General features: G+C 44.6%; 25 protein-coding genes and 5 long non-coding RNA genes across 76 annotated transcripts; 15 read left to right on the forward strand and 15 right to left on the reverse strand.

Annotated features, from left to right (window-relative positions):
* Positions 1 to 30,911: 30,911 nt before the first annotated feature.
* LOC128794939 (uncharacterized) lies at positions 30,912 to 40,997 on the reverse strand. The gene is made up of 3 exons (XR_008433322.1): positions 38,938 to 40,997; positions 31,581 to 31,705; positions 30,912 to 31,146 (listed from the first exon to the last, which is right to left on the reverse strand). It is a non-coding gene; the product is annotated as an uncharacterized LOC128794939 (long non-coding RNA).
* A 146-nt stretch (positions 40,998 to 41,143) lies between these two features.
* Positions 41,144 to 61,872, forward strand: SYNM (synemin). The gene is made up of 4 exons (XM_053954518.1): positions 41,144 to 41,968; positions 47,129 to 47,253; positions 52,990 to 53,060; positions 54,597 to 61,872. The coding sequence occupies exons 1-4, from the start codon at positions 41,183 to 41,185 to the stop codon at positions 58,235 to 58,237; spliced, it is 4,623 nt and encodes a 1,540-aa protein (XP_053810493.1). The 5' UTR covers positions 41,144 to 41,182; the 3' UTR covers positions 58,238 to 61,872.
* Positions 61,873 to 80,745: 18,873 nt separating this feature from the next.
* Positions 80,746 to 171,532, forward strand: LRRC28 (leucine rich repeat containing 28). Of its 6 annotated transcripts, none has more exons than XM_053954497.1 (12): positions 80,766 to 80,820; positions 81,248 to 81,362; positions 83,109 to 83,326; positions 87,051 to 87,091; positions 89,713 to 89,750; positions 90,510 to 90,647; positions 112,640 to 112,846; positions 119,042 to 119,144; positions 122,538 to 122,713; positions 140,339 to 140,412; positions 142,388 to 142,553; positions 169,586 to 171,532. In XM_053954497.1, exons 3-12 carry the CDS (start codon positions 83,144 to 83,146, stop codon positions 169,597 to 169,599), a joined length of 1,140 nt encoding a protein of 379 aa, XP_053810472.1. In that variant the 5' UTR covers positions 80,766 to 80,820; positions 81,248 to 81,362; positions 83,109 to 83,143; the 3' UTR covers positions 169,600 to 171,532. The 6 variants fall into 6 exon arrangements, with proteins under 6 accessions (XP_053810473.1, XP_053810472.1, XP_053810471.1 ...); XM_053954496.1 differs by lacking the exon at positions 80,766 to 80,820 and adding an exon at positions 80,856 to 80,967; XM_053954498.1 differs by lacking the exon at positions 81,248 to 81,362 and having other exon boundaries at positions 80,746 to 80,820.
* A 6,200-nt stretch (positions 171,533 to 177,732) lies between these two features.
* On the forward strand, positions 177,733 to 258,834 carry MEF2A (myocyte enhancer factor 2A). 6 transcript variants are annotated; one of them, XM_053954243.1, is made up of 12 exons: positions 177,733 to 177,998; positions 211,803 to 212,000; positions 216,494 to 216,697; positions 232,807 to 232,938; positions 233,004 to 233,153; positions 236,010 to 236,229; positions 236,411 to 236,470; positions 245,494 to 245,684; positions 247,277 to 247,300; positions 250,859 to 250,985; positions 254,593 to 254,719; positions 255,125 to 258,834. In XM_053954243.1, the coding sequence occupies exons 2-12, from the start codon at positions 211,947 to 211,949 to the stop codon at positions 255,468 to 255,470; spliced, it is 1,635 nt and encodes a 544-aa protein (XP_053810218.1). In that variant the 5' UTR covers positions 177,733 to 177,998; positions 211,803 to 211,946; the 3' UTR covers positions 255,471 to 258,834. The 6 variants fall into 6 exon arrangements, with proteins under 6 accessions (XP_053810218.1, XP_053810214.1, XP_053810213.1 ...); XM_053954239.1 differs by lacking the exon at positions 233,004 to 233,153; XM_053954238.1 differs by lacking the exon at positions 232,807 to 232,938 and having other exon boundaries at positions 233,004 to 233,141.
* Positions 258,835 to 260,807: 1,973 nt separating this feature from the next.
* On the reverse strand, positions 260,808 to 266,406 carry LYSMD4 (LysM domain containing 4). Its single transcript, XM_053954244.1, has 3 exons — positions 265,622 to 266,406; positions 264,923 to 265,210; positions 260,808 to 261,467 (listed from the first exon to the last, which is right to left on the reverse strand). The coding sequence occupies exons 2-3, from the start codon at positions 265,190 to 265,192 to the stop codon at positions 260,964 to 260,966; spliced, it is 774 nt and encodes a 257-aa protein (XP_053810219.1). The 5' UTR covers positions 265,193 to 265,210; positions 265,622 to 266,406; the 3' UTR covers positions 260,808 to 260,963.
* Positions 266,407 to 274,723: 8,317 nt separating this feature from the next.
* Positions 274,724 to 276,020, reverse strand: LOC128794817 (uncharacterized). The gene is made up of 3 exons (XR_008433275.1): positions 275,983 to 276,020; positions 275,769 to 275,890; positions 274,724 to 274,806 (listed from the first exon to the last, which is right to left on the reverse strand). It is a non-coding gene; the product is annotated as an uncharacterized LOC128794817 (long non-coding RNA).
* Positions 276,021 to 282,387: 6,367 nt separating this feature from the next.
* Positions 282,388 to 439,687, reverse strand: ADAMTS17 (ADAM metallopeptidase with thrombospondin type 1 motif 17). Its single transcript, XM_053955030.1, has 25 exons — positions 439,608 to 439,687; positions 438,675 to 439,015; positions 429,482 to 429,647; positions 418,509 to 418,681; positions 409,918 to 410,001; positions 409,432 to 409,589; positions 403,301 to 403,344; positions 381,257 to 381,362; positions 362,273 to 362,413; positions 360,825 to 360,975; positions 349,405 to 349,506; positions 348,181 to 348,326; positions 345,741 to 345,907; positions 344,778 to 344,905; positions 335,888 to 336,008; positions 333,592 to 333,666; positions 328,374 to 328,454; positions 323,492 to 323,649; positions 319,471 to 319,630; positions 317,487 to 317,622; positions 305,769 to 305,973; positions 301,561 to 301,713; positions 288,811 to 288,988; positions 286,110 to 286,658; positions 282,388 to 284,135 (listed from the first exon to the last, which is right to left on the reverse strand). The coding sequence occupies exons 1-24, from the start codon at positions 439,675 to 439,677 to the stop codon at positions 286,507 to 286,509; spliced, it is 3,396 nt and encodes a 1,131-aa protein (XP_053811005.1). The 5' UTR covers positions 439,678 to 439,687; the 3' UTR covers positions 282,388 to 284,135; positions 286,110 to 286,506.
* A 333-nt stretch (positions 439,688 to 440,020) lies between these two features.
* Positions 440,021 to 442,223, forward strand: LOC128794541 (uncharacterized). The gene is made up of 2 exons (XR_008433180.1): positions 440,021 to 440,258; positions 441,225 to 442,223. It is a non-coding gene; the product is annotated as an uncharacterized LOC128794541 (long non-coding RNA).
* Positions 442,224 to 451,195: 8,972 nt separating this feature from the next.
* CERS3 (ceramide synthase 3) lies at positions 451,196 to 494,275 on the reverse strand. 6 transcript variants are annotated; one of them, XM_053954521.1, is made up of 13 exons: positions 493,842 to 493,889; positions 492,761 to 492,902; positions 488,619 to 488,677; positions 480,528 to 480,710; positions 478,934 to 479,051; positions 476,854 to 476,972; positions 473,335 to 473,392; positions 472,427 to 472,477; positions 471,463 to 471,555; positions 470,499 to 470,627; positions 468,835 to 468,941; positions 467,377 to 467,533; positions 451,196 to 454,727 (listed from the first exon to the last, which is right to left on the reverse strand). In XM_053954521.1, exons 4-13 carry the CDS (start codon positions 480,707 to 480,709, stop codon positions 454,596 to 454,598), a joined length of 1,146 nt encoding a protein of 381 aa, XP_053810496.1. In that variant the 5' UTR covers position 480,710; positions 488,619 to 488,677; positions 492,761 to 492,902; positions 493,842 to 493,889; the 3' UTR covers positions 451,196 to 454,595. The 6 variants fall into 6 exon arrangements, with proteins under 6 accessions (XP_053810496.1, XP_053810497.1, XP_053810499.1 ...); XM_053954525.1 differs by having other exon boundaries at positions 454,641 to 454,727; positions 467,393 to 467,533; XM_053954522.1 differs by lacking the exons at positions 492,761 to 492,902; positions 493,842 to 493,889 and adding an exon at positions 494,235 to 494,275.
* LOC128794542 (uncharacterized) lies at positions 471,533 to 477,001 on the forward strand. Its single transcript, XR_008433181.1, has 3 exons — positions 471,533 to 471,609; positions 474,779 to 474,834; positions 476,857 to 477,001. It is a non-coding gene; the product is annotated as an uncharacterized LOC128794542 (long non-coding RNA).
* A 94-nt stretch (positions 494,276 to 494,369) lies between the features above and the next one.
* LINS1 (lines homolog 1) lies at positions 494,370 to 506,406 on the reverse strand. Of its 3 annotated transcripts, XR_008433179.1 has the most exons (9): positions 504,535 to 505,055; positions 502,171 to 502,700; positions 501,995 to 502,084; positions 501,002 to 501,143; positions 500,185 to 500,775; positions 497,466 to 497,646; positions 495,386 to 496,488; positions 494,563 to 494,809; positions 494,370 to 494,415 (listed from the first exon to the last, which is right to left on the reverse strand). XR_008433179.1 is itself a non-coding variant. In XM_053954520.1 (7 exons), exons 2-7 carry the CDS (start codon positions 502,573 to 502,575, stop codon positions 495,588 to 495,590), a joined length of 2,310 nt encoding a protein of 769 aa, XP_053810495.1. In that variant the 5' UTR covers positions 502,576 to 502,700; positions 506,358 to 506,406; the 3' UTR covers positions 495,013 to 495,587. The 3 variants fall into 3 exon arrangements, 2 of the variants coding, with proteins under 2 accessions (XP_053810495.1, XP_053810494.1); XM_053954520.1 differs by lacking the exons at positions 494,370 to 494,415; positions 494,563 to 494,809; positions 504,535 to 505,055 and adding an exon at positions 506,358 to 506,406 and having other exon boundaries at positions 495,013 to 496,488; XM_053954519.1 differs by lacking the exons at positions 494,370 to 494,415; positions 494,563 to 494,809 and having other exon boundaries at positions 495,013 to 496,488.
* Positions 506,407 to 506,754: 348 nt separating this feature from the next.
* Positions 506,755 to 586,425, forward strand: ASB7 (ankyrin repeat and SOCS box containing 7). Of its 17 annotated transcripts, none has more exons than XR_008433250.1 (16): positions 506,755 to 506,822; positions 507,535 to 507,629; positions 512,997 to 513,095; positions 516,243 to 516,503; positions 522,865 to 523,470; positions 532,690 to 533,264; positions 533,974 to 534,117; positions 548,713 to 548,817; positions 550,896 to 550,978; positions 560,254 to 560,319; positions 560,472 to 560,682; positions 574,685 to 574,724; positions 574,912 to 574,989; positions 575,826 to 575,882; positions 584,749 to 584,849; positions 585,786 to 586,425. XR_008433250.1 is itself a non-coding variant. In XM_053954929.1 (6 exons), exons 4-6 carry the CDS (start codon positions 516,293 to 516,295, stop codon positions 532,827 to 532,829), a joined length of 957 nt encoding a protein of 318 aa, XP_053810904.1. In that variant the 5' UTR covers positions 506,755 to 506,822; positions 507,535 to 507,629; positions 512,997 to 513,095; positions 516,243 to 516,292; the 3' UTR covers positions 532,830 to 533,453. The 17 variants fall into 17 exon arrangements, 4 of the variants coding, with proteins under 4 accessions (XP_053810904.1, XP_053810906.1, XP_053810905.1 ...); XR_008433249.1 differs by lacking the exon at positions 574,685 to 574,724 and adding an exon at positions 574,761 to 574,781; XR_008433251.1 differs by lacking the exons at positions 560,254 to 560,319; positions 560,472 to 560,682.
* A 15,396-nt stretch (positions 586,426 to 601,821) lies between these two features.
* On the reverse strand, positions 601,822 to 607,279 carry LOC128794925 (uncharacterized). 3 transcript variants are annotated; one of them, XR_008433316.1, is made up of 4 exons: positions 607,141 to 607,279; positions 604,827 to 604,911; positions 603,287 to 603,480; positions 601,822 to 602,082 (listed from the first exon to the last, which is right to left on the reverse strand). It is a non-coding gene; the product is annotated as an uncharacterized LOC128794925 (long non-coding RNA). The 3 variants fall into 3 exon arrangements; XR_008433314.1 differs by lacking the exon at positions 604,827 to 604,911; XR_008433315.1 differs by lacking the exon at positions 607,141 to 607,279 and having other exon boundaries at positions 604,827 to 607,130.
* A 170-nt stretch (positions 607,280 to 607,449) lies between these two features.
* On the forward strand, positions 607,450 to 641,413 carry ALDH1A3 (aldehyde dehydrogenase 1 family member A3). The gene is made up of 13 exons (XM_053955029.1): positions 607,450 to 607,581; positions 610,937 to 611,041; positions 616,462 to 616,602; positions 618,736 to 618,865; positions 620,094 to 620,155; positions 622,994 to 623,122; positions 625,462 to 625,575; positions 627,993 to 628,095; positions 629,071 to 629,255; positions 634,230 to 634,394; positions 635,918 to 636,075; positions 637,328 to 637,402; positions 638,741 to 641,413. Exons 1-13 carry the CDS (start codon positions 607,483 to 607,485, stop codon positions 638,811 to 638,813), a joined length of 1,539 nt encoding a protein of 512 aa, XP_053811004.1. The 5' UTR covers positions 607,450 to 607,482; the 3' UTR covers positions 638,814 to 641,413.
* Positions 641,414 to 646,096: 4,683 nt separating this feature from the next.
* LRRK1 (leucine rich repeat kinase 1) lies at positions 646,097 to 716,370 on the forward strand. Its single transcript, XM_053954869.1, has 33 exons — positions 646,097 to 646,287; positions 662,292 to 662,455; positions 663,386 to 663,557; positions 665,829 to 666,008; positions 666,610 to 666,758; positions 671,405 to 671,631; positions 672,122 to 672,249; positions 672,386 to 672,549; positions 673,272 to 673,409; positions 676,956 to 677,068; positions 678,172 to 678,248; positions 681,461 to 681,590; positions 682,123 to 682,235; positions 683,087 to 683,301; positions 685,278 to 685,442; positions 687,362 to 687,534; positions 689,480 to 689,600; positions 689,842 to 690,001; positions 690,594 to 690,870; positions 693,807 to 693,978; positions 695,354 to 695,517; positions 696,666 to 696,805; positions 698,228 to 698,477; positions 699,899 to 700,065; positions 701,144 to 701,341; positions 702,000 to 702,277; positions 702,435 to 702,629; positions 703,381 to 703,532; positions 705,112 to 705,229; positions 706,483 to 706,599; positions 711,569 to 712,404; positions 712,960 to 713,061; positions 714,953 to 716,370. Exons 1-33 carry the CDS (start codon positions 646,221 to 646,223, stop codon positions 715,128 to 715,130), a joined length of 6,000 nt encoding a protein of 1,999 aa, XP_053810844.1. The 5' UTR covers positions 646,097 to 646,220; the 3' UTR covers positions 715,131 to 716,370.
* A 5,264-nt stretch (positions 716,371 to 721,634) lies between these two features.
* Positions 721,635 to 796,883, reverse strand: CHSY1 (chondroitin sulfate synthase 1). Its single transcript, XM_053954325.1, has 3 exons — positions 796,600 to 796,883; positions 787,333 to 787,828; positions 721,635 to 725,143 (listed from the first exon to the last, which is right to left on the reverse strand). Exons 1-3 carry the CDS (start codon positions 796,869 to 796,871, stop codon positions 723,551 to 723,553), a joined length of 2,361 nt encoding a protein of 786 aa, XP_053810300.1. The 5' UTR covers positions 796,872 to 796,883; the 3' UTR covers positions 721,635 to 723,550.
* Positions 793,133 to 796,327, reverse strand: LOC128794459 (guanine nucleotide-binding protein G(s) subunit alpha isoforms XLas-like). Of its 2 annotated transcripts, none has more exons than XR_008433117.1 (2): positions 795,901 to 795,986; positions 793,133 to 793,448 (listed from the first exon to the last, which is right to left on the reverse strand). XR_008433117.1 is itself a non-coding variant. In XM_053954328.1 (2 exons), exons 1-2 carry the CDS (start codon positions 796,325 to 796,327, stop codon positions 793,398 to 793,400), a joined length of 432 nt encoding a protein of 143 aa, XP_053810303.1. In that variant the 3' UTR covers positions 793,133 to 793,397. The 2 variants fall into 2 exon arrangements, 1 of the variants encoding a protein (XP_053810303.1); XM_053954328.1 differs by having other exon boundaries at positions 795,947 to 796,327.
* Positions 796,884 to 804,735: 7,852 nt separating the features above from the next.
* On the reverse strand, positions 804,736 to 810,455 carry SELENOS (selenoprotein S). Of its 2 annotated transcripts, none has more exons than XM_053954327.1 (6): positions 810,347 to 810,455; positions 810,081 to 810,215; positions 808,584 to 808,690; positions 807,685 to 807,774; positions 807,516 to 807,591; positions 804,736 to 805,546 (listed from the first exon to the last, which is right to left on the reverse strand). In XM_053954327.1, the coding sequence occupies exons 1-6, from the start codon at positions 810,426 to 810,428 to the stop codon at positions 805,467 to 805,469; spliced, it is 570 nt and encodes a 189-aa protein (XP_053810302.1). In that variant the 5' UTR covers positions 810,429 to 810,455; the 3' UTR covers positions 804,736 to 805,466. The 2 variants fall into 2 exon arrangements, with proteins under 2 accessions (XP_053810302.1, XP_053810301.1); XM_053954326.1 differs by having other exon boundaries at positions 807,516 to 807,594.
* Positions 810,456 to 810,823: 368 nt separating this feature from the next.
* SNRPA1 (small nuclear ribonucleoprotein polypeptide A') lies at positions 810,824 to 816,633 on the reverse strand. The gene is made up of 9 exons (XM_053955129.1): positions 816,440 to 816,633; positions 815,581 to 815,728; positions 814,999 to 815,077; positions 814,601 to 814,647; positions 813,872 to 813,974; positions 813,167 to 813,246; positions 811,927 to 812,002; positions 811,463 to 811,556; positions 810,824 to 811,013 (listed from the first exon to the last, which is right to left on the reverse strand). The coding sequence occupies exons 1-9, from the start codon at positions 816,519 to 816,521 to the stop codon at positions 810,955 to 810,957; spliced, it is 768 nt and encodes a 255-aa protein (XP_053811104.1). The 5' UTR covers positions 816,522 to 816,633; the 3' UTR covers positions 810,824 to 810,954.
* Positions 816,634 to 819,978: 3,345 nt separating this feature from the next.
* On the reverse strand, positions 819,979 to 854,408 carry PCSK6 (proprotein convertase subtilisin/kexin type 6). The gene is made up of 21 exons (XM_053954903.1): positions 854,252 to 854,408; positions 849,178 to 849,282; positions 844,504 to 844,614; positions 843,756 to 843,899; positions 843,120 to 843,196; positions 842,387 to 842,475; positions 839,069 to 839,241; positions 835,221 to 835,433; positions 833,486 to 833,586; positions 831,821 to 831,924; positions 831,233 to 831,350; positions 830,210 to 830,398; positions 829,816 to 829,952; positions 827,715 to 827,894; positions 827,039 to 827,141; positions 826,284 to 826,480; positions 825,774 to 825,861; positions 824,579 to 824,670; positions 823,197 to 823,326; positions 822,081 to 822,193; positions 819,979 to 821,645 (listed from the first exon to the last, which is right to left on the reverse strand). Exons 2-21 carry the CDS (start codon positions 849,187 to 849,189, stop codon positions 821,548 to 821,550), a joined length of 2,469 nt encoding a protein of 822 aa, XP_053810878.1. The 5' UTR covers positions 849,190 to 849,282; positions 854,252 to 854,408; the 3' UTR covers positions 819,979 to 821,547.
* A 17,246-nt stretch (positions 854,409 to 871,654) lies between these two features.
* PLEKHO2 (pleckstrin homology domain containing O2) lies at positions 871,655 to 898,358 on the forward strand. Its single transcript, XM_053954966.1, has 6 exons — positions 871,655 to 871,751; positions 876,243 to 876,395; positions 882,558 to 882,674; positions 889,533 to 889,637; positions 891,545 to 891,643; positions 893,926 to 898,358. The coding sequence occupies exons 1-6, from the start codon at positions 871,743 to 871,745 to the stop codon at positions 895,165 to 895,167; spliced, it is 1,725 nt and encodes a 574-aa protein (XP_053810941.1). The 5' UTR covers positions 871,655 to 871,742; the 3' UTR covers positions 895,168 to 898,358.
* Positions 898,359 to 911,406: 13,048 nt separating this feature from the next.
* Positions 911,407 to 923,886, forward strand: ANKDD1A (ankyrin repeat and death domain containing 1A). The gene is given in 16 exon segments (XM_053954789.1): positions 911,407 to 911,518; positions 913,915 to 914,018; positions 914,657 to 914,767; positions 914,769 to 914,780; positions 915,344 to 915,442; positions 915,902 to 916,006; positions 916,248 to 916,346; positions 916,763 to 916,861; positions 917,912 to 918,010; positions 918,349 to 918,447; positions 918,652 to 918,750; positions 919,322 to 919,420; positions 920,724 to 920,819; positions 921,826 to 922,027; positions 922,724 to 922,855; positions 923,098 to 923,886. Coding segments are annotated over 16 exon segments (1,551 nt in total). The 5' UTR covers positions 911,407 to 911,484; the 3' UTR covers positions 923,160 to 923,886.
* A 192-nt stretch (positions 923,887 to 924,078) lies between these two features.
* SPG21 (SPG21 abhydrolase domain containing, maspardin) lies at positions 924,079 to 934,524 on the reverse strand. 3 transcript variants are annotated; one of them, XM_053954788.1, is made up of 9 exons: positions 934,497 to 934,524; positions 930,552 to 930,645; positions 928,228 to 928,389; positions 927,359 to 927,439; positions 926,612 to 926,757; positions 926,047 to 926,155; positions 925,504 to 925,611; positions 925,006 to 925,146; positions 924,079 to 924,734 (listed from the first exon to the last, which is right to left on the reverse strand). In XM_053954788.1, exons 2-9 carry the CDS (start codon positions 930,612 to 930,614, stop codon positions 924,612 to 924,614), a joined length of 933 nt encoding a protein of 310 aa, XP_053810763.1. In that variant the 5' UTR covers positions 930,615 to 930,645; positions 934,497 to 934,524; the 3' UTR covers positions 924,079 to 924,611. The 3 variants fall into 3 exon arrangements, with proteins under 3 accessions (XP_053810763.1, XP_053810761.1, XP_053810762.1); XM_053954786.1 differs by lacking the exon at positions 934,497 to 934,524 and adding an exon at positions 933,636 to 933,748; XM_053954787.1 differs by lacking the exon at positions 934,497 to 934,524 and adding an exon at positions 932,230 to 932,389.
* Positions 934,525 to 934,748: 224 nt separating this feature from the next.
* Positions 934,749 to 954,041, forward strand: CLPX (caseinolytic mitochondrial matrix peptidase chaperone subunit X). 3 transcript variants are annotated; one of them, XM_053954626.1, is made up of 14 exons: positions 934,749 to 934,871; positions 938,377 to 938,537; positions 939,881 to 939,998; positions 944,299 to 944,453; positions 945,271 to 945,430; positions 946,629 to 946,670; positions 947,148 to 947,324; positions 948,465 to 948,629; positions 948,931 to 949,019; positions 949,542 to 949,706; positions 950,323 to 950,622; positions 950,754 to 950,846; positions 951,081 to 951,237; positions 952,221 to 952,308. In XM_053954626.1, exons 1-13 carry the CDS (start codon positions 934,802 to 934,804, stop codon positions 951,189 to 951,191), a joined length of 1,806 nt encoding a protein of 601 aa, XP_053810601.1. In that variant the 5' UTR covers positions 934,749 to 934,801; the 3' UTR covers positions 951,192 to 951,237; positions 952,221 to 952,308. The 3 variants fall into 3 exon arrangements, with proteins under 3 accessions (XP_053810601.1, XP_053810599.1, XP_053810600.1); XM_053954624.1 differs by having other exon boundaries at positions 934,751 to 934,871; positions 951,081 to 951,187; positions 952,221 to 954,041; XM_053954625.1 differs by lacking the exon at positions 946,629 to 946,670 and having other exon boundaries at positions 934,751 to 934,871; positions 951,081 to 951,187; positions 952,221 to 954,041.
* A 162-nt stretch (positions 954,042 to 954,203) lies between these two features.
* Positions 954,204 to 957,882, forward strand: PDCD7 (programmed cell death 7). The gene is made up of 5 exons (XM_053955270.1): positions 954,204 to 954,911; positions 955,978 to 956,116; positions 956,446 to 956,682; positions 957,296 to 957,383; positions 957,739 to 957,882. The coding sequence occupies exons 1-5, from the start codon at positions 954,228 to 954,230 to the stop codon at positions 957,854 to 957,856; spliced, it is 1,266 nt and encodes a 421-aa protein (XP_053811245.1). The 5' UTR covers positions 954,204 to 954,227; the 3' UTR covers positions 957,857 to 957,882.
* On the forward strand, positions 957,875 to 969,471 carry UBAP1L (ubiquitin associated protein 1 like). 3 transcript variants are annotated; one of them, XR_008433323.1, is made up of 7 exons: positions 957,875 to 957,960; positions 962,010 to 962,164; positions 963,359 to 964,111; positions 965,024 to 965,233; positions 967,309 to 967,410; positions 968,285 to 969,338; positions 969,436 to 969,471. XR_008433323.1 is itself a non-coding variant. In XM_053955268.1 (6 exons), exons 2-6 carry the CDS (start codon positions 962,033 to 962,035, stop codon positions 968,417 to 968,419), a joined length of 1,332 nt encoding a protein of 443 aa, XP_053811243.1. In that variant the 5' UTR covers positions 957,875 to 957,960; positions 962,010 to 962,032; the 3' UTR covers positions 968,420 to 969,423. The 3 variants fall into 3 exon arrangements, 2 of the variants coding, with proteins under 2 accessions (XP_053811243.1, XP_053811244.1); XM_053955268.1 differs by lacking the exon at positions 969,436 to 969,471 and having other exon boundaries at positions 968,285 to 969,423; XM_053955269.1 differs by lacking the exon at positions 969,436 to 969,471 and having other exon boundaries at positions 957,896 to 957,960; positions 962,013 to 962,164; positions 968,285 to 969,423.
* A 576-nt stretch (positions 969,472 to 970,047) lies between these two features.
* On the forward strand, positions 970,048 to 979,666 carry RASL12 (RAS like family 12). 4 transcript variants are annotated; one of them, XM_053955276.1, is made up of 6 exons: positions 970,048 to 970,185; positions 975,873 to 975,989; positions 976,075 to 976,131; positions 977,212 to 977,285; positions 977,370 to 977,560; positions 978,334 to 979,666. In XM_053955276.1, the coding sequence occupies exons 2-6, from the start codon at positions 975,881 to 975,883 to the stop codon at positions 978,716 to 978,718; spliced, it is 816 nt and encodes a 271-aa protein (XP_053811251.1). In that variant the 5' UTR covers positions 970,048 to 970,185; positions 975,873 to 975,880; the 3' UTR covers positions 978,719 to 979,666. The 4 variants fall into 4 exon arrangements, with proteins under 4 accessions (XP_053811251.1, XP_053811248.1, XP_053811250.1 ...); XM_053955273.1 differs by lacking the exon at positions 970,048 to 970,185 and adding an exon at positions 974,406 to 975,000; XM_053955275.1 differs by lacking the exon at positions 970,048 to 970,185 and adding an exon at positions 974,406 to 975,000 and having other exon boundaries at positions 977,370 to 977,574; positions 978,334 to 978,637.
* On the reverse strand, positions 970,556 to 974,412 carry KBTBD13 (kelch repeat and BTB domain containing 13). The gene has a single exon (XM_053955267.1). The coding sequence runs from the start codon at positions 973,556 to 973,558 to the stop codon at positions 972,176 to 972,178; it is 1,383 nt and encodes a 460-aa protein (XP_053811242.1). The 5' UTR covers positions 973,559 to 974,412; the 3' UTR covers positions 970,556 to 972,175.
* Positions 979,667 to 979,717: 51 nt separating the features above from the next.
* SLC51B (solute carrier family 51 subunit beta) lies at positions 979,718 to 985,969 on the reverse strand. Its single transcript, XM_053955277.1, has 5 exons — positions 985,881 to 985,969; positions 982,417 to 982,516; positions 981,613 to 981,756; positions 981,102 to 981,192; positions 979,718 to 980,347 (listed from the first exon to the last, which is right to left on the reverse strand). The coding sequence occupies exons 2-5, from the start codon at positions 982,454 to 982,456 to the stop codon at positions 980,128 to 980,130; spliced, it is 495 nt and encodes a 164-aa protein (XP_053811252.1). The 5' UTR covers positions 982,457 to 982,516; positions 985,881 to 985,969; the 3' UTR covers positions 979,718 to 980,127.
* Positions 985,970 to 990,726: 4,757 nt separating this feature from the next.
* MTFMT (mitochondrial methionyl-tRNA formyltransferase) lies at positions 990,727 to 996,012 on the forward strand. The gene is made up of 9 exons (XM_053955271.1): positions 990,727 to 990,851; positions 991,325 to 991,537; positions 991,942 to 992,064; positions 992,877 to 992,979; positions 993,541 to 993,616; positions 994,152 to 994,243; positions 994,782 to 994,863; positions 995,173 to 995,255; positions 995,571 to 996,012. Exons 1-9 carry the CDS (start codon positions 990,727 to 990,729, stop codon positions 995,769 to 995,771), a joined length of 1,098 nt encoding a protein of 365 aa, XP_053811246.1. The 3' UTR covers positions 995,772 to 996,012.
* The last annotated feature ends 3,305 nt before the right edge of the window (positions 996,013 to 999,317 follow it).

Below are 999,317 nucleotides of genomic sequence, written 5' to 3' on the forward strand. Positions count from 1 at the left end.
AAAAGCACAATATATACAAAAACATATGCTTTTATTTATCCACATTTCCATCACTTCAATTACATGCTATCATCAAAACTCCTTCAGACCTAAGGAACTCCAAACTATCTTATGTTTACAAGAAGAAATAAAACCTTTATTCAAAAAGATTATGGAAAAGCACAGCCTTAAGACTAATAAATTGTATGTCCAGCATAAAAAGAAAAAAAAAAGTTTCTGAAAATTGTTTGAGAAAAAAAACCCTGACTCCTTCTTGGCTGAAATAAGATTTTTGACTTCCTCTAAAATCCAGAGCTGGGCAGGTATTTTTTCAAAGACATCAAATTATGGATTGGATCAAATTGGATTTTAGGGTAAATTAATGTGCAACCCTGAATGGCTGCATATACATCTAAATCATATTGCAAATGCTTTAAAGCTGTTGGAACATATTTCCAGGTGGTTTGGGAATGTGTAAATATTAGCACATTCTGAAGGCTGGTTTTAAAAGGCCCTTCATACTCGATAGGTCTTGACATCAATTTTCCCCTAATTTGCTCTGTGTGTGTGTGTGAGTGCTCTGTGTGACCACCGTGGATTTTAAAAGGGATGACTCATATGGGTTTAGTGGTAGAAGAAGGAATATTGGGCTGGAGATGGAGGGCATGGAAAGAAAGTTGTTAATCATAAGCAGCTTGGAAAAGAAATCTTAAAACAGTTTTTTTTTCCAGGACATGCCAGCTACAAGAAGTTACAATATTCCTTTGAAAGATGGGTTTCCATCAGATCAGCACCCGGGCACTCACTGCCTTTAACCCCTTCCTCTGTCCTTGGCCCTTTTCCACGTGGGAGTGTTCAGAGTGAGCACAATGCCCATGAAATGAAGTGTCTCCTTCTCCACACCTTGTTTAGAAAACTACTGCATTTAAATAAATTAGTCAAATATAGAAGGTTCTTGGTATATGTATCAAAGAAATTAACTAGAAATAAAAGTTTTAAATGCTTTCAAACTTTAGGTTAAATCAGAATACAGGCTGTTGATCTAATGCTGGTTTTATTTAGAATTTTGGAAGAATTAAAACTGACTAGTTTTGTAATGCAGGGCCTCCAAGATTATTTCTTGTGTTGTGCTCTTAACTTTCTCTTCCTGTGCTTCCACTACCTCCAAACAACTTGCCAAGAACACGTGTGCTTTCCGAGGAGACTGGTGCCATTATACAGCAATTACTCAAAAAATGGACTTTGAATCTCACTTGTTTAAATCCCAGTTACCAGCCAATTATAACCCCAACAGAGACAAACTGGCTCCTTTACATAATGCCTTTGTTAACTCCTCTGTATTCACTGCCACGTGGATACATTCAAGCTACTGCTTTTTTTTTCTGGATGGACTCCTTTAGCCTGTCTGGACTTTTATTCTGCCCCTGGAGACAGTCACAGCTTAAATTCCATCCAAATTGGGAAGATGTAGAATAGCAGCTCTTGAGACCAACCATCAAATAGTTTGTATAAATATAATATACCCTCCTTAGTGACTTAGGACCGCTTTTCCTGCAAGTTAACAGACATCTGGGGTAATTGAAATATTTATCCAAATAATTTGGATGAACCAATCAAAGCATTTCCCCTCATATCTCTCCCAGCCACACACTCCCCATTTTCTTCTCTCACAGCATTTCTGGAACTGGTATTCATGCAAATGAACTGGGGGAACACTGACAATTTGTCCTTCAGCATCGTGTGAGCTTCTGGATTTGTTTTGTGCGGGAGAGTTGTCATTTGTCTGGAAGTTCCCATAGTGAATTTATTGGTCTTCTGACGTTCCTGGCGCCAGGTCTGCATTCCCACAAAACAAGCCAGAAGAAACTTTGGAAACAGAACCTTTATAGTATCCACATATTGGGCCATATTCAACTCCAAAGTCAGCAGGTGCAACTCCCATTGATTTCAGTGGGAATTCTGTCTGCTCAGGCTGGAGCTGAACTTGGTCCATAGTGTATGGCACCTTTCCCAAAAACTCTCTTCACTGAATGCTGGGAATAAACCAAAGCTTAATACACTTCTCTGCTGTCCCTAGGAAAGGAATCAGTCTGTCTTTTCAACAGACTGTACAGAAAAAAATACCTGCCAGTCTTGCAGAGCTGCTTTTGCCATCGTGCCCCAGTGTGAACATCTGACATGTTCTCTTGAACTCACTTCCCCTTGTCTAAAGATGGTCTGTCCAAGATATCCCTTTTCTTTTTTAACTGAGGCTTAAAAGGCAGAATTCATTTTGTCTTTTTTTTTTTCTTCATGACACAGTATTTCTTATGCAATGATTTTTAAACATCACTGTAAAAACCTTCAAATGCAAATAATTTCAGAAAGAATCTCTCCTGAAAAGGAGCATGATTTTGTCTGAAGAAATGTTCTTTCTGCTAAGTCATCCTACAGAAGAAAATAGCATCAGATAACATTTTATTTAAATCCCTTAAAGAGGAGGGAAAGCTCTCAGGTGCATTTTTAAGACCCTCACATTTTGGGATGTGTTGCTGAAACTGAACATATGCTTAAGTACATTCTTAAATAAGACCCTTTGAATGAGGTCTTACATAACTGTATCTTCATACCAGAGGATTTGCATTTTGTAGTATTTGCAACAGCAAGTGTAGAAAAATTAAAATAGCATTATAATCTCCAGGCAAAATTATGTGTGGGTTAAGGCATGAGATTCCGATTCGTCAGCGAAATCTGGTGAGAGCAGATTTTTCAGGGGGATGTCCATCATCGTAGGGGCAGGTTCTTATCAGGCAGGGCTGTTCTCACAGGAGTTTGGCATAGATTAGTTTATGTAAATTCAAGATAAACTGCTGAGTGAGATAGGAGGATGCCTGGCTACTTTCCCCACCTTCTCAATCCAGATAGAAATAACTGAGACGAGGCCACGTCCTCACCTGCTCCAGTGGAGTTGTCAAAATGTTCCTCCCCTCATTTCGTCCCACCACACTCACTGTCAAACATGCCTTTGAAAAATCCTCTCGTAGGCTTCTAGCTGGCAGAAATCTGCCCGTGGACATTTATGAAATGTTATTTTCACTTTCCAACAAGCAAACCTGCAGGAATTTTCCTGAGGAGGCAGCAGGGCAGTTCCATCAGAGAGAAATGCGTGGCAGGAGTGCTAGGGAGATTCAAGGTATTTTCTCCCTCGTTTTTCTTTCTAGGTGGTGGCTTTTCCTTCACTTCAAATACTCACAGTAGCAGCTCTTGCTCCCAAATCAAACAAAACCAACCCATAATGTGGGACCTTCTAAATTGCTTTTAATCCAAATTATTGTCATTTATAGGTAGACCCCTCAGAGCAGATTTCTGGTGTAACACATTAGCTCTGTAGTCTCAAGGGCCATGAACAAATGTATAGAAGTTGCACCCCTGTCCAGTGTGTTGAGGGGAAATCAAGGCAAAGGTTTGGAGAGCAGGAAGAAGGACTTCACAAAGCACCTTCCTCCAAGGAGCCAGAGGGCAGGATTGTCATTCAGCAGTGCCACTTGGTGCATCATGCACCTCAAATACACCATACAACTCATAAAATATATTAAAGAAATATCAACTTTTTCAACAAACCCAGAGGAACCATGAAGAAAGTTCCCAGGGAGAAAAAACTGTGAGATTTCTGAGTTAGAAGACTGAGCAGGCAATGCTGGAAGACGTGGTCTGTAAAGGAGCCTTTCAAACTTTCTGCTCATGGTCCTAAACACCATCCTGCATCAGTTCAAACCAAAGATTTTCCTCACTAGAAAAAAAATATATGTGCAGAGCCTGAAATGGGGAGAAAAGTATTTCATAAATTACTGTGAAAAGCATCTTCTGATATTACCAAGTCTGAAACACCTCAGGAGAAGGCTTTGAAGAATATCAGCTTTTGGGGCTGGGGGGTGTCATTGCTCCTGAAGAACAAGAACAGGTCTGTATAGTCACTTTTTCTCCTCCTGGATCCCAGGTCCTGGCATTTAAACACTGAAACCTCCTGGTTTCTCCACATGTCCCCACAGAGCACAGCAAGAGCCACTCTGGCTGTAGTGATGGTACAGGAATTTTATCCCATGTGCTGTGATTCTGTCCCTTGTAAAGCCCAGCACTGTGGAGCAGGCGCAGTAAACTGAAGACAATCAAGGTCTTTGAGGGTAATATGAGGTTATTATGTGTTTTTATGTGGTTTTATGTGTTTTTATGTGTTTTTATGTGTTTAGCAGCTTATGGTGCTGTATAACTTCAGAGCCCAAATGTGGCAGTGGCCTCTTCAGATCACACTATTAATATCAGATAACGAGCAGTGCTGCTGCTCCTGAATTCTGGCACAGCAGGGGGAGATTTCCAGCACTCCCAGTCCCCAGGATCAGTGTCATCCTCTCCAGTGGGAGCTGGGCAGTGCTGCTTGGGATTGCAGTGCTGTCAGTGAGGCTGAGGGGGAGCTTTCTGCAGTGGTGCAGGTGTAGCCAAAGATGGGAATTTGGCTTGTTTGCTGCTAGGGATGACCTACATTGCAGCAGCAGAGACATTTTCAAAGGGAGAATAAGTCTTCTTTGCTCATGGCACCCATCCAGGTTTTTTTATCTAAGAACAAGCTCTCCTCCACACTTTAACCCCAAGTCAGGGCTCAAGGCCACCTCCATAGTGGCACATCCCACAGTGTGTACCCAACACCCCAGATCAAATCAACATTTTGAGAACTTATTTTCCACCTGCCCCAATGAGACCACTCCTCAAAATCAGCTTGTCCTTGTTCCTGCAAGGGAATAATCAAGATTATAGATTTGAGCTATATTACAACCCTCTCCCCACTCAACTTAACATGGATGATGCTTGCTCTTCTCAGCTCTGGCATTTGGCACTTCTGCAGCCTCCGGATTCTTGTGAGGGTCCAGAGAGCAGAACATGTCTCCATCTTCCCATCTGCTCTCTGAAAATAGCTGGAAATTAAGGTTAAAAACTGCCTTGCCTTTGGGCTTTACTTTCCTCTGCCTCTCTATAGGAGTCACAGGAGCATCATGCCTAGAGCAGCCTCCTGGCACTACACAAGCCTCAGCAGCTGATCACAGGCTGGTGTGCCTGAAATATTTTCCTGACATTCCATTCCTGTGGAAGGACTCACCAAAAAAAAGAGAAACCAAAACCCTAAACCAATCTAGGAACACCCAAAACCAAGCAATCCCTCCAAAAATCAGCTGGAGAAGGTTTCTCAGGTCACTGTTGGTGGGTAGGATCAAGCTCAGCTTGTATTGCCTGTGTGGTTTTATGGGATGCTCCTGCACTTAGGAAAAGTAGGAGTTAAATCACTCCTTTTCCCAGATTTTTTTTTTTTTTTTGGAAGGATGACTGAGCAAGAAGCAGCACTGTGACTGCAATGCATCCCTTATTTCCCATCAGTAAGAGGTGTGTGAACAGCAGTGGAAAATGACAGGAACAGTGTTTGTACAATGCATTGCCACTTTGGAAAATTTGGGTGCTGGTAATAAACTGTCACATATGCAGGGCTAACACAAATTAAGTCTGTGATACACCAAATGTCATCACATTTTCAAATTGAGAGCATCTTGCTCAGAAAATCCTTTTCATTTTGAGTTCCCAGTGCCTTGAAACAACTCCCCAGCAGCAGACATGTCCCAGCACCTGAGCAGCGAGCACAGGACAGAAGGGAATAGTAGAGACCAGGTTTTTTCCCCATTAGTGGTATTTTGCTCCTTCCCACACTAATTGGAATTCAGATAATGTTAACATTTCCATTCTTATGTTAAAATTAATAGTAGACTGCTGGTATTTCAGCTAGACATTAATTGTATAATATTCATACGACAAATGCTATTAGTTTTAGAAATCTTCTAGATAAACTTATATAAATTTGTCACCACAAACCCATGAAAAAACTTCCATGCATATTAATTAGGGCTTTTCTATAGTAATGCCAGAATCCTGAATAGTCCAATGTTAGCTGCCTACTTCTAAATGAGAAGGGGAATATCCAGCTGTGTTACTCCATTCTTTCAGTCTTTTTTTCCTCCTAATTGTAAGCTTGGCATTTCTCACCAGTGTGTAACACTGAAGAAATTCCCTTCATACCAGGACTGTCTGCCACACAATGTGTTGTATAACAGGTTAATATTTTACAGCTATTATCTGACTGCTATTTGAATTTGAGTGATTAGAAAAGGAGAAGAAAACACACACAAGTCTCCTGTAGAGATCGAGTGAACAGCTGGGATACACCTTCCCAAATCCACAGGAGGTAGCAGAGCCTTTGAGGCTGTTTCAGCCACAGGAAACTCCACGAGCCCAGTTCCTCCCAGTGAAACCTCACTGGTAGCAGCCTAACAGCAGTTTTCAGGGGCCAGACCCTGAGCTCAGCTCAGGGGCCTCACGTGGGAAGGAAAACAAAATAATTGCAGACATGCTGGGGGAAAAGTGCAGCTTTATGTTACCTGCCAGCCCTGCCCCACCACGGCATCCTACCCCATCATTGCCAGCCTCTGGGCCCTCAGCTGCCATTCACATTCACTCTGAACAAGAATTGTCACTTCAGATGTCCTCTGTACTCCTCACGTTTTGGTCCTGCAGAGAAGCACCCCCTGCTCCCCTCCTTTCCCATAACACAGAGATAAACTCACTTCCCACTGCTGGTCCCTCTGGCTGGGATTGCTGCCCACCCTCCACACCTGCACATTCCCTTCACAAACCCTCCCTGTGCTGCAAGGGAGAGGAGCTCCCCAGCTGGCATAACCCATCAGAGATCCACTGAAGTCACCTGTCTGATGATCTTCCTGGATATTCCATTGTAAAAACCTCATGGCAGGTTTTATTGTCATGCTGTTTGCATTAGAGTGGCAAGCCAGATGTTAGGATCATTACTCGGTTGTCCCTTGAAGATTCTACCAACCAGGCTTTCCTTCCAGCCCTCCATTACCTCTTCAGCTATTCCATGCCTTACCCAAACAAGTGTTTGAAGGTCAACTTATTTTCAAGGCGAGCCTGCAGTTCTAATCCAAGCCTCTTTTCTAAAAGAATGCACCAGCCTGACTATGAAGCACAAGCTGGTTCAGGAGCAAACACACTCAAGAAAGCTCCTTTAAAAAAAAAACAGAACAAAACAAAACAAACTTGAGAGGTGAAACTACTTATTTTAGTAATGAAATGTTACATATTAAAGTAAATAAGTACTTAGCAGTGTACAAAATGCCAGAAACTCTTAGACTTAGACTCTTTACTCATGACTGTTAGAAAATGACTTTCACAAATGTTCTGCAGTGCTTTGTGTAACCTGAGTTTCCCCATTTCCCTTCATTGTATCCCTTTGTGCAATTCAGATTTGTAAATCATTCCAGGAAACTTTATATTAACTCACAAGAGCCCTCCAAGACAATATCCTGTAATTTCCACTGGTCTGAGTCAGACCTAGTCATATCAGCTCAGAAATATCCGTGACCTTTTAGTGTCATTTTCCTTCTGGTGATCACAGAAAACCAAAGTAACTTCTGGATAAACTTTTGCTTCTTGATTTGGAAGGAGGAGGTTTTGCCCATACTCGCAGCCCAGCTGAATTCACACTGAATAATTTCATTATGCCTCTGTAAATTCCCCTTACAGCTTAAAAGGCACCGGGTATTTTTTCTTCCATTGATTACAGCTGAGTAGTCTAACGCAGCTGCATTTCAATGGAAGTGAAGTGATTCCTTTATATCACAGCTATTTTGCCAAGAGCATATGGTGTGAGGTGGATGAAAAGGAGAGTATTGCAGGCAGCCACAGCAGAGCCTCATCCATCACACCCTGAGCCTCCCAGAGCAGCATTTTCCTGTCTCCCCATCCCTCACCACCTCCTCCTTGCCGGGATGTGCAGTGACAGGAGCACTCCCAGTGTCCCTCAAGCAGCCCAGACATCCCATCCTCTGCTTTGTTCCAGCCCCAGCTCAGCAGAACCCACTTCCAAAAGCAAGAAAAGCTGATGCATCATGGCTATAGAGGAAACATCAGTGAGGGTGGCTGTGCCTTCCCATCCTCCTTCATGCAGTGTTTCAACCGAGCAGCCAAGGTAGGAAGGGACTGGTGGCACAGGGGTGCAAAAGCTTCCATCCCAGCAGTGACTCTTCACTGGGAACACAGCCCGGGCAGTGAATCCAGGCTTCAGGGCAGCCCTTCCCACAATGGGATCCTGTTTTATTTCTGACAGCCTCTGCTAGAGAATGTTCACTGACGCATCCAAAACCTTCTCCTGACAAACCTGCTGCTTCCCAAGGAAGGCAGAAACTCACCCTCTTTTGTTTTCATCCATTTTCTCAGTGTACTGAGCTGACTGACATGTGAATAAGCCCCAGGAGAGTTTTACCTAGGACACTTCTACTAAATATTGCTGGTGTGGTAGGAGGGTGCAAACGCAAGGGAGGCATTTGGAACAGACTTGTAAACAGTTGCCTTGGTACTAATTAGAGTGTTACATTGTCTGGTGGGATCCACTCCCAGGAATGTGCATAGCCTGGATTAACTTTTCCAGAGCCAGAGTGGCAGACTGTAAGCAGGCAAGATCAGGAAATCGCTTGTAAGAGGAGTTGGGTTACTTTTGAATCTCTTTTCCTGAGGGCTTTTTTACTGGTTAGCAGAAAAAATGTAGTTTTGCCCAATACCCCAACAGCTGCACCTGCATTATCATGGGGTCCAGGTTCTTTTTACAAGAAATTGTCATTTATCCTCTGTATGTGGGACTGCTCATGTGAAAGCAGAGTGGTGCAAGGAACCATCTCCAGAGGAGGATTTCCAAGTCCTGGGGTTTGCTGCTAAGCTCCTTTTTGACCTGTTTGGCAGCCTCAGCCAAGACACTTCTGTCCTTGCCCATATTCTCTAAACTTTATTTTCCTGGTCCTGGGCTCTGCAGGTGCCCTTACCTGTACAGGAGCCAGGCACACCAAGGTGCTGCTGCAGCTCAGGGGGGTACAAGCACAGAGAATGAGGTCTGAGGAGGTTTCAGGACCATCTCATCTTGGCTCAGTTTGAAGCATCCTCCTCTTAACACTGCCATGAATTATTCCACAGACCTTATGGTCAAAATCATCTTGTGCTTTTGATCTTTTTTTTTTTTAATGTTCCTTTATTCACCTAATCTATCACACCTGCTTATTGTCAGCACCTGTTATTCCTGTGGATTTTCCTCCATTTGGCTGTGGAAGAGCCATCAGGGGAGCGAGGATGTTCTGTTTCTTCAATACCAGTCTCTGGCTCGGGACTTGAACACAGGAATCACCTGCCCACCATTCATTCCATCAGGGAGTATGGTAGTGCTTCATCCCTGAATGCTCTCAGGAAAAAAGGATCCAGATTTTCTCCTCAGTCAGAATTTCCAGGAACATTCTGGAAGGCTTTCCTAGAAAAAGGAGTGCTGAGAATACAAATGCTGGGACTTGAGGCTGGATAGAAGATGTTGTGCATGTAGGAGATACCCTGAAAAAGGAAAGGAAATGCTCTCATCCCTCAGCTGAGAATCAGCTCACCAAGTGATCTTTCCTGTGCAAAGGATCAGACCTGATTTAGGATATATGGGAGATCTCATTAGCACAGTCTGGCCATTTATTGCACATACTAATCACTTACTTAATGGTATTGCTATTTGATTATTTAATGGCTGTAGCATCCCTTTTGGTCCTCCTTTGTACACGCTGAAGTGTAACAATTTCCAATTAATTAAATGGCTTTGGATCTCATATTACTCTTTTAAATAAAAAAAAGAGTGGTTAAAGATAGCTATGTGAATTAATTCTGGGATTCCTAAGACTTTTTTTCAGTCTGTTTGCTCAGTTACAGAGGATTATTTCCAGGTTCTGAATTCGGAATTCTTGAGTATACAAAGGAAAAGAGTGCAGGGAACCAGCACAGCCTACAAAATCAAGAGATGAGTTTCTATGTGGTTTCTAATAACCCTCTTTGTGAAAAATTCTAGATTATATGATTTCAGCAGTTTTCCCTACCATGGTTATTTTTCTTTTATAAGGACAGCTGAATTGCATGTATTTAAAGTGACTTAAAAATTTCAAAACTATTCCCCCCCCAAAAAAATAAAAATGCAGTCTAAATGTCATGCAAACCTGACACCACAGAACTGACCGTGAGCTCATCTAGCATAATGTCCACTGGAAATTTAATCAATTCCACAATAAATTCTTCTTTTATTAATGAGTAGCTGATTGGATTTGGTTTCTGTGACCGGCCAGTTTTTGTGGCTTTAACCACCAGGTTACCAGGTTTGAAAGGCTTTTCCCTCTCACTCTCAAAAAAAAAAAAAAAAAAAAAAAAAAAAAAAAAAAAAAAACCCAAAAAACGAACCCAGACGAAGAACAAAAGGAAACTCCCCGAGTGACCGCACAGTGGAAACACTGAAACCAAACACCCTCTCCGCAAAGTGATATCGAATGAACCAAGTAAACAACCTGCAAAGAAAAGATAAACCCATTCTTCTTATCTCTTTCAATTTTTGTAACCTTAGACATCAGTTTTGACCACAGCAAAAATCGGGCAGAAAGGCGATTTTAAGAAACTCTTAGAGAAATGGGAGAGGATCCGGCGGAGCCGCTCCTGACCCATCCCAGGAGAGGCGGCTCGGGCTGGGCCGGCTCGGGCCGTGCCCCTCATCCCGCCGAGCCCCGCACGGCAGAGCTGGGGATGTTCGCCTGCTCCGCCTGCAGCGGTTCCTTTCCATTGGTGTTGAGTGAGTCACTCGGCAGGAGCTGCATCTCATGCGGGCCATGTGCAGGGAGCTGCAGAGATCTGACTCAGAGATGTAAATCTGTGTCGTGAGGAGGCACCGGGGGGTTTCGCCACGCTTTATTCTTTCCGTCTTTTTTGTTGGTGTGGAGATAAAAAAAAAAAAAAAAAAAAAAAAAAAAAAAAAAAAAAAAAAAAAACAACAACAAAAAAAAAAAAACCACCCAACAAAACACCTCTCTTTTGTGATTTTAGGGATGTTTACTGTCAGTTTGATCAGAAGCGTGCGGAAGGCAGGCGCGCCGGAGCCGGGATGCTCCGGGGTCAGCCGCCCGCAGAAGGATCCCAGCGCGGTGTTCCGCGGATCGCACCGCTCGCATTCCTGCCGCCGGGACCTCCCACATCCGATGGGAGCCGCGGAGGCACGGAAATCATTCTGCTCGCGTGTGTGTGTGTATATGTGTGTGTGTGTGCGTGTGTCTGAGCGTGTCAGCCCCGAGCGCTGGGGCACCACCAGCCCGGGCCGAGCCGGTGCTCGGGGGCTGCAAGAGGCGCCCGCAGCTCGCCGGGGAGCGGGGAGCTGGGCTGCTGGGACGCTCCTGGGTGGCTCCCCCCAGTCCCTGCCCCAGGACTGCCCCCGGCTGCTCCCGCCGGGTCCCGATCCCACGGGCGAGGTCCGCTCCGGGTTTTGGGGCGCCGCATACTTTGCCCATGACATAGGGCGCGGGCTGGCGCCAAGACGCGGGGTGGATTCTGCCGGGGGAACCTGGAACCTCACAGGGAAACTCATTAATCCCGAGCGAGGAGAAGGAAAAACCCCAAGAACCCGGGCTGTGCTCCGCTGCAAAGAGGTGCTGCTCATCTTACACCCATTTATTGCAGCCGAGAGCTCTGCCCTGGGTGCTGATGCCAGCGGGCTCTGCCTTGGTCCCTTTGTTTTGCTTTGATTATTCATAAAATCCTCCAAGCTGGGATGCTGATGGGAAATGAAAGGTGTGTGGTGTGAATTATTTGGAGTTGTAAAGTCTTGAGACAGGACCACAGGTGGGTATTCCCTTGATATCATCTTTCTTAGCAAGAGCACAACTTTCTCCAGCGCCTTTCCCATGCAAAATCACCATTGTGATCAGCTGAAGAAGCTGCCACGGATTTCATCTGGACAGAGGGACCCCAAACTAAAGTATTGATAGCCTTTAAATTTAAACAATTAAAATGGGCCTGGGGAGCAAAGAATTTTAGAAAGAAAATGACATTTCTTTCCTTCTGTCTCCCCTCCGAGGGCTGGCAGAGCTGCTTGAGGCCACTCACATTGCCCAAGGTTGGGTCCTTGGGATTGCAACCACTGCACAAACCTGTGCAAGAGCTGCTCGAGGCTGCACCGTTGCATCACAGCCGTGAAGTGCAGAAGGATTTTTCATAACTCTCTATTTTTAATTCTGTTGTTACCCCACGCTCTGGGTGTCTGAGATGGCTCCTCCAAGGAGTGCACGAGCAGAAGCTTCCCAGAGGCTGGAGCAGACAGAAGATCCTAATCTGGGTGGTGAAGGGTTTGTGCTCTGGGGCTGTGCAGAAACTTGCTCTGGACCAACTGTAAGCTTGGAATTTCAGGACTGTCCTAATTAATTTTCTGCTTCTCCCTGATCCCCAAAAGCTGAGCAGACCCCAATGCAGGGAAGACAGGCTGCCAGCCGTGTGCTCTGCCAGGGGAGCCCCTTAGTGGGGAACCCCGGTGGCCTCATTCCATAAACCATGACAAGGAGCTGTTACTGCAAGGCTGAAAATCCAGTGGTGGCTGCCGAGACCAGAGGGGTGAGAGGAGAAGGTACACCACGAGCAGGGCAACGGGAGCTTGCAATGCCTGTGCGCCTCCTTCCTCCCATCTCCTGCTGCTGGTCCTGCCAGGGAAATTTGGATTTCATTGTGCCACTCTTGAGAAAAACAACTGGAGGCTGGGGGCTGGCAGACAGGGCTCAGTGAGGGCTGGGTGAGGCAGGAACGATGCGATGGCAGAAAGAGAGGATGGGAGGAAGAGCAGGAGCTGCAGGTCTGGGCACAGTCGTGCCTTCAGTAGGAATTTTGCAAGTCCCTGTCTGCAGTGTTGTTGTTGATTTTGCCATCTTTGATCCAGGTAAACAGGACTTGTGTGCACAGTGAAAACAAACAAGCCAGGCTGGAAAATATCATGAGTCAATGAGGCTCTTTCGGTGCCTCCACCTTCCCTAACCCCAAGTCAGCAAATGCTCAAGCGCTTGGCAAATCCCGGGAAGAGCCTGGGACTCAGAGCCCGGGGCAGCTCCAGCCGCCCTCTCCTGCTTAATTAAAAGAGCATCAATGAAATGTTTAAGTACTGGGCCATCAGCGATGCCTGATGAATACCGGACTGGCAGCCCTGGCAAGCAGGTTCCCTCTGCATCTGAACCTCCCGCTGGCTGTGAAGGATCCTCCCAAATGAAACGTGGGGATCAGCAGGACACCATTTATCACTGATTATCACTTGCTGCAGGGAGCAGCTCACTCCCTGTGCTCCTCCTCGCCTCTTTCCTACAGATGCCGTCAGCCAGAGCTGACTCTGGGTACAGCCCAGATCTCCTTTCATCCGGAGCCGTCTCTCGGGGTGACTCAAAGTTTGGTTCTTTCTTAATGTTTTCTGCACCAGGCTGAAGGGAAAAAAACAAAAACAGAAACAAAACCAAAACCAAAAACAAAAACAAAAACCAAACAAACAAACAAAAAAAACCCCTAAAAACCATTCTCTCTTTTTGCGTTTTACTTTGCCTGGATCACTTCCTGCATCACACTGAAAGCTGGAATTGATGATTTGGAGGTCTTTTCCAACTCTAATGATTCCATGATTCTGTTGTTTTTATGATGTAGCACGCACACTTTCTGACATCAAGACAAATGCTGGCAAATTTCCGGGAGCCCCGGAGGGGCAGGGTGCGTTCAAAGCCACCCTGGATGTCTTCTGGTTGAATGCGAGGAGGTTGGGGTGGAGGCAGCTTTTCCTGAACACCATCTCTGAGCTCTCTAAGCTGCTCTCTCAACTCTGCCCCTCAGTGCATCGCTCAACTCTGCAGCCTGAGATGCTCAGAAAATTAAATTTGTATTTTTAACGGTGCTCACCCTCTCCCTGGTTTAGCCAGGGGCACCTGATATCTCCGAGCAACATTTCATGGTTGGACTTGATGATCTCAAAGGTCTTTTCTAACCTTAACAACTCTGTGATTCCATAATTGCTCATAAACATATTTTTTTACTTTTCAGTATTTTTTTAGCTCTGAGGACAAGAAGATCAAGCACACACTTCTCATCATTAACCCTTTTCTGTCTGTACTGAAAACTGTGCTGTCCTGCCCCACTCCCTGGAGAGGCAGCAGTGGCTTCTTGGTCCTGCTGAGCCTGTCAGGCACCGTAGGGGAGATCCAGGGGAAAATTGGATTATTGGGATGGAGATTCAAGATGCCAAGTGGAAAAAGAGACTGGAGACTGCCCCGGGGAACCAGGGGTGCTGTCACCCCAAAAGCTTCTCCCTCCCCATGAGTGTGGAAAATTATTTCCCTCACAGGATGATTCTGGCATCCAAATGGCTTAATGGCAATTCATTATTATTATTATTATTATTATTATTACTTCAGAGTAATCATGGGTGTTGGGTATTTGGGAACCTACAAAGAGAGCTCAGCCCCTGCATATATTTTAAATTATATGCTGTGTAAAATGAACATGAGACACTGAGCAATTTCTCATCTCTGGGAGGTTTTAAATAGACAATAAAAAACCCCAAGATAGTAGATAACATTTTATTGCAGAATATAAATTAATCTCTGTTTAGCTAAGCAGAGAGCATACCACTCAAAAATTAAATGCTGGGCACCTAAAAAGCAATAGAATTATTAAATAACATAACTAATAATAAGGATGTCCCACAGAATTATCTCTGTTTTCATCATATGTAGCTCTTTGATTATTCAACTGTTTTATTTTCTTGCTTGAAAAAAAAAACCCAACGTAATTTTATTTAGTTATTTCCATATTAAAACACCTTGCCCACAAGCAAAATTAATTTTATTTTAATGCATTGCTGAAATTAAGTTACATTATTTCTACCCTAAAACTACCATACATAAAAGTAGGAAAATTCCAGTGGAAGGAGACCAATATAATTGGTCTTTTATTTGGCATATTTTATTTATGCTTCAGAACAGTTTTGCCATTTTCAATGGAAATATTTTTCTGTTCATTTCATGAAGAGGCATTAATTGTAACTATTTTAACATTTTTAATAATAGTAACTTATTTTAATATTTTCTTTTTAAAATTAATTTTTTTAAGCACAGATTTAATGTAAAACTTACAAAGACTACAATCAATTTCTAGAGTGAAACCATTTTACAAAGGATGTACCAGTCAACTGACATGAGAACTGGACTGATCATTCTCGTTTTTGTTGTTTTTTTTAGACTTACAGGATATTTTTGTTTTCTTTGTTTCATTTAGAAGAATCCTGGGGTTTTCCAATTTAGGATTTTTCGGGGAATATCCAGTAAGTGGAATTAAACCTATTACATTTTCCAATAGGCTTCTGCAGAGGCTTTGTGAAAATCAGTGCTGTACAGGGATTCTTCACAAAGTTAATTTTCCTCTGAGTGTAACAGGGATTTATCTGAAAACAGGCATCAGGCTTGAGATAGATCCAATTTCCACCTCATACTACGAGAGTAAATCAGGTGTAAGTGCTGCACCCAGCAGAGCTGAGTTTGTGTAAACTGCGAGGAACACTGAAATGCAGCTTTTCCTAACAGCAATCCAACTGGAAACCTGATTTTCTCTGTTTTACTCCCAGGAATTTGTACCCCTTTATTTTTAAAACCTCCCTGCTATTTGCAGCCTCCAAATTTCCAGCCAGCACCCACTGCTGGGACATTCCCCATGGCTGTTTTTACAGGAGGCAGATTCTGTGTCCCTCCCGTGGGTAAGCAGGGCCATGGTCAAAAACTCTGATTTGGAACTCATGGAACAAGGAGTAACCAAAATATGAGTTGTGGTGGCTCTTGTGGTGGCAGGGTCTGTCCTATCCCCAGAGGAGCTGATCCTATGATCTGTGCCTGTTCCACTTAAAAAAACTTAAAGGAATATTTCTAAGTGGCAAACTTTGTATAGTTTTATTAACATACCTTTTTTTCCCCCAATTGCATAAATTAATTTGTAAATGAGGAGTCTGAAAAGTTTCTTAAAAGTTTAAAGAGTCTTAAAATTTTTAAAAACTTCTTAAAAACTTCCCTTTCTCCCTTCTGATACTTGAATACTGTCCCTACACAGCACTATCAGCCGTGGTTAGGATTATGATCATTGGGATTAAAGTTCTGAGAGGTCTTTTCCAACCTAAACGAGTCCCTGATTCGATGATTCTTAAAATAATGTCTGGAAAGCCCAGCTCTGAAATGTGATGCCAGTTTCTCAGGAGCTGGGGAGATCCAGAGCCAAAAAGATAATCCTTGAATTCCCCAACCTGATTAAGTCACGGTGGTTTTCAGGAACTGTTTGCAGGATTGGCAAGATTTGCTTAAAGTACTATTTTGATTTTAAGTTTATAATGTCAAAACCATTTGCTCAAATGAAAGGAAAACAAAACCATACGTTTCTATAGGATCAGGCAACATTTTTCCATCACAGTTTTATTTTATGTATTTTATATATTGTCTGTGTTTACAGAGTCGCAGAATATCCTGAGCTGGGAGGGACCCACATTCAATTTAACATGATGCATTTCTTATGTATTTTATATATTCAGTTTATCATATGATAAATAAATATTTATATAATATAATAATAAATATATTACTTAGGGTTGCTTCAAAAAGGGAAATATTAATTCCAACACACTGCATTACAGAGACTTTTAATAACCTGAAAAAATAAAAGTGTAAACCTAATGTTTTTTAATTAGTTTTCCTTTTTTTTTGCAAGCAAATTAGTAACTTTTCAACCTGCTATGCATTTTTCTCATTGACTCCTGTGTTTCCTGAGTGCAGCCACAACCGGGGTCAGAAACAATAAAATTCAACGAGAAGGGACAATTCCCAGAGCTTTCTGAGCCAATATTCTACGCCTCAGAGGTTGGGATCACTCAAATAAAGATCAGGACGATATCAGAACTTTCAGTTCTTTATCCAAACAGCCGAGGCTTTTCCAGCTGCCCCATCACAGCTCATAATCATCTGGAGTTCTATCAGTGATGCTCATTCCTATTTCACAGGCTATAATAAACACAGCAAAAATTTCATGAGGTTCCATTTGAGGTTAAATGTTTCCATGAGAGAATAATTCCTGTTTATAACAAGAAAGAGAAAAAAAAAAAAAAGAAAAAAAAAGAGACCACTGCTCTATTTTTAAAACCTAATTTAGAGCTGGTATCCAAAATATCAGTCACAACAGAACATGAATGAGGCAGGATTGTGCTCCCTTCTCCATGGTTTTTCATGGAAATGAGGGCACCGGGAGCCCCGCTGGGCAGGGCTGAGCAGGGGGAGCTGCCAGCCTTTGTCCTGCCCACATCGCAGGTGGCTCCATTGTGTCACCCCCAGCGACTCCCGCAGCAACAGATTGCCCTGCCCTGCCCAGGGCACAGCCTTCACATCCACGGTTTGTCCCTAAAAATTGACTTTGTCCCACGGAAAAGGCAGAGCATCCCTTCCTGCTCCCTCCCAAGGTCCTGGGAGCTCCTGGCAGCGCCAGGGGAGGGTGGGATGTCACTGCTGGGGTGTCACTGCTGGGGTGTCTGTCACTGCTGGGGTGTCACTGCTGGGGTGTCACTGCTGGGGTGTCTGTCACTGCTGGGGTGTCACTGCTGGGGTGTCACTGCTGGGGTGTCACTGCACACGAGGGGAGGAGGGGAAGGACAAGGGGATGAAGTGATAACGCAAAGGTGGTCAGGGATGAGCCTGCACTGCCAGGGAGCTTCCCCAGGGCTGTGGGCACGTGGGAATGAGCAACTCCTGCCAAGGGGTGAAGGCTCCAACCCCGGGACTGCCGGGTGCAGCAGCAAATTTGGCCATTTGTCAGTTCAAACAAGTGCTCAGACACACATCGCAGTCATTGCCACAGAGCTCGTGGCTGCTTGGAGCGGGAGGTCAGCAGGGTCCTGATGGGGAAGACGACGCTGCTGCACAGCCCAGGGAAAGCAGGACCAAGAGCTGTCATGAACTGTCCCTTACACTGCTGGCTGGAGCCTGGGCTGGGTGATGAACAAAGCCCACCCCAGCCCTGGTGCACTGACCCTCCCGGGACCCCGCAGGCTGAGAGCGAAGGAAATGCATTCGTCTCCTGCAGCTCGGCAGCGGCAGCAGCTGCAGCACACATGCAGGTGATTTTCCCCAAGGTCCTACCAAAAGTCCAAGGTAAAGGCTGAGCAAACCTCCGGGGCTGTGATCACCGGCTCTTGTCCCTGCCTTGAGCAGGCGGCTGCATTTCCTGCCCTCTCCTTGACTTCAGTGGATTTTTAGGACACTCGGGGAAGAAAACTTCCATAATTACAGGCACTGATGTGTTAAGAGCACTCCAGATGCTTTCCCCTGGTTTTGCATCGGAGCAAGCAGGCACGCATGGTTTCTTTTTTTCCTACATCATGCGGTTATTTGGAATTTAAGTATTTCTGCCTACGGAGCTGCTCATCCTGTTTTTATGCTGTGTTGTTTTTGAGCCATAGGCTGCAGTCTCTTGTCAGGAAGAAAACAATGGAATGACTTGCTTTTGTTTCTTTTCAGACGCAGAACACGATACTAGAGCACTGCAAAGTGCCTTTTAGAAACGTGGCTTTGCTTGTGCAAGAGGTCATTAACATGTTTCAAGGCCAGGCTGGATGAGGCTTTAAACACCCTCGTCTAGGGGAAGGTGTCCCTGCCTGTGACAGGGGATTAGAGATGAGCTTTGAGATCCCTTCTAACACAAATCATTCTGGGATTCTCTTACTCTGTGGCTTAGAAAATTCAAGCAAGACAGCAAGAGCTAACTTTAACCTTCCTGGGTTGGACAGAGAGGTGTCCTGGGCAGCCCAGCAGGTCCCACCAAAACGAGGGAGAAGTGCTGCTGTCAGGACTTTCAGGACAGAGCCCAGGCATGGCACAGATGCCCTTGCTGCTCTGCAGCCATCTCAGACATGAGGCTTAAATCAACCCTCTGCAGGAAAAACCTCCTTTAGTGCGGCTGGAAACCACCTTTCCACTGAGGAATGAAGAAATCTCAGACACCTGCAGCAACCTGATCCTGCAGAAAGCAGCAGCAGAGGGGCCTGGGGGGACGTGGGGAGGAGGCCCAGCCGTGGCTCTGGGTGCCAGGGGTTTCACTGGTGGCTTTTGGGGACACTGCAGCCCCGGATATTGAGGGCTCTCATTGAAGGCTCCAGGAATTTCGCTGTCGTGGGGCCAGATAAGCTCAGAAATGTGAAGCCAAGGAGGCAGAATCACACAGGCAGTAAGTGCCTTTGAGAGCTGGCAACCTGGAAACCCTGTCCCTGGGGACAAGTGTGAAGCTCCTTCCTGTTGGTGAATAACAGGGCTGAGGGGAAACTCGGGATTTTTCAGCCCAAAGGTAGCACCACCAAGAAAATGAATAAATTTAATATCCCCTGCAGTGTGTTGCCATTCCTCCTCCCAGAGAGATGTAGCTGGAAGAGACCAACTTATGTCAAAGCCTGAAAAAAATCAGGAATTACAGGTGTTAAGTCTTCCTTCTGGGAAAATAAAGCCCATTTGGTACAGGAGAGGTTTCCAGGCAGGATGTAGCTACCAGTTCAAACAGACAGGGAGCTGAGGGAGGCAGGGAGGGATTTGGGACTTCTGAGCAGTGTTTAAATGTCATTAGATGTGGCTTTGTTTTAAACAGGCAACTGGGAAAGTTACACCCAACCCAGTTTGGGACTGGAGACATCCCATCTGTTCTGCACAGCATCCCCACACTCCCCTGTGTTAGCTGAGGGCTCAGGCCCCCAAATCCATTCCCCCCCAAAAAAACCCCATACACAAGCTCTTTCCCCTCTCATCTCCCAGTGCCCACCAGTATGTGCTGGGGCTGGATCCTGGGCTCCCACCAGGCCTGGCAGAATGGGAATTCTACAGACAGATTTTACACTTCCAGGTGAAAAGGCTTGAAGAGGTGGGAAACAGAAAGATCTTCAGCAATTTCCTCAGTTTAACAACTTTTTAATTGGATGGCATTGATTATTTCAGTGATGAAGTGTATTTGGAATATGGAGACAACACAAAGGCATGAATGAAGATTAAGTCTTGCTTCCAACCCCAGAAAATGTTAAAAAGAGTTACCAGAGTATTTGAAAATATTTTTAATAGTTTGGAACAACTAAATTTAGCTAAGCTGCAGATAGGCCTCTCTTTATTACAGCCAGAGTTACTATGGCAACATGCTACAATTATTTATCGCCATGACGATCCACTGGAGATTTTTTAAATGCATTATCTATTTTTGTTTGCATTGTCATTCCTGCCAGGGGAGGGAAGACACCAATTTGGTGCTCTGTGAAATGGTCAACATTTCACCCCAGCCATGGCAGGGTGGAGGCTGGGGGAGATTTTAAATTGAGCGGCAGGAAAAGCCAAGGAACAACCTCTATCAGGATTATTTTTTCCCCCCTTTTTTAGTCTAAAATAGGTTACTGTTTCTAACTGACAAGTGAATAAGAGCTTGTTCTTTGCCAGTCTTCCTCCTGACTGCTCTTTGATAATCTGAGGTACCAGAAACAAATGGGAATGAATGAGTTCTGCAACACCCAGGAACTGTTATTATCTCTGCCACGGGGAGAGGGAAATGCGGACGAGCTATATTAGGCAACTTCTCTAAGGTCACATCAGCAGGCAGCGATAAGGATGTGATTAGGACCTGCTTCCCTGGCCACATCCTCCAGTGTGGCGGCAGCATCACGAATCCAGCGCTGCTGTCACAAGTGCTCTGCATCTTTATTATGTACACCAGGTCAGGGGAAATTGGAAAAGCCTGTCAATCCCTGGGTTGCAGGAACGAGGGAGGGATAGCTGCAAAGTGCTGCCACTGCACTTGTTTGGCTGTGACAGCAGAGGAGCTCCACCAGCTCACCAATGCTCGGGGGGCTCTTTTTTGGGTGCCAGGTGGGTTTCGCTGCCCTCGCTCAGCCCACACCAGAGGTCCAGTGTGGCAAGCACATTTCTCTCTCTCTCAGGATTTTTTATTGAGGTGCACAGAGAGAAATGTGCTTGCCACAGTCCAGGTGCTCCAAGCTGGAGATGTCTTGCCCTGGCAGAGGCACAGCAGACCTCCCTCCACCCCAGGACACGGTGTGTGGGTAACCCTGTCTCGAAGGACACCACCATGTCCCTGTTCCCTCTGCGGGATGATGCTTGAGTGGAGCGGACGTGCTCGAGGAAAGGTTGGTGGATATTGTTCCGTCACATCCCAATAATGCTCTGCTGGTCTTGTCCACAGTGATGGTTAAGTAATCCTAAGGAGGACGTGGAAAGAGCTCCCTTTGTGACTCTCTGACTAATGAAAAGCCCTTTATATAACGCTGCAATCAACTGCATGGGGCTGCTGGGACGGGTAATTGGGCTACGAACGGGCTCCATTTATGGGACATTATGTAATTTACCATTCTGTCATCATCCGCTCCCAAAACTGTGACTCTTTCTCCAAGGCATCATCAAGACTTGGCCCTTCACATCTTATATCACGAGCAGGATCTTTACAGGTGCAGCTGGTTTGGATTAAACTTGACTCTCCTGTGCACTAAGAGGGGCGGCTCCCGGTGGGACAGTCCAGATTTTGGCTCCTGTACAGCACATGTAGATGCAAGATCCTTCATCTTAGAGGGGGTTGTTGGTTCAAGCAACACATCCCATAAAAGCAGCGTGGGACTTGCTGTGCCTGAAGGGAGCCAGGCAGACATTCCCGGAGGTATTACTCTATTTATGAGATTATTTCCAATAGTCTTCAAGGGCTCTTGCTGTAGGGCAGCACAACAAGACCAAAACCAGGCTGAAGAGCATAAAAAACAAGGGAGGCTTCCTTGCCAGGCCTGTTCCTGAGGTGACAGTGGCCCACCCTTGGCACACTCTGTGGCACAGAGTCTCTGTCAGAGCCGTGCGTGGTCCTGCCTGCAGATCCCCACGTCACATCCCATGGCAAATCAACGGAGCTGCATGAACTGGAGCAACCCCAGAGCACTCCTGCTGCCATGTCAATAGTCCCTGAGAAATGTGAGTTTGGGAACTGCTGCTTTAGACCAGAGACATTGACAGTCATTGATTTAATACTTTTCCTCCAGCTTCCAAGGCTGAGCCAGTGCTGTGGAGATCCACTCTGTTGTTTTCTCCCCTGACTAAATGAAGCACAGGTCTGACTACAAAATCCCTGGTGTCTGCTGATAAAAGCCTCAGAGGTGTTTGCATGAAGCCTGAGCACAACCAGCTCTGTGGCTGGAGCAGTTGGTGGGTAATGGCTGGGTTACACAGAAAACCAATCTGTTCTCCATCTGGCACTGGGAATATCACTGGAAGGAAAAGGAGGCAGGACCAGAACTGTTAAGACCTCCAAAGTTCATTGCTGCTGCAAGAGCCCATGAACAGAGAGAACAGGAGCATCTGCCAGCATGGTTTGAGGCCCTGAGGATATGGAAGGTGAGCTGGAGAGACTGGGCTTTCCCTGATTCTGCAGGTTTGTAACCAGGATGGGGACAGGGTGAGCACTGTCCCTCTGATGCCCAGGGTGGTCTGGGGGCCCTTTTGCAAAGCACACCATGACCTGACATAGAGGAGCTGAAGATGTAGGTAAATTATATTTGATGTGTTTTTTAGGACAAGAGAAGAACTTTGAGGAATTAGAGCCTCGTACTAAGCACTGCAAATATGCAAAGTAAAGGGTAATTTCTCTTCCCAGCTATAAAAACAGGTGGAATTGCAACAGAGAGGTGGAAACACGCATATATTCAGTGATTTTTTCACAGGTCACACAGGGTGTTTTCATTGCTCAGACTATTTACTGATGTGAAAAACAAAATCCTGCTTGTAAAATCAGAAACACACAGTTTGGAAAGGTGTTTTCTCAGAACTAAATCTGGTTGACATCCCGAGCCAGTCCTTGCAGAGACTACTGTGTGGAATGCAGGAGGACAGATCTGGTTTTAGGCCGGGTCTGTGGGATTACATTGATCCTCTGATGTTTCCCAAGTGATGAATTATTTCAAGGAACAACCTGGGCTATAGCAGCCCCCGTGTCACGGTGGCAGGGTGAGAGAGGAAGACTTTTAAATGTTAATTAGCAGGGAAGAGCTGTCTTGCAGACTAACCACAAAGATCTCCGGTGATGGCAGGAGGCAAAGGAGAGCAGCAGAGCATTTCATTTGTAATGCATGGTTTTATTTCACCTTGGAGATCCTCTCATTGATGGGTTTGGCAGGCAGATAATGAGACTGCATTGCTGTAGGGTCCCTGACTGCAAGGTGCTTAAGCACAAAAGGAAGCCCCTAGGAAACCTCCTGGCAGGGGGCAGGAAGCCTGGCACTGGGCAGGGATCACGGGAAGAGGTAACAGGAAAAGTTGTACCTGCAGGCAGGTGAGAAAGAGCAGAGGCTGAAGGTGCCCAGTCCCAGCTGGGTAAGGGGAGGATGAAATGGCAGAGGGAGGATGAGGTGATCCTACAAAGGTAAGAAAATGTTGAGCTGGGTGATGGGGCCAGTTTGAGCTCGAAAGCTCCTTTCCATTGCTTCCTTTTTCCATGTGGACGTCTCCTAAGCCAATCCCACTCCTGTGCCAATGCCATCAGGCTGGGAGCACTTTCCAGCCCCCCAGCCCTTCCCATCACCTTTTTTTGGTAAGTGCACAGAGGTGCTGTGGCTCTCCCACGTGGGAAAGGGATTTGGAAACGTGGTCAAACCAGGGGCACGGTTCCCCTCTGCCCAGCCCCGGTGTCACACTGTGCTCTGAGGAGAATGGATGGGGCTTTAACTGGAATGCTGATGTGCCAAGTGCCACTGCGACTTCTCGGGGCAGAGCTCCAGCCCACTGCTCTGCTTTGGGGTCCTCCACTGGGTCCAGGGGGTCACCTCTGCCCAGGCTGCCCCATGAAGAACATCAGTGGGGTGTGGGGCAGAGCCATCCTCCCTCCTGAGCCAGAGGAAACACCTCTGCCTTTGCTTGGGCTGGAAAACACACCCATCTCCAGGCCCTCCTACACCGGAGTCACCGAGTGACTCCATCACTCCATCATGAATTACTTCATTGACATTGTAAGGGCAAAATACAGTGTCAGACAAGAATGAAGCCAAATGTTGATGCCTGAATCTTTCTCTCTGATTAACCATAAATTTAAAAAAAAAAAATAAAGTAAACCATGGTCAGAGGAACCAGCTGATAACGTGTGCTGGTGCTGCAGGGACAGGTGACTGGTGCAGTTGCATTTTGCTCAATTACACAGGGTTTTAAAAGTGTTTTTTATCCCAGGATGAAAAGGGCTGTATAACAGTAATATTTCTTTGTCCATCTGTCTGTCTGTCTGTCCATCTCCAGAGCACGGTCTGAATGTGCTTATTCCTGCAGTTAAGGGGGACTGCAGTTACAACACTCCTGCACATTTAACGCTATTTCCAGTCCCTCTTGACTTCCTTTTTCGTCCTTCTTCAGGGCTATGTTTAGATTCCAATTTCCAATCTCCTGGACTGAGATTGTTATTGAAATGCAGCACTGGTAATGCTCCATGCATCCCAGGCACAACAAACCACTGCAGGCGGGTGCAGCACTAGGGAGAGGAGGGCTTGGAGTGACCACAGAGTGTTTAAAAAACATCCAGTTTTGCTTTGTATAGATCTAAAGGCTATTCCCATGTATTATAGACAAATATGGAAATGGGGAAGGGAGGGATAAGAGTGTGATCTGCAGAACCAAACAGAAGGGCTATAATTAATCAGGTAATTGCAGTATTTGCATGGAGTGTCTGTAAATATTACCTCTAGTTCTAAGTACGGTACTTTGGACCACGTATCTTATCGTGGAACAACCCATCAAATAGCAAACACATCCACTTGACTGGAATATAATGAATATTAGGTCAGCCAAATGCAAACTGACTAAATTAATTTGTAGTTGTGTACCAAGTGATGTTGTGCGATAATTTAATGAAACCCTTCAAATAAATATCCGCTGGGGAACAATGCCGGGGAGCGAGCGGAGTGTGCAGGGAGGGATTGCTGGGGGGTGTGGGTACAGAAGGTGGTCCTGGAGAGCAATCAGGACTGGGGGGAATCTCACAGAGCAGAGGGGAGGATGTGAGGGCTGAGCAGGGACCACGGTGGTGGCTCTGCAGAGAGCCTTGGACCTCAGAGCTGCTCCTGAAGGAGCTTAGATGGGACACCCAGGGCTGGGCTCAGCCCTCTGGAGCGAGTGTGACGCTGGTGCAGCTCCGTGGGTGGCCCTCGGCCCCCGTGGGGTTGCCCTGATGCTGCTGGGTTGTGCTGCTCCCCGGGAGAGCTGCTGGCTGATGGGAGGGTGATTTGGAGCAGTGTGACAAAGGACATCTCGGTCCTGTGAGACATGCAGAGCCAAGTGAATGGGTTTGAGTCCTCCTTTAAATGTTTTGGTTCCTCAATCAGATCATCTGGGGACTCTGAAAAACAAAACACTATTTTTGCCTTTTTCATATCCCTCTGGTTGCTTTTTTTGTTTGGGCAAGGGCAAAATAATCACTGAAACAGCTAATTTGAGGAGCCACAATGTGTTGATCCCAATGGGAATCTGGGGGCAGAACAAGCCCTTTTTGAAGGGGTGCCTGATGTGTGGCATGGGAGGGATGCTGTCCATTGCTCCAGCACACACGGGACTGGGAGTTATTCCCACAGAAAAGCACAGCTGAGGGATGGAGTGCTCAGAGCAGACCCTGAGCAGTGCCGTGGGGCTGGGGTCACCCTCTTGCAGCAGAGAGCCCAGGCCATGCAGGGATCCTGCTGGGAAACCCCCAGAGCACTGGAGGTCACTGGGGGCTCAGCTACCTCAGTGGCAGCACAGGAGCTCTGCAGGATGGAAGCCTGGGGATGAGAAACCAGTGGGAAATGCTGGTCCCAATGGTGCCATTCCCCTGAACTCCCCACTGGCAGGTGGGGACCCTGGTGTCCCACAGGCTGCTGGGGTCTCAGCCTGTAACCCTGCAGAAACAGAGCCCTGGGCTGGAGCTGCTCTGTCCCTGAGCTGTCCGATCTCCCAGCACAAAGCTGACTCCCACAGCAGCCAGAGCTGCTGTTCTGTGGTCACAGCAGCAAGAGGGGGAATTCCTCTGACCAGAACAGTCCTGGTGCTGCATTCCCAGGGGAGCAGAGTAGCTAACTTAGTGATGTTGACATAAGAGATGCCCTTGAACTGGGATTATAGGACATATGCTGAATTTATTGGGAAGGGGTTTATTAATTTGCCCACATGATGTGTCACAGGACTGCCTGCTAAGTTTACATCAGCTATTCACAGTGATATCAGGTGCCCTTTATCAGATTCTGCATCAGTCACCTCGGAGCAAGACCACAGAAGAGCAACTGCTAAGGGCTAATAAAGACAGAGCTCCAGTGATAATGGCTGCCTAAATGAGAGCTGTGTTTGGGGTGTTCCATGTCAGCCCAAATCCAGGCAGACAGGAGTCAGAGACACAAGTGGTGGAAAGGCCAGGCAGGGTCATGCCAGCACAGACTGAGCAGGAGCTGCTCGGGGGTTGCAGTTGGCCCCTCTGATGACCCAGCAGTGTCCCACCAGGACAGGCTGCAGCAGAGGCCACAGAGGGCCCTTGCTCCCACTGAGGAGGCTCCACGTCCCCTCTGCTCCTCTGAGGGGTTGTGAGGGTCCTTCCTGCAGCTCCAGGACTCGTTGCTGGAGCAGCCAGGGGGTGGGAGAGCAGATGGCTGTGGGCAGAGGTGGGCTGCAGGTTGAGGAGTAACAGGCTCATGCCAGGTATGGGGGTCCTGCTGCAGCAGGGGCCAAGGGGTGGAGGGGGAAGGCAAACACAAATACAGGGACAGGCATTGCAGCAAGGCAGCACTAAATGCACCTCCTGCCACAAAGGAGGACCCAATATTAATTCTCAAACTCATTATGGAGAGAAATACCCTCCCGTATCACTATGGGATGAGATAGGCATCAGCACAGGATAAAAAAAAAAAAAAAAAAAAAAGCACATAAGGCTAGAGAAGGAACTGAGGAGCTTTTTCAGCATGAATGCACTTACCCCACACGATGGGGGTGTCCCTGTCCCCACACAACCCAAGGCTCCACCATCACCAGAGCTGCTGCATTTTGGCTGGTGGCTGTGGATATCCTTGGCAGCTCCAGCCTCTACATTTACCCACTTGGCAGGAGGATTTGTTGGGTAAGGCTGTAGCCATGTTCCTGAGGTGGCCCTGGGAAATTTTCCTTCTTCTCCTCCTCCTTCTCCTCCTCCTCCTCCTCCCCCTCCTTGCCTTGCTGCTCAGCTGCAGGGGCAGGGAGGGGAGGATGCTGTGGAAGGCTCTCCAAAAAGTGCCCTGGAGGCAGAGAGAACCACCTCTGTGCAAAGCCTGCCTGTGCCAGTCCGGGCAGAGCCCTCATGACATCAGCTCCCAAGCAGCTCCACAACACTCCGAGGAGACCCTGCTGTGTGCCATGGAGGGAACCTGCTCTGGCTGGGGTGGATCCACACTGCAAAACAGCCAGCCTGGAACCTCAGAGGGACTCTCTGCTCTGTCCCCAGGGCCCCTGGGACCCTGCCTGACACCCAGATCCCTGCCAGGTCACAGGAGATGCTGCTCTATGCATGGAGGTGATCCTCACCTCAAGTAGTACTGGCCCAACAAAGGCTAAGATCGCCCCAGGATGGCATTTTTGGTAACTGGAGATTTTATACCAATTTAACCATTCCCTCAGCCCCTGCTGAACCTGCCCCTTCTATGTGCACGTGATTTACACCACAGCATCCACGATCAGAACCGGTCCCCACCCTGGGAACCAGTTTAGTACCAGGTCTGCTGTGCTGACGCTGATCTGGGGGAGCCCCAGGAGTCTCAGGAGCATTGCTGGGGTTCACACTGTGATGTTCCCCAGGCTCACTCAGGAAGGAGCAATCCCAGGAAAGTTCTTTTCATTCCCTTGCTTCTCTAAATCCTCCAAACCTTGCGTTTAAGGCTGTCATCAAGCTGACTGTGAAATGGCATCGAATTAACCTGGCTGTGAGCACCTGTTTGCAAACGTGACCGTGCTGACTCTGCCTTGGGGTGTTTCCTAAACGCAGCCAGGAGAGTCCAGACTCCCAGCCCATCATCCCAATGTGGCAGAAGGCTTTGCTGGGAGCCTCCTGCCAGGGAGCAAGCCCTGCTTGGCTGCAGGCAAGGACCTACAAGCCCACAGGAGCCCGGGACAGGTGTTCCTGCTGCTCCCACTTGTGAAGGCATTGCGAAGTGTGGGAGGGTGCTGGAGACTCTGTAATTATAGCCTGTGAATTTAAATCCCACAGTTTGCAGGAGTTCTGGGATATTTCATGCAGCGTAAGCTCAGCAACACCTTCGTGACAACATGAAGACTCATAAGTTTGTGCCTCGCTGTAGCAAGGTGTGAGCGTTCATTAACCCTCACACCACCGATGATGCTTTCTGTAAATGATGGGGAAAAAGCCAGGAAAAAAAGAGGAAAAGGTGAAGGAAAACACTCAGAGGTGCCTTTGGTAGCTGCAGAGCTCAGAGGAGGCCTTTAAATCATAGAATCATGGAATTCTATACTGGTTTGGGATGGGAGGGACCTTAAAGATCATCTCGTTCCACACCCCTGCCACGGGCAGGTTCACATTCCACTAGACCAGGGTGCCCAAAGCCCCATCCAGCCTGGCCTTGGCTTAGCTAGTCCTGACTCCCTGCTTGGGTTTGTTTCTGCCTCTGAGTGTGAAGCAGTAAATAATGGGAGAGGTTCTTATTATCACTTTGAAATTTCTCCACCCAAATTAATCTCTGCTGCAAATACAGAGATACAGCTCCTGCCATTCTGCAACAACCCCCTCGTTCTCATCTTCTTTTTTCAAAGAATTGCCTTGAGTTTAGAGGGGCTCACGTTGGGCTCCCAAACTGAGGGACATCATCAGGGATTGGAATCCATCACCCTCTGGATCTCAGCTTGCCTCCCACTGGGGAGAGCAGCCGTGCTCCACGGGTTGCTCACTAATATGTGCAAGGCGCTCGGGGAGGTTGATGATTTTCAAGCCATGAGTATTAGTTATGCACATTGTTTAGCACTGCCAGTTGCCTCAGCATATTTATTTAATAATTGTATCAGGCTGCACTGCTTCAGAGGCCACACTGCAGCCTCAGCCACACTCTCCTTCCCCCTCCTGCCTGGGACACAGGCACAGCCTCAGCACCCCACCAAACCCCTTGGTGATGCTCATCACCAGCAGTGCTCCTGAGCTCTTCAAAATGTTATGGAAGCCTTGCTGGAGTTAATTCCCACTGACTTGTGGCAAGTACTACTGAACTGTACCTTCAGCCACCTGAGATTTCCTTGCTGAACCTGAAACAAGCTGACCCAAGTTTGGAAGTCCTTTTACTCTCTTATCATAACTCATAGAGCCAACAGGCTGTTTCCTCTGGAATAATAAATATGCCTTGAAACAGAGGTGAAAACAGGGCCAGAGCGTGCTGGGAGCACTGGGGCAGGCAGTGACACGTTGGTGTTGTTCCTTCTCCACTCAGTGTCAGAGGCAGCCCTTCCTGCTCGAGTGCTGCCCCAGGCCTCGGATGGGGATGTGGGGACTGACATTTTTGGGCCCTCCTGGGCGAGGGAAGCACGAGGTAGGGCAGGAACACCATGGTGAGGTCTTTTCCAACCTCATAAAGAAACAAAGACTGTAACTAAGTAACATCATTGCACAACACTTTGTCTTAAGCATTTTGCTCTCCCTGTCCTCAGTGGATGGAGGTGACCAGCAGATGGGCCCTTCTCCATTCCCAAAACTGCCTGTAATTGGGTTTTAGATGTCTAAGTGACAGTGGAAAATGTCTGTGAATAAGATATCCCAGTGACAGTGCTAATTTACATGTATCAAAGCATCAGCTTCTCACACAGCTGCGGGTTTTCTAAAAATTGGAAAAATTTAGTGTCCTCACATCTCTGCTCCTCTGTCAAAAATGACTGTGAAGTTCAAGAATGACTGTGGGGTATACACAGACAAAAAAAAAAAAAAAACAGAGAAAGAAGCAACAGCCTGCAACAGGCAGGTGAAAATGCTGGGTGAGTGATGCCTTTGTGTGAGCACATCCTTCTGTGCCAATCCTTAATACACCCAGGAGATGCCAAAAAAATACATTTGAGCTTGAACTTCTCCTCAGCCCAGACATGAGCACTTCAGACTGGTTAGTCTTTAGAAATAGCAGGAAAGTTGGGAGACATTGGGAGGTTTTCTAGCGTAGCTTGATTGTACTCAGCACTTCAGCAAGGTCGTGCCATAGATAAATAGATATTTTTCCCCATCATGGCTGGCTTTGCCTTTCACTGCATTCATGAGAGCAGAATAGCAGGTCTGAGCCTCCTGCCTGGGTGAAACTCCATTGACACGAGTTGTGAGACTTGCACAAATGAGAGCAGAGTTCGACCTCTGGCTTTGAAGTATCCTTGTCCCAACAGATTTATCACCGGGGCCACACGAAGGCCTTGAAAGAGAGGAAGCAGTTCTGTTCTGCAGTCCTTTTTTCTCAAAAGTTTGTTTGCAGTTGTCCTTTTATTATTATCTTAGCTCCAGCTATTACACATGTGGGGCCCCTCATGCTTTGAGGGCTTTTTGCTCAGACAGGATCCCAGGGCTGTTAATGAAAAGATTATTTTAAAATAAAAATCACTGTTTAGTGGGTTTAGCTGGTTGTGGCCCCGGTATCAGATTTTAGTTGACGACTCATAATTAGTCACTGCAGAAGGATGGCTGAGTGGGAGGCAAAGGGTTACGAGGGAAGGCTGGAGAAAGGAAAGATACGTATCATTAAATAAAAATGTGACCACCCATGATTACAAGTGTTGTAGTCCTCCTTTTAACAAGCACACACCGTACTTTCATTAACCCGGGCCTGCCTGAATAGCAGCCTGTCTGGCCGAGCGGGCAGTGATTTTGTAAAAGCTGGCCCTAATGACAAAGACAGGCCACCTACCCTGAACTTTTCTCTATGACTTTATTCTTCAGCAGTGCTCAAGTGTAAATAAACTTGTTTACTCCCATCAGGATGGTAATGAGAACGAAGCCTTATTTGTTTCTCCACAATGACAAAGTAATTTGTGCGTGGCCCAAGCGGGGAAAGGGGGGCTGGGGGGCAGCTCTGCTCTGTGGTCCCTCCATAGGCAAAGTTGCTGCAGTCAGTGTTTTCCTTTGCTCTTCATTGTGTGCCACGGGTCAGCGAGGGAGAACTTCCCATCCTCAAGCTCACATGCAGGGCTGGGGAGGGAAAAGCAAAGAGAACAGAGCAATAAGTGAAGTGAGGAGTCAGACCAGCCTATCCGGGAGGGAGAGAGTGACTAAGTGAGAGGGAAGGGGAGTTACCTGGTCAGGCTTGTGAGTCACTATAGAAAATGTACAGAGAGGCACAACCTGGTGCTTGCTTGGGTTTTTTCCACTCAGACTGGTGTCTCTGAAGCGTTAATGAATCACAGCAACAGCGCAGGGAGGACGTATTGAAGGGGGAAGGGGAATTGAGGCAGGTCAGGCAGAGGGAGCAGCTGGCACTGCTGAGGGCCAGGAGCAAGGGGAGAGGCTGGAAGGGGCCAGGGCCTTTCCAGGAAAGATGAGAATGAACTGAGGGTGTACTCATGGGTGGCTGAAGCTGACTAAAGCTTGCTGTGACAGAAAGGGCCCCTTCTGGCTGCACTCACCCTCTGTGTGTCCCATGGCCTCTCCCTTCCGAGGGTTTGGGCAGCCGGGCAGGTGAGGACCTGACAGATGGAAATCAATCCCTTCATTTTTTTGGTATGGTTTGTTTTCAGCTGATCACACTGAACTGGAGAGAGAGCATGTATGGGAAAAGATTTGTTTCAAATCTTATAATTGGTTTAAGTGGTTTATAATGGATTTTTTAATTGTTGCTGGAACTAAAAGCAGAGATGGGGTAATGTGGTCCCAGCTCACTGTACCCTTAACAAGGCAGGCAGTGCAGATTCAGCTTGTGTTTGTTAATAAGGTTCTTTTTCAGAAAGTTACAAATAATAAGTTTAGAAAAATAATTCCGAAAAATGCAAACAACCACCAATCCTCCCCCCCCCCCCCAAAAAATGACATAACCAAACCAAAACAGAATTTAAGGAGAGGAGGAAAAAGGTAGACCAGACAAAATATCCCTTGGCAGGATCCTCAGGAACCCTTGTCATCAGCTCCAGGCTCCTCTTCCAGAGTTGGGAAGGCCAGTGTACCTAGAAACTGGAGAGGATTTTGCAGGAGACCCACCCTGTGGGAAGCAGGTACAGGAATGAGAGGTGGGGAAAATGGAGCCCAATTCACAGATGCAGCAGTGGCCAGAGCTGTGCAGTGATTCCCAAGTACAGATGGGTTAGCAGAGTTCAGGTGAGTCTGGAGCACAGCAGGTACCTGGAAGGTGCTGAGGCATTCGGTAGGGAATAGAAATGTAAAATCCCTTAGGGCCTAGCGTGTTACATTCCTGAGTTCCAGACAAGTCTGTGGTTTTACCCTGCCACAGCATCGGGGTGCAGCCTGCTCAGAGCAGTCCGGGAGCGCTCTGCACTCGCAGTCAGGAGCAGGAACTGGCCTAACTGCAGTGCCTGGAGTGGATAAACACCCCTGACACGGGTTTTTTAGAAGCACAAATAGTGTCTCCTAACAGAGCTTTGGAGGGGCCTCACATCCAAGGCAGCACCAGATTCCCAATTCCCCTCGCTGTGAGCTCTCGCCTGGCTTGTGCTCCTGTTGCACCTGAAACGTGTGGAGCCATTCCTTGTGGTGAATTCCCTCCATTTTGCCTGTGCAAATCAGGCCATTGAGCTTTCCAGAATGTATTCCCTGCCTGACTGCAGCTGTGGAAGTTCTGCTCAGCCTTCCATTGGTGTCGAGGTGACTCTGCAGAAGAGCTGTCCAGAAGGCCACGGGGACACGGCGACCTCACTGCCTCATCCTGCGTGCACCGGGCACAGCGACACTCACAGCCGCGACTCCCGGGCACAACAGAAACAGTTAATCTGGGTAATAACACTTCGCTCCTCTGTAGCACCTTCCTCAAGCACCTCGAAGTGCTTTTCAAACATGAACGCGTTAAAGCTTTGCCGCCCTCCTGATGGAAGTGAAAAGGAAGGCAAAACACAGCTCAGCGATGCTACACAAGCTGGAAAACTCTCCAAATTGTTTCCATGGGGACTGAAGCGCAGCACTCTCCGCGAACAGCGGCGGGATCAGCCCACCCCTCCGAAATGCCAAGGGAGCAGGAGCACAGCCTTGACTGCTGGGAGGTGGAAACCATCTGAGGAAGGGCGTGAGCAAGTCTGGATGTGGAAAGACCTCCCTTCGAAAAAATAGATTTGTATAACTCTCTGGTGAAAGATGTCTAAAAACCAAATCACTGGATCCTCCTGAGCAAGCACCTGATCCAACTCCTCTGGGAAATGAGGGTTTGCATGAAGCTCCTTAATCTGTAGGAACCAGAAATCCCAGGTGAGGCTGCGGAGCTGTAAAACCTTCCTGGCGCTGCACAACATCCCCAGTGACCTCGTTTTCCCAACTCACCCCAGCCAGCACAACACAACGCCCTTCCCAACACCGCCTCTGCTCTCACTCAGAAATGACAAGTGTCACCTGTGAAACCTCTGGCACTACCTCACACGTTTGTCCCAGGGCTTTTACCCTATGCCTGTCTCGTTTTGGTGTTGTCTAGCACGGAAAACCTGACAGAACCCCAAACACAGGGAAATACAGGAAGCACATTCCCTGCACAAGCCACCTCTGCTGCATAACTAAGGATGCAGATGCCCTCAGGCTGTAGAGGAACTGCATCAATGCCCCAAAATCACAGTATCTTTGTGCCTCTTTCCTGTCTGCTTATCCTCACACCTGCTGTTCACAGGGCTGAATTTCTGGGTTTCCAGTTCTGCACTCTCCGATCACAGAGCTGGAGCTTTCAACTGAGAGCTGATGATGTGTCCAGGGCACAGGAATGTTGAGAGCTTTGGTGTTATAAAAGATCTCAGAGCAGGAACCAGATCATTGTTTTGGTTCTGAATGTACCAAAAAAGTGCTGCTTCAGAGGTGCTGGCAAAGGTGAGGTAAGGACCTGGTGACTTTTCTCTCTGAGACAGACTTAATAAAGGGCAAAATGGAGGAAAAAAATAACGTTTGGACTGGAACACTGAACCCTGAAAAGACAAAATAACTGCATGTATTTGTTCCTCTGAATGACAGGAATTCATCACTCTTGACATGGCTAAATGTTACTTCCTAATTCAGATTTGTTTCATCCAGTGAATTGGAATAATTAAAATGGTGGATCCAGCCTGGCTCACAGGCTCTCCAATACCAAACCAGAGCTAAATCTGACAAGCACCAGCAGGCAAATGAAAAGGCCAGAGAGATTATTAAAAATCAGTGTAACACCATAATAAGCACTGAGATAAATGAAAATAGCACAGTACAATTTAATGGTGGGGGTCTGTTATAAATTATTGAGTTATTTGTATTTTGGGATTGATTGCCACAATAACTGCCTTGCAGATGTTCCTGTTGTTAACCCTCAAGGCCTGCAGCAGGACAAATGGCTCAGACTATCATTTATAAAAATTACTCCTTTCAAGGCTTTTTGAGCTTGTGATTAAATATTGTCCTAAATGAGGATGGGTTAATGGTCAGTATGACTGGAATAAGAAATTAAACTTGTCCCCCTTAGCTGACTGTCAAAATGGGCAAGGGCATGGGAGGAGGAGAGTTAAGATTTGTCCTGCCAATCCAATTGCTTGAAGTTTAGACAAGTCTGAGATAAAACTGGGATAAATTTGAAAAGGCCTGTCCCACCACTGCTTTATAGAACACTGAAAATTGTTGCATAGCTTGAGAAATGCATTTGTTTGTGCATGAAGAACCTTAAAATGTATCTCCTATTCTCCTATGTGGAAACAGCCAGTGTGTTCCCAACCAGTATGACACAGAGAGTGGAACGGGGTGTGGAAAATTTGGGGAAGATGTAGTGTCAACACACAGGCTGGAAACTCCCATTTTGAAGGTTTAACCCAAGCTACCAAGGCTAAGAGGAGACGAGAGACCAGCCTGGCTCCTGTGAGCTGCCCTTACCAGGCTCTCCTGTCCCTGTGCCGCTGCCCCAGCTGAGGCAGGACCACCACCTCAGAGCTACCACCCTTTCCCAAGAGTACTGGGGCTTTTAACCTTAAATAACAATTACAGCTGATGGTCAGACCCAGCCAAAAGGTTGTGGGGACACAGGAAAACAGGATGATCCAGCTGAAGTCAGAGGTGGTGCATCTGTGTGAGCAGATCTGCCACTTCTCCCTGCACAGACGCCCGGCTGACAGACAGCAGAAGAGCAGCGCTGTTGCTGAGGCTCCTCTGAATATTTTGGGACTGATTAAATTCTGAGTGCAAATGCTCTCAGCAGTTTCCTTGCAAACAACCTGCTGTTAAAAAATGTGATCAACAGCCTCTCAGGTGTGTTTTCCAGAATCTAAAATAACCCAGATGCGGTGCTGCCCTTCACCACCCCCCAAACTGGGGCAGCTAAAACATGGGTGGGAGGACAGCAGGAGGAGGCTGGAGGCCAAAACAGTGTAGAAGGCTGAAAAGGGGTGAGAGGATGAAAAACAGCTGAAATAGGGTGCCAGGCTAAGGGTTGCAGGCAGAAAAAAAAGACAGCAAAAGGAAAATAGGACGGCAGTCCCAGAAGGGAAGGGGAGGGAGGTTCAAAATGATGGGAGGTTCAAAAAGGGGTGTAAGAGGAGTGTCCAGCTGTAAAAGGGGGTGTCCAGCCAAAAATGAGGCTGTCAGGCCAAAAAGAGGAGTGGGAGTTTAGGAAGAAAAGAGGTTGGAGGCTGAATAATGGGATGGGATGCCAGAAAGGGAGGGGGGCCAAAGATGGGTGGGAGGCCAAAAACCGGTGGGAGGCCTGGAGGCAGTGGGAGATTGCAAAAGATTTGGACACCAAGAGGGGTTTGGGTTCCAAGGACAGTGAATGGGAGACCCAAAAGTGGGGGAGGCTGGGAGGAGTGAGGGTGGGCGGTTGAAGAAGACCAGAAGACCAAGAAGAAGTGGGAGGGGAACAGAGGTGTCCCCTGAGAAGGCTCCAAGTGCCATCTTATGCCAATGGCTCCTGTGCTGCAGCAAGGAATAGCTGTCATCCACGCTGAAACTGGGGGACATAAATCAGAAAAAAAAAAAAAAAAAAAAAAGAGAAAAAAAAAAAAAAAAACCTCAAATGGTGTAAGAATGAATCTCAACTCCCACCTCCAGCATCCAAAACCAGTGAAGGACAGCATCACATTAGATCAGGACCCAGCAACAGCCACGAGGCTGCTCAGCCCCGGTGACATCAAACAAAACCGGAGAGGGGCTGGCGGGAGAGGTGCTTCTGATGGCATTTATGGGCCTCTCGGCTATCGCGAGGAACAATCTCCTCGTAAAAGCCCAGCGAAACCCTGCAGCAACACCCTGCGATAACCACATGAAAGGCCGGCTCCTGGCCGCTGGCCTTTTGTCGGGAGCTGCCGGGGCCGCGTGGAATGTCGCACGCAGCAGCCAAGCAGCCCAGGTTGTGTCCTCGCTCCTCCCCGGGCTGCTCCTGCAGAAAACAGGGTATTTAAGCAGGCGGAACAAAGCTATTTATATCCTAAAGTGTTCTTTTACGCTTGGGAGCTGAGACTGTAGCCTCGGCATCAAAGATAACTTCATAATAGCCTTTTAGTGGAAATAACCCTTATTTACAAGAAAGTTCTGTCACTAGGCTGAGATATAAAACAGGAGCAGTAGATATTACTCATAATGCACTGGAAGAGTTTGTTCCATACATGGCCTTTTCATAAGCTTCTAAAAGCAGCAATTTCAGGTTAGAAATCATGGAGAAAATCTTGCACCCATTGAAGAAGCACAAGCAATTTCCTTACCTGTGTTTTGAAGCACATCTTAGCTTATGAAAGCCCAGCAGATTTTTTGATCTAATTTATTTTTTATATTTTTTTCATTTAGATTACTGTCTGTAGAGCTGGACAATGCAAGAATGTTGGTGCCTTTTCTGCTCCTTGATAATTTAACTGTACCATTCCTATGCCTAAGAACACTGAGGACAACTACAGGTTCTTTCAAGTTCTTAAAAATAAAATAAAATAACCCACCAAAAAAAAAAAAAAAAAAAAAAAAAGCAGCAAAACCAAATGGCCTTTATCCCCCGCCCCAAATTAGTGATATTAATTCTCTACATACTCCTCATGGCTTTTCTAAAGTGACCAAAACTGAGGCAGTTAAATTACCTTGTGTGGTTCCTTCAAGAAGGGAAATGCTGTTCAGAGAAAAGAAGTATAAATACCATAGATGGAGTAAGTTCATCACCATCATTTTATCTCTGTGGTATTACCCATCTTTGTTCCTTCCCTCTTTCTTTGCATTCAAGTACAAGAGCAGAGTTTTGTATTAAAAAACAAAACAAAACAAAACAAAACAAAACAAAACAAAACAAAAACAGATTAGTTCTCATTTAATTAGCACAGGAATGAACCCAGAAGACAGGGAATGCCAATGGTTATGTAGCAGATATTCCACATAGTAGATGCCTCACAGGTCCAACCAAACGTGCCACATAATACATCTTTTTTTAAGTATCTAAGGCATGTATTTTTATTATTTTTGCACTACTGCGGCCAGGTTCTCAAGTTAAGAAAACAAGGAAATACTAAAATCTGTGTGCTTTGGTTGGAGAGTGTTTGCAACCTCAGACAAGGAGCAGAAGTTATGTAAAGGGCCGGCACAAAGTTCTCCTGGGTAAAACGCACCATCTAGAGGTGGCCACCGCTTCTGCAAGTGCTCCTCAACAAACGCAGGCAGAAGTGGCTAAACCTCTCACCGAGACGGAAAGTCACCTTGATAGAGGCAACAAAGTGCCTTAATCACTGCCTCTGCACTCTGTGAAATGAGTATTTCCGAGGGAGTTCCTAAACAAGGGCCCTTCTGCACCAGGTCAAATAAGGCTCCTGTTTTCAAAGGCCTTTCAAAAGGAGAACCAGGTCACTGCTCGTGCCTCGAACATCTGAAGGTCACAGGAGGAAGGGCTTTGTCCGGGGGCTGTGGCAGGTAGGGATGCACAAATGACTCTGCCGACACGCTCTTGCTATTTCGAGTTACAGCTCTGCAAAGATTTATCCAAAGGGGTGCAAATAGGATGGGATGGCGTATAGGGAACCGATCTTCCTGAAAGAAAGAATAAATCCATAAACTGTGAAACTCCCAGTGAAGTCAGAATGGTGTAGGTGCTGCAGGGATTGTGGGAATGGCAAAGCATTCCCCTGGACTGGAAGCACAGTGGAGCCTCAGTTCCAGCCCATGGAGAATCATTCCCTGCCTCAGTTTTTAGCCAGTTTTTGCGGGTCTCCAGGCTTTGTAGAGCCCCAGAAAAGGGAGCAGAGAGCTGAAGTCCCCCTTTTCCTGGTACTGGGGATATATCTGATACTCATTTAACAGGAAATGGCTGGTGTTTGCTTTATTTTCTCTGTTATAAAGCAGGCCAAAAGGTGAGGATGGGAAATACTGCACTTCACACTCCCTCCCACCCACCACAGGGGAATATTCCTCCACTGATCTAATTGCAGGAACTGTCTGTAAACATAAACCTGTTTTGAAACTCCCATATAAATAGCAATCACAGCATCTTGCACCATTTTAATGAACCCTGTTTTCTTCACGTCAAATCCATCTCGGGAGCGTCGGAATCAGAACATTTCCCCAATGACAGCTCCATCCTTTAAACTCTGCAGATGAGGGAGCACGCGGAACAAGCTGTGCTGAGGCAGGATTAAGAGTTACCAGGGTGACACTTTGTAGTTTGGAGGATGCTGACAAGGAGCCTCGCAAAAGCACAAGACCTTCACTGGAGCTGAAGCGACACAGAGACCAAATTTGCCTCAGCTGTCACTGAAGTGGCAAAGATTGTAAATTCCCCCTCCCCAGTCTTTGATTCTATTACCTGTGGATTACAGCTGAATTCCTAGGGGCAGGATGTGGCCTCTGGCAGCAGGGATTTACCTTAGAAGGAGGGATGCTCCACACCTCCACCTTGGAACTGCTGAAGGTCTTCACTTTCCCTTCTATCAAGGTCTCCAACATGTTTCTTCCCACAGAGAAGGAGAAATAACTGTGGCAGCAAAAGCCTTTAGCAGTTTTTCATTTGCCCACCAATGGTTGACTATGTCAAGTTTCTTTTTCTGCAGGTGCAAATGAATTAATGTGTCTACATATTTGCACCAATCAGGCAATTCTCGATGGTCCACGGAGTGCTGGAAGCCAGTTGCAAAACTTGAAGATCTGTCTCAGAAATTACTTGCCCAAACTTTGCCCCTTTAAGCATTCCCTGCCCTAGCCCACAAATTCCTTGCTCAATTGCAGATCCACCATATGTATACAGCCAATGGAGAGGTTGATCCCCCAGCCTTGAAAGCTGTCCCACATCTAGACAGATTTACTTGAGGTGTTTTTTTCAAGAAACCAGAGATTTTTCATAAAAGCAGAGATTCAAATTCTACTGTTTTTAATGACAAAATAATAAAAAATTATGAATACAGCAAGAAAGCAGTCAAATTGTCAGTAAGAGATGACAAGGGGCTGAGAGTTGGACATTTGGCTGGACACCCACAGTGGACCCCTGGGAGCTCGTTTAGTCCGGCTCTGGCCGGTGCAGCGGCGCCGCTCTGCGTGGACGTCAGTGTCACTCGGGGTTTTTAGGACAGCAGTGACATCAGAGGGAGAAAAAGCCTCCAATAAACCACAGGAAGGTAGCTCTTCCCAGAAGCATAGTGGTTTCCCTCATAAAAGAACAGCAGGTGTTAGAGTGTCACCGAGGGACTTGACTTCGACCACAAAGCCAAGAAAACTCAAGTGCCTTTAGTAAATCTCGGCTTCTCAGTGACCTCTGAGGGAGCAAATCTGCCAAGGCTAAATTGGCTGACTTTTAGGCCAAAGCCAACGATTTATCTGTGTTGGTTAGGCTCAAATCCTGGAGGCTTTATTGAGATTAGAAGAAAACATGCTCAGCAGAGAGCAAAGCGGCAGCCAAAATTTGGCCTTTCTGAGGGCAGGGAGGTGCAGTTCTGTGGGAAGGCTTTCGGAATGGTGACACAGAGCAGTGAAGGAGCTGCGGTGCCCAGAGCAGGTCAGTGTGGTACATCTGTGCCCTGATCCCAGCTCTGTGGGGCTTGTGCCAAATTCCAGTCCTTTCCACACGAGAGCTTTGGTTGGGAGCAAGGTGGGAGCTGTGCTGCCTTATGTGAAGCAGCAAATCTCTGCAAAACTCCCAGTGCTGCAGCAGTGGGTGAAATAGAAATGTGTGTGTGTCAGAGAGGGAGAGAAGAATGCCTGGGGAGATGAGAAAGGCTGAAATGAGTCACTCCTTGTCTTTTTTGTCTAATTTGGTAGATAATACAGGGTGTGATGCTTCACTGCCTCCTCGCTGAGTTCCAGGCAGTCAATGAAAGGATCCAGCTGGATCCAGCCCTTATATGGTGCAAAATGAGGCCGGGAGAAGCGGGCACAGGGACGCGCAGGCTGCAGGCGCCTCGGCCCTGAGGTGAGATGTTCTTCTGCCAGGCAAAGGTTTATGGTCGTGACACAAAGTCAAAATTGGAGGTGCTCCACTTAAGAAGTAGTGTTATGAAGCGGTATTTGACGCTTGATATAAACATAAGCCCAGCCACGGTGCAGTAACAGCAGCAGGTGATGGCGAACAGGGTAAATGCAGAAACCCCTCATGGGGAGCAGAGCACCCGGGGCTGTGCTGGGAGCGCAGGATGAGCCCCAACAGTGCGGTGCCAGCCGGGAGGAGGACGAGAATGCCAAGGAAAGGGGATCAGGAGAGCAGTGCTGGGAGCTCCCTAAGCAGGGCTGGACTCCTGACTAAACAGGGCTTGGCTCACTGAGCTCGACTTTGCTTCCCGAGCTCGGCTTTGCTTCTTTCGAAGGGCTTTGCTCTCCGAACGGGGCTTTGCCCCTCGAGGGCTTTGTCTCCTTAAGCCGGGCTCTGCTCCTTAAGCCGGGCTCTGCTGCCTGAGGGGGCTCAGATTCCCGCGCAGGAATTCGGCGGGAGCCGCCGGGAGCCCAGCAGGGGGCGCCGCGGCGCAGCGGGGCGGGGGCGGGGCCGAGGGGCGGGCCCGAGGGCGGGGCCGGCCTCAAGGGGCGGGGCCTGTCCCGGTGCCGCGCGCACCCCGCAGCTCCCGCCGCAGCCGCGCAGCGCCCGCAGCCCCGGGGCCACCGCGCCCCGACCCCGCGGCCCGGCAAGATGTGGCGGCGCTGGGAAGCGGGATGGGACGAGAAGAGGGAGCTGCAGGAGCTCAACTCCCGCCTGCGGGTCTTCGTGACCCGCGTGCGGGAGCTGGAGGAGGAGAACCGCTTTCTGGCGCGGGAGCTGGCGGAGCTGCGGGAGCAGGAGCTGATCGGGCTCCAGGTGCCCGAGCAGGAGCTGGCCTGGCTGCGGATGCAGCTGGAGGAGCTGAGCCGGGCGAAGCTGGAAGCGGAGCTGGAGCGGGACGGGCTGCGGCGGGAGCTGGAGGAGCTGCGGGCGCTGGGCGCGGAGGTGCTGGGGATGCGGCGGCGCCTGGAGCCCGAGCTGGCCGGGCAGCGGGCGCTGCTGGAGCGGCTGCGGGGCGAGTGCGTGGCCCTGGAGGAGCTGCTGCTGGAGCTGCAGGCCGAGCACGGGCACATGGCGGAGCGGCAGCGGCGGGAGGCGGTGGAGATGCGGGAGCTGCGGCTGAACCTGGCCGCCTTGCCGCCCCCCTTGGCCGGGCTGAGCCTGGAGGAGCTGGAGGAGACCTACGAGATGCTGCTCAGCCAGAGCTGCCGGGAGACCCTGCTGCGCTACCAGGAGCAGATCCAGGTGCTGCAGGAGCAGGAGGCGCAGCGCAACCGGGAGAACCTGGAGCTGCTGCGGGAGGAGAGCCGGCAGTGCCGGCAGCACCTGGAGGATCTGCACCGCCAGGGCCAGGAGCTGTGCGCGCTGCGGGAGCGGCTGGAGCAGGAGATGCTGGCCCTGCAGGACCGCCACGGCGCCGAGCTGGAGGAGTACCAGGTGGGTGGCACATGGGCCCCGGTCCCGGGACTCTCCCGCTTCCCTCCCGCCCCGCGGTGCCTGTTTTGGGGCTCCCCTGACACTCCTGCCACTCGCGTTTTCCCCAGGCTGGAAGAGGAGGTGGCCCAGCAGGAGCCTTTCGCTGCCGAGCCCTTCTCTGTCGGAGCCCCCGGGGGGTTTGGGGAGAGCTGGGTGCCAAGGGTGCGACTCAGAAGGGAGACAGTGACCCTGAGGACATCATCCTGGTGACAGGTGCTCCCTTCCCAACCTGCCCTCGGCAAGTGGCCCAGAGCACGGAACGGGCCACCGGCTTGCCAGGGCTCCTGGCAGGGTTGGCAGGAGCGCTCGGGGCACGGAGCAATCCCTGGCAGCAAATGAACCGTGGGGCACGGCCCTGAGGCTTGAGGGTGGCCTGTCCTCATCAGAGAAAAAATCTGGAATTTCTTTCTGTTTTACACCCATTCCAGTGTGTCTTGAGCCTCGGGAAAAAGCTTGTGGTCCCCAGGGTAGTTAAGAAAACTTTGTGTAAAGGCGAGATGATGTTGGGGGGGATGTTGGTGGTGCCAAACAGGGGGTTACAGCGTCTGCAGCTGAGGATTTGTTTGGTGTCAGGATGATGTTCGGTGTAATGCGCCATCCCCCGTGCGCGGGAGGGGATCAGCTCCTGCCGGAACAGCGGAGTGCCCGCTCGGAGCGGAGAGCGCATATTATTAATTAGATCATGCAGCCCATCCATCCATTTCCCGAGGGCAACATTTCTTTTGTTCGTTGTTAGCCCCGTTATTAACACCCTGCTGGAGCCCGGTGTGTGCCTGAACCCCGTGTTTGCCCAGCTTTGTGCACATTATGGAGATGTTGGCAGCTGGGAAGGGACTGGGACCTGTTGCTGTGTGCGTGTCTGGTTTTTGTACTCTGCTGGATTGTTTGGAAGCTGCATAGTTTGCAGATGCTGTGAACTGAGACAGATTAGCTATGTAAGAAGTAATTGGAAAGGCTCTTAACTTTAAAATATCTTTTTTGTCGTTTTTGACAGGACAATTCATTCTCACAGTCACATATGTAAACATTCCCAAAGCTGTAGAAGATGACATATGTAAATCCCTCATTAATTAAACCTATCCAACAGGCAAAACCAGGTGAAAATTTAAAGAAGAAATAAACCTCTTCATTTTTTCCATTTCATATTTAAAGTTTCTTAGATTTCCAAAACATGGCCTTCTTGCTGCCTATATTTTTATTAGGGGTTTATAATGAAAGTCATAATTGCTCAAACTGAAAACCTGTAAATAGGGAGTAAAGAAAGCATTTTGTGTAGTTTGCTGTCCATGACACAAGTTTTTCTTCTAAAGCCAGTGAGAATAGCTTTCATTTAACTTTTTCAGCTTAGTAAGGTGTTTTTAAACCAGTTATCTCTATCTGGTTGTATTTTTAAAGAATTTTCTTTGAAAGAGCAACTGGAGAAACCTGTTGTAGATCACAGCAATCTATTGCAGAAGTCAAATAATCAAAATCAATGGATGTCCTTGAATGTTCCTAATGCAATGCTCCAAAATGGATTGTTATTTTGACACGAACATCGCAGACTTCTCTGCTACTCTCATGAATGTTTGTCATCTTTAGATTTTACAGGAAAAATAGTTTCAAATCTTAGTAATACAAGAAGAAGAAAAAAGTGTGTTGAAAATATCCAGCCGTTTTCACCAGAAATTAAATATTGTCTAGATGTATTCAAATATGTCATAAGGTTTTTTAATTCTGAATGGTCATATGTTTGGGTTTTAATGAGAAAGGCCTTTTTGCAGTTGCCAGTACATGAGAAATAAAATCTTTTGCTCACATCCAGGAAGAAAAATTATGGAATGCGTAGGAGCAGCTGTTTCAGGTTTCGTTCTTGGGATCAAAGCTTTTTTTTTCCCCTCTCATTTCTCTTACTGGTTGAAGTATGTTCAGCATGGGTTTTAAACTACTCTTTAAAAAGCATCAATTCCATGCTTATTTATTGTAGAGTGTCATGTAGAAATGATATGTATGTACAGATTAAAGTCAAGTTATTATTGTTCATTGCAGCTGCAATGGCAATTAGATTTATTCATATTTTCCATATATCATCCAGTTGCCTTGTATGTTCATCTTTGCCTCCTGAACTGCCCTTATTCTCACAGAAGCTTTCAGCAGTGTTAAATAGAAAAAAAGTATTATAATGAACCAGGCAGGCAGTAAATCATACACTGGAAAATTTTCACTGGTCCTGAGTGCTAAAGGGATGAACTCAGTAGGTCTCTTAGTTCCATAATTTTAGTTGTGTGCTGTGAGAATACTGATGCAAAAACTCCTGGTAGTTTGAATTATTTGAATCTAAAACCATCCATGGCCCATCCTGCTGCTCTTAAACAAGGCAGATATTTTTCACTGATAAGAGTGGGTTTAGGATCAGTTCCTGTGTCAGTGTTGTGAGCTCGAGAGAAGGAGAAAACATCTTGTCAAATGCACATTTCATGTCGATATGTCATGTGCCTTTCTCTGTGTACCAGTTTTGAGCCAGCCAAGTGCAGGGTGAGTTCCTCCCCTGCTGAGCCATGAATGAGCTATGGGATCAGGAAATAGTACCAGATGGAAAGGGCTGGGGCCTGGAATCCTCTATTCCCTCAGTAGGTAAAGCTTGGACAACCCAAGTAAATTCTTTCCCCCCTGCTGCCCTTCTAAAATTTCCCAGTGCTGCCTGGAAAGGAACACATGAAGGGTGAGAAAACAGTTTCTATTCCTTTACTTAGCCCTAGCAGGACATCACTGGGATTTGGGGGCTGTGATTGATGTGGCTGGGAAGCAGATCTTTCCAAGAGAGTCCTGTGTGAAGAAAACACCAGATCTGCCAAGTAGAGGTTACCTTTTGCAAAATGGGTTTGTTGGCTCGCAGTCTCCTGGACTTGGATGGATTGGTTTCTGTGCTTTTTGGCGTGCTTGGAGACAGGACTTGAGACCAGTTGTCTTCTGCTTTATGTTTGAGCATCAGTGATGGAGGGCTGGGTGTCTGGCTGTCTGCCAGTCTATAGAGTGTCTGCTCCCACTGGAATTAATTCCTTTGGAACTACTGCACAGCTGGCTGAGTTACGTGGCCCCTTATGGTAATCATTAACTCCAGCTCTTGGATCCCCAGTGCTCTCCAGCCCCATGGGCAGAATCCAGGTGGCTTTTCAAAGCCAGACTAGAGAACTCGGGGGTGAGGGATTGAAGCTCTTGTGTTCTTAGATGGGTTTGAACAGCCTCTGTCTTTCAGAGCTTCCCACACTCTGTAGTCCAGTGTAGAAATTTCCTGTATGGATTTTTCTGGCACTGCAGCATTCTAAAGCTCTTTTGAAGGAATGCATGCACATGTCTAGGTTATTCTGTGTTTAATTGTTGAGGCAAGAAATGTCTGAATCATTTAACTTTTGTATCAGAGCTCTTAGGGATTGGTTTTCTTCTGCACCTTTTGTTGACTCCTGGTTCTGTTGCACCCTGGCCATTCTTGCTGGGTAGCCTTTTCCTTTTAAAAGCAGTACTTGTACTTTTCTACCCTTCTCACCTCAGGATTTTCCATTGTGTCTGTGCTGTCCTTGAACAGGATTGTTACCTCAGAGCTGCTGAAGTCTGCCTGGCCATGGGATGGTGCCTCCACTGGGGTCTGCAGGAGGCTGTTGGGGGGTTTGTGGTGCTCTTTCAGATATGCAGATATGATTTGTCTTCTGCTATAAAAAGGGAATTTTAAGTACACTGAAGACTGTAGGCAAGGATTGTCACATCAGGGAAACATCAGTGTAATCCTTTAGCAGGAGCTGCGAAGGGAAATGGAGAAAGAAATTAATGTGTTACACAGAGAACTGTACCCATGTGTATAGGCAAATATAGGTAGCTTCCTTCATAGAGCTTTCTTGTTAGTTTTACTTAAAAAACCCCAAAACTATTAATGTTTGACATGCCAGCACTTTATATTCTTAGTTCTTACTTCTGCCTAGTGCATCATGCTGGCATTAACAGCAGAGTCCCCTGCTGTATCTTCATTTTTATGCTATTGCTCATACTGTGGTACTGGAGCACTTGCTGCCTATAAATGATATATTTTGAATTTTTTAACACTAAACCATCAGTGCCTTGATTTTCCAGTTCAATTGCAAAGCAGTTTTCAGGATGAAATCTAAAATAGACTCTTGTGAATTCCTGTTCAGTGTTGTACATGTGTATGAGGTTTTGCTCTGTAAATGACATTTCAGATTTCCTGCATAGTGCAGAGTGACGTGAACAAAACAGAATTTGGCCTTTCTTGATATTTAATTTCTGTCTTCCCAGCCCCTAGAACAAAGTGCAATCTATAGCATATTAGTTAGCAAGGTTAGATTTGGTGTTAAGATATATATAAATGACAATTCACCCCTCATGTGAGAGGTAACACCAGTGATTAAAGCACTTTGTACTCTTTTCTTTTCTTCCTTCTGCCATTTAGTGTAAATACATATAACATTTATATTTATTTGTGTTGTACAACACCATATATAGCTATTGATATGAAAATGAGCAATCTTTTATCCATCTTCCGAGCAGCAGTTAGGACAGAGCTGGGTGGGCCTCAAAGCAGGCATCCAAATACTGTAGAAAACTTGAAGCAGCCACTGGAGGTTCATCTTTTACCTTGTGGGCACTGTATCTTCAGATGCTCAAATTCCAGCATCTTCAGATGCTCAAATTCCACGTATCTCTGGAACTGAAAATGCTGATAAACTTCTCATGGCAAAGCAATTGCTGAAATTTCTGATCTCAAGTGTGATTTAGGCATGTTTTAAAATGACCAAATGAGTCACATATAAGTCTTAAAAAGAAGTGTATTTTCCTTGCTATGTGTGCTTAATAACTTTTGTACAGGCCAACTGAATGGGTTTAACTGAAATAATTTAACCAGCTTAATAAAGAATAAAATGGACTTAGCATAAAACTTGCTTCAGGAACAAAGTATTTCAGTTTGTATATGGGGAAGTCATGGAATGGATTTCTTCTGGATTTTGAAGTGATAGAGCATTGAGGGATTTTTGTATCAGTTTTTTTTTTAATTAAAAATTTTATATTTTCAGGCATTGAAGTGTACAGATTTTTATGTTCTTTCAAAACTAAAAATAACTTGTTTCTGTTCAGAGAATAATTGACGCCCTGGAAGAGGAAAAGCAGTTCCTGACCATGTCAATCACAGATTATTTGAGGGACTACCAAGAACTCCTGCAAGTGAAAGCAGGCCTCATCCTTGAAATTGAGACCTACAGGTAAGATTTGTGGTCACACTCTATTGGCTAGACAAAGGATAATTTAAATCGCTTTTTATAGATATGGGAGCCCCATTCATCCTCTTTCCAGCATTTAAAATGTAAACAGTGACTTTGGGAGTCTCAAGGCTCTAAAGCCAATGTAATTCATAGGAATCCTATTAACTTGGTACAAATATAGTGGTATGTAAGAAACCTCCTTAGTCCTGGTTGAGTGGATATCAGATTGATGGGGATTTTTGAGGCAATATTTGGTTACAAGCTGAGGAGACAATATCCCTGAATTGCAATCAGTAAAACTTGAGGTTGTGTAGTTGCCATCAACTTACATGGCACATTTTAATTGTTTAAATATGTTGATTAGTGACCACCTGCAGCACTGATGTAAGCAGCAAGTTCCCCTCCTTGTTGCAGCTGTAGGATAGTGGGAAGATAACAGAAAAGTCTGTTTGGTTAAGTCCTGGCTTTCTCCATCCTTGATTTGTTATGAAAACATGTTTAGGTCAAGTGGGAGATAAGAGTAAACAACATTTCTGCTAATGAATCTTCAGGACTGTACCTCTCTCTAGCCACTAAGTAGTGGCTTAGTTATTTACTAAGCCAGAGTAATTCTCTTGTCTGGAGAGTCATGATGTACATGGCACAAAACTGATTTGGAATGAAAAAAATCCTAAATAATCCAAAACTGATGAACTGGAGGAAGATCCTTTTTTCTTGTAAAAATGATGTGTTTTTTTCTACAAATAGCACAATATTTTAAACAAATGTCATTGAGATACTGACCTTCAAAAACAGAGGGATGTGCAATTATTATCAAGCAAAGGGATAATTTCCAAAAATTTAATGTCAGGCTAGTTCTGTATTTTTTTAAGGAGACTGCCTCTGTCATTACCTTGTCTACATTGGGTGCATTATTAATATTCAGCCTGTGTAAATAGATGGGGTATTTCCAGTTAAATATAATACATGCTTCTGTGTCCTAAAGCATTAATGCTGTGTCCTGAGTGTGAACCAGTAAATCTGGATAAAGACAGCACTGAGTTATGGGTGAGGTGTGTGGAATATCAATCCACTGATGCATATGAAATTTAATTTCAGTTGCATAACTGAAAACATGAGAAACTTGAAATAACTTCTGATTAGCTTGATAAAGAGTAGTGAGCAGAGAATGTCTTCATGAAAGAGCACCAACAGCCTGTTCAAGATGCCTTGAGAATGTCTGCAAGGAGGCACAGACCAAGGCTGGTTTCTGGATGAGATAAAAATCACAGACAGTGGGGGACAAGTAATCTGCAGTCAGTTGATAAGCAACAGTATGTTGCTTGGTGTCTGTTGGTGGAGTGGGATCCCTGTGATCCTTGGACAGCCAATAGTGTCTGGAGCATTACTGTGGAAGTGGTAGCCAGTTGTGATCCTTATCTGTGTGTTAATTCTGTTAACTTTGCTAAAAAACATGATTCTTCTGAATTTAATCCCAGCTCTGTTGTTGACTTTCACTGCTGTCGTTGAACTTTCTCCCTTGGTTTATTCATCTGCAAAACAGGATTAGCACTATCACAATAACAGAATTATCAGAGTTGTTTTGATGATTAGTATTCATCCAGAACTAGGAATGATAATGCCCAGTTATTCAGTTGTTTGAAAACCTTGTAAGCCCATGAAATTCTGGAATTTCTCCAGAGTTGTATCACTGATTATCTGAGCATTATTCGATTGTCTAAGGATTCCCTGCCCTGGTTAATGAAAGGAGAACAATTCAGCATCACCTGCAGTGTGTTTTTTGCCCATTTAAGAAGCTCCTTAATCTGCAGGATTTCTTCATCTGATGGATGTGAATGCAACTTGTGTCACTGATGGCCTTGGCAAAGCAGATGTCAGTGGAAAAATGACCATCTGCCCACTAAAGATGAGATGAGAACAAGAGAATGGGCCTTGCTACAGATAAAAAACATGCAAATGCCAGCAAACAAAATTCTTTTAAAGTATCAGAAGCTGAAAAGCTATTGATTTGTGGTTTTACATTTATGCAGGTTTACCTATTCCTCTTCTTTTCTTTTTCTCCCTTTATTAAAGAAAATAGTTCCTTTCTTCTTGTGTGTCTCTACCAACCCTGCTATGGGAGGGATCACAGTCAGTAAGGTCAAGTAGGAGAATTCTGGACAGCTCACTCATCTGCTTATTCAAATCCTGTTCCTCTCCCAGGTCTTTTTACCTGTGAAAAAAAGGGCATGTGAGCACAGCTTCAGTTGGTTTTCACAGGGGATGCTGGCATATGCCCTGGCTTATGCATACTGGAAACAAAAGGCACCTCTTCACACTCAGTCCAACATCCTGAACTTTCCATGGAGAGCTTCCCACCAAGGCCCTGGCATTTCCTTTCCTCCTGGCCCTGTAGGTTAAGGGTGTGGTGGCTGGTCTTGGAGCCTTCTTTTTACCTCCCACCCTGTGTTTTCTCTTTGTTTTACAACTCCTTCAGTGGTGTTGCAAGGTCAGTTCTTTCCATTAGTCACCATTGCTCCTGGAATGGGAAGACGGATCACTGTTGCAAGGAACACCCTTCCTTAAGGTCCAAGGGTATTTCCCCTCTGACTCTGCTCACCCTTCCTGCTCTGGGAGCCCAGAATCACTCAGGAAGAGAAATATGTGTCTTTGTGAAGTTACACCTCATGGGAATATTCATTCCTAAACCTTCTTCTCTCTGTTGAAGTAAATATTTATCAAGTGTCTCACAGTTTTGTTCTGTGTCCTTGGAATCCTTTAAAACCACAGTTACTTAACTATGCTTAGGTTTTACTTCCAGAGAGAAGTGGTGAATTAGTCACCCTGTAAAACTCTTGATTTTAAAAGGAGATGGAAAACCTGCCTAGAATCAGAATTACTCTCAGACCTTTCTCCTTAGCTAGCAGAAACTTCTCTTTACATAGCAGAGGCTGCCCCGAGCCTGTACCAGTAGGTTCAGGAGCTCTTCTGTCCTCTCTAAAATATGTTGTTGAAGGGTAAAATATTTCACTTTGAAATTCCAGTGTCATACAAGTGTTCTGTTCAGGTTCTCACCCTGCATTCTGAAGCACCAAAGGCTACACAACTTTTTTCTTTTTTATTGCCATGGTCATTGTTAGGATCTCTGAACACACTTGCCAGGTGGACTTTGATATGTGTTCCTCCATCAACACTTCTGAGCCTTTCCATGCCTTCCTCTCACAAAATCATCACCAGCATTAAGGTCCTCTGAGCTACTCACCACAGCTTTTAAAGCCAGTCTCATTACTTCCCCTTCATAACTTGTACCATCCAATAGGTTCTACTCCTGTATGGGTTTTATTTTGAGAACACACTGAGTTTTCAACACCCGGGGAGTTGAACATGCAGTTACTTGCTGTTCTTCACACTCCTCATCCTCCCATCCTGGGGGGATGGAAAAAGGAGGTGGAATGGCCTTGACCCCCCCCCCCTTCCTGGAGAGGTGGGGATTTTTTTTTAACTGCTAACTCCTTAGCAAATACCCAGGATAGAGAGGATGAGTTTTTATGGCTTGCTGGCCAACTGCCCCATCTGAGATTTTGAGGTTCTGTAGCTGAAATGAAGTCATTACTGTCCTGAATGCCCATAATAAAATTTGCACTGCATCTTTTTGTTCTCTCTCCCCACCCCAACCACTTTATCTCCTCCACCTGCTTTCATGGACTGGTTGTTTCTGTTGTCATCCAGCACAGTCTGACAAACATGTTCCTGCTAACTTTAGATAAATGCCATTAATAATGAGATGAGCTAATGGTGCAGTTGGATTATTTTCTGGTAACACTTAAATTAAGTGTTAACAAAAAGGGAGTATATGTCATTTGGGACTTGATTTCCAGGAAGTAGCTGTCATGGTTATTTTTTTAGAAGAGTGCTGCTTGGGGCAATTTTTTTTTTATTATTATTATTACTATGAGCACTTTAAAGTTCATACAGTTGAAATTAATTCTTTGGGCAGTTTAAGTTTAAAAGCAGACCTTACCACCAAGAGGCTATTATCAGGAAAGGATGCAGAGGAATAGAGAAGCAAAATGACTTGCATAAACTGAAGCTATGGTCAAGCAGAGCAGCACAACCTGAGTTTGCTGGCTCATTACAGTACACTGCCCTTTCTCGTGCCAGTTTAGTAAGCCAAGCTCAGTTTAACTTTTTCTTGTTTTTCTGATAATCATGAGTTCATACATATTATTAAGTGCCCAGTAAAATACTGATTCTCTGTCCAGTTTTACAGAGGTTTCAGGAAGCTTTGCCTTTCACTTTCAGTAGTAATCCTTCAGATGCAGCTTTTCTGTGGGCTGCTGCCCTTTGCCATATACAGTTACCTCCTGGAACTTATTTTTAGTGACTTCATACGTTGCTGCAGCAACTGAACAACTGTTGTTTTAACAGCAGCCAGAAATCCTTAGTCAAACTCCCCACGTTCCTGCTTTCCTTCGTCATGGTTAACACTTTCACTGCCAGCTCCTGGATGTGTTTCTGCAGCGTCACCACCAGCTTCTCTGGCATGTCTGTCAGAGCGATTTGTTTGGCACTCACTGGCTTCATCAGATCAGATGTTTGGTCTTGGGAACATTACATGTGTTGAAGGGATCTAATTCCTCTGAAGCTTCACTGAGCATGGAGAAAGATAAATTGCTTTTACTGTGGGTTTTTTCAACTCAACAGAATAGAAGGAAAGATGCCCGTCTGAGCCTGCTTTAGGTAGTTCTAACCGGGCTTTTCTTCTGGATCCAGACAAATGCATCAAGGCAAAGAAAACCTTGCTAATGATATTTTGCTGATGCCAAAGTCATGGGAAGTGTGAAGTATACAGGTGATGCTTAAAACACCTGCTTTGTTAGCTTTGACACAAATGTCCAGCAGAGGTGTTTGTACCCCAATCCTAAATGGCTTTCAGCTCCTGCCCCAGGGAGTCAGAAGCCTTGGCTATCACAGTCCTCCAGCTTTACCCTTGCCAGCTTTGATGTTGCAGCTGTGTCTTATCAGTGCAGAACATCTGGCATTCCCAAACCCAGAAATGCTGTAACTGGCTGGTGGAAGCAGCATAAACCTCCCCAAGTTGCTGTGCTGGCTGTGACATTCCCTTGCACAGGGAATGACCCTGATGTAGCATTTCCAGGCTGCTGCCCCAGCACTTCCTGGAAGTGTGGGAGCTGTTGGAGTGTCACTGCCAAAATGGACAGGGACAGACAGAGATGGCATTAAAAGAAACCAAGCAGTTTCTGACACAGAGAATTTCCCTACTCCTTTTTTTGTGAAATGTGTTATGCTGATTTCCAATGGAATAGGAGCTAAGAATAGTCAATTTAACACTACAAATTGTTTCCTCCAGCCCTGTGCTTGACAGTAGAAGTTATACTTTCCTTCATTTTTCATTTGAAAATGATAGAACTTGCAAATCCTCCTGTAACAGCTCCCTCATATCACATTTCAACACCACCTTTATGACTCTTACAAACAGGAAGGCTGCTGTTTTGTTTTTTGTTTTTTTTTTTTTTTTTTTTTTTCATTTTCTTTGTAAAACATCTTGCCCAGCAAAGCTGTGGCAGCCCCATCCCTGGAAGTGTTCCAGGCCAGGTTGGATGGGGCTTGGAGCAACCTGGGACAGTGGAATGTGGCAACTACAGGACAATTGTTTCAATTCCTAAGACTTACACATGTAAAATATTATGTTTATTGTTCCCAGTATTTTAATGAAATGCCCTTTGTGTTTTGCAGAGCTTTGTTAGAAGGGGAGAGCAAGCAGTGGATTATATGGAGAGAAGAGCATGCAGGGAAACTGCCTCAAGGTAAAATATGAATATTTAAAATATAATTTTGAATTAAATTAAATATAACTGGAAATTACTATGTTAATTTGTGATGTATATTTTATGGGTGTATTGCAAAGTGAATATTGAATTAGTTTTGAGTGTTAATATTTTAAATCAACATATTGCTCTTCTATATGAGATACCTTATAAAATCATAGCTTGAGTGGAGAACATAGGGAGTGATGTTTCATAGCTCTAAAGAACTTTTGGATGCCCATCAGTCTTAGGAGAGTTTTGAAGTATAAAGCAAGAGGTGTTTAACAGCACGTGTAGCTAAAAGTATGGAGTTCATCATCCTGAGGCATTGTGAGTGTTAAAAAGTTCACGTGGGTTTAAAGAGATATTTTAGCAGAGTAATGAAAGACAAATCAAAGACTTACTAAACATAAAGATACCATTTCTATCTTAGGAGCTGCAAATCTCTGGAGGCTGTGAGAGTATACAAGGGAAGTATCACTATTTACTTGCCCTGTTCTTATACTCTTCCCTGTGTATCTACTCTTGGTCCCTGCAAACAGGATTTTAGATAAGATGGACTTTCACTGTGACTGCTGTGGCCATTGCAATTAATAACAGAATTAATCTGGATAATACTCATGAGTTTAACAATGTGGGGTCATTATCGTAGTCCCAGAAGATATTTGAAGGCTGTGTGTGTAGCAGGAAATTCAACAGGCTCAGGCCTAGGCTGAAATGCTCACAGAGATCTGCCTGTGCTGTTAAACTGTGAGCACTGTGCCTGCATCTGGACAGCACAATTTGGATCTGGACTAGCCAGTACTTCTGCAGACAATGCTCAGCATATTCACAGAATAGGGTAGGAATTACAGAAATAATACAGGAGACACTACCAAAAGTCAGAGGAGCTCTGGTAGCTTTTCAGGAGTGAGAGATGGGAGTGGTGCAGTACTGGTTGGTCTTAACTGTCAGATATTCCTGGCACATTGTATTAATTTCTATAGATAGAGCCTAAAAGGTTCTTTGTTTCTTTGTTTCTCTCCCTTGTTGTGCTTTACTGTGTGGCTATGAAGGGTTGTATTTGTGTTTGCAGTTTCTAGTATGTGGTGGCAGGTGTGCCATTAAATGTCAATAGGAACTAAGGAACTTCAGGCCACTTAGGCTAATGAAGCAAAAAACCCAGCCTATGATGTCAGCATACATTATTTAATAAGAAGTTGTAAATGAGCATCTGTATAAATAAAAAAGTGCAATTCCTCAATAAATGCCACAATACCCAGTAGTGCACAACAGGTAAAATTAGCAAGATCTTGCAACTTGAGAAAAAGCTTTGCTTTCAGCTTTAATTAATTTATGCACAGACTTAATTAACAGGCAAAACCTACAGGAATGCCTTTACAAAGCTCCACTGAAAATGAAGACATTATTTCTTTCAAAAAACATAGTGCATGTTTTCTTAGTTCATGTTTTCTTGGTTCATGCCCTGTATTTGATATTTGTATTTTAGATACAAACCATTATTTTAATGCTTGGTCACCTGTGCTCTCTTTGCAGATATTATAAACACTTCCTATAACTACACTGATATTTACTCTACTTATCAAGAAAGAAATAGAAATAAAGCTTCACCAGCTGCCAGGATCACTGACACGAGGCACAGAATGCCAGTGACAAATAGGAGCAGCTCTGCACATTACTCAGCTCACTCCACGCAGGCTGCATCACACACAACAACGGGGGGAAGAACTTTTGGAAGGGACCTGCTTGGTTCAACGTATCGCCCTTCAACGACTGTCACAAAGGATGAAAGGATTGTAACAGACCACAAAGAACTGAGAACATTTACTCCAGACTACAGTAGCTGGAGAAGCACTGAAATGCAGCAAAAGAGGATTCCAGAAAGAAAGAAAACAGAAGTTACAACTTCATCCACAGTATCTTTTTCGAAAGAATCAGCACATGCTGAAAGATCAGACAAGGACCACAAGCTTGATACTGAAAGAACTAAACCAGGCTTCACTAGATTTCCAGCTTATGAGCTGATTACCAGTGCAAAACCATCTAAATATGAAGAAACTATAATTGAAACTCGGACCACACTAAAAGACAAAAGAGGAGGCAGCAAACCAACTGATGAGAAGACATCTCTGCTGAGAGAAAAAGACAAGCTGCAGAAACAAACAAAGGACGAGAAAAAGAAAACTGATGAGAAATCTTTTATAGAAGAAACTGTCGATTTTGGGAGGAAGACTGAGCAGAAAAAATATATCCGTGAGGAAGTTAGCCAGAAGGTAACAGGGAGTGATATTTCTACTGCAAGAACTCTGAAAAGTGAATCAACCAAAAAAGATGCAACTGTGACCTCAGAATCAAGAAGCAAAGACGTCATTGAGATACCAATCACTATTGAAAGGCCTGTTCCTGATAAAGGGCTTCAGAGAAATAAAGAAATAAGGGTACAAGGTGTTAAAACTTCCATAGGAAGAGAAACAGATGACCATGTAACTCAGTCTGCTGAAACTTGCCAAGTGAGGATTTCAGAAGCAGAGTCCAGTCTGGAAGGTCAAGAGCAAATTAGGGATGGAAGCCACAAAATTGGAACTCTGCCAACTGAAAACATAGCAGAGAATATTGTTGCTGACATTCTTAAAAGTTTCACACAGTCTTCTAGTTCACAGATGTCAACAGACACCAAAGTGACCTATTTTGATAAGAAAGAACAAGAAGATGAAGGGAAATTAAAGACTGAGTTCACAGTGCAGTCTCAAGTTCAAGAAGACATAGCTATTTCTGATGAGGGTGACTTAGGACATCTATCAAACCAGGATGTTAGAAAAGTGATTCGAGAGGGCATTGAGGGAACTCCTTCCAAAGAGGAGATAGAAGACATTGTCCATCACGGCCTGAAAGGAAGCGAGAGCGGAAAGAACGTGTCTGTGAATGTGGAGATAGTAGAGGAGCCACTGGATTACACCACCGATGAAAGGACTGATTTTTCAACACCTTTCCAAGTAGAAGAAGTGGAGGATTCATTCCCTGAGAGGGAGAGGCGCTACGGTGAAGAGGAACAAAACATCACCTTCACGTATGAAGATGTCAAAAAGAAGAAACCGCGCCGTGAGAGCTTCACTCACGTTGAAGAAGTAACTGAGGAAGATGACTCACCTATTGAACAGAAATATTTTGTATCTGTTCCTGATGATCATCCTCTTATTAATGAAAAAGATGATGACTCAGTGTATGGGCAAATTCATATTGAAGAAGAATCGACTATTAAATATTCCTGGCAAGATGAATTTTTGCAAGGCACGCAAAGTAAGAGAGAGGAAGGTGTGAGCTCTCCAGAAGAAACCTATAAAGTGGTGGGGGAGGAAGCGAGTGCCCATATTTTAAAAGAGCATCCTGAAGGTGAAAGATCCCATGTTGAATCCATTGTTATTGAAAAAGAAATTAAAATTCCCCATGAATTTCAGACTTCGATAAAAGGGCTTTTATCCAAGGAAACGAAGGACCCTAAACATCAATTGAAGGAAGCTTTGGAGCAGTTGGAGGGCAGTCTCCCAGAAAGCGTGAAAGAGGAGCTCTCTGCATTAACAAAGGACAACAAAGTGGATGCCAGTAATTTGGCATTTGATATCAAGAAAGTTGATCAGAAGGAGGAGGGGGGCTCAGTGACCATAGTTGCTGAAGTCAATCTGTCCCAGACCCTTAATACTGATGAGTTTGATGTAGATCAGCTTGGTGAAGTAATCAGAAGCGAGAAGGAGAAGGCAACAATACACTCCCTGAAGAAAGAGAGCTCAGATAGGAGCAACGTAGAAGTTTCTTCCCACAGTGACAAATACACTCCTTTTGCTGACCAAGAGATCTACAGCTCCTCCACGACGAGGCGGAGTGGTGGCACTGGCTATCACACCACTGAAAGGGTTGTTTATGACGGTTCGGTTTCAGAAACTGCGGATTACGGAGAGGCTTCTCACTCATCACAATCAGCTGATGAGACCCAGTCCCAGAGGCGTGTCAGGGTTGGCCCAGCAGAAGTCCAGAGGCTTGAGCAGGTCCTGTATGAAGGGCCTGGTTCTGAAATGCTGGAGCTCAGTGCTACAGAAGATCTTGTTCAGAGAGAGGGACTGTCAGAATTCAGCCAATCTGTGAAGCACTTTAAACTGGGCCCCAAGGAAATCCAAACCACAGAACAAGTAATTTTTACAGGCCCTATTACTACAGTTGTAGAAGAGATGGATTCTGGAAATCTTTCTCAGAAAGTCTCAACAGACTTCAGCAGGGCCACAAGACGTGTCACAGTAGGATCAAGGCAAGTGACTGAAGAAGTCTCTTTTGAGGGGTCAGGTTCAGACTCTCTGGCACTCAATAGCTCAGATGGCCTTTTCCAGGCTGAAGGGGCTGTGGATGTCAGCAGATCAATGAGGCACTTCAGGCTGGGCCCAAAAGAGGTTCACACTGAGCACGTTATCTTTGAAGGACCCATCTCCGGTAAAGTGGAGGTCAGCAGGACAAGGGACTTCTCACAGGGAGAAAGTTCAGTCAGACAGATCCAGACGGGTCCCCAGGGATTTATGACAGCTGAAGAGATCATCTACCAGGGGCCTGTCTCCGAGCACACAGAAATCACTGAACTGGAAGACCAGACCCTTTCAGGAGGCTCAAGAGCTTTCAGGCACGTTAAAGTAAGTCCTGCAGGAACTCATACTGAGGAAATCGTCTTCTCAGGACCCATTGCTGGAGTGGTGGAAGATCTTTCACAAATAGCAGAGTCATCTGAGAGCAGCAGCTCTGTGAAGCATATTAAAGTGGGCTCCAGGGAAACAGCTTACACTTTCCAAATGGATGTTTCCAGTCTGGGTGGAACATCTGCAGTGAAGAGTGGAGAACAGCAAGGGGCAACGCTGGTGTCCAGCAAGCAAGAGCCTTCTGCTGGTCAGCCACAGGTCATCGTTGAAAGCAACCAGCTTGCAGGAAGTGAAAGCACAAGAAGTAGCTACGTTCTCTCCAGTTTCTCCCAAGATCAGGGTGAAAAGGTGGTGGAACAGTCATTTTTTGATCAAACTTTGCAGTTGCAAAGAACGGTCGACCAAAGGTCAGATACTTCTGAAGGGAAGAAAGTTGCTTTTGTCTACCTGGACCACGAGGAGGAAGATGATGAGGATAATGAAAATGATGGACAGTGGTTCTGAAAGGACTCTGTGATGAAGCCTACGTTGCAGTTTGTTTATATATATTTTTTATTATCCTTTTTTTTTAAGAGAAAAAAAGGGATGGGGAAGCACTCAAACTATTTAGATTATTAATGGTGGACTGAGAAGTATTGAATTTAAGCCTCTATTCAGTACATTTTATTTTATTGGAAATTTTATTTTTGGGAGAGATCATGCTATTAATATTTTTCCTCAGAGTTCTATGTCTAATATTTTCAGATTTTTCCACCCATAGAAACAGGAATTTGCTACTGGGGAATTCAAAGGATTCTATTTTTTTGTTTGTTTTATAGCACATCAGCTATTAAATGTGTGCTTGAATAGGACTTTTCAAATTATTTTTTCTTAATACTGTATTGTACTTGGTTACTACATTATTGCTATGCAATTCTATTTGAATCTCAAGCTACTAACCACAAATTTAACAGAATATGAGACTAATGAGTGGTAGTAGCTGATTTTCAGTTCCATTTCTGTGTACTTATATGCAATACCTAATGCATATATTATAAGAGACAGTTATAAAATTCAATATGGTCCTGTAGGATCAAACTAAGCATAGCAAGAATTGACAAAAGTGACATTATTTATATAACTTGAATGCAGTGCAAAAAAAGAAAGAGGTAACACTGAGGTAAGAATTTCTCACAGTATTCCAGGTGAGAAATAGTGAATTTTATGGTTAGACAGTAGTATATTTAATATCTCTAAAATGAAAACAAATTTAAAATCTAGACTGGATAGTGTTCCCACTGAGGTAAGGAGAACTCCTTACAGATTCAGTGGCTGTGTACATTAGTAACCTCAACTTATTTTGCAGTTTATGGGTTACCTGATACTAGGTATTGCTAAAGGCAGGTGTGAAGTGTCAGATATAATTACATAGTGCCTAATTTCCTAAAACAGTGAAATTAGCTGATATGTGTCCTGTTAGAAGGAAACTCTTACAAATGATATTGATGACACTTACGATCACTGTGTGTCAGCTCATTCCCAGATAATCCTTTGTTTACAAACAAGATGTCCTTTTCAATCACTCCCCCTGCAAACCCAACCTGAGATTTGAATTTTTCTTCCTTTTTTTTCCTCTGAATGTAACATGTGCCTGAGGCCGAAGTTGCCTTCTACTTAAATCGTTTGCAAATAAGCTAATTTCACTTGGATTGCACATTGGTTGAATGAAGGACATAATTTCACTTTATAATTCAGTGACTTTATAAGTTCAGCTTGGAAGCCAGCACAGCACCACTGGCTGGCCTGACCTGGGCGCGGTGCTGGCAGTGACAAAAATAGCAGCCAAAATATTGTCACTGGGGTAAGAAATACCATACTGGACACGTATGGAAGTAACAAACAGAGGTGAGAAGCTGCTATTTCTGCACACACACACAAGCACGAGCACACACTCACTCACTGTGCTCACCTCTGCAGAGCAGACACACACCTGGCTCGGGGTGGCTGAGCAGCGCCAGCCCGGCCGGTGCTGACTCCCAGATTTTTTTCCTGTGGTTATGTAAGCCTAGTTTTGTGTGTGCTGATCCATATTAGAATCCAGTTAGACTATCTTAGTCTGGCATGACTAGTCACTTTTCAGATTCCTTACTATTAACAGAAGTAGATTTCTCAAAGCTGACTGCTGCTTTATACTATGAATGTAAATGCAAAGCTGAGAAGCTCTGTGCTGACTGACATATCCTGCTCTTTCAGATATAGAACACTTTAATCCATGTGTGCCTTGGTTTTACTAAGTTTGAAACTGTAAAAAGCTATTAATGTTCCAAAGATTAACTCATGAGGTTTGTCTGCACTGCAAAATTTTCTGAATGTTTTCCTCATTTTGTCTGGAATCATTTCTTGAAATTGGAATTTCCACCAACAGCTGGAAAATCAATAGGAAACTGAGTTGTGTAGAAGCACTAAAGCATGTAATTTAAGCTTATTTGTACTGTTCACTGTGTAATCAATAATATTTTTTTCAAAATTATTCCTATATGCTCAGAAAAGATCTTGTGCTTCCATTTATAAATAGGATGTTAATTATTGTAATACTTCTATAATCTCATCCTATGCTTTTGTTTCCTTAGATGACTGTATGATTTTAAAGGTGGTAACATCTCTGTGTTTAATAATCTAATAATCTTGTATAAGCCAGAATTTTCCAGCTAGATGCAATACTGCCAGTAATCAGATTCTGTACTTCAAGTATCAAATAACTGCATGAAGGAAGAAGTCAGGTCTGTAGTAAGCAACAGAGGTAAAAATAATAAGTGTAAGTTTTATTGAAATTTTATTCAAGACTTACCATTCTCTGTAAAACAGATACAAGAATATCTGCAGAAAATATATTTAGCAACCAACAAAAAGCTACTTAAAATGTCAAGCCCATTTATTGATACATTGTGGAATCTGACAGATTCAGGTGCTCCTTAGGAACAGTGATGCCAAAACTGTTCCATTTATCTTCACCTGCTGAGAGAATTATAATGTAAGGTGAGGGAATAAACCACTGAGGAGCAAGTGACTCATAAAATGTAGGTGCCCCTAGCACTGAAGGATTAAAAAAAAAAAAAATTAAAATCAGTATTTTTTCCCACTGAGGCAACAGCAGCTCTTCAGAAATTCCTTTGCACATCACTTCCAGGTGCACTCGATTATGCCAAGATACATTTTTGTTTTGATAGTCTGGAGGAATAATCTGTTCAATGTACTTTATTTAAGAGCAGGATTTTGATCATTATTGGGAAGCTGGGTTATTGTAGAGAACTGGAAATGTGCATTAGCATGACATTAAAAAGATTTTAACATTTCAGGCACAGTTCCTTTGCATGAAGAAAGGCTGTGAAAACAAAGTTGCCTCACATATAAACGTTAAAGTTTTAATATAATCAACCCATTTTCCACTTAGTTCTCATTAACCTGAGACATTTAGGCATAATGATAGCTTTTGGACAATTCTACCTTCAGACAAGGGAGTGTATTTAGGTGGACAGTCATATCCAGCACGCCTGGTGGCTGCATGTGCAGAATTGGGGCTGTAGGTACATGAATTACTAATGAGAGCAAACATAACCTACTCCCTGGTGTACTAACTCACCCAAGGTGATCACTTTCTGCATAAGAATTATATCCTGTGGCTGAGCAGATTGGTGAGACATCCTCAGTCAGCATGCACTTCTGAAGCTTACTCATATTACGCTTTTCATTAAATAGAAATAAAAACTTTACCGCTGTGTTTGGATTTAAAAAAACGCTTTTCAAATATAATTAGCATTTTGCGATGGGTTAAAACAATGTATTTCTATGCTGATACAGATCAGAAGTGGAGCACTGTTTTTTCAAATGTGTGAACCACTGGTCTAGGAAGCAAATAGAGCATAGAAGATAAAGAAGGATGTGTGAGATAGCGAGAGCTCTGTGCTGGCTGATGTTTGTGAACAGCAGGTGTTTCAAAAGACGGTCAGAATGTTGAACCTGGGTTTGTTGATGTCAGCTGTGTGAAACTTTGCAGGCAGCTTGTGTTCTGGTCATTTGCAATGAAACTGCGTTTTTTGTGGTGGTATAAGCTTTGTGATTTTACACTTTTTCACTCTTGAGTATTAAACAATGAAAATGAATGCAGGTGTTTCTCTTTCTTCCTGTCTGATGTTTTTAAGGCTGCACTGTCCAAGAGAAAGGACTTAATGTCTGTAAATACCTTGTTCTCAGGCTGGGCTAATTTTGGTTCAAAGAATGAACCTAATTTTTCATTCCAGCAAAGATTCACCTCTTGCGGGCTGATAATAGAAATGATGGCAGAACATGGCAAATTCCTTATTCCACCTGCACACAGCACGTGGGGACCAGCAGTGGTTGTGGAGTGCCACACGTAGTGGCAGAGGCAGAGTATAAAGCAGCACAGAAGGTGGAATTCCCTGAGCTGTCAGCATCATAATTGTCCTTGGAGCCTGGCACTTGACCAAGGTACGTCTTAACTTTTACCCTTTTCTTGTAAAGAAAACTGTTTTACACCCATTTTGGAAAATAATGTGTATATATATATATATATACACATATATATACACATTCTTAATTAAAGAAATGGGTCAGAATGAGATTTTATGTGAAAGAGTGAGACTTTATGAAGAGATGTCCATTTTTAATACACTGAGAAAAAAGTACACATTCTTCATATATTGCAAAACAGGGAAGAAAGTATCTGAAAGTACTGTCTAAATCGCAGCATAATCTGAAGATGGTTAAGTGATCAGCAAAATAGTTTCCACTGAAAATGGCCTCTGTCAGAAAAAGTATGTTTTCAGGCTCTATTAAGTGAATCAGTATTGCTGTTAAAACTCTCAATGGTGAAGATCTGATTTCTCTGAAACTTGATGTGTTTCTCTGAGCAATGTGGAATGGCACTCAAAATGGGTTGGTTTTTAGTACATCAAAATTTCAGTTTCCTGGTTTTGACACACTTGTCAGTTGTGATAACTTTTTAAAGATGCACTGAAAATATGGGGGTGTCTCAGTATTCTAAAAAGGAGAGTTTAAAATTGAGATAAAAGATGTTTGTTCATACTCCAAATTTAAATAGTTCAAAAGGTAAAACTCTTTTTCCTGATGTATCTCAGGAAGCAACAAAATAACAAGCTACCTGCCTAATGAACTAAGTTTTTCTTCAGCTAGGAAAAACTCTGGGTTTGGAAAGATGTTATCTGCCACTATTGGGTTATCCCAAACCACTGGTATTGGTTTTCATTTCAATTTCCAAATCATAACGTGAGTTTGGTGTGGCAGAAATTTACTGCTGGAATCAAACCTGCTTGGTAAAGTTTATCCAGGTGAGAAAGTTAAGAGATGCTGAACCCTAATACTAGGTAGGATTTGCTTCACATTTTATAAACCTGATAGGAAAAGCAATACACTGTAACCGAAATGCTTCTGACCTGCTGAAATTTCTATTTTCCTCTTCCTTATATTTGTCATGATGTGATTTGGGTCAGGAGTCAGAGGGGGACTCATGGTGGGTTGATGTTTCAGTGTAGTGGTCTGTGTTATTTGCTTAGTCAGCCTGTTTGTGGCCCTGCAGAACAGGCAGGGAGGTACAGGCTGTTGATTATTTTCATCTCAAGGTTGTTTCCCACTTCAGTTTAGTTTTGGAGAGTGTGCGTGTAAGAGACCCAGGTACTTAATACAAATTTTTAAAAAGACAACTTCTCTGCATAATTAGAAACTGCTGCTTCAGATTGGTTGAAATTTCTCTGAATTTTGGTCTTACTTTCACTTAATGCCATTGCTTCATCCTGTGAAAACAGAGATGCTCTATGACCATCTCTGCCACTATTTGCTCTTATCACTTAAGCAGAGGAATTAACCAAGAAAATCAGCGATGGCAATGATGGCACAAATCAAATCTCTTTAGGCAGTGGCTGCTAAATCAGTGACACATCTGACATTTAGACGAGGAAAAAGCCTGAGGAGTGAGTGAGCAATCCGAGCTGCTGCCTGGGGAACTTTCCAACAGTTTGACTCATCTGTCTTTTCCATCAGGCATTTGTGTGACTCCCTGTGCCTAAATATCTCTGAGAAGTGCAAAGGAATAGAGATTTTAACAGGATGCAAGGAGATGCTCAGCCAAGAAAGGATCTAATTAAAACCTTGCTCTGAATATGTCAGTGGTTTCTTGAGTTGCTGTCAGTCCTTTTTTTTTTTTTTTTTTTTTTCTTCTTCTGTTGTGGGTGCCAAATGAGATTTGGCAGTGAAGGTAATACAATATACAATTCTATGATACGTATTTCTTAGACTCTCACTGGAGTAAACTGATAGAGAAAATTCATATATATGTATTTCCCACTAGTATATACAGATGAAAAACAGTGTTACTCTGAGTAACACAGCCCTGTAATTGTACAGCAATGCCTTGACATCAGTCTTTGCTAAACATGTGTTTCTTTGAAGAGGGGAAGGGTTAAAGTTTGGAATTCCTTTAACCCAAGAATTGCCAGCATTATAAAGATGCTTTAATGCTAGGTAAGCTGCACCTTTGCAGAATTTATTTATTCCATAAGATCCTGTCTGAGTGTGTGGTAAATAATTTGGTGGGTTGGGTAGCTGGCAGTCTATTTTGTCCTTGTGTGAGAGACAGTGATTACATATAATGTACAGTATTAGCAGGTACTTTTTCTGTATTATGGGTATTAAATAATTTTTCTTAAGCCTTAATAAAATCATTCTATGCAGATTGTTAGACTGGGAGGGAGAAAAAGAAAATCTTGAGAAAGAGGGGTAGGAAGATTTGCCACATCTTAGTGCCACTCTCCACACTGAGCCCTGGGCACCCATGGCAGTGTTTCAGAGCAGGATTTTGGAGCTGGGCACTGCCTGAAGCTCTGCTTTAGCCCCTGGGTGAGCTCCCAGTTTGCTTTTTACATTGAAAAGCCAGAGAGTTTGGCGTGCTCACACCTACATCTGGAAAAACTTCCATTGAAATGGTTTCCAAAGAGCTCTGCTGGAAACTACCCCAGCAGCTGCTGGTACAAAGCAGAACGGGCTGCTACAGCAGCCACAAAAGCAGCCCATGCTGAGAGACCAGCCTCGCTGTTTGAGTCCTGAATTGGGCAACTTTCGGGGCGTGGACTCAGCTTTGCAAGTTGTGTCTCTTTGTTAGATGCCGCTGCTCAGCATCAAATGAGTTATTGCACAATTCTCATTGAAAAATCTCTCTAAAAAATGGTCAGTTTAATAAATCTTTCCCAGTTAGACCAGTAACAGCACGTTATTGTTATTGTGTAGGATATTAGAATGTTCCTGCAGAAGGAAAAGATCAGCTGCCAACCAATGCAATGGGGAAAAAAATTTAATTATTACACTGTTCTGTATTTAAAAAAATGAAGTGAGCCATAACATCTCGTAGACTGCTATGGATGCTTTTATTTTGAAGATAAAGCCTGCACATCCATAAAATCCACCAACTTTAATATTTATAACAAGTGATTGCTACTTTGCATACTGAATTTACCAAAGAGCAGGATAATTGCTTTGTTTTAAAGAGAACATTACCAAAATATAAAACACTATGTTAATTCTTTAAAGGGAAACGTAACACTATCCAGTTTTTCTTTAATAACTGTCTTGTGCTGTGGTTCAACTAAGATGAAATAGCATGGCAATAAGTTACTTGTATTATAAAATCTACATTGGAGATCTGCTGTTTATTCTTTGTGACCCCAAATATGGCTTTGCTTACTCGTATAGATTCACCTGATCTGAAGCCTGGGGATTCACTTTAAGTGCACATTAATGCTAGGGTGAAAAAAAGGCAGTAAAACTCTGCTAGCATTCCTGAGTGGATCTAGTTCTCTGTCAGAACAAAGCCATAAGGTTCTGTAGTGAATGTATTAGTTTTCTCTTTTTCTGGAAATTTAGGAAGGATGTGCTTGTTATTACAATCAATCCACTGAGTTGCTAAATTTAAGTATGATGTTACATGTAAAGCAGTTGCTGGCAGTCCAGTCGATGTATTGATGACCTACTGATCCCTCCTATCCTGACACAAATGCCTTTCTGCTTGGGGAAAAAGGCAAAGCATGTTCCTGAGCAATTGTTTTAATAGGGTGTGACTAGTAAAGAATGCCTTATACTTGGGCCCTGGTCTCTTGTCATTAAAATAAATAAGTGGGACATTAACTTGATACAGGAGATTATCAAGCATATCAGCAGGGAACCCAGCAACTCCCTTTTAGGACTTGAACAAGATTGCAAAGATTATTTTTGGAAAGCAAGCAGAGACATCCCCTCTCCTTTTGTCTTGAAACAGAGCAAGTATTTTGTGATAGCACAAATAAAGGAACCCCCCATTATTGGTGCTGTGAGCCACCAGGCAAATTCATAGAACCACAGAGCCATAGAACAGGCTGAGAACAGGAAGGGAAATTCTCAGGAGGGTAGGAGACTCTGGCAGATGGGCCCTGTCACCTGAGGAGAGTGCCCTAAGTGATCTGCCAAGAGCCCTCCTGCATCAAGGACACCAGAAGGGGACAAAGAGAGCTCCTTCAGCTTCTGCAGGTATGGCATGATATATGTATGGTATGGTATGGTATAGGCTCAGGGTGACACAGGGAATGGCTAAATTCCTGTTCAAGCCACAGAGCTGGACCCCAGTGGATGGACACTTTCCCTGCTGTATCAGTCCTGGGCACTGAGGCTCTGCTGGTGGCCACCATGCCCTGACTCACAGCAGTGTCCCTCTGGGAGAGGAGCAGCTGCCTCCCACCATGGCAGAGCCTTCCCAAGTGCCGACGGAATAGAAAATAAGCTGCACACAGGTTAATATCAGATGGCAGAGCTGAAAAGTGTAACTTTTTCCATGAGTTATGGCCTGCAGATGCCAGCATTGGATCCTCCAGCAGAGTCAGCAGCAGCTACAAATATGGGATTTATCCTCACTGCCTGCTTTTGCACTTCCCTGCTTCTGTGGCTGCCTCGGATGAGCCAAGTTCCTGTTACTGAGATGAAGGACCCTGGCTCATTACAGAGGCAGCCAGAGTAAGATGTGCCAGGGTATAAATGCCTATCTGAAAAGCATCTTTAGAGCACTGCCAGCTCTCCAGCTAATGGTTGTACCTGCTTGGGTTTCATGTGTGCTCTATTTGTGTGCCCTTGCAGCCACTCCCTCGCTCCCCGGCGCCCCTCTGTCCTGGCTCCTTCTGGGCTGAGCCTAATTCCCTTCTTTCAGCAGCACAGTTGCTTTTTGTGAGAGAAACAGTGACCAAAACACTTAAGGGGTGGTCAGAGAGAAGAGGGAAAAATGCCAACTCTTACTTCAGCTCTTTAGCTTCAATTTTTGTTGTGAAAGAAACTGAAAAGAAATCTTACTTATTACAGAATCCAGGTCTTTCCTGAATCTTAAATGATGAAGTTAAGGCAGGACATGAGTACCTAAACGAGATGTGCAGGACAACATCAGGTGCTGGCACCTCAATTTCTTCATTTTAACACAGAAGCCATTATAAAAAAAAACCCACAAAACAAAGAAAACAACCAAACAAATAAACAAAAAAAAAAATCCTAGAAATTTGCTTTCTGTGATTTAACTTGGACAGGTAATAGTTTCCTGTGTTTCTGCCAACTTGCTTTTGAAAATTGCCTTATCCAAAACTGCCTGAATAGAGTGAAGAGCTTGCCATTGTCTTCTGAGTTCCAGTTTGGGACTGTCATTATTATCCTTAAACATAATCCAAATGTATTCACCAGAGTTTCTGTCTTTAAATTTTCTGTGCTAATATTTGCAAAATACAGAATGTGAAAAAAATGCAACTCAAGTCTCTGCTAGGAACAAGAGAAGCAAACTGGGACTACTGGGACTGACAAAGCAAATGTCTAATTGTGAAACTTTTCTGCTGTGGAAGGGTTCCCTCAAATTCAGTGTGAGGAAAAAGAACAAATTATTGCCAAAGTTTGTCCTTTTCTTTGTATTTTCTTTCTTGCTCTTCATGGTAAGCTGGGTAGAACATAGTGTTCTATGGAAAAAACTGTAGCAAAAAAAAAAAAAAAGATAGCCAGTTCATCAATTATTGAATTGTATAAAAAAACATCCATTAGGAGCTAACTAAATATCAGGTAGTAAACTTTAATGATAAAAAATGGTTTTTTTTCTCAGATACATTCTTTAACAAACCTATAGAGAAAATCTAATTCCAATAATCTGTTTTCTAATTTTACTTTGTATTGTTTTAATTTTATTTTAATTTAATTGAATTGTACGTTTATACTTCAATTGTTAATTCAATTGTTGTTTACAAGCGGCTTTGCTAGGAATCTGAGTGAAATAGTGCAGCCCTTCATAACAATGAAAAATAAAGCAATTTGCTGTTCTTCAGTATAAATGGTATAAATTACATATTGCAAAGGAAAAAAAGAAAGTCCAGTGGCTTAGTGTTTAATAATAAATCTATAAATAAACACGATGAGCAAGTCAAAAAATATTTGAGAACATCAGAATATTTAATGATTTCATTAGATCAAGGTGATAATGCTGAAGTCTTTATTTCTACTAGAACGTTTTTGTCATGCTGCTTTAAAATGACCTCAGGATGACAAAACACAGAGTAACTGATATCATTCTGTTAAGTGAAAGAATCAAAGACATTTCCCATGAAATTTTTTTTTTCTCATTAATTGCCATTAAAGAGCACATTTCAGGATTTTTCTCTTCTGCTGTGTGCTGGCCCTGTGCCCTCAAAATTGTGGCTACCTTATGTTTTCTCTTGAATGTTAAATGCTTTATTTACCTTTCAGCACCTTTCAGATCAGCTTTTCCCTTCCTTCCAGGAGAGTTTAAGGGCAGCAGATAATTAACAGCTGATCTTTGAAAGAGGCGTTTGTAAATTCTGTGCTTCACTGGCTGAAACAGAAACCAAATTAAATTAGTTGTGGATTTACCTCTGATATCCTATTCTTCTAACTGAAAATGAAGGTGAGAAACATTGAACTGCATCCTGTTCAAAAGCAAGTCATGGGATGGTTACTGCTTTCTGTGTTCATGTTACTGAGGAGCATTAAATTCTGTTCTTGATAAGTCACCCAAGATCCTGAGTCCTGTTTAGAGCATTAGCTCACCTTGCAAAGCCTTGGCATTTGGGCCAGCCTGTAACTGGTACCTCAGGGGCAGCTGTTTTACTCTTTCCTATAATCACTGCTCACCACCTGGTGAAGTCAAGGAGCTCTCTCCCTCATTTTAGGGAGGTGCTGTGCAGGTGGGAGGAACTCCTGCAGCTCCTGAGAGCTCTCTGAGTGCTGTAGGGAGGGGTCAGTCCCTGTTCCAGCACTCTGTGACATTTGGACATACAAATACATACATCAGAAGTGCCTTTCTCGTTTGTTCTACTCAGGCACAAGCTATTTTAGGCTGACATTTTCCAACCAGGCCTGAGGGAGTTAGATGTCTGAATTAAATCCAGTTTGACTGATTTGGACATTGAACATCTCTGAATTGAAATCCTGCTGATAGGCAGAGGGGCTGTGCTAAAACAACATTATTAGCTCTTCAGTTATATAGAAATGTACATCTTGATCTCTTTTTTTTTTTTCAACAAACTGGCCAAATAATTGAATCATGAGTGCAAGTACAGGAATTGAACCCTGGAATGATATTTAAGTGAACATGCAAGATGTACATGCACTGAAAGTGAAGCTGCCATAGAGTTAAAATCCCCAGTTTTAGTGTGGAGATGATACAAGCACTTCCTATGAAAACACTATACACTTGTCAATTTAAATATGTGTATTTTATTGAGTGACAAGCAAGTAATTCATTGCAGCTGTTTCTCTCACGAAAAAGCATCTTTTTAGATTGTCATATCAAAAAATGTAATACCCTAATTTATACAACAGTTTTTAAGCAAATACTAATGTGTTTAGCATAACATAAGGGATGATACAAATTGGGAAAATTTGCAGCAAATATAAGTGAATCCAAAACAAGTGTGCCCATGGGCCAAATGTCCTGTAGAAATTCAGCCTTGTACTGACCTGGGACAATGATAACCTGGGGAAGACCAGCAGAGTTAAAGAACTCTCTCTCCTTGTGCAGACTCTGTGTGCAAATGCTCTTTAAAGAACACAGTCTGGAAGTGGCTCAAGCATTGAAAAGCAAAGAGGAAAACAATTCCTAACAAGGCTGCCTGTGTGCAGCTCTGCTGCTGGTATCACCCTCAGAAGGTTTACACTGAAGTGCTCTTTGCCTCACAAGCTCTACTTCAGATTAATATCATTTATGGGAAGAGCTGTAAACAAAAGGGAAATGCCTTGAATGCTTTTCAGTGCTGAGGAGAAGTGTTATTATAGAGCTCTGACCCAGCTGCCACCCTGGTAAGGCCAGTCTGCCTCAGGTTATGATTTTGCCACCAGCACAGTAGAAAATAACAACAAAACTGCAGTCCATAGACTTCCCCTCTCCAAACTGATTGTGCACAGTTGAAATGAAAAAAAAAAACCAAAAAAAAAAAAAAAAAAAAAAAAAAACCAAAAAAAAAACCAAAAAAAAAAAAACCACCAAAATTTGTCTGTCATAGCTGTTTCTGCAGTCATCTAAACCAGTGCAAGCAGTTACCCAGTCCAGCCTGTAAAACTTGGAACTGGGAGGAAATGTCCTTATTCTAAAGACTTTGGGGAGATGATTGTTTGTGATCTGGGTGTCTTTGGAGTGTCAGGAAGTCTAATAAAAATAGTCATAACATGAGAACCTTGATCTGTGGCCTCAGAGTGGACATCTGTGCCCTTCTTTGAAATGAACTGAAAATGAGGATGGGTGAAGTTGCCAACATATTCTACCTTAATGTGCTCTATCAATTTGCCTTCAGTGCAATTCAGTTTCAATTTCTAAAGCCCTGAATGTTCTGAGGGCAGGTTTACCTGTGTGATCCCCTCTCATCAGCAATGTCACAAAAGTCAGGACATTTCTTTAATGTCATCTACAACTGACTGTCTTTTGCAAAGATTTTCATCATCACTTCCAAAAGTTCTCACCTCTGGGAATGATATTCCAAAATCTTCTTGTTTTTTTCATGCTCTTCCTTCAATCAGCCCAGGAACAGAAGGATGATCTGTTTGTAAGAACTCTTCTGGCTGCAGAAGAGCAGTGGCTTTTCTTACCCTTTTAAGGAAGTTCTCCCTGTGGTCTCCAAGATGTGTAAATAGCTCCAGGAAATTAAAGCACTTGAGATTTTTAAGTGGACAATGTACTTGTACAGTTGCAGTTTGCTGGGAAAAGAGCTGCTTAGTAATCTGTAGCTGGAATTTATATGGTATTGCAGTCACCAGTGTTGTTCACCTTATCAGCTGCTCTGGTGAGATTGGCTGTGGATTGTTTGCCATTGTCCAGTGTTCATCACTGTCATCCCACTGGAGATTCACTCCAGCTTGAATCCAGACCTGCAAACTTGCTGAAATGCAACAGAAGTTGAAGGATTATGGTGTTACCTAATAAAGGGACAGCCACAGTCTAAAAAAATACCAAACAAAAAACCTTGCAGGAAAGCTCTAGTCTGTGATGGAAGATTAGGTATGAAAAAAGAGGACAAAAATGTTCAATTTACCATGAGTGTGGGGCTGAATCAAGCCTGTAGTATCTTGGCAAAATCAAAGCTCTTTTCCCTGCCACAATGCTCAGCAAAAACTGAGAATTATTTTTGTTTGGAAATGGTTTCTTCTGTGTTTCTTCTGAGTTTTTTGAAGCAAGAAAGCAAAGCTAACAATCTAACTGCTAAGTCAAAATAAGGAGGCAAACACAGAGAAGCACAAGGGAAATCAAGTGGTTTTGGCTTAAATGCTGATAGTATTCATGTAAATTTAGATATGAGAGTAGGTTTGCTTTTCTGATTAGTACATATTTCTATTTCTGTAATTTCACTAGACTTTATGTCTAAGCCTTTTGAAGATAACTTATCTCTTCATTGAGTGATGGGAAAGAAGAAAAGTCCAAGGGATCTGAAAACAGTGGGGAACATTGCTAAGTGTCAGGAATGAAATGAGAAGTTTGCTTATGTCTATCACATGGGTTGGGAAAGTCAAATACTGCTGGAAAGGGATTTTATTTCCCTTCCATCTGTTTTCCTTTTATAAACTTGCCATCTACAAGTCTTTTATGGCCTTTCTGTCTCTGATCAATTGAAACAGCCTTTTAAAATATGCATAAAACTATTTTGCTAGCAGTGCTTTTATACAGCTATGAAATACTGAGCATAAACCATTGACTGGAAATGTTATTTTCTCCCCACACATTGTATTTAACCGATCTGCTTGCCCTGGCTACCTGGTGCAGGTAGGGAGGTTAAAGAATATGGGCCTACCTTCCTCTTTGAGTGACCTTCTGTCTGCAGCAAATATATTAGAAATCTTTTAAAATCATTTACTCAGTTCTGCAAGAGCCCTGTTCTACCTTGGTTCTTCCTTGATACCCATTTCTAAAAACAAGTTTGGTTTCTTCCTTGTCTAACATTCACTGGAGTTTGCTCTCATTGAATTTCCCAAGATGAGAATCTGTACAACCCCTTGGACATTTCTTATTATTGCATTTAGAACTATAATGTTGAATCCAATATTATGAACAAATTGCAGAGTTCACATTGAGCTGAATTTCAGCTTTACTAAGTAATATCTGATTTTGCAAAATAAGATTCTCCCTTATTCTTGTTTTATATAAATAAAAGCGTAGAGAAATACTATGAGCTTTTGAGATGTGTTGCAATGTTCTTGCAATATTTGCATATTGCTGAGTTTTGTGCCACAGGTAGAATTTGAGGAGGAAAGATAAAATTGAAAAATCCAAATAAATCAAATAGGACAACATGCTGTGGTTAAATTAACAGAGTCCCCTACAAGTACTCACTGTGCCCGAATATCAAGGCACAACTTCTGTCCCAACTGAACAAGGCAAGTCCCCTTTGCATGGTTCATCTTCTGTGGATTTTGGACTCTTTTCCTATCAGGTATTGAACAAACTCAAAGATTTTTTGACAGCAGAGGTCAGAACATTGGGAGTCTTTTAAGCCCTTATGTTGTGATGCTTTTATCTACTTAACTTTGCTGTTATCTTTCCATGCTGTTGTTGTGCATTGGTCCTTGATTTTGTCTTTCAGCCAGGAAAAGTATCTTTAGCAGTTGTTTCATGTGGTTTCAGTACTGTCCTTCCCCTAAGAAACCAAAGGAAAAGGACAGTTTTTCAAACACAAAGGATTTGCCATTCATCTTGAATTGCTCTGGAAGTCAGGCATTTGTGGTGAGGTCAGGGAGGAAACACCTGCAAATGGAAGTAGGAAAAAGTTATTTGCTTCACTGCCATGGTTTTCTCTGCATCAGGGATGGCCAAAGTCACTGAGAGCTGAGCCCTCTCATCAGCAGAATAGAACATACCCTGTCATCAACCTCTACAAACTTGACATATGCTGTTAAAGGCTGGCATACTGTACCACATAAATCTTCCAGGGAAGTGGGCTTCTCCATTTCCTAATATCAGTTTTCTCTCTTTCTCCACTTATTTAGGGGTATATTAAGACTATTTAGACTGATTTTTTAAACCAGCAGCCAATTCATGGTGCACTTAATCCACATGGTTTTCCAAACCCAGACTGATCCATTTGTCAGGAGCCACATTACAGATTAGCCATCTCCAAGGACTGGATATACACAGAGAATACCCATTTTTCAAAAATATAAACCACACAAAAGAGCTCTGGTATAAATTTCTCCTTTGGTTTTAGATGTTTTTCAAACATCTAAATAAAATTAATTTATTTCCTGATAGCAGTGTGTCTATCCATAGTCCTACCCAACATGGGACCAGAGTGCAGCACTGGGATGCTGACAGGAATTTATTCCTCAGTAGGCAAATTTTGTATTTTGTATGTGGCTGGTTGGCTGGCTTCTGTTTTATGAAAGAAACACACATTAATTGAAGGATTGTAGTGAAGTTGTAGCTGTATTGGTGGGGCTAGCTCTAATTTGTAGCAATGTGTATCCCTGGCTGAGTGCTATGAAGGTGCCATCACTCATAGAGGAGAGCTGTTCTAAGTACATAATGTGTATTTGAAAAGCTTGAACTCATTAACCATGACTTCAGTGCTAAAAGCACAAAAAGGGTTTAACACACCTAATTATTTCACTGGCCCAGAATTATGGGACATTAATCTCTGGAAGAGTCTACAAGGCACATGGCTCTTTTTCCTATGCCTTTGGTGAAAAATGAAAAACAGTGAAATAGTTTCAGCAGAAATTACTCTGAGTCTTCACTGTACTTTGGAATGAAGGCTGAATTATCTCCTTTGGTCAGGCAGAAGATGTTACCCTGCTCCAGCCATATGGCCTGGAAGAGCTCCCTGGGAGCAGAGCTGCTGCTAGACACAAAAACTTTTTGTCCCAAACACTCCTTACACTGAGGAAAGGGGGAGCTGGTAACAAATATTGTGCCAGTGCCATGACTTTATAATGTGGAAAGATCTTTATCAGTGTTGTGGTGCAAGTGTGACAAAGGCAGGAAGGAGGTGTGGACTTGGAAAAAAGTACCCACAGACAGCAGCTGCTGCTGCAAGTCCTTGACCACTGCCTAAGGGCTCCCCAGCCGAGTGTGCCTGGACTGTGGTTACCTGACTCACAGCTCTCAGTACAAAGTGCTCAAGAATTCCCATGAAAGATCTCTGAGAGGAAACACAGAGCATTAACAAGAAAAGAAAGATCTTTGGCTTTTCTGGTTTGCTCTTGAAAACCAAAAATTCTGTGTTTGACAGGAAACAGCCTATTGAGTGTCTCCCCAACACATGGAACATCCTGGTGTATATTTAAGCTATTCCTAGAGTGTTCAATAAAAAGAAAGGTCAGATCCCAGCTGTAACCAGATGGATGGTTGACATGAAAAGGAGAAACCCTGCAAGGTCTCTAAAATCAAATCTCCCACTGGTCTCAGGAACAGAAGATTTCTATATCTGACTCCCCTCAAACAAGTTCCACAATATGCTTGCATAAATCAAAGAGCTGTGTATACACCATGCTGCTCCCCTTCACTATTTATATTCCCTTGGAATGAAAAATAGCTCACCACCTGCCTCATTTCTATCATAATGTAACAGGTCACAGAGTTAACACCCTTCTGAAATGAATGGCAGAATTAAATTACAAAACTGGTCACCTTACACAACCAAGACATTTGGCACCTCACTTGAAACCTTTCCATAGGAAATACAAACATCTCACAAATAGATAAAAATGTTATTTCAAGTGTGTGTATTGTCACTAAAATACTTTCATTTCAAGCCTATATGTGCTAAAATTATGGAACTGTGTGGGTGAGAGTATAGGGATTTAATATTTTATCAAAGTTTTAAAGTAAATTTATGGGAACAATGGAGCTTTGCTGATGATATGGAGTCTCTCTACAAGATATGAATTTGTTTCAACACCAGATCATGGTACTTCTCAGAATAATAAATGGCTAAGAGAAAAAATAACATTAGGCAGCAATTGACATAGATGAAAGAATTGGAGTAGCTTTGGTATCTGGAAGAAGGAACAACCTCAGAATAATTAATGCTTAATGTTAAAACTACTGATTTCTGTTGAATTAATAACATCTTTCGGTCAAATTAGATCCAACTAATCATTAGAAATACTCAGGAATATTGGACAATTATTGTGAACTCAGCAGATCTGTCAGCTGGACTGAAGGGAAATGCAGTGAAGATGAAAAGAAAGGAATCTTGGGGTGGGCAGAAGGATGGAGAGAAATCACCACCACAGAGCTTTGATGGCAGCTGAGGGTGGTAGTAAAAAATAATAATATGGAGGACACATAAAAATAGACCGAAGAACATTTCATGCTATTTGTTGCCTGAAAATAATAAGTGTCCATGTGCTGTCTAAATTTGCTATTCAGGTTTTACTACTTTATTGGTTTGAACTAAGCAAAACTGGAGACAATATTTTAAGTGACTTTAACCAAATCAGTCAAGTTTAAAGAGTTTCATAAAGTGAATTCCAAACAATAAACAAAATTTTATTCATTTATGCATTTGTGACATACAGCAGTGCCAGCAAGATGAAAAGTAATATTTGGTTAATTGAAATTAATTTGAAAGCTGTGATTATCTTGTCAACAAGAGGCAACACAGAATACCTCCACATCAGCATCATGCTCCTTTCAGTCTTTAAAGGACTAACAGCTGAAAAGCCATGGAGAGCTGGCTGGTTTGGTACCTTTGCAGTGATCCCATATTGAGATTTCCTCATGGAGCAGAGGCAGAAATGTTGATTCTGCCTATTGTTATATTTGCTTAACACATTAACAGAGGAATTTGGTTTCTGGGGCAGTCAGTGAGGCATTGTTCTTTTTCCAATTGAGATTAATTAGATCAGTGGGAATTTAGAATGAGCAGAAACTGCATGATCAGGGACAAAATCCACTGCTTGCTAATTCTGTATTAGGGTTGTTCCATTCCAAATGCATCATGTCCAAATGACCGGTGCTTTCCATTACTTCTTCAGGAGTCTATTACACAACATAATCAATGTGATTACCAGAAAATTTCCCTCAAAAATTAGTTCAGCCCAATTTAGCAATAAACTGTTTTAAAAGCTTCCATTTTGAGCAATGCTGATTTGAAGCATACCAGGCAGTGCAAATAACTTCCTTTGAAATTAGGTTTTTCACTAGCATTACTGTGCCATTGAAAAAGTTGTCAATTCAAGTTTAACAAATACAATAAAGAATAAACTGGAAATAAAAAGACTTGAGCCAAAGGTGGAGGATGTCTAAACGTTGAATACTGGCATGCTGGCACTCGGTGTTGCAGGAGCTCCATCTGCCTTCCCACTTTTGTACTGCTGCAGAAAGCCAGAGTTAAAACATTTATGGAATCAAAGTTAGCAGTATTGTGATGAGTCACTGTAATTTTATTCCACTCCAATAAGAGAGCTTTGTCCCTAAACCAAAATTACTAACTGAAAGTTACAGAAGACTTCCCAAGAAGAACAAGGACATTCTGGAGAATGGATTCTTTCTCCATTAGTAAAGATCGAACATTTTACAGAGTTTCTTTCTTTCTGGTACAAGAGACAAATCAACAAATGATGCATGATGCAAAGTAAACCTCCTGTGGAAAGAACAGATTCAAAATTCTTGACATTTATACCAACTGAATCTTGTATCATTATGTATATGAAATCTGGATTGACTGAAAACATTTCACATAAGATAGTAGAGTGAAAAGAAGAAGAATAATTAGGATTTTTAAATCTACAAGAAAGAGAAATGGAAATGTTCTGTTTGCTTCTTCAAGTCTTTGCAGAACCTGATGATGACACGAGGCCCTCGGCTCCTGTTCAAAGAACAATGGAAGAAATTGAAGAAATAGAAGTTATTAGCCCTCAGATGAGGAAGAAAACCACCCTTTGGTGTCTGTAAGAGCAGAAAAATGAAATTGCATATTCAACAGCATAAGAGCTTTCAAAATTCCAGGCAATGTTCATTTTCTAGGGATAAGCAGAAGACAGTAGGGCAGCACAAACCATTCAGCCCCTGTGCTGGAACTCTGCCATGTAAAGGAGAGCTCTTCATTTTCCTAGACCAATCCAAATGTCCCGAGCATGTGTTAAGCAGATTCTGCTCCAGTCTGAGGATAGAGAAGATGTTTGCTGGCTGTGAGAGCTGGCAGATGCACCAGGCTGGGTCACTACTACTTCACACACTGTGTTAACACTTGTACACACCAGAACCTAAAGAAAGCTGAAACTCCATCTGCTGATCACTGGATTGATCTATGCCTAGAAGATTCCTCCAGCCCACAGGACCTCTCTGCATGAAGCATAGCTGCATGAGCTTAGTGTTTACTGATGGATTTTTGCCTCACCATAATTCTCAGAACACAGTGATGTCCAAGAAAGCCACTTTTGTACTGCTACTTGACACACTGAAGAGCAGAGAATAAAAATACTTGGTAATTACCTGACCTTAAAGGAGAAGTTCTCTTGCTGTCATGCATAAATCACACTGAATTTTCCTGCTGCTAAAAACTGACCTTTAATTGTGAAGTGGGTATTTTTATCATATTCCAAATTTACAAAGTCTAATTTAATGCACATGATTCAATGTAAGTGGTATCCACAGCACTGGGTGGAAAAGACTCATGCAGGATTATTAGGGAGGCGGAACCTCACAGTGTTCAGGACTCAAAATCAGAAATTCACTGAGATACTTTGGATCTTGTAGGTCTGTGACATTGAGAGCTAGGAAACTTGTCATAGAAACCTCAATAAAAATAATTTCTTCATGTTTCACTCGGCAAAACAAAAGAAAATGTTTGCATAAAGTTTTACTATGCAAAGCTATTTCCAATTGCATCTCCCCAAAGTTGTCAGTCTCAATTAGTTGCCTTCTGTAATAAATCTGGTATAGCATAATCTCTTTTTATTCACACTATCTTCATCTGACTTGTGTGATTTCAGCACACACAAGGGATCACCAGTGAAGCTGTGCCCATTTGCTCCAGCTGCTGGATTTATTCCAGTAAGCCACCAGATGATGGTGGATCTTCAAGCCACTGACAACTGCAAACTACTTGAATAGATCTACTTTAAACTGGCATTTCAAAGCAAGTTTTATTCGTTTCTTTATGTAGGCATAGATAAGATCAGTCATCCTTCTTAGCATGATGGAAAAGTCAAGCCCCTCATTCACTCAGAAGCACAAAAATAAGAATTAAATCAGGGTAAAGAAACAGTACAATTTACTTAGCAGAGAGATTGCACTAGTCTGACATGTTAGATGAGAATGACTTGGCAACCATGAGGCAAATGCTCTCCTCACCAGAAGATCAGATTCCAATATCCCTGCTCTACTCATCATTTTTAGCCTTGTGACTACACAAGCAAGACTGGACACCTGTGCTGGGCAGGATCAGAGCTTCGGGGGTCAGCTTTCAGATCGGAGAGCAGCACTTTTCAGAGATCACCATGGCATTGGCTGAGGGGGAGAAAACAGAGAATGAATGAGTGTGATGATTCAGGCTACACAAAACAACAAAGAAAGAATCCTGAGTGACCTTTCAGGGGGGGAAGACACAAGAAAAAGTGAAGTGTGTTGGTGTGAGCAGAAAAGAAGAGACAAAATTTGCACTCAACAATATCAAAGTGGAGTAATCTTATCTCCTACCTGTTACTCTCTCAAAAAATCTCCAACGAAAAAACCCCAAAACATTACAACATATGTGTAAATAAACACATTAAGTATCCTGGCTCTGTTAAGAGCAGGTCTCCCAGGAAAAAAATCTTAATCTGTCCTTTCCTATTTCAGTAGGAGAAGACAGAATCACAGTTTCTGTCCTGATCAATGACTCAATATCCTGGAGAAGTACATTTGGTTTGACACATTGAATTCTCTCTGAGGAACGTGTTGCCAGAAGTCCTCATATTCAGCTTCTACTTTGGTCTGAAATAAGCTTAACTTTTAATTTCTCAGATATTTATAGAGCGAGACCAATGTGACATTAAGAACTGTGATGTATTTGCTGTTTTTAAAACCATGGTGGTCTACAAGCAGGCCACTTTGTAACATCAGCTGGAAAAAATAGACAAGTGCTATCAAGCACAGTAAGAAATCATGTGTATGGAATGATATGATAAATATAGAGGATGGTAAATTTTGAAGGGTAAATTATTTCAACAAAACCCAATCTATTTTTTTCTGAAAAAAAAACAACTCCAAACTGCGATTGCAAAGTAAGATGGAGCAAGTGTAGTTGTCACAATCAATTATTGCCTTTCAAGTGCAGGAAAATGACAAATGAGCCATTAAGAGCTGCTATTCTTTATTTAGAACTGAAAAAAGAGATAAATGAGTCTGCAAGGGAAAGATCTTAAGTTTTTCTGCATGTTGATTTATTTCAAGTGAAAGTTATGTGACTATATGGAAAATATCTTCTGCAAGGTGCTCATCTTGGTAACCCTGCAGACCTGCTGCGTGAGTCTTGTTACGATCAGTTTATGTTAATTATTCTGTGGAAACTAGAAAGAGGATTTCTACAGCTGAGATCTCTTGTTTTAGCCAGCTGTAGAGGTGATCTTCAACAAAAAGCAAGTTTTTAATACCTGGTGATGTTAAATAGCCGGAGGATGTGGGAATTTGCTGTCAGCAGAGAACTGACAAGACACAAACAAACCCTTTATGTGTCATCCTAGTGTGTGTGAATACACATAAAATCAAAACGTTTCTACAGGGCAACTATCATGGGTAAAAATGGTGGTGATGGGCAGGTTGTGAGGGCAGGCAAGACCCTCTGAGCGCCTCCGCTCTGTTAACACAGAAATAAAAGGCAGCGGCAGCTCCACCACAGGTAGCGGGTGGTCCCTGACCACAACTTTTATCAGCAAATGATAAAAGTTCTCTTTTATCAGCGATTAAGCAGGGATGACTTGTTAGCAACGGGGGCTGTGTGAACACGCGGGGAGGCAAGTGGAGCCCCCATATTCGCTCCTGGAGCCGCACCGGGAGGGACCGGGAACACCCGAACACGGGCAGAAACCGGGACACCGGGAACGCACGAACACGGGCAGCAACCGGGACACCGGGAACACCCGGACAGCAGCAGAGACCGGGACACCGGGAACACCCGAACAGCTGAACACCGGCAGAGACCGGGACACCGGGAACACCCGGAACAGCTGAACACCGGCAGAGACCGGGACACCGGGAACACCCGGAACAGCTGAACACCGGCAGAGACCGGGACACCGGGAACACCCGGACCAGCTGAACACCGGCAGAGACCTGGACACCGGGAACACCCGGACACCGGGACCGCCCGCAGCCTCTCAGCCCACAGCGAGGGGCAGGCGCGGCGCTGAGGGGGGGCGCGCTCCCATTGGCTGGCGGAGGGAGGCGGGAGAGACGGGGCCTTGTGATTGGCTGCCGCCCGCGGCGGGGCGGGGCGGTGTCTCGCGAGAGCCGCGCGGCAGCCGCTGTCTCGCGCGGCCCGGCCCGGCCCGTCCCGCCCCCGGGTCCCTGGGCCGGCGGCGGCGCCGCTCCCGCTGCGGCGGCCCCGGTGAGTGGCAGTGACCCGGCCGGGCCGAGGGGGCGACGGGGACAGGGCCAAGGTGGTCGGGTCCTGACGGTGGGAGGTTGTCTCTGGTGCTTTGCCCCTGCTGTGTGCTCGCCGGACGGCGCGGGCACGGCACCTCTCCGTGAGGGGGTGCGCGCTATGGCCGGGCCCCATCCCCCCTTTCTCTCCCGTTCCCCCCTTGTCTCCCCGTTTCTCCTTCTCTTTCCCGTGTCCCCTTGTCCGGTGCCTCTCTTTCCCCCTTCCCATCTCTCTTTTCCCCCTTCCCATCTCTCTTTCCGCTCATTCACCCCCTCTCCCCCGTGCCCCCTTCCCCTTCCTCCTCGCCCTTCCCTGAAGGACCCGGCCCCTCATAGGGCCATGGTCACTGGCTGCTATTAGCTCTCATTCTTCTTTTTTACTCTCCTTAAAGAGCATGGTTGTGGCTGTTCCTCTTCGGTAAGGCTGCACCTCATCCTTGGAAAAAGATAATTGAGAGAGGAAAAGTTTGGCTGGTGGTGGAAGGGAGTGGAGGAGGTTCCTTTGAAGTAAGAGCCAAAGTAGATTGTGACTGGACTTTGCATCTGTGGCGTTGCGTGTCTGTGTGTCCGTGTGTGCCATGGCTAAATGTGCAGTTGTTATATGGAGTCACAGCTCTGTAAAGAGAAGCCCACAAGTGCAGGACACCTGAAAACCATCTCTGGACAAATGGGAAGGCTGTTGGATATTTATGTGTGTGTTTTGTCATTTCTCAGCTTCTGATTTAAAAAAATCAGAGAAAGATGAACTTTCCTTTATCTTGTCTTATATTGTAGAGGTTAATAAATACTGAGACTATGCCCATTAAGAATTTTAACACTTTTCCAGGAATTATTTGAATGCTGGTCACAGAAGTAGAGTTGGGAATTGTAATGGCTTCATTTCCTCGCTCTTCTGGACTAAGAGAGCTTTAATGTTAGCAGTGCCAAGGGCCGGTGTCTGTGCCGTGTTCCCTAAAGCAGCTAATGAAGGCAATGGTTAAAAACCTCTTAAAAACCTCACAAATGTGTATTGCTCCAGAAGGACACAGATCACTGCTAAGAGCTGTTATCTGCAAATCAAGGGACCTACTCAAACTAATGAAGTAGTTTGATTTACATTTACGTGTGTGGTTGAGTTGTCACTCTTCAGTTGGAGTTTCGTGTACCAAGCCTATCATCAGATGGGATTTATCATTCAGGACCTTCACTTCCAATATTTGCTATGATTAGAAACCTCTCCCTCAGAGAGGGAGTGAACTAAGGTAAAAAATTTTATTGGTGGGAAGCAGTTCTGAGTCCTTGCCTTTCATTAATGGGAATTAATTTATGCACACAAGTCTGTAGCAAAATGGTAACTTTAAATTAATGAATAGTATGGGTTTATTATGTTTTTTATGAGATAGTTGAAAAGATGCAGCATTGCTGTTGTTGTCTACATCTAGACAGGATAATAATGACTTGAATTCTGGTTATATCTGAAAAACAAGTTGAATAAAGTCAGGTTTCAGATATGAATTAATTTTTAATTTGTCTTTCTGCTTTTGTTTTCTGGTTTTGAAATTGTCAGTTAAAGCTTGACACTTTGTTCTTTCTGGTTTTATTTTTAGTAGAGCAAGCTGAAAATCTGCTCTCTTATCTAACCCTTTATAAATTTTCTCACTGCAAGTTTCAGATTTCTCATATATTAGTGTATTGTTTTTAAATGGCTTTATTTGCTATTTATCCCAACTGCCTCTTCCAACTGGTAAATTATTCCGCCAGTTTTATATGGGAAAGCACTTCAAACTTTCATTGCCTTTTGTCTTACTGCCTTAAAAGATAATGGTGGTTTTTAACAATCTGAGACTAAAATCCTCTATTAATTGTATGTTTTTCTTATCTGTGGGTTCTTCTTTTAGCACATGTGACAGGATGGACGTGGGACATCAGTAATGGTTAATAGAAGTTGCTTTTATTTTTTTCTTCTTGTGGTGGCAATTTTGACAAAATAATTGGAAAGGTCCATCAAACATGTATGAAGCTAAAAGCATTAAATATACCCAAAGATTTTGTTATTTCAGGTCTTACAATGCACTGAAGTTTAATCCAGAAAATAGTCAAAGACTTGCTTCTAACATAGCTTATGGTGTGGATGTTCTGGGGACTTTGTATATTAACTGGAACAGGTGTGCTTAGATAAATTATCACCTAATGTGTAATCAGGAACTCTTCCTGCAAAAGAAGCATGGCTACACCTTGGTAATATTGGGCTTTTTTCCTCTTTTTGTCTCCTAGAAATGGGTCTGCTCTCAGAAGATGTGATGCTGTAGATGTGGTGCTTAGTCATGGCATCAGAACTGTGTAAAACAATCTCTGAGGCAAAGCTGGAAAGGCACAAGAATTTGTTCCTAAATTACCGAAATCTCCATCACTTCCCTCTGGAGTTACTGAAAGATGAGGGGCTGCAGTACTTGGAGAGACTTTACATGAAAAGAAATTCCCTGACCACATTGGTACGACAGTCTCTTTATTGCAATGTTAATGTCTGTGTGTTTAGCAATTCTGATTTTTGGAACAGAAAACCCAAAGGATTATATTATAGAGAATCTGACCCTGCATGATGTCATCAGCTGTAAGATATGAGTATTTGAACTTGCATAGGTAATGTAGAGAATAATAAATGGAAGTTCATGACATCTTATGGTTACCCTTTTCAAGCTCTCAGGACCTTCTGGGGCTTTTCTTGTCAGGCTTGTTCTGTTGGGATTTTTTTTTAACCTATACATTCTACTCACATAAGTGGTCAGTTTCTCCTGTTAGGTGATGCTATGCAGTCTATTCTACATTGCTTCATTAGGCTGAATGACTTTTTCCCTTGGTGTGTGCCTAATTTCAAAGGTAATGTCAATCCCAGGGTCTAATTCCAACCCTGCTGTTAAGGTGCCAGTAAAAACTTGTATCTATGGGCTGCTGTTAATAGGAGAACACAGTTACATGTCACAGTTAAGGTGGGATTTTCTTCTGGGATTTCTTCTTGTTTTGTTGTTCTTCCCTGAACTGATGAAATTCTCACCCTGAGTCAATGTTGTGACCTCAAAATTCAGTGTGGGGCAGTTAATAACTGAGAGATGTTCTGAGCTGGTAAGACTCTATAGGATAGAGTCAGAACTTGCCACTGTCAATTGGCTCAATTCTCCCAAGTTTTCATTTTTGGTTGCTTGATTGGTTTGGATTTGTTGGTTGGGGTTTGTTTTGGTGGGCTCTTCCATGGTATGAGAGGTAAAATAGTAGCAACAGTAGAGGAGCTGTAGGGCATGACAACTTAAAATTCACCAAAATTGTACAATTTTCAAGGTTTCCTAGTACGAGTTCAGTACTCCACTTTAAGGGCCAAGAACTGAAAGGATTCTGACAATTTTATGCCTTTTCTTCATCTTGAATGAGTCACTTAAGTTGACTTATTATGTACTGTAGAGAATTATTTTAGCACTCTGGTTTTGGGCAGTAATTTAATAATGTGCAATAATTTAACAGGAGGACAGGATTCATGGTTACAAATCAAAACTGCTATAAAATTAGCCAAAGGCTGTAAACAGCTTTGCCTTGACTCTCTGTGAAATTCAGTGATGATTTAGTGCAGTAAGGTTCATAAACTCTGCATTGCTCAAAAGATGAAACAATAAGGAGGGTTTTGTGTGTAAAGTGTCAAGACCTGGATAAAGAAACTGAAACAAAAGTTAAAATGTGGGTCATACTTGGGCAAAATTGCTTTCAAACAGCGTGAAGCAGAGCTTGATTAGATTCACAGCAATCAGGATAACTTGCTCATAATGTGCCTTGTTGGGCTCTCATTCAAGTGCTCAGCACTATTGTTGGAACAAGGCAAACAAATTTGGGTGTCATTCACTGAGCATCTGTTCCACAGAAGAGATGTTGGAAGTTGTAGTGGACCAAAATAGATCAAGTCAGCAGCATGTTACAAAAAAAGGCAGATGTCTTTTTGGAACATGGAAAGTTTCACAATCTCCATTAAAAGCAGAAGGAAGTAATTATTGATACTGTTAAAGCACAAGCTGGAGCAGAGAGTTTCATACTCATGAACAGCCTGGGTGAACTGGAGAGAACCTAGAGAGCAGGGACCTTCAGAGAGCATGCCCTGAGAGAAAAGGTTAAAGGTTGATGGAGAGGAAAAAACAGGAGGAATTGGGGGAAACAGAAATCACAGATATTTGTACAGAGCAGAATTTCATAATGAGGTTTTTCAGTGTCCACTACTGGTAGGCCCTCAATTTTAGTAAAGTCATAGTAAGTCAGGTACGCTGGGGGAGTGGAAATCTCATCTGAGAATACCTGAAAACAAATTATTGAAGGAAGATGTGTCTTCCTTATACTTCTCTAATGCAAGGTGATGAGCAATAAACCCTTCAAATTGCATGAATATTACTGAAAACTATCAAAATGGAACCTGAACCATATTTCTCTAAAATTAGGTGGTACTTTTGTCCCACTGGTTCATTCCTAAAGAATTCTGAAAATAAATTACTAAATCAGCTTTTGTTCTTTACTCTTCTCAAATGACTCTTGTCCTTGACAGATGATTCCTATGAAATGTCTGGGATAGTTACGCTGACAGAATTTACTTTGGCTAAGAATAATTTCATTTTTGTCTCCATTGGCAAGATGGAAGTGATGGAGTGCTGTGACATAATGAATGGATCAAGGAGCCATGCAGCACACCTGTATCCCAGCATCAAATCTTCCCACTTCTCAGTTAATCTTTGATAACATGAACCTTCCAGTGCCCAATTTCCCCATCTATTAAAAGGAAATAGGTGTTTGCCTTGTTAGCTCTGTCGGAAGCAAGATCAAGAATAATTGATCTTCGTTTCCTACCTCAGAATATGTGATGCTGTCCTGTTATGACAGAGCAGCACGTGAAATAGTTCGTGGTTCAGGTTAACATCCTTGTGGTAATAAAGGCTGTAGGATGGCCGTGCAATCGGTTTTTTCCACGCTTTTTTCAGTTAAGGCTGGACTGTGTTAGTGCTTGAGCCCCTTTTCCCGGTTGAAGCTGCGGCGTTTGCCCGGCTCAGGCCCGGCCCGGGCGGTCCTTGCGCCGCGGCGGAGCTGCCGCCAGGGGGCAGCCCCGGATCAGCGACAGCGCCTGCCGGCTGTGACGTCACCGCCGCGGGGTGCTCGCCTCGCCCGGCGCTGCTCGGCCTGAGCCGTCAATTGCTGCTCCCGAGCTGGGCAAGCTGGGCTTTGGACTCAGACCCAGCACGGGCCATGTTTGCTACATGGGACTATTACCTTTTCAGGTCAGCATCTTCCTCTAGCATCAGGGTATGAACACAAAGTTATATATATTTTAGGTACTATAGCTATTTAAGGTATCATACATCATGTTTATTCACATGAATATTTCTAGTTTTAACAGGAATTTAATTATGTGATCAAGCTGCTTTTGAAATGCAGTCATTTCTGCATATGTCAGTATTGTAACCCCTTTTTCAGTAAAACCAATCTATGTTAAAGCAGGTTTCTTAAGCAATAAAACTGTCTTAACTTTGAATAATTTTGAGTATAGTTTCCAACACGACATCTGAAGCTTGTGAAGCCAATTTTGTGATATGTGCTCATAGTTAAAAATGCCACCAAGGAAGAGAATTACAGCTAGGGATCAGTTGGCAGTTAGGAAATGATATGCATGTTAATATGTAAATATGAAAATCTAGTTTGATGGATTCAGCAGTTCTGGCTTGGTGGTAATTGATCAAGCTACACAAAGATTGTAGGTCATTTCCCAGTTTAGCAGCATTATAAAATACATTCTGGTTAGACATCTTGTGTAGTTCTTGTTCTGCCTGAAGTCTGTAAAGGCTGCAACTTCTTAGCAATCTCTTCCCTTCAACTAACTCATTTATTTGAATATATTTTCAAAAGGAGGTGAGGTAATCCATCTTTTCAGTCTCAGAAATCTGACTCCCATTTTGCTGAGGACATGATAATGTCACTTCTAGGTTGCAGTTTTGTTCAGTAGTGAACTGCTCACCCGGGGTACATGAGATTGCTCTGATGGATACTTGGGTATTGGAACCAGGGTATTGGACAGACATTCCCTGTTGCCATTTTTCCTGCTGACATGTTGTGGTATGGTGATTAAAATTACTTAGGTACACAATGTTTGTGTGTCTGGTTTTTGTTTCAAAACCTAAAAAATCTCTAACTCTCTTTCAGCCAGAAAACCTTGCACAGAAGCTTCCAAACCTCGTGGAATTGTGAGTTTGTGTAGGAGTTCTAATATATTTTTATTATGCTTATCCGTCTCGTCTTAAAATAATCTAGACTCTATTACTTGCATATAATTCCTCTCTTAAGTGCAGAGGGCTTTCTTGGAGGGCAAGAATGAGTAATTTTTTTGTTGTTGTGTTTTCTTAATTTGTTGTTGAACTTTGGAGTCTGTTGGACTCGGTTCTGACAGAGGCATATTAAGTCCAGTTTTAACTTTTTGAAATTTCTTGTTTATTGTATGAGGAGATCCTGTATACCAGTGTCTGTATTGCTAAGGGGAAAAAAACCTTACCCCATAAATTCCGTGTAGACTTGTCACACTGATAAAGCCCTGAAACCTCCCAGTGCAGTGGTCAGAGGGTTGTGACAGAGCCAGAGCAGCAGGTTACAGCCTCCAGCCCATCGCTAGCTGCTCATTCCCACCCCAGCTCCCAGGGGTTTTATTAGCTCAGTCTTGCTGATTGTAGTAATCAGTTTTTGGAACCAAGTCACAGTTTGTCAAATAGGAGCAGGGATGAGCATGTAGGGGTAGTAACTATGGAATGATGATTGCTGTAGGCAGAGCAGTTTACCCAGTCTTGTCCAAAAAATGGATGTCCCATGAACTGGATTATTTTGATTATTAATTTAATTAAGCCCCTGAGACAATGTTTTCTTCCTTCCCCTTTTCTTCTTATGAAGTTGTGATTCCCTTCTGTGGTAGGATTGGCAATGGGGGGTTAAAAGGGATATCCTCTTCTCCCCTTTTAAGCCCTTTGTCTCAATTTCAGATGAGTAACTGGTGGAGCACTGATTGTTTATTTAATGGTCAGCTCCACACAGGAGATGTTTATATGAGGAGTCTATGCCCTCAGCTGCCTGATCTTGTCATCCTCACGTGGCCCTTCAACCCCACCTTTCTGGTGCCAGTGTCCCCAGAGTAACTGAACTGGTTTGTAGGTCACTGTGGTCTGTGACTCACTCCAAAGCAAATCCTATCTTTTCATGCCTCTGTCTTGAGAGTGTTTGGGCTCTGAAGCAGTAGAATTAATATTTTTATATTTGATATCGTGATTTGCCACTGGGCATCAGGAAACCTTTGTGTTATTTGATATTGCTTTTAGGAAAACCTGTTTAAGTTACAGCTTAAAATAATTTCTCACAAACACTGATTTATAGGAGTCAAGCCTAATTATTTGGTGTTCAGCAAGCTCAGTTGTCCCACCATTATCCCACACGTTCTGGTGGTCTGGAGAGAGCTGCAATGGGCCTGTGGTTTGTGTGGCTCTAATAGGACAAGTCAGTTTTTGATGAGACAGTAAGAGGTGTTTTGTTGTCAGGGAAGAGACCACAAAATAAGGATTTATTTAAAGAGTAATTTGGTACAGTAGCTCTCAATTTTGAGAGACAAACTTAAATTATTTTTATTTTCCTCAAAGTTACATCCTTAGTTATGTCACTTGTGTGTTATTCTTTGTATATCATGCCCCTGATGCTGCATTATGAGTTGTAGCTCCTCATAATACAAAATATATAAATTTTTTTTAGCTTAAGTGAATTAGCTCACAAATATTTTAGGAGCTGCAGCTGAAATGGGTAGGAGAATTCTCATCCTATGTTTCTACAAACATGTATGCTATTCTTACGTTTGTTAAGTTTTTAGCAAAGTACAATTTTTAAAGAGAAAGAGAAGGTTCAGGTGCCCCATGCAGTTGAAGTGCTTCTATGTCTTCTCCCTTGTTCTATCTCCTTGAAAAGAGAGGTTCCTACTTTAGGAAATGCTCTTGGAATACAGTAGGAAAAAACATGCCATGAAAATAATTCCATGTGTGCCGAAGCAATTGAACACTGAGTGCTCAATATTCCTTTACAGTTGGATATCAGTACTGGAAAATTTTGTTACTGTTATTTTCTACAAGATCCAATTGTTCTTTTGCAGCAATGATGATTGAAATCTGAAATGTGTAAAATCTAAAATCAGTGTTTATGTTACCAGAAGTACTGGAAGTGCTCCATCAGAGGGTGCTGAATATTCTTAGTGAGAGATCTGGCCACCCTCTGTAGCTGCATAAATAACCATGTGCAAGATTGGGTTTTTCTTTTGAAAAATGTACTTTAAGTTTGAAAAACCCACTTTCAGTGAATAGATCATGTGCTTATTTCTTCACTAAAGGTGTGAGAATTTATGTGTAGGGGGAAATGTTTGTAATTGTATAACTTGTGTGGGTGTGGGCTTTTTTGCTTACCTTGGCCAGCATTTAGTGTCAAATAACCTGGTGATCAAATATGATTTATTCTGGTTATTCTCTCTGCTTATTCTTTTCTTTTTGTTTTCCTCCATATGACTTGCGAAATTAAAGCCTATTATTATTGTAACTGTGAATGGTTTGTTTTACATAATTGTATGTAATTTTCTTTTATTTTTATGCTAATCATTTAATAATCCAAGTGAAACTTAAGTACCTGTCCATTGCCAGTTTATACAGTTTCCACAGCTTTTGTGGTCATAGGGAGGAATGGCTTTGAGGGTGCTCTTTCAGTCTGAAATTGGATATTTTGCAAACTGATTATGTAGCAGAAGTCCTTGAGGGTAACAGGTGGTGTCCTCTGCTTTTTCTCCTCCCCCCAGGTACCTTCATTCAAATAACATAGTTGTTGTACCTGAAGGTAAGTAATCTACCAGCTCATGATAAGTGGCAGGAATCATAAAAAATTCATTTTTCTTCTTTGAAGAGCCCTACTTTTCCTTTATTTTTCCCATTAAACATTAAAGATTTTCATATAAAATATACCAGTGTAGCTTTTAGTTGATAATGTCCTTGTTTATGCTATGTTAAATTCCTTTAATGAATTCTCAAATGCACCTAAATGCTGTTTGCTCCAGTTCTAATTGCAGAAAGTGAAAAGGCTAAATGGCACTCATCTGCAGAAACTAAAAATCCAGAGTGTCTGCTGCTTTCAGGCAGTTACCACACTGAACACTGCTGGTTTAGATCATGACAGATTTGAAACCCAAAGGAGCAAGAACTTGTACTGGTTTCTTTTCTTTTTCTTAATTGCAGTTATGCTCCCAACTTGAGGAATTTGTGTTCAATTTATGCTCTTTCTGAATATAAATTGGATAGAGTCAAAGGAAGAGAATGGAGAAAGTGGTTTCAGAGCAGAATTGCCTGAGGAGGATCTGGAGATGGGAGTATTCTGTACATCCCTGTGTGTGTTACCCCTGTCTCACTGCCAGCAGAGCTATTTGTTAGCTAGAGCAGCATTTCCACAATTGATGTCACTGAGCTGTGAGACTGGCTTTAACACCTCGAGATGCTCAGACACAGCTGTTGGGTGCTGTGGCTTGTCCTCCTCTCACAGTCCCGTGAAGATTTTTGTGTCACTCTGGGGTCACATTCATGTTTTAATCTGTTCTCTCACAAGCCATTGGCTCCCTGGTTAAGCTGCAGTTTCTGGACCTGAGTGACAATGCCCTGGAGATTGTGTGCCCAGAGATCGGCCGCCTGAGGTCCTTGCGGCACCTTCGCCTGGCCAACAACCAGCTGAAATATTTACCTGCAGGTGAGTGCAGTGTCTGGGGGGTCCCAGCCCTGACACAGCCCTGCAGCTTCACCTGCCAAGTGATCTGCTCTTGGTGCTCCGAGTGCTACACCCTGCACTTGCAGGGATTGCTGTTTGTATTGCTCCCAGTGTGCTCTAGTTAGAGAAAAGCTGTGCTCTGTGTGCTTGCAGAGTCCTGAAAAATGCTGCTGAAGTGGGAAAAATGTATTTATTTAACAGCTTTTGCCATCGTATCAAGAAAATATTGAACTTCTTTGAGAAGACACAAAATGCCAATGACAACTGTCATTATGATAAAATGATGTTTCTTCCAATTTTCCACAATAGAAAGGATTCCAGTCTTTCCTTCCTTTTTTTTTCACCCAACAGCCCCAGTATCATATTTTTTAAAAAGACACACGTCTAGTAGCTTTGCCTATGGCAGTTCGATCTCATTGTGACAGTAGATAACAAATGTTTGTCTTGCTAGTTTATAATAAAAAAGCAAAACTTACTCAGAGTAAATGTGACACAAAGTTAGAAAAAGTTGGCCATAGGCAGATTTTGAATTATTTTTATTTGTCTTCTAAATAATTTGATAAGCAGATAAAACATTATTATTCTTCCATCACCATTATATGTGTTCAGATAAGATGATGGTGATTTTCAAATACTTTTTTAAATTTAGTTTTTAATTTTTCTCTGGTGTATTTGCATTTTCTGATCTGCAGAGATGATAAAAATTTAAGGCTATGATTTCAAAAAACTGGTCTAACTTAATCTAACAGGATTAGCTCTTGGCTCTATTTTAACTAATTTCTCAACGTGACCTTCATGTGTTTTAAGTTCACATTGTTTATTCTCAAGAAATGTACTGCAAATGCTCCTTGAAGTTTTGGGAGCAGAAATCTTGCTGTCCTTTCCTTGCACTTTTCTAGACAGCTTAAAAAAAGTCAAAGGATGGTTATGATTAGAAAGAAAAAAAAATTTATATGACTATGTAAATGCTCTGGGATGAAATTAGATAAACCTGTTAAACATTATGACCCAGGGCCAATAAAATTTCCATCAATTTTCAGATGTCCTACATTCAAAAGAAAGGAGTGACTTGAGTGTGCTTTATGTTCCTCAAAGATAATTTACCTTATGGTGCTGTACCATGAAAGAAAGACTTGTTCAAAGCAAAAGTGACACATTTTCTGCAAAACTTCACACATTAACTTAAAAAGGTTCCAAAAAAGACTTTCAAAAGGATAATTTACATTACTGAAGAGTTGATTTGGAGTCTACCACATTTGATTAGGAACTGGTATCAGCTGAGACTTGCTGCATTAAATTTCTCCTGAAGTTTATAGAAAATCTGGTCCTGAGCATTGTCCCTGAATGTGTTTTTTGTGTGCATGACAAGTTTGCATGCTTAGGAATACTACTGGTGTTGCCTGCTTGTGCCCTGGGGACTGCAGCAGTGTGTGGCCTTTGTGTTTGTGGTGGTGTCCCTTGTGCCACTGCTGCTGCTGGTACTAATCCTGTCACTGTCAGTGGGACAGTGGGATGTCACACAAGTGTTACCAGCCCAAGCAGGATTAGCCTTTCACTCACACTGCATAATTTGCCCACTGGAGAGTTAATCTATTGCACTGTTTCCTAAACAGAAGTTTAGGAATTCCCAAAGAGAGCTTCCAAGTGTGTTTTCTTAGATCTTCTCTGTAAAATTGTGAAGACTGCAAAGACTTTATTTTAAAAAAATATAGAGTTTCAAAATAACACTTATGTTCAACAATTGAAAAAGGAGAGCAAAATAATAAATTTTGATGAATTGTGTCATCCTTAATTATACTGGTAGCATGAATCTTCATTATAGTGTCAGCTAGCATTCTGTTGGGAAAGCTGGCAAAGTTCAACTGAACTAGGATGGGATGTGATTTCACTGCAGTGCATCAGTTTACTGCCTGTTCACTGCTTTCTGTGCAGCAGACACTGCACTGCCAGGGAAAGACGGCTCTAAATGGCTCTTAATTTATAATAAGGAACCATTTAAGATATGACTTAGCTTCTACTTGTGCAGAATTTAAAGATCTGCATTAAAAAAGAGCTTTGGGGTTTAGATGACAGTCATTTATGGAAATTACTTCAGAGTGGTTGCCCTGGCATTCCTCCTGGGTCTCCATTCCCAGTGTCTGGTGTTAAAAGTACTGTCAGTTTTTTTCAAAATTCCATGGATATCTAAGAAGATACTCTCAGTAATACCCTAAATCAGTTGCTAAAAAATATCTTTCTTGCAGCTACAGAACAGTTGGATGGTAAATGTTTGCTATTATGTGTCTGAACAACCCCACTGTTCTATTGCATTTTAATTCTTAAGAATGATTCTTTGCTGTCTCTTCCTTAATTGTGATTAAGAGCTGGAAGAAACAATGCAATTAATAGCATATGTTGATTCATTATGCTTTTTTAATGGTTTTGTTCCACAATTGTGCTCTTAATGTTCATTTTTAGTATTTAAGATTTGCCTTACAGAAATCAAATGTTAAACTAATTGAAGTGGTATGCATTTAAGATTTAGATTTAAGCCTCTAGTCTGATTGTAGAGATTCTTCAGACTCTGATAGAGATTGAGCCTGTGCTGTGGTTTATCTGCACTGGGATGGGCAAGGTCTTAATCTCTTAAGTACTTGTTTTAATAAAACATGGCATAATATAATAATGACAACCACTCTGCTTTTCTCAGGTATGGTCATGATTGTTCAGTGAGTTAAAAAAAACTATTTTAAGGGAGGACATGGGGGAGAATGATAAAAATACATGCGGCCAGTGTGGAGACATTAGCTTTAGCTTCCTGAAGAAATCAGGCAATACAGGACTGATGATGGAAAATGGGCATGAGGTGAAGCATGGAAATGGTGTCCCTTGGAGATGGGGAAGCACCTTCTGTGCAGTGGCACTCGGGTAGTGTGACTGATAGTCCTTCCTTTGCTCAGCAAACACTCCCAAATCACTGCCACCCTTGGTTTAGCTCCTGAGCTTTGGCCTCAAGGCTGTTTGATTTGCCATTGCTGAGGGGGCTTCCATCAGCCTCTCAGCTGTTTTGAGAACTGCTCAGAGGTGACTCAGCTGAACTTGATGAGAATTAAAGGGAAAAATTTGTCCAGAATAAGTGTGTTGAAACTGAAATATAATAGCAGATAGCTGGAAGAAAATGCTTTGTGGAATTCTCTTAATGTCACATTTTGAGTATACTTTAGATAAGATTAATAAGTGGACTAGCTTCTGCCTAATGCAGAGTCTTCAGTATCTACATTCTGGGGTAATCAGAATCCCTGAGAGGTTCTGCCTTTCAGAGACGAGCTGATTAAAGAGTTGCAGATAAGTAAAAAGACATTTAATGTTCTAAAGTTCTCTTGAGGACTTGTTTTCATTTAAATGCACAACATTTTTTTGTTCCGCAGATTGTAAATCTTGTAGCTGCTGTCTTTAACAGTTTCTTGGTTCATTTATTTGGCTCTGGTAAATGCAGTTCTTGAACACGAAGTAAGTTTCATCAAGTTTTCTACTATTTAAACGTAGTACTTAAATAATCTAAATTCTTGAGGGCCATTTGGAAATGTGTGACACCAAAGATGTTACTGGAAGAAGTCAGCACAAACGAAAGATGGTTATTTTATTACATTAGTTTATGTAAGAGCTTGACTTAGACATGATACTGTGTTTTCACAGTAGCTGAACTTTTATTTTTTCAGAGATTTCGCCTTTTGTTCAGTGAATTGATATTTCATTTTAACTTAGAATTGTAGAGTTAGTTCTATATGCATGTACTGTCAGAAGAAAATTTTCTGAATCTTTCTGAATTCTCTCACTCACAAATTACTAACTAGAAGGTTCCCCTTTGTTTCTGATGCTTATAATGCATATGATACTTTAGCTCCTTTCATTCTTGAGAAATAATATTTCTCTTTGTATAATAGTTATTGTGTCATTAAAAAAAAAAAAAAAAATCCAGTGAGATGCATTATAAAAATTGTTCTTGAAGAGTCCCAAAGCCAAGGTTCTCTGTTTTGCTGTTACCATTTAGATTTGGTTTGACTTTAGCCTTGGAGTCTTTTGATGTGTAGTGGTGGCTCTTCAGGTTTACATTTTGGTCTTATAGCTGGAATGCATGTTTGGGGAGCAGATGACTTAAAAGAGGGTGGATTATACTCACATTTGGAGTCAAGTTTCTTATTTGACAAGGAATAGATTTTTTTTCCCATTATTTGAGAGGTACTTCTCTTTAGAAACAGCAAGTTTTGTACCATCTTGTTCTAAGATTTAATTAAAAGTGAGGTTATGTTTACTCAGCACATGCTGGAGTTAATTATAGATTTACTGAAATGAAAAGTTTAATGTTTTGCCAAGTCAAGAGCAAAAGCTAAGTAATTAAAGAAGAGGGTATGGTTTATGATCCCAGCCCATCTTTTGGCAAAATTCCCTTTAAGAAGAGGGGAAAAAAACTCAGCAGTTGTCTTTACATGGTCTAGACCATGGTTCCTTTTGTGTTTGTTGTTCAGGAACTTAAAAAACCAAGAGCTGAGTGCATTGACCAAGAAAAAAAAAAAGTGACCAAATAGTAGCAAATTTCTTGCCAGGAAGTGGGATTGATGTTTGTTGGAATGTTAGAGGGAAGTGCAGGTGACGGAGCAGCCGTTGCTGAAGGGGTGCAGGTCTGTGCCAGAGTCCAGGGCAGGTTCCTGCCCCAGCAGAAGGAAAGTGTGGCTTCCACTGCAAATCCACTCTTCTGTGTTGTCTCTGGAAGCTCCTGCAGCTTGCATCCACTTGTTGCCATTTTGCTTCCTTTAGGCAGACGGAAGGAAAATGAATTCATGTGCCTTTGGTGTATTTAAAGTGCAAACTGCAGTGATGTTAGGGGAGGTTAACAGCACAGAGACCCTTCCTTTCAGCTCTCTTCAAATCCTTTTCCTTTTTAAGGCAAATTGTTTTAGAAATATAATCTGTTTAAGACTCATTAAAATACATTTGTAGGCTTATAAAACTTTATCTTCAAAGCATTTGAGAAAGATCCTGTGAAGCTGATAAGGGAGTGTTATCCTCATTTTACAGAGTGGAAAAAAAGTGTTTTTAACAGAAGTGATTTGCTCCAGGGCACAGCAGGAGTCAGTGTTAGCCAGAAATAGAACTTGGGTGTTCCCATTCCATTTGTTAAGACCACACCTTTTTGAGGCTGATCATATTTAATGTTAGGGAGGATTGAGTCTTCCCACCCATTATTAGGAAATTAATAATTATCTCTCCATAATGAATAAGCCTCTAAGTTAATAGGAAATTAATAGCAGTAATATCAGTGAGCTCTTGTAACTGAACCAGCTTGTGCTTCCAGAAGGCTGGAAGAGTTCAGGAAGATGAATTTTGAAATACCTAACTTTTATAGATAAATACTACATAATTTTCTCTTGCATAGGTAATTTCAGTGTAATGACAAGGAGGATTCAGTCGTTACTAAAATTATAAATCAAACTATAATTGTTGATTGCTGCTTTGTCTATTTATACAGTAACCCTTGGAATGTTGAGTGATTATTGCAAAGTCTGCTTTGCTTTGGAATTTGCTTTTCTAATTGGGGGCAGGAGAAACTTCCAGATATGAAAACTGCATATTCATTTCTCTCACTTTTTTAATGCTTTTTTAATGTTGCTGTAAAGTACAATATCTGTATTTACTATTCATACCAGTATTTAACTGGTAAAGACTTCTTGAATACCCAACTTAGAATTCTGAATAGAGCTCAATATTTAAGGGATTTCAGTAAATCTTAAGTAGAGGCACATAAACACGACTTCTTCCCTCCCTTCTTTTCACAGTAGATTTCCACTGATGTGTACAGCATGCCAGTAATTCAATTCTTACTCTAGACCCTGGCATGAAAATATGTGGTCCTAACTCATTTTTTGAACTTGTGCTTCACATTTTGATTTAGAGGCTTCAAAGTCAGGGGAATACATTTGGCTTCCTACCTGCTCCCCCCAGATTTCCCTTCTGCTTTTATTATTGTCTCTGGTTAGGGCAGATTGCTTTGATACTTAATGAAGTTCAATTTTTTTTTTTTTTTGTAATGGTTGTGAGTTTAAAAGCAAAGGCACAAACTGATGCAGACCCTGTTCTTTTTTCCAAGTTGGCATAACCTTAGTCCACTCTGCTTTCCTAATTTAGTAACGTGGATAAAAATATGCACGACGGGACAGGTTTGGTACGCCAGGCACCCATCCAGGAGTGTGGTGTTTTTAAGTAAATGGACTTGTGGGGATTTGAGGAAAACACAGATTAGGTTACATGAGCTTTGCACTCTGGAAGTATGTGACTATTTAAAGGAGCGTGGCCTCCTAAATAAAAATGTTAATTATTATAATATGTTGTTGTTCTCTGTGAAGGAGTTGATGCCTAATTATTAAAAACAAGGTTTTCTTTGCACAGATTTGTAAAATATATGCTCTGTTTAGTAATTGAATTCTAGCTTCAGTTTGCTGTACAAAACCAAGGCTCAGCATATTAAGCTTTACATTACCTCTTAGGTTCAACAACAACTAATTAGAACTTTTTCCTAAATCAATGCAAAATTTAGCCACACTTGCCTTGTTACTGTGTTGTGTTTTTCACATCAGCATTAGTAAGGCTTTGGTAATTATGCTGAATTAATCCAGAAGCACAATAAAAATACCTGATAGTATCTCTTAAGTAATTCCTTAGATTTCTAGGAGGAAAAGCTTTTAAATGGTTTGGTTTTGTATAAACTCCAATACAGCTCTATCCAGGCAACCTTTAAGGACTGAATTTTTTTTAAGGAAAAAAAAAAATTACAGCAGGGAGGAGTCAGGAACAAAATGGCAACGTGGATGGGAGATGATTTGGGTTGGACTTTGAGACTGCCAGAGGTGACCAAAGCACAGGGCAATGTATTGTACACTGGTATACCTTATGGATTAACTTCCATGCATGTCCAAACACAGTGGTACCTATTTAATTAGAGGATGTTGGTTGCTTCAGATTTTATAACAGTCTGCCTTGCTCAAACATTTGGTTTGGGTTAAAATCTCAGGAGGACTACTAGTACTTCTGAGTGCTTGAAATTTATGGGGAGGGAAGTGAAGACAGAGAATAAAAGAATTCCACTAAATTCCTGGAAATTTTCCTTAACTCTAGTTTTTCCTGTATACCCTCACCTGTATAGAATGTCAGAATGAGTCATCTGTGCATAGAGCTGCTCACTGTTCTCTCTTTGTCTACTTGCTTGCCCCTTCTTAGTGTTATTTTCTTTTCCACTTCCCCCCTGTTGAGGGGCTTTTAAAAGCCTCTTTGTTACTATCATACAACATTTTTCAGTCTACCACGAAGGTTCATTATGTCACTGGATGCTGGTAACAAAAATAGTATAAACATAGTCAGAAAAATTCCAGACCTATATTTTATGGTTAAAAATGTTGTTCCAATACAGGCTTTTGTTCCAACACTTCTTCCAGATGGGCTTCTATTGGGTGCACTGGAACTGAAGTATTTCCCGTAAGTGTAGCAGAAATGACGTTAAGAAACAAAAAATCCAACAAAAGTATCTCTTTCAACAATGGCCTGCGGTATTCCTGGTATTCCTCATTCTGGTGGTGCACAGCAGGTCCTCAGAAATGCATGTGCTGAGTATGTATGTGTTGTAATTCAGTAATGTGAAAACTAATGGGAACCAGTTGGAGGAAGCCATCAGCATCTCTCATTGTAACATTTAAATTAGAGATTCAAATATTGCTTTGTGTACCAGGCTTATTGGACTAGAAAATTCTATCTTAAAATTTGCTATTCTAATTTTGAGCAATCACTGGAAAATGTATTTAGAAATTAGGCTCCTTTAATGAGCATGGGCTTAGTTAAAAAAAGAAATTGTGATATGGTTCAGTGTGTTATATTTTCAAGAACCTTTTTTTGAAATTTTATGAAGCAGATTTTAACTTCTGCGGTCATTTCATATCAGAAAAAAAGATGAGGCACAAACTGAAAATGAAGCCTGGCATTGAGGCTTCATGTCAATAACTGGAAGCCTAAAACTCTATTGTAGCACAAGGTAATGACCAAGTGTTTTGAGCTTTCTAATATTAGTTTTATAATATGTAGAGGTCACTCAAAATTGTAACATAACTTTATTGATTTTTATTTTTTCTTCTTTCTTGCACATTTTAGCAAGATTATAATGAGTTTGGCTCAATCACAGGTTTTTTTGGCCTCTATCTTTGGTGATTCTTTTACTTGAAAAAAAATCTGTGCCTGATTGAGTTTTGACTGTATTTAAACATGAGCAGTATGCTGATGTAATTACTGAGTTCATTAATAGATCCAGGAGTGTCTGGGAGCTGGGTGCTGTACATCAGCGTCTCAGCCGGAATTCCTTTGTATGATCTGACAGAGAGTGACCTGTAAATGTTCCCTTTTTATGTGGCAATTCTTCCTGGCTGCCAGATTGTAGTGACAGTTAGGGTGGCATCACCTCTCTGGACAGAGAGATCTCAGAATTTCAGAACCTCCTAAGTTCTGACCACTAATTACTTTATTAATAGATTGTTAATCAAACCTGATTATAGAGGATAACACTGTCCCTGTAAGGCATCCTGTGACTTGCTGTTGCCTGATTTTTTTTTTTCAGTTCTGATTTTATTCTCAATTCCAAATCCCAGATCCTCATGTTTTTTCAGTTTGAAACTGGATTCTGAGAATGGGCCAATGCTGCCATTTGTTCCCTTCTGTTCCATGTGAGATCCTAGTGAAAGGTTTCCATGCATCAAACTCACAGAATTACCCCCTCCACCCCTCCCCGTTCCTTCTCTCCTTTGAAGAGGAGCTCCTAAGAAACCTGATGAGGTGTAGGTGAAACCAGGATGGAGCACGAAGAGCCAAAGTAATTACTGCTGGTGGTGCTCCCAAGCCTGTTGAGCTTCTGGCTTAGCAGTGCTCCTGAAAATCAGAATCCTTGCAGGGACATGTCTGTTGCTGAGCTCTGGGCCATGGGCTTTCCCCATAGCTGTTCCCCTCGAGGGCTCTCAGGAGATAAAGGAGTTGGAGCTGCTTCTAATGGGGGTACTTGGATGATTCTCACATTCCTGAGAGGATGGGAGCAGATTTAACTGGATTCTCTATTGTTCAGAGATTTGGTGCTGCCTCTCAAATCCTGGCTGTTCTTCTGCTCGGCAGTCCTTGATTTCTCAAGTGACTGTAAGCCTCGTTTCTCCAGGGGTTTTCCTCTTGTTTGTGGGGGTAGGCAGGAATTTTGAAGATGTTGAGAGTCTTTAAGTAATCCTGACAACCATTCATCTGAAGCTTAAAACGCTGTGAAGATGTTGGAGGTCTTAAAATGACTGTGGAAACGTGGTAGTTATGTTGCATGTTCATACGCCTTTTTATTAAATAAGGAGTCTTAAGTACAACTCATTTCAACACAGTTCATTAAACATAAAATTGCATAACATTTTTCTAGTAAACTCAATTTGAGATTTCTCAGTGAATTGTTAAAATACAGATTTTTTTTTTTTAAGGGAAAGACTTGCAAGTCCAAGTAACTTCCAGACTTTGCTTTTAAAAGCTAGTTACGTGGTATATGCAAAGCAATACATTGAAAGGAATTTAAGATTAAATATTGATTTTAATACTAGAGTGAGAAACTGTCTTGAGATGACAATAAAATGAGTAATAGGGTGATGTGGAAATGCTACTAGACAGACAGATAGTTGATACAGTAAAGTACCAAGTTGTCATTCAAACATCTGACAGAAGAAATGACAACCTGAGATTTTTAGGGTATATGGGAACAGAGCCCTGCCATGGATAGAGCTGCCACTTAGGAACCGAGGGTTTGGAAAGGAAGTCTCCTGACCTTTGAATGTCCCCCCAATGTCATGCAGAGCCAGGAGCCACAAGACAAAAGTGGGAAGTTTATACAGCAATATATAACTTTAGAGAACATTAAGTTGTCATTGCTGCTTTGATCAGTGATAGAATATACTTTGATAAAACTCAGATAAAGGGCTTCAGGCTGTAGCATCAAAACAATGCGTTGTGTTCCTTTTAGTTTGAAAAATGTATTTCTACAGTCTGTTTTTAAGTGGAATGTGCTCATGAGAACTGATTAGACCTGGCACACAGACCTAAATAATGAAGGTCAAATGGAATTATTTGTATCTTACATTTTGATTGTTTGAAAACCTGGGTTTGAAATTTATGGGGAGGACTCATTGTGACACAGTTATATACAACAGAAAAAAATCAGTCTGGAAGTGGCTACAGTTGTGTTTGAATTCAGTCATTATTCCATTTGTGGTGTTTGTTTTATGTGAATTTATTGTCTGCTCAGCAAATGAGAGGAAGAAGTAGAGGGTCTTTGGTTGCTTTTGGTCAATCTTATTCCTGTGGAGTTGAATCTAAGATGTAGAAAAACAGACCACCAGAAATTCCATTTTGCAGGGATGCAATTCTGTGTATTCCTGCTTGGAGTGTTTGAAGGTGTTAGTTACATAAATGTATCTAGAAATCCATAAAGACTATAAAACCTAACATTTCTAGCTGTTTTAATTTTATAGGTTATCAGAGTAGGCTATAAAGTTTAATAGATCATTACTCTGTTCATAGCTCTGGCAAATCCCCTCCCACCCCCAAAATTCTTGTTAGCATCTTTGATGATCTTGGTAAATGAGAAAGTGTGATGGCTCGTTGCTTGTCTGGCTGCTTTGCTGTGCAACTGTCATCAGGACTGGTGAAAATTCATGTAGTCACTGTTGTGTTTATTATGATAAAGTATGTTAAAGATTTTGTGGGGGATTTAATTTGCTTTTGTGCTTTAGGAAAAAACCCAACATAACCCAAAAATTAATCTTTAGGATCTTTTACCTTTATTCTTACATAGAAAAAAATCTGCATCAAAAGAAAATTCATGTAGGTTATTGTAACTTCTTTTAAGGTGTCATTCCCCTGCTTTTGAAACTTCCCTCAACATGCTGAGTCCTTTACTGAGAACACAGCAAAGCCTCTTTGGAATTTGATACCAGGGTTTTTCCGTGCTAGGGCTGGCAGCAGTCAGGTTCTGAGCAGCACCCCTGGGGCTGTCACGAGGCGGATTCTCCGCGTTGCGCAATGCATGCATCAGCCTGTCTCCATCAGGATGGCACTTCTGGTTAAGTCTTTCCTTCTGACTGGTCTTACAGCAGCCACTTGTTACTGGGGACACATTCTGAGAAATTAACCTCAGCTCAAGTAATCGTACAGTGCTAATCTCAGACCTGCTTCCTAAGTAAAGGAATTGGAGAAAAAGTTGGTTTGTAACTCATCTGTCATCACTGAATTCTTCTGCTGATTATCTGATTGTAAAGATAAGCCTTTACTGATTGCCTGGCTCAAACACATGTGAGATATATGAACCTCTCGCTTCTGCAACTTCAAAACAGATGCTCTTTAAAATACTTGTAAAAGTCTTTGGGCTAGAGCTGTTACCCAAAAGTAAAACTGAACTTCAAGAGAGTTTTAAGGGCGTCTCTCATAAACGTTTGCCAATAGCTGTTCACACGGGTGAAGACAGATGTGCATTGATAAGGCTGAGACCAAACCTCGGAGGTGGGGACATATTTTGAGAAAGATATTTCCCATACAGATGGTGTTGAGCTTTCTGTAGTATGAGAACTTCTTTAATATCAACAGTCTGTTCAGTGGTGTTTAGTCAGGCTTTCAGAGAACCTCAGCTTTGAATAAATACTAAACTGCAGGTGTTTTTTCCCTGAAATTTTTCATCAGTTTGTAAATGTGTGAAAAAGAAATGGTGGTAACTGCTTTGCAGTTTCCAGGTTTACCTCAGAAAGGCCTTAGTGATTTCAGTGTGCTGGACTGCCAAGGATCTCTAACTTCGTTTTGCTACAGTGATTTCTTTTGGGAGGGTCCTAAGACAAGTTCAAGTAATCCATACAAGCAAAACCAGCTTTTGAGGGGGATTATGTCTATGCTAGCTGCCTTTACTGACATTGTTTTAAAATAAATTTTTCTGTTAATTCTAACTAAACTAATTTGCTAGTAATTTTTCATGTAAAACCTCTTACTAATTTGAAATTTGTGAGATTTTTTTTTTGTTGCACTAAATTAACATTTGTGACAGGAAAAAAATATGTCTAGAAGCTTGTTTTTTATAGTTTCTACGGTTAGGTGTTAACTTTTAACTTTATTTATAAAGCCTTTAGAGTTTAAGGGGGAAGCAAGTTATCTGTGAATGTACTTTTTTGTCTCTTTGGTTTCTTTGGTTTATTTCCTTTCTTTCCCTAAGCTCTCCCTAACTATGTACAGTGATTAGCAGTATTAACAGGTAGTTGATTTTACTTGTGCATTAAGCAAATGCAATTTACTAGTAGGGATTGAGTGCTCGGGGAAGCTTGGAGAACAAAGTCATTCAGTCTTTGAAAGGGAACAAACACTAACTGTTAATGCTGTGCAATAGATGAATTTTATAATATATTGATTTCCATTTTGACCGTATTGACCAAGTATAATTTAGTTTTCTGCATACCACTGTGAGAGAGTTAAATTACTACTTGTTATTGATGTCCTTGTTTTTACTCAGTTGCTCTGTTAAATGAATTGAGGGAAAATAAAATGCATCATTTACTGACACTAAATCTAAATGGAAAAAGTCTGTAAAGAGAATGTGTAAAACTCGAGGTATGATGTGAGATTAACCTTCCTGTGGTTCATGTCACACACACAGAGTTTGATACCTGTATTTCAGTTAACTTAATGTTATTGCAGTGGTATTTAAAATAAAGACCTGTGTTTACCTTAGCATTGTCCAAATCTGCATTAAATTGTCATTCTAGATGGAAGGCTTTGATGCCAAGCAAGTGCAAGTGTACTCTAGTTGGTAATTATTTAACATTTGAGAGCTTTATGAACTAAGACTATTTACTTGTGTAGGTAAAGGAATGCAGTTCAGAATTACTTTAGTGGGGGATTTGGAGTGTAATTGCAAGCCTTACTTGTCTACTTTGTGCTGATTTGAAACACTAAACAGCGGAAACCATGGCTGATTGAGACAAAGCTTGCAGTTGCTTTCAGCACTTATAAAATCAGGACAATGCTGGTGTTGCTTGAAGTCAGATATCTTCTTTTTTTACTAATAATCTTAGTTTAAAACTGTTGGTAGTTGGTCCATAGCATTTTTCATGTAGTAACCATATCACTATAACAGCTCCTGCCTCTTCTTCTTGGCTGGTGAATTCTCCAGGCTGCTGAGTTCAGCAGAGACAGCTGGGACAGTGAGGAGGAGCGAGAGAATCTCCTGGTGCTGCTGCTCGAAAAGGATATCTGGATCTATAGTTTTCATGGCTATTATAGTGGGAATATTTCCTGTAAGGTTCAGCCAGTCCCTCCCCAGTAATTACTGTTGCAATTTGTAGTAACTGCCAGTGGCCTGGAAGAGCTCTTATTTTCGTAGGACTTAAGACAGTCCTATCCAGTCCTATTCTTTAAAAAAAACAAATATAGTGACTCCACTGCTGTAAACGTGGCTCCAAACTGAAGATCTTCTCCCTTTGATTCTTTTCGTTATCCCACACAAATTTATGGTTGCATCTTTTTGTTATGAAGGCCAAATTTGACTCTCAGGGAAGGGTGTTCTGTGGTGTCTCCCAATAGTACAATGAGTGAGCCATAAATTGCTTTGCTACAACAGTACTTTCCATTGAAAGATGAAAATTGAACCTGCGCCTATTGCTTTTGTTATGCATTTAGTAGAGAGGAAGAAAAAAAAACCCTAACTAACCTCAAGAAGAAGAAAGATGTGTCTGTTGTGAGCTGGCTGGAAACAGTTGATAGCAACAGTCACAACAGATTGGTCTTTGTGTGGATTATTTAGACACCAGTGCAATAATGAGTTAGAAGCCACTAATCTGTGTGTGTCAGAGAGACCACTCTGTTGTGTTGATCTCAAGTTGTTCCTTGGACGAAGAAAGGAAAAAGCTGTCCTAAAATTTACAGCCAGGACTAGCCTTGTCTCTGTGGCTTCCTGAGCTGTCCTTAATCTCTCCTTAGGATGCTCCTTTTGTTTGCCTTGGTTTCAGTATTGCCTTGTTGTATTTAAGGAGCCATCTTCAGCTGTCTGGCATTGTGAGTTCAAAATCATCAGCTCTGTATTTTGTGCACAAAGTTTTTCTGGAAGGCTTTTTCCTCCCCCCCTTTCCATGTACTGATATTAGTGCACATTAAATGGTGGATGATGTGCAGCAGTAAAGATAGTCAGACATAAACAAAACAAGAGAAACATAACAGGTCTCATGCTTTATTCATGTCACTTCTGTTTATGTTCTTACCACCCAGAAAAAGGAAAACAGCTGCTCCTTAACAGAAAGATAACAGCAGAAAAACTCCATAAATAAGAGACTTTTTCTGTAGAGTGCTAGCAGAATTTTTCATGCAATAGATTTGATAAAGTGCCATTTTGACTCTTTATACTTAATTTTGGTTGCTCTAGTCAAAATTTGAGGTATCATTTAATAAAACCATAGAATAATATGAATACATTAATTTCACATCTCTTGTTTGTGTAACAACAGTACCTTGCTGTGGGGCAGTGAAATAGGCAGAGCACACCGGAGCAGAATGAAAGGATAGGTTGTCTTCTGAAAAAACAAACCAACCAAACAAACAAAAAACCCCAAACCAAGAAAACAGCAAACCTGATAGTTTCATGGCCTTGAGTTACCTTTGTGCATAAACAATTTTTTCCTCTCCCTGTTCCTCTTGCCCTTCCTCCCACCTTTTCCACTTTTCTCGTGTATGATAATTTCTGGTATTTTTATCATCTGGTTTATTCTAACTATTCTCATTGAAACCATCAAATTGTGGACAAAAATGTAATTCCAGACCTGCTCTGAGAGGAAATACAGGCTAATAACCACTGTGGATCTGTGCTCTGTGTGTGTGCTGAGAGAAGCGCAGAGCACTGGGCCCATGGCATTCAGACAGCTGCCAGTTCTGTTAACTGAAGTTTAGTTGTGGTGTAAGATGGGGAACCACTGACCTTTAGAAGAATTTGACTTAATGAGACCCTCATACCTGATGTCTATTTTCAGCCATTTTTAGCTGACCTAAAATTACTGTTTAGCAAGCTTGGACTTTATGGAGCCACTTTTCTCACCTTTGCTTGTGAATGATGGCACAAAATAAATAAAGATTGGTACTAAGTTTGCATGTGACATTTAGCAAGGTTGAGGGAAAAAAAATATTCTATTTTGGTATGTTCAGTAGAAGTATGTATTTTTCACTTGGTTTTGGGCTTTGTCTGCTTCTTAAGTGTTTTGGAGGAGAGTCAGTGTAGCTTATGGCTGAAGTAGGTGAAACCAAGAATTGGGAACAGCTTTGAGGGGTGTTATGTGACTATGTTCATTCACAAAGACTGTCCTGCCCCAGAAAAATCTTTTCCCCTGTTCTTTGCAGCCAGAATATTTGTATGACATGTAGCCGTGAGTTATTGCTTTGAAATTAATAGATTGAAGTTTGATCAGCTGGGATAGAGGCTTTCTTCTTCCACAGAAGTTTTATGGGTTTGAACTCACTGAGCACCTTATTTAAAAGTGAGTTACTCATAATAGAGTTGCTGCAGTATCACAAGATATCTTCCAGTACCTCCTTTTTTTCCCCCTTCCTTTAAAAAATGAAGCAAATATTAGCCTATATGGGAGAAATATGAGGAAGATCAGGTCTGTTAGACTTTACAGAACACGTTTCAAGCTCTCTCACCAACAATACAGAGAAAGACCTGCATGCAGCAGTGTCAAAATGTAAATGGGATTCAATTTGCCTGCCCCTTTCATTGTCCTTAAATCTAATGATACCAATTTCAGTTATGGTTAAACTTCCTTGTTTGAAGATGGCACAGGTCTACCTTAAGTGTCAATTTGTGCTAGAAGATTTAATTTTTATAGGCTATGGAATGTGAGCTGTGTGGTAGGACAGTAAATGTAATGTAATATATAATGGGCTATTTAATTTATTTTAACCATCTTAAAGTCTATTTAAGTCCTCCTGAGACATCCCAGAGCAGATCTAAAGGAGATCTTCTCCATCAAGCTCTCAGCAATTTAGACTTACACTTCCTGTCTGTTACAGTTTTCAATTGATAATAGTATCCACTTCAAATTTGTGGCATGTATAAACTTGGAATTTCTTTTTTAGTGGGACAGGTAGTAAGTTCTATTAAGTATGGAAGACTTCAAACACTTTTCCTCACTGGTGCATGGTTTTACAGGTCTAATAAGGAAATGCATCTTGTGCTCAGGTTCATGGAAGTTGATTAAAACATTATTTCAAGAGTGAAGTAGGGTGAAATTGCCCTATTGCCCTTTGGGAGGGAGCAAGTATAGCCAGTGCCTCTCCTCCTTCACTGTTTCAAGCAGAGCCCTGACTTGCAGCACCTTCTTATCATGATTTTCTGTTCTTTTTCTTTCCATTTCTATCCCTTAAGTCTAGAAGTTCCTGCTTTTCCTCCTGTATGAGAATTTGGTTCTCTACCACATTATTACTAGTTTAAATACTTGGGTTGACAGCAACCTGAAACCTAGTATTATTTTTTACCCAGGTGCAAATGGGAAGTCTAAACAAGAGAGACCCTTGAGGAACAGCACCACTAGTAATATTTTCTCCATCCCAGTAATTTACCATGAGCTGTGATCCTCATGTGTCACCATTAACTAAGAAATTTCATCAAAGAAAGATAAACCAGTATGGCATGATTTATGTTTGAGAATATCTGGGCTGCATTTCTGTTCTGCTTTCTATTTATGTTCCAGTCACTGGTTACTCTTGGGTGCTCTTTCCCCTTAGAACAGTTGTAATGAGATGCTGAGGAGCACTGAGCTCACATTAACAGGTTCTACGTTTCTTCTCCAGCCCTAGGCTGCTATCCCAGAAAATGTCCTATTCATTGAGAACCCTCGTGCCCAAATCTGCAATTTTGATATATAACCCTTTTTTTTTTTTCTTCAGTATTCTGGGATGGAAATTTTTTAAGCAGCCTCATTTCATTTTAGTAATGGATGTGGTAATTTGCAGTGCTTTGTCCTTGTTCCCATGAGGTATTCTGTCTCTGTCCTCATACACAGCATTATTCTTACAGGAAAAAATTATGCAAAAAGCTAATTTAATATTTGGTTTGTCCTTCTAGTTTCTACTCCTTGTTGACATCAGTTCTTCATTTCTTGCTCTTTATTTCTTGTTGAGAAAGAAATTTGTTTGTCTATGAGTTCCCATTTTCCTGGCCTCCTGGCAGTTTGCATTTGACCTCTGCAGCCTGACCTCTGAAGTGCCAGCTCTCTTTGCTGATCAGTCCCTTTTTCCATTCCTTGTAGGTTCTCTACTTTCCCTTAATATCCTGCTTTGAGGTGCATTCTCATGCAGGTAGGTCTGTAGCCCTTTCCTGTCCCCCTTTTTAACTTTACTGGGATATAAGGACTCAGATTTAAAGTAAACCCTTCCCTCCCATACACTCAAATCCAACTGTGTATGTGTTTCATATATCTTTGGATGAAATTCTGGTTTATGGCCCATCAGGGAAAGGTGGGATTACTCTTGAAATGTAAAGAAAAACGGTTGGTTATTTTTGGGTCGTGCAGCTGGTGAGGCCTGTACCCCCAGAAAAGATTAAGGAAGTTTGAATTGCCTTTGGCAATTACTGTATGTTGTATAGGCTGCTTATTTCCAGATGGTTTTTTTTTTGTTGTTTGTTTGTTTCCTTCACATAAAACCATGGGAATTAATTTGAAAAACTGGCATTTAAACCATATGAATCAGAAATAAGATTTTTTTTCCTTGATGCTAGTTATGTTTATACAAACACAGTCCATTTTGTTAGAAGGTCGATAATTTTGGACATTCCCTGAAATCCTTTCCTGGTTTCACTTTTTTAAAGAAAAATATTAAAGGTATGCTGATGTTTCTTTTTTCATTGTGTTGGGGTCTATTGGTAAAAGGTACCAAAGATCTATTTGGTACCTTTTTGTTGAAAACTCTAACACACAAGAGAACAGTTCACTTTTCCATTTTTCCAACTCGTTGGGAGAGCTCTTACAACAGATGCAAAGGCTGCTTTTTGGAGCTGAGTGATCCCTTCTGACTGTGCATATTATCAAGGGAGAAAAGGATGAAATGATTTCCCCACTTTTGGAGCACAGCCTGTGTGGGTCTGTGGCACTGCACGGCCCCTCCGAGGCTGGAGGAGGGCGCTGGGTGCGGAGCCTGCGCGGAGTTTCGTGGGGTCGGGCAGTGTTGGATTCCCAGTCTGTCAGCCCCTCCTGTGTGCACACTGGGACCATATGGGATTGCCCAGCTCCATGTGCTGGCAGCACTCCCTGCAGATGGACACGGATGAAACGCCCGAGCCCACGAACCAGCACGGGAACGTCACGTTTGGGCTCTCTGTGTCTGCACAAATCTGTGACATCCTGAGCTGGGGGGTGGCAGAGCTACTGAGGAGTTGGGGTTTTTTTCTGGCTTCTGATATCAGAATGGGGCTCACTGCTCTGCTGTGTTGATTTTGATAGTGTGAACCCTAGAGCTAATATAAATTTTAAATCACACTTTTATGAATTTCATTTAAATGTAATTGGAACTCCTCAGTGTGGTCTAATGGTGATGTATAATGCTTGTCTCTTTCCTACCCTTGGGGGTGCTGGGGGAATCTCTGAAAATTCCTTTGTCAGCTCTTTTTGTTTGGGAATAGCCATTTTCTTTTCTGGATCTGCTGTAAATTTCCAAAGTTCACCTCTGGTATATCCTAGTGCTTGATGAGCTGACAGCAAGAGAGAGATTTGCAAGTCTTCCACTGTGTTTGTTAGCCGAGGCTTCCTGCAGTATTTATGCTGCAAGACTTTAAAAACAAGGATAATAGTATTTAGTAACTAAAAGCTTGAAAAACTTATTAATGGACTGTTTATATTTGTGTTATTCCTCTTAATTGTTTCCCTTCACTTTAATGAGATGAAAACCAATTTAGTGTCATTAGTAAGTGTCTGAGCATGTTCTTCAAACTGAGCTTTGAGTACTATGGTGGGGAGTCTGGGGGCTATATCTTTAATATAAGGGTTATATTCTTAATATGATGGCACTTTGTTGTTTGGCTTAGTCTTAAACTTCATTGTGGGTCAGTGGGTGTTTGTGCAACATGTGGCACTAGATGTTGAAAGTGGATGTTTACATCTGGTATGCATTGGGAGATTAAGGTAGAGGGGATGAAGTTTTGGGTATGTGTTTTTTGGATGAAGGATAAAGTGAGAATACTTTTATTTCCTCTTAGATTTGAAACATATCATTCTAGCAATGCCTTTGAAACTCTGCCAGCTTTGCCAACCGTAACATTTATGGGATTTTGGACCTAAACTGAACTAGAGAACTGTTTTTAGTGGCAGAGAAAAAGGTTAGTGCATGAAAATAGCTGAGCCTATTATTGACTGCATGTGGTCAGTGGTTTGGCTGAATGTAGGTGGCTCTTTTCCTGTCACTGTTTTCAAGCATATGGCTTTGTGATGAATATAAGCCTCTTTCGAAATGAGATCTGCTGCAGTTCTTTTTGCACAGTAGTCTTGTGCTATTTAGTAGTGATTATTTTGCTTTTGTCATTTATTTTCAATCCTGTAGTAAAAAAAAAAAACCCTTTTCAAGTAAAGCTTATTCCTGGTGACATCAAAGCTAAGAGGTTTGAAGAATGTGATCATCTGTGTATAGCAGCTGCTTCTGTCAGTAATGTTTCTAAAAGGATGCATAAACTGTGTTGTTGAGTCTTTATTGTAGTTGATTGGGATTGTTTGCAGTGGGCAGAAACTCCCTCTAAATGTGCACATGCATTTTGTTTAATGATTACTTGTGTGAAAATCTCTGATACTGAATTACAACTTCCCTTTCTTTGCTTTTCATGTTTCCAGTCTTGAAAGTAACATTTATAGCAGTTTCTCCCAAGGTAAATTTCTTTTTCCCATTGTGTGGAAGACAGCTTGGGTTAACCCAGTGTTTTGTTTCCTTCTTTATGTGTAGTATACAAGGTGCAACCTCAGAGCTCAGGGAATAGTGAATTTTCCAGCTCCTGCTGCAGAGAGCTTAAGGGCACAACAGGTTCTGTTTAACTTTAACTTAAACAGTGTTACCCTATTTATATCTTCGTAAAAAATCTGGGTGATAGAGCTGTAAATTGTACAGATTGTGGATTGTGTAGATTGTCTGGTGTTTTCAGTGTAGAAGATTCTAGTGAATCTTGTTTTAGCAGCTCTCAGATGCAAGAGCTGGTTTCATTCAGCTGAGAGCAAAGTACATTTGGGTCTGCAAGATGCTGAGAACTGCAGCAAGTTTTAGGGGCACAGAGCACTTCAAGAGTTGGTTCCATTGCTGTGAAGTATTTTTAAAACAAAGCAAAACTGTTCTGTAGGTTTGGGGGAAATGTTATGGTATATAGAATTATACAGTTTTTAGAGTAACTGTAAAAGAATAACTAAATAAACAATGAGGTAACTTGCAGAGCTGCTTAACATATTTTGAATGTATTTGTCAGTCAGTCCTGTATCCTGTTTCACAGGCCAGACACGAGGGAAAACACTGCTGCAGAAGTGAGGCTGCTTGTGTGATCATATCTTACGCATTTTTAAGAATTTAATTTGTTACCTACCTAAAAAACAATTAAACAATAATATTTGAAACACAAAATCAGCTTTTAAATTCTTGAAATTAAAAAAAAAAAACTTCTAGATGGTGTAATTATTGCAACGGTAGATTAGAACTTAGTGAAATATCTTCCTGCAATATAACATAACAATGTCAGTCACAGGTTACTAAGAAATTTCTTTTCTAATTTAAAATAGCCCTTCTGAACTGTATCATGAAGACAGAGCTGTTTTTCCCAAGCATGCTGGGTGAAAGACTGTCACTAAGCAAGAAGTGCTATGCATGTGTTTGTAACTCTTGTTGCAAGAGCATCTTAAGTAATCCCCCACTGCATCCTCAATATTAAAAAAAAAAAACAAAACAAAACAAAACAAAACAAAAAAAAAAAAAAAAAAAAAAAAAAACAAAAAAAAAAAAACCACATTCATTTGAGTTTTCCTGAGTTTGGGATTGTGCAAAACACTCTCAATATCAGCAAGCTTTGTAATGTGATTTTGTTTGCATTTTGGTTGGTTTTTTTTTCTTCTTTGTTCTGATTTAAGACTAGGAAAATGCTTGATATTCTGACAGTAAATTGTCCCAATTCAGGAATGCTCTATGAAAGATCTCATACTTGAACACACTGATAAAGGTTCCTAACTGATACTGATAATCTCCATCATCTTCATATGCCAGATCTTTTTGATACATGAAGATGATGGAGATTATCATGATGCCTCAGGTTTTAGCTTTTATATTTTTTAGAGTCTGTGCTGCTTTAGTGTGCACTTCTGAGCTTCATATTATGGGATGGTGAGCTCTCTTCACAGAGTAGGGAGACAAAACAATTCCTTCTCTAGCTGGGGACCAAGGACAAATGATCCAAATCTCAGGCCCAAGACCACAAACAACGTGGGCTGAAGAGAGACAAACAAGAAAGGGACTTCATAACCTAAAGCTGGAATTGGACAATGAACTCCAGTATGCAAATGCAGCAGAACTGATCAAAGTGAGAGATCTCATGAGTGGTCGTGCATTTTGTGACCATTTTGGTTCATCTTGGGTGTAGCCCTGGCTGGGCTCTTGTGCTGCCCAAGGTGATCCATTGAGGCCTCCTAATAAATCCCTACTTTATTCTTTAACTCCATGTAGTCTCTGTTCTAGGTCAGCCTTCACAAGACATCAATCAGTATGAGTTCTGAACATGGATTGATAGAACAGTATCTACAGAAAAGCAGCTTCGCTGATGAACTTTAGTTTTAATTTATGTGAGAAGATTTTTTTTTTTTTTGTGGTGATTTTTGTGAAAGTAGTTATAATTCCCCTTGCCTGTTGTGCAGAGGTTGGAGACCTGCGGGAGCTGCAGACTCTGGACATCTCCACCAACCGCCTGATGACGTTACCCGAGAGGCTGCACATGTGCCTTTCTCTGCAGTACCTGACTGCAGACAGGAACCACCTGTGGTCTGTGCCCCGCCACCTGTGCCAGCTGCCCAGCCTCAACGAGCTCTCCATGGCTGGCAACCGCCTGGCATTCCTGCCCCTCGGTGAGTCCCCACCTGGGGGGTGGGAGACAGCAAAACAAACTGCCCGCCCCCAGAAATTAAAAACAAAGCAACAAGTGAGTTTCTTTGGTGGTCCCCGCAGACTCTGTTTATGGAGCTGTCACAGAGATCATATTGTTGGAAAATATGTTAATAAAAAAAATGCAGGTTAAGGTTTCGTGGGTTTTTTTTAAAGCTATCAAATTTGCTTTATTTTTAGCTAACCGAGGGGAAAAAGTTTAAATTATGTGCTTAAATATAGTACTGTGTAATCTGAGTTCCACCACTTTGGGTAATGATCTGTTTCTGTTTGCTGGATCTGATGATTTAACTAAGATTCCTCAACTAGGGTTTAAAACTTGTGGAGTCCCAGTAACTCCATATAAATTACTTTTCAGCATTAGGAGTGTCAGTACCACATAATCCAGTGCAGGTTTAGTTTATGCTGTGTACAGGCATCCATCAAAATTTCCACAGTAGTGGCCCAGGGAGGAATTGATGTGCCTTTTGCTCAACCCTTTGCAAGTTTGGAAGAGTGGGAGGTGCAGTTAGTGTGTGAGGGTTTGTTGGGGGCAGTCACTGTGTGTTCCCTTTGGGAAAAGCAAATCCTCCTCTCTGAACTTGCCACTTTCCAGCCCTGCCACGGGGTAATCTCAGCTGAGATACAGACACACATGCAAAACTGCCCTGCCATCTGAATAACCACTAATACTTTTTCTAGACTACAGAGTTTGGTGTTAATTAGGTGCAGATTAAGTTATGATAATCACGTTGGAAAGAAGCTGGAAATTGAGATGGCTAAAAATGAGATCATCATTTCTGAATTAATTACATTGTATAGGTTTAACTTCATCTTTTTAGTACTAGCAGTTCAGTTTTTAAAGAACTTACTGATCTTTCTGAATTTTTTATCACCTTAGTTTTTATTACTGGAAAGTAAGTGCAAATAATGTCTCCAGACAAAGTGTTGCAGTTATGTCCCAGCATATGTCATTATATAAATGAGAAAACGAGTTCCAGGATGCAGCATCCAGATTCCACAGTACTAAAACAAGCAAATTGCCTTCCCTTATTTTGGCAAATATTTTTAACTCCCATGAGAGAGGAAGTTAAACTATTTTAATTTTGCAAAAATTCAGTAAGATGAGATGTGAAGTTTTTAAGGGTAAAAGTTTTTGCTACTTTTGCACTAGTACCTTACCTGTGAGCGAGCCGTGACCTGGATGAGCCATAGATCTGCCAAAGTTTTAAGTTCAAAAGGAGGAAATAAATCTCTAATATAATGACACACCTTCTTTTTTCTTTATTTTTAGACTCAAATTCAAAACATTCAAAAGGAACTTTTAAAATAACGGGAAACATCAAAGACTGTCAATTGACCTTGTTCAGTAGTTCTTAATAGTGACTCACTGGTGAACATTTGGAGATAATTTGCTATCTGTGGATATGAAACTGAATCATAAATCCTAGAGTTCAGAGGAAAAGCAGCACAGTATAAATGTAAATGTTTAATCCTTCCTCTGAAGAATCAGAAGGCTTCAGAGTGGTCAAGATGTGATGAAATAAAGAAGAGGGAGTGCATTGAAAAGCAAAAAGATTAAATCTATCTTCTGTTGCTTGGGAAAATATTTGTCTTGGAGTATTGCTGAAGTTAAGGCATAATTGTAGCATTACTTCTGCTTGCTGCACATGTTGGCTGGTGGGGCTTTTGTGTGTATTCTTACATCCAGCTTCACTTTACCAGTTAATGACTGATAAGGATGCTAAATAATGGTGAAAAATACTGCAGAAATATTTTCAAGTGATAGTCAAGCAAATATTGTCAAAACAATTTTTTGCAGTTAGGGAGCTGTGTTGAAAAGCAGAGAATTTATTCATCTCCTGACAGAATGGTTGAGGTTTTGTTTTTTTTTTTTTTTTTTTTATTAGATGTGTCCATGTTAAAAGAAATACGTTTGAAACAAACTGCTTAATGCTTTTTAAAGCATTATTTACTTCATTTATTTCACGTGGTGGGTGACATCTACTCTGTCAACCAAGAATCCATTCTGCCTTGTCCAAGTTTGTCCCTCGTGGCTGCCAGCTCTTGTTAAGTGTAGTGGAAATGTGCATTTTCCTGTTCCTGGATTGATGGGTGCAAGGTTTATTCCAGCAGCAGCACAGCCCTGCTGGACAGGGATCAGGAGGTTCTTTGCCCTGTACAATCTTTTAAGTTTGCAGGCACATGTGTCTTGGGAAAAACAGTGTAACACTGTTAATCAGTTCTAAAATACAGCAAAAATACCTGATCCCACTCCCTGACTTTCAGAACAGGACCATAAACAAGCAGATGGGTAAACAATAGTGCATTAGTAATTTGTTTTGCAGAATACACCTAGATCTTGGATATGCCAGTGTTTTATAAAAATAATTTTTCAGCTGTGAGTATTTCAGTTTAAACTGAAAGAAATGAGACACGATGGACCTCAGCCTTTGGGTCTTCCAAATAAACTAATTTTTAAGAACAATTCCAAAAATTCTATATATAAGTTGAACTGAAAGCTACATCCTGAACAGTTGTATTATTGTCATGGTAACTTCATGCTCCCTTAGTAAATGGCCTTAGAAATCTGCTGATCATTGTATATCAATCTACTTACAGCATATATTATCTTTTGACAGAAAATTAACTTTAAATTTTTAGCATTAGCGAGTGCTCCAGTGCCTGAAAACAAATTCCACTGCAAGCAGAAATGTGAATCTGATGACACTGCAAAAATAAAAATCATTTGTGTAATAAAGTACAAATATAAGTAAAATAGGCCATAAATTCTCAAGTGTACTGGCAGTACAGGGGATGTTATGACAGCAAATATTCAGTAATATATCACTTTATTTGAGGGCTTATGTGCACTTTTTCTTTAGAAAATGGGTCTAGTAATTATCAGTGCACAGTAAACAAAGGTCTTATTCTACCTCAGTATATGCTGCTTTTGTGTCCATGCCCTCACAGTATGGTTAAAAGAGCATCAGTGCAGCCACACAAGAGCTTTTGTTCCATCTTCAGCCATGTGGAATGCATATGCCAGGGCCCTGAGGTTAAAAAAAAAAAGGGAAGGAAAAAAAAAAAAAAAAAGAGGGAGAAAAAGAAAAAAAATAGAATTGGGGTTTGTTCAGGACTCATGGCATTTGGTCATTTCTGGGAGAGAGGTCTTTGATCTGGAAGGCTGGAAGGAGGAAAGTGGAAATGTTTTAGACACAGTACAGTGCTTGCAAAAGCCACATGAAAACCTTCTTTGTAGCTTTAGCCTTTTCAGAGATGGGCAGCTTCCTTATTGCACAGAGTTCTTCAGAAGCATGGTTTTCAGAGAACTTTTAACAATATTTGTTGGCTGATATAAGACATAAAAATTAATGTGGATGGGATACAAAGAGCCTTTCAAAGTGATGATTTATTAAAATTTAAACTTTATGGATAATGTTTGAAACTGGGAAAAAATCTTTTGGAGTCTAGAAGATGCTTGGTTATTTAATGCAAAGAAACTCTATCAAAGGAACATTTATAGTTACAGGCTATTTGGCTTTGGGAATTGAATTTTTCCTACTGAGATATTTTGTCTAACATCCAAAAATTTGCTTTAATTACCTAGGAAATGCAGTCAACTCAGAACTTAGAATCTAAACATAGCATAAGATAAAGACAGAGGGAAGAGATGAGATGCAGCCTCACTCCCCCCTCTCAGTGCATATGAAAAGAACAGCTTTAGGGCTTTTTTTGACTTGCTTGATTTTCAGCCCATTTGCATACATCTGTGTAGAAACCAGCAAGATGAGCCTCTTTTAAAAATTTTCTGCCATTCTCTAAATTAATAAGTTAAACAGTAGCACATTCAAGCTACCCCAGCAACCCATAGTTTTCTGCTGGTTTTATTCTAACTGGCTTCTGCAACACAAGGGAACATTCTCTGAACATTACATGTCCCATCCACCTGCTACCTGCTGTAAATTGCATTGGCTGATTCCTCACCAGCCTTACAATATTTTATGGTGTTACATTGCCTCTATGTTGCAGTATTTTTATTCATTGTAGGATAACAATGGGGTTTTGTTTCATCTAAAAATATCCCAGAACTTTACTAAACTATTTTCAGCCCTGCAATAGGGAGCCCAAATAAATCATCTCGTTGAGGTGATGCTCAGCAGCATCTCCAGCAGTGCCCATCAGTCAGCAGAGGGATTTGTGCTCCAGTCCTGAGGCAGGACACTTGATGGATGCAGCAGATACTTCTGTGAGCTGGAATGTCTCTGGGACAGGGTCAAAGCAGCATGTGATGGTTGAATGTGTCCCTTGATGTCCAGTGCCTGCTTTGAACAAAGCCCAGATTATGGTCCCTGAAACCCCTACAGACTGTTGCAAAGCAAGGGCCTGTGTTAAAGGGAAAAAAAACCCCAAACTCACTTTTTTCTCTCTTAATGCTTTTATTTTAGAAACTCTTCGTTTTCTGTTAGCATCATCACTTGTTCTTTATATCAAAGATTTGATATTGTGCCACTCCTCAGCACGAACTTTTAAGGTTTCTGGTGCTCACAGCTGCCATTCAAGTGGGTGACAGCTGAAGACATTGAGTATATTTTAAGATGGACACACGTTTGGGGAGGGATCACTCAAAATATTTGCACTAAGTGGTATTTAGGGTTCTTGTGTACAATAAAACTATTCAGTAATAAAGAAGGGTTTGTAATACCTATTGTTTTAGTAGGGAGTGAGAAGAGATCAGTATTCTAAATAGAATTTCTGAATAGAAATATCATGGAAGTTGTTTTAATTTTTATTCTGTTCTTGGTCATGATTACAAAGGGGACAGAAGCTGTGCCCATTTCTTCAGTTACCCTTTTATTTCTGCTAGCCAAGGTAACTGATAAAGATGGGAAGTCGGAATTAGTCAATATTAGTATTGTCTTGCTGTGGCTGATGCAGCCAAATGCTTGTTTATCTTTGTCTCTCTAAGGTCCTCATGAAAGTTTAACAGGTTGGGAGGCACACAGATGATTTGTGTTTTTCATGGTGCAGTTTGTCTGGGTCACAGCTCTCCCATCCCGGGCAGAGGCTTTCAGACTTTGTTCTCCTGGTTTGTGCTTTGCACTAAACATAGAAACCTTTTCCTACCCCAGTGTCTCAAAGGGCATGGGAGTGACAGATGAGTTGGGCTGCCCAGCTGATTTTACACATCAGCTTTCTTACTGGTCCAGACTCTTTCAGACTTTTCTGTTTAGTTCAGTTTGGTGTCTTTTGAAATGTCTCTCATTGGTTTTTCACTTCTTTTAATAGCAGACAGTTTTACCACTCACTAGACCTTGCTAATTAGCAGAATTCTCATTTCTGAGAATTCTTCCAAGAAACCTAAATTTTCCCTTCTAATTTTCTAAGCAAAATAAAATAGATCCATACTGATATGCTTCTATCTAGAGGTATCTTAATAGATTTCTAGTCCACGAAGGCATTACTTAATCGTGCTGTACTTGCTTCTTTTGACTACCAGCCATGAATATTTTAAGAGCAGTAATGCAATCAGCACACCTCCAGAAGTATTGATCATTTATAGCAGCCACAAATTTGATGTCTAACATTCTGCAGTTTAATGCTTTGTGTTTTCTTGGGCTCTGCAATTCCCTGCATCACACAGACTCGTTTCTGAATGACTGCACTTGTATTTGGTTAAGGCTAATGAATCCCAGCAAGGATCCCTCCTTGGAGAAGAGAAGGAGGGGGACAGAGCACATTCTTGTGTCTGTCTTGCCCACTTTCCCAAAGATAGAGAAGCTGTGATTTCACTGACATGAGGCCAGTTAATGAAAGCAGGTTTGACCTTATGAACTTGAAGTATGCACTGAGGATTTGAAATCAATTGTCCCTTTGCTTCTTCAAACTGACTTCAGAGTTTGTCAATGTTAAAATTTAATTATTTATAATGGGATTTTCAGGGCTTCTGAAAGGGGGCTTTGTTTTGTTTTAGTAATTTGAAATGCTTGCTTCTAAACAGCTTTTCAGCTCATCCATAATAAAACCATTGGCTGAAATTTTACAACTGAGAAGTACTAATTCATGTTTGCTTACATTGAGTCTGATTAGCTTATTTATAATTAAAGAGAATTGCTTTGCTTGTAATTGTCACTATGTCATCCTTTCTCCCCTTGACTTTTCTTGTTTTCTAACCCCAGATTTAGGTCGTTCTCGAGAGCTCCAGTATGTTTATGTGGATAACAACATTCACCTGAAAGGCCTCCCATCTTATCTGTATAATAAAGTCATTGGTTGCAGTGGGTAGGTATGAATTAATTCAGATGTCTTGTGTACCTGTCCTTGTAAAAGTTCTCCTCTATGATACAACGAGTTATTTTTTGTGTGTCTGTGATTGATTCAGAGCTGATGTTACTTGGAGGCGATTACTGCAGCTCCCAGCTCTGTTTTATTTTTGTAATAAATCTTCTGTGTTAATTGCCGACTTCTGACTATTTTAGTATTCAGGCATAACAGTGAAGTTATTCTGAAAGAATTTGTAATAATAAGGCCTAGAGCTGACTTTAAAAGTTGGCCAAAACTGTAGGCTTCACAGAGTTTCCAGAACTAAAGAATGAACAAAATAATTTTCAATATATTGCAGCATCTCTTTGTTTCCAAGTGCTCACATTTCTGTAAATTGTTGGTCATATCTTGAAAAGACACGTGCAGCTCCTTCTCTCATTTTACATCCCAGTATCAGCTTCTTGTAGGTCTTGGTACCTACTAACTAAAGTGACTTTTTTTAGGAGTTATGGATTGACAGGTTTATTTTTACTTGTGGATTTTAAAAATATCCTGGGCTGTCTCATGTTTGTGGTTAGAATGCAAGAAAAAAGTGGTCTGTGTAGGACACTGGCTTAATTCTTTCTGCCCTGACACTGGCATAAATTAGGATCAGCACCCCTGATGAATGGAGCCTTACTGGTGTAAAACTGATCAGAAGAGGATTGTCCCCATTACCATCTAATTATAAATTTCTGGTATGCTCACTCTCAGCAGATCTCGCATTAAATATAAATTCCCTCTCTACAGCCTGCACTCTGCTGCAATATGGGAGATGCTGAGTCTTGGCATTTTAAGGTTTTTCTAATATTCCCATGTCAGCTGCTTGGTGATATTTAAATACTTGCAGTTGGATTACAGTTCTGCTGAACTGTGTGACTCGCAAGCTTTTACTAATTTTGTTGTTCAGGAAGGATAAATTCTAGCCTTTTTTCTTTCAGAACTGATTGTAAATTGTTAGACAGACATTAAATTGACCTTAAATGTAACAGAATTGATTGTAACCAAAATCAGTAATAATCACGCAGGAGATGGTACAACTGTTCTGCCTATTTCAAGTGGTTTTATACAACAACCATGTCTTTTTTTTTAAGTTTTAATTTTTCATTTTATTCTCAGTGAAAATCATTTTATCTTTGCACTGACCTTTGTGACGATCCTACCAGTTCTTTTTGCTGTTCTTACATGTACAGTGCTTGTGAGACCACCTGCTACTGTCTCTGATATTACAAATCTAGTATAGAATTGTAGAATCTAGTCCTAAAAATCTAGTATAGAAGAGACTAAAGGAGTTGCAAGTGTTGCAATGAAATTGATTCTTGTAATGCCTCTGTAGAATGAAAAGTGATTTACTTCCTTAATAATGAATAGTAAAAAGAGATAATTTCTAGTGAAAAAAATGTTTGTATTTGTGTATTTGTTGTGAAAACTGTCTTGAAACATTACAGATTATTTTTAAGGAAAAAAAAATCAGTTGGGAAGAGCACATATATGTTGTTAAGAAACCAAAGTGTTTATTTGATAATGTGCTGAGAGACTTTAAAATTGTGTAATAATGGTCATGTGAAGAATTTCTGTGTTCTTTCCAAGAAAGCATTAGTAACCAGGCTAAGGTTTTCATGGGTCAGGCAAGAGTTGAAGATCCAGGCTTTAGTGCTGTCTGGCCCTCCACTGGAGAATAAAATCTGACAAGCTGCTGTTACTGACATAAAGCTTGATTTCTGAAAATAGAATATAAATTGCCTTGTGTAAGTATTGAATCTCTGTCTGGGCATCCTGCAGTCAGACTGACTGAAAAAAGTCTTTTATATGAGAGGTGATGATCTCAGCACTCAAAATAAATTTTGATCTTATTTTTTGCAGATTGGATTTCATAGTCCCCAGTTAGGGATTTGTCAGTCTTGTTGAAGGCAGCCAATAGGTGGTCTCAGCTTTTTTTTCCCCTCACTTATTTATCCACCAGGCTTCTTCTGCAGCTCCTATTTTCCCCCAGCTGTTTAGACCATCCTCTGTTCCAATTTTTAACCTCCATGGATTTTGTGTGTGGCATTAATAGCCTTTACATGAAGTAGACCAAATGTCCCAGCTCTGAACTGCAGAGGCTGTAGTGGGTTCGTGGGTTTGTTCCTTATTGAGGTTGGTGAGGGGCTATTCAGCTTGAAAATACAACATGATGGATTTACTTACTGTGATAACTCATTGGGAAAGGATCATTGGAATACTGGATCTCTGAATTCCCACTTATATTTTAACCTCACTAATGGGAGAGTATTAAATATTTAGCAAGAGACTTATTGACTTGCTTGCTGTTTGATGCTGCTCTTTTTTGGTTGTTTCTCTGGGCTGTTTCTCCTTTAATCAGAAGAGACGAGATTCTTTGTTGTCAGAGGAGTACTATGAGACTTCTTTCACATCTGATAAGGTTGAGAATGGTTACCTCCGTTTTAGGTCTAATATCTGGGAAGGCTGACAAATTTGTGTTTCTGTTCCATTTGTTAGGACTGGCCCTAACAAGTTGCTCTTGGCTTCAAATTTCAGTTGTCATAAACAATTCCAATTCCCCTGTTGACTTCCCCAACCTCTTAGTAGAATTTTCCTATGCGTGTCTCTCTGGTATGATCGCTTGCAACAGGGATCATGTAAAGAGTTATTATTTTTACTACAAGCTAAGTTTCTCTCTTTGGATCCAAATAACCTTCCCTTTCCATATATGATTTGGGAAGGGCAAGGCTAATAGACTTATTAGGATATCTTCCTTCCCACTACAGCATTGCAGTTGTTTTTATTTTTCCTTTATCTGCCCACCCCGTGCCCTCCAAGGGAACTCTGTGGATGGGGAAAGGTGTAGTACAGAATCACCCAGTAGCACTTAAAATACATTTTTTGGGGGGCTGGAGTTTGCTTCACATATTATAGTTGAGAAATCCATGATTGTTTTCAGCTGGTTGATCCAAGACACAGGAAGCAAACTGTTGGTAGGAAACTGCTCTCTCAGTAAAGGATTTACCAACGAGAGGCTAAAAGAGATTGTCACGTGGGCAAAGTAATGGGCACGTAGCATACATGGTTCACCCCTTTGGGGTTGTGTTCTCATTTCTTTATGTTATTTGATGAGTAATTCCTCCAAATGTCCCATGTCTAGCACATCACAGAAGGTGGGAATCTGTAGAAACATAGAATCATAGAATAGTTTGGGAAGGGACCTTTAAAGGTCAACCACACCAGGCACTGCTCTTTGCAAGGAATCCTTGAGGGGTGGTGCACTGGAGAACAGTATCAGGCTTACTTTGGGTTGGTCATCTGGGTTTCCCTATAAAGTCACTTTTATTATTTTTTTTCTAACCACTTTCTAAATGTCTTGTGTCCTTCTAGTTGTGGTTCTCCAATTCAAGTTTCAGAGGTGAAACTGCTCTCTTTTTCATCAGGCCAGTTAACTGTGTTCCTGCCAGCAGAGGTGAAATCTATAGGGACAGAAACCGATCATGTCCTGCCTTTGCAAGAACTGGCCATGAGGACCCTCTATAACACCTACTACAGGTTTTTGAAAGGTATGAAATTTCTGCTTTCTTCAGATTAGAGAAAGAGTGAGAGTGTTTTCTGGCAGTGATAGGAACATTCCTAACAGTTCTTCAAAGGCCTGGGCAAGGATTTATATTTTAAAAGATTTATTTAATCAAATTATGTTTGAAATGCTGCATTAGAACAAAAATGTCCAATATCAAAAACCAGAGTTCCAAAGACTATTTCTGAGGTCAAGTGGTGCTTATAAATGGTTTCTTACTTGAAGTCTGTATGAAGAAGGACCCTTTTTTTTGCAGGAGAAACTCTTTAATGGAAATAGGAGATGAGAAATACAGTTCCTGAGGCAAGATCAGATGCATCAGCCAACAATGCAGCTCCTTGCCAGGCAGCACACTCCTAAACTGGCAGACTTGTTATACATAAGGCAGAAGCAATGCGAGCAGCCCTCGGCCATTTCGGCACAGTGTGACAGCTGAGCTGCTTTAGTTCTGCCCCAGTTCAGGCTCTCTGCTCTAAAGTGGCCCTTGGCTTTTCTGGTTCTGCATCATGCAATCACAGGAGTTAGCAATATCTGATGATGACCTGCAGATCCTCTCAGATCTGGATGTGTTGTGACTCCCCACTGTTGATGCTATCTTGGGAATTCTCAGCTTTAAAGGTCAAAGGAGAAAGCGGAAGAGTGAGAGTTCCAGTGGGAAGATTAGAGGGGTTATGGAAAGGGTCTCTTTGTACCTTGGCCACTGGAGTAAATCCTCACTGCTTTGCCAGGAGAAGTGTACAAGGAGGTCTGCCTTTTCTCACCCACTTGTGACTTGCACAATCATTTCTGGAATCCAGCTGTATGATTGTGGTTCCTAAAGATGCCAGTGAACTTTGGTTTGGGAATGGGAAGGTGATACTGCAAAATCAGTTTAAGGACTGGCTTGTAAACAGTCTTATACAAGGCTGTGAGATTACACCTATTTTCAGCCAAGATGCAGAACCTGAAAAAGATGGATTTATATATCCATATACACACACCCATAGCTATGTCCTATTCTGAGTGACCTTATTAAAGACTGTGGGCATTACCACTGCAACAGCCCAGTTTTGGTGAGCAGGAGCAGTGCCTGTGTCAGACAGGTGTACGATAATGCTGTGCTGGGGAAGCAGGTGGCACATATGATTAAAGTAGCAGATTTCATCTGTCACTGCCTAAATTTGCAGTTTCAAGAGTGCTGTTAAATACTTGGCAGTTGCTGGGGAAGTGACAGAAGTGACTGGACTACTTTTCCTCAGTCTTTGCTTGGCTGCAGAGTGTGACCTTTTCTTTCTAACACACATGTCCTGCTCGTCCCCTCCTTGGGGCTCATGTGGTACACTGTGTCTGGGGTTCAGCCTTGCAGTGATGGAAAGCTGAAACCAGTGTGATACCATAAAACTGATTTATCAGGTACTGCATCTTGTCTTGATTCCTCAGCACCTAAACTCACTCACCTGTCTTGGCTGTCTCTCAGTTTCTAGATGGAGATTAGCATGTGGGGTTTAATTTATAAAACATCATGTGGCTTGGGCCAGGCCTGGGAAAGTGATGGTTCTTTCCCAGGAAATGACCCTGGAGTCCCTTTTGGTGAAAATGATGGCATTTTGTAGGCTGTGGGGGAGCACTTAACAGATGAGGAATGTATCGATCTTTTTAGAGTAGTCCCTTTGGTTGGGCCTGTGAGAATTATGCTGGGCTGGATTGAATTTCAAGTAATTCCAAATACTGCAAATCCCTTTTTGCTGATGGTGGAGTCTGAGCTTTGTAGTGATGTTAGCTATCCTGCTGGATTGGTTGTTGAAATACATTAATAAAATACTACTGATGTCCTTTTCATAATGTTGTATTGTTATTAGTTACTAAACATCTGTCTAGATCATCTTTGTGTCTAAAAATCCTTCATGATCTTTTAATCCTTTCTAATATTTACTCAAGCTATAATATTTTCACCTGGATATTTTAGCCCAGTTAAACTTATGCCCACAGATGCTAAACTTGTACATTGAACTTCAGCTTTTTTGAATTTAGACATAGAAAGCACTATGTGCCTCACTTTAATTGTGGTAATTTGTATTACCTCATTGTTGTTTTGACAAAACCTTAAGAATGTGAGGCAGCTGTTTTCTGAATTGTTCATGGATCATGCTTGCGTTTGCCTTTATCATGCAATCATTTTATTATAAATACTTTTTGTTTCTTTTCTTCTCTAGATTTAAACTTTCTGACTCCAATCTCACTACCCAAAAGCCTCTTGGAATTGCTGCACTGTCCCTTGGGACACTGCCACCGCTGCAGCCAGCCTATGTTTACCATTGTCTACCCAAAGCTCTTTCCCTTGAGGGAAACTCCAATGGCAGGATTGCATCAAGGGTAATTATACAGGAAATTACACTGGGGTTTCGTTTAGGAAGAAAAACACCTTATAGAACAAAGCATATTCTTAAGGATTTTTTTTTAAACTTAGCATTTCAGATCCAAAATCCTTAGCCTTTGATTGCATGTATATGTTGACAAATATTTTATTCATGAGTCAACCAAAATATTTCTGTTAGACTGTTAAAATGGTCTTCAGATATGCTTGTTTTAGCCTGGTGTAAGACAGGAAAGGGTTTGGATAGGATGGGATTGAGCTGTTTGTGGTAGTGCAGCACATGCCTGGCAGCTCTGTGCCCTGGGAAGGAAGTGCTACCTAACACCAGTAATTGCTCTGGTGGTCTCAACCCTGACTTCAGATTGCCACACCAAACAAAAAGTGCTGCAGGATCAAGATGGAAAAAAGCTCTAAGCTGGAGCTTAATTAAAATGTTCTGCAGTAAAATACTCTTGTTTTAATTTCCACACTAATTAACTTGATATATGCTGTGGAAGCATTCTGCATAGTAACATACATTTTGTAGCAATACATGTTTTTAATAATACTTCAGTTTTATGGTTGTAGCAGTTGTGAAAGTGTCTGCAGGATTCACAAGTCAAGTGCACAAGCCCACACCGACTTGCTGACCTACTGGACAGTACAGTCATAGAAGGGACTCAGAATGGGGATATGGTTCAGGGAATGTTGCCTTCATGTAGATAAAGATATAAAATGCCTTTAAGATGAGCCCTGATTGTTTTGCAGTGATTCTTTCCCTAATCCTTACTAGTCTGAGTGGATACTGCAGCCTTCCATGAGCCATAATATCAATGAATGCACTTTCTGCAACAGAAAAGCATCATCTGAGAAATTCCAACTTGTACTGTTTGAAAAGTAATAAAGGAGATTTAAAGCTTAAGTCACTTGGAGTTAAACAAACAAAGGTGATGTTGCAGATTCTTGTTAGAGAATTCAAGTCAAGCCATTAATTACAAAGCATATACCTAAAGGTGGTAGGCAGAAAAGAAAGGTGCTCTAAAAAGGAATGTTTTTGAGGTTACTTCTTGGTGTCTCTATAATGCAGGAACACCACTTAAGGCCAGTTCCTGGCCTGTGGAAATCCATTGTTTTGATAGTTGATTTGATCTTCCATAAAAACAAGAAACTGCTTTTCAATAGGAAGATCTTCAATAAAAGAGAAGAGACTAATGGGTGGTTCAGGTTGATGGTACCTGCTATACACAGCTGTATCACAGCTTGTTGTGCTGTGAGTTTGTAACATGAGAAGCATCTGATTTGTAAGCAATTCAGCTTTATGAAATGAAGCAACTTAGGTATGCCAAATCTGGGCAGCAGCCAGAGGGCTGCATAAATGCTATTTTGGAAAAGCCATCTTTCTTAGAAAGATCTGATTGCAGAGATTGCACACTTCAATTTGCCACTGTTACACTTCAGTCGTATGTCGAAATCCAGTGGATTTCATGTTGAGTGAAATAATTAACTTCCATATTACAGTCATAATATTCTTAGTCATGTTATAATCATGCTATAAAGAATCTCTTTCAAACATTCAACAGTATCATTTTCTAAGACAATGATGGAAAACTACTGGCTAGTCACTAAATCCATCTATTACCCTGAATAATTCAACAATGTGAGAGTTTGGACTACTTTGTAATTAATTGCTAAGCGTTTCTCATTGTAGAAGTTGCAGTTAGAAGATGATAGACATTATCAGCAGGCACTTTTAGGAATTATTAAAGTTAAGACTCCACAAAAACATACTTTAGAGCTGTTTTGGAAGAACTCTGTATTAACATTCTAAAATATAATAATTAAAAATACATATTTCTGCATGGTTTTCACTTGTTTCAAAAATAGTTATCATTCCTTCCCTTAGACAAGAATGTACTGTGTTCTGCAAAATGCCTTTAATGAATCCAGTCTTAAGTAGCTGACATTTGATGCAAATCCACAGAAAATGAGATCTAAACAGGGCAGCCCGTCATCCTTATCTCTGTAGTTTGTGCACTTGACGTGGTAAGATTATGTGGAATTGTGGAGGTGTGATAGCTGATTTAGAAAGATGTGAAGGACAGGGTTTCTGTTCTAAAGAGCTTAAAGTGACCATGAAAACACACAGGGTAGGGATCCTGGGCGTTTGAACAGCACTGATTAGCACATGCCACATCCATGCCAGTAACTCCTGCCTGGATTTCCGTATCACATTCTGTATCCTCTTAGAGGGAAGGAGAGTTACGTGTTGGACTGGATTTCTGTATCTGAAAAAGCACAGATGCCATGAGCACTGGGTAAAGTGTGATTTCTGGGTTAGTGAAAAACAGATCTGAGCATTTGTAAGGCACATATCTCAGTCCCTGCCAGGCTGGAGCAGGAGCAGGGTCACTGTGGGGCTCAGATCACACTTGCACAGTGCCATTCCTGCTGCACTGCGTGGCACGGTGTGACAGCACTGCCTGTCACTCATCCTTTTTGAAGATCTGCTTGTTCACTCTGCTAACCAGGGAGGACACTGGCCTTCAGTCATTTCATGCCTACAAGCAGTAATTTAAGAAACACACGAGCAGTGCTGAGGCTGCCCAGCTATTTTCCTGTCAGCTGCTAAACCTGCTGGCTGTGACACTCAGGCACACCCTGCTCAGAGAGAAAAACCACACACTGCTGCTCTAAACCCAGTGTATAAGAAACCAGGAAGGTTTTGAGAACCCCTGCAGTGTTTCTCTGCCTTGGTGTCAGGCACTCAGAGACAGCAAATGAACCTGTGCTTTTCTGGGCTGTGGAGATGGGCTAATCCCATATTTTACAAACCAGCACGTTGTCTGTGTGGAATGAAGCCAGGAGCTTTAATCTTTACTGACAACTGTTCCCCCCCCTCCCCTTTTTTTTTTTTTTTCTTTTTTTTTCTCCTAGGAGGACAACTGTTAGTTTTGTGGCATACTGCTGCTCCACCCAATGTCTGCAGACTTTTGACCTACTGAGTTGATAAACATTTCAACCTCCTCAGGAGTGCTGCCAGTGTAAAGCTGCATTTGACGCCGTGTCCCCGTGGTACTGGAATACCGTGTGTGCTTGTGCCAAAGCAGCAGAAGTGCCCAGTCAGGAACACTCTGAGGCACTTAAATCCTGCCCTATCAAATCTGGAGGAACTGCAGGAACTTTTCAGAAGTATAAATACTGAGCTTTTAAAAGTATTCATTTCTCTCTCCTCCAAGGCAGCACACAAACCAAACACATTCACAAGCTCTGACTTCAGGATTTCCAGTATTTTTCAAATGTGCCTGATTTCAGGTTGACCCATTGCATCATTTGAGGCAGTTGCATTCCTCTAACTGGAAAAAAAAAAGTTCAGTTATGGCAAACCAATTTTCACTTATTCATCCCTATCCTCTTCCTCTGTACAGCTGAAATCAGGTGCATTGCTGTAAGCCTGCTGAAACCTTTAATGGATCCCTCTGACTTTTCCATAGAATTCAGCCTTACTTTCTCATCTTAATGTTTACTGCAGTAGAGTTATCCCAGTTGTATATCAAGTCTTTGACAGTTCTCTGTGGTATTTAAATCCACGTGCTAAAAGCAGATCTTTCTTTCTAGTATCATTAAATACCACGGTTATTTGATGGGAGTAACTAGGATATGTCTGGAGACTGAAGATCCTGTTTCAGTGAAGGCTGGTACTGATGCCTACACTAAGGGCTCTTGCTCCAGCATGTTTGAGGGTGTGTTGTCTTTATTTTCATTGCTTTATTTTTAGAAATAGTTCTCCTTTTGTTCCATGGAATTCTTCAGGAAGAAGACGACTTTTAAGTATCAATTTCCCTTGGAAAAAAAATCCAACGAGTAATATGATAGTAAATCTTTATATTTATTGTATTTTTACAGTTGCAGGCTATAGATCTGCAAAGAGCTGGTCTTGATCTTTTTCTAGATTCAGCATTTGGCTGATTTTTTCAAGTGTGTCAGTGGATTGTGTGCCTTGGAGAAGGCTGGAAATCCAGGAGCAGGTGTGTACCTCCATGCACAGGTGTATTTGTACACATGGATACGGGCACAGAAAGGCTGGGACATTTGTTTTTATACATTAATGGCAGATTTGGTACAAATTGCCACTCACTATTGTATTTGTGGGAATCTTTTTTTGTTACATCTTCTTTATTTTAAATAAAGAACAAAGGATGGAAAAAAGGCCCAAAATGCCTACGTGACTAAACATTTTGATTTTATACTGAAACAGTTTATAGATTATCACTCCTTTTGATTTGTTTTTGAATATATAATTTTTTTAATGTAATTTGTTCTTTTTTTTTTTTATTTTCTATTTCTTAGGTATAAACCACTTGTTGATTTAGCACAGTGTGCTGCTCTGTGCAATAGGTAGTTACAAGCTGAAATAGATATGAATGAAACAGTTTGTTATAAAAATGGCAAGATAAAGAGACTTATTTGGTAGTGTATTAGCATATGTTGTGGTGAGGTGTGCATACTTTGAAGGCAGGAGGCATTAAAATGTTTTCCTGTTGCCAAAGAAGCATTTGTTCCCTCTGCAGGCTTCCTGGCATCTCTTCAATAAATAGAGTATCTTAAGAGCTTAAAAGAGTACCAAAAAGGCAGTTTTGAGGGTGGAATTTTTAGGTTGTGCATGTTACTTGTAAAAATCTTTCCTGGTTTTATTGGGTTGGTTTTAGAGAGTTGAATTAGCATTAAGAAATGTAGAAAATCATTCAGGAATGCAAGTATCATCTACTGCTTAAGAATTGTGAAACTTTCTAAAATAAATCCCATTTATTAAATCTGCTTTGCAGTAGGGGAAAGAGCCATGTCCAAGCAGCCTTGGTGCTTTTGGATTTCAGTCTGTGTCGTTTCCCAGGTTTGTTTCCATGTTGGAATCCCAGCAGGCCCAGCCACCCCACAGGGTTCACTGCTGAGGCAGCAAAATCCACCTTCAGCTTTATCCTTTTCCTTCAGTACCTCAGAGCTGAGGTGTAAATTGCCCATGTACAATTATATCTCTATCAGAAATGTGCAAGTGTAGGACAGAATCCACTTTTTTAAAAACAGATGGTAAAAGCTATGGTAGTGTTACAGATGTTAATTTTATACAATACTCTGATCAGGAATTTTTAGTATTGATTTTTACTGTGGCTTCCTCTGTCTTTGAAGGAGGTGTTTTCTTGAAAGTTTTTGTCCTCTTTTTATAACAAGTTGTGGACTTGAAATCACAGTTTACATCTGAATTCAGTCTGTAAATACTATTTTGGAGTTAAATCTGGCTGTGATCACCTAAAATACATTAATGTTTGTTTTATTAGAAGTCAAGAAGAGTGAAGCTTGATTTTATTATTATAACTTTTTTTTTTCTCTCCCCATAATCTAATTATTTCTTATTGAGTCTGCATCAGTCTCTTTATTGTCTCCAAGTGCACTTCAGAAGAAATTTAGCCTGTTCTATAAGCAGGATAAATCTTAACTAACACTTTAATAGATGATATTTCAAGAATGGAATGTTCAATAAATAAATGACTTAAACATGCAATTGAAGCTAAAATGTCATACCCTATTTTTATAAAACAAAGAAGGGGAAAGCCAAAATACAGACTGAGAATGCAACTTAAATTCATGTTTGATGTTTTGGGGTTTTTTTAATATGAACAGTATTTGTATTCATCTGTATCTTTGGGTGATATTCTTCTAGATTAAAATAACTCCATTCTCACTTGTCCAAATTTTTCTAAAGTTGTTCTGCTGTAAGAGTATTTCATAACCAGCAAGCATGAGAGCCAGCTATGCAAATTGCAGAGAGGGATTTTGTTGCTGATTGAACTGTGCATCACTGGTTTTTCAAGGTGCCACAGTGCTTGGACTTCTCTTTAGTTGGTTTATTTCTGGATAATTTTTGATTTCTTGGTCTGGTTTGTCAGGTTAGTTCACACCTAGGTAATTTTTTCTGTGTACTGCAAAACATCAGGTGCCAGATGTTGAAAAAAATGACAATTTAAAAAGGCTTTTTTTTTGTTAACAGTAGATCTTAATTCTTCACTTAGGGTGGAAGCAGGAAAATGTTTTTTTTTTCTCAAGGCATTACAAACAGAAAGGTGCAGGAGAGGGATTATATAAAATAAGTCTTTAACCCATTGATACTGCTATAAATTTTTTCTAAGTAAAGATTAACTCCAATTATAATTAGGGATCACAGGCATAACTTTTGTTTAAGTTGTGATAATAGGCACCCTATTCAAACCCTATACAGAGGTAGCTTTTTTTTCTGCCATGAAGGAAATGGAGGAATCTCTGGCTTTGTTTAAAAATCCTGTTGAGTGCTTTTGACATGGACACTGTTACATTCAGAGCACTGTTCCTGGGAACCTTCCTCATCATCTCTCAGAGGATCAGAAATGCCCTTTCCTGTGCAAAGAGCAAGCTCTGATATAAAGAAATGTGTATTTTTCTGTTTTGATGCTTCTCCTGGGCTCTTACCACGGTTCATTACAAACCTTCTATTTACTTGGTTGTGGTGAGGTTGAGATGTTGCTCTGAGCAGAGCGGTGCTGTTTATTGCCAAGTTGGCTTCAATTCCTGCAGATTGAATTCTGCTGAATCCCTTTTTCTGGCATTGAAGGGAGCACAGGACTGTTCTAACACCCGTGTGGGAGCAGCGTGTCAGGTTCTACTGACATCACAGCCCAGCTGAAGACTGGAGAGTGACAAACCTGTCACTAGAGGGGACAACTGGCTTTTGAAGGCCACTTTGGCCCCAGCAGAGTACCACTGATAACAAAAGAACTTTTGCCCTGATGTCAGTGGATGATGGGTCAAGTTTTAATTGATGAGAGGGAGGAATGTGTGTTACCATCTTTGTATTTCTTGCAAAAACTGGGACAACACCGGAATCCATGGCTGCTGCTCTGTCTGCAGCTGCGCTTCCATAATTCCAAGATGTAACTATCTTTGCCTCTTAACCTCCCTCTTAATAGTACTCATGTTGTTGCAAAATGTTAACTTGTGATGGAAGAGGCTGAATAAATTGAATCCAGAGTTTTTATTACTTTTTTGTATTACAGGCCTATTTTGTAGGAGACCGAAGGTCTGGTGGAAAGAAATGGCAATGTTCATGTGAAGTCTTCATTGCTTTTGCTTTTATGTGCCCTTTTTTGGATTATAACTTGAACTCTGTTTGCAACTGAGTTCATTCTGTGTCTGTGGAAAGCACATGTGCATTGCTTTCTTGCTCTGTATTAACCAAATGTCACTTAGTGTGAAGGTGAGTTTGCTAGATGGTTTATTTAAAGTTAGTGGTGCGAATTATTGTATGTGCTTGTTAATAAACTATATTTTTGGATAAAATTACCATTCATTAAAATTAACTAAATTCTTGCTCCTGGGACTATTAAGCTATGTCAGAATGTAGCATTTAATTTACATTTCAGTTCATTTGCATGGTAATTAGGTAATAAGTCTCTTTTCCCAAGGCTGAAGAGGTGGGGTGAAGACACTAAAAGCACTCCCAAGCCCAAAACACCACTTCAATTCATTTAATCCCTTTGTCTCAGACAATGTAGTTCATCAGATCTTGCATAATAGGAACAAAACCCATATGGAAACGTTACTTCAGACCCTTCCACGGATTGATCAAAAGGAAAATAAGTTTCTGTAGGGCTGTACTGCCACCCTGATAGTCCAGAGATGAGGCTGTGGTTCATAGATTCCTTACTAAGCAGCATTCAGCAGCTTTTTTTCCTCATTTAACAGATATCATGGTAACAAGGCTGCCAAAAATAAGTAGAAATTAAGCATCTGTTTTTCCAGTTGTTTCACTCCTTGCTATGCAGCATTTTGCTTCAGTCAAAGCTGCTGCTCTCCATGTTGTGATGAGTTCTTTGAGCTGGATGCTGTCTGGATTTCTGTGAGTGTGTTGGGTGAACACTCAGTATCCGTTCTCCATTGAGGCCTGTGGTGGCCAAGGTGACTCAGATCATTTGTAAACCTTGCAGGTTTAGGTGCTGTCCAGACTTCTCTGAAGCCTGTTTGGTAGATAGTTTACAAAGATTTGGCCTTTTTTGTATTTTGCAAGTGACAAGGTAACTTTTCCTGCCCTTGGCAATGGAGGTAACCTCTGTTTGCCTGGCAGCAGGAGGAGGATGTGAGTCCCTGAATAAATGGGAGAACAACCCTTAACCTATAACTTTTACCAACCACTGATGTGTCCCTTATGAATTAGAAAGAAAGAAATGGGAGAGCTTAACATGCTTTTCCTTTGCAATTAAAAGTACTTGGCATAAATGCAAGCTAAGTGGAAACTTCAGTGACTGAATAATGCTATTGTATGCAGGAAATGAGAGGAGCTGAGATCTCACTTGGAAAGGCACTGGATGTTTTGTGACTTCTAAGCCAAGATTTAGGGCTGTTCTATGTGGTGACATTTTGGGAACTTGAATGCCGAGTTGAACCCACTGCATCTGTGTCCCCCAACTTCAGCAACAATTTAATATTACATTAGAACCCTCTCTATCCTGCACTGAAGAACCCCACCAATATTCCCTCTAGCTGGCTCAGGACTATCAGATTCCTGTCTGCTGCTTCAGCAAGAAAGAAAGCAGGAGTTGACCATATGCTTTCTTTATCTTTCCACATTTTAAATAATAAACCCCTCACATCAGGCTCTTTCAGCACCAATTGTGCCCTTCAGACACCTCCTGCTCCCAGGCAAAGACCTTGACACATCTGTGAGAGATCTCCAGTCTCAAGAACGAAAGTGGTTCTGTTGTTGGAGGTGCTGAAGTGATTTGACTTTCTGATGATGCCTTCCAAGTGGCAATCAAGGGCTAATTTCTCAAGTACCCTGATGCTTTTTTGTATGTTCATGAGGAATGTAAATATTGACTGGCTCTTTCTGCCAGAGAAAGCTGCCACTCGTGGAGCCCTGTCCTGGTGCTAAATATGACTACAGCCACGTGATGAGGACTGGCCATGAAATCACAGAATGTGCTGAGCTGGGAGGGACCCGTTAGGATCATCCAAATCCTGGCCCTGTCACAGGACATGCCAAGGTGTTCTGCTGTCATTTGCTGTGAACCTCACAAAGTTATTGGGAGGGTTAGTTTTTTTTCTCAGGATCAGTTGAGAAAGCTTTCTTGTAATGAAAAATGCAATACTGTGTTTGCTTATTGATCAGCACTATGAATGTTCTCTAAGTGCACTATTGTAACAGCAAATCAAGCTATTTGATTAAGAAAGCAAAAAAAAAAAAGCATTGTTAAATCCCATTTTGGTGAACATAGGGTCCATTGGGAACACTAACATTTTGTTTAGGAATGAGAAAGAGCTCATAATTCATCACAAAATGCAGGTCTAAAGATGGTCTAAAGATGCTGATGACATTGCCTGGATCTCATGAAAAAATAAATTTAAGACGATGACCAGTGTTTCTTCCAGGGGTAAATATTAACTAATTGTATCAAATATGCCCTGTTTTGGTTTTGTTGTACTTTGAACTCCTAAAATTCTGCACTTGTAGCTATTATTTCAATCTTAGTAGGTTTCCTTTATACTACAGAGTTCTAACCATTGATTTTTATTGTTAAAGCAATTAGAAGAATCAAGTTGAATATTGTTGGGTCAGTTTGTGATAACTGTGATTGCTTTGCTGGCACTGAAGTTCGAAGCAGTCTGAGCATGGACTTGAATTTGGCTGCCTTTGATTTTGCTGTGTCTCTGTTGGCTCTCCAATTTCATTTTGCAAAAAGCTGAATCAATGGAGATGATACATGAAGAGAAGAATTACCAAGAAAAACAGCTTTAACTTTCTTCAGAAAGCCTGGCTTGGAATAGGGCTGTCAAGGTCTCCTATATGAATTCCAGGCAGATGCTCCTTTTAAAGTAGGATGGAAAACAGTGGGTTGTCCAGGCAGTAGAGAACCCCATGTCTAAAAGTAGCAAGATTAATTATTCTCTATATTCACACCTTACTGTTCTATATCTTTGTTTCTGTAAAAACTGAGTAACTGCCCAATAGGGAGTTTAGTTGTGTCTTACATCTTTGTAGAATTAAGATTGATTTTATACTTCTGACACGCTCATTACTCTTCACAGTGTAATGCCCCTTCAGTTTCTCTGCCTGTATAGTTGTAAATAATAGCCCTTGTTTCCTCCCTCAGTCCTCACTCCTGACCAGAAAATGTTTTTTCTGGTTGATAAACAGACCCTTGCTGTGGTCCTGTTATGACCAATATTAAAGCAGTTTGTTACCTGCACAGTGACACAGGTTTGTGCTCCATCAGAAACACCACCAAATCACATTTCTGGACAATTACTTGGATCACAAATACGTGTTCTGTTCTGGCTGCAGATGAACTGAGGGATATCTAACTTGAATTAATGAATTAATGTATATTAAATCAGTATATATAAATCAGGTTTTTAGATCTAGCAGTATCTAATCCTGGCTCTTAAGCCTCCATTATGAAACATGAAGGCTCAAATTTCTCCAGTAGCTCTGTCTAGACTGTAGCCAAACTTCTGTCTGATCCCTATAAAGATACTTTGGAGAAGGTTAGAATTGAAAACTTCTATTTAATTATCTCCTTTTTCCCTCCTCCCTCCAGGAGGCTCAGATGGTGCAGGAACTGATACCTACTAGCTAGAAATGTCTTTCCAGGTCAGTGTTGTGCCAGCTGCCCTCCCCGCCGCGCCGGTGTCGCGCTGGCTGCCAGCCCTGCCCAGCTCCTGCTCGCTGGCCCCGAGCTGCCAAGATGAAAAATATTGATTCCAGTCCATGTCATTGAAGTATTATCATGAGGTGTTCACAGACATGCTGGGACTGGTCTTTTACTCACAGGAACATTTATCCAGGGGGATCTGGTGTGTTATGTAGCAAGAAACTACAAGAGGCAGAATGAATTTACTGTTTTCACTTACAGTCAGTAGCCTGAGACCTTACTGTGGCTTTAGCTATTCTTGATTAATTTCATATGTGGATGCTCCTATTCCAGAATAAAAGTGCCTTGTTAAAAAAGAATTTAATTCCTTTAATTTCATTTGGGAATAAATATATCCATGCACCTGGTATTTAAATCTGAGAGAACTATTTCTTTATAAATTTACACCCTCTTCTGTTTTGGATCAGATCTTGTGTGTAGCTAAATCCTTGTATTTATTTAACAAGATCTGATTTATTGCTCAAAATTCTTTCTTTTGGGAAGTACCTGGTTGCAAAATAAAAATTCTGCTTGCAAGGATAAGTCTGGGTGGAGAGAGGGCAAATGAAAAATTGTGAAAACAACCGGTTTGGAGGCAGTGCATTGGAAAACATTGTTACATGTCAGGTCTTTTTCTGCTGTTTTATTCTGAAACATCTGGCTTTTGACACTTTTAAAAAACTATTTTGATGTTTTTCAAATTGAGAAATACAGCTTTGAAACATGGCATGGAATATTTATGTTTCCTGCCATGAAAATGTCTTTTATGTCTCCATCATCCTATTTTCTGGTGCAAACACAGCTGGCAAGAATGGTTTGGACTGACTTTGCTCCGCCTGGGTGTTAAGGTAAGAAGCTGCCCTCAGAAGTCACTGTCTGTCACAGCCCTCCTTGCTGGATGTGGTTTGAGTTCCATGGGCACATCCCAAGGTCTTGGCAGCCGCAGTTTGCTCCGTGTCCTGTGTGAAGCTGGTGAGGGAGGAACTGGTGAGGAGATGTTTTTCTCTCTGACAGTGTCCTTGGGCCTGCTGAGTAGTGGCACAGTGGTGATGGAGACACGTTCCCCTTGTCTGTGTCCCAGTGTGACATTCTGCTCTGGTGCAGGGCTTTACTTTAAAGCTCTCTGTGTTTTAGCTGCTTGGATCTGTCTCAGCTGCCAGAGGGGTCCTGCTGTCACGGGAAGGATGTGCCTGTCCACAGTGCAGCATGTGCACTTTGGATGCATAAGCACAGGGGAGAGCTTTCCTAAAGATGTATTACTAAGCTCTTTAAGATGTAATGCTTTCTCAAAGTTCAAACCAGTGTAAGGGAAGGTTTAAGCAGCTTAATGGGTTAAAATGATCCCTGCCTGTGTCCTTCAGACAGTTTAGAGACCCTACAGCAAGCCAGGCAGGCCACCTGTTCCCTCTCCCAGACAAACAGGTTCCCCCCTTGACCTTTATTCTGCCACCCTTCAGTTCTGCCTGGCCTGGCTCCATGTGTGGAGTGATTGTTCTGAAGTTTGTCATTGTTTAAAATGCCACTTGCCAGAGTTTAATGTGCACAGCTGCAACCTGAGCCATTGCCGTGTGTTAATAAGGCTAAAACCATTGGACTGACACCAAAAGATCTGCTTGCACTTGGCATGTCATAAATTAATATCATTCTTACCTGCCAGGGATGATTCACTGCTGGCTCAAAGCGTATTTAAACTTTGGAGGATGCCAACAAACTGGGCGGTGGTTTGACCTGCCACGTGGCCCGGGACTGCTGCTTTCCCTGCCTCCGCCTTGCCGCTGTTGCAGCGTGTCGGGAAACAGAAGCTCTTTATGGCCTTATGAGAGCTTGTGTTTGTGTGCTGCCCTGGCCCTCCTGCCCCCATCTGCCAAAGGGCTGGCCTGTTTGTGGGAACATCTCACTGCCTTTCAAATTCCTGGCTGGACTGCTGCTGCTGGCTTCGGGAGCAATCCTGGGGGTTAATGCTTGACTGGACTGTGGCCTCTTTTTGCAGCAGCTGCAGAAGGCTCTCATCCCACTGACCCTGCCTGTCCTAGGCAGGCAGGTTGTGCCAGCATCCCAGACACTGCAGATAAATTCCATGGTAGAGGAGCACACTTGACCAGCTAACAGCTCAGAGCAGGTGGGTTAAGCTGGTGCCCAGGGTAGGGAGCCTTGGAGGCGGGAAGGGATGGCCCACATGGGAACGGGGGAGATCCGATTGCAGGGTTATATGCCAGAGGTTGAACGTGCTCCCCGGAGCCCAGACTCTGGGGCTCCAGTGTCACAGCAAGTGCCCAGCAGGGAGGTGCTGCTCTGTCCCCAGGGATGTGCTGAGAGCCAGTTCTCTGTTTGTCCAAGTGCTTCCCGGCTGCATCCAGGGAAGTGCAGCGCTGGAGGCTGCAGTGCTGCCCTGGGCTGTTGCAGGGCAGAGACACAGAGGAGATTGGAAGGGATGGGAGACAGTTAAAGACATTTTGCCCTTTCTCCTTAAAGTCCACGGATGGGGAGAAGGTGGGTGTCTCTGGTGGTCTGGGGAGCTGTTCATATATCTTTTATATAATGACTTGAGATTTATCTCCTCACACTTTTTCCTCAGGGCTAATGTGTTCCTCATAAAATACTGTGGAGGCATAACGAGGTCCTTCAGCTAAAACTGCTCCTTTGTTTTACGTGGTGTCCCCATTGCCTATTTACTTTGGCTCATCCAAATCATTTGTTAAATGCCAAATTTGCATAAGCAGTGCTGTGTGGACTTGGGACCCCTTAAGCCTTGCTGTGGACGTTAGGAGGGATAGAAACAGCCCCCGTATCTGCCTGTGATGTGTTTCAGTCTGGAATTCCCAAGTGCTGCAGGGAACAGGGTGTAACCATGATCTGGTTAGGGGTAATTATGGTCGGCAATGCCAGGAGCAGCCTGCAGCCCTCCTCATGTTCCCCACCACAACTGCACACAGCCTGGCAGCCTAACCCTGATGGAACTATTGCATTATCCTCACCACTGAATCCACTGGCTTTTGTTTTCCTTTCCAGCAGGGAAAAAAATAAATTACAAATGGTCTACTATGTGTAGGTGAATAATGAGGAATCCTGGAAAGGGGTCACCCTATCCAGCAGGACAGACAGGAGACCCAGTTTACCTAATGACACGGTTGTGGTTGCCTCCTGAAGCACGTTCAGAGCCAGAGCAGAGGTTAGACAGTGTCTAGGACAAGGATTGCCGCTCTTCTCTGCTCAGCTTGCAGACACGTGGTGACTGAGCTGCATAAAGGCTCATGCTGTCTATATTTTATTTTGTGGGTAGTGCGGGCTGTTGGTTTTATTATTTTCTCTTTATGCAAGACAGGGAGCATAGAGCTGGTTGCTGGGCAGTGGGGATTGCAGTTGGTAATAAAGGTCTGTTTTCTCACTTCCTCTATTTTTGTCTCTGGGCAGGATGAGGCACATCAGGGGAAAATCTGACTTGAAACAGAAGCTCAGTTTTTAAGTTGGAGTTAGACAGTCCTGCTGAGAGAGGTTTGCTCACGCCACAGCTGTCCGTCATCTCGGGGCACAGCGCTGAGGCTGCTCGCGCACGGCTGCCCCGGGGGTGCCACGTCTCTCCTGGACACGTCTGGAGGGGACACTCTCACTCCAAACCCCTCCTTAGTTTGCCAAGTGACATTTTGGTGCCTGGGGCAGGATGTCTGCTTGGTTGTCCCCCAGGTCTTGTGAGCATACTGAAAAAGTGACATACATCCTCCTGTAAGGAGGGAATGGACTCCAGGCATGGAGTCAGGACTCCTGAGTCTTACACCTTTTCTTCCTCTTTCTGGCTCCTGTGGAAATTCTCTGTATCCTGTGAACACAGAGATGTCTCTGTGTGTGAGACCCTGCTGGTGGTCTGTTATTTGCAGGAGGATTTTTTGCTTGCAAAGAGAATTTTGCAATCACCAAGTTCAAACTTTTCTCTGGAAGAGCTCTGGTTTCAGTACAGATCTCTGAGTCTCTCCAGGTGAGTCTGTTTTCAACAAGGTCACCGGATATCCTCACATCTGCTCTGATGAGGAGATGAATGAATCCAGCTGAGCTGCATTTTGTGTGTGCCCTCTCTAAAATGAACTGCAGAGCTGATAAATTCTTCACCCCTTGCCCTGCCAGCTCTGCGAATTGCAGCTTCTTTCAAAGCTGAAGTGAAAAGTGCTGGAGTGCCACGGCACCACTGCAAGTGTCACTTGAGGGACAGGCTGCAACAAGCCTGAACATGTGCTAGAGCCTCCATCCAGCCTGGAAGGGGGAGTGCCAGTCCTCCACTCCAGGGATAGTGCTGGGATGTGTTTTTTTTTTCCTTGTAACTTCATTTGGAAGCCATGGAGAATCAGTGCTCAGCACTGCTGTAGGCAGGAGGGGAAGACTTGTCCCCCTTGGTATTGCTGGTCAGTAGATGTTGCAGCAGGAGCCTGTAGCTGATATTAGTGGATTTTGGGTTTTGCTGTATAAAGAAGATCAGAATCTGGCCTGGGGTGAGGGTGTTTGTGCTTTGGCAGTGGGTGTGAAAGGAGAAACTCCAGAGGGTTGGGCGGCAACACGCTGGTTCTGTTCTCTTCCGTAGATGGCCTTCCGGAGACACGCTGGGCGAGTGGAAAATGTAATGAAATTCCCAGAGCCTCCTGGTGCACTACCAAGGTATTCCTGCCAGCTTTCCAGCCCAAGATGTTGGTGCAGCTGTAGGGGCTCAGGCCACAGATAGAGGTGATTGCAGATTAACCCCAAGCAGAGCAGGATTACTGAGGGAGAGGTTTTCTTCACCTGGGCAATAGCCCATACGAGAGTCATGCTGACCATTGGGGTGAAATGAACTGAACCAAGAGCTCACAGTAGATCAAGCTCTTTTCAAACTGGCTTTATTTTTTAAAAGCTCATTGGTTTGTTCTGCTTCACAAACTGAGCAGTACAAGCAACAGTAAAAATGTAGTGCATCCCAAATTCTCACTGTGAGGATGGGTTTCGTGACCACTGCAGTCTGCACAAGGTCTTTAGATCCAAACCATCTGTGGGGCTCAGAGTATGCAAACTATTCATGTTGTCTTAAAGATTTACCAGGGAGCAGGGCCTCAGTGTGCTCAAATCTGTAGGAAAACAGAAACCTGCACCACTGATGGTCCTGGGGGTCTTGTTTGAAGCTTCTATTGAATAGATTGATCATTGTCCTGCAGCATTTAGTGGTGGAAAAAGAAGGAGGGAGGGGGTTTAACAAGTGTCTCATATGGTTTGTGTTGTCTCTGCTGTGCTGAACCTTTCTTTCTGCTCACACAGCAGGGTTTTGCTTTGCCTCTGTTTCCTTTGTGCAGATGGCAGCAATAGGTTTCGTTTCCCCCCCAGCCGTCAAATTAACAGCCTTGGCGAGCTTTCCTTTGCTGGCTAGTTTTGGGTGGTGCTGGAGAATTGCTCCACTCAGTACATTTCCAAGTCTGGCTTTTTAAGCCAAGCTCTATAAAAATAAACTTTTTTTTTTTGTTGTTTATTTGTTTGAGAGAAAGGACCTTGGGAAAGCAGATATGAAATTTGCTCTGACTGTATTTTGTCCGCTGAAGGAGTTGGCTTTGAGTTGCATTAGAATAGCAGATTGGCTTCTTGCACAAATCTCCCACAAGCGACGGGCTGAATTGGGAAAATCTGGTGGGCAGAGGTACTGGAAACAATCTTCTGAGTTACAGCATCTGCAGAAGGGACTAATGAAAACTCTGGCCTCGTATCTCCAAACTCCAAAGCTGTTTGACCCACCCAGTTGCACTGACCAGCTACAGAATATCATGATATCCTGAGCTGGTGAATTTGCAGTGTGATTTTCTTCTTCTTTACTCCAGTCACAGTAAACCCAAGTGAATCTCAAGGAGCAGTAGCAGAATGGCAGCCCCTCACCATGCATTAATACCAACATATAGCTTACAAAGAAATTAGTAATCTGAATTGCTCCATCAATACCAATGCTGATGCAAGTGGATCTGAACCAGAAATAGGTGAAGGATTGACTTTTTTTATTTTACAAATGTAGCAACCCAACCCAGAGGAAGATAGGAGCAGAAGGTTTCCTAAACCTGTGCAGAAAGCTTGTGGGAGGGACATAAACTCAAACTGAGCCAAGTGCTCCTGAGCCCTTGTGCCTTTACTACATATAAATAAATCATGTGTATATTTATAGTAGATATAGTTTATATGCTAAGGGAACTTAGCACAAATCTGAAGTTCTTTCATTGCCTGCCTGTGTGCCTTTCTAACTCAAAAAGCTCTGCTCTTGGCACCTCTCTGTAGTACAGCAGCATGTGTGGGCACATCTAGGTTGGAAGCTTTGTGCATGCTTGGTGCCTCTTCACCTTCTGGTTTTTACTTCGTCGCAGAGACCTGTGCTGTGCCAGAGACTGCAGGACCCAGGCTTTTGATTATCTCCTGTATCTGGAGGATGTAGTTTGAAGTAGTCACTCATCAGGTGTTTCATTTAAACTTGGTCCTGCTTGAAAAAGACCCTGTGTATCCAACATACTGCCATGCCAGGAACAACAAAAGCTCCAGAGCCCCTGCTCAGCTTCGCATTTGTTTCTCACATGTGTTCCAGGACTGCTCTCCTCAAACCTCCTCACTGGTTGTTTTCCTCTGTTGCTAGAGCCGTATGTCTCCAAAGGAAGGCCCAGCTCTGCCATTTGAACAATCCTCCTCCATCTGCTTCTCCTGCTCCCGGAGCTGTGTGGGGTGGCGGCGCGGTGATGCCGGGCCTGCAGACGCTGCCTCGGTGTCTCTGTCCCTCCTGTGTTTCCAGGGAGCCATTCTGGGTGAGCTATGACCAACTTGCATTTTAGTGCTGAGCTTCAGTGGTTTCAGTTTGTCAGGAATAAAACCACTGCCATCAGCAATGAGGATAAAAATTTACTGGGCATTCAGACCTGCTGTTCCTGGGGAAACACCAGATTGCTGCTGCTGCTGGGAGTTACTTCCCAAATCTGGTCTTTCAAACAGAAGGAATAAGACCATGGACAAAATCTAGTCAGATCTACTGCACAGTTTCAGTTCTCTATAGGTTAAACCTGTGCTCTAGGTTTAATTCCTCTCTCCTGCTCAGTTGGACTTTTATTTCAGTGGAAAAGGTAGTCTGCACAGCAGGCCTCAGATTTCAGGGGGTTATGCAAAAAGGACTCAGAGATGCATCAGAAGTTTTCTATCCTTATCAATGTGCAATATTAAGGGTAAAACCAGGCACTTCTTGGAGCACTGGAGAGGCCAGAAGGTCTCCTTTGCACTGTGTGGGGTTTTATGGACATAGATGTGGACTGCACTGCCTGGAACACAAGTTGTTTGTTTTAATTTGCAAATTAAAAATAAAACTATGTTTATTTGCATCACTTGAGGGGTCTTTTGCTCACAGCTGCTTAAAAAGTGAGCTCTGGCTGCCAAGTAAAATAAAGTTTAATGTTACAACATGCACTGGGAAGGGCAGAACTGGAAATTACCATGCCAGCAACAGGACACTGTAGGTACAATATTTAGAAATCCATGCAAAGTGCAGAACTTGGCTGTGGCTTGTGACAGATGTGGGACTGAGGTGCAGGAAGGTGTTGCAAAGACAGTAAGGCACTTACAGTGAGAACCCCCATGGCTGTGAAGGTGAGGGAGCCATGTCTTCAGGGAGGCCCTAAGGAGCAGCTCTCTTGCCACACACCAGCTGCCAGCCCATGTCTGGCATTCCCATTATGGAAAACTGGTCAGGAGGTGGCTCGAATCCCTGGTTTCCTTTTCGTCCTCTCTTGTCAAGCTTTGTGCTCTGGTGAACACTGGAAAACATTCTTGTTATGTTGGGCAGTGGTTTGCTCCTAAAAATTGATGAGGAGAAAGCTCATCTCCCCGGGGCTGCTTTGTCCTCTGGCCGTGTGGACGTGTCCAGTGCCTGTGAGGTCTGCGTGGGCTGGAGCTGGGCACAGCTCTCGGCCTGCAGACACCCCCAGGGCTGCAGGCAGGACACTTGTCAGGCAGGCAGCTGGGGTTTTCATCTCTCTTCGAGGCCAGTGAAGTGGTTTGTGGGGCAGTGATGGCTGGTGTGGTCTCAGCTGTGTTTCATCTGACTCATCTGGTGCAGTGGAATAAATGAGCAGGGTCTAAATGTTGCTTTACTGTGGCTGAATCTGAAAGCTCAGCTATCAGTACAGGCTCTGTGGGGTGAGGTACTGTATTTATTTACAGACTTCCCCTGCCTTTAGGGAACAAATGCAAGAAAAAAGAGAGGAGTCAAGGCAGAGGAGGCTAGGGGAGGCTGCTCTGTTTGACAGCTGCATGCAGAAGTCCAAGTCAGATCTTTTGACACCCAGCAGAAAGACTCTTTCCTCTTGTTAGTGACAAGGAAACCTGGAGCAGTGTGGCTGAGGTAGCCCAGATCAGATGGAGACAGTGTCCTCTCAAGCCCTGAGGGGGCTCAGGCTGGTTGTGTTGCCTGCAGGGTGAGGAAGGTTTCCTGCAGAGCAGGTGCTGCCATTACCTGCCTCCTGTAGCATGTGCCTGTTTTGTGTTGTGCAGCCTTTTGTTGCTGGCCCTCCTCAGTTCTGGATTGCTTTGTGACCATAATTTAACAAGGCAGTTTACAATGGCTCTGACACCACTTGGGTAGATGAAGTTGGCTCAAAAAGCATCCACCCACTTGCTAAACAATGCCTCAGGCTCCAAACACATTAAACTTGCTCTGCTCTGCTGCCTACATGCAGCTTTCCAGGTGGAGTTTGTTTTTGATGTTATCCATCCTCCTTGATGGCTCGTGAGCTGGCCAACTCTCACTCCACCTCCCATCTCTCCTGTCCATAATTTGTTGTCTAATTTTTGGGAGCCTGCTCATTGCAAAGCCTTGCACAAGCAGAGAATGGTCTTCACTTCAGGAAATGTCTCTGCCCATTGAGCTGAGTGGAAAGCGCAAGAACAGGATTAAGATTTTAATAAAAAACCAAAGTATGTATATTTGTTGGAAAACTCTGCCTCCAGTTATCTGGATTTACCTCACAGGGGTGTTAAGATGCCCTGGGTTAATGTAAATTCCATCCCTGTGTTTTTTTAAGAATTGGTGATTTGTTGCTGGGTTTGATTTCCTGGAATTGCAGAGACATGAAATTGTTGAGAAACTGTGATTTAAGTTCAGTTTGATGTGATGGAGACTCCAATTCTGAGTTGAGCTTTAAAAAAACCCAGCAATCATCCCACCAACAACTACTTTCTTTTTTTAACCAGAAGCATATAATCTTCCTTGGAACTTTTCTTAAGCACCAGAAGGGCGAAGAGGTGGATGTTGTGAGCTAGAACACTTTTGGTGGCAAGGATTCTGCTTTTTTGGACTTTGCTAATGCAGATCAACGTGTGTATATGTTGAAACTCACAGTGAGTAAAGAACAAACAGCTGTCTGCCATCCTGACAGAGTTGGCTGGGAAATGGCCCAAACACAGAGAAGTCTTTAAAAAAAAGAAAGAAAAAAGAGGGAAAAAAGGGAGAGAGGAAAGTGTCTGTCTTCAAGTATGTTTGAAATAATGAAAAGAACCGATGTGCAAAGCGATTAAGAGATCTTTGAGGATCAAAAGCCTTGATTCAGTTTTGCCAATGGAACAAAACTTTTCATCTGTTCTTATGTGGACCTTAAAGTAGGGCAGAAGGGTGTAGTTTTTAAATTATTTCATTTCAGGATTTACTTTGGGCAGGGGGAAAGGGTTCTTTCTGTTTGTTCTTGCTCTTGTTATTCAGTGTCCTTAACACAAAAGGCCAGCCTGGCTCTGAAATGAAGAGCAGGGTCGTTCTATGAACTGGTGGTTCATTAGTCTCCTTTTGATATGTCAGAACAGTAAGGGACCCTTTTATTTTTTTTCTCCCTTTCTAGTAATGTCTGTGTTCTTAAATCAAGACATCTTCCCTCATCATGCTGCACTGGCTGAATCTTTTTCAGAGGTTTCCTAAGTGGGTTGTACCAATAACGTTCATCTCGTGCACACAGAGCAGAGAGTCAAGAGTTTGATGCATGAGGAAGCCAAACCCAAAGATTTTCAGTGCTCTGTGCAGTAAATCCTACTCCCAGCTTTGTGTTCAATTGGAGCTGGATGCCCCCCACCAGGTTATTTCTGAGCCTGTTTTCCCTGGTAGCCTCATGTCAGCAGGACCACAGAGCAAGCCTTGGGAAGGTGGATCAGGGAGGCTCAGAAGTGCAAATGACTGGATTCCAGCACTGCCAGCTCAGCAGCAATGTGCCCTTTCTTGGGGAAGGGGTGGTGGAAGTAGCAGCAAAAGAAGATGAAGGGATCTGGAGCGAAGACAAAAGATTGGGAAGGAGAGGACAAAACTCAGGAATGTCCTTGTGTTTGGGTTTCTGCAGGGGACAGTGGAAGAGCTCCCTCTTCCTGTCCCAGCCAGCTGTAACCATTGTGGGAAAAGCCTTCCTTGCAGGCTGGAGTGTCTCTGCGGTCCCAGCATCCATGAGGCAGGGTTTTTCTTTTAGCACGGATTTGCAACCTGTAGGATCAACAGGAGAGCATGGATTTGCTCTGTAGGGTCACCAAGAGCAGCTCTGTGCACCACACACCACCAGCAATGGGGTGGGTTTCAGAGCCAAGGTGCAGGTTGGGTGGGTTTAATGACAGGGGACACCTCAGTGGTGGAAGTTGTGTGTTTGCCCTGTCTCATTGCAAGAGAGCAGAGAGGTTCTGTGTTCCTGTTGCCACTGCAGATATTCAGGAGCAGCATCTGGTGCCACAGGTGCTTCCTGTGACTGGAGCTGATGTACTTCTGGTGTGTGGTTTCCTGCCCTGTCCTGACTGGGGTCAGGTGGTAGGTGTGCTCTAACCTCTTCAGTGGGGCAGCTGTGATAAAAGCCTGTTCTCTGCTCCAAAACCTAATTAATACAAGTCATATTTTGTCACCACGTGTGCAACAGAGATGGCAACTCCCATTTCTGCTGCTGTGGGAACCACATCCGTGTGCTACACAGACCCTGTCACGCTCTGGTGACAGACCAGTAGCACTACTGGAAACCTGAAAACAACAGCAGCAGAAGCTGAAAACTGCATATGGCAGAGCAATATTGTGGGTTGCAGGCTGGAAAATTTCTGCTGGTAAAAATTTCTGGCAAGGTGTGGACTGCAGAATGAATTAATCTGCTTTCTTCTTTGAGCTGTTTCTAGATTAGCTCGTTCTGCCTGATCCAGCACTCCTGTGTCCGTATCCATGGCAGGGATGAAACATTGCCATTGATACAAGCCTGGTGTGTAAAAGTCTGTAATTACAAGCCATTTTGTGAGCAATATGATGGGTGAAAAAAATGACCTCCTATGGACTGGTGATCTCCACCCTCTTCGCCTTGAAAGCAGGCATACATTAATCTGCTGCATACATTAATCTGCTGCATACATTAATCTGCTGCATACATTAATTTACTGCATAATTTTTATGCTGCTCTAACATCATCATAAGCATGTGTCATTTCGACATATTATCAATTCTAATACAGCTGTGAGCAGCAAAACAGGGTGAAGAGAGTCTTCGTGCCTGCCTTGGGGGTTGAGGGTGGAGATGGGATTGTCCATGTATTCTGTTTTGACAGTAGCTTCTCTCTTGGTGTTCACGTAAATACTTATTTTTAGGAAGATCATATATTCCCCAGTAATTGTTTTAAATGCATCAAAGAGCTCACTGATATAAAGCCTGTGATTTATGGGTTCCCGCTACTTTTTAATAGCTGAACTTAAATCCTGGATTCACTGAAGCCATTTGGAAAATTGGGATTATTCCAAGCTGGAGCAAAGGGAGGGAGACTGGTATTTTGCCAAGATCAGCAGTGATTCATTCCTACATTCGTGCTCAGCATCCAGTGAAGGGCAGGAGCTGGGAATGCTGTAAGGAGAGCTAGCAGGAGATTATCATGCTGAAGGTGAATCTGCCCTCCTCGCTCCCTCTGCTGCTAGATAAGGTCTTTTGAATGAGAAGGACCAAATTCTGTCACGTTTTTCTTTCATCCCCTCTAAAAGCTGATTTATTCATACAAGCTCCAAGCCAACTAACTTGCCTCCTGACTGTGAGGCGTAGGGAGAACTGAATTTTGGCTGTTCCAAGAATGTCCCCATAGGGGTGAAGGACTGGAGAACACCTCGTGATAAATATACTTTGGAAATCCCTTACAAAGAGATGTTTTAGTGACTGCTTGGAATGAAGCAATGTCTGTATCAGGTTAGGCCAGCAGGCTCTGGCAGCATGAGCAGGGGCCCTCAGGGGCCTGTAAGGGGACAGGGTGGACCCAGGACTCATTGCTGGCACATTCTGTCACGCTCCAGTGCTATTTGGCCCCTGGACCAAGTGAGAGGTGATCGCAGAATAAATCAGATTGGTGGTGGTATCATTTAGATTGGGTGATAAATGTTGAAGTCATAGAAGAAGTGGAACCTTGCTGTGGTCTAAGGGTTTTGTTTACCCCGAGGACATTTATGCTTTTGGTGCCTGCACCAGGGTTCAGACTCCATCTCTAGCCAGACAAATGGTCACTAATCCTGGGGTGTGAGGAATGAAAGGGGCTGTCTGTCCATCCCTGTCTGTGCAGCTCACAGGGGCTGAGCTCCAGCTGCACGTCCAGTAGCCATGGCTGTGGTGACGGGGAGAGCAAAGCTTTTATAGCTGAAATACTTCTTAGTTGTGAGCCCCTGGGGAGCTGCCTTCCCTCTGAGGGTTCTGTCCTCCTTGTCCTCAGGCCAGCTGACGTTGGAGTAAAATTTCTCATATTTTTGCTCTCCCAGCCCTGGGAGAGAAGCTCAGGGAGGTGGTAAAGTAAATGGACCAAATATCCCAGCATAGCTGAGTCCTCACAGAAAGGAAAGGACTTTGTCTTTCCTCTCTTGCAGAGCAGAGGCACAGCCAAAACTGTGTTTTCTTCTTTTCCTGACATATCATTCCTGTTGCGTATTTTTGAAATATATTAGTACTGAGAGCACTGCTGTTGTGATCAGGAGGCAAAAATAGCCAAATTTATATTTGTGGATAAAAGGCCGTAATAAACCCCCATATTTCCAAACACATAGAGGAGCATTGACATCTAAATACCAGAAATTCTAAGCCCTTACCTTGCTAATTCATGTGGCATTTGGAGGGGCTGTGGATTTTTATTTCATCCTGGTATTTGTGGTATTTCCTGCCATTAGTATAGGAAAACCCTTGTGTGGTAAATGCCGGCTTTTTCCTCCGTTGGTGGCAGCCACCGAGACTTGAGTTCATGAAAGGCAAACCATCCTTTTCAATACTGAAGGATCTCTGAGGTACCTGGGAAGGAAAAATCTCATCGGGGTTGAATGAGGCTGTTGGCACCGTGACCGCTGCCAGCTGAACCGCTCCGAGCAGAGTCACATCTTGTCTCCAGATCCAGGAGTCTGGGGCTCAGAATCCACTGGGTGGCTTCAAAAGCTGTAGCTTGGAAATAGCACTGATAGTAATTTTATCACAACCTCTTAAAAGTGATCTGCGGATAAAGGTTTCAGGTACAAGTGTTGGCCTCAAGTCAGTGACCCAGCTTTCAGAAATTGCTGTTTTTATTGCAGATTAAACTGTAGATTGGGTCGTTTAGATTTGTAATGGAAAAATATTAGCCAATGTACTTTCCTCCCCTCCACCCTCTATCATCAGGGCATATATCAAATTGCACTATCTGGCAGGGAGTTCCAAATGTTATTTGAGAAGAGGGAGGAATGCAAGCGATGTCAGCAGAAAACAGCTGAGTAGCGGTTAAATTTCTTTGGCCTTAACCTGCTCCACAGGGAAAAAGAAATGCAACAACTGGACTTGTTTCATTTTACCCCAGCACAAGCCATCCTTTGGAAACAGATGATGTTTGTGAGCAGATTCTCCTCAGAAGCTGGGGTTTTGGGATGCTGCTGGGCGGGCAAATCCTGCCGCGGACGTGGCAGGGCCAGCTCTGGCTGGGATCCCTCGGTGAAAGCACCGAGGCACCAGCTATTGCTGCTCCCTTGCTCATCTGGAGCCTGCCACTTTAGGGGGGCAGCTTTAGGTTCCATCTCCGTGGCCTCCTGAACTTTTTATCTACATTGGCTTTAAAGATAAAAGCCTTAAGAGCTGGCTCAAGTGAACTTGCGCGGAGCTGCCAAAGAGCAGTGGAGGTGCGTGCAAGGATACTGTTAGCTGAGAAGCTGGGCTGACTTAAATGGTACCCTTAATCCCCTTGATACAGGCAGAGTCAAGTTAAAAGGTCTTCCCCACTCGGAGGGAAGGCTTTGCACGTGTAGATGCTGGTTCACTTAAGGGCAGCACTGCCTCTGCAGCGGGAGCCCCTTCTCAGCTGGTTTTCGCTTTGTTGCTGAGGGAAGAAGTTACTTCTTCAGGGGCTCAGTCACGAGTGTGGAATTTCTGGTCTCTGGGGGCTTTTAAAATAAACAACAATGGAGGCAGCAAACAGAAACAGAATGGTTGAGCAGGAGAAGAACACAAAAGTAAATATGGCCCTTCATTTAATTCTGCCAGCCAGTCTGCAGTGGCTTCTTTGCCTTGCACTCCCCTCCCCGTTTTAGCAGGATTTTGCCTGGGGTATTCACACAGCAGAGATCCACAGTATGCTTCTCATCCTTACAGCTGTTGCAGGCAACAGAAGGTTGCCATGCTCCTGCTTGGGTTCTTTCTTGCCTGACTGGGGTTTCGGGCCCCTTCCCTTGCTGTATTCTTTAGTTTGTTCCATTTCCTGCCTCTGGACTGCTCTGATGGGACAGCTTGGTCTTCTCTACAATGAAAAACCAAGCAAGAAAGGGAACAGGAGATGACTTTTCTTGGATCCCTCTCCAGCTTTGTTACAGCTTCCAGAGGGAGATTTCCAGCACGAGCTACACAAGAGTCCTACTTAGATACTTGAGTCAGATTCTTTCCTAGCCCCTGATCCCTAGCCAGTGTCTGTGCTTCACAAATGTTTCATATTGAAATATTTTCCAGGTGTAGTGCCCAGAATGCCTTGGGTACTTGTGCCCAATTCCCACTGACTTCAGTACGAGTTCTGCCACTCTCATTGCAGGAAGTGTGGACAAGTGTCAAGGTCAGTTTTGGGAGCTTTTGTAATGGAATGCAAGAGGAGCAAAACAGACCTAAGGAAGACAGGGTTTTTACAATCCTACTTCTGTTGCAGTCAAAGGAAGCTCCCCCATTAATTTCAGTAAACGGAGAAATAATGTATAAGCCAGGAAATCAGATGAAACTCAGAGAACTTGCCCATGAGTTTATTTTTCTTAGCAGTATAGAATAATTTCTTAAACTGAGGAAATGTTCCTGATAGCTGAGATCTTAATTCTAGAAATAGTGTAGCTAAGTATTTTTGTATGTGGATTTAAATTCTTTAAAAAAATAAATTGTATTAATAGTTTTTCATTAGGCACTGCAGGAATGAGACTGATGTATTGAAACAGTATACTCAAGATCTTTAACCAAATCCTGCTCTGAAGCTTTTGTGTTTGAATGTACTTCCTCTTGCCAGTTGTTGGAGCCTGGTTATATTGCCTAGAATGGCCTGTTAAAACAGATATATTTTTATTTGCATGCAAATTGGTAGGAGGCAGCTTGGCTGTAAATACTGTGCTAATCATTCCAGGTTCATCAGAACCCTAATTGGCTGTGGGATTGCCTGTAACTCTCAGTACCCTGATTCAGAGCAATAGGAATTGTTGAATCTACATAATAAAGTGAGTGTGATGGAAGGTGAGCTCACACCTACTTGAGATGTGTGTTATCATTCCCATCAAGGTCAAAGACATTTTTTTTCCCTTCCACATATACATATTCATGGAGCCTGTGCACAACTAATGAGTTGGAAGATTAAATGGTTGTGGATTAAGAACAAACCCTACTGTTCTCCTAATTTGATTGAAAGTTACTTAGTTCATCTGATTAGAATTTTGAATTCAAACCATCTAACACGGGCTCCTCAGCTACCTGCAAAACCTGAGCTTGGCAGCCAGGAGCAGATTAAGGTTTCATCCAGTCCCCCCAAATCTCAGGGAGGCCATGGATCTGAAGAACCACAGGAATCCCCCCTGAACAACTACAGGGAGAGACTGACCCAGGGCAGCAGGGCTGTGCTGCCAGGGTCAGCTCCCACCCAGGACCTCCAGCCAGGATTGATTTCATGTCAGATTTTTTTAATATTATAGCAGAGATATTACTTCTAGTCCCTGATAAAGGACATATTACCTAAGATACTGAGATAAGCCTTTGCTCTTGAACTGCTTTGTATTAAAATGTCTGTCTTTTCCACATATACTGAGTTACCTAATTAGCAGCCATGATTCAAAGGAGTCCTTGCCCTAAGCCCCGAGTGTCACTGCTTTTCCCTGAGGCTGGAAGCAGTTGGGCTGGTCCCAGGGCTTGGAAAGGGCTGCAGCATCACCAGGCTAGGAAAACCTTGGGAGACAAATGGCCAGGTCTCACAATAGGTGTGAGTCAGTCCCTTTGCACTTAGGTGATTTGACTTCCTGTTGCTGTGCTGTCTGGGCTGCTTGTTTTGGGGAACAAATCCTTATTAGTGCTGTATCTGTAACATCCTCACTTCCACCAAAGGCTCCCTGTGTGCATTATTTTCCTGCCTTGTGCCGTGCAGCACTTCCTCTGCTCCGCAGCTGCCCCTGCTCCAGCTGCCTGCGCCAGGACTTTTGGCACAGCTCCTTAATGAATGCTGCTCCAAGATGCTTGGCTTAGCTTCGTGGCACCCAGGAACATTTGTCCTTTCCCTCTAATCTCCTGAATTGCAGAAGTGTTCAGTATTTGGGCTTTAGATCCTGCCTGGCTTTATTCAGGTGTAGAAAGGGGGAGAGGAGAAGGTGCTGGAGGGTCTGTTGAACTATAAAGAAAAAAGATAATGGTTTGGGGCTGTGCTGTCCTAGTTCCCTTTTTTTTTTTTTTTTTTTTTTTTTTTGTCTGCGTGCATGCATTTATTTTAACTTTTCTGTTTGAAGGGGGAGAAGGGACCACAGGGTTTGACCTGTGTATTTAACAAAAAGAGAGCACTGAATGAGAGGATTTCAAGAAGTTTTCACAGGTGTATTTAAACAGCATAAGATTCCTGTTTCCTTAATGAAAATGGGAGCAATATGTATCCACAACAGATATGAAACAAAGAGAACTAAGTAATGTGTTGGCATTCAAAAGAACAGGAAAGTAACACTGTTCCTGTCACTGTTAGAAGGTTAAAATCCTGCCTGGCAGCCTATAAACTATTTAAATGATCCTACAGAAATTCCACTGACTGAATCATTTTTGGGATTTATAGCTAAATCCTTCACCCCAATTGAAGACCCAATGTACTCACAGCCCTGCCGGAAAATACACCTTAATGAGGGGAAATTGTAAAATAGGACTGAAAAAAAAACCAAAAAAACTCTTCAGCAGAGGTCCTTGCTGCAGTCCTCACTCACTTCACATGGCCATTGAGATGATGGCAGCTGTGCTGCTGTGATCATATGTGACCTAGATTTTCCTCACAGTAGTCCTGTGCTCTCCCTGATCTTGTGTAGGCCTGAATGAATTGAATAGGAACATTTCTGGATGCTTTCAGAGAGCAATGGTATCTTTTTCTCTCTCTCTCTTGTTCTTCAAACTGCAGCATCTGTTCCCCTTGTGGTTTTCTCCCTTTGCTCTCACTCAGTGCTCGTGAAAGAGGACAGGGCTGGTGTAGCTTTAATTTGGGAAAAGGTGGATGGGGAAATCAGGGCAGGTGTGATCCCTCCTTGGTGTCCTGTCACACAGCAGAGGGTAAAACTCGAGTTCACGGGTTTAGCACTGAGTGTGCATAAAGGAGGTGAGGAGGGCTCTAAGGAAGGTCGAGGGGTGAGACTTGCAGCATCAGGAAGCCTGAGATTCTGCACATGGCATCAAGAAGGCTTTTAGGTACTATTCACACAACCCTCTTCTGCCCGGACTCGAAATTACCCTATGCAAGCTCCTAATCCTCTGTGGGAGAAAAGTCGGAGAGGCTCAGCTCCTCAGTGCATGTCCAAGCTCTTGTTAATGCAGTTTGGCTGGAATAGTTGTGAGTAGGAATTAGCTCATTGCATTGCAGTGCCCAGCAGAATGTCTGACACCATCCCCAGCTCTGGTGTGGAGGGCCTGAGGCCACTTTCCTCTGGACATGGCTTTTGGCTTCTCAGTTCCCGGCTCTGACACCAACACTGCTTCTGCAGGTGAACAGAAATCCCTCCATTTGGAGGGTCCGTCCTTCCTTCCTTCCTTCCTTCCTTCCTTCCTTCCTTCCTTCCTTCCTTCCTTCCTTCCTTCCTTCCTCTCCTTCCTCTCCTTCCTCTCCTTCCTCTCCTTCCTCTCCTTCCTCTCCTTCCTCTCCTTCCTCTCCTTCCTTCCTCTCCTTCCTTCCTCTCCTTCCTTCCTCTCCTTCCTCTCCTTCCTCCCTCTCCTTCCTCCCTCCCTCCCTTCCTTTCCTTCACAAAACTTTAAAACTAAAATCAAGCAAGTAGCACTTAGAGTCCAGTGGAAACTTTTAGATACTGTTCTGGTGGGAATAAAAATAAACACTTATTCTCTTTCTCAGTTCATATGCAGAATAAATTGTAATGATCCCATCATCTGCTGTGCAGAAAGCCGTAAGGACAACTTCTCTTTGGTGCTGTCTTCAGTTACAGAACTGTTCTGACAGTGGCGAGTGAGTGTTACAGGTGGTGGGTGGGGGTTCCTTCCGAAATTTTATATAACTCCAATATTATCTGTTCCTGTGATTGACTTGACACATGAATTCAAAACAGTTGGAGCTTCTCTCCCACTCTGGTGTAGCAAACTGGATGTGAAAATGACACTTCCCCCTGGGAGCTGATAGTTTGCTGTTCCATGCATGGTGTTGGGTTCCTTTGTTCGCTGAATGTGGCACTTCGCAAGTGGTTTTTGCCACTTCAGGGTTGTCAGTTCTGTCTGCTAGAGGCCAAGATAAAGCTGCACAAAAAGCCTTTCACTCCAAACAAATCTCTGTAATGCACTGACTCTATGACAAAGGAACCAGGAGCTTAGAGGTGGTTTGGATTTCTTTCCACCCCAACGTGTGCGCCCTTCCCTTGTCATGCTTTTATTTTAATGTGATATTTCCTACCCTGCTGTAAACACTGGGGTGGTTTTTGTCTTGTGACTCGGCAGCGCTTTGCCGCGACATTCCTTTCATAACGCGTTGCTGATAGCGCTGGATGTGCAGCTTATCAGAGGGGCTGTACCAGGAGCGCTCAGATAACCCCGGGAGGGGATGCATTAGCGGCAGGAGACCTGTGTGAAGCACTGTTGTGATACATTTGTGACCGAGAGGATAAAATACACGGGAACAAACCCGTGGAACTCTGGAGACTTGGGGTTTCAACAGAGCACGGTGAAGCAACACGTGAACAGTGTCCTGGTCCACAACAGGATTGGTCCATGTGTGAAGTGACCCCGGTTACTCATGGACAGGACAGTGCCAAGGGTGCAGGGCTGGGCAGCAGCATCTGTCCCGAGCCCAGTGAGCCGTGGACATTGGTCACTACAAACAGCAGCAGCAGAAATGTGAGAAGTGTTCATGCCAGTGAAGCTTGCTTGGCTTTGATTTTACTTGGAGAAAACAGATCAAATTTGTCATAGGGTTCACAAAGGTGCCTGAATGCTGAAGTCCTCAGCAGCCATGACTTGATCCATCTTCCTGGAATTAGCTTTGCCCGTTGATGTGAAGCTGCATTTCCTTTGGATTTTATCTTATTGTATTATTCCTTATGCATCATCAATATAAGGGTTTGGATATGGATTCAGAATTATTGTGCTTTCAAATTGTATGCAAATGTTCTGACTGAAGTAATAAGTTGATATTTTGGTTTGGTTTCACTGGCTTCTGTAACAAAGAATGCAAATCACAAACCACTCAGAGGTACTGGATCCTCTTCTGTGCACCAGGATTTTTCCATGCAGTTTGGCAGTTGACTGAGTCCTCAGCTCCTAATGGGGGAGAAGGGGTTATATATATATATAGGGACAAGTCAAAAGCCAGAATTCCTGGTCAGACAGGACTGAAGAGTAACTTTTCTACTGAAAGAACCTCTCCCATGTATTGTGTCAGGACTGTCACAACCTCCAGCTGCCAGAACACCCTCTAGGGCAGTGGGATAACTATCTAAATGTAGGGAGACAGCAGTAGTAGGCAATGAATCTGCAAAATTGGAGATAAAGTACATGCAGTCCAACTGCAGAGCCAATTATAATCAATGTAGGTTGTTTTAGGGACTTTGCAGAAACCAGGATTTGACTTCACAAGATGAAATGAGAAATTTAACAGGGATGAAGAAAGGCGTTACCACGCTATTCATAACACTCCTTGTTAGAGGCTGCCAGCTTCTTCCTGCATAAACCGAAGGGAGCTACAGGTGATGGAAAAATAAATTGGTCCCTGTGGGCACAGTGATTTTGACTGTACATGTGTTTTAGAGATGAGGTCGATGTGCTATGAACTGCAGGTGAAATGGCAACAGTGGTACCTGGAAACCTGGTGTTTGTCACAGATGCTGGAGAGCTGCTTGGAGATGGTCAGGGAATAATTTTATTCAGGCTGAGTTTAAAATAAACCTTTCCAAGAACACAGAAACTGCTTGTTGGAAGAGTAAATGGCAGATTGTGTGAATCTTTATGAATTTCCTGTCCTCTTCTCACAGTTGTACCATGCAATGGGGGGCGTGTCACAGCTGCAGGAGAACTTTTTGGTACAATGAAAAATTGGATGTAGTTTCCTACAGGTCAATCCAGCTCCTCATTGCTGGCTCATCTTGTGTGCACTTTTGAAGTACTGGGTTGTATGTGGTCCTGAAAAACGTCTGCAGCTTTTATCCCCCCTCCCCATACAGCTTTGGCTTCAGTCTGAAGCACAGTTATGTGACCAGGGAGAAAATGTTCTCTAAATGAATCCATCATAAACATCGTGCCTGTCCTGTAATGGTTGGGATTGGAGAGTAACAAACTAATAAACCAAAGTCTTTTATTTCTTTCCTTTTTATAGATCACGTGCTGAAGGCTTCTGAGAAGTGCCTCTGTCTCCCAGGCCTGAGCTCAAAGCAGAGATCACCTCACAGCTTGCTTTAGTCAGGGCTGATGAAGGAGAAATGCTGTGGGGTTTGCCTGGACACTCAGAGCCAGGGCAGGTTTTGATTCCTAATTGGGCAGATCCAAAATTTTCCGTAGCTTTTCTTGTCTAGGACAGGAATATCTAGACCAGGATGCTTCTGACCACCCTTCCAAGGCTCTCTGGTTTCATTAATTGGGCTCCACACCCCTAAATTAATGACTGCAATGTGTTGCTGTTCCATTAATGAGATCCATGTTTGGTGGATTTTGGCAGTACCAGACTCTCCTTCCACTGCCTTTGAATTCCTGCCTGGCTTTCCCCAGTCCTTACAGAACCATCCACTTATCGTGCTGGCCAACAGCTTCTCTGGTCCCTAAGGAGCTGATCCATTCCCTTCAAGCTGCACAGCTCTCCCATCTCTCTTAATTCTCCTCCTCTTTTCCTCCTCACTATCTTTGCTCCGCAGAAATTGCTCCCAGAATGGAGCAGTGGATTTTGCAGAGGACAGATCACATAGGACAAATCTACCAAGCTGTTGCTTCTCCCTCAGGTTGCTTCTTTCACTGTCACTTTTCTCCCCAGGCTCTGTAGCCCAAATTTTCTCTGGCCTTCATTGACTGAGGACAGAGAGCAGGAAAATGTTGCCTCAGATTAATTCTTGTCTCCAGCCCCTTTCTCATATCTCCACATTTTCTCTGTCTGGATTATTGCCTTTGGGGTCAAAGGAGGTTTTCTTTTGATACTGTACAGATAATATGATGGTGGAATGCAACATTTGGTAAATAGATCACCTTAATCTTGTTTTCACAGCTCCTTTTCTTACACTTACATTTTGAATGCGAGGTTTGGATTTGCACATTTTCCTTCCTCTACAGCACAGCCACCCTGGTACAAAGCATTGGCTTTGTTGTGTGTAACAGGTCCTAGAAAGTTGCTTAGATCTTTATTTCTTGGCACAAATAATGTGGCAGGAGCATTTTCAATGCTGCCCTCATAATGAAGAGAGAACTTTTCGCTGGAACTCTACAATCATTTTTAGAAAAGAATTTGGAGCAATAAGAGTGAGTGACAGTTCTCCTCTCAAACCTTTTCTATTAACTGACAGAAAGGATGCCATTTGCTTCCTTTGCAAATAAAATGAACAAAATAGTGCGACTGATACCTGAAAATACCACATAAAAAGTGCTAGGAAAAGGCAGCCCTGGCATCTGTTGAGAAAGGACATCATTGTTCTTATTCAGTCTCAACCATGATGAGAATTTCACCTTCCAGACCTGACTACACAACAGGCTATTTTGAGGAGAGAGTCTCTTTACATTGGCTGACTGTACAAGGCTTTAAAAAAATATGTATTAAATGTAGGCAAAAGGAGTACATTACAAAAAATCAGGCGTGTAAATGAAAACTCCTCAAATCTTTGAAAAATCTTCCTTAATATTATATAATAAGAAATGCATAACTGTGCCTATTTTTACAGTAATTTTCTTTCATTTGATGACATTCAATAGTAAGATTTATTATTACCCGCATGGAAAATATCCTGCCTGGGGGTGGTTGAAATAGATCTTGCAGACAAGTCATCAATCAGCTGGTGTTTATCTCTTCAGAGATCAGCGATATCAGTGGCAGGAACAATTCCAACCAATTCAAGAGTATTTACCGATAATAAAAGGAAATGTTCGTGTGGCTTTGTACTGCTTCTCTCGCCAGAGGTCACACAGCATTTTTGCAGGAGGGCTGATTTATTGAGGCTCGTTTGAAGCTGAGGCAGGGAGGGCTCTGAGGTGTCCAGAGCCCTTGCCCTGACACCTCTGTGGCCATTGCTCCCTCTCTGAGAGAAGGTCTAACTTCCCTGGCAGAGGGCTTTAAGATAACACCAGTCCTCCCTGTCCCCACTGCTAATGAGTTCAGCTAAAAGGATTTAAGGCTGATGCAGACAAAAAGATCTTTTACGTCAGCTGAATTGCATGCAAAATGATTCTTACACTTCTAAGGAGTGAATTGTAGCTTCTAACTGAACTGTGCTATAATTCTAAAGCAGAAGGTCTTATATTTGTGTCCCTGATAGGAAGGTTTTTCAGAATTTTATGACAACACTCAGAATATTTATAGGTATTGACTGCAGGGTTCAGGACAAAGATCTGTTGTCCTTGAGGCAAAATAACAGCCCTGACTTTACCTAGTATTTGCCTCTTGGTGTAATCAGTCTGGAACTAACAGTGCAATTGTTACCTAACCCATGTATGACACAAGGGTTTTGTTCCTCCCAGTTTTGCTTTTTTTTCTTTGTAAAATTCAGTATTTATACTTACTGAAACAAAGAGCACTTTGAATCACAACATGAAGTGTATGGTTTTTAAAAAGTTATAAAGGGGTCTTTTTTTTTTTTCTTTTTTTTGCTTAATTTCAATGGTTTTGTCTAAGGAAATTTACTGGAACATTCATTTCTGTTTGAGAGGAAACTTGCTCTATGTGGACAATAAAGATGTTAAGATCAGGATGAATGTCTATGAGAGATAATAATAATGAATGAAAAAATGCATCAGTCCAGCACTCATATTTTCCAGGAACTGCAAGAACTCAGTTCTGGGTTGTGTTTTAAATCTGAGCCCCATTGTTCCTGACTGGGTTCCCAGTCTGTTGGAAAGGCTTCTCTTTGTTCCTCTGAGCTGCTCCAATCTGAAGCATTTGGACCAGTTCCATATTTTAAGCGAGATTTTTAAGCTGAACATGTATTTTCATCCTTCCAGCTTTAGAATGTAGAGCAAAGCATCTTTCCCCTGTTTCCTGCTGGCCGTGAGCAGGACACATTGACACTGGCAAAAGTAATTTGACCTGGGATGAGCCTGCGAGGGGACAGCCAGCAGTTATCAGTGGTACGTGAGAGGTGCCAGGAGCACGCTGCTCCCCCGGGGCAGGAACATGCCTTGTGAGGCAGCACTCCGGCCTTCAGCCGGGCACGTGTGAGCTCTGTGCTCCGGGCTGACGTGATTTGTTCTCCCCACAGATACAAGGTGGCTGAGAACATGTTTTTCCCGCTGATGCTGTGGCACTTGGTGGCATTAATCAAATGCTTGTGGTGCCAGGGCCGGGGTTTAGTTGTGTCCTTTTGCAGGTGAACGCCCCAGCCTGGTAGCACAGAGGTGGTTTTGTTCCTCTCTTTTCTTTCTCGGTTTTTATGGAATTTTTACACAAATGGTACTTCAGCTGTGAAGCACTGAGGGTGACCTGCCCTCGGACACTCTGGCATTTGCCCTGGTTGTGTGCAGCAGCAGCCTGGGAAGCTCTTCCCGCTCACAGGCAGGATTTGTTACTGGCTAAAGTTACTCTCCTTGTAAGAGAAGTTATTTGGAAACGTGGCCTCTCACCCTTTTAACGCCCACCAGTTAAACTTCTTCCCTTTCAGAATGCCCACATAAGGTTTCCTGGCCCAGCCCAGCACCCACCTTGTGTCCCTGTGGCTGTGCTTGCTCTCCAGTGTCACATCATGTGTGAAACACTCCTTCATACCAACAACTCCGAGAGCTCTGCGCTCCTGTGTCGCACAGGATTTGTAATCCCGACCCTGCTATTGACAGATTGCCGTTCTGTGAGACGGCTGTGACAATACAACCTGCCCAAAATGAGCCTGGAAAATACTCAGGAGCTCGTTGCCATGGGCAGACCTGGGGTCCCCAAGAGGTCGATGTCAGCGTGCGGGTGAAGCCATCCAGCAGGATCGTGTTGGAGCTCGCACGGAGCATGAACTCCTGAGAGGGGACTTGGCACTGGCTCGTGCTCAAGGGCAATTGTTGGAGCAGCTTGTGAGCAGGCAGCTCGCCAGCGAGACAGGGCATGGCTGTGGACAGCTCACAGAGTGTGTGTGTGTGCAGGGCAGGCAGGATGCACAGCTGGGAAACGGGAAAGGGATTTCTGTAAACTTCTGCTCCGAGGGGGAAGAGCACATTCAGGCAATGCCAATCCGTGGAGGAGTAAAGAAATGATTTCTGGCAGCTAAGACAGGTTTTGGGTCTGGCTAAATCTGACAGAATGCTGTGGGGGAGAACTGGAGATGTCATGGTTAATGAGTATGGAAATTATATCAGTAGCTTGGCCATCTAGGTTTTAAATGTTGTCAATCTATAACATGCAATACTTCAGTGTAACATTTTCTGGCTGCCTAGTTTAAGGCATAAAGACAGGCAGCCTCTCAGTAATGAGTCAGTATCTATAGAGAGCAAGCTGTTGATAGCAAAGCAGAAATCTTGGCTTCTCATCTCAGCAAGTTTAAATTAATCAAAAAAGATGGTGGGCAGGAGAAGAAGAGGGGTTGTTTTCTTTTGTTTTCACATTTTTGACACACCTGACAAACTGAATTCCCCATGATTTTTCTGCCTCCCTGCTCAGCCCACGGGAGCATTAATTCCTCTCTCCTCTCCGTGCACTCCAGCCCATGAGCTGTGCAGTGACCCTCCTGCCCAGTTCATCCTGGCATCCTGGAGTGCACTTAGACTCTGCACCACGAATGCTGAGGGAAGGCAAAACCTGTTTACTGTAAACACATTCTCCCCAGCACTTCAGTCCAGCAAGGGATAATTACCGAAACTCTGGGACAAAGGTGTTGTGGATCTTTTTACTGGTGGATGGAAAGGATCCTCGTCAAGTCTAATGAGTCTGTGGCTCTTGCAGACATCCAAGTGGGCCTTGCTGTCTCCAGAAGAGACAGAAAGTAACTCTGGGAAGGCAGAGTGTGGAATCTGACACTACTGCGTAATTGAGGAAAAAGAGCTATATGCATTATTTATGAGCAGAAGGCTGGGCTCAATGTTAACAAGTGAGAAGAATGTGGCTTCAAAACACTGGCTTTCTGCTCTTCCCTGTAAGAAAGGCTTCTGATTTAAATTGCTTGTATTTGAGAGCAGGAGGGGAGACAGGGCTGTTTTTAATAGCGAGCCTCATTCCGTGTGTGTGGAGCTGTACAAGATTGAGGGAGAGGCAGGGATTGCCCCGAGGAGAGCAGCCTCTGCTCACTCAGGCTGTGGCCAGGATGTGTCATACATGCTGCCCTGTAACGAGCTAATACCGATCTGCTCCAGGCAAAAGATTTCACTGCAAGACAGAAGCAAGCAGAATTGCTACTCTTTTGGCATTTCCATTGGGCAGGGACGATTTTAAAAAGCTGAGGAATTTTCTCTGAATCACTCTATCCACCCCATGCCCGCCCTTTGCAACCACTGCCCAGTTTTGGGGTTGGATGAGTTGATTTTGTGGCTTTTGTCCTCTTGTGGGTCCCCCACCAGCAGGGTCTGCCCTGTCGGGTGTTGTGGTCAGAGCTGGAACTGGCATGAGCCATCCAGCTCAGGCTGTCACAAAATCTCAGTGTAAAGTTACACAAATGTGCTGGGGCTTTTGAGTTTTAGCTGTTTTCTGATTATTTTCTAAAGAAACCAGGCCTGGCTGGCTAATGAAGTTTTGCCCTTCATGATGACAACGTGCGATTATTATCAGCAAAAGATATTATGTTCCAAAGAGTACAGGATGCTGAGCTGCCTTTTTTCCTAGGAAAACACAGCGTGGGCTGAGGTAGGGCAAGTCCCTCCCTGTGGAGAGATCACCTTCATAGCTGAGCAAATTATCACCTTCATCACTGTCTGCATGGCACTCACACCTGGAGGCAGGAGCAGGAGCTTGAACTCTTCCTGGACCTTTTTGCAGCTCAGCACATCCATTAAGGACCCCACCACGAAGAGGTAAAGGCTCTTGCCACTTCACCCAGCAGTACATGACATTTGCTGCAAAAGATTTCCCTGCTGCTACTGCAGCCCTGCTTGGGTTGGGAGTTCATGCTTGGCATGTTTGTGCTGCAAATCTGGTACCCAGCACTGCTCCATGAGCTTGTATTTGCGTTCCATGCTTTTATTTTCTGCAGATCCCAAAAGGTAAGAGAACCTTCCATTTTCTTCCTTTTTTAAAGGTCAGCAGTTTCTCCCATTCCCATTTCTGCATTACAGCCAATGTCCTTTCCATGGTATAAAATCCTGACTCCTTCCTGCTGTGATCCCGAGCAGCCAGGACTTTGTTTCTGGGAGGAAAATTAGCTCAGTGGGATAAGATGAGAATAACTAGGCCTCTGTAAAAGTCAGGAAGCAAGAAGTGAACAGCATTGCACTGGAACTGATGGGGGAGAAGCACTCTGTTCCTTGATTTTTAACACTGGCTCATTGATTCTCCTCTTGGTTCAATCAGCAGTTACTGCTTCTCCTTAATCCAGGTTCATAATTTCTTAGTGGAGCGGGTTCTTAACAGAAATACCCCTGAGAAATCATAAAAATGGGCTGGAGGGGAAGCTGAAGAACACTGGGATCTTGCTTGCATCCCAGAAGGATGTATTGGAGCAGGGAATTGCTGTTTCTAATGGGGTTCCCTGGAAAGCCCCTTTGTAGCCAGGTTTGTGGCTGCACAGCTTCGTTTGGTGTCCAGAGGGGCCAGCAGACCTCGAGCTGGGTGCTGAAATTTCTAAGGAGTACTGCTAACTTTTCCCTGTCCCCAGGCTTCTCATAGCAAAGAAGGTAAGGGCAGGAAGGACTAATGAATAAAGATGATTTTTGTAAAGGTGGGATTGGAACAGGAGAGGCTGGAGGTGAGGCACAGCGATGGGGGAGGAGGGAGGCAGCCCGTGTGGGGACTAGTGAGTCATGCATCCTCCAGCAAGCACTGACTCACTGGGAAGATGATCGCTCTGCTGTTCCCTTTCTGCTAAGGCTGAGGAACAGTCAGTCGGCACAACTTTATTCTGCAAGCTCCCGGGCTGGAGAGTGAGGTGTAGAAGGGAGGGAGCTGGAGACCATGAAGCACTGAAGTGGGAGGCAGGGGTGAGCCCTGGGGCACAGCCTGGAGCTGGTGTTGCTGCTGAGGCTCCCTGCAGCAGCTGAGGGGAGAATTCCCCATGCATGGGCTGGCTGTGGAGCAGAGGCTCAGCTCCCCCAGCCAGGCTGGCCACCGGAGTCTGCAATTGCCATTTGTGCTCTCTTTGCTGCAGGGTCAAGGCTCAGGTGCTGCCAGCACTGCTGCTCCCAACCAGGCACACAAACTCCTTGGAGCCAGGCTTGGAGTGTGCCAGCTGGGACAGGTGTCACCTGGCAGAGATGTCACATGGGAGAGGTGTCACCTGGCAGAAATGTCACTTGGGAGAGTTGTCACCCTGCTCCCCTGTGGCCAGTTAGGTACAATCAGTAGGGATGCAGTTCTAACATTTGTTATCTCCTGCCCAGCTCATTATATTTGACAGATGAGGAGAGCCACCACTGAATCTGTATTATCTGCAGATTTCTAAAAGGAAATACATCTTTTTACCTATTGTGGACACAGGACAGTGATTCTGCAAGGCTGAGGAGAGGGACCAGAGGCCTATATGGTTTCTTCCTCTCTGAGAAAAAGAGGAAAGAAAATATGCAAGAAGAATCCAAAATGACCCCAAAAGCTGATTTTCACTCAGATTGTTGCAGCTTTCGTATGAGTGAAGTGCAGAGAGCCCTGATCCACAAAGTGGTGCTGTCAGGATTTTTGGAGCAGTGAAAGGCTCCAAGTGCGTCTGTGCAGTCAACGTTGAGGGCAGGGGCTGGAACTGCCCAGCACAGCCAGTGCCCAGACCTGGGATCAGAAACTGGGAGAGCCGTTGCAAGTCAGAGCTGCAATTTTCTTTTGCTTTACAAGTTTCATGTTGGTAATGTGAAGTAATTAATGAACCAGAGCAGTGCTGCAGAGGGGGAATAATTTTAATGCTCCTTTTAAAGAGGCTACTAAATCAATGGGGCAGTTTAAAAAGGAATGATAGCCTGGAGATTAGGAGACTTAATGGGAGAAATTAGGCAGGGTTTTGAGAGTGATGGGATCTCAAGTAGGCAGGTACTTCAGGAACTGCAGCGTGGGCATTTGCACGTTCAGCACACACTGGCAAAGGCAGGACTCACTGAGCTTTAGGCCTGACTGGTCAGACTGGGCAACCGTGCTCAGACGTGAAGGTCCCCAGCACTTGGAAAAGACACTGAGAGACTGTAAAGCACAAGCTACACTCCTGCTTCCCACTGTGCAGGAGCAGTATTTTTCCACTCCTGTCACAGGTCTTCTGACTACCAGGCTCATAAGCGATGTCTACACGGGCTTTTGTAGGCAGATACGAGCTTACTCTGGCTGCTGGCCAAGAGAACCAGAAGCCATGGAGCTGCAGCTAATGTGCTATATGCCCAAATTACTGTGGCCTGCTGAGAGGCAGGATATTAGCTTGAGCTCAGGGCTCTGGCCAGCTCAGACCATGAGTGAAATAGGTTTTCCTCTGTGTGCAGAAAGGCATGGAGATAAGGATAGACCACTTGTGTAGGATTCAGAAAGCCATTTTTATATGGGCTGGGGCAGGTTAGCTGAGCCCAGGAAGATCAGGCAGACACAGCTCCCTGTGCACCCTGCCCCAAGCACAAAAAGCAGCACCACATGGCTGGCCTCAGAGCCAGCCAGATCCTCCTGGCCAAGGAAAACTGCTTTGGGAGCTGCATCCAAATTCTGTGGGCCTCCAGTTGGCTCTCCCTGTCGTAGGCATACCCAGCGTTTCTCTTCTGTTTTGGATGGCAGGGACTTGCTGTGGACAGGGAAGGTTTGAATTCCGTCCTCACTGGCTCTGCGAGTTTCTGCAGGAAAATGTTTGTACAATGTGACACCTGATGGGCCAAGTTGAATTCTGAGAAGGTGGACAGGCACCTACATGTGTCCAATTTGGACTAAGATGAAAGGCTGTCTCCATTTTAAATGCATATATTAGCTAGTTGGATTAGCAGATATTTATTCCTAAAATCTTTTACTTTCTCAATTTTGGAGACTGCTTTGCATGAGAAATGTCACCATGTATTTCTGTTTAATGTTAATGGAGGAGGAACTGTGTCTGTATGTGGGTACATGTATGTGCATATGTACACACGCAGTGTACAAGGAAACGGGGATGTTTATATGTAAATACACACCCAAAATTCAGTCTTGGTTATCTTAGAATGCTACATAAAGATATTAAGGATTTACAGCAAAAAACTGGGTGCTAGGCAGTGTCATGGTGCAGTGAAGCATTTTACAAGCAGGAATTTGAGTAACTGTCTCAGTTACTGAGGATAGAACCATAATTTAAGCAGGAAGAAGCTTTAATTAAAACAGACCCATCAGGTGAAATCCTGGCCCTATCATGGTCAATGGCACAACTCTGACTGATCCTTCATGGAATCAGGATTTTGCTCAGATCTTGTGACATTTGCCTTTTCTGAATCTGAGGCATTAGTCTCGAACAGAATATATAAGCTAAAAATGGAAAGCTGCCTGACCTAAAATAGTTTGACATCCATATCATAGTGCTTATTGTCTGAGAGTACATCTAAATGACATGTTGATTAATCCTGAAGTGAGGAAAATGCGATTCGTTGGAAAGAACTGGGATTGTACCAATAATTCAGTACCAGAAGCTACGCAGCCATCAACTCAGTGTGCAACGTTTCCAGGAAAACTTTATTTGCAAGCTGTCAGATTCATCTGCCATTTTCCCAGCGACTTTGGTTCCCTTCTGAGTGGCCCGGACGAAACGCTCCAATCCAGTTCATGTGGGCTATCAGCTACTTTGCTAAAGCAACTTTCCCCCTGCCTTTTACTGAAAACAAAACAGTCACATCAAGTCAGGTTGCTGTGAGTGGCTCTTAAGAGAGATGTCGGCTGCACTTAGTGCACAGCTGGGGCCAAAGTGAAGCTGTGTAAGTGCCTGAGCTGTTCAGCTGGAAATTACATCTTGTGCAGGAACCTAAATGTCAAGTTCCCCAGTCCCCCTCACAGCCAGAACTCCAGCAACTCCCCTTTTCCCATGACTTTCTTCCCTTTCCTACAGATGTAGCTGTGTTTTCCTTCAGACACAATAAATCTTATATGGGAACAGCACAATGTAAAGCAAAGCTGTCACCCAGGACTTCAGATGACACTTAGCCACATTAACGAGTAAACAGAGCCCACAGGAAAGATGCCTTTTGAAATGCACTGTTTGTGTCAGCAGTGCTAAAACTAACGAACCAAAACAATGAGGGGAAAAAGGGGAATCATCAGATGCACCTAAAGCTATAGGCTATAAAGTCAGATCGGCTGAGAGCAGCTCAGATACAAGCAAATCATTGGGACAGTGCACAAATTATGATTTCCATAAGCAGTAAGACAGCGAATACTCCCAGCCTTGTGATGGGAGGAAAGCACTAAAAGAAAGGCTAAATGTAACCATGTGAAAAGAAGGGAGCAGGAATGAATGTGCTTCTTATTTTGGAACCTTCTCATGGCAAACAAGCAAGGCTGGAGCCAAAATCTCCAGGACACAGAAGGAAGTTGGAACTGTTACCCCAGCGCATGGCTCACGAGAGAGCTGGCACGGAGAGAGGGATCAGCTCTGCATTGTTCAGAAGGAGCCCCACAGAGCATGCAGCATAACATGCATCCCCAGGGCCTTTGGAGGCAACCACTATCAACAGTCAGTGGAATCAGTCCAAAGTCAGAGAAATGTTACTAAATGATAATTTCACTCTTGATGATGGAGAAGGAGCACTGTGCACCAGAAGAAAAGAAATAAACTGATAGTAGGGCATAGAAATGGTGCTGTGGAAATGGCTTTGCTTTGCTTGCTGGAGGTATTTACTCTGCCATTGAACCAGTTCTTAAACAATAATCCTCTGAAGGAACCTTTCAGATCACTGACATGGTGAGAGGAAACCAGTATTAGCTACAGTGCTTACATTCGTGGTTGCTTCATGTTGATACAAACAAAAGTGCTTGGTCTGGAATTGACAATAGCTGTGGTTTAGGTTTTCTTCTTTCAGTGATCCCCAAATTATGCCTGCCTGAATAATTTGGTACTAGAGGCAGAATAAACATCAACTCTTAATAGCTGAATTTTTAAGGTTAAAACTGAGGCTAAGTACATAACATTTATCTTCTGAAGAAAGCATGTGTACCCTGGTTAAAGGGGAAGATGAAAACCATGTCTGTGAGAGCAATGGCTGATGGCTTAGTTCTGCATGATAAAATAAATAACTTCGATTAACTTCAAGCTCCAGTACCTCAGATGTTTGTTGTCACAGAGGAGCAGCTTGGCTGATTGGCAGCTCTGATTTAGTCGACATGTGTTAACAGAAATTGCTCAATTTACATGGAGTACTTCAATCTGCTGTTTTAGGAGTTTTTGTCTTACATAGACTGGCATTTCAGCTTTTGAATAGATGGAGGACTTGTAAGGGTCATTAAAGAAATTGCTAAAGCTTCTGCAAATGCTTGGGCCAGATTGCTGACTGAGATGCAGAGCATGCACGTGTCACTGCAGATACTTCCCAGATAATGGTGCTGATTGAGATTTTAATCTGGACAGAGTGCTGGAGGCAACTTTCTTTCCAACACTCAATTATCCTGATAATAATATGCTTATTTTTTTCCTGTGTTCAAAATGTGTGGTCTGCTGCAACTGTGCAGTGTGAGTACAGTGCTGTACAGAGAGGGAAAAATCAGGGAGCAAAACTGACTCCACGGCAAAGGGCACTGACAGCACAGTCCCACAGTGTGCAGGGCGATGTATTTTTACCTTGAATGAGCTGAGTAACCACCATGAGAAAGGGCTGCATTCCTTCCCACAGGCTGCAGGACAACTCCTTGGTTCTCAACAGCCACAGAGGAATAAATCTGGAGCACAGCCTGCAGCCAGGACTACTTAGCGTGTTGTAGGGGCAAGACTATCATTTTACTGTGCATTTGCATCTTGTATCCTCCCTGGTGGGATGCTGATCCATAACAGTCTTCTAAAATCTCACACAACACAAAGAATCCAGACTAGTTTCCCACGGACACTCTCCATGAAAGAATTTCTTAGAAGAGATAACTCAGCCAGGAAATGGGAACTAGGGGGCCACATTCCTTCACTCAAATCCATCTCCCTTTGGTAAAGGATTTAAAAAATTGTCCCTATATGACTAATCCCAGCTATATTTCCCTAATTTCTAGGGAAGCAACAGTTTCTAGAAATGAATAGTAAAGCCATTTGAGGAAATGAAGCTTTATTTGCTTTTTAGTAATTAGAGTATTTTCTGCTAGATCAAATTACTAATAATATTTTGGTTATTAAAATGTATGAAACCTAAATTTACTTTTCAGCCTCTGTATCATCTTCTGATCCTTAATACTTTTCATCACACTCAAGGAATGAAAACAAACTCATCTGTTTTGTGTTTGTTCACAGTTGACTTTTACCAGGGCTGTGTTAGGGTAGTTACAGACTTGTTATAAGTGATGGCAGAGCACACACTTCTGAGGCAACACAGAATATTCACCCTCATTTTCAGCAGGTTACAGCCCAAAACGCGTGTCACAAACCTGCCAGGAGGGCCAGAAGAGGTTCTGCTGCTTCCACAGCTCCCTCTGTCCCTCTCCGATTGTTGTCTGCAGGGATAGCTGTGAATTTGACTCACTTGCTTTATGTGTCCCCTAGTATTTGTTGTTTGAAGTGAATGCACATGCCCTAAAGCAAGGAACATAAGATTTTTGGCTTTTTATGATCAGTTGAAAGTTTTCCCATATATGTTAAATTCATCTGTGTTGAATTTAGTTAAGCTAGTGCTGGGTAGTCTTATTGTGGACTAGGAGTGATTTGGGTCAATTTGCTTTAAATCCATCCCTGACTGACTTGCACTGAGCTGAGCTCAGTTACACCTGATTTATGCCCTCAGTTACCGCATTTTGACCAAGAGCTTGGGGATGCTGTTGGCTGCCAGCACCGTCAGGAACCACCGCACACCAGCGGCGGCCCGGGAATCGCAGCATTCCTGCAGCAAACGTGAGCTCCACGTGTCAGCGTGACCTCAGGCCAAGAAAAAGAGAAGTCTGAACGGGTTTCTTCCATCGCCGATGGCCACGGGCTAAGAGCAAACACACACGGTCAATTAGCGAGGCTCAGCTGATGCGCCGTGAGTTGTCAGGCGCGTCAGGACCCGAATGGGGATCGCTCATTCATGGATTGAGCCCCTGGAAGTATCCTTTTAAACTGCTGTTATATAAACAAGTGTGGCTATGGCTGTGGACACGCGGACAAATTAGTGCGGGGATACGGAGCCTTTGTGTGCCAGCTGTTGCCATCTGCATACCTGCCGGGTGAGCTGAGGTAGCCTCTCCTCCCCTCCCCAGGGGCAAGCTATGCCTCAGGCATGGCAAATCCAGAGCCTGGCTTCCTCGGCACTGATGGCTTTAACCTAGTTTAGAACAGTGCAGCTTGGTTTTAAGTGGAGTAAAACAGATTTAAGCCACTTTTACACCAGTTAAACTGTACTTATTGTGTATTTTACTCATTTGCTCAAATGGTGCAGTTGTGCAGGTCAGATCTTTGAATCAATAAGAGACTTTCCATTTACTTTCTAGAGCAGTGTTTTATGGAGAAGGTTGAAGGCCTTTCATTTTGGAATCTAAAGATGGGTTTGCATCTTAACAAACCAACCACAAGACAACAAAGAGAAACCCCACGATCCCAAACTTTCAGCTTTCCTCCCAAATAACATTCTGTTTCTTACTCTGTCCTGTGGGAGAGGGTCAGCTTTTCTAAGAAAAAATTTGCTTCTTTCCAGCAAGGAACACACCAGGATTTGCTAAGTTGAAATTAAAGTTTCAAAAGCTCCAAACACAGTATGTGCTTGGACCCTTTGAAACTGTGACTGAGACCAATGAAGCGCAGGATCAAACACCAAAACTTTGGGTTACTTTTCTTTTTAACTCAAAAACTTGAATTCAATCTCAGTTCATCTTTACTTTCACAGAACGAAAGGGATGACATTTGATTAGGTTATGTGAGATCACGTGGATGGATTCAACACATGGCTGCAGGACCAGGCATTATTATCTTGGACACATTTTGAACAGTGCTTCTCACTCTGCTATCAGCCACCGCCACCTCTGCAGTAATGTGACAGCAAGAGAAAAAGGATGGGAAGGCGATAAAGTTTGCCCACGCAAGGAGAAAAGAACTTTCTGTCCAAAGCCAGCTGGCTTGGCTTGGGAATGAAATGGCATTTTAGTGAGAGGTGACCTGTTTGCATGAGCTTTGTCTCAGAACACTTGTCCTCCGTGCCACAATGGGGTCTGAGATGCAGTTTATCACTGAATACACACAGAAAACAGGTGAGCTGTCTCCGTGCCAGTTTGTCTTCTAAACTGTTTGACAGATAAGAAACCATCCTCAGAGATTGCAACAAATGTGCTGCCGCATTTCATGGTAAGAACCGAGCATATTTTTAGTAAAGGGTTGAGAAAGTATGCAATAATCCTAAATCACAGCCAAGAAAACCACAAACCCCATAAGAAACGCCTGTTCGGATTCAGAGCTCAGAAACGTGCACCAGTTGATCCACGTTGACGCTCCAGGAAAAATTTTAAGCTTATTTTTCCAAACTCCAAGAGAGAGTCTATGACTTTTTTACCTCTACCTGGAAGGGCCGGGGGGAGCAGGGAAGCTGCTGGGTGTTCTTTATCCTGTGGGACACAGACCAACCATCCCACATGTGCTCCCAAAGAAATCAATGGGATGTGCACCAATGAAATATTTGTACTGAGGAGTCTGTTCACCGTTATAAAACCCCAAATGTACCTTGTAAACTGCCCAAGTTAAAAAATTAAACTTTATTCCATAAGTTAACTGCTTTAGAAGTTTCTTTGTTGTGTCTTGTACACTCTAACAGATCCCGCAGAGCCACACTGGGCTCTGGATATGAAGGCTACCAGGTCGGAAAAAAAATGTATTTTATCCTTTTTGTATTGCAGTTTGGTCAGTGAGTTTAAAGTGAAGCAGACAAGATACAGGAGACATAACACTTAAATTTGCATTTTAGGGCAGCTTTAGCTGATTGCAGAGGGAGCTGAGGGTGCCCTGCACAAGTCAGGAGAAACTTATCTGGCTTTTAAGAGTTCCACAAGTCTTTTGTCACTTGAAGAGGCCCCATCAGCTTCAAATCTACTTTTAAAAAGTAGTTCAAAAACGTTTCAGGTATTACGGTCTCCTATATCTATTTCTGTCCCTTTTGTTTCCTAACAGCATGAGATACTGACCACACATACTGCTGTCAAATATAGAAATTAAACTTACAGAAAAAAGGAACCATTTTCTCTTTAATCTCTTGGAAATTTTTCCAGACGAAAGCATTGTTCTTAAATGGGTAATATCCCTTTAAGAATTTATTTGCCAGGTAATGTTAGAAGAAAAAAGACTTTAAGGTCAGTTTGAACATTAAAAAGATCCCCTTTAAAATAAATTTCAAATCTGTATTGGAGATAATGGCAAGCAGTATTTGAACAGCTCTCCAAATTATAAAATATATTCTACACCTTAAAAATGCAAATAGCTTTAAAATCCTTTTAAGTGATTTCCAGCTCCTTGGAAAAAGGTCAAGATTTATCCTAAGAAATACTTTGTTGCATAAAAATAATACAAATAGTTTACTGTTGCAATATATACCAGTCATAATATGTATAAAGCTACAAAATTATTAACAGATGAGGGCCTGTAAGTTTTGAATAATGCAGTAAATATGATTATTTTTGAGGGGTGAAATAACACAATGCTGTCAGAAGAGAAAATTACATTTTAATAATGAAAATATTGAACATAACTATTTTTCTTTAGATCTGCTAAGCAATCTGTGTGTTCCCTATGAGATGTCAAACTATAGAGTGCATATGAAGGCTTTGCTCCCTCTATAAATATACATGTGCACGACACATTGCTAACAGCAGCAAGCGAGTGCTGGGGAAATACAGCGACAATGAAGTTCCTGAGAGAGGCTTATTTTTTCAAGTTATTAAAAGAAGGTGGCAAGCGTTCATGAGGATATGAAAATTTAAAGCCGTCTGCAGGAAACTCTGAAAACCTCTGGTTAAGGCTGCTGCCAAAAAATCTCAGCTATGTTATGTCAGAATGTTTAATTGCAAGCTGCAACTTTAATGAATGGAAAGATATGGCAAAAGCAGGAAGTTTCTGAAGCAACATGGAGCAACCATGAAAATAAAATACCAAAGGTTGTAATCTCGAGTGCTGTTGGAAGCAGGAATTTCCATCCACGCTCTGCCTCCTTTCCCTGCTGTGCAGGGGCTGCCAGCTGAGGGGAGAGGTAAAAGGCTCTGGATATCATCTCCTGGGCTCAAGGCAGCACTTGTTCTGTCCATGTGAACAAGTTCAAGTTCTTTGCATCTGTCATTAGGGGTGTTTACAGGAGTGCAGCTTAGGAATGAGGGGAGGAAAGGCAAATGTCAGAGTGCATTAAATAACGTATTTTCTTTACTTTCCAAGAAGCTTGCTCGCAGCATGATGTTGCTATTTATATCCCATCTCCTAAACCCAGCTGTTGGTTCATGTTAACATGCAGAATGGTGAGAAAATCCCAGCAGAAGAGCGTGAATCCCAGAGAGACTTGTGGGGACCTATAAAATATCACAATTTTTGCTGAGGTCCGGGCCAGGCGTGCCCTTGGTGAGGCAACACCAGCATTTCCCCTGTTGATCCTCCAGTGTTAGAACACCAAGAGCAGAGCAAAATGTAAAGTTCCAAGTGCTGCAGCAGAAAACTTCAGGGAACTGGGCTCACACCCCTGGCTGGAAGAATTTGAAAGAGTATCTTTACCTGTAACTCAAAACTAGCAAATACACTGTACACCCACATAACTGCATTCTTAGACAAGCTGTGTCTGATCTAATCTTATGTACCTTGGCCACAAGTTTTGGAAAAACAAATATTCCCAAGGCAATCAGATTAGTGAGTATACCATATAATGATGTGGAAATACTGGTGGTTTATAGAGAGCAGTTTATGGGATGGATTGAGTGAATTTAATTCATGCATTGTCAGGTAACTTGGACTTCAGTAAAATAAGGAAATCTTGATTTTATCTGTGTGTAGTGGAACATCAGGGCCAAAGAATGTAAGAGCAGCACTTCTGAGCACAGACAGGGAGCTCAGGGGAGTTTGTTCCCAGCCAGCTCCCCGAGAGGACAGGCAGTGCTTGTGCCGAGGTGACCACGGGGTTAACAGGGTTACCCAAAGCCTTAATGGCCAGGAGCCATTATCTGCTCCTCTCTGATTTCCTGCTCCCTAGGTGGGAGTCCCCCCTGCCCCTCTCCTTTGTTTCTGATGTGAGTTCCCATCCTGAAATGCTGTGAGTACAATTCGGTTTTGTTGCAATCAGTAGTCCTTTACAAAATCTTCATTCACAGAGTGTTTCCCCCATTGTAAGTGGAACAATGTTAGGAATTAATCTGGCCTGCGATTTGTAGGAACCTTGTTCTGAAAACCTTGTTCTTAGCCCCCCCCCTCCCCTTCCCTTTGAAGGGTAACTTAATTGTTTGGCAAACATGCAAAACCTACATAACATCCCCTACTCCTCTTAGCTATGATTTTAGAAGTCCTGCATTTTGGTTTTATGTAACGTTCACCTCTAGAAGCATGGGGCTCAGATTCTCTTCTCCAGGACACAAGAGTAAAAAGCTGATTTCTGGAATATAAGGAGCATTTGAAAGGAGGAAAAGCCATGGTACATCTCTGGAATGGATGGTAAGAAAGTCCTAAAATGTAAGTTGAAAGTTAGTAGAGATCTGATTTTGGTGATAGTGCCTCCAAAATACCTTGAATGGGTGGGTGGAAATGCACTGGAATAGAGATGCAAGGGAAAGCTTTATTGCCATAACAACTGCTGGATGATGACTCTATACAACTCTGAGGCTATTTAGTTAAAATTAAGAACGCTGCTATCTTTTTTCCTCATCTTTCTTTATATTTGCTATTGCTCTGATTTTAATTCTCTTTATATCATGGAAATTGCAGTGCCTGCTATTTGGCCAAGGGAAGAGATTTCAGGGGGCTCTTTTTATTCTCTGGCTTGTACATAAGATGGGCAGAAATGCAGTCAGTGGCTGTTCCCTTTTCTCTCAGAAGTGATCCTGGCAGATGCTTGTGGTAATTTTTCCCTTGTCATATTGACACTCCAGTGTGATGTTCTCTGGGGCTTTTCTTATGTTGCTGCTTCTACAGTCTTACAAAGATTGCCATTTTTTCTCTGCAGTGTACATTTTTCTTTATTATCTACAGTTTTGCACCTTCTGTATTATCCAGGAGAATTTGACCTTTGCAGTTGTCCTGGAAATTAAACCCAATGCAGCACCATCAGGTGAGGGAGTGATTTCAGGATTTTGATGCACCAATTCTTCTGTGTCAGCCTGAGGGGTGACATTTTTCACTCACTGTGACACATCAGGACATCTGTGCCCTCCCCACCACCCATCCTGGTTCCCCACCAGTCCCACGAGGGTTCTGCAGGAGCAGATGTGGCAGCACATCATCACACATGGGAAAAACATCTGGAATTCCAACTGCAACCTGAATTTTGCACTTCCTTTTCTCAATTGTTACACAGGGCAGTGTTTCCATCAGGGCAGGAAAGCATTTCAGTGGGAAGCAGGCTGCTCTGTGCCCCTGAAGTATTGTTTGCAAGGCTCATAGAGAAATCCCTTGAGCAACACATGCTCTGCTTATTCTTGTGGTGCCACTGAAAAGGACAGATGAGAACCAATTATTTATCTCTTTGGCTTCCTGCTCTATTTTTTGCCAGCTTGGAATAATATGTACTGAAAATAATTCATGAGTATATCCAGAAGTCCTTGCTCAGGCCTTGCTTCAATGTCTTACTCAGATTCCCACTGACTTTTATAACTTAAATATTCAGTATTTTATCTTAACATCTTCTCAGCATATTGCTGTCAAGAGAGGATTTTGTGGCATTAATCATTAGATTCTAGTAATAGACCTTACAGGTATTATGGATGATAGGTATAGTCAGGAAGGAGAGAATAAATCATATTCATATGAAAATCAATGACATTTAGACTGTTCACACTGAAATTGAAAGAAAACTGTGTATTTAAATATCTTCCTGATTGTTACAGATCAGCAACAATCAGCTTGGAAATATGATTGTAGATGGCAAATATTTATATTTTGTTGTCTTTTTCACTTCTTGTAATCTTTTTCTTAGATCCACAAGAAGAAGTGTCTGTTCTTGCAATTCTGTTTTGAACAAAAGGTGGATGTTTCAGAAGCTGTTCAACTTATTCACTGGCTGCACTTTAAAATCCAGGCTAATCTGTTCATTACAAACCCTGAACTCCAACATTTCAGAGAGCTGTGAATTACTGTTTCCACTTGTGCTAAACTTCTGGAAATAGACAACAGAAATTTGCATTCACGTTTTGGGAATGATCATGGAGGATCCACCTTTTCCCATCCCATGTGTGGTCACCACCCTGCCAGATGGGACTTTCTGTCATCATTTCTGGCATCCTATTCCCTAACCTTTTGTGGAGCTACCGTTTTGTGTTCAGTTAATGATACAATTCTGAAATACAAAGAACACCCTCTGATCTCAGTTTTTCAGAGCCAGCACCTTTGGTTCTGGTGCCCTGATTAGAGACGTGCCCTTTGCAGTGATTTGGAGCTGTGAAATGGCTCCTGTCGCTCCGCTCTGAGGCTGTGGGTATCTCACAGGATAAATCTGGAAGAGCTGTAGAGCGCAGATGATTTTTGGCAAGTATCATTTTATCATCAAAATTTTATTTTTGGGTCGCTCTTCAGCTGCCGCCTTCTGTGAAGGAGAAAGACGCCCATTTGATGGCTTTTCTGATGTATTCCCGAGCAGTCTCTTCTGCTTAGAGCAGAATTAATGGGAGCTCTGGCAGAGATAATGTGAGGTGGGCATGGATGCATGGAGGGGGAGCTGAGGTGGCCTGTCACCTTTGTCTGAACGTGGAGGCACAGCTCACCTCCTCAGAGCTGGCAGATTCACAGAAAGCCAGGCAGAAAAACACTAATTCTGAAATCTGTATCTGTACAGTAGATAGTCACTATACATACAATTAGTGTGTAGAGAATTAATATTTAGGGTAGAATTAATATATGCACTGTATATCATACATGTATTAATAGTGCATATTATATATAGTATATATACTATACATTCTATATTTAGTAGTGTAATGACTTCATATTAATAGTTTTGCTTTTACAACCTTGTCCTTGCTGAATTTTACCAGTGGCTATTTCTCTCAATAGAAGAGAATACATACATATTATGTATTATGTATGTATACATAATACATATATTTTATATGTTGTATATATACTCCATATACTAAACGCACTGTGTTTATAGATACACTATAAATAAAAATATATCTACAGAGTATAGAGTGTGTATTTATATATACACGGACACACTCTATGTATATATATATACGTGTGTTGGGGAGGCGGTGGCGGTGTCTGAGGGTGACACACGCGGACACACGGGCAGCTGAGGTGTTTTTCTGCGGGGCAGTCCCGTGCTGCAGGCTCAGCACGGGGGGGCACGGGAGCACTCACCGGAGTTGTTTTAATCGCCCCAAAGCCGCGCTCCGGCCCCGCAGGCCCCGCGCTGGCGCAAGCGCCGCTCGGGGCGGGCCGGGCCCGCTGCGTCACCGCCGGCCCCGCGCTCTGCGCATGCGCGTCCGCCGCGCGCGGGGAGGGGGCGTTCCCTTCCTGACGGCCTCGCCCCTACTCGGCTCTGATTGGCTGTCGATTCCCACCCCACCTTTCTGATTGAGCGCTCCGATGTCACTCAAGGCGTCCACGTTTCGCTACGCCCCGCCCACCAACTGCGTCCTGATTGGCGGACTGTCCCCTGCGGGCGCTGCGATTGGCTGCGCACGCCGTCACTCCGGGGCGGGTCGGCGGGCAGGAATGTAGGCCCGGCCGCTCCCCGGCCCAACAAAGTAATCCGGCGATGCCTCGAGCGCGGAGCGCGGCCGTGCCCGTCCCACCGCCCGCCGCGGGGGCACCGCGCCCCTCCCTGCCATCCCCGTTCCGTCCCGCCCCTGCCCGGCGCCGTTGAGCGCCCTCGGCCCCGCCGGAGCTGCGCGGAGAAACGTGCGGAAGGACACTGAAGGAGAGCGTGACAGCAGCTGTAGTTCCGGCCGCGGTCGGGCCTTGTTTCCCAAAAATAGCGCGGCGCGGTATCCGTGCGCCGGTGTCAGTGTCTCCTGAGGAGCCGCGGCGGGAGCGGAGCGAGCGGGGGAGCGGCGGTGAGCGAGGGGTCCCGGGGTCCCGGCTCCGCGCGGCCAGCGGGGCGTGTGCCCTCAGCCCGAGGGTCGGCCGGGGTCGGGGGCAGCGGCCGAGGGGGTGGTGGGAGGGGAAGGGGGAAAGGAAGGAGCGTCCCCCCCCCGCCGGCCCCATCCCGCTCTGAGGGAGCGGAGCGGGGGAAGCCGGCGGGGTCCCGGGGTGGGCGAGTTCCCGGGGCCTCCGCAGAACTTCCTGCGGGAGGGGATGGACATCTATGGGCCAGGCCGGCGGATCTGCCCGGGGAGCGGGCGGGAGGGAGCGAAGGAGGGTGGGGTACGCGGCCCTGGAGCGCCCGGGGAGCGGGGAAAGGACCCTTTGTGCTGGGTGTCGCTGGGGAAGGGCGACATCGCAGCGAGCGGGGAGCCGACAGGAAAAGCCTCCCCGGGAGCCCGTCCGTGGAATGCGCCGGCGGGAGCGGCCGGGGTCGGCCGGGGGGAGGTGGGAATGGTTCGGGGAGTTGTGCGCCGCAGGAAGGTGTGCTGGCAATGGCAGGGGGAGAAGCGCTCCTGATGTGTGCACCGGAGGTGTTTTGTCCAGAGGGAGAAGGCTGAAGGTACAGCGGGGTTGTGCTGCCGGCAGGATTTTGTGTTCAGCGGCAGAAGTCGTGAGGAAGAAGGACTGGTCCGCTTCTGACTGGAAAGACTTAATTTTTTTTAAGTTTATGGAGCTGTCTTTTACAATAAATTTTTACCTGCTTTTGAGATGCTAAGCGGCGAGGAGAGTGGAATTGCTCAGAAAAACTGACCATAGTACCTTGTTTGACAGGTGATTGATTTCAGAGTTGAGAAATTGGAGTTCTGTAGGGGAAAAAAAAGAAATAATTTAAGAGGGTTTTAAAAAATTGTTTAGTGTAAAAACATTGTGTCCCATAGCCATACAACGACTAAAATTATTATGAGCAGTGGGGGAAAGGGGTTTTGGGAAGTACAAAGGAGGAAGGAAAGGAATAATTTGTAAACAGTAGTAAGGAAAATAAAGTGGTTTGGTATGGAATTGGTAATGTAGATGTATTTATTTTAAACCTTTTTCACAGTCTGGGAATTTTTTATCTAACGTGAGGAAGGCTATGAGCTTTCAACCTTTATTATGTGAACTGTCTACACACAATTGTTCCTTATGCAAGTTTTTTTTAAATTTTATTTTTAGGAACTGGCCAGCTATATTTTGTTAGATAATTCTGGTGTCTTCTTATTGCTATCTGGTATTTAAATACCCGTGTAAAAGATGTCAGGGCAACATTCCTGTCATCTATTCTGTCTGTATTGAAAATTATTTTAGATGCCTTTTGCGTGTGAGAATATTTAGGTTTTTATCCTCCTATCTCACAGGTGATTTGCATTTGGGGGAGAGGTGTGAAGTTCCTCATTTAAACTATCTTTTTTCATTGAGGTGCCAGAATATGTGCAAAATGACACATTATTCAATTACATAATTTAGAAGGATTATAATAAATTATAATAAAGGATGTAATGTCGCTGCCTTTGTTCACTAAAGGGTATCATTATTAAATGATATTTTAAAATTCTATACTTGTTAAACCAGCAAATCAAAAATAAGAGAATGGAACAAATTGTCAAGATATTAAGGGATTATGATGGTGCTATACAGCTGGAGGTGAGCCTTTTTTGACTGAGGGCATTCAGTTTGGAATTTCATAAGGAAAATAACCCAGTGCCCTGGTCAGTTGTTTTGCTCCTCCATAATTCTCTCCCACATCTGTAGTTGGCGTGCTCCACGTGCAGTGGCAGAGGAGGATCCTCGGTAAATGGGAAGAATCCCTCAATGTCAGGGACAGGCTGTACCTCGGGACAGCTTTGGTGTACATGAAACTCCTTCTCTCTGCCCCTGGAGCTGATCTAAACCAGTTTGAACATTGCAGCGTTTCTGTGATTTATTTGTGAGCGGACATTTGGAGATGTTGGTGGAAATACATCAGCTTTTTTGCTGTTTGCTTGTCCTGCTCTGTGTTTTCAGTGTGTGTTTAAACCGATGTGGTCACTGCTCACCTCTGAGTGAGTGGTGCCATGGAATGCTTTGCATATGTGCAGATTCCCGGATTTAGATCCCTATGAGTTTCTTTCTCTCTGAAACCACAGATGGAGAAGAAAGCCAACACTGAATTTTATGAACTTAGAGAAATTGAGTCATGTTAGACGAGCACAATGAGGAGGACATGGCTGCATTCAAACTTGAGATAATTCTGGGGAATAAAAGGGCTCATTATGGCAGAAGACTCATCTTATTTAGAAAGCTTTGAGCTGAAGTGTGTGTGGTTCACCTTAAACTGGTTAATGCGGGCAGCGGAGATTTTATGGGTTTATTTTAGAATGTTGGCCACGTTTCTCAGATAACTTGTTGATGTCATTCTGTATATTCTGGGCCCAAGTGCTGCTTCAGAGAGCCTGGAGGCACCACTCTGCTCTGTGAACAATGCCCTGCTACCTTGCCTGCTCTCAGCCATGCCCTCCTACCAAAACACAGCTGATTAATTCTCCAGAGTACTGAAAGAAGTGTAGTCTAATGCTGTGTAATGAGCAAATCTGTATTAGTTTGGCAACTTTTTTTCCTAAATAAGGAGTATTTTGAATTAGTTTTAGCTGTGGTTTGTTATGCCTTGCTTGAGAGAAGTCTGTGGGGTTTAGTTGAATTTTTAAAAGTATATGTTTTCTAAAAATTACCATTAATACATTTTACTCGCCTCACCAAATTCTTAATTTTTTTATTTTTAAAGGATTAAATATTCTGTATAAACCTTGGGCTTTAGGCCTACTCAGTTCTGACAGCAGCCTGGTTGGTAATGTGTGCAAAGCACTGGGATCTGCTTTTCCTTCTCATTGCAAGAAATCTTCCTTTGAATTAATTGGAACATCATGTGGCCATGTATGTGCTTCTTAATGCACAGATCGCTTTAAGTTTTCACATTTATTGTGTTGGATTATTTCACATGTGTAATAATGTGTTCTTCAGTGGATCAAATGGAACAAAAGTCAGAGTCTCTGTGATAATATGGGTGAATTTGGTGCTTTGTGTTCAGATTTGATCCCTTCAGCTCTGGTGAAGCAACCAGGGGATATAAACACAGCACTGCCTTTTTCCTTGGGTGCCTTCCTGTGCACTGCAAGGCTGAGCAGTGATTACCTGAATGGACTTATCACTGTTACTGAGGTGGTGCTACTGAGGGGTTTAACTCCTGCTCCTGCCACTAAAATGAATAAAGACTTTGAAGGTGTGTAATGGTATGAGGTTTTAATTTAGGTGTCTTTAAATTTATACTCGGAATCCCCTTGGTTTAAGGTGCAGTCCGATGTGAAATAACTAAAGGTAGCTGGTTTTTCCCCTGGATGTTTGCAAGGTGGTTTGGTGTCTTAGGAAGTTTGGGAGATGACACAAGACATTCTTTTCACAAGACTTCTCCCCCGAGTTAGCTTTGTTGACCTTCCAGTAAAAAACTTGAGGAATTTTTTTTGGACAGCTGATCAAAATACATTTTAGGTCATTGATGCAATATCCAGTGTAACAGAACAAAATAGTATTACTGAGAGTTCAGCCCAGCCTTCAGCTGTGTAATAGGACAGTTACCCTCCCCCAGCATGTGCTCTGTGCTACAGCACCAGCTAATAAATAATGAGCTCGCAGTCTGCAATAATATATTTTGCTTTGTTTATTTGAAAGTAAGCATCTGATCTGATTTCTACCTCTGACCACTCCTCTCATCTGGTGCTTTCTTATTTTAACACTTGATCCTTCAAGTTACTGCTTAGGAAGTTGAAAAGAAATTTTTTTTCCTCCATATTAAGGCATTTTTTTTTTTAATCAACTGTATTGTTTTGGCTTCTGTTTAATGGTTCTGCAAGAGTGTTTCTCGATTGCTTTATATTTAATATATAACTTTCTTTAGAAACATAAACCCCTGTACTGTGTACTCTCATTTCCATTTGACAGTAAAAAGGAATTAATATCTTGCAAGACTCCTCTGTTCCTGAGACTTCACCCCTGCCTGTCCATGACAATCACCCAATTGGAATATTTTAAATTATATATAGAATATATTTTTTTTTTCTGAAGGATTAGGAAGGAATTTTATTAGAATAAGGCAGGCTAAATTTTCTGACCAGTCTTTTTCAAAATTGTAGTGCAGGGGAATACAGAACCTTTTCTACAGGAGCACTTTGCTTTTTGTTCCGTGTGTTGTAGCAGTAAAAGTGTGCCTCTATGATCAGAAGAAAATACATCCCTCTTAATAAGAGTGTGATTAATTGAATTATTTTTTCAGGGAATTAACTACTTTATATTCCAAATGTTAGTGATGCTTAATTAGGTAGGTCTCCCAGTTATATTTGCCTCTGTCCCTGGAGAGCTTTTGAATTCTGGCAAAGTCCTTATGGGCCAACCTGGCAACTTGCAAACGTGTTCTGCATTGCTCTGTGATTTCACCAGGAGCTACTGAGAATTGTGCATGCCTATTTGAAGTGTAGTGAGATACAAAGTAGGTGCTAGGATTTACCAGCCAAGCAGAGCCGTGGAAAGGTGCTTGCTGTAGGTGTCTGTGTACCAGGCACTGATGACAAAGCATCTTTTCCTTTTTTTCTAATCAGGAGCTAATTGACTCAGAGAAAAATGTGTCATGGTCAGAGATCACCTAAGAGTGGGTGTGTAGGATGGATGGGTTTGTGCTCGTGATACTTTTATAATGATAATAGAGGTGAAGAAGGATTTTTCCCATTTACTTCAAATCTCTTTGAGTGTTTGTGTAACTCAATTTCATTTGAAAACCAGATTGCTTCTGAGACTGTAATTTAGGATTTCATGGACTGGACTGGTGCTATTTTTATTGTCTGAAAGCTCACCATAGACCTGTGAGAATATGTAAAGCAGATGTGTCATCTGTACCTGCAGTGACACTTGCAGGCTGTGGTCATGACCAGAGCTGAGGTTTTGTGCCAATATCACAGGCCTGATCTCTTGTTTTACTGGGATCGCTTTGTGTTTGGAAGCTCAACGGGGTTAAATTATTAAACTTTTAGCTGTATAATTGTGTAAGCATGTCTGTAAATGAGCTGTGCTGAGGCTATGCTGTTACACATTTATTTCTTGAAGACTGTGGCATACAGAGTTGAGAAACAGAATCCAGAGGAGATTGTTTTAGTGTCCCTTATGATATGGAAGAATTACAAACAGTTGTAAGAGAAGAGAGTAAGCAAGAGGTTGAACCTTCAGAGACTCAGATATACACACGTGTCCTAAAGGTGAGGGGTCATAAAGGGCACAACAGACTTGTCTTGGCAGTGTCCATTAGAGAAACCTTTGGAAAGTGTCAGGCTAGTGTGACTTTACACCCTCAGGAAAGTGTCAGGATAATGTGACCCTGTATCACACAAAATCTCCAACAGTTGAGTTCAAGAGCAGAGACAAAAGTGGTAATATTGTTTTCCCCTCAGATATAAAAAAAAGTGACTGTTTTTAAGTGGTTATCTTTCTCCAGATGTTTTGAATTGTATTTAATAGACCATCATGTGGAAAACTTGTATGGTATAGCTCAGAAGCATTGCATGAGGCTATCAGCATTAGGGACATCTTGTTTTTGGTATCATTCTTTCACAAGCAACTGCCTCTTCCTGATATGACTGCATGCATCCTGTTTTAAAAGCTGTGAGCTGACAAGAATGACTGCTAATAATTTGCTGTATAGAGCAGTTTAAAAATGTTGCTTCTTCCAGTGTGAGCTTTCAAAGCAATGAGTCTTCTGAGAGTGTTTGAGAAAAGGGGATGTTCCATCATCATTGTTCTTTTATTATCTTGTCAGACACTGAGGGTAATAAACTGAAATTTTCAGAGTTTTTATTTTTCCTTGAAGCTGTTGAAATTACTGTGTAATGGTATGAGGTTTTAATTAAGTCAGGTGTCTTAAATTTATATTCAGAATCCCCTTGGTTTCAGGGTAAAAGAGGGGAAGTCAGAGGTACAGCACAAGATAATTTGTTTCACTTGATGCCTACAAAAAAGGAAAAGCACTTTCTGCTAAAATTTTTGAGCCTATGGGCTGTCAAATTATGTTTGTTAGTCTGAGTTTAATAATACACCTATTTACTTGAATAGCTGGCTTCAGGGATTTGAAGCTTTTGAGTGCAGAAGGATTTCCTCCGAGAGACTTCGTTAATATCCTTCTGTGTTTCTTTGAGTGTTGGAGTTTTTTTATGTTTTGTCTTCTTGTTGTCCTCCTTATCTTTGTTCATGACATTCCAAATGGTGGTGTCTTAACTTTTTGTCACTGAAATGTATGTAAAGATCTTTGAGAGATGTTGGGCTATGAAAAAAGTGCCAGCAGTAAAAGTATTAATGGTTTCCATTAGGAAGCACTAAATTAGAACTCCTCCTTCAGGGGAAGGAGACAAAATCGTGGATAACTGAAGAGAGATGTGGTTGGTTGATGGAAACAAGATTTTGCTGAATATTGGAGATATTGAATATGGGTGATTTGCAGAAGTTGTAATTATGAACACAAATGCCCTGAAAATTCCCAAGGAGCATGTGGAATATGTAATGGCTTTGGATGTCATAGAACAGTATGTGCTTTAAATAGGTGCTTGTTGTTTCCTTTGTCACAAATATGAAAACCATTAAAAAAATGGAAAATATCAATTGGAATAACTGAAATTTAAAACTATTTTATCAAATCTGTATTACAAAATCATGTTGAAAGCACTTGTTCTCAGTGAAGCACAGAGAAGTTAAGAAGACTCTCCAGGCTTTGTATTGGGTTTACTATGAGATGAAATTTGAGGAGGGCAGAAACAAGAATTATTGTAATTGATAAATCTTTCCCCCCCCCCAAAAAAAGAAAAAAAGCTAATGGTTAGTGTTTCTATTTATCACTTCTAATTCAGTATCTTCAATAAATTAGTAAAATGGGGTGTTGAAATGATTGGAAATTCTGGATTTAAAAACATAATGTTCCTGACTCTTGGAGTCATTTAAGTGCTGTATGCAAAATAGGAGGAAAGAACCTTAAAAGACTAATGGTTTGCTCAGGAGGTGAAACAGGGTAATGGGAGAGTTGCAAATTTCAACTGCTGTCCCTGTCATGGCATTCTGATGCTCCTGGTGACTCCTGGTTGATTTTTTTCCTAGGCTTATCTCCAGAGGAGACTTGGTGGGATGAAATGTAACCTGATATCCCCCAGTTATCCCCGGGCTGTTTCCAGTAAATCTTCCTGCAGATGCCCTCGGCCTGCGCTCGCTGGGAGGCGGCTCTGCCTCGGTGGGTTGCAGTCCCTCTGTAGTTTTCCCCTTGTGTTTTTGCTGAGGAGTTGGACTCCTGTCCTGTCCTAGTGGTGACATCCTTGTTTTTACAGCTCTCTCCTGAGGATGCCCTGAACTAGTCCGTGCACCCCGTTGTTGTCACACACGTATTTACAACGAGTCGTGCGTTAGCACAAGGTGCTTATGTAAAACTTGCACCAGATTCCACCAGGAAGTGACAGAGTTATTCCCTTGAGAAGCTGCGATGGGAGAGGGGATCGGAAGGTTCCTACAAAGAGACTCCAGTAAAAGCTGCTTTTCTTTAAAAGCTGAGGGAAGGACTTGCCCCGAGTGAGGAGGTTGTGATCGGAGCCCAGATCCCCCGTGCAGCCCCGTTCGGAGCCCCCGCAGCTCCCTCTGGTGATCCCGGCGTGCCCGTGCAGCCCCGGGGGCTTGGCCGAGCCTCCGATGAGCGAAACCATCAGCTCCTGCCACGGGACTGAAGAAACACTTCAGAGCAAGCCGAGGCTGCAGCCAACCTGGTGTTACTCTTGGGTGCCATTGGGTTTTGCTGCCTTTTTGTTTTATTCTTGTCACCATCTAATTTTTGTCTCGGGGGAGATGGAAGTCATTAAAGGATCTGCAGACTGTCCTGTTAACACTGGCTCTAGGCAAGCGGAACCAGTGTGATTGCACGAGATAAAAGGATTCCAGCGCTATGGCTGGGTTGCTGAGGAGCAAGTGAAGCATGGTATGGGGAAGAGGGAAGAACAAAGACAGTGTGTATATGAAAATTCTTATTCTGTGTTCTGTAGCCCATTTCATTTATGTTATTAAAATATGGAAAAATGGTAGAAGTAAATTTAAAAATAATCTGAACTGTAATAGTAAAGAAGTGATCTTGTAAGTAATAAAACCTGGAGAATTTCCATTTCCCTTATTTTTCAACTCTTCTGTTATTCCCTGATCTTTTAGAGTATCCCCTCTTTTCAGTGTGTTTTTCTTCAGTTCTCCAAATATCTTAAATGTGTGCCAGCTGTGGCCAGGCTGAGCACAGGTGCCTGCTGACTGCCCAAGCATCCCCCAGGACCTGCTGCCTCTGGTCACTGCAGGGCATTGCTCTGCCCAGGGCTTCCCTGCAAATGCCAGGTCAAAAATTCTGCAGCACTTCTAGGAAATCTCAAAAATAATCGATGCATTTGCTATAGCACTTGGTTGAAACTGGCCAATATAATCAGAAGCTGTTAATGAGGGAGAATAGACTGTGGTCAAGTAAACCTCATTTTATTAAAAAAGTAAGTTATAAAGCTGTGGAAATAGTTCTGTCTTCAGGGGTTTAATGCCATCATTGATAATGCTCTAGTCTAATATCAGCAAACTCTTATTTTCTTAAGTGTTTTTATTTAATTTTATTAAAATAAAACTTAAAGTTAGGGTGATTTAAAACTGCATTCAGTTTCTTAATTTGCTTTGCTTTTAATGTATTTGATTTGATCTAAATATCATGTTAGGCTGGAATTCATTTGTTCAGCAAAATAAATAGATCTTCATTTTGATGAGGCCTGCTTATAAGTGTAAGGGAAGATAGTTGGAATTTCTTCCTTGTGTCTTCCTATCTTCTTAAGATACATTAATAAATTTATCTGAAGCCCCCACCTGACCTCCTCCCCCATGTGATGCTCATATCTGTGTTTTATGTAGGACTTTCTGGATCAAATTTTTTAAACAACTTTTTTTTAAGGGCTGAATTGTTCTGTAATAAAACCTATCACAATATTGCTGGGTACTGGCTGAGTAGTTCTCAAAAGAAATTTTTACCTACTTTCCAATCATTCAGTCCTTGAATGAAATGTTAATGAGAAGATGATCTGATAAACTTCTTGAAAACTTTCTGTACAACAAACTCCTAATCGAGGATTTAACTTCAGATCTGTTTGTTTTAAGGCACCTAAGTTGGTTTATGTAGCTCTTTTGCATGCATGTAGATAATGCCTACAAGCAAACCACAAAGGTCTTGGTGTGTTGTTTTTCTAAGGCTTGAATGACTAATTTTCTGAATGTGTAAGGAGCAACAGCCTTTGTGTGAAGTTCCTTTTGTGCTTGTTACGACTGTAGAAGCAGGAGAAAGTAAGCACAGCCTAAAATTCAGAGTTGCAGTCTGACAAGGAGTACTCCAGGCTTATCTGGAAGAGTTGAGATCACAGTTCTTGCTTCTGTCTTACCTGTGCTTCTCTGCTTTTAATTCTTTGTGGTCTCCTCTGCTTAGTCTTAGTGGCTTATAAGATTTTTCAGTGGCATAATTAGCTTATCTTAAAATAGTCTGATCTGGTGGCAGTATTGGGACGATGACGGGACAGCCAGCCCGGCCCCAGTCACACGCAGTCAGCCACGGAGATGTGTCAGTGTTTGGGCCACTCAGCAGGAAGGGAGGAGTAGGTGAAAATCTTCTGAAGATATAAGTGGACCTTGAACATGAATGATTCAGCTCACCTGTGCTAAGATTTGCACAAGTTTTCCTTCAGGAATTTGTCAACAGCCTGATAAAGTAACTAGAAAGCAGCTTCTCCTTGGTTTCAACCAAGATGCAAGTGGAATGGAAACAAAAAAATTAAGTTCCAGTTCCGTTCCTTTCCTTGGGTTCTTTTTTATATTTGTAGCTTTAGTGTCTGGCTCTGTTTATCAGCCCTCACACTTCAGAAAGAGAGTGAGCCTCATCTTACTTCAAATGCCTTGGTTCAAACTTACCAGTGTTTCATGTCTGAGACCTTTAAGGTTTGGAGTGTCCGACCATTAACATTTATACTTCCTTGAGACTATCTCTGGGTTTCATACTTTCTATAATTGTCTTGTCTTCTATCTTCATTTCCATCTCTCTAGACAAATACAAATTTAGACCAGGGCACAGTTGCTTGTGTTAATGAATATTGTTGTAGGTACACCAGTTCTGAGGGGTAAACTCTACATTTAAAATGCCTTTCTTGGGAAAGCTGCTGCTGCAGTTGCTATTGTGGTTGCTACAATCTTGAACAACGATTTAGAATGCTTTTTGTTTCTTGTTACTATGTGGGGAAAGGAACTTGATCTACAGTACATTCAGGATGTTGCTTGTGATTGTGATTTATTCTGTATTTTCTGAGAGCTGTCCCTTTCTTTAGATTTCAGTAGAAGAGTACTTTTTCTGAAATTCATAAACGCCCTAAATTTATGTGCCATTACCATGCTTTTTTTTGTTGATTAAAAGTGGATTTCAGCATTTCACAACTCACTGTTTGTTGAAATAGTGGCTTGTGCTAGAGCACTCCAATACTGGCTGGTCTTGACTTCAAGGAGAAAATTTAGTGTTGTTATTTCAATGTGTAAAGTGCTTTTTAGGGAAGGTTTGTTCTCTTTGAGTTGATACCTGTTCATTCTGGAGTCTAATGAAACTTCTACATTTATGCTTTTAGGTTCTGCATTTTGATCTCTCAAAGCCTGCAGAACAATCTAGTATGAGATGCTTTTGTTGTGTTGGAGTTTGCAGACCTTCATTGAAAAACTAATTTGGACTCTGCAAGACATAGTTAAATTCTTCTGGTAACGTTTGAGTTCTGCTTCCAGGTGGATTTGATGTACTGCCCCCATGCAGGAAGTGAGAAAAGGAGTTTTAACTCTACATTAATGTCTTGCATATGCTGCAGTGTTCCTTGAGCTTTTCCTGTAAATGGCTGTAGCCAGGCAAGTCCTCTGTGTAGTTTAATGTTTAACTCTGGTTTTATTTTGTTGCTATTGCTGGTGCCCTTACGCATGCAGATAGATTGCACTATAACTAGAGGCTGGGAGGGGGAACTTGCCTCTCTTCCTGTTTAAACTGTGGATCCCAAAAGCTTGGTCTAGGCATGATTTTAATATGGTGTAGTTTGTTACTAAAAATTTAGTAACAAATACTTTACAAGGTCCACTTATTCCAGTGAAACTTCCTAGACTACTTTAGATAAAGCTTCCAGTGGGGTTTGGGACATTTCTTGAAAGGCTTAATTCTTTGTGTTGTGTCTATGGAGCTGTTTTTTTTTCTATGGAGCTGGTTTTTTTTTCTTTCTTTTCTTTTTTTCCCCCGGTTTCTCCCACATTCATTAACTGTGCTTACAATGAGTTTTCAGTGAATTAGTGTCAACGTTCCAGTGAAATCCTTGGCTGTACTGATGACGTAAGTGGTGGAGATCTTATTCTGGAATTCTTTCTACTGTCTCCTTGTGTCTGTTAGACCTATTTAGATGAAAATGCTGTAGGCCAATGGCATTGCCTGTGTGCTTGTTCCCTGCTATAGTATTAATGTTTATGTCTTAGAGGTATTAGTAGAGAGATTATTAGGAGGGGAAGTCTAGCACAGAAAAGCTTCCTGTGGATGACTTGCAGTAGTGGTGAATTCTGACAGGGTTCCCATGGTAGTGAATGTGTTTTCTTTAATACACATTACTCAGATCTTGCTATTGTCTTCTTTATAATACAGCGTGGTGGCTGTATTATTGTCAATACACAAGTTGCCTTAGCAAAACCTTTTGAAGCGCTGTAAAAAAATACATGAAACCATGTTTGGCAAAAAATGCTGAAGGGTTTTAATGGTTCCTGAGTGTGCAGGGAACAGTCTTTCCCCTTTTGGCAGTCCCATGAACTTTTGAATCCAAGTCTTTGTCTCCTTCTCCTCCACTGTATTCCCATACAAAATTAAATAATTTAACTTTCATTTTAGCAATAGGAGGCAATTTGAGCGTAATTAAAGCAATGTATCTGTCTAAATGAGTGATACCTAATTGGATTAGCATTGTTTAGAGAGCATGTCATTCTTTATGAATCTGTACATTTCTCTTTTAGATCTGCAATAAATATTGAAGTCTCACTGTTCAATCTAATGAACATACATTTAGATCTGCACTTTGCCACTCTCAACTTCCAGTGTGTTGAGATGCTGTTCTGCAATTTCTGGTTTCAGCCTTCATACTGCCTGGGGTTCATATTCTGCCTCTGGGGAGACGCACTCAGAGTCATTTGGATAATGAGGAATGATAATATCCATATCATTTTCAGAAATTTAAAAAAAAAGTGTTTCTGAGTTCTAGTGCTCTTTTGCTAGTCTCAAGTAGTTTATGTATGAAATCTCCTAAACTAGATCCTTCACCCACATCTGAGGTCTGTGTATCCTGTAAACAGGCCTTGCCTATTTTTTCTGTACAGGGCCTTCCTGGGCTTATCTTAATAACACTGTCATTTGAAAGACTTGGCAGGGCACTATAATGAAGAGGAATACAATAGGAAAAATATTGCTCATTAGATCTGTCTTCTGGATTAGTCCAAATTTGGGGGAATAGTCTGTTCAGTTAGAATTCCGCAGATCCCCTCTCAGATGAACAATAAAGCTCTGTTTTGATAAATGTAGATAGATAAATATATACAGGACACCTTTAAACTCATTTAACATACCTGTACCAGTCAGTGGCATGTTAGGATAGCACACAGGAAGCATTTAGCTCGTTATCCCTACTGCTTGAAAATCCATCATTTCACAAAATGCTCGTTAGTTGTAGCACCTAAATGGGGCAAACCTGTTTCTTAATGAAGAACATGTTTTCAGTGTCATATTTGTCATCATTAAGGCTTTGGGAAACTGGGTTAATATGTTCAGTTGTGATTATGCACTAGCAAGATGTGGATGGCAGTGCACCTGCTTTTTGAGGTGGATACATTTTCTCACGTGGTCTTGTGTGGTTTGTAGCTGTGAATTCCTGTCTCAGCTCTTCTTTACATCTTTAGCAGAACGGTGCTGAAATTATTTGATGTGTTCCAGTAAAGCAAATGGCAGCACCCACCAACTTTTACTCTTTTTCCATTTGCTTCTTTATTAGATGTGTTTTGGTCATTTTTTGTGTTGTGAGAACATACTAATGTTTTTAGATATAGCAAGTGTTACTGCATGAAATGCCTTCAAAAGTAGATTAATGTGTCAAATTTAAATCAGTCATCCTTTTAAAAACCGAAATCTTGTTTATGTATTTAATTTAGGTGATTAAACTACAATGAAGCTTGTGGCTTTCAGTAAAACTTGCAGTTCCAAAACTTGTCTGTGGTCTAGATTGATGTCTCTGTTCTAAGAAACATTTGGCTTAGATGGCCTTCAACAAATTGGGAAAATTAAATTTAATTTAATTTTGGTATTTATGCATGAGAGAGGCTTCTGAAGTGCCCAGCATACAGGTCTTGGGCTGTGGTAATGGTTGGATGATGATGATGGCAGTTTCTGCCTGTTGCAATTTGACCTGACCAAATGGGTGCCTGACTCTTGAGAGCTTTAACTGAGGACTGTATTCTGCCAAGTATTATTTCCATCAGCTCTTGCTATTTATAAGTATGCAGGATAAAAAATGAGAAATAATTTTCTAGTGCAAATGCTGTGTTTTTGCATTTGTTTTCAGTTGTCTAGTTGATATCTGTAGGTTAAATTAAAAGTGCAAAATGTGACCTGGAAGACCTCAGTCCCTCAAACTTGCCTGCTAATCCATTAGATTTGGCAGACCTTGCCTTGTTTTGAGTAGTTTTGCCATTGAGAAAATTTAAGATTGGTGCCTTGCCTTTGAAATAGTGGATTCCTTGCTGACCCTGTGCAAATGCCTTAATCTGCATCTCCCTGCCTGGCTGCAGTTGGACAATTTCGAGCTCTGTCCTGTGTCAGTGTGACAGGGAGGAGTAGAGGAGGTGTGGTGTGATGTGTGACTTGGCTAAAAGCAAGTGCTGTGAGCAGCTGAAGTTGTGTTGCCTGTGACTTTTGGTGGGATGATCTGGATGAGTGAATATGTCAGATTTCAGCTGTTTATTCTCTATAATTTGTTGGTTTTTTTTTAAGATAGTTGCAAATAAACACGAAGTATTTCCACCCCCTTCTGTTTTCTCTGCTATTTTTTTGCGCTTTCTTTAATTTCACTTCCTGGTGGGTAGACGGCGAGTTCTCTGGCAGGTTTATCTATTAAAGTGCTGGTGTATTTTCTCCTGAGAAAGCAAGTGTTGTGGATTCTACTCCTGGCAAGTATATCTTCTTTTACTTTTCTTAATATCCTCCATTTCCGGTATGTCTTTTAGTGTTTCCATGAGTACAGTTCTACATCTGTCAGCTGGGTATGTTGCATTAACAGATTTTTGTTTCTTCTTTTCACCTGGAGTCTTGAAAAGCAGATGCTCCAAAACTGACTGATTAGGTAGCAACACTTTTGGAGAAATTAAAACAATTATTATCTGATCTGAAAGTCAGAGCATCTGCATAGTTGTACATTATGCAAGCTCTGCTTTTGTTGATAATTATGTTGGATAGCTTTTGATTTCTGCCTGTTGTTGATGGGTTTTGTTTGCTTCTGAAGTAAGGGTAACCTGTAGCACTTCACAGCTGCAGATAATTTAATTCCAAGTCCTTCACCAAGGTCAGTGGGTTTTTTGTGCTTTGTATAATATTGAGCATTTATTTTTCTTAGTCAAAACTTGTTGCATGTGATATGTAAGATTGTAAAGCACCTTAATATTATTTGCTTACTGAAGAAACACTGTTTATTCAGTTTTTACTGTATTGATAAAACTTGGAAGCTGCTTTTTAATTGTGCAGTCAGAAACATGTCCTTTGAAAAATGTGTTTTCTATAGACAAGTTGTATCTGTAGATTTCAGTGCCTAGTTTTGTCTTCGTATGGAAGTTTACTGGTTCAGTTATTTCATGACTTTTCTGTGGGGTTTTTTATCAGCGCAGCTCTTGGTTTTAGTTCTGTGTATTCTTTTTGTGAAAAGAATACAGTGTATGTATGAGTTATTGATTACCCCGGGTGTGCTGGGACTTGTGTTGTGCTGTTCTTCAGTGCTGGGACTTTGCTAATAGCAGGTCAGAATGGTTTGCACCTCTCAAGTCATCAATGTGGAAAAATACCAAATAAGATGTAATGAAAAAATGGGTTCAGCTCTGATGCAGGTAGGAAAGGGATGGCTTAAATATTCGAGCAGTAACAAGTCAAATGCCAAGTTTGGAACATGGTAATTCAGCCAGGCTCACGTTTGTGACAGCTCTGCAGAGGTGAAGAATGCTTCTTGAGGAGGATTTTTTTCTTTCCTCTTCACAGCGACAGCTTCTGTGCTCCCCTGGGTCGGGGGGTGGGGAGCTCTTCCCAGCAGCTGCACAGAAACCTGTAAGTGCAAGGATGGCCCAGATTCGATGCTGGAGCTTCAGGCAGAGTTCTGCTGTGTGTTAGCACTTGGTCCATGTGATGCTGTTTGACCGGATAAAGGCTCTCAATCATGTGCTAATGTGTGACACCAAATGAATACGTATTCTGTGTGTGGCTAATAGAAGTGTTTCTCCTGCTAAAAAAATAATAATCCCTCCTATACTAGAAATTATTTTGTCCCTCCAACATGGTCCCTTAGAGGAGAAGTTCTAATGTCAAAAGGAAACCTGGTCAATATATCAGGACCATGCTGCAGACATTTCATAGTTTGGTGCTTAACCTTTGGGTGACTAAAATTAAAAGTGTTATAATAATTTCCTTCTGTAAAAATGTGGTATTCTGTATCTTTCTGTCAGTGTATTATTTGATAAATGCTGGTGTGCTCTGCAGAGTAATTACGGGAGGACTCTGAATAATGAGCTAGTTTGAAGTATCATCTGCTCAAAATCCAGGCATACCTCTACGTTTGCCTCTCCTTGTTCTCTTGCTGTGCCCATGCAGATCCTTATTGTGGGTAAGCTGGAACCTTCTGGTAGTTCTGTCTGGTTTCCAGCTGTCCCCACCAAATGGAAAGGGAAGACCAATGAAGTATGAACCATCTCACAAAATTGCTGTTTAAGAGGAGCAGTGTCAGGATGTGCTTCTGGGTTGCAGCAAACACGCAATTGCAGCTAAAGTAGGTCTGTGAGAACTTTCACCTACCCCCTGTGGATATGGTTTCACTAGAAAAGCAACAGTCCAGGATTTTTATGTGGGCTAGCTGCCTAAATATTTACCAAAGGTCTGTATGATTCCCTCTGCCTCCAACGTCAGCTGAAGCTTGTGATTACACCCCTACTGATAAGTGTTTGAGTTAGGTTTTCCTCTGTGCTTAGGAAAAGAAAAGGATTAATGCATATTCCTCCAGCTTACTACAGATAACCTCTCTTGACCCTGGTGATCAAGTCTATTCCCCTTTTATCTTTGCATTCTCCAAGGCACCAATCTGAAGCCATGAAACACATGATCCTGTGTTGGTCTAGAGGCTGCTTTTAGAAGAGTTTGCCTTCCTTTCCCCATTATGCTGGCGTTCTCTGCAGTGGTGTCCTCTTGTAGTATGACATATTAAAGCATTGTAACAGAGGATGATGAAATATTTTTAGGGTGTGCTCCATTAATTTTGACAACTCAGATTTGTTTGTTCTTTTTCTATGCCAGTGTGTGTATTTCTAGACATGTCAATATATATGTAGAGACAATATGTGGGATTTTTTAATATGTCAGTGTCTTTTATGGAGAACATCTGCTCTGAAATTGTTACAACAATATGCAATGATGCTTATTTAAAATGTGTTCTAGTAGTTACTGTGTATCCAGGCAGTTTAATAAACCAGTAAAAGATTTCAAATGTAGTTGAATACCCTACGCAGTTAATGATACTTAGTGTTTGGAATTTCATCAATCTTAACATGTCACATATTATAGACTATAATTGTGTGACCTTTTCCTTGAATTTTCATAGCAAAAGACGATGACAAAGCCATTAGCTTTGGAGTTTTGAATCTGAAAAATTCATTATATAGCTAACATGAATGCAAGGCTTGCATGTGTGTGTTAAAATAGTAAATGGGTTAAAGTAGCACAGGCATACTTTGTACTGTGTTGGCATAGTTTTCCCCTTCAGATGGTAGTTTGGAATGTGAAGCCTCTTCCTATATGTGCTGGAGCAGAGCTAAACTCTAATGTCACTTACAGGAGAAATTTAATACAAGCAGCTTGTGCAGAACTGACCTGCTGCCATGGTAGCATGTAATATATTTAGCATGCATGTGTCTAGTAACCATGTGATCTTATAAAAGTGAATAAAACAGAGAAGCTCTCAAAAGTTAACATTTCTCTGAATGTTTTCAGATTCTGTTCATTAAATAAAATGTTACCAAACTATTTAAAGAGACTCAGTTTGTAACTGGGATGTAACCAACTCAGAATTTGGAATGCTGCAGCAATGTCGCTGCTTATCAGTGTGAGAGAGATAGAATTCCAAAGTAATTAGATTTTTTAAATCCACCATAATTTTTGGAGTGTTTTATTTGGGTTTTTTTGGCTGTTACAGTTCAGTTTTCTGCTGCCATGATGACCGAAGATTAAATTTTAAAAGAAATCTGAAAATAGCAATCTGATCCTCAGGTACTTAATCTTTAAGAAAACCCACAGTTGTAAATTTTGGCAGTGCTGTGATATTGTCAGAATGTCTTGGTATCATCTGTGCTTAAAAGCTGAAGTGTCATTTACGTGCCTTCTGCAGATTTACCAGGACACCATTTGGGAGATGATAAGCAGGGAAGAGTGGCACACATTAGTCCTCTATCAAGACCACGTTAAAGAGTGGATAATCCCTTTAATGGACTATAATCTCGCTTATGCAAAATCCTAATAAAATTTAGTGTTTTCCCTGCTGATTTGTTGCAGAAAGTGTGATGTTGATGTTTGTTTACAGTTTAGGGTTTTTGATGTCTTGTGCTGAGCAGAGGGTGAGGTGATTGGCTCATTGTCCCCTGTTCTGTTGCACAATCCCATTTTCCCTGTGGTAGCAGCGTGGTTCTTGCACAGCAGCTGTGGGCCCAGGTGAGTAGAAATGTCCTGGGCTGGACCAAGCAGCAGAGTGGATCTTTAATACTGAATGTGGGACATGATGTTTCTACCAACACATTGCTAAAGGATTTCCTTAGTCTCAGGCTTGCATGGTTGTGTTCCTTAAGCTGGAGGATTCAAGTGGGTTCTGAATGCTTTGGGAGCTCCTTCCCTTCCCCGGTTGGGTGGCCCCACGTCCTGCCAGTGAGGCTTGCCTGAAAGCAGAGGAGTGAAGGGTTCCACCTTCCCCCAGCTGTGATTTTAACATACCTCTTCTAGCTGTCAGCTTTTTCCATCTCTTCCTGTTGAGAAGTCCATGTAGGCACTTTCTTCTGAATAATTTGTTTTTGGATTTTGGGTTTTTATTGTATTCTAGATGCGCTGTCAGTATGAACCAGTGAACTCCTTCAAAGATTGAAGATACTTTCTGTTGATTTCTGTAGTTTTGGTAGATACTGCATTTGCAGAAGAATTGCAAGGAAGCATAGTAGATTTTGTGTACTTTAAGGGTGCACATAGTAAGGTAGCATTAAAATGTCTTAAACATAGTAGAGAATTGAAATTTATTCCATAAAGCATCTGTTATGTACCTTAGCATGTGTCCTGTTTGTAGCCCTGGGGGGTGTAGCTGTGTTGGAAGCTATGGTTGGTCTTTCTAAGAGGTTCAAAATATCAATAATGTTCCTGCACAAGCTCCTGAGTTAATGCCATATGAAAACAACAAGGTCCCTTTAGAGTTCCCCCTTTTTTTTTTTTTTTTTCCATAGCAACCTGGATCTGAGACACTGCAGAACCACCAGTGCAAACTCAGACTTCTAGCAAAAGCTGCAGCCTCTTTCTAGTGGGTTAGTCAGTGCTATTGACAAATATTTCTTTGGTTTCATGATATAGTTTTCCTTTCCTCATGGCTGTTCTAAATAATTTTTTACAAGAACTGAGTCTTGTGCTTAATTGATTTAATTTTCAGAAGGCCAAAGAATATCATGTGCATCCTTGAAAGACCTTCCCTTAAGGTGAAATCCTCAAAAGTGAATGAAAATCAGTTTCTTTTTAATGCCTGCTTGAATCTACTAAATTGAGAACGCCAGGTCTGTGTCTTTGTTCTGTGCTAGGTGGCATCAAATTAGATAAAATGTCACAGACAAACTTAGTGTTAACTCTGCTGCTGTCCTCTGTCACACTTCTGCTTTTGAGGACCTGCTGTTCCCTTTACTGCCTTTCTTCCAGCTGTGCATGGTGAGCATTTTCCCTGAAGGAACTGGACTCATTCAAAAAAGCACAAAGCACTGAGACTTAAGAGCATCACTCCTCTGTATGGGAATTTTGAGGGGATACTGCCATCCTGTTCAGGAATATTGTGGCTTCTGTTCCACCTGGGCAAGGACACCTGTTTGACTGAAAGGAGATTTTTGAATCAGAGGATTCAATAAATAATTCTTCCTTCCCATGCCCAAGCTGACATCTTGCAGCTAATGCAGATGGAACGATTTGGCAGCAGTAGGGTGTGAGAGAAGAACTCTTAGTTTACTCTGTTTAAACCGAAGCTCAGTGCTGCTTTAAATGTTGTTATTCCTGTGCAATGGATCTGGTTCATGCATGCAGATCTCTTCCCGAACTGTGCAGTGATGGTGGCCTTAAGATCTTATGTGGTGCTGTTTCTGTTGTGGAATACTAAAGGGTTTGTGTTATTTTGGGTAAGTGAAGCTTACAAATGGGAGTGCCTGCCACCTCTAAAGGCTTGCTGAGGTTGTTAATCAGATATTACCATCAAAATGAAGTACATTCAGTGGTAGACAAAGAGGAAGGAAACCTACCAGAAGCTAGGAGGAAGAATCTCCACAAGTGTTGGTTGATGTAACATGTTAAGAGTGGTGTCTGCTAGAAGTACAGGGTAAGCTTGTTTTGATTCCTATCTTCCTTTGAAAGTAGGCAAATGTTTATAGTGTGGAGAATGTCTCCACCCCTCCCTCCGTGAAGCTGTGCGCTGGAGAAAATGATGACACTGGATGTTGGTGAATTCTTACAAATCTAAACATAGCCCGTAATCATAGGTGTGTCTGTGCAGGGGTAAAAGTGTATGAGCTCCAGATGAAGTCATAAGATCAAGTTTGGAGGACTGGGTCCAACTCAGTGCTCTGCCTTCTGCGTTATACTAAGAAGTCTTTGTTTCAAATCTCAGTTTAAAAATCTGTTAACTTGGCAGCAGGATGGAGTCTGCTAAAAAACCAACTAGCAATCTGTAGTTCGTCTGAATGCAGGGAGTGAATTGCTGGAAAAATCCCTTTCTCCCAGTGGGAAGATAGAATTTTGTAGTCACAGTGTTTTGTTTTCAATTTTGTTTAAGCTGAATGCATTTCTGAATGCATTTTCTTGCAGCTTCTATAATCCTGCCTCAAAGTAGAGGATATGAGGTGAGAATTGAGGGAAAAGTAGAACTCAGTCACCAATACAGTTTCCTAATTAAAATCCACTTCGCTAATTCCAATTCTCATGAGCTGTCAGGACTATCTTGTATTTTGGCATACGGCTGTTCCAGTGTTTGCTCTGAGTTGGCTGTTTAGTTTTTATTAAGCAACGTGTGGCCTCATGTGCAAGACTTAAAAAGCATCACCAAAGAGCAGGACAGGGTGGAACTGGATGCTGGAAGTTTCTTGCAGTATGATTTGTAGCCAGTTAAAACTTTGTTGCTGTGTATGTGTGTTGCAGTGAGGAGATTGAGGTTCTCAGGGTGGTATAGAGAAGCAGGTATGTTCAAAGGCACACCAGTATTGGAGGGGAAAACACATTTTCAATCCAGGCCAGAGCAGCAGTAATGGAGCTGAAGAGGCCCTGGGTGTGCTGTCCCTTGCAGGCTGGGTCTTTGCTGAGGCAGGTGAAATTGGAGAGCAGAGCACTGCTATCTGCTGTTTGCCAGCTTGCTGTCAATATTTATTGCTTCAGCTGCTGCAAGGCTTCCAGTCAGCATGTGAGAGAGAAATGCTTTAATGTCCTGAAGGCCCAGAGTACTCAACAATGAAGTTTTTTTTAAGAGGAGTTAGGGTTTCTTGCAGGTGCAGGAATGCTTCTCAGCAGGTTCTTGAAAGCTGTGTATAAACTGTTTCAATTTGCTGTGGTTTACTTTTTGTTCATTTAACTCCATATAATCATGTTCACAGGTTAGTTACGTAGAATGAGTAAAATGAGATAATGTAAAATAATTAAGTTAGCATCTGGTTCTAGTATACAGAATCCACTTTAAGAAATGTATTTAATCTGAGTGTTTTTTTCCCCAGATAAAGAAGTACACAGGATTTTTCAGAAAGACAAAATTCCTTATCTTATGAGAAAGGAACAGAAAAGATTGCAGGTGCTTTCATGTGTGCTCTGATGATACTGGTAAATAAATGAAAATAATTTCTGTGTCTAAATAAGTTTGTCACTTCACATGAGGAGTTCAACACCAGCTTGATCTCACTCCTCCCAGCTCATGGGTTGACTGAGGTGTGTGAACTTGCACATTGCACACTTTGAGCTACCAGGACTACAGGCAGCTTCCAGGTTTTATGGTGGAATGCAGCTGCTCTTAACCACAATACACCTTCAAGAAGTCATTCACAACTAACTGCTTCGTATTTGCTTTGCAATTCAAATAAAGTTCCTAAGGGCTCTTAGCTAGGGTTCTGTCAGGGATGAAGAAGACAGCATGGATGGAAGGGACCCAGCAGTGTGTGGGAAATACACACTGTTTTGTGTATGTTCTGAGCAGGTTTAAATCAGTGATTCCATAATTAAGTGCTGAGATGTCCACTCTGTCTAATAGTGCAAGAGATCATTCAGTCTTCTCTTCTGACATGGTTTCAGGGCTGCTTCTTGGTGTTTCTGGCAGTTTCTGTTTTTTCATTTTTAATGCACAATGGGGGGTCTGGATGGCCAGCTATAGTTATAGTCTGACTCCTGAGGGACCCTGGTTATTGTCAGGTCTGGGCAGTCATTGCATCAGATACTGCTTGGCCAACAAAGTGGTGAGGGTGAAGATGTCTCTCTTATAGTTTCAAACAGCTCACATTTGCATCTGATGTTTCATGTCAAAGGTAAATGAATATACTTGTTTAAATGTAGGAGGTTTTCAGTAAGGGAAGTCTACAGTAATCTGAAACTGTCTGAGCTTCTGCTTCAGATTCCTGGCTACTTAATGCAGTTGTGAAAACAGCCCAGCTGCCTTTCAAATATGTTAACAACAACTGTGATACCTTTCTTTTTTCAGTATTCCTTGCTCTTGTTGGGCTCCTCAGTGATGTAATTCATTACTCATATAATAGTTTATCAGAAGGACTTTATGTTTGTGTGAATCACTTAACTGGTTCTTGTTGGGACCTTGATTAAAGTTTTTCTGGTCCTTCACTTAAACTTCTCTCAGCTGAATCTTCTAATTCACCTTTTTAGTGGCCCTCTACATGTAAGATGTTTGTTAGGGTTTGTTGACAGGAAGAGAAATTGAGATATTTTTGAAGTTTTGAGGATTTCTGTTTTTAATACAATAATGGGAACAAATGGATGAGAGTTCTCACTTCTTTTTATAGTCATGGAATATTTCACTCCAGAAGCTGTTGAATCAGATATTTGAATACATGTTGCTATCTAACACTTGAATCACAAGTGAAGCAGTAATGTTACTTAGGGTCAAACAACTTAATTTTTCCATTTGCAGCCTCTGGCAACAAAGAGCAAATGGTAAAATCTAATTATTTCCCCTGTCTTGCAGGTAATAACAAGTAACAGAGTTACTGTAGTATCCTGAATTTCAGTTTCTCAACTAAACCATATTAACTAACTGTGTGTGCTAGTTTCTTGCTAAGGACACAATAGTTTTGAAGTAGCTGAAGAGTCAATATTCTATTATCAGTGTAGTTAAGTTGACATTTTTGCAAGAGAATCCAAGTGGCTCGGTTAATCTTAATGGCATAATGCCCAGACTACCAGACATCACCTGCCAAAAAAGAAAAATGTTTATAAGCAGAATATATTTTGAATAATATTCTTGGTAAAAATGGAGTTTACCGCAGTAAGTTTAGGTGTTGGGGGTATGGATCCTAATGTTCTAAACTTCTGGTTTTAATGGCTTGCCCTGTAGTTGATTAGGGCAGTCTTAGCTCGTGATTGATCTGGACATCCAAATGGAGGGCAGTAACACTGTTAAGATGAAGTACTTGTACTTGGATCGATAAAATGTTTTGGGCTGTAAGGAATTTCATCCTAGGCTGCTTTTAAAAGTGGCTGCTGACATTGGAGAGGTCATGGGAGTCAGACAGTTTCTTGCCTGTGATGCCCAGCAACATTTTCTTCAGTTCCTTGATGCTGCCTAAGTTCTGCCTGTATGTAATCCTTTTGCAGATTATCACAGCTGAGGTGTAGCTGAGTGGATTCATCTCACTTGTATGTTGTTTTATTATTTGCTACCTGCCTGCCTTGGATTCTGAAATGTTTAGATTACAAAGAAACTGTCTCCATGCATGTCTGGAGAGGACCTGCTCTGTGATCTGCTGTAGCTCCCCCACCAACAACAATTGTGGTTTATTTTATTTAAATATGATGGGACTGTTTGCTTAAAACAGTGCAGAGACGGGAATAATCCTTTGAAATGTGGTTTTAATATCTTAGAAATACTAACTATATATAGTATATACTTAGTATAGCTTTAAAAAAATTTATTTAGAAGTTTGAACGGATGGTATATCTGAATTTTAAAAGCAGAGATTGATTTTTGAACAAAGGCTGTGGCAGCCACGGAGTAAGAAACTTGCCACTAATCTTTGTTAGAAACACGTAGGCGTCTTTATGGTTTGCTGAGTGTCTTTCTGAGGCATGCAGGCTGCTTGAAGCATTATGTTGTCGTGTCTGTCTGGTTTGTAATTGTTGCACTTCAACAATATGACTGCATGCTGTCATTTAATCAGACATCGAATAAATTATCCAGAAAGCTTTCTGGATAATTGTTCAGTGATTTAAAGCTTCTTATAGATCATTGATGTGTGTTCTCTCTTGTATTTCTTCTTGGGTTTCCTGTCCTATTTCCTTTAAAGGGGGGGGTGCCTGTCACATGGAATCCTCAGGAAGACTGGAAGTGTGTAGTTGGTAAGAAAGAGAAATGGTGTGGAGACTGCCTGTCACAGCAGGTAAAAAAAGCCCTAGCAAAAAACCAACACAGATGGGAGTTGTGCAAGAAGCTTGGAGCCTGTGGCTTGTGCAGAGCATGAAGAAAAGCTGATCTATAACATCAGGAAGAGGCAGATAACTGAGGATGAGCCAAACCTTGGGAAGATGTTTCCCAAGTACAGAACGGGAGCGTTCAGCGCTCTGCGTCACAAAGCCACTGTTGACTGAAGCCAACTTGGAAGCCAGAACCTATCTCGCAAGGGCACAGTGTGCAAGGAAGAATCTTGTTTATAGTCCTTCCATTTTCCATTCTCTCATCTACTCACATTTGTCCCTTGCTGAGAACTACAATAAGATCTGGCGTTGTTAGGTTTGAAGCCTGACTTGAGGAAGCTCTCTGTAGGATATAACGTATAAGCAAAGCCACAGAATGCTGTGGCTGCCTTCGGATCCCATTACATTCCTGGAGTCAGCTGTAAATGTTTTTGATTGCTGTAATGTTTGTTCAGGAACATGTGTTGAAGTTGCTGTCCTGTGGCTGTTTGTTGTATTACCTCAACAGTTTGTACTTTGCAGGCACAGGGGACAGTTCTCCTCTTCGTAAAAAGTAACAAAGAATTACTAGAAGTTTACTCATTAGTTAATGTTCAGACGTCATGGAGTTCTAGAACTCTTGCTGCAAATCCAAAAAATCAGTTTGCTGAAGTACCAAATTGGTACAATTTTCTACAATAGGGAAACTCTGTGTTAAATAAGATTACCTCATAATTTACATTCTGTTTTCTTTTTCCAGTAGAAGAAAGTAAAAGACAGACACAAATGCCTTTTATTTACACCTTTCCTAGGGAGAAATCTGCTGTAATTTCTATTCTTGCCTTGGGAAAAAATGTACCAGTTCTGTACCAGTCAGTTTGAATGTACTGAGCACAGACACTGCTTTACCTGACTGCAGAATTGCTGCTTTGGCATTTGCTCCAAGGAAAGTGAAGTGCAGCCTGCAGAATTTGAATGCAATTTTAAAGAGAATATTTGAAGGATAAGAGTAATAGATCTCATAACATTGCCCTACGGTATGTGCTGTGTTCTGAGTATTTTTTCTGCCTGTCTTAATTTCTATACATTTCAAGACTTATGTCAGGATGCTGCTTGATTTAGCTCAGTTGGCACCTTGTCTAATTTTGAACTGTGTGTAAAAGTAGTGCACTGTATTTGTGCTTTTTGGATGTTGTTTTTGTATGTTTATTTTTTCTGAAAAAGCATCTAGTGTGAGATGTGGTTATGGTAAGTCAGAACTTGTACAGATGGGTATTTTTGTCTAGTATTGTTTTATGAATGTTCAGTTCTTTACATGTAGGTTATTGGTTGAGATTCTAAATGGTTGTAAAATAGTGTTCCCCCTCCAAAACACGCACACAAAAAGCTTCAGTACTCCTCAGAAAGGATGATCTACTTAAATCATGTTCTCAGAGACAAAAGGAAGAACAGTGCTCTGTGTGGGTAAGGATTTCTATATAGAAATGTCAGGAACCTGAATTTAAGTTTAGTTTGACATATTGTTGCTTATGTTTAAAATGCTCCACCCATTGAATTCAGCCTGGCATGACCATGTTAAAAAAAGGGACAGAGCAAACCTTTAAATTAATTATCTACAAAGGGATGAAAGCGATTACTGACCACATAGACAGAAAAAAAAAAAAAAAAGAGATGCCTCTTATCTCGAATTTCACAGAAACCCGACCAGGTGAATTTAGGACTGTGCAGCTGAATTCTGTTCCAGGAACTGTGAAACATCTCCTGTGTGTGTACAGTGAGTAGCTCTGGGGATGGCAATGCTCTGTGTGCTCTGCTGATTGCCATAGAGATAAACAGAGATGTGACAAGTGGGGCAGAGCCATTGTGAGAACTCGGAGATAATGAGCTACACCTTTGCCAAATGCATGTTGCTATGCAAAATAAGATTATCTGTATTCTCTGATCTATTGATAAAGTTAAATTGAGATGGGAGAAGTAATGAGCCAAGGTAGCAGTAATTAAAGCTTGAGTGTCATTGCTGTAACTGATGAAATATGAAGACTTCTGGAAAGAGATTTCACAATGTTAATATTTTTTCTTAAAGCCATGACTTAACGGTATGTTAAGTGTTATCTAAAGATGCATCAGTGAGCCTGAAGAAGATTAATGAAGTATAAAGACGTTGCAAAACCAGAAAGTTCCATTCTGGTTGGTAAATATATTAATAGGCAACTGAACAGTACTGTATATGTATTTTCTGTCTTACTGTAAGATGAAGAAAAAGATGAGAATTAATCTTTTAATTGGTCACACTATTAGTTGTTTTTTGTTTAGTTAATGACCAGTGCTCAGTATCTTGTTCAGCTGACTTTTTCCCAGTCATTATTAGGCTGCTTTTAAACCATGAAATTTATTTTTCCTGCTGAGAATAGCAGCAAGGTTTTGGTGATCCCCATCCCAAGACGAAGATAAAAAATACATTTCACGAGGTTTTGTCTCCTGTACAAAGGAGTGCTGTTGTGTGGCAGCTTTTCGTTGTGGGGCCAGTGGTGTATAATTTCAAGCCATCTCTGGCAGACATGTTCTTATCAGCGTTTTAGAAGGTTCCTCTGGTGGCTCCCTTCGTTTGAGCCCGAGAGTTGTTGTAATAACACAGATGTGGCTCTGTGCCATTTTTTGGCCACATGGTAGTTAAGTTCCACAGCCATTACAAATTCCTGATAAGAATGAGGCAATGCTTTTGATCTTGAGAAACATTTAATGTGTTTTATATGTATATTTTGCTTCAGGAAAGAAACCTTGCTTCTCTGGCTTAGAATGTACAGATGTCTATGGGGTTAAAAGCTGGGTTTAAGTGCTTTGCGTTGCACTTTGAGCTTGTCATTGTGAAAGCTGTCAGACATGAGTTTTACACTAATTAAATACCTGCAAATGCTCTTCTGTTATGGAGCAATCATATCTAAACTTAAGTTTAGATTTCTGCATCTAGTTCATTAATTTTCCAACAGCTGTAAATGGAAAAAAAGGGGAGAATTTATCTGATCAAAAGTTATAAAATTGTGATCAAACTGACACAGTTGTTGTAAAAGCTCTGGTTCATTCAGTAAGAAATCAGTCCTTTTGGCCTCAGCTTTTACATATTGGGGTTTGTTTTGTTAACAGTGTCCCGAATCATCTTTGTTTGTGACTATTTTTGTATACCGTGGAAAAGGCACTTCTTTCAACAAATTACATGATAAATTAGGAGCAAGTTTCTTGAGAAACTCTCTGGAGCATGTTTTCCAGATAGCTATTCAGTCATGTAGTTATTTTCTTAATCTGTTTCTAGGAGTCTGGCAGCAGAATTCTTGTGATTACTTAATATTTATATTTTGCTGTATCTAAAATTGGATTTTAATCCAGTATTGAAAGTTTAGTTCTCTTACTGTGGTCTTTCTCCACTGTTAGCTCAGCAGTTTCCAGATCTTATTTTCTAACTATGTTTTAAAGTATTTTTGAGAATGCAAGGATAAATTACTTTAGAAAATACAAAAGTTATGGATGGGAATAATAAAATAGAATTTAGTGTTACTTGAAAAGATGTAGTAAATATGTATATAGTGTGATTATGGCTGCTTTGGTTCTAGGGAGTATAAATTATAAATACTCAGAATAGGATTGTAGAGATTTTTTGGACTGAAGAGTAGGCCAAGAAAAAGTGCATAGTCAGAGTATTGAGTATTATTAAATCTTAACATTTAATTGAAAGTAACTAACCAGAGCAGAAGTCCTGGCTGTTCCTGATCCTGGGCAAGGCCACATTTGTCACATTGTCTAGGAGTGCAAGTACTGTCATAGGTGATCCTGATAGTTCTGGAAAACTGGTCTGTCAGGTCAGGAAAATCTAACTTAGAAGTGCATTCTAGGAGTAACAAAACTTGTTTTTAAAACAGACATTTGAATCTTAGTTCATTTTTGATACAGTTCAGATTTCTGTAGTTCTGTGTGCAAGAAAATGGAGTTCTTTCACTTCATCTTAGGCAAGACTGAGTGCATGGAGGAAATGGCAGAAAGGGCCTTTTCCAGCAACAGTAGATTTAAGTAGCACTTGGAAGGTGCAGTTCTTCAGTAAGGATATTTTTTGAAAATACTTCATGATCTTTTCTAATGCCTTCAAAACATAATTTGAAAAGCTCTGTTACTTACAAACTAGGAGCTCAAAAATAGATTTGATGTTAGTGTGGCAGATGAGGACCGTGTTCGGTTACAAAATTTCACAAATCTTACAACTTATTTAAATTGTCTTGTACCAGAGATGTGTGTTATTCTTCCCAACTGAAAGAAACAAGTATTTTATGATGCATAAAACCAGAATATCAATAAAGAATTGTTTATGGCTTCCTGTTTTTTACATTGTCCCACTTAAAAAAAAAGTAATTTTGGCTAAGGGTTCTATTATTGTTTTATAACAATGCTTGTGTATCACTTGGTGGCTGAGGACCTTGAAGCTGTGAGGCCACTCTCATTTACTGTGAGGCTCTGCTTGGATGGAGAAGAATGGCTTCTAAACTCAGGATGAAAAAAAGATTTATTTCCTAGGATTGTGGTGCAGCAAGTAGGGAGAGATAAATGACAGCATGTACCCTGGTTTTGGAAGGGTGCCGTGTGATTGTTTAACAATTCTATCTGACATTACTTACAGCAATATTTGGTGACAGGGCTATAGAAATGTGGCTGGAGGAAACTGCTCTGGTGCTGGTTTGGCACACCTCTGCAAAAACCCCAGCAAGGATCTGAGTGTGCTCTCTGTTAAGTGCAGACACAAAGGTATGGAAAAATCCCTTTGCTGGGAATTTTAATTTTCAAATTTAGCTTTCAGGTGGTAGCAGTGAGTTTTGGAGCAGGGCTGGTGGATTGTCTAGAGCACAGAGATGACATCCCATAGACCTCAGCATGTGTCAGTGCAGTCATATCTGAGTGACCATATTTTGTGTAATTAGTATGGGATTTAGAAAAAAAAGGTGTTTGCAGCTGCGTACTTACTTTATATGGTTTGCATCTCTTTGAAGTTCTGAAGAAGAAAATGTTCTTCTTTCTCACTTCTGGACAGTGAAATGGAGTCTGAGAATCATGTTTGGCCGTGTTCCACACAGCCCTTTAACCTTTAGATAAATTACTTTGGTGAAGACATTCTTTGACTCCTTTTTTTTTTTTTTTTCCTAGCTACTTCTACTCAGTGCTGTGGGGCAGGGAGCGAGGACACTGACATTTGTCCATTATTAGTACTGTGGAAAAATGAGATACTCTGTGTTTTCTGTCTTGTGGGTGTGCAGCAGCCTACACGTGGTGGGGCTCATCTCTGCGTTGCTGTGAATGAGAATTTTTATATTCTGCTAATGTGAGGTGTGCAAAATGTCAGAATAACCAGCAACTCTGCAGTTCAGCTGTGATCAGTCTGTGCTCACCAGTTCATACTGAGGGGCCATATCTACAAAAATATCTGCACAGGCTCTTTTAAGACTAGAAAAAGACCTATTAATCTTGGTTTAGTAAAAATTACTCTCTGCTATTTAGTAAGGCATAGCCAAGGCTTGTGGAAGATGCATCTCTGCAGATCTGTGTTTTCATGCAAATGATCGGACATCAGGACACTCATTCCTTTGTGTGCATTGCTGGAAATGAGCCGTGAGGAGACGGGGACTGTCAGATGTAACCTGTAACCATGGTGGTGAAATGGAAGTTTCAAGAAAACAGAGTCAGAGGGAAATAAAAGGAAATTAAATGGAAGGAGTATGATTCTGACACAGTTTTTCCTAACCTGTTCTGCCAGGAGGCTTCCAGACCTTGTGCAGTTTTGCACAGATATAATGTGTTTCCACTGAACCATTGAAAGAATCTTTTTAAATAGGTCAAATACAGTTTCCTTGCTTTAAAGTTACATCTCTCTCAACAATCTGTGAAACTGAAAGCAATCTTGGCAACAAACTCAGATGAGCTCCTGAAGATGTGCAGTTGTGAGGGTATGTTTCTGCATGTGGTTCTGTTGTCTGTCAGTAATTAGTGTGCTGTTTTTACATGTTTTGGGAAAGGGAATAAATCCAGACAATTTGGAATAATTTACTTTTAAACAAATAGAGAGGCTATTACCTGGGCAGGACAAATATAATTTTTCTTGCCTTTATTGCAAGCTGACATTATTTTCCATTTGAAGTTCAACATGAAGCGTGTGGGATTTTTTCCTTCTTTTTCTCTTCTTACTCTAATTATTTTGTCCAATATATACCTGAAGTCCTTCTTTAAGTCAAACTTATTTTTGCTGCTGTGTGCCCATGCAAGTAATGTGAAGCAGCTTTGGTGGCTGTGATTGGATTCTGTCACTTCAGGAAGTAGAACTTTACCTTCGTCAAGGTTACTTTGTGTTAGTTTCATATTTAGTCTCAGATGTAAGTGTGGGTTGATCTTCATGTGTATATCAGCAGGTTTTCCTTTATTTGGGCAGAAGTGTGTTGATATTCTAGGTGAAATGGCTTTGTGAATTAAGAGCTTCACCTAATTGTATGTTTGTAATGCAACTATGATTTAGCAAAATGAAAACTTTGCTAGTTACATTTCTGATGGAACCCTGTGTTGGACCCAGTCTTATATCTTATCTTACATAGTTTTGTTACTAGTCAGGATAGAAAATAAAACCACAGGTGTGACATGATCAAGGATGAGTAAAAGGAAAAGTCGTTGTTCTTATTAGAAATGTAATGTGCCTTTGTCACTGGCAGTAATTTCCTATTGGGATGTTCTGACCATGCATGGAAAGTGCCTTTTTACTGCAGAGTTTTCTCTGATTTTACAGCTGTGTCAAGGTCCTTTCTGCCCTGAGCTCAAGCCAAACTTCTGTTTCAGTTCTGAGCTTTGAAAATCACCTTGAGTGGGACTTCAGAATGACAGGGATGCTACATCCTGGAGCTGGGCTGCCTTAGGAAAATGTGATTCCAGGGCAGGTTCTGGTGTCCATAGCAACCTGTGCGAGAGGGAGGAGAGCCCAGACCCGGGCTGGGCACACAAGCTGATAGGAATTGGGCAAGCACACAAGCAGATAGGAATTTCTATGTGATACAAGTATTGAAGGTTGAAGAAAGTCAGACTTGAGATGAGAGGGAACAGTGAACTCTGATAAATGGAGAAGAGCTTGAGGTTTTTATGCCTTATAGAGCATAAGCATTGTAAAAGACCTGAAATGACACCCCAAAGCTGTAACAGAGTGTTGGTGAAAATTACTGTTTCCCATTTCCCTTTGTGTGACAGTACACAGAGCAGATAACAGTGTTTCCCTGCTACTTTGCCTTCCATTAGCACATACAAAATATTTGTGCATCTCTTATTTTGTGTTCTTTAGTACTTATATTGCATAATTTTATATCATATTTATCTTCCTTTCTCCCTTTTCCCCAGAGTTCCTTATTTTATTCACTGCATAGACTTGCTTTTGAGTATGTGTCACAGGAGGCAGAAAGACTTCAGAAGTTCCTGATTCAAAAACCATTTAATATGCAGTTTATATTTTTATTACTCTATTCCTGTGTTCTTCCTTGGCCATCCTATTGATACCTGCTAGTAGCCACAGATAGCATGCTGCACCAGATGGATCTTTGGCCTTGTGTGGTGGCCATTTCTGTGTACTGGTGATGATGAAGGGGGGGGGGGCTTTTAAAAGCAGAGTAAGGACTCTGGTAATTCTCTATTCAGAGAACTGATTCAATAATACATGGTAGATTTAAAAAATGAAGCCACACATGAAGGAGAAAACAAATTATTCTAAGAGCTGGTTAGAGATCCTTTGATTTAAGTATGTTCAAGGGATGCAACCAGATTTTTTCCAGAACTAAATTTAATGTGTGATCATAGCATGCGCTGAGAAATTTTTTTGAAACAAAAGTGGGATAAATTGATATGCCAACTGTTGTTTCCTTGGAAGATATTCCCTGGGTGCTGTTGGTTGTATAGAGGCTGCTTCATCTGGTCTTCACTGTCTGTTAATTACCTTCTTAGCAGCACCTTGGAAGAAATCCTTTTTCATGAAGAAAACAAAAGCAGTGCAGTGCTGATAGATGTTTTCAAATGTTTTGCTTTATAGACAGTGTTTAGTGCATATCCTTTAGACCAGTGGACATCATAGTGTGTAAGTGTTGTTTTAATGTAAATTTAATGAAATAGTATTTCTAAATACTCTTGGGCGTTTTGTGATGTTTTTTAAAGCAGTCCTTTGTTGCTGTCAGGTAAATAGAAAATGACATCCCTTCATTTTGTGATGTTCCCCCACCTCTGTTTTTTTCCTCCCAAGAACATCATGTCTGTTTCCTCGGTGTAAATTGAATGTATTGTGAAGTGTAGCCTGTGACTAATCGCCTTTGCTGTCTCTGCTCATTAACTGTCTGATGGTGATGTGGTTGCACCACTTTCTACACATGGCCTCAAGGATATGGCATGGTGACACCCAGATTAAAATATGCAAGGCTTTACTTCAGAAGATGTTCTGGGTTGGGAAGGTAGAGAGGTTATCAGCTAATACTGGGGCTGGTTTTACCCCTTTGAATCAGTATTAGGTACAACTTATTTATCTTATTATCACCTATTTCATGTTTATACATTCTAGTATATCCTTCATGTTCTAGAAGCCATTTAATTTAAATTTTTCTCCAGTTTTCTTCAATTAATGTTATCCTACAATTCAAGCAGTATGTCTCGAATATGGCTTAGCAGTTTTTTAACTGGAAATACATTTGACGTTTGTTAAATATCAGATAGTTCAATGCAGATTTAAATGTGATGACACACTGGCTTTTCAAGTTTCCTGCACATTTCTCTTGGTGAACAATATAACAATGAAACAGGTGCTGGGCTGCAAATGGGTATTGGCAGATGTGGCACTTAGATGTTATTGGAGAGAGAGGAACTGTATCAGGTCTCAGGTCTTCCTTGGTGTTGTGGTAACCATGAAATAGTTTTGTTGCAAAAGTGTTTTCTCTGGTCTCTTTTAAGCAGAGAGATTCCCTCTTTCCTTCTCCCTCTTGTTTCCCAATGGAACCCCAAGAACTGGCTCACAAAAGGAGATGTAATTTGGCTTAGGAACAGAAACGTGATATTCTCATGGCTTTGTTTTGTTATTTTTGTGATAATTTTACAAGAGAAAACAAGCAACACAAAATGTTTCTTTATAAGATTTCCTAAAATATTGAATGGAGTTTACCAAAACTGGTAAATGTGTGAAACCTCAGATAACTAAAGGCCTAAAGCTTAGAGTGATGAGCACCACCCCTTTGATAATTGTATTTTTGAGGCATTCAGTTGGAAGTGTGTGAAATTATTGGTCATTTTAAGTCTGTAGTTTGTATGTAGCATGCAGAAAACCAGTGGGAGTTTAATTAGAAGACAGTGTGTAGAGTAATACTTTACTAATGAAAACACTTGATTTCTTACAGAAATTTCATGATGCACATGTTTTTTGGCTCTACGGGTTTTTAATGACACTTCCTTCTTAGCAATTTGTGCATTAATATTTTCAATTTTTTTTTAGGTGCTTATAAGAAGAAGTAGGAACCGTTTCTCAAGCTGAAGACAAAGTAAAAGAAAACTGTATCATGTGTTAGAACACTGAAGAGGGACATTTCTTGGATTAGTTTATTTCTGGATTGCTAAACAAAAGAAAGAAGAGGCGAAAATGGGGAGAAAGAAAATACAGATCACGAGAATAATGGATGAACGGAATAGGCAGGTGAGAAACAAGGAGTCTGCATGAACAGGTCCATCAGTAATCTTAAAAATTAATGGGAAGTTTGAATACATTCATCCTAATTCACTGTTCTAAAGCTGAGCTTTGTCTTCATATATCCACAGATGCCCTTGCCAGAATATGAATAAGAAACCTCAATGATTTTATGACTGTTTGAGGAAAAAATGTTATTTATAAGTAATAACTCTTACTACTTAAAAATTAAAATTGCTGTTTCTATTTAAATGGTACCCTACTGTGCTAGCAGTAGAGTGGAGGGGTGTTTTTAAACAGACACATGATTTGATCTCATAACTACTAGGAGCACTTACTACTGGAGGCAGAGAAAGGATAAGAAATTCAGGAAGGATCTAGTAAAGGTATTTTCTGTAGCACTTTGAGGAGTTTGAGGTAGCTGTGGGCAGTATCTTCAGTCCTTTGGATACAGTAACAAATTCTGTTAACATTCCATTTAAAAGCATCGATTTATATTTCTTGTAAGAGCTGTTTGCTACAACAGTCTTTAAAAATTGTCAGTCAGAAGGGGGGAAGAGGGCTCAAAATGAATGTTTCAGGGAAAGCTGCTCACTTGGCTGCTTGTGCCCTAACAGAGAGGTGCCCTGTGAACTTGAAAAGTGCCAAAAGTTGATGACTCTTGCAGTCATGTTTCCTCTTAATTTCTGAATTGCTACATGAGATGCAAAATAAAAGTTTAATTGGATACTGAAATATATAGTGGGATAACTGGAAGCTGTCATTTTTAAGGCAAATTATTGCAGGAATGATCTTATTATATTAATATCTTTAAGAGCAGTGCTGGTGGCTGAGGCCAAAGGTGCTGCTGGGCCAACATCCTTTGTCCAGTGATGGTCATGAGCAAATACGTGTGGGCTGGAGATGCACATGTACACAGCCTGTAATCCTCTTCCAGCTTTTAACTATTCTTAGCACAGGGATTTCCTGAGCTGGATGTGGTTTCCGTATATTTAGAAACCATTAATGGGCTTTTTTTGTTTGTTTTCCCCACCCCCCACCAGTTATCCTTTGAGCCCTTATAATGTTGCAGCATTTACAACATTTTTTGTCTAGAATTTCCTATAGGTCTATTGCCTGTTGTTTCAAGAAACACCATTCTATTTTCCCTTGGTCATGGTTCTGTCAATTATTCAGCTCTTACTTATATGGAAGAGCCAACAGTGACTCCCTATGCACAGTCTGTCCACACTTGCTTATTTTCTCTTAAAGTAAGTTTTTTCAGGCTATAGCTGCCTTGCTTGCTTAGTTGTTTTAATACAGAATTTGTTTCACACCTCTTGCTCCTTTTCCTTGAACCTTTTGGAGTATTGCTCCATTACTTCTGATGGCCAAGGGCCCCAGAATTCAGGGTGCAGGCAAAATATGGACTTGTATAGTGGTGTGCTGCTGTTTTGTTCTGTTCCCTTCCTGCTGTTTGATTTCCTTTTTTAACTTCTGAGCAGCAGCTTGACGTTGGGGTCAGAATTCCATGGGACTCTCTTGCTGCTGACACATCAGCTCAGAGCCCATTGTTTTGTTGGTGAAATCAAGATTGTTTTTCTCCCTGTATCACTTTAAAGCAATGTAAACTCTGAGAAGTCTATATATAGCAAGAAAAGTATTATTGGAGTTTGGGAGAAAGCCAAGTATTGTGTTTGAACAGCTTTAATCACCCAGTGACTTTATGTTTGATGTAGATAAATGTCTTAAGTACACGTAGTAAAAGTAGATGAATTAATGACTTCAGTTCTTTTCAGATCTTGCTCTACAACTTAAAGCACATGGAGGAGATGGATATTGATCCCACTTACTCCTTTTTTTAAATGAATCTGGATTAAGTTGGGCAACCTTGGTTTTGTTCTGCTTGAGAAACAAATAGTGTTGCGCTTCTACCCTGACTTTGGTGAGGTGTTTTTTTTTTTTTTTTTTTTTCAGGAGAAATTGTTTTTTTCTTTTGAATCCCCATCCCATTGTTCAGATTGAAACAATGGAGAGGAAGAGAATCAGTGCATTTGTATGAAATTTTAGACCACTTACACCATTGCTGTGACTGAAGCAAGATAGGGAGATGAAATTCTAGTTTTGTTTCTGGCAGGTTTTTGACTAGCACCTTTTTGGGCTATTTAGTGATGAGGAAGAGGATTTAAGATCTAACTTAAAAGTAGAATTAGGCTTGCCTTATCCTTTTTCTCTGGAAACTCAGATGAAAACACACTGCATCTTGTTTTTACAAGGTTTTACAGAGAGTAAATAGTTTTTGTTAGTGGAATCTTAGTTTTTATATGCAGAGATATCGATGGCCTTCATCCCCACTGGTGTCCTGTTGTTTTGGTAGCCAGGAAATGGAATTTTAGCATATTAGTATGCTCTGATGCACTGGGCATTTATAAGGTATTTACTTTGGGTTTTTTTTTTTTTTTTTTTCATTGATCCAGATAAGGAGGGCATTCAGGGTTTGTTTTGAACAGAAAGTGTAGTTCAGTTGTGTCCTGTCAGTTTTTCTATGGCATATATAGCTGGTGAGTAGGTCACTCACGGACATGCCTGTGATGTCCTGGTTGGGTGTTTAGTTTGAGGTTTAGATTTTCTTTGTTTGAAAATATAATTAGATTGGGACAGAGCTTTGCCTGCAAAGCAAGTTCATATAACTTGTGTGGGAAGAAAAACTACTGTTTTGTCAGAAGCATCTTATTTCTGATGGGATTGTATGTGAGCTCAAAACAGAGTATATAGACCATTCCTCAGGGGCATTATGATTGTCATGAGACTGTCATTGTATTATTAATTAAGCAGCTTTATCTTCTTGAATGAGCTGTAGGACATTTATCTTCATTAAGCTGAAGAGAATCCAGCACAGTAAATTAGATATCAAAGGAGCTCAATCTTGCTGCCTTTGCTGTCTCCTCCTCACCCATTTTTTTGCTAAGCAATGTTAAAATAGTGCTGGGGAAATGATTTACCTGCAGTAAAGAAACAAATTTTTGAGTTTGGTGTGGTCCTAAATGGAAGGGAAAAAGAGAGAAATTTAGAGAACTAAGACTGCTTTTGGGTTCTGAAATGAAAACTGAGTTTAAAATAATCTGTGTACATTGAAGAAAGGCTCAGGGTGCTGTGGTAGAGGGGTTTGTGCTAAGCACTGTCCAAGCACCCAGGGAGAAGTTGATGCCAGCTGAGAATCTCACAAGTGAAGCAGCCTTACAAGAGATGAGAAAGATAAAATTCCAGAAAAGAAATGGAGAGCTCTCGTCCAGGATCCTCCTGGTCCTCAGTGGCAGTAAACCTTCGTTCTTTTGTCTGAGGACTTCTCCAGGTGACACAGCACACACACATCTTGCTTATAATGCCTTTTTCCTGACAAACACTAAACAGTGGTACCTCTCTATATCTGCTCATACTCAGGTAATAACCTTTTAAGTGTCAGAAGAACAGCTGGGTATCCTCTGAGACTGTTAACGTGGTGGGAAGAATAGGATCTGCTTTGCATTATTAATGGTATTTAAAAAAGTAATATGTGTGAGAGAATGAGGAGAAAAAAGCCTTCAGGTGTGTATATACAGAAGAAGTTTCCCATCCATTTTCCCAAAAACTTGCTGTACAGCTTGGTAATTAAACTGCAGACACTCAGAAAACAGGTTTGATTGTTTCTTGTGTCTTACTTCATTCCTCTCTTGCAAAAGCTCATTGACTGTTGTCTGTGGGACATGGGGCCTGTGGATCACTCACCTGTCACAGAGGCTTGGAAGCACAGAGTGCTTGGAATTGTAATAGGGGGGTGTCAAATGCATTGACACTTTGATATCCTTAGCTGCTTTCTTGTGAAAGGAAAGATTTTTTTAAACTTGTTTTTAATCATGACTTATGGTAATTTTCATAACTGTTTCCTCCTTCACTCATAGGTAGATGCTCCTGTGTGATGGTCTGTAATGGATTTGTTTCCCCACAGCAGTTCTAACTGGACAGAACAATTGTTTCCTGATGTTTCCAAGTGGCAGAAAACAAGTCAAATTATAAGTGAATCTGATTAGATGACTTAATAGCAACAAAATAGCAATATTTCTTAGCTTTACATAATTAGAAATCATAGTGCATAGTAAGTGTTACTTCCATTGATTGTTCTGTTTTCTTTGATTTTATTATAATTAAGGTTGTGAGTACCATAGGAGAAAATATTGTGATACCTGGAAAGTCAGTCTATTGAACAGAGGAAATAAAGCTAAATTATCCTATTCTAACTAAAATTTAACTCTCCTTGGTAGTTATTTACCAGTGGAAGAGTTGAAGGTATTTTGTAATTATTTAACTTAGTCTAATAGAGAACATAGGGCCCCTAAAATTGGCACTAGATATTATAGGCAGTTCTTGTGTTAAGCTGCATATTACAGTAGGAGTAAATGGTGTAGGCTCAATCAGTGTATACCTTGATTATTTTCCTTCTCATGTGTTTTAAAAAAATAAATCAATCATTATTCTTTCTTCTCTAGGTCACCTTTACAAAGAGGAAGTTTGGATTAATGAAGAAGGCCTATGAGTTGAGTGTGCTCTGTGACTGTGAAATAGCACTCATCATTTTTAACAGCTCTAACAAACTCTTTCAGTATGCCAGCACTGACATGGACAAAGTTCTACTAAAATACACAGAATACAACGAGCCCCATGAAAGCAGAACCAACTCAGATATTGTTGAGGTAACAATTTGAGAAGACACATCAGTCTTCTTATCTCCTTAATAATTAAAACATAGAGCAATGTAGAGCATTTTAAGATATTTTAATCAAATGCTTTAAAGTTATTTAATACCGTGTTATAAAATGTAAACTACTGCTTTTAGTTGGGTTTCTCTAAGGCAATAACTTGTCTTTACAGCCATGTTGTTTTCCCATCTGCCCTCCACCCCCTGCCAGTGGGGAAGCATGTTTGATTTCAATCACATTTGGCAATGGAAATAGAGGTGTGAAAAATGGTTGTTTTTCTGGGGAAGGAGGGGGAGAAATGTTCAAGGTTTTAATGGGGAGAAAAAATCGACTGAGTGGGAGAGAAAGGTCAGAAGAGTGCCCTCAGCCTAACAGACAATTATAGTTGGCCCTTTTTCTCCTCTGAGGTAGTAGCCACTTTACCAGTCATATCTTGAACATGGATCATATCAGCCACCACCTCTGCTGCCCCTTGTTCAGCCAAAAAAAAAAAAAAAAGGCAAAAAAACCCCAATCTCTTGAATAAACGAACTTAATTAAATTTGTTGTCCAGTGACTGTCAATTAAAATAGCAGCAGAACAACTGCCGTTTCTACACTAATAGAATAACATGAATATATTTACTCCAAGGTATTGGTTTCATCTACTTTTATAACGCTTGAGCTTTAAATAGAAACTCTTTTCAGTACATAATTTCTAAATTAGGTGCAGTAGAATTCAAGGATTTTCTTGGCAATTGGAGCCTTGATGTACTGTAACTGCATTTCAGAGCATGTCTCCAGTAGTCCTGTAAATAGACCAAAACAGGTGGCTGACTTAAGGGTTTAATTTAAATTCTGAAGTTGTCTTCTGAACAAATGCCTTGCTTTTTAGGAATGATTTCAGAATAATGATTAGTCTTGAATAGCTGAAGAGCCTATTGCCAAGGGGATCAGAGTACAGGGATGGTACTAGCTGATCTTGTACATGAGTGTGCAAGCAAAAAATGAGATAGATACAGACAAATGCTTTATATTTCTTTCTGAGAAGATTCTCTGCTAATTTGTCAACTGTCTTTTATGATCAGAAAAAAACCCTCCCCAACTTCTGTCTTCAGCATTGAGTTCTAAAGAGAGGGATAACACAAGCCATGAAGAGTTGAAGGCTTAGTCAGTGGATTAGCATAAATAAGGGATAGCCACTGGAGAGGAAGGGAAAACCTAATTCCTGCAGAATGAGCTTTTGATGGTGATAGACATGAGTTTGAGACAGGAATGCAAGTTCAGCTGGGTTTTGTTCTGCATGCAGGGCCTCTCTTTGTTGCAACTCATGGTAATGGTGCTTCTTCACATCACAAGGACTAGGGACCTCTTCCAGAATAATTCTCTGCAAGGCTGCTTTTCTGGGTTCTTCTTGTTGGTGGGTTTTTTTACCAGGGTCAAGTGTTTGATCCCTGACAAGTACATTAAAAGTGCACTTAGCACCCAAGGGCAGATGTGCTCTGGGGGAACATGCAAGGACTCATCTGCAGATTCTTCCTAATTTTTCTTCTCTGGCTTTAATGTTTTATGCTAGTGTGGAATTTGGGACTTTATTCCCATTTTTCAAATACAGTGTAATTTAGGAATGCAGCTTTCTATCTCTTCAGATTAGCCCTGTGTGCTCTTTAGCCTGGTTGTGAAATATTTTTGGGTTTTTTCTTTCTGGATTGATAGGTGCTTGGAGTGTGATAGATGTTTAGTGACATCACCAGCATTTTGGAAACATGCTGAAAGAACAATGTAAAATGGCTTCTCTTTTTTGTAATGACATTGAAATTCTATTTTAACAAATGAAAATTACTGTAGCAAAGCACCTAAAATCTGTCAAATTCACACTAAACTGAATTATAAAAAGTAATTCCATTTTATGGAGTTATAGCTAATGTATAGATCTTAGTTTAGTAATTCACTTACCTCCTTGAATGTGACAAATGGCATTTATTGGGACATAATATCACCGTGGAACTATTCTGGAGCCACTGTGGTCCTGATGTGCATGACAGGAGGGTAGATTTTTCTGGGCTAGAAGGAAAGGTAATTCCATACAGCTCAGGAGCTGGGTAAGGGAGGAAACAAATCGGCTGCTACTTATTTCCAGTACTGGGCAGATAGAAATGTTGTACATGATTAAGTGAAATCAATGAGACATCTTCCCCTTGTAGTTGTCTCCTGCTCAGTTTTGGCATAGGAATTGCTTTCATATGCCCAGAGCTTGGTGTCTTCTGTTGCTGCTGGAATGTTTGTGAAAACATAGTGGGAGGGAGAGCACTGGCATCTTAAATGAATATTAGAATTTTTTTTTGATGCATGCAGTTATGTCTCTGCTGAACATGTTATTGCAGATGGGAGTGATCTGTTGCTGTCCTATACCTATTCTTTTATGAGGTTACTGGAATGTAAGGTAATGCTCTTGCACAGCACAGATGTACCGTATAGAGGTATCGAAAAGAGTGAAATTTTTATTCAGTGTGTGCTTTGAATTCTTGAAATACTCGTGTATTTGGTTTTACAAACCCATAATGGCACAGTTGAAGATTGTTACGCTGAAGTGCTGTCTGTGATTTGAAGGACTTGCTGTAGGTGTTAAAGCATTTGATGCTTTAATGTTCATGGACTTTTTTTCTGTAACAGATTATTCTTGACAAGTAATTATTTTTCCTGAAGAAAGAAGTATTTCTGCAGAGTAAAATGGGAAGAATTTCAGGTTTTATCAGGATTCTGTATCCATATGGTCAACAAAATGTTTTAATGTATAAAAGACAATTTGAGACCTTGAGCATTCATTGTTTTTAAATCCAAAGGAAAAGAGGGAGATGAACAGGCACTGTATATTTTCTTTAGTGCAGGATGTTAAGATTATTGCAGGTTATTTACAATAAGATATCACTTCCATTTTGGGTGCTTCTGCCCCTCAATAAGGCCTCAGAAAGCAGCAGTTGCACAATTGTTCCCTCTCTCCCAGCCTCACTTCTGGGAGTCAAGGGCTGGAGATGGCTCTTCCTGCCTGTTTAGCTCAGCTTTTTATCTTTTTTCCATATTTTAATTTTCCTTGACTGATACAGTAAACCAGGGTTTATTTCACCTACACTTGGCCATGGTGAGTTTTGCTTGTTCCTCATCTCACCTCATCAGACTGAGGTGATTTGATTTTTAGGAGCCTGTGTAAAATGTGACCTACTTTCCCAGTTGGCATCTGTGCCCAGGAGAATTCCGGGTGGGTGTCAGTTAATGAGCCTCTCCTGTGCTCTGTAGTTTAATGCTGTTTTCAGTGTAGTGTAATGTGCTGAATAAGGCTTAGGTTATACCCCAGATATTGACAGCTGTCCTTGAAATAGGTAATGATCTGTAATAAAAATTATAATAGAAAGTACAAAAAAATCTCTCTTAAACTATGGCACATAATTATGGCAGTCATACTCATTCTTGTGGAAGGACTGCTCTGGTGTAAATTCCAGCAAATGATTTGGATGTTTGTATTAAATACTTTTCCATGGGAGTAGGTGACTGTAATGGGGAGTAACATTTGTGATGGCTTGGTGTGAGAGTGGTTTTGTCACAGTTCAAAGCAGGTAAATGACCCTGCTGCTGCTTTCAGCAGGGTCAACGAGGCAGTTTAATCTCCTGCTGTAATCAGCTGTTTTCTTGCATTAAAATACATTTCATCTCTGCCTTTGCACAAAATTTGAATGGAGCTGTTAGAGGAGCAGTGCACGTTCTGTAGTCAGGAACATCTCTGGGATCAGAGATGGGATTGTTGGCTCCTGGCTCCGAGTGAGCACGGAGAGCTCAGCTGCACGTGGAGAGCCTGCAGCAGGAAGAAGCAGATGCATCTCCCCAGCCAGATGGAGCATATGCCAAGAGACAAGTGTAACAGTGTGGGGAGCATAAACAGAAAAGTTGGTGTTGAAACACTGTGTTTATAAACCAAAAGCTCTCTGGTTTTGTTTTTCATCCAGCTTTCTCCACCTCCCAGCATTGCTTCTTTTCCAGGCTGGGAATAACCAATGTGTATTTTGAACTGTTGTTGGTGCGTAGTAGTTTGTTTTGGTAGCACTTGAATTGGTTCATTGCTTCCTTTTTTTTAAATTTGGGTTGACTTCATATGAAAATGAAGATCTGGGAATTGTATCTAAATATATACTTGGATGCACACATACAAAATTAGATGAGAATGACCTTCAGTTAATTGATCTTATTTCCTTCCTTGGTGGATACCTGGTGTATCCGATCTAGATAAGGATTTGCAAAGCAATTTGGGCTTCTCTATTTTGCTATTCAAAGCTGAAAAGTAAGATGGTGGAAACTGGGCCAAATTCTTAAAAAATAATTATTTCTTTGAAATGTTTTATAACACAGGCTACATCGTAAGTTTAAAAATTTATTTTTAAGAAGAAAATGCCCTGCAACCAAGACAGTGAAAACTGATGCTGAATGTATGTGACTAAAATCTCCAAATCTGTGTGAAATATCAGCACAGCTTTACAGAGCTGTGAGGTGGCACGAGGAATGCTGATGGTTAAACACACACTGGAGATTGGAGGGAGGCTGACACTCTGATGTGTTAACATTGTTTTGCATTCCTGCGTATTTGATAGATGGAGAACTGCCAGAAGTGAGCAAAACCTGGGGGGAATAAAGAAAGAAAAAAGCTTTGGGCTGACAGAAGAACATGTATTGGTGTAGTATTATGTATTTTTGTAGTTCAAACCACTTCATTTGGTCTCCAAACACTGTGGGAATAAGTGGTGCATGTTTAAAAGAAGGAAGAAGCTTAAAAATTATTTCAGTGAAGGAAGGAAAAGACTTGGTAATCTGCCCATGGTGCTGAGAAAATGTAGGCATTATTGGTCTTGATTTGCTAAATGATTATGTAAATGTAATTATACTGCATATAACATTTCAAATAATTTGAGATGGCACACAAATACCTTTGAGACATTTTAAGGAGGTGGTTAAGGAGGATTTATGTATGGTTAAGGACTAAAATTTTCTTTTAGCTTACCTTAGAAAGAGGGAAAGTGCTTGAAAACTGAAGTGGTCTGGAATGAGTCATCAAAAGCTTTTATATATATGTATGTATACATACATACATACATACATACATATATATATATATTTATACACACATGTATTTTTATGTGTCTGTGTATAGGGGTTTGAATCTTATTTTTTTTTAGAAGTGTTTGCTATCAGTGTCACTTATAAACAGGTTCTACCTAGAGATTTTAGTTCCCATTCATGGTTTAGGAAAAAACAACTATCTTGAAAAATTTAAAATGTGGTCAAGGTAGCAAATATTTATTTTCAGTACTGTGACAGAAGACAACTGTGCATTTTGTGCTGAACAGAACAATTGCCTCTCCTCATGGTGTCTTTGTCTCTCATTTCTCTCCCCTCCTCTTTCGTTTTAGCTTGGGAGATTAAATTCAATGCTTAATTCCCACAGCATTTTTGGACCTGTTTACTGTTATTGATTTTTCCGTATCTTGCATTTGGTAATACTGTTTTACTCAACAATATTTTAATTCTTTGGCTGTGCTGAAATTGCTTTGGATGTACCGATGATTAACGTACCTCTTTATTTATTTATTTCAAAATATCAGATTATTGGTGACTTTAAGCAAGCTGACAGTACTGGCAAAAAGATTTTGTTCTGAGTTAATGTTGTTTTTCATTCCTTCATTGCTGATATATAAAGAATTTTCAGAAGTAGGATAGGCTTAGATTTTTTTTTTTTTTTGAAGCAGCTTTGGTTCGCCTGCAAATAATCTAAAGCTGTACTTCCCTTGTATCTAAAGCAGTGAATAAATTTAGTGTTTAGGGTTAAGAATATATTATTTCTTCTACCTCTTTAAAACAGTGCCGGTGCTTTAAATTTACCATGCTCTGCTGGTATTCTGAATTTTGATGAATTCCAGATTTAGTTACTACTTAAAACATATAGATAACTGAAGTTTGTCTAGAATGCATCTTTTTTTAGAAATTTCTGAAGTCTTGCTAATAACGACTGTACTTGGCTGCTGTATTGCCAGCAGTGATTTTATGTAGCTGCAGCTCAGGGTGCTCTCTGTCCTACACCAGCCCTGTCACAGTTACACCAGTGACATGACTTGAAAGCTGTGAACTGAAATTTGCTGTGATGTTCTCATTTTTTAATAAACTACCAGAAAAAGCTGATCACTGAGTGCTGAGTGGCAGCTGACTTGGCTGTGCATCATTACAATCTCAGATTGGATCGGATGCTCCTCTGGAGGCTGTGCTGCTGGGAGGGCCAGAATCCTAAATCCGTGTCAAATACTGGTACAGAGCTTTTGTGTGCTCTGTTTACCAAAAATCTCTGCAGAATCAGCCCTGCAATAGGCAGGGATTGGATTCTCCTCTCCTCTGAAACTTGATTTTATTTCCCAGCTGTGTAAGCCATGTTTTTCCAACTGTTTCTGCTCTGTGTTAGGAGAATATTTTTATTTTTGAAATTTATAGGGCAGACACACAACATCCAGTTCTCACACCCACTGCTCGGGAAACGCTTGTCAAGGATTGGGTTCTGGGTTTAGCTGTTCAGGAGACATTGTGTTAAGTAGGATTGAAAATTGACTCCAAGAAAATCCGCAACAGCTCATTGCTTGTTAGTGCTGGAGTTCATGCAGGCAGTCACACAAAGACATAATTATTGTATGAACAAGTTCTTCAAGCTGTGCTGGTCTCGTGTATTCTGCAGCCCTTGTGTTGCTGCAGAATTTGGTGCTTTTGAAATTCTGTAGTGACAGAAAAGTGTATTTTTACTTTGCAATTTCAAAGTGAGGACCATAGCATCTGTTGATCAAGAGAGTGACTTTACACAAGCTGTGCATGGAAAGAATAGACCCAGAACAAAGCATCTCCTGCAACTACAGCAAGATGAAGGGCTGTTCTTTATGCGGTAGGCTTGATTTCAGTGGAGACTTAATGTAATCCCATCTTTTGACTTCAAGCTCATGGGTTTGGTTGTGTCATCTGCCAGGGATTAACCACCTTGCAGGAGGGACAGCAGCAGTGCAGCTTCTTGATCATCTCTGTTCCTCAGCCACTGTTTTACATGAGCTGCCCAAAGGGAGGGGAGGGTCATCTCCAGTGCTTCACTGTTCCCTGCCTTTTAGACCTCATCATGTCTGCAGTTTTTAATATGTTGCTTTTGAATAATCTTACTGCTTGGGCTATGAGCTGATGGTGCTTGTGCAGCAGAGGGCTCAGGGAGTCTGTAGCTTGTTCCCTGCCAGGGTTTTGCTGCAGGTGCTGTGGCCCACGGGGGCTCTAATGCTCAGCACTCACCTGAACAAAACACTTCCCTTGGTAATTGCTCCTGGAGTGCAGCTGCACCTAAAGAAAGAAAATATTGGTGATGGCAGTTCCTGTGGTACAGACCTCTGAATACCCTAACAGCCTGTGACATGTGACATATGACACACATGTGACACACCATTCTGCACCATACTTGCAGATGAGTACACATCCAGTTCATTTAGTGACTTACCCAGGTTTTTTTGGTACATCTTATGTCACATCAGTGATGTGATATTTCATATGGGAGCCCTGTAAGTCATGGTGTAGACTATGGAATGCTAGGCAAGTTAGTTAAATTGGCAGTAGGGTGAATTTTAACTTAAAATTTATGTTTTACTGGCAATACTAGGTAATTTCAACAGGAAGTGAATAATACATTTTTATTAAAAACTCCCAAATATTTTGGGAATGTTTTTAGATCAAAGCTGTTACACATTGTCCCACTGTAAACTCTTCTATAACTGTAATAAACTGGTACCATTTAAAGCCCTGCTCTTTCCTGCAAATAACTTAAAATTCGGTATTTGCTGATTACAATGATTTTTTAAAAAGAAAAAAAAAATCAAGCATTCCAGAGCTAGTCTTTATCTAATGTTGACATGAATTACATGGTAAAGCTTACTCAAATTTCTCTGATTCCTGTACAGCCTTTTCTCTCTACCTCTCAAGGTCCCACCTTTGATTTCCCACCCCTTTTCACATTAAGTCAGGACAGTCTTCAAGGAGGTGCTCTTGCTTTTGAATAATTTGCACTAAATGGAGAATATGCAGGAAGAAGCATGTTAAATGTATTGTGTTGACACACAACTGAGAAGTTCTGTATTTGAAACATGAATTGTGACGTTATTAGAGCTATGTCTGGAAGTCCCACATTCTATTATTTTAGTTCAATAAAAACAGAGATGTAATTGCTTGTACCCTATTTCCTTATTTTTGGGGAGGCTCTCTGCTTCCTGTTGTACACACTGGTCTAGTGATAGCACTAAATTATCTTGAGTACCAAGACTCTGAAACAGTTCTGTTATCCTTTCCAATTTTAAAGCTGTAAGGAACTATTCAGGACAAGAAGTATTTGTAATTGCAATACTACATGGGCAGGTAGACCTAAAGAACCTCATTCTTTTTATTAAGTGAATTCTAATCAGAGTTAAGCCATTTTTTTTCTTGGCAAACTCTGAGTAGGAGATAATATTTTTCCTAAAGAACTTCTGAAAGATTATGAGGGATATTATGCAGATGGATTGCTGCACTTGGAAACTTTTCATGTTCCATATGGCTTATCTGCAGTGCACTGTTGCTGAAAGGAGGCCTTCAGTCAGCTACTGCTGCTCCTGATTTATAATTTAACCATTGCAAGCACGTGAAGATCTGCATTTGGGAGGCTGAGATTGTATATATCTCTGTGTTGTTATTTGGGTAAGGACTGAAATAAAGCATTTATGTACCATGAAACATTTCTTTGAATGTTCTAACATAGAACTGTGTTTTGCTCCATTTTACCAGTAATTTTGATTGTTTGCAAATTTATAGTCCCTGAAAGGACTATAGAATGTATTTAATTTATATGCTAAGGAGTAATTTTTGTTTCTTGAAGATGAATATCAGTCTATTTTGGTTTTTTTAATAAAAATATTGAAAAATACCAAGTTAAACTGGCACTTTAGTACTCTCTAATGGGAAAATCTAGTTTATGGTTCTTTCTATAACACAGGTAAATGCAAATCTGCTCAGTGATATAAAATTTAATGACCTTCTGAGTTGGATAGAAAGTGAAACAAAGACAAATGCATCAAAAATTGGACTTTGAGAGCTTGACTAAGCTGTCACTGTGGAAACAGCATTATCAGTGCTAATGGATTACTAATCATTTTAAGTCTCAAGGAGTTCATTTAGGACCAAGCAATCCAGCTTGTTTGTAGGTCAGCAACTGCTTTATAAAGTCCACAGTTCACAGATAGTGTTTCTCTAAAATCACAAATACAAGCAAGCAGCTGCCTTTCCCATACCTTCTAGTCCAGAGCTGGGTAATATTCTGAGGGTGAAGGGTGGATTGTATAGCCCATAAAGTTCTAATTCTTTAGTCATTGCTTGTGGTTATCTACTTAAAATAATGTTTCACAGCAAAGATGCTTCAGGCTAGAATTTAAACTTCATGCCATATCAAGTCTAAAAACCTTTTGTATGTGTTATTTTATATAAATGAGAGTTTGAATCCTGAGTGCCATCTTTATCATATCTGGGAGGAATTTGACAGCTAGCTTTCATGTTTGGCAAGCCAGGGATACATGTTAAAATTTGCCAGATACTGGAAGTGGTCCAACATTTGAAACAAGGCAGTGTCTTTTCTTAGAGTGGTTTATAGCAGGGACACTGATAAAATTTCAAATCATGAACATTTTTCATTTGTAAATGCTGAATACCTTTGCCTAAAACTGAACATAGAGCATTGCTAAAAGGGCTCTTCTTTTTCTTTGTATTTTATGGATAATGCCAGGCAGGCTTAGAAGTTTTTTATTTGTAAAACCCTGAAATAAGTAATTTATCCTAAACCACCTTTTTTTTTTTTTTTTTTTAATAGCAAACTATAATATTCAGCCAAGAAATACAAGCTGTAGCAAACTTTAAATACTACACTCAGAATTTTTCAAGTCCATGTATTTTTGCATAATGTCAATTATTTGCTTTTTAAATATCACTACTAATTGAGCGCAAGTATGGAAAATATTATTTAAGTAAGCTGAAAGGAGAGTATGTCAATAGTTCAGATTTTCTTTAGCATGCAGTATTATGGTTGGGGAGCCTGCCAGAAAGATTGGGAAGGTCTTGTTCTTTAAGAAGTTAAGCTCTCCAAGTTGCTTAGCTCATGGAAATGTCTGTCATAATCTAATTTGGCCTCCTGTGCGTTTCAGGGAAGTTTTGAAAGCTGGGCACCACTCCTCCTCTGAGCTGGTTTGGGATGGATGTGTTTGTGGCTATAATTAGAACGTGAAATTTGAACTGATAGCGTGGCAAAATGTAATTGAAAATGTGTCAGGGATACTGAAAGAAACAGTATTAGGGCTAAATGTAAGTAGCCTTCTAACTCAAAGGACAGGAAAACAGCTTCATAAGGAAATTTGCAGATGCTTCAGTGGTTGAAGTTGAGAATATTAATAGACCCTGAGGAAAATATATCAAGTTTGTAAACATCACATAAAACAATACACTACATCTATCTGTGGAAAAAGAAATTTCAACCTACAGAAATAATGTTGATGAGTTTAAATAGACAAAACACCATTACTGAGCTGAATTATCTGGTTTTTCTCTGGCTGTTCTGGTTTGATGTCTGTGCTGCACTGGGGATTCACTCCTGCCTGGATTTTAGACAGTGGTAAATTCGTGTACCCGGCACTGTAGGGTCAAGGTCTGACTCTGCGGAGCTGTGTTGTTAATTTAGAGAAAAGAAACAGCAGTGATGATGCTTCTGTAGCCAAACTGACCCGCAGGAAGTTTAAAAACTAAAAATAGCTTTTGGTGACTAAGAATACTCCTCGGGTACTTGAATATATTTTATACATAATAGGGGAGACATAATGATATCTAAAGGAAGAGACACCTTACTATTGTTCGGGCTGATGAAAGTGGAATATTTTGTCTTATAAAAGAAGAGAAAAACAGCCAGGTTTTAGGCTCAAGTTCTTGGCAATAATATGTATCAGGAAGCAAATAATAAAACAATTGTCTTGCTTTCAGCAGGACATTCTGCTGCATGCAAAGCCTGTAGTGATACATGTGGTCCTTGCCTGCTGTGGGAAGGCATTCCTTTACAGAATATGCCCTGCATTGTCTCACTGACCTTTCATGTATTAAGAAAGAAAACTGGGTGGGAATCTGCTGCTGTGACTGCTTTATTTGTCCTTAGTTCTGTGGCTATCACAGAAAAAAAAAGGTGTGGCTTTTCATGTAGGATGTGACTGTCAGTGGTGTTGTGGTTTGCTGCTGCCAGCGAGGCTGGGCCAGTCCTTCTGCCTCCTCTGCCCACACGTTGGCCACCCACCTTTTCCTGCTGCAGCTGAGCATAAACCAGCAAAAAGAAGTTAATTAAAGAATGGACAAGGAGAATTATTTTTTTCATTTTAGTGAGACAAAAATATTCTCCACTATTGCATGGCATCTCCAGATGCATCAGGAAAGTTTAATTTTACATCCTTTTGATATCCATGGTGGAGGTGCCTAACCAGAGCAACAGTAATACTTAGCAGTACTAGTAGGGCTTTTCCATTACTTCAGGCCTAAGGAATAACTTTTTAAAGTTATGATTTTTAAAACATATTTACTCCAAATTTGTGCTGCTTTGCAGCTTTTCCATGCTCTGATTACAAGAGCAGAAGGAGACCTAGCCACAGGATTTAAGTGAAAGGTTTGCCTTTTCCAAGGGAAATCACTTTTCATTTCAGTCTTAGTCAAATTTTGGACATGGTTTTCTCAGTGATTTGGGATGAAATACCAACAAAAATCCTCTCTGGCCAGCTCCAATAGTAAGTGCAAAAATAGAGCTGTTAACATGATACATGGTAGCTTTGACAGCAACAACCATTTCCTTTTTGTGTAATATTACAAGAAACCAAACACTTGAGTGTTTTGAATGACCTGACACTTTTTTACACTTCATAAGCCTTTTTACACATGAGGTCATCCTACATTCTTGCTTTAAGGCAGAAAAATATCATTTCCTGACGTGACAATGAACATAATCAAGTTCTTTACAGTTCTGCCAGGGCTGGTAAGGAGCCCAGATCACAATATCAGAAGTCTTGGCTTTTTAACCAAACTCACTGATGGGAGCACAAAACCCACTGATTGTGCTCTTTAATCATCAGCAACATTTCCTTTTGGAGTGGGATGGAAAGCCCGGGATCTGGATGGGAGGGGGCCAGCTGGGGGCTGTCACTTGGTCTCTGGAAGCAGTGACCCCTCCATGTTTATTGGTTCAGAGTTCCTGGTTCCCAGAGCAGAGTCTGGAGCCCCTGGGAGCCAGGCTGGAGCAAGCCTGGAGGAGGTGCTGGCTTCATCTCCTGCTCTGGGGGCTCAGCAGCCTTCAGGCTCCTGCCTTCCCCGTGTCTCTGCTGGATTTTGTGAAAAGAAGCCTGTGCTAGGATAATTACACTGAGATTGTTGAATATCAGCTCTTCTTCCTCAAGGATCAAACAAAAAATGACTTTACTGTGCTTTTATACTCTTTGCTATTTGTATTATCAGTTTCAGTAAAATTTATATTGAATCGTAGAGAGAAGCCAGTTATTCCTTTCTGTTGTTGTTTTGCAAGAAGCCCTTCTTCTGTTCCTTAGATGCTTCTTGCCAAGGCATGATTCTTTTCTGAAATTAGCAAAATGCTAATTTTAATTGCAAAGTGCAATTAAAAACTACTTTGCATATGTGTGGGGAAGTTCAGGAAAATATTGGGGCTCTTGTACCATGTGCTTGACTGCAATATTTAAACCCATCATAGCTGGTCCAGCCATTCTCATACAATGTTTTCTAAGCTTTGCCATTCAAATCAAAATAAATCAATACTAGACTAATAGTGGGAGAGCTCCTGGGTCATTCTGCAATATTAAGATGACCAGAGCTGTCTGGAACACTTGTGTAGTGACTTTGTGTGTCACAAAAATGTATTTTTGTGTTTCCTTCATTCTTTTAAAAAAAAGATTTTGCACCTGCATTGGTTCATTGTAAATACTTAGCATTATTTTCTGAATAAAACCAGTATTTTTCTCTCATCAGTTGGTGCAGTTTGAGATCAAAGCTGCATAATCTTAGTTACTGGGGCACAATACAGTGTGTTGGCAAACATGTTGGAACAATTTCCAGTAATTTTGGCTAAGTCGTAGAGGAAGTGGAAAGTAACACAGATTTACTGAAAGGGCTACACATTCCCTTACATGATCTGGAAAACAAGACTTCACACCAGAAGGTAATTGCAGTGAGCATCCAATAACAAAACCTGAAATTTAATATTCTTTTCCCCTCTTGCTGTGGTAAGAAAAAATTATGCCTTATATCTATTAGTCTCCAAACACTATGATTTTGTTCTAAACGAGCTTGTATATCACAGCAGAGAAATAAAACACTCTTCGCGTTACACAAATTACTTGATCTCGCCAAATTCTTTCCTCTGAACAATGTCAGAGTTAATAAAATTTTAATCTCTATGAGAATACCTTGGAAATTGCTCAGAGAGCCGAGTTATTTACATTATTTGGAGAAACAACACATTTTAGCACTGGAGAATCTCGAGGGCGGAGTCAGCCCTTGTTTGCCCACGGAGCGGTTCCCAGGAGCGGTTCCCGGTGCCGGTCCCTGTTTGCCTGCAGCGGGGCCTGTGCCGGCTCTGGCGGGGCTGCCTCGCCTCAGCTGCGCCTGCCCGGGCCAACAGCCCTGGCCACGGCGCAGGAATGTTTTACTATTGTGTTCCTGGGCGCTGATAAAAGTTCGCAGGCTTTTTATGGTCAGGTCCTCAAAGTGGCACTTGGTGTTTTGGTGATAAGGAGGCAGAGCTCTGGCTGTTGGACCCAGCCTTATTATCTGTGACAGGGAACTGTGGCTTAAATCCCTCCACAATGACAGGAACCCCATCTGGAGTGACAGTTTCCAGAGCCTGAAACGGGAGATACTGAGGCATTTTCCTTCCTCATGAGTCAAAGCAGAGTTAACCCCATTGTTAGCAAAAATGACACACAGTCACCGAGAGGAAGGAGGCATTTTTACATTTGAATCTCCCTTTTTTGTTTAAATTGGAGGATAATTTTCAGACCAATTTTCAGACCGTTCGTTTGGGGGGGATGAACTGGCAGCATTACGTTAAAAAGCTTCCACTGGATTGCTTTAGACTATTGAAAGGAGCTCTGCTGAAGCTCTCTTCCTGCAAGACTTCAGTTGCCTCAGTGTGTTTATCACAGGAGCTGCACTCTGTGTGTGCATGTCTTGCAGCCCTTTCTCTGCAGAGCCTCCGTGCAGCTCTGTCATCGTGTGCCGGGCATCGCGCGCTGCACCGAACGCGCCTAAAGACATTTGGGTCCTATTTCCAGAGCGCCGTGGGCTGCAGGGGTTAAGTGTAATCCAGATTACACGGCGTTAACATTTTCCCTGCTGATACCAAAGTGTAGCAGACTGGCAGGCTGACTTGTTAGGAAGGGCTGCGAGAGGGATAACAGGCTCCGACCTTGAGAGGCCGAGCTGCCGGCCCTTGTATGGCCAAGTCCATTTACGTGTCCGGCTATTGGTTGGAGGAGCGGCATCGGAGCTGTGACAGGTGCTGGAGGAGCCTACACCTGTTTTCCCCATATGCTGATTTAGTGATTACATTTTTGTGGGAGTTCCAGATACTGTGTGGGATACATGGAGCAAGCCAGGAAACTTGAGAAGGAATTGCAGCTTATGGTGAACTGTGATATTAAAGAATTTCAGGCGGCGAATTGGATTTTCAATTCCTGCTTTCAAACTGCAGTAGAAATAGGCAGGATTTTGCATATATATGAATAGTGAGGAAGTTGTGTGTATTTTTTTATTGTACTAAAAATCAGTTGACAGTAAAAAAATGCTGGTGAATACTATGAGCTAAAATAGTTTATTTTGTAAATCAGAATTACAGTGCGTAATGGAAATTGCTTCTGGAGGAAAACATGGGGTTTTTTTTATGGTGCTGGAAATGTCAGGTTGCAGATTTCTGATCTTTAGGGGTTTTAATGTAAAATTCATGGAATATAGATAATTTCTGACAAAAAGGAAGTATGCAACTCCCTTGTGCCTGTATAATCCTACTGCCGCTTTATGTACGGATAACATATCTCTGTTTAAAATTTTTATTGCTTTCCTTTTGAAACTTTTAAAAAAACATTAAAGATTTTTTTTTCACAGGTAATACTTTAAATATTGTTTTGTTATAAATTAGAGCTTGCAGAGAAAAATTTCTGATTGTGTAATAGGGTGAAAAACAAAAACAAGAAATACAAATATATCTTGTAATTTGGTCACGAGACCTGTAGTTTCACATCCTTTTTTTAATGGCTGGATTGTAGACAAGCTTGCTTTTTTTTTTCCAGGGGATGTTGATGTGAGTTCTCCATCAGAAAACAGGAAGTAGCTCCATAAAGTTAGTCTGAAGGACTCTGAAAAAGCTTATATTTAGCAAACGAAGTCATTTTAGAGAGGGATTATGTAATTTCTTTTTTGCAGTTCTTGTTATCGTGCAGGATGACAGGAAGATCCTGTCTTTGTCGGCTTTTGAGACCGAATGGTAGAGATATTAATGTCCTGCAGTTATTTAACTGGATCAGAATTTTAGCCACTGTGTTTGTCAGAATATAACTGTATGCTCTTTAAAATGTGAATATTAAAATTGGGATGCTAAAGTCAATTCATTAAAGATCCAGTAAACCGACTTTTAATTACCAGTGAATACATGAACTCCTTTGCCACAGGCTTGAATGTTCCTTGTCAGGCAACTTCACTCCATCAGCCAATGTCTAAAAATGAATTTTCATGCAGTGTTGGGAGATGAAGTGGTTGTAGGGGGAAGTTACCTGTGAGATGGCACCTGGGTGAACCTTTTCTCTTTGTGTACTTTGCCACTATCTTGAAAGACTGATTCTGTCTGTTGCACAGTGAGTTTTGTCTGTGAAAGTTTGATGTAGTTTCAGGGGCTCTGAATGATTCAGTAGTGTACAAAACTTCTTGGCAAGTTAGTATGATTTGTATGTGAATTTTCCAATTGTATTTCAGACCTTAAGAAAGAAAGGCCTTAATGGTTGTGAGAGCCCTGATGCTGACGATTACTTTGAGCACAGTCCACTATCGGAGGACAGATTCAGCAAACTAAATGAAGATAGTGATTTTATTTTCAAGCGAGGCCCTGTAAGTACTTTTATTTTATCTCTACTTTTTATTTGTTGATCCTTTTTATTAACTTCATTATTTAGGCTCTGAACAAGAAGGAACACAGAGGGTGCGACAGCCCGGACCCTGACACTTCATATGTGCTCACGCCACATACAGAAGAAAAATATAAAAAAATTAATGAAGAGTTTGATAATATGATGCGGAATCATAAAATCGCAGTGAGTACTAAAGTATGGTTTGTGCTTCTCTTACATGCATGAGAATTTTCATGGTGTTTGCTTACCACTGAAAACCATTTCAAAGACAAGAGGATGTAATGGCTTGAGAAGGGAAAAGGGCTTCTGAGGAGAAGCCTGGTCTTGTTAAAATACCTGGTCTTGTTAAAATACATTTTATTGTAAAGAATAAGAATGATAATCTCTAGCTTTGGTTTTGCACTCCCAGTTTTTCATACCTTTGGAACACAAGACAACATTTCAAAATTTCAGGAGCCTACAGCATTACCTAATCCTACCTAAAATATATTTACCAAGATAGGTTTTTGTTGTAGGATGTAGGATCATTTATTTACATCTTGTAGGTCTTCATCTGTCTGGTGATCAAGATTTTACAGTATGTGACAAGCAGGCAAATAGAATTGGATTAATTTTATCATCTAACCAGTAGAATTTATTTTGCTCAAGTCTGGATGTAGAAAGTTATTTAGTTATTTAAAATCAAGGCTGCTGCAGAATGAGAGCCTCTAAAGATTGCTCCTCTGAAATTCCAGCAGATACTTCCTTGAACACTAAAGGATATTGGAAAATGTTCTCCCAAGTGCCAACCCAGTGTGCAGCCATAAGTCACTTGGCTCCAGAACTTCAGTTGGGGGTTAAAAGGAGTGGAAAATGTTGCATGTTTTTTGTGGAGGTGTTCACGATGACATTTAGTTTCCACCTACAAAAATCAGTTAGTGTTGAGTATTACTAAGTATTTTCTAAGAAAACTAATACAGGGCTCTGCCACAGCCTTTGAATATTTTAAGAATGCAAATTTTGTAGCAATTAAAGGAGATGAACTGTGTGGGTTAATCTGCACAGACCCTGGGGCACTTGAGTAGTGTCTCCAAATGACTGCTGATATTGGAAATCATTTCATCGTTCAGAGCCTAAGAGATCTCTGGGGACTGAACAGCAAACTGACAGTCATGACACCCAGCATCACTTCTGTTATGCTTGAATAAAGCCAATATATTTTGGGTTTTCTCTGTTTTGAAGATTTTGATATCTGAGTTTTCTGTGTTGAGACACCTTCAGGCCTCATCTCTCAGTATGTTACAGCTAAATGGGTTTTTGGTGAACAGCCGAAATGTCTGTGTGGACATCAGTGTAAATAAAAAGGGCAACATTATATTTTAGCTCTACAGCTCTGTATTTGTAACTCAGATTTGACCAGTTATGTTTCTGTTTCCAGTACTTCTGGGGCTGTATAAGAACACGGTTTCTCTTGTTCTTGAGCACTCATTGCTGTCAAAGGATAGGAATGAGGCAAAGCGTGAAGAATTCGCTCGTAACCAAATGAACACCATAGATGGGCAGACAGCCTTTATTGTAAGGTGTGGGGGGAGGCTGTCACTAATTGGTTCTGTATTGAGAAACTTACAGAAAAAAATGTTCCAGTTGTTACCTCCTAGCAGTGTGTTCAGCATACTTCAGGTATTTCCAGTTTAGTTTGAGCTGCTTGACAGTGTGCTGTGTAAAAACACCCTAGTTTTGCTAGATACTGAGTAGTTCCAGTAGTTTCCCCTGAAAACAAGCACCAGCAGGGCTTGTCATTGGTTACATACTGTGAATGATTTCCTAGCTTTGTGTTGTTCTGCTTCATTAATTTTTCCTTCCATCTGTGCCAAAAATTGATGATTATTCTTAGAATGCTTCAGTAGGGACATTGTTGTTGTCTCTCGCTAGTAAGAGATTTTGTTTCTTGTAGAGAATATGTTCTGCTCTTTTAATTAGTATAGTTATTGTTACATTTCTTGAATTATCTAACTTTTCACGCAGAAGTATCATTCGAAGTGATTTTTAAGCTACACATAATGAAATTGCATTTTTTAAAGTGTACTTACTAGGTCATGTGTGTTGGTCAATTGCCTTTGACTCCTTAATCACAACTATCACCTCTCTATTCTGTCAATAAATACTACTGGGGTTTTGCCCTTAAATTGTACCTGTCATGGTTTTGTTTCCAGCAATTACGAGAGTTGTGAAAAAAAAAGTCCCTTTTGTTTCAGAAACCCATCACTGTCAAAGGATAGGAATGAGACAAAGGCCAAAGAAGTTAGTCATGACCAAATGAGTACCATAGATGGGCAGGCAGCTCAGCTTTTGATTCAATAGCTGTTGAATAACAAACATATATATTGCAGAAAAACAGTTGTCTTTTAAATAATGCTGTAAAAACTAGAATTAAAAAAATTAGATTTGCAAAAAAGATGGAGTGGTTGTTCAAGCAGGGGTTTGGGGAACCTGAAATGTTTAAATTCAAATTATTGAACTTTGTGATTTTCTAAAGATATGTTTATTTTTTTAGTCTTTTGAAAAACAAAGTGTTAGAGATTGGTAGCAATATATTGGCAAAGTTATTACTTGATAATGTTACTACTAACTTGTTCTTTTTTGTGTGATAACTCTTTGCAACGTGCATGTTTATGCTTAGATGTTGAAGGTACAACAATTCATTGATTTGTAGACGTGTTTAGCTTTTCATTGCTTTGTAATAATCCAATTAACTGTTAAATTTTTTGTGTTTATAAACTTGTGAATTCATATGAATACATTCAGTTTTCTCTCTTTGAACTTTACATATTTGACAACTTTGAGTAATTCTTTGGAACTGTAATTATGTGATGTATAAGAATTTAACACCATACTTTACAACAAATGGATGTTTTAAAACTGTATGCTTAATAGAGTTTAAAAACTAACAGAATTAACTTTAATAAAAACCAGCAAACTGTTGTAACTGAGAATTTTACTAATGTGCTGTTTCTGCAAACACAGTCAATGCTAACGGTGTTGTCTTGCTGTTCCTCGTCTTCTCTCCCGCAGCCCGGCTTGCCTGCCCAGAACTTCTCCATGTCGGTGACGGTTCCGGTGTCCAACCCCAACACTTTAACCTACAGCAACCCCGGGAGCTCCCTGGTGTCCCCATCCCTGGCCGCCAGCTCCTCGCTCACGGACACCACCATGCTGTCCCCACCCCAGAGCAGCCTGCACCGCAACGTGTCCCCCGGGGCGCCGCAGAGACCGCCCAGCGCTGGCAACGCAGGTGAGCTCCGCTGCTGCTGCCCCTCCTTCCACACGGGCATCTCCTGGCAGAGCCACAGGAGCCCTCCCAGTCACGAGTTCTCACTGGTGTCGGTGCATTTGCACAGCTGAGGTTCTGACGTACAGAATTGCCATACTGTAATGGGGCAAGTCAGTTTAATGCTCTGGCTTATTTTGATTAGGTGGAATGCTGGGGACAGCTGATCTCTCAGTGCCAAATGGAGCTGGTACCAGTCCAGTGGGTAAGTGCAGTATCGTGTCTTTGTTATAAAAAATAGTCTCGTGGTTTCAGTTTCTCAGTTATTCAAAAGCAAGTTTTTATTTTGACTCTTTGGAAAAAGTGCCTGTGGAAGAACAAAGGTCGTAATTTTTTTAGCTGCACTGTTATTGTCAAGTTTTATAAATTACTATCAGGCATTTAACTTTTTACTGCTGTGCCCTTTCCACTTCAGTAATATTTGCCTTTTTTATTTTCGTGGTTTGGGTAGTAGCGTGCTGCTGCTTTTTGTGTTTCTCTACAGGTGTAATTACAGCATTCTAAAAACATCTTATGTTTGCCAAATCTGAACTATTGTACTAGAGGCAACTCAGCTCAGTTCTCAACTTCAGTATTTGCAGGACCTGGATGTTTGATGCTGGTTGTGGTGCCAATCAGAATGAAGCAAATACAGACTGTATTGTTTGTATTGCCATGTGTATCTTGCTAATCATTTTCTAGCAATTACATGAAGAAAGCAATAAATCTTGGAAACTGATAGCTAGGATCTGTCTTAGTTTTGGATGATGATCAGAATTTCTTTTGAAAACAAATTAGAGATCTCGCCAAAAATCAAATCCACAGTATTTTTTGGCCTTCAGTAAAAATATATGATAGCACTTTTTCATTTCAATAATATTTTGTCTCCCCTAAATAAAATTTAGCACTCTGATAGAGGGGCAGGCAGCCACTGAAATGTGTCGTGCCACAGACAGACAAAATAAATGACAGCTCACCCACTTTGGTCACATTCCTCCTGTGCCTCTGGAAGCCGTGCTGGCTGAAGGTCAGTTTTGCAAACACACCCAGCTCCCCTTGGGAGGTGTTCATAGCATGGAATTAGAGAAGCAACTGTTGACCTTTCAGTGTTTGCCCACTGGCTACTTAGTGTGGCAGCTGGGAAGAAGTTCTTTGAACATCAAGTCAGGCAATTGAATTGATGAATAAAAAATGCTGCAACTCTCCAAGGCTGAAAGCACAGGATTGACTTTCCACTCTTTATCCATGCCTTGGCTATGTGCAGCAAAGATATGAAATATTAAAGAGTGGTTTCCATCAGGTAAGCAAGATTTTAAATGGAGGAAGCTTCCTCAGTTGAAAAAAGATGACTATTTTTAGAAACTGTAGAGGTCAGATGTTGATTTCCATAGAATTTTTCGAGTCAGACTAAATAAGTTTATTATCAGGCTGTTTCAGGCCTCTTTTCCCAAATCAGGCTTTATTAAGACTAGCTTCAGATTTAAGACTCCTTCTTTCAATAAGCAAATAAAACAGTGCTTGCTCTAGGGTATCAAACTCTAGAAATGCCCAGTTACAGCAGCTTGGGGGACATATTTAATGCAGTAAAATGTTTTCCTCCTTGCATTTATTAATAGTTTATGTAAAAAGTCAAAATGCATCACTTATCTCTTACTTTGCAGAACATCACACCCAAGATGTTATACATATACCCACTCACTTCTAGAAAGGTTTGTCATGCAAGTGAGAGTTGTGACTGTACAAGAACAGGGGAACATCTTTAAGTACCTCTAGTGAAACTCAAATACCTGGTTAATTCCAGAATGCTAAATCAGAGGGGTACCCAGAGTTGTCAGAGCTCCACTTGCTGTAAGTTATGGCGTAAAAACTTTGTAACTATTGACAGGTGCACAGGAACCTTCTCAGTTACAACCACAATCAAGAAATCATACGTAACCAGATTGACTGAATCTGCTGTCAACTTGAGCTTGACAGCTGCTGTTGAAATGTATCTCATGTTAATTATGTCTGCAGACAATAATGGTTTTAGTTTCTTGCTGCATTTATTGTAGAATTCACTTTTAAAAAATTTATTTTCTGCTTTTAGCTTCCAGGTGGGTTTTTTTTTTTTTTTTAAACTTCTCAGGAATGGAGAATTCTCCTGTGGATGTAGTGAAAGGTCATGTGCCATATTTGCAGCTCACAATTTATAGGAGTGATGTCTGAGGTTAAAGTGGAGTACTGGCATATCCATATTCCCATATATTCTCTTATAAATAAATAAAGGAAAGCTCCATCTTCTTCAGTATTACGAAGTTCTTGGGAATCTGAGATTTTGTTCTCATTTTCTTGAAAGACGTTTACATGCCTTTATCTCTTAGTAACAAGCAAGTAAAGGTTATCTTGCTTATTTGGGACCCAGTTCAAACAAAGATGTTGCATAAAATGGCTCATATTGAGTTCACACAAGTCCTTTTCTCAAGTCCTGTGTGACTTGATTGGAATGGAAATCATTTGCTTTAGCAGTCAATCTGCCAACTTAACAGTTTTTCTGTGGAAAATAACTTTGAGTAAAAATATCTGCATGTTGTAGCAAAGATTGGTAGGTGGTTTTTTATATCCAGAGCAGAAAATTTTGTGATCACTTTATAATACTGAGAGCTTACTTCACATGCAGCTGTCATAACTCTGAAAAAGCATTTTCATTTTGTAATATTTTAAAAATTCTACCCACCACATGAAAAACATTTGCTGAAAATTTTTACTTGGCAGATATACCAGTTTTGAGAGGGAAAAAATGTCCAGCATTATAATGGAGTTTGCTCTAGAGCTAATTTATTTTTTCTATTAATTAGATCAAATGTTTCTGAGCTACAACATTGATGATTTTGTTGCTCCTGGTCAATGTTAAACCCTGTTCAGTTTGTGATGGGTATCAAACATGCTCCAGGAATCTCATATGACCAGAATGGGGAGAACACTTCAGGCAAAGTAGAGCCTCATGTGTCCAGATACAGGGGAGAGATGATTTGGCTTAGGCATGGATGGATGGATGGATGGATGGATGGATGGATGATGGATGGATGGATGGATGGATGGATGGATGGATGGATGGATGGATGGATGGATGACATTCCAGTTTGCCATGAGTTCTGCTTTGCTGTGTTCCAGTAGATTGGTATCATCCCATGAAGCATCCACAGGTTCCCAGTGAAATGAACTGGCAGTGACCTTGTGCCATCCTTGAGGACTCTGAGAATCAGAAAAGCTCAGAAGTGCCACCACAGTTATTCAGTCTCTAGTTTTTCTTCCACACCTTTCACATGTGGTGTTGAGCCAGAACCATGCCAAGGACCTGAGCTGGTTTTCATTGCCAAGGCTGCATGAAAGCCATAAACCTTGAGACCTAAGTTTTTCCCAGTCCCAGGGGATTCTTAAGGAATTTTTGGAAGTGGAAGCTGTTTATGATTTCACAATGACACAGTATTTTCTGTCTGTACATTTCTGTGTCACTGAAATAGCCCTTCTGATCAATAATGCAGATTATGGACACAGTTAATCTTCTGGAAAGCAAGAAAAAAATAAAAAAGAAATTTCTTTCCTCTTACTTTTTACCATCAGGAGAATGGATAAAAGACCTGGTCTGCTTGAGTACTGAATTCCTCCTCTTTGTTCCAGAGGAGCTGTATCTTCTCTAATGTCTTCAGGTTCTGAGAATGTGAAGTAACCTCAGGAATACTGATTTTCTTTGGAGCAGAACTGAAGGGTGTATCTGCTGGAAAAACTGTGTCTTGTGAGCTGTTGGATCTCTACTAAGAGTCAGTCTAGATCATGTGTGGTCTTTTATCCTGGCCCGAGGAGGGATTTTGCAGAGGTGCCACTGACAGCTTGCACACGCCTGTAAACTGCCTGGAGTTGGCAGAAAGGGATCAAGAGAGAACTGGGAATAGCCACACCTGTAAATGGTTCCCTTTGTCTTGAGGGCTTGGCTGATGGGGGAGGCTTTTTGTTTGTGAGGATAAAAGAATTTCTGAGCTTGGTTTTGCACAAGTCTGAATCTGCTGCAATCTGGAGTGCACCAGAGGCTTCAGTAACAGAAAGGTTCTGTGTGCACACCTTTCTAGTTGTGTTTGGTTTGTGAAATGAGAGACACTCCAGCAGGGGTATCCAACTGACTCCTGAAAAACACCTCTTGCAGTTTCAGGCAAATGTTCTGCATTGATGCTATCAGCCTCTTCCTTAAGAAAGCAGCTTTCTTCTGCCTCTACTCCACTCTGACATTTCCACAATGTCCCCATGCCAGCCTATTAACCTGCATGAAGTCATTTCAGCCCCTGGACTGCCCTTGGTTTCAGTTGAAATTTCATATCTTGCTATGTGTGTTTGTTATCTTACCAAAATTTCTGATTTACTGAGAGGTACATGACAGTTCTGGTTAGAATTTGCCATACAGAGAACAAATTATTAATCTCCCAGCCGCGTTAAAGTAAATCTCAACATTTACATAATGTCCCCTTGCCCAGCATACACTGCCACATCCCAGGTTGTTGTAAACATGTCGTTTCTCTCCTCCTTTCTTTGCCACTCTTTACATTTGCTTTGTATAGGCACACAGAAATCAGCAAGTTTAGGAAGCAAACTGGTGTAATTAACTGTAATCTGTTTAATTGAAGACCTAAAAGACATCCAGTTGCTGTTGGTGATGTGTCACTCAAATACAAGAGCAATATGCCTTTATTTAGGTTTGCTGTTGCATTCTGAATAATAACCACCCCTTTAAATTCTAAATACCCTTGAAAATTCTTTCTCCTTTTATGTAGCTGTAGGCAAAAGAAAATTTCCAACAACCTGGGAAATGAGCTCTTTTTAAAGTTCTGTAACATGACTAAGCATTCCCTTGACATTTAGTCATGTGTGTTTCTTTTTTGCTGCCTTTTTAATATCTTTTATGCCTTAGAAGCATAAATCTTACATGTTAGACATGTTTCAAGACCGTATATTACTATCAAAGGTTTATTTTAATTCTAATTGTAGTATTATCCAAGGTATTGATTTGTAAAGATCAGTAGAAATACATTTATTTCAGATTCCTTGAGATATTACAGTAAATTCTTTCCAAAGCTAATATAGAACTGGAGCTTTTTGAAAGGATGGTAGAATCAGCAGTGATTGCTGTACACAGCTGAAAATGGTAGGAAAGGCATATGCTGTTTTTAATTTGCACTTGAATCTGTCATACTAACCCTAAAGTAAACAAATTGAGCAACTAATGCACACAGAAGTGCTATTGTTGGTTTTACTTGCAATATGTCCCCCTGCCCAATGTTCTTCATGTCAGTGTTTTCCTTCAGTAAATCTTATCTTGCCTCCTGATGCCTCGTGAATCAATGGCTTGTTGCAAACACAGTTTTCAGTTTGCTTCTAACTGTGTGACGTCTGTTGGGTTTTATGATGTCACTGGAGGCATAAATATTTATTTACTACAGTCCTTTTTTTTGCTTAACCTTACATGGCTTATGTGCTTGCCCACAATTATTTCAAAACTGTATAATTGTGCTCAGTTTTTCTGCAAAATTAAACAAAAAAAGAGAAAAGGAAAAAAAAAAGAAAGAAGGATTAATGGCATCAATGCCTGTAATTTATTCCTTGAGTAGTAATAAGTACATGGAGTACTTTCCAGCCACGTGTGTTCATTGTTTCAGCTGATGTGATTTATATAGTGAAATATGAGTCTGGCTCATGTAATTGAATGCTGTGTCTTAGGCTGCAGGACAGTAAATGAGATTAAGCTGTATTATGTCTCTGAAGGCAGAATATCCAGTTGGTATCATGGGTGGGTTGTAACATTTCACTTCAGAAAAGAAGTTGCTTCAAAAGTAAACACTTTCTGACTAAACAAGAAGAAAGCTAATGTACGTTGGCAGGTTTTGTTATCATCAAATCTAATTAAATTATGATTCATATAATTGAGAGCTTATATTTGCATTGCTGTCTGTTTTCCAAAGGACTGTTTTGAACATGCTTTCACGTCTGTTTTAAGGAATTGGAGTTAAATAAAAGTCTTCCTTCGGAAGTAAAAGGGTTGTATTTTTACACATATGTAGGATTTTATATTCTGTTTCGATTTCCAGTTTGAAAACATTTTTAAACAGAAACTATTGTCTTTGGGGAAGATCTATAGCAGGTACAGAAACAATTTCTGTATTATATGAAATAGTAAGTAGAATTTATGGGGTTATTAAGGCCTTGGTTTGGCAAAGGGCTGTGTAGTTGCATCATCCTGTACTCATTATCTTTTTCTGGCTCCTGACCTTGCTCTAAGAAATACCACACATTTAGTTATCCTTTCACTCTTAACTGATAATTTGATTTTCTTATTAGATTATTAAAAGGAAAAAGGCTTGAAGTTTCATACTAAAAATGAATATTTTGCACTCTTATTGCAGCCCCAGCATATGATCCTTCAGATGATCGATACAGACACTCCAGGGTTTGCTCAGTGTTCAGTGCCAGCTCTTTATCACCAAGGGCTGCCATTGGATTCATACCCATAGTATTGCACACTTAGGAGATGTTTTATTACTGTTTCTCCCATTTTAATAAATTCTAAACACTGCTTTTGAGAAGTGCTCAGCCTTTTGTCAGAAGAAATGCTTTGACTCTGCCCTGCAGCCTCCTGATACTGCGCAGAGCAGGCAGTGGCAGAGAGTTTGTTGTTTTGGACAGCACCACTAAAAGCATGAAATGTTTCTGAAGGATTGGCAGGGCCTTGGAACAAGGGCTCAGGAAATGACTGGATTGGGTGTGGAAGAGAGACACTGTCCAGATTTAACACATGGGCTACTGAAATACTTGAACCAGAGGACAGGAAATGGTATCATAGGATGGCCCAAAGTGTACAGAACCCCACTGTTTGTACAGAGTGGGATTGTTGTGCAGCTTAAACTGCTCAGAACTCACAGCTCTGCCGTGGAAAGGTGACACTGACAGCCCCAGTGAGTAATAAAATGCTATTTTTCATTGCATTAAAGCCCAGACTTTACTTCCGTTGTAACAGTAAGTTCTTTAAATGCTCTTTTTCAGCATTTTTGCTGAAAATGGGAGGTGCCATAACAAAGTTTCAGATATAATTTGGTAAAAATTATGCCATTTTCTGGTATTTTTCCTTCCTAGAGTGTTTGCAAATCCATTTAATTTTTACCCTGTCCATTGTGTAGGATGTCTCTCAATCTCTGCAGGCTGGCTGTAACTCATGCTGCTCTCATTTATAATGGATAGGAATTGATGCATAACTGTGTTAACAAAATCATGATTCTACAAAATCCATCTCTGTTTCAGGAACCTTAAGGGTAGCACAGAACTAAATTTCTCCTTTTGGCTTGTTGCTTTTTCTATGTGACCCAGCTGTGGAGAGTTTTCTCCTACTAGTTAAGAGTATATTTAGCTCTAGTGTGTATTCTCAGCTCCAACCCAACTTTTCAACCACTCCACCTAAATTTTATCACTAACCTAGAAGCATCTGAATAAGTTCTGCAGTTTTCTGCTGAGGAATGTAGATCCTTTAATCACAAAATCAGTTTTTGCTGTGGTTTTTAATACAGAAGGAAGAATGCTGACATTAAAAACTTTACTTTCTGCTGTGTTCCTTCTTTTCCCCATAAGTTCTGAGTTAAAAGTCATATTCCCATACCTCCTATGCAAATGCTTCAGGAAAGTACTAAATTAGAATGACTCCTCCTTGCTCTGTTAACCTTGGAAAACTCAAGGGACATATCAGATCATCCATGTATGGTCAGGCTTTTGGCAGAGTGGGAAATCCACATAGTGAGTAAATCCAGAGGAGGCCTCCTCACAGCATCCTGGTGAATTCCCATCGAGGTTCTCAGTGTGCCCTGGCTGAATGTCTTGGTAGTACCAGGCACCTCCATGAAGTTTTTTGCCCTTGCTGAGATATGTTGCTGTTCTTCCTTCTTTCTGTGCTTTTAAAGGCATTAAAAATGTTGCTAAAGAAGCTAGAATGTGACACTGACAACTTTCTTATTTTAATTGCTTTTAGATTAATATGTATTTAATGCAATAAAATTGGATTGGGCATAGGGGCCTATTCAAATTAGAATAATAATGCAAAAATTCATGCCAGCGTGGCGCTATGGGTGATTAAGAGAGAATTTCCCACACAGTGAACTTTGTCTCACAGACTTTTCCCTGATTGTGCCTATAAAAGCTGCTTTCAGACCTGCAGTGTTAGTGCAAACAGAATGTTACTATGAATTGTGTTTATTTATACACACACAGGTTCTGTAGGGTGAACTATGGGGTTCCCTGTTGCAAAATTAACAGGTTTTTTTCAGTTTGCAGCTGAATAAGGTTTGTGTATTTTGGGAATTGTTGCTATAAATATGATTCTGTGATTGGAATGTGGCTTTAAATTTTTTTCTGAGAAATATATTTTGGTTAACATGATTGGTGCTTCTGTCAGGATGGGAAAATAGAATACTGGGCACTTCACTGATTTACTGCCTTGGTGCTGTTTTCTGGTCAGTTCTGAGTGTAAGCTGAGGCATATACCTTGAGCATATTCAACTCTTGGAGATTTCAGTGCTGAATCCTGGACCTCTAGGGTTTGGCTTGTCCAATTCCACTTAAAATGAGTTCCAGGAGTGAGCTAGAGAAAGACTTTGTTAAATAAACCTATGGGCATAAATGATGTGGATATCTGGAAGGAATTTGAAGGGAGAGGATTTGTTCCCCTCAATGTTGCTAAATATAATAATCAAACAGTAAATATTGATACTGAAATTAGTCCTACAGATCTTGGAGGTATATGAGGAATAAATTTTAGAAACAGAGACTTAACGAGCTGATCTTTTGTTCTCACAGGCAGCAATTCAGTGTAGTACATGCTCTCTCTGTGGGGGTGGGGACCAAGTGGGGTTGTGCAAAACCCTCACTTTTCTGCAGGCTCAGCCTGGAGGAGCTTCAAAGGGCAGACTAAACACGACGGATGTTATTAGAAATAGTTCTTTGGCAATTTGCTCTTCTCAGCGTTTAAGCTGCCACAGCGTGCCCTTGAAGTGATATTCCCTTTCCATATTGATCCTCTGGTCAGAGTGGTTTGTGTTTGTTCAATTGTTCAATACTCGGCCCCTTGTGGGAAGTTTATTATCGGAAGTTTTAGGAAATAAATATTTCATAACTGGTACATGAGCACCAAAATTTTGTATTGTCCTTCTCCTCAGTCTTACAGTCCATTCGTTTTTCCTCTTTCAGGAAATGGGTTTGTGAATTCCCGAGCTTCACCAAGTCTACTTGGTACCAGTGGTGGTGGGAATGGCCTAGGCAAAGTCATGCCTACAAAGTCCCCACCTCCACCAGGAGGAGGAAACCTTGGCATGAACAACCGCAAACCCGACCTTCGTGTCGTCATCCCACCCTCCAGCAAGGGCATGATGCCTCCACTGGTGAGTTACAACATTTAAAGTTCTGGGTCTGGCTTTGTGGAAATGGGCTGTTCTGCCCACATGCACAGGGAGAAACTGTCTCACCTGCTTACCACAGGGTACAGGAAACGAGGGGTGTTTGTATTCTGAAATGCCACTGATGAAAATCAGAAGTACAGATTGTGACGTGGGGAGAAGTTCAGCTTGTAAGGAATTTTTACAGCTGTAAAACAGCAGTCTGACCTGAATGTGGTAAGAGCACAATCATAGAGACAGGGCTGGGGTGTTTGATTTGACATCCCTCTGACTTGGTACTGAGAACTCCGGTGGTTTGGAGGATGTGGGTTTTAAAAAGGGTTATCCATTACTCCGTGGAAGAATGTTTGATCTTATTGGTGATGTGAGCTCTATTAATGTGCCCTAAAGCACATTTTGTACCTGTTTTTCCTGGGTCGTAATGGCTGTGGGATGTGAAGTGCAGCTTCTGTGGTGAGGAAGGGCTGAGAGCAGCACTGCTCTGATGTGGCACCGTGGAACGTGACCTTGGCTGTCCTCGGGGCTCTCGTGTCTTCAGCAGAGCCATCAAAGGCTGCTGAGGTGCTCTGCAGTGCTGCTCTGCACTTTGGCATCTGGGCACCAGTGCTTGTCCAGCCAGGCTGGGAATAGCACACAAGTTTCGTGTCAGCCATGAGGCAACCACGGCCTCGAGCCCAGAACAGGTCTTGCAGGAAGTGTTGTCCTGTTTTTCCTTTAATTTACTTGGCCAAATCCTTTGGTCTTAGTCTTTTGCTGCCATGTAGAAATTTTCAATATCCCTGTGGATGTTTTCTGTATATGGAAGAATGGGCCATAACCAGGAGGAGCAGGATATAAACAACTCAAGTACTCTCTGTATAATTCCTATTTGTCTTTAAGCTACAGCAAGTGCTTACATTTGTTACTGGTACTCATGATGAATAATGCCAAATTAATCCAAGTAACAAAAGCTATAATTAGCCTCAGAGTAATGATTCTTGAAAAAAAAAAAAAAAAAAAGGTTTTTCTAGGAATACTGAAGTGTAGGAGAGATAGGAAGCACACTGGCTGATCATTACAGTGACAATTACATTTTTAATTAGAAATAGAAACAATAATGTAGCTCTGATGTTAGTGGTGCACAGCACCTATTTAATGTGTGGTGAAGAACAACATCATGTTCAGCTTTGGGTTTGGCTGTGTTTTTGGGGGAATTAGGAGATTTCAGAGTAGATGCTGACATGGAATGATGGTTGTATTGTGGAAAGTACTTTGTTGCTGAGCTGGTTTATTGGCTCATTGCAGCCAGAGGCTGCCATGCCGCACATCCACGTGTGCAGCCATGTCCTTGGGGTCACCAAGCTCTTGCTGCACCAATTTCCCCAAAGCCATTGTTCTCTCAGTACAGCAGGTTTTATGAGACATGAATTTCATGAAGTGTTACATTTCTAGCAGTATTATCTACAGAATCAGGTGGCAAATCCACATTATTAATTAAAATGATTCAAAATCCTGAAGCACAAACGTGACTTTTTCTTTCATTTGAAAGCAATGCTATTTTTAGTAACTGTGTTATCCCTCTTGTTTGCTGAGTACAGTCGGAGGAGGATGAATTGGAGTTGGTGAGTTTGGGCTGCTGTTTGCTGAGAGACAGCAAGATGCTGGAAATGTCTTTCACTACAGCTATTTAACTGTAGTTTCATTACATACTTTAAATAATTCCAGTGTTCCCTTGGTAGCAGACAAAAATATATTTGTTTTATCAAACTAAAAACCCGACCAATTCAAGCTGAAAACACGTTCAAAGTCAGCACTTGCCATTTGTAAACTTCTAATTTTTTTTCCTGAAAATATTTCTGTTTTTCTTGGAGGGAACATTGGAAAAGAGCCTTACAAAGTAACTGTCCATGTGTATAGGATGTGTACTGCCTTCTGTATGAGATACAAATAATCACTTCCCATCCCCTAAATTATTGGAATATTTTTTAGGAAGTGGCTTCACTTGTGAAGTTCTTCAGATTGTAACACCAGCCCTGTGTTACTTCTCTCCTTTCAAGGAGATGACATCATTGCTGGTGAGGTCACCTTTTTGGAGGTTAGAATTATTTCATCCTGCGTGAGATTATCAAACCACAGGGGTGTTCCCTGTTTACCAAAAGGAACAGAGAATTCCAAATGAATAATTCTACCTTTTTTTCCAGTGGAAAGATACTCTGCTTTTAAAAGGAAACTCTTGGGATTTTTGTGTTTTCTATTTTTTTTTCCCCAAAGGTTTTAACATTTGGCTTTCTCTCTGGAAAATTAACGTAAGGCTAAAATAATTCATAATTTATTTTTAGAGCAAATTTCAAATTGTTTGGCTGCTGTGGCACAAACCAGGCAGAAGATGCTGTGTCAGAATCACAGAGAAATAAATTGACCTATTGCAAACCTTGACTTGTTGTTGAACATGGACCTGTTGCTAATATGAGGCTCAAATTGCATGAAAGCATGGAAAATTTAGTGATTTAGATAAATTTCTTGATGAATGCATGCTGCTGGTTGATTTTTGCCTTAAATATGAGAAATAAATTTAAAAAGTAAGGGAAAATGGTTTTTGAAATTCAAATTGAAGTTTTTAAGCATTATTGGGATGTCTTGCTCATCGAGCAGTGAAAGAGCTCTCCCACTTTCCTCTCACCTTCAGAAAGGAGCGTCTGCTTTTCAGTGCAGAAGGAAATCTCAGTGTAAAAACACTTAATCAGATACCATTGAGACTGGGATTGGGATTGGGACTGGGATTGGGACTGGGATTGGAGTGAAAGCCCTTGGCCTGGGGGATCCCTGCCCGCTGCGGGCCGGGCGGTCGGAGCCGCGGGGATCCGTGTGCGGCGTGGGCCATCTAGTGATGGAACTGGGACCAGCCCTGACACAAAGGAAAGCTGCAGGCTCTGCCTCAAACGTGGCAGAGAAACACAGGCTGCACCTGCAGGCTTCTGTCTGCTGCTGATTCCTGCGTTGGGAAGCAAATCCCAGCTGTGAACACTCGCTCTGTGTGGTTGGAGCTGAGCACTGAATGTGAAAAGCAGCTACCAACAGTAGCGGAGCATGAAATAAAGACACTGAATTCTTCCTGCTACGTTTGTACCAGTTAAAAAGATTAAAAAAAAGAGATCCAGAAATTTGTCATGAATCTCCAAGGACAACAAATATTGGGCTCAAGTAAATATTGCTTAGTGTCTTTGTGTAGCTGAGTGTTCCAAGAATTATATTCAGAAAGAATTTACCTCAGAAAACCACCTTTATTAGCCACTCAAAAAAAAAAAAAAAAAAGAATCCCATAAGGAAATCCTTTGGTCTGGATTGTTTCCCAGTATATTCCTCTTTACTTTTCCATTATGCAGTAATCCCAACTTTATAGGCAGCCATCCAAGAAAGCTTTGGAGAAAGGTCAATTCCTGACAGACACAAAAATCTGCTCTAATAACATCTCTTTATGCCAGATAAACTTGGTCTAGGGGAGATTTTCAGAAGTACGTAAGTGATTTAAAGGGATCAATTACAGAAAATCAGAGGGACTTTCTGTGGGAGCGCTGAAACCTGGGAGCTCTGCAGCAGAGTGGGCACATCTGCCAATGTGTGTGTTTGGCAACAGATGCCAAAGAGCCCCCAAATCCTTGGGAGGCTCAAAGGTGGGAATTCAAGAGCAGCCAGGCACAAGAGAGATAAGAAGCTCGCAGCTAGTGACAGCTGTGGCTAATTTTAATATGGGAGCTGTGATATATATTTCTTTCTTTAAATGGGAAAGATACAAGATTGATAACCCTCAATTCATCTTCATAAATTTAAGCTTAAAATTGAACACAGTCCCATTTCTGTACCTGTTCATTCTGATATTTTTAAGGGAATGATGCATTTTTAATGCTGCTCGTTCTCTCAAGATTAGAGTGGAAAAAAAAAAAAATTAAGTGCTGCAGATCCTGAAATACCTGTGTCTGAAATAAGTGAAAGGAGTAGTAACTTCAGTCTGGTAAAGTTACAAAATGGATCCTTACCAAAGAGATGAGAAACTGCTCCTTTTGTAGCAAATATTCTTTCAGAGATAGAGAGAAGTTTGCTTTAAGAAAACGTATTTCCAGCAGATTGAAACCCAGATCCTTGTAGAACTACAGGGTGTAGAAACTGCTGCTATTTCTAGAATTCTACAGATAAAAGTAAATATCTGTTCTTGAAAAATAAAACCCCTAGCATTTTCTGTTCTTGACAGTATTTGTCATGGCCAAATGGTGTTGAACCTCATATTTTTCAGGAAGATTTGCAGTTGCCACCATGGACAGCAGAACGTTCTGTGGCAGCAGTTTTGCTGTCTGGTGCTGTTCACCACAGTGTTTTATTAATTTTCTAACCAGCAAATTTGGTTAGAGCTTATTTTGAGTGATATGTTTGCTGCAGATGTTCATTCCAGTGTACAGGAAAGAAAGACTGTTACTAAAAAGCCAAATTGTGCCCACAGTTAAATTATCTGAGACAATCTAGTTTAGCTGTTTTCCCTGTCAGAAAAGCACCATTGCTCTTTGTGAACTCCAGTGTCATTTGCTTGGAAACATATCTGCATTATAACAAGTACTCTCTCAGTTTCTCAGGAACCATGGGAACAGCAAGATTATTTTATCACTGAAGTCTTATCAACACAAATTTAGAAGATCTCTGTGTTCCTTTCAGGACAGGTGTAGTCAGCACAGTGTCAAAACTGGCAGCTGAAATTTGGAAAATTGGATAAACAACTGTGAAGTGGGAGAATCTCTTCTGGTGTAGCTGCACCTCACCATCTGCACTAAAACCTCTTTAAAAATAAGACTCAAAGCTCTTAAATCACTTAAGAACTTCTGAGAATTGTTGTGTGTATCCCTAAGAAATTGCTTTTATTTTTGTGTGTCCTACAACGCTAACACTGTTGAAATCTGCATGCTTGGGAAGTGGCCCAGTGAGCCTTCAATTAATTTTTCATTTCAGTTTGCCAAGATCGTTTTGGTTGTCTTGAAATATTTTAGCTTTTTAAGAAAACCAATCCTGACAAAAAGGATGTGTTCCTAACTCAAAGATACAGCAGAGCAGCACGCTGGAATGCTCTGTTACACTGGCACTGCATTTCCTGTTGTTCTCCCTGGTCTCACAAGGTTTGTTGTTTCCATCCCTTGCAGAACACCCAAAGGATAAGCAGTTCTCAGTCCACGCAGCCCCTGGCCACCCCCGTGGTGTCGGTGACGACTCCGAGCCTGCCCCCGCAGGGACTCGTGTACTCGGCCATGCCCACTGCCTACAACACTGGTAAGCCCTGCTGGGGTCAGGGCTGGGACTGCGCCACGGCACTCAGAAGGCCAGGAAATTCACATTTCTGTGACACCTGACTTTGTTTTCCTCTTCAGTTCAAGTGAAGGCTCTTACTCACCAAAACGGAGCCTGTAGCAATCCTGCCGGGAACTGGAGTGCCTCACGTTTAGGCAATAGCTGATCCTTCAGTACTTCTGTTCTTCAGATACTTTTATTGTCTGCAAGACCTTCAAATTGCTTTTTATCCAAGCTGGGTGTGATGTAAGGCATTTGGTAATGTAAAAGTGATGAGTAGTTTGCTGGTTGGGAAAGTAGTTCATGAAAGTCAATAATAAGTGATGGAACATGAGGCAACGGGAGCCTCAAGTTGCACAAGGGGAAGTTTAGGTTGGATATTTGGGAAAATTTCTTCACTGAAAGGGTTGTCCGACTTCCACCAGGGCATTGGTGGAATTCCACCCCCCAAAAGATGGGATTTTATACATTTTCTCCACTCTTAGCTTTGAAAGTCTTCACTGCAGCTTTTAGTTTAGCCAGCCAAGCACCTCACAACCTCTTGTATCTTTTTGTGTTAATGAGCTCATTAGGTGGCAGTGCCCCAGCCCCTCTCTGTGCCCTGGGCGGTTCCGTGGTCAGGAAGGTGCAGGGAGAGGGATTGTCACCCCTGTCACCCAGCAGCCAGGGGCTGTGCTGGGACCCTGCACTCCACTCACCCCTCAGCCAGGGGCTGTGTTTGCCCTGCAGCAGCTCCAGCCCAGCTGCCCTGAGGGAGTGCAGAAGTTGGCTGCAGGAGCAGTGCCAGGGGCAGAGCAGGGCCTTGCTTTGGGTGATCAGTTAAGTGTGAGGAGCTGGACGTGCAGGCCTTGCTTTGACTCTTGCCCCAGAGGTGGTTCAGCTCTTGTGTTCAGTGGCTGCTCAAAGCAAACCCTTCTGGTCCCTGCTCAGAGGAGCCTCACTGAGTCTCACCTGACACATCCCTTGTGTCCAGTTGGATGCTGTTTCAGGGAGCAGTGCTGGGTGTATCCCTCACTCAGAATAACCTGTGAGCTGCTGGCTAAAACAGCAAAAGCTGAGAGGGGCTGGAATCTCAGGAAGCAGCAAAGGCAATGGGAACTGATGTCCTATGTAATGGACAAGTGCTGGGGTGTGATTTTCAACTCCAGCCCATTTCCTTTGATAATGCAAATAATTTGTGCAAAGCTTTTAGCCTTTAGTGGTTTTCACACACTTTAGAATAGTTTCTATTAGATTGAACCTTTCAGGGGATTTGCAGGAAGAAATTTGATGTTGAAACCAAATTGTCGCCTGGGGATTCTCAGGGTAGTCACCACTTACAGCACAATTTCAGTTTTGCAGTTCAAGGACTAAGATGAAATTTAAATACCTTAATTGTTTCTCTGGATTGATAAGGTTGATTTTTTCAGGACTAGGAGGGATAGCTTCAGCTCTTGGATCCTTAATTAAAATGCTGGATATCAGTTTTCCACAAATACCCTATTTTATATAATCTGTTTGGTATTCTGTAGATTGTTGGAGGAAGGGCCAGAACTGACTGAGTTACTGGTTCTAAAACAGTCCAGGCATTAAAAAAAATACTAAAACCCCCTGCAATCAATTAATTAGTAATTGACACCTGAGCAGAGCACACCAAGCCATAAATAAATTCCTGGCTTCAGGTCAGTTGTTTTGCAGAGGTACAAACTTGCCAGTGCTGCTTGTGGGGGTCACTGCAGTGATGGTTTCTGTGGTGCAGAAGGTGTTCTTGTGTGTACATCACATCAGGTCACTCCTGCAGCAGGAGTGTCCTCCTGCCACTGCCAGCAGATAAGTGATTATTTAGGGAATTAATAATGCAGCTAATTGTGTAGTGACATATGTGCTCTTTGGAAAAATACCTCCTCAAAGCCCTGTCACCAGACACGTTCTGTCTGAAGTGTCAGAAGTTAATTGTCCATGGTCATAAAAGCTGTAATTGCAGTGCAAAACGATTACATGGGAACTGAATTCCTGTCAGTGTTTCCTTCAGGTCTGCTCTGACAAATCCCATCAGCCCAGCACATCCATCTCCAGGGCGTGCCTGGGCTGCACTGGGCAGCTGTTGGAAGCTTTGGCTTCTGGCTGCCTGGAAGGCTCAGTGCATGTCTGGGTCATTGCAGGGGCTGCACAGTTGTTATTTTTTCTTTATTTTTTAAATTCAATTTTAGTCTTACAAAAGGAGCTTTTTGGGTCAATCATCTTGGGACAAACCTTTCTGAAGCTGTGCAGAAATACGTGTGAGGGTTTTCAGAGTTTCAGTAGAAGTGACAACTGAGAAGAAATAAAAAGGCAGCCCGAGGAGCTTCACCTGCTGGGAGCAGCTGGAACTCCTGAGGCTTTCAGAAGGTTCTTGCAGGGATGTGTGTGGGTCACTGACCGCACAGGGCCCTGCTGGCCCTGGATTCTCCTCCCAAGATGAGCTGTTTTAGGGAGATCTAGAATTTATCCAACTGCAAACAGGTCAGTGGATGGGAGGGGGAGATTTTTCAAGAAGGCTCATCTCAGGAGAGAGATTGTAATGGTGGTGGCATTTTAGGACAATACTGTAAAAAAACCCCAAAACCCCCAAATACAAATCAAAGCCAAACCCAGCTTAATGGAATGTTTGGTTCCTCTGGTGGCAGTACAGCCTGAGTTTGGCTGCTCACATTTTGTCCCCTTCTCAAGAGACTAAAAATTATTTTAAGGAAGCTTTATTAGAAAATAATTAAAAGCAGAGAAGAGTTTAACTTTGTTTTCAAACCTGAAAGAAAACATGAGTGATAGATCAAGTGTAAACAACTTCAGTTCTGTGAGTGAAATGAGGAGGGAGCCCTGCAGCAGCCAGAGCCACCGGCTGGCTGGGGTTGGAATAGATTGAGCCTTCTGGGCTCCATTTGAGTTGAATTTCTAAAGAATAGTGTTTTCTTGCTCCACACAAAGAGGTTTCTTCTGTTCCTCTGATCCAGAGATGACTGTTTAATCAGACACTGAGGAGTGATATTGTGGGGAGGGGGAGGATGTGATGTGCTACAGCAGGATTGCACTGAGGGGTCCCTGGGGTGTGGGTGGAGGTTGTAGGACCAGGAGCTCTGTGGCACATGAGCCCCCCCAAATGGTACCTGCGTCTTGTCTGAGGAGTTGCCACCTCCCACCTGGGACTGAACCACAGCCCAGTGTCTGCAGAGAATTCAAGGCAAGATCCACCATCCCTGCCTAGTGATTCGCATGGATTCTTCCCTTCTTGTTTAGTTTTGAAATGTCTTCAAAAATGCCAAGTCTTACTGTAAGGTGCACACCCCTGTATATACACTGCATTAATGTGTTGTACCTGTGAGTTTGGAACAAGCTCCCAGACAGCAACATGGAGGATCTGAAAGCAAAAAATCATTTGGAGGCCTCTGTACTGTTAAGCTCCCTGTGAGCTTGGCAGGACTGCTCCCAGACTTCAGAGTTTTCATGTTTGGATTCCTTTGGATCAGCTGCCTTTATTTGTTTTGGGCAGAAAGCCTTTGTATTTGTTTATGTATGTATGTTATATATATAAATCCCCCTATACATTACTCTGTTATTTGTTTTTCCCTCTTAGATTACTCCTTGACTAGCGCAGACCTGTCTGCCCTGCAGGGATTTAACTCCCCAGGAATGCTGTCCCTGGGGCAGGTGTCTGCCTGGCAGCAGCACCACCTCGGTCCCGCGGCCCTCAGCTCTCTTGTGTAAGTACCCAGGGCAGCACTGGGGGGAATGGAGCAGCTGCACCAAGGGAATGTTCAACACATTTTCACCTCTTGTCTGTGCTGGAAAACATTTGTGTGTCAGGGTGTTTGTCCCTTCAGTCACCTCCAGCCAATGAGCTGTGTCCCTGCAGGCTCAGCTTTCACCAAGGGGGCACTTGTGTGGTGACTGAAATGTTTGGCAGTAGAAAATATTTGTTTGTTCTGAACTTCTGTAAATGCAGCTCAGACCTTTAATTAATGTTTTTTTCACTTTTGCTCTTCCCAGTGAACTGCATTTATTTCTGTGCTGAGCCCCAAGGCCTCACCGTCCCAGACACGTGAATTGTCACTTGGTTTTCACTTTCTGCATTTTCTTATTTGCGCCTTTCTGTTTTCTTTCCCCAGCACTGGCAGCCAGCTATCTCAGGGTTCAAATCTCTCCATTAACACCAACCAAAACATCAACATCAAATCTGAACCGATCTCCCCTCCCCGGGACCGCGTCACCCCCTCCGGGTTCCCGCCGCAGCAGCCGCAGCAGCCGCAGCCGCCGCCGCCGCCGTCGCGCCAGGAGCTGGGGCGCTCCCCGGTCGACAGCCTGAGCAGCTCCAGCAGCTCCTACGACGGCAGCGACCGCGAGGATCCGCGCAGCGACTTCCACTCGCCCGTGGTGCTGGGCCGGCCGCCCAACGCAGAGGATCGGGAGAGCCCCTCGGTAAAACGGATGAGGATGGACACGTGGGTGACATAAACCCGCGGTGTCGCCCTCTCAGCTTTGTGTTCTCAAAATGAACTGTCCTGACATATCTAAATTTATAAATAAGGACATGAATAAGTATATTTATATGTATATACATACGTGCATATATATATCTTCACATGCATATATATGTGCTAGTGTGTGTAGCATACACCAATCATCAGGCACTTACGACAAACTCTTGTATAGCTGCAGATGTCCCTTGGTAAAAGTAACAGAACAATCCCGTAGGTTTGATCTCTAGTCTGGCACTTACCTGGACTCGTGTGTAACCCCAGCCCGGCCCGCGCAGAGCGGTGTCCCCGCAGTGTCTCCTCCTCCTCCACACCCACCCGAGCGAGGGCTCGCCTGTAGTACCGTCCCTGTGTGTAGTCAGCTCTATGGTTACTCGTAGTTAAGAAATAATTGCTTTGTAGCAGCAGAGCAGTAGAAAAGCAGGAAGAAGAAAGCAATACTGTACATAAACTGACCTTTCTATTACCCAACCTGGCATGGGTCTCTATTGCAGAGGGTGCATGGAGAAGGGCTGATGCTATAAGAAATAAAAAAAAAAAAAAACAAAAACCCTGTTTTGCACGTGCAAAAAAAAAAAAAGTGTATTGGGTCAAAGAAGTGATTTTTTTAATGAGTGAAAGAGAGCATAGAGAACTCGCATGAAATATTCAGAAAATATTAGCCTAGAAAATAGAACATTAACAAAATAAAATTAATATATTAAGTTATAATTGGAATATGTTTGACAAATTTGTTTTTACGTTCATACCTTTGAAAAATATAGAAACGGATTTTAGCTCATGTATATTTTATATTAAAGAAAACAATACCCTAATGAATTGAAGACTATATATAAAGTTATATACAGTACTTTTGAACACATTCTGCTATGAATTATTTATATAAGCCAAAGCTGTATGTTGTAGCTTTTTTGTAGAGTATAGTTTTATCTTATTTTGACTTTCTAGTTTTTGCTTTCAAAGATGAAAAGGAAAAACTTGCAGGCGGAACCTTGGGGGAAAAATAAGCCATGAACACTTATATGTAAATTTAAATTTGAGCCAAACTCTTTGTGTATATAGCATCCTAAATATATTATCACCTTTGGTGTAAGTACCTATGTATTGTACGGTCACCAGATTAAAAAGTATATTTTTGTGGATTGACGCCAACTTGAAACAAGGCGAGGTCCTTATTAAGTAGAGTATTCACTGTTTAATATTTACTATTTTGTTAAATATACTGTACTTTCTTTGGATTTTAATTATTATTAATATTATTATCCAGATTTTTCAGAGGGTGTATAAAGGGGTTGGCCCCCTCACTGGTGGTGAATGTGTGCCGTTCAATTGTAATCTCTGTGCTGTATGGTTAAGCTTCATTATACATTTTATATATATGTATATAAATAGCAAAGTGGCAAAAAAAATTCCGGTGTTAAGTTCATCCTGCATAAATATAAAAAATCTGTTACAACACATTTTAAGGCATCATTTTAAAGCTGCCTCTTCCGAGGAGGAAAAAAAAAAAAACCAGTGGAAAAACTTGACCTAATTTCTCATGATAGGGAAATGACACATATCAGAGGAGCACAAAAGGTTTTGTGAGTTGGCAAGTGGTTTGGGAAAAAATTGCTGCTTCCAAGAAAGGCAGGAATGCAGAGCCCCCTTGTGCCGCGAGACTGGGCTGGGAGCAGGTTTGGTGTTGGATGCGGGGCCATGATCCCACCCGTGCTCCCGGTCACCTCCAGGCTGGCAGTGCTGGTTCTGGGTGGAAGCTGCAGAGCTGTGGGATTGCCCAAACTCTTCGGAGTTAGCCCTGATATTTATTACGTTTTTAGCTTGGGCTTTATTTTCTGGTTTTTTTTTCAGTTAAGAAAAATCCCTTGATGCTGTAAGGGAGGGGTGAGAAGGGCGGTGTCCCTGTGGTACCTGTGGCCTCCAGCCCTGTCTCGTTGTCCTGGCAACATTAAAACCCGCAGGGGCTCCAGCGCCCTCCAGCCCTTCCCTTGGAACTGCCTCCCCTTTCCTGGGTTCATCCCGGCTGGCAGGAGGCTGGAGGCAGAAGGGACACATTCCCATGGCCACTGTGTCCCCAGTGACCGAATTCACTTGCTGCTCCCTGGAACCTTTTGCTGCTCTGACCAGTGATGTGAGTTCCATGATTTATGCACCTGTATGAACTTTGCTGTACATCCGAGTGGGAGTTCTGCATTCACATTTACTGTCTATTTTCTTGTGTGCCTTATCAGATGGCTTTGCTGACTGTATCTCAATAGTCTTTATTTCTATGCAGGTTTTTAAACAGTACTTCACTACTGTTTTCTTAAAGACAAAGCTACACAAGGGTTAGAGTTTGTATTGAAATTGCACCAATGAATTAAAAAAATAATAAAAATAATCAATTCTAAAGAGCTGGGCAAGGGAGTGGCCCTGTGCTGCCCCAGCCCCGGCAGAAACGTCCTTCCACAGCCCTCCGGTCTCGGGGAGCACCTCCTGCCACCGAGGACATGGGAATCCTGGTTTTTAATAACAAGTAACTCAGTTTGAAACATACTTTTTTAGAAATTGTAAAAATGTTTTATATAAAAAAAAAGAGAAGACATAGCACAGATATTTCAACAGGTTAAAAAAAAAAAAACTTTTTAAAATTATCTCTGCTGACTGAAGTGCAAGTGGATCCAATCCTGGGCTGAACCCAGTCAGGTCTGAATGATTTAAGATTTTTATCTCTGTTGTGACAAATCACCTCCATCCTCGAGCTCTCACGATAGGTTTGAGAACGCCACGTTGTCAGGGACTCGTCAGAGAGAACTGCTTTAGCCTTGCCTTCCCTCCAAGGACACTAATGCATCAGAAACTTGCGAGTTACTGTGCGCACAAGAAATACATAGTAAATAAGGAACAAAACAACTCCTAACAATTGATCCTGGGCAGAAGTTAAATCCGAATGTGAAAGAAAGACTTAACCAATGTAAACATTTAAATCTTAGTAGAACCTTTCTTCACTTTGCTGTGCAAGAGAACACTGCTTTGCTATATTTAAAATGGCTTTTTTAAAAGAGATTTATGTATTTGGTAAATGTTTGTAGTCAACAGTTCACAAGAAGCTGTTCACGGTTTAATGCTGATAAGCCGTTTGGCGGCACAAGCTGGACTTTGTTGCCATCCTTGAGACGAATCTTTTAAGAAAAAAAATAAGTTAATCTCAATTTTTTTCCCTGAATGTGTTGTTTTTTCTTCAATATACAATAAATATTCTAGTGAACTTTTTATCAAATGGTTAAGAAAATGCTAGAGGTTGTTGTAAAATATTTGTATCCTGCATTCACTAAAGTAAAGATACTGGCTTTTACTGTGTACTCCGGCCTCTCTCGTGTTTGCAGAGCACTGGTCCCATCCGGCGCGTCCTTGCCCCCTCCAGGTGTCAGCTGTTGATTTTTAACTGCAGCCATGAGGTTTTCATCAACAGAGACACAGAGACACTTGTTACTGCACTCAAGGACTGATGCCTGCTAAGAACCTTTCTATAAAACATGTGGAGAAACTGGCAGATGACCCAGGGTCCACTGAGAGTGGAGAGCCCAAGGCCAGTCCTGCCTCTCCAGCCCTGTTCCTCCTGCTGCTCCCACTCCCGCTCACTGCAGAGGCTGAGGTGAGGCTGCAAGGGGCCCCTCTTTCTAAGGCAGGTGCTCAGCTGTGTGGTAGCAAATGAAGCACAAGCTGTGCCCCTTGTGCTTTTATTTCATGTGGCTTTATTTAAAAATATAAGAACCTGGTCCCACCCCCTCCCCAGAACAAAGAGATACAGCTCTTCACAGAAGAAAAATACAAATTTTTGTTCAGTGTATGATACTTCGGAGTGCTCATTTATAAAATTAGGTTCCCACTTTGGAGAGCTGCAGGGAACACAGGGTCTCACTGTAGCAGCACACGGTTGTGCTTGTGTGGTGTGGGGTCCTCACCTTGCTGGAGACGCTTCAGTCCTCCCTGTGCAGGCAGACACTGCCAGCAGCAGCAATCCTTCAGGCCAGGCTGAGGCCACACCTGCACAGCAGGTCTTGTACCACAGCCCCTCTGCAGCCCCTGCTCTGCCCCAGCCGGCCTCAGGCTGCCAGGGGAAGCTGGAAAAGCCCCGAGGTCCTGCTGGCAGCTTCCTGCACCTGCCCACCAGCACTGCCCTCACCCTCCAGCACCAACAGCACCTGCCCACACATTTAGTGGTTGGTTCCAGGAAAGCCTTTACCTCTGCCCACAGACCCAGAATTTGCTGAATCAAATTTCTGAGGCAAGTTCTCTTTAGCAAAGCTCCCAAGGCTTCCCTTGCTGCTGCCTTGCAGCAGGTAGTGTTTGCTGAGTGGCCCTGAAGGGCACAGCCCTGGGGCTGACCGACACCTCCACTGCCCTGCAAAGCTTTTCAGTGCATGTGGTCAGTTCACAGAAACCTGCCACAATCAGCAGCTTCAGAGTCCTCTCCTGGAAAGGCTTCACCCTTGTTTCTTCTTGGACTTCTGTCCTGGACCTTGAAACCTGCACCCAGCTCAGCACTTCACTCCTACTCAGACTGCACACGAGGAAGTAATTCCATGACTGAGCCTGGGTGTCTGACAAGCACCACTATAGATTATTATTAGGTTTTTTAGCAAATAATACTGACTAGACCTCCTGCCAGCAAATGAGTCCTTGAGAAGTGCCTGTGACTCCTCTTTCGTGCTCTCTTGTCCTCATCCAACACCCCCTGCCCACCTGGGGCCATGCAGGGCTGAGCAGCACCCTGGGACAGCACAGATCCTGCACCGAGATCTCTGACCTCAGGAGCCATCTCTGAAGGATTTCACTGAGGGGAAGAGGTCTGGGCTCACCCGTCCCAGGGCGGGCCTGATGCATCCTAATTAAACACAGCTCAAAGGTTTGCTCAGGGGGGTGACAAGGTGTCGTCGTGCCCTGGCACACCCAGCTTAGAGCCCCAGAAAGCATCATTAGGAGGCCAAAACCACCATGGTGCACAAGAGACAAAAACGACACTTCTGAAGTGTCCCCTGCTTCTATTCCAGCAAAAAGTTTCCTTAAAATGCAAGCAACCCCTAACTTTCCAACCACATTAATACTGCACTCTCTAGCTCAGCAGCAAAGAATTTGCTTCTAGACACGGCATTAAGAAATACCTGAAGCAACCATAATGAGTAAATTGCTACAAAATACTTTCCCTCAACAGAGTTCCCAACTCTGAAGCCACCTGGGTGATGATCTCTGTAAGCAACAAAGCATCCTTGTTTTTCCATCAAAATCACATCACCTCCTTTTCAGTCAAATTCAGGATTACATCATCAGCTACTTATAAAAATAAAAATAATCTGTATTGTTGTATCCCCTTGGGTGCACTTGAGTCAGTCACGAGCATAAGGGCAATACTGCTGGAGAAGTTGAGGTGGGCTGCCCTTTCACCTCAGGGTTTTTTTCCTACGACTGAGCCTTGTGGTAATTTCCCTTCCTATCCAGCTGTTGAAACATTTGAGTTTGTCATGTTAGAGGTGTGGGCCACCAGGCCTTGTGTTCTAAAATAGATGATATAAAACACCGGCAGGACGATTCCTATCAGGAGCATAATGAACACGGCGTTCCACCACTGGATTCCGCAGTCCGCACCGTTACCAGGGTCCCGCTTCCCTGCCTCGGGCAGGGGCCTCTCCAGCCCCTCCCCGCCGTACTCCGCGTTCAGCTGCACCTCCACCTGCACGGCGTCCTGGATGCTCTGGTCGATGCCCCTGAAGTACTCACTGACCCGCTGGCCGCCGGCGGAGCCGCCTGCGCCGGGGTCGGGCTCCGGCGGCTCCACGCGCGTCAGGCCGGGCTGGGCGGGCCCCGCCGGGGGCGGCCGCAGGGCCCCGGCGCTCTCCGTGAGCAGCCCGTGCGGCCGCACCGGGATCTTGATGGACTTCAGAGCGTACAGGTCCTGCTCCCGGATGAAGTTGTTGACGCGTTTGATATCCGCAACCTAAGGAACCCAGAAAGGACACAAACAGTGAGGGCAGGACAGCCCAGGAGCGAGGCAGGAAGCAGCTACAAAACCAGTGCACAAGGAGCCATCAGGGAATAAAAGCAGGCCCTTGGATGCAAGCAGTTTGATGTTCTGAGAGATTCCCCAGCAGGTCCAGGGTCCTCCAGCTCCTGCAGGATAGAGGCAATCCCCTGTTAAACCAGTCTACAACCTCCACCTCTTGCACCTGCTGTATTTTGCTCCATACTGCTTTTCCTTCTCTTTGCTTTCTTTGCCCTTCTCTCAGTTAAGGCAAGAAGAATCTTTTTAACTAACAGATCCTTTTAAAAACTATTTTCATACCTTACACATGAGTGCTTAAGGTGAGAGCACAACACCAGTGTGAGCATCTCCTGCTCAGGAAATTACTTCAGAGTGATCAGAGCTCCATTTTGGGAGCACACCAGCTCTGAAAGCAAGGGCACAGCCTGAAGAGCAGGTGAGCATCTCCCACACGAGCATCCTCTGCTCAAGGAACACCTCTCTTCTGCAGGGCAGCAGCTCATCCAGCCCATTTCTCCTGAGCACGTCCTGCTGAAGGACAATCACCTCTATGCTCCTGTCACCACCTTTCGTGGTTCCTGTGTAGGGCTCCTGTCTGTGAGCTGTGTCCCCACCCAGCAGCAGGAAGAACAAGGGAGAAGCAGCCACATGCGCAGCATCAGACACGGACGGGCAGTGCCAATGCACAGACAAAGGCAAGGCTGCATCCCTTATTTAACATTAACTAAGAGAAGATGCTTAATCCAGTGGCCACTCACAGCCACTGTGAGAAGCAAGCACAGCAACTTCTCAGTTGCACTAAACCCTCTGTCAAAGGAAAGGAACAGGATGTCAGTGTGTGCCAGGAGCTCTCTGCAGCAGCCAAGGAGATGTGAAAGAACCTTGAGGAAAAGGCTGGAGGGCACAAAATAAAACAGCGAGAGCCAAAGCAAAGAAAAAGGCAACACAAACAGGTAAACCACCTCTCATCCATCACAGCAAAGAGACACAGTACAGGGACTGTGCTTTGCTCTTCAGAAATCACAGCATGACCTGCATTCACTGCACACTCACACGCTTGAGGCTGCCAAGGAAACTGGGGAGCTAAAAGAAAAAAAACCCAACACTTCCTAAGCTCAGAGTTAGAGAGGAGAGGAGACGGAGGCCAGAATCTCATGTTTACTCTGCAAAGCTTGAGAACTCTGAAAATGGCACATTTAATCCAGAACCTGATCTGGAGACCCTGAGGCAAAAGGAATCCTCAGTCGCTGCTTCAGGTTCCTCACAGCCAGGCCCAGTGTCAACTCTGGACTAAACCCTGCAAAATCTCTTAGTTATGAAATAACAATCTCACCCCGGGCCTCCTAACTGAGGTGCTGCTTCAGTTTCTGGATTTGCTCCAATGAAAACAAAATTACTGGGACAGTAAATATCCCCCATGGTGTCTGCAATCAAATACTGCAGTGTGGTGCTAAGACTCTAGAAACAGGAAGTGGAGCAGCACTCGCACAGAAACAACAAACAAAGCTGATGGGAAGCATGACAGAGATTGGGCTGCACAAGCATTTAGGCTTATTTTCTGTACTCATTTCTTTGGCTGCAGTGAGCTCCTCTTGTCCCAGCTGAAGAACAATGCCAAAAGCAAGCCAGGACTATAAATGGTCAAGAGTAAAAATGAGAATTTTGAAGTGCTTTGCATCTCTGCCAAGTTATCTGTGGCACATACACAGAGCTATTTGTTGCACTGTCTTACTATCCCCTCCCCAAGCAGATTCTGAAACCAATGTCAAGTTCTCATTGATTAAAGGAGAAGTTCATCCTGGATTTTTACACACATTTGCCTATATATCTGTGGTTATTGTTCTCACTGCTATCCTGGTGACCTTTCAGGAGCTGTTTAATTGTGCAAATAAAATAAAACACATGAAAACTGTCATGCCAGTCTTTAAAGAGACTTAGACAAATCTACAGTAAGGATTTCTGTACCTGTTCAGTTTAACTGGAACAAGTCAGAAGTTAAACTCCCTTTCTGGAAGGGAGGGAGGCAGCAGGACAGTTTTTGTCCTGTGGGAGGAGAACATTATGTGGTCCCTTCCATCAGCTTGCTTTTCCCCTGGGCAGGCCCAGCAGCCTCCAGAGGGGCTGAAATGCTCCAGGAGTGGGGCAGCAGAGGAGCAGCCACAGCAGGGACAGAACTGGGCCCTGTGAGTGACAGTGCAGAGGCACAGCAGGACTCTTCACACCATAAACCAAAGAACTGTTCAGAATCTCCCTCCTCTGAGTTCACCCAACTGCTGTGAGTCTGCCCAGGTGCTGCTGAGAGCAGCACACAGCTCCAAACCCAACCAAAGCTCAGCTCTGCCTTCTCAGGCTCTCCTGGGGCCAATCAAGGCCTGTTCAAGTCCTACCAGACTCGCTTCTCCACACGCATTGGGCTCGTCAGCAGAACCTACAAGGGTGCCTTTTTCTGTTTTGTTTTTGTTTCTAAGGGCATGGGAGGGGAGGAATTGCTGCAATCCCTCTAAGGCCTCTTGCATCAGCTGCACCATACAGCTGCTGTGTGGTTAAGCAAGACAGACTGCACTGGCAGGGCAGCACTGGAGCCAGAGCTGTATCATTATCCCTGCTGTGGTTGCCGGCCAATTGTTTTCATCATGGAACTCTGAAATCACAGTCTAGCTTGCAGATAAAGGGGGCTCTAAAAATACAGCTCCAACTGCTGAACAACAGGGGGCTTCTAATGTTCAGAGCAGGTAATTAAACTTTCCAGCAGTTTTGCTCTTTTCTGGAACAAAGAAAATGTGCTGTGTAGTTGTTCCAACTCAGAAATCTCACTGTACACACGCCTTCCCTCATGCCCACAGGCACCTGAACTGTGCATGCTTTGGGATGACAGCAAGCAACCAAAACCCACACACTGACACCTGGACTTCGGGACTGAACTTTGGCACCTCTCCACATGCACCCGTTAGGCTCAGACCTTCCTTGCAAAATGTAAGCTGATACCATTAAAAAAATAAACAAAAAACCTCACTCATAACTGTGGTGCTTTTTTGTACTGCTCAATTTGCTTCAAAAACTCCAATGTTCCTTGAAAGCAGGGCCCTCATTTCTACACTCAGCATCCTAATGTTTGCCCTCACTGAAATAACTTAGTACAACCTGCACTTAGTCACCAAAATTAAACAGGAAAGCAGGCCAGGCAGGGTGTGAGCCTGACAACATCTTCCCAGGCTGTTGGCTGAAGAACTCCTTTTCGTGTTTGTCTGGGATTATTTTTGCCTTTCTCCAGTTTTACCTGGACAATGACCACTGGTACAGTACACAGGGCCGACAGCTGCCGGCGTCAGAAGCAGCCGACCGCAGGACAGCTCCTGGAAACCGCTGCACCTGAAAGCGCCGGAGGTGGTTAACCCCACGCAGAGCCCTACCTTGCAGCCGTACTGCAGGGCCAGCTTGTTGAGGCTGTCCTCCTCGGTGAGCTCCCTCTCCAGCAGCACCACGTCCCCCAGCCTGCCCCGGGCGCTGCTCTGCCGCTGCTCCTTGCCCCTGGGCCGCAGTTCCATCACGTTGAGCTCCTCCTCCGAGGACTCCTCCGAGTCTGAGCGGCCATTGGGGAACACGAACACCTGCCTGCCCGGGAAGGTGTGGACAGTGGCAGGAGCCTGGAAGGGTCTTGTCCGGCTCTCATTCAGCCTCATCTTTCACTCCAGCAGCACCTGGAACAAAACCCAGACACGTTCAGTTTCCTCAAGACCAGTGTTTAGCTCTCAGCATGAAAGATTCAGAGAATGCACAGAGAGCTGGCAGGTGTGAACACTCACCACACAAAGGGGCAATGGCTTTGCCCAGAATGACTGCTCGTCATTCTACCAGCAGTATTAGAAAAGTTATGTACTCAAACTGCAGCAATCAGTATTTTTTCTCCAAATTTTTTTTTGGTCTACCTGTGAACAAACCACCTTATAAAACTATGTTGCTCAACATTTTAAATGCTACATTCTATAATTTCATTAAAAAAGCAACACAATTCCTTGAGCAAACTGTCTTTAATTACAGTCAAAACATACATCAGGTCTACCAACAGACATTAAAAACTGAGCAAAGTTATTCTTTTCATAAGTCCTTACCTCTCTACACTTTAGGAATCCACATTTTAAGTTCTTGGAAGAGCACTTTTTTTTTTTTTTTTTTTTTTTTTTTTTTTTAATAAGGACAGCTCATGCTACACTTAACTTCAACCCGTATAACAAGGCTTCATTTTGTTGCATGAAGACTAGAACCTGCCTGAGCACTTTAATTGTTGCTCAGCCTACAGCTGCAAGTTCAGTTTCTTTTTTTTTTTTCCTTCAATCCTCAGCTCCACAAACAATTTGTTGTCAGGATGAGGTATAGGTAAGAAAACCCCACACTGTTATGGATTCTTGATCTTAACGCTCTCCATCTACCCCTACGGGATTCTTCAGGTGAAACCCCTACGATTTAATGGCATTTCCTTGGCCCAGGGCAGGGCACCCAGAGCTGCGGGCTGGGCTCAGCTGTGCCGGGGGAGTTCAACACGCAGGACCGGGCTGGACGCTGCTGTGGGACACCCCGGCCCCGCCCGGCACAGCTCCCTGCTCAGGGGCTGCCGAGCTCTCCCCAAGCTCCTCCGACCCCGTCAGCGCTTCAGGGGGATCCCCATGCCCTCAAGGGACCCCGGTCCCCTCAGCATTTCGGGAGAGCCCTTCACCCCTCATGGTGCCCCGCTGCCCTCGGCACCTCAAGGGGGTCCCGCTCCCCTCACAAGGTCTCGCTGCCCTCAGCGCTCCAGGTGACCCCAACGCCCTCGGCACTCGAGGAGGGTCCGGATCCCCTCAGAGTGTCCTGCTCCCCCCAGGGGCCCCACTCTCCTCAGCGCTTCATGGGATCCCGCTCTCCCCAGGGGCCCCGCTCCCCTCAGGCTGTCCCATTTCCCCCAGGCTGTCCCGCTCTCCCCAGGGGCCCCGCTCCCCTCAGGCTGTCCCATTTCCCCCAGGGGCCCCGCTCCCCTCAGGCTGTCCCGCTCTCCCCAGGGGCCCCGCTCCCCTCAGGCTGTCCCGCTCTCCCCAGGGACCCCGCTCCCCCCAGGCTGTCCCGTTTCCCCCAGGCTGTCCCGCTCTCCCCAGGGGCCCCGCTCCCCTCAGGCTGTCCCGCTCTCCCCAGGGGCCCCGCTCCCCTCAGGCTGTCCCGGTTTCCACCCCCCTCCCAGCGCTCCCCTTACGGACCCGCCGCCATCGGCCCCGCACCAACCTGGCCACGGTCTCGCCCAGCGCTCCTCCCATTGGCTGGCGGCGCCGGGAGGCGGGACCTCAGCGCCACCCGACCAATGGGAGCCCGGGAAGGGCGGTGGGGAGGGAGGGGATGAGCGGGCGGGGCCGGGCCGGGTCGGGGGCGGGGCCTCGCTTAAAGAGCCCGCGCCACCCGTTCCGGCCGGACCGGGACCGAGCCCGGAACGCTCGGGGGGACCGGGTCACACACCTGAACAGAGGTCGGGTCACACACCTGAACACACCTGAACAGAGGTCGGGTCACACACCTGAACAGAGGCCGGGTCACACACCTGAACACACCTGAACAGAGGTCGGGTCACACACCTGAACAGAGGCCAGGTCACACACCTGAACACACCTGAACAGACGGACACATCACACACCTGAACAGAGGCCAGGTCACACACCTGAACAGACGGACACATCACACACCTGAACAGAGGTCGGGTCACACACCTGAACACACCTGAACAGACGGACACATCACACACCTGAACAGAGGTCGGGTCACACACCTGAACACACCTGAACAGATGGACACATCACACACCTGAACAGAGGCCAGGTCACACACCTGAACAGAGGTCGGGTCACACACCTGAACAGACGGACACATCACACACCTGAACAGAGGTCGGGTCACACACCTGAACAGACGGACACATCACACACCTGCATAGCCCCGGGTGAGGTGCCACTGCCCCGGGACACGTCACACACCGGTACAATGGGTCAGGTCGCACACGTCAACGACGGGTGATGTCACACACCTGAACAACAGGTCACATCACACACCTGTACAACCATGGGCGAGGTGTCACTGCCCCGGGACACGCCACACACGGGTACAAGGGGTCCTGTCACACACCTGCAGAGCCCTGTGTTACAGTAACATCTCCATTTGATTTCAATGTCTCAGTAACATCTCACTGTCAGTATGTAATAACAGATTACAATGTGTCAATGGTACAGTATGTCAACGTTACAATATGTCAATATTACAATATGTCAATTTTACAATGTGTCCGTATTTCTCCTCTCTGCTGTGTCTGCAGAGCTGACCAGCTGTGCTCCACACTGCAGTGTTTGCCTTGGCCCACCCTGACTCATGGCTGATTTTACAAAACAAGCTCAGGACACACTGCTAGCAAGTTCCACATTCAAAGCTTTTCTGGGGTGCAGGGGCAGGAGAAAGGATGTCCTCCTTGCCAGCTGTCAGAATTAAGCAGGCACTCCCCCAGGTGCCCACGGGTGAAGATCTCCTGCAGGGACAGCCTGGGGTTTGGCTCAGCCCGGGGTCTGGCTGCTCTGTGCCCTAAAGGTGAGGGACAAACCTGCTTTTAAGTGAAATTAAAGCTGAGTGCAGTCACTGGCCATCCCTCTGCCTTCCCCTGTGCAACCCCAGCTCTGGCTACCCCCGGATTCGATACATCAGCTGGTAAATGTGACACACTGAGAGGAAAGAAGGCTCCTCAAGCAACAAGAATTTCTTTAAGCAACAGCTGTTCTTCACAGCTCTTACCTGCCCACACACCTTCATGTGACTGAGGGATTTTGGCAGGGATGGAAGGGTGGTGGGAGAGTGGCCAGGCAGGACTGTGGCTGAGCCAGCTCCCCATCTCCCAGCAGGTCACAGGATTTCCCTCCCTCCATCCCTGGGCCAGATCATCCCAGGAACAGATGACTTTGGGCTCGGGCAGCTTTCTGTCCCAACAGATGATGGATTTAGTGTGCTGGTGAGGGCTTTACAAGCATGAGGAGTAGACAAAAGGTGCCAAAATGCCTTTCTTGAGCCACTTGGAGCCCCTCTGTGACTACTGAGGTTCAAAAGTTACAAGCAATGATCACGTTTTGTCAAACAGATCCAGGTTACTCAGGGTAACCTGTCGAACCTGGAAAATAAACTGCTGAGGAAATGCTGGAAATGTGGGGGAATCGACCAGGCTTTGCTGACAGGGCTCAGTCTGGGCTGGATTACTGTCCTCAATAGTGTTGAACAAGAAATAACTGTTTTGTGGGAGTGCTGATGTTAGATCTGGGTCAATTGCAGGGGTGATGTCATCATTCCAAATAATTGGAATATTTTTGTAGTTAGCAGACAGATTGTGAGAGCTGCAGAGCCCCAAACAAGCAGAGTCTGTCTGAGAGCTCAGTGGTTCAGTTACTATCTACACTCAACCAACACAAGGGTCATTTGTGCCCTGAATTTCAGGAAGAATCCTGCCCTTAGATCAACGCAGAGGGTGACAGAACTGAGTCTGCTCATTTGCACTCAATCCAAAGAGCAGTGTGTCCATGGTGCTGGGCACCAGCTGGAATTCACATCCATGCCAGCTGCTTCCCAGAGTTAATCTCTGTGATAAAGAATCAAAACTTTCATGAAGGTCTTGGCTGGGAATCTCCAAATAATCTAGAACAGGGCTCCTCTCCTGTGTTCCTGTGATTCCTGGGAGCTCTTGCTCACACCCAGAATTGCAGTTTTCCTCATCACTTGGGATTTGTCCCTCTTTCTTCAGGCTCACTTGAGAAGTGTGAGAAGTGTCAGACACACATTCCCTGTGTTGTTCTTCTCTTTCAGCTGCATTCTAAGCTGTGCAATAAAACCTCTCACTCAGTGACAGGCTGCTCTCCACCCTTGGGAAACAAGGAACTTCAGGAAAAATTTCTTGAGCATCTTCTTGACATGAACCCATCACTCCTGTTTAGTTTAGCAGATATCTGGGAAAGGCTCCTATACAGCGCTGTGAGGCAATAGGAATCTGCTGGTATTTCTGAATTATACACACAAAAAGAGAAAAAGATGAATATTCCTTTTTGCTTTCATTTCACTGTTCCCTAGTGGGAGACTGGGAAGGCAGCTGGAGCAAACCCCACTCATACTCTGGACATGGCATTATAGAAATTATGATGCCTCTCTTGCAAACAATGAATAAAAGCTGGGCTCTGCTTTGGACTAATGCAGCACAACCAATTTTAGTGGAGTCACCCCTGTGTTAAGTCAGAAGCACGAGCCAAATACAACAAAATAAACCTCTCCCTGGTACCTGGAATGACTCAGTTTATGTGGGTACTGCACAGCCATAATTTTAAGAGGTTGATACAGTAGGCACCCAACACAGCAGAGAAAACCTCAACTAAATTAAATTAATTATAGGTAAATACTTAATTGAGCTGTGGAGGTTACTCAGAGTGCAAGTTTGGTAGCATCAGGTTACACCTTGTCTCTTTGAAGGCTTTCTCCCTTTGGAGCTTGTGTAGCTCAGCAGCTCCCAGAGTGCCATGGAGCACAAGTCCTGGAATTGACTGCCCTGGAAGGGTCTCGGCTGCAGGAAGTTGCTGATGGTTCAGGTGGTGACACCTGGAAAGGAGCACAGAGCCTGTGTGACACCTTCCCTGCAGGGGCATCCCTGCTCAGGGCCAGCCTGGGTAGAGCCTTCCCCCAGCCACTGCAGTGTGACCCCAGCCCCACCGGCAGGTGACAGCCACTGTGTCCCTCCATGAGAAGAGGGACTTGTCACCTGGAGTCAGGGTGTGAGGAGCTGGGTACCCTGCACCTCTGGCTTCTCCCAGGGCAGAAACAGCTCCTGCCTCCACCCTCTCATGCTTCCTCTCCTGTCTGGAGCAGAGCAGGTGTGACAATAAAGGCCCAGCTTCATCATTCATCTCAGACATCAAATCACTCCCACCTACGGGGACTACATTTGAAACTCTCTCACATATGCAGTGACTCAGGAGTGGGACTTTTATCTGGGGAAGCAGAATGCAGATCTGAATGGCACTGCTGTCTCCTGGAGGAGATAAGGTGTCTCTGCTCAGAGCCCTTGTTCTGGGCTTGCCTTCTATCACACAGCTCCATTTGGCAGGGGCTGCCTGGTGTGTGTGATAGCAGGCACTGAATTACTTCAGAAGAACAGATTTATTCTTTCCATAAAAACAAACGACTAATTAAAAGTGGTTTTAATTTTGTAATTCATATTTTCTTGGGATTGTCCCAGACTCTGGAGTCCATGCTCCACACCCTGTCCTTCTGGAGAAATTTGGCGAGGGAAAGCACCGTGAGATTTGTTCCCTTTCCTCTCCCTTACTCCTAAAACCCCTCCTCCCCCTTCTCCCTTCCTGCAACTGGTAAATTGTGAAGAACAGGAATGTTCCTGGGAAGAAACCCAGGCAGAATTGCATTCAGAACAAGTCAAGGATTTCTTGCATAGCTGAAGCATGTGTTTGCAATCCCCAATTGTCGGAGCACGTAAGCCCTGCCAGCGAGTGCTGCTCCCTTCAGACGTTCTCAGAGAGCTCCAGGCAGTGTCTAGGGCAGCCTGTGGACAATCTGAGCTGAGGAACTGCTCCATGGCCCATCTCTTCATGGTGCCATGCCAAAAAGGCTCTCAGTGAAAGGATGGCAAAGAGCCAGCCCTACCACTCCAAGGAGCTGTGCTGGGGATGGTCAGAAACACTGCTCTGGGACCTCCCCCAGCCACAAACTGGTTCCATGAGAGAGCTTGGCTGCTACTACCAACCTGTCAGCCCAGGCTTCAGGCAGCTTTTGGGATTGATGCTCTCCAGAATAGTTAGCATGTGCTACCCCAACAAAGGACAAAACCACAAGATCCCTAATTCTAACTGCTGGGAAGCAGCAGAGAGCCAGCAACTACAGCCTGCTCTCCCTTCAGCTTGAGAGGTGCCACTGATCCAGAGAGAAAATTACCTTTCCAAGGGGGGCTGTTCAATGGTTCAAAACTGGAACCTGACAGGGCCAGGAAGGATGGGACTTGGGGACTTGGGAAAAGCAGCTTCAACCTATTTGAGAGGAAGCTTTTGTCCTTGGCATTACATGGAGCACAGGATATTACAGGAGCACAGAGTGAGCCCTTGCTTGAGCTGGTGCTGATTCTGGGGAGAGGCAGGTTGATGAAAGCATCACTTGTCTTTCCAATGACCTTATCATGTGAGCTGAGCCTGCCAAGAGCTGTCTCTTGCTCTGTGCTCCTCGTGGCCTGAGCCAAGACTCCTGGATGCTCTGTGCCGTATCCGATATCGCTCGGCATCGCTGGCCGGCTCCCAGGGCTCACACACATCCTGGGTGGGACCAGGACACCTCTGTGCTTTGCTGCCTCCAGATCATCTCATTTCCAAAAAGGCCCCATCTGATTTTGCAGTTTTTTGAGTACAAGGAACACCCGGAGCTTGAGGGAGGAACAGAAGAGCCTTCCAAAGCAAGATCCCTGACCTCCAGATCTGCATGACTGTGCTGGCTCCTCTTTCACGCTTCCCAATAATGTTCCCAGGTCTTTACTGGTGTGTGGCAACAATAATGAGCAAGCAACACGTGGGGGCAGCAGAAGGCTTTGCTTCCTTGTCTGGGAGTCTGTGGTTGGAGCATCCTTGCAAGGGTCCTGAAGAACCCAGGCGCTCCCAGGTGTGAGGGTCACTGTGGTGGGCACAAGCTGCAGCTGCCCACACTCTGGGAGAAGGATGTCGTTGGGGCTTTGTGGCCTCCTGGGACAGGATGTCAGCACTGGGATCCTGGGATTTTGTCACTGCACCTGGTCCTGCCCCAGGTCCTGCAGGCCCAGCCCAAGCACTGCCATGCTCATGTTCAAAGCCATGTTCAGCCAGAAGACAGTCACAATGTTGTCCACTATGGAAAACTGGCTGGAGTAAAAATCCCAGAGTCAGATCCCACTGCATCTCAGAGGACAAGCCCTGCTGAGCTCGTTGCACCAAGGCAGGATGGGGCCCAGCACGTCCCTTTCAGTGGGGAAGGACAAAAAAGAAGCTCTTACCTCATCACTGTGAAGAAAGATGAAGGTTTCAACTGCTACCATTTATTCTCTTGGAGACTTGGAATTTTCAGGTAACAGGAAGAAGCCTTGATCTTGGCTGTGGAGGTCATGAAAGCCAAGTTTTCAGAGCAGAACTATTTCAGACAGGGAAGTGGCTACAATTTACACAGCATGGCTCTAAGATTTTCTGGCAGGGCTATCTCCAGGATAGGTGTCATTTTTCCTGCTCTGAGTGAGCAGAAATTCAGGAATTGCTCATCCACTTGATATTTGCCTGATTGCTCACATCAGTCTCCCATCATCAGTAATGTGGAGTCTGAGTGGTATTGGCACAGCTGATGGAAATGGCAAGAAATAAAAAATTCAACAAAAGCCAACCTTGTCACCAGAAATGATGATGGATTAATTATAATAAGGGGTGGGAAACAAAACACCCCTGTGCTCCATGAGTAATTTAAAAAGAGTAAAATCAGATACATTCCCAGATAGGAAAAGCATTTTCTGTAACTGAGGCTGCTACTTTAATTGGAAAATGCTGTTAACACAACTCTGACCGAGGCGAGGGCAAGAGCACAGCAGGGCTGGTGGAGATCTGGAAGTAAACAGCTGAATTGCTTCTCTCAGCCTCAATCTGCAAATTTCTGAAGCCAAAAGAACAGCTTTAAATGTAAAACTTCTGTTGGAGCTCATGCTTCAATTGGGCTGTGTGCCAGGACATGCAAAGACTTAGGGCATTAAAAGTCTCATGGAGATGAAAAGACAGTGGGGAGTCATTTGAGTTGGCTTGTAATGCACTAAGCTATAGCAGGATCTGCCTTCATTCCCTTTAAACCAACTTGTGGGGAGGCAAATTGAGAAAACTGATATTTTATCACTTGTAATTGTTACAGCAAAAGCTAAGGCTAAGCATGGCCCTGATGGAATTCTCGTGTCCTGCACACAGCCCTGCAGAGGGGTCCCAGCCCCAAACTGGCTCAGCCTTTCCAGTCCCTGGGAAGTGAAGTAGCCCCTGAAAATGCCCCAAACCATGAAGTGACCATCTCTAGGGATGTGTGAGCTGCTCTGTTGGCTGCTGTTTTCACTTCAAACCATCATCTCAGCCAGCCTTTAACCACAGAGTAACAGAACAGGTTTGTACCTACCCTGGTCCTTCCAAGGAGCTCCAAGTGCTTTAAAAATCCCCAGCCAGGCAGTGCTATTGTGTTCCTATTGCACAGTGGTTCCCTGAGTTACAGGGCAATGCACTGCTTCACCCAAGGCTGCACATGTTGGCATGTCACGACAGCCCAGATCCTGGGAAGCTGGGATGAGCATCCATCAAGAAATGAAGGATGTGTCTGGCTGTCAATAAACACTGAAAAAAGCTGTGAACAGCAGCAAAGTGACACAGTGTGGTCACCAGGTACCACCAAAGCACAGCTGGCCAAATCCAGCTGTTGTAAGGAAAAGGAAGAGGAGCAGGGCCGTGTCTTTCACTGGTTAATGCTTTGCTGGGACTCTTCCCTGCCAGAAGCTGCTTTACAATAGTCCCAGCTGTTCCCCTAAGTATCACCTTGGACAAAATTAAAGGCAAATCAATTCCCTTGGGTTTCAAGGACCCTGGGAAGTCACTAATCGGGTTCCTGCTGAGCCAAAGGCAAGGAAGAACATTGTTAGCAACAAACACAGAAAATCTTTAATTGGAGCCATGGAATGGGAATGTGCTTCTGGGGAAACCTTTGTGTCTTTCAGGAGCACGTTCACCACAAGGAGAGGAGCCCCAGTGGGCAGCGGGGGCTTTTATCATAGTGCCAGGGATGTCCTCAGCTTAGAGAAAGAAAAAAAAAAAAAAAAAAGACACCAAAAGCTTCATTAGCCTTAAAACCTCACCCTCAGTCTTTGTCCTGGTCTGAAAGGGGAGGAAAGTGTTTCCATTTGTTTTGAGGTTGGTGTTAGGAAACTTTTCTAAAAGCCAAGGGCCAAATGCTGCTCTTCCTCTTCAGGAAACAGTCCCAGGGAATGGTCAAAGACACCAACCACACAGGGAAGACTTTGCAGGTCCAAGGCCTGGCTGCCAGAAGGGAGTCTCACTGTGGTGTCCTCCATGAGAAGCTGGCTCCAGGGTCACACCCACAAGGACACCCTCAATGTGGGATGTGGGTGCATGGGAGCAATACTGGCCATGATGCCTGGCCTTCAGATCTGCCAGGATCCTGGGAAAGCCATCCCAGGACCTTGTGCTAGGAGTGCTAGAATCAGAGCCTGTATATGAGACAAAAAAAAAAAAAAAAAAGGGAAGAGGAACCATTAGAAGAATTAAAGGGACACATGAGCAGATGAAAGGTGCAAAGTGTCATCTTTTGTATTCCCAGGTGGGACATCACCAGCAGCAGAGGGAATACCACAGAGAATCAGTGGGAAGTGGATCAAGTAACCCCCACCTCACCCCATTCCTTAAAATGCAAAACACACAAATGCTGAGCTCTTGCTCAAAGCAAAGCACAATCCTCTCCTCTCATTGTTACCTGTAACCCAGAGCCTGTGGAAGCAGCTACAGTGAATTAACACGAGAGAAAGGAGCTGGATTGAATTTGCTAAGGGAGACAAAAACCCCTACAGGAATGTTGTTAAGAAAGAATGAGCACTAATTCTGTTTATTCTGATTAGTTTTGTTTGATTGTGCTTGATTGTGCTTGCCCTAGGAAATGTGAGAGCTGGTGGGGATCATATCAGCAAAGAAAATCAGAGAGCAACAAGTTGATGGTTTAGAGTTCATGCAAACATCGTGCCAGCCACTGAACCAGAAGAAAAGGAGTTGGCTCAGAGGCAGCCACTTATCTACTGATAAGACCCTTTTGGGGAAGAATCTCAGAATGATGTGGAAGAGAGATGGGAAATTGTGCTGCAGAGCTAAGCCAAGCAGTCAGCAGAGAATATGGCATTGTTTGGGTTTCTCTTTGCTTTCCTCCCCGTTCTTCCCTATTTATTATTAGAACAAAGAGTATTTTTGCTTGTAAAAATCTTTGTGCCTAAAGAGGTAACACCGGGGTGCGCTCCTGCACCAGAGCTGAACTTCTGGGTAGCTTTGATTCAACTTTCTGGACAAAATCACAGTAAAACTCTTAGCTATGGATCTCTATATGATCATTATCTCAGCTTTAAACACCTACATTTGCAACTCCTTGTTTGTGGAGACAAAATACATCACCATGGTTTCAACTCACCAGAAAGTCTCTCCCAGCAGCTGCTCTCTGTGAAGTGTCAAAGGAGATCAGGTCCCAGGTGTCCAGAGAACACAAGCTGTGGCTGGCCAGGAGCAGAAGCTGAGGCATCAAACATGAGGCATCTAGAGAGGTGAGGAAATTCAGGACAACTTCTTGGTCCAGCAGATAAACCTTCCTACCTTTTTTTTTTTTTTTACAGATGTGATGTGCTTACAGATGTTCCCTGAAAGGGGCAGCAGAGACCAATCCCACACGATGAACAGAGCGAGCCGTCCTGATCGGGGAGAAATAAAAATGAAGAGCAAGAATTATTTGCAACGTTTCTTTTCCTTGGCATATAGAGGATCCACCATGTGTCCACTCAAATAAAAACAGCTTGGACCTATACAGACCAAGCTGGGGCTGCCTGGTAGAATCTTGATTGACTCTGTGATCACTTAGCTCAGCTGATTTTGAGAGGAGGGCACCAACCCTGCCCAAACGTGGCTGCTGGGTGTGCAAACATTGTGGAGCTCTAGATAATGCACTGATTAGCACCTATGTCACTACAGCAGCACAGCAGCCTTTGGGCTGGCAGAGGGATCAGTGTAATTTGGGAAAGGTTCACTAACAGGCTCATGAGTACCTGCACCACAGCACCACCGCTCATCACTAACACAACTTGGCTCCCACCTAACCCTGAAAGAGGGAGATGAGGAAACAGGCTGTTTAAATGATCAAGTTTCCCAACAGTCCATGCTGGTGTGAAGGTGTGAAGCAGGGAAGCCCACCTTGGACCACCTTTACAATGTCTCCAGGCTCTCTTGAACCACTCAGAGGTAATTCTAGAGCTGATCCAAGTTGCTGCCTAGAGAAGAAGGCACAGTTATTGACCTGCAGAAAATTCCATAGGTGTTAATTCATCTAAGTCTCTTACCCCAGCCTGTCCTGTTGCTTTAATTGCCTCATGCCCCTCTCTAGCACTGTCTAGCACATCCTCCCCCAGTGGAGAGGATGTCCAAGAGCTGCAATCATGGGACAATACCACAGGCACAAACCACGCACCAGTCTTTTCATCAAGGATTTGAAAGAGGCCTAAGATTTGAAAGCAAGGAGGGGCCAGTGTGAGGTGAGAAGGCAGCAGAGGAGCTGAGGCAGCAAGAGCTTTATCAGGAAACCAAGAACCCTCTCTGCTCCTGCTCTCAGGATAGAACAGCACACCAACAAATCTGGCTGCAGACTGAAATCTTGGCTTCCCCTGAAGCCAATGGCAAACATCCCACTGGCTTCAATGGGAGCAGCACTCATGCCAGATCTCGTGCTTCCCATTCCTCTGCCGTAGCCATGAGAGCAAACTTCCCTTCCAAGGCTGTGTCTGCAGCTAGAGCCTCCAGCAGCAGAAGAATGGCTCTCCTTGCAGCCTGAGAAGTATCAATAAGAAATGAAAGACTTATTTTTAACAGAAACTGTGACTGTCCTAGAGAACAACTTGCTTAGAGTTATGGGGCTCTCTGGAGCCATTTCTTTCTCTCTTAAAAATTCCCCTTAGGCTTTAGGTGCCCACAGGGTGCCCAGCAGCTCAAGCACAGCTTTTGGCTGTGATGAAATCAAGAGAGGGGGAAGTGGTTTGAGCTGGGTTATTCAACTATCAACACTCATCTCTCCCAGTCTTAACATCCCTCATTCCACTCCTGCTCACAAGCAGCACCTGAACACAGTGGAACTTACAGCAGCACAGCAAACAGGCAGGAGAAGACTAAGTTTGCCCACTTCTGTTTTTACCACAACAGAGCTGATGAAGGAAGGGATGCTGGAAGAGCTGTGCACTGACCACACAGGGCTCTACGTTTGCTCTGGCATGAGCATCCCTCTGCTGAGATAGCATCTTGAGACCCCCGAGCTGTCTGTGAGGTGGCAAGGTCACATCTCTCATTTCCTGAAAAGCTTTGCTTTCCTTGGATGAAATGAAGGACTTTGTTAGGGAAATCTTGGTGGGTGTTTCGTGATCAGTCAAGCACAGCAGATGACTCGAGGGTGTATACAGGACCTCCCATCTTCTTGATGTAGGAAAATGATTCTGCTTGCTCCAGAAATTCAGGAGTCACCAGCATGGTGCTGACCACCTGTATTATTCCTTAGGTCACACGGCATGTCTACTGGACAGATTGATGTCTGTACAGCTGACTGTTTGCATATCAATTCTAGAGGCAAAGGAAATTCTTCAAATCCCAGAGCACAAATGTGCACTGCTACAGAAAAGCAGGTGGAGATGTGCCAAGTTACAGCTCCTTAGCTGCTGCCCCTGTAAGGAATGCCCTGCGAGGAAAACTGGAAAATATTTCATGAAAGAGCAAAGATAACACAGGACAATCTGGCAAAGGGTAGGATTTAATATTAATGGATTTCCTTTAGTCACTGTATTTCCTGTTCCTAAGTTAACCCTCTAAAATCAGCCACGGTCAGAAAAGGGCTATAAACCTTTGCACATCTAAAAGGTCTTTCACTGAAAGATCTCAGAGCACTTTGCGAACGTCAGGGACTGTGGACGGATGGCTTTTCCCTGAGGAGACTGTCCATGCAGCCAGTGGGCAGATGCTCCTTTGGCTGTTGAGGCCAAACACTGAGAAATTTGGCTACTCTGTAAGAACATCCTCCTTCTTTGCCTCCCAGGTTCCTGTTATCACAGGAACCCAAAAATGAGAGGAGCTAGGCTTCCCTTGAGCTCAGTGTAAAAAATCCCTTCCTTGCGGACAGATGGGCAACAGACACACAGCAGGGATGTACTGGTGCCATTTCAGCCCAGCAGCCACTTTAGGATCTTGTCCCTGCAGATCTCAGGGTTCCATGGAGACAGCTCATGGCTGTGCCTGGCCCAGCTGCTGGTGTATCTGAACATCACCATTAAAGCACTCTGGAACTCACTTTGAAAGGGAGCTGGGCCAGCCCCACCTCCCCACCCTTCTCTGCCAACTGGTGCTTGCCTGGAGGAGTCCAAAATGAGTCCAAGCAGATAAGAGATGGACAATGGGGCTCCTCAGAGTCCCAGGGTCCTTTGCTCAGAGGAGATCCTTCCATGCCCACCCACATCTTCCTCTAACCTGGCAAAGTACCTGAATTACTGAGCTGGCTTGCCAAGAGAGATTTAGGTTGGAAACCTCTCTAGAAAGATGTCTCTCATTAGGAGCAGGGAGCTGGCTGGGGCACAGAGCTGGGAGAGGAGAGTTACTCATTCCTGCCTCACACTGGGCCCTTCAGACACTCTCTTCTTCTGCAAGATGCACTGTTCTGTGACTGCTGGCAGAAATTAATGAGCAGAGCTGGTTGAAAAACTTTCCATCAAAACAGTGCTTCTGCTGTGCCAGAAGATAGTTGAAAAATTAAGTGGAAAAATTAAGAGAAGAGAGCCTGGGTTTTGGCTGACATTGTTGGTCCAAAAATCCCAAACTTGGAATTTTTTAGCCAAAAATGGAAGCATTTGGAGAAGGCAGGGGAGAAAAGGGAGGTGCCTGGCAAGATTTAGTGATACCCTCAAAAACATCTACAAAAATTTTGACAAATATGAGGGTGTTTTTGTCAATTTTACCTTTTTTTTTTCCCTAGTGAAGGATACTTCTGCTTTTAGAACCATTCTATGGGGAGGCTGAAAACAACTAAATAAACTTTTTCTTTCTTACACATATGGCTTCAGATCCCCCATAGCTTGTGGCATAAGCACAGGCAGCAACTCCTCTGGAGAGCCACAGCAGAAGGACCAGATCTTTGCTAGGAGCTGCCCAAGAGCTGATTAACCCCGAAGTGTAACTCTCAGAAAGGGACACACACAGAGCTGGTGCTGCTGTGAGTTTGTACAGCTGATGGGAAGCCTCGATAACCTCTCAGCTGCCTTGCACACAAATAAACTGAGCCATGGGGACAGCCAGAGAACAGAGCTTGTGATGGAAGGTTCTGTGCACACAGCTGCTGCAAAACCACCCGTGCTGAACACTCAGGCAGCCACACCACAGGCAGACAGTTGTTGTTGCAGGGAGAATGGCACATGAATACCCACAGAAAGCTCTTTTCCATCTTGCTTACACAATAATGTGGTTTTCCTTTTTCCCCTTTAAAATTGTTTTTTCAGCAAAACATGGTTAGGAAAAAAAAAAAAAAGAAGAAAGGAAAGAGATGGAATCTTCCTTACCCTCTGGGAAACATGGCTGACAGCATTTCTTGGGCTCAGTGTCACTGTCCCCTACTCAGGGCATTGCTGGCCAGTCATGTGATGGGGGGAAGAAATCATGATTGAGAGCAGCTCCAGGGTGATGATGCCTGAGGAGAACAGAATTCCAGAATTCCAGCAGGGCCCTTCTTCCTCAACAAAAACCTGGGCAGGGAACAGAGCTGACAGTGATGAAGCCAAAAAAACAGCACAGGTGGCACCAGCTCTGTGAGAAAACCAAATGTTGTTATTGCGCAGTGGGGAGCAGGGGAGGTTCAGTTTATAGTTATTTTCTATGGAATCAGACCATGATTCTGGACAGGATTTCTATTTTAAACAACACCTAATCTTTAAATTCAGTCTAGATGTGGATTTCATACCTTTTCCTGAATGAGAGCATCACTGGAGGAAGCAGGCTCAGGAGTTCTGATGTGTCCTGGCAGGGAACTGCTGCAGGTCCCCTTGCTGACAGCCCAAGCTTGACTTTCATCCCTGGGGTTACAGTCCCAGCCACTTCCACCACAAGCAGCTCTGGCTCAGAGCCCGCAGAGTGATAAAAGACTTCTTGTGTGATCATCTCAGGAGGGAAGTTTGGTGCCAAACAAAGCTGCAGTCTGGATGGGTCCTTTTGTCATCAGAGACAAAATCAAGGGGAAAAGTGCAGAGCTGGGGAAAGAAATGGAAACTGAAAAATGTTCAAATAAGGTATTTTCTAAGAAAATGAATGAAGTCCAACCCAAGAATGGCTTGTCTGATTTTGCTGGACAGGCTGCACTGATCTTGGTGCAACATGAAAGACTCTGTAAGAGGATTCCCCTTTTCCACCAATCCCTCAGCAGTCCAAGTACTTTCACTCCCTGTTTCCAGAAAGGCTCCAGTGATGCTGTAGTGTGCAGTGACCTTCCAGAAAGCTGTCAGTGATCCTTCAGCAGCTGGTGGTTTGCGGGGTGGTGGAGGCAGCCCTGCAGGCTGGTGAGCTGCCAGTGCTCTCCAGGTGAAAAATGAGTGTTTTTCTCCATTCCAGGCCACATGGAGAGCAGCATCCTATCCCATTCTTCCTGACACCATCAGAAGTGTGAGCGCATGGAATGGGAGCACATCTGGCATGGATCTTCTCGCCTGGAACTCCACAGCACACTGGTGTTTGCACTGACACTCTCCAGCAAGAAGAAAACATCCCTTTCCCCATGGAAATGTTCCATGTGGTGTCAGGGAAAGCACAAAGGAATATTTGGTTTTCACTCTACCAGAGAGCAGAGTCCTCAGTGGTACTCTGTGAACATGGGGCTGATGTGGGGATAAAGTGTGTCACATTTTGGAAGGAAAATTCCTTCCAGAGAAAGCAGGGTGCTGCCAGCCTGCTGCAAAAGACAGCTGAGGCTGCTGTGGACACCAGGAGAGTGAAGGGAGCAGGTGGAGCTGGTGGAGGCAGAAGTGACCTCCAAGGAGGAGAGGAGGGATTTTACTTTCCTCCTGATCCTTCTGTGCCACAGCACTGGAGCCATCTGACCCCATCTGCCTTTAGTGACCTTGGCTGAGGTGCCTTAAATAAAAAAAACCAACTGAGCTCACAGGGAAGGGCAATGGCTTGGGTAGAAATGGGGATTAGGAATTAGAGAAAAAACAGCAAATGGCTACATGCAAAATAGGCAAAGTAAGTATATAATCCTACTGGATTTATAGGAGAGATATTGGCACATACCAGGAACATTTCAAGCCAAATGTATGACAGCATTCCTTACACCCCTCCCACCCACTGCCATAGCCCTGCTTAATGCAAAGCCCTTTGGCCTCCCCAGGCTTAGAGCTAGGTTTTATTGTTCAAACAGGTCAACAATTGCAATCAGATGTTGACTGCAGGCAAGGCACAAACATGATGATGTGTTAATGTACAGCACCACTTGGATGGAGTTTCTGCAGTGTTGCTGTGTGACTGGTCCTGTGCAGGGTGGCAGCTGGGCTGGATCTCCCAAAGCTGCCCTGGAAGCCCATCGGTGCTGTGCCATGAATCCCATGTGAGATCAGCAAATGAGCTCTGTTATTAAAGTATAAACTCCATTTCTGGAAATCATTGTGGGAGGAGGGCTCTCACACCAACTCTGCTTCGGTTTGTTATAAAATCAGAGAATCATTTGGGTGGGAAAAGACCTTTAAGATCATCAACCAACCCAGCACTGCCAAGTCTACCACTCCACCATATTCCTGGGTTTTTAAGGCTGCTTTAGAAAGATGCTGCTCCTACCTCCAAGTGCCCTTTTAGCAAGAATTCAGCTGGAGTAGGACACAGATGATGGCATCTTTGTAAGACAGGCTGGGAGAGGATCCTACAGGTGTACCTGACTGCAGAAACAACCTTCATTGTGCTGGGGAAGCTAACAGTACAAAAGATTCTGTCTAATGCCTACAACAAAGACATCCAAAACACGTGGCACTGAAGTAATTCTGTTTATTTCACACCAGGGGAGAGTGCAGCTAGGTTATGCAGATACCTTCCCAATGGATGGGATCGTTTTGCTCCAATATAAATTTCCACATGCTCAGCACTGTTCATTGTCAAGGGGTGCCTGTGGAGCTGCTGCTCCCTCCCAGCTCAGGCACAGCAAGAACCTTCTCCAAAAGCACTCTCAGAACGTCCCTCTCCCCAAGGAGAAGCTCCCCCTCCCCACAGCCTGCCCAGGCACACACAGAAATATCCCAAACACAGCCTGGCATGCTCTTCCCAGACAGGAATTTTCTACTGTTGTGTCACTGACCACAGACCTGGCAAGGTATTATTCAGGTGTAAACATCCCTGTGCTTTATTTTGTGACCTGACCAGGACAAGACCCATCATTTCTTGGTTTGTTAGCACACTGAGAACTCTGAGGTGACAGAATTTTACTGCCAAATGACCTTTTACACCGACCACAGCAATTAAACAGTTGGCTTGGATTTAACCAAATCGCAGTCTCAGTCCAGTATTACATAGATGCATAATGTACCACTTACAGCTTCACTCCTTTCTCTTAATTTCCATGCTTTGGGTTTGCTTTGTATTTTTGTTTCAAGTTCAGAAACCTTAAAGTTGTTATGGAAAAAAAATAAAATTTATTATTCAACATATTCAATTTGCTCAAAATGGAATGACTTTTTTTTTTTTGGCTTTCATTTACAACTGGTTCCATTCAGTTAGACTGTTTTTTATCTTTTTCTATTTATAACCAGCACCAAGAAGAAAATTACCATGGATACAGTACATATGCAAATTAGCTAATGGAAAAATATATACATTTCACTCTGTAATGAGAAAACTTAAATGATATTATTGCCATGGAGAATATATCCTTGTATTATAATAAAATATCAAGCAATAATTGACTGCTAAGATTCTTTTCCACCGACAAAAAATAGCACCATACATGAGATAGTGAGAATCTACACTCAATAACACAATTGTGCAACTAGAAATGTACAGTACTTTAGTAACAGTACAGAGTATTGTTTACAATATGGAAATACCACCACTGTAATCAAAAGAGCATCAATCTTTTATGAACAACTAAGAAAAGTATTGTCGTAGATACACTGAAACAAACAGCTTTTCTTTTCACCAGAATGTGGGAACTGAGGGCAGAGCATAGCTGTGACTTCATTGTAAAGCTCCTATAAAGTGATAAAAACCAGAAGTGCAGGAATATTGGACAGAATTAGATTTTTTTTGGTTATTATTTTTCTGGCTGTTACGTGATGGGATGGTTGTCACCATGTGAAGTAAGAGAATTGAATAAAATTGAGCTGTGTTGTGCCATCAGTTCTTAAAAATGTTGAGGAGGTTTGATTATAAAAAATACAAGGTTGATGCATGCTAATCTGTGAGAGCAAGTGAGGTGTTTTTTTCTGAGTGCTCATACAGTTGAAAAAAAATCCTTGTAAATTCCTGTTTCCTTAGGTAGGACCCAGAACTTGGACCTAAAGTGTCCTTTGGGTCCAGGACCCAGCAGGCTGGGTCAGGCCAGAGGTCTAACCAGCCCAGCACCCTGTTCTGGCCAGTGGCCAGTAGTGAATTGTTACTGAAAAACACAAAACCTAAAATCCTTCCTCTCCTATGTCCTACCTTTAGCCTAGAGAGGGTCACAGATCAGCACCAGAAGGAAAATGTTCCTGCTGTGGAGAAGCACCTTTGATTCCCAGCAATGATAATTCACACAGTTCTGCCAAGGTAACAGAGAAAATGTTACCCATGAGAAGAAAACAAGCAAATTCCAAACGGAGTGAGGGGTGTCAGGGGACTCAGAGGTGGCTGTGGGGGCAGCAAGGACAGTCCCAGTGTCACTACAGGCTAAGGGGGAAACACCACTGTGAATAAACCAAATAAACCAGGTCCTCTGGGCTCTGTCTGATCTCTTGGAACTTTCTCATTTGCAGTTCTTCTACCTGTTAATTTGCCTAATTGAGTATCACCTGGTATTGTCTAAATCTTCCCTGACACCCCTGCCAGCAGTTTTCCCTTGAATACTTGTTAAGTACTTACACAATCTCTGTGCTGGGCAACAGGGTGGGAATAACAGAAAAAGGAGGTCTAATCCTGATTATAAATTGCCAAAAAAAAAAAAAATCCAGTATAACAAAAAACCAAGCTGGAATCATTTCCCTGATAGAGAAAATCATCTGAGGCATTGGAAAGCAGATCTGTTTGAGACAGGCACTTGAGGAAAAAAGGTGTGCAAATGTGCCCTTGTGCCTCAGGCCAGCCCTGGTGCACACACACTCATTTGCACACTCACAAGCACAGACGTAAATGTGAAGCCCACACAGGGTTAGTCTGTTGATTAACATTTTCTCCCTGTGTTTGAAAAACTTAGCCCTTAATAAAATGCTAATAGGTTATTCCAGTGAGGTCCTGGATATGGAAAGAATGGTACTAAGCAAAAATTGTTTTAAAGACATGTTAGGTACTAAGAGTCTTTATCCTTCCTTGCATTGACAAAAAGAGACAACAGCAACAAAGACAACCTGGGGCCAGGTGGGAGCTGCAAGCCAGCCTGGCCCAGGGGCTGGGGGAGCAGCTGGGCTTGGTTCTGTGCTCAGCTCCAAGGAGCCAAACAGTCCCAGCAGCTCTAGAGCGAGCACAAAGCTGCAATTATCCAGAGGGCTCTGTTCCTGTCACGAGGAGGGGGCTGAAACTCACCCATGGCCTTGGGCCCTGGCAAGGGAATGAGGCTTGTTGGAGCAAGATGTGACAGGGAGACACTGATGCGTGTGACAAGGGAGGGGACAAGCCCTGCTCTGGGCAGAGCTCCTGTTTCAAGTCTCACATCACAGAGAGGAGTCTGGTTTAAAGTGCAGAGACATGGCAGAGAGTATTGTGTGTGCAGCACCTGCAAGTGCTCTGACAGCACCAAACCTGACAGCACCACAGAAGTGACACAGGGAGCATTCAAAGACAGCAATGGAAGTCTGAGCCCTTGGCTTCCCACAAGCTCCAGGTTACACTTTGAATGTCTTGCACCCCTGGCTACTTCTGGTTACTCCAAAAGCTATGTAACCTCAGCTATGTAAAAGAGCCCAGAGACAGAAAACACCTGTTCTGCTCCCCACTATATCCTTTTCATAAAGATTCTTCCAAATTCAGTTTCTGTTCCAACCCTATTCAGTTTCACAGTCCTCTTATAAGAACCAACAGTCTCATTATCTGATTGACTTCTAAAAACTGGAGAGAGCTTAGGCCAAGCAATCCCTCAGTGAGCTCTACTGGACGAAATGATTTCTGGCTTCTCCCATCTCATGTAAATGGTTCTTGTTTAAAAGTAACTATCTACGGCTGTTAATAAGCTTCCATTTCATTAAGCTCAGAGAAAAATTAGGTTTCATAAAAGAAACTCTATTAATTCTGGGGAAAGATAGAGAGGATTGTTTTTTAAAATTAGAAGGAAAAGCACCCTCTATTAGTGGCTCTAAAAATATGACTTGGAATGTTGTATATAATTATACTGAGTTTTCTGTAGGAAATTCAGAGATGTCCATCCTCTGCTATCAGTTTTCACAAGCTTTTACAGAAAATCCTCTCTTTAACTAAGCCTTTCATTTATGCATGTCCCTCCAAGCCCACTCTGCGGTGGGATAACTGCTGGCAATTGAAAACAACAGATAAAAGCCAAGATTAAAAGATTAAGTAATGTCTCTACCTTTGCTGAATTATTTTGCCAGAGGCCTTCCTCCATGGAGGTACCCATAACCTTATCCAATGTAATCACTTTGCAACTCTTGTCCTTTTCTTTAATGGTAGCAAGCCATCCAGTGGCTGGTGATTTAATATATTAAAAAAGCCTTAACAAAAAATGTGAGGATGTCAAAATATTCAGAAATGATTGGCTCCTTGAGATGACCTTTTCTGTGTGTTTTTTTTAAGGTGGATGAGCAGATGACTTTGGTATCCAGTCTGTAGGATTAGTTTCAAGTCTCATTAGGTGTGCTTTGGGATCCACCACGCTGTAGCAACTCATGAAGTTCCCGTACTCAGACCTACTAGTCTGTGATTTACATACAAACAGCTGGAAGACTCTAAGGAGTGGCACAGGTTCATTAACTCTTCTGCTGCATCTTGTTTGCATAAAAGTCTCTGCACGTCTGGCAGCAGCGCTGGTACCACCGCATGTCCTGGCACAGGTTCTTCTCACGGATCACCCTGCAGTACACTGTCCACTGGTCCCCCGTGCACTTGTAGGTGAGGGCAGCTTGGGAGGAGACAAGAAAGGAGAAACTGCCAGATTAGCCAGGGAACAGCACTGCAGGTGTGACCAAAAGCCCTGCACCTGAGGGGAGGGAGGGCCACGCTCGCTGCCGGCACTGGAGAGCAGGTGAGGTTCTCTCTGCCAAAATATTGGGCTCTTGGAAGTGCTTCCTTCCTTCCCTGGACATGAATGGGGAGTGCAAACCTCCTCCTGTTGCACCTGTTTTGTCTCAGAGGCAAACAGTCCTGGATGAACAAAACATCCAAAGATGCAGCCCAGATTTAAGGCCATGAACTCCACACCGCAGTCAACGGGATGGAGATGAATAAATCACACACCTGGCAAGAACACCCAAGACAGACCTTATGAATCTGAGATGGGAGAGTTCACATAATAGAAACTGAGCCACAAACAAGGCCAGGACTCATATTTCAGAGGCCCAAGGTCCCTTATAGTTTGTGAAGGAAGACAGGAAAGAAGGGACAGGATAAATCCCTCTGAATGTGTCATCAATGAGAGACACTGGACACAGACTTAAAAGCCAGGTGAGGTGAACTCCACACTCAGATATTTTTGGAAATGTTATCCAAGACAAGAAACCATTCTGAAGTAGGGACAAGGCAGCATGGGGTCTGTAGACTACTGGATTTTTTTTCTTATTTTCTTTTTTTGCTTCCATTGCAGAAAACAGAAAGTTCTGTTTAAAGATAATCCAATTAGAATTGTTTATAAGCAAAAAGAGCAAAACACTCAATGATATGTCTTTCCACTAATATCAAATATCATTGTTTCTGGCCCTGGTGATTCCAAGCCTGGTTTAGAAACAAAAGCATCCCAAATTACTTGCAGATTATTTTCAGCAGAGACTTGAGCCTCCTCAGTCTTCTAAACACATGAGCATTTTATTGTTTTGTCCTAAAACGTGAATTAGGATGGATTTTTTGTCTCATCAGTGTATCAAGGGCTTACTTCTCAAATGTTTTCCTTCCACTATGCTCTTAGTGCTAAAATATCTGGGAAGTACTCTCACACCAAAAGAGGATAGAAACCCCTCAGCATGAGTGCATTTGCAAGAATGAAAGTCCCCATTTTCTCTTAAAAAACATCTGGTAAACTTTTGGGGAACAAAGTTCAGTCCAGAAGCTTCAAGTCCTGTCCAAGTTTAAATGTTATTTAATACTGGACACCACCATTAGAAAATGGTTCTCTATTATTTAACAGCTCTGTGTTTTCATGTGTGTTAGAGGTTTCTTAGCCTGTAACATCACTTTTAAGCTCAGATGTGACAGAGGAGGCTGCACTTTCTGGTAACCTCTTCTTGTTTACAACCCAGCCTCTTCTACCAAAAGGGGACAGGAGGCACCCATGAAGCTGGGTCAGTGTAGCTGATGCCTTAATTTAGTTTCATCTTACTGGTGATGATGTGTGAAATGTAAAGAAACCAACTTGGTTCTTGGAACTGTGGTGGAACACACAGGGCTGAAGTTCAGAAAAATATATATTTAGTATATTTATATTTTTATGCCCTTATAAACCAATGTGGAAAATCATGAGATCCCCACAAATTTGTATTAATAGAGGCATTCTTAACTAGTGGCATGTCTTAAGTACAGTGTTAGGTGTTTCAGATGGTTATCACCATATTCCCATCCCAGCCAGGGACACAAGGAATGCAGGGAGGGTGAGGAGGAGGAGGACAGTGACAGAAAACCACAGGGTCAGGAAGAGGCTGGATGTTCTCTTGCCCCTCTGGGCAAATCAATCCATCAAACCACCTGTCAGGGTCATGTATTTTCTTGGGACACAATGAATAAATGATCCTACTTCACACTCACTGCAGCACAGGCAGCATGTGGAAGGGTTTGTGATGGACAAAGATGCACCTGCCTGCTCCCTCACCTGTGATTGATCAATCAATCAATCAATCAATCCAATCAATCACCCACCATTTGTGTGCTCCTGCTGCTCTCTCAGCTCCATCCCCTGCCATGCCAAGCACTCCACCTGGGCACAGCCTGAGGCAGGGCTCAGACAGGACCTACCCACACCAGACCTTCAGGCTGGAGTCTGGCTGAGCCTCTCCCGATTTCCAGCCCTGGACAATCACTGCAGCCCCCTGGGCAGCTGGCACCTTCCCCCTGGGCCCCTGACTCACCGAGCCTGGGCGAGGTGATGGTGTTGACGTTGATCCTGTCGTTGCAGACCTCCTGGTGGCACTGCCTGTAGGCCGCGGGCTTGGCCAGCGCCGGGCACTCGCTGCCGTGGCGCCCGGTCACTTTGTGCATGCACTGCACCACGCGCGACTGCAGCCCCTTGCCGCACGTCGAGGAGCACTGCAGGAGAGAGCACACTGAGCACAGAGCTCCCGTGCCACAGCACAGCAGAAGTCACTGCCAGAGCACAGGGTGCAGCCGCTGTGCTGCTGAGGGCTCGCAGCTGGGTCACCGTGGCAGCCAGGGACACTCCGTGTGGCTGCTGTGGTGTCCGAGATGGTTTTGCACCTTCAGGGAGTGCTGTGAGCAGAGGAACTCACCTGGCACAGGGAAGGAACCTGTTGTCTTTCTGCCCTGAGTTCACCTACTCTGACTGTCCTCTGTGGAGGCCCATGGGGCTCAAGAAGGCAAAAATGCAATTCCCCCCACCAGTCATGAAGAGGCAAAGCTGAAAAATGTGTAATGCTTAATTATGGACCAGCAGCTTCCACCTCCCTCTCTGTGAGGGACCCGGTGGTTCTTGATTTAAAAGCCTTCTCCAGGACTTGGATGGTCTAACAAGGCTTCCTCCACAGACAGGATGACCACAGCCAGGCACTGACATCAGATAAACCCCAGGATTACAGCAGAGGCTGGCAGCTCCTGCGTGCCCAGACCTCTGAGCTCTGTTCTGGAGAGAACACATCAGGTATTCCAGTATTCACTCCCATCTATCCCTGCTAACTGTCTGGAACTTGCCTGTCCTCCTGGGAGCAATTGCAAATTGTACTCATGAGTTTTGGCTGCTATTAGCCAGGAGGCCCAGCCTGTTCATATGCTCTCTTTGTTGTCATCCAGTCAGAGTCCCTCCCTCTCCCTCCCTCTTCCTCTGGCCCCGTCACTTGTGATTTACAATGTCCTACTTGCACGCTGTTCAATTTTAATAAAGCAAACACAGTGAGCACAGGGAGGTGCAGCAGCTGGAGTCAATAAAAGAGCCTTGTATTTAACATAAAGAAACAATGGCTTGCAAGACTTGGGTAAGATTCCTGTTTGTGCTAAAACCACACACAAGCAAACGATGGGGGAGAGGAGGAGGTGAGGGAAAGCCCAGGAGGTATCAACAGAATGATGTAAAAAAAGGTCATATTTTCTGTCCTCTGCTGTTTCTCACCAAAGTCAGGGCATTGGAGCTTTCTCCCTGAAAACCACCATCACCACAGAGAGGTAATTCTCAAAATAGAGATACCAAACACTGGAGAGATTCAGAAGATAGGCATCACTGAGGCTGGACCGAAATCCAGGTACAAATCCTGTGTGTGCAGTGGGGATGCTTGTGAGACCCAGATCCAAGGGCAGAACATGTGGATGCACACAGGCCTCCACCTCTACATCCAAGGGGGATGAGTACAGCAAAGCTGTGGTCATTTTGGTCTGGAAATATCACAAGAAACCCTTGCAGTTTGGGTTTTTTTCCTTTACAATCTTCTTATTTCGATTTAGGTTCAACACACCAGTTTATAACAGCTATTTTTACACTTAGATTTTTCAGGTGTTGAATTTACATAAAAAATTGGTCACTGTCAAATAATACCTCAGCAATGGTTATAGTATTTAGGATTATGCTGAATGAACCCTTGCCCTGCCCTACAGCGAGCTATTCCAAAAGTCAGGAATTAAAGTCCCTGATTTAAATCCCCTTCACAATCTGAATTTATGCAGTGAGATCTGGGCACTACATTAGTTTTGTGTGTCCCTCAGCTCTTTCCCAGCACTGAGTGCCCTCAGTGACTTCCACCAGCCTGGAAGCCACTCAGGCATGGCCACTGGATTCAAAGTGAACTATTTTCTTCCTGATAAATGCAACTATTAGGCCCTTCCACTTCACCAGTCAAATGCAACCTTTAATCCTCAGGATTTCAGTGGCACTTTTAGTCTTCACAGTGCTTTACAAAACTTAATCCTCCCCAAACTCTTTGCTTTGGGAGGGGAATTGTACATCCATTTTGCAAACAGAATCGCTGTTATCACACAGGCATTAAATAACTCAGGCCATGGGCTTCCTTCATGATTGTAACAGTGAGCCTGAAACCTCTGTCTCTGGCTTTTAAGCACTCCCTGTGCTCTTAACAGGGGGGACATGGGGAGAAAGAAGGGGAAAAAAGGACCAAACCAGCATTTTTCTCATTAGATTTTCAGGTACCAACACAGAAACACTCACCTACCTTTATCTGTGTTCCTGTCTCTGCATCTGTTAACCAGCAAGGAGGGCAAGCAGTGAAACATTTTTCCACAGACACTGCCAACTCCAATCCTCAGACAAATAACAGCAGAGCTTTTGCCCGAAGCAGTTTTATTCCTTCTCCTGGGAGACCGGGATCATCACCTATGCTATGCAATTAGTTTTTCACAGCCAGAAAGACAGATTTTAACATCTTTCTTGAACTCTTCAGGGCTTGGCAGCTAAAGGAAGGTTGGACATCTGGCTTATTTTAAGACAAAATTTTAAACTCAGTACTTGGATAGTCTCTTTCCTAGGAATTTCAATAGGAAATAGGAATAGATACAAAATACATACAAAGGGGGAATTGTTACTCATGCTCCACTATGAGAAGAGGACATCATTAAAAGAGGCATAAAAATCAAACTCCAACTGCACAGCAAATTCCCATAAATACCTTCTCTCCTTCTCTGGACAGCTAAATGCACTGCTATGGACTCTCTGTTCCCAAATGTTTGTGGAGCAAGGAACCATATCCACAGAACAATTTTCAGGGCTGGATTCACCAGAGAAGACTCTCCAGCAATGTGCCTCCCCTGGGAAGCTGGGGCCAGGACAAGGGGTTGAGCAGAGATGCTGGTACCATACAAAGAAGTGGATTTTTCCTTCCACCAAGCACTGCCAGTGGTGTCACCATCACTAAAATGCACGTGCAAAATGCACAGAATTTAACCATAATGCCCTAAACTGACAACACAAGCACTGTAAACTGGAAATCCACCCCCATGCAAAGATCAAAGGGATGCTCAGCACTGTAAAATTGAGGTGGTTAATGAACAGCTACAAAAAGTGCATCTAATGAGAGTCCCTGTAATTCCCAGTTCAAACACTGCTTAGGAAGGCAAAAGCAAGACAAAAATGCCTGCATTCACATTCTTTGGCAGTAACATGCAAGCCAGTGGGGATATCCAGAAGGAAATAAACTCACAAATTGTCAAGGCAGCAGCTGCATTCAACAGCTTAAAGAAGATTTACTCACTGAAAAACTCTAACCTTAGGAGCAAGCTATGATTTTTCAACTGGAATGCTATTTCCACCTTAGGATACTGATATGAAAGCTTGAAATCTAGCAAAGGTGCTGACAGATGTCTAATTGCTTTGAAAGCAAATGCCTCAGGAGAGTATTAGGTATTAAAACAGAACGAATTTACAAAAAGCGCTGAGATCTGTCAGGGCCTTCATCAGCTCCTGGTCTACAAAAGATAGCCAGAGAAAGAGTGGGGAATGAGAATGACTTAAACCAGGGCAGGGCTGCTGTTGTGGGCAGCACAGCAGAGTCCAAAGAATCCCTCTGCTGAGGCTTAATGGGGGCAGAAAATGTACAGATTTACCAGCACAGACACAGGTTCAGGACTGAATGGGATAATGGATCATTGCTGGGGGCTCCTGGGAGGCTGGAATAGATTTCAGACCCCAGGACACCTTCAGAAATGTCACTTTTCTAACCTCCAAGGGATAGATGTAAATATTTTTTTTTGTAAGAGACTTTTCCCAGCAGAAGCAGGTCACAGCATCCCTCCAGCCAATCCTCAGCACACTCCAGTATGGAGAGGGCTGTTCTGTCAGAGGGAGATCCAGTTCTAGATGACTGTCATAACTAAGCTGCAGGCAAGATGGGGTTTTCTCTTTATTCATCAGACTGCAGTCATCTCATGTTTAAAGATACTGGTTTGTCCCCAGTTTGCTGGAAGTTGCTGAAGCCAAGGATAACACCATGGCTAAAGCTCCAATATTGAGAGATAGAGTCATGCTTTACTGACTTCAGAGTTCAAGTATTCAAGGCGTTAGGGTAGAGTGTTTTTCCCCTCGGGGGTCTTATTTCTTGCCTCTATGAAAGTCAGAAAGAAAGCAAGAGAAGTTCCTATTAAAAACATTCTAACACAGCATCTGAGATGAATGACAAAGGTCCTGTAATTGCTCCCTTCCCGGGACCTTAATAGCACACACATGTGTGCTCTGAAAGCCAGTGCTCCACACACCTTCACATCAGGCTTTTTATGAGGATCACTAATTTAAACCCCATAGTTCTAGCTGAAAAGCAGCGTGCAATACGCTTTCATAAACGCCAGGTCAACTTTCACCATGGCATCATGCTAAAGAAAGAAATATCTGTCTTTTCACTGATAAGATCTAATTAGCCCAAAGCAAACTGTAAGCTGTTTTTCAAGCTTCCTTGTTCTTTTCTTTGCTTTCTTTTTTTTTTTTTCCTTCTTTTTGAACCCCAGATCTGTAAAAGAACATATCTGGTCTTGCTTACAACAATCTTTCATTTGGAAACTTTTGTGAAATGACTGATTTGTTTAATTTAGCCAAGAAGAAAAAAATGCATACCCTTCTGACTCAGTATGGGAAGAAACAATAAATTATGGCAGCAAATGCTCGTGGCTGATGTGACAGTATCTTAGCAGGAAAAGAGAAGCAATTTTTGCAAACTGCCTACAGCTGTACTTTCAAACTGCAGGACCCCAAGGAACAAGACCTGACCAGCACATCCAGCATGTCTCACTGCATAATTAAGCTTGGCTTTGCTATTCTGAAAAGTTCCATTGTGTACAGAGAGTTCAGAGATTAAAGGCTGAACACATGAATATTCTGGGTAGTGACAGTGCCCCTAAAGTACTTGTGCAGTGGAGCCCAGGTGGATGCTGATGAGAAAATGCCATTTAATCCAATATTCCAATCAGGCAGAATTTACTTCTCACAAGGTTTCAAACTGGATTTCAACAACAGGCTCAAGTAGTGCTGTGAGGTGATACAGTGCTGCCCACTGGGGACCATATTCTAGCAGGTCACCTACTGCACTTGTGCCATGGTTGGACCTGTGGCAGAAAATGGAAATATCCAGAGTTTATTCCACCACAACAGCCCCAAGGACCTGATGGTGAAAAACATCTAATGCAAAAGGCATAACTAAGGTAATTTAAAATAGCCTCAGTAGTAATGGACAGCTATGGGATTACAGAACTCAGGTCAGGCTGGATGCTGGAGAATCCCCCCTGTTCCTACAGAACTATGAGCTGCTCCTGCTAAGCCAGGCTCTCTGGGCTCACATGAGCTCTATTCCCAACCTGAGAGGACATCCTGGGAACTGAAGCCCCACTGAATGCATTATTAGTTACTATTAGTTATTCAACAGTTAATGATCAATGCTCCCACAACACAATTTATTAAAAGAAAGTAATTAAACTAAGGACTCCTTTGGGATTTTTTAATCTCAGCAAGAGGCTGCTTATCTCTCATTCAGTCCTGCCTGAGCATTTTCTAGACATGGAGCTTCCCAGCTCTGGCATGTGTGATGCTGGCTAACACTGTTTCATCTCTTTGCACAGTCAGACTGGTACTCATTGCTCCTTAAAGATGTTCTGTGAGATTGTCACCTTGATGCCTTGGTAGTCATTATAAATCTCAAAAGGTTATTGAAAAGACTGAGAAAATTACAGCAGTCCCTGCTAGCAGTACATACTGTGTGCTGTAGGTATCCAAGGGGAAAATCCTCTTCAGACCGGTACTACAGAGTTTAAATGGTGAATTACCACTCCCCATATTTTCAAAAACATGATCCTGGACACTGTAACATCTCACAGTAACTCAGAGAAAATGAATGCCACTACTTGAACAGGCTTGTCCTTCACTCTTTCTCATTTTTCACTTTAAAAAACAAGAGTAAAAAAAAAATCACAACTTTCATTTCCAATCCACCGGGCTTGGTGGAAGACCAAAGTGGTGCATCAAAAAAATGCACTTAATGGACCAGGCTTTTAAATAAAATATCAAAAAAGAGAAATTACTCTTCCAGTTAATAGGATCACTGGAGGCTGTATTGGAATATGAGATAAAAACACTGTGGCAGAACGTGCTCCACTTCAAACAAAATACTGATCTTTCTCAGTGCTCAGATCAATCTGATCTTTCTGCAGCACATTCTCCTTTGCTACAAAATCTTCACAATAATTTGTACCAGGGATGTTCCCAGAAACTCCAGCGGAGATGAGCTGTGCAATCTGTTGTGCAAACAAGGAGCAGTTTGAAAGGCACAAACAGGACTTGGTTTCTGCAGTGCCCAGGGGAAGGACATGGCCAGCAGTGCAGTCAGCATCTCCTCCCTTTCCATGCCCAGTTCCCAACTAGAGCTGCATCCACTGGGGCTGGCTCTTAGCCCAAGCCCTAAGCACAGGCTTGACCTTGTTTTAGTGCCATTTAGTGCCATGTCCACCTCTGCCCACAGCTAAAGAGATTCCACAGATGTGGGGACAGACGATCAAAGAGCAGAAGGGTGAGATTCATCTTACTGATGTCCTGTTCAAATTCAAGACTGTCCCTGGCTGATAAATCCAGTTTTGGGCCATTTGATCTCATCTCCTGCAGGGAGGAGTGTTTTGAGATTTAGCTGTTGGCAAGAAAGGCTCTGGTTTGCACATCAGTGATCATGTGCCAGAGCCAAAAACCACAGGCAACCACAACTCAGAGCAGTCCATGGGGCAGGACTTAGGTCTAGGGCAGATGCTCTGGCCATGTCTAGGACCACAGAAGCAGGGAATTTAACTGCTAAAGCTTGTTGGATCCTCTTCTGTCCCACCCAGCTCCATCACCTTCTGGAGAACAACTGATGTGCATCAGCAAGGCCTGTGGACAACTTTCCACTGCTGCTGAAGGACATGAGCAGCCATAAATCACAAAGTTGTTCACTGGCAGGGAAGGGTCTGTCAGCTCTGATGTGCCACTGCAGTTTCAAGCTACCACCCCTCCTGCACAGTTTTCTCTCAATCCAACAAGAAAAGTTATTTTCTCCAAGGTAGAAGCAGATGAACTTACTTCTGACCTTTATGAAGAATAACCAAGTTGTCCATTGCTTATCATAAACAGATGTCAGGTCAAGCCATGAATTTGTAATGAATGTTAGAACAAAGGGCAGTTTTGCTTCTATATTTATAACAACTTTGAACACACCTCTCAAACCACAGCTGTCGTTGATTTACTCTTCTTATTATGTAATATGAATTAATCATTAAAAGTGAGGCACATAGAGGATTTTGTTGATGTTCCCAATCATTTGGAGCTTGGAAAATATGCCTTCCTGGCACTGGGAGATTGTATTTTTGGGAAAAAAGCCCCCAAACCCAACATGTTTTTGGTGTACTGCAAGGCTGGAGGTTTATCTCTCAGAGAATAAAACCTCCTGTAATCCTGCCAAAACAATTAATTTGCAATTACAAATCCTTGTTACCACCCACTGTGATGAATGACTGCTGATCTTCAGTGTGAAGCACCTCAATGTCTGGCACAAAGCCAGTATTTTTCTTACAGGAAATTAGATTCTTTTTTCCTCTCCCTACTGTTAATGTCCTCCTGGGATGAGAATCCATCTCCAGCATTTCACAGGCTCAGCAAGTTCTGTAAAGGAATTGGCAACTCTTGATTCCCAGGGAGGGCAGGTGGCTATGGGTGATTTTTCAGATGTGCTTTATCACTATTGACACTATTTGGCAATAAGAATGTTGTTTAACATTACACTTTGCCAAGCTGATCCTTCCAGTTTCTGGAGTGTTCAAGCTCTCTGAATCCAGTGAAAGTTGTGCCAGGTGGTTATACAAGATGTGAAGTGGTAGAAATAGATTTTTCCTCTACTTTCTCTGCTAACTGAAGCCCAGCTTGATGTGTCACAGATTTGCTTTCTCCTGAGAGCACGAATCTGTGATGGTTCCTACCCAAGACCCAAAGATTCTGCACAGCCCACCAGGTCAGATCCTGCTGTGCATGGCATTGGCATAAACCTGCATTAACTCAAGTGCCTGAATTAATCTGGGCTTACCCTCATGTAAGAGAGACTGATATCTGACCCAGTGTGCTGAGTGAGATCCTTGGCCTGTGGCCAGTGGGTTGTAGGGAAGAATGAAAGACAGTTACCCTGGATTTACACTGGGTTATCTGAGATTAATACAGGCCTTAGTATTTACAGAGCACCTACTGTAACTGCAAAGAAAAAAACATGGCAAAGCCAACATGCTACAAGGCCTCTATGTGTCTTTCTTCTTCTAAAAATCTTTTCATTGGGCTAGGTAATATAATAGGTTAATGAGCTAAATTGTTGCCTCAGGGACAGAAGTTTTATATTTAAACTTCCACCCACAGAGCTGAAAATGTCCCTTGTGAAAGTCAGAGCTAATGATGGAGCTTGTGTGTCTGGCTTGTAATTCCACCTTTCTTGATACAACAACAGTGAAATGGAGAATAATCAAGAAAATGAAACTGGGAGCCCTGAACCATTCTGTGCTATTGGCTCCAAATACAGAACTTTAGTCAGGACAGAATTTGAGGCACGTGAAATAGAGAAACAACAAAGTAAAACTGGAAATAAAGAAAAATCCATAAAAATCTTATGGAGAATTGCTCCTGCTATATAACCTTGCCTCCCAAATTTCACCTTGGAAGAGTCCAAGGGACAACTGGAGGAAAAGAACTCAAAAAAATGTAGCCTTGGCCTGTACAAAATTAAAGAATTACTGAGGTTGGGAAAAACCTTCAAGGTCAAGTCCAACCTTTGACCAAACACCACCTTGCCCACTAAACCCCAGCACTGTGGGCCACATCTGCTTGGTTTTTGAGCACTTCCCAGGGATGGTGACTCCACACTTCCCTGGAGACCCTGTTCCAGTGCTTAACCACTCTTTGAGTGATGAACATTTTTCTAATACCCAACTTGAACCTCCCTTGTGCTATCTCTGGTTGTCTGGGAGAAGAGCCTGACCCTCACCTCAACACAACCTGCTTTGAGGTGGCTGTGGAGATCAATAAGGACTCCCCTGGGCCATCTTTTCCTGCCTTCTGAGGACAGGGGACAGCCTTGGGTGGCTACAAAGCAGCTCCTGCTGCTCACCTTCAAGCACAAGATCTGTGCCACCACCACAACTCGCCAACACCTCCAGCTCCCCGCATCACCTGGGACACATTTCCAGGGACTCCAATACTAGGTCCAAGTCCTGCATCTGCTCCTTCCAGCACAGCCTGGGGCAGGGAATGGTGTGGAGCTGGGCTGTGTGTCCTGCTCAGCTCCCCAGAGAGCCACACACATAAAGACACATTCTGTTCTTGCAGGAATGTAATCCTCGATGTAAAGTTTGTCAGCAAAAATATAATTCACCATGAAAGAATGGACTACTGTCTTGCTAAAGCATCAAGAGGCACATTTTCAGCAGTCTGGGAGTCTGAGGCAAGTGTTGGGAAACTGAGCACCCTGTGTTTGTTCCTCTGACCAGCACAACTACAACAAAAATGTAAAAATGCTTCCAGTGCTAGAACATTTAACAGCTCGGATTTCAAACAAGGAGGAACAATTTCAAAGCAGAACGACTGTATGAGATGTTTGTTTCTTTAACTGAATGCAAACTGGATGTGGAATTTCCTCTTGGAAGAAACGACTGAATGGGAGATGGCTTGGACTCCCTTTTGTATATTGCATCATGTACAAAAAAGGATGATATAATGAACTGCAATTCTGAAAAATCCAGACAAAAATGAAATAATTATTTCAGGTTAACATCTTCAGTGGGTCTTGCATTGTGCAAATCACGTTTCTATTAGGTTTGAAGACTCTGGGCCCAGGAACAGTTTAGTTATGAAACTTGTATCACTCATGCTGAGTTAAATGCTAAAAATAATACTTATATCCCTTTAAGATAATGGGTTTAGAAGAGAAATGGCAGCAGTGTAGAGAAGCTGCAAGTTTAGTAGCAGTGGTAACAGAGGTCTAGTAGCAGAACAAGTCTCTGTCTTTAGAATTCCAGTCCAGTCTGTTAATCGCAAGCACTGGGCTAACAAAGGCAAACTCAGAGCCATTTAAAGTAACTTTACAAACCTGGCCTTGTGTGTTTGCAAAGTGGACTGGATATATCAGTTTCTTGTGCAACACTTGAAACATGCTGCAAATATATTAAGAATATACAAACATGACAATTAGCTTCAAATGCTTTATAAAAGCTACAGGACACAGCAAGGACCAGCTGCAAATCAACCTGACAGAAAATGGGATAAGAATCCTTCTTCTTTCAGGCATGGGTAATGGCTACAGAGCTGTTGCTAAGGCCAGTGGATGAGCTTTGGCTGGTGGGTGCAGGTCTCAGATCAGCATGGCCTCATCTCCAGCATTCACCTCTTTTACATGAGAGCTGAGAACCTAAAATCACAATTTGTCTGGGGTAGGTGCGGAGGTTTTACTGCTGCTGGGAGCTCCTTAGGGAGCTGATCCATCTCATGCACAGAGTCTGTGTATTCCACAAACACTGCCACTACCAACACAAAACTAACATTCTGTCATACCACCAGAACAGCCTGCTCTATTTACAAGTTGTATCTGGACTTGACTTTTAAAATGAGGTTTTCTCTCTCTCTTACACCATTTCCCAGCATCTTCAAAGAGGATCTTGGTTTGGGAAATTAAGGATCATGGCCAAGTCACCAGGCAAGCTGTTTGCACATAAAGCATCAAGGCCCATTATTTTAATCTGTGATAATTACCACTGTTAGTTAAATCGTGCTTCCCTGATGGTTCTCAACAATAAGCAACAAATGCACAACACATTAATTGCACAAAGTTGTTGCTTGTTCTGAGATCAATTTGTATTAGCAGAAAAAGTTTCCATCTTAGTCAGCAAAGCTCTCTCACAGTGACTTTTACAGGGCTGGGAAAAAATGTTTTACAGTGGAATTTTGTCTTGGAAGGATGATGAATTTTAAAGAGTTCACTATAAGCTAATGGCTACAGACTTTGTGCTTCTCCTTAAAGGAGGAACTGTTTTAAGTCAGAGTTGTTGATAGCTGTAAAGGCTTCCCTCCTAAGTCCAAACCCTGTATTAAAGCTTCTGGATCCTCATGATGAAAATCCTTCACTAAGGATTTGTGAAGAATTGAATTCCACTTTAAACATTTCAGGTATCTGGGTTTCTGGAACAACACATTTTCTTCTAAGAATTGTACCTACCCTTTTCTAGCAATCTCTACCTCTCTACTCAGAGAATAAGAATCTAATTGTGTGACCTAAGTGTCCGGTCAGAATTAACCAATATGTCTAGAATTTTAAATGCTCATTACAAACCAAATCTAAGTCCAAGAACATCCTGCTGGACTCACAGAGGGTGAAATTCCTGGGAAGCAGAGCACTGGCACAAGCTCCCTGCAGACAAAAGCAGGCCACATATGCAGCACACAAGCTTTTGTGCCCTCCTGCACAGGGATGATCCTGACCCTGAGTTAAGAATCACAAATAATAAGTGATTTTGCACTGATCCTGCCCTGCTCACATACAGACATTAAACCCATCAAACAACACTTTTACTGTGACCCATGTACCATTGCAGCTCTCCCAGCAGTGAGCCAACATCTTTATCAGATTGGAACTGCTCACACAACACTGAACTTTCAATCCATATAATTGGTGAATATACAATTATTTCATATTCCTCCCTATTAAGAGAACCTGCGTCTGTTTGCATGCCAAAATGTTTTAGTGTTCCATAAATAAATAAATAAATAAATAAATAAATAAAGTTATTTCACCTGTTAACACATGGAGACTGTTTGTTTTGGCCAACTTGCATGGACTCTGAGTGCCAGGTTATGAATAAAATAATGTTCAATACTGTAAATATCTTGTGACATAAATTCCTGGCTCAGCATAAATACAGACTGTATGTGGCAGATTCTTCCTGCATTCTCTAGCACTGACACCAGTAAATTCATGTATCTATGACAAAGTATATGCATAATTGTAATTCCTAAAAAAATAAAAAAGCAATCACAGATAAGCCAATTTGCCCATCCTGGGCCTCTGCTTCACTGGATTTTGCTTGCTGGAGTTTGGGATTTTGGAAAGCAAAGTGCAACTACTGTATCCCAGTGGTTTCTGCACATGCCGTACATTCCAGAACAGAAAGTAGATTTTCTGTTTAAAGAACAGCACAGTTAGAAAGATAAGATAAAACCAAACTGGAATATAATATTGCTGGGAAATGTTAGTCCTTTATGCAAACAAGTAATGTAAAGGATGCTTTCTGAACAACACTGGCAAGGGTTGAGTTTCTTACACTGCCAGGCCTCCTTCCCAAGCAAAACCTCATATTACTTTAAGATCAGAATGCAAATACAGAGCAGACTCTGCTCTGCTTTAATCCACTGCATTCAGGAATTAATTCCACTGACGTCACTGGAGAAACAAAGTTCAGACAGGCCTAAGTGAAGGTAAGCTCCAGCCCTGAGGAAGGGACTGATGGTTTTGGCTTTGCCTTTAAACTCAAGCCTTTCTTTCATTTCAGGTGGTTGGAATGAGTCTAGGACTGGACAAAGTGTGTAGATCCCAGACTAACCTGAAAACCAGTTAAATCTGTAATAAATATTTAAATCTGTAATAAATATTTAAACACCACGAGGTGTTTGCTGTTACCTTGGACCAGTCTCCCGTTTTCCACTCGTAGCAGCCTGTGTGATCCTCGCACTCCTCCTCGTCTCTCGGCCTGGTGGCTGCATCACATTTCCCTTGAGAGTTTGTGCACGTCACTGTTCTTTTCTGAATTCCCCTGCCACAGTCTGCTGAGCACTGCAAAAAACCAGGGGTTTGGTTTTTTGTTACATGGTGCTTTGAAATGATGGCTTTTATGTTGGTAACAGAGCTCAGAGGAAAAGCTGGGGTTATGAACACTGAGGAAAATGATAATCCATAAGGTTTTATTACAATAATCTAAGCCACTCATACATGAGTAATTTGAAAAGCATGATGACTGCTTGTGAAATATTTTACTTATGAAAAATGGCAATTCTGAAAATCAACCTCCTTTGAAAAATGTCAGCTGGCTTTTTGCTGGAATTGGTGCCACTAAATTCTGTGCTGAAGAGCTTCTCGTTCATAATGGAGGACACACTGAGATTCACTACACAGAGCTGCCACATCCCTTGATGTATCCCATGATAAATGGTGGTGTTAAATGCAATTTTAAATCACAGCAGCATGAGACCACTGTTATAAACATGTTTCTGTAGTACAGTTTGTGCATATCACGGCAAAGCACAACTCTCACACCTTCTCATGTGAAACACACACATCACATTCACATTTTGATTTGCCATCACTATCTTAATTCTGAAAAACTCTAACATTTACTGAGTGAGCAAAAACTATCCTCAATTTTTTTGTGCCTGGGCTCTAAGGAATTAGCTTCAAAAGAGAAGGAATTTCTGGTCACTCACTTGTTATCTTTGCCAGTGGTTGGAAATTCTTGTTTAATGAAGAATTTGTCTTGATTTTTTTTGGCTGTATGATGTGGGAAAAGGACATTGGCACTAACTGAACCCAAATTTCTGCTTTCAATAACCAGTTTGGTAACAGAGCACCTGCTGTCACAGCCACCTGAGTCCTTGTCACCACCCCTGAGCACAGCCAGTCTGCCTGCTCCTCATTCTCATGCCACTGCAGTGGTTAAGAGTGAGAAATTGTCTTGCAGAGCCACTGGGGACAGGTGGGTGGAGAAATGATCTATGTACCAGCTGAGATAAAAACTAACCTCCTCTGGCATGTCAAGTTCTCCCCTTTGGGGGGCCAACAGGGAAAAGACATTTGATTTGACACTGAATAAATAGTGCAGATATGAGATATTCTGTGAGGTCTTTTGAACGTGTTCCAAGAAGCTTCTCCATCCAGGGGGTCTATGCTGGAAACAAGCGTCAGCTTGATATAAATTACATCACATGGACAAATCTCAGCACGCCTGTCTAACTGTCTTAAAAACACAATCCAGGCAGTTCTGACCTGCTGGCCTTGTTAAGGACATGAATGACAAGCATTCATGAGCTGGCAAGCAAACAGACATGCCTTTAAATACTTCACAGCACTACAAAGTGACTTCTTGAAAATCTGGGAAACCTTCCACTTAATTTACTGTGTGCTGCTCACGGCGTGACCCCTTACGGATGTAACATCTTTGTAAGGAGCACAATCTATAGTTCTGCTAAGACAGGGGGGTGAATTCTTCCCAGCTTTGCAGAATTCCACAAAATGCTTTGCTGGACTGCTCAAAGCACAAGGCTTGCCAGAGATCTCAGGCTGGAGCTCCCTAAATGGTACCTTAAAGCCATGAATTTGCCCCAAGTTGGGTAGACTTTCCCAAATTATGTATCATTTTCCTCAGGCCCCAGGGTGGACTCCTCAGGGTTGCACTCGTTCATCTCAAACTACAAAGCTCAATATATAAAAATCTTTGGAACGGTCCAATTTACTTGAAGTAAATCAAGCTGAAGTGGGAGTATTTTTCACAGTAGGAGAAATCTCTAGGTGGGTTTTACAAGCAAGTCTGGGAAAAACACCAACTGTTTGTTCTTCCCACAGCTTTTAAGTCATTCACAGATTAATACTGCATATACTTTCCTAGACAAAACAGCATGAGCAAGAAGGTTTCCAAAAGATCTTTGGTGGTCACATATAAATCACCCTCTTTAAGAGGTTTTTTCCTTTCCTCAAGTCATCTGTTTTCATGAAGAATTTCTTAATACATAGATTTTACAGAGAGTCCACAAATTAATAGACACAGTTTCTGCGTGTCTACTCGAGATCATTAAGTCTTATTTTATTAACAAATTACTTTGTCAGATCCCATGAGGCTTTGCAAAGGAGCAACACAACTTTGCAGTTAAGACACAACTCCTTTATCTGAAGGAAATCCATATTTTTTTCCACTCTATTTCTCTAACAGTAGAAACATTCACCTTCTCCTGACAGTCTCTATTTTTATCATTAAAAATGGGTTGAGCAGTACTTTGTCCAAAACAATCTCAAGTGTTTGGCAATACAAGGGGAACCTAATTTTTTCCGCAATGAAGATTGCATTGGAATTTGCTGTGAAAACACACATTTTTGACCAGGGACCAGACATCAGTGCAGTCAACTGTGTTGTATGAGAAAGAAGTTTAAAAAAAATAGATCAGAAAATAGATTTATAAAATGATACAACTACAGTGATATTTACTCCTCAACATCAGACTCAAATACTAAGGAATGAAGTGATTACCACTGAAGAAAGTTCTAGGTGTGAGAAGAGTTCACACTGGCAGAGCATCAAATGTGTCCTGGAGTCAACTGAGCTTCATATCAACAGAAATGGGCCAGAATAACAAATTTAAAATCACAAGAGCACAGTTACAGACCCAACAAAAGTAAATAAATGTATCAAAGGAAAAGTAATCCAGCAACTGAAAAAATTATCTAAAAATGCTGTGCATTTGCAAACAAGTTACACGATCATGTATATGGAAGTTTTCCACTGATCTGTAACTTGACTTACTCTATTCCATAAAAGGGAGACAGAAGTACCTGGGATTGTTAACAAAAGAGTCAAGGAAAAAATCCACATGTAAACCAGGTAGGAACTGCACCCTAATCTCAGCTATAAACAGTTCAGCTGGTTTAGCTATAAGAAATACAGAGGGCATCATCTGAAAGGGGAATGTCTATGACACACAAAAGACCTATCAGACAACTTACTAAAATCTTGGTGTGTTTGTGTGCATCTTTTGTAACAAAAGAACTCAGAAAGAACACAAATCTCATGCACCAGTGAAGGATCCAGCACCCACTGAAAGAGAACACTGCTCTCACTTAACCATCACCTCTCTTGCCAAACTAAGATTTCCTGTCCAGGAGGTGCACAATGAAATCCCATTGTGTTTGTGAGGAGACACTGTTCCTCAGGATCCTTTCTGTCCCGAGATTTGTGCTTTTTCTATTATTGTTAGAAAAAGCACATTTCTAACAATAATATCTAGCAAAAGCTCTTTGACAATGTTTTAAACAGGAGCTCCCTGTTCCAAATAGAGGTGAATAATGAGGAATCTTTCTCACTGGAAGGGCTGTTGCTGGACAGGCAGCCTGGAATGAGGCTGGTAGAGCTTCAAACTTGCTCCCAGAGTGAAAGGAGCTCATCACTCAGGTGAGCCCAGCAAACACAGTATCAAAGTGAACATGGGCATCCTGTAAGGTCTATTACTCATAGGGTACAAAGTTGCCCTGTACTAGCTGAGTCCTGCTCATGAACTGCAGGCACACTCCCAGATCACTCTGCTGCTAAACAAAACACAGGACAACTGTCTAGATCTCCCATTATTTACATCAGAAATGCATTCATAACACTTCGGAAAAATTTCTTAACTCTGCAACTACTCTGAGATGCACCTTTTATACAAAATATAACCAGCTTTTTCTTGTTCCTGGAATTACACGAAAGAAGGCTGGATAGGGCCCAAAGCCTGCACATTCTCTGTAACATGCAGATGCCTGATAAGCCTGGTATTTCTTCACAGCACATTTAAATGGAGCCAGAAGCCCCGGGTTACTGCACTCCTGGCCTCAGGTCAGTGAAACATTTTTCCTTCTTGGTCAGAGTTTTCAGATGGAAAGATGCAGTCACTAGAGCATATCTAAACCCTGCCTTACTAATTCATCTGGTCTGGAAACCAAACCTCAGCTCCTCACTGCTCACCTCAACAGATGAGAGTCCTGCCCAGCACTCCAGTGCTGTGAGGATGCTGACCATGAGAACCATGGATTAAGGCCAGTGTAATGCAAGCTCTGAGCAGTGTGGCTCCTTTCTGGAGTGAGCTTCCTACCTTTGACCACTCTGATGCTTCCCAGATGGACAGGCAGTCCCGTCCCTCACAGCTCTGCACCGTGGCTGGTTTGCTGCCCAGGCAGTAGAGGTCCCTGGTGTTGACGTAGGTGCCGTTCTGCAGCTGATAAACACAAGTGACCTCCCGGTGCTGCACACCCTTCTCACAAGTGGCAGAGCAGGGACTCCAGTGGCCAGTCACCCACCTGGGAAGGAGCCAGAGGATAAATGTTAGCAAACTGTTGGAATAAAACATTACGCTTCACTTAAAGCCAGTGAGAAATGGGCAGCTCTTCCTGGGTTTGTGGGTGCTTTGATGGTGCTGTGCTGTCGTCACCCTGAGCTCACTGATCCCCTCTGGGAGCTGAAGTGTGTAAAGCAGCAGTGTCAGTATGCAAGGGAATATTGCCTCCTGACCCCACACCAGGCAACACCCCAAACTCTGCACCACTCCCTTTAACCCACTCTCTGTAGTGGGACTGGTTTTTTCTCTCATATAAAGACAGACTTGTCTGCAGACCGTCCTGCAAGACCGTTCCTTGCAAGGGAAAGGAGGAATCCTCCCTGCTCTGTCTTCCAGCTCCACTGCCTCCAGCAAGTCCTGGAAGCACGACAGTGGGGCTACAAGGCAGTGAATAAAGTGTCTAAGAAGGATCTAAAGGAGGAGGGATGGAGGGAAGAACAATTTTCTCTAAAAGAAAAGCAGCATCGATCTTCAGCTTCCTGCAATCTGTCAGTGAGAGCATGTTCTCTGTAATTACAGGCATTCCTGGATGGAGTGAGGGACTGGAGCAATAACTGTGCAGCCACTGAGCACCAGAAAGCTCTCATGCCTTTCTCACCAGGCAATTGACCTTCTAGCCTGTTATTCAGGACTGTCATCCAGATTTGTATCCTTACACCATGAATCTTTCACTTGTCACCCAATCCTGGGCTGTCCATTATGGTAAGTGGCCCAAACAAGACTTCTCAAAAACAGACCTGCTGAGAAATACTATTTCATGCTGCTGGAGGCTCCTGTAATCCAGGTAGAGCAACTTATTTACTATATCTCTTTTGAAGTTGCTGTGTGTTACTTCTCTGAAATGAATTAAAAAACTGTTTTCCATCTTCCTATTCATGAAGGGGGGGAAATCAGTTCAGCACCATTTGTAGAAACATCTTCACCTGCTGCAATTGTCATGAATTAATCTGTGAATGCCATGACAGCACTGATGACTGTGCTGACAGTGCAGGCAGAAGCCATTTGGTTTGAGCAGGACTGGGCAGACTGGCCACCTGTCTTTTGTGGAACAGGGCCCTGCCCAAATGTTCCTGTGCATTAAAGCAGTTGACTGACACATCTGTGAATTTCTCTTGGCTAAAACAGCTGGCAAGACAGCAAACCTGTTTCTTCAGACTGCAGCTTTTGGTGCATCTCCGCAGCCCAGGGCTTGGTATTTCTCTTATGGAATGGGAAAATGTCAGCTGGGAAATTGAATACTAGGGCTGAAAGACTGACAAAAATAGCCCTGAAGTGCAGAAATCAGTGTTCATGAAAATTAATAGCCAGGCCTCCTTGGTATCAGCTGGGCTCTGCCCTGTTGGAGCAAACGTGAGGGAATTCTCCACCTGGGGGAAGGAACCTCCTGACAAAGGCCTGGAGGGGCAGAAATGACTGTGCTTTATGAGCTGAGTGTGAGTCACAAGGCTGGGAAAGGGCTCTGCCCAGGCTCCACTCAGCTAATATTCACTTCAGCACTGTGCTCTCACTGTGATCTACAGCTACTGGCAGAAGAAAAAGGGAAAGGGGCTGAAAGCAAAGGAGAAAGATAAAAATACATTCTTGGCAGAGGCTGGCTGTGAGCTTGCCCTTAGGATGGGCAGCACACAGCATGCCAACTAGTTCCAAGATGCCTTAAGAAGAAAGGTTATGGCTTTCCTTTTAGGAAGGAATATTCCTTTCTAATTTTTTGTTTGTTGCTCTTGTGCAGGGGAGAAATCACCTGGTTTCCACCCGTTTGCTGGTCTCTAATCAGTACCAGCACAGACGTGACAAAGTGAAACTAGAAAAAACAAGTATTAACATCATCATGAGAAGAATGATTGCATAGGGAACGACCTGAAACCCAGGGTACCAATACAAAGTTGTGTCTGTGGTGAAAACAATCTCCAGCTTTTCCCTTGGAGAGGTCACCTTCAGCCACCATCCACTACATCCACTCCTGATTCCAAGCCTGCGGCTACAAATCAGGTGGGGCAATGCTGTAAGGGATCTCTGAAACCCCACTTTGCCCTGCCTGTGACAGTCAAAACACTTAGAAATTAAAGGATATTTTAAAGTGGTGGTTTTACTTTCACACCCAGGAGACAAGTGATATTAAATGTCTGAATAATACCAATATGTAAAGCAGGTTATTTTCGAAAGCCCCAAGGGGATGATCACTTTGACCACTAAACTTCTTCCTCTCAGTGAAATCTATGCTTGAATCAATGGCTTGTAAAAATAATCTGGCAAGTAAGTAAAGGTGAGTCCTACATACAGTCCTGGCAGTGCCCTGAACCTCCACAGTTCCCCCAAATTCTCCTTCACAAACAGCTGAAAATACTGGTTTAGTGCCTGTAACACACAGGAAGACTGCAACTATATTTCAATAATGTTCACAACCAATGTGGAAAGACAAAGGATTTATGGAATAAGGTGATTAAAGATGAAAATTCCTGCCAGTTTCAAATTTTTGGAAGGAATTTGCAGCAAGATATTAGCAGAATGACTATCTGCAAGTAATATATACACAGGAGAGAAAAATGTGATGTGCAAATAATATCACAATTTGGTAACTATTAAATTGCAGCGCAGGTAGATTTTTGTCTCTACACTGTCATTACACCTTCTGAACACACCTGAGTTTGTTTAACAACAAGACCTACTTAGAGGGTGATTTTCTTTAAAAAAGGGTAGGTATTTTTCTTATGACAATGTAAAAAAATAACTCCAGTGTTCTAACTCCAAACCCCAGGCTGGCTCTGTATTATTAACTAAGTCAATTAACTGCTGTACACTAAGCCCTGTGTATATCATATAAAGCATTTGGCTTCCAGTTCCACTTGAAACTGTAAACTGATCTCAGGGATTGCTTGACACCAGAGTTCTTTTCAGCTTGGTCTTTCCCTCCCAGGTTATAACCAGTCTTCTGTGGGACCATGGGAGTGCTCCAGCTGGGGTCCCAGGAGAGCCTCTCTCCCTTTGCCAACAAACACGGATTTACGTGACAAACACACTCATCTTTCTCACAACCACAGGGATGCCTTCATCCCTGGTATTATTATTTTTTGTAATCTTACCTCTACAGAAGATTCAAGAGCTAAGTGATCCCTTCTGGTGGTTAGAGTCAGGAAGAAAGTGATGAGCTTTTAAGCAGAGATTTTACCCCAGTCAGTGGCTGTCTATCCAGCTAAAATATGCCCAGAAGGGTGTGATTTTCAAAAGCTTCAAAAAGCTGGGATGGGCAGGACATGCAATCTGAGAGGGTTGCTCTAAATCTTTGTCTCCTGAGTCTTCCTCAACCTCTGACCTCTCAGTATCTCTTCTGAGGAATTGGGACTTCTAATCTGCTTTGGCAACACTCATCTGGCAGGCCCCTAGAGCAAACTTGAAATATCTTTTGGAGATTCAGTTCATCATTTCATCTTTTTATGGTCTGGATTAGTTTTTAACCTTGAATTATCTACTCTACCTGCTTGCCTAAGACTCCCACATTTTCTAGGAAAAAAACTGCCTGCAGCACAATGTACAAAAACCCAGGGGAGATGAATGTCTGCAAATGAGGGTTTGTAGCTAAAGATTTGGGGAAAAAAAAAAGTTAGGAAGATAAAATGTATCAAGGCTGAAGGATGGGGGTGAGGGAGTGCAATCAAAAGACATGAGGTCACTTTTCAGAGATTTGCAGCCTCTTACAACATAAAGCCATTACATCTTCTAGGGTAAGTATTGCAACCCATAAAATTTCCCCTGGTTGTTTCTGCCCTGAACCCTGCAGAAGAACAGTGTGTTCTCTTCCACTAACTACACGTCCATGCCATGTTCACACATCCCCTCACTACCTACAGGGTACTTCTGTTGCCTTCCCAATGCTACAATGACATTTATTTCCCTGATTTCACAGTAATATTTCAGATATGACCAAAGACATGTTTGCAATAACACATTTTTTTGTTATTAAACCTGGTTTTTTAGAGCTGGCTCTTACCTACATCTAGTTTAGAGCCTGTGCTACTGCTGAGTAAAGCATCAGAGGAAACTTCCTACAAAATATGTCTGAAAAAGCCATGTGACAGAAACATATCTAAACCCCTGTAATGTGAGGGCTCTATTTCTAGTAGATTTTATTGAAAACCTTTTGGTTGAATGCACAGGTGAGGATAAGTCCATGCCCAGTTAGCACTGGTTGTCTTTAGCACCAGTTTGTGATGCAAAATCACATTCAAGTCACTCTCAGTTTTCTGAGGCACCTGGAGTAAACTGTGACTCTACTGATTTAGGCAAAAGTCAGCCCAACTTCCAGCAGGGCCAGGATTTTACATTGGATAATTTTAGCAAGAAAAATTGGAAAAGATTTCTGAGAATCAGTCATGTGGAACTGACAGATATACTTTGCTTACAGCTGTCAAACCAAGCTCATGCTCGACTGTGTAGAAGAAAAGTCTCTTTACAAATGGAATTGTGTTTTCCATGAAACACACACACACACTCCTGAAGCTCTCCACCACCTCTCTGCTGCACTGGGCTCAAAACAATCAGGTGAATCTTTTATTTTGGGAACAGGTTGTGCCACACCCAGTCACTAAAAGCATTTTTTTTTTTTTTTGAGAAAAGTACAAGGAATCTAGTAGAATAATACAGCTGCTGATGTTGAAAGTAGGACTCCAAGACTAACATTCCTGTCTGATTGCCTTTATAAACAGTGCTCAGTAATTTTCCAGTACAGTAGTCATTCTGCTAACAGACTTGCCAACTTTCACTCACACAGGTTTCTTTTTTTCTTTAGTGGTTATCATTTTGACAGCGTGTTTTTTTTTTCCCCACCAATAAGATCAGCCATGGAACAATGTTTTATAATTTACATACACCTTGGGAAGTTCTTTTTTTTGATGGAAGTCATTGTATTCCCTCTCCTCCTCCCCCAGATGAGCAGATCTCTCAGCTTTGGAGGACTCAGTGTGGGGACTCGGTGAGGAGGTGTCCTCCTGGCTGGCACCAAGGGACAGAATTTCACCACTCTCAGAGCTCCTCTGCAGTGAGTTTTCCCTACCCACTTCCATGGTACGTGTAGCTTTAATGAGGCACCTGGTTTCCAGCTCCATTCCCTGCCTTTCCAGGAAGGCAGTGCCTCCTTCTCAGCTCTCACCACACAATGTGAAGATCATTACAGCAGGCAGCAGGAGGAGTGGATTTCACAATTAAATATTTTGCTAGATTATCCTGCTAATCCTTTTCTGTGGGTTAGAACTGCACTTGGCCTGAAGAGCTTCAAAACAAAGCAGCACAGATCATGTAACCTTTTACAACAAGGCAATGGTCAACCACAAGGTTGGTGAGTCAAACACTGCACCGGGAAGGAAGTGATGGAAGCCAGACTGGGTGTTTACACCAAAGCTAAGGGACCTGTCTCATGACTCCATGTGGAAAATAATGCCAAATTAACTCCTGCTCTAGCAAATCATCTTGGATTGTTTGATGTAAATGCATTTAGCAGCAGCCAATAAGCACTTTTCATTCTACACTGTGTGCTCCCCACCCTTCTCTACCAGAATTGCTCCACTGAGTTTAGTTGCTGGATTTACTGGAAGATACAAGCAAATTGTTTTTCAGGGGCTAATCAGCCACTGATTGGTACTTGATGACCTGCCTACAACCTGGAGCACAGGAGTTTTTGTCTCCTTTTGGTGGATGGGGATCACCTTCAACTGACCTGGGCCCCAGATGTGCCCACAGCAGGACATCAGCCCCCCCTCCAAAGGTACCCGGGAGCGTCTCAGGTTTTCTGGTCTGCAGAATTTTGGCTTTTGCCGCTACAAGGCCCGCGGGAGCCCTGCTGCAGGCAGTGCCCCGAGGAGCTGCCACCAGAGCGCAGCATTCCCTGCTCCAGCCCCTCCAGCACAGTCCTGGCAAATTCATTAAGCTCAAGCTGATTCTGGAGATCCCAACTCCAGCTTTGGGAAGTACTTCAAAATGAGCTCTTACGTGGTGCCTCCTTGGATCAGAGGGTGCTAACATTACTATTGATGCCAGATTTCCAGGCAAAAATGAAACCCTCCCCACGGCTGTTCCTTCTTCTTTTTTTTTTTTTTCATGTAACCAAATCCAATGCACATCAAAGATGTTTCTCAGCACAAGGCACAGACAAGGGTTTGAACCTGTTGGCACTGAACTTTATGGATGATAAACTGCATTAATGAAAGGACTGACCCATCTGGAGCCATTAAATGTCCAGCTCAGCCCCTTCAGTTAACAAACACCCACATCCCTCCAGTTTAGTGCAATTTCTATACAGCCCTGTGAGTTCTCAAAGAGTTTTCCATCATACTGTTCCCCCCAAATTCTAGTATTTGCAACACAACCACCTCACAAAATAAATCTGAAAATGCTTTGCTCCTCATCTGCCTGTGATGAGAACACACAGAAATGGGGTGCAAACAGCCCAGAATCAGGGAGACAGGCTGATTTCTGTATTATTCTGACTTCTGTATTCCTGGGCTGTTAAACAGAGCACTGTCACAGGGATATGGTGGAGTCTAGAGGGCAGGGTGGATTCTTAGTCAGCACATGGGCACACACCCTGAGCCTAAATCAGACCAGGAATCAAAGCAATGGGCACTGTCAACCACCATACACCGAGGCATCATTATTTTGGCACTCCCCAGCCTTTGGAGATATTTTTGAGGTGCTGAGCCAACTGGTGCCTTGACTGATTCTTAGAACTGGCTTCATTTTCCCCCAGTGGGCACTATTGTGGGGTGTGAACCCTTGGGGAGCCTGGTGCTGGATTCCAGCCCATGGATGGAAAAATGAAGGGGAAGAGAAGAAAGAAAGAAGGAAATGATCCATGTGACCACAAAGCTGACCTCAGCAGCATGCCAGCTTTTAGATTTGGAGGGCAACAATAATCAAGGACACAGTGGTAAAAGGATGCAAGATAGGCTTCCTCCAGGCAAAACTCATTGGCTGCATTTCTCTGACTAAAATAACTGGTTTTCTAGACAAAGGAAATGTGGTAGATTTCATCTGTTTGGTGAAGAGCTCCTTTTGCTGCATGAGAAATGCTTACTGGTGACATTCTGGGAAACATAGATATAATTGTGCAATTCATAGAGAGGTGAGAGCTGGCCTCCCATCTACCTTTAGTGCTGCAAAGGAGTATCAGGTATGAAAAGAATTTAGATCAGTTACTAGTGGGCTTCCTGAAAGGTCTGTCTTGCATTTGATCTAATTTAGTATGCTCATTAATGACCTTGGCACAAAAAAAGAAGAAAACTGCTGGAAAATTGAAGAAAATGCTGACACACAAAGCCTAGAAGCAGTGTCAATGCCTCAGAGGATTAGGATGTCATACAGGAAAAACTGAATAACCTTCAGTACTGCAATAACAAAACTAGGATGGAAATAAACAGCACACAGTGCAAGGCTGAGTGCTCAGGGACCAATAACAAGCATTTCTGTGTTAAAGTAGGGTTCATACAATGAAATAAATGAGGAGGAAGACATCTTGAATGACTGTAAGCCACAAATATGATGCAGCCATGAAAAAAGCAATAAGAAGTTAAAGTAATGGATTTAGCCCAGAAAAATGATTGAAGGAGGAGATACAATGGTTTGTTGTGTCCTGTGGCAAATAGCCCAAGGCTGAAAGGAAGGGAGGGAAAATATTCTGTAAGAAAAGGAACAGAGCTGATGCACAAAAAAAAAATAAAAAATAAAAAAAAAAAAGACTGAAAAATGACAGTGAGTGACTTAGGCTGGAAATAAAAGGTTCTGACCCACATGAACAGCAAGGTCAAAGGAGAGCCTTCCAGTGAGGGAAGGAGCCTGTGGAAAAAGCTCAGCTTATAGAAAGCAGTCTAAGATATGCTGCTGGTAGTAGCAGAAACCTAACCCTTGGGCTCAGGAGATATTTTCAAGTCCTAAACAGTGAAAATAAGTGCTCAGGGTCTCCTGTGGTTTTCTGTAGATGCAGCCAGGGATTTCTGGCATTTATGCTGCTGTTCAGCATCCATGTAAGAACACCAAATATTCAGCAGGCCCCTGAAAGGACTTAACCTCTCCTAAAATCTCTTACAGCAAAGAGGAGAAAAATTACCAGTGTTTGCACACAGTCCATTACAAGTCCAACAGTTGGGGAATTTCATGTGGTTTTGGTGCTTTTCCTGCGTTGGAGGGGTGCAGTTTCATAGCCACAGCCCCAGCCTTGCATGTAGAAGTGTGTGGCCACTGGCAGAGCTGTGTTTTCAGTGAAAACAGCTGATGGGATCTGTGATTTGTGAGTCTGGTGCCAGCCCCGGGGCTGGCCCTGCCGCTGTATTTGGGTTGGTGCTGGGCGTGCTGGAAGCGACCCATACGCGCCGCATGCAGGAATCCAGATTCCATCTGGTTACAGCAGGGTTTTGTAAAAAATATCTAAAGAGCTAGGCAAAGGATTAGAATAAAGAGGTGCTAATAGGGTGCAGTTGGGACAGGAAAGGAAGCTGTAAAGAATTTAATGGAAAAAGAGGGTCAAGGAACATAAAAAATAAAATAGGAAGAAAAAGAGGCATTTTTTTAAAAGGTGAAAGAGTAACAATAATAAAGAATGAAAGATTCTTTTATTTTTGCCAGTTTCAACAAAACCCTTAAGAAAATTCTCTTCTCTGACGTTTAATTTTAAAACATGTCAGTGTATCCAATCAAGTTTTAAATCCTGCTTTGTTTTCCTCAGATGCTGGGTTGCATTTGGAGAATTCCAATCTTCTCCTTGGCCTCATGAAAGTACTGTCCCCTGCCCTACATTATTTGGCTCTCCTGAGAGGTGGATGAAGTTCAAAGGGATATATAATTTACAAAGCACTTTGGGATTGTGCTGGAAGAAAGACACTATTATTAATAACATATCCTTTTTTCCCCCTGATCACTTTATAAATGTGGGTAACTATTTTTTTTTAAATTTTTATTACAATCTCAACAGCAACAGCCTCTTCCTCCACTTAAACAATATGATCTCACCCATCCCAAAGAGTTTGCAATCTTGCTTATACATGGATTGAGAAAGGAAACAAAGGGACAGTGTGGAATAGTGAATAAAAGTCACACAGCCCATCCAAAAGTGAAACAGAGACTGAGTGTCCTCTGACTCAGTCCTGTGCTGGCCAAAAGACCCCTCTCTAGAGATAAATACTCTGAAAGGTGATTCTCCTAAATTTTGAGTGTTAGTGCAAATGCAATTCAGAATGCACAAAACAGAGCTGGTTTACTAGAGAAAGGAGAGCATTGTTCCTTCTTCTGAACTCAGGTGAAGGGCTTAGGTCTGAGTGGAAATGGGAAAGGACCTTATTGTAACAAGATGCTACAATAATTTTACTTGAAACCCTAAAACAAATTCAGGGCTCATAAAAAAAGCATTGACATGGTGAAAGAGAAAGGTTTCTTTAAGATGTTCTTGGTCAGAGAATATGCTAAGCATGCTTTTCTAATGTCTGGGTGGGCAAACGCAAGTGGAAATTTAAATTCTACAGAGGCACAGAGAATGTGCTTCTGAAAATGTTTCCAGTTAAAAGCATGTTAAGTGTGAAAGTGTACTCTACACAGAGGGAGTGAGGGAGTGTGGTCTATCAGATCATCAGCAAGGATTCTGTGGCCTTTCCAGGTTCTAAGCACATTCAGTGTCTGCTGTCATTGCTCTGAAAAAAATGGGCCAACGAGAGTGTCCCTGTGCCAGAGCTCACTGCAGCTGGGCAGGACTGTGCTAAGCTGTGCCCATAAACTGCTGCTGGCTCCACACAGAACAAGAGAGACCTTGGAATGACATTAAGGGCTGGACCGAATTCCCCAGAGAACACAGGCTGGACACAGGAGCAGAGTAATCCTTTCTCAGGAGGTTTTGTGTGATTAACCTCACCCACTGTCACTGCCCTGGACAGGCAGCAGTGCCATGGTGGGAGGGCACCAAACAGACTTCCCCAGGGTCTCAGGGTCATGGGGATCCCTCAGAACACACTTTGGGTCTCAGGGCTGTGACATGGCCAGAACCTCCCATCCTTGCTCTCAGCTGGTAGAGGCAGAAGCTGCCCACAACTTCTAGAACTTTTAAAGTTGCTTTTCTTCATCTCTGTCACCTGGAATCCCTCCTATACCTGCTTGGGCTCACTCCAGTCTACTCCCCACAGCTTTCCAAAAGGTCTGGGAGAAATACTTCATGCCAGGGCAGCAACGCAAGCAGATGTTTTTGTTTTTTTCTGAAAGAGTGACATGACAGAAATCCCAGCCTCACTGGACTTCCTTCTTCAAGGAAACAGTTGTTGTTCCTTGAAGTCATTGGGATTTTGTCTCTCCTTACACCAGAATATCTCATTATACCTTTCAGTACTGCAAGCTGTACAGCCAATATTGTCCAGCAACAACAACAGGCAGTGCAGACAGAAACCTGAACCAGCCTTATTGATGGATGACCTGACACTGCATTTCCCTGCTCCAGGGCACTTTAATCAGAGAGCAGGTTTAATTAGAAGGAAGTGTGCTGTTTGTTGTTTCCCCTACTGTTTCTGCCAGCAGGATTAGCTTTGTAGGTGCATCTCCCTGGCTTGTCTGATTATCCAAGATGCAGCAGCCAGCAGGTTGGTTTGAAGATGCTTCTTTAGGTATTGTTCAGCTTTATCTGAAATCGATTTTATCACAGAATATTCTGAGTTGGAAGGAACCCACAAGGATCATTGAGTCCACCTCTCAAGAGAATGGCCCATACATGGATCAAACCCCTGATCCTGGTGTTATTCAAACTACTATTAAAATTGGAGTTTCTACGCTACTCTACAATGCTAAACATCACTGCAGAACAAGAGTGAAGTTTTCCATTAGCATACAAATGGAACAAATTAATTTACCTTCCTGTCTCTTGTCATTTGGGCCACAAATGTCTTTTTTAATATAACACACATCAAAATTAATGCAGCTAAAAGTGCTTGCCAAATTAAAAAAAAAAGATACTTTTATTATTTTTAGACATCTCTAATAACTAGTGAAGAGAAAAGCACCCTTACTGAGGAAAACATTTAAAATGTGCTTCATCATAATTTAATTTATTGACTTCAGGGTTTTTGTAGTACTGTTTGACAGTTAATCAGACCCCATTCTGTGCTGATTAACAAAAAGGTTAGATATGCAGTCACTGTACTCTTGTCTAACTTTACACTGTAAGTTGTTCTGTCTCCCAGGAGGGAACCAAGGGGAAAAGAAAACCATCCCCAAATAATGCATGAAGGCAGCCTGCACAGAATCTGGCCTTACTGACCACAAATTAAACGGTCTTTGTCTGAGGTAATGAAAATCTGACCTGCTCAACTAAAGGAAATGAATATTACAGCTGCTTACTGTGGCTAACAATGTGTCCCAATACTTTTGAGACATTTTCACTGTGTTCACCAGATGGAGGCTTTGCAAAGGAGCAGTTTCTGAAGGAAAAGGATATTGGTTTTAGTGTTTTTAACTCCTTACCGTGACTGGCAGGGGTGTGTGTTACATTTCCTGACCTGGGGCTCGGGGCGGGTCACTCGCTGGCAGTCACTGTCATTCACCAGTGTCATGGTCTTGTTAATGAGCCGAGTGCAGGACACGATGGTTTTCCTCTCACCTGGAAGCCAAATCAAAAAGAACTCTGAACAAAACCACCTCCACTCATCAACCAAAACTCAAAAGCTTGGAGCTCCCTGCTCCCTCTACCAGATGTACTCTACCACCTCTGCAAGAAATCTTATTCTCCACTCTGCCTGAACTTTGTACTGGCATGTTTTGGGTTGTTTTTTTCAGAAAAGCTACAAATCTTTCCCCAATAATCACGCAATTGACTGTTTCACATGAGCAGCAAGTTGGGCTTTCTCCTTCTAGTGTTTAACGTGGAAAGGAGCTCTAAAACAATTTGTTTTCATTTCTGGTTCCTCCTCCACAGGTAGCTGTGCCTTGTCATCACCTCGGGCAGATGTGCTGAAGTCACACGACCTCCCACCCCCTGATAATGTGACTGATAATGACAGGACAGCTGCCTCCTGCTGCTCCCCAGGCAGGAAGTCAGGATGAAAAGGAGTGACCGAGGTTCAAGAGTCATTAACTGAGCTTGTTCATATTTCACAAAGAGAAAATAAAGCCACCAAGAGAAATTATTTATCATCTCCTGCTCCTCCAGATATACTGCTTTAAAATCCTTGTGGCAGGAGGCATCTCAGGAGGAGTCAGCATTTCTCACATAAAGTGTGCACCAGGAGTTTCTTTCATCCACTGTGGCTCTCAGGGTTCAGCCTTCCACTGAGTGGCATCAGGAAAGCTGTGCCACAGGGAGCACGACAGTGACCAGATGTGACCAGGAAAGTGCTACTCCTGCTCTGTGTGACTATGCCTTACTGCTAATTTTGGTTTCTCAGGTTCTCTTTCTAACCCTGAGTCTGCGTCAGATTGAGTTTATTCACCATCTGCAGCTGAAAATAAAAAATAACTCCTGCTCTGTTAATAAAAAATATGCAAACATCTGTATGGAAAGGAGAAAGGCCCCTCTCAGCTTGGATAAGTAGCAAAAGCATTGGACAACTAAAATAAAAGACCAATTATCAAGCTAGTACTGGTGGGAGCCGTGCTGGAAGACACTGATTTGATTCAAATTTGTAACCGGCTTACAACAAAAATCAGAAGAGCCACAAATAAATTTCCTTTTCCCTCATGTGACGGTTTAATGGCTTAAAAATTATTATTTTAATGCAAGAGTAAAAGTGTCTATTCCAAAGTGAGTCCTATTTACAGAAAAAAAAAAAAAATCAGTAATTTCAGTGCACTGAGGGCAGAGAGCCTGCAAATGTGAAGATGAGCTCTTTCCTCCTGTCATGTCACATCATAAATAACTGAGTCTGCTGGTGAAGACAGAGTGCCCAGAACGCTTGGAAACGATCTGTTTTCCTCAGGGAACAACCTACTTCTTCCAGCACTGAAAATGCAATGGACAGTGTCTGACAAAGCAGTCTCTGGTTTCACAGCATCAACTCCCCCAGGGCTCCAGTGGATCTGTCTGGGCACATCCAGGGGTGCTCTGGGAAGGGAGCTTTGCCCTGGATGGGAGCACCTGATGCAGATCTCCAGGAGCTGTCAGAGCAGCACTGCCCTGCTCCATCCCTGGGGAGGGAAGTGCCTTTCCCTGAGCGTGCCTGGACACCTGTGGGACGCTGCTCCAGGAATGTGGTGGGGGCTGGAGGCGTGGGGCTGCACACAGAATCCAGGTGCAGCTCCAGCCTGCGGTGACAGAGCAGTGTCCCTGCCAAAAGGCTGGCTGGAAATTAACCGTGGGGACGGGGATCAGAGCAGGGAGAGCCGGTGAGAAGGAGCTTTCATTGACTTCATTACGGCAAAGTCCATTTTCATGGCCAATTTCCACCTCTCCTGTGGCTGGAGGCTGCAAACACCACACAAGGACTCCCACCAAGCTTCCTGGTGTCCCTACCTCCTCCACACTGCACACTGCATCCTTCCCATCCGCTGTGTGTCCAGATGTACAAGGAATCCTGTTGCTTTTCTGGCTCACTTCTGTTTTCAGCAGTATAGTTTACAGGGATGGTGTATTCATAATGAATTCCATAATTCTGGTCGTGGAATAACAGCACCTGGTTCGGCAGGAAAAGAGAGGCTGTTGCAACACACTGTGCTGGGAGAGCCAACAGGTTGTGAGATAGCACTGCTGGAAATACTGGCTCAGGAAAAAAATTCCTAAAATATAAATACCTTGTGAAAGGCAACCAAATCTTTATCTAGAAGACTTAAGATTACAACAGTACTGGTAAAACAGGGCAACTGCAGGAGCAAGAACTGCTTATGATTTGTGAATATTTAAAGCAGTCACAGGGATGTCTAAACCTGGAATTCAAGGCACAACTTTCAGCCTCACATGTGATCAGCAGGACACTGGCTATTTAAAGAGAAAGACAACAGAAAGCATTAAATCAGTACTTTTCATATACCAACTATTTTAAAGAGCAGATAGAGTTAAACAGATGAAAGAACAAGGTGATGATTCTCAGAGTAAAAACAACTGCTGCACAAAGTCCCTTGTCTCCTGGTGAATGTGGCACTCAAAGCAAGCATGACTACTCCTGCTGACAAGCTGTAGCAGCAGGGTTTTATGTCTCAGAAAACTGACAAGCAAAAGCCTTATCATACAGCTTCTGGCAATATATATTTTCATCCCTGCATATTGCTAGAGGAAGGTGAAACCTGCTTCTGATAGCAGGCTATTTCCTATGGAGCCACTTGTGATATCTCCAGTGTTATTACTCCAAAATTCCCTGACTGTTAACAAAGGAGCAGAGAAAAATGTTTATGTTTTCACCATAGGCAGATGAGAGTACTGGTCCTGTTTTGATTTACATGTTGGACTTCATTTGGCTCTCATTTTCCCTGGCTTGAGTCAGAACTGATTGGAAGATATCCCATGGAGAACAGGGTCCATGGAACCTGAGTTACGACAGTATTAACAAATGCCATAGAAGTACTACTGTAATGTTCATGCTGTGGCTTTAAACTTACTTATACTCATTATCCCATGATCTGAGCAGCATTAGACAGGTGAATTGTACTGGCTTTTGTCACCTACTGAAACAGGAGCAATGCCCTATCAAATAAAGGCTCTCATAAGTGGAGCAAGCAACTGCCCATTTGAAAAAAGACAAATTTGCAAATGCTATTTTCCCCCAACAATAATTGTTTCCCCTTCAGATTTGCACAATCATTCCTACTTAACCAATAATCTCACTAAAGCTGTCAGGAGCTTGTTTAACCAAACAAATGTGCTGAAAGAAGGGGTCCTGGCAGCCTGTGCTGTGAACACTCAGGGGGCTCCACAAACTCAGCACCCATGAGCTGCTCTGCACAGGGCAGAACCCTGGGCAGATGAGCCTCTTCCAGAGGATGTGGGGAACAAAGACATGACTTTGCTTCAGCTACAGAGGGAGCCTCACTACCAGGACTGAAGACCAGGGCTGAAACCAGCTAGCCATCATTACAATTTCAAAAATTAATGTTGTTTTTTTTTAAACACAATTCAAACACCAAGCAGGCAGAGGCAGAGAGCTTGAGCCCTGCTCTGGCTTTCTTGAAGTGCAGGAGATATGAACTCTTGTTCTAGAGAACTGATCAGTCAGCCTTGTCTAAAGCCCCCTTCTGCTCTGGGAGTGTTTGGTTGTCCTCTGTTGCACAAGGAGGACTAGCACAGGCCTACTTACACAAACACCAGTTTCTCCAAGAAATACACACACAGCAATGCACTTGGAGAAATGCCTCAAGTATTAAAAACCAGCTCCTAAAAAGAAATCCTTATTATCTCAATATGGGTGCGAGACCAGTGAATCTAAAGGCCCATATGAAACCAATTTCATGCAATTTCGTAGCCATATATAATTGGGGGGTGTGTGTATGTGTGTATAATTGGTTTCAAATGCAGGTCACAATGGACTGACTGAAGCTTCTGGCTCTTTGTCAGTCCAGTGTATTCCACCACTGTTTGAACAACAGTTTTCTATTTAGAGGGAACTGGTAACCATCCTGCCTTTCTTGTGTTGAAAGAATAAAACCCACCACCCTGTATCAAGGAAAAGATTTGTATCTGATTTGAAGCAAAGACTTCATGTGTGATTTGTTTACCACTGGCAGTGATTTAAAACCACATGCTTTTTAATGGTCTGGTAATTTTTACATTCCTCATTTTTAATCACTTCTGTGAAGAAAGGTGAAGAAGGAACATTTCCTTTTGCTTATGTCTGCTGAAAGAGCCTGTCTGTATCTGGGCAGGACACTCATGGAGAACCTCAAAATCAATCCTATGTTAGCTACTTACTCCTTAATGAAGGGGAACTGAGCATTTCTTTAAAATCAAAGCTCTGCTGATGCTGAAGTTCACAAAATGCCAATATCCAGATTTTACTGCAGTGGACCTCAACCAAGTAATGCCCCGGAAGGTTCCAAGAGCTGCCAAAGGAACCCTGCACAGCATCTTCCTAAACAGCACCTGTGCAACTCCTGTTTCTCACATGAGCTAGGGAAGACCTTGGCAGTACAAGGTACTTTGTCAGAGTCCTGGTTTCAGAAGGGAAGGCTTGTGTTAAGGCCAAAGTCAAGAAGAAGCTGATGTTTCTGGTGGTGAAGAAGGTGTAATACACCTTCTGTAACAGACCTCCTCTGAGTGGGCACACCCTGGACTACACAGGTGAGCCAGGAGGTGCTGGTGTACTCAATCCTGCACCTCTGACTATTCCAGCTGTAACCTCTTTGAATCCAGCATTACACTGGTCTGTGAGCCTGTAAACTCACTCATCTGTCTGAGAAAGCAAAGACAAAACCCCTCATGTTCCTGTGCAGCAGATTTTGACACCAAGAAGTCACCAAGAAGGTACTGTCAAAGTGGAGTATTGCTGTCAGCTTTTTGTGTGTGGGAAAAGTTCAGGCGTCTTTGGAGCTTTTCAAACTGGGTCAGGAAGTGTTGCACAATGAACACCAGCAAGCCAAAAAAAATCAGGTGAGAGAGGGGAGAGAATGCTGATTTTTAGCAGTGCTTACAGATATCCTTCAGAGAACAAATATGGCAAAAAGTCACAAGGAGAAGAAACAGCACAAAAAAATTGGAATAGAATAAAGAAGTTAAAGGAAACAAGGAAAAAACGAATATACTTTCTATGCAAACCTTGCTACAGAACCTATAAAGCTTTCTGCAGACTTTTAAACAGATATATGAGAGAGGAATTATAGCTGTCTCACAAATATAAATGTTAAGGTTACACCAGCATTAAGGGATTGGCCCATGGGTCACCCTGTCACCCACCAGCGACAGCTCTGGGACCACAGTCCTGCTCTTCTCACCCCTGTGGACTTCTCATTCATGTTCAGCCACATGGCTGTCCAAAAAATACCAAGCTGGGTAAACAGAAGGGCTATGCTGAACATCAGGAAAAAATGTCAAAAAACACCTTAAATTACATACATTTGGAAAAACAATATAGAGAAAACAAAGAATATTTCTGTGTGTAATTAAGTTATTACTTAGACTCAAATTCACATATATCATCTGGGCATGCTAGATCTGCACCTCTTCTGTTAGAGAACAGAGTACTTAAACACAGAATACATTCTGGCAAAAGATGAAAAGACATTTCAGCAAATATGCTTTTATGCGTGTGATCAGGTATGTCCAAGAAATAAGACAGGTCCTTGGGAACCTGCATGCTCTAGAATGGACCTGTCTGTGACACATTACAGGGATACCCTGCACTGGACATGAGCTGAATGGGACACTGCCTGTTCTCCTAGGATGAAGCATCACTTTTTGAGTGGGGAGCTGGGCTTCTCCAGCCCCTGCAATGCTGCTGCAAAAGAACACTGTGGTGAGGAAGCAAACAATCAAAATTTAACTTTCAGCTAGGATATAAACCCTTTCTGTTGCATCACTTAAGAAACACAAACAAAGGATATAAAGTTACCATCAAGTGCAGTGGTATTTTAGTTGGTCCTTTGGCAGAGATTTTCTCCCACAGCCCCCTTCGCACGTACCGGACAGTGGTGCCTGCGATCTGAAACTCACCAGGAAGCTCAATTTTCCAGTCGCTGTTAATGGATCTCTTACTGGAATCTTTTAAAGCTGGAATGAATCAAACACCACGGAATGAAATGCAAGCAAAATTGTAATTACAACACAGGCTACTGCGCCTTTGTCTCAAGCTACCTCAAGCACAAGATGTACCTTGTCATGATGTGAGTTTAAAAGAATAAAACCTCCCCCACTTTTAGATGGCCCGTTGTGATGTTTCTAACGTGGATATATTCTGTACTTCAGTTGATGAAGGTATTTTGAAGAATTAACAAAAAATTCACAGATCATTTACCTCTACACTCTCCTTTAAAATGCAACAAGACAAACCTGCAATTTAGTTTCCAAGCAAAATTTTGTTTCAGTTTCCAGATTTTGAGACCACATTTTCCTAAACTCTCCTTGAGAAAAAGATCAGTCAAATCTTTGTTGATACACACTTGAAGATCTGCAAATGCAAAATACAGCTGATGCTGTGTTTCTGTGTGCTCCATAACCAAACATTGAAAAAATTAACATTCAGCTGTCACAGCTGTAAAGAGAAGTCAAGTCACAAAGCAGGGGCTGGTCAGTGGGCAAAACGTGAACTTGGCCATCCTCTTTTCAGAGTCCAAGTGCTGGACACAAATTCATAATGTCAGGTGCTGTAGGGTCACACCCATCCTGTGCCTGTGTGCCTCTCTAAGGTCAACATGGAAAGCTCAACTTCAGAAGGAAGATGAATATTGAGAAGAAAAGATACTTGGAGTTGTATGTCCTGTCTTTCAGCCTAACTACTGCATCAGGATCACTGATGTCCTGTGTGAAGGACTCAAAGACAACTCCAGCCATAAGGGCATCACATTACTGTTGACTCATCAGTGGAAGCTGATTTTAGGATTGATGTGTTTTCTGTGTTAGAACGGAAGCAGAGTTATCCAGATGTTGGTGTGATGCACTGAGGGAAGAGAAAACTGGCAGACCCTGCTGCAGCAGAAAGTGCCAGGCCCCTTTGTGGAGATCCATTCACTGTGATCAAATCTGCCCTGACAGCAGACAGACAGAATATCCCACGTGTTACTGGGCTTCCTCAGTTCAAGGTTAACTGTGTCTTTTGGCTAAGCCTTTAACAAGATGTTTTTTTAACCTCTAGCATCTCATGCCTATTTTATTCTCTTCCAGTAAAGAACACAACTTTGCTCTCACTTAACTGAGTGTGTTACAAGAAGGTAAGAGAAGCTGTTTAAAGCCTTTGGAAGTCAAGAGGAAATCTCCTATTGTCATTCCTTTGGATCAAGCCTCCAGAGCCAGCAAACCCTCCTGGGTGTGCTTAGGGTATATATATATGTGTGTGTGTGTGTTTATATATATATATATATATATATATATATAAAATTTGTGATGTCTGAATTCTGGGGGAATCTGGAGCACGTGGAGGTCACAATGTTCTCTGCATGTGCCTTTTTGAGGACCTGTACACTGGGAATCCTGGTAAAAGCTGGATATCTGTCCTGATGCACACAACCTTTCTGACAGCTCTCAGAGTCCCATCAGAGGCTCCAAAATCAGGGTGAAGAGGAACTAAGTTGGGAGACTATTTTTTCTGAGGAAAGTTTCCTCTGGCACACAGCCCAGGGGTAAGATGGTGTCCTGGCATTTGCATGCTGCAGCAATGTGTCTCTCCCTGTAGCTCACTTCTCTTTCTGCTTTGTTCCTCAGTTTACAAAGTGCCTTCTGCAAGCTGCAGACACAATTCTGAAGCAGGATTGCTTTCCTCTGCCAAGGCCTAGTGGCTTCCAGGCAGATCAAAGCAGCCACCACGCTGGCCCTGACATGACAAATCAAAGCTGTGGATGAGATAAAACTATCTCCAAGCAGCATGGCTGACTAGGAAAGACAGCCCAGCACATGCTCCAAACTGTCTAGGAGATTGAGTGACTTAAGTCATGCTTTGGTTCCAGCTCACCATCAAAGGAGATAATTTGCAGATGAAAACCAAGGTTTCATCTTTGTGAACCTCTTTTCTGGGCAGGGTTTGATTTTGATTGCTGCAGGCACTGCTCCCTTAGTGGCTGAGGAGATGGAGAGTTTGGAAACAGACCTGTTTCTAAATGTGCTCCTTGAGGATTGCAGGAATTGCACTGGGGACTCAGCAGAGCATTTGGGCCAAAGTGTTTTCACTGCTGTTTGCCTCCACTACCCCACCAGCGAGATCACTGCTGCAGCTACAAAACCTTCCATGTCCACAGAGAACTCTAATGGCTTTTGTCACACACAGCCATTGGCTGTGTGCCCAGCCCCACAGGTGACAGAACTAAACTCAAACTTGTACAGTAGAAGAGCAGGAGGAATAGGAACCCTAGCAACAACCTGTAACTTCTGTTTTCTTGTTGGCTGGAAGGCAGGAACTGACCAATCAACTTCTAAACCTGGCATCTGGTCAGGTTTATTTCCACCTTGGGTCTCTCCAGCTTGCTTCCCAGCCTGTGGACACAAACTGCCCAGGCATTTCCTGTTCAAGGTGGTTTTTAAGAGCTACAGCCAGCCAAGGCAGCCAGCGTGGGTTGCCTGTAGGTGGAGGGAAATTCTTCAGGCACTGCTCCCAGCACATGGAATAATGATTCCAAATTATGCTGGGCTTCTTTCCAGAATGTTGTACCTGGTTCTGAGTAGAAATAGGACCTGATTGGACTCAGCTTTGTCAGTGCTATTGAAATAGAAAATCCTTCCACACTCAGACTTGAATTTAATAGTGATTGGGGTTTTCTTTTCTTGGTCATCTTTATTGCCCTATTGAACCCCCCTGCTGCTATTCTTCATCTCAGTTCAGCAAGATATTGGGTATCTTTTCTTTGTGTTGAGTGTTCCTTGAAAGAGAAATCCCTGGAAAGCTTAGAGAGGTTCTCTGGCTTCTGACCATGAACCAAAGAGCTGAAAGCACTAAAAGCTTTAAAAGAGCCAGATTTTTATCTATCTTTATGTGATGCAAACAGGGCCAGCTCCTGCTCTCAAAAATACACAATCCTAATCTTCACCACCTAGTGGGGAACCATCTGCTTTAGTCAAGGTTATATTGTCCCAAGGAAGGGCAGCCTCTAACTCCATGTAAGACTCTCAGTGCTCTGCTATCTGCCAAAGCCCAAATACCCTGTGCAAACCCCACCAAGACAAACAAAAAGGCTGGTTTCCAGAAGGCAGAGCACTTGCAAAACCCAAAGAAACACTGGCTCCCATTGTTCCAGCAGGCTTTGCTATGTCAAACATCTCACGTGTAGGCGGGATCCTCTGGCTAAAGCACTATGGAAATAGGAGTAGTGGTGATATTCCTTCCTACCAAGAAGTGGCACAAATGCCAATGGTTTTGATCAAAGGGCAGCTGAATGACATAATTTGCCCTCCTTTTTTCCCATGAATCTGGAGTGAAAGAGAACAAAAGCATCTTTTCTGGTGATATTGCCAACTGCGGCAACATCTCAAGACAGAAAATGAATAGCACTAGAGCTGAAATCCTGACACAACCACTATGCAAATATTTTCAGCAGCATCTGATATTCCAGTGCTGGGTATTAACATCTTCTTTTGGCTGGAGATGAAGAATTATAAGCAAAAGATGTGGAAATCAGAGACCAAGGTCTGAGCTTTGTTCTGACTCCCTGCATAGCCACGAGCAAGCTGCAACACCTCAGTTTCCTCTTGCACAAAACAGAGAGTGACAAGCTCTGCAATCCTCTCAGAGTTCCTTCCTTTCTGGAAGCAATTCCATGGCCATGCAGCTCTGATTGTGCCAGGGACCTTGCACTTGTCAGGGTTTTTTTGGACTTTGGGCAATTTTCTTTGAAGCCTCTGCTGTGTCACAGGCTTCCTGTGGAAATTCAGGGCCATGGGGCGTTAGCATTTCTGTGACCTGGACTCCCTAGAAGTAGATGGCGATAAAACCCTTTATCTATTGCACAGTAATGACAGAGAAGGAAATGCTTCAAACATTGGAGAGGAGAGGCAGAAGACCAGACTGACAAATCCTCAATGTAACTGACTGACTGCACTTTACAAATGCCACTCTGACCTTTAATTTATGCAGTGAGTAACTGAACAACAAATTCATTGACAGACTCTGCCCTACAACAACCTCACACGCAAATCTTATCCATCAACGTCTAAACCTTTTTTCCCAATAGGAAAAGGAGGAGAAGATACCTGTTCCCCTCTAAAGGAATGCAGAAGTAGAAATGACAAGAGGATTAAACAAAATTTTTTGCCTGATAAAATAGAGGCAAGTGGACTAGAGGCTGCAGCTAAGCCCATCTCAGAGTGCAGCATCAGGTCTTGGGTACAGCATCCAATGAAAATGTACTGCTGTAGAAAATGGCAGCAGGTTACTGAGGGCTATCAGCTGCCCTGTCCTGCCTCTGCTTCAGACTGAGCTGGGCGCCTTGCTATCAGTACCTCTGCCATTCCCTTCTCTAAACACACTGTTCTCTTCCCCACTCCCTCCTGAAGTGCTGTGTGCTCCTGGCAGCTCTGTGCAAGCCACTGCCAAGTTCTGCTCAGGAACTCTTCTGTCTGTATATAAAAGTACTCTCTGGTCCTTCCAGGTTGCACAGGGCCTGTAAGTGTCACATACTATCACATCACAAACAGCATGAAACCAAGCCACAAAAGCAGAGATTGCAGCAAGACTCAAATCACCAGCCCCTCCCTGGCAGCAACAAAGGTTACAGGTCGCTTAGAGAAGTGTCATTTTTAAAGGAAAACAGAGCTGAATTTTTATCAAAACAATTTTTCTTTAGTCTTTTTACCCAGAAAGCTGTGAGCAGGTTTGTCCTCAACCACTCTGATCCGCCGGGCACCCGCAGGGATCACAGCGGCTTCAATGTAACCTACAGCAACAAAAAAGGGGTGAATGAAAGCAGGGCAGGGCCAGCCAGGATCAGCCATCCCATATCTCCCTGAGAAAAACTCAACTCCAGGCTGGGGACTGAGTGAGAAACACTCCACATGAGATCCCTGTGCTGGCAGCCAGCTCTCACTGCTGTGACAGGCATGGTCATGACCAACATTTCAGCAGAAATGCATGTGTGCTGCTCAGCTGTGACTTCTGGCTTGTTAATTAGCTCTAATTAGATCTGCACCCTTCGAATCACCCTGGTTTTCCTGCAGTGCTGACAGGAATGCACAAAGACACTGTGAAGTGTGACTGTCAGGAGCAACACTGCACAGAACAGATATTTGAAATGATGTTTCCAATAGATGCTCCTGCTTTGTCTTCCCTGTTGAGCCTGTGGTGTCAGAAAGGACTCACTTCCACAAAATGTTTTGATGATGCTAAAACTGAATAGAGGAAATTAGTGGGACAAATGAGGGAAAAAACTTGTTTTCATTTACACTTCAGCTCTGTACAAAAATTCTGGAGGAGATAATGATCTCCTTGCACTGAGCTGCTGAGAATTCAACAGCTCAGATTTAATTCAGTAAGAACTGGAAGTTTCTCCAGGACTGACCACTGGCCACCTCTAAACAATTTTTCAAAGACCAATTTTGACTCACAGAATACAGTATGAATAAGGAGGAGCTACAAGGAAATGTAGCCTCTTTTCCCCCACTATGGAGACATGTGGAGTTACAGACTTGCTCCATGGGGTGGAAGCGGTGCCTTTAAATAATAAAGCAGAAGAACATCAGGGCCCATTTCAAAGAGCCAGGCAGAGTTTTTCCACTGGCTTCACTGGACTTTGAATCAGGCCTCTGTAGATGACACTAATCTCATCACAACCATGACTTGATTCCTTCTAATTGGCCACCCAGTTTATTTGCAGTGTTATCACTTGGCACCTTTTTGGGGTTATTGCTGTCTTTCTTTTATATGTTAAGCAGCTTATCCTGTATGTTCCCTCATCCACTTTTCTTGCTTTGAAGGGCTCTGTGAAGCCGTTCTGTGTCAGTGATGCTTTTATGGGAATTGTGGGCTCTCTAGAGCAATGGGTTGGAGAAGTGCTGGCACAGGGAGCAGTGATTCCTTTAGCACTTAGCAGTGTTCAGAGAGCTATTTTAGGGATAAAAGTGCAGCTGAACAGCTCTGCTTTTGCTGTGCTGACATAGGGAGGACTCCAAGGAGTATGGTGACAGTCTCTTGCACCTCAGGACTAAGTGATTCTCCTTCCATTGTGACATGGAGTGAGACAGATTTGGGGTCTCAGATAGTGGATTCATTTCATGAGTAAAGCTTGAGCTCTGGAGTTTCATCAGGTGCAGAAGGTGGGCAGCTCACTTGGGCTAGACAGGCTCCCTCTTTCCCTGATTTGTTATACCTGAATGACACTTTCATCTGACCCTTCAGCTCAGTTCTCTTTGCACTTGTTCCTCCTCACTTAACTTCTACCTTATTCAGGATATCTCGGAAATGGTCACGCATCCCTTGCAGGAAAACCAGAGAGAGGGGCAGCAGAGCTCAGACCTTGTCTGTGCACAGAAGCCAGAGCAGAGGCTCTCCCAGCTGCTGTTCCAGCCTGGGTTTCACCAGGAAAAATCATTACTTCCAGGGTCAATTTTAGAGAGGAAATACTGAAATCTGTTATGAAATCAGAGCAAACAGATGTTGGGCTTTATCCTAGACATTGCCAGGAGTTGGTTTTTCATCAGCTGAGATACCAAATCACAGTCAATATAAAGTGTTTCAGATATCAAACATCCTCACTGCACCCCATGCAGCTGCATATAAACCCAACCAACAGCTACTCAAGACATGAAAAAGCAAAAGTGTGACCAGTGACAGTCTGTCACAAGGAAACAGCTCCTGATACAGCCCTGAACACCCCTGTTAGGAAGCCAGTTTGGAACATGCCCAAGTTTCAGGTAATTTAATGTACCTACTAGGGGACTATTTACTTATTTAGTTTTTAAGCCAGATACAAATGTCCAGAGCTAAATCATGCAGAGATTGGAGACAAAGTTACTCTGAATTTAGTGAAAGGCAGTCACTAAGTTCAGTGAATTCTGGATCTGTCCCCTGACCCAGCAGCAGCCAGGAGTGTGTCACACTGCTTTAGAGGTGAGCAAACTCTGGAGCTGTGCTGGAGGCTAAGCTCAAGCCATTAAATACACTCATTTCATCACTCTGCCATGAGAGAAACACCACGTGGAAAAGTGATTTTTATGTTACTTTTTACAATAGTAAATAGTGAAGCGTGAGCTATTAATAGAGTATTAGTCCTGGAGACTGTTTGGTTTGGTCTCACACCAGATTTTTTCTCCTTGTGTAATTTCTGATCCTGATTGATGGCTTTGGGGGGTTGCACTCACAGTGTTATCTCACTGTGCCACAAACCTGACTGCTGACATTCACTCTCCTGTTACAGAACTGTCAAATGCTTTGCAGGGCTTTGGACCTGACCTGTCCTCTCAGAGGTGAAGCAGAACCCTTGGGCATGTCCCACCAGGAGCACCTGGACACTCTCATTCATTATCTCCAGCAATGTTGGGTGAGTTAGTGGTCGAATTCTGCTGCAAACAGACTGGATATCACCCATGCAAATTTGCCACAGTACAAACTTGGATTGCCTCCACCACTCCACTCTGGTCCTCAGAGCTGGTGGGAGGCTTGTGGTCACAGATTCCTGATCTTTGAGATAACTGCACCAGGAAACACCTCCAGTGTATTCCAAGCACATTTTATTAAGCAAACTGTAACTGCAGATTGCCAGAAAGATTATCAAGTGTCAGCTAGAATGACCAAAAAAAATCTCAGAGTTGGCCCCAAGGCAAGGACTCTCAAAGCTCTGCTAGGTCTAAGGTCTGCAAAGCTGGGGTTTGCAAGGTTGGGCTTAAGGTTCGTCTTTAAATGAGGAACTGGTTAAAGACTGATGAGATTTGGTAACTATCAGGCAGTATTTTTAGTAATTTCACCCATAAATCAGCCTGTTAAGATGAAGCTTTGAAAATACAACAGGAGAACTTCATTATTTGATAATTTATAGTGCTGTATGCAGTATACTCCACCTTGGGAACAGTTACTTTGGCACACACCAATCTTTCTGGATAATCTGCATTACATCAGTGTCTCAGGAATGTAAGACTGTGATTGAAGCAAATCCTAGATACAAATTTTATGGTATAACTCGTATTAGGAGAGACACCAGAACAAAGAGGTGGCTTTGTCATCAAGGAGATTAATATGTGAACAGTGGCTACTGTATCTTCATTTAAATGCTGGAGAGATTTGCAAGAGGAAAGCAGCCCACACAGAAAAATCCATTGTTAGCCATTGTTATTACTCCCAGAAAGAACAGAAAGTTTAGTGTGAACTTCAGAATGCCACTGATCTACTGCAAAACTCTTCTGGTTCACACTGCAGTGAAAAACAGACTCAGAGTTGAAGGAAAAATGATCCCATGGCTGAAAGTGCCAACCCCTGGGCACTGCACCTTCCTGTTTTATCCCTGTACATGCCAAAATCAGGTGTGAGAAGGTCAACAGTGCCCAGCCCATTACCAAACCTCCAAAAAGTGCTTTGAACAAACACCTCAGGGTAGAAGCCAAGGAGATCAGGCTGTCCTGCCTACCTGCCAGCCAAGGCCAGCACAGCTTCCATGGTACTTCAGGGACAGGCACCAGCTGAGCATCTCAGATTCCATCTCCTTCCCACCTTGCAGCTTTTGCTGATTGCTACTTGTTGCAGTGGAATGCAAATTATGTGTCTATTTTCTGAATAGCTGTGATGACTCTCCTTTGCTTTTAGCTTGAGAATAAATCCTGCATTGGCACCTGTCCACTTCCAGCCATGGGATAGCTCATTTGCAAGAAAATAATTTCTCTGAAGAGCCATGGATAAATTGCAAAGCCTCCTACTATTGCTGCACAGTTGGTAACTAGGATTTCTAACTTGCATGTTCTGATGAAACCCCTAAAAGGGATCTCTGAGTTAAAGATTAGGTAGAGTTCTATTTTCTTGTAGTTTACATGTGCACCCTATTGATAAAAAAAGATATTTTTGTGCTGGTTAAAGATGCTCCGAGCCAGCACGACAGCACTACTGTTTAAATGTAACTTTTAGTAATTGCTGGACAAACAGCATATGCAATAAAACCCCTACTTTTCCACCACCTTAAAAAGAAAAAAAATCCTAGCAAAGATGTACTTTTCCTTTCCCAAAATGATAGTTACAACAACTGGCATATCTCACCTTATTAGATTCTGCCATTAAAAAAAAATAAATCAATAATCTGTGGTCATTCTTTTGAATCACAATCATAAATTAAAATCTTGATGTGGTTGAGAAAAATCAGGAGAGACAGACCCAGGTCTCTGAACATTACAGACACAACCTTGGAGAAGCTGTCAGTGATAAATCAGCTCCCCAACAGACAGATGTCAAAGAGCTGTCCTTCATTTCTAGGTCCCCTGTACAGTGGCAGAGTGACAGAGGTGGACTGCAGAATAACTCTGTGTTTGGTTTTGAAAAATTATTTTGTAGAAATAGGTAGAGGGCATGCTGCCAGTCAAAAGGAAACCTCAGTCTAAACAGTACATTCAGCTGGCCTGCTGAAGACAGGCAGCTGCACACAAGTGTATGTGATGTTTAGCATCATAAATAAAGGCTTTTGACCTCCTCTCCAGCAGAAAAATGGGGTCCATTTCCAGTTGGATCACCCTGGATCACAGGTGGTAAGAGCTGAACTGCTGGACCTCCTCCAAGGCACTTTGAATATTCCACCATCTTTCCCACCAGGGTGGCAGAACCTCTCTGACATTAAAGTTGGGGAAAAAAAAGAAATAGACCTGGTTCTTTTTGCTTGGTGCATGAAAATTTGGCTTCCTTTCACACAGATAGGTTCCCTAAGAAGAGAGGATCTGTACTGTATCTCTGACAAGGGAAGTGAAACAGTAAAAGGACTTGAAGTTTATCCATGGCTTTTGATACCAAATTTCCCCATCTAATCCAACAAAACCAAGATAAAGAACCAACACCAAAGGATTTCACCAACACCCACTGACACTGCAAACAGCATTCAAGTATCTTACACGAGAAACACTTGGGAACAGCCTTTGCCTTTGCCATCACACATGTGGAAACCTTCTTACAATGACTATTGGATACTAAGAAACAGAAAGGAGTTGGCAGGGGTTTAGTTCAGTTCACAGGGCTCCACAGCATCATTTGCAATCACAGGACACAGAGGGACCAATCCTGCAACCAGAGGAGTCCCACGGGCAGAGCCAAGACCCAAGGCTGCAGCTGCAATTCCCCCAAACAGACAGCACTCCAAAACAATCAGTGTCTTGATGTTTGAAGTCTATTCTCTTTTGAAATAATAAATCAGCACAATGGGCTCAGGGTCTTGGCCCTGACTTGGAATGCAGCCAGGTTGTAGGGATTTGCCACTGAACTGTGCAATCATTTGCACACCCAAACCTTGAACTTGTTATCACCAGAACATTGTGGATCTTTCTTTGCCCCAGCTTCCATTAAGTTTTTGCGCATTTTTGCTTAACTGTCAATTTATTAAAAAAAGCCTTTTTCCCCCCTTGAGTAATGCCATGTTCACTTGTGATAACCCAGACCTGGAGCTTTGCTTACTGCATGAAATTCAGTGGGTTCACCTGAGGACCTGATTCTGCAAAACAGCAGTGTGTGAGCAGAAATGGATGGAAGCACACATAAAATGTAATTAACTTTCCAAATTAAATTAAAAATAAAACAAAACATTTAATAAATGTTTATGAGGTTATACTGGTAAAAACAATTATCTTCTAGATTATGTGAGATGGCTAAAGGTGGAAACATTGCATTGACAAAGCAAGACTTTGACAGTCTTGGTTTCCGTGTCTGAGATGATCAGCAGAGAATCTGAATGCTTGAACACTGCCCACGAGTCATCAGGAATTCCTTCTGATTAGGTTCCAGGGCACTGGGGTTGAAAACCTCCTGCAGAGTCCTGGCAGCCAGTTAAGGCTGAAGCTGCTCTGCTCCTCCAGCCTTGTAAAGTCACCACCTCAAGCAGACTGTGTAGCTGGAAATGGGTGCAACCTCCTGGCAGTGACCCAGAAATTTCGGAATTATCTGCACAAGATGTTTTGTAGACTCATTGGAAGAGATAAAAGATAGCCCCTCTTCAGCAGCATGCAAGAAATCCATGAAAGCTTTATAAGCTGCCACAGAAATGGAGAATAGTTGGGTTTTTTCCAATGGAAATGAGGAACTTTTCCCACCACTTGCATCAAATGCAAACGACTTGATGTAAGTGGGTGGAAAATAATTGGGACAAAAGAGTCAAAGGCACTAATGCAGGAAACCATTCAAGAGGTTAGGCAGGCACACAAATGTGCTCCAGAGAGATGTGATGCAGGTGGGAAATCCTACCTGCATCTCACAGGAGGTGACACATCCCAGCTGGCCCCACAGGTGAGGAGCAGGGTACAGAGGAAGAGGTCAGTGAACAAAGTCAGAGCCTCAGACTTCAGAGCTGAGATTTGGACTAAAGGGAGCTGCTAAGCACTGGTGCTGCTTCAGCCACTCAACTGAACTGAAATGTGTGCTGAGAGGGGATTTTCATTTGCTCTGAGGAACTCAGCCCTGGAGCAGCACGTTGAATGTATTTCTCCATACAGAAATGCCAGTTCTGTATTCACTGAATGGGAAATAATTTTTTTTCTGGACAATTGTTTCCTCCTGGAGCAGCTTCCAAGTTCTGGACATGGCTTTCCCTCCCTTTGGCTAATTAGGATATGTGACAACAGGGTTCTCAGAAATGTAGTACAGAAACCCTGGAACAAAGACTAATTCAAACGCCAAGCTGTACATACATTAATGTTTAACAAGAAAGGGAAAAGTCTTAATTCCAAACTCCTATATCCTATACTGGATAATTTTACTGGCAGGGAATCAGTAAAAATGTTCAGAGGGGAGTGCACTGCTCTTTCCTTTAGCTGAGATATTCTGATTATAACATGAATCATCTACAACATACAACATGCATCATTCTGAGAGCTCAAAGATGGTGCTGAAATCCAACTTCCCTCCTGCTGGGAAAGATTCTGTAATTTTGTCTCCTATTTAAAATCATCAGCACCAGTAGCACTCAGAATGAGAAACACAGCTTCACTCTGAATTTCAGGCAGAGCAGTGGCTGCTATCTGGGTGACTGAGTAAGAAGCAGATGGGATATCACACCTGAAATGAGCTGGGGCTTGTTCTGTGCTCCTTAGGTGCTTCCTAGAGCTGTTTTTTGCTAGGTGACCTCAGTGCTATCCAAGAAGAGCTGTTACTGCTACCCCAACTCTCCTCCAGCAGGCAGGAAAACCCTAGAGCGTTACTCACCCATGCCCTTGGTGTGGTTGAAGTCTCCTTTGACCACTTTGCAGGTTTTCCCATCACCACTGCAGATTCCACAGCGATCCTCTTTGGCAGCTGAGCCAATGATCCCATCACAGCCAATTTTCTAATGACAACAACCAGAGACCCCCATTACTTTGTTTGCAAGGTTAGAGCATCTCTAAACAATGAGGTCAAGACTAAGATTGACATCTGACTGAAAACCTGAATGGAGAGAAACACTGAACTCTTAATTAAACTTTTGAAATACCTGAGAAAAGATCTCATTAATCAGACAGCTCAAGGTACCTGAAATGAAAGAGTAGTTCAGTGGAAGCAGGTCAGTTTCATATCTGGCCAATTTTTACCACAAAATTGCCAATGCAATTATGAAATTTTCCACATGCTTGCACTGTATTAAGAATCAACATTCAATTGAAAAATAAATCATTAAATCTAACAGTTTCACCTAAAGCTTCATTATAAATGGTGTTTTCATCATTTTCTATACATACCTTTTTTTTCTCCTATAAAAACCTACAGTTCTGCTTCCACACATGGGAAGAGTCACAATATTCTCCCTGTAGCTATTGGGACTATCACCATCATCTTCCTTATTCACAAAGCATTCACATGTCATGATGGAGAACATTCCACACTTGTAAATCTTGAGGCTGACAACACTGTCATTAATCCATATAAATTGCATTCTGTCCATGTAAGACCCTCAAACTGATCAGCAGTACACTCTTAAAACATAAATTTCTACTGAAATAAGCCTTGTCATTATGCAAGTTATTAGCAGAGATTGCACTATTAAAAATTATTTTAAGATTTATTCTGCATAGATAAACAATTTCTTGGCAAATGAGTAGCAGGACTGTCACAAGTAAGACTTATTTGAATAAGGCTATTGGGTTTCTCCCTTCTTTGCCTTCCTGTGATGAAGCCAGAGGAAAGTTGGAGAGATATCTTAGGGAACAATCAAAACAACAAACATTTTGAAAAATAGGGTAAGCAGGGAAATATTAAGAGAACTTGGGCTGTTTATCTGAGCCTGTCTGCATGTAAGCAATGCAATTTGGATCAGAATTCCAACATTCCCCTTGTTTCAGAAGACCCTGGCCACTGCCTGAGTCCAGATGTATTGCAGGGATCAAAGATTGCCAGCGTTCCACCGTGTGCTGATGCAGAGCTTGTCTGGGTAAATCATTAGGGACAGACATGCTGAGAGAGGGTGATCATCCTAAACACATACCAGGGAAATGCTGCTCATTAACTGGCACAGCACCTACACTGGTGCACAGGAGCAGCAGGAAAAAAAAACTGTATAAATGCATAAATGGGAGTTAAAAGAGGGAGGAAGAAGATTATGGAATTTCTGGCAGTTGCAATTCTCAAGCCTAAACTTCACGCCCATGTCCAACAAATAATTTTAGGATATTGAACGTGATTCTGCCCCCAGAACAGAAGGATGTCCCAGCAGTTCTCCTTCCAGGAAAATCAGGATGATTTATTAATGGGGTTGCTGAAAGGCAGCTGGAAATAAATGCCTGCCTGCCACCCTGCTGAGATACTGGAAAGGCTGTGTTTAATTTAAGGCTCTGGTGCTATCTTTTATTGTGCTGCATTGTTATTAGCACTATGTGAGCACACAGATGAATAAAGGGAACATAATGAGTGTTGAACCACACTTATTCCCAGAGCTACATGAGGAGTCTGTAGGACTCTAATGGAGGCAGGGAAAGAATGGGGAGTTGGCAATCACATGCTTTGTATTTACACTGGAGTTTCCCAGATAATGGAAACCAGCGTAAGCCAGCAAAGCTTGAGAAGGCTGAGTACCCCCTCATCTGAGACTGGGGCTCAAGACAAGCCATTTCCTCACACCTTTACTTGGTCACTGCCACCCTTTCACTTGAAAGGCCCTCTCTGAAGGGCATGGAAAGAACCCAATGAATGTGACTCACAATATCTTTGCTGTTTTTTACCTTTCACCTTCACCCTATTCCCTGGGAGTGAAGGAACTGGGAACGGCCCTTTTACCCTCCTCTTCAATGGCACCATTGCTCCCATCCACAGGGCAAACTTTTCCCTCAATCCAGGCCTTGAGACTTAAAGCCCCCCTCACATTTGGGCCAGGCAATGGTTTCTTATAAAGGAGTATCTCTAAGAGAATAAACACTTTTTTTTCCTTGGCTTCAGGATGAAAATTGGTGCATTCTTGCTACTTTATGGGGGAAAAATACCTTGGAAGCACTTTAGTGTTGTCTACATAAACATTAGAGCCCGTTTCCCTCTCCCCAAGCCTTCCAAGCATTTCCAAACTGAAAGTGCATTTAATAAGAGTACATTTAATAACAGTACATAATGAAACAGCTTTGGGTAAGATTTGACAGTGGATTCCAAAAGCTGCAAAGTCATTTAGAAACACATTTCAGTGACCAGCTTGGTCACTCTGATCCTTTGAGAACTCCCTACGTGGAAAATAACCTTAAAACCACCACCGTGGCCACTCTTAAAACAAGTGGATCAGTGGATCAAAGGGGAAGAAACAGGACTGAAAGGGCAGAACACAGTGGCTATCACCCTTGTGGATGCAAAGCATCTGCCAGCAGCCTTTAATTGAGAGATTTCTCCAAGGTGTGAGAGGCCCTGAGACTCCAGCACTGGCTGGATGTACATCCAGTGGGTACATCAGCAGCTTCCCACTGACAATACGCTCTGTGCATTATACTGCCCATCCTTTAACTACAGAGCTGTCCTCAGCCTGCAGAAAGCTTTCCAAAATGTGAAGGCTTAATTAACCATGTGCAAAGGGAAAATACTAAGTTTCACTGCTCAAAAGTCAAGTTTTCACAGTGCAGAAAGAATCCCTTAAAACCTAAATAGTTCAAGGGAGTTACTGGATCTTTCCCATCTCTCACTTGTTTTCTATTGCTTCCTGTCCAGTCCAACCAGTCAAGGTAAGGGGATTTATTAAATAAAGAAGCAGAAAGGGGAAGCTTTACATTCTGAAGAAAGAAAGACCTTGTAAATAACAATAACATCCCATGTGTTTTCGGACCCAAGAGTTATCCTGCAGATGAGCAGACTGAGCCCATGGACCAGCCCATCCAGCAATTGCTGGATACTTTCAGTTCCATCAGTCTTGAATGGACTGGTGAGAAGGAAAGCAGCTTTAAAACATGGGAATGCTGGCAAGAAACATGAAAATAAGTCTTTTAGGCCTTCAAGTCCTCAGCATGGACAGTCAGAAATGTGTCCACAGGTTTCTTAAGGCTCTTCCACCCAGGCACTCTCCTGCTCTGACACCACATTTTGGAACTAGCCACTGACCTTTAAATTGGCAGGTAACTGCACGTTTGCTGAGCCAAAGGCGTGAAATTAATTCTCTTTAAGATGATATCTCCATCCACCCTTCCTTCCCTCCCTCCCCCTTCTTCTCATTTTTATAATTAAACATCTGAAAGTACTGCTTGTTGGGTGGTATTTCCAGCTTCAGTCATAGCTGGCTCCAGCACAGGAAAACTCTTCTCTTTTGAATACGTATCACTTGGATTCTTCTGTGTGAACTATTCTCTGTATTGCTTGAGTATTTTTAATGATATTTTTATTTGTATTTTCAATGGCTGTGAAAGAGCTCAATTGATACAGCTTGTGAGGGTATGTTTTGCTACATAAACACAATTATTTTTGTTATATACACCCACTCTGTGCAAGAAATGACATTGTAGGCTCACAAAACTGTAATGCTTCCCATATGCTGAACTAACTGGCTGTCTCAATGGATCAAATATAAATATTGATGAAACATGTGCCACTTTACAAATTAATCATGTACAGAGCAGGCTGGTTATGACAGATTCATCTACACTGCCAATTCCTTCTGTCCATAATATCCAATGTCATTGATACCTCCAGGGATGGACCACATGAAACAGGAATGTACAGATGTGAGCAAGTGACATTCAGATCTGAGGGGAAGAGAATTCTTATTTCATTGTTTTAAACATGTCTGCCCCTGTGAAGGGTTCTGGAGGCTGTCAGGGCTGTGTGAGGTGAGTCTGGGTCCCTAATCAAGCAGTTCATCTCTGAGTTACTCCAATTTCTGTCCCACAACAAATTTTGTGCTAAGGGTTGGAGTCCTCATAGGAGTTAGTTCAGCAAATATCTTCCTGTCATTTTCCAAGCCTTCAGATTGTGTCTGAATCAGAGCAGCTCTGCTGGATCAGGAGTTAGACACCTCCTATTTTAAAACCAGCTTTACCTCATCTGCTTTAGATCTGCAATGGCATCTGCCATTGACTTTGTGCTTAGATCCCTCAGCAGCTCATGGGGTGTTAAACACAATAATTCATCATTTTTCACATATAGATATTGAAGGGTATATGTCAAAACCTCTGTGTTCATGAGAGAACAGGCAAATAATACAAAGCTCTTTCCCATTCCAGGAACTCCTTTGCTTGTGTTCTATTATATGCTTTCCATGGGATAACATGGAAGAAAAATTGGGGGAAATAGCATGGGGTTTTTTTGGTTTTTTTTCATACCCCACTGCAAAGTACACCACAAACTAGTAGGATATAGACAAAGACTTGGTTTTGTCACTATACCTTACACACCAAAATCCCACTCTTTTAAACCTCAGATTACATTGCTACAGATTCAGATATGGAAAAAACCAAAAAGGCAATTAAACAACAGGTTTCTGTAGTTCAGACAATCCTTCTGGATTTTGTGCACATGCACTAAATAATTTATCAAAGTTCAATGCTCAGCCAAGCTGTTGTATGGAGACAAGCTACCCAGTCTGGAACATCTTGTACCACAGTTTGTAATGCAGGAATATGAATAATACATGGAAAATACTCAAGTGAGGATACAAAGCCAGAACTCCAGGCATCAATCAAATGCAAAAAGTGGGTACTAAGTATGTAAAAAATTGTATTCCAGAAGCAGGTCCAGTAGACAACTTCAATTTCTCCTCTGCCACTTGTGGCACTCTCCTAACACACTGCCTGTCCAGTTTGCAGAAGCTATTTTTGAAAATCTGTCCATTTTCCAATTTGTGCTCCCCTTTCATAGAGTGTGACAATCACTTTCAGAAGAAAGTAGTTCTGTAACAATTTTGTTGTGCCAGGACAGCCTAATATGTGGCTTATTATCATTAAACACACTGTGGATTCACCAACCAGTTGAAAGGAGGTGTGATACGACAAAACATTCATGAGAAAACTGCAGATAGAGCCAAAACATCTTCACCTCTTAAATTGTTAAATCACAGCAAAGTCTGTCCTTGATCTCTAGCCCAGTTCTGCTATACAGGAGGTCTCTCTTTTCACAGAGACCTTAAATTACATCCTGAAGCACAATCTGTAGTCCCCACTGGAAAGTTCTCATGCTGTCATGAAGCTCAGACTAATCCTCCTTTGAGAAAAGCCAGCACAAGGTCATGTGCATCAGAACAGTCAGCTGAGCAGCTTGTCTTCTCCTCACCCCTCTGCTCTGTGACATCTGACACTTTTTTTAGCTCCACTTCTGCCAGCAGTTTTGAATTAACTTCAGCAGCACAGAGCAAAACACTGTAAGGGGTTAGAAAGTGCCCTGTTCTCATGAGTGTTCTCTCATCAAACACACACCCCACAGCCCAGGGAAGAACAAAACCCTCAGGGAATCCTCTCCCTGAAAGCCATTTGTCACTTGAAGGGAAACAGGAGAAGATGAACCCAGTGTGTGTGAGGTGCAGGTTGCAGTGCCCTACCCCACCTTCCCCATGGCTGCAGTGTCCATGACAGGGAAAGCAAATTGCTGCAAAGCCCAAATGAGCACTCACCCTCCTCCTGCAACACATCAGGCTGCTCTGAAATTCTGCTACAGAATTTCTGTCTCTGAAAAATCTCTAGAGAAAATAAATTCTCCTTGCTAGAAGACCATGTGCATTTTGAGGAGAAAAGGTCAAAGACCTACATATGCTTTGAACAGGGGATCCAGTTTGCTCAGAGGATGGTAAGAAATGGTGCATTTGAAATGTTCAGCCTCAAAAACAACTCAAATAAACAAGGAAAAAATTGAATTAAGACCTTATGATTCATTTCAAAAACAAGGAGTAAGGCTAGAAAAAGTCTAGGTGATTTAGGAACCCCCATGCTAAATTTAGGGTTGTCTTTGCTCTTTGGTGCTTCTATGCATGATCAAAGTAATAACCAAGTTTACTCACTCCAGCTGCCTTCAGGTGTAAGGGATAAATACAGAGATGCTGCTGCTTTTGATGATTTTGTTTTAGGGATAGTGAGGCTGACAGCAAAGGCTTCATTGACACCTTTTAGATTGGAGTTCAGCTTTAAAGAGAAACTGTAGTAACTTCACAAAGTACAACTGAAGGAAAATTCCCTTAGTGCCCAAATGTATTTGGGGCATTTTGAGGCTTCAGAGAATCTGTTCCTACTTTCCTTCTCAAAACCCTCCTCTCCTTGCAACAGTTTTTTCTCTGCTATGTTCATCTACATTCATTCATCATCCAAGAACGATTCATCAGCTGCATTTAGGAGCATCTAATGAAGGGAGAAGATCTATTACATTTCCTGGGCTAGATGTTCACAGGCAATGGTTACTGCTAATTTGTCTGTTGCACTGACAATGTGTCATTCCTGCCTTTGAGAGCCTCTAACTAGAAGGATTACATAAGAAAATAAATAACAGTAATACCACCCTCTCATTTCAGCACTTAATTCTCTTCTCCAGGCCCCCCGCAATGCTTGTTGCCAGGCTTTGTCTACACTGGGTAAAGAAACAAGGAAAGGAGTAATTAAATGAATATGGCAATTAAATGGGTTTAATAAGCAGCTAGTTAGACAAGTATCTGTGGCAAATGGGGCATACAGGCACATATGGCAATTCTCAGCACTGCACTGCATATATGGCAGAGGAGTATTATAAATGAGTTCACAGGGCTTTCAAATCTGCTCGGCTTGAACTGATCATTTCACATTTTTTCTCAGCCAGATGCAAATGGACTGAATGTTCTGCAGCTGTCATCACCTCTGTGCACAGTTAAAGGCAGTTGCCCCTGACTCAGAGTGCAATTTGCTTTTCATGATGTACCTCCAGTGCTCTGTGCTCATAAAGGAATTCATTTGGAGGGAGCTGGCTACTGATCCTCCCTGGATGAAAAAAACGTGCCTTGCCATGATGTCTGATTTACCATTTGTGGCAGTTCTGAAGGTTTGGAGCAATAAAACTGGCCAGCCCAGAGTAATGGTCAATGGCACACAGCTGGAGGTGCACAGCTGGCCTGACTATAAAATGTTATTAATGGGTTTTTGTTTTAGCTTTTTTCAGATATAGCCAAAAACTGGGAAAAATTAAGTAACTTGGGATGCACCATGAACCTGGCTCTATGTGCAAAGCACTTTGTATTATAAAGAATCAAACTTGTACTGGCTCCCCAGACTGTTGCTATTCATATTCTTCACTGGAATAAATTAGAAAGAGTGAATTAAAATTGCCTCTTCAGCATCATTTGTCAAGAAACAGTGGGAAGTGTCTCCTGCAGCAGTACAAAATTCAATCCAAAGATTTTTCACTTCTCTCTTTGCATTGTTATTAGTAAAGTTGTTTTATGCCCCCAAAGCCTCTCTCACACCCAGGTGGGTATTGTGTTCATTTATCTCCCTGCCTGGAAGGCTCAAAGCAACAAAAACTGGCATTTCTTAACCACTCCCAGAAGTCAGAAATAATGCCAAATTTGGTGTGCCCTGTGCCCCCAGGGCAAACCACTGAGGTTAGTGGAAATAAAGGGTGATGCTAAAAAGCTGTTCTGGTGGATACAGAGGGCTGGTTAATACCAGGAAGAGCAACTCCTACTGCAGGATACAAATCTAGATGAGGAGAAACTTAAAGGGAAGAACTGCCAGGAGGAATCCAGCCCTGGCTGGCCCTGCTGTAGCCAAGTGAACTGTCATTCCCATCACTGTGGTGTGTACAGCACACTCTGAACACGTGCTCCACCACCAGAAGAGAGGAAACTCATGAAGGGTCTGCCCTGTCAAATTGTCCGTGACAAATGACCTGAACCCCGAGGAGCACCCACTCCAAACAACTTCCTGTCATCTTTAAATACACGCTTTCTCATCCTCCTTCCCTTGTCCAAACATTAAATCTCCATCTTATATGGGTCTACACAACTCCACTAAATTTTTGAGGAACCTGAAGCACCAGCTCTAAGAGCTGCCCTCCTCAGAATTCAATGTGTTACAAACTCTCTCAGCAAACCATGAAGTTTTATTACAGAGATCTCCCACACCTCATTTTGGGTCTGTGTGTAATTTGGTTAGAGAGAAATAATCACTGCAATGGTTATAGGCCATCACTCTAAGGAAAGGGAATTCAGTCTGAAGACTCTGGCTCATGTAGCTGCAGGAGCCAAGGAGCAACTGGTACTGAAAAGCTTCCTCAGTATTTCTAAGAAGGAACCAGGCAGACCCAAAAGCATCATGATTCTGGCAAGATAATGCTTGTAACAGGCTAGTGACAATTTGTAAGCTGATTTGCAGCTTCAGTGCTTTTATCAGTGATTCCTCTAATAGCCAAGAAAGAGAAATTAACCAGGCCAGACTTCCCCTCCAATATGCTCCCCTCACAGAAGTCCCTTCCCACCCAAGTCATGCACACAACTAAATGTGATTTTTGAGCATTCCCAGCTCTTCAGGAATAGCATCATACCTCGGGCATTCAGCACAATTCTCAGACCAATAACAGGGCCATGGAGCACTTGTAGTGGGCCTTATAAAACAGGGCTGCCCCCTCCCCTCAGGGACAGCCTCCTAGCCCCCAACACAGTGCTGCCCCAGACTGAACCTAACACCAGAAATAGAACAAGAGAAAGTTACTCCACCTGGCACTTGCCATGTACACAGAGGTCTGTCTCATAAGGCCCACAGGGAGTTCCATCCAGGACTCTGTCTGTCACCAGCACAGGAGAATCCTTGCCCAGTGGGGAGCAGAAGAGCTCACATGGCTTATCTGGGAAAAGAAATGTGAGAACTGCCCTTGGAAACAGCACAAACAAGAGTCTGAGGCAATGGTGATGCATTCTCTACATGAATACATTTGGAAATCTCATCTTTGAAGGAACATGAGGCTTTCTATTTAGGCCTGTCATTTCCCCACTTGAAACAGCACTGTTTAAAGGGTTACATTGATGAGACAGGGCTTTAACAGCACAGAAAACCAATCAGTCAATACAGCTTTGTGTATCTGTTTGTAAAGGGAAGATGTTTGTTACAGGGAACGTTCATCAGTCTGATAAGAATGATCAAGACATTGATCATTCAATCAAAATTCAGGCTGCAGCCAGTGATTTTAGAAGAACAAGTTCTCCAGACCATTTCATATCCCACCAATATGTGGTTGAATAGCAGATGAAGAGCAAGAGCCAGAAGAGGAAGTGTTAAAGGAATGTGGGTGAGATAGGCAATCATGCTGAGATGCCCAAAAGTGACATAAATTAAAATGTGTCACAGGGAACCCACCTTTTTTGTCAGTTCCAAACTAACTGGAACTTTTTAATGTTTAAATTCCCAGCTCTCTGCAATTCCCAACTTCAGGCTGGGAATCAAGTGAAGGCATTTCTCTCCCAGCATTTCAAAAATGAGTAAAGCACTGACAACTCTGTAGGTTCTTTTAAGAAGGCTAAAGGAACAGCAGAGCAGCACCAACAACAATTAATTGTAATTAATCTTTCAGGTGTAGCTAAAGGGGGCCTATTGCAGCCTTCTCACCAACAATGGAGCCCTGCAGATGAGAAACTGCAGTGAAAGAACAGCGAGGAATTACAGAGGGAGATGAAAAAACTCACCATCCACAATGACAGCTGTCAGGAGGCTTTTCTTCTTGTTGGTGTACCTGTCGTGGGCCTGGCACTGCTGGTCCCTGAAGCTGGGCACCCCTTTGGGGCAGGGCAGGTTCTCACACACCGTGTGCTCCACGCTGGCCCCCCGGCAGTTCTTCCCACCCGGCCCCGGGCTGCAGTGGGGAACAAAACCAGGGTCAGCACCAAACATCTGGAATGTTCCATCTTCCCCCTCCCATCCTTGCTTTGCCCCCTGCCTCAAACACTCCTGAGGATGGAGACACAGCAAACATCCCATCAGCACGTGTCCTCCTTGCAATTAAAATACCACAAAAGCAGCTATAACCTGCAATGTAGGCAGGGTATCCAGAAACAAACCTGTGCTGCAGATAACCTCCATCCATGAAATCCATGCCATTCCACACATTTGTTTTTTAAACATACAGGAAAGGCTACTAATGCAACATCAGAATTAAGCACCCGCAAAACTTATCTGCTTTTATTTATGAATCTCCAGAGAAGAAGGAAAACAAAAACTCTCAGCAATAGCCTGTATTTTCTTTGCAAAATAAAACAAAATACAAACAAAAAAACACAGGTAAGCATGGAATCTGGAATTCCAGGTCCCAAGCCTTGCACTTATGAGCTCAAGCCTGGGATTTCCAATAAACAGTGCAATCCAAGCCCCTCCTGGCCCATGTCTGAAACAGTGACTGTGTGAGATATTCTGGTAGGCAGCCACCTTTCACTGTATTTATGCCAAGAGAACCCACCAACTAATGGAACTGAAGAAATCAAAGCACATTTTTGCTGCTGTGACACTTTTACACGACAAGAGGGGACTGGAGAAGGGATGTTCTGTTTAAGCCAATGGTTTTCTCCTCAGTCCAACTGTTCAACAACAGCCCAAAGCCTAGACAGGAACACAAGGCAGTACAACTCAAAAGTCTGCACGTGCAAACTGGCTTACGACACATTCCTTACAACCATTGGGGAGGCAATGCATGTAAATGTTCAAAGAAATTACAGAGAGGAAAAACCAAATCAAACAGTGAAGCAACTGGTTTAAAAATACTGATAGTCCCACAGGCTCAAGAGTCAGCTGGCAGGAGTAGAGATTCCTGTAAAAAAAAATCCCAAGACCAAATATATACAAAATAGAAGATAAATCCCTTAGCCAGTATTTCTGGACAGTGAATAAACCAGCTGCAGAAGTGGGCTGAGGCCAGAAATTTGAAGCAAAAGAAGATCACGTGTGTATCTCCAGCCAAGAATGTATATGAGCAAGAGAATTTTAAAATCACTGTGCAGTGTTGGAAGGAGCATTTCCTGTAATTTAAGGAACAATGATGAATGGATTTAGGTTTGGTCAGCACTAAACCTAAATAGCCTTTTGTAGCTGACAGCAAAGAAACCAGCTCAGTCCCCTTTTCAGGAAAGCGAGCTGGTAAAAATCAAACCTGCATATTATAAACATGCAACTGCAGCTCAGATAAGGAGAGGAATAAACAAAAATATCATTTTCACATGATTACAGGTCAACAGCAGCAACTGTGAGCCTATACATCATCTAGGCATGTCTTCAAAGTAACTATTGCTATGCAGAATTTCAGCCCCAATTTAAAAAGAAAAGCGTTAGGTATTTTGTGTGTAGAAGAAAAGATAAAATCTGAATAAAATCACTTGGAGGGCTGCTCCCAAGGCTGTAAAGTTATAATAAACACAATTGGGTGGCCAGTTAAATGGCACCATTGTAACCTCTTCAGGACCCCAAAACGATGAAGAGACTTCCAGACGGGTTTCAACTGACCTGGGGCATGAAGGACAACACCTGCATTTTATCCTGAATCAGAAAAAATCCAAGCCCACACAGAGAGCACCAGCCACTGTGCAGGAGCTAAACATCACCCATGGCTTTCTGCATGCATGAAAACCTTCCTGTTCTTACTCAGCACATCCTGACCTACAGAGCATCTCAAGGGGCTTTTGCCAACACAGCTCGGGGACACTCTGATCGTTGTCAGCCACTGCACTGCTCCCCAAGCTCAGGGCAAGCACTCCTGCAAAACTGATCTCTAAGGCACATCGGCTCACTTTGGTCTGTAGATCCAGGTCAGCCCCTCCTCATTCACTGTAGTGCTCGAGGGGAAACACAGCATCAGTTTTTCTGCCAAACTACATGTATCTAATTCAACTGTATCCTCCTTTGAATCACTGCAATGATTCAAACTTCCAAAGGTGACCCTTCAAGCCACTTCCACAGAACCTACTTCAAGTCACTCCAGGATTCTGACCTGGTCATTGCAGCCTGCGAATCAGAAATTTCTCAGGGCTTCCTGCACAGCTCTGCTGCCCATTTCTCCCCTGTACTCTTGCAGCAAGGGTCGCCCAAGAGGGAAGAGGCTGCCAGCACGGCAAAAGGAGCCAGGATGGTGTGAGGACTTACGGGGGGTTGTCACATTTCCGCTGCCTGAAGCGCACCCCTGTTCCGCACGTCCGGCTGCACATGCTCCACTGGCTCCACACGCTCCAGTCCCCGTCCACGTGCTCAGGGATGGGGGTTTTACTGACACACTCCCCAGCTCGGCACCACTGCAAGGCAATCAGGTTAGCACAGCCTGGGAAGAAGCCCTGACCTTGCACAGGTGGACTTTAAAGGATGGCTGAGGGATTGCAACAAGTCCACGTTTAAGTTTCTAGGGATTCGAGGCTTTGGTGAGATGGCAGCAGGAGAAGGAGGAAGGGAGGAGGTGAAATGCAGAAATTTAAGTGTCACTCTCAACAAGCCCCTGAAGGAGGTTCTGTCATTAAAAAAACAACCACAGAACTGAGCTCCTTAGTTTATAAAGCAGATAATTATCTAAGTACTAAGACTTAAAGCCCCACGATTCACAGGAACGGAGTCCAAGAAATTATACCCCAAAGCAATGCCTTCATCAGCACTGTTCCCAGTGTGTACAAAATGATTGAAGTATTTTGGACCTAACTTGGCTAAAGCCCCAAACCCCTCTGATTCTAATAGGTTGTGCTGGCTCCTGACCAAGCAGCAAACTTGGCCTGTCCAGGATGTGACACAGTGAGCACTGCTAAGAAACCTTATGAAAGAGTAACTGGACTCCTCCAGTTACAAAAACATGGGCCTAAAACAATTTTTTTTCAATTTCCTTGTCATGGTTTCCAGGACCCAGTTTTTCTTGTCATAGTTTATCTTTATTTGTGGGGCAAAGAAAAGGTTCCACTCCTTGATTTCAGCAACCAGCTTTTTAATTTTACCCTTTCTGACCTCCCCAACTACACCATGAAGAAAAAAAAAATAGAGTCCAAAACCAGTAAGTAGGGGCCTGAGAGTTACCAAACCAGTCAAGTTCCAAAAAATACATATATAAATAAATACAGCCAATTATACCTCAGAAGAACAGAACATCACTGAATTTCTGCTCAACTATTTTGAGCTATTTGTAGAAACTATAAAGATTTTAAGTAGCCTCTTTTTCTTTCCCCATCTTCCACATCTCCCTGAATGTCAGGCTAAATGCTCTGCACACTTTCTACCTCAAATACAACCCAGAACAGACCAGCAATGGGTTTATGGTAAATACTGAACATCTTGGAAACATTTTTTCCCAATGCCGGGAAACAAAAAGTGACTGCTGCTGAGCATTCTGATTACCTTGTCTGCGCCACATTCGGTGCCGTCCAGAGGGGGGTCCAACTTTGTTTTACAGGATGTGTCTCCTTCCACCAGGCACCAGAGCCCAGCACACATCAAATGCTGTAATCACAAAGCAAGGAGGTGCAGTTATTACTTTTGGAGATGCCAGCCATCTTTATACACTTCAAAGCGCAGGCAGTCTTTCTCAAGTCAATCCAGAGGCATCCAGTTGGTTTGGGAGCAATTATTTTTTAAGGATTGATTGGCATTAAGTGGTGAGGCTGGAAACATGAAAGAGACTGATGGATGTCACTGACAGGAACAAAACCTACCCCAAACAAAAAGTGTGCTATTTGAACAGATTTCTTTTCACAAGAATAAATCTGGCCCATTAAAAAGGAATCCTATATGGGAGGCCACGTTGGGTGCTTTGGAACCATGCCAAATGCTTAGATGTCCAAGATACTTAATTACTCCTATTTTTAAAAAAAGATACTCAAGTAACTGCAGCTGGTGGTAGCAATAATCAGCCAGCAATGCCCCTGGGGAGAAGGTGGAATGAGAAAGAGGAAAAGATGTCATGGTGTGCTGTACAGCAAAGGAGAACTTGGTGACAGGCAGGGTCAAAGACTGGGAATATTGTGGGGGTCATTCCCCAGTGCTGCTGCTCTGCTCAGCCAGTGTGTGCTGCAGGGAACTCAGTGCTGATCACAACTGTGACCTGCCAGATCAAAACATTTTCAGAATTTAAGAAAAAGCACCAGGAAAAGGGACCTTTGCATCAGTAACATTTTCCACAGCATCCACCATGCTTTGCATTCCATGGAAGGGGATGATTTCAATACAGTGCTACATAGCTGAGTACCAAAAGAACAACAAAGAAGAATTACATTTCTTTCCACTATTGTTCACATTTCAGTGTAATGGTAAAAAAATGAGAAACCCGACTCTAGTGCCAGCTGGTCTTGTCAAGATTTATTGCACCTCATTAAATAGTTGAGTCAACACGCTTCAGCCTCATGGTTCTTCCCCAATGTAATGTAAGAGACTGTGGGTGCATGTGTGTTTTGTGTACAGGCATGTTGGTATGTCTCTATAAAACAGATCATGTCTCTATAAAATAGATCTGTACAAGAGAGGGTGCAGATGAGATAAATCCCAGTCCCAGCGATGATGTAGAACATACGGAAACAAAATAGTTATCACAGCAGTATCTGCATCCTGCTCCATTTCCACATTTCTTTCTGGAAAGAGGATTTTGCACTATTCAAACTCAAAGAACATTCACAAACACTGGAAGCAGACAGCACAATTCACCATCTGTATTAACCACAATGCAGAAAGTCATTGTCAAACAAACAAGCAAATAACAGCAAATACTCCAGGGAAACCTAAATCAATGAATTTTCAAGACATTTTCTCTGAACAAATAGAGCATATGGGAAAATATCGGTCTTCAGTAATTTTGACTAAATAACTGTGACTAATTAGTGGTTTACCCACAGCTCTGAAAGCACTTAAGCACCAATTAGCCATGAGGACATCACACACAGTTTTATTGATAGGTACAGAGAGGCAGAAGCATTGACAAAGCAGAGATTTCAAAGCTTACTGAGAAATGCATTGTTCCACCTCACAACTCCCAGATTCTCCACCCCCTTCCTTCTGGAGTGGACTAAAATCAAGAAGTACATCAATTAACCATCTATAAGCATTACAGGAAGAACACAAATCTAGGCAATAAACCACAGTGTGAAGGCACTACCAGCAAAACCTCCTTCCAAAGTGTGGCTGGGGACAATACTGGTATGTAAAATGAAGGGAAGCTTTGGAAATGAAAGATGCAGACAGCAAGTATTTCCACTTTTCCAGTCTTCAGCCCCTCTCTTACACATAACCACAAAGTTTCAGAGCAGAATGTGAGGAGAAACACTCCAGCCAGATCTCCTGAATGACCCAGACAGAAATTTTGCCCCCAGAAGGAAACCCTCTGCTTCTGCCTTCTGTAAGAGGAACATCCTGGCTGAAGATATGATGGAATTCACTACATCCCTAAAGAAGTTGTTCTAGACATATATGAGCACCATTGCTAAATATCTGTGCATTACACAAGACCAGTGTTTGTTCAGCTTCAGGTCCCTGGATCACAAACCGAACGTAAATTAGGGTTAATTTCTGCTCTTTGATGTAAAACTGGGAAGACAGAGTGGGTGGTGGTAGAAACAAAGTCATAAAAATGAAACAGCTTTTTTTTTTTTTTTTTACAATTTTGGCTGGAAACTAGAAGCACTCCACAGCCCATAGAACATGGAAGGTGATAAAGCCAGGTCACACGCCCAAGTATGAGCCATGGCATGGAGAAGCAATGGGCAGAGATCACCTCAAATGTGTGTTTGCACCTGCAAAACAGCCCAGAGTAGGGATACAGAGGGTGTAAATATTCACATACATGTGGGTGTGGTCTATATATATATATATGTGTGTGTTTATGCCCATATATACATGTATACACACACATAATTGTAGGGAGATAAAGGAAATACCTCTCTCAGCAACACCAACATTTCTGAAATCTCCCATCTTCGAGGTATGGAAAACATTGGATTTTTATAGCATCCCTGTGTTTGATTCAGAATCCTAAATGCAAAGCATATTTCAGGAAACAGCTACAGAAAAATCTGGTAATGGTGCTGAGCTCTGTGTTCTGGTGCCACAGCACTGCAAAGCCCAGGCCCTTGTTAGCCCAGTCCCCTGCATTTAATAGCGTTCAGATACCCCAGCAAAGATGAAACCATCAGCTTTGGGAGTTTATGTTCCCAAGACGTTTTATCATGTTAATAGCTCGGTTCAAAAGAGATCATGTATCCTCCTCAGCTACAATAGGAACCCAAACAAAACTCCCCATTAAACAGCAAAGCAGTCAGTGACTTTTTTTAATGGTTAAACAGCCTGCTTTGTGGGGAAATATCCAAGTGAGAAATGGCAGGACTTGAAAGGAAGTTGTTGTATGTGAGTGGCAGCTCAGAGCTCATACTGATACGGAAGAAGCCATCAAAAGAACTGTATCAGTGCTAATTCTGCATTCAGCAACCAGCTTTCAGATGGCAGGTCCCTGCCTGCAAAGCATTCCCTACAGCGTTCAAGAACTGCCAGTGAGGATTTTCCAATGACAGATATTTCGCACTGGAAAAATATTGATTTGTTGAAACTGTCTGTGGGGAAAGGTCATCTTTGGATCAGCTCCCAGTTTGAAATATTTCCAAGACAAAAATAAAATTTTAAAAAGTGAGATGGCTGTTGAGAAGTAGTGTTTCAGTAAATTTTAAAATTACTTTAAAAAAAAAGAAAAAAAAAGCTTTTTCAACTGAATCCTTAAGGAATTTATACAGCAAAAAGAAAAAATAGAAACTGAAATAAAATGAAATTTTATAAAGGTGCAAATTTTAGACTCTAAGAAACTCCTGGGAGATAGGAAAGCTTGTCTGCACAGCTGTTAGGAACCAGTCCTGGGAGAGGTCAGGATCTGGAAACTCCCAAGCTGGGAGAGATGTGCTCGGCAGGTGAGCGGCGCTTCCGATTACAGGGATTATAATGGCATCCATTTGACAAAGGGGCCTCACTGTGCCAGGTGTTTTCTCTCCCTCAAAGATCTCACCATCTAAACAGACTCCTGGGAGCTTGGGGATAAAGGAAGTTTTATCACTCTGTTCTAGGTGGAAAGATGAGGAACAGAAAGGGATTAAATGTCTTGCTGAAAGTCTGCTGGGAGATGAGCTGAACCAGAGCTGCTCAGAGCTCTCTGCTCAGTGTCACAGCCACAGGCTCCTGTGTCACTGCCTGCTCCAGCTAAAGCCAGGCTCTGGCTCTGGCCCTTCCCACCTTTCCCAGCTTTTCACACTTTCCCAGGATGGCGTTCCCCTTCCCTGGGACTCCATCCCCACACACTGCACTGCCACTGCGTGCAGACCTCAGGCTCGGCTCAGCACAGGGATCTGTTTGAGGTTCCTTAGCTCAGTGCTGCAGCTGGAAATGAGGAGAAGGCAGAGTCACTCCAGCCAGCTCCTTGGCCACAGGCAGCGAGTCTGGAGCTCTTCCTGGGGTAGCTATTTCATCACCACTGCTGCTAAAATCTCCGTGATCCTGCCTCATGACCTCACAAGAATGGGCTCACAAGACTCCCCCAACTCAAACCCTCGGATTATTACCTGCAAGGGGAGCTTCCAAACCTCCTAAGTATAAAGAGAATCCAATGAATAAAGACGTCCTTCCCACCATGGAACAACTCTACAAAAGCTTGTTCATTCCCTAAATATTCACTCCTTCACCTTGTCTGCATCAAAGGAAAGAAACACTTATTTCTCCTGGAGATGAATTTGTTTCTGTGGCCCATTGGAAAGAGGAAGCTCTTCTTTCTAGCAGCAGAATTAAACCACCATGAAACCAATTTTTCTGTTAAAATGAAGGGACTATGAATAAGAATTTAGGAAAAGTAAATATCCTTAAAGGAGAAGAGCAAGAGACCTCATAACACGCAGTCTACATAGGTTGACTTTCAATGAAGTATCAGAATTCTCTTATTTTGCCAAGGTTTTGGCTCAGGATATTGCTAACCAGGAGACAAAATGTGCTTATGAATGGGATCCTAATTAACATCTATTAGGTAAAATAAACACACAATTTACTCTTGCTTTCCTGTTCAAAGCACAATGCAAATGTTCTCAAAGTCTCACAGGACGCTTCTGAGCAGCAGTTCTTGACACAAGGTGACAAAAACAATGCCCGCAATTTCTACACCATCACTGTCTTTAATTTTGGGTGCATAAATACCCCACAGCAATCACAAGGGAGGTGAGCAGTGTTGTTTGATAGAGCTTCTTGCTGCTGAAAATGAGTTCAGCATTTTCCAAAAGTGTTCCGAACTCAAATCCTGTAAAACTGGAAGGCACTTTTGGAAAGGAGCCACATTGACCCAGACAAGATAATTGTGATACTCAGATCCATGTCTCAGTGGCCAAACTGCTGACCTGTGTCTAGAGCTGATATCCCAAGATAGTGCCAGACAAGCAGTGGAAGACTCCCAGACTGCAAGGACGGCACAAAGGAATAGAAACACTTTTTGGTTTTTTTTTAAACTGTACTTGGGAAGCAAACAATGAAACAGGAAAACACTGTCTCTGGTTTCTGCTGTCTCTGGTGCTCTCAAGGAAAACTAAAAACCTTCCCGGTCTAAAATATTTCTTTGCGAAGCACCAGTTTTATTTAATTTTTTCATGTACCTGGAATTAAATTAATAGTCAAAAGTAAGAGATTGGAGAGAGCATTCATAAGACCACAAGCTAATTTTATGGCAAAACATTATGCTGGATACAAATCTATCTAGTGCCTTTAGGGCACTCATGTCACCAGCTCCAGGGATTCACAGACATGGAAAAATCCAAGGAGAAAAGGACAAGTTTGATGCACTTTCCTACCAACACACAAATCTTATTGTGTGAGCTCTTCAGCTTTGCTGAGGCCAGGTTTTAGCATCTTAAATGAGAGAACACAGCACAAATGTGTCACATCAGCTGAAAAAATCACATAAGTGTCCTTACATGGTCAAATCTGGAAGTAGAGGCACATGGAATAAAGCACTGGAACAGAGTCTTTGAATTAAATTATTGGAATTTTTTACTGTGACTTATTACCAATGTCTAAAAGAGTTGTTCTTAAGAGTAATGTTCACTCAACAGCTCTAAGTCTACTCCTCAGGCTTTAACACCTGACTGTCAGATATAAAAAATATTGATTTGTTTTGAACAATAGACAGAGTTGTCACTTAAAAAAGAAAAATAGGAAAATTAAAATAATGAAATCATGGATTGTGTTTCTTGGCCACAGGAAAAGAGAAACAAGGGACAACAATAAATATAGGTATGTACACACACCGTTCAGATGTGGTTGTGAAAATTACGGAGTTTCTCTTGAAGTGTTTTGCAGATGGGAAGTTCCCAGCAGGCCAGTGGGAGAAGTCTGAATGCCCTTCAAGCTTGTTCTACACTATTTTCAGGCTGATACTCAACCGTATTCTGGCTAATTTTGTAAAGTTTAGACTTTAGCTGTAGATGCCACATCACAAGGCTACACTAATTCTTTCTCCCTCCCCTTGTCTTAATAAGAAATGAAAAATTGCCAAGCTCAAGTGTTTAATTCTTAATAGGCTCTCTCTACTATCGTAAAGAGTTTATTATGTTTATCTTCTGAAATTTCCACATTGTATTTTTATAATTTTATTTTGGTTCCTTTCTCTCTTTTTATTTTTCTTTAAACCACTGCACCAGAATGTGTTTTGACCATCTTCCAAACTGAAACACGTACAAAAATTTCTGAAGCATTCCAATAATTGTAAACTGGGCTGGGCTGCCCAGGCAGGAACTCTGCTTCTCTCTCTTTCTCCCTCTCTCTTAAACAAAAAGTATTTCCACTGAAAATAAAGAGAAAAAGGTATTTTTGCAACATACAGAAGCAGTGAAATAGGACCCTCCAGCTTCATAGAAACAGGCAATGTGAAAATAGTCTGAATTCTAACAACCTACATGAGGAAAACTATGAACTACAGAATGGCAATTAAGTTAATTGTTACCTTTACTTCTCAAAAAAAAAAAAAATCTGCTCATTTTATTTCAGAATTGTCAGGCTTCTATCCTGCAAGCCTCAAGAAAAACCCAACCCATCCTCTTCCAGATTTATTAGTATTACTGTGTAGATAAAGTCCCTGGTAGTACAAAAAAAAGACAATGCAACCTATTATTTTCAGGATAAACCAGTTTTCAATCTAATTACCACATTCTTGTAAATATTCTATATGTTACTAAATAATAGGGCTCAATATCATGATCTGCATCTGACAAATGGCCCTGCAGAGAAAAGGCAAACAGAGGCCCATTGATTCCCAGGCACAGAGCCCAAAAGGCCACTCCAGCAGTCTCTTTGCAAGATCAAGACCACAGAGAGACCTACAATTGCTGAATTATACTCACCACCACACCATCAAATATGTAAACTGAAGGGGAACATTAAATCCACTTGATCATTACAATTCCTGGTTTTTCTTCACTTTGTTTTTGGTTCCTCTCTTTTTCCACATCAGCCAAGAAGTCTACTTTGTCTCCTTTGGCTTGCAGTCAACTTTGCCCTCTCGGTCTGCAGCTTGTAGATATTGGAAAACACCTCAATTTGTTAAAAAACAACCTGAACCTAAGAAAAACAGTGGAGCCAGTTCTAGCTGGTTTAGTATTTCTAAAAACAGTGCTATGTCAAAATTGCCATTCCCAGCTACATCTGAGTTGACAGTGTCCCTTGTCAGAAAAAAATTCTCTTGGTAGCAATGCTAATCTCCTTCCAAGTGCCACTCCAGCCTCAGCCCAGCTTTGACTCAAAACAATGCTGGACAATAACAGTTATGTAAAAACCCACAAAAATGTGTTAATAATAAATAAGCCAAAAGGCTTATAAAACAAAAAGCCACGTGGATACATGAGATAGAAATCACATTTTTTTTTCCCCATAAACATGATTTCAGTGCAAAAGCCTCTGTTGGTAGGTGTGCCAGCCTGAAAAATAAAGATTAAACACACAGAATGTTTCCATGTGAGGTTTCAAATGTGTTTTGACGAATTTCTGGGGGAGAAACACCATCTCTGCTCCCTGAGAGATTCAGCAGAAACCACCCATGCTATTCCTCTTGGAATAAACACAAGAACAGTAAAGAGTTAACTCCTGCTCTCGGGCATCATCGCCTGCCTGGGGTTGGAGCTCTCTGCTTCCTCCCTCAGAGGGGTCAAATGAATTCTCAGTAGTTGATTCATAGCCCAGTGTGGAGCTGAAGGACAGAGGTCAGACAGGTTGAATTGCCTGTAATTTGCACAACTGCTCCCATGCTAGCCCTGGACTCACAGCAGCATTCAGCAGCCAGAGCCCCCTGGGATCTCTGTGTTTGGGTGCACTGATAACTCCCTGTGCAATGTCAGAGGTGCATTTCTGCCCAGCTTTTCCTGCAATTATCATGATGTTGCTCAGAGCTTGAGAATGACACATTAATTTCTCTAAAAGCAACTTGTCTGCCTCAAAATAAAGGCCACTGTGTAATAACCTCTTAGGTGGGCCAAAGCTCTCCCAACACTGTGCAGCTTCCCAGCTGGAGGCAGGCAGCATGCCTGGCATGGCAGAGCACACTTGTACAGCCTGCTAGATAAGCACTTGCATGAATCAGACAATGCCTGACATTTGCAATGGGAAAGATGAACAGAAGGCACCATGGAAAAGCACTTTGATCCCTTTGCATATTCCAGGAGAAAACTCTGTAACTTGGATATGAAGGAGGATCTACTGAAGGGTCTTGAGGGATTCATTAATCATAGAACCATAGAATGGTTTGGGTTGGAAGGAACCTTAAAGTTCATCCAGTTCCAACCCCCTGCCATGGGCAGGGACACCTTCCACTATCGCAGGGTGCTCCAAGCCCTGTCCAGCCTGGCCTTGGACACTTGTTCCCTGCCCTAACAGGAACCCAGGCTAAAAGCCTGATTCACAGCTCCATAAAGAGGTGACATGCACTAGAAAATCTTATCCAATATTGAGGTTACAGAACCAGATCCTGAAATACACATCTTGGAGGTCACAGATTACAACAGACTATGGATCATCTGACCATAATAAACTCATTTTTTAGTATATTAAAATGTAGAAGGAAAGGAGAAAGGAATGTAGAAGTTTGGTGTATGTAAAGCTAAGCCTTGCTCATATATTTTAATTTCTGTTCTGTAAATTTGGAGTAGAATAGCTGCAGGATAGCTGGTTTGGCAGAGAGCTACAGTTTTGTTCTAAGGCATCTGAGTTATCCTTAAAAACAAAATGGAAGAAGAATTTTCGGGATGCAATCTCAAATATTCATATATATGGGCGAATATTCATGGATTAACTCTCTTGTTGGACTGGTGTGGGAGGCCCAGCCACTGCCAAGCATTGAGGGACCTGATTCCCTGTGAAAGCAAAGATCACATTCCTTCAAAAAATTGGGCTTTGATGCTGTTAAAGGAGAGTGCTTACTGCACAGAAATTTCCTGCAGTTTCTCAAAAATGTTGAAATTTTGGAATTATTTAACCTCTCAAGTTTGCTCTAAACCAAATTGCATGGCATTTTTGAATATAGGGCATCTAGTTTGCCTGATATAATTATGTAGCTCAACTATCTCCAAAGAAATATTGTAATATAACTCTCTTATTATATAAGAAAATAGGCAGCAGACACATGTAATCATAAAAAGATTGAGCAGGCTCATTTCCTGAAGTTTATTTCCTTTTCGTAACAAATATTTACTGTCAAATGTTTATTGCTTTTACATTTGGATTTTTTTAATACTTTATTGAATTAAAAATACCACATTACCATTGGCTAAAAGAGGAGACAGCTGTATTTGCCAATAATTTCTACAGCTAATGCCAGTGACCAGTGCCAATTTTTTTTTTGGTTCATATTTTTGTAGACAGCTTTGAGACTTATGATACAAGTATTCTGCAGATGAGGCCTGAGGAACACAAAGGTGAAAAGAACACAAACTTCAGAGGTTTAAAAATCAAAAGTGATCATTTCCTCTAAAGAATTTCCTTTCCTTGCCATCAAACACCAATTCAGAGTAGTATAACAGGATGTAAACACATGCTTAAACTAATGGCAGGTGGCACAACAGGGTGAATGCTAATTCTTAATGCACATCTGCAGCAGAAATAATTCTAAATAAGGGACTGCAGATTAGTTTTAATCTGCTGAAGTTCTACCAGGCTTTTCATTAGGAAGCACTAATGTCCTCACAAAATATGCTTCTCTTTTGGGAGAAAGGAGAGATGGAGAAAAAGAGCATGTTTTTCATTGTGCTCTAAAGTGTCAAATAATTAGACTGGTGAAAAATCTTGGGAGACACAAACACCTGCTGTCTGTATCTCACAGAGAATGGTGCCTCTTGGCACATTATTCTGGCAAACAACAAGTCCCTGAAGCAATTCCAGACTGGACATGCAACTCCTGTGTGAGAAAGGCTGACCACCTACCAGCAGGCTGACATTCTCATCAGGCACTGGAATACCCAGAAACAAAATGGTTTTTTATCACAACAAGGGAAATAGCAAAAATCTCTTCCAAGAGCAGTCCAGCTGGGTGACACCCACACAAGTGGAAGAACTTGAGTCATGCTGGGTAGATCTGAGGTTTTCTTTACAGACCTATATTCTAACACTTTGCTTCCAGTACAGTAGTCCTGGTGGTCTGCATTTTCTTGATGGAGCTGGGAAATACAACCTGTCCAGATTCTTTTCCTATTGTTTTATATTAGCTAGTTTCCAAGTCCAAAATAAATAAAACAGCTAATGTGAAACTAAGAGCATTTTCCCAGGACTTTCATGTGTTCCACAGTTTTAGTAATTTAGCATTTAGAAACCTCAGTTATCTCTGATTATTATTTTCTTTCTTCACACTGATTTAAGATCCCAAGCTTGTTCAGAGTGGGAATGAGGGACAGCTGAAAAATACGAATAGTCAGTTATTAAAAGCAAGAAACCTGTCTGCTTCTTGCCTGTCTGTAGAGGAGAGAATGCTTCCAGCTGGTGCTGGTGACCCAACAGAGCTTCATGACTTTTTTTTTGATATCTCCAAGGCCACACTGGAAGCAGGCACTACCCCACTCCCTGTCTAAAGCAGGTATAAGATAAGTTCAGAATTAAAAGATCTGATTATGTGTAATACCTTATGAAAAGTTTGACTGTCTAAATTCCAGAGGATGAGTCCAACAGCCTCATCTCAAGCACAACCTACTTCTAGAGACAGCAACAATCAATGTTTCCATTTTGCCAACCAACCCCATGGTACCCCACACTGCACCCAAATCCTGATTAAACATCATGTTGCTTAGAAAACACACAGGATTCTGCACAGAATTCGGTAAGGCCTCATGAAACAATCAGACATCAATATTTCCTCAGCACAGTTAAGAGTCAGCTCCTAAGAACACTGCAGAGGTCTGAAGGTGAAGTCTGTGAACACCCAGCCAGCCATCTAAGCTGACGCTGTGGAAGTAGCCAAACACTCTTGTGAGAAGAGACTTTCACCTCAGCTGAACTTCCAGGAAAACAATCTCTACAGAGCATTTCAGCAAAACAATCTCAAAAGGGAACAAAGTGCAAACACCAGTTTTTCTGAGTCTGCTCTGGGAGATTACCAAGGGCAGTGTGGGGAAAGAAGGATGAGGCCTAAGCAGGAGCTGCTGACATGGAGCTCAAGGCCATTTCATTTTCCACCAGCAGCACTGAAACTGAGGGAAATACAGACTCCTTTTCTCTTCCCCAGGGCTTGGCAGCTTTATTTCCACTTCCCACCTTGTTTCCAGCTACAACCCACGAGCTCTTACCTCCATATTCTTACAGAAGGTGGCGTTGGTGCCAAAAAGGATCTGGCACTGCTCGTCGGCGCTGTAGTGCATCCCCGGCAGCTTGTGAGGGAGCCGCACGGAATATTGGCTCCGGGGGTCAGTCAGCAGCAGGCAGGTGCTCACCTTGGACCTGGGAAGGGCAGGAAGGAAAAATGCCCTTTAGGGAAAACCCCTCAGGGGATTTTCCCTGGAAGTCTTCTGAATCATTGAGAGCTATGGATATAAAGGGCCTTGGGAAGTCACCCATGGCCCCAGGCCTCAAGGCAGGACAGCCGACATTCACACCATCACAACATTCTGGGTTAAACATTTGTCTAAATCAACATTCACAACATTCTGGGCTAAACATTTGTCTAAACCAACATTCACAACATTCTGGGTTAAACATTTGTCTAAACCTTTCCTAGAAATCTGATGGAGACTCAATTCGGTCCTCAGGCAATCCAGCCCAAAGCTCCACTCGCCTTGAAATGACAGCTAGAAAGTCTTCCATCCTGTCTCGCCTCAATCCCCTCAACTGAATTCTGAGCCCTTGACATTTTTTCTTATCCATCACAGGCATAAAAAGAAGATTTTTCTCTTTGCCTTCCCAACAATCTTTTATAAATTGGAATATCACTGTCATTTCAGGGGCCAGACACAACCAGATGAGTTCAGATGCAACTTCTTTTTCTATTTCATGCCTTTAACGTGGCATTAAAAATCCCATTTTCTTTAATTATTTTCCTTTCTTTCCCACCTCTATCCCCCAGAGTGGGAAATTTTCCATTCTGAACCCACTCCTAGCACAAAGCACTGTGCCAGGCACTGTTTGTCAGAGAGCTGCACTGTGGGTTTAAGATTAGAACTGCAGAGTTCAGACAATTCCAGTTCTTCCTGTAGTACATGAGATTTAACAAGCAGCAGGACAGAAATCCTTCCTGAACAACTGAATACGATGAGCAGAAACATGGATGCAGTGGGGAAGAAGTTTATAGTGAACTGTTTTACACCAACACTCATTGAGGAGTGAGAAAACACATCAGAATGACCCCAGGCAAAGTCAAGTTTCAATAAAATAAAAGCTATTTAATAACAAGACAGTAAAAGCCACAGTATAAACCTGCAGAATCTTTAAACAGAGATTTCTGCAAGCCACCTACACACAGATTTCTGTCATTGCAAAATTGAAAGGCATTTTCTGTAAAAAAAGCTGATATGGGATTTTTTAGAAGATGTTATCAGCACATTGACAACTGCACATAATTCTTCTGCCTCTCTTCAATCCTCAGTTTCAAGGTGCTATTGCAATGGAGACAGATTCAAATCTGCATACCCTAACGACACATGTACAGTTCTTTAAAAGGAAAATTGTTAATATTTTCACTTTAAAGCAACAGAGTGGATTCTTGCCTGGTAGGATTTTTGACACTCAGCACAATCCTTACTTTAGGAAGTTTTCCAGGTCGTCTCGGCTGCACGAAGACCAGGAAAGGTCGCTTGGGTTCCTGCCCTTCACCCATTCTCCAGACATGATGTGAGACCTCCCAGCACAGGGCTGATGATCATCATCGTGGCTCATCCCCATGCTGTTGGATTAGAACAGTACAAGAGAAAAAACCTATCAAGTTATGATGTGGGTTTGTCATTTCCCACTGCCCTCAGCAATGACACTCTCAGCAATTAACAGCTGGACAACAGGCTGCACATACAACACACAATCAGCCATGTACTGCCCTGGGCACCTGCTAAATAAATGAACTAGAGGTTCCTTTAATTTATCCATTGCCTTAATTTCACAAACTGTTTGGTATTTGGGCGTTTGAAACTTTTAAATTAGCTTCTTATGGACCTTCCTCCCAGGGTTTATAAACAGTGAACCTGGAGAAGTGATGTAGTTCAGAGAAGGGTATCTGCTGGAATATTTACTGAAAATTTTGGACTGCTTTGCCAAATCTGGTGGATAGGATCCCTACAATTACACTGGGAGAATGATCTAGAGATGGGCCTACTTTGTTCTTGCATCAGTGCGAATTTGGAATATACTGTTAGGAAAAACATTTTTCTAAATTAGTGGTATTGTACAATCATCTAACCTTGAGGCTGATCCTTTTTTGAGTGGTGGGTTGGATCAGATGATCTCCAGTGGTCCTTCCAACTTAAATTAGGCTCTCACTCTGTAACAGCAGAGTTTAGACTGGAGCCTGAGGCAAAGCCAAGCCCCATTTCTGCAAGCACTGTCCAAACAGCACCAAGACTGCCCCATGCCCATCTCAGCAAGGACAGAATGTGACCTACTCAGCAAAACAAACCATCTAAACAAACAGCAGATTGTGTTGTATAAACACATAGAGGGATTCAAACACATTCAGTGAGGATTTCCAAAAGTACTCAGAGACAGAAATGTGTTACTTCAACCTCCATCACACCTCCCCCTCAGGACCCTTCTATCATTAGGGGAGTCTTCACCATTGGGCTGCTACAGCAGGTGCAGGTTCAGGTTCAGAATAATTCCCTGTTGCCACCACAGGAAGGTGAGACTCCTCTGCTGCAGGTAAAACTTTGTGAACAGGGAAAAATGGTGTGACCAAGGTCACCTGCTACACTCAGTCTGTCACAACAACCTGCCAGGCAATGAAAGTGAGTTAAGGATTTTCCATCCTACTTCAAAATGAACATTAAAACCCTTTTTCAGAATCATACAGAGTAATAACTCTTTAAAAAAGTAACATTCCTCCTTCAATTCCAAAGTGAAATGGAAAATGACTTTCAGAAGAGAGGTGCCTTTTATAGCCAGTGTCACCTTTTAGCAAAACATCACCAATTAGGGGCGGAAAATACAGAATTCACTGGGTTTCCAGCTGGCTGGCTGGAGCAAGCTAGGAGCAGTCCCTTTAAATATGCACTGTTTAATCCATGCTATTTCCCTACGAATCTGAGGCTCCTGTTTGCTTTCTGACTGTGCTCTTGGCTTTGCTTCTCCCCAGTCGTGGGACTTGACTGTTCAGAGCCCAAACATGACATTAATTTCTAGTAGCAATGAACCAAAACCCACTTCAGCACTTTGATAATTATGGCTTAGATTGAACCACCATCTCTGCTATTTTTAGCTTACAGTGAAGATTATATGGTGGAGTCTATTATTTTAGGTTTATCTCCAGGGACATTATTATTATTATCTCTAGCAAAACTACACTGAATGTAATTTTTAGACTCAGAAGTTCATAGTTATTCTTGTTTTTAAACCTTTGTGGTTTTTGAACACTGCAGAAACATTAACATCGAGCACATTTTGTTTGATGCACGCAGGATTAATCTAACAGTCTATTAGTAACTCTAACTTCAAAACAGTAAAGAGTGAAATTCATACTCCACTGAAGTGAATGGGAGTTTTGCCATTGACTTCAATGGAGCCTGGGTTTCACTCCAAATATTTTACCCATGTTGTTTCTACACACAGAGAAAACTCCTCACATGCTAGGATGAAAGCTCCAGCAGTATTTCTCCAATGCAAATAAGCCCATCTAAAGACTGAGTTCCTAAAAGTCAGGAAAGGAAGGGCTCAGCACCATGAAGCAAGGGACGTGAGCTTGTCAGGAACAAAGTTTGCCCCAAAATGCCAGTTTGAAGGCTCGTGGGCATGCAGCAATCCTGTTAACTTTTCTAAGGGAGACCAGGCAGATTTCCAAGGTTTCTTGCAGCTTGTCTGCCTTGTGACTGCCACAGTGCTGAGACTCAAAGCTGGTTCCTTTTTGGGTTTCTACTCTGTTTCTCTGGGATGGGATCCGGCAGCCCTCTTGTTCTGGCAGCTTCCTGAACACCCTCCTGGTCAGCACATCAGGTGTTCCATCTCAAAAGGCTGAAAGCAAATCAACTTCCTGACTTTGCAAGTGCTTAAGGATCCCTGATTTTATCCCTTCCAGAATAGACTAGTGTTTAGTCTAGGGTTTTTAATTAAGAAATGCTTTAGCTTTCTGATTAAGTTCAATTATTTTTTGTCAAATATGTTGAAAGTGAGTTTTTGTTGGAAAAAAACAAGGGTAGCACTTACTAATTAGTACATTCCTGTCATAAGCTTTATTTTAAACCTGATCTCATGGAAGATGTCTTGCCTAGGACAAAAGCTGAGGCTGCCAGTCTTTACTCAGGTTTATTTTCCAGGGGGTTTGAGACAGATAAAATGTATTCTCTATAAAGAATGAATCAGAACTCACAAAGTTATTTACAGGCTTCTTCTGAAATTCATTCAATTCTTACATGTGTGTAAATCTACCCATTTCTGAATCATTCCTATTTTCTTAACAGAAATTCTTTTAAAAGTCACAAGCATAAAGGAATTGAGCCTGAAAGGAATACTTTTATTGGTATAAAGCAAAAGAGCTTTGCCAGTTTATATTAGCTTGGGATCTGGCCTCAAGGTACACAGGCAACCCCTCCTGGCCTCTCAGTGATGAGTTTCTGGTAGAATGAAACCAGCAACACCTTTGGAGCCTGTTTTAATTGGCAATGCAGAACTTTTCTCAGCATCTACTTTACCTTACAATGACTCACTTGAGAAATTGATTAAATGACCTGCAGGACTAAGGCATACCCTAGTATGCTAACACATTATTTTCTGAAGTTCAAGGGTCTCCAGCTACATCAAAGGGACCAGGTTTTCCTAAACAAGCAGTAAATGCAATGCCATGCTTATTCTTTTCACTAATGAACAGTGCCTCTCCTTTTGACAGAAAAAAAAAATGGGACAGAGCAGTGTGTGTTTGTACTAAACACCAGTGCAAACGGAATCAATAGTTTACATTTCATTTGTGACCATCTAATCTTACCTGCTATTCAGAATTCATGTGGAATTAGAAGCAGGTAATCAGTCTGTTGAAATAGTCTGCCTTGGGAAGTTCTACTCTTACATGAACTGATCTTGAACAAAGAGTTGATAAGAAAAGCTCTTAGATTAGAAGTAGCAATGTCAAAATGACACTGCACTGCCCTGTGTGCTCCCTGAGACATAAATGTCCATTTTATCAGAAGCCACAAACAGATGCTGCCTGTTACTCTTTACAAAGCCAGCAGAGCCACTATGGATGAGCAAGACTCAGTTTCCCTTTGTGCTGTTACCACCACAGTCACTCCTCCATCCCAACCCCACAGGAAACTTCAGCCTTTCAGTTCATCACAGTCTCCTCCTAAGGACAATGAGATTCCACAAAGGCAAGCAAGGACAGCTTAGACTGTCAGCTCTTCAACTCCTTTCATTCAATGTTTACTCAGAGTAGGCACCCTGGGACTCTGGTTTCACACTCCAGCTTCTTTCCTAATATAAATAATGCATTGCTTACCAGTCAGACACCACGGCCTCGCTGGAGGAGTCCTGCAGCACATTTACTGTGGCTCATCATGTGTGAGGCCAGAAACAAGCTGACCGACCAGTGTGAGCCCTGACTGTTAACATAATCACAGCAAGGCAAACCTGATCAGGAGTCACAGGGAGGCAGCAACAACAGATCTCTTTGATGCAGTTTTTTTGGAGAGCAAGGCTTTAAAGTAGCACTGCTATGAATAAAAAATAGCATGCAGTCTCTGGGAGCTCTGGCCTCCCTGAAGCCTGTGCAGCAATCAGAACTGGGTCAGGATGCCAGAATTACACTCTGGGCCTGAGCTGGCCAATTTCTTGTGTAATTCTTTTAAGCTAAACTCAATTATCAGCCCTCCGTTTTCCCACAGCAATGCTGAACAAATGCACTTGCTTTGTTTGTTTGGGTCATTCGTGGAGTTTCTCCTCTAGACAGTTAATGTAACTAAACTGCTCTGTTTACCCTTGGTGTGCTTTCCAGTGTTTCCTGTTTTCTTCACAAGCCTGAGCCAAAGTGCACCAAAGCTTGTGGAAAGCCTCCTACTGCATCCAATGCACTGCTGCACCTCAGTGTTCTTGAGATCATGTACACAAATCTTCACCAGAACCACTACGACTCTCAATAAAAAACCCAAATCTGAGTTAAAGGATAATGCCAAGGGCTGGGAAAAACTGATTTAGGAGATGCTTGAAAAATCTTTTCAACAGCTGCAACTCTGGCTGGTGAGAGACCACTGGACAAATCCCCAGGACTGTTATCATTCACTCTCCCTTAGCAGGGAGAGACATAAAGCTGGGACAAGAGGCAAGTTGGATAGAAAATACCACCACCAGCAGCACTTTTCTTCAGAAAAAGGGTAGCAATGGAAAGAAAGAAATATGAAGAAGGAAAGCCTGAAAAAAAGACACCCAGATGTGGAAATGCCACAAAGTAAGACCACCTCCGTCACCTCCCTCTGAAAGTCAAACCATTCCATTTGCCTGCAAATAACTCAGCGTGAGTCAAACGCTGGATCACTTTAGAAACTCATGGCTATCAAGGCTACCCAAGGTGTCCTGGCTGTCACCCCAGCTGCTTATTAAACATGCATGACAAACAATTGATTGCTCTCCACACAACTGCACTTAGCTCAGCCACCACTTCTCCAAAGGGCAGGGAGGATGTCCAGCTGCCAAGAAGGAAATGAGGACAGTGGGCTGTCTCTCACTCCCACAGACAGAAATCCAAAGGAGCCTTTCCAAAGAACCAACTCACTAAGAGCTGTAACTGTGTAAGCTCAGCAACACATTAAATAGGAAGAGCTCCTTAGGGCCAGCCCTGCAGAGCAACATGGCCTCAGAGAATCGAGCAAAGAGCCCATGACAGCTGTATCCCAAACACAGGGGAGACAGGAGAAGCCAGAGATATCTCATGCTCCAAGTGAAAAGTGCAGTGGGACCACTAAGGTTTTTACGTTTTTGGCTGATACTTGATTGCTGGGCAGCGTGTTTTCTCAACCTGTAACATGCCTTACCCTGCAGATGTTCTCCTAAAGGCTTTGTTTCTGCAAGGGAACATTGCTATGAGCTAGGCAGTACCAGCCTTGCATGTCACCACTGACCTTGTCAGAAGAGAATATGAGAGAAGTCATTCCCTGTGACCCTGCTTGCCATGACTCACCCACAAGTAATCCAGCATTAAATGCAGAGCCAGGACTAAGCAGAAGATTTCCTTCTAAAGCCCACTGGAGAAAAATAAATGCAAAAGGAGGGCAGACTGCACATCCTTGCAGAGCAAGAGAGGTAAGGGAGAAGGGGAGCTGTAATTTACCTGCTCTGGCATGTCAGCGTGGGCAGGATGACAGTGCCCCACAGGAGGACAGCTATTCAGACAGGCACAAATGCCATCTGTTTTTCCATATGAAGGACAAAATCTCTCCCCTTCCCACCTCCTATCATGTCTCAGTGAAGGTTTGAGAAGGGAATCCCATCTCTGCAGCGCATCCAACGTCAACCACAAAGGAAGATGCTGGCATGGAAGAAGGTTACACAGGGTGTGTGGCTGGCAGCTGAGAACGTTAAACATGGCCATTAAACTCAAATCCCAACAGGTCACTAGGCAGAGGGTGCACACCAACAGCTCTTAGCAGCTCCTGCCTTGGGCTGGGTTTGAATCAGGAGTAGGGGACAGCACCCCACATCATCCAGCCTGTGAGCTGTCCACTCCCAAATTGAGTTCAATGTTAGGAATTTTTATTAACATTTGAAATTGAAGCTGCATCACTGGAAAGATGCCTACTTCTGAACTGGTTCAACATGTTTAACATTTCAATATAAAATGGTGATCATCTTGCAAGTTATGAGGTTTCCATCCAGTTGAGAATAAAGGCATAACAGAGGAAGGAGGGAAGCGGGGGTGCTCATTTGAGCTGGAACTGTAATAGGAGCTGCAGTGCTAAGTGAGGACAGTGACTTTGAGAGGGTGACCCAGGAAGGTGATGCCTCTAAGAGAGGCAGAGACAGCCAGAGATGTCAGAGTAGGCCAAGGGAGGCTTGGACAAACTAACAAATCCTGTGAAAATGCTGAGGTGAGCTGAGCTCTCACTGAGGGAGGAGGCAAGGAAGCATCTTGTGCAACCTTCCTACAAAACCAGTGGCCACTGAGGCCTCTGGCTTAATGGAAAGCAGGTTTTTTCACCCTCTTCTTTTCAAACATGTAAACACACTTTCTTAAATATGCTTTGACTATTCCAGAAACTGTCAGGAACACTTTGGGGAGCAGTGATGAAGAGAGGGAGATGATCCTACTTAAAGCATTTGAAGTAACCGAGGCTGGCCATTGTGTACACAGTGTTATCTAGAACAGGGGTGTTCAGGATGGGTGCTGTACTTTTGGGGCTTTTTTAATCAGGAAAGTCAACATTTAAAGGGAGCCATGACTACTGGACTCTTGTTTTCATAACCACGTTTATGTCACTCTCCAATAATGAAGTAACCAGATATTTTATATGGTTATCTACTCATCAAGCAGCCAAGAAGTCAACAACAGCGAGTGAGAACACACGAACGCCTATGGTGAATAACACTGTGGAAAGCTGTGGTTTGTTCAGCTGCATGACAGATCCAGCCCTTTATTATATGGTTTTCATTTAAAAAGAATTAGCTCTTTTGCCTTGGAATCTGGAAGGCAGCAAAATTCGAGTTTGTGCCACAGGGGACAGAGAGCACATGAGAGTGACATGGCAGGGACAAGAGAGCACATGAGACAGACATGGCAGGAACAGAAAACACATGAGACAGACATGGCAGGGACAGAAAACACATGAGACAGACATGGCAGGGACAGAGAGCACACGAGAGTGACATGGCAGGGACAGAGAGCACATGAGTGACACACCAGGCACACCCACTGTGGCCTTGCACTCCAAAGCTCACTGGTATAAACACCAGACATTTACATGGTTTGACCAACGCCTGACCAAGGCCATGAAGAACAGGGTGAATCATCTTAGGATCCTCTCCCCAGCAACATCACATGCTCACATTATTGACTCCTTTCTCCAGCAGACATTTGCTCATGGGATTCTCTCTGAGCAGCCCTTGCTGCTCCACAGAGTGGGTGATTCAAAGCAGGACAGGCACTGCCTGATGCATTCCAGCACCTTTGGTGAGATGAAGGAATCCAGCTGCAAAGCAACTGAACATCCACCATTCCAAGGGCCTCCCCCCACTGCTTCTGATTTCTAGGATGTGGCCCCTGCATATCAACCTTTTCCTGAAAAAAGCTTCACAGCTTCTTCTAAGAGCTGGCAGGTTCTGAGGCAACAGGGCCAGAAAAAAGAATGCTCCACCAAATACAAAGTCCTACAAATATAAAGAAATATACATATACAAATAAAATTGGCAGAAACTCAGCATTGAAGAGGTAGCATTACCTCAGGAAAACACCCTTCTGCCTTCTGATGTCAATACTCCCTCCTTTCCAAGATCCATTTAGCATCTTACATGAATCTTTCCTGTCTCCTTCCTTAAAGCACTATCCCATCTCCATGCAGGCATCCAGCCACATGCTGAGCATTTCTACACCCTCACACATTCTTTCATACCTGCCAACAACACACAGCAGATTTCTGACACAACAGCATCAGTAGGAGTCAAGGGTTGCTTTAATTCCTTCAGTCAATCCCTGTTGAGGAGCTGAATATAAATATATCCAAAAGCACTCAATGTACAACATGGATCAGTGACTCTCTACGGGAATCACTTGTCTCACACTGGCTGTTTGTCATGATCACAGCTGACCCTAAAGTAAGAATAAATTTATCTGAGGATGCTTCCATGAAAAAGTTTGCACTAAGCTGTTTTCTTGCCCTCCAAGTGATTAAATCCACTTCTTGGACATACAAAATTCTTCCTTTCTCACTTGCTTTAATCTGGTTTCAGAACACAGAGAACTGTTGCAGAAGGAGCACAATGACTATGAATGAACCAGTGGTGGGCAGAGAAGGACTGCTCATTGCACAGAGGCTGCTGTGCTCCATCTGTAGCTCCTTGTTTTTGGAAAGCACCCCGGGGCACAGCAGAAGGAACAAGCTGAAGGGTAACAAGCTGTTTGCTTTCAGCACTGCCTGAAGTGGGTGAGAACGAGTCCTCCTAAAATGTGACATGCATTTCCTCAGAAGATGAAAAGGGAATATAAATTGTAGAGTGGTAAAAAGACCAAACCCCGGGATAGCTGGGTGGGATTTCCCACCCACGAGGGAAGAGAGACAAAAGCTCAGTGAGCACTGACAGCCCTGTCACTCAGAGTGTCGGAAACCCCAGGGGAAGCTCTGTGTGCAATCACTTTTCCAAAACTCCTGTGAAACCACTGAAAGCCTCCAGTCAACTGCATTAAATGACCAAGTGCCAAACCTGAATGCAGAGCTGCAACACAAGACACCCTTCAAAGAAAAGCAAGGAGAGGGGAGAGACGGTGTGGAATATTTGCCAAATACGTGCAACACGAGTAACCCAGATGTCCCACACTCTGCCCCATCAGGAAGCCACCCACAGGCGAGGGCTGGGGAAGTGGGGCAGCCTGGGGAATGCACTGTAGGAGTCAGGAATGCTGGCTGCCTTCCCCACACTGGGAGATGAATTCTCCATTCCTGGAGGTGGGAAGGAGGAGATGGCCAACATCAAAAGACAAGAAGGTGTAAAGTAAATGCAATGTATAAATTCCATCAGCATCAAGTGTTTTGCAGTCCCCAGACAAGGCAGTGGGTATGTGTTTTATGGCTCTCAGAGCAGCAGAAGTCCTTCTCAGAGAAATATTTTTCATCCTCTTTTTTGCTCTGCACTGTCAATCACTGTGGGTTTGCAAATTCAGTGCAAGAAGAAATTAATCCTTATGTGACCCTCTTGCATTGATCTACCAACACAACAGGTGACTGCAGTGGACAGTAACAAACCTCTGGGCTTGCTTTTGTTTCCAAAAATGAGAAAAACCCACCAGAACTGACTGGGAAAAAGGCTGCACAGGAAACACACGATCCAATTCTAAAATTTTGTTTCCAACAGTGGCACTCCCATACACCAGCTCCCTAAACTCCTGGGATTTTTCATAATGGTTCAGCTGGTAAAATAATTTATAATAGCAGAACCACCTGGCCTTGGCTTTTCATAAATGATTGTAGAAGTTCAGCAAGTTATCTCAGTTTCACTTATTTTATCAGCAGGGAGAGACTCGATAGCAAACAGGAATGTTGCAAATTATGGCTTGGTATCAAATCTATTTGGCAATGATATGTTCAGACCAATACTGGAGTGAAATTCTTTGGGTAGTGGGTGTGCCTGGTTGCCTACAAACTTCAGTGCTAATAAAGTTAAGTTTGCTTTTATATTGTCTAAGGAAGCGACATGAGGAAAGTAAAAAGCAACTTGAAAAGACACTCTTGCTTTGAATAACTTTGGTTTGAACATGTTAAAGTGAAGACAAATTACAGAGAAAGAAAAAGGTCTGTTATTTTCATCAGAAGATGTTTTAGAGGGTCTCTAGCTGGTAAGATGTGCAAGGTGTGTGTCATTTAATTGTGAGAGCTTTCTGGAGATATGTATGAGCTGTTCTTGTGTTGCTCTGTTCGTTGTGCTCAGAGGGGCTCCTGCAATCACACATTTGGCAAACCTGGTGAAGTTACTTCAACATGCATCATAAACAGCTCAGAAGGGGCTGCAGGTATGGAAGGTAGCACTTAACATATAAAAAGAAAATATGAATATATTTTCCTAAGCAAACAAGTTGGCTTTTTCTTTGACTGGGGAAAGCTCTGAAGATCACATCTGAATTAGTACTGGAAATGTGTCAATAACAGTGAAATAATAGAGAAAGAGGTAAAACAAATACACAGTGGAGGTGATACTTCAAATGAAGTGATGCTTGTGCACACAGGCAGGAAAGCTGATGGCAAAGTCATTATTATAATGCTCCTGTAGGAACATCCAGTTTGCAGCATTTCTTTAAAGCTACTAAATGCAGGCAATCTGCACTTTTATCGAAATTTGACCACTTCTGACCATGGTGACTCATGATGGATACTAGGGAAGAGTTCTGCCTTCTTGGACTAAATCTACCCCGCATTACACAGCAAGCAGCTTTACTTGAGATAAAGGAGGAACCAGACAGGAAAGAATTCACCCATTGAAAAGTGCTGCTGGTTGTGTTTTCAGGAGGAAGAAAGGAAGCTGGGTTTTTCCTTTGAAGGAAAGACACTTTCCCTAAGTACAGAGACTACCTGAACCAAGAAGCACAAACTGTTCCTAGGGAGCATTTCTTTATCCTGCAGCCTAGTTTTACTGTGTGCAATTAAAATGAATATTTAAAAGCTAGATTAGAAAGCTGTCACTTCATTAGCTGTCTCCAGAGTGATGCTGGCAAACAGCAGGGTGGGAGGAAAGGAGCCCAGCAGGGAGCAGGAAGAGCCAGGCAGGATTTGGACTGCCACTGGCAGGTGAGAAACAGCTACCAGAGTGTGGACATGAGAAGCTTCTGAGAGGTCAAATTGTTCCAAATGTGGATAAGATGTGGTGTATAAGATGAGTGCCCCAATGGGCTTTGGAGCACAGAAAGAAGGTACAGTGAAAAATACTCATTTTTAAGGCCCTGAGCTAATTAGAGCCCAAAAGGAAGGAAACTTTTCAAGCAAGTCAGAGCAAATCATAATGATCAGATTCCTTATGCTTTGATTTGTTTTACCTAAGCAAAAACAAAAGCAGAAAACTGTGGGCTATTTTCCTCTTTTTTATGGAAACTGGGGTTCAAATAAAGATGTAGACAACAAACTCCCTGCAGGGCTGGATCCAGCAATGGAAACAGGCCTGGCATCCAACATAGGGAGAATTTTGCAAATGGAAAGGGATCACTGTGTACAAAGCAGGCCTGTTTACTTCATTTCTCCAGTAAACTCTTTTTTGCTGAATTTTATTTCCCAACACAACTGTTGGCCAAGAGGCAGCCAACCTTATGCCACCCCAGCACAGCCATCCACTGACATAACAGCTAAAGGGAACCACAATTTTAGAGGCAACAACATTTCCACTGGCATTGCTGCTGCTGACTTACTACCAAAGGCTTTTCCAAGTGACACTCTGGGATTTATCACCTTCCCCAGCTCGGGAAGTCATTTTCACCTGGAACCTGTTGAACTCAGCAGGCCAGGCAGACAGCATGGGTTACAGGCTATTGGAACCCAACTGCTAGTGGAAAAGTAAATATTTCATCTAGATTGCTGCCCTTGTATAAAAACAAATTATTAGTTGGTAAATGGCACTTACAAACTTAATATTTCCTGTGCTGGTGTGCAGTGGGAGGCTGCACAATGGGGGCTTGTACTGTCCCCATGTTTTGGGTCACTGGGTGCACCAGGCTGTTGCCAGCAAAGCCAGTGGAGTATGAAACCAGAACCCTCATGGCAGGAAGCAGATGCAAGGTTTGCCAAATCATTACGGCCCAGCTACTTAACACAGCTCTGGCTTACTCAGCAGAGTAAGCCTTCAAAAAGAAAGGCAGAGCTGGCAAAGCTACAAAGCTATTGATTGAACGAAAATTGTGTTTCTAAATGGCTGTCGTTCGCCTGTTTGCTGCAGTTTTATTATGTTAAGTAAAGCTGTACAAGATGCTCAAAAACAAAGAAATTAGAGGGACTGCAAGGGAATGTTGCTTCCCGAGGGATTACACAGAGATCCTTCACAAAGCAGCAAGAAAGCCTTGCCCAGAACTAATGTTTGCCACAAGAGTCCAGAAAGCAACGGGACGTGGACATTCCCACGCCCAGTTCCAATGTCATTACATTCCAGTACTGTAAACAAACGATCAAATTTGGATGGTACAAAGATGAAACAGATAATCATGACAGAGGGAAGGTACCCTGCTACTGTGCCAGGATTAGCAGGTTCAGTAAATGCACCTGGAAATATCTTCCAGCTTTACATAAAACTAAAAAAACATACCCATATCCAGAGCACAGTACTACCAAACCTATCAATTTCTCCTCCCCAGTATTCTTTTTCTCTGTGTGATTTTTGTACTTCATTTTCTTTTTTAAAAATTTTTTCTCTGCATGATCCCACTGCCATTGCAAAAACAACCTGCCCAGATAAGGTCAATACCACAGGGACCTGCTATTCCTGGGACTCAAATTAACTTACTCAGGTGTCCTGTACTGCCTTACAGTGGGTCAAGACACTTTCTGTTTAGTGCTGCTCCACCACTATCTCCTCCCCAGGTCAAATCATCCATGCTGGCAGAAATCTCCACAGATTGTTTTTTTCGTATGTTTAAACCTGTCTTTGATCTCTGCTTCCTTTTGACTAACTTAGGACATGGTTTTCAGAAAGTTAACATGAAGCTCCTAAGGTACATCATAATAATTCGTTTTATCTAAAACAGACCCCTCAGTGTGTTACCAGAAGTGGAAGAAGCATCTCCTGAAATTTTAGGATATACCTATTCTTTCTCTGAACCAGAACCTGTTATTAAGTAACTGCTTTGGTTAGATCACACCACTCTGATGTACAAGCACATATGATGAAATAGGCAGTGTTCCATTAAGTCCTTTGGAGTTGTACAGAGAAGGGCAACTTAAATGTGAAAATGTGCTTGCAATTATCTGTGGAAGAAGACTGAAACCTGGGAGGAGGGGAGCACGAAAAGGGAGCCTGGGAACACAGAGAGAGAGACATTCCTCAACAGATTTACAACACAAATGGCAGAAAATAAAATTAGCAACTCCAGGGTGGGTACGGACCGCTGCCAGCATTTTTGGCCAGCTTCAGGGTATGTCTACACAGCAGCCAGTCCCTCCCAGTACTCCTGAGACTGCAATATACTGGAACAGCTACGTCCTCCTGGGAGACTTCAAGTGGGGATTCTGGCACCAGGAGAATAGAGCTGGGGCAGGCACTGCTTGAATGCAACTCTCCAGCTACTCAGGAAGTCCTGGTGCAGCAAAGTCAATAATACCTGAGCATGGAAGAATAAAGCCTGCACGGGATTGCCTCTGGCTCCAGTGCTCCTTGGGATCCAACTGACCTTGATTTTCCAGCACTCCAAATGCAGAGATGTGAGTTCTGACACACAGCGTGGTCAGAAGGGCCACACAGGGTTTATGAAGGCACCTAGGGAACCACAGCTCCCCAACACAAGGCAGGATCTACACCCAAACTGCCAGCAGTGCCACTGGAGAGATTTATCCAGACACTGGACAGATCCTGGCAGCCACAGGCTACATCCCTGAGCCATCCATAACTACAGACTCACAGGATGGGCAACTCTTTGCAAAAGATCTCTCTTACAGTAAAATATTAATTCACAGGAGTGAATAAGATGCCTTTGGGCATGTGTTTAAGTAAAGTCTTTAACTACATGCTGAAATCCTACCCTGTGAGTAAATGTTTGACCTCATTTGCAGTACAGAGGAAGCAGAGTTATAACTGAAGTTGTCTGGATAACCCTGAAACTGAGACTTTGGTGCTTCTGCATGTTTGATTCTACAACTTAAGTAATGTTGGTCTTCATGCCTTTTGGGAGGTATGAAGTAACCTGGGGACACATTGGTGTATTTCTGCAACAACAACAAGGAAAAATGTTCCACAGAAATTCAGGTCAGGCAGAACTTGCTTGATAAATGTGGGACTAACTCAGAGAAACAGAGAAAAGATAAAGAAGCCCAGGTGAGAGGTTTTTTTTTTTTTTTTTTTTAATAGAGTTAATGTTTAAAATCAGCCAGGACAGAAACTACACTTAGCTGCCTCCACTGGTAGAGCCCTGAGTTCAAGGGTTAGATTGTACTGAGCTGCTCTGAAAAAGACAGAGGGTTGTTGGCATTTTTTCTTTCAAAACAGCTTCTCAGCTCCCATATCCTGCACCTAAATGTTATAACCCCAGGAAAAAAGGAGAGAATTTTTAGCAGAGGTCCCTCCATTTCTCCATGGCTTCCAGAAGCACTGCCTTTGCCCCAGCACTATGATTTGGCTGTCTGGCTCCAATGCTGCTGGCACTGTTCTGATTGGAATGGCAGGACAGGCTGATCCAGAAAAAGAAACAGGTTTCTGTCAGCACAGTGTGCACTCTGCAGCATTACCTGTCTGCACAGATCTGTCACATTTACTGGAGTAGTCCTCAGCTTCCACATGAAACTTTTCATTTTTAAAATGCATTATGATCAATTCTTTATAAATTGTGGGGCAGGGGAGAAGGGGGACAATTTCCTGCTTGGTTTTCAGGAATCCTGACTAGCTGCACCACAGTGACTGGTGTAAATTCTTACAGGGCATCACTACCTCTGGGACCTGCTCAGGGACAGTCCTCCTCAGCCTGCAATGCTTTCACATTCTGGCACATCTGCATGAATCTCTCTGCTGGGTGCAGAAATACACAGATCAGGGAGGCCGATGTTCTTCACAAGTCCATCAGCACAAATACCAGGCCACAGAGGGAACTCCAGAGTCCAGAGTGCTCTTCCCTCACCTGCAAAACCACGATGCTTGAGACACACCACAAAGGCAGCAAATAATTATGCACCCTGAAGTAATTATAACCAAGCTACAGCTATCAATACCTAACATCTAAAGCAAATAAGCACAATGGAGAGAAACCTGCTGGCTCCAAATCCTTCTCTTGTCTGATTCCAAGCCCTGAGCTGTTTGGTTTGTGCATTATGGGCTTTTACCTTTGGACTCATTTTTGTCCTCATCTGTTTCAGCTTCAAGTTTGAGGCCGTGGGGTTTCACGCTGTTGGCAAGAGCCAGCTCCTTGCTTATTGTCAGTTGATTTTAATCCCCTTTCCTAAGGGCATCTGCCGCAGCGTGGCTCCCAGCCACACCACCTCGGGCCATTCTCTCCCCATCCAAGCAGTGCCAGGTTCCTCTGGCTCATGAATGGGAATCTTCCCTCCTCACCCAAGCCTGCCCCCCTCCCACGACAGGAAAGCTGAGGCTGTTGAAAGAAACAGCAATGGCAACAAAGCTGCATTGTTGTCCTGAAAAACCTCTGGCTGCAGCCCACCCCGCTCCGCACGGGGATAACGGATACACGGATGAATCCCAGCTTTTGTTTCCAAAAACTTATTTGACTTTTTCTTTGCAGAAGGACTTAAAAATGGTAACAAAGTCACTGCTGTAGGCAAAGAGAGAAGTAGGAGGAGGGGAAGTGGCACTATTTTTCTCCAAGTTGGTTGTTCAGGGTGGTCTTTGGGTTGTGAATCTCAGATCAGCCTCACTGGTGCAGTTCATGGAGGTGGAGGAGGAGGGAGGCACCAGTCAGGATCCTGGTGACAAAAGTAGGGCACTTTTAGGCTTTCACTAATGGACTTGCCCTGAAATTCTGAGGAAAGATGAGGGTAAGAAATGTCAGTGTTCACATTATGTTTATAATATGAAGATCGTAGACTGGTACATTTTAAGACTTCGGTGACCACCGTGATCTCTGGGTCTTCCCTTCTGTGTAGGTCAGGACCCCACCCAGCAAACCCTGGATAAAATCCAACAAACCCTGGTTACACTCGAGTTTGCTGTTTTAAAAGACATCCACTGCTGACCCAGCTGACTGAAGGAACAAGGCTTGATGAGGGTCCTGTCTTGTGTGGGAAGAAGTTTGTGATTTGCAGCCTCAATATACATTCACTGGGCTCCCTACCTGTTACCTTTCTGTAAAAACAAGACTCTTCTCCTGGATCCTCTGTAGAAAAATTTGTATGTAAATACAGATGGATGTTCCCTTTGTGCCCAGGGACCAAAACTCTCAGTACAGACTTGGAGATTTAAATACAAAAGTCACGTCCCTCACCCCATCATCAAGCAACAACTCCACAGGTTAAACCTGAAGATGAACTTCCATCCTTCCACTTTCATAGGACCTGTTTCTTCCTAATGGACCTATTTAATGGTGTCTCCATGTTTTCACAGTGCAGCTGTCCGGAATAGTGCTTTTTGCAGTCAGTCCAAATGACATTAGTGGCAGATTAGGAATCTGACACATCAATTAGTAATCCATTCACTTTTTCCAAAGTCCACATCAGAAACTATCTGTGAATGCCAAACTGAGCTTGTGATCTCCACATACATTTGTTAGTCTTAAGGAAAGAATAATAAATCTCAGCTTTTCTACACTCATAAGGAAATCAGACTTCAATAAAGCTCAAAATTATGGCTCTCCAAAATTTATATTTTTGCCAATATAGATGTAAGTTTTGATTGGATTTTGTTTTAAATTAAGAAACTTGCACCTAGTTTTCCTTGGTTTTCATTTTTAAAGCTCATGTCAGCTTCTTTGTGTTCATGTCTGCAATGGGTTTCCTTACATTTCACTCAAAAACACTGAAGTCTGCAAAGAATTCTTCTATTTGCACAAGATGTGCTGAAACAGGACTGCTCAGAGCATCTCACTGCAGGTCAACACCAGAAGAAGAAGGCCTGGCACCTTGTAATCTCAATGAAAAGATTGCTGCTGGCCTCCAGAAAGGCACCAGACAACTGGTCAGAGGTTGAAATGAGCAGCCAGGCCACTGGTGGGTGACAGCACAGAGGGATGATTTTTGTTGCTCAGGTTGGGGGGTGATAGACATGCCATTTCCCCCTCTCTGTTTTGATTTGGCAGCACTGGGGTTGATTAGGCTGCTGGTGGCAAGGCAGAGGGAGCAGAAGAGTTTGCCCCAATGTGTGACAGAGAATTGCAGCTCCTTGTGGAGTGAGATAACCTGGAACATGTCCCCAAACCATTGTGGCAGCAAAATCCTCCCAACAGCTTCTACAACCTTCAGCTGGAGCCCTCCTGGCTCCTGTGCCCTCCCAGAGCCACATCACCCCGATGCCTTGGGTCCCTAAACTGGCCCTTACTGACCCCCACACCCCTCCAGTACTCCTGAAATAGTTTTCCAAGATGAAGGCAAAGAAAGAAAACCAGCAGAGGAAAGACATTGTGATCTTACCACCAAAACTGCCCTCAGAAAAGAAAATGGAGTTTGCAGTTTTCTGCACAGATGGAGAGCTATATCTGAAAGCATTACATCCCCTATTTATGATGGAGATTTTTTTGCAAGCCATTATTAGAAGGAAGCTTGTCAGCTCTGCTGAGAAACTTGGCAAACACCAGGGCAGACCAGTCTCACTCTTTCACACAGCTGGATTTTCTGCAGCTCAAGTATTTTTCCCTCTTGCTCTTGGCCCATCCAAAGATGAGTGCTGAATTTCCCTTAGCATTACCCACAGGTTAATTTGTTATTAAGTTTAGGCTCAGTTTAACATCTTGGCATGCAATCTAAATAAAACCAAAACCAAATGTCCCTCATTTCTGCTGAAACCACCCTCGGTTTGGCTCAGCTGCCTTTGGTGTCACTGGAGGGTGAACAGGAGATCCATTTTTGGTAGGTAACCTAAATATCCTCCATGCAACTTTGAAATACATTGCCATAAAGTAATTATTTGTCATGGAATGAGACTGGCCAGAACCTGAACACGCTCCATTGGCTCTGACCTAGCTGTGAAATACTTCTTACTGCAGGAAAGGAAGATACACCAGACACATGAGCTGTAGGAAGGGTGCAGAAAAACCTCAGGCACAACTTCTTACTGCAGGATCAAAGGTGGGAATTCCCACCTTACATCCAGGGAGGCTGAAGGGAAGAGTGCTTGAAAACCCCTCAGGCACAGTCCTGCCCCTTGTATAACTTTGTTCCTGGCCTAATTCTGTACCTTCCACAGCCTGTGACACTGCAACCAGAGTGATGCCAATGGAAAGGGGAAAAAGCTCATCAGTGTTATGAGTAAGTGCAGTGACACTGGGCCTGGAGAGCAGGGAATGTGGAGCTGACCTTTGGTTAACTCATTATCTGCACTAAGAGCATGCAGCTGACTCTTCCAGTCAATTCTGTTTTCTTCTGCCCATGGGATATTTACAGGCAGCTTTAAAGAGTCTCCAAAGTCACCTGCAGAAAGTACCCAGTAATCTCATTCTGCAAACTGCTGTCTGACTAGGACTTGTCATGTTCTTTCCTGCTTTTTCCAGTGTGTTCAAAGTGCCTTACTTAGGTGTGATTGAGCTGAAAAATCAATTTGTAGGAATTCTTTCTGTTGATCAAATAATTCTGCTTAAGGGCATTTCCAAAATACTGATGTTTACCATTTCAGTCACAGCAGATTACTTCACATGCAGAGATGAAACCATTACCAAACTATTTAATTATTAAAGTCCTTGACACCTGAACTTCAGGAAAAACTTGGCAAGTTCAAAGATTTTGAAGCTCATGTTGGTTTTGTGGACCTATTCTACACAGTAAAGAAAATCAGAATTGGTCTCTATTACTGTCAATCATTTAAGAGATTGAGGCCTCTTTGTGCTACTCAGAATCAGAACAGAGAGCTGTAAACAGGGGAAGAACAGCTAGAAATATTTCTGTGTGCTAAAATGGGTATTTACATAAGCCTCCTGAAAATTAGGTTATGTACCAATGTGCTACATTTATGAAATCATAACAAACACATCACTCTAGTAATTGCACTTGTCTGGCTTTAAATAAAAGTATCCTGCAGTGGCGTAAGTAAAGAAGGAAACAGAAGGACAAGTTCTTACTTGTGCCCAAGTTCATGTGCAATTGTGAATGCCAGATTGAGACCATTGTCTTCAGCAAGAACACATTTTCTCTTGGCACTGCAGACACCTCCTAGGTAAGCAATTCCTGCAACAGAAACACAGAGAATGTTCCCATTAGAACCACTGAAACAGCTCATTCATTCAAAACATACAGCAGTAACGGCCAAAGTGATCAAAAATGCAACTAGAATGAAAAATATTAGAGCAGTTTCCATACAAAGTCATCTGAGTTGTTTCTTCCTCACCCTAGTGAAGAATCAATCCAGAGTTCTGTCAGACAGGAAATAAGTAAAACACACTCACCTTCACTGCTTTTGTTGGAAAATATATTTCACTGTCTCAAAAATTCATCTAAACTTGTCTACTTATAACCTCTACTACAGCATTAGAAGATGCAGTGAAGGAACCTGAACAAGCACTTAAATTGAGTTCTCTTGATTTTCAGAATGAAGTCAGGGAGCAGGAATAAAACAATAAAGCAGAGACTCTGAAAAGATCTTACATTTTCCCTTATTTTCACTCTTAAAAGAAAGAGAGAGTGTCAGAGCCAGGAGAGCTGGCAAAGTGCTGCTGGTGAGTCACTAAGCCAATGTAGGTGGCACAAGTCTCCTATTACTGAGTGGAATTTAGGATTTGATCCATGCACAGTATTCTCCTGTTTGTGTGGGCACCACGAATGGCTTGAGGCTGAGGCCAAAAAGGAATTCAAAAGTTATGGCATGGAACCTCTGCTATGGAAAAACAATAGTCCTCATCTGCCCTTCCTGCAGCCAGAGTGGCCCCTGCTGAAAGTGCCACTGCACTTGGGAATGCTGTGCTGGCACCACAGGCTAGCTCAGGGTGTCCCAGTGGATGTAAATGCTTTTATCTGTATTTAACAGCACACAAGGAATCTATTTCCTCACTGCAGTACTGGTTCCATGGATAGAGCTGCCTTTAAGGAGCAAACCATGACCATGCAATGGAGCCATGATCTCCCTGTTTTCCTTTTTTTTTCTTTTCCTCTCAGAGTTGACAAAACTGTGTTTATCAGGGTGCAAACGTAAAACTTTAGACCTGGAAGAAGTCCAGCTCTGTTTTTATGAGATTTGACAACAATAAGGATGTGGGTATTAGTTGCCAGGGGTGTTTTGGATGGAATGAAGGGATGGGCAACAGCCTTTTACTTCAGCACTTGCAGTGAAGACTGAAGGTAGAAATCAGGCACTAACACTTGCTTACTTTAAAAATGCTGACTGTGAAAGGGCAAATCCATGCCACAAACAACAATTAAAAAAAAAGACATCAAGATTTAACCTTTTAAATCAATGGCCTAAAAGGCTGGATTTCAGCACTCTTCTTGAACCGACTTGCTTCTAACATGCAGAATAGCCCAAAGGACGTCAAGGAATTGCTCAGGAAGGAACAGACTTCTTTGGGAAAGATTTTTGAGATTGCAAGCTCAGTCCACACACACCTGGTGGCCCAATGAATGTGCCTGTTTTTGGTTAAAGGGAAGCCAAAAATGAGTATTTGAGTCAGCTGAAAGACACTTTTACTGAATAAGGAGAGATATTTTGGTTCCCTTTCAGCAGTTTTAGGCAGAAATGACCAGAGCAGGACTTTTACCAAAAGTGTTTTATTCCTACCACTAAACCTGATTATTCCACCGCTGTCTTCCATTAACCTGTGCCAATATCTCTCTCAGTTGTGTCTGACACATGAGGTTTTAACTGAGAAGCAACAATTGCATTTCAGGCTCAGGGTCAATCAGGCAAGTCATTTTTGCTTTAAATTATTCATGCCAAGTTCCTTCTGAGAGATTTTTATAAAATGAGGCTGGGTCAATGTTTGCCATCATGGAGACAGAAGGGGGCAACATTCCCATTTTTGGGAGGTGTGGTGCAGAACAGTCTAGAATTCTACCAATATATTAAAATATGTTAAATACCAATTAAAATGTCAAATACATTATCTCAAATAGTAATTCTTCTGAAGTCTTTGTTTAGTGGCTCTAATCCCCACTGAACCTGGCAATGCATATCCACATTATTATTTTGGCTTCTGCTCTGTGCTAAAACCCTCATTATTCAAAGGTGGAAAAGAAATGATTAAGGACTTGTACATCCACCAGTGGTCAAAGAAGTAGTGACTGTGGCTCAGTTACAGACTCTTAGTCATCTATTTTTATTAGCTATTTTCAGTGCTTAATGCGAATCCTGTGTGGCCATTTTATGATATCTGCAATGATCAATTAAAGAAATGTAGCCATTTAAAATTAGTTTATTATTATTACAGAAATGGACTGGGCAGAGAAACTCATAATCCTGGAAGATCAGAAACCTTTGGAGTACATGGAATGAACTCAGTCAGAAGTCCAGCTCGTGAACTGCTGAGTGCTTATTAATAAGAGTCATTCTGGAACAGCAAGCCAGTTATAACAAATTGGTATCACATTTTAAGCCTGAAAAAGCTTGCCTTAAAAACGTTTCTGAAATCTATTTTTTCTATCAAACTATTTCCTAAGACTATAATTTTCCTTTGGACCAATACATTTTAGCATTAATTCCTTTCATCAGAATATCAACAGCAAATAAATTATTGATCTGCAAACATACTCCAGTTCTTTAGTAAATCTATCTGAACCATTAACATAAATGCAACCTTTTTGTAAACCAGTACAATGATCCACATAACTGATATGCAGAGAAAAATACACCTTTAACCAACAACAATAGTAGCACAATGCCTTGGTAGCTGCATTAACATGATTTATGTCTTCTTTGGGATGAATGGAAACTGTTGTTTGCCTCTTAAATTTCCAGATTTTTATCTGAGCCTTTCAAGTCTGCAGAACTGGAATAAAAACTTCACAAATTCTGACATGTTTGTGAAAATCTTGGCATGCCATGGTTCTACCAGGCTGGGAATAATATAAGAGGAAATGCTTTTATTTGGTAATTTTGCCTCTGGCCCCGTCTGTGAGACAGGTGTGTGCGTGTGAAAATGAAAAAGAGGGAAGGAAGCTGAACTGGGATTTTTTGTTCTTATATTTTAAGAAAACCCCACACTTCTCATGTGTCTCTGCAAATATACAGATAGTGATGTTCTTTGGAGGAAAAATGGCCTTATCTTTCAGATATGCTGTCAGCAATTACCACAAATCTATTTTTAATATATAAAAAAGGTCAAGCAGGAGCATCAGTGGAAGAGGGAAAGGAAAGCCAATTACTATTTTTACTATTACCAAGCACAAGGGTTTTTTTCCTTTCTCTCCTGAGAAATTACATAATTACAGCCCATAACTTCTGTGCTTGGGCTTGGACACGCAGAGCTATCTGCACTTCCACAGCAAAGCCTGGGACACAGGCAACTGTGTAAACTCACATTTATCCAAAAACTTGTCATACATAAACAGTTTGCAGCTGTTGGCCTTCCTGCCAGCTATGAGCCCTCCACCAGCAGTATCTCCAAGGGGAATGATCCCATCTCTCCCCCCAGCCCAGCAAGGCATAAGGATATTACACACTTGCCACAGGGATGGCCAAAGCTGGGAGAAGACAAGCCCTGGTGTGTGGGTTCCCGTTTTGTCCTACTCCAAACACCTGGGGCTCCCTCCTGATGGCTCTGGAGTATTCACTCAGCAAGTGGTTTGTCCAGGTACTCCAGCTTTCAACTCTCTAATGTCTTGTTTTCATTGCACTCCTAATACTTTAATCTCTTCTTTTGCCAACCACCTCTGGATACAGAACTTTTACTTGATTAAAACTTGGCTGGCTCTCCTCCTGCTCAATGTATTTGCTGTTGGGAAGGGAGCCAAACTCCCAGTCCTGAAGTCTGCTTGGCACAGACAGAGACTCCCTGCACATCCACATGTTCAGAGCAAACCTCCCATTCCCCATCATTACTAGTTTGGTGTTGAGCTGATGTTTTTCTCATCCTCCCATGATTTTCAATTTGTGCAGCTCGCACATGGCCATCAATTACATTCCTGTAGCCTCTCTTAACATCCTACAGGAGTAAAATCAGGAAACCCTGAAGTGATTCATGCTCTGCCTTTCCATTCAATGGCAATGATATGTTTGACAGAGATGCCCTGCCTGTATTTACACATCAAGTCAGTCACCAAGGGAATCTTCCAGTGCTTGTGATACTTAAAATGAAAAATACTTCTCCCTTTCTATAGAGCCTACATAGAAAAGGTTCCAAAATTTAAGAAACATTAAAGAAGAAACCCACTAAGCTGCCTCCAAGATAGGTACTAACACTGCTCTACAGCTGAATAAACACAGGTCTCAAGAGCCAGCAGTATCCAGGTGAAAAAGAACTGTATCCATGGAAGGGCCCTCTCCAGCACATACAACACAGACAGGCTAAGGCTGTCACCACTGAGCCTCCAGGCCAAGTCTGGTTTATAGGGATCATCCAGAAAAGTGAACAGGGTGAGCTGTTCCTTCATTTTATGAGAATGTCCTAATTCAAAGCTGGACGTGCAATCTTAGTGGCACAGATTAATTTGGCTTAATGCTGGATACTCCTCCAAGATGCCAATTTCTGTTAATCTTGCAGTAACAACATGGTTTCCATTAGAGTTTAATATTCATGCATGGAAACTGTTTCCCTTAGCAATAATGTTCATTGTTACTGAATTTAACAAAAACCACACAGGAAACAACACACTCATCATGAACCACAACTACAGAAACTACAGTGCAAGCATCCAGGGCACGAGACACAGCTACAGTCAGGTAGGAAAACAAATTCATAATCACACCAGTGCAAGTCACAATATTTTGAACTCAAGTCTTTATAGAGGAAGAGCTTCTGATGTCATGGACCAACTGATGGAAGCCACCAGGACTCCTGAGAATACTCATCACTTTCTGTACATGGGCAACTTGTTGCAAATGTGCCCATCAGCACAGAATCCTCTTCTCCCTTTGGAGAATACAGCCTGTCCTGAATTTCAACATGACCCCTGTAAAACTCTGTTCACCACGACCTGCAGGGATGCAGCACAACTTTCCCAGAATTCAGACAACTGTAGTGTCCTGTAGTGCCCAACAAAATAACTTCTTCCTCTGAAAACACTGTAATTTCCAGTGTACACAGCTGCTGTCAGAATCCCAAAAGCCCAGCAAGAAAAATAAACAGCTGAAACACAAAGTGTAGGTACTTTCTGAATCTCCTCATTTTCATTACACTCACCCTGAAGGACTAACAGATCAAATCTCTCCCTGGTATTCACAATGCCAGCTCATGTTTCTGGAGCTCACAAGGATGAACTCCTTAGAACACAAGGTCCTCATAGCACAAGTGAGTGAAATGCTCAATACCATTGGCAGGAAACAGTTTTCTGATTATTAGAAATAACTAGACATGGCATTGAATATTGATATGACACCCAAGGGCCTAATGAGTGGCCCTGGATAACAATTCACAAGACCAGGGCTCTAGCTGAACAAGCCAGATTCAACCACGTGCCTTAATCTTTGTGGAAGGACTGTGATTCAGGCAGAAACACCCAAATTTTAGCTATGGCACCACTGCCATAGTTCATAGTTCAACAGAACTTCTCAGTCAATTCTTTCATCCCACGCTGGAGCCCAGGCAGGAGTGCACTGCCCAGTTCCAAACAAACTACCTGACACCTAAAGCAGCTGCCCTCCTCAGTACCTTCCTGACAAAAATACCTTTGTGAGGCCAGACCTCTTCATGTCTGTAAACCTGCAGAGGCAGCAAGATTTAATCATCAGAGCTGAAAGGAGTGCTTTTGCTATCTTTTCTCTGTTTAATTACCCTGCAGGACAGCAATTAATGGAACATGTGGAATCCCCTCCCCAGCACGGCCAACCCTCAGCTTCACCTCTCAGTCTTTCTGCAGGGCTTTTCTGTTTCTTGGGAACCCTCCTGAGGTTTTACAAGTTTAATGGATGAATCATTTATCTGCTGCTTTACCAACCTGCCCACACACAGACATTCCCCAAGATGGCAAGAGCTTTATTCCAGTGTTATTTGCATTGGATTTACACTCTGCTAATTCACTGATTTAGGCAGAGGGGGCTGCCCAGACACTAGAAAAGCTCTGGAGACCGAGACCTCTCCTAGCTTCACAAATATCTGTCCTCACCCACAGCAGCAAAAGCTGTTTCAGACACCAAATGCAGTGAGATAAGACAGCTGAGAGATGTTCTAGCACTTTTTAAGATCCCTTTAACCAAGGCCTACAAAAACATTATTCATGCTGCATTATAAGAGCAGATGACCTTTGGAAACCCTCAGAGGTTTGGCACAGACATCTCTGAAACCACAATCCTTTCCAGTGCCATCCAACCAGGACTTGTGATCACAAACACAAATATTCACCACACTGACCATACCTGAGGAGAGCTGTGGTGCTCACTGGATTTCAGAGAAAGCTGGAAACAAGCACCCTGCTCAGCCCCATGGAGCAGGTAAGTGACACAGGCACCACTGTCCTTGCCTTGCAGCAAGGGAATGCACTAACAGCCCACCTGAAGTTCTTTCCAGCCCTACTTTTCTAAGCTTTTATGATGAAACACCAGGACCTAGGACCTCAGCAAAGCAGGAGATAAAAGAAATTCCCTGTCTCTCTGACATCTGCTCTTTGTTCAGCGTGACATCCTCTGTGCCATTAATGGCTCCTCCCTTTCAGCAAACCATCACTCCCCTGGATGACAGCACATTAATAAATCCTCCCATTCAAGGAGACATGAGGAGTGCCCTAATTAACTGGGGCAGAGGAAGCAGGGTATCATCTCCATGTTTACTCTACTTTGATATGCTAACAGCCACATTCCAGAGAGCTTCTCCTCAACACTCCCCAGAGCCCGGGGTGCTGCTGAATGCAGATATCAAACAGCTCCTTCCTGCAATCCTGTTTCTCTAGTTAAATATACAATTTGGGGCATTTAGTCCAAAGCAGACCACCATTCCTGAATGCTGATTCCCAAATCCAGGCAGTTAATTCACCATCTGCTTACAGACATCACTGCCTGGTGCTGAAAGTCTCCATGCTCACACACACACAGGGATTCCATGGGCTTGATTACTCCAAGTGAGATATATTAGGACAGCTGTTGAGAGGAAAGGCAGGGGAAGAGCTGGCCAGGTGGATTTGAGAGAGGGATTCCAGTTGGGGATTGGACTGAGTGAGTTAACACACCGTGGTGGAAAGAATACAGAAGCCTGGCATAATTCAAATTTAGTGAACAAGGCAGGAAGAGAAATGGGAAGAGATAAGGGAATGAGAAGAGACAGGGACAGAAAAGTAGCAAATAGAGATAATATGGGTTTTCCAGAAGGCTTCAGGAAACATGACTTTGATCTCGTAGGCAGCAGGGAGTCACTTCTGAGGGAGGCAGGGGTCAAGGAGGGCAGGAGATAAGATCAGAAAGGAAGATGAGCTCCCTGAGAATGTCTGTGTGTACTTACTGCTGGAGAAAAATGGATCTCCAGCCCTGGGTCAGAAGTCTCTGGCATCATGGGTTCACTTGAGGAATTACTGAACAAGTCTGAGGGCATGGATTATTCAGGTGGGGGCAAAACCTGGCACTGAGCATAAAGGAGGGACAGCTGTTGGAACTGGTATAGGAACAAGAGATGGAAATCAGCGAGATAAAAGATAGAGAAAATGAGAGAGGCACAGTGGACAATGTTGTTCAGGGATATCTCACACCAGAAAAGAATCTGATCTGGCAGAAGGCAGCAGAGATCTGATGCTTTTGAAAGGCTACAGGAACAGAGACTGAGAACTCAAAGAAAACATCACCAACAACTGTGAAACCAAGCTGCAAATCAGGATTTGGATGCTGGCCCTTGAAAGTCACCTCTGCCTGGGGCTCAAAGGCATTTGACTTGAATATCTTGTGTTGGACTCATGGTGTTCAGTGGAGGAACCTGCCAGTCCTTCCTACAACCTGCTGTAGAGTTAAGCAAGACCTTCCCTTCCCACATGCATGGGAACATCAGCCTGACAATATGAAAAAGACAGGCAGCCCATCAAGGCAGCAGCAGGACTGAGCACTGGATTCAGGGTTTGTGGAGCTGTGTAATTGTCTTTCACTGCAGTGGCTGCAGCACAGAGACACAGGATAAAAGTGACTCCACATCTCTCACCCTTCCCTTTCCCAGCTGTTATTAAACATCAGTATTTCAGTATTTTCAGTTTGGCCTGTGCTGTCTGGTGGAAGAGGTCTGAACTCAAGAATTGCATCAGTTGTCCCCTAAGCTGCATCTTTCAGGAAATAAATAACTCACCAAAAAGAGAAAAAAATATAACTCTGCTGTTCCCACCACTCTGCTACATGCCTATGTCAGTCTGCCAACACCTGTCCTCAGGATGCATTCCTGCAGGTTTCCATCTCCCAAGGAATGGAAAAGCAACCCTGGCACTGCCTGCCATAGCTGCAGCCCTGCAAACTGTGTAAGGTTTCAAAACCAGCCTTGGGGCTATTTTCATCTTCCTTTTTTCAGATAGGTTCTGTCAATTCCACTTTTGGACTTGTCAGTTTGTCCCTGCAACTCATCTGAGCCAGCTGCTTCAACAGAGGGCATGAATTTAGAGAGAAGGAAGAAAAAATATCAAATCAGAGCTTTTAATGAAACTGCTAAACAAAGAAGAACATGGAATTCAGCAGCAGGGATTTTGCAGCCTTTAAATTCCTCACTATATCTGCCTTCCAAATGAAGAGACAAGGTCAGACTTGGCAATAAATCAGAAAAAATATTTGGAGTCTCTGTACCAAACAGCATCTGCTTTAAGAACAAACAGTCAGGGTCCAGCATTCAGTTCCAGTTTTTCCCTTTCTGTAGTTACAAACACTAAGAAACTCAAGAAGCTTTGCAAATTAAACTAAAATATTCTTTTAACAGTTCCAAGAGCTTTCCCAAGCCATGCCTATCCACCCTGCTGTGGTGTTGGTCAGGGGTGGGTTCATGAGCAAGGATCAGCCCCTGCAATGGTTAAACAACATTCAGTAACGTGCAATGAACAATATTTCAGTGTCTGGAGAGTGTCAGCCCAGTCTGCTGAACATTTTGGAGATGGCTGAACACCTGTGCTGCTGATGAATGGCATTTTTCCACAGCTCCCCATTAAGCTGTTTCCATGTTCTTACAGAATGACTCAGCAATCATTACTCTCAAAACCTGAATAAACCTATACTTTTGAAACATGTTAATATTTAAAGTGCATTTTATTTTTAAGTGCTGTATGCATGTCAAAGCTGTTCTCTTGGCAACTTTAGAGCAGCTCAGGTGAGCTGCAGGGAAGGCAGGCCAGCAAATGGGACGATGCTCAGTGATCAAACCCCAAACAGATGCTTTTCCAAATTGCTCCCATGATATTTCTCATCTGCAGCTCCCACATCCTGACTTCCAGGGCTGCTGAAGCTCTTGGCTTCACATTGGTGAGCTGCCAGCCAGCACTGATAAACTTATTTAGAAATTCTTGATTCAGCCCTTCTGTTTTAATTCTTTGCTGAGTGCTGATTTAACCTCACAGCCTGACTTGACAAGGCTGACAAACCCGAGGGCTGTGCCTGATAAGGGTAATGGGGTTGAGTTACTCTGTTAAGTCAGAACTTGGGTTGAAAAGCTGGTCCCCAGCACCTCCCCCTCAGCAACCCTGGCTGATACCTCTGCTGCCAGGGGTGGGAGTGAGCATGATCCTTCCATGGCAGCAGGCAGTGCCATGGCTCTGCTCCTCTCCTCACACACCACCAACAGGCATCACATTTGTTCTGGCACAGCACGACAGCACCGAGGAAAGGGAGGTGAGAATAAATTAAAAAAAATCCCTAAACTTATTTCAAAATCAATGGCTTAATTTCCTAGAGATTACCACTTCCACTTGGGGCTCCTGATGTGAACATGCATGATGCAATCTTTCCCTCACTGGCAGCATCAGAGGGAGATGGCTCCTTCCTCTGCTTAATTTCCTAATTTTCAGAAAACTTCTGAAAGCCTAATATTTCTGAGCTCCATATCCTCAAGTTTGATTCCATTTGGCCAACAGGTTATAAAAATACTAGGGAGCAACCATCAGTGGGGGACATGAGCACAAAGCACACACAGGGCACAGACACACTCACCAAACCAGGTTAAAATATTTGGGTTCCTGCTAACCCAAAGGGCCTCTCCTCTGGGTTCCCAAACAGAGCTGTCCATCCTGGCACCCTCTCCCCAGGAAGGGAATGGCCCACAGGGTGGTTTATGCAGACATAAACACATCACAGCATCAGCCTGATTGAAGAGAAGTAACAGCTAATTTCAGAGCTAACATGGCTGGAGATATTTTTAATATGTCCTGAATGCAGTTTTTTAAGTACCCTTTCTCTAGATTCCTCAAAGATGAAATGTCACCTTTAAAGCCACCAGCTACAGAGATATTCTCACTCTGAAAAAGACCAACCTGAGCTTTTCTCACACTTCATAAAAAGAAATCTCTCATGTTCAAACTTGAGCTCCAGTGAAAGAAAACACAAATTTGGATGAATACCACTGAGCTCCTTGCAATGACTGACAGCAGCCAGAGAGTCCCTGGTGCCTCACAGACACAAGTCAAGGCACGGGCCCAGTCCTGGGGCCTTTATGGACTGAATTCAGAAGTGGCAGCCTGAGAGTTTAACAGTGATGGCACTAAAGAAAATTGTCACAGATCCTGCAGGAGCCAGGGGACATTTTGTGTTCATGTTACTGCTCCAGGGCTTTGTGCTGAAGTTCTCCCAACAGGGAGAGAACTGCCTCTTCTAGTCCCACGTGTTTCTAAATAAAACACTCCCAGGAAATGCAGGAGATCCTCAATACCTGCCTGGGTGACACTTCCAGTTGTGAGCCAAATCCCTGTGTCCATGACTGAGAATTCTGCCCTGACTTCTGAGTGTGCAGCACACTTTGCAGGGTCTCCTCAGCTGTCAAACCCCACTCAGGACTCCTGGAGGGAGCCTGCAGCAGGAACAGCTGCACTGCCCAGCCACGCAGGTTGGGCATTCTTGAACCAGCCTGCCTGGGAGCCCAGTGGTAGAGGCCTCCTGGCAGCTGCCATATTATGAGAAGCATTTCCCAACAAAGCCACCTGATTAGTGATAACATAATCAGCTTCATGGCATCCCCACAGAACAAGCTGGATGTGTACTACATCCACTCTAACAGGACCAGCTATCAAAATCAGCATAGGCTTGATCAAAATCTCACTGGAACCAACAAATTATAACCCCCAGCTTTGGAGAAGTGCATTAAATAATTTCCTGACTTCTTTTACTCAGTTTCCACCCCCAGAAGGTTGATCTTTGTCTTTTTGCTTAAGTGTAAAGCCAGGAAGCTTTATTTACCTCCATGTTCAGATCACTCTGTGGCTCACAGACACCGGTGCATGGGTCCTGCACCTCTGCAAACCCATCAGTGCATTAAACAAAATCCTGGCCACAGCAGGCAACAGCTGGGGTTCTTCATCATGGAAGGGGCCAAATGCTCTCAGAATCCAGACCTTTGCTCTGAGCCAGGAGCATCACACCCTTCCCAGTTCCTCAGATGCAGAGAGACATCCCAGGGAATGCCAGCACGGGAGGGCTGTGCCAGGAACCTCTGCCCCTCACTTGGCTCCCCAGAGGGAGAAGGGAAACGGGAAGATCCAAGTGAGACAGATAACCCATAAAAAGAAGTCTGGGGCAAATCAGAGAACATCATGGAAGAGGGAATAAGATACCAGGAGGAAGAATATGAAACTGAAATATAATTATTGAACTCTGGTGAGGTAACAGACATTGCTGAAAGGAAACTACAAAGTTTAGAACTTCAGCAGCCCTTATTAACACTTCTGCAGGATCCCAGGATTCCCACAGGAAAGCATCACTATTCAGATGCTGCTGAATGTGGTACAGGTCAGGCAGGAATCACAGGGAAAAACATCTGGCAGGGCAGAGCAGGTCCAGTGAACAATGCTGCCCCTCTGAAGTGAACAGACACTTGGAATAGTCATCAAAGGGACTAGAAGAAGCACCAATACTTCCCCAGGAGCCAGGACACAGGTCAAGAAAGCTATAGCAGGAATTTCATCCACTCTTGGACCCAGATAAGACCAAGCTGGAGACAACATTTGCTTTCTGACTGACAGAGCCAGAAAAGCAAACAAACTGGAGCACACAAGATTAGAAACACGAGCATACACATTTCTTAAGCAGAAATATAAAATATACATTCTAAATAGAAATCTAACTTCACTCTACTATTTTCCTGTCATTTCAAGAACAACAGAGTCTGATTAGATTGATGGACTTGTTTTCAATAAATAAAAACATCCACACAGAGTTTCCTAACTCACTGGCCAGTTTTCTTATAAATAACTGCAGTGTTTACACTGTTTGTCTGCTACAGCACAAATATTGCTGCACATGCTGGAGCTTGATGGATGATATTACTAAAACCAACAAGCAGATCCTCAGCAGAACATTCATGTGTACCCAGCAGCCCAGCTATGGCAGGCAGAGCCTTAGTGCAAACAGCCCCACAAAAATGTGTGACACAACCACACAAAACCAACAAATGCCTTCAACCTGCTGACTGCTCATCACCACGAACCAAAGTAGGAATACAAGGCTAATTCCAAGCTAAGCAAACACAGAAATCCTTCACATTCTACAAATCATGCTGGAAGAGTACAGGAGGAGAAAGACATCTGATGGGTTGAGTCTATGGGTTTTACTATTATTCTTATAAGTTCAATGTATTTCTCTCAGCTGATCCAAAAAAGACTTGTCAAACTAATCCATGCAAAATCCTTGCAGATTATAGGATTCTGAACCTGAAATTAAAAAACCTACATAGCAGAACCCTTGTATCCAAATAAAATTCCAAGGAAATCCACTTCTGTTCAAGGGACAGTTTATGCACAAATACACACACACATATATGTATATACACCTGTCAGTGATAATTTGGCTAAAATTTCACTATCTATAGTCACCTTCCTATCTAAACTGGCAAGGACTTGATAAAGAAGCCCCAGTATTTTCTACAAGGAATAGCTGATCAAATCTGTATGTGTAAAATTCAAAGTATTCTGCCATGCATTTAGAGACAGTAATTTATTTCCAGAATGTGTCTGTGCATTCTTGGGTCAGCTCAAAATTTCATCACCTTCCCCACAGCACCTGCCATTAATATTTCCAGCCATGGAATGAGCTTGTAGTGGGATCACAGCTGGCTGAAGCACACTCCCTACTGCATTTTCAGCACACTGGTAAACACAGGGAACATTTTCAGAGTCTGGTAAACACAGGGAACATTTTCAGTGCTGCAAAGTACTGTCAGATACCCAATTCCTATTTGCATTACATGGAACACAATCCCAGCTGAAAAGCTTGGAGCTTGTGCTGAGGCAGTGGGAGAGTTCTTAAATAAAACCCAACAACATTCCAAGGATTTAAAGTGACTTTCAGTCTACTCAGCGCACTTGGTGTAGCAAAATTCTGCCAGGACCAGACACCCTGCAAAATGGGTTAGGTATAATACCAGGTCATGTTACCAGATGATTAACCAAAGCTGGGAAAAAACCAATTCAAATGAAAAAAAAAAAAAACAAAAAAAAAGTCAGCACAGATCAAACTCCCGTCTTGGGGAAGGGGAGGGAAAATTGTATGCACACTTCTCAGTGTGGTTTTCTTGGTTATCACCAGTAAAATCTCATCTCTACGTTATTTAAAACTCACTCTCAAAATTGCATTTTGCCTTGGCAGCTGCAAAACAAAAGAAATGTAAAAGTACAGTAAGCAACTGTCCTTCATTTCCTTCCTTTACTCTTACATATCCTGTGTGCAACTGGAATGCTTCTATTTGATTATCCAGTGGAGCAAATGCTACAATGAATGCAATCATGCCTTATTACCCTGCATGTCTGCAGCCTATTGCACAGCTATGTACAGATGTTTTTACACAAGCTTGGTTTTCTAGCTACAGAGTCTATAAAACAATAGGAACTATCTGAAATGTTTTCAAGCCAGCAAAGGATAAAGGCACTGTAAAGCAGTCAACTGGATAAAAGCCATCTATGCCTGACAGGAGAAGAAAAACCTCCGAGGTTTCTCTGTTATAAACGCGTCAGCTTTCTGCAAGTGCTGCAGTCTGCAGCAAACTGACCAGGAATGTGTAAACAGAGGGGAAAATAAGGACCCAGGCAGTGGAAAGAAGGAATACAAACCTCTGGCCTCTTAAAGGACTTAAGCCACTGTTTTACTGACCTGAAGAACTGTCTGGTGCCCAAGGAAGTGGAACTGCCTCTGGTAGCCTTGCACCATGGGGATCACAGCTCTGATCTCTTTGGTACAGAGCTTTGGATTTTACTGAGGAAAGACCCTGTTTACAAATTCATTCCCTTCTCCTCTCAATACATTCTTTTTTTACCAATAAAATACAGTGCAAGAACCCCTCAATGTGTAGTTTCATGGTCTGTCAGGGAGGCACCAGGAATTAACGGGTACGGCGCCGGGCTGGAAATCGGGATGTGCAAAATCATTCTGTGTTCTTGGATGAGAACCAGGGAGAAATGGTTTTTATGAGTCTCATTTTCCCCTGTCCACCTGGCCTGAAGCGTGTCATAGCAGAAAATTCTGCTTTCTGCTGCAGAGAGCCTGAGGTTGGCATTCCCAGCCCAGAGGGGTTATTTATAGAGCACTGACAGCAGGTCTGACACCGTGGAAAAGAAACACTATTTATCTTTCCACAACCTTTTCTAACAAAAGGGGAAGTAAGAAGTATGGTGAGCTATGAAAGCAGAATTGATGATTTTATTTGTTTTATGATCATTCTGGTGAGAATCCCCCAGAGAAACAAACCCTCAGCAAGGGGAAGTGATGAAGCTGCAGAGTGAAGCAGTGCAGCAAGCATGGCAAATCTCCATTTACATGGATGAGGCAAGAGACAAGAGCAGAAATACTACAAACCCCAAAAGACACGAATGGTCTGTCCACAGACCAAATATAATGAGCTTGTTCTGCTCGTGTCTGCCTCAAAGGCTTCTCAGCCTCACACACACAGTAGCCAGGAGCAGTTCCAGAGCTTTTCCTGACAGTTGCTTGGCAGTGTGGGCTTAGCTGGACATTATTTAGGCTCCTGCCTCTCTGTTTGCAAACACAATGACCCCTGTCCGAGATAAACAGCAGAGATTTCTTTAAATCATCATTAAATGCTGCTTAGCCATAAGCAAAGCTTTGGTTCTCAAGCAGTGTCCCACAAATCATCCCTAATTTAGAAAACAATTGAGGCACAAAGATGTCTAGGAAATAAAACTGTAATTCAGAAGTTCTAGCATAGTATATTCAGGAGAGCCAAAGCCCTAAGACCTGCCTGTCACACAAAATAAAATATTAAAATATTATACTTCTGATTGTTTTTTCTCCATGCCAGCATGAAAATGTACTGAATTGCTTCTGAAGGATGCTATCCTGTAAGTTCACTGGGAACTCTTAGCTCAAACAGTCCTAACAAGTCTTTTCCCCCAGAGTGATCGCATGTCAAAGCCCCAGACATAGCAAGAGGGTGAGGGGAAAAGAACATCCTATGCAGCTATCTGCCCTTTAAGCTATGAGACCAAAATTCCCAGGTGCTTTGTGTACACGTCTATATAATTTCACACAGACAGAAATGGCCCTGGAGTGGAATGCAGGACGTGTTTGCACCTGCACCAGTCAAGCTGCACAAAGATTTAGCACATAAAGTGATTTATGAGATGGAATCGAAATCAAAGAATAAAGCCAGAGTATCAGAAAAAATATCAACAAAGTCATGGCAAATATTTTCCCTCGTGACTTACTCCTTTCAATAAAGGCAGCAGACAGAACTAGTTACCCACCAGCTGGACACTAGGCTAGGATTTGGGTCAGAGTCCTGGATTCCTGAGGAGGAAGGACCACACTTCTGGTAGCCACTGATTTTTTTTAAGAAAGCCAGGCTGGATGGGACTGGAGCAACCTGATCTACTGGAAAATGTCCCATGGCAGAGGGCTGGAATGAGCTGGGCTTTAATGGTCCCAGATCATTCTAGAATTCTATGATAATTCTATCAAGATGCATTTCATTCAAACAGTAATCAGCACCACCCTGTATAACGCTGAGATGTGATGGCCTGGAGAATATTTACTCAATAATATGTTGCCTGGTAAAGTACTATGTGTCCTTTCCACAGCATTTTAGACAGTTGCTCACTTGCATTTATCAAAACACATCCCCATGAACCGCTACTAAAACCATGGGAGAAGGCAAAGCTTTCAAGCTAAAATCACCTTAAACATCCAGCGCCAGCTTTGGGGTGAGGCACAAGAAAAACAAAAGCTCTCAAAGTCTGAAGGTCAGGAGGGAGCAATCAACAAGAAATGCAAGATTTAGGATGAGCAGAGACAAGCTAACAAACTAAAGCAGGGAGGGAAGTTGATGGAAAGATTTTGGACACGCTGCCCTACATCTGACAACTATGAACATATTTCAGCTTAAACATCTATGAGCATTAATTACCAATAGCAGTTTGATGGAGGACATGAAAGGCCAGGTACAGAGCAGGAAGTGTGTTATTCCTCCCTGCTGACAGCGTTTAGTTCCAGCTCCCTGAGAACAAGCTTCAAACACACACCACACTGCGAGGCCACTGTTTTATCTGCTGGGATGGGTGAGCATGACAGACAGATAAATAATGGGAAAATAAAAGGGCCTGAAACACATTTTGGGGGCTGCAAAAGGAGAATGATGTATTGAGGAGAACTAATGAGGAACTGCTGGAGGTTTATGAAGACTAAAGTGGAGTAAACGTAGGGAAATTCCGTGACCTCGGTGGGCACGTCCTGAGGCCTGAGTGATGGAAACCAGACCCTGCAGGGCCCCTGGGAACAGCAGCCTCTGCCTGTCCAGGCCCAGCAGAACAAAGACAACATGAAGGAACAAAACTGAGAGCTCCTATGAGCTCTGAACTAACCCCAAAGAGAAAAAGAGGAAAAGGAAAGGAGTTAATCACGAGAACAACTGAGGGTCTGCAAGACCTTCGAGCTGAGAACCGGAAATACACGGAAGAGGGAAAAATGAGAAATGTACAGAAAACCTGTAGCTAATCCTCTCCCCACTAAACACTTGCATTTGTTTTAACTATCCAAGTTATTTACTTCACCCAATACAGGAAACAGAGAGAAAATTTTAAAAATTGAGATAACTGTGAGTTGATAGCACTCACAGATTGATAAACTCCCAAAGAGAAGAGTGATCAACCACCTATTTTCTACAAAAACTCCTTGCAGCAGGAAAATATGGGCTCCCAGCTAAGGACAGTACCTTTTTCAGCCAAGGAGATCAAAAGTCCACCAGTGCCCTCAGTACATGGAATTAATAAAGACAAACCTAAACAAGACTACTGAGCTGCAAAACAAACCCAAAGGCAAATAAAATTCAAATGCTCTACTTTCCTTAACAATAAAACCAGCATGTAAGATGGTTTCAGGAGGGTTGCATGTCTCAGGCAACATCTAAGAACAGGACCAGCATCCTGACCCCAATGAAGCCACCACCAAGATTCTGAGGCTGGTGTAAGCAGGATTTTCCTCTAGTCTTTAGTGCCACAAGTGACAGAAATTTGCAATGCTGTGAGGTCCTTTTCTTTCCCAAACACCAAATCAACTCTACTGTTTCTTTAAGAGACATTTTAACCTCCAGTGTGCTCATCTTAATGCATTAAGCTGGGTTTGGGTTTGGTCTGAAGGACAGTCCCAGCAAGGCTTTTGCTAAAGCCAGGCACTGCTGCTCTAATGAATTGTTTTAAGCAGCAGGTATTTCTATTTATTCTGGCATCAAATAAAAACCCGCCCTGGAATATACAGAAACATTCAACATGAACCACTATGGAAAATGTTTTTAATGTGAGAATTCCTTTTCCACTCAGAGTAAACCAGTTAGTCTTTTCCCTTTCCTTGGGGATGAATTCTCTGTTGTGACACGGCAGGGCACTGGAATCAATACAACACAGGGAGGAAGATTTAAATTAACAGTACAGACAGTCCACACAGAATTGTCTCCTGCTGTGGACAGGCCAGCCAGAGAGGGCAAGTGGCCAAGGAAAAGGTAAAAATGTGCAGTCCCTTATTCAGGTGTTTTACATGGAATAAAAAAGCCTACTTGGAGACACAGACCACAGATCCTCACCTGGGCATATTTTGAAACAATGTACTGCGATAAACAGCCAGGAGATGGGAATGTTTTTCTCCAAACACTGATTCACTTGTGGAAAGAGTCTGGAAAACTATGTTTCTCAGTCACCTCCACTCTGTTCTTGGTTTTCTCCAGGCAGCTATTCCTTCAGCTCAGCCTGCCCCTCTGCAGTACACACACTTACTCTACTTTCTTTTCCCCAACATCAAGCCACAGAGGAGCACATGTGACTGCAGCAGAGGTAAAGTCATTTTTAACCAGGGCAATTTAAGGATATTTAAGACACATTCTCATTTTCCATTTCCCAATTCCACACTGCCCCCAATTTTATTATTAGCTGAATACAAGGAAGCTTCAGCTTGGATCTGGGGTAACATGTACACTGAGGAATGAAGGCCAAGCTTTGCCTTGAAATATGCAGGATCATTCCTAACTAACCGTAAAGCTGCTTATTTGGCACTGGCAGTGGAAATATTGAACGAAAGGGGCATTCTCAATCTGCTTATGTCACAGAAAGGTTGGATTCTGACAGTGTGCAAGGCTCCAAGCTGCAGCCTGATATTAATAGCAAGACATTAAACTCGCAATTTGGCTGGCTGGGAGGCAGCTCTGCTGGAACACAGATTTTTCTGCAGGAAACGGCAGCTCTGGGTGAGGGATGAGCCCGAAGCAGACTTGGGAATTTTCACTGGTGTGTGATGAGGCTGTGTCACACAAAGAGAACCTTCCTGCTCAAAGTGAGGAGCAGATCCCACAGCAGAGGCTGCTGGACCACAACTGTTCCACACAGGAATACTGTTTTCCTTCTGTCCACCTCCTCTGGAATCCATCCATTCCCAGGCCTACCTTACCCAACCAAGTGGGGCAAAGAGCATTAACAAACTATTTCTTACACAAACGTGGTTCTGTCCCGTGGTGCAGGCAGTGGGGCCTGCACCCCAAGACATACCTACACATTTTCCCCATTTTTGAGCTTGTTTCTACCATTATGTAACCCTCCACACTACCCTGGCAGCTGGGCCAAGAAAATTTGAACCAAGTCCCCAGAGCAACTGGTTTCAGTGAGGGGCCCCTGCCAGAATACAAATACAAACCTCCTGCTGCTGTTTTCTTGCTGTGTCTGCATGGCAGGCAAAGATTCCAGACAGTTTTTCTATATGGATCTTTCAGAGCACAAATGAACACCTCTTATGAGCCATTTAAACTTCATAATCCCACTTCCCAACAACAGCTGGGCCTCAAGGCTTCTGCCAGGGTAAGTTCTGCTTCCTTATTTCTCACAATGCAAAGAAAATCAAGGCATTGTCACTGAAAATAACATTACCTACAGCACTCTGAGTCCTCTTATTTCAGGACATATAATCCAACAGTCTTAGAGTCTCTTCAACATGACTAAGCAACATTAGATTCTGGACTTGTACTGCATCACACCCCAATAACCCCACACTCTTTACAGGAGACCTCCTTAAGCCATGCAATCTCCTGTAGCTTTGCACTCAAAATCCTCATTTCAGAGGTAGACAGAAGCATTCAGAATGCAAGTGACTTGCCAAAAGTCACAAAATGAGTCAGTGCCAGAGCTGGGAATAGAAATCAGGAGTCTAAGAGTCCAAATTCTCTGCCTTATATAGAGCAGCAGCCTCAGTCTCCTGGTTTAGGAGAGCTCACTGCATTTACAGGATGGCAGCATTGGCATTGCAAGGGCCAACCTCAGCCATAAGCAGGAGTAAAAACACACATGCACCTGCTGAGACCATGTTCTTCATCTGTTCAAGTGTAAAGCAAGAAATGAAAGCAAGCTGCTGTTGTAGAGAACTTTGGAGAGTGCAACAACCTCAGCATAACCATTAAGACCAAATGTGATGTCACTTGCTGGACTCACTTCTTCCTCCCACAGGCAGTCCTGCTGATTTGGAAAGGAATATCTGGGAGCTGGAGTGAGAAACAGGAATCTGGCAACAGCAGAGATGGTTGAAACACCAAGATAAACCTTCCTAAGCCAGCATGGAGGATCAGTGGGCATCCACCTGTCTCAATTGTTGCATTCATATTAAGCCCAAGTCAAAGCCATGCTACACTGCTGCTCATATCACCCAGGTGTGTGCACATGGCACGGAAGCCTGGCTATTAAAATCCTATTTATCTACAACTGACACTTGCCTTTCCCAATCCTGACAAAGGAGGAAAACCAGAGAATCTCTTGCATGGTTAAAATTTAGTACTACCAATGCTAACCACTTCCTCAAACCAGCTGCGTGTCACAAAAGAACATTCATTAATTTATTCTTCCTCTGACATGAAAAAATGCAAATGGCACAACAAGGCCAAATGGGGCACAGAAAATGTGTAAGTGAAGATATAAGTGCTTTGCTGCCACATTATCAAATGTCAGAGGAGAAGGCAGGAAAAGCAGGACTGAAGAGAGCAAAGAGGCCAGACTGGTTTTATCCCAGGAATATTCACTTTCTAAATATCTTGGACAACTGTGCTGGAAAGAGTAACAAGTGAGTTTAATCTTCATTGCTGTGATCTTCTACTTTCTCCACTGCAGCCACAGTCTGCAGCAAGTTGCAGCACAAGAAATAACTTGAGTATTGTAAGAACAGAAAAGAAGTCATAAAAATATTTCCTTAGTCATGTTGTCTCTGGTAATATAATTCCCTGAATGGAGATCTTCAACAATACTCTCTTTAAATATGGAAAGAGCTCTGACTTTAGTCAGCATGTGTATTCCATCAGCTACTCTTTTTTTCTTTTTTTTTTTTAACTTCTTTATTGTATCTTACCACAGCCACCTCCAGGTGAAGGCGCACAGTGTAAAAACCTTCCTCAGTGGAAGTGTGTTTTCCATTCCACACAGAAGTAACACATTATGAGGGATTCCAAATGGAAAAAACTTGGACACAGAGGCCAGTCCTTGCCCATGGGTATGTATCCTCCAGCTCTGTATTTCCTCCTTTCACCTGATCCCCACACCTGGGAGGGAAGGAGCTGCATTCCAAGATGAGCCTTCCAAAGGGTTCCTGCTGAAGGCACTTCCCTCCCTGCTCTGCACCACCCACTGTCCATAACCCCTGCAAGTGTCTCCCTGAACACTGGAGTGTAAGAACAGCTGAAAATTAGGATCCATCCCAAGTTTACACAGAACAGAGGATGAGGGGCCACCTGACTTTGAGGCAAGTTTAAAAAAGTTCATGCCATCATCACAGAGAGGATGCTGAGCTGTGCCTCCAAACACTGCTGCCACTGTGGGGATTAAAAAAAAAACAAAACAGGAGAACACTGTGAAGGTTACTGCTACCTGAGTGAAATAAATAAAGTATTTAATGTGTGGGATGTAAGGACCCTGTGTATGCAGGCTTTGGATACGAGTAAAGGCAGTTAGGAAGTAGGAGGAGCAGGAGGCTGAAAAGAAGATTTAACTTGGCTTTCCCACAATGAGGTATTCTTCTCCAGTGACTGAGTGCCAGCTTGATCTGGGAATGTCACACAGGTTCTTACAATGGGAAATACACTCCTTAGTTAGCAAATTCTTGTTTGAGGTGAGAGAACTGAAAGGAACATTATACAGACACACCAAGAGGCAGTTTTTCTGCATCCAAAGAAGCAGAAATACTCAAGAATAACTCCTGAACCCAGGGACCTCCAGGGCTCAGAAAGGGTTAAAATTTAATGGCTTATTTATAGCTCATACCTTGCTCAGCTAATCCATATCTGCATCACAGAGGTACACAGAACAGCAAAACCAACATTACAGCAAACCAAGGAGTGAAAGATTGCCCAGAACACCCCTCTTAGCACAGAGGTGCCTATCAAATACCCTCCCCTGCCTCTTGCACTTACCCACAGTGTCACAAGGCTCGTCTTTGTGCACGCAGAAATCTGTCCTAGAAAGAAAAACAGAACAGAAGTGAAATGTATCCTGTGCCTCCAGACCAGGAAAAAGCAGTGGTGCATGACTCACATATCATGGGTGTTGAGGTCTGGGGATTTTGTAAGGCTGCTGTGCAGACTACACGATGACAACACAGATACCAGCCCTGATTGCTACTGAGATTACAGGCAATTATGTGAATCAGCCCCATGTACCACTGTCCAATTTAACAGACTTAAGAGTCAGCACCCAGAAGAGCCCTGCCTCAGTCTGTGATGTCACACTTATTCCACAACTGGATTAAAACTGAAGCTCTTTCCACAAGAGAATTGTAACAATAAGGAGCAGACACCCTGTGATGCACCCTAGAAGACAGTGGGAGGAGGAGATGTGTGGGGCACAGCCCAAAGGCACAGAACTAATAATATGTACCCAGAAATTCTCAATTCTTCACTAGAATAGAAAAGAACATGAAAAGGACTAAACAGAGAAAGATGTTGACACAGAAGAAGAGAATTTCAGGATTTTCCTGGTAATGGGAAAATTGACTTCAGCTAAACATATTACAGTCAGATTTGCCATGTTATGGTTTGAATCCAACACAGAGAGCTTCAAGAGACCCCATTTGGTTCCCCACATCTCATCAAGGCAGAAGACACTATAGATGCCAGTGGCACCCACAAATCAGCCAGGGACCCATGGAGCTGTATTAAACAAAAACAGAATAAAAGCCTTGAAGCTCACCATCAAAGCACTAACACTTAATGTGAGAAGATTTTGTACATGAGATTCCTCGTGACAGAAAAACAAATATGTGTGCGGGAAAAGTATTTTATAACTAAATTAATAGCTTGAATACATTTCAAGAAGCACTTAGACCTAAACTTTTAGGAACTCTCTTCACCAGAGCTGCTTTGCAGTGCAATTCACAATGAAGAGGAGCTGCAGAGAAACATCACGAGTGCTAAAACATTTCAGAAGTTCCTTAACCCAAGGGAAGCTGAGGGACTGTAGTCTCTATCACCTTGGCTTTCCTCACCATGGGAGGAGGCAAGAGAATCCTGTTAGTACATTTGGAGTGTGTCATTTGAAATGCCTGAGTTCCCTTGGGATTTGGAGTGTAAGAGTTTGGCAGGAGGAAGATCAAAAATACTTTGAGACAGATAAACACTTAGAAAAAAAATACTTAAGAGAAATATAAAAATAGATAAATATTAAAAGTGCTCTTTCCCTGAAGAAAGTTATGAAACTAGGGTTTATAGGAAAAGGGATTTAAGGCCCAGGACTGTGGCTGATGAATCCAGACCCTTCACACCAAACTCCTTTGAAAGCCACAAATCAAGCTGTCAAGGGCTTGGAAGGAGAGCACAAACAGTCATTACCAGCTCTTGTTCAGCAGACATTGAAAACCAACCACGCTTCAGTGCAGAAAAACCATAACAACCATCAAAGTGTTAAAAAAATCAGACAGGAACCAACCAAAAATCGGAAGCTACGACCACACACCAGCCCAGCTTTCATTTTTCACTGCAGCCTGTGTCTCAACACCTTGGCATTCCAGCCTTCCCAGGGAAGACTAATGACAGTCTCCTGACGGAGCTGGCACCAGCGCGCCTGCTCGGCTTCCCAGAGCCAGCTTGACAGAGGTTTATTTAAGGACTTATTATGTTATATAAACTGCTAAATCAAACAGATGCTTTTCTTGTGACAACAGATAGCTGAACTATTAGTGGATGGCAGGAGGCCACAGCTAGAAAAGCCTCTCTCTCTCTCCAGAGCCTGTCCAGCCCTACAAACAATGCACAGAATTTCTGCTCCTTGCACTGTCCCACACCAAAAGGTGTCTGGCACTTTCTGGCAGCTCCACAGAGGAATTACCACCATGTTATTAAATAATGGGTAAGTAAATGATCCAGCACAACTTGCAGACTCTCCTACAGAGGTAGAACAACCCTTGTGTGTGAAGAGAGTGTTGTGATGCTGTTTTGTCAGGGAAGGGCTCAAAGCACATCATCAGCAGAACTGAACGTCGCTGGCAATTCAAGTATAAAACCTGCTCAGCCCATCCTTAAAACTGTCATAAACACAAGACCAAGAGACTACATCTTCATTTGTTCAAATATATGTACAAAAGTGCCAGGATTTAAACCATCTGGACCATTGCAAATATTTTATCCCAAAACTCTGTGGTCAAACAGAAAAGCGCATCCAGACCTTTAGTCACAAACCAGCTTGGTGGGTCTCAGTCTTCTTCCAAAGGCAAGGACACACCTCATCACAAAGCCCATTGCTGAAACTCCTACACTCCTTCCCTGGCAGCCAGAGGAAAACACAGCATGGAAAGGTGTTAAGAATGATCTGTCTCACCTGTGGCTCAGTCACCCCAGTGATTTAAATGGCTCCTGACACTGATCTGCTTTTAAAAAGGTTTCAATCACAGGTGTCTCTCTGGCACATTTTTGAGCTCAACTGCACGGGTAATTTTGAAGTGAGAGCTTGACATGACTGGTATTATAATGATACTCAACAATGCAGGAAAGGTATTTTAATATTTATGGCATGTGCAAAGGTCTCTTACCACAGAGACATAGTGCTGTTAGCAGAATTTTTTATAGAGCTGTGTTGAAACAAAGCTCTTACTGCAGGAGCTGCAGTTCAAGTCCAACATCTGACCTTATCACACAAGGTCTTGGATAATATATTGAAATCACAGCCCTAGCTCTGAATCAGTTGTACTCTTCACTTTTAGCCATTGACTGAGTCAAGCAGTACACAAGTTCTCATCCTGTGACCTGTGAAATTCTCAGTCATTATCATGTGTGGTACCCAGCAGAGGTTTCCATTAGCAGAGTATAACAATTCTCAAAAAAAAAAAAAAAAAGACAAGTTAGTTGTTTTGTTCAATAAAAATAGCCAGAAGAGCTCAGAACTCCTCCTACAGTCACTCTTCCATCTTGCTCCCACCAACAGGAAAAAAATACCTAACTGTGCTAAGCTGAACTCTGCAATTCAAGTCCTTCCTGTGAGAAAGAAGGACAGAAGTTGAACTGTGCAACAGGAATAAGAAGCATTCTGTTAAGTGGCCATTCCCAGCATCCTTCAAATGACATCTTTCGACCAGTCTAACCCTGCAGGGTCATAAAGCTAAAGGACACAGGAAACTGGTACAGTCCAGAACCTGCCAAAATAAACTTTCCACATCCATAGGTACATTCAACAGCACTATGTGCCCAGTTTCCTCCATGCACAGTGAATTCCTCCATTTGCCCATTTAATGGGAAGGCAAAGAGCTGGAGAAGTGTGGAAGGCAGGATCAGGCTGCAAATGGAACAACTACACCACTGTGTCAGGAAAAAACAAGTCTTTGCATAAAGACAGCTCTGAATCCTGCTCCTGTCAGTGTTGGGACATTCTTTGCTCTGCTATCACTTACCTCTAATCACCTACATCTAATAGGTGACCCAAACACCTCCAGCCAGGAGCTGGAATAACATCAGTGTGCCTGAAGATTTCCCAGGGAATGCAAAAGACAGAAGGATCAAGAGAGGGAATGCATAAGACAGAGGGATCAAGAGAGGGAATGTATTTCAAATGAGATATGCTTCTAAAATCACTAAGATACAGATTCTGCAGGCAGAAGTTATTCTTGTCAGCTGCCTGTTAAAATATGAAGTACACTATCCAAAGATGGCAGAGACTTAAATTTCTGCAAGTTCAAAACCAGAATCTGAATGAGGAAAGTCTGATGGTTATAGAGACCACAACACTATATTCAGACCTTCAGGGCTGTGGCAGATTATTCCCACATTCTCATTCACTAAGCTGGACAATGTATCTTCACAGGCACAGTGTGTCCCTTACCTGGAACTCAGGTGGATACCATTAAAATCCCACAAGAGGAATATTTGCCACCTACGTAATCTACTTTTGCATACAAATGAGGATATGGGAAACATTACTTAGAGGTGAAGTTTCAAAAGGCAAGCGTGCCTTGGTGTTTCAAATGAACCCAGCCAGATTGGAACCAGAGGGATTTCTTCAGAGCTTGACCCCAAAGAATCCGTTTCTAGTCCTTAAAGCAGCTGCAGCTGCTGAAAATTCAGCTTCTGCTTTTTCTGGCGCATTTGCTTGTGCTGGACATGCTGTTGCTCCCACATCCTCTACCACTGGTCCATCTGTACAGTCTGGGGAGGGTCCAGGGACACACACACACACATTTCCAAAGCCAAGAGGAGAAAAATTCATTTCCCTGACACAAGAATGGGGCCGCTGGCCCAGAAGTCTTCCAAACAATGCAGCATCCTCCACGCGGCAGAGGCAGGAGGGGTTAAGGATGACAGGACACAGCAAGAAGGAAGGACAGACTCCAAGTGCACACTGGGACTCTCCAGCAGCAAAAATGTTGCTCCTGTGCACAGCCATGTGCTCCTTGGCCTGAACCTTCTTACCAAAGCTGAATCTGGTTTCTAACCCAACCAAACCTGTACTTTCCCAGCTATTTCCACTGCAAAACTCTGCAAATTCATTGAACAATTCCTCCTACAAATTCTTCTACAGCTCTTCCTCAGAAGCCTGAGTCCAGCTCATTTAGCCTGACATTATGCATTCAGTTTTGAGAGCTGCAGAGATGAAATGCTCTCCTCATTCCCCCCACCCTGTGCTCAGAGCCCATCAGAAGAGATTCTCTCCATCTCACTTGTCATGCAGGACAACTGGATACCCAGACGAGTTTAACAAAAATGTTAGTTATTTATTTAGGCCCTGATCCAGTGGAGCACATGCTTAACTACAACCAGGATGTGCAGCCCGTTGACTTCAAAGGAACTATTCCCCCTGTCTAAACTGTTAAATATCTGCACAAGTGCCTGGTGGACTGCAGTGGATACAGAGGAGGGAGCAGGGTTTGGGGGAGCTGCACACACGTCTGTGGAGGAGATTTCTCAGGAATTTTGCTGGCCTCATGCCCTCCTCACCAGCTCTTTCACTGAACACTCACCAGAATCCCATGGACAGTTTGCAGTGGGGCTGTTAACACAAATCTAACACTAGAGATTATTACAATCAGGATGGCAAAAACATGTATTTCTACTTAAATTGTTGGCAGAGAAAATAAGTGAAAGAAGTGAGTAATACTGAACTGCAATACAGAGATTTCCTGTCTCAAACTGGGGGAGAAGGGGGTAGAAAGTAGTGTTTTTCTAGCACAATGAGCATCCACATTACACCATAATTTTGTGCTCACTTTAATTATTCAGAGATCACTTCTGTAAAAATGAATACTTCTTTTACATTTTAAGGGATGCAAAAAACTTAAAACACCATGAATGTGCTATTCAGAATTTGTGGTAATTGTGGGGAACATGGGACTTGCATTGTATTGTGAGGTTGAGCTCAGATAGTTAGAGGAAAAAAGACTGCTGTCCCTACAAAACCCTTTTTCTTGCTTTACCTGATGTGTTTGACACATCAGTAAGTTCAGAATTACAATGGGCAAAGAATTTTGATCAAATATTTCTGTAAAGATCATTTCACATCTGAAATAAATGCATGAGCTTTCTAATACACAAACCAACCAGGAATGACACCCCTCCTCTATCTCAGTTGTGACAGAGGAGAGTTGTAAAGGTGGTTGTTTCTTTGGGCGAAGAGAGAGGAAATTAATTTAGTTTATGGTATTTCTCTCCCTCTTTCTTTAGGAGATAATTCCCTCCCCACTGCTGACAAACTGTCTGCTCAGCTGATTCACCCCTAACTGCACACAGAGCACCTGAGCTCAGCTGTGTTCTCAGTTCCACACCTTCCTTCTCCTAGGAAGGAGGGCTCCAAAGCCTCCCCTGTTTTTTCCACTCCTACCAGCTGGTGTGAGGAAAGCACCCCTGTGCTACAGCCACGTCCTGACCCTGACTGTGACACCTCGGCTCAAGGGGAGAGATGCTTTTGTACAACCTTGTTAAGAATGCACAAAAACAAGACAGAGCACTTTCACCTGAGGCATCTGAGCAGCAAATGTATCGTCTTTTTCTTAGATTTCTGCTCAACCAGGTCACTGACCATGGGCATTACTGGTTGAAGCAAATTGATAAACCAGATTTTCCCATACCTGGTCACAAAAACAGCAGCATCCACAGGAGGGGTGTCATCTCTGGCACCAGGAACCTGGTTGTTACCAAGGTATTTTGCCCCACCATATTCTTCATTTTGCCACTGACAGAAGCTCTCCAGAGACCTCTCTCCATGATGCCCGATGGACAACTTTGCCTTTGGGGGAAAAAAAAAAAAAATATATATGAAAGGAGAAATATCAGCCCCAGTCTTTAGATAAAGCATCAGACCTCTCTGTAACAGTTAATTCCAAACTGGTTTGCAGCTACAAGCAGACAGCTTTACCAGGAATGATAAATAAAGGGATCCGGGTTCCTTTCACTGCCACAGAAACTTCCCACCTTTAACACTGCCTGGTGAAGTGGAACAAGCAACTCCTCAGAGTCTGTGATCCTGAGACCAGACATGCCCCACATCCCCCTCCCACCCTGTGGGATGCCACAAAGCAGTTCCAGGAGCAGGGGAGAAAGGGGTTGGAACTCACAGGGCGACTGTGAAGCAGGACTAGTTTGGTCACTCGAATGTTGACTTTAATTCCCAGGCTTTGATGCTGGAACATGTTGTACACCTGTCAAAAAGCAAAGAACACATCCAGAGCTTATTAGTAGAAATATCAAGACCTAGTAATAGTAGAAGAAACTAATTGTGACTAAAGTTAGACATTTCTTCTTTTAAAAATTGACACAAAAATTCCCCACAAATGGATTATGCTACTACACTCAATACAATAAAGAATTTTTAAGAGTTGCTGTGAAAAGGAGAAAAATATTCCAAAGGAACTCTAAAGATAAAGTCTCAGGAACATGGACATACGTTATGAAGCATTCAACTAACATGGATCTTCAGCATTTAAATATCAGAGATATCTGAATGCAAGATGAAATAATGGTGTGTTTTAGACTTCAGGAAATAGAATGGAAAAGCAATTTCCCTCTGTTATTTTCATATCTTATATAAGAGAATAGTAATAAGGCAGCACATAATGACACAAGCCTCAGGAAATACAAAAATAGCCCCGGAAACTACCTTACTACTTTCTCCAGATTTTGCATTCCAGCTCAGATACTTCACCTCATTTTTATAGGTTAGAATATAAGATCTTAATTGATCCCAGAATTTTATTCCACCCTTTTCTCAGTGTACAAATGTTTTAACTAGACAGTATCAAAAAAGGTGAGGGAAGGGTTTATTTCAAAAGGTGTAAAATGCTACATAAAAGGTCTTGGGTGAATATTGTATCCCCTACTTTGTAAAAAAAACTGAAATCAAGACCAGTGAAAAGAGACTCCTGACAAATGGGAGGCAGGTTTGGCCCCAGGTAAGCAATACTCCTTCCTCACAGCTCGTTTGGCTGCAAGCATCACCCAGGCTCAGAAACTTCCTACAGCAAACCCGAGACATGAGCACATCTTGCACATTATGTTTTCAACGCTTGGTACTTTTCCTATTTGTGCAAATGCTCAGGAATGTGCTCAGTGGAAGAAGCTCACCAGTGTTTGGGGTTGGATTTAAGCACACACATAAATGTTTCCTACAATTTAGGCACAGATTGCAAGACAGAGCTACTCAGTGTTTGACCCAATGACCTTCAGCTGAGCACAGTGAGCCATTTCTCTTCCCTGGGCTGGTGTACGAGTGCACACAAGGGCTGGCACTATTTGCTTAGCCTGGAGATGTGTTGGGAGAGCAGCTCAGGCCTCTCACTACAGACCTGAGGGGGATAAACTTGACAGTTGCAGAGAAGGGCTCTGACAGATGACCCCTGTGTAAGTGGAGACCTGGACATTCAGCTTGGAGGGTCAGTGGGGCACCAGGCTGAGGGGATCAACACCTGCTGCACCACTACAGAGGCTGACAAACACTTCCCTGGCATGGATGGAGGGATGTCTTTGGTTTCCCAGCTCTCCACTAGCTCTGGCTATCCCATGAAGCTCCCATGAACTCATGAAATGAGAATAAATCCAGCAAACAGGTCCTTATCACTGAGCCTGGTGGGTGCTGGTGCTTGGCTTCCCATCAGAGCACTCAAGCTGCCTCCAGAGCCAGCACACACAAATCCAAACACCACTGACTTCCAAAGGCTGTTTGCTCTGGCAGAACTTGCTCGCCAAGCACCAGCTGCTGGACAGTTCAGGATGTCATCTTGAAAGCTGACAGCCCTCCCTCCTTTTCTCTTGTGCTCTCTGTCCTAAGGATAACTCTGACTGCACTTTTATTCCCATCCACCAGCAATCTCAGAAGAGCTCAAGCAACAGCAATTGGACACAAAACCAAAAAAAAGTCACTGGGAGTGCAAGAGGCTGCACTTTGCTTGTTTATTCAAGCTTTGTTTGCTTATTTTCTTAAATGAAGGCCAAAGGAGCCCCAGACTGATGGCAGTTTGTGTTGCCTAGAAGGAACCTTTCCCCCTGAGAGGGAGATTACTTAACAGTTACAGGCAACACACACTTGACTTGGAGAAAATTTAATTTGCTAATTAAAATAATTTGTATACAGAGAAAAAAAGATTAAGACAACACCTTCCCCTCACCTCATCTTTACTCCTGCATTCCTGACTCCTTCCCCCTCACCCAGAGCCATGCAGGTGGATGGGGAATGGGGACTGTCCTCTGGAACAGCTCTCTCTGCTGCTCCCTCCTCACACTTTTTCCCTGTTTCCCTGTCCAGCCTCTCCATAGGCTGCAGCTCCCATCAGGAGAATCTGCTCCAGCACAGGCTCCTCTCCTCAGGGCACAATGCTGGGAACAGCCACCTGCCCCACCATGGTCTCCCCACAGGCTGGAGGCCAACCTCTGCTCCAGCACCTGGAGCTCCTCATCCTCCTGCTCGGACCTGGGTTCTCACATGGATTGTTTCCCCACTTTTTTCCCCTCTTTTGAAGATGTTTCCACAGAGGCACCCCCAGCTCTCCTGACAGGCTCTGGTGTGCCCTGTGGTGAGGGCTGGGACCATCTGTGTCCAGCACAGAGCAGCTCTGAGTCTCAGCCCAACTGCCAGCTGCACGCACACACTGTCCTTTCAGAGTGAAACTTCTCTCAGATCATGGGCTTTAAGGCTAGAAGGAATCCCATGGAGAAGGCAAACAGACTTTTAAATGACTTGATTAAAAAAATATGAGCCTGATACAGCTCAGGGTATTCCCTACTGGATTTAAACCAGGCCGTGCCAGGTAGGCTGTGCCCAAAGGAAGCATCATCCCAGAATCCAGCTGAATTTAAAATAAAACAATTCAAATACACAGGTCTTTCCTGCTAAGAATGGAATTCCATCATGGCAGCAACAACTTTCTGCCTTTCTCACCCAGCCAACAAGAAAAGCAAACCCCAGAGACTCGGCGTGTCCGAGCTGCTCCACACCACATCCAAGTGTCCACCAGCAGCATGTGCCAAGTGAGGTGGCTGGGATAACTGGGACCAGGGATGAGGAAAGGGATTTCCCACTGCAGATGTTCTCAAGATTTCCTGCTGCACAGACAGAGAGACTGACTCACAGACACCTCCCTGCCCACTCCCAACACCATGGGCCACCCTTCCTCAAGCCTGCAATTGCATCACACCCTTCAGGCTGCTGTGACTACTTCAATAGGGGAAAAGTAAAAATATTTGGGTGGTTTAGAACCCTTTAATAAAATAAGGCAGCTGGGAACAGAAGTGTCAGCTGCATGAAACTCTGCCATGGAACCAAATGCAAAGGTTACTTGTTTAGGACATCACCACAAGTGGCAGAAAGCAGCTTGGATGGAAAAGAAATGGAGGTTCTGGATCACAGGGATGAAAGGAAGGGATGGGAAAAGGGATGGTCAATGTGACTGAAGTGTTGTGGGTGCCCTGCTGCAGGTGAACTTCTACACTTGTGTATTGACTTCTCTGTGGAGTTATCAGAAGTAGGGTGAGCTCTGGAAACAGGAGATATGGTAAAGAACCATACAGAACAGACAGAAAAAATGGGAAGGGGAAGTGCAGTAGAACAAGAAGAAGAATAAAGCCTGTCTCTGGCATCTCCCCCCTCACCTGCATTTCTGTGACAGAGCTTTACTGCCCCAAAGCAAACAGGAAAGCTTGAAGGCTGGACCATCCTCCTCTGTTTGCATTCCTCCTGCCTTTCTTTCTCCTCACAGCTCTGACATGGAAGGGGCAGAACAAATGCAGTTTTGGCATAAGCTGTGCAGGCCTGCCCCAGCATGCACAAAGCAAACACAGACATAAGGAGAGAGAGTCTGAGAGAGGAACTAAACGACATCATTTTTATTTTTTTTTTTAATTCTCAAGAGCTTCCTCTGCAGGTGGACGGTGGGAGGGAGACGTGTGTGTTTCAGATGTTTTGGAGTTTAGAACAGCAACCCTGAGGGTAAATTGACTTTTTTCCCCCCTTTTTTTCTTCCCTGAACACTGCACTCAAGCAGGAGCCTTCTCATTGCCTTGGCTGCTGGATGAGGTTTGGACAGCAGAAGCCTTAGTCAGGTTACTGAGGTTGTCTTTCTCTTGTTTTGAGAAGTGCTATAGGATTTCTAACACCCACCTACAGCCAAGCTTTCAAATTACTCCTTTAAACATTATGAAAAAGAACATATTCATAGCTCTTTATAAGATACAGTTGACATAACTCCTTCTCCTGGGGCTGCTGGAGCAAAAAGAGAAATCTGTAGACAGTGATGAAACACTCAGATCCTTTTCCCTTATGTCCCTGTTCCCATCATGAAAATTCCAGACCAGGGTAAGGGAGCTCATTATCAGTGGCAGCTCTGGAGCCTTTATGTGCCAGCCCCCAAGAGAACAGACATATAAATCCATCAATGCAAGCATGATAAAAATGATTTTATCTGCTCTTTTAACATAAAAAAAAAAAAAAACCCTCACAGGGGAAATTCAAAATGAAAAACAATCTGTGGAGCGTAAAATCAGGCTTCAGAGAATAAAACAGTATCATTCCTAAAGAACAACATAAGAATTTTCCCTCTTAATGACATCCAAAAGATCGCTAACTTCAAGTTCCTGCATGCTGCTGCAAAGAGCTTCCACAGTAATCTCATGGCTTAGCAACAGCTGCAGGAGAACTGACACACACTGCAGAAACTCTCCCTCCACACTGCACTCTCAGAGAAAAAGGCAAGCTCCAAACCAAGCCCCAGTGGTAATTTATTGCAAAACCCAAAAAAATACACTTGGGGGACAAAAAAAAAAAAAACAACCCAAACCCAACTCATTTTTTTTAGGTTTTCAAACCCACAGAAAGCAGCTGTTAAATGACTGTGTTGTGGTCTTGGAAATTCAGAAATTCAGACGTCTCTGTCTCCAAATGTTCTGAGGGTCAGTCTGGGTGGGACTTGGTTTGCAAAGTCAGCTCTGCACTCTGCAAGGAGCCAATGTCCACAACTCCCTGCTCAGGGCCTGGCTGAAAACAGTCACTCCTCATCCTCAGAAACACAACAGCCATGGGCAGGACTTTCCAAAGGGTCTCATGCCCATTTATCACCACTTGAACCAGTTATCTCCAGAACCATTTGAATCAATTCTCTCCAGAAAGCTGAAAGCCTAAACCATGAAACCCAGACATAGCAGAGACCAGTGCAGTTCCCAGAATCTCCTTTTTCCTTTACTGGTCACTTCTTTCAGATGAAAAGCAACCACAAGAGCAAACAAAAGCATGAAACTCCTGCAAGAGCAGAACATCCACCCTCACAGCTCCACATGGATGAAATGCACTGAGAAATTAGTTGCCAGATATAGACTAGCAGAATGAATGAGCAAAATAAGCATGTTTTTAAGCTTGATTTACCACAAAGGCACTCAAGTTTGGAATTCAGAGGAAGTTCTAAACACTGGTGACTACAGAAGGAGGACATGAACAAGAGATGCTCTCAAGCCAAAGGTGAGACAAAAACTGGAATGCAAACACTGCAACAAAGCTCAGTAACAAGGGAGTTTAACTTAGAAGAAGAGATCAGCACCTATATTTAAGTAGGTGGTTTTGCATTCCCACAGCTCTGCGGGTATTTCTCCCTGTCCATGTTCTTCCACTCCTCATGCACACAGTCTCACTGCCTTGCTAAGGCTGCAGCTGTGCATGGTGGCATTTGACAACAACTTTAGCACCTGTTTGGAAAATCATGCTGAATCAAACACCTTGCCAGAAAACAAGAAAAGATTTCTCTTTAGCAGTGGTGACTTAAAGAAAGCCAACTCAAATCCCTGGAGCCCTGCTTGTTCCTACTCATACATTACAGTGCACCTCAGAGGGAAATTCTTCCATGTTCTTGGAAAAACCTGTCTTATAATTTCAAGCATTAGTTTAGTAAATGGAAGAGCCTGCACCTCTACAGTGACATTCACAAAGAACAAGTACTTTTAATGTGAATCTATTCTCTATTCAGGGGCATAGAACTACAGAATATTAAAAACACAGCATTTGCTACATGAAGTGCTACCTGTTATTTCTGGGTTCCAAAATGGGTTTGCTGTGCTTTTAAGCTGTTATTCTAGAAAAGGGTGGTGGGTTTTTTTTTTCTCTAAGATTCTCATTTACCAAGGGAGCAATAAACCCGTATTTTGTAATGCTGACTTTCTCCCCCTTCAGAAATTCTTGTAACATAAATAGATATTAAATACTTTAAGGCAGATCACTTTATTTAAAATGTCTATAAATATAAAATGCTTTAATAAGACCTCTTAATGCTTGTTTTGTGGTTTGACAGTAAACGTAATGGCTTACAGAGAGGAGTTAAGTTAATATACCCCTGACCAGTAATGTTCTATTTGCTTAAATGCAAGCAGCCAAGCCAAAATTAACATTCTGGTTTCTTTTAGAGGCAGCCTGCCATCCTGCAGTATAGCTGAATAAGCACTGCCTAATATCATGGGGCAAATCCTGTCCCCCAGCTAACAGCCACCCAAGGCTGACAGGGAGGCAAGAAACAAAGATAGAAGCAGTCAAGAGCTTGGCTTAAAGCCTCCCCAAACCACATGATTATCTCTCTGAAATACATTTTCCTGAATTACCCTTCAGCTTCTTTTCCTGGGATGAAGGTCAGCTTTCATTACACAAATGTAACATTGAAATCTCCTTTGATTTCCTTGAATTCCACCTGGTTTTATCACCACAGAATAAAGGATTTATGCAGTGATGCCATCTATGTGTTTGCCTATCCTTATTTCCTCACTGTCATTTGGTCTTGCCAGTCAGTCTCAAGCAGTTTCCTAAAAAATGTTCCTAAGAGCGTGGGAATGTAGATGGCCAAGGGAGAGACCCTCCCATTGCCCCTCTGAAGGCTGAAGAGCTGAAACATGAATTCAGATCCTATCAGACATCAGAAGAACTCACACCAGTGAGCCCCCAGGAGCAATGACTTAACAGTGGGAAGCATTTCAGCTGGAGCTTGCACCTGAGGAGATGTCACATGAACGTGTTCCTCATCCAAGAGTCCTCTTCCATGTGCTCTCTCTGGTGTCTAATAAAGGAGTGAGCTCACCCTACAGCATCACAACCCAGCTTAAAAGCCCATCAGCCTAATCCATTGGAAACCAACCTTCAATATTTGTTTAATAAATGGGTTTAGGGAACCCAGCCCATCTATGAGCACCTCCCCACACAGATTTATTTATTCACACCTGGCAAGCTGATGTTGCTGAGATGTTCTGCAGTACCTCAGCCTGGACAGACAACTGGATTCAAAGACCCACAGCCATCTTTTGTTTAAAACTTGGTCCATCAGTCTGTTCATCCCTAACAATCTTCACCGGCTGAAAAAGCTGCACAACACAGACATCCCCAAAGGCCACAACGAAATCATTGACCTGCTGGCATGAGGATTATCAAAAGTAACTGCAGAGCCACAGTGGAGCCCCATCGAGTGACAACTGTCAGAGCACACTGGGAGGCAAAATAAAAGGTAGAGGAAGGGACACAGAAAAGCAGCTCATTAATGGAAAAGACAAATCAAACTCCCTACTCAATCAGCCTCCAGGAGGGCTCCCTCACACCAGTGCTTGATGAAGGAACACAAGACCTCTTAAAAAGCTGCTGCTCCATAGGTGGTTTATGCTGAGCATCCATCTCTTCACTGGGAAGCATGACCAGGCAATTACTGTTCAGGACTGTTATTTTTTCCCAAGCCAATTTGCTGCTCATAAACACCAGCAGAGGCACAGTGAGGAGAATGAGCTGTTCCTGGATATTACAATAGCATGGGCAAAAGAATATGAGCTTCCTCCAAGACTTTCTTGTGCAAATGCCTCTGCAAGGACTCCTGCAGCCTCTGAGCAGAGTTTTCCATGTCCATATCCAATTTAGCCATTACCTCCTTACTGGCACTGCCAACACTGAGTGAGCATTCCCTGTGGGAGGCTTTGTGTTCCCTTATCAGCTGAGCCAGAAGGCCCCACTACAGGGACAGCTCACAAATTAAAACCCACACTTCCCATGAGCTTGCAATTTCCAAAGGTTCCCCTCATTCCCAAAATATATCCCTAGGATTTCTACAATGATTTTCAAGCCCAACTCCATCAACTACTCATAGGTATGATCAGCACCACTTCATGCAGCCCAGGGTAGAAAAGAATGGGATCAGCCAGCAGTTTGGCCACATTTTCTACATCAAGGGAAGCAGCCATTTTAATTGTGCAAAAAATCAGAGATAAAAATCATTCTGGACTTAAAGCCAGGTCTTCTGCTGGAAATCATTATGACTGCTGGCTTTAACTGCCTATAACAATGACCTGTATCTCTTGTGAAACAGGTGTGCCACAGGAATCTTTAGGAACCCAAGAAACATGTAAGACAAGACCCTCCTCCAGGTAAACCACAGCAACACCAAAAGCCTAGTAGAAAACACCACTCCTGAACCACTATTTCCTGAGTGAAAACTTGCATTTTCAGTTTTGAAAAATGGGTTTTTATCGTGGCAAATACCAGGAACAACACAACTGGAGAAGAGGCACATAACACAGGAAAACCAAAACCTTTTCTCGTACCCAAAAGTCAAAACAATTCTTGATTTCTGCCGTCAAGTCAGCTTTATCCTACCCTGGATACGTCCTGCTTACTCTTGTTTGCTCTTTTGAGAGTAAAGTGCCTACTCACCATATTCATAACAGTGAGGATGAACCTTTGGGCAGCCTCTGCTCCGTGGTACTGCACCATGTCAGCATCTGCCACCACCAGCGTCTCCACCGTGTACTCGCTGGTGAGGCGAATCGCGTTCCTCCGCTCCCGCCAGTCGCTCGTGGACTTCACTTTCTTCTGTCTCTTCTTTTCTGAAAGGTCAAAATGCCTCTTGAGGCTGGCAGATCAAAATAAAACACTCCCAGCCTTTTCAACAAACATTCTCGTGCATATTCAGGCTGTAACAACTGTTAAAGTGTTCTTGGCTGGTTAAAGAAGAGGTTGCATTGCAGGTACATTTGTGCCCCTGGGTGCAGAGAGCAGCAGATGATGTGAAAGGAGGGAAGAGGATGGGGAAAAATCATAAGTTCAGCAAAAAAGAAAAAATTAACTAATTCAAATAAAAATGTTACAGATAAGTTAAACCTCCCTTCCTCCCAACTAAAGGACTGATGTATTAATAATTTGTCTTCCTCTAAGCTGAAAGGTGAACTGCATTTCACAGGCAGATGTGCAAAGCAGCTGAGGCATGACCAAAGGAGAAATTAAGTTCAGATATGAATTCAAACCTGCTCACTTCACTGCAGCCACAAAACTGTGTTCGTGCTTTCAATTGTAAAAGTAAAGAAGCAAATGAAGCAATTAAAACAAATTTATTCTTGCAATAAAAACAGACTTCTGAGATTCACTGAAATTGTCTCTGCCTACTGTTCAGCCTGTGATAGACTATGGATACTGACACTGCTATTACTATTGATTTTTTTTCCTGTGGAAAAGGGAACAGAAAACATAAGTCCTGAAACAGCACAAACACAACATTCAGAGCAAAACTGACATGGGACAGAGCCTAATGGATGATCAGACAAATCCCTCTTATGTCATACAACACATGCTGCTCATTCCCCAGAGCAGAGAATCACTTTTTAATTTTCTATAGATTTAACCTGAGACCCTCTCTGAGCAAAGCAGCAGCCAGAGCTGAGCTGGTGTTCACTGATCCTGATTTTCCACAGCCTTTTTACCAGCTCCCTGACATAATTCAGCTTGAATTTCCCCTTCTTTCCCAGATCATCAGTTTTCCCTGACTGACCCTTCTGCATTCAGGGTGACAAACTCCAAGCCTCCCAAAGCCCACCTGAAATGGACTCCCTGCCTTCACCCATTCATGCATTTTCTGCCTTGTCAATATGCACATTTCACCACATCCATCCCACCTCCTCATTCCTGGTTTCCTCACATTCATCCAGCACAATTCTGCACGTGCTTTTCTGCCTAAGGCATCAACTGTCAACACTTGGTACATATTTTAAACCGGGAAAACAACCATGAAATTTGATTTTTTCTTTTTTAAGAGAGTTTGGAAATATCCCCCTGGGTTGAAAGAGACAGACAGGAGTCTATGGACAAGAAAAAAAAATTAAAATGGGGGTGATCATAAATTATGGAAGCTACATGCCAGCAGCAAAGATGAAAATAACCAAGTTTCAAGGCCTGTTTTCACATGGGCTGCAGGACAGCTACAGAAAAAGTGCACAATCATGGCAAAGCTGCCCCAAGCAGAGAAGCTCTATAATAAAAATAAAATAAATAAAATTTAAAAGATTGATTATACAAGAAAGAAGGAGAGCTGAATGCACCTTTGATTTGCCAACTATGAGATGCGAGATGACTTCAAAGTCCTGTGGAACAGCTCACATGTTTGTGTGTTATTTCATTTCTTTCATTCCATTCATTTCCCATCCCTCCCTCTGCACAGCAGCACACCTTTAGCTACAGGTACTCAACAGTCTAATTTAAATATCAAGGAGAAATCAAAGAAAAAATAATTATTTCAGTAAAACCACTGACATTTTGGATATTGCTGCTATCCACCAGAACCTTCCTAAAGACAGCAGCATTTCCCCATCAAATTCTTGTTTTGGCAATCCCCTAATAAATGTTTCCAGGTGGTATAAATCTCATACCTATAGAGAAGTTGCTCTTATTGGGGGGCTAAGCCTAGATTCAGTTAAGTCTCAGCCTAGCATTGAATCAGCTGTGTAAAAAAGTTTAAGTGGAAGGGAAAAAATTGAGTTCTCTGGGGTTTCCCTTTAAAATCTCCTTTTTGGTGGGAAAGAAGACATTTGTGTCACAGGAGGAACTCGCTCTGCTGGACTGGAGCTTGCACTCTGGGGAGAAGAGGCCATGCCATGGTCATTTGCCAGTGTGGTCTCTCCTCCAGAGGCAGGAAGGAATTGGCACCTCTTTGCAGCTGAACAAAACTCTGCAAGGTGTGACTTCTGGAGAGCAGCAGCCTAAAGGGGCTCCTGGCAGAGGGCTGGGCAGCCTTGGTTCACACACAGCCTCTGGCCCCCTCTCCTCCTGAGGACTGGCTGCTTTCCATAGAGGGCTTGGGATTAGAGGATGTGTGTGGAAAACCAGCACCCCACAGGCTGCCTGGAAACACAGCCAGAGTGACCTGACAGGGAGAACCCAGGCTCCTGCTCTTACCCTCACATTCACACTGTCCAAGTGTGAATTTACCTGCACTTAAAACAGGCAACAGGACTCGAGGGAGCCCACAAAGAGCTCAGGAGGTCACTGCTGAACCCTCCAGAACAGGCACATCAACACCAGCTACTTAAAAAAGGAGAGGTTTTTCAAGTTTGTAGCTCCTCCATAGGGAAAATTATTTTATCCTTTCTGTCTACTTTCGCAGTGGTCTCTCTTTACATCCTCCTGCCTACCACAAATGCAAATAATTTTCCGGAATAATCAAGCACGTGGAGAAAACAAGGTATTTGCATGGATGTACCACAACAAAGGGAAAGGAAATGCACATGTCCTGTATCACAGACGTTTGATGAAGAGAAAGATCCAAAACCAGCAGGAAAAGTTCTCATTAAGTGCATTTGCAGCTCATACCTGAAAGCGAGACAGTTTTATGGAGGTATCCAAAAAATAAAAATGCCTCTTCTCTAAAGCCTCACTTCAGAAACAAGCCAGCACAGAGAAATCTCACTCCTGCCCTGCAAGATTTATGAACCATAGGCAGAGAATCCCTCCATGAGTACATGAAACCCCAAACTAAAATAAACATCAGCCATTAAAACAAGGATTAAATGCTTGGTGGATTCTTTATTTGAACAAACTGATGTTACGAATTTTGTGGTGCAGATGTCGAGTGTTAGTGTGAAGGCATAAGAGGCCATAAACCATGGGCAGGAGCTGTCAGAGAAGTTTACATTGCAGGGAGCACACAGCACATGATTTTAGGAGTCAGGTGTTCCCCGCTTAAGAGGTCAGAGAATTTAGTATGAAATATGAGCTGAAACAGTCAATCTACAACACAGCATGTACATGCTGCAGGTGACTGGGTACAGGGGACATTACTCTTTGGCCAGTCACTCTGACAGTGTGTTATACAGTCTATTGGGCCAAAAATTCCACAAAATTCAGGATTGTGAGGTGAAAGGAGAAGGGTGAAACACCCCCATATCCTCAGCAATAAATGGCTGTGACACTGCACAAGTTCATTAGGTGACTTTCATTTACCCTTCCCTGGCTCTCCACCTTCAAAGCCACACGATCCACACCACGTCCTGCAGTCTTTGAAGTCTCCCTCAGAATGGGAAGAAGCAGAGTCCCCACTGTGATCAGAAGCACAACAAGGCTCTTCTGAGGCCTCTGTAGAAAACTCCTGACGTTCAGTGCTTTTTATGGCAACTCAACAGATGTGCAATTCCAGAGCAACCGCCCCAAATGACCTTTTCCTATTACACACCAAAAGCACTGTCTAGCACTGTCTGGCTTTTGGCAGATTCTTGCTGTAAGTGCAGAGTCCTTTCCTGTTCCTCCTACCTCCCTTCCAACTGTATTTCCCAGACTCATCTGAAAGCAACATCATCTCCTACAGCCTTCCACTATTTTTTCCTGCCTAATCTTTCCCTTTGTAATTTTAGCTACCTCATTCTTGTTAAAGCCACTGACAGTTTCTGGATGCCATTCAACAAAAGCCACAAATAAAAGTTAAACTGCAGAATCCTTTCTGCAAGGCCAGATTTCTCCTTAGAAGCTCTTTTCTATTGCTGCCTTAAAAACCCTCTCCAGCTCTTCCTCAGGAGCCCTTTGCTCCCTTCCCTCCTCCCACAACCCCTTTAACATCTCCCCATAGCCTCGATGGAGGGCAAGCTCTGTTTTACCATGTCCTGTTATTTCAGTAGCATAAAAAGGAAGAGAGGGCATCCAAGTGGGGCAAACAGCTAAAATTAATCCTCCCTTAGCCCCAGGAGTTTCCAGAGAAACTCTGACTGGTACTCACATTAAGCAGGTTTTATTAGCTTCACCTAAAAGTAAAAATCATCACCTCTCCAAAGCAAAACAGAAAGAAAAGGGAGATCCTGCACACAAACCAAGCCTAGAAATTAAAGTAAGGAAGTCCTTGAGGTGTATTCTTACTACTCAACCTAAACTCTTCTGCCACTGCTGAATTATCAGAGGGACAGAATACCACAAAATGTCCCTGGTGCCACCAGCAGGATAGAAGCACCTCTCCAAAGGTGATTAATCCCAGACATGGAGACATGGAGCCCCTTTGTCTCTGCCAGGATGCAGCACAAGAAGTATCTCTGTGCCCTGACCTGTAATATCTCCACCAAAAGCTTGGAATTTCAGATTTACCACTGCCAGCTGATGCCAGTAGATTGCCTGAAATTCAGGAATTACCAATAGTTGCTTATTGAAAGAACAGCTGATTACAGATTGAGAGCTGTCCACTCATTTTTAATGCTCTGTCCCAGAAAACTGCATCTCCAATTTCTCTCTTACTGGAATGGCAGACAAAATCAGGCATCAACTGCTAGGAAAAATGATTGCAGAGCAGAATGATCCGTTATTCCCTAATTCACCTTCCAAAAACGGTTTTGTTTTGCTTTGGGGTTTTTTTGTTTATTTTTTTTCTCCCAAACAGTCACTTTCATACCAAATCACAAGTTCATGACTATTTCTCTGGCAAAGCAGCAAACAAGAACTTGAGACAGAAGTCATGAACTCTAAGCTGCATCTCAAAACACCACAGATTTTACTGCAAGGATTGTTATCCAAGTTAGTCTGTGGCTTGGACACATCAGTTAAAACCTTATTATTCTGCAAAACAAACTCAGTCATCAACACAACTCACCAGGACTTTGTTTTAATGGCAGGTCAGGATAAGCACTGTGATCTCTGCTCAACGGTTCAATTTGTCACCAGGATTCAAAGATTCCCACCCCCTGGATTATGCACACCCATCTCCCATGGAAAGGACACTTTCCTGGTGGCAAAAACAAGGACTCTTGGCAGATAAGACAATTTAGTGGTACAGGAGCAGGCGCAGTGAGCATGGCTTGAGCTATGGACAGTGATAACATGGAAGAAGCAAAGACACCTAAAAGATGAGCAATCTACCTTAGTCCAGGAACCATCTCTCTGCTTTTCTAGCCAGAATGAAATATGATCATGAATAGATGACCATGGAATATCCATGAACTTCCTGAGACAAGGACAGTGGACACTGACAGTGGAGCTCATCACCACCTGCCAGGCTGGATTTCACTGGGCTCCAATGGAAACCAGCACTCATCTTTATCAGGAACCAAGCAAAGGAGCAGCACAGCTGCCCTGGAAGGGGAAGAAATCCATCCACTATGTATATTTACATTTCCTTTTTGTGTCTCTTTTTCACCTTGACAGCAGAGGGAGAAGAACCTGGAGTCACCCACACTCCTCATGATCCACACTGAGGGAATCATCCAGAACAGACCTGCAGGAAAGCCTCACTTGCCACATGTGATGGCATAGGACACCTCTGAATGTCAGACTGCTGCAGGAGGCTGCTGTTTCTCAGCCATGAGGAGACAATCACAGGCTTGCAGGGAAAACCCAGACTCCCCGTCAGGAAGAGAAGGGACCTGGAAAAACCAAGGGATTTATCCACAGAAGTGAGACACACTCCCATGGGCAAAGCACTGAGTTCCTGATACAGGGAATCCTTCTGTGCTTGCAAACACTTAATCACATTACATCTTCTGTGGAGCTCATTGTTGAAATCCTGCTTTAATTCTCCAACAGCTGCTTCCTAATATGGACTAATACAGGTTGCATTACATCTCTCTATTTTTAGTGCACGTTTTTGGCCATAACAACTGCTCTTTCAGGCCAAGTCAAACCTGCAGAGAAAACACAGCTAAGAGACAATGATTAAAGATGGGGAAATGCAACGTAGCAGTAACATGTGTTTGAGATTTATACCTGTTCAGGGAAAGCATTCCCTACATTTGATACCTGTACACCAGCACTTACTTAAATTATTACCAGCTTTGATAAATTGTTAAAACAGGTTGCAAAGTAACTATGCAGAGAAGCAACATGTTATTTTGTGAATTAAAATACTGACCTTCCTGTTATTTCACTGTGTGTGCAGCACAGTTGCATTAAAGGAAAACAGATTCATTTAAACTGACAAAAGGGTTTAATGCAAACCCACATTTAAGAGTAATTTATGAGGCCTATATCATAAACATGAAATAACAACCTTCTGTCCAAAGACAAGCTGCTCTCTCTTATGCTCCTGGACTGTATTTTATATCAAATCCTTCCTATGTAAGGAGACTTTAATACATCACTGGAGACTTTTGGAGAAGTTGTAACAGAACTTACTTTTCCCAAAGAAATGGAAAGTTTTATGACATGGTTAGAGGAGATTCCTATGCTTTCACAACATGGTTTGATTCTGTCTTGAACATTGATATTTTCTCAAAATCAAGAAAAACTGATTTTTTTTCCCTTTCACAGACTTTGATGGCAAAGAAAACATGCAAAATATGTGTCAAAATCTCAGTAAATAGTTAAACTACTCTTATTCCACGATAGTTAAAAAAATAATCCATTTACTGCAGCTGAGGCTGTGGTGGATATTGTGACATGGAAACAGCTTTACTGTATGTCACAAGCTCACAGAGAGAAGGCAATGAAGGAAGCTCTATCTCAGGGGTTGGGCACTGCAAAAATCATGTATGATGCCTTAAAAGAGATCTTTCTCTCCTGCCTGGCTCTTCTGCAGAGAAATTCTTACTTGTATGTATTAAAACCTGCCAACAAAACTCCCTTTGACTCCACTCTCTCCATAGCAAAAACACTTCTCCAGGACCTTTGACAAGAAAGCTGTCAGAGCTGGTGTTTAAAATGAGAGCAGGGCGTGACAGGAGGTTTGTGCAGATGCTGCCCACTGTCCAGAGATGAGAAGTGTTTCACAACACTGGTGTGAAGCTATTTCCCATGTTCCTCAGGACTCCCTGCTCAGAGCAAGTGAAACCCAACCTTCCCTTCCTTCCCCCTCGTTGCATGTGCACCTGGAAACCTTTTAATAGGTTTTCTGTTTGCCTCACAGGGGCTCATGTTCATGCCTGAGCAGAAATGTGCATTGTGACTTGAACTCTCTCTCTCTCTTGCTGGATGACAGGTGATAAAACTAAAACATATCCACGTATCATATAACTAACAATAGCACCTGGCCCATGGTGATGGGATCCCTCCTTTGCTGCTGGAACACTCTGGAATTCAAACAAAGGAATCAAAACATCAGCTCTGGGATTTTTTTTAACCCATTAGTAGACACTTTCAGGTTAAAATCTCAAGGATCCAGTCATGCAAAACCTTAAGTACTTTCCCATTCTTGACTACAGCCAGATTAATCCTCTTATACAGATTATTCCAGGAGAAATTTGGCTCCAACAAAGTTCTCCTGCAAACCTAAAAATAATTTTGAGTGCTGCAGGACATGTAACACCACTCAGACTAAAGGAGTTGTTTTAGAGATTTTAACCACCCCTTATCAAACCAGCCTGATGGTATTACCTGGCACCAGGCCACTTTCCCTCTCCCAAGGCTGGGGTCTGCAGGGAGAGCACCACATCTCTGGGTAGAACACAAGGGCATTGCCCTTGGAAAGCTGTGCTCTCTGTCCCCCCAGCAGCACTTCCTAATTAAATTCATTTTGCTTTCTTGAAGTGCTTTCCTGCTCCTCCTCCAAATACTCACACATTACATCACCGAGGACCTTTGTTTCACAAGTTATTAAATTCATATATCACAGGAAATGTGCCATTGAGCAATTTAGCCCTGTTTAAATTCTTATGACATGATCAATAATTAGCATTAAAAATTCAGCTGTACTTTGATTCCCAAATAACCCCAGATTATACCAGCTACCTCTGAATTACAGAATTTTAAGAAGAAAATACATATAGAGGTGGTTCTTGTGTATTTAGAAAATACAAGAACAGCTGTAAAGGACTGAAAAATGCCCAAACATGGCAGTTCTGTGCCCTTGAAAAATACTCATTTTACACTGTATTTACACAGACCTGTCTTCTTCTGTCTGTGTCATTCTACAATAGAGGGTTTGTATTTAAGATGTCTGGCATAGAAATATCCCCATGTATTTACAACCTCCAACCTTTCCTGCCAAGTCTTAGCCTGGGTGAGCCAAATTTTAAGCCACTGGAAAATAACCTCTAGTACAAATCTGATCAGTCCATGTTGGTGAGCATCACTGTAAAGAGACCTTTTCCCAGGAGAAATTCTGGAAGCACACCCCTAGATAGTCACTTCCACACAGTTTTATTAGAAATGAACCTTTTGTGTGTCAGACAGGATTAACTTTTTCGTTTCTAAACTCCTTGTGCACAAAAGTTAATCCAAAGCAGACAGGAGGCAATTAGGTCATTAATGTGCTGAGCCTATTAACAGCCATGAGTTACATTTCTGTCCCTCAACAATGACAAAGATCCAAGGGTCTGCCTTTAAGTGGGAAAGCCCAAAAACAATTGCATTATTTTAGAACAGGGCTACTGCCAAGCAGCACTGCAAGGGCTTGTCTACCTTCTTGGCACAGCAGAAGGAATCAGCACCCAAGGGATGGGAATTTCGTTCCCAGTGTAGCAGTGGCTCCCCAGAGGCCTTCAGGAAGCAGGAGGTGCCACTGGAAATGCTCTTTTATCAGTGTCTTCTTTTAGTATCTTCATGCTCACTCAGCTCCTCTTCCCCTTTGTGATCACATGTAATTACTACCCAGTGTCTCCCCAGTTTCCTTCCTTCCCAGTTCCTCTTCTCAAGGAGGGAATTCCAGTTCTGCTAAGGACAGGGAGCATCCTGCCCCTAGAAAAAAGGTCAAAAGGTTCAGTGGCCAAAGGGTGAGGCTGATTTCCTGGACTGATTCTGGCTCAATTCAGATTTTAACCAATGGCTGTCTCATTTTACAGTGTAAGAATTCTGAAATGTATTTTCTGTGACCACAGGGCTGCAGCACCTACGGAACTTGGCTGGGAAGTCAGAGCGGTGCTGAATTCTGATGTTTTCTCTGAAAAGAGACATAAGGGATCTGTAACTGTAACCAGATCCAAGATTTCATTCTCAGAGAATCAGAGGGAAGATTGGCTTAGCCTGAACCCCTGAGAATGATAAACCTGCTTATTAAGAGCTCAGCTCCACACAGGAGAAAATAAAGGTCCTGGCTGCAGGATTTACCAGCAGCACTGCCAGGGAGCACCCAGTGTAGAAGCAGGCACAGGTTGTTTTGCTGGTGCACAGGTCTGATTAAACACAAAAACTGAGATACAAAGCCTTACAGGCAAACTTCAGGCTCCTGGCTGCCTGTTCCAGTGAGCTCCTTCAGGCCTCTTCCACTGCTGTTCCCACAAGGAAGCTTTTTGTGCCTCCTGCTGCTGCCACATCCTTCCAGCCTTGTCCCTGGGCACTGAGCTCTTCCCACAACAGTGATTCTCACTCCTGTACCCAGGAAACCTCCCAGCCCTGCTCCCCATTTTGCCCCTTTGGTAGCCCAGCAGCAGAACTCACTGCTCCATTTATGCAATCCATCCAGGACAAGGCAGGAGAGGAATGAAAGGAACAGAAAATAAAGGGACACTGCAACCTAATGAAGAGATTTCATAAAGTTCATAAAAAAAACCCCCTCTGCAACACACCCAGAGAGAACTCCAGAAAGGATAAAATTTAATTGCTTTAAAGAAGCAAAAAAATAGTTTATATCAGCTGGCAATTTGACTGAGTGGCTTTGAAAGTGGGAGAAGACTGGATATGATCAATGAACAGAGTTAGCCATTTTCTCTTGAAAAAATGAAAGCAAAGTATAACACATGATATAACAGCTGTTTTATCAGTTAGAGCTTAAGTTTGATGAGTCAAACACCAAATAGAAAAAACAAAATCAAGCTCCTAGTTTAAAAAAAATCACCTTGCTGATCTACATCTGGTAGTTCCAAATGCACACAAGCCCTTACAAAAGCAATTAAAAACCATAAAATAATACAAAGTCTGCTCAGTTGACCCTGATATGGATCCTGTGCTCTGCTACACAGAAGTAACAATGATGGCATGAGAAACTGAAAAAGAAAGCAGATTGCTTTGAAAGACAAACTGTGCATCTCTTCCATCTCCAGATATCCCTTTATTCTATTATGAGCTGGATCCCTGGAGTTGGACTCCACAGGTGATACTTATGATTAAATTATATCAAAGCAGGTGAAATTATGTTTTCCACACTCTGAAACATGAGGATCACCATTGTATCCCTTCCTGCTCAGCACAACTCCAGTGGAAAGGCAAGATGGAAGAAACCCCCATCAACACTGACTTCAGTTAAAAAAACCCTGAATCTTCACTGGCTAAAAAGCCAGTGAATCCCTCCCTGAGCAGTGGTCACACTGCAAAATTAGAGCAGAATTTATCATCTCACAAGTCCAATGTCACAGCACATGCCCCGACAACCTCATGTCTGTGATGTGACTCCTGCCTGAAGCAGCAGCAGCATTCACTCACACTTGCCATCCTCCCCCAGCTCCAGCTGCCCAACCACCAGAATTACAAACTACAAACAGAATTCCCATGGCTGCTCTCTGGAGCCACTCCAAGCTCACCTGCTACAACCTTGCAGTGCTCCTCAGGGCCCTGTGGCCTGGAGGGATGGCCGGGCTTGGTGGATCGTCTCCGCCTGATGAAATGTTCCTTCCCACTGAACGAGGTCTCAGATGCATTCACAGGTTGGATCAGCAGCTGCTCTGATCCAAGCTGGATATAGCCAACCTGTCCAGAAAACAGAAAAAAAACAACCCATCAGTTTGGTGCCCAAGCCTTGTCTATCCAGCCCAGTGTGGAACCCAGGTCATGTCACTGCAATTATTTGCAGTGTGAGGAAATCATGGGATTAAGGTTGTGTTCAGCCTGTGTAATACAGACTAAAGAACTTCATTTGCTTCTCTTATTTATTTTTTATATCACTGAGCACTATTTAGAAACAATTCACTGTACATGCACAAAGGAAAGGTGGGGATACCTGTCAACACTTTTGCTTTCCCTTCTTCCTTTCCTTCCAGACACAGCCCTACAAATACATTTGTTTTACAAGATGCTCAGCTCATATGAAGACTAATAAATCCTGTTAAATGGAATCCCTTCAAAATCACCTCTCCAAGGACTGCCCTGCTATTGAATGTTTATTGTCTCACAGAGGTGACACTGCCTGCACACAGGAGGCCCCTGTGTGTACCACCCTCACAAGGAGCACTGAGTGAACTGATGCAAGTGTGACCTGCAGAGCCACACTGCATTTTTTGGGACCAAATACCTCTTCCTGACTACATTAAGGGCCACACAGTCAGCTCTGCTCTCCCTGCAGGCCATGGGTTGGGTTTCAGAGGTGAAGTCAGGAATGGACTGTTGCACTGTCCCAGTTTCAGGATTTTCCACCATCCCTGGAATAAGTGACACTAGGAAGGCAAAGACTCTGCCTAAAAAACTCCAGAGGGTCCAGGTCAGAGCACTAAATCCCTGCTTTCCTTGCACCAAGTCCAGACCTTACAGCAGGGCTGGCAAGAACATCTTTGGAAGCCAGCTTCTGTCCCAGGAGAGCCCTCCCCTGCTCACAACCCAGAGCTTTTAAGGTTCTTTTATGCTTTTTCCACTCCTTTTCTGGCATGAAAAGAAGAGAGTGAAAGCAAAGTTATCACCTTAAAACTTAACAAAGCCTCCAGGTTTAGTAATCAACACCGAGGTTGTAACCTGTTGCACAAAGTGAGTATTTACAATGAGGGGTTCTTACTTGTCATTGCACTAATCCAGTGATTATTTATATTGCAATTAAAAGTCTCAAAACACAGCCCTGCCATGTACCTCCCCCGAGAGAAGTCTGGAGGTCTGATTTAACTTCTGTTAACAACAGAAGGGCTCATCTGGTCTGCCAGGATTGTGCACCTGAGAGGTAAAGGTGCTTCCAGAGAGCTTCAACGTCCATCCTATACATAAAAAGAGAGGCCAGACTTTTCTGGTCCCCCCTCCCCACGCTCTGTGCCAGCCAGGCAACTCTCCAAAGAAATGCTCTGCACGTACATCCAAATGCTGTATGTTCAACAGCTGACTGAACTAATATGATTTATAATATACATTACACACATACTGTATATTGCACATTTCCACACCTCCCTGCCAAATCCGGTCCTCACGTACACCCAGGAAATCCCTTTGGCCCAGTATTTCCAGCAAGAGGAATTTCTGCTAGCAGAAATGAGAGCTCTCCTCCTCCCTTGACAGCCACACAAACTGAACAGCATCCAGGGTGTCTCAGGAAGGGTCACTGATTTTCAAAGAGAGCTTGGACAAAAATAAAACTGTAAAAGTTGGTGTCTCCACTGGGCATGGCTGCAAAGCACAGCAGAGACAATCAGTCCCCTGTCTCTGAGGAGACAAGAGACACCTCTTTGGAGGCCTTCCAAAAGAGACCTTGCTCTTGGGGCAGGGGAATTGCTTAAGGATAAAATGCCTTAGCACTTCCTACATACAGAGAAAACCCAACGTTATCCCTAGGCCCTACAGAGTGCTCACCAGTTTACAAGACTCACTCTGCTCTGGAGTGTCCAAAGGCTGCCTTTTCACTTAAATCACAAGCTGGGCTTTGTCAGAATTGCTCCAGAGACAGCAAAAGTTCTGGTGACTTGTTCTTCCAGCCTCCTTTACGATGCTCTCCACTACTTCCAATCTTCCAGCTGGGAGGTAGCCCCAGCCCCCTTTTTTAATATAGGTTTTAATTATTTAGAAGAAGGGTTGTAAATCTGGTGCCATGGTACTAAAAGCCACACCAGAGCCCCTGACAGACTGCCAACCATTTCAGCTGGTGCCAAAAATATGTAAGAAGAAGTCAGTTTCATCACCACCCGACACTATCCCAGTTTTCTGGCATCAAGAGTGAAAATAATTTAAACCATTGAAAAAGACTTATGTTTCACATTTGCTGCGGAATTGTGAAACCTATGGAGAGAAAGAGCCATGAGTCTTCACCCTGGAACACGTTGGGAAGCATCTCAAGCTCAATCTGAAGAGGCAAATAGAGTTTCAAGCAGGAAGGGTTTGCAAGATCAGGCCTGTAAAGCATCCCTAGGGAGTTAAAAATGCTAAAAATTCCCCCAGACTTGCCAGTTGGGTTCTGACAAGTCCCCAAACCTGCTAGCCCAAAGGAGATCTCTTGGACCCTGTAACTTGAATAGTCTGGTCATTATTTTGCTTTTTCCATAAGAAATGCATTCCTCATTTGCATCCCTCAAATCCTCCAGATCCTGCCCTGGGCTAATCCTAGCATGAGAGATCAGACATCAGCCCTGGACAAAGGCTCCGTGCTTTTCTTCTCTTGTCTGAGTTGAGGGACTGCAGAAGGCTTTGGATTTTGAAGATAAGGAAGTAAAAGTACAAAAGACCATGTAACCCTCAAAGCTACTTTTCCTACATGTTAGGAAATCATTCCAACTAAGTGAAGTGCTTTGGATCTGCCAATTCCCATTTGCCTGGTGAAATGCATATCAAAAGCTGGGATACTCCCCTCCCATCCTTCTCTCCCTGTGGGAGCCCAGGACCTGCTGCAGTGCCAGATCCAGGGACAGCTGAATTTTGGGAAAAGCAGCTGCTGCCCAGCCCCACCATCCTGGAGGACCTGAGACACAGGAACCCAAAAATTCAGAGGAGTGCAGGAGTTCACCATCATCTGCATTAATTTTACAGTTGGTATTGCCAGACCATGCAGCTGACAGAACCCTGCAGCTCTGCTAACAGGAAAGGCTGGAATGATTTCAGCCTCCAAAGGCAGGCAGACTGACAAGCTGATTAAAACAAACAATAATCCACACTTCCCACTACAGCCCCACTCACCACTGTGCTTAACAGTGGCAAGATCTTTCACATTAAGGATATTTCACATCCTTATTTTAAAGTCAGCTCAACATTGCTCACCACCAAAACATTCCCATGTGCTCTTATCCAGGGTTTCACACACACAGGGGTCACTCAAGCAACCTGCTCACTCTGTGTTCTACTCTTGTGCTACTCCTCTGTTACAAATCATCCAAAAGTGGAGCTTTTCTTGGGCCAAATGACAGCAGGGAAAGGAGGAAGGTCCTCCTGTGTCACTGGAATGACAGTGGTAATACAGCCTTTGTATGACCCCATCCTGCCTCCTTGTCTTCACTGCTCTGTCCCTGTGCCCTGGTAGTGCTGCTGGAGCTACTGCAGTTCCAGGGCTTGCTCAAAACAGGGATCCAAATTCTCAGTGCTCTCTGCACATGGTTCTCGACCTTCCCACATGTTAATATTCTCCAACAGTTACACTGTTTTTCCAGGCCTTTTTATTTTCACAACATCTTTGAAGGAGATCTGTGAAATGCTGAATCTTTAACAGATTTTTCTCTTGCTCCTAAGTGTTCATTAGTTACATACATACGAACATGCTGAAAAGAGAACAGATTTAAACATCTGACAAATTCCATCCCCTTCTCAATTTCTCAACTGTTACACTGTAAATCGTTGTTTAACCATTTCCTCAAAGTTAAAAGGAATTTAATGTTTAAAGTGAAGAACAAAACAACCCACAAATACAGTTCAATAAACTTCATGTGGGTTTTAGTCCCACCCTTATTAACCATGTTTCAGCATTGCTTGGTAATTATTCAAAAGTGCAATTCAAGCAAATTGAAAAGAAGAGCATTAAATTAAGTCTTGTTCCAGAGTCATGTCAGGTTTACACTCAGTTCTGAGAGCAGACCATACCAGGAATATCTGCCCTGGCCTCCAACTCTGCTAAACAAGGAAACCCCAACATGTTCTCCCTCTTGCCCACTGTGGAAGAGGAAAGAAAATCCCAGCACAAGGAAACCCAGCACAGTAATTTTAAGAGGTTTAACTTTTCAGCTCATGGCCCAGCTATGGAGCAACGCCAGACAGCTCCTCTCCCAGACAGGAGAGTTCAGTGGAGCTGAAGGTTTCCTCAGGGGAAATTGTATCATCTTTAATCCCCACACGCCTGCTCTGCCCTGCTTCCCACAGCAGCAGAGGCTCCCGAGCCACTTGAAGGGCAGCACGGCCCCGGTGAACACAGAAAACACTGCCTTGGCCAGGGATGGAGCTCCCCGAGCTGCAGCATCTGCTCTGAACCAGGCAGCACCTCCCTCTGCAGTGAAACTGGCAATTCACCAACCTAAGGTACCCATGGCACAGCATGAGCCATCAGGGAAGTGCTCATCTTTATCACTCGCTCGCCCCTGACACCCAGACTGGCCTAACCCTGCCAGACTGCGGCCTCTTCTGCATTCTTGTTCCTCGTCTTCCCAAGGACAGAGCAGATTTACTGTTTTACCAGGAGTCCTTGGAGTTACTGCTCATTCCCTGGAGGCTGCTCAGTTCTCTTTGCCCTCACTGCCCTTCCAGACAGGATCGAAACCCACATCTGGACATCCAGGTCCTGCAAGGCACTCACACCCGCCTGGAAATCAGTGGGACTTCAGAGACCTTAGAAGAAGAAGTCCAGATGGATGCTCTTACCAACTTGTCTATATCTACACCCTCACAAAGTTTATGGATGGTCTCAAGTGAACAGGACACACCAGAATGAAGAGCCACTATTCAGAAATATTTTAACAGGCTGGAAGATTTGCCCACCAGGAGATGCAGGAAGTTTAACAAAGGCAAATGTACACAAAGCTTGGAAGAAAAGAAGCCCTTTGCTTCTCTGAGTAGATTGTATGAGTCATTACTACAAAATATTTAGGTTTTTCCAACATCCAGTGTGCATCTCTTAAGGTGTAGGTTCAATTAGTCTATTCCACCCTACAAAGGGAAAAATCACTGTTCTCACTCCATGAGCCTTTGTAATGTGCATCATCCACTTCCACCAATCCAGTCTGCACAAGAAAGTTCAAAGGAAACAAAACTGGGGTGTGAAAATGTTACATGAACTAGCCTCAACAGAAGGGAGGCACAAACTCTTCTCTTACTTCAACTGAGAAGGATAAGTCACCTTACTTAGAGACAAGACAAAGAGCAATCCTGAACCCAAGATCTGGATTTTTAAAATGGAAGAGAAGTTATTTAGAATCAAACCTCTGCCTCTAAATGCATCCCAGTGATTGTCACCTTTTGGTTCCTGAACAGTTTTCAAGGGTTTCTTTTCATTCCTAAGTATAATGCTTATTTTGAGATGGACTCATGACCCTCTTAAAACTCTGTTTCCAAAATATAGGTACAAGAAATATGAAAAGCCTACAGCTGCTCTAAGGGGCTGGTGCTGCAGTCCAGCACTTCAGCATGTGACAGTGACTCAACTGTGGCCTTACAAAGCTGGAACTTACCAAAAAATAAAGTTCCTGTACTAGCTGCTGTCTTCTAGTGATGGTCCCAGGGGCTGCAGAGCTGCCTGCGAGTGCCCAGCAGCAGGGAAGGGCAGTGCAGCCCTGAGCTGTGGCCAGAATCCAAGTGCTGGCACAGCTGCACTCCCCAGAGGCCGGTGCTGCCAAGGGGAAGGCAGCAGCACTTTCCAGGAACCCTGTGCCTCTGCCTAGGCTGAATTCCCAGCTTGTCACGAGGAACAGGAGGGCTGGAGCATCCTCACACGAGGCACTTTGGCTGCACCTCAATGGTGAGACCTTGGGTACAGCAGTCCTCACCTCACTCTGACCTCAGAGAGCTCTGAGAGCACGGCCAGCCTTCCCAAAGCAGGAACTGCAGCAGCCACACACTGGTTAACAGCAGCATCTGCCAGCAGAGCTGAAAAACCAGACCCCAACCTTCAGATGCCACACTGGGAATCTGATACCACCACCAGGAAGCAATTGCTCAGTCTGGCTGCAGCTCAGTTTTCATGCCACTATGTCAGGGATTTTGTTTTTACTAGAACTCCACTTGCCCTGATCATTTTATATCACTTTTGGTATGATTTATGGCATTGCTGAGAATATGATTACAGCAGGGCCTGAGCCAGCTGGAGATCAGGACACAGCATTACAGCCCACTCTACTTCTTAGCAACCAGCTTTTCTGAAGATGTCCTGATCACCCAGTTAAGAGTCCAATGAGCATTCCCCTGCTGGAATTTCCAGGAAACCCCCCACTGCAGCACTAGAACTGCTCACAAGACAAATGCCAGGACAAACAGGCTGCAAGGTTTCCACTACCAAGGTCTTTCCTCTAGCCCAGCAGGTCTGGCCCATGTCCCACCTGTGAAGCTGCTGCTGAGGGCAAAGCCTTATTCTTCCTGCAGCAAACAGGGCTCAAGGAAGTAATGGGAAAATAAAAATACTTTTTTTTTTAAGTGATGGTCTTAGTATTTTAAATTGCTAGACTAGAAGGCAAAACATTTTGGGCTCTAGAGTCACCTGCTCTCAGGTCAACTCATGGCAGATTAAGGACCTCCTAGACAATTTGGGGCAAACTTTTGATTCCTCTGATTCCAGAAAACATTTTACCACTACATTATATAGCTTTCACTACAGGTATGCTGGTTTAGTGTGGCCACTGCAAAAGTCTATGTAACCACTGAAAACAGCCTAAAATGTGAGATGTTTCATGTTTAAAGACAGACTTAAGAAACCAAAATGATCCACTCAGCTAAAATAAGAAGGTTAATCTACATGGCGGTATGGATTATTTCAATGAAACCATTTCAGTAATTAATGAGGTTCATCTTAAGTTTAGTTTCATCCATCTTAAATTCAAGCTAATCCTCAAGACACTGGAGTTTTCTGGTCTCTAGTTTTGAGCTCACAAGGGTGTTTTAACCTTAACTCACACAAATGTACCATGCACCTGCTTTTAGCCCTTTCCCATTCCTGGTGATTACCTGAATGAAGAGGATGAATGGATTCCTCTAATAGGAAAGGAGTATCCCAACATGCAGAAACACCTCTCTCTCAACACACGTGCCCACAGCACTCAGCACTGCCAGGACCAGGTGCACAGGCAAAGGCAAGCAGAGCTTTACCAACACTGTCACTAACACATGGGGCTTTGGCATAAACCAGCAGCTTTCACACTGATCCCAGGTTGATCCAGCCCAGTTATGTCAATTTAGCCATTGCTTAGAATTGCCATGATCCAAACAGGTACTGCAAGATTGCTGTTCACTTTTGAAGAGTAGTGAGCTAAGACTAACTAGTCTTGTCTCTTTTTCAGCTTTTCTACTGGGAATTTTGCCAAGCTTTTTCTCCCTCTCCTCCATTCCCTGATCTCAGGCAGTTAATACTGTGCCTACAACTACATTCTTCTTTTTTTAAAGGTTCCTCCTCTGTTTGTGCTTTCCAGCTTTGGAAGCCCGGCAAGATTAACAAAACACGCCTGGTGGCAAAAGCGTAGAGCTGTTAGTGACTTAAGACTTGAACTAGAGATATTAGTTTTAAGCTGCCCTCGGTGGAACTCAACTTCCAATGCCACTCAGACCTCAGCATCTCTGTTTGTTGGGGTTATTTTAATCCTGAGGCACAGCGCCCTCAAATGGCTCCGGAACGAAGGCTGGAGCCCCGAGGGCAGAGCATGAACTGCTTCTCACTACGGTTTAAGGATAAACCTCCATCATCAGGTCTGTTCTGGCAGGCACACTTCCCAGGACCATCTGCTGGGAATCACTGCCTAATGCCCTGCTGACTTCCTCAAGTACTTTAAAAGTTATCAACAATAATTGCAAACTGCTCAATGTCTTAAGCATCTCAGTCTCCACCACCGAGAAACTTTCTGTCCCACACAAGATCACCTGCTCCTACCAGGATGCTCAGAGGAGAGCCCAGCCCTGCAGAGCCACCTGAAACTACAGCCTGGGGCAGAGAAATCCTGACACTTGTGGTGGGACAAGCACCCTGGAGTGGGATGCTCCTCTGACCACGCTGGGGCACCAGCTGCTCCCTGAGCACAGCTCCCAGTGAACACCCCAACACCGATGGCAGGAGCCTGGGAAGAGCCAGCTGCAGAGCTGCCACAGCATCAAGCCAGGATGGCACCAAATCACCCCCAGCGGGACACAGCCACCTGCCCCATGGCTGGGGACAGTGACACAAAATGTTCTCTCCACCAGGACGCTCCTCCACCCTCGGGTTCTGCCGCCCACCCACAATGGAACCACAGGGCCTGAGGCGCCTCAGAGATGGCTGAGGCAGCTCCACAGGGAGAGCCAGACTGGGCAGAACACCCACCATGGGACAGCGGCAATGCTCAGCAGGGCCCGGGAGGTGAGGGGACAGTGAGGTAAGGGGATAGGAGGGTCACTTCCCTGAGGGCAGGTGAAGCGCAGGCATGCCGCCTCATCGGGCTGGCAGTACCCGGCCTGAGGGGGAGAGCGGGGCGGGATGGCAGCACCGGCCCTGAGGAGGGGAGCGGAGCGGGGCGGGATGGCACCACCGGCCCTGAGGAGGGGAGCGGAGCGGGGCGGGATGGCAGCACCGGCCCTGAGGAGGGGAGCGGGGCGGGATGGCAGCACCGGCCCTGAGGAGGGGAGCGGAGCGGGGCGGGATGGCAGCACCGGCCCTGAGGAGGGGAGGGGAGCGGGGCGGGATGGCAGCACCGGCCCTGAGGAGGGGAGCGGAGCGGGGCGGGATGGCAGCACCGGCCCTGAGGAGGGGAGCGGAGCGGGGCGGGATGGCAGCACCGGCCCTGAGGAGGGGAGCGGAGCGGGGCGGGATGGCAGCACCGGCCCTGAGGAGGGGAGCGGAGCGGGGCGGGATGGCAGCACCGGCCCTGAGGAGGGGAGCGGAGCGGGGCGGGATGGCAGCACCGGCCCTGAGGAGGGGAGCGGAGCGGGGCGGGATGGCAGTACCAGCCCGGCGCAGGTGCTGAGGGAGGCGAAGGAGTCGCTGCGGTTCAGCGCGTGTCCCGAGTAGAAGCAGAGCCGCTCCCGCGGGGGCCGCCGCGCCTCCCCGCGCCGCCGCTCCACCGCGAAGCCCCGGGCCAGGAAGCGCAGGTCGCGGCGGAGGTGCAGGTACAGCTCGGCGCCGGCGGCGGGCAGGCGGAGCAGCACAGCCTCCTCCTCCTCCTCCTCCTGCTCCGCCGCTGCCCGCCGGCGCCGGGGGCCGCCGCGATCCCCTCCGGGCAGCAGCAGGTGGATCTTCTCCAGCGGCACTCGCTCGGGGATCACCATTTCCAGCTCCGCTCCGCCAGCTGCAGGCGAGAAGGAGAGAGGCTCAGGCGCTCGCACCTCGGAGCCGCGGCCCGACGGGGCGGCCGGGGGCTGCGGCACCCCCCGCTCCCCGGGACAGCCCGGCGCTCGGGTTTCAGCGCAGACAGCCCCGCGCTGGAAACCTGCGCAGACAATGGAGCCAGCGGAGCACGGCGATTTATTTCTCTCTATATACACATATAGTAGAGACAGAAGCGTGCAGGGAAGAGAGGAATAGAGCAAACGCTAAAGCTACTTGTATCATTTAAAAAAAAATAGATATATATAGCTCAGACACAAGCATCGCATTTCACCAACCCCAATAAAAATCTGCAGGGAGAAGGGGAAAAGCAGAGCGAGCCGCAGCAGCAGCCAAGGACAGTCAGCAGCTTTCCACATGGAACGCTACAGCAGCAGCGGGAGGACAGGAAAAGAAAATACAAAAGCCTGGAGCAATTCACCCCGCGGGCTGGGACCGCGGCCACGCAGGGGATGCGGTGCGTGCCCTGCGCTCCGCGCCCGCACGCTGCCGCCCGGGGTCGGACCCTGTCAGCGCCGCCGGGGAAGGGGAGCCGGGTCGGCAGGGAGCGCTACCTGTGCCGGCGTCCAGTCCGCAGAGCAGCAGGCAGGGCACGACGAGGGGCAGGAGGCAGCCGTCAAACATGGTAGTGCGGCGGCGGGGCCGAGCGCGCAGCGCGGCGACGGGAGCGGGGCCCGAGTGCGCCCTGCCCGCCCTCGGCACCGGGGATCGCCGCGGCGCGCGCCCGGCCACGCCCCCCGCCGCGGCTCCGCGCGCCCATTGGCGGCGGTGGCCGCCGGGACACGCCCCCCGCTCCTCCATTGGCTGCGCGCCGGCGGCGCCGCGCGGGGGGAACGCACGTGGGCGCGGGCGACCGGTAGGGGGCGCCCTCTCCTGCCCCGGCCCGGGCCGTGAGGGACCCGCGGGGCCGCTCCGGGACCCGGTGTCGGTTCCGACCCGGTGTCGGTTCGGGAACCGCGGGGCCGCTCCGGGACCCGGTGTCGGTTCCGACCCGGTGTCGGTTCGGGAACCGCGGGGCCGCTCCGGGACCCGGTGTCGGTTCCGACCCGGTGTCGGTTCGGGACCCGCGGGGCCGCTCCGGGACCCGGTGTCGGTTCCGACCCGGTGTCGGTTCGGGACCCGCGGGGCCGCTCCGGGACCCGGTGTCGGTTCCGGACCCGGTGTCGGTTCGGGACCCGCGGGGCCGCCGGCAACATCGTGACCAGGTCAGGGGGTCTGACGGGCGGCATCCCGCCGCTGGGCAGTCCCATCGTGTTTCCTTCATCTCCCTTCCCTCATCACTAATTGAGTTTAGACACGGTTATGGCAGCCCGCTTGAGAAAGTCACCCATTCCTTTCCCAGTGCCAGCTGCAGGACCGATGCCAGGGTTGGAAGACCAGGAAAAAAATTCGGTTGGCCATATCATAGAATGGGTTAGGTTGGAAGGCACCACAGAGGGACATCTGGCCAAACCTCCCTGCTCAAGCAGGGTCATCCCAGACCACAGTATATGGACGCACACAGATTTTGGGAAATTATCCCACATACTTATTTCCCAAATAAGAAACAAGTGCATAAAGCTTAACAGATATACAAATTTGTTTTTGCTACCAATTCCCATTTTCACTGAGGTCCTGCAGCCACTGGAGTTCCTTCCCACCTGGTTGGGTCACATCCTGCATGTCCTCAGCTGTGCAGGGACCAGGAGAACTCAGTCTGGACAGGGGCTGTTGAAAGAAGTAGGGTGGTTTCCAAGAGAAGAAAGGTTTCTGCTGTGCTTGGTGGGCTTTGGATGGGATCCTGTGCTCCTGGCATGGTTGAGTCATGGAAAGCAGTCAAGATCCAACCTGTTAGCAGCTTTACATTGTGGTTGCCCAGCAGAGCAGTGTCCTAGAGTTTAAACTTCTGCAAAAATCTGCAACTTTGTTCCTGAAATTGTGGAAGAATTCAAAGGAAGACCCATAAAAGAGTGTGAATGAGTCTGGCAGATTTCTCTGCAGCATTTCCATGAGAATTGCCCCGTACTGACAACAGCAGGAATGGCTCTGAGTTGCAAACAAGCGGAATTAGGTTTGGATGCTCATCCCAGGGAGGGCAGGCAGTGGGGGAGTGCTGAGAAAAGGGCTGTTTGGAGCCGGGAAAAGGACTGCTGAGAGACATGAGCACGTTAACACCATTCTCCTTCTTCCAGGCATTGAACAGGCAGCAAGAGCCACGTTTTCTTAGTGAGCTGCTCCTGTACAAGGAGAGAGGCTGTTTGAGTCAGAGCCTTGGAGCTGCCTCCAGCTCTTCACCCTCTTGGCTGTGCTTTTCCCAGGCATCAAGGGACTCCCCATGGCACACCATGGGCTGGTGTAGCACCTCAGAAAGCCCTGCCCTGCACGGGGCCTCTGCAGCACCTCACGGACACAAGAGCATGTCCCACCTCCTGCTGTGGCCTCAGGAAAGTCCCTCCTACCTCCAGTGGGGTGGCACGTAGAGGATGTTACCTGTGGTCAGCAGCCAGAGCAAAACTGAGGACCTGCAAGCAGCTCCCAGCAGGCAAAATCAGAGTAAGCCAAGACCCGTGGCTCAAACTCTTTATTAACATGAGATCAGGTGAGTTTTAATAGCACTGTGTTTCCCACTCTCTCTATCAGGGCTCACTCTGCTTCTAATAAGAATTTACCAAAGCAAAGGGACTGACCCAGACCTATTCAAGTGAGACAAAATCTCAGTTTGGGGCTGCCTTGCTCTGTGTCAGTAGTGTAACATAACACAGAAAACAAAACCTCAGAGCCTGAACTTCCCTCCTGACCTGTTGTGAACCAATGATTTCGGTGCCTCCCTCCAAGGCCAGGGCCCTGGCTGGCACAGAGTGGGGAAGAGCTCCCCCACAGCTCCTCCACCCGTGGCAATCCTCTGCTCCCGAGAACCACGAGGCAATTTGATTTGTGAGCTGCCAAAGCTGGCCTGAGCCCTCATCAGGCACGTTTAAACCCAGACCACCAGCTGACTTCATTTGCTAAGGGACTGGAGCTGGAGCCTCGAAAGGGTTTGACGAGGGGGCTTAGATTTGTTAAACTTTTTAGTAGATCCTTTCTCCCACCTTCCAAAGTCCTCTGCCAGAAAAATAATAACAATACAGAGAAAGAATAAATTTAATAGTGTGGGGGAAGAGAGGCACCAATAAAGAGAAGTCTGTAACTTACTGCATGGAAGGACTTGCTCAGTGGCTGGGCTGGCTGGCACAGACTACACTGGAGTAGGGTTAATCCCAGTGGAGCATCCCAGACTTCCAGAGCATTTGGATAGGAGCCCAAGAGGCTGCAAACCCCAGGACAGGGGCAACATCCCAGGCAGGCCTCAGTGTTGCCAAGGCCTGGAGCCAGGAGACAGGGACAAGCCCCACAGCAGTACCCACACAACAAAAGAGGAGCAGCACTGGTGGTTTTCTTGAATCCAAATTCCAAAGTTCCAGTGAGACACATTAATTGAACACCATGGACTTTTCAGAAATGCCTTGAAGTTGTTCCTGATAAGGATAAGGTGTGTGTGGCAGGAGCGGGCTGTGGTCCTGTCGTGGTGGTTGCATTGCTCCCCTGCTCCCAGCCTGTGGGGAGGGGGAGATTTCTCCTCTCACCATCACAGAGGTGGATTTGGCCCTGCAGTTCCTAGGAAACAAGCCCTCTCCTCCTCTCCACCCTCTGCTGTTGGGGTGTTGTTTTTTTTTTTTTTTTTCCCAATTTTAAATGTATGTCGAAGAAGCCAAGTTTCATGGCCATTATTGCAGAGTTAATAACCCTTTGGAGACTGCAGACATGTGTTATATCCATCTTCCCAAGCAGTCACTTGGCTCGCCGCCTGGAAAATGCCAGCATGGGAAGGGTTAACTTGGCCACTGCTCAGCCTTCTCTCTTCTCCAAACCCTTCCTGTCCTGGTCCTCTCCCCGACCTCACAGGTGCTGCTTTCCTGCCGGGACACTCCGATGCTTTTCCTGCTCTCCCCGCAGCTCCTCCCCTCTCTGCAGCCTTTGGGAATCGGGAATTTCCTTCCCTCCGGAGGCTGCAGAGCTTGGCCGGGCTGCTTGGGCACGGACCTGGCAGGTGCTGCTGTTACCTGTGCAAATGACCACCCAAAGAAGCCGGAGACAGTTTAGTGACAAGTAGGGACTAACAAAAGCTCTTTTGTAACTTCAAATCATCAGCCAAATAAACACAAGTAGTTTCAGAGGTGCCAACAGTGGTTTTCTTACAGACTGGCTTGACACACTGAGCCAGAGGTTCAATTAAAGCTCTTCTCTGGTGGAGGGTGTTTCAGGCTGTGCTGCTTCATGTTGGACTCACTTCTTACCGGTGGTCTCAACGATCTTTAAGGTCTTTTTCAGCCTAAACGATTCTAAGTGGAGTCACCAGCATCTAGTACTGTTCATGCAGCCCTCAGCTGAGGCACTTAGGAGGTTTCTCCTTACAGCAGCCTGAATTCTCCCAAGCCTGCAAGAGAAAAACTCCCTCTAGGACACCTCTCTCAAGTCTGGCTCGAAATGGACAATCTGTTCGTGAGCTCCTGGAAATAGCAGAGCAGAAAGAAATGTGACAGTGACCCTGGAGGTGTCCAGGGACTGAGCCACCAGCACCTGTGTCCTCACGGGAGCACACAGCCTGCTCCAATTCAGCTAAGACCATGGCAGGAGAGCTGTCCTTGTCTTTCTCCTGGCAAGGGACTTTATCCACAGGCTGACAGAGGGTCCCTTTTGTCACAGGGAGTTTGCTTTGGCTGAGCTGTGTCTGTCTCACAGTGAGTGCATCACATGAGGTTTTCCCTGAAGATCTTCCCTACAAACACTTTCCCCCCTGCCTATCTCCAGGGGGGCTCCCAGTTTCACCCAGCTGCAAATGAGGAAAAATACCCTGTTCCATAGAATACTGAGAAATGAGAAGAAAAATATTCCCGTGGGACAGGGGCTGAGGAATGGACTCCTGAAATTCCAGGTTGCTTCATGTCTGGCTCCATTCTCACCCTGGTGCTACAGCTGTCTGTGCGAAACCTTCCAGGGTGACTTCGGTGCAGATTTGGAGGGATCCGTTTGCAACAGTGTTAGGACCAAAAAATAACTGCACCCGGGCCACAGCGGGTGAGAAAAGTCAGGAATATACAAGAACATACTCCCAGCTGAGCAACACAGCTGCAGGGTTCTGGGAGAATCCACTCCCTCAGGGCAGGCAGCACTTTGTGTGGAGAAATCAGAAATGTAAGTGCATCACCACCTCCAGGCAGGCCATGCTGGGATTTTCAGATTTTCAGGCATTCGGGACTAGTGCAGGTCACTTTGGGATCGGGAGGCCGTGCACAGATAGCCATCGGCCGGGCCAGGACGGTCAGCCACGCGTCACTCCCCAGGCATGCAGGGACAAATGGACAAAGCAAAGAGCTGCCATTGTTTGACCCTAAAGTTCAGCCAGGCTTTTTATGAAGTCCGGTGTTGCCACCTCTGATGATGTTATCAGGAACTTGGGAATAGCTGGCACTTTCTTTTGTTATGATTTATGGTTTGTTTGGGTTTTTCCTCTCTGGACCTTGGCTCCTGCAATCATGAGATTGATTTCTCATTTAACTCCATGTTTGACCCCCTGACAGGCTGGGAAAGTGAGCTAGGAGAAGCCTAAAGGATTTTTGCCCAGGAGCAAATGAAGAAGCTCCTAACCATGGGATTGTTTAAGATAATCCTTTCTCAAAAATGATGTTATTGATTCTTTTTTTCTGTGTGTGTGTGTGTGGAGGGAGAAGCTCTGAATGCTTGGAGCTGAAATGGCAAAGCCCTTCATGCAGGTGCCACCTCCCTGGCACTGGCAATATCCCACATCTGGTGCTCCCCATCTCCTCTCAATTATCTCCCTTTGTGTCCAACACCTGCCTTGGATGAGGATCATGCCCCCAAACTGAATATTTCATATAAGGCTTCTCCTTCTCTGCATATTTCTTGCAGCAGGACATAAGGAGCCAGAGGGGGAGATTTGTAAGCCAAGAAGGGGGTGCATGTCTTGGAAGAGGTGATGCCAAGGGGATGCACAAGGCATTTCATCCATCTGCATGGATGGCTACTGGAGCCTGGACCAGGTGGTCCAATCCAACTGCACAGACCTAAAGTGGCTCCTCTTCACCGTGAAAGTACTAATAAGGGAAACCGCCGACTTAAAACACTCCAAATAATGTTTTCCTATTTCTTTAACACCCCTCCCTTGGGCATTCTCTCCTCCCTTCACAGCGTCTTGGCCAATTACACTTGCAAAACAAACAGAAAACTCAATATCCCCAGGAGCAGGGATTGCAGGGTCAGGGGCCCCGTCAGGTGCTGCAGTGGGGGCTCCAAGGTGGGTCACGCCACAGGAGCAGCTCTCCTGCAGCCAGCAAAGCCCTTCCCCATCCCTGGAGAGAGGGGCCCCAGCCAGGCATTTAGTGGGGGGACAAGCCAAGGTGGGAAGGGCTGTCCTCCAGGCACAGGCACTGCTGGATGGTGGCACAGAGCTGGGGAAAGGCTGTGCCCCAAAGCCAAGCCCCTCTGGCCCCACAGCCTGGGAGTTTAAAACACCCCTTTTCTCCTGTGGAAGTGTAACAGCCCCAAGCCCATGTGCTCAGGTGATCATTTACTGTCTAACCCTTCTTTTGAACCATCTGAACTTTTACAGGAATTCAGCAATCAAAAACCACCTTTTCTCCATAGGACCAACACCATTCAGAGCTATTTTTCCCACAGGATACTTTACTCAAGTTTATGCTAATTTTGCTGGTTGCTCCCATTCTGGATGCAGAGCTGTGCAGAAACATTACCATAATGCCACTGACAGAAGCTGTGCAGAGTTCACAGCTTTTAAAAATTCACAGCACAGTTTTGTCAGCCTTCCTTTTTCCTCCTCCTTCTCTTGGGGCTACTCTGCAGTTCCCCCCTTCTGAGTCAGTCAGTCTTTACATTCCCTCTCCATCATCCCCAGCTGAGTCAGTAAATTCCCCATTGCTGTGCCAGGAGCCTTTACTGTGAGCTCCACAGCCTGCAAACTGGAGATGCAAACTGGGATGTTTGGCTGTAGGATCATAAAATCATAGAATGGTTCGGGTTGGAAGAGACCTTGAGGATCATCTTGATCCAGTGCCCTGCCATGGGCAGTGATGCCCCCCACTAATTCAGGTAGCTCAGGGCCCCATCAAACCTGGCTTTGGTCAACTGATGTCTGTCTGTGTTAGTTGTCTGGCCTGGGGGTCACTTGGAGCACCTATTTGGAACAAGAGCCCCACTTTTTGGGCTCTTGGGCTGCCCTGAAGCAGTCAAGGCATGTTTGTCCTCAGGGGATAAAGGAACAGGGGGGCAGGATATGCTGTGGCCATTGCAGGGCCACATCTGTAGCCCTGTGCACTTTGGAAGGTGCTGTTCACCTCACACTCCTCTAAGGGATGGCAAGGGCTGCCTTTTTCTCCACAGGCAGTGAGGAAACCCCACTGCCCATGACAGCAGAATGCTCAGAGTCACTAACATGAGGGTGAGTGCAAGGTCTGGAGGGAGTAACATGCCTGGAGTCTAAAACACATCCTGCTCCTAATCGGCAACAGCCACCAAACCTCATCCCAGCCCATTTGGGGCCAATATTGTCATTTTTTTGCAAGGTCGTACAGTGAACCAGAAATAGAATTGAGATGCTCCTCTGCTGCTGGATCCTTTCTCCCAACAGAGCTGGCAATTGACTTTGGCTTGGCTGCAAGTGTTTGTTCATAACAGCAAAACATCAGAGTCACTCTAGGACTGTTAAAACTGCCAGCTGTCAGGAATAGGAGCTGGGCTGGACACACACAGGAAAGGAGGGGAGATGTGTGTCAGTGAACCTGCTGGCAGAAAGAATCCCCACCAGCCCCTTCTGTGAGCTGGGATGGAGGGAGCTGTGCTGACAGCTGGGCACCAGCCCATGGAAACCCCACATGGAGAGAGCCCTGCAGGCAACCCCAAAGCTCCAATCTGCAGGGACAGGCAAGTCAAATCCAGCTGTCTCCTGGCTCTGAGTGAGACTCCCAGGGAAGAGCTGGGGCCAGCTCAGAACCACAGAGGTTGTCACCCACAGCCCACAGCATCCAAACACCTCCTGTCCATCCACAGCTATGGAGAGAGCTCATGGAAAGTTTTCATCCTGCTATCAAAGCAAACCAGATCCCAGCTCTCACAGCTGAGCATAGCCTGACCACGAGGGTTGTGCAAAATGGGATTAAAGCAGCTTGTTTGGACCAACGGGTCCCTTTTCCCTGCTGACACCCATGGGGAGTGTGCACCTCATGCTTGTGGTGGAGAGCCTGTCTCCTGAGGTGGAATGGCACCATCAGAATGGCATCATTAGAATGGCAGTGGAACCCTCATTACTCTGTGAGATTTATCCTCCTTATTTGCATTACAGACATTAAGGATCTAGATGAGAACAGGACTTCACGTAGCACCAGCCACAATCCCTGTGGGCTTGAAAAAGATGTAGGTTAAAGAGACAATATGAGAAATTACAGGCAGTAAAACAGTGTCAGAGCAGATTTAACATCCTTTCTTCTCCAGCTAGATACACCAGGTGCAGCTCTGGTACCAGGAAACAAAGCAGGACAGTGCTGCACCTACAGGGAAAGGGCCAGTGGTGACACCCAGGCAGATGCCAGCCCTTGGGATACCAGCACACTGGGCTTCTGGACTGGCACCAAACACTCAATCTCAGTAAAATTTAAGTGTTTTTTACCCGACACCTGTTTCACAGTCAGCGACCGATCAAGTGGAAACGCCAGCTGCGTGAATTTTGCAGCGCGATATTCAACAAAATCTGTTTTCAGGGGCAAAAAGATGGACAGCAACGCTGCACGGAGCCGTGTCCCGACGGGAGCCGTGTCCTGCTATTGCCACCTCGTGGGGCCTCGCAGCAATGACCAGGTCACCACCGGGGGTGGCACGGGAGGGGCCCGGGGCGTGCTCACCGCAGCAGGTCCAGCAGCGCTGGGCTCCCCAAAGGCAGCTGCGGCCAGAACCCGCGGGAAGCAATTCCCAGTTCATTTAGTGCTGTGCGTGCCCTGCAGAATAGTCGGGGTTATAGAACAGTCCTCCCCTTCGGCTAACACTGCTACAGAGTCCTGTTCTCTGCTCATCCTTACAGGACCCAAAGGGATCAAAAATGCTGCAAACACACAATCGCTACCTGACCTCGCTGCCCTTGCAATGGGGAAATGTATGAGACATTCTTTGGTTGCTGAATAATTCCTCCTTTAAATCAGCAAAGGAACTAGGTAGAATTTGCATGGCCTGATAAGATTTAGCACAACCTGATAAGATTTAGCTCCTGCTTCCCACAGATTCTTATGAAATCCTAGGACTTCTCCTGTTCTGTCCACAGCCCTTGACAACCGAGACACCCATAGGTGCAGTAGGAAGGTCTTTTAGCAGCTTTCTCCTGCTCTTTGTTGTAGAAAGCAAACACACAAATCTGCCAGGAGCTCTTCTAGGACTCCTGGGATTTCCAGTCAGCCAGGAAAAGCACAAAACCAGCTCTGGGATCCAAGAGGGGGTCAGGTTCGCCCAGCAACTGGAGGTGAAGTGTGGGGTCGTTGCCACAGCTGCAGGTCTGCTGGGCTCTACTCGTGGCTGCCCTCGCCCAGCCCCTGCCCAGTCCCCTCACTCACATACTGGGAACTTTGTGAAGGAGCTTTTCCCAGATCCTCCTGCTTCGCTCCTGCCCTGGGAACTCTTTGGCTGGGCTCAGTGCGAAGCCGCTGGTGCTCGGGGAAAAGGAGTTGTCCTGGCTGCAAAGTTCATCTCTGAGTCCAGGCAACGCTGGCTGCTGCTGCTCGGAATGCTGATCCCCGAGATACACAACTACTGTCTTTTTTCTCCTCCTTCTCTTGGGACTCGTTCCTCCTAATATTGTTACTGCTCTGCTTTGTGATTCTTGGTGATGTCAGTTCTGTGTTTAAGCCATTGCTGTGTTGTCCCAGCCATTTTTGCTCCCGCTTTTCCCTCTGCTCCCTTCTCTCCCCTGCCTCAGCAGCCATCTCCAGCTGCACCCACATGCTGAGGCAGTTGGGACAAGTCATGGCTCCTATTTCACCTCTTCCTGGTAAATTTGGTCTTGGACTGTGGGCATTAGCATCAGCAGCCCAGGCATTGCTCAGATCCTGAGCAGGCAGGGGACAGGAAGCAGAGTGCTCGCTGGAAGTGAGGATTCTGCCTTGAAAAGGGGAGGACTGCTTTGCCAGGAATGTCTTTGAAAGGATACATGCCCAGCTTGGGAAGAGGCAGAGCTGTGCTCAGGTGAGTGTCCTGCAAACAGAAATACCAATTTTCTAGGAAGGATTTTGTCCTGGGCTATAGGAAGAGGAAACCCTGGGGCTGTGCCTGATGGATAGAGGAATGCAGTGCCATGCTGTCCTTGTTGTAACTAGTCACATGAGATCTGGGTCTAATTCTCACCAGTATCATGGGAAAAACTCCTGTGAATTTCAGTGGAAATTTAATCACTTATTTCCCTGTTCAACTTAACTTCTTTTAGACCAGCTTCTTTTGTGGTAGGAAAAATATGGACTTTGCACCACCTGAAACAACTGCCTGGGACCTGTTTCTTCCCACCCAGCTCAAAACAGAGCTCCAAGGCTACAAGGCCACGCTTCTTGCACTTCAAAGTCACTGTGGAAAGGGTTTATACTTGTTATTCCACTTAATGTTTCTGACTTTAAAATGATTATGGGGTCTCCTCTGAATGCTTTATGGGGTAACAAAACTCAGAAGAATAGGGCTTACTCCAGCTGAGTAAATAGAAGCTGTTTTCATAAATCTTGAGACTATTGGAACATCAACAACATTATCCTGTGTGGGTTGTTATGACTTTGTGTTTGCAGATTCATGTGTTAAAGCTCAAGCTTGTGCTTTCAGCCTTGTTTTCTACTACAGTAGAAACTTCAGGTATCCCCAGAAAAGGCTCTCCCATCCAATAACCTCTCAGAGCCCCACTTGAAGCTCTCTGTAGCCAGCCTGGGTGGAGATCACACTGCTTTGATCACCTCCTTTTCCTTGGAGGGAGTCCATCAAACTGCCAGGGAACCAGGAACAATCATCTGCAGTGATTTTGAGTGAAATCAGCTCCCAGGTACATTCATGGCTCATGTGCTGCTCCACACCAGAGGTTCCCATCTCCAGGGCAGCCGACAGCCCTGGACCTGCTCTGGAGCTCTCACTCCTGGGCTGCATCCGTGTGCTCAGCATGGACTGTCATTCCTGGTGAGCTGCTGCTCTTCAAACCCACAGCTGGGGGAAGTGCCTGTGGACATGATGGTTTTCTTCCAAATTCAGCAACATTTTTTTTTTTATTCTTCACAGTTTGCAAGTTGTTTGTAGCCAAAACTCACACATCCCTGCTCGGTTTCTTTTCCATCTCCTTTATTCTTACCCATAAGCTTAAAAAATAAATCAGCTAATAAAACCAAAGTGTTCTGCTACAGTTCATTATTTGGGCTGAAACACCTTCCCTTCTGTTTGATTGCCCATGGGAAGAGATGGTAAGTCAGAACCTCTGCAATCTTCCCAACCAGGGAGGCAGAAATGGAAAGAAGAAATACGGAGCAGTTTTTCAGTTGATGCAAATGAGCACAGCTCCCTTGTTTTCTGTAGAGCTTTCCTGCTTTTGCCAGCTGAAGATCCACAGCTGAGCTGTCTCACAGGTGCTTGTGATGAGCCACTGATAATCCCACAACAACCTGCTGCGCAGTAGCACCTCAGTCCTAACACACAGAACTTCCTAGGCAACCCTAATGTGCACCTCAAAGCCCAGCTGGGCAGAGATACAAACAGGTGTAACATTCCTGGTGTACTCAGGAGCACTTGCAAGTACTTTAATCAAAGCATAAACCTTGAATAATACAAAGGATGGGTGATGCCCCCATCAATTTTTCTTCCTCTCCATTTGTTAATTGTGCAGAAAAACACAAGTTCATTTGCAGAGAGTGCTGTTAGGTGCTTTTGTGAAGGTTGTGGGTCATCCTCTGTTTCCAGGCAATGGAAAAACTTGGAAGAGAAAGGAATTATTTCCTGAACTAATGATGCTGCCATTGAAAAGCTTGGAGGGAATGGAAAGCAGAGAGGAAGACACTGCAAGGCAGAGAAAACCAGAAAATCTACCTAGACACCTCTTTTTAAAAAATATTTATTTGTAGTGTGTATTTCAGCTGAACAAAAAGTCAGTGGCATTAAGAACAAAAAAAAGATAATTATAGAGAATAACATGAATTGACAAAATGAGTTCTGTGGAGTAAAGGAGAGCTGTAAACCCAGGGCAGAGCAGGCTGGTAAATCTAAGTATGACACAAGTACAGAGGAAGCAGAGTACACACAGACAGGAATACCTGAACTAAATCCAGAGAAATTAAATGGAACAGAAGAGTTTCCTCTGCATCTTATGGACTAAGATTTGATTTTCAGTGTAGAGCTCTATCAGAAATATGTGGCACAGTCAAAGTGACACAGCAAAACCAGATGCACAGTGTCAACTCATTGAACCAGGACACACTTTGTGAAATGGCAAAAAGAAAATATTAGAGTCTGTCTGTGCTCCCATACATACCTACAGTTGTTCTGCACCTGCACTTTGAGACACTTTGCAGAACAAGATTATAAAAATGTTGAATCTTCATTGCATTGCATTGAATAGACTGAAAATCTTGAAGCACCATGACATAAATTTCTTTAGCAGAAATTGTGCCCCCATGACCTCAGCTTCTTGTTTCTGAGTTTCATCAGTAAAAAGGGGAAAATTAAATGCACATAACTCCAGGAATGAACTGATGTTAATCTGATGTTAACAGAGGACACTGACAGCCCATTCCCACTTCTTTCTGTGCTGTGGGTATTTATTACCAGGGCCTAGTGGTTTACATTCAGAATTTTTAGGTCTAATCCTCTTGGTTGTTCATGACAGTAATCCCTGAAAGGGCTCTCCATGGCCTGCCTGCCTTCCACCCCCTCCCACTCCAATGTTAGCTGTTTACTGTGCCCAGACTTCATCTTCACCTTCAGGATGTTACTTTCTTCCATATTCTTCTGTACTCACTCAAAATTTGCCTCAAAGTTTTATATCTGAGTGTAGTTATCTACCTTTGTTCTTCCTTTAAGATCTCAGTTTCACATCAACTTAGAACAACCGTTCTTGCAATTAGGTTGGATAACTGCAGTCCAAAATTTTTCCTAGGCAAGACTCCAATAGAGTTAATTGGCTTCAGTGGGAGACTTGTCCTGAGTAGGAAAGGCAAAGTTTTGGCCTCAAGGAGACTATAAATTCCAGTTTAAAAATCAGTAGTTGTTCAGAGGTTCACTCTTGTGACAACACCATTCTTTGTGTTTCCTTTCCTAAATTCCTTTTCTAGTCATAGGAGGAAAGCTTCTGGCACCAAAATCAAATGATAATACCCTGGCCACCTCCCAAAACCCTGTTACATCTCGAAGAAAGCACCGTTGTCTCTCCCAAGGGAGCGTAAATCCTCCAAGACGCCGGATTTCCACGTTTTGTTAGGAAAGTGTTTTTCATGCAGGCAATAAATGGGCCCCAATATCAACTGTGCCCCTGCCAAACCCTCCAGTTGCTTTACATGCTGCCATCAGTGCTTACACTCCCCATATTCCCACCCCCCCCAGCAGTATTTAAGGTGTTCTCCTCCGTGCAGGAAGGACATTGGTGGCCAAAGGCTGCTGAGGGGGTTCTGCCCACTCAGCCCAAGTGGCACCACTGAACCACAAGCACCAGGACAGGGGTCCTTTTCCACCACCACACATCTCCCTTCCTTCTCAGAAGCTGTAGGCCATGCTCCTTCCTCAGTGTAATTCCCTTTGTAGTAAAACATGCATATCTGGGTCCAAAATGGTCGAAATACAAGTAAAAATGTAGAAAATTTAAAAAAAAACCTCTGTAATCAAGCCCTCCTACAGCTCCTTGTAACTGCATGAAATCCGCTTCTTCATATCTGAGATCCCAAACATTTCCCATTCTTTCAATGTTTCAGTCACTGAATTACATCCCACTTGCCAAGGAAACCTTGGGGAAACAAGTCAACCCCGTAATGCTTCCCGTAGGTCACCAATTCCTGCCGGAGCAGCCGGAGGGGAACGGAGCCGTTCTGACCCGAACACTCTGCAGAGGCTGCTCTAGGAGGGGTCCCCTGGCCTCTATCAAACTACTGGATTTAGCTCCCCAGATGATCTCAGCTACTGTAGAACCACATGCAGAGCCTCTCGCCTCCCAAACTTATGACACAAATCCTTTATGACCCTGTGAGCTAATGCAGAGGGAAATGGGACTGGCACCACCCTGTTTACAAGGCCTGGGCTCTCCATGGAGAGCACTGGGACTGAAAATGCTGCTGCAGCCTCACTTGTGTTAGAACAGAAGTGCAAATTTAGGATAGAGGCACTTTGGGTAAGAGGAGCTGTTGCTCACTGGTTACAGCATAAACAACAGCAAGTGGCTGTAGTCATATACATCCAAGTTTGGGTCTAGCTGATGTGATTCCCCATTTTATAAAAGAGCAGAGATGGAAATACAGATCCTGGTATCAAATGAACCCACAGCAGTGACAGTGTGACATCCTGTGCCAGTCCCGTGCTCCCCAGTGCCCAGGTACCTGCAGTGAACACTCCAGAACCACAGCTCAGAACTCCAGAGGAGGCAGTATCCAAAGCTGTGAGACAAGGTCATGAGAAGGGAATGGATGAGATTTGGTTTTAACTTTCTGGTCTGAAGATCAGTGAAGGGCAGAGGGTGTTTTTCCCAATTTCCACTTCCCCTCTTCTCTCCCCTCTGCACCTTCTGTTCTAACACTGGGCCAAAATGACTGAAAGACATTTGAGAAGCATGGAACCCAATGGAGAACTGGGGCTGAGTTTTGCTGTTTTAACAGTGACTTCCTTGACACAATATTTCAGCTATCTATCACTTCAGAGAAAGACTATATTTCTACACTGAAGCCAACCCTTCACAGACAAGTAATTTGAATTCCTCCATGTTTGCTTCCTCTGGCCTCCAGGAAATGAAATATAACTCAGAAAAATACCCATTTTGATGAGGGTTTGAACTGAAAAGTAAAGATAAAATGTCAGTCACGGTACAGCACCATCAAATTTTTCCCACATTGAGTAATTTTGGTTCCTAATGGAGTTCACAACTACCTACCTACCACAAAACATCTGTGATTTAAATTGTTTGATGAAATATATGTTATATCAGATTGAAAAACAACATTAGAATCAACGGGACACTAAATTATTTGACTCTCTTGAGCTTTGCCCTTGTGGAGCACTGTCAGTCAGCATGTCCAAACATCTTTCCACACACTCCACAACGATTCTGAAAGTGGGTCATTAACACATTTTGTCATGTTATGCAATTTCTCCCTCCCCTCTAAACTGGGCTTTTTTCCAGGCCCAGTAGCCAACAATAAATCAATCACAGTCTCTCACAAGCCTTTTGACTTAAATCCTGTCCTGTAGGTTGGGCTAAAACCAGAGCAGGAATCAGCAGGAGGTGAGGCAGGACAGGGCTAGTGGTGACTGCTGCTTAGGAGGTGCTTGCTTGACCCACTGCTGCTCTTGGTGCCACTCTTTGTGGACTCCTCTTCAGTGTCTGTAAGAGAATCTTCCTCCTCTTCATCACTCCGATCATCTTTCAAGTCCTAGGGAGAAGAAAGTACTGTGAACATATTTTCCTGCCTCCCAGAAACACACCCTGCCCCCAAAACCGAGGGGACATCCAAGGGGAGATCAATTAACAGCACTTTAATTTTGCAGAACCAAATGTTCTTTAGACAAAACTGCTTCCATGACCTCAGCCCAGCCACTTGACCTCTCCTTGTTCATTTTTGCTTTTCCCTGTAAAGTGTGACTATTAATCCCTGGGTCCTGTAGGATTAATTAACAGCTGTGAAGTGCAGAGAAGATGAAAAGAATATTGTTTAAAAGCTAAATATGATGAATACACTCACCAAACACAAGAGCTGAGAGGCTGCCTGCTTCTGACAGGTGTAAACTAAACAGTGATGAGTTGTACCAGCATCTCCTGGCACCAACTTTGCTCAAAGACACTTGCTGACCCTAAAATGCTCTTTCCTGCTCAGTGGTATACACAGCACATCAACACTGGCACAGGGGAGGCTGTGTCTGTACAGCTGTTGTGCATCTTGGGTTCATCACCCTGCTAAGGGAACTGCCCAGGGGGGAATGGCTGCTCCAGGAGCAGAGATGGAAGGGGTCAGCAAGGCAGTCTGCCCTCAGGAAAATCCCTCCCCAGCTCCATAACGACAGCTCCTAGCATTTGGCAATCATGCTTCATCCCAGACAGTCAAAAATGGAAACAGTGAATGTTTCCACCACACTGAGAAAAGTCATCACATCTACCCCATGTTTCAGGGAGAGGTGAGACCACACCGTGCTGTTTGTCATGGCACATAAAACACGCCATTAGTTTCCTATTTCTCAACTCCTGCCATAACCCAAGGCTCTACAATGTGTTCAGAAGTTTGTTTCAAACAATCAAAGCTTCAGCATTAAACCCAATCACTCCTATTTTCCCTTCAGTGCAACAAGGTCATGACAAGAGCAGAACCTGCCTGGAAGACTTTCTACACCAGTGGGTGACTTGCTCCACAGACTCAGGGCAGGATACTCTAGTGAGAGATGTTGTACATCCAGAAAACACTTCCTTCTTCCTGATTCCTGAGAACAGGCACCACTTTTTGTGTCTTTTTGTACTGCAGGATGCTGGGCCTTCTCCTCATGCCAGAGCTCTGCCTCCTGAGCTGTGTGCTGGAGCTGGCAGGAGTTCAGCACAGCCACACGGGGACCACTCCATCATGGATAAATCTGCTCTCATGTCATCCATCTGGACCTCAGCAACACAGGCAGAGGCTGCTCCTTCTCCCTGTGATGTGCCAAGGTCAGAGCAGTGACGCAGGGAGGAGAAACCGGGGTTGTTCCTGCCCCTCCTGTGTCTGCTCTTGGAATGAACTAACAATTCCACTTCCTTAGTGTGCTACTCTGAGGTCTTTCTTAAGCAGCAAATTCATACAGAGAAAATAAATAACAGCCCAGTAATAACTCATCCAATTGCAATCTCATATCCCTTCATATATTACACTCCTAGTAAAAAGTATAGGGCTAGAACGCAAATTAAAGCCTGAGCTCTGGCTCATCACAAACTATAAACTTCCTGGAGATTTTCTTTTGCTTTTTCCCTAACAACTTACAAAGGGTATCAAAACAAACAAATCTTACTGTAAATACTGTAAAATAAACTTGGCATGCCATCAGTTAGAGAAAAGGCAAGACAGCCTTTCCCACACAATTTATGAGGTTCTGGCTCTTTCAGATCACCTCACTCCCTCCTGGTATTTTTGCCATTTGTATTTGCAATAAAAGACAAATGCTGAGGGGGTGGGGGGAAGATTGTTGCTTTTCTGCCACCAGAAATATTTCAGAAAGAAAAGCAAACTAATCCTAAGCAGTGTCTGATGCCAAATCCACGGCACTCCCTGGAAGTGCTCTCATCTCCCTGATGCTGCACTGTGGGCAGTGACAGGGAGCAGCACTCAGGGACTCAGTAGGAAAAATGTCAGGGAAGTTTGTGGAGTTTCATTTGGAGTGCCTCCTTGTGCTGCACACAAGTTGCTGCTGCTCAGGCAGCTTAAGAACAGCTGGCAAACTGCTCTGCTTTGAATGATGGCCAGTTTGTGATACTGATTCCTGTTTCCTATAGGAATGAGTTGGCATTTCCAGCAGGGAACTGGAAACTCAGATAGAGTTGGCTTCCCCTTTTTAATGCTGTCAAGCTGGATGCTCTGATTAAAGGCACTATATGTAGTAATTAAAAAACATGTCATGTTTTTTCCAGCCCACTGTAAATCCCTGCCTTTGAGAGAACATCTTACAGATTTCAAAGCAGCAGAATTAAGTTTTTTCATATTCTGAAGTAATCACTGCAAATTTTCTTAATTCTGGGAAAGAGTGTTACTTCTAAAATCCTGATATTAATCAAGAAAAAATGCTGCTAAATTAAATCAAATTTTTATTAGATTTTGCAATAATAAACTTGCTTCCTGACCAAGTGCCTCTACAAATTCCTGTTTTTGGAGAGTCTGGCCATTTTTGTCTGGCTTGTTTAAGTGACAGAACTTGAAACAGCAATAGCTTCATCTGTAACTGGAAATCCAAACAAACTTGTCTTTGCAAACTGTTTAACAGACCATTATAAATATATTAGGCTATCCTAAGTGAAGTTTGTGCCTCTTCACTTTGACCTTCTAATAATAACAAAAGTTGTAACATTTCTAGGATTTTCTCCGCTTTAATACCAAGATGTTTTCTCTGAGCCCCTCACATCATATATTATACTCATGCTTTCCAACTCAAAGGCTCTGCTCTGACTGTCCCTGAGCAGCAGCAGATGAATATACTATCAGGAACACAAGAGCTGGCAAACTGTAAATACCACAGCTGAGGCCATCATTAATACTCAATGCTTTACTTTAATGGTATCAACTGCATTTATTATACTTCAGCTGGTTTTGGGTAACAGACAAAATGGATGTGTACGTTTTCTGTTCTGGATGACTAACCAATTTAATCTTTCTAAATGGATGAATGGTTTCAAGGTTTATGAGAAGCAACACTAATGCTATAAAGTCTGCAAGAGAGCCATTTGTAGTGAAGCCAAAGCTACAAACTTTTATAATCTTTTTTTTCTTTTGTTTAACCCTTCCACCTGCTGCTCAGTCTGCCTCTTTTAGTTAAATGAGCCGTATTTGTTAAGGTAGTTTTGGCTTCTTGCATTTCACTGCTGTTAGAACATGTCTCATTGAAGTCATTTAGCACTAGTTGAACGGTGCTAAAGGACCCTCTAAGCGACTTCATGGAAAAAAGAGTTCTTGAAGTTAAGAGATGAACAAAATTCTCTTGTAAGCAGAAAAATACTGCTCAAATCTCCATCTAAACTAGTAGAGAATTCACTCCTAATTGTACAAGTTTGTCTCTCAATAAAGCACTCAGAGATCTCTTCCCTCCTGACAAGCCCTTGGCCCTGCACTGTGCTGCAGCTGAGGAGAGCAGCAGCAGGACAGGGCTGTGCTGACAACTGATGGAAGTGTTGCTTTCCTGTCCCCTGGGCTGGTGACACCATGGGAACCTCTCTGCTGAAGTGGGGCTGGGCAGACACCACCCTTCCCTCCTGCCTCCCTTCACTGGGAGCGTGGCATCTTTGTCCAGGGCACGCTGAGGTCACACTGCAGCCACAGCTCCAGATCTGCCACAGCAGGGTAGTTCAACTGCAAAGTGTAAGAGCAGAGGCAATACTGCCAGGCAGTATTAAATAGGCAAAAATAAATTGTAGCAACATTGATTGACCCTACAAACAGAGAGGAAACCTTAGCAACGTGCCTCTGCTTTCTCAGAAGGGGAAGGGCCCTTCCTAGCAAATGTCAGTTCCCTGTGAGGGTGGGGAGGTCTGGCACAAGTTGCCCAGAGCAGCTGGGGATGGATCCCTGGAAGTGTCCAAAGCCAGACTGGACAGGGCTTGGAGCAACCTGGGATAGTGGAAAGTGTCCCTGCCCATGGCAGGGGGTGGGATGGGATGGGCTTTAAGGTCCTTTCCAGCCCAAACCATTCCATGATTCCAACTGTGTCCATGTGAGTGGTGGGAGATGGTCCAGGCCCAACTCACCTGGTGGGATCAACACTGACTCCAGGCTTCTCAGCAGCATAAGAAGATTTCAATTTGGCCCTGGCTGCACAAGACTAGAACCAGTTAATTTTTGGGGCCAAGCATAGTTTACACCCACACAGTTAACTGGATTTCTCCTACCAAGTACGGATGTATCAAAACAATTCAGAGCTGATTCCAGAGTTTTGTTTTCTGATCAGGTGAAATTTAGATTTTTGGACATTCAAATATTTATTCTTAACATTCAGTTGGAGTTTTCTGACTTTTAAATATATCTTCTATTAAAATCAGAACCTTATACCTTAATTCTACCTTAAAAATATTTTTCATTTAAACATCCACAAATACATTGACTAGATCTTGATTTTTCAATGAAAAGACAGTAAATTCCACAGCACCTGCACATATGGAAACAGCTTGAAGTACAAAGATGAAAGCTATTAGTCAGGTCAGCAATGACTGCCTCAAATAAAAGAGATAATAAACAAGTGAGATTATAAAAAGTCAGTCCAAATAGATAGAAGGGGGTACTTTTCTAACAAATAATACTATAAAGTTGATGAATCTCTGAGTTCAACATGTTGAATTCAACATCAGTAATTCAACTCAGCTGACATATGACTTAATAAGTCTTTACTTTCCTATTGAGACTAAGCAATATACATTTGGATTCAAGCAAATTCTTCTGTATTTCCAGCCTGGAAGATTTTATTGGAAAATCTATTTCCCTTTTCAGTTCATACACACTAGGCAACATAAATAATGTTTATCTTCCATGGAAGATGCACAGTTAGACTCTGCTTTCTGCAGTTTTAAAATGAAGATGCAGACTCTCTAAGTTAGTTGTATTGGACATCTCATGGCAAAAAGTCCTTATTTAATCTATCTCTTCTATGTAATACCCATTTCCCAAGATTTCTACTGACAGTTTTCAGAGGGAACTCAAACACTTGTAAAAAACAAATTAAAAGTTCCACTAATTCCACAATTATTGAAAAGAATAGCTTTATAAAAGTAGATGTTGCTACTTGAACACATCCTTGATTTTGACTGACGGGATAAATTTAACCCCACGAAAACCTCAGTGGTGGTGTCAGTCAGCACAGCACACCTGGAACTGGGGCTGAGTGCCCTGAGTGCTCTGAAGAACCAAGCCATTGTTTGCAGCTAATCAGGCTCCGTGGTTGCAGCCGAGGCTGCTGGCTGCGTTGTTGAAATCCAGTGACTGAACCTCGCACTGCGGCCTGCGGGGCTTTACGATAATGTCAAAAGCCCAGGAGGTACCGAGTGAGTCATAATGTCCCACTGCTTTTTGAATTATTCCAATTTTAAATCCACAGTTGGCAAAGAAACAAAGAACAACATAATAGGCATTTGATGCTGTTCTCTATAGTGAACTTTTTTTTACCCTAGGACAGAACTTGCTTTAAGCCCAGGAGTTCAGTGGTATGAACTTTTATCAGAACATGCACTTTTACTCCTCAGAAATGCTGTTTTGGCTACAAAACAGCTGATCAGACACTCGTGCTGTTCTCAGTGAGGTATGATACTGCACTCAATTAATGTTTTGAAACAACACAGCTGCTAAAGAGTATTCCTGCAGAAGCCTTGCAGCACTGTGGACTGAGACCACAGCACACAGCTATGTGACAGGCACTTCTGTCCAGCAGGGACATTGCTCTACGTCCTTAGAGACCATTCCATTCCTGTTGTGATGCATCTAAACTTGATATCCGTACTTAAACATCAGCCTCATTTTCAGTGGCATACCTAACACGTAATGGTTTTTCCCTATATTCATATTGCAATACCTAAAATCCACACAGTCCTTGTAACCACCCTGATATCAAGGCTGGGTATGGAATACTTTGAGTGGCACCCAGTGAACAAAGTTTATGCAGTTTCCTTACTGAGCCAAATAGACAGAGATGGGGACACCACTCTTGCTCCACTGGTCACAGAGGGACCCTGGAAATTGTGGTAGGCACAGTCTAAGTTACACAAGACAAATCCCAGCCTGGAGCTGCTGCACACCCATCCCTGCCTGCTCAGGCTGCTCTGTGCTTCCCGCTGAGGGGAACCTGCAGTGCCCTGTGCCTGATCAAAACTCATTACAACTGTGTTACGGAGGACAAACTGCTCCTTTAAAGGATTTCCCCCCTTCTTACCATGTCATTATGATTATGGAGCACTCCTAGGTCCTCCTAGGGAAACATTTTCTTTAAATACAAGACAGAACAACTTTCTTTCTCAATTGATATTAACCTATCATTAACTAGCTTTATTTCAATCTTTTTTAAAATTGATTCACCAGATTGCAGTTCAGTAACTCCCTCTGAAAATATAAGAATTATTCACCTCATAACACAGTCACAATTCAAATCTCTGCAGAATATATTAAAAATAGTAAATGAAGGCATCAAAAGTTCTGTAAAGGCTTAGGGTTCGCTCTGTGAATTGATTTTTGGCAATTGAAAAAATAAATACATATGCACACTATTACACATATATAATTTTTATATAGGTGTATATATAAAACTAGCAAGAAATGGAACATTTCATAAAGGTCCTGCTAGAAAATTAAAATATACAAGCAGTTAAAATGAGAAGCCAGAAAATCTGTCAGCAAATGCCCTTCTGTGAACAGCAAGGTAAAGCAATTAATTTTGGAGCAAAAACTTTACCAACATTTGTCTTTCCTCTGAATTAGGAACTTGCACATCAAAAGAACCATTTGGATGGGGGATTTACTAGAAGTGGAGCTGCCTTGTGCCAGGGAACACGCAGAGAGGGGCGGGGGTGCTTGTTTGGCCAGATCCATTGCTGGTGAAAACTGACACAATCCCATTGAGCCGTGCTCATTCCTACCAGCTGAGAGCCTGGCCCTGGATCAAGCCTCGGGAATGGCCAGGCCAGGAAGCCTCAGGATTGCAGGGAGGCTTGGGTTTCTATTCTTAGAGGCACTGGTCATCTGCAGCTCCTACTGAAGCTTTGGAAAGAGCAGGTTTTTATTGCAGCACATCAGAGCTGTTTATGGCTCACCCAACGTGAGACAGGCAAAGGGAGCATCCACACCCCCGGTTTGTTGGACTCTGGCCTGGGGGCTGAGGCTGCCCCTGCACAGTCCTGTGTGTGCACAGCAGGGCTGTGGAAGGGTACCTTGCCCCAGTGCTCCCACCCCAGCACACCTTCACCACCCATCTATTACAATCAAATGCTCACAATTTGTTTTCTGTGGTTTCTCATTAGTTCACTCCTCCACAGTGGTCACAACAGCCTTTAACCCAGGTTTTTGAAGCTTTACCTGATTTTTATATAATGTTCAAGTGAAAAATGTTGTGGAATTATGGGCATTCTAAGCAGAGTTTATTAAAAAAAATTTTAAAAATCCAGCAAAGAACATTGCTGCTGTACTGAAACCTGAGAAGTGTATTTTAGTGTGTGGTGTAACATATAATGTATTAAGCATATAGAACACACCTCCCTGGAAGTCACTGCTCAGCTGCTGACCCCGTTCAGAATCTGGAGTAAATGTAAAGATTTAAACAGAAATCTGCCTTTTAACTCCCAGTGCCAGGAAAACTGGTTGAGGCCCCAGAGACCAAAGAGTGATATTGGATTGGCACAGTGGAGAAGAACTGGTGGCTTTTCCTCTTTCATAGGCTCTGTGGGGCTGCACACTTTGACAATATCCATGTCTGGGGGCAGCCTTGACTCCACATCCCTGGAAGGACAGACCTCCAGGGCTCCTCTGCTCCTTGCCTACCACTGTAAATACCAACCAGCAAACCTCAAACTCCTCTATGCTCCTTCTGCCTGCCTCCCACCTGCCTCCCTCAGATTAATTTGGCAGCACCAAGTGAGACATGTAGCCAGGCTTTGGGTTTAACTAGATTGCTGGAGCAGAATGGGAAATACACAGATGAAAGAAAGTAATAACAGGAAGTAATTTCCCTTTACTAGGGCATGAGCCTCCACACTGCTGACCTGGCTGGCTAACTCCCACCTCCAGGCTATTGAACAACTCATGTCCCCAGGGCAATCATTTTAACCAACTGGGAAGGCTCCCAGATTGACTGGTTTTCATGTCTAAGAGGGAAAGCTTTCATTTGGCCTATTTTGTTCCCCTAGTAAGCCATCCTCATGAGAAAATCTGCTATAAATATTCATCTGTTGAGAACCAGCAAATTCAACTTCTCCACAACCTGTTTTCCTTTAAAATGAAGGAAAAGCAACCCCTACTAATCTAGTTCAATCTGTCTTATGTTTCCAACCATCCACTGAGAGAGCTCAAGCTCCAAAGCAGAACTGGCCCTTCCCAATCTAGAAGGGAACAACAAAATATCCAGGAAAAGCTTTTCCACAACTTCCCGGTTCCAGTCATGAAAATGTAACTCACAAAATTATCATTATCCTCTAGAATGTATTGCTCCTTTTAAAACAGCCACTTGGAACTAAGGCAAGTGCACCTCTAGGTCTGTTTTACCAGCACCCCAACAACCACTGGGCAGCACAGGCCTGACAAAACACACAAGAAAACAAAATCTTACGTGTCACTAGGTTAGGAAATAAACCCTGTCCTCTGTTTAACTTCTGTAGTATGGCAATTTTCTGAAGGAAATGACTTCTCACTGAATGTGCTAATTCTCATTAAATTTCAATTTGTTTGATGCCAGCAGATCAAGCATAAAAAAAAAAGTAAGAGGAAAAATGCTGCAGTAGAAAAATGATGGCTGGGAACAGCAGAAGGATCATAACAAGCACTTCACAGCTCTCATTTCAACCCAAAATAGTATTTTCTTATAATTTCAGTTTCCCTTACTCTGTTTTTAGTCATTCTTTGAACACTAACTCTCACTGTTGCCTTGGGAATTTGGGCCAAATAAGGAATGAACAAACCATGGACAAGGATACACCCAACCAGTCTTTAAAAAGCTTACCAAGTACAAAATGCCAAAGGAATATTGAACACGAACAGGTTTTTAAAGAGTGACAAGTCCAAAATCCTGATCTACAGCAGTGCAGGGTCTTTTCTGCTTCAGGAAGAGGAAAGAACCACAGTGAATCCAAGAAAACTGCTGCTGCTGACTCCTAAATACCAGCAGCCATTAGTGAGCAGCTCACTGCCTTCCTTGAAGGTGGTCTGATGGTGGCAAAACAATTACAAGAGCAGGAAAGCCTATTCCTGGACACATTACAGTCTGTTAGAAACCTGCCATTACCCTCCACTGATGGACTTTGCATCAGCCCTGAAGTATCTGAGACATGTGGACATCATGCCCATTTCCTACAACTTACACATTTTTCAAGATTTAAAGCACCATAGTCTCAAAACCTTAACTCGGTGTGTAATGGGTTTAACATATATTTTACATCTTAATTTGCCATAATAATGTGGCTATAAGCTGCTGTCATTCACTCCCTTTTTCTGACCTTGGAAATAAAATGTTTAATCTCCACGGGATTTTCCTGGCGAGATGTTTTAAATCAGTGCATATGTACATACTTCTCTATATGCTTTTTCAATTTTCCTAAAATATTCTCATATGTGCAGACATGATGACTAGACATGTTTCAGTGGTGCTTGAAACTTGATACAAGTGGGTAATTTAACCATGTAATTGAACAATATTACAGAAACACACGGAGTTTCCTAGCAACAAAAGGCCTTGGACATCAAGATGGCAGCCAGCAGCTAACATTGCAATTGCCTGACCTAACCTGAAAAGAAATTACACTGAAGAATGTCCTCCTTCCTCTCAAAGCAGAACTGGTACATGGCTACAGGTCTGACCTTGAAGGGCTTGGCTTACAGGCTTTACTCGTACACAAGGTCACAAATGCCACATGAGAAAGGATATTTAGGGAACATTTCTGTTTCCCAGAGGGAAGAATAAGGGTTTTGAAAATAATTCTGAACGCTCAAGTTTACCCCTATGGAAAATAAAAAGCTTCCTAACGTGAAGTAGCTGAGTACAGCTGAGCTTGTGGATGGAGAACTCTCCATTTTCAGGGCATTCCCAGAGCGCCAAGAGAAAGGTGACACAAGTCCTCTGATCCTGGAGGCCACCAGTGCTGCTCTGTGCCACCAGTCCCTGGGCCAGAGAGTCCCATGGCTGGGAAAACAGGACACAGAGGGATGGCAGAAGATCATCTCCCTTCTTTCCTTTTCCCTAATTTTCAGCCATCTCTCGCTACAGTATTTGGGAGGAGGAAAAACGCAAGATTTTCAGCCCAAGCTCTTTTTTGATGAAGCAAGTCAGTTGGCTGAGCAGTCATCCCAGAGGGCTGAGGGCAACTGTCCCCTCTATCGGTGCAGGGGGGAGGTGACAGCTGAGATGAAGAGCTTCTGACCAGCCACTCTCAGTCAAAAGCCATCTTCTCCTCAGGGGCAAGAGGAAAGCACGGAAGAAGCCACCAGCTCTCAAGGCTGCAGTGACCCCAAAACTCCAGGATCGAGGCACAAGAGGGCACTGAAAAATTCCTTACACCCTTCTATGCTCAGAGCTTCCTTCAGTTAAACAACAGAAGTCTCTATTCCCAGTTATACCATGACTTCATTTTTCCATCTGAAGTAGCTAACTGTTGCTTGAAGAAAAATATCAAAAACTTGCTAAGTTTTCATTCAGAAAACAGCTAGTCTTAGGCAGAGAAACAAACCCCTTCTAACACCAGAATGATGGTCTACTGGTATTTCCCTAAAATAGCAGCAGCTATTTGTGTGCAGCTTGTCTGTAACAAAGATGTTGGTATAAAACCCCTCCTTGCCAACACCATTCTTTTCAACATTGCCTTTCCAGCTCTGGAGGCACTGGCTGCTTTCACAGCCAAGTTTGCCACTGCTATGGAAAACAGGCTGTGCATGCAAGCCAGCTGAAGTCATCCAGACTGAAAAGGGCCCAGGCTGCTGCTGCTACCACTGTAAAAATGTTATTTGGAAGCCATCTTCTCAGAGAGCTGTATAAGGAATCAAAAATCCGTGGTAGGGATGCAGGCTTGGTGCTTTCCCATTTTTTAGCAGTGACGAACACAACAGAGCTCTTATCTCAAAATAAAACATTTCTGCCCCTTACAAAGGCACACAAGCAGACAGGGCAGAGTGGCCTTATATAGCTGGCCTGGCCATGTCCTACCCACCACTGCATCTGAGCACCTTCTGGCACTGTGCTCTCAGAACCTCAGCCAGTGTGGATGGAGAGCTCTGCTAAGCCTTCCCCTTCCTCAGCTGGGAGGCAGAGGGATGTCTCTCCATTCTTAGGAGGGGTTGTGCACAGGGAACAAGAACAGCACAGAGACAAGGCCAGAATCACAAAAAAAACCCCAAGTAGTAAAGCACTTTACACCTAGGCCAGAAAAAATGTAGTAATTAGTCAAAGAGAGGTAAATGACACACAAGAAATACAAGATTCTCAAGTGTCTAAGGGAACATAAAAGCTTGTTTTAGAAGCAGAGCAACACAAACCATTTCCTCCACAGATTTGTCCCTTCTGTGCTGCTGTTTCCTGTCTTACAAGGGCTGAATTTGTAACTTCAAGGGCTGATGTTGGGTCTCCCTATGATACCCAGCTGTCTGTTTGCATAAGATTTGATGGAATCCAAAAATCCAATAATTACAGGATGGTTCCTGTTAGCACACAAACAACAATTAAATACAGGGAGAGAGGAATATTTCTATTTCCTTAAGATGCCTCACAGCATAAACTGCTTCAGATAAAAGGACAGACAGTTTCATTAAGTTTTTGTTTCTTGAGCCTCAGAAAAAATACCATTTTTCAACAGCACAACTTAAATTTCATCTTAACTAGAAAAATATACCTGACAATACTTGTGCCAAATATTAGAGACATTCTCCAGAGTCCTTCCCTGTAATGCTTTTGATAAATATTTTATCTACCCTGCACTCCACTGCACATTTCATGGCACAAGGCCTTGTGAAAATGTCACTACTTCATGCAATCAAACGAGACATAAATGGCAGTTTTGTTCAGAGTTTTTTCCCATATGAGTTTTCTCTACAAGGTAAAAGCAGATTAGGCAGCACCAGACTTGCACTGTTCCTCTGCTCCAGCTGAATATGACAGTATTTCATTGAGTCATAACCTAATACCAGATATGCTTCGTTTGGTTTTTGTGATCCAAAACCAGTGCTCAAGTTTAGGTGACCTCAGATTTAGGCAAACATGAAGAAATTTAAATACTGCAGAAAAATTGTAGTCAAAGCTCTCATCACTCACTTCTTCTCTTTTTTGGTAAATTGTGACGAAGCTCAGTGACAAAAGATTGCTTTCACTCAGAGCACAGGAATTCCTGAGGAGTTCTGGACCATCTTAGGGCTTCAGGTTCTGAATAATTTCTGATTTACTATTGGTACAAAACATCAACTACAGGCAAAACCCCCTGTTCTAGCTGAAGTCTTTGTATTCCAACCAAGATATTGGGTGTGACAATGAGAGGTGCAAAGCACATTTGAACGCCTCCATGCTTTGTAGATCCCTATCAGAAATGCTGACTAGAAAGCTCAGGAAACAATAAAATTCCAACTAAATCTATATTGGAGGTATTGGCATCTGTTTGATACTTCACACATCTTTCTGAAGAAACAAATTTCTTACCTTTAGGAAAACGAACCTTTTCAAAATCTTGAAAATTAAGTAACCCCAATATAAATGCAAGCCTTGGAGGATTAATAGCATCCCATTGAATAAAAAATATGCTATGACAGGAGTTGTGGAGTAGTAGGTAGGCTGATATAGTGTGGCACGAAGAATCCTAAAAAATAAAAATCATTGTTATGGTGCAGGATCTCTTCCTTACGCTATTTACGTTTATTTCTAATCTCATATTCCAAGCTGATTAATATTAAAAAGCTCTGCAAAGATGGTAGATTAATTAACAAGCCCTGCCTTAACTAGATGATGCATCTCTATTGAAATACAGACTTCACAAGATGAGAAATTTGAGTCTGGCATGGAAGGATTCTAAGGGAGGTTAGAAAAAGTCCCTGTTTTTCAGATCTTCATCTCTGTGTGGTCTAGATACTGTGCAACTCAGAGCTTGCCTATGCCTTTTTTTAGTGCAAATTCTCTCTAATCTGAAATCCACAGTCCAGAGAAAATCCTACAGGCTTTGCAACAGGGCCTTTTGTTAATTAACATATGTTTTGTCCATCTTCAGACTTCACTACTTCTATATTATTTGGGGCTTTTTGAGTCCTTTTAATCTCATCGTGTTTCGCTTCCAAGCTCAAGAACTGAAGAACAAGAAACTCAGTGAAGCAAAATGATTGCAAATCACTTGTACAGTTAATTAAAAAACAACAATAAAGTAAAAGACATCAGCATTTCTGAAAGAAAATACTACAGGAAATTAAAGCCTTATGTTGATCAATGTTCAGAACTATTAATTTAACCAGCTTAAGTCTCTAAGGGTTTGTCCATGTGCAGGGAGGGGCAAATTAGAGCTGTGAATGTGAAACACATTAAACACTTTTTAAAAGATAAACATGTTAAGCACCCATGTGGATACTCCAAAGCAGATTAAATCATAGCACTCCAAAGGCATGCAAGTATTTAGGAAGTTAAGATTTATTTGTGCTGACTTCATAAATTAATTGGTTCACCTCAACTTCTCTGAGTGCTCCTCATGTGAGTGAGGTGAGGCACTACCCAAGGACTGGGTAGGGGAAAGAAGGCTCCAAAAAACATTAACTACAGTCATGCACTCTGACTTGCAGCTACAGCAGAAGGGGTGGGATGGAAGGGAAAAGGATTTCTCTTAGTTAAGGGGCTCAGTCCCCTTGAAAATGCAGAGACTTGTAGCATTTAACTACTATTTACAAAACAAGTTATATAACACGTAAGAGCTTTTATTTAGGTTCAATAGGCTCATTTAAAATTATTTTTATGTAATAATTAAAAAAAAAAAAAAAGAGGCAGTTTTTGTCAATTTTCTCACTAGCAGAATTTTCAAGTCCAGTCCATTCCTTTGCTTTTTCCATCACAACCAACACTAAACTTTCAGAGGAAGTGGGAATGAAGTAAAAGCCTGTGACTGGATTAAATATGGCTTACCAGAAGGGGAACAGGATCATCCTGGTGATGAAGAATGCGATAGAGAAGATGATAAACAGCATGTTGCAGGTTTTCTCCCAGCGAGCATAATTAAACATTTTGGCTGCCTGCAGTGGATAAAAATCCCCAAATGTATTATAAATATTCTCTGAAATAAATTCTGTGTTTTCATAAATAAAGACTCATCTTCCACCTAAGCAGGAATAGTATTTCCTTCCAGTTTGACATGTAAAGCAATCACTTTACTGACACCTAATAAAGCAGCATCAGAGCGGATTCTTTGTTTATATTTCTCTTTTTATCTTGAAGGAAAGGACTCTGCATCACAGGCCTAAAGAACAGCTCTCAGACCAGAATATAAAGTGTCATGGAAACACAAAGTGCTCTTTAGAACAGAGGTAATTCCTCATTTTCCCACCACATTCCAAACAGACTGAATTCCAAGAGAAGCTGCTGCTACACCTGCACATTCAGAAGTAGCAGGGACCCCTTAAACACAGGTGTTCTGGGACATGCCTGTTACTGACCCTCCTCAGGGCCCAATTCAGCTCCTGTCTTCTTTCTGAGAGCAGGAGATCTCAGTGCTAGTCCCTATCCCACTAATAAAGGCTGTCAGTGCTGCTTCTCCCCTAAATGAACTGTCCAGCTCCCCCTGCTCCATTAGGAACCATCCTGGGCAAAGTTTTCAAGTGTGAACAAAGCTGCAGATGCCAAGCCTAAGTTTTAAACAGCAGCTTCATTAACTTCTTTTCTTTTCCTCCTCCTTTTCAGTGGCAGGGCTGGATTAAATTGTTCTGGTACTCAACTCCAGTTTTCATCCAAGTGCTGTCCTACCAGTTGTCAACTCAATTCTTTGTAAGGCCACAGTTAACTGGACCTAGGAGCAGTTCAGGATTAAAAGTAAGCCAGCAAGAAAACCTGTTAAATCTGGACCAATCCCAAGTGCACAACCCCACAATTAGTTGCTCTCATATAGTATGATAGAATATCAGGAACAGAAATGGACAGTGACACATAACAGCCTACAAGGGCTGCTTTCACTGGCACTGCCACCAAAAGAGGTGATGAAACTGTGCCCTCAAACCAGGTGTTAGAAACTCAGGGTAATTCTAGTGAAAAAACCCTGTGTTTGTCTTCCAAGAAGTCCAGAAGCCACTCTGATCACAGTTCTCTGTGCAGAGTAGGACACTTAAACACTTCCACTGATATTTAGTGCAGGGAAGGAACTTTCCCTTCAGTCCAGGAGAATAAACTTTTCTTCTGCCAGAAAACACCTGATACAGGTTGGACTTGATGTCAGAGGTCTTTTCCAGCCTCAGTGATTCTGTCATGCTGTGGACAACCTGGTCTAATTTTATCAGTGAAACAAGAATAATCCAGGAAGGCAGCTTTATTCCCAGTCTCTGTTCTGAGGAAATTTTCTGCTCCTTTCTCACAATGGATTCTGTAACAAAGTATCAGCTTAAATTACCTAAAAGCTCTTTTTTATCTTACAAGTTACAAATCCACAAAGCTGTGTCCCTGTGGGGATAGGAAGGGATCATATGAAACTCGTGACCAAAAGATTAAAATATCACTGACACCAAAACAGAAAAAACGCAGGACAGAAAAAAAAACAAAACAAAACAAAACAAAACCAAAAAACAGCTGGATAGCAGGGTTACCTCGAGCCAGAAATCTGCAGTGTCGTGCACGAAGATCACCAGAGTTCCAAGCCGCACGTAATTGCCACACCAAGAGCCGCTCATCAACCCGATGGCTGCCAGGTGATGAACGACGTGAGCCATAAAATCCTGGGAGGGACAGAAGCAAATCAAGGTGAAGCCGGTCACGCAGAGCCCCTGAGGTGTTGTATTGTGTTTTTAAGTTTCATGTTTTGTACCAGTTCTGCTTCGGTTCATCCCTTCAACCCCCCATTTCCCCCGTGGTTTTACCCTGAACTACCCCTTTCCTTGCATGTCAATCCCCTCCTCCTTCCCTGATGTCCATCTCCCCCCAGTTCTCTGGATCATTCCCCTGTCCCCTCCCTGGTGCCTTGTCCATCACTCGACTCCCCATCCCACTCATCCAGAACCTTCCACAAAGGGCATCAAGTGATTGGGCAGAGGCCAGGGGTCCCTCCTTCCCACCTCCCCTGTTGAATTCCCCATGTGTCTGTCTCCCCACCTTCCACTCCCCCGAACATTCCCATGGGTGGGCGGGTGATCTCCCTCCGTTTCCACCGCCGTTTATATTGTGCTGCACAGCGCAGTCTGCGGTTTCGGTCGGCTGGTTCCCCTGGCTTGTGGGTCTCTTTGGAGCTCTCCTCAATAAACCTAGGCTTTACCCCTGGCTGGCGTAAGGCCAAAACTTAGCCGCCCTCCCGAGGCACGGGAGAGTGTCCCCCGCCGTCCGCTGTGCGGAGCGAGCCGGGGGTCCCCGAGTGGACACAAGGAGCGGCTCAGCGACACCGAGGGTCCCTGGCTTGGCAGCCCCGGGCGCTGCCGCGGCAGCCGGGGCTCCTGCAGGTGTGCGGGATGCCAGGCGCAGGCGGAGGCTGCCCTCAAGCGGCCGCGGCTCCTCCTCGCAAACGCCTTTTCCCCGCTCACGGGGCAGAGGCTCGAGCTACGAGCCGGCACCAGCACTTGCCTTCCGCTTGATGTCGATCCCAAGGGTAAATACGAGAGACCAGTAAAACCCGATCTCGGCCATGTAGTACCAGTACTGGGATGGCAGCAAGGTCTGTGATGAGGAAAAACACAGTTAACTCTGAGAGTAGGAAAAAGTAAATGACAAGTGAGTTTACTTATTTTTTTTCCTTTCCTGACTTCTGCTTCTCTGGTGAGTCTTGCTTTAAAAATTAAGCTAAATTAAATTCCTGTCCTGGGCTTCATTAAGAAGGATGTTCTGAGAGCCAAGTATGTTAACCTTTGCTCAGCCCAAATGCTCAATTCCCACAGTTCCTCCCCCACCTCTGAATTTTAACATGCTTTTTCTCCATGTTTCTGTCACAGAACTACATGCAGAGTCCTTCTGCATTTAATTACAAACAACTGCAAATAAAACCCCTCTGTTTCGGTGAACAATTAATACAATAAACTGAAATGTCAGTTATTTATGCTAAAATCCTATGCATCTGCCCAGGGGAAAGCCGAGCTGGGCTGCTCCCTTGGGCCAATACATTTCCCAGGTGTGTACCAGGAGCTGGGAAGACTCAGCTGGATGCAGGATTATTTGTATTCCTGGCCCCTGCCTAGGACAGGAATACGAAGGCAGTGGGATGGGGCAGAGTTATTAAAATAAGAGTGCCTTGAAGCACCATGGGGCCTGGAGCAGTGCAGGGGTTCTGCACCAAATCTGGGAACACATAACATCTCCAGTGAGTAACTGGTATCCTGGGATGGGTGCTGGAGGGGGAAGTTGCAGCACAGGCAGATCCCAAGGAAGTCCTGCAACAGTCGGCAGCACTTCCCAAAAAAAGGCAGGAGGCTTGGGTGCCACACCCCTTTAGGTGGTGCCCGTGTGGAGGGAAAAGGCTGCTGTAGATTACCCCTTCCAATGGGGAAATACCTGGAATGCCTGGAGGCCACTGGCCCGATGCCAAAAAGCTCACCTGAAACGGATAACCAACCCACGTCTGCCATATGTCGTAAAACCAGGGTTTCTGGGGAAGACACCTCAGTCAGACACTGCTCAGCTCAGCAACAATTATCACCTTAACTCAACACCTTCACTACTTAAAATCTCTCTAAGTGGAGCAAGCTGACAAGCTGTAATCTTGATAACTGTTCTTCACCAATTTCTAAAGGGAACTTACATCTCAGATTTATTATATTGTTCCCAGCTTTTTGGCTTCTTTTCAGGACACCTGAAACCTTCCAGTTCACAATTTCATCATCCAAAGCAGTGGGCGTGTGTTTTATTACTGCAATTACTCAAGATATGTTGCCACAGTGATTAAATTTGCTGTGTTTACCAGTGACACAGAGCAGTGGATGAGGATGATAAGCAGTATTAGGGGAGAAGGGCCAGATGAGCAGAGACACGCCGGGATCTGTTCCGTTGCTCCGGGGAAGCATTAATGACACCCCAGGCAGGGCTCACGGAGTTACAAGCACCAATCTCTGTTATTCCCAACTTCTGACTCAGCAGCAACACCTCAATAAATAGCTGTGACCACCAAAAGTCCTGCCAAAAAAGGTTTATGGTGTCCTCTGAGGAAAACATGGCCATGTGATGCATTTGTAGGTGTTAACAAGGCAGGTTGTAAAACCATCTGCGTGACTTCTTCAAGCTTGCCTTAAAAATACTGATTACTCATAAATTCCTTTATCATAGAAGGTCTAAAGCTAACTTAAAAATTAAATCTCAGTGCACATTGCAGCTCATCAACCAGATTATATACAGCAAAGATCTCATCCTACAGAGCCATTGAAACCACAGTCTTTCAATAGGATTCAAGAAAATCTAAAAATTATTTTGTTAAAAATAGAGTATAAATCTTTCAAAAAGTTAACTTACATCATACAGAAATATAAATCCAACAATGGAGGATGTCAGATAGAATGAAAATCGCCAGCTGCAAAATTGAAATGAAAAAATAGGAACAAACCATTATATTTTGTAAAGATAGTCCTGAGCCAGAATTACTGTAAATCATTGTGTATCACAGACAATCTTCACATAAATGTGGCCTCACACTCAATACTAAATATTGCCACATATTAATTGTATTTGAATTATTAATACTTAAATATTTAAGGTTTGATTCACTGCTAATAAGGAAATTCTTTTACATTATCACGACACAGATATTTTAATTGTCATGATAGCAATAATTTTCCAGCCAGGCTTGAACTGATCAAGAGAATGACCACAGCAAGTGTAATAAATCCTCTAAAAATTAATGTTTGAGAACACAAACCTTTTCCTGGGTTAATTCACTTCATCTCTCTCAACACCAATTGCTGACAATAAGGGAGCCTTATGAATTATTAGCATCTACTGGGTTAGTTTACATCTTGCTACAAGGCCTCAATTAACTATAACCTCATCTTTGACTAGATGTGCCAGAATTTAGCCTGATCTAAGCTTTTTGTGGATTAAATGGATATCCAGCAAGGCAGATAAACCTTCCAGCTTTGCACCATCAGCCTGCTAAGTCAGCAAAGGGAAAAAGCTCTTGAGCATCTCAGTGGACTGTGCTGTTGCTTTCAGGACTCAGAGCAGGATGCTGCGACTTGGAGCCAGCAATCGGCTCCTGATGACTCTGGAGCCTGTGTGGGAGCTATTGTCCCTAGGACTGGGTGTGGCTGCAGCCTCAGCCCAAGCATTCCCACTCCCACCTCTACAGGTGATGTAAAACTCCTTCCTTCCCACTCTTCCCCTCGGCAGGAAGAAGCCTGACCTTTCCCCTAAGCAGCTCTGCAAGTCCAGTAGGAAAACAGTGCAGGACTTGACATGCAAAGAAAGGCTGGGACAGGGATAGGCACATGGCCCCAGACCTGCTGAGAACTTGTTCTAGAACGAGAGGTATCCCAGAGGAGAGCAGCAAGCAGCTCCCAGACAACCCAAACCCACTGAAAAGGAGAAAGCACCACAAGAACACTGTAGCAAGGGATTGAGAGATGTAGAAGATGAGACTGGGGTCTTTGGCAAGTGTTAATGAAGTGCCAAATGAGAGAAGAGGAGGAGAACGTGTGTGGTAAAAGCAGCCCCTACTTTCTGAGCCCCACATTCCTGGAGGTTGATATTCCAGGAGAAAGAATGAGATTTTCAAAGGCTGAGACAGTGTTTTATGAGAAAAAGAACAAACAAAAATGAGGGCCTGGAATATTGGAGGTGAGACAAAATAAAGTGTCTCACACCTGAGAAAGAAGTCAGGAAAATAATTACAAAATTGACACTTGATACACATGTGATAAACAACTGTTTTTCTTCTCAACTTTAAACTATTTTTCCTCAGATGATTTGAAAACAACACTACACAACAAGCACTGCATGAAGAGGAAAAGCACAGAGGTACATGGTGGAAATTCCACAGTGGAAACCACAAGTAATACCTGGCTCAGAGTTAACCAAGAAATGCTGGAAAACACAACACTGTGGCATGGGACAGACTTTACACAGCAGCTGCTTCTGCCCTCATGCCTCCCATTCCAAACAAGGTGTGAGTGGGCCAGTGAGTATGGCAGAACTGATTCTGTGTTGGTTGTAAAGTGCAAGTGGGGTTTTCCAATCAGATTCAAAGCACAGAACACCTACAAGACTGTGCCATTAGTCCCCAGCCCTACAAATATCTATTGAATGCATTTGGCAATAAACAGCACTTGAGATGAACTCATTCTATGTGCAAGGCTGCCAGAGCACTGCCTCGTTTTTTATTTAGCCAAGCTTCTTTATGAATTTGGTGAATAAAACCTAAAGTAAAACTCATCCAAATTCACCAAATTTTACTCAAGTGCCTTTTAAACTCTGATCCTGGCCACCAGAGAGAGCACTGAACAACAGCTATGCAAGAGGATTTTCTGGTTTAACTTCAGGAATCTTTTCTCTTGAACTGAATGTAATAAAAAAGAACTTTGTAGGGGAAGTTAAGGGCTGGTAAGTCTTACAAGGCAGTGAAGGTTTCATGCAAAGGGCTTTCAAAACCCCAGAGTTGCTTAACTGGGAGCACTAATAGAATAAGTATGGTTTAGATCTGGCTCATCAGATTTTCCTTGTGATTCAGAAAAAAGATCTTGGAGATTGCAGACTTTAAAAAAATTTCATAACGCTCATAACACTGACTACTAGAGTAGAATAACTCTGTTCCTCATTTTTTTGCCTAGAGAATTATATTCAATTAAATTCACTGACAAAGAGCAGAGCAAAATTGCACAAGAGTAACCTGTTTGCTTCATTCTCACTCAAGCTGCCAAGCAAGTTGGAATTTCAGTCTTTAGCTGTGTGTTACTAGACACAGGCACGCATGGCAGGCAGGTCTTTTAGCAATAGCAGGAAATCTTATTGTCACTTGTGAAACCAAATGAACTGATCCCCAAAACAACAGCAGACATAAACCATGTCAGGAGAGTTTACTCAGCTCAGACTTCAAAGAGACACACCTCTGTCTATCATCTGGATTTATGTCTGACAGAGGACACCACTAAATCATCATCACATTGATTAACACTGGAAATCATCTTGATAAAGTACTCGACTTTGAGCTCTGTGCTGTACTTTTAACCCTCATTCCTTGAGCTGATCTACAGTTACAGAGGTTCAATATTATAATCAGGTGAAGTTTTGCCTATGTAATTATGCTAATGAAAAGCCAAATACACAGAGTATTTGAAAGTGCTTTGCACTAGTACAGTTGATGTCAGTACCCAAAAGGGACGAGCTGTGCCCATTTGGGGATTTGCAATTTGTGTGAGATTTTAGATCACACTTAAAGTGTTTAGGTATGAGGAAGTTCTCACACATAAGTGAAAAATCATATGCAGAAGGTTTTGAAACTCGTTACATATTCATTACTCTCACTCAAAGCTGCTCACTGGCCCACTCTCAGCAGTGAGTTTGAGTTCCTGTTTCACACAGTATCCCATGATCAAGCTGTGGCACATGTCCTTCAGTCTGGATGCCACAATTCCTGCTCTTGAACTGACTTTGGTACACATGACAGCATCCCAAAATGACAGCATGGGTACAAACATACACCAGGGTAAGCATTGCTGCTCCCCTATGATTACTGGCAGACAGGAAAATATTTTCCTATTCTCTGCATGTTTTCATCTTACACCTTGTACCAGGAGTCTACAAATCCATTATTCTAAAGAGAAGAAAACTGTAAAATATTTTAAGGTGTGGTTTGGTTTTTTTTTCCCCCAGGAGAAACAGTTAACCTAAACTTTTAACCATCATTTGGAGAAATGCTACTAAATCCTTTCAAACCAAAACCCTCATCAGGCAGACCCGGCCTTCTGGGAAGGGGGGACCTCAATCATTTTTTTCCAAAAGAGTAAAGCAATGATAACCAAAAGCATTGTCTTTCCTTACAAGGCTTCCTGGAATTTCTGGAGCACTGTTGGGATCTCCAGGTTTCGCCGTCTCCTGAACCATTTCTCCACCAAATGGACGGTGCAGTTGCACTTTTTGGCAAGGCCTTTGATCTCTGACTGCAAGAAATGGAACAGTGTTAACAACAGATGCACTCCAGTGTCACTTTCATTTATTTTGTAGTTCACAGAGCAGCTTCCCACTGTTGCAAGGTCTTCATTTAAAAATATTACCAATATTAAATATGCATGGGAGAGTATTTTTGAGTAATGCTCACAGAAACCCTGGATTTTTATTTATATAAATAAAGCAGGCACAAAATTAACAGATCCACAACCTGTTCTATTGTGGTCACTCCTGAGAGTTTCAGAGATGCAACTTTTACTGTTAGATGAGAGCTTAGGCTGGAGGTGGAAGTGCCATGTTTGAACAGACGTGGACATGGCACCTAATATCTTACCTAATTATAAATATTAAAATTTGTTTATATATGAGTCTCACAGATGAAAAGTGGCCTGGAATTAAAGTGACCTGAGCTCTGTTCTCTAATCCAAAGCAAGCCAGTCCTCCTGAGCAAGGTCCAGAGTGTCCCTCTCCAGCACCAGAACTAAACTGGGGGTGGAGCAGGGCCTAGAACTGCACTGGCCATGGGGTTGCCACACCCGGGGTCTCTGCATCCCCTGTGCTCCCAAGGTGGCCAGGCCAGCACGTGCCCAGCACAAGGCAGTGACACTCCTGCATTTTGGGGAGCTCAGTGCCCCACATGCAGCAGCCTGTGGGCCTCCTCCCTCTCCTCCATCCCCAAGTGCAGAAGTGTGGGATGACCTCCCAGGGCTGCCTCAGGAGCAAGGAGAGTGTTTGGCTCATCCCTGGGGAAGTTCTTTCCTCCCGAGGGCAGTACGCAAATAGTGGGTGGCAGCAGCTGCCTCCACTGAGGTGAGGCCAGACCAGCGAGTCTCCTACCCTCAGGAAAACCTCTGGAATGTGAGAAAAGGCACCTGAGCTGCCAGGGAGGGCTGGAGTGCAAACAGCCACTGTGTCCAGCCCACCCAGCTGGCTCCCAGCTCTCCACTTGACACGCAGGAACAGCGACTCTGTTTCCATACAACAGAGCCCACAGGCCCTCATCTGCCAGCCAGGCTTTCCCAGGCACGCTGGTCCCCAAGCTGGACACCTAAAGGAGGCAGCTTGAATCTTTCCCATGTTCTGAGGAGTCTGAAAATGCTGTGCTTCCTTTCAGAAATCAAATGGCCAACTGTACTCAAGCAGAAGAAAGGAATGAAACTGAGATCGGGATGCTTGCCCAAAGAGAGAAGAGCTCGTGTGTGAACACCCATGCATCTATTCCCAATGTTATCAGGCAAAAGACACAATAAAAGAATAGCAGAGTTAGGGATAGAATGCCAAGTTCCCCTATCAATAATTATCAAAATTCCTCATTACCAGAAAGCACATATTTCTTTTCAAGACCAGTGTAGGAAATCTGCAATTGTTTGGGAACTGTAGTCAAGCAAGGGAACTTCTTGCAGCTGCACTCACAGCAAAATACTTGCCTGCCATGAAAAAAGTAATGGCCTCATTTTTGCAGGTGACAAGCATTGGCCAGTCTTTTTTCCTTGTTCAATTTTAAAAACAAACAGTATGGTAGTAGAAGGATTGCTTTTCTTTCTCACATAAGCCAGGATTAAGTATGCAGCAACATAACAGATCAAAAGGCTTCCATGCCAGCATTCTGATCTTACTGCCTGCAGTAAATACGATCCTGCTTTCCAACAACAGACATCAACTGAAGTTTTCTCCAGGCAGAATGAGTTAAAGATGGAACACTAATCTTCACTGGAAATATTATTAACAATCTAACCTAGAACGGCATGCCAGAAAATTAAACATCTTAAACATATTTTCTGTTTCAGATGCCATATACCCTTGTCAGCAGAACAGCAACAAAAACCCAAATAAATTAAGTCATCTGTCAATCAGCTGGAACTCGTCCCATGATGTCATTGCTGAGAGCTGATTGAAACAGTAACAGTGGGATTTTCCAAAAGCAAAACCAGTTTGAAAGAATGAGAATCCTTACTTGGGATGGTTGTCTTGAGCACTCCCGGAAATAACTCTCTAACACAGGATTAGGCTGTGGCTTCACACGTCTTACATTCTTTATACCCAAGGCTTTTGCTAGAGGTTTAGCAACATATCTGAAAAGAAAAAGTATAAAAAGCTTTAGAAATACAACACAGTTACAAGACCTTGGCTGTTCTCATGCCAGGATATGAAGAAAACAAATTGGATGCAATTTAATCTGCCATAGAATGTGCCAGTGCACTGAGGAGAAAGGGATCTCCCGCTAGCTAATCCCAAGAGGGAACCACAGTTTATCTGCTGTCACACAACAAAGAAGACCCAAGGAATGCAGTTTGTGGCCATGAAATGCTGTTAAACTCAAGGAAACATCCTGACTTTTGTGGCCATCAGAGGAGTGTTGGAGTTGAGTGAAGGAAGACCGGACGCTCTCTCCAGGTGAGCTCAGGCACTGCTACTGGGCAACTTCCTCCCAGGGGCAAAGTCACTTGGCACCTTCTTCACTGGGCCACCACCACTGATCCACCCTGGATCCAGCCTGTGGCACACAGCCATTCCCTGGGACTGATGCATTCTCTTTCCCTTCCCTTTTCCAACCCAAATCGCTGCAGAGCGCGCCAAAGGTTTCGCCTTGCTGCTTGTGCAGGGTGTTCAGGAAAGGCCCCTCCTTCCTGCTGCCATGAGCCATGGATTCCTCATTACTCAGGGCAGTGGTCAGCTTTCCCCAGGCTCACTGCAGCCAGATGTGTGGGCTAATTACCCTCAGCACTGCAGTGAGACACATTGGGAATGGTTATGAACATATGATCCAAATTACTTTTATTTCCAGCATGAATGATCTTATCTGCTTCTGGTTTAAGTCTGTCCAACTTAGGACATTCCAAATTTCCTCATTCTGTCCTGAAATAATTATAAAAACCTACTAATCACATCTTCTAGAGGAAAAAGAAAAGAAAATAAAGCAAAAAAGGTACAAATAAGTCAAAACACCACAAATCTTAACATGATTGTAGCTTTCTTCTGGGGAGCCAACCTCTGCCTGTCCCCTAAGATTCCAGCTGCAGAAGCAATCCATTTTTTGGTGCCAAAGTCCAGGGGAAAAAAGCAACTAGCTTTACTAGATCTGCATAAAATATTCACATGAAACTTTGAGATCCCTCCAGTCTGCTTAGCTTGGCCAAAGAGAGACACCTGGGGTCTATCAACCTCACACAAATGTTCTGGTGCAGGACCAAGTGAGAGGTTTGGTTGAGAGGACAAATCTCTCAATCCTTCCACTGAAAGAGAAAAAGGAAGCCCAAAAGGTTTAGAATGAATTGTATCTCTAGTGAAAGGAGATCATCAGAAGCATCCAAATTCTGCTCTAGAAAAGCTGGATAGAAATATTTCCCTTCTGGATTGGGCCACAGCCACACGTACCTAATAATGAAGATATTTCCCCATTTTTCACCTGCTGTGTTATCTGTACTAGATCTTCCTAGTGATCCACCAACTAATCCTCCTTTATAAAACATAACATTGATCTACAGATATCTCACTTTCAGCATTAATGAGGATTAACATTAGCATCAAATTGCATTTCCTTTTCTTACCTTTCACTGAAGAATCGGATGATCAGCAATACAAAAGCGTATGGGATTGTGACATACAACTGATGTGGTTTGGGAAACACAAGTCCATCACGGTCTACAAAATCTGCCCATGTGCAGTTGATGGGCATCCAGATATTCTCCCACCAGAACCAGCTGTTGAGTGTCTTTAGTATGTGTGCCATGCTGAGTAAATAAAGAGAGAATTTAATTTATTCCTCATGTATTAAAGAGAAAATGCATGAAAAAACCCCATATTGAGCCTTTTTGTGTAAAGTCAGTAAAGTCAGTGTTCTCAGGGGAAAAAAAATCATACAGGAAACTAAAATCCTCTTGGTTTAGACCAAGGAGGTGGGATTATAAACCAGCAGAAGATAAAATAATAAAGCCAAATTTTGATCTGATATAAAGCAATACAGGGCCTTTGAAATGTGCACAGGGAGGTACCTGCTGCCTCCTTCCAGTCACTCACACTGCACTGCTGAGTACCTGGTCAAATCTCCTGCAACACTCATGTATTATCTATCATATTCATACTAATGAGAATTGATCTTCCTGAGGCTGCCTTTATAAATTAAATGTAAGTGGGAGGAAGAGTGGAAAACAGATGAGAAGGTCCAGGGAGTGCCTCAATTCCATAGTAATGAGGACATTGTACTGATGAATTACTGCTGTCTAATATGCTAATGGAAATATACCCTGATTTTGCAAACACCTGTGCACAGGAACAAGTGGGAAAAAAATTACAGTGCATAGCAAGCTTTTTCTGGGAATTGTGGGAAATAATATAATTTAACCAAAACCTAGATCAGGAACAAATGTCTAAAATAAGTCCTGGAAGGAAAAAAAATTCACTTTAACTAAAGTATTTAATTCTTGCAAAAGCCTCCTTTTTAATTTTTGCAGTCTACATTATATATTTAGAAATTGCTGTTCTCTCTTATTTATTTGTAAAGACTTCACAGTACAAATAGGATATATATCCTATAAAAATATCCTAATGTTGAAGAAAAATAGAAGTTACTATAACATTTTCCATAAGGCTGAAACACATAATTTTTCCATGATTTCTAGGAATAGTGAACTTGAAATAAATTATTTCATTGAAACATAGCCTTGATGAGGAAACAGTTGAGCTGGGAAGATGATTTCAACCAAATCTTTATCTCATCAGAAGATCTCCCAGCAATATCTCTGTACAGGATCATGAGTTGTGATCAAACCATGTCAAGGTCAGGCAGCACTTCAGCCCTTGCCATGTTCTTCCAGGGAACACAGGGTTTTAGTTGTGAAACATCTTCCAGGGTTTTAGATGTGCCTGCATCTGGCTCAGGACACCATGCCCAGAGCACCCCAGGCCCAGACACAGCTTTAATTAACACTGGAGCCCATGTTAATTAACAGCCAAATAGCCATTGCTGGTCCACAATGGGCTGTTTCCACTAAGCTTGGAGCAGCTTTGTGAAACAGTGACCTGCACCCATCAAACAGAGCTGGTTAACAGCACTGCAGATCCATTGACTGGCCAAGCACAGTAGCCAAAATTGAACTATTAATAACCCAGCCATTTAATCTTTTTAAATGCAGGAAGGGGACAGTAAAAACCTCCTCAATGAATTGTGTGTGTATAAGCAAATGTAAAAATAAAGGAGGGGGAAATCACAATTGTTCCTGAGAGACTTTATATGCCAAGTTCCAGCCTAGAGCAATGTTTTACTGCTGCATTATAAACTCCTGGAAGTGGGGATTTATGCTGGGGCTGCTAACAGACCCTAAACAGCAGCTTGCAGGCGCCATCCTAATGAAGCAGGGCTGTGAAACATGACATTTTGGGTCAGACAGAAAGGCTTGCAGACAATAGAAGACCAAGGGAGAGGCTTGTTACACAGTTCTGCTTCCTAATATATCTATATTTTTTAGCTAGACTGTGCACTGTAAGCTATCCCATCTGTAATTAAAACAGGCCAGTCTGTTAAGGCACAGTGGAAGGAGCACTCACAGTTGCCTTGTGGTCAGATGGGCTGGGGCTGAACATGCACCCAAAACATTTATACCTTAGAAAAGCCCAGTAGTGCATATTTTCTTATTGGATTCCTGGGATTTCGCTAATTGATGGTTTTCTTCCACACATGGATGCCTCACCATATGATTACCTATTAAACTAGTTAATATAGCACTATTAAACTAAGCTCATAAGTACATGCCTAATCTTAAAATAGAAGGGGATTCTGGGATTTGAGGTCTGATCCAGAGTTCACATATTTCAGGGGAAATCTTTCCTCACAATCACTAAACAGATTCATCAAAAGGTGGGTTCTCTGAAACTCTTCCTTCTGTAATCCCTGTATTTGTACCAGGACTGGCCCATGAGGGTTAGACCATCTTTGAGGAACATTGCCCAAGTGATTCTGACAAAACCAATGATGAGATTCCAAATCTGTCTGCAGGCTGTTCTTAAGTTTCATTATCCTTAAACTGGATGTTTTCACTGCAGCAAATCAGGCAGCAGCAGGGGGCAGCTCTGGCCACCAGTGGCAGTGCTGGGATCAGGCTGGAGAAACTGGATTTCAGAAGTAGATGGCTTTTTATTTGCACAAACTGTCACAAGTTTTCTCCCCTGCAAATGCTGCTTTCAAAGAATAGGCAGCAGATGCAAAGGTCAAGCTTGGCCTGATTTGGGACCAGCTCTAACTAAAAACTTTAAGTCCTACCCAGCCTAAAGCTCCTATTGCTGAATGCTGAGCTCAGAGCTTCTCCTCACAGCCTGTGGAAGCACCAAGCAAGCAGAAGTGAGAAGTCCAGCAGTGAGTGACTCATTCTGCCCAGCCTAGGGTGAAAAACCTCTGCTTCTTCCCAGATCCCTATCCACAGACCAGCACTGCCAGGAGCACTTCCACTGGAAAAACTGGAATTCTTGCTCTGGAAAGGGCTAAAAGTCAGTCAAAAATAAAGATATTTTTTAAAAACTGAAGGTCCTCTGCACCTCGGGGATTAAATACTCCCAGTAAAGAAATCAAATCACCTCTCTGCTACAGAAGGATCACCTCTGTAGCTTAATCTACTTTTAATGGGCTAGTGCAAAACAGGAAAATCAGGAATGATTACTTCAGGAACTGCATCCTTTATAATTAAAGGAAAGCCCACACAGTTGGCAAGTACCAATGTGAAGTTTCTTTCAAAGTGCTGTTTCTTGGATCCTGGATATATTCAATTAAAAAAGCCCTCATATTTTTAATGATATTAAGCAAAGAAAAAATAAAGGAGCAAATTTGAGGTTGACAAAAGCTGTGTGGCTGCATTTTGCTAAACAAATTCAGGAGCTGCTTTGAAGTGGAATTTCTGGCTGCCGTAGTCTGAGGAATTAATAAAAAGAAACTGAGCCAAAGCTTTGATTGTATTGCCTGTACAAAAGCTCTTGCTTGAAAACAGCATTTTCAAAGCCAGGACTAAGAGAAGGAGATATCCAGGTTTGTAGGATGTATTAGGAGGATTTCCTATCCTTATTTACTGAATAAATTACAAAACCCAATGGATAAACAACACAAACACGCAAGTGAACGTAACCTTAATTCTCCTAAGCATCCCCTTTGTCTCCTCAGTGAGGCTCCAGAGGTGTAACAGGGAAAGACTGAAATCAGCAAAAAGCAAGAAGAACATAATTCTCCTATTCCCCTCATAATTTGCCAGAACTGGCAAAGCTGGTGCAGTGACTGTTGGGAAAAAATGAAGCCTCAGATATCAAAAGAGATAGCAAAGCTGTTCATCCTCAACATGAAATAAAAGTGGTTTAAAAGAGCAAATAAAGATCAGATCCACCGTATCACAGGCTTTGGTTTTGCTTAAGACTCAGCAATATTTCCAGGATTTAACACAGAAGTTTCAGCTGCAGATTTGTGTTCTGCTACAGACTTTTTTTTTTTTTTTTTTGACATTGTGTGAAGAATCCCAACTGCATCTACCACCATGAAACAGCTGAGCAGAGATGGGTCCTGCACACTGACCTGTGGTTTGTGGAGGAAGGGACTGAAGGAAGAATGTTGGATTGATGCTGCCACCTCTTTGCATCCTGTCTTACCTTGTTTGTGCCAGTGGGAAAACAGGATTCCAGTGGAATTCTGCACAACCTGAGGCAGGGGTGGCTGACACCTCTCCCAGCCCACACAGCAGCAGGGGCAGCAGAGAATAAAGGAGTTGCTGGACTCAGAGCTTCTTACAATGAAACCCCAAAATACTGAATTCAAACAGCTGAATTAAGATTGCTGTGAGAACTTTAACTTCACATTTATTCCCTGGCTTGTACAAATCTCAACTGTAAACACTTTAAGTGCCTCGTTACAGGGAAATTGCAGCATTTTACTTTTTACTGTTCTTTCACATTACCTTGTAACTTGGGTACTATACTGAACAGGCAAAAATAGCACTTTGAATAAATCTCAATTAAGGTGGCAAGTGAGGTTTTATTTTTCCCTGTACTCTGAGAGGAAAACAAAACCACAAAAAAGTGAATCAGACTTCTCTGAAATAATTCATTTTCAGGGTGAAAGTCACCATGCTCTCCGTCTACTTAAAGGTAAATAATTTTGGAGCAGCTAAAATGGTTTCAGGTGATGGCAGGCTGCTGAGGAAAGTGAAATACAGTTCTCTCACTGTACAGTTACAGTGCAAACTATGTCCACTTTTAAGCTTTTAAAATCCATAACATGAACAGAGTGGAATAAAGAGCTATGAAATAACTCAAGTAACTGCAATGATTTTGAGATAAAAAGTAGTTGTTGGAAAACAACCTAACCCTATCCAAGCTAGAGGTTCTTAATAGAGGATTAAGTCACAAAAAGTTTGAACCTAAAGGAACAACACTTGTTGCTTTGAGAACTTAGTAACACTTATCAGAATATAAAGAAAAATCTTTTAAATTATGAGACTTTTCTTCAAATTTTCACTACTGGGGAAAGATGCAAAAAGGATTCTTTTCTTGCAGCTTACCACAGCTTTGTTTGAAATACAAACTTGAAGTCTAACTTAAAATGCTAAGCTACATAATGGAGATTTTACCAGAGCTGTGTCACTTATTTAAGGTGAGAGTTAAGGGCAGAGAAGAATTGAGCAGCACAGGGGACACAGAGGTCAGGACAAGCAGTGGGAGCACAGAGCATGTGGAGGCAGCAGAAGAGTGAAAAGCAGGGAGGAGACCTGAGGGTGGAGAGGCTCTTGCCTTTTCCACCTCCAGTGAATGACTCAAGGTTTTAAATTAGCCCTTGGAAGGCAGGAAAGGGAGAGGATTGGTGCATTTGCACTCTGGAGAGCTCTGTTTGCTAGAGAACCTTTAGCCATGGTGTGCACCAGGGGCTCACACTTGGCCATCTATTGATCTTCACAGCACCCTGAGCCAGCAGCTGAGCCAAGCCTGCTGTGCACCCCCATTCCCTGGGGTTCCCAGCTCCCTCCTGGTTATCCCTCCTCTGCAGTTCAACCTGCCCAGACATTCCCCACCCACAAAGACACCTGGAGGAGGAGCCAGAATGGAGCTGGTCTTTCATTATTTCAGCCACTTTGCCATCTTTTTCATGTCCTAACAAATGCAAGGGAAATTTTCAGCTAAAGCACAGCCTCTTCATCAGCCGTGGCAGCCAGCTGAAGGGCTGAGCTGGGAAGGTAGTGAAAAATAGAGATACATTGCAACAATTCTTCCCTCTGAATGTTGTGGTGTTACTATGAAATAACCCTCTCTGGCAGCTTGTTTAGGTGTGTTATTTATAGCACAAGCTTCTTCAGAGCTTCAAAAGATAAGTCTCAAAAAAAAAAAAAAAAGAAACACCAAACCTCTGTTAAACTGAATTTCTTAAAGGACTTCTTTTTTCTTAGCGTTTTACATAGAAAAAATTTAGAAGTAGCTTTTACAAACTACTCAAATTCAAGGGTTTTTTTCTCTTATATAATCACATCTAAATAATTAGTTAACATTTATTCCCGTTAAGAAAATTTCCTCCCAGTTCAGAAAGAAGTGCTGTTACAAGTACTTAACAGGACAATGGTACAAAAAGTAGAAAGGCAAAGCTACTACTGTAACCTGTATTGTCTTTTTTTCTTTCAATAGAAAGCAGTTCTCATAGGTTGGAATACTTAGTGGCAAAATATAAAATCTCATTAATGTCATTCCATTCTTTATCTGAAGACTACTCATAGGAGTTACTCTACTCTTCCCATATAAAACAATGTTAAAGACCAGCACATGCTGACAAATCAGAACACAGGCTGATGTGAGGACAGGGGGGAAAAAACCCAACAAAATGGACCAGGGCAGGAAAAAAAGGGCAGAAAAAGGAACTCTTACCTTTCAGATGTTGCAAAGAGACCATAAGCACATTAGCAGGGAAGAGGCATCACACTCACTACTCTGACCGAGGTAAACACACCCTATCTCCAGAACCCTTTCAAATTCTTCTGAGACCCACCCAGCAAAGCTGCACTTCAAGATTTCTGACTGAAGGCAATCCTGATGTCATCCACATCACCCCGTGAAACTCGGCAGCAGCAGTGCCAGTGCCTTCCCTGCTCCTTTCAACACAGCAGATGAAGAAATGTTTGAAGTCACGTGGTTTCTGTTGCACGATGAGAATTTGTCTCACTGTAAATTGCTCCACACACACGGGAGGATGCTGAGCCTGCTGAGGGTGCTGAAAAGGGAGCACCAAAAACATCACTTCACTCTGACAGGTTTTACATGAAGTGTGGGGTTTTGAATAAAGTTAGAGAAAGGTTTCTACTCCTATTGAGCACTCTCAGCAGTACTTCCTGCCTCAATCAACTGATGAATGTTTTACAAGTGCTCCAGCTCCTCAGAAGATCTAAAATGGAATTTCTGAAATCCTTAAAGCAGAAGAAAGCACACACTGAGTGTGTGTTTGGTTAGAGATACCATAGAAACATGGCAGTTTTACTTAACCTGATTGTTAATTTCTTTTCTAATTCCATGATTAAGGAATCAAGGAATTGAAAGTCATTCCTCAGCAGCTCTCCCCAGTTTCAAATAATAACAGCCTTCAGAAGTGCTGGCATTACTTTACATTCTGGTGGACACATTAATGTGGAGAAGAGAACCTCACAGAGGAGCCAGGAGCAGAGAACCTTTTATTAGCCTTTTCTTCCTGCTTGCAGTCAGCAAACAGCAACCCAGGAAATGGGACCAGACTTGTCAGAGTTGAGCCAAAGCTCCATCTCAGCCAGCACTCTGTCAGAAGGGAGCCAGGAGCAGATGGCTGTGGGAGAGCACAAAAATGGAAGAAATACGGAATAGTAACTGGTAAGGCCTCGGTACTTTGGGGCTCCAAGACTTCTTAAACCACACAAGGCATCTGTGGGAATAACAGTGGAGAGGTTCCCTCCTGCAGGCCTTCCTTCCCACAACCCCTTTGGAGCATATTGAAACTTCCATCTGAATCTATAAGCCTGCCATGAAAGAAGATGTGACCCAGGCAATATCTGGAACCTCTTCATTTATTTCCCTTCATGAGAAAACCATGGGCTTCTTCATACAGCATTTCTTTAATTTTAGGTATTCTATCTTGCAGCTATTGCAAGTCTTTGGTCCTTCCATAGAACTGGGAGCAGTATTCAATAACCTGGTGCACCAGAGTAACATTAAACATGAAAGAGTATTTCAGAAAAGATTATGCTTTGGCTGCTGCTTTAAATATCTCCAAACTTTCCCACATCTGAATGAACCACTGCTGTGAACCAAGCAGAAGATTTAGGAACTCTCTGCCAATTAGGAAAGCCTAGAGCAAGCTGATTCATACATCACTTGGCCAATGCTGGGCCAGGAATGGAAGAGGTAATTGGCAGCAACACCTTTATTATGCTTAAAACCACAATTTCTTCACTGTTACAATAGATTGCAAAAAGAAAAAAAGTTTGGTTGACTGGAGTGAATATGGGACTGCTACAAAAGAAAAAAGGGAACACATGTTTTTACACCCCTTTTGAGCAGCATTTGTTAGGCTGGCACCACCTACATAGGATATTATTACAAGATTAAAGATATTCTATGGTAAATAACAAGCTAATCATACCCCCTTGATTAAAGTGCCCACTGACCTTACAATTATCTCTGCACCTCCAGAGTGCTTATCCTTCAGGAGTCTTACATTTGAATGCTGCAAAGAAAAAATAAAAATCAAACCAAAAAATACCTTAGTCTGCACGTCTCACTGAGAAAGTAAAAATTTAAAAAGTTTAAGTGCTACTATTCCTTACTTGCAGCATAATATCTACTCATTAATTAGACACTTTAATATAACTAAATACAATAATATAACTAAATATAGCTAGATAATGGAGACATGCATTTGACTCAATTATTTTATATATCACTGGGAATTATGTATAAGTTCCCAGTAAACAAAAGTATTACAACAAAGTAGAGAAAAATTCACTTCTTTCAGAAAACGTCACAAAATGTGCCTCTTTCTTTTCCAGCAAGCTGAATTCATGTAATAAGTTACAGTGAATCCACACTGTGGGTGTGAGCTTTCAGCTGAGGTTCCAAGCAGTTACATAAGAGAGTTTATAGTATTAGTAAACTTTCTCACTAGAGAAAACCCTCCTGGCAAGTCTCTGAGACTGTATTAAATCTTAAACTTCTAGAATCAGAGCTGTTGTGTGTGGCGGCACCTGCAGAGGGAGAAGAAAAAAATCAAAACCCCAAAACCATCCCAAAAACCCCTAAGGGTTTCTTTTGTTTCCCTCAATATTAAAAAAAAAAATTCTGGAAGTAATGTGGGGAGCCAAAAATCAATGTTCTAAATATATTGTCTGTTAGTACCTAACAATTTTTGCTACCTGATTGTCTCAATGGCAGTGTTAATCAAATCTCAGTCATATGTATACATGGAGGAAAGGTAAGAATCAATTTGATCTAATAATCATTTGCCCTCTGAATTCTCTCTTCAAGGAGATGAAACCCATCTCATTCAAGATTAAAGAATTCATTCAAGATTAAAGTAAAAAACCTTGACATTCCTGTTCTTTCTTCTCCTCAAGAATCAACAAAAGCCTGAAAATGAATCATTCCAAGTCACATGTCACAGTATCATAATTCAAAACCTTGCAATCTGTAGTTTAAAAGCTAAGATCCTTCTTTTCACAGGAATTCACACCTTCTCCTAATATGCCAGCCTTCCCTTACATAAAAGGAATGAAAAAGTCTCAAAAAGCTTTTTCCTCAAGATGTTTCTTCCTAGTATGACCTGATTCATAATCCAGATCCTTACAGGGAGAGGTTCACTAAGGAGAGGCTCGTTACTAATTAATTAGTAATGCCATCTGTCATAAATAAAGACTAAATATTTGATTTTGAATGCAGCAACCATTAAGGCAATAGGTATTTATCATCCACAAATGCCATTGCACAGGTTGAAATCATCAAATCAATTAAATCTTTCGAAATTATTGTTTCAGAACTTGATTCCCATGAATTTTAGCCAGAAAGAAAATTCATTACTTTGAGAATCTGGGCTTTAATAATAAGGAGGAAGATGACTTGGATGAAGTGGGTGAAGAGAGGATGTCAGGAGCAATAGTGGAAGGATAAAGTCAGTGCAGGGAAGGAACATTCTCTACTGCTGGTCCACTCTGCCATAGGCTTTGGACATGCCTTAGGAAAAAAGGCTCCAGGAAAAGACATGACCTGGGGACTGCCTTCCAAACAATTTCTCTCACACACTCAACCACCAAGGCCAGGAACACCACAATTATGCTCTCTTACAACCCCCTGGCTGTATTCCACTTAAATTCTGAACACACCCTGTATCAATAAGCCTCCTGGACAGGAATTAAGAATCCTCTCCTATGCAGGGGCACAGAGATGTGATTTGCTGCAGAGTTCATGTGCTCACAGTTTGGTTGTGACATTCTTTATGCAAAATACTTATTGTTTTGTCTTTAAATTATCTTGGTGAGAAGGCTTTTTTTCCTTTCCCTTGATTTAGCATCAACTTGTCTATACTTGTCAAAATCCCTTTTCTGCTAACCAGAAACACCAGAAAAGACAAATATAACTGCTTATCTGCATAAGGAACTTCCACCAAGTTTGTCCCAGTACATTTGCAAAGGCAAAAGTCACGTTTTCCTCTCCACCTACAGCACTGCCAATTCACCCAAACAACACTCCTGTGTGCTGCCACTATCTGAAAATGCAGGAGAATAATTCACACAATCTTCTGACTGCAACAATAAGAGATTTAACAATTAATCAAATTAACTCAGAGAGTTTCTTAATCCATTTCCAACAAGTTAGGAATAACATAGGATTAAAAAAAAAAGAATCCTTGGAGCTGGAAGCACTGGTTTAACAACAGTATGAAAAGAAACCTTAACAATTTGTAACAACTTGCATGTAAAACAATGCTGCAAACATTGTTTGATTACAGTGCTGGGAGACTCTTGGAGCATCAATCTTTATCCACCCATAGAAAACATAAAATATGAGCATTTTCTTGGTGAAACAAAGCCAATTCCTTTGATGCTTCACACTCAGCAATTCCCACTTATGCATCAGCTCTAAGTGACAATTACAGAAAATAGTGGCATCACACTGGTCAGTGATTTTAGCTGAGGTCAAGAAACTCTGCTTTAGAGGGATCAATGCTTTGCTGAAGGTGACCAAGTACTGGATTCTCCCTTGGGGAGATAAATAATTTTCTAAAAATTTGGTTGATTTTGGTATTTGCTGCTTAATGGGTCTTTGCCTGACTTGCACAGTAGCTGTAATGGTGTCAGCAGAAAAGCATGAATTTCATGATGAATATAAATCTTTTCAAGGAAGCCAAGTACTAGAGGTAAATGTCCAGATAGCAATAATTTCTGTTTCAGTTAAATCCCTGCATGAAAGATCTGTAGTGACAAAGTCACTCCAGAATCTGACAAATCCTGGAAGGTGACACTTGAAGATAAAGATTTTTCCTTTCCAGCAAGGAAAGAAATGTGGAAATAGGATTTTGTCATTTATCTTTTTTACTTAATCAATATACATTCCTTTGCAAAATAGACTTCAAATTATTATTCATGTATTAATATGTGGCTATTACTTCCTCAAATGCTAAGGGCATTTGGAATGTGTTTGGAGTTCCACAGAAAATATTAATTTTTTACTCTCAAGAACTAGGATGAGATGGAGTAGATACTTGGACAACTCCAATTAGCAGCTACAATTCCTGACAATTTCAGAATACGGACCTGCAAACCTTCCCAACTTCCCAACCTTCCCTACAAACTTTAAGGAAGCCAACATTCAGCAGTGCTTGCTTTTGAGGTTGCTTGTGCTATTTTTTCTAACAATTCACATTTTTTTTTCAAATTTCCCTAAAAGGACACTGCTGACTGGCAAAACTCATGTTTTGCAGTACAGGGAAAGTAGAAATCAGAAACAAGTAAGGATATTGTAATTCTCCATGCAAGATTTTTACCATAAAATATATTTTATTCCTTCCATTCATGATGTAACCCAGCACCAAGCCAGCTGGTCCATTAAAGGGCATCTCTGTCAGTTATCAGCAATAAACTCATTTACACAACAGTTAAGAAGATAATGACTTAGAAAAGCTTAAATCCCTGAGGTGTTTCTCAAGGAAGTCCAGGTTCCATGCCTGCTGTGGAGGTAGGGACAGTAAAAGACTGCCTGCCATCCATTCTGACACACAATCACCTTTTAACAAGGTTGAGTGAACCAGGCAGCCCAGAAGGGTTGAACAAAATACAGCAAGAATTTACAAACTCATTAGGATAACTCTAAGGGAAAACACACTGAAGTAACATTGTTATGACCACAGTATATTCACTCCTACTGACACTGTGATAAATCTCTGATACTGACTTCAGAAAACATTCCAGACTGACTCTGGAAGAAGTACAAACAAAGCTTATCCTACAGTGATAAACCAGGGAACAACCAAGGCTCCCTATTCCCAGCTCTACAAGGATACTGCAAGTATAGAGGTTCCCAAGGTTGGTTTTTATTCTTGTATTACAGGATTAAAACCTGTACTACAAGTCTTAAAAGCAGAATGGAAAGCAGCCATAAAAATATTGGAGAAAATCCAGTTTGAAGAACCACAATCGTGGAACCACCTGGATTCATTTGTAGCTGCAATCAAGCTCTACAAGCATTCAGTTAAAAAGTTTAAAAAATGTTCTTTTTAAAAAGCACATCCTGTAAGCAACTTCTAGTGCTAACTGCTTACCTCATTAAAGCTTAACTTATTCTATTGATGTTGAAGGTAAACTCCACCAAACAACTGCATTAATGGCAAACTGAACATTTCAGAAGGAATCCTCAGATAGAAAACTGTATCCACACAGGTCACCTGATTGTTTTGTGTCTTGCTTTGAAATAATACAGGAAAAATTGACAGTTATCAATAGCCAAAGATAAGCAGCATTGATGTCCTGGTAATCACTGACCCAATTCTCAAGTTCTAATTTAATATTGGTAACAAGTTCTGCAGCTGAATTCATTTGTTCTAGGACACTAAATAACAGCTGTGCCTAAAAACTTTATATAATTGAAAAAACCCAACCAAAACCTAACCAAACTACTTTCTATGCTCACCAATTGATTAAAACACAAATCTTGAGCAAGGTGGGTTTTTTTTTGTGCTTGGTTTTCTCAATACAGCCAAATAAGTCCAGTCCATCTTCATGGTTCACCCTCAACTTGTGTGCAATGAAAAAAACTCAGCTCATCAATTTAACTCCATCTCAGGTCATAAATGGTAAAATATCAACACATTAAGGTATCTAATTGCCAGATACAAATTATGTTTACCCACTTTTACAACTAAAACATCCTGAGAATTAAAACAATGGCTTTCTGAAAAGGGAAAACACAATTTCTAATACATCTAATAATCAGGTGGGCACACAATCAGACTCAAGCCTGTAAGAATTAAATACAATTGGACTGCAGTTGGATTTGCTGTATTTAAAAAAATCAGGTTATGGGCACCTACATTTCTTGCTACATTCTACACACTGTTCTGTCTAAATTCTTTATAAAAGCTTACATAGTTGTAGTAATCACTGACAAATAAGACTAAGACTTATCCAAAATTATCATACCATTCTACCTTTCCCACTCAGTTTATCCTATCAGTGTCAGAGATATTGCTGCAATTTAGACACTTCCAAATGGCAAAGTGTAGATCAAGAAATGCTGAACAATCCTATGTTCAGTGCAAACAGTGGAATTATTCAATTAAAATAAATTAGCCAGCAAAGGTCTGAGTATAGTGGAAAGGATTTCACTGAAATATAAGTACCTACCTACTTTGAAAATTGTGAACTTGAGAAATTCTTGCTCAACCACCTCGCCCATGGCACTTCCTGTGTCTGAACTGAAAAGTTCCCAAGTTGTCTGGAGCTGCATCTCTGAACACGCCCAGAGGGACTTTAGTCCTGACAGAAATGAGCAACTCAGCAGCTACAGCATAACTGGGCTCAAAGAGAAGCCAGGCATGTTGCTGCCCTGGACAACTCCAGGGTTAGTTCTCAACTACAGCAACTACAGGCATGAATGGAAATGTTTCCATTCCTTGACATTCCCACTCACCCCTCTGTACAACAGCTGACTTGATCTCAGGAAGAAACCATGGTACAGCAAACACCCAGAATATTCAGATCTTCTTCATGCCAGCAAAGAGGATCACTCCTTCCTACCTAAAATACTGCTGTCATCCTGAAGGAGTAAGACTGAGGTCCAAACCTCCCTGTGTGTGAATTCATACCATTCCAGTGGCACTGGAGAGCACTGGAATGGCCAGCTAAAGGATCCCATAAGCTACACCGTTTTCTTCCTCTCTCAGTTGCATTGATTCACCAGTCAGGGCTAAAGACTAACCTAGAAGACAGCCACAGAGATTTGAAGGTCAGCAACCTGCTCCAGAGACTGTTCATCTTAGTTCAGTATCTATTTTAATTTAATACTAAATTTCTATTCAAAGGCAAGAGAGCACATACTTGTTCTCAGTGAGAACAGAGCACTTACCTTCAAGAGAAGATCCTGAAAGGAAAGCTGCTTCCCACAGTTCTGAAGAGGTCTGAGGTTTTTCCAGTGCTCCTGTTGTCAGTACTTTCCCAGTGCCTAACCCTTGGCAGGTCATTAGAAGCTGCAGGTTAAATGCAGCAGCATCAGGTGCTTTCCTGCTAAGTGCACACTGCCTTGGATCCTGCTCTGAACTTGCTCCCCCAGGCAAATTCTCAGACACTCACTTTTCCGGTTATTCAAATTACATCTAATAAAAGATATAAGTATAATAATTTAACATCTTCAATATCCTTCTCACTGCACTGGAGTCACTTACTTTCTAATTCTTTCTGATTTAAATTTATTAAATATACATCCTATATTTATAGGAAATGCATGATTGATGCAAAAAATTCTGTTGGAATGTCACTTCTGCATCACCTAAGCTAAATTAAAGATCTAATGCTCAACTAAAATTTTCCGCAGACAATATATGCTTTAATTTCACGTCTACTTTTTCTTTTAATTAAAGGAATATAGACATGTGGAGGTCCACTTTGAGCAATGCACCAATGCAGAACACACAGGATAAACAGTAAACTGTCCTCAGCTATATTATTTTATTTAGCCCAACTTCTAAGCAGTCAAGTGTTGCATTAACTTTGCCCTAAGTCCATAAACCACTAGTAATCTGGCAATGGACTCAGAGATGGAATGACATTAAGTATAATTGACAAGACTTTAAATATCATATATTTTTGAAATGCTTTCTTATGAGTTATTTATTACAAAATGTTGAATATCCAACAACTAATCCTTATATACTGTACATTGACATACACACCATGAATGAGCTTAGGACCCTCAGGTCATGGATCATATCACTGGATGCAATTCCAGATTTTAGGGTGCCAACCAAATCCATGTTCACCCTTCCTGAGGTTAAATGCACTGACTAGTGCAAGAGGCATGAGCTTTAGAAGTCACTGAGCTAATGGAAATATTCCCTGGTGAACTTGTTAAAAAAACCCACGAGAACACTTTTGTTATTGTAGATTCATGGATTTACTCATCTTCTCAACGTGGCTCAGCAGTTTCAACAACGCAGATGGATTATATGGGAAAAGATTTCTTCTCTGCAACCTAGAAATAGCCTCTTGCAGCTCTTCCAAACACTTTGTTGATTTGTAAAGCATTACTCGTAGGGGAGCAATGTTATCTGGAGATGCCATACAAGTCCAACAGGATGAGGTATGAGATCCCTTTGGTTTCAGAGGTGATACTTCAGAGGTGTGTGGATTCCAGTCATCATCTCTGCAGCTGCAACCAGTTTCCCTCCTCCTCCTCTCACCCTCATTGTTTGAAGGCAATTGTTTTGTGTTTACCAAGCACTCTTTTCCATCTGATTCCACCTCCGAGTCCTCTGAGCTGTCATAATTAACCAGGCTTTGCAGAGAACCGAGCAGGGACGTGCTATCAGTGCAGGTCAGTGAGTCAGCCTGGCTCCACTCTGCAGCCTCATTATCACCCTGCTGTGCTGTAAACACCGGGCACTTGTGAGAAGGAGCCAAAGACATCGGAGTCTGTGGTTCTGCTGCACAAACAGCATTTTGCAAACTCTCCCCAGTCATGCAGCTTTGCTCTTCTCGGTGGGGTGGCTTGACAGAACAAACTGGATGGAAAGTGCTGTGCCTGGTATCGAAGTGGTTACAGGCATCTACAAACTGATGCCACTCCTTCCCAAGAAGCTTTAAGTACCTGACCAAGTACTCCAGAAAGCAAGTTTCTGATGAAATCAAAAAATCTAGAAGTACTGTGGAATCAAATGCAATCTTTTCTAGAAAAAATAAGAAGATACAGTGTGGGTTGTATCCACCTGCATGCACAAGGAACATCCAGGATTCCTCCTCTCTTTCACTTAGGTTATCAGCAGCATCACACCGTAGCCTGAAAAGTAAGCCAGGAAATAATTTAATGGAAATTTACAATTTTTTTTTTTAAAAAGCAGCAATATCCAGAAGATGGATTCATGCTCTTTTTAATTTTGTGAAAAAGTAAGAACAAAAAGAGAAGTTTTTGTGTCAGAGTGAGAAAGAATGAAGGCAAGTGGGGCCAGGAGATTGGAGAGCTCAGGAAGACAAAGCACTTAAAGCAGGCCTTAAAGGGCACTCCTTAGGAAACCTTCTGCAATAAGCAAAGTTACTTACAAGACATAAACTGTACTTTAATATAAATACAAAACACTCTTATTTCAATATTTTTGTTAACATGAATTCAGACTAACTTTCCAAATGTTACACAGACTGGAAGAGAAGCCTACTTGTAGTTGTGTCTAAGAATTGCGTGTGTCTAAGGTATTACTTGCATTATCTTCCCACTTGAAGCTCGAGAGCGTTGTACAAATCAGCATAATATCTTGTCTGGTAATTTAAACAACAATGAAGCATTGTACATCCAGGACAAATCCATGAAGAACACTTTTCAGTTGTCAGCAAGAACCATTTTTATCAAGTAGCTGGAATTCCCATATGGCAAATCCTTATAAACTCTGCCAGAAGTACCTGAATTATTGAAGTTTAATTCTAATATCCCATTCTTGTCAAACCTTCAGTGTTGTAAGGAAGCAATCTTGCTTTTTATCTGTCCAACCACTATTTTAGATATGAAGTCAATTATCCTGAATTACAGGATATGATAAATTATTTAGTAGGAAACTTTCACAACTCCTGTTTCCATCCAAAAAAGATTTAAATTATCAGCTCTTACACCACACATTATTACATCATCCTGAGGGTTGGGGGGGAGGGTTTAAATTATTAAAAAATAATTTTCCTTACAACAAAAGCAACCAATGGGAACATCACAGTAACCTCACTGAAGTACAATTCTTCATAGTTCTGTCAGAAATAAAAAAGTACACTGACCTATCAAATTTTAAATAGATAAGTAATAAAGTTTTAGCAGCTTCCCACATGTCATCATCTTGCTCCATGAAAACCAAGGAGAGCCATTCACAGTGATGCACAACTGGGTGAGACTGTGGGGAAGGCTTTACATGACTCCTGCAGAACATCAGCAGCTGGGACATGGAGCTCTCAAAGTCTCCTGAAAAAAAATTAACCGTGAACTTTGATATACATTTTTATTGCCAAACAACACACACCCTTTATTTTTTTAATTAACAGTGCATAACAGTTCATGAATGCAGTTCTTTCCTTAGCTCAATTGATTTATCACAGCATCAAATTTTATAGATTAGTTCTTGCTGGTTTAGTGCAGTAGCTCATAAAAATCACTTTGTATTCATTAGACAGAGAGACTCTTTCCCTTAAGTCAAAAACTTATACCTTCAATACTAATGAGATACTACAGAGCAGTTTTTGATGTAACACAGCACACACTCAATGTTTAGAAAATAGAAAATTTTCCTGCAACATTGAAATCAGTTTTATTTACTGCATCACTACGTAATTTTCCTTAATATTTGACTTCATAAGATTTGTTTTTCCTCCCAGCAAATAATAATTCCCTATAAATCCCTAATAATAATTCCCTGTAAATTCTTCCCTATAAATCTGGAAATTACTCTCAAAATTGAAATTAATTAAAGTTAAACCACTCTAATTCATGCTAATGACAAGAAGATCAAGCAGCTTCCCGGAAGGGAAATTAGCATATTAAAGCATTTAGGTGCTTGCTTTAAACACTTCCTGTAATGTCACTAAAATAAGGAAGTACCATTCCTTTCAGACTGAAATTCCTCTTGACAGTTGGGGGTGTTTGAATCTAATTAAAAAAACTCATTTTTGTGTCATGAATCTGGAAAAGAAAGTAGAATGTTTTTCTTTGAGAAAGAATTTTCATAGAGAGATCCAAAATGGATATAGCCTACAATTTTCTTTTCACTTGTTCTTACACAATCTCAGTCTCCATACATTTTTCAGAAGGTGGATCACAAGTAAAATATTCTTTACAAATACTTAAAAATCTTTAAGAATGCAACTGACATCACAAATATAACCTCTTCCAAAAATCTGGAAAAAGTTTCACAGTCTTATGGAAGTCGTAGCTCTTTCACATGGATGAATTAAAAATTGCTTTCAGGCTTGCTACCTAGCATAGAAATATAAAAAGCAAAATAATATTTATGTCTAGAACTTCTACTAAAATGACTCAATGTATTTAAAGTGCTGTAAAATTTCACCCTTGTTTAAAAAGAAACAGAAATTACTTTTGGCCACATAATCAATAAATACAGGAATGCCCATTCTCACTGGTGTCTGACTAGAAACACTGCTTCTGAACTGCTTTTCCATTTTGCTCCATGAGGGCTGTAACCCAGGGACAGCACAGTGCTTTGATCATAGAATCTGCACATCCACGTTCATACAGCATCAAATGTACATCAGGTGCTCTCCTGAGAAAGGGCAGGTGGGAAGATGGGATTCCAGGAAGGTCTCTGGGGCAAAAAGCCTCACCCTGGTGCTCCCTTACAGCGAGGGAGAAGGCACTCCCTGGCTCCCAGTGAGACCCAGCACCACAGCCTCTCCCGTGGGGAACGCAGCTTCCACGGCATTCCCGGCCACGCCACTGCTGCCCACGGCACAGCCCTGGCACAGCAGCAGCTCTGCCCTTCTCCAGCCCCTCAGCACAGCCCTGGCACAGCAGCAGCTCTGCCCTTCTCCAGCCCCTCAGCACAGCCCTGGCACAGCAGCAGCTCTGCCCTTCTCCAGCCCCTCAGCACAGCCCTGGCACAGCAGCAGCTCTGCCCTTCTCCAGCCCCTCAGCACAGCCCTGGCACAGCAGCAGCTCTGCCCTTCTCCTGCCCAGCCCCTCAGCACAGCCCTGGCACAGCAGCAGCTCTGCCCTTCTCCTGCCCAGCCCAGCCCCTCACTACAACAAACAAGCCCAAGGGAGCAGCTGTGGGAGGAATGCTCAGACCTGGTAATTGGAAGGGCCAGACCTGTCAGCTGGGGTGAAGAACATAACCATTTGCATAAGGAGGATGTGGAGCTGCTGGAGCGAGTCCAGAGGAGACCATAGAGATGCTCTGGGGCCAGGCTGGGAGAACTGGGGGTGATCACCTGGAGAAGAGACGGCTCCAGGGAGACCTTAGAGCCCCTTCCAGTGTGAAAAGGTGCTCCAAAAGAGCTGGAGAGGGACTTTGGACAAGGGCCTGGGGGGAGAGGACAAGGGGCAATGGCTTCCCACTGCCAGAGGGCAGGGTTAGATTGGATACTAGGAAGAAATTCCTCTCTGAGAGGCTGGTGAGGCCCTGGCACAGGGCCCAGGGAAGCTGCGGCTACCCCATCCCTGAAGTGTCCAGGACAGGTTGGACAGGGCTTGGAGCAAGCTGGTCTAATGGAAAGTATCCCTGCCATGGCAGGGGTTGGATTTGAATCCCAAATGCAGCTGTTTCAAGCCCAACATATTGCAGGGCTAAGGATTTGATAAAATGCAAGAAGACAACTAATGAGGCAGGACACGGCAACAGCAGTTTCTTGGGTGGGTTTTCTCCTTCCTCCCTCCCACCACCACTAATTCAGCTGAAATCTATTTACAGTCTTAATGTGCTGTGACTACTAAATCTGAAAGCTCTGAAACTCTTGCTGTTTAATGAACAAAATTTAAATGGACTGTTACCTTTGATTTCTGCTTCTGTTGCAGAGTTGTGAATCTTGAATTCCAGTGCTTTAAGCACAACCAGACTTAAGGCTCTGAGAACAGTTTGGTCAGAACCAACTTGAGAATCATGTCCAGGAGCAGTTTCACTGCTTCCAAAGTAGCTGGACTTTCCAGTGAGTGGGATCTGATTAAGCCAAGTCAAATTCACAACCTGCAGAACAACATTACTCAGTGCAAGCATATCCTCACACAAAGATGGGGTTTGTAAGAACAGAGATCCACCTTTAGCATCTTCTCTGGACTTGTAAAGGACACATTTTTTAAGGAGCAAAATTAATTTCTTCTTGATTACATAAGGAATTGATGAGCTAATAACACTGAGGACATAAGAAACTTTCAAAAATAAAATTCTCTGGCACCTGAGCGGTAATTCCAGTTCAATTCTGGAAGCCAAAAGTGCTTCAAGCAGATCTATAAAACTGATCAGATTGTTTGTAGCTTCGGAATAAGGTGAAGTGTAGTGGTGACTGTCAAAATGATGGAGCAGGATGGCATTATAAAATCCCTCAAGCACTGCATCAAGAGGAGCCAACAACTTCTTCAGATGACCTATGGCAACAAGAGGCACATTATTGACCTGCAGTGTAACAGATAAATCAGTAAATAAGAAATTAATCGGTGTTGTGACTACTGTCAGCATATAAATATGTCCAAACCACTACATTTTAACAGCGCTTCATCACCCCCTGTATAAGGAAGGGAAGGGCTGTCCTGGAGCCGAACTATTCCCCAGGAATTCCGGGTGAGTTGCTCCTCCTGGCGGCACCGCCGGTACCTGCTCGGGCTACGAGCGCGTCCTTCAGCGTCTCCTTGAGAATCGCTGCCAGAGTCCGCAGGCAATCGGCCACCCGCGCATTCCCGGGGAATCCCAACAGCGCGTCCAGGCTAAAGCTCAGCCACGGGACATTCAAGGCGTCCTAAGAAAAAGAATTCAAAAACCAATCACGTATGCTCTCAGTTGGTATGCAAATTACGTTAAATCATAATACAATTATTTCAAATTGTATATTAAAAAGATTCAAATGTAGGCACAGACAAAACACAGGTAGAAACAATGTCTGTCCCGGGCCATTAATTAGGTCTTTAATTACAAACATGTAGCAACATATGCATGCAATAGAAATTATCTGTATGTTCCAAAGAGGGGAAACCAAACCTCCTAATGTCATGTGACCTACCCAAAATCAGATAATTCTGTAGACAGATCAGATCTGAATTCATAATTCCCAGACAACTTGATGAGAAATATTACAAACAATTACAAAATAAATCTGTGTTCAGGATGCTACTATGGAGACTGCAATACATATTCACTAAATATACAGCAAATTAAAAAAACTGAAGTAACTGGGTCATTCGAACAAGAGCATACACCAAAGCATTTTATTAACTTCCAAGAGGTTATTATTTATTTTTATCTACTGCAACACCCAACAGATACCAAGGAACTGTAAAACTGATAGTCTAGATCATGGTTTTTTAATATCTGTACTGCAACCTTAAAGAGATTATTGTAATCTAGACCCACTTTACCTTAAATGCATTTCATAAAATTCCAGATTTTTATATATAAAGAAAGACACTCCACAGTTCTGTTACACATCAGATCTCCTTGCCTTCCACACTCCAGGCTCCTCCTAACACAGTTGACAAAGTTTCTCAGAAAATACAAGCACCAGAAAAGCTTGGCTGTATAGTCAAATGGAACAACCTGCAGGCACAGGTTCACTAATCCATTTTTTGAGCTGTGAAGTGATGCCACACTCACCTCTTTCTTCAGCTGGAAATACACAAGAGATGCTAAACTTTGTGAGGCCATGTGAGATAACAGCCGATCATCAGAACCGAGCAGGTGAATCTGGAGACAGGTAAAAAAGGAAAAATATCTAAGGCACATCCCTTTTTATTTTTCCTCCTTTCCTAAAAGTATCTTTCAGAATTTACCAATTTTGAGTCAATTTTTGCCTCCTTCAGAAGAAGAACAAAGATTTCATAGTACTTCAGTCTCGTGTGGAGTTCAGTTTCCTGGGACTCTGCTTTGGCCACCATCATTTTGATCAAGGTGAGCTGGAGCAGCATCACCTCTCGTGGGCAGAACGAGGAGTTCATGTTTGCAAAGCTGTTGGATAAATCATCTGTTGCAGGGACAACATCTGACAAATCAGTGTCCTGATGGCTCCCAACACCACCAGCAGTAGATGGCAGATGCTGCTGATGACAGGATTCATCTCCTCCTGGTGGCTGCTCCACACACAGATTAATTAAAGAGGAATAATGATGGCTTTCCCTTGCTAGGGGAATGCCTGCCAGGACATCCTTATACATCTGCTGCAGGAGAGAGATCTTCATTATGAGATCATGCAATATTCCAGAAAATGCTGTGTGGCTTCTTTGATTATTAACTGCAAATCAGCTTCCAAGTTACTTTCATCCAGTAGGAGAAACAGAAGTACCACTGGACATTTCTCAGTTACCTATAAATAAAACATTCTGCTGTTACTTTGCAAGCAACTAGAAAATATAAAGTAACAAATTTTTAGAGTTAATGCTACCATTATTAAACTTGTTTTGAAATGCAAATTCAGCTGCACAAAACTGTCTCAGTGAGACATTAAAATGAAAAATGACCATGCTGGGAAGAAGTTCACAGTTCCAGTATTATATTACCAACACCAAGTTCATTAGCTGGAATTAACAAACCCAAAGATGACTATTATTAGGGGCTACTTCTAAAGATAGGATAACTTGCATTAAATCTTTCTCTACATTGCTAAACTACTAGAACCTAAATTCTTTTGTGACAGAGTCCTCCAAAACAGGCATAAAATTTCAGCTGCAAATTTTCCTCTGAACTGGAAATGCTCATTGCTCCACTGAGGCTGGAACTGGAAACAGCTCTCAAAAAAAAAATGGAAGCTAAAGGAAGGACAAGTATTGACTTCTGCTACACACAGGCTCAAGGTGGGCTGACCTCAAGGGCACAGTGATTAAGAAGATGAAAATTAAAGAATAAGTTAAAATCAGAGTGCAAAATTTATGAAGAGCCAATAAAAACATTCAAACATATTCAGGAAAGGTAAAAAATTAAGTCTTTATTCCTATGTCAATGGAAAACATCTTTCAATCACAGCACTGGAATATTTGCTACAGTTTAAAATGAAGAGCTACTAAGAATTCCAATCTCTGCATCAAGTGTGAGCACCCAAGCCCTCACAATTTTCTGTCCAGTATGTAAATGGCCAGACAGATACCCCATCTTCTCAGGAAAAAAAAAAATCCTTAAGAATATCAGGGTTTCTTTTTCACCTACATTAACAATGATACTCATCTGTAATATTTATCTTTTTAGAGCAGTTTTAACATGCTCTCTAACCAGACCTCTTTTAATTAAAACCAACAAACTTATTACTTGTATCTATGATGAAGTTAGGAGTGGACCCAAAGTTGATATAGTTTTCATACTTTTTTCATACTTTGCATACTTTTTGGATCCCCATTTCTAAATCTGGCATAAATCAACCAGGTAGAATTCCCAGCAAGAAATTCTGAAGATCTTCCCATCTATGTATCAGTTTTACCTGCATTTGTCACTAGACCAAGTATTTTAAATTACTACTTCTTTTTAGCAGAACAACAGAAAATAATGAAATTGTAAAAGTCAGTATACGAGGCATTTCTGTTGTAGCTTATAATCTTCACAAGTTTTAAAAACAGCATCAAACACTGAAAATTACACCTTCATTTTTACAACCTGATTTTATCATTGCAACTGAAGCATGTATTGACAAAATGGCCTCCCAAAGGCACAAAGGATTAGAGGTAGACCAAGATGTGCTACCCTGACTCATCACTTCTCCCACCATCAGGAGATATTTCCTTCAGAAAAGAAACTAAAATTTGAGAGCATGCAGGAGTAATCTACAATTCCCTCTGGTGTGGTATTTTTAAAGACATTCAGCAAGGGCTGACCTGAAAACTCCAAAATGTTACAGCATGTTCCTCACCTGATAGAAGCAAGAACCCTTCCCCCATCCTTTCCCATACTCCACATTTTGCTGGATGTTAAGAATAAATCTAGTATTTCAGGCAATAAATTCCCTCTTCATTTGCAGAACCTTTTCAGAATTCTACTTCAGGTGGAAATTTATGACCTGAAACCTAGTAAAATTTCTTCAGAAATCACTCTGAATATTTTATATAGCTATTGTTCCTATCCTTGAGCTTTATTTCTTCCTAAATGAATACCTAATAAAGTAAAATCATCTCAACACATTTACTCCCGTTTTCGAGATCAGCTTGAATTATCACCTTATGTGGTAGATGAAGAGATCTCATGCACAATTTCACATGATCCAGCAAGGTGGTTAAGGCAGAAGAGATTCAGAACTTTTCTAGGACACCCACTGGGAGATTTCACCTTCGCCACACGACGTTGGCTGTGCCTTCCTGGATCCTCCCAGAACACATTTATGTTCCACCATTAATTTGCAAACTTCACAAAAGCATCTCTAAGATATGTCTCAGTCACACATGACAACAGTTCACAAATGTAAGTCATTGAAGGAAATGAAAAGTGAGGGGGCTTATTTTGAAGGCATTTACTTCAAAGAGGGAGAAAATATCAGATAAGGACTAAATTTGTTTGAGACACAGCATGAGAGTGAAAAGCTCAAAGCTGAAGAGTAAAGAAAAGCAGTGACAAACTCCAACCCTTACTTGTATTATTTATCTGAGTTACTCATGACAGCATCTAAAAACCAATTAAGGCAACGCCTCACAGAGCCAGACTCCTGCATAAACAACAGGGAACAGTTCTAAAAACCTTATATATAGACAGATCATGTAAAAGATGGAAAGGAAAACTACGCAGGGAGTAAGAAACAAAAAAAAAGGGGGTTTTGTATGTTACTTTCATGATTAATAATGCTTTAAAATCAAAACCAAAGTCAAGTGGAGCTGCAAACAGAATGAGGGGAGAAACTTATGCCTCTTCACTTATATCTCTGAGTTACAGTAAAAAAAAAAAAAAAAAAAAAAGAAAATGTGCTATCAACAATGTTAGTTCAGTCAAATTAGGAAGAAATTGTTCCCTGCAAGGCGGGTGAGGCCCTGGCACAGGTGCCCAGAGCAGCTGTGGCTGCCCCTGGATCCCTGGCAGTGCCCAAGGCCAGGCTGGATGGGGCTTGGAGCAGCCTGGGATAGTGGAAGGTGTCCCTGCCATGGCAAGGGATGAAATGAGACGAGCTTTAAGGCCCTTTTTTCCTAGAAAAACTTATCCAAAACCCCATGCTATTTTCATTATAAAATTAGATCTGATAAAGCTAAATGATGCCTCAGTCCGTGAGTTTTGGGTATGAATCTGAAGGCTCTGGATCTCCTTACAATGAAATGATCGTAGTATTTAAGGACTGCAATACACTTTGGACTCCTTACACCTGCAGTGACTTCGTAGGCTCATTTCTAAATAAATAAGCTTCTGCTCAGGGCTGGAATACTGTATATGCCTCTAAATGTGTGTCATTTCCTTCCAGATTTTGCAAACAACCTGAGCCGTGCAATCCCTGTTAACCGTGACACCTCAGCACGCCGGATGCTTTGGCTGCAATTCTGCCGAGCGCCTTCAGTCCCTGCCGGCAGGAGCGGACCCGGACCCGCCTCACCGGCCGCGCCTCCCACTGCCGGCGCTGGGCGCTCCTCGGAACCCGCGACACTCGGGGCCGACAGAGCGAGCACGGAGCTGCCGCTCCTCCAGAGCCGCCACAGCCCCGTCCTGCCGGACTGCGGGCGGCCGAGGCGTCCACCAGCGGGGCTTCCCGGCCCGGCATCCGCACCCACCCGGCGACCCGTCCTCCACCCGCCCGTTTTCCCCTCAGCGCCCGGAGCCCGGGCTCCCCCTCAGCCCCTCCCGCCACCGCCTCGCTCCCCAAGGCCCCGCCCCCGCACAGCCAAACCACGCCCACACAACAACAGCCCCGCCCCTCCCGCTCCGGCCCCGCCTCTTTCGCTCCATGCCACGCCTCTTGCCCCCCCCCCGCCCGCGGTCCCGCTTAGTCACCCCGAGCCGCGGAGCGCACGGGCCCGTCCCCGCCCCGCTGCCCGGCGGCCGCTGCCAGGCAACGCTCGCCACTCACCCGCCCCCGGAGGACCGCGAGGCCCAAACTCCGCTCCGTCACAGCGCCGGAATCGCCGCCGCCGCCGCCCCCTGTCGCAAAGCAAGGCCCCCCCCCACCCACTCCTCCACGGCTTTACGGCAACGGGGCGGAGCCGCGGGGCGGGGCCGCCGTCAGCCCGGCGGCCAATGGGGCGCGGCGGCGGCGCGCGGGCGGGGGCGGGCCCGCCGTCAGCCCGGCGGCCAATGGCGGCGCGGCGGCGGCGCGCGGGCGGGGGCGGGGCCGGCGCGGCGGGCGCCGATTGGCCGCGGCGCGGGTCAGTCCCCGCCCGCCGACCCCGCCGCGAGCCGAGGGGGGCGGCCCGGAGCGAAGTGTCCCCGCTCGGCTCGGCCCCCCCCGACCCCCCGCCCGCCGCCGCCGCCAGCGCGGGGGGCGGCCGCGCCCGGGGCCCCCGGCCCGCCCCGCTCCGGCACGCGGGTCACGCAGGTAACCCCGGCTGCCCCGGGGTCCCTCGCGGCGCGGGGAGGGGGGCGCGCGACCCCATGGCCTCCCCTCGCCCGCACCGGGCAGCCCCTCCGGCGGGTGCGGGGCTGTGAGGGGCGCCCCCGCCGCTCCCCCTGCGAAGGGATGCGCAGCCCCCCCGCCGCCCCTGCCCGCTCCCCCGGCGGGCTCCGGGCCGCCCCCGGGGCTGCCCGCGGAGGGGAGTCCCCGTCCCCAGCCCCCGGCGGCGCCCCGGGTGCCTTGGCGGCCGCCGGGCCTTCGGGCTGTGCGCCGGGGCTTGGCCGGCTTTTTGTGTGTGTGTGTGTGTGTGTGTGTGTGTGTGCGCGCGGCTGACGGCTCCTGGAGCGTGAACTCCTGCGAGGGAGAGGTTTGGTTTCCCAGCAGCTCAGCTTTCTGGGTTACTTCCTGTCCCATTCTTTAGCACTTATCTTTACTTCCATTCCCTGGAGGAGCTGCCTTGACAGGGCAGCGGTCCTGCCGTTATTACCCCTTCAACTCCTTAATATACTGAGAGAGTGTCCTCCTTTTCCAGGAGAGATCCCGATTTTGATGAATAACGCCTTTCCTTCCAAATTTGTGAAGGCTCTTCCTATTTTTGCCCAGCCACTGCTTTTGTATTAACCAGTTCTGTTCTTCATTTCTCTCTTTTATGTCATTGTGTGGCTCAGTTCTACTTTTTTTTTTTTTTTTTTTTTAGGTTTAAGCTGCCTTAAAGGAGAATTAAAAATAGTGACTTCAAAGAACAAAATAACACAGAAGAGAGAAAACAGCACTCAAAAAACCCCCAGAAAGGTGATGATTCATTTAGACTCTTGAGAGTCATCCTAGACACATGGCTTGGCTGGGATTGGGGCCTCTTGTGTTTTTATGGATTTGAATAGGTAGCATTAGATTTCTTTGTTCTTTTAAAACCTACTTGCTGTTGACCTTTTAAAGTTTGAAAGCTCTGAATCCCATTTGAAGTACAGTTCCTCTTGTAACACTTTATAATTTTCCAAAATTATTCTGCAAATGTTGTTTTGATTATGAATTGCTGCTTAATAGGGTTTTTGTGTCTTCATCTCAGGGGTTTCACTTAAGAATACTTTGCTCTAGGTCATTAAAAGGGTATTTTCTTTAAGTCTTTCCATAAATTTACGGGTTCAGCACTGCTTTTGTTTCTGTTTCAAGTCTAAAATCTTTATTGGGCTAGGTCATGGTAATTGCATTGCATTGGTTTAGTCATACCTCACTCCTGTGTGGGTCACTTTTTTGTGTGTGTGTTGTAACGGAGCTGCAAAAATTGAAATTAATTTAATTGGATGGTGTCTGCTTACAAGTACTTACTTTTTGGGCTGAGATCATAGAAGGAGATGATGCTGTTGGGTGCTTAAGGGGGAAAAATGAAAGGAGTCATCAAAACCAATGCTGCTGGTAGGAGGGAGGTTCTGTTTCAGGGGGAGAGCTGTTCGTAGGGAGAATTGTGTGTTTTACGTGGTGAGATGAAGAAATGGATCCTAGGAGAGAGAGTGGGGGGTGAATGATGTCAGTCAGACTTTTTCTGCATCCTGCTGTCAGCGTGCTCCAAAGGATGGAGGCTCTGCGCCTTCTTCTAACGCAGAGTCTGTCTTGAAGCCATTTTAATCTGTTTCAAATGTAGGTGAGCTTGTTTTTTTAGGCTAAGATGCCCTCCCTAGAGGTCCCTCTGGTCTGTGTCGTGCTTTCAGAGAGGTCACTGACTGTACCAAAACATTGTTCATTGTTGGCAATCAGTTGTTTTTGAGCATTAGCCTGCAGGAGAAACAGCAGTATTTGTTGCCAGCAGCCTTGGTCAAGGCTGGATCATTTTTCCAATACAGATGTCTTTAGATTAACACAAAAAGTGGTTGCTCTGTGTTGAAGATTAAATAGAAAATTCCTCCGTAACACAAGTGCAACAAATCCTGAGGCACGCTTTGGAAGTGCAGGGAAGAAATTTTCCATGTTATTTTGATAACTCAGGAGTAATGGCAGAACATGTGGACATGCCCAGTGTGATTCCAGGAGGGATTTTCCTGCTAATAGGTGAGGCAGATGTGCATCAATACAGACTTACCAGTGCAGTTATTGCACAGCTGTTTCATCTGAATTTAGTTTATTATAACTCCCCTTTCCCAACCCACCCAGTGCCTCTCACATCAGGGCTGTAGCTGCTCCGACAGGACACCTCTTGGTGCCAACAATTCATGGGATCTTTGGGATTTATTCACAACAGGAGAGCTAAGTTTTCATTTGATTTGTGAAGTTCCTTCCTAGTGTGAAATGCCAGTGCAGCAAAGTTTGATTCAGATGCAGAGACTGGAATTGAGTTCATAGGAATCAGGGAATTAACTTCTGGCAGAAATTTGCACATGGTTGAAACAAGGCACAGGGATCACTGATATGCTGAAGTGCTGCTCTTGATCCCTGGAAGAAATGCAGCATGTTGCAAGTGTAGCAGCCCTTTAGAGAAAGCTTTAGTCTTCAGGCTATATGCTCATTTTGGGTTTGTTTTTCCTCATTGTGAATCCTCAACCCTTAAAGGAAATGTGCTGTCTGAGGGCTGGTTTTGTTTTGTTCCAGCAATGCTTACAGAATGATATTATCACAGTGAAAATCTTGCTTTGTCCACTAAAGACATCCAACAAATTTTGTCCACTTGGATTCTTTTAGGCTGCATTAATTAGAAATGTATATCAAATGTACTTCTAAAGATTGTTGAATGACACAAACTCTGTAAGGAGCACTCAGTTTATCAGCTGTGCTGTGAGAATTAGGGCTGAAGTGACTCCTTTAATGTGGTTTGAACTCACCATTGCTTCTTGCTTCTGTCATTCCATGCAGTGTTGGTGTTTGGGTGCTCTGATGATAGTAAATCACGTGAAAATACATAAATCTTAGCAGTTAACACTTGCTACAAATGAATTACTTATAAGGCTAAGCTTCCATCTGACTTTTGCTGTTTAAAACTTAGTGATAGCACTGCTGTAAGTTGGAGGAGAATTGGTGTTTTTTGCTTGGTACACGAGGCTCTCCAAGCATGCTGCAGAGCACAAGCTCCCTGCAGTTTGTCAGTGCACATCTTGAGGGAGGAGGTTCTGGCTGTGTGAACCTGATGCAGCATTCTCTACTGAAAAAAGAGCTGGAAGGCCTTGCTTTAGCATCAGCATTGAGGTCCTGCCCTCAGAAGGAATTGCAGGATTTTATTCTCAGGGCTCTGCTTGTGCTTGAGGTTGCCAGTGTATGGGTGGGGGTGCTGAGGATGGTGAGTGGTTGCTGTGCTTGCTGAAGGTGAAGTTTCCCTCAGGTTTGCAGACCTGAAGTTGGTTGAGCTGGGTGATCTCCAATTCTCCATCAGGCCCAAAATCAGACCTCACAACCTCTCTTTGAGATGGATAATTGTAGTAAAATGACACCACTGTGCTTGTTTCACCCACCTGCAGAATGTAACACCACCACCTCTAGTTCTAGGAACACCTGAAGTTGCTGGGGCATTTGTTGATTAACTCTTTTGGTTATTTTAAGTTTAGTGTGTCCGAGCTACAAGTTGGCCTTATGGGAGCTCTCACGAGAAATGTGTAACTTCTAATGACACCTTGTGAGGAGTGAAGGCTTCTTCCCTTTGAAGCAGCAATTCCTCTGTGATGGTTTGGACTCATGCACTGTTAACTCATTGCTTTCAGGCCCAGCAACTTGCATGTTGCTTGGTGGTTTTCATCCCAGCCACAGGGATGCCTCGCTTGGTGTCTGTCTGGGCTGTAGCGTGAAACATTCAGCAGAAAATATATTTGGGATTATAAGGCTCTGTGAAATTTTGATATTTCACATGTTACTTGCAAACTTCACGATTGTGATGTGAGAATGCAAATGACAACACAATTGTTTGCCCTACTCTCTTGTCTGAAGAGCTCCTGGAATAGGAGTGTGAGTGACAGCTGAAATGATGGTTATGTTTAGTTTGTCAAAAATATATTGACCATTTTTAAAATGCCATGTGAGTGAGAACACATTTAGCTTGTTCAAGCTTTGAAATGGGTAGGAGAAGTGAGTTGTGAGACTAATGAAGGCTGATGTGATTATCCTTATTCCACAGGGCTTTCCTTTTTTCTGTTGTTTATTTGATTTAAATGTCTCGGAATACTTCAACCACAGGCAACTCAGATCTACAGTGATGAAGTCTATGCCAGATACTAAATGTCATGTGTAATGGTACACTTCTCTTGTTGCAGAGAGTTAGGCTGACATCAGTAACTTATGGTCCTTATTCTGCTCTTGAGTTTAGGAATCAGGTCTTTCTGTCAGGCCACGTGAACAAGCAAAATACTGAATTTTGAGGTCTTGCTTTTTGTACCAACCTTTAACTTTCTTTAAAGTAAGTGTATACATATGTTGGAGTTAATTTTCCACATGATGTTTGCAGTGACTTTAAAGTGACACATTGGTGTGGAAAAGTCTAAGATCTCTTTGACAACATGAGACATTATCAATAGATAATGAGGGTGTTTGTCTTATTATTTTTGTTTAGTACTGCCTCTACTATAATTATTAGTGTTTTAATCAAACTTTGTTAAGTCATTGAGCGAGGGAGGTTTACTCTCACTAAATATGACTTATTTTTATTAAAGTTGCAGATCTTACTCTTGCCATATGCAGCTAATTTTCCTTTGGGGGGAAAAAGCTTGTTACTTTTTTAGTGGAGCAATCTGTTACCTTGTCTGTAGTCTGTGAAGTCAGTGCAATTCTAATTTGCATCAGCTAATAAAAAATGTGTGGGTTTTAAAGTGAAAATCATGCAAAAATTTTAAAAAAGAGGTGAACGACTGATCATCTATGCAAAAAAAACAAGGCTGGAAATGTGATCAAATTAGGTCATGGCAGTGCAGTTTTGTGCAGGGCTGTAAGCATATCTGAAGACCTTGTATGTTTTATCTTGGGAAGCAAAGCTCTTGGAAAATGTGCATAAGAGGGATAAAAAGGGCTTTTTTTCATCCTCCTCTTTGAGCTATCATTGCGAAAGCATGATTTTATGTTGCATTAAGTGACAGAAATTTCAACCTAATCTAAGAGCTGCACAGTTTATGGAACTGCTCTGGTGTAACTCGTTTGCAGAAGAAACAAGTCACAGTTGGGTTTGTGTGATCAGCTGTACAATTAAGTATTTAATGGTTTTATTGTTTATTACATGATTGCAGTGCTCAGATGAGATAAGGGGGCCTTTCACTAAAAGTTTGCAGCCAAAGGAAATGAAAGGTCAGATAAAGGTGTACAAAGAATTAGAGAAATAACAGTGATGAGTACAGGAGGAATGGGCTGGGACTGATCCCATTAACTGCAGGTGACAGGGGGGATAAGGAGGGGCTACTCTGAGGGAGGAATCTGCACAGGGGTTGTAACTGGCTTTTGGTAAACCTTGATTCTAAAAGGGTAGTTTTTCTATATGAAGGGAAGGGTGAAGATTTTTGAGCTGGTGGTGTTCTTGTATTGTGGAGGTGGCTTTACCTGTTTGTGAAACACAGCGTGTGTCAGCCTGAGCTGTCACATGAGGGAGAGGAGACAGGCTGGTGGCTCTGCAAATCCAGCTGAAGGGCACAACTCAATGGTCTATGGGCTCAGCTTTTATTCTTTACTTAGGGAAGCAGAGATGGGATGGAGATTTTAAAACAATCCCCAAACCCCGTACAAAAACAACGATTAAAAAAAAACCCCACAAACAAATAAAAAACCCACAAAAGTAGTTTGGGGAGAACTAAATGGATCCTGAATGTTTTTCCTGGCATCTGACTCCCACAGGGAGGTGTTGAGCAGTGAGGCAGAAATTCCTACTGTAACCTTTGTATCCATTCTTGTTCCATACAGGAGGAGCAGATACACGTAATTATTAGAGAAGAGTGTAGACCATTTCTTCAAGGTTTACTCCAGAGAGGAAGCATTTCTCTTGTCTTCCATAATATATTCTCTGTAGCCTTTTCCTCATATGGCAGAAGCAAACTCTGCCCTCCCCAACCTCTGGAGGACTCTTTGATAATGATAGAAAACACACTTTGGGTCTTTTCTGACATAGCTGCATGAAAATGTAGCATTCTCACACACAAACAAAGTGAAAGTTAGTAAACCTCTGGCTTTTATTCTTTACAACTAACAAGAAATACCATTTTTTTTAAGGGGTAGCAGGTTGTTTGACACACATGGGCACAGAAGATTATGAACAGTGAAGACAATGAAGAGTGGGACATCCATCAAAGAGTAACAACCTCTTATAAGGTAATTCAGGACCACATTGAGTTTATCCTGTTGTACTTGCAAAATCAATTAAGTAACTGTTGCTGTCCTCCATTTTCATGGCACTATAAAATCATTATAACCAAGAATATATAGGTATATTTTTTTCCCCCTGTGCTTCCTTTCATTTTTTTTACTTGCATGCAGAAAGCCAATATGTAACAACCCAAATGCATGCTGAGTTCTGAATGAGATTGATTACAGTTGCAAAACATTAAATATTAAATGCCAAAGGGCTACTTCCAGTAGTCCTCCTTCTCTTCTCCAAAGATTGATGTCTTAAATGGGGCTTTGCAAACAGGAGTTTTAAATGATCTATGGAGCAGAAGTAAAAATGTTTTCAAAGCTGGTGTGTACCTAAAACTATCCTGAAACCTTTAATGTTATGGTTAAGTATTCTTGTCATTTGATTTTCATTGCTTGCCATAGGGGTGAGATGGAAGAGTGGATATTTACAGAAACTGTGCAAGTGATAAAAGGAGCTGCCTGACTTTGTCTTCTGCTTTGTATGTTTTAGTACTTATGTACTTTAGTACCAGCTAATTTGAATAAGCTCTGCTAGTCACATGCAACATATGGAGCCAATGCCAATTTTTTATAATGCTGCATTACAAATATACCCACCAGCTGAGAAGTGTGAGAGAGAGAGCTCTGCTTTTCCTCAACCAACTGTCTTCACAGAGAGTTGCAGGGGAAAGGAATACTGCTGGCCCTTCAAATGAGAAATCCCTTTTCACTTCATCTCTTTAGTCATCCCATCTCTTTCTGTAGCATTTTGAGCAACTAGCCTGACCTTAATTTTCAGGACCACGTGAGGGCTTGCAAGTATTGGTCCTTTACAAGAAAGGACTGTAAAAATGGCATCATAAAGTTTGTTTACATTAAGTTTTGACCAGGTATTCTCAGTTTGAAAAAGAAGTTTTTATATCTTGTTTTCGTAGGTATTCAGAAACTAGGGCTAAAAGGGACATGGTCTAAATTACAATTTTTTAAGGGTTTTGCATGACTCATCATCAGCAGCTAGATTCTACTGTCAGTTTTCACCTGCAAATCCAAAGACGATCTTACTCGTGCAGCTGGAATTTCATTACCAGTGCTGTTAGTGGTGTGATGCAGAATAAAGTCAAGCTCACTCTCTTATAGGTGAGCATGTTCTGAAGTGCTAATTGGAGTTTAGAAAAGAGCTTAGCAAAAGCTTATTAGAGTCAATAGAAATACTTCCATTGTCATCAGATTAACCAAGTTTGATTTTTGGAATATGTTGCAAAAGCTGACCTATTGAGCTGGCAGTTGCTGATTTGTAAATCCCCTTTCCTCCCAGTCTCAGATAATGAAGTTCACACTGTAAAACAAAACAAAGCCAGTTTCTAAGCCATGTATAACATATGGAGCTAAAAAGTCTTCTTTAATAACCCTATGCTGAAGTAGTGATTGTTGCCATACATGGTAAGCTGAAGCATTTATAAATGTCAAAGACAGGCATTTGCTGTGTGCAATTTCCATATTTGCAGGGTAAGTAGGGTCGCTGGAGCACCTGTTAATTATGAGTTTATATCTCTCCAAAAAGTAGATGAATAACTTCTATACCATGGGCACAAGGGGGTTGTGGAAGAGCAAATACACACTGTTCCTTTGTGTGCAAAGTTGGTAGTGATTGATGCTTTCACTTTTCTCTTGTCTGTGGGTGTACCTGCATCGCAGAAAAACAAGTGTCCAGTGGGATATGGGGGGCTGATTGCAATTTCTTTTGAATGACCTGTGGATCATGAGGATCTGGAAGTCTTTTTGATACCTAAAAGAAGGTTTAGGTGATAATGTGTGTTGACATCCTAATAAACCAAAAAATTACTGTAAATTGTAAGTTTTGCTTGAAATTAATTTTCATCATTAGAACTTTTCTTTGTACTTTAATGTTGATTAACTTTGCAGGAGTTTAAATATATTCCTCTTTTTAATCTTCTAGGTCTGTGTTAATATCCATCCACGTTTGGATATTTTCTGAGGCTCGTATTGCTCAGCATTACCTTTCTCATATCCTGCTTTTATTATTTTTTCTGATACTTCTTTCTATTTTAGGACTATGTGATATAATACACAATGTATGTGAAAATGCAATCGCTTAACTTTGTGTACTGGGGAACAATCCCTAAATACCTGTTCATTTTCTTGCCCCAACTAGAACTGCAGGTGGTACTTTTTAAACAGAGCATGGAGTACACAGTATTTCTCTCTTTCCCAATGTGTGCTTGTTTCTAAGCTCTTTTACAGCAGCTATTTTAGATACCCTTTTGGTCCTGCTCTCATGTACTGTATCAAGGTAATTATAAATTGAATTATTCTGACATATGTTCTCATGGTGTTTGTCAGGACTGTAGTAACTGAACTTAAATGTATTTTCAGGTCTTATATAATATTATCCTTGTATTTGATTTTTGGAACGTTGAAGTTCTTTGCAGCCTTTGTGGACTAATTAAGAAGTGCTTAAGCCAGAATACAAACAGTAGACTAATTAAAAAAAAAAAAGGAGGTGAAAAAGGAAAAAGATAATTAAAGTTTTCAACTTGAACATTAGTATTACTAATACTCACATGCAGAAGGTCACAGGATTCTGTTGGTAAGATATTTTCACTGAAGCTTACAAGGGGTGCATTTCTAGAAAAATAGAGTATCATAGTTCAGTTACTGCAGCAGTGCAGTGGTGCTTCCTGCAATTGTTTGGATTATCCATTCCATAGTTTGGATAATCCATTTAACCAGTGGCTCTGGAGGTAGTGATATTGAACACAGTGTGATTTTGAAATGAATGATGGGTTCTGGAGATTTTTCATTTTGCTCATTGCTCAGTTGCTTTAATTGTGACCTGCTGTTTGATGCTGTCATTTCTGAAGAAGAAAACATTTACTACTTATAATGTGCAAATGCCCTTTTCTTTTGCAGTTCAGTGATGTCACCATGTACTATGATTTTGCTAATAAGAGTGAGATCATTTGGGGTTTATCCTCTGTGTAACATCACTTTTCACAGCATACAGAGAGAAGTCTTAGCATCGCATTCCATTAATGCTTTTTTTCCTACATACCCCATTTCTGATCCCAATCCTAATTTATTCCTGCTTCCCATTGATTGAAGGTGACTCTAGTGAGCTCATGAGGCTCCTGTAAAGGCCAGACTCAGCTAGGATGTTACACCACCACTGCAGGAGGAACCCTGAGCTGCAGGAAGAGTTGCAGATCCAGGCTGCCGTGGCCGCCGGCGATGTTCACACCGTGCGCAAGATGCTGGAGCAGGGATATTCTCCAAACGGTCGGGATGCCAATGGCTGGACCTTGCTTCACTTCTCTGCAGCAAGAGGCAAGGAGAGATGTGTCCGTGTTTTTCTGGAACATGGAGGTGAGTTGCCCACAGAGAAAAATCTTTATACTCATCTGACACCTTTCTGTCTCAATTTGCACTGCAGGGCTTTCCAGTACTGGTTAGATATCAAAATACTTCTGGTTATCTTTTGTAATTATTTTTTATTCTTTTGTTCTTAATATCTGTTTATTTCTGATGCATGCTCTGTGAATGACATCATAGCTTAGCATTATAGCTTATTAACTTTTTTCCCCCCAGCATTGCCTAGGAATTGTTCAAGGAATGAATAAGCATTATGAAAATAGGGCATTATAAGGACTCATTATAAAATGAAATGCACTCAAAGCACTCACTACAGGCTTTTCTTCTCTGTTAGGGGGTAATATTAGAGGAAGGCAGATCCCTGAATTGAAATCCTAGGGAAGCTTGTTTCAGAATTCTAAAGCAAGTTAACCAGTTGCATTAAAGACTAAGTTTAATATAGGCTTTAACAGAATCTGCTAAACTTTATGAAAACAGTCCTCTTTGTGCAAGGACTTCAGTGTCATCTAATCCAGATGAGTTTACAACTCTACTGCATCCAACCACGATGAAACTTTATTTCAAGAACTGACTGAGTTTTGTTGATTTCAGTGGTACTCATGTGGGTGATGATTATTATCCCTCAGGTGGTACAGTCAGAATTGCTCATTGCTTTATCATCTTCCAAGGCCACCTGAAGCTTTAGAAAGGGATCATCCTAATCTTTTAAAGTGGTACTGGAGAGGAAATCAGTGGATGTTCTCCACATTCTTATCAGTGCTCTTGAAGAACAGCATCCTCTATTCTAGCACTGTTCTTACCAAATGAATTACGAGGTTTTCAATCCCAAGGAAATGGAAATCTCTCTGATGCTTTGTGTATCTGAGCCATATGGACCCCTTGTGTCTGTCACTGGGTTTGTCAGCTGTATGGATCATCCTGAAAGTGGAGTGGCATTAACAGGCTGTGGTAGTGGCACAATCAGTGATTTGTTCCTTGAGAGCAGTGGTGAAATACAGCCTGAGCAACTGGACTCTGTGGATGCACCTACTATAGATTGTAACCACATAGAAAGGGCAAACCCTCATGGCCTTATTGGAAGAGGGGGGAAATATACATATATATTTATATATAATATATAACTTTAAATTCCACTTTTTAAAGCAGATAATCTGAAGCCTTCAAAAGTTTAAGGCTTTAAGTCACATACATTACTTTTAACTTTTTATCTGTAAGTTTAAAAATTATAAAAAAGCCCCAATCCCTTCTGTATTCCTATGTATTTTCATTTTATAGGTTTTCATATTACATAGCTGCTGATGCAGTGGTTTGTTTTTATTTTTGTTGTTATTCTTTCCCATACAAAGTAGCAGCTGAATGTGATGCCTCATGAAAACTGCCTGTAATGAAACACCTTTGTCCTGAGGCAGCTCGGAGTTGAATCACCGAGATGAGAAAGTTGAGTAACAAATAGTGTGAGCTTTAGTCATCCACAGCAGCTTCCCTGCAGCTGAGCCTTGCTCCTGAAAATTGGCACTGCCTGGTGCCTTGCCTCGTTTTCCCTCAAAACAGAGGCATACAAATAATGAGTATATATCACATAATAATGTCACAAATGAGTTATTAAGCAGCAAGTGAGTTGACTCTTACAAGCTGAGTTAATCGTGCCACCCTCATTAAGGAGAGGTTTGTGTCTACCTTTGCTCACGTGGTCTCTACTTTTCTCCCTCTGGAATGGATTGTTTTGCTGCTGGTGCTTAATCCCTGTGGAACAAAAAAAAAGTACTGGGGTGAAGGAAAAAGTCCTTTTCTGTTGTGAATCTTATGGTAAAATAGTATTGTACATTGGTAATAAATTGACACTGAGAGAGAGCCTGTGGAGTTCTGGGGGAAAGAGGGACTTGAGAAGGGGTGGTTGGTGGTGGTTGTGGCTGTCTGGAGAGGTGATGGAGCTGAGCAGAGCTGGGAATATTTTCATAGGGAAAATAGGAGTGGGAAAACCACAGTGGGCTGTTGCTGAGGGTAGAGTGCTGTGCCTCAGATCTGAGATGCTGGAAGGCTCCCAGAGTAGCCTGCTAGTGGGATGGAGGATGAGTTGGGCTAATAAGGCTGAGAAGGAATCTGGTCACTGACCTGGAAATAAAAAGTAGATTCTTATGGGAGTCATGACCTGTCCGCCTCCTGCTTTTGCTTTTTCTCTTCCATCATTGCTCACCAGCAAAGAAAAGAGCCAGAGAACAGTGTTGTGCATGCAGATTGGCTGATTTGAGTGGAGGTGGTGGAACAGCAGGAAGCTTTTTATTATCTGCTGAGGAAGGAGACACAGATAGATGGGGAAAAGGCAGAAAAATCAGTCCAGACTAAAGGATGAAGCCAGCAGAAATACTAAGTAGATACAGAGAGGTTAAGTCAGATAACAAATACTATTTAGCAACTGGTGCAATACAGAAAGTTCATCATTACCATGGAGAAACTTAGTTTTCATAAGAAATAGCGAATTTGACTTTCTTAGTGTGTTTTTCTCATTTTAGTAAAGTGAATATTCTATGAAACCCTCTCTTCCCACCCATAAAAATCATCTGGAGTCACAAACACCAAAGCAGAGAGTTTTTAGTAATCTTGGATTTTAGTGTAACAAGCCTTTTTTCCCTTCAGTGTACTTCGTAAATTTTTAATATGACATATAGAGACAGACAATCCAACACTGGACAAGAAATATGTTTTATTAATTTCCAGCCACTGCTATTAATGTTACAACAAGCTAAAATCTTGAAAGTGTCTAGTTAGCTGTCCCTTGGTGATACAGTCTCAGTACTAACTGAGCACTTTCTGGTTATTCATATTAAAATGAAGAAATAATTCACTAAAGCTCCTAGAAATTAAATAGTAAGAGAAAGTAGCCAAGCAGCCGTATTTATTTATTTTTAGTCTTGGATTCAAGGTATCTAAATTTTAGTAAGGTCCTGCAGAATCTGGGAGGATCTAGAGAATGCCAAATGCTCACCCCCCACTAAGCTCCTAAAGTGTTTTTGTCTCTGAACAGTAATGCTTTCCTGGACATCTTCTGTATCAATGTTATCTTAGGAAATTCAAAACAGAAGCTGCATGAAGCCATGCTTCTAAACCTTGTGGTCAGAATTAAGTCCTAGCTGAGGGAAAGAAGCTTGAAATAATAGAAGTACTCAATGAAGCCAGAAGCATTGCTAAAGCATTGCTTTCTTGGCTTCCCAAATTACTGTGATAGAGTGACCTAAGAAAGGTGTCAAGGAAAAAGGAAAACTGTACCTCTGAGCTGTAAATTGAAACTCTGAAATAAGGGTCTTTTATTTATGAATCTATATATCCTCTAGATTGCAGTATTAGAAAGAGTTTTATTAACAGTGGACTTCAAATAACTGGCTTAGGTGCCCAGCTTTCACATGAAATAAAATAATCTCAGTATCATTCAGTGCTACAAATTTTCTATCTGGAGTGAGCTTGATTGCAGTAATTGGTACCCTTGATAAGCTGTTCAATGTTTCTGCCATTATATTTTGCCTTATATATAAGAACATTAGAAGTGACCAAATGCAGTTGTTCATGTTTCTACATTCTGCCCTCCCCATATTAATGGGAAGCTTGGAATGAAAGAACTGTTTGACAGTCAGGATGGAGAGGAGATAGAGAACTGCTGGGAAGTGCTGGCTTGATCCTTTTCTAGCTAAAACTGCCAGGTAGTTTTTACCCCTCTGCAGATTCTAAAAGTTTGTCTGAGAGTCATTCCTAATTCATTTTTACCTGGCTCATGTTCCAGGAGAAGAGAGTTGCTTTACAACATGATACCAATACTGAAAATTTTAGAAAAATCAGACAAAAGCCCCACAGCAGCACAAGTTCTTCAGGCAGCATCAGCTTTGGGGTGTTACTTTTACTAAGACAGGGACTGAGTGGATGGAATTTGTTTGCAACTTCATGCAGGTCGAGCCTCTGCTAAAATCTCGTGTGAAATTCGGGAGTTTTCCAGGAGGTGGCAGCAGGATATTGATGGAATAGCAACAGACGTTTCGATCCTGTTAAAATTGTTTCTCTAATCCAGAGGCAGACTGTTGGCTCACTAGAAATCCATAATCTTAATGGGAATTAGAGTATATTTTCACGAGGTTTTTCTAAGGGGTTTGTTATGGAAAGGTTGGTTGTTTGTGTTGCTTGGTAGCCCAACTGTGAGGATTTTTTCCTATCCATCTTAAGAAACTTCTCTTACATGACTTAGTAATTTTTTGTTTCACTTTAGTGGTCAAAAGCAATGACATTTTGCAAGTAAGGAAGGTGTGGAAAGATGCTTAAAACTGTAGGAAAAAGGCATCCTTATGTTGCAAAGAAATTGTTTGGTTTGGATTACAACAATCAGTATAAAAGTGCATATAGGTGCACATATAAAAGTTGGGCCAAATCTGCTTGAATTTGGAAATGGCTCTGATTAAACAGGCTTGTGGCACTGCACCTCATTTGGGGGTTGAAATGATGCCTTGCATACCTTATGCAGTGTGGGAGAGGGAAGGTACAACTGAAACATTATTTCTTTTCAAAATGGTTTTTGGTGGAAGACAACTCTGCCTGCTGCTGTCTCCTTTCCAGCATGTCCCTCTTTGTCCCCAGTTCTGCCCCTCAGATTGTACCATCCCTCTGCTTGTATCATGCCTGTTACCCACTTTATTTATCACCACTCAGAAGTCAATGTAGAATAGTCTGAACTGCTGTGAAGAAAGATACCCTGGGAGCAGCATCACTTTGAAATATTATCTTTGTGTGGGTTGTGCTGATTCTTTGCTGCATTTTGGACATGATCACAGTGCAGGTTAAGAACACCCATTCAGTCACTGGCTGCATTTTCCTGCTGAGCTGTGGGTGCTTCATTCATTCCTTTATCTCAGGTTAATGTGACTTTTCAGAGCACTGAAACTTCTGCTTTTCATGGGAGATTAGGAAAGCTGTCACTAGCAAGGAACTAAACTTTCCTTAACATATCCCTTGTTTCTATGTTTATTCCTATTCTGTGCACTAGAGGCAGTTATTTCTCTGTGTAGCCAGGCTGCATTCATATTTATGTTGGTTTTTTTTTTTTGTTTTTTTTTTTTAGTTAGTTTGTTTCCTTCCTCTCCATCTTCTCATTCCATTTAGAAATATCCTTGAAGTTGCTGGATCATCTTTCCAGCTGTATTATCAACTCCTTCCTTCCAGTCTTTTGGTTTTGGTTTAATATCTGTCTTGGTGTTATCTGGATATGATCACAGTGGGTTGGGAAATGCATTCCTTGTTTGTGTTTGCACCTTTGTGTGTTCAGTCTAGGGTAGCCTGCAATTAATATTGTATTTTGAACTTAGAGAAGGTCTTCTGGTGCAGATGATATCTAACTTAGGTTGGGAGAGTGTTCAGACTTCCACACTGTAGTTTGTACCTTTTAGTGTCCAACAGCAGCAGCCATGGATGGTGGAAGGAGAAACCTCACAGCCTGGCTTGTTCTCTAGCTGAGAAATGGCACCTTGCCTTGGGTAATTAATTAGTCACTTGTTATACAAGTTTGGGCGTCCTGAGGAAATTAGGTTAATTGATTGGATTATTTCAATTTTTAAATTAATAAATCAGTCTGAGTGTTTGTGCTGCATGAAGGGGAAAAAAAATCTGTAATTACCTGTACTCTGCACTAATAGTTTATCTGACTCCTTTCAGAAGTGGGTTCTTACATTCTCGAATTCTTGTGAAACTATAGATTCAGAACAGGTTCTAAACAGATTCATCATCTGTGAAAAGAGACTTTATCAAGATAATCTAAAATAACATATATCCTACATGCTTTGGAAATCCTGCAGACCACAGAGAAGCATTTTACCTAATACAGCATTACACCCTAAAAACAATACAATGCTGCCAGACCACAAAACATCCGCAATTTGGGACAGCAGATGTTTCTACACATGCTTCTTTTTAAGACGAAGAAGCAACACAAGGGAAAATAAAAAGTTGAACATTGAGAAAGAAATGTAATATTGTAGAGCTGGGGGAAAACTGGATGGACAGAGAGATTTGAGTAATTAGTAATTAATTCCTAAGAGTGCTAGGAAGATGTGGAAAAGTATTTGTCAAATGGAAACATATGTATGAGAAAGAAATTTTTTTGTTTTTGTAATTTGTTCTTAAATACAGTTTTAACTTTGTCTTAAAAATAGCATGTTCATGAAAGCAAGAATTAGTTTGTAGTACAAAAAATCCTGTCGTGCTATGCCTGGAAAGACTAGCAATTACTGTTTGAATTTTTTTTTTTAATTCTTTTTTTTTTTTTTTCCACCACCGGATTACCGTAACACCTTCTAATTATTTTTAAATTTTATTTTAACTTCAGCTGATCCCACAGTTAAGGACTTAATTGGAGGCTTCACTGCTCTGCATTACGCAGCCATGCATGGCCGGGCGAGGATTGCGCGCCTGATGCTGGAATCTGACTACAGAAGTGACATTATTAATGCCAAGAGCAACGACGGCTGGACTCCCCTGCACGTCGCTGCTCACTACGGCAGAGACTCCTTTGTCAGGCTCCTCCTGGAGTTCAAGGCTGAGGTTGATCCGCTCAGTGATAAAGGTACTACACCACTCCAGCTGGCCATTATCCGGGAGAGGTCAAGCTGTGTGAAAATCCTCCTGGACCACAATGCCAACATCGACATTCAGAATGGTTTCCTGTTACGATACGCTGTGATCAAAAGCAATCACTCGTACTGCCGAATGTTCCTCCAGAGAGGGGCCGATACAAACTTGGGGCGCTTGGAAGATGGACAGACACCCTTGCACTTGTCTGCTCTTAGAGATGATGTGCTTTGTGCACAAATGTTGTATAATTACGGAGCAGACACTAACACAAGGAACTATGAAGGACAGACCCCACTGGCTGTTTCAATAAGTATTTCTGGAAGTAGCCGACCCTGTCTGGATTTCTTACAAGAAGTGACAAGTATGTATGTAAGAGAAGTTAATCACAGGACACAATGTCCTCTAAAAGCCTTCTTTGAATTTAGCCCCCAGGAAAAAAAAAAAAAAAGCTTCCTCTCTGCCCCTTGATGCTATTTAAATGCACTAGGAAATTTCTGGGAAGGTGAAGGGATTGTGATACTGGGAGTCTCTTACTCGGCAAAGGTGCTAATGTTAAGTGTACTTCATTTAAATTAGTTTTGTTTAAATATCTACGGGAAGCATTCATTTTAAAAGAGTGAACTGTAAAATCGAGTTTTATTTCTGGCCTTAGCACGCAAGATTTTTGAGTTTGGTTTTGTTGATTGTTTAGGGGTTTTTTAGTGTCTTTTGTTTTGCTTTTTTATTGCCATGCAAATGCTCGGCAGTTGATGGCTTTTTCATCTGCACTACAACTAGGGCAGAAGAGAGCTTTGGCTGCTTTGTGTTCTCCCACATTCCCTCCTTCCCTCCCTTAAACCAGACAAAAAAATGCCACAGTTCATTCCTGCGACTTGAAGGGATTTCATGTGCTGTGTAGCTTTGATTTGATTTTGTTGATGTCTTTGAAATATGAGAGATTTTAACTCACGACTTCTGATATTTAGAAAAAGTATTGGGCTCTGAATTTCTGGATCACTTTTGATTACCAGTTTTTGGTGTATTAGATCTACTGAAAGTTTTCCTCTCTCAACATGGAATGCTGTACTAATGTTTCATAATCATAGTATTTCCCAAAGCATTTAGGAATTGCTGATAAGCATTTGGCAGAGTTTGCCAATTCAAATATGTTAAGATGGCCTGGTAAATTATCATCCAACTAGAATGATCTTTGCACTACAGAGGATGTGGTGTTTCATATATCCTTTTTTGTCCCCTACAGCTCCTTTTATTTTTTTTTGAATGTGGTAATTTTTTAATGAGAATTAGATGACCTATATACTTTGTAAAGAAACTGAAAGTCACTGTGGGCTGGAAGTGAATCAGCTGAGATCTGTTGTCAGTAGCTGACACAAAAAAGCATTTGGAATTTCCTTTCTTTTTCTACATGATTTGTGGTGGTGTTTTTGTTCGTATCTGAAATTGAAAGGGAATTTCTGGATAGGTGGAAGTTGGTAATAAGATATATGAGCAATTAAGCAATTTTGGTTTAATTTGCCTGCCCCTTCTCATTCAAACACATTTCTTTCTGGTTTCCTTTTAGAAGCCTTTCACTATATAGTTGCAGTGTCAGGGATTTTAGGAGATGATATGATATAATATCCTTGCAGTTTTTCAGTCTTAGGATGTATCAGTAAGCATGAAAGCTTAGGTTGCTCCCGTGTTTCCTCAGTGTCTAAAGACCACTGGAAACAGGAGCTGTAACTTTCAGCTTGCAGATTCCATACCTTAAGGTTTTAATGTTAAGTGAGAAGTAAATTCTGCTACAAAAAAAAAAAAGAAAAAAAAATAGCTTTAATTTGTGGCCAGTGTTGGAACTATCCCAGTTCTGTGCTGTTGCAGGGAGAACTGGGAAAACAGTGCTGACAAAAACAGCTCTGAGCAAAATAATTATCAATATATGTTTACAAACCACTGTAAACAAACTCTGCTGCCCTTTTTGTAAATATCCAAACACTGTCTTCCCTGCTTTTCATTAATAATTACTTTAATAAGATGCTGTATAAGAGATGAGATGGATAAAGAGCAAGCTGGCATTTTGATAGTGGAGTTCCCAGTTAAGTCTGACTGTACAGGGAATTGTTGAGATCTCATGCTGCAGTACTTTGGGGAAGAATCTTGTTTATGAGTCTACTGCAATATGTATTTTCTAGGAAAAAAAGTTTACAAAATTTTTGGACAATTCTTCTGTTGGAATTCTTCCTGAAACTCTTCTGAGGTTGGCAACAGTGCCTTGTTCATGGGGCTTAACGGGAATTTCAGTTTATTTGAATCTAATACTAAGTGACTTATATAGAAATCCATAGCTGTAAGTTTTATATCTGCATCTGAAGTTTTGAAGAGTATATTTGATAGTAAAACAGGAAACAGTTTTTATTTTTACAGTAGATTAACATTTTTAAGGCTAAAGATTAATAGATATTAAATATCAAAGTTATCAAACCAATCTGTGTCTTCAAATGAAAGCAGTTGCATGCTGCATATAAATAGGATACTATTTAGTAATCTACATATAGACTGTGAGTAGCTTTTTTTTTTTTTTATACTTGGAAAACATATTTGTACAGTTTCAGTTTCTCAGAAAACATCATTTGTGAATTTCTTTTTGTTTTGGTAGGTATTGTAATCGGTAATAATGGCAGCCTTTAGCCCAGGTCCCCGGTTGGGAATAACAGGCAAGAAACCAAGCTCTCAGAAATACTCAGTATTGGCCCTGAGAGTCTGCAAGAAGATATTGGATTTTGGGGTTTGACCCTGAAGGTCTGATATTCTTCCTGGTTACAGGTAGAGATTCTTTGCTCCTAGAATAATTCCAAGAGGAAGTTATTCTATAGTTGTGTTTCAGTATTTAAGCACAAAGCTGGAAGTTAGGAACAGCAGAGTTTTTGACCATGAGTCTGCTGTTGACTTGGTGTTCAGACTTGTGTGTTTTTCTTTTCCCCCCTCTCTCTTTTTTACAATACAAAAATAAGCAAAGTCTCCCTGGGAAAAAAAAAAACATATTGAAGATGAAAACTACTCAATTATTTTATTAATCACCTTCCTTTTCCTTATCTATATTACACTTTCCTTTTTCAAAAAACATTTATTGGCAGCCACCGTAGTACCTAAGATCATTTGATAAAGAGTTGGTTTGGAGCAGTGTAAATGTTTCAATTTTCACATGGTCTGAACCTGCCTCTTCAGGAGTGTTAATGTGTTAAGCTTGGAATGCACTAATGCAAATTAAAGTAGAGAAGCATGTATGTGATATATAGAAAGATAGAGATACATAGAGACTCTTATTGGTAGTGTATGTATTTATAAAATCAGTGTGCAATCACAGCCCCGGATGAAATTATTTCTTTTGAAATTGAACGGGATTGAGAATATGAAAACTTACAAAATGAATGTGGGAGGTAGAAAAAATGCAAGTGTTAGAAAACTATGAAAGGGCTTAAATAAACTTCAAGATATTAGAAATATCAATTAGGATCTTTAGAGAAGGGAATTTTTAAAAAGCCTGGAAACTTCCCCCTCCCCATAGCCCTCCTTTAACTGAAAGTGTGTTCAGCTCAGGAGCAGGAGAGGCTGTGAGGAGCTGCTGGTTTGTGTCGAGGCAGAGCTTAGGAAATGATCTGGCCAGAGCAGTGTGAAGTGGCTGGTGTGGAAACAGGTACCAAAGAACTGAGTTCAGTTCTGGAACAACATCTAAAACTCACCCAATGAAGTTAACTACAAATGTTTCAGCTGCATTCCTTTTCTAATTTTTCAAAGGGCAAATCTTTGGCTTCAACTAGAGAGTGTAATTTTGTGTTTAAATTTATATAGCACTGTAAATATGCAGAATAACTGAGACAGAAGTTCTGTTAAGGAAATCCTTAATCTTATACATCCTTTGTCTCTATCCCTTGGCTAAATCAAGATAACTTTTCGCTACAATTTTATTTTTTAACTGGAAGAAGATTTAAAAAAGTTTCTCTCTGCATAGTTTTAACTTTTATAAATACAGAAGTGTCATAGTGAATTAAGTAGATTTCTACATATTTTATTTTGTAGATAATTGCAAAGGAAATGGTATTTCCATGTTTGTAATAACATAGCAGATCTTTACTGGAATCTCAGGCTTTACTTGTTTCCTTGGATGCTGCTGGAAATCTTGCAGTGATGATTGAGGTCTGCTTTGTCATCCAGTTACACAGAGAACTGGGATAAGGGGATTATTTTATAATTTTCTACTCTACAGTTGACTGTATTAAGTAGTTGAATCATATTGTGTAGCTATATACAGTTATTTACTTTGAAAGAATTTTTTAAGAGGCCTTCATAAAAAAAATCATGACTATTTTTATTTATATGTGGCACTTAAGGTACAGCCATGCTCTGCTCCCATTTGTACACCTATGCTGTACTCTGCAAAAATTATTTAAAAATAGCATAACAATGCATCTTAAGCCTGTCTTGATGTTCAGAGCACTTTACTTACTGCCTCCTAAAAATAGATAAACATTATGGTGTTGAAATTCTTAGCTGCATTTCCATAGCAATTTCGGTGAGACTGAATTTACAGAGATGTCACAATTTTTTTTTTCTAAATATCTTTGCAAGCATATTCAAATCTTAATTTCATTGCCAAATACACCTGTTAAGTATGACATTGAGCTTCACTGACATTCTGCTTTTTCATATAGGAATTTTCAGTCCAAAATAGTACATCATTTCTGTGCCAGATAGACTGAAATTTCATAGACATCTAAAACTCATTGTGGGGAATTATTTTTCAGAGACCAATGAAAACATATGTCAGGCTCAGACATTCTAGCAGAGGCACACTGAACACAAAATTAAATTAGAACTTTTAAAATAACTTGTATGATATCCAGTTAAAAAGCTCTCTGTGTCCTGTCGAGCTGGAGGAATTTGTTCATGCTCTCAATGCACACTCCGTAATTCTAAACTCATCCCTGCATGCCTGATATTAATATTTTAGACCTATAGATTTTTGATACTAGCTTTTTCTGACGTTTTGAATGCTGGAAATTATTCCAATATTCTCCAATTCTTCTGCTGTTGTTTTTTACAGAGTACAAGCAGTGCATTTGCTAAACTTTAGACCTACTGCACTGAGCAGCCGAGTTCCCCTTCAGCTCAGCCTCAGTCGTTCCCTTGGTGATCCCAGCCTTTCCCTATGATCCCATTTTTGTGCATCCTCCCCAGTGTTTCATGGCTGGTAGGTGTGAGTTTCCAGCTGATAAGTTCAATTACCTTTTTCATTTCCCTCTCCAAAAAACCAACAAATTCAGAACTCAGTTTAATTGCCAGCACTGGCTGCATTCCTTCAGCACTGTGAAATAAGGGATGGATTTAAGGACTTGCTGCAGAAATAAATAATTTTCCTGATATTATAGAGGAACTGAGCTCTTGCCAGCATACATCAGCCTGGTTTCAACATATTTTGTAAAATGTTTCAGAAGATTTTTATTTTTAAGTTCCCTTTGTAGCTAAAAAGAAATTACCAAATGGTTTCTTGCTACTGTTTTCAGCCTTTCAGAATTCCCAGGAGGGGCAGAGGCTCAGTTTGAGAAACACCACTCTAAGGGTTTTTGGAGAGATGCATTAATATTGTAGAGAAAACTGTGGGCGGCTTCTGAAATATGTCACTGATGTTATTTTTCATTTTTTAATTTCTTCAGAATCAGCTTATCCACTTGAAACCAATGGCACTGATTGTTTGCTTTAAAAATACTTTTCTTTTAGTAGTTAGAACAATACATCAGAGGGGATCTTCTTGCAGCCTACAATGTATTAATTTCAGTTATTCCCAAGTTTTCTCTTGGGTAACAGAAAGTTCAATTCATGATTGTTGGATTTTTACATGGATTTTTTTGCTCTCTATCTGCAGTGGAGGAAATGGGTAGGGATTCCCCTTTTCCAGCTTTACAGCACTGGATGAAAGTCCCCAGAAAAGAGTGTTGTCAGGGGCATCACAAATATGCCTTAATGGTCCTTAAATATAGACTTACTGGATGAGTTAGTGTTTTATTTCTTGGGGAGCATTGTCTGCAGAGGGAAGGCACAGGTATAAATGCAGAGCAGTTTTAACAGTGACACAGTTCTTTGGCCAGGTAGCAAATCCTAAATGGAAATTTTGTCTGCTTTGGGGATACAACAGCAAACTCTCAGATACCATACCAGAAAAATCTTGAAACTGCAAAAAGAAAAGGAATGGAGTTTTGAGTGGAAAATGAGATTAATTGTAATAATTTCTTGCTGTTAAAACATCATTTTTTTCCTTTGCTTTACCAGAAAAAGCTGATCTTTTAATAATAATTTAAAAGGCTCATTTTATTATTCAAGTAAAATAATAATTTAAGTGGGGAAAAGCTCAGAAACTTACTTTGATAGCAGCTGAAGAACTGATTTAGGAAAATGCTTGATTTTGATACATATTGAAGTCTGCTGCATCCAGATTAGAAAAAATCAAAAAGCAATCCCACTTGATTCTTTAAGCTCATGCCTTACATTTCTTCTGTTTGGAAGAAGCTTTTCTGTCAGGTTTGGGACACTGTACACAAGAATTGCAGTGGTGGGGATTTCTGCTTTCCTTTCCAGCACAGAGCACAAGCTCTGGAAGGCAAAAGATGAATTATGCTTTTTTTCTCCTATAATTAATGCTTCTAATTTATTTGATTACTGCTTTAAAGCTTAAAAAAGAAATTGACTGCAGTGTGTAATGATTTGGTGAACACATGAGCAAATCCAGAATAACAGGACCAAGGTGGCCCTTCAGGGATGTGCTGGCTGTTTTTAAGGTGATCAGTAGTTTTATGTGGCTGTTTTGCATGATAGTGGTAATTAGGCCAATCGTACCTTTCATGTTTGTGGGTTTTTTTGTTTCTTTCTCTTTTAATTCTCTTCCTTTCCAGCTTATTTGCCTAAATAACTTCCCAAACTTGTGATGCAGGATATAACCAAAGTTGCAACTTCCTAATGGTTTTTAAAGAGAACTTTATTCATCATTTAACTTGTCTTACTTTGCCAAGTTACTAATAACATTTTTCATTTGCCAAACTAAGGTTCACTGACATCGGTCCGTAATCCTTTATTTTTTTTTTCCTTTTCATTCAGATGCAACCAAGAATGAGTAAGTGTTCCAGACACCGTTTCTAATAAATCACAAATGCATTAATAACCCTGGAATTTGCAAGGCGTGACCTAAGACACCAGCAGCCACTAGATGTAGCAACTGGTGCTTAACACTGGAAATGTCCATTGTTAACACATTCCCAGGAAATATTTTTTAGGCTTATCAGGGGAAAATGTCATACATTTGATAATCGGGTCTTTTTGAATTAACTGATGACCAATTTCTTCTGGGTATTTTAAGTTGTCTGTTCTTTTATGTTCTCAAAAACCACGTAGGATGTTAATTAAAAGGCATTTATTTCTGAAACCAGAAATCAGTGTCTCATAGCTGATTTATTGTGTACTCTACTACAGAAAATACACAAAGTCCTCTAGTCCTTCGTCATTTCTAATGCTGCTGTTTGCAGTGAACTTTTGCTTTTTGAACCCTGTTTTAAAGCATCAGAACTATTTCTTTATCACCATTAAGATTGTTTGGTTTCATACCAAAATAACTTTCGTTTCCCTGAAGTTTGAGTGTTCTGCTGTTGTCTGAGTTGCCTAAATTCTTTCCTTCAGGTGGAAAAAAAAATTGCCAAGAAGAAACCACTGGTGGACAAAGTAGCCATTGGTCTGTGTTCTAAGTCATGGATGAAGGATTTAACTAAAAATAAATTGACATTTAGGTGGTGATAAGTATAATAAAAGTATTTTCAACTTACATAAAGGAAATTCAAATTTTCATGTTTTTTAAATTTCAAACCGAATTTCTTTAGAAGCAGACTGAGACTATTTTCATGCATTACTTCTGCTGGCTTGCCCTGGATAATTTTAGTGCTTAAGATAAATCCCAGTGTCTAAAAATCCCTACCTGTCTGTCAGCCCATTTCTGTAGATACCAACAGAAGCACGTACATTGTTCAGGGTGCTGAGTATTTTGAATTTGACAGTCATCAGGTCCCATAACCAAGTCTTGGCTTGGAGGAAAAAAAAAATTAAGAAAAAGAGGCTTACACGGTTAAGTCAATGATCAAAATATTGATTAGCACAGCTTTGATGTGTTACTGGAATAACTCCAAGGAAGCTGTAGCAGAATGAGGAAAAAGCACAAAGGCAGGCAGTTTGTTCAGAGGTTTGGAGTGGTTCCCATGTTGGGGGTTGTTAGCTGGAGTTTTCAGCTTTGGGAAGAGGTACCAAGCATGAGTGGAGGATGGAGGTTTATATAAAGGTATGTAAAATCATGACTGGCGTGGGAACAATTATTCATTATTTTCCTTGTAACTCAAAGAATGGCAGGCATGCAACAAAGCCATCAGGAAGCAGATCTAAAATAAATAAAATTACTTTGCAGTTTTCCAGCCAACGCCTAATTATATTGTGAAATTTGCTGCCACAGGATGTTTTGGATACTGAAAGTATGAATGGGTTCAAAAAGCACTAGACAGATTTACAAAGGGCAAGCTATTCACAGCTATTAAAGACATAGATCTGTGTGCAATCTCTGGGCTAGGAAGGCCCAAAGGCATCAGTGCTGAAAGCTAGAAGGGTTTATTGGGGCAGGATTTCTCAATGTCTGTTGTTCTGCTCTTTTTCTCTTTCTTTCTTCCTTGGGATCCATTGCTGGGTGCATTCAGATACAAGACTTGATTAAGTTTTCTGAGATTATTTTGGGTAGAGGAACCAAACCCCAATTGTTTCTCAAGGTGTTTGATTTTGAGTGGTTTCCTGTTAAGAATGAGCTTGAAGGAGAATTGATTCTTTTGGAAAATCCTTGCCAGGAATGCTGAAGTCTGTATTTGTCCTGGTTTAGGGCAGATTTGGGAGAAAGGACAGCCTAGGACAGTGTGATACCAGTAAAGCTTTTCCTCTGTGGACAGTGGTTAATTCACATTTTCATCCCTTTCTGTTGGAGGAGGGTTTGGCTGCATCCAAAGCCTGAAGGCTTTATCTTTTCATTAGAAGGGAAGAAAAACCCCAGTCTTTAACTCTGCCACAGCTATGCTGGAATAACTTGTATAAATCCTCACTCTCTGAGGAAACTTCCTAGTCCTGTTACAGCTGAACTTAGATGTTTCTGTCTCATTGTTTAAAAGAAAAGCAAGACTGAGGGGTTTTTCCCCCAAGGATAGAAAAAAAATCCACAAATTTAAATGGAGGAGTTCTGGTGTTCTGTAATGCATAAGCATATGTTGCCACCTGGTGGGAATCCTCACATGGATGAAATCACTTTACACTGGCATCAGTAAAATTATGTGCATATAAAAATGTTTTTAGAATTCACCCCTTGGTTTCATTGAGTTCATGAAAAAGGTATTAACTTGTAATTCTCTTGTAATTTTTCCCTTCCCTCTCCCTCTTAGGAAACAGCAAACCCCTGTCATTTTGCAGAGTAAATGATGTCTTAAAATACATTTAAAATGTGATCATTTTATTTTTATGTGTTCCTTTTGTCTTTCAGGACAGCCCAGAAACTTGCAAGATCTATGCCGAATTAAAATCCGTCAGTGTATAGGCCTTCAAAACCTCAAACTGCTTGATGAGCTACCCATTGCCAAGGTCATGAAAGACTACTTAAAACACAAATTTGATGATATCTGATATCCATGAAGAGAGGAACTGTGAGCAAGTTTAGTTCTATTCCAGATACTGAAGAGGCTTGTTGCCTTGCACAAAGTATATCCTATGCAAATTCTGATTTTTCTGTGAAGTCAGAAGGCAGGTATACACTTCCTTGGGTTTTTTATACCACACGCTAGAAGGTCTTAATTTTTGGTTTCTTGGTCCAAGTTTAAAAGGTCCAAGCTTTCTATACGATATTGCATTTTAAAAATTGCTGTTGGTTTTCTGTTTGTTTTCACATTATGTGTGCAGACTTGCCGTGGAGATGGAAGGCAGCCCCTCGAGGGAAGTGCTTGGTTTGAGTTGGCATGCTGAGCAAGAACAAAAAAGTTTGGAAATCAAGGCACCAATCCTGCAAAAGGATACAGATAGACCTCCAGAGCCCTGTTTGTTAGGACCTCTTGTCTCTGCCAGGTGTTTGTTTTTGCAGGACAGAGGGAAGAGGGGATAATCGATGTGTCCTCGGGTACTGTATGAATATAATTTGGAAATTGAGGGAAAAAAATGCAGTTACCTTGTTAAATTTGAGGGTCTATGGGTCTATACATTGGCTTTTTTTTTTTTTTTTTGGAATTTTTTCTTTTCCTAATTACTGTAGTTGGGATGCCCAGAAAATTCAGGCCCTCTTTCCCAACATTGCCTGTTGAATGGGCTGTTTGTAAGTCTGTTTTTACCAGTGACAGTACACTACAGAGAGGCATAGCCTCTGTATTTTTTACATTAATTTAAGAGGAAACAAATTTAGATTTTTTTGAAGCCAATGTATTCTGTTGCTCATACAGTGCCTCCTGTGCAATAATCTCTCTGATGTGTTTTCCCTTGATGTGTGATTCCCCCACTATTCCTCATTTAGGCTCAGTGCATTATTTGTGAGAGCAGGAGCTGCTGCCTCACTGTAGTGTTGAGAGGACATTACAGAAATGATGCAGCAGTTGCTGTTCATGATTACTCCCTGAATTTCATGAATGTATAACCTGCTTTATTTCACTTTCAGTTGAGATTTTATCTACGGGTTCTCAGCCAAATTGTGTCCAAAAAAAAAAAAAAAAAAAGGTTAATTGGTTTTAAAAGCAATGTGGGGGGTGGGGTTGTTTTGACTGCTCTGAAATTCAGTTTGTTTCAGGTTAGAGAGCGGGAAGTGCACATAAGCTATTAACTAAGAAGACAAGCCCCACTGACATTGAAAGTTCAAATTTTGCAATTAATCTGAAAGCAGAAACTGAGAGGAGTGCTGAAATCTGGCTACTGAATGTGTCTTTCAAACCAGGTATTAAAAGATTTGTTGCAAAGTTTTATTTCTGATAGTAGGAAAAAATCCATTTCTTGATCAAAAGATTGGGCCAATATATGCAGTTGTTTCCCTCTCGTTATTTTCAAGGCATTACAGACTCAGCATAAGATTCTTGCCAGTGTTCTCTACTTTTATTTTGGCATCTGCCTGGCTCCAGAAGAGCCCCTCTGATAGTAGGAGTGCTTTTGTACCAATTGCACCAACCGAAGTGGGAGATGAAAGCAATGATGATGACTTTTAAGTTTCACACTGTCACTTTCAAAATACTTAGTGTTAAAAATAGGAAAATCAAAGTAAGGCAGGTAAACTCATATTATTTAACCCTGCTAGTTCCTTTTAATATTTGATAACCCCAGGCTGCAGCTCCCTGAGAGTGAACCTTATCACTGCTAATGGATGCACAGGAACCATGGCAAGCCAGGAGGATTATCTGTCCCCATTGTGCCTGGCATTGCATCAGGTTTCCAGACAATGAGGGATTTTGGAGATTCATGGCTCAGAGGGTTGGCAATGGGCTGTTGAACCTTTTTATCTCCAGTTTGTACCGGTTCAAGTCCAGCTGCTGGAGCGGTGACCAGAAGTTCACATCTCAGCAGTGTGAGTGAGCAAGTCCAGCCTAACACCCTGCACTGGGTTGTAGAGCTTGTAGTGCTTCCTCCTGGTTGTATCTGTGGAGTAGGGACGGGCTGTGAGCTCGAGTGCGTGGCTCAAATCTCTTGGCCCCTGTGGAGGGACGATCAGCCATTCCAATCTTTGAGCTCTCCAGTGCTGGGACAGGGCAGACTGGCAGGTTTTAACACAAATCTTCCGTTTTCTGACATTAAATCAGGAGCTGATTTCTTAAAAAAAAAAACCAAACAAAACAGGCTTAGTATTGTTCACTACACTTGTAAGTTGGTCTAAACCAATGTCCTTCCCCACTGAATTTTTACAGTAATATTTTCTAAGGTAATCTAGAGTATATTTTAGTTGCAATCTATATTAAGGCAAATTATTTGTTCTGTCTGTTGCTGTGACTGAAGAAAATTATGAAAGACTTTGTTGGTAACAAGAATGCTATTTAATGAAGAAATAATTCCATTATTTATTGTTTGAGGTTTGTTTTTTGGTTATTTCTTTTAAGTAACTGACATCTAAAAGGGAACACACATATGTTTCAGGCCAGTAAAAAGCCTTTCTTTTAAATTAATTTTCATCCTCTCCTCTCCCCAGGGTGGAAGGAAGCCCTCACCCTTTTTTGCAATGCTAAGCCATCTTTTGTAGCTGGTTTCTCACCTTAATTCTTGCAAAGCACTGCAGCACATGTGGGTCTGAACCTACTGATAGTCCTGTGCACTATCTCTGGTTATCCATGTACTCAAGTGCAGATAAAGTAGGATTATTCATTGATAATCCTACCCAAATTTCAATAAGGGGGAATTTGGTCTTTTTTTTTTTTTTTTTTTTTTTCAATATTGTGCACAAATACTTTGAAGAACAAACTGACCTTTGTTTTTCATTTGGACTAGAATGTGGAAGGAGAAGTGCATAATAGAAACTTGTGATGTAGCCTCGTTCCATTACCTTTAAATTCACGGTTGAACACTTTTAATAAACCTTAAAAAATTGGCAAACACACCAAAGAATCAATATGAGTAAAAGACTCTGATCATTAACAAACTGCAAACCTCATCCTTTAAAACAAAGCAGAAAGTTTTTTGTAAATATTTATGTTTATAAATGTACAGCAGAGTAAGAGTGTTTTTTAGATTATTTAATTACCATATTTCTAAACTATTTACATTATAGACAATACTTGTTAGTTTGAAAAGCTCGAGTGGGTTTGTTTTGTTTTGGGTTTGTTTTCTTTCTTTTTTTTTTTTTTTTTTTTTTAAATTCACTATCACTCATGCTTGGAATAACTCTGGCTTCCTTGGGATAGCGTGGAAAATTTGGTTTTCTGGCTCTGGTTGGCAATCATAGGAGAACACATCTGGACAAACTCTTCAGCTAAATACCCAGAGGCAAAAGAAAAGATATGGCATCTTTACCAGGATGGGCTGGTTTGGAGGAAAAAACCTGCCCACAAGTGCAGCTTCCATGCAATGCTGTGTTACCAATACCATCATGTATTTTGTTCTTCCTTTGCAATGTAAGTTTTTGCTTTGGGTCAATTTGAATTTAAAAAAAAAAAAAAAAAAAAAAAAAGAAAGAAAAAAAAAAAAGAAAAAAGTTAAACCTGGTTAAAACCTATTTTTGGTTTATGTTCTGTTTATTTCTAATGTAATGTTTTAATAACATAATACCACTTTACACATTTTCTCTCCATGTTTGTCTGTCTCTTCTACTCCTGTTCCCTTCTCCGGGGTTCATGATTCTGTAATGCATTTGGGACTCAAAATGCCCCCACAAATGGGAGTTCAGATGTCTCATGAGTTGTAATGGGATTTTTTTACCAGTAAATATGGACAAAACCCTCATAGAATAGTTTGGGGTGGAAGGGACCTTTAAGTTCCACCCCTGCCATGGCAGGGACACCTTCCACTGTCCCAGGGTGCTTCAAGCCCCATCCAGCCTGGCCTTGGGCACTTGCAGGGATCCAGGGGCAGCCACAGCTGCTCTGGGCACCCTGTGCTGGGGCCTCCTCACCCTCCCAGTAAAACAAAACTCACTCTAGAGCTGGGCTTTGGAAGGGGGAACAAACTGGTCCTAAACTGTGAGTGGTTGGGTTTTCCCTGCTCAGATTCCAGTGCTGCCTCTTCAGGGTTTTCTGACAGGTTCACCTTTCCTCCTCAAGCTCATGCACTGACCAAGATACAAAAATGACCAAACAGAGGCTGCATTTTACTGATCAAAAAGGGGGGTGTATATGAATATTCCTGACACACAAATAGAAACTGGAATGTTCGGGTTCAGTCATGAGAAAAATGTACAACCAAAAGATGCAGTAAGGGTTTGGACTCTAAAAATTTGGAGAGGAAGGAGACTAGATTTCAAGACATTACTGCTAAAGGGTAGTAGAGGAAAAAAAAAATGCTATTTCCATTGCTCAGTAGCAAACTTCACAAACATCACTGGGAGAACATTCACTGTTCAACCAGCAGTTGTGTTTGGAGCTGCTGCTGGTGGTTTCTACCAGACTGGCCAGGCTTTGGCTGGGCTATACTGAATGCTGTGCTAAAGACTTGGTTCCTGCTTATGTATCGTATTTCCTGTTGGAGTGTTCACTTGTGAAGTTTAAAACAATTAATGGATAATGTTACTACTTGGAAAAACCTGATTTACAAGCTGTTGACAAATGATGTGTTTAGAATATACAGTCTTTATATATATTGGTAGAAGTGGGTGATAGAGAAGTGTACTTATTTTATATGGCAAAACATGGGGGTTTTTTACCATAGTGAATAATGAAAAATTAGAACCTTTGAAAGAAAAATTATCAGAGCACAGAACAGGCTCTGCTGTGTCTTTTCCCAGACAGGCTGGAGTGAAGCATTTAAAATCTCTTTGCTCAAGTCTCTCCCCTCTGCTAAACCTCAAAGGTTTTATCCTGTTCTTGGAAATTGGAATAGGCTAAAGTTTGCTTTTTCCTTTATCACTGCCACACTGAGTCTCTGCTGTAGGGTTCTACTCCTTGACTTACTAGCCAGAGTAAAGCTCAGCATGTGATTTAATCCCAGGGCAATAAGAAACAAAGCAGGTATATGCAGAGCTTTATGAAACCATGCTACCAGGAGTTCTTCAGCCAGTGCATTCCCCAGGGAACCACAACATGCAGCTGGAACAGCAAAATCTGGGCTCGAAAGCTGTGCTGACTTTTATTGGGAAGTCTCCAGCTGTCTAGTGAAGAAGTCAGAGCTCCAGCTGTTTCCTCCACATCTGGGCTCTCTAGTGCTGCTAGCTGCTGTTTGTGAGGTCCCAGGTAAGTTCTGAATGTTGTCATGTTTGCAAGAAGGATGTGTGACCATCTCCAGAGGTGCTTGTAAAAGGGTCTGGAAGCATTTCTGAGCCTTCTTCAGACTTGCGGGTTTCTCATGTGGTAGAGTTGGTGTACACTTAAAACAAGTGGGTTTGAGAGTGGTGGGTGCTACAGGGTCAGAATTTCCCTCACTTTCGACTTTATCTGCTGCAGTTATTTTACAGACCCCCTCAGCATCCGTTAAATAGTCCTGAAAGGGGTGAGAAAGTTGAACGAAAAGAAGCTTATAGGCAGGTTATCCAAGAGTAAATACTAAAATTTACTAAGTGTAGGTCTGTAAGTAACTGATCTACAGCAAAATCATCTATTCTTTCTTAAAGACAACAAAATTTGATGTAACTCTTCTATTCTGACTTGCAAAAATAGAGTTTATAATAGACTTCAAAGAGATCATCTCCTGTTCTGTCACAAGTAACAAGTTCTACTAAATTCTGTCCTCATTTCTGACTTGGACCATTGTAACTCCACTGAAGGTGGTGGTTACTCAACATTTAATCTGGTGTGAAATAGCAAATAATTGCTTTGGATGATCAGCTTGCACTCCTGCTCCTTGTTTTATGGCCTAATGAGGAGAATATTTTTGGAAGGTATTTGTGAAACGCTTTGTGAAGGAGCACTGGGAGGCATTCTGTAGTTCAAGCCAACTTTATAAGCAACTAGCAGACAATTTTATTTTTCTCCTGAAAACACTGCCTGTTTTGCTAGAGTTACTTAAGCTCTGATATCTCATCTTGAGATGGTGAGATATTTTGGTTTGATGTTCCATTCCAAATCTTGAGAAACAGCAGATTGAAGTAGATCTGCAATGAAATGTAAACTCATTTTATTTTGAAGACTTAATTATTTTTTAAGCCATTAGAGATTAAATTTTATATACATTAGCATAACAGCAGGTTCTTACATTCTTTACTGAGTGTGTGCCTGCTTGTAGTCTGCATTCACAGTGTGCTTAAAATACAAGGTCACCACCTTTAAGTTTGAATAGCATCTCTGGATGCTGGGTTTGGAACTGTCAGATCTGCCCTTGTCCATGGTAAGTCAAAGGTGATACTGGAAAATGTTATTGTCTATGTCTTATCTACCTATAAGCCAATACAGGCAGGATTTTTAGGTTCTCATCTGTTCCTACCTGACTATAGCATTTGCATGGAGTAGTAGAAATTTAGATTCAGCTTCATCTAATGCTTGATTTTCACACCTCAGAGTACCCAACTGCAGGATGTGGGTTACTGAGAATGACTTCCAAGCTGTGTCTATCTCGAGCAGCCCAACTTGAGATCCATCCCCTGGCTCTCTTGGATATTGCTCATCTCATAATGGGTTTTTATATAGCTGTTAGGAAGCAAAACAAAATAATTTTTAGAGAGCAGTCAGTCTGAAAATAAAATGCCCAGGATGTTTGGTAAAGGATGAAGTTTAGATGTGTGTGGGATTGTGTGAGGGAGAGAGCAGAAAATGTGCCTTTTGATCTTAAGAAATGTTTGGTATGTGGGTTGTTGGGCTTAGAAGTTTGAATGTCCTTAATATAAAATAATCTGTGTGAGTATTTGAGTCTGTTCCTTTTCAACTTTGTGTGAGTTATTTAATGTTTAGTGAGCCAGAAAAAAAAAAAAAAAATCACTGTTTTCTGATGGATCAGGCACCCTCCTGATGAGTGGAAGACTTGAATTAAAGTTCCCACTCTGAACCAGGCAAAGTAATTAAGGATGGGGATTTGTACTCACATTCCCACCTTTTAGTGCTGTGATTACAGGTTTGTTAAAATTGTGCCACAGAGAGAGAAAATACCAAAACTGTTACACAATCTCCAAGGTTGACCCCGAAAGGTCATTCAAAGCAGGTTCCCGGCTGGATGGAGTCCAGTCCTGATGTCTCCTGCTCTTGTGAACAAATGACTGAAGCTCGTGGGGCTTTTTTGTCCCTACTTATCTGTAATCCACCTGAGAAAATTAACCCAGGCCTCTTCTGGTTCCCTGAGCACCTTGCCTTGAGCTCTGGCGTGTTTGTGTTTGGGTGCCACATCTGTGGAGGTGCTCCAAGCCAGTCTGGATGGCTTGGAGCAGCCTGGGGTAGTGGAAGGTGTCCCTGCCCATGGCAGGGGGTGGAATGAGATGAACTCTGAGGTCCCTCCCAACCCAAACCAGTCTGTGATTCTGTGGGCACCCACCTCCTTCCAGCTCTTGTCTTTGTGCTGACTTTTCTCTCCTCCTTCACAACTTGTGCTCCACACCTCACCTGAGGAGGATGGGGAATAAGATATTCCTTGCTCCAGAGGAGACCATCCTAGCAGGTGGACTGAAAGGTGTTTAAGTGAAAAATTCTAATGTGATGTCAGTTTTTGTGATATTGCTTGGGACTTTGCTTTCTTGGCTAAAGACTCAATACTTTTTTCATAAAACCAAAATATCTTACCCTGCACTTCCATTGACTTAAATTCCAGTGTTTCATTCCAGATCACTGATTTATCTTATGTTTTTTTAAGACTCTAACACTTAGCAAAGTTCGTTCACATCAGAACCAGTTACTATTTTAATCAATCAAACTGATTAAGGGCACAAAAAAATGTTACAGTGACATATCTGCATTATTAGTACTATATCCTGTAACTCTGCTTTTAATTTGTTCATGTCCAAGTAAATTAAATTAAGGGGCTGTTTTAGGAACCTCATCAGTTGTTTTCAGCCAATAGTAGAAAACACTTTAATGATTCCAAATAAGAGTTCTTTGAAAGGTGTCCAGATAGGGGCAGTTTCAGTCTTATCTGATAAATAGCTTCAGATCATCTTTGCTGCAAATTGAATCTTGTGGTTTGTGTTTTCTTCTTCCCGAGCTTCGGTACACTGATTATTTTTTTCCTCGAGCCATTTTGCCAATATTTTTGAAATCTGCCATTTCAAAGTTCTTCTGCAAAGTTCTTCTTTGCTCAACTTGAATTGCTTTCATGATTCATTGATCTTCCTTCAGTCTTGATAAGAGAAGAACTTGTAATGAGAACAGACTCCTTCTTTTAAAGGGCATTTTTAATGCCCCCTGTATTTTGCCCGGATGTTCAATATTTTATCCAGTATTTTGTTAATTTGTAGTTATCTTGTCAATAAAGTGGCTTTTTACCAGATGCATTGAGCATAACAGTTATTAGTTATATTGGTATACAGCTGAACTTGCTGGCTTTGAGTATTTCCTGTGCTTCATAAATACTTGTATAATCTGTTGTGCAGGCTCAGCTGTTCTTAATTCTAATGTGATTCATATTGTGCTTAGAAATCTGACATTCTTGGCTTGTCAGAAATATTAATATATGTTAGTGCCATATCTATCGAAAATTGACATGTTTTGTGCTGGGCCTTAATTTTCACTTCTTTATATTGCAGCATTCCATATTGAGCAATGCAGCTTTGTTTGCTTTTAAATTTCCCTCTCACCTTCAGCCCTGAGAAACCAGAAATAATTAGATTATATCTTCCTCTTGGCTCGCACAGTTTTCACTTGTAGTGAATTATGCCATGCAAAACTATCCCTCCAGTGAGAATTTGGTTGTCATTGTTAAGAGCTACATCTGGACTGTGTAATACTTCGTGTGTTGCACTACAAAGAGGCTTTGCCCGTGGCTCAGTCAGAACTCTACCTCACCAGTGAGTTGGAATAGTTCTTTCCTCTGGAAAAAGTGCCACAATTTGCCTCCCCAGGCCTTTCTGCTGTGGATAAGGCTGCTGGACAGACAAAAATGTTGCTCTAAACCTCCAAAACTGAAATGACCCTAACTCTTAACAGCCCAAAGTATTACAGGAGTGTTGACCTCCATGTGGACAAGTCCTGTTTCTTCAGTGGGCGATGGAAGTTCAGACTTCCACCTACTTGAGCCAAATACTTTATCCTGGTAGCTGGATGAAAGTTCAGCTTCAGGAAAGAAGTTTGAATGCACCTTTAAGGTCTGTATGATGGTGAATGAAAAGCCTTTTCTCTTCAGCCCCTTCTGTGTTTAATTACCCAACCGCAGAGGAGCTGAAGCTTTTGTTTCCAGGTTGAGTCCTGATTTCAGCTGGGAAGTAATGAATGTTGCTGTCTCTCTGTACAGTCTTTCATCTTGCTGATGATATCATTTTCTTGTATAATCATGGGGGTAGTAAATGATTCCTATTCAGACTTCCTCTTTAAAATCAGACTTAGAGATTCCCTCGCTCCCCACACTGGTTTTGCTGCTGTCCCCTCTTATGCCATGCTTTTTACTGGAACAGACCCACCAGATCTTCCCTGAGGCTGTTTTGATTCTGATACGGCACTCTAGACCCTTCTCTGCAGGATTCTCTTGGTTGTGAAGTAACAAGCAGTGCCACTTGGTTGCCCAGAGAGGAGCACAAAAAATGTGTGGACTTTGATTTGGGGTGTTTGCTTGGGTTCTTGTTCTCCCCTTATCTTCAGGGTCAAGAGACCATCAAGTGCTCCAAGCAGAAGTGCCCCTGCTGGCAGAAACCTTGGTGGTTGCTCTAATTGCATTAAATTCTTCCTTGCATCAGAGTCATACTTAGAGATGGTGCTGGAGGAAACACTCTTGTTGAAACAAATCTGGACTGATACTGAATGGAGGTAGCAATGAGGTACTGTTGTTTTCTGTCAGAGGAAAATGCACAGCTTCAAGCCTCATGTCTCTTAGAGTTTCCTATCCTCATCCATGTCCTCTCCCATCTCCTTTTCCCAAAACTATTACAGAATCAGCAAAGTCGACTATTCTGCATCAAAAAAAAAAATCTACTTGGAATTTAAACCTTCACTGCCTGTTTTTTGTATTATTAAGAAACTTTGGGCTTTTATTGTAGTGTGTAAATGAAGTCTGGCTCCACAGCTGGCTGTCCCTGTTGGGGTGGTGGCATCTGTTCCCAAGGCAGGAGATGAGCTGACACTCGGTGAAGTTCCCTTGACTCATCTGCCTTACCAGAACATACCCCAGCATGGATATGTCATGGGTTTTGAGTAGGATTTATTCTCAGAGTAGCTCCTCACAGCTGCCTCTTATTCCTGCCACGCACAGATGTGAGGTTACAGTAGGGTTCTTCCCCGAAATGATGGATTGTCACTGAGACCTTGACTTCTGCTCCCACGGAGGTTCATGGCCATAAAAACCACTTTATTCAAGAGTAGTGGCTGTAACAAATAGGCTAAACCATTGCTTTTTCACTTTTACTGATTTCACTCGTCTGCTGTATGATAGGAGTTCATACAGAGAGTTAGATTTCAGTGACTTTGTTTAAACCTCCTTATCCTTGTCTAATTAAACTGAATGCCTTAAAGATGATTCATACCACTTGACACCCTTGTATCTAAATGCTCTTTCTTTTAGATAGAAAGTGAAGGAAATGTGCAGACTAGAAATTTAAATGGGTCTTCTTTTCAGTTACTGGAAAAAGGGGGGCTTTGGGGTTTAGGTATTTGCTTCAGCTTTCACTAGAAAGCATTATGCTTTTCCGAGATCTGGTGTAATGATAGCCAGCTCCCATAAACACAGTTTCCCATAAAATGTTTCTTAAAGGGAAGAGTTCAAAAGCTGTGACCATAACCCCTATTTTAGCAAAGAGCAGCTTTACCACCTGTTGCAGAGGGACACCAACATGTTCTGGAGGTTGTGGCTTCACCCTTTGCTGTGACCACATTTTGGCATGTTGGTAGGACCCAGGGCTAGGTACAACCTTCCCCCAATTCTACCCATCTCCCCATGCTTCCAGCTTTCTGTTCTTGGCAATTATGGTGTATCCCAGTGAAGAAGTTTGTAGGAAAGGGGAGCAGGACTGTTGGATGCCCCCACCACAGGACAGCTCTGGCCTTGTGACAGATTTTTTTTCAGATTTTGTCAGCTCAGTCAACAAGGATGTACTGAAATGAAAGTTTTCTGAACTGTAATGAATGCTTCTTGCTAAGCTACCAGGAATGGCTTGGTTTTGCACAACATTTTGTGTACTGTGCCTTCCAGAAGGCGTGGTGTGAGTAACAAAGGCAGGGTTGAAAGATGCCATGGGTTCCCTTCCTCCTCATGGCAGGACTTAATGATATAAAGAGCACAGTATTTCATTGATGTTTGTTGCCATTTCTGCTTGTGGGCTTTTCACAATACTGTGGTCAGGAAGATGACAAGATAAAGGATGACTAGTGTAGATCTGCTCCCTCTTGTAAAATAGGAATAATTCCCTTTTTTGATTATATTTCCTCTCCCCTCCCTTGGAAAAGATGACTCAGAAATCCATGACAAAGGAAATAAGTTCATTTGAATTTCTATGGAACCTCGAAAAGCCGCTTTTATAAAGTCCTGTTAGGAGGCTTTCAGCAATGGCCTTTGACAAGAGCAGGATGCAAAACCAAAACTCATGGTCCAAATCCTCCAGTGTCAGTGGGTTGCCCTTGGCTCTTGCTCAGTATTGCAGATGGAAAATGAGCCCATTACTCATTCTTGGGGGTTTGCTGTGGGATCCAAGTCTTCAATAGCCATAATAGTAGAAATCTCTACCATACAAGGAAAAAATACTGTTAGCTAATCTCAAAAAAAGCCAGCACAGATCCACTTTTTTCCTATTTGGAGGTGAGAGAAGAAGGAACTGGCTGAATGCAATGACTTATTTCCCTGTGCCTTTACAAAATTCCTAATGTTCTTCTAAGTAAGAATTTGTATTCAGCCTTCAGTTTTGGCAGTGTGTTCAATGATGATCGTAGGCATTCAGAAGAAAGACTTCTTTTCTCTTCTTTGAAACAGAAGTCTCCAGGAGATACAGAGATGAGAACATGCCTGTTCTCAGTCCTGTGTTTCAGGAGCAAAATGGTCATTCTCTGTTCTTAGCATGATGTGAAAACATGCAGGGTGCTGCAAATAAGAGCAGCAGTTTTATCGCTACATTATGGATGTAGAATAGGTGCATCTGCGTGAATAAACTGACATTGCATCAATGGGCTCTTCGTGCCAAAAGAAACTCTGGTTGCCCTTGTCAAAAGTTAATGTTTGAGTTGCCATCAGATTTGCAAGTGCTGTTCTGAATTCAGTTATTCAAACTTTGATCTCTATAATTCGTTCTGCTCAACTGTCGCTGATACCAACAGTTTTTTCTGGTTAATACAACTTAGAAAAATGTGGCAAATCTTCATTTTTTCCTTTTGGATTGATTGTCTTGCAACACAAGTTCTAAAGAGCAGCCTAATGTGTCTTTAAAAGATGTCCACCTGCTTCTGGGTGAGAATATGGAGGTGTTGGACCCAGTGTTCGACAGCAGGGCAGTCTCTGAAGTTTGGAGAAATCTCTTAGAGTTCAGGCTGTCAAGTTATTTCAGTAAATCAAGTTTCTCTACAATGAATTAACTGTATGTTTTTAAAAGCCATTTTTAGAGCCATATTTAGAGAAAAAATATAATGTATGACAGATCTGGTTCTATGTTTCTTTTATTTAAACCATTCTCAAAATAACAGGTGGCAATAAGAAGGCAAATAATGGAAATTATGTGAGGCCATGCCTTGAGAAATACTTTTTTCTTACATCAACTTTTATTTCTCCAGGGTTAAAATCTGACAAGTGACTTCTGCACTTTTTTCCTAATTTTATGGCAGTCTGCATCCATGAAACTCAGCACTCAGTCTCTGTAACTTGTTTGTCTGGCCCAAACCCTGACATTTGTACTATTGAAAATACTTTAATTTCATTAAAAATACAAGGAGCAGGGGAGACTTTGCAGATAATCCTTGGACAGGGTCACTTCTGGTATTTTTTGAGCGAGTTGTTTTTGCTGAATAGCCCGCAGAGCCCGTCGGAGGCCTGGGAATCGGCGCTGGATCGCTGCTGGCAGCCGCTCCCGGCGTCCTCACCCAGGCAGGGGACAGGGCACGGTGTCACTTGGCCCTGCCACGGCTGCTCCTTTCTCATGGCTCCCCACGAAAGCTGACCCCGAGTTCTCCAGACTAAACATCCGAGATGTGTAATGGCCGTTTTAGGGTCAGGAAGGACAAGAAGCCAACGGGCTCAGCCTGGGAGTATTTCTCTGTATCTTCCTGGTTTGTGCTGGAAGTGTGCATGTCTGGTGGAGTCTTTAAAGATGCATAATCTCTATAATGAAGCCTGCTCTTAATTAGCAGTTTGTTTTAATATGAACATTTGCATTTTGAATTCTGCCTTCCAGCTCGTGTAACTCAGGGCTGTGTGTTTGCAGCAGTTGCCTGAATACTGAGGGTTTCCCCTCAAACCACCATTCCTTATTGAGGGTTTCTAACACTTTTTGGAATATAAGCACAGTGGTTAATGGATTGTTCTCTGCTTGAGTTCACTTCAGGCAGTTATTTGCATGCACTCTTTTTTGTAATAACAGAATTAGAGGGTGTGTTAAAAAGACTTACAAGCAGGCAGATGAAGCAATAAACAAGCAAAGAGCATTTGTATGCAAAGGCTCCAAGTGCTTTGTCAAGTTCTGGGATCTGTTAGCCACCTCCATGCTTCCAAAACTTCATTCCCATCAGCTCTTTGTGCTGAGGTTTCATGCCAAAGCCTGGTGAAGTCAGTGGGGCTTCCCACCACCACTGGTGGGCTTTGGACTTGGGTCTGAGAGAAGAAAGATGCAAATTGTTACCAGCCACTCTGATTTTGCCAGGAGCTTCCCTGTATTAGGAAGGATTTTCCTGTGCTGGGAATAAAACCAACTCACAAAAAGAATGGTCCAGCTTTGGAAATTTCTGTTACCACTTGTATTGGCCACTGGCTTGATCTGGTGACCTCGAGAGCTGAAAGCATTGAGCCTGTTCTGCCTGCACAAGAGAGCCAGCAGCCCCTTGAGCTGGAACTGGGAGAGAAGAGCAGTTTTTGTAGCTTCTGGCAAAAAAAGAGGACAGGAAGCCTGTTGACCAATGTGTCAGAGCTCAGTTTCGTTGCGTACAGCGTATGAGTCTGTTTGTAAATTTATCCCTGAGGTTTTCAGAGTAGGTGATTTCCATCCTTCTCCTCCATCCCTTGTGCCTGCAGTGTCTGGTGTAAGCTATGAGAGCCCTGAGAAATCCCTCTGTTCCTCAGCTGAGACAAGCTGGAGCACTTCCAAACTCCATCCCGCCAGTGCAGTTATCTTTTTATTACCAGGAATTGCAAGGTGCTGTAGTGCTGCTGGGAATGAGTGAAATCTGTGCTGGTTTTATATGGCTTTTGAGTTGTTCCAGTGACTCTAATAAGCTGCTTTGCATTATAGGACAGGCAGATCAGTATCTCAGGAGACCTCCTAAGTTTGGCTCTTTTTCCTTGGGCTTGATAAGCAGGAAGGATAGTCCCTAATGGGAGGAGAGGGAGGGAAGGAACAAGGAGACATGTGGCATGTGCAACCTGGAGAACTTGTCTCTGAGCTTGACTTGACTCCATCCAGGGAAGGAAGCTGATGCTAATGGCTCTGCATGAGATAACAAATTATCCTGGAGCATGTGTTTTCTGTATTCATTACAATATGTCTTGAGGGGTGGAGGAACAGGATGTATAGTGTGTGCTTATTTCTGGAGCCTCAGGAGAGCTACCCAGATGTTGAAAAGAAGTAAGGAAGAGTTGGAGATAAAGGAGAAAGACCTCCAGGGTGGGACTGCAAAAGCTAATCCAGAATAGGAGTCATTGTGTTTTGCTCACAGTCACACCAGCTGGCTTCAAGTGGCAGGGAGCTTTCCAGAGAAGCTGTGGACAGTAGGAGGATAAATAAGGAATTTGGTCCAAAAGAGTGAAATAAAAAAAAAAACAAAAAAAAAACTGAGGTCTGCAATACACGCAGAAATAATTATTTAGGCAAGCTGTCCTGAAGAACAGCTGCTGGGTAGCTTGTCCTAATGCAAGCCTTAGGTGTAGTTGGAAATATGGTGATGCTCTGTTTATTGATAGTTGTTGTGCAGTTGTCTTCTACAGGATTTTTAAGGAAGCATGCTGGTAATCCCATTGCCACGTGTGTTGGAGCTGGTTCCCTCTGTGCTTGCCTGTCAGGGATTGCAGCAATGACTGATGGAACTCATTGCACTTGATCACTGTGTGCTTGCACTGTATGTTTTTCAAATTAATTATCCCATTCTGGTCCTTCCCCAGGGCATTCCTGAGATTTTCCTTCTGTCCTGTGTAGGGTCTCTGCAAGGACAGCAGTAGGGTTGGTGCAACAGCCCCACTGACCTAGTGTGGTTGCCAGGTGATGCTTCCTTTTGGTCTTACTTTTCTAGTGATATTTTGTTGTATTTTAATTTAATCTCTGCTAAAACCACAGTTCAGGATCTCTTCTGTTGTCTGAGAATGTCATGCTTTCTTGTCCTAATCAAAAGGTGCCTATTTCTCTCCACACATTACTGTAGAGAAAAAAACCTACAAATTAAAAAAAAAAAAAAAATCCAGACTTCCCCACTATTCCCTGTCATTTTGTATATTTGCAAGAATCCAGATGCTGCTGCTATTACTAGGTAAGGAAAGCCCAGAACATCTGGTTTCCTTGTGAGTAATATTGTGATTTAGTTGTCCTGAATTCCGTGAGTAAACTCTAGTCACTTAGTTATTCCCAAAAAAACATAACCTTGTGAGATAAGGAGTTAGCACCCAATTTCCTGCTGTCGCTGGTCTGTTCCCATGTTCTTGCCTTTCTCTGGATTTTCAGAAGTGAGTTGTGCCTTATAAAGCCCTTCTTGACACAAACTTCTTGGATGCATCAATCAGTCAAGGAGACTGGGGAGACCACAACCTTTCCAGAGTACCAAAGAAGGTCAGTTCTCACTCTTCCTCTGTTCCAGGGAAAACAAAGATAATCTACAGGGGTACATTTTGATGGCTTCAGCAAAATTATTGAAAATGGCAGAATTTTATCCAAACTGTTGTAACTTCTTGCATCTGTTGGAGTGAAGTGGGTGGATGAGGAGAGTAAATCAGCAGAGAGCTGTGAAGGCCAGGATGATGGGCAGTGCAGTGCAGCTGACAGATAATGGGATGACATCATCCATTTCCTGGAAAATGAGACATTTCTGGCCAAATTATTCCAGACCCCGAGTGCTTAAGTGAGCTGGAGAATTCCTGGAATATTTTAAGCAGATATTTCAGTAGTCTAGGTGTAATGTGATTAAGGATGAGTAACAGCAAGATATGAGTCAAGATGAGGATTTCTGGTAACTCCTCTGTAGGCCAGTGAGAATCACAGGCAAGGAGAGAGAGAGAAGTAGAGAGAGATGGCCAAAATGTGGGAAAAATTTAAGTAATTTAACCTTTTCCAGTTGAGAGTGGAGAGCTCTAAATAAGACCTTTTCCTATGGGAAATTCCTATAGAACTTCTATAGGAATACTCATGAATTGGAAGTACCGAAACACCCAAAAATTCCATGAGGGAGGCAAAGATTAGGGAACAGCAGAGAGCTTCCATGGTTTGGAAGAAGACTGCACTGCTGAGATTTTGGAAAGGGCAATTCTTGCGTTTTGCACCGTGGGGAAGATGATTTCTGGTTACTAATTTCAGTTACCTTGTGTGGATTTGATGTTTATGTCCAGTTGTAACACAAGGACAGAGACCTTAGAGACAAGGCTCAGCCTCAATGCTGGAAGGTTGAGTATTGCAGACAGCTCAAGACCAAGAGGGATTTTCCTTGCCAGTTGTTTGATTCCAAACTTAAAATGAAGCAAATACTGGACAAGGAAATTGTACATGTAGTTCCTTGGTGATGAATATAAGGAAGATGCAGCACAAGGTTTGGTACCTCAGGGTGTGAGGATGGAGGAACTGCTCCAGCACAGAGATAAGAATGCTCGTGAGCAGGCACACCTAGATCACTCTTGCTGAAGCAGGTCCTCCCAGAAGGGCAAGCTGGTTTGAGTTCCTCTGCTAAAGAAACCAAGAAAAACTTAGAATTAATTACAGAGACAAAAAGAACACACAATGTCAACATAAATAAACCTCTGTAACACATTCCATAACTTTCCATCAAAATCTTGAGACCCATAAATATAAGCCAGGGCTGTACATGCCTCATCCAGCTGCTGAAATCCAGGTGCTGGTATGTTAAGACAGGACCTGCCTGTCTGGGCTGCTCACAGGTAATTGTGCTTGGGAGGCTCTTTAAAAGACAAAAAATGCTCCCACCCACCCTGTGATGTGTGTCATGCTCACAGCACTCTGTGCTCAGCATGTCTGGCAAATGGGAGCTTGTCCTTTCTCATTCTTCTAAGATCAGTTGGTCAACAGTGTCTAATTATCTCGATTGTGAGTGTCTAATTATCTTGATATTTATTGACTGTTTCGACTTGGTGTTTACAGACTGTGTCCTAGGAGGAGACATGGAGTGTGGCTGGTTGGGGGTCAGGGAGGGCAGAGAGATGGTTGGGACTGAGCACAAGCCATATTCTGGTTTTTGGGAAATTAATACCTTTGTGAAAGTGAAGCCCTGTGATACATGTTGAGTGTCTTCTAAATGTCAAGGGAAATCAGTCCCAAAGGATGGGGAACTGCCCAGAGGACAATTCCAGTGGAGTATTTGGTAACGAGATCCCAGCTTGGCTGGGGATGGCAGCTATGTGCAACACGCTCTGCTTCTGGTTTTTTATGGAATTTTCTGGGTTCTGCAGGTGTGAATAAAGCGTATCCTTCTAAAGTGTTCAAAGCTTCATCTCAAACCAGCAGCTCTTTGTCAGTCTGAGCAGTTGCCTGGCAGATGGAACCTCCTGGCCCCCTCCAACCTCCTGTGCGTCATCTTCATTATCACTAAATTAGCTGTGTTGTCATGTGGGATCTTAGGAAATGTGGCTTTCTTTTCCTTGAATCCAGAAATATTAAATGACATGATGTTCTTGTTACACAAGGTGGAGGCAGGAATGGAGGAGGAGCAGAACAGCACTCTGAGAAGGAGTAAGGAGCTGTGGCCAAAGCTTTGAGGAAAGTCAAGGTAAATCATGCTTCTATTGCCCTAGGAAAACTAACAGGTAGGAAACAAGACCTGGAACCATACACTGAATATATAAATATGTGGAGTTCTGTACACCGCACTTAAATTCCAGGAGAACACCTTGGGAAATGTCTGTGTTGCTTTCTGAAATACTATTAAGTAGAAAGCCAAGAGCCAGACCACCTGATTATGGGGCTAATAGTTTTTACAATAGAGTTGTTTTGAATTCCTACACATTATTGAAAGGAACAAAAGAAGATGTTTTGCATGGGTTAGTCTGTGCGGAATTCAGACCGTGCAAATGCAAGCAAGTAGCAAAATACTGGTGAAAAAGCCCTGCCATGCACGTGCTCCTTGATCTTTGAAGTTGGTTAATAAACAAAAGCAGGTCTAGAAGAGGCAGCAAAGCCTTTTGCGCTGAGCAGGACAACACAGAGACTGAATTTCCCCAGAATCTGGAAAAAATGACAGTAGTTTGTGTGTTTTCCCATTGGAAGGGAGGAGGGGGTGGCTGTGGGAGTCCCAAGCACCATCTGCAGTGGGTTGGGATCAAGCACAGGGAACAAGGACATCCTGTTCTCTTCCTCAGTTTGTGTTTTACAATCATAGTAGACATCTCACTTTGACAGTAGTTGCTTAAAGGAATTTAAGATGAGGGCACGCATCAGCATATCTGATCCCTCCTGGTGGCTGCTGCTGGTTTGTTGCATCTCCATCCCACAGCCCTCTCTGCAGCATCTGCCATTGCTTCCTCTGCTCTTTGCAGATCTCTCATAATCTGGGATCTGAAACATCCCAGACAATCAGTTTCACTATGACATTACTATTGTGCAAGAAACACACTTTCCTTTTCTGACGATAATTTAATTAGTTTTACCATAATTTGTTGATGTAACAAGAAAGGAGTGAATTGTCTTTTCAGCTTTTCCGTTCAATTCATCTTCGTGCTTTACCTCCAGTTGTCATTCATATACACTTTTCTATGCATACAGCCTGTTTTTATCACTCTTCTGGTTTTATTACAAACTTGTAAGATGTAGGGAAGGCCAATTCCAGAGCTGGATGCCATGCTCAGAGCATGGGTGAGCTGTGGATTTTGTGTGAGTTACCTCGTGTTACCATCATGGTTCAAGGGCTGATGAAATTCACGGTGTCAGTTTCATAGAATCACACAAGAGTTTAGGCTGGAAAATGCCTTTGAGGTCATCGAGTTCACCCATTGACCCAGCATTGCCAAGGCCACCCCTAACCCATTTCCCCAAGTGCCACATCCACACATCTTTTAGAGCCCTCCAGGGATGGGGACTCCACCACTGCCCTTGCAGCCTGTTCTTGCAACACTCCACAGTTCCAGTTTTGAATGCCCTGAAGGATTTTGCACTGTTGGTAAAATGATCCCTTTTGTATTCACTTTTATAAGCCAGTTTTGAATACGGACCATTCACAGTGTCTTGTCCTCACTGTCTGAGGATGGGGAATGCCAAGGCTTGAGCTTTTCTCACAATTTGGTAAGAACACATCAATTCTAAAGGAATGGGGTGACAAATTAAGAGCAATCAGAGTGGAGCAGAGATTTCAGCCTCTGAACAAGCAGATGAAGGAGGGAATCAGGGACAAAGGAGGTGTTTTCAGCCAGAAATGAGTGGCTCAGTTCTCGGTGAAAGGGGCAGAAACAGGACTATTTAGTGACAAACATACCTGACTCTGTGTTTTTTTTAGTTTTTCACTCCATCAGATACAGTCAGCCACTGGAGTCTCAAGGTTAAGATATTTTCTGCACTCCATCTGCTCCTTCAAGGACTATTGCTGCTGTTCCAGTGGGGTGTTTTGGTTCCAGTCAAAGTTGAATGGGTTTGGTCATTTCATCTCAAACCCCTCACAGTTCAGCAGCTACAGCAGGACCTTTTCTAAATTTCTACAAGGAAATGCAGACAGAAGCAGCTTCCCATAAACAAACTAAATGTACATTGGGGTAGAAATTCATCTTTTGAGATGTAAACAAGACAAGGACGTGTACATGGAACAAGGAGTGAAGCTTGGATGGTAAGTGCCTGGACGTCCAGTCCCCTCTAGATGACCACTTGGGCTGATGAAACAGTGGTAGACAAGAGTCTGTGTAAGAGAAGCCCAGAAAACAAAGTGAAGAAACAACTGATTAATCTTTGTCTTGGATAAACATTTTAATGGGAATATTTGTGGGATTTAAGTAGTTCGAAAGTCACAACTTGAGGCATGAAGAAGTCTCCAAAAAAAAAGTAGTCATCATAACCCCATTCCAACTCCTACTAGTAAGAGTAAGACCAGTAGCTGGACACTTCAACACAGAAGAATTTTAGACTTTGTATTGGAAAGGAAACAGACTGGATATTGCACATCTTGAATTTTTAAGTAGCTGGAAAATAATCAAGGATATTCCCTTTGCACATGAGTTTGTGGGGTCTTCCCTGTGCCTGCAGGAGGGATGCTCTGACACAGACAGAGCAGAATCAGCTGCTGAAACTTGGATTTGGTTACCCTTGCTGCTAAGCTTTAGACTTATTACCTGAGACATTCTTCTGTTCTGTGGTTAACTACAAGATCCATTTATTAGCTTTGATTTTAGGTTGCCCAGAGAAGCTGTGGCTGCCCCACCTCTGGAAGAGGCCAGGTTGGACAAGGCTTGGATCAGCCTGGCATAGTGGAAAGTGTCCCTGCCCATGGCAGGGGGTGGAATGAGATGGCTTTCAAGGACCCTTCCAACCCAAACCATTCTGTGATGGTGATTATTTGTTTCTATCAGTTGGGAATGCTGGTATTGCTACTGTGTTGCAAAGGAAACTAAGTACTTCCAAACCAGCAGCCTCTTTGAATGTTTGGTTTGAAAATACAACACAGGATGCAATTTTTACCCAGGGCAGCTGTGTTTGGCTTTGTTTTCCAGTGCATGCAACTCCCTGGGCAGCTGCTGCATCGCTGCCATGGCACTTCACAGGAGGAATGAGTCTGAGGTTCATATTCCCTTTATGTTCACCTTTTACAAGTCATGATCTATGCCTTGTTAAGAGATTTAAAAAGCATTATTCCAGGAAGTTAAGTTTCCAAATTTCTTCATTTCCCACCCCCTCCCTTTCTGCAGGGGATGTTCTGCTCCGCTCCCATAACAAGCTCTACCTCTTCACACGGTGTTTGCAAACACTGCAGATTCTCTGCTTCCCTTTACCAGCACTTTCCTCCTCAAAATGGACTGTCTGATACCAGCCCTTGCAGTGAGTGCTGCTCTGGGTTTCTTTTCTCTTCCCTTAGGATGGCTCTTTGTGCCATCTGAAGCATTCTGCTCCTCTATTTCTCCATCTAAAAGTGCTGCCAGATTTCTGCGCTCGATTGAAGTTCCTCAGTTCTCTGTTGTGGGATTTCTATGATCCTCTGCAGCTTCTCTTTATTTTCTATAAAGTGATTTGTCCCTGTATTGCAGCACTAAGGACACCAGCCCTATCCTTACCTTCCTCATTCATTTAATTTAGAAATATTTAACATCATTAATGAGCTCTGTCTTGGGGTTAGGATTTTTTTGTTATTGCTAATGCACTTAAAAAGTTATTTGGAAACTTTCTAGCCAGCAAGATGTTTTGCTGTGTTTGAGTTAGACTTTCCTTTGCCTTCTCCAGAGCTGGAGCTCTCATGGAAGCAGAGTTACATCACCCAGCAGGTTCCTTAACAATGTGTATTATGTACTCCACTGTGTAACGGAGGAAAAATCATGTCATTATTCCCTCCAGATATTAAACCCCAGCTCAGCTCAAAGGGGAACTATTTGGAAAGTAAACAGCTCCCTTTCTAGTATCATCAGTGGGTGCTTTTTCAATATCCTGTATAATTTAGGGCTGAAAGCACCTGTCTTCTCAGCCAGATCCACGAGGCACTGAGGCGTGACCGGCTGGAGCCTGGGCACTGGAATGCCCTCCTGCTGAGTTATTTCTTTAGCCATAATCAAGTCACTGTTTATCTGCAACCTGACTTTACACTGCATTTTCTGTGGGTCTGGTGAGACTGAAAAGCTGCTTTTGAGCCAGTGGCAGCAGCGATGTCTGTACAGGCAAACTGGCAAAGGGTCACATCTCTGCTCCCAACTTTCTCTGTGACACCTACAAGAGGAGAAAAAGAGATTGATACAAACCAGTAAGGGCTCTATTTTAGTGTAAAAGTTGGTAAAAGAATATGAAACATGAGCTGATTAGCAGGGTCTCAAAGACTTGAAGTATCTAGTGATTCTCTGCACAATAGTTCCTCATGATATTACCCTGACAGGCCAGCCTTGGTGACAGCCAAGGGGCCATACATTGCTTGAAATAATTAAGCAAAAATATCTCACACATGGCTTCTCCCTGAGAATGTGGCCTTATCAGGTTTCAATTTTATTTTGTTTTTGTTCTGCATTATGGCTTGTTCTGCTGGAGGTTGGTTGTGGGGGTTGTGACAGGGGGCTGGAAGGGAGAGAGAGCAGGGTACGCTTCATTTATTTTGGAGAAATACATATGATTTACAGATGAACAACTACTGTGACACATTTTTGTTACCATTTCTGATTGCAGCTCTAAATGATGGTTGTATTAATAATAGATGTGGTGTTGTGGGCTCAAGTGTGGAGATGTTTCTGTGATTGGTATTCTAGAAAGTCTTTTGATTTTAAGACAAACTTTAACAAACTTATGTTGGTGCAGAAACTGAAAAGGATTTTTATCCATTGGAATAGTCAGAATTAGTTTAACTAAGCAGGTAGCTTTTGGGCAATGTTCAGTGGAGAAGGGGAATAGCTTTGTCTTCTTTCTGGTCTAAAGCCACTGGGAATGTTGATGGAAGCCATGCAGCCATGAGCCAGGGCAGCAAAGCTGCCCAGGTCACCATAGAAATGCTCAGGAATCTCTGATTTAGTTTAAAAATAAAATTTAGGAAGCACAATGTTCTTAAAAAGCTGCATGTGCTTTCCCATAGGACATATCTCCTCACATTAGGAACAAGGATGGATTAACTGGTTGATGGATGAAAGAGGATCTCTTTGAATCTTGGTTTGGAACATGGAGAAAAAGAAGCAGATTTTTGTTTATTTTGAGGCTTGGAAAAATGAACTTGTTTGTTACATCCCCAGTCAAAGTCGTTTCTTGTTTGCATAACTTTGCAGAAGGTTGAGTTTGCAAAAAACAGATGCTGACTTCAGTCCCTCAGGTGGTGTTTTGTGAGCAGTCCAAGACGACGAAATAGAGATGCTGCCAAAAGAAAGTTTCACATCCCTTCTTCATCCCAGCTGTGGGTTGCCACTTGTGCTCTCATGACAGCACCAAAATCTGTGAAGCCATCAGAGGGCTGGTGCTGGGCTTGGTTTTCCAGGACTGACTGTGCCAGGGCTGGTGCTGGCTGGGGGGAAGGAGGATGTGAGGGCAGGAAGTGACAGGAGGCAGCATTTGGACGAGCTTAAAATGAACAAGGGGCTCCAGCTGAAGTGCTGATGGAAGTGACCTTCAGCCCCTGACAACCTCTGGGCTGTGTCATAGAAAAACGCTCTTTTCTGGCTGTTCTCATCTATTTAAATGGCTGTTCAGAAGCAGAGCCACCAGTGCTGGGGTCTGGCAGTGCCACATTTTGGAAGGAAGCTCAGAGATCCAGCTCCTTGGAAGGATCTTCTTGGTCAACTACCATGAGATATCCCTGGCCAGACTTTAAGGTCTCTGTGGCACAATCAAAGCCTCACTGTGGTGTAAGGGTACATTCAAAGGCACAGAAGAAGCTGTACAAACACTTCATCTTACTGTTCCAGCACCAGGAAATAATTAATTAGATTAAAAATTAATAGTTTTTTACTCTTCCAGTGTTCCTTGAAAGACAGTTCTTCTTCTGATACCTTGAAAGCCAGCACATGGAATTAATTGGGTTGCATCATTTCATACTGGCTGTCAAAACCTCTCAGTAGCTTCAAACTCAGTAGCTGGAGCAGATCACGGGACACTCGCCACTTGGCCTGCAGCTCATGGGTTTTATTGTTCCTGGGAAAGAAGAGGAACAGTTGCAGGGAAATCTGGTGGAACAGATGTAATAATGGATCCAGAACACTCTGCATACAAGTGCTCTGCTTTCTGCTCCAAAACAAAGCAAACACAAGCATCTCTTCATTTTCTCATGTACAACTAAAGTTTTGGGGTTTTTTAGTTGAATTCTAAACTGTTGTTCTGTCTAAAGGTGTGGAATGATTGCCTTGGAGATTTTGGGAGCTTATGCCCATTGTATATGGAATGCATCTGGAATGTTGTGCTACACACCTCTGTGTGCACACAGTTCAGGCCATTGAACCCATCATCTCATTGTTGTTTGGATCACCTGGCATCCTTCCTAAATTAACAGAAATCCAGGGAAGCTGGGTTGCTTCATTTGGTGGTGTTTCATTAACAAGGTATCTTGTCTCTGAAGGCTGGAGTTGGAATCTTCCATTGTGGCGAATTGACATGGGATTTTGCTGATTCCTTTGAACACCTTTCAGCAGAGATCTGCTGGAGGTGCTGATGTCTCCCTGGTCTGCTGGAGAAGCCCCTGGCATGGAGAGACCTGGTTATTATTTCAATATTGTCCATTTGCCAGAACACCTGCAGAATGACCCTGTGGACCTGATGTCCCTGGGGCCACATGGCTGGAGCAAAAACAGCACATGAAAAATCCAGTGCAGGACTGAGGAGACAATCTGAGTTTTCCCTTAAAATGAACCCAATATCAAATGGGTTTGTTTCTATCCATCTGTTCTCCCAAGATATTTGGACCCACCAAACCAAGCCCAACAATGTGAGAAGGGTCAGGTTCCAATCTGGATCCTCAGCAGATTTCAGTAGAATTGGCAAGTGAGTGAACAAAGGGGACCCAAAGGTGGTGTTTCCATCACAGAGAAGGCTGGAGGGGCTTGAGTTATCCCAGATTGGTGCCTGGACCTTCGCATGCCCATCAGTTTAGGAATGCTGGAGATGGTTCACACACAGCCCTCAGGAAGCTGCAGTGACCCAGCCATGAGAGCTCCAGGGCAACAAGAGCAGGAATATGAAAGGTAAGGAGTAAAAACTGGGGACACAGGACACAAACTTGCAATGGATCAGTTTGCATCATTCCTGTACTATGAGCAACTTGCATTCTTAGGTGCTGCTTAGGGTGAAATTCATCTACCTGAGGCTGTATAAAACTGCTGGTGTTCTACTTAGTTTTCTCCTCTTTTTTGGTTTGGCTTTTTGAGATTTTTGTGCGTGGATTTTTTTTTTTTTTTTTTTTTTTTTTTTTTGGAGGAATGGGGTGTGGGATTAGGTTCAAGTGTTGTTAAAGGCTCAAGTACTGAGAGCCCCTGCAGAAAATGAAGTGCTCAAGAGGATGGCCATTTTCATTAAGTGGACCTAATCAAGCATAGATAATGGGGAGTTAGACCATCTCTGAAAATCATGATGTGTGTCACATAAAAGGGTTGGAGACTTACTGTTATAAGTTTATTTAAGTGAAGAGAGATTTGGCTTCTTATGGATTTGAATCCTTCTAGGGACTATTGGCATGGAAAATTAAGAGGGATTTTGCTAGAGAGGTGCCTGGAGGCATTGCCTCTGTCTTGGTCATATTTATGCACACAAAAAGAACCCAAAACAGGATTGTTAACCTCTCAAACTTCTCCAAGGCATTGAATAGAGGCTTGTGTTTCACTGAGAGAAGGCAGGATGTCATCTGCTAGAAAAGCAATTTCATATTCTTTATCATGGGCTGTGATGCCCTGAATCTCATTTAAGGCTTTGAAGTGCTCCAAGCCCTCTTGCATTATCACCAAATCCCCTCCAGTGAACGTGTTCAGGGTAAGGCACATATCTTAAAGGAAACAGCCATGCAAGGAGCCTTCCCTGTGATAGCTGAGACGTTCGTGCAGACATTGCAGAGCGTAATCTAAAACTTCCTTGGCTGCAATTAAGTAAATCCTGTGTCCTACAGCACTGAGATAATATCTCCACAGAAATGCTTTTTAAAAGTTTCCTGTTTCCATTGTGTTCTCTATCCCCATGGGATAATATTCTCATTCACTAACTCCTGGGACCTTGAAAAAAATAATAATTAATACAGCTGTGAGTCAATGGGATTCCCCAAGTTTCTTTTTTGGTTTTTGCTTAAGGAGCATTGCAACATAGGGTTTATTTGAGCAATCTGGGGGGATGCTGGGGTTCTCACACAGTTGCCTGAGCCCAGGGACACGAGAGGGAGGCAAGGGAAATGTGGATTCTCAGGATGCACATCAGACCCTTTTATCCCACACTTTGTCTGCATTGGCAAAGGTTTTCCCTCTCTCTGTCCCACCACTCTGTGTTTTTGGGTAAGTCCTGTCTTGTGATGAGCACACTGGTACCTTGTACATGTGCAATCAACCCCAGCTCTGCTCTGATTCAGTGAATGACTTCACCTGCCTTAGTTTCTCCAGCTGTAACAAATGATGACCAGCACAAGGATATAAAAATAATACCACAGTTCCCAAATGATTTTAACCCACTTTTCTGCATACCCCTGGGCTCTCTACTCAGCTTGGAAGCCAGCAGCTCATCCTTCAGGAGGATTCTGAGCTTCTCCAGTGAAAGCTGTTGGACAGTGGAGCCTTTGAGCAGCTGCCTGGTGGCAGATGGTGCCTGGTTCTGCAGAGGAACCCAACCCACAGATTGTTGGGTTTTAGTTGGACAAATTTTTAGTCCAACTGAGTGGTTGGACTCTCCCTGATCTGCTGGAGACACTGCTCTGAAGTGAGTCTCAGGAGGAGACCACTGTGTTTCCCAGGGCATTTTGGATCTGCTGCTCCATCCCAGGGAAGAGGAGAAAATGGTCCATAAAATTTCCATTACTCTGAAAAGCAGAAACATCTGTTGGAGCCTGCAAGTGAGGTTGGAAGTGGTATTTACCAGCAAGAAGCTGGCAACTCGTCTGTTCAGACCCTGTGCAAAATAACTCCTGCTTCCTCCCATGGAAAACAACGTGGAGGAATCTCTGAGTCAGGATCTGCCCCAGGCACTGAAAGGCAGCAAACTGCTCACTCTTAGCCAGGCTGTGTGGATGGACCCACGCTCGTGGTGCATCTGCCCAGGCTCCAAACGAGGTGCATCCCATGAAATCCCAGCTCAGCAATGGCTGTTTCTAATAACAGCCTTACACAAAGTCAGCTGTTCTGCATCACGCACTCTGGGTTTAGGAACTCAGCTCTTTAAAGCAGAGTCTCAGAAAACAAGCTGGATTTAAAAATTTTTTTTCTTTTAAAGGAGGGAGTTGGAGGAAGTGGCAAAGTTCCCCAATTATCCAGAGAGCTGTGGTTTCTCCATTCCCAGGTAAAATGTGTGTTGGGAAAGGGCAATGGGCTGCTTTTTAAGACAGAGTCTTGGGTCTGCATGATGCTTCGTGTCTCCACACAGAGCCCATGACTGCCTCTTCCATGGTGATTTTGGTGCTAAAATGGCAAACACTTTCCCTATGATTGCAGAGCTGACCCAGCAGAAACTGCTTAGAAGAGTTAGAGGTCCTCAATGCAGCAAGTTCCCTTTTCCTCCTGTTATTCCAGTGGTGTCCTGCTGTCCTGGCTGTGTGAGGTTCCCAGAGTTATTCTGGACCCTGATAAATCAGACCTTCAATATGGAGAAATGACCTGCACCTGGATAAGCCAAATATCCACCTAAGTTTTAAAAGAATGAGAGGTATGTGTAGGTCTGGAGTAGTTTTGTTTTCTCCTGTTCTGTTGCTTCTCGGTTTGGTTCTTCCCCAGACTCCAGGTAAGTCCAGGTGTGCTCTGGGTGCCCACCAGAGCAGGTTTTTCTTGGAAAAGGGCATTGAAATCCCGAGGCTGGAAGCTACTCCTCTGGGTATCCTCTCCTGCCAGGTGGGGGTCTGATGAAGTAAGGCAGGAAGGCAATTAACATCCTTGGCTTTCATCACAGGATGATTTGCCAGCTGCCTTGTCCAGTCTGTTTTATTGTGAAGCATCTCATTAAAAAGCAAAAGGGATTTAAAAGGTGGTTTGAAAACCAGAGGTGAGAAAGGCTCTCCTGTGTTACTGGTGTGGTGTTTCATGGGCACAAGTCACTTCATTTGTTCACATCCCTGCCTTGCTCCAAGAGCTCAGATGAGCACTGAGTCAGCGTGTGCTCAGCAGAGGCTGTTCCTGCACTGGGACATTGGCTGATTTTGGAATTAAACCAGTTGTGAGCTCTGTGCTTAAACTGAGCTGGTCACCTCTGACACAGGTTGATTTAACAGGTTATTTCCTTGGCTTTGTGCAAATCTTTTTGAGACCTGACTCTGTGGGTGCTGCTGCTGCTTCCCAGCCTTGCAGGGCTGTTGGAGGAGGTGTCTGGGTTTGTCCACCCTGCTCCAGGGGACACAGGGACACTGAAGGTGCCAGGGAAGGAGGCCAAGTCTGTGACAAATCCTGATCCCCCTGCCTGGGGCTGGTGCAATGCTTTAAATCTATTTTTTCTCCCTTCCACCTGTGCTGCACAGCTGAAGAGTGCCTGGAGGATGCAGTTGTTTAGAGGGTTCTGTGCATCCCTCTGGAGCATCCAGGCTGAGCACTGTCAGATGCAACATCCCAGGCTAAGCCATTAGAGTGACTGTACATGGCATTTCTCTCTGTCCTTTTGCCAGGTTTTCTTCTGAGGATAATATATGTGCATTGCAATGTTGGCTAACAATGCCAAGGACTGCTGGAGGAAGTCTTGAAAATGACCCTTTTTTTTTTTTTTTTTTGGTGAGATAATCTGTGGGTTATTAAAAAGACATATATTTAAAAATCCTAAAGTCAACAGATTTGCATGAAAAATTGTCTGCCTTGCCTGGCTTACTTGACACTTTGGCTGTCTCAGAACAGATGGGACAGCATCCAGCTGTGGGAAAGGAAATACATTTAATGTTCATATTGTGGTCATTGAAATGTGAGGGGCACCAACGGGCTCATAAGGAACCATAGAGAAAATCCCCAAAGCCTATCAAAGCCTAGGTTGCATAATTTTGACATAGCAGCACTGCTTGGAGTAGCTGTGCTAAATCTAATGGATGTCCAGGCTGCTCTGCCCTGTCATGAGAGATTAGGTTTGATTAAGACCAGTGTGTTTCAAGAAATCATTTGTCCCTGCAGATCCACGCAGGATGTTCTTGTGGGCTTAAAGGAGAACCTCTGAGGAGGCAGAAAGGTGGTTCTTTCTGGAGGGAGAAAGCATGAGAGGCAGACTGGATTGAAAAGAGGAAAAGGACCCTCAACTCTCCCTAATTTTCATGAATGTTACCAGTAAAAGAGAGTTCTTCTGGTGGAATCAATGTCTTGCTGCCCTGGTGGGTAGGAGCTGCTTTGAGTAGCTTTGGCTTTGTGGTGCTTTTTTGGAAGTATAGAACTGATGCCAAAATAATTCATTGTAAGAAACCTCAAAGGTGAATTAAAAACTGGCTTCATCTGTACCATCCCTTTTCTCTGCCTTCTCCAGGAAGTTTTGGCAATGAGGGCAACATCCAGACCCATGAGATGGCCCTGCAGCATGGAGAGACCCTCCCTCACTGCAGCTCCTGCCAGCCAGGCAGAGTCAATCCCCTGCAGTATTTCACAGCTCCCCTCTTCCTTTTTTCCCCTTCTTTTCACTTAAGAGATGAGCCTGGATTTACCCCTTCCTGACTCTTGATAAAGTTGATCAATGGACCATCTCAGCCATGTGTAGTGGGCAGAACAAAAGCTCCTGAGCATTCAGATCCACCTCCAAACTGCACAGCTTGAGCCCATCTCCACCTTTAGTTACTCCAGACCATTCCCATGTGTCTCTGGGAAAGATGTGTCCCCTCATCTCTGTATCTGCTTAAAAATTCTATCAATTGCCATTTTTCTAAATCCTTCTATCAAAGAAATCCTCTCCCCTCCCTCCTAAATCTCTTGCACTTGGAACTTCAGGGAACAGAGCAGATGCAGTTTGATGCCCTCATCCAAACTAATGATTTGTTTCTGGCCGAGAACACGTTACCATCAAGGGGTTTTAATATTCTGCAGAATTTAGTGGAGGCCAATAGAGTAGGAGGGGGGTTAGATGCTCTGCCTTTGCCAAGATGTTTATGCAGCAGGAATGTTATTTATGTAAATCTGGAAGCACTCTTGAAGCGATAGCCTCGTTCTTGCATCTCAGACTTTTTTCATTAAGTCATTGATCTTCCTTCAAAAAAAAATTTTTTTAAAGAAAAAAATCCCTCTGAAAACCTAAAACTCGAGCATGAAAAGTACTTGGGGAAAAATATTTACTGCATAGCTGCTCCAAGCTACCCACATTATACAGACCACTGCAATTCCTGAAGAATGCTGGAGTAACAACTGCTGGATTTGGGATTTCACACATCCGCTTCCCTCTTCCCCAGCTGCTTCCTTTCTCCTTCTAAATGAAGTTATTGCCTGGTCCAGCATCTCACTGTCCTCTTTAGGGTGAGCCTGTTTCACCTAAACAAGCCATGTACACACACTAAATTAAAATATGAAATATAGGAAGTCCTGATGCCTGGAGTATGTGCACAGGGGATGAGCACCATCCTCATCTCCAAGCTGTTCCTTTCTCACCACCACAAGGCCCTGCAGAGACCATGCTTCTTGCAGGAAGCAAACAGATTCTGGCACAACTCAGTTTGTACTCCTGGCTTTTTTTTTTTTTTTTTTCTTTCTTAAGATGTGCTCTCCTTGTAAAGTTTTTAACATTTTATAAATTTCCTCCCTGTACATAACTGCTGCTCACTGCTTTGTCTGTTAAAACCCAGAAAGTAACAGGAAAGTTTATCAGGATAGATTGGAGGGCACAAGGTGGACTCCTGTGCATGTTTTTTGTTGCAGGGGAAATCAGGCCAAAGTGTCAGAGCAGGGCAGCCTTGGCCCTCTGAGTGCTCATTGAGTTATCCATGTGACATGTGTATATCCATATATATGGATATCCATGAGGAGACAGGGATATAAACCAAATGGGGTGGTGGCAGGTAGAGAAGACCTGGATGAAATGTTGCTCAGAGGCCAGGGTGTGTGTGAAGCTTCACAAATTCAGTCTCAGCTGCCTTCCCTGGACTGACAGGGATAAACAACTTGCAGGAGCACTTCTCCAGAGCCCATTATCCATCCTGAAGAGGTTTAAAAAATATTTCCAAAAAAGGCTAGTGGCAATTTTGGATCATTCTATCAGCAAAGCTGGTGATGCTGTGACCTGCTCACTGCACCTTCAAGTGCCCAGTGAAATTCCCACTGCACAGAAGACTGTCCCTGGGCAGAATTGTTCTGCATACTGTGGAAGTCAGGAGCTGGAGAGAAGTGGATGCTGTGTTTCAGGTATTTGAATGAGATGATTTCCACCTAAGAACTGTTAACCTGTGTTCTGCAGCCAGCAGACACTGGTGCTGTATGTTGATACAGTGTGTGGGAGGAAGCAGCAAGTCTGACAAACAGCACATTCCTGAAAACCAGTAACATGATGAAGCACTGGTGGATGGAAGGGAGCAAGGACTGGAATACCCTGGGAAATAACACTGATCAATAATGTCAGCTTCTCAGGTCAGAGTGGAGTTTAGTCCACACAACTCTGATTCCTGATTTATTGGGAAATTCTTCCTTGGAGCGTAATTCCTGTGACTCCATGCAGATAGTTCATCTCACTTATCTTTTGGGGATTTGCATTATCTGCACCAGCAGCAGAATTTGACCATATCTGATCCTCTCAGAACCCAAGCCAACCCAATGGCAAAATATAAACATCTGCCTGGAAACTATTTTTGCAGGGCATATATGGTAATGATGGGGATCCAAAGGCAGCAGAAATGTACCTACAGATAGCACTGTGAGCATCCCAGACCACATCTTCTGCCTGTTGCTCATGAATTCTTCCAAGTATAGCACATTTGTGAAGCTCACAGCAGTAGCAAAGACAGTGAAAAAAAAAACTGTGACAACAAGCCAAGTATTAATGCTTTTATAACCCAGCAACCCAGGCAACAGCAACAGGAGTTGTTTTATAGTCAGCACCTGACTGCAACAAGGCCATCAACATCCAAGCCTGTCCAAAGCTGAGAGAGAACAGGGAAACATCTTGGATCCCCCATTAATTAACCCTCTGTGTTTTGTGGTTTTGCATCCCAAGGCTTTACTTTCAGCACAGGAGGACAGGAGTGCTGTGGGCCAGACCCATGGAGGTTGGCAGATCACACCAGATGTGCAGCTGCCTTTAAGCTCCAGCCATAGAGCTAAAATTAGCTTTTAGAAAAGAATGTTAAAAGCAACCAAGATGCATTTTTTATAGCACTTTTTTTTTTGTCATGTATTTTGTTGGGGCTTTTTCTTCTAATAGCAGGTATGAGACCAATTATCTCCATTTTCTCTGAGCAGTTGTTACTGAGGTTTATTAACATCTGGAGTTTGACCTGGACCATCACTGTGTGGCACTGGTAGCAAACAGGATTATGATGTGGCAAGGGGACATTCTTATGTGCATAAAGAATTCTTGGACTCCTTCCTGCTAGGGATGCTTGGATCCCTCAGAGATGGGTGTGGGGTTTATGAGGAGGGGGAGGAGGGGTTACTTGCTGGTTTTTGAGTCTCGATGGGTAACACCCTACCCGTGGGGCAAATAGCAGGCAAATCAGAACCAGGAAGTGATGTGGCACATGCACATGAAAAATGATGGGTGGGGAATGCTAACCAAACTCAAAAGGAACTTGGGATAGGTGCCAGGTTGTGCTCTGGTTCAAGCCCTTTGCTTGGCTCCTAGCTCATCTCAACTCAGTGGCCCACTCAGTAAAACCCATCTCTCTCAGATGCAGCGAGGGGCAGGAAGTCTCTGGTTGTTTTTGTTTCGAAATCCAGTTTGGACTGGGACGTGCTGGGGACCGTCCCTTGGACAATTGATTACTCATGGCTCCTGCATTGCTCAGCACCTTCCAATTCCCTCTCAGGCCCTTCATCTCGAGAGCAGCTCCTGCCATGTGCTCCTGATGTGATGGCAAAGGCTGATCAGCCATGCCTGGTGAGCTCAGTGCAGTCCAACAGCAGGGAATGGCCCCAGGAGCTCAGCCAGCAGCTCTAGCCCTTCACAGGCTTGAAGGGAAATCTGGAAGTGGCTAGGCTTGGAATATCACTGAGGACACCTGCTGCCCTCACTGGTCATTAAACTTCATAGTTCCTCCTGACGTGCAACTTTCACTCCAGTGTGGCTCCCTGGCCTTCATAGCAGGGTGTCCTTCAGATCCCCAGTAGTGCCAGCCTCCTGTGCCAGTTTAGCCACGATCATGGAAGATCCAGGTTTGAGGGGATGGTAGATGCCAGGTGTATTTATACAACTCTGCTTATGAGCCCTGAAATCAATCAGTGCTGGATCACAGCTTTTCGAGCTCCTTCATCTGGGAAATCCTGACATCACCATGGGATGACCAGAGCACAGCAATGATCAAACCCTGCATCCTCTCCTGAGACACTGGGATTCAGGAGGACCTGGAAGAGATGCAGGAGGAGGATTCCTAGATTTCACATGAGATCCAGTCCCAGCTTTATGGACCTACCACATCATGTGAAAGGTGCTAAGTGACCACAGCATGAGCCAGGGTTTATCTTCTGAAGACAATTATTCATTAGAAGGAAAGACTGTGGATTAAAGAATGTCCTTCAAGAAATGCTGAGCATCTGAGCCCAGGCAAGATATGATTTGATGAAATAATTAAGAAAACATGCCTGGTTTCCTTCAATGAAACATGCAAGCCATCTCTAAATGCTCATTTGTTACGTAGAGATTTTACTGCCTGGATTCTAATTTTTCACAGCTGTAAACAGAAGACAAAGGGTGGTGGAAAAAAACCAGTCCTAAGTAGGAAGGAAGAGGTGTGTGATCAGAAAACCTTTGGCAAGTTAAGAGGATTAAGAAAGGCCCCAATGTTCTGATTTTAAGTTCTCTGAGTTGGACTAACATCATGGATTAAATTTGGGTGGTTAAGAGGAAGAAAATACCTCATTAAAAAGAAGCAATTGGGTTTAAAGTTGTTGTAAGACAATGGCTGAAACAGCTCAACTGGAATGGTCTCGCTTGCTTAATTCTGGGGTTTTGTGTGTGTGTTTTAATGCCCTCCCCCACCTCTTCACTCCCACCCTAAAAAGCCTGCAGGGTTTGCCTTAAAATATATTACTTTCATTCCTTCTGCCCTATTGGTATTGCTGTATTTGGGATATGTTGAGCTCAGTGAAGCTGGGCTGGTGTCAGGAAATCTTTGGAATGGGCACTGTGAATGCTGAAAATTGGCACTGGAAAAATAAGAGTCCAGTCTTATTTTTATCCAATTATTTCAAGTCCACATCTTCCTTTAAAAAAAAAAAAAGGATTTTTACACCCTTCTTCTTTGCAAGGTAGTAAACTAATGGTAATTAAGGAGATGATCACTGCAGTGGGATTAAACTCTGCAGGTGAGGAGGAGACTAAGGGCTAAATGCTGCCATCCCTTTCCCAGCTTTCTGAAAACACCCACCAGCAAAATCGTGGGAAAATTGGAGGAGTATTTATGAGGAAAAGCAGAATAAATACGGACCTGAAAGAGCCGGAGCAAGCAAGGTCAGCGTGGCTAGAAGGCAGCCAGGAGGCTGTAGGGTAGTAAACAGCCAAGCAAAAACCAAAAACCTTCCTGTGTCTGTGATCCCCTTTCCTGAGAAATCACCTGGGAACCACTTAATGCTGGTGGAAGGTTCCTGTGGCAAGGTTAGCCCTGATTTAAAGCTCTCAGGTGGCTCCTTGAGAAATGTTTACTTGCTCTTGGAAGCCAACAGGAGAAGAGTACCATGGCTTGGGCAGGTGTGAGTCCTGTTGGCATCCTACTACGTGGAGCTCCGTCCAAGGAGGAGATCAGTCCAAGAGGATGTCAGAAGGTGCCATAACCCTCCTTGGTTAAGCAGTTTTGGGTTGGAAGGGGATGTGTGTGCTCTTCCCATTGACACACGTGAACCCTCTTCCCTTGGACCATCTCCGTGTCACCTCGGCTGCTTCCTCCTGCTCCTGCCCTCCAACCAGGCAGGCTTTTTTCATTTTCACACTGGAGGCAGCTCAGTTCCTCCGAGAGCAGCTCCCTCAGCCATAGCATCTTGCCAATGGAAAAAGTGACACTAAAAATAAACTTGTTTCAGAAAGAAGCAAAGGCAGCTTCCAAAAATTCCCAACTAAAGAGGAAAAAAAGAAAGTAAACCACCACCACCCCAGTCTAGACAGCTGCACTAGGTGGAGGCAGTAACAACCAAAAGGAATAAATTAAACTGTGGTTAAGGGGAGAATTTGTCTCCCCTGATTGCAAGACAAAAGAAACCCAACTCCTTGTTTGCAGAAAGAGATGTTTGGGAATTTCTCAGGCCAGCTGAGGGCCTATTAGAGTGATGTGAACTGGAAATGGAGCTGAGGGCTCTGGCTGGTTGCACGACCCAGCTCCGGACCACACACAACACGCGAGGCTTTGAGGAGGCAGTGAGTAGTGGTAGGTGGCAAAGCCATCTGTTACTGCACTGAGGAGCAAAACGGGCTTGGGCTGCGCAGCCTCGGCGCCGTCAGCGGTGACAAGGGCAGGAGAACGTGTCCCTCTCTCCTTCCAGATGTCTTGAGCTGCTTCTCAAGCTGCCCAGCAGCTGTAGCTGCACCGTAATTGGTGGATGTGAGTTGTGACCCTGGTCTGAAAATCCATGGGGTGATGGATTCCTCTTTTTTATCCTTCCAGTCGTGATCGAACCAAAGGTTGGGTCCTGCCCATGCTCTGGGTGGATTTTTCTTGTTCACTTTTGGGTTATTCCTGCTCAACTGACAGAGGTTTGTGCTTTCTGTGTCCCAAAGCTTACCTGTATGTGCTCGTGCCACACAAATTTTTACTCCTTCACTTGATTTGGAGTGGGCAGGGTTTCATCCTGTCTGAGTGCTCGTGGACACTCCAGTGGGAAAACTTTACCGTATTTGTTTATTTTTTAATGTCTAAGGGGGCAACTAAAAATTCACCTAAAGAGACATCATGGTCATTTTCTCAGTTCTATTTCTCCTCTTAATGAACTTTGTTGTTGGTTTGTGAACGATCTGTGATGTAAAAATGAAATATCTATTCCAGAGTGGGCATTAAAACAAAATAATGGAAAGAAAATCTAAATGTTTTGGATTTAGGAACTGTACCTGGGCCTGGGCTGGGCATTGGTTCCCATCCCATATCAAATGTAGCAGAGGGAGGACCTGCAGGGTATCACACTTCTTGCCCTCTGTCTTGGCCATGGGCAGCTGACATAAAAACAGGGCCAGCCCACCTGCCCTTAGTCATTAAGGGTCCCTTGGCATTTGATAAAAGCCTCAATGTTTGCTCCAGTGTCCAGCCTGAATTCCACTTTGCTTATTAAGATTTTTCCTACATCTCATCTCATCTCATCTCATCTCATTTCCTACAAACTCATCTCATGATTTCAGCTGAAACCCAGATTTTCCTTTTGCTTTTCCACAGCCTCGCACTGCAGAGGGGCTGCATTTCAGTGGTAGACAAATCATGGGGAGTTTTGGTACAACCAGTTAGTAAAATAGCTTAAAAATGCTGACAACCAGCTGGAAAAAAGGGTCTGTAGTTGGCTTATTTATTCACTGCCTGGAAGTTTCCTTTTAAAGTTGAATTATTGATTAAAAGTGGGTTGTTTGGGGTTTTTTAAGGTACTAGCTGTTTACAACCAGACATGTAGAGCCAATAAAATCCCAGCACCTTGGCACAGCAGGAATTTGGTGTCAAATCAAACCTGTTTGAGAACCCAGGGGCTGTGGTGGTGTTTCCAAGTCCCAGTGAGGGCATTGCTGGCACAAGAGGCAGTTGGAGAGTTTAAATTCACAGAGTTTGATGCTCAGGGAGGTTTGGTGAAGTGTCCCTAGTCATGGGCTTGGTTCTGGTGAGTGGTCTGGATTTTTTTGCCTGGGATGTGGTAACACCTCAGAAATGGGGTGAGTTGGCTTGGGCTTGTCTTCTTCCTGTGCCAGGCAGGTTTAACCAGCCATGCTGGGGGTTTTGCCTGCTTTCCCAAGGAAATGAGCCTGATATGAACACGTCATCTCCATCAGTCCAGGTTCTTTTTCCCTTGTGAGACTTTCTGCATTTCCTGCAAAATAACTGCTGGTTTTGTGAGAGCCATGGAGTGAGGTGAGAGGTCCATGTACCATCCCACCAAGGGACCAGCTGTTGCTGCATCCTGGTATGAGACTCCAGACAGACAGGGAACACTGTTGGTGCTTCAGCAAAAGAAGATTTACTTAGGATTTGCTTCTACTTTGGCATGAAGTGACCTGAGATGCACAGCCACAGAAAATCCCTGCCTCAACAAGTGCCACTGCTGACAGGAACGCTTGGATTAAGTATTTATGGCTACCTGGAAGGAGCCAGGCTGCTGAGGGCACACCTGGACATCACCAACCCAAGTTATTTGGTGTAAAGGGGAGCCCAGGACAATCCCAGGGATAATAAATCCACCCTGTGCAAAGAGAGAATGAACGGCGGGAGCTGTTTGCGCTGCAAACACTGAACAGCCCTGGGAGCTCAGCCCTGGCTCAGCCACAGCCTCCCCTGCCCCAGCCACGGGCACCAGGCAGCCCAGACATGCTGGAGGTGGATAATCATCAGGATGGGTCTGTGTGAGCAGGGGATAAAAGGCATCGTGCCACTGCTCTCCCACCTGATCTGCTTCCTCCTCCCCAGCCCCTTTTGATGTTTGCTTTCACAGCCATTTCTTACAATGTGAAATTCATCCTGGGTTTAATGGTTTGGGGATGATGTGGTTTTTCAGATTAACAGAACAAGGATGTAGAGCTCTGAAAGATGTCTCTGCTCTTTATCAGCTATTTCTTTCAAGTACAAAATGCTTTTTCTTTCCCTTTTTGTTCTGCAAAGGTGGATTCTTCCCCTGCCCTGTTTACTAATTAAAATTTAGTTGGTAAAGAATAAGCATATTGTCCCTGCCAGGGTTTGATCTATTGTTATTAGGGCTCTGTGTTGTTACAGATGAGATCAAAGAATTTAATTTATGATGGGTGGATAGGTCAAGTTCAGTCGTCTGAAGCGAGTGCAGGGCAGAAAGCACAGTCAGACAATGATGTCTTAAGCAGCTGCCCAAGCAATGAGTTCTTCCTTGTAATACAGCCCCACTTTCTCCAGTTTTGACTCAAGAAAGTCAAGCTGTCCTCTGGATATAAATATTTGAGGACAGCTGGATGCAGTATGAGAAGCCCCCTCTGCCTTCTCTTGCTACAATATCAACACCACCCGAGGAATCCGTGCTTCAAGATAAAGGAAAATCCTGGGATCATGACTGAGTGTTTCAGCCATCCCAGTTCACAGGTCTGCATTGTGTCTGAGTGCCTGCTGCAACTTCCTATGATATTTTTAATGTGATTTTAAAACATCCCTTGAGCTCACAGCAAGGATCTCTAATTAAGACCTAAAGTTGATGCTGCAAAGCCTTAGTCACACCCTAATAACAAAAGGGGAATGGGATGGGAGGTGAACAAATTTATTGGGTCTGCTTATGGTCTCTAGCTGCAATATTTTCCTTGAACTGTGCTCAAAGAGGAATGGGTTGGATTATTTCCATTTCATCTTTATTTATTGCACATCAGTGTGCAGTGCTGTTGTGAAACCAAGCAAGACACCCACCTCTCCCCTATGCCTATGGAAACCATGAGGACTGGCCTGGGATGAGTGACTGGGGAGCAGTTTCTGGGCTCTGTTATTGGGACATGTCTGTGAATGCATGGCTCACATAGCTGGATACGTGGGGTGTGCTCTCCCTGTGTTCTGCCCAGCTGGAGCTGGAAGCTGTTTTGGGTGGGAACAACATCCCCCTGTGTCTGTCTGGAGAGCACTCAGCACACCATGGGCTGGTGGAAGAGGCAGGACAGCTTGGGGCTCTGGCTCTGCCTGGGATGGAGCAGCAGGAGGTCCCCTGTCAGCTCCAGCCCTGGGCTTTGCCTCTCTGTGCTCATTTCTCTGTCCCACCAAGTGCTGTGGCTTCTCTGGGCCAGGCAAACAAGGCAGCAAAGCTGAGGCCTTTGTGTAAGAGCCAAATGCAAAATGTCACCAGTTTGAAACAACACAATCCCTTTCCCTGACCTGCTTCATGGAAAATGAGGAAACAATGTCAGGGTTCCATGGAGGGGTTTCTGTGTGTGAGCACCTCCCTGCCCTGATGTGGTCACTCTCTCAAAGGGTCCATGTTTTCCCTGCTCAAGATTTGGGTTTTACAAATGTCCCCATCTAAAGCCCCCAGGGTGCCTTCTCCCTCACAGGGCTTCTGCTCCAGGTCCCTGTGCCTTGGCTGCTGTTTCTTGTTCAGTTTGGTGGTAGTTTGAGCTTGTAATGCATCTTTTTTCTCTCTGTCCACTCCTACTCCCAGGCTGCAGCCTCCCTTCCTCAGTTGTACCTGGCATTGTGGCCACGATCAGGAAACTGATCTGGCACTAAAAGAAAAAAAAATAGTGGAAGTTTCTCATAAATTGGGATGGGTTTATTTGTTTATTTTGAGGGGAGGGCAGTTCCTCAGGCTGGCTCAGAGTGTGGTCACACAGAGAGCAGGGGATGCTCAGGGGGTACCTGCATCTCAGCAGGTGCCCTGTGTGGTACAGAAACACTTTCCTCCAGTGGCTGGTCAGAGGAGTCAGAGGATTGGCAGTGGCATTTCAGCTGTAGCAACACAACTGAAATACATTCAGATCCTGGTGACACCCTTGGATCCTGATTTGCCCTTTTCAGTGACTTTTTCTTTCTTTGACATTGAGAGTCAAGCTCTGTGAGCTGGAAGTGCAGCTGCACAACCCCACACTGCTGCTTCGGTTTGGGAAAGGTTTGGTCAGGGCTGTTCTCCTGTTGCTTTCCATTTTCTCAGTCATCCATTCCTTGACTGATATTCCACAGCTGTAACAGGGCAATGTTGGAAGAGGTGATCCTCTCAGGGCATTTTTTTAACCCAGGGAGAAGCTGTAAATATGTGATACCTCAGCATGCCCTTGTAAATCTTGCAGCCCACGGGCTGGATCCAAGAAGCTCCCACAGTCTGGACCAGCCTCAGGGATGCTCACACACATCGTGTTGCTCATCCAAACCCCAACCCCAACACTCTTAAAATTTTCTCATTATGGCTCTGACTTCCAGTCAGCTTGGAAGCTTTAAAAGGGGAACTGGTGGGTGGTACAGTGTCTGTCTTAGTGTCTTCCTTGCACTTACTGCCTTTTCCTTTCTGGAATAAAAGCTTCAGTTTTATTTCTCATGACTTTACGATGCATCATCTTGGAAATCAATCTTCCCCTTCAATTTTCTTAATAATGCTGTCAAAAGTCATCAGCTAGAAAGCATTCGGTGGGGAATGCAAGAAAACTTTTCAAATTTCTCCATGATGAGCAAAAGGGACAAAGAAAATCTTTTACAACTTAGTTTCTCTGTCTCAGTAAAATAAAAACAGCCCCCAGAGAGGCATTAGTAACTGTTGAGAACCAGTATTTACATGTAGTAATTTATCTTCATGTTTATAAAAACCACAATTAAATATTATTTTTTTAAAAAATCTTCAGAAAATTATAATTAGAGATCTGTGGCCAAATTTTTCAGGGAGGGAGTTAAAAATTATTTTTCCTAAAAAGGCTTTTTAATGTCTAGGGATTTGTGTTTGTTTCTGTTGACTAATCTATAAAGTAAACTGCCCGGGCCCTGAGGTGACTCACGGGCTGTGCAGATGGTGAGATTTGCTCTGGGCTCTCCACGTTCCTCCAGGAGGAGGAAGAGCTGGTTCCACCTCCTCATCCCCTGCTGCAAAGCCAGAGGGTGTGTGAAAACCCCTCCTGGAGACCCAGCTGTGGGAATCCTGGGGTTTCCAGGCAATTACATTTTTGGGAAGCTTGTGCTCTGACCCAATGTGAATGAACTGGGATGAGCTGGGGGCTTCTGGAGGCTGCCAAGGTGGGAGCCAAGGGAGGATGTGGCTGTGGGGGAGCAGAGCAGCTCCTGGAGGACAAAGCTGGCTCTTCTCAGTCTCACCTCACTTAACTTGCATTGCCCAGAAAGACATGGAGGGGCTGGAGCATGTCCAGGGAAGGAAACAGGGCTGGGAAGGGTCTGGAGCCCCAGGAGCAGCTGAGAAAAGGAGGCTCAGGGGGGACCTTGTGGCTCTGCACAGCTCCTGACAGGAGGGGACAGCCGGGGGGGTCGGGCTGGGAACAGGGAACAGGGACAGGAGGAGAGGGAACGGCCTCAAGTTTCACCAGGGGAAATTGAGGTTGGATATCAGGGAAATATTCTTCACCAAAAGGGCTGTCCAGCACTGGAGCAGGCTGCCCAGGGCAGTGGTGGGATCACCATCCTTGCAGGGGTTTAAAAGCTGTATGGATGTGGCACTTGAGGACATGGGTTACTGGTGGCCTTGGCCATGGTTGGACTCAATAACCTTAAAGAATTTTCCCAGCCTTAAAAGGTCTATGATCTTCTCCAACTTAAATGGTTCTCTGATTCTTGTGGGCAGGCCAAGGGGAGCTGAGCTCTGTCTCAGTAATGAACTCTGACTGTCCAGGAAAGCATTTATTTTTACAAAATTAAAAAGAGGGAGGGGTGGGGGAAATAAATGGATCTGTTTATAGGTGTATAAAAAAGGCAGAAAAGTTAATGCTAACATGCATTTATTCACTTTCCCAGAGCCAAAACATTTGCAGGATGGTAATCCAGAGCACAGGTGGTAAGTGATCAATACCTTTATTTACATTTTTTTAAGGAATGGCAGGACATGGAGGAGGTGAATGTATAGCAGCCCTATAAACACATTATATTCGTGTGTGGATGCTGTGGGCATTGTATTGCAAAGACTTCAGGAGTCCAACTCTGCAAGTCAGGTAAATATGATGGTTTTTTGGTTTTTTTTTCAGTACACAAGCAGTTTTCAGAGCACTGGACTGGACACCAGACAGCAAATCTCAAGAGTTTTCTCCATATTCCCCAAACTGGTAACGACACTGAACTTTTTTTTAGTCTAAATAGCAGAGTCCCCCCCCTGCCATATGCAAAATCAGCCCCCATCCAAACCCACATTATGTCACAGCCATCCAAATGCCACCTGAAAATCAGCTTGAGCAAATCTGTCTTGGTCTGGGTGTAGTGAAAATCTTTGGGGAAAATCATTCCAAAATGCGAAGGATTTCCTGTTGTTTTTACTGACAATATCTGCCTTAAAATGGAGTGAGCTCTGGCGTGGGTCTCTCCCTCTTCCAGCTGTGGGGTTATGGCACGAGCATGGAGGCCCAGTCCCAGGTGGGAACACTGCAAGGAGTGGTTTGATGGGAGCACAGGGGTGGCCTGGCAGTGGGTGATACCACAGGGAGAAGTGGTTGAGCCAGGGAAGGGTCTGAATGCTTCAACTGCAAATATGCTTAATGTTCTGTGCTTTGGAGAGAATTTCCTAGGATTTTCATTCATCAGTTTGCCTGGTTTTTAATGGGAATGGGGGTTGTTACCTCACTGTTCTGGGCTCAGGCTGATGGAGGGCACTGGGCTCAACCACTGCTGTGGTTGAGGCTTCACCAGTAATCTCTGCCTGGAGCTGGAGGATGCTACAAACACTGCCTGGTCTTGTGAGATGGGCAAATGCTTTATTTTCCCTCTGTTTTATGAATTTCCTTAATGTGTGTTGATGCTATATGTTATTAAAATCGATGACCTCCTTCACTCATTTCCTCTGCTCTGGACTCAATTACTTTTCATCTTTTTCTTTTCTTTTTTTTTTTTTTTTTAAGTAAGTTGAAGCTGATATGAGAGAAATAATATCCAATCTCTATTTCTAAAGATACAGGACCAGTCTGTCAGGCTGTTGGCACAAAACAACATTTGTTTTATTGTTGGGGTAAGTAAATAAGAACAAGAAGTCTTAAGTATTGGCATATGTTGATACTTGGCCAAAAGGGTCTCTAAACAATACATTTTCTATTCATTCCAGAAACCTCATACTCTGTTATTTCTCATTTAATGCTGTTGGCAAATACCCATGTCACCATCTAATTCTGACTGTAGTTCAACTTTTTTAGTGCAAAGCTAATCCTCATTATAGCTGTAAACATGTGTTTCATTTGGCCTTGTGTTCATGTGCTAAAGTGACAAAGGCAATCGAGGGTTTCTATCAGGACTGGAGATGTACAGGTAAGAGTTTTGTTCAATCTGCTTCATCTTTCACACAGTGACAATCAGCCCAGTTGCTTAATAGGGAAGAATGTTTTTATAAGCCTCTCTGTACTCTCTGTTTCCTGCTCTGCACCTTTTTTCAGATAAGTGGGACAGACCAGTGAGAAAAAGAGCAAGTGAATATAAATAATCACAAAAGCCATCAGGATCTGGTGTAGCAGCTCTGTGTGTGTCTCCTACATCTTTATTTGCTCTTCAGACACTGATATGTTTTAACTCTTTTCATGGAATGTTTTGGGTTGAAAGGGACCTCAAAGATCATCTTGTTCCAACTCCCTGTCACGGGAAGGGACACTTCCACTAGACAAAGTTGCTCCAAGCCCTGTCCAACCTGGCCCTGAAAATTGCCAGGGATGGGGAAGCCACAGCTTCTCTGTCCAGCCTGGAGAGTGACTTTTCAAATGTGGTTATTTCAACATGTCTCAGTTTTCATGGAGATTTACAAATTCAGTCTTTATTGAGACCCTACTCAAAGTGACTCTGCTCTAAAATAGGACCTCTTGTAAGGGGGTTCACAAACCAGCAGCCCTAAAGTCAAAATTCACTTTCAGGTAATTTGATGTAGTAGTTTTTAATAGCAAAATTCAGCCTGACTTCCCTGCCCCTAACAGAGCACATGACAAACTGTTTATCAAAATAATCTGGCTCATGGAAGCCTGGCTGTGACTACCACTGAGATTTAAATGTTGTCACCAAACTCCTTAAAATGCAGCATCATAAAAACAGCAGAAACCCCTGAGCCTTCAGACTTGAGTCAAGTAGGACCAGACCTGGTTTCTCTATGATTTCTTTCATTAGGATGGAATAGAGTAGGGTGGAGTGGAATATTTTTAGTTGAATGGGACCTACAATCATCTACTCTGGCTGCATCATCTAGGCCAACAATTCAAATTATTCCACTGAAGCTCCTGGTTGAAGTGTAGTTTTGTGTTGGCTCGTTTACTAAGTTCTGCCAAGTTAAAGCTCCTGGGAATAGGTCAAACAGAGGGAGGAGCTTGGGACACAAGGTGGAGGCAGAGATTTTATTCATTTCTGGCTGTGGTCTGCAGTGGGATGGGTTCTGCTTGGTGGTGGCAAAGGGTTCCCACCCTAGAGCAGTAGTGCTCGAATACAAAATCTCCTGAGATTTTGACAGAGCCCATCTGCTCGGACTGGGATGAGCAGCACATCTTCAGCAGCTGGCAACTCAGTCAGAGTTTGTCTCTGCTTAAAGAAATATAGTTTGCCACAAGATATTTTTCTATAATTCAAACGCAAACTTGAGCCACAAATGTTTCTCTGTGTTTGCCTACACCAACGAGTCACAAATTGTCCTCTTGTATTTAAATAGAGCCCAAATTCAATCCATACATTCCCAGTCATTATCACCCCATTATCCTTTCTCCTTTTTGCTATTTTTCTCACCAAGCAGTGGTAAACCCCAGGCCCTTTCTCAAACATGTGGTTGATATAAGAGGAGAGGAAAGTTCTTTTCAAATATTAAAATGTTTTTAAATACTGTTTTATAGCAATCATGGTCATCTGCAAGAAATCAGCTTTCAAAGAAGCGTTTGATGGACTGACAATCATTTGAGCCCAGGATGAGATGAAATTGTCCAATTCAAGCTGGTTTGGGACTCACTTTTCTGGAGAGCACATGAGTTTAGAAGAGATTGATGAAGCTGAATTTTGAAACTATCAATTTTGTCTTTGAAGCATGTTGGGATCCGGGCTGGCTGTGAGGATCAGAGAGCTGGGAGCTTAAGAGGATGGAAGGAGGTGGCCTCCTCTGGAGAGTGGGCAGCAGTGAGGAGGAATGATAAAATGGTATCAGAGAAGCCATCCCCTCTTTCACTGGACTTTTACTACTTCCACCCTATTTCTGGGACAGGGTGTCCTGTGAAGGGCCAGGAGTTGGACTCCATGATCCTTGTGGATCCCTTCCAACTCCAGATATTCTATAATTCTATGATTTTGGTGCATTTGTTATGCAGCATTTATTTCTCTCTAATGCACCCAGGATGTTTGCTTCCTACGTGCTTCAATTCACACTTTTTGCTATGAGCTGCATTTTGTTGTGTTCATATATGTGAGGAACTTTCAATATTAAGTTTCAATGTGTTAGTATGGAAGAAAATCAAAAAACTCTTGCTTGGGTGGAATTCATCAGGTCCTCAGCTGGATGGTTGTGTTTAGGGTTGCTGTGGCTGCATGAGGCTGGTGTGCCCAGAGTGGGAGCAACCTCCTGGATTTTCCATCATTTATACTGTTTATGCTGAATATCCAGACTCGGAAGCAGAAATAACTTGGGGTTATTTGGGTTTTTCTGGTTTTATTTTCTTGAATACCAGTAAGGAACAGCCAAGGCCTTGGTGATCAAGACCCGACAGCGGCGCTGCTTTAAAAATCATTCAGGCTTTTCAGGTGTCCAACTTCCAAACTACTTAGGGCACAAGGGGAAATGTAAACATTGTTCTGTTATTCAACCTACTACATAAGAGCATTGAGTTTGACAAGGCTCCAGGTACCCCTGTGTCCCGTCCTGCCCGAGATCAGACGCTGATATCCCTCCCCAGTGACATCCAATCTGGCAGGTTTGTTTTCACTCTAACAATTGGCCACTGTAAATGTTCCTTGCTCTGCTTCGTGCCTGCCCTGCCAGAGCTGCTTCCAGGAGGATTTCACTGCCTTTCTCAGCATTCAAGCTGGTAGTAGTTCTTTCTTAAATACAGTCAGGGCATATTTAAATATAAGTTCAGGTGTTTGCTGCATTTAATCTGTGCAAGGAGGGAGGTGATTTCAGATATTCTTTTGAAGTTTGTAAAGTTTGTATCAAAACACTTTTTTTGGGGGGGTGGGGGTGGGGTAGATATATGTCATATAAAAATTTGTAAAACATTTTGTTAAGGAATTGGCCACGTTGGATGAGTCTGTTCGCAGGGCCCAAAGTTGGTGGCAGAGCATGAGAGGAATTTCAGGTTATGCCACAGACAGATTTTACACTGGACACAAATGGAGCTTATGAAGCTGGAAGTGCTCATTGCAGGAACTCTGTACATATGGAGAGCCTTGGTAGGGGAGAGGCTGATGAGCTCCAGGATTATTACTGAGAGCAAAACTCAGTGTCTTTGTTCTGCACTTTGATCTGCAGGGAAAGCAGGGTGGGAGCCATCCCCTCAGCCTCTGGTGAGCACAATCCAAGTTTATACCCAGGAATGGCAAGGTCAGGTCTGGCAAATGCCAATGCTCTGCTTCTGCAACAGCATAACATTGGAAATTCTAATTTAAAGTATGAGATGTATATAAGAATTATAAGCAGCAGTAAATGTGCTTGGACCAGGCAGGGGAGAATTATTCCTCATCAGCTGGCAGAGCTGGATGTAGAGCAGGACCCTGGACTTCGGAGTAGTTTGAATTAAGCTGTATTTCTGTATTATATTATTTTTATAGTCTCTTCCCATCTGACAGAGATGTCTGTTTTCTTTGCTGTTTCATACACTGTTCACAGCTCACTCCACTGCCAGGGAACAGTTGTGCCATGATGGCTCAGGGCTCCCCAGACTGGTGGACATGATGGTCCTCCCCAGCATCTGAGATGAGACAGCTCCTTCCCCAAATTCTATTCTCTCTCTTGCTGCACTGAAAGACTTCTCTGCCAGTCCCAAAAGCAGCAGGGAAGTGTTTCCATCTTGAACAGTTTGCTTCTCCTTATTTACCTTTGGCCTCTGGGTCAGGAAACCTTAATAATTTCCTTTTTATTAATTTAATCCATAGTTCCTAGTAATTACCATAAATTAAGCCTGCTGGGGGGAAAAACACAGCCAATAAACCAGAGGAACTGCTGGCTTTATGTGGGTAACGTCAGTACCTAGAGGATTGTTTCCTGCAGGTCGGTCCCTTGGCTGTTGTGATTAACTTGAGATCAGCAGAGAGTTTCCCGTCCACCTTTTAAACGAGGCTGGGACATGCCAGGAATTCTGCTAATGCACAGGGCCCTGTTAAAGGCTTAATCTTGGTGTGAAATGAACTTATTCCTGCCCCTGAGCAGGTACTGAGCATTTCTCAAGGGATGTTTCTCTCTGGTTTGAATGGACTTGGCTGGAGACACCAGCTTGTCCTTCCCGATGGTATTGACACCACTGAGGTGACAGCAGCAAGCACAGATCTACTTCTAACACCTTGGGGCTTGGAGTAGGGATGAAAATAGAGCTTTACCTCCCAAGAACAAAAGAAAATAATAATCTGGATTCGCAGGGGGAAAATACATGGGGTCATTTTGCAAAGACCCTTCTTTGGTCCTCCTTAGCAGCTCCTTTGGGATTGGGGCACTCAGAAGATGGTGGAGAAAGTGAGAATTAAAACAAACCCATGGGATGAGAGGCTGCCTCCAGGAGCCCACAGAGGCCCCACTAGTAAAGGGCTGCTGGTTTCCTCTCCGAACTGGGCTGAAGCCAGGCATTCCTGAGTGGCACCGGTCCTCCCAGCGCTGGAGAGGAAACATTCCCATTTGTGAGCTGTGGAAGTGCATGCCTAAGCCAAAGGTTACCAGGCTGAGGTGATATTTTTGCATTCCTACAATGTCTTAGCTTTTTTAAATTAAATTCTTGCAACATGAGGATTTAATCCCTCCTGGTATATATGGCGTGCGTGTGTGAGCGTGTGTGCGCGTGTGCATTTTTTTTTTTCTACAAAAATTTCATCAGGCAAGTTATTTTTGTTTTTGAAAGTTGGCTCAGATACAGGGTCAGTAACTTTCCACCCAGAGCCTGTGGAAAGGTTTGGGGTTTGAGGCTGAATAGAGGGTCAAGTTTTAGGGTTGTGCTTGAGGTGAAACTGGATCTGGGGTTGAGAGCCACTAGGGATGAAATCTGTTGAATTGTTCTTGAATATTTTTTTATTAAAAATTGTGGAAATAAGCAGTTTTCCTTTGCCCAAAAGCAGAGTTCTACCACATTGAAAATGGTCCTAAGAAAATTAGTGGTTTCTAGCATGGAATTGGGTTCGAAATCCAATCCCAGAAGGCAGAAGGATAAGTTTGGAGTCACATACTCAAAATTAAGCTCCAGCAAAACAAAAAGCATTTTGATTATAGTACCCTGAGGATGGGGGAGGAACACAGGCTGTGCCCTGATCCTGCTAGCAAGGAGTTGGAAACTTCTTGGGAGCAGAAAGGTGCTGTGGGACACCACAAAGAGCTGCAGGCAGAGCCCAGGCTCTGTCCTGGGCTCCGGGAGCAGATATCCCAGCCCGGGGTTACTTACAGGAACTCAGAGCTTTGGCTTTGGAGCTCAGGCTGTGCCTCTGATTGCTCTGAGCTCACACACTCCCTGCTTCTGTCACCAGATGAAGGTGGTGGGCTTCTCCTGGGGAGCAAAGAAGTTGTTAACTCAGGCTGTGATCTGGCTTCTTTTCCCTTCTGCTGAGCTGCTGTGCCAGCTTTGAGGTAATCAGGCTGATTAAACCCACCTACACTGGTGCCCTGGAGAAAATACCCACAGCTGCTTCTGCTAAGCCAAGGAACTCCCTGCTCTGGGCAGGCACAGGGAACAGCTCTGCACCTGGTTTGAGCCACTGGACAAAGATGAACCAGGCCAACAGCACTGAGATACAAGTGCCCAATTGCTCTAAGCCAGGACTCAGATTTTAATCATCGACCTTCTACTGAGGTGCCCTTAAAAATCTGTCTTGATCATGCTGGAGAGCAACAGCATTGCATTTGTGAGGAGTTTTTCCTCCGCTGAACTGTTCAGCCTGAGCTAATTCCTGTGCTGATGCCATGGAAGTGCCCATGTGTGCTCTGCTAAGCCCTGGACAAGTCCTGGATGAAGGTGTCTTGGAGCAGAGATGCTCAGATTAAATGAGGATCATGGTGTTCCATGGTTGCCTTCTGGTGGCTGCACAGCTGAGGACATCCCTCAGAGCTGGCACAGCCACCTCAGGTTTGCTCAGTGAGGGGAAGGGATGTCCTGAGCTCTCCCTTTCCCTTGGCTCAACGGAGCCGACATGATGGGAGAAAAGGCAGGTTCTGCTCAATGAAGATATCTCTGTTTCACCACTGCTTCCTCCTCTGGAAGAAAAATGATTCCTCCAGGTCTTGACATCTGCTGCTATTTAAAGGATCATCATCATCACCACTCCAGCCCTCCTGGGGCCTCAAGGTATAGAAAACCTTACTCTTCCCAAATTTGTGATTGCAAACAGATATTACGTGATGGGATCCCTCTAAATGCCACGTCAGTGCTGGGAAGCTTATTAATGAATGGTTCTGCAGGACAGAAGCTGGGGGTGACTGTGGAGGACAGGTGGAAGTTTTAGGTAGATTTTAACCCCCCTGGGGCAGGTGGGTGGTGACCACCTGTGGACATGCTGCAGGAGGAATCTGCAGTGCTTGCAGCTCTCTGCTGGTGCTGTTATTTGCAGTATCCAGGGATTCTCTTGTGACCTTTAGCAGTTTTTATTTGGGCTCTGGTGAAAGGCTGAGACAGAGGAAGAATTTCTCAGGTTAGCAGACCCCTCTGCTACTTGTCACCCCCCTCATACTCCCACGTGCACACCCCTGTGGCCATGGAACCAAGGGAACAATGGGAAAGTGCACCTGGAAGCTTCTCAGAGAGTCCAAGCTGTGGAAAAAGCTCATAAAACACCTCCTGGAAGCCTGTCCCTTGTGAGAGGCTGTGTGTAACCTCCATCCTCACCCTCCATCAGGTGGCTTGGACAGGGGGAGGCTGCAGCTACAGACACACTCTCACTCTAACAGCTCCACACTGGGGAGATCCAGCAGCTCTCACTCTGTATTTAGAGTTTGCAGGTTCAGTGGTGATGGTAATTATTTATTGATTCACAGGGTGGGAAGGCCCTTGCACAGGTCCCCAGAGAAGCTGTGGCTGCTCCATCCCTGAAGTGTCCAAGGCCAGGTTGGACAGGGCTTGGAGCACCCTGGGATGGTGGAAGGTGTTCCTGCCCATGGCAGGGGGTGGGATGGGATGGGCTTTGAGGTCCTGTCCAACCCAAACCCTTCTGGGATTCTTTTAATTGTAAGTGCCTGAGAAGTGAAGTAGTGCTCTGAAACCAAAGAAAGGAGGCTGTGTGATCAGCCTGCTGTTTTGATTGCCTCCTTTAGCAATACCTTTTGTTAATTAAAATTTGGATAGTTCAGCTCAGTGCAAGGAGATCTGTCCCAGCCTGTTCCCATTCACCCACCATGTCCTTGCACCCTCACACACACAGAGCAAATTTAAAGCCTTTTCTGATTGCTGAGTTATGGTGCCTGAAGCTGGTTGGTTTGACACAGAGCCATGAGCTTTCACCCTTAGGGACATTGGGCTCCTTTCTCTTTCCACATCTAAAGTGTTTGTCTTGTGTGGGTTTGCCCTTGGGAAGCCAATTCCTTTGAAAGGCACCAGGAGTGGTTCTAAGTGAGGGATGTCCCACCATGGGACTGTGCTCTGATGCTCTCTCACCTTTACCTTCCTCCACAGGCTCTCAGCAAATAACCTTTCAGTTGCCAGGGCAATACAAGATGTCAGGGGTGATTAAAGATGTGGCAGCTGGTGCTGTGTATCTCCATGCAGCCAACTCCTTCAGATTTTCCTTGCTCCCACTGGGACAGAATTTTCCAATATTCAGTACCAGTTTCCAGCACCCCCTGAGCAAGCTGGGGGTGTTGAGCACCTGGCTGGATTCAGTCCAGGTTCAGCACATCTCTCTGAGCTCCCTGCTCCCATCCATCCATGCTGTCCATCCCTGCAGTGCTGGGTGTCCTGTCCCTGGGCTGAGCTGGGAGCGTGTGGTCCTTGCACAGTGCCTGGAGTATTGCTTACACATGGTATGTTTTCCATGCAAAATGGGTTTTTAAGAAATGAAGGTTTTTAAAATGGACTAAAAAATTTTTACCGGGGCATCTGGTATTGCAAATATTTGAAAACACTGAAATTTTTTCTTTCTTGGCAGTAAAAACATCCCAGCTTCTTGCCCACTGCAGTCTAAGAACTATTGAATATGTTTTAAAACAGATCGTTTGGGGGGTTTATATAACTTTTTATGGTTCTGAACAGAAGATACTTTTCTCCTTAGAAGTGGTTCAGAATCCTAAATTATAGTTGTTGATTTCTTGGCTTATGGGGAGCTATGTGATTTACACCAGTTAAGAACATCAGAAAGCTTCAAGAAACCTTTGAAAGCGCAAACCAGAGGAAGGTGAGCTTTTGTTTTCCTTCCCAGATATTCATATCCTTGTTGCAGGCTATGCCTGGATTCACTCCATTGCTGTTGTGATCTGTGAGACTTTATCCCATCCCCATTCCCAGGTAGCTGGAGTCAGGCACTGCAGGGAGCAGCTTGGAGGTTCCCCGAGCAATTTGAAGGGATCTGAGGGAGTCCAACCCCTGGGATGGGGTGAACCCAAATGCTGCAGCTACTTCAGGCTTTTTCCAGTTATTTTTTCCTGAGAATGACTATAAGGTCACAAGATCTGGGGGTTTTTGTGTGTGGCTTTCTGACCTGCTGAATCATAATTTTTTAAATTTTCTTTTTCTCATGCCTATTGCACTCAGATGTAATTTTGACAGGAGCTGAAAGAACCTCCCTGGGCTGGAGGGAGGAATTGGACCTGCGTCTCACACATCTCAACCGAGGGCCTTGACAGCTGCATATGGTACAGACAGGAACAAAATTAATGCTTTTTAACAAACATATTTTAAAAAGGGGAGGGGGGATAGGAATGGAAAAAAAAAATTAAAATATCAGCATTTTATCTGCAATTGATCCCATGCCTGCGTGCTGGAAAACCCTCTGTGTGTGACAGCTCCTTGTGCCCAGGTGGCAAAAAGTCTTGGGCAACTCCAACAGCTGAGTTATTTGTGCACACAAAGCCAGATGGGTTTTCAGCTTACTGTGTGCCTGGACAAGTCCTGGTGCTTACCAGCACGAAGGTGGCAGGAACAAGGATGGAGGGTTGGGGCTGGGAATGCCCCCCAGAGACAGCTCGTGCCTGGCTGTGCTCATGGCCAGTTGCCATGGCTGGGGTTTGCTGATCCATAAACCATCAGCCCTCTGAGCCAGGGTGGGATGGCTCAGGGATATAAAAATGACCAGAAATCCAGCCCTGTGCAAGGGGGGGAAGGGCTGCTGCTGGTGGAGGATCCAGCCCGGCCCTTGGGGTCCCAGCAGCCTTGGCACAGCCACAGCACCAAACCACATCCCTGGCCAGTCCTGCTCTGCACTCTGGCCTCGTGCCCAGGTTGTGAAAGCACTGTAAAAGCCAGGTATGTTGTTTTGGCCTTAATGTCTGTCCCATGGCATTAAAAAAAAAGAAAGAAAGAAAGAAAGAAAAATCTGGAAAAGCGCAGAATAATAAAGTCCTGAGATATTCGGTTTAATTAGATTTACTCAAGTGCTGCTGGGCTTGTCTCTGCCTGCTGCTGGTGTCAGGGTTTCTGCTTTTCTGTCACCCTCCCTGGCTTTGCACATGCAGTTCCACAAACATTACTCACATGTGGACCTATTCAGTGACACTTTGGTCCAGTACAGCACAAGCTGGACACTTACAGATGTCCATCATTCACTCTGACAAAGCCACTTCTCCCCCCAGCCTTGGTAAACCATAGCTGGAGCACATCTCTCCAGAAGAGAAATTCACTCCTTGCTTTGAAGACAAAGTGCTGAGGCATCCACTGCATTCCTTCCTGACATGTTCCAGTGGTTGGCTGCCCTCATTCCAAACCAGATGTCTCCTCTCTGATTTGAATGCTGCTGACTTCAGATTCCTGCCATTAGACCTTCTTCTGCCTGTTCCTGATGGAGGTGAGGAGCTCCAGGTTGTTGGATACCCAGGCTGCCACTGCTACCCAACGAAGCAGCCGCGTCAGGGCCAGAGAGACATAACAGCACCCTAATTCAAGAAAATTCCTTCAATTTGTCTCTTGGCTGTTACAGCCATTTAGTGGGAGCAAGGCTTTCATGTGCACAGCCCTGGTCTGGTTTTCCCATTGCTGGCTCTTCCTTGAGCCACCTGCTTGGTTAAACAGTGGGGGTTTGTCTTTAGTTCAGTTTTCCTCCTCTTATGAAGAGATAAATCTCTTAAAACGTTTATTTCACACCCCCCCACCCTTTTTTTGTTTAATGTCATACCATTGGGGCAATAAATACTCTGTAGTTTCATCTTGCCACAATGCTGGTTGAGGCTAAACTGATGCAGTTTTTGGTTAAGCAATGGAGGTTCTTTCCATAAAAAGTTCCTGGTGAGATGTGGGGAAGGCAAGGGACAGTCTGACTACCAGCCCTGGTGAAGCCAGTGGATGAATCCTCATGAGCAAGAAACTTGAGATTTTCTTATCAATAGTGTAAAGGTCAGCCTTGGTTTTGTTTCTCAGCTGCATGTACAGAACAATGTCTCTTTTCTCTGCAGTGTTGTCCTTCTGCCTCCTTCCCCTGTAAATTTTGCTCTCAGTTCAACTTATTTGCAGACCTACCTTTGGTGGTGAGGCTGTAACACAGGCAGAGTATGAGATTGGTCTGATCCTGCAAACTCTGCAGCTTTTGCTTTCAGGATTGAATGTTGGGCTCTTCTAAATGGAGGGGGAACCTGGTCTCAGCTCATTTTAAACAAGACTGATACCTTCTGAGCACTTTAAAATTGTAGTCTCACAGGATCACAGAACAATTTGGGTCAGGAGGGACCTTAAAGATCATCCAGTTCCAACCCCTCTGCCACAGGCAGGGTCCCCTTCACTAGACCAGGGTGCTCAGAGATTTAAAGAGGAAGCAAAGATAAGTCCATAGAGCCAATGGAAGTATTTGTGCTCTCACCCTCCCTGTAAGTACATCACAGTAACTCAGAGGAGTAGCACGTGCTCACTTACAGAAGATGTGCTATAGAAGAGTTATCACTCATCAGGGGAGTTATGGGCTTAATGCAAAAAAGAGCCTGAGATGGCTCAGCACAGCCCATAGCTGAAACATGTTGTGATACCCCTGGGTAAAGATCAAACTGTAAAGGTCTTACCGACATCTGATTCTCCTCAGTTTTAGTTGGATCCAAATCTAGCAAAAGGGCATTTTTATGTCTGGTCACAGTCCAAAAAGATATAGCAAAATCACCTGGAGTTACAAATGTGTTGCAGAACCTGTCCCTAATCACATTAAGAGCTCTCAACTGTAAGGCTCGATTGTTTGCCAAATGAAATATTCTTCTCCGGTATTTGCAGAAAGGAATTACAGTCTGTGAGTCATGTTTTTCATTTGGTATTGAAGTACAGTTTCTATTTTACAGACCCAATCCTGAGCTTGGGGAAGGAGTCGTTAAAAAGGCTTTGTTTTGTTGGGAAATAAGGGCAAGGTGACAGGTCTGAGACAATGTATTGTGGACTCTCAGTTTGCAGCTGGGCTTTAAAGCCCTTCAGGTTCCCAATGTCAGGTTTTCCTCTGTGGTTCTCAGAGAGGTGGTGGGGGCTGTTGGATTTGAGGTTGTGCTGAAATAAACAGAAGGGCCACGTAGTTCCAGGGCTCTGGTCTCCAGAGCTTCAGTGGCAGCCCCAAGGTTGAAACTGCAGAAAAGTCTGGTGGGTCCCCAGTGGACTCTTGCTCTAAGCTTGAAGTGCCTCTGGCCCTTCCTTCTGGCCCACTCTGATATTAGCTGGCCACCAGCCATGGGCTCTGGGCTGGAGCTCACCTGTGGTTTGCACATGAACTCCTGCTCTAGTGGAAGGTGTCCCTGCCCATGGCAGAGGGGTTGGAATGAGATGGTCTCTAGGGTCCCTTCCAACCCAAAACCATCCTGGGACTCTATCACCCAATGAACTGATATGAATTGGGGGATGTGGGGCTCTTGCAGTGGGTAGGAGGTGGGGACATTGAAATCCAAGAAAGGAAAACATTCAAAGCACCAGGTCACTGCTGAGAGGAGAAGCAAGGCGAGCTGGGGGAAAGGGCTCCCAACCCCCAGCCATGGAGGATGGACCTTGCACAGACTTTGTCAGTGCCAGAGCTGTGAGAGCTGAGCTGCTCCAGAGGCAGTGGGAGAGCCCTTGGCTCAAACCAGAGCTGCTGTTGGATGAGCTGGCCCTCACACCACACTTCATCACACTGAGGGAAACTCTCACCCAGAGTCACCCTGTGTCCCACGGGAAGGAGAACCCCAATGGGCTTTACTCCAGCTCATCTTTAAATCTGGGAGCAGGAGGGGTGAGCAAAGCCCTGTAATCCCTTGGGTAGAGGGGAGCACATCCCCCTGGGCTGCCCCTAGGCCACAGCCTGCCCCCAGCCTGTCCCCTCCTCATCCTCAGGGAGGAAGGAAGCACAGGGCCAGGTCAGCAGTTGTGCCTGGGGGATTTTGGCCTGACTTCTCACAGTGTCTTAATATACCCCAGCTGGCAGCAATAATTGGAGAGTTATTAAATAACTGTCTGCAGTGACATACAATCTGCAGAGCACTGTACCAATTATTTTTCATTTGCTTCCCTCTATCTCAACGTGTCTCTATCTCCCCATCCTACCCCACTGCCTTTCCCAGGAACAATTTACTGTAGTGATTGGAGGGCAGCAAGATCTTCTCCAACAAAGAAACTACTTTATTTTCTGCCATGGTTAATGCCCCTGTTTAATGAATCCTTCATATCATTCTCACCACTCTAAATTAAAGGGTATCCTGTGCAATTAAACTGTTTAGCTTCCAGAATGCCCCTCACAGTTATCTGCAAAATGGGTTGAAATGCAGCTGCTACTACTGTTGCTCAATACTAAAACTGGCAAAGGGAAAACCACTTTAATCTCTTTATTTTTACTAGTGTGACTTTACTTTCAATTAAACTAATTATTTGTACCCTCTTGTTCCCGATCTTTGTCCCATGAGATTTTCTCAACCAGGAAATATTTTATGCAATATATAGCTGTAGATGCTTAGATCTTCATGTTTGTGTCTTTTGGGAATTAGGAGAAAGCTGAGATTTGCAGCTCTTAGTCCAATGTTTATCAGTATAAAACCAGAGTAAAGTTAGTTTGCAGTGGATTCACTCCAGATTTAAGCTTTGTTAGATGGCATTTGCTCTTTTTTCCCTTTACTTTTTACATCAGAATTTCTTCTTTTTCCTTTATTTTTTAAATGTAGAAGTTTAATGAGGACAAGTTCCTCTAAAGGCTTCTCCCCAAATATCTTCTTTGCATCCAGAACCTGCTGCTGTATTCCCAAGGATCATATAACAACCTGCAATAACAGCATCCTTGAGGATCTGTTGATTCTTTTCATCAGGAGCTGCTTCATCCATCCCTGATATTTGGCCCACTCAAGATGAAAAGTGGCTGCTTTTTAAGGATTGAAAAGGGGTTTTGTCACTGCTTGGATTGGAAGCAGAGTGGGAAGCCTCCAAAATGTCAAACAATAAGGCTCTACAGCAACCCAAGGAATTCTACTTGGGATGCCTCTGCAGGGAAGTTTCTTTCTGCCTCAAACCTGTTGAGTTCCAATATTCATTTTAATGATCTCATTTTATAAATAATGAAAAGCAAAACAATGCATTCAATAGAAATGAGATTAGAAATAGGAGGGGAATGAATTACAAATGCAAGAGCCTGTACTTATTCCAGGGAAGATAAATCTCATTTTAAGTGGTCTCCAGTGCAACAGAGTCTTGCTAAGACTAAAACAAAGTAAATCTGGTTTTGTTGATAAATAAAAGTGTGAGGCAATGGCAGGGAATGTTTTCTAACACTAGCTGGTTGTCATAGTATCCTGGGACTAATGATACCTGGGCTCTACTCTTGGCCTGGCCACTGTCTCTCTGCAGTAAATCATTTAACACCCTGTGCTGGAGTTGAGGCACAAGCTGGAAAATCCAACTCCACTGAACAAATGGCATCAGGGTGTGACCCTTGGTAAAGCTGCCACTGAGAGGATTCTACCTCAGCAGCATGAAGGAGTTTGGGGTGCATCATGAATTGGAAGGTAGAAGCAGCCCATGCACAATTTGCTTCAAGCTGTTGTGGGAAAGGCTGTTGGTGGGAGACCTTTTAATTTGGGGCTGGATCTGGCATGGTGATGCACCTCTTGTGTGTCATCCAATGTAGACACAACACCAGCAGTGGCTTGAAAGTTCTCCTTTTTTTTCTTTCTCTTCTGTGATTTGGTCAGATTTTCTGTCCACGTGAGTAGCAGGCAGGAAAAAAGATGTTTGCTCTGCAGAACTCTCCCTGAGCCCCTTCTCCATGTGGTCCTCGAGCTGCAGTGAGGAAGGGACAGTACCAGGGATTGATAAAAGGGTCTGAACTGCAAACGCTAGCTCAGCAGGGAGGTAACCCCATCACTGTGTTCTCACCTAATTGAAAACACATTATCCCTCCATCCCACACCTGGAAACTCGGAGGGAAGTGCTGGCATGAGCTGCAGGGGGTGGATGGGGTGAGGTATCCCCAGAAGGAATGTGCACCCCGGAGCTGGGTACGCAGAGCTGCCCCAAACAATGGCACAACCAGCAGCCTCATGGGCTGGAGCTGCAGCTGACCGACCCTCCTAGCTGGGAGCTAATGATTCCCTTCAGGATTGCATCATTAGATTCGAACTGAGTCATTATGAGGCGATTTGGGAAAACAAGTTGGAATTCATTACCAAGGAAACGTGCTGGAGCTGTTGCAAGAGCCTCCTGTCGGGTGCCGGGTGGGTGCAGAGGCACCACCAGCCCCTCGCTCCCGGGGCCAAGCACAGCAGCCAAGATCCATGCCCAGTGGAGGCTGGTGGGATTCTTCTCTTATTCCACCCACAGCTGCTTCCTGATCCTTCCTGCCACTGCTCTCCATGTGACACCTGTCACAAGAATAAACAAACCCCGGGGCAGGGGGAGACACTGAAATTGTGACATTTGCACTCGTGCATTCATGGGTGCAACCGCAGGAGCAGCTCCAGGCTCTGTCAGCAGTTCCAGCATCTTCTCCCCTGGTGTCCAGCTGCATGGTTGGATGTTTGCCTGCCCTGCTCACTGCCTGCTGCTGCTGGTGCCTCTCCAGGTGGGCACAGCTTTGCACGGCTCTGCCATCAGCAGCAGCATTTTCAGCATGTGTAGTGGAGGGGCTGGAAAGGCACTACCTGCAAATAGCCAAATGGTTTGTGGCAGGTTCTTGGAAACCCAACAAAACCACACGCTCGTGTCAGTGTTTGGGCTGCAACTCATTCTGTGAAGCCACCACTGAGCCACAGGAGGATTTCTACCTGCAAAGTGTTGGCTTCGAAATGCTGGGGGAGGACAACAACATCCTCAATGAAGGCAGAGAATGTGGTGTGAAGGACGAGCAAAGGTTTGGAAGAGCAGTAAGAGAAAAGGAACTTGGGGAGCAATCCAAGGCTTGATTGTGGGTTGGCACTCAATGCTGATGATCATCAATCAGCACAGATCAATTACTCAGGAAGCTGAAGCACCAACCAGGAGCAATGCTAACATCAGCTTGATGACTAAGGAAACAAGGACATGGATAGAGACCAGCATGGATGGATATAGGCCCCTTACTTGCCTCTGCAGAAAGGTGTTATCCCAAAATTACAGTTGAGAGAGGCCAAGCTGTGGCCACTGAGGGTGAGCTGGAGTCTTTGTTAGTATGTTTATAAAAATGTGAAGCTTGGGCATTTGCTGGAAAATAAAATACTGGTGTATTTGAAAGTAAAATAAGCAAATGTTTGCCCAGTGAGGGAGAAAAATTATTTCAGAAATAATAGGTGATAATGAAGAAATTCCTCAAAAATCAAATATAGTGAGGAGAGCAAAGCCCTGGTGAGGTGAGCGAGCTGGTGGGTAGCAAAAACAACTGAGGACAGCCCTCCTGAGCACTTCCCATCAGTCATTTTCTAGGGAGCTCCCTGCCACACCTGCTTGAGGAGATGATGGATGGCTGGTCCCTGGTAAACCTCTGCCAGCTCGGTGTGACTCACCAGGAATGAGGAGGTTTAAAGGAACACAGCGAGGTACACAGTGAAGGAGAGGATTTCAAACACAGGGCTCAGGGCATCACAGCCCTCATTACCACTGCCCCACGTGGTGCTTACCATAGGACTGGCAAGAGGAAAGGCTTTGCATGTCCTCACACCTGCCAAAGCCACAGGGCACAGGTGACAAACTCACCAGACTCCGGGGACTGGGGTCGCAGTCCACCCTCTGCCCAGTGGCTGCAGGCTCAGGACTGGCTCTGCTGGGTGACCCTTCCAATTTAGAGCCTCAAAATCAAGTCAGTCTTGTGAATTAGAGGCTGCACCTCAAAGGTTGGATTTTTTTTTTTTTTCAAACTCCTACCAAAAAGCAGCAGATCCCTGTAGAGTCAGTTGTTTGCCTAAGGAAGAAACTAGGTCAAAACTTGGTAAATTCAGATATAAATGGTTTTCTATGCTTCCTCAGCAAACAATGTCTTACTGCAAATAACTGCAACTAACTGTGTGCCCTCAGTCTTGTTCTGTCCGGGGTGATGCTTAAACTGTCAATAATCCTAAGGCTGCTGTCACAGTGCTGCTCAATGGGGTTGACAGATTATATCTCTAAAGTCCCTTTATTGGACCTTGTTCCCAGAAAAGCTTGCAAATTGCTCTGATCTTACCAGACAAAGGCGTTGCTCACTCCCGGAGTCCTTGGATATCCTACACAATAAGGTAGGAATTGGTGAGAATTACCTGAGATAAAATATCCCTTACAACATCAAAGTTCCTGATCCCTTAGCTGTCAGCTGCAGGTATGTGAAAGTCCTGACAGGCTGAAGATAGAAGGAAGAGATAAAGCAAAAAAAAAAAGAAGGGAGGGGGAATGGAGAAATTCTCTGCTTGAAACGTTATATCATTGGATTTGGCACAAAGATGTCAGCTCCGGGGGTCTGTACAGCCAGCTGGGGTGTGAGCAGGGCACTGGGCTTTCACCTTCTGAATGAATCAACAGCAGCTGATACCAGGCAGCCAGGGACAGATCCTGATCCTTGGCACACCAGTGGATAAGGAGGTGGACTTCAATAGTCTTTGTGAATCCCTTCTAAGAACATTCTATGATAAATGAAGCAGCAGTGACAGAGACGAGGATAAATCCTGATCATGCATCCCCCACATTTTCCCCATCCCTGTACACTCAGCTGTTGGTTGTCTTTTGCCAGTAAAATGGGTGAAGTGGGTTGGTTACCAGGGGAAATCACTGGTGTAGCAAAGGACATCATCCTTTTGCCATCATTGCCCTGCACATTTTATAATAATTGACCTCCCTGAGTTGTCACAGGAGCGTGGCAGGAGAGCTGGGGTCAGGCTCCACTGATGCTGCCCACCCTGCTCCACTAACCTCCCTGCAAAAGTCCTGCTCGTTGGCAGCAAAGCCACAGGTAGGCCTGAAAAAGAGATTTTCACAAAAACAGAGTCAGAGTTGAGCTGAAACAAGATCTGGCTTGTTTGTCTAAAATCCTGCCCTTTCACACCACAAAGACTGGACAGGTCTTCCCTCTGCCCAGTGCTCCCACACACCTAATCCTCCCTAAAACTGTGGTTTAGAGCAGATCAAATACCTTTAGGTTCTTAGAAAGGACTGGATTTGGCAAATGCACAAATACTTTTCTCAAATGGCATAAATATTGTATGTGATTTGCTGCCTTGCCAAAATGCAAACACACACACATGCTCTCCTAACTAAGCAACATTCTTTAAAAGTTAAGATCATTGCTTAGAAAGAAATATAGAGCATTTTATAAATCCAAATTGATCACGCACTGTGTGTGTTGAAAGTATGTACAAAAAATGGAACCCCAAAACTCCATTAAACCACTTCTGAGACAATACATCACTGCACCTTTATATTGCACCGAGGGGTTTAACAACCCTTCTCCAGGAAAATATTTTACTAGGTAACAAAAAAAAAAGTTATTGAAAACATATATTTGATACTTTTGGCAATTCATTTTACTACTTGCATTTCCAATTCATTGGTATAGTTCATGAAAAAAAATATTTTTGCAGTTGGGTCATGTTATTATTTCTCTATTTTTTTTTTTCTACTTGAAAGCCATGATACAATTTTTTTTTTCTATGAAACAACAAAGAGACAAAAGCTGCTTGTTTGGTGATCCAGTGGATGTTTAAGGGTCTGCTGGAAGTGTAGAATACACACAAACATGCCTACAGGAAATTATGGCATCTTTCTGCTTTTCTGGATAACCAACTTCATATCTGAACCAGCTAAAATAAAGCCAGGAAAGAACTTGTAGGTTGAGTCTTCTAAGGAACAAAAAGAAGGCATAATTTACTAGAATATTAACATCTCTTTTAAAAATTGATGATTTTGCTTCAGATCACTTGAACTGTCCCTGGCACCAACCTGTGTGTGAGTGATCCTCTCCCTGCAGCTCTGCTCTTCTCTTGGCTGGTGTGAATGTATCTCCTCAGGTGAAACCCTGGCTTGAACTTGACCTGCTCAGATTCCAGAAGAAGGCAAAGGAATCCCAGGAGAGGAGGAGGTGAACATTTCCTAAACCAGACCAACAGCCCATCTGCACTGCAAACTCAGCTTGGGCTCAGATTCCTTTCCCTACCCAGAGAGTGACTTTTCACCCAAAGCTGCTGGTGCTTTAGACCATTTGATCTGGCCGTCATGGCACTGGGGGCATTTTGCTTTCCCTTGGGCTGAAAACACACCCATTTCAAAACAAACCTAAACCATAGGTGGGACCCTTCTGTGCCTGCCTGCCCTCCATCCTCCCTTCTCCCTCCCCACCTGCCTCTTTCCTTCACATCTCTTCAAGAAGATTTTGTTGGAGATCTATCATGCAAAAACCTAGATGACACATGTCCTTGGAAGCACTGGTGTCCTGCAGAGCTGGACATCCACACAAGGATTTCTGCTTCTTCAACCAAACTGCTCCTGGACCATGTGTGTGCTCACTTCCCACACCATGCAGGTAAGTCTGTAACCTTTGCTTTGAGAAAGATACTGTGATTAACCACGAGCACGTTGCATCCTTGTTTGTCTGGAGAACGGTGATTTTCCATTTTAGTTGCTTCCTGTATGACAGATTTTGTTAGGTCCCAGCCTCCTGTCAGCTCTTCTTCTCACTGCATTTGTTTCCTGATGTGTGTGTAATTACAACCATGAAAGTCCATCAGCAAAAGCACCATCAATCTGAAAGATTAACGAATCTCACGCTTTCCCTCTCTCCTCCCCCCAAAATTAGAAAGCCCCCTCTGTAGTTTCCAGCACACATCTATCATTACACACTCCTGAGTCTCAGGTAAATTAGCAACCTGATTCTTTTCCCTGCTGTCACTTAGAAGAAAAGGGCTTCTTATTTGCCATCCAAGGAAAAGTACAGTAAACCTAGAACTAGATAAAAGGGAAGTAATCAAATATATTTAACTGTACTCAGCCAAATCCCATTATTGGTATAGATGTTAGCTGGTGCATTTGAAGAATTAGGGAAGCCTTGTCTTTTATAGGAAATTGTACTGCTTGATTGAAAACTACAATACCTGTGCTACTGTTCCTCTGCTTACTTAAAATGAGAAGTTCAGCATTATTTATAAATTATATAAAATTATGTAAATATATCAGATTATATAAATATATCAGAGATATATTTATGCATGAACAAGTAGCTATTTTAAAAGGGGTTTCATGCCTTTGCTCTTCCACTAAGCACGTACATTTGGGGTGAGGACAGCATCCTTCTGTGTTTCTTTCAGAGATGGGAAATGCCTCATCAGTGTGGGAATGTTCCATGGATTGTCCTTCTCACTTCTACCTGAAAGATGTGGAGAAAATAATTTTAGTAAGTCACCTCCTACACATCTGAGGGAATCGACTCCCTGGAGTGTGAGGAACAGCTTATGGGGTGTAGGGATAATGTAGGGGTAGGCTGAGCAGCCATGGGGAAGGAACATACTGGGAGTATCCCATGGAGATTATAACCATGGTGAGGCTGTAGGAGGGCACAGAAAGCCTTCAGCTGGTGGTAGGAACCCAGGTTTTGAAAATACATGGACAACAGGAGAGCAGTGCCTGTGCAAGGGGTGCTCCTTCCCTTGGCAGCTGGTTCTGTGGGAAAGGGGGAATGCGCCACCTCTAGACGGCTGCAGTCGGTGGCCACCAGACCTTCCTCTTTGGAAATCCCTCCAGTGCCAAAACAGAGGATGCACAGCTACTTGGAAAATACACCCAAAAATACCCAAACCCACTTCCTCATCCTTATCCACAGGACCAAATTATCTTTCAGGTGTCCCTGGGCAAACAGAGTGAGTTTCTCTGTGAAAATGTTTGATTAAGGTGTTCCAACACAAGCACTGAAATTCAGGTCCATGGATTGAGGGAAAGGTTCTCCTGAACTGTGTTCATGCCAGCACACAGCTTTTCTCAACTCAATTTTGTACTCAGAAGCACTGTTTTGTGTATCCAACCAAGTAAGTGACAGGGGCTCTGCAGAGAGCCTGGGTTCTTCAGGATGATGACCCAGCTCACCCTCATGACAATAGGTGTAGCAAGATGAGGCACATTTTGATCCCAGATTCTAGTTTTATTTTGCTTGTATGAAACATCACAACTCAATATTGTTTCAGAACTTTGGGGAGAAGAAGGAGGCAGACAAGAGTCCCCACAATGTTTTTTCTTACATGCCTGAGTCAAATTACCCTCCTTTCTGTGGGGCTTCTTCTGAAGTAACAGATCGTACTGTAACCAAATATTGCCATCCAGGAAAGCCATTTTCCATCCAGCAAGGAGGCTTCTTCCTTCTCAGCAGCCACTGAAAAGGGCCTTTGTTCTCAGGCTGAACACCTGGAGAGAGTTATCAGCAGTGGCCTCTCGGGCCGGCGCGCGGAGCAGCTGTGACAAGACCCAGTGGCTTTGGCCTCAGGAGTGTCAGCAGCACCTGGCACCTGCTGGCACCCAAAAAACTGCCTGTCTGGGCCATTGCATGGGCAGCTTGGGGTGGTTCCTCTCTTCTGTAGGGACCAGGCTCTGTATTTTCTTTATTTCCCCATCCTAAAATGAACAGCCTCACTCCACAGGGTCACTGGATAACCTCAAGGATGTGACACCTCTGTAGGGAATGGAGAACAAGCCTTGGCATTACCTTTCTGGAGATTCTGGTGGTGTGAGAGGTGAAAGGCTGGCACAGAGCACCAACATCCTGGGCACATGGTTTGACATTACACCTCGATGAGTAAATGGTGGAACTGTTGCCTGGCATGAGGGGTAGGACATTCAGCAGAGAGGGAGTCGCCTGATGTGACCAAGGACAAGATTGCACAGCAGCTCATGTGACCCTGGGCACAGCTTTCTGCTCTCTCCATACAGTCAGCACCACTTCTGTCTGTGTCCATAGAAAGACAGACTCACAACTGCTCAGAAACTCAAGCAAACCCAACTCATTTGGCCCATCAGGTAATTCCCTGGAGATAGAACTGCGCTGTATAAACCATCACTGCCACAGACATTAGCTTCAAAATCAAAAGGTTTTCATTCTTTCACTGGATTTTACAGAATCTGAAGAAAAATGTGTGAGGAAAGATGGAGAATCAGAAAGGAGAGGTTGCCAGTGGGGTAGCCTGCAGAGCTGTTGACCTGAACCTGTGCTGGGTCTGTGAGGGGTTTTACCAATGGCCTCAGTGGGAACTGTATCTGCAACCTAGGAGTTTTGCAGGTCTAGACCTATAGACCTTTCTCAGTGTGTTGATTTTCCACTGAAGCCAGACAGTCCAGATAACAAAAAATTGCCCCCAAAACCCCAACATAATTCTTATTTTCCTGATAACCCAGATAAAGTTTTGACTCCTACAAGGGAGTCATACACTGGAGGATTTCAACAATGCCTCATCACAACATGCACAGCTCTGCAAAGTATCCATTCTGAAGCAGTTCTGCCAAATACCAAGAGAAAATTACATAACATGAGAAGGAGCAAACCACAGCTGAAGCTTCATCATCCACAGTGGCAGCTGACCGTGGACGTCACGAGTTCTTCCATACTCGATGGCATCATTTCCATTTTCTTTGGACTGTAGTAGTGAAAGAATAAACATTTCAAAATGTTCAAATGAGACCTTTGAGTGCCAGCGCTGAATCCCTGTGAGGCTGGGATAAACTGACAAAATAACATCCTGCAGAAGCTGTGCCTGGGACAAACCACCATTCCTGCGTTCGTGTTCTGTGGTTTGTAGCACAGGGGCCACTTTAAACCTTGGTCTCTGTCCAGGCACCAGTACCAGCTCTCCCATGACTTTATGTTTGCATCTCTTTCTTCTTCATGAAGGGAAGATTTCCAGGTTTGCTCCTTTTAACTTTGTTCATGGTAGCACTCTTGACAGAAGGACTTAGTGCCTATTTAATGTCTTTGCAAGGAAAAGAGAGAAACTTCTCGGTTACATAAAAGTTTGTATCAAAATTCAAGAATCCGGATTAATTATAGAAGACTTGCCTTGTATCATTCAATTTGTTTGAATAGCTTTAAAGATTAAGCAGATCCAAGGCCTAACAGAACCAGAGCCAGTAAGACAATAGCTGAGATTTTCCTTTGAAACAAAATATACAGGTGGTTTCTGTGAGTTTCTGTGTCTATCTGCCCGGCTTTTTTATTTTTATGTCGTATCCAATATCACAGAACCTGGCAGTAGAAATCATATAGCAATTTGTGAAAGCTTGTTGCTGTTCTAGATATCATATAGTCTGTTCCACACCAACAAAGACAAAACCAATGCCTTTACTCCTCGAGTTTTCATTCAAAAGGATAATGATCTCTGGTAACAAAATATTTGGCAGTAGCATTATTTAAAATGCACAGAGGAAATGTTTGTCCCTAATTCAAGGGACTGTGGTCACACAGTCTCTATTCACTTAGTATTTACCAGTGAATGCCAAAGGCTAATCTGCAAAAAGCTCAGGAACAGAGTTAAGTTTATCACACTCCATCCTTCACCCATCCCATTGTAAGTGAGTCACAAAATAGTAATTATTGAATTTCTTTGTGGCCAGAGAACGTATAAACCGTGTTATACCCAGCAGGCTCTAATGGCTCCTTCGGTAAGTATCTAATTAAGTGGTTGGTGTTGGGTTCTTTTTTTTTTTTTCAACAGCATACTTTCGTGTTTTAAAATCCCTTTGCATTAAACGGCTTCTCGTGTTTTCCAAATTTCTCACACGCACAGAAGAGGGAAATAAGAAAGAAAAGCGGAGGGGAGATTTCGGTCGTGGGAACAGAAGGCAGAAACGAGGATTCGCAAAGGCTAAAGGCAAATCGTCCCCAAAATCTCCATCTAAAATACTGAAAACTGCAATTACGGTCTTCCTGGGACAGTTGCCTGTCTAGAGGGGGGGAAATAAAGCCAGCCCGAGGGGAATGGCTGCGTTTGGGGAGGAGAGGCCGCTCCCTCAAAGCCCAAAGCGACTGCAACACCTCGAGGGCTTTGAACGGTGCAAATCCGGGGTTTGGGCAGTTTTACCGATCGCGCTCGGCATCCCTCGCCCGCCGGTCCCCGCCACCGCTGAATCCCGCTCCACCCCGGGGCAGCGGAACGCGCCGAGCCGTGCTGGGCGAACGCACCATCGGGGTGGGGAGAAACTGCCCCGGGGCTAGGGGAGAGGAGCCGAGCATCCGCCCCTCCTCGCTCCCTCCTCGCCTTCGGGAGGGATGCTCGGCTTCGGCAGGGACGGCGCGAGGTGAGAAACCTGCCGATCTCCGGCCCGGAGAGCCCGGAGAATGCTACCTGCTCCCGGGAAATCTAGGTGCTCCGGGGAAATGCCTCACAGCGAGCCACGGGGCCGGTCCCTGCCGCTGCCCATCGCGGTACCAGCGGCCACCGCCTCCCCGCAGCCTCGCTGCTCCTCCGGGCAGCACGGGGACACTCCCGCCTTCTCGGCCGAGCTTAAATCGCGCAGCAAGTTGGGTTTTTTTAATGGAGCCGCGTCGAGGTGCCAGAGATGGGCCGGAAGAGCCGAGTCCCCGCATCCCGACTCGGTCCCGCATCCCGGCTCGGCCCCGGGCGCACCTGCCCCGGCCCCGGGGCTGCGGGTCTCTCCCGGGACTGCGGGTCTCTCCCGGGACTGCTCCTCCCCTGCGCCTCCGATCGCTTCGGCCCCTTCTCCCTCGTTAGGGAAGTGTTAGAAAGTTGCTGAAGTGCGAAATGAGCCTGCGAAACCTCGTTGTCCTCATTAAACTCTGACAAGGAGGGTGACAAGAAGCAGCGGAGGGGAAACAATGCGGCAGTGTTGGGGAGAGCCCCGCGCCGGGGCAGCCTTTGTGCCCGCACACAAAAGCTCTTGTTTGCATGTGTTAAAGTCCATTAAACCGCGGCAGCCCCAGGTGCAAACGCCAGCCCGGAGAGGCCGCGCCACCTTCCGCGCCCGCTGAGCGCCGCGGCCGCTCCGCGCTCGGCTCCGGCACCGGCGGGCGGCGGGGCCGGGGCACGGCCCGGCGGGCTCCTAATGAGGGCCCGGGGCTGGCCCTTCATTAACGGACATGGGTGGGTCCCGCTCTCTGTGCCCCCAGATTCGCCTGTCCCCAGCCTCGCCGTTAGTGGCAGCGACGGGACACAATGTCGCCTATTGTGCCGGCCAGCCCCTCACCCGAGGGGACACGGATGGGACCCCGCGCGCAGCCCAGGGTCGTGGATGCTGACCTGGTGCCAAAGAGCCTGCTGGACAGGGGCTGTGGTTTGGCTTTTCCCACTGTGGCTTGTAAAGGTGCCTTTGGACACCGTAACATCAGCCAATCTTCACAGAAAGTACCGCCAAGGTTAGGAGCAGAGCAGATTCCCGACTCCTGGATCAAACAGCAGAATTCAACCCCAAAAGGTGGAAAAGAGCGGAGAGAATAGCCACCAAAAAAAAAAAAAAAAAGCCTTTCACAGGTCAAAGCCTACAAAAAAAACTTCATCACAGTGTTAGTGTTTCATATGACTGGCATGGCAATTTATCCAGGAAAAAGTATTTCCAGGTTCTGTTGCAACAAGTCTGCATCACTTTATCCCCAGTGGTCTGCCAGGGAACTGCCCCGCAGCTATTTTAAATTGTGCTGCTAATAACAATTCATTACAGTTGATAGAACTGGGAGACTTGCCTTTTATTTTGCAATTAGACATAAAGGCTCTGATCTGGCAAATGCTTTGCAGTGTGAGCATGTGAGTAGCTCTGCTGAAGTCATCTGGGACTGTTCATGTGCTTAACATTAAGCCCGTGTGGGTTTGCAGGATCAAGGTCTGAGACGGGATCATCTTTAAGGATGTTTGTTTACCTGCTCTGTTCTGTATTTTCTAGATTCACGATGGCGCCCTGCAAAACCATTGGAGTGTCTCGAGTCAGCTGGGCACAGCTCACAAGTAGCATTCCGAAGCCAAGTGATTCTTCCCGTAAACAAAACTGGTTTGCAGGAGCTTGATTCGGGAAGACATGACGACACTGGGTACGTTGCATTGCGAACTGTTCAGCTGTGTGAGCCTGTGTGTACTGAGGCGTTAATGCAGAACTGTTGGGCATTGGGCCCAGAACAGATGTGATGATGAGTGAGAGCAAAGAGGCAAGGGAGGAAGGAGCAGAAGAAGAAAGCACATTTTAGGCTTCTCAGTTCCTGCCTAGACAACCACTGCTTCCAAAACCTGGGAACCATCCCCAGATGCCTCTTATCAAGAGAAAGTAGGAAGCAACATGATCTGTGGAGAAAACAAACATATTTATTTTTTTCATTTGCCAATCCTGCAAACAATAGCTGTTTGTAGGCAAATAATCTTCAGGTCTGTGTGGCCAGATCAATGCAGGGAGTGGTTCCCATCAGCTCTGCGGTGCCAGACACACTGAATGCTTTGTAAGGAAACAGGTCCTTGAACTTCTCCACAGCACAGACACTATCTTAGTAGGTTATCTTGCACTTGCTTCTGTGCCTGCTCCCATTCTCCTCATCTTCCAATGCTTGGCCTGGCAGGGAGAAGCGAAGACTAGATAAAATAGATGAAATAGACCTTGTTTTAATAGAAAAGGCTTCAAAATGTTCAGCTGTTTGTTATTTCCTTGCCACTTACTTTTCCAATTTACTGTTGGAGCCAGGCTAAAGGAAAGGCCAATCCTTGTGCACAGTTGCAGTTTAATACCTCTGATATGCATGAAGAAAATTAATTTGACTGAGGATTTTGCTTCATGAAGTAATTACAGCACAAAGCATAAAAAGGCTGTGTTTTGTCTTGAGCCACCAAAGTCCTGGTTTGCATCATGAGGTCATGTTTAGGATTACAAATGTTTGCACAAATAGCATCTTATAGTATCTCACATCGCCTCTCTCCACCTTCACTAACAGGACTTTTGAAGGTGGAGAGGAACAGGGAAAGAAACTGTTCTTCAGTCCCACATGTGTTAAAAGTGAAACTTAAACTCACAGGGCATGAGAAGAGCAACACAAATATGGGAGGGTGCTGAGTTCATGGGGCTGCTCACACTCCAAAATATATCCCATGCCTACAACCTCTCTCCACTACTATCATGGAGAAGGGTTGTAGGCACCAGCACAGCTCAATTAAGGTTGGATTGATACAAGAAAAACCCTCATGTAGGACATACCATTTCCAAGGTATCTTCAGGACAGGCTGATCTTTTATATTTTGAGTTTTTAAGGCACCTCTCTGGATTCAAATCCTTTTGAAATTGTATGTGAATACTTTGATAAACTGAGTAGAACTCATTTTGGTTAAAAATGGCAGATTTTTTCATTAATTTGGTGATATTTGCAAAGTGTTTCACAACTGAAGGCAACACTTCAATTATCACTATCTTGCAGCCAGAAAATATTTGGAAAAACAAAGTAAATCAAAATGTGATGGCAGAGCACGTCTCACTGCCTTCAGATATCCAGTCTCTATCAGTCAGTCACTTCTACCAGGGAGCCCACAAGATGCCAATCACACCACAGTTAAAACAGTCCATCCTGCTGCTAACCTGTATCACGGCAAATTTGGTCAAGATTGATGAAATTTATGGATTTTAAATTTGCTTTGAAAAATTGACTCAAACTCTAGAGAACTACAAATGGGAAATAAAAGTTACAGGAATGGTAAACTTCTAAAAACCAGAAAATTCACAGATTAAAGTCACTGGGGAGAAATGCACTCACCAGCACTTTCTGCCTTACCTGGGTGTTTAGGTGGGAGATCTGTAGATTGTGCAATGACTGCTGGAGCTGAGCTCTGAATATCTGTCATCAAAGCATTTAGGCTGTGGGTGACTCACATCAAGAAACTGAAATTATGAAGACCCTTCTTTTATTCATCACTGCCTGCCTCCTTTCCTCACTGATAATACAGGGTCAGCATCCTCTCAAAATGACTGGAAAAGGAAACAGTGAAACTCTCAGACACTGCTGTCATGAGCACCATGGAAAAACCATACGGAAATGAATAATTTTGTGCCCAAAGCACAGTTTGAATAATAGGCAGTAAAAAGCCCCTTCGCTGCACATTAAACAAGAGGAGAATAAATCATGAGGGGAGCTGCTCCCTCAGGAGCAGCAAGCATTGCCAATGCAGAGTGAGGGGGGTGCCTGTAGGAAAGGGCGTGGATAACTCAATTACAGTTCATCTGGATGAGGAAAACCAGGCAAATTCTGGACACTCCAGGCTGCTGAATGCTGGAGCGTAGAGCCTCAGTAGCCTTTCAGAGTATATTGTTTCACACATGTATTTATGTTTGTGTGTGCATGGGCTTCAGGGTAGATGGAAAATAAGTGGGATAAGCTTTGGCTCTGTGCCAGGTCGAGTGCTCTACACAGCTACAGCACTGCTGGTCAGCTGGAAGCACAGGCTGAGGTGTAGGTGAAAAAAATAAAATCTTTGGAATATCAATTGATCAGTTTCTAGAGTATCTATCAATGGCTACAATGGCTACAGCACCACTGGCTGGGCAAACACAGCCCACTAATATGTGCCCCACTGCCAAATCTGTCTTCATCCATGGGGCAGGATGCCAAAGGGGTCTAGAAACACCCTATTTCCAGGTAGTCTGGAGATGTCTTCACTGACCCTCTGTATACAATTCCCTGCATTTCTGGGCTGGAGCCAGGGCATAAGATACAGCAGAGTGTATTTGGAGGACTTACCACCAGCAATATTCCCTTCATTAAGGGGAAATAATTAAGGTTAAATAAGGTTGGGAAGTAAGAGAAATTAATTCCTACAGGCATCCCTAAAAGATAGGGAGACAGCAACATCAATAGCAGGAACATGTCCTAAGACTGTGCTTGGCACAGGCAGGCAGGACAGCACAGAGAGCTGTGGTCAGGTCTCACTCACGGTGGCAGATTTAGGAGTGCACATGTCCAACCCAACAGTGGGAAGGTGATCTTTGTTCTGCTTGGCAGAGCAGAGCAGGTGTAGTGGCAATGTAAAAACTTTCTGTGAGGTGCAGCTGTGCAGAGCAGCTCCAGGCAATCCACAGCCATTGCTGTCACTGCAGCAGGTTAAGGACACACTGCCGAGATCTTTGTGACAGGAGAACACAGCACGGTAACTCAGTAGCAATGTGGCCTCTCATCGAGGGATGCTTTTCCTCCTGCTCGTGTTTCCAACACATTGATCAACTCTTGCAAACTTAGGTAAAACCCATTTTTTCAGTCCCTCTATCCTAGTGGTGGCATGCCCTTCCTGAGGCACAGGAATGAATGTAAAATGTCTCACGTTTGTTCTGATCAGGGCTCTGCTGATGCTTTTAGGGCTTCTCCCACTCAGAAGTCTGGAGACGTGAGTATTTCCACCCTGTGATCTGGTAAAAGCACAAAAGACACATCTGGTGATAAAAGACACATCTCTTCTGGGGCTGGTGGACTTTCCCTTTATGCCAGGATTGAGTTTGCCCAACAAGGGACCAGTCAGTGTCCACAAGACTCTTTGACAGCAGAACATTCTGTTACTCTTCCTGTGACGTTATCAGAGGAAACACTGCACACAGCTATGTGTGTCCATTGAAATCTATTATTTCAGCTCCTTCATACGTTGCTGACTCACCCTTCATTCACTTTGTACAACCTTTTAAAAGTCTTACACATCCCCAAACCCTGTCCATGGAATTTCTGCCTTAGATGTATCTCACACTGCACCAACATTAACTCGAAGAGGCAATAATTTTCCCAGGAGTGTCTTGTACAAAATCTTCCTCATCAGAGATAAGAGACAAGGTCATTCCACATGAGACAACCCACTGGAATGACTCTTTAGACACCGCTTGTTCTGGAACTTCTTATTCATCATTTTCCTCATCCTGATATTTTGTCCTCTAATTGCAAAAGTACTTTCCACTTCCACTGAGTGTTTCTGGGGGCAAGGTACAGACAGAAATGGATAAACTCCTCTTCATTGGGACTAGGAATACATTGGGATATGGCTAAGAGATTTCTTCTAGCTTGGGTGCATTTGTAGCTTTTGTGGGAAATAGCAACTGGACAGCTAAAAATGGACAGCTTAGAAAGAAGCATTTCTGCACCAATCACCATCAGATAGGTTTTCACCTGGGCAGAGGACCTCCAAAAACATCCTGCAAGCTGCAGGGAGTGGGGCTTAACTCATCAAGGTACTTTCCTTTCTGAATCAGCACTAAATCTACGCCACTGTGATATCACGGGCTATCTGCCTTTGGAAGCTCTGAGTATTTTTAAGCATTCTAACAGCAAAGCGCTGACTATTGCTGGGGATTACAGATTCTGCAGAACATTTTGGAAGATAACTTCTGGCATCTTGCCACTTGTTATATGGAAAATATGTTATATTATCTTCCATGTGTGTGGGGGTGTGAGGGTGCTCTGAGTGTCCTGGCCCTCAGCCTGCAAAGACTTACACATATTTTATGCAGAATAAAGTTAAGCAATACATAATGAACTTGTTCAGGCTCAGAGCCTAGATCTGTCACTTAAGACATGTTCCATATCCTTTAAGACTTCTCGAAAGACAGCATCTTTCTCGACACTCCAAGTACACTACTACGAGCACCATGCTGGAGGTTGGCTGAGTGGGACACGAATATGCTGTTATCAGTGTAGGACTTTCCAGTGGAAGGGCCTGGTCCTGCCCCAGCTGGCTGGAGTCCTTTGACTGGGATAGTCACGCTGGGATGGGCAAACTGGTCCCAGACTCCTGTACGCACACAGGAATGTGGAGGAGCTGCTGTCAGATGCACAGCAAACATTTGATGTCATGTTCTTCTCTTACTGTCAGTCCTGGAAAGATCTCCAGAGGCACTGAGTGAAGGATGAGGTGCAGCAGGTTGAGGTAAGGATGTCAGAGCACCAGGAATAGCAGGAAAAGGCCCTTATTGCTGGGAGACAGTGGTGTTATTCCCATGGAGACCCTTGCAAGAGTCCTCCCATGAATGACTTCTGGGTGGGTTTGGGTGGGACGCAGAGGCAGAAGGCAGCAGAGGGCACATCCTCCCAGTGCCACCCTTTGGGGGAAGCCAGGGTGGTTGTTCTACTCCCCAAAGCCCATCTGGGCACATCCTGCTCCCCTGCCTTACTGCCCTCGGCTGCGGGGAGCCCTGCGGAGTGCTGTGGGGAGCAATGTCAGAGCGTGGAGCTCTGGGTGAGCCCTGCAGGAGCACTGAGGGGACACCAAGGGGAGCCCTGAGGGAGCAATGTCCGAGCCCTTTGGAGAGCCCTGAGGGACTGTGTGGGACCCGGTGGGAGCCCTTTGGGATTCTGTGGAGAGCCCTGCGGGGACCCGTTTATGGCCTGAGGGGAATCCCTTGAGACATCGAGTAGAATCCCTTGCAACCTTTGGGATCCTGAGCAGTGTCCTTTGGGATCCTGTGGAGAGCCCTGCGGGGACCCGTTTATGGCCTGAGGGGAATCCCTTGAGACATTGAGTAGAATCCCTTGCAACCGTGTGGAGAGCCCTCTGGGATCCTGAGGGGTGTCCTTTGGGATCCTGTGGAGAGCCCTGCGGGGACCCGTTTATGGCCTGGGGGGAATCCCTTGAGACATCGAGTAGAATCCCCTGCAACCTTAGGGATCCTGAGGGGTGTCCTTTGGGATCCCGTGAGCCGCCCTCGGGGATCCCTTTGTGCGCGCTGTGGGGACGGCGGGGCGGGAGCGCTGTGGGGACCCCGCGGCGGCGCGCGGGCGCCCCCCCCGGCCCCAGCGGCGCGCGCGGGGCCTCGGGGGAGCGGCGCCGCCCGTCACCTGCGGCCGCGCGAGGGGCCGGGGCGGGGCGCGGGGGGGCGGGGCCGGCGCGCGAGGCGGGGGGCGGCGGCCAATGGGGGGCGGGCGGGCGGCTCGCGCGGCGCTCTTAAGGCGGCGCGGGCGCTGTCAGCGGGCAGAAGGCGCGCGGGCTCGACGGCGGGGCCATGGCAGCCCTCAACGGCGCCGTGGAGAACGGGCAGCCCGACAAGAAAGTGCCCCCGCTGCCGCGGCCCCTGCGCAGCCTGGAGGTGAAATACACCAAGGTGAGCCCGCCAGGCATGGGGCGCTGGGCAGCGGGTGGGCTTCGCTGTGGTGTCGGCCGATGTTCGGTGGAGTCAGGGTGGTGGTGAGGTGTTATATTTTTAATACAAAATTTTTACCCTCAGTGTTGTTTTTCTTAGCTTCTCTTATTCCTTCTGCTGTCTGAGATAGTAGGTTTATGGGGTTTGAGGTTGAGCAAGCAGATGACAGTGGCATTTCTAATGAAGAAGCACTTGTCCCAGTCCCTAATGCCCAAAACCTACCTTTTTCTTTTTAATCAAATAACTCCACCAAAGCTGTTGCTCTGCCCTAGGCGCCCTGGGCTCCTCTCCCTGGCTGTGGTGCCTGACACCATCTTCCTCTCCCAGCCCACCCGTGAACGCCTCCAGCTCCCCGCTGGCGCTCAGCAAAATCCGATTTGGATGGGGTGAGCCTGGGCAGGGTGAGGAAGGTTTTATCCCTCAGAGCCGCTTGCTGGGCTTGTGTTCAAGCGTCCTTGACCCACAGCTCCCCTGTGGGGAGGTGGCTCGGTGCCAGTGGTGGGTTTGGGTGGTGGCGAGCACAGGGCCGGTGTCCAGCAGGACTGGGCCTTGTGGAAAGGCTCTGCCATGAGCCTGGAGCCGTCCTGCAGCTCCACGAGAGGAGCAGTGCTCGTGTTGGTGGCTCTTCGTCCCAACTCCATGGCGTCCCCACGGGATGAGGAGTCGGGCACTGAGCCCACACAAACCCTGACCTCTCCGCTCTACATTGAGTTTCCCTTTAAACAGTCGCTCCTGACCTTTTGGTATAAACCAAAGGCTCCTGAGCTTGGTATCTCTGTCCCTCAGAGGTGGGGCTGAGCAGGGCTGCAGAAATCCCTGCTCCCAGTGCAGCTGTAGCTCTGCGATCGCCGAGTCGCTTTTTGTTCCACAACAGCCTGACCCGCTGCCTTGCGCAGTGGGGAGAGCGTCCCGGCTGGTTACTGCTGGGGAGCCTTGGCTGCTATAATTTCAACTTTGTGCCCGGACTAAAAGAGCTGGAGGGGCTGAATGAGTGTGTTACTGTTGCATTTTTGTGTTAAGTATTAAGAAAAAACAAAATTTGAAGCTTATTCCCTTGTAGCAAGGAGGAGTGAACAGCGATAGCTTATCCGGTGAGGTGTTGATTTGAATTATGCATCCAAAGTACTGAAAAAGATTAGCAATTAGGAGTAATCAGTGGACTAGATTCATTTTTAACATCCAAAATTTATCTACTCTTTATTTGTCAGATAAACTTGTCATTTAGCAGCAAATTGGATCTGCAGCTGCTGATTGCAGAATGGCGTAATGCTGCACAAACAGCTCTTTCCTGCGTCCAAAATGGACACAGCCATTTGAGTTCTTCTTAAACATCCAAATGTTCTGGTTTTTGTTATTTTTATTGTTGTGAACACTTTTAAACACTCCTTAGGGATCTTATCCTGCAGCCGTGTATGTTTTCAAACGCACGGTTTATGCTCCGTAGTTTTGCCAGAGACTGTGAGCGCTAAAAGAGTCAAGGTAGTATCTTTAGAGTGGAAACCAACATAAATTAAAAGTGTGAGTTTGATGTTTGATCTGATGCTCCCAGTGCATCTGAGAAAATAATGAGCAGCAGTCAATTTTCATAAAACTGTGAGGGGTTTTGTGCAAGCTCTGAGTTTCACCAGATGTTTACAGCTGACAGCATGCTCCCTTCTGCTTAGAGGAGATTTTTATTTTTGGTTCTACCAGTTATGGGGCTGGGCGAGAGGCAAAGTTTTTCAACAAAGATCTTTCTTATAGAACAGCTTAGTGCTTGTCATGGATGTGTGATGGAAGTGATCTGTCCACAATTCCTTGTCTCAAATTCTGGCTATGAAGCATGAACTGGGGATATACTATTCAATTTGATTTCAACTCCTGGCACCAAGGACGCGTGATGTGTGGTGGATTCCCAGAATGATGGCAGTGTATATGTTACATTTAAAACAGCCTGATCCTGTCACTCTTGTGTTTTACTGCTTGGTAGGAACATCACTTTCCCACAGAATTAGCATTGAATGCAAAGGAAAAATCAGTACCCTTCCCAAATCCTTAGTTTGTGAGCATGTACCTGATACTGTAATTTTATGGTTCCTGTCACATTTCCCACATTTGTAATATGACTTTTCTTCATTAGGGAAATAAAGAAAAACTGAGGGTAAAATGTGTAAATGTTAAAATGTAGCACTTGGATAACAGTAGTTTGGAAGCACTGGTGTCCTAAACTGGAGTTAATATTTCTAACATTGTATCTTTCCTTTTGACTTCCCTTGGCAACATTTTTTGTGAAATTTTCTTTTTCTCAGCCTGTGTGAAACAGGTGGGTCCAGCAGTTCAGCTTCTACACCAATTACACTTTGGATGCTTTATGCAGAAATAATAAGAAAGTCCTTTCAGGAAAAAAAGCTGCCCAAGGAAAGAAAACTATGACCCAAAGCAGTGGGAATTCCGAATGTAAGAGATGCAACATTAATCTCCTGGTGGTGTGTAGAGACTCATAAACAAGATTGCAAATGTGGATGGCTTCCAAATAAAAGTACTAGCTTACAGCCACTAGCAGGCTACTAATAAAGATTACTTCATCTAATCTTATTTAAAATATATTTATAAAATATAACACTGCCAAGTCAGATCACAGCGTGGATAAGATGCATGTTGAATCAATTAATTGTATATAGGTATTCATGTTCTGTTTACAGTGAGTAACAGCACTCCAGTATTTAATGCATTTTCAGTTACGCAATGCTGGGACTGTTTGTTCTTGCTCTGGAAATGCAATATTTTGAAACACTTAAATCTTGTCATAGATGACTCTAAGTGACGTGGGAGGCTTGATCTGGCCTGTGACAAGGCATGGTGGGGTAGAACCGAGCCAGAACCCTCCTCCTGTGGACACTGCAGGAAGGGGAGCAAGCTGTGGAGGTAGCCCAGGGCAGGGCACAAACAGCCAAGTAATAATTGTACAGCAGCACGTAACAAGGGGCTCCTTCTGCCTCAACCATGCAAGTTTCTCTTGGTGTCTGCTTGCTGTTCCCATGGAGATGCATTTCAAGAACTGCCCATTTCTCACTGCCAAATCCCAGTGTTTTTCTCTGTGGGACCTGTGCTCTGCCTTCCTCTGGCTCAAAACTAACTGGGTGCACAAGGCTTGTTGAAATGCTCCTGTATTGCCAGCAGTGTCCCTTGGAGAGAGACTGAGCACACTTGACTCTGCCATGGATGGAAGTTGAAGAGCCTCTGGACCTTTGAGGAGCACTTGTGGTTTTTTTTTTTTTGTCTATATCAGTTGTTTTTCTTTCTCCTGCCCATCCCACTCCCCTTGCTCTCTCTTCAGATATTTATTAACAATGAATGGCACGAGTCTACAAGTGGAAAGAAGTTCCCCACCTACAACCCTTCAACGCTGGAGAAAATGTGTGACATTGAGGAAGGAGATAAGGTAAGTGTTGTTGGACAAGCAGTGCAAAAGATATTTTCCAGGGGATTTCTTTTTGTAGGGAAGCACACAGAGGAAAAGCTGGCTTTTAACAACCATATCCATCTGGCCAGCCTGAGCTGGAGGTCTGGGACACTGGATGTGCTGCTCAAGAATTACATGGGCTGGGTGGCATCAATCCTGGCCAGCTTGTCAGAAGCACTTTCCCTGGTAGGAACTGGCTGCTGAACACTGTCAGAGGAATGAGATTGAGCATCATTCTTGTGCCACAGACTGGAAGGAAGTAGCCAGCCTGAGGAAATAGCAATGATGGTGTGTGCTCACCCCTGACAGGATTTGGGCCCTGTGTTGGGGGTGGTTTATACCCCAGCTGCAGGGCAGCCTGTTGGAGACACTGAACTGAAACTCCCCCTTTTTTAAACACAAACAACCTGAGTGCTTGGGGCAGTTTAAGCTCAGTCATGCAAACATTGACCACTTGCTGCTGGAGATGTGGTGCTGCTTTTCTAGCTGTTATTGTGGGTTCTGGCCTACTGCACAGATGTGACAGCTCTCACTAAAACCAAGCCAGTATCTCAAGAGCTTTAGCTGGCTCTGGTGTGCTGTAGAGTAACCTGAGATGTAACTGCTTGGGTTTGGTAACAGCCTGAGGTGAGGAACAATCACATGTGACACTTTTTTTGTCCAAAACAGCTCATCATGTATGGGCCAACTGGTCTGACCTATGGAAAAGAGCTGGGCCAACATCTGGCTTTGTGCAGGAAGTCATGGGAAGGTGATTCACAGCTGCTGTGCCGTGCCAGGGCTTTGGTAGCTCATTGCTGTGGGCAGTAAGTGATGGGCAGCGTGGCCCTTTCTGCCTGTGCTGACATCTTTTTCTTGGTATTTAAGCTTGTCCAGTGCTTGTGAGGCAGCCTCCAAGATTTACTGCCACTGGGGATCTGTGCATCCATGGGGCAATTACACATTGAGGCAGAACCAAACATTGTGTCATTTCATTATCCTGACTGGGTAGGACACAACTGTGTTTAATTGCAGTGGCATGTAAACAGTGGAGTTGAGGCTGACTCTGATGCAACTGTATTTTGATAGGCAGAAACCATGACATTGTTATTGTTCCCTGAGCTAAGTGTCTCCTCAAGCAGCTATAGAGTATTACATGAGCAGTTTGTGCCTGCTTTGTAGTGTTGGCTAAAAAAAAAATTGTTATATAGAACTAAAAGGCCAGTTTTGCCTCCTTGAGATTTGTCCCTTTCTGAATTCAGCTTCTGGCTTGCAGGAAGTGGAGCTTTCCAGTCAGTGGAGCTCTCTCCCCCTGAGTACTCAGTATAGGTGATTGATTTCTTAGTGGAAATTGCAGCCAAAAATGTAAGCTAGCTGTGCTTTGGGTGCTGAAAGCCTCTTCTATACATCACACCTTTCAAAACAATATTTTGCTCTAACTAGATTTTTGCAGGACAGTGAGTGGGGATTAGATGTGGATCTGGATTAATTAAAGAGCGATGTGTGACAACCATCCCCAGCTAGCTGTTTGCCTTCTGGTGACACTTGACCATGTCCTACTCTTTCCTGGGAAACCAAGGTCCCTGAGGCTTCCCTTGCTCTGGTTCATCCCCTTGTGGGGCTGTAACTCCAGTCTGCTGGAGTCACCACAGGAAGTGGTGAGGTGTGTGAGTTGTGTTCAGTGGTGCTTTCCAGTGCCTTGTCCCCATGTGCCACTGTACTTGCTGTGCTGGCCAGTGCCACTGCAGGGGTGGCAGCTACTGCCTTCAGCTCTGCTCTGCCTTCACAGCAGGCTGGGAGCAGAACTCCCCTTCCCAAACCCTGAACAGAAACCTGCCCCTCCCTGACCACACAGTGTTTTGCTTAGGCTGCACGTGAGGGGTGTAAATTTGGCAGCCGATATCTCGGTGATGACAGTTTAGTCTGGTGCTGAAACTTGGCCAATGCTTTATAAGCCTAGAAGCAAAGGTTTTGTTGTCTGTTCTTTAGTTACAGAATTGTCCTTGATGGGACAGTTGAGGGATAAAGAAAAGTCTGTGTGGAAAAAGACGCCCTGAAAATAAAATGGTGGATGTTTCCACTGGATGCTGGAATATACCTCACAAATAAAAGCTTAGTGTCCAACTGATTGCCAGGTTGATAATGGAAAAAGAGTAACTCTGGTGCTGTCCCTAACACTTGGAGACAGGCTTTTTCCTTCTAGCAGCTTGCTGATATCCATCAAGATCAGGGGAAAATTGCTCCTTCCTCAAAGGAGTGCCCAGCTCAGTTGCCTCAGAGCATGGGCTCTTGACAGCTGTGACTGTCAAGTCTCTGTCATGATCATTTCTAAACAATTCAATCTCATGTGGATCTTTGAAGGGTTGTGAGAGGGATTTGTTCAGTCAGCCTGTCCCCTTCAGATTGTAGTGGCAGACTGAGGTGAGACCATAGCAGACTTGCAATGCCCTCCATAATAATTTTGGACATTTCAGGCTGTTAGGATGCTGTTTGTAGCTGTTTTAAATCCGAGTTTGGAACTTAAAGCAATTCAATCTGTGGACTGTTTGCAGGGGAGCAGGTCAGGGAATCTCTTGTAACTGAAAAACTGTGACATGCTCATGCCTTGTGTCAGAAGAGCGCCTTTCCAAATATGTGCACAGGGGAGGCTTTTTGAAGAAGTCAGTAGGTGAACTGAAGAAAGAGGGTCCCCAGTGGGTGTGCTCTATTCCTGGCACGTCTCCTCACTTGGAGCACTCTGGGGCACCCTGAGATTGAAGCAGAGCAAGGCTTTTTTGCAGGAGTTTTCCCCACTCACAGAGCCAGTGGGGTGATGGTCTTCACTGTGCTCTGCAGCTTGCTGCTGGGGCAGGAGAAAGGAAAAGAGGATGGGAAAGAAAAAAGGAGCAGCAATGAGCAGGCCTTGAGGTAGAGGAGGAAGATAGACGAAGCAGCTTAGAACAAAGAACAGTGTTCAGTTTGTTCAGGGGGGAAGGTATGTGATTGTGTAACTGGGGGTTGTATCATAATTCAAACACCCCAGGTGGGTATGAAGGTTTGCAGGCATTTCCCAACACTGTAAAGACTTTGCAATCTTAATATTCTTGGTGGAGCTTTTTATGTAATGCTCATTAAATCTGTTATAGATCCGAGTAGAGCACCAGGATGCTTGGATCTCCTCCTGCTGTGGTTTTGTGCACCACAGGGTGTTCCTGGCACCTTGACAGTTCAGAGTCACTTTGTCACGCCTTGTGCCTACCTATTGCAACATGCCTGCAATGAACTGCCAGTCAGACTCCCCTAATGCCTAGTCATAACAGGATGGATTAAGAATGGCATTTCAGCCTTCCTGAAGGATTTCCTTGTTTTTGCTGGTCTCTCAGGCCTGTTGAGGCTGTGCAGAAAGGCTCTCAGGATATCACTTGGTGGTGCTACCCTGAGGGTGTTTAGGGAAAGCCTGTTTGCCTGTGTGACAGTGAGTGCAGGCTCTGAGCCACTATTTGTACCCAGAATGTCTGAGAAAGATGATTGTCTTCATTTTTGTCTCTACAGGCACTGCAGCAGGGCTCATGTGCTCCCATTTTTAGAGGCTGGGGAAGATCTGGGCATGCACTGAAGTCCTCTGCCCATGCACTCATCTCACTCCTGTTCTGAGTGCCAGGGTGGAGGGAAGACCCTCAGTACCATGGGCATTGTGCCACTGCAGACCCAGCTCCCTGCACATCTGTGCTCCCAGCCTGGTTGCAGAACTAATTAATTGCTGCTATGGAAAGGCTCGTTTAAACCTGACACACTTATGTTCCTTTGCCTGCTCTGTCACATAAAATATTGCCTTCTTTCAGCTTAAGCCCTCATTTCAGCAGGCAGGATGGGGGACATGTGAGTGTGCAGTGGCTGGTGGTGCCTTCTGGCTTTTGTGATGTGCCAAGCTGAATCCAGATCAACTCCAGCAGAGTGAGCCATTCAAAGGCCTGTTGTGGCTGTGGGTGATGGGCCCCAGGCAGGACCTGCCTGTGTGTGCTCAGTGGCTCTGGTCACCTCTGCCCCATCAGCATCCCTTGCTGGACCAGAGCCATCCTCTGACAGCACAAGTTTCCTCCAGTGGCTTCCCATCAGTGCTTTTCCAGAAGGATGGAATTCTTTTCCTGACAATATAGGTCAGACTGTTTCAAAGCTGTGTGATCTCTTGGTAAAGAAATGGAGCCAAATGTAATGTAAGGTGCCATTGCCTCGGGTGATGACTTGCAGTTTTGACCATGAAGGCAGCGTGTCTCCCTACAACATTTTTTCTTGATTGAGCACCACACATCCCCTCACATGAGGGGGATGTGGCCAGACCTTGTTGGATCAGTGCAGAGGCTCATTTCCTAATTGTATCCAGACAAGACTTGAGAAAAAGTAAAGATGAGATCAACTGGTGAAGTGCTGGGAGGAATGATTGAGGTCTGACACCCTCCCTCCTTTCCCACCCTTTTGAGCCAGATATTGCAGAGAGGTGCAAGTTCTCCATCAGCTGAAGTGAGGCTCGGGCTGTGCCAGACCTTACATACAGCAGGAATCTGTCCAAAGCTTTATCAATGCTTGGGGTACAGCCTTGGCCTTGTGGATGTTGGTGGCAGTGTTCCCATAGATTCCATTGGATTGGGAGCCCTTGGCTTCACTTTTTTAATCAATGTATGTGAGGTGGTGGGAGGAGTCCAGGGCATACCGTGGCCAGAGCAAATGAATAAAGCTCCAGGAGTGATGGTGTGGGAAGAGAGGAATTTGCTCCCCATCTGGTTAGTAACTTTGTTAAACACAGTTGGATTTGGTCCAGAGGATGGTAAAGCTGTTGGGAGATGAAGGGACAATGGCACTCAGTGTGTGTAGGGGAAACGTCTTTGTCATAACACTGAACAGCAAAACCTTTCCCATCTGGTGGAAACGTTCTGGGAATGTGTTCTAGGCTCTAAGGGTGATTTTCAGTGTGTTAACTGCCTTGGCATGGGCTCCAGGGGAACTGGATGGTGGGATCTGAGCTGTAATTACTTCCCTGGGTAAAATCTTGATCTCATGGGGGATTTTCCTGCCCACACTTGTTTAGAGGAGGCTAATTCATGTAGGCCAGTGGCCTGTCATGATTCTTCATCCTCCCCCAGTGTCACATCCTGTATTGGCAGGAACATGATTCTGGATTATTTTATAAACAAGTCAGTTACATTAAATTACCCTTGAAAGACCCAATTGGTATTCAGACCTCAAGGTTGTTTATGAGCCCAGGCCAAACATAAAACATATTCCAGGCTTGAACTCAAATCCAGGAGTGAAATGAAAGTGGTTTTGTTGGACAACTTGGTTTTGGCCACCACAGCACCAACCAGGAAGCAGCCTGGGGGGGTTTCTGTGCCATTGTCCAGCTCCTTCCTTGTAACCTGAGGTTTTCTTTTGTGTGTGTTGTGTAGCCTGATGTGGATAATGCAGTGGAGGCAGCGAAGGCAGCGTTCCAGAGGGGGTCTCCGTGGAGACAGATGGATGCCCCAAGCAGAGGACGACTCCTGCACAAGCTGGCTGATCTCCTGGAGCGGGACAGAGTCATCCTGGCAGTGAGTATGGCAGCACTGATAAGCCAGCAACAGTCTGCTCCATCCCTCTGGTGTATCCATATCTACCTAATATTTTTCTTTTCTCTCCCTTCATGAAGGGCAGAAGAGTCCATACAGGACTCATGGCTTTGTTGCTCTTTCTGCAGGATTTTAGGGGTTTTAGAAGGCTGTCAGTTCTACACAGTTGACTTCTGCAGAACTTTAGCTAGTTATTGATGTGATTAAATATATTAATACTTAAATTTTCAAAGCAATATTTTTTGTTTTAACTATCATTGATGTTTATAGCTGTCTCCCAGCTCTTATTTAAAAAAAAATGCACCAAAACAACCAAATCATACCAAACCACCACAACTCATTCTTTATTACAAAAATGCAGGTGGGTTTGACTTCTGTGCAAATTCTTTCCCTTAAAATGGGGAGCTGGAAAGAGAATCTTTCTCTTGCTGGATATCATCCAAAGTTTAAAATGTGTGTAAGTGGGAACTGTTCCTTTCCCTATTGAATGTACTGACTCAGGAAAATCTCTTTATAGCTGCGAAGCTGTGTTAACTTGGACTTTTGCACTGAAAAACTGTTGCTAATGGTTTCATGATCCTGTCCTGGAGGAGTCCTGCTGGTGCAGAACAAAGGGATAAGAACCTGAGCTAAAATGTGCTCAGTTGGTAGAAACCTTTGGACTGTACAGGCCTTGTACATCTTTCCAAATGGCACCCAGAGATCCTCAGCTTGGGGCTGCTGAACATCCACACCTAAGCTCTTGGATCTCAGCACTCTCCAGTTCAGTGCTGCACTTTTACTTTCAGGGAAAGGCATTTATGGCATTCCATGCTGTCAGATGTGCAGGTAACTGAGCCAGTGCCCTGCTGAGGTCAGTGGGAATTGACATCTGTGGGATGTGCTCAGGAGCCTGTACCTGTGTGACTGTTTTGAGCTGAGTCTCTTTCCCCAGCACAGTGTCACTCAACCACATGACAGCTTTCAGTTTCAGCAGGGCAAAACCAAAACATTCCATTCTGAAGACAGTTCTGGGCAGCAAGTAAGAGGGAAGAAAAAAAAAATATATATGTGTATGTGTGTGTGAATAAACTGTTTATTTTTTGCTCACTTTTTGAAGTGACTTTGGAGCACCCTCCTTTTCCCTTAACCAGAAAACACTTCAAGCTTTCTGCTGTCCTTCTGGCCTGGGAGGGCTTGTTTGGCATTGCTGTTTGCACTGCAGAAAACCAGCCCTGGCTGCCTTGGCTGTGTGCTGAGCAATGACTTATAAAAATCAGTTGTTTTAGCAGACATTCAGTGGATAACAATTCTTGCCATTCCAAGGGGAATGTCTGTTTGAGTGCTGTTTGGACCCTAATGTCTGTGGAGCATGACAGGGTATGACTTCATGTATAAACAAAGATGTTTCCATCTACCAAGGGATAGTACATCCTTTATGGATGTGCTGGCCATTTGCACCAATATCCCATTTAATGACCTGAGTGGAGAACAAAGCATTCCCTGAGCTAATGTCCAGAACAGTGTGAAGGACACAGGCTCAGCCTGGATTTTGTTTAGAGCTGATCAGCACCAGTGCAGCTTCAGGGGGGCAACTTCTGCCTTGTCCTGGGCTCAGCACAGATATGTGCCCAAAGGTTACTTTACCAGAACTCTGTAAAAAATATATTTATCATTTGACAAAAGAGGCTTTTCAGAGCTTGGGTTTAGGCTTATGAAGTAGAAAAATTAGATTATTTTTTTTCTAATAGAAGGAAAGTAGCTCTGCCTGATTTCAGTGACACCATCTGGACTCCAGAACATCTGTGCTGGAAGGTCAGTTAGGGTGAAGTCATGATACTCATACTGTTTCTGACCAGTGTCCCAGACCCCAGCCTGTATCCCATCCACACTCACCTTCTGGAGGCTTCTGGAAGGTGTCCCTGAACAAAGCAACTCCTGTACATATCAGAGTTACTGTGTCTGCTTTCCCTTCTGCATTATTTGTATTAACAAGCTCATTCTCTAAATATACTAAGAGGGAAGAACCTTCTATGTCTTTAGAACAAGGCACAATAAAGCTGAGAAGAGGGTTTTTAAAAGCTCTTTCTTAAGAAAAGACTTGTCTGACATTGTTTGCAAATTGTTTTTTTTCAGACTCTGGAAACAATGGACACAGGAAAACCTTTTCTGCAGGCTTATTTCATTGACCTGGAGGGCTGTATAAGAACACTGCGCTACTATGCTGGATGGGCTGATAAAATTCAGGGCAGAACTATTCCAGTGGGTGAGTAACCTTCAGACCCAGTTTCAGAGCTGGCATGGGATCAGGCTTGAGGAGGAAGGAGATCCATGGAAAGGCTGGCTTCTGAAAACCTGCAAAAATAGCCTGCACTTCCTTTCTATCTCAGGATGCATTTTAAGCAGATGTTTCAATATTGAAACTAATGGGAGAACTTGGTTAATGCCTGGATAGATCTCAGGAAAATAATGTGTTGGCTCTTCTGTTGCATTTTCAACAGAGAAACTTTTAGTCAGAGCAGTCACACAGAGAGGACACTTTGGCCCAGGTATAGAAGTTCAAATATGGTTTTGGTGAGAACAATGAAGAGAATGGATGTCCTTGTGGCGTGATGGGCAATACAGAGTATTTTCAAATTTGACCTCTTTTGTCCCTGCATGTGGGTGATCACTGAGGCTGTGTGAAGGACGGACACTGCAGACAGAAATTACTCACCAGAGGAAGGCCTCTGGAGGGCTGAGCTAGTTCAGTCTGTGCAGACAGCAAAGGCAACCATGTCAGTCATATAAACTGAGATTTGTCACCCTCATTCAGAGTGGTGTAAAGCTTTGCTTGTCTGGACACTGCTTGTTTGTCCTGATTTGAAATCACTTTGAAAAAGCGTCATTAGAAATGTTCTTGCTCTCTGTCACATCTTCCAAAATGAAACTAGGTGTTCAGCAAGAACAAATTTGAAAGGCAAATGTTCTTCCTGCTTTTTCTGTGAAAAGTAACAGCAGTATTTTAAGGTGAATGGTACTACTTTAGCTCCAGAGTTTCATCTTTTTATGATTTTTTAACAGGAATGTAATTCCTGTCACACTGAACAGGATTCCTGTATAAAATGGGTTTTAAAACTCTCCCTTGGGGAGACAAGTACTTTGTGTTTTTCATTAGGACACAATCTGAATGAAATTTGTTTGCTCTTCAGTGTGATAAAGTTATCCTCCCCTCAGCCTCAACACAGGGAGTTGGCAGAAGGAACTGAACCCTGGTTTTAAAAGGTTCCTGTGTGACTGTGAGTGGTGTTTGGTTTTCAAGCTGGCACAAGACCTGTACTCAGATCTTACCTGACTGGGGTGTCCCAAAGGCATGAGTCAGGATGAACAGTGTTCTCTGTCTAACAGGGGTTTAGTTCTGTCCCCAACCTGTTAGTGTGCAGTTGTCTCACACACTTTTTTGTAAAAGTGAGGATTTTGACTGTTTTGTCCCCTTTTACTATCTTGTCTTGCAGATGAAAATTTTGTCTGTTTCACCCGGCACGAGCCGATGGGTGTCTGTGGAGCCATAACCCCAGTAAGTGACAGTGCTGGTGCCCTGCATCTCCCACAGAACTGGAAATTCCATGTGCACTCCATCCTACCCTGCAGCCATGTGCTGCCTGGCTAAGCACAGCTGTTCTGCAGGGAACTCCCATCTCAGTGGCCTGATGTAGTTTTGTGTTTTACCCCCATGCCAATTGCTCTTGGCAACAGAAGTGCTCTGCAGTGGAAGGGTGGGTCTCCTAATCAGATGCTCTGTTGCTCTCTGAGGCTGACACCAGTCACCAGAGACCAGTCAGAGCTCTGACTCTCACACTGCTGGGACAACCATCTCGTCGTGAGGAGTGCTGGCTTTCTGCTGCCTCGTGCTGATGCATAGTTTTGGGTTTTAAATCATATCCATTATCAATTAATTACGTCTGGCTGCTTTCTGGGATTAAATCTCACTGAACAGAGTTTTCTTTTCCTTGAGGTCTCATTCTCTGCTGAGGGGACGGTGTGGCTAGCTCTTGGAATGTCTCCAGTGTTAGCATGTGTTGCTTGCTCTGTTTCAACAGACAGCCAGGAATACTTTACAGCTCATGGGAGACAGATTTTGTTCCTGTCTGGTTGTAAAATGCTTTGAATGTGGTATCCTACAGTTGGTGAGGCAAATGGTGCTGTGTCAAGATTCTCTGTTTGGATACTGCACCTAGTCTGCCAGAGCTCAAGAAGTCTTTGGACAATGCTCTCAGTCCTGTGGTGGGATCCTTGGTGCTGTCCTGTGTAGGTCCAGGAGCTGGAATTTGATGATCTCAGTGGATCCCTTCCAACTCAGGATGTTCTATGATTATATGGTACTTGGATCAATAAGAGTTCATGGAGGATTTTGACTTCTGAGATAAGGTTAAAGACTGAAAGAAATGCATGTGGGACATTGGATTTGCTGGGCCCTGGGAATACCAGGTCTGGACCAGGTCCCAAAGATGTCTGGGGAAATTCTGCGTTTTCCTTCAGCAGGACTGAATTTATACCCCAGGTGATGAGAGGACATGGTCTCTTTGGTGGTGTTCAGGGTGAGGCAAAGTGGGAGGCTAGCAAACATTTCTCTTGGTGACTTCTCAGCTTTTCTGGCTGAGCAAGCAATGTGACTGCTGGTGAGCAGAATTTATGACTGAAGATCAAAATCTCAGGTTCCTCACACTGATCACCAGTTAAAAGGTATTTCCCTGTCACTGTCAGCCACCTTTGGCACTCAGCAGTGCTTTGGAAACTATCCCTTTAAAAGCCTACATGAGGGATGCTTTGGAAGGCCACTGTGTGGGACAGAGTGAGGCTTGTAAGATCTCAGGTTGACCCTAGACCAGCAATAAATACAACAGAAAGTACAGAAACAAATTTGACTTAAGATCAACACTGTGTTTGTATAAAGAATGATTTGGGTCAACAAAACCACATCTGTCTTCAGTTTACTCAGAACAAATCTTCTCCAATTTTTTTTCCCAGTTCAATCTTGATAACACCAACAGCCTGTGGGTTTGTATTTCCTACTTGATTGAAAAAGGTTCTGGCTATGTTTCCTTAGAGCAATTAACAGACCTCCCTTTCTTCTGTGGCTTGACTATATTTAAATAATATTTTATTTTTATTTAGCTAGAGAAGTTCTTAGGAAGTGCAGCATATGGCTGATTTTTATCCCAAGGTGATATCATGAGGCAGTCCTGGAGTCCTGTACTGTTACTTTCACCAGCCACTCTGCAGCAGAAAGCTCCTAATGGAGCTATTTCATGCTCTGAAACTGTAGAAAAGCAGTGTAGGTGTAAAAGGCTGAAGCTGCCACGCCTCCAAGAAAACTTAGGAGAAAAAGACAAATGGGCAAATTATGGGATGTGGCCACTGGAGAAGATCACTGAAATGGAACAGGTCTGGAGAAAAGGGTGAAGCAAGTTGAAGAACAACACTTGAGACCAAATTCTGCTTTGTCTCAGGGTTAGACTAGAACTCATGGCTCAAAAGCTACACTGCTAATTTATTTGTAAGTGTGAATTTGTGGATTCCTAACATACTTGGCTTCTTTGCTGATAGCTGAAGGCCCTTGGCTTGAGTTTTGACAAGAAGTCCCCTTGCTGTTGGCCTGCTTCCATCATCCCTGAAGCAGCATTAATTATTTTAAATGAAAAAATCTTTTCTGCTGCCAAATGACCTTTCTGAGATTCAATGTGAGCTAGATTTTCCACTTCTTGCTTAGACTTCAAGATCCCCAAATATACATGAACATGTCAGAGATTAGCACAGAGAAAACTGATGTGGACTGGTTCCTAATTTCAAATTAGAAAACTAATTGGAAAGGAACAATTTACAATATGAAGGGAGTATGAGACCTCCCCTAGATTTCCATGACTGAACAATTCACTGCAGCTTCCTATTTATAAAGCTGGAACTGAATGATATTATATAACTCCTAACTACTCAGCTAGTGCTTAACAGAGAAAAAATAGGGTTTTTTTCAATGAGTAGTTGCATTCTGTAATTCCCCACATACAGATGCTGTACAGAAGTGATGCATCAGGAAACTGCCTCCAACACAGTATCTGTGAAGAGCCAAAATCCTACACAAAATGTGATCAAACTCCTTCAAAGAATGAGGTCACATTGTGCAGAAGGCTGTCCAACTTACAGGATTAGTGTGAGGACTGCCAGCAATGTCAGGGATCTCAGGGGGAAATCAAGGAAGTTGTATTCCTTAGCCCAAGCAAACACAGGATTATAAACAGACGCTGCTCTTTGTGGCTTTCCTCCCAGTTCCTTTTCTCCCTGAGCTGGGAAAAGGCTGCATGGAAGTGAGTAGGTGACTGTGGCAGGCTGATCTGACCAGTGACTTGTGTTCTTGCAGTGGAACTTCCCCCTGCTGATGCTGGTTTGGAAGATGGCACCAGCTCTGTGCTGTGGAAACACTCTGGTGGTTAAGCCAGCTGAACAAACTCCGCTCACGTCGCTCTACATTGGCTCTCTGATCAAGGAGGTGAGGAAATCTCAACAGCCCCTTGAGGTTCTGCTCTCTTAAGGTCACAAGCAAGGCTGTGTTTTGAATTGGCTGTCCAGATTTTTAGGTTTTAAAGAGTCTGAGCATAACAGACTTCCAGCTTTAATAGGCTCACAAAGGAAAGTGAGAACAACCTGTCTTCAGTCTTTTTACAAAAGCCTTTGTGATTGGCTGGGAGGTGGCAAACATCACAAAACCTGTGCATTTTTCTCCTTTCTCAGGAAGCTGCAGAGAAAAAAAAGATGCTTTTCTTCCCCTACCTTGTCTTCCCCTCTCCCAAATGAGGGAAAGACAACAGCTCAGTTTTATTAGACAATGGGACAAAAAAAGAGTGTGATTAGAAAGCAGTATTGTGTTTGTTGTTTTTAAGTGGGATAATTCAACCAAGACAGAGTGCCCTGGGAAACAATTCCATGTCATTTCTGTGGTTCATAGAACAATTTAGTTGTGTCTGACCCATAAAGTCAACTGAAATAAAAGCAAGGTGATAGGTTGGGATTTTAAAATGCTGGTTTAGGGCTTGTCAGGCAGGATCTTGTGTGCCAGCAAATCTGTTAATTGTACAGAGGGGGTGGGGAGGGCACAGAACCTTCCAGCACTGCTCAGTACATCAGCTTCCTATAGCTATGGATGTGACTGACTGAGGAAAACTAAAGGAGTTGTAGATGGACTTTTGCCTCTCAGTCTGTCTGTTAGGCTCAGTCAAATGATGATTTTGTCCTTTCTTGGCTTAGCCTGGGAGAAAACAGAAAGATATGTCGATAATTGACACTTAGGGCTCTTCCATCAGGAAAGGAAGTGGAAAAATAATACCAGTTAAGTATCTCCTGCAGTTACTTGGCTTAATAAGATTACACAAGATGAGTGAGTGAGCAAGCACAGGGTGCAGTTGTCATGACTTCTAGTGAGCCCTGCCACACCACTGCTTTTTTTGACTCTGGCATGCAGCTCCCCAAACACAGGCATAGCATTCCCCCCAAAAAAACACCATTCAATTCTGGTAAAATTAATTTTTTTTCAGCTCAAATTCTAAGGTTGCTGTTTCTCACAGCTGTCCTTCAAGGCAGAAGTGTAATTAGAGCACAATAATTTTATTTGAAGATGCTCCTTTCTCTGCCCAAAATTAGCTAAATTCTTTTAAGTTTTTCAGAAAAATGAGTTAATTTATTTTTCATCTTTAAAAGGATGCAGAAGATGTTACCACACACACAAAGCTATGTGTTACGTTCAATGAAATAATTTTTGGCCAACCAAAATATTTGGCTTTCATTTTTGCTGAAAAACAGAAAAAACTTTGGCTCAGGGTGTTCTGAACCAATTTTTTACTTCCTTGTGGCTTTGCTGCTGACTCCAAACACCATTACTTGCACAGTTTGACATGCAGTATTTGCTTGAAAACTCATTAGCCAAGATGCAAACTCCATTAAATGCATTTTTGTCATTGTCACATCCATAGAAGAAATGAGACTGCCCTTCCAATTTATGAAAAAAATGGGGAGAGAACGTCTTATGAGGATAATTTTTTTGCAGACAGTACATGAGCAATTGCTTCCTTTTTTTTTCTCTATTAAAAAGAAATGGCATTTATTGAGATTTTGTATTAAAAAGTCATAGGAAATGAAGCAAATGTGTTATATTCTGGAACTTCATCATTGGAAATTGCAGGGAAAACAACCTTGTGCCATGAGTAGTAAGGGAAGGCTAACCTAGAAGAGCAATAATCCTTGAAACTCTTGTTTCAGAAAGTAAAACCAAACCAAGTCCCTCTGTTCTTCTTGCACTAGAATTTCACCTGAAGTTTTGCCATTTGTCTGTTTTGGCAAAAATACTAGTTGGCTAATCGAGGTTGTAAATGTGGTGGAAACTTGCATAAGTCTTGTTACCATCTGCTTTTGTACTCCTGTTTTATTAGCCCCATCATCTAGCGAGGTTTTACTGACTTCTTAATCCCTCTGGTCCCTGAAGAACCACAAATGTCAACCTTTGTTCAAAACAAACTTTCATTCATTTACCCCTTGGCTGCAGCTGCACTGCAGTAGTTGGGGGCCAAGTTTGGCCAAAAGACTCACTCTCTTTTGACTTGAAACTGGGACTTCTCCAAGAATTCTTACTGAAACTTGGCATCTCCTAAGCGTGGCTGTTAGCTTCACCCACGTCTACTCCAGCTGGTAGCATGCAGCCATGTTACTGGAAAGTCTGGAAAACAGGGATGTATCTGGTAAGAGCTCAGAGGATCATAGTACAACTAATCCAGGCTTCCTGAGAAATGAGCTGTGCTCTCAAATTCTCTACAGAGCTGTTTTAAAACTCTGTTTCAGGTGGGTTTCCCTCCGGGTGTGGTGAATATTGTGCCAGGCTATGGCCCCACAGCTGGAGCTGCAATTTCTACCCATGACAGCATTGATAAAATTGCTTTTACTGGATCAACCAAGGTAGGTGATGGGTTTCTCAAAGACACCTGCTATTCCTCTTTGCATTCTCTTGTAACCTGTCATCCATACAAGACTGGACCTATGAAATGTCAGTGACTTCTGTATAACCAACACTTCCTCTGTCACATTCCATGTGACAGGATTTCTCAGAAGTGTTTGGTATTTGCCTAATTCAGATCCTTGTGCTTGTAATAATCCCACATCTCTGAGAGCTGGGTTTTGCCAAACCACCACATTTCTGTAAGAGCTGTAAGTAAAAGGGGCTCTGACATAAGGGAAGACAGTCTACAGGGCAGGCTGACAGTGACTTAACATCATGTCATTGACCCAGTGGAGCTTCTGGGCATGTTTGCCTGCCAGTCCTGTCCTGCAACTGGAAAACATGTCAGTCAGAGCCCTGAACAATTCTTCCTTGGCTTTAGTTACCTCTGAGAAACTGGGACTTAAATAAAAACATGGCTTCGTGCCCAAGGCCTTCTCTGCTGATGTGGAGGGGATTAACATTTGAGCTTCATTCTGAGACTTGCACAGTAAAGCACCTTCTATTTAGCTTTTTTTCCTGTAAATAGATGTGTCTGGCTTGTTTGAGGGGTGGCCATAAGACCTCTGCACTATCAATCACCTCCAGCCATCCTCTTCCATACCTACACGGGAAAAGTGCATATGGCTTGGCCAAGACCATGGGATTGAGCAGAGCTGAGACATGCAAACAAATCTGACTGCAGTAATCACTCCTGAAAATTCTCAAACAAAAGCTTGCTTAGAAAAGTGAACATTTTTCCACTGACTGCTTTAGATGTTTCTTGCAGTAGATCTGCACCTCCAGAACAGAGGCAGTGTCCAAAGAATGGAAATGCTCACACCAGTGGGGGCAGCTGAGGCAAATTCAGTCTCTTACTTCTTTGAGGAACACTATTCTTGTTGAGCATTTGCTGAATTCATCCATTCTTATGTCTGCCCTTGTAATTGCAGAGTGTGATGTGAATGTATAATGATGACAAATTACCTTGAAAGGTGTTCTTGGTCGGTAAAGGTAACTCCAAACACTCAAAGGCTGCAGCATTTACCAACACTACCATCTAGTGGCTTTGTGTACATCCTGTGCTTATCCCATAGGAAAAGGTGTGCTAAGCCTCTATTTCTATACAGGGATCATGGGAACAAACAAAACACAATAAAGTAAAAGTTCACAGTGAGCTTTTTCTCTCTTGATAGCTGATATGATCTTGGAGTTTCCTCAGTTACATGCTTCTCTCCAAATCCTAGATCAGAAACTTTTAGCCCAGATGAGACATTAGCTGTGTGGAAACAATAGAGCTTATAGACTCATCCAGCCCACATGGATCTGTTTGGGTTTTTAATGAAAAAGGAGTATCCAGTGGATTAGTGGCAGAAGGAAAATCTCAGCTGCTGGAGCCTGTAGGCAAAAAAACTCCAGTGGACACTGTGCTTGTCTCCTAATCCATGGGTGTGCAGGAAACACCAAGGGAGACAGATCCTTTGCTAATGCATGTGTAATTTAGAAGTGTTTTCTTCCCCCTCCACCCATCTGTGAGTTCAGCTGCATCTCTGCAGCATTTGCAGCACAATGCTACTGTTTCTGAGCCAGGAAGTGAAGCTAAATCAAAATATATTTTGACTTAGTTATTAAGCCCCAGCTTGGGCTCAGTGCCAGCTTGGAAATACTGATCTTGAACTCCACGAGAATTTTCCTGTATAGATCTCTCCTCTTAGGTTATTAACTCACTCCTCTTTGGCCAGCCAGCCTGCAGTAATGCCTCTTGCAAAACTAGGATGCATCACTTATTTCTGCTGTCTCTAGGCCTAAGCTCTGAGTGACTAGAGATGGTCTCTAAGTTCAGGAGTCATGCTTGAGTAACAAGGGCAAACCATGAGAAATGCAGACCTGTGATTACCAGACAGCTGCCCCATGCTTTCCTTCCTCACAGTTCCACTCCAGGGCAAGAGTAGTTTTAGTCAAAAATAAAGGTAAGGTTTCCATATGCCAAGGTAAAATATAAGAACACAGTTATAATATGAGCAAAATCAAATATTACATCACTCGTAAGAAATTACCCTGCCCTAAAAACTAAAGGTCCCAAATAGTTTTAATTCATACTGTTTCTAACAGAATTAGTTTACTAAATTCTGAAAGCAGAGTAAATACTTCCCTTCAGGATACAGATGTTGTTCTCCCACACAGCCTGCCCTTTCAGACCTGCCTAAACCAATCCTTAATTCTGGGGCTGGTTTTCACCCAACACACCACAGCAGTAGGAAACTCAAAGCATTTCAGAGTGTTCTCCCTGACCTCTACCTGCTGCAGCTGCCATCCAGGCTCTTCCACCCTTGTTGGAATCACACTTGAGATTTTTAGGGGAAGCAACTCATGTCCTCTTTGTGTCTCTCTGATACAGGTTGGAAAACTGATCAAAGAAGCTGCTTCTAAAAGCAACCTCAAAAGGGTGACGTTAGAGCTGGGAGGGAAAAACCCCTGCATTGTGTGTGCAGATGCAGACTGTGAGTATGGGCTGCTGGCTGTGTTTGCTGTAAGAGGATCCAGGGTGGTGGGGTTTGTGTGTCTCTTCTGTCCTCTGGCAGCTCACAGGGCTGGTGTTTCCACCCCAAAGGCTGGAGGAAACCTCTGCCCAAGGACAGGATATAGTTCTGCATTCCTGGAGCTCTTCCCCAGCATGGGGATCATTCCCATGGCCCATGTTGCCTTCCTTTGGGATGGCTGCAGTTGCAGTTAAATCTTGCACTTGTGTGTTTGCTATTTGTGGGCTTTCTCTTTGGTTGGCAGTGCTGCAGAGCCTGAGCCAAGCACTGGGGAGATCATTTTTCTGCAAAGCAGCCCCTCTGCAGGCATTCCTGTGACAGGGGAATTTTGTAGGTCCTAATCTAATCCAGCCTTCACCTCTATCCTGGTGGTCTGCAGGGCTCACCTTGTGTGTTTCATTGCAATTTTGTTACATGACTCAGTAGTACTAGGAGATATGTGTAACCTGTGACCATCAAAATGGTTGGAAAATCCTATTTAGCTTCAGGAAATCCTCTCCAGTCCTGCACAGCACACATTGAAAATCAGTAGTATTTGTGCCAGCTGCTAATTCTGAGCATTGCAAGGAGCTGGCCAAAGCTGGCATGCTGTTTTCTGAACAATCATGACTGAAACTTGTCTTTAAGAACTAATGCATGGTATCAAGAATTCCCAGAGCAAGAAAAACTGGTCACTGCCTTCAGTGAGTCCTTGTGGAAGAAAGCAGAGGAACTATGGCCAACTAGACCTCAAGACAAAAGGCAGGAAGGGAGGTGGATACAATAAAAGATCTGATTTGGGGGCAGTGAGGCCCTGTGAGTGCCTTCCATGGGTGTCGACCATTGTCAGCATTTTTAAAGGAGGATTTCCAAAGAGAAGGGAAAACAAGTCTGGAAACACTGGAATGCTGGAACTCTGCATGTGGTAACACTTTTCCCTCCTGGGTCTTCTCACAGTGGACTTGGCAGTGGAATGTGCCCACCAAGGCGTGTTCTTCAACCAGGGGCAGTGCTGCACAGCTGCTTCCCGCGTCTTCGTGGAGGAGCAGATCTACCCCGAGTTCGTCAAGCGCAGCGTGGAGTTTGCCAAGAAGAGACTGGTTGGAGACCCCTTTGATGCCAGAACTGAACAAGGGCCCCAGGTAACTGTGTGTATGAGAGAAGTTGTTGTTTGGTTTTGGTTGTGGTTTTGTATAATTTTCCCTGTGTAAATATTATCCTTACGGATGCGGTCCCAGCAGAAGTGCCGAGGGGTGAGTAATGTATCGTGGCTTTATTTTTCCTCTCTGTTTTAAATATCAATTAATCACAACTGTTGAAATGTTATGTTGTAATTTTTTTAAAAACACAAATGCATTTAATTCAGTTCTTATCCAGCTTTATGGAAGGGGCTGTCTCCCTGGTGCAGTAACACAAAGCATGTTGCAGTGAGCCATAGCTCTGTGCAGAAGAGTGCAGCTAAATGGCTATTCAGCTCCTTGGCTGTGTGGGTGATGACAAGTAGTTAGAGCCCAGAGACTCCTGAGTCCTCACTTTCCCTCTCCTCCTCTGCTGCCTTTCTGATCCTTTGGAGAAGTTTCAGCTGAATTAGGAGGAAGAAACATGCCAAACTGCTGTCAGAACCAGCCTCCTCAATACTTCCAGAGCCTTTCTCTTAGTTTTTCCTTTTGAGGCAATCTGAGTTGTGCTGGAGAACTCTGGGGGAAGATGATCCTTGGGTCAGATCTCCTAATAGGCCCACTGTTCAGTACCAAAAATAAGCAAGTTTCCCAGAAACCTATAGCCAAAGCCTCTTTTGCTCAGTACTGCACTGTGGGTTTTTCTTCCTTAATGTCTGTGTAGGATCCCTCAGAGAAGGGGTGGCTCTGAGGACATCTGCCTCTCCTTATGTGGATCTGAAGCTCCACATGATTCATGCATGGCAAAACCTCATTGCTTGCCTTTGTGCAGGAGGAATAAGATGAGGTACATCCCCTGCTCATGCTGAGGCTGCATCCAGCCCTGTAGCTTGCCTAGAGATTTCAAACTGCTCAGGACTCTTAGGAAAAGGATCCCATGCTGAGACTGGCTCCAGCAGAGATGAGCTGACCCTCAAACATTGATTTCATGAGAACAGCTCCTGAATCCATTCAGTTGTGAGTTTTAAAGGATGAAACACCCTGCAGTGGTTGCAGCATGTTGAACTGGGCTGCTCGTTTAACATCATCAGTGTTCCCAGCTCCTGCCAGGCTGGCAGAGCAGTTCCAGGGTGCACTGTGGCACAGCTCCATCCTCTGGGATCATTGCTGTGGCTCAAGGGAGACCCTTTGCATACAGACCTGTAATTAAGGGTAACAAATGAGTTGGAATAGTCTGGTCAGATTTTAACTATGGCCCATCTGTCCTTTTTTCCTGCTCTGGATTACCTGTTATACTTGTAGGAGAGAGCACACCCATGTACACCTGAACTTCTGTGTATGCAGCTGTCATGGGAAGGTGCTGAGGGAGTGGGAGGAAACCGTAAATCCCAAAGCTTTTATGTGGTTGCCAGTTCAAAGGAACAGCCACTTCCTCTGCAGCTATGGCTCCTCACTCTCTGGAGCCTATGTTGTAGGCACATACAGAAACTTAAGCAGAGGAGAGAAATGATGCAGTGTCACAAGGACTTAAAAATACCTCTGAAAGTAGCAAAGATTCACACCTGTCCATAAGTTATTCTTCAAATGTGAAGCTTCCAGATAATTTTCCTCCCCCCTATTCCTGAAATAACCTGCTTGCTGAGAGGGTTTTTTTATCTTGAACTGATGCATAAGGGAAGAATCACCAGGAAAAATAATTTGTCTTCTTCATCTCTCCCCATCAGATGCTTCAGATCCAGTCTGTTGCTTTCATTCTCCTTTGGTGTAAGTCAGGGTGAACATACACAACAGCATCACAACAATGCTGCATGGATCCCATTGTGGGATGGTCACTGGCTTAGAAGCCAACAAGGGGAAGGGGTTGAAGCCAATCTTCAGGCTGACAGTGGTCGTAGTTCATGATCTCTTTGGTCCTGCATCAGCTGTAAGTGATGACAATCCTGTTCCACAGGAACTTGAAGTTGATGTAAGCTAGTCCTGGAAAAGTGGTTCCATGTGCAGTTGTTTGTTCCTACATTGCACTGCACTAGACTGGGGAACTGGCTGGTTCAGGTCTAATCCAGCCTTTTTGGAAGTGAGGAAGAAAGGTTTTACTCAGGTCAGTCCCCTGATGTGGATTACTGTTCACTGCCATAAATGCTCATGGCATGGGAGTGGGGAAAAGACTATGTCAGCTGCAGTATTGGGTTATGCTGATATAAACTGTACTGCTCTGATTAAAATTAGGTCAACTTTAAACAGCATTAAATTTAGACAGAAATGAGGCATGCCTCTGATGTGACTTCTCCAAAACTCACATGTGTCTGGCAGTGCTGACTGGCTGGAATTCAAAGGACACCACAAGAAACCTGAGGGGTGCTCAGGACTGTTTGAGCAGAGTGCCAACCTCAAATGCAGGCATTTTAAAATGCTGGATTCCTGGGAGCTGTATCACAGGAAGCAATAAAGTAAATCTGCACAGAGGGCAAACTGGTTAACCAGTGCATTGTACAACTGTGAACAGCAAACTGCATTAGATGAGACTGACATCCTGGGGAACTTAGAACAGGGATTACATTAGAACAAGACTAGACTAGTTTTGTTATTTTAGAGCCCAAATACTGGGATTTGTGGACTGCAAGACCTAGTCTACAGAAATAATGCAAGCACTAATTGTGGCACTTGTTAGGCAGTAATTATTCAGCCCAAAACATATAATTTGATTTATAAGACAGTGAATATTTTCCTTATACTGTAGACATGCACTTTAGGATTAAAGTGTGAAAATAAAACATTTAAGTAGAAAGGGTTGTGTCCCACAGCCTGTTGGACACAGTTGTGGGCTATTTTGTAGGATTACAAACACTAGGTTTGCACATGGAAAAAATTCTCCTTGTGGTCTTGACTGAAATGAAGCAAGAGATGAAGATTTGGGGGTTCTTGGATTTTCAGTATTGCAGTGATCCTTAGAAGCTCTCTTCTCTATTGAATTAGATGAACAAATAGTAGAATTTGCTTTACCAGATCATGTGTTTTTAATAGAATTCAATGCTTGAACCATAAATAATAGTGGAGTAGGGGACAGAATTTAAACAAGCCTTGCAAGCTCTAGTTACAATGACAAACAGTTCCACCCCTGCATGTCATTTTTACAAATGTTTTCTTTCCCCACTGTCTTTTCATCTAACTGTAGTTTGCCTTGCAACAAGTTACAGCTGTATAAATATCCTTGTTTTGTTTTCTGTGATGTGAAGTGGATGGACTGGATTGGTCTGGATCACAGACATGCCAGGATGGAAAGCACTTGCAGATATTTTCAAATTATTTACACTTGGCAACTAAGCAACCAGACAAATAGACAATGTGTATGACACCTGCCAAACTCAGTGTGACACTGTATCCTACAGGAGGGCACACATTTCTTCAGGCAGTAGCATGAATTAAGTGTGTCCTTGGGTAGCACCTTAACACATGAGAGAACACAAGCACTTAGAACACGCTGCCCACAGTGCACGTGCTACTCACACATCTGTTTGCCTGGAGATGTGCTGGGCTCTGTTTCCACGGTGTACCACAAGTATCCCAAGGACACCCTCCTGCAGCTTTGATATTTGTCTAAAAGCATGAAAACTTGGATTGTGTGTGGCCAGGATTAACTAGGGACAGGATATAGACTGTAATCTGGAGGAGTCAAGTGTGGAACACTCCGTGTAAACAGTCCCAACTGGCAACTGGCCCTGCTGAAATAAAACCAGATGCCTAGGGAGGGGGATTGAGCCAGAACAAGCATCTGGAGATACCTGGCAATCAGAATAATCCCCCAGCCTTCCAGGACACCTTGTACCAGTGGGTGGAGTCTTTTCTTTAATCACCTCAATAAATTTGTTGAGCTCTTTATTGAGTTTTTCTTTTTAACAACATCTCTGAAAGTGTTTTACCATCTCCAGTGTGCTGTCATGAGGAGTTTCATCACTTAATTCCACATCATGTCAAGAGCCAGGTCTGTTTATTTGAAACCTGCAGTTTTGCAGCTCACTGCTGCACATGGAGCACAGAAGGGTCAGCAGTGAGTGGAAGTGCTGTGGGCTTCTGCACCTCTTCCCAGCACAGGACACACTGTGCTTGTGGAGTACATGATGTGTCCTCCAAGACCTGGTGCAGCTGTGCAGCTTCAGGGTCCTGTCACTGGACTGGCCTTTCCCCACCCCTACAGAAAGCCCTGGTTAAAGGCTGACAGCAGCACTCACTATTTGAGATTACTCCATAGTTGTTAGGAGGAGGAAATAGAAAAGGTAGTTAAATGTGAGCGAGAAAAAAAAAATGCAGGATTATACCAGTTTCTAAGAACTGTGGAAAGTGATTCTGATTTTAAAAGCAAAGCTTTGGTGCAGCAGTTGTTGTGAAGTCACCCCACCAACAGGGCTTTTCTTGAGGCCGTTCATGTAGTGTGCACTGTGGAAGGAGATGGAGGCAGAGCTTGCTGGGTTCTTCCAGCTGGGGACAGAGAGCTGTAGGTGAAGCTGCACACTGCAGCAAAACTGAGCTAATAGTTCTTAGATCCTGGTCCTCCCTCTCCTGTACTGATTCTGTTGCTGGTCAGATCCCTTGCTGAGCTCTCTAGTCAATCTCGGGCAGTTCTCATACTGCTACTGAGATAATCCAGTGCTTGGAGAAGGTGAGCAAATCCCAGAGCTCAAGTGAGGTGAGCTGTGGGAGCACATATCCAGGACAGGGAGGAAGGGAAAGCGGGGAGACCCCTCCATGTGGCAGCAAACTCTTAGATCAGATTAAACTGTCACATGTCACTTCACCTTCTGTTTTCTGTGGCTCAGAGCTGTGCCTGTGTCCTGTCTTTCTCCCTGCTCACTCCCTGACTGCCACATCCTAAACTGAGCTATAAACTGACCCAGTTTGACAGTGTCCTGTAAACGTGCCCCTGGGCCACATTCCATGACTCCTCTCTGGAACCATGATAATAAAGGTGCTGCTGTTTGTTTCTTTTCCTTTTGTGTCTGACAGATTGACCAAAAACAGTTTGATAAAATCCTGGAGCTGATAGAAAGTGGGAAGAAAGAAGGGGCTAAGCTGGAGTGTGGAGGTCTTGCTATTGAAGACAGAGGCCTGTTTATAAAACCTACAGTGTTTTCAGAGGTCACTGACAACATGAGAATTGCCAAAGAAGAGGTACAGTACAAATCACCTAGAAAAATGCTGCTTCAGAATGAGAATAGTGGTGATGGAGGGGGTTCTATCTGAATCCTTAATTTTAAATATAAATGAGTAAAAATAACTGACACTGTGGCAGGCTGGAGCATTTATTTACCCTGTAATTGCCAGTGAAATGTGTTCTTGCTCCACTACTTTTGTAGGTTGCTTTATTGCAGAAAGGCAAAAAAAGAACTCTGGGACCTGATGCTGGTAAGGAGCAAAGGAACAGACACTGAAGTTTTCTGAAACAGCCTTAGCATCTGAAACAATCCCAGATTCCATTCTCATGGCAAAATCTCCTGAGACTGACTATTTCTTTCCTATATGAAAACATGGTCAAAGCCAGCTAAGTGCAGATCTAATACTCTGGCTTTCATTATTCATATGCAGAAATGTTGAACAAGCTGCATGTGATTAGATGCTGTGATATTCCTTTGAAATAGAAGTTAATCTACTTTTCATCATGTTCCCTAATGGAAAATAAGTAGTTGCCAAAGTCTAACTGGCATTAGTAGTCTAAAGTTTAGCCTAGTGCTTTTTATGGGGCTGCTTGCTGTTCACTCCTGGCAAGATGTTTAAATGTCTCAGATCTGCCACAGAATCTCTAAGGAACCTGGGAAAGATATCAGTCAGTCAGGGCATGAGTTACATGCTAAAAATAGAGAGAAAAAGAGCTGAAAATCCCATGACAAACCTTTTCTTAATGAACTGACTGCAAATCCCAAGCCATGATTCACAAAGCTTATCCAGTTCCATTCATTGGCAGTTTTGTTGCAAATGCACGTTCATCCTTTGCCTAGGATTAAGGCTCCACATGAGAGCCTGGATATCCCAAAACAAAGGCATTTATAAACCCTTGTATGAGCTTAAAAGTGGCCCGAATTAGTCTGTTCTCACATTTAACCGGCTTTATTATGCTGTGAGAGCCTGCAGACCAAGAAAGGGCTCCACCTTTGATACTGTGCCCGATGAGAGACTCCATCCCAAAATTTGGGAAGCCTTCTGTATGGCTGTTGCCTCTATTGGCAACCTGGGAAGCCAAGTTTGTGGTCACACACAGATGTGGTTAATGCACTGCATGCAAATAAAATGCATACAGTGACAAAATCAGGGTTAAAACCAAGGAAGAAAATTTGCAGTCCTTGAAATAAATTAATTGTTACTTGAGCACATTCAGCTTCAGAGTTCAAAAGCAGAGTTGTAAATGGAGTAAGGATGAATCATTTGTAACTTGTCCAGATCTAACTCTACTTATTTTGATTGTTACAGATGATCCATTACTTGTTGGATCTTAACATTTATTAACTACTACAACACATCACAATGCTTCCTTTGAAGTTTAATTAGTAGTTTTTAAGACACTCTATCACTGACCCCTAGAAGGCTAAGATATAAGATTTTAAATATATTATCCAAACAGAGCATCTGATTCTGGTTACTTCAAAATTACCATGGTTAGCAGATGCTTTCCTGTACTAAAGTTTAATTGATATCTGCAGATTTTTGGGCCAGTTCAGCCAATTATGAAGTTCAAGAGTATAGAAGAGGTGATACGAAGAGCCAACAACACCGAGTACGGACTCACAGCTGCAGTGTTCACCAAGAACCTGGACAGAGCCTTAACCCTGGCTTCAGCTCTGCAGTCAGGAACAGTCTGGTGAGCAGGCTGGGAACAGAGGGTGGGCTGGGGCTTTGTTTCCTGGGAGGGGAGAGGGATTTTGGACTTGCAATCCTGTTGGTAAGAAAATAAAGTTGCTGATAAGGTTGTGGGCTCCATCCTCGTTCATTCAAGAGTTGAACTTCATGATCCTTGTGGGTCCCTCCCAACTCAGAATATCAGTGATTCACTAAACGCTGCAGCTAAGATGTATTAGTAGCCTGCCTAATTCTTGATGTTCTGCTCAGAAGCAACATCCATTCATCAGAATGAGGTGGTGAGGCCCAGACAGCATGTTGAGAAATGGACTGGTTTTTCCTTCAGTCGAGGTATTTCTTTGTCAGGGTTGTAGTAAGTTCCACCAGACATTGTGCCTTCCAAAACCCTGTATGTAGTAAAAAGCAATTCTCATGATCTTTAGCCAGCACCAGATGGGATTTTGCTGCACAAACCAGTATGGACAGTAGATGGCAACACACCGCTGTCACAAAGAAAAACAGCTATTTTTTTGCGTACAAAATTTCCTATTTTATATTAGAATGGTTTTAAAGATGGAATCCTGATTTCTTTCCCACTCAAGACAGGAGGTTGATTTGGTATCTGATTCTGATGCAGAGGATTAATTTTAAGAGTTGGCACCAGAAGAATCAGCCTCAAATATTTGCATAAAAATGGGATGTTGGGCTTTGAAGGATACATGGAGGTGCACACTTCCAGCACAAGCCATACCTGTGCTGTATGACCTTCAGTCATTTGATCATACTGAGATGCTGGGGAAGTGTCTGCATCAGCTTTTTCTACCAAGTATCCATAGAAATTGGCCCAGTGCTTTTATTTTGACACAATTGTCTGATACAGTCCAAATGTTTTCTGTACCTGGAAGAGAGACCTGGGGCCTCATTGTGAGTGTTTCGACAGCTTTCTGAGTAAACATGTTCATTTCAGAATGTGCTTAATAAATCAGAGAATTGCCTGAACTATTTATTGTGACTCTGAACATGGTATAAATTCTAGCTCAAACATGGATGTCTTTGCCATTAAAGGATATGAAGTGAGATGTAGGTCAGACTGAGAACTACTCAGATGTTTTCTGTTTCTGCAGCAAAAGGTTTTATTGCAAAAATCTAATTTCTCAAGTGTATGACAGAGAAAATGGAGAGATTTCAGACTTTTATTGTATTGTTGCTGTTGTCATCATCTTGCTTTTCCTTGGTATTGAATTGTCTTTTTAAAATTGATGTTTTTATTGTAGGATCAACTGTTACAATGCGCTCTATGCTCAGGCTCCTTTTGGTGGCTTTAAAATGTCAGGCAATGGCAGAGAACTGTAAGTTTTGCTCAGTATTTTGTTTCTGCGTGGGTGGTGAATGCAATAACATTTGTGACTGTGAAAACATTGTTGAATTTGCTTTTAAAGTTTAATCAGGCTTGCAGCATGCTCCACAAGGAGGTGCTAAGCCAGTAGAGCGTGGATGTAAAGCATTCCTATAGGAGCACCTTCATCTGCTTTATAAGCTTTTAATAGCTCCAGTTCAGTCAAGTCCACTTGGAAGCATTTTTCCATACTAGTTAGATTTTTAGATGAAGGGAAAAGCACCATGGCTGGGGACACTGATATCCACCCCAAACCTGCTCCATCTTTCCATGGTGGTATCTGTGCCTCTCCTGGCTGCTGTATCATTGCTCCTTGTTCAGGTGGGAAGGAATGATCTCCCAAATCATTCTCCATCCCACCTTCCAAGATTGCTGCTAAATTACAGAAGGACCCTCTGTCCCTCTTCCCCAGCCTGGCCTGTTACAGAGGGGCTACCAGACACTTCAGCTCTTAATAGTTACTAAAGCTGAAATTTTCAAACCAAGGTCACTCCATGAGTTAGACACAGAGCTGAGACATTGTCTTAAATCTTATTTTTCTTCTTGTATAGGAGACAGGTTTTCTTAGACCATTCAGCAGACTCCTCAAAGGAATCTAACACACCTCTTCTTTCACAAGCCAGATTTAATCCCAGAAACCATTTCCAGTAACTGTTCTGGTACATCTGCTGCTCTGAGACATTCAGGTGTCTCATTTGCTAAGCATAGCAAATAAATGAATCCTCAGATGGGACATAGATATATATTGAGACCTTATGGTTTGCTTTGCCTGACTGCCTGGCTAATTAAAGGATGTCAGAGGTTTCCCATGGGAAAGGCATGGGAACAGAGCCAGTTATTACCAACCAAGACATAATGCAGTGGTGGGCTCTCTCATCAATATGCATTTCTGGAGCAACTGTGCCCTCGTGATGACATGGTATCTTGTAGATAGAAGCTTTCTTTTGATGAAAAAAATAACTTTAATTTCTCTCTAAGCACCAATACCTGTGTGTATGTGGCTGTCTCTTGTATGGCTTCTCACAGCAGCACTCAGTTTGCATAGGCAGGGTCACAAGTGTCATCCTGTGGGTTACAGTGACCAAAGCATTCTGTGTTTCTCTCACAAGAGGGTGTAATTGTATGTACTCATGTGCATGTACTTGGTGGTTATTGTGGGTAGCTGGTGTAAATTGTTCAGATCTGGTTTTAATGACCTGATGTCAAAAATGCACATGAGTACAACTGTCTTCTCTCAGGGACATTAACATTCAACAACTGTTTGTCCCTTTCCTCCTCTTTTCTTTTGCAGTGGGGAGTATGCTTTGGCAGAATACACCGAAGTGAAAACAGTCACCATTAAACTCTCCCAGAAGAGTCCATGAAAACAGGAGGCCTAAAATGCTGACACTCTGAATGTGACACATGGGGGACGTGTTCAGACAAGGGGGAGGGGAGGGGTGGGAAGGAAAATGGAAACACCTGTCTTTATTCCTCTAGAAACACTGAATCTGCTGGGCTCCATTTTGCCAACTGGCTCTTCAAAAACTGATTCACTGACTCTGATTCTACTGGCGGTACACACTTGTACTCCACAAGTCCCTGGCTGTACATCTGCCTGCTCCCTGTGACTCAAAAGCTGGTCAGTCACAGTGTTGGCAGGACATCTGCTTCCCAGCTGTACCCCTGAAGGACATGGACATCACTGGCATGTTAGAGAGACTGCTGGTACCATCAAAGGTACTGGCAGATACCTTCAGAGGCACTTGGGTTTCCCTTGGCAGAGATGGACTCGAGTGGTAAGGGTTAGAACAACTTGACTGGAGTTGGTGGAGTTTGTGTGAAGATTGCAGCTGGAGTTTGGAATGGGAGTGCAAGCTTTCATGGAAGGATCTGTAAGGAAATTCTCTTTTAAAGAGCTATCATGGTCTCTCTAAAGATATGTACATTCTCCATCCTGGTGATATTCTAGCCCTGAATGAGATTTGTGGGAGTTTCCTAGAGGACTCCTTTGGGGCCACTATGTCACCCAACAGAGCCAGACTTTCAAGTGTCCTTGGAACCTGATGTTTGGGTGTGCACACACTACACATGCTGCAAATGCAAGTTCCTGACTTGCTGACCCTTCTGGCTCCCAGTGAGTCACAGTTGTATCTCAAACCTTCACTACAGCACTTTTCTCAAGAGGATTTTGCACTGCACTTACCATGGTGACACCGAGTTGGATGCTGAGCATGTAGCATGGTAGATACCCCACAGAAAACACCTCCTACCAGTCCTGATCTGGGGGAGGGAGCAGAAGAGCTGCAGGAAACTGTCCTGCACTCTCTTTCTCTGCAACTTTCAGGCTTTTTGAACATCTCTTTGTTTTTTGAGCCAGGACTATTACTATGAGAGTAAAACTTAGAAGCTCTTCACACGGCTTCTTTATCCTGTATGAATGTAGCTTTACATTCCTAGAAATGCAGTGTGAAGAGGCAGGTGCTCCCCAAGCACACCTTGAGTGCTAAAGAGGAGGGTGTACAATCCATGTTCCATGGAATAAGCTGTGGCTGGACTTCAGTTGTCAGCAGCTTCGCAGCCACTGTCCCTTTGAGTGCTGTCATCTCATGGCCAGCACAGAGTAGCTGATCCTTCACTGAGAAAACTGCCTTGGATTTTCCCTCGATCACAGCTGTCCATGGAGTGGCTGTCACACCAAGCTTATGCCTTAGCACCTCCTGCAGTAACTTCTTTGCATGCCCAGACATTATTATGAGCTTAATTATCATGAGATGAATGACAAGCCACAGGCTGTCTTCAGTTCCTGGGTTCACTGCTTTCCCTCTTCCTTTCCTCCTGACTCTGCTGGAGAACCCTGGCAAAGGCACAGCCAGTCCCACGTCTGCAGGAGTTAGTGGTGACAGCTTGTTAGGAAGTTCAGCTGATCCCTCTGGGATTGTCCTCTGAGAACAAACCCACCGAGGTTCCTTATGGCTTATCAGCAGATCTCCAGGGAGCACTGATAAGGATTGCTGCTCCAGATGTCAGCTTGAAGCAGAAATGCAGGTCTAACCTCTCTTCTCTGCTGCAAGCCAGGATTTACCCAGTACCTTCCTTTGCTCACAGATAGGCTCAGACAGCAACAAATTCAGTTGCATGAGTGGAGCTTTTTTTGGAGGAGGAAGGAAGGTGGGTGGTGATAAGTAAGGAAAAAAGTTTGCATGAGCCTAAACTTCCTTATTAGTTGGTGAATGTTGAAATTGCACTTCAACATCACGTCACTTCTGACATGACATACCTCCAACAGTGTAACCAGGAGCCTGTCCTCCCACGGGGTGTGAGGCAGGTAAATCTCCCCATCCAGTGATGAAAATGTCCTCCCTTCCCCATGAAAGGCCAAATGGGATCATTGTAAATAAGTTTCTATTTTTGTAAGACACTTAAGAGTGCAAACATCTTCTCAGACAAATATTTTACTCTTGCCCACCTGAGGGTTTCCTTGGGCTGCAGAGAGGTGAGGCAAACAGTAAAAGGCTGTTTTATCTTGATGTATCTCTGTATTTTTGATAAACAGTGGTGGAAACTGAAATAATCTGAAATTCTTAAAATCCTACTCTTCTGGCTTTATATGTATGATATATATTTCACTTTTTTCCCCTTATCAAGTTTTTAAAAAGGTCAATGTATCTCTTATTGTATAAATCAGGGTTTGACTCTACACACTGAATTTTGTAAGTTATGTAACACTAGACACTAACTTTAAAATAACCCCTTAGAGGGTATATATATTCTTCCATTGCACAATAAGGCTTTCATATGAATACTAGTTGTTTTTTTAAAAGAAAAGAACTATATTTATAATTTAGGATACAGTTAATCTAATGTATTTTTATAGCTAAAGGTACATGAAAATGTTATGTTTAAACCTCATGTATATATTTAGACTATGGATATCTTTTTTTGTAATAGTTCTTGTTCCTAATAAATGTTTAACTTTGTGAAACAGGTGTATCTGAGGATTTAGTATCTCACTGGGAAACTGAGGGAATCTGCACTTGGATTAATTTTTGCAATTTGGGAAGAATTAGCCAATTTTAAGAGTAAAGTGCTAAGTGTAGTCAGTGTTCTGCACATAAAAGCTTGAGTTGTGCCATTTACCATAAGCAGAGGGAGGAGAACAGAGCTGCAGCTGGCAGGGGCAAGCACAAAGTTGGATGGAGCCTCTTTTCCTTCTGAGGTGAGCCTCAAAATGAAGTGTTTCAAGACACTCTGGCTCCTGCAGCCAGATGGGGCTTCCTGCCTTGCTCTGCCTGCTCCCTAAACCCCTTGAGACACATCCACCACCAGTGTGGCTCTGCTAAATGTGTTCCCAGCCCAGTTTTATTTCTCTCATCTGCAATGTAGATACAGAGCAAGAACATTCCATTGTCTTTTAACTCTCTTCCCATCTGATGTGTGAGAAATTCCTATGGGCTCCCTACACAGGCCAAGCCAAACTCCTTGAATTTTCCACTCACTGACAGCATCACTCAGAAGCTTTCAGGCTCCAGAAAAGGGAAGGCTGAAGATACAAAGGCATTACTGTGAGTGACAAAATCAATGGAGACATAAGGAAGAGTGGGATGAGATTTGGGGAGGGGGAAAAAGGGAAAAATTAGCTTGAATATGTGGGTAAATTATTGCCAGAGGAAATTAGAGGCTCTATCATAATAAAGGAAAAAGAGTTAATTTAGGGTGTTTTCAAACTTTGTGCTAAAAATGTTGTAAGAAAGGTCTGGGTAAGAGCTGGGCTGTGAGGCGTAAAAGGGAGCTGGCTGGGTAAGAGGTGGAAAGGTGCTGAAAACAGGTAACGCTGGGTTTTAGCTGTGTTAAAAGTCAGAAAACAATAGTGTTGGTACGTTCTTGCGCTCTACCTATGGCTGCAACTGGACACAGATTGATGGGGACGTGAACACGGGGAAAAGCAGCGGTGAACACCCACCCATCTGTGTCTCCACAGTCACCCAAAGGAGCCCCCAGGCTGCCGCGGCCGTTCTGCGAATGCACATCCACCCCAAGTGACCATCAGTGACCCATTGCTAGGTACCGACCAGGGTAAAAGCATCCTGTGTGTTTAATTTACAGAGTGGCTACGAACAGCAAAGCAAAAGGCACGCAGAAATGTCGGGGTTTTTTTTCTTTTTTCTTAGTTGGTCCGACGAGTGGAGGAAATGGAGCAATCCCTGGATTGTCAGAGGCTCCTGGAGAGGAATGGGTCAGTCTGGGGAAGGGCTGCGCACAGCAACATCTGACTCCTTCCGAAGAGAGGGGGCAACCTCGCTCTGCTCTTCCAACGAGGACCGAACTCGCCGCGATCCGGGGAAGGAGCAACTTTCAAAAGTGCGAGCTGTGCTGGGCGAGCTGTGCCGCGGTAAGGCCGGGCCCTGCCGGGACGATGGGCAGCGCTGCGGGAGCGCTCTTCTCCCGCCACCGCCAACCCCACGCTGGGTTTTCCTAAAAAACTCAACTCCTCGGAGCCTGAGGGCTGCCCCGGGGGCGGGCGGGCGTGTGGGTCGGGTCTGGGGAAGGAGCTCCATCCCCCTGCGGGCCAGCCCTGCCCTCGGGGCAGGCGAGGGGCCGTGCCGGGGGACTCGCCCTTGGCCGCCGGGCCGGGGGCAGAGGAGGAGCCGCTGTCCCGCTGCCTTTGCTGCCGGGCTCCCTCCGCCTCCCGGCTGCGGAGTGAGGCGTGCGGGCGGCGCCGGACGAGGAGGAGGAGGAGGCGGCGGCGGTGGCAGCGCCGGGAGCGCCGGCCCGCGACGCGGAGGTACCGTGGCTTTGCTGCCGCTTCTCGGACACCTTCCCCGCTGCCAGGGCAGTCGGTGTGGGGGGCTGCCGGGGCTTTGCAGGTGGAAATGAGGGGGAAAGCGAGTTTGTTTATAAAGAAAATGAAAGTTCGGAGAGAAGTTTGCGGGCGCAGCGCGGACGCCCCGGCTGGCGGGGCCGGAGAGCGGCGGGGCTCGCCGTGAGGGGACGTCTCACCCCGGCCGCTGCAAAGCGGCTGGAAAGCGGCTGGAAAGGCTTGAGAGACCCCCCCAAAACGGGGTGTAGCGCCTGGTGTGGAGAAGGGGATGGCTTGGTGCTCGCTGCTCACCCGGGGACGAAGGATGCGGGTCCCTGGGCTGGCACCTCGGCCCCAGGCTCGCCATCGACACCGGGCAGGAGAGCCCCAGCGCCTTCGCACCTGTCCCTGGGCCTCTCAGATCCGTGGCAATCCCCAGGTGGGATTGTCGGAAACAACAGGTGGTTTGGGTAAAGCGCTGAAGTTTTAGCAGGGTTTTTTTTTATGAATTAGGAAGCGATTTTGGGCAAACCATGACGTTTCTGGCGGCCTGTCTGTTTTTAGGCACAATGCACAGGATACGACTGGGCGGGATGGTGAAGGGGAGAGGAGTGGGTGGTTCAGGTATGGGCAGTAGCAGGTGTCAGGACTGGGAATGTGTGAAATGGGATGTAAATCCCATTTGCACCTGTTCAGGTGTATTCTGCATGGTCCCTCTCCTTCTGAACGAGAGTCTGCAGAGCATATAGACTCTATAAATCAAATCCACATGTGGTGTTTGCCTGTTGCAGTTGTAACGTTACAGCAAGTGCACCTTGCTTAAGGTAAAGTTCTGTAGGGTTTTTAGTTTTTTTTTGGTTTTTTTTTTGTTTTTTTAATTATATACAGAAAGGTCCTGAAATACGGAAATCCTCTTTACATGGGCACTGTGTGGCAGTAATACACATGGCTACAGTATTCAGTTGCTTGCAGTTAAAGGAACTGATTACCAGAACCACACCACTATTTTTCCTAAAAGTTATTTTTCCTTTCACTTTATACGAAGAAAGTTTCAGCCTGGGGAATAGGCTGAGTAGAGAGCTAAAAATCAGGAGTGGAGTGGTTTTCAAGCCTCAGGGATCCATGCTGGCCCCCGTTCAGTGTTTCTTGTACAGTTGCTGTGGGTGCACATGGTTTGTCCCCATCTCAGAGCAAGGAAGTGCCTCAGAAACCATCATCTGCTGCAGAGCTGGTGGGCCAGAGTGTGCATGGGGAAGTGTTTACTCTCCCTGGAGCTGCTCAGTGCATCGAGGGCACAGGGCAGGCAGCTGCTGGAAGCATCACATCTCCTCCACTGCCAGAGTTAACACCCTGGACAGCTCTGGGGAGGTGTGAGAGCCTTCCTGACACCTCTGCCTGGGGCATCCCGCCTGTGGCATGGAGGAATGTGTGGTCCCAGCTCCTCCTGCCAGTGTTGTCAAGAGAAGCTGAGTCTGGTGGTGCCCAGCACCAGTTCCAGGGCAGAATTCAGTCCTTCACCAGCACAGTGCAATTCACCAGTTTGTGGGCTTGAATCTGGGATTAGGGATCACTTCCATCTCAGCCTCCTGCAGCACCCAGTGCCCAGACTAGGGCACAGGGGTGTGCCAGTCTTTGTTGCTGCTGCCAGGCACTGCAAAGTCAGGGTCAGCAGAAGCTGAGTGCACCTAAAATTCAAATATTTGCCTAGAAACAACTGAAATAGGACGCAGTGATTTTTAGTGGTTTTGGCTGGTGGTTGAAACCCAGTGTAAGGAGGGAGGAGCAGAAAGCTTCCCCGGATAGTGGTGATGGATCAGCATATTTTTATATTCCCCATGGCCTTTGATCCCAGTTCAGGAAGCCAGCTCTGCTCAGGGAGAGTCAGGGAAGGTCTTGGGCTTTGCTGGCTGGAGTGGGAGGTGGGTTATGAGCTTTGCTGAGCTAGAGCCTCAAATCAGAACTTCATCATCACGCACCAGACATGAGAAGAACCAGTAAGAGTCAGTTGAGGTGCATCATGTCACATCTGAGAGGCGTTTGCTGACTGAAACTGAAAGCAGAAAATGAAGGAGCTCTGATGCTGGTTGGACAAACACTGCAAATCCTCCAGGAGTTTAAGCCTCTGCGAAAAGGTGGAAGGGTGGCTGTGCAGCTGTGAAAAGGGAAGGAGTTGGAAGTGCCTCGGGAGACTGAGCTGTGCAATTTTCTACTGCCTGTTATACCAGGCAGTTCATAAGAAGCCAACCTTTAATAGCTCCTAAAAGGACCTGCTTTGCCTCCCTGAGTGAAGAAGCCTGATGCTTCCAGGGTGAGAGAGTTCTCAGAAAGGACTGGCAGAGGGGACAGGAGCTGGTGTGTTTCTCTTCACCCTCTTCTCTTTCCTACAGAGGATTATCTCAGTAACCACATCAGTGTTTTTCAGTTTCTCACAGTCTTACAAGAGCTGTGGTTGTCTTTGTGGATGGGAGGGGTTTTGAGGTTGCATTTAGGATTTTTCCAGCTGCACTGCAGGGTTTCAATGGTCTGCCTTTACACCAGCTTGTGGAGAATCTGAAACTGCAGCTGTGACCCCTGCCCACCCCCTTGTCCTCTGCCCAAAGACTGAGCAGCTTTGGTGGTGAAAAATTAGGAACATTATCTTTCTGTAGTGCAGAAATTGTTAGTCCCCTCTGTTAATTCATGTTATGCTCTTAACAAAGCTATTATGAAAATAATTATATTTATAGGATAAGAGTATTTCTGCAGTGTGACATTTGGACAACTGTGTTAATAGTGGAGAGGAATTAATATCTTGCCATTTCTACAATGGAATGATTAATTTGTTTTGTTGTTTATTTTTAAACAGAATAAATTATGTTTCTTCAGGATGGTGCCCACTAGCAGCCTCTGCTCCTGCATTCACACGATGGGGATTGTCCAGCTTTGAGAACACTGCTCAGTCTGAAGTGCTGTGGGAAGTTTGTCTGTGGGGCCTTCACAACTGCCACCCAGAATGTACTGGTGTGTGGGAACGGAGGAATCCGCTGTTTGCAGGGAGAGCAACATGGATCCACAAAATGGTAAATAGCAGGATTTGTTTCTTTCCTGTTCAGATTGGGAGCAAAATGTTCTAAGAGAACTCAGTAGCCACCTGAAGTTTAAAAATGTGAAAGTTTTTTCAGCCCTAATCTTTGAAAATTTACAGTCTGGAATTTTACTTCCAGGGAGAGTGATGTTGAACTATAGAGGTGGTAAGAATAGCATTCCCCTGAAGATGGATGTTCTCCAAAGGCTACGGAATTAGTCAATATATGTATCATGTCTCACCAGTTCCTAAATGTGTTTTACAAGATCTGTGCTTTTTCAGTGTGTGAATGCAAATATGTTCCCAGTCACTGATGCAATGGGCATTCAGGATATGAAAGCTGCTAAAATCAGAGCATCTCCTCTCAGCCTGAACAGATATTAACCTGCTCCAGTTTTACCCTCAGCTCCGATTCAGTGGCTTGCAGTGATTTTATGTTGGGCTAGATTAGAGCATTTGTGTTTATGTAATAAAGAAATTCCCCTTTTGGAAGGGACATATGCTTCAGGTTGCTTCCTGTGATTTTTTTTCTTTTTTTTTTCCTGAGCAGGCAAATTATTTTTGGATGGTTTCTCTCACTGCAACCCTCAGCTCCCAGGCACTGCTGCCTTTCTCTGAGTCAAACCCCAGTTATGTTTCTGCAGCAAGAAATAGCCTCCTGTTCTTGTGTAACGGTGTTCCCCCCTTGCAGCAAGTGCTTCATTAGGAGGCAGCATCTGCGTTTGAAGTGTGGGAAGAAGGTGTGTTTGACGCTTTGTAGTGAGTAAGCAGGCTCCAGCAGAAGCTAATGTTTTTGCAGCCTTATTTTGGATTTTATCAGCAACTATGAAGCAAAACCTGATAGTTTATTCAGAGGCCTCCTTGTCTTGTCTGAAGACGTTCCTCACCAGTGTCACAGGGAGCTCTGGGAACTCTTTCCTTTCTCCGTACGTATTCTGCTTGTTCCATGATACTGATTTTTCTGTTTGCTTTTGGTAATTAGCATTGTACCTTTCTGTAACACTTGGTTATTGAATATTCTTAAAATTCTTAAATTCTGTCTTCTGAGTTTCTCTCTGGAAGAAATTATCTCCACTTGAATACTAAGCCATGAGAAGAATTTTAATCTGCGCTAGCGGTTCGCAACTGTTCAGAATTGCTAAATCTTTGTTCTGCAGCAGTGATCTGACAAGTTTTCTGTCTGTTTAAAGATACAATAAATAAGTTATTGTAGGAGTGAATAATGAAGTGGAAAGTGAGATAGTTAAATTTTTTACGTTTTGAGTTCAGCTTTTTTTTCTGAGAACTTTATTACACGTTGCTGTTATGTAATTATATTCAGTTAAACTGGTTAGCTGGAAACATGCAAATCTCAGTGGTAGACTCTTCTATATGGATATATCTGGGTTATATTAAAATAGTCTACAGTGCTGGAAAACTGGGAAAGGGATCCTTCCTTGTAAAGCGTAAGATCCCTGTACAAGGCACCAGTACTGCCTTGGTGGATTTGCTCTTTATAAGGGTATTGTACATGCTTAAACTCATTGTTTTGGTCCTGCCAAGAATGATTGTCATTAGCTAACTGGTCCACTCCCTAAGTTACTGGTCCTTGTTCTGGCTCAGATCCCATTACAGGGGCTGTAGCAGGAGCAGGGTGACTCACTCAGCCTCCTCTTGCCAACCCATTGTTTACACCTGTGAGGAACAATGTGGATGCAGCCTCCTGCTCCCATTCAGCGGGAGCTGCTGGGAAGGGGAGTGAGATCCCAGATAATTTCTTTCATGCCTTTAGTGCTCAGAGCTTGGAGTATTTTTTTTTTTTGTCAGGCAGGAGGGACTGGCTTGTGGCTTGGGGGGTTTAACAGTGGTGCCAGGGGCTCCGGGGTGGGTCAGCTGGATCAGCAGGGCTGGAGGCCCCTTCCAGCAGGTCCCTGTGCACTTTTATTATCTGAAGCCTTAGGATTTTTTAGGAGTTTTTTTCCTGGCAGCTATAAAGCCCTGGCCAGTTGTATGTGGAGAAAATCACACTCACAGCATCCTTCTTAGAAAATGTAACATAGGGTGCAGGGGCTCACCTTGCTCAGGTGTCTCCTCTGCTGTTCCTCCTGGTTGCCAGTGATCTTCCTGTATCCCAGCAGAGGATGCCAGCTTTCCCTGTATCCCAGCAGGATGCCAGCTTTCCCATGGCATGGGTGAGCTGTGTTTCAGACCTGGACCCTCTCTGCCCTCTGGGGGTGGTGCTGGGCTTGACTTGGTGGTGCTGACTGAGCCCTCGGAGGGGATTTGTCACCAGAGCACAGGATGAGGCTCCCTTGTGGGTGCACTCAGCATCTTCCTTGCCTCCTCAAACCCTGCTTCCCCCTCTTCTGGATTTGTTCATCTTGTCCTAATTAAAAGAAACTGAGCAGGGATATGGGGGTGGCTGCAGTCTCTCATGAAGTACAGGGTTTGGGTTTTTTAAAAAACTTGGTTAAAGAGCTCTGCATAATCCAGAGGAGGTGACATGATGTGAATTTTGTAGGAAGTACAATGGAAGCCCAAAGGCATCACTTTATGAATGTGTCGAAAAGCATAAAGATTCTTTGCCTTTCTATGGGCTGATTGATTTCTTTGAATCTTACAAAATTTCATAGCTAGGATTTAATTCTTGCGTGGTTTTCTAGGAGTTCCTCAGAGGTGTAGAACAATCACTGTCTTCTGAAACATAAGGGTACTTCTGTTTAAAAAGCTTATCTCCTTCTTACTGGGAATTTTATTCAAAGTCACAGGGCATTCATATGCCACTGGTGTGTGTCTCAGAGGTGGGATTGGATTATCCTTCAAACATGCCAGAGGGTGTCTCTTCTCTCCTGCTAAATCTAGAAATGAGCCCTGAAGGAGGGGTGTTATGGTGGAAGGTGTCTAACATTACATAATTAGGGACAACAATGCCAAGAAGAGCTGCCTGGAACTTTATAGTAGCTTTGCAAATATTAACTAAATGCACTTTCACAACTTCTTTTGAGGCAAATCAGTTGTAACTTGGTGACTGCTTCCCACTGCGTAGGGAAGCACAGATTGACATGGACAGTGTGCCTGGAAAAGGGACCAACCAAGTAACCAGAACATATGACTGGAGCTGTCATTTGGAGTGGACCAGAGGCCCCTAAAGCTGTGCTTTGCAGGTGCTGTGGTGACCCTGCAGCTCACAGGGCTTTCTATTTTATCAGAAAGAATCTGCCCACAATGGAAGTGACCTTTGCAACCCCACCCATGGCTCTGCTCAGATCTGACTCACAGGGAAAGCTGCTCCTGCCCTTCTGCTTCCTGAATCCTAGAAAAGGCTCTGGTGTGAGCAAGAGTTGAACTGGAAGAGTTAAAGAGTCGTTTAACAAGAGGGACTACTCAGGAGCAAGTGCAATTTTACAGGGAATGTTTCACAACAGTTTGGGTGGTGACACTTCAAGGTTGGCCAAGAGCAAATGGAGCAGTTTATCCTCCTGGGACACACTTTGTGCCTCCAGCTTTGCTGTTGGTTGGCATCAGGGCAGGATATGTGCAGAGGTGGACTTACTGGTCCTGATGGGGCCCTTCCAGTTCAGTCTGTTCTCTGATTCTATGATTTCCTCACAGTTCTGCACCATCGTTGCCTTAAATGTGAAGGGCAGGAACTGTCAGTGTGAATAACTTTGTTTAAAAATCTTTCCTGCTGAATAGAGGAGGAATGGAAAATCAGCACCACTGATACCAGTTTGTTCCTCGTGAAATCACCATGTAAACCTTAAAGCCTTCCCATCAGCCATGTGTGGGGACAGGACCAGCAGCTGGGCCTTGGGGCACGTTGTGCTGAGTAACAGGGAAAAACTACTTGCAGCCTCTGTCCTGCTTTTTCCATCCACACATCACCCTGTAGTAACATTACCCTGAGTGTTTTGTGGCAGTGTGGGGTGAGAAGGACAAGGAGAGGATCTGGGAGGTGAACTGAGCACACAGAGCACTGGAGAGCTGCAGAGTGTGTCAGTCGTGTGAACTTCTCTGTAATCAGACTAAATCAGCCTGGAAGGTTTTCTGGTTTTCTTCCTGCTTGTTAAGCTGTGAGTAAATTCAAGTCCAAACAGTAAACTGAGAAGGTTCCTATAAGCTAAAAGAGCAGAAAATAGAACAGGTTTTGTATGTGAGTCAGTCTCACTGCAGAGTGCCCTGCAGAAGGAGAAGTAGGAAATACTCAGCAGGAATAGGAAGTACACCAGTAAGGCAGTAATAGGCTTGTATTTTTAAATATTTAAATAAACTCTTCATACAGAAGTGGTGCAATCTCACAAGGGGCTGAGGGCTCCTGCAGAAGGCTGGTCTGCAGCTGAGCATGCCTGTGGTTAAACCTGCCCTCCTGTGCAGAGCTGGGTGTTACAACATCTCTCCAAAAAGGGGCAAGGAATGCTGAGGCATTTACAATTTTCCTGACAAAAACCATCAAAGCCAGCCTGCTGTTGAACTTGAGGGCTGTATCAAGGAGGGCAGAGCTGCTGGGAGAGCCAGTGGTGCAGTAAAGACCTTGGGAAGTTAATTGAGCAGAGAGTCTGACCTGAGAGCCAGTTTGATTTACAGGCAGCAGTAAAGCATTGATCTTCAGCTGAGCTGCATCTGGAATTATCTGCTGCTTTACAGCTTTATTTTTACACCTTCATGTTAAAATGTATTTGTGCTGTATTACATTGAAGTGTAACTTATGACAACTCTATCAAGAAGCCTGGAAAAAACCAAAGATAAGGTGATAAGGTAGCAAAGAAAATCCTTTGCCCTTTGCACTTGTACACAGGGAGTTCTTTACAATGTTCCTGAGGTGTGATTTATAAGGGAGCTTTCAGGTGAGGGTTGATTCTGGGGTCATGGAACTGCTGTCCTCTGTTTCAGTGGGAAAAAAGCAATTGATAGTGTTCACACCAACTCAGCCTTTACCAGGCCTGTAATTGATACAGTGTTTTGACAGAGATGTTGCAGGTGATTTTATACTTGCATTAAGAAAATGCTATGAATTATGGGGTTTTATCCTCCCCAGAGCCTATGGGGGCCTTATCCAAAACCCATTAAATTCTTTGCACTGACATAATGGGATCTTCAGGGATCCTTACAGCATTAAGTCTGTGGTTTGTTTGTTTTTCACTGCTCTGATCAATAATGGGGCTGTCAGGACTGTGCTTGCAGAAGGCAGTGAGCTGGGAGGAGCTGTTTGCATTGCAGATGGGGGGGGGGAGAGATGGATTTTATACCATTCAACTCCCAATCTGCTATATAAAATCATAGAATCATGGAATTTTTAAGGCTGGAAAAGATCTTCAAGGTCACTGAGTCCAAATGTTCCCCCAGCACTGCCAAGCCCACCATTAAACCGTGTCCCCAGGTGCCACATCCACACAGCTTTTAAACCCCCCCCAGGGATGGTGACTCAACCATGGAGTCTGTCTCTTAATAGGTTATGTTTCAGATTTTACATCAAGTCAGGCTGATATTTAATTCCTTCCCTTAATCCAAGTCTGTGTGCTCATTAGTGGGTCAGCAATTGCTTATTTGCATGATTATGTATCGCCGCAGCAGCAGCTCTTTTATGTAAGCTGCTGATATTTTCACAACAGAAGTGTCTCCATGTTTTTTAATATGTACCTTACCCTCACTTTAGAGGACCTATTTAGGAAGTCTTTAAGTTTTAGGAAAGGCTCTCACCCTTCCAAAAGCCCTTCTGCAGTCAGAGGGACTCTGGGAGTCAGCAGTTCGTGTTGCTGGCAGCACTTGGGGTCTGCCACGGAGATGCATAGTGGGAAACCTGGGGCAGATCCTCTCTGTTTTGGCTCTCCCTCTCTAGTTGGAGAGGACAGCAGATCTCTGGTGAGCTTCAGGAACTTCTCATCTGCAAAGACAAGCCTCATTAGAATCACCCAGGGGTGAGGGAAAGGGTCAGTCTGCCACAGGAAGAGTGGGAGGAAGGAGGCGAGCAGGAAGGAGCAGGGACCTGGGGCTGGGAGCTGGAGGAGCAGCTTCATTTCCTCTCTGATAGTCAAAGTGTGGCTCCCAGGCTTAAAAGTTGGCATTTCAGATACTGCTGGGGAAAACTCAATCCCAGGCTGTCCCCAGCTCCTCTCTGTGCATAGCTGAAAATCATGGAAAAATAACGAACCAAAGCAGTGACTCAAACAAGAAGTCTGGATAAATTTAGCTCAAATATTCTTGGTATGTTTGTGGTCACTGTGGAAATTGCATCACTTCTTGTTTTAATGATCAAAATATTGCTTGGAAAACTGGCATGGCTACCCGAGAAGAGCTCAAAATGAAATCCTTTAAAAGCAAGTATGTCTTTGGAATCGCTTCACCTGCAGTTAATTGGTTTTGGAGGTTGTTTGTTTTATTCCTGTCTTGGTTAAGGAGTTTTTGGACTGGAGGTTATTGCTGCTTAATTGAAAAGCCACAAGGTTTGGAGCTGATACACTCTGCAGCATGATTATCTACTTCATATAAAAGTTCTGTCTGGGGAGTAGGATTCAAAAAGAGTGCTGGTAATTGCTGAAGACAAGACCTCCTCCAGAATCTGCCTGTACGTCTTTCTGTCTTTCACATCAAAGAGCCTTTGAAAATGCTTTTATTTTTGCATCAAACAGGAACATTTTAATTTTTTTTTTTTTTACAATACTAATGGACAGGATCCCTTTTCAGATCTCATAGTCTGAAAAACAAAAAGCCTGGCTCCTTAAGTGAGCTTGTAATCCTGGTCGTAATTCTCCCATGTTTTGCATCTTGGACCTTTCTCACAGTGGCAGGGTGGGAGTAAAAGCTGCCAAATCAAAGCCATTTGCATGGATAGGACCAGGTTCTTGGATGATTAGAGTTTGTCCAAGCTTGATGGGAAAGGGATGAACTGTGCCCTTCCTCATTTTGCTGTCTCTGCCTTGCAGCAGGCATCCAAAAATGCTGTGAGCTGCAGCAGGGTCACAACGTGGACACAGGAGCCTCCCAGGCAGAGTCCTTGTCCTCCCTTCACTGAAGTGGGTGCTGATACTCCCAGGAAGACAAAATACCTCCCTGCAAAAGCAGGCATTTCTGCCACTTGCAGGTTTTGTCACAAGCAGGGGAAGGTTTTATGGATTTTTTTGGTAGCCCCACTAAAGCTCTAGTGGCTGTCTGGGCTAACAGCAGAGGCCTTTCCATCAGGTTTCTCTTTGCTGCATCTTCTCTGACTCCTGTGGGAGGACATTCAGAAGTGGGAAGTGCTCACACTGAGTTCAGCAGAAGCTGGAGTGAAGCCCCACTTTCTTCACTGTTTTGTGTGGATTTTTTGTTTTCTTTTCCAGACTAACCTTTCCATCCCTTTTCTCCTGGAGCTCTTCCCAGCTCTGCACTTCCCTTGGCTCTGCTGTTGCCAAATTGTCCCTTCAAGTCTCTTCATGCCAACCATATCCAATATCTTGATTGCATTTTCTTTTTCTCGGCATGCAATGCTTTCACTTAAACTGGTCCAGAGTGGTTGTCTTAGTGATAAATGAGAAGTGAGGGTAGCAAGGAGTATTTTATTAGTCAAGCAGGCACAGTAAAGAAGCTCATTGAACTGTGTCTAACATGTGCTAAGCTTGGATTTTGCTGTGTGGGATGTTTGCCCCCTCAAATCTTTTGAAAGGCTTCTTCCTTTAGATGTGTCTCCTGAATCTATCAGTTTTTTTACTAAAAAATATTCTCTCAGTCAAAGAGATATTCAGTCAAAGTAGCTGGAAGGAATGTGTAGGTCAGTGTCCTGGTGTCACACTCCTACACCTTCTGTCTTTCTGGAGAGACAGATTTTGGCTGTGTTTGTGCTCTTATTTTTGAACAGCAGTGGGGTTGCAGTGCTGTAAATGTGTTTTCCATTGAGGAAGGTGGTTACATGTGTTATTAATGTGAAGCGCAGAGAAGGTGTGGGATTGCTGGATGGAGCTGGTAGAAGATTTGTGCTAAGAAGAGACCTGAGCAGAGACCTTGGCCCCATCTTCCTCTCACTCACACACAGCAAATTCCTCCTGAGCCCCCCACACGTGGTCTCCCACAGCTGGGGCTAAAAGCATTTGCTTCTTCTAAAGCAAGTTTTAAATATGTGTCTAAGCAGCAGAAGTAGGCTGGCCATGAGATAGTGCTTCCCCAAGGTGAATAATTAATGTTTTAATTTTTTTTAGAAGAAGAATTTTGAGCAAATTATTTCTCTGAAAGAGAGAAAACATTGGTGTGTGGGATTTTTTTCCCCTTCTGATGAAAGCTTAGGGAAAAGGAAAAGGTTCAGAAGAAAGTTAGCCATTAAATTTTATTTTGTGAAGTTTCAGATTAAATCCAATCTTGGTTTGGTTTCATGGCTGTAATATTTGATTCAGTTGGACAGGAGTGGTCTCCCTGGAGACACCTTTCACCATTTAACAATCCTCCATTTCCAGCCATGCCTGGAAACGAACACAAAGAAAATCCAAAAGTGTTGTCGGGCTTCTGCATGCTTAATGTATATCTTCCAATTTAAAATTTGGAAAGCAAGAGTGGCATAGCTGGCCTTGCCTGCAGAAGCACATTTTTGAATGATTCAAGCTGTAGGATGGGAACCAAATCACTGAGGCCAAAAGACAAAAATAGAAACTTTCACTCCAGAGTTGAGTCATTCGTATTTTCAATACAGCATCTCTCTGGCCACTTGGAGCTCTCAATAGCATCTCTTTGGGGGTGGAAGTAACAGCATCACTGTTCTCTGTGGGCTTTGCTGATCCTTTGCTCCCCAAAGAGAGCATTGCTGGAGGGTTGGGGTATTCTCACCCTCTGTGAGAGCCAGTTTTTGCCCTGTGCTTGCTGGAGGACATCCCTGCCCCATTCCTTCCCTGCCCAGAGGGAATCCTGCTCCTCTCCCACCAGGTACAGCCCAGAGCAGTGGAAGTGGAACTGCTCTTCACAACCAACCAGTGGGGAACATCCCATCCTCTTGCTGAGGGGATGCATGTCCCAACCCCTTGTTCCTTTTCCATGGATAGCTGCAGGTATCATTAGTGACCCTGGATCTGTTGTGCACTTCCCAGCCTGGTTTGCACAGTGCCATGAGGGGTTTGCTCTGACACTCATATTCCAGTGTAATTCTTTGTGCTCTCTCTCACCCCATTGCCTTGTAATGCCTTTGTGCAGCCTCTTTTGTACTTCAGCAAAGAATAACCAGCTCAGTTCCATTTTAACTTCTTGGACAACACAAACAATTCCCAGAGTCCCGGGAATTTGGGAGGTGCACACACAAATGCGGGAGCCTGCCCAGATCTGGCAGTGCTGGCACTGCCCAGATACTGCTGAGTCCCAGTGTTACCAGGATTTGAGACTTTTCTGTTCCCCCTTCCTCATTATCCTGGATGATGAAAAAATGATTGTGTAAGTGTGGAACTAAAGCCTTTGGAGGCGTCTGTTTCTCATAACTTTGTTGTGGAGCCCAGAGAAGAGGCAGGAATCCAGAGCATTTTTCCACCCGGGACTTAATATTTTCCTTTCAGGCTTGCATTAGCAAATGTTTTTTTTCCTTGCAGGTTAAAAGTGTTATAAATAGAAAATTTCCAATGATTCTGGTGATAATTGTTCACTTGACACAACTGTACCTAAAATTGTCAGTGTGCCCTGGGTGCTTGCTGGAAAATGTTCAGTGCAGATCAGCATGATGAATGTGTGGTGCTGGCACGTACAATTTCAAAATATTCCCAAAATCTGCAGTAATAGTGAAAAAGATCCCTTCAGCGCTGGATTTTTGCCTTTGAAGCATTCCTCTGTGTTCCATATCTGGTTTCTTTTGGGGTTTTAAATCTCCTTTTGGGGCAGTGAGCATTGATTGTGAGCTCTGTTGTAGATGTGGGTGGCTTTTGTGCTCAATACATCATCTTTTCCAATGCCTTTGGCAGGCAGAGCTTAGTGCAGAGCTTAGTGCAGAGCCACTCCTTTAATTAGCTGAAATAATGGATGTTTGGGGGAAATGGAACCACAGGAAATAGGCAGAAAAAGTGTGTGGAGGGCTCCCACTGTCCTGAGAAGCTGGCACATCCCACTTGTTGTGGGAAATATTAATTAGGGTCAGAGGGGCCATGACCCAGTTCTGGCACAGGCTCTCCAGTGGGGATTTGGAAGTTCACAGATAAACCACCTTGTTCTCAGTGTCTTCTCACAGGGAGATTTATTGGTAGTTCTGGCCACTTTTGAATCCTGACAGGAACATTTTAAAGCAGAAATGGCTGAGCCACATGTATTTCACCTAAATCTGATAAAATTTGAAGCAGATCACTGGCTTCTTGCTTCAGGATGGTTTTGAGGCAGCTTCTGGCAATGTGGGCAGGTGGGGGGCACAAGAGATCTTGGTCTGTGGCTTTATCGTCTAAGAAATGAATGAACAAAATCTTTTAACTTTTTTTTTTAAAGAAGTTGGCTAATTAGAGAAGAAACACAAAAGATACCTTTGCTTTATAAAGCATTTTTACCCACTAGGGCTAACTGAAAAATTTATTTCTTTATTTTTTATTGAAGAACCCAAGGGTTTGGGTTTTCTTCCTGGTTTGGGATGGGATTTTTCAGTATTTCAAAAATTTCCAGAGGACTTAATTTTTTTTTTTACCTATCTAATTGGAAAGTGCAATGTAGGGCAGATCCATCATCCTTTGAAACCACTGGAGGCTTCCTGTTGGCTGCTGCTCAGTTTGTTAGCCTGAAGTTTTCCAAAGCAGCACAAGATGCATGAATCTGTTGCAGAGACTCAGAAATAACATGGCTTTCCATTAATTTTGCAGACCAGCTGGGCAGAGCTTTTGGGGAGTAGTATTGAAAAATATTCAGTGACACTGGTGAATTTTGGAGTGTTTGGAGGTGCTGGCTTTAAATATTCAGCACATCTTCAACCTCATCCCTGTTCCATTTTTTAGCTGTGCGGTGGCAGTGCTCAGAAGTCAAAATGGCAAAAGATTAAGCTGGTGAGGGTTAGCTGTAGCCATCTGGTGCTGTTGGGGAATTAATGTTTGAGCTCAGCCTCCCTACCCACCCCCATCCCCACATCCTCTGCACCAGAGGCTTGGATTTCACTGTAATGGGACATGGAGATGAAAATATCTGTCAAGGCTAAACTGTGGTAGTTAATTCAGACAAAGGAGCAGCCAGCCAGCCATTCCATCCAGTGGCCACTGCAGGAGCTGCTGGTGCTGGAGCAGAGGTGGGTGGTTATCAGTCCCAGGAATTAACAGCTGAATTGGGCATCGCCGGGGGGGATGCTGTGTTAAAGCATCAGCTTGATTTGCTCCCGGCTCTGGAAATACCTGCACACATTATGACAAGGTCAGTAGCAGTTTTCAAGTTGTATTATTATTGTAATTCTGGTTTTGGAGGAGGTTAACTTCCTGATTTATCCTGGGTAGAGCATCTAATGTATATCTTTCTCTGCTAAATAAAAATGTCCTACCTAGTTGCTGGTTAGATCTGCTGCTTATGGAAGGGCTTAATGTGGCATTTGCAAACTCTTGTGAGTTTATGTGTCAGAGATGCAGTGATTTGGGCTATAAAGACAATAATCATCTGTGCATTGTGCTGCTTTGTTATGCAGCTGTTTGCTGATTCACAGCACTGACCTGCAAACCCTCCCCTTTTACTAATGGCATACTGTCAGTTTAGGAATTTCAGAGGGTTTGTTTTCACCTGCTGTAATAATAAGGCCTGTGACAGGGTCTAACTACACATGACCCTAAAATTCTCATGGTACTCTTTATAACTAAAAAGGCTTATTTTTATTTTGTTTCTCTGAGCTGGGCCAGCAGTCTGTTGCACTTTAAAAGTGCAACCCTAACCTTGTGCTCTTTTAATGGCAATAAAATAACATTGCTTTTTTTAATGATAACCTTTTGTTTCATTGGGATATTATTAAAAAGAAAATTAGTCTTTCCCTTAGCTTTTATAAAAGGTTGTTACAGCAAAGTCAAACATAAAAGGTATTTCCAAAGTGTAAATCATTGAAATCAAGAGAGAAATAATTCCAAAGTTAGTTGTTTTTGTGCAAGCTGTTAAGTTGTATCAAGAATAGATGCATTTTTAGTGTCAGCAGATGCCTCCCCTTTTCCCCTCACAAACAGGCCTGGGTTTGCTTACAGCTTTTTTAATAGAAAGCAAGAAAAGAAAAGAAGCTGTGGATCTATGGAGAGGTTAAACAAATATGATGCAGAGATGCAGAGGCTGCATATTAAGGACTAAACCCCATGGCTTTATTTTCATAGACGTTCAAAGGTGTGAGAGAAAAAAACCACAGGTTCCTCAGTTCAAATAGGCTTCATTTATCTGCCTTTTGGTGCTGCTTTGGGGCAGTGCTCTCAGAGGAACCTGTGCCAGCACAGGAACTGCCCAGATCTGTGTGCCATAAAGCAGAAACTAAAGAAGATGGCACTGGGTGTGTAAAGTTTCTGGAGTTTCTTGGATAGTACAGGAATATCCAAGAAGTCCTGCTGGGATATCATCCCTTGCACACAGCATGTGCATTGTGCAGGAACACAGATCCCGTTGTGCAACGTGCACGAGCTGGTTCTTAAATCCATAAAATCTAAAAGCCCTTTGCTACATCTGGGCTCAAATGCTCAGCGTGTTGCACAATCAAGTCCAAAAACAGAAGTTCAGTGTTATTGAGCTCCTGTATTGCTCTCCTATCACATTGCTCAAGGCTGGGTGTGAGTGAGGTGACTCTGACAGGAGAGCCATGAAGAGCTCAGGCAAGGAGCAGGAGACATGTGAGGTTAAAAGCAGAGCAGAATTTCTTTGGATTTCGGCCCAGATTTCTGCTAAAAATGGCTGGTGCATGTATTGGCAAAACTTTATTCCCAGCCTACACGAATGCCACTGCTGATGATAGGTCAGTCATGCATCTTGTAGAAATAAACCAGCCTTTAGTCAGTAAAATGTAGTTTTCCTTGTTTCTTTCCCCCCCCCACACTGGTGAGTATAAATTAAGCTTATAGAACATGCTGCTTCTTAATTTGCCCTAGTATTTCAGAAGCCAGTATATCATTTACTAAGTCACCAGGAAGTCTTCTGTGAGCTGGGTAATTTTGTTGCTGAGATGTTTAGCTTTGCCTTGGATGGCGTTTGTGCTTTTTGGAAATTTGGGAATGGATAGCCAACCTTCTCCCATTTAACCTCTGAAAGCTCTACTCAAATCTGACAGCACCATGTGAGTACAGCTATTGGTTGAGGGCAAACCTTTTTATCTGTTTCTCACCAGTTTTGCTCTTTTCAGTCTTTCAGTTGATAGTCACAAGGACTGTTTTTTGCTGGAGACCTTTGGCAGCTTCTTCCCTCAGGCCTAAGGCAGGAGGTCAATTTACCCTGCAGAATGGAATCATAGAAGGAAGTTTTGGTGTAAGAAATTTGAAAGATGGGTAGCGTTATCTTGCTGCCAAGAATATTTAATATAAAAATATTGGTTTCAAACAGTAGAATTGCCCAGATTTCTTACACTCAGTGAAACCTTTATTAAATTCTACTTGATGAATGTTCAGATATTCAAATCTGAGCAGTTTTGATTTGATCAATACAAATTTGCCTAAAACAAGACTGAAATTGAGTTTAAGGACTAAAATGAATATACTGAAGATTCTTCTGGGAATAAACTCTATGGAGCCAGCTGTGACCTTCCAATCCCTGGAGATCTCAAAATTCTGCACCTAACTCATGGCCAGCCCATGTTCTTCCAGTGCTGGTGGCACCAGGGGTTGTGACTGAGCCATTGCACTACAAAGGACTTCAGAAATTGTCGGGGGCGGGGGGGCAAAAATGTAAGGGGAAGCCCAACACATTGGCTGAGTTATTTTATGAAGTAGTCATTTGGCAAAACACAGAAGTGGTCTTGGGATTAGGGTCAAGCAGGCAGAGTTCCTCCTTCCCTCAGTTACAACCCTGTGACCCTTCTTGTGCTGGTTGGAGTGGGGCAACTCCAGTAGGAGAGGTGGAAAAGGCTCCTTTAAGGAGAGTTCTGTCTGTGGGAGGGTGGCTGGAGACCTCTCTGCTCGAGGGGAGCGTGACACCAGGATCTGATGAATCTCTGACCCTGAGATTCTTGTACCTCCACCCTCCCAGGCCATGATTTAAAATCAAAGAGAGATGCTCAATCCTTTGGCAGACAGGATGTGCTTTTACATCTGGGGTGGCTGCAGGTGTGGGCCTTGAGCGACAGTCCCCAAAATCAGGATTGAGGCTGGAATTGAGTAAAATTTGTCCCTCCTTTGCAATTTTTAGGAAGCAGATTGAAGTTGCTCTGCTGTCAGCCCTGGTCTGCTGGGCTCCTTGAGCAGGAAGCTTAGGAGCTTTCCAGCTGTTTTGTATCTCTGATGTGAGGCATTTTTTCCTCCTAGGGGAATTCCAGAGCTTCTCTCTAGGTTCAGGATTTCATCACAGGGTGCCAAGTGGGGAGGCTGCTTGTTCCAGTAACTGCAGTGTTTGCTTGGATCTGTACTTTTTGAAATTTCTTAGTCCAGTTCTGAGTTGTTTTGACTGGAGAACTACTTTGCTCTAAAGTTCTCCCTTCTATCACCTTTTAAATATTCTTGCCTAAGAATATTTTTTCCTATCTTTGGTGTCCATGAAAGTGAAGATTAAATCATATGGGATATTCTTACTGATCCCTTATAGGTGTGTGGTCTGCTTTAAAAGAGTGAACCAAATGCAGGAAGAATTTATTTTCCCATGTAGTCCTTAAAATTACAGAATTATGGAACCACTACACCCATTAATGTGTCCTCTGAGATGCTGTTTATTGTGCTGTAATTTAATCCCACTTTCATGGGCCTTGATTTCTGCTCCTTGTCCTTCACAGGTTCTGCATCATCTGGGAGAGGTTATTGGTGAGGGCACACTTTTAATGGCACCAACCTCTGGAGCCATCTCCAATGTCTGAGTGATTTGAGCTTTGTTTAAATAATTGATGAGAAGTGTTAGTCAGAACCTACTGGTGATTCAGACTGCATTATTCAAAGATATTTACTGACAGTTATAGATTGCTCCAAATGTACTTCTCTTTCCAGGCTGCATTAAACTATGCCCTGCATGACATATGTGTATTTTAAAAAATAAATAAATCCTTGTTAGTACATGTGAAGAACTGTGGGCTTCAGTGCTGTATTTAACCAGTTGCAAATAAGCAATAGTAATTCAGGATATTTTAACAGGAAAAAACATTTTGTTTTCAAGTAGAAAAGGCTTTTTTCTTCTGTCTTGGTTGTTGTTCAGGAGTGGACCAGAAAACATCTTGTATTTCAGTGACTTTAATGCAGCTTTCCCTGTACTGGAAGTTGGGGAATGGTTTGTGTGAGACTTCCTGCCTGTCTCATTAGCCACCCACCAAAGCATTTCTCTAATGGCTGCAGCTTTTAATCTCTGGCACTTAAAAGCTCTTCTGGCTCCCAACACCATTTAGGAAAAGAAAGTCTGGTCTCGGAGATTCTCCAGAATTGATTAAGGTGACACTGGGCATCTTGCAAAATCTTCTTTTACCTTTTTTTTATTTCACACTCGTAGAGGTGCCTAAAATTCTGATTCAAAATGCTGGGGGACAGTGGGATTTTCTCAGGCTGTTGTCAGGAGTGAAGTGTGACTAAAGCAAGGCCAGTAATACCAGATTTGCCTTTCAAATTCCTGACTTTGTCAGAATTCCTGCAGGTACCAGTCCCATGCAATTCCTTCTCTTCCCTGGTTCCTCAGCAGGAGGAGGAGTGCGCCAGGCAGATGAAGGGTTCATGTGTGTGAGCTTCCACACCTTCCTTTGGAAACCACCTCTGGGAGCCATTGGGGAACTCTGTCCCTCTCAGTTTCATTCAAGTACTTTTGGGAAGTACTTTAACATTTTATCACTTTCCTTTATCAGGCTCTTTTTTTTTTAATTGCATGCAGTACATAATTCCATTGAAAATCACCAACTTCTTTTATTCCCAGGATTCACTGACCTTGCAGCTGTGCATGGGTGACAAGCAGGTGCTTCTCCCTGACTTCTCTTTGCTGTTTTTCCCGCAGGAACTGTGGACATGGGTGGCAAACAGTCCACAAGTGGCGACGTCTCTGTCACCCAGACCCCTGTGACAGAAAGCATCCAGGATGCCTACAAAGCTGGGGACACCAGCAAGGCCCAAGAGTTGATTAGGTTGTCCTGTGAGGAGACTGCACTGCAAGTGGAAAAGGTTGGGTTGGGTTATTGCTCTCTCTCTCAGATTTTATTGGCAAATATGTCAAAATTTCAAGGTGCTGCTGTCTTCTGTCATTTTTTCATGGAGAAAATCCCTTTGGTTGTGTGGGGCTCTGCAGAAGCATGCTCAGGGACACTGTTTGCCCTTGAAAACACAGATCAGGAAGATAAGACAGACCACAGGGAGCAGTGTTTGTAGGAACACAGGCTGTGTGAGGAGGGGTGCTGCTGCTGTGGTGACCAAAACAGGGAAATGCATTTTTCCCTGTAAAAAGGAAGCAGTCTACAAACTGCTAGGAAAAAAATGTCTATAAACTCTAGGAAAAAAATGTATTCCCCATCAGTGCAAAGATGGTTAATGGCCCCTGGAAAGATTTTGCTGCCTGTGTGCAGAATTTTATCACAAATTCTGTGCCAGCTTCTGCACTGCTCTGCCTTCAGAACCCTCCTTTTGAGCCTGCTCTTTGCAGAGAGCTGACATGAGTGTTTTGGGAGGGTTCCTGCATGTCAAGTCCAGCCATAGTGGCCATGTCCAAAACAGATAATACTGCATTTTGCAGCTGAGCTGTGCAAATGCTTTTTCTGGTGGTCCATGGAAAATGGATTTATACTCACCGTTCTGTGCCTCAGGCATTTATGTGAAAAACCATACAAAAACAATACAAAAAACTAAAATACAAACCCCAACAAATTATGTGAAAAACCATACAAAAAACTAAAGTACAAACCCCAACAAATTAACATAATAAATTTATCAACAGTGATTACAATGGCCACTAATGTTTATGAAAGTTCCAATTAACCACGGCAACAGTGGACATGCCTTGGCGTGGGCACAAATAAACCCATACAGCTCTAGAAATGCTCTTTCTCTGCCTGCTGCCTTTAACAGAGAGTTTCTTCTCTGCTGTGTTTCCTTCACCAGTGTCAGCTTTTAGGCATTGCAGCAGCATATGGGGATCTGCAGGCAGTGAGGTACCTGCTGAAGGAGGCGTTGGTGGTGTTACCAACAGAGCCCAACGATGACAATGCAGCGGTGGTGGCTGCGTATTTTGGGCACAAGGACATCGTGAAAGAGCTGCTGGATTCCCTGCGTGGTAAGCCCTGGGCTGACCCTGCCTCTCCTCGGGTTTTTCAGGAGCTGTGTGCTACAGCTCCAAGCAGGCATTTGGGTTTTTTGGCTTTCCTTGGAAAGGGAGGGGTTTAGTCATGGGAAAGTGCGTGGAGGGATCAGATCTCTGCTGTGCTTGAAGGAAACGTCCCCCCTGGGGATGAGAAACACATCCATAAAAATATTCTGTGTTTGCAGACTGGAAGTGGAGGAAGATGCCATTGAGACAGCTCGTTCCTCTCAGGCCTCACAGCTGGGTAACATCCCAGACCCTACAGTGAGATTAGGGGATTTTCAGGATGCAGCATCATCCCACTGCTGATCCAACACTCTCAGTGGTGCTGGCAGAGAATGGCCTGACTGGTCAGGGACACTTTGGGTGCACAGCTGACACCCACTTTGTTCTCTGCTTGACATTTTGTTTTGACTTTCAGGGGAATTCCTTCTTTAGAATAATAATTATATTTTACTTAAGTTTTATTATAGTAATTATTTTGGAGCAGAGACAGTTTTTTGACTCAGACATGATTCCTAAGGCAGCAGTGGGGGTGGGGGGCAGAGCACAACTCTGACTCAGGACCAGGAGCTGTGTTTGGGTCCCTGTTGCTCTTTCAGTGTTCTGTGAGCTTGGCAGCTGCTTCTTCCTGGGACCTTCCATGCATTTGGGGTCCAGAGGTCCTGCAGAACATCTGGGGTAAATCCTTGACCTCAAACACTGCAGTAACACAAAAGCTAAGCTGGCTTCTGCAATATTTAACCTGAATATAGCTCTAGCTCCTCACTGGGACTAAATAGTTGCCAGTGGCCTCACTGAGAACAGGAATAACCTGTTGGGAAACCTGCTTATTTGGTGTCCTGTTGGAGCACTGGTAAGCAAAATAAATGTTTCAGTTTGGGGGATGCAATTAAATGCAATATTACCTTCAGCCAGAAAGGAAGCTGAGTAACCTAGTAGCAAAAATTAAATTATATTAATATAATACACTGAGTAATGAAAAGTGACTTAAGTAGTTTCTGGAAACTTAGCTCAGTTTAGAAGTGACCAAATTCCCTCCAACTCTTGCTTTGGGGGGGTCAGGGGAGGAGCTCTGTACAAACAGCAGCTTTCAGAAATTTTAATGCAGGACCTTGCAGCTGTTTTCTTGGGAAGTTACAGAGAAACCAATCACAGGGCTTAGGTATAAATTGCCTAAATTTGCAAATTGGCTTTAGCGCTGCAGTGATTCTCCCTGGAACAGTGAGAGCTACTTGTGGCTTACAGCTTAAGTGGAGCCCAGTTTTTGTAGCAGGAGGGTGAGGGATTTAGTGGAGTTGTTAAGAATGCAAAGAGAGATGTAATTTCCACATGGATAAGCTGCAAAAAAGCCTTGACATGTAAAACTTGGATGTTCCTGTAAGTGTTTCAGACAGGATGTGAATTTGTAAAGTATATGGAGGTATTACAGGGAATCAGGGGAGATTTGGGGACTGGTTATTGTTAGCAGAAATAATTCTGTCCTGGGCATTTAGTTACATGTCCCAAATTAGGCATGCCTAGAGGAAATTGGTGTTCTACAGGAAAACGTTATTTCTGAAAAAAAAAAGCAGTTTGAGAATGACTAAAACATCAGCAAATTCATGCAAAAATCAGAACATGGTGTTTTAGTTTTTAGTCTTAAATGACTTTTGTCTGACTTTACTATGAATTAATAGTAAAGAATTGACCTGAAATGAAATAGTTGAAGGGGAAATGAAAGTTTTTGTGGGAGACTTCAGGTTGCAGCAAAAACAAGCTAAAACAATTCCTTTTTTTGTTGACTGAAGCATTTATTTTTGTTTTATTCATCCAATAACATGAAAGCTTACCTGGTTTTTCCCATTCTTTGTATCCCCTCTCATGATCTTGGAAGAAGTGGCCAGTCTTGAGTGTTTGGATCTAATGTCTGTTTGGATCTGAATGCAAAGACAGTCCTGATCATTCCTGTTTGGGGTCAGATGTTTATTTATCTGCTGGTGTTTCAGCAGAATGTTGCTGCCTTATGAATGCTTAGGTTAGGGACAAACAAAAAATTTCACCCAGTTAAGCAAAGCTGAAAACTTTGTGTCTGACCATCTTAGGACCTTTCTCTGACACACTTTTGCAGTGTAATCTGTTCCTTTTGTCCTCAGGAGCTTCACCCTGTCCCAAACCCCTTTGCACAGCCATTATCTGTGGGCATTCCTCGCACATCACAGCCCAGTGGCACCAACTAAGTCACATTTTGTATGTTTTTGGTAGGTCCTAATACTTGCCAGCAGCTCCTGAACTGGATGCTGGCCATAGCCTGCCAGCAGGGCCATTTGGACATTGTCAAGCTCCTGATCCGTGCCTACAGTGCTGACCCAGAGAGTTGTGCAGTCAGGAGGAACGAATTCCCCGTCCTCATCCGCCTGCCCCTCTACGCTGCTATAAAGGCAGGTCTGTATTTGCATGCTTCCACGTTCTGCCCCTTTTCTGCCAGGTTTTCAAAGAATGGGCTGAGCTGTTCACACACAGGATGGTATCCATGGCTTGTCTGGAGTTGGATTTCCAGCAGGATGAATTAAAGTAAAGTTGGCTCTGAATCTGTCGACTCAGCCAGATTGGAGTCAGGGCCTTGGGAGGTTAGATTGCTCTAAATACTGAGAGGCTGAACTTTCCTCTAGAAACTCCTAGGGAAAAGACCCTTAAAAACCAGAATCCTTGCAAGTAAAAGCATTATTGTTATGGACACTCTGGCACACATGCTTGATTTATGCTGAATAATTTGCACTTCAAAGCACAGCTGTGTGCATGGTTTAATAAGATGGGAAAAAAGAAAGAGCCTGGGCCAGCACTTTTACACAGTGTCTTTGCTGTCTCAGTTTGACCAAACTGAGTCCTACCACTGGAGGAAACAGCCTTTACACAGTTCAGTTTCCTTTTTGCACACCCCCACAGTTTTTTTTCAGAAGTGGTTATTTCCCAGGATTTCTGTTCAGCTCCTTGCTGGTTCATTTACCTGATGTGAAGGGAGCAAACAGTCTGCTTTTCTCCCAAGGGAATGAAGATGTAGCCGTGTTTTTGTTGCGGAATGGAGCTTTCTTTTGCTCCTACATCCTGATGGACAGCCCTGAATCCAGCAAACACCTTCTGAGGAAGTATTTCATTGAGACAACCCCACTACCAGGTAGTGCTCCAGCAAAAACAGTAAGTAACCATTTATCTGCCTGAGGATGTTGTTTTGAAGGGGCATCATGTTAATAATTGATAATTGTCCTTGCATGCCATGTGGCTGCTGATTCTTCTCCTCAACGAAGAGCCTTGTGGTTTGCTGCCCTTTTAGAAAACCCTGCAAGTGGCTTTGGTGCTGAATTACAGGGTGTGAAACATCAAGGCTTTGAATGGCATCACTGTGCAAGACACAGCAACAGCTGGTGGGCAATTTAAACACCATCGTGTGAGCCAGGGTGTGCTGGGGAGAGGAAACACCAATTTTGGGCTCAAAGCTTTCCAGAGAAGAAGCTGAGCTGCTTCTAGCACAGATCCCCTCTGTGTCCCCAGGGTCATCACTCCCTTTAGGTTTCTGTTGTGGCCTCTGGTTGCAGGGTGATGCCACAAGCTCTGTGGTGTCCCCCAGTGTTGGCAGGGCACAGAGCAGAGCATGGGAACCCTTCTGTGTCAGACAGTTCAGATAAAAATGGGCTTGGGTGGCTTTTTGTTAAAAAGAAGCGTGAGCAAAACAATGTTTTGCTGAGTATCTTCCCTACTTCAGATCCTCAGCAGTAAAAAAGTGTCTCACACTGGTATTGTTACTACTTTATAGGGGAGCACACAGTATTTTGTATTATTCATACTATTCTCCAGCAATTTATTACCAGGCATTTTGATTTTTTTCCCCCTCAACATGTAGTTTAACTCACACTGAATAGGAGCATCAGATCCCTGAGCTTTCAATGCTTACAGTTTTCATCAGGTCACAAAAATTTTGCAGTGAAAAGATGTCCTTCATCCATCCAGTTGAGTATGTCTGCTCAGCTTTTGCAGGCTGTTGGTTCTGCTTTGATGTTAAGTAAAAATAAGGAGAGAGGTTTTAGTAGCTTTATGAACTTCTCCATTCTCTGTTTTTCTGCCAGAATCCTCTCACTGGGTTCCTGTTGATAGCCTGAGTGTTAGACCACATAAGTGAGCTTGACTTCTTTAGGTTCAATCAGTAGATTTGGAGCACTCCTTGTGCTACTCTTAATTTTGTTGACAGATAAACAAAAGGAATCTGAATTCTAGATGTGGATAAGAGTTGATAAAATGTCTTTAAGAAGAAAAAAAAATAAATCCAACTGGATAATTCAGCTTGAATAAGCTTGGAATAAATGTTTGAATCACAGGGAAGAGGTCTGTTTTCCATGTGAATTTGCTGGCAATATTTAACTTAGCTGCTGTAAAAATGACTCAGCTTTGCTGTTGTCACACCCTAAGCAAAGAAGAGAGCAGTCTTCAGACATCAGCTAATTGCCAGAAGGGCCTGCTTAAAAAAGAAAGAAAAAGGAAAAAAAAAGCAGAGAAAAAACACAGTATCTTGATCTTGGTTCTCCTAGTAGCTGTTTATTTTTAATATGTTTGCTTATTTAATGCTTTCTCTTTGAATTCATTTTGGCAGACTGGGACGGATTTGGGAGGATCTGTCCTAGTTTGTCTGCAGAGCTCAGATCTTTGGGAAGTGACACTCATACACCCTGATAACTTCTTAAAACACAACTTTGTGGCAGCTGCAGACAAACTGCCTCGGCGCTTTCTCCTTGTCTCAGAGGGTTCATCCTGAGATGGATTTTGCACTGGGAGGAAGCAAAACTGGGCTGTGTGGAGACTGGGATGTGTGTGGCAGCCAGCTGGATGTCACAAAGTTCTCCCCTTGGACAGGGAGGGCAAACCAAGCACTGATTATTTCAGAGTGAGCCCAGAACTTCAGAAGGGTTTGTCCTTTCTGTGCTATCGCTGAGTGGAAACACTTGAGCACAGCTGAGCTCCAATCGATTTCACAGCAGTGAATGCAGAGTTATGCATAAAATGTGCCTGAGAGCTGGTTTGGCTGCCGCACCTTCCAGACAGCCCTTGCACCCAGCACAGCTGCCCTTTCTCAGGCAAGAGGAGTTACATCTCATTTTTCTAATATCTGTTTCTCCTTTTTGTGTTCTTTCCTGGCATAAGTTTATACCCACAGCAAACCACAGTTTTGCTAAAGAGGGGAAGTGGTCCATTTTTACAGGAACAGGTAACAAATGCCAAAGAGAGCCTTTGCAATGAAGTGGCCAGGCACAGATTCCAAACTTCAATAGATGTAGTCAGCAGGGAGATAAATGTAACTTTCCAGTGTGTGCAGTGTGAGATATATTTAATTTTTCCATTACAGGCCAGAGAAGAGCTTTGTCTGCTGTATTTTCCCTAGGAGATACTTTACCAATAATTTTATATTCAAGCATACAAATGTATGTGTGTGTGTGGGATCCTACTCTCATTTTTTTTATCCTGGTAATCTCACTTACATCAGCAGCAGCACAGAGCCCTGCAGCAGTCCCACACAAGATTCAGAGCAGGGTTGTTGATGGAGGGAGCAGATCCCTGTCCTCAGATTATCCCATCTACAGCAGGAGTGAGGTTCTGGAGCATGTCGCGTCATTTAGGAGAAATGCACAACAGCCTTTCTTAATCACCTTACCAGACAGCCTCAGATTTAAGTAAATATTTTTCATATTTATAGTTGATCCTTTGCCAAAGAGCAGCGGGGTTTCTTGCTCCTGCACAATTTCCAATCCTTTGCCTCAGTGCATCCCCTGGCATTGCTGCAGTAGATTTCAGTTTAGTCTTCAGGGCTTGTATTGAGAAATTCTTCCTTTGGCAGGAGAGAGGAGTCTGCAGAGGTTTTCCTTGGACTTCTGAAGAGCAGTGAGCTGCCTGCAGTCGGCCCTGAGCTAACATCCTCTGAACTCTGTCCCTGGTTTAGCACAGAGTTCACCACCAGCCCCAAACTGAGAAGGGTTGGGCTGAGCCCTGAGCTCTTTGGCATCAGAGAAACAGCTTTTCTGGGAAAACAGTGCAGATGATGAAGTATGAGTTGGGGAGTAAATCCCCTCTCTTTGTGGCACTGCTGTCGGGATTTCTTTCACTTAATTAACATTTTCACTGCAGAGTCCTGAGCCAACCAAACCCCTAAGATAACTCCACTGATACCAGGTTAGTGGTACCAGCTGAATTTGGTTCACTGTCTAAGTCAGATAGTCAGGTTTGGCTGGTCCCCCAGTTTGGTCCCCCAGTCCTTATCTCTGGATGGGAAGGAGGGCACTGTTTGCTGGGATTCAAAAAGCTGTCTTGGATACAGGACACCAACCCACAGCACTGATAGCAGGTGCTGGATTTCACAATCTTGTCTGTGGTTTGAGAAGTCATTATCTGCATTCTGCAGGTATCTCCTTATCACATTAAATACCCTGAGGCCATGGCTCTGCATTTTTGAGGGAAATGATACACAGCAATCTAAATGCAAAATAGAGATGGTTTATCAGTCTGCAAAGAGGAGAAGCACAGACACAAGGTCCTGCTTGCAGCCCCTAAAAGAAGGCTGTAAGGTTGTATTATTACTGCACTGTTTGTGTACTCAAGGACAGGTACTTTTTTCCTAAGCCAAGGGGTTTGTGGCACATGTTACAGGTTAGAGAAAAGATCAGAAAACTGCATACTGCATTTAAACCAAGAGTTTCTAAGCAGGAAGCTGTTAAATATGCAGAATGGCAAATCTGGCAGTAAAGCAGGATATGTTTGATGTGAGAGTGAAAGCTTTGCAGTGCAGCTCCCATTGGGTGCTGTGCACTTTGCAGTGGTAGTGGTGACTCTGCTTAATTTGATTTCTTGTTGCTGCTGGCTTGCTGTGTTTTACAGGGGTGACTTGTGGCATGGCAGTGGATGTAACTTCGAACAAAGCTGGAGCTCCCTGCCTTGGTTTCCCCAGTGGCACAATGGGCATAATATTTCCATTTATATTTGTAGGGCTGTCCTGAGGCATCACAAGTGAAGGTTGGAAAAGCACAGTGTCTACACTAAGTACAACTACTGTCAATATCTAAAAAGTGCATCTGTTTGTACTTACCCTTTGTTCCATTCTCCAAAACATTTGAACTGTCTGATCTACATGACCAGTCCTGAGTTTCAAATAAGCATTTGAGATAGGCCTTTGTTTCCTTTTACTTTTTCTCCCTTCCTCAAATACATTCTTTTGAATTCTAAATTTGGGGTTAAAAGTCCAAAGAGCTAAATAATGGGCATTGGAAAAGAAAGCAAATAAAATTTACTGTCGGGTTCTTGCTGCCTCCTGGTGGAGAATTAACAATTATTCAATTGAGTCTGGTTTTGAGATGAGTAATATCCAAACCAACAAGTTTATGAAAAAATTTTGGAAATATAATTTTTTAAATGTGCATTTCAGGACAAGGATTGGAATGCAATGAGATGATCTTGAAAATGAAGCCTTGGGTTGTTTCCTTGCATTCATGACCACTATGTGTTCATACTTTCTTCTGGCCAAGCTGGACCCTGAATAATAAGGACTGGTAAAGAGGTCCAGGTCCCCTGCTTGAGCTTGCTCATGGTCTTTGGAGTGAAATCATGGAGCAGATATAGCAGGGGCTGCTGATATCCAGGCATGATTTCATCTCTGAGTCAGTTTAATTCCTAGAAGCAGATTGGAAAGTGAGCAAAATGTTTATGGCCTGTGCTCTGCTCTGCCAGATTCCCAGTGGTGTAGCACAGGCTGAGACCAACTGGGATTTCACTAATGCAGTTTTCTCTTCTCTCTCTGACACATGCAGGCTTTGTGTGTGAACTGGTCAAACCTCAAACTGCCCTGGGTGGATCTAGACTGGCTGATCGATATCTCCTGTCAGATAACTGAGCTCGATCTCTCTGCCAACTGCCTGGTGTCCCTCCCCTCCGTGATCCCATGGGGGTTGATAAACCTGAGGAAGCTGAGCCTGGCTGACAACCAGCTGACAGAGTTACCCAGTGTGCAGTCCTCTGATGAGATCATTTGTACGAGGTGTGTGCTCCACACAAAGCTGAGCCTGCAGGGAGAGCAGGCTCAAACTGGGCTTGAGGGAGACTCTGTAAGGGGAGAGCACATTGCAGGAGCTTCTTGGTCTGCAAGGTTTAGCTTTGGATTTGCCCCTCTGCATTCTCAGGGTTTCCAAGTTTGTTGTCAGGACATTTGTGGGGACTTTTATTCCTGTGTTGTCTCATGTTGCCTCTGCTTTTCTCCAGATCTGGTGAGCCCCATTCCTCTAAGGTGGCTCAGAGTGACATTTACTGGCTGATACCAAAGATTTGATCTGCTGTCTATCAAGAGCACCTCTCCCTGCTCCCTGGGAGGGTTAATTTTCTAATCAGGGTTTGATGCTTTGCCTTGTGAGGAACATTTCAGCTGCTTTCATTCAGAACTGAAGCTGTCCTGGTAAAACAGATGTCTGTGGCAACAGGAGGCTTTGCTAGTGTTTTACTGATGCCTGACTCAGATTGTTCTGTACTCACAGGTTGCTTGAGGTTGATGTATCCAGCAACAGGCTCTCCACTCTCCCTACTGGATTCCTACATCTTAAAAACCTTAAAAAACTCATCGCTTCCAAAAACTATATGGAGAAGTTATTTGACGAGGAAAACAGTACGTACAGTCCAGTGTTTGGCTTGCATTTCAAGGCTGGGCTGTAGGGAAGAAGCCCAAAATGTTAAAATAATGGCTTATATGGCTTAAAAGCTCTCATGCTTATACCAAGGCCACAATGTTTCATGTTTTCCAGCAACTAATTGGATTGGTTTAAGGAAGCTGCAGGAGTTTGACATCTCTGACAACAGGTTGGTGGAACTTCCAACGGTTTTTCTATACTGCTTCAAGTCCCTAAACATACTGAATGTTTCCAGAAATCAGCTGAAAGTGTTTCCAGATCCCTGGGCCTGCCCCCTGGTAAGTTGAACTGCTCTGACAAAGTCAGAGGCTGAAAAAACTGTTGAAACAATGCAAAAAAAAAAAAAAAAAATTGACTGTGATTCTTAAAAAGCTGTCAGATGCTTAAAATAAGGCTGTTCTGTAGGAGTGCTCCTACCCTGCCCCGTAAACCGAATTTGGTTTATGGGTTTCAGATTCAGTCTTTCTGAGGTTCCACCCTGTTCTCACCATGTTGATGGCATTGGTGGAGAAGTTTTAGAAATGTGTCTTACATGGATATATTAATTTTCTCTGTAGTTCCACTGAGCAGAAGTATTGTTAGGATCATTTTACAAAACACCCAACTTTCACCAGAGGTAGCTTTGCCCAAACCCATGGCAAACTAGGACATCTGTATCCACAACCATCACTGTGACTATTCCTCATTTTTACAGGGACAGCAGGGGAACAGTATCCTTTGGGGAAGTGTTTGCTTGTGGTTGAAAAGCAAATGGGGGGTGGTGATTTTCAAAATCGTTTTTGGAATACTTTTGCCCACCAAGGAATTTGATCAAGAGTTGAGTGCATCTCCTTAGCAAACCTATGTGCCTGCATGCCAAATAATTTATCTAGATCAAGGTATCTAAAGAAGCCACCTAGAATTAATTTATTAAAGCTTTTGACATGTGGCAGCTGATCTAACACATTATTTAAAGAGATAATTACTGCTCTGTAAGTGTGGGGCTTTTTATGTTTTTCAGAAATGTTGTAAAGCATCTAGAAACGCACTGGAATTCCTACCTGATGCATTGACTGTGTTCTGGAAAAATCACCTGAGAGAAGTGGATTTTTCTGAGAATTCACTGAAAGAAGTTCCAGCAGGACTCTTCCAACTTGAAGTAAGTGTCATTTCTTCATAGTTCTCACATTATTTTTCCTAATACTGACTCAGACCTGAAACTGGCTGCCTGGGTAAGGCAGGAGCCCGTGTGCTGGTTTGAACTAGCTGTCACCCCCTGAATCACCACATTCAGGCCCTCATCCAGTGGGATATATCTAGTTTCTGACACAGGTCTTCTGAGAACTCTCTGGATGTCTGTGGTTTGCAGAATTTGGGAGCACAGTTTGGAAGACAAGCCCTGCATTGTAGCTCCAAGCTCCAGCCATTGAAATATCGATGTACTCAAGTGCACTCACAAATAGTTGTGTATTTTCTTGAAAAAAGTGTTGTGTAATTAGGAATTAGTCTTTCTGTGCTGAAAAGAGATCTTTGAATGGCCTAAACAGTGCTGCCTGGGACCTCTGTCATCTCAAAGGCTGTAGATTAAATAATTCTTTCCTGTGGACACCCATCTCCATGGGTTTCTGTCAAAATTCTTCAGAATTTCTGCTTTCACATAGTGTTGACGTGAAACTAAGCAGAACTTGGGGTTTCCTCCAAGCTTCCCTGTAAAATTGTGAAACTCAGGGTTGTGGAGAGAGAAACAGAGGTAAATCTGTGAAGAAGTTCCATGCTTTTCCCTACTGGCCTCTGTAGGAAGGATGCAGAAGTTATGGTTCATATCCATGTCCAATTCTGATCTCAGGATCTGCTCCAAAGGTGCCTTTTACTCCTGCTGGAACAAGAGGGTTGAGTTGCCTCAGTTCTTTCCAGTGATCTCTGCACATTTGGTTTTGCTCTCTGGTGCCTGTTTGTTTCCAATTGGCATTTCTCCTGAAACAGAACGAATCTTATGGACTATTGTCTCCAAAACTTGTTTTTTCTGAATGCATTGAGAACCATCCCAGGGGGTGGGAGCCACCATGGCAGATTTTAAACTCTAGATGGTGCTTCCAGGGCACAGTTCTTGGGTGCTGCTGCTCAGAGAGTGCAAAGGGAGAGACCTCAGCACAGTCTTTGCAGATGTTCTCAAAGTTAGTGAGCCTTGGCTGCCCTAAATAGTGTCAGTTCTTATCTGTATCTCTTCAGCATTTTATTAATAAAAGAAATAAATACCAAGTATTTTCAGTGCCCTGAGGGCCAGAGTGTGGTGAGCAATAGAAGGTGAAACCCCATGCCTGGAGGAACCCTGGCTTGGGCTACTCCTTGACTGTAGAGTTGGTGTGGGTGAACAGGGCTGTGCTCATGCTCCAGCCCTCTCCAGAAGCAGATGTGGGAAGGGGGAGAAATGGGAAGTGAAGTATTCCTACAGATAATGTATTATTTTTATGTAGGAACAGCAGTGAACTGGGAAAAGCAGACAGCAGAGGAGGCCTGTGACTTGAAAGCACATGTCATGGGACAGCCATTTGTCACTGTAGCTGCAGTGTAGTGTAGTTTATCACTGGCCTTTGCATGGTTTGCAGAGGAACTTCAAGACTGGGACCAGCTCAGTCCTTAATACCATATGTACTCCAGAAATGTGGTGTTGAGAGAAACAGAAGCCTCCTCAGCTTTCCTGGCTGATGCCTTCTAAAGGAGCCAACCAAGCCATGTCTTAGTTCTCTAGACTAGTTTGCTTCTTCCTACTTTGCTTCTCCTGAAGACACCTGGCCCCCTCTTGGTGGAGTTACTCAGATAAGACTCTGGTCAGCTTTTCCACATCATGACCTGACTGAGGCACCTTAATCTGCATGCTGCAGTCCCTTCACTCAGGTGTCATCTCACACCCTTTTGCATGCTGTGGCAGCAGCTTTGAAGGAAGCTTGTCTGCCACTGCTCTTGTGTCCCTTCTGGAGGCCCCCGTTCTCACACTGAAAGGCAGTAAAAATGGAGAAATTAGAGAGAAGAGGCAATTTTAAAGGATTAGAGATCTCCAGAATTTCAGTCATGAAGAACCACAGCCAGCTGACAGTCACTAAGTCCCCCCCCATGCACAGAACCACTGGAGAAAAGCTGCCCAGGCTCTCAGCTCCCTGGAGAGTGGCCTTGGTCAGTGTCTGGGGGCATACAGACACAGTGACTGAAAAAGAAACACCCCAGTTAGAGCCCCCAGAGCACAGTTTGCTAATTCTGGGATGTGCAGCCTCCCCCTGCCCAGGGGTGTTTTGGGGAGAAGTCTGAGGCATTGTCCTTGCACAGCCCCATGCTGGCACTTGGAGAGAGCCCCACACCAGGAGCCAAGGGCAGGTTGGGCCCTCCTCCCAGGGGAACACGAATGATGGTTAAAGCTTTGGCTGTCAGTTTTCAGTTCTCAGTTTTAGTTTTCCCTTTCCTTCGGTGGCTCACTCTGCAGCTTTGTATTCCCTTCACCTTCCCCAGATGCCAGCAAAGCCCAGTTCTGCCCCTCTCCATCACTAGAGGGAGCGTTTTGCACGGTAATTCCCATTCCAGCCACTGCTGGTTGTCCATCATTTATGTCACATGGACACCTCATATTTTTCCAATCTTAAAAAAAGGGGAGGAAGGCCAACAAACTGCTTCGTGATACCCTGTTAATCCTCCTCGATAAAAAGGGGCATAAACCTTTTATATTAACGTGGAGCACATAAAACATTTAACACACTTGACGCTGAAGTCTCTGCTGGTAAAACATGATTTCCATGGGGTATAATTCATTAATATTGCTGTACTTCTGGCAGGAGATCATTCAGCTGACATTCTGCTTTATCTTAGTTTTTCATGGTGGGGGGACTTGCTGGATAAACCTGGTTGGAAACTCTACAGACAACACTGTTTTTCAGTGGAAAATTGGATTTTCAGCCAAACGAAAATGATCATTTGAGCCTCAACATTATTAAGGGCAGATGGAAGAGCATAATCTTTACAAAGCTGAATGGGAACTGCATTTTTTCTTTTATATTTCAGTTAAATTCAAAGGAGGTCTTGTGTTTAACTTGGTATTTTTAGCTGAGTCCTGTCTCTGTGGTGTTAACTGTATGGTATCAATCAGTTTCACTTGTTTTTAAAATTTTTGTCTCTGCTGGGAGGAAAAAAAAAAGGAGATGTGTAACTTGTATGAATCTCGGAAAGCAAATACAAATCCTGTCCGTTTTAATAGAGATGTCATAAAAAAGCAATCAAAGCTTTTCCATGTGTGTGAAGTGGTTCATGTTCTGCACCTTGATTTTGTGCATGTACTGCAGGTGTTAGCCCTCTCTCTACAGACACACGCATTTATTACATAGATTTGTAGTCCATACGTGGCATCCTGTGTTGGTAAATCAGACTGTTCTTTTCCACTTGGAAAGGTTTCCTCACTAAGAAGTAAGATGTCCTCCTGCATGGGCTGTTTCCAAGTGCATCTGTCAGCAAGTGGAGCAATAATCTCGCTGGAGTGAGTGGTGCTGCTCCGTGCAGAACTTGCTGGGGACAGGGAGGAAATGTTTGCATGCTGGGCAGCACGGACAGGATGTTCTGATGAATAAGATGTACTTTCTTCGTGTTTCTGTTATTTAATAACCGTGCTTAAAAAGCTCTTTCTATGTGTTTGGTGCTCCCTAACTCCAGGCTATTCCTCTCCTAGGCTTTGGTGTCCCTGAAGCTGCTGGGAAATCAGTTAGTTACGTTGCCTTCGCAGGATAAGTGGAATTGCAAACAACTTAAGTCGCTGGATCTTTCAAAAAACCAGCTTGGGAAGTAAGTGTTTCTTTCAAGTTTTGGCTAAGAAAACAAAAGCTGAAGAAATAATAGCAAACCCAATCCCTCGTGTAACACAAAGGGTGTCAGGAGAGAATTAATCACCTGCATAGAAGGCATTGATACCCACATACCATGTCCCCAAGTATATTGTGTGTCTGTGACAGTGATGAATTATCCTTTGCTGAATTCTTTAGGCATTTAACACACTGTATCATTTATTAAGTGGATAGATTCTTGATAATGGCAGTTTAATTTCTGAGCATGTAGGAATTTCTTCAGCCCAGTGTGTGGTTCATCACTACAAATACAAGTTTGTGGGGAGCATATCTTAACCATAAACCATCTGGCTGGACTGCAGTTATTAGTTAGTGTGGGAGTATTGTTATGGAAAAAATGAAAAGTCTTTGTTTTTTAAATGGAAGTATAACCAGCTGCAAGTTCATAGAGAAGATTTCCAACCTAAAGAATTCTCTGATTCTAAGACTGATGTTAATAAGATCATCCAATAAATCAGTGATGTTCTTCTGTTTAGAGATTCCAATAGGCATGTTTAACACAGAGAGTTAAAGGTCCTTTATCATGTCCAAAATTGCACTGAATTGTGTCATGCTGATACCTTCTCATTTGGGTGCCTGTCCAACACAGTTTTTGGAGTCCTTAGGAGTTTCTGCGTCAGTTGCAAAAGACAAATTATACTTTTTAAATGTCCCAGTGCATTTCCAGAGTCATGCTGGTGGGTCATCTTCTCCTTGACTCCCTGGGGAAGGCAGGCAGGGGCAGCAGGTTGGTTCTCCAGGCTCTGGTGAAACTCCTTCAATTTGCTGTTTGACAGCCACTTAACCCTGACACCCATAAAGCCAGGGGTCAAGTGCTCCTGCCCTGGGAGCTGGGAGCACTGCCTTGAGGAGCTCTGTTGATTTGCCAGGAGAAAACCACAGGGCTGGTTGGTGGAGTCTGATTGCACAGCAGGTTTCAATCCCATCTCTCCAGAGCAGGTGGGATCCTGTGAGAGCTGTGAGCATGGTCAGGCTCTTCCCCACGTAGCTCAGCACTTTTCCAAGATCTTTTCCCCATGAGTCCTTGTCTTGTTTGGCCCACAGGAGTGATGAGGGGTTTAAAACGAAGAGGATCCCCTTTTTCACCACGAAGAATAGGGTGCGTGGTGGCCCCGAGGCAGGTAAGGCACACAGTGCATGCTGGCAATGCCAGGTGTGCAGGAATCTGCAGTTTGGCTGGAGGAAAAGCAGAGTAGATTCCTCTGCAATTTAAAGTGCAACTGCATTTCATTAAGAGGAAATACGTTCAGATAAAATGTTTCTAAAGAAACGATGCAGTTGGTTGGTACCACCAATATAGAAAGATGGTGTGAAACCTGTTTCTTTTGCTCCTTCCTAAAGGTTATGCCTTTTAGCAGAGCATTAAGTGGCATATTAAAGGGAAGTTAACCCATAATTATCCCTGTGATTCTTAGGATTGTTTTTGTTGCTTTGTAAATGACACATTTTCCCCTGCCTGTGATTTGCACCCTCAGTGTGGGGCAGAGCTGATGAAATGCACGTGAAATCCCAGAGAGAACAAAGGGATATCAGAAGATGCTGCACTGCTTCCTGCTCTCTGTGGGATTCATCTGCATTTCTTTTGTCGTTTTATTTTAAAGCACTTGGGGAGTTTTCTCATTCTGGCTGCCTGCAGAATGCCTGGCTCTAAGCATTCCTTGCCAGTCACAGAGTGAGACAGAGCCAGCGTCACACCCCAGCAACCCTCGACTGCTCGTGGGAGGAAGAGTCCCTCCTGCAGCAAATCCTTCCCTGAGTTCCCCTGAAAACTGTGCCTGAGGTGAAATTGGTAAATGAGCCACGTGCAGCCATAGCTGTAGGGTCTGGCTGGAGATCCTCACCTCCAGCTGGCTCCTCTGGGAGGCAGAGGCTCTACCTGGACCTCCGGGCCAGGCTGATCCTGCCTCGTTTTCCTGTCCATGGCAGTGGAGGCTGCTGTGCTGAGTGAGGTGTGTTGCCCCCCGAGGGGGAGAAGAGGCTGGTCTGTGCTGTTTCACAGGCAGGAAATGGAAATAGAAATGCTGTGACATTGTTGGACTACGGAACAACTGGAAAAGGAGTCTGAACCTTATGGATCTGTGGAGTCTGACATATCCTCAGATCTTTGTTGTGAAGTGCTGCAGCAGCATTTCCCAAAGGGGAGAGAAGGGCAGGAGCAGCAGGCAAAGGCAGCTAAAACCAGCTCTAAAAGAGAATTGCTGTCCTAATGGAAATCTCTACGTGCTGCAAACCCAGCATAACCCCCTGCAGAAAGCAGGAGGGGATGGGCTCTGCATCAGTGACATTTGAACAGCCACTTTACACCCTGGTGCAACCTGGAGCTGCCTCAGGTGGCCTCAGGTAGCAGGGGGCACAGAGTAGCCCACCTGGCTGGTGCCATGGGTGAGCAGCCATAGAGACAGAGCAAAGCCAGCTCATCCTTTTCTCTCTGTTCCTCTGCCAAGTGTAGCTTGGTGAGACGAGAGGATGTGGCCAAGAATTTAAACATCAAGAGAAAACAGGAGCTGGAGTACATCAGCTGCTCACAGAAGTCTCCTGGTGAGGTGGGGGTGGACAGGTTTTCATATGATTTACCAACAAAGCTGTTTACTTAAGTCTAGGTTATTTAAAGAGAATAATTTATGGTGCTCGCTATACTTGATTGATAAGTCTCTGAATAACTTCTTGCACATGCATGTTGGTAGCGTTTATTCATCCAAAAATACATTTTCAAGATGGGATTTGTTTTAATTTTTCTACAGTTCTTTAAAAGAAAATTTGAGCTGAAGCCAGAGAAATCATAAATAACTCATGAATAAATAATTACAATTCATAAACACCTCGAGCTTGCTTCCAATATAGTACACTCCTTTCCACCTGGGACTTTTTGGTGAATTCAGAGTATTGCTGCTATTTTAGGAGTTTGCTCCTGCGTGTCCAAGAGTGGCTAAATCTGTCTGTGCCCAGGTACCTACTGAAGAGCAACAATGCAAAGCTCAAGTCCAGCGATGAGCCAGAAAGGAAGTGAGTTGCATCCATGAATAAGCCTGCTGTTCTCCTAAAATAATCCCAAAGATGATTTTTAAATTTGAAAACTCAAAAGGCAGACTGTGACACTGCCCACACCAGACAGTCCTGTCACGTATATGAAACACCCCTGCAGACTGTGGGACTCTATCTTGCTCCTTTTCTGATCACAGCTCAGGCTGCAAGTGCTGTTAATATTAGAACTGGGGAGTTTTCTTCCATTTTTTTTTTCCTCTTTTTGACTAAGTCTAATTACAGTTCCTCACATCTTCTCTGTAAAGGAAGATCTTGGTGGAAGTGGAACTGTCCCATCCCTCAGGAAAGGGAGAGTCTTGCATCTCAGGGAGTTGCTTTGATTGACCATAGAGGCAGCAGATGGTGCTGGTTGTACTTTCCTATTCAGATTCCAAACCTGCCTGGTTTTCCTTCATTTCAGGATGCTCTTTGGTAGATAAATGTGACACCCTCAACACAGCAACACAATCCATGGCAGCTTTTTGTGCTGCTATCCCAGGTGCCATTTCTGGAGTGAAGTGGTGCTCTTTGGTACTTGAAGAGCTTCTCTTTGTTTGAGCCTCTCCAGCAGCACAACTCAGCCATGCAGTTGATGCTCTTACTGCTTTGGTTTCTCTCAAAATACACAAGATACTCCTCAGGCGTGGAGGAAGCTCCCTGAGTCCTTCTATCTAAAACAGAATAGAGGAGCAAACACCAGCATGTTTTAGAGACAGCATAGGTCAGTCTCTCAGCTCCAGTTTGGGTTTTCTTCGCTGTTGTTACTGACTTTGATCCACCATAAATTACTGTGGGATGCAACGTGGGAGCCTGAACATAAATTCTGACTGGCTTTTCTCAGGTAATATGGAAAAAACCACTTTGAGAACCAGCTGTGCCCTGGGTGTGCCCTTTCAGTGCCATGTTGAGAACCAGTTGTGCCCATGGGATGCTCTCTCAGTGCCAGCTGTTAGGCTGCAATAGAGGCAGTTCACAAGGTATTACCATGTATTCAACAGCAGGAGATAAGGTGCCACTCATCCCCAGAACTGTTTTGGGCAGGCTTGGAGTTCCTCCCTCAGCGCCCCATAAGTCCTGGACACTGTCACCTTCCAGCACTGTGACTTTAGGACATTGAGATGTGAACATTGATATTTGATTGTCACTGAAGGCCATTTGCTTTTCTGCTCTTCCTTGGGGGTGGCCCCTGCCAATGGACATGACCTCATGTCCTGCCCACAAAGTTCAGGTGAAGCTCTTGGTTCCAGAGCCTTGATGCCTGTTTTGTTGTTTCTTTTTTTAAAGGTGCATTTTGTTTCCTGTCTTGTTCCAGGTCCTTTTCTGGAGTTCCCAGCATTTCTGAGCGATTCTCTGGAGGTTCTTTATCTGAACGACAATCAGCTGGACTCTGTCCCACAGTCCGTTTGCCTCCTGAAAGGTTTAACAGAGCTTTATATAGGAAAGTATGTCCATGTCCTGGAAAAGCTTTGCAGTGTTATTTCCATGTTGTTTTAGTGACCAGTCTTCTGTGGAGCCCCACCCCAGATGTCCAGTGCTTTTGAAGTCAGAAAGCTGGAAATAGTCAGCCCCTTGTTAGAGCTGTGCCCATGGTTTGCTTTAGATAAGGAAGGCTGGTCTTTTGAGTTAGGGAAGATGATCTAATGCTTTGAACACAGGCCTGGGAATCTAATGTGCCTCTAGTTCATTCTGGCTTTTTGCTGTCAGTTTCTGTAGTGCTACATTCAATAACTCATCATTTTTGCCTTTATTTCCTCAACTATCCAGCAAAGATGATTACATTTGTCTGCCTCAGAGGATAAATTGAGGTTATGCATCACTTTTAGGATGGAAATTGCTATTAAAGTGCTGAGTAGTCTTATTAAAATGTTAATGGACGATTTCTGCAAGGGTAGAATAGCGTAATCTGAGAGTCCGTGAGAGCAGCTACTTACACACAAAGCCTGGTTGTTGGTAGATTTATTTGTTTTTGTACAGTAACCCTGGTATCCGAGAGCTTCCTCCAGAACTTGGACAGCTGGCTAATCTCTGGCAGCTGGATATCGAGGAACTAAATATCAGTAACGTTCCTGCAGAGATCAGAAAAGAGGGTAAGGCTGATGCTGTGTATTCTTTATTAAATTGAGTGAACGTGCAATAAAATCTCTTCCTTTTAATGGTCAAGAGCAGGAACAGGCAGTGAATGCCTGAGCCCTCGTGGGGTTAACTGGAATTGCACAGGGAAACCTACTCGTATTTACAAATTTGATTATCAGTGCTAAGCTCTGGCTGTAATGATCAATTTAAGACAGATGACAATTTAAAATTATGACTTATAAATGCAGTATTTCATTTGCAGTATGCATAAATTCTGTGGCTTGCTTCCTGAATGTGGATATTTTAAGATATTTAGATGGTCTCTCTAAAGACTGAAGTATTTAGGATCAGCAGTCACTGTCCCATTGAAGTGACTTTATTGTGAGCTGCTAGGTTTTTGGATCTATTATAATGCTGTCTTCTTTTTTTTTTTTTTTTTTTTTCTTTTTGCATTTTAATCAGAAAATCCTTTGGGAGCAAAGTTATTAGGAATTATTCCTGCTCCAGCAGTATACTGTTGAAACCTCAATCTCACTTTAACTGGAAACATAAAAGCAGAGGGAAAAACTGAGTATTTTCCAATACTAAATTAGTATTTTATGTTTCCTTTCAGCTTCTGAAGCATAGGAGCCCCAGCATTTGTTTCTCCTTACAGTGCTCCATTGTGGAGCCTCCGAGCAGTGACCTTTTCCTGGGGTCTCTGTCTCAGGTTTGTCCGCTGGAGGTTTCTTTGTTTATTCTCAGCCCACAGCCAGACTGCAGGGGAAGCATGAGTTCACAGGCACGATGTGTGTGCAGAGTGGGGTTGGTTCTGTCCCTGGGTGCTGGTGGCTGCAGTGCCCACCCCGTTCTGTCCCGCTCACAGGCCCCAAGACGGTGCTGGCGTATTTACGAGCGCAGCTGCGGCGGGCCGAGAAGTGCAAGCTGATGAAGATGATCGTCATCGGCCCCCCCCGGCAGGGCAAGTCCACGCTGGTGGAGATCCTGCAGACAGGGAAGGTGCCCCAGATGATGCACAGCGATGCCACCATCCGCACAACCAAGTGGGAGCTCCCCAAGCCCGTGGGGCACAAGGCGAAGGTGAAAAGCGGTCGGAGATCTGCAGGCCCGGTGGGATGTGGGAGCCCTGCGGGGTCCGTGTGGGCTGAAATTTGAAATTGTCCTTTTGCAAAGAGCAGTTTCCATTGCCTCACAAGTGGGATGTGGTTTTAGACCTGTTGCAATTCTGTTTCGTTTCCAGCTGGTACTAGAGGGCAGTTCTGTTTTCCTGACTGTATTCTAAAGAAAGCTGTGTGTTGGCTAGGCTGAAAATGTGGCTCTCCCGCCTTGAGTGGACACTAATTTTGAGAGAGTGCTTTAAATCAGCTTCTCTGCAGCAGATTGTGCTTTCATTTGGGACATCATTCATTTGGGACTTCCTTGATACCAGACCTGTCCTAGGTGGGCGATGTGGGTGGAAGGTGTGATCCAGGGATGTCTAAGGCATATCTTGAACACCCAGATCTCAGGTGGCTCATTCATGGAGTGTGCCATACTGACCTCATTTGGAGAGCACTGATTTAATCCAAGCATTTGTAGGTGGCCCTATCCACTGCCTGCAGAGTAGCCCAGGGATTAGAGGATGCAGAATTCATCCTGAGGTCTTGTCAGAGCTGGGGGGGGTGCAAACACATCACTCCCCCTTCCCAGATGAGAGCCATGACCACCAGACTGTTTTGGAGAGGGGAAAGGAGCCTGCTGAGTTCAGCTGTTCCACAGCAAAGAGTGCCAGGCCAGAGACAGAAAGAAAAGAGCAACACAGGCTGACTCCTTGAAGGGTAGACTTTGGTGGGAGAAGGGATTTGTGCATTTTGTGTTGAAGAGCAATTGAATAAAATAAAAGTGTAGACAGCACCAGGGACCTGGAGTGGAATCAAGACAATAACAGGCTTTTATCCCTATCTCTGAGTCTGTCTGTCCACACACACACTCACAGCTGAAGGTCTTTTGGATGAACAAAGCAGTCCTTGTCCTGGTTAGGGCTTGGTTTCAACAATATGGAAGTTCTTCCAGCTGTTTTTTGGGAGACTTCACACGGATTACACAGAATCAGAGCCCTGCTGAGATACTGAGCTCCTGACTGAACTCTCATAGGGTAACTTCCATGTGGGATCTGTCAGTACCTGGCCCCAGCCCCCTGAACAGAGCCCACTGGGTGTTATGTGATGCTCTCAGGATGGTGGCTGGAGGAGGGTTTGGTTTTGTGTTCAGTCTCAGTGTTTTTGACTCTCTGGGGCCAAGTGATTTAGGGACAGAACTTCCCAGGTGTGCAGGTACTTCCTGCTGCACCTGGGAGCCTGAATACCATTGAAGCAGAGAGCCAGGCTCCTTCTTACTCCTGTCATGGGGCTGCACAGAGGAATGGATGCAGGAATACTGGGAAGAGAGCCAGAACTGGAGAGGCCTCCATTTAAGCATTCCCCCAGAAATCAGTGAGTCTGATTCACAGCAACTGTGATTCTGGCCCATCTCTGGCGTGGCACAGACGTCAGAAGCCTGGGAGCAACATGTAGGAGGTGTTTATGGAAGGCCTGAGAAGCTTCCCATCTACTGAGCATCTCCCTTCTGCTTGGCTCAGCTCAGTCTGAGCTCAGTGGAAGTGATTTCAGCAGGGGTTTCCTGTTCCCCACAGCAATGGCAGATAAGCAGCTTCAATGGTCTTGAGGAGCGTGGCACAGGCAAGGATGAAACAGTTTCTATTACAGATGCAGTGAAATGCAGGGCTCAGAATGAGACCCTTGTTTGGACTGGAGAATCCACAGCATTAACTGGAGTTTTACCAGCATCAAGGGCACCTCTATCGTTTTAGCAGCAAGTAATTAGTCTTGATTTCCTGTGGGGAAGTGGTAGCCATGCTTAACAATTGCTTGTTGATTTATCTTTCCTGGAGGCACAATTAGGACATTGAACCCCTTCTTGTGTCATACATTATGCAGGCGTAGGTTTATACTTCAGCTATTATCTCCCAGTGATTTACTGCCACGGTTTGATTTGAACACTTCTCTTTGTCTAAGTAGGTTGATTCAGTGGAGTTCAATGTCTGGGATATCGGAGGCCCAGCGAGCATGTCTACAGTCAATCAGTGTTTCTTCACAGACAAAGCATTGTACATAGTGGTCTGGAACTTGGCACTGGGGGAAGAAGCTGTGGCAAACTTACAGTTCTGGTTGCTGAACATTGAGGTAAGAAGTCACTGGTGGGCTCTGGGATATCTATTTATCAAGCGGCAGCTCAGCACGCAGATATGTGATATTGCAGATTCTTTTTGCTCTGCTTTTAAAAGCTCCCCAAGCTATGAATTTTGCACAGCATTTGGAATTCATTTTCCATTACGCTGTAGGCGTATCGCTATATTTAATGGTTTAAATTTATCATTTGCTTTGTTCTCCCTCACACACAGCAGAGAACGAAACAAAAGCTGATTTATAAACCCTTGCTAAGTAAGGCTGAACATACTTATTTTGGAATTAGTGTTTGACCACACTGTGCTCCAAGGGGGGTTTGAAGCATTTTCTTCCTTGTGTGGGTTAGACACACATTAGTCTTGAGGTTATATTTTTAACACTTTAGATTCAGGTAAGCTGGAGAGTATTTCCAAAACAGCTCTCATTTAGACTCACAGCTGATTCATTGCTGTGGATTGATTTTTCCAACACCATGTTCATAATTGTCTGTAACTCTTTATTATTTGATAATTGTTTTAACATTAAATGCACAAAAATGTGTGCCTCTCGAAAAGCAAACATCTTGTAATTATCAAAATATTAATGGTCAGCAGGAATGAAAAACCCAAACCAGGTAACAAAGCTGAAAGGAAAATGATTATATTTCAAAAATATATGATGTGTCCTTAATACATCCCAGCAAGCACATAGTAACATCAGGAAAAATGCAGAGAAATATGATCATGATGGTTAAAAGAAGGGAAAAGTGCACAGGGCTCTATGTAGACATGATGGGGAAAGGAGAAAACCATAAAAGAGTCTTTGTTCATGATCCTTTACAATAGAATTGGGAGAGAACAAGTGAAATTGTAGTTTGAAGCAAACTGTGGGAAGTATCTTAAACACACTGGATGGCTACCCTGTAGAATTTGCTGGAAATAAAGTGTGCTGGGGGTACCAGAGATTGGAAAGACAAACTGGTGAATGAAAACTCCATCAATGAATTCTGAGATAGTCCCTTGTGCTGAGGAGGTCAGTGAGCTGCAGGCTGCTGGGTACTGGGAGAACACACCAGGGAACATCTTTCCATCCTGCCCTGTGCCTGTGCTCTCCATGAGCCTCCAGCAGCAGCCAAGGGGCTGGCTCCATGCTGGGCCAGGGGGCCCTTTGGTGTGGCTTGGTGCAGCCACCACTCCTGGGCTTGTTCAGTGTCACTGGGAGATTTCAGTGGGCATCACAGGAGGGAAATGGATTGCCTGCAAAGAAGGAAATCTTTCTGCCTCTGAGTATTCTTCTGTGGTCAAAATCATTTGGATGGGCAAATGATCCCTGCTTAATCCCTGTGCAATCCCATTGTATCTTGGCAGCATTTTCCCTGAGATCTGGATACATTCCAGGGTTGTAATACACTCATGGAAGGGTTGGAAGAAACCACAAGATCACTAATCTATTCCTTTGCTCTGATTCAGGATTAAGTAGATTGAGACCTTTCTAGAAATTTATCTCATCTCTCCATGTATCTCCAGTGAAAAAGTTTGTGTGACTTCTCCGGGTATCCATTCCAGATTAGCCTTTTTCAGGATGTCAGATCTTCTGGCTGCAGGTTAAGTTAGCTTTGTCTGGGCAGACATGGTTCCCTTCATTTCACTGACTCACAGCAACTCCCTTTGTGTTAAACCCTGATGTAAAAACCCAAAGTGACAGTCTCCTGCTCTGCAGTAGTAGCAGATGATTAAGCCATGCTCTGCAGAACTTCTGTAATACCCAGATCACTTGTAGCTGTCAAGCTGCCATGACAGGTTGCCTTTATTTTATAAATATATATATGTATTCCATTTTATTAATATGTGTGACTCCCTCCTGTTAAATATTACACTTTTCACCTGTCCTCACTGATGTAATCTGGATGAGATCACTGCCGGTGTTTTCTCTTGCAGGCCAAGGCTCCAAACTCAGTGGTGTTGGTGGTAGGAACACACCTTGATTTGATTGAAACGAAATTCCGTGTGGAGAGGATAGCAACCCTGAGAGCCTATGTCCTGGCTCTGTGTCGCTCTCCCTCTGGATCCAGAGCAACTGGCTTCCCAGATATCACCTTCAAGCACCTGCAGTGAGTACTTGTGCCTTCGTGAAGTTCAGTCACTCGCTCTTTGTTTTATGACACTTTTAACAATTTTGAGATACTTGATCTCCTTGGCAACGGAACCAATTTAGAGACTCGTCAGCATTGCATTTCATCTATTTTTGACTGAGATAATATATTATAATGGGAGAGAAGGTCAGTGTTGCTCAGGGGGTTGATGATGAGTCTGAGAGCTGGAAGCTCCAAAGTCATGACCTTGACCAGCCTGTTTACTGCTCCCCCTTCACTCAGGTTTCTCTGTTTAATGGTGACACATTAGTCACAAGGGGAGAAGGTGCAGATTGACTAATTAATGCTGTGAGAGCGTGACTGTCACAGGGTGGGTGTCAGGGCCTTTGCTGAGGGGAGGCTGTGGGTGGTACCTGACGTGGGAACATGGCTCACGTGGCTGGGCGAGGAGGGGTCAGTCCCCCGAGCCCCTGGCAGTCCAAACCTGTCCCATCCATCTCCAGGTGTCACAACAGAGGGCTGGGGCTGCCTGGGAGGTGGGTGCCACTCAGGCCACACAGTCTGGCACTGCTCCAAGAGAATGCCCTTGGGAAGAGGAGGCTGCTCCAGCTTGGAACAGAGCGTGCCTGTGAGCCAGGAGGTGAACGTGGATGCAGCAGGCTGGCACCAGACAACGTGAAAATATCTGCCTGGGGCAAGAGCAGGTGGCAGCTGGCAAGTGAGGAAGGGCACTGTGATGTCCCCAGCACTTCCCATCTGCTGCCTGGCAAAGGCATCAGCCGACCTCCCACACACTGCTCTGCAGGCACTGTCAGGCATCCCAGGCTGTGTCAGGCATCCCAGCCAGCTCTTCTCCATTAGAAGAAGCACCAGGGACCCACTGTGAGGCTCAAAGACTCACCATGAGAAGGAGAAAACTTGTTTGTGTCACCTCAAGCCTCTTTGGCCATCACCTCAGAGCATCACAACACAGTCTCGATCATTCTTTCTCAAAGGGATTTTCTTTCACCCTGACAGGCATCCTGAACATTTCTCTTCACCTTCCTTTCCCCTTGCATTTCTTCCCAGCCTGATTTCATGCCTCCTTCCTCCTGTGCCTCTCCACACCCCATCATCCACCTGGAATGAGCATGGTATTAAGCTCTGGGGCTGGAGGAGTGAAATCCTTGTGTGGGTGACCCCGGGTGCTTCTGTCAGTGGTCAGGGTCATCCTGCATCCCAGTGAGCTGCACACTTCCCAGTGCCATGCAGGGCTGAGGTTTAAGATACAGCATATTTTCATTAGAGAAGGGTTTACTGTCTGCCATGAGAATGTGTGTAGGATAAGTTAGAAAGACCCTTTGTTGGGGAAAGTGGAACAGAACTGTTCTTATCCAGCCCACAAAAAGATTAAAACTAGTAGGAGTTGAAGAGAGCAGGTTTTTAGCTGTTGAAGAGATAATGAAGGCCAGCTTTTAGGATCTAAGCATCAATTCCCAGATTGCAGGATCCAGCTGATCAAGGACCGGAATGAGGGTGGAAAAGGTGTCTGGTAGTCATCATCCTGCCTCTTTGATCTGGGGCAGGGAGGACTGGACTTGTCTCCAGAGGCTGCTGGGGCACAGAGTTTTCCTCCTCCCCACAGCCCCTTCCAGGATGTGTGTGGCTCAGGAGGGACAGAGGGGGATGATTTTGGTCAGGCTGCCAGGGATGTCCCCAGACATCCCAGTGCACAGGGGACAGCAGTGCAGGGAGTGAAGCAGGCAGAGCAGAGCCTGGGCTAATACAGATGTGGCCTGATATATCTTTTCCAGGCAACTCCATGTGTTTTCTCTAAAGTATTCTAAAAATACTCACTGACAGCCTTCCTCCCATTCAGCTGACACAGGAAATTTAAAGTCATTGATAAGAGAAAGTGAGCCTGGAAAGGAAGCCAGTGTGCTGATAAGGATTGATAACCTTCCCCCATGCATGACTTTTGCAGTGAGCTCTCGTGTAAGACTCTGGAAGGCCTCGAGGGACTGCGGCAGCTGATTTTTCACGTCACCTGCAACATGAAGGATGTCGGCAGCTCAATTTGCTCCCAGAAACTTGCAGGGAGATTGGTGAGAACTGGTCTGTCTTGGTGATCCTTACCAAAGCAGGGCTTTTGGGAGGCTTGGGAGGTGACCTTTAGGAGTTATTGATGGAGTAAGGGGTTGATGCAGGAGCCATGTGAATATTTAAGATGGCAATCTCGCTCTGGGAGAAGACAGCACTAAAAGATCCCTGTGAAAGGAAGAGGGCAGCCAGTTCATGCCTTACTGGCTGATCCTGATCCTGCTGGTTTTCTCACATGGCTTGCAGATACCACGGAGTTACCTCAGCCTCCAAGAAGCTGTCCTTGCAGAACAGCATAGAAGAAGTCAAAATGATGATGTGCAATATTTAACAGACAGACAAATAGAGCTGATGATCGAGCAAACACCTGGAAATGATATCAAAGACTATGAAGACTTGCAAACTGGTAGGTCAGAGCAGACCAGTAGTTTCTTGGAAATTAATATGTATGTCCAATTGAAATACTCCACAAATAGTAAATACAAATTTTACCAGTGTAGAGGTGACTTTGCAAATTGTTAAGATATAAAATTAGTAGTGGGACTCTGGGGACAGGACTGGAAAGTTTCTAAGGTTGTCTGAGGTTACTGATTTTTTTTAACAAGCTGTGTCTCATTTCTAGTCTGTGTAGAGTGAGGGTTGCCATAGTTTCAAGTCTGGCTTCTCTGTAGGACCCCAAATTTGTGATCTTTATGGAGGCCTTGCCCTGCAGGAGGCAGGGAGAGCCTTTCCCTGTGAGGATGGCAGGAGGAGGGTGAAGGGGAGGTGTCATGGGAACAGAAATACTGGCTGTGAAGAAGTGAGATGTGGGTTTTACAAGTGGAGTGTCAGATAGCAGCACTCCTCAGATAGATGTTACTCTCTTGGCTTGGCTGGGTGCTGGCTGTATCTGGAACGTATAAAACTGCACAAACTGCCTCATAGTCTTACTCTTCTGCACTTCTGTGGTTTCCTAATGGTGGTCTATTGCTAATCCCCAATTCTTTACTTTTTTGCAGCCATTAATTTTCTCATAGAAACAGGGACACTGCTGCACTTCCCAGACACGAGCCACGGCCTGAGGAACCTCTACTTCCTTGACCCTGTCTGGCTCTCAGAATGTCTACAGAGGATTTTCAACATCAAGAGCTCCAAGTCTGTAGCTAAGAATGGAGTAATCAGAGCAGAGGACCTCAGGATGCTGCTGGTTGGGACGGGTTTCACCGAGCAGACCGAAGAGCAGTACTTCCAGTTCTTGGCCAAGTTTGAGATCGCCCTGCCTGTGGCCAATAACAGGTATGTTGATAATGAGAGAGGATTAGTCAGGCTGGAGAAAAATGGCCATTTAGTCAGTAAATATTAACAGGCTTTGCCATTCTTAAGTGGTTGTCTTGACAGGGTTCTTGTGCTGAGAAAATATCTGAGGGCATTCAGCAGTGTCATGGAAGGCACCCATCCATTTGGACTGTATTTCCTGAAGTGAGCATCCTCTGGGCCAAACCAGCCTGTGTGAAAGCTTTCCCAGAGCAGTCTTTGTCCACTGGGTGCATTGAGGCTGTGACAGGCTCAGCCACCAGCCCGGAGGGGCAGTGACACCACCAGGGATGTGGCCACGAGCAGGTGGAAGCTGTAGGAGCTCAGCCGGCGCAGCTGCAGCCGGGAGAGGATGTGAGGCCACGGCTGCCAGGCCTGAAATATAGATGGGCTGTAGTCATCTGTTTCCAGTGAAGGATCCTCACTTCAGTGTGGCAGAAAATTTTGAGTAATCAATACTTGTGTCAGTCCTGAAAGCAGCAGCATTTTATTCCTGGTGAAATCAGGAAAGCGTAGCTGCAGCAGCAACGTGATTTACTTGATTTTTAACCTCAATAGGTGTTGATCAATAGTTTTCCTAGAAATGGTCTAAAAAACCTCATTCTCTTTAAATGTTAATGAGTCCTCCTCCCCTCTGCCCCCCAGTCCCTTTTCCTCTGGGCAGAGTTCCCTGCAATTTTTCTCTCTCCCATCTGCTTGGCGACAGCCCTGTTGTTGGGCTAGCGGTGAGACCAGAGCTGTGTTGCACTTTTGATGTGGCATTTGCATTTCACTTCCTTGCCCTTGCAGGACAGCGCGGCTGCATCGCCCTGAGCCTCTGGGGAGCTCTGAATGCCAGCACAAGTGCAGCATTCTCTGTGCTGTCATTATGTCTGTCACTTATCCAGTCCCGGATGCCAACAAATTTTCTCAGGCTTAACACAGATAAAGCAGCAATGTTTCTGCTCAGTCCAAAATGCCTTTTGGACTCCTTGTCACTATCTGCCATTTTTCACCAGGGCAATTACATTGTGTGTGCCTCGGGAGCAAGGAAACTGCTTTTTCATAGCCTGCCCAATGTTTTTCTGAGCGATCCAAGCCACATTAGCAGAATATTCTTCCCACTGACGGGCTGTAGCTGTAGCAGGTTGGATTAATTTAATGTACTAGCCAGACACAGAGCAGTTATTTGTTACTGTGCTGCTGCAATTATTGTCTAGATTGCCAGATAGAGTTTCTGTGCAGTCAGTGGAGAAAGCAGCTGCCAGTTTCTGTTCTGAAAGGGTGGATGGGGGCATGTTTCACATATTTTCAAAATTTGCATTGGCTGTTGTTCAAGAGCGTCGAATCACCATCTGTGTTATAATCCACTAGATAGTTGTGGCCCAGAAGGGCCTCACTGGCCCTTCTTACACTCCTAGACCTTTTCTTGGATGTGCTAGGGAAAATTTATTTGCTGTCTGATGATGCATCCACTACTTTTATAGAGCGAGAAGTTTTTAGTTTGTTGCACTCTACTTTTCTGCCTAAGGTGCATGTAACTTAGCTGTGTTCTGCTTCTTAAAATACACTTAAAAGCGTGACCATTCTTACTGGAGTTTATAATTGAAACTTTTGCCAGTTTTACATTCCAAAGATGTTTCATGGAAGAGATAATTTGATCATGTAATATGTCATCACGTGTGACATATGGAGAGAGCTGTTGTCTAATGATGGCTGTTTTTTCTGAGCTGATATTTCAGATTTTACAGAATCCTGCAGCTGCTAGAGAGAAAACATGAGAGGCTTTAAAGCAGTGGATTCTGACCCAGCATTAGTTCTGGTTGTTGTCTAGTCCCTGCCAGTGTTATTTTGGTCAGGTCTCTTGGCCACGTGCCTTGTTGCTGTCGTTGTGCCCGTCAACCATGAGCCCCAGATGCCAACTCATTTTCTCAGGCTCAGCACTGATAAAACAGCAGTGTGTCTGCTTATAAGCAAATAACATTTTAGATTGTACAGGCATCCTGGGATGTGTTTGGTACAGAAGAGCATCACTGACAGGAGATTTACTGGCAAGTATTGAAAGCCATAAGCTCATGGTTTTCAAAACAGTTGCAGTGTTCCAGGACGTTTAACTTCCCAAATATGAAAGATCAGGACAAATGAATATTCTGGGATTACTGGGAGATCTGAAAATAATTTGAAAACGTTGTGGTCCCCTATACCAGCATAACTCTGTTAGTGCTGACTGGTCAGGCACAGATAACATCGTCTCCTTCACACTTGGGCAAAGTACCTAATAATCTAATTGCAGAGGAATCTGAGCTAGACAAGTGATTTCTCTGCTGGCAACAGCCTGGCAAAGTGAGCTCTTGCTCTAGGGGTTTGTCAGGGATGTGACAGGGATCCATCAGCTGCAGGATGGAGCTCTGTCATGCTGACCCATGAGGTGCTCTCTTTCCGGGGCTGGGTTGAGGCAAAGCAGCCCAGTCCCTGCAGCCTGGAACTCCTTTCTCCCACTTCTGGGCTTACAAAACCTGAGCTGGTGGAGCTCAGGTTTTGCACTGATTGCCTGTTCCACAGCTCTTAATTCCCTGCTTACTACCAGGGCAGAATAGTACCAAAAAAATGAGTCCCGCCATCACAGCTGTTCTAATGACTCTTATATTTTAATGCATTTAATTTGTGAGTACACAAATGCTCATTACATCAATTTTAGCCCTTTCCAATAGCCCTGGCTGAATTATGTAATGTCTGTTTTGCCTCTGCTTGCTTTCATAGTGTAAATTAATTTCTCCATGTATTGCTGCAGCATTTTAGTCTAAAAGCGTTTTTATATGCAGTAGGCTGTGCCATTAAAAATCTCTTTGGAGACTGAATCGCCCTATTATCTGGTAACAATGTACTCACTGTTAAAAGCTGTAGCTAAAATCTGAGCTGTTGAACTTGATGTGTTTCAGCTACCTCCTCCCACATCTGCTTCCTACCAAGCCGGCGTTAGATATCCACGGGCTCTGCCACCAGACCGCAAACACGGTCCAGAGGGTCTTCAAGATGAGTTTTGTCCCCGTTGGCTTTTGGCAAAGGTTCATAGCCCGGATGTTAATTAGCCTGGCAGAGATGGACCTCCAGGTAGGTTACTGTGTCTGTCTGCAAACAAAAGCAGACAGCTGAAGGGGTTCAGTCTAAGTGGGATGTCTCTTCACATCCCGCTCGCTTCTGACACAGACTTCAGTAACATTATCTGAGTAAAAAGGGAGAGACGAAGCTCTGCACTGTAAGTCTGATTCTGTTTTTGCAGTAGGTGTCATTGAGAACGACAAATTGGCACTGGGGGAGAAAACTTGAGTTCTCCACAGCTTCTTTATAACGTGATCCCCTGGAAGGTCTCAGTTCCTCCAGCATCTTCCAATTACAAGTAATTGGAGTTCTGCCTGTGGCTCTTGTCCATGACCATTCCACCAGGCCAGACTCCCTCACGGCTTTGCCAGAGGAGATCTGGAATAGCTCCAGCAAAGCCAAATATCTGAATCTCTATGGGTTTAAATGGGAAGAAAATTACAGGACTGTTGCCTTAATGAGGCACCCCATTAGTGCAAGTGCAATGAGTGACATTAAAGTAGTGTTTGCAAGGTTCTGAGAGCCCAGTGAATTTTGATGTTGTTGCAGATGTGTTTGCAGCAGTTTCTATCTGAAACTGTAATAAATATCTGCAAAATATTTATAGTACTGCTCTGGTATCTTCTTAGCAGCTCTCTATTAAACTGTGGTCTGTCAGTGATGTGCAGAACATGGAAAACATGATACCTGTTTTGGGAAGGTCCTCTGTGTTCCAGGCTTCTCAAGCCATTTAATAACTTTACCTCTTTTAACGGGCTGTCTTGGCAACCCCTTGCTTACATCCTCCTGGGCACTACATAATCCTAGAGCACCTTTCCTAGGGGCTTCATCCAGTCCTCATGAAGGGAGTGGAAAGGATGCCAGGCGTCAGACCTGTCTGCAGGCAAATAAATGTTGGAGCAATGAGTACAGCGGAGTCCTGCAGATTAACTTCTTGGTTTTAAAACAGAAATACATTTTGTTGGTTTGAAGTGTCTTGGAGAAGAGCCATCTTCCTCCCACTAAAACAGGTGGAAAAGTTAACTCTCTGCATTGAGGACAGGCTTCATCATTCACTAGAACATTTAGTGCTTTAGGTTTATAAGACTTTCGTGAATGCAGAATAAATACAGTAAATGTCACAGTTATAGAATTAGCTTTGTGCACTGATATGAAATTGTTCTTTTTCGAGTGGCATGAAAAAGATTTCCACTGTGGAAAAATCAATTTTACCACATGTATTTCCATTCCATCGCAAAATTTTATATGAGCACAAGTCACTTTTACTGGAAAAGGTACAACAGCACCTGTGAAAGCCAAAAAAAAAAAACAACCCACTTTCTTGCCTGATTAAAACATCCTTATGAGAAACTTCAGCACAATTTTCATGCTTTTCTGCTTGTTTCAGCTCTTTGAAAACAAGAAGAACACTAAGACAAGAAACAAAAAGGTGACCATCTACAGCTTCACAGGCACCCAAAGGAACCGCTGCAGCACGTTCCGAGTCAAAAGGACTCACACTGTTTACTGGCAGGAAGGTCTGTTCGTTACCTTTGATGGAGGCTATCTTAGGTAATTTGTGTTCATAATGCAACATGTGTGACAGGGGACTAATAGAGTGTATGAGACACATCAGCTGAATGGAGATGAATGGGCCTGACCCAGGCTGTGTGCTCACTCATCAGGAGAAGAGGAGGCTCTTCTAATGGACATAACTCATCTGGTAACAAATGCTGACAGAAATGACACATAACTGATTATTTGGCAGGTCTGAATGTATCAACCTTATCTGTTGTTGCAGCCACAAACTGGAAGAGGCCTGAGAACAGAAAGTGAAATTCAGAGTAGGGCTCTGGCAGCTTAAAATTGTGCATTTTCACATGCAAAGATTTCCTTACCTCAATGAGTTTTCCACTGAATCCTAAAACTTCACCACTGCGTGGCAGTAATCCAGGTCAATGGAGGTGCTTCTGTGCAGCAGGGATTGTGGACAAGTGCCTCAACCTGGCCAAGGCAGAATGTCTGCTGGCTGCAAGCCTGGGGAAAACCTCCTGTCCATGTTGTTTCACAAATGCAGACATTTAAGACGTTTGCTCCTTCAGTTCCTGGCAAGACAGGGAGGAACCATTGGTGCTGTTGCATGGTTGGAGGCCAGAAGGAAACAGTGACCTTCCCAAGTTTCCAAGCTCAGTAGAGATTTGAACCCAGACGCTGCAAACCACAGGCTGAATTCTGGACTGTGGTAGTGGTCATGCTGTTAGCTCCCTATGTATTTCAGGGAGTTGCACTTCCATGGGAATTGTGCAAAAATTATGTTCATAAACTTTTCCTAATGGTTTCTGGAAATACCATTATTACTCCACTGGAATTTTATTACTGATTTTACAGCTCCCAACCTTCCATCATTCTGTATAGGGCATTTCTGTCAAAACTCTCTGTCATACTCAGCTTGCTTAGGCCACAGTTTTCCCTAGGCCTGACCTTCTACAGCAGTCACCCTTTGTGAGGAACTGGCATTTCTTTGCAAGAATTCTCTTCTGAAAGTCATTTTCAGAACAGACTGAGTTGAAAATCACCCTCAAAGCTAGATTGCTTTGTGTTTTGATGACTCATGAACTGTGTCTTATTATGTAACTCAGGTTTCTTGCCAGAAAGAAAGTTTGTTGACACTGATACTTCAGAAAAGCTTCACAGGTCTGTCTTCTGGCTTTCTCACACAGCGTCGAGTCTTCTGATGTGAACTGGAAAAAGAAAAAAAGTGGTGGAATTAAAATAATTTCCCAGTCAGAAGCAAGAGACTTTTCAGCCATGGCATTCATCACGGATCATGTCAACTCTTTGATAGACCAGTGGTTCCCTGGTAAGAGAACAACTGTAATTTTCTGTGCAATGTTATGTCTTTTCAACAGAGGGTTGACAGAGCTCTCCAGGTGCACAGTACCGTGTGTTAATTGAAGACCCCTCAGGCTCTGACAGTCTCAAGCCAATAACATTTGATAAAAGCTAATAAACCTGCAGACAGATCAAGATTAGTTGCCAAAACCCTTTGGTCTAGACATTGTGTCTTCCAGTCTGTCTGTCACAGCAGCACAGGTGAAACATTGCAGTTCAAACAGGACCTGCAGGAGTTCAAGAGATTCATCCAGTGCTCGTAGCAGGGCTAGGGTTTGGCCTAAACTGCTTGGTGCTGTCCCTTGAACTCATTTTGGCATCAGCTGGGATAAGGATTTGCCCATCATTTCTAACTTTCTATGAGTTACAAAATTCTGATGTGAGAGGCTTGAGTGAATATGGTACCAAGGACTCCATGCCAAGGTAACTTCCTTGACTCCTGCAGCTGCTTTTCCTGTGCTCAGCACAGATCCTGCTGTTACCCAGCAGGCTCTTTGCAGCCCCAATACACTTTGTTTGAAACCAAAACAAAATCTGAAGTGCTCTTTGTCGTCCTACCCTGGTCTGGAAAGCAGTGCCAAAGTCTCTTAATTGGAGGCTCTGTGGAGGAAACAGTGGTGCACTCTCACATACTCACGTTCTACGTGTTCTGAAGATAAAAGAACATTTTATTTGCCTTTGGATTAAAATAATGCTAAAGTTAATCAGTGAAGCTTGAGAAGAGCCACGACTTCAAAGGCTGCAGCCTGTGTTCACCCTGACTAATTGTGGGCATTTAACAGAGCCTGTCACCACAAAATCTCTCTGTAGTTATGGGAAAGGTGTGAACCTCCCAAAGGCTTAGTCGTGGTAGAACCCACATTTCTGCTGGAGGGGCTGAACACCTTGAGGCGCCCATGAGGGAGCCCACAGGACCTGTGTTCCCAGCCTGGGTGCTGCAGGTGAGTGCTGAGCCTGAGCTCAGTGTGCTGTGCCTGCCAGCCTACTCCCAACCCCATTTCCACCTCAAGCCATCTGGCAGTTTGCAGTCTGGGCAGAGACAGAGACACCCAGCAAGCAGAAGGGTCTCTCCAATGCTTTATTCACATACTTCTAATTTCTGCTGGTCCTGAGAACATCTGCCTCACAAGCCTGTGCATTACCCGTGACCAGAGCAGGGTGAGTGTTGGGTTATGTCCACAGCCCTGTCTCCCCAGCACTGTCCTGTCTACTTTGCAAAGCTATTTTCTATTCCAGTCAGTACCTGCAGCAAACTGCTGCTGTGTGAGCGTGACCATTTCCAGCTGGCAGATCCAGGTCATGCTGCGGACACTGGAATGCACTCGGAGCTGTTGTTCCTTCTCAGCTGGCGTGGATGACGTTGTTTCCTGTTTGTTTGCTCTCTCTGAAGCCCTCACAGCCACGGAGAGCGATGGCACGTTGCTGATGGAGCAGTATGTGCCCTGCCACATCTGTGCAGCTGCCAGGCCGGAGCAGCGCGAGGGCGGCGAGAGGGCGGAGGATGCGCAGTACTTCAACATGGAGGATTGTGTCCTGACTGCCATCGAGCTGGACTACATCACGTGTCCTAACCATCCTGACATCCCTGTGTCGCTCCAAGAGCTGGTCCCAGAGCTTTTCATGACTGATTTTCCTGCCAGGTAATGTGTGATTGCCTTTGGTTGAGTTTCAATGTACCTGTGTGTTTTGGTTGGGCCCTTTTCCCGAGTCGCCTCTGCTAGAGGGACGTGCTGACCACAGGAAACAAATCCATCTGCTCTCAATCCGTGCTCTGGCAGCTCATCCTGGTGTTCAGCAACTTGCTTAGACAATATCTGTGTGCTGACCGAGTCATCACACCAGGGGTCCTTTGAGATCACCGTGGTGCAATGTGAAAGTCCCTTTTTAAAGCCACAGCTGTCCTGCATTGCCCAGAACTCTGGCCAGAACTTTCTGTAGTTGGAGCCTTTCTGGGATCCCACAAAAGGAGATTTTAATGTGGCGAAACAAAAAGGAAGTGCTGCTGCCTCACAAAATTGGCACTGAAATGGCCTTAATTTTGTAGGGGCCTGTAGGTGAGTGAGTTTATGGACACCACAGGGGGACTCACACTGAGCTGGGACTCCTGCTCGGCTGAGGACTGCTGGATATGTTGGGTGTGTGGCAGCCCTAAACAGCTGAAGGAGCTCTTCCCTACCCACTGCAGCACTGCCAAATCTTTAAGCTGCTTAACTGCATTCCCAGATGGGCTCAGTCTTACTTACATCACTACTTGATGTGCAGAGCAGGAGACCTGAGAGCAGGCAGGACAGGAGAGCAATGTCCCCTTTGGCTCCTGCTCTCTCAGACCTCTGGGTGCCCAATGCAGAATCACAGGACCTCTAGACCAGGTCTTGTTGGCTGCTGTCAGAGCTCTCTGTGCTCTCACTGGCCCCTGTTGTTTTGTTGGGGTCATTTTTCTGGGCAAACACCCCATCAGCTCATCACACCAGCCCTCCTCACACTGTTATCTCCTGCAGATTTATTTGGCAGGTGCGAGGCGAGTTGAGATGTTTGAAGTGTGAACAGCTGTAAAAGTAGTCTCTGGGAGAGTGGGAAAATGATGAATTGCAGCCTGGGAACACTAAGCTGATTTGAATAATCAGGTTTCAGAGTGTGGGGCTGTTCATAAACATCCTGTCCTGCCTCAGTGGAAAAAAGAGGAACAGGAGGTAAATGAAGCAAAAAAAAAAAAAAAAATCATTAATACAGATAAATAGTACAAGTATCAGTACCTGTGTCATCTGCTTGGAAAAGAAGCTTATGTGCTTTCCAGATCTGTTTGATTCTTGTGGGTTAAATTAGTAAAAAGCTTCTTTGTGCTTCTTTGCTCAAATTACTTTTTTCTGTGAGAAATCTGTTGTACAACGTGAGCCAGCATGGACTTGCACTGAGATGACCAAGGTAGTTCAGGTGATCCAGTCCTCTTGGTAGATAAGGCAAGATCCTATTAGGCGTTTGTGAAAATGGAAATCACGTTAAAAACATTAATTTACCACGTCTTTGAAACTTTAATTAAAAACCCCCAATTTCTGTTTGGCAGACTGTTCCTGGAAAATAGCAAACTGGAATGCAGTGAAAATGAAAACAACGTTCTTGGCCAGGGTGGAAGTGGAACTGTTATATATCGGGCACGATACCAAGGAAAACCAGTGGCTGTGAAGAGATTTCAGATTAAAAAATGCAAGGGTTCTCCCACTTCAGCTGCAGGTACAGTGCACAGATTTGGTGTCGGGAATCTGTGAATCTGCAGTCTGGGATCCCAAGCTAAGACCAAAGAGTCTGCAAAGTGCTGACAGCACCTGATTAAACATGGAAATAGATAGCAAAACTGATGGGTTTCAGTGGAGGAGGAGGATGCATCTGAGAGTTCTTCATGGGCATTTGTAGTGATGAAGGTCACTGGCACTGCAGGAGGCTTCTCTCCTGCAGATCAGAGGTTGGATTTACAGGGTGCCAAGAGAGAGCCCTTGATTGGGAAGGGGGGTGAGATTTTAACTCTTGTTCCCATGCTATTTGGCCATGAGAAGTGTGGGTTTGCTTGGGTTTGCACTGAGGACTTGGGAGTCTCCACCTCTGAATTAGTGTTTTACCCTCTCTGTGCCAGCAGCTGGAGAAAGCAAACTGGGAATCCTTCTGAGCCCACCAGCTTCTCCAGGCAGGGATGGGCTCTCTTGTGGAGCCCAGCTTTGCAGCAGAGCCTCAGTCCATGCACAGAGGAAAGGGGAAAGTGCCTCACATTCCTCATTTTTGTCAGGGGAGCATGTGGTGAATCCCTGAGCTGTGGGGGAGGCCAGCTGCTGTCCCAGTGACAAATCACCTTCGGGAAGAGCTGACCTACCTGAGCAGCCTGTGGTGTGCTGTGGCAGCAGAACCATTACTGTGATAAGTGTCTCTTCTGGCAGGGAAGCTGGGAAACTGTAGGGAAGAGCCCTTCCAGCACAGGGTCTGCAGTGGGCCATCTACACAGATTCCCTGCTGGGAGCACGGGTTTTCCAAAGTCGTCCAGGTGAAATGTGAGAACAGCATGTGCCAGACACACCTGAGCCTGGTGTTTAAGGACCAAGGGAGCTCTTGCCTCCTGAGGCACCAGACAGATCCTGCTTATAGCCAGTGTCTCTTAGTGGCTCATGCATCAGCATAAGGATTCAACTTAAAGCCTTGCTGTCGACATAATCCCGCCAGCTACCTTCCTCCTGCAGCCCTCGCTCGGTGATCACCTCCCAAAGAGTTTGTGACTCGATTCCTGAGCTGGGCAATGACAAGGGGGGGTCGTGTGTCTTGCCAGATACCATGCTGAAGCACCTGCGGGCCATGGATGCCATGAAGAACTTCTCGGAGTTCCGTCAGGAAGCCAGCATGCTGCACTCCCTGCAGCACCCCTGCATCGTGTCCCTCATCGGCATCAGCATCCACCCGCTCTGCTTCGCCCTGGAGCTGGCCCCGCTGGGCAGCCTCACCACGGTCCTGGCTGAGAACTCCAAAGGTAAAGCCAGGCTCTGCTCCCACCCCTCTCCCACTGACACATGGGCAGTGGTGTTTAAATTACTGCTTGATTTGCTGCAGGGGATATTTTTTTTTCCAGACTGAGGGAAGTGGGAGGGATGGAATTGTTCTTATATTGTGCTTTTGGGAGCCTAGTAAAAATTGATGCTTGGGATTCTCAAAACTACTTTGGAGACCTGGATTTTTAATTTCTCTGCAAATTATTATGGAGTGCATCTCTCTTCAGTGCTGCATGGATGGTGCTGTGGTTTTCCCCCTGCAGATGGGTGTCTGGTACTCTAAATTATCTCATAATTATCTGTATTGCTGTCATTATCAAATGAACAACACCAGTTCCAAGATAAGTTGAGGCCATCTGACCCTCTTGGCACCTTGGCTTCATGTCAACTTTCAGTCAAACACTAATTTTCACCAGAAGATTTAGTGGCCTAGAAGTGAAAGGGTTTAAAAAAAGAATCTAATAGGACTGTCAGACACGTACAGTAACATAAACAGTGTCATTTCAAATGGTGCCATTGAGTGATGTTTCAAAAGGTTGTCAGTTTTTGCTCTGGAGTTAAAAAGAGAAGGAGAGAGGGGGAAGAAGAAGCAGTTATGGCAATTACAGGAGCTGGAGACAGGCTGTTCCTTTGTGCCAGGGTCCTCCTTTGTGCCGCTGGGACACATGCTGACACACAAAGTAGCCTACCAGATCGCCACAGGCCTGGCCTACCTGCACAAGAAGAACATCATCTTCTGCGACCTCAAGTCGGACAATATCTTGGTGTGGTCCCTGGACGTCAGGGAGCACATCAACATCAAGCTCTCCGACTACGGCATCTCGCGGCAGTCGTTCCACGAGGGCGCGCTGGGCGTGGAGGGCACGCCGGGCTACCAGGCCCCCGAGATCCGGCCCCGCATCGTCTACGACGAGAAGGTGACTGAGGGGAGGCTGTGGGGCAGCCCTGCGGTGGCAGTGTGGGGCTGGCACCATCCCACGGCTCAATTCCCTTCTCCCACTGTGGCCTGCCTTGCTCTCCTCTCCACCCACCGACAGAGCCTTGCCCTGATTTTCCCTCTGTTTCTGGCTCTAGGTGGACATGTTCTCCTATGGGATGGTCCTGTACGAGCTGCTGTCGGGACAGCGGCCTGTGCTGGGACACCACCAGCTCCAGATTGCAAAGAAACTGTCCAAAGGGATCCGTCCTGTCCTCGGGCAGCCCGAGGAGGTGCAGCTCTACAGGATGCAAGCACTCATGATGGAGTGTTGGGACACTAAGCCAGAGAAGGTACAAGGCCACCCTCCTGAGCTGTGTTCTCTGAGCTGGCTGCCCCTCTTTGTGCAGGAGGGCTGAGCTTGCTCCTGGTGCAGCACAACAGCTCCATTGCCCATTTACCCCTCCTGCTGATTTGGCCCAGAATTTCTGTTGACTTAAATGAGAGTTTTATGAATGAAATGATGACAGATTTGTGGCCTTAGACGTCTGTGGTGGCTTGAAGGTCCCTTGATGTCTGCTGCTGATTTCACCAGGGCAAGACATTACCCATAATTTCTAGAAACAGCTCCAGTGTCACACTGTGAGTGCAACTACAAAGACTTCAAAATCCCAAAGATTATAAAAGGAGGTATGAGGAAGAAAATGCTTCAAAGTGCAAGAAAAGGATTATGCTGCATACATTCTTCATTAATTTCAGTTGGTGTTTTAGAGCTGCTGTCCTTCAAACAAAGGTCAGCCTGATTCTCAAACATCTACACACTATCATGCAATGGGTCAGCTTCCAAAATTCGTAAGCCTGAGGAAATGAATCAGTAAAATGTGTAAGAGAATGACAGACCAAGCTTTAATAAATAATCATAGAATCAGACTGGGTTGGAAGGAACCTTAAATATAATTCAGGGACACCTGGCCTGTGCTTGTGCTTAGGATTTCCCTGATCCAGGTGCAGGACCTTGTGCTTGGCCTTGTTGAACCTCCTGTTTATTATGGTTCTCCTATTTCATCTTGTGTGATGTGTCTTTCTCTTTTCCTTCCCCCTCAGCGTCCCCTGGCCATCTCTGTGGTGGGGCAGATGAAAGATCCAACCTTTGCAACGTTTATGTACCTGCTGCCCTGTGGGAAGCAGTCTTCCTTCTTCTGCTCCCCGGGGCAGGAGTACACGGTGGTGTTCTGGGATGGGAAGGAGGACACCAGGTGAGACAGTGCACATCAGCAATTCCTTTTTTTTCTTTTTCCTTGTTAAGTGAAAAATCCTTCAGCATCTTCACTTCTGCCTTTGGGAGGGAGGTAAAGAAGGTGAAAGTGAACTTGGATGAACGCCAAGAATACAGTGAACACTGTTTTCCCAAACTCTTTTAATTGGGAACAGTGGTTGCTTTATAAAGGATATTTAATGAGCTTAACTCTGCTTCAGTTAATATGGCAAGAAGATTAGGGCAGTGTAATGATTCACACACACAGGATGAAGCATTTGCACATGAGAACAGACGTGTTCTGCCTTTCCTAATGAGGCCATTTAACACTAAACCTTTCCTAATTGAGGCTGCAGTTCCATCTCTCTTCTGCAAAGCAATTAAGCACATGCTTAAATCCTATTGCAATCATCGGGAGTTAACCACATGCCTGGAGCTGTGTGTGCATCCAAGTGTGCACTGCCAGTAAAATGTGTTCTGGACTGAAGGCATGTGCTTAAAATGTTATTAAATTGTGGCTGAGGTGATGGCATTTTGCTCAGTCACATGTGACCTGCAGCTGATTAGGTTCATTTTTATGGATGCTGCTGATTTTTATAGCCTCAGTCTTATTTGGGAACATTCACAAACTGATCTGAATTTTATATTAATGTGTTCATTATTTGTAGCCATTAAGCTAATGGGAAAGGCACACGATTTGTTGCTCAGCTATTTGCTTTGCCATTTGTGGTCCTTGGTCAGTTGTTCAGTGCAGGCAGTGTAACTTTTCCTGCTGAACTGGTGAAGCACATGGCACTCCCAGATGTATTTTGAATACATGGATGTTGTCCAAATATTCACAGCAATATATCTCAGTGAATCTGCTTCCTGACTGGACAATCCACTTGCTGGAGACTGCTGAATAACAAGTTTACTCACATGTGACAGATTTCAGGATGTGTAATTGCTTGTGCCACAGTTGGTAAAACATCTGGGACTCACAGATGTGGTTGTGAATATCCAGTTATTGTTCAAACATCCAAAATCAATAAACTTCCCCAAACAAACAAAATCCTTTAGCTACAAAAAAAACCTACTAATTAGTCATATTTATAAATAATTTTATTAGGTTACAGATCTTTGCTTTGTAGAATCATGCTCCTCTGTTTATGTACTGGAATAATAATGAAGCCAAATAATAGCAAGGCAGTGAACTTGGAGAGCAGCTATTCCCTTGAGAACCTAATGGGCAAGATGGGCTGAGACTTCCCAGCTATTAATTACTGCTGTTCAGCTGGATCTGTTTGTCTCACAGCTCAGTTACAGCAACAGACCACATACATCCTCCTAACCCTGTGCAAAGTCAGAGAGCTGAGTGTGAATCTTCACAGAAGCAATTTCACATCTGCCCCTGAGGAAGAGCCATGGCACATCTTTATTTTCCTTCAGATGAGGAATTTACAGTTTGGAGGGGTGTAGATCCTTGCAGCATCATCCACATCTGGGCAGTTGTGTCGTGGCTTGGCCACAAGTGCCACAAGTCCCTCAGCTCTGTGCAGGAGGAATGCTGGCTGTCTGAAATTGTTGCTGGCTCCTTTCAGGAACTACACGGTGGTCAACCTGGAGAAAGGAGTCATGGAAGTGCAGAGGATGAGCTGCCCAGGAATGAAGCTGTGCTGCCAACTCAAATTTCAGAATGCCCTGTGGGCAGCCACGGAGGTGAGCATTGCCTGTGCCCCCCTCAAGAGGGGCCTCGTTAGGGGAGACACTAACGAAGAGAAAAGGCCTGTTAAATTAGTAAAGCCAAGAGTGTGTAAGACAAAGGGCATCTCAGATGAGCAGCGTGACTTTGCATCTGCTGTCTCCAGGTGCTTTGTTTCTACCTGACACACAGATGCAGACTGTGCCTCCCAGAGCCCGGAGCGATCGTGGGAACGTCGGCTTTCCAGGGGAAACTCTCTGGGCTGGAGCAATCTGTGCCCAGGGGTTCATCTGGGAAATGTCCTTATCTGTGCGTGATAAAGGGAGGCAGGGACAGAAAACATGCATTTAAGGGTGGGGTTTTGAAAGAGGCCTGAGGGATTTGAAGGTTGGTGGGAAATGGGTAACTGAGTTTTGTGTTTGCCGTGGAAAATGGCAGCTAAAAAGATAAGAGTGGCTGATTTATCCCCCAGAGCCCCTGTCCACCCATCAAAAAGGGCTGTTAAGTGTCAGCCAGTTCTGACACAATCATTTCACACAAAACAAAGAAAAAACAGCCAAAAAATTTTAAATGTACCTGGCGTTCAGTGTTTTAGAGTGGGGGGGGGAAAGAGGCCACACTTGGCGAGTAAATAATTTGTGTTGGCTATTTTACTCTGCCCTGGCATGGATGCCGGGAGTATAAAATTTTTTTCTCCCCATAATAAAATAAGGTATTTTTTATTTTTTCTGTTCTCAAATAGAGGTAAAACTCAAATACTCTTTTTTTTTTATTATTAAAATTCAAAGATCTTAAAGCATTGTATTTCCACCTTTTAGATCAGAATGAAAAATGTTGTTGGGTGCTCTCGGTCAGTCTAGTAGATTTAGGAGGTGTGGGACAGGTGTGATTCCACATAAAATGTAATGTCCCTTGAATAGACAGGTTAATGCAAAATAACATACAGCCTGCTTAAATTGTTGTTTGGGATTTTTGAGTTCAGGGTTGTCAGATGCTGCTTTCGGATGTGGTGATAAAATCCTTACACTGGTGATTTTTGGTGACTTTTTGGATAATGCATATATTGTCCACAGCCCATTCTGGGGAATGCAGCACCCGTTTTCTACCCACATGCCAAAGGCTCTCCATGGAAAACAGAAATTCACACTTTGGATATCAAAAAATACCAATAAAAAACAGTTTTGGAACCAATTAGATCTTGCTCAGGTATCAAGATAGGAAAAGCAGGGAGGTGGTTTGAATTTATAGAATTTTATGTGCTCTTTCACAGGACCAGAAGATTTCTGTGTATGGATTGCAGGGCATGTGTCCCTTAAAGACTCCACTGAAGGGTTTAGACACTCCTGCCACTGTGAGCTGCTTCCTGGTGATGCCTCTTGTCAAAAGGGTAAGGAACAGCCCAAAGGAAAAGGGCAGTAGTGAGACTCTGCTGCTGGGCCAAGCTGCCACACTCAGCTGGTGCTGAAAGACTTCGCAATGCCCAGGAACATTTTGGCACTGCAAGGAGAAGGTTTCCAGATCTTTCTGCCTCTGCCAGAGGACAGTGGTGTGGGCAAGAACCTGAGTCAGGGGACCAAAGCTGGCACTTCCAAACCTGCTGGGAGAATAGTCAAAACAGATCAAATTCCTCGGCAAGGAAGCTTTCCAGCTGCGTTTCCACTTCACTGGAACACAAGGTTTAGGCTGATCAAGCAAAGTGGAGAAGACATGAAGCAATAATTAGAAGAGAGATTTGTTAAGTGCTAATGCAGGACGTGGGCCCATCCGGCCTCCTGTACCCACTGTTTTCCTGGGCTGTGTGCTGTCATTTGTGTGCGCAGTCATCCTTAAATGTTACCTGGGCTCAGCCACGCTCTTGTTTTGGTTTTGAATGAGAACACTTAGATAATACAGCTGGTTTGGGTAATGCTTTTATGGGTAACATGGATAATTATTCTTATGGGCATTAAAACAAGTTATATGTTACCTGCCTAGGCCTGGAATTGCCACCATCCCATTTCTGGCAGGAGAAATCTGACCTGGGTGCCTATTGCAGGCAAGCCTTGGGAGATGTATAAAAACTGTTTTCCGGCTAAATTACCTCCGGTTTGCTTACAGCCACCTCAAGTGAAAACATATAATTATGTTCCAACATTACTGGTAGCTGTGTAGTCTTTGCAAATGCCAGCAGACTGGGATGTGTCTGAGAACTGCTGGTTTATACAAGGCCTTTGCCATTGTCCATTTCTGGCTCGTCTGCTGGGATTGCTGCATGGACTGAGTCTGAGGCAGATGGTTTGTGTAAGGTGTGCTGCTGCACTTCCAAACATGGTGTAAGTACGGCTAAAGTAGGGCATTGATGTAAAGTTGGCACAGGGCTGGATTTCTCTGCATCTATTGGCTTTCCTTGGCTCCTGGACCTGCAGCATTTGTCCACTGTGGAGTTTCATTTCTGATGTGTAGGGCAAATTTCTTTTTCGTGCTGGCTGAGGTTCCATCCAGGATGGTCGAAGGAGTCTTTTGCTTTCAGCTTTTCCACTGTCACACAGCTTGCAAAGCCATTCCTCAGGGGTTACGAGTGGCTTTATGTCTCCTGGTTTCTATTTCCAGTTTGTGGCTTGCCTAGAAAATGTCATAAATAATGCCAGGCCCTACAATAGCAATACTGAGTCTAGACACCTCCCTTCCTCCCCCGACCCTACCCAACCTTCCAGCTCCCTTCAGCTCACTCCTTCTTAGTTTATTGGACTTTTTCCTCTCTCCTTTCTATGAATGAGTTTGGCAGTGAAATGGCCAGAGCAGCAGCCTGGGGATGTGCAGACCAGGCTGGCAAAAGCTAAACCAGCCAGTTCTTCCAAAAAACCTATGTGGAAAGCTTACACTTGTCACACTCACTGCCTGGCCAGCAAGCTCTGTCAGAGTTATCACAGTCACTGCTGTCCAGTGGGGAAGAGAATTGCATTTCCCTGGGAAGAAAGCCTTTAGCTGGTGAGATGTGAGGTAACTTTTAGTCAGAGAATTGCTGAGGGATGTTGCTGGGAAGGGGAATTCTTTACAACTGCCTTGGGAAGGCTGATCCAAAAGAAATAGTTTCCAAAACTTGGTTCCTCATCCAAAGGAAGCATCATGGAAATTTGAAAGCAGGCAAGGGGGGCCCAGAATCTGAAACTCACCCGCCAAGGAGAAGTCTTGTACAATTTAAGCGTTTTGTTGCATGCTTTTTGTCACCAGGATGATTCTTTTTGGTAAACAATACAGTTTTCAGAAAAAAAAAGAAAACAAATTAGCAAATGAGCAGGTTAAAAAAGGGCAAACCAAGACACATTCTGCCTTGGTTTTCAGCTTTCTTACGAAGAGATGTGGAGAGAGAGAGAAACCTGAATGGGTGCAAGTCTTTGGCCTAGTGCAGAAACCTGGAACACGTGGAAACAAAAGCTGCATTTAAAGGCTGCAGCCAGCAGTGCCAGACCCTGCAGGGACAAGAGGAGGAGGAGGTGACCAGGCCCTGGTGTAGGATTTTTTGCCTTTTCTGCTGACCTGCTGGCAGTGGGATGGGACGTCTGGAGCCGGCTCATCCCCGCACATCGCAGCGCGGCACGGCCCCGCTCGGGGCCTTCCTCCTGGCACGGCGGGGCTGCTGGCAGCACGGGGCCTTCAAATGCAGTTTTGTTGCTGTGTGTTTTTGTTGGCTCCTCGTGGAGCCCAAATGTTGAAAATGAATTCTGAGAAAGTTACTTAAGGTTTCTGGAGGCTGCAGCCCTGCCTGCCTTTGGTTGCTGCTGGAATACCCTGATCAGGGGGGTTTTGCCTCACCGGCACTGGATAAAATCTGGCAAGAATTAATTATGGCATCTGTGGGGAGGTGGTTTTTGACATGGTCTGCTGTAGATTTGGTCACTCCCTCAGCCCAGTCATGTGAGGGATGGCAGGTTGAGGGCATTTCTCAGCATTTGGATTCCTGCTCCTTGTTTCTTATCTCTCTCAGAGATAATAGCAATGGCTGGATAGAAACAGGTCGTGATAGCCAAGACAGAAAGCAATAAATACTCCAATGAAAAAAATACCTTCCAAATTTGCTTCCACCATTGTTCCATCCCAGACAGGCCGGGATTTGGCATTGGTATTACTGGTAACACCAGGAGGGAGTCAGTAACCCACCTCTGCCTGGTTATGGTGCTGACTGCTCAGTGCCAGGGAAATTTGGCCTGTGGAACTCACAAGGGAATGGGGAATCTGTTCTGTAGTAGCTGACACTAATCAAGGAATTCAAAATAATTTTTTGTGAAGAATATGCTTGGATAATTCAGTGTTTTCAAATCAAATGAGACAAAATTATAATCTCTGAAGATTTTAATAGTGTCCTGTGTCACGCTAGGACCAGTTCAGGTTGACATACCCACATTACAGTTAATATCTGATGTTCCCATTTCAGTTTAAATTTTCCATATCTAGTAAGCAATGCCTCTTGTGCAGAGTTCTTCAGACTGAAAAAGTTGGACCATTTTTTACCAAAGAAATGTGGGCTGTTCTGCTTTGTTTTATTCAGTTTTAAGTAATTGAACTCCCTTCCAAAGAAAAAGTAACCCAAAATCCAGCTTGTGCAAAGCACTGTGCCATGATCCAACCTACTGATGCAACTCCTTGGCAAAGCCACTTCAAAGGAGCCTTTGCACCAGATCCACATGGCAGCAGGAACATGGCACTGAGCACTGCAGGTCGTTGGGGTTTCTTTTAATTAGTGGTTAGAGAATTGGGACTGGACTGAGTTAGTCCAAGCCCCATTTCACAACTTTCCACTTGCTTTCCTAGTTTTTCCCATTACAGTGAAATTCTGCTGTGATTTGGATTAGTCACAGGGGCTCAGTGCTCTCATGATTTTACTCATACTTGGTGTGCAGAAAGTGTCTCTTTGTCCAGGACTCAAAATGAGCCTTGCAAGCAGAGCTGTCAATTAAATAACACTTATCCTATACTACCTGCCCCTCAATAGCTGGGGCAAGTCAAGATATTGATTTTTCTGTGGATTTACAGCCTGGGAACTATTGTCTGGGCCTGGCAGAATCAAGATCCCTGGAAGGGCACATGGATGCCTTAATTTAATTTTTGCATTCCCAGCAAAGGGTGACTCTGAGCCCTCAGCCCATCTCAGTGGCATCCTGGGCATGCCAAAGGCAAGGCTTTCCACTGTGGAGAGGCTGAGGAGGGGCAAGATTGTGTCAGCTCTGTGCTGCTCTGTCTGGTTCTGTTTGGTTAGCTGTGCTTAGTCCAGGCAGCAAAAGAGTCCTGGGTAAAATGGTCTTTTTTTAGAATTTATTGCTCCACAGGGAGGAAATAGAAAGGCCTTTGAGGTAAGTATTGTTTTATCTGCTTCACAGATGGGGGAGTTTCTGGTAGAGGCCCAAGGTCACGGGAAATTTTGTTCCCAAGAGATCAATTTCCCAATCTGTTTAACAGTGTTTTGCCCCGCTGGGATTAGCTGGAGGAGTTGCTGAACCGTGGCTTTCTCAGCAGCTCCTGCCCCTGGGACATGAGGGATGCATGGCCACGGAGCTGGAGCTGTATCCAGCACATCTGTACATTTAGGGACAGGTTTTACCCACCTGCAGAATTGTTCATGGCACTTGGCAGGTGCTTTGGTGAACTGCTGCTGCTTGTGTGCCCTTGGCTGGGATGTCTGAGCTGCCAGGGATCCCAGACCCAGAGCACATCCCTGGGAGAAGCAGAGCTCTCAGAGCAGCAGACGGGATGCTCTTGTTTGTGAGAATATTGGCTCCCTCTTTCCATTTTTACTGCATTTCTTCCATTCCTCTCCTACCTACATCGATAGCAATAGCTTTACTCTTTTTTGGAAGTGAGCCGGGTTTCTACAGCTGGATTCCTAGGATCATGATGGCTGTCTCTGAACATACTCCAGCTTGAATTTGTTAACCTTCAGGGCAGGCTGCCAGGTCCGTCTGTCCGCCCTTGCCAGTAAAGAGAGAGGTAATACTGGGTGAAAGGAGCGTGGCTCTCAGCAGCTTCTAGGGAATGACTTCTTTTTATGTTGTGTTATCGCTGTTCTGGGGTGAGATACTGGTGTTCTTGCAGAATGTGAGAAGCAGGCAGAAGCTTCTCGGAATGAAAGGTCTTCTATTATAGAGAAGTAAAGAAATAGGAAAAAATTCTTTGCTATGAGGGTGGTAAGGTCCTGGCACAGAGAGGTTGTGGACTCCCTATCCCTGGAAGTGTTCAGGGGCAGGTTGGATGGGGCTTGGAGCAGCCTGGTCTAGTGGAAGGTGTCCCTGCCCATGGCAGAGGGATGGAATGAGATGATCTTTTAGGTTCCTTCCAACCCAACCATTCTACAATTCCATTAAATTTTTCTCTCTTTCTCACAGAACTCATATGTGGTACTGGCTGGCTTGTCAGATGGACTCGTAGCCGTGTTTTCAGTGTCCCAGGGCCTGCCAGGGGACAACTGCTCCTACCTGTGCTCCCACACAGCAAACAGGTCCAAATTCAACATCTCCGACAGCGACCCGCGGCAGAACCCGTACCCGGTGAGGGCCATGGAGGTCACCAACAGCGGGGCCGAGGTGTGGTACAGCAACGGCCCCGGGGTCCTCGTCATCAACTGCGCCTCCATGGAGATCAGCAGGAGGCTGGAGGCCTTCAGCCCGCCCTCCGTCATCACATCCATCGCCTGCAACTCCGAGTGCCACGGCGAGGAGGTGGTCTGGTGTCTGGACGATAAAAGCAACTTCCTGGTGATGTACCACGCCACCAGCTACCAGCTCTGCGCACGCTACTTCTGCGGGGACCGCAGCCCCCTCAGAGACATGTTCACCATCCAGCAGCCCTCGGCTGCCATCCCGGCCACAGCCCCCATCAGCCACGAGGTGATGGAGAGCAACCCTCCGGGGGACATGAGCATCGTGTACAGCCCGGACGTGGGCACCCAGATCCTGAACCACCAGGACTCGCTCACAGATTACTGCTCCGTGTCTTCCTACTCCTCCTCGCCCCCCAACACGGTAACCCGCTGCCCCTCCAGCCTGCCCAGCTCGCCCATGAGCTCCTCCAGTGCACCCTTCTCCATGGATTTTGAGGAGTCTGAGAAATTCCACCAGCTGAAGGCTTCCCTGGATCACGATGCTTCGCCTGCAGGTGACAACATGGAACATCTCCAAGCAGTCAAGATTCTTCCTGTAAAAGACCTCATCTGGATCCCCAGGTAAGTGGGTCACTTAAGCAGGCATCTTAGTCAAAATCCATGCTGGCTGAACATGAGATTAACTCAGGCTAATTCAGCAGCTTTTGCATTCCCAGTATGATTCACCTGGCCAGAAAGTCAAGTTATCATTAAGAAATTCTGCTCCTAGTATAATGGAACATGGATTTTCTATGCCTTTTGGAAGTACACAGTGTTGAGCAGAGTGGCCACGTGGAAAGCCTTGCTGGGTTAGTTTCAGCAGAATGAGAAGGGGATGGTCAGACTCCAAGGCATGTTTCCCCAGCTACTGAGGAAACAAAGAACAGCAGGCAGCCTCCTTGCCTGGCAAGTCCTGCTGCCTCCTGTGGAGCTGATGGGAACCCCTGGGAAGCTGAGTTTGCTTGTCACAGGATCTCTCACTGCAGTGGATTCAGGATGCCCCCGTGGCATCACGGTGCCCCGTCCCCGTGGCTGCAGGTGGGCATGGAGCAGAGGATGGATATCCAGCATGGATCTTCCTCAGCTGACAACATGCTCAGTGCTGGGGATGTGACATCTCCCTTGTTTCTCTTCCAGGAGAGGAGGGGACATCATCGTTATCGGGCTGGAGAAGGAATCGGGCACGCAGCGGGGCAGAGTGATCGCGGTGCTGAAGGCGGGGGAGCTGGCTCCCTATGGGTGAGGCTGGCTGGGCACACCAGTGTCCAGGGGCACAAGGGGGCTGGGGGGGGCTCTGCAGGCTCTCAGAGCTCTTGGGAGCTTCCTCTTGGCTTCCAGCAGCCTCTGAGGAGATCCCAGTGGGAGGACACAGTTGCTGGTTGCACATCAAGGTGTGGGCACGCTCTTAGAGCGGGGCAAACAGCAAGGAGAAGGCTCAGTGACTACAGCCTGGTCTCCAAAATCCACAGAGACTGAACACCCCATAATGACACAGACAGGACCGTGCACAATGTGATCGCGTTGGCCTGATCCTGCCTGGTGCTGGCTCCCTTTGCTCTGAGGGCACCTGGCAGAAGGTCAGAGCAGCTTGGCAGACTCGGCCCTGCGCTCAGAACAAGAGGTGTATTTATGCAGAGCACGGCGCTTGTCTGTGGCTGCATTCACGTGGGTCAGGTTGATGTTCTGGCTCTAAATGAGCACCTTTGTGCTGTGGGCAGTGACAGGCCGGGGGACGGCTCCTGGAGCACAGGGGAGAGCAGTTATATACGTTAATTTAAAATGTTTCATACAGTGAAGGAGAGTCAAGGAAATAAATAGCTGCTGGAGAGGTGGGGGTGTTCCTGCTGATCACTTAAATACTGGTCTGGGATTGTACTATTTATGTCCAAACAAATGCAGGTTAAGCAGTGCTAAGGATTATAAATGATCGTTTATTACCACCAGGTAAACACAACAGGAGATCAAAGGCTCCTGCCATTACCTCTACTCGGAAATGAGTGTCTTTATCAGTTAGCTGGGAGGAGAGAATTCTCTTTATTGGTCACAGGTACTCTTAGTTTTGCTTAACTCAGATTGAGTGTGGAGTTCAGGCTAAGTGATACCACATCTCACACCTGTCCTGCCCTGCTGCCTGGCTGGACCAGGCACCATGGCCATTGACCCTTCCTGTTTGAACAGCAGGATAAAGAGCAGAAGGGGAGGAAAAAAGGGAAGGGGCTGCTCAAATGGCAGAGCAGAGCAGGGAGGGAAGGAAAGGCAGGCGGCTTTGTAGGGGCAGTTTGTAATAAAAACCAGCTGCCAAGGACAGTCCTATGGCCAGTGCTCCCAGCTGGGCACCCTTCTGGGGAAACACTTTGGGACCAACCTTTCCCATCTGCTATGGGAGTAGTAGAAGGAGCCCAGTGAGGGCTGACCTCCTGTCCCTTGGACCCTGCAAAGGAGAAGTGTCATTGTCTGCCCAGCCACCTCCCTCTGAGGTACCTGCAGGGCCAGCTTCAACAGAGACCATGAAGGGAAGCACATACAACACGGGCCACACGGATCCCTGAGAGCTGCCACAGCTGTGCCTGCTGCTCTGGGCTCGGGGCTCAGCCCCTGAGCTGACACAGGCAGGCTCCATCCCACTTCCATGCTTTATTCCAGGCTGTGGAAGCTCTCAGCAGACTGTCAGCTGTGTTGTGATGGAGCTGTTCTGAAAATGCCCAGCTGGCAGCAGGAACAAGAGTCTGTGGATTTAGCAAATCAGGAGATTAGCAGCAACTTCAAATGCCATGGCAGACTTAAGCCCCCACCTGCATATTTAGGCACCTGAATCCCTTTAAAAACCTTTTCCCATGTCACTGAGCTGCTTGGTTGTGATGTGACACAGTTTCTGATCCCTCTCTTTGTTACATTCTCCTTGCTGAAGGATTTGCAGCTTGTAAAAAGCTTGTGTAGCTGGAAAGGAAGCTCATGAGCCAGTGCTGTGCTCACAGAGCTGCCCTTCCCTGTAGTGACCTTCCCTGTGATGCCCTTCCCTGTAACATCTTTCCTTGTAATGCCTTTCCCTGTAACATCCTTCCCTGTAATTCCCTTCTCTGTAATGCCCTTCCCTGTAATGCCCTTCCCTGCTCTCTGCTCCCTTCCCCAGGACGCTGGTGGATGCGGCTCTCGTAGGGAAGGACACAGTTGTGTGCTGCTTTGAGAACGAAAGCATGGAGCGGTGCCTGGCTGTCTGGAGGGGCTGGAGTGCCAGAGACTTTGACATTTTCTACCAGGCCTACGAGGAGCTGGGCAGGCTGGAGACCTGCATGCGCAAGAGAAGGTAGTGCCCGTGGCGCTGGACCCGAGGCTCAGCGGGACACGGGAGCGTCCTGGACTCGGAGACACGGCCCACACCAGGGCTGATGGGGGGGAGTGTGTGTCTGGTTTGCTGCTAGTGAGCACCGTGGGGTTCCCAGAGCCTCACCAGGGCTTTTGGGGAATGAAGAAGCCGCTGTGAGCAGGGCTGGGAGCTGGGCCAGCTCTCGGCTCCCTGCTCCGTCACACGCTCCCCTGTACTGTTGAGAGCAAAGGTGGCTGCAGTTCTGCTCATCCCCCGATTTGCAGTTTGTTCTTCCCGTTTTGAATTCCTTCCTCACCTTCAGCATGCCCTGGCTGCTGCTGCTGCTGTTGTTGTGTGTGTGTCAGCCAGGAGAGCTCCATGGGCTCTGCCCTGGGAGCCTGAGCACGTTTCAGTCCCGGCTGCCTGCTGGCCGGCAGCATGGGCACTGTGGGCTGATTCACCCTGTTCCCAGGAGGAATGCATCTGCTGGAAACCCTGCACTGTGGGGCTGCTTCCCACCTCCCTGCAAATCCATTAGTTAGGGTGTGTGTCCTACTTCAGGAGTAGTCCCTGTGTGGAGACACCCTGGTGTAGGAACCAGTGAGAAGCTGTGGCTGGCCACTGCATTTCTGGTTCCTAAAAGCTGTACTGGTGCAATGTTCCTGTGAGGGGCCCAAAACAACCTGCCAGGAATGCTGCACCAGGAGTGAGTGAGCTGGCTCATGGCACTGCTGGCTTGTCAATGGAGCTGATGGAAAACAAAGCCACTGGGTGTGACAGATGTTCCTGATGGAAGAGAAGGGAGCCCCTGACCAGGAAGGTTTATAAGCTGTCTCTGCTCCACTCCTCTTCTTGGGAAATGCACTCTGGAGCAGCAGGAACACAATAAGCTCAGTTTGTCTGTGTATCTGTGCAGCTTCTGCCCACCACAGCTTGTATTTTATCTTCATTAGTGGCCTGGGATGCTGGATTGGCTCTAAATCCAATTGCACTTAATTATCCCAAGCATGTACAGCAGTGTAAAAAGTGCCCCCAGCTAAGCACCCTGTATAAAGGTGTACAGTTTGAATTTTGGACCTTTTTCTTTTTTTTTTTATCCCAAGAATCTCGTGTGAGCATCGGCAAGGCTGGCCAAGGCCGAACGGGCAGGTTAACCCTCTGGTTCACATTTCTGTTGCAGGCTGCTAAAATATCCTTCTTTAGAAACAGAATGTATCTTAAAATAAACTGAATCCTCCCCAGGATGACACTGCATTGGTGGTTTTTATTGGAAACCCAACTGGCACTGGGTGTTTGGGGTTTGCAGCATGATTCAAGTGCTGGTTGTGATGAGCACAGCTGGAATCAGGGCTCTGAGTACAGACTGTCTCCATACCTGGCCTTGCCTGTGACTGTCATCCTGTGTCTCTCCAGCAGCTCATGATCAGGTATGGCAGCACCAAAATTTCCCTCCCTTGCCAGGACACACTCTCTGCCTTTGTCCCAGGCCTGGGGTGAGGTCTCATGGTCACGTTCTCCAGCTGCCAGATTCCTTTGACTTGCAGGAACTCTTCCCATGACACCTGAAGCCCCAACAGGAGCTATAAAGGGGCTCATTCTTTCATTCAGTCTTGCAGGTTTCCTTTGAGGAAACACCCTGTGGAACAACCACAGCAGTTCCTTATTGTCCCTCTTGACCAGAACACCTTGGGTGCTGTGCTGCTTCCAAAGCCAGCATGGGCTTTGACCACCATGGGCTCCCCAGTGCCCATGGAGGAAGCTGGAGCATCTCCCAAACCTTTGGTGGGCCCTGGCCAAGGCCTGGACACAAAAGGGCCTTTGTTCTGCTGGACACCGTGCCCTGGGGCTGTTGCTGCAGGACACCCTTCCTGACACACTGAGACATCCCTGCTCCTTGCCAGGTGGGTCAGGGTGCTCAGCTGGGGAGGGAAGAGAAGGGGGTGGCACCTGGGTTTCATGGGACCTGTGAGAGATGCTGCAGTGGTGGATGTGTGTCCCAAAACCTCCTGGGCACAGGGGGTTGGTTCCCAAAAGTAGCTGAGAGCCTGAGTGTTGCTACCCTGGAATAAGAACAAAATCTCCCCCTCCAGCAGACCTGAAACCTCATTAGCACAAGGCTCCATTAAGTGAGCACTGCACGTGCTGCAGGAATGATTCCCCAGGGGCAGAAATAAACAGACATTAAAAACAAAATCAAAACAACTCCCACCAGTTCAAACAGGTTGAGATTTCAGTGCTCCTTTCCATCTCTCCCACCAGCAAAGCCTGTTCTCCTGATGGCAGGTACAGGTGAGGGGCATCAGGCAGCCTGGGGGAAGGGATGGGGTCACAGGCAAAGGCAGGAAAAGTCCCAGAGCCTGGGAACAAGGGGCAGCACGAGCCCCAGGCATGAGTGTGGGGAGGCTGCACCTATCACAGTCCTCACTATTTTATTTCAGCTGATAAAAATAAGCCCAAGCAGGGCCCTGGCAGGGGGTTATTCCTTCAGCTGACAGAGGAGAGAGGAGAGACAGTGCTGGGGGGAAGCGGATGCTCTGGGATTGGATTAACCCCCAGCACCAGCAGTGGGAGGGCAGTGGGTGCCAGAGCTGTTAATTGCTCATCAAAGAAGCAAAAAGAGATGAACAGGACCTGCCTGGGATTATCTGAGCCCAAAAGCGCCCCCCCAGCTTCACTCCCTCACTCAGCTGCCTCCTGAGAGCAGAGCCACTCACATCCCTGGGCTTTCCCTGGAGTGCTCTGTGGTCCTTTACCTGCTTTGAAAGGATTATATTCAATTCCCAGCTGGATACTGATTCCTGTTCCTGGTTTGGGCTGTTTCTTTGCTGGCATCAGTGAAGAGTCAGGCCCTGGGATGAAGAACAGCTGTGCCCAATACCAGCATCCCAGTTTGGGGCACGGCCTCAGTATTTTTTGGGGGGAAGCATGATGTAGGGGCAAACCACTGGTTGCATCCCATATCCTGATGCTCACTCTGGACATTTTGGGGCCCCAGCACTGTGGGTGCATAGATTCCACCAGCCTGGGGCTATCCAAACCAACCAACTCCCCATGAATAGGAAAATGGGAATATTACAGCTCATTCTGCTAGGAAAGGAAAGAAGGGCTTGGCTCTGCCTCATGGCACACAGTGCCCTGGACAGTGGGCAGGAATTGCTGTAATTTGATGTATTAGAGCATAACCCCACCTCTTGTGCCCCCAGGACAGGGTGGGGGCAGGTGAACATTGACACACCAGCTGGATGCTCCCCATCCCACACAGCACTGAGGGCTCTCAGCTTCAGCATAAGGAAAAAGAAGGTGATTTTTAAGGAAGGTGGGGAAAGGGGCAGTGCTGGCTGCTTTGTATTCTGCTACTGAAAGGACAGAGGAAATGAGTTTTCTTTAAGCAAGCTTTAAAAGCACAGGAAATATCCTGGCTATTTCAGGCCTGTCCTCAGCTTACCCCTGGGATGGGAGCTGGGTCAGGCTCCAGGGGCTTAACCCAGGTGGAGCAGGGTAAGGATGAGGTTGGGGATGGAAATGGAAATGAGGGTGGAGATTGTGATGAAGAGTAGGGTGAGGATGGGGCCAGGGATGGAGTTGGAGATGAAAATGATGAGAAGGATGGGACCAGGAATGGGGCTGGGGATAAGAATGGTGCCAAGGATTGGGCTGGGACTGAGCTCACCTGGGACAGGTGCTCAGCACTGGGGAAATCACTGCCAAGTGATGCTGGCAGTGGGCAGAGGGACAGAGCACATCCCCAACCCATGAGTCACAACAGTTCAGGCTTCCCAGGGCTGTTATGGTATTACCCCAGCACTCAGAGCCTTTCACAGCAAACAGCCTTTATCTGCCCCACATCCCAGCCTGTTTGCACTGGAAGTTTGTTTTATCATGGAACCACTTTAAACTCTGCCCCTTTTGGGAGCCCTCTAGGTGAAAAGTCAGTAAAACACAAAGGTGGCGTTACTCTTTTGTCTTCTTTTTCTAAAAGGTGGAACAGGACCCTGCAAAGTCCTCTTGACACCCCAAACAGGGGGGACCCCCCATTTCCAAGAGACTCCAGCCCAGCCTGCTGGAAATGTTGGAGCCGATTCAGGTCAATTAAAGTTAAGGTTTTTATTGAATTAAAGTGTGAAAGTAAGTACAGCCAGCCCAGTATTTGGGCTGGTTTTTTTTTTTTTTTTAAATGTTAATTTTTTTTTTTCACCTCACTTGTAAAAGTGATTTAGAAGGTGGTATGGATTCCTGGGCTGGAGGAGACCTGGGAGATGGTTCTGGAGCTTGGAAAGGACATGGACACATTCCTTACACCTGGGAAAGTGTCAGCAGCAGTTCGGACGTGAGGAATAAAAGTGGTTCTGGCAGCAGCAGCCAGGTAAAATCCAGGAAAATAGTTGGAAAGGATTCCTCATGGGATGCACTGCCTTGGCTGGGGAGCCCAGGTTGTGTCCAAGGCTGCCTAAGCCTGGAAGGAGGTGGCTTTTGATCTCCAACTGGGATCAAACTCCTGGATTTGTTCTGGTCAGCACAATAACTCACATTGGCAGAGTCCACTGGGTACAAAAACATTCATTAAAACAGGTCCCACGTGGGCAGTGTCCCACCAGCCCAGGGATCACCAAGGCCAGAGGAGGAGCCCAGTGGGGCCTGGACCTTCTCCCCATTTTTAATGCCTCTGCAAGATTTTCTTTCCAAAAAGCTCCCGACTGTGGCTGGCTGTGCAAGCCGAGTATTTTTAGCAAGTATTCATGTGAAACTGCTCAGGATAATAATTTGCAATGTAAAGTTAGAGGCTTCCTCAAAAACTCAGAGTAAGCAGATTTGGGTCAGTGGGACTTTGTGCTGATTGTGCTAAAGGAACCATCCAGCCAGGTCCAGGGGAGCTACATGGGGCTGGAGCTGGGCACTGAGTTTTCTGGGTAATAAACCCCCACTGTGCCCACAGGACCAAAACTTGAACTCCTTCCATGGACCGTGACTCTGCAAAGTCACAGATAAATAATGTCACATGTAAATAGTCACATCCAGCATGACAGTCACTAGGAGTACCCGCTGCCTTTCTTGACTCACATTTTCCCCCATCTCCCTTGGCCTCTTTTTGCCATCATTGATCCTTGAGCAGGAGGGAAAAGCTTTTAGAAAACAGCGTTAATAAATCCAGCTCCTCACCCAGGGGTGCCCAGAGAAGGTGAAGGGTTTAACACCATGTGCCCAGGGGCTGCAAAGCTCTGTTTGGGTGGGAGTTTTACTGCTGTGAGGATGCCCTGCACCAAAATAATGAGGGAAAGAAGTGTCTCACATTTTTAATTGTTTTAATAAAGAAAACAAGCATCTCTATAGACAGGACATGACTGGGCACCACGCCCTTCATTTTCAGGATGACACCATCTCATTTTCTCATACCTCTGTGGCCCAGAGGAAAACTCTCCATGATTTTCCTGCTTCCTCGGGGTGAAAGAAACTTCTGTCCGAATTAAACAACCAGAGTAAATTGAGGGTGAAATGTCCCAGCCCCAGAAGGGATTTTTGTCAAGGCTGGGTTAGCACCTACCAGCTGATGATTTCCACTTCTGTCCAGTTCCTTACAAGTGGGGCAGCAAATGCCACTTACTTTAGTATAAAATGGGGTTTATGTGTTTAGACTTTGTCATAAAGGGTTATAATTAAAATTTCACTTTAAAATGGACTGCTTTTAAGCTGTGAGTCCATAAAATATGTGATCAATTGCGATGTGAGCCCTTGAGGGCTGCCTGCAAGCTTGGTGCAAAACTCACTTTTAACAGAGATTTGGTAACAGAATTAGAACTGCAGCAACTGAGGAAAAAAACCCAATACCACACGGGTGCTGTTCTCCAAATGGCTTTTTCCAGTTACATTCCACTTTTACCAGCTGTTATGGGCTAAAAAAAGTCCTACATAATCATAAATGTTAATAAATACAGTACAAGTACAGGGCTTTTTTCTCCCTGTTTTGCTGCCATTCTTTGGGATTCATGTTCTTTAAGCTGTTTTGTGTACCACAAATACAAGTTGTTTGGTTTTTTCTTTTCCCCTTTCCCTTGTGTGAAGAAACACCTCTGGAATCCCTAAGATTCTTGCTTTGGGACTTATTTTTATCTTCAATACTGAACAACTCCTAGAGCTATTAAAAAAATAAGTGCTCAACCCACTTAATAATTATTTTTAGTGTGTTTTGAACACACAAAACATTAGGGCACCATGCAGCCTTGTCAGTGTTTGCATCTGAAATGTACACTTACGGGTATTTTCAGGCAGCAGAAGTACTGTTAACATTTTCATGAGGAAAAAGTCAAAACTAGGGAATGGCACAGCTCATCAGCACCAGCTCCTGATGGATGGGTTTGATCTGCCTTCCCTCAGAGCTAAGGTGTAAGCACTGGGCTCATCCCAGGCCAAAACACAACAGAGAAAAATCCTTTTACCTGGACTTACTTCCCAAAGTGTGTTACTCTGTGCCTCTGCTGGGTGCAACAACACGGACTGACAACGTGAGCAGCTCTGATTGCAAATAAAAAAATCTTTATTGCATCTTAGAAGCAAGTCTTAAAAAAAAAAAATGAAAGCAAGAAAGGGGAAAAAAAAGAGAAGGAAAAGAAAAATTTTCCATGCACCTACATCCTTGGGACTGTCACCAGAAAATGATGAACATTGTAAGACACAGACTCTATGCTAGCTGCAGTTCATATTCCATACACGTGTAAACAATGGTTATTTCTTCTACTGGAATAGCAATTGCACTGTAAGATCCCTTCAAATGTGGCAACAACCACCAAAGCCTTGGGTTTTCTCCACTCCTTCACTTGCCTCCACTTCCCAGAGAGCAGGTGAAGTGGAACTGAGGGCAATGGGATGAAATGGGGCTGGAGGATACGATAGAAAAATATATTGTTCGCTGGTTTTTATTGTTTCTGCTGAGCAGGATATTTACAGGTACACAGGTCCCAAGAGATCATCTGCTTCAATGACAATGTCCAGTCACTGTCTAAGTCTTAGTGTACAGGGTTCCCTATCTGGCTTTAAGGCACTTTATTTCATGTATTTTCTCTTACCTTACTAGGTGTTAACTCATAGGGATCACACTTTCCTTGTATTCAGCCTCCTCATCCCCAGTTCCTCTTAGAATACCAAAAAAATTCCTACACTCACTGAAGTCATTCCAAAAATTTTAAAGAAATTTGGGGGGGAAAAAAAAAAAGATTCATGAAAAAATATTTTAGAAAGAATCTTTGGAGATCATTTACTATAAGTATGATGTACACTACCTTATCAGTGAGAAGATGCAATACATTCCTAATATATATATATATATTTACACACGCATATATATATATATAAAATATTAAAATGACTAACAGATATTCAAGGAAAGGTCAAGAACCTAAAACAGTGGATATTAAATAAATTAACGGTCTAGCAGATACAGGAAAAAAAAAAAAAATCCCAAAACAAAACTAGCAATCAAATGTAATAATTGTTCCCATTAACATCACGTGACCGAAGGAAATCGATGCGATCGGGCGCGGGACACTCGGTGCGGAGGAGTTTTCCAAGTTCTCCTCAGGGATCTTGGATTGTTCGTTGTGTGCTGTCGTTTGGCTGCCAGAGATTCTCATTTCCCAGCCCCTTCCCCTCGCTCCTCAGCACTCCCTGGTCGCATGGCTCAGCCTCGGAGGGCGGCTGAGGACAGAACACAGAACCCAGCACGGATTCCCCAAACATTCCGTCCGTCCGCGGAGCAAACACCAAACACAACAATTTCTACAAGGACTAATCGGATCACGGCTTGTGCTTACTTCCTTCCCTCTCCTGCCTATAACAAGTGGAGGTGTATTTTTAAACTGAAATAATCAGCTATTAGGGAAAAACAAAACCTCTCCTGCGGTTACCACCCTTTCTCATCGCCACAGCGACTCGGATTTTCTAACGCAATTTGAGAATTAATGGCTAATCCTGAACCAAAGGAGCAGAATCTTTGCACGGTAGCAGTCACACCAAAAACATTTAGACACAGCGTTTTGTCACTTGGCTTTGCACGCTCAGGTCCACATTTACAGAATCCCAGCCATGAAGACGGCAACGGAAATGGTAGGAAACAATCTTTTGTTCATAAGGAAATTCTAATTCAAGTCAGATTTCTGCTGATCAGGTAACTCTTAAACAATTTTTTTCTTTTTTTTTTTCTTTTTTTTTTTTTGTTTGAAGGCAAATATTGATCACAGTTTTGTTCAAAACCAAAAACACAACAACAAAAAACCCAAGGGCCTTGTTCTTCTCAAAACGAGCACTTTGTAAGAAAACAACGATGATTTCTAAAATATATCCTGTGTGGTCTTTTAAAAGTGAATTATCAAAAAACATTTTCCCAAAAATAAATTAGATAATTAAAAAAAAAGTCTTTTCCAGCATAGCTGGACATTAGGCTGTCCTCACTGAGCCATTAGTATTGCTGCTTTTCCCAAAATTTGGGTCGTTTTTTTCAAACCATATTTCAGCCAGCTGTTGTGTGGACCCATACGTTGAAGCTTTGGACCCCAAGCACATTTTATATTGTTTTGGATCAAGATTAGGGTCACAAAAAACAGGGTGATGCACATGGACTACTCCAATTTCTTGGCTTCTGAAAGTTTTTAAGCCAGCTTGTATGACTTTGTTAAATAGATCTACGTCTTCAAGGCCCCAGCCTTGGATGGAGACATCAAAGCCACCCGCTCGAAGAAGGTCACCTTTGTAAATACAGGTGATACCAAAGCCATAGTTCCTCCAGAAACCTGTTTTCTGAGTGAAGGCAAAATGATTGTCACTAGGAACCTTTCCACTATAAACAATCTTTGGATCATACTGGCTAAAAATGATGGGAAAATATACTTGCTGACCCAAAATTGTGTTGGCTCTACACCGCTGGAGGAATTCTGTGGTAAACACTAAGTCAACATCACAGAAGAAAAGTAAAGACTCGTTCTGGAACTGAGAAGATCCAACTTCCAGAGCCAGTGCCCTTGAGAACTCCCCCGACACCGGCAGAACCTGCATGTCAGCCTTGGGGTATTTGGAGCGGTAATCTCTCATCAGCTCGATCTGCTTCGCCTTGTCAGGGTTGGAATTGGAATTGAAAAGCAGGACAACCAGCTTGACGTTCTGGTTTGGAATGAGGCACGTCTTTTCAAAATTCCCCATGAACCTCGCAAACATGTCGAACCGTCCTGAGAGAGGGATCAGGATGTTGATCTTCTTGTCTTTGAGCTCCTTCCTTTCTGCTTTGGACCTGCTGAGCTGGAAGGGGACAAACATCTTCAGCAAGCTGGAGAGGAAGGACAAGGACCCGGAATCCTGGTTGATTTTGCTGGCCAGCTCTTTGGCGTCCATCTCTTCGTGCTCCATGAACTGGATCTTGCTGAAGGTCTGCTGCAGGTACGCGTGCCTCCTCACGGGGACCGTCATCTTCTTCCCCTTGTGCTTCTTGTAGAGAAGCAGCAGGTCCAGCACGTACTCTGCTCCGTACATGGGGTTCACCCTGCGGTATCCGTACTGTATTTCCTTGAAATCAATGATCCTCCCCCGCGTCTTGGCGTTGGCGTTGATCATTTCCATGACCTGCATAACGATGTCATCCAACGCCTCGCGCTGGGACGAGTCCATCCCTCTCCGAGGCGGCTGCCCGTCGGCACCCGAGTACAAATATTTTCCTGTCAGAAACTCCCACTCCAGTATCTCCTCCCGGTGGCGGGGCTGGAAGCGCATGAAGGAGGGCGGCATCCCCAGCTGCAGGTCCTCCTTGTGGATTTCGGTGTTGCTGTACTTGCTCATGAGCACGATCTCGCGGTGCAGCTGCACGGTGCGGTGGCGCAGCTCGGCGATCTTGCGGCTCAGCATGTAGCTGTGCAGCCTGTACTGGTACGGGGGGTTCTTGTTGGGGTGCAGAGTTATAGCCCGGTGTATTTTGCTGTTCCTCAGGTCCCAGATGTAGCCTTTTTTGTTCTTCTCGTAATTCTCGTAGAACAGCTGCTGCATCTAGGAGAGAGAGAGAGGAGAAGTCAGAGCTGACCCTGTGAAAGTTTGCCCACGCAACCCCGCTGGGAGAGAATTCCCCCTCGCTCACAGGGCCAGAAGGCTTTCTGAATAAGCTGTTCTTGGGTTTAGGCACAGGTTGTAGCAGCACCAGCTGCTATTCAAGGAAATTAAGAGGATTACTCATTGTGAACTGGTGAAAGAAACATCTATCATGGATTTTGGATTACCACAGCCCATTCTAGAGGTATCACCGGCGGCCAAACAATTCTGCAGTAAGTCCATTGTAAGCTCATTTCTTCACAACAACACACCATCACCAGGAAAATAACACCATGAAGTGTTCACTACAAAACTTTTATTATTCATTTGTTTCCCATTGTTTTCATTATTAATAATAAAGAAGAATAAAAACGGATGCCATGTACATACTACAGCAAATCTGACAACACCTCTTCCATTATACCCAAATGCCATTTAAGCATTAAAAATCCAGGTTTAGGCATTAAAAATGCAGGTTTCTGAATATTTTAGTCAAGATGCCAAATATGTTACCTCAAGTGCTGCAATGCAAAGCTACAGCTGTCATTTTAAAATGTCAATGGACAGTAAAGTGCACCTGAGATTCCTAGAGTTCCAGAAGTCAGGTAATACAGGATGCATGCGCACACCAGAATAAGAACATCCTTAGTGTGGCATTTGCTATTTCAAAACAAAGAGATAGTGAGCTGAGATTAGATTCACAAGTCTTGGGAAAAGCAGACCAACCAGCTTTACAGTCCTCAGTAGCTCAGGCAGTAGCTGATACTGTGAAAGGCAAACCAGGATAATAATGTGGAAAATAAACTGAAAATAAAAGCTTGAGACCAAAGGTATAGACAGGCTTAGGTAATGGAAATTTAAAAAGACCACGAGCAGATTCTATATCACAGCACAAACGTCATCAACCTGCCAGAGCTGACACAGCACCCTCATTCAATATGGGATCCAATCTCTGTTACTGGCAGTGGAATCTGCCACAGGAAACACAGCAATAAAGCTCATGTAAAAGGGCTGTACAGGTCAGCAAAGAGCCAAACTCAAAAAAAGAACCAGGGAGAAGGTCTCAAATATGATGGCAATCAAACAGAGCACTAAAAAGAAAATCACCAGCACAGAAACCTTCCTTTTACCAGCTGCTCAGAGCCAGCACAAGTCCTGTTTTATTAGGCCTTCGGTTGCATTTTTCCCATTATTGTGGACAGACACTGAATCTCAGGGATAAACTTACACCTGGATTTAATTGCTGCTATCTTAACAAGCTGGCTGTGTGCATGCTGAAACCTGACATTCGGCGTATCGCCGCCGACAGCACGGGGCAAGCTGAGCCTACTGGGAGCAGGGATTTTAATCTGAGCAAACGTAAATCACTGCAAAGGAGCGAGGGAGGGATTTCAGCAGGACTGAGAAAGAAAGGACGTTTATTTCGTGGGTCACCACCAGTCCCCCACCCCCTTCTCCTTCAAGTTCACCTTCTTCCCGCTCTCCCCAAGTGATCCCTGCTGCGTGCACGCTGTCTGGGAGCAATCCAGGCCAGAGGATGGATGGATCTGCACAGCAACGCAGCCAAAGGAGAACATCTTGGCCATGGCCCCTTGGCAGGCCTCAGATGAGCTGCCTGTCGAGATGTATAATATCCCTTTAGAAGTCATGCAAGATTTAAAAGAGCACTACGGGCAGAGGTTAGCTGGTCTAATCCCACGTCCAGCAGAGTTATCCAAACTGAATGAACCTCATGCTTTCCCAAGAAACACATTTTTTCCGCTCACCCAAGAGACTGTTCTCCATTTGTATCCCTGTATTGTTCCCTCTACTAATAACGCTTTATTTTTTTGGTCACTTTGAACCTTGCTGTTGCTGTGAAGGGCTCTAGGAGACCTTAAATCACACCCACTTAGGGTCAGTCCTGTGAGCACCATTTATTGCAGTGGAGAGCTCTCATGGGAAGAAGAGGATCAGTCCAACACTGCAGGACCCACTTATTTTACTGACAACACTGATCTATCCTCTATGCACATGTAAAACTAGAAGTATTAAATGCATATGGTAACCAATTTCACTCACATTTAACAACAGCTATAGCAGAGGCTTTTCCAGGAGTACTGTGACATCAGATAAAAATTCTTAAATCACATCATTAGGCCGCCATTATTTAAAGGAAAATTGACAACAGGAATTAATTTCAAGTCTTGTTTTGAATTTATAAGACAACAAAATCAAGACCATGCGGCCTGAATGCATTTACTCCAGAATTGCTACCTAGGGCATTCTGAAGAGGAAACCATGACAAGCAGAAAGGCTTTCAGATTACACAACGAAGTTTTAATAGAATACTGATGGGTAGGAAAATGTTATGAAACTTCCCAATGGAAGTAAAGATAGGAACCCCTAGCAAATGGCACAAATTAAAATTAAGAAGCATATTTTAAAGCTCTGGCTTGCCACGTGGGAGTAACCTCTTAGGCAGACCCGTTACCTTCTAATACTCCTTCCTGTCCCTTCCCAAAACTAGCTTGCTTCAAAAACTGAAAATAAAACATATCTCAGCAAGCCTTTAGCGGGGCTTCAACACAAAGCAATTTACAACTGAAACATCTATTAACATCCACCTTGCTCCAGCCAAGAAGGTGACAACTGCCCGAGCCCTGCGCTCCGGCCAAGCCTGCGGTGCAGCTAATGAGAAGCACCACAGTAGCCAGGCTTTTATATAATCCCATTTTTCAGGAGAGTGCCTTGCAAGGCTGGCACGTTCCACGTTTTTCCTATGAAGTCTCCCCCACTCCTACCCCAGTGTCCCCCCTGTCCCCTGGCATTCAGCAGGCTGCAGCAGGCACGGGGTGTGCCAGGATCCCGCAGCTCTGATCCCCCTCAGGGAGCCAAGGTACACCCCACAGCAGCAGGAAACACAAAGAAGGGTATTGGAAGGGGTTAATCAACTCCCTACAGAGAGTACAAGGAGTTACAAACCACTTCTTCACAGTGACACCAAGTGCTGTACACAAAGTCCAAGTGGCCAGTGGCCAACGGAGCAGTTTAACCCTTCTCAGGCTGAGGCGAGGGTAGACACTGGACCCAGTGCCACAGAAGGGCTGCAAGGCTCCAGGGCTTTGTCCCAGAAACCAGCCCCACATGGATTCTGTCTGCTCACCCACACCTACAAACTTCCCTCCACGCTGTTTGACAGCTCCACCAACACTGATTTGCCCAAATCATTAAGGCTCCCCAGCACTGGGTTCAATCACTGACAAGGGCAATACCCAACTATCACAAATCATTGCTAATATAATTTCTTACTATATTTGGGTCCAAACCACTATGCTAAATATCACCAATTAGCACACAGTGGCTTTTGACTCCATGTGACACCGGACAGCCATAAGGAAAATACAAAATCATAATTAACTCTTGTGTACATCATCAATAGGTGGAAGAAGGCCATAGAGAAAGGAATACCTGGGATTTATTTGCTCCTCCCAGTCACTAAACACACACATGGGGAGTGACACAAGCCCAGGACGTGCACGTCTCCCACAGACATTACGTGCCAAATTCTCCATGGCCTGCTACCAGTCTTGAGAGCTGAACTCTTGCAAACTCTTCTTCTAGTGAAACAGGTTTCTCTATGATTATTTTTTTAAAAAAAGAACTTTTCATGGATATTAATTTTGCAATGATTATATTCTAAGCATGCTTTATTCTAGTGCAGAGCACTGAGAGCATAGGGATACAAAGAAGAGCTACTCTTTATTGACCACTATTTACTCTAGACCTGTTGAAGCCTTAAAAACCCTAATGTTCCCCAAACCATTAGAGACTGAATGTTTAAACTGTGGTACAGCTGTTGTGGGCACTGCTGGCTCATGTCCAAAAGACCAACTGAAAGGAGAGAGTGTTATGTTCTTCGCTTTAAATGAAGAAGTCTTTTGCAGGCCAAAAAAAAGTGTACTGGAGAAAATGGACTTTAAAAATAAGACCAGTTTATGCAGAAACTGGCCCGCAGCCACGGATTAGCCCCCGAGGGCTTTCTCTCACAGCTCCAGATTGTGCTACCAGAGCCCAGAAAACACAGCCCCACAAGCCTCACGAAAAGCAATCATGGATAAGACATGTTGTATGGCAGGTTTTTGAAATGCCCAGGATGGGTTTCAATACAAAGCCCAGCTAATTAAAAGCCTAAATGATGGTTAATGTCACCTAACTCAGAGCACCTCTGTCAGGAGGAGATGAGGATGTGGGTCCCAGTGTGGAGCTCTTCTGCTACAGGAGCAATGCAGGTGCTGGGACAGCCCCTACCCTGCCCCACAGCTCTGCAGCCAAACCCAGGCAGGATGCTCATGTCCATCTCCTCCTTCCAAAGATGTGCCACAGCTGGTGGCAAGGGGGCAGCTCCTGTTGGCTGGCTGAAGTGAGATTGAAGTCCTTCTGCTACCACACCCCAAGGAACTGCACTAGCACCATTTTGCCACTTTGCACTGATTAACCACAACAGGTCTCCAGTTTTCTGGTTTATACATCACCAATATAGCTCAACTGATGAAAAAATTTGCCAAGGGAAAGGAGCAGCGGGGTTTTGTAACTTCCCTCTGCTGGAGGGGAAGACTGTAGGGACCTCCTGGATACAACTCTGTGTATTCAGAGATCTTTCTGTTTAAATCCTGATGCTTTATATCCCACAGCTAAACACTGACATGACTGAAGCCACTCCTTCAGACAGAGTTATTATGGTGGAGACAAACACAGGGAAGTAATGGATAAACACTCATTTCCAGTGAACTTGGCCACTCATTCATGGCTTTAAGCTCCCCAGTTGCCACTACAGGAAAGGATGCAGGAAACACCACTCGGTGCTGGGAGATCAGACTTCCCTTTCAGCTGACAAGTGAAGCCTTGAGCTCTGGAGCACGATTAAATGATGTGATTCTTCAGACAAGTCACTTCTCACACAAATTTCATCATGTACTGCCGGTTCACGTTTGCTTTGTTTCAAAAAGAGAGGCAAGAAAATCACCCCGAGCAGTCAGTACTCAAAATTTCCATGGCTGGGGTAGCAGGGGCAGATCCAGCTGTGACCTCTGGGTGCAGTAAGCCCAGGCATGCTCTGAAGCAACAAGTTTATTCTGCACAACACAAATGCCTCTTCTTATATGATCCTAAGTGGAACAGTGCTGGTCTCACTCAAGAGCCTTGCAGTGCCTCCTGCACCGCTCTCCTCTCCAAAGTATTCCAGAAAGGAAGCCAAGAACTAAGGCAAGTTTCAAGCACAGCAAACTCAAGGTCATTGAATTCCCAAGGAATCTGTGAATTAGGAGAGTTACTGCTGGAGTTCAAGCTTTTGTGAACCATACCAAGTAGCTGTTTAATTAAACTGTTTTTCTCCCAGTCCTTTCTTGTTTAAGCAAGTAGAAGAGCTTAAAAATTACTTATTCATTTACAGTTTCTCAAACCAAGTAGCCTTTAAAGTATTTCCAGCTTGGCAAAGGAAAGAAGAAAACCTGCAAAAATGAATGGGTCTTCAAAACTGGCATTGAGTACCTCACCTCTGACCCTGAGCTCCACACTCTCATTACCCAAAACCTACACGTGGGAACAGTCCAAGGCACTTGGGAACTGAGATCCTCCAGCTAGGAAGCAGAGAACTTCCCTCCTCCTGGCCCTGCATTAAACTGAGCTTCATCCTCCTGGTCTAAATGAGGATACAGAAACCAGATAAAACAGAACGTGCCAGTTAGGATATTTAGATTTAAGTGTATAAACCTTAGGAGAGCTGGATGTGATTGCGAGGTTTTCGTCCAAAAGGTTCTGATTTGACAGAAACAAAACCAAGTAAAATACCACTAAATATTAACAAATGTTCTACACTACAGCTATTGAAGAAACAGAACACTGTAGGTGCAAATGACTAATTGTCATTGGGATTGCCTGAGAAAGCGTAATCAAAAGTTGCTTCTAACATAATTTCCAAATTACGAGTCCTGGTGCAAACTGCTGCTCCTAACAAGGCTCGCCCTTGCTCAAGTCAAGGCTCTGACCCATGGGGCAAATGATTCAGCTCTCCCTCTCCAGCCTCTGTCCCACATCCAAACAAAACCAGGGATACAGTGACTCCCTGCTGATTGCTCATTTAAAGGCCAGACTCAGGGATGATGCCAGATTACTTGCCCACTGAATCTGCTGCATCTCAGCATTTCTTTTCCTTGTTGTCAACTCCACACTTTTACTCCACAGTACAGGCAGAGCTCAAGAAAACTTGTTTTTCATTATGAATTTCAACAGGCCCATGAACGCCAGAGCCACAGCTTTGGAAGTCTGCATCTGCTGTTTGTCAGGCAAAGTGTTAAGATTCCAGAGGAGCGGCACATGACCCTTGAAGGGGAGTTTCTTGGAGATGATGAGCAGAAAGCATCTGACACCCTGGCCAATATATTTTGGATGCTAAAAACAGAGTTATAGGGATGCAGTCTCCTCTGAACACAGCCTACAGAAGAGAAGACCTCTTCTGGACTGCTGTGTGATTTTCCACCATGTGTTTTCAAGAAGCAGTAATGTAATCATTTAGAAATACTTTTGTTCATGGAATTCAAAGATTCCTATTTGGGAGCTACTTTCCACATCCAGTGGTTTTGTAGGAGCTGCGAGCCATGACGGATGAGGAGCCTTTTTGGTCCACTTGGCAAGGTTACCAAAAGCTGCCGCTTAAAGGGGAGTGGAGAAGAAACCCTCTGCTTGGAGAAATTTCAGCTGCAGCCCAGGCAGCCACCCACCATCTCAGCATCAGCCCAACACCAGAAATCCAAGCTGGAGCAGCTTAGTCTCTCTGCCAGATCGGATGGGGACAGAGTGATCCTGCATCACACACCACCCCAGATCTCTGCCAACACCAGATTCTGCAAGAAGCCCGGGGGAAGCATTGGCTCCAGTGGGTCTGTCTGCAGGATCCCTCCCTGCCAGTCCTGCCCACACGTGCCCACCAGCACAGCTTTCTGCTGCTGCAGGATGCTTCAGGAACCTCCACCCCAGAGCAGGCACAGGGAGACAATGTCACGGTGACAGCACTGCAGGACAGGGCTGAGGCAGTCAGCACGAAGCTCTGAATCTCTCTTGAGCCTTCACAGGAGATTACTGTGAATTTAATTAGGCAAAGATTCAGCCTCACAATAGCTGCAGTTCTTCCCTGCATATAAAAAGGTGGGGGTGTATTTTAAAAAACAGATTCATTTGCAAGACATTCATCACTTCCAGCTTAGGCAGAACCATTTTAGATGAGCCCTTTTTTCATCGTAACAAACCATGCTAGCTGTTTCTGATCCCTTGAGAAGATTTGTGTCAGGAATACACCTTTTGGAAAGGGGCAGGAAGGAAGCTGGGAATGCTGAATTAAATCCCCAAAACAAGGCCAACTGCTCAACTGCCTGTGTCAAAGCTGCAGCCCCTCAGACCTGCAGTGCCAGAACAGCCTCAAAGAGAGAGAGCATCTTCCATAACTTCATTTATAAATCCATCAGCATTATGCTTTCCTAACAACTGATGGTAAAAGCACTTCTCTGCCAGCCACATCAGTATCAGCTGATGAAAACTGACAGAAAACTGGGAATATATAACATTTCTAACTCCTCTGCTGGTTAACCCTCCTCCCAGATGCCACAACAGCCACTCCATGGGTGCTGCTGTGCTGTGCCTCTGCCAGGCGAGCAGCTGGAAGAAGGGATGTTGTTCAGGAGGAACTCTTGAAACCTTAGCCCCTTCCAAATTGCTGATGGCCTGTCCCTAGGAGGTGGCAGCTGCACACCACTTCAAGCTGGTGGGGTTATCTGAAACACAGAGGCAGCCAGCATTCAAGTAACACTCTGAGAGGGCTCTCAGAGCCCTCCCTCCCTCTGTCCACTTGGTCCCGCTGGACCGACGAGGTTCTGCTCGTGTCTCACTGGTGTCACCTGGTTTGCAACAGCACAAAGGACAAGGTGATGGTGAACCACTGTGTTAACTGCATGGCACACCCATCTCTTTTCCAGGCTTGGATTTCAACGAGTGCTCCAACACGGTGCTCTCCAGCTGCTTTTTCCAGGGTCATGCTGAGATACCTGTGGTTGGCAGCTGCTGAAGGCTGGTCTGCTCCGAGCGGGGTGGGAGCTGGCAGCATGAGGCAGTGCTGGGTTTCCTTCTCAGGTCTGCTGTAATCACAGTCACAGAAATCACAGAATATTCGGAGTTGGAAGGGACCCAGAGGGATCACTGAGTCTCCGAAGTGAATGGCCCATACTGGGATGAAACCCACAGCCTTGGTGCTATTAGCACCACGCTCAACCAGCTGAGCTCATCTCAGTACACCCCTCCCTGGCATCCAGCAATGAAGCAGGAGCTCAAATTAAACTGGATTATAAAAGAAATCTCCTTTTACTCCCGTTGGAAGAAAACTAGAACAAGCTATGGAGTTCCCTACAGACCTCCCACAGAACCAGTGCCCAGTACAGACACAACATTTGTGACACAGGCAGAGGGTTTCACTCCTCTTTCACCCGCCTGCGAGCTCAGAGCAGTTCTTCATCTTCAGTCTGGTTTCTCAGCCAGAGCCACCATTTCTGGAGCTGGTTTGAAGACTGCCTACAAGGGCCTGGACTCAATCACCAGCTTGTTTCACACGGGGAGCAATGCAGGGTGACAGCTTCCAGGGCTCACCAAAGCTGCACAGCATTGTTCTCAAGTGTCTATATGAAATGCGTGCACTTTTTTTTTTCCCCCCAAAGAATTGTTTAGCAATTGCTCCAAGGAGGGGAGGAAAATAAAGTCACAAACCCTTGTTTTATGTGGAGAAACCACATGCTTCAGTCAGCCCACGAGGATGCACAGCTGAGCCCTGGCCTGGGGATAGCAGAGCTTTAGGAGGCTGTGATGGTAACAAGCACCGTGCAGTAACGCAGCTGCTACAGAAAGAATTTCCACAGTGAGATGATGATGATTGCACAAGGGTTCCTCTAGTGCTTGTACCATTACCACGCACGACTTACAGCCTTCCTGTTCTTCTGTGCTGAGTCTAAAAACAAAATCTGCCCTTTGTCTCATCACTGGAAAACATGTGTATATCATCCAGCATAGACGTGGCACTGCCAAAACCATTCCATGACAAGGTCTTTGCCTCAAACAGTTCTGCCATCTAAAGTAAGTGCAATACACAGCAGTTTGGTTATAAAGACACAGCTCCCTGATCAATAATGGACCAGCAGGCGAGGTTTGCCCATTCAGAGGGCTGATAAATCTCTCAAGAATTTGCCTTTCATGCCCTGTAACCCAAAAGCACCATAAATTGTGCATTAATAGCTCTAACTACAAAGGTCACCTATTTTTATTGCTTGCTTTGCTGAAGCACAAGGGATAATATATTTAAAATAAGTCACTTTTTCAGAGAAAGCAGTGACTTACTAATTACTCATTTGGATAGGGTTGGCCAGGTGGGTGCAGACTGAACACCCTGGAAAGAAAAATGGTGAGAGAAGGGAAAAGGTTATGAAAGAAGGGAAAAGCACTGCTGCACATGCACAGGTCTGGGACCAACCCATTCCTCTGCAGTTTCACATATGCTCAGAACTAGGGGAAGGCAACATCTTTCTAGGCAGCCACAGTTTTTATTGTCCTCCTGTCAGTGGAACAACTTTCTCATTATTAAAACGAGCTGTCAGGCAGACTGGCATTTCCCTCCTCACTGTGTCCAAGTCAGCCCGTTCGTTCAAATATGGTTAAAGATTTCACACAGTGTTGCTGGCTAACTGTATATGGTCTGAGGTTTTCTGGAAGTTTGCTGTCTGGCACAGCTTGGACAAGGAACAAGCAGAGTTACTCTGCAGCACTCTGTAACCAAGTGCCTCTTGCATTACACACAGTCTGTCAGAGCCAGGGGTTCACCTCCACAAGGGTGTTTAAGCCTTGCTGATGTTCACCATCCATCATCCAGCTCTGACAAAAAGAATATTCAACTGCTCCCTTTGTAATGCTCTAAATTAAAACAGGAGATGTGGATGCCGATAAATGCAATTATGCTGAATGTAAATGCATTAGAAATGGAAAGGAAAACACTGTTTCAAATACTCCCCAGCTTGGGGAAGGATTTGCTAATCACGCAATACAAGTGAACTCTCTTTTGAATATGAGCCACACATACAAAGAGTTTTTGGGTTTTTCTAGGGTTTTCTTTGCTTCCAACCTAGAGCACACTTTGTTCTGCTGGCTGCAACCAAGCTGGCACAGGTGCAGTTTTGGTAGAGCAGACCTGGCTCCAAACCTTGTGCCCATTGCCTGCAGCCACCATGGCTTGGTCCCTCCATCCCTCCAGCCTGCAGCCTACAAGCCTCAGCTTGCACGCAGCTGCTGTTTCCTTTCCCTCTCCCTTGGCCACTGCAGGCTTTCTAGATTTAGAAACCAAGCAGCTAAGAGGAATTTATCATTTTCATTAGTGACTTTCCCATACTCCACTGACATTTTTCCACTCATCTGGGAGAGGGCAGCAATGGGAGATCTCCTGGGTGGGTTTGCCTGTTGGGTCAAGGTCCTGCTGCTTGAAGCAACCTCACGTGTGCTCAACAGAGAAAGGCAGGGAGGGAGGAAAAGCCATTGCTGTGAATGCAGAAGGAACTTTAGCCAAGAGATGGAGAAGGCCAGTGGAGTTTGCAGCTTCCTTCAGCAGACAGCAATGCCTTGTCTTCTTATGACCCATTTTTAGTTGCTGATCGAGGACATTTCAGGGATTTGACTCATGAATAGCAAATGACTTGTGCTGGCTTTGCCAAAAAGCCTTCTCCTTGCTGCAGGAAGCCTGGGCTGCTTTGAAGTAGCTCCTGAACCAAGACAATTTACAGCCTGACAGCTTAAAGCTGCATTGAAATGGGCCCTGGTGTCCTCGGGGTGTCATAAATCACCGCGGCTCAGAGGCAGGCGGGCCAGGCAGGGCAGGGTGCATGGATGGGGACTGTGTTCTTCTGCTGTCCCACAAAGGCACGGCCACGAGGGAGCCAGAGCCCTTCAATGGGGCTTTCAGAGGGACACACAGGACTACTTTCTGCTGCCCTTTCCTCAGTACTCTTCCGAGGTATACTTGTATCATCTGAACTGCAGGTTGTTCCCGAGTTCAGTGTGGTTTTGAGCTGAGCTAATCCAGGCTCTGACGTGCACCCCATGAGCAAATAGGTGCTCCCAACTCCTAGGCAAGAGCAGGCTTGGAAATCTCTGTGAGACCAAACTTTTGGGAACAGGCTCGGCTGGTGGCAGAGGGATTCACTGCTGACTCAGTCCTGGGGACTGCACCTTGTGTCAGAAAACCAAATGGGCACTGACACATAATTTGAGTCTTGAAATAGCAGCACTGCTCAACACAGCTCATCTGGCAGGGCCCAGAGGCACCCCCAGAGCTCTGGGTGGGAGGACAGCTCTCACTCTGCTCAAGGACATCTGTCAGGGACGTCCTCCATAGCCACAACCTGATTTGGGATGAGCAATCCAGCAGTACTTTAGTCTAAAGCCTACAGAAAGAGCTTTGCATGTACCCCAGGATTCTCACCCCCATTTCATGGCTGTTTTGCCCATCCCCATTTGGGGTTTTCCCATCACAGAGCCGGGGAATGTCATGCAGGCTGTAGGACCGTGCTCTTCATCAAGCCCTGCCTTTGCCTTGTCTTGATGTGAATGCCAAAGTCAAATATAATCCACCCACCCAAACCAGATGTTAGAAACCTGTCTGTCTCTCTTCAGCTGTCCTCTGAGGTCTGGCCTCCTGTCAAATGCCTGAGGCGAGAGTTTTCTTTTTTATTTTTAAGGCAATGATAATATGTTCAAAGGCTCTTTCTTTCTGTTTGGAGAGAGCAAATCTACACCTGGTCCAGAAGTGCTTCAATACACACCAGCAATTAACAAATCTCTGACTCTGAAAGAAGTTTGGCCACTTGACTTTCAAAATAGTTGTTTCCTCCCTTCACAGAAATTTTAACAGCTAATTCAGTAGTGCCACAGGAATAGAGGAGACAAATCGAGCCCAATCTGGTCAGGGTGCCACCTTTTTACTCAGCAAACTATCACAAGAGAACTTTTATTCTCCCCTCTGGAATAGCAGTTATTTCTACAGATCTTTAAGCCAGAAGAATACAGAAATTATCTCCTGGACATTTGTTTTCCATGGAAACAGTGCATCATTGGATATTTCTAACAGATAAAAAAGGACAGGAGCAAAGACAGAGGGAGAGTAGAAGGGAGAATGACAGATCAGACCAGAAGGGGCAAGTTTGCAGCACCGTTGTGCTGTCTCATAGTACTTCTTAAGCAAGAACCTCCTTTCGGGTACTTTATGTCCTAAAAAAACCTCAACACGTAACAGGAGTCTGTGTTGCGCAAAGATGAGAGATGGAAAGCATTATGCTGATCTTAAAATGTAGCTCAGGGGCCTGGTGCATCACAGACTGTTTAGTATTAGCATTATCCAGAAAAGCACCGAAAAATGCATTGCAGGATATTGAAGAAATCTATATCCAGATATTAAAACTAGTATTGAGTAAACTGTGACGAGTGACTATCACAATATGGTCAGACCACAAGCTCAACAAAGCCTAGGAAATAAAGCACTGTGACTAATTTGAAGCACATTAAAAGAAATCACATACAAACCCCACTAAATCCATCAACTCCCAAGGACACTTCTTAGAAGGGGTGAGGACACAAACACATGAGATTTACACAACATGTTCTATTGCTCACTGCTTTATGCTGATTTCCAACCAAAGTACTGCCTGCTCTCAAGGACTGGGATTTTACACTTGGAAGATTTCTAAAAAAGAGGTTTTATGGCTGGGACTGAAGTGACGTGGCCAGAACGTGAGGACTCAGCAGAGTTGGCGCCTGCCTGACGATGCCTTCCCACCACTGCAGGCACTGTCCCCTGGCAGCAGGGATGAGTGTCCAGGTTCTGGGACCCACCAGCAGAGAAACAGTGTCATCTTAGCAGATGGACAATGTTATTTGCAACGATTCAAGAATTAGGTCAAAGAAAACCTTCCTCCCCCTGGAAGTCCAGCTTCTTGGGCTCCCTGCATGCTGATTTCTCCTGTGGCGTTGCCCTCCTGTCCATTCTGCAGGGGACAGAAACCACCCAACCCATGAAATGCCAGCCTCTCAGTTTTGTCAAAAGGCTAAAGTAAAGGGAAAGTAAAACAACCCCACAGCATCAAAAAAACCCACATCAAAACCCAACCCTACCCACAACATCCTTCTCATCTTCATCCCTCAGACAACTCACACTGTCCTGAGACTGGAACTGTCTTGAAAGGACATTTATCTGCTCTGCTCTGGGCTTGCTTTGTGCTCCACAGGAGAGCAGCTAGACAGGGATCAGATGGCTCAAGGCCACGAGAAGTGTGTGGTCACAAGAGCTGGTGGTGGCAGCAGGAGCTGAGCAGTCCTGCACAGACACCGTGCTAGATGGGAAGTGGTGCCAGCCTGGAAATTTCCTTACAGGAAAAGAGATATACTGGAGACTGCAAAACAGCAGATGACAGCAAGAGGTTGTCATTTAGGAAAGTAGTTGAGACCACTGCTAATAATTAGTGCCCTGAATGCTGCAGAATGCCAGGAGGAGTGAACTTTGTGAATCATGATGAAGGTTTGTAAGAGATGCACTAATTCATGCCACTACTGAATGGTATCAAATCCAAATGTCAAATCCACTCCAAACCCAGGGGTGACTTAGCCAACTCTAGATTCAGTTTCTTTCTTCACATCCAAGTTACAGAAACCATTACCCTGACATAATGGTTTAGGTTTTAGTAGCATGGATCTTTTGGCCATAACCATGAAGGAAATAACAAAACAATAATAAATCTGTAAGCCTCAGTGGCAAGCAGAAGAATGTAATCTTGATTCTCTTGCCCACCAAATAATTATGCTTACATCATGCTAAAATAAAAGCCTACGTTGTGCTTTCTGTTATTAAAAATACAAGGAAGAGATCAAACTGTCCATGTATATAGAATTATAAAACCAAGCCATATATCACCCAGACCAAACTATGTAATCACGACATAACAAATGGAGTTTAATACTCAGCGGAAACCACAGCTCTGGAAGACATTTAAAGGAATATTTCCATTTTCCTAGGTACTATATCAGGTTCTTGGCCAGACATTTTTGATTGCACTGTACTAAAAATACAGTCCTAGTTTCAGAAGACAAAAATTTTCGAAGCATGACGAAATGTGAAAGGTAATTGCAATGCACCGCTGAGCTATTTTATTACATTATCTAACATCTTTAAAGAGTAGATTAGCTCACAGTGCAAACATTCTGGTTTCCCTGATGTTTGAGTCCTGGCAGCAACACAAGCAGCAGGAAGAGCCGTGCCTGAAGACAGGAGAGTGGTGCTAGTGAGCTTCTGGAGCAGCTTTCCTCAGCAGAACAGGCAGCACTTTCCATCCAAGAACGTCATGGAAGAGCTGCAGCCCCTTTGCTGAGGCAGTCTGGGAAGATGCTGGGAGAGGTGTGTGATCGCCTGCCAAGCCCTCCTCAGCAAAACTGAAATAGCCAAAGGTTCATCAGCACCAAGTGGGTCTCACTGCTGACATAAACCAGGGGGGAGCTGATCTGAGAAGCTGCCGGAGCCCCATGAGCACTTGGCGGTGGGCAAGAGCTGCCTCCCTCTCAGCTGCCTTCATTTAACCCTAAATTCTTCCTACCTTCATTTAACCCTAACTTCCTACCATCATTTAACCCTAATTTTACACCTTCATTACCCTAAGTCCCTACCTTCATTTAATCCTAACTTCTTACCTTCCCAGAAAGAACAGCACAGTGCTAATGTGATAACACCTTAAGAACTAAGGCTGCCCCAAATCAGAGATGCTCAGCTCTTAGGAAAAGGACACAAGCCTGGTGAGAAACAGCAGCTGTGGAGAGAGCAGAAGGGACTTGCTACACCTGCAACAAATAACTCACTGCAGTGGCTGAGATTTGTGCTCCACAAATCCCTGTTTACCTAAGAAATCCATATTTACAACGGCTGTGGTTATGTGTTCCTTCTACTCCCTTTGCCCTCCCACCTGTTACAACCAGGAGCAGGGGGAGCCTCGTCCAGCTGTTCCATTATTCCCAGAGATTTCTCCCTTCCTCTTCACTCTCTGGCAGGTTTGTCCAAGAAACAGCTCTGGTGATGCAACAAAAAGCCGTGAGAAAGAATAATCCCTAACCAAACCTCTGCTTCCTTTGTGCAGCCAGGCTCACAAACTGACTGCTCCCCTCATCAAGCACAGGCTAAACTTCTAGGAAATCAGCATGCAGGTGGGTCCAGAATGGCATGGGATGCAGGGAATAAGCCAATGTCTCTCAAGAAGGTAAAATGGAGGAGAAATTTTTAGGTCTTTAGTCAAAAGTAGACAGTAGCTGTATGCTGCCATCACCTAGTATATGACATTGCAGTTTATTGCTCCATAAAACTCAGTTTGAAGCTCAATTTGCATCCTGAAAGCTGTTTGCAAGCAGCAATTTAAATGCAGGGTTTCAAACATGATGTTACAAAACTGAAGATCCATTTTGGACAAGATTGAATGAATTGTATTTTGAATGTTGTTTTTTCTAAAACATGTACAGTCTGCCATAAAAACGAGTGTGAGAAACTACAGCCAGAATATGAGGTGTCAATGGTCAAGCACATCCTCATTAGAGGGTGGCCAAGTGATATTTATTTAAAGTGTTACGCACTATGAATTAAACATTTATTTTGTGTCACCCAGTAAAATATCTGAGCCTCATTTTGGCAGCTGTGCAAATTCTACCTCGACTGCACTGACGACTGACTGTACTTCTTTTGACTTTCATGCAGTCTCTCTTCTCGTTTTAAGAGAAAAACCTAAAAATCCAGAATGCCAAACATGCAAACATTCGTGTATCAGCCCATGGTATGCAAAAGGAGGACGAAAGCAGATCACCACTCACGACATCGTCTCTATTAAGGTCACAGATGGAATTACAGCCTGATAATTAAAGTTCTGGAAGACTTGGCAACCTTATCCTGTGAGAGTGACTCTTCTAAAAGATCTGGGAACACGGACGTTTTGTTCCTGGATCGATGGCTTAAACAGGGAACATATTAACATCATTTGGAGATCTGACCATCAGTTCCTTCCCCCACTAAGGAGAGAAAGAGCCTCACAGATTTTGGCTTAGAAACCCCTCAGAAATCCTCCTGCCCAAGGTGGCTACAGCTAGAGATGACACTTCACAAGAAACTCATGTCAGCCTGCTATTAATACTTACCCAGTCTGAAAAGTGTTTTGGAATGGTTTTAACAGGATTGCAGGATTTATTCCATGTGAAACGCTCTCTGGACCACATGGCAGAGCAATGCTGCTGTGTGTCACTGTTCCACTGACTCAGCAGTAGAAATGTGCCACTTTTTCTACCTCAGAACAGTCCTGGAGAGCAGAACCAGCCTCTGCTACGTGAGGGACAGCAGTGGCAGATGGCAAAACGGTCAATACAAAAACTCTAACAAGAACTGAAAGAGGAGCTGTTGACAGCTACTTCCATTCAAAGCACATTCAAAAATCACGTTCTACAGACCAACATTTACTTCACTGCCTGGCACAGAAAAGAATGGTCACTACATGCACTGCCCGTTGGAGGGTTTATGATAGATAAAGCAGGAGTAACAACGAAGGAAAGACACTTAGAAAGTCTAATTTTGACCACCAGGTGTGTGTAGTTACTATCTGACAATATGGAAATAAGCTTCCATATTGATTTAAAGGTGTAAGAAGATCCAAGAGCTGAAAACAAGGACACCACACTATCAAAGTGGCTGAACTTTTTAACAGCTTCACCCAAATGAAAAAAGTGCGCAAGACTGGAAGCTGTTGCACACAGCATCCTACTTGCTTTACATGTGACCAACCATCCTGTCTGGACCAGAACCCCAATATTATCCATATAGCTCATTACCTTACACAACTGTCTTTATCTTTCTGCACTTGTCCCTACCACTCATAGTCCTGTATTAATGAACTTTTATTTCAGAGCTTCAGAAGATTCCACTAGGATCAGGGAAGGTTTGGTGTTAAATGTAGTTCTGGTAGCAGAAGGTATGAGTGGAGAATGTCAGGGGACATGGGGGCTTTGATCTGAGAAGTTGCTCAGTATCTCCCAGTAGACCAAGTCCCAAGTAAAATACAGACTTTTTTTGAAGAGGTCTGGCTAGTTATCCATGGTGAAGGTCACTGTAGGTCACCAGAGCTGGTGTCAGGAACAATTCCTATCCCAGGGCAGATGAAGACTAAATCCTTCCCCCAGAGCCTCTCTTACTGCAGTGTGGGATATGCCTCTCTCTTAGGACCACTTAAGCATCTCTCCCCTAATCAATCATCCCTCTGTGGAGACAACCAGGAATTAACATCATCCCTCTGGAGCAAAATTGGATTAGGCTGAAATTCCTGAGTTAATACGGACACACCTGGGAGAAAACTGAACAGCCTGTGAAGCAGGCGAGATCAAACGAGCAAAGTCCAGGGGGGGACACGACCGAGTGCTCTACGAGCTACAGCTCCAAATGCAAGCACTGCCTGCTTTTCCAGTCGCTCATGCTCCAATTTTTGGGCAGGAACAGCGGACTCCGAGCCGCGGTGGATCCGCAGTGTCCAAATTCCTAACGAGGAACGGCCGGGCGCAGCCGGCTCCGGGCACTGCTGTGTGCTGCACCTCGTGGAAAATCCATTGTCAAGCCCTGTGCTAAGCCAGCCCCCAAACCCTGCCAGGAATCAGCCTCCCCATCAACGTGGACCTGCAGGGACACAAGATTCCTCCTGGCTAGTCTGGCTGCACATTTTATGCCACTTCGGTAATGACACTGGTTTGGAGCAAGCCAAGCCTCAGCCCTGAAGGATAAGAACTGGAGAGCAGGAAGTCCAAGTTAAGCTGCGGGCACAAAAAGTGACTTGGGATTAAGCAGCATTTTGCTTTGCTTAGACTGTTACCCTGGGTGGAGCACAGCAGCTGGGCCAGATATCCCTGAAAGGCACTTTGCTGTGCAGGACAGCTGGATCCTCCTGGACTCCGAAAAACTCCTGGTTTGAGTCTAAAAGAGCAGCAGAGAGGGAATGCTGACTCAGATTTTTAGCTTTTTCCCCATGCCCCACCACATCCCAGCAGTGCTAGAAAGGTGCTATGTTCCCACACCCACAGCAAGAAGAAAGGGAACAAGTAATTTTTTGGGCTCATTGAGACAGTGAGAAAATGTATCAGTGCAATGCACCAAAACTCAGCAAATTGTCTTTAAAATGCAGCCTGATTTGTGTCCAGAGGAAACCAGTGTTCTGTACCAATTTTTTCCCCCGTCAGAAGAGCTGCCAGGCGCACACGAGGCCTCAGCTGTGCTGAGATGTGAGGAAGCTCAGCAGACAGCAGGATGAGCCTCCCTAAATGAGAAGCAGCAGGTTCAGAACCAGGGGGAAGGGGAGGGAAGGGATGAGAGAAGGAAGCAGATTACTGGCTGTGGCCAAGGCTATACTCATTATATAGAAAGGACATGAAAGGCTTTACTTAAAGTGCTAACGTCAGTTCAATGTATTTATAAGGATTCAAACAAGTCCCACCGGGCAGAACAGCCCGAAGGAGCTTTGTGTTTGTGTAATTTAATGGCTCTTTGTTCACTGAAGTCAAAAAAGCAGCTCTGGATTTGGGAGAGTCCCCGGCCAGGCCCAGCTCCCAGGACTAAAAGAGACATCACTGCAGAGTGCACTGAACTCTGGTGGGGCAGCCTGGATTAAAGGGCTGTTGTAAAATAAATCCTCTGATAAGAACAATTAATGTTATCCTAATTATGTCTTTTCCCATACTCGCCACTGTTCCTGCTGGCTGCCACGAAGGCAACTCCTCCTCCTGGGAGAAACTGCAAGTGAGGTGGGGAATTTAAAAATACACTTTTGCCAATTTCTTTTCAATCCAGCACACTGAATACAAGATATAAAAAACCACTCTGCAGCCTTTTGTTCTGGGCTGTATTTTTATTACTGGCAAACCCATTAAGCTTGAGGTTTTTCTTATTTTATCTTTGCTTTCAGTTTTTTGGGGTAGGCTTTTTTTTTTTCTTTTTCTTTTTTTTTTTTTTTTTTTGGTAATCAAAATGGCAATAGTTTATTATATGCTCTGAGGTTTCCTGCACACAAAAAGAAAAAAAGGCTGTGCTACTATTCCTGTCTCTAATTCATCCCTTTTGCTTGCTCTGCTGTGGGCAAGACTTCAAATCATAACCAGCAATTTTGTCTGCCTCCTACTTACCAAAAATTACTGCTGCACCCACTGGTGATTCACAGACACACACATTTGGTACCAGGACATCCATCTGAACCAGCAGATGCCTGGCAGCTCTATCTTTTGGTCATTAAAACATGAGAGCAAACCAGCCTAAAAGGTCTCCTTGATAAACTAGTGGAAAACACACATGTGCTTTCAAAGGGGTTTTAGGCTGATTAGTTGGAATAATATTTTCAAGCCAAGAGGATGATACTGGAGCATTATACATCCTTGAGATACGTTATCTGAAATGTACCATTCTTTGTCAAAATGGATGTCTACAAAGGCTATAGCTGGTTATTTCTAAGAAAGACAAGGAAAGGGAGAGAAACCTCTCCTGCATCAGTACATTTAAACAGAACTCCAGCTCCAGGCAGCCAGGACGTCCCTCAACCTGTCTAAAAGATCACCCTTCATGAAGGCAGGGCTCAGCATCCCCCTCAAGCACACAGAAGTGCTGCCCAGCACCAAGCTGTGTCTCCATCTTCCACACGGTATCTGCAGAAGAACACTCTCATTTGCATCCCCAGAACAATAGAGAAATTAATGAAGATGACTGCAATTCATAGAGCCTTGTGTCTGCAGCAAGGGAAAGGTCAAACAAATTAAGGCTCTGAATTCTGGGCAGAGATTTCAAGCTGGCTCTCTAACATTTGCAACACGAGGGAATAATTAGAAAACATCCATCAGCTCCATTTCCGTTCACAAGCCCGTTACTGTGAACATGGTGATGAGCTGTCCTCTGCATAGCTAGATCTGCTCTCAGATTATGGTCAATTACTTCTCCTCAAGTATTTCAACTCCCAAACACAAACTTCACTTCCTTCAGCTCCCAGATCTCAGACCCGCCGACCACACACAGCACCCCTCGCAGGAGGAGCTCCAAAAGGAGCTGAGCCCTTGCAGGGAACCACTGCAGCTCCCAGAGACATCAAGGATGGGAAATGATCCCTGCATTAAAGAAAAAAAAATCTCTAGGTACTATAAAAAACAGAAAAAAGATCACAGGAGCTCCACGCTGAACACACAAAGCCCACATCACCTCCCTCCCTGTAGCTGTGAAGTCACATTCAAACGCTCGGTCTCTTTCACAGGGAAGCATCCTGCTGAGCCCAGAGGATGTTTTTGGATCGGGGGACAGGAGAAATGCAGGACGCTGCAGTTGAAAAAGCACATTTTGTGTGAGCTGTTCCATGTGAGAGCTTGCACACCCAGACGTTTCACTCCCTACAGAGCTGGCACAAACTTATTTTTAACAGACTAAACCAACCTGTCCCCCCTGGGATGCAGACAGCTGCTTAAAAGAGATCTGCTGGTTTGGCTCTGCCTCCCAGCTCCAGGCTTTTTTACCACACAGCTGAGGAGAAGACTGCTAGTTTCTGGAAATCTGGGTAGGGATCCATAAACCTGTGCAATGTCTCCAGCTACACTGCGAGGAAGATGCCAGGAAAGATTTGATGCAGGAGCCTCAGCAACATGACTGAAGGGAGACAAAATCCCTTGCCAGACATCCTGGTGTGCTGGTTTGGGCTGGGATAGTTAGCTTTCTTCATAATGGCTGGGATGGGGCTGTTTAGGATCAGTGGTGATAACACAGGGATGTTTCAGCTATTGAGAAGTGCTTTTAAGAGACTCAAGGACCACTCTGCTCCTCATGCCACCAGCAAAGGGGCTGGGGGGGCACGGGGAGCTGGGAGGGGACACAGCTGTGACAGCTGACCTCAAGTGACCCAAGGGATATTCCAGACCATATGGAATCACGCTGAGCTGGGGGAAGAAGGAGGGGATTCTCAGAGCAATGGCATTTGTTTCTCAATTCACTGTTTGGCATGATGGAACCCAGCTCTCCTGGACATGGCTGAACACCTGCCTGCAATGGGAAGGGGGGAATGCATCCTTTGGTTTCTTTGTGTGCATCCGTGGCTTTTCCTTTACCTACTGAACTGCCTTTATCTCAACCCTCAAGTTTTCTCACTTTTACTCTTCCCATGTTCCCTCCATCCCAGGGGGGAGTGAGCCAGGGGTTGTATGGGGCTGGGGCTAAACCACAACACCCGGCAAGGAGAAAAGAGGAGGATCTGAAGAGCTGGTTTAATATCAAAGTCTCCTGTGACTCAGGAAAGCTCCCAGAGAGAAATCAAGGGGGAAGAATGAGGAAGAGCTCACAGGAAGGATTTTCCCCCCTGTGCTGCTGCTGTGCAGGCAGTGACAGGACAGGCACCTGCTCACCCCTCAGCTGAGCTCTGCTTTCTGTGGGTTCTCTGTGTCCAACACGAGCTCACACTGAACCAGCACCTCCAGTGATGCCCCTTTATTTTCCCATTTGAGCAGCCCGGTCCAGGGGAAGGTGTCCCTGCCCATGGCAGCAAGGTTGGAACTGCATAGTCCCCTCCAACCCTCCCACCCCATCATTCTGGGTACTAAACCTGCTTCCCATCTCTTGACAGACACTGGGATCAGCAGCACAGTCCCACCTGCAGCACTGAGCAGCAGACAGGTCCAGACCTACTTGGATCCAGGATTCCCAAGAATGGTCACTTCCACTCTGCATCATCGCTGTGCTGGAATGGTCACTCCTAAGCCCACTTAACTCACTGCCTGGCCCAGGAAAGCTCACAACTGATGCCCATTTTTTATTGTAGCATGGCTGCCAAGGCCAATATTGATATCTGGCCATAATCCTTCCTAACCCTGGGGAGATCTCTGGGAGATCAGCAAGTTGCAGCAAAAAGGTTTAGGGGTTAATAGGTGCTCCATTAAAAGCTTGCCATTGGAAGCTTTAAAACATGTTTTTTCTCAAACATTATGACATCCCCCACTATGTCATGCCCTTTCCATGCTATCCATCTGAGCACCAGCTGCAGCACTGCCCTTGTCCCACTTTCCCAGTTTGCATTTGTGTCCCTTTTCCCCCAGATTTTCTTTTTAATTTAATTTAAAATGTTGGTAAGCGCTGGATTAGCTGAAGCTCCATTACCTAGAAGTGGCACCAAAAGAAAAAAAAAAACCCAGACTTTTCTGGTTTTGGAAATAAAAATGCTTTGGCTGCCAAAGAAAAGAAAGAGTTACACCCATGTAAAGCTTTCACTTAGGGAGAATTAATACAGCCAACTGTTTTTGGATGGACTGCTGGCTAACTACAGTATAAAAAACAAAAAAAGAAATAAGCAAAAAGAGTCCCAAACCCTGTCCTCTCCCATTAGACTCACTCCAAACTTCCAGCTTCTCCTGGGTTCCTGTTCAGAGGGAAATCCTCCATCACCTCTGTCTAGACTACTCACCTGAGTGAGTTTTTACTGGAAGAAGTGCAGAGATGCAGCTTCCAGGACCATAAACCTTTCAAACCACACATGCTAGAACACACATACAAGCTGTATTTTACACGCTTGCCATGTTTTATACACGTGTCTCTACCATCACCCTAGTGACATTCCCTGCTATGTTATTGCCTCGCTGACCATCAATTCAAACATTTCCATCCTCAAAATGCTTCACAAAATGCCCCTTTAAAACAGAAGCTGCATGAGCAATTCCTAGCATGACTTATTCTGCATACTATAGGATTCTGGCTTGATTCCTGTCACCTCCCACAGAGCCAGTTAAGCTAAAGATCTGTCCAGAAGGACACGTAATCTTAAATGGAACACTGCTGAACACACAGCCATACTGCCACAGCTGAGCTCCCAGCCTGGGTAATTAGAGATTTTATTCCTCTATTGTCCAACTGCTGACTTCATTACAGACTCTGTGAAATTCTCTCATTTAAATTCCCTGATACTCATTAGCAATAATTAAGCAGGGCTGATGCAGGAGACAGAAATAAGAGGTTAAGGAGAAGGGAGTGACTTTTCTTTTCTGCCTGTAGCAAGTCCAGTGCTAGGTGGCTGATTTAATCACTCACCTCACAAACCCTGCAGCACTGACATCCCTCACCCCAGCACTGCAAAGGCTTCTCACTGCTGCTCTCACATCGTTCTGGGCTTTCTGCTGCCTGGCTGCTCCCCAGAAACACAGCAAAGGGATTTTAACAGGAACTAGATCAGCCACTCAAGCCTTTATTCTGGACAAAGTGGTAAGATAAAGAGGATTCTCTGCATGGACATAACTCTCTCCAGCAACATGAGCTGATGGAAACACATTAAAATGCACCATGTGCAATTAAAAGCATGCTGACTTGAATTTTTCCACTTAAAAATAATAAAGAATTCAGCTCCTCAGTACGTACCCTCCCCTTCCTCCCTGATTTGCAAGTTTCAAATTCTGAATAATCTTTATTCTGAATAATTTGCCCACAGGCACAACTCTGAGAAGACTCTTCACAAACTAGGACATCTCAACTCTATTCAAAATTCCCAAGTGCTGCTCCAACTTGCTTATCAAATGTCTGATTCCGGCGGCGGTGGAGACGATCAGTCTGTGCACCGGTGGCTCAAATATCGCACACTCTTGCTCAATTTTGTCCTGGGATTTTTGTTTTTCTAATTTTTTTTTTTTCTGGTTTCCTTTTAAAAAAAAAAGCAAGAAGAAAAAAAAAAGCAAGCCAGCAGCTGTTCCAGCAGACAGCTCCCGGATTTCCCTGGATGTGCGTCAGTGGGATGATGCTACTCCTCAATCTGGCGGCCATCCTTCAGACAGAAGGAAGGAAGACCGTGGTCATATCTAAGCTACTGAAAATCTTGGACATCATCAGCAAAGTAAGCCAGGCAGACAGCTTTCCACGCTTGCACTTTCTAAAAATGAATCATAAAAAGCCACGACAGTGGATAGGACAGTTTAAGCCAACCAGTCAAAAATAAGCCAATGCAGAACAGCACTGCCAACGTTGCTCCACTGTGTTATTTCACATTCAGGAAGGTCTTACAAGCATTTGCAGAGCCTTAAATTAAGCCATCAGCACCAGACTGGACAGCATGTAGGCATTTACCACCATTGGTCAGTGAAGCAGCGTGGCGAGCCTCCAAGCTCTGCCTTCCTACAGTCTAAGTGCCTCTGAATAGTGTATTTTCAAGCACAACTTCACCTTTAATTAATGCAAGATGTACACTAACTCTGCATCCTCTTACCTTCCCAGAAACATCCAGTTTAAAGTCAGCTTATAGGTTTCATATTGGAAACCCAAGGCACGGCCAGGAGTCCAAGATGAAACGGCCCCAGCCACAGCAAGCAAGGGAAACGCGACAAAAGAGATTTACACATCTTTGCTGGAAAATCTCAAGAGAAGCAGTGTCTGTTCTGGGCCCACTGCTTCCCACAGAGTATGACAGAATCCCACTGAGTCAACGTAAATTTGTCATATCCTGTGAGGGAAGAGCTTACCCCACAAACCAAAAGGGGAGAAGGAGCTGTCAGTCTATCTTAATGAGGTGCAGCTGATCCCTGAAAGCAGCCAGAGCCCAGATATCTTGACATCAGCTGATAAACCCTAAATGAAACTATTTTGCCTCAAGCAATATTGTGACAGGGCAAAACCACATCCTTAGCAGACGCTTTCTTGACCACGTGCATTGCTGTGTGCTGAGAAATGTTCATGGGAGTCAACCTAAAAACCTGACACACACTGGAGACTTTGCCCAGTAGCAGTACAGAGGGTAGAACTCATGAGGCAGGAATTCTTGCCAGGACTACAATGGACTGTCTATGCTGCATGTGACAACAAGATCTGCTTCACTTCCTCGCCACCTCCTGCCTAAAAATTCAACACAGACAACAGCTTCCTAAAGCTGTCCCCACTGCAGACGAGCCCAGAAAACATGTCTTGCTTCAGCCTCTTACACAATGGCTCCTGGGTGACATTCTTCCAGATCAGAATGAGAAGATCCATCCTACCCAAAAGGCTCACCACAATTCAGTCTTTAACAAAATGCAACTTTAGCCCACCACAACCAGAGTCACATTAAGGAGGTGCAAGTGGCCAAACCCAACGCCGGCGTTGTGGGCGATTTGGCCCCGCAGTGACAACCCAGATGTTCCCTGTCCGTGCCTCCCTCCCTCCCTCCCTCTCTCGTCCTCACGGCATTAGTCACTCAGAAGACATCAGAACAAAGCCACATTCAGGCTTGCCAGATCAGGTTTTGTTTGCTTCAAGACCACAGCGGTAGACAGCTGTTGCACATTCTGCCCTGAGGTCTGAGCGAGCTCCTCACTGGATTAATGAAGCTCTGATCACAAAGGACCTCTGAAGGCTCCTCATGGACACGGGGCTACTGGCACAGCCTTGAACCCTGTGAGCTTCATGATGTGGCCCAAACTCACAAAGAGTTTGGTTCCATCACGTTCACATCTGCCCCTCAAAGAGTTGCAGGTGGCCCCTAGATGACTCTGCAGCTCCTTCACCAGAGAAAGCAAGGCCAGCTCCCTCACCTTGTCCTTGGAGAGCACCTGTGGCTCATAGGTCTCTGGCCATCTTCTGCTAAATCCTCTGCAGTTTCTCCATGACCTTTTTGAGCTGAGGGGATACTATTTCAGATGTATCGCACCAGTATCAAACACAGGTGGTATGAAATTCCCTTATCCTGCTGGCCAGGCTTCCAACATTACACACACACACACACATTAAATCCCTAGTGGTATCTGTGACACCAGATTGAAGCATTTCTCCTGTCATCTGCTTTCCTTATTTAAGAAGTGATAGATATGCACACAGATAAATGCAAAAAAATCTGGGTAACAGCATTTTCCTGCCTTGAAGGTGTAGATGACGTTAAGTTTATTGGTGGGCAGCCACTAAAGATGCAAAAGCAACATGACAATACTAGCAAATGCCTTGCCCTGAACCAGTGCTGTTTCTTGCTTAAAACTAGCTGTAAGGGTATTAAATATATTTAAAGCCTAAGGGTTATAAACAGTTCCGTTTGGAACATTTTTACTTTTAGACTATATACGTATTGGTATTTACGTAATCAGAGAAAAAGCAGGGCAGTTTAATCCATAATGGCTTTTTTTCTCCCTATAAATAGGCATTTAATCAACAGAAGACAAAGCATGGCATCCTGGAAAACCACTGAAATGATCAGATTTGGCAAACAAAGCCCTGATCTTCCTTATTTTCTGCATTAATTTAGGAAAAGAAAGAACTGGACTTCTTTCAAAACAGTTGTTCACCTTAAGGGGAATGTACAGATCTGCTGTTCCACCTCACATCTGCTTTCTACAGTTGCTTCACACTCGGGAGCACAGCCAGGACCAGGCACCACCTCAGCCCCTTTGCTCTCATGGGCTAGTTCAGCTGCTGGGAAAGGTGAAACTAAACAAAACTAAAACAAGGGAGGGGTGGGGGGATTGGATTTTCCTTTTAAATGGTTAATAATTCATGTGTCAAGAGAAGGTGTGTAGGGGAGGAAGCAGAGTCAAAATTATTGCATCCATTACCAGGATGGTTCAGCTTCATCCCACACCTTTCAGCTGACATCCTACAAGCCCAGAGGTAGTCATGGATCAGCCCTTCCAAAACAGCTGGAGAGGAAGGACTGAAGAAGGGATGGAGGCGAGGGGCACACCTCTCCACCTCCTCCAAGCAGAGATGCCTGTCTGTTCTTCCCTGCAGCCTCTCCTACGCTCTCAGACGGGCTCAGTTCCAGGCAGGCTGTGCTGGGAGCTGCAGGTCTGTAGCCCTGGCCCCTGGCACCCATCCTGCCTTCCCGGGAGGGGACTCTGCTGGGAATGCTCGAGCACTGAAGGCAAAATCCCAGTGCCAGCCCAGCACAGGGCAGCTCCCCACAGGGGCAGTGAGAGTGCTGCTCCACACTGTGCCCCAAAGGGATGTGTTTTCACTTCCAGCTCACCCCAGAGCCATCAGGATGTCATGCTGAGGGCTCCCATGCACCAGGTCCAGGCACCACCACATCTCCATGCAAGTGCTTTGTTCTTATTTATGACTCCTTGAACCAACAGTTGTTTAAAGTTCTTTTTACCGACCCTTTTTCTTATAAAAGGAAGATGCTGACAGCACAAGTGGCCACCCAGGATTTTAAAGCACTGCAGGAGGCCAAAAAGGAAAGTCACCCATCAAGCTGTTTGCTATCTTGATGTCTTCTTACAAGAAAGGCAGTTCCCACAATCAGCCCTATTTACTGCAGGCTGTAATTTTGCCTGGATGGCAGGATGACCTCCTGGATACTGCTCTAGTTGCATATAAATGCATTTGAGGCAACAGTTAAAATTAATGAAGGCAGGTTTGGGGTCTCTCCCCGGCAAACATTCAGTGTTCTTGTGCTGACACGGATGAGATGTGTCAGTGCAGAACACAAAAATGCTCAGCCCGATGGGGAAAAATTCTGTTATGGAGCTAAAAGAATGGCAGACCTGTAACTTTTAAGGCCTCAGCGTCCACCTGAAGACCACAAACCCCAAGAATAAAAGCAGTTTTACTTGGCACAAGCAGAGATGACTGAGCAAGGACACACGTACAAGGAAGGCAAAGGTTTCAATCTCTTCTGGAAATCTCTGCCCTAGTAAGCCAATGGCAGGGAACATATGGCTCTCAGCCATATTATTTGTTCCAGTTTATTATGCATAGCACAATACAGACAGTAACAAGTGCGTGTCAAGATGTGGCCTGTTAAAAGTGCTGAAAACATTTACTGGGCCAGTAGCAATGAAAAGGTTCCCTACCCTTGTATTACACAGATAGAGGTTTACCACACACAACCCCAGCTTGAATGCATTGCCCAATTTGTAGCCAACAGCCCCAAGTCTCAAATGTTTTATGAGCAAGCAGCTTGGACTCCTTCTCTCTGATACATGTGAGCAATTGCAACTGGAGTTGCACTGGCACATCCAACAGGCAACCACCAATTGCACAAGGATTGCAAAAGGGTTGCGTTTTCCACTGGTTTACCCAACGGCCAACGCCAGCCCAAAAGCCGTTTCAGAAGCTTCCGTGAGTGCAACAGAATGAATCAGGCCAGCAGGGATCTCTAGAGGTCATCAAGTCCTACTCTGCTCAAAGGAGGGCAGCTGACATGGGTTGGTCACTCAGGACCCTGCTCAGCTGGGTGCGACTGTCCCCAAGGATGGGGACTCCACAGCCTCTCTGGATACCTGGCTGCCATGACTGGCCACCCTTGCAGTAACAAAGCTCTATCCTATGTTTAATGTAATTCCCTGAATCCCAGTTTGGACCCACTGCCTCTCCCCCAGCCCCTGAGGACCACTGAGAAGAGGATGGATCCATCTTCTTCACCACTCTACCAGGTATTGTATGTGCTGATGAGATTCCCCTGAGCCTCCTTACTCCAGGCTGAGCACACACCTCTCTCCACACCTCAGACCCTCCAGTCCCCTCACTCCCTTCTCAAGGTGTGTCACTGGTGTGTCTATGTCTCTCTTGTCCTGGGGAGCCCAGCTCTGGAGCCAGCACTCCAGGTGTGCCTCAGCAGGGCTGAGCAGAGAGAAAGGTCACCTCCCTCAGAGCTGCTGGCAACGCTCTGCCCAAAGCATCCCAGGATGCTGCTCCCCATCTCTGCCAGGACACGGTGACATCTCACAGGGAACTCTTTGCCCACCAGGACCCCACATCCCTGTCTGCAATGCTGCTGCCAGCCAGTCAGTCAGGGCCCTACGACCTGTGTGAACTCAGTAAAGCTACAAAACTTCTTTCACATCAATTCCCCCCACCCCAGCCCATATTTGCACTCCCACAGCCAGAAAATCCACACGCAAGCAGCTGACTCACGCAGCCCGTGGCAAACCCCCAAGTCTGCCCAGAGCCTCACCCATTTGCATTGAGCTGTCACAAAATGCCACCAGTGTGACACCAGAAAGGTCCTTTCCTTGGGGTAAGAAAAGTACAAAGTTCAGATCAGATATGGATCAAAAACTCAGCCTAACGTTGTAATTGGCGTAATTAAATGCGCTTTGAACCATTGGAGGAAGAGCACACGAGGAAATAACACTGTGAAACAACATGTAATGACAGTGTCAGCACAGCAATTACTGTTTGCAGGCTTAAAAGGCAACTAGAAGTTAACAAAGAGAGGGCCAGTCAAATCAAAGCTTGAGACAGCACATTAAAAAACCCCTCAAACAGCATTAAAATTGTCTCATTTCAAATTTGCATTCTGTCTCCTGGAGATGATTTCAACCTTTTGATCTCTGCAAGCAAGACAAATTATATTACTGTGATTAAAAATTCCAGTCCTTCTGTTGTCCCAGCAAGCAGGACACACACAGGGCACAGCACCGTGCTGGCCCCTGTGACAAAGGTGCCAGAGATGCAGAGAACAGCACAGCAGCATTTCTTTCCTGAGACATCTCAGTTCCTGGGCACAAAGGAGTTAAAATCATAAGCTGCCACGACTTTAAGGATGCTCAGCTCCTTCACCCAGAGTGCAGAGCAGCAGCTGACCAATACAGCCAAGCCAAAAGCTGCTCTCCCAAAGGTGAAACTGAATTGCACACGCCCCTTATCTGATTTCTCGCTGCACGTGTAACAAAATTAAAAGGGGAGGAGGGAAATCCAGTTCATTTTACCCAAACCTAATTGTGAAGGGAAGCCAAACAAACTACCACATCTCTCGTTTTCCTTTCCATAAAAGCTGCCTCTGTCAAAGCCTTAACATCTTGTAAGTGCACGCCAGCAAATCCATTTAAAGCTCAAACACAGAATTTTATTCTTCTGTGACCACACAGCAGAAGAGATCATTCCTCCTTTGTCGTGCTGGAATGATTTGGGCTGAAAACTGGCAAGAACCAAATTTTAAAGCTGGGTCACTCCTTTCCCCCTCCTTTTCATCGTGGTAGGGTCTCAGTAGCAACCTTCAGTCTGAGTCAAAGGGGATTAGGGAGAGGTTCAGGAGCAGCACAGTGAGAAAACTAGAAATGTTACCTTTAGAAATTACCAAAGGAAGACTTTCATGATGTTACCATAGGAATTAATCCTTATATTAATATTTAAAGCATGAACAAAGCAAGGGCTCTGGAAGACACGATGGGGGGAAAGTAGCAATTTGCCCTTGCAATGCACTAATTCTAATTTGAGGAAAAAAAGAAAAAAAAAAAAAAAAAAAAAAAAGTAAGCTTGAGACCCCTAAGGAAATTGTGCTGTCTGGGTGACAGGGTGAGCTCAAAACCAGAACCACTTCCTTCCCCATGACATCTTCTCAGGCAAGTAGCCAAACCTATCTAGATTTTACAAGTGTCCAGAACTGAACTCCTTTCTATATAGCTTCTTGGAAATACACACCAGCAACACAACAAAACATTGTTTTCTTAACCAAATCATGCAAACTACGAGGCAATGAGGCAGGAAGAAAAGATTTCTTTCCAAATTCTGCAGCGTTGTTCTTAGTGATGACAAAGTGCAGCAGCACAGACATGAAAAAGGAGGGTGGTGTCAGACTAGATCTTAAAAATATTTTTAAAATATCAGACATCCCCTGCAGATCATGCTTGACAGCAAGCCTGAGCAACACCTCAAAGCAAAAGCTGGGCAAACCTCAAGCAGCCCCAAAAATGATGGGATATTGGGAAGGAATTGCTCCCTATGAGGGTGGGGAGGCCCTGGCACAGGTGCCCAGAGGAGCTGTGGCTGCCCCTGGATCCCTGGAAGTGTCCAAGGCCAGGCTGGATGGGGATTGGAGCACCCTGGGACAGTGGAAGGTGTCCCTGACCATGGCAGGGGATGAAATGAGATGATCTTTAAAGTCCTTTCCAACTCAACCCAGTCCATGATTCTACAACTGCTTTCAACAGAAACAGAAAACAACAGAAAATAGAAAAAAAATAGAACAAAATCCTGTGTAAGTGCTGTGACATGGCAAATGTAATAAAAACACAGGTCATGCAAGATGCACAGAGAACAGAAAAGTGAGGGTCTGGAGTAGGTCTCTCTTTAAAAACTCATTATTTCAAGAAAGCCTGCAGATTTCAACACCACTCCATGCAGGAACTGAGATCTTCAGTCTCCTTTTCCCTGCCAATTTTCCTTAGTCTTTTGTGTTGTTTTTATTAAAAAAAAAAAAAAAAACACTGTGCACCAAATGCTGCATTTCTAAACATTACACATTTATTCCCTGCTCTACTGGTCTGTTACAAGGCTTCTTCTAGATTCATTCTCAAACCATTTTAAGCATTTGGAATATCTCCCATGTGGGGGAAGAGCACAGAGCTCCTGGTCTCTGCACAGACAGCTCCGAAGTGGAAAAATCCTATTAGCAGCCATTTGGATATTAAAGACCAGGCCAGGGAGCAGAAGACCTTATTCCCTTCAATTTGCAACAGAAGGTGAATGTCTCATTTTTCCTGGCATGTTTGAAACAATCTGAATCCTGGAGTTGTATGGTGGCTTTGAGATGTGAAAGCAGCTTGCTCAAGGAAAGAAATAAGATTTTTAGCTCTTATGGAGGAAAGTGCATGTAAATCAGTTGCTGTGAGTAAAGTGAATAATCAAATTAAGGCCTCATGGTTGCAGAATACTGCAAACAAGTTTGGGGGAGCATGCATGGAAAGGACAGGAAGAGTAATAGCTAATAAGAGATTTCTCCAGTTCCAATTTCCTAAAGCTGATGTCCTGAGTACATCTATGACAGCAAAAATAACAAGTCTCTTTTTTTTTTTTTTTTCCTCCTTTCTCTGTTAGCAACAGCTATAAATGTCATCAACAGTACCAGCAGGAAACCTCCACAGAGGGTAGGATGTGAAGAAATAAGATGCTTGCTAGTTTTAGAAACCATTAAATTTGCCATTTCCACTGAACTCCTACAGTCACTCCTTCCTGCAAAGTTCAGGGACTCAAAAAATAAAAAAGCCATCCAAGCAGAAAGAGAAACTGCCTCTGTAGCAGGGAACTGCCACCAGCCCCATGGCATCACAACTGGACACTGCAGGCAGCAGGAGAGGCCAAATTCCTCTGGGTCAAGAGGTTCAGAAAGTGAAGACTAAGTCCTCTGTTCTCCTCCAAAAAATACAAGATGATTTCACAGGAAAGACTGCACACTCCAAAGGGCCTTGTTCTCATGTTCCCATGAAAAATCTCCCTGCTCCTAGATGCCAAAGAGAAAGGAGCACCTTTTGGAGAGCTGTTATTTCCTACCTTCAGAAAGATACACTGAATTCAGTCTGCCAACTCCTATTTTCCTCAGAGATACTGGCTAAGTTTATAAACCCTACATATTTAATTTGCAAGCTTGTGTAGAATGGGAAGACAACGGGACAGAGACCAATAGAAATGCTCCTGCCAATTTAAAGAGTGCTCCTTTAAGGTTTGGGGGCTGAACAAATCAACTGAGTACTGAAGAATTACAATTAAACCCAACTCTTGCAAAAATGTCATTTCAAGGACAAACCTACTGCTGGAAGCCTCTAAAGAAGCCTGGATGAGCAGCACGAGATAAATCAGATGCCTTCAGCTTCTTCAAACACTGCAACTTGCTGCAGTCATGGGGTGTTTTTGCCTTATGGTGGGACAGCAACACCCAGACTGACTTGAAATGCCTCGGCTCAGCTCCCAGGTACAGCTTTACTCCAGGAAGAAAGTGTTTTTCTCACACCTTCCCACTCAGGCCCTGCTTTCACACCGCCCTGCACTGCAGACACCCACAGGAACCATTATCTGTGAGCCTGCAACTACCCACTTTAAGGAAAAAAAAAAAGTGAGATCTGTCAATGGGCTGCCAAAGACCCAAAATAATTTTAAAATGCAGTAATGTCAGCAATGCAACTGAAAAGCAGAGCACTGAGTGCTTGAAAAGCCAGATCTTCACAAGCACCGGGTAGCCTGACCCCAGCTAATACAGGTCTTCATTCAGCAGATTAAAAAAAAATGTAATTAAAAAAAAAAAAAAACCAAAAAAAAAAAAGTCAGCTGAGCTGCCTCATGCACCACGGATTCTGGTACACTATCACTTTGACAAAGATTGCTTGTTAATACCAAAAAGCAGTGCAGCAGGAGCAAGATCCAGCTCCTCACAGTGCCTTTAATTCTCCTGCAGCAGTTTTGGAAGGGAACAAACCCAGGGCTGCACCAACCTTTCCACACTACTCCTTTCCCTGAGTGCTGTGGGTATAACCAAATGCTTTTTGTTTTCAAGGTCAGAATTTGAAACAGGAGCGTGGATGGTTTTATGATCCTTAAAGCAGCAAGAAATTCTAGGTTCACTTGCAGGAAGTATTTGATAAACAGTGATCAAAAATAAGTTTTCCCAGGTAACACTAAAAACCCAATAGCCCAGAACGTGAACATTTCACATTTTGAAGGAGAGGATGATCACTCCAGCACAGCACAGCCCTTCACCCCACAGGCAGCAGAGCCAGAGCAGCCCCAGCCCAGGTGCAGGCTGGACTCCCAGCCCTTTTCACTCTGTCCCTGGGGCTGTTTTATTGAGCTGTTTGTTCTGGAGCAATTATTGAGTCTGCTGGCAGCAAATGTTCATCAGGGCACAGCCCCTTGTGAAGAAAGAGAATAACTGTGGCTATGGTACATCAGGAGCTGCTGGCTATGGGTACATCTCAGTGCTTCCCAAAGACAGGAATGTGCAGTTTCTCGTGAAAAAGGAAGAGTTTGATGGGTTGATTTGACAACAGCACTAAATAAAGCAAAGATTCCTGCAGAAATGCATAATGAGAGCTGCAGGTAAATGAGGTTATGATGCAGCAGAGGCTCCAGGAACCAAAAAGTCTGGCTGGATTAGCAGGGAGAAAAGCAAAGCAAACATCTGCTGCAGGACTAGTGTTTAAATAGACACTACCTAGACTTCAAAATGAGAAGTTTTCAATAACTGAAACATTAAAGGCCTCTGTACTGTCCATACTACTTTACCACCCACTTAAAAAAAAGTTGGACAGCATTCCCAAAAATCCATCTTCATGATTTAAAGGCCGTTCAGGAGTGTTATGGAAACCTGCCTAATTCGTCCAGACAGTTTTGACAAATCCAAACCAATGTGTTTAAATGTTTAGCGAGGAAACATTTTTCAGGAGATGTAATACCTTTTATTAGACCAACAGATACAAACAAGGAGCCCGAGGGGCTGGGAAAGCAAAGAGACTGACAAGCTTTCAACATCTAAGTCTTCTTTTCCAGTCTGAAGATGGCCTGTTGGCCTGAAAACCTTTCTGCTCAGACTAAATAATATTAGAAAAAAATTAGAAAACTTGGTCCTCCTCTAAATTCCCTTCACTTGTACATTTAAACTGTCAAGGCTTCACCACTAAATCGTTACATGATGAATGTACCTTTGGACTGCGTGCCTGAACGCAGCAAAAGGTTTGCAAATCCTTTCTTTGAACAACGAGAAAACCTAAATCCATGTATGGAAAGTGCACAGTGTCATCCCTTGCCAACCTCTGCTTCCCTGCCCCACAATGTAATGGCAGCCTAATGTCCTTCACCAGCACATCCTGGACCAGGAATGTCCCAAGGCTCAAGCTGTCAATGTGCTGCTCTGCCCAGCCCAGCAGCCAGGGAACACCAGGATGCCTATTCCTCCAGCCTTTAAAGGCTTTACTGGGAGTGATATGACTTTTTAAAAATTTTAATGGCTTTATTACACTTTTTAATTAATCATTTTAATTAATGATAAGCGGCCGTGTTAAAGTCTTAAATCACTTTTAGCCAGCATTTGGCAAATTGTGTCATTAAGTCATAAGCTGCTATTGGGGGAACACAGCTTGGGAAAATTACTGAAATTTTAAATTTTGATAAGCTAATTTCGATATGATTCAATTAGCAAAGCCTAGAAGACATTTTACAGCAACCAGAAGATAAAGAAGATAATGACAAAGACTCAGTATGTCTTGGAAAGTCCATACCAAAAAGAAGATACTAAAAGGACCAAAAATATGGACTAATTAACATAAACATAGCAATAAATCAATAATCAATAAAGAATGGAATGCTAATTAATGATAGATAATTATGTAATTCAGAAAGAATGAACATTAATTTCTTTGTTTGCTAATGAAGTATAAATAGGTGAAAAAGTTTTGTATCCATGTCTGTGTAGAGGCCAGAATTTTGTCAGCCATTCACACACCTCGTGGCCAAGAATAAAGCAGTGCCTTACTTGCTAACATTAAAAGACAGTGTTAGAGGGTTTTATTTATCCTTGCAATTTTGAGCAATTTTGGTAACAGCTTCACAGGAAAAGTCATTTTTCTGTCGCCTCGTAGCAAGGTTGGGATGGAGGAAGCAGTGCTTACAAAGGCTGTCACCACACACATGACACACTGGAAATGCTGTCATCCCTAAGAGCATGGAAGAGGGAATGCACAAAAAGTCACCCTGGAGCTGTGCTGGGAGAAACACGACCTCAGTGGAACATGCCCTTGGAATTCCTGTCTGCCCCTGTGGACTGCAGGACCACGAGGGGTGGCTCCAGGATGGGAACATCCCAGCTGCCCCTCTGGCCTTCTGAACGAGGCATTCTGTACATATTGCACAGCCTTTTAAATTGCCTGTCACTGGGGACATTTGGAATGATGTCACCTGATCACCACCAAGGACAGCCAGGGGCTCTTCCATGAGTTGCACCAAGGATGTTGCTGGGAATGAGAAGGATCTTCACCAGAGGTCACGGTTAATAGAGCCAGAGGAGCCCAGAATGGTTTGGGTTGGGAGGGACCTTAAAGATCATCTCATTCCACCCCCTGCCATGGGCAGGAACACCTTCCACTATCCCAGGGTGCTCCAAGCTCTGTCCAACCTGGCCTTGGACATTTCCAGGGATGGAGCAGCCACAGTTTCCCTGGGCAACCGTGCCAGGGCTTCACCACCCTCACAGTAACAAATTTCTTTTGAATATCTAACTTTGCCCTCCTATGGCTTAAAGTCATTCCCCCAGGTCCTATCCCTGCATGTCCTTGCCACAACTCCCTCTCCAGCTTTCCTGCAGTCCCCTTTAGGTACTGGAAGGCTTCTAAAAGGTGCCACCAGATGTGTCTCTTCCATGGTTTGATAAATTCTGGATGGTTTCGCATTACAGACACCACCACCAAAGACGGGCAGGAATACAGATACACCCTGCTGGCCTATTACTCCCAGAATTTGGCCACCCTACCCAAAAAAAGCAAATGCTGCTGCTGCCAGGGGATCCTCTCCAACAGTGAGGCACGGCTGGACAGCTCAAGCTGCAAGAAAACATCAGCACTGTGACAACTGGCTCCTCGATTTCCTTGCTGAAGGAGCAGAGACCACAGAGAGGGACAGGGAAGGAAAGCCAGAGCTGTGCCCATCCCTGTGTCTCGCCTCACACCCATGCAGTTCTCAGAAGGGTTTGATGTCCCTGCCAAGCAGCTGGCTGTGATTCCAAGGAGACCTGGAGAGGCTGCCCGGCGTTGGGCGGTGGTTGGGCACTCAGCCTGTGCCCAAAGGCCAGCCCGGAGCACAGAGCTCAGTCCAGCCCTGCAAAAGGAAAAGCTGCAGCTCTGAGAGCACCTCTGAGGCTCCTCTCACTGCACTCAGCCTGCAGGAGGGGCTGGGGCAGCGCTGGGAGCAGCCCTTCCAGCAGCACTGAAACCTGTGCCAGGTGAAGACAATCTGCAGGGAGACTCAGCACTGTCAAATGCTTGCAAGACAGGCATGAATTAAAGAGGTATTTTGAACATCAGCTGCCTCCATCCCTCCCTGAAAAAATATGAGCCAAAACCAAGACCAAATAGGAGAACTTACAGGCTAACAGTACCTTAAATAAGTAAGGTCAATTTTGCATGTGACTTGCATTTTAATACTGTATTAAATTATATATATTTTTCACTGCACCCCTTAGTAAAAAAAGCCTTAAATAGATGCCTGAGGCCTTTTGGGCTGTTATTAACAGCAGAGACAAGAGAGTTTGAAACACACACCCTGCAGGGACCTCTGTGCACATATCCAATTACGCACATTTCTGTTTCCAGAGTCTCCTCCTGATAAGTTGTCTGGAATAAACTGGAATTTCTTTGGCACGTAAAACTTCTGGGATGAATTTAAATGAGCGTCTTCAGCATTTTAGGAACAATCCCTTACAAAGAGGCAAACTAAAAGACAAGCTTCATTGTCCAAAATAGGCTCTAGGTAAGGTTTTGCCATAAAATTCCTGTATGACTTATGGGAAATGTCCATTCCATGGAATGGAAATTGGAAATGGAAACTGGACAGGTATAAGAAACTGCTTTCCCATGCATTTAATAAGCCAGATGACAGCCTGTTTAAGTGGTATTACAGATTGGGCAGAGCTGTCTCTAACCAAGCATGATGTCCCTGCCCTGGGAGATCTGGAGAAAAGTCAGAAATGCCCACTGCCAAAAAGAAAAGCTCTATTTTATTGTCATGGAGGCAGGACCTGATACCACGTGCTAGAGTCAGAAAAGGGTGAAATAAAAATAATTTTTAAAAAATTAAAAGGAAAGGAGAAAAGAAAAATAACTTGTCAGAAGAGATACTTTATTACCATAGAACCTGAGCCAACTGTACAAGAAGGCTTTGCAGCAAGCAAACAGCTCTGCCAGACAGCTGTGAGAACTTCACACTCAACAGACAACCAACCTCAGCTCTAATCACCACCTCCAGTGCTACTCCAAGAAAGATTTGCTCAAAATCTGCAAGTTAATGGAAATTCTGTTTATAATTTATAATCTTGGGATGGCCAAAGCACTCTCTTACCCCAGAGGAGAAGCCATGAGGCTTGGTAACAATACGAAAAGAAAAAAGCAGCCAAGAAAACACAAACAACAAAATCCAACAAAAAACCCAACCTCTCTCTGACCTCTAAATTTAACAAGCCAAAAGCAAGGTGACACACAGCAGGCAAGTCCAGGCAGAGCAGAGAGAGTACAAGGCAAAAGGTGAGGCACAAACACGTCCACCTGGAAGGGACACACAGAGGAAACGGGGCTACAGACTGACAAAAACCAGATGAAATCGACCCAAGGAAATACAGATCCTTCCATCACACCTTATCCTTTAATGTGGTGGGCTTGCAGACTGAGTCTGTAAAGCACAGGCCCTTCCAAAATACGGAGTCCAAGTAGGGAATAAGTGATTCCCCAAAGCTTGACCCTGCAGAGACTCAGCATCAGGCTTTGTTCCCCTGAGCTTTGCATTCCAGCTGTGGCAAAAGTTAAGGACAGAGGAAAGACATCACCTCACGTGGGTGCACATTCTAGGAGAGTTCTGTATGCTGATGCTTTAGCAATCCTGCCATTCTTAATCACCATTGTGGTGAAAGGTAATGTGTTTGCCCATTATGGCTTACAACTGGGAAATATTTATGGAATGAGCGGCACATTAACATGTCTTTATTTCCAGCAGTTAAACGAGGCTTCTGAGAGTCCTCCCTAACATTGTGGACATTTGTTTCATTGCATGAGACTCTGTGCTCAGTTTAGGATTAAACTGTCATAGGGGGATTTACTTATTTAACTGAATACTTGCTTTCTGAGAGAGAAATTCCAGTTGTCTGCTTCTCAGCTCTATCTAGCCATCAATACAAGCCAATTTCAATTTCAGGTTTCCTGAATGCCTGGATTGAAAGAAAAAGAGGTGAAAATAAAAATCCATTTTTTCACAGAGGAAAAAAAAAAAAATCAGCCAAGACAGACAACAACAACAAAAGCAACAAAATAATCTAGCAGCATTAAAAAAAGACACACATGGTTCTTCCTAAAGGTATTGGGAAGCCTCTTCTGCTCAGCCTTTATTACTTCCAGCTTCTTTAAGAACACAAACTTGTCAAAGTCTGACATGCAGAAGGGACTCTTGCAGGCCTGTCTTTTGTCTGCTGTCCAAACTTGTTGGATGCTCTGAGTGGCTGCAGAGTGGAAATGAAGCAGCAGCTCTTGTGGCACAGCCTCACCGCCCCGGGCAGATGAACACCCAGCAAGCACAGGAAGGCAAACTCCCTCTCAATGGAGTTAATCTGATCAACAATTATTTTCCATAGCGTCGTCACGTTCAAGCATAAACATGCTTATCTTTGTGCTTAAGAGACAGCAAAGGCAAAGCCCTGCTGCAAAAATCCCTTTCTCATGTCTGATTCTGTTGTGGGAGCCATAATTCTAAGTAGAAAAAAGGATTACGGACACAGAGTAACTTCATTCTGTCCTTAAATCTCCAGCATTTTGAAAATGTATGGAATTGCAATTATTAGTAAAATTTAGGTGAGTTTTTTGCTATTTAAGTTTCCATAATAATGTAATACTATTTATTTTAAAGGCTGCAGGCAAAGGAAAAAGGAGAACATTATCAAGGTAATACTATAAAAATACCATGTCCCAACTACAAAAATCATTATTAACAACAGGTTTTTAGGAAACAACTCCTAAACTGTTCACTTTTCAAAACTGTTTCTCATTTACTTCCACAACTCCAATTGAACAGCTATGATGAACTACCAAATCCTCCCCTTTTTATACAGAAGAAAAACCCACAACACAAACAGAATGAGCAGTGCAGGGTTGGAATGAACACCAGCCTAACTTCTACCTACATAAGATGATTTGAATATCAGAGGTAAAAAGGATTCCACAAAGACACACTCCTCACCTTCTGAGATAAGTGACATCCAAGTGTCTACAAAACCCTTGGAAAGTTAATAAACTACTACAGGAGTACCTTTGTCTCTTGTTAAAAGCCTAATTAAAGCTGCTGGCTTAAAACTAAATACTGATACATACCCATGAAATCACATTTTGAACAAATGAAAAAAGTTCAGGGAGCCTGGGTGAAAGTGCCAAGTGCAAGTGCTCTACTCTCTTGGCCATGCCAGTGCTTAAGAAGTGTCTAGATTTTAAGAAGCCTCCATTTCAGGTTAGATTGGTTCAGCAGGTCAGGTCCATCACCACTTTGGGATAAGGAAAGGGCTCTCAGGTTCAGGAGCAGCCCACGCCCCAGTGCTGAGACCAGCTGGGATTTTCCAACCAAACACACTGGTCAAAACCCAGCACTGCAATTAGGCACAGATTAACCAGTCAAACCCATCAACGCAATTAGGCACAAATTTTCCAGCCCAAAAACCCAGCATTGTAGTTAGGCACAGATTAACCAGTCCAAAACCCATCACTGTTGGCACAGATTAACCAGTCCAAAACCCATCAATGCAGTTAGGCACAAATTAACCAGCCGTGTGACTCTATTCAAAGCATGGAAAGTTCTCCTTCAGGAGGGAGGAGAAAAACAAACCTAACAAAAATTCCAAGAGCCAGAAACCCCAATCCATCACTATTATTGATCACCAGAAGAACAAACAACCCCACAACTGCCCTCAAAACCTTTAGACATCAGTAGAAAAAGCAGACGTGTCTTTCCACCTTTCCCACCTGCACACGCCTAGCCCCAGGCAAAATCTTTTTAAGAAAGCATTTTAAATATAAAAAGCTCTTGGCTGCATGTTGCATTGTTCAGGTGTTCCCTTTCTGCTGCAGTGCCCTTTGGAGTGCTGTAAAGGACAAAGAATTAAAGGGATGGAAGAGGAGAGAAACAAGACGAGGCACTCTCATTAAAAGCAACCCAGCCCCATGTATGAATTGAAAGTTCAGCTGACAAAAATATTTAACATCTCAGTCTGGTCAGGGAAGTTTTCCACTGAACAGTTCGTGTTTCCAGGACATGGAGGAAGAGGAGGAGGAGGAAAGCACAAGATCTGCTGGTGAAAACCAAGAGACAGCACCTGCTCACACAACTGGGTGCTGGGTTTGAGCAACTGCCCAAATACTGCTTGAGAAACCTGGCAAGCCCAGTGGCCAGGTAAGAACTGAAGCCACTGACCTGGCATTCCTGAGGATTTCCTAACACAGGAGGGTCCCTTTGGTCTGTTGTGTCTAAGTAATATTTTCTCCCAAACCAAAAAGAGAAAATCACCAGCATCTCAGAAGCTCTTGCATTAGCTTAAGGCTGATATTACTGAAATACACACAGCCAGATGCCCATTTCTTTACCTGATACCAAAAATAATCCTGAATGCCATGAGGCTTCATTAATCACCACCATCAAGTACGAAGCAGTAACCTTTTTTAAACTGCTTTCACATACAGCAGCAAGGGCAATACTTGAACCTGCATTAGCAAAGGGAAAGGAAACACTGCAGATATTACCCTCTCCTGCCAGCAATTAAAGAGGCTCTTCATGGAAAAGCTGCTCTTTACAATGTTTGCCCTACTTAGCATTAGCTCTCAATTAGTAAGAGGCAATGCTCCAGAGGATGGTAAGAATCCAAAGAAAAATACTAACAGGTAGAGAGTAGAGGTTGAAGGCTGTTAAATGAGCTCAGAAGATCCTCTGGATGGCAATAAGAGGAGGAAAACAGATTGAAGCAAACGAAATGCTGCTTCTCAGTGCAAGGCACAGCGGCGTAGCAGTGGAAATCCAGCACAGCAAAAAAGAAAATGGTCCACAAGTCATCTGGTTGCAGGGGAAGACTGAAAAGCACCAGCAATTAAAGTCTGTGGAGGACATGACCCCAACAAACTACCTAAGTACAAGTCAGACTGTGCACAGGAAAGAGTAATGCCACTGGTTTGAAAGGAGCCAAGGTATGACTCACGAAAATATGACAAAGATTTGTAAACAATAACCTAAATGTGAAGGAACCAGTTGACAGTATAACTAAGGTGTTCTTCTCTGACCCTAGGGCAATACACTATTTGGCTACAACTTAAAGGGAAAAATCCAGAGCTCCAAGGGACTAATGAAAAAGTCACTCAAAAGTGGTTGAGAAACGTCTAGAACAAAACTACAGGATGAGCAAGACGGAAGCCCTGAGCTCTCCCTTAGGATTTCAAGGGAGGGGGAAAGTGAAGTTTACAGATGTCCTCTCAAGTCCAATTACTCTTTTCTATTATAAAAACACCCTGCCCCTTTCCATTTAGGAAATTTCATGTTTACTGCATATTTTTGTGTTACTTTTCCCAGTTGAAGCCTTTACAAGCCGCTCAACACTTTACCAGCCCTTCAGCACAAGGGTACATCAGAACCTTGTGCATCAATAATGTGTATTTACAACTCTCGCATTTTATATCTCAATTAATGTGCCAATGTGCACGAGATACTGTTAATTTAATCACCTGTGTAAGTAGCAAACCATTCAGCTGGGCAGGACTGCCTGAACCACAGCTGTGTTTTCATTTACCTTACAACCTCTGATAAACCTAACCAAACAAAAATGCTCAAAACTAAGCAGATTTCTATTTGCTCTGCTCAGCTACTACATAAATCATGGGAAAATGATCGGTAGAGTGCAGTTCTCAGACTGTTAATATTTACTGAAAAAAAAATGCAAAAATAATTAACATTCAGTAGAAAATTTTTGATTGGAGCCAGTTTAACCAGTGAAGAAGTGATTTTCGAAGCACAGGCCCAAGTTCAGTACAATGCTGATACCATTTGGGGTTGCTTGTTTTTCAGAAAATACTTCCTGTACTATGGAAATCAAATTCTTCAGTCATAATTTGCATGTCTAAATTAATGCATGGCAAACAATGCAGAAAACCTCAATGTCTTCATCCAGGTGTTGCAGGAAAGTATTTATTCAAGTTAGAGGCATCTTGCAGAAGTCAGTATTATATGTGCATTTTTCAAGACATGTCACTTATTAATGTATGGAATAACTTCTGTGGGTTTACCTATGTAGGAGCATTTTTCACATCTGTAATTCCTCATTTCTTTCCTCCACTTTATTTAACTTCCAAACATCAAACCTAGTATTGCCACAACAGTGCTAATCCCTCTGTCAATGGAGACAGCAGGTAAAACAGATAACCCTTAATGAAATTGCCTCTCCTACCTCTCCAAACACAAATTTTCTCCCTAAATTCCCACTTTTCCCCCAATACACATTTTGTGCAAGGCCCTATTGGTATTTCCCCACCAACAGATCTTACATGGTTAATAAAAATCAGACATTTTGCAGCTTGACACCCCACCCCCAGTATTTATAAAGGATTTTATGCATTTCAAAGGGAGATTCCCAGCTCAGTAATGGAAGAGTCATTACTGGAGCCTAGTCCTGCAAAAGTCCAAGACACTGAGCTTTAATGTCATGCCAATCTTATGTACAGAACAGCTATTTTGGGTAATTACAGAAGTTGTAATAATGCCTTTGGAGTCCCATGAAGTTGAGCTCACTCAAGACAGGAAGAAACAGGAAAATAGTCTTGCAGGAAGAAACATTTTCAACAGGGATTCAATTTGTTTTAATAAAATACTGAGAACCCTATCCTTTAGACGTCAGTATTTTATAGTAGTACTTGTAATTATCTACAAGATTTCTAATCTTTAGCTGATGTACATCAGCATAACCTTGCTACCTGATCAAGTTACACTTATTTACATCAGAGGAAAATTCAACCTTATGCCAAGCCTTGTTTAGCAGTACCTCTTGCAACTTATCTGTATTTCACATTTTTTACAAAATAATCTTAAATGTCATCTGATGCAGCACTTGCTGTTTGGAACCGAGCATTTTACTACAGCACAATTAATTTCCAATTGTTTGTACATTAAAGACAGTTCAATCCAAATCAATTGGGAGTGTCTGCAGAAAGTTCAAGAGAAACATTTGTCAGGATGAGGCTTTTTGGGGACTCTCCTTTTGCTGCAGGACAGGTGAAGGATGAAGGCTTTGGTACCTCCCACGAGCACGTGGATCTGAGCTTTTCCTCTCTCCCTGGGAGGGAACAGTCTGTTCTTCAAGCAGGCAAAAAGCAGCAAAAGCCAGCAAGAAATAAAAAAAAAAGTATGATAAAATACTAAAAGCTTGTTAGCTACCGTGCACCTCGGCTTTCACTGACGTCTTTGGTGCAGCCTTCACGTTTTCAAGTCCCTTCTGTTAACCAGGCGTGATTAATTCCTCTTCAGTTTCCCAAGCCTGCTTCTGCTTAAAAGCCAATTTAGCAATTAAATTAATCGTCAAATATTTCTTGCCAGAGAATAAAAAAGAAGTTTCACTCGCCTGGGCAAAAAGCAATTCCCAAAGGATTTGAGCCTTTAATGAGTGGAACAGTTACGAAAAAAATGTAAAAACTGGCAAATCAGACAGCAAAGAAAGAGACAGGAAGTGACAGATTTAAGAAAATACCTCTAAAGCAGAGGAAATGAGTCGTCCTTTAAGAAGAAATCATACATATAAAGCACATAAAACAGAGTATTCTTTGTAGACTTGACTGAAGAAGGAAAGAAAAAAAAAAAAAGAAGAGATAAAAAAAGACACATCCTGAAGGCATTAAAAGCAAGGCAGCTTCAGTGGTCAGCCTCTTCTAGTCAAGATGGAAATTTGCATCATTTTAAAAGCAGTGCCCAAAGTCTATCTGCGAAAGAGAAAGTGTGAAAAAAGGAGAAAAAAGCCACTAAATCCCTGGAGAGGAGTGACTTGAGGCAGCAAGTGGACACACAGCTGCCCATGTGAAATAAAAGGTCTGCTCCATGCACTGTAAAGTCCTAAGGGTGATAGTCTTGAAAGGATAAAAGGAATTAAAAAAAAAAAAAAAAAAACAAAAACAAAATGCACCCCTCCTGGGAAGGATGTGCTGAGAAGAGCCTCGTGCTGAGTTTCTGCCCAGGTGAAGTTTTGTCCAAGTGGGGGACTTCTGCAGTGATTTACAAACTGGAGGCTCTGTGGTACCCAAGGTGTGGGGTGCACAGATCCTTTATCACAGGCTGGACGGGCAATTCCCAGAGTCACAACAGCAAGAACTGCCCAGCTGCACCCACTGAAGTCCTGGACACCCCAGCACTAGGTCAGGGAGGGGACTGGGAGCAATCTGAGGACAGTATTAAGGGTTTTGAGTGACACTGACATTTTTAAAAGGTAACTCAAGCCTTGTTTATGTGAAGTCAAGTCTTGGTTAAACACCCATTTTTTGAAGCTGGTTGCTATAATGCAGGAAATGTCACACATAAAAGAGCTTTATGTGAGTGCAAACATCTTACAGGGCACATCTAACCTCTGAGATTGTGTGTTCATCCCTACAAAAGAACATTCATTGTCCAGACGTGTTCAGTGAGGTTTTGCTGGAGAGGAGGGGGAATGCAAGAAAAAAAATACCTTCACTGCATTTTACAACTACAAAAGGCACTTCTAAGACATTTTTGTATAACTACAAGATTCTCCTCCATTATAACATTACCACATTAAATAAAAATTTACCTGGACTTGATTCTTAATTTTTGGAATTGTCTTTCACAAGATAGAGAAATGAGACTAATTCATAATGTGAAAGCCTTCTGCCACAAGAATTTCCCTTGAAAGGGCTGTAACAGCAATTTTAGCACTGAACTGCTTCAAGCAAGCTCTCTGCCTGGTTTTCTCTGGCCATAAAGGCAGCAGCAGCTCCACTGAGCAACAAGCCTGCTACTGTAATACATCACTCATCACAGCCTAACTGGCATGATAGAGTGTTTGCTCGTGAGGGGATTGTGTGGCCAGTCCAAACAAAGACCACTTCATCTTGCATTTCCTAGAAATCTTTTTTTCTAGAAGAAAAAAGCTCACATCCTGAGCTGTGCCTGTGGAGAATGCTGGGAAGCCTGAGCCACTCCCCAGCCCTCCCCTCTCCCCACAAGGCAGAGCTGCCTGCACGCCCTGTCAAATAACTGCTCTGTTGCAGATCCCTGATGCATTTCATTCAGTTACAAATTAAATAATATTATAACCACTTGGGGTTTTATTACTGTTACCTGGAGACATTGCCAGCAGCTCCCTCCAGCACTTTGCTGAGTGGATGAGATTTGCAGCAAACCTAAAGCAATCAAGCCAGAAAGGTCATCTTTATTGCAGAGTGAGAAATAAAGGCTGCATGAGCCTCACATGGTATTTCACTCCTCTCCCTCCTTATTTCCCTGCTCCTTCCAACACCTCCAGCTCCTGAAAGCTCATGGGAAGAAGATGTGGAACTGCTGGAGAGCATCTCCCCATCCCTGACTGTGGGGCACCTTCTCCCTTCAGGGAGCAGGGCTGCACACATACAGATCTATTTAGGTATATTTACATGTGCAAATCCCCATTTCTTCCAGCATTTCCCCAGAGAAAGCAACAAACAGAGTGATCTATCATCTCTCCAAACTATTATCCTGTTAAATTTCCTGTGGTGTGGGCAAGCAGGGATCTACCCAGCAGCAGCTCTGGTTTGAAGAAATGCACAATCCAGAGATGAGCCTCAGCACTCTCTGAACACCCTTGTGTTTTAATTCCCCTTCAGATCCTACGAATTTCCTCCTTCCACTGACATTACATGGCTCTGAGCTTCCCTGGCTACCCCAACATGGAAAGCAGAGCTCTCAGCCTCGACCTTCAGCCAAAGTGCTGGGGGCAGGAGGGAAGGTGTGTTTGGCCACCTCACACAGACCCTTCCTCTTGCCCTTTTGGGAGGTAGGAACTACATTTCCCATAGTTACACCTGGCAAACTTTCCAGCCCAGCCTGGTTAACCTGTACATCCAAGTCCCCACTCTCAACATCCAAAGGACACGTGCCAAAAGCCAGCATGAGCTAGAGGGTGCTGGCCTTCCCAGTTGGCTACATTGCCTCGTTCAAACACCATCTGATGTCCAAGAGCCACAGGACAGCTCATCCCCAGCCTCTGAGAGGCTGCTGGCCTCCTGGCCTGCCTCCTTTGGTGGCCAGTGAACTCCTGATCCCATGGGAGAACCAATGTGGCCACTCCACACTGGAGGTGACAAGGAAAACAGGGCAGATGAGAGCTGGCAGAGCAGCCAGAGAGCTCTCCTAAAGCACAGACAGGTTCTCTCTTTCCCAAGCTGTTTGTGCAAATTGAATTTGCTTCAGGTTAAAACATCATTCAAAATACGTGGTTCTGCTCTTGCTCACTTAGCGCTGGCCATGGCACTGTGTGGTGTCCTGCCACTCACCGCTCCTCCCTCAAATCTCTTGGCATGTGAGCATTCCAAGGCCAGGGCTGGAGCACACAGTCCTCTGCCCTTCCTGCACAGCTCCCAGACTCCCAGCTGAGATACAGCAGCCTCTGTGGGATTACAGACCCCACACTGCAGCACATCAAACATGGAAGCAACTCCCTCCACGCTGCAGTCCGTCACCTTCAGCCCAGGCCCGCTCTCAGGGAATGAAAAACAACCCAAATTGGATCATCCACATAACCACAGCACCACAGGCCAATGGGGATACTGCCCTAACAGGACACAGTGCCAACAGCTTCCCTGGCAGGACACGCTCAAATCCACGGGGCAACTGCATCTGAGGAGAATGGACAATCCCATGGTCTGTTTGAAACGTTATAGAAGACACAGGTTGAATATTAATCAGAAAGAAAAAAGTACTGATCATCACCATATCAATGGGCTCAGTTTAGCTTTCAGTGCTCATTATTGTCTGGTGTGAGGTGCAGGACTGAGTCTGTGCAGATATTTCCAAGCTGCAAAGTTATAGCTATGGTTTTATCCCCAAAGCCTCTAGAAAGGACTGCAGCAACTCCATCAAACACTTGAAGATTTAAAAATAAATTTTAAAAATCCCAGCTCTGCAACAGCATCATCCAAGTGACAATGCTCAGGAACAGGGTGTGGAATATTTTACAGTGATTCTGCTACATTCCAGCACACACATTTACTTTAGCTGACCACAGAGTGCATGAGCACACAGCTACTTGAAAAGGGGTGCTTTCCAGTGTGTGGCAACTGGGGAAGTCTAACCAGAATATTAAGAGACAGCCATATTTTACTATTATTTACCATCAAGGCACCACAAGAACCACTGCAGCTCCTTTCTTCTGAATATAATCATCATATTGATAAAACTGGCAGCATTCCCAAACTGGACAAGGCTTTTTTGTCCCACCACACAAAGAGAGGCAGACACAAAGACAACCAGTGACGTTATATTGGCTACCAAAGAAAACAAAATCCAAGCCACTGTTCTTCACTGCACGCTCTCTGCTTGGACAGGGAGAAAACATACTCTAAGAAGTCACTTTCAGACCTGTAAAGAGTTGACTGTTTTGCATGGTAACTAGGCATGAAATTACAGCAGCTACAATTCAGGCAGCACAGTGTTTTTCCTGTGTTGACCATCAGTCAGGTGCACGAGTGCTCCCACTTGGATTTGACTCGGATGCCACGCCAGAACACATCCCATCAGCAACACACTTGTCACTTCCACGCAGGATGGTTTTGCTGGCATGTGGCAGCAGCTGAGGCTCACAGCATGTTGGTTTCTTGGCAGGTATTCTACCTTGCCTAGGGGAGACAGGCATAGGGGAGTTCTACGTCTAGGAAAAATAAGATTATTGTAGCCCATCAGATACGATTTCCGGCTTTAAGGATTAGAGCTGTGTCCCAGCCAGAGCCAGGAAAAACAGCAGGTTGTTCCTTAGCTTGCATCTTGTAACATTTTATTGTTTACCTGCATTTATTTTAGACTAACTTCCTTTCTGAAGGCCTATCTCAGCCCTTCTTTGCCCACTCCCACCACACACCCAGCCCTCCCTACTCTCAGAGAAACTCCAACTAAGGTTAAGCATATTTAAGTTTCACATCATCATAAAGAAATATTTCCTTCAACATCTGCAAGTGACAGCTTTTCCTCCTCCTCCTCAGCACTTCCCACCTCAAATTTTGCCCCTCTGTTAGTCCTCTGCAAAGGTGAGCACTTGTAAACAGCTCCCTGATTTACCAGGCAAGAAACTGCTTCACTTGGAGCAGCAGCTACAAAAGGAGCAACATCTGCTCCGTAAGCACTCAGCAGAACGTTGCACAAGAGCATTTACTTTAGCCTGCCTGATATTGCAAATGCCAAAGGAATCTGGTTCCCTCTATCTCTACTCACGGGACCTCTGTTTAGAATATTTGAAATTACTTAGGCTCCAGCACGTTAATAAGCCCCCCCCGGGTTTCACTCTGGCTCTCTTGCTTTCACCACCCTTCACCTCCAAGAGGTTTTCTCCCATTGCTCCACTTTGCTCCCTGGTGTCAGTGGAGAGTCTCATCTGCACCCCTGCAAGCTGAGCTCCCTCAGTTTTATCAGGAAATCATCTCCAGTGATTGCCCTGGGCCACAGTTCAGAAAGGCTGACAAGAACTGCCTCCCAGCTCAATTCATTCCTTCTGATGCCCTCTGGGAACCGGAGCACACCACGCTGATTATTTTTGACATTTCTGCCTGTGACTTTTCTGCCCCTAAACAGGTGGGGAGGGGACATTTCCTGATCTCACTCTAGGAAAAGGTCCATTCCAGAAGAAAATTTGGTTCTCCCTCTCCCTCCTGAAAACAAGTCTGCTCCTGCCTCACCTCACTTCAGTCCTGACGGTGGAATTTTAATTGCAGTAACTGGTGAAAGAGGGGAGGGAAGGTGTGGTTTGGCTGCAGGACACAGAGTCAGGACCTCTTACACTCTACACCTTGCCCTGACAGTACCTCCTCCTGTGCCCTGGGGATAACCCCGTGCCATGCAGGGAGAGCTGCTGTTCCACAGCGTGGAAGGAGCATGGGAAAGGCCTGCAAACCCCTTTGATGGTAAAGCACAAAAATCAAGACCCGGGGTAACAGCTCCCTCAATGTACAGGGGAATCAGGTTCCTCCGAGTTTTCCTGCAAGTAAGGTCAAAACCATACTTCAGGTTTGCCCGAGAATGACAGCCAGTCTAAAATTAAGCTGAAAAGTAACTTCTCACCCTCTTGTGAAACAGGCCACAAAAAAGCCTAAATGCATCTTCAAAGCCAAAATAGATCTTCAGCAAGAAATACTCCCTGGAGAGGGGAGCAAGCACAGGCACACGTTCCAAGGCAGAGCTGGGTGTCGACACCAAGGCCTGGACAGGGCAGAGCTGCCTCTCAAGGGACAGGGACTCGGTGGTGTAGAGTGCCATGGACCCAACCCGAGTCACCTTTTGCCACACTCAGCTACCAAATCTCATGATTTATCCACAGTAATGGAGCAGAAGGGAAGAGCAATGTCAAACCAAAAGAACTTAACATGAAACAGCACATCCCTCTCGTGCTCTTCCTCCATCCCACGAGACCTATCTCATGGTAATTTGATGAAAAGCTGTTTTTCTACCCAAGCTCTACTTTGAGTCAAGAAGCCAGCAGTGACAGCATCAGAAAGCTATTTGGGAATGGAACTGAAGAGCTGTCAGATAGCTTTGTGGGGTTAAAAAAACCAACTTAGAAAACCAAACACAGGAGACAGGAGATGGCAAACCTCAAGATGTCTGAAGACAGGAGACAAACTCAGAGATTCCCAAATCACCAGGACTTTGTCAGTTTACAGAGCCTCCTCTCACTCCCTCCCCTACATTTCAGAAGATGAGTGTGCATTTCTGGGCAGGACTGGTTTCAGCCAAGTGTCTGTGGAACAAGCATGAGGACATGTGCAGGAGAAAAAAAGTAACAGTGGAGGCAGGGAAAAGATGGGGAAATTAATCCAAAGGCTACAATAAAGTTCAAAAATTTTAAGAAGTCAGGGTTTTTTTCCATTTAAGTGCCTGGTGAAGGACTGGGGTGCCTCTGTTATGGTGCACACGATGTCTTTCAAGCCAGGTCTGTCTCTGGAGCAGAAATTCAACACGCTTTTCCCCAGAGAAAGTTCTATTGTCCTGCAGTCACTGCCAAATTCAGATGTTTAATTCGAAGTGTGAAACAGAAGGTTTCCAGTCTGCTTTTAAAGAGAAAATCTCCAGGCTACCACTCCATCCTATAACTAACACCAGCTTTGTTCAGGGCAGGACACAGCACAGCTCCCTATCCTCAAAAGGAAAGGGAGGCAACATATAAACAACATATCACTGTACATCACAGCCTGGGAGCTGCATACCTCAAACAGTAAGCAGTGCTAACAGTCTGAGGCACCTCGACAGATGTATGGCCAAGCAGCTATAAAAGAGCCTTTGTGCTGCCTGAACAGAAACAAGGCATTTTCTGTACGGGAGCCGGCCGGAGCACCTCGCAGGATAAACGGGGTTACACATTTCACACCTCCCCTGCACCGGGGAGCCCAGGGCAGATGGCACAGGGCAAGACCCACGTCAGGCATCTGCAGGAGCCACTCTGCAGCCACAAGGAAGATGACTTTGCCCTCACCTTCCATCCCCCTCGCTTGCAGGGCCCATGTCAGAAGCGCACGGCCTGGTTTGAAGTGGAGCCAACCCGCCATTGAGCAGAGGCCTGTCCCTGCAGGACAGTCCGTGCAAAAGATCATCACAAACACTTGTGATCCACCAGACAAAGGCTTTTCATCCTCATGCTTAAGCACCCAGCTGCTATTTTATATATCTTGAAACACACTTTTCATCTTCGCCCTAGTTTCCAGTACTGAAATTAGGCAAATTCTTCAAGGCCGCAGGAGCCGCGCTGTTATTTTTGGCCGAGGGAAGATAAGAAACCATGTGGATGGTTTTTCCTCAGTACAAGCACACACAGCAGCAGCAGCAAACTTCAGGATTCAGCTAAACACATTATTCCACAGGATCAGAAGTGGCTTCCAGTTGGGCCCAGTAAAACACAGCAAGAAAAAGTGCAACTGCAAAAGGCTCTCGCAGTGACTGCAGTGCATGTTTCAACTCCAGGGGAGCAGAAAGAAAGGGGAAAAAAAAGAATATTTGAAAAAGTCAAAGAAAAATTGCTCTGTCCAAAACCTGGAAAAGCCACAGTTAGCAAATACAGGGAAGCAAAAGCCCTGCTGCTTTATGAAGATTAAATCTGCTATTGTCTCACAATTGTTGGCTGTTTGCCTTTTTTAAAATAAAGTTCCCCTTGGCCAAAGATGTTAGGAAGTATCTTCAATAAGAAAAGGATATAAAAACAAGTATGCCAGTTAATAAATCAGTGATAAGGTTAAACAAACAAGGTAGGGTAAGGTAGGGGTGAGATTTCTTGACAAATCATCTGTGATAAGGTTAAGCAAATTTCTCTTTTGTCAGGACAGGAAAGGTACACATGCAAGGGCATAATATTTTCGCTGACCTGGACAATGAATGTGAGACATGTGTGTTCTGAGTCACTCATGTTGGACAAGACTTTTTTTCAAGCATACGGTCTGAAGACTGTAGCAAACCATTAAAAAAAAATTGGGTCAGGCATTTAACCCACTCTGCACCTTTACATTGAGGGAGACTGTAGGAAAAAAGCTTTATACAAAATTCAGGCCTTAGATACAGACAGTTCCCCACTGAGGATCTATGCAGAATTACACATAATGTTAATTCTCAACAACCCATCCACCAAGAACTTTGTCCTTCTGAGGACAAAGAACAATACCCTTATGCAGAGATGCTAAGGAGCAAATTCTGCTGTCCCTTGGGCAAGTATTTTCTCTCTCTGCAAGACAGTAACACACAATTAAAAGTATGGTTACAAAGGATTAAGGCAGCTCAGTTAATGCAAACTAGCACTCTCTCCTGCATTCCTCACTAATACAGTGGTGACATAACCAGCCAAAACATGTAGCTTTAATTCAAATAAGGTTTAAAGAAGTTACTGCCAAGTAATTACACCCATTGAAGGCCCATGAGCAGAGGAACCTTCGTTAATACCCCGCTGCCGTTCTCAGAGCGCTTTTCGAACCAGCTGCACCAATCTGAAGTGGCAACCATGAACAAGAGCAGGCAACAAGTTTTCATGAGCAGACTTGTGCCTGCCTTTCAGAAGACACTGACACATGGCTGAGCACGACCACGAGGACAGAGGCAAGGACACAGCATCCAAGTGCTGGCTGCCTCCTCAGAAGGGTTGGGGCAGCCCCGAGGTAGAGGAGCTTTCTGGTAATGTCCTCCTTTATTTTTCTGATAACATGCTTTTCTTTGCAGATGAAATAAGGTGACAGTGGCACTTCAGGAACTGCAGGCAGTTTTCTACTACCCTTTTCTGCTTTCTAATGAACTGCTGGCTGAGTCCAAGCCATGGGTTCCCATTTATTTCATCACTAATCCTAGCCTCTGTGTAAGAACCTGTGCTTAATCCACAAAGAGTACCGGATGCTTCTGAAGACTGCTTCCAAGAACAAAAATGTAGCACTCAGCTGGAGCTCCCTAAAGCCATTCAGTAGGAAGGATTAAACCCAGAGACTTGGATGGAACTTAGATCCAGTGGGCATGACCCTACCTGTGCTCTCTTCATTACACAAGAGCATGTCGTGCCTTTTCCTAAGCCTCTTTCTAAGCTAATGACTCCAATGCACTGGCTCCAGCCTCATCTCACAGCTCTGCACAAACATTCAGGGCTCACATTCATGTGCTCTCAGTATAAACCAGCACAGACCCAAATGAAGCTGTCTGTGGCAATGCTCCCAGGACATCAGATCACTGAGCACAGAAGCTGACCACTGAAGCTGCACCTGCACTGCAGCCCTGGGAGCGAGTCCCTGCCAGCAGCTCAGGTAAAAATGGCATCACACAGGCTGCAAAGCTCTCTGTGAAAAGGAAAAACTGCTTCCATGCTCACCTGGAAAAGGGAGCTCACTGTAGAGGCTCTCCTCTTACCACCAATACTTCACATCAGGGCACAACTCTGAAGCGTGGACAAGAGATAAATGGATAAACAGACATTTCCTATTCAAAGAGCCTTTAAAATAATGGTCCCTATTAGCCTGGGCTCCTAATAGCAATATAAATTATATGCAGGCATTGATTCTCTTCCTGAAGTCACCATTACCACACAAGCTGCAAGTAACTGGCATGAAGTTCAATGGGTTCTTAAGAGTCCCCCCATAAAAATCTGTCACAACTTTTACTTTTGTTTCATTATTTGTAGCACCACTTTTAACTTGCTCAAGACACAACTGAAAAAAAAACACTAACTTGCTTTCACTGAGGGTACCAGCAGTTTACTTTCATGTAAAAATACTAACCAGAATAACCAGAGCTCAACTTTCAATTTTGCAAGGGCTCCAAAATACACTTTTAGCTGAAACTTTAAAATTTAAGAAAACAAAACCAGTTATTCCCCCAAACTTTTCCAATTAAATTGCCAATTTCATTGTGACACATAAATGTCATTTTGGCCTAGGCATGCAGGAAGATAATCCCCACCCTTCAGGCAACTGGGATTTCTGGCAAGATTTTAAGAGGTCTCCAGCTGATAACCATGAAAAGTTCACACCACCAGGAGTCCAGATAAGCTTTTAACACAGGAAATTAGTGCGAAATTGTTTTAAGCATTTTCAAGATCAATTAAGATGGTGTAACAGTCCAGCAAAGTAGAATTGAGTTCTCTGCTTCAAATCAGATGGGTTTAGAATACAAAACAGCAGCTCTGGAGCTGGGAGGTGTCTGCAGGAAATGAGGTTAGACAAATGCAGGGCAATTAATCCTCTGTGCAGTCAGATTACAGACTCCCCCATCCCCAGGGCCACCAGACACAGCCAGAGCAGGGTTAAACTGCTGCAGGTTGTCATCTTGCACCTTCCCTGCCCATCCAGGGTCCAGCAGTTGTCCCTCACACCCTAAAAGGCCAATCTCTCTCCTGACATGTGAGGTACACTCGGGGACAGCACACAAGGAGACTCAAGACAGTCCTCATTTGTAACTGCACATGCAAACTACGAAAAAAGCAGCTCCAAATGCCATTTTCTGCCTCGTCAGCACTGGGGGACCGTAAAGTTCATCAAGGACACTGAATTTTGGAGAAGCAAAAGATGAACTGGGAGTTTCTGGCTAGGGTGAGGAGTCAGCTGGTGTTAACAGCTCTTTTTGGGATCTCTCCCAGCATAGGCAGCAGACCAGTGACTGCAAACAGTGTGAACTGGAGAAAACGTGACTGTACAGATCACAAACCCATCCTCAGACACTGCCCTGGGACACTGTCAGCCTAGGGAGCAAGGCAAGTGTCTCAGCACACAGCCTGCTAGGAAATGTTCTTTCCCAAAGCATTAAGAAAACCTGTCAGAGCAGGTTAGTGCTACACACCACTGTGGCTACAGCCACTCTCTAGAACTGGGTAATTATCTATGCTCATTCATTGGGAGTTCAAAAGAAAATGAACTTATTATGCTAAATTTGGTTGTTGGGGTTTTTTTAAAGTAATAAATAGCTATTACACTGAGACCCATCGTATCCATCCATTTAAAAAATCCAAGTTTTGTTTCTTCTCTGTGGTAATTCAATTGTTCTTATTGAAAAAAATCAAGTATTTCTTAAAATACCATACTCCAAGTAGCCGGTAGCACTGAAAGCATTTGAGCTGTGTGTTCCTACCCTCCTGTTGGTGACCTCAGCTAAGTTTATATTAAGCCCCTTCCCAACATCAGCACTTCATTTTTATTTCCCACCACCAAACAAGTCTGGCTTTTCTCTCCCGTGCTCACAGGCTCTGACACCTCCTTGCTACCAGTGCTTTAAGCTGCTCACAGAACTTGGCTTTAATAGATTGAGGGAAGAAATTCAAATTTTCTCTCCAAATTAACACAATTAGCCCCCCCTCCTCCCACAATTACCCTCTATATAGAGATCAGCTAAAAACCTCCATACTGAGAGCTCCAGCTGACATTTTATATCCCCTTCAGTCAAGAAAGACAATTTTTAAATCTATTTTTATCACTGTCTAGTCACACAGGACACTTACAGAGATCCTGGTTTTATACAGAGGTGTCCATGAAATGGTTTATTCCCCCCACCTTCATCTTTTATACACAGAAATTAGCACTAAAGAAAATGGAAAAGGAAATTTGCCAGCTCATTGTCTGGTCAGATATCATTGACCCATAGGAGATAACTGACTACAAAGGTATTACTGGGTTTTACACTGATCAGATTTGGAATTTAACAGTGTCCTTCCAAGGCCTCCAGTCAGGTGGGATTCCCCTACAAGAGGCAGGGCAGCTCTGATCACAGCACAAGTACCAGAGTCTCAGAGTTTCAGCAAGCTGTAAAGTAAGATTTTACCCTGCAAAAGCAGGATGGCTCTCCCATCAGTTCGAAAGAAAAACACACAATAGACTCACCTCCTTCTGCCTATCCCCACTGCTGTTCAACAGAACAAACTCAAATCCTCAACTCTCTTCTGAGTGCCTTAATTAAGAAACTGGCATGATGAGCTATTTTCTTAGAGTTCTTTGTCCTGTCATGCTATGAAGGATTAGCCTTTCTTGACTTGTCCTCAAGATAACAACTAATCCTGATGTCTCCCTCAACTCAACAGGCTGCACAGACTCTAATTTATAACAAAATCACTGCACTCCCAAAACAATAGTAATGGGGGGGAAAGCAATAACTTCTGTTTGCTGGATTCATGGCTGAAGCTTCCTAAGAGTCTGCACGACACCATCAAAGTCCTCATTTCAGCAACCCTCAGCTTAGGCATTAGGTCAAGTCATCCAGCTAACTAAGGACAGATTAACCATGTGCTCACAAAAACTAGGTCAGTCCCAAACAGGCTCTACAGTCTGGAAAGGCCTCTCTGTGTCAGCAAGAATCCCCCAGCCCTCCCCTCTGAAAAGGACGTTCTGCAGAAAGTGAGTGGGACCCAGACTCAGGTTTTGTTACAACACTCGTTCTTCATTTCTACAGCACAGAATAAGCCTTGACCAACCTGCATTCAGAAGTCAGTAAGAAACCACTCAGTAATGTCAAGTTCTCCCTCTCTGGTTCTCAAATACTCAGTTATTTTCTGAAGTGAAAGAGCCAGGTCAGGACCTGGCTGCAAGACCTGAGACCTGTCTCCCATTCCAAACCTTCCAAATCCTCCTAACCCACACCTTGGTTTCACAGACCCAGTCTGCAGCCTTTACTCCCTCCTTTGACCTCTCTGCCCTCCTCCTCAGCAAACACTAAAATTAGACCACAGTGGTCATACCACACTGCCTCCCCCACCATTGTCATGGACTCCCTGTCACATCAGTCATGTGTTTCAGTCTCACCCTGAGCCCCATGCATCACCTCCCCTGCCCAGATAATGCTCTTCTCCAGACTTACCTGTCTGTCCTTTGACAAAATGCCATTCCTCATTACCTTCAGGGAGCTCAATCTCCATCCATCCCCAGAATGCATGGTCATCCACTTACATCTTAATCTGAAGCCAAAAAGACATCTCTGAGGCGTTCCAAAGATAAATTTTAGTGCTGGAGGAAAGATGGCTTATAAACATCCACCCTAAAACTCTGGGCATGCTTGTATCCTCCCTCTCTCACACACACACAATTGACATCACAGCTTTCTTGAAATTAAGAGATGCAGTGGGCTGCACACACAGCAAGATAAGGTGTCTGTGATGTCAGGGTTTGTCAAGTTTCCATGCTGACTTCAGAAAATGTCCAAGCTTTGAAGCCAGGACAATACACACATATAATAATGTCTGATTTCAGGAGTGCTGCTGGAAGATCCTACCACAAAGACAAGTCAAATCTTGCATTTGCTGGCTTGGAGAGGTTCATGGAGCAAGAACAACCAAACAGCACAGTCCAACCCCACTGCCCCCAGTGTTTGCAGAGAACAGAGGTGCTCCAGAACACCCTGCCCCAGCACCTCCTCACAGAGCCCATCCTGCCCTGCTCTGAGAGCACGCTCTGTGCTGGGTGTCACTCACCCCCCAGCCACAACTGCATCAATCTCCTTTCTGTTAATGAGGGATGAGAATAAAGCAAAGGAACTGGAGGTCAGCCATTAACAGCAGCACCTCTTTCCAGTCTTTCAGGTCTGATCAATCACTGCAGGACTCTAATTTTTTTTTTTTTTTTTTTTTTACTTCCAGCTGTCTTACAGAAAACCATAAACTTCAGTTTTGCCCTTGGGAACATCCATCCCAGAAGAAAGTATGTTCTGGCACTGCCAGTGGACTTGGCAGATATAATGTGCACTTTAAGGGCTTTCTTAACTCCAGTGAATTTCAGAGTAGCAATTATCTTCAATTACTCCAGATAAAAGACCACACAAAATGTTAATTCAAGCCCCCCTTCTCCCAAAAGCCCCCTGCTATCCCTGGTCACCACTGCCCTACTTTTTCCCCTCACCAACACCCAAAAGGTTGGACCTGCTCTTCCTTGATGCTTATGTTTCCTGGTGTAATCACTGCCCTTGTCATAACTTCTTTTCCATGTATATTGTAAAAAATCCTATCTCCTTTCAGGACATTTTAGAGTACTTGTTGCAGTTTGGTGGAAAGCACTGCTTTCTCCACACAGACACACTTGCTGTATCTCACCTAATTTCTCCCACGACCTCAATCAGAACAGGAGATAAAAAAGAAAAAACTGATTATTTATACCTGCCAGAGGTAGCAAAAGATGCTCCATTGGATCCACTGTAGGATCCACTATTGCACTGTAGGACACAGAGGAAGGAATTGGGATCACCTGAAAGCAGCATGTGTCAGAAAGGTTTTAATACTGAAGAAATTAATGAGATATATCAGCCCTGCCTAGACTTCTAGCAGTTACAAAGAGGTTGTAATAAAGCTGTGAAGGCTGAAACACCACCAAGCTACACAGTGGTGACTTTGTAATTCAGGTGCATTTAAAGGAAATATTAGACACAAAATTGAGACCAGCAATACTTTTGGGATGGTTTAAATCACAAATGAAAGAGCTTGTCATCAAAACCAGAACATGTTCTCAGGCTGAAATCCAAGGCCCTGCGTGGCACCACATGGCAATGTAGGAGAAAAACAAAACTTCCATGTCCCTGTGATCCACACGAGATGAATTGGAAGAACTACTGGTGAGAAGAAAGGGGAGAAGGAAGGAGACTTAAGTAGGCAATCTTTTCCTGAGCATAACACCCAGCAATGTGCCAGAAGTCTAAAGTACCAATATTCACTACAAATGCAGAACCACTTCTAAGGAAGTTCACTCCAAGCCTTTAGTTCTCTTCAAGAAAAATGACCACACTCTACATTTCTTCATGAACTCCCAAGCTCCCTTCTGGAAACTTCAGAGATTTCACAGCTCCATGCTTCTCATGACTGTTTTCTTATCATTTGCTGCATAAAAACTCTGGCTTTGGCTGCTCCACCCTATAGAGTGCTGAGTTTTATTTGTGAAACAGCAATGACAGTCTGGGTTTTGTTTTTACAATGATGATAATCCTTGCCCTAAAGAACTTACATTTAACAGCCGTGTCTCATCTGTGACTCACTCAACCTGTGTCAAATAAGGCTGTGTGAAATAACAGCTCTGAGCCTGGTCACAGGAGCTTAAAATCTCTTGTGGGCTGCAAACTGCTCCCAAAGCAGTAACCTGGGTGGGTCAGAGCTGCCCAGAGAGCTGCAGTTGTCCTCAACCTTGCACATGCTGTTGCTTTTCTGGGCTGAAATGACACAGGAAGTCCAAAGAATGGCGGTGTCAATTCCTCTACTGCTGAAAAGCTTCTGACGGCAGGAAGAGTGTGAACAAATCCTCACAAGTCTTGAAACGGGCAATAACCGATGCCACTCTAATGAAGGGATCTGAGAGGCACTGCAGAGAGCAGAGGAGTGACAGAAACACAGGAAGGGGGAAAAAAAAAGGGCTTTGAGACAAACTGCTGCGAGCAGAAACGCCACACAGAGCTGGGCCTGGTGATGCATTTGGGCACACCACCAGAGCCAGAGCCAGGGAAGATGAGCAGCACAGTAAAGACATTGTGGGATCCTAAAATCAGAGAAAGGGGGCAGTGACAGTCATGGAGATGAGTAAAACGACTCTGGGCAGGGAGCCCACCACAAGAACAGTGCAGGGAAAAGCCACCCGCAGTGAGGACCAGCAGGGCACTCCACGCCCGAGATGCTAAGAATGAAACCCAGCGAGCTGGGGGGGTCACTGCAGAGACCTGAGCTCCTGGTGCTGCCACTCGAGCCTCTTCGAATAGGAAGTGCAGGATGCAAAGGAGAAATCTGAGGTTTGGGATTTCTAAGGCCAACACTGCTCTGTCTGCTGAGCCTTGTGCTGTCACAGCTTTTCTTGCGACGGGAATTGTGAAGGATGCAGTGGCTGTGCCCCAGCAGTGCAGGCACAGATAAAACTTTTTGCTCCATCAGAAGCTCAGTGAAACACAACACTTTGCAATTCACTTACAGTGGCCTGTTATTTGAGGTTCATGAACATACAAGACATGGAAAATGTCGCTTTTACACCAAGCCTTCCTAACACAGCGGTTGCAACAGCTGTGTTTTTTCACACAGCTATTGCTTTATCTGAAATAAAATACCTGGCACATTTCATCTGGGCAACAAGAAGACCAGATAAAAAAAGATGACAGGTATTTAAATTGAAAAGCCACAACGAAATGAGAGTGGACCTACTTCTTGCAGAAGCTGTGTGCTTTCATAATTTAAATGTTTCCTGCTCTCCCCAACAGCTGAGCCCTAACAACCCACACTCACAGGTTACTTCTGAACACCCAATAGTTCATACACTTCACACAAACCAATTTTAAGCAATTCATGGCATTTAGGAGAACCCAGCATTAAGGCTAATAACAGAAGCTCATCAAACAAAACTGATTATGAGAAAGTCCCATCTATTTCTGTCAGACAGCATCCCCAGTGCAGTTGTGTGCTAGCGTTGGTTATTCCAGTCCAACATTTGGTTATATTGAATTTAGGAGCTCTTTGCCAGTTTCAATAGGACCAAAATGCTGACCTTCAAATGCCAGATGGTACAGGCATTCACAGTAGAAGTAATTTCAACTCTGAATGTCTATATTAAAAATTTTATGCTGCTAAAAACTGTGGAAAAAGTTACTGACTCTTTACAAATGGCTAAACCACAATGCTGGCAAAACATAAACTAATTCCAGGTCTGAAAGCAGGGAATGAGGAGAGGCACTGTTAAGTCCAGAAAATCTCCAGGCACAAAAGATATTAATTAATAACTGTAGCTGGAAACCTCCTTCCCCTTCTTCAAAGGCTTCCCCATGGCTGAATGGTGAACTGAAACAAAGTAACAGCTTTTGGGGGCAGAAACTCAGTGTCAAAAGTTAAACCCAAGTCTTTGCCAGTGAAAGAGTGGCTCAGCAGCAGTATCTGTCACTGTCTGTGACCTCACTGTCACTGTGACCACAGCTCCTGTCACGCAGGCAGAAGAATCCCCCTTCAACACATCTCATAAAAGAACAAAGCCGTAGTTGCGTCAGGCCGTAAATGTTTGTGCACAGAAACAAACTGTTCAGCCTCTCTTCTGCTTTCAACTTCTCCCATATTTCTAAGACAGACCCACCAGCATATGCCCTGGTGGAAGTGCAGCTCAAGCCCAGCAGCCGCTTTCAGCCAGGCAGTCTGTAAACACCCAGGACTTGCTTCAAGGAGCCCAGCACACCCAGGCAGGAGAAGCCCCTGTCACCTCCAGGGAGGAGCTGCCAGTTCCCAACAGCAGCAGGAAACTGTCACAAGCAGGCCCTCTAATATTTTATCCCCCAAAATGCCAAATTTGCAGGCACATCATTGTGGGCAGACCACGAGTTTCGGTAAGAGTGGTGGCTTCTCTCTGCTGACATCAAGGACCTGCTGGGCAGGCGCCTGCAGGATGGGGCTGCCAACGAGTGCCCAGAGCAGCAACAGATTTGAGCTGCCAGGAGGCAGCTCAGCATGCAGGGTTACAGTGCCAGCCACCACGAGACATCTCCAGTTTGGGGAAAAAACTGTCACTGTCAGGGCGAACATCTGTCAGCCTCACACATTTCAACTGCAGTAAGAAACACGGTAATTGTATCATCCATTTTCCATGCTGACACCAAGACGTACTTGGCTAAATAAGATAAAAGAGGCTTGGACAGTCAGGACTGCAGGCACTCGAGGCCATTTTGATTTTAGCTTATTCCCTTTCTATCTAAATAAAAAAATCTGTTATGAATAATGAATGTTCCTCCATTTCCCTCCTTACTGCTTCATTTCCAAATTTTTGTAGGTCTTTCCAAGGGTGACACTCGCAGGAAACAAAAAGCGTAGAAACCCTACAGTTGGATGGTGATGCTGCAGAGTGAGCTGAGGGCTGGGGGAACTGCTGTGCACAACAGCAAGCCTCCCCTCTACCTGCCACAAAAGACAGCTCCCCATTGCCCCCGTCCTTACCTCGTAGGACCAGACACACTGCACGCCCGCGAACCTCCGCACACAGCGTCCCACTTCCACGTCCTCGTGCGTGGTGTACATCTCCCGCAGGCACTCGCCGATGTGCGGCACCATCCTCCGCAGCACCTCCCGGCTCATGATCACTCCTGGCCCCCCCATGCAGAAGTTCTCCCCCGGCTCCAGCGCCAGCTTCCCCATCTCCTCCGTGGTGCCGAGGCCGGTCTGCCCCAGGAACAGGGGCTCGCTGCTGTTCAGGCTCCTGAGGAAGTTCTCCAGTTTGTCCCCTTTGATGTAAACGTCGTCGTCAGCCCTCATAAACCATTCGTATTTGTCCAAGTAGTGGTCATGCATGTATTTGAGCATCATGAAGGATTTCTTCTGGGGTGGGTAGGAGTCATCTACACCTGGAAGCGGCACGATGGGGATGGGGATAGAGGTGTCCGAACCTTCGCTGGAGAAGAATTCGACCTTGCCAGGAATGGTTTTGGACCACGTTCTAGATTGAAAAAGACAAGAAGGAATAATTAAATATGAAAACCAGGGCAGGCAGAGAGTGCTGTCAGACTATGGCTCACCTGCTTTACAAATTTTCTTTTTTTAACACCTTGAAAGGTTATTTTTTTACCACACAAATGAGGACATTCACATGGCACACACAGCAATTGGTACAACATAGACTCTTGTCATATCAGAATTTTGTGTGAATACCATTTTTGCACCTCCATATGTTAGAAAAATAATTCAATAGCAGCAGTTCAGTAGTGGGAAGCAGGATTACTTAAGCACACTCAGTTTTGCACTAATAGCTATTGATCACAAAATACGGAGGCGATCCAATACGGGCCAACAATTCACGTACAACTGAATTTACTGCTACCAAAGCTTCCCTGCAAGTTATTCAGCATCATAGCCACCTTCCCTCTAAGCCTCCCCAAAAGCTCAAATGTGCACTCAGAAATACAGACTTCCAGAGAGTAAATTCACATGAACTTTTAAGGAAATGGCATCCCTTGGGAAACCAACCAAAGAGCAACTTCTCCAGATGGTGTGTAGAGAAGCAAAGCACAGCATGGAGCAGAAGTAACCTCAAGTGGCTTTGTCCATACCAGAAACGTTCTAAGAGATGCCTGTGAAACTCCCAGTTCCCACAGTACCATGGTGCTACCCAACATCTGCACCTCCAGCAGCTTTCCAGACACTTCATTCCAGGTTTTAGTGGAGAGGAACTGCACAGAAGAGGAGCCTTTCCTGTGCAGAGCAGCACAGCAACATCTGCTCCACACCTTCCGTGCTCCTCTCTGACAAATCCAACCCATCTGCGTGGGCAAACTGGGTCACTGAGAGCAGGAAGAGCTGCAGGATGACTCCTCAAGGCACAGCACAGCCTCCTCCAGGGAGGATTTTCAGTCACGTAACTGCTACAGCCTTGCCCTCAAAAATTATTAATTTTAAGCCTGCAGTACCATTTTCTGAGGTTCTATCTGGGATAAGAGATCACATAACTCTCACAGAAACTCACAGAAAACTATTTTAGTTGGTAAACCAACAGGTTTTGCCTCTTTTTATATACAGGGAGAATAATTCATGATTCTATTTGGCGACTATACTCAGAATATAACCTAAAGCTGATGTGAAAAGACTCTCAAGGTAAAGGACACAGTATTCCCTCAATGCATCACTGTCGCTCTGACCAGATGCCTCTCAGCACAGGCTTCTTGCCAATACCTGAGCAGATTTTGGGCAGCACAGACCATCTGAAATTTGCAATCTCCAGAATTAGCTATCATATAAAGCCTGAAATGTAAAAATACTTCAGGAGAATTATTCCTTAAGTTCCACCAGAAAATGCAGAGGTATTTAATGAGACTACCTAAACATCAACTTTGACACCTTAAGAGTTTCTCACTTATTCCACTGTGTGTAATGAATATCATCCAATTACTTTAAAAGCTTTGTCTCCTGGATTTCTTACTGCCATGGGTAGTGTTTCATAGCAAAAGTTTAGGTCCAAGCTTCCCAGAAGAGCACAGAGTAAAGCAAATGGAAACATTCCTACTGACTTCACAACAGAGGTGATGAGGCCTTTAATCATCAGTGAAGCAATTAATGCACAGTCCTGCTGGTTATAAATCATATCCTGTTAAAGCACTGAGAATTGCCTGTTTTAAAAGGAGACATGGTCACATCCTGAACTTTCACTAAACATTAAGGAAGTTCTGCTGTTTATTTTCTGACACCCACACTCCACATACAAATCGTCCACAGCTCTTCCCATATCAACTCCCAGTCTAAGCTTAAAAGACTTTTCTTCGCTCAAGATGCATTTAAATTTTAGTGTCACAGAAAGAAAGGACAGAAGGAGTTACTCACAAATGCAGCCCATCTCATCCACTGAGAGACAGCTTTGTGTGGACCCAGAACACTCTGCAGACAACCACCAGGTTAAAGTTTCAGCCTAAAGTCTTATAGAAATTTTTGTTTATTTACTTTTTCATTCAAAAGTAGACAACGTATTTTCAGACTTGCTCTTCATACCCTGAAAGATCTGCCTTTATCATGACTATAATCTATGGGCAATACAGGATGTCTTCTATCACTCCAAGCTTTAGCTCCTTTCTGGAAGTCATCAAGCCCTTCTCTTGATTCCCAGTTCAAATTTACTCCTTGCTCTCCAACTAGGTACCTTCATCTCAAGAACCACGAATAATTGTCAAGAGAAGAGCTCCCATTCAACAGAAAGGGAACAAAATGCATGCACATCCATGAACCCTGGCATGCTTGATTCCCAGTCTTCTTATTGCACTAAACCCCTCATCTCAAAGCCAGTTTGAGCCCATCTTTCCATATGAGCCATATTTAGGTTTCACATTAGACCAGGGGTAAAACAGAGTCACTCCTGCATGTGTGAAGAGCACAATGGGGACAGAAAGACTGTGCCCTAACAACTTCCACATCCCAAGGACCCGTGTGTGGCCTGGGTCAGCACCACGATGTCACTCCAGCCTTGGGATCTCATGTCAACCACATCAACCCTGCACCAGCACAGCCTGACTGAGCCTTTGTTCACCTCCTGCAACAACACAATTTCTAGGATGAGACAGCTCAACGTGTTATTTGTGACCGTGGCTTTGAGCGATTGTTTGAACCCAAAGGGACGAAACCCTCCCACATGGAAAACAGCCCAAGAGTCTGTGTCAACAGAGCACGGCTCGGGCAGAGGCTGAGACAATGGAGTCACCACGGGCTGCTCCTCACGTCGAAGCCACAGCTCGCTGTGGCCCTTTCTGGGCACAGAATACAGAGAGAACAGTTTGCTCAGGAAACCTGGTGTTGCACTCAGCCAAAGAAGCCAAACCACAGAGGGTGAGATGAACTGTGAGTAGGTTTTTCTGGCCCCAGTTGTCAGCAGAACTAAGGACTGATAAATGCAGGGATGAATTCTGATCAAATCTGCTTTTAACTTTTTTTATCCAATGTGGCAAATAATCAGACCTGGCTCAATCACCAGCAATTCTGTAGTTTAGTATGTAAAACCTACATTTTTTTGCCAGTCCTCCCACCTCCACTGTAGTTTACCTTGTCTGCTCTCAGCTTATGGGCAGCAACCTGACCCTTCAGCTCCTGAGCACAGAGCTCTTGTCTCAACACCTCCCCACCAACACCCCCTTCCACCAGCTGACATCACTCTCCTGGTCAAAGTTTCTCCAGTATAAGACCTGCAGGTTGTATCTGCAAAAGAATTGTATGTTTGATAATTTAAAAAAAAAAAAAAATTATTGAAATTTGACACCCTCCTTTTTCCCCACCACCCTATCACCCTGAGCTGTTTAAAGGACACACTGACACAACATTTCTGCCACCAGACTCCTGTATCTGCACCTGCAGAGACCACCTGGGCTGCAGCGATCGATCACTGAGGGCTTCAGTCAAAGCCATTTCAACTCTGTCCACAGAGAAATATCAGCTTGTGAATACAACTGATACTGCACTGAACTGGTCATTTAAAAACCCTGACAGATCCCAACCTTATCTCCCCTGTGTAATCTGAATCTGCTGCTTAAGCAGGAGGATGTGCATGAATCAGGACAGCAAGGCTCTCTATTACCCTCCCCAGGAGGTAAAAAACCTGCATGATGCTGTGTGACCTGGTTTCTCTCAGTGCACAGGGCACAGAACTCCACAAACCCTGTGTTGACAGGGAAATCGAAGTGAAAATTAAACAAACACAAACTAAATGTGTAATGCTTCCTCAGAAACAAAGCCCTAAGCAGAGGACATGAGTCCAGTGATGCTACAGTATTGGTGGCTAGCAAATCACTTTTACCATCCCTCCCTCACCCAGTTTTGCACACTGGATATCCTACGTGTACCCTAGGCTAAGCAAGTCACAAGCAAACCGGGTGAAAAGATTTTATCTTTTTAGCTGGCTCCCAGTTATTCATGAAACACAGAAAACCTTGTGCACACACAAGAGTGATAAAAAACCCCCAGTATTTTCTAAAAAGTGACCACAACTGTAATCCTGAAATGTTGTCAGAAGTTATTTCTTCATCTAAAAAGAAGCTTAAAAGCACAACTTGCAGCAGGAGCAGCACAGATCTGGAATGTTTTATCTTCAGTTTCCAGTATTTATTATTTATTTGTATTATCTTGCTTATCAGCTTTGCAGACTCTGCAGAAGCACAGTCAGTGGCGTTATACAGACAGTGCTCCCTTTGTAGAGACTCAAGCTGAAGACTGACAAAAAATGTATTTGGTTTTTGTCTGCAGCTCAGGAAGTTTCCCTCAGAGGAGATCAGAGAAATCATTTAAAGTTTTGAGAAATAGTCATCTTGTATAATTACGCTGAAGATAATCATAATTTGTGAAGAACTCAGCAAGACAACAGACATGAAAGAATGATGTCTTGAATGCAGCTAAATTCCATGTTGAATTAGGGCTAGTTTGGCATCACTGTTCTTCAAGGTCCCATTCTTCCAACAACATTTGCTACAGGGGAAGCAATGAACCACAGCTTAGGCAAGAGAACTGAGCTTGGAAACTAGCACGCTGCTCCTGCACATGGTATTGTAGACAACACATGAGAGGTCACCAAAAAAAAAGCTGGTTTTTTAAATTTGCAGATCTGTCACTAAGATCTGCATTACAGAATTCTAATTTTGAGGAAAAGCTCCTTTCAGGTTTCTGCAGAATTGCTTTAACAGAGAACCCAAGCAGCTTCTACAGCTCTTTGAGTCCTTTGAGCTAAACTCCCCCAGTTTTAAGTGATGCTAGTTTTCTGTCCATGCATATCCATCTTTCTTGTGGACACAGGGACAGAAATGGATCCATCACCCACAGGCACACAGACAGTCAGTGGGCCAGGCTAAGATCAGAGCCCAAGTGTCTCAGACTTTTGGGCCATATGCTTATTTTGGGGGGTGTAGATGACTTTGTTTTACTTACCCCCCCCCCCATATCAATGACAGTTGCTCTATGTGTTTCTTTCATACTGTTCCTTAAACATCCTCACACATTTTAGCTTACTGGCCAGAAATGCCAAGTACATCATGTTTCTGCTGGAGGGTACCTGAGCAGGACACCGAGTTCTCACTGCTGCAATACTGTGGTACGATTCACACATGAAGTGAAACACGTACTGTGCTGGCACCACATTCAAAGGGCCCCCTCCCAAGAGGCAGGAGCTCCACAACCCATCACATCCCCTCACCACCGACAGATGCAGATCTGAATTTAGGAGCAGCACAACAACGCGTAAGTGCAGGCTTAGACAGATGACACAAACTCCCCCACACCCAAATCCTTCACTTAAGCTCTTCCGAGCACTCAGGTATTTGGATTCCAGCTTCCTGTAAGCCACCACCAACAGAGGCAGCACGTTCGAAATGGAGCCTCCGCAGGGCATCCTTCAGCCACTGGGCAGGGATGGCTCAGCACCAGCCCCGGGCATCGCTCATGGTCCTCGTGGCACTTGACGGTGCCGTGGGGACTGTCCCAAAGCGAGAAGTGCTGCAGCTGTGCTCCTGCAGAGATGCTGCCAAAGGCCAGCCGTTGACATCTCGCCATTAACTGCATTCACGCCACTCTCCTGCCACGTTTCCCAGGAAATCTAGTTGCTACGCAAACGGAAAAAAAAAAAAAAATGGGTTAACTGCCTGATATTTCTGTTCCTGAGACAGCAGACTTAAATCTTCTGGGGAGACTGCTTATTCCCATCCTTTCCTTCCTGCAGCTCTTTTAGGACAACTCCCCTCCACTGCAAAACCATTAGCACATATTGTTGCACTTTCCCTGAACCCCAGCCATCCCTTTAACTCCTTCCTGCCCAGCTCTTTTCCTGACTATTCCTTGTCCTTCCAAGTGACACCGTGGTTCCTGCTGCTGCACTTCACCGGCCTCCTGGAAGGGAAGCTCTGCTAACCTGGCTGTCAGATGCAATCACTGCTGAGGCTGCAAATCTGCCCTCCGAAAACCTGTGGATCTAAAGCTCATTCTCTGCCTCACAGACTACAAAAGCAGGACTGTTACAAAGAGCCGGCGGCTCCCGAAAATCCAGCAGGCCTGTTTTGCCTTACAGTGGTCATTTTGCTCATGATTGATGTTCAGGAAGTGGATTGCTTCCCCTCTTGTTAGACCCTATCTGGATTCACAGCAGCCAGGATCAGCAAATGCTTTCCGCTCCACTCCCTTTTAGCTGTGTCTGTAAATGGCCTTTGAGCCACAGCAATTTGGAGGTATTCAGCCTCTGAATCCCTAATTCCTTTCAGCGTGGTATCAAGGCTCTGCACACGCTGCCACCCCGGGAATGCCTTGCTAGCAGCTTCCCATTTCACTGGCTGTGCCAGCGATTCAGCTCACCAGGATGCTTTGTCAATGTAGTAATCCCAGCAATTGTCTGCTTGAGTACTTCATGGCAATCAAAAGCCATTTAAGATTTCAGGTTTGTCTTCCTCTTCCCCCCTCCCCATCTTCCCCCAAGGATGTCTTCCTGTCACCAGGACATTAGCTCATTTCTTTCACCAACGGAGGTGAGAAAAACGCATTTAGCCCTACTAAGAGTCTCTATCCATCTCTTCCAAGAACAGACATCATCTCTAGAGGTTAAACCAAAATAGCAGTGTAGCAAAAAGCGATACTCAGATCTCCATCTAAGAGCTGAAGGACCCCGATTCCATTAGCTGAATTTGTTAAGTTGCATCTTTAGCCATTGTTTTGTGCGAGCAGATGTCGCAGATCTTGTTCTCTAAACGCAGCTCCGCCACAGCACCAGACTGTTCAGCAAGCACAGGCAAAACCAGGGAGACAAGAATCCTTCCCACACCAGCAAAGTGAATTCCTCTCCAAAGAACACTCTGGACAACACAGTGATAAATTTCCCTTTTCCAAATTCTTGACACAAAATTTGATGGATGCTAGACAAACTATTCTGCCATAAAACCTGCTATGCGATGTCCCAACAAGACTCCAACCTCTCTGTATGTAAATCTAAATTGCACAGCCTGTGAGATTTGCAATCCAAAATGCTCCATCCCACATGGTGAAGGAGAACATAACCCTGAAGAAACAGATTCCTTCACCCATTTCAAAGCATCAATCATGCGCTTTCTGTAACTTAATTACAGGTCTACTGCTGGAAGAAGGAATTAAGTTTCCATTAAAACCATCGCTGGTGGACAATTTGCCTCAGATTGCCCAAATAAAGCAATTTTACTGCATTGGATGCTGATATAAAGACAAATTTCCTGAAACCACAGCTGAGCTGGGAACGATGGTATGATGGCCTATCATACACAGTTTTGCCACCCTGCTCTTACTGGCCAATAGGGCCAAGTACTTTTCAGCCAGGGCAGGCAGGACACGGAGAAGGGTTTGTTCTAGCACAGGACTAAAGGGGATGTTTTATTAACGATCTGCCCCAGAGCTCCTGGCTGCTCCTCCGAGGGTGCTGGCTCAGCCAGAGCTGGGATATACCCGAGCTGACATTTTAGCTCTTAACTCTTTCCGATTTCCCAAGCAGGCTTCCCGTGCAGCCTCCCAGCACTGCCTGCTGGCGCACACACTGGAGCAATGAGCATATCCCAGCATATTTCAGCAGAGCAGAGAGTTGCACCAAAGCCACAGACACACCTCTCACAGAAGAGATGATTATCCTGATGCTGCCAAGGCTTTGGACAGAATTCCCGTTAGCCCGTGGCACTCACGGCCATGCCCAGCCACATCTGGGGACCACGGCAAGCGGCACACAGTGCAAAGCACCAAGACTGTTCCTGCTCCAAAATTAGGGGTGCTCAGGTAACAAACACACAGCTCGGAGACCCTGGCTCCTGCATTAGCTCAACCAGTCTGAAGCACGGAGCGTTTCACCCAGACTGACTCTCTTCATCCGAGCCGTTTCACTACCTGGTCCAGCCTCAGCAGCGGCTGCAGAGAGCCGAGGTGGGTTTTACTCTTTGTTCCCAGATGCCTTTTCTGGGTCTCATTCCCAAGCATACGCTTTCAGCATGGCACAGTGGTTTTTGCTTCCCTATCCAGGGGATTACAGCAGTCCCCAAACTTAATTTCTTTTACCGTCAGGCTGTCAGCTCGCTCCACAAGCAGCAGCCAAGGACCGTACCAGAGTGGCGCAGCTGCGCCCAAGGCAGAGGCACCGAGGGACACACTTTGATGCCCGTGTCTCCGCCGGCGACCGGCAGTCAGTGTCCCCTCGCATCGGCGGGGCTGCCTGACCCTCAGGCAAGGTCACTGGGGCCACCTGCCAGGTGGAACCCGGCTGAGCCAGACCCTGCGGGAGACCGCTCGCGTCCCTGCCGAGCTGCCCGGCAACGCTCGGGGCACCGCTCGGGGCACCGCTCGTCCCGCAGCCCGCCCGGAGAGCGCCCCGGGCCTCGCTCAGCGCGCCCGGGTCGGACACGAGCGCTGGGGCTGAGCGTGCCCCGAGGCTCGCTCGCACCTGCCCCGGGGCAGGGCGAGCGGTCCCCGGGGCCGGCGGGGGCATCCTGGCTGTAAGGGCATCCCGGGCCGGGCGGTTTTAGCCCGGGGGAACCGGCCGACCGGCCCGAGTCCAGCTGAATGGGAGTGAACCGAGCCAAGCCCAGCTCGGCTGAATGGGACCGAACCGAGCCAAGCCCGGCTAAGCTGAACGTGACCGAACCGAGTTGAGACGTGTCGAGCCCACCTGAACCGACCCCCAGCCCATCTCAGACCCAGCCCAACGCAACCCACCGGACCCCCATCCCCGCCGGGCGCCGCCGGCCCCCCGCCGCTCACCGGTGCGCGGCCACGGCGCGGCTCCGCAGGTACTTCTGCGCCGTCATGACCCCCACGAAGAGGAAGCTCTGTGCCGGCGGGCCGGGGCGGCGCGGCGGGGCGGCGGCGGCGGCGGCGGGCGGCGGGCGGCAGCCCTGCGGGCGGGCTCGGTGGGGCCGCGCCGCCGCCGCCAGCTCGGAGGCGCGGGGCAGGACGAGGCGCGATGCGAGCACGAAGCCCAGCACCAGCCCCAGCAGGACGCTGAGCCAGGCGCGGCGGCCGCGGCCCGCCATGCCCGCCCGGCCCGCTGCTCACAGCGCCGCCGCCGCCGCCAGCCGCGCCGAGGCGCCCAGCGCCGCCATGGGGGAAGGGGCAGGGACGGGAAGCGGAGGGAGGGGAGCGGGGGGCCGCCCGCCTCCCCGGCCCTGCCCCTCGGCACAGGCGCCGTGTGCGGCCCCGCCGCGCTGCCCCTGGCCCCGCCCGGCCGCGGCGGAGCCGCCCCCGGTGCGGCCCCCGCCCGGCGCGGGGCTCCGGGACTCGGCCGCGGGGAGGGGGCACCGGGAGCCGCGATATGGCCCCGGGGCGGGAGGCAGCTCCCGGAGCACCACCCTGGAGCGGCGCCGCTGGACGTCCCGCCCCATCTCTGGAAGCGTTCCAGGCCAGGTTGGACGGGGCTTGGAGCAGCCTGGTCTGTGGGAAGGTGTCCCTGCTGCCCAGGGCAGGGAGTGGGATGGGATGAGCGTTAAGGGCCCTTCCAACCCAAACGTGGTTCTGTGACAGGGACCGGCACCTTAACCAAGCCTTCCACACAGGGTTTAGGGAACCTGGCCCAGCATCCCACACTGGGACCTCAGAACTGGGACACCAGAACCTCAGCCCAGCTGCCCAGATCAAGAGGAGCAGGAAGCTAAGAAAATGTGGATGCTCAGCTCTGGGGACAGGGACTGAGACGCTGGACATAACCCCAGGATAGGCATCCCACCACCTGCGCCAAGACCCCGTGGCAGAACCCTGGCTCAGGGGCCGGAACTGGGAGCCCAGCCCTTCAGCCTAGGATGGGAAGACACTGGGGACAGATCCAGGACAGGCACCAGGTCGGGTCCCTGCTGCCCAAGGCCCGGCTCTGCCCCATGGCACACACTGAGCCCAGGGGGATGCAGGCAGTGAGGAGCAGCCTTCCAGCCCTGTTTGCCTGGCGCTGGTGCATTTGTGCAGCACAGGCTGTGGTGACAAGGAGCCAAGGCACAAGCACACTGTTTTTTTCCCACCTTGCTAATTAAACCAACCAGAAATAGGTCAGTCTGTTTCCATCCGCAGGCTACAGTGAGTGCTCAAGAGATTGAAGACTTTATTGCATGCAGATTTCTTTTTCCTTTGTCCACACTGAATCTCCACATGCGTTTCATCTACAGAGCACTTCAGCTTCAAATGCTGCAGCCACAAACCCCTCACATTTCACAGAAAAAAAACCTTCCAGTCTCAACAGAAGAAACTTATCAAGTTCTACCCACTGACCTCCTGCTTATCATTGTGGTTTCTTCCATTTCCTGCCCACTTCGGCCTTTCCAATTGCCAGTCTTTTTCATTTTAAATTTTATTTATATCATGATGTCATCCACAACGAGCTGGGAAGAAGAAAGCCTTGGTGCAACGGCAGCAACCTCTTGAGCAAGAACCATTGCAAAAGAGGATATCGCACCACATTAATACTCTAGAGTAATAAGCCAAAGAGAGACATCCATGACAGATTTTTTATGATCACAAGTAACTGTCTCGCTTCTGGGATTGAGCAGGTAATGATACAATCTGCTTATCTAATGAGCTCAATGATATGGCTTGAAAAAAAATGCTTTTGTTTGGGGTTTATTGGTCTTGTGATGGTGCAATCCTCATACCGAGGTCAGCACAGATGAACTCGTGATGTCAGGAGCACAAATAACACAAGGAAAGTGCCACCAGGATTTATGGTATTAAACAACAATAAAATTGAATACAAATAGAAACTAGATAAGAAATACAAACAGTGAACAGGAAAGAGCAGGACATCTCCTTTTGTTTGCCCATGGGCAGAACAGAGATGTACTGAGTGAGATGTGTTTTCGTGAAGAGGAAGAGAACTAAGTGGTGAAAAAGAGAGAAAGGAAGAACAGTCCAAACTGGAATACACACAAGGCAGGTAAAGCCAGGAGGGGCAGGAACACCATTGCTTGGCAAAGGCCAGCTGGACTGTCCTTTCCACTGTAATTCCTTTCTACTTCCCCGGGTCTGCAATGCTTCACAATTATTTCTCTGGTGCACTGACCCTTTCCATGAAGCCTGGGGTTATCCTCAGCCTGTGCCACTCTGCACACATGGATCTTTTATTGCACTTCAAAAAGGTTCTTCATTAAACTCTGCTTCTCTCCTCTCCCCACAAGCCTGATCACCAGGTCCTGAAATACACGACATCAAGAGACATTCAAGCTACAAAAAAAAGCAAGACCACTCCTTTCCAAGAGAGGCACATGTGGCAAGTCCATGAGCAGGAATGAGATCTGCCTGCTCCAAATCAGCTGTAAAAATCTCCTGATTTAAGGGAAAGCCACTGTGGCCTATGAATTACAGGAAAAGGCAGAGCTAGCATGGTTAAAAGGCAATAAAAAGGAAAAAGGTTGGGGCTGGGGCTGAGGAGCTGTCAGTTGGCTTCTTCCCACAAAGAAAAGAAGTTAGTCATCAGAACAGAGAACTCCGTGCGACTTCAGCACACATGGAAATGATGAAGCAGAGCAGCACGTTCCCCTGATGGGTCTCCTCAGCCCAGAGCTCTCCTGGGCATGTTCCCACCTCGCTGCACCTCCAGAGCAATTATGGTTCTGGAGCTCACCACGTGCAGGGGTGGTCAGAGAATACTTGGGCAGGGGCAGGAGAAGGAAGGGGAGCTTTCCTGGTGCCAGGATTTGACCTGCAGAGGAGGCACAGTCAGATTTCATACGAGATCACACCCCAGCTCTAAGGCTGAGATGTCCAGCTGTGAAGAGGGGTTGCCACCTGGGAAGGTTGCAATGCTCACACAATTCCCACAGCACATCCACATGCCTGCCTTTGTGCCATTTATTGTGCCAAACTCACGTTCCAAAGTGCTAGGCAGGCATGTGGCTCTTTTACTGCTTCTGCCCCCTCCCCTGTTCTTGCATAGAGCAGCTGCTGGAAAAAAAAGGGAAAAAGCAGATTTAGAGAAAACCTGAAGAGCATGGCTTAGTTCTTCCAGTAGAATTATAATACTGTTACCTGCCTAGAGTGTATTTTTAATCTGGATGGCAGCAAAAGGTCATGCTGTATAATCACATTTAAGTGCCATTTCCTATTAATACAGCTCTTGGTCTCAATAGCTGTCACTATATATCATGGTTACCATATATTCAAAGATGTGATATTTTTCTTTTGTAACATAGTCTACAAGCATGAACACATCTTTAGGCAGCATGTTTTCAATTCCTTGTGGGATGGCTGGAGGAGGTATTCCAAGGGTTCTCCAAAATCTGCAGAGGATGCACATGGTGTGTGCTCATCTCCACGCTCCCATCCCACTCCCTCCAGCGAGATTAGCACCCAGACCAGCCAGTGAGAGCCCACTTGACAGGCCCACATGGTTTAGATTCAGATTAACAAAACTGTAATCCTATTTTTAAACAATGAAAAAGTCAAGTCCTTGAGCTGCCAGTGTGTGTGTGTGTGTGTGCATACAGAATAAATGTCATCCTTGTGGAATAAAGAACCTGAATACCAAATGAAAAAGTTTCTTCCACATGGGAGACTTTGTCCATTAGAGGAAAGGACTATCTTGCATTATTATCACTTCTTTTTCCCACTTCATCTCCGGCAAGCCTACTTCCAATTTACCTTCTATAAAGGCACATTCTTTACCACATTTAAAAATAATAGTTACAGAAGTGAACTACTCCCCAAATGCTCCAGAAACTTTAATTATGAATGTTCCAGTACTCAAACTTACACTTTAAAAACTGCCCAGGCACTGGAAAATGAGCATACTTCATATATTCAATATAACAGACACATGGTGGAAAAAATCTCACTGGGCAAGCAGTAGCATTTGTCTCTGTCACAGTATTTCCAGCACCGCTGCATTTTCCCAAATGATGCAGAAACTCCTTTCTCAGCTCCAGCACCCACTTTTTTTTTTTTTTTTTTTTTTTTTTTTTTTTTTTTTTTTTTTTTTTCCTGCCCATCCTATTCTGGTCCTGCCACGGCCCAGCCCCGAGCGATGACTCAGAAGCGCCCGGGGCTCGCTCCGAAAGCCGGCCCCACATTGCCATCGCCCGGCCCGGCCCCGCAGTGCAGCGGCCTCGCCTTCCCGGCCGGGAGATGTGGCAATGCCATGGAAAAAAACCCTGCTGCTCCCCAGGCAGCTCCCCAGGCGCCTGCTGAACCCACCCGGCTGGTGACAGGAGCAGCGCTGCGGGGTGTGACGAGGCGACTGATGCGTTTTTAACGTGGTGCCGCCAGAGCCGAGGCAAGAACGCGCTGGAAAAGCCCAGAATATGTGTTTAAATAGTGAGCCTCAAAAGCAGAACACCTAAAGAAGTGGCAGTTACATTACCTAATAAATGGAATTCACAGGCAGTGCTGCCCCCTTCCAGTATGTGATAAAGTAAAGCTGTACAACCTGTGTTTTTTTGGTTTTTTCAAAGTGCATCTTTCAGGCCAAGCTGACAGTAACTCCCCATTTTAATGCAGACTAGAACTAGACTTAAATGCCAGATATTTCAGGGTATCCATTTCCCCTCCATTCTCTTTAGATAAAATTTTCTAAGTTCTTTTCCCTGCCTCCCTCCATGACTGTTACCCACAGAACCAGCTTGGAAGCTGGTAACCACCACACAGAAAGAATCTATGGTAGAGGAAGGAGTGAAATTGTAAATTCACCAGTGGAGATCTTGCTCTGTGCTGAAAGTGCTTTTTAGCAGGTGTGCACTTCAAAATAAAATCACAGCAATCAATACACGAGAACAGCACCTGCCTCCCCTGCCAGTGCCTTGCCACGGAAACCTTCAACAAGAAATGTGTTATTTTCCCCACCAAAGCTGAGCTGAGGGCACCTATTCCACTGAAGACATCAGTTTCTCATAAATAAAAAAAAAACAAAAAACCAACAGAAGGTTTTGAAGTCGCTGGCTCTGGAGCTGGGAATATGGGCAGGGTGTGTGTCAGCCTGCCTTGGAAGCTCCCACAAAAATCAGCTACAGCAGTGCAGCCGGGCCAGGACACCACCCAGCCAGCAGCCGTGTGCTTTTCCTTTGTGGTTGCAGAGCTGTTCCAAAAGCCAAGCTTTCATTCCACACAGGAGGGAGGAAAAAAAAAAAAAAAAAACCCAAAGCTTCAGCCCATCCAAGTCTAGCTTTTTTTTTTTTTTTTTAACAGCTGGAAATTGCATAGTTTCACTGTTCAGCTATAGCACGGACAGAAATCCACTGAGCTTCACTTGTGGCTAAACTGACCCCTGAAATGGTGCCACTTTTTAGCCTGTGTAAGGGCAAAATTCATCCAGAAGGTGGATCTGATGCTGAGATGTGTGCTGATGTGCAGCCAGCTTGCAACTGCACAAGAAGGGAGCTGCCTGCTTGAGCAGGAGGCAGAAAGAAGAGCATTAGAAGGATTTAAATGCAGCCAGTAACAACAGGGCTGCTGGTGAAATGGACAGGAGACTCTCAGGCTGGATGCCATCCCCCTTCAAAAACTCTGGAATGCAAAGTCACCTTCTAGGGAGGGGAATAAGACACAAACCTCTCCCCTCCCTCAAAAAAAAAAAAAAAAATCTAAACACCTGAGCTGAGTACCAGCAGAGTCTGAGCAGAGACCACTGCACAACAGCCCAGCTCCTTGAGTTTTGAGTCAGAATAGTACAGAGCTGAATAAAGCACAGATGAGATTTGTTACTACTGGCATTTCACACCTGCACTCAGATTTTGCAAGGACAGCAGTTCCTTGCAGATACAGGTGCAATTATAATTTTCATTCACATTGATCTTTGATTGAAACACAGATAACTCTGGAACACCTGGGAACAGCTCTGCTGACTGAGTCCCCCATTGCCCTCACTCCCCAAACTCCCTCTTCTGTTTGTTATTAAAAATTTCCAGCATAAGAAACATATTTTTTAAACACCCAAGTATGCAATATCACTCTTAAAATTTTTCCCTCATTTCACAATGTTTTTTAAAGGCACAAATAAAGCCAAATAATTTTTATGAGTCTGACATTGTGGGTTGTTTTGTTCAGTTTTAACTCCAGTGCTCAAGATCTCCTGATGAATAGTTAAGAGAACTATGCACAAACCAGATCTCATCTGCAATTTAAAGAAAACAAAAAACTCCAGCACAGAAATCATCTAAAAGCAACAAAAAATACTTAGCTGCACTTCACAAGCAAGTTAACATCTTCAGAAATTTTTTGTGCCTCTGAATGTTTTGCTTGATTTTTGAATTTTTTAATACCCAAACCAGATTATTCTTCAGTGGTTAAATACTATTATACAGCAGTTAAATAGTTTATTACCCAGCTTCTTCCAGATAGAGGTATTTCCAGAACATCTGCATGAGTAAAGCAAGAGGCTTCTTGCATAACTGCTCTAGTGGGGGGAAAAAAAAAATCTCCTGAAGGCTTTTTAATATGGTCTTTCATAATTCAAGTTCTTGGGAATTCATACCAAACCAGGAACAATGGATTCATTAAATAGTTCACTTTCACCTAATGCTTTCTGCATGCTTCACTCCTGAGCTATAAAGCAGCAAGCAACCACCTTTCCATAATGCTTGTGGTCAGGGGAGAGCTTTCCATTTGAAGTCAGAGGAAAAAACCTTCCCTCTTGTGCAGGTTGTGAGCCAAAAGAAAAGTTTTATGAACTGAGGTTTGTCCTCCCACCCTGTTCAATAGCTTAGAAGTGTCAGACTAAGAAAAACTCAGGAACTTGAGGATTAAAATAATAAAAAAAAAAAAGACAAAAAAGTTTGAAGCTTCCAGAAAGATGTACTTTTCATTTTCACTTGACATATCTTATTAAACCTTAGAATTGGGCAAAAAGCCATATCCCTAGTCCTAGCCAGAAGCAAGTCTTGAGACAGAGAAAGATTAGCATATGCTCAGTTAAGACCTGCTTATTTATTTTGCAAATGTTTTTCTGAATTAAATAAACCCATCCCTGACCATTTTATGAACACAAGGATTTCTTCTGCTTCTTTAGAACAACAACCTCCCCCATTTGTTTTTCTGAAGACAACACCTCAGTCTGTTGCCTGTTTCCCCAACACAAGGGGGAAGATGTTCCCTAAGGCATTACAACTTAGTCCTCTTTCCTGAGGAAGACTCTGCAGATTTTGAAAATATCCTTCCCCACCTCTATTTCTTTTTGCCTTATGAAGGATTAAAACCTTCAGTTACATACACTGGCCTCTGAATGAATTTCCATAGGAACATCAACAGCCTCACTTCACCTTCCATGCACACATGACCAAACACTTTGTTGTGTCTAAAACAAAAGGTTCTTGGCCTTTCAATTTCATTACCAACTTTAAAACTCTCTAATAACACGCTCCTGCTGCATTTCTAGCCAAGAGAAATATCAGCATGCATATAAACAGTGTATTCAAAGCTGACACTGGTATCTATTGATAAGTACAAATATTCCAGGAGTAAATATTCAGAAACAAGTGCTTGAGCAGCCCTAAGCTCTAAGGATCCACTGCTCCCTACCCCAATGCCCACAGACCAGCTCAGGAGCAGCAACTGGACTCAGGGACACTTGTCCTATGCCAACAGGAATTATTTCACTCCTCTCCAAAGACAACCTGGATTTTATTTGTCTGTTGCATTTTAGAGAGAAAATCAAGGGGATGGAATGCTTGGAAAGTTTGGTTATGATGACCAGTTGTTTTCTGTCCTCAGTGCTGGACATTCACCAGAAGGATGAACACCACATGCTCCTTGCACCCCTCACTTGCCAGTGTGACACTTTCACTGGCCAGAGCCCTCCTCAGCACACACCACCCTCAGCTTTGGTGCTGCACAGGCTGCAGCAGGGTCACTTCATCTCCCACCTTGCTTTATACATATTTATTGCACTAGAACAAATACCTTCTATAAAAAAGATGCTGTAGAAAACCATGAGATTGTAAATACTAGATTTATGATGTTTGCAATTATATTTAATAATAATAGTGTCTTGTTTTTACAAAGCAGTTGAAATAAAAAAGAAAAAAAAAGGAATAGCAAGAACCCCCCTGTCTGCTGTCTAGCATCAGTAATCCTCACTGGTTTGTTTACCATTTATAAGGAAAACATCATTCAAGCTGGCTTGTCACAGAGACTCTTCTGCAATAACTGGCCTTCGGTGCAAATCTGTGGCGTTTGTCAGATCACCTGTGCTTTTTCTGAAAGCCCCTCTGCCTAAATTCAAGGTGTCTGCCAATGGTAATATCCATCCTCTCTAAATGACGGTGTTTAGCTGGAAGGTAAATCTGGTAACATGTCTGAGGATGGGAAATATCCTCATCTTACAGAGGTAAAATGAGCATAGATAACTAAATTTGCCAGAAAGCCCAGATTTCACAATCCAAGGTAAATCACCTTGGCTGGAGACTACACTCCCTCTCTACATAAGAGTGAAGATGAACTGATTATACTGAAATTGCTTCTCTCTTTGCCCTCTCTAAGAGGATCAGCCAATGTGTTACAATTTGGAAACAGTGTAAATCAAACAAACAGAAAACTGTTTTTAAGTTCACAAGTGCACTAAAGCAGCCCCAAAGGAGTGCCTGTGACAGGCCAGCTGTAGGCAGCGAGACAGGGGGTGGGATCAAGCCTGCCAGTGCCAGGGGACACTAGGGATGTTAGCCTCATCCACCTGCTGAGGGGCCCCGCCGGCCGGGTCTCCAGGAGCACGTCCCTCCTCCTTCTCCAGACAGGGGGTTATAGCCTAGAACACACAGGAGAAATCCACTCTGTTAATATTCATCCTCCACAGCCCTTCACCAACACACAAGGAAAAACAGATCTCACAATATTTACACCTTGCTCATACTTCACACACACGCAGCATTTTAGGGAAAATGAAGGCACAGAAAACATCCAGACTTGAGAGGGTTTGTTTCTTTAAAAGCCATTGCAAAACACTCGTGTTTTAATTTGATCAATTTGGATTAAATGAAATTGAAATTAATTACCATTTAATTTTTCTAAGTCTGCACTAAAGCTGCAGTGCTGCTCTGCAGGATAAACAGAGCAGCAACAGCAGCTCTTACAGTAAACTCTGTAGAGTGTATCTGTTCTGCAAGAGCCCCAACAGTCAGGGACTTAAAACAATCCTTTATTCCAGTCCTGCAAGGAATACTCTGAAGGTCAAAAGGTAAATCCACTCATTAACACTGTAAAGGATTTTTTTAGAGCGTTGGAAAGGCAAGCATAGGCAGTAAGGCAAATACACTTTAGCTGAACATCCTAATGCTGTAACCATGGGAAACTTCATGTCAGGAGAACACACTCAGAAATTTACAACTTGGCAAACATCTTCAATTTGTTCTGCACAAACCTAGGAACCCAAATCCTAGCAGCACTGCTAACCAGGGGGGTTTCAAAGCAACCTGTTCCACTGAAACTCCCAGCATCACCTTCATCTTTGAAATTTGTTTTTCTCATACCAAAGCCAAGTTTTGCTTTCTAGCTTAATTGAGCAGCTGAGCAGCACAGATGGTTCTTTCACTTCATGCTGATCTACCTCAGGAGAAGATCTGAGACCTCTAATTCTGTAATTGGTTACTTAAGCAAGGACTTTGCTGAGGATTAAACTAGGACAGGTAGCAGCTGGAAGGCTGCCCTGAGCCTGGCTCTCAGCACAGCTGACCCCTGCATTTCTCATCCCCCAGGGAGGTAAATATCCCATGACAGAGATACCAAAGATAGCTGACAGCATCAGACATCACACTCTCATATTAAACAACCTAAGATGAATCAGATTCCTTCAAATGTCAGGAAAAATACTCAAAAAATCCCAGCAGAATACTCAAGAAAAATACTCAAGGAATCCCAGCACTGCACTGCTATTGAGGTTTAGTATGTTTAATCAAGAATCCACAGATTTCATACATTTAATCAAGTCACTTAGCACTGCACCCTAAGTGGGCCCCCTTTTCAGCCTGACTGAGGCTGTCTGGATGATCCACTCCACCATGGAAAATTGTCATTACAATACACCTAAATTAGCACCTGCAGGTATGGCAAGGGCTGCTGGGCTGAGAGGAAAGGAAGCAGACTGCCTGCATGGCCAGGGAGCCTGACATGGGCAATGTGAGGTCATAGAAAGCACTTCATCCATCAAAATGGTTCCAGTAGGTGACTGAGTTTAACAGTGAGACCTTCTGGTGCTTTGTGAGCATTGTTAAGAGTTTATAACAGGATTTAGATATTCAATAGGTCAGCACTGTGGTATATGAAAAATAAGGTCACATTTTACATAATAATTTCTTTCATCATCTGAATCTACATAGTACAAAGTAAAATACCCTCTTTTTGCATTTAGTCAGTACTACAGGTGCTTTAAAGGCAGACCAGATACTAAATTATTGAACTTCTAGAATAATGGGGGAAGGATTCCAGAACTACTGTAAGAATCTGTAATTCTGAGTGACAAAAATCTCAGTAAATGATGCCAAAGCATATTTACAAAAAAACCTGATCCATTCTTTTCCCAGGAGAAAGCACTCCAAAACTTCCTGCCAGCTTTTGCACAAGGGACAGAGCAGTCCAGCTGATCAGAGATAAAGAGCTTGTTTGTAAGGAACGTTTTGTTTCTTCCTTGGAAAAGACAAAAAGTATGTACAGAGCCCATAGATACAGCTGGGAAAATGCCCTGTTCCAAGCTCAGAGTGTCTGAAGGATTCCATACTCACCACCTCCTCTCAAAGGCTTTTTGTTTGGTTTAGATTTCGGGACTGCTGAGGCAGAAGAGGCACCAGATTCTACTTCCTGCTGTTCAGAAAAGCAGAAAGTTACTCAATCTGAATCTCAGCTCCCTTAATTACAGGAACACAACTGTGACCTGATTAACATGGCTGTTACCTGATTCAGTTTCAGGTTTCCTTTGTAGCTTTTTCCTTCTTGCATGCTCTCCCACATCGCGATCTTCTGCCTTCGCCGCTCCTCCTCCAGCTACAGAACAAATCCAGGACACAGGCTTAATCTCAGCTTTCATCTTAAAACTAAGATTTCAGAGCTAACAGAATCCCCAGAAACAGCTATAACAGACTCATCAAACTGTATTTATCTGATGCAGTATCTCTGAGATTATGGAAGCATTTACTCTTTTTATACAGCCACATCTCTCCCCCTGCTCAGGACTGAGTCTGCAGCTTCTTTTGGCCACTTGACACTTTAAAAGATTTTGAAGGTAAAACAAAACCAAGTGGCAAGTTTAAACCCTGAGTCTATAAGAAGAACTAAGTAAAGAATATTGGAGTAATTTAATGCACAACGTGGAGTTCTACAGAACAAAGAAAATACTCTTTATTTTTAACTGCCAATATTACTTGAAGCATCAGCTACAAACTGAGGTCTGAGTGTCTGACTGCAAAAGCAAAACCAGAAGAGGTGGGATGATGATCAGAGTTATTACTATGCTGATCACACCCATTCCCTGCCCTGCCCCATTCAGAAGTTTGCTATTCCTCGTGATCTTAAGCTGTAGTTCAGACCCTAAAATTGCAGCAATGCTAAGCTACGTTTCTAACACTTGTATTTGCCTTTAAGAGCAGAAAACACACATGTGCCATGGAACAGTTAATTTAAAGGCCAGCAAAACCCCTCCAGCCATTCACTGCACACACAACAAAGCTCCTGCAGGTACAGATTTACCTGTGAAAAAATGAACACCAGGCCCACCGTGACCCTGGCTCACAACTACAATTTGCTGTGCTTGATGACAAATTTATGAGGTAAAGGAAGAAATGCTTTCTGGTTACCTGTCTTTGTTTTTCTTTGTATTTTTCTGCTTGTGCATTCAATTCCTCTTGCATCCTGAGGCGAGCTGCTGCCAAAGCTTCCTGCCTTCTTACCACCACATCAGGTTCTAGGAGATCAGGAAAGAGTTTGCAAAGCTACTCAAAGTAAGTCCTAGATGGTATCCTCAAAGAATTGTAATAAGGAAAGGTTCACACTTCTCCCTGCAGCTGTCTTGCAGAAAATCACAGCTCAAGTTCAGTTTCCAGCTAATCTTTTATAGTAGTTTATAATGCTGAATTAAACTTCATCTTGTTTTACTGTTTTAAAGCAATTACTTTAGCAGGATTTTAATAAGGACACAAGTGTACCTAACCATAAAATTTAAACCTCACACTTCAAGGACTCTTCCTTCTATTTCTGAAGGATTTGTTAGATACAAATTAACTCAAAAATATCACTCAGGCTTTGCAGGGACCATTTTTACCCAGAGAACTTCTTTTACGCAGAAGGATGAGGCAACCAGCCCACATTCCCTCCCACTCCTTCTGGCAATGGGTCCTGCTGGTGTCAGTGCAGCAGTGGATTTAACACCCTCCATCAGCAGAGAAATCACTTGCAAACATGACACACATCTCAAGAGACACCTGGAGGTCTCAGAAAAGCCACACTGAGTCACTACTGCTCTTGATGAGTGACATGTGAAGGTCAAAAGGAAAATTATACCCCCAAAAAAGGCAAATGGTGCTCTGTTTTCTTCCATCAGCTGAAGCATCTCCACATTTGTTTGCCTCATTTTTTGCTATGATCCAGTGATGAGTATGAAAAAGAAATGTCAGAATTTTCAATAATTTCATTTTACAGGCAATTTGGGGAATTAAATAGCCATTTAATTACCATCACAAAAGAACAGCAGGAGGATAAGAACATGCAAATAAGATTTTACTGTGGGGCCAACGTGTCCAAGGGATCAGTGCCAAGCACTCATGGATTTGGCAGGTCCAATAGCACAGCCTGTGCTTTTCAGCAGGATTGTGACCGTGTGAGATTTACAACCTGTGCCACACTCCCAAAGATAACACACAGAGTCACACCCCAAACGTACACAGCCCTGCCAGAGCAGGAACTGGGAAGGAGTAACTGGAAGGGGGTGATGAATATTAATAAAAAGTGAATGTTTATAGAAGTATTTTCACCAGGATTTAGATTTGGGCATTTTGGCTTTGGTAAGTCTGAAAGTTATTTGGTAACCGGCCACAGGCGCTTCTAGCCTCCATCTCCTCAGCTCCTGCCCCACCGAAGAGCAGATACCCCAGGGTGATGTCCCACTCCTTCACTTTGGGACACAGCTTTTCCTTCAGAGCCTTTCACAAACACTTCCCTCGGCCCAGCCCTTCCCGGTGATCTCTTCAGGCTCAGGATCTGTGGGCTGAAAGGTTACCCCGAGCATCACCCTCCATCAGAACCCCTTTGAGGGGCACGAACACCGCTCCGGAGGGGCCGCAGCGCTCTGTACTCACCCTCCGCCGCCTCAGCTGCTCCGGGCCGGCCGCCCGGCCGCGCCGCCAGGCTGCGGGACACCTTCTGCACGAGGAGGTACACGGCGACCGCGGCCAGCAGCATGTACCAGCCATAGCTGGACAGCACCGCGCCCACTGCCACGGGGACAGGCCGGGGGTGAGCGCGGGCCGCACGGCAAGGGGCCCACCCGGGCGGGGGAGCGGCCCCGGCTCCGCGCCTCGGCCCCGCCGCGCCCCGCCCTCACCCCCGGCCCGCGGCCCCTCACCCGTGTGCTGCAGGGCCTCCAGGCCGCCCCGGCCCAGCGCCGGCCCGGGCCCCGCCGCGGGGCCGCCGTCCCCGAGATCCATCGCCCGCCGCCGCCGCCACCGCCTCACGTCCGGGCCCGCCCCGCTCCGCCAATCACCGCCCCGTCCGCCGCCGCCTCACGTCCGGGCCCGCCCCGCTCCGCCAATCACCGCCCCGTCCGCCGCCGCCTCACGTCCGGGCCCGCCCCGCTCCGCCAATCACCGCCCCGTCCGCCGCCGCCTCACGTCCGGGCCCGCCCCGCTCCGCCAATCACCGCCCCGTCCGCCGCCGCCAGGAAGCGCCGCGCCGCCGCTGGCGGAGTGCCCGCCATGACGCGCGGCTGCGCCGGCCAATGAGAGAAGGGGGCAGGCGCAAGGCAGCCAATCAGGGTGCGCCAAAACGTCTTCCGTCCCGCCCCGCCCGCCCCGCCCGGGAAGTGGATGCGGCACCAGCGGGAGAAAAAGGGACCGTTCGTTTATTGAACAGCGAAATGCGCGAGGACGGGGGCGACGGGCCCCGCCGGGAACACCGGCACGGCACGGGACAGGAAAGGGCTCCTGGGAGGGCCGGAGCGCGGCGCGGCCCGGGCTACGATCCGTTTGGCACTGTGTCCTCTTCCATTTCTTCTTCGCCGTCCTCCGATGGGCCTGAAAGGACACGTCAGAGTTTTAGGGCAGCTGCTGTAGACGTTGCTGTTCTTTTCCCACCCCTCTGCAGAAGAGTAATAACGGGAACGTTTAAAAACTCTACAGAAAGGAAAATCGGGTGTCCCCCATGTACAGAAAACTGGTGCTGTGGCCAGCCTACAGCTGAGATCCATCTCTGCATTGCTGAGGCACTGATGCTCGGCAGAGGTCCAGAGAGACTCTGTAATTCATCTCATTTGGTTAAATAAGTGGGATGAACTTTGGAGCCCCTTGTTGGGCACCTGGCTCTGGAGGGAGTGCAGGTGACAGCCCGGAGCTGCACCCAAGGCCAGGCACATCACAGAGCCAGGGATGTGCTGCACAGATCCCCACAGAGATCACACACAGCATCGGGAAGGGAGGGAGAGAGGTTCTGTTTGGGGAAGAGCAGCAGCAGCAGCAGCAGTGACCTGATTTCCGCTCCCTGCCGGGGATCTGTCCCGCCTGCAGCAAACCCTTCAGCCGCTCCACCTCCGCCAGGGTCGAGGCGTTCGCTATGGCAGTCTGAGAAACAGAGAGCTCCGTGAATGCTCACACGCCCGGGCTCAGTCTGCCCAGAACCAGCACAAAACCCAGATTCCTGCCAGTTAAGGGACACTGAACACCCAGGAAAGGTCTACTGAATTCTAGTTCTAGAAAATTCTACACACGACAAATCATTACCTCCCCCCTCCATTGGAAGAACTCTAAGCTCAGGTTAACACTTCATTTAAGTTTTCAAAATATAGATAGGTCAGAAGAAAACTTACAGAAAAAGAACCTAAACCAGAGCCAGGACACGCTGATCTATTTGTCTGAACAGCACAAAGGAAACTTTTGTTCAATTTGGATCCATGACAGCTTTTCTCCTCCACTTTCCCCCTGACATATTTACCTTAATTGCCTCCACATCCCCTGGAGAGGGCCCAGTTTTCTTTTTGTCTGTTGGCAGACCAGCCCCTGGATTGAAGCTTCAAAAGGGAAAAAAAAAAAAAAAAAAAAAGAGACCTGTTACACTTTTTGAAGAGTAGCTGCTTCTCTTAACTTGAAATGCTTCCAAACTAGGTTTGAAAGCATTTCATGCCATCAAGTGTAGTATCTTATCTTTGTTAACAAACTGATACAGTGAAGAATTGCCTCCTTCAGAAACACCAGCCACTTGTCCTCACTGTCCCATCCCCCCCCCACCTTTTCATCTGCTCAGAGGCAGAACTTAACTTTATTCATCAGGCAGTTGACAAAAGCTCTTCCATTTGGATGTTGCTGAACACTCAGCTGGTCTGCTGCCATTACAAAAGCAGGGTGGATAAATAAAGAGTAACTGAAAATGGAGTTTCTGTTCCCATGTGTCAAAACTGATATTACAGCAGCCTAAAGTAAAGCCTACATTAAACTGGAATTCATCTTAACAGTCAAAAGAGAAAGGTTATCTGCTGCTGCTGCTTTAAGGAGATCACCTGCTTATTCTAAAACTGTAACAGACCTGAATCCCTTTCCACTCACAAACTCGAGCTCAAATCCATCCATTATAGGTTTAAATGCTAAGTAAGTTCAAGACATTTTTCTATTTAACCATGAATTTGGAAATGCTGTGATCTGAATTCTTATTACCAAATAGGTTGATCAAAACATATGATGTACCACTTAACAATTAAACTAAATATACATATACTGGAATAGCTTAATTAAAGATTTTAATTTGTATTTCATCTCCTAACTACAACAGATCTTGTAGTTTATTCCCAAAATAAACACATATTTATTTATTTTGGGAAATAAAACAAAACAAAAGAATTTGGCCAAACAAAACCAATCATCTAGGAGAAAAACCCTACCAACCACAAATTAAATAATGGCCACCTCTCTGCAGTTAAATAACAAAAATAAAATTAATGTTTCCTGCTTGCTGACTTCAGTGAATCCACCTTGACCAAGTTAACTCTTTCACAAGAGTTCTGAGATGTATTCACCACCATCCAAAACTCGGGGTGCTTGGACAAGGCACCTGTGGCTCCCAAAGCTTTTGAGGCATCCTGCCAGCAGCTGATATTTCAGTTTTCTGCCTGATACTGCACACAAAGAAACTGGTGTTTCTGAAGGAGGATGCCAGTGTAAATTTGTTTGTTTTATCTTACGTTTTTGCTCTCCTGGCAATATCCTTTGCAAGCTGTGCACCCCGTTTGCCCTTGAACATTTTCTCTGCCTCCTGTCGCTCCTACAGCGATACCACACACACACACAAAGTTAATTTGAGAACATCACAGTTTGCAAAGCTTCTGTCTTGGCCAAGAAAGACACTTTGGCTCATCCTCATCAGTGAAATTGGTACATGGAGACCAGATGTAAGAACAAGCAGATAAACATTGCCCAAACACTCAAAGATGTATCAACCTCGTGCTCTTAAAATGAAGAGCTCTTTCCCACACTCATCCCCCACCCAGAGCTGAGGGCTGTGGTGTTTGCTCATTTCTTTCTCTAGAGGTGTCTCCAACCAACACCAGAGGGACAGGAAAGAGCAACACTAAACAAAGGCACTAGAACTTAATTAGACATAATTAAACAGATTATATCCTTAACAGAATGAAACCATGAAAGAAAACAATGAGAGCGCTGTAGAGCCACTTACAGAGTTTCAATAAAATTTACAACTATGGCAACAAGATTGCTGTTAGTGGTGAATTTTCAAGAATGCAAAAAAACCCAAAAAAAACCAAAACCACAAAAACAACAACAACAAAAAAAAAAAAACTAAACAAACCAAAACCCTAAAAAGAAGCCCAACCAAAAAAAAACTAAACAAAAAACTGCCAAACACCTAAATCAAAAGCAAGCAGACTTACTTTGAGCTTCACTTTTTGAAAATCCAACACTCTGACCTGGGGAACTTTATGAATTAGATATAATCTGTAATGTTTCTTATTTGTTACAGGATTCCTTAGAACACTGTGAAGTAAATAAAGGTTATAAAGAGGCTCTTAATAAATTTCTTTTAAAATACACTTGTATTGAAATATATTAATATACTTGAAATGCATTCATGTACTTCCTGCTGTAACAGGTAACAAATAAAACCATGAAATAAGCCTAGTGACAGTTCTTTGATATTATGGAAACAATAATAAAAACTTGCACCATAGCAATTCAGTAGATTTAACTGAAGGACAACATTAAGAACAACCTCAAAATAATCACAATACTCCCCCAAAAAAGTAACTGAAACAACACTTTATTATTACTGAAAAGTCCTTGTTTACATGTATTTTAAACTTTTTTTTTATCAACAGATTAAACCTTTTGGTTTTAGGTTTTTAAAGGTTAAGCTCACTTCAGCACTTGTGTATTGGTTCCTAGAGATGTTACATCTCATTATCTCAACAGTCTGTCAGTGACATAAAACCTCAGACATTAATTACCAGATGCTCATTAAGTTTATCAATTCAGTTTTTAGACATAAAGGATCTGTCACAGCTCATAAAAAGCAAAGCATTCCAGACCAAAGCAAAGGGCCAGGCCAGCAGCAGAGTTCAAACACCAGAGAAAGAGCAGCTTTTCTTTTTGGGGTTACGTACCTCAGGTAAGTCAATGATTTAATAGTTGATAATGGATCCAGTTCACCCTGGGTAAAGGGAGCACAGCAAGAAATTTTAAGCCCCTTTAGCAAAAAAATCAAATATTTGAAAACAAAGTTCCTGAACTCATATCTATTTCAGAGATTAATTACATTAGTGCAATTATTTTAATAGGAAAACCACTGTGCTTTGTGACTGCTGTTCCACTGCATGATGCAAATCATGTTTATTACAGGATGTACACCATAAACTACTGCCAAAACTGTAGGATATTACTCTAAAGAGAAGGAACCAACTATTACCAAAAGGATATGGCACTACTCTCAGGAAAACAGTAAATTAGAGGCGAAAACCACAACTTTTAAGCTTGTTTAGCTTTATCCTGCATGACAGCTTACCAGTTCAGCAATGTTGTTGTTGGTAAGAATGAGCTCTGTGAGGCTGGGCAGAGCCTGCTCCAGGTTCTCACCAATCCGACTGAAGAACAGAAAACAAAGGTTTCATTTAGGGCAGGAATTAGCAATGGTGGAAATACACAGAGAAACACAGCAGCACAGAGGATCTCCCTGTGAACAACCCAGTCTGACACTGGCAGAAGTTTGGGTGAGCATCCAAAACACTTTTGTAATAAGGCTGGCAATAAATCACTGCAAGAATATTAGGTGCAATATGAGATTTTAAATCCATTCCCTGGCAGGTATCCCTTTTTTCGTGTCTTTATGGAGCTGATTACTGAAATCCAAAGATGTGGCCAGATCCCAAACTCAGCATCTCATTGTCCTGGCTCAGAAACAAACACTGACTTTTGCACTGAACCAGGAAGGAAACTGAAAGAGGGCCCACACAGTGCTCAGTGCTGATTTTAGTGCCTCAAACAAACACTCCTGCACCTGCCCAGCACTGAAGACACACACACACCTCTCTCCCAAGAGCATCTTCCTCTGCCCAGGGTCCCATCAGGCCAAAGCACAGCCCCTTACCAAATCCTGTTGTTGTTCATGAGCAGCGTTTTCAGCCTCCGCAGCAGGGGGAACCCGTCCAGCTTGCGGATCTCGTTGTCAGAGAAATCGATGGCATCAAACTGGTCCAGAGTGGCACCCAAGTTCTCAATGACAGGGATTTTATAGCCTGGAGAGAGAGTGCAGGGCTTAAATGGTGCCCACAGCAGAGCAGAGCAGAACAGAGTGTGTGGGGGCAAATCGGGATGGACTGGGGATGCTGATAAGGCTCAGACAAAACACCTCGGGATCGACTCTGCTCCACACCACTCCCAGACCAAACTCTCCTCCTCAAACCCAACAGCCCTCATGGCTTTTTGAAGCCTTCTTCCTCCCCCTCAGCAAAACCCCAGGTCCCTGCCTGGACGTGTCCTCCGAGCCAAGCCCGCCTTTCTGGCACATCCCCCCCCACCACCACAGCACATTCCTCCCACACTACCCCCAATATCCCCTTCTTGGTGGTTGGGACGAGATGATCTTTAGATTCCCTTCCATCCTAAACCGTTCTGCCACTCTGTGATTCCCGCCCTCACATCCCCCGCAGGTCCCAAAGCCACTGGAGCCTCTTCAGGCGCTCTGCATCCCCAGCCCCCGGCCACTGCAGCCCCTCCAACAACCTCCCCGCGGCGTCCCCGTCCCGCTTCGGCACCTCCGGCCACGGAAGGCGCCAGGCCCCACTGGGAAATCCCTCACGGACCCTCCAAACCCCGCCACAGCCTCTCCTCCGCGATCCAACACAGTCCCACGGCCAGGCCCCCACACACACCGCACACCCCCAGCCACCCCCGGGCCGCAGCCCTCCGCCCGCGCCCGCCCCTTCCCAGCGCGGCCCCTCTCGCACCGCGCAGGTCGAGCTCCCGGTCGCGGACGGCGTTGGTGTACTGTGCCGCCTGCTCGATCAGCTCCGCCGTGAGCTTCACCATCGCGACACACGGCGGCAAACGGCGACACACGGCGAGAAACGGCGACACACGGCGAGAAACGGCGACACACGGCGACACACGGCGACACACGGCGACACACCGGGACGGGCCGCGCCGCCGCCGCAGGACACCGCGCCGAGCGCCGAGCGCGCGCAGCCCGCGCGGCCGAGCGCCGAGACAGCGAACGGCAGAGACCGCCCCTCCCCGCCCGTGCCTGTGTTCCCCTTCTCCTCAGGGACCGATACAGCCCCGACAGCCATGGCTGCGTTCCCCTTCTCCTGAGGGACCGATACAGCCCCGACAGCCATGGCTGCGTTCCCCTTCTCCTGAGGGACCGATACAGCCCCAACAGCCATGGCTGCGTTCCCCTTGTTCTCAGGGACCGATACAGCCCCGACAGCCATGGCTGCGTTCCCCTTCTGAGAGACCAATACAGCCCCAACACCCCATCCCTGCATCCCCCTTGTTCTCAGGGACAGATACAGCCCCAACACCCCATGGCTGCGTTCCCCTTCTCCTGAGGGACCAATACAGCCCCAATACCCCATCCCTGCATCCCCCTTGTTCTCAGAGACTGATCCAGCCCCAACACCCCATCCCTTCATTCCCCTCCTCCTGGGCCATCTCCCAGCCCCACGCCTGAGCCATGGCTCACAAGCCCAGGAGGGATTTGGCTTTGCTGTCAGCACAGGTGCCCCCAGAGGTTCCCTCCCAGCTTCTGGTGTTTCCAGGTGCAGATTTATCTGCAGAAATCCGGGCAGAGCAGGAACACGCTTCACGCCGTGGCTGGTGCTTCCCTTCAGACAGAACCATGTTCAAGCACTTGCTGCTCCCCAGGGCACCTTCTGCAGCAGCCACAGCTCTTGGTGCTTTCCATCCATCCCAGCAGCAGCTCAGCCTTTGCTCCTGGACATTGTTTTGCCCATAAACACCTTCCCCCTGCAGCTTTTGGGGCAGTTTCCCTGTCACTTCCATGTGCCTTCTTGGTCTGGGGTGCTGTGATGGGCTGGGAACACCCCCACAGGCTGCAGCACCACACACAGCCTTTGTCTGTGAGACAAAACGTGCTTGCAAACGTCACTACATCCCCCTAACTGGCTTTGGGAATTTGGGGAACACCAAGGAGTAACGCTGGGGGAGCTGCTCCCTCCCAGGTGCCTGGGGCTAGGCTGGGGCACTGCCTGGCACCACTGGAAGAGCCACACTGCAGGTGACTGAACTGAAAGTGACATGTAAAGGGACACCCCCAGACCCCCAAAACCTGCTGAATGTCACCAAGCCGTTGCTTGTGGGGAAATCCTTCCCCGGCCTTCAAGGCCTGCAGAGCAGGATGAGGAAGGATGATTTCTGCCGCCGCTGCTATTGAGGGAAGGATATTTTTTGTGAGCCATGACATTTCTGTGAAGCCAGAGGATGTGATAACAGGCTAAACACTGCTGCCACGCTTGGCACTGCTCAGGGATGGCTCGTGCTTTTCTTTTGGGAGCTTCTCAGGGCATCACCCCGGGCCTCCCTCAGTCCCCAGGACTGCAGCATCAGAGCTGGCTCTGCCGGGGATCAGCTGGGCTCAGGCAGCTCCTGTGCTCCCTGCTGGCAAAACTCCCTCACCAAAACCCTGTGGGAAAGCACAGAATCAGGTTTGTATAACAGCTGCATTTGTTTTATAACATAGGAGGGAGCAAGAACAAGAGGGAGCTGTCACAAGAAAACCCCAAGAATTAGCAGCGCTGTTGTACATGACTCAGGCATCATGCAGCGTTAAAGACTTTAGTCATTTCAGGCAGTTCTTACAAGGAGACTCTTTCCAGCCTCCTGGAAAGCAGACCCTGCCTCTGACAAGGCCAAATAAAGCATGGACCTGTCTCCCTTAGCACAATACATCTGTTTGCCTCAGCTCTACAGCCACAATAGAATTGTAATTGCGAGCAGATGGATTCTGGGTCTCAGACGCTGCACACAAGCTCTCGACAGTCCTTTCTTTGCAATGGAAACTCAAAGTAATGATTTTTAAGATCTGTGCTCCCCACCTGCCAACTGCACAATGGCAGATGGCCGTGGCTGCAACCCCAGGGCCAAACTGCCAACAAGGAGTCAGGCTGCGCTAAGATTTTCCAGAAAACAGCTATTATAGATTTGGTTTTGGTGCCAAGAGACAACAGAGAAATGAGCTTTAATAAATTGCCTAAATATGCATTTATCTTGAAGACACAGCCACTTTGATCCTCTGAGCATACCAGTCAGACTTTAATAGCTCCAAGCAAGTATTGCAACAGCTTGGAGAAATAATCTGAATTTTATTACTTTACAAGAATGATTTCTGAGGGAAATGCTGGAAGCTGATGTTGTTGCATGAATTCAATGTGCAGAATTTGTTTTTCTTTCCCTGGCAGGCTGGAAGGCAGCAGAAAGCAGGATAGAGCTGGAACTGCTGGGGACTGGTCATCTTAAATTGCATTGCCTTCCCCAGTGTGTATTTTAAGTTATGTCAAGATGTAAGAGTAAGCATTTTCCTTTTTTTGTAGCATTTCAGTACATCTAAATATACCAGGGAGCAGTGTTTAGAGGCAGGCTGCTGTGAGCCAGAGAACTGGAAGGCTGGCACAGTACTCCTGATCCGCAGCTCCTGTTTTCTCACTAACACAGCAGGAGAAATGAAGTTTGGTATTTTCCAACCGAAGGGGCAGAAGCCAAGAGTGTGTCACCCCAGTTCTGACCTCTGGTTTGGCCTGAGACTGAAAGGGAAATCCTGCAGCAAAAGGAATCACTGTATGTGATTAATTCACATTTATCATCTGATGAATGTGAAGACCAACAAAATGCAGGAGCCCACAGCTGCACATCCCTGAGAAAGCATCTTCCCTTGTGGGAGGGCTCCATTCTTTTCTTTTTTCCCCCACTTAGAAAGCTCAGTTCCAGATATCCAGGCACTACCCTGGGCACTTGGCCCATGGTTGTTGCAAAACCAACGCGACAAACAAAGGGTTCTACAGCTCCCTCCATCCCCAACCACACCAGCAGCTCCTCTCCTTCCCAGACAGCCACCAGGGAACAGCTGCTGGGAACTGCAGTGGGGAACTGGGGAGCTCAGGATGCTCCTTGTATGAGTGGGGAAGGGGAGCAAGCTCTTCTGCCAGCTCATCCAGGATCCCCCACACTGCAGAATACATCCACCCGTGCCCCAGCACAGCCCCAAACCCCAGTAAGATGGCCCTGGGTGCACCAGCCCAGCCTGGCACAGGGCAGGTATTCCAGATTTGAGTTTCTTCTAGAGATAAGACCTTTACAACAACAATAGTGAGGTTTTTGCAGATGCAGCTCATCTGTCCCTGAGCATTTCTCCCACAGGTGCTCTGAGCTGAGCAGGAGCTCCAGTCAGGGGAGCTGCTTTGTCCAGCAAAGTAAGGACGTGCAGCACTTCCAGTCGTGACTTGATGAATTTGGAAAAAGCACAGATTCATTTGTCAGGGGAGATCAATAGTTTATTAACTTAAAGATCAGTTCACCAAAGCTCCATCTTTCCTTGGATTTGGTCCAGGCAGGTGAGGGCTGGAGACAGTGTTGCTTTCCCCTCCTCACCTGGCTGAGGTGAGCTCTTGTGGGCAAGCCCAGGCAGGGCAGGTGTCGTTGCAGCCGAAACCAAGCAGGGATTATCCCAGTTCCATGTGGAACTGGTGACAATTTCACTGGCAAAAGGTTTAACTCATTAAAATTATTAACAATGAAAATCAGAACATGCAGTGTAGGAAAGAGTGTTTACATTTGTCTGGTGCAAAGAGTGGCTTTGCAGGGTCAGAGAGGAGAAAAGGAGAAGGAATAAGACACAAAAAGATACCCCACTCCCATATAAAAAATAGTCCACAGAGAAAAAAAAAACAAGGATTGTATAAGTTATTTTTTAAAAATCTGTAAAACAACATAGCCAAGGATATTTTAAACACAATTATATAAACACCACATGACTTACTATTAAGAGAGAGCATGAAAAGGTTTGTTTCAGGGAAGGGTTTTGTAGAATTAAGTTTTCTGGCTGGATCCCTGGAATGTCTCATTTGGGAAATAGATGCCCAAGAAAAATCACTGCCATGAACAGGAGGATATTTTGAGAGAGAGAGAGAGAGAGGGGTGTACCCAGCGAAACAGGGGGAGGATCGGAATGCAAAATGCCAAGAAAGATTAATTGGGACAACATCTCGTTTAGAGAAAGGATTTAGCTTGTTCCAGAACTGACTCGATCAGCAATGCACAAGCAGTTCCAGGAGGGAAATACATTTCATGGTAAGGCTGGTCCATGTGGACAACCCCCCTCCAAAAGCCCTACGACTCCTTGTAGGCACACGGGTTTTGCCTGGCTGCAGTTACCTGCAGGGCAAAGCCCTGCTGGGCTGACACACCTGCAGAGCCACGTGGGGCAGCTCTGGCTTTGGTCCTCAAACCTCCAGTTATTGCCACGGCCAGAGGGAAGCAGTGACCGACGGAATCCGAACAGGAGTGCCGGAGGCGCTGTGGGCCCTCTCCGGAGCCGCCTGGTTCGTCGTTTTACCTATGTACAGAGCACGGCGCTGGCAGTGCAGGGTTAGCTCAGCTGGCACCTGGCACAAAAGGGTACCAAAAATGAGCCAGAGTCGGCTCTTTCCTCGCAGGTGTGTGAAGTCCTGCATCCCTCGTGGCGAGGGCTCCCGCCGGCCACTCGGAGCGGGCGGATCAGTAGGATTTCTGCGAAGAACCAAGTGTGTGTACATGGATCATGCATTGGTCCCTGCTCACCAGGAGTGTTTGAGAGTGTTAATATCACCACTTGTCTGCTGCTTCCAGGCCTTGATCACTCAGGGTACGCTCCAATCTCTGCTTAACATATTGCTATAGAAACGCGCCGACAGTGATATTAAAGCTATCAAACTTACGAGCGAATGCTTGACAGCACCATGTAAACTCTCTCAAAGCTGAAAAAATAAACTTTTGTCCTAAACATTTGGCAAAACTGGGCTGGCAGTCAGTGGAAGTCCTGGATGGATGCAGCCGCTGAACTTTACCCGGCCATAAGACACGTCTGACAGCAGAACTGCACAAACAGCTTCTTTTCACAGAGCTTGTTTGATTTCACCATCTCACAGAAAGTCTTGTCAGCTGGGAGGCCGGGGTGAAGAACAAGAGAAAATGAGAGCAGATTAACATTTTAAATAAACAAACATTGCACGTAACAAGCTCAGCAATTGTGCCAGTGTTGGGGGAGACAGAATTGAATAGGAGTCGCTGTTTAAGGGCATCTTTCACATGGTCTTAATGAAGGAATAAAGGAGCTTTGCAGTGAGTGGGAGAATTAGCCCCAAGACTAACCTATAACAAAATACAAGTGCTTGGATGTGTTTGAGCAACAGGCAGATATCCAGAAGCAATGCCAGGTGAGCCACCTGCCCCCCACAGCCAGAGCCCAGCCCGTTGCAGCCATGCCCCAGCAAGCCCAGGAGCTCCAGCACACTTTAAATGGTGAAGGGAATTCCCCCAAAGCTCTCATTTTTGCTACCGGGAGAGCACTACAGTGCCAGCAGCTCTGCCACTTACCATTGGTACAGGTTTCATTTGTCACACAGGAGCCACCGAGGAGGCTGTAGCCTTCCTTACACCTGAGGCAGTTTCCACTGGAGCCCTCGCAGGCTGAGCAGTGGTCATCACACCTGGGGACAGAGACCTTGCTGTGGCCTCGGCCAGCACCAGCACCCTGGTCAGGCCACCCTAAGTGGGCTGTCAGCCAAAAGACATCTGCTGGCACTGTGACAGCTAAACCAAACGAGAGGATGTGGAAAATGGCAAATCTGAAGCTTGAAATGTTAATGAAGCCCTGGGTTTGGTGAGGCTATCTCAATGCCCAGTGACAGCTAGTGACATCCCAAAAGCTCTTGCCTTCTGGGAAGATTCAGTGGGACATGCACCTCACCTCCCAGCCATCCCAGCTAGGAAAAGAGCTGCAAAGGGAACCTGTGCTGCCCCCATCCATTTGATCAGAGTAAAGAGCTCAGCACTGTGCTTCTTGCCTGGGGACAGTGGCTTGTGGAGATTGTGCCTGAAATCTCTGGGAAGGGATGCTGGTCCCTTGTTCCTTCCTGCTGAAGAAACAGTGCAGGTGAGTGAAACCCCAGCAGGCAGGGATGGCGTTGTGTGTTCCCAAGTCAGTTTTAATCCTTGCCTTTCATGTTTGCTTTCATGAGGCTGAATCCACTCCCACTCCCCACTTAAAGCGCAGAGCTCCGGAGAGAGTGGGAGCAAATTGTTGCCTCCCGGCATCTCCCTGTCTCCCGCACAGAGCCCCGTGCTGGGCCAAGGAGTGGGGAACTCTGCTCCAACCTGGCCACGGGGCGAACGGAGCAGGTTTAATTGAAAGCTGGAATATTTATCTAAACATTGCTGTTCCTCCCACACCTCCTCCAGAGAGCCCGGGGCTGAGGCTGAGCCCCTTCCACCGTAGCCCTAAGACACCTTGGCTGGCTCTGGCGGGGGAGCGTGCAGCTCCACTGCTCTGAAATCCACAGGGCAGGGGCGTGTGGGGTCCAGCCCCACAGCTGCCCTGGCTCCTTCATCCCTATTTTAATTTCCATCAAGCTGTGAGCTGTTTCCAGCATGATCCTATCGTGGCTGGCAGTGCTCCCCATCAGCCCTGGCTTTGCTCTGGTGGTTTCCTACCTCTTGCAGACTTTGTTGGGCAGCCCGTGGCTGTCGGTGGGGTAGAAACCCTCACGGCAGGCAGGGACGCAGCGCCAGTGGGGTGCAGGGCCCTCGGGGGTGCAGGGGGTGCAGTCCTCCTCACCTGGCCCTGTGGGGACAGGGAAAAGGGCAAAATGGCACCTAGGTGGTTTTGGAGACAGTGCAAACGTGGCCACAGCCCCACATGTGATGGGGGCACCAGCTTGGCTTTGTCTTCCTCATGAACAAGCTGCTTGTTGTGCCATGGGGTCCCGCACATGTGCTTGGCTCCCACCCCATAAAACTCAGCTTCCATCCCAAAAAACCCAGCTGGGACCCAGTGTCTGTCTCTCTGCAGAGCCAAGAGCTGCCTACTAGGGCTTGGTGAGGAACAGCACATCAAAATCCCCTCTGGGCTGTCAGCCGCCACTCCCAAGCATGCACAGGTTTGGATTTCCCCAGGGTGGAAGAAAAGATGCTGAACTGGGCCAAGGAGGAGCTGGAGGAGGAAAGTGCTCCAGAGAGGAGCTGGGAAAGCAGAGGGCTCACTCTGATGCCTGTGTGTTGTGGCTGGACACAAAGCTCAGTGATGGAGGTGGTATCATTAAAGGGCTTCCACGCACCAAGCTTGAGAAATGGTTATGCAGGAAAAGGAGGAAAGAAAAGACTGGAAAAATAATTGTGGTGGAGTATGTTCACACTGACTGGAATAAGAATTAGGAGGGAAATCATTTTCTTCAGGGATTAAGAGCCCATTCCCTTCCAGCCTTGCCAACAAGATCAATAAATATTTTGGATTTAGACTAAGGCAATTGCCCATGTATGATAGAAGAGGTTCATGCCGCTGAACATGGATTGTCTAGAGATCATATTATCATCAGATCTATGATGATTTCGAGGGCAGACGCAAACATTAACAATGGAAAATAATTGGACTTGCAGGAAGCAAGAAAGGCAGGATTTAACGGGAATGTTGAGGAACTTGAGGCAGCTGGGGGAAGCCGGGAGCAGCCAGCCGGGGTGGCTGGGATAACATGGGATAACACAGGATAACACACCTCAGCTGCCTGACATTTTTATCCGCTGCAAAGCCACCTTCCATCACTCCAAGAGGGTTTTACAGCCTCCCTTGCAACCTTATTAAACTGAAGCACCTGGCTTTGGGGAGATCGAGAAATAAAAAATGGCTCTAATAAAAATGTAAAAACTCCCCTAAAAACCTTTCCAGCATGAACATATACCTCAGGGGACATGCTGGAGTCTTGGGATTGCTTTCCCTCAAGCACGCTCTGCCTCGGCTCAGGGTGGGTACAGTGGGGATTGGCATCTGATGCACGAGGGATTGGGGTTTTGCATGGGATGCTGTGGGGCCAAGGACATACCTGTGCTGGTGGGGCAGGTCTCGCACCGCCGGGACTCCTGGCTGAGGTACATGGCAGGCTGGCACTCTGGCACACAGCTCTCCCCTGCCAGGCTGCCAGGAAAGCAGAGAACATTTGCACCCAAAGCTATGGGATATGGGGACTCAGCACAGCCCATTCCCTTCCCCTCATCCCCCCAGTGTCCTACGGCTTCCTCAGCCTGCAGCACAGGAGGTGTTGGAAAGCCAGCCAGCGTTTTAGGAGAAATTAAAATCCTGCCTGGACCAAAGGGACAGCTGCCAGTTCCTTAATTAAGTATCCAGGAGGAAATAAAATTATTTTTTTCCCATGGGCAGCCATCCAGGCTCTCCTGAAGACCTTTTGCACCACTGAGGCTCCCTGGAATAAAAGGAAATTGGTTCATCGCCATGGCTGGGCCGGTGCTTTGCCATGGCAGGGATGATTTGAAGTCCCGGCTTAAAAGGATATTGGACAATAAAAAACAAGCGCCGTGTGGATTATGTCTGACAAGTGCCTCCACTTGTGCTTTTCTGAGGGAGTAGATAATCTTTTGGCAGCAGGAATTTCTTTGTCTGAGTGAGCCCCACTGCTACCCCGTGGCCCTGGCTCACTTACAGTGCCTGAACACTGCAGACTGCTATGGGATTGTACTTCCATGAGCAACTGGGGATGGAAAACAGCTTCTCCCTAGTGCTGGCACTGGGCTCTGTGTCCCACAGATGCCGTGGGGCCAGCAGCAGTGGCACCCAGTCGTCCTCACAGGGTCAGGGCTGCCCTGCCTGCAGTGCTGGAAAATCACTGTTCTGTACTAGCCCCACTCAACAGGTACATCAAATAAAATTTTCAGCACAGATGAATCTGAGGGAAGGGTTTCTGCATTTGCAGGGAGCATTCTCAGCCTGCCTGAAGCAGCTCAGGCTGGTACCAGCTCTACACAGCACTTACCCACCACCCTGGAAAGAGCTGGGGAAAATGAAATTAAATTTAAATCATGGTTTTCAGCTAAGAATGAGACACTAATCACCACCTTTAAATTCCCAGACCTCCAGCACACTGCACCACAACTGCAGCACCATGGAAGCAGGATCTCTGCTCTTGAACTGAATTCAGTCTCTAATTTCCCATTGGTTTTCCCAAATTTAAACCACAAGTATGAGTGCTGCAGGTATGAACTCCTCCCATGCTGGTGTTTTACCTGAATCCCTCTTTGCATGCAGTACATTTGTCTGCTTCGCCGACACATTTTTTACAGCTTTGATGACATTTCAGACAGCGTTTCTGACCTTTCAAAAAACAAAGCAATGCAGGGAGAATAAAATCTGGACGGTGATTTGCAAGCAGCAGTTGGAGCTGCAAAGCCCCACTGCACCCCAGGGTGGAAAGGCACATCCCTCCCCAGCACATCCCTGCTATTGCAGGTGACCTTATCTGTCACCACTTGCTAAAAAGAAATATGCTTTGCAAGCAGCCAGGATCATTAATTACAGTCTTCTAATTAAGAGCTTTGAGTCGAGCACCTCTGCTTTGCACCACCCTCTGAACACCCAGAGGTTTCCCTCCTCCCTTCACCATGCAGAGTGTGTCAAGAGGGAAATTCAAAGCCAATACTCAAGAATCAAGGCGTGTTCTCCACCCAGAGCACTTAAAATAGAAGCAACCCCTGCTCATCCTCATGCTGCAACTTGCAAGTGATAAACATCCTTACGTTCCTCGGCGTAGAAGCCGGGCGGACAGAGCAGCACGCAGGTGCCCATCTCGGGGTGGTGGTAGAGGTTCCTCTTGCAGGCCGTGCACTGGCTGGGTCCCCTCCCGACGCAGCGTTCGCAGCCCTTGTGGCACCGCCGGCACCTCCGGGCGCCGTTGTCACCGAAAAACCCAGCGGGGCACGAGCTCACACACATCCTGGGGAGGGAACCGGCGGCGCTGGGCTTTGGTGCCAGCACCGGTCACCTCCCGCCTCAGGCGCCCGCCCCTGTCACCTCACCCGCAGCGTTTGGGGTGTCCCCCAGCCTTGGCAGCAATTTGAGCTCGTTTATTTCTTATTCTTATGTTTACAGTGTCTTGAAAGTCACAGCTCTAATACAGAGATGGGGAATCTCTTGTCACAGCTGCAGGTAAAGTTTCCCCATGCCATCCCAAGAGATGGAGGAGTGGAAACCCCAGTTCCTGACAGTTCAGCTGGCTATCCCTTGGGTGTGAGTGACCTCAGCCCGTGAAGCCAAAGCTTCTTCCCCAACATGATTATGTGGTCAAGATCCTCCAGGACTCTCCATCTCCATGTCCTCCACCTCACTGTACCCTAATTCAGGACAGGGATCCTCACATCTCCTCCACCCATTTAATTTCTCATATACTTCTTTCTTTATGCAAACATCTATCACCCACACTAAGCTGTGAGACCTGAGGAGAGGTGCTGCTGTCCCTGCGGGGACTCCATGGGGACACCCCACGACCCCTCACCTGCCAGTTTTCATGCTGCCCAGGCTGTAGTGGATGCAGTTCAAGCACTGGTCAGCGTTGGGGCCATCGCAGCCCTGGTCACCGCACTCAGGGTGGCACGGGCCTGAGAAGGGAGAGACCAACTCAGTGTGGGAGAAGCTGAGCACCCTCCAGGCACCACTGCCAGGATGCCCTGAGCACACCCTCCCTGGACCAAAGGACACCTGGACCCTTCCCCCATCTTATTCTATAGCCTATATCTATTATATTTTAAATTTTATCCTATCTATCCTATGGAGCTGCATGGCTTTGGGTGCAGCTCATCCTTCCCAGAATGAATCCCACCCAGCCATACTCTGGCTGAACACTTGTGCAAGAGCAGCTTTGAAAGAGGGACTTGCTCCTCAGGGAGCAGCAGAGACACCCGCCCCTGCCCGTGCTGGAGGAGGGAAGGTGGGCAGAGGAGCTTTTTTTACCCCTCAGACAGCTGCACCACCAATTTGTGGCTGGGACGGGGCATTTTCCTACCTTCTAATTTCACCATCCTGCTGCCCCGTGCTGGCCACAGGCCCTGCTCCTCCCAGCCTGCCTCAGCCCCAGGCAGGATCAGGCCTCGTGGCTCCCCCAGTTTTTACCGGGGTTTTCATTTTCCTGGATACTCTGGGGGAAACAACGTGGCAGCTCAGGCAGCGCTTACCCGCGTACTCCTCCTCCTCCTCCGCCACCTCCACCTGGCTCTGCAGGAAGGCGGCTCTCGATGGCTCCATCTCCGACGTTGGCACTTCCAGTGACCTCCCCCGGGACTGGGGCCCACTCAGGGCAGTGTAGGGGTGCTCGCCTGTCCCGTAGAAGATGAGGCTCCACTCCTTCAGCTTCCCTGTGGGGCAGATGCAACGTCACCCATCCCGCTCCCTGTCTCCCCTATCTCTGGGAGACCCAGTTTTGGGGGAAGCAGGAGGAGGATGGACTGGACCATCAGGGTGTCACTGCTGGCACAGCAATGCAGAAGCAAACAGTGAATACCCAGAAATGTTCATGAGCCCCTGAGCTTCCAGCCCACACAAATGCAGCTGTTTAAGCCACTTACAAGGGATTTTTAATTCCATAACTCATCTGAGGAACTGCAGCATCACCACAGTCTCCAAGTCCAACACTGGAGAGAACCAGTAATTTTAAAAGCTCCACAATAGAGGATTATTTCTGTCTGACAAAAGCCACCCGTCACACACTGGATTATTTCTTGCTGCTGTTGCTCCAGCCCTCTCTTTGCCTGATACAACAGAAATCTGAGCTTAGCGTCCCCCAAAACACTGTAGTGCACCTGGTGAGACTCCCCCAAGGCCTTACACCCACACCAAGACCCTCCACAAGCCACATAGCTTTGGGGAGAGAATCCAAAAATGCTGCTGCTTCTTTCCAATGCTGTTTTTCTTCCAATTCCCCATCAATGCAAGTCACTTCATGCCCGCAGTGTGCTCGGCTTTAGCTCCTAATCCCTGTGTTACCAGGAAGGGCTTAAAATTTGCAATACTGAAATCCCTTGGCTCTCCCAAAAGCATGAGAGGACACACCTGCTGCACTGAGCACTGCTGGTGTGGAGCCTGTGAAGGGCCAAGCTCCGGCAGCATCAGCTGGGGAAGTGCCTTTGCCGAAAGAATTGAATTTGCTTTAAATCTAAAATATCCTGTGTGAGGAAAGCCCAGGCTGCACGGGGCTGATGTGGGGGTGCAGCAGTACCAGCGACATGACACTCATAGTACTTAGTTTGTATTAAATTAACCAATTTAGTGGTATTAAATTAACATTTAATACTCATTTCTGCTACGAGCTGGGAGCATCTTTCCTCTTTTTCCTCTTGCTGTGCCCTCTCTGCTTCAAACCCAGTACAGACTTTTTGAGGGGATGACTTAATGCACTCGTTTTCATTTTGTTTTGCCAAACCCTGATGCCCATAAGGGGCTCAGAAACACCAGCCACAAACTGTAAATACTGGGGCAAAAGCAGCTCTGTGGGCGCTTGGCTGCTGCTCTCAGAGTTCAAAAGACTTGGGGTGAAGGCAGCAAACAGAAACACTTTCTGTGCAATGTACCCCCACGTGCACCTCCCGCCAGAAAGTAGTGTGGGAGAAATTTTTAATATACTTCTGGCTTCCTATCAGTGATTGTGTGGATTTAACACCCCCACAACACACGCCAGCCCCAGGCAGGATGCTTCACGTCCTGCTGCCCCCAGCCAGCGAGGCGGGGCCGGATCCTGCCCAACGGCTCCTGTGCTGGGAAGGGGTCAGGGAGCCGGCGGCCAAGCTGGGGAGGGGGCACACAGCAGGGCTGGGGACATGCAGGGGGCCAGGCTGAGCCCAGCCACCCCCCACCAGCATGGTGGCAGTCCAGGGAGGATGTCCATCCGTCTGCAGCCCGCGGGGCATCGTCCCCTTGCGCCGTTGCACAACCAACCCACATGCCAGATGTCCCAGCAGCAAAGCAAAACAAACAAACAACAATTACGGCTCTTGGGTTTCCTAATTTTGACTCATTACAGTTTAATTTTGGAAACCTGGCTCTCGGGTGCAGCCAGTTCACTGCTACTGCTGCTGCTGCTGCGAGAAAACCAGCTTCCAGCTCAGCCACACCAGCAGCCTCCTGCATTCAGAGCTAACATTTCATTCCCATTTTTGAAAGTCTGGGCAATACAGTTTTGCTGGAGACCATAAAACTCACAGCAAAATTTACAGCCAAGCGAAGCAGCCTAGAAAGGGATTTGGGAGCGAGAGGGCCTGCTGGGCACTGGGGGATCCCTACCTTGCACGGCGGGGTTGCGCACTTGGGATGGCGTGTCGTGGATCTCCAGGGTCCACTCCCCCGCCGCCCGCTCCCCCCAGCAGTGGACGGTCATGAACTCCCAGCCCTTGAAGCCTTCATTGGAGTGGTCAAACACCCTGAAACGGTAATGCCACACGCCAAGAAATGTGACTCTGAATGCCGTATTTTATCAGAAAAGGTAGATGGGTTGAAAATCCTAAATTGATGATTTTAGGGATCCCTGCACGCACACACCCTTGTGCACAAAACTCTCCTACAGCTGAAACCTGTTAGTGTTTCCCACTTTCCCCCAAAAACCCGAGGAAACTTACAGCAACCCCCTAAAGGAGGGTGCTGCCCAGCCCAGACAAGCCGTGGCTCCGGCTGCTCTCACCTCCTGGCGAGGAGCTGTGACCGTGTCCCAGCTGGGGAGATGAGGCTGATCTGGAGGTCCCCGCGGCGCGGGTGGGCGATGCTGAGCCGCACCACGACGTGCTCCAGGTACAGCACGTGCTGGTCCCGCTGCTCGGCGCAGGCGCTGCTCAGGGTGCTGGCCCGCAGCACGTGGTCAGCTCGGATGTACCTGCCAGGGACAGGGCACGGCGTCAGGACGGGGACAGAGTGCTCCTGGCTCCCAGGCATGGACACCCTGTTAGATTTGAACCTGGTCTCCTGCTGCTTCACAGCAAAAATTATCTTATCTGCCACTGCAATTCCCAGTGTCCTAGCACGGGAATTTGCTGAATTGCTGGATGGTAACCAGATGAGTTTGAAGTGCTTCGAAGATCTATGCCTTATGGGCTGCAAGGGCGCTGCTTTATTATAATTACGAGTGCAGCACTCCTCTTTGGGCTGTAATTAGTGTCTGTATCAGATAAATAGCTTCATGAACACACTTGGCTCTGCACTCATTCCTGTTTTGCATATGCAAGTCTCTAAAAGACTTTTCTGATTAACAACTCTCTTGCTGTACAGCCAGGCATTGGTAAATGAGGAGTGTCCACTCGATCAGATCCCTGATCCCACTCTTCACCTAGGAGGGACTGACCTACCAAGGATGAGATGTGAACCTGAGCTGGATTGAACCTGAAGCCAAATTCAAAGACAACCAAGACACTGAAAATTTGGTAATCTTTGCAACAAATCACCAGGTTTTGGTGTCTTCCATCAAGATAAAGTGTTCAGTGTAAGGGCAGAGAGACCAACACATCACTGTTCACGCAAGACCCACCCAGCAGGCAAGGTGGGTTTGGTCTCTCACTGTCAGCCCTCAAAAATTCCCTGCTGATCACTCATCTAGGAAGCAAAATCTTGCAAAAGGGGAAAAAAAAACCAACCACTGTCACAGCTGGCCCTGGAGAGCCCTAATGGGACCTGCACTTCACTGAGCCATAGGCACAGACCCCACAACACTCACTTGGGCACCCTGTCCAGGCTTCCCACGCAGACGTGCTGGGGAGGAACCATCCTCCACTTCTTGGCTTCCACCACAATAGCGTCAGCATCCACCAGCCCAAAGCCATATAGATGGCTAACTGGAAAGAGAGAAGACTCAGAAACCCTCAGCCTTCCCAGCAGGGATCAGGAGCTCCTCCTCAGTGCTTGGTGGAGCATCCTCCAACCATCAGGGAAGGTGTGGAGTTCACCCGGTTGGGGTGTGAGGTGTTTCAGCACATGGATGTCATCACCCTGGCCAAGTTACACCCCAAATCCACACTGGCACCATGGAAAACCCATTGCTGGGAGCAGCCCAAGGAAAGTAGCAAGAAATTCTGCAGCTCAAGAGTCTCCACCAAAAAAGTTTCCCAAATCTCCACCAAGCAAGAGTTCCAAGCATCTCATCCCATGAATTACTGCCCTTTCCTCCCTCCACTTAACAGCCTGAAGGTAGGAATGAACCTGATAGTGGCCACCCACAGTGAATTGTCCCCATAAGTGAAGCTCTGGAGACCTCTGTTTTCCCTTGGTTGGCCGTTCCTGCCCTGCCATCCCCACGGCCTCTCACCTTTATGCCCTGCTCCGTTGGTTTTCCAGTCGGGCGCTCGCAGGTGCCCCGGCCGCGAGGTTTTGACCAGCAGATGCTGGACATCCCTCCAGGTGAGCAGGGGGCTGCAATGACACGTGGCTCATGGGGTGGCTCTGCTGTTCCCAGTCCTCCCAGCAGCAGCAGGTACCCCCCTGAGTTAAAAAAAAACCACACCAGCCACCCCTCTTTCCTGCTCAGAAAAAAACAAGAACTGATGATTTAAATGCTGACACCCTCCACCACTTGAGGAGCCCGAGCAGAGTGGTGTGCCCCAGGAAGGGATGCCACACACCCATGGGAATTGCAAAATTTACTCTTGGATAAGGCCATTTAGCTCTCAGGCTCTAGGGTAGAAATGAAGCAAATCAGGAAGGTTTTCCCCATTTTTTTGAAGGAGGCATGGAGCAAAGCACGTCCTGAGGCAGGACAGTGGGCTCAGCAACTTGCTGATACACAATGCTGAGCAAACCTTCCCTTTATAGGAATAACAGCAAATAAAATGCTGGAAATAAAACCTGGGTTATTCATTAAACAGAAAAATTAAACCCAAATCGCCTCTACCTCCCCAGGCTGGGTTTGTGTGTTCAGAGTGCTGGACACTGAGTGCTCTGTGCTTCTGAGCCCCCTTATGACCCCAGCTCAGGGATATTGCTGGAGAATTTTCCTCGCTTTACTTACAGTCAGTTGTTCAGCGTCTCGAGCTGGGATTTATATTGCTCTCGAGCAACATTTAAAGAAAGAAATTCAATTTATTCTTTCTTGTCATAATGGAATGCCTGAGCACCAAGCTCTGGTAGTTAATGTTGCAGTTTATGCCTCAGCTAAACTATTCAAAAATTACATCTAAAGCTTTTAATATATTTGTAATGAAAACTGCATCTCCGGAAATGCTCTCACCCGACCTGGGTGTTGGGATTAAACCAGAGAAGGAGGAATGGAGCCACAATCACCATGCCTGGATGAGAGTGCAGCACTGCCCTGGGGCTTATTCTTATTCCCAGCCTTTATTTTATTTCCACTCCATAAAAATAATAATAAGCTCATGAGAAGACACTCCATGAAGCAACACAAGGATGCCCAAGGGCTGTTCCTGGGCTGGGGGACCATGATGGAACCAGGATGGGACTGGGATGGGGACAAGAGGAAAAGAGCAGCTCGTTTGAACCAGGGGTGTGTAGCTCGTTTGAACCAGGGGTGTGTTGCTGACAATCAAGTTCTGTGAGTTTTTGACATTATGAAAAAGTACTCCTTTTCCCCCAGAAATGCAGCTCTTGCTGAAAACCATCACTTCTGCTGACATTTCCCAATGTCTGTGATGTTTTCTGATTTTTTTTCCCCCGGGAAGTATTTATAAAACTCCCGTTGGAGCTGGCTGTCAGCAGTTTCAATGCACCTCCTGAAAAGCCTGACTGATGTCACCAACCCCAAACTTTTCAACGCATGGCAACACGTGAAGAATTAGATCAATAAAACACCTGTGGGAAGATCAGATTCCAAACAACAACACTGCCAGAAAGGAGCGATTTAAAACAACTCTGCGTCATTTCGGTCACTCCAGAAGAAACAAAACCACCTTGTTCCTTTCAGGTTTTGCTCACCAGGTGCTGAATGTGGGAACATTTCTCCTGACCAGGTTACACTTACTTTGCCTCCAAAGCCAAGGCGATGATGCCCGCGACCATCGGGGCGGACACGGAGGTGCCGGTGTGGCCGTCGGTGCAGCGGTGCCGGAGATCCGTGGTGACCTGTGGAGAGAGGAGCTGCAGCCCCCAAAATGCTCCCAGCATGGGCATTGCCCCATCCAGCACCCCAGATTTGCTTGGGATGCTGCCAGAGAGGAGATGAGCCTGCTGGTACCCAACGCCTGCCACGACTCCAATGCCATCAGAGGGCACAGAGCCCCAAAAATGGGCTGCAGATACATTTGGTGCATGAGGAAACACCCCTGTACTTATATTTTCCTTTGCTCAAAGGTGCAAAAACTATTTGAAAGGGGGAAAAAAATCCATGTGGGGGTGGATCAGCTGGAGGAAAATGTGGATGGAGTGGTGTGAGCTGGTGTGGGTACATGTCCAGAGGTGCATGTTGAGCTGGGCCATATTAAACACTTTCCTTAAAGCCTCCAGCTCCTGGTCTTGGACAAGAATTTCCATTTGCATAGAGGAAAAAAGCCATTTCCAGCTTTTTATTTTAAGACAGATCATGATGTTTGGGTACCAAAAATTTGGAGAGAGGTGGGGGGCCAAGAGATGCTTTCTCATTTTAAAAGGCTCCTAAGTTTTGAGTTAATCTGGTGATTTCTGATGGGAAGCTGGTTTGGGATTTTGCCCAACAGTGCTCCAGTAGCACTGAATTGGGGCTGGCCTCAGCCTTGCAAACACTCCTGGAGTGCCATGAAAATGGCATTTGCATTCTGTTTTCTGGCTGGAAATTAATCTTTTGGGGGTCAAAGAAATCACTCCTCAATACAAACAAAAAAAAATTACTTGTTAAAAAAAAAAAAAAAACAAAAAAAAAACCCACACAATTTTTGGTCAGAAGACCCCACTTGGGTAGAAATCCCCAGGTTGGGTAAGGTGCTGTGCTGGTGTGAGATGTTTTACTTCCCAAGGTTCAGATGATGCACAGGGATGTCAGTAATGATCAGCCATGGTGTGACCAGGCCACAGCAGCTGTTGGGACAGGGCAAATACAGCCTGGGTAGCAGGAAAAACTGCACTGATCCACGTGTGCACACACTCTCAGGCAGCTCCTTGACTCCAGAAAGTCTCATCTCCCAGTTTGGGGCTGCCACACCCCTGTAAAATGCCTCCATCCTCCCCTTGTTTTCTCCCTCAGGCTAAAAATCCTTAAAATTCACTTTTTAAAAAAAAAAAAAAAACAAGATACAGTGAGCAAGCACCTTGGGGAACAGGTAAATATTTACATGGGTATTTTTGCAAACCTCCAGCCCTTTCACCCATTTACCAGGGAAAACAGAATCACAGAATCACCAGGTTGGAAGAGACCTTTAAGATCATTGAGTCCAACCCAGCCCCAACACCTCAACTAAACCATGGCACCAAGTGCCACATCCAGTCTTTTTTTAAACACATCCAGGGATGGTGACTCCACCACCTCACTGGGCAGGCCATACCAGGACTTTATCACTCTTTCAGTGAAAAACTCTTTCCTAATTTCCAACCTATATTTCCCTTGACACAGCTTGGGACTGTGTCCTCTCCTTCACAAAACACGACATCCCTGAGCAAAAACCAGAGCAAAACCCACTGCAGGCTAAGGACAAAGCCTAGCTCTTACAACCGAGCCATCACCCGGCCCAGCCATGCAGAAAACACCCGGGGGATGCTGCCCCACTCGATGCTGGGGTAAAACTCACAATTTTCCGCTCATAAAACGCCCCGCTGCTGTAGGTGGTGGCGAGGGTGGAGGCACATTCCTCCAGGTACCAGGGCTTGTAGCCGTTCTCGGTGGTGCTGCTGATGGAGATGGTGTAGATGCTGTTGGTGTAGCCGTCGCAGGAGCAGTAATCGCCCTCTCTGCCGCCGTTCCCCGACGCCCAGACGAAAATGGACCCCAGACCCCTGCGACCCTGCGGGCACAGAGGGGATGGAGGGTTAGAGGGGGTGTTTGCCCAGGATGAGAGGTTATCTCGGCACAGGGAGGAGGGGTAAGTCTGATCTTTGGATGTTTGGTCAGGGTGGAAGGATGGGTCCCACGCTGCCCAGCACTCAGCCCCCTGTATCAGTCCCCACATGTGCCCCCCTGCTCAGTCAGTCCCAGTTTACAGGCAGTGACTCCCCAAAAGCATGGGAGAGCATCCAGCAATAGGATTTTGGCATTTTCCATGGGGAAAAACATCTTGGGTGCTCAAAGTCCCTGGAACAAGTGCTAACACACAGTATGGTGCTTTTAGGGATGGCCCTGCAGGAGGAAGTGGCAGGGAACCCCAGAACCCCGAATCTCCCATGCCCACAAAGCCCCTCATGAACCACCCAAACCACCAAAAACCTTCTCCCAGCCTTTCCTTTAAGGTTTCTTTTGCTTGTCTTTTTTTGTTAGATGCCACCCTTTTCTCCCCTCCCCATCACTTGGCTGGAACCTCTGATGGAGCCATCCCCACTGGGTACAGCTGTAGGACCCCACTGGGAATTGGGAGGTGGGAGGGGGTGTGCCTCCTGTCCAGACCTCCCTGGAGCCAGGGGAAAATCCCACCTGGCAGCAGCAGCCATGGTGCCAACGACAACACAACGGGAATGAGCCTAATTCACCCCTCCATCCAACCACTGCCAGGACACCCAGGAACAACCCAGCCCTGCAGGGGTTCACAGCAAGGTGAACATCCCAAAAAGGAGGATTTTTGGTGAGCCAAAAGGGTTAGGGGCAGGAAATGAAGTGGCTGGTTCTCTTCCTTGCCCCGTAAGGCAGGGCTCTCGAGGAGGATGGAGCACTGCCAGGCTTGGCAGGCGAGGGAAGCAGCGGAGCAGCCCCGTCCTCCCCGCGGCTGCTCCTGCCACAGAGAGATTTCGGTGCTCGCCTGGGCAGATCTGCTGTTTACCTCCCTCCCACTGCTCTGTGGCAGCTTCCTCCACAAAAAATAATAATAACAACAATAATAATAATAAAGCAGCTTTGCTCTGGAGGAATTCACTGGGATTTATTGTGGGCTTTAGGCGCCGGGGGGAGCAGGAAGGTTTATTACCTGTCTCGCCCCCCTCCTGGGGCAGAGGCTTTCTGAGCTGACCCTGCCTCTGGATAGACAGTCTAAGTCAGGCTCTTTCCTTACTTTATGAAAGTTTTCATTATCTGGGCTGCCTCCCAGCAAAACTGGGTGGGTATTTCCCTAGCAAAGATTAATAGAGCTGTCTGGAGCTCTACAAGAAAAAGTGCAATTGCCAAGGGAATTACTGCCCTGCTCCGCATCACAGAGAGCTCAACCCAGCTTGCCAGCCCACCAAGCCTGCTGCTGGCATCTCCCATCCCACTTTCCAAGGTTTCCTGGATCTCCAAGGAGGCAGCATCCCAGCCCACACACTCGGCGCAGACAGTGGCCGTCCAGCTTGCCCACACCAAAGTCAAAACACCTCTAAGGATGGGTCCCACTGCATGCAACCCAAGCTTTTCCAAATCACTAATCAGAGGAATAAAACCAGACACAATTGGCCAGGCATCTGGAGATGGAGCAATGGTTTTGATTGGGATCAGAAGACTGGGAGCCCAGACCTCCCTTTCATCCCTCACCCCGAGCGTCGCACCCATGGGACCCAAGAAAGGCTCAGACCTGCTCCAAACCCACATCCCCACGAGGCCCAGCAGGGCTGCACTGGGGGAAAGTAGGTTTGGGGAGAGCACGGTCACATGAGGACATGAACAGGCACATGATTGACACTACAACAATGCACAGCTAACACCTGACAGCATTTTCTGGCAGAGCAAGAGCTCACCACATATTGCAGCTCCTTCGGATTGGAAAAATCCATTCTTTCCCTTTGCTCCCAAACAAGGAACAATCAAGATTTCTGTAAGCAGACCCCAAACATCCAGCTTCTTAATTTGCCATCCTCCTAAGACAATGCAATGCCAGTGAGGGTGTCCTGGTTGCTATAAAACCTGAATCTGGGCATCATTTAAACCAGGGAATCCCTCCCTGGCCAAGCTGGGGCTGATCCAGCTCACCCCAGCAGCTCATGGATTGGCTGTGGGATGCACAGCATCTCCTGCTTCCGCAGCGCTGCAGGGCCTGGGTGTTTGCCCAACAGCACTCCATGAATGACCAGGATAAATATCCCCTCGTTAGCTCGGGAACTAATAAAGTGTGGCTGGAGGAACAAGAAACAAGATGATAAATTACCCCAGCGCAGTCCTATCGCTAATAGATAAAGGTTATTTTAATGTTTCCATTAAAAACTCAATTTTAAGGATTTATAACTTGGTTACAGCTGTTTGCTCGGGCTAAAGGTGGCAGTTAACTATCTGCTTGCAGCTTTCCTCCTTATTTAAGGAGATGGAGTTGGCAATTACGAGATGTGCATGTGGGATAGTGGGTGCAGCAAACATGGGGGGACCAGGGTGGGGGGACCGGGGTGTCCCCTGGGAGGCAAAAACAAGCATCCTAAGACAGTGGGGCTGTGCTAGGCAAGTACTCTGCTGCTGTCCGTTTGCTCCTGCACAGAAAAATACAGTCTAAAAAGCAGCTTGTTCCCCCGTATTTACACGGCGTGAACTCCCCGGCACTTCAATGGATTCCTCAGCAGGCTCACCGCCCCAGCAGGAAATCAAGTAAACAGTGGGAAAAACACTCCACCCTATTTTTAGATAAGAGGCCGCCCCAACTCCCGGCACGCTGCCGGAAGAGGCAGCAGAGGAAGGAGTGGTGGCAAAGGTTGAAGTGGGGGCTTCACAGCCCAGCCTGGGGCTGCTGGCAATGGAATCCCACCCCTAGATTCTCTGGAGCACCCAGGGAACAGCCACTGTGGAGCCCTAAGCCACTGTGACACTTACCCACAGCACCCACCGAGCTGCCAAAAAGGCCTTCTTCCCAATGCTTTTAGCCAATATTGGGCATTTTTTTAAAGTACCCACAAAGGAAGGGGCACAGGAAGGCCAGGGCATCCCCAGCAGGTATTGACAGCTGTCAGTCATATGTGATGTTGGCCAAACAAGAACAACAATCCATGTGGCAACACCCATGTCCCTCCCCGGCCATGACACGGCCACTTGTTCTGGGTGGAAAACCAGGGGAATTCTTAATGTGACAGAGGCCCCTGGGAAAGGATAGCAGGAGCCCAAAGAGCATGGAGGAGAGAGCTGGACACAGTGGGGTTTGGGATGCTGCTGTTTCTGTCCACACCAGAATTCCAGGGGGACATTTTGGGGTGCAAAGTTACCCCCCCAAGAACCGCTTTGGGTTTCTCATCCCGGCAGAGCGTCGCAACACAACCTGGGGCCTCCCTGCTCTGCCGGGGCCGTGCCGAGGGGTCCCACCATCACCAGGCACCTCCCGCCGTCACCACCCTCGGCCGCCAAATCCACCGGAGCTCTTAGGGACGCCGGGGAAAACTAGGAAAAATTAGAGATGATTGGCTCCCCCCCGCCCCAGCCCTAGTGCTGGCATCGCCTTGGGGGGCCGAGCTGCCCATCCCCGCGCCAGACCCCGGGCCGGCCGCGGCCCTTCCCACGGGACAGGAGGAGGAGGGCGAGCGCGTCTGGGCGCTGTGGGATCCACACCTTTTTAATGCCTTGCTCAAAAGCCTGTTTGGCCAATAGACCAGGTCCATCAACTGTCTTCCCATCATCATCTGGCCCCCAGCTCGCGCTGTAAATGTCAATGTAATCGGGTCTGATGCCAAGCGACTTCGCTTCAACAACATCTGTTACATCTCCATCTAACATACGAATGCCTAAAAGCACAAAAACATCAGACATTAGGGCTTCATGGCGTGGATGACAGTGTGAGGATTGCAATCAAAGGGCTTTGTTAACGGCGGCGGAAACCACACGGCTCAGGCGCGCCTGGAATAGCTTCAGCCCGTGGCCCTGCATGCCAACAAGCCTGGCAGCAGGATGCTGGGGAGCTACGGGGAAAGTTTTCTGTGTTGCTGGCTTCATGGCAAGTGATGGAGAAGGGGGTGTTAAAATTCACTTCCCCTCCTCTGGTGGGGAATGGGGGGTAGTAGTGGTACTGCACTCCCCAGCGACAAAATCCCCCCACTAAAATCCTTTTTTCTCCCCTTTTGGTTCCTTAGCTAGCACATTTCTCCACCTGGAAGATTTTGGTGTTTCCTGAACACTCAGGCCCCCCAGCTTCAGGCACATTGGTGGGATGAAGCCTTTCCCCTCGAGAGGGGATGACTGTGACTGTTCCCAAACCCCATCACTGCCCAACTGATGCCAGCGGTTCCCTGGAGAGGGAAAAGCCCCAGGAAAAAAAAACCCCAGGCTGTGGTTTGTATGGCCAAAATCAGAGCCGGGACCCCAATGCATGGTGGGACAAAAATGCCACCTGGGATAACTCTCACTTTCAGCTGGGAATGCCAGCAGGTACCAGCCAGGATGCTCACAGGCAGAGCCCACTAGCCATGGTGGGATGGGCTGGGGGATTGCTGCACACCCCCAGCCTCTCACTGCTGCAATATGAGAGCACAACCCCCTCTGCTCTCCATCACCCTTTCCCTGCTGGATTTTTTCTCCATACAGTGGTAGACAGTGCCAGGCACCCCAACTGGCTGCCCAGAAACAGCCTTTGAAGGAAAAGCGATGATGGAAATTTCAGCATCGTATTTTGTCAGCCAGGGAGACTCTGGTTTATAAAAACGCATTTCCCCTTCCACATGTATTTTGTCTTAAAGCAAACAAATGCAGGCAGATGTCATTCCAGCTGCAGCTGTGCTCTGGACACCAGTCAACTCAAATATCTCCTTCTGACGTTGTCCCCAACCAGCCAAAACCAAGCTTAGAAATGTAAAATCAGGGAGCAGAGCTGTTCCCAAAAAATTCCTCTTTGTCAACAAGAAAACACAAGGAGAAGGGGCGAAGAGCCAAGCTCAGTGTCTGAGCTGCACACGGCAAGGAAAGCCAGCTGAGGGATGGGGTTTGTGCTTGCTGTATATGGCTGTTCTCATCAGCAAGCCCAAAATCAGCCCAAAGTCAACCCAAAGCCAACCCAAAGTCTGCCCAGAGACAGCCACCCACAATGAGGGGCTCCCTGGTCAAATAATGGGGAGCAGGAGGGAGCAGGGGTGGCTACTGCAAAATAAATGAGCTTTGTGTCACACAGGGAGCAACACAGACCTCCAAAGCAAGCGTTGGAGGAGAGGGAAGAGGAGGAGGAATGGCAGGAGCCCTTTCCTTGAGCAGTGATGTGTTTTGCCCAGGGCATATGAAAAGCAATGCAAGAGCACTGAAGAGCAGCCAGTAAAATTAGATGGGAGCTCTCAGAGTGTGACAAATAGGCTTCCCCAACAAGTTGTGCTCATTAATCGCTGCTTTATTTGTGTAATCCATCTAAAATCACTCTCGCTGCAGCTATAGCGTATTTTCCTCCATGATCCCAAACTTGATACGGCTCAGACTCTATTTTTCCCCTTTGCCTGCTCACGTTGTGGGAAGCCCCCAGCCCCCAGCCCTCTGCCAGGTGTCTTGTCTCACTCAACACCTCCCCAGCACACCCCTGAGGCAAGGCACTCGTTAAAGGGAGCAAATTAAAATGAGACCCAGAGGTCGTCATAAAGTCAACAAGGAACGCTCGTCTCCACAGCTGCTGTAGAGAAAGGAGCATGAAGGGAATGGCCTGATCCTGCAGGATCCAATAAATCCCACCATGAGCTTTGCCTTGCTCTGCTGCTGCTTGCTGTGTGCTTGGAGGTGGGTTTTTAGAGGCAAGAAGCCTCTAAGAAGCAAGAAGCCATCACACATGTAGGGGGCACAGGAGAAAGGATGGGATGATGTGCCATAGCCCTTACAGCCCTACCAGTCCACTCTTCACCCTCCCTGGGGTTATTGCTTCCCTCTGGGGATTTTCCCAGCACAGACAACCATGGGAGGTACTTGGCCAAGCGCAAGATCCCTGTGGACACTGCTCCCATGCAGACACAACCCTAACAAAAGCTGTTTCCTGCACAGCCAGGATGAATAAGCCAAAAGAAGGAATTAAACCCCAAATCCAGCGGTGGGCACTTGGGTCCCTGCTGCTGATGGTCACTTCTCCCAGCACTGGGGTGGTAGGAGGGGCTGCAGGAAAAGCCCCTCTCCTGTTCCAACCCTGCCAGGGATGGGGCTGAAGGCTGAATGAACCCAGCTCCAGGCATTTGTCCCTGACACAGTTCCACCAGCCATGTAAGGTGGGACACCACACTCCCATCCCCACTAAGACTCTCATCGCCCCAGGGTTGCCTGGGTTGGCCAGAACTGCCCCAGCTCAAACCAGCTCAGATAATGCAAATGAACTCAGCAATGCTAATTAGCACTAGGATCCAATTTGGTGATAGAGATTCATTTGCTTTCCACACATGTCATTTGAGATGATGAGCAGAAAATCCCCCCTGTATGCATCTCTGGCCCCCTACCTTCTTGGTGTTTTTTCCACCTGAGGGTATTTTTGGGGTTCTGCCCAGGCCCCCTGCTCTGAGCAGCTCCTCAGCATCCCTTGACCCCACAAACAAGTGACATCAGCTCTGAACCTCAGCCAGCACCACTGACCATAGCAAACACAGCCACTCCAAGGACAGACACCCCAAGAGCAGTTATGGACTTTTGGGGGTGAAAACACCACATCCTCAATCCATGCACCCTCACAGCAAGGATTCAGCCCAAGCAGAAAGTTTCCACCCTAAATACATGGAGCCAGAGTCCCCTGCATGCCATAGCACCCATCCTCCTCCCCAGCACCCCTGGGGCTCCCTGCAGCCAAGACACCAAGGAGGAGCCTTTCTCCTGGGGGAGCAGCATCCCACCTCTCCCCCGGGAGCCTGTTGGTGTGAGCAGGGTGGCCATGGTCCCTCAGGGGGATGGTGAAGGGCAGGGGAGCCGCGGAGGCGCCAGGCTCACCTCCGATGCGGGCGTTGTAGGCGATGCCCACGATGCAGTAGGAGTTGTTCGCCGCCGCCGCCACCTCCCCCGCGCAGCGAGTGCCGTGCCTGCAAGGAGAAACCCCCGTCAGCTGGTGGCCATGGCAAAGGATCCCTCCAGCCACACCCCACCCAGCACCCACAACCAGCCCCAAGGCTGGAGCAGAGGAAGAAACTGCCCTTACCCAAAACCCACACCAAGCGGGTGGTGGAAACCAATGCTGAAAGCAATTTGCTGTTTGCATTTTGCACCTAAATCCAATTTGCTGTTTGCATTTTACACCTTGATGCAACTTCCTCTTTGCATTTTGCACCTAAATGCAACTTCCTCTTTGCATCTTGCACCTCTATGCTGGCTGCTCTTTGCATTCCTATTTCCTTTCCACCTGTAACCATCCCACTTTAACTGAAACCCAAAAAATGCATCCAGGCTTTGCCATCTCAGCCACCCATCCAACTTATGTGGTTCAATCCCCAGCCAGGGCAAGGAACCCCCTGGTGCTGTATTGGGTGGCTGGAGGATTCATTAGCAACGAGTGTGGTTGGCACTGATGAATTTGCATTAAACACAAGGACTTCGTGCAAAGCCCTTAACACAGCCTCCTCCACAGCACTGGGAATGGGGAAGGGGACCTGGAAGACACCCCAGAGGGGACACCCAGCCTCAGGAACACCCCCAAACCCCTTGCTCCATTACAATTATCATCACATACTTGTTCTCGTTGCTGGCATCGTAGCGTGGAGTTGGGTCGTGGTCATTCCCATTAACATCATAGCTTGCAAGAGGGTCCTGAAAATATTAGATTCACCATTAGATTCAACTTACTAGGTGGTTGTGGTGGCCAGTACCTGCAGTGATGGCCAGTGCAGGCAAGCAGAGCAGAAAATTGTATTTCCCTTTAGTTTCTGTCTGTTTGCTAGGAATAAATAGTTTTAGGCAGCAGTCCTGAGTGTTTCCCAGGGGAAATATCCTGCTACCTCAGGAACTGCTCCTCTGAACCCCAAATCCTGCTGGGTTCAGCACCCCCTTCCCTCCCACTGTGGCCATGTGGGGTTTGAGCTGGGGCTGAATGGGTTTAAGCAGGTTTTTGGCTCTGCCCTGGTGAGCAGAGGGAGGAGGCTGCTTCCCAGGCAGCTGCAAAGGGAGTTCCCCCAATCCTCTTTATCTAAAAACCTCATTTCCTTCTTAAAAACATCTCAAGCTTTTTTTTTTTTTTTAAAAAAACCAAACCTTTTCCTCTAAATATGCCAATGCACAGACTTCAGCTGTGTTTACACACTGAAATTCTCCATAAATCAATTCATGGTGAGGATCAGCCCCAGTCCATCCCATCCATCCCCCAGCTCACATAGTTTTGCAGGAGGTCGGGGTGGTTCCTCTCTATGCCGTCATCCAGGATGGTGACCACCACGTTCTTGCCTGTGTAGCCCCTCTGCCAGGCTGCCAGGATGTTCATCTCCGACCTGCACCGACTGTTTTTATCACCGCAGTGCTACGGGGACAAACACAGCTGCAAAAGGGCTGCAACCCCATTCCAGCCCATCTAAGCAAACAGCCAGGCTGGGAGCCCATTTAATCAACCAGAAAATATATTTACAACCCACCCCCTGCCATATAACTTGCAGATTTGTTATAACTTTACTCCACAGATCAAACCCATCCTGCAGCAGTTAATCCAGGCAATGCTATCTCCCCATTATTCTTTTCCTCTTCCATTTCAACTACTATGGGCCCCTGGGTTTTGAAGTGCTTGCTTCCTTTCCGCCCTTAATTTTCAATGAATTTCCCTGTCAAATACAGATCGATGAAGCAGGCAGGAGAAAAATTATATTACAAATAGATGGCTGCAGCTCTGGGATGGGTAAAATACAGCGGTGCTGCTCCCAAGCCTTTGCTGTGCAGACCATGAAGAGGGGCTGCTAACAAGGGTGAAACACTTCAGACTCTCAGGTTTATTAATTCACAATTTTAAAATCCTGCTGCCAAGCACATTTGATGCTATTATTTCATTACTGACTGGGCTGAGCAAAGATTGATGATGCATTTACTTAGAAATAACTGACCCCCCCATAAAGCAGAGACAGGGAGACACCCACCAGGTACCACATGTTGGGCCACACTGGGTCATTGAAGGGCAGGGCATGTGGCTCCCCTCGGACCTGCCTCTTCACCCTCCTCTTCACCTCCTGCTGCTGCAGCCAGTCCACCTGCAAGCAGAGACCTGGGTCAGCATCACCCACGGGCACTGAGCCTGGCACTGCCCACTGAAATGGGATGTGGGATGCAGAAACAACGCCAGCCTCAGCCTGAACCCATCCCAGCATCACCCCATGCTCTGGCAAACCCCCATCTCCACGGCCAGAGCTGCTGTGGAGACAGCAGCTCCATTTGGAAGGAGACAGGATGGATGGACAGACAGACAGGGTGAGCTCAGCTCATTGTGCTGTCTAAGCCAGATCAGATTCCTCTGCTGGTGCAGCAGAACCCTGGAGCACAAATAACGTCGCCTCCGAGCGCGTGCCTGAACCCCCCCGGCTCAGCGAAGCACAGAAGCACGAGCTGGAGTCCTGCTGGAGACAGACCACATATTTCAGTGTTTAGTCAAAGTTTTGGAGAAGACTCAGGTGCTTGGCTTAGTTTTTGGGCTGATCCTTCCTGCTGGCTGGAAGGCAGCAGCTCAGCCCTGAGGCTGTTCCACCTGGCTCTGGGGCTGCTCATCCTTCGAGCTCCTTCCTCTGGATAAAATAATAAAAACTGGGGGCTTTACCCGAGCACAACACACATTTCCCAAAAATATGTGATGGCCACACGCAGCCATCTCAGGCAGATCTCAGGGGACGTGGCCAGCTCCACACAAGTATTTTTGGCAGTAGCTGCGTGTGAGGTGGCCTTGGAGCCGACCACTCTGACATTTGTTTGCGTTCCAGCAGGACATGACACGCAGAGAGATCAAACGGGAAACGATCTGGAAAAGGCCATGATTGGGAAATGCTGGTGTTTGCCCACGGCGCTGCGGCGGGAGCTGCCTAAGGTGCTGCTTTGGAAGCAGTCACATCCCATCCCTATCAAACATTAACCACCCCCCAGACCCTTTATTGCCACACAAAGGGCTTTCCTGCCTTCAGCATGGAGGTGAAACACAAGTTTAGTGAATAAAGGTTATAAAAGTAATTTATAGACCAAATCTTTACAGATGTTCATGCTAGGGGAGAAAGGAGGCCAATGAACTGTGAGGGCTGTGTGGCACATCCCTCCTTGCTGGACACTTTCTTCCTGATGGTTCGGGTCTTTTGGGAGCTGCTCATGGGGATGTCTCTATTGTTGTGACTAAGGTTTTGTAACAAAAGGAATAAAAACACAAGGTGCAACTTCTGTTGAGTTCATTTATGTAAAACTGTCAGCTGAACTGAGTTCTTGCACAGTTTATTGCTTTGTGCCTCAGATGGAGGCGTATGTCAGAAACCCGACAGCTTCCAGCCTAGAGCTTGGGTTTTAAACACATATATAATAATAAAAAAAAGAAAAAAAACTGTTGAAAGGGGAAAAAAAATGTATTTCATAGAAAAATGATTTTCCACGGTGCCTTGGCTGCCGAGACTGCACTGCTTTGCTTACACAGTGATGGATTTAAACACTGGAAGCAAAAATATAACTTCATGGTCTAGTTAAAAAAAAATAAAAATATATTAAATAGAGGTTATGGCCCAAATAATGGGCTTTTTTCCTTAAAGCACCACTCCCTGGCAGCACTTCCATGAGTCTGGCTGCCCAAGCCACAGCTACCACCTTTCCCTGCTGCTTTGCAGGATGCAGGGATGATGGTAAGGTGTGGGATTTTCGGGGTTTTGCCAGGAGCAGCCTCACGGGGATGTCTTCATCTCAAACAGGCTCCTGATCGACCCCAGCGCTGCCAGCCAGGAGTCGATGGAGTCATCGTGTGTGGACACAGAGAAGTCAGCAGTTTAAGGACATTGATTTCAAGGAAGAGCTGATAAATCAATGTGGCTGGCATGGGAAAATGGGCAAGCAGGAAGGAGTCTGGGGCATCCCTGCAACAGCTCATAAGATCAACTGATCCAGGGTGGGGAAAATCCTCTTGGAAATGTAAAATAAAGGGAAAAAAAAAGGCTTTTTACTGCTAGAAATGGCCCAAACTATTATAGTCCTGAGGCCCAGGGTCACAGTTCTACCCTTGCAAACCCTAATTATTGCAGAATCACAGAATGCTTTGGGTTTGGGGGGACCTTAAAGCTCACGTCACTCCAAATCTTCTGCCATGGGCAGGGACACCTTCCACCAGACCAGGCTGCTCCAAGCCCCATCCAACCTAGCCTTGAACACTTCCAGAGATGGGGCAGGCACAGCACACCCCCTGCTCTCTGGGTAACCTGTGCCAGGGCCTCACAACCTTTGCAGCCAAGAATTTTTTCCTAGTATCTCATCTTCCCCTGCCCTCTGTCAGTGTGAAGCCATTCTCCCTTCTCCTGACACTGCAGGCCCTCATCCAAAGTCCCTCTCCAACTCTCCTGGAGCTCCTTTAGATACTGGCAGCAATTAGCAATAAGGAGGTGACACCAAAGGACCTCATGAGAGGCTGTGCACAGGCAGCCCCAAACTGGACCCTACACCCTTGCTGGAAACAGAACAGGAGCTTTTTATGTTTCCCCTCACTTTGAGATTTTCAGTGGATGAGGCCCAGGTCTGGCCAGCCTGGGAGGCTCCACCAAGCACAATAACCAGCACATGTGAGGGTGCAATTCCCTTTGCAGCTCCAGAGAAGTGATAGTCTAACTTACCGCAGTGGCTATGTAGGAGTTAAAGTGGAGACCCAGGATAAACAAGATGGTTCCAGCACATGTTTGCCATAAAGCACAGCAAATAACTCAGATGGGGTTGATTTTGCCGTGGTGCATGGCCAAAGGCACAGGGACCAAGGCCATGGCATCCCCTGATGAGGATTAAGAGACTGGAGCAGTGAGGATAGAGGCTCAAGCACTGCATGGACCAAAACAAGCATTCCAGTGAGCAAGGAAAGTTTATGACAGTAAGAGCTGCAAGTGGAACCCTAAGAGGGGTGGCACAGCATGGTGTGACCCCATTCTGCATCCCACTGTCCCTCCCCAGCTCCCACCACCATAACCTATCCCCAGAATTGATGGATTTGCCACATCCTACCTCCCTGTCCATCACCTGCCATATCTCTTGGCTCATATCAGCCCCAGCAGGAGCAGCCAGCTGCCCCCAGGGTCTCTTGGGGCAACAGGGCAGCTCAGCAGCAGCATGGTCACAAAAGGATCAGGACCTTGGCTGCTTGTCTGTGTGTCCTGGAGTCTCCGTGGTCCTCCTGCCCAGCTCATGCCACCTAACCCCACAGCAAACAAATAACACTGGAAACAATAGCCCCCAGAATGCAGAACCACCCAACATCTGCAAACAACTGGATTGGCTGGTTCCTCAGGATTTCTGCAAGATTTGTTTCCATCTTCCCTATTGCAGCTCCTGTCCTTGTGCCTCGAGGTGATGTTTTCCTGCACACATGCTAAGCTGGTGCCATCCAAATGCATCACTTAAACGATTTGTAAATGTACTTGGGAGAGGGGGAGAGACAAGACAAACCAACAGGTTTTGAACTGATAAGGAAGGATTAAGAGAACAGGAGTTAATTGCTGCAGCTTGGAGCCCACAGAGCAAGGTAAGGTAAAGGTTAATATGACTAAAAGCCAATTGATTTAGTTTGCATTATAACCAGACTCATTTAAATGGGGGTATTTCAAATGCAGAGAATTCTGTTTGCTGGGATGCCTGTGCACCCCCCTGAGGGCAAGCAGCTTTAATTAAAGCCCAGCACACTTCCAGGGCACCAGGCTCCCCTTGACGAGGTTTCCCCCGCTGGCAAGGCAGCCACGAGAACGCCTCCTCCTCAAAAATGTGCTACAGACCTTGTCCAAATATTTAACAGCAAATCTCTCCAGAAAGCCTGGGGAGGGCAGGGCTGCTGTGTGTGTCTGGGGAGATGTGGATGGGACGTGTGGTGCAGAGTGGGTTGAAGACGTCTTGGGAAGGAGTATCCCAAGAGTGACTGAGCACCCCAGCGATGGCCAGGCATCCCTGCAGGCACCAGCAGCTAATGGCTTTTTCTGATTTTATGTCCCCTTCTCCCAAAAAAACCTTCCCACCATTAACCCTTCCCCTGCCCTGCACAAGTCTCATCTCACAGTGCTCAAGGGGAGCTGGGGGAAGAGGACAGGCAAAGGGGAGCCCCAACCCTTCCCCACTACCCCAAACCCAACTCATCCAGGTCCCTCCTTGCCTTCTTCCCTCCCTTCCCATTACTTTTTGTCAATTCAGCTGCACTGAAAATCCCTTTGGATGCTTGCTCTAGGAAAAAAGCAATGCAGAGCTATTGCCAAGGATTTCACACATAGCAACCATTGAGGCAGCAAGTGTTGTGGCAACTGGATCAACACCCTGAGCATGCAACAGCCTTTCTGTCCTGGAAAGCTTTTCCCCCTTTTCTTCCTCCCGGCTTTCAGGCAGATGTTAGTGTTTAGTCACTTTTACGTATTTTTCACCACCGCTCTCCGTGCCCGTGTCCAATGAGTCACTTGTGTGTGCACAGGGCTGTGGCTCAAGGGTAACATGTCATCCCAAGATGCTACAGCTCACTCTTGACCCAGATCAAGCCGACAGCCTTCTCCAGGGACAGGTGGGGACCCCCCATCCCATCACCCCGCAGGGGCTGGGGGACACCAGGGTGCCCAGCCCCGTACCTTGGGGTCCATGCGGAGGAAGTTGTGCGGTCCCCGGCTGCTCAGCGTGGAGCGCTTAAACGTCTTGCTGTGGTGAAAGTGGTAGTAGTTTTCCAAGCTTCCAATCTGAAAAAAAAAAAAAAAAAAAAAAAAAAAAAAAGAAAGAGGTTGTTTGGGTTGTTTTTTTTAAAATCTGTTTTCCCCTGGCTTTCCCCCCCTCCATTTTGTACAGTGCAGCCATGCCCTGCACCCCAAGTCCCTCACTCCCACAGAGCTCCCGGGGCTGGGGAGGATGCAGGATGCTGGCACGAGCCCCACTGCCACCGCTGTGACAAACAGCGTTGGTGGTCGGACGCTGCCATGGCACAACAGAGCCCGGAAAACATTTTTATGAATTTTCACCCATTAAATGTATCTTTGAAAACTGCCTTTCATCAGCTCCCAAGCAGAAGTAATGAGCTAAAAATGAGCTCAGCAGCTGCGGAGCAGCCAGGGGAGCCGTGCCTCATCCTCCTGCCTTCTCCGCCTGCCGCTCCCTGGCTGCACATGAGGAGAGGTGATGCGATCCCTGCTCGCCCTGGGATGCTCCTGGGAAGCGTGGGATATAAATGTGCATTGCCTGGAGTGAGGGATGGCAGCATTTGCAGGAAAACACGGTGCCAGCCACACCACCCTGCCAAGCCCCGGGGTGGCTGCGCTGCCTCCGGCCCTCTCATCCTGGCATCTGGAGACACCGCAACTCCTCTTTTTTCATCCCAAAAGCATGGATAGGATAAAGTCCTCGGGCTATGCAATGAATCGAGGGATCTCAGCCAGACACCGCATGTGAAACATCCCACGGGGATTCACAGCCAGAGGGATGGGAATGACCCAAAAGCTGCACTCACTGGTATGTGGCTCCCAGATCACATAATTTGGGTACAAATTGGGACTTTGCTATAAATTCACTTTTGCCTGAGTTTGGTTTGTTGGGTTTTTTTTCCAGCCTGCCAAAAAAACCCACATTCCATGTCAGGACCTGGATGTTGGGAGCCAGTGGCATTCCCTGTGTCTTGCTCACAGGACCAGAAAGGGCCATCCTACAAGCACCATCTCCAACCCATGAGACAACGTCTTTAAGACCCTGTGTGACCCAGGGGCCAGGGTGACATTCCTGAGGCCAGACCAGGGCTGGTTGCAATGGAACAGCAGGGAACAAACAGGTTTGTCTGGATCAGATGCTAAAGCAGATGACAACTACTTACATCTTTATCACACTTGATACCTTGAGATCTGCCAGTGTCCCTTACAAGCATTAAATATTTAATTAGTCTTGCTCTGCCTTTTATGCCAGGATGTCATTTCACCAACTTTACTGCTCTTAGTGTGATTTTTATAATTTATTTCCACTCAAATTAATTTAAACCCTCCCTCTTCCCCCTTCACATTACAGCATAACTGGGCATTTTCTTTAACATCCACATAAAGAGGTTGCTCACTGCAATCTTCATTTGTCTTTTAAACTTCAAATCCATTTTCACTTGAAAAAAAGAAAGAGGGTGCTTCCAACTCTCCATATTTTAGGGAAACCTTGACAAGGCCACTCTTCGTCTTGCTCACTCTCGCTGGAGTGAGCTTGGGCTTGCCATAAAGAGTGTTGGGCTTGCCATAAAATCCTGCAATGGTTTGGGTTGGAAGGGATCTTAAAGACATCCAGTTCCAACCCCCTGCCATGCGCAGGGCCACCTTCCACTAGACCAGCTTTCTCCAAGCTTCATCCAGCCTGGCCTGAAAGAGGGATGGGGCATCCACATCTTCTCTGGGCAACCTATGCCAGTGCCCCACCATGCCCACAGTAAACAATTCCTTTCTAAGTAAAGAATTTCTTCCTTCCTTTTCACAAATAAATGCAAAATTACCATGCAATGCAAAGCAGCAAAAGCACAGGGAAGGTAATGATCTGATCACAGGCTCTGGGGATACATAGCCAGAGCAGCAGGAAAAGAACTCTGTGCCCCACTTCTTTATCCTCCTGGGGTTTATGGGCAGAAAAATAAGAAAAATCTTCCCATGCTGGGAATACCTTGAAAGTCTGAGCAGAGGTTGGTCCCACTGGACCAACCTGGTAGACCTCCAAATGTCCTGTTCCACCTAAGATAGTCTAAAGAGAAAAACTTGTAAATGTCAGTTTTCTTTTAAATGGAAAAGGATTTGTTGTCCTCCTCGTGGTCAGTCAGCTCAGTAAGGGCTCTGCAATGCAACTCCATCTCACCCAAACCATTTAATCTGTGCAAAGTACAGCTACACCTGCACTGGTGCCTTCCAGAAGGGTGGATCCAACCGGGAAGGCAGTGAGCACACCCCTCCTGGGGACACCACCCATTCCCATCAGGGACAAGGGGTCCAGTCGCTGACCTCCTGCCTTCAGGAATGCAATTCTCAAATGGTCATGGATGTGTTCAGCTCAGTAAGGATCAAGCCAAGAGCTGTGAGATGAGAGGAATCCAGGAAAGCTCCAAATACAGCCCAGAATTAATCCCATCCCTCTCCTGCACTGCAGGTGAGACCACTGAGGATGTGGCAGCCCTTCCAAAACTTAGTGTTGGACACCACACATGGAAAAACGAATACAAACCCTGTAACCAGGAAGGGAAGGGGGTCACCATCACCCCCGAGCCAGCGGCGCTGCCCGGGGCTCCGGCACCGCAGCGTCCCCACAGCGCCCTCGGCCAGGGCCTGTCCCGGCTCGCCCCGGCACGGCCGGGGAACAAAGCCCAGCGGGGAGGAATGAGCAGACGAGGAATGAGCAGGCGTTCGAGGGTGTAAAAGCCGTTTCTTTTGTTTAGTTGTTTGCTTCACTCAAATGGAAGTTGACGCAAGTGATTCCCCAAGGGAAATGTCACTCTGCCACGACCCAGAAGGGTTTAAAGTGTCCTGGCTCGTGGTTTGGGCACAGGAAAATGCAAGGAGAGCTCAGAGCTGTGTCTGCCAACTTTAGCAGTGCCTTTCCCGGGCAGTACCGTGTCAGGAGCCTCCAGGATCGCATCACAGAGGAAAAGATGTCACCAGCCACCAAGGCAGGGCTGAGCTTCCTTGCACTCAGCTGGGTCTTCCAGCGATCATCACCTCTCCTCCTCCCTCACCACTTTGGACTCCACTCAAACATCTTTGCAGGGTGATAACATCCTTGGCAGAGTTTTCCAGCAGGTTTTGTCCAGAATCGGGCCCCCCAGGAGGGCACATCTCACTGAGGGCAGTGCCATCACCAGCAGCTCCACAAGCTGATGATGCAGGAGGAGAAGAGTGGGACAACCAGGTCCCCACGAGGCTCAGCACACCATGAACCTTGAGCACAACACTGCAAATGTCACACATGAGCACACGTGCAGGGAAAGCAATCCCTCAAGGTTTAACCCTGGGCAGGACCCAGTGGAAAGAGCCCAAAACCCAGTGGGAAAAGCTTGGAGAGATGGAGGGCTGAAGGCAGGGTGTTGAGAGCAGCTGGGGAAGCCCCAGAGGTGTGGGAGCCAGGAACACCCTGATGCAACCACAGAAATATTTCCCTTGCTCTCCAGCCTGCACAGGGCTGCCCCGAGGAAAGGGCTCAGGGGGGAAGGATGGATGCTCCAGTGGAGCCACACTGCACCCATGGGCCAAATGCCTCCAGCATCATAGGGATGAGCTCACATAACCGGGATGCTGGGAAGGAGGGAGGGGTACCAGATGCTCCTGCAGGGAAGGGACACAGCAAAACCCCAAACCAGGAGCTGACGTTAGGCTGATGCAACTTGGGAGAGTGGGAAGTTCAATCAAGATATTCTCTGTCTGAAGAGGGATAAACACTGAAAAGCCCTTTGGGTTGCACAACCACCTTCGCCCAGCCCTGTGATAGACGCAATTGAACAATACATGTGATTTTCTCCTTGGTGGGACGGGAGCTGAGCATGCAGGTAGGAGAGTGAGGGTGTGATGTGAGGGGTTATCCCCCACGGGAGGTCACAGACACGGGTGCAGGAGACAATGTGTTCAATTCAGCCTCCCCCCCCAAAAAAATTGTTTATGCAGCACCCCGTGACTTTAATTATAGTTAAAAGCAGGGTTGCGATATAAAGCAAGGTTATAATTTGTAGTCCGGGAGACACCTTGGGCAGGAGGACAACCTGAAGTGTCACCCAGCCAAAAAAGCGCCGGGCAGCGCCATGGCAATAAACTCTGGAACAAACTCCGAGGACACCAGCCTGCATCTGGGATTGCAGAGGATGAATAAATTGAAAGGAAAACGAGCTGCTGTGCGGAAAATTTCTTTTAGACACCAGTGCTCTGCGGGGATTTGAAAGCAAAAGTTCTCTGTGTTCCCAAGATCTCCGATAAAAACCCGGGCCAGAGAGTCCAAAGTTTGTTAAACCCACAAATACAACTTTCCGGGGTAGGAGGAACTTGTGCAACCCCCCAGCGGTGCGGGGCAAGGGCACCCCGAGGAGGGGCATCCACCCAGGGGGAGCCCGCCCCCGGCCAAAGCGCTCCGACAGCATCCCCGCATCGGCCCCGTTCTCATCCCGACCGCTCCGGGGGGGCTCATCTCCCGCTCCTGGGACCCCCGGCATCGCCTCGGTCCCAGGAGACCGGGCAGCTCGGCGAGACCTCCGCCAGCGGAGAGATCTCGGGGTCCATCTCCCGCTCCTGGGATCCTGCCCCGGTCCCGGGAGTGGCGGCAGTTCCACGGGACCCCCGCCGCCTCCCCGGTCCCGGGACCATCGTCGGCTTCCCGGTACCGGTAGTCCCAGTGCGACACGCAGGGCAGCTCCCCGGCGCCGAGCTCCCCACTCCGGGGATCTGCCGCAGGCTCCCAGTGCCGGAATCCCCGGCAGTTTCCCGAGACCGCTCCGCCTTTCTGATCCCGGGACCCTCGGTAGCTTCCCGGAACCCTCGGCTCCTCTCCGGTTGCGGGACCCCCAGCAGCTCCCCGATCCCCCGCAGGCTCACGGTGCCAGAACCCCCGGCAGCTCCCCGGTGCGCCCGCCGGTCCCCAGTGCGACCCCCCAGCCCCGCATCCCCCGCTCCCGGTGCCCCAGCACCTGCCCGCTCCCGGAGCCCCCCGGCCCCCGCCGCCCCTTACCTGCCCCAGGCTGATGTACCCGTAGGCGGCGGCGAGGCGGGCGGCCTCGGCGGGCCCCCCCCGCACCCGCACGGCCCAGTGGTTGGTGTAGACGGTGCGGGCGGGCTCGGCGGCGGCTCCGCGCCCGGGCAGCGCCAGCGGCAGCGCCAGGGCCAGCAGGCAGAGGCGGGCGGGCGGCGGGGCGGCCGCGCTCCCCGCGCCGGGGCCGGCGGCGGGCATGGTGCGGGGCCGGGCCGGGCTGGGCGGAGCGGGGCGCTGCGCCTTTTAACCGGCCCCGCAGCCCGCGGGGGCGGGGGGATGCTCGGGGGGGGGGGGGGGGGCGGGGAGGGCCCGGGAGAGCGGGCGGACGGGGCGGCCCCCGGCACTGCCCCCCCGCGTCCCCCCGCCTGCCGCCGGGCAGCCCCGCTGCGTGCCCGGCGCTGCTCCCCGGAAACCCCCCCCGGACACCTCTGCAGCCCCCCTGCCCGACTCCGGGCAGCTCCCCGGACCTCTCCGTGCATGGCTCTGTGACCCTTCCCCGCGTATCTCCGGACAACTCCCTGTGCCCCCCAGCACTCCCCCTACGCGTCCCGGCGCTGGTCTCCGAGCAGACCCCCTCGGTCCCCCCGCGTGTCGCGGTGCTGTTCCGAGGAACCCCCCCCCTGCCTCCCCGTGCATGTGACCGACAATCCCTTGTCCCCGCTGCATCCTCCCCTGCGCGCCCCGGTGCTGCTCCGTGAACAACCACCGGCATCCCCCCGCATCCCCCTGCATGCCCCAGCACTGCCCTCCGGGTTTCCCCCTGCGCCTCACTTCATCGTCCTTTGTGCTCCCGATTCCCCGGGGCACCTCCCCTCCTTCCCCCGTAGCCAGCCCCCACGCATCCTCCCAGCTCTGCTCCTCAGGTAACCCATGGCACCCTTCAGAGAGAGCCCCCGCATCGCCCCCGCATCCCCCTGCATGCCCCGGCACTGCATCTTCTTTTGTGCATCTGCATTCCCCCCGGGCAGCCCTCCACGCATCCTCCCAGATCTGCTCTGCAGGCACCCCCTGAACCCCGCGAAGAGACTCCCCACGTAGCCCCTGCATTCCCTCAGCCAGCCCATCATGCATTCCATGGCTCCACTCCCCACGTAGCCCCTGCATCCTCCTGGGCAGCCAGTCTGAGCCCCCCTCCCCCTCTGTCTCCCTGGAATGCGCTGGCACTGCCCACATCTCCCCCATCCCGTTCTCCCTGCATCCCCCCAGGCATCTCCCTCACCCTCACCCCTCTGTACTACCCCCACAGGCACATCCCACTGCACGCCCCCCCTGCATCCCTCCAGCACTGCCCCCACACCCCTGGCATCCCCCCTGCACCCCCAGGCGAACCCCAGACAGCTCCTCCTGGGCTTGGGAAAGGCCAGGAGGAACTGGCTGGTGGGGAGGATTTTGGGACAGGACTCTGGATAAACCTGGCCGTGGACGCCCGAGGGGCACCACCATAATCCACGGGCTGGGGCAGACGGACTGGAGTGCTGACTCTGCCTCCCAGGGATGCCATTCAGGGAACAGCAGGGACCTCGCGGGGTATTAGAAACTGGGCTTTGTTTGGGGAGGGTGGTGGCGCTTACAAAGGCTGGGCTCAGGAGGGGGCCGGGACGCTCTGTTCCACAGCCCTCCCCAACAACAGTGCGGGCCCAGGCCGGCAAGGAGCTGACAACTGCCCGAAATGAAAGAATGGTTTCAGTGGCATTGCATTCACTCACACCACAGCTTCACCTGAATCATATCCGAGCTTCAGAAATGTACCCGGAGCTCCCAGGGCCCTGACAATGAGCAGCTGCATCCACAGGCTCTAGCCGGGATGGTCTCAGGGTGGCTGTGATTCCCAGAGTGGGTGTTGTCTGTTTTCCAGACCCTGACCAGATTTGACTGGTATTTGAGGCACAAACCCCACATCCCATCTCTCTGAATGCAAACACCTTCCCGAGCCCCAAACAGATTTGCAAAACCTACCTGGGTGTGTAAGGATGAGGGGGCATCCAAGGAGCAGTAAGTACAACCCATCACTGGAGCTGAAGAGGAAAATCACAGTCTGGTGCCACCCACTTGTACCAGCCCTGCCACTGGGCAGGTGAGCTACTGACAGCCTGAGGAAATGGGGAAGTACTCCCAGCTCAGCCATGAGATTAATCCAAGGGAAATTTATAGGGAGCCTGTTCAGATAGGGCCAAAATCCTCTGGCAGCTCCTGTGCTGGGCTGGCTTTGACCCATTTGCAGGCAGCAAATACATACAGGGGCCAGATGGAGGTGAGTCCCTGTGCCACAGGCAGGCTTATCCCAGGAAATTACAAATATCAGCAAAATGGGGATTTGGAGGGTTTCTGTGTGCAAACAGTGTTGTCCTGGCATTAGAGATGTGACAATTTGCTGCCACAATTTGCAGGCACTGGGGAGTTTGGTGACTCTCACCATAAGGTGTTGCTCACTGAAATCACTGTGGGTTATCACTGCAGGGACACTGAAGCCTCCAGGGCTCATCACCCCACATGTCCTCACAGGGCTGCCCTGTAAGCACCCTGGGCAGAAATGATGGGTTGTGTGTGACCATTCCTTCTGATTATGCAGTGAAGAATGGTTTCCATTAGCACCAGCACACTGCAAATCCAATCCTCACTTCCCATCTGGTTTATGGGCTTTTCCTCAAGTTTCCCATTGATTAAGGTGTGTGAGATGGATGAGCAGGGCTGGCGGGTGCTGGGTGTGCTACGTGTGTGATGCACATCCAGAGAGATGCAGCGGAGCAGAGCCAGAGGAGAGGTGGGAATAGATGAAAGAAAACCCTTTGGTTTCAAAACATCCACCTCCCTCTGCTGGGGAAGGTCTGAGGGATGTCGGCAGGGGATGGATGCAAAGTAGGGGCAAAGTATCTCCACAGGTAGCAGAGAAGGGCGAATGAGCTCTGGCAGCAGCAGGGAGGGTTTAGATTATGGCAGTGGGAAGAGCTTTCTGAAGCTTTTCAGAAGAAAGTGAAGACAGGAAAGAGATTGCCTTTGTGTGGGGGGGGGTGTGTGCAAAACCTCATTGTGTCTGTGCTAGGCGATAAAAAATGGGCAAATCCCAGGAGAATCAGGCTGAATCCATGTTTGGGATTGCTCTGCATCCCACTGGAAGGCTCAACAGTGATCATCATGGCCATCAAAACCTAGCTACGAGCTACATCACAGACTTTCCATCCTAAGGCCATTCACCACGACTCCCCATGTATCTGCCTGGGGAATAGTTACTGGCACCAGTAAAACCCTGTGCCCTGCTCAGCCTGCAACATCGTGTGAGCTGGGTGAGAGCCTTGCCCAAATGCTGACTGCAGCATTGGGACCCAGGTTTTGGTGCTCCCTGGTCCCTGCACTGCTCCTGACCTGTCTTCCCACTGACATAATTTTGAAATTCAGAGTGGCAATTTTCCCAGATGAACCCAAGGGACTTACCAGGGGTGTCAGGAAAGACAGACTTTGGCCCCACATGCTTTGCAGTGGATGTAGACTAAGGCAGAGGTTCCAGTTAACTCTTTTCCTGGGATTATTTGAAAACCTGGAGAATTGCAGTGAGCCACCAAGAATACAATAAATTTTGTGAGCTGAGAGGTTAAACAGAAGCTGCTGCAAAGGAAGCAAGGAAAGAGGCACTGCTGAACCAGTAACATTTAAACTCTCCTGAATAAAATTCATAAAAACCCTGGCATTTTATATCTGTCCATGAATTACAGTTAAAATCCCACCACGTCCCACGCACGCTCGTTGCTCCGTACGGCAATAAGATTACAGCGAAGAGCTGGACGAGCAGGGAAGAATGTAATTTAAATGCCGCTCCTTTGAAAACCAAGCCCTTCTTTTTAAGGCACGTTCAGAAAAGGAAAGTACAAATAATGCACCCAGAAGGTGCTATTTTTTCCAGGGGTGGGATGGCAGGGCTGGCGCTGAGCTGCCTGCCCTGGGCAGCAGGATTGTTACTCTGCTCCTGCCTGTGGAGGAGGGACAGGACAGTGGGAGCTGTGCCTCTGCCTGCTGCAGTGCAAGGAGTTAAACAAACAAAAGCCGTTTTGCAAACACCCACGGTTCAGAGGTGTCCCTGGGATGCCAGAACAGGGAAGCCACTTGGCTTGGAGCCATCGGCCAGCCTTGCTGGCAGGAGCTGCCCGGTGAAACCCCCAGCCACAGGAGCTGGGGTTTTATCCTGTGCGTGATGAGAGCCTGTCGACATGGAGATTACAGCACAAATCAGGTTAAAACCCATTTATCTGACCCAAGCAGAGCCCGTGTGCTGGGATGTGCAGAGGCGTGAGCGGGGCCATCGCCGTGCCGATGACTGCGAACTTGTCCCGGTCTGCCGGAGAGTCTGACAAACCCCGTCCATGCAGCTGTGCACGGTGGGTAATCCAGGGCATGCAATAATTACACCAGCACACCTGGAAATAGCTCTTTCTGTAGCTCCCAGGCTTAACCAAATGAATGAAATTTGCGCTGGCGTAATTAAAGCGATGCGGTTCAGGATCTTGTCTGCAGCGGGGAGTTACTGCAGCTTGACTCTTCACTCTCCGGTGACGGCCACGTGGAAGAACCCCCAGCTCCAGCCCCTGACACGGCGGCTCCAGTGCTGACTTCTCACCATCAGGGTGCCCATTAACACCAGCCCATTAACACCAGTTCATTAACACCAGCCTTCAAACCTGTCCGGCAGCACAATGCCTCCTCCGGCGTCCTCCGGCAGCTGCCCCGGCTCACTCCAGCACACAGCAGCGATGGCAAAACACGGGGCTCTCGGCTGCAGTCCCTGCTCCCCTCCAGGGATTTGTAAATTTGCAGGAGAGATCAGTATTCTTCCATTTTAGCTATGTTAAACCACGACACATTTATATTTACACATCTCAAACAATCCCTTTTTTTTTTCTCTGCTTGCCCTTTTAGGTGTTAAAATAACCCCAGACTCACTAGTGGCCAGACGGTTTTGGGGATATTAATGGCAAAATCCTGCACACAAGTGAGCTGCCAGTGAAACTTGCCAGTGGAAAATAAGATTTGGAACCTCTGTGGAGCTTCATCCCCATGGCTGATGTGTCACAGCAGCGCTCAGGCTCTGGCAATGGCACCACTACTTTCAGCGTGCAGCAGCCACCAGCTTTGCAGCTGGGAAAGCCCTGGGTGAATTCCCAGGAGATTCGTGTTCACTGGAAAAATCCTGTCCCTGCCTTTTTCCTTCCCTTTCTAAATCTGGATTAAGCTTTCAGTCTGAAGAGGTGACATCAAATGTGATGGAGAGGAAGGAGGGGATGAGGTGGAGCAAGGCCCAAGGAGGTGCAGACAAGTGGCAGCTCTGTGTTGGTGCCCAGCCCTGGTCACAACACTGCAGGTACGGGGAAATTAATTTTCAAATTCTTGAAACACCCATTTTATAAATCTCTGACCCCTGGCAGCTCTCAGTGAGAAATGGGGAAACTTACTGGGGAAAAAATGCTCTGGCCAGGGTGGAAGAGCTCAGAAGCACAGGGATCACCAAGGAGGATGTACCAATGGTTTTCTGCCATCCAGCACCTCTTCCAAGCACTGAAGGCAGCAGCCAAAGGGATTTAAATTGGGGATTAGAGAGGCTGCCTGGCTGCAGTGATACACTCGGGGTACAGAGCATCCCCAGTGCCAGAGGTTTTTGCTGTAATTAGACCAACATCTGTCCGGCAATGGTTGAGGCTTGCGCAGTCACTGTGTTGCTCCAGGCTGGGCTGGAGATTTCCCACAGGCTCCTCCTGCTCTGCTTTTCTGCAATTTCACAGATATCAGAAATTTTTTTCCATCTGATGAGTTCTTCCTCTCCAGAAAGATTAAATCTTGATTGTCAGGTACTACTGTAGCAGGCAAGATGATTTCCCTGACTAGTTCAAATGTCATCCTAATAAAAACGCTAGTAATAAAAAATAAAAGAGAAAGGGCCCATTATGGACTCAGGCCTGAAAAAATATCCAAAAGATGGATGCTGAAGTTTAGAAACAATTGAAGCTTGGTGGCTGAAGGGTGCTCTGGGGACTGCTGGGCCCAGCACACACATTCCTAGGGTGGGGAAATCAATCAAAGATAATTGTGTGCTGGTCTTGAACTAAAAGGGAACAAACCCAAGCCTTTTCACCCATCTCAAATAGGTTTGGGGTTTATTGTTATTTTGGAAATTAGGGCATGGAAGGAAATGCCCAAGCGAGAGGTGGTAGAATGGGGAGATGCTCCACCTGGAGAGGGTGCTGGGACAGGGAGGGGACCATGGGATGTGGCACCCATCCCACTTGTGAAACAGATCCACCTCTCCTGGTTGTTCCCACCATCCCACTTCATCTGAGAGCACTGTACCAGGGAGAAGCATTGGAGTCAAGAGGGTGCTGGTAATAAACCGAGCCAACCCAACCCCACCCCTGGAAGAGCAGGTCTTGGAAAAGCCGGTTACACCGGTGCCACGTGGGGACGTGTTGTCACCATGCAGGGGGAGGCTGTTTCAGGTTCCCCCAAAGGAAGCACGGCTGTTGCTGTTGGAATGATGGCTCCAGGGCTGGATTTGGGATCAAAAGTTGGACTCCTAGAAGGGGCTGGGGGTCACCAGGAAGGGACAGCTGCTGTCTGCTCTCTATGGTGGCTTTGTCAGATCAAACATGACTTTTCTATTTCACCCCCAGTAGGGGTGATGTACCAAGGACTTGGCTGTGACTGGGACAGGATGAGCCTCCCCACTGCATTTTCACTTCCCAGCAAACCCCACTGCACTGGAGCAAGCACCAGGAGCAGAAGCACAGGAGGAGAGCAATGAGCCTGAGGGTGGAGAGATGCAAAGATCAAACCAGCAGTGATTTCAAAATAAAATCCAACAGCCCAGGGAAAACACGGTGTGTCCTTGCCGAGGCTATCATTTATGCCAATTAAAAAAAAAAAAAAAACAAACTGGCATGGCACGAAGGAGAGCTGCGTGGTATTTCCTGAAAAGGGTGTGGGGAGCATCCTTGGAAAGCCTGCCCTGCACAATGTGCTTGCTGTTTCCAGAAAAATAAAGTTTGCTGTGACCCACCTGTCCCTGAAAAGCAGCTATTTAGGGCTGGAACATGGTCAGCCCGGAGTCAGTGGCTGGGTCTGTCCTGACTGCAGAGCAGCTGGCACCTTTGCCAGGATTTGGGGTTTGGCATTTACCTGCAGCTTTTTAATTGCTGCAAAATGTCTTAGAAAAAATGCAGGAGAGCTGCCCAAGCACCAAGTGCTCACAACTGAAGGTCTTTCCTCCACAGCTTTTGGCTGGTGGCCATTAACTCCCATACCAGCCCCCAGAGCCATGACAGAACAGGACAGGAGGGGTTTTCTCCTTTGCCACTTTAAGATTTTGGGAGTATTTTGACTCAGTTGGTAATCTGGGGGGTTTAGAGCAGCAGCTTTGGGGTTTGCCAGAGAGACAGCTGTGGGAGTGATGGGTGAGAGCAGCCCTGTGGCACAGTGGAGGGACTGCTGACAAAGGACAGGAGGCCCCCCACTGGGAAGGGACAGCTTTTGGTGGAGAAGGGAGTGTCCCATGGGTTTGTGTCCCCTCATCCCCTGGCAAGCCAGGACCAGGACTCACTCCCCATCCCAGTGGCAGAGCATGCTTGGGGCTCACCAAGGGCATTTCTGAAGGTTTTGGCAGCATAGCAAGACTTGCCAAAGCCTAATGTCCAAGTGAGCTTACCTTTGACATGGAATTTCAACGGAGAGCATGGAAAACAAACATAAACCCACAGTTTGGATGGGTTTTCTTTTGTCTGAGCCCTGCTCAGAAGCTGCAGACAGGCGGTATTTGGGTGACCAGACTGGATCCAGTGTTCTCTGGGCGGCCACGATGCTGAAAGAGAAGCAGCTCCACCTTAGGGCAGGCGCTGGTGCTGGAGCAGGGCCGACCTCGACACTAATTCAACCATCAGCCATCACCCATCACCCATCAGCCGTCATCTGTGCCAGGGACTGGCAATATCTGCTTCAGCCTGCAGCCAGACTTGGAGCAAACACCAAGATCTCAAGACTTGGGATCAGTTTGGGGCTGAAAATTTGAGATTCCTTTAGTCACATTGGAAAAAAAAAAAACAAAACCAACCAAAACCTCGAATGTATATTTTCTTTCCTAATGATGTTGGGGGGGTAAAAAACATTTTTCAGCAAATCACCCTTTGCATCCTGCAAAAGCACCCTGAGACCCACAGTGAGTGGAAATCCCACACAGAGCAAAACTCCACAGCAATAAAAACTCGTCCTTGGTGGAAAAATAACTTAAAAAAAAAAAAAAAAAAAGCCAGTCAAAGACAAAGCAGGGTTCTGTGGAGGCCTGGACATATCTGGATTAGTCCCATAAAAATCAGCTGTCATGGCATATCGGCTCCCCTGCAGGAGACAGCAGGAGAGATGCTAACCTGGTCTTGATTTGAAAGCTGCTTATTAGTTCTCATCAAGCATAATTATGCTTCAAAGCCAAATGAGATGTCCAGCTGAATTCTGAACACACGTTAATGTTTTTAAATGTGAAAAAAACCAACAAAACCCTATTTATTGAATCCCAGCTGGGCTCCAAATGATAAAATAGATGCTGCTAATGGCTCTGGGAAGGGAGGGCTGGAGCTTCACTGCAGCTTTGCCAATTAAATGGTTATTACTGACCAATTAGTCAGGAATCAACCCTGCTTTTAGTGATATCTGATTAAGTGTGTCCTGCAATTCAGCCTCAGTTGTTAACCAGGGGAAAGAAACACCTTCTCCCCATCAGCCCCCCCCGGGATACTTAGCCTGGGCAGGGTTTGTGCCCACCCTGCTCATGAAAAATCCCTTTTTTTTCCAGCACTACCACTGCCCTGGGGAAAATACATCTCAAGGACCCACCTAGGCACGGCAAAACCTTTCAGAGCCAGGAAGGAAATGGGAAGGAAATGAAGGAAAAGGGGAAAATTAACCACACGCAGAGGGTGGCTTCTCCCCCTGCAGCTCGCAGGTTGCTGCTGCCCGGCACATGCTGAGCCATGCCCATTCACAGGCTTTTCCAAATATTATCCCAATATTTTCTTTCAGTTCCCAGATAAATGGGCCTCTTCAGCAGGCTTTAAGCCCGCTCTGTTCCAACATTTTCTTTAAAGCAGCAGAGGAAACCTTTGAGTTGTGCCAAGCTGCTGAATCCTGCTTTCAGGGCTGAGCTGCAAGGGGTTTTCCAACAAAAAATAGGGGCAGTGTTGGGCTTTTTCCTTGTTTCATCAGGAAATATGAAGGAGCCCACATCACTCCTTAATCTTCCTTTCTTCCTGCCTCCTCTCCCACCCTGCAGTCTGTCTTTCCTGTGCTTTTCTGTGGTCTTCAGAAATTTCTGAGCATATTCCCAGATTTCCATAGGATGCTATGGGCGAGGAAGAGCATCCCCCTGCACAGCATCCTCTCTCTGAATACCCCTGAGCCATGGAGAAACACCAGAGGACCTTGGTATCTCCCATGGGGCTGAACAGCAAGGCCACAGCACTGAGGGAGCTGAGGAAAGTGCTTATGCAATGGCCAGGGAGGGTGGAGCCAGACAAAATATAGGAAAGCACAAAAAAAAAGAGTAAAATTTCAGAAAATGTTAGTGCAAAGATCCACTTCCTTCCAAGGACTGGGTGCAGCAACATGTAGAGGCTCCATCCAACCAAAATTATACTGAGCAGAGATGATTGCTCACCTCCTTGTTCCAGGTGAGGAGATAGCTCTGGATGCCCTGGCTGGCTTGGACAGCACCTGGACAGGGAGAACAGCCCTTGGCCACAGGGACAGGGCAGGTAAGAAGCTGTATGTGGATCTCAGGTGCAACAGGGTGAAGGAGGGGAAGAAAAATCTAAAGACATGGTGGCTCTGGGAGTCTCTGATGGGCTGGAGAGGGACAAGAGCAGAGCTGGTACAAGGGGGCACTGCTCAAGGCATTTCCTGGCTTCTTACTCTGCCCTACACATCTTCAGCTGGTGCTTACAGGGTCCGCAGGGGGCAAGGGAGGTGATGCTCCCCAGGCACTGAGATTTGTGGGGTCTGTGGCAATGTGTCCTTGGGAAATGCCACGAAGAACTCCAAAGCTGTGATGTGCAGGAGCATCCCCAAAGTGATACCCAAAGGGGCCCAGCCCTGGTGATGGGACAAGCTCGGTGACTGGGGATGGGATGTAGCCCTTTCCCTCGTCCTCAGCTGGGTTCCTCCTCCTGGAAAGGGGGAATCCCGTTTTTCCGGGCCATAGGATGGGGCATGAGGAGGCCAACAGCCCCAGCACATGTGGGATCCATTGTGGCCTCTGCCTGTCCCCGTCCTCTGGAGCAGCCCAAATGCTGCATCAGCTCATTTCCTCCCACCGTTCCTTTATCCCGGAGCATCTCTCGGGGCCGGGGCACGAAAATTCCCTGCAGGGCCGTGCCACGGGTGTCCGGGTCTAGCCGGGGACGTGGAGGAGATGCCACTGTCCCCGGAGCCCGGGGAGCCCGGGGAGCCCCAAGGCTGCCCGCGGCCGGTGCGCCGGGCCGGCACTAGGTGGGGATGGCACCACGCCGCGGGGAGGAGGAAGGGCGGGAGGAAGGGCAGCGCCGGGGCTCGGGCTCGGCTGCTGCTGCTGCCCGGGGAGCAGCGGGGCTCGGGCTGCGGGGAACTGCCGGGATGGGCTGAGAGGGGCTATTGGGAAAGGCTGAGGGGAGGGATGGGGCAGGGACGCGGGCGGTATGGCTGCGATGCTGGAGACAGAGAGGCAGGGATGTCGGAGGCAGCAAGGACCCGGTACCACACCAGGCGTTACTGCAAAGGCTGTGCCTGTCAGACAGTCTGAGGTCTGAGCCCCTCTCCTCGCCCCACTGACGCTTGTAACGGTTCTTACTGACGTTAATTACATTTTGAAATTTTAGAAAGGAAGTATTTCCCACATGTTCTCAGTCAGACCTTCTTCTGCATCCCACAGCTTGTTCCATCCACGGCTCTGTGCTAAGGTGGGACACTGGCACAGCTGAGAGCTGGGCAGTTGGTCACCAAGCTCTTGGAAAGGCTGGGAGGTGGTCACACTGCTGGGAGAGGGATGCAAAGTGCCTGTGGCCTCAGTAGCACCTCACTGCAGGGATAAAGAGGGATGGATCCAAGTCAGGAGGAAAACTCCATCACAGGGAGTGTTTCACACTGGCTGCTCGGCCATGCAGTACCTCCAGAACCTGGCTGGGACTCAGCAGGCCAATGCAATAAGCCCTGCACTCGAAAGGGTTTACTTGCTGTAAATCTCTGCAGAATTCACTTGACCCAGTCCTACCTCCTGAGTCACCACCAAAACCAGGGCACAGTGTAAATCTCACCCCCTCCCTGCTCACACCAAGACTCAGCTCATTTCCACTGCCACTGTACAAAGCAACTTCAGGGAAAGCATCACCCTAAAGTCCTGATCCAAGAGACAGGATTTTTTTCAGCCTCCTCCTGCAGGGACCCAAGCACTGGCAGCGGGAATTTGGCCATCAGCATCGGCAGGGAAACCCTGAGGTGAGAAACAACTCTTGATACACGTTTTTACACCAAATTTTGAGGAGCTGGTCTCACCACCGGGTTTGGTGCATAGACCACAGCCATGGACAAGTTGTTTAATTTTTGCTTCCCCTCTTCTCAACAAAAAAAGCCAACAAACCAGCCCAAACCTGTAGCATGTCTGTCAAAATCTATGTTCACCACAGAAATGGTGGCTCAGAATGATCCACTGAGGTCTGCACCCTTAAATCAGGGGGCAAATGAAGTTGGCACCACTGGGACAGGAGCATAAATCAGAATATTGATTTAAATGTAACTATTGATTTAACCCCTTCTGCTTCCTCTCTGTGTTCCTCACATGCTCATCCAAACCAGTGAGAACATAATTTCAGACAAACTCCATGGTTGCTTGCTGTGCAAGCCATCAGTCCCCAAAACTCACGAGTCCCTTTGTGCTCAGGAACCAGGCAGGGTGGCAGGTAGGGATCAGAACCAGGATGGCCAAGGATAGCCCTGAGAGCAAGAGTGCATAAAGCAGGAACCGGGGGTCATCAGTGCTACAGGTACACTTCTCTGAGGGTTTGTTTCTTGTCACAGCAAACAAAATCAAGTTCTGAGGACATTATCATATATATATAAAATATTTTTATATATCTCAGCAGCTCCAGGAGGACCTCAATGCTGCATTGCATGCAGGAAAGCTGGTGGCTGCAATGCACCCAGAGAGGCTGCCTTACCTTAAATCATCTAGAAAAATCCCTCCAGAACCTCTGGGGCTGCAGCTTCACCTTCTCAAAGTGGCATGCACAGTTAGAGATGTTTTGGAGAGCTCCCATGCTTAGGCAGAGTAGGGAGGCAGTGGGAGGTCAGGACTGTGGAGCAGGAAGTGATCCCCCCAAATTCAGTCCAGTTTGAAAGCCTGGCAAGGACTAACACTAACAAACAGTCAGTGTGTTTATATCCCACCTTCCTGCCGGAGAGCAGGGGTTATTTTTGGCATATTTTGTCATTGGTGGAGATGTCAGTGAAGGCCAGGAACAGTGCAGAGCTGTTGGGAAAGCCCAGAGGCAACTGCCCCAGGCACAGGATGATGAGATGAGGGATGTGGGAAGCTGCTCCAAGTCATTTACACAAGGATTGGGTTTTGCCTGCAGGATGTGGGGCACAGCCCTGGCTTCAAAACATCTGGGGACTAAGAACAGCATGGACTGTCCTATTCCAGCCCTATTCCAGCCCTATTCCAGCCCCACACTGCTCCCATTCACCCCGTGCAGCAATGGAGCAGGAGTGTCATCCTGAGCCCTCATCCACCAGGTGCTTCACTCCTTCCCACCTTTCCTACCTGTGCACGAACCGTGGCCATCAGCTGGGCACCAACAGTGATGTTCTGGCATCATCAGTCACCTCTTCCAGCCTGCACTTGCTGTCTTTCATTAGGGCTTACTGCTCGTGCTGAGTTAAAACAGAAAGGAAGAAGAGAGCACAAAGCAGCATCACTCTTGCCCACTTGTCATTGTGCCACAGAGCTTGGCCACATTCCTTCCACTCGCTGCTGGTTTTAAGATAATTTAAACCACTCACCTCCCCCATTTTCCCCCAGAAAGTGACCTCCTTACCTACCTGTAAGTAAGGAGGACTGCTTTGTCCCTCCTGTGAGCACCAGACGTCCTCTGCAGCCAGGACTGCTTTTTCTGACAAAACCAGCAAGATCAGCAGGGAGAGCACACGAGTTCCTGTGAGTGCTTGCAAGCTGATGGCTTTGGCAGATAGCTGGGTCTTCTCTTCCAGACATGTAACTAAAACAGGGAGCATGAGTAGCTGGAAAGCCCAGGTTTGATTTGGGCAGAAGCTTGGACTGGTATCAGCCAAGAGAAAAACAGGTAAAAGCAGGATTTTGGCAGGTCAGGAGTTACTGGCCAAACCTCAGACCAGGTGTGATAACCCCAACTGCCCCACTGCAGCAGGGAATGTGGCTGGAAGCATCGTCCTTTCACATGGCTTGTCCATAAAACACAAGATTTAAGCCCAGAAAGCTGGTAATGAAGAGAAACCTTCTTCCATGCCAGCTCCAGATGCTTCTTGTCTAGCACAGGTAGCACACTGCAGTCCACCTGAGAACTGATTTAGCCCCTCAGCCATGGTGCAGTCTGAGAAGATGCCACAGGCTCTACTTGGCATCACCAGTCTGAATTGAGCCCTACCTTTGTGCACCCATTCAGATCCAGCACTTTCTCTGGGCCTCTTTGTTTTAGCCCCAGCCAAGCAGATTAAATTAAGAACATCCCCATTAATTCACCATGCATATGAAGGGGTTGAGGATTTCTCCTCCAGCTCCGGAGCCCTGTGGCCTCACTGAGCCCAGCACTGGCTTCCAGTCTCACAGGCATGTTCACCTCCTCCCTCCCCATGCTGATCAGATAACAGGGCAATTGCCATAATGAGTCTCTGTCTGTCCAGCCCTGCTCAAAGCAATTAACAAAGCCAGGCACTAATGAACTGGGCTTCAGAGCACCCCGGAGATGGGTTATTGCCATTTGAAGTGGAGGAAAACCAAGGCGAGAGCAGGTGGAGTGGCTGACCCTGGTCACGGGGTACCTTGGGTTGGATGCAGGAGACAGAGGTCCCTGCCTGGAGCAGGGAAAGGATGGCAGGTAGACACGAGGGCGACCACAGCTCTCTAATGTGGTGTCTGTGGCTGGAGAGACTGGTTTGTCCACGTTTGGGAGGGCAGGAGGGACTCCCCACCCATCCCAGTCCTGTCTCATCCCTGAGTGACTTTGGGGAAGCTGTATCTCTGCAGCCAGAGCTCCTGACACCCACCTTGCTGGAACTCCTCTACATCCTGCACCCCAAGTTTTGCAAGACCCCAAATGCAGCCATTGAGGCACAGAGCAGCATAACTCATGGGTCCCCTTGCAAAGAAACTTCCCCAGTTCATGACTCACCATCCCACCCTCCCTGGTGTCACTCGTGACTCCATTTCACTTTGCTGCAGCAGCATTTCGCCATCTCTTATCAATGCAGAAGACAACAGGGCCGCCTGTCCTGGCTGCAGACACGTGCCCAACACCTCTCCCTGCAGCATTTTTGGACCACCCTCCCTGTTGTTGTAAACTGAACATCCTCTTGTAAACGACAGGTTCCCCTGCAATGCTGGAGGGGGTCAGAGTGGGCCTCTCCAGGTCTGCCTGCAAGGGTGAGGATAGCTGATAAATCACAGGGATGTGGCCTCTGCACCGCATGCTCCCACAGCACACACGTCCTCACATGCACGTTGACGGCATGCTAAAAATATTCTTCACTTTTTGACCGATTAAAATTTTCCAGGAGAGTTGGAACCACAGCTCCCACCCTATCTGTACAGCCAGAGGCTTCCCCTCACCTCCCCCAGCCCTGCCAGGAAAACAGAGAATACTGAACAACAGTTCCGGTAATTTGGGGGGTTTTGGTTCCTTTAAAAGCCTGGCTAAAATATAATATTTTTTCAATAGTTTATTTTGTGATGTCTGGCACCATTCTGGAGCTAAACTTGGCGCCCTGTCTTGCTCTCATATACCCACTGAGAAGGCTGTGGGCGAGCTGGGATGATCCCACTTCCCACCCAAGATCCCATTTTGATGGCTCAGGAAATTAAACAAAGAAAATATGTTTTAAAACCAGCTCCCACCTGGTGTTAGGCAACAGAGAGCTAACGCTGGCTTGGTGACAGCTCTGAATGCTGATGGCCACTCACAATTTTCTTGACATATCTTTCAGAGATGCCTGTTGTGCCAGGTAAAGAAGGGACCTGAAGGATGCTGTCAAATCCCTGGCCACTGGCCAGGCCCCTCTGTGCCATCACTGATGCTTGTGGCAGCATTTTCTTTGCCTAATTTGGCTCTTGGCCATGGAGGAGGAGCAGGGAAGGCACAGAAGGTGTTTATACAACATGGGGATTGTCTTGGAGAGACCAGAGCCTTTGCCAAACTGAGCTGAGCTGATAGGAAGGAGATGTCATCAGTGTGCTTTTGCTAATTATCACTAATAATTATTTGTGTGTAGTTTCTCTTAGGAGCTCCAGTCCTGGCTCAGCCCCTGCTGCTCTTGCAGCCCTGTGCAAATGCAGCAAACAGGAGGGTCCTACCCCAAAATCCTGCAGGTCAGAGGAGAGGGAGGGCAAATGCAGTGCTTGGGCAACACCCTGACCATGGTGGTCAGCACAGCGCATCCTCCCTCTTGACGTTCTCTCCCTGCTCACACCAGTTACAACCAGTTAGACCCTGTCTGTCCTCCCTTGGCTTTTCCGAGTGCATTTGGTGCCTCAGCCTCTTGTCAAAACCCAGATTCATCACAGCACAGCTATTAGCTGCTCCCTCCCATGTGAGATGTCTTTCTGCTGACACAGCAATCATTCTCCTGTCAACGTGCCTTGACAGTACCAGGATTTCTCATTTCAAGTCCTGGTGTGTCCCAGGGTGATTCCCAGCTCCTCCATTAACCCCTGGCCCTGCAGGATGGGGGTAGCCTGCCCTGATGGATGCTCTGCTATCCCTTCCACCTCTGGTTAGCAGAAGCTGCCTCCTGTTTTTCCTCTCAGCACTTGCCATACCTATGCAGAAGAGCATTTAACCTGGAGATAGAGTGTCAGACTTTTATTCTCCTTTCCTTCTTATTTTCTGTGCTGAGAACAATTGAGGCAAGGTTTGCAGAGGGAGGTAATGTCTTTTTTTAGACTGACTGAAATAATTAGAAGAAAAACCAGGCAGGCTGTTGGGTACATGAGCCCTCCAGCAGGCCTGAAATAGCTGCAGAAGAATATTCTGCAAAGCTGAATACCAGTGGAGAACAATAGCTCTGAGCAAGACTAGTGTTAACCACTTCTGCTACTAAAGACCATTCCCCAGCTGTTTTCCTTGGGGCATCACCCCTCTGCCAAAATCCACTGTCCAGAGACCACCCCATGGCCAGGAGCCACTGCTGTGGCTGAGGGAGCCACGTGGCTACACAGACCTGAGCCCTGGATGTTGCTCCATGGAGCATCCCTCACCTCTCTCCATCCACCCTGCGCCCTGTCCTGCTGCTCCTGGGGTCTGACCTGAGCCCAGCCCCAGGGACACTGTGCCACCCCGGACCCTGCCTCACCCCCGGGACCCTGCCTGACCATGAGGACTCTCTGATTTCAGGCACTGTCTTACTACAGGGGGCTGGTCTGATCTCATGGGACCCTCTCTGATCCCAGAGGATCTTGTGAGACACCAGGGAGCCCCCTGACTTTTGGGACCTGCTGATTTCCGGGACTCTCCTACTACGGAGTCTAGCCTGATCCCTGGGGACCCTGCCCGACCCCAGGGACTGTATCGGACCCCCGGGGACCCTGCCTAATCCTGGGGATCCTATTGGACCCTGGGGTCTCTGACAGATACAGGGGGCCTTCTGATTTCAGGGATCCTCCGATTTCAGGGATCCTCCGATTTCGGGGATCCTCCGATTTCACAGACATTGTCCCATCACGGGGGTTTTGCCGGATCCCTGGTGACCCTATCCGACCCCGGGGGATCTCTCCTACTCCAAACTCCACGTCCCGCTCCGGTTATCCTGTCATTCCTGGTTATTCTGCCCACCCCAGTGTCCACGTCCCAACCCGTAGCCGCCGTCTGACCGCAGGGACCCCGTTCGTCCCCCTCCCCTGGGCTCGGTCCCAGCCCGTCCCGGGGGATCCCACCCCCCGTCGGCGGCGGGGGGGGGCCGGGGCCGGGCCAGGCGGGGGGGCCGGGCCAGGCGGCGGCGGGGCCGGGGCCGGCGGCGGGGGCATCCCCGCCTCCTCGCTGGCAGCGCCGGAGCCGCCGGAAACCCGGCGGTGCTGCTGCTGCCGCCGCTCCGGCTCCCCGAGAAGTTGTTGCCGAGGGAGAGCGGCGGGGCCCGGGCCGGCACCCCCCGGCCCGCCCGGCATGACCGTCCGCCCGGAGCCCAGCGGGGCAGCGGGGCGGCGGCCGAGCCCCTGAGCGGGCGGCGAGGAGCCATGGAGCAAGTGAGTCCGGCCGGGAGCGGGACGGGGAGCGGGGGTGACCCCGGGACAGGGAGGGGGGATCCCCGGGCCGGGCGGGAGGAGCGCCTGCCAGGGCAGGGGGACCGCACTTCGGGGTGTTTTCGGCTGTTCGCCGGCGCTGGGACATCCCGGCCCCGCTGCCCCGGGGGACGGCGAAGGAGACCGCGGGGCGGGGGGTTCCCCATCCCCGGCAGCCCCCGGAGCGGCTCGGGCAGAGCCTCGGCAGCGCATCCCCGCAGCCCTCGGGATGCTGGAGCCGGCCGGGAGGGGCTGCCGGGCTCGGCCGGCGCTGGCACAGCCGGGCTGGTTCCACGCGTGCTCGGGCCATCCCGAGTGACTCCCGCTGGGGTGTTGTCCTGCCCTGCTGGAGCCCGGCCTGGATCGAATCGCCAGCTTGGACATGTCTACGCACCTCCAGCCTTCTTCGCTTCTGTTCTGCTCCTCCTTTCTGTTTGGGACGGGTTTAACTCGGAGAAGGGCGGTTCAGTGCTTCTTCTGAACACGGTTTTCATGTCCACGGGATCAGACACCCCAATAATCCATCCCTGTGAGGATTGATTAAGATGCCACAGATTTGTTGGCAAGTTAAACAGGTCGCTTTCTCCCCTCGTCTGGCCACGCAATTATTCCTGCTTCCTTTCCTTGGATGAGGTTTTGCTGCTCATGCACAAAGAAAGCTCCCGGTAGGACGGACTGCCGGAGGACTTCAGGCTCTGTCTGGTACATGCGATCCCTGTAGCTGTGGCTTGTCTCTCCCCCCTCACACCCCCTTATTTCAGCTCTCAACATTCTGTGGCAAGAATGAAAACTCTTTTAAAACAGCAGGGAGACGGCAAAGCAGCCCAAGTTGGTAGTGACTGAGAGTTGTTATTATCCGCTGGCATCCATGAAATTAATCCACAGCAGAGAAACTGCTTCCAGCTGGCAGCCACCGGCCAAAGGGGCTTCACACTTACCCCAGCATTGGCTGGCCATCTCACAGGCTTCTCTTCTGTAGTGATACATGAATCCTCCAAGGATTGCTTGTAGAAGGGGTGTCAGAGGCAGTTCCCCAGGTTCCACGTGGATCTGAGCAGTTTGTTTCCAGTGGAAAAATCTGTTCTGTTCTCTGGGCAGAAGTGGAAGTGCTAACAGCAAGGTTTGGGAGATAACGTGGAAAGGGAGAAAAAGAGTGGATGTGTGGGGATGCAGGTTTTCTCCTGGGAGTTGTTCATCAGCACCTTGGTAGAAGGGAGTGTGTGATAAGTGAGATGCTTGATTGAAATGAAGTTGATGTAACTGGCTAAGGCACTTCTGTGCTCTGTGTAACTTTAAAAGCACCACTGTGATTCAACTCTTGGGGGTTTGTTTAGTTGGAAGACATGAAGACTATGTGGGTTTGTGGCCCCAGAAAATACAGGGCAGGGGAGGGGAGAAAAAACTGCCTAGTTGTTAAATAAAAAGCCATCTTATCTGATTTGGGTTCTCTGCTGAGCTGCAAAACGTGAGGCTAAACCAAGCTGAAGGAGTGGAACTTGTGTTTCACTTATAATGCCACCATGATAGAAAATGCAAAAATGGCTCTTATGGATTGGTTTTGGGAGTGATGCCTTTGGCCTGAGCTGGCATTGGGATAACCTGGTTCTTCCTTCATTTACACTGGCTCACCTGGCTGATGTCAGGGGGCTTCTTCTCATGGAATTACCACAAGAATTAATCCAGCCCAAGAAAATCCCAGGAAGGATATCTGAATATTTCTTGTAGAATGCTCCTATGTAGCTGAGTTAACAACAGCAACTCATGTCTTTGTGTCATGCTTCCATTTTAATTGTGGAATTGCAGGCAGGGGACACAGGATGGACACAATGCCCTGCTGCCGATGCCCTTCCCTGGCCAACCTCCCCTTGCCAATTTGGGGCAAGGCTGGCATAAAAATAATCTGCAAAAATGTCAGGCACCATCTCTGAGACTCTTCTTGCTTTTGCAGGAGCAAAGTTTGCAGTTGAATCATCTGGGTCTTTTATGTCCTTAAGCAGCAGGTGAGGGATTACAGCACCTGCCCCCGTTGTGGGATATGCGGGGTACCTGTGAAGGGGAAGTTGCTGACCCAGAGCCCAGCAGCTCAGCATCCCTTTGAGTGCTGGATCTCACCCCTCACATCTGCCTTGTAGCAGGGACTGGAGAAGGCAGCTCAGGCTCAGGTGACTCCTGTGCAGTGCAAGGGCAGAGCCCTCTGCTTGTGGCTGTTGTCACTTGCTGAGACCAGCACTCTCCATCTCATTGCAGCTTCCCTCACCTTCCCTCTCCTGGGCTGCTCAGGTGGGGCTTGGAGTCATGGATCCTCTGTGTGGATGCTCCCAGGTGCTGGCACAGCAGGAAGTCCTGCCTGGTATGGAGAGTTACCCCATGCATGGCTCCTTTCAGGCAGGGGTTCCAAGGAGGGCTCCTGAGTGATCTGGGGAGCTCCAAGGCAAGCCTGCAATGCCAAGGAGGTGAGGTGCAGTCCCTGAAAGGCTGGAGAGCCAGACCCCAAACCAGCTCTGCCCCCGCTGTGCCTTGTACAGAGGTTTCAACATGAGCCCCAGCTCTGCTGGGGCAGGTTGTTTTTCAGAGGTAGATGTTAGGTGCTGTGTCTTCACAGAGAGTACTTTTATTTTAAAACCAGTGTAGTTTTTGCTCTGCAGAGCAGAGCATGGATAGATGTATTTACCATGTGACTTCAGCCTTTCTGCCAGGTGGGAAAAAAAAAAAAAAACAGCAAAAATTCACCTGCCAAGCAAAAAAAAAAAAAAACTTTAAAGAGTGAAAACATTTTAGCAGTTGTTGGTCTGGACTCACTTGAATAAACTCTTCACACAGCTACATCCATGCACAAGTGCTACAAGGGAGGTTAAAGTCCATGCCCAATTATCTAAAAATGACATCAAAAGGGTTCTCAATCAGGAAACCTGCAGGTCTGTATTTGTGCAGGAATTGATGTTTGCTGAAGTCGCAGATCTCAACTGAATACAACTTCCTGGCAACCTAAAAAGTCAAGTTTAAAAAAAAAAACACCCTGTGTAGTTCCTCCATTTCCCGGAAAACTTTTTGATGCTCAGTCATCCTGTATTGTGGCCATTTCAGATGCAGTTCAGTATAACTGAAATAACTTCTACAAAAGGCACCGAGGTTGTTAGAGGTTTCAGCCCAATTTTCTTTTAGGTGAAACAGTTTATTTGAGTTTCTTGTTCCCGGTCTGCACCCGAGCCTACTGGCAAAGCCCAGCCCCTTCCAGATCTTAGTGGAGTTCAGAATAAATGTGGGTGCTTGGGGTGTTTAAGCTGTTTTTCTTCTTCTTATGGGTGCGAGCTCCCTCTTTGGAATAAGAGCTTATCCTGATGGAAGCTGCTATCCAAGGGTGTGTTCAGTGGGAGTCTGGTGCATGAAAACAGATTTGTTAGCAAGGCTCTCCTCCAAATTTTAGAAGCTTGTCCATACACACTTGCTCTGTCCTGGCTGTGGGAGTGTCCAGCTCTGACTCTGTTCCATGCACTTGGGATTTTCTCATGTTATGAAACAAGATGTCTGAGCTCCAGCTGATACAGTTTGTGCAGTGAGGGCCATTTTGGGATGTTTGGGGCTCTCTTGTCACACACCCTCTTTTTTGTGTGTTAGTTCTCTGCAGCAGGATTGCTGCTATTACAGGTGGGGACATGGAGAAATCTGAGTCTGGGGGACAGTGGGGTCCCTGGGAGGAGGTTGGAGGATTTGGGCTTGGCCTCTCCTGACAAATCACAAGGTTGGTGAGGTGATTGTGTAAGGGGATTTGGCTCAGCAGGGGATTCTCCTTGCCTTGCTCCATGAAAAGAGGCTTATTGAGGGGTCCGTGGGGTGTGGGGAGCTGCAAGGTGCTCCAAGGGAGGGGTTCAGGGATCCTGCCTTTGCAAAGGTTCTTGCAGTGCACTGAAGAGGAGGAAAGTTTTCATCTTTAACCTGCTGGGAACATTTTATTGTGGATGTGGTGATGTCCTGTCCCTCATGCTGTGGATTTGCCAACAGGAGTTGGTTTGGGGATGGTGACCAAGCATAGATGCCTAGAAGAGAAGCTTGCAGAAGTGGCCTTGGACTAAAATATGAGTGTTGCTACTGATGCAAGCAGAATCCATTGTGCTGAGATTCATCAGAAAGCTGGAGGAGCAAAGAGGAGAGGAGGCTGCTCCTTTTCAAGGTGCACTTGGTGCATGAGTGAGCAAGGAGTACCTCCCCAGAGAGAAGCAGAGCCCCTGGGGGAGCAGAGGAGCAAGGTGGACTTGTTGCCATCCCAGCAGTGTCTCCAGGGACGGCTGGGGTCTGTGCCCACTTCCCAGTCCTGTGGGAGCTGGTTGAGTTTTCCTCTGGAAGATGTCAATCTCCCGTTGTGATGTGGTGGGGAGGGACCACATTTGGTGGGTGCCAAAATCTTCTCTGGGCTGGTTTTCTGATGATGGAAACTCCTTATGCCTTCTGTCCTTGCAGGATACAAAGGAGGAAGTCTCAGAGAAACCAAAGTGTGCTCCAACTGCAGAGAAATATGGCTGGATTAAAAAAAGCAGCGGGGGGCTCCTGGGACTGTGGAAGGATCGTTACGTCCAGCTACGGAAAACACAGCTCGTGGTCTACGAGGATGAGGTATGGTCTCAGCTAATGGCCTTGAATGAGGGGCAGGAGCAGGCCCCTGGGGACACATGCATGTCCCTGTGTTTTTTACTCTTCTCTCCAGCCCATTCCTTCCAAAAGGGCTTCTCCAGATATCTCCAGGAAGGGTAAACTCTGTAAAAGAGACGGCAGCTGCGTTTTAAATATATTACTTATTATAAATATTTTAGCCATTGAATATTTTGACAGAGCCATTGCCAAAATAAAAAAATGGGGGGCAGGACATCCTGTGAGAAGGTGAACAGTATAAAGCTTTGGGCGGAAGCAGGATATGTGCAATGAGGTTTTGGCTTTTGAAGGATAAAAGTGATTGTAGCAGGCTGACTTCCCACCTGCCGCTTGAGAGGATGGCAGGCAACCCTGCAGCTCTTTGGCACCCCTCAGGCAGCTCAGATTGTTGCCAGCCAGACTCTTCAGAGTTTCTTTTAGCCACTGAAGGATGCAGAGTGAGGTTGTGAGTGCTTGCTGTCCTCCTTAAGCATGGACAGTCTGGATTTGGCTCATCTTTTCCCTTTACTTGAGCCAGTTCTGAGTAAAGGACCCCTGGGAGCCTCATCCTGGACTTCCCTAGATAAATTGCATGCCTTAAGTTCATGGCCACACTTAGAGCTGCTTCCAGACAAATGAGGAGTAAGAGCCAAGCCAAATCTGTCCTGCATTTTCAGGCAAGAAGAATGAAAAGTGCAGGGCTGGTCCTGCCAGGATGCAAAGGTGGCTCTGTCCTGAGTCAAGCCCTTGTTCTTGGGCTGGAGGCAGCTTCTGCAAGAGCAGAGTTTGCCCCAAAAGTTAGAAATGACAGTGCAGAGCATAAGCTACACCAAGAGAGGTTTGAGGTGAGGGGTGGGTAGGTCTGAGCCCTGTGCTGGCCTGTGTGTGAAGCAGGGTGGGGTACTGTGGTCTGAACAAGGACCACGTGCCTGTGAGGTGTCTGGCCCAAGAAGATCTGGGGCATCAGGATGATATAAAAGCAAAATCATGTAAAGCTTCATGTGCAGTGTGTCAAGGGAAGAAGAATGGGGAAATGTTTCAGCAGCTGCATTGCTGCGGTGGTTTCAGGAACAACAGGACTGACAGTGAGTTCAGTTCTCTTTTTTAAAAACATACTCTTGCCTAATAAAGAAGATTTGTTATAAACAATTTAGGTTAAAGGGTACTACCTCTTCCCTTATGCTGAACACTCCTGCTCTTCCCAAATCCCAAAGCTTTCTGGTGTCATTTGTTCTTAGCTGTGAAATGTCATGAAGAGTGCAAGAAAAATGACAGGAGAAATCAATGTCAGGTGATGAGCAGTTCAGAAGGCAGGAAAAGCAAGGTGGGGGTTCTCTTACCCAGAGGGATGCAGCCTGGTCCTGCAAACTGTTGACTCTCTGTAGATCATTTCCCAGTGCCCTGGACACCTGTTGACTACAGCTGAAGCTTCAGGAACTCAAAGATTTAAAATCCATAAACATGACGTAGGTTTTTTTTAAAGGGCATGCCTTTAAAAACAAGATACATGGAGGCTCTCATTACCACAAGGGAAAAGGAGGCTTTTAAAGTAAGATTAATTTTCACAGACATTCAGAAGAAGGAAAAAATCCCAATCATTTAAAGGGTTATTTTATTGTCTCAAGAAGGAAAATGGCATTTGTAACAACCAGGCATAATGTTTCTGGTAGCCTGCAGATTGTGGTAACATCCTGTAATAAATTGCATCTGTAAGCTACAGTAGCTGCAAGGTCCCATTATTGTAAATAAGGGATCATGTTAATATCTATAGGCTATTAAACTGGCTTACAGTGAAGTCAAATGTCTTAGGAGAGGAAATTGCTGCAAAATTATCTGGTAGCACAATAGGGTAACATGTGATTGTGCAGACTTACTACAGGGAAACCAAAGGAAATGGCAATTTTCTGCACTCAGGAGGGGTCTTGTTGCAACAGAATTGAGGCAGTTCATGTTTATTACTGTATTTATCTTCCTTTAATGTAGTCAGGGCAGTGTGGCTGTCTCTATCTTACAAATGGGGAACTAAGTTTTTGAGATGGGAAGGGTTGATGTCTAGGCAGAGTCTGTGGTGCAGTGTGCTATGGTGGTTTGCATTTCTGGAGTTCAAGGTGCCATTTTTCCCACTGGACCTTCTCCACATATCTGCTCTGTGTGACCCTGGAGAAGGACACAACATTCCAGACCTTCCTCAGGCTGAAACATTTACAAATGGGATTGTTCAGTACTTGCTGACAAGGAAAGGAGATAAAACCTCAGGCAACAGGAATAAGAGGCATCTCTCCATATGTATGCTGAATTAGACTTGGATGGGTTAAATGGGGGTTAGCTTCCATGTGGGCAGGCAGGAGGCTGAGCATTTTATTTAGAGGCTGAGCATTTCAGCTGGTCTGAGCCCATCAGATTTCCAGGAACTGAGCAGTGCCTTGGACTCAGTGTGCTTTTCTCAGTCCCTCCCGTGTCCACCCCTTCACAAAGGGCTGCTAATGTTGCCTTTAGCAGTTGTTTCCTATGCAGGCCACTTTGTTGATGCAGTTGCATGAGCCTGGCTGCACTTGTAGCTGAGGTTTAGGTGCAAAACAAGAGCAGAGGGGACGGCCAACACGAGATAGAGACAAGAACATTGTACAGTGTTGCTGGAAAGTACAGTCTGAGCAGCACACAAATACCATATATCATTATCAGTAGCAATCTCCAGGAATGTGCTCTTGACCTGCCCTGGGAACGTGTTCCCCAAGTTGCATCTGCTAGTCAGGCTTTGGGTTTGGTTAAAAGCAGAGCCACCTCCTGAAGGCAAATGGCAAATGCCTATTGTGTTACCTGGAGCAGATGGGGTGAAAGTCATCCCACACGGCTTCAGGTTTCTTTCAGCGGATGGGGAATGAAGGGAGATGGATTTCTTGTTCTCTCCTGTGCCTGCATTTACAGCACCCTGCATCTGTACCCTCACCTAAATGAAGATGCAATTAAGCAAGATGTTTGTATATTCCACACCCAAATGTCAGGAAAGGAGGCACTGATGCAAGTACAGGGTGCTCGGATCCCAAGAAACTGCTGTGCAGGTCTGCATAGAACCAAGTGGGTTATTTTCTAGTGGGGTTTCTTGTCTTCTTATCTCTGCATATTCTTGCAAGAATAAAAAAACCTACAGAGTTTATCACTTCATGGATTAGAAAGCATCAGTCTTGAGTTTGGACTTTTTTTACCCCCTAAACAGTGCAGCTAGTGCTTAGACCTATTTTCTTGTGGTTTTAGGGTTTCTTTGTAAGTGTATTATTTGACAGGGAAAAATCCTACTAGATTCTAGAGACCAGAGGATCCATTTGGCGTTCAACAAATGGACACGTAACATCTGCATTTTGCCCTGGTAAAGTGATAGCAAGGTATACCCAAAACTGATTTGTTAAAACACTTTGAGAGCCTTAAATAGAGAAATAAATTATTATTTCAGGTCTAGACATTTTACACTGAATGGAGGGTCTCAGCCCCTGAGTATGTGTCAGTGAGGAGGTTTTTGCTGGGAATTATGCCTTCATATAAATAAAAATTTCAGGGAATCTTTTCCCCCCACCTTTTTATAAACTTTTCATTCTTTGGTTAAGCACATGCATTAATATGTCCAGGTGTTCAGTAACTTTCTCCTTAAGGGCCAAGCCAATAGACATAGATATGTTTGTCACAGGATGTGCTCCATGGAGTGTTAATGGAATAGTTTTTCTGCATTAAATCATGAATGTAAGGGTTCTGTACCAGGATTGAGCTTGTCCAGAACATGTGTCAGGGCAGGACTCTCTAAGTGACCTTGTCACTCATGGTGCTGAGTGTCCTCCAGGTCCCAGGAAGCTGAAGGGACCTGGGGACCTGCGTCAGGGTTGGATCTTTTTTCTGTATCTTAGTGTTGCAGGATAGACATAAAGGATCTCTTTGTGACCCAGGTAGGCTCACAGAGTGGGGATGGCTGCTTGCCAAGGGTAAAACACAGACAAAAGCCCCATTCTGGTGCTCCCTGAACTCAGATGCTTTTCCTTTGCCTCATACATGGAGTTTTTATATTTCTCTGTCTGCTTTCTTCCCTGCTTTCCCTGAAGAGGATAACTCACTTGAAAAGTTCAGGTCCCTGAGATGAAGGAGCCATAGCTTGAACAGTCAAGGTGTCTCTGGGAGACAGTGTCCTGCATGTCCACATCCTCTCTGCCCTTGTTCTCTGGCCAGGTCACAGTCCCCAAAGCCTCCCCAGGGAAAAGACAGGCAGCTGGAAGGCAAGAGGCAATCTCACAGCAAAACCACAACTCTCCACCGTGCCAAGTCCCCTTGTTCCCCAGCTTAGTGTTCCACAGCCCTTAGGAAGTGGAGCACAGCTTGCACAGGGAAGAGTTCCTGTCCAAGAGGCAGGACGGGTGGCATGGACAAAGAGGGTGACCGGGGCTCTGCTGGGGACAGAGCTGCTCTTGAGAGCAGGGAGGGTGGGCAGGAGGCTTGGGGTTGGTCTCTGCTCAGAGTGCTGCTGGAGCCCTCTGCATCCTGAGCCCAGGGAAGGAGCTGGGAGCTGCACCGGCCGTGCGGCAGGGCTGTAACGTGGGCGGTCGTCCTCCGAAGGCCAGGATGAGATCACCCATCCCCGAGGCATGTATTCCTGACCTCACCCTTCTCTGTCATTTGTTGGCCGCGGAGGGGTTATTATTTCCATCCCTGTCCTTTTGCAGTGACATTGCGATACCAGGATTGCAGCAGGAGCCTTCAAAGGGCCCGGTAGCGTCAGCAGGATTTTATCGGCTGGGTTTTAGGTTTGGGCAGGATTAATCTCCTACTCCTAGTACGCATTTTCCCAGTTCACATTCACCTACTCAGTGTTAAATGAAATAAACAGTAATGTCATTAAAATAATAAACCTAAATTAGATCCAGACGTCCCTTGGTGGCTCAGGACTTGCTCTGTGTATTGGCATCAGCTCTGCCGGGCCCCCATCCCCAGATAGGAGGGTTAAAAAAACTGAAACGCAGGCTGAGTTCTGCACAGCGACTTAAATGTCAAGTGGTAAAGGGAGGAAATTCCCCGCAGCCCACTTCCCTCTGAACTCTCCATTCCCTGCCTCCAGCCACGCAGCAGCTTCCTGGCTATGACATGTTTCCTCATCCCACACCCCCTTCTCCACTACAGGAATTGCTAAATACAAACTCATACGGGCACAAGGAGCTGCCTTGGGAGCAGAGCCTGAGCTGGGGGTAGTTATGGCCAGCAATTTTAATTCAGGATGGTACGAGAGAGGTTCATGAGCCATGCTGACTGTAGCACTTCACTGGCAAGAACTGCTCTGAGATTCTCACTGCTCATTTGTGCTTAGCAAAAGGGAGCTTTGGTCTCTGCTGGGCTACTGAGACATGAAGAATATTATTTGCCCAGTGTTACGCTGCAATTCCTATTAGGGATGGTGCTCTGCAGCTGAACTGAGCCATGCACCACGTGTGGAATTTTAGTTATGTTACTGGGAGAAATGAGCCAAGATCGCGGCCGGCAGTCATCAGTGGAGATACTCCAGAGATAAATATTCCCCACTGAGATGCTGGCCCAGACAGTTTTGCTGGCTGTACGGGGCTGTATTTCCAATACTAAGCGTTTTGACAGCTCGGAGTGTGGCTGCAAGAGGACTGTGTCCATCACACGTAGCTCCTGCTGGCCTTTGTGATGTGAGGACCAGTTTGCCCCAGCTCAGTGTGCCAACAGGGCTCCCCTCTTATCCCTGCTCTGGCTCAGGCTTCCTGAGGGGACTGCTTGGACCATCGTGATGCTTGTGTCACCTTCCCTGTGAAGAAGCAGAATTACATCTCCTCCTTTCATTGTGGGATGGAGGTAGTGTCACTTCTGGCTGCAGATCCCTGGATGAGGCCAACAGCAATGACAGAAGCTGGTGTTACTGTTCCCAGCCTGTTATTTGCTCAGCCACTGTGGACCACTAGGCCTGTAGCTTAAAGACCAGGGTGTTTTCTTAATGAGATGCCAGCCTGATTTATGGGGCTTTCTGGCTGCATGCAGGTTATTTTTAAGGCAGAAGAGCTCTTAGACAGTTGCAAAGGGAAGAAATGCAGAATTTGATGATCTGTGATTGATTTCAATGCCTCCTATTCATAAAAATGTTTCATTCCCTCTCTGCAGGATGAACAGAAGTGCATAGAAACAGTGGAACTGGAGAGTTATGACAAGTGCCAGGAGCTGCGTGCACTACTAAAAAGGAAAAATCGTTTCATTTTAATCCGCTCCCCGGGTAAGAAGGTAGGATTGCCTTTCTCATCACCCTCGAGTTTGCTAGCTCCAAAGTGAGTTCCAGCCAGCTGTGCCCAGAGCAGATGAAAAGCTCTGAGACTGAGCTCCTTGGCAGCTGGGAGAAATGACCTGTAGCTGTGAAAGCTGTACAGTGTGTAAGAATGAAAGCCACTGTCATGTAGATTTCTTTCCTGTTGTGGGGAAAAGGTCTTCCTGTGGCTCAGCCTTTTCCTCTTGATTTTTTTTTCCTGCCTTAGCATTTTCTTTCTTCCAGTACTCCCTAAGAAGTGGTACTTCTTAGATCATTCCCTATGGTTCCTCCATGTCCTCTAAGCACCTGTGGATGCTGCAGCTTTGCCCAAGTCCAGTGAAATCAATCATTCCAATCCATGTACTGAGACAGTTCCTGGAGTTAGAACCATTGATCTGAGAAACTCCAGTGCAAATTTACTTGCAGCCATACACTTCCTAGGAGAAAAGATTTGTTTTGCAGAATTCATGAAACCCTACATCTGTAGCTTCCTGCACAGCATCTGGTTAGATCCAGAAGCTAAAAACCAGACTGGCATTGCAAAGAGACTATACATCCATCTGAGCACTGTGTGTATGCAAAGACATCCTGCTTTACTTCCTATCTATATTCATGATCACTACACATCTTTCAATGTTCTCCTTAGCTCCTACTTGCACGCTATCCATTTCAGCATCTTTATGGGCTAGAATTCTTAATTGTTACTTTGGGGTATCACACTTAGCCTTCTAATTTCAATGTGATTTATTTTTTGGCCTTAGAGTTCTTACTAAATCTCCCCGTGCAAATCTGAGAAGTTTTGAGGGACAAAACACATTAATTTCCATAAGAACATGAACAGGCACAAACACAAACTTGCTGCATTCCCCCATTTTGTTTAAATAAATGGATTGTTTAGTCCTTGTTGTCACTGTTGCTTATTCCTTCACTCCAGTCACTTAGTGTTTATTCATATAATAAGACCCCAGCTGAGTTCAGAGCACCATTGTGCTAAACTTCATTCAAAACAACAAAACAAGGACTTTCCTGCCCCAGAACCCTGGGCTAGTGAGCTCCAGCAGAGCGCTGGAGCCCAGAACACATTAGGAAGGAATTCTTTCCTGCAAGGGTGGTGAGGCCCTGGCACAGGCTGCTGAGAGCAGCTGTGGCTGCCTCATCCCTGGAAGAGTCCAAGACCAGGTTGGACAGGGCTTGGAGCAACTTGGAATAATGGAAGGTGTCCATGTCCATAGCAGGAGGGCTGGAACCAGATGTTTTTTCTCTTCCAACCCAAATGATTCTAGGATTCTGTGATTCTAAGTGTACACCTATTCCCAGGGAGGCCAATAATACCCTGTGTGCTCAGAGATGGGCAGTGTGGTAGGAACAGGTATTATCTGCCAGTATGTTACTGAGAGAATTGTGTAATAGCTGCATATGTCTCTGCACTGCTCCATGAATCAATGCAGGGTGTGAGACCTGTTTTTAAACCTTTCATTTCTTGCTATGAGAAAAATATGCCCAAACTGTGCCCAAAAGGGTAACTTCATCCTTTTGGCATGCTGGCAAGTTTACAGCTACCCTGTTTTTCATGCCACTGATTCAATGGAGACCTAGATAGAGGCTACTTTTTATAAGGCTCTTTTGGTGAAAGGAAGGGCTTTTATAAATGAAAAGTTCCCTGTTTGTGGCTCTCCTCCCACCCTTCTTTTGGCTGGGAATCTGGTGAGGGTGTTGACACACAACATACTTTGGCAGATGTTAGCACAGGCTTCAATTAGGAGGCCAACGTACACAACTGTCCTTCTTCTGTTTTGAAATCACAGCTGTGGCGATATATATCAGTTAAACATTTTCCATTTGGGAGGCTTGCTGCCATCCACAGTTTAAAATCACCCTGTGAGCTAGCTTGCCAAGCCCTGCCACATCTTGCTAGGGTTTTTTTCTTTTCACCCTCTCTCCTGAGCATAATGCTGAGGAAAGAGTTTGAGGGACTTAGCAACAAGCTAGGAAAGGCCATTTCTCTTTCAGTGCACAAATCTTGAATACAGGGAACCCAGTTTAGTTGCAGGGGAATCCCAGTTTAAATCTTGGATGGGATATTTTTGAGCAGAGATGAATCAGTCAGTTAAAACTACTCTGCAGCTGAAGTTGCACCTGAATAAATAAGTAGTCCTGCTAAACACTGGTCGTTGATGAATGTACCCAGATTCTGCTTGGCCTGTTGACAAGGATGACATTTTTGTTAAGCTGTGACAATATGAGCATGTCACACACCTGCACTGGTATGGAACTGAAAGAAAGCACTGCCCCCTGAGCTTCAATTCTTCAGTGAAGGAAGCTGACAGTGTGCAAAAACCCTGTTCTGCTTAGAAATCTCAAATGCTTCATTCCATCCACAGCAATTAAGGGAAAACTTTTGGATGCAGAGAACTGGACTTCTAGGAAAGGGCAGTAGCCTTGGCCTGGAGACTTTAAAATGTACTACTCACAATGCAGAAAAGCAGTGTAAATGATGCTTGGTGTAAACTCTGAAAATTACCAAGATTGACACAAGTCTGGTGTTCTGAGTGGATCTGAAAAGCTTCAGCTGCAGGGAAGTATTAAAATTGGGAAGAGGGTGGTAGTAAGGAAAGAGTCCACCAGCAAGTCCTGCAGCTCTTCAGGCATCCTCACACCTGTGGTCAGGGGTGGAAACTTCCATTGCTTATTTTTCCCTCCATCCATTTTTGAGGTACCTGGAACTGCCTTCACCAGGGGCCCAGCCTGGAAGCTGCAGTAGAATGCAGTGAGGTTTGGGGGAGTCTGCTCGTGGGGTCTGCCAGTCTGGCTGAGATGCTGCATTATTCCCAGGGATGATGTTGCTCTTGGTTCAGCTACAGAAAACCACCAGAATCCTCTGACAATCATCTCATAGAAACATGGAATGGTTTGGGTTGAAAGGGACCTTGAAGATCACTTAGTTCCAACCTCCCTGTCATAGGCAGGGAGTCCCTTGTCTTCTCCTTTCCCCTTCATGATACATAACCTGACAAAATCATGTAGAAGAAGGCAAGAAGTGACCTCCCATCTGGCAGATAGACTCTGCTGCACTCATGGTAATTTAAGATGTTACTGACCTAACTCTGCTGCAGCTTCTGCTGAAGGTGACCACCCTGTACCAAAAGTTAGCAGAAGGGAATACATCCCCCCCAGCAGTTCACAGGCAATTCACAGTCCAGTTTAGCCCAGCCCTACCAGGCTTTGCACTGAAACAGATAAGGACCAAGCACAGGTTTGTGTCACCTACCTCTGCAGCAGTTCTGCAGAATTGCTGAGCAAAGAAGTGTTTGTAACAGTCTTAAACTGCAGCTACAAGCTCCCTAGAGCTGGTCTGTTAAATGACTTAGCACAGGTACAACAGACTGACCCCAGGAACACTTCTCTTTCCTGGAAAGCAGGCTTGGCATTGCCATCAGACTGTCAGTGCTGGAGAAGACTGATGTCTCAGGGAGGACAAGGAGCAGTGAGGGAGACGGTGCCCGCTGCTGTCACGGACAGTGATCTGTGTGGGAGCTCCTGCTGCCTGACGTCTCAGCAGTGATTCAGCAGGAGCTGTGCTGTGCTCTGAGTAACTGTCAGTAAATTGTGTAGCCTGCATTCATGGCTTACAATGGTCACTAGGTTTGGCCATGACAGCTTTTCCTGGCACACCAGCCTGTTGTTTATGGCATGACTCAGTCTCAGCTGGCTTAGCAAGAAGGAGTGCAAATGTGTTACCCTGCCTGCTGTCCTCTCATATTGGTGTCACCGACTCTCTGCCTTAAATTCCTGCTGGAGACCAGACCCTGCTTATTGTTTTGTAGGAAGTACCCATCCTTAGATGCATCTGCTGGCATCTGTAAATATTCAAATGAGTAACGATACAGACAAGAGAAATTCATCTGTTCCTTGTTTGTTGAGAGCCTGGGAGTCTCAAAGTACTGCGCAGAGTCTCAGTGACAGGCAGGACTGAGACCAGCTTCTTTCTGTCTCTGCTCTGCAGCTTCCTGCTTTACAGAGAGCTCCCATCCTGGTTTGGTTTGGGTGAGCTTCTTCTCCCCAGTGCCTTGGCCGAGGACAGGAGCCACAGATGGATGCAGACAGATGAGGGACTGCAAGGCAGCAAAGAGGCTGTGGCTGGCAGCAGCCTGAGCATGAGCCTCTGAGCCCCAGCAGCCTGACTCTGCCTTGGTGTCTGTGGGTGTCTTATAAAAAGGAGAGAAAAAAATTTCTAAGATACCTGGGCACTGGGAGGAACCTGCACCTCTGTGTCACAGCCCCGGGGAGCTGTGCAATCAGGGAGCAGAGCTGCAGCAACACAAGGCTGGCATTGCCCACACTGCCCTGTGGGTCCCACTGTGCTGCTCATCCTCCCTCACCCAGCTCCCTTCTGCTGCCACCATGAGTCCCTTTCACCATCCACTGGATCTGCATTTGATGGCAAAGGGTTGCATGCCAGAGGGACATCTCAGCTTCTCATTAACGAGGAACCACCCCCCTGAGGTTCTCCCTGCTCTGCCACAGAATTGCTGACACCAGTGCTTAGTCACAGTCTGGGAGGCTTTATTTGGAATGAGGCACAGAAAGTGGCATTGGAAGAGGAAGCTTGAAGTGAGGCAGGAATCCTTCCCCTGAACAACATGTACAGAGATTTCTAAACCCTGGTGCAGGCTGCCAGGTCTTTGCCAGGCAGTGCAGCAGCTCAGCTGCTCACAAGTAGAGCTTTCTCATAAGCTTTTATAATCACAAAGCTTTGGGGCAAAATCGTTTCCAAACAAAAAAGTTTTTAAGCACACACAAAACCAGGCCAGCTCGGACTAAAACAAAATCTGGCCGTCGCTCTGTTTTGGAGCCTTGCCTTCCCTTACATTCCCTGGTTAGAGTGGCTCTTCTGCATCCCAGACAAAGGGCTCTTTTTCCAGAGGGCTGTGGGTCAGGCCCTAACCTCCCCTCTGAACTCTTAGGAAGGCATGTGGTCCTGTCACCTTACGTGCAAACTGATCAAATAAAGAAACTTTCCCCAAATTACTCCTTAACTCCCTGCTTGCCATGATGGTTGTGAGTGTCTGGCACTTGGCAGCTGTGATGTAAATCCACAGCATTGGCATGAAAAATAAATACAGAAAGGAAGAACAGTTGGTTTCTAACAGCAAGAGTGGGTGTAAGGAGATCAGGCTTTAGTTCTGCAGAATTTCTGATGGTCCCTTCAGAAGTTGCTGAGACCCAGAACAGTTGCTGCTTTGTTGTGCCATGAACAGGGAGCTGCTAAGAGCACTCGACTGTCAGTCACCATTAGCTTTGTCCCCCTCATTTAATATAGTCCCTGTTTTATATAGACACTGCTGTGATTTTGGAATGTGGGGCCTCATTTACAAAAAGGCTGAGGCTACAACTGCTCTTGAAGGCAATGGGAAAGTGTAGAGTACCTATAGGATGTTAAATATCCCCAAAAAACTGTTCCAGGCAACACCCCCATGAGGCTGTGTTTTGAACAAGCATCTCTGTAGCTCACTTCTCCACCTGGAAGAGATGGACAATTTCAGTTGCTCTGAAAAGGAATTCATGAAGCCCCCCAGATACTGTAGTGATAAGCAGGAAAGAAAAAAGACTGTCAGGGGAATCAGTAATTCTGTTTTCAGGGCAGGGCTGGAGCAGAGTGAAATCAATAAGACATATTGACCCAGGAGGATAAAACACATGATGGAATAACTCAGTAAGAAGTGCCACCCTGTTGTTAGGGATGGTGCTAGGAGGAGCACACATAGCAGGCTGACATCCCTGCAGCCTGGAAACAATGGGAGTGTCTAACTTTTAAGTGCTTCATTTTGCAATGTTGCTGGTGTCCTTTAGCACAGGAGTATTCCTGTGTGCTTGTGCAGTGTGGGTTAGGGCACCACATGGAGCTGTTTGGATCCCAGCTGGTCTGCCATGGAGCCACCTGTAAGGTGAAGATGATATTTCTCTCACCTGGAGTGTACTCTGGGGCAAATGTACATAATACTGGTGAGGTGCTCAGAGGGAACAGAAGTGAATTACGTAACACCCTGCCTATTGTCACTGCTGTGGGCAAGAAGAGATTGGAAACACTGAGCAAAGCCATGGGGCTGTCCTGGAGAAAGGGAATAGCTGGCTGGCTGGAGGACAGGAGATACAATCACCCATCCTCCCTCCTTATTTGTGACCCATACTTCTTGCCAGTTCCCTCCTATATTGACCAGCTCTTCAGACCCCAGAGAGTGCCTTTCTGCAGTGTTCACTGCTGGATTTCATTTGCAAACAAAAAGATATGGTGAATTTTTGCACTTACATTGCTCTTATGCCTCATCATGTCTGTGCCCAGCTGGATCAAGGTTAGAGCAGCCAATGTCAGTGCCCCACATTCCAGTATCAGTTCTGTTCTGCAGAGCCACAGGAACAGGGAAGCAGGCAGAGCCCACTGCATGCAGCCTTCCCATTCCTGGTATTCTGGAGGAAGTGGGAGATAAAGTATTTTGCTTCATCTGAATCAGCCAGTATGACTTGGACTTTCAGTCTGACTCTATGCAGTGTGACCATTTGCTGTACAACTCACTGATGCTCCAAGAGCTATTCCAAGTGTTTTGCAGAAGGGAGAAACTTACGTTTTTACTACTTTAGTAGTTACCAAAATAAAACTACAACAAAAAGCTGTCCAGCATAACAAAATCCTGTTCATGGGAGCTATGCCAAAGCACAAAGGAATCTGTAGTTTAAACACAGGCTAGAAGTGCATGTTATATAGAAATTGAAGTGATCCAGAGGTACCTCTGGTCTTGAAAAGGAATGCTCAGCCAAAAATTCTCTCTCTGCTCTTGCAGGTTCATGATATCAAATTTCAAGCTCCAACTTTGGAAGAAAAGGAATCGTGGATAAAAGCTCTTAATGAAGGGATCAATAGAGGCAAAAACAAAGTATTTGATGAGGTAAGAGAAACAGTTTTCAAACTCCTGTGTTTCTGTATCTGTTCTCATCCATGGCTCCTTTAGCTAAAAGCAGAACCTGCCTGAACTCCTGTTCTCCCCATCCTTCCTGCATGCCAGCCGTGGTCCAAGGAAAGAGAAAGGTGGTATGCAAGGTAGGGCAGGTTCCTTCCCTTCAGAGCTTGGGATCAGAGGATTTTTGGGAGTCTCCCTCTCCCAATGGAAGCAGCTGGTGCAGAGAAGCAGCTGCAGTGCTGAGTTGTGTAGAGCTGGGATGCAGCCTGGAGAGACTCATCTTCCTCACATTGCCATGGTCCTCATCACCAAGCAGCCTGGAAATGGAGGTACTTGGTTGGGACATAGCCCAGTCTTCAGGACTGGAAAAGTCTGAAGTGACTCAGTCCACCAGCTATTCCGCCTGCAGTCTGGAGAGAAGTCTGGTGGAAAGTTACTCCATGGCCCTGGCCAAACCTGCCTGCCTCTCAGCTGGCCCCAGCACACCTGCACTTTCAAATTCTCCTCCCATCCTGCTGTACAGAGGGGAGGATGAAAATTGCACAACCTAGAGCCTGGTTAACCTTGCCCTGCTCCCTCTTAGTTTGTAAATCAGCCCTGAGCTAAACCAAAGGAGCAGCATCTCTTCTGCAGTTCTTTCAGTAACTGAAAGGAAATGAACAAAACCACCACCATGGGAATGACACAAGAAAAAACGAGCAGGGCAAGGAAGGACAAGGGTATCAGCAAAACTGATTAGCAAAGGAAACCAAAGCACTGAGTAAAAGTTTTGAGAAAAGGGCTAACTCATGTAGATACAGTGCTAGAGGTGTAAACTCTTGGAAGTTGGACTTTGCTTTTATTCAGCAGAGGGCAAAAGCATATGGGTACAGTGGGCAGTGAACTCTGCACACCCTTCAGCAGCACAGCAAGGTGGGATCTTAGATCACCTCCCTGCCCTGTGATGTGGGGTTATCCTCCTTACAGAGAGATCCAGTCTCTAATTCTCAGTCATTCCAGTAAGGATCAAAACTCAGATATAAAGTGTTTCCACACTGGCCAGGCACAGGCTAATGGGTCAAGCCCTCAGCTGGCTTGGATTATGTGTTCTCCCCTGAAGGAGCTGTAAAACCACTCTGCCATACCAGCCATTTTTCTCTTTAAATCCCTATTTCACCCTCACCAGCTTTCCTATTGTACAAAGTTGTGGTACCAAGGACACACAGATGTTTCAGTGTCCCTGGTCACTGGTGCTGCTCCTCCATGGGGAGCAGACTCCAGCCCTTGGCCATCACAGTGTGGGTGGATGGTCATAGAGCCAGCACAGAAATACCTGTCAGGGCACTGGGACCTCCCTCCTTAGGAGTGTGAGGCAGTGGATTTCTCATCTGATTCCAGGAAATAAATTTGTTAATTCAGCTGGAGCTGCAATTAATCCAGGTCACTGCTCACACCTTCTCCTCAGCATCCTGCAGTCATTAGAGCTGTGGAAGGGAAGGGCTGTAACGAAGTGCTGCTGATATAGTTCACAGTCAGGTCACGGTTATTAATGAGCTTTCACCTCTAAGATGGAAACAGCAGTTTTGGTGCTGTGTTCTGCCACATGCAGGAGTTGGTCCAAGCACAGGCTGCAGTGAGGACAAAGCTCCTTGTGTCCTTTTTTCCCTGCCTCTTAGGTGGAGATAAGTTTAGCCATTGCTAACCTCTGAGACCTTAAATATCCATCACATATGTGCAGGGCTTTGCAGGCAGGCTGTAATTGAGCTCTGAGGTAAAGACTAGAGGTGAAATGCTTCAACATTTCATGTGTGACAGTGACAACTTTATGGATAGTGACAGTGACAACTATATGGATATATCTTGAGAAATTAACCACCCTCTTCCTTTTTTGTTTTCCTCCTCTTCCTCCATTAAAGGTGAAAGTAGATGAGAGCCTTTCCTTGGACCATGTGACTCGGGACAGGGTGAAGGTGTCCCACGGACGTCGGCCACCCACCAGAAGTCACCTAAAGGAGGTGAGTGCACCCTGTTGGAGTGAGCCATCCCACCAGCTGGGATCACCGAGAGCTGCTCCTTCCACTCAGCTACCAAACCCCGGGGGAAACTCCAGATATGGACAGCCTAGAGAAAGCTGACAAGGGAAACAACTTCCTGCAGGAAAGACTGTGCCAGCACCTCTCTAATGAAGCTCCAGGTTCCCATAGACCTCTACCTGCTGCAGCACCTTACCATATATTTAGCTTTTCATAACTCATAAGCTGTTTCACCATCTGGTCAGAGCCATTAGAGACTGAAGCGCCTATATTTATTTTCAAAGATAATTTTGTAGCCACAGTGGTCTAAGGGTAGAAGAACTGCATGGTCCACAGGGAGAAGCTGTATTTTCATTAAGCTAACCAGAGAAAGCAGATGAACTTTCAAGCTTACAAGCCCTTCCCTAGGTCTGAAACAGAATACATTATTCTCCCAGGCAGTTTTATAGACTAACTTGTCTACTTTTAACTGATTTTCTGGGTCTGTCACTTTAAAAAAAAAAAAAAAAGAAAAAAAACACAAACCTGCATTTCATTTCCAGGGGAGAGGTTCTTACTAATGTTTGATTCCTGTGATTTATGAAAAAGTTTCTACAGACAGATTGATATTTTAGCAGAGCATTAATCGTAAGCAAGGAAGGTTTTTAAATCAAACCTTCTTTCTTCAGACTTCCAAGACTCTGACTTATGTTTCTGCACAACATTCAGATGACCCTTGTGCAGAAAATTAGATACCTTGAGACTTTTTACTTTGCATAGAAATGGAGGGAGAGCGTCTCTCCCAAAGAAATGCATGAGAATGAATCATAGATTCCCATCCTCCAGAAAACCGCAGAAGAAAACATGACAAAAGTCACAGCAACAATGAAGTGTGGATTCTCTTGCCTAATATGGGTTCAGTAAGGTGGGGAGCTCTTCCCTGGGCACTAAAAACATCTCTCTTCCCTGCTCAGATCACTATTTTCACAAGATACCCCTGAGGTTAATACCTCTAAGACGTCTCACCCTCAGCCAAAATCAGGGGAAACTGACTTACGAATTTAGCAGCAGGAATGAGGGGATAGAGCCTGCAGAAAGATGTGTATCATGGCTTCTGGCTGCAGATTCATGAAGGAAATGGCATGAACATGGATTTTCAGTGTTCAAAGCAGGCCAGGTGAGGATGGGTCAGGGCCAAGCTGCCAGGATGCAGCTTGCCTCCATCTCTGTGCTGGGCTGGAAAAGCAGAGAGAGGCTTTAACTTAACTCTCTGCACTGCAGGAGCCTGGCCCTGGCTGCAGCTATGCCTTTGTGTGGTTTTGGGTTCCCTCACACAGGAACTGTCACTGTGGTTCTCCCTGTGGGGCACTGAGCTTACACACTGCAATGTCTTTGCTAAGTCCATCCTTTTTAGGAAAACCTTGCTACTAGTGAGATTTGCACACAGCCTGTGGTCTGAAGGAGGTTTAACCAGCTGAGGCTTGGCCCTGGTCAGGCCAAGATGACATCGGGTTAGAGGAAGCAATCAGAAGGCAACAGCATTTCAATCCCTGACCAAGCAATCTAAAGATCAACTTGGTTTATGACAAGCTCAAAAGCAGAAAAGTGAGCCTTTGGGGGGCATATTGTAAATGAAGGGGGTAGAGGGATCCCACTACCAAGGACAGAGAATAAAAAGGCAGAGCTTAACACTAGCGCCCACAGGAAAACCAAGAAATTAGGTTATTGTGGTACAGGCTTTAATACTGTCTTTTCAAAAGAAGTTGTAAAATAAGTTCTGCACTTTTCTCGGACTCAAGGGCTGCTTTGGGTTGGAAGGGACCTTAAAAATCATCTGCAAGGACAAAGAATCATTCACTAGACCAGGTTACTCAGAGCCCCTTCCAGCTTGGCCTTGAACACTCCAGGGATGGGGAGTCCACAGCCTCTCTGGGTCACCTGTGCCAGGGCCTCACCACCCTTATAGTGAAGAATTTCTTCTGAATATCTAATCTAAACCTGTCCTCTTTCACCCTAAGGCCATTCCCCCTTGTCCTATCACTTGATGGGCTTGTGAAAAATCCCTCTCCAGCTCTCTTGGAAGTCTCTTTAGGCACTGGAAGGGGCTTTAAGGTCTCCCTGAAGCCTTCTCTTTTCCTGGCTGAAAAGCCCCAACTCTCTCAGATTGAAGCAGCAACCCCTTGCTTGCCATGCTGGTGGCAAGGGTTTTGCACTTAAACTTGAAGTTAAAGGATGAAACACAGGATCAATTATAGAAATTGAAAACTTTCTCTCTTGTTTTTCAGGCTGCCAAGTGTACATCAGATGGTATCCTGCGACTAGATCTGGATATAGTAGACAATGGACCACCAACCTTTGATTCCACTATCAGTGAAAGTGACAATGAGCCACCTCAAAAAGAAATTCCAAAGCCCCCTGTGCCACCCACAAAACCCACTGGCACAAAAGAAAACCAGGAGGCAGAGAACAGTGTTCCTGACCAGGAACATAAAAAACCTCTGTCTCCTCCGCTGCCTCCAGATAAGAAGCTTAAGGAAGGCATCACATCAAAGGACAGTGTAAATGCCAAGGAAGAGGACTCTGGAAGTCAAGAGGAGAACGTGGAAGAATCCCAAGCACCAAGTGAGGAGAACAAGGAGAACCTCATTGAGGTCAGCAACAGGGTTATATCAAAAGCTCCAATTCCACTTCCTAAGAGTGTGCCAGACAAGCTGAAAGTAGCTTGGGACCAACCAACCGTTGAACCCAAAAGGACAGAAGACTTGGAATCATCAGGAGACGATAGCAAAGACAACCTGGCTGAGATTGCTGCTGCTGCAAATGTTTCAAAGCCTCCTGTTCCTCCTAAGGTTTTGTCAGAGAAAATGCTTGCCACAGAGAACTCCAGCCATGGTGACCTGGAAGCTGGGGGCTGGGAAGAGCAGGAGTCTGGCAGCTCCAAGCCCCCAGTGAATGGGATCACAGCCAGCGAGGTAGCAGAGTTCACATCCCCGACAGCTGAAACAGAAGAAGGAAATGGGAGGACCGCAGCTGAGAAGGAACAGCAAACTTCAGCAGAAGAGACAGAGACTTCCTTAGCTACAGAAACAGACCAGGAGAGTGTAAAAGCAGCTATTGAGAAGAAAGATTCTACAGAAAACACTTCAGGTCTCAAACTTCGCTGTACTTCTCTGGGAGACTTGCTCTCTGATTCCAAAAATAAACAAAGAGCACTTCCAGGCCAAGGTTTCCCAAAGGATTCCCATCAATGCTTAGCTAAAATGGAGGAGAAAGTTGCTAATGAAAGGGAAAAAGCAGAAAAGCTTCTGCAGAAGGTTTTACGTGAAGGTTTGGAACAGGCCCAGGAGGGGAATGGACCCCCAGTGGTGGCAGAGACATTGCTCAATGAGGCAGTAGAACAGCTTCGGCAAGCTTCACAAGTTTTGCAAGAAATTAAAGGTCTTGGAGAATTGAAAAAAGAAGGAACACAGAAACAGAAAGAAAAGCAAAAGGATCTAGTGACTCTTTATAGGAGAAGTGCTCCCTGACACACTCCACAGAGACTTCTTTCCCAAAATCAAAGCTAAACATTTGCATTTATGATTTGTACCATTGCTAGGCCAGTGTTTAAAGATGGTGTTTTGCTGTGCACACACCATGTCTGTGGGGCAGAATTGAGCTTTCAGTTATAGCGTCTTTCTTTCTTCATGTTGTACATACCAGTCTGGTTCTAATCCTCTTAGCACAGCAGAAGGTTACAGGACAGTGAACAGTTTCAAAAATGTGAATGCTCTTCAAGCATTCTGTCCAAAGTCCTTTCAATGGATCAGGCCTTGAAAATTACTGGTAATCAGACCAAGCCAGATTTTTTGAAAGGAGCAGAATGGCTATTCTAGCAAAAGCCCGTCTCTCTGTATTCACAGGCAAGCAAATACCCGATTACACTGGCACCTATCTGGTTTTCCTAGTTAAATCATTTAAGGATAAATGTAGTCAGTGTTTGTTCGCTTGCTGGCACGGTTTCCCAGACCACCTGGCCCGGTGACATCTAGGAACGTAAAGATAAACTGTTTCATCTTCTCCAAAGATACTCATAAAACCACATCCACAGTTAAAAAGTGACCTCACACAGAGGCAAACCAAACTGGTCAATTCCTGACTCCAAGTAGTGTCCCTGATTTGGAGCAGCTGTATGAAGGCACTTTGAGGCTGGCTCTGCAGGGCTTTTTTAGGTGTGCTAAAAGCATCAAAGTCTCAAAGCATCATTACTAGGCAAGTATTGATTGTTCCTCTTTCATTAATAGGGAAATTGAGATTACACTTGGCCTGTGAAAGTGTCTTCTACCAGGACAACACATTTATTATGGAGGACCATATCTATCTGATAACTCTGAATTCCCTCAGCATTGTTAGGAACAAATAGCCAGTTGTGTCCAGGAGATCCCCAGGAGCTTCCTAGGAGAGCTGTCACAAAGCAGCTTTGGGGATGTGTGTTTCCTTAGTGTTATCTTGGGATGTAACTGACAGGAGCATGCACATCAGGCAGTGGGTCTGGATGAGATCCCACTGAACACGTCTCTACCTGCTGTGTCCTGGCCAGCCTGAGAGCCATGCTTTGGCCCAGATCTCTCTAATTTACACACAGGGAGGGAAAGGCATTTTGCACACAAAACTTCAGGGCTGGTCCCAATGGCTTAAGTATATGAAAATAAAAATGCATTGCTATGGAAGGGTCTGAGGAAGGCATTGCAGAAGGCTCCAGCACAATTCCCACAGCCTCCCCTGTCCACCACAGTTCCTGTGGTCTTCAGTCATTACAGCAGTGGCAAAATCATGTCTTTGCACTGTTACTGCCCCATACCTGAGCTGGGCCCTCTCCCCTATTCCCTATAGCTGCTTTGAGGAGAATTGTGTGACAGCCCAGAGGGCTTCTCCTTTGCTTGAGCCAGGCTCTGGAAACATGGAAAATGGCAATCTTCCCAGTCTGGTTTTAAGGAGCAACATGCTACCTAAACTCTTTTCTCTCATTTTCCAGCACTTTGTTCTTAGCTCAGCTGTTTCTTTTTCTCCTAATTTCCCAGGTCCCACAAGTCTGCAGGGGGCTGCAAACACCACCCAAAGCAGCAGTAAAGTTTCGTTTGAGCCTCCTCAGACTAGGCATATGTACTTCAGGTATGAGCACAGAAAGGTTGGCTTTGGGCTTCCAAATACTCTGGTTTCTACCACCTGGAGCCAGCAAGACAGATAGTGACCGTAACTGATGCTTCTGCCTCTTTTGATTAAACTAGCCTTGGTTTTGGTAGTAAGTCCCCCTCTCAAGACAGACACAGATGTTGTATGAGAGTTCACTTGTTATTCTGTCACATGGAAAGTTCTACATGGTCAAACACTCTGGGCTCAGGTGCCAAAAGCTTTGCTTTGAGACAAGAAGTTTCCAATGTCCTAAGCCCACCCGGAGGCACATAGCCTGAAGCAAACTCTGGACCTGTGCCATTTGCTGTTGCGGGTTCAGTGTGAGTTGTGGGTCATATTCACCTTTCCAGACACACTTAGACAAGGGCTAAGAACACAGACAATTCAGTGCCTATCTGCTATCTAAATGTATTTTTCTGCATGTGCACTTTTGTTTACCGAACACTGTGTGGTATGAATGTGAGCTGTCAGAACCTGGTGTGCACTGGAAGTCGAGGGACAGCAGCTCCAGAGAGCAGGCAGGCTTTTGCAAGATGCAGTTCTGTAACAATAGATAGATGGGGGAAAACCCAGTTCACACTAACAGGAGTATACACAAACCAGGGCAAACTCTGGGTACAGGTTTATATCCCAAAGCTGAAGCCAATCCTAAACCTCAGGACAGGCAAATCAAAGCCTGGCATTGAAATCCAGGAGAATGACAACAGCTTATGGGATAGCTCAGTCCACTAATTTATACACAAATGCTTTTGTTCTCTACAGTGTTTTCTTGTGGCAGTGTGTTCTGTGGATACTTGTCTGGCAAAGCACTGGTAAAAATACCCAGACATCTCTCTCTGTTACAGCCAAACCTACAGGATGTGCTTATATTTACTGTCTATTTTTATATTATACTCAATATTCTAATGAATAAATGTCTGACATTTTACTGAATAGCCATCAGTAGGAATCCTAACAGATAAATACCCTCTACCTGTTAGGAAGTGGGCAAATTAAATAATTTTACAACCTACAGCTAATTACTGTATATGCTGTACTAACAGATCTTACTAGATTTGTATTATGCCTTGTAAATAGCTATAACTTAAGTGGAATCTCTGTATCACCCAGTAACTTTACTGCTGCAAATGCTATGATAGAGACTCTTGGTTTTAACTATTTTTTCTAATAGATTTAGTAGTTTCATCCTAAAACATCCAGCCTTCTATGGCAACTCCTATCTTCAGTGTACATCCTGCCACCATGCACTTTTGTTTTTTTAATCTTCCTTTAAACATGCATTTAAACTTGCGTCTAATTCCTGGCTGCACTAAGCCTAGGGGGTTTTGTGCCTGAAAACCCTCTGGGCTTGGAGTGCTGGAGTGTGAGTCTGTGTTTTGGGCTGTGCCACCAGTTTACATGTCTGTGACAGGAAGGAAGTGAGTTTGCAAGTGAGCAAGTGTGGATGACGATATGAAAGCAGCTGCTGCAGCCCGTGGAAAGGCAGCACTTTTTCTCCTGTTTGTAAAGAGCTTTGAGATTTGGAAATAAAACCTCCTTTTAAAAATCTGCTGTTTCAGAGTAACTGTGTCCTAAAGAGGAGCAAGGAAGTGCCACCAGAAGCAGCACATTAAGGCTTTGCTCTGAAGGACTGAATGCTGCACAGGTTGTGGTCAGGCTGAGGTGAGCTTCGTGCTGTGCTAACCACAAGACAGGAGGAAGGAGAAACACTAGGGGCTGCAGCTGGCACAGAGCTGGAGCTGCTGCTGCACACAGGGCAGTTCCTGGCTCATCCCTGCCTGCCAGCTTGGCTGCCCTGGCCAGAAAGCATGGCTGAGGCCAGGATTTCCTTCTGGAAAGCAGTGGGAAGCATCACCTCACCAAGTCTCCAGCAGAGCTGGCTGGGCTGCTCTTAACGCCTTCATGTGGACTCACTGGTGTCTACAGAATGTGGAGCCCACTCAGCACTCGTTCCCTTGGTGTGAGCAACGCCAGAGCCTTGTTCCTCTGCCCAGATGCCAGCAAAGCTGCAACAAGAGGAGGGGGTGGTATCACAGTGACTGCTTCCCTTCTGGAATAACAGGTCAGAAATTGGCCAAAAGTAGGTAAGAAGTAGGTTCAAAAGTTACAAGGAAGCAGGGAAAAGAGTGCAAGAGTACGTGCCATCCTGTTGCACAATGAGAGCATTCATTTGGATAAAAAAATTGTGGTTAGCAAACCCTCTAACCCCTTGTTGGGAAAAGGGCTGTTCCTCAAAGGAACCTCCAAAACACAGGGTGATTTCTAAAGATATACTGTAGAGAAAGGCACTCTCCTCTTCTCTCATTAAGAAAACACACAACACATCACATTTCAGCCTGAAATTGGTGTTGATAAGAAAGGGAAATATCTAGCACTATGTGAAACAATAGAATATGTAAAAAAATGCAAAAGAAAACATACATAATATTGGCATATGAATAATTTGTCTGACTTGCTCTTAATGCAACGGATAGTTATGGTTTAGTGGTTCGAAGAGACTGTCTTGTGCAATAAACTCTGAAATAGACAATGCAGGTCCTAGATTCCTTACTGTGATCCTACAGAACTCAATAATTTGCTACTGAAAAGGAGCAGAAAGATCTCTTCCAGTCCCAGGGGGCCAAAAGATTTACGACAGCCTGAGCTAGTCTACACTGATGACTAATTATTCTTGCTATTAAAAAATGTGTGTTTTATCTTAAACATGAGTCATCAAGAGTGAAGCTCTCCAACACTTCCCCTTTCCAGTTTAAGACTCAGAAAATTCGTAGACATGAAAGGTACCCACGGTGTTTAGAGAATGGAGATCACTGTTTTGTTATGCTGTGAAAATTCACACACTCCAAAAAGCCAGTGCTTAATTTATTCCAGGAAACTTAGTCACTGTGTTCTAGAGCCTTACCTCACAGCTATAAGCCACTGTGATATTCTGTGATAACCACTGGTAGGAGATGTTACAAAACATTAACAGACTCAGGGAATGGTAAATCTCACAGGCTATTCATGTCTTTAACCCTGGCTGCCCTCTCAGTGAGAAGTTGTGAGATTATCAGTGTGGTACCTCTGCAGACCCTGCTCACACCTCCTCAGCCTGGCCTGCTCTCCCAAAATGGATCCTCTTCTGCTCTACATTTCAGTTCTCATCTTTCCTTACTTTTACATCTCATGCCCCTTCTCTGCCAGAACAACTGAGCTCTAGAAAGCTCAAAACTGTGTTGACAGAAACTTTCCAAAAGTTTTAGTTGTGCAGCTGCCAAGAAAATCCTTACTCCCACCATCATCAGATTCACAATCCAGTTTCTACAACCCCTGCATTTACAATCCCCATTTTTACATTTCCTATTTCCACCCCATGCCCATGAAGGATGTTTGTACTTCAGAACATGGGCATTTTTGAAATGAATTTTAAAATTACTAGCTAAAAATAAATGAATTAAAGGGATCAGAATGTTCAAAGCTAGAAATACCTCTCTTGGTGGTTCTTTTATAGTGTTTTCCAGTACAAAGACCTAAAGGTGTTTTGTAGCCATGAATTAATTTTGCCTTGTGGTGCACCCAGGAGAGATGACAGAGCCTCTCACCCTGCAGAGTGAAGGCAAAAGCACAGAGCATTGAAGAGGTGGGCTCCAAACCCATTCTCCTGCAGCAGATACTTTTATTTTTAGTTGGTGAACTAGTGACATTTTGCAATAAACATTGAATAACCAGAATATCCGATGACCACATGAAGTGCCTCTAAAAACAGAAAAAAACAAACAAACAAAGCCAATTCTGAGAACTTGTCCTTTGATGACTTTTCTAACCCTTAACAGGGATTGGGATGAACCTCCAAATTCTGCTTGTTTTGGACAATATGAGAGTTAAAGAACTTGTATTCCCAGGCCATAAGTAGATAAGACATACTATGAAAATACTGTATATATCTATTATATCTGGGATATTTTTCATTTAAAACAAGAAATAAGAACTTGAAATATTTTGGAGATATTCTGGGGGAAAAGACAAAGCCATGTGGAGCAGAGAGTATCAAGAGAAAAGGTCAGAGGCAGGAAGAGGGCAAGACGTGGGAATGCAATGCCAAGCACTAGCTGTCATTCATGGGTAAGGATATGACATTTATGCAATGCAAACAGATTCAAACTCTCCTTCCCCACAGAACTACACAGCAGGACATATCCAGAAATGAGGATATTTGAATGCTGATAACTGGCTTTCCTTTACCCTTTATTGAAAATTTAATTCCCTTTTGGTCTCTAAATAGTTTTAGATGCTTGTGAAGTTTTTAACTATATTAATATTTTTCTTTTTCCATTCCACAAAAACTCTAGTTTTGCAGGAAAGATATTTTTTTTTTCCTTCCAGAGAAACGTGCCTTGCACAGAAAGAAATGTTTCTTAGAGGACAAATTCTAATCTGTTTTAGAGACAAGTTATCTAGCACACCACCGCACACTGGGATATTGATCACTGAAACTGATAAAACATGAGAAGATATCCAGAAGTCCAATAGATATGCAAGCCAGCATGACTAACTGGGCAATGATCTGGGCAAACAAAACTGCAAGTTCCTCAGCTATTTCATTTGCAACAAGAAGTGAGTTTTGAAATGCTGGCAAAGTCTTCTGGGTTTGTTTAGACCACATCACCATGACAGCAAAGCACTGCCCAGCTCATCATGTATTGTACAGCTTTGCAAGAGACTGGTGAGGGGAAGCTCAAAGGGAAAAACATGGCCAGATGTCATATGGGAGATCACAGGAGATACCCCAGCCTGTGGATAACCTTTCTCTCAAATCACAGAGCTTTTGACAGGCTCTTTCTCTGGAGCAACGCTGAATTTTCAACAGCATGGGTTGAATTTCCTGAGCAAGGCAAATATATTGCACTTATTTTCCATGACCAAGAGCTAATGAACTTGTGAAAGGTCAGCAGTGCAAACAGTAGTCATGTATTCAAAGGGCAGGACTGCTCTCAGCTTAGCCACACTTCTGCTCTTCCATCCAGGTGGGTTCAAAACCACCCACCTTCCAGGGTGGAATCAGGGCCTCATGGGAGTTACTGGTGAGAAATTTTCTGGCAAAACATTTTCAGGTCAAAACAGCAATGCAAGGCTGTTATCAGAGGACTGCAGATATGGAAAGGTGTGCTGGTTTAAAAAACTGTACAAAAAATAATTTTGAGAAGCTGACATTTCAAAAGGTGACAATTTTGCTCTGCAGCTCAAAAACATGATTTCAACACTTTGGCTTACAGTTTCTTAAGTAATTAACCCAAGCATTTTTTAAAATATGAAATTACATATTTTGATGGAGCTCATGTGATTGCTTATTGGTTTTTCACAAAAGTTTAAAAATTTTTAAAAATGTTTTTCCTTGCTCTAGATAAAGGGAAGAAAATTTAAGCCCTTGGGAAAGCTGAGAAGATGTGAAAGATTTTTCAGTCCAATCTAGGCAAAGTAGGATTCCTGTCCATTTCATTCAAAATGAGTCACAAGGTTCCAGCCTGGCTCCTCTGCTCCTGAAAGAGGCATTGTTTCATTTTGAGATGATCCAGGCAGTCCACGAGCTGTGGTCCATTTATTTTGTCTCAAGGCAACAGTAGCTGCACAGGTACAGGGTAGGTTTTTTAAATGAGAGAAAATGCCCATACAATCCTAGTAAATTTGCAGACATCAAAAGGAATCCCCAGAACGTCTGTAAGGAGTCTAGTCTCATTCCTGTGACAAGTTTGCATTCAAGAATGTCATGTTCTTCTAGTAAGCTGCTTGTTTGGAATTTAAGTTTTTTCAGCACTAAACACAAGAGATGTAAATTTGGGGGCTTGCAGCCAAGGCCACCACTCCTATAGAATAGAAAGAGCACAGGCTGTTCTCTACAGCTCCTGTTCTGCTCATTGAGATAGAGGCAGAGGGCAATATCCACAGCAGCTCCATCCTGGTTAGACATCCTTCCTGTGGACTGTGAGACATGTCAGCAGAATAGAAGGAATTGTTCAGCCTCCAAATCAGGACCCTTGGAGGACCCTTCCCATTCACCACAGTGAATAAAAGCAAATTGAAATGCAGCCACTGCCTACCCCAGTTCCCTGGCACTTAGCAGATACTTGCATTGGTTAATTATCACCAGTCCTGTCCTACCTAGAGTTCCCAAATATTGCAACAAACTGCTTTAGGGAAGAACAAGCACACAGGGGTCTGCACATACCACAAATACCGTGGGAATAGAAAGCATCTGGGTTTGAAGATGTAGCATCCACAGATTGGTTCTGCACAAATGCACTGATGAGGAGAGTCAGCCACTGGGTTCTGACCCCAATTTCTAGATTCAGCAACCAACAGAGGCCAACAGAGTTTAATTATTATTTTTTTTTCCAAGCGGTTGGGCACTCAGCTGAGTTCCTGTGGCTGTAACTCAGCTGTGTTACAAGCCATCTCCAGCAAGAAGGCACTGGAGCAGGAGGTAATTGAGGGTTGGCTCCCAGAGGGAATTTTCCCTTAAAAGGATAACTACATTGTCATGAAGAAACCAGCTCACTTCCACTGCCCGCAGAGCTTTTTGCAAGCACGGCTGCCAGAGCTGGGGGCGGTGGCGGGTATTAAGAGCAGACAGCCAGGAGCAGCAGGGCAGTGCCTGCTCCCTACATGCCACAGCTACTGCAGCCTCTCTCAGCCATGCTCTGCCATGAAGGGCAGCAGGACACGCAGGCAGCCCCAGGAGGTCACTTCAGTGCCATGTAACAAGATGCCAACTCCCATGATCTGCCTAAGGCAAAAAGAAACCAAGTGAGGGATTGCAATTAAAAAAAAAAAAAAAACCTCACAAGAAGCATTTGCACTCAAAATGAGCAATATTTTCAGAGAGGGGAAAGCAGTGTTCCAGCTGAAAGCGTGCCAACGAATATTTCCAATTAAATATTTTTCCATCAGAAAATAACTAAAATCCCAGCTTTTCATTTGAGAGTTTGTGGAACAGTTCTTATCAAAACTCTTAAGATGGGATCCAGGAGAATGATGAAAGAGCAGATTCCCATGGTGGCCTTTCACCCAGCAGCAGTTCACTGAGAAAGGAGAGCCAGGTTTAAGGCCAAGTTCCCCTCTGGAAGACTCAGCCTGTTGTATTGAACCTCAGCTTCCCATAACCAAGAGGAAACTGCCTTAGCTCTAACACAGCTCTGCTCCATACCCAGGATACCTCCTTGTCCTCTGGACAGCCCACCCACCTGGAGCTTTGCACTGTGCTCTCTTGTGCAGCTTTTACACAGCATGAAGCTGAAATGGGAAAGGCTGGGTTTGGCCCAGCTGTAGTGGCAGGCACCAATTCCCACCTCACAGCTAAAGCTTCTCTTGGGTGAGGTTTTCAACTCTGACTCATGCTCCTCCAGTCTCTAGCACAGAATAAGCCACCTATCACACTGCAAGAGAAGGAACTGGGGCCTGGTGTTCCCCTGCACCCTGATGAGAGGACAAAATATGTGCAAGTGAGCAACAGCCAGGTCTGAAATGAGCAGAGACTCCTGAGCTGGCAGTGCAACAGAGGCTTACACAGAGTAAAACACCATCCCCTTCTTTGAGGACAGGCAGCCCACAGAACCCCAAGCAGCTCAAGTCCTTCCACTGCAGTGGGGAGTCCAACCCAGAGAGTGGGTGAGACAGATTTCTGGTGACCAACATGTCATCACTGCTGGAAGCAGGATCTCCTAGTACTGAGCACCTTCAAGAGATAGACCACCAGTAACTTCCTCTAGACCACAGAGGTCAGCTCAGGAGCTGCAGCAATTCTGCAGCTGCTCCCAGTTCTGCCTGGTGGTTGCTCCATCTGGTCCCATCCTGTTGTTATCTTTGTGAAGTGTCCACTTGAAATAGTTCAATTTCAGGAACTCCACAAGCAGCCATGGAGATTCAGCACACTTCCTCTTCGCTTTAGGGGTAGAAAATTTTATTTTCTAATCAGTCTTCTTCCCCTGTAGAAAGAAGTATTAAAAGCTTCAGCAAGGTAAGTGTGTTAGTGTCGATAAACAGAAACTCATCCAGAGCAAAGCAGCAGAAAGCTGGAGAATTACAGGTGGCTACAGGCACAGACTGGTTGCCATTTGGTTTTTCCTTTCTATGAGTAACAGCAAGAAAATGAGTCAGACTCTGTAGCTGAGTCACAGTGAGTGAATATAAACTTGCTTTTCAGACCAAGAGAACTTGGGCAGGTGGAGGAAGAGCTCTGTATAATCTGCCCTGGATAAACACAGCATGGTCCCTCCATGTGCAAGTCCTGCTCCAGGGCCTAGGATCTGCAAGCCTGTCCCAAAGGAAGACCTCATGGTGGAAATATATGATAAACATATGACAACATCTGCCTTCTGTTTCCTGTGCTGTGTACAGATTATCTCTCTCTACAGATAACCCTGTCCTTTTCAAAGAGAAAGCTGGGGTTATGCTTTAAAAACGCTGCTGATATCAGCGACAATTTGAGTCAGTTCATTCTGTACCTGTTCTCAGACCACGTGTATCACCACATCTCAGCACCATCTGCTCAACACCTGAGTGATGTGATTACACATCTGCCTGGGGTTGTTTGTTCCCTCATCCCTCCTGAGCACTGAAGCCAGAGGCAGGATAGGCAAAGTGTGCTTTCTGCATTCACGTGTGCTCTCTCCACACACAGAATGGAGCTGACACCCAGCTGAGCTCCCCCACCTCCTCTCCACTGGTGTCATTATTTTTCATGTTGCTTGTTGAGCCCAGCAGTGAAGAAGCCCTGGGAATGCAGAAGCCCATGTCAGAGCATGATCATCAGCAACTCCAGCAGAGGACTTTAAAGGGAAGCCTGATGGGCTGCAGTAAAGTAAAAATCATCAGGCTACAATTTGACATCAGCAGAGCTCCTTGTAGAACACATGACTCCGGCTGCTGTCCCAGCCCCCTCTCCCTGCCTCCAATTCCAACACCATAAAATCACTCATTAGGCTTGGAACAAAATGCTCTCGGTGCACTTGCATGTGGCTGGAGGCAGGGACAGATGTTTTGGGCTCTGGAAGAAAATTGCTGAGAGACAGAAATGAAACACTTCCAAAGCTGCACTGTGCTTGCCTGCTCCTGTTGGACTGCATGGGGGTCAGATTAGAAGGGAGAAATGGCATCACTGAGCAACCCTTTGCTTCCACTTAGCTTTTATTAAATCCTCAAACACAATTTTCTGTTTCACTTCAAGTTTTGCACTGAGTCCTTCAGTATGGCATAAGAGCAGCTCAGGACTGTTCCTCTGGAAGTAGGTTTTAGCACTTTGGGTTTATGGTTAAAAGATCCTACATTCCAGCTGCACTTTTGTCTTGAAAAGAACAGGGAGAGATTGCCTTTAGGAGCCAGACAATCCTCAGAGGCCCAGGAGGCAGAGGATCCTCCATCTTTTTACACATGCAGTAAAGTGAGAATAAAAACACTGCCTGCAGGCATGTCAGTGAGGGGATTAGGATTCAGTGTCCAGATTATAGCTTGGTTTATACAGGGCAGCCGTTCCCACCTCCCATAACCAAACACTTATTCAGTTAACCATCACATTCAAATGAGGGAGGGCAGTGACTCCAGCCCCATCACACCATTTCTCTTCTTAAATTCAAGAAAGAATATTCTGCCTTTAGATCCTTTCCTGCTACATTTGCTTTTGGTCACACAGTAGATGTTTTAAGACCATACTACTGTTACATTGCTGGCTTTGAAGGACCAGGTTCCATGATTCCAGTAAGGCAAACAGTTCAAAGCACAGACAGAATGACCACTGCTACCTGATCACCACCATGAGACACAGACTGTCAAATCAGTAATCTCCCAGCTACTGGTCAAACCTGGTCCTCAGGCACTAAGAAAGTCTCAACACAATGGGCTCATATAGACCTCCCTCAGCCAAGCATCACATAAATAACAATTTTTTTTCTCCTACAGTTATTTCTAAGGTATCACTCAGGTACAAAAGACACTGGAGAGGTATTTTTTGCCTCTCACGTATTCCTGTAGGATAGATGTGAGCCCAATTCTCCACAGCTGGAAGGAGAACATATCGAATTGGAAGAAGTAGTGGCCATATGTCAAGTAAGCTCCATGTGGAGGTCAGGGATCAACAGGAGTGGCCTGACCGTCAGGAACAACCCCTGCTACAGCGCTAATTACATGTAAGCTTCACTTTCAAAGCTACATAGAAACTTAAGCTCATTTATCTTTACAAGGGATTTAAAGGCCTATCAGCTTTGGGAAGTGAGAGTGACAGGAGAGGGAAGTGCCAAATCACCAGCTCAAACTTCCAGTTGCTGTTAATATGGACTGAGCTATCTGTGTCAGCACCATGCAGCACACTGGCAAGGCTCATTCACCAGCCCTGTCTGACATCTCTGCCTGGTTCCTTGAGACTTTTTCTTACCAACAAACAAACAAACCCTTCAGTTTCTCTAACATGATTTCCTCCGAATCCCATAATACTGGATTATTCCTAAGCCTAAAGCAAAGAACATCACTTTGTGATTCAGGCTGTTTCCTGAGCTAGCAACAACAGCTCTGCTGAAATACCTCATTCTGTGCTGTCTGAAACACTACACAGCATGAGCCGAATCTGGGAAGACAGGAAAAATGGAATTACAGGCTCGTGAAATGGACACTGACAAAAACTTGAAATGTTGAGCTCACTCAGATGCAGTCTGTGTTTAATCCAGTCATCAGACAGTCTCTGTTTAGCTAAATATTTGACTTCAGAATCGGGCCTGAATTATTATTGGCAAAGCTTCCAAGCTTCACAGGTCCCTCCAACAAGCTGTTCCTCTGTGGAAGCCTTGCAAGGAAATGAATGCAGCCTTTGAGGAAACTGCTGGAACACTTCTCAGGCTTCCAGAGTGGGTTTGTGGAGTCCCATTAGGTGTCCAGGCCTTCTGAAAGCTCCATATGTTGAGTGTTAGAAGCTACAGGGCTGATGTTTGTGTGCATTTCTGGGATGTTCCCAAAGGAGTTCTGGCTCCGCAGCATGTCACAGGAACAGAGTTATCAAAGAAAGCACCAAAAATAACCTAGTCTACAGAACAACTAAAAGCCAAACCCAGACAAAAAATAAATAAGCTGGAGCCACACATGAAGCCATGTAGCCAGAGCTGTAACGTGTATTCCATTCTAATGGGACATATCTGAAAGAGCACAGAACTGGCATGGTTGGTCCCTTGTGAATACCCACAGCAGGGACATAAAGAAGCACAAACATACAACTCCTCACCAATGGCAGCTGTGTACCACAGTGCCCAAAGATCTGGGCCAGGTGCTGCCAGGCAGAGCCCATGGTTGCTATCTCAGCACACTGGGAAGTTTGACACCCTGTCAGGTAAAAACAGTCCGTCAGCACTGAAAGAGGAACGTGGTCATCCCCTCTCCCACGCAGTATTCCATTTCCTGTCAGTGGCAGCATATGCCAAAAAAGACAATCCTTCAAGGATGGAGGCTGTTCCTCAAACCAGGCTCCCCTGCTATGGGCAGCTCCAGAGAAGCAGAAGCTTGGCTTCCCAAATTACAGGCAGCTGCAGGCAGGAGGAGTCACTTTCCAATTTTGCTTCCAAAGGAAGATTATAAATTAAAGTCCAATTTGCTAAACCTCTAGGTAAGCAACTGTTTCTGCATAAACACATACTGGTTTGTGGGCTGTATTACATGGTTAACTGCAAATCTGACTGGCTTGAAAATCACACTGTATACAACTAAACCAGGGAGCTAACAGAGGCACATTTTAAAATTACGTGGATTTAAGCAGCCTGGCTCATGATTTTTGAATGTGATCAAAAATAATGATTATCCTAAAGCAGTACCTAAAAATTGTGCATGCAAAATAAGAGCACAAAATTCTCTGACAGAGAGCTTCACTTCTAAGTGAGAAAGAGCACAAAACTGGCTCAGCTAAAATTATTCTTCAAGTGAAATAAAGTCAAAGATTTTATGCCATCCTGAAGATGGAGTCAGTGTCTGGAATATTTTGCAAAAAGGAGTCAAATTACCACCTCCCCCTGTCATTCTTTGTGCTACAACATTAGTGGAAAAATCCAAGAGCTGTTTTAGGTCTGTTAGTTAATAAATGGATCACCAGGCGAATGTTCAGTGTCGTTAATAAATTGTCGCAGCATTCTGTACTTAGTATCAGCAGAAAGTCTTGGTCCCTTCCACCCCTGAACACAAACCACTTTGGGAAGGACAGAAGGAACTGCCTACATTGCCTTTTTTTCTGCCTGCTGGAAGCATCCAAGCTCACAAACAGATGCAAACTCTCAGGGCATCTGTGCTATTCCTCCTCCGAGATCAGCATTAACCCGCAGGAGAGCCGTGGGTGATGAGTCCTGGCTGATTCAAGCTCTGGAAGACAATGACATTAACAGTGGCAGTTTAAATCCAGACAGCTTTCCATCCAAGAATCTCTTACAGCATAACAAAAGGCTAGCAAGAGCCAGAGGTCCCATCCAAGGCTGGGATGCACAGTACCTCCACAGTCCGTGCAAGCAGGGATTATTCCCTGTCCTATTCAGGGCTGTTTCCCCAGCCCCCAGGCACTAGGATACCCAGTGGGAAGGGCTCAGCCCTTCTCAGTCATTCCTGCTGGCGCCGTTCCAGTTTGTCTGAAGACACTTAAATATTCATCGAGAAAGCGCAAGACTCCGTCTTGCCGGGTGCACAGATTGCTCCCCAGGGAAACAGGACACCTGCCTTCTCCACTCCCTGCTCCACCAAATCATTAATTATTTAAAGTAGCAGGAAAGAGCAAGAAAAACTCTCCGCATCAGACATGCTTGCAGCCTGTTGTTTACGGTGCTCTCTGGGGTCTTGTGTGGCCCGAGGTTTCCATCTCCCCTCCGGCAGAAACAAGGATCAAGCCCAGCTTTCCCCTTTCCTCAGGGAGGATGCTCTACCCGCTAAGCTATTGTACAAAAGAAGGGCATCCCCTTTATCCAGACAGACCTTATGTTCACTTTTCCTACCAGAGTGTCTTTTTTTTTCTTTTTCTTTTTTTTTTTTTTTCACTTCAGTTTGAATAAAAGGCAAACAAAACACAAATCCAAATCTCTGAGAGCAGCAGTTATCCATAAACCTCCACACATTCTGTATTTGCTCAAGAGCTTAGGGTCCACCTACCCATTTCACAGCTGGACAGGCCAAGCCGTAGTTGTCCAACTGCATCAGCAAGCACTTGGCTACTGAATCCATCGGTGATGGGTTTCAATGAAGTGGAAATCACTGTCTGCCTGCCCTGGAGACAGTTCTGGTATAGCTGCGTGCACAGAGTGACATGTTTGGAGAACCAGAGGGTCTCTTCTTATCTGCCTCCCCCCATCTCCCAACACAGCAATCGTCCCACCCTCTCTCACAGGAGCAGCACGGATCCACTCAAGGGTCCCCCGAGATCGGGATGTACCCCAAAACTGTCCCGAGCCCAGGGAACAGCCCCATCTGCACTCTGGACTTTATTGCTAGAGCAGGAAGTCGTGGCAGGTGAACAGCACTGGCACCCTCATGTGGTGACAGGCATCAGAGTGAGCTCACAGCCAAAATCAGCGGTACAGAGATACTTCTCCAGGAGGATTTCTCCAGGGAGTCCTGACAAAGACCATCTGTGGGCCAGCATGGTCTAGGGACGGGATACACACCTGATGCCACCTCTCCTATCGTGAGACCAGCAGCAAAGAATCACAGAATGGTCTGGGCTGGAACGGACCTTAAGGATCATCCAGTTCCACCACCTTCCATGGGCAGGGACACCTTCCCCTATCCCAGGGTGCTCCAAGCCACACCCAACCTGGCCTTGGATGCTTCCAGGATGGGGCTTCATATAAGGTCTCCCCGGAGCTGTCTCTTCTCTGGGCTGAAAACCCCCAGCTCTCTCAGTCTGGCTCCAGAGCAGAGGTGCTCCAGCCCTTGGGGAATTTCTGTGGCCTCCTCTGGACTCACTCCAGCTGCTCCATGTCCTTCTTATGTTGGGGTCTCCCAGAGATGGAAGCAATATTACAGGGAATGAGTACTGTGGGGGACCCACAGAAACAGATCTCATTATCCCTGCAACCTCAGCTCACCCTGGTTTCTTCCTTATCATACTATCAAAATGGAGAACAAAACAAAACATAAAATCAGCCCAGACGCTGAAACTGGAGAATTCACTAAAACTTTGAGGGAAAAGCCCTTTTGTCCCCTCCTGCACCTGCTGAGGGACGTGTGGTAACAAGAGGACCTCATTCCCAGGAAACATCAACCCCTGACCCCTGCTTTCAGGGGAAAACAAAAACAAAAACAACCCCCCGTATTTCCTACTGCTTAGAAACCCCTCACCTCCCAAATTGCTCTGGAAACAGAATTAAACTAATTTTAAATCAAACCACCCACCACCTCGAAGCAGCAGCACTCAACAGAGCCGCGCTGAGGTGAAGGGCGGCACCTGGCCGAAATGGCGGCAGCTGGATGTCCCCGCTCAAGTCCTCCCCAAACGGCCCGAAAACACCGTGTTTGCCGGGAAATGGTCTTGTTTTGTGATCTTTTGCTTTAAAGAGCAGCAAAAGAGCAGCTCGGCGGCGGCGAGGTGGCCTGCGAGAAGGCGGGGACGCGCCTGTCAGCCCGCTCTGAGGCGACGAGGACGCGCCTCAGCCCGCCCTGAGGCGGCGGCGGCGGGGCCGCTGTGTCGCGACATGGGGGACGACTTGGCGTCGGAAAGCGACACCCGTGAGTGGGGCCGAGGCGGGGGCAGCCCCGGCGGGGCGGGGAGCGCAGCGCCGTGAGGGGCGACTCGTGCGGCGGGGGCGGGCGGGAGCCGGCGGGGCTGAGGGCCAGAGCCGGGATGCCCTAAAATATAAACGGACACCTGAAAATCCGCTCGGAAACAAAGCAGGTGGTTAAACCTACCCGGGAATCAAGACTGCTGTTGCCCCAAAGCATCCTGCACCGCTGAGATGCTGCACATAACCCTGCACTTGGGATTTTTTGGCCTCCTTGGTCCCTCGGTCCCCATACCAAGTTGTCCTTGTGTCCTGCAGCCCCAGGCAGGGCTCGGTGGATGGGTTTTGGACGTTTCTTTGCATGTCTTTCTCCTCCTTTGCTGCTTTTCTACATCTCTTGCATAATAAACTGCCTGTGAGTTGGTGCATTGCATTGAGGGTAAATAATTTAAAATGTTTTCTACACTGCTTGTGATAACTGAATTCCTATTCAGTAACTGAATTCCTATTCAGTAAGCTATGAAGTACCCTGGAATCTGAGCTTGAAAGAGAAGGAGCACTGCTAAATATCCACGGAAATGTTGCTGCTGGACAGGTGCATGCCATGATGAGAAGTGCACTTACAGAGCCGCTGTGGATCTTAAATAGCAAACTCAGACCATCAAACTGTTACTCATGTGCTGCTGAAAATAAATAAAATTGCGGCTTCTACAGCCTTAGCGATGCCAGATTTGCATCTTCACAGCTAGTGCAAAGAATAACTAAGGCGGTTTGGCATCTCTTGAAAATGATGCTTTGTGTGTCCATAGAATGTACGAAAACATTTCTGTCACCTGGAGAGCAGGGTCAGCAGCATTTGCTTAATTGAAACATAGGATTTACTCCACCGAAGGGAGTTAAGCATGTACAAGGAGGTAGTATGTGTGTAGCCATTGGTGTTAATAATTAACAAAATCTCAGTGTGTTTTTCACAAGTTCTCTTGATATTTCCTCTCAAATGAAGGGTCCATGCAGGGTGAAATGCAATCCTGTTAACACAGCTGACAAGGTGATAAGAAAGTCTTAATATACAGTATAGGAAATCCCATTTCTTGCAGAAATCAGTGTCCAAATCGTACTGCCTTCGTTGTAGCAGCGGGTCCAGCACTCTTGAATACACACTCTCAGATGACTATGTCTGGTGTTAAGTGGATAAACACACTATTGAATGATCCTATCTAGCATTAAAATTTGTGGTATTTGCATTTCTCTTGAGCTAAAGTTCTTTTGTTTGAAGGCAAGGGGAATGGAAACTGAAGGATGAGGTTACACCTCTGTTGCTCTAAGTGTCCATGGTAGGGATGCCTTGCTTCTGTGTCCTATGAAGAGATGAATTGTGCTATTTAGGCAGCAAGTCTCCTGTTTGTCTCCCTCAGTGTGGTGGAATGGGAACAATAATATGTTTTGATGCCTTTTATATGGCATGTGGTTAATATATAGTTGATATGTTGGGACAAATTGAAGTTGCATTGAGCCCCTCAAACTGCAGCCTGGGCTCTGGAGATGTGTAGAAGAGATCAGAGCCTCTGGGCCAGCTCTCCAGTAGGATGTGACAGGCCAAGGGTCTGACTCAAGCACTTCTTGAAAGAATTCCCCAAAAGCACTAGGACAGAGACTGAGTCCAACAAACGCTGACACCAACCTCGCTAAAAGCCTTCAGAGCCACCCTGTCGGGCTGTGGCAGTCACAGCCTTGCTCTTGTTTCTTGGCAGGAAGGTTTATTTGATGAAGGAGAAGATTGCTGGGGCAACGCCCAGCATGGAGAGTAAACACTCTTAAATTGTGCCTAACTGTGCAGGACAACTACTGCCAGTCATGGTAAATTATGTGCAGAACTGCCACGGTTTATTAAGAGATGCAACACTAATCACAGGCCAGGCTGGCAGTTCTGTGCTGCTTGGCTGGTTCATGTTGCCTGGAGGGGGACCATGTGTAAAGGCCTCCTTGTAGAGCAGTGGGATGTAGGTGGAAGGATGGAGGAAAGGGTCTGTGTCATCTCAGAGCCTTCACACTGACTGTGGGCCTCAGAGGGTGCCCAGAGGATATGGACCTCATGGATCAAAAGGCTTCACAGCTGGAGCAAATCCATGCAGAGAATGACACTGAATTAGAGAAGTGGGTAGGACTGGAAGAGCACTGATGTGGCACAGGGGTAGTCAGGGAAGGAGAGACAGTGGTAGAATATAAATCCAGTAAACATGCCAACATCTGTAGGGCTGGGATTCTTGCTGGAAGAATCTTTCTGCAGTCATCCTTCCCTGAAGCCACAGGGGCCGGTGAGATGAAGGGGAGGTTTGTTGGGGCATGCTGCTCCATGCCCCTTGCCAGCACTCTTTTAATGCTCACTCTTCTGCTCTGCTGCAGTGCTTCAGTCAGAGAAGGAGTTCCATGATGCGGCGAAGCGAAATGATATAGCCAGGATGGAGGAGCTCATCAGGAGAGGAGTTGACATCAAAGCCAAAAACAATGTAAGTCCTGGGTTTTTCCACCTCCACGCTGCAAGAAGTGCTGAGGATGTGTTTCAGAACTGCAGCTCCTTAACACTACTCTTCTCATTAACTGCTTAAATTGTCAAAACTTTAAAGTACATCACCCAGTGCCAAATAGGGCCTGTGGGAACCAAGCACTTTTCACAACACACTGTGACTCCCAGCACTATCGTCCTGGCCACACTGGAAAGCTGCAATTGCCAGATAGACATGATTACCATGAAAAGCTTTGATTTTCCTGTCACTGTACAGTAAGACTGTGGGACAAACTCTCTTTCTGGTGCAGGTCTTTCCTTGTTGACTAGTAGATTCATGGAGATACAGGACTGCCCCCATCCCTAGTGTTTCAATCTGTCCATTTATGGTCAGCAGTGTACTTCACTCTGTGCTGTCATTATATTCCAGAACTGCAGTTCCTGAGCAGAAGGAACAACAAATGCTCTCCTGTCTGCCTGACAGGAGAGCAGAGACAGAGGGCTGCATCCAAAGAAAACTCTGCACAGTGCGAGAAATTCTGGCTCCATAGATGGCCAAGGATATTTTGGCCTTCAGAAGGGCTGGTGGATACACACACTGTGCATACATCAGCCTTCCCTGCCTCTGTCCTTCCCTTCCAGGCGGAGCGGACTGCCCTGCACTGGGCTGCGGGAGCAGGGAGCGTGGATGCTGTGCGGCTGCTCCTGGATCACGACGTCCCTGTGGATGACGAAGACACTGTACAAAGGCGACTCTCCCTTGCATGTGCTGCAGATGTGTTCAGTGCTGGGGCAGCGCCGGGGACTGGGTGCTAGGCCAGCAGTTACAGACTGCACCTTAGCCCTGGGTGGGTGGCACAGGGTGGCACGCTGCACCTGCTGAGCAAGGGGCTGGAGCAAGCCTTGTTGGCACATGTGTCTGAGCTCTGAATCCTGGCCTTTTCCTTGCATGCACAGTGACTTGGAATAGGCTGGTAAAATCTGTGAAGTTTTCCATAGAGCATGAGGATGCTTGGCTTCTTCTGATTGTGTTGGTGGGGCTTTGTAGGATGACAGTGACAGCCAAAAAGTTTTCTCTCCCCCATGCAGCCAGGCTAATACACTCCATTAAATAGGTAGTAGCTGCCAAGAAGCAGGTCTCTGCTCAGTTGCTGTGAATATCTGTGACAGGAATAATAATAATTGGAAAAAGTGCAACTAAAAAATATACCAGTGAGAAACAAATAGATTTGGAAAACTTCATTAAGCTAAGAGGACAGCTTTCCCTCCAGGATGAGGATGGTGGTGGCTGCAGTTTAACTGTAAGTATCTTTCTTCTTTTTTGCCCAGTTTGGAATGAATGCTCTTCTCCTCTCTGCCTGGTTTGGCCACCTCCGTGTCCTGCAGATCCTTGTCAATGCTGGGGCCAAGATTAACCGTGTCAATAGGGTGAGGGTCTCCCCGTGTGGATCCATCACTTGGCTCTAGACAGTGTTGGGAGACAGAGAGAGGTTTACCTGTGAGCTCAGTCGTGTGTGACAGCATCTGCTCTGGGGACTGCCATCTGCACTCTGACTTATCCCTGAAGCAGGTGTAATAATTGGAGCTCTGGAGATGCACATATCTTCCTCACCTCATGTTTGTGCAGTGCTGATGTGGAAGGTGTTACAGAAATGGAAAATGGGTTTAGTGGATCAGCAGTCCTTGTATTCTAAAACAGACCTTGTCTGGGAAAAGGGGGATTAATATTTCAGTCATAACTTGCTGTCTGCAGCACACGGAAGTTTAGTCCTGGAGGTGCAGGGAGGATGAAATGGGCCTTTGCTAACAGGAAGAGGTTGTCAAAAGAGACTGACTGTCCCACAGTCTTGGACTTGCTGAATGACCAGTCCTTTGTCTCCTCTCCAGAATGGCAGGAACCTGCTTCACTGTGCAGCTCAGAGGGGCCACATCCAGGTCATGGAGTTTATCATGGAGGACTTGGAGGACATGTGTGTGGATGAGACAGACAAGGTAGAAAGACTTTTCACAGCTTTGTTTCATGAAGTCTGGTCCCGCTCTGCTGAGCTTAGCAGGAATGTTGCCCTTGGTCTTGGGACCAGAATCAGAGTCAGACACTACTCCCAGAAGTCTTCCTGCAGAGTGATCTTAGGGATGATAGGAATTCTGGCTCTGGTCAAGCTTCTTGCAGCAGATGATCTGATCTTGTGCCTTCTGAGCCTTTTGAACTGTGTTTCTCTGTTTCCTTCCAAAGATGGACAGGACAGCGTTTCACCTGGCCGCAGAGTACGGGCAGCTGGAGGTGGTGGAGTTCCTCATTCGACTGGGTTGTTCTCACAGTGCCAAAGACAAGGTACGGGCACAAAACCCCGTGCCAGGGAGGTGAAGTCCAAGGATTAGGGGATGTGAAAACCAGGAAACAGAATTCCAGATGAGGCTCAGGCAGGCAAGTTGTCCACAGTTGTTATGTTGGCTGTGGATGTCAGGGCTTTTCTTCCCTATTTGCTTCAGGCAATTTTCTTGCTTAGTTCATGATTTCTCTCCAGGACTTTTCAGGCAGGATACACAGCAAGCCTGGTGGACCATGCTCCAGTTTGAGGTTGGAGGGGTTCTTCCCTCGCTGCTGCAACTGTAGGAAGATTGCTTCATATTTGTGCTACTGGTTACAACCTCCTTTTCAGCCACACTGGATATACTCTGTGCAAGGTTGTGGTTTATGAACATTTAGTCCTGTGAGACATATGTTTATAAATTAATGTTTACTTTCAGGAAGAAAATACAGCATTGCATTTAGCTGCTAAAAATGGACACCTCTCTGTGCTGGAGAAGATTATAGATGTTGGAGTGGACTTTGATGAAAAAAACTCAGTAAGTACACTTAAATTAAATCAAAACCACATCAGTTTTGCCCTTTTCCTCCCTATAAATACTCTTCTGCCACAGTCATATGGCTGAAAAGCCAGTATTGACAGGAGAGGTCTAGAAAATAGCTGATTTTATCTAAAGCCTATGTGGGTCAAGGCAGGTCACACTTGCAGAGTATCAGTGAAAGGCGACATCCGTCTTGGACCAATTTCCGGCTTTAAAGTGTTGCCTTCTCTTCCTGCTGTATCTGCACACCTACCTTATCACTCCATTTAATCTCCCTTTCTCTCCCTGACCCTTGTACATTCAAGTGCCTAAATGGTTATTGAGTGTGTTTTAAACTAAACTTCACCGTGCTTTAAAGTATTGACTTAGTCACTGAACATATGGACCTTCTGTTTGAGATCTCTCTTTTGACAGATCCGCTCTGGAAAATTATGTGGCTGGAACACAGTTAATGACTTAGATAGCAAATATTGGCTTAGTATCACTGTTATTTATTCCAGGGCACACTCCCAATTAAGTTTATCAGCATTTTTTTAGTCTTATTTATCTACTCTCACATGAGCTGCCCTTTGTGCAAAGAGCAATAATAAAATCAGATGAAATCACTTAGGAATTCTGCTTGCTTGCTTCTGTTTTCTTAAAATGAAATGAGCTGCAACCCTTGGAAGGGAAAACCAGTGATAGAGGGTCACAGGTTTCGAGTTCTGTCTCTGAGCTATTACAGGAAAATGGTTTGTCTTCACTGTCCGTGTGAAATCCTTCTTGGTTTATTGACGGGCTGGAAGGGAGGAAAGACAGTGAACACAATGTCTGTCTTGTGGCCCACAGCCAGTGACATTAAGGACAGAGCAGTACTCTGGTATGTCCAGGGCAGATAATTGTGTCCTCTATTTTTGTAACAATCAACTGGACATCCCTGGCCCTCAGAACTGGTACTGTAACATGTCATGGATTCAGAAGATGGGGTAGAGTCTGTGACTCATTCTGCTGCTCTGTTTTGGCCTTGTCTACAGAAATGCTGCTTGTGTCCTTTCTTGCCTTGTGCAGGAAGGACTCACGGCTCTGCACCTGGCTGCTGAGGGGGGACACAGCCACTGTGTGAAGCTGCTCGTGGAAGTGGGTGCTGATGTCAATGCCCAAACCCAGGTTAGCTCCATGGAGGTGATTCCATTCCCAAACCCTACTTTGTGGATTTATTCCCTGACCTGTGGCTTCCCAGGTCACCCATTATAGAGAGAGGTCATGTGGAGCCCTGCATTCAGGAATAGCACAGGGAGTTTAGAGGAAGGCAAACACGGTTTTGTACAAAGAGGCAGGTGAAGCTCCCTGGGACTGGTTTGGCTGGAGACAATTTCCATGAATTTGTCAGTGCTGGGCCATAGGACTCTTGCAGGAGGGAGCAGGGAGCTCTTTGTGGGTAGTCTGTAACAGCTGCAGCCTCTGGGAAGAATCCCTGAGTAACACTCTTCTGACTTGCCTCTCAGAAAAAGATGAACTGCCTTCATTATGCGGCACTGCACGGCTATGAGGAGATAGCCAGGATCCTCATGGATGCAGGAATCCACACGGATGCCCTCAATCATGTGAGTCCCTCTCAATGCTCTCACCACTAAAAAAAGGGTAAATTCAGTTTGTGGAGCTGCTCAAGAGCACAAAGCAACTCTGGAAGGACCAGTGCTGGTCAGCCTTCAGTGACTGGCAGCTGAGAATAGGACATGCTGAGCACAGCATGGTCCTTTCAGTGCTAGGACTAAGCTCTCCCTAAGTGCAGGATCTTCTTTCCACAGCAAAATGCATCAGCAATGCACATTGCAGTCCGGCAGAACTTCCCAGCCATGATGAAGCTCTTCATCAGTGCAGAGTGTGACCTTGACATTCCAGATAATGTAAGACTGCAGCTCCTGTTCTTTGTGTTTGAAGTGTGAATCAGTTTCATGGGGATTTTATCACCTTGGGGACAGGATTAAAGAGGAGTGCTTTAAAATGTGGAGAACCTGGAAATGCAGCTTAGGAAATGTGAAACCTGTGAAATTATTCTAAGTGTTGCAGTGAGGTAATCACTTGATGGTGTTCAACATGAGGGCAGTACTGTGTCCCCTGCAACATTGAATAGTAAGGCTCTCTCGTCCTTGCTGGAAGCAGGTAGGAGAAATTTCAAGATGGAATATATTCTGCAAAATGTTTGGAGGTTTGAGAATAGGAGGCAAGCCTGGAGGTAGCTGGTTGTCTCACCAAACTGTAATTTTCTGAATGAGGGACTTTGTGTAGCTTGTTTCAGTTAATCTTCATACTTGTAGCGATGTTCTCTACTGATGATACCGTAAAATTGACACATTTTATGTTCAGATTTACTGGTTTCCATTAAACCGTCCCAAGGCTCCTCCTGGTAGTGTTCTGTCCTTCCAGCCTCACACTTGTCCTTCTCTGAAGTGTAGTCCTTTCTCCCTCCTTCTGCAGAGGCAGCAGACCTCACTCCACATCGCTGCAGAGCACGGCAGGCAGGACATTGCTGAGATGATTCTCATTGCAGGAGTTAATCTGAAGCTAACAGACAAGGTAAAGGTCTCCATGGGTGAAACAGGTTCTGTGGGAGTATGGAGGGAAAATATACATAGATGGTCTTTGCTAATGTTTTCCATAATTTTCAAGGAAGGCTAGTAATATTAAAATTTGGATATTTCCAGGGATAAGCTCTTAAAACACAGCTCAGTAGGTTATTTTGATGTGTTTTCCAGGAAAGAAATTCTTAGACAGGTAGAAAATAGATAACATAATGAACAACACTTTCCTTCTCAAAGTTGTTCTAGTTCCTTTTTGTGCTATCATGAACAGTAATATCAAAGATATCCTCAAATAGTGGTAAGTAATATACCTGAAAAATTACAGCACACATATTCTAATAGGTTGAAAGGATCTGTTTGGTATAGATCTGGCACAGTTCTGGGGTTTTTGGCATCTAATAAAACCAACAGAATTAATTTCAAGAGGCCTGAAAATGTAGTATGTGCCCAAAAATGCTGGAAGTCCTTGGGCAGGGATTATAATAGTGTTTGCCATTCGCAGTGGGTTAGAGCAAGTGCAGAGCTGAAGCCACCTGTCTGAACTGGCCTTCAACTGTGGTGAATGTTTGTCACCTTTCAGCACTCTGTGGAACTGCAGTGACACTCAGCACAGGGGACACATTCACACTTTCCTGTATGAAATTGGGTTTCTGCTCACATCTGAGGCTAGAATTGTTCTTCCTGTTATGCCTGGTGCCTGAGCTGGCTCACTTTCCTTCATGCAATTTTCAAATCTTGTTCTTTTCTGCCTTCTGATTTTAGATAGAAATACAAATCTCCCCCTGCCCAATCCAAAATCATATTCATGAAATGAACATAGCTACATTTTCATAGCCTCATCAGCCTGTGCTTCTCCTAGGAGACCATTTTTAATCATGTGTATCTGGAGCCTGTAAAGTTAATGAGGTTGTATAAATCACTTTGGTTTCATGTGTCAGCAAACCTGCTGTGCAAAAGGCTATAAAAGACCTTGGACTGCAGAGCTGAGCTGGTCCTGTGATGGTAGCTCTCATGTTGGTGGGTTGCAGGAAGCTTTTCCAGTGGCTCCTGCAAAACAGGGAGATCCCTTGTAGCAATGGAGGAGATGCTGCAGAGCCTGGAAAACCACTCCCCATGCCCTGAATGCAGGAGCTTGACACCAGCTCACATCTGAAGTGTTCACAGGGGCAGAACAGGTCCTGGTGGGTGCATTACTCAATAGTCCATGTGCCAGCTCCTGCAGATGCTGGGTGGCCATGGAGATTGTACCTCCTAAGGTGCAAAGTCTTTTCCAGTTCATTTTTCCTTTCTAATTTCAGCAAGGGAAAACATCTCTGGATGTTGCTGCCCGAGGCAATCACATCATCTTGGTGGACATGATTATCAAAGCTGATCGATTTTACAATTGGCAGAAGGTGAGCAGCTTACACAACAGCCCCTGTGCTTTCTCCTCTTCATTGAGACTCCACCTACCAGCTGTCAAAGAAAAAGAAATACAGGACATCCCGTGACAGCCTGACCTCTATTTTCATCCCCTTACTTAAGAAAAACAGAAGTCCTCACCATGCCAACAGCTTCTACTTAAGGCTTTCCTTATTTAAAAAGGCCTCTGCTGTTAGAAATCCCAGGTGGCACTGATGGGAATAGGGGTTTCCAAAAATTATTTAACAGCTGCTCCCAAAGGGATAGAATTAGTTCCTTTTCCCAGAAGGAGAAACTGAAGGATTGAGCAAAAAAATGCTTGTCCTCAGGTCACCAAAATGGAATTTTGAGAGTTTTTCAGCAGTGGAAGGAGACAGCTCTTGTTAGAGTCATACAACCAACTTCTCCAAGTGCAGCCTCTCAACCCCAGTCTCCCCTCTGAAACCCTGCCTAACCCAAGCCTGTGCCCAGACCAAGCTGAGCAGAGTGAGCTGAAAGTACAGCCCAGTGTCACATCCCTTGCATGTTAAGATTTTGGTTGTCCTCCCATGGCAGTGCTCTAGAGGGGGAAGCAAAGGAAGGAAAGGAGGGCATGTGCCTGTGGCTCAGGTGCAGCTTCGGGAGTTATGCTCAGTGTATCAGGCCCTTGCATTGGCTTCCCATGCAGCCCTAGAGAATGTCATGCAGCCTCTGCAGCCTGGCATGTAAGCACTGTGAGCACGAGCTGATGTTGCAGGGAAGCAGGAGATTTAATGAAATGATTCTGCCCCAAACCTCAGATAAAAGGGAGTGTAGAAATGGAAATCACGATCCGCATGGGCTTCCAGTGAAGTGGCCATTAATGGCGTTTTAACCATTGTGAACACAGAGTGAAATGAGAATAAAGGGAATAAAAAAACGAGCTGTGCCAGATAGAACTCACAGGCACCACAGAGCTGGGGATGTGGGAGGCTGCAGAACTACAGGTACTGCTGCAGCACTCCTGTTCTGGCTCTGCAGGACAACCTGAACAGTGACTCTGGCTCATGGGTGGCAAAGCACTTGACCTTTAAGCAGGATCACAGGCTGGAAACACAGCACATTCGCTCAGTCATGTGGAGATTAGCCACTAAGTACCTCAAACCCGGGGAATGGAAGAAGCTGGCACACTACTGGAAATTCACAGATGACCACATTAGGGCCATTGAGCAACAATGGACAGGTATAAAAAAGCTTCCCAGGTATTCTCCTTTCTTTCGTTGGACTTTGTTTCTAGGAGATAAAGCTGCAGTAAGAGGAAAGCATGAAGAAAACCAGTTGGTTTATTTGAAGCAACCAAAAGATTAGGTTAAAAAATCTGGTTTTACTGAATGTGGAATTACCTACACACTGTAATTTGTTTAGGAATAAAGCATGCAAGCAGGGGAATTAGTGGTTCTTTGCTCACTCCTTAGGAGACATTTGGCAGGCCTGCAAGTTCTTACTACAAATCTTGTTCTATAGAATAGAAGGAACTTGCTGGTTTTACTTTTTTCTTTTGAGTAGCAAGAAGGCAGTGAAGTGAATTCTTTAGAATTTAAGAAATACATTAGCAGAAGCAGGGTCTGAGGGTCAGAAACAGATCACTGCTAGTTCTGGCTGTTGCAAGAACTCTGTAGTTTGGATGATGTGAGCAAGGGGCCAAGCTGTGCTCTGAAGGCAGAAGCTGTATTGCCATGAAAAGCTGTGCAACAAACCCAAGCTCAGCCATAGCTACTCCATTAAGTACACAAATCCAGCAATCACATCATGCTTTACAGCCTCCTAGTAAAATGCAGAGAGGAGGGAGGGGTATGCAAACCCACCAGGGCAGAAATCTGCTCTGGTCAGGGCCGTGCACTCTGAGTGTGGGATTTCATCTGTGGTTTGATCCTGCCAGGCACTAAAAGCTACAGGGAACATGGCCACAGAATGTTGCTGATCTGGCTCCATGGTGTGATCACTGCAGGAGAAAATCCAATCAAGGGACTGTATGAAGGCCTGGTGGGGATTGGGAGAAGAGATTTAGCAGGTAATACTTTTGTTTTCCTTTAAATAATGCACACTGAGCATTATTTGAATTAATTTACCCAAATTCTGCGCTTAGACAAATACACAGAGGAAAACTTCAGTGAAGCCAACTCACATGAGCTGAAAGCCTCTGCTCTGCCCCCTTGCTTCCATTACATGTAATCCCTTTCTCTTAGGTTTGATAAATGAACAGATCCTGCCATGGCTTTATTGTTCTGTGCAGCAGATAATTCTCTCTTACAGAAAGTATCAGGAAAAAAGCAAATGCAGACTCCACCTCTCCACGAAAGTGCACGGCCATGTAACACCAGGAGCATGCTCAGCTGTTCTCACAGCCACAGGAGAAACACTTCTGTGCTGCTGAGAGAAGACAGATGCAACTTAAGGGCTTCTTGCCACAAACTGCTGGCATTGCTGCACCCTTCTGGACAGGAAATGACAAGGGTAAAGCAAATGCTCATGGTCAAAAACATCTCTACACAGAAGGGAGGTTTTTTTATCAGCAATTTCAAATGGTTGGGGCACTGTAATGAGTTTGGTGAGTGAGCCTTACTTGTCATACTGCATCAGGAAATTACAGTCTTACTGTAACTTGTCTACAGCACATTTTTCTACATAAATTTTCAGTTGTCAATTTTTTAAGTTAATGAGGGCAAAGGCTTTGTTCTCAGGAATGGTCTTTACCTTATTTGTGGGGAGTGTCTCATGTCTTAGGCATGTCCATACATTCCCTCCATAAGAGGAGAACGTAAGCAAAATCAAAACTACTCTTTGGTCCTTTTGGAACTTGAGGGGTTGTGATCTTTAATGCTTTGAATCTTCACAAAAACTTTGAGAAGAATATTAACATATGCTGTTTATAAATGTATATTAACATGTATGTTTATAAATCAAATAGGTGATTCTGACCTTTTCAAAACATCTTTTCACTTATCAAGTAATCCTTCATACTTATTTTTTACAGCATCTCAAGGGGAAAATAATGTCTGTATTTCAATAAATCCAGAATTTACCCTTTAAAGTTGCAAGTTATATCTTGTCATCTTTACTAAAAAAACACTACAGCATTTTTTTCTTAGAGCTAAACCACTACAACCTTATAGTTAAAGCTTGAGATTAATTCAAGCAGGTGGTGGTTGTTTTCTTCATTTCCAGAGGTGTTTGTAGAGGCAAACCAGTGAGCTTGGCTGCTGTTTTCTTGAAGTCAAAACAAGAGACACTTGCTGAAAGTGAAGTTTTATTGAAAATCATTTTTAAGCAGCAAGAAAGTTAAAAATTCAAACGCTTTATTTCAAATAGAAACAAACTAACTTACAACACAATGTACGAAGCAAATAAGTGATGGCAATATTGACACAAACATCTTTTAAATCAAATATTCAACAAAAATATATATCAGCTTATAAGTACACAATCTGCATGTGGTAATATGTACAGCCGAGTGAAAAATATAAAAAGAAATACTGTTCTGCTTAAGAACATGATATAGTGAAGACTTTGGTAGAAAAAAATGTCTTTTGTTTTTAAAAGTGTAGTCTTCTAAGATGCTTCCTTGAATCCAAAGACTAAAAATTAAACAGATCTATCCCATTACACTGCTGGAGGTTGCTGTCCATGGGTAGTTCACCGACTGTTGATCCTGTTGGAATCACACAGTGATAATCGGCTAACACAAGGGAAAAGGCAGAGTGGGAACAGCTGATTGTACACAGGAAGACCACCAAACCAATGCCTCTATTTCACTGGCACTCCCAAGCCTACTGCTCTTCTTGCTCATTGCTGGTGTGAAGGCTGATCTTTTGGACTTCCAGCTCTTCTGCACTGACCATGGAAGGATCAATGGCTGCGTACCGGGTACCGTGGAACTGCAGCAAGTGGATCTGTTGGACATGGGAATAACAGAAACAGGTGTAGGAGCACAGAATAGAAACATTCCCTCTGAGTAACTTTTGTGAGGGTGAAACCATGGCTCTGGAGTATAAGAGTTCAGAGACAGAAAGCTGGCCCAGCACAGACACAGCTGCTCCTAGCCTGCCTTTTGGTATCAGCAGCACAGAGCACACAGGGAAGTTAGGAAACAAAGAAGCTCAACAGGAGTTTCCTTCTGCTGTTGTGGCTAAACACATTTGTAGATTGAATTCAGGAACTCACTTGAATGTACAGGTTGACCTCAGCACTCCTGCAGAGGTAGGGGAAGTTGCCTCCTGTTTTGAGGTGAGCTCTTCTGGCATTAGGGTAAAGCTTATACATTTCTTCTTTTGCTTCCGTTGAAAGTGCGCTTTGGTCAAACACCTGTGGAACAAGTCCCAGCAGTGAGTTCTGAACCTCAGATTTTGTTGTAACATCAGATTGGCTGCATGCTGCTCCTAGAGGAGACCCTCAGCTTCTTTGTGGAATGGTGTTAATGAAACAAGCAAGCCTGGGCATTGACAGCGAGCAAGCCAATACTGTAATATGGAAACATATGGCTCAGAACATCTAATTCATAACGTGGCACAGAAAAGTCACAGTGTTGCCCAGTCAGCAGAAGGCTTCCCTAAATAGGAAGTTACATGCTGCAAATGCTTGCTAAGTTGCTAACTGAATATTGTGGCTCCATCTGCCAAAGGGAGGAAATAGTGTGTAATTAAAAAATTGAGATTCACTTACATCCATAATGGTTACGGGGATGTCTCGGATTTTGTGAGGTTCTACATAGGAGTTCTGGCAGTTGAGGGTGAGTCTCGAAGCCAGCTCACTCTGGCCCAGGCTCTCCAGCTTGCAGTAGAGAGAAACACTGATTAGCAACATATTTCACTGCAGGAAGTTAATGCAATATTAATAATACAGCCAAAGAGAAGATAGCTTTAAGGGATGAAGGTTGTAATTCCAATTTAGTATTACCCTGCATGAGACAAATGCCTAAACCACATTCCACAAGTTGTTCCTACCCCCAGAGCATGGCCTACAGCATTTTCTCCTTTTCCACCTCAGTTCCTTAACTCCTCTTGATTGACACAAATAAACAGAACTAAGGTAGAGGGTCAGTGAATCAGTTAAACCGATTCAGTAACTGGCTGTGACAGTCAACACCTGCTAAAGATCCACTTCCCACTCCTCCCTCCTGGGTCAGTGACTGAAGAAAGCAGAAATATCTCCAACTTCCCACTCAGTAAGTACAGAGTGACACCACAGCCATCAGAGCACACCTACCCTGTCCACCATGAAATCAATCCCATCGGCCATTTCAGGATCTAGGGGACCAGATGCAAAATTCCCAAGGACAATTTTTTTCAGCATAAAAGCAGGCATCAGCCAAAAGCTAAAACAGAAATAAGATGTAACAATATCTTCAAGCACCAAGGACTCAACATCAAGATGCTGTATTGTAAATGCTTTCTTTCCTTGCAGAGACTTTGTGTTTTAACTTCAAATTAAATCCTTGAAGAAACTTCTAGTTACATGGCAAAAGTATACTTTAAACATGGTGAACAACACTCTTCTTGCTCTACATGGTTTTGTTAGACAACAGGCAGAGTTCTTAAATCTGACCACACATACACAGAGGATCACAGAACAATTTGTTTAATTCCACACTCTGAATTGTTAACATTTCCATTCTCCTTGTGGTGTGCTTTTAAAAGTCACAAGTATTCCACCCCACACCTTCCTCCCCAGGCTGGAATCAGGTTAGACACATATCCAACTAATCAATGTGACATTTCATTGCAAAAAAAAAAAAAATAATGCCATGAGTCTGCTTGTCTATCTTCTTTACCTGTTTGCTGTCCACGTCTGATTGAAAATAGAAGTGTCACTAAAGGCATTACACAAGATCAGAGATTGGACTCTGGGAGATTTGTGTGTGTATTCAGCAAACTTTTGAGCCAGAAAGCCTCCCAGAGAAGCTCCAAAAAGGTGAACCTAATGCAAGGGAAAAAAAAAACCCAAACAGATGACGAAATGTGACCTCTGAGCACAGTGTTTCATTATAAAAATAGGTCATTCAAGTTTACCTTGTCCTTATAACCCATTTTTTGAAAGAATCACTGTTCCATTCATCTCCCGGTTTTATGTGCAATATAAATGGGATAAATACTAACAAAAGGAAATGTTTTCCAAAGACTTGCAGTGCTAATTTCTTTGTGTTCATCAAGCTTAAGAAAAAAACTCAAGCATTTCACTTTGTTCTCTATAGCTATTCCAGCCCAATAGACTCAACTGTGGTGTTCTGTACTATGTGAGTTAGGAAAGAACTTCCAGAGGACCTCACAAAAAATGAAGTTAACCCATACCATTTAATAGGCCTGGAATAGCAGTTGAATTTAGGCCAAGCATGACAATTTTCAAGGGCATTCACCTTCAAAAATAAACTAGTTTCAAATGTGAAATTGCAACACAGCCTCTTTATTTGTAGGCTGTATTTTTGTATCCTATTTTTTGCACTGGCTCTTAAATGAGACTGTTTCAAATATCAGGTTTTTATTGCAACAATTTGTCCACTGCCTTGTCTCAGAGCACTTACTTTATCCAGCTGAAGGTGGTCTAAGAGTTTCCTGAATCCATCACAGAACTCAAGGTGATCCCAGTACACTGGATACTGCAACTGAAATAGCACAAAGTTAGAAAAAACTGGCTGAGATCAATCTGCTTCAAAGTTGTACCAATTCTCACATTAAAGGTTTCAAGAAAGTGCTGTGCCTCTCCCATGTTACAAAGTTCCTCTTCAAGGTCCCCAGAGCCTGAGGGTGCCAACACCTCCCCCTCAGTTACACAAAAACACACAAAGTGTGTGAGCAGAGTTTGCTGGGGGAAGTGCAGCATTGCCTCAGTCTGTGATCAGTGGGAGGGGAGGCTGGAACGGTTCTTCAGTGATTTTGTAGCGTGTAACAGACAGAAATCATTAATTGCTGCAAAAGACAGTGGTACTCCTAAAGCCAGGCTGTCTGATATATTGTACAAATCAACACTTCAGCTCAGGAGCTGAGAAGCCCCAGAAAAGCAGGCTGGAAGGATTTAAGGTGTGAATCTGCAGCTATTATATAGTCTAAGAACCACGTTATCCACCATCCCAAAGGAAAACATGGAAACCCTGAACTAGCTCATGTGTTTGCCTCAGGGCTAACACAGATGCAGCTGGGAGGCAAAAAATACTTGTGTTCAGGACACACAAGGAGAAAAGAAGGCTGAGAAGTCAACATGGTTTTGGTAAATGCTGCTGTGGACATACAGCAGATTCCAGCCTGGATCCATATGCTAACTACTCTATAGTGCAACTTAGCACAGTTTTTTGGTGGATTCCCTAAATCAAAACCAAGAAGTTCATTATCCAACCTCTAATCAGAGCAACAAGCATAACTACACCACCTTTGACACAGGACTGAGAATACTCACAGCAATAACTCTGTAGCCCCATCCCGTCAGTGCCAGAATTTGCTGGAAAAACACATCTGCAGTTCCACTCACAGGAGGGAGAAATATGAGAGGGCAGCGAATGCTCCTTGGCCCTGCATCGTACAGTGACCAGACTTTGCTGTCATCATCGTCTACTATTATCTGGAAAGAGAGGCACAGAGAGGAGGAGAAACACAAGACAAGTGAGGCTCTTCAGTCAGCTTCCAGGATGGCTTCTAGAAATTTCCAACTTCTAGTAAATGTTATAATACTCAAGACCTTCTTTTACTCTTCTTCACAATAGCTTTCAGGCTGTTTTCTAACTGGAATGTGGATACAGTTGGAACAGAATTGTGGTCACACACCATCAGACAGAATATTTTGTGCATTGTGACATAAGCTGGATAATGAACTGCACATCAGGGAAGGAGTCACCATGCTCAGAAGAGACCCAGGAGGTCAGTTCAGGGTACCAAGAGCAGCAGCTGGAGGCTGGAAGAGCCAGCACTGCCCCAGGGACAGCTTTTTAAACAGCCATTGATATTTGCATCCTCAGACAGAAGATGTTACCGGTCTGGAACTACGCAGGCCTGTGGAATTAAGCAGCTAGCACCACAAATTATTGATCTGAAACACTTACAGCTGCCTGCCAGAAATAGAGACACACACAACTCCCAGGGCAGCACTGCAGGGCTGACCTGGAGGGAAAAGTGCTTCCATCATCTGGCAGCATCTCAGGAGCACTGGACTGCCACCAGGCTGAGGGAGATTACTCACACACAAGGTGCTATCCTTAATTAACAGCTCCTCATACAGTACCACAAGTCCTGGCATAATTAGTGCCTTCATTAGTGTTAAGAATTGGGTCTTCTTTTCTAGCAGCACCAAAGCTTGACTTGTTTTGACAAGGCCTGTTCTGCCAGAAATTGCTTTCTATACTCCAGATGTTCTTTCAACACCACAACCCAGCAGAAGCTGCATCTTGTACCAGATCAACAAGCACAAACCTCTGGGGGAAAGCCTGAGTCAAGAAGCCAGAATGCATCTCCTCTGTATTGAGATTTTATAGCTTTTTGAACAGTAATATACAAGCACAATTTGCTTTTCCAACCCAGCAGTTAAGCTTCTCAGCAATCAGAGGAGAACAGTGTATCACGAATCAGATTTGCTTGACTAACAAATCTGCTCGTAATAAAGCCAGTATTTCAGGCTCTGGGAGCATGTGAGGAATCACATGGTAACGTTGTTTTCTAAAGTCTTTATAAAGAAAGACGGATTGCATACCAGAGCCTCCAGACCACTGAAACCATTTAAACATAAACCTTGTACAAAAGGCTCCCAATCCCCACCACACAACTCCTTGCACACAGCCCCTGGGCTCCAGGCTTTGTTGTTCTCAGCTGTAATTCCATCAGCAATGCTACATCCATTCAGGGTGGCTACTACCAAGTTTACCTTTAGGAGTGTTTCCAAAGGCACACCATAGTCTTTGAAAAAAACAACACTGAAGTTACTTCATGCCAAGAGAGCTGAGGCTGAGAGACAATGTTTCTTTCCTTGAGCCCAGGCAGTGAATCAATGGTTTAAGCACTTGTTCTGATTGATTTCTAGCCACATGCTGGACAGTTTAACTCCAGCTCTTGAGCTGTGCAGGCAGCAGTGTGGTTAACTACTGACTGGGGAGGTCACCAACCTTTTTCTTGTTCTGGTTGATCGATCAAGATCAGCTACAGCTCACACAGAAGGTAAAACCTGAACCACCTCAAAACAAAGAGCAGAGCTTTTTAACAGGGCCAGGGTGTCCCTTGATGAAAGCTTTTAGGAAGGACTCAGATAAGAGAGCAAATGGTGTATGCAAATGGAGGCAACACAGGCAAAGCAGGAGATTCGGTTAAAAAATGTTATTTTCTCTGCTGTACTTCCTATATCTGACCAGGGCAGGAAGGAGGATGGAGCTGTGTATTTCCTGTGCCTGTCAGGAGAAACATCTCAGCACATTCTCAAACAAACTGCTCTGGCTCTGCTTCCTTAACTGATCTGACAGCAGTTACCAAGGCTGGTCATTCCCTCCTCCGTACTGCACATGCTTTGCACTTCTGGGGGGATAATGCAGGTAAATGTATTCCCAAAGACTGCTTCAGAGATTAATTACATTTTCAAATTTGGCCTTTTAAAAATTCTTTCTCCAATAACCAGGACTAGTTTGTTTATGTATTCACACCCCACATTCAGCCCTGTGGCATCATTTGCCTTTTGAGGAGATAGAAGCACTCAGGAGGGTAAGGCATTCCCGAGGCTGAAGGTCACATACAAGATGTACATACCTTTTTAAGAGGAACTGTGCTTCTGAACCAGTTATAGTCAGGAGAGACTTTAATCTCTCCCATGATGTTTAGAAAAGTCTCAGTTTGGGTCAGCCTGAAAAAGAGAGAGAATGAGAAATCAATAGCACAGTTTCACCATGGGCCGCTCTCAAAAGCTGTGCTATGCAAATAAAGCAGTGCAGGCTGATGTGCTCTTATCAGTTGATGGCACTACCTCTGACTCACACCAAGTCCACTTTTGCTCAGTTTTCATCAAACCATGCAATTATTCTCCCAAGAGGCAGTCACCTGACTGCCTTACTGCACCAACCTAATTATGAAATGATAATGCTTCTGTAGCAGCATTCCCATGTGACAGCTGCTGAGAAAGTCAATTGTGTTGCAGGCTGTAAGTGCCTTCAAAACCTAAAGCATGTTCTTGGTTTCTTCTAAATTGATAAGGCACTCCAAGTTTATAGCTAATAAATATTCATACAATTCACTCAAGAATTCACACCACAGACATGATTTCATGAACTACTCAGTATTCAGGTCACGTTTTTCCATCTGAGTATAACTGACCCAAACGAGTCCCAAAGCACATCAGGAACATCACCTGATCCAAGGCTTAATTTACAGAAAATCCTTGAAATTTTAATTCTATCCACACGGAAGCAGGCTCTTGTCAGGAGTTACCAATGAAGAAGTCCTTGAAGCACACCAATTAATACAGCACAAATTGATTCTGAGTTGCATCCACACAGGAATGCCACTAATTCACTCCCCAGCCAGAATGTCCAAGCATACATAATGAGTATCTTATAATACTCCATTAATTAGTAATAAACACTGAGGTAACTCCAAGATTTAACTGTTTGGGTTTTTTTTATAAGCAGCAAGAGACCATTAGCTTCCATTTATACAACAAATGGCATCAAACACTTCTGAAGTTTGCAGACTCAATAGCTTCACCCTGAAAGCCAGCTGCCTTGGGAGATTATTTTCATGAATTCACATACAGCAACGAGCATAGAAAAAAGAAACTTTTGCTCTTGTTACTTAACAGTTGCCAAGTCTAAATCAGTAGGTTTTGTTTCTTAATTCTTCATAAAATAAGACCTCATTGTGTTCTGTGAGTCACTCCCAATTCATTTGTCCCTGCAGGAGAGCCACTGGTGGACAGCTTAACCAGTTTATGGGGGTTACAGCTGGATTAACAGTGAGTTACAATTTCCTCATCTTTCAGTCTTCATTTGCCATCTTCCAAGAAGAAAATATTAATTTTAAAAGGGAAAGTACTTTCTAAACTGCATGACAAACACACACCTTCCACAGTGCACATACTACACCTCCCATGTTCAAAGGTTTGAGGTGGGATGTTCAGCTGTGGCTGCTGTTTCAAATTTGTGTGGTTTCACTTTGGTGCTTGCACCAACTGTTCTGCTCTCTATCAAAGTCTGGCAGCAGGTAAAATTACAGCAAGGGTAAAAAGCATTTATTCCAACCACCTGCACAGCAGAGCAGGTGCAAGGATGCTTTCCTGGGCTGGGGGCCTGCAGTCACCGGAGCGAGGAAACCACGGCTCACACTAATTCCTTCCCACAACCACACATCAATGGCTTCCTAAAAGCTCTTCAGCAAACGACAGCGTGATAAAACCGTGGCAGACAAATTACAGGAAATGCCTTAAAACACCCACCCATTATCTTGGCCTGTTACATTGGCAGGGCCAAGGAGCACAAGTCACGGTCAGGGCCCCGCATGGCGCCGGAGAGGGAGACTCTTCCTGCTGCTCACTCTGGTTGCAGAGAGGGTTGGCAGCCTCTTCCTGCTGTGATCACCTCACTGCTGGTGCCACCTCAGTCTTTCAGCACCCTTAAGCTAATTGCTGGGGGCTGGGAGCACAGAGCTGTGTCATTACAGCTGGTAAGGAAAAGGCACCATGCAGGTGGATTTTGTGCTGGCCCTGTACCTTGTCTGGTACCACAGCGAGTTTAGAGTCCACCTGAAACCCAAATTTTGAATTTCCCAGTTCACCTGTTACCTCTCATGGAAGTGAGCCACTGGCCACTAATGCCTGGGCTGATTTCCACCAGCTTTCTTCTGAAGGAGCATCTGTGATCACCACTCCTAAGGGCTGCCTTCCTTTCCAGGCAAGAGGAAACTTGCTTGTTCTCTTACTGAAATGTTGTTTTTTTTTCCTTCTCCTTTGCACAGAAATGCAGCATCAAATTTGTACACACAAATACATTAACAACAACTACAGGTGATTTCCAGCCACAGAGAAGCTGAACCATGAACTCAAAACAGGGATTCAGCTACTGAAGGTAACTCATACCACAAAGAGCCTGATGCTGGTCATGATCAGCCTCTAAACACCCAAATTTCATTTTTAGTAAAACCAAACAACCTGAAGAACTTTAACCTTTTAAAAACAATTCCTCTGGAAGAATCACCTATGGATGTGCTCAGAGCACTTAGTAATAGTCTCCCTGTGAGTTATTTCACTACACTAATGACATACTCCATTCATTATTGATTTTAAAAGACAATGAGAAAGAAGATTTATGGGTAACTGATGTGGCAGCAGCACCTTCCCCTCTGCCCCAGCGCTGCTCCCACCGACCCTGCCCCACGCTGCCCACCGCCCCCAGCCCCTGCTCCTTCCCCCTCCTCAACCACATTTGGCTCCACAGCTTTGCAGGGAGAAGGGGACAAAACCCCACACCCTCAGCTCAGGCTTTCCCCTCTGCAGCACAGGCTGAGGCAGCCCCTTCCCCTGAGAGACCCCCAGTAAACGGGGCCCCAAGGGGGGCTCTGGGCTCCCTGCGGGGCCGCGTCCCGACCCTCTCCCTTCCCTCCCTCAGGGGTCGCCACGACCCCGCTCCAGAGCCCAAAAGACACCCCCGCGCCGCACAGTCCCCGTCCCCTCCGGCGCAGCCCATCCAGGGCTGACGCCGTCCCGAGGGAGCAGAGACCGCCCCGCTCGCCTCAGCGCCCACCCGGCCCCTCAGAGCTCCCTGCTCGGTGCGGGGCGCTGAGATCAGGGGCAGGCCTGTCTCCACAGCGGGACCCCCGCCTTTCCCATCGCTGCCGGGCGCTCACCGGCTGGCAGGGCCCGGGCACGAGGAGCAGGAGCAGCACCGGGAGCAGCAGGACCGGGAGCGCCGGGGCCGCCGCCGCTCTCCCCCTCCCGCCCCGCGCGCCCAGCCGGGGGCACCCGCCGGCCGCCACTTCCGGGTGCTGCGCCGCGCCGCCCACGTGATCGCGGGCGGGGCGGAAACAGCTCCGCCGCCATCGCTACCGAGGTGGAAGTGGGCGAGGCGGGCGCCATCGCTACCGAGGCGGAAGTCACGTTAATTCATCTAGTAATTTGCGTTGGAAGGGACTTTTTAAGACTCGTTTTGTTCCATCATCCCCGCCACGGTCAGGGACTACTAGATCACGTTGCTCCAAGTCCCGTCTAACCTAACTTGAACACTTCCAGGGATGTGCCGCAGCTTCTCGGGCAATCTGCTCGCTGCGGGGCAGCTCAGGTTAATTGAGGAGAACGACAGGTGACACTGAATCATTCCTCTAATGAACAGGTGGAGTCAATTAGCCCCGTTTAATTGGTATGTAATAAATAGGAGTTGAAGGTGAGCTGAAAGAAATAGACCTACAGTTGTCTGCAGTTATAGGCGTGGTCCCCATAAGGCATGCCTAAAGAACACACTTCATTAGATAATATGCATTTATACAGTGCTCTTCCCTGATTGAAGACCACCCCGCATCACGCGGCATCATCTTCTATTCGCTCTCAAAATCGCTTCATTTTGCCTTAAGTATTTCTGCTCCCGTCTCAGCCTGATCTTTTCACGAAAGGCTTTAAAAAAAAACCCATTTCTGTGATCTAAGGGAAATATCCATCTCGCATCGTGTTTGGAAAGAGGAATTAAAGGGCGGAATCACCGTGAATAAACATACCTGGACAGAGCGCCCAGGACAGACCGAGAGTCGGGGGGCGCTGCCGGTCGCAGACTACATTTCCCCCAATGCCACGCGGCGCCCACGCACCCATTCACTGCTGGGACTACACTTCCCATGGCACCCCGCACGGCGAGCCCGTTCACGCGGGGCGCGCTGCGGCGCGATGCCCCCTGGGATCTGCAGTCCCGCGGTGACGCGCGGCGCCGTCACGGGGGCGTTACCGGGGCGGGCGGGGCCGGACCGTCGCCAGCGAGGCCTTGTCGGCGGCGGGGGGAGCGGGCCGGGCCCGCGGCCGCTGCACCATGTCCGCCTGCCACAGCTGCGCCGCCGCCGCCCGCCTGTTCGGCTCCACGCTGCCCTCCGCCCGCAGAGGTAACCGCGCTCCCTCACCGGGCCTTCCCTCACCGGGCCCGGCGGGGTCGGGCCCTTCGGCCCGCGGGCCTGAGGGGAGCCCCGGCCCCGCCGCTGCCCTTATCGCGCCGTGACAGCGGCGGGACACGGCGGCCTTTCCCCTTTTTTTCCCTCCTTTTAGCCGTTTGCTGGGCTGAGCAAGGGCAGCGTTATGCGCTGTGAAGCGTCGGAGAATTTGCCCTCGCTATGGGGAAATGTAATGCGAGAATAGAGTTTATTTCAGCAGAAGTGATGCTCGGCAGCTGTCGGCCAGCGTGTGTTACTCTGCAGTGGGAGTAAATGTGTATAATTGGCGTAAAAATGGCTTAATTGCCTTAATTAATTAAAAGCCTACCTTTGTGGTAGCCTAAACTTGAAATATTTCTCATAAAGATGGGCTTAGTTAGCAAAGTTAATTATTTCCAACTTGGTAGAAGGACAAGACAGTGCCAGCTACTCACTGGAAGTTGAGGGCTGTGGGAGGTTGATTATTTTTTAATGTTTTTCCTTGTTTACCCTTTTTATGGTATTTTTGGGGATGCTGAGAGCAGCCAAACCATGTGCTGCTTTGGGTGAAAAGTAGAGCACCCCCAGATTGTGCTGAAAAATCCCTCTGTTGCCACTTTTGCAACAATATTTTCAATTACTCTACCCTCAGCAATAGCCTGATGAGTCAGAGATCATTTACTGCCATTAAGAGGTGAGTTAACTCTTTGTAGGTGCCTTTACATTTGTATCTCAAATATCAGCCGTGCTGAAAGGTTCTGATCTGTACTTTCAAATCCAGCCTGTCTGGCCTTATGCAGTCCCTCTGAAACAATCAGCTTTAAAGCAAGTACTGTTAGAAATTCATTGCAGAATGATCTTTTTTTAAAATTTGTGGGGTTTTTGGTCAGAACTAAGATTCAAAAGGATTACGTAAAAGAGCAAATGAGAATAAAATGCAGATAGAGCAATACAATTATTTATCCATCAGCTTTCAATGAAAGTTGTTTAAAAATAAATGTATCTTACTTTTGTGTGTCTTTTAGATTAAATTGTGTCCTCTGCCAGGTGCTTTGTTTGCTGTTGCTGGTTGGTGCAAACTTGAGAGAGTTCAGAGTGCACAGATCAGTGAAATCAATCGAGTGTTATGTGGGGCAGTTACAGTTTGTCACAGTCTCCCTGTCACTTTCCTGGGCAGTAGATGCCTCCAAGATCCCCCAGGCTTGCCCCAAAAGTCAGTATTTATTCTGTCAAGAATCAATTTAAGCTTAATAAGCTGCTAAGGAGCTTCCCATCGTTTCTTAATGCACCTGGATTGGTTCCATGGCTGCCAGGGACAGGTCCTTTGAAGTTAGTGCTCCAAAAAAAACATCACCTGAGCCACCCTGCCAGGTGTGTGAGCACATCCTGCCAGCTGTTACATATTGGAACATTTATCAGAGTCTGGATCCATCGGAGCAGCTGCCAGGCATTGGGCTGGAATGTTGATTTCCCCTGAAAATCTCCCTCTGGGCTTATTGACTCAAGGAAGTAGTGGTGATAACTTTCTTATTGCTTCATTGTGGAATTATACCATGATATTTTGTCCAAAAACACCACTCAGACCTCACAATAAGCACACGAGGCTTTTCATGCCTAGCCACAAGCTGATGTAGCAGGAATACGATGTTTTTCCCCTGGTTTAGGCTTCACAGCTCAGTAGTCAGTGCTGTGTAAGGTTTCATAGTTCATCCCATACAGTTCTCAGTGCATTTTCTGTCTCACGAGAGCACTCTGAATTAAAATGAGGACTGAAATGTTTCAGCTTTTGTGTTAATGCTTCAGCCTTTCTCCACAGGTCAAATCCCCCCTTGTGTGACTCCAGGTTTTGTTCAAGGGAGGCGAGGTGGTTGCTGTTTGATTTTTAAGGGGTCTTTTCTCAGTTTCTAAGGAATGAGACTCCAAGACAGGGAGCTGCTCAGAACAGCTATGGCATTGTAAACACTCACCAAATCTTGTTCTTTACTGACAAGTGCACTTGGCACATGGAGTTGTCAGAGTTCTCTGCACATTCACTTAAAAGATACAACTGCTGCTGAGAGCCAGCCAGTGTTTTCAAGTTTTCTGTGATGTTTTTATAGCTTACCCTGTGTTATCTAAAATGTGTTGCAGTGGCACTCAGCAGAGGAATTTAAAATGGGGAAGCTCATTGATTGTTTTTCCTCCCTCACGTTTGTGGACAGAAGCAATGCTGTTAAGAGATTTTTAAAAGATTAATTTTTAGTCATGTTAAAAATAGTACAAGTCATCTCCAGGTTAAGGAATCTTAAGCAGCATGTAAGATAATAAACCAGCTTCAAATCTCATTTGGCTGTCATCTTCATTGTGACTTTGAAGAGGCCTGTAAGAGTTTTCCTGGTAAATTAAGTTTCCTCTTTATTTTTCTCCCTTCTTATTATAGTAACAAGGTGAATTTTCAGAGTATCCTCTTTCAGCTAAGCTCCCATCTCTTGGTTGCTGTTGTTTCCTCTTTCAAAGCAAATGAGCTGTGCTTCTCTTGCCATTCTTCTTCTTATTTTTTGAAGAGTTTCTGGATTTTCCATAGGATTCTCTCATCCTTATAACAATAAAACTATGTGTTGTCAGCAAGTCTGTAGTTGCCATTGTTGCTGTGTAGCTCTGCTGTCAGTAAGGCACAGAGTCCTGATCAAAACCATCGGGCCAAGTGAGAAATTTGCCACTTGAAATGCGAGAGATGAGATACGGATTCCAGGCTGTTGTTGATGTTGAAATCACAAGCACAACATACGTTGGCTCACGTCATGCCCTGCCATGAAATGCAATCCTGCCTGTGTTGCAAGAGGAGGAAAAGGCTGTTTGGTTTCTCAGTGAGGTGTTTTTTTTTTCATGTTGGCAATGAGGAATTTCAGCAAAGTTAAGATTACGCTGAGTTCGCTGTGCCGGCCTGTCGGTGAGTGCCAAATAGGACACAGCTTCTCAGTTTTCCTCAGCACAATTCTTGTTGCCAAGAGGTGCCTCAAATTCCTGGAAACTAATTTTTAGTGGAGTTCCCAAGTGAAAGCCAGATCCAGACGTGCAGTCATTGAGTCTGAAACACCTGATTTTTGCATAATAAAGAGACTCTTCAAAAGTTTCTCTTGGGGGGTTGAATTATTTCACAATAAAAGCTGTAAGTTGATTGTGTTTATCATTCTGAGGATCAGTTTCATAACTGAGATGTTCCCTATTTCATGCCACAACAGGACTCTCAGTTGTCTGATGTTAGAGGACCTGAAATTACTTTGGGGTCTTTTTTGGACAACCAAGGTAGCTTTCAATAAGGTGAACATTAAGATGGTAAAAATCATTTATTTTGGATAATTAAAGTCTGTATGTTCAGAGCTGAATTCTGTTGCCAAAATCTTTAAGTTCCACTTAAAGTAAATCAGTTCTGAGATTTGGTGGCAATGGAATTAAAATGGGAGGATTTTAGTATTTAAATTTTTTTTTTTTTTTTTTTTAGGTATTACTTGTGGTCGTACACGCATCCCTGTTTTAGGAAAACTTGGGACTTTTGAAACTTGTTCTCTAAAACGAATTCCTCTTAGAAACTTTTCAGAAACACCAGCATATTTTGCTTCAAAGGATGGTGCAAGCAAGGATGGTTCTGGAGATGGAAGCAAGGTAATTTCCACAAACTAGCGGTTTCAATAGTTTATGTTAAATGTTCCTTACATTTTTTAAATTTTTTACTTAAAATTACTCTTGAAATTTTGACCAGCTCCTGACATTTCTAATCCCTCAAATTGATGCAACTGGCAGTGAAGAAAAAATAAAGTGTATTGGGAATTTGTTAGGAGATAAACCTTGTAAACATCCCACAATGCTTTTCCCAGTTTTATAGATCTTTTTGCTCAGTGTAGACTTGAAAACTTTATTGGATGTCATAAATCAAGAACAGGATTTCAGGAAAGAGTAGTAATCAGAGCTATTCTCCTTCCAAAGCCTGGTGCTCCCAAGTAGAAGTACATTTTAAATGTTTCTGGGTTTAGAACTGGTTTGTCTGAAGTAAGACTAGTCAGTGAGGATGTGAGCTCACCTCTCATTAGTAGTCGTAGTCTATTTTTATCCTAGTCATTTGCTGTAATTATAGTTAATAAGCAGCTTCTTCAGATAAATGATTACCTGAGAATAAAACTGCTCTTTAGTCAGCAAATAACATTTTGAGAGTTCACAGGCAATAACTTTGCCTTAGTATGGTGTGTTGTGAACCTGAGGAACTGTCCAGGTGACACAGGTCTGTTCTGTAGGTGCAATTAAACTTTTTAAAAAAGAACTAAAGAAGATTTAAAAAATAGGGTTTTTTTCTTGAAAAGGGTTCAAGAAAGGTGAGGCGAAATCAGTAGGCAAGACAGGTTTAAAAAATGAAGAATTGTCTTAGAAATAGGAAGAGAGATTTTTGCTGTTTCCTACAATAAAATAACTTGTATTAATCAGAGTATGAAGGCATAGATACAGATACAAGTAAAAAATGCAGTATTTCCAAGCACTTTGAAATGCATGTTTTAGCATAGATTGCTACACCTGCCAAAGAAGTGAGAGGAGCTGTGGCTTCATAAATCCTTTGAATCCATGCAGTTGAGATAATAAAATACTCTCTAAATAGGATTTGTTTTCTTGTCTGGCATTAAAACATTAAAATACATTATTAAAACACTGTTGACAGAGCTTGTTATTGTTCTAGTGCCAGTCAAGCAGCTCTAATGCAGGTATGGGGTACCTCTTCCATGGGCATCCAAGACTGGCAGACCTGGGAAATGCAGGTGTATTTGTAAATGTAAAACATTTCCAAGTGTTTATGTCACATTCTTCTACATTTCCAAAGCCTTTAAAAAAAATCCTGACAATAGCTGCTTTGTCATTCAGCTATTGAAAAATTCAAATTATTTGATTCCGTAAGCACACTGCTGAATATTTACTGTGCCAGCTCCATTGTTTGGGGCTAATTGTCTGGAAATCTCTTTTAGAAATCTGTTGGTGAGGGTGGTGGTAAAAAGTCAAGCTCTGGAAGCTCTGGGAAAGGAGGGAACCAACTGCGCTGCCCGAAGTGTGGGGACTTGTGCACACACGTGGAGACCTTTGTGTGTAAGTTTTCCTTAAAACTTCCTTTTTTTCAAATAGGCACAGATGTGACTTTGTGATTTAATATAGTCCTGATAGCTAAGTGTTAGCCTACCTAATTACATGGTGTCAGAAATTTTGTTATGCTTAGTTTGGCCTTGTTGGTGTAACCAACATTTATTGTCTCTGTGGGTACATTTGTGTAATTCCCATGGTGTGTGGGGATGTGGTAGTGGAATTCACATTGCATCTGTGAATATGCATTTTTAAAATAGTTCATGGCATTTTATACTTAATACCATTTGAACTGCAGATATTTTCATATCTCTATTATATAAGTATATACTTTATATATGTGCATTTATAATGTCTGTCCTTTCTTTCCTAAATAATACAACTTTAATCCTGCATGTACTGTAACCAAAGTGCTTATCCAGCAGAGGAATTAGTATCTGACAGATGGCTTACTAGAACAGTCTTCTATGGCAAAGTCAGAGCTATAATGCATTCCAAACAGCAGACTGGAAAGCCCAACTAGAAAATCCAAAATGCTTGTTCTCCAGCTGCAATTGCTTTTTTTTTTTTTTTTAAGTATAATCCAAATTAATGCTATTTATTCTTTAGGTTCTATCAGTCTTGAAGAGATTTCATACCTTATTTCAGCACTAATGAGACCAGCTTAGAAAACAAGAACTTTTGTCAGAAAGCAAATACCCATTGTTAGCTGGTGGGGCTCAAGGAGGAAGTATCAAGTCATAATCAGACTTGTGCACTAAGAGGCTTAAGACAAGGTCAGCATAAACGTGTTCAGCAGTTGTTAATGTAACAGCTGGCAAAAATAATGTGTGGATGTGCTGTAATTTGCTGCTACTCGTATAAAATAGTATTTAAAATGATCAAATGTCACAATGAATCACAAGATAGTTCTATAATAATAACAATATATTTCTTTAGAGAAAGGATCAGTCCTCAGTAACTTTTTCTCCCCAGAAATAAGGTTGTTTTTCCAGTCTGTTTGAAACTATAGGCAACAAGGTATTCTGCAAAACCTGGCACTAGTTCATGGAACTGGAAATTTGATCCTGTCTGGTGTTCAGTGTGGTCTCTCCCTGGACTAGGTGTGGTTGGAAACAGCAGAAGGATTTTTAATCTCATTTACCTTCTGATGATTCATGGGCAGGCAGAAATGTTTTTGAAACACTCTCACTCCACTGGTGTGTTTCCCTTGGTACTGCAGTTTGTGCTTTTGTCTGGAAATGCCATTCAAGCATTGTCCCAGAACGATCCCTGGAAAGCAGAGATGTGATTTAGTGTTTTGTCAGTGTTGCTGGGAACACTTAAGCATGCCTGGAAACTTCCTTGGGAACATGATTTATTCATACCAACACTATGGGAGAACATATCTTGATAGATGCAATTTAAAATTCCCAGGTAGTGAACCCACTTGAGTTGCAGCATCAGAATAACACAGGTTCTGTAAACAGCTTGGGACTGGAAACCCACTTTTTTCCAAAGCTCCTGTGAATCCTGGTGAAGTTTTTTCTGGACCTGTGTTATTCTGGTTTAGTCTGTTAATTTGAGCAAACTGCTTCCCAGCCACACTCTCTAAAGCAGCTGGAAAACAGAAGTTCTAATTATTTTAAAAATTATTTGAATAAAAGAAAACAAAAACTAAGAAAAATAAATCTGTCCCATTCTGCCCAAAATGAAAGGGTTGCAAGTTGTATTAAGCCTACTGTAACTTGACGTTTTTGTTGTTGGTTAGTCAGGAAAAATGATGAATTTCCACAGTTTTGGTTAGAATTGCTAACCTGCAGAGCCTTAAATAAATATCCAAAACCAAAAGAAAACTTGCAATTAGCATTTGTTTCAGTTTAAATATTAGATTTTCAGTCATTTTAAGAGAAGTAGGGAAGCAAAATACTGAATAAAAGCCATCTTTGTTAGAAAATTAATTGCCAGTGAGTTGCAGTGTGACAGGCTGGTTTTTCAGTGGAGTTTGTTTTTGATGGAGCTTCTCTTTGTATCTGCAAATCTTGCAGAAAGATTTGCTTGGCAATGGTTTTCCAGTAATTAACAATGAATGGAAAATACGAGGCAAACAAAAAGTCATTTTGCTTTGCCCTTCTTTCTCGGCAGTTCCTGTATTGTTTTGGGTTGTGAAAGTCTGTAAGGAGAGTTTGTGATCAGTGAAATAAGACTTGATCCTCAGATGTGGAGTGAAATCCAATAGCTGTAAAGCTGATTGACATAAGAAGCCTTATCTGAATGCTGCTTTTACTGTCTCCACCTGATGCCATCAGGTTACTCCACCCTCCAAAGCAGCACTTCCCTGCTGTTGTACATACTCAGAAGCCTCCCTGCTTTCTTTTTCCTGGTTTGGGGTTTATTTTTTACCTTAAAGCAATTTGATAGTAGCCCATTATCTCAACCCTACAACTCTTTTTAATTTTAATCCTCTGCTTGTTTTTGTTTCCTGTATGTTTTGTAAAAACCTGGCATTTCTTTTTGGCAAGGTCAGCTCACACAGACTTTAGAAATGCCTTTGCTAATGCACCCTCTGTGGCACTGCTGTCTGATTAAAAACAACACTTGACTTGCATTTTGGCACACTGTAAATATTTGCAGACATCTTAATGACAGGGAGGTAATTTGACATGGATGTTCTTTGTTGAGCTTTTATGTGTTTGCTAAAATAACATATGAAAACATGCCAGTATTTAGGATTAGCAAAATTGCCTGCAACTCAGTTGTGTACTTATTTTTTTAATTGAAGTTTTAAAGATGCCCCATAGTACTCTCACAGTCCACTCCTTATTTTCTGAGGTTTTTAAATTATTCATGTGGATCTGGAAAGGGACCAACCATTGTCATGGCTATTCTATCCTAAACAAGCCTTGTATAAGGAAGGAGAACAGCCTCATGGCACTGTAGTCCTCACAAATATCAGAGGTGTTTTGAGTGAGCCCTGGGAGGAAGGTTGGGTTGCTTTTTTCCCCAAAAAGATTGTTGCTAAATAATAGTTACATAAGAGGAATGGGGTGGTGCAAGTGGATTTCCATCACATTCCCATGGGGCAGATAACAGTAATCTGGAAGATTGCCAGGAGAATTTCCAAGCTGTTACACAGAATTTCTTTGAAGTAAAGTTAATAAAGCTATGTTGGTCACAGTATTAGTTGCTACAATCTTAATGTAATCTGTTGGTCTTGCTTATCCAGGTATAAGGTGGGATTAATGGCAAGAAAAACCCCACCCACTCCTCTTTTGCTGATGCCGGTCCTATGGGAGACAACAAGTTATAAATAAGCAGCTTGTTTATTGTTAGAGGGTGTTGTTACAGTCAGCTGGTGCTACAGTGTTCAAACCATTTTCTAAAACCTTTTTATAATTTCAGAAGTTCTGACGTTGAAGTTTTCACAGGGTAGTTTTTTTACAGTTACTTTTAATTAAATACATTTACTAGTATATTTCCTTTAAATCTATCCTATTGCTCATGATTTGCATTTAGTAGCTGACTTACTTTTATTATTCTTCTCTACTGTCTGTTTTATTATTTCAACTTTGCTTTGCCAAAGGAAAAGAAGAGCAATGCAGGTTCTCATTTTCAGGCTTATGAAACCAACCTTTGCAGATTTCTTGAGACATAGTTCACAAAGTCAGCAGTGGGAGGGTTTAGCCTTTGGAATTTGAAAGATATTTGTCCTAGTCTTGACAGTAAAAATAAATAAGCAGAAGATCTTGCAAAACATCAAAGTCCTTGATGGTCTGTTGCATACCACAGCTGCCTCTTGTTGGGGTGAGCCCTTTGGGTGACCCCCCTGTGCTTGGAGTCCTGGGCTTGGGTGACTGGGGCCTGATCCACAGTGTTCTAAAGCCAGAGGGATGCAGAGAGCAGCAGCTGCCAGAGCCCTCCTGTAATGCTGTCTTTGATATTCTAGACTGCTTCCCTGCACTTTAGTCTGTGCCTGACCACAATATTTTATTTTGCTGTTAGTTTGAGAGTTAGGAACATTTCCTGCATAGCTAAAGCCTTCATTAATTTTGTCTCTCTCAGAAGTGAGTGTGATGCTACTGGATAAGTATCAAAAAGAGTTTTGTGTTTAATCCATTGTCTAGTTGCTGCCCAGCATTCTGATTTTTTGGGGGGCAAATTGTGTTCCCTCTGTATCAAATTTCATAGGCCAATAGTAGCTTTTAAATGTTCTAAGGTGAGTGAGGGAGAAGTGTGTAAACACAGAGTGGGTGTGCTGTCTTACAGGTGCTTGTCCTGTGTGATGAGCTTGGACAGAAGCAATTACTGTTTTGTTTGACTTTTTCTGCAGCTTCCACCCGATTTGTGAAGTGTGAGAAGTGTCACCACTTTTTTGTTGTCCTGTCAGAGGCAGACACAAAAAAGAGCATCATTAAAGAGCCCGAGTCAGCAGCAGAAGCTGTGAAATTGGCATTCCAGCAGAAGCCACCACCTCCACCGAAAAAGGTATGCTCTTAATTCCACCCAGAGTCCCCTTGTGTGGCAGCATGGAGAAATGCTTCCTTTAACCTGCATCAGGTGTGTAATGGGCTGCTGGGACGGAGCAACAAACAATAAAGATGATTAGCTCAAGATTAAACCTTTGTGAGCTGTGTGACCCAGCAGAGCACTGGTAAAGGGAACAAGTAGATCCAATAAAGGTATTGGAGCTTGTTTTCCTCTGTCTTTGTCTTGTGATTTCATTTTTCTCCTGTGACCTTGAGGCTGACCTTAGCCTTCACCAACCGTAGTAATTTTTCTTTCTCACTGTGGCCTTGCATTCTTCATGTTTATTTTAGCAGCTTCTTTCTGTAGCTACAGAGCCTTTTTTTTGGTGTGGGTTTGGGTGAGAGCTGTAGCTGATTAACTTATGGCCATGGTCCTTCTGAAGTCACTTGGTTTCCCTCTGGAGATTAGGGAGTAATCCTTTTATGTTTCTCAGTTCCTGGTGGACTGTAATGGTTTCTGATCCTGCACATAGCTCCTTGATAGGTGTCTTTTAAGAAAATAAGTGTTCTTAAAATTTCTATTCCTCTTAATAATTTGGGTGAAAAGGGCAATGGGCTTATGCATTAGCAGGGCAGAACTGAGACACAAAATGAGTGTGTAAGCATCACAGTTTTTAAGTAAACTTATCGACAGGAATATGTTTTGTATTTTAGATGTTAGTGTCTGTTTCTCAGGTAATGATTCAGACCAAAGTCTACATTTAGCTAATATACTATTTTTCCTTTTCTGCTGCAAGATGATGTAGAAGTGTTACTAAGATGAAGCTATTTTTCAGATTTACAACTACCTCGACAAATACGTTGTTGGTCAGTGTTTTGCCAAGAAGGTGCTTTCAGTTGCTGTGTATAATCATTACAAAAGAATCTACAATAATATCCCATCTAACCTGAGACAGCAAGCAGAAGTTGAGAAACAGTCTTCTTTAACACCAAGAGGTTTGTATGATATTTGGTATTTTTTCTGGTCAAATAAATTACCATTTCAGAGCCCTAACTTGGGAAATGTAAGGAAGGTTTTACCCTGACCCTAGATGTTCTATAATTGAAATTATCTATAAGAATTTCTACTAAATATAATTTTCACTGTGAACTTCTGTGATTTATTTAAATAGTAATCAGAGGGTTTATGATGCTTACCATATTAAATGCTAAGCCCTTTTTACTGATACATATTATGGGGTATTCTCCTTTAACTTTCTAAAGTGAGTCTCCTAATTTTTTCTTTCTAATCTCATTTACTACTTAATGGTAAATCTGCTGCTGAATCTGCAAGCAGCAATGCAGATCAGGAGGGTGCACAGGTAAATTGATGAGTACTTAGATTTCTAACTTCCCTTGCTCCTGCTGGCAGCATCTGCTGGTCACCACAGTATTGTTCCATATCTAGCAGGTGTAGATGAAGTTACTCTTGGCAGTACTTTTGCTGCTGAGTAAGTGTGTAGCTATGTTGATCTAATTTATTTTTAGAAGTAGGATTAAGTTGCCATCTCTGGCTCAAAGTGTACCTTGGGTTTTTTTCTTTTTTTTTTTTAAGGTGTTTTTGTTCTGTCTTGCAAAAGTTACCACAGAAATCTTCATTTTTTTGAATTAACATAAGTCTCTTATAAGTCACTCCACACCCTCATTAAATAAGGAGGGAACATTAGCAGCACTGTTCTGGTAGTGGTAAGAGAGCAGTTGTGTACCTGGCACCAGGAATTTCATGACCTCCACAGGGAGATAACACGGTCTGTAGCCACAGAGACTGACAGTGAATGTTTACATATTTCAGAGTTCTGTCTTATAACAAAGAACATTGTAACACTCAGGGAGAGTTTAAGGAATCCTCTCCAAACCAAAATTGTTATTCAATTTTTTTTTCCCTTCTAATAATAGGTTTTAAAGTGAAAATCTAATTAGAGGTAATAGATTGTTGTTGTTTTTAGAAGTAGGTAGCTTGCTGGCTTTTCAAAAACATGCAATTTGGGTTTTGGGTTAATTTTGACAGCAATAAAAAATAGCTCTTGTGGGGATTTCTTGCTAGAAATACATTCATAGGCAGTGATGAGATGTATTCAGAAGAGGGCAAGAGGTGGAGAATTTATAAGCTTTTATAAACTTAGTTTTTTATGACTGTTTTCATCCTCTCTCTTAGAATTAGAGATCAGAAGACGGGAGGATGAGTACAGATTTACAAGTAAGTGAACCCTCTCCTCATGTCCTCCTCTGCAATACCTACTTTTATGACATGGAGAACAGCCTTTGGTGACTGCTGGTTTGAAATGTTGGGTGAAGTCCAGTGCTTGTACTTTTTTTTCATCATGGAAATCAACAGCTTGGGTGTCTTTCTTCTCATATGTTAAAAAAATACAATAAATTAGTTAAAATTAGTAAATTTGTAAGGGCTGAAAATTTCTCTTGCTTTTTAATGTAGAAGGAATACTTTTAGGTAATCCACTGTGCCTTTGGAAATGCTTTTCTGTATGCCTCTGCAAAAGTATGGTTGGAACTCCTGTTTGAGTAAAAATTTTGCTACATTTCTGTTGCTTTCCTCTCTGTAAGCTTCTGTACTGAGAGAATTCTAGGTTTGCAGAAGAACCTTGCTGTTATTGTGTTTTTAAAGTAGTGACAGACCTTGTTGGTGCTCAAATGGTGCTGTTATTGTTCTCTTCAGAACTGCTGCAGATTGCTGGAATCAGTCCACACGGTAATGCTTTGGGAGCATCAATGCAGCAACAAATGAACCAGCAGATACCTCAGGAAAAACGGGGAGGAGAAGTACTAGATTCACCCAGTGATGACATTAAACTTGAAAAAAGTAATATTTTGCTGCTTGGACCAACTGGATCAGGTATACAGCTGCATGTTTCTATAGGTGTCCTGTTTGTCGTGGAATTTGTTGTTAGTGGGTGATTCTCCTCTTCTGTGATTACTCAGATTTGGTTTATAAGAAAACTAAACTGGATTGGATTCCAGTGCTTTCATGCCATGTTAACTTGCTGAGCTAGTGGCCTTAAAAAGGAATGAGCTATAGTTGTGTGATTTTCTTTTTTTCTTTTTTTTAATGCATATATTTACTGACTAAAAGATGCCACTTTGACCAAGCTGAAACAAAATGCAGTTATAGTTTCACTGCTTTAGCTGGCAAGCTGAGATGCTGCAGTTAGTGCTGTTTCACCACTGGGACAGATCAGTTGCAGGAGGTTGGAAAGAGAGATTATTTTGTATGTTCATAAGACTTGGGGGTGCTTGTGCTGAAGTGATGGCATTTTGCAGACTTTTTGGGAGAACATTCACTAAACAATATTTTAATTCTGTTTCTTCCCAACTTCAAAGCAGGAGCAATTGGACTTTGCACTGCACCCTGAGTGTCTGCAAAGGACTACTGATTTATTTAATCTTTAAACTCTGCAAGTACATGTATTATGGTTTTTATATTGTGTGACATTTTGTGATACTGTATGCATTTCAAGCTGCCTTAAATGTGTATAATTAAACTAAAACCAGAAATACAGCCTGCCAATGTAAAAACCACTGCTTATGAAAGCTATCTCCCTTGTAAAATATTCTTATATTAAGATGCTGGTATGACTCAGAATGTTTGATAAGAGTAATGATGATCCTGTGGTAAATCCTTGAATGGTTGGGGTTGGAGGGTACCTTAAAGCTCCCCTTGTTCCACCCCTGCCATGTGCAGGGACACCTTCCACTACCCCAGGCTGCTCCAAGCCCTGTGCAACCTGGCCTTTGACACTTCCAGGGATGGGGCAGCCACAGCTTCTTTGGGCAACCTGTGCCAGGGCCTCAGCACCCTCACAGAAAAGGATTTCTTCCCAATATCTCATCTAAACCCACCCTCTTTCAGTTTAAAGCCATTCCCCCTTGTCCTGTCACTCCACACCCTCATTAAAAGTCCCTGTCTAAGTATTTGGATTTGTGTGCTCTAAGAGAAATGTGTGTCAGTTCTAACATGCAGCTTTTATTTTACCAGGTAAAACCTTGCTGGCTCAGACTCTGGCTAAATGCTTAGATGTCCCTTTTGCTATCTGTGATTGCACCACCTTGACTCAAGCTGGCTATGTTGGGGAAGACATTGAATCTGTCATTGCAAAACTCCTGCAAGATGCCAACTACAACATAGAAAAGGCACAGCAAGGTAAACCTCTAATGTGTGGTACAGAGACTGTTCATTTTGTTGAAGTGCTCTAAGCTTTTGAGACTACCAGTACTCCTGAAATTGCTGTCCTGCTGCATGTACCCAAAGTTTAAATCAGATAGAATAAACCTGAAAAGAGCTCAACATGTATTTTTCTGTCCACAATTGGATAAAATTACACATGTTTTTGCAGTAGGGAAGTAGAACAGACTGCTGCTCCCTCAAGTCTTATTATTCTCTGTAAACTCTTGCTTCTCTTTAAAAGTAGAGTCGTCTTTAAACCCATTTTCTGTAACTGCAGGAATTGTTTTTCTGGATGAAGTAGATAAGATTGGCAGCGTTCCTGGTATCCATCAGTTACGGGACGTTGGGGGAGAAGGTGTTCAACAGGTAAATACTTCCATGGAGTGATTTTACTTCTTGAGTGAACAGGACATAGGATCCTGTCATGTCAAAAAGCATGGAGTCATAGTTCTTCAGTTCCTTAATTATTCACCTTCAAAGGTGAATCTTTCCTCTTGACTTCATTAAAAAACATAATCTCAAAAGCAGTTTGAGGCATCCTTATAGAAGCATTTGAGTTCAAGAATGTCTTTGCAGCATTCAGCCATCCAGTTCCTAATGTAGGCAAGGACAGGTAACAATTCCCATTTAAACAAACCTCTTAAAGCAGCTAATCATTATATGCATAATGTGCATGGGAGCCACATTAAAGGAATGTTTTTATCCTTGAGTGGGATTGTCTCTCTCATAGGGAAAACTGGCTTTTATGGACACTTACTGTTACTATAAAGGCATAAGGGAGCAAAAAATACAAGTATATTTGTGAAAGGGAGCATATCATGGTGTACCCTTTTATATGATGGTACACAATGGGAATTTTTTATTGCTTATTTCTTCTTTCCTTCTTAGGGCTTGTTAAAATTACTTGAAGGCACAATAGTAAACGTTCCAGAAAAGAATTCTCGGAAACTACGTGGAGAAACGGTGCAGGTTGACACAACAAACATTCTGTTTGTAGCTTCTGGTGCTTTTAATGGTCTTGACAGAATTATCAGCAGGAGGAAAAATGAAAAAGTGAGTGCATCAGCCTGTAGCCGGGCTGAAAAATCATCATCTTGATTACTGTTCACAATACTGACTTTTACAGGTCTTACTGTATTTGTAAACACACTAAATTTCTTTATTTCAGCAAATGGTGCTAGAAACCATCATCATCTTAAAACACCTTGTCCTGCAGTTCACTGTTTTGTAGATTGATGTCTGGGGACAGGGTTCTGGCTGCAGCATTCTGACAAAATGTGCTTCGTGTCTCTAACACTAAAGGAGTGACTGAAATTCAAGTTATTGTTCACATTAATTCATGCAGCTTCCCATGTAAGCAAACTTGCCTGCATTTGCTTCACTTATGAAGTGTCACTGATACTTGTAAAATGACCAGAACATGTTGATAACCTTCTTTCTTTTAAGAAAAAATGGCTCTTGTTCTGATGTATTAATCCTTTACTGAGGAAATTCAATTTTATAAGAACCTGATTGTATACAAGGGGTCTAATTTTACTCTAAGCAGTTTCTTGAGCTCAAATTAGTATGTAAAGACCTAATCAGTCACTGCAGATTTTTTAATACTCATGGTAAGTGAGTAAAACTCAGTTATTACAGTTCTCTAAGCAGAACATGTTTGTTTTTGCAGTACCTAGGGTTTGGGACACCATCTAACATGGGGAAAGGCAGAAGGGCTGCAGCAGCAGCTGATCTTGCCAATATCAGTGGAGAGTCTGACCCACAAGAGGATATTGAGGAGAAGGATCGCTTGCTGCGCCACGTGGAGGCCAGGGATCTCATCGAGTTTGGCATGATTCCTGAATTTGTGGGACGTTTGCCTGTTGTGGTTCCTCTGCACAGCCTGGATGAGAAAACCCTCGTACGGATTCTTACGGAGCCACGGAACGCTGTGGTTCCTCAGTACCAGGCACTGTTCAGCATGGATAAGGTTTGAGTTTTTATTTGATGACTCTTTGGTGTTCATTTTTATAAATAGTGTTCTTTTCAGTAATGCTTGCACTTGCCACGCTGAGTTATAAATGAAATGATTAACTGAAATTCCCATTTTTCTCTGTGTAGTGTGAATTAAATGTAACTGAAGATGCATTGAAGGCTATAGCCAGACTGGCCCTGGACAGAAAAACTGGTGCCAGAGGTCTTCGATCTATAATGGTGAGTGTAAGTTAAGTCTTATAAACAATAAATGAAGCTTCCTGGATTTGTGTGTATGGACCTAATCTTGACCATTTCCAGTGACAGCCACACTTAGCTCTGGCCCTTACATGGATACAGTAAGTCTTTCTAAAGCTGTGAGTATTCAGAGTTCTTCCAAGAAAACTCTCTGAAAATCACTTGTTTATGTAGAAGAGGGCCTACAGAAATATTTTCCCCTCTGTTTTCTTGTAGGAAAAGCTGCTGCTGGAGCCCATGTTTGAAGTGCCCAATTCTGACATCGTATGTGTGGAAGTTGACAAAGATGTTGTAGAAGGCAAAAAAGAGCCAGGATACATTAGGTAAAACGGTAACAGAAGTAGCAGAACAGACCAGTAATACAACTAGACAGGTATTCTGATGGAATAAGCACAAATCCATGCACACAATTTAAAAAAGATTCAATGCTCTGTATATTGTACACAGCTGAATTAGTGCCTGTTCTGTCCTAGAGACTTTGGATTTGTATTGCTTTAGTTTTTAAAGAGAATTTAAAAATAAACTTATGTGAAGTTACTTTTGTGTGTGTATGTATACCTGTAGAAATGGAAGTAAATTTTAAGGTAACAGTAAAAATTTGAAATTCAGTTATGACTGTACTGAAATTTCTGAAATGAAACTGTTTCTTCCTACTTTTTACCACAGATGTGGTTTTTTTTATACAAGCTCCAGGCTGCAACAATTTTCTACATTACTCTTGCAGCAGTGGAGAGCCACAAAGGCACATCTATTGATTTGCTGAACTCTTGTTAAAATAATCAATTTAATGTGGTAAAGAGTAATGATGTGGAATGTTGAAAACACTGGACAAATCTGCATTTAAAAAATCCAACAATTTCCATGAATGAAGGATGGAATTGAGATAGAATGGGTCATGTTAAAACTGGTTGTTAAATTCATTTCTGAATTTCAGGTCTGAAATTTAGGAACTGTGTCTTGGTTTCTATCACTGACAATGTTGTTTGAGTGGCTTTCTCCACTAAGGTACATTTACTCATCCCAGCACCTTGTCTGTGCTGAAGCTTGGCTCAGCCTTGTGTGGATGGAGGGAGTGAAAAGTATTACACTGATGGTTGCTTGAAGTGATTTTGTATAGCACCAGAAATACTAAATTTACTGATTAAATCAAACAACTTACTGAAAGTCAGAAGTCTAATTGAATTCAGCTAATGAGCCTGTGTGCTGGTGGCACTTCAAATGTGCACAGCAGCATTTCCAGATCAGAAGGTCAGAACTTTTGTCATGTGACATGTTTGTCAGAAGCTATGGAAAGTGTCTCTTGTTTTTTTTTTCCCCTCTGTGTCTAAGGTATCTGATCATTCCTTCCAATCCTAGGGCTCCCACCAAGGACTCATCAGAAGAGGAGTACGACTCTGGAGTGGAGGAGGAAGGCTGGCCTCGACAGGCAGATGCTGCAAACCATTAAACACTGTCAGAACTCTCACCTGCAAAAAAAGCTCACTCGGTTCTTCCCTTGTGACTGCCTCTGGCTCCAGCCTGACCCCGAAGGCACCAGATCTGTCTCGGATACAATTCGTGATGAGGAACTTCATTAGCTAAATCAGATCGTGTATTTTATTGCAGCATCACATTGATTTGATGGACAGAGTGTGGACTGGGATGGCATAATGTTCAAATATGAATTGTATATTACACTTGTTCAATTAAAATGTATAGCAAATGCAGCAGCACCTGCACTGCCCTTGCCAGAAACTGCACCAGCAGCGCAGGTGCTGCCAATAGTTAGATTTAACAATAATGTTACTCTACAAGTGGGAAATCAAAACTAATAATTAGTAGAGGGTGAGTAACCTATCTTAGCTCCTGGTACAGCTCACAGGGGATTATGTTCAGGTCAGTGTTAGAGTCCTGCTGGTGTGTGAAACCCAGCGGGCGCTGGAGTGGTTTGTTACATTGGTGGGGGAGGAAGCTTTTTGGAAAAACGGGGTCAAGCTTTGTGACACTGCTGGGAGATTCTGCTAAAATGTGACACTGGTTTGTTACAGTCATTTGAATATCCAATTATACCCTTCACGTCTCCATTGGGAGCTTTAATCACCTTGGATACTGCGAAAGAAGGTGAAGTCTGGTTTTCCAGAGAGGTAAACAAGATTCCTAGGAAGCAGTAAAACCATCTAAATTTGGATGAGAAGTCGCCATACATTTTTAAATATTAATGTTCTAATATAGTACATTTTGTTTAACGTATTGGAACTATCATGCATCAATTTTTTGGTGCCAGGTATTTGCCCAACCTATCTTATAATGTTAAGAGATTAAAGAAGTAAATGTATAATATTTTTGCTGTAATCAGTAGTGATTGTTCACATGACAGTGCTTTTTAAGTTATATTCTCAAATGTTAGTATTGCATCTTGTGGATTTGTCTTTGATTTTAGTCTCACAGCAAGCAATCCTCCCTCTTCTGTTCTCCACCAAAATTAATTCAATCCTTTAGGAAAGTCTTTGTAAAAACACTAAAGGACCTGTATGTTTTTGATTTGTTTCAGGAATTAAAATTGTCACTTAAAAGTTTGTTTTGTCCTTTGGTGAAAATGTGGACTTGAGCTTCCCTAAAACTTTAATTCACACTATTTAAATAAAACTTTCATCCTTCTTTTTAGTCTAGTGGTTGTTTTAGGACAGGAAAAGATACTGAAAATCTATTGACCCTATTTTTGTTATTAATTTTTGTCATGTAAATTCTGTGTAATACTTGTGTTCTTCCCTAGCAGCAGTGTGACATGCAGTTGTAGCCAGGTGCAGCAGATACTTCCCGTGGGATTACAGATTTTTTTCAGGTTAAATGACCCACTAATGGTTCAGAAAAAGCTGTATTTGGAGTTGAGGATATTTCTACAAGCTTGGTCCCCTCAAAATGGGAATTTGTGGTGAACTATCTGTAACTGCATTCTCACTTTCCTTTTTGTAGAGTGAAAAAACATAACAGCTTTTAATTCTGGATCCTTTAACTCAAATCCTTTTTTAAACAGATAGAAAAAAACACCACATTTTAGGTGAAACTGTTCAACAACTTAGTTTTGAAAGTTGTTTGGAATTCTGTAACCAAGAACTGTTTTTAAGGAAACAAAAAATGCCATGTAACTACAGTTTGTACTTCACCTCTGGCGTTTGAATAAAAGCGAATATTCAAGCAGTGGCGAGTTGTCATCCCTGACGCATCCACACGCATTTCAAGTTTTAGGAGTAAATTTTGGGAACTTTAATTTTTCTGTGGAGCGAGAGGCGGGCGGGGCGGGTCCTCCGGGCCGCCAGGCGGCGCTGTGCTGCGGCGGGCGCTGCGGCGCTGTGGCGGCGGCGCGCTGAGGGCTGCGGCGGGATCATGGCGCAGCCACCGCCCTTCCCCGCCCGCCTCCCGCCGCCCTTCCGCGCCTTCCCGCCGCCCTTCGCCGGCCCCGCCGTCCGCCCAGCGCCCTTCGCGGTGGGGCCCGTGGCACCCCCGCCTTTCTTCTTGCCGCCGCCTGCGGGTGAGGGGGGACCGCGCTTCCCGCCGGGCGTCCCCTACTTAGCGGCGGCCCCGCCGCGGGCAGCGGCCGAGGAGGAGGCGGTGCAGCGGCAGCAGGATGAGCTGTGGCTGTCGCAGTTCCTCGGCCGCCGCCGCGCCGCTCCCCCGCCGCCACCGCCGCCCGCCGCCGCCAGCCCCAGCAGCGCCCGGGCCGTGGCGGTGGCGGCGCTGGGGCGGGTGGCCCGGGTGACGGCGCTCTGCCGGGCCCTGCGGCGCAGCGAGGACCAGGGCGACGAGCCGGGCTGGGCCCGGGCGCGGGAGGAGGCGGAGGCGGCTCTGCGGGAGCTGCGAGAGGTCGTGAGGCCACTGCGAGAGCCCGGGTACGGCGAGGCGCTGCGCAGGAAGGCCGAGAGGGCGAGGAAGAGGAGGCTGCGCCTGCAGCGGAGGAAGCACGAAGCCAGGGCGGCCAAGGAAGAGGAGGCGGCCCGAGCCGCCGAGCGGGAGGCCAAGATCGACCAGTGGCGGGCTAAGTGCATCCAGGAGGTGGAAGAAAAGAACCGGGTATGGTCCCCAGTGCCTGGTCCTGCCTCTCCCCGGGGCTCAGGACAGCGCGGTGGGGCAGGGGTGACCTGCCGGTAGTGGGGGCACGGCGGGCTGTGCCTGCCCCACACCTGGCTTTGACTCCCTCGCTTCAGTGGGTGCCACCGAGGTGCTGCATGACTTCAGCATTCTGAGAGACGTGCTGTTCCCAAGGTCTGCAGCCCTGCTTCTTGCTTAGAAGTCTTGGTGGGCATCTCGGTTTTGCCATCCTCATATTCTAGGCCTTGACATGAAATTGGGGTTTAAGTTGTTTCTGAACTCCTGGAGGTTTTCCTCTCTGGTCCCAAGTGTCAGCCTGTCCACACAGCTACCCTGTGGTGATCCGTGCTGTTTCAGTATCCATCAGCCTTGCTTCCTGCTCTAAGGCTTGTGGTTTACAAGCTTTTCGATCTCATGGGGAAGTAAAACATCTCCAAAGCAAAAAATACCACCTCAAATTAAGACTGGCTGGGAAGTGCTGGAGGCACCTTTCTGTTTGTTTTTGGCTAAAGAACTCCCTTTCTGCCATTCTGCTGCTGGGATGGTCCAGAGCAGCTGCTGAGGAAGGGTTTGTGGTCTGACTGTGGCAGGTTAATGGTCTTAATTGCAGATCTGTAGAATCGGGATGATTTCTGTTTATTGTAAAATACTTACCCTAAATTTCTGTGGCTAAAGGTTCTCAGGCTTTCATAATTCATAAATCATCTAGGAAGTGTACAAAAAATTGTGGATGTGGCACTTGAGGACATGGTTTAGTGGTGAACATGGTGGTGGTGCTGGGTTGACAGATTCCAGCCTTAACAATTCCATGATTCTGTGATTTGGCCCAGATTTATGAGTCCCACAGCATTTTTTTTTTCTCTGAAGTCTGTGGTATTTTAGCCTTTTTTCATAAAATGTCCAGGCTGGATTGTTGGCTTGTCTTGTTGCCGTTACTGTGAAGTCACTCTGCTCTCCAGTGCTTTGCTAATCTCTGAAAATACCCCTTGATTTGTGTCTTTGAGGGATATCTCACACATCTCATCTGTTTTTTTCCTTCCTTTCCTAGGAACAAGAGCTGAAGGCTGCTGCTGACAGTGTCCTGTCTGAAGTCCGGAAGAAACAAGCAGATACAAAGAGGATGATGGACGTCCTGCGCGGGCTGGAAAAGCTTCGGAAACTGAGGAAAGAAGCTGCTGCCAGGAAAGGTTCGTTATGAGATGGGTCTAAACTTTTTTAATTGTACACACAGGAAATAAGATGAGGGTGCCCTGTGCTGACTAGCAAGGCACAGCTTCAAAAAGCTGTGTCTTCATTGTGATTTTAATTACAGGAATAGGTAAAAAGTGCTGAATTCAGTGGTTTTGTTCCTATGTTTTCAAGCTCCTTCTGGAAGAAGGATTATTCCAGTGAGAATTGTGTCTGTTAACAAGGTTAAGCTCATGTTCCTCTGAGAATTTGCCAGCTCTTCTGTCAAGTCTGGTATCAAACTCCCTTCTGAATCTGAAAACTTAAAATCACTCCTGTTTCTGTTCAGGTGTTTGTCCACCTCCTTCAGCAGATGAAGCATTTGAAAATCAGGTGGAGAGTCTCCAAACATTGCTCAAAACTCGCACAGAACTGTATGAAGCTGAGGAAAGAGCATTAAGGGTTATGCTGGAGGGAGAACAGGAGGAGGAAAGGAAGAGGGAAATGGAAAAGAAACAGAAGAAGGAAAGGGAACGACTACTACAGCAGAAACTGGAAATGGATTCTAAGCTGTTTGGGGATCCAGGTAAATTCTGCCTCCTGTTCTTAGCAGTGTTTTTCCACATCACATCCCCATCTCACAGACACTGGATTTGAAATGCAGGCACAGATCTAGTTGAGAAAGGAATCATCCACTGGAGTAATTCGTGGTCTGAGAATGGGGGATAAACATAGTGCTGTTAACACCTGTGGTGTGAGAGGAACTGTTGAACTCTTCAACATGGATTGCAGCACATCTCAAGCTGGTTTCATGTTGTTTTGCAAGAAGAGGTTGTAGATTAAACGGAAGTGAGAATAAACAGATAGATTAAATAATTCCAGAACCATAGATGCTTTAGTCTGGTGCTTTGGTAAGTGTGACTCAGGTAATCTGTAAAGATTCAGTGTTCATATGTTCCCTTTTTTTAGTTGGTGGAGTCAGGAAGTTTTGCTAGTCTTGGCTTTCCTCTGGCACCTGTGGTACGGACCAGGAAATGTGCAACATATAAACAGTGTTTTATATATAATTTAGGGACCTAAAATGTCAGATTACAGCTGGGCAGTAGCAAATGATTTTGCAAATTCTGGGCTTCTGAGACTCACTGGAATGGAAGGTTTGTCTGGATTATTAAACAACTTCTTTGTCTGTGTTTTCACAGCTGAATTCCCACTCGCCCATCTACTGCAGCCTTTCAGAGACTACTACTTGCAAGCTGAACATTCTGTAGCAGCTCTAATCCAGATCAGGTAAAACCAAAGAAAGTATTTTATCATCAGAGATGGCAGACACTGTCTTTTGCAATTGTAAATTCAGTGCCCCTTTTGGTTTGTCAGCTTCTAAATATGGTTATGCAATGGATTGTTCTGTTTTTTTCGAGTTTCTTGCTTGAGTCATATCCAACAGATGCCCGTGTGAGGCAGAGTGCACTTCCATGCATAACCATTCCATTTAATTGAATTTTCACATTTGTCTTTTGAAAAACAAGTTTAAGAGTACAAGTATTGTGGGTTTTGTATCAATCAGTAACATCTATGTGGGTGTATAAGTCTTACCACCAAATTAATCCCAGCTCTCCTCTCAAAAACACTCTCTCTGTTAAAGGCATGAATGGGATCAGTACTTGGTGCCATCCGACCACCCCGAAGGAAGCTGCATCCCTCCAGGATGGGTTCTCCCGAGTCTCCCCACCAATGACACTTGGGCCACTGCTGTCAGATAATTTAGCAATAAATTATTCCAACGTTGGAGGATTGCTTTGTTATAATTACGTGTAAATATGAGAGGGTCCAAAGAGGAAGTCTCGTCCTCTCTTTCGGCAGCCAGGTATTGGAATGTCTTTACTGCAACATCTTGAAAAAAGGTTTAGTAATTGTTTTTGCTGATTGACTGTGCAGGGAGATAGCTGAGCAAGCCCCGAGCTGCCAGGTCTGTTGTGGTGTAGAATTACAATCCAGCTGCAAGTTCTTGTTAAATCTCAATCTTAATAAAGGAACATTGCTGATGGTGGTATTTGTGCCAGTATTAACATCCTATTTTTAGTGGCTTTTATCTTTATAAAGGATGATGAAAACTTCAGAAATGAAGAAATTTAAAATAAAAAGAAGAGGTCATTAGTAAACATGTTTTTCTTCTTAAATGAAGCATGTCAAGCATCACTGTCAAAATAGTTCCTGTATTTTTGGGTGTAGAAAGAAACCTATGGCAAGTTTAAACGAATTCTAAAGTACAAACAAGACAAGGTTTTTCAAGGTTGATTAAAGCAGCTGTTGACATTTTACTTTTGTGGACTAAAGCTGATACCAAAACATGGAAAAAATTCCCAGTTGTGGTGAAATAGGTCAGACAGTCATGTGAATAAATACATATTTGATGAATAAGCCTGCTGGAAAAAAAACTAATAAAATCTGAAGTCTAACCTACTCTAAGTGTTTTGACTATATAGATATTTTTGTATAGGGACATATCATGTCTATAATACTTGATTAAAAATAACAGCTTTATTTTGTAAGTTGGTTGTTTTGTACAGAACAAGTAGAGAAAAATGAATTTTTGTTTAAAGCATTTTCACGCTAGGGAAGAGATTTGTTTGAATACTTTGCATCAAATACAACTCCAACAAGGAGAGAATTGTTGGGGAAAGGTTTGTGTGAAGGAACTTCTCCCTCCTGCGAGGTGACAGAGGTGACACCTGATATAAAGCTTTCCATGTTCTGGACAGTTTGCTTGTAACTGTGGCGGGCCATATGGATTTGGAGCTTTACTGTTCTGCACAGATTGCTGTGGCACCTTTCCAGAGCTGCAGTCCTTATTCTTGCTTAGCTCCGGTGTGTGGGAATCGAGTTAATCTCACCAGTGCTTTGCCCCTTGGCATCACAACCGTGCGTAATTCACGTGTGTCATTGCCTAAATTCAGTTCTTGGGCCTTGGGTGTAATGTTAGTAGTGTCCTGGCTGAACCTTTGCACTGGTTTCTGTCAGTAAGAGACACGAACTGGTAGTTCCTGATAGAACCTGAGTGCAGAAGTTTGCAGTTCTTGCTCACCTGTAGCACCCCACAATACAGATTGCCATGAAGTTCTCTGCAGTTGGTGTTCTGATTTGCTCCTCTCTACATCCTCCCATCCCTAATGGCACTTCTAATATCTCATTACTCCAGACCCAAGGCTGAGTCAGATCCTGGGGAGTCTTCCCTGATGAAAACGCACAAGATTCAAATATAAAAATAAAAACAGATGCATAAAACCAATACAAACCCAACACTTTCAGTTCAGGCAGTTTAGTGACCAGAGGATGCTCTGCTTAAACAATTAAACAAAACTCCTTATCCCATCAGCATGTCTGATGGAACAGGCCAACTGCTTAAGCTGTGATTATCTTAAAGCTGTCCAAGTCAGCTGCTTGTCTGACACTGCAGGAATTTAAAGAGCTGAGCAGTAGATAAGGAAGCAGCAAAGCAGCAGCCCTGTTCTCCCTACCCTGCGAGGAGAGAGCTCCATGAGTTCATCTGATGGTAAGGACAGCTTCATACTGCTAATAAACATAGGGCTTGAAAGTGCCAGGGGGGGATCCACCTTTAGGTATGTTCTGTGTATTTGCTCTTGTCTAACGACATCTGCATTAAAATGTTTAATGGCTTTAGTGAGGAAGTTGTTGAAGCCACAGATGGGGAGGAATGTTTAAAATCTCAACTCATAAAATACATGGACACAGGGTATTAATTTAAAAAGTGTTGTTCAGACTTGATTCCCATTTTTCTGGGTGTAATATTTCCCACTGTTTTTAAGTTTTAAAAACTTTGTATAGCCCAGAAGAAGAGAGGTTGGCTGTGAGTTTCCAAGATTCATATGTATCCTATTCCTCCCCTGGTCCTGGTGCAGTTTGTGTTTTTCCTGCTGTTTAGGCATATCCTCTTCCTGATGTGAACTGGTCTGTGCACTGGCCAGTGTCGATGTGAAAGTGGGCAGGGTTGGTGTGGAGAACATGAGGTCAGAGCCCTTGTAGGAGTTCCCTTCTGGTGGGAATTGGTGTTTATGACTGACCCTCTTTTATCCTCTTCTAGTAGCATTTTTGTTGTGATTGCTCCTGCCCCAAAGTACTTCTTGTTTTCTAAACTGTGGTTTTGGGAATTAACACTTGTGTGAGCCTCTCTTAAAGCACAGTATTTATGCAGTGAAATACAGAGAGGTACAATACCATCTTCTCATATTTTCTTCATTGTGGCTTCAGACACACTCACTACCCATCACCATCCCTTAAAGTATCATTTGAACCTGAGTGCAGCCACTCTGGGTGACAGATGCTGAGACACGGCTTTCCTCAGCACCCTGGGATTTTGGGAAGAGCCAGTTTACAGCCCAAGCTGCAGGGAAGGTCAGTTCCCCCTGCATGCAGGAGCTGCTCAGGGTTGTAGCAGAAAGCTGAGGGAAGGTGGCTTTGCTTACAGATGTTTTCAGGCATCACCTTTGTCAGTGCTGACGTGGATTTTCCCTTAGGCTGAGCCCTCCTAAGCTGAGCAGATGGCCTGGCTCCACGTGGGATCCCAACACATTGCCTGTGTTGTGTATTAGTGGCAGGACATGTGCAGGAGCACAAAGCTCATTAGGGGCTCTGCTTGTGCAGGGGTATTAAAGGCTCCTGGTGTAAACAGGCAAAGTGACAACCCTGTTGTCATTCTGGTACAACCAGCTGAGTTGCCTGAGTGATTGTGCATGTTGATTGTGTGTCACTTTCTCTGGCCTGGAAGCTCTTTGTGAGTCCTTTGCCAACACAGGAAAGTGCCCTGAACCCCATCTCCCATTACAGACTGTTTATTTTTGCTTTAAACAGGCAGTTTTGTCATCCTTGTATATATTCTTCTGCATATTTCCTTTTAGTGGAATGTTTATCTTTGTTGTCATAGAAGCTGTTTGTTTTTAAAAGAAAAACATAATTGGGAAAAGCACTTAGGGATGTCACATACATATTTACTGTGTGACCTGAGGATGAGTGCTGAGGACTTTGGGATGAGCAGGCACATGCTGCCAGTACCAGAACTTGGTGGAAGACTGGCTACCAGCTCCTAACAGTTTATAATCTATAAAAGAAGTGATTTTACACACTGTCACCACTGGGAAGCTGAAAGCTTGAGGCTTCATGCAGCAAGTAATGGCTTTTCAGTAAATTGAGACATTTATAGGGACCTGATGGTGACACTTGAAGTAATATTTTCCCTGACAGCATTCCCAATTCACCAGCAATTTTTCTTTCCCCTGCAATTCCTGATCTAAAACCATCACCACACTTAAAATGAATGCATGGTCCTAAAAGCTAATCTTAGAAATGGCTTGTTTGACATCCTTCTAATCCCCAAGCTTGCCTGATGCACCGTCTCCTTGCCTGGCTCCCAGTAAGCTGCTGCAGTGCCCGAAGGAATGCCCTCACCCCAGCTCCCTGGGGATGCTCTGTGTGATGGCTTAGCAGCACGAGGCCATGTGCATGAGCTCTATCACCACAGGTTGTGCAGACAGGGTGTCCTCCTTGGCTGTTCTTTCCCCCTCTGTAACTGGAAAAAGTGCTCAGTCCATCCCAGCCTGGGGAAGGGAGTGTGCAATGGCACCAGAGGGAGAGGGAGAGACAGGAGTGATGGGAAGCAGCAGGGCAAGCATGGAGGAGAAAAATACTCAGGATCTCTGCCAAAGGAAGCCATAAGCTTGGTCAAGTCCTTCTGGCTCAAGCTGAGAATAGCAAAGGTTAGTTCAGACAAAGCTTCCTGGTGTCAGTAATTAAGATTTTGCCAATCTGTTTTTACCCAGCTGGCACTTGAAACAGCTCATCTTTCTGTCCTTCCAGCCAGCTTAAGAGATGCTCTTACAGTTTCTGTTTCCCTTCCTCCAGCAGCAAGAAATCAGGCAGCAGCAATGAACTACCTGGATGAAGTTCCCTTCCGGACAGCCATGAGCCTCAATGGGGACTCAGAGGGAGAAATCCCTTTAGTCACTGCCCCGGACATTGAGCTCCCTGACTGCACCGACATCCTCGTGAGCACCATGGTGAGTCCACAGCCAAGTCACTGCTGGGGGATGCTCAAAGGGATGTCAGCAGCGTTCTCATGAAAGAAGGGATGGGAAACCACCTAACTGATCTCCTCACTGGCTGGTTTGCAGAATTACTGGGAGGAGGTGAGAATGATTAGTGGTGTATGGCAGTGATGATGGGGTTGGTTTGGGGTTACTTTCTAAAAATCCTTTCCAAGAAGTAAGGTTAGGGTTTTCTGGGATAGGAGGACAAATTTCAGGCTCTGCTCTGGGGTTGTTTTCTACTTTGGAGTTATCACTGTCTCATTTATTAATAATATTTATTAAATATTTACCAATAAATCTTCCAGCTATAAGCAGGCACTACTACCTGGGCTGGAAGCATATAGATAGTGTTCCCCTCTGAGGCTAAACCATTGTGCTGCTGGTCCAGGCTGATCCTTATGGAGGGATGTGAGGGTGTTTTCCTTGGGGAGGCTGATTTGGGTCCACAGCTGACCCAAGTGGCAAGAACAGTAAAAACAGCATTCCTGGGCTGTGAATGTACTTGCCTGCCTGTCAGGAGGAGACCTTGTTTGGAGAGCTCTGGGACAGGCAAGGCTTGTTTGTTCCAGGAAAACCCTCAGATTTCAGTCACAAACACACTTATATTTTAAGCTGAACTATGTGGAAATGACAACTCTGTTTGGGGACCAGCCGAGACCCTGGCGCCACTAGATAATCTCATGGCTGGTTCTGCTTCTGCCCGAGGTGGCATCTCTCCTCTTGGTGGCTTCTGAGCCCCTGAAGTGGCTCTGCCAAGCGCTGCTAATGAGGGTCACAAACAAACTCTGCCACCATTCTGGGGACAGCCTGTGGCTGGATGCGATGCCTCTCTGCAGCTGCCTAAAATTGGGATGTCTGCACACTCCTGCCTCCCACAGTCAAAGTGACACAAACACCTCCAAGCATAAAATACTTTTCCAAAGAATTTTAGGTGCAACTCACAATAGTAATGACTTCATAGATAAGACTTTTTTGAAGTATGAATTTGAGGATTCCCTATAGAGATGAGACTGGCACTGCCCAGTCCTACTGCCAGCCCTAATGCTCAGGGAAATAGGAGCTGATGTGGGAAGCCTGCAGCCCTTAAGATGCTTCGTGGAGTGCACAGTTTGCTCCATGCCACGTTTCTCATGTCCTCACCAGCTGCCTCTCGCTCTTCCGCAGCACGACTTCTCGCTGGAAAGGAAAGTGCTGTACTGGGTGGAGGTGGCCTCTCAGCAGCAAACCTCCCGCCATCGAGTCACCTCCGAAGTCGTCCCCACGGCTCCCCCGTGCTGGCTGCTGCTGGTGGACCCCGCCGACAGCTACGGGGGGCGGGGTCGGGACGGGGCAGTGCGGCGCTCCATCAGCCTGAGCGCTGCCGACAGCTGCTACGGGCACGCCAAGGGCAGGGCGGTCCTGTCCGACACCGAGAGTGACACCTGGCACTCGGAGGAGGGCGACTACTCGGATGATGAATACTCCTCCACCTCTTGGGAAGAGAATGACAAGGACGAAACGCTCCTCTCCAGGAGGAGAAGCTCTGCGAGAAGTGTGTCTTCACGCCCCGGCTTTTACCAGACCCGACCAAAGACATCACCTGGCTTACTGGAGCCCTCGCCAGAGAACAACGTCCACAGCCCAGCCAGCCCAGACCCCAGCAAGCAGAGAAGATCCATGGTGATATTTAACAACATGAAGAACGAGCTGGGAGCCGCCAGGAGGAAGCTGGCTGCTTTGGTGCATCCTTTGAACAGAGCTGCCACAGGGAGCAGGGGGATCCTGGTGCCACGGCTGCTGCCCCAGTGCCCCGGCACCAACCACAGCATCAAATACGGGCCAGATCCAGACGTGTCCCAGCAGGGGACCAGTGTGCCAACTCCTCCGGCCACAGCCGCGCCGATCCCTCCCATCAAGCAGCACAAGCCCACGGTACCGGTGAGAAGCTTCCCTTGGTGGCCCTTTGTTCTTCACTGGGAGAGGAGGGAGGTGGAGGGCGTGGAATTGGTCTCATTTGGTGGGGGCTGGCCCAGCAAAAAGGAAGCAAAATGGGGCTTTGGAAAGACTGGACCCATGAGGAATTGCTGAAGTTTTCACGAGAAGTGAAGAAAGGGTTTGATTTTGTCACTGAGGTTGAAAGAAGCTTTCTGGGTGCACATTTACTTTCTCTGTCCAAAATATCTGTGTTTTTCCCAATCAGGGTCTAATCTGATTTTCAATTGAAACACTAAAACAAGAGTAAAATATGGAGGGGTTGTCCTCTTTTTGCTACATTATCCCATTCTAACAGATAAAAGTGGGGTTTATAGGGAAATGTCCCCTTACAGACATTATGTCTTTTCTAGGATACTTTGGACTTCATAGTCCTAGTAGAAATACAGATCATTTAGTGATAGAGACAGTGATGTGAAAGGATGGAGTAAATAGTACTCTGTCAACTTAAATCTGAATTGCACCCTGCTTTTAAGAAATTGCATCTAATCCAGCTGCTTGAGAGATGTAGGAGATGAATTACTGAAAACCTGCAATAAAAGCATCAGACACTTGAATTACCAGGTTATTTATATGCAGTTGCATTTGACATGGAGTAATTAAGGAGAGATTAAATGCCCATGTGTGTTTGTACAACACCCACCCTGAACACTCTTCTCTGACCTGTATCTATAGCTGAGCCTGGATTTAATTAAGTCCAGTCTCATTTGATGCTCATTTGATGTTCCTTGTATGGGAATTTCCCTCTTCTGGAGAGAGCAAGGTAACCATCAGTATTCAGAAGCATTGCCTCAGCCTGGGTTGTTCAGCTCATTCCATGACCTGGAGCAATAAGACCATCTGTTTTTTTCCTTGCAGTCCCTCAGCCCCTACACTTGCCTCCCCCCTGCCTCCACGCCTGGACGACCTCTCAGCTGCCACAGATCCCAGCCAGATTCCTCAGCTGACCTGCTCTCTGCACTGAGCCAAGAGGAGAGAGACCTCATCGAGCCCGTCATAGCCCTGGGCTACCCCACCCAGAAAGCCATCCTCACCCTCCAGAAGACAGGAAGGCAAAGCTTAAGTCAGGTTGGTAGAGCTGGCACAGCACTGGGAGAAACTTTTGGAAAAAGGAAAGCTTGATTTTAATGGAGAAAGGAATGGCTGTCTTCTTTGGGGTAGATTTTTGAAGGCCTTGCCTTTCCACTTTGGTGTCAGACCACAGCTGACAGGATTTTCCATGAGATTACACTTTTGCTGTAATAAAATAGCAATGAGTTGCCCTTAGCTTCTCAGTGCATAATCACGGCTGGCTTTGTTATCTGTTCAATCTGTTGTGTGAAGCACCATGTCCTTTTGAGGTACAAATTTTGCCCCCATATATGGAAACTTTTTGCACATCATTTTTCCCAGCTGTTGGATTCATTTGATTATTGCCATGGCTCATCCTGTCAGAGTGGGACTGTAGGAACACCTTGGAGATTTGGTTGGGCTCTCTCCAAAACACAACTTCCCTGTGCTGGAGCAAGAAGGGAATCCCTGCAAACATTGCAGCGGAGTCCCAGAGCCCTTTTCCCAAGGAACCCTCTAAAATAACCTGAAATTTATTGAAAATATTTAGCATGCAGCCTCCTCCTACCCCTGGTATGTGAGTAGGTCCCTGCCTGCTGTGCTGCATCCTCATTCCCAATGTCTCTGTCCAGATGAATGTCAGAAAGGTCCAGGTGGGCTCAGAGGCTCATGACATGAGGCAAGCAGCTGGCTTTGACTCCCTTGGCAAACTCGGGGCTGGACCTGCCCATACCAGCAGAGGATTTTAGGGCTAAATTATCCAAGTAGTTATTGCAAAGAGAGAAGGGTCTTAATCACAGCTGAGCAAGAGGAATATCCATGGGGCTGTCAAGCCAGGGAGCAAGAGTAGATATTGGCAGGACATGAGCAGGCAGAGCACCAAGCAGCTGGTGCCAGCTGCCAGTCTCCTTCCCATTCCCCTGGGAGCTGCCTCTGCTGCGTGGGCCAGCTCTCACCCGCCTGGTCGGCGCACGGAGCTGCTCTGTGGCTGAGTCATCCTGCAGCTTCCGGCTCCCTCCTTACTCACCCCGGCTGGACCAGCTCCCCAGAGCTCGCTGGAGTTTAGGTGAGCTGAGGTGGGAAGGGAAGCTTTATGTCTTCAATCCATAGAGGTTTAATCTAGGCACAGAGAGATGGGCAGAGCCCAGCCCATGTTTCACAGAGCCATGCGAGGGCGTCTTGTAGCAGCTGCTGGCTTCAAAATGAAGAAGCAGTGTGTCTTATTAAGGGTAGAAATGGGTACAGCCTGCTCCCTTCTGTATAAACCCCAGGACTCCCACTCCCTTGGAGAAGAGATTACTGCATCAAAAGACAAGGTCTGCCTTCTTCATCAGCAGTTCCCATCTTTCCCATTTATGCCCAATGCAGCCAAGATAAAGCCTGACCCTTCATGCATCTTTTACAAGTACCAAACTACCAAAGTAGTCTAAATCTTCCTGGAAAATATGTTCCAGCTGAAGTTAAAAGGAAGACCTGTGCTGTGACCAAGCAATAAAGATTGCTTGCTGTTGATACCTGAGGTTTCGATGTGTGACAATGACTACTTCAAATGTTTTTGGACAGTGAGTGATTCTCGTGATATTTAAAAGATGCTGCTGGGAATTGTGCGTCAGCATTCCAAGAACAACGAGGAAAGCCAAAAATAACTGTTTACTTTCAGTAATGACAGCACACAGGTCTCCCCTGGGGTGGGCTTTGCACTTGGACCCTGGAGCAAACCCTCGGGTGCCTGAACCCCATTGCATCAAAGGGATGCGGGGTCAGCTGAGCGAAGTCATCCCACCGGGACAGGCTCTGCCTCACCCTGGAGGCCATCGCTCTGCATCTTGAGTGTTCACATGTTTGGTTTCCTCCTTGTTCCCATTCCCACCGTGGGAGGGTGAAGGGGGACCAAGATGTTGTCTCCCACTGGAAATCCTGCAGACAGACAGACAGACAGACCTCCCTGGCTGAGCATTAGATGGGAACTGGCAAGATGGTGGTGGCTCATGTACCCCCCATAGGGTGTTCCTGGGAGGTGTTAAGGGGGCTCCTGACTGGCCTTGCTCCCCATGCCTGCAAGGCTGGATTAACCTGTCTGTCTTCCTCTGCAGTTCCTGAGCTACCTGGGTGCCTGTGATCGGCTGCTGAAGCAGGGCTATGAGGAAGGGCAGGTGGAGGAAGCCATGGAAATGTTCCAGTACTCGGAGAAAAAGGTCAGAATGGGATGGCACAGCTCAGCCCTTTGTGCTGTGTCCTCCAGGATCTCTTTTTCGGTGGGCTGCACGCTTCCCTCTGCCTCCACAGGCCCTCCTGCAGCCTCATGGAGGGCCAGACCCCTAGGGCAGTGTCACCATAAGGACCCCTGGGGGAGGACACCTGCTCCTTCACTCTCCTCCACCCTTCTTCTCGCTGTTGTGCATCACGATGCTCACTCAGCCTTTGCATGGGAGTCACGTCCCGAGCCCACCAACACTCACACTGTGTCCTGCCCTGCCAGCTCTCCCTTCTACCCCCAGGGAGGAGAACCATGGAGAACTGGGCATTTGTCTCCATCATCAGTCTCCCCGTGGGGGTAATGGAGAGCCTGGGAAGGCAGAGCTGCATGAAATCCAGGCTGGCAGTGTTTGCCAGGATGCCGATGCCTGTAGGATTGCCATGTCCTTAGGGCAGTGGCAGTGGGAGGGTGCCTGGGTCTGAGTGTCAGGGAAGGGTTTATTTATTAAGGACACGGCTCCAGATGATGTTGTGGCGCTGGGGCCTAGCCTGAACAAAGCAGAGGAGCAGGACAAATAAATTCCAGCTGTGCTCACTGCCATTCCCTGCTCTCTTCATAATGCAGGCAAACACTGCATGGAATTGATATAAATAGTATAAGGAATAGTGAAGCTAGAGGCTGACTTTATTAAATATTTCTTATTTAAGACGTTTCAATGCTACCAGGGATATGTGTGCTCTCAATCTGCTGTCACAGTGATACAATTTAGCCAGATCTGAGTGCAGCCTTGTCCCACAGCACTGCTTTTTCTGAAACTACATGATATATCCATCCATGATAACATCATTCTTCTCTCCTCCTTCTTCCTCCAGGCAGCTGAATTCTTGCATCTGTTGGCTCAGTTTAATGATATGGGCTTCCAGCAAAATGAAATCAAAGAAGTTCTTTTGCTTTGTGGGAATCAGAGGGAGAGGGCTCTGGAAGAGCTTGTGATGAAAACCCACTGAGCAGCATCCTGGAGCAGTCACAGCTTCCCCCCTCCACATCAGACCAGAAGGACTCAGTGATTCTGCTGCTCCATCCCCACCCCTGGAAGCACCAGACACACAACTTCAAAGCTCTGCTTTGGTGTCTCATTTTATGGACATCAGTCATAAGAGTGTTTATCATTCAGACACTGACTGCATAGCAGGAATGTTTATCTCTTCACCCACACATCCCCACCCTTGATCATCTCAGCTATTCAGATTAAAGAAGATCCAAACTGCCTTCGGCTTAGATTTTTGCAAAAACCAAACCAAACCAGTGTTCTCCCTCCACCTGGGGTGATGGCTGTCATGTTTTCAGCTACAATCAAGTGGGGTTTCTTAAAAGATTATATAAATCAACAGAATAAATTGTTTTCCTAAAATCTGAAGGCTCCTGCAGGAACATGTGTTGGTCCTGGCTTGGGAAGAGTCTCAGCTGACTTAGTCATGGTTGAATATTGTAATTGAAATCCACTTTGATCACATTAGCTTCTCCTTTTAAACCAGATATTTGAGGAAAATACACAGTTCCATGTGGATAAAGAAAGAAAACAAGCTGCCCTTGCTCTGAAATACATGAGGTTTATCCAGTGCAATGAAAAACGGTGGAGGAAAAGGTTTGTCCTCAGGCAACTTCATGAGATCAGAACAGAGAGATGGGGAACTGCTCACTGCCCTCATGCTCTGCCCAAATCAGGAAAATTCAGGGGATACTTCCCTAAACTGTGAATACAGTGGTTCCAAATGAAGTGAAGCATGAATGTCAGCATCAGGAGCATCTGGATGTCCAAGGGAATTTCTGTATGTAACTGAAGGACAGAGAATGGGAGATCCAGATCACTGTACAGGATGTGTGTCTTGGCTTGGCAGTGGAACAGTGACAGTGTTTTCACATAAAGTATGTTATTTTCGTGTGAATTAGAAACAGATGTAATTTCTTTGAGTAAAGATGCTTGGGGGGGTTCTTCTGCAACATGTTTGTCTTTTTCTGTCAGCATGCCAACTGGCACAACCCAGCAGAGAAAATCCTTAGCTGTATTCGTACCATTTTCCATTGTACCCTTCCAAACAATCTCCCAGTGCAATGTGCTGCCATCAAGGTAAAACACTATGTCCCTTCTCCTTGGATCTCCAGGTGGGTGCCAGACAACAACAGGAAGGTACAGCTCTCCATGGCTGCCTTCATTCTTGCCTGGATGCAACAAGGAAACTTGGCATCCATGTTTTGGGGGAGTTGACCCATCCATCCCCAAGGATGCTTTATTCCTGCTCTTCTTTAATGGCACTGAAACAGAAAATGTGGCACCCTGCATGTCCTAGGGAGATATTCCTGGGGAGCTCACAGGCTCTTTTTGGAACTCCCAGCCCTGTTTTTCCTCCTGCTTTCCCTTGGTTATACAAGCTTTTATTTTTGATACAGCCCATATAAGGCAAGTCCATCTACAGACAGCATTTCCTTACATTCCCCCTTGCCAAGATGATGTCACCTTAAAAACGAGACTTGCAAAAGGTTAAGCTGTGATTAGGCAGATCGCGTCGCCTCCAACTGTGATCTTTGGCGGAGCAAACACGGTGAGGATGGAAAGGAGAAGATAAGGGTGCTGTGCTGGTGCCAGTGGTGCTGAATTCTGGTGGAGCAAAGCGCACTGGCAGCATTGTGCCAACTCACTGTGCAAAGGCTGAGCAGCTTCTCACCCTCCATCCAGGTTTGTTTGGTCCTGGATCTTGGATCATTTCTCGCAGAGGTAAGAAATGTATCTTTTTTCCTCCCTTTGTACCTAAAATTATCTTGGTTTTCTTTTTGGATCACAGCCTGGATTGATGGATGCAACAAATGGCTCTGGGGAGCATCCATGCCATACTCAGCTGCCTGCCAAGACTCACACTTTCCCTCAAGTGCTACACTTAAAAATCTTAAAACCTTTTGCATTTTGTTGACAAATATCTTTGTAAACTCCTGAACTGTCAAGAAGCAGCATGTAGAGGTGGGGAGGAGGTTGTATCACTTGCTGTTGGAGCTGGAGGGTAGGGGTGAGCCTGCCAAGTTCTGTGGTCTAGGGTTGGCCACAGGAGCCCAACATAAATATTTTAGTAACAGAGTTATTTTAACTTCATTTTAATGGATGTTTAAGCTGTTCAGCTTAAAATTGCTTTAAAGCAATGTGTTTCCATGTGCTGCTCTCAGGAGAAGACAATGTGAAATGTTAATTCACAGAATTCTGTGAATTCTGTGAAATAGTAATTGCTTTTGTCTGGGAAGGGGACAATGATTTGATTTGATGGGCTGCTGTAACATTCCACCTGGGGACTGCAATGCTGCTCAGCTCACAATGCCCACAGTGCAGAGCTGGGACGGGTCTGTCAGTGTCCCCTGCCTCCCCCGTGCCACCGCCAGACCTGCAGCTCCACCAGCAGCAGTCCCCTCATGGGTGACATCGGGGTGGTGGCCTGCCCCAGTGGCAGAGAGCAAATGGGGACAAGGTGCATCCAGTGGATGGGTGCAAGCTGGGGTTTTCTGGTTTGTTTTGGTTTGCAGTTGCGTTGAGTGGGTTTATTCTCAAATGCGGGAACTGTTTTGAAAATGCTGAGAACTTGACGAGGATCAGCAGCGGAGATATTGAGGCATCCCAGCTGGTATCCCTTCCGCTCCCTCCCGGCCTGGACAGCACAGGCAGCCCAAAGCCTGCCCCATGGATGGGAAACCAGCTGAGCTGGGGTCTGGGTTTGCTGCTGCCCTGGTCTCTGTCGTCACAAAGGGGAGCTCTGTGCTCCTCAGCCATCCCCAGAGCTGGTGTTGAGGGCTCAGGCAGTGGGATCTGATGGGAACAGCTCCTCTGGCTGTGGAGCTCTGCAAGCCTGGTATCACCATGTAATGGCTCCCTAGCCCTCATTCCCTTTTGGCACTCTCTGTACTTCCAAGCTTTGCCATGTCCTCAAAAGACCCTGACTTGGCTCAAGCAAGTCTCTGGTGAGAACCAGCACTTGCCACCCCATTGGGTCTGTGCCGGGGCCTGAGGGGGGTGATTGATGTTCCCAGGTCCCAGAAAACCCTTGGCACATTAAGCACCTGATGCCCAGGAGCTGCTTTCCTTCATTCCCCATCTCCCCTCCTCCTCCCAGGACCCCGTTGCAGCCACAGAGAATTCCCAGGGGAGTGCGGGGCTCTGTGGGAACCGCACTCCCACGTAAGGCTCTGAAACTGAGCTGCAGCTGAAAAAGCATTCGGGGCAGAAACGAGTCCTGACACAGATCCCTGTTAGGAGGTATTTTCCTTCAGAAGCACAGGAGGAAAAAACCCGCAAGAGTAAATGTAAAACACAGCAATGAGAAGCTTTTCTATAGCTTTTCCTTTTAATTCCGGCATGTAATGAATGATTTCCCATCAAGGCAGAGAGGAGGTGGAATGCTGCACACCCTCAGAGTGCAGTCAGAATAAATAAATCCCATGTTTGCATCTCTATGGTATCTGTCCTCTGCAGAAGCCACAATGTCCTTCACACAGCTGGCTTGTGAGCTCATGGATAACAGGATTTTGTGCCCGTGCAGGGCAGGAAGAGGCAGACAGGAGCTGCCCTTTCCCTCTGGCAGGGTCTAATGTCACCTCCATGGTCCAACATGATGCATCCCTGGACCTGAGCACAACTCCATGGAGGAGGAGAGGAGCCCAGGGGAGCAGTGAGTGCAGAGCTGAGGCCATGTGCAAGGAGAGCATCCTGACATGGGATGGGGGACCAGCTACGTCGCGATGTCATGGTCACGTCTCGGCAGCCGCAGGAGGAAGGTCTGCAGGGAGCCGCTGCGTGGGAAACCTGCCCGCTCCTTCTTCTGCTTCCAGGTCTCCTCTTCCACGGAGTAGAGCAGCGTCAGCATCTTGTTGACGGTGTAGATGGTGTCACCCCTGACGACGGCGGTGAAGAGAGCTCCCTTGCTGTTCATGAACTGCCCGGGCAGGGCGCTCCACTGCCGCGACGTCAGGTTGAAGCAGTCGATGACACAACGCAAGAAGTCGTCGTAGGGGCCGTTGCGCATGACGTAGAGGTTGTCACGATGGGCCACCATGCAGTGCCCGTAGCTCTGGTGCCGCTTGAGCTCGGTGACGGGAAGCCACGCGTCTTGCTGGGTCTCGTACTCGTAGATGACAGTGGTGTCCAGTGGCTGCCACAAGCAAACGAAGATCTGCCCCAAGGCTTGGGCACAGGGCGCTGCCGTGCTCGGTTGCGGCAGGTCAGAGACGAACGTCCAGGTGCTGGAGGCCAGGTCGTACCTCTCCACGGACTTGAGTGAAATCTTCTCGTACTCGCCGCCGATGGCGTAGAGGTAGCCCTCGTGGCCCACCAGCCTGACATCGTAGCGCAGCTGGTGAGGGCTGGGGAACTCGCTCCAGGCATTGGCATCAGCATCGTAGCAGAAGCTGCTCTCCACCACCTGCTTGTTGGCCCCGTAGACGCCACCCACGATGTAGATCTTATTATCCATGGTTGCCATGCCGGCTAGGAATGTGCTGGCGCTCAGCGGAAGGCAGGAGAGGGTCCTCCATGTGTTGGTCTCCTCGTCCAAGTAGCAGATGGTCCTGGAGAGGTCCTCCAAGAACTCGAAGGTGGGTGTGTGGGCTCCCACTGCCACAAAGGTGCTGGGTAGGAGGGCTTCCACGTAGGCCAGCAGATCATCGGAGAGGCAGTCCAGGTACTCCTCCAGCTCGGCGTAGCTGTCCCTGATGTAGAGTGCAGCGCAGTGGAAGAGATCCAGGAGGCCGAATATGGCAGCGGCTTGGTACAGCAGGATGCAGTTGTCAGAGTTGATGGAGTGGATCAAGTACTTGGCCAAGAGCTTCACCTGCAGGAAGGCAGCACATTCCACTGCCTGGAAGGTCTCCTCGCTGCCAAGGATGGGCCTCTCGCCCGCCAGCACCCGCAGCATGGCGAGGAACCCGGCTGCACTCAGCTCCCCCAGGCCGATCTCCTCCTGCGTGCTCTCCCTCATGCCCGAGCGGAAGAGGGCACGGAAGTACTCACTGCTCTCCACCAGCAAGGTCTTCTCCACCAAGAATGACTGTTCCTCCACCCGGATACGCACCCGCTCCGGGGGTCCGGCCTGGGAGCCTTCCTCCTCTGGGGTCATCCTCACCTGGGACCTCAGGAGCTCTCAGGGGTGGGGGAGCACCCGATGCCCCTCCGTGCTGTGCCCCTGCACAGCCCCCTCGGGCCTTCTCCACCCTTTGATGCCTTTGCTGCACTGCCCAGCAGCCTTGTAATATAAATACCTTGGGCTAAAGATAGCTGAGCTCGTGACCAGGGCCCTTCAAAGGCATCCACCAGGCTCAGCTGCCCCCACAAACTTAGGCAGGGTTCCAGTGTCACCAGCCAGCACTGGGCATGGCAGAGGTGCCTGGATCATCCCATGCAGTATGCCCAGGCACTCAGGAGAAACTGGGTTTTGGTCTCTCCCCTCTCAGGGATCCTCCTTATGATGCCCTAAGGAACAGTGCCCCATCCTGGGGAGGGCAATACTTGTGTGGCTGGGAAGAACATCTGGCCACACTATTTTTTTTCACCTGGGGAATCTCATTGTGAGAAAAAGGAAGTGCAGCAACCTCTTGTCACCAGAAAACCTCCCCTCTGGCCTCAGGGCTTGCCCAGCTCCCCATAATACCTGGCTGCGGGAAGAGATAAACCCCTGTTTACTGACACAGAGCTTGAGAGTGAGGAAAAGTGTTATTTGTGGCACATCACTTGTTTGTGTGCTAATCACAGATTTTTCTGGCTCGAAGTTCCATTTCAGCTCTGCCATGGGATGCCAAGGAAGGCTGACATCAGGGCTCACCTGGGGGCTCCTTCCTGGATCTCCCCATCACTACCTGTGACTAGTTTGCAGCTGGTGTTTTCTTTTGATGAAAAATTTAACCTGAGCAGCTCATCCTGTTGAAGGTCTTTTTGCTCCTTCCTTAACCTCCTCATCCCAGCATCTGGGAACTTTCCAGGCAGTGCATGATGGCAAAGCTGTTGCCTCAGAGTCATGGCCACAGCAGGTTCCCCCAGAAATCTGAGTTTAGGGGAGAATGGGAGAATTTTGCACTTGCGCCACTGTCACCGATCCTCATGGATATCCAGCTTAAAATACCATGTTTAGTTCCAATTGCTTTTAAGCACCCTAGACCTGTGACCAAAGGGGGTCTGGGGTAACGGGTCCTCAGAGGGGCTCTGCTTCCTGCAGGGGAGTTATCCCCGTGATCCCCATCCTCCCCACCCCTGGGGCTTGCAGGGACTTCCACACTCCCAGACTTATTTTGGGAGGGTTTAAAAATATCCTGCCTGTATTAACGGGCAATATTCCCAAGGGCGCAGCAGCCCCGCATGGCCACGGAGCAGCCTTATCCCCCCAGCCTCGGCTATGGCCCCTCCCGCAGTCCCTCGGGGCCGGCCCAGGGGCCTTATCCTGTGGTCCCGGGCACTGAGCCCTATCCCAAATGGCTGTGATCACCATGACAACGCTGACTTCAGCCTCCGCCACCTACTCGGGCTCAGAGCCACTGGGTGCCGGCTGATGGATTGGTACGGGCACTGGTGAGTACTCCCCGGGCTCCCCCTTCCTCTTGGGACCGAGTCTTTTGGTTGGGAAAAGGGTATTCCTCTGCCTCGAAAGTCTCTGCCGGGAGCAGAAGGTGTCAGTGCTTAACTGCGTCCGAAGGAGCCGGGCAGGTGGTGCGCAGGATGGCTGGACAGGCAGCTCCGGATGCTGCTCCTGCCTGCCGGAGGTGTGATGAGTTTGCCGTCCTCAGACAGGACAGAGGGACCAGGTTTGGGCTTGCTGGGGACACGGCGAGGAGCTGAGGGCTCACGAAGGTATCGGGACACGGCGAGGTGGCCACCAAGGCGAGGCACTGCCGGTCTCGGGCCCGGGGGTCCCTGCCCGAAGCCAGGAGAGCTCGGGGTGCCGGCGTGTGCTCTGCCTGGGGGGACTGTCCTCGGGGTGGCCGGGGCAGCGTGTCCAGCCCCGCGGCGTGGCAGCTTTCCTTACAAGGAGTTTGGCTGGAGCCCGAGCAGCGGGAGCCGCGCTCGCCTCCGCCTGCCTCATTCATCGCAGCCCCGGCCGTGCAGGGGCCGCCGCTGCCCCGGCCCCGCGCTCACGGAGAACCCCGCGTCCCCTCCGGCCGTGGGTTTTAAGGTGGGAGGCTGCGTTTCTCTTCTCTTTCTGGGGTGTGATGGGTGGGCAGAGGGCTGGGGGGGTCCTTCTCTTTCGGTGGGGTGCTGGCCGCCACTGTGGGATGAGGATGCCAGCCTGGCTCCAGGATGCGGATGGAAGAGAGGGCATCTCCCACCCTGGTGCTGCTGAGCCCTTCTCTCCCCCAGGCTGGGACACGCACGAGCCAGGCAGTGAGAAGGTTCCCATCCGACATGGCAGCGGGTGCTCCATGTCCCCCCGCTCTCTCCCGCAGGACCGAGGATGTCCTCGATGTTCGGCAAACCCCGAGCCAGCACCGAGCGGCCGCCCCAGAATTCCCTCCCCGAGTGCAACGTGGCCATCCTGGGCTGCAGAGGGGCCGGCAAGTCAGGTGAGACGGGCAGGGCAGGGCATCGGGGAGCTGCCGGCTGCCGTCAGGGGACACCTGCCTCACCTGCCTCTTTCACCTCCTGCAGCTCTGACCGTGAAGTTTCTAACCAAGAGGTTCATCAGTGAATATGATCCCAACTTGGGTAAGTAAGGCACGTTCTTATCCCATGGAGCATCCTTCCCAACTCCCACGTTTCCCATGAATGTGGCATGCAAGGAGAAAGAAAAAACAACCCACCCAAAATTATATAAAAAACAACAAGAAGGGCTGGATTTGACCCAAAACCGTCTGCTAAAACAGAGGTGAAAGCAGTGACATCTCTGGGGGGACTTACCATGGGAATGTTGGCTCCTCGCATTGCCCCCAAAAAACCAAAAGCTGAATTCTTGAGGCTCTTTGAGGAGCATCTCATGTCTGTTGGGCAGGGAAAAGGCTGAGGAAATGAGGACGGGTGCACAGCAGGCGACCCTGGGGCTGAGTTTTGCAGTGAGCAGTTCTGGGCATTTTTTTTCCACTCATTTGAGAAATTAATAACTATTTTCCTAGGCCTGACTCCAGGCTGTGGGGAAGAACCATAAATGATTTATCAGGGACATTAAGGAGATATGGACCTTGTCCAAGAACCAACTCCAGCCCCTAATAATTCAGTGACTCTTAGAAAGAAGGATAAATCCTTTCTTCTTCAGATATTTTTGGGAATGTGGTTTCATCTTCCCACGTCAAAACCTTTCCGAAACACATCCGTTAAAAGCTGGCCCAAAGAAAGCATCTTTCTCCTGGGGGAATGGCTCAACTGCTCTCCCTGCCTGCCCTCCTTCCAAAAGAAAGGATTGTTCTTCTCACTTGATTTATTGGGAAACAGTCTCATGTCAAGCCTCCAGATTGCTTTATCTCATCAGGCCATGGCTTTTAGATAAGGGCTGAGGCCTGGGTGCAGTGATTGCTGTGCCAAGCTCCTTCCCCTCCCTCCTTCTCCTGTGGGAGCCCACACTTGCAGCACGTGGGGAGAAATAAACACTCCTAGCCAGGCTTGCCCAGCAACATCACCACCAGTCCCCCAAAATAAAGTTGTCTCAGGAAGGAGTAAGGTGGGAGGCATTGGTGGAGGATGCTCCTCATCAGGGCTGAAATTTTCCCATGGTGTCCCAAGCATCCTGGGCTTTGCTTGCCTTTGAAGAAGACAGGATGTGCCAGCCCATCCTCACAACCACCCTTCTTGCAGAGGACACCTACTCCTCAGAGGAGCTGGTGGACCAGCAGCCTGTGCTCTTGAAGGTGATGGACACTGCTGACCAGGTAAGGCATTGTGGGGGTGATGACCAGCTGGACCATGGCTTGACCACGACTGGACTGCAGCTCAGGCACTCCTCTCACCCCCAGGATGGCCCCGGGAACTGCGAGCGCTACCTGTGCTGGGCCAGCGCCTTCCTGGTTGTCTACAGCATCGACAACAGGAAGAGCTTCGAGGGCTGCCAGCGCTACCTCGAGGTGCTCGCCCTGCACGCGCGGGGCTGCCAGCGCCGCTGCCCCGTGCTCCTGCTGGGAAACAAGCTGGACATGGAGCAGTACAGGTACCGGGCACGCGGTAAGGCTGCCTGCTCCCCGTGGGAGAGAGCTCACACATCCCCATCCCTCCTGCTGGGATGCAAAGCCCAAATCTGATTTTTCACGGGCATTTCCACCCCCATTAGTATTTGCAACATCCTCCCACATCCCTGAAGTTTCTGCTCTCTTGCCCGAGGGCTGATGTGTTTATTTTGAGCCCGTTGATATTTTCAGTAGGATGTTTTTTGGCTGAGTGGTGAGGCAGCGTCACCATCCCTTGCAGGGCTTGAGCCAGAGGAGCCCCTCTGGACATGCCCTTCCCTTCCCTGGAGCCCTCTAGTTCCAGCCCCACTGCCAGGACTGGATGTGCCCAATATGTTTTTCTGGCCTTTTGTGCTGCTCTGTGGTCCCACGGGCCCCTGAGTCATGTGCATTGCTGGAACCCTCTTGCTCCCACGATGGAGGTATCCCCCTCCCCAGAGCAAGGACCTGCCCCATATCCTCCTCCTTGCTTCCCAGTGCACTGTCATCACACTCGCCCCTGGGTTCCTGGAACACATCCCTCACAGGAGAAGCTGTGTGATTCCCCAGGGACACAGAGGCCATTACTCTGGGATTTTGGGAAAGGCAAAACTCTTTTGGACTCATGTACCTGCTTGTCCCAGGGCAGGGATGGGCAGGTGCTACCTTGGTGCTCTTTGGAAAGGAAGCGTGGGATGCACGATCTGTTACCTGCACCTTTTTCGGGTGGCTGCTGTGCCCCAAGGGATCCTGCACCCATCCCCTCCCCTCTCGCCAGGCAGGTGCTCTCAGCAGAAGGGATGTCCCTCGCCAGCAGGTTTGGGTGCCTCTTCCATGAGGTGTCAGCATGCCAGGACTTCACTCGGGTGCAGCACGTCTTCCACGAGGCCGTGCGGGAGGTGCGGCGCCAGGCGGAGTGGAACCTTCCCGTGCGGCCACTCTTCATCTCCGAGGAGCGGCCCTGCCCGCCCGTGGCCACGCCGGTAGCCCTGCCCACCCACCACAGCTTGGCCACCTGCACCTTCAACACCCTCTCCCCTGTCAACTACAAGGAGATCCCCTCGGTGGCCCAGGCCAAGCTGGTCACCGTCAAGTCCTCGCGGGCTCAGAGCAAAAGGAAGGCTCCCACACTCACCTTGCTGAAAGGCTTCAAGATATTTTAGGACACATCCCTGTAGGCTGCAGAGAGGGAGAGAGAGAGACCCTCATCCATCCCCCCAGCTCCACAGCAGCTGGGACCTTCCATGATGGACTCACAGGCACTGCAGCAGCTGCTGGCAGACGGTGGCCCCGGTCTCCATGCTGTGGCAAAGCCAGCAGTGGCAACTTGGCGAGCAGGCAGAGTGCCAAGGGTCTGACATGGGCTGTGGCATCACTCTGCCTGCCCCTGCCCGGTGCTGCTGTGGTGTTTGCACCCTGTCCTGCTACTGCCACTGGGGCCAGCCCAGTTTTCTGTGAGGATGCAGCAGCTCCCAGAGGAGCCAGAGCTGTGGATACCATTGGGAGGGGATGGGCCAACCCCATGGTCACCAGCCAGTTTGGGCACCTGGCCCACAGCTACAGGAGCCCAGGAATGAGGAACTAATCATTAATCCAGCATGGAGGCACATCTCATTCATCCCACAGGTCCCCGACTAAGCAATAAGTAGGAGGAATTATTTTTTTTTTTTAATCCAGATAAAAAAGGTGCAGATACTGTTTCAGCTGCTTAAAGGCCTCAGGTGGCCTGAAACTGATACCCACACATCAAGCCAAGTCACACCAAAATTGCTGCTTTTTTGCTCAACTTTTTACACTATAGCATCCCTTTCCAAAGTCTTTGCAAAGAGATGCTTTGCTGACAAGAACATGGTCTGCAAAGCCTGTGTTTAAAAGACTGATGTATTTCCAGTAATGTCCTAAATTATTTCATGGCTTCTACATGTGCCCAGTGGAGGACACAAAGGGAATCCTGGAGCAGACAGGCTCTACCTGTGCCTGAGCCAGGGTCAAGGGCTGGATGTTTGGTTTCAGGTGCTCTATCAGATTAAATGTTCTGCTTCTCCCTGGAGTTGCAGTTACCTTGTAGAGTAAAATATCCATGTGTATATTTGTACATATAGCCATATATATATATATATGACCTTACCAACAGAGAGATTCAATATGGCATTTTGATCAACTACTTTGGAAAGTATTTTAATAAAGAGGATACTGAAAAGAATAAAAATGTCTCAGCTTCAGTGTTGCTGTTTTCCTGATGGGATGTGAGGGTGCTTTCCCTGGCTGACTGCAGGCCAAGCTTCCCACTTACTTCCCTGGCTCAGGTCCTTTAACCTGCTTTACCCTTCAGCCCCTGAGGGAGGAGATGAAGCTGGCACTGGAGGGAAGGCTGGAAACAGCCAGAGCAGTGGGGGAACACCAGCCAGGCAGGAGCTGAGCCCACAGCCCCTCCTGCAGGTGCAACTCTGCTGTTTTCTTGTTTCACCCTTATCTTTCTCCAGGCTAAACTGCATTTGTAAACTTGCACCCTTGTGAATTGAGACATTCTGATAACCTCCTTAAGGCCTAAATGGGCTGATTCCAGCTGCCACTATATGGCCTCCTCAGACATCTCTTTGTACAGGGACGTGACAGTCCCGTCCTTCCACTGGACCATCACATCCCCTGGTCTCTGGTCCTGGGGCCCTGGCTGCTGCTTTAGTGGCTCAGCCGGGCTGTATTCCTGCACAGGCATCAGGGCTTGCTTGGCATCGAGGTCAGCCTCCTGTGTGGTTTGTGCTGCTTCTCCATTCACAAGGATCTTCCTTTTCCTGCAGGGAAGGCACAACAAAGACACACAGAGTGAAGCAGCAAGCCCAGCCCACATCTGAGGGCACCCAGCCTGGTGAGGGTCACAGCCATCAATTTACACCGTGTTCCTGGAACACGCCAGCTGCTTGTGGGCAAACGCCGCCAGGTGAGCTGTGCCAGGTAAGTGCTCTGAAGTGTTTGAGCACACACAGCTGTGGGATTCACACTTGGAGAGCACCCAGCTCCTGACGCCAGGAGCAGCACGCAGCCGGCCATCACTAGAGGGAGAGCGAGGCAGGCTCGCAGCGTTAGCGCTTCTCTCGTCTGAAGACGGCAGCTCTGACACAGTGCTAAGTTTTTGCGCCCTAGCAAACAGCGAGTTGCTTCTCAGCTGCGGGGTCGTGCAGCAACCGGGGAACTGTGTGGGGATGTGGATAGTCTGGGAGTCCTACTCCAAACCCCCTGTACTTAGGTGAGAGCACCTCACACCACAGTTATCATCGCTTCCCTCCCAGCAGCCCTGTTAGGCTGGGCAGAGCTCTGCAGACCTTTATTCGATCCAGGGCCCAGAGAAGGGGCTTGTTCCAAGTAACACAAAGTGAGCAGGCATCAGGCAAGGTTTTATAACAAAAAATGGTTCAAAGGGAGTTTGTCTTTGCTCTTCTCCCCATCACTCAGGGCTTGTCCTACCCTATCAAAATTCTGTGTCTGCTTGCTGGGAGGCTTTCAGGCCACCACCACACACCAAAAGATTCTCAAATTTTCCTGTCTCACCTGTTTCGCACAATGTTAATGGTCAGAAGAACAAGACCCAAAATCATGGTCGCGAGGGAAAGCGCAAGAACGGAATAATTCCATGTTGAGGCTGAGGGAAAGCAGAGAGGCAGTGTTAGCAGGCAGCACAGTGTGACCCATAGAGCCTGGCCAGGGGTTTTCTGAGGACACCCAAGATGCTCTGTCCTTGATTTTTGTAGCTTTGAAGTTGATCCTCATGACGCTGACCTGCTGCTATGTCAATCTGCTCCCTCCACCCTGCCAAAATCACAAGAGACCTTTGCTCTTTTGGCAGGCTCTGCCTGGAAAGAGGCTGAACCCCAGAGACACTATCTCAGCAAAGCCTCCTGACTGTCTTCACCTATGGCCTGCTTATTCCAGAGGCAAGTCTGAGGGTTTGTGTGTCTGGGGTAAATCACCTCCTCAGGCAGTGCCCTCAGGCATCTCTGTTAGGCAAGAAAGTTAACAGCCAAGGACTGTGCCTCAGCCCAGGAGCACCAATAGGACTTACGGTCTTCTCTGCGGAAGAACCAGAGCAGCTCCTCCAGCTGTTCCAGTTCCAAGCCCAGTGGAAGGGTAATGTTGCCTGCTGTGTGTAACTCGTCCACGTGTGTGCTGGCCAGGGTGGTTGGGAGGTACTTGTGCTCTGCCTCAGCTGTGGTGGAAAGAGAAAGATGCAATAGTCACTGCAGCCCTTGAGACTGGAAGTGGCCTTCCCCTTCACTCCCAGGGTTGCCCAGCACATCTCTCCAAGCAGGCAGAACTCAGCCCTGAGCCTGATCTCATGCAGTGGGAAGGGAAGAGTGTTTTTGGCTGCAGACCCCATTATGGTGAGGCAGCAGGGCTGCAAAGACTTCAGAATGCTGATTGGGCTTTTCCACATTCCTCATCTCCCACCAAGCAGAGGCATCTCCGTGTGCCACAATTCACCAAAGAGTTGCCTTGCCAAGACCAGTCCTGGAAATCTGACTCTGGACCGCAGTCCTCCAGCAATAAATTCCTATTCATCAGGCTGGCTTGTATACACAACTTGACTCTCGCTTTTTTTATCAAAAAAGCTTCAGTGTCTGCAAAGAAACCAACATATAAATGTGGCCAACCCCAAGCACAGAACACACACACAGAATGCAGATGGGAATGACACCCAGTTGTGGAACTGGGGTGCAACTTTTTACTTGGCTCAGTCAGGCTGCTGCTGGTGTATACTGAGGAAAATAGCCCCATAGAAAGAAAGAAACTGTATTTCTAGGAAGTTAAGGCTTTGCACATGTGACCTACTTTACCCACACCATTATCCTTTAAGCTAAGACTCTACCTTGCAGCAGGAAAAATGGGATTATCCAGAAGAACTTCATATTTGTATATGCAGGTGGGATGGATCACGCCTTCACAGTATTTCTTCAGTGTGGAGATGCCTGCAAAATACAGAGAAACAAAGGAGCTGAGAGAGAATCTGATTTCCCTCCCTACTCCAGCTCTTTTCAGAGAGGGGATCTCATGTACTTCAGCATCTGTTTCCTCCTGAGAATGTGAGTCTGACCTGCCAGGACAGGGTGCAGAAATCCCTGGACCACCAAGGTGACAGCAGAGGGGGTCTGGCACAGCGTCTGCTGCCCAGGTTGGACGCCTTGCTGAGGTGAACCTGTACAGATGTGAGCTCAGCTGCTGTGAGCCAGCCCCTCCCCAACTAACAAAGCTTCCCTGCTTGCTCCCTTGCTATAATCTCTAGAGAACATATACTTTGCATGTGACAACCTATTGCCAACCCATGGATGGCAGAATATGGGTGTGGAGATGAGGAAGTGGAAGGCTGAGCTCCAGGAGGAGGCAAGGCTGGCTTGCCATTGAGGTTACGGTGTCTCCCATCCCTCAGGGAAACAGAAAGTCCTCCTTGACCTTTAGTCCCTCATTTATTAGAGGCATCAATCCAACTTTTATGGCTGCTTGTCCGAATTAGTTCTTCAGTGTCCTTGGAAGGGACCTGCCCTGAGCAGGGGTTCCTGGCTGTCCACTCTGATTTGGTGAGGCGTTGAGGTGGCTCTCCCCAGCCCAGTGCTCACTGGCCATCACCCACTGGCAGGTCAGTGACACCACAACACACATGCATCCCTCAGACATTCTGGCCCCACAGGCCATTAATTATTATATGAAGACTTTTACGTCAGTCTGATACTCCCAGCTTTTACCTGCCTTTGCTGTGTGGCCTGGTGCTGTCTGAAACTTGCTCCCAAGCATGTTCCACTATGCCAGGCGTGTCAACAGCACTGTTGCTGACTCCTCAGGGAAGCATTTGTCCTGTCGGTTATAGACCTAATGATTGCTACTATTTCTCCCCCATTCTCAATGTCTTCACAATTCAAAGTTCACATTTTATAGCTAACCAGGCATTCAGGCTTGCTCCCTGCTGCCAGAAAACCACCTGCTAGCAATTCTTTGAGGAGGGGACTCTCAAGTACATGGTCCACTTTGTATTTCAGAAAATACGGGTAAAGCTGCTCCCTGCAGTTAGGTGTGCCAATTACCCTTCCATCCAGGCAACCTTTAGCTTATTTACATGGATCACCCCTCACAAAGGAGGAAATAAGTTCTTGCTGCCAATGAAAATAAGTTACAAGTCAGGTACACCCTAATAAGAAGTGGCACTTGAATGTGTTAAATCTTGCTGTGCAAGGCTTCTGAGTAATCATTTGCTCGAAGAGGAATATTTGACAAGCATGTTGCTGATTTTCCCCTAAGGTGTTTCATAAGCTATGGGCTACCTCCTGGTGTCTATGCACAGCAGGGATGCTGGAAAGCTGCTCGAAGTACTTCACTACTTCATCAAGTAGTGACCAGCAGCCAAATCTCCCCAGGCATGGGAGGCCAGAACTTTGTGGGTAAAACACAGCAGCAGAATGGACAGTTATTGTGCATTAACAGGACATTTAAGTAAAAGTCTTTAAAACTTCTGTTATTTTAGAGATCTTTTACATCTAAATCACGTTAACAAAATTAGTTTCATTCATGAAAGCCACAAAACAAAGTGTTCTCAAGTCAGTGTGTCTACTGCAGCGGAGGCTGAGCAGAATTCTGCCTAAACCACCAGCTTCCCCAGTAAGAAAACAGTGACTCCCACAGCTGGGCTGGACATGCTCTGAGGAGTTTGGATCTTCCAGCCTGGAAGAGATTGTTAAAGGCATCTCCTCCAGCCTCCCCCCACAGAGCTGCTCTGCCCTGCTGCCCACATCCCAATGTGGGCAAGCACTGCTCCACGAGACCAGCTGGGACAGCGTGGGGGATGTTCTTCCCCATTGCTCCCCTGCCTGCACATCTCAGCAGTGACTCTGGTGGCTGATGGACAGGGATGAGCCCTTAGATCCAGGCCTCTGCAACTCCAAGTGTGCACTTTGGTCTCCTCTCCCTCTGAAGGCACCCAAGACCCTTTCTGAGGTTGCTTCCCAGCTTGGGTACGATGGGGGAAGCTCAAATGCGAGAGAGCTCATGCATTTTATGCTCGTATGGAAGGAGGCAGAAAGAACAAAGAGGCCAGTGCCTCTCAAGAAACATTTTACCTGTGTTGAGTTTATATTGACTCCTGAACGTCTTTGTAATTTCTTTCTTCTTGCAAATGGGATTTTAACATCAAAAGCTGAAAATCTGTACAGTATTATGTATTTCAGGAACAAAGAATCACACAACAATGCTATTTCAAATCCTTCTGTGGATCTGTGGGCTTTGCTAGCATTCAATGAAATCTCAAGATATTACAGGAAAATGTCAGGGGACTGCTTTTTGCTCTATGCATTGATCTCAGCACTTAAATGGTAAAAACCTTTCTCATAATGGAAGCCCTTCAAGGTCTGAGACATATCACATGCAGAAGGCAGAGCTGAGGGGTTGGTGCTCTAAAGGATGGCACAACCCAGCAAGCTGGCTGTGCCATGTGGGAACACACACGTCCACAACTGCACGTGGACTCTGCAGCCAGGGCACAGCACATGGTGCTCTGAGCCCACCCTGTGCTTGGTTTTTGTCAGCTCTGATATTCAAGGTTGCTCACTAAGACACATTTTGCCCTCATTCTGCAAATGAGAAGTCTTTAGATACGTATTATACTGGTTTAAGTAAAGATGGGGGGAAATCTTTTGGAAAGACCATCAAGTACAGCTTCTGTTGAGATGATAATGTCCCTCTTGGCTCCTTATTCAAAACTCACTATACAGTACGGGACAATGCATTTAGAATAAATCAGTCTTTTTAAATTACTCTCCTCTTGTCATCCAGACTCTCTCTGGTGGTTGTCCTATCTTAGCAGATTGCATTAAAATGGGTCAGTTATTTAAAATGGAGTATTAAAGTGGGATGTCCTGTTTTTGGGATTCATAGAGGATATATATACAATGTCACACCACAGACATGCAAATGGATGGTATGGTTTATAAAGGTACATTAAGGTCTGAGCTCCATTAAGGAACACAAGGAATTGTTTATTATTTAAAATATTAAGGCAAGAAGACAGTCTGTGCTATTTTTTAACCTCTCTAAAGTAAAAAGCTAAAGAGCAAATCTAGGTTATATTACACATTTTCCTTTGGTTGCTTTAATATGCAGGAGTTACCTCAACCTGCTTCTTACTTGCTCTTCAGACAGTCTCTCTTTAAAAATTCTGCCTGCACAAAAAATTTCCAAGTATTCAAGCTTTCTAACTGGAATAAATAAATCAGCCTTTCTTTACAGATAGCTATAAATTAACCCAGCAGCCAGTGAAGCAGGAATGCCCGTTAATCTCTGCTAACTCACCAGAAACGTGGAGTTCCCAGCAGGGAGGAAGCTACATTTCTTCTTTAAGCCCTGTCATCCGAAGACATCTCCTCCGAGCACCGTGTGATACAAGGTTCCCTGTGCTCCTGCTCTGGGTATGCTACGAGCTGTGATTCACTCTGCTCCTGAGTCATGTGTGAAGGCCAGTTCAACAGGTGAGGTACACTCCAGCCCCTGAAAAAACACACCTCTTTAGTGGGACTATTTACAGCATGAGGTGAATGACCTTTTGCCAAAGAATGAGCTGTAGCAACTTCCAGTTTATTTGCTCAAGTTATTGGCATAATCAGTATTAAAAGAGCATGCTGAGTAGAATGACACTCAGTAATAAGTTACCCTGCAGTTAAAATAAATGGTAATGTTCACTCCACTTGGCTCAGTCCTCATTGCATACAGGAAGCATGTCCTGATAAAGCAGATATTATCCTTTTTTTTTTTCTTTTTATTTTTTTCAACAAATGGCCATTCTAAATCTGTCAGAGCATCTTACCAGAGCAAACAACTTTGCATGCAAAGCTTGAAGCAGCAGTCAGAGATTTTGCCATCCCAGTTTCACAGGTGCTGGTAATGCCTGGCTAAGTCAATAGTCTGCTAAGAGGCTCTGCAGACTGATGTGCTACTTTTTGTGACAGCCACATTGGGAAAGGAGGATTCGTCCCCCCTGAACTACCTGATTCATGGATGGAGCTGCACACTGCAAAGCAAGAGAGATGCATCTCACCGATGGGCTTGGGACACACAGCTAGCTCTGGTTAGCTCCAGCTGAACTGCAGGTGGTGGGTATAGTATCCATATGTTTGTCCTGTCCTTGGAGGTTCTCAGCTTGAAATAAAGTGTTCAAGGCCATGTTTGACAGGGCTTGGAGCAATCTGGTCTAATGGAAGGTGTCCCTGCCCATGGCAAGGGTATTGGAATGAGATGATCTTTATGGTCCCTTCCAACCCAGGCCATTCTATGATTCTATGATCTTTGGCATTGAAGCTTTGTTCCATTGTGATTAATCCTTTGAATCCCATCTCATATCCAGAGTTTCCCTGGGCAGCCCCTGTGAAATATCACCCAGCAGACGTGTGCTCCCCAAACAGAGATGTTTCACTCAGCCTGGCAGCGATCAGATGAGAGCTCAGAAATGCATCCCCCACGAAACAAGAGCTGCTCCCTGCTGCTGGAGGCATGTCCAGGCAGGACATCCCACCACATGGTAAATCGTGCTGTGTTTCCTTCTCAATTCCAGCTGGATCTTTTTAGAAGTGCCACCACAGTGGGGAACACTTTTCTAGCATCTTTGGGAGCTTTTTTGTTGCCAGGGAAAGGGATAGGGCAGTAAGTGGTCTCACAATCAAACCCTCTGGCCTTGGGAAAGCACAAAGAAGACACTTGGCCCCTGCAGAACAATCTATGAGTAGAGGGATGGAGGCACTGGCCATGGTGAAGAGGTGACTGCAACATAAGGATGGTGACTGCAAAACCCCAGAAAGTTACTTTTCATCCCAATTTTCTACATGGCTTGATGTATATATCCAGGGTCAGGATGCAGGTAGGTGGCTGAGATATGTTTAGGACTCAGCATGATGTACACAGAAATAAAACCAGTTCCCCACTGGTTAAAGTTGGCTCTTGTGCCCAGTGATCCTCTCCTTTTCCAGAGAACCACAGACGTGCTCAGGAGTGCTCCTGTCCAGCGAGGGTGTATTTGATTCGGTGTCTCTCCTGACAACACTGGCACTGGTTAATGGGAGATATCTTTTTACTTCTTGGAGACACTTTCAGCGTCTTTGGCCAGGAAGCAAAGTGGAGATAAGATCTGATTTGTGTTGTTTCCTCCTTGGATTTGTCTTCACTCTTCTTGGGAAGAATTTGTCTGACCTTGGTGTTTTAATTTTGCTTATCTTTTTTGATCCCTTCAGTGTCTTTGACCTGAAATGCCTGGTTACAGAATAACTAAACATTCAGGGTTGGAGTTTTTTTTTCTTTCCATGTAGAAAAGCAGAGTTCAAATGCAGCAGGAAAGCCAGATTTTTTTTTTTTTAATTTTTGTGAAACAAGCAGATAGTTGCTTTCATTCTGAAAAAATTTATATCAAAATAAATCTTCAGTTAAAATTCAGGAACACTGTGTTGAAGGCATAATAATGAATAACAGCCATAATGTGTTTGAAATGTGCTGTCATAGCAGAGCCAAGGATGAATTACGTGGGAGCAAGTGTACTGGAGGGAATTTAAGTCCACTTCAAAAACTCACTGCAAATGAAACTTTAATCACTTTGTGCATATGTCTGGCAAAAGCTCAGCATGGAGTTACAACATTTCCAGGAGCCTTAACTACAGCCAGAAGTGAGAATCCATCTCTGGGCTTAAGTCCTGGAGGAACAGCAGGTGAAACTCAACACACAGTGACATGTTCAGTGCCTGGATCTGATACCTGGAAATTAACACTGAGCAGCAGCTGGATTCTGGGTTCAAACCCACAACTTTTGGGCAATCCCGACATACACGTACATCCCTGGCCTTTCTGAAGTGTCGGTGATGAATCCAGGGCTTCACCCAAGACCTCAGAGAACTGGTATTTGCGGTCACCACGCAGGACATCTCCTTCCAGCCTTTCTTCCAGCAATCGCCCTCACTGCCTCTGGAAACCATGAGTATTTTTCAGCATCTGAGATATTATGAGGTCAAATTTTTCACCATCAGAGATAAGGCCTGAAATTACACTCTGTGCTGAACAGTGCTCCTCGCGTTTGGGGCCTGACAGCCATGAGTGCCTGTAATCACTTAGTTATTGTGCAATGACGAATTGTTCCCTGTTTATGATAAGTCAGACTGTTCACCTTCCCTTCTTTCCAAGCCACCTTCCAACATGAACCACGCTGGGAGCTTTAATCTCTTCTCAAGCACTAGCCATTCCTTCATCCTTGCTAGCCTCTTGTTTATATTCTATTTTTACTATAACCTTTCATGTAAGCACTAAGATGAGGTGAGCAGAGTTGATGTGTACTGCCTGTGACTAAACCAAGTATTTTCATGGGACTCCCCAGTTAATAGAGATTTGTAAAGTTTTTTGAGCATTTGATTTTTGCATACTGATTAGGAAATTACCTCAGTATTTGGTAGCATATTCTCCTTTTCTCAGGGTGCAGGATTGTAAGCACCTCAGTTAGGATGGCCTGACTCTTTTTTTGTTTTTTTTTTTTTTACCAGTAACAGCAATTTTTCATTCTTTTCTCCTTATTACCACCATAGGAAACAATGGCATCTTCAGTGTCTGAGAGAAGAAAACCCTAATGATGGGATGGAAAAAGGGAAGGAATATATACAGCACTGCTTAGTGTGGCACAAAATTTCACTTTTTTTATTGATCCTTGCCTCATGTATCCGACATAAAATTCTGCCATCATTTTCCAAGTAATTTACATATTTCCACTGGCATATAGGACATATAGACATACCCCATGCTGCAGAAATTCCTAGTGTCAAAGATTGTAGGATAGACTGTGATTTAGATGTGCAGGGAATTTGTGTATGTGATTTACATTAAAAGCTACACAAATAAAACATCTTCCCATGGGGAGAAAGAATGTACTTAGCAGAATGATAAAATATTTTCATACTTACATTATGGGAGGAGACAGTTCTTTAAGTGGTGATTCTGACCCCATAGTTTACAAGAAAACATTCTTTGAGTTACTGTCACTGTTAAAGTGAAGCTGTCCATGGAGTCAGAAACTGAACTCTGTTTTTCAAATGCTGTCAGAGCCGGGTCAGTGGCTGTGGGGTCAACACCCCTTTCAATCCCTGACGTTCTTCTGCATTATCTTTGCACTGAGGCAGCATGGACAATGCCTGTCAGGGTTAAGGGGCCACGGGTGACACCACTCAGGAGCATCGACACTGTGGGGCTGGAGCCATCAGCAGCACAGACCCCGAGGGCCGCCCTGATGGCTTCCACCACGCCTCACCAAGATCATGGAATTGTTAGGGCTGGAAGGGACCTCTGGAGATCAACCAGTCCAACCCCCTACCAAGGCATGCGGAGCATGGACACAGCAGGACGTGTCCAGATGGGTTTGGAACATTTGTTCCACACCCTCTCTGGGCAGCTGTCCCGGTGCTCTGCCACCCTCAACATAAAGATCATGCTGAGATGGAAGTTCTTGTGTTTTAATTTATGGACACTGCTCCTCATCCTGTTGCTGAGCACCACCCAAAAGACCCTTGCACTAGCATCTTAGCACCCTAGGAGATATTTTTATGCATTAACGAGATCCCCTGTCGGTCTTCTGCAGGCTAACCACAATATGAAGACACTATGCTCTTAGAGAGCGTCCAAAGGAGGCCACGAGGATGGGGAAGGGAAGCTGTATGAGTAGCACTGAAGGCACTTGTTTTGTCACTCATTGTGGTCCTCAGCATCCTCCTGAGGGGCAGCAGAAAGGCAGACACTGCTCTTTTCACTCTCGTGACCAGTGACAAGACTCAAGGGAACGATAGAAAGATGAGCCCGGGGAGATTTAGGCTGGATGTCAGGAAAAGGTTTTCAGAGCGGCCACTGAAAGGGGCTCCCCAGGGAATGGTCACGACCTGTCAGAGCTCAAGAAGCGTTCGGACAACGCTCTCCGGCACAAGGTGGAATTATTGGGGTGTGCTGCGCAGGGCAGGACACCCCAGTAATAGGTTGGACTCGATGATCCTTTTGGATCCCTTCCAACTCAGGTTCGCCGATAATTCTAAGATTTTACGACCACGGCGGCGCCGCCTCAGCCCTGAGGGCGGCCCTGCCGCGGGGCGGGTCCCGCTGCGTCATCGCCGCGCGCGGCGGGAGCCCCGCGATGCGGGCCCGGGTGCTGCGCGCCTGGCGCGGGGGCGTGAGGGCGGCGGGGCCGCCATGGCGGGTCCTGTTCTTCGGCACCGACCGCTTCGCCGTGACCGCCCTGCGAGCCCTGCGGGCCGCCGGGTACCGCCCGGGCACGGGGGAGAGGGCGTCTGAGGGGAGACGGGGCCGGGAGAGAGAGGCACAGGGGACACGGGAGACGGGGATGTGAGGGAGGAACCTGAGGGGGAGATGGACCCTGAAGGGGAGAGATGGAGCCTGAGCGGGGGATGGACTCTGAGGGGCGCAGAGCCTGAGGGGACACGGCAAGGGCTGGGGAGGGTGAGAGAGGGGTGGGCACCGAGAGATGGGAGATGAGGGCTGGTGATGATGAGGCTCAGAGGTTATTGAGGGATGAGGTGGAGTCGCGCGGGAGGGACCCTGGGTTGGGCAGGGAGGATGGCAGAGAAGGGAGCGGGAAGGAGCCTGAGCCTGGGACAGGGACCAGGATCAGAGAGACTGTGGGGATTGGCAGAAGGACAGAGCGAGGGGTAGAGGTGACCCAGCCCTCGCCTCAGTTTACCTGCACGACGCCTTCAACACCTTGTCCACCCCAGGGAGCCCAGCGAGGGCTCGCTCGTGTCCCGGCTGGAGGTGGTGACCCTGCCCTCCCGCCTGCCCGGGGAGCTGCCCGTGAGGAGCTGTGCCAGGGAGCTCCAGCTGCCTGTGCACGAGTGGCCACACACGGGACCCGCGGGGCAGTTTGATGTGGGTGTGGTGGCATCTTTTGGACGTCTTCTAAGCGAGGAGCTCATTCTGCAGTTCCCATAGTAAGTGTGTGGACAGGACATCTGCCACTGCTTCGTTACCAAAGCTGCACTCTTATTTTGAGGCAGCATCTGTGACTTGTAGTAAGTGAGGTCAGCTTCCCTGGGTTCATATGCTTAGCCTGAGCCCTATTGCTGTCATTGTGAAATTCAGTGTTCTTTGACACATGGATGTAAATTTATGCAAATATTCAGCAGAATGTTTGCCTTTATTCCTCACATCTCTTTCTGTGTTCGCTGAGAAACTGAAGTTTATATGGTGTGAATTTTCCTTCAAGTGCGTATTTAAGCCAGTAACGCGTGAGAACGTATGAACAGATAGTAGTTTCACTGTCATATAGGTTGCACTCCACTTAGGTATGTTTCAGGTACCATTCCTATTCTAACTTGTGAATATTTCTTTCCAGTGGTGTGCTGAATGTCCATCCCAGCTGTCTCCCACGATGGCGTGGTCCTGCACCCATAGTCCACACGGTGCTTCATGGTGATAAGGTGACTGGGGTGACAATTATGGAAATAAGACCAAAAAAGTAGGTTTGGTGTGCTTTGCACATGACTCACCGTTGCTCTTGCCTCTCAGAACTTTAAATAACCACTGCTGAAGTCATCATTTAACTCATTCTACAGAACCATGATTTTTTTTTAATGTATGTGATTAATTTTAAAGTTTGAAACACTTAAAAATGTTCATCTAACTGTATGAGATTTGCCACAATTACAGTATTTTAATAAGTGTGCAATTTGCACTCCAGGCCTGTTTTCTAATTCTTAGCATTATCACAGGGAACAGACACAGAGCAGTCACACAGCTTTATCAATAGGCTTGGTATGACATGACAGAAAAGATCTGGTTTTCAGACTTCAGAGTCACCTGTAACGTCCTGCAAGTGGACAGAAGACAAGAAATTGCCTGTCTAGACATGAGGAAGATTATATGTTTTAGTTTCAGCCCAAGCTCTGGCTTAAAAGGCTTGTGAAAATACATTATTCTAGTTTTCTTTCTTGGATGCTTGTCTAATAATAGATCTCAGGAAAGTGTGAAGCAAATTTCATCTTAAGGATTTCAAGTTGTTTCTTCTTAGATCTCATGTTCTGAACTGTAAATTGTGTGTTCACAGCAGTCTCAGCTTGCTGAGGAGAATCTTGCTGCCAAGATTAGGATTCTCTTCCTTGTGTTGTCTTGTGAACCAAACATTTGATAATGTGAAATGACATATGAAAAATAGCTTTAGAGAGGATAAAAAAAGGATAATTAGTAACTGAGCTAATGTTTTGAATGCAGACTTTCTAACTACTAATTAAGCTTCAGCTTCTCCAGTAAGTTTTGTTTCCTACCTTGCAGGTTTGATGTAGGTCCAATTATTAAGCAAGAAGAGGTTGCTGTTCCTCCCCGCTGTACAGCACAGGAGCTGGAAGGGATGTTGGCAAAGATGGGTGCAAACATGGTAAAGTCCTGCCAGCTGTGTCACTTCTGACTGGTACTTTGCTTTTAACATGTGCAAACAGAATTCTTACTAATCTTGTTCTGAGCTGGCTTAAAGCTTCGGAGGAGGATGATGTGAAACTTGGTGTTTGTGAGCACTTTGCCTTGCTGAGAGGAGAGCTCAGTGGTCTGTGATCAGTTGTCAGTGTCAATCCTGTGTGTTGCTGTTGTGTTTCTATTCAGTGAAGAACCCAAATGCTGTCTGTGGAAACAGTGCAGGCTCTTTCTTTTAAATGAATGTCTGCTTTTTTATTTTAATAGTCAGCTTTTGTCCTGTTCTGGGATTGATATCAGAGAAGTGATCATCCATAAAAAAAAAAAACCCTTGAGTTTTATAATTGTGACTCAGTGGGAACGATGTCTTTACTGTCTCTGTGTCAAGGATATGCATTTTCTGAATATACTGAGTCAATTTTCTAAAAGCTCACATGACAGTTTCACTGTTGAAAAATTAAGTTTTACTTTGTTTATTATTGCTTAAAGTTATCTTGACTAATACTCTGTTCAAAATTTAATTTTGCAGCTGTTAGCAGTTTTGAAAAATTTACCTGAAAGTTTAAAAAATAAAAAAGAGCAGCCAAAAGAAGGAGTAACGTTTGGTAGGTACACATTGTTTTCATTGTGACTTGTTCATTTTTTCCTTTATCAGCAGGAAAATTAAAGTTTCCTGCCATACTGCATTGTGTTTTTTTAAGATTCGTTTCTCAATATGCTCTCTTCACCACCTTCTCTGGCTTAAAAAAGTCATGCAGGAGAAAAATGCTTCAGAATTCTTCAGACTTATTTTTTTTTCCAGTTACTTGTACAATATCAAAATCTTTATTGATGTCACAAGATCTGAGTTTGTTATTCTTCATTGTTGTAATGCAGATAGAAGGGTTAGAACTGTATTAAAAGCATGATACAAGTTTGCAGTGCAATGGGTAAATAAAGAGAACAACTGAGAGTAAAAAATAATCCAAATTGAGGTGTTTAGAAAATCTTTTCTCCAGTTTTTGTCTGAGGTACCTTGGCTGGATGGTAGACCCACTATTAGTCAGGAAAAAGTGAGGTTTAAAATAGGATAAAGTAGTACAGCCGTTTGCTAAAAGATGTAAAGCAAAATAACTCTTCTAATTTCTCTTTTCCCCACAGCTCCTAAAATCTCTGTAGCGAAGAGTTGTATAAAATGGGAAGAGCAAACAGCTGCACAAATAATTCAACTGCATCGTGCAATAGGAAGTATGGTGAGACTGGATTTTTTTGAACCCTTTTCTGTCCTATAGCATGGCTGAGTTTGATGTAGATATTTTAACTAATCACTATATCTCAGTTTTAGTTATTTTAGCCTCTGTAACCTTGCATGTGTTCTAAAATCCTGGTAGTTTGTCATTAGAGGTGGAATTAATGTGCAGGAGAAGTTTCATGGACTTGATCCCAAGTGTGAAATCAGCTCAAAAATTGTATATTGTTTCCTTAGCTCTGAGATTTTCCCTGGTGTATTTGAGGAGGTTTGGAATGCTACAGTGACATCTCTGCATGGCAGTAAACAGTGCAGACAGCCACAGTGAAGAGCTGTTGTAGCTAATTGTTTAACTCATTCTGCATAGACTAATGGTTTGAGTTGAGGAAGGGTCAGGAAAACTAAGTCTGATAAGGAAAATCTCTGTCTAGACATATAGCTAAATTTTCCCTTAATGTTATTATCACAAGTATTTTGCCTGAGGAAGAAATAGCCTGGAAATGTGAAAATATTCTGAATGTGTCATCTGTTTCTTTTTCCAGTTTCCTTTGCAGACACTCTGGAAGGGTACTACTGTTAAACTCCTGGATTTTGTGGAAGTGGATAATATCCCTGTTTTTTCTGGTATTTACTCTTAAATTATTAAAATTTTTAAACCATATTCTTTAAGAATGTGAGTGCCATGTGGGCCAAATTGTGTGACTGATCAGGGCTTAGTGAGTGTTCATGGATCAGATATGGCGTAGTGCCAGAGAATGACTGTCCTGATTGTTTCTGTTCATTTGGTTATAATAAAACACAGAATACAATAAAATATTTTTCAGCAAAATAGTGACTCAAGATGGTTATTATGCTTCAAAGGAACAGAAGTGGATCAAACATTTTGTGTACTTTTTGGCATAAAAATGCAGGATGATCCTTCTTTGCTTTTAGATCAAATACAGAATGACTGTGAAGTTGTTCCTGGTTCAGTGCTGTTCCATAAAATGTCCCAAACATTGATAGCTCGCTGCAAGGTAGGCTTTCCCTATTTGTTTTATATTCACTGCACTAAAGATGAGGTTTTTAGTATTTGTGTGGTGCGTAACTTTCGTCTTAATTGTCCATTATTAGTTTCTGTACTAGTTTAGTTCAGCACCAGATGTTTTATTTGATACCTTAAAGTTTTAATTTCCATTAACAGGCTTTGCACATTTGCAAGCAAGAATTTGACTTGTAAGCCTGATGACATTGATTAAAATGTATTCTGTAAGCCAGCCTATGGAAGCTAAAGATAGCTTTAAACATGGAAGGAGCTTACTGCCTTTTTTTTGTTTTGTTTTTATATTTAGGAAGGCTGGGTTGGAATCAAAACAGTCGTTTTAAAGAAGAAGCTTACAGCAGTTGACTTCTACAATGGATATATGCACTCTTGGTTCCAGCAGAATCCAAGAACAGTTCATCGGGAATGCAGATTCCAAACACTCAAACTTAGCATAGCAAAAAAGACTCTGAAAGAGAGGGGAATATTGGCACAGGATATAAAACCATAAATGTAATTTTTTATGTCTGTAAGTTAATATAAAATATTTCAAAGCCCACCTATAATATTCAACTTAATTAGGGGATTTCTTCCCATAGTGTTTGATCTTACTGTCATCCACATGTTATCATGGTGGGTTCCTGAAGATACGTCTTCTCTTTCTCTCTTAAGGAAGAGAATCTCCATGAGTGCTGTAGATATTGAATAAATCCGTTTCCACTATTGAGAAATAAATTTATTTTTATACAACATTTTCAGGGTTTTTTTTTTTGAGGACTTTGATATAATTTTCTTCAGGCATAAGTTTTGGACAATTACTTTAATCTGGAAATACTAAAATCCAGTGAGCTTTTTTAATGCTCACTGAGACTTAGACTGTCTAGTTTGATATTCTTGTGGATCCTAATTCTCTTTGTATCCCTGCATTGAGGTGAATAACTTAGCTGGGAACATAAAAGAATCTTTTCTTGTCCATAATGATTTTCTTTCTTCCCCTTTCTGTTTTCATGTCCTGGGATACATCCCATTTAAAATTTTTGTGCCCTCCATTCAGGAAATTTATGTTCTACTATTTCACTTCTGATGGGAGAGGTTTTTACCTGATGAGGAGTTCTTAATCTAATCTAAGATTTTCCTCAATGTGTCTTTGCTTAGTTGCATATACAAGGAGTATTTGATGTCAAGAATCCCAAAACTTGTGATTCTTACACTTTCTTGTCTTAGAAGAAGTAATGTAGCACTGAGCATAACAGCAGAGCAAAGACTGGCCGTATCTTAGGAGCTGTTCTAATATTTGCTAACTTTTTCTTGCTTTTTCTGAGTTATACTGAAGTAAAAACAAAAAATCTAGAAAAATGTGTCATATCACAAGGATTAAAATGTTTCTGAAGAAGCATCTGTTAAAGCAGCTGCTGCAGTATTTTTCTTCTACTGCCATTAGTCCATCAATTAATTGCCTCTGACAGGTTTTCCAAAACACATGGTCCTCCAAGAAATCCAAGGCTATGAATCAGAATCAAAAACTGGAAACAACAGCAAGGTGGAAGTCAGGCTCCTGTAGAGAATTCCTGTTGTTCCTGACCGCAGACTCAGTGCAGTTTTGCTGCAGAAATTCTAAATCTGGCAAGTTCTCTTCCAAGAAAATTATGTATTTTTGTGTTTAACTCCCTGCTACCTTTTGCAAGTGCAAGCTGTGGAGTAACTTTGTTTTTATTCTGTTCAGATCAATCTGGAAATGTTAGTGAGTGCTTTATGCCAGTAGGAGGGTGGGTGGGTCACTGAGTTTTCTGTGGGTTTGTGGGGATAGTGGGTGGTTTGGAGAGTTTTCTGGGGCTTGCTACCTCGCTGTATGACAAAACCCTACCACCACAATTTTAGAGATAATTTTAAGCACTAATGATAAAGAGTTTTGGACTTCAGTGTTTTAGTTAACTGGGACTCAACAATTTCAGTGTTTCAGGATCCAACTTTTTAGATGTTCCAGGTCCCTGGACACTGGAAAATTAGTTCTTGTTCATTATAACCTGAGGAAAATGAACAGTGAGGCATGACTCCCACAGAAAGAATACAGTGTCAAAAGTTCAGGCAGAAGAGTCCAGGTTGAAAGCTTTTAGATAACCAAACTGTTAAATCAATAGCTTCTTCCTAGCAGTGACATGAGGAAAACTCTTTTAACTCCTTTGTGTATCTTTCATCCTCAGTTTTAGGTCATGTCCGGTGTGAGGCCTATTGCTGGCAGACAATAATCTGGCTCTCACTAAAGTATAAAGCAACAGGAAGAGTTTGCCTGTGTTTTTGGGAAGTTCGAGGTGGCATATGCCCAGAATCCCTGTAGATGGAGCTCGCTGCATCCCTTTTGGGTGAAAACCAAGGACAGCTGGACAGAAGATGGTGAAAATCTGGTACAGAACACCTTCAGTTACTTTAATAGTGAATAATGTCTAAACCATATTTCAGCCAGGATCCCATGTACTTGTAACTTAATCTTTTGATCTGTGCAGAGTTTGCTATAAGGCTTCTTTTGCTTTCTGTGTGAGAGGTTATAAAAGATTAGACCGTTCTGTGTTGTTTAACAGCTGATGTCCTAGCTCTGAATATGCACAACTTTACCCAAGTCATTTTATGGAGCAAAAGAAGGTAAGATTAATTTATTTTTTTATGGAGAAAGTCTTTGGCATGCTATTTTTGGCATGGTAGAGAAGTTTTAAATGAAATTGGTGTTCCCCAGGCAGCTTTTAGCCAAAATGTCTCTTTGGAAACTTTGCTTTCACCTGGCTCTGCAGGGATTTTACTCAGTAAGTAATGAAAATCTGATTATTTTTGCAGAACAGACAAAACAAAAATGGGGCATTCACTGATGAGGTGTGGAATAGCATGTCAGGGTTGACTCTGGAGCACAGACACAGTGATTCGATCCCCAGTACCACTGATGAGGTTGAGTACAGCTACCCTGGCCACTGGAACAGGATCTTAGCAAAAAAAAAAAAAAAAAAAACCAACTGTCCTCAGAGGAGAGAGGGAAAGCAACAGAGGTATTCACAGACCCAATGTCCACCATGGCTCAGTTTAATATCACTGGGTCCAAATCACTGGCAGAACTGCAAAATATTTGGGCACCAGAAGGGCTCTGGTGTGGGATAGGGATGATTTCATAGTGGATTTCAAATAAATGTTAGTAGAGGGAGTGATATTTCCTAGGATGCTGGTGACTCACAATTAGATGCATCTGTTTCATGTTCCGCAACCTTACTACTCCCCTTGCTTCCTAGGAAACCTCTTTATTCCTGTTTTCTGAATACATTACAAATAAATAAAAAGTATAAGTGACTAATCAGAGAAGTACTTGAGCCTTTTTATAAAGTTGTTTGCAAAATTCCCCCAATAATTTGCTGGTTGAGGCCAGACAAGAATATCTCTCCTTTTGTTTATCCTATCTGCTAGCGTAGTGATAGCTTCTGGGAAGCAACAGTTTCCTTCAAAAACAGGAGGGATAGGTCTCTGGATTTATCTGCGGATTGGAAACAAAGTGACCTTAATGGGAGATGCTTTGCCATTAGCCACAAACCTGCCGATGTTTAGGAGCCAGGTCTCCTTCAGCCTGCTCCTCAAGGTTGGTGGTCCAAAGGCTGAGGCCAAGGGAGGAGCTGAGTCCCAGCCTTCCCGCATTCCTCCAGCTGATGCTGTTATGTGGGAGTGTGTGTTGGGTTTCAGGCTGCAGAAAGGACACTGCCATACACCAACCATAAACACAAGCTGGAGGAGTAAGAACTGACATTGAACTGTAGCATAAAATTTGTGTAAGTAGCAGATGCCAGGACCCTGCTGTAGCTTTGCTCCTATATAAACTTTTCTTAATGTATTTGGGATGGTGGCTCATCAGTAATGGTGAAGTGTTAGTGCTGAGTGGTGGTTATGTCATGGTTGTTTTCTGTTGGTAGTGCTTAAGCACCCGTGTTTGAAACCTCTGTCTTGCTCTGCGTCCAACACAGTCTGCCAGAAGCCTCCTGGGAGAACTCAGGGACTCAGTGAGTGCACAGATTAGTTTGTTCCTCCAAGT

The sequence above is a fragment of the Vidua chalybeata genome, chromosome 13, assembly GCF_026979565.1.
Source record: "Vidua chalybeata isolate OUT-0048 chromosome 13, bVidCha1 merged haplotype, whole genome shotgun sequence".
Taxonomy (NCBI): Eukaryota; Metazoa; Chordata; class Aves; order Passeriformes; family Viduidae; genus Vidua; species Vidua chalybeata.

Bases quoted from the DNA above. Each gene is read 5' to 3' on its own strand.
- SYNM (XM_053954518.1), top strand. From the start codon at position 41,183: ATGTGGCGGCGCTGGGAAGCGGGATGGGACGAGAAGAGGGAGCTGCAG. The intron at 41,969-47,128 runs GTGGGTGGCACA...GTTTCTGTTCAG, and splicing joins CCGAGCTGGAGGAGTACCAG to AGAATAATTGACGCCCTGGA. The intron at 47,254-52,989 runs GTAAGATTTGTG...TGTGTTTTGCAG, and splicing joins CTTGAAATTGAGACCTACAG to AGCTTTGTTAGAAGGGGAGA.
- LRRC28 (XM_053954498.1), top strand. From the start codon at position 83,144: ATGTGGTGCTTAGTCATGGCATCAGAACTGTGTAAAACAATCTCTGAG. The intron at 87,092-89,712 runs GTGAGTTTGTGT...TCCTCCCCCCAG, and splicing joins CTTCCAAACCTCGTGGAATT to GTACCTTCATTCAAATAACA. The intron at 119,145-122,537 runs GTAGGTATGAAT...GTGTCCTTCTAG, and splicing joins AAAGTCATTGGTTGCAGTGG to TTGTGGTTCTCCAATTCAAG.
- MEF2A (XM_053954243.1), top strand. From the start codon at position 211,947: ATGGGGAGAAAGAAAATACAGATCACGAGAATAATGGATGAACGGAAT. The intron at 232,939-233,003 runs GTAAGTACTTTT...TTCATTATTTAG, and splicing joins TTATTTTCAAGCGAGGCCCT to GCTCTGAACAAGAAGGAACA. The intron at 247,301-250,858 runs GTGAGTTTGGGC...CATCCCTTGCAG, and splicing joins AGGAGGATGAATTGGAGTTG to AACACCCAAAGGATAAGCAG.
- LYSMD4 (XM_053954244.1), bottom strand. From the start codon at position 265,192: ATGAGGCTGAATGAGAGCCGGACAAGACCCTTCCAGGCTCCTGCCACT. The intron at 261,468-264,922 runs GTAGGGCTCTGC...TGGGTTCCTTAG, and splicing joins CCCTGCAGTACGGCTGCAAG to GTTGCGGATATCAAACGCGT.
- ADAMTS17 (XM_053955030.1), bottom strand. From the start codon at position 439,677: ATGTTTGACGGCTGCCTCCTGCCCCTCGTCGTGCCCTGCCTGCTGCTC. The intron at 410,002-418,508 runs GTGAGTAGGCAC...GCTTTTTGACAG, and splicing joins TCCTCACTGTTATGAATATG to GTGTACAACATGTTCCAGCA. The intron at 333,667-335,887 runs GTGAGTAACGCT...TCTGTTTCTTAG, and splicing joins CAACCACACCAAGGGCATGG to TATCCAATAGTCATTGTAAG.
- CERS3 (XM_053954522.1), bottom strand. From the start codon at position 480,709: ATGGCACACATACTAAAGACACTCAACAGCTGGTTCTGGTGGGAGAAT. The intron at 470,628-471,462 runs GCAAGTGCTGGT...TGTCCCTCCCAG, and splicing joins GGATCGACATCAAGCGGAAG to GATTTTATGGCTCACGTCGT. The intron at 454,728-467,376 runs GTAAGAAATTTG...TCTTCTCCCTAG, and splicing joins AAAGGTTCGTTTTCCTAAAG to GACTTGAAAGATGATCGGAG.
- LINS1 (XM_053954520.1), bottom strand. From the start codon at position 502,575: ATGAAGATCTCTCTCCTGCAGCAGATGTATAAGGATGTCCTGGCAGGC. The intron at 502,085-502,170 runs GTAAATTCTGAA...ACCTGTCTCCAG, and splicing joins CAAAAATTGACTCAAAATTG to ATTCACCTGCTCGGTTCTGA. The intron at 496,489-497,465 runs GTCAGTGTACTT...CTTACTTTTCAG, and splicing joins ATCTATTTAAAATTTGATAG to GCTACGGTGTGATGCTGCTG.
- ASB7 (XM_053954929.1), top strand. From the start codon at position 516,293: ATGTTACACCACCACTGCAGGAGGAACCCTGAGCTGCAGGAAGAGTTG. The intron at 516,504-522,864 runs GTGAGTTGCCCA...TTTTAACTTCAG, and splicing joins TGTTTTTCTGGAACATGGAG to CTGATCCCACAGTTAAGGAC. The intron at 523,471-532,689 runs GTATGTATGTAA...TTTGTCTTTCAG, and splicing joins TTTCTTACAAGAAGTGACAA to GACAGCCCAGAAACTTGCAA.
- ALDH1A3 (XM_053955029.1), top strand. From the start codon at position 607,483: ATGGCAGCCCTCAACGGCGCCGTGGAGAACGGGCAGCCCGACAAGAAA. The intron at 623,123-625,461 runs GTGAGGAAATCT...ACTCTGTTTCAG, and splicing joins TTGGCTCTCTGATCAAGGAG to GTGGGTTTCCCTCCGGGTGT. The intron at 628,096-629,070 runs GTGAGTATGGGC...GTCTTCTCACAG, and splicing joins TGTGTGTGCAGATGCAGACT to TGGACTTGGCAGTGGAATGT.
- LRRK1 (XM_053954869.1), top strand. From the start codon at position 646,221: ATGTACTGGTGTGTGGGAACGGAGGAATCCGCTGTTTGCAGGGAGAGC. The intron at 672,250-672,385 runs GTACGTACAGTC...CATGTTTTCCAG, and splicing joins GTTATTTGACGAGGAAAACA to CAACTAATTGGATTGGTTTA. The intron at 683,302-685,277 runs GTGAAAAGCGGT...TTGTCTAAGTAG, and splicing joins CCGTGGGGCACAAGGCGAAG to GTTGATTCAGTGGAGTTCAA.
- LOC128794459 (XM_053954328.1), bottom strand. From the start codon at position 796,327: ATGCCCCCGCCGGCCCCGGGGACCGCTCGCCCTGCCCCGGGGCAGGTG. The intron at 793,449-795,946 runs GTACGGTCCTTG...CCGTTTGCGTAG, and splicing joins GGCGCAGCTGCGCCACTCTG to CAACTAGATTTCCTGGGAAA.
- CHSY1 (XM_053954325.1), bottom strand. From the start codon at position 796,871: ATGGCGGGCCGCGGCCGCCGCGCCTGGCTCAGCGTCCTGCTGGGGCTG. The intron at 787,829-796,599 runs GTGAGCGGCGGG...TTTTCAATCTAG, and splicing joins CGCGCCGTGGCCGCGCACCG to AACGTGGTCCAAAACCATTC. The intron at 725,144-787,332 runs GTAAGGACGGGG...TCTCTCTCCTAG, and splicing joins AGTGTGTCTGGTCCTACGAG to ATGCAGCAGCTGTTCTACGA.
- SELENOS (XM_053954326.1), bottom strand. From the start codon at position 810,428: ATGGATCTCGGGGACGGCGGCCCCGCGGCGGGGCCCGGGCCGGCGCTG. The intron at 810,216-810,346 runs GTGAGGGGCCGC...TCCCCGTGGCAG, and splicing joins GGAGGCCCTGCAGCACACGG to TGGGCGCGGTGCTGTCCAGC. The intron at 807,775-808,583 runs GTAACCAGAAAG...TTTGTTCTGTAG, and splicing joins ACAAAGAAAAACAAAGACAG to CTGGAGGAGGAGCGGCGAAG.
- SNRPA1 (XM_053955129.1), bottom strand. From the start codon at position 816,521: ATGGTGAAGCTCACGGCGGAGCTGATCGAGCAGGCGGCACAGTACACC. The intron at 814,648-814,998 runs GTAAGCTGTCAT...CCCTTTACCCAG, and splicing joins ACAACAACATTGCTGAACTG to GGTGAACTGGATCCATTATC. The intron at 811,557-811,926 runs GTAAATATGTCA...TCTGTTTCTCAG, and splicing joins GGGATGTGGAGGCAATTAAG to ACTGCCATAGCGAACGCCTC.
- PCSK6 (XM_053954903.1), bottom strand. The intron at 827,895-829,815 runs GTAGGGATCCCC...TCTGCCCCACAG, and splicing joins GCGCAACCCCGCCGTGCAAG to GGAAGCTGAAGGAGTGGAGC. The intron at 821,646-822,080 runs GTAAGTGGCAGA...CCGGCCTCCCAG, and splicing joins AAATGAAACCTGTACCAATG to CTGACAAGACTTTCTGTGAG.
- PLEKHO2 (XM_053954966.1), top strand. The intron at 876,396-882,557 runs GTATGGTCTCAG...CCCTCTCTGCAG, and splicing joins TCGTGGTCTACGAGGATGAG to GATGAACAGAAGTGCATAGA. The intron at 891,644-893,925 runs GTGAGTGCACCC...CTTGTTTTTCAG, and splicing joins CCAGAAGTCACCTAAAGGAG to GCTGCCAAGTGTACATCAGA.
- SPG21 (XM_053954788.1), bottom strand. From the start codon at position 930,614: ATGGGAGAGATTAAAGTCTCTCCTGACTATAACTGGTTCAGAAGCACA. The intron at 925,612-926,046 runs GTAGGTGTGCTC...CTCTACTGCAAG, and splicing joins TTGATTTCATGGTGGACAGG to CTGGAGAGCCTGGGCCAGAG. The intron at 924,735-925,005 runs GTGAGTTCCTGA...CATGTCCAACAG, and splicing joins AGGTCAACCTGTACATTCAA to ATCCACTTGCTGCAGTTCCA.
- CLPX (XM_053954624.1), top strand. From the start codon at position 934,802: ATGTCCGCCTGCCACAGCTGCGCCGCCGCCGCCCGCCTGTTCGGCTCC. The intron at 949,707-950,322 runs GTGAGTGCATCA...TTGTTTTTGCAG, and splicing joins GCAGGAGGAAAAATGAAAAA to TACCTAGGGTTTGGGACACC. The intron at 951,188-952,220 runs GTAAAACGGTAA...TTCCAATCCTAG, and splicing joins AAAGAGCCAGGATACATTAG to GGCTCCCACCAAGGACTCAT.
- PDCD7 (XM_053955270.1), top strand. From the start codon at position 954,228: ATGGCGCAGCCACCGCCCTTCCCCGCCCGCCTCCCGCCGCCCTTCCGC. The intron at 954,912-955,977 runs GTATGGTCCCCA...TTCCTTTCCTAG, and splicing joins AGGTGGAAGAAAAGAACCGG to GAACAAGAGCTGAAGGCTGC. The intron at 956,117-956,445 runs GTTCGTTATGAG...GTTTCTGTTCAG, and splicing joins AGAAGCTGCTGCCAGGAAAG to GTGTTTGTCCACCTCCTTCA.
- UBAP1L (XM_053955268.1), top strand. From the start codon at position 962,033: ATGAACTACCTGGATGAAGTTCCCTTCCGGACAGCCATGAGCCTCAAT. The intron at 964,112-965,023 runs GTGAGAAGCTTC...TTTTCCTTGCAG, and splicing joins AGCACAAGCCCACGGTACCG to TCCCTCAGCCCCTACACTTG. The intron at 967,411-968,284 runs GTCAGAATGGGA...TTCTTCCTCCAG, and splicing joins TCCAGTACTCGGAGAAAAAG to GCAGCTGAATTCTTGCATCT.
- KBTBD13 (XM_053955267.1), bottom strand. From the start codon at position 973,558: ATGACCCCAGAGGAGGAAGGCTCCCAGGCCGGACCCCCGGAGCGGGTG.
- RASL12 (XM_053955276.1), top strand. From the start codon at position 975,881: ATGTCCTCGATGTTCGGCAAACCCCGAGCCAGCACCGAGCGGCCGCCC. The intron at 977,286-977,369 runs GTAAGGCATTGT...TCTCACCCCCAG, and splicing joins TGATGGACACTGCTGACCAG to GATGGCCCCGGGAACTGCGA. The intron at 977,561-978,333 runs GTACCGGGCACG...CCCTCTCGCCAG, and splicing joins CTGGACATGGAGCAGTACAG to GCAGGTGCTCTCAGCAGAAG.
- SLC51B (XM_053955277.1), bottom strand. From the start codon at position 982,456: ATGAAGTTCTTCTGGATAATCCCATTTTTCCTGCTGCAAG. The intron at 981,757-982,416 runs GTAGAGTCTTAG...TTTCCACCACAG, and splicing joins CCCATTTTTCCTGCTGCAAG to CTGAGGCAGAGCACAAGTAC. The intron at 981,193-981,612 runs GTAAGTCCTATT...GCTTTCCCTCAG, and splicing joins GTTCTTCCGCAGAGAAGACC to CCTCAACATGGAATTATTCC.
- MTFMT (XM_053955271.1), top strand. From the start codon at position 990,727: ATGCGGGCCCGGGTGCTGCGCGCCTGGCGCGGGGGCGTGAGGGCGGCG. The intron at 994,244-994,781 runs GTGAGACTGGAT...TTCTTTTTCCAG, and splicing joins ATCGTGCAATAGGAAGTATG to TTTCCTTTGCAGACACTCTG. The intron at 994,864-995,172 runs GTATTTACTCTT...CTTTGCTTTTAG, and splicing joins TAATATCCCTGTTTTTTCTG to ATCAAATACAGAATGACTGT.